This window comes from Neofelis nebulosa, chromosome 14 (assembly GCF_028018385.1).
Source record: "Neofelis nebulosa isolate mNeoNeb1 chromosome 14, mNeoNeb1.pri, whole genome shotgun sequence".
Classification (NCBI taxonomy): Eukaryota; Metazoa; Chordata; class Mammalia; order Carnivora; family Felidae; genus Neofelis; species Neofelis nebulosa.
Genome location: NC_080795.1, coordinates 13,273,598 through 14,427,030, shown reverse-complemented (window position 1 = coordinate 14,427,030; position 1,153,433 = coordinate 13,273,598). Strand labels below are relative to the sequence as shown.

At 39.2% G+C, this 1,153,433-nt stretch overlaps 5 protein-coding genes, 6 long non-coding RNA genes and 2 pseudogenes across 25 annotated transcripts; 6 read left to right on the top strand and 7 right to left on the bottom strand.

The window, feature by feature from the left end:
• Positions 1–89,999: 89,999 nt before the first annotated feature.
• Positions 90,000–123,397, bottom strand: LOC131494951 (uncharacterized). Of its 2 annotated transcripts, none has more exons than XR_009253673.1 (6): positions 123,115–123,397; positions 120,265–120,451; positions 116,438–116,769; positions 109,146–109,321; positions 108,358–108,485; positions 90,000–90,126 (listed from the first exon to the last, which is right to left on the bottom strand). It is a non-coding gene; the product is annotated as an uncharacterized LOC131494951 (long non-coding RNA). The 2 variants fall into 2 exon arrangements; XR_009253674.1 differs by lacking the exon at positions 90,000–90,126 and adding an exon at positions 106,002–106,256.
• A 50,658-nt stretch (positions 123,398–174,055) lies between these two features.
• LOC131495181 (U4 spliceosomal RNA) lies at positions 174,056–174,132 on the bottom strand (annotated as a pseudogene).
• Positions 174,133–324,724: 150,592 nt separating this feature from the next.
• YTHDF3 (YTH N6-methyladenosine RNA binding protein F3) lies at positions 324,725–361,696 on the bottom strand. Of its 6 annotated transcripts, XM_058699682.1 has the most exons (7): positions 361,363–361,696; positions 360,855–360,879; positions 357,382–357,527; positions 354,991–355,076; positions 344,073–345,671; positions 337,149–337,214; positions 324,725–324,855 (listed from the first exon to the last, which is right to left on the bottom strand). In XM_058699682.1, exons 3-6 carry the CDS (start codon positions 357,437–357,439, stop codon positions 337,161–337,163), a joined length of 1,797 nt encoding a protein of 598 aa, XP_058555665.1. In that variant the 5' UTR covers positions 357,440–357,527; positions 360,855–360,879; positions 361,363–361,696; the 3' UTR covers positions 324,725–324,855; positions 337,149–337,160. The 6 variants fall into 6 exon arrangements, with proteins under 6 accessions (XP_058555665.1, XP_058555668.1, XP_058555667.1 ...); XM_058699685.1 differs by lacking the exon at positions 337,149–337,214; XM_058699684.1 differs by lacking the exon at positions 357,382–357,527.
• A 108-nt stretch (positions 361,697–361,804) lies between these two features.
• On the top strand, positions 361,805–421,750 carry TTPA (alpha tocopherol transfer protein). 6 transcript variants are annotated; one of them, XM_058699693.1, is made up of 6 exons: positions 402,680–402,794; positions 404,299–404,517; positions 410,031–410,184; positions 415,390–415,583; positions 417,100–417,210; positions 419,583–421,750. In XM_058699693.1, the coding sequence occupies exons 2-6, from the start codon at positions 404,467–404,469 to the stop codon at positions 419,754–419,756; spliced, it is 684 nt and encodes a 227-aa protein (XP_058555676.1). In that variant the 5' UTR covers positions 402,680–402,794; positions 404,299–404,466; the 3' UTR covers positions 419,757–421,750. The 6 variants fall into 6 exon arrangements, with proteins under 6 accessions (XP_058555671.1, XP_058555677.1, XP_058555672.1 ...); XM_058699692.1 differs by lacking the exon at positions 402,680–402,794 and adding an exon at positions 403,986–404,141; XM_058699688.1 differs by lacking the exons at positions 402,680–402,794; positions 404,299–404,517 and adding an exon at positions 361,805–362,167.
• LOC131494948 (uncharacterized) lies at positions 371,517–397,292 on the bottom strand. The gene is made up of 4 exons (XR_009253670.1): positions 397,211–397,292; positions 377,536–377,629; positions 373,216–373,403; positions 371,517–371,671 (listed from the first exon to the last, which is right to left on the bottom strand). It is a non-coding gene; the product is annotated as an uncharacterized LOC131494948 (long non-coding RNA).
• Positions 417,935–430,412, bottom strand: LOC131494949 (uncharacterized). The gene is made up of 2 exons (XR_009253671.1): positions 421,842–430,412; positions 417,935–419,235 (listed from the first exon to the last, which is right to left on the bottom strand). It is a non-coding gene; the product is annotated as an uncharacterized LOC131494949 (long non-coding RNA).
• Positions 430,413–437,976: 7,564 nt separating this feature from the next.
• GGH (gamma-glutamyl hydrolase) lies at positions 437,977–457,631 on the top strand. 2 transcript variants are annotated; one of them, XM_058699680.1, is made up of 10 exons: positions 438,042–438,179; positions 440,386–440,496; positions 441,367–441,478; positions 445,393–445,443; positions 446,723–446,807; positions 449,725–449,863; positions 452,406–452,512; positions 452,594–452,684; positions 454,914–455,051; positions 457,244–457,631. In XM_058699680.1, the coding sequence occupies exons 3-10, from the start codon at positions 441,375–441,377 to the stop codon at positions 457,366–457,368; spliced, it is 840 nt and encodes a 279-aa protein (XP_058555663.1). In that variant the 5' UTR covers positions 438,042–438,179; positions 440,386–440,496; positions 441,367–441,374; the 3' UTR covers positions 457,369–457,631. The 2 variants fall into 2 exon arrangements, with proteins under 2 accessions (XP_058555662.1, XP_058555663.1); XM_058699679.1 differs by lacking the exon at positions 440,386–440,496 and having other exon boundaries at positions 437,977–438,179.
• Positions 457,632–457,688: 57 nt separating this feature from the next.
• Positions 457,689–458,762, top strand: LOC131494945 (uncharacterized). The gene is made up of 2 exons (XR_009253669.1): positions 457,689–457,975; positions 458,084–458,762. It is a non-coding gene; the product is annotated as an uncharacterized LOC131494945 (long non-coding RNA).
• A 5,614-nt stretch (positions 458,763–464,376) lies between these two features.
• LOC131494940 (uncharacterized) lies at positions 464,377–477,122 on the top strand. Of its 3 annotated transcripts, XR_009253665.1 has the most exons (6): positions 464,380–464,759; positions 466,403–466,843; positions 467,382–467,446; positions 473,252–473,746; positions 476,103–476,275; positions 476,800–477,122. It is a non-coding gene; the product is annotated as an uncharacterized LOC131494940 (long non-coding RNA). The 3 variants fall into 3 exon arrangements; XR_009253666.1 differs by lacking the exons at positions 476,103–476,275; positions 476,800–477,122 and having other exon boundaries at positions 464,377–464,587; positions 464,689–464,759; positions 473,252–473,475; XR_009253667.1 differs by lacking the exons at positions 476,103–476,275; positions 476,800–477,122 and having other exon boundaries at positions 464,386–464,759; positions 466,403–466,500; positions 466,704–466,843; positions 473,252–473,475.
• Positions 477,123–493,588: 16,466 nt separating this feature from the next.
• On the bottom strand, positions 493,589–1,106,811 carry NKAIN3 (sodium/potassium transporting ATPase interacting 3). Its single transcript, XM_058698945.1, has 11 exons — positions 1,106,773–1,106,811; positions 1,105,050–1,105,114; positions 1,103,707–1,104,970; positions 784,737–784,874; positions 774,476–774,556; positions 717,802–717,888; positions 642,495–642,692; positions 532,253–532,313; positions 505,927–505,996; positions 501,003–501,164; positions 493,589–497,141 (listed from the first exon to the last, which is right to left on the bottom strand). The coding sequence occupies exons 1-10, from the start codon at positions 1,106,809–1,106,811 to the stop codon at positions 501,029–501,031; spliced, it is 2,139 nt and encodes a 712-aa protein (XP_058554928.1). The 3' UTR covers positions 493,589–497,141; positions 501,003–501,028.
• Positions 890,654–908,631, top strand: LOC131495036 (charged multivesicular body protein 4b-like; annotated as a pseudogene).
• On the top strand, positions 1,038,620–1,041,376 carry LOC131494943 (uncharacterized). The gene is made up of 3 exons (XR_009253668.1): positions 1,038,620–1,038,746; positions 1,039,073–1,039,123; positions 1,040,717–1,041,376. It is a non-coding gene; the product is annotated as an uncharacterized LOC131494943 (long non-coding RNA).
• LOC131495035 (large ribosomal subunit protein P1-like) lies at positions 1,064,053–1,065,618 on the bottom strand (the record flags this gene model as incomplete). The annotated part of the gene is made up of 1 exon (XM_058699801.1): positions 1,064,053–1,065,618. A coding segment is annotated over one exon (354 nt), but the record flags the coding sequence as incomplete, so codon positions are not given.
• Positions 1,106,812–1,153,433: the final 46,622 nt, after the last annotated feature.

Below are 1,153,433 nucleotides of genomic sequence, written 5' to 3'. Positions count from 1 at the left end.
GAGACATTATTATTATTTTGCTAATTAGTCAAAAAAATCATTGGCTTTCCCGTGGCTTCTTCCTGCTGAGCAATCATTTGATCTTGCTTATGTTGACAAACACACACGTCACCAATCCTGCCTCATTTATCCTTTGACAGGGACAGCGTTTGCTTCTTCGTTTGTAAAGAAAGTAAAACTAAGTGTAAGCAAACAGGCAACAGGACGCAGGCGACAACTCAAACTCATTTTCTTGCTAATAAACAAACAAACAAATAAATAAATAAAACAGTGCCATGCCTTGTTTTCTAACAAACTGGCTTTTCTGTGCTCTGGCAAGTGCCGACAAGGATTTTATATCCCCTAAGAATAAACCAAATCCAGAAGTGGGGAAAGTCGGTATACTTAATATTGAGAGAGGAAGCAACTCATAACCTAGCAAAAGACCAAAAACCTTATTAAATAGTCAAAGATGTGGAATGTTCTCTTTTTTTATTTGAATTAATAATAATGAACATATGTTTGGCTAGAAAAAGATAAGAAGGACTTTCTTGCCTCTATTTGGTTAAAATATAAGAAAAATGTTACATTCTGTGTAAGACAGACTTTCAAATTCAGTGTGACGATCATTTGAAATTCCAATCAGGCTGCTTAGATTTTGTTGCTAAAAAAAAAAAAAAAAAAAAAAAAAAGGCAGTATCTAAAATAAAGTATCTAATAACTACTTGGGGAAAAATATATTTGCTTCTAAAGAAGAATACATCAGATAGAGTTAAGCAAAATTTCGTGGTTTGGGCGGCCCTGGCCAGTTAATGGGATCAAATGCTTGGTTGACTGATTGATTATTTATGCAGAAATCATCATTATGATAAGAAAAAAGAAGTCGACTCAAAGGTTCCAAGTAAGAGGGCATCTGTGTGTGGCTAAGGGGGGAGGTCAAGGCAAGAGTGGGGAGCGGGGGGAGTGTGTACATTCTGGTTAGAATAAACTGGGGCGATGAGCTGAGTTTTTAGAGTGAAGAGCCAGAATGGGAACCGCGTTTTCCCAGGTCCTCAGTTCTATGTTGTCTGTAATTTCAGGTGGATTAAAAATTACTTTAAAATGAAGTAGCATTGCCATCCCACCCAGATACTGGGACCTGGCTTTAGGCAGACCCAAACATTCTGAAAAATGCCAGTTCATGCTTCAGCATGAACACTGAAAAAAAAATCCCAGATAAAAGATTAAGTAGCGGCTGAGATATGAGAAACACAAGTCAGGGAAAATTCCCTCTGTGTCTTTACGTCTGTTTTTAAATTAGATGTTCAGTGATATGGATGCAATAAATCCTGTGAAGTCTCTGGTATTTTTTATTGGCCATTAAAACCCCACTTACGCCTTTTAATTTTTCCTAAATTTTACTCATGATTTTCATGTGTGAATGCGATTTGCACTAGGGAAACAGTACCAAATTGGGCTTCAAAACACCTTTCCTCTTACTCAAAATTAATATCTTACACCTTACTGTATGTGTTCGTTAAATAAGAAGTATTCATAATTCTATAGCTTGACCTCTTTTTTGACTAGCATCCCAACATGTATTAGATTTTTTATCTGATAAGAAAAACATTATAAAAGATAAAAATAGTAATAGCTCACAGATCAATGGTTTGGTAACTTTCAAGAGATTAAATATGCTGCTCCCTTTTTATATAAGAATTGTAAAAGGTGAGACCATATTCTAATACGATGTTAACATCTATGGAAGTAAGGTGGTCTGGATGTCATGTTTTAAGTCAGAGAACAATTATTAGCTAAAAAGGGGGGAAAAGAGTTAAATTATGGTACAGTATGAACTTTATTTAAAGCTTTTCTAAGCCATTTTAATAAACAAAAGCAAATTTACCATAATGTAAAAGATTAAACAAAAACAAAAACAAAAATCTTCCTTTTGTTCACACAATTATATCTCCAGAATATACTAAATATAAGTTGCTTAGGTGCCATTTAAGTGCTGTCTCAAATGCTTTCAATTGTTAAATAATGGAAGTTAGCTTCCTACACAGTTTGGGTTTGTATTTCTTTCCACCCAAATATTTTGCAAGAAAGACAAAGTACCAGGGCCCTTCTCTCCCTGACTCTGTAGGACACTTTTTTTTTTACCCATGCTTTTAGAGGTAAAATTAACTCCTCAAAAATAAAATGCTGTCTTCAGAATGTTTGACAACTTTACAAAAAGAAAAATCAGTATTTTATTCATTATTTGTAAATAAAATATTATAATAAAACGCTTGTCCTCATTTTAAATGGATGCACTATATTAACAAACAGAATATTCAAGGCTTAACTCAAATGATTAAAAACTGTAGCTGTCTCATTAATATAGGATTTTAAGGTAATGGCACACGGCTCATTGGTTCTTTGTGTGAATAATGTGATCAAATGAAGGGGGGAGGGGAGGAGGGCTAAAAGACTATGGAATCATAAGAGCTTATTTCCATTGCCCATGAGGAAAATATATAGAATAGTAACCCAACCCCCATTCCCACCTCCCCGAAAACGACTTTGAAATGTCAAAATACACCTTTTTGGGCTAGTGTTTGTCAGCACAGATGGCTAAAATATACCTGGAGGAAAGAAAACAATGTGCTTATTAATATGGATCGTTAACAACTGGCCATCTAAATTTCTCTTCCGCTTGAAATTACAAAGGTTATATTTTGATTTTGATTGTAACTCTTGTATGAGTCTCCAGGTATGATGAGACAGGGCACACACACACACACACACACACACACACACACACCCCTGACCTACTACCTTTAGTCTGCTATTATCAACATATCACACAGGTACCCATTTGAACGGCATCTTTGTTCCTGACCCATGAAATTATTTCACAAACTATAGTGAGTCCCATAACAATCATTATTTTATTGGAAAATAATCTACTTTCCGGATCCAAAAGTAAAATCACAGGGAAAAATGAATATTCCAAGCAAGAACCAAAAGTGATTTTAAAATTCTAACTCCTTACTCAAATGATATTTTTCTCAAGTTTTTAGACCGTTTCTTATCTCTCTCAAGAGCGCTGAAAATCTACACACGTTCAATAAAGCCTTTAAACCATGTTACATGTTACATAAACACTGGATCTACTATGTGAAAAAAATAGAAATATCACAGCACATTCATTTATAGCAATAATTTCATGCTCTGTCAGCATGTCATCTATTATCAAAATTGGGGATAAATACCCAGATTAACTTGTTCAACAATAGTACCACTGCTTTACGGTACAAGGCTTTTCTTTTCTTGTTTGTATTCGGAACCCTATAAAATAGAGAAAAAATGAACAAAAGAAACACACATGATATGTATACACAGTGGGCAACCTATGTATTTGAAGAGACAGAGTTTATCACATAAAGGTTACCAGTGTTTTCCTAGAAAAACAGACTCGAAGAAAACCCAAATCAATTTTCAGTGGACAATGGAACAATTAAAAGGAGTCATTTCTGAACACTTCTCTCGCATGGCAGCTTAGGATGTATTTTTAGGGTTAAGTGGGCAGCAGTGGAACCTCCTATAATCTCTGCATTCTGGAAGGCGGTTTGCTCCAAGGCCTCCATTGGCTCTTCCCTGCGCTTGGTCTCCGCCACTGCTTTGCCCTGCCTCCCTGTGTCCAACGTCAAAATCACACACAGACAGTGGGAAGAAAGCCCTCTGCTTCGGCAGTCAATTGTGAGTGACGGCAACGCACCAGCACGATGGCGAAAGTGCCCGAGCCACAGTGCTGCCTCCAATCACTGGCAATTCTCAGAGGCTCCCTGAATTCCTCCCTCAGTCCCAGACCCTGGGAGGGAGCTACAGTGGGAAACAGGCATTCTCGGGAAACCATTTCATCTTGAGATTTCTATACCATGCATTTTTTTGCCTTTTTTTTTTTCTTGAGGATTAGAAAAATACCACTTCACATCTATTCCCAGTGAATGCCACAAATCTGTTCTCAGACGAACAAATATCCTTTTCAAGAGAGGATGCTAAAAATCCCAAAGCTGACAGCTAATATTTTTGTTCCATTTTAATTAAATGCCTAAAACCCTAAAGGCATCCACAGCATTCATTCTAAGAGTTATTTATCTAGATAAACTGTGTATTAGTGTAGGTGAGAGAGATTATCATTTTATCACGTTTTATAAATTACATGTGGCTACATGCCTGCACATCACAGTCTCTGCTTCCAGTGGAAACCGTATTTCTTAAAAACCCAAAATCAACACTTATTTTTTAAAGGACAGTTTTCAGAAATATGCATCGTCACATTTTCTTTACAATGTAGGTCATGTACATAGTTCTGCTGTGTGGATGTGTGGCTGGATAATTGTGCTATATCCAACCCACCTAAACAGTCTTACAGTAGCAAAAAGATGGACTTATGCTTAAGGTTCTTGATAAGGAACGCAGTGTATTTTCACAGCCTACACACATTCCTCAAGGCAGAGCCTGCTGTGGCCTCCTCTGCAAGCGATGCAGCAGGTGTTTGCATATCTGCATACGATGCTGCAGTGTGGCGAAGTGCCTGAATCGTTTCCAGAACGAGGGCGCCTCCACGATTGGTCCAATTGATCACTGCAGTCACTTGATATTACATAAAAGGTTGGTGTTGAAGCATATGGATTGGATAATAATCAGAGTTGTTCTGACATGGTCTATTTAATAATTCAAAAAGGAAAATTTGAAAATGATTCTGCACAAAGCTGCAGCGCCCGGTTGACACTTTATTTATATCAAATGCTCTTTGTGTAGTTTGTGAGCTGTGCAGATTGCCTGTTCGATGCAGTTCTTTTTCTAAGGCATCAATATTCCGAATCACCATCAGCAAACAATCACGCACATCACCTGTCACGCGGAAGGGTTGAAATGTTCAGTTTCTCTATACACTGAGGTAGCAGAAACCAACCCGTAGAAAAATTATCATTTATGGATGTACCCAGAATGCCACATAAGACAGGGTTAAAGGCTCAGTGAACTTGATTAGATAACCCAGAAAGAAAATACTTATTGGTAACATTGACAAGTGGTCAGAGTCTTTCTACAGAAAATATTCTTTATATTGATTCACTTGAGATATACTTGGGGAAATGCAGCTGGATTAGCGATGCTAACCTCCTCTCAGGTGAGCATGGAGTGGAGCTGTTTCCACAGCACGGAAAGAAGGAGCCAGATGTTCATGGTTCCATAGGCTAAGCCCAAACCCTGGAAAAGGCTCTGAGCACAATGGGGGATAGGCAGGCAGATCTTTACGCTCCTGAGGAGTGACTCCCCCGACAATCTCCTAAGAACCCCGTTGGCCAGTGCCCTTGGTGATCACCCTTTCGGCCCCCATGGCACATCTACCCTCTCACCATCTGTGGACCTCATCTCCCACACCCGTGACATGGAAACAGCACTACAGTGTATCACGGGCTTTCTTTCTGACTACTACTTTCTTTCTACTACTACAAAGAGATGCCTCAGACGGTCCTGTGGAATTTTTTAAAATCTGCTTTGTAAATACTAAGTGGTAACAGTTTAAGTTATCGAGAGCAAAGCAAATCATTACTGACATTCAGGAAATATAGCCCTGTCTTACATTATACTTATATTTTTAGTCTCAAAAACTAATCACAGCACATAACTCCTTAATATACATGCAAGTTCATGACACATAACAGCCACCACGGAAAAGGTTTCGACACCATACCCAAGTACAGATCACATGTTGTGATGATCGCATGCTATTTTAAATGTTAGGCTTGCCTCCTAATGTTTTTTTCTCATTAAAAAAATTATCTAAAAGATTTTAATCTTGAAGAAAAGCTTCAGTCTTTAGTATGTCTTCTAATCTTTTGTATTTCATCCTAGTAAGAATCAATGCATGAACTGCTGACATATATCCAGCCCCAGAACGAACTAATTTAAATAGCCATGACCCATACTTCTTAGCAGCAAATCAAAATGCACTCATCAGACACCGGTTGTCAAAGGCAATGTTTTTTGATGTACCAAATAATTTTAAGAACATTTTCTCTTTTCTGTAAATGAATCTAAGAAAGACAGATGACAATCAACATGCAAGAGACTTCTAAGCTGAACAAAAAAGCAAATTAACTGATATAAAAAGGCAGGCGACACCTAGGTGGCTCAGTCAGTGAAGCTTCTGGCTTTGACTCAGGTCACGATCTCATGGTTCATGAGTTCAACCCCCACGTAGGGCTCTGTGCTGACAGTTTACAGCCTGGAGCCTGCTTCAGATTCTGTGTCTCCCTCTCTCTCTGCCCCTCCCCCACTCACACTCTGTCTCTCTCTATCAAAAATAAATAAACATTAAAAAATTTAAAAAAAAAAGAAAAAGGCAGTAAACTATGGTCATGCACAACTCCAAAAGATCCACCTTTCTTGGCCTAAATGTCCTTGATTTCAGTCCCCAAACTACTTATAACCATTGTTCTCTGCTACTGTTAATATTTAAGATGAGATAAGAAGAGGTAGGTTGTGATTTAACATTTCCCAAAGTTATCGTCACTGGAAATAATGAATAAATATATCTGTAGCTTCAAATCATCTTCCAGGGAGAGGAGGTGAAATATGTTCTCTTTAATAAAAACACCCACTTTTTCGTGCAAGTATTTCCTACCATGATGAGGCGGTTACATTACGCTCACATGCCAAGTTGCACTCATGGACTTTGATTTTCTGAAAAACACTCTGGGTGAATTTAATGAACAAGAACGTTTAGGGACACATGGCATTAAGATAAATTAAGAAGGTCTGGGGCCTGAAATCATAGGTTCAGCCTTTGATTTCTGATCAAAACTTTTAACTCCTGCAAAAGGGAATGTGGAAACTTGAACATTAATTCCTGCAAGTGGCAACGTGGAGGTTCACAGATGAGGAAAAGACTAGAGCATCCATATGCAGGTGACCCTTGTCCCTGGATCCAAGTCCAGGCATCTAGATGCTAACCAAAGGTGCTGACAACAATCTTTCTTGGTCTACTCCCTGGTCACTGATACCACCTCTAATCTGGTCTTTTCTTCTCCCATATAAATAAATCAAAGAGGCAAAACAAAAACAAAAAAACAAAAAACCTACATTAGTTTATTTCATATTTGCAATCTAATTTCATCCTGAAAAGTATTTTATAAGCATCATTAATCCCATTTTATTGATGATGAACCTGAAGCGTAGAAAGTTTAAATAACTTACCTGGGGTCAGACCCCCGATAAAGTAATGAAGCTGTGGATTTTTTTTTTAATTTTTTAAAGTTTATTTATTTTTGACAGAGACAGAGTGCGAGCATGAGCTGGGGAGGGGCAGAGAGAGAGGGAGACACAGAATCCGAAGCAGGCTCCAGGCTCCGAGCTGTCAGCACAGAGCCGGATGCGGGCTGAACTCATGAACTGTGAGATCATGACCCGGGCCGAAATCGGACGCTTAACCGACTGAGCCACCCAGGCGCCCCTGAAGCTGTGTTTTTAACTTTGAACTTAGAATCCAAGTTCAGTGACTTGTCCCCTAACTAACCTACAAATTATCAGTGATAACAAATGAGCAACGCATGTGTCATAAACTTGGCTAATCAGCATCATCTACTTACATAAAGAGTAGTCCACTCGATTATCTGTTATCTAATAATTGATTTAAATAATGATTAATAAGTACAATCACGTTGTTGATTGTGATTCATAGAACTGAGCCCCTGTCATAAAATATTAATCACAGAAATATGACGGAAGAGACAGAGGATTAGTCAAAGGCTTTCTAAACCACCCTCCCCCAAGACAAAAGTCAACAACATGATTATTTAATGACACCATAGTATTTCTCTGTAGGAGCTTATCTCCGGGGTAGGCTATTGTCACTTTTCCCATAATGCTGGTGCTATTTTTAGCCTGGCTTCTAAAGGTGGAAATTTAGAGATCCCCTGCCAATAAAGAGCCATCCCATCACTTGCTGCTTCTGGGCCGATGAGAAGCATATGGGACAGGCCATCTGAAACCCTTTTCGATCGTCTAGCAGCCACAAGTACAGTCTCTAGTAGTAAATCACAATGTATTCTATATGTATATATATATTTGAATATTCTATTGAATATATATATATATACAGTCTCTAGTAGTAAATATATATATATATATATATATATATATATATATATACAGTCTCTAATAGTAAATCACAATGTATTCTATATATATATATATATATATATATATATATTCCTGGAAATTCAAATAAATGTGTTGTCTTTTTACAAATTAAATTGAATACTTTTATATTTATTGGTATTAACAAAAATTTAAAGAAAAAGCACTGGTGAATGCTTTTACAACTGCAAATACTGTATTGAAGAGTTAATGGAAAGAGCAGAGAGTTTATAGGGAGAAGACGTGGATTCAAGTCCCACCTTTGCCACCTGTTAGCCCTTAGTAAGTCATTGTCTGAATGCCCGTGGTCCCATTCTTACTTCTTCACAGGATTGCTTTACAGGTTTATCAAAATAATTCGCATTAAAGCACAGTATAAACTATGAATTTACTATACAATCTAAATTATTATCAATATTTCCTAATTTAATGTTTCCATAAACTCAGATACTTTTGCAATTATTTTCTCACAGAGAGATCCCACTCTTCTTACAAAATGAAGTTGAGTGTCCTCAAGATCTGAAAAAATCAAGAGGTCTTGTCTTCCCTCTCTTCTCCAATCTAACCTAAAACCCCATTGTGCTCTGTCATAGTCCCTATAATTTATCTTTACAACACTTATTGAAGACTCTTTAAAAAAAAAAAGAAAGAAAGAAAAAAAGAAAACTATAAACTGTTGGCCTGCGCCTCCAAGTTCCTAGCATGTAGGAATGCAGAACACTCCCATACGTTTGGCTAATCTTAGAACTTAATAAGCCATAGCTTTTCTGTCCCCCTGTGCCACCTTGATTTAACCTCTCACGGAGGTGGGCACCTCTGAAGGCTCTCAGGGCACCTCATAGCTTTCTTTCTCTTTTTTAGTTCTACCTCCACGAAGTGTCTTCTCCGTCCCCCTATATAGCGTAACTGGTCAGTCCTTCCCGTAGTATCCAGTGAATGGTTCCACCCATTCCTAGCGTCTTCAGGATCTTTACTCCTCTACGGCCAGTTCTTTTCAGTATTTTTCCAAATAATTAGATTCCATTCATAGGGTAATTTCTAATGTCAGCTATTAACCATAAAGTTTTCCCTTCTTTTTATAGTCACACTATTTGTATCATTTGTTGACTGTTTCTCCATTTGAACTATCAGCTCCATGAGGCACCATATCTATTTTTCTCATCACTGAATCTCTAGCACCGAGCTCTAAGTGTTCAGTGAGTATTTGTTGATCAAAATTAATAAATAAGAGTAAATAAGAACCAAAAGGGAGATAGGAAAGCAGAATACAATGCAAGTAATTATAGATTTACATCAATTTCTGCTGAAGTTTTCTTTAGGTGTCTATGGTTCAGAAGGAGTAGTTTTCTCTCCATTTTCCACCCTATTTGAAGGAAGAGGATGGAGAGGAAGAGAGACAGGAGGGGAAAGGAGTGGAGGAAAAACAAAATAATATAATAATCAATATTTAAATTACATCGGGAAAAAAAAGAAAAAGAAATGGTGTTGGATTTTTTAGTGAAATATCTACTATTTTCCTCAGAAAATTATTAAATGGCATTTCTATGTCATATATTTAGGTAGATAGTCAATGAATAGGCTTCTTTAAGGGTATATGTGAGTAAGAAAACACCGAAAAAAAAAAACTAAAATAGTTTTTTTTTAAATGCTAGCATTTCCGAAAATATATTCAGGTTTATCATTTTGTGTCGGACTTTAACAAATCGGAATGTTATTTATTGGTCTGAATGTGAAAATCAGTAAAATCCCTTTTGATTCCTGTTACGACTTAAAGGGTTTCCCAATTTCCGGATGGGATTCAATGAAAATCTGGAGTGGGTGATGTAGGCCTTTTTTCAATGTATGATTAAAAAAAAAAAAAAAAAAAAAAAAACACCTACCAAAGGGCACAATAGACTTTAATATTATGGGGAAACACATCTGCCATTTGGGCTACTTGCGTTCTGATGAAATGGTTTGGGGTCAGCGCACAGTTGCAGCTGCTAAATGCAAATCGCCGCGTGATCCCAGCACATGAAATTACATCAGCTCTTTTGATGAGAGGACAGAATCAATACACAGGTCAAAAGTGCACAATTGGGAGGAGAGCCGCAATCAGGCGCAGGGATTCCCCAAGATTACAATTCCCCTGACGAGACGGCGCAGTGGCCAGACCGTTCATAATATAGGGGGCTACCTACGGACCACGCAAAGGACTCGCTCGTGAGGGTTTATCTCTACCCACACTCATCTCCGCACCGACTTGATTGGATTAGGTTGCAAAGTTTGCCAACAAAATGCTGACATGTAAGACCAAACTTTCAGAAAATCGATACCAAATAATTGCCCAGGCCATGCTGGAAGGTAAACTTACCCTGCACATTATGTACCTTCAGTTCTAGAGTGTGGTAAGCCACGGAGCCGAGAGAGCTAAGCCGTTCTTATTGTGCATAATATACCTTTATACATCAGCAGGCAGCTCAAATCATTTCCTTCCCCGCTGCTCAATACCTAGTGATTCCATCTCTTCTATATTCATTTTTTGTACCAGACTGATGCCCTTAAATGCTATGCTGCTGTCAGTTCTTGGATAACCCTTCCCTGGCAGCCAAAGGGAATGCTTAGGAATGAATCTCTTGTCCCCACAGTAAATGTCTTCCAGCAGTGGAATAGTTTGATAAGTTTAAGAAAGAGACCAGAGTATCAACCATAGTGCATTTTCCGTAAATTCTGTCCTACAGAATACACTTCGCAACTTTTTTTTTTTTATTCCGAATGGATACGGGATGAGGTGAAACAGATGTGGAAGACCCTTTGTTACTGCACTGTCTCCGTAAAATGATTCTGTATCAAATAATATTAAAAGATATCAAACCGATTATAAAGAAGAACATATATATTTGTTTATACTTCAGTGGCCAGAGCCGCCCTGTTACATAAATTAGAATAAGAACCATACAATCCCTCTCATTCTAAACTGAATTTTCTTTTCCCCCCAATAAAAAGGAAAAAAAAAAGATTTATCTTTTGGGTCATAGCTATGAGTATTCCATATTATTGGTTCCAAAATGTGATTTCAAGCTCAGACAACAAAGCAATGACCTGGGAAAAAGCCGCTCAGTTGCCAAATGTATGAACTGGTAATTCCTACTCCATACACTGTCTTTTTTATTATTGTGTTAAGAAAAATAGATAGCTGAAAATATTTCAATAAAAATAACAGACATGCCTATTCAAGACTCCTCGGATGCTAAATTCCTGCCAACCTTGTTCATCTCAAAGATATCATATTGCCATTTATAGAAAAATCTACCACATAATATAATTTGGGGATGCAGGCATAGAACAGGAAGAAAAGCCTGGAATAAAAAGAAACTATGTCAAGGTATTTTAGCATGAAATTGGCTTGAACAGGAGGGGGGAAAAAAAAGAGGAGGGAGTTTATAATAACTGACGCTGGAATGCCTAGTCACCTCCTTAGAAATATATTAATTTTACATGATTGTTCCTTTGCACTTTGTGACAGAAAGAAAGACCCTGTTAACATTAGTCCAGCTTCATCTCTAATCACATTAATTCAGTAACATGTTATAATTGGAAGATGAAAGACTGGTGCTTTATTTACATAAATATAAACGATAAATGAGCAATTTCTGAATGGAAGCAAATCGATACACACCGCACTGTCATGTTGACCTCACTAGCACTGAGGTCAATACATGTGTGAATCCTCAGAATAATATCCCATCAAAACCAGAGGCAAATCTCCAGGTCTCCGGGGATGTTTCCATCACTCCTTTATCCTCCAGTCTGAGGCTAGCTGATGAATATGTGACAGTGTTAGACAGATAGAATGCAATATTTGGAGTGGAGAAAAAGACCAGCTTTGGTGCTCCACTGGCTGATATCTTACATATATTGTTGGCTGCAGCCGGTAAGGGTTAGTTAGCGTGCTCTTCCTCACCAAATGAGTGAACCACAGATGGGAGCTCTCACACTGGCGTTTCAGCTGAGCATCCTGACTTGAAGACCAACAATGCAGTTTATTAACAACTAGAAACCTGGCACAAAGATGCCATATCTACAGCAGCTCACCAGAATTTACTGTTTTGCCACCACATTGCGCCGGGATACTGCAAACCTGTGCAGAATATACGTTTCTTGCCCTTATTAACCAGTCGCAACACAATCGATTGGCTTAACACTATCTACAACTCTTTAAGAAATTGGACCAGCCTAAGGTTATAAGGGGGGGGGGGGAGGGGGGCACGGAATCACAACAATTCTAGCAGCTTATTGGAAAGAAAGGCAAGATTTTTCTTATATAGCTAAATCAAAATTACTCTTGTATAGCAACTCATAAATTGTTACTGAAACTATACTATCGACAATATCCAAATATCAGAATAAAATAAAATCAACAAATACTTATTGGATATCTATAAATTCCAACTATTCATTAGAACAGCATTTCAGGATCATTTACTCTTTGAAGGCAATTTATCATCTGATGGCAGATTAACAAAATGAGAAACTGAGAAGGATAAAAAGATTCATGAGAACCCCTCCCCCCCCACACACACCAAATGATAATACATAAGAAAAAACTGGCTATTTTATCCCTGACAAAACTTGAAGTTTACTTTTGTAAGCTAAACATTTATCCAAGTAAGGGGAAAAAAATAGTCTCTATTTCTGACTACAGGGAGCCTAAGGATTAAAGGTTAATTTTTTTTAAATGGGATGTTCAAGAACAAATGTTTTAGATGAAAATAAAAATTTTAATAAATATTTTTGAAAATGTTGGATATTTAAAATATTAAGGAATTATTGTTAATTTTAGGTGCAATAATGGAATTATGGTTGTTTCAATGATTTTTTTAGAGTACCCATTAAAACTATAGAAAAGCATAATGTCTGGAATTTGCTTTAAAATAATCCAAACAGAGAGAGAAATGAGGGGTTCTGTCTATGAAACAAGATTAACCATGAGTTGATAAATGTTAAGGGTGGTTGATGGACCCACGGAAGATATTTATTATATCTTCTCTCTTCTTTGAATATGTCTGAAATTTTGCTTAGTATTATTGTGCATGTATAAATTTATTTACACACACGTTTTAAATATGGATAAATTATGAATGCGTATGTATGTGTATACATTTATAAATTTGTAGGTATGTATATACAGTGTATGCATATATAAAAAATTATATTCAGATAATACACATTCATCTTAGTAAGATCTTGAAGCAAGTTTATCTCCACCTAACACTGAATACTGGTTCTCCCAGCTTTTTTGTGGTGAAAGTCTTAATGTCTGTCATTCTTGCCGAATGTTCATGAGTAATTCTTCTATATTCCCTATAGGTCAGGCCTTCTGCTCACTTTTGAGGATTGAATGATGACTGACAAGTTTTCTGCTTTCATGGAGCTTACACTCTAGAGAAGGAGTCAGACCTTTATCAAGCACACACATGAACAAGCAAAAGATCTAAAGGTTGTGATCAGTGTTCTGAGGGGGAATAAATAGAAATGAGATAGGGAGACACTGGGGAAAGATACTCGGAGGGTGGTCAGAGAGTTTCTCTTCGTGATTGTGACATTGAAGCCAAGTCTTGAAAGATGAGAACAGGTCAACCATGGTGATGTTGGAAAACATTCAAGGCAGAGGGATTAGCTTAAGCAATGATCCTAAAATGGGAATAAGCAGGATATGTTTAAAGAATCAGTTTGATTGGAACATAGGACTGACAACACCTGGTCTTCATGTGGGGCATGAAGGAAATGTAGGCTCTGTATTTATTTCATATGTATATCTTTATATGATTCATACATAACACAAAATGTACATCTAATACAAAAATGCATATCTTTTCCATCTTAAATACAGTATATATATATATATATAATTTTAAATGTAAAACAGATTTTTATTATTACAAAGGTAATACAATTTCACTGAGAAAAAAATAGAAAATAAGCAAAAAAGAAGAAAAGTAAAATAAAAGACCTATAATTTCCACATCCAGAGTAATAGCCATTAGTACTATTTCATCTTTCAATATTTTCCTACCATATTTTTGGACAAAATAATGCAAAAAAATAATATGGATACAAATTTTAATCTGATTTATTTCACTTAACAATATAGTGTGAATAGTTTTCCATCTCAAACTGCTCATTACACTTGCATTGCATGGATGATTTGTTTAACCCAGTCTCCAACATTTGGCATGTAGATTTTTTTTTCACTATTATCAGTAACACTGAGATGAACACTCACAGAAAACTCTGTGTAAATCTTTAATGATTTCCTTGCAGTGCAATTCTAAAAGTGGAATGGCCTGGGCAAAAATCATGCACACTGTCCAAGACAAAATGCTTACTTTTTGCTGGAAGAAATATGCATCAAAAGAAAGGTAATTGTTTTCACCTTTCTCCAAACTCATTCCTGTTCCATTCCAGTTCTAGATTTTCAAACTTCTACTGTCTGTTGGCTTAAATCTTCACGTGGAAATGATTCCTGCAGGATGGCATATAGGTACAAACTCATATAGACAGACCTTGATATTTCTTTGAATAAGATGCATTAAATCCATCCTTCACACAAAGAGACACAGTGGGGTGGTGGTGGGTGTTTGTCTTCTTCTCTTTTACTTAGATTTTCCTTATTCTTATACTTCTCTATTCAGGGGAATTTGTCAATGTCCCAGTTAAAAAATGGTGCTCAGAAATGAACATGACTTTATTTCCCATGACCTGAATATTGTATTTCGATTAATGCTGCCTACAATTGGAGTCCGTGTCTTCATTCTGCCCTCAAAAAATGAAAAATGATTTTTTTAACTGGTTGGTCTTCAGTTTTCTCCCAACAATTTCATCTTCTTAAGATTCCTACCTCTGGGTATACAGTACACATACCCTTAGCTTACTGTCTTGGAACTATTTTAAGACATTCTGGAACTCTTTCTACTGTTGATCTTTTGTTCTTGTCTGCCTTTTCTTTTTTATTTTTCTTTGTTTCTTTTCCTTTTCTGAAGTTATTGTCTTGTTTTACTTGTGTTAGAATGAGGGCCGTGCTCTTCTGGAAAGGCGGCATAGATATGAAATTGGGCAGGAGGAGAATGAGCCATCCATTCCCAAGTTTTGTTTGGGACTCTTCTCTAGGACTTGCCCAGAGAAATTTGACCTTGTTCGCCATGGGTGAGGTAGCCCTAGAATCCACTTAAAAGTAAGGTACACGAGGTTTGAACAAAGTTTGGCAACGGATAGCTCAGTCTCCCTGCTCAATTATACCGCCCATGCCTCTCCAGAAAGTGTGGCTCTGAATAAATCTATTCAACACAAGTAAACCAAGAGAGTAGCAGCAGCAGAAAAGGAAAAAAAAGCAAAGAAAGAGAAAAAAAGGAGAGAGGAAAGAAGGATTAACTGTAGGAATAATTCCAAAATGTTTCCAAATAGTTAAAATGGTGGTACTTTGGACTTTTAAAACAAAATGTAGCATTTTGTTAGGATCAAATTATCCTAATGTTTGTCATTTGAAACAAAGTTAATTGAACTCCTCAGGCATGGATGAAGGATTTAATTATGTATTTACAAGTTCCCACTCTCACCAGGCTGAGTTCCTCAAGTCAGGGACTGTATTTTATTGATTCTTCTTTCCCCAACACTCTGGAAAGTGCCTGGCACAAAGGGTTTACTAGAAATATTTGTTCAATGGGTGACTAATAAATAATTGGTTGAGTACATCTTGTGGCACAAATCTTTTGTAGTATTTATAGGGCATAAAGATTGATTTTCAAATTTGTGATTTCAGATTAAATTAATATATGTAAAAATGATCCAACTCCATCCACTTCTGTCACAGTGAGTACATGACTCATTGACATAGAGACACCCCCCCACACACAAATACCTTTATTTCAAACAGTTTAAATGCACAAAGCTATGCTTGCTTTTTTTGTGACTCTCTAAAATTCTCTATAAAATTATTAACCATTGTTATACAAAATTAACATTTTCACGATTGCTGCCTTATTATTTCAACAATTTACTTTGAAATCCGGAAACATTTCTTCAGTATCTTTTGCTATAAACCATTCGACCTATTAAGCATGAAATACTTATGATTTCTTGTTTTCAAACTGAAGTGCTTTCTTTTTGAGGTTAGATAAAAGCATCCGCTATTGTTTTTTTCCTCAATACTTTAGGTCATATTCAAAATGAAAAGGAAACCAATCCAGTTTGCTTTTGCAATTATCTTCGTACACTTTTAAGGACATTCTAATACTTCCATTGTTCTCTTTGGTAAAATGTTCCATTTTGCTCGTGGGGATGTCCTTGCACTTTGGAAAAGTTGTGGTTTGGTAGGTATTTCTGCCCACTCTTTGATTTTTCTCTCATATGAAGAAACTTAGTCTCTTATAAATTTACAGCACACTAATAATCCCTCCACACTCTATCCTTTTCAGTTCGTGAGGAGCTCTCGCCAAGCAAATCTGCCTGGAATGTGAGATTGCCTTCTAGGAGAAATCTTTGTTCTCAACCCAGATCTGTTTCCCAACTGTGAAAGCTTACCTTGGTTTGCCCTTCTAAAATCAGTGCATTTCTCCAAGCTCACACTCTTCTATTTTGTGTTAGTTATAAAATCATATCATTTTTAATTTACACTTTCAAATTTCACAGCCCAAAGATGAAGGGGACCAGGGCATATGGTATCACTCTTTGTAGTTGCAGGTATTGTGATTGTTTGCTAATGCTGTTTCTTATTGTATTAATTTATCAACTGTGCTCATAAATATGGCTAAAATTTGAAGTATGGCCTTCTCTCTCTTTCCCATGGTTAGCACGAGACGATAGGCTTACAGTTCAGTTACATCACTCTCATCAGGAATGTCCCCAATTCTAAGTGCTGCTGTCTGATCTTAGTGTCCGTCTCACCGTGACGGTTTCTTTGACTCTGAAAGCAAATATTGGTCACTGATTCCTTGTGCTACTCGGGTGTACATCTGTCAGTTTGGCCATTTTTATATCCCTGCTTCTTTCTTATGATGACTGCATCCCGGATGAGCACCCTCTTCCCTCTGCTTCCAGTCTATGTGCTTCTTCTGAACCCATCACATTCCTTTGGTAGTTTGGGACCCAGGGCCCGGTCACCGGTGTATGCTACCCCCATAGCCTCAGAGATTGTTTCAGAAAGGGGCACGAGATCTAAACCAGGCCAGTGTGAATTATTTCAGGAAATTTTATTAGGGCTGGCGGGAAAGATGTGCATTTTCCAATGGGATTGCTAAATTGAGAATAATACCCTGGGGCTGCCAGGAACTATGTTATGAAGAGTACCAGCTGGATAAAGAAGCCAAGGCAAACTGAGACCAGGAGACACAGAGAGAAATACACAGACAGTGAGTGAGCCAGAAAGAGACAGAGACCAGAAGCTGACTTGTTCAGCAGCCCTGGTACTGTCACACTGACCTACTTTCATTGTTAATGTTATTTGTTTCCAGTCCACATTACACACTGCACCTTGAGCTCCTCACGAGTATCACTGATGTTAATCAGGGCTTTGAATTTGGTTTTCCTTTCACACCCTCCTTTACTAGGGTTTTTTTTTTATATGAATCACAAAACCCACACACAAAACGAGTTGACTCCTGTATCAGTTCACACAAAGTTGGCATGATGGTTAATTTTCTAAATGTCAATTTGACTGGATTATGGGGTGCTCAGACTTTTGGCTAAACATTATTTCTCAATGTTATCTGTGAGGATGCTTCTGGATGAAATTAACATTTGAATCAGTGGACTCAGTGAAGGAGGTTTCCCTTCCTAGTGTGGATGGGCATCATCCAATCCGTTGAGGTCTTGAATGGAACAACAAGGTAGAAGAAAGAATTCATCCCTTCCTGCCTGACTGCTTTAGTTGGGACGCCAATCTTCTCCTGCCCTTAACACTCTTAGTTCCCAGGCCTTGGGACTCAGTTTGAGTTACGTCACAGGTTTTCTTGGGTCTCCAGCTTACAGATGGCAGATCATGAGACTTCACAGACTCCATAATGATGTGAGCCAATTCCTTATAATAAATCTCTTCCTGTATATATATCCTGTTGGTTCTGTTTCTCTGGAGAACCCTGACTAATACAGGTTTTATATAACTAACATCATTCTAGATGCAGAGGAATAAAATTAATTCATTACGTACAATGAATGCCTGAGGGCATTCAGGCTTAATTACCTCACAGACCCTTCTCCCTTGAAAAGGTCTTAATTTTTTGCTATGGTTTCTAATGACATCTATGTTTTCATGCATAAAAAAAAAAAAAGTTCATTTTTCCCTACATTACCCAGATCTTGTTTCTATACTGCAGCCCTTGTAAACATATCCAATTGACTCTCAGCCCGTGTATGTGCAATGTTAAGTCATCATACTTTTCCCCAGAAGGGCTCTCTTTCCTGGATTTTCTCTTCAGTCAATGTCATCAAAATGGGCAGTGATTCTAGACTGCTTCTTCATCCCACAAACCGGAACAACACTGATTCCTATAGATTCTACAAATGTTCTTTTGTTTGGTTTTGTTTTGTTTCACAGAGACAGAACGCGTCCACGTGAGTGCAAGCATGAGTGGGGGAGGGGCAGAGGGTCCGGGGAGAGAGAATCTCAAGCAGGCTCCATATTCCGTTCGGCCTGGAGCCTGAATCAAAAGTCGACCACTTAACTGACTGAGCCACTCAAGCGCCCTTCTCCAAATGTTTTTTAAATCTGTCCTCCCAATTCAATCTCTATTGCCATTGTCTAAACTGAGCTCATTATTTCATAGCCGGATTATTTCAAAAACCTCCTAAAGTTTTTTCCTTGCTTCCAGACTTTGTTTCTTTAAGACCATACTTCATAGTCCAGTAAGATCATCTTTCTAAAATACTATTTTTAGCATGTGTTTCTTGTCTCCCCCTACTCTGTCAGAGCCAGAGTTAGGATTCAAGCCAGGTTTGCCTCTTCCAAAGCTTATCTTCCTTTATCTGCCATACTACACTTCCTGAGTTAATTAGCACAAGAGTTTCTTTGTTTGTGGTTTTAGCTGTGGAGCCCTTGGTTTAAAACAAAATCACATGAAAATCAAAACCGGAAAGCACAAATTAGAGTTATTCTGATTCTAGCGGGGGAGAAAATACTTAGGACTCATGCCTGTCAGTCTCTTCATGACATCCTCACATTGCCAGAATGTTTTTTGCAAATCACTGACCCATTTTATAGATGAGCAAACCAAGTTCTGTCAAGCTTCAACGTCCTGCCCTGTCACCATCTCTCCCACCTGTGATTCAGCTCTCTTCCCACTCCATCAGTCTGCCTCCGTGAAAGATAAACTATCATATAAACTATGAATTTGAAGAATTCATATCATATGTTCATAAGCAAGGGAAACTAGTTTCTTGCTTTTTTTTTTTTATTGACACTGCCGAAAACCCTTTAGGAAAGCACATCATTCTTTGGTGAACCCAAATAGTCATCCTTTTGATTCATCCGTTTTGGAAGTTTGGTTGGCACTTATCAAATCTTCCCATGTCGTAGATTTCATTATCACTTGATCTACCTAGAGCGTGCTGCTATATTACACCCCTCTGTGACAGCCTGCTTATTTGTGATGAGCTTATTTAGCCTCTATATTATTTCTTATGGATAAGTATCTCTGAAAAAGAAGAATTTGTTGCTGGCCTTTACCTCTAAATCTCCTTTGAATAACTGTGATTTTTTTGTTGTTGAGGTATAATAAACATATAACATTATACTGGTTTCAGACGTACAACATAATGATATGATATTTGTGTACATTACAAATAAGTCTGTAATTGTGATTTTTTTATAGCTTTCCAGACCTTTAAGTAAACTCAACTAATTCTGCCTAACAGGTTGTATTCCATTGCATGAGTCTTTAAGACCAAACGTCTGAATCAAATATAGTTGCTTATAAGACTTGAAGTGGATTATGTTTGTGTACAGAGATAGATATATTTCCCACCTTATTCCCTCTGCTCCCCAAATCATTTTATATGTAGAGATATTCTATGTTTAAAATGATCCCTGTGCAGTAAAGATATGGCGCAGAAATGTCATACAGTCGTGGTTTGTATGGAGGACTGAGGAATGGATAACAAGATGCCAGGAACATGGGACCTAGAAGCAGAACAAGGAGATGGGAACAATAGGCCAGGAAGCTTAGGAACAGACTTCCTGGGAGGCATGGAAGGTGTCCAGGAACCTTCTATCCTTGGGGAGAAAGCAAATGAGGAAGATTACAGAGTATGGGGCCAGATTATGCCAAAGATATGAGAGAAGAACCTTGGCAATGAGGAAGTGATTAAGAACTGTCTATGGCATGCAGTATTCCGTGGGTCACCTGCAAAGGTTTTGCATGCTACGAATGGACAAGGATTTGTATCCTCATCTTCCTTATCCCTCCAAGTCCATTCCGCTGAAGCTGTGGGCTGGGTCAGATAGGACCATTCCCTAAGACCCGGCTATGACCACAGCCTTGACATTCTTAGATGAAAGGCTTACATTTCTAGATGTGACTTTAGGGCAGCTTTTTGTTAAAATGATATTACATTCCAATAGTGGGTTCTAGAGAAATTTTGAAAAGTTCTTTTTCTGACAAAAAAAAAAAACAATTTGGCAAATATTTTTCTGTTCCCATCAATAAACTATGATATATGACAGTATTATTTTTTCTTCTAAAATCATCAATCATGAACAATATCCATCTTCTTTTTACACTATGAAGTAGAAGACAATTATAACACGTTTTCTTCCATTACCAATATTAGCCATAATACTCCTGAAGTTCAGCACATAGGAAGTGCTGAGATAAACAATTCAAACACTTTTTTTTGGTTCTGTGCCTTCGGCATCAGTAACTACCCAGCCACAATCCCTGAGAAATAGCCTGTCATCACACCTATTCTAAACCTGCCGGGGGGTGGGCAAGGGATTGATACAGGATAGGGATTCATGCCTTGATAATATGCTGTCCCATTTTTCCTGTACAAAACTCTCATGCCCAGAATTAAACTAAACACCCTTTGAAGGAAAGACAAGTCTTCACAGTGTTTGCACAGCACAAGAAAAAAATACATACTTTTCATATCAAGATTTAAACTAATTCTCCTTTTTTTAAGACCTACCAAAATCAAATGAAAGAGAAACCCAAGCTATAATTTAATCTAAGAGGAAGTATTCAACTTTTTTAAGCCAACAAAAAGAGCATTTCAGAAAGAGGCTTGTTACTAATTATATTTTGCTGACATATGCCAATTATATTCAGCAATATTGTTCTCCCAGCCTGTTGGGTCACGTAACAGCCTGAGAGAACAATGATGCTGAATTAACAATTGCAGTGAAAGCTTTCAAGAATCTCTTACTCAATTAGATGCTGACAAATTTACCTGTAAGTCATAAAAATTTTATGAAATTTAAATAGTTTCATAAAGTGCATGTACTTCACATAGTTAACACAATAGCTCTGAGATATGGAGTCCATTTTTATATATTTATAATGCTCCTTTCTTACATTTAAGTGACTTAGTAATTATATATTTTTTAGCCATTTTATCACATAATGAAGTTGTTTCTGTAAGTCATTTGAAACTAATATAGAAAATGGAATTCAATGATTCAATGGCCTTCCAGTGACGTCCAGTTGTTTTATGATTACAAACAAATCATTTAACTTTAGAGGTCCAGTGCTGTTAGATGCTGAAGCAAAGATTAACCACAAATACCAGGATTAAGCCAAAAGAAAGATGTTTTTAAACATTCACAACTTACAGAAATATTAATAATCTTATTGAGATACCGTATGTATTATAGTCTCATTAGGAATACAGTTTGCTTAAATGTATGACAGAACTGCTTTCTGTTAAACTATTGTTTCAGAAGAATATGAGGGGCGCCTGGGTGGCTCAGTCTGTTAAGCTTCTGACACCGGCTCAGGTCATGATCTTGCAGTTCGTGGGTTCCAGCCCCGTGTCAGGCTCTGTGCTGACAACTCGGAACCTGGAGCCTGCTTCCGATTCTGTGTCTCCCTCTCTCTGCCCCTCCCCCACTTGCATTCTTTCTCTCTCAAAAAATAAATAAACATTAAAAAAATATATTTTAAAGAAAAATAGGAGAATGTTGCCATAGCCATTGTACAGACAGAAAAGTAGAGGCACAGAACTAGGTTTGCATGATGGAAGTATAACACAGCAAATCTCACACAGGACTAAAATGGGCTCCAAGAGTTTCTTTGGACTCTATATTGATTTTCCCCTCCCCCCACTTCAGTGAGGAGTTCTAAGATTATTCAAACTTTGAGAACACATAGTGACAGAAAATCTTAAAGAAGATAGAGATTTTATTACATATGTCTTATTCTTTGATTGAATTATCTAAATATATATACATATATACTTACATATATATTAATGTGTATATATATATATATATATATATATATATATACACATACATATACACACACACACACACACACACACACATATATAAATGACAAACTCCTTGAGAACAAATATTGTATTTAGCTTCCTTAAGTTACGGACAGCAAAAATGTGTCATGTCTAATTGAAACAAGCTTTACTAATTCCATGTGAAAATGTTGATGGCAAACTTAAAGATACTCAGGCTGTCTTTACGTAAGATGAAAACTATGTTGAGTAAGACAGATTCTGACCTTCCTTAAAATTTCTCTTAATTACTTTTCTTTTAATGTTATCAAAATTAGCTATATTTCAAATAATTTTCACATAGTATAAGATATTATGTTTCCAACAAGAATTATTAGAATAATGTTATCTATAAAGTCTTCCAAATAGCATGGGACTCCTTTCTAAAGCACTCTTGGGCTGTACCAGGAGGGACTGAATAATTTAACAGGAAGTTTGGGTAAATCCAAAATAGTGATATCGTTTCCCTTTAAACCAACCATATCTATATATCCCCCAGTCTTATAAGCCCTTGTAAGTTTTCCTTGATCCTTTCAATTTTGAAATGTGTGTGTGTGTGTGTGTGTGTGTGTGTGTCAAGAGCAACAGATTTTTTTTTTCTGACCATTTCTCAAAACACAGATTCTAGCTACTGGTTCAGAAGTCAATTAGAACATGTATGTGGGTTGTGAGTATCCTACGCTTAGTCTCATTTACATGATCTCTTTGCACTCCGGTAGGTGGGAATGGCTTATGGAGCCTTTACTTGATTTTGCATATTGACCTTGACCACTGAGGTTTTCACAAAATGCTTCTTGCTTGTGTAAGGCAGCCATTGTTCCAACAGTTCTTCCTTTCAGCTTGAGAAGGCTTCAGGTCATGAGATATGGCCCCTTCTTTGACCCAGTATCTTTGTTTGGCTTTTTCTCTTGAAATGATCTTGTGCTGACTTCCATATCTGCACTATCATTCATTCTTTCTTGCTTTTTCTTCTCTCATTCCCTCCCTCTTCCCCTTACTTGCACATACACACGCATGCATACGCACACAGAGGAAAATCTATATGTGTCAGACATTCAGCAAGGGAAAGACAAAGGCACTGAGTTAATTACCCATCATTTACTGCTGCTGAGAAGAACAGATGGCAGCAGACGATATGTAAATGGCAAGGGGCAGTGAATTATTCGATTTTTTTAGATTAATCGTCGATGACAAAGGAAGTGATTACAGGCTGTGACATTTATACAAATGTATAAAGTACATCACACTAAAAAATAGAGCTTAATATTATTATGAGGATGTCAGGCATATGAACACTATTGTCACAATACAAAGCAACAAATTTTACAATAACCCAAGAATATGTTCCCCCTTTACCTTAAAACTTTAGGGAGTCCTAGACTCTGAAAAAAAAAGGGAATTCAGGTCTGAGTATTATGAAATATTCACCCCAAACCTAACCAAATTAAATAAGCACAAAATATAAGGAATGCATTACACGGTAGAATAATATTTATTGGAACATGAAACAAAACCGTATTGTTTGCTCACAACAGATCTGGTGCCATATCAGTGAGTAGACTGTAAAACAGAAAAGGTGCTAATAAAATACAAGCTAGAAATAGAAATTAAAATTAAAGGTGATGCTTGGCTGAGAGGCCCATTTATGTGGTGTGGAAGAAGAACAAATTAAAAGGAAAAAGAAAAAAATGGATTGTGTTCTTATTACATCAAAATACTATCCTATCAGACACACACACAGAGAAAATCTCCCAATAATTTTCAAGGTCAAAATGAAGAAATTTCTGGCCAACCTTCTCTTCTAAGTAATATATACATATGTATAAACATGAACCCAAGAGCACAGACACACACACGCGCACACACACACACACACACACACACACACACTACTGCCTCCTTGCAAGAAGGAAGCATAGTAGCCTGTACTTTGTTGTTTCAATAATTAACCCATACACAAACAAATAAGATGCCTTTTTCTCTTCAGATCAGAGAAACTTCCCCATCATCAAAATATTTCAATCACCCCGTTATTAAATCTATGTGGTGCTAATAGTATTGAAACGAGAGGAAGCCATCGAGCCACACATTTGTTCCCTGAAAGCATACCAGTCACTGTGGTTCTGAGGCTGCCCCTTTGGATGAGAGCTTAGCTCCAAATCTCTACATAGAGAAAGGGGGAGAGTTTAGGGCACATTTATTTATACTCTTCAGAAATACTTTCGAAACCTGCAAGGCAAAACATCACCAAAATTACTGCTGAGTACTTCACCATTATGCATTCTTTGTTGACAATAGGGCCACTGGTGCCTGTGTGTCTGTGTGTGTCTGTATGTGTGTGTGTGTGTGTGTGTGTGTGTGTGTGTGTGTGAGAGAGAGAGAGAGAGAGAATCATCCGCGTATGATGGGGTGGGAGCCGGGTTGGGGGAGGGGCATTATTAGTCAGCAGCAGCAGCACGAGATAGACCATTTAAGTCTGCCAATCCATTCTGAATGAACGTGGGTTCAGGAATAAAGTGCAGGCAGAACCAATCTGCCCTGAAGAAAAGAAAAGCATAAAATATTGCACAAAGAAAGGAGAATTTCCAGGGTGACTTTAATAGCAACCCAAACTGGCAGGTGCATGAAGCAAACTATTAGCTGTGGATTCAGGTTTTAGAAAAATATTATTGTTTTTCGTTATTTTTTTTCATTTAGTCATACAAAACAATACTCACAGATGTAAATAATGCTGATTTATGCCTTGCTGTAAACACGCTGGGGTACACTACTTTACTACTCCCTTTTTAAATGTTACCTATATATACATGTTACTGACATTATATAAAACACGCTTAAATATAAGTGATTGCTATCTTTAGTTGAACTTGAGCCTAAAATGTAGCCATATTATCCTTACTCAGCATTTCAGGTTTTTCAATATGATCATCTTTTAAATAAAAACATTGAAATATTAGTAAAGGCTAGCCACCACCTAGACCCCATGAGTAAATATCTGGACCCCATGGCAAAAAAGGACAATTATTTTACCAAATACTTGTAGGTGTGCTCCATAATCACCTTGTCCTCTACACTTTCAAGGCACAGTGTCTGTGACGTTAAGTTCATTCGTAACATGGAAAAATAAGCCAAAGCAAATAATTCTCTTTATATGGGAAGAGGGAAATATTCCAAAAGAATCTATATGTAAGAAAGAATTCTGGAAATACATGTAAAATCTTACAATATTAAAATAGCAGCCCTATGAAGCCAAAGATGTTTGCTACTACTGAATCTTTATGAGAAAATCTATTGAAAGTCATCATTCCCGCTGTCGATAGTCTCATTTTAAACAAAACAAAGCAAAAATTAGAAAACATATTTATCCACCGTGAAAACTATTGTCAAAAATAATCTTTATTGTTTAAAAATATATCCAAAATAACAATAAGTAGTTTGGTTCGAATCTTCTTTGGATTTTATTAGAAGTCTCTTTCCCCAATTCATAGGGGGAAAAAAGACAAATGGAAATATAATTGCTAATCAAACTCTTCTATATGAACAGTTAGCTTGCAGTTGTATTTCCTCTGTTTTAGCAAATTGTTTTGTAAATTAAAAAACATTGAAAATGCTTTTATAGAAAATCAAACCAAATTTTATTTGCTTGCTAACAAACTATAGTAAGGGCATATGTTATGAATGTGCTATTCAAAATAAACAAGGACTTCTTTAATAATATTATCAGATCAAAGTATCATTCATAGCAAAATCTTACCAGGTCAAAGCCGTTAGAGTGAAAAGAACTATACTCCTTTTGAAGAAGTATAGATTATAAATACAGAATGTATTAATCGAATATCACATAAGAACTTACGTAGAAAATAAATTCATTGTACATAGTTTATATACTAATGGTTTACTCAAAATATTAAATTATAATCTGCATGTGTATTCAATTTCTAGAAGGAAACATTTTGGTGGTGAACATAGACATTTATTAAAATGCTCGTATTTCTAAATGACATTTAGAGATATTTTAAAACAGTAATTTGGGAATTTGCGGTAAATATATTTTAGGAAATGTATCTCAACTTCAAAATTATTTATTTAAATTGAATATTAGTTTGCCATCAAAGCATCTTTACATCAAATGAAATAAGCATTTTCAACGAGACATAATAAGAGGAGTTAAAATGTCTAAAAGCTGTCTGCTCATAGAATATAATGAGCCTATGCATTTCAAAGAACACCGAAGGCGATCAGACAAAATGAAATATTCCCTAAAATCAAAAGACAAAGATCTATAGTCCAAACGTAACTTGTTTTAGTTTATTCTTTGCTTTGCTTTAAGGCATATATTGTAAGCTTCTCCGATCTGAAAATAGAACAGAAAGCTAGGCCTAACGTGAAGAAGTGAACTGCATGGGATGCGTAAGTAAAGAAATGTATTTCATGAGAGCTTATTTTTATGCCTTTGTACTTTACCTTTCTAAACAGTATCACTTGTTTTTGTAAAACATTTTAGTAACATTTTGCATTTCGCGTGCACACAAACACATATTTTGTGTATTAAATATTTACAATGCATTTTACGTACATAATACATCTCCTTACGCCAACACTAAATTATTTGACAACAGCAAATATAAAATGTCTCCAAAGAGAGAATGAATGCAGTAGCCCTTTTTTTCTTTTAACTGAATGAGGTAATATTAATAGTATTTCAAAGCACGGAAAATCTCTAATTTGCCTACTTGCTTATTTAGAGATGGTAAAATGTATTTTGCCTTTTGAAAAGAACATCAATTCAAAGAATTATGAAATTCTGTCTTGTAAGAGTAGACCTTACATTTAATCTTTGGATGATTCTTCCAGTTCAACTCAACTGACTCCATTTTTATCAGTTCTATTTTTAAGGATAATACAGAATTTACTATAGCAACCTAAACCCAAGTAGTTTTCCCACTTTCTTTCTTGATCTAAATCAAACCCATAGAGCCCTCTATTGGAGGGATTTCAGATTGCATTGTGTTGCCTTTATTTGGAGCACAGGAAATGTATGGAATGTTCACCTTTTTTATTTTATGCTAACAATTTTTTTTTTCAGAAGGCATAGGACAGTAGGTTACATGTGACCTCCCAACACAACAAAAAAAAATTTTTGTGCCAAGATAATAAAATATAAGCACATGATACCTTTGTTCCAGAAACTCCAATCTGTGTTGCATTAGTTCGGGGAATGATGTTCAACTAGCAGATTCTACGGCACTACAGTCATCAGTCAGTAAAACACTTGGATGCTGTTTTCACAAAAGGGAATGAATACAGGCATCCTCGGATTTAGCCTGTAGGAATGGCCGAGACACAAAAGATACACTCAGTTGACGAGTAATCATTTAAATGGGTTCTAGGAGCTTTTAAAGTATTTAAATATTTATACATTCATTTGCAACAACAACAGTTTCCTATATTTAAAAAAGACGTAATGCAAAGAGAAGATTCCTGAACTTTTAAGGATTATTTTTTTAAATATATGAGGCTTCTCGTTGAGCCCATTTTTAATGACCAAATCCAGGAGGAAGGGTGTCTGCATACCAGGCTGCCACCTTTCCTGGACATCCCTGGGCTCCTGCATGTGGCAAACATCCCTCTGGGCCTCCCGTAGGGCTCTTCCGCTCATCCACATTGCTGTTTGGCTTCAACGGTGGCAGTTTCCCACTCCCCTCCACGCTTAGGGCTGCTACCCTGAGCGGCACCCTCGTCTTCTCAGAGAACTACCCTCGCCGATGCAACACAGCGCTGCTCCCTCTAACAGGAGCGTGACACATTCAACTTCATCTTTTGTAAAACTCCGTGGTGCTCCACATGCTAATGGAATGACTTTCACGGATAATGTGGCCGACTTCTTGGCTGGGTCAAGAAGCATCTTAGTTGGCATCGAGTAACTAATATTTTAATGCATTGTCTTCATGAAATTTCCCTCTCAGTGCATGTGGCAGGCTGCCAGAGTTGGAAAACCCTAAAAGGTTACCCAACAATTTGTAGAATTCTCAATCATATGAAAATGCACAGTTTGGTCCTATTTTTGCCAAAGTTTTAGTGGTCATCCATCTTAAAAATTTTTTTAAAAGTATGTGCACATCAGCTTGTCTACTCCCAAGGACCCTCAGCTTCTGTGATTTAGGCAAAAATAAGTCAAACTACTTATCATCTCAAAAAAAGGCTCTTTGCTAGCCCCAGGCAAAGGGCACGAGGTCTATTTTTTGAAAGACTCAATTATCCCAAATTATTTAAGAAGATATCAGAAAGTAGGCTTTAGAAACCTTCTCCACATGAAAGGAAATGCTGATCTTCTTACCCCTAAGCCAAACTGAAGCTTTTCTCTAATACTTATCCGAGCATACCTAGTCTCCAATAAAACTACTTGAAAGTTTATATAATACATATCTGTTTATATAATACACATATGCATATTTTGAGGGAATGAAAGAAGAAACGTAAGCCCGGGGAACAAAAAGCCTAGGTAGGCATGAAATAAGTAACTTCCCCTAGGTCAAAACTTGGGAAGAATTTGGGAATGAGCTCATAAAAATCAAGACCACTGCTCTGCTTTATCCTTCTTGCTTTGGCTTTCATGGGAATCCGCATGGAGTAACTCTTGTGCGCATTCGCTACAGTCATTTGTGTACATTATCTCATTCCATAAAGGGAAGGAGAATAAGAGGATTCAACATTGACAAACACAGGTAAGGTCAATCCAAGGTGTTTGAGACAATTAAATTGGGGTCATGAAGGACAAAAGAGTTGAACAGCATTTCAAAAATAATTCCAAGACCGTAGAATTAGAAACGGGCTTTGGAGAGAAGGCCAGTTTTCCTAAACTTGAATTCGTTTGCATGACTCTCAAGAATTTTCTTTAGTAACTGCAAGATAAGGATTCCAGCTATGCGGAGAATGGTACTCACAATTCTAACCAAATGAAGGAGCAAAATCTTCAACCAAAATAAAACTCGAAGGATTATTTTATACCCATCAAATGGTTCTGGCCACTTGGTCTCAAATTCCTGAACTGCAAGCACAGCCACTAGGAAAGGTATCTTTCCCTGGTGAGCAGGTTCACCCCTGCTGTCTCACAGGTGGTGACAGGAGTGTGTCCGTGGCCAGTATTCAGCACAGACAAGCCACTGCCGTAATTAGACCTGCCTCAGCATCTTCACACACTTGGCTATCACTGTGATCTACAGCTCATATTCTGAGCTGGTGGATCTAGATTAATCCTGTAGAGTGAGTCTCCACATGTTCTGCATGCATTTTTTTTTTTTTTCACTGATTAGGTTTCCTTGGTTGACTTTTAGCCTAAGAATCAAGTCGAGATGCATTTCTGTCATTTGCATCTTTGCACCTGACTGTGCTCATTTCAAGAATCAACACTGCCTTTGGAAGATAAAGTAAGTAGTTGAAGAATAATGTCTCTTTTGGGACACACATTAAAATGTGTACATGTGAGAAAGCATCACATGCTAAAAAAACAATTTGCTTAATACCACCTCAAACTTTTGTTACTGAGGAGCGAAGACTGCTTATCAATGACTAAAATGAGAATCACCAGGCCTTCTAAAAAAAGTGATCGCCAGGCATATGTGCCTAGTGTCTTTCTTAAAATGTTTTGAGAATAAAATCTCAACTGACCATAGTATCGGAGTATCTGATATTAATATCTACCTGTCTTTGCACCCGGTGACAAAGGTGAGCACTTGGATTGTCTCTATTATTAATAGGATTCTGCAAATATGTATTTTAACTTCTTATTTAATTAATGGAGAAAGATTTTCTTACACATATTTTCAGGATCTTCTAAAATCAATTTCAGGATTGGAAGAATTACCTGGGCCTCTTCTCTTTCAGTGAAAATATTTAGTAAAATAACTCGAGCATATAATCAAACCATCGACAAGATATATAATACTCTGAGTTTCAATAGGCTGAATTTCAGCAAATTAGATCAAGTTTTATAAAATTGATAAAATTAGATAAAAAGCAAAAAATCCATTTTGAAAATTTTCTTAAAATAATAACCTAGAAATGCCTTCATCTAAGGAAAAAAAACACTCTGAAGATTTGTTTTTTATTCGACTGATGAGTAAAAAGGCATTCAATATGGAAGCCCAAGTTTACATGGCAATCAGATAAATCTCTAAAAATGAATAAAAATTAGGTCCTAGTGTTTTCTAAATTTGTCTATACAAATATCTAAGGAGAGCATTACAATTTAAATTTCTCCCCTGTCTTTGTGGACTCTAAATCAAAACAAAGCCGTAGTTGTTCCAAGAAACATGCTCATCACTAGCAGTCACTAACAGAAGTCTAGAAAAAGCTGGGGATGATCTTCCTCCACTGATGATATATGAGGGGTTCCTGATGCCAGCTCTCTATGGGTTGTATTAATAGTCCTCGGAGCCTGGATTGATGTTAATTAGAAATATCTTCATGTTAAGCACTAAACTTTCATCCAGCAGCCTCACATTCCATAATTTTCTAAATTTCAGAAAAAAGCAAATACATCTTTGGCCATTAAGCTATTAGGAGAATTATGTCTATGTATATGACAGCAAGGTTTTTAAAGTGGGGAAGAATACACCAGGGCCCATCTTTCTGCCTGTAAGCTCTCTCTCTCTCTCTCTCTCTCTCTCTTTCTCATCAAGCCATTCTGGCATTTTATCAAGTATGTGTCCGTTAAAATGCTTTATTTATCCGTTCACTCCTCTCTTTACAACCTTCGGTTGATGTGAAGTCAAGGGCAGAATCCTTGGCTCAGTGTTTAACATCAGGTTGCCAGATCAAATGTGGGATGCCTAGATAAATATGCATTTCAGATAAAAAACAAACATTTTTCATAAGTGTGCAGTATTCGGGAAATAAGTAAAATTATTTGTGGTTTATCTGAAATTCACATTCAACTGGGCATCCTAAATTTGTATTTTCTCAGTCTGGCGCAGACCCCGATTCCAACACTTTTTGTCAGCTAATTTTCCCACCACTGCAGAACTAACTCCAGCTAAACTGGGAACTCTATGTTCCCGCACACACCTGCGCTTCCCCAACTCCACATATTTGCTCAGTGTTGCTTCTGCCCATCATGCCCTCCTCCAATCGATTAAAACTCTACTCATCTTGAAGACCTAGTTCAAACTGCATCATTTCCATAAACTCTTACCTGATTGTTCCAGAGTGAATTCTTACGGTACGTGGTCTTTCGTACTAATTTGCCAGTTGTCTCTGCCTTACAGTTTATCTCTCATAGGTACATTTCAAACTTCATCTAAACCCTGGATCAGGTCTTAACTTTTCTCACACTGGGGCTCACGCCCTCAAATAGTTGATAAACCCCATTAGCAGCGTTGTTGTTTATCTTGTACATTTGCATACTGACCCCAGAACGTTACCTTGAGCAGAGTGTACTCTCAGGAAGGGAAGCAGAGGTGAATACGGGTGCTAGGAGGGGTTTGCTAGGGACTAGAAGCTGTACGTGTTACTGGCATCATCCTTACAACAGATTAGCATCATCTTCTCTTTGAAGAAACCAAGGCTCTCAGAAGGGTTAAGCATGTTGCGCAAGGTCATGTAACCGAGGCAGAATCTGAACCCAGGTCTGACTCCTGAGTCAACGCCACGCCATTGCTTCCATTAATGCTGTTGTCATTTGCTGCTGCTGCTACAGCTGCCACGACTAAGTTTTCAGTGCTGGATTGGAAGGCTCAGGAAATGAAAAATCTAGGCAGGGAAGCTGAGGTCAAGTAGGCAACTAAGGAACTTTGTAGGAAGCACAGATTGCAGCTGGGGCGGACGCCGCCATCCTGGGAAAAGCAAGAACAGCTGGGGCAGCAGAAGAGAAAAACCCACTGCATGGGGTGAAGAAAATTAAGTGGAACAGAAGCAGAGCTGACTCCACATTTCCTGGTAACTGAATGTTTGCAAGCAAACAGCGGTACAGAGCCAGCCCAGGAAGAGAGGCTAGTCCCCGGCTCTCCCCGTCGGCTCAAGCACTTTGGGTCTTGCCTCACAGCATGGTTGGTTGAAGAAAAGGAGGAAAGAAGGGAAGCAGCAGGCAAAAGCCCGAAGTTGAATTCCCAACAGAAAGTAAGCATTTATGTGCAGCAATTGCCTGTAGGTCAGTAGATTCTTAAAAAGCATGAAAGCTCCCTAAAGGTCAGTGAACATTTTTAAAAATTTCAGTGCACATTTGTGCACCATTGCATGCTTTGCTATTTTTCAGCTCCAAGCTCAGCAAGGGAGAAATGTGGTGATTCTAGGGTCTGGGAGCTTCACCCTGCCCTGTGGAAAATACCATCTACTAGATATACCATCACCCTTATCTAGGAAGGCTTATCTAGTGATAAATTTCATTTATGCCTCCCTGCTGTTCAGAGGCCTCTGCAGTCAGCATGAGTGAGATAAGAATGGAGGGACTGGATTTTTTCCCTCTTGCTTTTGTGGGCTTCTGACATGGAGACCTATCATTTTAACATATTTTGTGTAGTTAAATGTGAATCATTTGGAAGAACATTCCAGAGAACATTCACCTGCCCACTTAATAGCCTCAGTAGCTAAGACTAAAAGCAAACTGTGGTTGTCAGGATAAGCAATGATTCCCCCACAATGCCAAAGACATTATTATAAACTCAAGATCAATAGACATTACAAAGCAGTGTTGCTTTTATTTTCAGCTTTAACCTTTGAGAAAATCAAGGCTTCAGAATATCGAATCAGATCATCACATCAGTGATTGCAGACACAGATACAATTAGGGCACACTATTAGGGTGCAGCCAAACAATTATAAATCTTCTTTGTGAGGTGCCTTAGTTTCCTATCCTGTGTGGATATCCACACAAATAAAGCATCTCATTGTACAGAGCTTATTTTTCTTAACATATATCAAAGTGTATTTCCATTTTACATATGGAAAAAATAAACTCAGATTGTTTATAAACCCTAGATGTTGATTAACCTATCAGGATCCAGCCAAGATGAGTGGCCAAAACCGAATTAAATGCATGAGGTAAAATTCATGTCAAATGACGTAAAATCTGTGAAATCTTATCCAGCATCCAGACGAATAACCTTCTCTACTGACAAAATCTTGGTGAGCTAGAGACCCCTGTTCAGCCATAATGCTGCAACATCCCTACAGAGGACAACTGGATTTCCGAAGCACCTATGATCTGGAGTACTTTTCTTCTAAGGCTGTGTTTCTGCCCCCTTGTCACTATTTGTGAGGCCCTAAAGGTTCAGACTCAGGGGATGGACACAGGATGTTCTGGAAGTAAAACAGACTAAATAGCAGTGTTGGAGGCTGAGCTCCCCCATTAAATCTCCAGCTTGTTATCTGTTTTAGAAGCAAGACAAATCCTTCAGACACTTCAAGGGCATACAGGTGTACTGAAATATGAAATCTTGCTAATAAATGACAGCAACCAGCCAAGCACACCGGCTGGCCAGCAGCCACTGGAAGTGAAATGATTCTCTTTGACCTAAACTGTGACTCAGGTGCTTTCTTCTTTTCTTGTCTTCTCTCTCTGTCTCTCTTTGTCTCTCCCCCACCCACCATCTTTCTCTTTCTGTCTCCTCCCTTCTTCCCTCTTCACTGCTAGAACATGTGGACGCACACACACACAAACACACACACACACACACACACCTACACACCTACACACACACACTCGAGTGTATGCACCACCGAGATCAGGTCTATGATAGCATCCAAGATCCAGAGAAATTCATTTTTTTGCCTCTTCTAAGTCAAGGTATGCCCATGGATTGGAAATATCGTAAAATATATGTCTCCAGAACTAGGGGGCAAGAAGGCCTAGAGAAGCCCATACTTACTTAATATGCTATCTTCATACACGTGAAGAGGGTAAAAGTAGGGCCTTTAAGTACAGATGAAAGCAGCAGCGTTGTTCATCCTAAAGAAGACCAGGCTGGGGCGCCTGGATGGCGCCGTCGGTTGAGCGTCCGACTTCAGCCAGGTCACGATCTCACGGTCCGTGAGTTTGAGCCCCGCGTCAGGCTCTGGGCTGATGGCTCAGAGCCTGGAGCCTGTTTCCGATTCTGTGTCTCCCTCTCTCTCTGCCCCTCCCCCGTTCATGCTCTGTCTCTCTCTGTCCCAAAAATAAAAAAAATAAAAAAAACAAAAAAACGTTGAAGACCAGGCTAAGAGGTGATCTGATTACCAGTCTCAAGTACACAAAGGGCATTCTTATGAAAGTGACGGTGATTGATTGCTCTCCATATTGACAGAGGACCCGACAGGACGAAATGGGCTTAAAGAAAGGGTCCAGTTAAACGTAAAGAAAAATATGTTCAACTTCAGGTTGATCAAGCACAGAAATGGCTGTCAGGGAGTGTAGGAAGTTTGTTCCAGAGCACCTCAGAAGAAAATAAGCCATTATCTTTCTGGTGTCTAAAAATACGCATGCCTAGAAGAACCTACCCAGTAAGCACCGATTACTAATTCTATGTGAATGGTTAGGAAATGAGAATGGGAAGCAGAAAAGAAATGCTATTGGGGAATTACATCGGGAGGCCTGCAGTATGTAGCATCTATTTGGTACTCCTTTCACGACACCAAAACCAATCTTGTGAGTGAGCTCCATGTTGCCACTTGCCTGCCCCATCCATTTCTTGAAGTCTATCCATCACTTGGCCACTGGAACACCATTATCTTAGCCCTCCTGCTTACTGGTTCCTCCTTTTCACCCCAACCTCTGAGACGGATATACTCAGACTCAATCCTTGGACTGCTTCTCCTCTCTGGCTGTACTCACCCATGGCTGCTCTCATCCAGCTCTGTGTCTTTAAATACCACTGAGGTTTTTGAAGACTCCCAAGTTTAAGTTTCCAACTGGACTTCTCCTGAACTCTAAACTCAAGTAATCCCACTGCATACCCTAACCCTATCTCCCCCCTTGGATCTCTAATAGAAACAGATCTAATAAAACCAAGCTCCCAATTTCCCTCCTTGTCACTGAATTGAACCTTCCACCTCTTTGCCATCTCTTTAATGGCAACTCCATTCTCCCAGTTGCTCAGGCCCAGGGTCGTGGAATCTTTCTAAATGTCCTCTCTCTTCTCCACCCACAGCCAACCCCTAGCAAATTCTACCAGTAATATTCTCAAAATACATGCATGTCTAACCCTTTCGACTGCTACCACACTGCTTCCAGCCACCATCATCTCTTCTCTCAATTATTGCAACATTTTCGCAATTCACCTCTCTCCTTCTGCCTCTCTGCTTACCGCCCTGTGCAGCACAGGTGATCCTTTAAAACTTTGTTAGTTCATGCGACTCTTCTGGTCAAATTTTTTATCGGCTTCCAATTCATTCAGATGAAAGCCAAAGCCATAGGTAAGATTGGGCCTCTCTGACCTCATCCCCTATCTTCACATTGACTCATTTCTAGACTTGCCAGCCTCCTTACTGGTCCTCCATCATGCCAAGCATGCTTTTACCTCAGAGTCTTTGCCTCTGCCTGGAAATTTCTTTTCTTAGATATATGCAAGCTGGACTTTTCCCTTTGCATCCCTGCTAAAAGGACAACGTAATAGTGACTGACCATGACTAACCATGATAAAATTGTTACCCCCTAGACCTGTGCCAGCGTTTCCTCTCCTCCTTGCTCTGCTTAGTTACTTATTCTATCTGGAATGACCATATAATTTACCATCCAAAGAGACATTTATGCAGCTGAAAGGAGGTACCATTTCAATTTTTCACATTGAAGTATAATTGACAGATAACATTATATTAGTTTGGGGCATATGACATGACTTGGTATGTGTATATACTGCAAAATGCTTACCGCAATAAGCCTTACAAAACGTGTCTTTCGTATGGTAAGAACTGTCAAGATCTACCCTCTCAGCAACTTTCAAATATGCAATACAGCATGATTAACCATAGTCACCATGCTGTACATAACATCCACATGGCTTATTTATTGTATAAATGGAAGTTTGAACCTCTTGATCACTTTCACCCATTTTACACATTATGCCTACCTCCCTTCCCTCCGGCAACCACAAGTCTGTATCCTCTGCGTCTATGAGTTTTATTTGGCTTGAAAGGAGGCACCATTAATGTCCAAGACAGGCAATACACAAACCAGAGTTTTCCAGGCAAACCAGGATATATAGTCAATAGGACCCACCCACAGAGTATTTGTTCATTCACCTGTTTGTTGTTTGACCCTCTCCCCTGGAACATAACCTCCAAGAAGCCAGAAACTTTTTGTTCATGATGATATCCAAAGTAGGTGCTGAATAATTTATCGATTGAATAGATGGCTGCGTGAATAAATATCTCCTGTGCTGAAGTGAACCTATTGAAACCCATAGCTATACCAACCACAAAACTCTTAGCTGACATTTTGCCTGCTAAGTATGTGCCAGCCACCGTGATGACTACTGTCCATTGCCTTCTTACTGACAGCTGACAGCCATTCTCTAGGGCCCACGTCACAGACCGAAGGACGACACTCAGAGACAATAAGGGTCTGCCCCTGTTCACACAGCTAGGAAGTGCAGTGTGCCCTTTACACTCAAGTCTCTCCTTCTCTAAAATGACCTGTTGTCGGGTCTCTCTGCCTATAATCTGTCTCCAATCCATTGTATCCTCTGTCCTCAGCCGTGTCTTCCTAACACACACACCCCTGCTTCGGCTTCCATGCCTTTCCGTTGCATCTCAAATGAAGCCCAACCTCCTCCACCTGTCACTCAAAGGCCCCTGAGGTAGAGTGAGCCCCACCTGCCTGCTACTCCCATCACCCTCCCCCCAGTCTCCTCCCACCCTGCCTGAGAACCTCCAAGTCTCCACAGCAGAGGCAGCTCTTGTCTTTCTCACTGTTCCTTGGACAGGACAGGGTTTTCAGCCTTGTTCTCATGCTGAAGCTCCTCCCCATCTTTCCTGTATCTGTCAAAGTCTGACCCCGTTCCATCCTATTTGTCCTCTAGTATTTCTCAAATCCTCCTAGTGAATGTCAAGTTCTCTCTTTCCCGAATCTGAGAATGCTTAGTTTAACTCACTCGCTGTTTATTCCAATAGGCTTTATTGAAGCTATTTATATGTGGTTATTAGAGATTCACGGAGACAGGAGCCGTGCCTAATTCCTCATTGTACCGAGCAGGGCCTAGCAGCGTGCTTGGAGCACAGGAGAAGCTAAAATGGTATTGATGTTGCTGGATGTGCTGCACGTGGATTGTTTAAGAAGCAGTTGGGGATGCAGAGGGGAAACTCGAGATAGAAATTGCAAAACATTCACATGCAAGTGAAACACACATGTGTAAGTGAAAATGAAAATTTTAAGAAAACGAGTGACGAATGAGAAGCCTAAAGAAACGCCACATTTAAGGTAGAAGAAGAAGCTTCATTTTTAAGAGCGATTTGCCATTCATAGTCTTCTATAATATGTAAGTATATACAATATTACAGAGAATTGAATGAATAAACTGCATCATGATAGAAATCTCCTCCCTTTTCCTGGCATACCTGGGACTGATATCTTGGTCATGATCGTGTGGTCTCCCTGTGGAGTTAGATTTAGAGCAGCCCCCATGCGGCATCAGAATGCATATGTAAAAAATATGTATGTTATTATAGGTAGCTCTACACCAGTGACTTTAGGGGGGAAACTACATACTTGCTTGCATGAGATCATTCTTTTAAGCTACCGTTCAAATTTGCTTGATCCACAGACCTATTTTGGAGGAGAGGAAAAAGACTGGGTCTAAAACAAATTAAAAATAAAAAGTTAAATAAATCTGAAATGCAGTCCCACACCAAATAAATTGATTTCTTTGGTGGATCAGCATTCGTCAACACAACATGCAACATTATATACAGGCTTGGGATAAGTCATAAAAATCTTGCAAGTGAATACATCTTATCTGCCACTCATTTGCAAATCCAACACAAGAATAATTTTCAGACTTCTGCCAACAGACCACGCAAATCCCCATTACGCCAGGACACTAAGGCAACATTTCCGAGGATGATAAACCACTTTTAGCCTGACTTGAGCCAATACCTAAGCTATAAATTACTTCACAGGCAATTATATCACTGACTTCGTCTGTCCTCCTGCGAGGTTACTGTGAAAGTATTGTCCCACTGATCAAGCGAAGGTTTAGAGTGAGAAATGCGTGTGTTAGACCAGGTTGCTGAAAGGTACGTTCAGGTGCGAGCGGCCCTCTCGCCATTATCATCACAAGCCCAGCCGGTGCTTTCCTGGTGTCTCTATGAAGGCCCCATGGCCTGCCTTTTGTTCTAGGCGTGCTTTCATTAGGGAGCGTATGGCAGCATTTCCCAGATGCGTTACCTGGACAAAGGGCATTCATTCCACCGCTGCCCAGGCATTAAAGATAAAGGACCCAAATTACAGTCAGAGCTGTGTTCATGGATAAACGAGGCCAGGAGAAGATGATTTTACTGTGCTTCTTGGGTAATCCTACCATTAATTCCTGAGATGCTCGTATAGAAGTTTTAGCCAAGAGAGAAACAGATCGTTGGGTTTCTATGCCTTGGGAGACAATGAGAGCCCCGTGAACGTTCTGCCTCCTTCTGTATATAGGAGAGCCCTTTAAAATGCTAATTTCCCAAGTGCAGCAGTGATGCTATTTAGAAATGTATCTATAGGGTGGATGTTATGAGGTAAGATGATCTACACGTTTCCACCCCGGAACATTCACTATAGTCCCTCCTCCACAGCCTTGAGAGTAAGAGAGGTAAATTAATAACAAAAGCCAGCCTGCAGCGAAAGCTTCCTACGGTCTATGCACTGTTTGCAACACTTTGTATTTATGAACACACTGAGCTCAAATTCAGCTATTATCTTCCCATTTTACAGAAGATGAAACTGAGATACATCACAACTATGTAAATGACGCAGGATTACTTAATGAATGGGAGCATTGAGATTTAAAAAGCAGATAGCCGACTCTAGAACCTACCTTCTTAGCAATTATACTCTGAAGATACTATGTATCCCTACTTAATAAAGCTTCTGTTAAAACCTAGTATGTGGGGGCACCTGGGTGGCTCAGTCAGTTAAGTGACCAGCTTTGGCTCAGGTCATGATCTCATGGTTCACGGGTTGGAGCCAGCATCGGGCTGTCTGCTGTTAGTGCAGAGCCCGCTTCGGATCTTCTGTCTCCTTCTCTCTCTGTCCCTCCCCCATTCGCTCGCTCTCTCTGTCTCTCTCTCTCTCTCTCTCAAAAATAAATAAAGATTTAAACAAATAGTCTGTTCATCTATAATAATAATAGCTATTGTTCCTTCCTTTAATCAACCATTTTAACCCTTCTCCTTCCGAATAGGTCATTTAAACTCTCACCTGGATTTGTAGTGAGGCAGCCTGATGTTTTGAAAACCTATTTGACTTTTGAAAAAGGTGAAAGGACACAAAATTTGTCAGCAGTTTTCCAGATTATCGGACAATGGGTGGAAGAGGAGAACAAACAGATGCTAATCTTTATTGAGTGACTCTACAAATAAGATATTTGGTTTCCTCAGGCTGCCATGACAATGTATCACAGGCTGAGAAACGCGTTGTCTCAGAGTTCTGGAGGCTAGGAGTCTGAAATCAAGGAGTTGGCAGATATGATTCCTTCTAAGGGCTGAAACAATAGGATCCGTTCCCGGCCTCTCTCCTTGGCTTGGAGACGGCCCTCCGTCCCTGTGTGTCTTTACATCATCTTCTTTTTCTGTGTGTCTTCATATCCACATTTCCCCTTTTTATGAGGACACCAGTCATCCAGGGTTAGGGTCCACCCCCACGAACTCAATTTAACCGGATTACTGCCATAAAGCCACTCTCTTCAAATGAGGTCACGTTCTGTAATTCTGGAGGTTAGATTTCGATGTATCAGTTTGAAGTGACACAATTCAGCCCATAACGAAGTCTACGGAGCAGTAGAGGTAAAGCGGGGATTCTAATTCAGATTTGTCTGATGCCAGGAGATATTCTGTTCATCATCACACGACTTTGCATCCACAGATCCATAAAGTAACTTTCAACACTAATTTCTGGGGCCCTCAGCCATTCACATGAGGCTCTAAACTGGTGAAAGTGTCCAAAATATTTTCTTTCTGGAACTAGACGTCCATCTTTAATTTCCGTCTCCGCAGCATCCCTTTTCTCCCGCTGGAAATAGCACCTCGGTACCTTCCATCACGGAGCTGACCTTCTTCCATCACGTGTCCTGGTTGGGCTGAAAATCTCCTCACCTTCTCCCACCCCCAGACACAGGGTGGACTCATAAACTGTCAACAAGCCCCTCTTCCCCTGGGGTCTGAGGTTTGGAAAGATCCGATTCCTAGATGCCCCAGTGTTCATATCCCCCTCCCCCAAAGGGAAGGCTGAAATTTGACACTATGAGCTTTGGACACAAAAGCCAAGTAAAGAGACTGGGAGGTGAAAGGGCAGAACAGACCGACTTAGACAGACAGGCTGAGGGCAGAAGCTCCTTCAGGCTCTGGTTTTCTTTACGCTGAGACTAGATCCACCCCAGCCTGTACATGGATAGGTTACATGAGTCAATTAATGATCCTTTTTTTTTATTCTCAAGATAGGTTGAAGAATATTTCATTCACTTGCCACCAATAGTGGTTGGAAGTGAATAAGTCCTGAGTCTCATTCTTAAATACGCAATTGCAGCACAAAATTTGTAATGTATGAGGTCCCATGATTTGAAGAAACATTTTAGAAGTAGAATTCATACGGTCCTATTTCAGACACCAGTTTAAGTGTTTGGAAAGGCCATAACTTCTATGTTTTTCACTTGTACCACAATCATTTTGACTTATAATTTCACACAGTAACCCCCAGAGCAAACCATCAAGATGGTTAATTCATTTTAAGATGAAAAAGTGAAAATGAATAAAAGTAAATATGTGGTCTACTTATCAAACTGCTGTTACTAATGGATACGTTTTTCATCTCATCACTATAAATCATCTTTGAGACCAGAGATTGGAACTATTCTATAGAACATTTTAAATTAAACTATGTTGCATTCTCTGGAATAAAAAAAATTTCAGAACACGTTGCCAAATACAATAAAACAACCGCTCATTACATAAACATCTTTATTACCTAGTCATATTTTTCTACATTAACCTTGAGCTTATTTGCCAGACTCAGGCTTTAAAAATTAGTTGTATAATCTGCATCTTAGCAGGCAAAATCAACAATGTTTTCTAGAGGAATATCATCTTCCTTGGTAATGAAAAGAAAATCAATGGCTACACACACCATCTTTAAAAAAAATCGAAAAGACTTCAGGTGAGAAATTTTATGTCTTCAATACAAGAGCACTTCAAATTATATAAAGTGTAATGTATCTTCTTCCAGGTGTTTTCCTCCTGACAATGTCATATAAAGAAAAAGCTAACAAATAATACGTGCCTAGTATGCGCAAAATGTTGTACAAATATTTCACCTACTTTGAGGCAGCATATATTCTAAAAGATGAGAGAAGAACAAGACATATAGGACAAGGATCATTTTGACTTGATTTTTTATATTCCTAGAACTGTGTATACTATAGGTGTTCAATAAATATTCATCCAGTGGCTACATTCACATAATTGATCACCCGTAATAGAAACATAGTTTAAAGTGTTATAGAATAAAAAACTCCTATACACATTGGCGAAGATACAGATATAGACATGGTCAAAAGTTGTAGACACAGGCAGGGATATTGACATCCATAGACATACGTAGATGCAGAAATTGGCATTACACAGACATAGATACGGACACATTTATAGATATGTAGTTACAGACATAGGTACAGACATGGAGATAGGGACATAAAAATATAATGTACTAGGTATTTCCAGTTTTCTGCCCAGAGTAGACACCTGTTATTTTTGTCTCTCCAGCCTTCCCTTCCTCACACTGGAAATAGCACTTCTCCATTGGAGAACTGACCCTCCCTCACTATGTGTTCTGGTTGGCTGCAAATCTCAGCACTTCCTCCCACACCCCAAAGCAGCACGGACTCATAAACTCTCTCCGGCACCTCTTTCCCTTGGGTGTCCAAGTTGTAAAGATGTGATCCCAAATTTCCCAAAGTTAATATCCACCCACCCCCCCCAAGAGAAGTCTAAAGGCTGAGAATTTGAGCACAACCCACAAAAGCCATATGGAGAGACTGAGAGATGGACAAACAGGCAGACTGAAAGACAGAAATACTTGAGTATTTCTTAAATGTGACTTGAGTTCCATGGCATTCGTTTGTTACACCTCCCACATTGTGGCAAAAGATAGGAAAGGCAAGGGAGAGGTGATGTTTGCAACTGCCAAAAAGGAACCCGCGTCTTATATGAGAGGAAAGACGTTTTCCCCAAAATTTGGATTCAAGAGTCTGCTATGAAGCACGAAGGGTGTTAAATGCTGAAGAGGGAGACCATGGAATTTTTTTTTACCGAGAAGTCTTTAACTAAAAACACACTTTCTTTTGTCTAGATGATTTACATCTCAGTTTTCTCATGATTTATCATTCTCAATTAGACTTTAGAGAAAATAAGGAGCAAGACGTGAAAACAGAACTGAAAACTGTAGTAATGGGATGTTTAGGCTAGATACAGAGATGCCATCCACAATTTTGCCTTTCGTGTGCTTCCAACTGGGGTTCCATATCCACACCCCATCCCTCATGAGTGCTGTTTTCTCCTACCAGACATTCAGATACATGTACAACTAATTTTAAAACAGGGTAAATGACCATGTGGATATCCACCTAGTAAAACACAGGAAGCAGAACTTCTTTTTTTAAACAATCTTTAGCATCTGACGTTGGCTAGATCTAAATAAAGAATGAGAAAAGAACCTACATGATTCACACAAGTTCTCTGGATTAACCCAAGTATTCAAGTAATTCAGAAGAGATCTACCATCTGGGGGAGAAAAAAATAACCCAGATGCTCTCTGAGCCTCTGCAAATAGCACACTCTTATGGAGGCTGTGAGCCTTCATTTTAAGATTTAAGGGGAATTCAATAATGATGCTTGTGTCCGTGCCTTTTCTACCAAATAGTGCAACATTAAAAAAAAAATGTTTTCCAGAATTAAATTAATTTGCATAAACTCATTCTCACCCCACTGACTCTCCAACACTAAGTAACTTGACCAAGAGGACGATCAGAACACAATTCAATATTGCCAATAATGGCTGTGGTTTGCTATAGCCTTAAAGAGTTGGACACACTAAGGAAAACCAGAGATATACATCTTCAAAATGTTTAATTATGAGGTACAATTACCATATTTATATAATGATTAGCATTTTTTTAAATGTCTTTGGATGCTCCATGGTTTGGAAAGGAGGCCATTTTACTAAGTCCCTCTACAGCTATGTCTATTGATTTATTCCCAATACTCCAAAGAAGAGATCTTTGACCTGATAAAGGTGACTGCCAGGGACAACCACTCCTTAAACTCCCAACTCTCCTTTCCAACCACAACACAAAAATTACCAGAAAGTGTAGATTTACTTTGAGGGAGGCATCAAAAGTATCGTCATGTGTAAAATACTCATTTTTTACCGGAAAGCAATAACACTATTTTCACATGATAAATTGCATTATCAAAAATGGAGACATTCTCTTGGGGCGCCTGAGTGGCGCAGTCGGTTAAGCGTCCGACTTCAGCCAGGTCACGATCTCGCGGTCCGTGAGTTCGAGCCCCGCGTCAGGCTCTGGGCTGATGGCTCGGAGCCTGGAGCCTGTTTCCGATTCTGTGTCTCCCTCTCTCTCTGCCCCTCCCCCGTTCATGCTCTGTCTCTTTCTGTCCCAAAAATAAATAAAAAACGTTGGAAAAAAAAAATGGAGACATTCTCTGTAACCAAGAATATTATTTAGGCTAGAACTTTAAGGAGCTTATTTGTATATGAAAAACACACTCACACAAATTCAAGAGAGAGTATTTTGTTACCCTTTCACTTTTTAATGCCACCATATATTTTATAGTCTGATATGACACACACTATGACAATCCCACTAATATTTGAGATATAATTTTGCTTATTTATCTCACTCTGTTCCTTAAGACAAAAAAACTATGGCGTTTGTTGGGATGAGCACTGGGTGTTGTGTGTAAACGATGAATCCTGGGAATCTCCTCCCAAAGCCAAGAGCACACTGTATACACTGTATGTTAGCTAACTTGACAATAAATTATATTTTAAGAAAGATAAAAATGTATGAAAAGATAAAACAAAATGAAATCGCTGTTGGATTTAAAGAGGTAGTACAAAATATTCCCATCAAAGAGAGAAGCGAAGTCCCTTAAGAAATTGTCAAAAAACTGCTCCGCCATGCTAGTAAGCATCCTTTCAAAACAATTTTTAAATCCTCGTCTGAAAGTCTAGCCATCAGAATCATCTTCAAGTCTTCACTGAATTTTAATAATATGCTGAAGCATTTAAGAACATTTGCATGTTCTCAGGTAATTATTAGGATTGGAGGGAAGGCTTATTTTTGCTTTGGGGTCAAATGGAGACCTATTTAAGTTCAAAATATGAATATCCCATGCTGAGGGCTAGAAATACGGAGGAACTTCTCCCTCGAAACACCCTCACTGTCCCTGCCAAAGGTGCCATGTTGGAAATGGTGGCTCACTCAGGCTGCCAGTATATCGTGTGCCCTGGGAGAGCTACTGGCAACACTGGAATGACTTCTGAAATGACACACGGGATCCGCAGACCTCACACAGGTCCCAGGGGACAGGTCCCAGCCGCCCATGAATCCACATCCGAAACTTCCACATGGACAAGCCGTTTCACGACCCAGCTCTGAACAACTCTGAACTGTGAGAGTCTCCTTAAATCCAGTCTCACTCTCTGTATAGTTTAAGATGAGGTCTAACCAATGACCGAAGATATAGCATGTGGGGCTTACACAAGGCAAAAGCGTATTACTAGCTGAGGCAAACAAAGTCCAGTGAGGAGTAGGTAGTTCAAGGCTGGTAGGCGGATTCTCCTTCTATCTTATTATAGCTCTGCTATTTATCTTCAGCACATGACTTCACCTTGTTGTATGAAAGGGCTATTCAATATCCACTCCGCTTTCTACATTCTAACCTGGAAGAAGCAAGAAAGTATACAGAAAAAAAAAAGGTTTGACCCTTACTGACAAGATACTTTATGGAAGTCGTATGTGACACTCTGCTTACATCTTATGGGCCAACGGAGTCATTTGGCCACACCTGTCAAGTACTCTTAATAAGTGTAGTCCTTGTGGAAGGTAGCCAACAAAAACTCAGGGGATCCTATGGCTAAACAGAAAGCAAAGAAGCAATATGGAGGAATGATTAGCAGTCCACATCTCCTTCTTCTAAAACCCTTTAGAATGAAAAAGAAATTAAAGGTATTATAAAGCCAAAGCCAATTTAGAAAATGTAAGGGTGGAGAAAGATCCTGAGTATAGCCATTTCAAGTTTCACATTTGGACAACACACTACACTGTAAAATTATTTTTGACTAAACAAAGAAAACTATAAAATTCTATTATAGCTGAAACTTTAAAGAAATAAGAAATTCTTTTTGTAAAATGAACTCTACTGAGACTACGTGAATAGGATAGATTCCTAAAAACTACACAGCTAGAAAATTATAAATTACATACCATTAGAAACAACCACAAGCACAACTCATTCTATAACTGAGAACAAGAAATTTCTACAGACTCTTTACTGAATTATTGCTTAATGTTGGAAATTGCAGTTCTGTGAAAATAAGTGCATTTGAATTTTATCTGTTTGGAGATCAACTTAAGATCTGAAGTATACAACAGCATTGTACTTAAACAGGGACCGAAAACTGTAATTTTTCCAGTCTTACAAGTTCGGCTTTCATTAAAAAAAAGAAAAGAAAAGAAAAGAAAAGACTCTTCAGAAATGAATCACTTGAGCAGAAATCTCTAAGCCCTGTGATGCAGTGAAATGGAACACAATGTTGATGGTATCAAGAAAATTAATCTTGTCAATCCAGGTACATTCTCAAATCCAGAGTTTAAAAGCCAAAAATCAAAGACACATAAACCAAAGCAAATAAATACTAAGATACTAGTATGGCTGAAATTTTAATACCATCTAAAGTTAGGGTCATTCAACATAAAACATCTACTAAGTAGTCCCCAATGTGATGTACCTCTGGTAGATATTCCATTGAAACATGGCCTTTCCCAGTCTCCCTTCTACACCCCCAGTCCTCAATCCGACAAACAAACGCTCTTAGAAATATGAACAAAAGAGCTCATGAAGGGAGTTAATCTGGAAGTTTTGATCAAGAAGAGAAAATGTTTGTGTGCATGTATGTGATCACTTTTATTTATTTTTTTTTAATTTTTTTTTAACATTTATTTATTTTTGAGACAGAGAGAGACAGAGCATGAACGGGGGAGGGGCAGAGAGAGAGGGAGACACAGAATCTGAAACAGGCTCCAGGCTCTGAGCTGTCAGCCCAGAGCCCGACGCGGGGCTCGAACTCACGGACCGTGAGATCATGACCTGAGCCGAAGTCAGACGCTCAACTGACTGAGCCACCCAGGCGCCCCTGTGATCACTTTTAATTTTTATACTGTCCTTTTTCTACAAAGGAAAAAGCGAAATCCATGGCAGCATCAGAAATACCCAACCTCAAAACCAGATCCAGGTCAGAGCAGATCAAGGTCCTGCAAAGAAAAACAAACAAACAAACAAACAAACAAACAAAAACAAAAAAAGAGCTAACAGGCAAGAATCAGAAACCACAGTAACCACTCTACGAGCCCTCCTAAATGAAAGAAGAAAATGTGTAGGGATTCTGCTGTTGATGACAGTCCTTCAGCTCGAGGATAACTGTGTTGAGGAGACTTTAATAACCGGCTGTCTAGCTAAGGCAATGCATTTTGTTTCCGCATCCCTATTCATCAATGAACACGTCTGGGTGACTGCTGCTGACGTTGATTCACTCACTCATTTCTTCTTCCAACAAATATCTACAATTTGAACATTTACAATTCAAGTCCCCAGAGAAACAATATGAATGAAACACACCATCCTCGCCTCCATGGAAATCACAGCGTGTGTGTGTGTGTGTGTGTGTGTGTGTGTACCACAGAATCTTAGGAAACTGACGTAAGTACTACAAATACCACATAAGGGGACAACGTGGAAACTCTGTAGCCCTGCCAAGGAGCTTCTACTCCAGCCTTGGGGGAGGTATTGGGGGGAGGGCTGGGGGATACGACAGACTTTGCAAAGCAAGTGACATCTAAGCTGAGATCAGAAAGGTGAATAGGAATAGCTAAAGAAAAGAAAAGTGCTTCAGTCTGAGTACAGGGGAGGGGTTTGAAATAAAGTTACGTTCCGATGTTCCAGCTGGCCACTAGGATTACTTTCCTCCGCTACTGGCAATTGAACACTGGAGGCATTATTTGCATTCATTCGACAGATATTTTCCCAGACCCTTATTTGTACCGGGCACCAATCTGGGCAGCAGAGGTGCAGAGAAGGGAGAGGAGGGGATGAGATCCAAGAGGTGGTGGATTCTGTCTCTACAACGTTTTTGTTGATTTTGAAAGTCTTAAATTAAAAACATTAAACATTTATTTAAGGATGAAAGCATTCCATTACTATTCATTAGAGTCACTGCCTCATATTGGCACCACATTCCCCAAGAGGCAGTCAACTATAGTGGTTATGAATATGGACCTGGGAGCCAGATTGCCTCAGTTTAAATCTTCACTCTGCCATTTGTCAGTTATGTGAGCAAGACCGGGATAATTAACCTCTCCGGAATTCAGTTTCCCCATCTGTAAAATGAGGGTAATAATAATCGTTCCTACCTCGTGCCGTGGTTTGAGGATTAAATGAGTTAATACATGTAAAGCACTTAGAACAGTGTCTGTTCCGTTGTAAGCAGTCAGTAAGGGTTGCATATTATTATAGAAAAAAATCCCAGTATAATCATCCTGGAGTTCAATTCACTCTATGTTACTCTGAATAAATAGCATTCTGTCAGTCTTGGTGCTTTTATATAACCTTAGACAAGTCACTTAAACATCATTAGCCTGAGTTTCCTCCTCTGCAAAGTGGGGGCAATAATACCAGCCTCACGAGATTGTCTTGAGGGTTAAATGAAACAGCAGATTGAAGGGCTTGCAGGCTGCAAATTGCTATGCAATTGTTGCTTGTTGTTATTATCTTGCTCTTTTTAACCCTCGTCCCCAAATTGGTAAGTGCTTCTCTCCTTAGGAGGAAGACAAAAATGAACACACGCGCATGACTTTGACATAATGCTTCCTGCTCTCCAGATAGTATAGAGTGGATAAAAACGAATGCCTCCGGATTGAGACTGGAAACTAACTTGACATCAATTTGTAAATTCAAAAGCTGATACAACGTCAGTGATGAAGGACACCTGAAGCAATACCTCTTGCTTTCTGCTTTGGGTAAATACTGCCTTCTGTCTTATATGAATTGACTTCTGTCTTGTTCTCTCTTCAAGCAGCATTTGGAAAACTGAGAAGTCAATGTCCAGGCAGCCCCTCACCTCGGGGCTTCATGTGAGTCCCGGCTTATTCCCTCTCTGAGCGCCTTCTGTATACCCGTGTCTTACAAGGCAGCTGCCCCTGCTTTCCCTTTGACAACCCAATCCAGAGAGCAACGCTTGGAGGAGAGGAGAGGGTTGGCCTGGCAGCCCAGGAATTGACTTGGGTTCACTTCACTGCCCCACATATTTGTTGAACGCCGACTACGTGACTGCCGACGCATTAGCCTCTATGGAGTTTGAGAAAATAAAGGTGATGCAACTCTAAGCCCCAGGGGACTCTCGGGTTCTAGTGGGAAAGATGGACAAAAACGCAAATCACACAAGTCAGAGTGTGGAACAGAAGCTAAAAATAAAAGTATAAGTGAAGAAGCACAGAGGCTCAGAGATAGTCATAATTTCATCTGACTGGATGGGGGAAGAGAGGGCATTGAGACTTGTATCCGGCTCCCCGGAAGAGACGACACCTCAGCAGGGACTTGAAGAATGAGCAGGTTTCTCAGGTGGGGAAGGAGATACGTCAGGGACCGTGCCAGGCTGAGAAGCAAGGTAAGTACGGACACAGAGACACAGAAGTGCAGCTTGTGTCCCTGAAACAAGGGAGCAGGAAAAAGGGCCTCGGACACAGGATCCGTGGAGGGTGCAAGAAGGAAGAAGCAAGGGCAGGTGAGGGTATGATAGGGCCAAACAGAGAGGGCCACGAGCAGAAAGAGGTCCACTGTTTTCTGGGCGAATTCGGGGGCACTGCGGTGACTCACACACACACATACACACAGGTCTGCATTTTAAAAGCTAGGTCCCTCTACTATGGACAAGAAGCACCAGGGATCCCTTCCCTTCTGGAGAAGAGTCACCAACAGTTAACAGAATATGGTCAGCTTACAGGCCATCTGTCACCTGAGGGCAGGGTGCGCCCAAACACGGGCTGCAGCCTTGGGAGCCGGACAAACACAACATCATCCTGTTCGCTCACAAGGGACAGTGCCACGTCCTAGAAACGACTGGCATACAGACACCTGATCATTTCATTAAAACCCTAATGTTGCTTGATTCCTCTGGTATATATGCATATGCATGTATATTCACATTCATATTTACAAGGAGGTCTGTGGTTGCGTGAGCGTATTTTATTCCTCTCATTTCAGATGAACTATTTGTATAAAATGGAAACAATTAATTTCAAATGCCTCAGTCCCCAAGGAGGAAGGCCAGCTTCTTCCAATCAGCCCCGAGGGAGTAGCTGGCTCCCCTATTGCATTTTATAGTTTATATTGTGCTTTCCCTGCCTGTTCCCACCCCGTAAGAAGTTCTAGAATTTGCCTGTGATTTCCTGCCATCTATTCCCCAGGATTCCTTCCCAGAGGAACACACAGAGAGTGAGGCAAGATGCGAGGCAAGAAACAGATTGCTGAACTGGCTCATTCCACAGCTGTCCTATTTTTTTAAAGTAGTTTAGACGAGGGAAAAGGAAGGCAGTTACAAACTAAACCACCACAGCTTTTTATAATCCTCTGTCACACGCTCTTCAAAAGCAGGCGAAAATTAAGGTCCCCGTGATTTCAGTGGAGCCCGAGTTAGACAGGCAGATGTTGCATGATCAATGTGTTTTGAGGATTCTGCTTTGAATTTCGAGCCCCAGAATGAGGGCTGCCTCTCCCAATAATCGATGTTGTTTTCAAGTTTATCTTACTCATTTTTGAAAGTTGGAGAGGAGAAATTGCTTTAATGCCTGTTTTACAGACCAGAAAATTGTGGTCCTGGAAGACAGAGCCAGTCAGTAGAAGAACGGGGACAATTGGTGGTCCTTACACCTTTCTTATTCTAAGAAACTGGCGTAGATCCAGGGAAGCGAAGACATCGGCCTGGTCACAATCCGCTACAAGATCAATAAATATCTGCTGAGCAGCTACTATTAGGAATTCAGGAAGGCACAAACCAGTATTTGCAGAAGCCACGGCATTTCACAAACTTTTATTTTAGATTAGGAAACAATACATAAATTTATGAAAACTTAAATGCTAAACAACGTGCAACCCCAAAATACCGGTAGGGCCTTCTTTCGCGTTTTTCTGATCACTCGCATGCAATACTTTGGAAGTCTCCACAGTGGTCCCTCTGCATCAGTATGCCTCCGATGCGTAATGCCTCCACACTGATGCAGAGGGGTGATCCCATAAAACAAATCGGGCCGTGCTATTTTCATGCTTTAAAATACCTGCCCTTCCCCTACTTCCTAAAGTATGGAGGCCAGACCGCTAGGCTTTGTAATAGAGTTCTTCACTCTGATTTCATTTTACATCCATAACCTCATTTCTGCATCCGTTTCCCACTGCCACCATAACAAATTAGCATACGCGGTGACGTAAACCAACCCAAACTCCTGACGTCAGCATTCTTTCTGGAGGGCAGAAGTCCACAATAGGTCTCCCTGGGATAAAACCCAGGTGTCAGCAGGGCTGCATTCGTTTCTGGAGGCTCTAGGGGAGAATCTATCTTCTTGACTTTTCCAGCTTCTAGAAGCTGCCTGCATTCCTTAGCTCACGGCCCCCTTCCATCGTCAAAGCAAGAGACAACGGCCGAGGCTGTCTCAGATCACATGACTCTGACACTGACACTGCCGCCTCCTTCTACCACAGTCAGAGACCTTTGAGATTACATTAGATTCACCCAGAAGGTCCAGGATGATCTCTGCCTCTCAGCTGACTAGCGACCTTAATTCTCAATTCTGCAACCTGGATTCTTCCCGACATAAACTGACATATCCATCCAAATGTTCCAGAGAGTAGAATGTAGACCTTTTTGGGGAGGAGGGGGGATCATTCGGCCTACCAAAACCATTCACCCTTTGCCCTAGTGCCCACACATTTGTACCACAGCGAAGAGACATCTCTGCTGACACACTAGGTTCTTCACAGCTGGTATTCAGGGATGTTGGCTCTTCTGAGATACCATTTCCTTCTTCCTCAGAGCTCCCCTAAACAACCTCGAAGTTCCCTGCAACTGATAATTCCACGATGAAAACTTCCCCCAATTGTATCCGGCAAGCCCGCTTTGAACAGTAGCCCATTCTAACCATCTCTCATTCAGTCACCACCTATTTCTCACATTTCTGCCACGAGGCGATAAATCTATTTTATGTTGAATAGACAGTGATGAACACAACGGACTGGATTTCTCTTTTCATGGAGGCCGGCGGAAGACACAAAAATTAAGCGAAGAATCACATGTGTAAATGTAGCTTATAGGCTGCGACCACACTCCAAGGAACAAGACAGGAGAGCACGCTATAAGAGAAGCCAAGAGGGACACGGTCTGGAATGGAGGCTTCAGGGGACACCCTCTGTGAAAGTGGCATCTGGCCTGATCCCGAAGGGAGGCTGGGTGAGCCAGATGAAGCAGGGGGAAAAGGGGATGTGATCAGGGAGATACCAGCCGCAGTGGACCTGGCCAGAGACAGGCTGAGAAGTGAGAAACAGGTAGACACGTTCACCGGAGCCAGACCACATTGAAGCGTTTGTGCTTCGTTCCAGTGCAACGGGACATCGTTTGGTGGTTTCAGTAGGGACGAATGGGATCCATTTTGTATTTTTTTAAAACTCACTGTGAGTGCTGTACAAACAGTGAATTGGAGGGGTCCAGATGGGAAGCGGGAATCCTGGGCAAGAAATATTCAGGGGAAGGAGCTGGAAACAGGATTGGAGGGAGAGGAGGAGGGAGAAGTGGCCTCTTAGGGCAAGCTTACTAGACTAACATAGATTTCTGGGCCACGCTAAGTACTCATTTGAAATGGTATTGATGCATTTGAAGGAAAACCTGTGTTCCCAGTTTATAATTTTCACCAGTGACAATCAACTGCTCAGATGTAGCCATGGGGGAGACAGATGGTTGGATTTATCCCGGTTTGGGATTTTGCCAAGAAATATTGTGGATGGAAAATATGGTGGATGAAAACAGGGGCAAGGCAGTTGAGGGCTTTTGCAAGGAAGTGATTACAATGATTTGCCACTGAGTCCTCTCTGGATAAGAATGCAAGTGGAGCTGGGAGAGAATGAGAGGAAAATAGATGGCAGATATGCATGGAATGATGCTACCAGGATAGACTTCAACAAGCAAATTAGGAGGAGGTTGATGGGGGGAGATGGGCCATTTTGTTTTGTGATTTTAAATGTAGTGTGATTCCTGATATGGCAACATCCAGAATGTGACTATGGGAGAGGCTGGCTGACATGGAAAGCACGAAAGAGTTGCAAAAGATAAGTGATGAAGGAATGGAGAGGTCACGTCTGTGGCTCACCGTGTGATCCAGAACTTGTGACAAACAAGGAGCTGGTTACCAGGAGATTATTGGCAAGCTGCACAATGAGGAGAGACAGGTGGTTTTGCCAGATGGTAGAAGGTTCAGAGGAGTAGGCTGGAGTTGGATTTTTTTATAAGGTGGAGCATAAATCATAACCAGAATTGGCAATGGGGACTGAGAAGGACACGGATCCAAACCTCAGCAGTAAGTTATCGTGATTTGAGAAAATAAGCAATGAACACTTGCTAAGAAAACAATGTCTTTATGGAGCAGCTGGGTGTCAAAGAAGGATTCAGGGAGTGGAGGCAGCTTTTGGAGAAGAGTTTGGGAATATAGGGAGGGTGCTGAGTGTAGACAAGAACTCCCAAGGGCACGTGGTAAGATTTGGGGATAAAGGCAGAGAGGAAGAAGACTGGGGAAGTCAGAGAAGACAGAGAAGAGAAGACTGGGGTAGACAGAGAATACCCTTGAATGTCAAGGTTTATCTGTTTATACTACGTCCTTTCCCACAAGACAGTGACTATCTGTAGACCAAGGATCTTGTCTTATTTCTTTCTATGTTTAGAACAATACTTGCAATGTTGGGTGCTCAGCGAATGTTAGTTGAGAGAGTAAGGAACGATTACTAAATAACAGTTACAGAGTATACCTTCAGGGTTATTCAGGGGACATCACACTATAGCTCAGAGAAGCTAAAGAGGTCATACACCTGTACTGCATGATTTTTTTAATGTGTTTTGTTTTGTTTTTTTGAGAGAGAGCAAGACAGAGTGTGAGCAGGGGAAGGGCGGGGAGAGAGGGGGAGACACAGAATCTGAAGCTGGCTCCAGATTCTGGGCTATCAGCACAGGGCCCGATACGGGGCTCAAACCCACAAATCACGAGATCATCACTGGAGCCGAAGTCGGATGCCCAACGTAGTGAGCTACCCAGGCGCCCCCACGTACTGCATGATTTTAAGTAAGGATGCAACTAACTAAAATATTATGAGAAAAACTTTTGAGGGAGGAAGAAGTATCTAGAATCAAAGAGAACAGAAGTATTGTCTGGTCATCTAGATCAAATTTCAGAAGCAAAGTTATTCCACAGTTATGCTCAACTTTCCACATATTTGATGAGAAGGGGGGAAAAAAAGACACTCAGCAAATGCCAGATCTAAAATCAAGAGAAATCGTATCTTCCTCTGAAAAGACAGAGTTGGAAAGACCTGGGGATTTATTTCCTTTTCCATCCTGGAAAGGCTGGGTGCAATTCCCTCTGGTTTATGTCAGCATCGTTTCTCAGATCATCGGAAGGCTTATGTGGAGGTGGGTGTTCTGAACCCCCAATGGACTATAATGTGGCCAGTGCCTCCCTGTGCCAGGCTATAGGTTTCTCTGCCCCGTAAGACCTAACACAACATATTGCTGACGACGCTTGCTTCACAATGACTCGGTGGCCTCAGGGATGGATCATGCAAAAGACGAAAAAGAAAATGTCACTTGTTGGTTAGTACCAGGAATATAGGTGCCAACTGATAATTTGACAAAGGGATAAATGTCGTGGAGATTGCAAAAGGGACTGGCATCAACACCACAACCTCCAGCCATACATCCTGGTGCCCACAGACCCGTGCGGAGCGTTGAAGGCAAAAGGTACTGCCTCTGCCCCCAAGGAAGAGAGCAAATGATGACAACAAGCTCTTACCTAGTAGAGTGAAGGGAGTGGGCTATCTGCTAGAGTGTAAAACAAGACAAAATCCAGAATCAAAAGACCTGGGTGCTGGTCTTGCTACCATACAAGCTCTTTGAACTTGGTCTGACCAGTGTGGACTTGAAAATGAAGTCGTTGCATGGAATGATTTCTAAGTTATATTATGGCTCTAAAATTCTGTTATTTTGAATATATATTAAGAGAAATTCTTTCCTTATCAGGAATATTTGGAGAAGTGGGGGTTATATCAAAGCCGTGCAGAGATCTTCAACTCATAATTTCCAAGAATAGGAACCGATTAGAAAGAGCACGAGAGAATTTCATGTGGGAGAGAAGGCATGAGTAGACTTGAGGCAAAAAAAAAAAAAAAAATCATGTATAGAAAAAAGTAGAAAGATCTGTGTCTGAAGAGGTATATGTGGCCTCCAAAATTATGGGGACAGAGTAGTAACAGAAAAAGAGAGACTTACCTAGAAATTATTAATTCCACTGATGTCATTTAAACTTTAAGTTGATTTTTCAAGCAATTGGGAGCCACTGGTCATTTCAGCAAAAGGAAGTGACTTTGTGTAAAAAAAAAAAAAAAACACAACACATGGGGTGCCTGGGTGGCTCAGTTGGTTAATCGTCCGACTTTGGCTCATGTCGTGATCTCACGGTTTGTGAGTTCGAGCCCCGCGTCAGGCTCTGTGCTGACAGCTCGGAGCCTGGAACCTACTTCGGCTTCTGTGTCTCGCTCTCTCTCTCTGCCCCTCCCCAACTTGTGCTCTGTCTCTCTAAGTCTCTCAAAAGATAAATAAATGAAAAAAAAATTAAAAAAAAAAAACACTGAGGATGAGAAATGTGAGAAATGTGAGCCCATTGGACAAGCCCTGCAGCTGGTCAGAGGATCCTTCTCGTGTCTTTCCTGCAGCCAGACCACCTTGCTGGACGAGTAAGCAGAGGAAGGAGCAGTGACTTTGCACAAGGTCACAGGCTCGATTCCTAGTTTCCTGCCACCTGGACTGTAGCTCTTTTCCAGTAAACCCTGCCCCCTGCCACTTTCCTCACTGAGCCTTTTTCCCCCTTTGTTTCCATGTCTCCGAGAATAGAATGTGTCTAAATTTCATGGGTGCTGCATCCTAAGTGATCCAAATAAAGGGTTTGAAAACGGGTGCATATCACAGCTGAAAAGTGTTGTGTGTCACCAGAAATAATGAAGGAGAGAGGCAAGAAAGGTCCTATCTTCCCCCTTTCTCCCCGGAGCCTAACAGAAAACTAGCAGGGATTTGGGGGAGGAGGGAGGGTGAAGTCTGCAGTCGTCTTGCTGTGCTCAATTAGCATTCTAGCCACACACTGTCCCATCAGGGGAAAATGCTTCCCGCACACACACGTGTTCAGGATATCAGTGTGATGGATCTGAGCGAGGGCCCCTCCAAACACAGTGACCATCTGCTAGGCAAAACATAGGGGTCTGACAAGCAGAAGCCATTCAGACCCGTTGTTGGGCCACATTATTACATATTTGACAAGGGTAATGAGGGGCTGTCATTAACCTTACATGACAGTTGCTACAATGACACGCTAAAGCAAGGACAAAGAGCCGAACTCAGTAAAAAGGCACCTACTTCTCATTTAACCCCGGAATTATGTGACGCCATTATTCCTGACGGAGGCTGGCAGGCCTGGGGTTAATTTCCATTTCTGTGTCTGCTTGTTCTCTTTTTAAAATGTACCCCTCGTATGGCTAAGGCAACTGTTGGGAAGGCACTGCATTATTTATCACAACACACTGAGTTAGATGCAAGAACAGAAAGGGTCTCATGGAGAAATGAACAAACAGATTTCATGAACCCTGGCAATGGCCTGAAATCAGCCTTCGGAACTCTGGGATATTTAAGGTAACTCCTACCAATGTATGATATTTCTTGGAATTTTTGGCTGGACATTGATCAGACTTCAAGGAAAAATATTGTTTGGGAATATGAATACATCATTACTATACCTTTTTTAGGCCATGGACAAACCTAGGGGGTGGGGCCAAGTTAAGGTAATAATTTTGACAGGTAACCACTTCACGTGGGGATCTAATTTCATAGAACTTCTTGTTGGAAATATTCCAAGGAGCAGCCCATGCGTTTGTCTCATTTTCCAGAAGAAGCAACCAAAATCATGAGAGGCTGAGGTACTTCCATTCGCCATCAAAGCCTGGAGCTAAAGAGATAACCACACGGTCCCCTGGTGCTCTCCTGCTTTCCAAAGCCACCCCTTTCCCAGCTGCTTCTTTGAGTATTCAGTTTTTATTATTTCTTTTAAAGTTTTTATTTATTTGTCTGTTTGTTTATTTATTTGGTGGGGAGGTAAAGAGAGAAAGAGAGAGAGAGAGAGAGAGAGAGAGAGAGAGAATCCCAAGCAGGCTCCGCACTGTCAGTGCAGAGCCCAATGCAGGGCTTGAACTCATGAACCGTGAGATCATGACCTGAGCCAAAGTCAGACCCTAAACCAACTGAGCCACCCAGGCTCCCCCCAGCTTTTATTATTAAAAGAAAAATTGATTTTTCTCATTCAATTGTTACTCTGGTACTTCTTTGAAAGCATGTGTGTGTAAGCGCAAATTTGCAGTTTCATAATTTTGAAGCTGGTTCTGCATAATTTGGCCACCCAAAATGTTTCTCCTCGGTGCATCCTGTCTGCATGACATCACAGAGCCGCTACAGTGATAACAGCCAATAGGATGCTTTAAGTTAAGGAATTCAAGATGGCCCAAGCCAGGAAGAAGAAAACCTTTACAGGGCACCTGAGTGGCTCAGTCAGTTAAGTGTCCGACTTCAGTTCAGGTCATGATGTCACAGTTTGAGTGTTCAAGCCTGGCGTTGGGCTCTATGCTGACAGCTCAGAGCCTGGAGCCTGCTTCGGATTCTGTGTCTCCCTCTCTTTCTGCCCCTCCCCCACTTGTTCTCTCTCTCTCTCTCTCTCTCTCTCTCTCTCTCTCAAAAATAAATAAATATTAAAAAAAGAAGAAGAACACTTTTAGTAGAAAATACAAAGATCTAGTTTGGGTAAAAGGTCTTCTAAACCACATCTATTTGGACTTAGGCACCACCTGCCTGAATGATACCAACCTGTAACAGTCTCTGAGTCTGTGACTATCAGGAGAGTCCAAATATTTAATTATTTTGGTCTAAATTTCAATCTCTCCCTTCTGTCACATGTGCAAAGTAGAAAGATTGATGATCTAATTTACATGCAAGGTACCTGACTTTTATCTGGCTCAAACCTGAGGCAATGCAATCATGTGGGCCTATGGCTGTGACCAAGGGGCCTATGGCTGTGACCAAGGCCTCTGTCACTAAATCACATATGAGATACCAGGAAAGTGTTGAATTTCTCTTGGCCTAATTTCCTCAGCTGTGGCGTGAAAGCATTATATCTGATACTGTCAAAGGTCCCTAGTTCTATTTAGACCAAAAAGTTCCAAGTTCACAGCAAAACAAAGGTTTTTGTTAGTTTTCTGGAGAGTACCATCAACTCCTTCTGCATATAATGAACTCAACACATGAATGAGTTTAGGTGATTTGTGGTCTAGGAACAAAAGATATTGGAAAGAATAAAAGACACCAAGCACCCCTGAGATTCATGGGCACCCGACATAAGAGCATAAAATCTCCCGAAAATTCATCAACAGGGCAAGTTAGTCAAAGGCACGGGCAATGGGAGTGGATGGCTGTAGAAGTGTCACATCCTGGCTGAGATAGGACTGGAGTGGGAGTAAAATGAAGAAATTGATGAGGTGCTAATAAAAAGGATATTCCTACATGGAGCCATCTCACAGTCCTCTATCTGCCACATAGGACTCAATAAATGAGTAGTGAATGTATGAAAATTTTAGTATAAAAAATACAAGACCATATCAAACACAGCTTTTCTATTTTTGATACCAGAGAATCATCTCTTCCTTAAAACCTACCATTTAAAGTAGGAAGCTGTTTGGGGCGCCTGGGTGGCTCAGTCAGTTAAGCGTCCAACTTCGGCTCAGGTCATGATCTTGCGGTTCGTGAGTTCAAGCCCCGCGTCGGGCTCTGTGCTGACAGCTCAGAGCCTGGAGCCTGTTTCAGATTCTGTGTCTCCCTCTCTCTCTCTGACCCTCCCCCGTTCATGTTCTGTCTCTCTCTGTCTCAAAAATAAATAAACGTTAAAAAAAAATTTAATAAATAAATAAAGTAGGAAGCTGTTTGAAAAAAGATGCAAGAGGAAGGAAGAATCCTGAATGAACCAATCTTTACATCAAGAAAATAAAGTATTTTGATTTGACTTGAAAAGTCTGACGCCATGTTAATATCTTCTGAAGGTAGGTTGGTGGTAGTGTCTTGGTAAGAACTTTGGTTCCGGTAATTAATACGGTTACTGACTTATCATAATACCTATATGTGGAATCCTGACATAAAACTGCAATTTAAAAATCAAAAGGAAATCATCTCAAAACACTGTGAATTTAAAATCAGAACACTTCTGACGTGTACTAGTTATAGTAAAAAAAAATGTTAATTTTTACTACAAAGGACACTTGTTTCTACTCTTGATTGTAATTTCCAATAGTCAAAAGAGAAAAGTGCCCCTTAAGAATGGACAGAGAGAAAATCTCATATAGGAAACCAAAGCAGCTAAGCCTAACTTAATTCTTTATACAAGTGTTTAAGTGTCCGCAAGTTAATGTTTTCCTGAACTTAATGCCAATTTAAAAGTATTACCTGACAGCCCATAAAACAGAGTAAAAACAGTTTTCCAGGTAACAGATTTATAAAGAAAAATTACAATGCCTTAGGACAACATTATAAGGAAGTTTAGCTGGCACACTTAAATATGTCTACATATGTACCAAACAATCAGACTCACATATTCCAATTATATGTCTACTACCTATGGTATAGAAACAATTCATACATCAAAGATCTTTTCACTGTACTTCATATATTAAATGGGACAAATGTTATTCTCATACTTCAATAGTGTCACATAAAAACAAATTCAGAATTAGGGATGGGGAGGGTGTGGGGAACTATTGCAACAGAAAGAGCATTCCTACCTCAGGATCTGTAAGTTTCTCAAAGCTAAAGCAAAAAGGGTTTTTCTTATTATAAAAGGAAAAATGAACAAGGCTAGAAAGACTTGGATGCAGGGAAGGTGGCATGATTGGAGAGCTGAGCAGGAAACATCTTTGTGGTCAGTCAATTTTGGGCAAGGGTCATGAAATGCTCCCCATTTCCAATGCTTGTTTAAATTCAAGGGTGAGTCGAGGTCAGGGACCTGTGGAGAAGGGAGAAGCCTGGCTAAAGTTTTGTCAAGTCAAGTTAGCAGGTATTTTGTCCAGACTGATGAGTGGGGACGAACACTTAGCTGATATATTATGGGTCAAAGAATGGAAATTTGGAAGATCCATGTCTGACCTCGTCATTGGTGAACACGGGTGTCATCCCTTAGCTTACCTAAGTCGTATGGGGAGGGAGGGGGGTTCTTTGAAATAGCCCAGGAACACAAAAAGATTTTTTTGTTAATTTTTCATTATGGTAAAATGCACATAACATAAAACTTACCATCTTAACCAATTTTCAGTGTACAGGTCAGTAGTGTTAAGTATATTCACATTGTCGTACAACCAATCTCCAGAACATTTTCACCCGGCGAGATTAAAGCTTTACACCCATTAAACAACAATTTCCATTACCCTATTTCCCCAAGCCCCTGGCAGCCATCATTCTGCATTCTATGTCTAGGAATTTGATTACTCTGGGTACTTTAATAAGTGGAATCATGTAGTATTTGTCTTTGTAACTGGCTTATTTCACTCAGCATAATATCCTCAAGGTTTAGTCATATTGTAGCCTGTGCCAGAAATTCCTTACTACGTAAGGTCAAATAATATTCCATTGCATGTATATACCTCTTTGTTTATGCATTCATCCATCAACGGACTCTTGGGTTGCATAATACTGCTATGAACCTGAGTCTGCAAATATCTCTTTGAGACCCTGCCTTCAGTTCCTTTGGCTAGATACCCAGAAGTGAAATTCCTGGATCATATGGTAATTCTATTTTTAATGTTTTGAGGAACTGCCATGTGTTTTCCACAACAGTTGCACCATTTTACATTCCTACCAACAGTGTGCACAAGGGTTCTGTCAAAGAAAACCAGAGCCCGATAGTGGTTAAAGTGGTAAAAACAAGTTTTACTTGGGAACTATTACAGTAGGGAAAAGAGACCTCGAAGGGAGGTTCTGACTAAATGGACTTGGCAAGATTCTTGCGAAAATCAGGACTGGTGAGCAGATGTCACCTGAATCATCAGGGATGAGAAACTCGATCAGATACTGAGGGTGATCAGATATCAAGGACGGGGAGTTCTAGCTAAGCTGATCGAAAAGGATTCTTGCTAAAACCGGGCAATGCAAAGACAAACTCAGAAGCTCAAAGGCCTGGGCTTAGTTGAGGATTCGGAAGAGTCTGACCAAAGCTTAGTCAAGGAAAGAGTCCCTATCAGTCCCAATTTCTCCGTATCTTCACTGGCACTTATTATGTTCTGGTTTTCAATAGCAGCCATCCTGATGGTTGTGAGGTGGTATCTCACTGTGGTTTGGATTTCCATTCTGCTAATGTTGAATGATGTTGAGCACATTTCCATGTGCTTGTTGGTCATTTATATATGTTCTTTGGAGAAATATCTACTCCAGTCCTTAGCCCATTCCTGAATTCGGTTGTATTTTTGTTGTTCATAAATTGTAGTTCTTTACATATTGTAGATATTGACCCCATATCAGATATATGATTTGCAAGCAATTTCTCCCCATTCCATAGGCTTCCTTTGCAATATGTGGATTGTATCTTTTGATACATGAAGTTTTTTTGATAGTCCAATGTATCTACTTTTACTTTCATTGCCTGTGCTTTTGGTGTCGTAAGGGATATGGGGATTTCTTAACTATCACTGCTTTCCAGGAGCAAGGGAGGAGGTAAAGTTCAGCATTATCAAAAATAATGCTCAATTTTAACTGCTATTATTTACCATGAAAAAAGATGTAGCAGAGAATCTGCAATCCCTTACTATAAACTTACTGTTCAAAGAGCAGGGTTACACGGTCCACTGCAGTCCAACATGAAGCATCCGGGAAATCAAGAAAGTAGGTTCCACTTATATCCAGCTCAAGCACCTGATGCAAACCAAGCAGAGGACAGAATCCATGGGTCTTCTTCCTGCTGCTCCTCCTGACAGGAAGTAGCCTTTCTTTCTCGACTCTGTGCTGTCCACAGGTCAACTTTAGCTTATCCTTCTTCTCAGTAAACCTCTCTTCTCCAGGGACCCTTTGTCGTGCCTTTCTCCCCCACCTCCCGCCCTGAGAACCCACCTCTTTTATCCTCTCTTTCCCAGGTTTTTAGTCATTCTGCTGCACAAGCCCTTGTCCTGTCCACACCCATAGGACTCTAGTATGACTTCTACCCTTTCAGCAAAGTTCAGGGAACAACGAAGAAAAGCCCATCTAACCCATGGTCCTGGGGTCAAGGAAGACAATCGGACTTTTAGACTCTATAGATTGACTCCCTCTGCCTCCACTTTCTATTACCAGCTAAAAGTCTCTTTCTTTTCCTGTTTGGCTTTCTTTACAGGAAGCCTCCGTTTATTATTCCAATTCTGTGTTCAACCCTAGGATAAAGAATGCTATGCCTAGGAGTAAGATGAGAATAGGAGAGTGAGAGAGCCAGAAAGAAAACACTAGCAACCACTCTCCCATAAATCCACTGAAGAGAAAGAAAACTTGGTCAAGGACCACGCAAGAGGTCAGGAGAGAGACAAGATCAAGGCAGGAAGCCAGGAGGTCACAAAAATTGGAGAGCAAAAGAAGGCGGATGATGTGGGACAGTGTCCTATGGGCAGGAGAAAAATGAGTAAACCAAAGAACAGCTTCCCAAATCTCTACCAGTTGATGACTGAAGGAAAGACCCAGAGAACCTCAGGGAGGTATACAGCTCATAAAATCAACTCCAGACTTCTATCATCAAGCAGATGCTCAAATCCTTTCCCTTTTTGTTTTTCCACAATATCTTCCAAAATACTTAATTTTTCATCTAGAAAATTGAGTAAAACAAAAATATGACTGTATAAAAGGTTAAGAAGTACTAAAGATTCTATAAAAAGTAAATCAGTTTTCCATCTCCAACCCAATTTCTCTTTCTATAGAATCTATCACTAGTAATAGATCCTTGTGCATCCTTTCAGAAAAATCTGAATGCACATACCAGTATTTATAGAAAGGATATAACTGATATATTACCTCACATCCTATTTTGCTCATTCGGTAATACTTCTTGGAGAATTTTTCTTCATCACCATATTTAAATCTACACCATTCTTCTAATTCTCCATATTCCATTGCATTTGTCATACTTAACTAGTAGCCTATTGATCAACCATTACATTGTACCCACTCTTTCATTACTACAAAACTACAGCCACTTACACATAGATTCCTAGGAACACATGAACATATGCCCATAAAATAAAGTCTTAGAAATGGGATTTTCTTGTCAAAAAGAGATACATTCTAAAATTTGCATAGTACCAAATCGCCTGCAAAAAATCTTATAGCAGTTTGCAATTCCACTAAAACTGTGTGAGAGTTTTAGTCTACCCAGTGCAGCACCAACAAGTTTGATCTTTGCATGAGAAAGCAAAAATGCTTTGCACAAAAAGCATCTCCTAGATTTATGTTATTATGAGTGAGGTATTTTCTGCCCATTTTAAAATTAAGTCTTGTATTATTTGTATGATTGATTTGCAGGAATTATTTATTATATATTAAGAAAGTTAAGCTTAAGAATCTTATATCACGGGGCACCTGGGTGGCTTAGTCCCTTAAGCAACTGTCTCTTGATTTGGGTTCAGGTCATGACCTCACAGTTTGTGAGATTGAGCCCCATGGCAGGCTCTGCCCTGACTCCTTCTGCCCCTCCCCAGCTCACGCTGTCTCTCTCTCTAAAAATAAATAAAACATTTTCTTAATTTAAAAAAAAAAAGAATCTTATATCACATGTATTACAAATATATTTTCTACTCTTTGTTTGCAGTATTTGTTCAATAAATTTGTTTTTAATTTTATGTAATTTTTATTTTATTTGTTAAACTAATAGAGAAAGTTTTCAGGGGCACCTGGGTGGCTCAGTTGGTTAAGTGTCTGACTCTTGCTTTTGGCTCAGGTGGTGATCTCACAGGTTGTGAGACCCAGCCTGGGGTCGGGCTCTGTGCTGACAGCCTGGAGCTTGCTTGGGATTCTCACTCATTCTCTCTCTCTCTCTCTCTCTCCCCCCCCCCCCCGCTCTGTTTTCACCCCTCTCTCTCTCTTTCAAAATAAATAAGTAAACTTAAAAAATAAAGAGAAACGTTTCCATTCCATCAATATAAAAACATTTCTCCATTTTCTTCTAGCATCTTTACAGAATTGCCTTAGGGGGTGCAGAGGGGAAAAAAGGTTTAATTTTAACATCTGTATGGTTGACAAATCCAGAACTCACTTTAAGAATAAGAATGGGGGCGCCTGGGTGGCTCAGTCGGTTGGGCGGCCGACTTCAGCTCAGGTCACGATCTCGCGTCCGTGAGTTCGAGCCCCGCGTCGGGCTCTGGGCTGATGGCTCAGAGCCTGGAGCCTGCTTCCGATTCTGTGTCTCCCTCTCTCTCTGCCCCTCCCTCGTTCATGCTCTGTCTCTCTCTGTCTCAAAAATAAATAAACGTTAAAAAAAATTAAAAAAAAAAAAAAGAATAAGAATGAAGTAAACTTCCAGATTTTTTTTCCTCTCAGTGGCAACTAATCGAAATTTCAGTTGGTTCAGACGAAATTACCTCGTCTATTTTTACCTATTCTGGACTTCAGGACTGTTCTGCACACCAGTACAAAAAATATCATAATAATACATTCTTGTGTTTAGCAGATTTTGTGCAGCCCCACAAATTTTGATTTTCCATTTTGAAATCCTATATGTTTATTTTGTTTCTTTAATGGAACTTAGAAATAGCATTACTAGCTCTGAAAAGAATCTGAAATTAATAAGTTTTATTAATGTGATTCTACTAAATTTATAAATTCATTTCAGGAAAATTTGCATCTCTATAATACTGCATCTTCTTATTCAAGAAACCGTTACAGCCTTTTGTTTATTCAAGTTCTCACTTGTATGCCTAAATAGAGTTTTTTAAAAAATTATGTAGGTCTTGCATATTTCTTATTAGGCTTTGCGCACGTTATTATAAGTGCAATGTTTTCTTTACATTATCTCACTTGGTGGCGTGGTTCTGGAAAGCTGTTGGGTTTTATGTTAAAGAGGTAACTGGTTACATTAGCAATTTCCCTCCTTTTTTCTAACTGAATTTTAGATGATTAACCCAGGCTGTCCAGAAATACAGTTACTCGTCTCCATTTACAATTTCTATGCCTCTGGTTCTTTCACTTCAAACTGTGTTGGTTGGTACTTCATGAAAATTTTTAAATAAAAGCAGTAATCATGGGCATGGACCTATTGCGTCCCTGGATTCTATTTGCTAATATGTTATATTAGACTTTTATATCAATATTTATAAGCGAGATTTGTATCTTTTCCTTTACTTCTCTATTTCTGCCAGAATTGTTGCCTAAACAGATCACTTTCTTTACGCTCTCTTTGTAAACAGTCTCATATTTTAACATAATTAACCCATTGATTCTTTCCTTTTGAGGTTAGTACTATTTATGTCTGCTTCTGAAATATATCTTTGTCCCCAAAACAGAGTCTCCAACATTTTTTCCTAAAAGTTTTAGTTTCGCCTTTCAGATTACATTTTTACTCTACAAGTTCTTTTCTTTCCACATGGATTACTGACCATCTCACGCCCTTTATTAAACGGTCTATCTTTTCTTTATTTATGTTTTTGTCACATGTCCAAGATGCATGTAGATACCTATCTAGCTCCTCCAGTACATTGTTGAATAGAATCAGTGACAGTGGGTGTCTTTGCCTCGTTCCTGATCTTAAAGGGAATGCTTTTAGTATCATACCATCAAAAATTATGTCTGCCAACAGAATTTTTAAAAACAGAAGATTTGAGGGGTGCCGGGGTGGCTCAGTGGGTTAGGCATCTGACTTTGGCTCAGGTGATGATTGCGAGGTCCGTGAGTTCGAGCCCCACATCGGACTCTGTGCTGACAACTTAGAGCCTTAGAACTCAGATTCTGTGTCTCTCTCTCTCTCTCTGCCCCTCCCCCCACTCTCTCTCTCTCTCTCTCTCTTTCTCTCTCTCTCTCAAAAGTAAATAAACATTAAAAAAAAGATTTGAATAAATATTTCACCAAAGATACATGAATGACAAATAATCACATAAAAAGATTATCAACATCACAAGTCATCAAAGAAATACAAATCAATACAAAATACGACATCTCTGTATATCCACTAGAATGGCAAATATCTGTCATTCAAATCTGTTACATGATTATATGGAATACTTAGCTTCTGTTATTATTTGTATTATATTTGGACTTATTCTGAAGACAAGAGGGATCCAGTAGAGGTGTTGGCTGAGATGCAACATGACTGTAATTGGTTTTTTTAAAAGATACCCCTGACGGCAATGTGAAGGTTTCTGAAATGAGTTCACCTTAGGGCTACAGAGGATCCAGAGAAGGGAGCTATGAGAAACAGGGCAAAGAAGAGAAAGAAAAACTTGAACCTTGGCATTAAGAAGTAGGGGAACAGATTAAAAAGTCATTACTTAGAGGGGCACCTGGGTGGCTCAGTTGGTTAAGCATCTGACTCAGCTCAGGTCATGATCTCAAGTTTGTGAGTTCCAGCCCCGCATCAGGCTCTGCACTGATGGTGTGGAGCCTGCTTGGGATTCTCTCTCTCTCCCTCTCTCTGCCCCTCCCCCACTTGCCCTCTCTTTCCCAAAACAAATGAATAAGCTTTAAAACCAAACAAAATTTTAAAAAGTCATTATTTAGAGAAAAATTAATAGCACCTGTTATATAATTAGATGTAGGGCATCAGTATTCCAGAATCAACCCATTGGTAGCTTTGTCCTAAAGTATCAGATATTGAAATATATGTTTCAAAATGGCAAAATTGTATAAATCACGTAATTCCCATACTAGGAAAAATATTAATGAGGTTTAGCTCCAATCGGTTTGGAAAATCCTTAAAAGATAATCTTGAAGTTTCCTTGTTTTGTTTTGTTTTATCAAGTGTTCAGATAAACATAATTAAATTTATCAACATTTTTTTTTCCATTTATAGTATGTACCACACGTGGTTTGGACACACCACACTTACAATCAAAATTGACATGTTGGCTCGGAATAAAATACATGAAGAAAAAGAAATTACAAGAAGCAATTTTTCAGTTCAAACAGATATGTCAGCTGTGTGCAGATACCCTAAAAATGGAATAGAAATTTCATACATTTTGAGCAGGAGGACTGGGTTTGTTTAATGTGTTTAGCATATCTTGGCAAGTTGAAAAAATATATATAAAACGTCTCTCCTTAAATTTAGTCTAAAAGACTAAGCATGTGTTTTCATGAGTCGCAGGGAATCATTTTTTCTTTATCTTGGTCTTCATCTCTGGTTCAAAATGTTTGTTTCTGCTGTTGAGGATGATCTTCTAAACTGAAACAAATCTTCCCAAATGATTGGTTTTTGCTTTTTCTTAATGTCTTCTTTGGTTCTGCATAGGCAAATATCACAGTGAGGAAAAAATTTAGGGCTAATAGAACTTAGTACATCTTATAAATGTTTACTTGTACAGCCCAACTTGAAATACTTTTGCCCTGATTTATACTCAAAGGGAAAAGCATATTGAATTACAACCAGGATTGCTTACAAACGAAACTGTATATTGGATAAGTTTGCTTAAATGGCGGCTGTCCCAATGCCATTACATAGAGATCGTTGGCAAATTTATCCGTTTGTGTTTTTATTACTAGATAGCACCTACGTCCTTTGGACCCCTGTGCTTCTTCCACCAGAATTAAGTACGAATCATCGAACTACACAACATCTTAGGTCAGCTTCTGGAAAACAGACAGCCTTCCATCTTCCTGGAGAAGGTCAAACTGAGAACCAAATTCCCATAAAAATAATTTCTAGTTGGGGACGTTTCCACCAGGACCCAAAGTCAGCTACGGCAGGGAGTGGTGCATCTCACACAAATACTTTCGCCTCTCCCACTGACTCGCTTCTTACCATCTAACCCATATTTAACGCTGAGGTCAGAGTTGTCACGTTCTCATACTTCCTGTTTTGCAGTTACTGGCTTTCCCAGTGAAAGTTTAAAACTACACCAGCTCAAAGTGGTAGTACCTAATTTGGAGGGAAAAGGAGATTTCTGTCTCTAAAGAAAATAGGCCTAGAAGGTTAAAAGCTGAATTTACAACACCAAGACCTGAATTTCAGCTGATTTTGAACTTGGGTCTGATAGTTATCTTTCCCCCGAGTTGAAGTTTTCTTTTTTTTTTTAAGTTTATTTATTTATTTTAAGAGAGAAACAGAGAGAGCATGCAAAGCAGGGGCAGAGAGAGAAGGCAAGAGAGAATTCCAAGCACTGTCAGCACAGAGCCCAATGTGGGGCTTGAACTCACAAACCCTGAGATCATGACCTGAGCCAAAACCAAGAGTCGACGCTTAACCAACTGAGCCACCAGGCACCCCTGAAGTTTCCTTTTTAAATGAGAATTATATTATCCTCTTCCCTCATACAGAGGATTTTTGTGAACAATAAATTAAAAATTGTGAAAGCCTTTTAGAAATTGTGAAGCATTTATAAAGTCAAGAAATGGTATCAGGAGCACTTCTCCAAAAGCAATGGTGCCTCTTGCCCTTCCAGTCTTCAGATGTGCGACTAGACTGGCTATCAGCATTTGATTCAAATGGATCTCATCACCTTAGAAGGAGAGCCATCAACGGTGGTTCAATCTTACTTCCTGAGGGCTTTCTGTTTTCCAATTTCATCCCATAAAATCATGTGACCGAATAGATAATTTCACAAATAACGTCTATACATGTACTGTACATGTACTTCTTTAAACATGGGTTAAATTCACACACACACAACTCCAGATGATCCTATTCGGATGAGAAACGTCATTGTCAAGCAAATCCAGTCTAGATCATTTCCATGGCGTGTTCCAAAGGCTCTTTATGTGCATGCCTGTGCCATATGTTCTCAGAAACTGATGCTGTTCACTGACTCTAGTTGAACGTTAATTCCTTCTGCAGAACTTTCAGGTATAAAATTACGTTGCCCTATTTGTACCATCTGAAATAGAACCCACACCAGGGGAATGACATTCTCCATCCAAGGGTTGGGAGATCCAAAGAAAGCACTGTCCAGGTATTGATTTTATTTTCTAAGGAATTAACTTTGTCCATTTGAAAATTGCCATTATATGAATGCTTGCTTTGGAATTTGGCCAGGATAACGGTTTTCACAATTCATCATCCTGTTCTTATGAAATCTGACACCTACTTTGTTAATGAATGAAATAGGTCAAAACCTGAGCATTAGCTCAAATCCAAATGCCAGAACTTCCAGTAACTCAGCATATTCTATACACTATTACTCAGGATTGTGCCTCTAGAATTCTCACCATGAGGACATGAGAATATCTATCAAATCAGCACATGCCACTTTAACTGTAGTAATTTGAGAAAGTAAAATGTCCAGGGATCACAGTCCCATGCTAAACCAGCAAAACCTATGAAGAGTGTAGTATCGAGGTGCTCAGGAAATCAAGGTGGATTAATTGCTTGAAGATTTGAGTCCTAGTCTTAGTTATATGACTGACTTACTTTGTGACGTTTGAAAACCCACTGAAACTTCACTTTCCAGATTTGTAAACTGGAGGACACATCGTCCAACTGCTCCACAGAATGAGGAATGTATCTGAAAGCCCTTTGTAAGCGGTAAAGCCCTATCTATCCACAATGCCAGTCTTATTATAAACGGAAGTTCATGGTAAGAGGTACTTTTTGCCGGCTGCCATCTATTTGCGATTGTTACCATGCTGTGGCTTTTTAAAAAGAACATTAGGAAGGGTTTTGTGTCTGCAAATTGCTAGTTGTGATGATTTATCCACATCCTCATTCTTCGCACTCTGCATGAACATGGCTCCTTGTTTCTTCACATGCTTTGCAAGACAGACTTTCGGCTCTAAATGTGAAACAGAGTATAGGCTCGGGAGGTTGAACACTACCCTGACTAGCTTCTGCTGCTGTAGCAATATTCGTGTTAGGTTTATCAAACACCTGAATGCATATGCTCTACACTACAAGTTCACTGTAGTGTCTTTTGTTCACTGTTGTGTCTCCAGCATCTAGAACACTGTCTGGCAGAGTGGAGGCAATAAAACTTTCCCAAATCAATTAATTAATATTTCTCGAACCGGTACCGTTGATACATCCACCTTCCAAGCCAAACATTTTTTGCGAGCACCGTTATACAACACAGTAACAATCACAAACAGGTGCCAGCAGGCACAAAACACCTCTTACCTGGTCTTCCATTAACAAAAAAACCGCCGTTGTGGATAGATAGGGCGTCGCTATTTGCGAAGGGCTTTCAGATACCTTCCTCATTCTATGCAGCAGTCGGAAGATGTCACCTCCATCTTATACGTCTGGAAACTGAGGTTTTGACGGGTTTTCAAAGGTCATATAGTAAGTAATTTGTATAACCAGGATTTCTCAAGGGTGTTGAATGTGTAACATCTCATCTCAAGCCTGCTGAAGTTCAGGGTCTCCAAAGGAAGAGCACTGATCGCCAATTTGTTGGATAAATGTTACGTATACTTGTACGTTTTTATATCATCATATGCATTTTATGTATAGTTATATCATCATTTGGTACTTAGAGGTACTTGGAAATAAAAGCATTTCTATTAGCCGAAACGTTCATGGCATAGAATATCACAGCATCCAGAAGGTCTTTCTAACAATGATTAAACAGCAAAACCTGTTAATTTCAAGCTTTATCGAGATAATCCTGGTTTGAATTTTAGTTTATTTTCTCTCTTTTCATCTCTTTAAGGAAATTATGCTGTAAATATAATGAGATCTTTTGTGTTTCAAAATCTTACAGTTCCTAAAGACTGTCATCTTTTGCTTTTTATTGTGCAGCAGAATGAATATAAATTTGGGTTGATTTTGTTTCAATCCCATAATGTACACTACACTTGCTTTTGAGAATAAACCCCCTTTGCTTGTTTTATGCTTTTTTGATCTTGTTTTAATACTAAAACTGTAGGTACAGATAAAAAGAAAAACAAACAACGAAAACCTTTCCTCATTACAGAGACTTCACTGAAATGATTTTAAGTACACGTTTTACGCATTGCATTTTTTACAGCCCCATAACAATTTTTGTTTTCTCTGCACTCCATCTCCTCACATTACAAACTATACAGAAAAGAGGTAAACCTCAAATCTCCCATCCCTGTGTCACCACCGAACTGTTTAGAAGCTTCCGGACTCTCTCATACCAAATTAGTATGACTGTAGCGTATTCTCTGCCCTAGAACAATCACGACTCTTTATGAACATTCAAAAAAGACAATATGGTTTAGCAACAGAGTAAATATTTGGAATCTTTAGCTGAGGTGTTGCTGCATTTGAAGTAAAGGAAAGCCGCGTATGCCACCCCAGAATATGCCGCTTTGGCATGTTGGTTATTTTGAATTAAAGTAACAAGAATACTCTGACTCTCCTTTGTCCCCCCTCCCCAAGAGCAGGAACTACATCCCTCACATGAGGGTACCTTTCCGCACCAGAGAGGTGGAAGGCATCCTTGTCACCAGAGCTGGGAATTTAAGGCTCTAGAGGGTTTATGCTGACACTGTGGAGTCTCTAATGAGTGTGAAGGAGCAGGAAAGATGGGCCATGTTTGCAAACCATGGGCCATGAGGACTTACACCATCTCCAGTGACAGAGGAACCTGGCTTGTATCTGAGACCATCCCGCCGTGCCTAGTGCCGGTGCCTGGCTACACGGTGACAAGATAATTGCGCATAAAAAGAACCCGGAGCACTTGCTCAGAGCTGAGTCATCGCAATCTAAATGCACAGAACTACTTTATGTCGCTTATAGTATTGGATTTTTAACAAAATAAAGCTGAGATTACCCAGCTGGGATGTGGGGACTGTCTTCCACCTGCCCTGCCTTCCTGGGACACATGGGGAATTTCATTTGCTGGGGGAAAGAGGAATGGCTCTGCCCTGGGTTCCCAGCTGGGCTGCGACTCTAGGACTCCTCAATCTTCCTGAACCCTCTTCCAAATAAAACGTGTCATTTTGGAATTGTTTTCATGGCCTTGTGACAAACAGTGAGTTGCCCACGTCAACTGTATTTCTTCCCATCCACCTTCTATCTAAGCAAAATTAACAGCTATCCCCTTTTCCCTTTTCTAACAGTTTGGTTAACGCTTAACAACCCAGATTATTAATTGGTTTGTGAGTCTTTTGCTCCCTGATAAAATGTGAGTACCTCCAGACCAGGAGCTGTGTGTCTTCATCTCTTATCCCCAGAGAACAGCACCTGCCCCGTGCACAATAGGTTATTAAATGTAACTAGTGTGTGGAACACATATTGGAAGTTGGGGGTGGGGATGGGAGATGAGAGGTCGACCTGCACTGGGAACCTGGTCATGTGGGACCCTACAGGCTGTGCTCAGTAAGGCACTTGTGGACTCAAGGAAAATGATCTCAACTGTTCTTCACATACAACATCTTGTTTAATGTTTTGGTGACACTTTAAGGAGGGTATCGTCATTATCCCTTTGTTATCAATGAAGAAGCTGAGCTTCATCAAAAGTGTCTTGTCTAGGGGCGCCTGGGTGGCTCAGTCAGTTGAGCGTCCGGCTTCGGCTCAGGTCATGATCTCATGGTTTGTGAGTTCAAGCCCCGCATCGGGCTCTGGGCTGACAGCTCGGAGCCTGGAGCCTGCTTCAGATTCTGTATCTCCCTCTCTCTGCCCCTCCCCCACTCACACTCTGTCTCTCTCTCCCTCTCAAAAAATAAATAAACATAAAAAAATTTTTTTAAATAAATAAATAAAAAGTAAATTACCTTGTCCAAGTTTTCTCATTAAGTAAGTAGCTAGTCAGAACTAGAATGCAGTTCTTTGAGACACCAAGTCCATGCCCTTAACTATTACTGTAGACTTCCACTCCAAAACTTTTAATTCATGTCAAGGTGATGGCAAGCAGGTGAGTTAACTATCCTCACATGTCAGCACGGACATCATTTCCGATCCCACCAAGAACGAGAATTAAGGTCTTCAGTTATAAATCAGTAAGTCTTAGTTGTGCACTTGTTTCCAATTGGATTCTGAAAGCAAGATCGTTAGACAGACTCTAAATGCCTCTTTGTACAAATGGGTCCCAGGGAAGCAGAGGAAGCTCGATTTGTTCCTGCCTCCTTGTACATTTCCCACTGAAAAAGGTATCTCTGACAGAGCCCGTGGGTTGCATTCTGTGTCTATGAGGGGCCATAGCATCTTGCCTGATAGGAACAAAGATATAAAAGCAAAGCTTCCAAAGCCGTTCCCCTTATCCACCTTCTAAAGAAGATCCTGTTCGTGCTGCTATGCTGATAAGTGTAATAGGTTAGAAGAAGGGGGGGGGGGAGAAGAAATTTGATTCACTAAAACAGAAAGGGCCTGATGTAGAAGGAGAGGAAAGCAGAAGGAGGGGAGGTGTAGGAAATGACCAAGAGCTTTGAGGGAGATATGAAGAAGAGACATTTGGGGAGAACAATTAACACAGTGAGCAAGTTTTCAGCAGTAGAGACATGTAAAGAGAATATTGAAAAATCTTTCATATTGTGTTGAGAAGTATAATTTACCTCATAGACCCTCAAGGACAAATTTACCACGTTCTTCCATATCGTGAGGGTGGAATCTGTGCCCTTTGTATGTGTCTGCACAGCGATATGGGACTTCAGACAGATGCAAGAATCCACGGTCTCCCTGGACTTCACTTATATCTGACAGGATCTTTGAAATCTCTGTTTTACATTTAAGGAAGCAAGTATGGGTAGGTGAAAAAAAACCAATCCAAGTCATGTGTATGGTCTGTTGTATTAGTAATATGTGAATGTATGCATAAACAGCCTTCTTTCAAAAGGGAAGTAAGGAAATTCACAGAATGATGTAGAAGTCACAATATAAAAGATAAGTCCATTTCCATTTCCTCATGGTGGGTTAAGTATACTCCACAATCCCTCCCTCCCAGACAAATCCCTCAAAGTAGTAGAAGAAATTTTAAAACAAAAGTGAACTATGTACACCAAAACTTAAATATATATTTATTTATATATCTAAATAATTTGCAAATTAAATATATGTGTTTGAAACAAGAAGAGGAGCTCATACTGAGTAAGAAATTGAGAGGAATTTTGAAACACAGGAAGAAATAAAACTGCAAAAAAACACGGCCATATAGGAAAGCTGTCATCCAGGATATGCCACCAAACAAAACAAAACAAAACAAAACAAAACAAAACAAAATCTACTTCAAAGAGACAGAGGCAACCCTAAGAGTATTCTGCACTTGGGGAGAGGTCAAAATTCAGAGCAGGAAGGGTACCAGACCGAGGATTTGTTGGATTGCTCTAGAGAAAACAGTCATGTGAGTCAACTTCAGGACGCATATCACAACAAGAATGGCTGTCTCCAAGAAGAAACTGTGAGTGCTGTAGCTCGTGTTCAAGAGTCAGGGCAAAGTTTGGGTGGCATGGCCACATAAGAAATGGAAACATGTGACCAGATCATCATAAGCCTGGAGGCACAACCAGTGCCTTTCTCCAGGTCCTGGGAAGAGTACAAGAGATCCAGCCCATCTTTCAAGCTGGCTGTACAACAAAGCCAGTAGGTAGCCCGTAGGAATGCCAAACACGATATGGTACCTAACAAGGGTGGTAGCAGCATGAGAGACGAAAAGAAGTAAGTAAGGAAATAGGTAAGAGCAGATTAGAAAAGCAGACAGTAGATAAAGTCAGAAGAAAGGGTAACATAAAAAGAAGGATATTCGATCTTCTGCATCTGCTAGACGTGCCTCGTGAATGTAGCCTTGCAACAACCAGTACAAAATGTACTATTTTTCTAAGGTTATCGTAACAAAGTACCACAGATTGGGTGGCTTAAATAACTAACATGTATTTTCTCATTACTTTGGTGGCTAGAAGTCTCATTCAAGGTATCGACAGGATTAGTTTCTTCTGGGGCCTCTTTTTTCGGCTTATAAATGGCTGCCTTCTCTCTCTGTCTTCACATGGTATTCCCTCTGTGCTTTTCGATGTCCTAATTTCCTCTTCTTATAAGGACACTAGTCACAACGGATTAAGGCCCATGCTAATTATCTCATTTTAACCTAATAATCTCTTTAAAGACCCTATCTCCAAATACAGTCACATCCTGAGGTACTGGGAGTTAAGACTTCAACATATGAATCATGGTGGGAGAAAGACACAGCTGAGCCCATAACACAAAGACAGAAGTATGATTGATTATACGGTTCTCTATGTCCACACGACAGAAATGAATCAGATGCTCAGGAAAAACAAGCTTATTGCTGCTACCAATGACTGAAAAAGAATACTTCATTCAGATTCTCAAAAAGAGGTTACTGAGTACCAAAGTGAGAAAATTCTTTAACAATATTCTTACAGTAAATACAGTGCATTTCCTAACACCGTTTCTTGTAACATTCTTCAATGTAGGTCAATGGCATAATGCTAAAATGCAGTTTATAAACGTATATCTACAGGCACGCAAATTCCCATGATGCTTTGGCTTAACCCCAGAAGAGATTTTAGAGTATCTAACAGAATGAATAAATGGCTGTCTTTATGCAAAGCCTCCATCAATGTTTTTTCTCATCCAACCTTTCAGAAGTCTTGAGAGAAAGGAGTTTTAAAGTTTTGCTTCCAAAAAAGAACCTGTGGTCTATGTTGCCATTTCAGTGTAGACCCAAATTCAGCCAGGTCATCAGAACTGCAGTGACTCATCCTTCTGAGAAGACAGTTTTGCTTAGTGGCTCTCATCTGCTATTTACTAGAACTGTCACATGAAGCAGATCTCTTCACTGACCCATCCGGTTGTTCCTAGGCTATAAGATGGAGACAACAGCACATGAAGGTACGTAAACCACTTAGAACAGTTTCTGCCTCATAGTAGCACTCTATTAAGTTTTCCTCATTAAGAAAGCTAAAGATCTTTCAACAATAGCAGCTACAAAAAAAAAAAAAAAAAAAAAAAAAAACAGGCTTGTTACAACTGCTGTGCCTTTGTATATATAATCAATGCCAAAGCAAAGATTAGAGCTCCACTCTCCCGACCATATTGTACTGCAGTGGTTCTCAAAGGGGAGGATTGTTAGTAGAGTCACATGGGAGGCTTGTTAAACTCACATTGTAGGGTCCCTCCTCCCTGGGGTTCCTGAGACAGTAGGCGTGGGATGGGACTCAAGACTGTGTATTTTTAAAAGTGCACACACTCCACTGGGGTCATGGCTCCAAATCCAGCTCCACTCCACAGTTGGTGGACCCTGTGAGAGTTATACCGCTTCTCTCAGCCTTGTTTACTTGTCTGTAAGATAGAGATAAAGACAGTCCGTACCTAACAGCGTGCCTGGGAGGGTTACAGAGCCCCGAACCCAGCGTGGCCACTTCTAGATCATTTCAGACAGCTCCAGTGCACCAAGATGCTGACCTCAGTGTCTGTGTGTAACAGAATATTTTTAATAGGATGTTCTTTCTCTCTCAGTTTTGATTTGAGCCTAGTAAACTGAGCACAGAGTGACAAATGCCAAGTACCATCCCTCCCCCACCCCGACCCATTTGCAAAAGGGGATCCTGGATTAACTACACATAACTTGTAAAGATGACCAAGCAATTCTTCTAGGGTGACTCTGCACATCAACCCTCTTAAGGGTGTTAATAGCCTTGAGTTGAAAGATCAAGAATCCGATTTCTGAGGATGCCACAAAGCAATCTAGGTGAGAAGGTAGGCATACACATACTGCTCCCATTTAAGTATTCACCAAGATGAGAGAATGTCAACTCCAGATCACGGCAGTACAAGTCAAGGAAGAACTTTGGGGGCCCCATCTCCACCATCTCCAACCCCAGAGGAACCAGAGTCAGTCCCAAGAGGGGCTCGTCACCATGGAGAGAGGAGTGCCAGACAAAGAAATTGGGAAGACCCGCCCAACCCACTCTTCCTCACTGCAGCTTCTCAAACTGGAGGGGGAAACGGCTTTAACCTCCAGTCAAATTGAGTTGTCATGATTACAATAGGCTAGATAAGTTTGCTACTAAAATAAGACTTCTCTTATAATGAGAAGTGCCAGAGGACTTGCTATTGTTTTAAAGAATCCAGAAAAACTAATGGATCTTCACTGAATTTCATCCAGGGGCAGGAAAGGCACAATCGATTGGGCAATGGGAATGAAAAACAAGCCGCTTTAAAGTCGCACCCTTAAAGTTTTGGTCTTTTAATATACCACGTACATGCACACACCTATGCATCCCAGGTCACCAAAGCATATTTCTTAGTTCTGAGATTTTGCTTCCTCTCAACACATACCAGATGAGGGACTGTGTTAATTTAATGCCGCTTTCAGAGAAAAGAGACACGATCATTTAGAGCAGCTCTCAGAAGCCCAAATATAGCGCCTTTAAAAATATATATTCTTCAGTGGCTATTTGAAATATTATGCAGACATAAGGAAATAAGCAAAATATGTTCTGTTTATAGTCAATAAATATAAAAAGACCCTCTTTTTTTTTTTTTTTGAAGCTCTAAGAAACTTAGCATAGTCCAGATCAGTCAACTACTGTTTTCAAGAAAATGCTTTGCTGCTATTGGCTTGTTGCCCAGCCCAAATCATTACTTGTTTCTATTCGCAATCCTGGAAGATGCACATCTGCCAGAAAACATCTGAACTTTTCAATATACAGAGCAAGATTTATATCCTCCTTATGATTTACAATCACTTTTCCTGCCCATGTGTGACATAGTGTAGGTAGTATCCTGAAGGATTAAGCTATGAGAAGCTAGGATTTAGGCAGTGAAGATCTTCTTGGGAACTGATTGCTACCGCATTATTTCCTGCTTAAGAACATTCTGAACTGCATTTTTTTTCATCTGTTTCTCAGAAAATTTTCATTAGAAACCAAATGCTATTTGTCATGTTTAACAAAAAGCACCCATTGTAGCGCTAATTCACCTCCAAACTAAGACACGTTTGTACGAAACATAGCATATGTTTGTCTAATTTCATAATTAAAATAACTGCTTTTCCAATGAGAAGTAGTCCATTTGGACTTCCAAAAACAGTCCAATTAAATTTTAAAAAACAAAACAAAACAAAACGGTTATTCCTAAACTCAATGCGTGATTTTGGCAGATTTAACAAACTACATGCGATAAACCTACTTTATCACGTTGTGGAGCCTACCCCGACTCTACATCGGGAGTTATCTGGTCATGAAAAAAATTCAAGGCATTTCTGCTGCCTCAAAACAAGTAAACACTATTTGTTGAAAGGCTCTATCCCTCCTCATCCTTTCTCTTTAACTTGGGCCTAATACGACGCTCTTCTCCTACCTTACTGAAGCTCAATAAATATGACAGCCTCTTCCTTGACAAACAGCTAGAATAGGGGTTATAGGGTAGAGATAAAAGTAGTAGAATTGAAACTAGAATTCCAGTCACTGGTAATGAATTTCGACTGTAGAAATTCACTCCCACAATTATTGAATAGCATAAAAAGACACATAAATATTCCATAACTCTATGTAAAAGTGATTGTAAAATTGCATGAAAAGGTGATACGGTATGTCAAGCCAGGTTCTAATCCTGACCCGACTATCAACCACTTGTAATACCTCGGGTAGATTGCTTATCTCTGCTGAGCTTTAGAGTTAATAATAATAGCTTACCCACCGAGCAAAACTGTTGAGAGAATCCAGCCAGTTGGGAAAGTGTGGGATGATTTAAAAACACAGCAAAATCTTCCCTTGGAAACTGTCAGATTTGGTTGAGTTCAAAACCAGGCTGTGACACTTCCAGCTCAGCTCAAGATCCTGGGCAAGTCTTTTGACTTCCCTGTATTTTTTACCTCCTCATCTGAAAAATGGGGCTCGTAGTAATTTAAAGTTCAGAGGGCTCTCAAAGTGGTTAAATGTCCCAATACATATGAAGGATATAATACATAATAGGTGCTCAATAAATAGCCGTTGAATTTATTACTCTTCTATGTGAAAAGGTTTGGGAAATATGAAGGGATTTTATATGCAAGTCATTAATACCATGTCATATATTCATGTAATTAGACAAAGGACATCACTCAGGGTAGCTGTACTCTACATCTGCTTCTACTTTTCTCTTTTCCCATAAACTCTTTTTAGAAGGTCTATTTCTTACATCTTATCAAAATCCGTGATTCCACTCAGCATTGACCACTAAAACAATAATGTCTGCCTCTTAGCTTAACACCTCCTCTTGCAAATAAAGATAACTATTAATTTAATAGAGTGGGTCATTATAAGCAAACATTTCCTTTCTCTTAGCTGCTTTCCTCATACATTTCCAATTCAGGGAAACCTCACTGTCAAGCCACGCTGTTGCTCATACTGAACTTTGTCTACATCTATAGTGTGGCTAACACGGTTTCACGATCATAACACTTAGTTTAAAAATGAATCCCACAGACTTCTAACCTCCAAACCATCCTAAGTAAGAGGATGAATGATAATAATTCCCCAAAACATGCAAGAATGATATGCTGCAAATGATGTTTAGTGGGGACTGGAAAACACAACTCAAGCCAATGCCCTTCTCTGTACTGCCTGTTACAGTACAGACCATTTGCAGGTTTCCCTGTGCCAGTAAAACGTTGGAAGGAGGCAGCTTTTGTAATAGGATCATTGGCTAAAATGAAATGAGTCAATCTGATCAATAGAAATTGCACATGCAGCAGAGAGCTCTTAATGGATCTTAATCTCCATTAGGCTGAGTCGGAGGAAGTTGCCGGGGAAGCTGCATCACATTTCAGCCATTGATAGTAGCATCGTGGTCCGTGAGCAGCTTTCAGGGAATGGGAGCATTCATCCTGGGGTGCCCTGGGACAACCATCAATGGGATGGTAAACTCTTGCATCATCGGTGTCCAGGAAATGCTCTGGGGGATACTCTGGAGAATAGTCTCCAAGGCTTATGAAAATTTTAGCAGGAATTCATGGTGGGTCAACCAGAAGAACATTAGCACATGAAGCTTTTCTGTCATGTGTAATTAAATGTGGTTTAGAATCCCTTAGACATGATTTATAAAACCAAAAGGAGCCGTTCCAAGTTTGTTACCAGAAGCCCATAAAGTCTGTGCTGTGGGGAGAACAACAGAGATCAAGTTTTCCAGAAGTAGGCATACTTTGCACATGACATAGAGATTTAAAAAACAACAACAACAACAACAAAAAAACACATAATGTTTGGATGCCCAGAATGTGAAACTAACTGCCTCTCAATTTAATATATAATAGGGAAAGCTCCATGTGGAAATTTGAAAGAAAAGGAAAATTGCACACAATTTAGAAGACTACCCATTGTACATGCACTTGGAAATTACAGCACAATATCTCCTAATTAATGCTGATTGAGTACTTTGATTTCAAAAATTGAAAAGCATAATACATGGACACTGCATTACACATTCACACATTCTCCTCACAAAGTCCTTGATGTCAGAGACCAAAATAGAAAAGCCAGTGGCAGATTACTTCATTGCTTTTTTTTCTTACTCTAAGTAAAACTTGATGATTATAAATTCAAAAAGTCCAGCATTAATAAAAATGAAACTACTTTGTGCTATGGCACAAATAATTTATCCCAAATGTTCGGGCTACTTAATTGGAAAAGTGAGGGTTGTTTTCTATACCGTATCAATAATTTCAAATGTAGATGCCTTCTTCCTCTGTGATTCTATGACACGTCACTATTTATTCTATTATTACAACATTCATCATTGTAGACCACGTTCATTTTCATGTCTGATTCTCACCTTGATTGTGCCTGGATGAATGGTGAATTCCTTGAAAATCAGAATGCATCTTTTTATCATGTTATGTTCTCTGCCTAAAACAATGCTAATATAAAATGAACAGACAGTACATTTTTATTGAATAAATGTAAAAACAGCAATATATTGTATATGCCCTAATCTTTCTGTGAAGCATTTAGAAAATGCTACCTACTAATGGTCTGAGAGACCTTCGGAAATGGGTCAAAAGATCATCTTGACAAATAGGAAAAAAGGCCAGATTTGTATATGTATCTGGACACTTTCACAATAGAGAATAGAATGACATCTATGAACTCTTCACGTATGCTACTTATCGTCTTCAGTTATGAATTTTAAAAACTGTGTCACAAAGTTTTAATGTCTTGGATTTTTCCATCAGTAAGTATTCTGAGAATTATTTAAAAAAAAAAAAAAAAAAACAACCAAGTAGCCAGTATGTTTTATTCTCTTTATGACTGAAGACAGACAGGAAATAAAGTGCATTATGTAAATCAATTATTGATGTCAGAAAGATGATCTAATAATTTACATTTTTAGTTATCTTACCATTATTATCTATTAATTGCTTCTACTCACGGCACTTTTGAAACAGACGGTCTTATATGAAGTGCCTAGCACATACAGTAGGGACTCAAATATATATTGTTGAAATAATAATGAGTGAATTTCATTCCAAGAAAAAATGGAAAGAAGGGTCCAACTTCCTTATGGTACCATACCATAGTCTCTGGTTACCAACACTTGAGACAACTTTTCTTTCGGTTTGAAAAATATCACTCGAACCGGACCACCTTGGACTATCAGAATGCCTTTACCTGCCTCCAGCAACTTGCAAACATGTTTAATCATCTGGGAGTTGAAGGCACATAGAGAGAATATGCTTTTGATAATGAAATTATTGATGGCATAATACATTTCTAATAATTTTCATTTTAAATTATCTTATTATTTATTACAAAAATATGAAGGCTGAGTCAAGTGAGAATTTTCCAACTCTTTAATTAATCTACTCTACTTGATTTGATGGTACTTAACTCATCCTGTCTTTGGGGAGAAATTTCTTCTCTCTATATAATCTTGATCATAGATAGGCTTAAATCAGCTTTATTATACCATTACTTGGAAAGTGGGAAAAGAGAATTTGCCAGTGTATGTCTTGGCTTCATAAATATTGATTGTCTAAAACCTAACCAATGTAGATTTTATTTGGTATAGCCAAAAGATACTTTAACCAATAAATTCTTTCAGTTAAAAAAAAAATTGCATCCTGGAGTGCAATAATTACAATAGACCCCAGTGGGAGGTTTTGGGCTCAGCTGTAAGGAGCAATTAAGTGCAGGTTCTGAGACATTGCGTGACTTTTGTGAAAAGAGCGTGGAAATGCCTGTCTCTGTCGATGACGGGGCAAGTCACTTCACTCAGCCAACATGGTCTCTCAGTTTCGTAGGTTCCAGGAACTGGCCCAGCTGGGAGGCTGGAACTCCATCTACTCTAAAATATCTGATCAATCACTCACTATTAGAAAAGATGACCCCAGGAGAAGGTCTCTTATCAAGGAATCTCTTAAGAATTTATCTCAAGTAAACCCAATTTTTTAAAATTATGTACCCTAATTAGCTCTGTGGGCACAATCCCCTTAGGAAAAGTATGAAATCGAGTTTGCCTTGTCTCCCAAAAGAAAAATGCTTTATCTGTTCCAAACAATAGGCTTATTGGGCTACCAGACACTCTTTTCAAATAACATGACAGATTAATTCTAAACAAACTTTAGGACCACATTTTTGTCTCCAAACGGAACGACTTTATGAGGAATAAGAGAATGTTAGCCATAATTTTCTTACTGTGATCAATTTTATAGAGTGTTTTATCTCCATGAAATATCAGATCAAAGCAATTTAAGACCATTTATGAAATTCACCAATCTATGACTACAGCAATATTATCTAGTGGTTATGAGCAGAGATTCGGAAGTCAGACTGCCCTGGTTTGAATCCAGGATTCTTCAGTTACCAACTGTGTTAATATCTCCGTTCTTCAGTTTCCCACCTGTAAAATGAGGATAACAGTAAATTATCCTAATAATTTATATTAGGATATTTATATATTTATATTATATATATTTATATTATAATATATATTACATACAATATATAACATATTATATATTATAATTATATATATTATATATATATTATATTATATATAATATAATACACATATAATAGGATATGTAATAGGATATATAATATATATAAATTTATATATATAAATAAAATATATATTATATAATATATTTATATTATAACATATTATATATTATATATCCTATAATATTAGGATATTATATATCCTATAATATTAGGATATTATACTTATCCTAATATTAATTATTATATATTGTGAACAATAATACTAATGGGTACCAAATCTAGGGTAGTCATGATATTAGACTCTATTATAATCTTGATCTTAAAGTGAAAGTCAGAATAAACAAAAATATTTTTACAATACATGTAAATGTCAATGTACATGATGTTAACCATGGTTATGTCCTAATTCCCTCCTTGTCTTATTGATTTACACCAAACACCTTGCTATAGCTGACAGATAACACCCAATATATGGCCACACACACAGGAGACTGTACTTCTTTTTAAAAAATTCTGGTGGTATGTTTTAATTATCATACAAAATCAATTCACTTCCTAGCTACTTTCAGGAAATGCACCTCACTATCAAGCATCAAGCATAAAAGCAAACTCACTGAATTGAAAGGCATTTCCCAACATTAATTACATTTCAATTAACTGCACCAATTTTAAGTAACTCCACACAATGCATCAATTCTTTCAACTATAAGGAAACGTCTTTTACAATTAATTTCATTCTGTCTAGTTCATCAAGACGTAGTTCCTTCTCAGACAAGATGGTCTGTTGGTAACAAATGCCTTTAAAATCGTTTCATGCTAAAATGAGTTCCTTCATGCTATATGGTGCAGAACTCTAGGATCTCTGCCAAGTGGTGGTGCAAGAGCTTGAGAAGATTTAAAGCTCTTCTTTGACCAAACCACTATCTTTACTGCATGTGGCCCTGGAGTCCCTGCCCGTATTCAGGTGGGTAGGCCTTCTGCCTCGGAGAAAATAAGAATTGGGTTTTTAACCAAATGAGAATATCTACTTGGCTGCCTACACATTTAGTACATAAAATATATGGCCCTGGGTTAACCACAGAACCACAGAACACCTGCTCTACATTTAAAGAAACAGATCATGATCTAACTATAAGTTAGATGGCTTACTCAAGACGTCTGGTATTAAAGAGAATGTTTAAATGGGCATGCCAGTTCTCCACACGACATTCCCTAAAGTCTATCCCTATATTAATACTGATTATTTTTTTAAAAAATTACTCAGCCCTTCATGATGAATTCAGTATTCTGCGAAGTTACAATTTTATGTTACCACTTAAGCTTTTACAGGTCAAAACAAGAAGCATTCTTTTGAAAAGCGTTTGTGGCTTTTGCAAAATCGTGACTGAAAAAAGTTTTCTGCATGTTATCACAGTGCTTCAGAAAAGTACAACATAACAAACTGTCCCTTTGATTTAGCTCAGGAAAGTGTTGCTTTCTACCCATCAAGGTATATATTTTCTTTAATCAGACAACAGAGTTATGTGCCTCAAGTGTTTCTCTGTGTTCCCTAACTGTTAGGAAACAAAGACATGATTCATGGAAAGTGCCACTGCTGGCCACAGTAAGCACTCCGTTACAGCTAACACTTATTATTAGCTGTTATTAATAATTACAATATTGTTTTAAGTGTCAAGTGACATCTCTCTGATCTGTTGCTTTAGATGGTGTCTTTTAATTTTATTCTTAATGGTCCTGTTTTGTATTAGTTATTTGTATAAGCCACCTTAAAATAGAAAAAGTATAAGTTCAAATTAAAGGTTTTTAAACACGTAGGACTTCAACACAGTATGTGTGTTTCCAATAATGGCAGAGGGGTTATTTTAAACTAACAAATTAGGGCTGACAAAAGAAGTATAAATAAGACTGTGATCAAGAAGTATGCTAATTTTCCTACCACCATGAGAATATTTTCCCAAATTCAGCATGTAACTATAATTTTTGATTTATGGTCAGGCATGGTAAAGCCTCAATAGGTCAAATTAATTTGGGAGTTGTGGAGAAAAGCTAATGCAATGAAAATGAAAGAAGAGTTTAAACCATAAAATACATAAATAATGTAGTTGTTTTATTTCAAGAAACATGAGAGCGGCAGCGACCTGGGCGTAAGCAAGGGGTGATGGCCAGCTGAACCAAGGTCGCGGCAGTGGGAGGAAGGAGAGTGCAGAGGAGAGTTCCGGTGAACGGGGCAGGCTGCACAGGGTACAGGAGGCTGAGCGTCCTCGCTTGGAACTCCAGGAGACTGCAGGAAGGTATGCATGAGCACAGGCTGCTTGCAACAGAGATGGAGGTCTTTCCAGATTTCTAGGCTGGGCAGCCCCTATCCTAGCTGCAGTACAACCTTTTAAAGACATTCCACGAACTCTTTCTTATTTTGCTTCCATTCCAGACACTGCAAACAGTCTTGAAATCATGGGCTGTCGAAGCAGGAAGGAACCCCGTGGACCATACAGCCAGAGCTTTCGTTTTGTTGCTGAAGAAACTGCCATTCAGAAAGGTTATTCGAGGCCACACAGCTGGTCAGTTCAATAGCCCAATCTTCATATCAGGGTTTCTGATTCTCAGTTCAACACTCTACGCTCTGCTGTCCTCCTGTGATAGGATGATATTTGTCTGGGATTATTGTAGTTTTAAAATGTAAAATCTCATATCCTACGAAAAAACCCCTCAGCCTCAAGCAAAACAAGAGAGTCAGTCACCCTAATGGAGATATGAGTTATTATTCATATTTCCCTAATCTTCGAGAATAGTTTTCATGGTTCATCTTGGCAAAAATTCATCATCCAAGAGCTTGGGCGAAACAACTCCAGAATAAAGGGTAGCCTTGACATTGAGGAGTGGTGTCTTTATGTCAACATAGTGTAAAGGAAGAGTAAGAACCCCTTCATTTTCCAACCCACTTGTGATAGCAATTCCACCATCAGTTCCAAGTCATGCTATCAAGACCTCATCTCCATCCCTTTGCCCAATCATATTAAGGGTAGCAGATCACTGGTAAAATTTGCAGAGGGTCTCCTTTTCCCAACACCAATTAAAATCTAAAAAATATTCCAAAAGGTCGGCGAGGAGTGGGATTTGAAACCTGCCAGTTTCGCTCCCCACCATTAATTACTCCAGGAAAACATGGATTGACTTAAAGGGCATCAAGCAAATAGACATACAGACTTTAGAGAAATTAAGCTATCTGCTTCCCTCCAAAATCACCAGAAGCAAAAAGCAAGCCGTCTTGAACATTCCACGTGGAGCAAAATGGAAAGCCTACTGCAAGGTCATTTGGGGTTTTCGTTGGGGAGGAAAGACAGGCAGGGGCGCCTGGGTGGCTCAGTCTGTTGAGCATCTGACTTCGGCTCAGGTCACGATCTCGCAACTCATGAGTTCGAGCCCCGCGTCGGGCTCTGTGCTGACAGCTCGGAGCCTGGAGCCTGCTTCGGATTCTGTGTCTCCCTCTCTCTCTGCCCCTAACCCACTCGCATTCTGTCTCTGTCTCTCTCAAAAGTAAATAAACATTAAAAAAAAAAAAAAAGAAAAGAAAAGACACAGGCAACATCTAGAAGTCCTGTGTAACCCAGCAACAAGATGCCTTCAAACAAAAGACTGTGATTTCCATCCCAAAGGTCTTTCCGGCCAGTCACCTTTGATTTGACCCTGTCCTTCCTCATGAGTCATGCTGGCGGGCACTGTCCCCAGGCAGCCCAGCCTCCTCTTCCTCAAAGTCACTGCATCCATCAGAGATTCAGTCCTGGCAGCCACATCCCAGGACAACTCCAAGGATCTGAACATCCACCTCCAACCTTCATGTGGAAGGTATCGGGGATTTTAATTTCCGATTAAGCTGCCCTGACTTTATGAAAAAGAAAGGCCTAGTGCGAAGCTAGACAGTAAGAGAAATAGCATGTTGTCCTTGCCCCTGGATTCACACTCTAATAGGAAAACCTTCTTTCTCTGGGGAGATGGATAGGTTGTTTTTCCTTTGCCCCTTCATCCCCTTTGATTTCATTTCAAAGGAGCTTGTGAAATAAAAGGATGTCTTTTGAATCAATTCCATTCACACTGAAGAAACCACAATATCTTACTTTTCACTTCATTAAAAAAAAACACTCTTTTACTTAGCCTCCATGAAGCTACAGGGTATGGAATCAAGCCTTTTATATGAAAGTTGCTTTTCTTAGAAAAGTTTGTAGTTGCTGGCCATGTGTCAGTAAAGGTGCAGCCCATGCCATGTAGATGCCTTTAAATTTCCTTTTCTGAAAGTCAGTGGGAGCCTGCAAAACACCAAAGGTGTGGATGATCGTGGCTCAAGGTAACATAAATTATAGCTAATGCACTTTCTGTGGATTGGAAAGATGAAATTATAATTTCAGTTGGAAGCAGCCTCCGGCTCCATACCCCCAGATCATAGTAAATCTCCCATTTGAACACTCGCACCTCTGAGGCTTCTAGATTGAATCAGAGCCCCAGAGGCCGCCTGCCTTCCCCTGCTTTTGCAGACTGACTTTTCCACTGAACACGTACTGTGATACGCCAACATATCCTCACCCCTATTGATTTAGTTTTGTGTAGTTGTTCTGTTTTTGTTTCATTCTGTCTTGTTTTAGGAAGTCTCTCCGGAAAGCATGCTTGACTTTAAATTTGAATTTGAGCCTCAGCATACCACTAATTGCCTGGAACTTCAACAATCTCCTGAGCCTTTCTGCATGTTGGTCTCCTATCTAGAAAATAACAACAATGACACAATTATACAGGTTTCTGGAAGAATTACCACAGCACGGGTGAAAGAGACTACACACAGTAGGTGCTCAGATATTTATGCAATGCTGCAAAGCAACTATCACCTGGATAGCACACAAGACTGACCTCAAATAGGTCGCAGTCTCATGATAACTACCATCTATCAAGCACCTATTATGTGCCATGTGACGCGCTGGGTATTTTCATAGGCACTGTCTTAATTCTCACAGCAACATTATGAGGTAAATATTCTGTAGATGAGAAAACGAAGCTTGGAAAAGCTAAATAAATTTCCTAAAGTCACAAGATTAATACATGGCAATGCTGAGACTAGGATACAGGCCTGTCTGTCTTCATACAGCCCTCCAGTGCAAGCTGAGAAAGCATTAAACACATGCGCGCGCGCACACGCACACACACGCAGAGCTGATCATATTCCAGAATATTCCCCACTCTTGTCCAGGACTCGGAGGGTTAAAAAGAAGATGACAAAATAGCATAAACAGCTGGTTCCAAGGTGCTGGTTGCTCTTCTGTGATACCGTTTTGTTTGTGCTTCTGCAGCTGTACCAGAAAGTTTTTGTTCTCTGAAGAAAATACTGAACTGAAAAGATAATTGGAATTCAAGACACACATGTTTTCTACCAGCAAATAAGAAGAAAGCACAACAGGATTCTTGAAGAAGGCTGATTTTTTTGTGTTTTGCAATTCTGCATTTTCAAAAATGACATCTGTTTTGTGAGTGACTAAAAACTCTGGAGGAAGAATTTGTAAAAGGAAATAAAATTGTGTTTCTGAGCATTTTCCTCCTTACTGCCTTCAAATGATGTTTAGTTGGCCCATTTTCCCCAAAACATTGTCAAGGCAGAAGTTTTCTATTTCCTGCTCACATTTCTGACAGGTTTGAAATGATGTTCCAGTGGCAAATGTTTTAAAAGTTTCTTTTAGCACTTTTCCTCCATGTATCAAATCATTCTTTCTTTTGAGCACTCCAAAAAAAAAAAAAAACTGTGCCTTCTAGGAGCATAAATGAATATAATGCATCACATTTATATCATGCATTTCTAGAAGGAACTCAAAAGTATTTTACTGTCTTCACTTCTCCAGGCTGTTTATTTTTTGCTGGTGCATCAACAAATACAAAAGTTTAAGGGAGCCATTTCTTATTCATTCCCATCTCTTTGATTTATCACTTCCTGTTCCATAAATTTCCAGTCTCTACTTCACACAAATAAAAAGATGCCGTAACTCATGTAGTTTGTCAGCCAAATCCCAGTTTTAGAGAAGAATGAATATTATCCAAGGTCATCTGAAGAGGTCCCCACTGTAAAAGGTGCGGTGTCAGGTGAACCCCTATTCTCCCAAAGCTGCGGGTGGCCACTCCGCAAGAATCACCTTCCTCTTCCAAAAACATATGAGAGCTTCCAAGCTGTAACTGCCAGAATCAGCACCCTTCAAGGTGGGCGGGAACTTCTAGACTGCAGGTACAAGTCTTTCTCCCTCTGCTCTGCCCAAAATGTATGGAGCCATACATCACAGAGAAATGAAATATAAATGAATCTTTGGGAACTCTCATGAGGCAGAAATCTCCCAAGTTGTCCTGACGATTTAGCTCACATTTATCTAGCCCCATAATTCACAAACCATAAACGCTGTTTGTACAATGCTTCTTTCTCAAAGCTCATATATGTCATGTTTGTGTGTGATATCTTAGTTATGCACACTTCAACTTCCTCTGAATTTTATGCATTGGCTAGCCAAGCACACCCGCCTCAGTGTTTGTTTCCGACACAATCCGTCGGGCCCCTCGTTATGTGTTGACTTCATGTTTCTTCTTCAGAAGTCCTAAAGCAGAAAGTCCCAGACTTCTTCACATATAGGGTGGCTCTATCTCCAAGCCTGGAGAGACCAAAGCTACAGTGAGCCTACCAAGGAAAAAATCATATACCTCATTCTTGGTGTCAACGGTTTCATCAGCCAAGGCCACACAGAATGCTACTCACAGACAGAGAAATCTAGATACAAATAATAAAAGTAGCATATTGGTCAGGAAACTGAGGTGGAACAAGAGTCTACCATGCCTGATAGTTTGTGATTGGGACCTAGGGTAGGCATCATTCTCTCTCCCTTTGAATAGTTTCTGGTGTCACCAGTGAGACCCTTCACATTGTAAGATAGACTCCACCAGCTCCCCATCCTGAAGACGTGCTTCCTCACAGAGTTGTTCTTCTGGAGAAACTCCTGGGATTGGAAGCCCTGGTTCAACCCAAAAGACAGTCCCCATGTGTCCAGTGTAGGGAAAATGGTAGGTACCAGATTCATTTTTAAATCATGATGAAGCACGGGAAAAGTTAAAATGGGCAGAGTGGTCTTACTCATCGTGCACACATGTCACATCATACATAGCTTCCTTCTTTAGACAAGATGCTCTCAGACCATTTAGACAAACTCATGAATTTGAATATTTTCGTTTGTTTTTTGTAGTTCCCACTGCTTACACCCTATTTTTTCCATTTTGTATGACAAAATTATTTTCTTAGATGTTGCCAAGGATCTCATTTATTTTCCTCCAAAAATTATCTATGTATTCTTCCATACTTATAGAAAGCCACTCTTTTCAATTCACTCATCTTTTTTTTTTTTTGTTCACCCTCCATTCTTACTGTGAACTTGGCCTCTTCCATAAACATACCTACTTAAACATTGACTGTGAATGGTATAGTCTCTCCTCACCTTTCTAAACTGTATTGGACCCTCAAGGTCTATTTCAAATCCCAAATTTTTCACCTAGGTGTCTAAGATACTAACCAGTGTTGATCTCGTCACATAGGAACTGTCCATAGCATCACAGCATGAACCACAACACATGAGTTTGTGTTATATTGCCCCATTGCCCAACTAGAAACCTATGACCTCCTAATAGTAAGCACAGACTTAGGCACAAAACAAGCATGCAATAAACACTTAAACTGAACACAAGTGGCCATAGAAAAATTAGAAATGTGGACACACTCAAGAAATTTTCATTTATTCTTATATATATCCAAAAATATTTATGAAGTCCTTAAACTCCTGTGGTAGGCAGCAAGAAAACAAACACACATAGGTCATAATCACTGTTCTCTAAAGATCTAGTGGGAAGAATACAAATGTGAACAAAGAATGCATTAATGTTCCGCCACATTCTGTGTAGAAATGATTAAAGGGAACAGTAGAAGCACAGTGGAGAGAGTGATCAGTTCCAACCTGACTTGGAATTGAAGCGATGATTTAGCTGGATTTTGAAAAAATGACTAAGATGGAGAAGGAGAAAGGGAAAATGTTCTGGATAAAGGGAGAAGTTTGAACAAAGTCAGGATATAATATTAACAATTGGGGCACCTGGGTGGCTCAGTTAGTTGAGCATCCAACTTTTGATTTCAGCCTAGGTCATGATCCCAGGGTCGTAGGATCGAACCCAACGTCAGGCTCCACACTAAGCACGGAGCCTATTTAGGATTCTCTCTCTTTCTTTCTCTTCCCCTCTGTCCCACTCAAGTTTTCTCTCTCCCTCTAAAAAACTTTTTAAAAATATTAACAATCTACAAGGATGTTAATTCAGTAAGTATGATATAGGGTCTGGCAATTACCTTCTTAAACAAGCATCCCCTGGGGAATTCTGATACAGGCAGACCCAGAACCATACATGGACCCAGAGGAACATCAGTCCACATTCTACTTCGTGAAAAAGTTGCTCAGAAACATTTGATAGTGGGTAAATGTCTTCTGTGCCTCATTTGGTGAGAGAGAAGATCCACTCTGGTGTGGACAGGTCTCGCCTCTACATCCCTGCTTGAGTGAACCGTCCAAGATATGAATCTGGATATTACCTCTAGTTTATAATCCTCGGTGACATCCGCTGACCAAAGACTGCCCAAGGCTTTAGTAGAGCATCCCTGGCCTCACATGAATTGGCCCTTTCCCTGGCCTCGCCTCTAGTCTCACTGCTCAAACTCTACCTTATGATTATATCAAATGTCATGCCTTGTGCTGCTGTTTATCATTGTTATGAAGTCATTAAAATTTAAAACACATATAAAGGGCTTTCTGTGGAGAATATCCAATTAAATAAGATTATTGTCCTTATACAAGTATAGGATCAATTTAAGTGTTAAAAATTAAATACCAGAGCACTTTCCTTTTGTCTACGGACTGTTAAACTGTCTCATAAATGCAGTGAAACCAAAGGACTTCAAAATTCTGAGAGAAGGTTAAAAGGTATCCCAAGAAATAAGAACACAGTCGCCAAAAGTATTCTAATCCCCCATCCTAACAAATGTATGTACACACACACACACACATATATGCGTGCACACATACACACACACACAGATGTCTCATACCACTGGAGGGCATCCTGGAATCTGTACATCACCAAAATATTCAGTGATAAAGACATTTTCTTCCTGGCACATTAGAGAGAGAAACTGAGACCAGACAGCTAGTAAGATAAGACACACTCTCCCTTCAGGAGCACATGCTGCTTTGGCAAACACAAATATCACTCACTCACACACACATGTACTCAAGCCTGCGCATAATTCTCTTGACAACTCCAACTTATAACATTAGCATATGAATGCCGAGGCTTACAGTGATATTCGCCCACCAAATGGAATTTATAATATAAATGCAGTAAAAAGTATCTGAAAGATTACTCTTCCGTCTGAATTGAGTCTGTCAGAGCTTGTATGTAAAATATATGTAATATCTGTATAGAACCCAGTGTAAATATATTCTTCCCGCATGCTCCCACAGAGAAAAGCTGAGATGGTTAGGACAATACTAAATTCATACCTCCTTCCCAAATAATGCATAAAATAAATGGCTCCAATTCCCCAGCTTTATGCATGTGTGTCTCCCCATTTCCGATATTTCACATGTATTAGGCCAAATGTGAGTTTTTTCAAAGTCGCTCTGTCTTCATTTTATTTTTGTGAGAGGTCCTTTTCCCAGCTGCCAAGAATTATTCACAACTCCAGGAGGAAGAGTCTACAATTGTATCCATAATCTACTCAAACAAGAGCCAGAAATTATTAGTATACGTGACACGTCTTTCCCAGTGGATTATAAGTTCCTCAAAGGGAATGACACTGACGTGTTTATTTTTAAAGTCATGTCATCTTTTAAGTCCTGTGCCTGAAAAAGCAACAATTTATTATTTCCTGTGATTCTGCATGCTGGCGGGTGGTTCCTGTCGGCCTCTACCTGGACTCACTCAAGCAGTCCCATTCATCTAGAACGGCTGGGGGGGCCGGCAGTATCTGGCTTCACTCACAGGTCTGGCAGGAAGTGCCACGGGTCAGCTGGGTTTCCTTTGTCCTCTTCCTCATGACCCTTTGTCCTCTGGTTGGCTAGACTTGCTCCCTTACACTGTGCCTCCGAGCAACACCGCAAGGCCCCTGACAGCCTCCTGCAGCAGTCACACACCGTCACTTCCACCAAGCTCTAATGGCCAAAGCAAGTCAGGAGGTAGCCCGGGTACATGGAGGCGGGTGGGGAATAGATACCACCTTGTGGTAGGCGGACTGGCACAGTCACCTGGCAAGGGGGAAGGCCCCCAGACATAAGGGAAGCTTTGGAGCCATCCTTGCAAACAATTTACCACACCAACAGAAACCTGAGACCCACACGGTCGTCAGAGATTTTTTTGTTTAGCTATGCGTTCATTCATCCATCTACCAAATATCAAGAGCCTACAATGTAGCGAGCCCTTGATTTGGTTCTGGAAATAGAGGTGGCAACAAGGAGGAACCAGTTCCTGCTCTTGTGGAATGTATGAAGAGAAAATGAAGGAGCAAGAGAAAGAAAAGTGATAGGCAGCTGTGGGGGGATGGGGGTGGTGGTGGAGGGAGGTCCTTGCAGAGATATGGCTGCAAATTCTCGGCTCCCTTCAGAGTTAAAGGTTTTTAAATTTTAAACTGCCTGAATACCTTACTGGAAGTGGGAGACTCAAGCCAGGATACTCTCAAGGGACTCAAGTCACAGTTGCACTCCAAGGGGGTTAGGAGTGGAACAGCAAATTTCTATTGAAGTCAGAAAAGTTTGCAGATGCTGGAGGGACCGGCTCAGTTTTCTGTGTGAAAGACTCCAAGACCACTGATCAGTTAAGGTCTGGTAGAAAACAGAAAGCAAACTCAGAGGGAATTTGGGAAGAATTAATGAAGAGACCACATATAGTCATGGGGCAAATTTAAAAGAAACTACAGGAGATACTTAGATACCCAAGGACACACAATGGGAGGAAGATTTTAGCTAGCCCTGAAGCAACAGAAAGAGGAAATGTTTCCTTTTGGTGAGGTTTTTTTTTTAATTTGGACAAATGTATTTGAATTGAGCACTTCAAGATAACAGCAAAATCTTGAGAAATTCCACACCTCAACTACCAGATTCTTTTTATTTGTATCTCTTAGGAGATTTAATTTTTATTTCTTCCACATTATACTTATACGTACACATTTGTTTCTCCCAGTACACAGTGAGCATCCTGAAATCCAAATGCATTTTTAAAAAATTAGTCTCTGAATCTTCACAAAGTTTAGCTCACTAGGTACTAATATTAAATATACATTTGGTTAGAAAATGGTTGACTTTATCCTCACTCTTTCACTAAAAGGGAAAAAAATTACCTTTAGGATACCTGGAGTCTCAGTCGGTTGACCGTCCGACTCAATTTCAGCTCAGGTCATGATCCCAGGGTCATGGGATCGAGCCTGAAGTTAGGCTCCACACTAAGCATGGAGCCTGTTTAGGATTCTCTCTTTCTCTCTCTCTCTCTCTTTCTCTGCTCCTCTCCCCTGTTCATGTTCTCACTCTCCCTCTAAAAAATTTTTTTAATATTAACAATCTACAAGGATGTTAATTCAGTAAGTATGATATAGGGTCTGGCAATTACCTTCTTAAACAAGCATCCCCTGGGTAATTCTGATGCAGGCGGACCCAGAACCATACATGGACCCAGAGGAACATCAGTCCACATCTACTTCGTGAAAAAGTTGCTCAGAAACATTTGATAGTGGGTAAACGTCTTCTGTGCCTCATTTGGTGAGAGAGAAGATCCACTCTGGTGTGGACAGGTCTCGCCTCTACATCCCTGCTTGAGTGAACCGTCCAAGATATGAATCTGGATATTACCTCTAGTTTATAATCCTCGGTGACATCCGCTGACCAAAGACTGCCCAAGGCTTTAGTAGAGCATCCCTGGCCTCACATGAATTGGCCCTTTCCCTGGCCTCGCCTCTAGTCTCACTGCTCAAACTCTACCTTATGATTATATCAAATGTCATGCCTTGTGCTGCTGTTTATCATTGTTATGAAGTCATTAAAATTTAAAACACATATAAAGGGCTTTCTGTGGAGAATATCCAATTAAATAAGATTATTGTCCTTATACAAGTATAGGATCAATTTAAGTGTTAAGAATGAAATACCAGAGCGCTTTCCTTCTGTCTACGGAACGTTAAATTGTCCCATAAATGCAGTGAAACCAAACGAGTCATGAACTCCTGGTTGTGGAATCGAGCCCTGTGACAGGCTCCATGTTGGGCATACAGCCCGCTTAATACTCTCTCTCCCTCTCCCCCTCCCCAACTTGTGCTCACTTTCTCTCTCTCTCTCTCTTAAAAGAAAAAAGAACTTTTGAAGAAATGCTTTTAACAAAAACCAGATGAGAGCTAGAGGCATGGAAGGGAGCACTCTCAGCAAGACGTACAGCCGTGGAAGAAGCCTCTGCCAGAAGAGCAATTCCAAGACACAGAAGTAGCAGGGTAACCCAACCTTTTCTCTCTTCCTGCCCTTTTCTCTCCTGCCCTCCCCTCATTGGTCAGATCCAACCAGAAATCAGAGGGCATGGAATCCTCCACGCCAGTACACCCACTAAATCATGGGTCAACCATGATACCACTACACAAAACAGAGTACTGAAAGGAGCTGGAACTTGAGAGTTACGGAAGTGACAAATTTACTATTGAAGTCTTGAGCTTAAGACGCCTGCAGCCCATCTGATCATGGACCTCCTGTAGGTATGAACCTGGAATTCAGGGGCCACAATGTAGCTACAGATCAGGATTTGAAAATAATCAGCTTAAAATGGTTGCTACAGCCATATGAATGTAACATGGTCCAGACCAAGTATGTAGAGAGACAAAAGAACAAAGTCAAAATTCCAGTTCTGGCATAGTACGGACATATAAATGGAGCGAGGACGGCAATAGACAAAGACAATGAGATAAGTTAGAAGAGAACATGAGAGAAATGAAATCTGGAAATTCAAAGGAAAAAAGTGTTTCAAGAAGTTAATCACCAATGTTGAATGTGATAGTTTAACCAGAAAAGAAATGACTGAATTTGGTAATTAAAAGGTCATTGCTGATCTGCATACATACAAAATGATGTCCTCCAAAAGGCTCCTGCAGCTGGTATTATTTGACTAAATAAAGTTTAGATTTGTGTTCATTATATCCGTAGATGACTCCTTATTGAATACGATTAGTAATAATTTAAACAATAGCTCACAAGAGCCAAACTAAGCATAGAGCCTATTTGGCTCGCTCTCTCTCTCTCTCTCTCTCTCTCTCTCTCTCCCTCTCTCTCCCTTTGCCCCTCTCCCCTGTTCATGCCAGTTTAAGGGGTGCCTGGGTGGCTCAGTTGGTTAAGCATCCAACTCTTGGTTTCAGTTAAGGTCTTGATCTCACAGTTTGTGAGTTTGAACCCCACATCAGACTCCATGCTGTCAGCACGGAACCTGCTTGGGATTTTCTCTCTCTCTGCTCCTCCCCTGCTTCCTCTCTCTCTCTCTCTTTCTCAAAATAAATAAATAAACTTTTTAAAATGGCCAGCTTAAAAATACATGCATACATACATACATACATACATACAAGACAGGTGCAAGGCATATACCTAGGTACCAAACATAAATATGTATCTATGGGAAATAAATAAACATAAGCAAGGAAGAAAACTATTTAAATAATATATAATTTTATATCAATAAGACTGTTATTATCATAGCTATTGCTATTATGTTCTATACTATTCAAAATGATTTACTAAGATACCAACATATGACCCCTAAAATAATAATTCTTTTTATTGTATTTTGATCAATTCATGGTCCACATAAGGGAAAATAACATGGTTTAGCATAGGTGAACTGCTATAATTGTCTATGCAGATTACTGCATCATGTAGAACACATAGGACACTTTAGATAGTTCCCTCGCTCCTGCTGTATATAATCTTCTTATTTCAAAATTTCCAAAAATTTCTCATTTAATTCTCTGCCCTCTTTGAATTTCTCTCAAAATAACTTACTCTTCACAAACCTTGAGAGCCCTGGACTTTTTTCCGTACATTTTAAAGACTAGGATGGAAAGGATAAAGGACATGGAGGAATGGGAAAGAGAGGATGCCACATAAATGGAATAGAGGCGTCAGATGGAGCCCCTTGCCTCTTGGAGAGGGAGGCTTACTTGGCCTGAACCCCAGCTTACTCCTCAGCTACCAGAAGTCTGATGATTACCCCGTAATTCCCGCCCATCTCCAGGGATCCTACCAGCATCATCCCCATCAGTTTGAAAAGAATTCGTTCAAGCTGCATTTGGTTGTGGGGATGGGCCACGTCACAACCTCCTGCCATCCTCTCCCTACATGCCCTTGCTTCCTACCTTCTCGCGCAGAAGCGTTTGCTGTACCCCAGCCCTGGCCCTCTATGTTCTTCCAGACAGAGTAGCTTTCCCTTTCTTCTGAAATCTTAACACGAAAGGAGGGGCGGAGCTCAACTTCTATCAAACTCGCTTAGCCAGACTCATGGAGGCTCTTAGCAGAACCCAGGCCTAACACTAACATGACCAACTATCTCTCAGAAGCAGAGAAGGTAGAGATAACATCTCCATCACATATAGCTTTTCAACATTACAGTACACCACAGTTGTGTGGTTATACAGCTCGCTCCAGATCAAATTCTGTCCCCTAAAATAGAATGTAGTCTTGGAGAGAAAGTCTAGCAAAGAGAGAGTTGGTCTTTGTAAAAAGCTTGAGACGTATTCTCCACAAGCATCTTATGTAAACATTCCAGTGCAATTTCTACAAGAAAGTATACCTAAGCTACCAGAAAAGGTTGGAAATCCAGGAAGGGAAATTAAAAAGCCATGTGCTTCTTAAATTTACTTCCTGAACCCTCAAATATGTTAATGAGGCAAAAAGTGAAAACAGGCAGGTCAGGTTCCCCCTTCTTCTACTGAAATGTTATCACAATTTAGCATAAGAGAAAGGGGGCATGCCTGTGATATGCTAATGACTTCCAACTGGGAAACGTGTGAGTTTCTAGACTTTGGGAAAAACTCATTAAGCCTTTAGCCTAAGAAAGAAGTTCATTTTGGTCTTTCCTAAAAACTAGATCCTTCCTTATCCTTGCCCATGTCCTGTTCTTATATGCTCCAGGAATTCTCCCTGCAATTTGTTATTTTTTCCTGTAAACCAAGCTTTGTTTTGCTTCCCTGCTGGGCTTTTTTTTTTATTTTGTTTTTGTCTTTTGAAAAAGAGAGAATTGGCCTCTATAGTCACCTTGAATCCCTTATACTCTAGCACTCCTCTTTTAGGATTGGGGAGAACTACGATATAAGATATGATTTTGTAAAAGCTTCTATAAGGGGAGAGATTGCCACTTCAGCCACATTTTTTAGCATCTTATTGATGAGGGAGCTTAGGGCAAGCTGAGGGAAAATACAGGCTAACAGCTCCACCGTCCACCCCCAGGTGAAATATGTGTGATATCCCTTGGATACTCCTGGCTACCCAGGAGCAAAGGAAAGGGGTTTAAGTACTTGCCATGGTAATGTGGGAAACTAAGGCAAATGAAAAATTAAGTTGCCTTACTGCCTATAACCGATAGACAAGTCCTTGAAACTGGCAGAGCGACCTCGCTCTAGAAGCTCAGCTGCCTCAATGATGACCCTTTGCTAGGGGCAAAAGTGAATCTTAGCTTAACATTATCCCAACCTCAAGGATCCTGAAGTCTACTTCCTTTATCTTAGCTCTCGCAAGATATATATTGGCAATCATACTCCAAGCATATGGCCCTCCGATATACATCTGTAGGGTCTCACGACTGAGGTTTTATGAAACGGCAATAAGTGGCATTTCCCTAGCAACAGCTAGCCCCTCAAGGTCCTGGAAACCTTGTTTCCAAAATATCTTAGAGACCTACTCTAGCCCTAACCCCCTCCCTACCTGAGGGTATACGATGAGTTACCCGCCAAGACCCCAGTGCAGCTCTTCCTGCTCATGGGTCCTGTCCCTGTGTTTTAATAAAATCACCTTTTGGGGCGCCTGGGTGGCTCAGTTGGTGAAGCATCCAACTTCGGCTCAGATCATGATCTCACGTTTTGTGAGTTTGGGTCCGGCATCAGGCTCTGTGCTGACAGCTCTGAGCCTGGATCCTGCTTCAGATTCTGTGTCTCCCTCTCTCTCTGCCCCTCCCCAATTCACTCTCTGTCTCTCTCTCTCTCTTAAAAATAAATAAATGTTTTAAAAAAATTTTTTTTAATAAAAAAAATAAAATCACCTTTTGCACCAAAGACGTCTTCAAGAATTCTTTCTTGGCCATCAGCTCCGGCCCCCACAAACCCCCCATCACCCCAAAACTTCATCACTATGATGATGGGAAAGAGTGAAAACCTAACAGCTAATGAGTATCTATTTGCCCAAAGGCCTACACTGTTTTTTGAAGCCCTAATCTCTTAGCTTTCTGGAAATAAATGTTCTTTCTTGTAATCTGTCATTGTGTTTTTAATTGGATCCTTTTCTTCTCCCCAAACATTTGTGTTCCTAAGATTGCAGACATGGACAAGTGGGCTTCTCACTCTATGCTCTATTCCCCTATAATTTTATCTAAAAGTGTGTGTGTGTGTGTGTGTGTGTGTGTGTGTGTGTGTGTTAAAGTCTAAAGCTGTGGGGAAGTGAAGGGCTTGAGAAATAAGTTTAGGAAGTATCAATTTAAAGAATTGAAATGACATAAAGTATGTTTCTTCTAACAAAAAAATAATTATATTAGAAATCGGTAGTAAAATATAATTTAAAAGTCCTCAAAATTTTGAAAAAATTAAAACAAGTCAAAGAAAAAATAGACAAATTCCTTGAAAATACAACCTATTAAGATTATCAGCAAAAAGGGGATGGGGGAAATCTGAAGAGTACTGTTCTTATTTTAAAAATCAAATCTGTAATTTCAAACTTTGTACAAAAGAAAAATTTCAAGCCTAGATGGATTAATTGGTACATTCTTCAACATTAAGGTAAAAAAACACCAATCATACACTGATCCAGAAAATAAAAAATGAGGAAACAGCACTATCTGCTTATTTTATAAGGCCAGCATTAAATTTAATACCATGATCTTGATCTTCCAAAGACATTTTGAAATAGGAATACCACAGACCAATCTCTCTTCTGAACACAAGTATAAAACTCATTTATATTAGCAAATAAACCAAAGTTATATATATATATATATATATATATATATATATATAAAAAGACAATATATCATGGCAAAATGGTGTTTATACCAAGAATGCAAGGTTATTTTAACACCATAAAATTAATCAATCAGTAAAAATGACCATCTCAACAGACTAAAGAAGAAAAATTGCTTTAAAAATATGCATTAAAATATTTGGCAAAATTAAATTTCTCAATAATTGTATTAAATTTAAAAATTGAACTGAGGGGGCGCCTGGGTGGCTCAGTCGGTTAAGCGTCCGACTTCAGCTCAGGTCACGATCTCGCGGTCTGTGAGTTCGAGCCCCGCGTCGGGCTCTGGGCTGATGGCACAGAGCCTGGAGCCTGCTTCCAGTTCTGTGTCTCCCTCTCTCTCTGCCCCTCCCCCGTTCATGCTCTGTCTCTCTCTGTCTCAAAAATAAATAAAACGTTAAAAAAAAAAAAAATTTAAAAATAAATAAATAAATAAAATAAATAAAAATTGAACTGAAGTAAATCAAAAGAAGCCTCAGAAGCTAGTGATCATGTAATAACATGGAATATACATTTCCAAAAAATTAAAAATCATAATAATGATGAAATGTTGAAAACATTTCCATGCAATCAAGAATGAGACAATGCTGGGGCACCTAGGTGGCTCAGTCGGTTAAGTGTCTGACTTGATTTCGGCTCAGATCATGATGTCACCATCATGAGACTGAGCACTGCATTGGGCTCTGCATGGGCATGGAAACTGCTTAAGATTCTCTCTCTCTCTCTCTCTCTCTCTCTCTCTCTCAAAAAATGAAATGAAGAATGAGACAATGACACTTTCTATTACTTCATTTCAATCATTTGCTGGAAGAATTATCTAATGCAATATGACAAAAAATACATATACAAATAATTATTTTAAAAGGAATAATAAAACATTAGTTGCTTAAAGACAAGTTATTATATATGTGGAATATCCAAAAGAATATGCAGATAAACTATAAGAATTAATAAGTGAATTTAACAAGGTCACTGGATGAAAGTTTGTTTTGGATAAACAGAACATAACTGTATTTCTAAAATTAATAATAGGAAATGAAATGTTAAAAGTGATGTCACTAACAGAAGCACCAAAACCATCAAATACCTAGCAATAATTTTGTTAAAATATGTGTAAAACGTCCTCCCAGGAAACTATAAACTTTACTGTGATAAATTTAAAAAGACCTACTTAATGGCAGAACATATATAGATTAAAAGGTTCACTTTGGTAGAATTATTAGTTTCCTCAAACTGATCCACAGATATCATGCATTCTGTCAAAAGCCAAAAAACAAAAAAAAATCCTTTGTGTGAAAATTGACAAACTGTACGTCTACACAATTCAAAACAGCTAACAATAGCAAAAATAATCTTGAATAAGAACAAAGTTGGAGGGCTTACTATATATGAAGACTCATTATAAAGCTACAGTAACTGATGGAACTAGAGTGTATTATGCTCAGTCAGTCAGAGAAAGATGAATATCACATGATTTCACTCAGATGTGGAAATTAAGGAACAAAACAGATGAACAGAGGAGAAGGGAAGCAAAAATAAGATAAAAACAGAGAGGGAGGCAAACCATAAGAGACTCTTAAAAATACAGAGAACAAACTGAGGGTTACCAGAGGGATGTCGGGTGGGGAGAGGGAAAAATGGGTGAAGGGCATTAAGGAGGGCACTTGTTAGGATGAGCACTGGGTGTTGTAAGTGATGGATCACTAAATTCTACTGCTGAAATCATTATTACACTGTATGTTAACTAACTTGAATTTAAATTTTAAAAAATAATAGATAACTATAAATCAAACTACAGTATGTAAAATATTATAGACCAACAGAAAAAAATATAAAATGTAAAATTACATCCACATATATATAGTCACTTGATTTATAATAAGGCCAATAAGTTTAAATCACTATAAAAGGATTAAGGGGTGCCTAGGTGGCTCACTCTTTTCAACACCCAACTCTTGATTTCTGCTCAGGTCATGATCTCATGGTTCATGAGATCCAGCCTCCCTCTCTCTCAGTCCCTGCCCTGCTCATACACCCTCACACTCTCTCTAAATAAGTAAATAAATAAACTTTTTTTAATATTAAAAAAAAATTTTTTTAAGGATTAAAATCGTACAAAATATGTCTCTGACCACAATGGAATGAAATTAAATTTGGAAAATTCACAAATATATCAAAACTAAACAGTACACTCTTTAAATAATCAATGGATCAAAGAAGAAATCACCAGGAAAACTAGAATATACTTGCAGGTGAATGAAAACAATAAAACAACCCGCCAAAACTTATGGGATGTGGGTGAAGTAGTGGTTAAAGGAAAATTTATAGCTGTGATTGCTTACATTTTTTTAAAAATATTATCTCAGGGCATCTGGGTGGCTCAGTCAGTTAAGCATCTGACTTCAGTTCAGACCATGATCTCATGGGTTCGAGCTCCGCCCCGTGAGTCCCTCTGTCCCTCCCCAACTTGTGTTCTCTCTCTCTCTCTCTCTCTCTCTCTCTGTCAAAAATAAATAAATAAAACATTTTTAAAAATAAAAAAAATATTATCTCAAATCAATAACCTAAGTTTCATCTAGAGAAACTAGAAAAGGAAGTGCAAATTAAACTAAAATCAAGCAAAACAAAGAATAAAGAAATAAATAATAATAATAAATATTACGAAAATAATAAATAATATGAAATATAATAATAATATATAACATAACAAATAATATGAAAACAACTGAGATAATTAGGAAAACCAAAAGTTGATTTTTTTAAGTTTATGTATGTATGTATGTATGCATTTATTTACAGCCAGAGAGGGACAGAGACAGAAGGAGACAGAATCGCAAGCAGGCTTTACTCCATCAGCACAGAGCCCAATGCAGGGCTCAAACCCAGGATCAGTGAGATCATAACCTGAGCCACCAACAAGAGTCAGACGCTTAACTGACTGAGCCACCCAGGCGCCCCCAAAAGTCAATGCGTTAAAATGATCAACAAAATTGACAAAACATTAAATCTGTTGATCAAGAGAAAAATAGAAGATAAAAATAATTAAATCAGGAGTGAAAGAGGGGACATTACTACCAATCACAGAAATAAAAAGGACTATAAGGGACTATTATAAACAATTGCATGCCAACACATTAGATAATCTAGATGCAATGTAAATAACCTTAGAAAAATGCAAACTTCTGAAAGTGAAAACAGGATAGAAAATCTGCAGAGACCTATAACAAGTAAAGACATTAAATCAGTAATGAAAAAAAACATCCACAAAGAAAAGCCCACAGCAATAAGTCTTTGCCGGTGGATTCTACCAAACACACACACACACACACACACACACACACACACACACACTAATACCATTCTTTAACAAATCTAAAATATAGAAAATGAACGAATAATTCTTAACTCATCTTGTGAGGCCAGTATGCCCTTGACACTCAAATCAAAGACATCATAGGAAAAGAGAACTACAGAACATCTTTTATGAATATAAATATAAAAATCCTCTACAGAATCAAAATCCAGCAACCCATAAATAGGATTAGACACCATGACTAAGTGGGATTTATCCCAGGAATGCAAAGTTGGTTGAACATATGAAAATCAAGCAATGTATTACACTATATTAATAGAATAACAGACTAAAATGATGGATCATCTCAGCAGACACATGAATATGCATATATATATATATATATATATATATATATATATACACACATATATATAACCTAAGGAATCTATAGGAAAAAAACAGCAGAAGTAATAAATGAGTTCAGCAAGGTTTCATGATACAAGATCAAGATACAAAAAATCTATTATATTTCTATACATTGGCACTGAATCATTAAAATTATATTTAAGAAAACAATTTCATTTATAATTACATTGAAAATATACTTAGGAACAAATTTAACAAAAGAAGCCCATGGTTTATACAATGAAAACCACAAAACACTGTTGAAAGAAATGGTTATTTTGAGGAAGATAATGAGTGATAGAGTGCACTAGGGCAGCTTCTGGGCTGCTTGTAAATTTTTATACCTTATTAGCAAAGGTTGTTACACCAGAGTATTTAATTTGTAAAATTTCATTGAACTGTACACTTAACATCTGAGTTCTTTATTATATGTATGTTATATTCAATTTTATAGGATGCCAAAAATAATCAAATCATATCATACTTTGTTTCTACTCTCATTATTAAACATAATGTACTTAAAACGGGAAAGACAGAAAACTACATTGTAATGAAGATATTGAATTTCAGAAAGAGAACCAATAAAGAGTATCCAACAATGGAAAATGAGTTCGAGTCACTGGATCTAAGTGAAATACGTCTTAGAGTAATAAAGGATCCTTTTAACACAATCCCTAAGAGAATGACAGTGATTATAAAGAACTTATAGAAGACCTCAATAAGAGAGATATTCTTGTTTTCGAAAGGAAAAAAGGTAGATTCCAGGAATAATTCATTTAGAAAGGTGATATTGATTTCTATCAAAAATCAGTAACATTTTGGTCTCTAATACCATTCTGTACCACACGGAAACAGTTCTTTTCAGGGCAATGGTGGACCCAGACTGTGGCATGGAGGGAACAAAATGAACGCTGGATATCCTATTATTCCCCCAAGTGAGTAAATGTTAAAACAACTAGCAGCAACAACAAATAAGCATGCATTTGTCACAAGGGTATGAAGGAGCTCCCACTGGCCAAATCAGGAATAAATTTAAATATCAAAATAATTAAGGATGGTAAATAATTATAGATATTGCAAAAATAGGAATTCATCATATTATTGATAATTAATAAATAAATAAATAGGAAGAGAAAGCTCTCACTTTTGGTATGCAGTATAATTTCAAGAGCAACCAGGAAATATGGTGGGAAAGGCAGAGTTAGAAAAGGACCATTTAGCGCCACTGGCACACAGGTTCTTTTAGGCAAGAATTATCTACAGATGCTAAATACAGGGAAAATTTGTGATGAGGACCACAGTATTTGCATAACTTTAGAGTAACTCCTAATAGATTTCTAGTAGTTGCAAGAGAAGAAATAATAACTATTCAGTAACAAAATGGATAACACTTTCACCCAGTAATCAAAATTAATATGCCAATGTGGGGCAGATAGACATAATCTTCCTCTAGAAATGATGCATTCAGAAGGCTAAAACCTCTCTTCTGGTCCAGCCTGGAATGTATAACCTGATTTTAACCATGAGAAAACCTCAGTCACTCCCAAAACAAGGAAAGTTGTATTTTAAAAAAGGAATAAATGTGGTGCCTTGGTGGCTCAGTCGGTTAAGCGTCTGACTTTGGCTCAAATTGTGATCTCATGGTTTGTGAGTTTGAGCCCTGCATAGGGCTCTGTGCTGACAGCTTGGATCTTGGAGCCTGCTTCAATCCTGTGTCTCCCTCCCTGCTTATGCTCTGTCTCTGTCTCTGTCTCTCTCTCTGTCTCAAAAATAAACATTAAAAAAAATTTTTAAGGAAAAAATACTTAATTCTTCAAAAATGCCACTGTCATAAAAAAAATAAATAAAACCAATGGGAAAATTTTCAGATTAAAGTAAATTAAGGAAATATAACAACTAAATGTAATACCTGATCCTAGACTAGATTCTTTAATGACAGGGAAAAAAATCATTAAAGGGCATCACTGAGACTCTTAACAAAATTGGACTATAGACAGTAGTTTAGATAAACTAATGATGATATTGTTAATTTTATTAAAGTTGATAACAGCATCAGAGAGAAAGGGAGACTGATGATAAATGATAAAGCAAATGAAAGCAAATGAGGTAAAACAATAAAATAGGTAAATCTGACTAAAGAGTATATTGACATTCTATGTACTATTTCTATTGTTATAACTTTTCCATGGGCTTCAAATTATTTCCAAATAAAGGATGTTGAAAATTAAAAATCAAAACAAAATCTATAATAGTTGTAGGGGAAACTAACATTAATCAAGGGTCTTCACATTCCAAAAATTCTTTAAATATCTATCCACACAACAACATCACCCAAATGACTTAACAAACTTAGATTCTCCTTGGCTCTTTTTCTCAAAATTTTATTTACCGTCTTGGTTAACTAAGTTCTCGATTTAACAGTGATCAAAGTTCTTTGTCTAAAAAATGTATAGGATACAGGTATGCAAACACACACACACACACACACACACACACACACACGATGGTTTGCATATATAGAAAATCTATCTAGGTTTACTCAAGTAATACATTGTTAAAAATAAAAAAATTATAAAAATTTTTTTGCATGGCAGAAAACTGGAAGGGATATATAATATAATAAATAAAAGACATTCACAAGTGTTCCAATATTCTGTAATGCTCAAACAAAAGGCTTTAACATGAAATTTAACATTTATAAATATAAAATTCAATATTTTTATTGAAGAACCCAATTACATGTTTAAGATTGGGGAAATAAGCTTGAAATTAGACCCCACTGAAAACAAAGAAACCTTACTTGACTACAAGCATACTAGGTGCTAACGGTCATTAAGCAAATAAAACCCATATCTGCCATAAAATAAATGATATAACCTTCCATAGCACCTATAAAGTATTGCAGTAAGATCTAGAAAAGTAAGTATTTTCACTGTTACATGCCAGTTGTCGATTTCTGGGAGCCACATTTCAAGAAAGGCAATGCCAAACTCTGGAGTGTCCACGGGATAAGACGTGGCTACAAAACTTTTTTTTAATTTTATAAACACCAGTATCTACCCTGTGGCCAACACTTTTCTAGGAATATTCAAGTGAACCCATAGTTTCTGCCTTCAAAGAACATCGCGAACAATTATCTGGCATATTCCTCAAGCATACTGCTCTCCTCAGGGCTCTGCCCACTCAAACTCCACTAGCTGACTCAATGCCTCTCTGGGCTCTGCTCTTACCCATTCTAGTGTAGACAGAACTCAATGCATCCAGAAGGCAATCAAGTTGGCCCACGTGGTGCTGCTGCTGGAACTCTTTGCTCTTCTGTTAAGAATTAGGGTCCTTCCAGGTACAGTGACTAAGGCCCTAGGATTACTGCCTGTTATGCAATTTCTCCAAGGCCGATGTTTGGCCTTGCATACTTTTGTCTTTTAGGAGATAGATTCTTGCCTCTAAATTTGAATTCTTCTACTGGAGCCTTCGTGAATGGTGTTAAGAATTGCCTTGATAATGACCATCTGCTTGGCTTGCTGCTAACGATCAGCTGAAGAGATTCAGTGTCCCTGCGTTTCACCTACGCCTTGGGGTACCTTCTAGACCTCTTAGATACCAGCAGCCTCTAGATCATCTCCTACCTGAAACTATGCCCCTGGGCATGTCCCTGGAAACCGAATGTGGTACATCCGCTCCAGGTCCCCATGCCCTCCATGCCCACATTTTCTGCTTAAGACTCGCATTTCTCTGACAATCAAGATAGGCAATAAAACAAATAATGCAGAACACTCAGAAAGAAAGAAAAAGAGGCATATTTTAGTAATGATTTTAAGGTGTTAAAACAAATCACGGTACAATTCTAAAGGAGCTCTTACCTGATTAGGGATTCAGGAAATAATTTATAAAGGAAGTGACATTTGATCTTGGTTTTGAATGATGAATAATTTTTATTAACAGGATTGCTGAGAGCAAGGGTGGATCCAGATTTTGTGGGGCCTGAGACCTGTAAAAATGACAGAAGGAGGGACTCTTATAGAATGCAAAGTGACAACACAAAATTAACTATTCACCATTCATTAAATAATAATGATTATTCATTAAGCAATCATTTAACGAGAATGAAAAAAGAAATCTTACTGAACTTTAAAGAACTGGTAAGTACCGAAAACATCACAACAACCAGAAAAATAACATATATTTCTATTAACTTACTACCTGACATTTTTTGGCTACATACCCTTTAAATCACTTATTTATATGACACTAATTTTGCAATATTTTCTACAGAGAATCGAAAGATATTTCCATCTTTTATTGATTTGGTTGACCAAAATTTGTTTTTCATTACTTGGAGTATACAAGGGTTCCTTTGATTTCATAACTCATTACACTTAATGTCACATAAATTTTTAGTAGTATTGTCAAATTTGGGGAAATATCTGCCAAGTTGTTTTCTTATAAAAGACCTACTTACTATAGTATCGTTACAAGTTTGCATCCTAAAAGCACAAGAAGTCTCATAAATTCTATTTTGTGTAAGTCCATCAAAAAAGAAAAATATAGATATATATTGTAATAATTTTATATACTGTATTACCACGTATATATCTGCCAAGAGAAAGCTTTGTTTTAACTGTGTCAGTAAGGATAACATTGTTCTTACCATATTTGTACATTTACTACAATTGTACACAGATGATTAAAGGAACTTCTCACAGGGGCAACTGGGTGACTCGGTCAGTTAAGCATCCAACTCTTGATTTCAGCTCGGGTCACGATCACACGATTCATGGAATCAAGCTCCGCATTGGGCTTGTGTGGTTAAGGCCCTCCCAGCGCCTAGAAGGGGACCAAGCGAGAGAAGGCCTTGAAGCTAAAGCTTCATTACCTTGCAGTAAAAACAATGGCTTCAAAGCATTTTCAGGCAGAAGAAACTGACAATTTCACCCCGAGCCCTTTAACTGAGTCTACGATCCCATCCAGTAAAGTGTCAGTTTTGTCAGATATCCTGTTTCACTTAATAGAGGCATAAATTCAGAATAAGGAAGGCAGACACTCCCGTCATCCTCATAAGACCGGTTTTGAGAATCAAACTTTATGAGGCCATTTGTCAAAACTAGAGGAAGTCTAGGGGACCGTGATCGAGAAAGTCAGAAGACTCAAGAGAAGAATAGTTATTAGAACTTGAGTATTTAGAATGTCAAAGAGATGACTTAGGAAGGAAATAAGACTTTTTGCACAATGTGGGAGGGATTGTCCTATGGATGAGGAATTCAACTTGCCCTACATTCTTTGGGGCAGAAGAAAGACTAGGAGTGGCTTGAAAATTTAGCACAAAAAAATATAGACCATTAATAGTGTTTATGTTGATTACATGTTGAAATGATAATATTTTGGATAAGTTGAGGTTACATAACATCGATTAATTTCACATTTTTTTTACTGCTTTGATTTGGCCACTAGAAATTTTTAAAGTATATATGCAGCTTGCATTTGTGGCTTGCAAGATATTACAGGTGGTTGGCACCGGTCTAAGGTTTCAGCCCACTGAGATACTACCTAAGCACTCAAAGCTATTGCAGTTGTACCAAGAGCTGAGGCATCCAAACCATTGTATATTTAGGTAGCTTTTATTTGAAATCCTTCTTTTTAAAATTTAATCCATTTACTTGTTTTATTGGTGTCACTTGGCTTTTTTTTTTCTATTGAGGTATAACTGACATACCACATTACATTGTTTTCAGGTACAACATAATGATTTATGTATATTGTTGAAATGATCACCCCAGTAAGTCTAGTTGACATCCATCACTACACATAGTTATAGAATTTTTTCCTATGATGAGAACTTCTAAGATTTACTCCCTTAGCAACTTTCAGATATGCAATACAGTGTTATTAACTATAGTTGCCATGCTGTACATTATATGCCAATAATTTATATTATAACAGCAAGTTTGTACATTTTGACTGGCTTCACCAATTTTGTCCATGCCCCATCCTCTGCCTCGGGCAACCACCAATCTGTTCTTTGTATCTATGAGCTTATTTTTGTCATTTTGTTTTAGATTCTACATATAAATGTGATGATAATTGTCTTTCTCTCTCTTTCTCTTTCTGTCTCTCTTTCTCTCTCTGACTTATTTCACTTAGCATAGTGTCTTCCAGTTCCATCCATGTTGTTGCAAATACCACGATTTCCTTATTTTTCGTGGCCAAATAATATTCCATTGTGTATATATGCCACATTTTCTTTATCCATTCATCCACTGACAGATAATTAGGTTTTCTATACCTTGATTCTTGTAAATAATGCTGCAATGAACATGAAGATGAGTATGTATTTTCAAGTTATGGCTTTGTTTTCTTTGAATATCCAGACAGAATTGCTAGATCATGTGGTAGTTCTATTTTTAATTTTTTAAGGAGCCTCCATACTGTTTTCCACAATGGCTACACCAATTTACACTCTCACTAATAATGCACGAGCGTTCTCTTTTCTCCACATCTGTGCCAACACTTATTATTTCTTATCATTTTTATAATAGTCAACTAACAGGCGTGAAGATTTATCTTACTAGGTTTTGATTTGCATTTCCCTTATGATCAGTGATGCTGAGCATCTTTTCATATTCCTTTTGACTATCTGTATAGTTGTTTTGTTTTGTTTTAGAAAAATGTCCGTTCAGATCCTCTGGCATTTTTTTGGTTAGAATTTTTTTTTTGCTATTAAGTTTCATGAGTTCTTTATGTATATTGGATATTAACCCTTTATCAGATACATGGTTTGCAAATATTTTCTTTTAGTCAGTAGTTTGCCTTTTCATTTTGTTGATGGTTTCCTAAAAACTGAAGTTGTGTAGAAGCTTTTTAGTTTCACTTGTTTATTATTGCTTTTACTGTCTTCACTTTTGTTATCAACTCCAAAAAATCATCCCCAAGGCCTATGTCAATGAGCTTACTGCCTATGTTTTCTTCTAGGAGTTTTATGTTTTCAGATACTACTTCAAGTCTTTAATCCATTTTGAGGTAATTTTGGTGTGCAGTGTAAGATACTGGTCTACTTTTATTCTTTTGTGGGTGGCTGTCCAGCTGCTCCAACATCATTTATTAAACAGATTGTCTCTTCCACTTTGTAGATTCTTGCCTCTTTTGTCATAAACCAACCAACCGCATATGCATGGTTTTATTTCTTGACTCTGTTCTATTCCATTGATCCATGTGTCTGTTTTTATGTTAAAACCATATTGTTTTTTTATTACCATAGCTTTCTGACATAATTTGAAATCAGGGAGCATGATACCTCAAGCTTTGTTCTTCTTCCTCAAGATTGCCTTGGCTATTCAAGGTCTTTTATGGTCCCATACAAATTTTAAGATTGTTTCTTCAATTTCTGTGAAAGATGCCATTGGAATTTTGGTAGGGTTTGCACTGAACCTCTAGATTGCTTTGGGAAATATGGACATTTTAAAAATATGAATTCTTCCAATCCATGAGCATGGACTATCTTTTCATTTATTCATGTCTTCAATTTCTTTCATCAATGTCTTATAGTTTACCCAGTACAGGTCTTTCACTTCCTTGGTTAAATTTTTTCCTCGGCATTTTATTATTTTCAAAGCAATTGTAAATGGGATTTATTTTCCTAATTTCTCTTTCTGATAGTCTACTGTTAGTGTATAGAAACACAACCAATTTCTGTATATTGGTTTTGTATCCTGCAACTTTACTGAATTCGTTTATTAGTTCTAAGAGTTTTTTGGAGTCTTCAGAGTTTTCAATATATACTATCATGTCATCTGCAAATAGTGACAATTTTACTTCTTTCTTTTCACTTAGATACCTTTTATTTTTTCTTCTTGCCTATTTGTTCTGGCTTGGATTTCCAGTACTATTTTGAATATGAGTGGTAAAAGTGGGCATCCATGTCTTAGAGGCATTGATCTCAGCTTTCCATCATTGAGTATGTTAGCTCTGGACTTGTCATTTCTGGCCTCCATTTTGTTGCAGCATATTCCCTCTATACCCACTTTGCTGAGATTTTTTTATCATAAGTAAATGTTGAATTTTGTCACATGCTTTTTCTGCATCCATTGAGATGATCATATGATAATTATTCTTCATTTTGTTAATGTAATGTATCACACTGATTTTCAGATGTTGAATCACCTTTGCATCCCTGGAATAAATTTCATTTGATCTTGGTGTATGATCTTTTGAATGTATTGTTGAATTTGGCTTGCTACTATTTTCTTGAGGGTTTTTGCATCTATGTTCATCAGAGATATTGGCCTGTAAATTTCTTTTCTTGTGGTATCCTTGTAGAATATCCTTTCCTTGTGGTATCCTTGTGGTAATTCTGGTTTCATAAAATGACTTTCAAAATGTTCCCATCTCTCTATTTTTTGAAAGTGTTTGAGGATTGGTATTAATTCTTTGAATGTTTAGTAGAATTCACTAGTAAAGCTGACTAGCCCTGGACTTCTGTTTGTAGGGAGTGTTTTAATTACTGATTCAGTCTCCTTACTTATAACCAGTCTGTGCAGATTTTCTATTTCTTCATGATTCAGTCTTGGAAGGTTGTATGTTTCTCGGAATTCAACTGTTTCTTCTAGGTTGTCCAAGTTGTTGGTGTGTAATTATTCTAGTAGTCTCTTACGATCCTTTGTATTTCTGTGCTATCAATTGCAGTGTCTCCTCTTTCATTTCTGATTTTACTTATTTGAGTTTTCTCTCTTTTTTTCTTGATGAGTCTAGTTAAAGGTTTATCCATTTTGTTTATCTTTTCAGAGAACCAGATCTCGGTTTTGTTGACCTTTTTTATTGTCTTTTTAGTCTCTATTTTATTTACTTCTGCTAAATCTTTGCTATTTCCTTCCTTCTGTCCTTCTGTTAACTTTAAGTTTTGTTGTTGTTGTTGTTGTTTTGTTTTTTATCTTGACGTATAAAGTTAGGTCATTTGAAATTTTTCTTGTTTCTCACCATGAACTTCCCTTAGAGAACTGCTTTTTCTGTAACCCATAAATTTTGGTATGTTACATTTCCATTTTGTCTCAAGGTATTTTTGTTTTCACTTTTAATTTCTTCACTGACCAGTTGGTTTTTCAGTAGCATGTTATTCAGTCTCTACGTATTTGTGAATTTTCCAGTTTTCTTTCTGCAATTGATTTCGAGTTTCATACCACTGTGGTGTGAAAAGACGCTTGGTGTAATTTCAGTTATCTTAAATTTCTTAAGAGTTGTTCTGTGGCCTAATTTATATTCTACCCTGGAGAATGTGCCATGTACACTTGAGAAGAATGTGTATTCTGTTGTGTTGGGATGGAATGTTCTGTATATATCTATTAAGATAGTGTCTGCTCTCTGGGGTCTCAGGAGTTTACAGTCAGCCCTTAGATGTGTGTTTAATTGGAAGCCTGCCCCTCAGGCTGCAGCTATGATAATAAGCTAATAGGCTTTTTTCCAGAAAGATTGAGCTCCTGCGTCTATTGTCTCTTGCTCCCAGGCAGGGGCAAGCCAGGGAGGAAGAGCTTGCTGCTTAAGAACTATTTTTCCATTGGTTACAGCCTTGAGGGACCTATGAGCATAAGTCTATCTGGCCACCAGAGGCAGGTGATACAGAGATGTCCCCTAACAGCAGCCCCCAAAAGCAGGGTACCAGAGAAAAGCATAAGCTCCTCTCTATAAGATACTGCTGGACTGGACCGAGGCAGAGAAGAGTGCAAAGATGGCATTATCAGCTCCCACTTCCAGAGAGCCTCTGCATAGTCCCTAACAACTGTCTGTCCAGTTGTTACAGTCCCATGGGACCCAGGAACACAAACCCTCTTGGCCTCCAGAGCCAGGGGATCAAGGGGCATTCCTTAGGTGGCAGCTTCAAAAACTGTATCACCAGACATACAAACTGGGGTCCCAAATGTGGGTAAAGGATTCCCTTCAAGAGATAATGGCATCCAGGAGCACTGAGAGGGACAGAACATGAAGATGTCACCCACTCCATGGAGTGAAGCAGAGGGTGAGTGGAAAGATGGCGCACGTGCACGCGCACGCACACACACACACACACACACACGGAACAAAAAGAAAAGAAACAAAGAAAACAGGGAGAAAAGTAAGAAAAGGCAAAAAGGGAAATAAAAGAAAAACAAAGAAGATGGTGCCTACCAGGGTTAGCAAGGCAGGGGAGAGCAGGAAGAAGGCGCCCACCAGGCTCCCTTCAGGAAGAGTATCCCCACCCCTCAGACCAATGCTTTAAAATTAGGAAATGAGTATCTTTCCCATAAAGTCTGGGCACTTTTCAAAGGGCTGCTTCTGTGCTGGGCCCTGGGGCAGGCGAGTCAGCACATAGGCCCTTTAAGAAACATTCCTCATTTCGCCACAGCCCTGTGGGTCTCTTGTGTATGAGCCCTGTTGGTCTTAAAACTTGGCCTTTTCTTAAATAAGGCAAATGAGCTCCTATAGTGTTCAAAGAATAGTCCAATCAAGATATTTCACTGTCCCTTTACTCAATAGGAATTGTTGGGTCATAGCAGTAGGTCTGACATTGGCAGGTTTATACAGTAATTTTTTTTTTCTTATCAGCTACTTAATGAAATGGATTTGTATCATAGCATCTTTTAAATGTTAATACTCTTACAGCTGTCTTCAAAGACCTATTTTGAACTAAATATGTTATCAATCAAAATACTCATTAAAATTCGATGCAAGCTTATGTGGAGAGAGAGATTAAATCATTGAGGCATCTGGGCCTCTTATTCCACTAATGTGACCTCATTATACCATAATTTGTTATTACAGAAATTTAATATTCTGATGCCATAGAATTACTAAGGGCCTTCCCGTTTCCCTGGTTTTCATCTACCCTAATCGCAAACTTTTTGATCATTTACTGGTTGGGTTCTTAGATATTTCCAAGATTTGTATTTCTGGCAGACCACACGGTGTAACGTGAGAAAGCAATACTCTCTGACACTGGAGATGTATGATGGCACCAATCCCTGAGGGAACTTGGAGACTGTGTTCTCTGATGAGATGAGGAAATATTTTGAATATTTTGTTTCCCGTTAGCCACCATTAATACAGGTAGATCCCGACTCTGACACCTTCACACGCTATAGCTTATCACTGAATGACATCCCACTCCCATAGATGAGCGATGGACTCAGAAGCACAGGGGGTACTTCTTAGAGCATTAAGCGGTTTCTCTATCCACCACGGAGTCCTGACGACCAAAGAAGGGGATGTGCAGAGCTCTAGTAAGTGCCTCACCAAAGTAAGTACCAAGCAAATTCTCTCCCAACCCACCACTTTAATCTAACCATTCAACCGAACATGTCACTTGGCTTTCTCCTGCCATTTAAGTAGAACCCAAGAAAAGCCAGAGAAGAGATAGAATGTTCAGAGTGTCAGGAATCAAGGACATAGCGTTTAAAAATTTAGTTCATTTTTTCATACAGAGACAATTATGAAAATATCTTAATTTAGAGGCAAACTCAGAATACATTCTGAAAGAGTCATCTCTAACTCATACACCTGTATCCAACACTGCTCTTAATGATAACAAAATGGTCATTCTTCCCAGCTGTGATGTTTTTTCTCCCTATTAACCTATTTCTTCAACAAAAAAAAGCCAACCTTTGTGGGCCTAGTTGACGTTGGTGGGGATAAACTTTGACCAGATCCCAGAACCCAGAGATGCAGAATTAGTACCACTCAGTTCCTAGTGATAGCAAAGAAAAAACCTGTACGGAAGACGAGTTGCCCATCAGATCAACAGCCTCCTAGCCTCAAGTTATTATAACACTTATCTCTTTTGATAGACGTGAGCTATCAGGAACTAGGTATTTTCATTATATACGTCCCCAAGTACATCTGCTGTCTCTCCTACTATTATCCTCCCCTTGCACCCTATGGCAGCGACACTGGCTTCCTTTTCCTGCTTCCACAGTCACTTACCATCGTAGGGCCTTTGCACTTTCTGCTTTCAGATGCTATAATGCTCTTCCCCCAGATCCCACATGGCTCACTTCCTCTCATTCTTCAAGGCTTTGCTCAACGATCACCTTTGCAACGTGGCTTTTCTCATGACCGAATTGCAAACGGAAACCCCTTCTCTGCCCAGCACCCCCATCTACCTCTTTGCTTGATCTTCCTGGATGGTGTCTATCACCATCTGCCACACTCCATACTTCACACACCCCTCCTTTGCTGTCAGTCTCCCTAGCTCAAGTGTGAGGTCCCCAAGGTGAGGACTTAGGGCGGCTTCCTCGTTGCCACATCTCAAGTACCTATAAGAGTGTTTGGAACAAATGATAATGAGTGAGTAAATGAAGAAAGAATATAGTAATGGATTCTTGTCATTTTGTTGGAGTGCTTCGAATAGAGTCAGTCACACAAAGAACATTATTTTAAAACCCGTGCAGTGCATCATTTTGGTGACGTGCTTTATATGTACATGTCTATTTGTAAATATGAATACACTGCAGCCTAAATTGTTGGGGTTGTTGCTGTGCACGTTCTTCAGTCACTAAAAAAACAAATGGCTGTGAATTCACATAACCTTCAGCTCAACTCCGAGTCACAGATGACAGACTACGTTCCCATTGTTTTATGTGAAATAATGAAAGAGAAATATGTAGGAGAAAAAAGCCACTTTGGAGTGAAAAGAAATGCCTGAGTTGGCTCGGCCCGACCAGCAGGAGCCCAGGAAAACAGAAACGTTAGATTGCTGAGTGATGGGCAGATTCAAGTGCTTCCCAAGCAACAAACCTTCAGTTTGGGAGATGCTACAACCAACAGAGCAGGGAAATTGGCGTCAACACCACGTAAAGAATATTAAATCCCTTAAAGCAAAGGCATGACATTTCTTCTCCACACCCTCTGATTTGTCCTCTATTATCATTTGAGAGTAAGCCTTAGTGCCAAATGAAAAAGAAAAGTAGACAATTCTTTGCAGATGACTTCAACAACCTGATAAGTATTCATTTCAGCTTAAAGCATGCTTGTAAATATCATTTCAAATAAAGCACTGACTTGATTTTTAATCAATGAAAACTGACATTTGTTGAAAAGCCTTTCTGAATAATTACCTTGCATTCTTATTACTAAAGCGGATTTAACGGAAAATCAAAACAAACGGTATTAATTACATCGTATCCTCATTATATATTAATAGGTTCAGAAACCAAACATTGAGTGTCTCATAGAGCTGGGTGTAATATTTATATGAAGCTTTATGATGGAAGCCAGCTTAATTCTAATACATCCATTTTAGTGCTCTGACCTTCTGTTCTCTGGACACATGATTTTGGTCTCCGCTAGGAGTACACATATCTGGAATCCATGGTTTGGGCTCATGTCTGAGAACCCAGAATGTCCTAGGACATTGACTTTCTCATGCCAAGGGACATGAGTTGTCTGACTGATCAGACATCGTCTACTTTTCACTCAGAGTTGTTACTGAAGTACTTCTCTGGGTGATGCGTTTAGAACATCAAAGGAAGGGATCTCACTGTGTGACTGTGCCCTGAGATCTGCTATCATCTGCGTGTCCAGCAAGCAACTGGCCAGGTGCAAAAGCATGGAAGTGGGAAGAGCATTACAGGAGAAGGGTTTTTCTTAGATCTTCATCCCCTGGACTGGCCCCTGGACCATCAGGTCTTTTACACTCATGTTCAGCCCTAGCTCCGGCTCCTTAGTTGTAATTAGAACCCAGCAGGTGGGTTCCTAGCTGTGGAAACCTTTTAAGTTGTACAACGCTTCTAAGCATCAGGTTTCTCATTTGTAAATTAGAAATAAAGGGGCGCCTGGGTGGCTCAGTCGGTTGAGCGTCCGACTTCGGCTCAGGTCATGATCTCGCGGTCTGTGAGTTCGAGCCCCACATCGGGCTCTGTGCTGGCAGCTCAGAGCCTGGAGCCTGCTTTCGATTCTGTGTCTCCCTCTCTCTCTGCCCCTCCCCTGCTCATGCTCTGTCTCTCTCTCTGTCAAAAATAAATAAACATTAAAAAAAAAAAAAAAGAAATAAAGGGGCACCTGGGTGGCTCAGTCGGTTAAGTGGCCGACTTCGGCTCAGGTCATGATCTCGCGGTCAGTGAGTTCAAGCCCCGCGTCGGGTTCTGTGCTGACAGTTCAGAGCCTGGAGCCTGTTTCAGATTCTGTGTCTCCCTCTCTCTGACCCTGCCCCGTTCATACTCTGTCTCTCTCTGTCTCAAAAATAAATAAACGTTAAAAAAAATTTTTCTAAAAAGAAATAAAGATAATATTTGGTTGATGCAAAGATTAAATGAAACAGTTGTTATGAAGATTAAATGAATAATCTTTCTAAAATGCTAAGCACAATTTCCAATGTGTACTAGACTCTCAATAAATGTTAGTTATTAAAATCATTATCAAAGGCCTCTTTCCGTCCTGACATTCTGTGACTATTCAAGTGCAATATGGAAGCCCCACTGTGAATATATAATCGGACTTCTTACTTCTTTAACCTTTTACTATGGCACATGTCTTTCAAACCCCTGAGCTTGGTACAAAACACCAGCATAAGCAGAATGGACAAACACAGAGAATTGATTAAACTTTGAACATAGAAGGCCTCCCTACTGGAATAGAGACCACACACAAAGCAGTGAAATTTCACCAAAGTAAGGAGCGTCCAGACAATACCATCATCCTTGGAGATGACATTTGCAAAACTAGAATCATTCATTCAGCATATATTGAATGTGCCAGGAGAGTTTTAGGTACCGGAGACCCAGCAGTGAACAAAAAGACAAGTGCATCTTGGGAAGCATATGTTGTTGTTGGGAGATAAACATGATTGGACTAGAAGGGAATGGGAGGTGACACAGTGTCCTCCATCTTTCGTACGGGCTCCTGAGAGCCTTCCCTGAGAGCCGTCTCCACCACTCCTCTGGGTGTCTTAGTCAGCATGGGACTGTCATGGATTTTCCTTCCTCATCTAAATCCCCCACTGCCACCTCCTCTCCAATCCCACTGACACTTCCCTCTGCCAGGTTTTTCTTTTCTCTTGCTTTGGTTACAATTTGATTCCATAAATTCAAAAAGCTAGATGAATGGAGGGATGGGTGAAATTAAAAAGCTCCAAATCAAAGTTCTAAAATTAAAACGACAATGACAGAGATGAAGGATGTAAGTGATGGGATTAACGCAGATTTGAAAACACAGGGAAAAACACCAGTGAATTTGAAGACATGGCAATAGAAACGACTCGAAGTGAAACAAAGAGAAAAAATACTGACAAAAACATGAACAGAGCACCAGTGAGCTGTGGAATACCTTCAAATGGCCTAATATATGTGTAATCGGAGCTTTCAAAGGACAGGAAAGAGAGTAGGTGACAGAAAAAATATCTTTGAAGAGATAATGTTTAACATTGTTCTATACTTGATGAAAATTATACACCCACTTTTGCAAGAAACTGCATGGAACCCAAGCAGAGGAAACAAGAAGAATATTTCATCAAGGCATATCAGTGTCACGTTGCTAATGATAAGGAGACCAAAGCTCCGAGCATTTACCTAGTTTTCTTGGTTATATAACAAGTACGGGGTCCATTCACAGTGAGTGGACTTTATACATATCTTAAAGAAGTCATAGATATGGATTGGTAAGGACTAAATCAGAAGTGAAAGCAAAAAGAAAAATACCACCTAGGCATGAAGGCAGGGATGTTGCCAAAGAACTTTTAAAAAGTATATTAGCACTTCATGCACTAAGCCAAGGTCAACAAGACCATGCCTCTGCAGGCAATGAGCTCTACCGACCACACTGAGTCTGAAGCCGGGACCGAGGGCTACAGTCTACATTCTCATTTCCTTATTCCATTGCCTGTTTCTTCAGTCTGCCTTCTTCCTCTCAGGCCTTCATATTCTGCTTCTTGGGAGTACTGCCCCATTCAGCGTGGATTTTTATGTTTGTTTGTTTATCTGTGTCACTGGGTTTTCTCCTGTTCTAAAAATAAAAAAAAAAAATGCTTGAGAAGTGGGATATGTATCATCTCCAAAGCTTATAAGACCAAGAAGTTTTATCAATTAGCTTTCCTTTTGCTCTTTTTGTGCTTATAAATATACAATTTTTAATGCCTATTTAGTTATTTTGAGAGAGCGTGTGTGCAAGCAGGGAAGGGGCAGAGAGAGAAGGAGAATCCCAAGCAGGCTCTGCGCTGTCAGATATGGGGCTTGAACTCACAAACGGCAAGATCGTGACCTGAACTGAAATCAAGAGTCAGACGCTTCACCGACTGAGTCACCCAGCCACCCCGCTCTTTTTACGCTTATGAAGTAGAAACTCCAGGCACTCCCTCAGCACTTACCACTCAGACACTTGAAAATGCTGATTTTTTTTCATTATTTGTTGGATGAGTAGTCTGATGTATTTTTATTAAAGAGTCTTTTAACTTCCCAGCTTGAGTTTGCCTGTTTTGCGATTTCATATATGTTCCTTCTAGAAGATAATAAATAAAAGGAACTATTGGTAAAAATCTGAAATTAGATTTAGTACTGAGCTGAGCACACTTTTACAAGTCTTCATACACCACTCCACAACTTCCAAATATGATTTTTACTGAAGTTGAAATACCGAAAATATGTTTTAGATCTTATTCGGCTGACAATCACTCTACCCTGTTGTGCACATACACACACACACACACTCAGCTAGGCCTGCTGAAGGGTGTAGAGAGGAATGACATTGGCACTTCCCACAGGAGGGCTGTAACAGGGACAACGAGACAAGATTAAACTAAGCAAAATCCAAGGCAAACAACAAGTGTTTTCATTGTCAATGGCTATCCTGAACAGTTTGTTCAGATACAAAACACACACACACGCCATGCAAGTTCCAAAATCCTGATTTCAAAACGACCCCACATTGGTTGGAGCAGAATGCAGGCCCGGACTCTTGAAATCACATGTCTGTGTCCTCAGACAGCGTTTCTGGAGTTTGAGCCTTACCTAGCCCTGCTGCATATGAACTCTGCGACCATACACCAAAAGCATAGTACACCAAAACACAGACAAAGGACTAAACTTTCATTAGCACTGCATGAAACCTACAAACCTTAGAAATCTGGTATCAGTCAGCAGGCCAAGAAAGATGAACAAACCCCCAGCCAAGAAGTTTCTAATTCTGGAACTACACCTGATTGTAAACAACCCGGGTAATACTTGTGTGTTTCTATCTCTACAATAATTTGAAAGAACGGTCGTCTTTAACAGTATCACAATTCTTGCCTCTATTAATCTCAACCTAATCTGTGGTATCGAGTCAGATACAGCTAGGAAGCCGACCTTGCGGGAGAAGCTAGGACATCTTGCCTTAAAACCCCTTCTTGATTCCCTCACATTCCTGAAAATTGCACAGATCAAATAAATAGCCGTAGTGTGCGCTGAGTATAGACAAAGAGGAAGGTGCCAAGCGGGACTACTAAATTTATTTCACGATCATTCATCCTTTCCGTTTTCCTAGACAGTCCACAGGCAGATCGGTAAGGCAGCAATCAGGACCCGTGGTTAAGATGGCTGAACAATCGGGGTGGCGCGGCTGCCATTCCATTTGTCAGACTGAGCCAGAAAAGGATGGAGCCTGAAGGAGCAGGGCAGAAGAGGGTGCACGAGTTATGCTCTCTGGCCTTGGCAAAGGAGATATATCCAGGGGCAAATGGATGTCTGGGAGCAAACAGAGAGAGAAGCACCCTGAGTCAGAGAAAAAGCCATGAACAATGGGGTGACTAGGAGATGCCTGGGGACATTTATTACTTATTTCCTGAAGTCAGGAGAAAACTAGTCGTAGGAAAATAGCTTCATTTCCGTTCCTGACTTGTTTTATGGGAGATTTCCCTAGAAAGATCTTCCTTCCCTCCGGACGGTTCAGCATACACACACACACCCCCCACCCCCAGGATTTTCTCATTTCTCTCCTGACAGGAGTGTTCCCATCCTAACCCTCCAGCAGTTAAAAGCTCCCTACTCTCCGCTCCAGCATCTAGGTCTGCTCTCTTTCCTTTGTTCCGAATGCTCTGCCAGCAAGAGAAAGGATCCTTTCTAGAAATCGCCGGATGGCACCGGGCTAGAAATGGAGGGAGAGAGAAGTGGGAACAGAGTGCGATAGAAACAGAGACGGGAGACAGAGAGAAGGAGAGGGGGGAAGAAGAACAGCACCGATGCGGGAAGCCCCAGCTTATTGTCGCCCCGTCTTCTCGCCTGCCCTTCCCGGGAGCTGCAGCTCAGGTGACAGCCTGCTGCTGGGGCCGCTGCTACTGCTCTTTCTGCCCTTCAGACTCCCTTCACCATGGTGATACAGTAATGAAGGAGAGCTGCCCTGTCAGACCTCATCAGCAGTCCTGTGAAGGCAGGATGAAATCACTCCTATTGACCCCCTGGCATATTTATAGGCTCTCTCTTTCTGCTGAGGCTGGTGGTTATCACCTTCCCGTCCCGCCGTGTGTTTATTCAGCAGCACGCTAAATCACGCCCGTGTGCAAAGGAAGCATTCATCAGGAACCACAAGCCCCTCTTTCAGGCTGCCAAACCTATCCAATTACTGGAGCTGCAAGGGCCTGCAGAAACCCCTTCGGCCAGGCAAGTTCTCTTGTTTGTACCCTCTAAAAATAATACCTTCTGAGCTCTGCACGCTTCCTCTGTCCAATCTGCACGTTGCCTTTGAACTAGCAGAGCGCTCATTTATCCTTCATTGGCTGCGTCTCCAAGTTCCCCCTTTTCTTCTTAAACAATGAGACAGAGGCGCTGCATCTCTTTCTGGAGAGGTTGGGGAGAGGATGCGGGCATGCCCGCCACTTCTCTCCCGGTCTTGGCTACCTCTTCAGACCTGCAAGTTAAGCAGTCATGTTCTCCTGAAGGGCAGCTAGCACTCTGGTCCCGTGCTGCCCTCTATCTCTCTGTCTCTTGCTAAACAAGTGATTTGCAAGAAACTATTAAAATAACAAGGGAAATTATATCATTTTGGTTTAAAGGCACGAGAACCAGATTTAGACATGCCTTTAAAATGTTCACAGATGAAGATAGCACATTGTTTAAAGTACCCGTCTCTTAATATGTATTAATTTAATTAGAGCTTTGGGTTGTTGTTTTTTTTACCAATACTTTTACATTTTCTATTTCTCTGAACGTACCTTATTTTTCAGATTAGAAAAAGAAGCAAAGATTGATGCTATTAGACCTCATATTTTATTCCGTAGCCCGCAATGTTTTCCGAAGCTAATTACAATGGAACATTTATGACTTAGGACTTTCTAAATTATGGGAGACAGAGTGAAGAAACAGCAGTGAAACCTACCTGAGACTTAGAAAACCTGGATTTCTTGTCCCAGTTTCACTTCTAACTAGAATTGTAACCTTGTAAGTCATTAATCATTCTGGGCTGTAGCTCCCTTATCTACGGTTCTGTCTACAGCTAACATTTCCATACTCCCAAGCATGGCATTGAACAAAGGCAACGAGGCTAAATGACCACTTGATTAATAACCAAGCCATTTGTGAGACCTGGGGCAAAGGTTGATTGCTTCCCTTATCCCCAGAGGCCAACGCATAATAGCTGTTGAGGGTGCGGCAGTAACATGCAAAGCATAATAAGAAAGACGCCCAAGCCAAGCATCAACCTTATAGCGTGTGCTGCTACATACTTACAACTAGCTCTCAGAAAAACAAAAAGCAAAAAACAAACCCCCCATCTGTAGCCCTTGCCAATTTCTGCGGTGTAAGTAACCCGACCACAGTCACTCTCAAGCTCCCAATTTGATTTCACTGATGGAGGAGTCAAGGAGGAATGCTAGAAGCTGGTTCTCCAGAGCCCTCCCAATGGTGTTCCAGCACGGCACAGCTTCTGTGTGCTCAGCCCATCTACCTCCGACTCCCGTGGGTCTCCGGACATCAGCTGGGCTTTCAGAGAACAGTGGGATTCCACTGAGACGCACAAAATAAAGGTGGTAAGATTGTGAAGAAAAGCTTGTCCTGGCTTTGAATACTTCTCAAAAATGTCACAGAGGGGCACCTGGGCAGTTCAGCAGGTTGAGTGTCTGACTTTGGTTCAGGTTAATGATCTCACAGTCCGTGAGTTAGATCCCCTCATCAGGCTCACCGCTGTCAGCTCAGAACCTGCTTCAGATCCTCTGTCTCCCTCTGTCTGCCCCCCTCTGGTCTCTCTCTCTCAAAAGTAAATAAACATTCAAAAATATATCACAGAAGTATCTCTAATGACAGAAAAGGAAAAAGAGGGGAGGAAGGTCTTGTGCTTCTAGTCCTTCTGCTCTACAGTCCAAAGATACTTCAGAAAACATTTCTTTAAAGTTTCCTGTGAGTTTTACATTCTATTTTGGAGTTATCTAGAACTATTTTAATATAATAATCATATGAAATAAGAACATAATATGACAACTTTAAAACTAAAAAAAAAAGATTTTATATAACCCCTATCACACCAAAATGTGCGTCAATAAAAGACTCTAAAATGGAACCACAACTTGAGGGATTTTGAATGGTTTTTTCCATGAAGGAAAGAAGAGAAGGAGAGAAAAGGGGAAGAAAGAGAAAGGAAGGGAGAGAGAGAAAAAAGAAGGGAGAAAGGAGGGGAGGGAGGCGTGCAAAACAAGCTACAGCAAAGCACCATGACATGGAAGAAGAATAGGTTTGAAAAGAGATAACACAGTGGGGACATCCTTCTCATGAATCGGTTCATCACCACTCTCCCCAGCAAGAAGGCTCCACATTCCTGGGCTCTTTAGCTCACTAGAGAAATGAACGCTTTCTTATTTAGATGAATGCCTATTTAGGAAAAACACGTATCAACACAGGAAATGTGATAAAGACCACCCAAATGGGTGTGTTCAACAGGAATAAGTTGAGAGAGACCACCGTGAGAGTGGTAATCAAGGACAGACACACAGAATTATGAGGAGGTAATAGCTTTGGCATTCACATCCTTAGACGGAAAAAGTGAACAGTAATCTAGAAGCTTCACCACCTCAGTGGGAAAGGAAACGTTTTGAAGAATTTGTACTAATGGGTCAAAAAATTCCCAAATTGATACCGGACCATTCAATTTAATCTCATAAATATTCATGGTGCACCTGTGAGCACAAAATCCCAAGTGGAGCAGAAATTGGTGCAGGAAAGGGGGCAGGCATAGGAAGAGTGTTTGAAGATAAATAAAGACGTGATAAGCACCCTAAAGAAGCTAAGAATATAGCAGAGGTTGATGAACTGCTATCTAAAGTATGAGGAAGAATGACAGGTATTATAAGAGAAGTAAAAACACAGTGCCTGAGTAATAACTCCCAGTGGGGAATAAGGAAACGCACCATGACCTGATTCCATGTCTATTCGTAAATTCCTTTTTTTTCCCCCTATAAGTGGTATATTGAGCTTAGGCAGAATTAAGGAAGTCATTTCTATTTCAACTAGATATACCCAGATTTACCACACTTTTCCTTTTCTCAAGTATCATTTAGCCTTGGAAAAGGGCTTTTTGCATATTGCCAGCTAAGACAAAAGAAGGTTGCAAATGGCCTGCCCTTCTAAAGACCTTGCAGACCAATTCTTGGCGATGAGCTCAGGGAACTGTGTGGTCGAAAATTGTTTCGTATACCTCTCAGTGCTGAAGCGAAGGCTTTGCTTTCAGGTTCTAGTCATGAGTGTAGAAATATTTATGAGGGGCGCCTGGATGGCGCAGTCGGTTAAGCGTCCGACTTCAGCCAGGTCACGATCTCGCGGTCCGTGAGTTCGAGCCCCGCGTCAGGCTCTGGGCTGATGGCTCGGAGCCTGGAGCCTGTTTCCGATTCTGTGTCTCCTTCTCTCTCTGCCCCTCCCCCGTTCATGCTCTGTCTCTCTCTGTCCCAAAAATAAATAAAAAACGTTGAAAAAAAATTAAAAAAAAAAAGAAAATAATGATTACTAAAAAAAAAAAAAAAAAAAAAAAGAAATATTTATGAAAGATTTTTTTTTTTATTAAGGGACATAATTCTGAACTGAACTTTAAAAATCTGTTACTGTCCGGGGTCGCCTGGGTGGCTCAGTTGGTTAGGCACCTAGGTCATGATTTCAGCTCAGGTCATGGTCTCACGGTTCGTGAGATGGAGACCCACATCAGGCTCTGCACGGACAGCACGGAGCCTGCTTGGGGTTCTCTCTCTCCCTCTCTTTCTGCCCCTCCCCTGCTCATGTTTCTCTCTCTCTCTCTCTCTCTCTCTCTCTCTCTTTCTCTCTCTCTCTCAAAATAAATAAACTTAAAAAAAATAAAAAATAAAAAAAATAAAAACCTGTTAATGTCGTATTAAAATTGTCTGTCATTTTAAAATTTATTAATGCCATTCCAGGGTTTATTATGCAAGGATAGAGGAGCATATGGAGACTGCTAAAGAGAATACCATCTGGTCCACAAGTTGGTTGACCTGGGCATTTTACACCCATTATATATAACCACCTATGGCACTCAAAACCCAACACCTCATGGAAATCTAATACATCCAAGCCGTCAGATGTGCAGCCAAACATCTAGATATTTTGACATTTCAGATGTGAAAACTGAATTTTAATTTTCTTCACTTACAACATTTTTTGGGAACCGCAGCTAAGGGCCAAATTCCAACCATCCATAGTGGATAAATTAGCAAATTCATGAATTGTGTATCAAAGCATATGTTTGAACCAGCCTTGAAAGGTATAACGAGGAACGTAGGCTCCAGGGCCAGACTTCTTAGATGCAAATTCCAGCTTCCCCCTTCCCAGGCTAGAGAGCCATGGACAGCTTACTAATCTCTGAGCATTCCTACGTGGTGAGGTTGTGATAATTAACAAGTAAACATGTGTAACACACAGAAACCATCCTCCAGCACTGCAGTAAGTGTGAGCTGTTACTATTGCCACATGTCTGTACTCCCCCAGTTGTACATTTCCCTAAACACAGACCCTGCTATAGTTGGGCTATTACCGAAAGATCTGTTTATGTTCCAGGCTTTGAAAAATTCCAGAAAAGAAAGTTCAACCAATATTTTAGAGAATGACATCTGTGAGGACACTGGAACAAGTTTTCCGGGGCTCCTGGGTGGCTCAGTCAGTTAAGCGTCTGACTTTGGCTCAGGTCATGATCTCATGGCCTGTGAGTTCGAGCCCCGCGTCGGGCTCTGTGCTGACAGTTCAGAGCCTGGAGCCTGCTTGAGATTCTGTGTCTCCCTCTCTCTCTGACCCTCCCCCATTCATGCTCTGTCTCTCTCTGTCTCAAAAATAAATAAAACATTAAAAAAAAAAATTAAAAAAAAAAAAGTTTTCCATGCTGACCCTTGGGCCCCACGAAAAGGTGACAGAAGGGGGTCATTGATGAACTTTAGGGAATCAACGACCCCCTCAAAAAATGTTTATGCAAAAATGATTACGTCCCAATGGACCCTTTGGAGAAAACTTCCATGGCTCTCACCAGATTTGAAGAGAGACACAAAAGATGATAAACCCCCTGCATTTGACCCAAAATACCACTGACCTTAGAATTCAAATAGAACCTATTTGGGTATTGTCTAATTTCTCTTCTTTGCTCAGACCTAACCCTTCATCTTTATGTGCTTGCCAACATTTTACATTATGTGGCAATATTGTATTTCTACCACCTGTTTTCTTTAACTTTCAGTTAAAACATAGATATGCAAACTATTATCAAACCCATCGTAAAATTCAGGTTTCTTTTATTTATATTATTTTCAACTTAACAGTTACTTTCGTTTAGAATTCTTATTACTCCCCTTTCTCCATCAAATTTTTTAGAGCAGCATCCTATAAACACATAGAGGGATAGCACGATAAATGGGCTTTAGCATCAAACAGATGCCTGGATTCCAGCTTTCCCGCAAAAGGAAGATAGGAAACCTGCCCTAAAAAATGGCTCTGAGGAACGTTACAGATGACATACATGCAAAGCACATGGCCTACAGACATAGTAGAAATGCAGAGATGGTTTTCTTCCCCTTTCCCCCCTTCTTCTGGCCCTCTATCCCGTGAGAGGAAGTATCACAGCTTTGAAAATGGCATTTACTCCCAGACTTCATCGAAATTAGCATAATCTCCTCTGGTTTTATTCATTATGTTCACAAGCATATTTTCCATGGAAAAAGGAGAACTGGTAAAAATAAATAAAAGGCTTTTAATGTTTAAGTGCAGCAATTTGTTTTATAACCAATTCATGTTAATAAAAAATTTAAAGTGTACATGGTGTAGTAAGTTAGAAATTATTAGTGTAATATTGCTGAAAATGACCACATTCCCAGCCAATTATTTTGTGTGCCCTTGGTGAAAATAAATAAAATAAATTTACACATTTATTTTAAAATGCTTTCTACATAAACCTCATGTCTTTCCCATCGGTGCAATGTTTTTTAGAAATAGACTTTTATTACACAAACATTTTCAAAAATATTTCTAATACTCCAGTGTTGGAAAAGATACATGGAAAAGAAGGTCTGTGACTCAAAGGTTCAGTTGTTCTTTGAAACACAACTCTTGTCTCCCTTGGAACAAACTTTTAAAGTTGCCTCAAAACTCAACTCCAAAAAGAAAAACGAATGGAAGATTTTTTAACAACTAACAGTATTTGCTATAAAAAGACAAAGCATAAAAACCAGGTTCTAATTATCACAACGGCAACAGTTTTGAGTTAGCCAGAAGGTAGAGCTCAGATTTCAGGTTCTTGATTACACAGGTATTAGATTTACTGACCTTAGCAAATAGCTTCCCTGTGTCATTTACATTGAGGGATCAGTAGTAATAGCATTTTATTGCTACCTAAGACAAGACCTGCACATGCATAATTTTCTCATTTCACAATGAATAAGGTTCTGAGTTAAGGCACCTGGGGAGCAAAGGAAAGGATAATAATGGGTCTTCTGGGGATCCTCAAGGGACTAATAACTCCAGGTGGTCTTAGAAATCATGGAGAATATCCCATCAGGAGCTCTTGGGAGGAAGCCAGGGATAGGCAGCTGGTATAGCGTTCAAGTCCCCTTCACAAACAGCTTCACAAAAGTGCCCTGTCACTTCTCAGGGCAGCCCTTCAGGGAGCCATAATAACGTCACATCCTATAGATTATCACCCTACAAGTAGTATCTCAAATGTTCTCACTAAGCGGTATCTCAAAGTCACAGCTACCAGCTAGGAAGAGCCAATGTGAGAGATGACTGATATCAGCAGAGGGCACTGTGGGCCCCTCACCCAGCTCTCCTGGTCCTTCCCTCCCCTTTCCCTGGCCTCCAAGGCGGGCAGGGGGGAAACAAATAACAAAACAAAAACAGCCTTTGACTACTCCTAAAACTTCAGGTGCAGGAGTAATGCCAAGCAGGGGTTCTCCTTCAAACTTCTTTGAGTTCTGGTTCTGTCCCCTAACAATCATATGATCTTTAGTTATTATTCCTTAGGTCTCAGTTTTATCCTCTGTGAAACAGGGAGAAGACCTACTTTCTAAGGTTGTTGACTAAAGGCACTTTAGTGACTAAAGACACTGGGCACTAAAGTGACTGGGCACTTGGTTAACTTTCTCAACCAGCCTACAGGAGTGTGGAGGACACACAGTACTGACTAGGATACTTGAGGGAACAAAACTAGGAAGGCAAGAATTGGGAGTGGCTTAGCTGTGTCAATACAGGAGAGGATTGAGAGACCCCTGCAGCCACAACCCAGTTTGAAGTCAGTCACCCCATGGCTGGAGCACAGTCTAAGGAGCCTGTCAGAGATCTTACCTATGACTTCTCCAGCTCTGTGGCAGCCAGACTAAGGTCTTAGCCCAGACGTTCTACTGCAATCTCAACTCTGTGCTTTTCTGAGTGAATTTGTAATGAGAGACAGATCTGATGACTAGCCATCTTTTAAAATCAAAAAGCACTTCGGCCTCATTAAATGCTTACAATTGTGTGATATAAATGTTTACCCAGCACACAACATTGGATTGATCCTCAGGACAAGCCAATGACCTGCCAGGAATGACTGTTTCTTGGGCCCAAGTACTGTTCACAAGATGTTTTAGAGACTTCCTTATAAATATAAGCTGGAAAACCAAGATAAGCCCTTGTTTATAGCATCCAAAATCTTAGCAAATATTCCAGCCTGTGAGTTATGAATTAGCAAGATTTCATTATTTGTCTGCAAGAAAATGAGAGGCATCAGGTCCTACAGAAAACCTAAACAAGTCCTCAGAACAGTCGCATTAAAAAGCCTGTCAGTATTTTTAGGGCTATATATACAGAAAGGTCAAAGCCTTGAGAAAGCACACCATTTAAAAGAACAAGGCATAGAGAACATCAGCAATTTCTTCTGAAAAGTCTGATATATGTTCTATACTTTGTTCCCCAGTGAAGGAGCAATTTTCTTCATCACATACAGGGGAGAAGTGTTCCACTTGCCCTTCCAGGTAGAGGGGAATAGGTGCTTAGGTACGAGGCTTATCTTCAGCATCCTTCCCCTGTCCCATTTATCACCCTTCTGCCATCTCTTGGAAACCTCTGAGTCTCTAGAGTTACTTTGGTGCCCTATGACCAGATCTTTTTTTTTCTCATGTTCCTCATGCCCACATTTTCTTTTGTCCCATTCTGCTGTTCAACAGGAGCTTATGATACAGAGAAAGAGGAGAAGCCCTGGACCTAAGGTCAGAGGTCCTGAGTTTGGGTGGTTTGACCAAGAATGGGCTGCAAGCATCAGCATTTTTTAATGTTTTACAAGCATGTTGATATGCAGCTAGGGTTGAAAATTAGCTTGATGTTAACTGATAGTGGTAATACTCAGTAGGACTTCTGATAGCAAGCAAATAAATAAACGCCTACTTTCCATAATATAAGTTCATTGTGCTACCCAGTCTAAGGGATAAGTGGCCCAAGGATGACTGTTAGTGCTTCATGGCAGGTCATTGGGAAAGCTCCCTACATGTTGGTGAGTCACGTAAACATTCTCAGATCTGCTATTCCATCTACCCAGCAACAGGTCCCAATTCAGAAAACACCTGTACTGCCTCATGTTGCCAGTTAATGAGGCTAAGGGACAGTAAAAGATAATCCAAATGCCATGGGGTCTATTCATTCAATGTATTCAGAGTTGAACTCAAGTATGATCTCACAGGTCTAGACCTTTTCCAATTTACTAGGAAACAAGAGTCTAGTAAGTTTCTTCCTTCCCTAAAAGTAAAGCACTTTTGTTTTCAAAGAACAAAAATATTACTCAGCTTGTAAAATAATATGCTTGAATGTTTTAGATGAAAAGATAAAACTACTCATATTACCCATAGAAAGCTCAAAGAACCATTTGAGGGGTACCTAGTCAGCAAATAAATTTGCTGGTTTTATATCTTACCAATAGAAACCAATCCAGGCAAATATATTACTAAGCCTCTTCTGGAGAACAGCTGCTTCCTCCAAATAAATGGTAGGCTTCCAGCCAATTATTTGGATCATGTTCCTTAAGAAAAACAAAATTCTCTCACCTTCACCTCCAGACTGAGCCTCCTTGTTATGACTTACAAATATGGCTGCACATCCAAATGGCCTATCCCACCAAAATGTACTAAATAATATTAATAATAAAGCTGAGTGTGGCTTCTGGGAATCTGTATAATTGAAAATTTCTTTTTGTAAGTGTATCATTCAATAAATAGAATTTGGGTAACTGAGAAACTCCGAGGGAAAAAAAGTGAGTTGAGTCCATACCTGACATATTGAAACAGGATGAAGTCAAATGGTCTTCATATAACCACAAATGAACAAGAAATGAACTTTGCGCTAATTCCTCTACCATCTAAGAATTGAAACAGCTGTAACCTATGAAAAGATTGATTCAGCAATGTAAAATATTTTAAACATTGTTATAAAAACTGTTGAGATAGATGATAGATATATAGATAGAGAGAATAAGAAAGTCAAAGGATAACAAACTGACAAACTGAGGGGGAAAGGTTAATTTATACGACACCTAAAAATCTGGTCTCCCAACTGTAAAGTATTCCAACAAATTAATAAGAATATATGTGGGCGCTTGGGTGGGTCAGTCAGTTAAGCACCTGACTTCCGCTCAAGTCTTGCTCTCGGGGTTCGTGAGTTCGGACCCCATGTCCAGAGGGAGCCTGCCTCAGATTCTGTCTCCCTCTCTCTCTGCTCCTCCCCCACTTGCATTCTGTGTATCTTTCTCTCAAAAATAAATAAACATTAAAAAAAATAATACATAGCTTACAAGACAAGACTAGGAAATGGCTCATAAACAAAACATATGAATATTTTTATTTTTCAGAAAAAAAAACCTATAAATTAAAACTACACTGAAATGTCTTTTCACAGTTCAGAATGGAAAAAATCCCAAAGTTTGATAATGCACTCTTATTCAACAAGGTGTGGAGAACCTCCTTGTTTACTCATGGAGAGTGTAAATTACATGTCTGTGGAGGACAAAGTAGCAATGTCATCAAAATTGCAAGCAGTCCTGTCATTTGACCTAACTGCTCTCTTCTTTTTTATAGACACACTCATATGTTCAATTATAGACACACTTTCATGCATATGAAGAGACATATGTTCAATTATTTTGCAACATTGTTTGTTATAGTAAAACACTTAAAAATAACCCAAATGTCTATCAAAAGGGGTCTGTTTTATTAAATTATGGATTATCCACTCATTGGAGTGCTTGGTTGCCATAAAATAAGACCTAGAAGTTTCTTTCAGTACTGACATTTGTAGGTATCTGAGGAAACAAATCAAAGTACAGCACTGTCTGAGCATAATTGTACGATTTGATTTTTTTTTTTTTAAGCAAAGGGTGGGGACCACTGGTTTTTCTAGCTAGCTGATCTCCCAGTCTCATAAGTCACTATAATGCCTGCCAAAAATGTTTATCCAATATTCCCTATCTAAACTGAAACCCCTTGGGGTTCCTGGGTCATTCAGTCGGTTGAGCATCTGACTTTGGCTCAGGTCATGATCTCACAGTTCATGAGTTCGAGCTCCACGTCAGGCTCACTACTGTCATGAAGCCTGCTTTGGGTCCTCTGTCCTCTTCTCTCTCTGTCCCTCCCCCTCTTGTACTCTCTCTCTCTAAAAAATACATAAAACATTCTTAAAATTTTTAAAAAAATAAATCGAAACGCCTCTAATGAAGCCACATGAAAGCACCAACAAACAGAGTGCCTGATTCCAGACAAGACCAGAGTAAGCTTCCATCATTTCTCAGGTTTTCTCTAGATAAAACTGAGTCTCTGCTGATGTTGTCCAAAGAAGTTCTGCATTATTATCATCATCTTCCCCATATTTTAAGTGAAACCGTCTCCTAAAATTGGAAAAGGAGAAAATAGGTGAGCCTGAGAAATGCCCACACATTAGAGACTGATAAAGCAAATCGAGAGACAGGACTCTAGCAAAACAGATTCTAATTGACGAGATTTGGGTTTGGATCTGAAACGTGGCATTTCAAATAAGCTCTCAGCTGATGTTGATGCTCTACCTCATGGATCATATTTTGAGTAAGTGTTGTTATCAACACAAATATACTCTTTAATGTGTCCATTAAGCTCCTTGGTATTTTATTGTGCTATCTTTGGTGAATTAATATATAAACAACTGGAGAAATAAACTTGAGTGTCTGTTTGCCCGGGAACATATTGGGTTTTTTTTTCTTTTAAAACTAATGGATTATAAATTCCAACTATCCAAAACTTTTTATTCCCACAGGTTTTCAGGAATTCATATGTGTACACATGCCTGTGTGAGTATTAGCTTCTATGTGCATAAAATCATTCTGGATGCCTCTGGAAGTGTAAGAATTTTACCACTGAGTAGAATGGGGAGCATAAATAATGTTCATTAGTTCAACAGTTCAATAGCGCTCAGACTTCATTATATTTCCTTTTGTGTCTTTCGAATTTGAATCAGATAAATACATTACTTATTATTAAATAATTTTTTAATTCCCTTCCTAAAACCGGTGACCTCTTGAAGCCGAATGGAAAGAAAGGAGAATTTATGCAGGTCTAAACACACAGAAAGCTTTTCCAGGAAAGACTTGCTGCCGAACTCCCTCGACCAGCTTAGAATAGCTTAAATCTACACACAGAAGCAAATAAATGCACAATGATTGTATCATCAGTGAATGAGAGACTTCCATTCTCCTGATAGCGTTTTAAAAAATATTCATTAAGATTATACATAAACATGATTTTAAAACCACTTCATATAGTAGAGCATGATAAAAAGAAATAGTACCCAATTCACCACCTGTCCACCTAGGAGGGATCCACAGGAAAAACCATTTTTAATAATTTTCCTGTGATTATGTCTATGCTGACAAATAGCATGTTTATACACCTATTTATAAATTCAGGAATTTTATGCATTAACCATACACTCCTTGCCATAATGGATGAAGATTAAGCTCACGGTTCACCCCCAACCTTCTCCTATCATCCACTTAAAATAGTTTTATCACGACTTTTTAGGCTTTTCATAACTGTAAATAATATGTTTTTCATTTATTTCTTATCCTATCAACTGATAGTTATCTCTTGACTTGTCACTCTGTATTATGAGAACATTCTTGTCTTTTCCCTGCATTTTAGTTCTCTCTCCACTTTTGGTCCTCTCAAACAGTCATCTGTTAAGGTGATAATATTTACATTCTATTTTTAATCACAAGTGCATACGTCACATTTTATCCTAAAAGGCTTATCCTGGGGCACCTGGGTGGCTCAGTCGGTTGAGCGTGTCCAATTTGGACTCAGGTCGTGATCTCGCGGTTTGTGAGTTCTAGTCCCGTGCCAGGCTCTGTGCTGACAGCTCACAGCCTGGAGCCTGCTTCGGATTCTGTGTCTCCTGCTCTTTCAGCCCCTCCCCCACCATGTTCTGTCTCTGTCTCTCAAAAATGAAAAAATGTAAAAACAAATAAAAAATTAAAAAAGGCTTATCTTACATGTTGAAAATACAAGGCAATATGTATGTAATTATGACCATAAAACTATTGTTCACTATACCCAAATAGTATAATAGTATAATATGATTCTTTTATTTCTTATATAGCTTTTTACTTTTCCTAGAGGTCCTAATTATCCTTTTATTTTCTTTCCATTATTTAACTTTTTCACAATTTTAAGACTTCGGGATTTTCCCTAATATATTCATTTTTCCTCTCTAATATCAAGCCATATTTCCCCACCGTCTTTTCCTTCTCAGAGCATTCCATTTTTACTGCCATTTGTATGGCAGTCTAGGCTTGCTAACCCAATTATCTTCCTAACTTCCCCTTCTTTGCTGTCCTGGGTTGTATTCCCGCCACTGTAGGGCTCCTTTGACTGGAGGAGAAGCTCTCGGCCAACATATCCCTGCAGCAACCACAATGAGACACTCTTCAGCTCAACAAGGGCATCTTGAGGAAAAGGATTAATAGCAAAAGTCTAAATACCATCCTCCACACTCCTCTTTTGCATGCCTCCAGAGTAGCAATCTGCCTTTTCGAGAAGTTCCCCAAGCTGGTGATTCAAATAAGGCAATTTGGAAGTTGATTTTAATTTAGTTTTTTTAATTCATGCCCATTATGATTCACTCCGTGTCATATTGAAATGTTGCACTTTATTTTTCTTTCAAGAACTATTTGACAGACACCAAATAGAATCTCTTTTTTTTAAGAGCAAAGCATGCTTAATTGTCAAAGGAATTAAAAATATCATCCATGGACCAATGACTAAGATTTTCCTACATTTTACTAAGGTGCTCTGATTCAGTTTCCTTAATAATGACCTATTCTTTTAGAGTCTAATTCTTGTGAGCCTATGAGATAGGGTAGGGAAGGAGGTCTATGATTACTCACAACCTGATTAACGTTTTTCTTGACGAAGTATTGTGTCACGCTTATGTACAGCCCCGATTCTATTTAAATATCTGTGTGACAAATATTCTGCAGAGGAAAAAGAGTGGAACTTGAGTAATGTGACTAATTCAGCAGACATAATTTGTTAATGCCATTCGTGCTGATTCTTAATGGAAAGCGTAAAAGATGGACAGTCTAACATTTCTTATGAAGGTTCAGTTTACATCAAATCCTAACGTTTTACACAGAGGTAAGTATCTTGAAGTCATTTAATGTGCGAATGGCTTCTTTTATTCATTTCCATTTTTAAAATCTGACCTGGGAAGTTTAGTTTGTTCATGGTCCTGTGTTGTACTTTTGGTCAGTGAATATTTAATAAACGTTTAGTATTTAGAGTTCCCTCCTATTTACCTGGCACAGTGCTAGGTTCTTGAGGGAATCAGAATAATTAAAGACCAATATCTCACTCTGAGTATCTGGTACTATAGATAGAGACAGAAGAAATGTAAATATGAAACAAAAAAGTATTCAAAACGGTCAATCAAGAGCTACATTGTGTGGCACAAAGAATTGGGAGGCATTTAAAGACATCCGAAGAAAAGGGAAATGAGAATCGGAGAACCCATGGAAGGTTTAGTGAACAGAGATGGGATTGTATTGTTTACCTGTGGATTATTTTGATGCAAACATTTCAAGCCAATTTGTTGACTGTGCAACAGAAAATTTTCTACTACATCTGGAACATTATTTAACTTCTTGGGTATGTTTTCTTTCTCTCTGTATGATGGGAATAAGATAGAAAGATTAATGCTTGCTTTTGAAAGTTGACTCTGAATGTCAACATGTGTGTGTGTTTGACTTTGAATAGAGCCTCTCTTTTTTTTTTTTTTTAATGATTTTTTTTTATTTTTTTATTTTTTTATTTTTATTATTTATTTTTGGGACAGAGAGAGACAGAGCATGAACGGGGGAGGGGCAGACAGAGAGGGAGACACAGAATCGGAAACAGGCTCCAGGCTCCGAGCCATCAGCCCAGAGCCTGACGCGGGGCTCGAACTCACGGACCGCGAGATCGTGACCTGGCTGAAGTCGGACGCTTAACCGACTGCGCCACCCAGGCGCCCCGAGCCTCTCTTTTTTTTTAATAGAGAGTGCAAGCGAGGGAGAGGGACAGAGAGAGAGAGAGAGAGAGAGAGAGAGAGAGAGAGAATCTCTGCACTGAGCGTGGATCCCGACACGGGGCTCGATCGCACGACCCTCAGATCCTAACCTGAGTTGATATGGAGAGTTGGATGCTTAACTGATGAAGCCATCCAGGTGCCCAGATTAGAAGCTATCTTTCTAACTAAAATTCATGTTGAGTAAAATCATTTATTCTTTGCAAGTAACTTCAACTCAAAGGGCATTATCATTTTAGAAGATGTGTTCATACCATTTTATGACCAACCTTAATGCAGTGGAGAAAACATCACCTCAAGTCAGTCTGGGTAAGTTTATTTTTGAACACAAATCCCATGGCCAAGAATTTATGATAGAAGAATATTTCACTTAAGGAAAGAGATATTTCCTAAAAACCTGGAAAACTGAAAAGTAGAAATATTAATTTAAACCATAAGAAACTGCCAGTTGTATAGGTCAGAATATGGGTAATTTTATATGGTTCACCATAGAGCATGAGACTCTTTTCCATCTGGTTCTTCTGGTAGCCACTACCTATAGACTTGTTCCCCCACACCCAAACTAAACTTATAAAGGAAAGGCTACTTTTCTTTCTAAAATCAAAATATTTAAAGTTAGAGGTAGATAAATCATCTCCAGGACAGTTAAAACAGATAACTGACCTTTCCTTAATTCCATGAAGGTTCTTGGAAGATTCCTTGGTGGATCTCTTACCTCAGCTAAAAATAACTAGCATAACAATATGTGCATTTGGTTTTCAATAAACTGACTTATACTGCTTATTCTAGAACCCTTTTAGACTTTCATATAGGAAATAAGGAAAAGAGGAGAGAAATGCTTATCAGCCTTGACCCAGAGCTCGTAAGACAAAGAGAAACAGTATACTGAGGTCTATTCAAGCTTTGCCCTCTCCACATATCATTGCAACCAAGATGCCAATTAACACTGAACGTGACAGTGGCTTTTGTGACGTGGACAGCTGGCCACTCAAAGATACACAAGGACCACCTGCTCATATAACATAGGCCACCAAACAGGCACAGATGGTGACAACATTTGAATGTTATTACTATAGTGGCTTTCACCTCAGATCTATTTGAACTGGACATTAGGAGGCAGGGCTGTAAAATTCACATTTGATTTGTAGAACAATGTAGTCAAAGAATCATTCCTGGGCTTTGGTGGCTCAGCAAAAGTTCTACATCATGTGGCAACTAGGAGAAATTGGCTTAACCAAGATATACTATACCTGCTGAGATGCCCTTATGGAAAGCTTGGAGAGGAAAGATGTAGAAAAATCAACTACAGGAAAAGACTCAAATGAGGTGATGGAGTTAAGGGCTGGTAAAAAAGTGAAAAATAGTCATCAGAAGAGGAAGTGCCAAAGCAGCAAGAGGAGCCAAGACATGCACATTTTTGGCTACATATCCCAAGCCCTTGAAAATTGCTCCTGGCTCTACAGATACTTAGGGAGAAAAAAATATCTTAAAAACTTTAGACAGGCTTATTGCACACACACACACACACACACACACACACACACACACACACACAATGGTACAAATACAAATTTATCAACAACTGTGCACCAAGAGGTTGAGAGAACATTCCGGAGTTTAAATCACTTCCCCAAGCTGAGAGGAATGTTCTGTTACATTGGCTGATGCCCCAATCATGGCAGAAGAGTTATAAAGTAGCTTAGCTAACAATTCTGAAAACAGTTTCTACTTTGAACAAAGAGCCATCTATGGTTCTATTTCATGGGGAGGAATGGACCTGAGATTACACCTCCAAATCCCTGGTAAAGAAAATACATTGTCTGAGGAACTAGGGATCATATGTAAATTGCCTAGCAAATTACACAAAAATCAAAAGACCACACAGATTTCACTAATGGTATTTATTCTGCATTATAGACTGAGGTAATGTTGACTAATCTGTAAAAAAAAATCCGATTTCCTTTCCCTAACAACTTAGATGAACCTTGTTGAAACAGCAGCCAGATGTCCAATTTGATTTCCTGAATTTCAAAATGCAACCAACTTAGCAGGTGGTCCTAAGTCTCTAAATCAAACTGTTAGGGCTTTGGGGTGGGGGTGGGGAGGGGTCCTAGCTTAGGAAAATGGGATCAGTATGCAAAAGAATCTGAAAAAAAGCTAGAAAAAAAGAAAAAAAAGAGCAAAGAAAAATATTAGTAAAATTTGACAAATGTATTTCTCAGTATTATGTCAAACATGTTTACTGAGCTGCACAATTAATAAAAAATATTCTGTACTAGAGTCCCTAATTATTATTCCACACAGGACAGAACACCTCTTCATTATCCCTTTTTGAATTGATTGTGTACATCAAACAGTCGAGATATAAATAAAATATGCCTGCATGCATAATACCCTCACATTAAAGCTGGAGGCAATTAACCTATGATTTCTCATTAATTAAATTAAAATAACCTTCTAAAAAATGTCTAAAATCAAAACAGATTTCTTTTAGTGTAGATTTTCCTGAAAATGATGCAGAGAGGCTGTTTACTAAATTTACCACACCAATAAAAAAAAAAAAAAAAAAAAGCTATTTCTTTTTTCGTCCCAAACCGGTCTTTGGTTTTTCTCCTGAGGTTCCAATCCCATTTTGCTAAGTCCGATTACAATGTTTTTTGTTTTTGTTTTTCTGTGTCTTTAAAAATATCTGTTTAAATCAAGACTTCTTTTCCATTAAATTGTCCAAGCCCTTTCTCCCTGAGCTGGATCACTATCATATAGTGGAAAGCTGCAAAATATTTGGTGAATTTGCTGAATTTAGACAGTTGAAGCACATAAATAAGATACCACAGGGCATTATCGGCCTGAATACGGGGCTACCCTCAGCATGGATAGAAATTTCTCATTATCTCCTGTTCAGGCTCTTCCTAATTCTTCCTCTCCTTCCCTGACTCCCCATTACACCAAGTTGTTAGTTATTTCAGATTTCCACAGTCTTCCCTCTATAGAGTATTTTCATTCTAAAATAGACATGAAAGTGTACATATCACAAAGGAATATAACCTTAATGATAGACATTTTTGTTTCGTTTTTCTCTAAAGTCCTTTGCAGATCCCCTAAAATCTCACTCTGTTAAGAGAACACATAGTCACAGATTGCCCCCACCTAAAGTCTGCCTTCGTACACAATCAGGTGCGAAAAATTTTCTTAAATATCATGCATTGATTGATTGATCTCTTCTCCAGTGGGAAAATTAGATACGTTCACCCTTTTTTTCATATCCTGGAAATCTGTCTGCAGTGCTTTCACATGGTAAGTCCTCAATAAATGAGGCTGCATTGAATTTAGTGTTAAGTCTGGATTCACCCCTTTCCCCCAAATCCACCACCACAGGCTGTTAAGAGACAGCACTTATCTTCTAGACCCTTGGATGAGAACTTTGGGACATCTTTTGCCACCTTCTCTTAATCCTTCTATTGATTTCCTCATGAGGTGCTATCAATTCTTCCTTCAAAAGATTGGATGACTTTCCTTTTCTTGATCCCGACCACCACGGCCTAATACAGACGCTTAATACATCGCCCGTAAAAACCCAAACTTACCCTAATTCCACTCACTGCCTCTAAATTATCCCTTTACCATGTGCACACCTATACTTGTTAACAACACATCTTCCCTCGGCTTAGTTTTCGCCTTGACCTCCTCACATACCTGTCTCAGCTGCACAGCACACACTGCCCATGGCCTATCCAACAAATTTCATCACCTTTCCATCTCTTTCCTGCTAGTAGAGCCCTGGATTTTGGGGTCTCTTCTGCTCCAGGATTGGTCTATACCAGCCAAAGGTCTAAGGGTGGGCATTCGGCCCTGTTCTGACCAATGAGGTCTAAGAGAAAGTCATGAAAAGGGCAAAGGGATGGCTGTGCAAGGCGGTGGGAGACTTCCATTCCTGAATAAAATGGCAAAACTTCATAAGGACAAAACATTTTACCCCTGTCGCTTTACTGCTCAGTATATTGATACGAGGTTGTGATGCTTAGAGCTATACCAACCGGAGGTAACAGGGGATCAAAAGAAGAGAAAAATGTCAGGTCTTTGATGGTATCACTGAGCTGCTGAACCAACACATTAAGACTTTTTGTTAAAGAATAAGAAATTTAGTATATTTAATTGAATTGAAAAAGATCAAAAGAAATTCTTTTACTTATACCACATGAATCTTCAGACGCACTATGTAAAGCATTGTTCCTCAGTTTGGGAACTCACAGGCTCAGAAGACCATGAACACCCCGAATATCATGTAACTTCATGATAAATTCTTGTAGGAGACTGATAACATATTACACAGGATTTAATGTCAAGGTACACACAATCTCCATCCAACAAAGGCATCTGAGAAATTCACTAAGCACGTATTTAAACAATTGGATCTGTCGTGTGCATTCGGAGAAGTCCCTGAAGAAGAATTTGCCTGACAGGATACAATGGCATTGGAGAAGCTATTATAGTCAATTCTATGAATCAGGTACCCTGATTCCCCAAGGCAATTTTTACAAGAGCAGGTCAATGGCTTATGTTTAAAGCTTTGTTTTAAAATGGAAAGAGGGATTTGAGAAAGGGTTTCCTTTTAGTTACAATGCCTTTTAATACTACATTAAAATAAGATAGGTGCTATTTATACAAAGGTACCTTTTGACAAAAGAGGATTTTATGACAAATAAATCTTAAAATGATATATTAATCCAATTTTTACTGCAGACCATTATAAATAGAATACAGTATACTATGCATAAAGGAATGATAAAGCATAAAAAGATATAAAGTATTAAAGTAATATGGCTGAATTTGACAAATCATATATATGATTTTTAGCCACTTCAGAGGAGTCACCTTGTAAAGCTATGCCCTTATTGTAATAATGCTCAAAATGTACTCTGCATATACGTCCTTGATAATGACAAATCCTTAACCTTTGAAAATAGAATTTGTGCTTTGGAAACAAGACAAAGTCATTAAGTTGAATAAATTAAACTCAACTTGCCAAAAGCCTTGTGCTTCTCAAAGACCAATGGAACTCAAATCTTTCTCATGCCCTGGGTCTGCAAACCAGGATTCGCCAAAGTCACACAAGTGTAGGGATACAGGTTCCCCTCCCATGGCTTTTGCATGTCAAAGGCTTCATTCCTTCAAAATAGCCTCCCAGAGCCCGGGAACCTAATTCCCCCAAAGGCTAAATTGAAGATCATCCCCTACTATGTGATTTAATTCGTTGCCCTAAATCCCCCTCAAATCCATGAGAAGAGCTCTGTCCTCTTCCTCCCTTTGGCTCATCTAATCCTAATTCTATCTAGCAAGCATATCCCGACCGCTCATTACACTTCAGTGCTTTTACCTCAGTCTGTAGGGGTCGTGACTACACCTCACCAGTGTCTTTGAGAACTCAGATCCATTATCCTCATTATACTATATTCACATAGTCTTTTCTTTTGTATACCATCTCACCAAGAGGGTGTTAATTCAAACTCTTTCAGCATCTAGTTTACAGGAACCATGTCAGAAAGTATGCCTTTCTGCCAGTCCTCAAAGTCATTTTACCACCTTAATCTGAAAACTCCATAGCCTTTGGGGCACCTAGGTGGCTCAGCGGGTTGAGCACCTGACTTTGCCTCAGGTCATGATCTCGCAGTTCGTGGATTCAAGCCCCACGTTGGGCTCAGTGCTGACAGCTCAGAGCCTGGAGCCTGCTTCGGATTCTGTGTCTCCCTCTCTCTCTCTGCGCTCTCCCCGGATCGTACTCTATCTCTATCTCTCTCTCAAAAATAGAAAATAAACACAAAAATTTTTGAAATAAAAACCCTCCTAGGGGCGCCTGGGTGGCGCAGTCGGTTAAGCGTCCGACTTCAGCCAGGTCACGATCTCGCGGTCTGTGAGTTCGAGCCCCGCGTCAGGCTCTGGGCTGATGGCTCGGAGCCTGGAGCCTGTTTCCGATTCTGTGTCTCCCTCTCTCTGTGCCCCTCCCCCGTTCATGCTCTGTCTCTCTCTGTCCCAAAAATAAATTTAAAAAAAAAACGTTGAAAAAAAAAAAAGAAAAAAAAAAAAAAAAACCCTCCTAGCTCTCTCTACGAATGACCCTCAGAAACCATACCAAACTTTAATCATACCATTACCAACATACCATCAACTGAAGCTTCTACTGATACTACTTAAGCGTATAAGAGCTTGAAAATAAGGGAATTAGGATTATTCTTTGATACTAAACTGAAAGATAAACATGCCACCTCTCTCTTTTTAAACATGTACTATCTTGAATACACCAGATAAAATTTTTGAGTGAAAGCTGGCACCTTCCCTAAGTTCTCATTACTACTGCTCATTATCCAAATTCTCTATTGAGAATACAATAGATTCAGACTAGCTATGAGACTTCACTGAGTTCTTACCATACAAAACCTAGGAACCGAATAAGTTAGGAGGCAAGGGACATTTATTGGACCAAAATTGTAGAGCAGCATTGGAAAGAACAAAATGGGTCACAGGGCCTGCAAGAGTCGATTAAAATCTGATTTACCATATGAACATATTTTAAGAATCTTAAGATGAGAAGATGCTTGGTCACCTATGAAAGCATAGAATGATATACAGAGCAAACAGCATACACAACAGGAGGGAGGAAGTTTTAGCCAAAGTTTTAAGTACTTCAATTCTATACAAACAGAAATTGTGCTTAAATGGAAAGCACACGTGTCTACATAGAGCACATCCTTCCACGTTTTCAGATTCTAGCCATTCGCTTTCTTTGGGCTGCTTTGCAACTCTTTGTATATTGATAAACATTCCAATTCTGTCTTGTCCAGTAGAGTTTCCATTGATTTCATCGCCCTCCCACTCCTTTCACTCTTCCCCCCACTGTGAGAAACTGTTTTGCCTCCGTTTGCAATTCAATACCTTTATTCCAAATGCATTGGTACCTTCTTACTTTCCTTATAAACCAGTTATAACACTGGCTGGGCTGTTTCATTGTATAAGTACAATAAATTCTTTAATATATATTCATTTGATATGTGTATGACAGAATTTTACCTTTAAAAATTATCTTTATCCCTAGTTAACAAAGGCATCTTACATTTTTAATGTATATTTTTGAGAGAGAGAGAGAGAGAGAGAGAGACAGAACATGAGCAGGGGAGGGACAGAGAGAGGGAGACACAGAATCTGAAGCAGGCTCCAGGCTCTGAGCTGTCAGCACAGAGCCCAACACAGGGCTCGAACTCACGAACCATGAGTTCATGACCTGAGCTGAAGTCAGAGGCTTAACTGACTGAACCACCCAGTCGCCCCTTACATTTATAGATAGATGCAAAACATTAGATATCAATTGACTTTCAGTATTTCCAATTCTAAAGGCCAGTCTGTCTCCCATTATTAAAGGAATATGTCAAGCTATCTTAACCTCATAGAAATGAATACTTATTTTACCTAATTTCTTTTATTATGACTTTATGTTTACCAATTGCCCATTTGATTTTTTTCCAGCTTTGAGATATTGACATATAACATTGTTTAAGGTGTACAACATGTTTATATATTGTGAAATAATTACTAACATCTCCATAGTATTAGCTAACATCTCCATATCTTCCCATAATTTTCATCTATTTATTCCATTCCATTTATAGTAATAATAATATTTAAGGTCAACTTTCTTAGCAACTTCCAAGTATGAAACACAGTTTTATTGACTATAATCACCACGCTGTCTTTTAGGTCCTCAGGACTTATCCATCTTATATCTGGACATACCCTTTAACCAGCATCTCACCATTTCCCCTATTCGTAGCCCCTCAAAGTCCATCCATGTTGTCACAAATGGTAGGATTTCCTTTTTCTAATGGCTGCATAATATTTCATTTTGTATCTATAACACGTCTTCTTTATATAGTTATCTGTTGAAGAACTTAGGTTGTTTCCATATCTTGGCTATTGTGGAAAATGCTGTAACGAACATGAGGGTGCAGTTTCTTTAGGAGATCCTCATTTTCATTTCCTTAAATACCTACACAGAAGTAGGATTGTTGGGTCATATGGTAGCTCTGTTTTTAATTTTTTGAAGAATCTCCATGATGGCTGCACCAGTTTACATTTCCACCAACAGTCCACAAGGGTTTCCTTTCCTCCACATCCTCACCGACACTTGCTATCTCTTGTCTTCTTGATTTTAGCCATTCTAACAAATATGAGGTGATATTTCATTGTGGTTTTCATTTGCATTTCCCTGATGATTACTGATGTCAAGCAACCTTTCACGTACCTGTTGGTGATGTTTATGTCTTCTTTGGGAAAATGTCTATTCAGTTCCTCTACCCATTTTTTTAAATCAGATTGCTTTGTTGTTGTTGTTGTTGTTGTTGACTTGTATGAGTTCTTTATATATTTTGGATATTAATCACTTATTAGTTATGTGATTTGCAAATATTTTCTCCCATCCTGTGGATTGCCCCTTCATTTGTTGACTCTTTCTTTTGCTGTGCAAAAGATGTACTCACACTAATTTAGTTTGATGTAGTCTTACTGATTAATTTTGCTTTTATTGTTTGTGCTTTTGGTGTCATATACAGTAAAGTTGTCATAAAGACCAATAGCAAGAAGCTTTTTCCCTACGTCTCCTAGGAGTTTTATACTTTCAAGTCTTATGATTAAGTCTTTAATCCATTTTGAGTTAATTTTTTTTTGAGTGCTGTGAGTCCAATTTTATTCTTATGTTTATTCAGTTTTCCCAACACCACTTACTGAGGAAACTAGCCATTTCCCCATTGAGCATTCTTGGTTCCTTTCTCAAATATGAATTGACCATATATGTGAAGGATCATTTCTGGGCTCCTGAATCTATTTCATTGGTCTCTGTGTCTATTTTTACAACAGTACTGTACTCTGACTAGTCGAGCTGTTTTGTTTCAGTCTCAGCCTATCCATAGTGATGCTATCAGTTGGGAATGCCTGGTATGTTCTGCTGGGCCTGTACTACTTGTAGAGAAGCCCCACAGATATTTCCTTGACCACAACTAGTGTTGTGGCTGATCCACGCCTACAGTTCTTAACATAATCACAAGATGTACCTCAGCGACAACCAGCAGGGAATTTTAAAAAAACAAGATTTATTTCTCACAAGTCCCGGAGGGTACAGGGCACACTTGGAACCACACAACCAAGTTATGAGGAGAGAGAGACAGATAGACAAAGAGCGATCATAGACCTGGGGTTCTCCTCCTTGGATAAATTTATTTCTGAATATTTTATTGTTTTGGTGCTATTGTAAATGGGAATTATATTCTTTATTTCTTTTTCAGAATTTTCCTTGTTAGTGTATAGAAATGCAACAGATTTTTGTATATTGATTTTGTATCCTCCAACTTTACTGAATTCATTTATTAGTTCTAAGTTTTTTGGTGGAGTCTTTAGGGTTTTCCATATATGACATCATATCATCTGCAAATCATGACAGTTTTACCTCTTCTTTTCCCATTTGGATGCCTTTATTTCTTTTTCCTGCTGAATTGTTCCATCTAAGATTTCCAATACTATGTTGAATAAAAATGGTGAAAGTTGGCATCCTTGTTCCTGATCTTAGAGGAACCTTTTTGCTTCCCACCACTGAGTATGATGTTAGCTGTGGGCTAACGTGTCATATATGGCCTCTATTATGTTGTAGTATGTTCCTTCTACACTCAATTTGTTGAGTGTTTTTTATTGTGAAAGGGCATATTCTGTCAAATGCCTTTTTTTGCATCTATTGAGATGATATGATACATCACATGTATTCATTTGCATAAGTGAAATATCCTTGCATCCTAGGGATGAATCTCACTAGGTTTTGGTGTATGATCCTTATAATATGCTTTAACTTTAGTTTCCTAATATTTTATTGCATCTATATTCATCGTCATATTGCATCTATTTTCTTATAGTGTCCTTATCTGACTTTGGTATCAAAGTAATGCTGGCCTTATAAAATGGGAGTTTGGGAGTTTGGGAGTATTCATTTGGGAGTTTGGGAGTATTCATTCCTCTTCAACTTTTTGAGAGAGTTTGAAAAAATGGGAATTAATTCTTCTTTAAATATTTGATAAAATACACCAGGGAATTCTAATCCTGGGCTTTTCTTTTGGGGAGATTTTTGATTGCCAATTCACTCTCTTTACTCATTATTAGTCTGTTCAAATTTTCTACTTCTTCATGATTCAGTCTTGGTAAGTTGTGTGTTCCTCGAAAAGTATCCATTTCTTCTGTTATACAATTTGTTGGTGTATAATTGTTTATAGTAGTCTCTCAAGATCTTTTGTATTTCTGTGTCATGATTTCTGATTTTATTCGAGTCTCCTCTCTTTTTTTTTCTTAATCTTACTAACGGTTTGTCAATTTTATTTATCATTTAAAAAAATCTCTTAGTTTTATCAATTATTTCTATTGTTTTCCTGGTGTCTATTTCATTTTTTCTGCTATGATCTTTATTTCTATCTGCTAACTTTGAGTTCAATTTGTTCTTCTTTTTCTAATTTCTCAAGGCGTTGCTAGGCTATTTGTCTGAAATCTTTCTTTTTTCTTAATACAGGCATTGATCACTACAAACTTCCCTCTTAAAACTGCTTTTCCACAAAAATGAACTACTGGGACCTCATCAAGATAAAAAGCTTTTGCACTGCAAAGGAAACAATCAACAAAACTAAAAGGCAACTGATGGAATAAAAAAAGATATCCGCAAATGACATATCAGATAAAGGGCTAGTATCCAAAATCTATAAAGAACTCACCAAACTCCACACCGGAAAAACAAATAATCCAATGAAGAAATGGGCAGAAGACATGAATAGACACTTTTCTAAAGAAGACATCCAGATGGCCAACAGACACATGAAAATATGCTCAATGTCACTCCTCATAAGGGAAATACAAATCAAAACCACACTCAGATATCACCTCACGCCAGTCAGAGTGGCCAAAATGAACACATCAGGAGACTATAGATGCTGGAGAGGATGTGGAGAAACGGGAACCCTCTTGCACTGTTGGTGGGAATGCAAACTGGTGCAGCCACTCTGGAAAACAGTATGGAGGTTCCTCAAAAAATTACAAATAGATCTACCCTATGACCCAGCAATAACACTGCTATTTTACCCAAGGGATACAGAAGTGCTGATGCATAGGGGCACTTGTACCCCAATGTTTATAGCAGCACTTTCAACAATAGCCAAATTATGGAAAGAGCCTAAATGTCCATCAACTGATGAATGGATAAAGAAACTGTGGTTTGTATGCACAATGGAATACTACATGACAATGAGAAAGAATGAAATATGGCCTTTTGTAGCAATGTGGATGGAACTGGAGAGTGTTATGCTAAGTGAAATAAGTCATACGGAGAAAGACAGACACCATATGTTTTCACTCTTATGTGGATCCTGAGAAACTTAACAGAGGACCATGAGGGAGGGGAAGGGGGAAAAAAAAGTTACAGAGAGGGAGGGAGCCAAACCATAAGAGACTCTTAAAAACTGAGAACAAACTGAGGGTTGATGGAGGGTGGGAGGGAGGGGAGGGTGGGTGATGGGTGTTGAAGAGGGCACCTGTTGAGATGAGCACTGGGTGTTGTATGGAAATCAATTTGACAATAAATTTCATATTTTAAAAAAAGGAGATGTGGTTTATATATACAATGGAATACTACTTGGCAATGAGAAAGAATGAAATCTGGCCATTTGCAGCAGCGTGGGTGGAACTGGAGGGTATTATGCTAAGTGAAATAAGTCAGGCAGAGAAAGATGATACCATATGTTTTCACACATATGTGGATCCTGAGAAATTTAACAGAAGAGCATGGGGGAGCAGAAGGGGAAAAAAAAAAGCTCCAGAGAGGGAGGGATGCAAACCATAAGAGACTCTTAAATACTGAGAACAAACTGAGGGATATGGGGGGTGGGGGAGAGGGAAAAGTGGGTGATGGGCATTGAGGATGGCACCTGTTGGGATGAGCACTGGGTGTTATATGGAAACCAATTTGGCAAGAAATTATATTTAATATTAAAAAAACTGCTTTTGCAGCATCCCATCGGTTTTGTTATATTTAATTTCCATTTTCATTTGTTTCCAGATTTTTTTTTATTTTTTTTATTTCTTTTTTATCTCATTGCTTGTTCAAAAGTGTGTTGCTTAATTTTTCATATATTTGTCAATTTTTCAACTTTTATCCTGTAATTGATTTCTAGGTTCATACCATTGTGATCAGAAAAAATACTTGGTATTATTTCAATCTTTTCAAATTTGCTATGGCTTGTCTTATGGCCTGACATATGAACTATCTTGGAGAATATTCTGTGTGTGCATGTGAAGAATGTGTATTTACCTGCTTTTAGATGGAAGCTTCACTGTATATACATTTGATAGTTCCATTTGGTCTAAAGTAGGTTCAAGTTCAATGTTTCCTTGTTAGTTTAATGTCTGGATGATCTGTCTATTGTTGGAAGTGGGTTATTAAAGTTTCCTTCTACTATTGTATTGATGTTTATTTCTCTCCCACCTAACCTGTTAGTATTTGCATACTATATTTAAGTGTTCTGATGTTGGCTTCATATATATTTACAACTCTTATATCTTCTTGAAGATTTAACCCTTTTATCATTATATAATGATAAAAAGTCTCTTGTTACCACTTTTAGCTTAAAGTCTATTTTATTTGGTCTAAATACAACTACTCCTATTCTCTTTTTGTTTCCACTTGAATGGAATATCTTCCATTTCTTCACTTTAAGACTGTGTCTGTCCTGAAAGCTAAAACAAGTCTCTTGGAGGTAAATATAGTTGGATCTTTTTTATTCATCTAGCCACACTGTCTTTTGATTGGAGATTTCAATCCATTTACACTTAGAGTAAATATTAATAGGTAAGGACTTACTAATGTCATCCTATTGTTTTCTGGTTGTTTTGTAGGTTCCTTGTTTCTTCATGTCTTGCTGCTTTCCTTTGTGAATTAATGAATTTCCATAGTGGTATGCTTTGATTCCCTACTCTTTGTCTCTTGAGAATCTACTGTAGGTTTTTGCTCTGTGATGACCATAAGGCTTACATAAAACATCTTGGAGATATAGTAGTCTATTTTACACTGATAACAGTTTAACAATGATCCCATACAAAACCTTTGCCCTTCTATCTTTCCCTTTAATTTAATGTTTTGATGTCACTATTTACCTCTTTCTATATTGTGAATTTATTAACAAGTTATTGTAGCTCTAGTTATTTTTAATACTCTCGTCCTTTCATCTTTATACTAAAGTGGTTAACGTTTCGTAGTATTACAGAATCAAAGAATTCTGAATTTGCCTATATACTTACCTTCACCAGTATGTTTCATATGTTCTATGTTTTCTTGTTACTAATTGATATCCTTTCATTTCAGCTTGACTCCCGTCAGCATTTCTTGTAAGTCAGGTTTAATGGTAATAAATTTCTTCAGCTTTTGTTTGCCTGGGAAAGTCTTCATATCTCCTTCATTTCTGAAGAACAACTTTGTTGGGTAAAGTATTCTTGATTGGCAATTATTTTCTTTCAGCACTTTAAATATATTATTCCACATGTCCTGTTCTATAAGATTTCTGTTGAGAAATCCACTGATAGCCGTATGGGGGGTTGCTTATAACATACATGTGTTTTTTGTTTGGGGGGGGGGTTGATTTTGGTTTTGGTTTTGGTTTTCTTGGGGGTTTTTTGTTTTGCTTTTTGCTGCTTTTCAGATTCTCACTGCGTCTTTGATTTTCATCAGTTTTATTATAACGTGCCTTAGAGAGAACCTCTTCAAGTTGATTTTGTTTGATGACTTCTAAGCTTCATTAACTTGGATATCCAAATCACTTCCCAGATTGGAGAATTCTAAGCCATTATTTTTCTTTTCTTTTTCTTTCTTTTTTTTTTTTTTTTTTGTAGCTGGCATATAATATTATATTAATTTCAGGTGTACAACAATTATTTCTTTAAATAAGGTTTCTATCTCCTTGCTCTTTCTCTTCTCCTTCTGGAGCTCTAATTATTCATAAATTGGTCCTTTCAATGGTATCCCATAGGTCACCTGGACTTTCTACACTCTTTTTCATTTTTTCTTTCTTTCTACTCTTCTGACTGATCACAGGGTGGAGAGGAGGTTGAGAGGTGGATGAGGCACACAGGGCACTAGGTGTGCCTATGGGCCAGTTGGGAGGATCTGTAGTGAGGCATTCTCAGTGGCACATGGACAAGTTTTTCTAACGAGAACCGTGATGCAGTTAGGATGTGTGTCCCTTTAGTGTCCTCTGAGCGTTCTATTTGCCACTCCCTTTGCCTCTTGTTGCCTTCTAATCATGTAGCTCATGATCCAACACTCTGGATGGGATGACAGAGAAATGAGCCCCTTTGGCAGGCTCCATACAGCTGGAAAGCTTGGTGCTCACCCACTCTTTCTCTTTCCCATAGGAGATATCATCTGCCTTAGCTGTGTCATCTTGGGGGAGGGATACACAGATAACGTCAAACTGTTCCTCTTACCCACTCCAATGCTTCCGATCTTTTTATTTTTTTCCAGTAGGGTGCTGGAATCTCTCTGGAAACTGGGACTTACACAAAGGTTCTCTCATCTGTGAGTGACTGTCTAAGAGTGTTCTCTAGGGGATCCCAGACCATGGTCGATAGGGGCTAGAGCAGTTTATAGGCCACTGCACATTCCACATCTGGGACTGAAATCTGTTTACCTATTACCCAATACATGACTCATCTTAGATCTCTTAGCATATGGTGCTGCATCCCACAGCTCTCTGAAAGATATTTTTGTCCATAGATAGATCATGAATTTTTATTAAGGGGATGGCGGAGACAAAAAAGTGAGACATTTTAGGTTGCCATGATGCTAAAGTCACTCCTGACCACTAGATTTTTAATTGGCTTTCTGTATTGATCCTCTTTTAGGAAGGGAAGGTACTGACCATGCAAATATAAATGTTTTAGTTCAGTGGCATTATGTATCTTATAACAAATAGCAAATAATTCTTAGGTCAAATCTAAATAGTGAGTACACAAAACAGTTGTGAACAAAAGTGAAATAAAGGCAAGTAGTGTAGTACAAAGGAAAATCAGGGCATAGGCTTCAAAATCAGAACTGAGGTTAAATTCTACCTGTTTCAATTTATAAACTGTGTGACCTTGGGCAGGTCTCTTGATCCCTCAGAGTCCTAGCTTCCTCATCAGCAAATATGGATAGTAACACAGGATTATTGAGAAGGCTAACAATGATATATTTCTAATCTAGCTGTCAGTCAACGTTATGTTTCCTTTTTATGCTTTGACCTCTGGAAACTCAAGTCTCCAAGTTGCTCTGAGTCTCACTGAGGTTGAAATTCCATGGTCATCTCTCCTAAATTCTTGTTTCTACTAAACATTTTATCTCCTTCACATCCTGCCTCCTGTACCATTCGTTGTCTTTTCTCTAACGATGCCACCCCATAAGAAGCACGGCCCCTTTCCTCTGATTTCTCCAGAACACCACACTTCACACAAGGCATTTGTGCCTAGGAGACATTAACAGAATAATAACAGACTTAAAAATAAATATTAAAAATATCGTGAGCTATTTTCTGTTCCCAACCAACTTTTCTATTAAAATTTCTTCCACTTATTCCCAACATTTTCCTCATACCTCCTTCTCTACACACAACCACAAAAGTTACCGCTATATTTCTTTTGAAAATCAGTGTAATTACCTTTTCTTCTCACTCCCAGGGACATTCTTGTTGTGTCCACAGAGGCCAATTCTGAGAAGAATTTGGTGGTCAGCAGTTAAAATAATGTTGTTTTCTCTTAGCTACATTCCTAAAATTCCTGGAAAAGCAGATATTCAATTAGTGGTAGTTATTAGCATTATGTGCATAGATCCCCAAGGAAATGACCTTGAAATACTATTCTCACTTGAATATATAAATTGTTTTACATTTCTTAAAAAGTCAGTCCCCTTACTTTATGGTTGCGCCTTACAAACTACCATTCCTGAGACCATAGAGAACAATTTAATGCTTTTGTTCTTTAGAGTATTGAAAAATAGCTCACTAACATTGCATTTTACTTGTATGCCAACAAATGACACTTTTTTCCATGTTTCGTTTTAAAAATCACTTATTTTCCTGTTAGATATAGTCCACTTTGGATTTCAGAGAATCAGCCCTAGGCACTCTCAACCTATATGCCTCCACTTGAATTGCTGATACTATCCCAATGGCCAGGATATATTATGCGGTCTAGGCCTAGGAAATAGTCCATTTTATTTTGTAGCCACACCACCAAAATCAAGTGAATCAGACCAAATGAAACTTAATCCTAGACGCTTTCAGGAAAGCCATCTGTGACTTATTACCCTAGCTTCAGGAAAAGTTCTTGGCTAACAGTTCCTAGATGTCAGCCTACACTGGAGAACTATCTCAATCAAAAGACACACATGCCTTAGGGCTTCCCAGGGTAGCCAGCATTCGATAACTCATTGATGTTGGTGGTATAAAGACCCAGCCACTTTGCTTCAACTTGGGACAATCCCGAAGATCATCTCAGATCCTCCTTTTTGTTCTTTTTTGGTGATTGGTACCAAGACATAAAACTGAAAGTCATCTTCTAGGTCTTCCTGTCCCTAACTCACAGCATCCAATGAGTGCTTCCCATGCACCAAGCCCTGTACCAGATGTTTTGTTTGTGTTGCCTCCTTTACACCTCACCACTGGCCCCTAAGACAATGACCATTCTTACCTTCACTTTACAAATAAGAAAAATCCAATTTAGAGATAGGAAGTACATTTTCAAGGTCACACAGTGAGTAACTGAAGAAAACACATTGAGATTGACTTCTATCTGCTCTAAGACCCACACCCTGAACCAATTCTTTATATTGATTTTGCATCAGAAAAGCCAATACATTCTTTTTTTTCTTTTATTAACACATTCTTATTTTTAACTTTACAACTTTACCCAGTCACTTTTGGAAAGGAATATTAATTTTGCAGAAGCAATTTTTAAGAAAATGTTTTTGTTTGCCACAGCAACGGGGTTCATTCAAGTTAACTCATGCATAGTTAACATGATACATATGCTAACTAATAATGGAGACAGTGTCTCTTAGAATCTAGAAACAGACATACAGTCAGGCCTCTTGGAAAGACAAAATGGATATTTAGCAACCAAGAAACTCCAAAGCCCAACTTATCTTATTGCTTTTCAGCTAGCGTTTGTTGATGTTCACTACGGCTCTCATCGATTGACATGGCTCAGTTCTTTGTCATTTCTTTTTCTGGGTATATCTTTCCATTTATACTTCTACTACTAACTCTTGTATTCCCTCCCCATATTCCTGAAGGATAAAATTCCTAGGTCAAATTCCTGAAGGATAAAAATCATATTTGAGTAGAGCCTTCGAGCCAGACCTTCTCAAATGCTGTTGGCTGCCTATGATTGTTGCCCTTGGAGAAGTTCCCGCCCAATAAACTGTGACTAAGAATAAGAGGATAAGAAAGATTGGACACTGTAGGTACAGGAAATGGCCACCTATGCCTAGAGACATCCCGAGAAAGATGCGCTCCGTCAGCAGTGGAGAATATAGAAGTTTTCCATTGAAGGAGACTGAGAACAGGCAGGTTTGACCCCCAGCTTTGACCTGCCCAGTATATTGTGGAACACTTAACAGGAATAGAGTGCATATTTTTTTACCACTAGGGTAGGACTTCTCACTCATTAGAATTGATCTAGTTCTTTTTTGTTGCTGCAGTTTCAAAGTGTGATATAGGTCAGGACTTTAAATGTGTTTCTTGTGTGGGCTTATAGAATATGACCACTGAAAGAGACCTGAAAGTCATCTACTCCAGGATTTCTCTCTGTGGGAAATATGACATTATGAAATAACCTGTGTTGTTTGCAAATTGTACTAAATGTGATCAATGTCAGAGGAATAATATGATCAGATCATTGTTTTCGAAAGATATTCTGGACAAGGGACTTAATAAGATATCGAAGGAAAAGGGACTAAAAGAGACAGTTCAGGTGCTTTGCAATAGTTTGGATGAAAGATATTGAGAGTCTTACTAAGAAAGAGGCGATGGGAATGGAAAGAAGCACAATCCACAGGTATTTGTAGGAGGTAAAAATTAAGGTGCTGATGACAATGAGATGATGCAGTGGAATGGAATGAGTGACAGAAGTGTTGGAGGCTATGACATGAAGTGGTCATTTTAGGGACTATGGTGTCTGTAGTTAAGGCAAGAAGTACAGGTGGAACAGAGGATTTTTCTGTAGGGAAAGGATGGCATCTGACACGTGTGATTTTGAACATGTGCATTTGAGTTTTCTTCAAGTGATCCATGTGGAACTTTCCAGAAGGAAGTATAAATCTGGGTTTAGAGCTCAGAATAGAGATTGGAACTGGTCATATACATTTGGCAGCATATGGTCTATTCTAGCCTTTTCACTTTGAATATTACTTCCAATAAAGGAAACATGCCAAGAATAATGTGCTTTTATTTCTTTCTCTGATCTCCCAAATACAGGTTATCTCTTTTTTTAATTCCTTACAATATACCAAATTGCTAAGAATGAAAAAAGTCCCAAAAGATTACCTACTAAATGATTTCATCTTTATCACATTTTTGAAAAAAAAAAAAAAAAAAGAAACGATAAAATTTTAGAGAAGGAGAACAGATAAATTGTTGCCAAGGGCTGGGCAGGGGGTACTGGAGGGCAGGGGGTGTGACTATAAAAAGGCAACATGAGGGAGTTCCATGGTGATGGAACTATTGTGTATCTTGCAATAAAATTATATATAACCAAACACATACACATGTCAGTACACACAAAATTGGAGAAATTAGAAGGGCACCTGGGTGGGTCAGTTGGTTGAGTGTCCCACTCTTGATTTCAGATCAGATCATGATCCCACTGTTCATGGGAATGAGCTCTGTGTATCAGGCTCTGCACTGATGGTGCAACATCTGCTTGGGATTCTCTCCCTCCCTTTCTCTCTGCCCCTCCACCCATCCCCTCAAAATAAGTAAATAAACTTTTTAAAAATGGGAGAAATTAGAATTAAGACTGCTGGATTGACCAATGTCAATATCGTGCTTGTGATATTGTACTACAGTTTTCAAGATGTTACCATTGCAGGAAACTTGATAAAGGGTATATGGGATCTGTGTATCATTTCTTGTCATTGCATGTGAATCTGCAATTATCTCAAAATAAAAAGGTTAATTTTTTTAAGGTTTACTTATTTTTGAGAAAGAGTGGGGGAGGGGTAGAGAGAGAGGGAGACATAGAATCTGAAGCAGGCTCCAGGCTCTGAGCTGTCAGCACAGAGCCCAAATTGGGGCTAAAACTCACAAGCTGTGAGATCATGACCTGAGCTGAAGTTGGACGCTTAACCGACTGAGCCACCCAGGCATCCCTAAAAAGTTAATTTTTTAAAATATTAAGGCAAAATAACTTTAGGGAAAAAAAATTCTTATCTTTCCTCCATTTGCTTCTTTGATTCAAGAAAAGTTTATGTCAAGCTCCTGGAAATAATCAGGTTTAAGGACAAAGGAGTGCCCCCCAAGTCTAAGAATAATTTGACCACATTGAGATAGAGTAGGATGAGGAAATTTGGGGAACAAAGAAAAGAAAAGAAAGCAAAGGAGAAATCAAAAAGTCCTTAGACAGCACCAGACAATTGGGACAGGAATAAGAGATATTTCAACAAAGGTCTTTCTTAGAAGGAAAGATATTGCTTGAGGAACCAAAAGTTAGATGGCAAGTAAACCATGGTCCACAGACTACTTAACCTTCTTTAAGGTGTTCACAACCCATCTGTAGCCTATACTAGCTGTCACAACCACCAGTGGCCTATGAGGGCATCCCTTGGTTTGCAGCCGGCATGTTATTCAGTGAATGTACAATGTAATATTTATCCATAATCGGATTTTTTTTACCTCGCCCAAATTACCTCCCCACAATGTTCCAACATATTGGTAAACCCTAATAAAAGAGGGTGGAACCTTGACGTCTAGTGAATAGTGGTATTCAAAGGACATGTTCTTCCATCTATATTTAGGGAGTAATGTTAAACAGGGCCAACTTGTGACCACCACCTTCCACCCCCAGAAAGACTCAACCCAGTTAGGGTACTCTCTGTCTCTATTGCGTTCATCTGAAGCCTCTGAAAGTCTGGATTTTAGTTTTCTCTTATCCTTTATGTCTTTTATTATGTAAGCCTCCCTTCAACATTATGAATTGCTTATAAAATTGGGGCCGAGCAAAGAGATTATTATGCAGCCACACTAGTCTATTTATATACTGCTACCTTTTATAGTGCGTTAAGACTATATGTATTTTGTCTTCTGAATTTCCATTTTGGGGGACTTCTGCCTATTAAGTCACATTGTTCTTTATAATACCTGCCAATGAACTACACTTTCCTCTGATTTTTTTAAATTTGATTTCCTCAATGCTAATCTATTTGTAATGCTAATTCTAGGAATTATCTTATTTTTTCTTATTATGAAATCTGATATGTCTTCTACTACTTCTGCATCACAGTGAGTTCTTCCGTCCTGTTAAGAATTAGTTCCAAAGTTCTACATGTTACAACTTCCATCTTCTTGGAGAACAAAGTCTCATCAAGGCAATTGAAGAGTTTATCAAAGCCCTGCTTTCAGCAGAATAAGGCTTTCAGCAGATGTCTGGGTAGTTCAAGTTTCTTATCACAACCAGATCATATTCCTGCACCTGCTTTATAATTTGTATGAGGAATGCGTCATTCCCTTCCTCTAACTGCCCAGCCATCCACAGTAGTGATATCACATCTGTTTCCTTCCAGTTTACCGTTAACCAGATGTTCTCAGCTGTGTTCCCAAAATCAGGTTTATTAACTTTCTTCGTAAGAAACTTCTTGAGAGACAATGATATTCTCCAGCCATTTCTATTAGGCATTTCTCTTGTAAATGTTTAATTTCACTTTCATTGCTGCTTATGGTATTGTTGATTCTTATGGGCACATGTGTATCAATTTGTGGTGATGTCTTTAGTTATGTTATTACTCTATGCAATAGTATGTAGCTACTCATAATCATAAGTGCCAATCATGACTTTCTTAGTTACTTTTCTCTCTGACAGCTAACAAATCCTCCCTCTTCTAAGGAGAAAGCTATACCACAACAGTAATTCTTGATCATATCAAAATTTTACAGAGTTATTTGGGGACATTTCTTTTCTTTCCCCTCAATTTTCACTTTTTAGGGGCCTTTTCTAACAGGTTGCTGAGACTTCTGTTTAAATGTGTTCTTTTCAGGCAATTGCTCAATGAGTCAGAATGAATGGAGTTTATAAAATGCTAAGAAAAATCATTCTCATCTAAATCATTGTTCAACTTGTTTGACAGAGAGCATACAAATTTAAATGAGGGAGAAAACAATCAGTTCTCCTCATGGCTCGAAGTAACTATTTCTGAGAGGACAAATTGCATTACACAGATGAAGCAGGAATTTTTAAATAACTTATAAATAAAAAATAGAAAATATATAAATAAAATATAATATAAAAATATAAATAAAGTATACAAATAAATATATAAACAAAAATAAAAGTATATAAATTTATAAAAAATAAGATATATAAATAAAAATATAAATAAAAATATAAATTTTTAAATAAAAAATATTTTCATTGTTTTTAGCTATCCCTCCTTTTTGTCTTACCATTTTGATATATGCTTTATGAGTAACAACATCATTGCACAAGCTCCTCGCAGATGTTAATGATCCAGAATGATGTTTTTATTATAATCTCTTGCCATAACTTCTTCATATCTTTCCCAAAGTTACCTCGAAATGTTCTATCTCAATAATTGCTTATATAACACAAAGTGATTTGTAGAGTCCTACAAATGTTTGGGTTATTTGTATACATGTCTTCAACAATGTTCAAAAGAAAAAGACAAAACAACTTTTCTGTTATACTCCCGATCCCATGACAAGTGTTTCCTTTAATCCTGTGATGTAGCAGTGACAGTGGATGTTTCAAACGGAGAACAATAGTGATATCCAGATAAAGGGGATTGTTCATTTTCAAAGAAGACAATCCCCTTGGTGGTCAATTTCTCCCCCAAAAAAGTCATAGTGACAAGTAGATGACAGGGAAATAATGAGTCCCAGTAATTAGGTGTCTCGTGTAGAACACCTTAGTCATCCAAGTTACCTGACCTCACAGGTGGCCAAAGCACAAACAGAGAGCGAGAGAAAATAGCAAAGTGCAAAGAACAGAAATAATGTAAACACAACTAACTCACAATGAATAAATTCCAGGAAAAGCATCAAAAGCAACAGTGCAGTGAAAGGTAAGAAATGTAACCACAGAAGACAGAAAGGTTGCAAGAGAAGAAAAAGAAAAAGAAATGTAAGAGTACAGGGGCGCCTGGGTGGCGCAGTCGGTTAAGCGTCCGACTTCAGCCAGGTCACGATCTCGCGGTCCGTGAGTTCGAGCCCCGCGTCAGGCTCTGGGCTGATGGCTCGGAGCCTGGAGCCTGTTTCCGATTCTGTGTCTCCCTCTCTCTCTGCCCCTCCCCCGTTCATGTTCTGTCTCTCTCTGTCCCAAAAATAAATAAAAAATGTTGAAAAAAAAAATTTAAATGTAAGAGTACAAAAATATCAAGGAGGGACAACAAACCATAGTAACTTAAAACTGAAAACATAATACTTTTTCAATCTTAATGGTCCCTTAATAGCCCAGGATAGTAAGAAATAGACCAAATCAAGACATGCAGTGCCAGTGAGGGAGAGGCAAATATCCAGTGTTCCAAGCCACAGTGTCCCAAGAGGTATAGTGCACTTTAGCTTGGTTCAGAAGAGCTCCAATGACTCTAGAAATTCATTCTCTGAGGCAACGCCACGCAATAGCAGGTTCCAAGCAGAAGCAACGTCTGGTTGCAAGAATTCAGTTCACTTACTGCATGACCCCAAGTAGCAAGCGAGAGTTGAAGGGACAGGGTGTAATCCTGTCTAAAGAGGGCTACTCAAGAGCTTCCTGTTTTCAAAGCAGGAAAACAGCTTCAAAAGGGAGTATAAGACAGGAGTCAAGGAATGGGCAACTAGATGTCAGCATTAGACAAACACCCAGATAAAGAATACATTCTTAGAGCTCTTCTTCCATGATCACTAGCAACAAGATAATCTGAAAAGTGACTGTTTGCAAACTCTACCTATAGGTGATACAACAGTTGCTTCAGACTTGGTCAGTATAAACTGAGAATGTAAAATGAAAGTGAATGAAAATAAGTTACGATGAATCACCTGAGTCTGAAGATAATTTTAAAAAAGCAGAAAAGGAACAAATTGGGACAAAGAAAAACAGTAAATTAGGACCTAAGACTAAGCCAGTGACCAAATTCTGTAACTAGTGAAGATTTATCATAAGGTTTTTCTTAAATGAGTTTTTTTTTTCTGGTTACTTCAACTCATCATTCATATGATTTAATTAAAAGAAATATGAAAACTGATAAAATTTGTAATAATTACTCATAGGTAATTTATCTATAAACAAGTCACTATCTGTTTAAAGTTCCAGTTAAGAAGGCAACTAAGATATAGTTTATATCAAAAAATGGGTAAGTAAAGTACTTCTGTTTTTAGTAATGGACTGGGTGACATGGACAACTCCTCCCTACAACAAAATACAAAAATCTTCCAAAAGCTAACATAATATTAAGCAGTTATCAGTTGGTGACCCAGAATATTGAGAACAGTAAGGTGAGAAAAGTGCTCAAGGCTCCTTTTGCTAATTAAATCTCTTAGTCAAGAGATTAAAATGAATTTTGGGTGGACTTGCAGGGCTAGAGGGAAAAACCCAAGATTTTACCCTTCCAGGATGGAAAGACTTGGTAAATAATCCCAACCCATTGTGAGCCAAGTCCCTTCAAGACTGTATCCAAATAGTGAATGCTAACCGTATTAAAACCAGCATTGGAAAAGTCTTCAGGAAGTCTTTTTTCATCTGCATATCTCAGGATATTTTATTCCATAAGCTTGGGTTAAAATTATCTTGAAAGGCCATCACACACAGGCACCTGACAAGCAAATAAAATCACCTGTTAACCAAGATAATGTCATCTTAATCCTCAAATTATTTCTACAAGTAATTTTTCAAACACAATGTCCAGCACAAAAAAGCAACTAAACAGACAACATAAATAAAAAGATACAGGACAAACTACAAAATACCAACAGAAACAAAGAGAAAACAAAAAGGCAGAAAAGAAATTGAGATATTGGAAATAACAGGCACATACTATAAAATAAATAGGTTTTCTATTATAAAAAGAAATGTTAGAGACAAGTTTGAAATTTTTGGCAGGAAAAGGGAAACCATAAAAAGTGACAGAATATTTTCATCAAAAGATATATTTAATAGCAGACTAGACATAGTTGAAAAGAGAATTAATGCATTTAAAGATATATCAGGGAAAAAATCTATAATTTAATATCAAAACAACAGGATAAAAACTATAAAAGAGATGGTAAAAGACATTGAATACAGTGAAAGTTGCCTAATAAATGTTTAATTGGAGTCTCCGGTGATTAGTTTTATGTGTCAACCTGTCTAGGCTACCATATCCAGTTATTCAATCAAGCACTAATGTAGGTATTGCCATGAATGTCTTTTGTAAACATGGTAGACCTCTCAATCAGTGGACAGAAGATAAAAAAGAGTATTGTCAATAATGTGGGTGGACATCAACCAATCATTTGAGAGGCCTTAAATCAAAACTAAGCCTTCCCTGAAGAAGAAATTGTCTCAAGACTGCATTATCCATTCTTACCTTAGAGTTGCCAGCCTGCCAGACTGCCCTATGGTCTTCAGACATGACAACTCCCATAACCGCATAAGCCAATTTCTTGAAATAAGTCTTTCCTTCTGTCTGTCTCACTCTCTTTCTCTCTCTCTCTCTCTCTCTCTCTCTCTCTCTGTACACCTACATACATATGTGGATATTTAATTAGCATTAATTTTGACTATGTAAAACAATAATAGTAACACACAATGTTAGTAGAATTTAAAGTATATTTTGAAGGAGAATGAAGTATACAAAAAATATGACAAAGGTCACATACATGATAAATGGAGTGTAAGTGATCTAAGATTCTTGTATTTTCTAGGAGAAGAGTCAGTTTTGACTAACATTGGACTTTGGTAAGTCAATAAGACTTGTAATTTTTAGGAGTAATTACTAAAAGAATAGAAAACAAGTATAGACTTCCAAATTTATAAGGTAAAGGTGAGAAACTGAATTATGTTTTTAAAAATATTCAATTCAAGTGAAAGAAAAAGAATAAAATGAGAGAAGAGGCAGGATAAAAAAAGCTGCATAGGCAGATGGTATTTAAACTCAAATAATTAAGTAAGTGCATTAAATGTAACTGGATTAAAAAGCTTTTATTGAAAGACAACACCTGTTAGTTTAGATTAAGGAAAATATAAAATTACACTTTTTAAAAGAGATATCTAAAGCATAAAGATACAGAAATGCTTAAAGTAAAAGATGTAACAAGAGATACCACGCAAACATGAACCAAAAGAAAGCTTGTGTAGCATGTAAGTACCACACAAAGTAAAACTTAAGGGAAAAGACACTGCTAGAGACAAGGAAGTTTCTTTGTAATGATAAAATGTTCAATTCAGCAGGAAAGTAGAACAATTCTAAATCATACACATCTAACGTAACCCCAAAATAAAACAAAAGGCAGCAGAAATGCAAGTATATTGGTTAATTCACAATCATATTAGTGAATCTTAATATACCTAACTCAGTATTTGAAAGAAGCAGCAGACAAAAATCAGTAAGAATATAGCAAATTTGAAGAACAGATGATCATACCTGAATTAGTGGATACTATAGAACAATCCAAACTCAGTAACTGAAGAATGCACTTCCTTTTAAAAAAATGTATGAAACAGCTTTGGAATATACTCGACCAGAAAGACCATCTCAACAAATTTAAAAGAATCGAAATCTTAAAGTACATTCTCCGAGCACACTGTAATTATGTTAGAAATTAATAAGAGAAAGATACTCCAAAAATCCTTCCATAAGGTTTAATAAAGAAATATACTTTTAATTAATCAATGAGTCAAAGAAGAATTCAAAAGATAATTGGAAAATCTTTGAATTCATGGATAACACAATTAGTCTATATCCAAACTCATGGAACTCAGAAATGACAGGATTCAGAAGGAAAATACATATGCTTAAATGTTTATATTAGAGAAGCCTGAAAATTAATGAGCTAAGGTTTCAGATCCATAGGTAGAAAAAGAAGAGTAAATTAAACCCAAAAAAAAGTAAAAAGAAAGAAATAATGAAGGGAGGACCATAAATGATTGTAACAGAAAGCAAAGCAATAAATGAGAAGGACCAAAAAAAAAGCCCAATTTATAAACACCTTGAGAGCCTGACTGATCATGAGGGAAAAAGGGAAAACACAAAAGATATCAGGGAAGAAGATGATGAAGCTATAGACACTAAAAATGATAATAGGAAAAAAAAAATTACACCAAAAATTTTGAAAATTTAGATGAAATTGACCAATTATCAGAAAAACACAACTTAGAAAGCTGACATAAAAACAAATAGAACTTAAAACATTCCCATAAAGAAAACTTCAAGCCTAGGTGGTTTCACCAGCAAGCTATTCTAAATATTTAGGAAAGAAATAACTCTAATCTTACAAGAAATCTTCTAGAGATCAGAAAGAGAGGATACACTTTTCAAATGACTTTAGGAGGTCAAGATAACCTTGGTCCCAAAACTGGACAAGAAAGAAAAATTGCAGGCCAATCTCGCTTATGAACAGGGATTCAAATATTCTAAATAAAATATTGGCAAATTGAATCCAATCCAGCTGTACATAGAAATAATACAATATGGCCAACTTTGATTTGCCCCAGGAATCCAAAGTTGTTTTAACATTAGAAAATCAATGTAATTCAGTGTATTTACTGAATATTAGGATGATTTGCAGAGAGGCAGAAAAGGTACCTGTTAAAATTCAACATCTTGTCAAGGTAAATATTAGCAAGTGACAAAAAAATCAAGCATTACACGTAATGGTGAAACATTACACATTTTGTTCTGAGATTGGGGAAGGATTCGGATGCTGTTGTCACCTCTATCAGCATTATGCTAGAGATTTTAGCCAGTGCAAGATGGCAAAGACAGAATAAAAGGCAAAAGGATTAGAAAGAAACCAAACTTTCATTATTCACGGATGATGTAAGTGTGTACAGAAAATTCCAAAAGTTTCCACCAATTATTAGGACTCATAAAGATATAGCAAGTTTAACCAATTCAGAATCCATACGCAAAAATCAGCTGTGCTGGCAGTGTTCTATTTCTTTACCTGGGTAGTTGCTACATGTTCATTTACTTTGTAATAATTTGTCAAGCTGCACATTCAAGTTTTGTTCACCTTTTTATTAACCCTTACCCATTACTAGGACCTTAAAGATGTCATACTCTTGCCAATAGGATCTATCCACTTAGTAGAGAGGGAAAATGTATATGACACTTGTACTCTGAAAAGTAGCAGGTACACATACAGGAAAACATTTAAAACCTTCCTTAATGGATACCCTTGATGCTCACAGTTCGGATTAATCCCATTCTTTTTTAATGTTTAAGTTTTCTTTTAAAGCAACAATTTCCTTTATATCAGTTACAATAGACCCTGTAAAAGTATGACAGAAGCTATTTATCCGTCAAAGCATACTACTTTCCCTTAGATATTTTCCCTTAAAATGGACTTTTACTTAACAATTCTATGTACCTAGCTTTTAACCAAAATGATCGGTATATTTTACCTGGCACTTCATGCACTAATCCAGACATTAGCCTTTCCCCAAAGGAAAGGGTCACTCAGAAGGAAAGAACGATTTGATAAACCTATGTAGCTAGTCATTGTCAATAGAACTGAGATGTTCTCTTAAAGACAAAGTATAACAATTTCTTTTCATTCACGGATCAATAGATAAAAATAAGTTGGATATTTATGGCACAAACAAGCACTATGTGATTCACTTATTGCTAGTTGCATTGAACATTGTTAAAATCCATTGGAGGCTCAAAGAGCCATTAGCCGAGGGTGGCAGTCACAGCATTCCCGTCATTGGGCCTAAAAGCAGAACAGAAAAGCAATATCAGACCTCATGTAGGGATACAGTTTAGAACTCTGGCAAAACTCCCATGCTCCTAGGGTACCTGCTTCCTTTTACAAAAACATCATGTGCTTTAAATGCCCGAACCGCTTTTCATCTAAAAAACACTATCCACTACTGCACGGTTATTGTAATAACCTATATTACATGTTCATTAGACATTAAAAATACAAACACTGACATTCTTTGCCTTACCTGTTATGGCACAAGAAAGCATAAACGAGTCTGTCAAGTGACAAAAGGATTTTGTTAAACATCCCCAAACTAATCTGTTATTATTCTGCCTGTCAGGGGAAAAAAAAAAAAAATCAGAAAACACAAATTCATATCATTTTCTATTAACCAACTAAAAATAGAGGATAAAATGTAATTCCACTAGAAAAATGAATAAGTACTGGAAAACCATCACATTCTATAAAGGTCTAGCTTTTGGAAACTGTAACCCTGTCATTAAATTATTTCCCCAAATCCATTCACACAGTCATGTGCTGAGTCTAAGAGGAGGAGGAAAGATCATTTTTTTCCCCAAATTTGGTATCCAGCTTTCTAAAAAAAGACAAAGGCACATTTTATCATCCTGGAAAAAGTGACTTCAGTGAAGCAGATAAAGTGTCTAATAAGGCCTAATTATCTCATGTTGTGATTCTTTTTAAATCACTTTTAACCTCAGGAAGAATTTTAATTATCTTGTATAATAAAGTCTTTCCTTATTTCACCCCCTCTAGGAGAAAAGGCACATTAAACCTTATTTTTGTCAAAAGATAAGAGCAGTATTAAGTTTAAATTGATGTCATTATGAAATATTCGATATCAGGATTACAAATTTCAACTTTAGTAATTATTCGATTGGTCACAAAAAGAGTATCATTTCACCACTAACTCCTAGAAAGAGGCCATCATTGCTCTCAGCATGCATGTGATACACCAGGGACCGCGGGGAGAGAGAAAAATGTATTCTTTCTATTCCAGTAGAGTCTTGTGATTCCAAGGTTAAATTATTGAAGCAGTTTGGGAGGTACTTTTTAATATGATTTTCAAAAAGTTTTCTCCTCATTATCAACTCTTTAATAAACACTTCAAAGTTTCTGTGAGCTTCTCTATTGGGAAAAATATTAATTCATGAGTCTTCTTCCCAAACACACGCTCAGTTCTCTCGTTGGGATTCAAGAACTCAAGAAGGAAATATTATGCAAGTGTCTGCATATGGAAAGACAAAGTTTCCCTTCGTCTTTTTCTATTTCTCCTACAAACGCACTCCCTTCATGCTTGGCACATAACCTCTATCCTGCAAGATGATTCTGGCACGAGGCACAGACTCTCCAACTTGGGGATGGGAGTGGGGGAAGGCACTTCTGAAATAGGATGTTAATCTTTTTCCCCCCTCTTCATTCCAAATCTATTTAAAGTAACAGCAACAGTGTTGACTACATGCTAGGCATTGTGGTAAGCACTTTCCAACACATTTATCTCATTTATCTCCACAACGACTCTATCCCCATTTCCTAATGAAGAAATGTTCCGTGGCTTTGCTGAGGTAATGCAACTAGTAAATGGTGGAATTTGTATGCATATCTGTTCAAATACAGAATCCATCCATTTAACCGCTACACCAGTTGTAACAGAGAGAAGTAGCTGCAATGGGGATATTCATGATGCCCTGGAAAAGCACGGAATTTTTCAGCTACTTACATGTTACCTTTGACCCTTGCCACAGAAATGTCTTTGGGTGAAACTTTAAAGCAGCCCACTCTCGTGTTAACACTCATGCTGGAGATTTAAACAGATGCAGAATTCAATCACATGGTGAAGGAACTCAAGTTCTCTTTGGCTTACTCCGGCAAAAATCCATGTCTTATTCTGGTCAACTCCCACCGGCAGTGGGCAGGGGACGGGCGAGAAGAAGGTCATCTTCACGCATGTAGGGTGCTGCAAATTGTCAGGGGTGCTGACATCCCGCAAAGTCACCTTAGGTGCCAACCTCTAGCCTGGGGCATTGGAAAGAAAGAGTAGACGGTTTTCTGAACCAGGCATTATCCTGTGTCAGGCACTATTCTAAGGATTTTACACATATTAACCCATTTAATAAAACCACTTATGATCAGTCATTTATTATGATTAGGTAAATAATGTTGCTTTAACCTGTGTTATTCAGTTTTGTACTGGGAAGCTTAAACCACTGCCTCCTAATCTTTTTTGAACTACTAATTTGATTAGGAAGCCCATTTTTTTATTTCAGTCAACACAAAGGTAAACTTCAGACAAGTTGACCCAGCTAATCTGTTAAAATACAGACCGCAGGCCCCACTCCCACACTATGATTCAGTAGGTCTGGGGTGGTATCCAAGAATTTTCACTTCACCTAGGTGACACTGAGGCTGTTGGTATAGGTAAACCAAAAGGGCTTAGCTTGCAAAGAGGTGGTAAAACTCCACCTAAAGCATATGGACCCTTGGAATCACTAGGGAGTACAAGACAGTGGCTTAAGAGAATGGGTACAACTTGGATTTTGATTAGAATCATAGAAAACCGTATCCCCGGATATTTATCATAACACGATTTCTGAAAGTCACGTAAGCAGACAAAGCTTCAGCTGAAATTATGTCCTACTGCGTTTGTGCGTCTCCGCGGAGGAAGGAGATGCTGTGTTCTGCTGTGCTCTCTGTGCTTGGCGAGACTTCCCAAAACAAACCCCTCCGAAAAAGAAAACTTTAGAGACTTTACGGCAACCTGGTATTTAGAGCCACCGTGATACAGAGAAATGAGAAGGCATCCCGGAAAAGATCTCACGGGCATCCATCTTTCTGGCCAGGAGTAGGGATGCTGAGATAATCATGAGAGATGGGCTGTCTGAAAACAAGCCCTAAGAAGACACCGCCTAGCCGACCCTTCTAACCCGTGCAGGGTGGATACAAGCAGAATAAGGGCACCATTCCTCAACTCTGGACTGCTTCCAACTTTGTAATTTGAGAAGGAGGTGGAACATGACACTGTGATCGATACCCCATTCCTCTTCCTCCATGGGTAATATTGCTTAGAATCCCTTCAGTGCCAGAGTCAATTTCAAGGGCCTCTACAGAACGTGATTATATCTGGGGCCTTTCGAGTTTCGACTGTGAGATTGCTTTGTAGGACATTTTTCTAAAATAAATTGTTACATGTTTTGGTTTCTGCTTCTGATTCTCACTGCCTTTGCTAGATTGGTTATTTTACAAGTCCTGTTTTAACCACAAATGAGTAACTCAATTCTATCTTCCATGCAGGGAAAGAGATTGTTATTGTTATACTAAAAGCTGATCTTTTCCTATGCTTCTAAGATTATGTTGGATTGGGCAGGGTGATCAATTACTCCCTCCTCTCCATTCCTTTCATCGGAGAAGGACCTAGCACAGACAGAGAGAGCCAGAGTATTGCCAGCAGCCACAGGGCCTTATCACTAAGCTCAAATATGTAACAAGGCTCTTTAAGACAAGGAATTGTTCCCTGAGAGCCTCTCGGAGTGGGTGTCCTTACATCACCAAGCATTTCTATATGAAAAAGGGACAGCAGGGTTCAAGCTGTGAGCTGGCAGCGTGGAAGTGGTCCATGCTAGTAATTCTACCATTATTATTTCATTTACTCATTCAGCAAACGGTTATCAAAGGCCACTGTTTGCATCAATGTATATACCGGTATACCAGCGCAGTGCCGAACTCTGGAAGTACATGAGGGAAAAGGGACACACAGATGGTCCCCTCCTATACTTCCTATTCCGACAGGAAACCAGATGCTAAACAACTACATGCATTATTAACTAATTGTGGTTCTAATAAGGTTTGTGTCTACAGTCTGAAGGGCTGAGCTGATCCTGGGATCAGGAAAAGCTTCTCTAAGGAACTGACATCTACACTAAGTCCTAAAAGAGGAGTGGAGTTCTCTGATAAGAAGGATACAAGCAGGGAACAGACCTTTTTGAGGCCCAAGTGTGGGAACATTTTGGGGTATTTGAGGAATTAGCAGAGGGCTGTGTAAATGGGATAAAGCCAGCAAGACGTCCAACAGGAAATGGGATTCCTGGGAGTTTAGGTAGGGGCAATCATGGGCCCAGCGTTGAATACAATGCCTCTCCAAGCATCAAGGACTTTGTCCGGAAGAATCAAAGTGCTATCCTCTGATCCACTTTTTTAATCCAAAGCATCTAGTGTAGTGCTTGGCAGAAGAAGATGTTCAATGAATGTCAGTCGAATAATGAATAAATTAATCAGAAATGTAAGCATGTGTGTAAAATCTATCTTTCACATATTGGAATCTGTGCTCTGGTCCATTTGCTGCAATATTGCAAAACCATATAAGTGTCTGGGTTTCTTGAAGTTGAAAAGGCAGCCTAAAATAATTATTGAATTCTGAGCCACTATTCTCTCCAGTTAATTCCCAATGTAGCATATGCCCTCTTATCCAGCATTTCAGGTTCTCTGTCCAAATGAAATAAGAATATTTTCAAAAGACATATTGGAGCCTTTATGCCATATCAGGCACCAGAAAATTCTAAAATTTTTATTTCCAAGAGCCAGAAGAATAATAGTAGCAGAAGCAGCTGAAAACAATATGGACGATGCAATGAAAGACCTCCTCCCTACAAAATTTTTCCACTGTTTACTCACATTTTTTTCTTATCTGTCCCCATCTCAGAATGCATTCAGCCAAAGCCTTTAAAATTTAAAAGCAAGATAGACTTTTTAGACAATTGATGTTTACTCATTCACTCTATTCATGCTTTTATTCATCTGTTTATAATTAATCAGCTATTACCATGTTATCAGACACCATGCTAAACACAACAAAAAGTAAAAGTGGATGTAACATTGTTCTTTACAGTCAGCAATGTTAGAAGGAGTCAACAGACAAGTATTGAAGTGTCTCAAATAGAAAATTAGGGCCTGGGGGCAGTGGAGACCCCAAAGAAGGAATAGTCCATTCTATCTGTGGTAAGGTAGAAAGGAAACCTGTTACACGAGAGATCCAGATAGGAAAGTCTCATAGGGGAACTGACATTTTCCTAAGTGTTGAAAATCTTCACCATACAACCAAGGGGCATAGAGGGGTAGGATTCAGGGCAGAAGGAACAACCAGAGAAAACGCATGAGGATATGAAATCGTTTGGAACACTCCAAGGATGCATATAGCTTGGTGCACAAGAGTACAGGGTTTAAGGTAGGAACACCTCCTCCTATCTCATCATGAACATCTTGTATTGGGAAGAGGGAAGCTACTAAAGATTTTTAAGCAGGGGAATGATAAGGCCAAGTATTTTATTTCCAAAAAGCCTCTCTGGGGACAGTGTAAAAAGTGGGTTCAGGGGAAATTAAGACTAAAGAAGACTGTGTAGGCAAGACACATTACAGAGCTAGAACTGACAGAATTAAGATGGCTTCCTGAAAACTTCAGTCTAAAATAAAAGGAGAGTTAATACAACTTTTTTTCTTCTATTAACACACTGGTACCTTTGTATAGAGTTATTCAAGGCTATAGTTGGCCAGACTTAGAGGTCATCCAACCTGGTGCCCTAATTTGCTGAAGAATCTGCTATCCAAGGCAGTAAAGGTCACAGAGCTAAGCAGAGCAGAGCAGGCGTAGCTGGCCTCGGTTTGGGCCAGCTCCCCTGAAGGCTCCTGTCTCTTCATCTCTCCCTACTTTATTAATCAATTAGTGACCAGCAGTCAAATAGTACTACTAGGATTCTATTCTAAGGAACTGTGCAAACCATCATTTCATTTTATGTTTTATACATTCATGTGTTTACATTACTTTGCACATGCTTAAAATTATTTTTAAATTGTTGACAGTGCTCCTTTCTGTGAGACCCAGTGAACAAGGACCATAGAAAAGGCAGTGATCATTAACATTTATAAACTCTCCTTCATACTCTTATTTAGCTTCTTGGGTTGTGGTGATCTAAGGGAGTCTTCTGCTCTACAAAAATTATAGGCCAGTGTTTGAAATCCACTTGCTAGCTGTGTTATCTTTGGTTAGTCACTTGATCTCTCTATGTCTCAATAAAATAGGCATAATAATAGAACCTCTCTGATAGGACTGTAGAAGTCTTAAATGAGTTAATGTACTAAGAGAATGCTTGACATATGGCAAATACGATGTAAGTGTTAGTATGTATCAACATGGACAAACAGGTTCACTAGCCATGAAGTAGTCCAAAATGGGACCCTAAAAAAGACAAGGCCTATCTTTGATTATATTCACCAGAGGTTTATCTCTAGTTGCTTTTAACCTTTCATGAATCTATTAGGATGCTTCATACATCAAGTTAAATTTAGATGAATTGATTCTCCCACTCTCTTTGTTCGTGATTATTTTCTTCTGACTTCCTAACTCTTCAAGTGTTCTCTTTCCTCATTAAAGAAATAGTGTTGCACTATTTTGCCAGAGTCGTACTAAACTTACCTGAAAATGTCACAAGCTCTGCTGAATGTTTGCTAACGATACAATTGAATTTCTTCAAATAATGAGAAATCCATTCTTATGTTTCATGAATCTAGAGCCAAACGCTAACTTTTATTATTCTGATAAGAGATATCCATTTGTTTAACAATTAACAGGTACTGAGGACATAGTATGTGGTGTAGATGCAGCCAGGAATGCAGGGAGACTGCCTCCACTCAAGGGAATCACCGCTTTACAGGGGATTTGTTCATGGCGCTCCTATCCATAGAGTATACCTGCTGGGACCCAGACCCTGCTCTTAAGAATGGTGTAGAGTTCTGAATGGGATCAACATAGCCTCTGCCTTCATGGAGCATCAGGTCTAAAGAGGGATAAGGATAACAAATAGGGAAACAAAAAGGCACATAATTACAAACTGAGGAAAGGCATATGTGGGCAAAGAATAGGTTAAAATTACAACCCCTCTGTTCCTCCAAAGGAGCAGTTCTGTGTAAACAAGGTGAGAAGAGAAAGCCACTATGAAAAAGTAATGACTAGGAGGAGACCAGCCCAGGAGGCTGCTGTAAACGGAACAGAGGAAACGATGGTCAAAGTAGAGGGAACAGTATAAGTGAAGACCCCATGATGGAAACAATTTAACTCTGTTCAAGCCACAGAAGCAGCCCCGTGTGGCTGGAGTGAAGGCAACATGGCACCAGATGAGACTGCAGAGGTACACAGGGTCACAACCTGCAGAACATTGCCAGCCATGGCCAAGAGAGCGCATGTTATTCTTAATGCAGCGCGAAGTCATTAAAAGGTTTTAAGAAGCGATGTGCAATTTACATGTGTTAAGGTTCCACTGGAGGCTGTTTTAGGAATGGAGGGTTGAACAGCAGCACAGATGGAGCCAGGGTGTGCACTGAGATCATCAGGCAACCCATCCCACTGCCCATGCCACAGAGCTAATACGAGGAAGGTAGAACGCAGTTGAAAAGAAGTGGAGGAATTCTGCTTCATTTGCAAATAGAATGTGTGATCTCACTGATGAATTAGAACTGCAGGATGAGGAATGGGGGAGAATCAAGGCTGATGGCCATGTCTGTGGCTCAGGCATATAGGTGGACAGGAATGAGAAAGATTGAGAAGGAACTGGTTTCGTGAGAAAAAAAAAAACTGTCCATTTTTTTTTTAATTTGGCCTTGCACAGGGAGACTCTTTTGTAAATAATTACCTTGTAGTAGTTAGGTCCTAATAGAGTTTCATATGAATAATCCAGAATTCTGCTTTATGTTCTCTGACTCACACCAAATTAAATGTAAGGGAGGATTGCTATCATCCCTGGATCACTTGCTTCTCTGGATAGTGGGCATCCCTTACAAAATGTGTCTGGCAAAGTAACCCTAAGAGTTGATAGTATCCCAAAGAAGTTCCATCTCCCCTCCTACCAGCCTGAACTTTGCTTGGTATTAGGGTGAGGTGCCTAATAATGCCATCAGATCTTTAACCAACCTGACATTAGAGCATGAAATGAAATGAATCTTAGAACACCACGTGACACTGAAATTTGGGTGTGTCTTCAGAGGTACGTGGCCACCCCAAACGATTAGCCTGACTAAGGATAAGTGAAATGAGGAATCTGGAAGCAGGGTCAGGGCCCCCAAAACGATTAGCCTTACTCAATCACGCCACACAAATTCCCTTTACCAATCACTGGGTCAGGGATGGTCATGTGATCCTGCCCTAGTCAATTCCAGTGAAAGAAAAACTGAGGGCTTTTGGGAAAGTGCTTCTTGGTCCTAAGAAGGAGGCACAAGGAGAGACAGCCCTTTCTTGGTCCCCTGGACACTGCCATATCGGGAGCTGCTGCAGGCATCTTGCTCACAACCTAAGAATGTTTTCAATTAGCAATAATCGCGTCTCGGATAAACCTCATTGGCTACGATACTGCCACTGCGCAAAGCTTCACAATCTAGAATGAAGCCAACACAGGTGAAGGCAGATCCAGTAGAAAGCACACAAGGTAAGCAGGAGCCCCTCATCCTTCCCTGGATCCTGTGCTAGTCCTCAGCTTCCTGTTACATGGAACAAGGAAGTTCCTCATTGTTAAGCCAGTTGGAGAAGGGCTTTCTCTTGCTGATGCTAAATCTGTCTTTACTAATATATATGTCCCATGACTTGGGGAAATGATCAAATCATTGTACACTCAAGTCCATGAAAAAATAAAACTTCTTGTGGGTTCCACTGTGTTTTTTAATGCTGAATATACCTATTTTTTGAGAAACATGTATATTCTCTCAAGAGTTTATAAATCAAGGTGACTAAGTTTAATGAGAGAAGGAAGCCATCAAAGAATTAAAATACCTTTCAATAATGTTTTCTATGGAATTATAGATTCACTTTCAAAATAGAAATAAGTGATGAAAGAAATTCACAAAATGTAAAAAAAAATGAAAATATGAAAGTAAGAACATATTGAAGACCATATTTTAGCAAATAACCCCTGAAAAACAAAAAATAAAATAAAATAAGAGACGAAAATAAAGGAGGTTTTTTTTTTCTCTCTCCCTCTCTCTCTCTCTCTCCTGTCCCAATTTATTAGCTACCAAGTCAGATGAAAAGTAGAAATGGTACTATTGAAGTTAAGAGGGGAAAATTATTTGGAGGACACCTCTGATGTTGTAAACAGCAGGGAATTGTCTGAGCATCAAAAATGTCTTTGGATGGCAGGTTATAAAGGGAAAGAACTTACTGGCCTGTGTGGTCCCCAAATCCTGTAAGAGGTAAGTCACTAGAGCATGGAGAGATTAGTATGGATCACAAGATAAACAGAGCATATAAAAAACTGTATTTTGTGTGCAGCTGAGCACTGAGGGCCCTGAGGATATAAAGATCTAGACCAGAAACATCAATGCCCTCAATGGGAGAAGGCTGCCCTACCTCCTTCCATGGTGCCATGTCATAATACGGGCCTGGCCTCATTCCTTACCGGCTACCTCCCTGGGAGGAAATTTCAGTTTGTACTGTGTAAGTCTGTGCATTTTACATTTTGGCCACTATAGAACTAGTCTGTTTTCCTGATTATTTTCGAAAATGTCACCTTAGGTATAAAGATTATAGTGGTTAGAATATTTTTGAAATATTTAACCTTTCAAAAACATAAAGTCTCAAACTTATCTTCTAGAAAGTGAATGAAACGGGCTCCTATTTTTTTTCTCTTTAGTTGAAAAAAATTTCAATTCATTCCCCTATTTCATACTATTTGAGGTAACTACAGTTTATTCTTTACAAGTTTCCCACTAAGCTTAGTCAAATGCACCCACAGAAGTGCTCAGGTGCGCAGAAATATACATGAAAGATGTGACTTATTGTAAGCAAAAATAGGAAAAGAACAGATTCACCTAGCAAATAAATTGAGCGGTGTCTAATCATTTCATAAAGTTAGCCATTATGGGAGCTCCTCAAATACTGAGTTTTTCTGATGCATTTTTATAAAATTATTAATTCATAAACATTGATTTACATAACATGGCACTGCATCCACTTCACAGCACCAAGCGTTTTATGATGTGGAATATACAATGAAGCCTCAATTACCTATGTAACTGATCGTCCTTTTTTAAAAATAGTTGAACAAGTTTGATTCCCCCCCACCCCCGCCAAGAGGTGAAAAAGTAACTGTGAATATGGCCAAATAACCTAGACTTTGAGAAATGATCTGATATCAGACTATCTTGATTTTTTTTTCCTTTGGAGTCATAACAAAACCACAGCCTGTTTCCTCCTGGAAAAAGTGATGACAATCAATATGCCAAGTGGTTGTTCCCAGAGTGGAAATGAGATGAAACTTGGCTGGGCGCGTCTCTTCTCTCTGGAAAGATAGTTTGTTTCCTTTGATGGGCACCACCTGCCCTAACTTCCATTGGCGGGGGGGGGGGGGGGGGGGGGGGGGGGGGGGGAGTTGGAGCGGGGAGGGGAGTTTCTACTGTTTTCCAGAGTTAGAGATGGCACTGTCAGCAGTGCAGAGAAATGGGCACCAATGGGGAGGCCATCACCGGATGGCGGTTATCAGGTCCTGGAGTTTGCACAGGAGCAGGGCAAGAGCAAGGGCACTGACCCTTTGGACCTAAGATGGGAAGTGTCCCCTCCCAGCGGGCCAGCGGGACATCTGATACCACCACAGGAAAGCCAGCTGTGCCCAACAGAACACAGACCACCTGGGTCCTCTGCAGCAGAGGGTGTTGCAGCAGGATGTGAAGGCCAGAGCAGAAGCAGGTGCAGATTCATCAGGGAACTCGTGAAGACACCTGCGAGGACTTCCGTAAGGACACCTGTGTGGCCTCCCCTGAGAGGAAACCATAGAAATACTGGGAAACACTCTGAAGGAGACCTATTTATATGAAGGGGGTTACTGGGAGATCCTACGGCAATTACATGGATTTGGGGCCTTTTCACTCAACTGTTCTCCTTTTCCGAAATATTCTTCAAGATAGACACATCTCAACCCATCTCAACGGCTTTGGGTCTCTGTTTAAATATCACCTTATCAAGAAGTATTTCCCTGACCACACAGTACCCATCCTGTGCCATTACTTTAATTTTTCCAGTGCACCCTTACAATCTGACATATCAAACATATATATATTGATTGATTGACTGTTTCAGCTGAAAGCTCTGCAGGGCAGAAATTTGTGTTTATTTTGTCCACTCTTTTATTCTCAGAGCTTAGAGTAGTTCCAGGCACAGAATAGGCACTCAGTTATTATTTGTTAAATAAGCAAACAAATCCACTCCACACCGTGGTGTAATAGTCTCTCGGTTCTTTGTCTCAGTCTAGCTACTCCAATAGTCACATCTGGAACCTTGTCATCACCCATAATCCACTGTCCCGCTCTCACATCTCTCTCCTCTATTGGCTTATTCAACATTTTCCACCACACACATTCTTCAAACTCAGTAAGGCTCTTTTACTTTCTTCAAACCACCAACTCTATCTTTCAAACCCAGCTCTTCGCTTCTGTCAGCTCAGCTTCCATAGAAGATTGGTCAATAACATTTCTTGCTGTTCTATATTTCGGTTGTCCTGTCCTGCTGGGCCCCATCCCAGGGTGGCCCAGCTCTCCACTTCTCTGCGCAGCTGAGCATTGCTGAAGAGAGCCACACAACCGAGCCAATTAGCTAATGTGATTAAATTCCATCGCCAACTTCACATGGGTCCTCGAACCCCCCATTTTATTCCTCTACCTTCACCATATTATATCTCCTCCTAGTGTGCAGAGACAATAGAGGCCAGCATATGGGAAACTCATCATCTTTCCAATAGCAAACACACAGGCCTGCCCTCACCTCATACAACTATCATTCTCACTTACTTTCTGAGGAACTTACACTATCGACTATCCTTTGTATATTCATCTGCTTTCCATGATCTTATATGAGCTTTCTAAAGCCACCATAACAAAGTCCTACCGACTGGTGACTTCAACGACTGAAACTTGTTGTCTCACAGTCTGGAGGCTAGAAGTCTGAGGTCAAGGTGTCAGCAGGGTTGGTTCCTTCTTAGGACTGTAGATTATGTTCCATGTCTCTCTCCTAGCTTCTGGTGGTTTGCTGGCAATCTCTGGCACTCCTTGGCATGTTGAGGCATCACCCCAATTTCTGTCTTCATCTTCATATGGCATTCTCCTATGTGTGTCTCTGTATCCAAAATTTCCACTTTTAACAAGGACACCGGTCATATCAGATTAGGACCCACCCTCCTCCAGTATGACCTCAGCTTAACTAATTACATTTGCAATGAAGCTATTTCCAAATAAGGTCACATTCTGAGATACTGGGGGTTATAAATTAAATATATGAAATGTCCGGGGGCCAATTCAACCCATAACACATTTGCATCCTGCCCACTGGCTTTCAAATATGCTTAAATTTCTCCTCTTAAAAAAAATTCAACACAGCTTATATTTCATTCTATATTCTGCCCCCATATCTGTTCTTGTCTTAACAGTCACTTTAAAAAAAAAAAATGTTTTCTTTAACTGATGTCTCTATTTCTCTATTTCCCATTCTACCCTTGATCCACTCCAAAACCCTCCAACAGCTCCCACAAAGGTCAGTAACGGCCTCCTGTAGGTACCACAGTGGTTATTTCAGTCGTCAGCTTATTTGGCCCCCCAGAAGCATTTGTCAACACCAAACATGCCTGCCTTCTTGAAATATTCTCCTCCAATGGAAACTTAGCACTACCATTGTTTTGTTTTGTTTTGTTTTGTTTTGTCTTTGTACTCACTTTTCCATTTGCTTTGCAGACTAATCATCTTCTATGCAGCCTCCAAGCAAGCCTGTAATCCTTGATCACGAATCCTCTTTATTTCGCACTCTACCCTTTTCCTAGGTGATTCCATACATACTCCTGGCTTCAATTACCTCCCAGACTCAGTGTGAATTCCACTGTCCACTTGCTTCTCCCTGAATGCCCTAAACTTTTGTCAACTTCACATTGCTGAACCTGAACACAAAATCCTCACTCCCATCACCACCATTAACGGAAGTCTTTCTCTTGTGTTCACTATGGCAATGACTCAAAGCATCACACAGACTTGACTAAAGAACCGTATACCAAAGCTGTGATTTCTTCCTTTAACTTCATGGTGTCCTCCAATTATATCAGGTTTAAAACACTTAAGCATCTAAGATTTTGATTTTTCAAAATGAAACATTTTACATGCAAAAGTTCATTAATTCACATAACAATTCTATGACGTAGTTTCATCTATTCACATTTTGTAGATGAGGAAACTGGGCTTGAGGAAGTTAATAATTCCTTCAAGATCACCTAGATTGCAAATGAGGAAGCCTTGTGTTGACCTAAGTCTGGCCTGAGAATCTGAACCCTTAGCCACAATAGTAAACTATGGTCACAGTCATAGTATACATTGAAGTCATCAGGAGAAAGCAGAAAGCCACATTTAACCCTGGTTTTGAGGAATTAGAGAAAATATGGATAAAGAGAAAAGTAAGAGTATCACACTGTTTAAGCAGAATGAAGATTAAAGTGACCTTGACATATGAGAGGAACAGCAGAATCCATTCCATGGACCAGAGTCCCTATTGAGGGCTATTCTATAAAGGTAAAAGTATAAATGAGCGTCATAAAATGGAATTTCTTGAATACCAGGCTGAGAAGTTAAAACCTGAACCTCTAAGCAATAGGAAAGCAAGAGCAAAAGCGATTTTGAAAAGCATGGGATAATACCCTCTGTTTTTCTTTCTGCTGTCCTTTCTGACAGCACCCAAGTCTCTCATAGCCACTTTGGGTAGAGAGGGACAGTGAGGACACAAACTCCTCCTTTCTGAGTTGTAACTGATAACTCAGACCGGCACAGTCATGTGATTCCAACAAAAAAAAACATGCATCGAATGTGGTTAGGCTTTCAAGACTATATACTTGATAGGAATATACAAATTATTTAGAAAACGTACTTTCCTTGACCCTGTTAACTCCTCTTTTGTATAGTAATTCATCTTTTTCTCCATCAAAGATCTATGCCAGAAATCTATCTAAAGAATGGAAGATAGGATGGGCACCGTTTTTCTGGGACATGGTAATGCATTTCTCATGATGACTACTGACACTCAGCTTCCAAAATGCCTTGTTCTTGCAGCAAAGTTGATGTATCAGGAGATGAACTTGTCGACCCACCAGAAGACTGAGATCATTTATAGATTGGTATACCTAAATTGGACCAGGGAATTTGTTAGGGACTGGAAATAGAAGGAACAAAATGGTTCCTATCATCATAGAGCTTACACTCTTTGGGGGAAGACAATCACTAATATAAACACAAACCTACCCACTGATATTGATGAAGACTCATATTACATAATTCACTTCAATGTGACAGATTAAAAAAAAATTTTTTTAATATTTTAAAGCTTATTTATTTTGAGAGGGAGAGTGAGAGAGTGGTGGAGGGAGTGAGAGAATCCCAAGCAGTCTCTGCACTGGCAGCACAGAGCCTGACACGGAACTCAAACTCACAAACCACGAGATCATGACCTGAGCCAAAATCAAGTCGTATGCTTAACCGACAGAGCCACCCAGGTGCCCCTGTTTTGTGTTTTGTATGCCATAGTCCCTGATATGCAATCTTGGAATTCCTGTAGTATGTGATCCATTTACATAAGCCTCAAGCAAGTTATTTAATTTCACTAAGGTTCAGTTTTCTCATATGTAAAATGGGACCAATAATAACAATTGGGGAGTTGCATGAGGATAAGTGAGATAATTTACGTAAAAATGCTTACCAGGGTACCTAATATAGACTAAATATTGGATTATGTTAGCATTGTTACTCTCAGAGCAGTGCTTCTTAGGAGTCTGCACCTTTCATTCTACAGGATACAGAATCCGATCAGTCATATAGTTCTTAACTGCCACATCAACAATGTTTTATGCTACCAATAAATGTTGACTAAAAATCTCTTATAGGTAAACCATTATGTAACATTTTGGAGGTAGGGAAAAAAGGTGGTAGCTTATTATCTAGTAAAGGAAGCAGATATGGATGTAGATGGATAGAGACACAAATGTATATACCATGTGGGAGCTGGAGATGGAAAAAGCCAGACTGGAGACGATTCAAATTGGAACACTGGAGTGATCAACACTACATATCAACAGTAGCAAGTCTTGCCTGGATCTGGAGGCGAGACAGAAGCCCAGATGGAGGCAAAAGAAAAGAGTGATCAAAGGGAAACATTTCAATTTCACCCCAGTCCCCTGGTGGGGAGAGCGGGCTTGATCAATGTCGGGGGTTGGGGGGGGGGGGCGGGGAGGAGGGCATACATTTCAGGGAATGTTTCTATTAGAAGCACTGTGACCATGATCATTCTAAGTGCCTGATACCAGCATCCATACAGGATGCAGGTAAGAGATAAAAAACAGTCCTAGTCTCAAGTGGTTAAGATTTCTTTACATCTCAGAGTTGCTGCTTTAAAAGTTTGCAGCCTGGAAACTTATGTCCATGCAAAAACACACACTTGAATGTTTATAACAGCTTTATATGCAGTTGCCCAAACCTGGAAGCAGCCAAGATGTCCTTCGAGAGACAACTACCAATAGATGAAGATGAATATCAAGGTGAGTGGATGAAGACACTTAGATGCCTATAACTAAGAGGAAGAAGAATATTTTTAAATGTGTATTTATTTTTGGGAAAGAGAGAGAGTGCGAGCAGGGGAGGGGCAGAGAGAGAGAGGGAGACACAGAATCCGAAGCAGGCTCCAGGCTCCGAGCTGTCAGCACAGAGCCTGATGCGGGGCTCGAACTCACGAATGGTGAGATCGTGACCCAAACCTAAGTGGGACACTCAGTCGACTGGGCCACCCAGATGCCTCTGGAAGATGCCAGAGTCTGAGAAGGCTACATCCTGTATGACTGCAAGAAGATGACATTCTAGGAAGGGCAAAACTATGAAGACAATAAAAAGTGGTTGCCAGGGGTTTGATGGAAGGCAGAGATGGACAGATTGGAGCTTACACAATTTTTAAGGAGGTGAAACTATTCTGGATGTTATTGTAATGAGGTATACTTGCCTTTACATATTTGTTGTACATCAAAGAACTTATAATGCCAGCGGTGGACCTTGACGTCCACTGTGGACTTTGGATGATAATGATGTGTCTGTGCTGGTTCATGGATTGTAACAAACGGTAACCCTGGTGAAGGATGTTGACCGTGGGGAGACAGTGCTTGTTTGGAGGAAGGGGCATATGGGTGCATATCAGCTTTGCTGTGAAACCAAAACTCAAGAAAATAGTCTCTTGATTTTAAAAAATCCCGGTGGATGGACACTGTGTAGATAGGTGACAGGTATGGGAGGGAGGCTTATCTTTCCTTGCTCATCCTTTTCAGCCTTTCAAATTTTGCATCATGACAATGTATTACATGTTCAGTGAGCAATTTCTTTCAATAACGAGGTAAAAATAAATATCCACACCAATGATATTTATTTGAAGTTCACAAGAAACTGCACGGTACTTACTCATATATCATATATGGACATATGTGGAAAACATGGTTGGGGATCCGGAGGCAGCTTTGAATCACTACACCCATAGTGAACAGTGTGTTCCATAGGGAACAGATACAGGCACATGAAGTACTTTGCCCTAAATCACACAGCAGTGTTCCAGGAACACTTTTATCTGACCAGGAAGATGCTTCCTCTTTCTCTTCCTGCTGTTTCGCTGCTTCTTCATATTGCAAGGCACAAAAAATGGCCATTCCACTGGAAGTTCTAATTTATCACAAAGGCAATCGAGTTAGCGCAGCAGATCATTCAAAATTGATAAACCTGAAACCAGTCATATGCTTTGGATACCTTTCCCACTTAGAAATTCTAATTGACCTTCATACCTGACCTCTGGCCTCCGCATTCTGGCTAAGCCATGTCATTCAGCCAGGTGAGAGGTTTAAAGTTAACATCACTGGCGTGCCTGGGTGGCTCAGTCAGTTGCCCGTCCGACTTCGGCTCAGGTCATGATCTTGCGGTCTGTGAATTCGAGCCCCGTGTCTGGCTCTGTGCTGACAGCTCGGAGCCTGGAGCCTGCTTCTGATTCTGTGTCTCCCTCTCTCTCTGCCCCTCCCCTGCTCATGCTCTGTCTCTGTCTCAAAAATAAATAAAACGTTTAAAAAAATTTTTTTAAGTTAACGTCATAAATCTTCTGGTCTCCCAATAACACAGCCAGGGGGCACACTCCCAGGACCTGGGGGGCTTCTTAGTTCAGCTCTCCATATAAGGAAATGGATACTAAAAGCAAAGATGAGGGTTGATGACATGACCGATTTTCACTGAGGATAACGTGTGAGTCATCCTTCTAAGCACTGATCAGATATTAACTCAACCCATACAGCCACCCGGTCAAGTGGGCACAGCTATTGTTCCCACTTCATAGATGAGAAAATGAATGTATTCAGAGGGTGGGCAACTGGTTGAGGTGACTCAGACATGGAGTCAATCTATAAACTCTGGTAAACCGTGTCTACTCAGTACCGTACTTTCCCCATGTGTTAGGATCTGACAGTAGAGACCGGCCACAGCTATCGGCGGGACTGTGGGATTTGTTCCAGGTCAGAGGTCTGAGGTACTCTGGGTAAGAGGGGAAGCAACCTGAATCGACCCTTCATTCTTTGCAGAAGAGTAGACTTCCAGGACCTGGAGTCTGCAGGGAGGTCAGCGTGGGGAATAGTTTCAGGACCTTAGTAACCAGGCTGGGAATCTCAGGCACTAACCCCACCCATTTACTGGGACTAGTGTGCTGCAGATGCCCAGACCCAAGCTCAGGAATAATCGAGACATCTTCGGAATCTGAGAAGACACCCCAAAGCAGCGATTTGCAGGGTGTGGTCTCCAGCCAGCATCAGCATCACCAGAGAATTTGTTAGAAATGCAAATTCTCTGGCCCCATCTAGGATGACTTAAGTCAGAAAGAATCTCATAGTGGGGCCCCAAAGTCTGTGTTTGAACAAATATTCTGGGTGATTATGATGTATGCCAAAGTTTGGGAACCTCTACCCTACGGGACCCCCATATCCGATGCCTGCCTTTTCTCCCCAGAGCACCTTATCTGACAGCTATTTTCTGGGTATCCCTGGAAGCAACGAGAGCTCTCCTAACTCTGTGGGACACTCACCTGGGACAGTAACACAGAAACCGAGTGGGCTGGGTGGGGGCGAGTCCCGGGATTCTGACTTCCCATTCTTTTTTCTTACTATTTTAAAGAAGAGAGAATGATGATTTCTCTTCTTCTGAAAATGCCAAAGGCAAACGAAATCCTCAAGTTGGGTTGGTTTTGGTTTGTTTGTTTTGACAGAAATGAATCACTGTAGGAAAATCTTTCAAGCTTGGAGTGATTTATACTACCCAAACCCTAAGTCATCCCAGTGGCCTTGGCCATTTCTGCCATGTGGAAAGTTCCAACTAAATCAAATGGAGTACAATGCCTGCGGGAGCGATTTTGCTGATCCCCTTCCAGATTGTTTGGAAACCCAGGACTGAATATCTCACACCGCCATCAGAATCCTCCCTTTCTCCCCCTTCTGTGTAGACAGCATGTTAAAAAGATGAGTAAGTGACTGTTCTAAGGATATGTTCCACCTGCTCGGAATACGGGAAACTACAGACGCTGGGGCTGCCTAATCAAGGAAATGGCTTCTGCAATCTCAGTTCCAGAGGATTGTGTTCTTCACACGCCCTCTTGTGGCTACTCTGAGATAATGCAATCCCGTAAGGTCTTGGACTGCTCCTGCACTAAAGACACACTTAGAGACAGAAATCTAGGAATTCAGGATTTGGGAAGCTTGTCTTACCCTAAATTATGCTTGTTTGGGGCTTTGCGGAAATCTATGGAGCTAGTCTTCCTGAAAGGATTGTGATACTATGTCCCAAACTAAAGCCGTTTTGCAGAGAATAGCTAACGAATACTAGCTCTTCTATTTAAAGAGTTTATAACAGTTAAGGAAGGAGGCTGCAAGTACAGAGAGGATAACTGTGCAGCTTGTCGCTGTGTTTACATGGGCAAAGCCAAGTACAAGAGAGAGTTTCTATCCTTTGCAGGATTATTCACCAGTTAAGCCAAAAACAAACTATAAAAGAAATAGGTATGTATGTAGGTACATGGGTATTGACACACAGAGGTAGTGTGCGTCCTGCACAAGCCCCAGAACAAATTCCTTCCTCCAGTTGGTAGGCTTCTGAAGTCCAGCATCCTCCACATGGCTCTGCTGCCTTGAGCAGGGAGGAGGTGATAGCTTTCTTCAACTCCCCCGGGGAAATAGGGCACTGCAGTTCCCTTAGCCCTCCTTCGCCTGAAAAACATCTTTCTGCCCCATTAACCTCTGAGAATGTAAAGCCTTTCCTGCATATAGGTTTAGCAGTACTATATTCCTGCTGTTCCCCTTCTAGATTTAAGAAAGAAAAATCTGCTAAAGGTTATAAGCTCCCAATAGAAAAACAAGATCTAACGCACTCTGCGATGTCTAGCTAATCACCTCCACAAATAGATATTAATGAAAGTTTGATCATGGGGAGATTACATTAATTATTCAGTTTTTCTAATTGTCTAGAAATAAAAATGGGTTTTCAGAAGCTAGACAAAAATTTCCAGAACAGAGAAACATAGGGGTGAGTGAGAGGATCAGGAAGCACATAGGATTTAAGACAGGGCTTCACGACCTTGGTTATTGACTCCTGGTGGCGGGGGAGGGGCATCCAGCGCACTGTGGAATGCACAACAGCATTCCTGGAGTTTATCCACTAGATGCCAGTAGCACATCCCCCAATTTATGACAACAAAAAAGTGTCCCCAGGCATTGCCGAATGTCCTCCGATGGCAAAACCACCCCCACTTGAGAACCATTGGCTTATGAAGATGAAGTTCATACGAAATTGTTAAATATCGCAATGGGTGATCAAAGATGAGACAGAATATGTCCGACTGTAGGGCGCTGTGGGGTAGAGCCTCACATAGAGGCCAATAGAGACAATGTTTGGAGTTAGTAAGACCAAGTCTCAGATCAAATGATGTGAATTTAGGCCTCTTTTCTCCCCCTAAGCCTCAGTTTTTACATATGTAAAATTAACGACAATATTCATATAATGACAGTAATAATAATAAAAAAGATTGTTGAGAGGTTAAATGAAATAAAGTATATAAAGGCTCTCATATATTGTCTAGTATCTAACAATGTCAGCAGATAGTGTTCTTTCCTCATCTCCAGAAGTTTCTAGAAATAAAAGATAGCTTTTGGAGCAGTAGTTTAAAAGAGTCCTGGGAGACTGGTCTGGGTGGGGTGGAAAGAGCCCTATAGTTGGGATTCTCTGTGAATAATGTCACCCTGGCTTCCTTCTGAAGAATTATTCCTGCAACGGAGGCTATGCCAGTTCAGAACAAAGTGCAGTGAGATGTGTTAGCTCTCTAGATAAATAATCACTCTAGGGCAGCAAAGCACATAAAATCATTCCAGAAACAGAAATATTTATAGTCCTTAAATGTCCACTCTGGTCTCTATTTTTCAATCAGCAAAGTGCAAAATCACCCTTTTAACATGCGGAGGAAAATCCTTACACGTTTGTATCCAGGGAACATTCTTGGAAAATTGAAGCAGAAGGAATGTTTGCAATGTTATTTGTGTCTGATATGCACCCCTTCTTGAAATAATGAAAGCAGTGTTTCCAGATGAGTCCTCTAATGTTTCATGGAAACCTTAAGCGACTCAATGAAAGTATCTTCATTGCCCTTCTTGTTCCCTACAGCTTTAATTACATCATTTGCTTTTATCCTGTAGAAATTGCCTAAAAATAAAAAAGATGTTCAAAATGATTTAAAATTCCCACACATTAACAATCGTGGGATCAGTAGCTTATTCATGAACTTCATCCCATTGAAGATTACTTCTCCTTTTTCCAGAATCCCTGTACACGAATCTGTACACATTTTTTACTTTCTCCTTTCTCTCTGACATTCAGGACTCCTCACTGGAAAACTGGGAGAGGATTAAAATTCTCCATATTTTAAATTTTGCCCACACCATTACCACTGTCACAAATTGTTCCAGGTTGAACTATATGAAAATAACAATATTGACTTTTTTACCTACAGAAATGGTGAGTTCTTACCGGTTTAAATTAGACCTCTGTCCCTATTTCTCTCTCTTAAAATTCAGCTCATCCTATGTCATTTTCCTTCTGGAATTTTCCACAATTACCCCAGCCCTGAAATGCTCTCCCCTGTCTCAAGATACATGCTCTGCAGTGCCTAGTACTCTTGTTGTGCACTCGTTACATCACTTTGGGAGGCGTTTCCTTACGAGAGAGCATAAATCACAGAAATGAGCCGGGAGCTCTGCGTCTGAAGCCTCTAAGTGCCGGCTGGGTGACCTTGGGTAAGTTACATAGCCTCCCTAAGTCTCAATTTCCAGACTTATAAAAGAGTTAAGTATTCACAAAATGGATTCAATACTTTACATAACGTCTATTAGGTAAGTGCTCTGTAAATGGTCCTTTACAAAAATGATTGGGAATTGTTATCCATGAAGTCCTGTAGCAAGGCCTTATTTACTGCAGCCTCCCCATAGCTCCTAGCATACCATGGGTATTCAAGAAATAACAATAACAACAGCAATATGATAACTTAATTTTATCAGGCACTCACTCCACGTGGTACCAAGCTTAGTATTTTCCTTGCATTATCTCATGTAATCCTCACCCCAGTCCTGTGAGGGAGATACTTGCTGTTACCACCCTTTTGGAGAAGAGGAATTTGAGGCAAAGAGAGGTCAAATAAACGGAACATGGCCACACACGTGGAGGAGCCAGAGCTGGAACCAAGGTCATCTGGTGTCAGAGTCCATAATCTGCTTGAACCTTCCCATTGATGCCTGAGATGTATTGGAAAGGCCTTAAAGGCCTCTTTTCTACTTTGAAGAGTCCAGGACTCAAATATAATATTCTTTCATCACTGAATGATATTTGCATTCATTTAACTAATCGATTGTCTCATTTTTTCCTTTGTCCCATTAACTGTTTGGTATTTCACGTGGGTTACAAGTAGCTATAGATTTTGCCAACATAGCTGGGCAGTTCTAAATCATGGTTAACATTAAGAGTTTAGCTCATTTCTACCATTGACCTTCTGGGTGTGGTGTACGGTGTGAGGCATGGGACAAATGTATATAAGGACCCTACAGCCCTCAGCTAAAAGTATTCATAGTTGGTCGTGTTAAAAGACTAAACTTGGCATCTTTAAAGGTGGCACCACTGAAAAACATAACTGAACTTTAAGAATCATTTCAGGGGCGCTTGGGTGGCTCAGTCGGTTAAGCATCCGACTTCGGCTCAGGTCATGATCTCGCGGTCCGTGAGTTCGAGCCCCGCGTCGGGCTCTGTGCTGACCGCTCAGAGCGTGGAGCCTGTTTCAGATTCTGTGTCTCCCTCTCTCTCTGCCCCTCCCCCGTTCATGCTCTGTGTCCCTCTGTCTCAAAAATAAATAAACATAAAAAAAAAGAATAATTTCAAACAATATCACAGAAATAGCCCTGTGTGCCCGGCCAGCACTTGGTGAAATACTGGGAGGCCTAAACAAGAATACAGCGTGACCCCTGACTGCAAGGAACTTACCACGCTCTGAAGATACTCATTCTCGTATGCAATCAGATGATAACGCAAATCAACACATTCATTCCATCAACAAATACGGATTAAGCACCAAATGTCTGCCAAACCTGTGCTCGTTGCCGGGAAAATGATAAACAGGTTGGGCCCGGCCCTGTCCCCATGAACCATACTATCTGGGAGAATACGTGACCGAATTGGTGAGAAAGGTAAAAAAAACAATATCAGAGTTTAGAGAGCTCATTGAGGACCAGCATGATTGGAAAAGTCTTCTACAATGAGAGCAAGATTTGCGTTTGGTCCTCAACCAAGTTTGGTAAAATGCCACTTGGTGACTTAATTCCCATACACAGCAACCAATAACAAATGCACAGCACAGTATCATCAATTTCACATTGCGGGTAGAAGACATCCGATGAAAATTCTTACGCTTCCAAAATCTGCATCCCTCCCTGTTCACATCAAACCTAATGGCATTTGAAGCTTTGTATTCTTATTTCATTTACTGACGGAACTAAGGCAAAAATAACCTCAAATTTGAAAACGTTCCCTGCAAAGATTCTGATAAAATTATGTTAAAAAGCCAAAGTCCTGCACTATGGTCAAAATTGAGGTGTTTTCCTTTCAGTTCAAAACCTCAATTTTCAGACCTTAATATCTTAGGCTTTTCAATCCCAAGAAGTTGGTTACAGAGAGTAGTTACGGTGAAGAAGGAGACCACTGATAGCATGCTCCGGCAGTGCAACCCCTGCCTTTCGTCTTTAAAATGGTTAAGTAAGCAATCCAAGGAAAAAGAGGTTGGGGGTTAAAATGCCGACTCAATCGAGAGGAAAGACCCGGGCAGGTCAAACTGTATTTTTTTTTTTTCCCATTTCCTTTAATACTAGCCGATAGTGTGAGTAAGAAGCCAAGCTATTTCCTTCCCCATATTATGGCTTAGAGGAGTTTTCTCCAGTGTAATTCACATGGTATCAGGGATTATCTTTTTATCTGCAAACTAAACAAGATGAAATTATGTCAGCACAAGTCTCGGCAGACAAGATATGTCAAAAAGATAAATTACGTAATTTATATTTGCATGCCTTTGCATTTCTAATTATATTTGCATTTTAAGTATTGAATTCATTTTTAATTGCAGGGCTAAAATGATATGATATAATTAGGCATGGACGGACATGGGACAGTTTCAGACCCTTTTCTTTGTCACAACCACAATCAAAGGCTTTTTTCCTTCCCATGATACCCCCAGAAACGCCAAAGAGCAGTATGATAAAACTAAGGGCTAACTGATTATTAACATGGTGCTTCCTACTATTGTCCAAATTATTCTTTCCCTGCCATATTAACAGAATGTACACTTCTGCCCTTGTGATGACTCCTGGCAGGAGGTAGAATGCGTCTCTGCCCTAGCAGTAGACCTGTGTACGTCAGTGGGTGAGCAAGTTTTCAGTATGCCATCACAGCCTCTGTGCCCTTGCCCTCTGCCACAAGAACACCGTGTCCCAGACAGGGGCTGCTCCTTCAGCCCGGATCCAGGAATGAGGAGACACTGGGAGTGGAATTACAGATGGCCTACAACGCTGAGCAGAACGGCAGCCAGCTCTCAGCCTTTATGTAATGAGGGAGAGATGAACGCTTATTTTGGAGGCCACTAAGAGTCTGAAATCATTACACAGAAAACCTGACGGGTACAATAAGCAGCGGTTATTATTCTATCATACTGTCATAGTATTTGTATACAGCAAAAGAAACAGTGAGCAAAATGAGAATGCAGCTTGCAAACAGAAGGCAGTGGAAATGTACAAAATGCAACCTATGGAGAAAATGTTTGCAAACCATCTATCTGTTCAGGGGTTAATATCCAAAATATATAAGGAACTCGTACAATTCAATAGCAACACAAACAAACAATCCACTTACAAAATGGGCAGAGGGCTTCAATAGACCTTTTTTAAAAAGAAGACAGCCAAATGGTACATGAAAAGATTCTCGACATCACTAATCATCAGGGAAATGCACATCAAAACCACAATGAGCTATCACCTCACACTTGTTAAAGTGGCTGTCATCAGGAAGACAAAAGATAACAAGTGTTGGTGAGGATGTGGAGAAAAGGGAACCCCTGTGCATTGTTGGCGGGAACGTAAATTGATGCAGCCACTGTGGAAAATAGTATGGAGGTTTCTCAAAAAAACACAAATAGAACAACTGTATGATCCCGCAATCCTATCTCTGGGTATCTCTCCAAAGAAAACCAAAGCAGGATATCGAAGAGATATCTGCACCCCTATGTTCATTGCAGCATTATAGCCAAGACATGGAAACAACCTAAGTGTCCATTACCGGATGAATGAATAAAGGACATGTGTTATATATAGAGAGAGAGATACACACAATATTATTCAGCCATCAAGAAGGAAATTCCAGGGGCACCTGGGTGGCTCAGTCGGTTAAGCATCTGACTTCAGCTCAGGTCATGATCTCACAGTTTGTGAGTTCGAGCCCCGTGTCGGGCTCTGTGCTGACAGCTCAGAGCCTGGAGCCTGCCTTGGATTCTGTGTCTCCCTCTCTCTCTGCCCCTTCCCTGCTCATGCTCTGTCTCTCTTTCTCTCTCTCTCAAAAATAAATGTTTTTAAAAAATTAAAAAGAAATTCTAAATAGCATACATTTCACATATACTGCCTAATTGTTAGGACAGACTGCATTTTAAAATCTTAAGCTCCTTTCCTCTAGTTTCAATTGACTTTATTTTGCCCCATGGTAGTGTTCTCTCCTATCAACCATCCCCTTCATGAGGCCGTTTTTATTCCTGCCTCTCTCCATATGGGTGCTCTCAGCTCTTCTCAGGCAGTTCCTTCCCCTCTATGATGTCTATTTCAAGACTCCTGAGAGATTGACAACTTCTAGAAATACCACTCACCCATCTGCTTTCCTTCCCGTCTTTCATAGTGGGAACTAAATTTTGCAGTCTTGAACACAGCTTCCAAAAGCCTGCATGACTATGACAAACCTGACATGCTGACCACTGACTGACTCTCGTCTAAGTTATACACACTTGCCAATTTCGGGAAAAGTGCTGAAGTTGCTATGCGTGTGTGTATTTGTGTGTCTGTGCTTACACCGAAATGTTAGCCACACTTCTCTCTGGACGCTGAGATATGAGTAATCGTGTCTCCCTCCTTCCCCGCTTCCTCTCCCTCTTTTACGAATTCCAACCTCACCTCTCGTTTCAATTTTACCGACACACTTCGAATGATGCTTTCATCTTCTCTGGTGGGAGGGGTTCATTCTTTATTACTATCCCAAGTTCTAGGAAACCCATCAGAGTCAACACGTGAAAGTTTTTTATTTTCATTTTTATTTTTCTTTTTTTCCCAGCTTTACTGAGGCAAACTTGACAAATAAAACTATATACGTTTAAGATACACAACATGATGTTTTGATATGTGTGAACCTTGTGAAGTGATTGCCACAATCAAGCTACTTAACACATCCATCACCTCACATAGTTATGTCTTGTGGTGTAAGTGGTGAGAACACTTAAGATCAACTCTCTTAAACAATTTCAAGTATATAATACAATATTATTAACAACAGTCACCATGCTGCACTTTAAATCTCTAGAACTTATTCATCCCACATCACTGATCTGTTGTGCCCGTTGATCAATATCTCCTCATTGACCCCTCTCCTTAGCCCCCGGTAACCACCATTCTACTCTTTCTTTATAGGAGTTAAAAATTTTGATTTTCGATCCAACCTGTAAGTAAGATCATCAAATATTTGTCTTTCTGTGTCTGGCTTATTTCACTTAGTACAACGTTCTTCAGGTTCATCCATGCTGTCACAAATGGCAATATTTCCTTTTTTTATAAGGTTGAATCATATTGCATTGTTTGTGTGCGTGTATATATGTGTGTGTATATGTGTGTATATGTGTGTGTGCGTATATGTGTGTGTGTGTGTGTGTGTATACACACACACACACACACACACACACACACATATATATATATATATACACACACATATTTCATTCATTCATCAACAAACACTTAGGTTGTTCCCATATCTTGGCTATCGTAAATAGTCCTGCAATGAACAGGGCTGGGGGCCGGGGTGGGGGGTGGGGGCGGGGCAGATATCTCTTTGAGACAGTGATTTCATTTCCTTTGGATTTATATCCAGAAATAGGATAGCTGTATTGTATGGCAGTTCATTTGTAATATTTGAGGAATTTGCATGCTGTTTTCCATAATCGATATACCAAATTTATATTCCCTCTAACAGGGTGCAAGTGTTCTCTGTCTCTGTAACCTCACAAACATTCGTTATCCATTGTTTTTTTTATATGCATTTTAACAGATGTGATATCTTATGGTGGTTTTGATTTGCATTTCCTTGATTAGTGATACTGAGCACTTTTTCATATTGGCCATTTGTATAACGTCTTTTGAGAAATGTCTACTCAGGTTTAGTCCATTTTAAAATCAGGTTATTTGTCTTCTGTTATTGAGTTATAGGATCTCCTTATATATTTTGGATATTATCTCCTTATCAGATGGATGGTTTGCAAATATCTCTCCCATTTTGTAAACCGCCTTTTCAGTTGTTGATTTTTCCTTTGCTGTGCAGAAGCTTTCAGTATGATGCAATCCTACTTCGTTTTGCCTTTCTTGCCTGTGCTTTTGGTGCCTTTTCCAAATTCTTGGTACCCAGAACAATGTCGAGAAGATTTTACCCTATGTTTTCTTCTAGTAGGTTCACAGTATCAGCTCTTACATTTAAGTCTCTAATCCATTTTGAGTTGATTTTTGCATATGGTGCATGTAAGATAAGGATCCAATTTCATGCTGTTGCAAGTGATATCAAGATTTCTGAACACCATTGATTGAAAAGACTCTCCTTTCCTCATTGTGTGTTCTCGGCACACAATCCGTTGAAGATCAGTTGACCAGATATTTATTTCTGGGCTGTGGACTAGAGAGCTCAGAAACACCAGAAAGTTTGACCTAGCAGCTCTGATACTCTCTTTGGCCTTCCATGTCATTGTGATACCGTGTTTACCATGGGGTTAAAAATCCCAAAGTTTTAATCTTGTGTTTGTCTTTCTGGAGACCAGCCCCCATCTAGGAGCCCACTCAGAGTCACTTCACTGGAACAAAGGAAGCTCCTAGTGCTCTTCTCACTTGACAATTTACAAGGATTTTAGGAGCTTTTGGCAGAGACATATACATTTATACATCTATACATCTATATCTCCCTCACACAACTTAAGCTTCTTCTGTATGAATTTCTGCATTCGTACCTAGACCAGCCCTCCATTAAGTGAATATAGTGTTGGAGACTATAATACATGTGTATCTCCAAACATAAAAAACAGTTATAAAAATATATGAACAACTGATGTCATTAAACCTTTCAGATGATGAGATGGGTGTGATAACTGGCATCCCGCTAAAAGGGATGCGTGAAAGTTCGTCAGTTTACTCCTTGTGGTCATTCATTCGATATATTTGTTGAACACCTAACCACATGCGAGGTAGGTTATGAAACTGTTTTGTTTTGCTTTCTTTCCTTTTAGGTATAAGCAATCTCTTTTATTCACTTTTAGTCTTTCTCCTACATACTTATTTTTTTAACATTATTGAGGTTTAACTGACATACAAAAATTGGAGATATTTAAAGTTTTCCTTGTAATATTAAAAAAAAATTTTTTTAAAGGGTGCCTGGGTGGCTCAGTCAGTTAAGCGTCCGACTTCGGCCCAGGTCGTGATCTCACGGTTTGTGGGTTCGAGCCCCGTGTCGGGCTCTGTGCTGATAGCCCAGTGCCTGGAGCCTGCTTAGGATTCTGAGTCTCCCTCTCTCTCTCCCCCTCCCCCACTCACACTCTGTCTCTCTCTCTCAAAAATAAACATTAAAAAACTAAGAAGGACAATACAAGAGGTGAATATAGCAATAAAAAAGTGAAGCATTATGACCATTTTCAGAATGGAAACAGAAAACACTTCTCATCTCTCTTATTTATAAGAAACTCATGTTTTCACAAACTTTACAATTCTTGTGGAGAGAGTTTGGTTTACTGATTGGTTTGTACTTTAAAATAGTACCTGAAATGCTTTTTTTTTTTTTACTGCATTGAACCTATTTTTCATACTAAAGAAAAAGTAGCTGTCTTTTTAAGCTTGATTTAATCAATCTTAAATCATAAAACGTCAAACAATTGGCTGATTTTCCTATAATTTTTCCACATTTATGGTCTCCCAAAATTATTTGAACATGTAATACGATAGTTAAGATAACAGGTTATGGAATCAGAGCAACTCTATTAAATCCCGGTCCTGCCAATTAATATAAACAATTAAATCATGCTTCTTGTGCCTCGGGTGTTTTTTAACCTACTATATTGATATAGAATAGTACATATTCCATAAAATTGTCAAGAGGATTAAGTGAGATATTATCTGTGAAATGCTTAGAATAAAGCCTAATTCAATAAGCTAAAGATTCTTGAATTTTGTGGAAATGTCTATTGGGTAAAAATTAATGTATTTCAACTACTGGCAGAGTGTTTAAACACAGCATTGGACACACAATAAATTCTGTTGATGGAAGGATAAGCAAACACCTGCATTGTTAAAGAAATGAAATGTTACATAGTGGTGTTCTTTTCCTACTTCCCCAGGCAAGGTTAGAGCTCCCTCCCCAGGATTCCCTCGGCATTACAAACATGCTTTATAGAACTTTTGATCATGGAGTCCTCTGGGGCAAGGACTGTCTTGTTTAGCTCTATAACCTCAGAGCCTGGCGCAGTACTCTTTGAGATTTAATAGCCTCTCAATAAATGTTCTTTGACTGACTGAATTTCAATGACTTAAACAAAGGTTAAGACACACTTGTAAGAACATTTGTGAGAGCAATCCCCTGGCCAAACTTTGACTCTTTCTGAGAGGAAGAGGGATGGCTCTGAGGAATGCTACAATGGGAATATTTAAAATAAGGAAGGTTCATGAGCTCTGGCCTCAGTTATTTACTCAAGAGTCATTTAATAAGTACCTATTGTGTGAAGGCATTGTACAAAATACAAAAATAAAATAACATTTCCCTGTCCTAAGAGAGCTTATTTTTGATTGGAGAGAATAACATTTTTACTTAATCACTAAAAGTAGCATATGAAAAATTCTGTATAAGGAAAGGATGGATTTCCAACTAGCATAATAAGATTGTACATCTGAAGAAAAGAGATATGTAGGCTGGTTGTTGAAGGTAGGTAAGCACTCATTGATGGAGGTAGAAGGATAAGAACGAAGATGGAAAAATAGCATGGCAGAAGAAGCAGCAAGGGGGGAAACTGCAGATAGATAAGAATGTAAGATGTGTTTAGAAAAGTTCTAGCTTCTCAACTCTACTTGTAATGTTTGTAGAATGAATGAGGGAATAAAGCCAAGTTCAATGTATATTGTTGAGGAAATTGAATGCCAGACTGGACCATGTCCAATGATTTAAGAAGATACATGTGGTGTAGTGTGTAATGGGTTGGAAGGTAGGAAGAAATCTAATGAAAGCTCAGGTTGAGATAATTAGTGCCAGACCAAGGAACTGAGAGGAAGAAAGAGAGATGAAAATCATCTGTGAGGTCAAATTGCTAAAGCTTGGCAATTGACTGAATATGAGAAATCAGTGGAGAGGAGACAAAGATGACTTTTCATCATTAGGCAGTCAACCTTTGGCCAGAAGATGAAGTATTCCTTCCCTGTGACTCACACATTACCAGAAGCTTTTGATTTCCTGGAATTCTTGATGAGATTTCTAAGTCTCTCAAGAATAAGTTTTTAAACCACAGTTTTTACCATTTTGTTCATGTCATAGTATCTCTATGATAGCTTTTGAAGCAGAGACTTCCTTTTCCAACTCCTGATGTGAAATGGACCCAGTGTGACCACTTGTAACTAATTAGTCTGCAAGTCAATTACCTCAGGACAATCTGTTGCCAATCGTTGTGTCCTATATGGCAATGAATGAATGGTTGGATGAGTGGTTTTCTGATAAGTAAGAAAACTTCTGGATATATTCATATTAATAAAAAGGCAAGATATGCCACCTCATCCTGTCAATTGCGGGTTTTCCAATGCTCAATCCATGTACATACCTCTTACTGTAGCTTCTGGGAGTAGATTCTGACATATAGCCACTGAGAGGTTACTTAGCTAATTCATACAGCCTAAAGCCATGTCTCTGGGTTAGACTTCTCTCCTTAGCTATTCTCTTCAAGATCCAAATATTTAAAGGGGCGCCTGGGTGACTTAGTTAAACGTCTGACACTTAATTTGGGCTCAGGTCACGATCTCATGGTTTGTGAGATCAAGCCCCACGTCAGGGTCCTCGCTGGTGGCACAGACTTCTCTCTCTCTGCCACAGATTTTCTCTCTCTGCCCCTCCCCAGCTCATGCACACACACTCTCTCTGTCTTCCCTGTGACTCACACATTACCAGAAACTTTTGATTTCCTGGAATTCTTGATGAGATTTTGCTCTCAAAAGAAATAAACATTAAAAAAAGATCCAAATATTTTAAAATCTCCACCTAGATGTCCCACAGCCATCTCAAATTCAGCATGTCCAAAAGATAGTTGATTACCCTTTACCCCAACATACTTATTTTCTCCTTTAGCACTTAAGACTCAGGGCCATGCTTCAGCTCTCCTCCTCTCCTTTTCTACATTCAGTCCATCAGGAAGCCAAAAAGTCTACACCTGGACCCTCCTCTTTAGTCCTATCTTACTGTCTTTGTTCCTCAATGCTTACCTAGGACTTCTGCAGTAGCAGAAGAGAACAAGTCTCTTGCCCTCCAATCCACTTCCTTGAATCCACCCATTATATTGCAACCAGAGTTATTTCTCTAAAATGGACATTGGAAAGCATAAGACTTTGCTTGAAACTTGTCAATGGCTTCTCATTCCCAAACAAAAAAGTAAAGTCCAAACTTTTAAATCTTGTCTTCTTTGCAACACTTACTACAGCATTGTCACTGGCAGCTCCTTTATCTGAATCCTCTAACATGTTAAAAGCTTCTAAATGTTTGTGGGATGAAAAAATGAAACAGTACTTTGTACAGTTTTATGATATTATTTAATTCTGTCAAGAACCCTGTCAGGTAAATTGTTCTTCCTATTCCATGGAGGAAAAAAGTAAGACTCACAGAGGTTATTTACCCTGTGGAGGTAACAGACATAATTGACAGAGACTGGCTTGAAAAGCAAGTCTGTCCAACCCCAAAACACTACAGCTCACCATGTCTCCATTTTGCCCTTTATTTGTATTTGTTGTCTTTTGATTTTCGTAGCTGCCCAAAGTAAACCTAAAATACACCTTTCATTACCATTTGTATGAGTGCATATATACGTGTATCATTCGATTATGAACTCCTGATATTCAAGAGCCATTTTCACTTCCACATTCCCAGGACCTAGAATTGTACCTCTTAAATATGCCTTTAGTTGGTTCTTAATGACTGATTTATTAAATTTAATTAAATAATGCAATGGTGAAGATGATTTTGTTATTTTAGGAAATAATAAAACTTAAACCAATTATAAAACATAAAGTAATTTTAAAGTACCATGTAAGTACCATTATAGATGAGATAAACAGTATACAAAGACAAAATATTTCCTGTATGCATTTACTATTTGTAGCTCATGAATTTTAACTACTAAAGGAGACAATACGTCTCTAAAAGCCTGGTATAAGTAATAGGCCAATGTTCTCAGGGCAAAATTTTCCAGTTATATTATTAATAGGATTTCACTTTGCTTTGGATTCAGATCGTCCTTGGCCAATGTCATTACTCAGTCTTTCATTCTGAATTCACTATACAGAAAAACTTCTTTGGGGTCTCAACTGCTACCAATAATGGAAACTTCCAGGTCAGGTTAAGTAGTAAATTCTAAGGGAATATATCTCTTAGGAGGCCTCCAACTTCTGATGAGGTGACTTTACTTCTATACTGATCAAATATATCTGTTATAATGAGTTCTAGCAGCCATATTTTCGTGATAAAATTTTTAAGAGTAAAGAAAACCAGATGAAGAAGGTATCTTCATGGAAACCGAGTTTTATGAGAAAAGATTGGAGAAATTAGAGGCATACAGTCTGGCGATAAGAATTAGGAGAAATATTTGCAAATATGTGGTGTTCGTAGAATGCACAGAATTACCTACCCCATGTTCTTTTTCTAGAAATGGACCCTATTCTTCTCCTTTTTTCTACAAGGTTGCAGCAGGAGAGGCCATGTTCCTATGTGACACAACCCTCAAAACACAGTGGATTTGTCCAGGGGTGGAACTTGATCCAACAGAGCAATTACTGTCCTCTCCAGGAATTGTGGGAGAGAGAGAGCAAGGACAAGAGGGGCACAGGTTAAGGCATAGATGAGAGCATGGAAAGAATCTTGATGTTTTTGAGTCTCTGATTCCAGATCATTTTTGAAGCCTAGTGCATTTATGCATTTCTGTTCTTAGTTCCCATAGGTAAACTCTGCATCCTACTTACATTCCCTTTTCTGCTTAAGGGTTTTGGTTATCCACAAATAAAAAGTCCACGTTAATACAGTTGTGACATGGAAAAGAAATGAGATTCTTCCTGTTTCCATATGGAGGTAAAACAAGGATCAATGTGTTGATGTCATGAAAAGGCAGATATCAGTGAAAATACATGGAAGAACTTTATAATAGAGGAATCCGTAAGTGTATTGCTGAATAAACTTTCTGTCCCTGGAAGCATTAAAGAAGAGACTGGACCTTGATCTGATGCAGATGTAGTAGAGATTTCTGATTCTCAGGAAATTGGATGAAATAACCTGGTAAGCTCTTCCCAACTGTGGTATTCCATGAGGTCTTCTGGGAATAAGTCATCAGTCATCTTCAGGTCCCCTGACACCCACCTCAAATATGTAACTATGTTCTATCATCTGCTACTATCCCAATGTCCCTGCCCCCATCTCCAGTGGTGGAGCTCTACTCTGTCACCTTTCTAAAAGTTTAGTGCTCGGTGGAATGGAATGTAGCAATAACAAATGTTAAGGTGGTTATGGGATCTATACAGGAATTGCTAACATGGTACCGGGAGACTAGAATTACAGAGGATGGTGCAGGAGTTGGCCAAGAACGGGGACGGTACGTGAATGAAAAGGATGGAGGGAGCACAAACTGGAGGTAGCTGCAAAGAGCTGCCGGCTCCATGACAGTATACCGAATATTCCAGCATCTAGGCAGTGTCTGGCTCATAATAGAAGCTCAGTCAAGTCACTGAGCAAATGGATGGATGGATGGATGGATGGATGGATGGATGGATGAGTGAATGAAAGATAAAGCAGCCAAGAAATTTAGGCAAGAAAATATGAAAGGAACCTGAGTATAGACATTAGAGTTAACTTATAAAGCCCAGCATAATCAGTTGACAAACCGCCTCTCTAAAGCTGAATTGTGTGCATTGGGTCTAACCTGCAACTTCACCCAGGTTTCAGAAGTAATTGCCAAGTCTGACCCACTAGCATAGAGCTCTTACTGGCTTTCCAGATTCGAGAGGTATAAACCAGAATATTCTCATCAAAGCCACATCACAGATTCTTCACCATCACAGCTCAGACTCACTCCCTCAAAGCATCAGATTCAAGCTAACGACTGTTACTTTTCTGTCCTTCAATCTAAAGCAAATTTAATGGGGGGAGTGATCTCTGAACAAAACAAGAGGTGTGAAAACAATTCTGATGGTTGGAAACAAATTAAGGTGCTTAAAATGCCCATGAAAGTCAGTGAAGAGCTTGAGTCACGCTGGCAACAATATAGAAATCGGGCACTTTGGGATCTGAAAACTCTTGAGTTACATAAGTGACCTGAGAGCACTGGGAAGTGCAGCCTCCAAGTGCCTCGTTCAAATCCCTAACTGGAGCGCAGGTGCTCTGAAGATTAGAGGAGAACAGGCTGCTTCTTCCCCAACACCCCTTTCACCCTTCACATGATTCACATTGAATCCTTTCTCTCTTTCTACTTTCAAACCTTGGTCTTTCACCTGTTCCATGTCCTGCCTGGAAGAGTAGGCTCTGTGAATTCCATTTTAACAACGTGCATCAAGCACTGAAGGCCAAGGAAAATAGGGAGGAATAATTCCTTCCACCGTGGACAGCAGCATGCTAAGCCTAGGGGCCAAGCCTTCCATGTGCTAATTATGCTTCCTACTTATGTCTTCCTTAATTTTTTCCTGATAGTCCATTCATGGGATTTTTAGATATTATGCCAAATCTTCGGCTATTCAGGAAAACTATTAGCTCCAGCGTTGTGAAAGGGGTTGGGGGGGAAGGGCTTTATTTTGTTTTGCTAGATCCAGTTTCCAAGAGGAGTTATATTCAAAAGTCATAAAAAAGGGAGCCTACATCTTCCACTTTTGCTCTTGGTGCCAGTAAAATATTAACTCACACACTCCTTTAGAGCATTAGCTGCATGACAACTGTTTGTACCACCAACATGAACCAGTTTGACCCACTGGAGGACTAATTTCTTTTTAAAACTCTTAATGTAGCTACGTGAGTGTCTCCGTCTTAGTCCTAGATTAGTTCCGATTCTGGGTATTTCCAGCTGATGCTACGTCATTTTTCTCCCATCCACTTTACCATGTGGTAATTTATTTAATGCCTAACTAATTTTGTGTCAAAATTAAAGTGAGAACTTTTCCACATACGGATCTTCAGATTATTACCACATGCTCCAACAGGTAGGTGAGATTCTGTGTCATAAGGTGAAACCCACTAAGACTGAGTTACTAATACAGTAACTCAAAACTCTCAATGGCTTCACAAAGTCAAATTCATTTCTGACTCCAGTCCAACTGATGACAGAGGTAGAGAGGAAGGGTGCTCGTCTCCACATAGTCATCCAGGGACTCAGGCTCCTTCCTACTTCTTGCCCCACCACCCTCCGATGCCTTGAGGTCTCCTGCTGTGTCTTTCAGTCCACCTGATGGAAAGAGAGAGAGAACACGGGGCTTGCACATGAGGCTTCTGTGGGACAGAAATGGAAGCAGTGTCCTCTTGCCCACCCGCCATTTCCTACTGCCCAATGAATGGACTCAGCTAATGTAATGAAGGCTGGGACATGTAGTAGCTGTGTGCCCAGGAGGAAAGGAAAACGGAATCGGAAAAAAGCAGTCAGTCTTTGGCATGTCTAGTCACCAAAGAGTAATGATAACCCGATTATTATTCAATATGTATTGATCCCATACCCTGTACCAGTCACTGTACCGAGTACTTTAAATTCATTACTCCATTAATCCTCTCAAAATACCTGAGAACTAAGCTTCATTATTATTACTATCTTATAAGTGAAGATTCTGGGGCTTAAGAGTCAAGTAATTGAACCAAAGTCGCACCATTAGCCAAGATGGGATTGGAGCCCAGACAGTGTTTCCGGAGTGATGTTCTACATCCAGAGTCAAGACAGCCAGTTGTCCAGCCACCTGCGCTCCAGCCCTCCTCTACAGAGTTCCACATTTCTGTCCCATGACTACAGAGTCAGTCACTTCCTGGGCCACCTCTTTCCATCTGTTCTTGCTCTTACTGACCAATTTAGCTGAACTGACCAGACCTTGTTTCACACCAAATGACAATAACAGGTTTTTAGTATAAACAGCCCCTCACTAAATGTGCTCAGAAGCTCGGTTGGTCCTGCTTTGCTTCATGGAACAGGTATGATAGATGATAGATAGATAGATAGATAGCCTATGATTTAAATTGAAGAAAAAAGTGGTTTCGGGGCAATTAGGAAAACATAGGCATCATCTTCCATGGATGCTTCCATTTTCCTACCTCCTGGACCCCTCCTGCAAGGAATCCATATATCCTCTGCACATCTGGCTGCCAGAGATCAAAGTCCTCTCTATTTTCTATATTCTTTCTCTCTCCTTCTCTTCCCTCTTTCCACCTCCCAACACACACACACACACACACACACACACACACACACACCAAATACCACAAACCAAAACAAATAAACATTCCATCTGGGGCAGAAGAGAATGTCTACGGTACTTTTTTCATCCTCCAAATTGCCAAGGCCCAAACCACATACAGGTGGACTACATAGGAGCAAACATGAAAAGTAATAGAAAAGGTGATAGAATGATATTAATTCTAACTGCTACGACCTGCGTCCTCTGGAATGGCTCTTAAAATATTGCAAATAGTGTGGAACCAAGGCTGAACAACCGAAATTAGAGAGAAAAGAGAAAAAGCGGTTGCAGCTTTTGAACTAATTCCCAAGCTTCCATCCTCCTCCAAATAAAGACAGTGGAGCCTGAGGCCATGCGATTTCAAACCAGTTAAGTGAGCCTGGGGCGTCCTCCCAGGAGCACTGAAATTCACGGCAGGCTCAAGAGAGATCTTTAATGAATTCAGTTTTTGGACTCAAATGCAAAAGGTGAACTCACATAGGCTTCTCTAAACCTTAAGCTGTTAAACAGGCAAGAACAAAAGCTCACCCAAAGCCTCTTTCAAACTGCTGTCAGCTGCAAAACATTTTTTTTTTTTCCCAGACAAACCTGCTTTTGGAGTAATAGCCCAGGCTTCTCTGTTTAAACTCAAGACATGATTTTTAGAAGCTGCATGTTGTTGTGAAAAAACACTAGTCTCATACGGTAGGTTTTTTGTGCGTGATTCTCTTTATACCATTAAAGGGAAAATGCACAGCGTTGCTAAAGCAGAATTTTGGATGGATGAAACTATCATAACTGATTTAAGTAGACAACACTCTAATAAGGCATTAGATAACACTATTCACTGAACGGAGGGGAATGAGAAAGCAAACCTTTGGCAGACTAGTTCTTTAGTAAAGATACACACCCTGTGTGTCTAACTTACTGGAAAAACTGAAGGACCTTTTTTTTTTTTTTTTTTTTTTCATAAAGACAGTCAAAATGTAAAATAAGCCACCTCCAACGGGCGTCTGCTGTGCCTGTAAGGGTGCCGGCAGTGGCTGGTTGGGCTCTGCCCTCCCCAAGGCAAAGCCAGCTCGTCCTAAGACCGCCTGGGGACGGGAGGCGCAGTGGTTAAGGACTCTGGTGGGAAGCCACAGATCTCAGCCCTGCCACTCACTTGCCGAGTGACCTGTGGCGCGTCACTTTACCTCGAAGTCCCCATCTGCCAAATGGGGATAATAATAGTACCTAAATCACAAGTCAGGTTTTGCAAAAGAAATGTTTGTATGCCTTGTGTGTACTCCACTTCTTAGCGAATGGAATTTAGCAGCAAAACCTTAAAGACAAACGTCACGAGAGAGCACGGGCCAGGCTAGAACGCAGTTGCTCTATTGGAGCCAGCCTGGGGTACTGGGGAGCAGGGACTTCCAGACACACATGAGAACTGCAATTTGGTAAGGATTACGATGTGACTGCTGCCGTTGATGATTTTGGATCTTGTTTATATGCATTTCCAATATCTGGAATATGGTGGAAATCATCATTCAATGCATGAATGTGTGCATGCATGAACACCATTATCTTATGAAGGTTCCACTAAATTTTGCTCAGCTTGCAATCAGCCTTTCTCTGACCAGTCTGCTGATGGCCAAGACTCAGAGCGGCCATCTGCTGTAGTTATGCAGGGTCTATGGGAATGGCCAAAGTATATCTGGCATCTTGGACCTCTTCCATAAGTTCTCCAGAATACCAAAGTGCTTGACTATTTGAAGAAAATGTATTGTCTGCCAAACCCTCAGTAATTTTTTAAAAAGAATAAATGAAAATAACAAACCTGATTTAATTAGTACCTGTGTATCTAACCTTCTCTTCCCCACCCGCCCCCCTCCTTTGCCCCTGAGCTAGCTGAGGACACTTTTCTCATTATATTCTGGAGCTAAGGGATCTGCTGAGTTGAGCTGAAAACAGGCTGCCTTTGCCGTGGCCCCTCCTCCGCCAGCTACAGGCCAACAGAGATTCTCTGCAAAAAGAGGAGAGCTGCAATGCAGTATTTTCCTCTGGAACTTTGAAGCCGTATTAAAGATTTCAGACATACAATGAAAGCATATTTGTTTTCAGTGTTCAGATGCAATTTAAATGGTAGCTGTTGAAGGAGGCAGATGAATTATTGCCAGCTCAGCAGCACTTTTTTGAGCCGGCCGATCATAATGGTGTTTTGCTGAACTAAATTATTTTAGGTCCCCTTGAAAATTATGTAGCTCTTCCCAGAAAGAGTCTGCTGTTAATAACTGTAACCCTTTAGCACCACTGCAGGGACGAAAGCAAGAAAAGAGAGCTGTCCACTAAAAACAGCCAGCACTGAACCTTCCAGAGCCAGAGAAAGAAAACTGATAAAGGACCAGCAGGGAACTCATAGCAAAACAATGGGAAATTGCAAGCTACCTCTCCCTTCTAAAGGTCATTTTCCTTACTCCTACTGATGCTAATCATAGGGATTCAGATTTCTTACTGGAGACTTGTATTTTTCTGTGCAACATTACTCCTGGGTCCTATCTCGCTTCTGCACATTGTGTAGTCCAGGGAATACGTCCCCGTCTCACACTTCAGCACATTCTTCTTCCTCTTTCTTGCCTGTGCTCTCAGAGGCTGGGCACTCAATTCTCTGGTCTCAATATTACGAAAATCTGTCAACACCAACTAATAGAATACACTCCAGGCCCAATTCCAAAGCCCAATTTAATCTTAGCAATCAGAAGAGAGTTCTGGCTGGAGAGAAGTCTTGTGAGATCAGAGCTGAATGTCCTGGGTGGAGCATGAGAGTCCAGGAGAAGGAAAAGACAGTAGTCTTTACCTACTCTTTCATTTAGGAGGTTCTTATGGTCTGCTACGGGAAATGGAGTTCGGTTTTGCACTTAGGAAGGTTGATATTCAGAACCACTGCAAGATTCCATTAACCCACCTAGCCCACAATGAGATAAAGAACCAGCAATAAGAACCTGGCTTTATAAATATGGAAATGAAACACTAACAGGTTAATAAACATGGCCCAATTACTGAGAACAAACTGAGGGTTGATAGGGGGTGGGAGGGAAGGGAGGGTGGGTGATGGGTATTGAGGAGGGCACCTTTTGGGATGAGCACTGGGTGTTGTATGGAAACAAATTTGACAATAAATTTCATATATTGAAAAAAAAAAGAAACATGGCCCAATTAATACAAGAAACACCACTGCATGAATGTGTGCGTGCACGTGTGTGTGTGTGTGTGTGTGTGTGTGTGTGTGAAAGAGAAAGAGAGAAAGGGAGAGAGAGAGAGATGTTTAGATTTAGATCTCCTGTTCTGTTATTTTTCCTTTTATCCTAGATGATTTCTTTTCTCTTTCCTTCTTTTATTGCCCTTTTCTGTGAACATGTATTTTTGTGTATTTCACAAATTTACATACACACATAAAAACTTTGATAAGACCTTTGACTCTTACCAGCATCTGCCCATTTCCAGAAATTCATACAATCTTACCAGAGAGTGAAAATGAGTTAAAACGTCTTCCAGAGATAGCCTTTGTTTTCTTCCTTGCCGGCTAACTTTGTTTCCCCTCTCCTGTCATCTCATAACTGGTAAAACCCCAGGATGGCTCATCATCAAATCAGTAAGCCCAGGCTATGAAATTGCCACTTGGTTAGCTAACATTATCCTACACTCAGGGGTGAAAATGTTGAATCTTTAATTAACCTGCGCCTTTTCTGCAAAGCAACTAGACTCTTTCATTCGTGAATGTTAGATTCTAGCCCCTCTTCCCATAACTAATAGCTAAAGAGAGGATTTTCACAAAAGCAAAGAGCTTCCTAACTAAGCCCTCTGCTCTCTTTTAGTGAAATTGCTTCTGCTGTGGAATACTTTGCACGTCCTTCCCCTTCACCATACCTGACTTAATTCATTGGCGCCCTGCGAGAGCAGCCATGTAAGGGTATGAGACAGAGGGAATAGAGCCCTTCACCCAGCGCACCCCTGAAACGCAGTGAGGGCTCGAACTAACTAACTAGCCTGTAATAACATTGGCAAGTTTATAGGGTTCTTTTATGACCAAGGTAATGACACTCTGAAATGGTCACCTTGACTTCTCCCCTGTCCCTCAATTCTTTAAACCTGTTATTATGAGGCAAAAGACATGATAGGTCTTATTCTGAGAGGCACATAAATCATTGGTAGAGAGATCATAACGGAGTTCCGACTAAAGCAACACCGAGGCAGCACTGGCTGTCCACACAGAGGGGTGGCAGAGCCCCGGGGGGGATCGTGAAGACACGTCTTCTCCCCTGGCCACATGGATGGCGGGACCTGCGCCCTCTGTTCTGCCATGCGTTAGGCTTCCCTCGTCTGGTGACGCCCCCTCATCCATTGCCGCGGCGAGGCTCTGACACTGCCATGCAGCACGTACTCCTAGTCGCACATAATAATTACTCAACGAGGCCAGATTTCTGGCTCCACCAAGTTCCCCTTCAAACACCATTTTTGCCTGCCTCACAAGGAATACGAACTGCACCAGGGACCTATTCGGATTTCCCACCCGAATCGGGATTTAAACTTCCTATCCTGTTGTGTGTCAGCAGCACTTTCACCGTTCAGGGTTGTCCTCGGGCATTGTGGAGCAGCTTCAGTGCTGTGACTGCCTGGCTGCGGAGCACTTAAGCTCCAATGGGTCCGTCTCTCCCCACACCCTTCCAGCCCTTTCGGCCACAGAGAAGAGGGCAGGACCAGTGCACATCAAGATGAGCTGAGTCTCCAAAGATGAAAGGGATGGGAAATCACGGCCTTCCTTGCCCACCTGAATATCTTGAATGAGAGAAAAGAATAAAGTTGAGAAGTCAAGTGCAAGCGTTCACACTTTCCCCCTCCTGAGATGGAACCCCAAAAGGAGACATAATAGAAGCATCCAGATGGTTAGAGAAAGCCACTGAACATGAAGCAGGATGATAGTACACCGACCTGGACAGCTGTGTGTTGTGGGGAGTGGAGCCCAGGAGACTGTGCAGCCACACTTAGCCTAAAGCAGAAGCGACGTCACAGCACAGAGGCAGGAGAGTTCCATGAGCTGTGGGCAGCGCTCTTGCCTCCTCACGGCCTGTCCAGTTCATGCAAGAGCCCAGAAGCCTCCATTGGTCTCCGCCGAGGGCGGGTACTGCAGAGTTACTGCAACTGCTGGGGAAACAGCAGAAGACGGAGAACAAGATGAAACGGCTTCATTATGTGGTGCTTTGAAGACCAGTAAAAAGAATCAGGATCACAGTCCCTAGCGGTGAGTGCCAGCCAGAGAGAAGGTTTGGCGGTCGGCAAGGTTCCTTAGGAAAACGAAAGGATCTGGCCGCCTCACCTCCCCCCACTGCTGCAAGATCACAAACCCAGAGGCCACCTTGGCAAGGCACAAGGGGAGCAGGCAAAATATGGAAATTTATCATCTACTCAAAGTGTGAGTCATCCAGGATAGACCACTTAAACCAAAGAGACAGGGTTACCCTTAATCAAAAAGCTTAACTTCACTATGTAGAGAGATTCATGTATCTCTAGGGAAGGGTAGGGATTGGGAAGCTAAACTGTGAATACATTTATCCGATTATTTTAATAAACAAGCAGAACCTAAACCCAGGAATCCTATTATCGTGTGTAAGAAAATCTTGCTCCCGAGTATAAGGAGGCACATAACAAAAATACTCATAGGAGAATTATTTGTTATTGAAAACAAAAACAAAACCTGAGAATGACCCAAATATCTTTCAAGAGAAGAATAGATAAATAAATTGGGATAAAATCACACAATGAGATACCATGAAAGAAAGTTATGTGTATCAATATGGATGAATATTAGGTCACAAACATAATATCAAGCAAGTAATGAATGCTGCAAAAGGATACATATACATAATACATCATTTATATAAAGGTTAAAAACATGCAAATTTATTGGTTTAACATAATAACAATTGCAAACATTTCATGGCACCAGGTACCGTTCTAAGATTTTACACATACTAAATGAGTTACTCTTACCCCCATTGACAGATAGGAAAACTAAGGTGTATATATAAAGAAGTTAAATAACTTTTACACTGCTTAGCTAGTAAACGGGGGCCCCAGGATTGAAATCTAGGTAGTTTGATTCCAGAGTGTATGCTGTTAACCACTATGCTTGACTGCCTCTCATGTTCTATAAATATGAAGTAAAAATATAAAGAAATGCATGGAATAATAAAGCCAAAATTCAGAATAAGTGTTAACCTGTGAAAACAGAGAGATCAGTGCAGTGGGGCTGAGTACATAAGCCAGAAAAAAGGGAAGTTTGAATTTCTTAGGTTTGGTGACATTTATGATGTAATCATTTATACCTGTATTTTAATAGATCTGGAACACTTTGCTGTAAATTGTTAGCTAGCTGTATTTTCTTTGAATACCTAGGTATAATGTGAGTTAACCTGACATGCTATTATACTGATATAAATTGCAGACCCTGGGTGGTAATGATGTTTCAACATAGTTCATCAGTTATAACAAATGTACCATTCTGGTGGGGATGTTGATAATGGAGGAGGCCATACATGTGTGAAGCGGGGCACATAAGGGAAATCTCTACCTTCCACTCAATTCTTCTATAAACCTAAAAATGATCTGAAAAGTTCAGTCTATTGTTAAAAATGCTATGACATATAGCAACATCATCTGGGATACTATTGGCTTATGAACTGGGGTGCAAATCAGGTTACAGTGTTGGCAGCTGTTGAGCATCAGTTATGATGAGCCTAGACAACTATGAGAATGATACTCAGGGATTTAAATTAAACTGTCCTTAGTCACCTTCAATGACTGTACAGAGGAGAGGACAGAATCAGAAGGCAGTCGTGAGTGACCTCATCAACACTCTCTGGAGGCCTGGAAGCTAGGGGACGGACACTGGGGGACCAGCACAGAAAGGGTGGCCTGGAAGACAGTCAGACTTGGGAAGCAGGTGAGAGGATGGGCACTATATTATCCAGGGGCTAAACAAGCTTCCTGACCTTTTGTGGATAAGGAAAAGGAAAATCAGTGATTTTCCAGCCTTGAAAACCCTGCCAGGAATTTTTCCATCCCAATTTATAGATGAATCTCAATCCTGCCCCAGCCTTCACTTTGCTTCAGGAAGATTTTTTTTTAATGTTCTAAGAAATTATAGTAGTTATCCCTCCCATGGCAAAGTATTTCCACTAAGGTATGTGTTACCTCCCAGACTGCTCCCTCACCTACGGAAAGAAGCCAAAGTTTTATTTACTTCAAGAGTTGAGCCATGTTTGCCTAGAAGCTGAAGAATATAAACAAATGCATTTGGAAGGAAAAAAAGATGAAAGAAAGAAGCATATCATTGTATTGGCATTATAAATTTTTTGATGTTACATTTTATACTTTACAGTAACTGGTTTGGGGGTCCCATCCAAGCACATACAACTTTTTTTTTTCTCTTGCCCATCTTGGGCATAACTCCCAGTTTCTGCCTCCTCTGGATCCACAGATACCTAGGATAGCTAAGGTTCCCATTCTGTCGCATATATCTGGATTTGCTGTGCTCAAAATTGCCTTCTTTGGAGCAGAAACAGGAAAGGAACACGAAAGAAAGAGAATACAGGAAAGTCCCTATTGCAGAATAGTAACATCAATGAAAGAGGCTAGGTAGATTACATCTTCCCCTACTGGGCGCTGACAAGAAAACCAGGGCTTTGTGTTTTGTAAGTGTGCTTTTACATTTCCCAGATAATTAAGAACTGTTCTCAAAACTAATTTCATAACAGTATTGAACAAGACTTTTTTATTAAATTTTTAATTTTAATCCGAGTGTTGTTAACATGCAGTGTTATATTAGTTTCAGGTGTTCACTAGTGATTCAACACTTCCGTACGTCGCCCGGTGTTCATCATGACAAGGGTGCGCCTTAATCCCCATCCCCTATTTTTCCATTCCCCCACCCACCTCCCCTCTCGTCACCTTCAGTCTGTTCTCTGTAAAGAATCTGTTGCTTGGTTTGTCTCTCTTTTTTTTTCCTTTGCTCCTTTGTTTTGTTTCTGAAATTCCACATATGAGTGAAATCATGTGGCATTTGTCTTTCTCCAACTGACTTGAATGAGATTCTTTAAGATGAGAAGTGTAGAAATGAAGGAAATAAAAAATCTGAACTCAGAAATAGCTGAATCCCCAAAGAGTGGAGGACAAGGTCTCCCAAGAAGGACTCTACCTTGTGTACACAGCTCTTCTGGGCCTTATAATAACTAAGGAGGGTCATTGTGTGTGTGCCTAAAAAGCCTGTGCGATAAGTTTGGGAGACTTGGCAAAGATCTTCATGATTCAGCAAAAAGGAAGTGGACGCACAAGCTTTCAGACGATGACAGGCAGATTTTGTCAGAGACAAAGGTAAGTAGCAGTAAGGAAAATTAGAACTGAAACTAGGCTTCTTCCCAATTGTTCCAGACCTCTGGTTCTTAATCAAGGGTGGTTAGCCCTCAGTGGGATATTTGTCAATGCCTAGAGGGATTTCAGATGTCCCAGTTGAAGCAGGGAGTGGAGGGTTGGGGAACAGTTTCACTTTTCTCAGACAAGCACCCAGATCTGGCACCTGGGGGGGTGGAGGTTGAGGATGCTGTTAAACACCATACCGTGCACAGGACAGTCCCTCCCAACAAAGAAGTATCTGCTCCAAAATGTCAATAGTGTCAGGATGGAGAAACTGCGCTCTAGACTAAGCACATTCTGTGGTTCCTATATCATCCTGAAGGAATAGGAAAAAGAGGGCCCCAAATGACCAAGATTGAACTTCATGACAACTCTGATGAATAAACATCAAGCCAAATTTGCGCTTTTTTTAAATAAAGGTGAGACATATTTGAAGCAAAAGTATTATATTGTGTAATGGGAATGTTTCTCCAGATTGCCAAGAATCTTTCTAAGCATAATTTTCCCCAACATGTATTATAACTTCTACAGCTGCAGCAAAATGATTTTGAGAAAATGATCATGGTTACTATGCAGCTTGGGAGAATACTCTGAACTGGCTACTGAATGGAGACACTGGACCCCGTCTGTATCCAGCCCCTTGGGAGTGTTCCTTGGTAAGCCAACAACTTGCAGACACCATGACCAGGCAGCAAGGATAGAAGTCTCTAGAAAAGTGAAAAAGATTTTTGCTTTGCCCAGGTATTGCAGGGGTGTATTTCAGACATCAACCAATTCTAAAGAAGCAGAAGTATTCTTTCTTGTTCTGCTGTAAAAAAGATGAACATGTCTTGGCAGACATGTCATGGTACCTAAAGGGATCCTACACCAAATTCCAATGCAGGGAGGCTTCCCCCACATACCACCGAGCAATTTTTCAGGACACCAAGTTGGTGTCCTACAATTCAATTCAATTCCGACACTATCTGCCCAGAGATAGCATCAGATTCCATAGATAGAGGGTTCAGTCCCATAAGACCACCCTGCACTTCAGATACCAATCACAAGCCCAGATCACTACTAATGCTTCCAATGATGAGATTCCAGTGACTCCCTCCAAGTCAGGATGCCAGTTGCCAAGTCCAAGTTGTAACTTCTACTTCTAACTGACGGGCTACCAACTTGAGGTTCCCATGAACCCCTCCTTGGGTTTGACTAATTTGCTAAAGTGGCTCACAGAACTCAGGAAACCTGTTTACTCACTAAATCACCGGTTTATTATAAAAGGATATAATTCAGGAACGGCCAGATGGAAGAGATGCATAGAGCAACGCATGGGAAAGGGCGCAGATTCCCACACCCTCTCTGAGAATGCTGTTCTCGCCAAATCTCCGTGTGTTCACCAAACCTTGTCCTTTTGGGATTTTATGGTGGCTTCATCACGTAAGCATGATTGATTAAATCATTGGATATGGGTGACCGAACTCAACATCTAGCCCTTCTCCCCTCCATAGATTTGGTGGGGATGAGACCGAATTTCAAACCTTCTAATCACGTGGTTGGCTTTCCCAGCAACCAACCACCATCCTTAGGTGCAATCCAAAAGTTACCTCATTAGCAGAGCAAAAGACACCTTTCTGTTTTTATCACTTAGGAAAATTCCGAGGATTTTAGGAACCCTGGGCCAGAAATGAAAATAATGACCAAATAATATTTCTTATAAGTCCCAATATCATAGTATCCATGAAAACAATCTACCAGAAGTAATGTGAAATCTAAAACACAGTTTGGGGGTCTTGAAAAGAGAAGAAGGCTCTGGAGAAGTGGCTCTCCTGATTCAACAAGAAAAGGTCTCCTAACACCCATCTCCATTGCTACCGTAGATAGCTATGACTCCTGAGTGGAGAGAAAGGAAAAAATGTCTAACTGCCCATTTGCTAATGGACAGCAGATCAAGGTAGAATTGGCCATGGTCATAAGAGCCATTGTTTCACCACAACAATCCACCGCAGATAGCCAGGAAGACATCACAGCGGAACTCTCAAACTGAGCTGAGATTCAGTGTGGGAATCTCAGGCTAAGGAGAGGAATATCATTCTGAGGATTGAAAATATTACCGTTAAATGGGACCTGAGCCAAATTTTATTTGAAAACAAAAAGTGAATAAATTGATCTGGCTTTTTCCATGCCTTAAATTCCATGGAGCAAATTTATTTTACACATATGAAAATACAGACATACAAAACATGCAAAATGCATAGAGAAAACAACATAACACAAATGTCTGATCAGGAGGAATAAAGGACTGCTCAGGTATGAAGAATAAAATAAATATTTAATGGAATTAAAGACTATCTGATTTTAAAAGACGACCCTTTCGTTTCTGTGTGATTTAATTTTTTCACTTCCCTTTGGGAGAAATAATTGTTTCTATGAAAAGAAGCATTATGAGAAAAGTTTACATTTCTATGGTGCTCTTACACAGAAAGCATTACATAAAAAATTTCCTTTCACATAAGTTCTCTGAAATGCCTACAACACCATTTCTCCAGGAAACTTTCTGGACAGAGAAAGTATACTGTAATTTAAACACCAAATAATGTCTGCTGAAAGACCCCTCCACTTCTTACCATTTATTTTATCTCAATGATTTAAACTCTAAATTATTTGGGACCATTAGTCAAGCTTTAATTCCTCCTCTCTAGTCTAACATGTCAAGTACCTGACATAAAAAGGAACAAGAGCTCAGGTAGGAAATAGGAAAAGTGTATCTAATTATTAAAGGTAATGATATAATAATTTTTTAAAAAAGGATGCAAGTTAATTGATTCGTACATTTTATTCTCTACTCAGATTTTAGTTCATCTTTATTCTTTTATGTTTTTATAACTATAGATTGTGAATTAATCTATTTAAATGGGATAGTATTTCACAGAAAACGGACATCCTCATGAATCCCAGAACTCCTTACCAAGATGAAAGACCATGTTAATAAAACAGTATTAAATTACTCTGCAATAGTAATTGATCTGCTTCCTTCCACCATAGTGAATGGTAATAAAGGAAGATTTCCCCATACAAATGCCCACTGCCATTTCAAAAAATGAGACCGTTGGCTTGATTTAAAATTTGGCTGCAGGGTCTACCAGTTCTAATTAACATGACTAAATCTTGATTTAGAAAAGAAAGAGAAAGAGGTTAAAAAAATACAGCATGTCCTAATCAAGTAAGAAGATAATTCAAAGGTCTTTATTTTGCCCATGGAAATGACTGCCAGTTGAGATATATAAAAGAAAATTTAATCAACTTGATATAATCTAATACATAGGAACTGACTTGAGCTGCGTAATATAAAAATGTAGCTTTCTGTAATTCAGGAATTCAACACAAAATGAATACTAGGTCAACAGAATCCATATTAGTAATCCCATTCCTAAATAGATAGTTTTAATTGTCTCTAATTCAGGAGCTATTTACAGTAGTCAAATAAACAAATAAATGGTAAATTACCAGCATGACAATGACTACTTTTTTAGAAGACAGACACTTATAAAGTGTAGCCACAGAGGAGATAGGCCAAGGAGAAAGTCGAGGATACTTGACAGTATATAGACATACACCTTAGATGTATTTAAAAATAAATTTAGCAAAGTATGTGCCATGCCTGTCCACTCAACATTACAAAACATTGCTGAAGAGATTAAGAAAGCCCTAAGTAAATGCAAAGAAAGACCTGTTGGTGAATAACCGTTTTCAATATTATTACTATCTCAAGTCTATCCAAATTGATCAACACAATACCAGTCAAAATACCAGCAGATTTTTTTTTTGTAGAAGTTGAGCAGCCAATTCTAAAAACTTATATGGAAATGCAAAGGATCAAGAGTTGCCAAGTGATACTGCTTGTTTGTTTGTTTTTGTTTTATTTTGTTTTAAGAGTAGCCAAATGATTTTGAAGAGGAAGAACAACAGCGAGGGCTTACACGTTATTTCAAGATTTGTTATAAAATTACAATAATCACAATTGTAGTACTGGAATAATGGCCACTCATAAAAATCAATGAAACACAATAGAGAGTCCATAATAGTCCCATGTACAGGTAGTGAATTGATTTTAACAAAGACACCAAAATAACTGTTTAGATCAATGTTTTTTTAACAAACAGTGCTAGAACAATTTGATAATCATATGCAAATTTTTTAAAACTCTTGGATCTTCATCTAATATCATATATATAACTTAATGTGAAATGGAAAATGAAAGGAGAAAAATCTTTCTGATCTTGTCGCCAAAATTTCTTTATTATCAGAAAGCATCCACTATAAAAACAAATTAATAATTTGGAATTCATCATAACTAAAAACTTCTGCTCTTCAAAATTCACAGTTAAGAATATGAAAACATGGGCCACAGATTGGGAGAAAATATTTCCAAATTCATATCTTATAAAGGACTTATCTCTGGAATTATATAAAGAACCCTTAAAACTCAATAGTAAGAGGTCAGACAACTCAATTTTTTTAATGAGCAAAAATTTAAACAAATACTTTACAAACGATAGTATACAAATGACAATAAGCAGGTAAAAAGATGTTAATTATAATTAGTCATCAAACCACAAATTAGGATACCACTAACACACTCTCCAGAATATCTAAAATTTAAAAGATTGATATAATCAAGGACTGGTGAGGATGTGGAACAACTGAAACTCTCATTTGGGGCTGGTGGGAATGCAAAATGGTATACAATTTTCAATAAACTTAAATGCACACTTACCATTTATCCCAAGATCTCACTTATAAGTAGTTAGCCTGGAGAAATGGGGGGAAAATTGTCCACACAAAAATAAGTACCCGAAAGTTCATAATAGCTTTATGCAGAATAGCTAAAAACCTGGAAATGACCAAAATGTCCCTCAGCTACAAAATGGAAAACTGTAGTATATCATACAATGGAACAGTAATCAAGAATAAAAAGTGGGGCACCCGGGTGGCTCAGTCGGTTAAGCGTCCGACTTCGGCTCAGGTCATGATCTCATGGTTCATGAGTTTGAGTCCCGCATCGGGCTCTGTGCTGACAGCTTGGAGCCTGGAGCCTGCTTCAGATTCTGCGTCTCCCTCTCTCTCTGCCCCGACCCCACTCCCGCTCTCTCTCTCAAAAATAAATAAACGTTAAAAAAATTTTTAAAAAGAAGAAAAAGTAAAAGAGTACTGATATGTTCAACAACGTGGATGACTCTTGAAAGCATTATGCTAAGTGAAAGAAGCCAAACACAAAATAATACCTCGCTTGTGATTCTATTTATATGAAATTCATATAAATTCCATTTAAATGAAAACAGAAAGAAAAAACTCAGTGGTTACCTGGGCTTTGGTAGAGGAAAGGAACTGACCACAAATAGCCATAAATAAATTTTAGGGTGATGGAATGTTCTATATCCTGATTCTGGTGGTTGCCACATGACTGTATACCTTTGTCAAATCTCATAAAATTATTTACCTAAACAATGAAGAATTTTATTGTATGTAAATTACACCTTAATGGGGAAAAAAATTAAAAACATAGGAGTAATAAAGCTGTATAAATCTAAAACATGGAATAAATAGGGGTGCCTGGGTGGCTCTGTTGGGTAAGCAGCCAACCCTTGATTTCAGCTCAGATCATGATCTCACAGTTGTGAAACTGAACCCCACATTGGGCTCCTCACTGGGCATGGAGGCTGCTTAAGATTGTCTCTCCCTCTCTCTCTGTGCTCCTCCCCCGCTCACACTCCCTCTCAAAATGAATAAACTTTAAAAAATAAAATAAAAATAAAACCAAAGTCTCGGGAACAAAGAGAAAGCCAGGTAGTAAGACCAGTGGTGCTATTTAACAAAGTGAATCATTTCTTACTGGTTTCGACTCCTTTATTCTTTTTCTCTCTCTCTTTGTTTTGCAAGTGCAAAATTTGCTAAGTTGGTTTTTTGTTTTTTTTTTGGTATCGTATTTGGTTTTAGTGGGTTTCTTTTTAGCATGACTAGTCACAGATTTTCTTTTTTTAATTTCCTTTTTATTTGATCTGTTGGTCATCCCATTTTTAGAAAATGAAGAGGTAAAAAGAACATGTTTGACTTCTCTCACTCTCTAAAACAGTTCTAAGAAACCAGGAAAAGCAGAGAAAATACTCAGACTGACATCTAGCAATTATTAGGAGCCTTTGTTTGAAAAGAAAAAATATTCTCCAAAACTCTATGATATATTAAAACTCATTAAAATTAGTGAGAATGCTTTTATTTTTACCTGTGAGAATCTTTTTTTATTTTTTAATGCATGGTTTAGATAGAAAAATTTGTAGTCTTGCAAGTGTTCTGTAAGTGTTAAGAAGTCTGGAGGGACCATATGAGAGACAGTGAAAATGTGTAGAGCTGTGTTAAAAAATAAAATAAAATTGCTAAGAGTATGATGGGTAGAAGAAAAAAAGATATCACAGTTTTTCTGCTTCTGCCTTTCCATCACAGTATTTCACTAATGTTCTCAAGTGAAACACTCTTCTGAAAGTTTAAACAAGATCAATATTTTCCTTCATGTCAAATACATAAAAACATATTTTCAAAGGCAGAATTTTTTAGTTCTCTATTTGTCATAGTGGGAATGATCAATACTTGATGTTGGAGGAAAAATCATTTACTCATGTCCATGTTTTCAAGTAAACAACTTTCCTTTATGATAAAAAGGAAGCTGTATTTAATATATAAAAATTATCATTCTCTTTTGTCCTCGTCCCCTAATGTAATTAATAAAAAGAAGGAGGGAAAATTCCTCCAACTTATTAACTATGGACGGAGTTAACTATTGCACTTTCAAAGGAAGAGAAAAAATAGGCGTGTTGGGTGGCTCAGTTGGTTGAGTGTCTGACTCTTGATTTCAGCCTAGGTCATGGCCTCATGGTCGTGGGATCAAGCCCAGCATTGGGCTCTATACTGGGTGTGAAGCCTGATTGAGATTCTCTCTCCCTCTTCCTCTTCCTCTTTTTCTCCCTCTGTCTCAAAAAAATAAAATTTAAAAATATTTTAAAAAGAAGAAAAATAAGTAAATGCTATTAACTGAGAAGCCAGGAGGACTAAGAGTAGCTAAAACCATAAGCCTCCCGTCTTGTCTGTGAATTTCCCTTCAATGTCATTGGATTCTGTTAGCAAATGATTTTACTATGGTGTCTCAAACACAGTGGAAGCACTCTCGAATTCTCTTTAGAAGTCCTTCACTTGTACCCTTGAGACTGTCGATATCTAACAAGCTAGAAATTCAAGGGCCAATCAAATAACTTTTTCCTTTGACAATAACCAACCACTGTTATCTTTACCTACCTCCTTTTACCAAACACTGTATCCCCAAAAGAGATATGGAAGTTCCAACATCAGAGGTTTCATCTTTGTGTCCATGTGCTGTCTTTTGATTAGAGAAATGTTTACCACATGCTAGTACTCCCCAGGGAATTATGGAAAAATCACATGCAAGATACAAATTTTAAGTGTGTGCTATCTACATATAACTTACAGGAGAACAAGATCTCTTACAAGGTGAGACAGTTCTACCTCACACCATGAGAGAAAAAATAATTCAATATTTAGTAAGAACACTGCGAAGATGACATTGGGCTAGGTACTGTGTAACTGACAGAAATGGATAAGACATGATTTCTACCCTTTACAAAAGTACTATTTTGTTAAAGAGAAAAATCTACAGACATAAATCTTCAGGCAACAGTGTAAGAGGAGCCATGGGGCAAGTCTATGACTAGATGCCAAAAGGATAGTATGGATAAAGTGCAGTGCTCCCTTGAAGGCAGTGGTCACTGCAATCTGTGGAAAATTCTGTGGAGTATTAAGCATAACTCATCACTGATTGAAAGTCTATGTTTTTCGAGTAGTTTATCATACTGGGAAGGACACAGAATTCAAATTAGTCCCGCCTTGGTGTGAAATCAGGCTTTTCCATCTGGAATCTCAGCATCAGTAAAGTGAGAATAATAATACTTTTTCATTCATTTGTTGAGGAAATTTATCAAATAGAATACTCCTAGGACTCAAAGGTCATCTTCCAGGGGCCAGGCCAATAACCATTTATGAAGCCCTTGGGAATGTACAAGGTTTAAACGACTCAGGACTGCTGAGTTAACCCTTTCTTGTATGGCTGAATAACGGCCCCAAAATATACTCATGTCCCAGTCCCTGGAATCTGTGGATGTTGTATGACAAAAGGCACTTTGCAGATATGATTAAGTTATCTTGAGATGGAGAGAATATCCTTGAATATCTGAGTGGGTCTTAAATGTAACCATGAGGGTCCTTATAAGATGGAAGCAGGGGCATATTTAACTACAGTGAGACAGAAGAAAATATGAAGGCTAAAGCAAGATGCTAAGGGGCTGGCTTCGGAGTTAGAGGAAAGGGCCACAAGACAGATAATGCAAAGAAATCAAGGAGCAAAGCAAGGAAAAGCAGTCTCTCCTAGAGCCTAGAGAGGGAGCATAGCTCAGCCAACACCTTGGTTTCAGTCCAATGAAACTGATTTCAAACTTCTGAGCTCCAGAATTGTAAGCCACCAAGTTTGTGGCACTTTGTTACAGCAGCCGTGAGAAACTGATACGCTTGGGGATAAAACTTTGTAATGAGATCACTTTGGCATTTTAATTACTAAATCTTCTTGGAAGTCATTTTTTTTATTTCATTCAGCTCTAAAAGAGAGAAATATTATAGCAAGATGTCAGTATATACATGAACATGCATGCACACATTTAAAATGCAAATGATCACAAGTACAAAACATTTCAAGAATTTGAAAGCCTTAAGAAATAGCAGGCAAGCTACCCCAAACCAGATGGCTAACTAATAGATTCAGCAGTTGTCCTATAAGGATATTAAATTCAAATATCAAAAGCTGTAATATCCTGAGTACTGTGACTTGAATATAAAAAATAATTGCTAACACGGGAAAAAAAAAAACTGGCATCACATGAAGGGTAAGATAATCAAATGACATTGGAAATATCAGTGAACTTTACTGTGTTCCTGGTCTGAATTTCTATAGTCTATAATAAACCTTAAATCTACTCAAAAATCTTGCTTCCTGTTTTTAAAGATGATAATATGAATATGATCACATTCTGGCATAGGTGATGTCCCCAGCTTCAATTAACATACATGTTTACTCCTCTGTGAATACAGATGACGTACTTTCCAGTTCTGATTCACATACACACATTTTAACCATTCGATCAGTGTTTTTCCTCTAAGTACACTGGTAAGTCTTTAGAGTCTTTTTCTCACTAATCAGATTTACCTATATATAATCATATTAATTTTTACGATTCATTAATTTCTATTTTAGTCCTGGGCTAAGCCAGTGGAACAGCCAAATAACCAGAATGATTTTCCTGAGCTCTATTTTTGTAGTAAAGATAAAGTTGTCAAATAATAATTTTTAATTAAATTAAAATAATAATTTTTAAGATTTAGGAGGGATGTCTATCCAATCTCTCCCATTTTGAGTCATTATGGCACTCATACTCTATAAATTGATTTTCATAATATACTATGCACATTGCACAATTAGGGACTTCTGAATCATCAAATACTAAGAATGTGTCGAATAACTCCAAAATCTATCGTATTGTATCAAATTGTTTGAAAATTGCCATGCCTCATGTGGACTATATATCGACCATGAATAAAGCAGAAGGTTCATTTTTCCAGAACAGTCCAGTTTGTGGCCATTTAGAGTAGTCATTCACTAAATATTAGTTATATTTGCATGCTAATATACTTCAGTGACATACACTCTGTCAGGAAGTTTACAACTATTTGTCAGAGTAGATTTGAGTCTTCATTACCCCCACTTCACTGAAACTTTATATAATAAATTAGCAAACAAAGGCAACAAGAGATTAGGCAGCTTGGCCCATTCTTCCAGCATGTTATCAGCAGGGTTTATACGTGATTACAAACTTTAATAGAAATACTTACACGTATTCCCAGTTTATCATGAATTACTTGAGAACATACTTCCCACTGAATACTCTTAAGATACATAGTATTTGGGCTTTCTTTTTCCCTAAATAAAAGATTGCGAAATTTTTAATAATCTGGGCAAATTCATATTTGTAAAAGTCACGCATCAACTACCACAAAAGATACATGAATCTAAATTAAATTGAAGTGTTAATATTTGATCCAGTTGACTGGAGACCAAAGAAGATATCCAATCGAAGTAATTTAGTTTCTGTAAAAGTTTTTCTCAATGAATTACCAAAGCTGTTAGCCAAAATATCAGACTTCCTCGATCATCTGAGTCATTGTAGCCTTGGGGGACCTGGCCAGAATTCGTGGCAACCTGCAACGCTTTCCATGCTGATGACTGGCTCTGGGTATCGAGGGAAATTTCAAGGGTATCTCAGAGCTCAGCTGGCAGCTCTAACTCAGACACATAGAGCCATTTGGACTGTCATTTCCATGGAAACCACCAGTAATATAACGTAGTAAAACAAGAACCAGTTATAAAGCTTCTCAGCTAAATGCGCTGCAAGTTCAATCTTGGATGGTCAAAATAAGGGTCGTAGGGCTACTTAAAAACCCATCACCAATATAGTGGCCAAGGTGTAGGTAAAGATTTTATAAAATTCAGTTAGTGTGAATTTTATAAAATTCAGCCTCCCTTGCCCTACTGAGGAATGGCTGCCTATGTGTTTGTTACTATCCATCCCAAAGCAAGGGATTTACAACAGCTAAACAAGTAATGGCTGTAGCTTTCTGTGTGACCGTATTTTGCCTTTGCATGCTAGGTTATTTCAAGGAAACCAAGCAATAGTACAAATCCTTACTGCAGTTGTGAGTGCTATTGTTTGCAAAGTTATTTGACATTAAAAAAATAACTTTCCATTTACATTAATATTTCTCACTTGAAGTCAACAAACAGAGTTCCCAGTTTGTCACAACGAAGTGTTTAAGTCAATTTTTAGTCCCTAGGTATATTTGATCAGAGGCAAAGTGGAGCAGGAAAATTCACACCTAATTCACAGTCACTTGAGGTGACTGCTTTATTCTAAAAGTATTTACTGAGCATCTACTGTGTGCCATGCACTTTGCTGAGTGCAAAGGATATAGCGGGAGGGAGGGAGACAGGTATCATCCATATATTCAGCGAGGTTCCAGCTAGTGGTATTCCATATTTTGAGTGACCCAAACCTGCTGATTACTGAACAAAAATTCAAGGAAGTAACCATGTAGATGGAAAAACCTGTCTCTGCTAGCTGGGGCTGAAACTTATCCAAGGTACTTATCCTACCAGTTAGCCCATAAACCATGTATTACTTAGGGTAAATAATGCTAGCTGTTATAATAAATAAATAACCCCTGAAATCTCAGTTCCTGGTTTACTCACAGCGGGAGGGGTGAGGGTGCTCTGTTTCATAATGTTCCTTGGGATCTAGGCTACTTCCATCTTGTGGCTCCACACTCCTCTCTACTCTTGGAGCCACCCAGGAGCCCCTCCCCTATTTCAAATCAGAAGACACAAAAGGAAAAATCTTGACTAGCGCGAGATCAGTTTGCTAACCAAGAACAAACTTGTAAGTGAATTTCAGGTTTCCAAATTCATAGTCTAGACATGTACTGTGCATGTAGCACTATGTTAAATATTGCGGGAATAAAAACCAAAGTCCTAATACTTCCCTTCAATAAGCTTTTACTTATTCTTAAGAAACAAACTATATGCACAAAAGAAAAACATAGATGTAATTATTATTTAGGGCAATAAGTATGCAATTGCACATAATGTGATGCTAGGGTCAGAACCCACACTCCAGGAAAATTTGTAGGCAAGAAAGAATTGAACAAAGTGTACCACCTCAGACGAATTGCACTGAATTTTAGCTTGAAAACTGTAAGATAGGGGCGCCTGGTGGCTCAGTCGGTTGGGCATCCAACTTCCGCTCAGGTCATGATCTCGCAGTTCGTGGGTGAGGCTCTTGTCGGGCTCTGTGCTGACGGCTCGGAGCCTGGAGCCTGTTTTGGATTCTGTGTCTCCCTCTCTCTCTGTCCCTCCCCCACTCACGCTCTGTCTCTGTCTCAAGAATAAATAAACATTTAAAAAAAAGAAAAAAAAAACATTAAAACATTAAATAAAAGACAAAAAAACAAAAAAAAAGAAAGAAAGAAAACTGTAAGATGTTGATGACTAGACAAAGGAGGAGGAGGGCGCCTGGGTGGCTCTGTCGGTTGAGCGTCTGACCTCAGCTCAGGTCATGATCTCACGTTTGTGAGTTCGGGCCCTGCATCGTGCTCTGTGCTGACAGCTGTAGCCTGCTTCGGATTCTGTGTCTCCCTCTATCTCTGCCCCTCCCCCACTCATGCTCTGCTTCTGTCTCAAAAATAAATAAACATTAAAAAAATTAAAAAGGGAAAGAGAGGAGGGTTTTTAGAGATGACATTCGAGGTGAAAAGCATGAGCAAAATTCTGTTCTGAATAGAGCAAGGAGACAGGTGTGACTGAGATGGAGATCTGGTATCATCCAGGATGATTCTGAAACCATCCCCAGACAACTACAGTGGGGACCTGACACGGACACAGCATGCTTGTCCAAGTTCTTAAAGAATATTGTTCTGGTGACAATGCGTAGAGCAGAAGGTGCAGTGGGTGACAGCAGCAAACTCAATGGACCTTTACAGAAACCAAGGAACAGGACAGTGAGAGACTGGACTGGACTAGCGTTGCAGAAACCTTATGAAGTGTGTAGAAAACATGCCTTGACCACAGAATCTCGCGTTTATGGAACAACATATGAAAAAGACTTTAAGGGGTGCCTGCGTGGCTCAGTTGGTTAAGCGTCCAATTTCGGCTCAGGTCACGATCTCACGGTTTGTGAGTTTGAGCCCCGCGTGGGGCTTTGTGCTAACCACTCAGAGCCTGGAGCCTGCTTTGGATTCTGTGTCTCCCTCTCTCTCTGCCCCTCCCCTGTTCATGTGCACTCGCTCTCTCTCTCTCTCTCTCTCTCTCTCTCTCTTTCAAAAATAAATAAACATGTACAAAAAACAAAAAAAGATTTCATGATGTTACAGAAAAGAATTCCCAAACCAGTAACTTAGGCTGACATCCCCTCTAGGGTGGCCCACTTCTAACAAATCCGTGCATCCATGGGTATTTACATTGTTGTTGTGAGGAGAAATTATATAGCCACCTAAATAAGACCCTGTGCTCTCTCTCCCCTCAAAACAATATTTTTTTTTTTTCTGGCAAAAAGAGTAAGTAAAGCTACGGCCTACTAAGAAATGCAAGATTGTGCACGTTTATCTCTTATAGGCAGGCAGTGATGTTTGGTATATTCTAAGGATGTATCTTCTCAAAAGTAGCAGATGTCCTTAGTTGACAGTAGAAATGTAAACAGAAACTTAAAGAATTGTCTCCTCGTTTGGCCTATTTATTTATTTATATACTGCCTTTGCCAAAAAAATAAATTAGACAGGCTTACAGAGATAAAATAAAACAAGATAAAATAACATAAAAATGGGTGATAGAATCAGGGCAATGGAATAATAAAAGTAGAAAAATATGACAGAACCATGAGTAGTGTTGGGACATTAAAAAAAGATTAAAAATTGCGATAAAACTCTATCCACTGGCCGGAAGTGAACACGAAATATGGTTCTGAACTTTTGCCCAAAGCAGAAATACTTATGTGACAAAGTGTTCATAAAACAAAGCATTTATTCAGAAGGGGAAAGTCATTCCTAGGTCTGAGACCCCCAAAAGTTTCCCTTGAAGACTCTCAAAAAAGAGGTAACCATGACTAGCCTTTTATATTGGTCAGAATTCTCTCCACTGCAAATGATAGAAAGCCCAACTCTGACTGAAGCAGGAGAAAGGATTTACTGACTAGTACAACTACAAATCCAAGGGGTTAATGAGGCATTTCCAGATTCAGGTACTCAAATAAGGTTGTGAAGAGTCTTCCTATATGTCAGTCCCACCAACAGTGCACAAGGATTCCTTCCCTTTTCTCTGCATCCATGCCAGCATTTGTTACCTCTTCCTTTTTTTTTTTTTTTTAACGTGTATTTATTTATTTTTGAGAGAGGGGGAGGGGGGGTAAGGGCAGAGAGAGAATCCCAAACAGCCTTCACATTCACAACGTGGGGCTTGAACTCACAAACGATAAGATCATAATATGAGGAGAAATCAAGAGTCAGACACTTAACTGACTGAGCCACCCAGGCATCCCTATTTCTTCTCTTCTTGGTGATGGCCATTCTCCCAGGTGTGAGGTGATATCTCTTTGTGGTTTTAATTTGTATTTCTCTAATGACTAGTGATGTTTAGCCTCTCCTCATATATCAGTTGGCCTTTCATATATTTTCTTTGGAGAAATATCTATTCAGGTCCTTTGCCCACTTTTTAATTGGTTAATTTGGGATTTTTTTGTTATTGAGTTGTATGAGTTCTTTATATATCTTGGTTATTAATCCCTTATCAGATATATGGTTTGCAAATATTTTTTCCTATTCCATAGATTGTCTTTTTACTTTATTCTTTTGCCATGCAGAAGCTTTTTGGTTTGGTGTAGTCCCACTTGCTTACTTTTTATTCTGTTGCTTGTTCTTGAAGTGTCCAAAAGTATTCAAAGTATCATTACCAAAACCCATGTCAAGGCTTTTCATTCCTATATTTTTTTTCTAGGATTTTCATGATTTCCATTTTGAGTTCATTTTTGTAGGTAGAATAAGATATGGATCTAGTTTCATTCTTTTACATGTGAAATCCAAGTATCTAAGCACCATTTATTGAAAAGACTATATTTTCTTCATTTAGTATTTGTGACTCCCTTGTCAAATAATAGGTGACCATACATACTTCAATTTATTTCTGGACTCCCAATTCTGTTCCACTGGTCTATTTGTCTGTTTTTATGTCAGTGCCATACTGTTTTGATGACTATAACTTTCTTTGGCTAGTCTAAGGTTTTTCATTTGTGTGTCTCTTTAAAGAACCAACTCTTGGTTTAATTTATCTTGTCTATTGTTTCTCCTTTCTCTATTTCATTTATTTCTGCCCTAATCTTTACTATTTTCTTTTCTTTCTTCTGCTAATTTTGGGCTCATATTGTTCTTCTTCTAGTTCCTTATTGAATAGAGTTACGTAGTTTCTTTAGAGATCTTTCTTGCTTCTTAATACAGGTGTTTATTGCTATGAACTTCCCTCCCTCTTAGCACTGTTTTTGTTGCACCCCATAAGTTCTGATATTTGTGTTTCTATTTCTGTTACTCTCAACAAACTCTGTTTTTGTTTTAATTCTCCTTTGATCGACTGCTTGTTCATGGGAGTGTTTAATTGCCACATGTTTGTAAATTTTCTAGTTTCCCTCTTGTTATTGATTTTTAGTTTCATGTCCTTGTGCTCAGAAAAGATACTTGGTATGATTTCAATCTCCTTGAATTTGTTAGACTTGTTTCATAGTCTAACATATGGTCTATCCTAGAAAATATTCCATATGCACTTGAGAAGAATATGTATTCTGCTATTGTTGGATAGAATATTCTATATATGTCTGTTAGGTCCATTTGGTCTGCAGTGTTGTTCAGATCTGCTGTTTCCTTATTAATTCTCTGTTTGGATTATCTATCCATAGTTGGGAGGGGTTATTAAGGTCCCCAGCTGTTACTGTATTAGTGTTTATTTCTCCTTTTAGCTCTGTTTGTTTTTGCTTTATATATTTAGTTGCTTCAATGTTGGGTGCATGAATATTTACAATTGTTATATCTTCTTACTGTAGTGACCTGTTTATCATTATGTAATAACTTCTTTCATCTCTTTTTTACCATTTTTAGTTTAATGTCTATTTTGTCTGATGTAGATATCGCTACCCCTGCTTTTTGTTTTGGTTATCATTTGTTTTACATGTCTTTTTTTTTTATCCCTTCCCTCGTAGACTATGTGTGTCTGTAAAGCTAAAGTGAGTATCTTGTGGGCAGCATATCATTGGATCTTGTGATTTTTTTAATCTATTCAGCCATTCTTTGTCTTTTAAATAGAGAATTTAATCCATTTACATTTAAAGTAATTATTAATAGGTAAGGACTTACTATTGCCATTTTTAATTGCTTTCTTGTTTTGTAGATCTGTTGTTCTTTGTTTCTTATCCTGTTGCCTCTTTTGTGTTTTGATATCTTTTGGTATCAGTATGCTTTGACTTCTTTAACATGTCCTTTTGTGTAATTACTACAGTATTTTCCCTTGTATTAACCATGAGCCTGATATAAAATATCTTAAACTTATAATACCCTATTTAAACTGACAACTTAGCTTCAACAGAATTTATAAAGTTTACAATTTTACTTCTCCTCCCCCTCAGATTTTAGGTTATTGCTGAGACAGTTTATATGTTTTTATATTGTGAACCTAATGACAGTGGGACAACTGGGAAAAAAGCAGGCTCTGGCTTCATGGAGATTATAATCTAACATTTATTAAATCTAGGTCGTAAGGGAGTGTGAAGATATATTTTAATGGGAAGATTATCTTAAAGCCTATTAGAACACAGGAAGAGGGAGACAGATAAATGTGAATTAGGGAGAGTAGAAGTCTTCCAGGGATAACCTGAGATAAATCTTAATCCCCATATTGAAACCCAGGAGCTTTCCAACTCAGGAAAATTGACTGGGGCAGAGCTTCAGAACAACACCCTCACAGCATTACATCCGTCTACTGCTTGGCATCTTTACTTTCTATTCCCACAACCCTCACAAACAATAACGGTCAATCAACTAAAATGAGGCTCTCCAGGAAGAGCTGAAGAAGAATCTCCAATGGTGATATTGCTGAATCTTCTAGAGTTGAGCATGGTTTTGTTCAGCTCTTTAAAAAAGTAAAAGAAAAGCCTTAAGCATTGTGTTACCATCCTCTTAATTTACACTCTTATCCTCTGTATCATCTGTGACCCACAGCATCACACTTCAAATCTTGTCAGTGCCTTGAAGCCAGACATGGACCAACAATTCTCCTATGACTCATACCGCAGGGAAAAACACCTGGCACAACCCCTCAAGGCAGGCTATGTATGGTGAAATCTTAAACAGAGACCAGATGGTTTTTGAACACTGACTCAGCCCCCTCCACAGCTCCAAGATGCCAGCAGTAGACAGCATTCTCCAATGGATACTGAGTATCTCGAGATGTGAACTCCACCTCTATCAGACGACCCACCATTCTCTCTCCTATCTAAAGTCTTCTCCAGCCTTTTCCATTTTTCCATCCAGGGAAATCTTTCAGGTCCCAGAGGCTGAAAGCTTCACTTTTACTCATCATGCTTGCCCAGATGTATTCAGTTTCAGCCAGGGTAGAAATCATCTGTAATTGTGAACTGTATATATAATAACCTTCATAGCCACATCTGACTACTGAGCACTTGAAATGTGCAAATGAAAAACAGGCTTTTTCATTTAATTTAATTTTAATTAACTTAAATTTAAACAGTACATGGCCATGGGCTAGGTAGGGGCTACCATATTGGACAGGACAAGTCTAGCTCTGGCCGCTCGGAAACTAAGACCTGATTTCTTTCTATTTTTCCTTCTGACTTTTTCCAATTTCCCTTTGAAATAGTCTGCTGAATAATTGAAGAAGTGGGGACATTAAGTAATATTTCAAAAATATAAGTTTATCACATTTATCCCTTCGTACCCCAACAAATGGAAGTTACTCTAATCCAGCGCACAGGTACCATGTGCCCTTGAGTGTCTAAAGTTGACTTGATAAGCCTCAGTCTCTGTATTGGCCTCTCACAAGTGTCACTTCCCAGTTCTTGCAAGAGGGTCTCTCATAATAGAGATGAAGGACTTATCAGAGTCAAAGAAGGCAGAGAGAAGTTAACATCATATCCCTGACTGCACCCCTCTTTTCCTATGTGTGTGCAAGGAAGTGTTTGAACCCCATATGATTTGGTGGGGTCTCAGTGGACTAGTCTCACTATGATTGCCTGAGCTCTTGAATGGCTTGGCAGTTGATGGTTGTGTGCCCTCAAAAGTGATGCTGAAGGAACAGTGAAGACTAGAGTCTGACCTTGAAGAGGTCCATATGGCAAGAACAAAAGATGACTCAGCAGTGACCTTCATGAACCACCCGCCAGGACCAGGTAGTTTAACAGATGCCTCAGTGGATACAAATGTGGACAGATGACGGCTGAGGACCAGATGTCTCTCCTCCTTCAAGTTCCTTGGCATCACTTAACTTTCCAAGAAATATGATGGAACCAGAGAGAAAAGGGGAAGCTTAAATAGGCAGAAACTAGGTTTTAACAAACTCCAAAAGATTAGCACAAAACATTAAAATTTAGTTTTAGTTATAGGAAAATGAGTTTATACTTATTCCTCACCTAAGTTTGTAAACTATTATTTTATGATAGTGATGATACGATTATTGTGATATACAAATGTGTGTATATATACTTTTGGGGGAATATATTATACACATACACATACATATACATATACATATACATATACATAATATATTCCCCCAAAAGTACCCAGTGACAATGGACTAAAAAAAATATGGTATTTAGAATAAAGTAATTTACTGCCATAATATCCTGGGCCATTTTTAAGATTTGTCCTGTCAAATATCTTATAAAGCCACGGTAGTAAAGAGTTTGGTGTGAGTGTCACTAAAAACAGGCAAACAAAATAGAACAGAAGGCACAGAAGTAAACTGAAGAACATAAGCTAAAAGCTAAATATCGTTTAGTCGCTTAACATGTGCCAGGCACTGTGCTGTGTGGATCATCATTATTCAGTTTATCACTTAATCCCTGCAACATGATAATTGGTGGAAGAGGATGATTTCTCGAGAAACTAATGGGTGTCTTGCTACTTGTTTTCTCTACTTGCTTTAGACTCTTTGGAACAAATTCAAAAGAATGTTTTCCCTTTTCTCCACCAGGAGAATTAGCAGGACCTGTATTGCTAAATTCTAGCCAGAAGTTATAAACCAGTGACCCACGGGGCAAATCTGGCTTTCAAATGTAAAACCCATTTTGTGCTCTTTAAAAATAAAAGTTAGGGGCGCCTGGGTGGCTCAGTCAGTTAAGCATCCGACTTCGGCTCAGGGCATGATCTCACGTTTGTGAGTTCAAGTCCCACATCAGGCTCTGAGCCTGGAGTCTGCTTCGGATTCTGTGTCTCTCTCTCTCTCTCTCTCTCTCTCTGCCCCTCCCCCCCTCAAAAACAAATTAAAAAAAATTTTTTTTAAAGAAACAATAAAAAATAAGAGTTAGTTGCCAATATTTTAAAATAGGGATCTCTCACATTTAAAAAAATCCGACTTTTCGGCTTCTCTTGGGCAAAAGTGGGCATTTTTGTCCAAACAAGATTAACAACACATCTGTAGCAACTGCCCCTTTAGGCTGAGTGTGCTTTCCAGGCCACTCCCTGTCTTGGTCCACCTCTATGTTACCACCTAACTGGGCCCTGAGGTCGTTTTAATTTGTGGTTTCTTTTTTTATTAACACTTGCAATTAACAATTTTTTATTAACAATTGCAACTCGGGGCTCGAACTCATGAACCCTGAGATCACGACCTGAGTTGAAATCAAGAGTCTGGTGCTTAACTGAGCCACCCAGGTGCCCCTAATTTGTACTTTCTGATCTCCTTACCTACCAGCTTTTGTGGTTTAGGCTTTAAAGGGAATCAACAAGGAGCTCCTCGGATGGGGAGGGTATGGAAACATGGAAGCGTGGGAACCCACCCTGGCAATCGTTAGATGTAGAACACTGGAGAATGGGAGATAACAGCTTCCACGGGGCTACGAGATCCAGACAGCTCTGGGGGAGCTTATCGAAATGCCCAAACCTCCTTAGGGGATCAGGGAGAATAAGCCTCAGGGCCAGCGCGCTTGGGTGGCTCAGTTGGTTAAGCGTCCAACTCCAGATTTCGGATCTGGTCAGGATCTCAAGGTTGTGAGATGGAGCCCTCTGTGGAGCCCTCTGTGGAGCCCCCAGCTGGGCGTGGAGCCTGCACAGAAGCCTCAGGGCCTTACCAGCCTAGACAAAGTCTCAGGGTGGTGTCATCCCCAGGAGCTCCTTGCTGCTAAAGGAATCAGACTGGCCTGAGCAAACAGGAAGACAAGCTCTTACGATCCATATGAAGACATAGCAAATAGTCACTACCCGAGAGCAGCAGCAGCATTGACTCTGAGGGAAAATGGCACATTCTTCTCCAAAGGACTCCTTTACAAAGCATGTGTGAACAGCTAGCACTTGTTTACCTTCCCATGAGCTGGAAAGTGCCCACAAAGAGCAACTGATACTGAAATTCCCACTACCCTGAGTGAGTAGAGCCGGTGTGGTGGGTGGGGTAGGGCAGAAGTTGATATTTTCAAGGAGCTTCCTTGGAGGTTGTGTAAGACAGACTGGTTTGGGATCGATCGCCTGGACTAGCTGTTTACTCACTAAAGTCCCCAACAGCTCAAACATCCCATGAGCCAGAGTTCTTTTGCATAAAAAGCTGTCCATAGATAGAAGCTTGTTGCCAGGGTAAAGGTCCAAAGTGGGAATTTGCCAATATATTAGTGCCATCATCAAAAATTAAACCTTTAATTCACAAAATAGTATATACCTGATAAGCAGTGGCCTTAGATGTAGGGGGAATTGGCCATTTTGGCCACCCAGCTTGTGTTTCTCCATCCTGGTGGCTTACTTTTTAGGGCTTCATCTTCCCTCCAAAAGGCTGTAGCCTCGGAACACAGACTAAACTGCTACAGTGAGAATTTGTTTAAATGAGATAGAAGTTTGTTTCTACTTTATATCACTTTGGTTACATCTTATACAACAGAAGTTATACAACATAGAAGTTACTTCTTGCATAACATCTATAACATATAAGTTATTTCTCACTTACACATTCAAAATGGTGGCCCAGGCCTGAGTGGCAGTTCAATAGTGACGAGCACACAGGCTCTTTCCAGTTTTGTTTTGTTTGTTTTTTCTTTGCTATCCCTAGGGTACGGCCTCTGTCCACAGGCGATCTGCTTCGGGTTCATTCATGTGGTCGTTAGAAAGCCTCAGTCCCTCCTCCCGTTGGGGTTCTCCACACAACTGTTCACAACATGGCAGCTGATTTGCCCCCTGTGAGAGATCTAAAAGGGAGCCAGAGAAAGCACCCAAGATGGAAATCACAAGCTTTTACAACCTAATCACAGAAGTGGCATCCTGTTATGTCTGCCATATCCTATTTGTTAGAAGTGAGTCACTAAATGTAGCCTGCACTTCAGAGAAGCTGACACAAGGCACGAACACCAGCGGGCAGAGATCACTGGGGCCGTGTTAGAGTCTGTCCGCCGCCCTATGACCGTCATTCCCCACCTACAAACGAGCCACTGTCAGAAAAGGACAAGGAGTAAAGCTCACCTAAAAGTATGATTTTCCCTTGTTGTTGTTGGTTTTTTTTTTTTTTCACGAAATTCCCTAAAAATATTTAAGTGACTATTTTGCTTTCAAAATATCAGGCAGCAATTGTCAGGCAGAACCCACCACTGTCAATTTTTTTCTTCTTTTTTTTTTTTTTTTTTTTTTTACTGTACTGTAATTTACATTGCCCTGCTGCAACCGCTATTTTACAGGACAGTCCCAAGGATATTTTAAACGATGATAAAAAAAGATAGTTGTATCAATTTTTTGAATTGTATTAGTATTGTTATTAACAATAATAACAACCCGATGAGCAAAAAGAGGCAATGTGTCCTTTTCCCCCACTTATCTTCTTTTACTACTCTATTACGATTTCCTTAGCTGCCATTGTAGCTTTCAAAAAGCTAGTTCAATTACTGAAGTACTACCCGTTAAATTAGAAATGATGGGTTTGCCAAAGAAATCAGCTATTATTTCGAAATAAAAAGCATAGGCAGAGATGCTGCTAACCCTCCATGAATTTTCAGAAGCCTCAAACCTTTTCAAAGCCACTGTGAACAACAGAACAAAGTTGGTGCTTTTGAAATCGAACAAATTGTCAAAGGCACGAAAGTGACAACAGCTGTAAATAGCTAGGTTTTCTCAATTATCTAATAAAAGAGCTCCTGTGCAAACAAAGCAATGTTTAAGCATCTATATGCCAATTGTTCAAGTGTTACAGTTCCTGTTACTTTCTATAGCTTTCACCTGAACAAGAAAGACGAAGTCCCCTGCCTAACGAGATCTGTACACTCTCCCTGAAAGTCTACCCCTTGGGGTGGCCAAGAGGTCACGCAGGGTCAGTAAAAATTTTTTTAATTTTATTTTAATATGTAAAAGGAAAGGAAGGGGGACATATATTGGCAAGATGCCCAGATTCCTTTTACCAAACACATTATCTCATTTAATCCAAGTTTAAATGTCACTTTCTCAAAGAAAACTCCTCTGATCACCCTCTCTGAAGGATCTCCAGAGCCCCTTCCCCATTGTTCTCTGTCACAGACTCTATTCATTTCCTTCATAGCACTTAGGTGAATTTTAATTACGAATCTCTTTGTTTCTTTGGATGTGGACTTCACCAAATTGCAAGCTCCGTACTGATGGAATCTCCACTCACACCGTGAGGCATGCGGCATAGGAGCTAAGCACCAGCTCCTGGACCCAGGTAGCTTGGCTTCCATCCTAGATATGTTGGTCGCCCACTGTGTGACCCGGGCACGTTTCTAAACCTCTCTGGGCCTTACTCTTGCCATCAGTAAGATGGGGATACGAGTAGAACCCTCCACCTTTTGCTGTGAGGATCAAGCGAGCTAATGTACATGAGCACTTTGAAGCCTGCACGCAAACAGCAAAAACTGTTTAAATATTAGTCCTCAACGAACGCCCAGCTTGGGGTTCAATAAATTCAGGCTTAAGGGATAAATTCAACTCTCACAATAGTTCTGCGTAGTTTCTAAGCCTACAGATGAGTAGAGTAGCTCAAACCTCAGAAGCCAGCCTCGATCACACACTAGTAGGTGGTCCCGGGACGTGTCTGTGTAACTCCAGGCAATCTGGATTTCCCAGCCCAAATTGTCTAGTTTTGTGCTCCTCTTCATGTGTGCTTTCTTTTCATTGTTCCCAGCTTTTAGGGAAGATTTCCAGCCTTAGAGTAACTGTATTGTGGGGTGGTAAAGGAAAACTCACTTACTGATGCTTGAGCCTTAGTGAAAACCAAGAGAGTGGCACCCCCTGCTGGAGGCCTGCAATGGGCTTCCAAGGTGAGGGTTCCTGGAGGCAAAAGTTGGGGTGACAGAATCCAGGCACTTTTCCTCAGTTTGAAGATCTGCCTTCATGGCCAGTTTGGAGGAAGGGGCCATTGATTAAGGACGCAGCAGTTTCATTTCAATATTTTTGCCAGTTTTCACAAGTGCTGGTAGGCACTAAATATCCTCATTTTACAGAAGAGGTATTGTGGAGAGGTTGAGTAGCTGCCCCCTTTCCCCACCCCACCCCCATCACAAATGTGGAGCAGGACTGTGAAACAAACTGATGGCCCATTTGATTCCAGGTTATTTACTATCTCTGAGTTTAGCTACCTAATCTGGAAAAGAGAAGCAATAATAACTACCTCATTTGTTGTTGTGGAATTTAAGGTCTGTACATGGGAAGTGCCTAGCACATGACCGTAACGTGCCAATGGGGGGGTAGTGTTAGCATCTCATCAGTGTATGCACTGATTCTTAAAGGTAAGGTGAGTTGCCCAGATCGACAAGAAAAAGGCAAGCAAGGGGTCATTTTTACAGAAGATATGGCCTGTGATGGCACGGAACAGGAGGCTTGTTTGAGTAACACGGCTGAAAGAGAGGAGGTAGCAAAGGCTGGAATTACCCTGAAAAAAATATTTTTTTAAGTGGAAGAGACATAGGCAGATTTACATTTAAAAATATTATCCTGGAGCATTGAGTTCCAAGGGTTGCCTGAGAGGAGATGATTACAAAGGCGAGGGACAATGCATGTGCATGGTAAACACCTGAATTGTAGCTGGGCTTACAAATCGAGAGAAGGGACACAATATAAAATTGGGGGGAGCGGACTTGATAGGGTTTGACTGTGCTTTGAGGGAGATTAAAAGGAGAGAAGGCTAGGGTCCTGTCTGGCTAGCATGGATGACCAAGCAGATGGACCAGCCGTTAACAGAGATACGATAGAAGGAGAACCGGGTTTCCGAGGTGAGCAGAAAAGGAAGAATTTTATCAAGGAATGCAAAGCCCATCGAGGGAAGACTTAGCCAGCTAAATACTATAGGACAACACTCCAAAACTTGGACCAACATACTTGTTCTTGCATTCGTACCAAAATAACCTGACTCTGTGCTTTTCCAGAGCAAGACTACTGTACCCTGGTCCCTGGGCACAGTGCCTGGCCCCCAGTATCCCATATGGGTGCTACGTTCTCAAATAGGTGCTGTTTCTTCATTTGAGCACCAGACGAGCAAGGTGGCTTGTGTTTAGGGACATGATGTGAGAACAGTGTGTATGTTTTAACACTAGAATCAAATTCAGCGTCGAGAAGTACTCATAGCATGAGAGATACCAGGACACGAGGTGCGAGCTCACTCCCACTCAGGGCGTACCCACGTTGAGCCAAAAGCAGGCAGAATGTGCAGTCCATTCAGGTTGATATTTTTCTCCTCTATTTCTCCCTTTTTTAATTTGCTGGGTGAATACAGTCGGATTCACATAAGTTAAACATATGATGTGAGTCCTCGATAGAGGTCCAATTGGTCTTTAATGGGCAAACTAAGCTTCAACTGCTTTCCCAAATTTGCCCCAATTGGAAGGTAATGCTGTGTGTAAACTGAGAAAATGGAGCCCTACATGCCAACGGGCTTCAGAGTTCCTTGTTTGCCTGCTCCTTGCAGGAATTTTGAGAGTGCAGTATCCTAACCATTACACCACCAGGGAGACTTCCTTGACAAATTTTGAAAAGCTACATGCTCCCTTGCTTATTTTTTTAAATATTTTTAATGTCTATTTATCTTTGAGAGAGACAGAGCATGAGTCAGGGAGGGGCAGAGACAGAGAGGAAGACACAGAATCCAAAACAGGCTCCAGGCTCTGAGCTGTCAGCACAGAGCCCAACGTGAGGCTCGAACTCAGGAACGGTGAGATCATGACCTGAGCCAAAGTCAGACACTCAACCGACTGAGCCACCCAGGTGCCCAGACTCTTGCTTATTTTTAAGTTATTATTAAAAATTTTTCATCATCATTTAAATAGTGCAAAATATTATTTCCAGCATAGTGTAAATAATGATTATTTTAAATAAAGCTATAGGATCATTTTTTTTAATATATCCAATGGAACTATATGATTTTGATACTCATCCACTTCTAAAATATACATGAGAAAGCTTGTCTTTAACAGTGAAAATTTTCTATTGTTTTTTCCTTATATGCTTATTTCCATTCCACAGCCTTGATGGAATTTTATCCTAACGTAATATATTTTACCCTTAATGATATTTTTATTCTTCTATCATAAGAATAGTGAAAGAAGTATGTCAACTGAAATTAAACTTAATTATTTTCTGTGACTATATAGTTCTAAGTGTTAAAGATATTTTTCTTTCAGAATAAAACCAAATATTATGATCATAATTAATCAAAACATAAAATGCATTGAATATGTCAATTGAAATATTATTAAGCACAACAAGTTTCTGTCCATTTCCCGTTGCCACCATAACAACTTACTACAACTTTACCAGCTTGAAACAACACGTTAGCTACCTCACTGCTCTGTGGGTCAAAACCGGGTATTGTGTGGCTCCGTTGGTCCCACTGCTCAAAATCTCACAGGGTAGAAATTAAGGAATCAGCAAGGCTGCATTCGCTTCTGGAAGCTCTCGGGGAGAATCCATTTCCAGGCTCATTCAGAGTGTTGGCAGAATTCAGGTCTATCCAGCTGTAGAGTTGAGGTCTTGCGTCCTTTCTGGCTGTCAGCTAAAAACCACCCCTAGCTTCTAGCGGCTTCTCTCTGGTCCTGGCAGGTAGCTACCTGTCTCAGAAATAGCAACTGTGTAATACATCCTTCTCTCTCCCTACATCTCTTCTGCTTCCTCCTCTGCCACATCTCTGAGTCTACCTTCCTCTTCTGCTTTTAAGGGTTCATGTGATTATATTGGGTCCACCGGCTAATCCAGGAGAATCTTTTTTACTTTAAGGTCTATGATTAGTAAATTTAATTCCTCAAAGTCCCTTCAGAGAGTACCTAGGTTAGTGCCTGATTAACTAACCAGGGGTCAGGAATCTTAGGGGCTCATTTTAAGAATACCGTCTACCACGGTCACTTCTCGTTAGCCCAACATCTAGCCGGATGCATGCGGCTGTTGTACTTTGTCAATTAGCCCATGTGTTTGTGGATCAATATCACTCGCCAGTAGGATGAGATACATTTGACAAAAATTATATTTCTATTTTTCATTTTCAAATATGCAAGTGCTAAGCAACTTTGTCCATATGAATAAGTAAGTGGAAATGGAAGGAATTTTGTCATAGCAATGTAACTGAATTCTTTAAACTCCTAAGTTATTCTCCAAAAATATCATGAAGTGACATATCATTTGAAGTCCTTTTTTTTTTAATGATCCATCAACCAAAAAGCCACTGAGGCTCTCCTTCAATTCTGTGGGAAACAGAGAATTGAAAACCATCTGTCTTGCAGTAGGACTCTTTCCTCAATCATCCTTATTCTCAATTTCTGGGACTTACACCAAAAAGTATTTACAAGACTTACTGAATGACTTGGCCAGGCCTATTACTCTTTCATGTATAAATATAATGGAAATGACTTTTGGCACAAATAATTTTGGGGAGAAAGAAGTGTTTTATTCCCCAGCTGTGTCTTACTATGTAAACAATATTTTTAAATGTAAGCACCCAAGTTCCAGAGATTGGAATGGTCTCTCCAAATAACCAAAAATCTACCTAGACGTAGCAAAGAGCAAAGCTTCTTTTATTACACAATAAATCCCAAGAAAAGATTCAGAAGTGGTTTAATCATAAAAAAAATATAAGTTAACCTACCATAAGAAGTGTTTTTTTTCTCAGATCAGCAACTATACCAATGATAAACAGACGTTTTCAACACACCTCAAAACTAAACAAAAAGAATATCTAGTCAAACGAGCTGACAAGTTATTTCAAAAGCAATGTAAGCCTAATAGAGAATAACTGGCTAAACAGAGACAGACTGTTAGGAATTAGATGGGGTCTGTGTGATATAACCCAGCCTTCTCATTGCATCCTGAGAGGTCACACAGCTAGAACCAAAGCCAGGATTCTTCCCTTAGCTTACTTGTCACTGTCTCAAAAATATCCCTGTACCAGCTATCAATGTATTACCTGCCTTATTTGCAAAATCACCCTGCATTGCCTGCTTAGCAAAAATTGATACAGAGCCTTTAAGTAGTTTTTCTCTGCCAAGTGGCATGTAGGCTTTGCCAGTAGATGGCACTGGGGGCAATTACAGGAAGAAGGGGTTTTCTTTCCCAGTTTAGATGTGCTTTCTCAGAAGGCTCCTAAATCCCGGGCGACTTCTCCCACACCCAAGTCCTGTGGTGCCTGCAGCATCTTCAGAGAAAACTCATACAGAACTCACAGCTTTTCCTGTGGCTGGCTCCTGAGTACCCAGCAGCGAGCAGCTCCCCTTGGCCCTCTTTCTGCAGAAGGTTCTGTAGCCAAGTGCCTACAATCACATACTTCTCTATCGAAAAGTTTCCCTGGTATCATAGAGAATAGATTTCTAGCAAGATCCAGAGGGTGTGTTTCCAGCAACTTCTACTAGAGGAACACCAACAGTGAGTTTTCTGCCAATCACCGAACCACAGCCACGCTTTCTCCAGTAAGGACTAAATATCTACCTGGGGGTCAGGGAGAAGGCTCTTCCCTGGGCACCCAACCTCAGCCCTAGGAGTCGTGGCTGCTCCTTACACCTGCCATTTCTGTATTCTTTGAAGTTCTCTTTACTTCTTATTAGCCAGTCCTTTGTAACTCCAATTCCCTGTTATAATTAACATCTATGATTAATTCTTTACACTTATCCAGTTCAAATTCCTATGTGGTTTCCCTCTCCTGATTGGACCCTGATATAACCCTAAGATCAGACAACTTCAGAAGAACTTCCCTCCACTCAGCTAAGATAGGTATGTCTCTTTAAGATTCACAGAGAGGAAAGTTTTTAAAATATGTTACACTTTTCTCTTTTCAACAGATCGCATTGTCTGAGACAAATTAATATTATTTTTAGCAAATTCCCTTATTATACAGGATGAATAATCCCAATCCATTTAACCTTTCCTCACAAGCTCTCATTCAATTCATTCAGCACTTTTCATTGGTCTTTTGGGATCTTCTAGACGTGAAGAGGGATTCTGTAATCTCAGACAGACTTCCAGACATGCTGCTGTGCACTTCTGTTATAATAGTTACATGTTCACAAATTATAAAAAGTGAGAAACATGCTGATGCAAAGGCAAAATTATTTTAACGAGTAGAAAATGCACTCTTTCCTTTCATCTTTCTTTATTAAAAATGGAAGTGTGGAAAGCAGAGGAGAAAAGACTACAAAATGTTGAGCAACGTAATCAGAACTAGAAAAGAAGCTGGTAACACTTCGGTAATAAAATGACAACGTGTAAGTGAAAATAAGGGACCTATTGAGCTTTTCCATCTAAATTCAGATTTTTAAAAAAGACTTCTTGCTGCCCTTGGAATTATCTGAAACCTTAAAATATAGAACCCATCCTTTCAATTAATCCTGCTTTTGCTATTGTCTTCTGAAACAAGCCCAGAGATTTTTCCAGTACTTCAAGGTCATATTCTATGGCCAGCGCAATAGAATTCTGCAGCCAGTATAAGTCGATTCGGCAGCTGTAATAACGGCAAGCCATCTACAGCTCTACAGTTAGTGTGCGAATGAGAGAAAGCAAAGGTCTAGCATTAGATGAAAGATCTTAAGTTCTGTACTTGATGAGATCTGATTCGTTCATTCCTTCATCAAATAGTTATTGAGTGTCTGGGGGTACAGACAAGAGCTTGAATACTAAGACTGGACTCCTCCTTATTCCTTCGGTCTACGAACTCCCTTTTGGATTCACTTGCCTCCCTGAAAGCCAAGACCAGCCAGTCATTTACTTCCTCAGGTCCCACTTTCAGGCTACTAAGCACTGTGACTGTCTCAATGTTTTGGGTGGCCCTCCCGCCCAAACCCATTGCTATGCCAGCAGTTCACAGAGAATGACCCCGTACAGTTCTGTGGAAACTTGAAGCCATACGGTATTCAGCTCTTCAGTTTCCTTTCTTTTCTCGTCAGCGTTTATTCTGACTTGTTCCCCTAATTCTCTGAACTTGATCCTTCAGATCTAATCAATGACACCTACAAGAGAATGTTGCTAACATCTTTTAAGTCAATGCTGTGCATCCATCTCTAAGCTTTCCCCCTGCCGCAAGCCCTCATCAGCTCTCATTGGAACCAAGGCAACATTATGGATTGGTATCAGCTTGCGTTGATCAGTGTTCTTCGTTCCAAGTTACAGAATCTCCATTGACTGAGCAGCTCACAGAATCTCCAGAAGGGCCAGAGATCCAGACTGAGCTGTGCACCCAGGATCAACACCCAACATACACCAGGGCTGTTCTAGTAAAAGCACCAGTGCCACCACCTGGCACCTGGCAGGATTGAGGCCGAGAGCCAGGGACTCCACGATCGCTACTTCCAAAGAGCCAGCTATGTCTGTTTCCTTACCTGTCACAAGACTGGTTTCCCTACACTTAGCCAGCAACTCAGTATTGCTCAGATCCAAATTCGAGTGTCTCGCAGTCACCTCTGAATAGTGGAACCAAGTTCACATGGCTGTACTGTAGCTTCAGGAGAGCCTAGGAAGGTGGAGTAGAGTTGAAATTTTGAAAGGTAAAGTGTACAATGTGGGAAATTGCCAAAACTTAAGAGAGAATTCAAACATTGGGGCTGCCACAGAAGCAAAGGACCACCAAATACTACTTTGCAATCCATATTTTAATACGAACTATAATTACTTTATTCCTTTTTTAAAAAATAACCTCATGTTTCCCTATCACCTAAAGATTAAGTATAAGCTGAAAATACAGCATATAAACCCCTTGTATGCCTTCATCTTCCTCCCCTCTATTCATCCTGCTATTACTTCTATTTCTAGAAAACTAAAGCTCTGAAGCCTTTTTCTGAAAAACACATGACACTTGTGTGCCTGACTTTCTGCCCTTCTGTGTGCTTTTCCCTCTTGTCTGGGGTGTCCTTCCCTTTTCTGCCTTCGGATCCCTGCTCAGAGCCCATATTACATGCCAATCCATGGGCTACGCACTAGAAAAATAAAAACCATGAAGGGAACTCCCATCTCAAGGGATTTAGCATGTGTTGCAGATTAAATGTTTGTGTCTCCCTCAAAATTCAAATGTTAAACCCTGATCCCCAACGTGATGGTATTTGGAGGCAGGGCCTCTCAGTTGTGATTAGGTCATGCATGTAGAGCCCTCGTGAATGGGGTTAGTGCCCTTATAAAAGAGTCTCCAGAGAGCTCCCTTGCCTCCTTTGCCATGTGAGGGCACAGGGAGAAGATGGTCATCTGTGAACCAGGAAATTATTCCTTCATCAACACCAAATCAGCAGGTGCCTTGATACTGAACTGCTAGCCTCCAGAGCCACGAGAAATAAATTTCTGTTGTTTACAAGCCACCCATCCATGGTACTTTTGTTGGAGGAGCTTGAATAGACTAAGACACATGGTGAGAGAGATATGTAAACAAATAGGATGAAAACACAGAGCAATACTGCTGGATGTTCTGGTAGTTTTCTGCCAAGAGAAGTATGTTGCCCCAGAGGATCTGGTTAATCACTTCAATTTGGGTGGTCAGGATAAAGCTTGTCAGGAAAGGCGTGGCAAAACAACATTTTCAAATATTAATATGTGGGGATGTTTTGCACCCTAATATTTCCCTTGCACCCTTTTCCCGTCCAAGAAATACCTCATAATCGTTATGGCTCTGTTATTCAAAAGCCTAAGCTTCAAGGACTGAGGTCACAAACCTGCGATCCACGGGGTGTATAACGCCTACAAACATAATTTGTTTGGTTCCAACAATATTTTTATAAATTTAAAATTGGTTGCCAACATAAACAAACTTGGCAATTTTACATAAGGCTTTAAATTTCCAGTTTCCGGTCACCTGGGTGGTTCAGTTGGTTAAGCAGCCAAGTCTCAGTTTCAGCTCAGGTCACGATCTCACGGTTTGTGGATCAGGTCCTTTATAGGGAAGTACAGAGCCTGCTTGGAATTCTCTCTCTCCCTCTCTCTCTGCCCCTCCCCCACTCACGTGCTCGAGTTCTCTCAGAAGAAACATTTCAAAAAATAATTGGAGAGGCTGCCCAGAGCCTGATCGTGGAGGATACGCTACACAATGGAGTTTATCCTGCAGGCAAGGAAAATAATTGAACAGAACTCTACATGTTGAGCAAGCTGGCGTAGATGGAGAAGAAATAATAAGTTCAATTTTAGACATGCTGACTTTGAGATATCTCCGGAACATCCAAGTGGTAATGTAGACAAAATAATCTGGGACTTGGGAGAGGAATCTGGGTTATCAATACATACGTGAGCATCATCGACCTATGAATGGTCATCAAAGCCATAGGGGTGTATGGAATCATCTAAGGAACATGTCAAGTGGCAGAAAGTGGGAGCGCACCTCGAGGAAAACCTACACTTATGTGATAGCCAGAGAAAGAGGACCCTGTAAAAGAGATTAAAAAGAAACTTCTACAGAAGAAGGAGGAATTATGAGAAGGCATCATCATGGAAAACAAGGGACAAGAGGTTTTCAGAAAGTGACCAAAAATCACAAGTACAGAAGAAAGATCAAATAAGAGGAAAATTCACGTGTACGTGTGTATATTGGGTTTGGCGACATGAATGCAGGCATTTTCACGACAAGGTCAATTTCAGTGGAGAGTAGGCTAGACAGCATATTGTGAGCCGGGGAGGAGGTGGGAAGTGAGGAGGCGGATGCTGTGTGTGCAGATAATACCAAGGAAATTTAGCTATGGAGGGAGGAAGGAAACGGGGCTATAGCTGGGAAGAACTTGGGGGTCAAAAAGTGGGATTTTTAAGATGGGCAGAACTAAGTCTGCTGAAAGGAGTCAGGGAGAGAAAAGTTTGGAAATGAAAAAGAAGACTTCTTTCTTTGATTTCATCAAATAAACCTTTCTATAACACTTATTATGTGCCACCCTTCCTGTAATCACTTTACCAATATTACCTTATTTAGCCCTCATAACAACAAAGTGCAATAAGTACTATTATTATCCCAATTTCCAGTTGGGTAAACCGAGGCACAGGAAGGTAAGAGGTTGGTCCAAGATCATACAAGTACTAAGTGTCAATGCTGGGATCTAGTGCCAGGCGATGTCTCCAGAGCTCATGCCCTCCCACTGTTCCACGCCATTTCTTGAGAGAGACGGGAATAATCAGGCTCTCTTCTGGGGAGGCAGGTAGGGGTGCAGGTGAGGGATAAGCATTTAAGAAGAAGCACCCTTGTCCCGTGTAACAAGAGGTAAAGAAGGGGTGGGAAAAACACAGGTTATGATCATGAAATTTTCATCTAATGACTTCTATTCCTTTTTCTTTAAAGTAGAAGATAATGCTGTTTACCGAGAGGAAAGTGGAGGCAGGAGCCTATACCTTTGGGAAGAGTAGAAAGTGGTTAGCCGTTGTGAACAAAAGGGAGACAGCTGGCTGGAGCAACAGATAGGGTTGGCTGGCTGTGTTGAAAAAGCAGCTGGGTTGATAACCATGAATATATATGGTGGTTGCAATCAAAGTGAGCTACATTGTCTGCAGAGCCAAGAGCAAAATGAAAGCGAGAGGCCCTTTGTTCAAAAAGCTTAGAAAACAACAACTGAAGATACTAAAGACAACTTATTTCCTTTCTTCCACAGTCTGTCTCCCTCTTGGCCAGTCGTGGTGTTTTTATTTATTACTGGGCAAGGGATACTCTTCCGTGGAAGAGTACAGAATCCCTTGGGGCCCAGGCACCCCATCCCATGACTTGAGGCACGTGCGTCTGTGACCCACCGACGACCTCTCACCAGCCTCCAGACCAACACCCCTTCCCACAGGCCCATCCTGACCTATTGCAGACTGATGACCTCCAAGAGGTTCAGCCTCCACTCAGAATGTTCCTGGTACCTGGATGGAGGCTCACACCCACCCAATCACTTGCCAAATATGTTGTGGCGCTGCTAGCCTAGGGCAAGGACAGCCATGACATGGCCACACAGGACACAGCCAAGACGAAACATTTACCAAACCTCTGGGGACAGAGGACTGGCGTGGAGGCCAGGCAGGACCGGGGACACCTGAGGTGGGGAGTGTGCAGCCCCGAGTCCCCCCAGGAGGCAGGAAGGCTGAGAAGGCAACACACCTAAACCCAGGTTCCGAATCCCTGACACAACAAGGTGCAGAAGGGTGGATTTAGCATGTTTCTATTATTTTCTTTCTTCAGATGGATAATGGGGGTGGAGGGAGAGGGGACATATATGCTTGCCAACACACAGAATATTTCTGGAAGAATGAGATCTTCCTAATATAGCTGCCTCTGGTGTGTGGGACTAGGAGACCAGAGATATAGAATGAGAGGAAAAATTAGTTGTTATTTATCCCCCCCCCGTATTGTTAAAATCTCTTTAATTAAAAAATAGAGGGGCACCTGGGTGGCCCAGTCGGTTAAGCATCTGACTTGATTACCACTCAGATGATGATTTCACAGTTTGTGAGATCGAGCCCTGCATGAGACTCTGAGCTGACAGGGAGGAGCCTGCTTGGGGTTCTCTCTCTCCTCTCTCTCTGGCCCACCCCCTCTCGTGCATGTACACGCACACATGCACTCTCTCTTCCTCTCTCTCAAAATAAATAAATGAACATTCTTAAAATACAAATCTATCAATAAATATAAAACTAGTGGGGCACCTGGGTGGCTCAGTCAGTTGAGCGTTGGACTCTTGATCGAGGATCAGGCCCCACTGAGTGTGGAGCCTGCTTGGGATTTTCTCTCTCTCTCTCTCTCTCTCTCTCTCTCTCTCTCTCTCTCTCCCCCCTCCCCCTCTCCTCTGTTTGCACTCTCTCTCTAAAATAAATTTTTTTAATTAAAAATATAAAACTAGCCCCTGAAAAAGGAAAAAGCGTGAGTGAAGGGGAGGTGAGAAAATAAAGTCAACAACTCTCCGTGGATTTGCTCTGATGGGAAGAGGGTGCTTATGGGAAGCACCTCAGAGCAGAGCATGACAGAGACTCCATCAGGACGGATGCCCACATTTCTAACCAACAATGAAGGGCTACGCTGCGACGGAGGCTAAACAGCTAGATGAAGGTGAGTTGGAATGGCAGGGCAATATATGGGAATCACCAAGGGGGATGGGGTGGCATCAGGAGTACAGTGAATAATTTAGTCCTGAAAAAAAGACCTAAGTCTGCTGAAACTGGAGGAAGAGACATGCACACAAATGTAGGTTGATGTGGGAGAAATCAACGCCTAATTGCATCATGTGTTCTGTGAGTGCGGTGACAGGGGCATCTTCTGAGAGATGAGTGGGAGGGAGAGAGTTGCCTATGTACAGACATTTAGAAAAGATTTGAGGGGCGCCTGGGTGGCTCAGGCAGCTGAACAGCCGATTCTTGATTTCAGCTCAGGTCATGATCTCACAATCCGTAAGTTCGAGCCCCGCCTCAGGCTCTGTGCTCACATGAGCTCCGTGCTCCGTGCTCAGTGTGGAGCTCACTATGGATCCTCTGTCTCCCTCTCTCTGCCCCTCTGCTCTCATGCACTCTTTCTCTCTCTCTCTGTCTCTCTCTCTGAAAAATAAATAAACGTTTAAAAAAAAGGAGATTTGAAAGAAACACATCGAATAGCTAACACAGGTGGACTTGAAGGGTATTTTAATTGCTGCTTTGTACTACATTTTCTAAGTTCTCTAAGAAATCTATTCTTTACGTTTTTAAATAGTATTACCCTGACGGCAGGTAAAGACCTGTAGCAGACATGTGAAAGTGATGACACGGGTCTCACTCAGACCCTCATTTCACATCCAACTTGCCAACTCATCCTAGAACACGGGGCTGGTCCTGGAAGCCAGAGGGCCGGTGAGGACACATGTATGGTCTTCACCCTGCTCCAGAGCCTACTTCTGCTCCAGGCTACCTCTGGATTCTGGGCAGAGGATCTTCAGAAGAAAACCCACAAACCCACTGGAAGTATTTGGTTGGTTGGGGCCTCACCCCAGTCTGAACAATGCCTCTGGCTACATATCAAAGCAGCCTTTCAGGAGAAGGGCTGTTGGCTTCTGTGCTCAGACCAAAAACTTGTGCTGCCTCCAGGGATATGCAGACCCCTGACCCTAGACTCCTTCCTCCAGGCTGGCCTTCTCAGAAGAAATCCTAGGCTCCAAAAACAAATTACTGAAAATTTAACAACCGATTTTTCAATAATAACATACACATAGACAAGCCCAAGCCCAGACACGACGTAGTTTCCTGAGCCACTTGAAAAAGTGGAGATTATTAAAGTAGAGAAAAGGTGGAAAATAAGCCTATAAATTCTCTTCTGGAAACTCAGATGGTAGCTAATCTGATTTTGCTAATCTGTCTCAAGTATCTACTTGCAAAGTTACTTTCCTCCTCAACAGTGATCACTTCAAATTCACTCTACTGTATTTTTACCATAACATCACCTTTTATTCTCAGACAGTTTTGATAAACCTTAATCCATGATTAGTTTCAACAGTGAAGAAAACCCCTTTAATGAGGCAACCTTCTGGAACATTCCCAAAAGCGATTGCAGTTTACAATATACTAATAATAAAGGAGTCGTTGTTGAAGAGGAAATTTCTGATCTAAAATTCTTGGAGATTCTGTCCAATTTTCAGATCTCTTAGAAACGTTAGAAAAGAATTGAAAAGTGAAAGATTTCTCCAGGGTCATGTCATCTCATGCTTTCTTTGTGGAGTCTTAAAACAGTTATGGAAAAATTTGGATTGTAGTGTTTCTCTTTGAAATTGGCAGTGAAAAATTAGTAGTTATGCAATTTAAACAAAAAATAGCTTTAAAACTTATAGGCCCTTCCGAAGCTGATTGAATTTGAAGAAAAATGTGTATCTTTTTATTACCTCTGAACTCCACGAAACTGAACCGAGTGAATGCCTATATTGAACCAAGAATAGCAGTCTATTTAAACTATATGAAATAGTGCTGATTTTCATGGCTCTTAACTAAAAATTCATTTCCCTCACTCTTAAGCCTAAATCACATTCAATTCTATTACTCTCTGGGATGAATGTGACTTGAAGACTTTCATAATCTAACTTTTACCGATGACCTATACGCTCTAAAAAGCTGAGCTGCCTTTTCCCCAAGAGAAATGGCAGTGGGGTTAATCCAGCTTATTTGAACAAGGTTGCCAGCTCCCAACCCCCATCCAAGTTGGCTTAATACAAACCACTGGTATAAGTGTTATTCTTAGAATCTTTGAACTGGGTGAGTCTTTAGAGATCCATCTAGTACAATGTTCAATGTTCATCTGCTTCCTGAATTTCGCGCACTTGAAAATGAATAGTTCTTTTTCCAAATGTACCACAGGGACAAAAAATAACCTCAGAGAACCAGAAGTATGTGATTGGATGTGTATGAATAGCAAGTATTTTCTGTATCTAGCATGTAGATGGAAAGAAACCACGTGGGTTTTTTTTTTTTTTGGTCCAATTGTAAAGGGCATGTTCACAGTCGATTATTGAATTTTAAATACCACATTGTGACCCAAGTCAAATAAATCAGTGTTTCTTACAGAAGTACTGTTTGCCCCCAAATGTATCAAGTAGTACCCTATAGTCCATATAGTCCAACATAAGAAATACACAAATTGATGAGACTTCACTCTGATATTTCTCCCAAAAAGTAATTCAAAAAAAAAAAAAAAAAAAAAAACAATATCTTCTGGACCTGGAGAAAAAAAAAAAAAGAATATCACTCTCCTTTCTTAGAGGAAAAATGATGGATTTCAAATAATGTTTGTGTTATAGTAATTTTTCCCTTTTTAATCTTTTAAATGACAAATATTAGAGGAGCTCTAAATGCTCAAGAGAGAATCTCAAGAGATCATATTCCAAAATCATTAACAGTTTGGACACAGTTGGTCACCCTCTTCCCTAAAACCATGTCTTCACTTGCCCTCCGGACGCTACTTGTCCCTGCTCCCCGGGGTGGGCCCATCACACAGATTTGTACTAATCCTTCTTCATCTTCTCAGCTTCTTAACACTGAAGTTCCTCGGGACTCTCCTGCGCTGATTCTCATCTCTGTTTGTGCCCCCAATGATCCCATTCAAGCGCATGGCTTTGAACGACATCTATTCACCGGGGACTCCACATTCATATCTGTAACCCTGGACTCTGACTCACGAATCTAACTTCCAACTTGATATTTCCATTTGAATATCTGATAGACATCTCAAATTTGACATACACAGAACTGACCTCAAAACCTTCTCTTCTGGAGTCATCCTCCACCTCTATTATTGGCAATTCCATTCTTCCAGATAAAAGAAAAGACCTTCGGATTGACTCCAACTCCTCTCTTTTTCTAATACTCCACATCCATTCTGTCTGCAAATTCTGTTCTCCTTCTCAATAAACACAGAATTCAACCATGCTTCACCACATCCATCGCTCCCATCCTGATCCAAGCTACCAAGCCTTCTGCCCGGACTATTGCAGTATCTTCCAAACTAGTCTCTCTGCCCCTACCTATTTTCAACACTGCAAGCCAAATGCTCCTTTTAATCTTATCTAGTCCTGCTAATCTGTGTCTTGGGTATCGAGCTGTAAATTTCCTATCCTACTCCAAGACTGAATACTGCAAACTTAAGTCAGATCATTAAGCCAGTGACTTCTCAGCTCACTCAGACTAAGCCATACCTTACAATGGTCCATAAGACCTCACATGATCTGCCTGTACGTGTGTGTGCACACATGCCCATACAAATCCACACACACTCACACACTCATACACACACCCCATTACTTCTCTGATCTTATCTCCTACTGCTCTCCTTCTTTCTTATACCACTCTTATCTCTACTGGCCGCTTGACTGAGTCTCAAACATTCAAGCTTGCTCCTCTTACATGAGTCTTTTCACTAACTGTTCCTTCTGCTCTTTCCCCAAATTGACAAGATGCACTCCCTCACTTCCTCTGCTCAAAATATGCTTTCTTTTTTTTTCTTCTCATCACTTATCAGTTTGAAATATATTTTGTAAGTTGCATAGTCAGTTTGTTTATGTTCCTTCTTACCCACTAGAACACAAGCCCCACCAGGACAGGGATTACCTGCTTTGCTTGCTAGTATATCTGTAGTTCCAAAGACAGTACTTGGAAGTGCTCAGTAAATGATTGTTGAGTGAATTCAAACATGTGCTTTAAGCAGCTGACAAGATATTACACAACTTTTCCTGCAGTTTTGTTTTCTTAAAAGAAGATACTTTTAAGTTAAAATCCTTGATTTTTGTCATTTACATATATTCTAAAGACTCTCCTTTCAGCTGCACACTAAAGAAAAAGATAAATAAAGACAAAGACTAGAGTTATAAAGGGTGAATACATTTTTAACTTGTTTTGATTAAATTTTATATGTCTATAGAGGTCACTGAATTGATTCTTTACTGACCTTGGACAGAATTTCACATATCAGTTACAAGTGTTTTCCAGCTTTAAAAAGTTTATTTCCCACTGCACAAAAAGATGCGGAGATATAGAGTCACTTGCTCTAAAACTATAATTTCATAAGACACCGTCATAAAGATTGATACAGTTAACATGGATTTCATTTACTTACAAATTTTGCTCCAGAAATCTGTCTGCCAATCAATCCAATGGAATTATTGTCATTTTATTGAATGTGTATTGAATATTTGATCGTCAAAGCTCACAAATTATGCTGTGCTATTATCTAAACATCAGTTATAAAATATTTGCTTATTACATTTACCGCCTGGTGTAATGGAACCAAGAGCAACAGATTTTACTCACATACACACTTGCACGTATACACAGGCATAAACACAAATAGATTAAGAAATTTTGCCACAAAAGGAAAACCTTTAACTGTATTTTTGAAGAGAGTGAAGACCAGAAAATAATTTACCCATTCAAATTCAGAAAGGTCATTAGAAGTAGCATGAGACCTCTGTTTGACTTTCAGTCTACTGTTCAATCCATGACTAGAAAAAGCATTGTTCTTTTAGAAAAATGACTAATGTCAGTTATGCCAAAGAGAACACAACCCTGCTGATTGTTTGCCATCTACCCATAGCTCACAAACACAGTGGACATAAGTTTGTAAAACAATAAAAAATCCAGGTGGCTTCAGTCAGGAGAGAATTTTTAGAGAACTCAAAAGTGGGAATCCCAAGGAGTTGATATTTTCTTCAGGGTTGAAGAGAATTTTTCAGGTAGTGTTCAATCTAGAAGTTGGTCTCCTGTATACCTGGAAAAAAAGAAGAAATTTACATAGCCTAGACTTCTCCAGCACAAGACAGAGAGAGTAATGATTCTCAGAAAAACAGGCATCATTGAGAAAGAACACTGAAGGAAAGCAAATCTTATTTCCTGTATCATAGATGAGCTAACCCCAAAAATCTGGTAGCCAAGTCAACTCACAGGAATCAAGGATCTTACCCAGTGTCAAGCTTTACTGATAATTTCACGAACACAATAGCCACAGGCATAGCAAGGTGAGTTCTGATATTCCAAGTACACTCTCTAGTTGTACCCTCTGGGTACATGCAATGAGCGTACTGTCCAAGTAAAGTATTGTTTTCCTTCCTGGCAGAGAGCATTCCAGGTTATATCTCTGAATAATATTCAAAAAGTCAGATCTGCGACATTTTCTAAGAAGGCACGCCCCATAAACCTATAGATTCTATGTTTGTTTGCCATAAGCATTCTAAATCAGAGACATCTTGCTAAAATATTCCATGGATAAGGACTCCTCTCCTATAAAACACCATTAATTAGATTAGTGCTTAGTATTCTTATCGGGGGTATTATATCCCCCATCACGCATCTTCTCTCTTTCTTGGGTTTTGACAAAGTCTCTCCTTGACTGATTCTAGTCAGCTCTTCTGAGCTCTTTTTACAACCAGGTCTTGATTTTTGGACGTCTGTATTTGTCTCTGAATTGTCCAGTTTTAGCGAGAATCCTGCTAAGTCAGTTTAACCAGAAACATACCCTGCCCTTTCCATCATCCATGTGTGATTACTCTGACTGGCTTTCAGCAAGAATCCTGTGAGGTCAGTTTAAGAAGAATCTCTCCTTACTCCTGATGTTTCCTCTTAACAATTTTCTATCCACTGAACTTGGCTATAAATTTTCTATCCTCCTTGGCTATAAATTCCTGCATTTCCTTGTATTTAGAGTTGAGCCTGATCTCTCTCCTCCTCTGCAAACCCGCACGGTAGGAGTCCCCACAAAGTCATCCTTACTGTCTTTAACAACTATCATGAATGATTTTTTTTCTTTAATAGCACACACCTTCATCTCCCCATAAAGGGAGAGAACTAGATTATAGGCCACCTTCTCTCCCCCATGCTGATGGGTGCAGTAGCAGATTAGAAATAGCAGTGACTATTACTATGGAAATACAGTTAATAATCACCCTGTACTTAGAGTTTTCACCTTAAACAAACCTAGACAAAGTGTCTGGCAATTCTTTGCAATTAGTACAAAAGTTTTGCTATAAGGGAGGAACTTTCCAGAGCCAATTACTGCAACTTTGAAATACCATCACAGATCAGTAAACAACCTCCCAAAAGACAACCAAACACATGGTTTTTATAGGACCAACACAGAACTGATGCCCTTAGCCTATCCACTATATACTATTTGTAACTTGTTGTTTACAAAACTATGCTTAAATATTTATTAAATTGTATCTATTAGGTGGGTTCTATTTTTCTCAAGAAGTCTTCTCGTCGTTGTTAATATGGTTCAAATGTAATGACTCCCTTCTGGAATTGTTAAACTGAATGAGATGGTTCACCAAAACATTTGCAACATCGAGATTATGATACCCAAAGTTGGTTTTAAAAATTATGCTGTGCTACCGCTGGAGTGCAGTGCACATTATATGCTCTCATTATTTTTTATAAAGTTCTCCCAGGTACCATAAGGAGCAAATTAAACACATAAGGACTTTGCCCTCCAGGAAATTGCAGTTTAAAAGGGTCAACAAATTGAAAAATCAGCAGAATGACTCTTCCTCCTCTGACCCTGTTGAACCGACAGATGTCATTAAAGCGAATGATCACACTACAGAAGGACATGCCATCCATGAATGATGGGCACCTAAATCCTGGCTCTGCCATCAACTATCTGTTGGACCCCAGCACAACACTTCCGTCTCCCGGATCTCAGTTTTATCATCCATGAAACAAATGAAGTTTGGGTTAGAAGATGCAGAGGCTTCTTCAAAGTCTAAATTCATGGAGGAAATACGTACAATAAGTAGATGAAGAGAATTAGCACTCACGAAATTGGTGCTGTGGAACGCGTTATTCAGTCCCAAGAACTGACCGCAGCACAATGTACATTTCATTTGGAAAATACACGTGAAACGCTGCATGCAGAAATGATCCAAAGTGTGTTGGTCCTCATGCTTCTGTAAAAACAGTATGATTGTGGCCCATATTTTGGTCCCCAGTTGAATTCCGTGAGTACTGGCCTTAGCTTTGTACTCAAAAGTGTATTTAGGTAAAATGTCCTAAGAAGCTTTATGCCTTTAGTTAAGTCACACACAAAAATGTCCTATTTGTGGGAAAAGGAAATGTCATTTCAAACTTTTTGTTTAAACATGCTTATTTATTTATTTTTTTTCACATTTATTTATTTTTGAGAGACAGAGCGCGAGTGGGAGAGAAACAGATAAAGAGGGAGACACAGAACCTGAAGCAGGCTGCAGACTCCGAACTGTCAGCACAGAGCCCGACGCTGGGCTCGAACTCATGAACCATGAGATCACGACCTGAGCTGAAGTCTGACACTTAACCGACAGAGCCGCTCAGGCGTCCCCATCATTTGAAACTCTTAAAGGGGAAATTCAAAGAGCTCAGAGAATACATGCACATTTTCTGGTCAAAGTGCTCCCATAACTAAACTATTTCTGTGAACATCTGAAGGTTCACCGTCAGTGTAGCCCCCGTGGTATAACAGATGACCAGAAGACCAGGGATCTAGGCACAGGAGCCTCCTTCCCAGCCCTGACCAGAGTGAAAGAGGGTACTATGATAAGTGAATAAGCTGGCAGAGAAAGATAAAGGCCCTGTGGTCTCACTTAAGTGTGCAATCTAAAGAAGTCAAACTCCTAGAACCAGAGAGTAGAATGGTGGTTACCAGCGGCCAGGAAATGGGGAGAGAAAGAGATGTTCATCAAAGAATACAAACTTTCAGTTACGAGATGACTAAGTTCTGGAGAGTGCATGTACAGCATGGCAACCGTGGCTAATAATACTGAGTTTTATACTTGAAATTTGCTGAGAGTAGATCTTGACCATTCTCCCTCCACACCCTGAAGAAAAAAAAAAGATAACTGTGAGGTGATGTGTGTGTTAACTAACCCGATGGTGGTAACCATTCCACAATGTACATGTACATCAAACCAGCATCTTACACACCTTAAAAATATACGATCTTTGTCAGTTCTACTCCATAAAGCTAGGAAGGAAAAAGAAATGATTCCTAAGGAGCTTAGATGCTAAACCTTGAAACTGGCAAAGCCCAAGCTGACTGCACAAGTTATGTAATTTTTTTTTTGAGTCTTCCATAACTCTAAAAATAAAGAGGAGGGGGGCGGGGAATCCAGTTTGAGTCTTTTTTTTAAACACCTCATAATGGCAGAAACATTTGAATTTCTTAACTGGTGCACAAGAGAAAAGCAGAAATGAGATGGGTAGAGATTTAAATTCAATTCTTTTCTTCTATTGTGTGAGACAACAGCATCAACAACTGGCAATTGAGAGAAGAGATACATCATTATACTTATTTATAGCATTAACTACTTTACATTCAGCCACACAAGTGAAACTGTAAAAAAAAATTATAAAGGGGGTATGTGGTTCTTTCATTAGCTTGTCTGTAATTCTGGATTGGTCCATAAATTAATGTGTATAAGAGAACGGAAAAAAAAAAAAGAATTCAAAGCTCTGCCATTGTAATTACAGCTCTTTAAATATCAAAAGGCACAAAGAAAGATTCCTTTTGAAAAGCCTACCGACTCTCTTGGCAAGACACTATTAATTACTTGCATAAATCTGCAGTTTGTACACCCAGAGCTATGGGTGACATTATTACATTATCCAAGCTTTTAACAGTCCCCATTGGTCTCAGCGTGTTTCTGTAAATTCTTGTTTACCAACCGATCCCTCTGTAAACTTCAGACTCCTGCTCAGAGGGAATGAGCAGAGCTCTGGGACAACAGGTAGCTCGGAGTCCCCCATCACTGTCTATAACTCACACAATTCAATTAGAGAAACCGTACCATGTGAATTATTAAATTAGGCTGGAGATTGCCATGAGCAGTAATAATATCGCAATCTTATTTAAAAACAAGACATTTAGCTTCCATAAACAAACCGCTTATAAACAAACCACACGGGCAAATGGAAAATACAAAGTGGGCCTGGGATCTAAATTAATAGTTAAAGCCCTAGAGAAAGGACATCTAGAGAAGCAGTTATATCTTGGAAAATATTTGCCTCCAAATTTCCAGCTTTTATATATAAACTTAATCAACATTTCTCTTTTGAGCATCTATTGCACAGGAAGTTTAACAGAATTAAAATCTGGCCCATGGCTCTATATTTTTGCAATAAATACAGACTCTAGGGAACATCTTCCAAACGGCTTTGGGAGAGAGAGGGGGAGTGTGTTACTTGATAAAATGAAAACCTAAATTCAAAGCGGCAAATGTGTCCCCTGCTGTGCCCAAGTGCCAATTCTCAGCTTTAACCTTGCATAAGAACCTCTCACAAATTTTTTTTTAAAAAGGAAAATGGTTTTATGACCAAGCTGAATTGGTCCACATCATCTATTTGGGGAGAGAGAAGCAGGAAAAGCAGACACCATGTCAAAAATCTAAACTGCTTAAAGAACTTCATACTAAGGAGAAAGTAGTCGGTGTTCTTCCTCAAGGTCTAGTCAAGGCAAAGCCAAAGAGGCAGGAGATTGGTCTTACCTCAGGTCAGACCCTTGTAATGACTGAGTATCAAAGATGCAAGGATTGAACTTAGAGGTGACCCCAGTCTCGCAGCCATTAAATCTAACGTGACACCACTTAATATTACATGTCGTTGCGTTCCTCCTAATTACCAACAAGCCGATTAATTATAAGACTTGGCCAACAGCCAATTCTATTGATATGAAATTTGATCATGTAACAGAAGAGCTCCTTTACATTTTTTGCAATCCCTTATGCTTCTAATCTCATGGATGAGCACAGGAATATTTTGTAGTTTGGAGGTATGGCAAAAGTCAAGAGTACAAGTACGTGTGTCAGTAGATCAATTCATGTGAGTAGACTGACCCAATAATGGACACTATAAAGTAAAAATGAGTGTCATTCTAGGCAAATGTCTAAACATTTGTTAAGAACTTGCTTGGAGTATCCCAATGTGTCCCAGATAACAGCGGCAAAACTTGCAGTGTTTTGTAGATACTCTGTTATACTCTTCTTACTTTACAGACAAGGAAACAGAGAGAGAAGGTATGTGATTGTTTTCAAATTTTCACAAATCATCAGTGATAGAGCTAGGATCAAACTCGAATCTATCTCTTGCACTAGGATTCTTTTGCTATTATGCTAAAAGTAGAAAGTATGAATTGGTAATATTTATTTTCCTTAAATCCAGCAACTGTTTTTTGCTGTGGTAGCCATGATCTAGCTAAATAAATATAAAGGGGCGCCTGGGTGGCGCAGTCGGTTAAGCGTCCGACTTCAGCCAGGTCACGATCTCGCGGTCCGTGAGTTCGAGCCCCGCGTCAGGCTCTGGGCCGATGGCTCGGAGCCTGGAGCCTGTTTACGATTCTGTGTCTCCCTCTCTCTCTGCCCCTCCCCCGTTCATGCTCTGTCTCTCTCTGTCCCAAAAATAAATAAAAAACGTTGAAAAAAGATTTAAAAAAATAAATAAATAAATAAATAAAATAAATAAATAAATAAATAAATATAAAAAGAAAAGAAGAAATAAAAAACCAAACATAAGAACAAATATTATCAGGGAGTTGTTTTAAAGAATACTTGTCTTGGGGGGCCTGGGTGGCTCAGTCAGTTAAGCATCAGACTTTGGCTCAGGTCATGATCTCGCAGTTCGTGAGTTCGAACCCTGCATCAGGCTCCCTGCTGATAGCTCGGTGCCTAGAACCTGTTTCAGATTCTGTGTCTCCCTCTCTCCCTCTCTCTCTGCCCCTCCCCCACTCGTGCTCGCTCTCTATCTCTAAAATAAACATAAAAAAATAAAAATAAAAAACAGGAAGAGAAAGAAAGAAAGGGATAAAAAAAGAGAAAGAAAAAGAAAAAAAAGAAAAAGAAAAAAGAGAGACTTGCAGACTTGTCTGGAAGGATGAGTCACAAATGGGATCATGTCACTTTCTCACTTAAAGCATTTCAATGACTTCCTTTCACTGATCTTCTGCTGAGATTCAGACTTCACTATGGTCTTGAAGGATCTGGCCCATACTCTCTCTCCAACCTTCTCACATGCCCTTCTCCTCCTCAACCACTGCAGTTCCAGGTCATCAGACTCCCTTCTGTTGGTAGCGGTCTATTATCATCTTCCTCCCTAGATCACAAGCCTCATGCCTGTGCTTCTCGTTCGTTCATCGTTTTATTTGTGGTGGCCAGCGCAGAGCCTAGCAAACAGTTGATATTTAATAAACATACATTGAACGAATGAATGACATTACACATGTAAGAACACTTGGAAATTTTCCAGGATGTAAAGCACTATTACAATGTTAGGTAGTTTTTTTATTTAATTTTTAATGCATTTGAAAACTGATTCTTACAATTCCCCAAGGACAGATTTTTGGCCTATAACTGCACACATTGTATTGTACAATGACATCTGGATGAGCCAGGTTAATTAAATCATATATCACCCAACTCCTTGTACTAACCAACCTGATCTTACCTCCACCTCTTATTAAAAAAAAAGAGGGCTCTTTCGTGTTCAGTAAACAAAAAGAAAAAGGTGTGGCCATTCACTTCCTCTGTTCTCCCATTCTTGGTTGCAGGGTAGAATACTCTCCGGTCACACATGGTCATCCTCCAGGGACAGATGTGTGTGATGGCAGTTATGGGACTATTGGTCCCTCTCTGACCATAACTTGGATTATTGAGCTGAATTTCTGTCAAGGATCCTCTCCAAGAAACATGGAAGTGGCCTCAGGACATTATCCAAATAGAAAGCCTGGGCCAAACAAGTCCTCCATCTTGACGGAGCCTCAGTCTTTGTACAGAAGCCCCCCTTGCTCCCCACCTTCAGAGCAGCAGAGGCCCCCCTTTAGATCATCTCCCCAGAGCCCAGGAGCTGGGCTTATCTCTCTTACGTATGTGTGTTTATGAGAGTATGGTACGTAGGCAAAAGGCCAACTACTTTTTCTTGCTGGAGATGCCATATGAATTAAAACAGTTTGACAATCATGTCATGCTGCCTAGTATAACATTATTTCTGGTTCTTTCTTTCTTTTTTCCAAAAGAAAATACAATCAGTATCTTAAACTAAGCATTTCATTTCTTCAGGTCCTAAGGGTGGATATATATATACATATGTATGTATGTATCAATAGATATAGATACAGATACGGAGATAGATATAAATATAGGTACAGATATGCACAGCATAATCCCTCTATGTAGGTAGATATGTAGATAGATGATTATATTATGTGTTGTATATTATATATATCAGATATTATATATATCAGATAACATACATATACATCAGATAAAGTCTCTATATTCTGTTTGGGGGAGATAGGCAATAAAGAAGTAAATAAGTATATATCAAAAAGTGTTAAGTGCTAAAGAGAACAGAAAAGCAAAAAGCAGGACAGGAGTGTGGCACCTGGGTAGCTCAGTCAGATGAGCATCCAACTCTTGATTTTGGCTGAGGTCATGATCCCAGTGTTGTGGGATCAAGCCCCATGTCAGGCTTCATGCTCAGCATGGAGGCTGCTTGGGACTCTCTCTCTCTTCCTCTGTCCTTCTCCCCCACTCTCTCTCTCTCTCTCTCTCTCTCTCTCTCTCTCAAGTAAATAAATAAATAAATAGCAAGAAAACAGGATAGGAGAAAGGAGATGACGGGCTGAGGTAAAGAAGAGCCAGAGTACATGGGGCAGTCATTAGGGAAGGCCGGTACTATGGGGTAATATTGAGTAAAGAAAGACTCTATGGGAACCAATCTAGGCAAATATCTGTGGAAATGACAATACACGTATAGGGAACAAAAACTGTCACTTTACTTAGATGGGGAGCATGCTTATTAACTGTATTTCTTGCTTTCTGTATTCTTGATGCTCCAGCATACATGGCCTGGCTGATCCTGGAGACACCGACCCTCCCAGGATTGGCTAATTCCTAGAGCTAGCACGCAACTCGTCTCACAATTCATCCCGGGAGCACATCTAGCTCACATGCAGATGAACCAGTCCAAATTCCATACTCCCAGCCACCTTCTTTCTTGGGATTTTATACTCAGGGCCAATTTCCCCTTTATTAATTACCCCAGGAGCAGGTATCAGACAACTAGAGAGAGCTACTATACTCCAGATACACTGAAATTTTTCAAACTAGTTAATCTTAAACCTATTTAATCTGTCTCGTCTTGCCTTTTCCTGCAAAAGCCACAGTGAAGGCGTTTGCCCATGCTTTCCCCTCAATTCCTTCTGCCTCCTAGCTGGCCCTGGTGCTTCCTTGTGTGGTTCCACATGGCATGCCAAACTTTCTGCTTCTAGAGAACTGTGAATTAAAACTTCTTCCTCCATGACTGCCATTTCTGTGTGTGCATGTCTTACTATACCTGATTAAAACATATCCAGGGTACACTTTAAAACAAATGCCTAGTGAGTTCAAGGGGCAGTAAGAAGGCCAGTGTGGCTGGAGCCAGGTGGTGGGGGCATGGGGGTGGTGCAAGGAGATGAGGAGGGGAAGATAAGATGAGAGAGGAAAACAAAGGGCCACCTTCTGTTAAGCCTTAGGGACAATAACAAGAATGTTAGCTCTTCTGCTGACTGAAATAAAGAACCACTGAGAGATTCGGAACAAAATGACATGATTGGACTGACTCATATTTCAACGGGACCGTTCATAACAGACTGAAGGGTAGCAATGGCAGAAGCAGGGAGATAGACTGGGGATTTATTACAACAATCTAGGGAAGAGATGTTGGTGGCCTGGACCAGGATGGTAGTAGGAGACACAGCAAAAAGTGGTTGCCTTCTGGACCTAAGTTTTTAAAGGTAGAATCAGTAGGATTTGCTGATGGTTTGATGTGGGGTATGAGAGAGAGAGAAAGAAGCCATAGATTACTGTAAAGTTTTTTGACATGTAAAACTATAAAAGTGTAGTTACCATTTACTGAGATGGCAAAAACTGCAAAAGGAGCATATTTGGGGTGGAAGAGTGGACTGCAAATCAGGAATTCAGTTTTGGACATGTTAGATTTGAGGTGGCTATTACATATCATTAATTTTGTGATTAACTACAGTAAGTTATCTTCCATGTTGGAGAGGTTCATGTGGCAGTAACTGTGCGTGACCCCCTGCCAACAGCCAGCTAAGAACTGAGGTCTTGATCACACGGTCCGAAGGAACTGAAACCTGCCAATGGCTACGTGACCTTGGATACCCATCCTTCCCCAGTCAAGCCTTCAGATGAGACCCTAATGTCTACTGACATCTTTATTGCGGCCTTGTGAGAAATCCTAAATTAGAAGACCCAGCCATGCTGTGCCCAGATTACTGACCCACAGAAACTATCAGATAATAAATGTGTATTGTTTTAGGCTGCTAATTTGGGGGGGCAATTTGTTATGCAGCAGCTGATAGCTAATACAAGATTATTAGAATGAATGTAGATAGAAGAGAGAACTAGGGATGGCCCTGGGCACACCACTGTTTAGAAGTCAGCAAGATGAGGAGGAAAATGCAAGGAGACTGAGTCGTCTAGGAAGGGGAACAAGGAGACTGTATGACAAAGGATTCAACAAGGAAGAGGAAATTATAACTGCTCAAGGGCTATTGGTAAGTCAAATAAGATGAGGTCTGAGAATTTGTCATTGGAAATAGCAATGTTGAGATTATTAACACAGTAACACTATGTAAACAGTAGGGCAAAAAAAAATGTAAACCTTAACTTCTTGAATTAAGATAGTCAAAATTTCATAAATGAGGTTTCCTTGAAGCAAGATATAACTATTTGCATTTCCTGCTTGCCAGAGTTGATCATAATATTTTAACACTGGAAAAGAATTCAGGGATTTTCAACTTCAAATGTCTCCATTATAGATGAACACAATGAACCAACTCAAGGTCACAGAGTTGGCTAGTAGAGGACTCAGGAATCAAAATGAGACTAAAGATGTCATGCTCTTTCCACTGTGATGCACGACTTCTTTGATTTCCTACTTCAAGGTGGTGATTAAAAATCCTAAGTGCTATATAGCATTATTAAGCACTAACCACTCTTACCTGAAGTCTAATTCATTTGTGCTTTCTCATATTTAAGAATTTGTAAAAGTTTTTTTTAAGTTTATTTATTTATTTTGAGAGAGAGAAAATAACTAAGAGCAGGGGAGGGGCATAGAGAGAGAGAGAGAGAAAGAGAGAGGGAGAGAATCCTGAGCAGGCTCCACACTGTCAGTGCAGAGCCTGTTGTAGGGCTCAATCCCACAAACCACAAGAACATGACCTGAGCCAGAATCAAGAGTCAGAGGCTTAACCGACTGAGTCACCCAGGTGCCCTGTAACAGTTTTATTAAGAAAAAGTCTGTGAGACATTTTTAAAAAATATTTGATTGACTTATAGTTGATATACAATATGATATTAGTTTCAGGTGTACATGGGATATTTTCTAAACCATTGAGAGAATCAACATGTAAAACATACAAAAATATTGATATGGAAGGTCCCAGAATTTAACTTAAAAGTTCAATAAAGCCGGTAAGATGATTTCAATGAAAACAAGTGCTAATTACCACTGGAAGTTATATGTAAGTGATAAATCACTAAATTCTACTCCTGAAACCATTATTACACTATATGTTAACTAACTTGGATTTAAATAAAAATTTTTTAAAAAGTAACCAAAAGGGGCGCCTGGGTGGCTCAGTCGGTTAAGCGTCCGACTTCGGCTCAGGTCATGATCTCACGGTTTGTGGGTTCGAGCCCCGCGTCGGGCTCTGTGCTGACAGCTCAGAGCCTGGAGCCTGTTTCGGATTCTGTGTCTCCTTCTCTCTGTGACCCTCCCCCATTCATACTCTGTCTCTCTCTGTCTCAAAAATAAATAAACGTTAAAAAAAAAAAAATTTTTTTTAAAAAATAAAATAAAATAAAAAAAAATAAAAAAAATAAATAAAAAAAATAAATAAAAAGTAACCAAAAAAATGTTTTCCTTTCACTAAAAAAGTGCTGATGACTGCACCATTTAAAAGAACACTCTACAAAGGTAGTCTTTATACACAAAACAACTTACCTCACAACATTTTTCAGAAATAGTTAATTATCTTGCTTACGTAATCATTACTGTTGCTTTCATTTGCTAAAATGTAGGTTCCATGAGAGTGGGGATTATAGGTCTTGCTCACCTCTCTATCTCAGTGCATAGTCCCCCGAAACTAGCAGAAAGCAAAATATACTCATAGGATGAATGAATCTTTGCACTGGGCCTTGAACAACCTAAGTGGATGCATGTAAGGCAGAGGAAAATGCACAGACACAGGCTGGGAAGCATAAGAGTCCCTGACATTTTTGAAGGTGGTGAGGGGCCCGAACCCCTGGACAGAGGTGATTTAGAGAGAGCGGAGGAAACACACCCGGTGGGGTGGAGAGAAGCAGGTGCACGTGGTCCTTGAACGGCAGGTGAAGAGTTCTGGCCTCCAGTCTAAGTGCTCAGGGAGCCACTGGAGATTGATGAAACGGAGTAAGGCATGGATTTTAGAAAGGACTTGTTTTGAAAAGGAGACAAAATGTGGAGAATGAGACAGGAAGCAGGAAAATGTGTTAGAATGCTTTGAATTGATTTTTTAAAAATATGTCTGTCATTCATGCATTTGAGCTATGGCAATGATCAAGGTATTTACTCCCAAGGAAATGACGGTCCAATGGGAGGCAGACGTGTAAACAGGCTGCCGCAGGACAGCGAAATAAATGCAATAAATGGAGAAGACCTGGAATGTGGTGCGTGCAAATAAAAGGGGTTCTGGGCTCAGTTCTAGTTGCAAGCAACAACTTCCCTAAGACGTGGCAGAGATAAGAAAGCAGCCGCAGTGCCCGTGGTGGTCCAGGAAGAGGGAAGAGCACGGTACCGGAACGACAGGGCCGCTGTCCCAGAGGGGAGAAAGGATGTGCAGTGGGAACAGAATGCCAGAAGGCTCTGAGGGCCATTCACACTACAGCACCACAGGGGGCAGCTGGCTGGCTCAGTCCGTGGAGCGTGCGACTCTTAATCTCAGGGTCGTGAGTTCGAGCCCCACATTGGGTGTAGCGATTACTTAAATAAGTAAGTAAATCTTTTTTAAAAACCGGCAGCATCCTAGATTCTGTATGAGCACAGGTGGGAGGGCATAGAATATTTCCAGAACCCCGTAACTTCCTGGCAGGCACTTTCCCACTCTATATTGCATCCCACCCCACCCCCTCGCACCCGTCCCCAAAAGTAACTATTATTCTACTTGTCATCACCATGGATTCATTTTGCCTATTTTTAAATTTCATATAAGCGAAACCATACACTAGGATCTTTATTTTTGTCTGGGTGGTTGTTACACAGGTCAGCGTATACATAAAGTCACGTTTATGTTTAATATTCGTGTGCCATGCTATATGCACATTCTACCTCAATTTTTAAAGCGGGGGGGGGGGTGGAGAAAAATACCAAGTGACACTCTTGGGCTGTGTTTCTCAAGATTTCCACCAGACACTGCTTTCGCCGGATGTTAACGGAGGTTACATTTAAAAAGGGGCTCCTTGGGGCGCCTGGGTGGCGCAGTCGGTTAAGCGTCCGACTTCAGCCAGGTCACGATCTCGCGGTCCGTGAGTTCGAGCCCCGCGTCAGGCTCTGGGCTGACGGCTCGGAGCCTGGAGCCTGTTTCCGATTCTGTGTCTCCTTCTCTCGCTGCCCCTCCCCCGTTCATGCTCTGTCTCTCTCTGTCCCAAAAAAAAAAAAAAAAAATGTTAAAAAAATGTTAAAAAGGGGCTCCTTGTTCAAATAAGCTTGGAAACTTCTGGGCGAAACTGAGTTAAAGCTGATATGCAAGTCTTCTCAGAGTTCGTACTACATTAGTAAGTACTGTGAATCTTCAAAGGGATGAAAAGGATCCAGAAATTCTCACCTACTCTTGTAGAGCATCTCTCAGGACTCAGATACTTAGAACTCACTTTGGAAAAGTTCTCTAATCGGTACACTGTGAGAAATGGATCGTGTGAAACTGAAACTGGTCTGGGAGGGAAATAACTGTCTAGGGCACTGCCTGTGAGGTGCCAGTGGGTGAATCCATCAGACACCCAGAGTCCAGGAGGCAGCTGAAATGCAGGAATGGCATTCAGAGAGAGCCAGCAGGAGTGGGGATGTGTTTTGAACTCTGACCTATGGTTTATGTTTGAAAATCCGTGGGTAAACCTGGATTACATCCTCTGGAAGAGATGTCAGGTGAGATACTCCCAGGACCAGGTGGATAACTGAGCAGACGGAAAGGGACCAGCAAAGTAACAAATAAAGAGGAGTTATGAAATAATAGGGCTTCAGTCTGCATAAAGTTGAAGCCGAATGATGCTCTTTCTCCAGGCAACAATACATATTCCATGCCTGCAAGCTCATTTCTCTCCCATCTTAAGCCTTGTGTTCGAAGTTCATCCCAACAGCCAGAACTCAGAGCTCCTTAAATGTCTTTAGAGTTCCTATCACAGGGGTCAGATTTTATAAGATTCTTAACCTACTAAGAAGAGAAGGTTAGTGTCCACAATACAGCATGTACTTTCTTGGGGTGTTATTGAAAAAACACATGGTTCTTGAATAAAAACACTTCCGGCGGTCTAAAAATTGGTTCAGGGGCGCCTGGGTGGCGCAGTCAGTTAAGCGTCCGACTTCAGCCAGGTCACGATCTCGCGGTCTGTGAGTTCGAGCCCCGCGTCAGGCTCTGGGCTGATGGCTCGGAGCCTGGAGCCCGTTTCCGATTCTGTGTCTCCCTCTCTCTCTGCCCCTCCCCCGTTCATGCTATGTCTCTCTCTGTCCCAAAAATAAATTAAAAAAAAAAAAAAAAACGTTGAAAAAAAATATATATATAAAAATTGGTTCAATTAAGGAAGGAGGGACGGTGTGAGTGTGATTTATTTATATTTTGTTCTCAAAAAAGACAAAGAAATTTCATTTGGATTAAATATTTTAGGGGCGCCTGGGTGGCTCAGTCGGTTGAGCGTCCGACTTCGGCTCAGGTCACGATCTCGCGGTCCTTGAGTTCCAGCCCCGCGTCAGGCTCTGTGCTGACCGCTCAGAGCCTGGAGCCTGTTTCAGATTCTGTGTCTCCCTCTCTCTCTGACCCTCCCCCGTTCATGCTCTGTCTCTCTCTGTCTCAAAAATAAATAAAGGTTAAAAAAATTTTTTAAAAATATTTTATATGCCTCATCTACCTAATTAACTAGTTATATACGTTGCTCTCATTATTAGCAGATATATCAAGATTTGCACATAAAACACAGCAATGATGGATTTAGACATGAAGTTAAAAGTTAAGCAAAAGGAAAAAAGAAAACTAGTCAGGAAGAGACAGCAGTGAGGTGAAAAAACTTCGCTAATATTTTATGAAAATTTTAGAAAAACAAGGTTTTGTAATACCAAAGAGACAACCAATAAAGATCTTGTTTCTTCCATCTGACTAATCTGGGAGCTGCAGAAAATGTCGTTCATTTTAACCATCTTGAAAAAAAAAAATGATCTTATAATATTGCCATCTGTTGGCATATGACAGATACAGCATTCCAACGATGCAGATAATGAAGCAAAAATACAGAAAATTAAAGGGACAGATGTGAAAAACTCACACACTCATTTGGCTTACCATTTCACATCTGTTCTCTCAGACCTTCCCAGGAACACAAATCTAACTCCTAGATTCAGTATCTTGAAATGTAATGCTATACAACAGCAATATGCCAATTACTGACTGAAGATCAATTCATTCCAACACATGATGTGTTTTCTCATCAATATTGGGAGTCTTCTACCCAAAACTCAGTCGCTGCTCTCGAGGGAGAATCCAGGTAAGTACACATAGGTGTATATTATACTAAATCTATTTATCTATGCTTTTAACAATTTGCTTCACTGGCATCCATATGCTCTCCATACCATTTCTAAGATTATTCATTTTCTTGGTTGGCGGATAGATGAAAAATAATAATATTAAACAATTCCTGCACAATGGTGTATAAGTATGTGCCTTTAAACATTGAATCTCCTTCATATACTTTTAAAACTTTGAACCATTTATTGCCTAGTCAAAAAACTTAGTTAAAAATGTAATGAAATAAATATATAATTGTTTTTACAACACTCGCCACACATTTGCTGGAGCAAACACTTTCTTTGCACCTTCACCGTTGGGACAATGTTGCGAGAAAACACGTTCCCCAGTACGGAGCCCACAAGCCACTGGGAGTAGTCCTCATTTGTATTCTTCTCCCTTACCCCAGCCTTTTTGAGATATAACTGACATATAGCATTGTGTAAATTTAAGGCTAAAGGGTGCAACATGAGGATTTCGTTTATGTGTATACTATGAGATGATTACCACAATCAGATTAATTAATACATCTATCACGTCACAGTTGCCATTTTTTGTGTGTGGTGAGGACACTTAAGACTTTATTAGCAACTTTATACGATAGGGTTTTGCTAACTACAGTCACAATGGTGTACATTATATCCTCAGAACTTATGTACCTCATTAACTGGAGTTTTGTTCCCTCTGACCAGCATCCCCCATCTCCCTCTCTCCACAGCCCCTGACAACCTCCATTCTACTGTTTCTGTAAGTTCGTTAGTCTGTTGTTGTTGCATTTTTGATTCCACTTATAAGTGAGATCACACAGTATTTGTCCTTCTCTCTCTCTCTCTCTCTCTGTCTGACTTATTTTATTTCCTTATCATAGTGCCCTCAAGATCCATTCATGTTGCTGCAAATGGCAGGATTTCCTTCTTTTTTTTAATATACCACATTTTCTTTATCCGTTCCCATATCAGCTGACACTGAGGTTGTTTCCGTACCTTGGCTGTTGTGAATAATGTTGCAATGAACATGGGGGTGCAAATACCGCTTCCAGATAATGTTTCCATTTCCTTAGGATATATTCCCGGAAGTGGGATTGCTGGAACATACAGTAGCTCTATTTTTAATTTTTCGAGGATCCTCCATACTGTTCATGGAAGCTGAATCAGTTTACATTCCCAACAGCGCGCAAAGACTCCCTTTCCTCCACATCCTTGCTTAGCTGTATTCTTGATAGTACGAGGATTCCTGGCAAAATATTTCAATGTTGTACCTCCATTAAATTAAGAGTTTTTCAAAAGGTAATAAAAGAATATTTTGAATCATATGAATAACAAACTTATAACCTAACAGGGCCAAGAAACACCGTTTTTCTTTTAAAAAGTTGTCTATTACTAAAATTTGAACACATTGGTAATGTGCCTATCTTGGCATGTTTTTATGAATGTCGGCACCAAGTTGCTCCACATCAAAGGCTAATGCAAAATCAACAGAAGCGAACTTAATATGGAAATCCTGCTTTTCAGCCAAATGAAGACCAAAGACATCAAAAGCTAGAAGACAAAAGGCTTTCTGGCAGTTCATCTGGAGAAACTGGCAGCATTGAACTATCGCAGGACAGGCTGTAGAAGAGTTACACTGATTTCAAAAGCTCTCACACCTTTTGTAATCAGCCCATATTCACTCTAGAAAGAGCAAAGCAACAATGTTATATATTATCAAACATATACCTACTTTTAAGCTTATGGAAATTGAGTAACACTCAATAAAAATAATTTACATCTGCAATAGGGATCCAAGAATCCCCTCTCCCCACCTCTGACCGTGAAAGGGGTTAGACAGTCCCTAAACTTGAGGAAAGCTTGTGTCAACGTCATGGCCACAACTTTGGGACAGTCTGGGTTCCCCTGGGCTCTGGCCCTTATAACTGCTGTAAAGTGAATTACTCAACCCCTCTAAACCTGTCTTTCCACTTGTGACATGAAAATAACAAGGGTCATAGTTCGCCGGGAGATTGGCATGCTAGTGCATTTGTGTATGTCAGCTGGGTTTATAACAGACCAGCGCAGAGCTATCCCAGAGCAAGATCTCAGTATGTGTTAGCTGGTTTTTATTATTATTGATTCCTCCCAATAAAGCTGCAAGGCAGAGTTATTGAGCCCATTTTACAGGTGATGAAACTGAGACTCAGAGATTTCTAGTAACTATGACACAACAAAGAGCTGAGAAAGCTGGCAATGCAAGGCGGGGTCTGGTAGGTTCTGAAGTGTGGAATCTTTGCACTATCCCAGACTGCTCCTCAGGAAATGACCCAAGAATTCTCATTCTCGGGATTCTCATTCTCGGGAGCTGTAGCCATTGGCCAGCCCCCCCCCCCCCCCCCCCCCGCTAGACTCCTCTTTCCTTACTGGAAAGTGGGCCGGCACTTCCGACTGCAGTGTTCAAAGGTTACCGGGACAAGCAAAGTACCAGTAATAATCTAGGCAAGTGTGGCCTCCCTCCATGAGGCAGAACCTGTCGTTTTAATGAGATCAAAGTTCTTCTGCTTCCTTGGGCTACAGGAAGCCATGAGCAGCAAACTGTCAACATCTTATCTCGCCTTCCATCTGTTGGCCTGTGGAGATAAGCAGGCATGAACCTTCACTATGTTTCCTTCTTCCAGCCAGAAAATTTCCCTAAGTATCTGTAACAATTAGAGCATTTGTTATTTCCAGGGCCAGAGTAAAAATAAACAGTTGTGGGCTGTCTTTGTTTCTGGAAAGACCTCTTCTCTACCTTGATGTGCCCTCAAAACTCAACTGGGGAAGCTAATGGATGGAAGGATTGGATGTATAATGAATGTGGTGGCTCACGTTTCAGATGTTACTCTGTCTTTTCTACACAACAGGGAAATAAAATTCTCTAGACTATCAAATGTGACAAGTCTGCAGTAACAGTCAATCCTTTTTATTTCTTGTCATTAAATGTGCTCTGCATCAGTATAATATGTAATAATTGTCCATGAAATGGATGCCTTCAGACCAACTTACTTTCAGTGAAGGGGAAATAATAGAGATCTGCAATGTGGGGTTATTAGTGGGGACGATGAGGAGGAGGAGGAGGGGGAAGAGGCAGTATTTTCGAAATGTCTTTTTTTGAAAAACTAAAGATAGGCTATAAAAAAGGCCTGACCATAATCACTGAGCAAGGACTCTGCAGTCATTTTTTTTTTTATATAAACTCTTGGGGTGCCTGGGTGGCTCAGTTGGTTAAGCATCTGACTCTTGATTTCAGTTCAGGTTGTGATCTAAGATTCTAAGATCTAAGATTCTAAGGAGTCACCTAAGTGGACTACTGATTTACAAATATCATGTTGCAAGTAAGAATAGAATAGAATAGAATAGAATAGAATAGAAAGAAGGTGAAAATGAAGATCTGTTGCAGTTAGGAGACAAACATAAAAATCTATGTGGAAAACAAAAGTGGTCTGAATTAAAGCCCTTGGCACACTGGTTCATAGGAGATGGTCGATAAACGGTTATATATCACAGTAATGCAATGGTCAGAAAGAAAGGATTGAGATGCATTGAAGATGATCACATACATACCACCTCTTGACTGTCAGCGATCAGAGATGAGAAAACAGGATGTCATCGAGGATGACATGGGTTTTCCGACTTGGGCGGCTACGTGCACAGCTGTAGTCACTACGTCGGGGACATGGGGAAAGGAACTGGCTAAAGGGTCACAGAAGACGTCGAATTATTGGGGGGGGGCAGTTTCTGTTTAAGGTGGGCAGCGACCATTTCTCAGTTGATTTTCCCTGTTCCCTCTTTCCGTTTTCTTTTTCATGCAACATTTTAACCATTTAAAACTGTCCGAGACAATGGCTTTCAGTATATTTACAATGTTGTGCCACCATCGCCGCTTTCTAATTCCAGATCGTTTTCATTATCCCAAAAAGAAACCCCGTATCCATCCAGCAGGCGCTCCCCATTCTCCCTTCCCCTCAGCCCCTGACAGCACTGATCCGCTTTCTGAGTCTGTGGATTTTGCCTGTTCTGGATATTTCATATACATGAAATCACATCCAATATGTGACCTTCCGTGTCTGGCTTACATAAATGTTCCTGGCAGCATTGCTTATAATAGCCAAAAAGGGGAAACGACCCAAAGGCCCCCCATCTAATAAATGACCAAACAATGTGTGGGCTATCCATACCACGGAGTAGTGTTCAGCTATGAAAAGTAATGAAATAACTTGTGCATGCTCCAACTTGGATGAAACTGGAAAACATTACACTAAGTGGAAGAAGCCAGGCACAAAAAACATGTATGGTTCTATTTATGTGAAATCTCCAAACAGACAGATCTGTAGAGACAGAAAGCAGATGTGCGGTTGCCAGAGCCGGGTTGAGGGTGGGAAGTGACTGCTTAATGGGTAAAGAGTTTCTGCTTGGGGCGCTGAGAAAGTTTTAGAACTTTATAGTGGTAGCACAATATTGTGAACGTACTTACTGCCACTGAATTGTACCCTTTGAAATGGCAAATTTATCTTATATGTATTTTACCGCAACTTTTTTCAAAAAAGGAAGAGAAGGGAGTGAAATACTGATAGATTGTCTCCCCTCTTTGAAGTGCAATATTCCCACCTTTGAAGGGAGTAGGGGCCCTCTTAGGTTCAGACAGGCTCTGGAGTCCAATTGCCTGGATTTGAATCCTTGCGTCTTCCCCTAGTTAATGTGTGACTCTGCACAATTACTTCACATTTCTAACTCAGTCTTCATCTATAAAGTGGAGATAAAAATAGCACCTGTATAAGGAGCTATTGCAAGGATTATGGGAAATAATACATGCAAAACGTTGAGCACAGTGCCTACACCATAAAATGTATTCAATAGTGTTATCCTAAAAAGAATAATAATAATTATTATTATCGTTATTATTAGGCCACAGTGATCAAGATTTAGGTTGGGCTTGTGTGGGCCAGCAGGGTCCTTCCCAGGTATTTCTGAAATGGAGCTGAAGAAAAGCACGCTTCCCCTCTCCTGATCTGATGCTCTGAGATAGGAGCCTATCTGTTGAAAGGTCAGGAAATACGAGGTAGAACAACCAAGAGAAGCCAGGACAAGTGACTGTGATTGGGGTAAGAGTCCCTGATTCCAGGTGCCCAGGACTTGATCACATGATCTAATAGATTTCTCATTTTTGCCTAAGCAAGTTCAAGTGCTGTTTCTGTTCAATATGAATTTGCAACCAAAAAGTGCTAAGCAGTGTAGCTGTTGACTAATGGGCCCAGAAGGGCATAGAAGTGGGGATATTCACAGGCAACTGGATGGATACAAGGTTCAAAACTTAAATATTGGTTAGAAATACGGGTTTAGAAAAGTCGTCAGCCTATAAAAAGTAACTAAATCCATGAGCATAAATAAGATCGTCTGGAGAGAGAAGATACAGAGAAAAGATAAGATGTCATAAAACTGAATTTCAGGGGTCAGAACTATTTCATGGACAGAGAAAGATGAGCTAGAAAGGAAATGAGGAAGTGAAGCAGAAAGGAGAAAAACCAAGACAGTATCAGATCACAGAAGTCAAAGGAATTAAATACTTTTAAAGGAACTGGTCAGTGGCTAAATACTGAAGAGAAATCAAGTAAGAATAAGACTGACATGATCTCACGGTTTGTGAGATAGTGAGATCGAGCCCTGCGTGGGGCTCTGCACTGACAGTGTGGAGCCCGCTTGGGATCCTCTCACTATGTCCCTCTCCTGCTCCCACATGTGTGTGCGCACACATGTGCTCTCTCTCTCTCTCTCTCTCAAAATAAATAAATCAACATTAAACAATAACAATACTGAAACGTGTCCCTTGGATTTGGCAAACTAAGACTCCCACTCCCTTGAATAGAAGCACTTTCAGAGACATACAATCAATGTTCACCCCATCAAAGGTGAAAAAGACAGATGGAGAAGACACCGAAAAGGATGGTAAAAATCAGCATGGTTTTAGAGTTATTATTCTGATTCTAACATAGTTCTGCAACTTTGGGCAAGTTGTTTAACGATACTGGACCTCAGTCTTTTTATCTATACACACACAAAAGACGGTCTCTAATGACAAGCCACAGGCATATCACACCTCCTGTGGAGGTCCTGATAGTATTAAAATGGACTGATGGATGGTAAACCCACCCAAGAACCTCTCAAGAGTTCTTCTGAGATTTCCTAAAATCCTTTTTGCTTAAGTCCAACTGTGCTTCCTTATGGAAAAACAAAAACAAAAACAAAACTAGTGACAAAGACTTTGGGATCTGGGGTCAATTCTGGGAACTTAAGCGATCCTAATTGCCCTAAAGCCCTTGAAAGGAAGGAGGGGTAGATTCCTGCTATAGTGGGTGCTGCGGGGTGTGCTGGCCAGACGCCCTCTTCAGGACTGAAATACTTCCCTGCCATTGCTGAGAGCTTGGGTGGCAACTAGCACTCAGCTCCGTCACAACCCCCCAAATTGCCCTTAGTCAAAGAGAACCCTGCGTCACACCCTCCCTCAGCAGTCTGCTCGCAATGACTGACCGGTGGTTATAAAGGCCAAAGAGCCATCCCTGTGCCGACCCCCAGTAACGGGAGCCGGGGCTGGGACCGCACCATACTTCATGCCCCGTGGTCAGGCCTGCTGCCCTCACTCCGCCACAGAGGTTGATCCTGAGCGTTCTCCCCAGGACACTTGTACCCCAAATCTCTACCCAGAGCCTATTTTGGAGAAAACCTCAACTAAGTGACCAAATATTTGAATAGTTTACAGCAGATGAGAAGGAAGTGTAGGCTGACAAGCATTAGGAGTGAGTTAGCTTCTACTCTGTCCCCCAGTATCTAGGAACACCAAGAAGAACCTCCAAGTGGCATTTTGCAAGTGCACCCTGGACCACCCTCTGGAGACTTAAAACCTCAAAAACCAGCAGCCCTTTGTAGAACCGAAGACAAAATTTGTGTGGAGGAAGGTGGTCAAAGGTACAAAGTTGCAGTTATAATGAAGTAAATAAAGCCTAGGAATGCAATGTACACCATGATGACTATAAGTTAACAACACTTATTACATTGGAAAGTTGCTAAAGGAGTAAATCTTTTTTTTTTTTTTTAATGTTTACTTATTTTGAGAGAGAGTGAACAGGGGAGGGGCAGAGAGAGAAAGAGAGGGAGAGAGAGAATCCCAAGCAGGCTCCACACTGTCAGTATAGAGCTCAATGCAGGGCTTGATCTCATGGTGGAGTGAGATCATGACCTGAGCCGAAATCAAGAATAGGAGGTTTAACCGACTGAACCACTCAGGTGCCCCTAAAAGAGTAAACGTTCTCATCACAAGAAACAAAATTGTAACTATACATGGTGATGGAAGTTAAGTAGGCTTATTGTGGTGATCATTTCATAATACATACATATATCATTATGTTGTATATCTGAAGCTAATATAATGCCTTATGTCAATTACATCTCAAAAAAAAAAATCTGAAAAATCTGAAAAGTGAAGCAGAGCCTGTCCCCATCTGGACCTAGGTGGGGCCACAAATCTGTAGACTCAAGAGTGGCACTGATGGCAACAATAGAGTCACTTAAGAGCCACCAAGAACAAGAGAGCCACCCAAGAGTCTGCCTGGGAAAGTAAGGAGAGCAGGTGAGGGCTGGGGCTTGAGGGGAGGGGCTGACATCTGTGTCCCCTATGGTAACCAGGCTACCAGGCAGGTTTCCTGCACACTGGTGCCCAGATCCATCCATGGCAAAGGAGAAGAGCCCCAATATACAGCAATAATTTACTTCAGATGAAAGTGAATTGCACAAAGCGAGGAAACTTGCTTCTACTCAAAGATTCTTTAAAAATAATGAGCTCATTATTCTAATCAGTTGAAAAATAACTTACTTTTTTAATTTCAGTTTCTGGGGGAAAAAGTACAAAACTTTGGAAGGTCCTCTTTCCCCTTCCTTTATCCTTCTACCCCACAGCCTTTTTTTTTAAGTAGGGTTCACTCCCAGTGTGTAGCCCAATGCAAGGCTTGAACTCATGACCCTAAGATCAAGACCTGAAGCTGAGGTCAAGAGTAGGCTTCTCAACCCATCAAGCCATCCAGGTGCCCCTGCCTCATGGCCTCTTAAACTCAACCCACTTCCTGATCTCTCCTCTTCCTTCACCCTGTCGACTTTCTTCTTGCCAGTGGCCCATTAACCTTTCCAATATACCTCCCCACACCCTCACGAGCTCCTCTGGCCTGTGGGTGTATATTTGTGTTTTGGGGGAGAGACGCTTTGCCAGTCTCCCCCAACGCAGGGGACACAAGGTCGCCTTTACTACCTATGACACAGGGTCCTTCAGAGAACCATGACGGTACTTTACTTCCATTCCTGTCATACTATTACTTTTACAGACTGTCCTTTATTTCAAAATCACATTCTCCCTACTTTTGGGGTATTAAAATATCATCCTTTGTGAAACAATGGTGACAGTCGATGGTGGATTTTTTTAAAAACATACTTGGCTAAATAAAATGTTTGCGACCTTATTTCAGTCCTCAAAATTTTTCTTTTAAGTTTTTCAAATCCACTAATCCAAAGTCTCAGCAACATTATAATAAGACAATATGCACGCCTGAATCTAATTTTATATATCAGTTATGCTTCAATAAAAACATTTTTTTAAATATGCAGAGGTGCCCACGTGGCTCAGTTGGTTGAGCGTCCAACTCGATTTCGGCTCAAATCATGATCTCACAGTTTGGTTGGTGCTTTGCAGCCCCACATCAGTTCCACGTTGACAGCAGGGAGCCTGCTTGGGATTCTCTCTCTTTCCTTCTCTCTCTGCCCCTCCCGCATACTCTCTCTCTCTCTCTCTCTCTCTCTCCCCCTCTGTCTCTCTGTCTCTCTCTCTTTCTCTCAAAACAAAGAAATAAACTTTAAAAAGAAAACAATATGCAGAGAAAACACAACACAGGAAGGAGGCATTGGGACCATCAGTCTGCAAAAGGTTGATTGCTATCAGTCTTGGAAGAATTTGAGGAGAGACTTAAAAGAACAGAAAGGAGGAAAGGGGTTCAGAAACATCCCAGGCAATACCCGAGGGCTCTTTGCATACATTTGCATACATGATCTTAAGTAGGTGTTATCACCTTGATGTTACTGGTGGTGAAACAGGTTCAGAGAGCCTAAGGAAGTTGCCCAAAACAACTCAGCCAGGACGTGGCCTAACTGTAAGTGGTGTGGGGACCCCACAACAGTGGGAACAAGAAAGATGTCCTGATTAGCAACAGGGTTTTAGAGAAGGAGAACTGATGATTGTCCCAGGACACAGCATATAGGAGCCCCAAACAGAGAGTGAAGGGAAAGTCTGCCCTATCTATCCTCTAAGGACAAACAGGGACCTTTTCTGAGATCGAAAGCAGTTGAAGAGCCTTAGATATGGAGCCAAGCAAATAAAGAATTATTACCCTTAACTCACTAAATCACCGACCACTGCACATCTACACATCCATACAGAGGGTGGCATGGAATTTTAATTTCCTGTCCACCGAGTGCTTCTGCTGTGTTTCAACCTCAGAACTTTGCCTCAAGTTACCGATAGCGTTTTCTTTCTTTCTTTCTTTTTAACTGAGCTAACTCCACCACTGCATCCTGACAGTATAATTAACATTAGCCTGGGGAGAGGAATTGTTCTGCATTAAAAACTAAGTATTGCAGACAGATAGTTTTAGATCTTCTTACATGGCTGAGAAAGAATCAGCACACCGAGCGAGAAGTCAAGAGAAGTCAAAGAACAAAGGAAAAAGAACGCTAATGAATTCTCAGATGTGTTGGAAACCTGTTAAGTCCTGGGTTTGACACTAGATGTGGAGTTAAGTGATTTTTAATTTTTTTTAATTGTAACTTTAAATTGAATATAATCCAAGAATGCTGTCTGTCATTTTACAAAACCTCACTAATGGTTACACTTGAGGGACATGTTAACTCCTACCAAAAGGATTCCCTCAGGAATCAGTCTTCTAAGAGTTTGGGACGAACGTGATCTTCCGTGAAATTATGCACCTATTTTCCCACATGTTCTTCAAACTGAGCTGTTTGTTTGTCAGGAGGGTCATACTGCAAGGTCATGGCTTTTTGAAAACAGAAAGGAAGTTTATTAGCCCAACACCCTTGTTTAAAAGGCAAGGAAATAGGCATGTGGCAACTCTAGGGTGAAACACTGGCCTATGGATCTTGGTTTAGGACCCATTCTGGCTCCTCACTGGACAGCTTTGTGATTCAAGAGCCCCCTTGAGACAGTGATCTCAATCCATCATCTTGTAGGCTGTCCTGTCAGGTTTAGTAATAATAAAATGCTGTCCTTCATAAATCAGCAACTTCTTAATTGAATGCAACGGCATTTTCCCCAAATAATCATCTAGGAGAGTAAGAAAGAGTTGGGAAAGTATTCCCTGAACTAATATTGTGACATCATTCTGAATTTATATGTAAATCAGCCTACCGGCTATTAATCACAAAATGAGATCGAATATAGGAAAATGCTTGGTCCATTATTCAGAACTCCTCTAATGTGATCTATTGTTATCACCATTATCATCACTACGTGTACTATTGCCGTATTTGAGTTTGAGGTTGAAATATATAACAAAATAAACGCTAATTCAGACTAACTGAGAGAGAACAGTCTAAATCATACACTGTTATTAAAATGTAGCGTTACTACAGTGAAGTCCATAGTCTCCCTTAAAGCTACTGCTAACACAATGCAACCAAATAACAGCCTTTGTCTGTTCTACTTCAAGATAAAAAAATCTGTAGCTGACACTACACATTTACATTCTGTAATTAATGCACTAGATTCCTTAGAAAAGAATTTATCCTGTTAATTATTGTAAACATATCTATATATTAAAACCTCATTAATCCAGGCTTCCAATAATTCAGAGTTTAAGCTCATTTTCCTTGTGCCAAAATGAAATATACATTTCTTCCCAGATAATGTAAAGGTATATTTCAGTAAGGTACAAGCTGAATTAATAAAATTTAAGTATATAATCTCTGGAAAGATTCTAGGTGAAAGGCTTTCAAAATCCTCCATTGCTGCCATCTGGTGGCCAAACGTGGTTCTCTACTATAATTTTAAAATGCAATCTATATAGACATAAAACAATTTGAACTCTACCAGTATGTGTATTTTGCTGCAAATTTAAATGTATTGCCATAAAGTAAGTGCACATAGAGAATTTATAAATGCACATTCATAATATTAACATGCCTAAAGAAATTCTTCACTTGAACATGTTCTATAATGATTTATTAATTACTGTATAGAGCAAGGTCCCTGCTTGTGAATACAACCCCAAAACAATAAGGAATAGTCTTTGCTAAAGCTACTTCATGCTGTTTTCTTAGCATACTTAGAGTTTAACAATCCGTGGGCTTTTCAGTTCTATTGCCATCGATGCAGGCCACACAAGATACTACTCCTTATTAGTGAAGTGAATTTTGGTAAATAACCCAACTGCTCTATATGCTCTATACCTTATTGCCTTATCTGAAAAATGGGGATAATTATACTTACCTCTCAGACTTGTCGTGAGGATTGACTGTGGATGTATGTAAAGTGTCTGACACATAGTAAGCATATGTTTAATGGTAGAAATTACTATCGTTTCTGTCCTAAATAGCAACATATAATAGACTCAAGGAGAATGTACAGTTCTTGTTTGGAATGTAAGCCTGAATTTTCAGTCCGCTTTTACCAAAAGTGCAAATCAATCGCTCACTTTCTATCCTTCCCGCGGAAACATTTAGGAAGAGTTTCTTTGCAACTCCTCCTTATACTATGAGTTTTGCCTCTTGAAAGGCAAAATATTTTTTGGTATTTTCAAAATAGCCAAGAACATAAGGAATTCACACTAAAACATGGGGAAAATGAAAAACGTCCACTGAATTAACCTACACCTTGAAACAACTTCCTTTAAGAGCAAAGTTCTCAGCCCAAGAATATTCCTCCCAGTGACTGAGTTAAGAGGGAAATTCTGATCCTGATCACTCTCCATATGTCTCGGCATTCCAAAACAGAAGGGGGTATCATCTGGACAGCCAGTTGCCCCCCCCGCCTCCGACTATGCCCTAAAAGAGGTAATTTGCTACCCGTGTGTTAACACTGACTCACCAAGAGTTGTTTCATACACTCTGGTTTTTCCAAGGATTTGACTCAGATGTTTAGCCTTAAGTGCTTATGTCTGTATTAGTATGTTTTGTGGCGGAAAACCAGTATGAGAGGTTTTATCTTATTGATGTGGCATGCTCCAGTGACTACATAACCCCACTCAGAACAGCCTGACCAGACTTAACTCTCCCAACTGCAAGCCAGTAACATTCATTAAGTGTCAGATATGTGCTTGCATGGATCACTGTACTAGGTGATGAAGATTAGTCAAAAATGGATAAATAGGGGCACCTGAGTGGCCCAGTGGGTTGAGCGTCCAGCTCTTGACTTTGGCTCAGGTCATGATCTCTCAGTTTGTGACCTCGAGCCCTGAACTGGGCTTTGCACTGACAGCACAGAGCCCCCTGGAGATTCTCTCTCTCTGCCCCTCCCCTGCTTGCATTCTCTCTCACTCTCAAAACTAAATAATTTTTTTAAACTTTTTAAAAAATGGATAAGACAGTATCCCTATTTTCAAGAAACATAATGTCTAGTTAGGAGATATCAACGGTAACAAGAAAAATACTACACAATTGAATTAATATAATGCAGAGAGAATACATGGTTCTTTGCAACATGAAGAAGGTAGAAATCAGGGCACACTGCCATGATTCTAATCTTTCAGTGCCTCTCACAGTAAGCATGATTACCATGCACTCAGTACACTTCTCTCTTCCACATAGCTCATCATTAGTCTACCTTGCCCCCCGCCAAAAAAAAAAAAAAAAAAAAAAAAACCAAACCTTAATAGCTAAATTACTTATAGAATCTTTTATTGCTCACCAATTACCATGTACAGAGAGCCTCTGAAACAGTCCAGTGTAATGTTCTTGTTCTAGGAGCATATAAACAGAAATTGGTTTATAAATTTCAGTTAATACGCTAGAAAACAAACTGGAGAGGGATTAATGTACAATTCAAGTTTGTCATAATCAACCCCTAGATGCAAGAGTCTAGACAGGCAATAATAAAGATTAACAATCTTATCAGCATTATGAGGCAGCAAATTATTGGAAAAGATATCTTTGATTTATTATAGTCATCAAAGGAATTATTCCAGAGCTATAGAAATGATGTGAGTCAAATTCCAGAAGAGACAGAGTCAATTGTTAATCACTAAAGTGACTTGTATGTGGGTATCTCAAAAAGTATTTGAAAACACAACAAAGAAATTAATTCTGTCTATCTCAGAAAGGAGGATATGTAGCCAAGTTATCAGTGCACATTTGTAAGAGCCTGAATGACATCAGACCACATCATGTCTTTTGACATAACTCAACTAGTGACGATAATCTATTTACAACTTAACAAAGCACTCAACACTGTTTTGTGATGAAAATCCATGGAAAGTCTGTAGATATGTGGATAAAGAAGCTGAAGGTGACATAGTAACTAATTAATTGGTTTTTAGAAAGGCTTGTTAAAGTACCGTTGCCTATTACCTCTTCTCTTAAGTTCCAAATGACAACACAGATTTTTGATGCATTCCATCTTCATAAATTAAAAGATCTGTCTCAGAGCACATAAATGCTGAAAGCATGGGAGGCAGAAAAGAACGGATGTAGGGAAATAGATTTGGGGGCTGAGAGATTGTGGAAACCTCTGATTGAGAAGAAGAAATCACTATCTTGGTTGACTGTCACTTTGCCACGCCCTGCAAGACACCACGAAGTCATGTAAATGCGTGAAGTTTGTTCCTTCCAACTACCATGCCGCTCACTCTCAGTGGTGAGGACCGTATTTTCCCCTTTTGTCACTGTAAGCGTGAGAATGTAAATTCCATTAGGGGAGAGATTTTGCATGTTTTGTCAAGTGCTATATCCCTAGTGCTGAAAGAGCGCTCAATAAATAGTTGTTGAATAAATGGTAAGTATGATCAATATGGCCACTGAAATAATCCATCTGCTGAGTACAAGGTAAATACTCTGAAATCAATCGCTTCTCTCTGCAGTAGTCATATCACTTACAAATGCAAATGGAAAAATATTCCTTTCACAGAAGTGACAAAAACTGTAAAACAGCCATAATACAAGCACAGCACATATATGAAGAACACTGCAAACATTACTGAAAGACAAAACACAAAAGAGTAACAAATGCAAAAATGCACCCTCTTTGGATGAGAAGACAATAAAAAATGTCAATTCTCCCAGAAAGAATAATGTAAATCAATGTAATTCTGATTAACATTCCAAAAGAATCTTTTATTTCAGTAAGATTATCTTTAATTTTATGTGGAAGGATAAATATCCAGAATAGCCAAGAAAAATATTTAAAATCTAATGACAATGAAAGATATACTATAAACCCAATAGAATAAAAATCAGTATGGTATTGACATGAAAATAGATTAAAAAGAATAAATCAATGAAATAAAATGGATAACTCAGAAATAGATCCTAATGTATATGTGGTAAAGGGTACATTAAATTCATGAGTAATGAATTGACTATTTTCAAATGCATAATGGTATAGCCAGTGCTCCATAATGTGAAAATAAAGTTAGGTGGGCCTCTATTTATACTATACACAAAACAAACTCCAGGCGTAGACGAAGTTAACTGGATAAATAAGTAAAATAAAATAAAATAAATTAAAATGTTAGAAGAAAATGTAAGAGATTGCATATATAATCTAGATGTAGAAGAAATTTATTAACCAAGTGAGAAAATCCAAAATCTGAAAGAAGGAAATAAAGAACAAGGAAGGAAGGAAGGAAGGGAAGAAAGAAGGAAGGGAGGAAGGAAGAAGGGTAAGGGAGGGAGGGGGAAAGGGAGAGGCAGGCAAGCCAACTTCAAAAGAGCAGGAGAATAATAGGAATAATATAATGCATAATATAATGCCATTTTTAAAAACAACTGGAAAACTGCCTTCTGTTTGTATGCTTTTGCATATATGACTGTGTCTATCTATATATATATAGTTTGCTTATAACTATAGAGCATGAAGTAAAACACATCTGTAAGGGGTGAGTTCTTCTTGATTTGAAGAGGAGGAAAGGGGAGGGGAAAGAGGCAAAGAAGAGAAAAAAAATTATAGCCCTAAAAAATTATTCTTCGCTTAAGCATTTGTATATGCATGCATACATATAAAGAAAAAACTTTAATTTAGAAACTTAAAGAGGGAGAAAGGAAAGGAGGAAGACAGAAGAATGGAGGGATAGAGGAGGAAAGAGGAAGAGGGAAAGGCAGAAATAGAAGAAATTCGCATTAGCAATCATGAATCAGTTACATCACATCAACTACCAACTTTATTTGCTAGTGACCTTGACAGTTTTCAACGTTATCAGATTTTTAACTTCAATCCAAAATGTGAGAGTATTTCTAGTGTTTGTAATTTTTCTTTTCTTTTTCCTACCTTTTCCACGTCTTCCCCTTTTAAAAACAGGAACAACCTACTGCCAATATCGAATGTCATCTACTACATGGCTCAGAAATTTTACCTTGCTGTGTGCAAACCTTTTAAGCTGATGTGTCCTACAGGCTGATTCTCTAAGCATTTTGTAGCATCTATGAAGTCTCAGATAATCTGTTGGTGGGAGGCTTCTCCTAAAAGCAAAACTGTCCAATTCTAAGAAAAGCTTGCTTTTGCAAAACAAGAGCTTCCATAGAGACTACATTTTCAACACAGAAGAAACAATTTCTAAAACACCTTAATAAATCTCAGTAATTGTTAGAATACCATGAAGTCAAGCAGAAAACAAAGAAGGATATCAATTTCTCAAAAGATCAAGGTCAATAGAATTGGTTTCAGCAACCATTCAGTAATTTATAATGAGATCAAACTTGTCACCAAATATCTTGGGAAAGTAATTACAACAGACATACTTTGAGGCTATGGGTTAGCATAAGGTGTCACCAAGGAATTAAGAATGATGACGATATTATAGGTTTAGAGAACAATGGATGGGGAATACAAATGCCAGGGAAAGAGGTTTTAATACAGACATCGAATCTGCAGAGTAAAATTAATATAAAACTTGAATTGAGGTTAGTATCATTCAAATAATCTATATCCATTAAAATGTTATAGTCAACCCTCATCTAGTCATTCATTCAACCAGCCTCCCTCATCTTTTCCCCGCTTTTAGCAAGGATAGAGGACTGACCCTGAAATGCCTCAATTAATAATAATCCTAGATCTTTTTTGTTGAACCCTATTCTGTAAGAAGCACCCTTCCCATCATATCTCATTTAAGCATAATTGCAATTTTATGAAATAGGTATTTATTTGACCACTTCAGACGAGAAGACAGAGGCTTGGAGAGGTACAATGAATATGACCAAGGTCAAGGAGCTAGTAAGTGTCAGAGCAGGGATCCACAGCCACGGCTAACTTCACAGCCTGAGCTTTTTCTGCTCCACTGCCACGGGTCTCTGTTTAAGTCCATCCTGTCCTGGAGACAGCCCAACACGGAGAACTCACCATATCCACAGCCATCTAGCTTGGAGTCACTGATAGTATTACAGGCATACCTCCTTTTATTGCGCATTGCAGATATTCCGTGTTTGAAAACTCGAAAGTTTGTGACAACCCTGCGTCGAGCAAATCTATTGGCACCATTTTTTTCAACAGTATTTGTTCCCTTCAGGTTTCTATGTCACATTCTGGTAAGTCTAGCAGCATTCCAAACTTTTCTATTATTACGACATTTCTTATGGTGATGTGTGATCAGCGATTATGACCCACTGAAAGATCAGAAGATGGTTAGTATCTTCTAGCTATAAAATAATTTTTAATTCAGGTACGTACATTATTTTTTTAGAAATAATGCTATTGCACATGTGATAGACTACAGGGTTGTGTAAATATAACTTTTATATGCATGAGGAAACCAAACAAAATGTATTTGACTTGTTTCATTGCGATATTCACTTTATTGTGATGGTCTGGAACCAAGCACGCAATACCGTCACGGTGTGCCTATATTCATACTGGGCCATAGTTGTTGTTAACTCAACATCAGAAGACACAGCTGCCCATCCCGTCAGCTCCTCTCTCTAGACACTCATCTAGTGGGAGGACACGCATGCCATCTGCCCCAATCAGTGCACACCCCACCCCCACCCAGCCACCATCAATATCCCAGACTACCGGGACTCATAAGCAAGTGACTTCAGGAAATCAGTCATGACCCAAACCTTATCTTCTTCGTTGGAAGCATACACATCTTCTCCTCCTAAGCTCAGAAAACCTCATGGGAAAAAGAATATTAAAGGCCAATGGGTGATTGAAATACGGCTTCAGAATCATCCCTGAGAACATTGTGGGTTAAAGCACTCCCAGACTATGTGAGCTACGGGTCTCTAGACCGGCACTTTAACTTTACAGCTGAGGAAACTGGCCCCAAAGAGGTGACACGGGGTCCTTCCTGATGCAGCCCTTGCCTATCCCTTTCAACCTCATTTCATGCCCTTCTGCCACCACCCATGTTCCCCAGTATAACACACAACTCAGCACAGGGCAGCTAGGTGCAATGGACAAGTTGCTTAACGTGGCTGTATCTCTGTTTCTTCACTTTCAAAATAGGGACAGTTCAACTTTCAGTTTTTCAACATATTTTTTATTGAGATTCAACCATACTGAGAACTTTCTTGCCAAATTCATAGGGTTTATATGATGGTTAATTCATTAGAATTGATTAATGAGGTTTAAACTCTACATAAAATTCTTAGCCTCGTGAGTGTTAACTAGTAAATTCTCTATAAATTTATTAACTGTTGATAGTTTTACTATTTCCTTATCTCACCTCTGCACCTTGGTACACACTGCCCCATCTGCTTCCCCAGCTTATTCAACTGTCGAGATTCAAGATATCATCTCTCTGTAAAGCCTCCCCACCTTTTTTGTAGGAACAGACACTGGCTTCTTTCTCCTCTAGGCTTTCTTTGTACATATAATAATTGTAGAGGGACACCTGGATGGCTCAGACAGTCAAGTGTCTGACTCATGATTTCGGCTCAGATCATGATCTCATGGTTCATGAGTTCAAGCCCTGCGTCAGACTCTGCACTACACTATCTATCTTTCCCCTTTCCTTCTGGGCCCTGAGTTCCTTGAAGGCGAATAGGGACGGTGTCTTAGTCACAGTGTAAGTTCCTATGGTTAGTGCAACAGCAAAGACAAAACGGATTCTCCAGACATGAGTGCTGAAGAAGAGGATGGCCTGCCTGAATTTTATAGTCAACTAGCCATAGGACCATAGATCTCAGGTCCCCTGATTTTCTGCCTTTGGCGCTTTTCTCTCTCTCATGCTGCTTCTCTGAATCACTGGGAGGAGGGTCACAATGTGCTGTCGAGACGCTACAGAACAGGGGCACCTGGGTGTTTCAGCTGGTCGAGCATCCTCCTCCGGTTCATGTCATGGTCTCACAGTTCTTGAGTTCAAGCCCCACATCGGGCTTGCTGCTGTCAGTCTGTTAGTGCAGAGCCTGCTTTGGATCCTCAGTCCTCCTCTCTCTGCTCCTTCCCAACCTATGCTCTTCCAAAAATAAATATTTTTTTTAAAAGATGTTACAGTGGGGCGCCTGGGTGGCGCAGTCGGTTAAGCGTCCGACTTCAGCCAGGTCACGATCTCGCGGTCCGTGAGTTCGAGCCCCGCGTCAGGCTCTGGGCTGATGGCCAGAGACAGAGAGAGACAAAGCATGAACAGGGGAGGGTCAGGGAGAGGGAGACACAGAATCTGAAACAGGCTCCAGGCTCCCAGCTGTCAGCACAGAGCCTGACGTGGGGCTCGAACTCACGGACCGTGAGATCATGACCTGAGCCGAAGTCGGCTGCTTAACCGCCTGAGCCACCCAGGCGCCCCGAAAAAGTCTTTGTTTAAAAAATGTATATTCATTTATTTTGAGACAGAACTTGCGTGCACAGGGTGGGGAGGGGCACAGAGAGAGAATCCCAGGCAGGCTCCGGGCTATCAGCACAGAGCCCAAAGTGGAGCTCGATATCATGAACTGTGAGATGATCTGAGCCCAAATCAAGAGTTGGACACTTAACCGACTCAGCCACCTAGCCACCCCCGAGAAACAGACTCTTAACTATAGAGAACAAACTGATGGTTACCAGAGGGGAGGTAGGTGGGGCAGTGAGTGAAATAGGGGATGGAGATTAAAGAGTACACTTCTCATGATGAAAGAGAAAATAATAATCATAGTAACAAAGAGAAACAGAAAGAAAAAGAAAATGCCGTCACAGTGTTATGGGAAAGCCTCCTTGAAGAGGTGGGATTTAAGAAGAACAAGCAGTAGATAGCTGGGCTGGGGGCAACTATGTAGTGGTAACCCAGTGTTGACGTTCATTCAGGAAGAGGGCATGGCCTATGCAGGACCAGAGCAGGATGAGTGTTTTGTATCTGGAACATACACAGCCATAGGACATGACACAAAATGAAAGCCAGAGTGGTTGGCTGGGGCCATGTCAAATAGAGTCTTACAGGCCACATCAAAGATTTTTATTTTATCTTAAGAACAGTGTGAACCCCTAAGAAAAATAGGGTTTTTTTTTAAAAAAGGGTAATGATATAATCAGGTTGAAAAAATTATCATGGCTGCTGTATAGAGCAGGAAAAGTATGTTAAAGTATTATAGTAGCCTATGAGATGATGGTAACATGGATTTGGGTGGTCTCAGTAGAGGGGCAGAACTATGGGTGGTTTGAGACACAATTTTCCACTTCTTTTATGTCATGGCACACATAAATGGTTTTTTAAAATATCATGCCAGGGTAAATAGGCAAGGATGACCCAGGGGCTGAGGGGAATTCACGTCTTGGCATAGGTGTAAGCCATTTGCAACAGCCTGCTAGAGAGACTCTGACTTGAGAGATGGGTATTTGGGGAAAGGAAGAGGGTGAAGTCAAGGATGAATGCCAAGTTTTTGGTTTAAGCAGCTGGCTTTTGATGGAAGTGTTCCTGAGATTTGGACAGAGAGGAGAGGAGAAAGATCATGGGTTCAGTTGTGTGTATGCCGAGTTTGGGTTTTCCATACGGATTCAAATGGATATTGAGTAGACAGATACGTTTGGACCTAAAAGGAGAGGAAAGTTTAAGCCTATGGATGCATTAGTCAAGTAGAGAGATGGCATAGGAGCAAGGCATATGGAATTTCCACATTTGAAAGTCAACTAGAGGAGAATGAAGTAGCAAAGGAGATTGAGAAGTAGAAAGTTCAGAAAGGTAGAAGAAATACGAGATGAAGAATCAGAAAAAGTCAAGCAGGGAAAGAGAATGTTTTAGGAGGAAGAATTCCTTTGAGAGGGCAAGTTAGACGAGGACTGAAAATACTCCATTGGATTCAGCAACATGGAAGTCATTGGCGTCACATTAGAGTGACTGCCCTGTGCAGAAGCTACATCACAGCCTACGTACAGGGGGTAAGGAGTGAGTGGGCCATCACAAAATGAAAGCAGTGAAATCATAGCTCTGTTGAGAATTTCATCTATGATGGGAAGGAGAAAGAGCAGGGGCTCACTCTGGGCTTGAGGGAATAATTAGTAAAGGCAGAAAGGCTGACAGTACCGGAGAGTGAAAGGATAAGGAGGGTGAGGTAGCTGAGGAATTGGGAGGAAAACAATGGATGCTGGTGAATGTAGGTTTGTGATGGGTGGCAGTGCAGTCCAGACGGTTTCCTGCTGATGCTTCTGTCTTCTGTGCTATAAGAGGCTATGGCGTTTTCCGAGTATGAGAAAATAGGATTCTTGAGGGGCAGAGATGTTTGAAATAGTCCTTCTGGAGAACAGGAAAGGGAGTGTTCCAGAGATGTGTGCGGGATTGACAGGCAGCCCTGAGAGCCCGTTGGGATTCGTTCCACTGTGTCCTGTGCGTGATTTCTTTTGGTGTCCCTTGCTGCCCTTAACAGTCGTGGATAAGGGTGAGTGATTGTGTTCATCCAGGGAGACCGTTATGGCGGATTGATGCAACGAATGGATTGAGGAGCAAAAGCTTTAGTGAGTCAGGGAGTGATTAACTGATGAACTGTGGACTCTCAACATGGAAAGATGTGAAGGCAGCAGGCGAGGAGGAGTTCAGAAGAAAGTAGAAGCGGGGCGCCTGGGTGGCGCAGTCGGTTAAGCGTCCGACTTCAGCCAGGTCACGATCTCGCGGTCCGTGAGTTCGAGCCCCGCGTCAGGCTCTGGGCTGACGGCTCGGAGCCTGGAGCCTGTTTCCGATTCTGTGTCTCCCTCTCTCTCTGCCCCTCCCCCATTCATGCTTTGTCTCTCTCTCTGTCTCAAAAATAAATAAATAAATTAAAAAAAAAAAAAAAAAGATGTTACAGGGCAGTGCTTCTTAAGTGGACTAGGTCAGTCTGGGTCCAGTCAGGAGAAAAAAATCTACACAGCAATTTAAACAGGGAAAGATTAATAGAAAGAAATACCACACTGTGGCTTGAAGGTTACTTTAATATGTAAAAAGGTCTATATGGTACCGTGGAGCCAAGGGAAAGCACTCAAGGAAAGACAAACATAAGAGGCAGTCCCTTTTCCATGGCTGGAGTTCAGATCTCAGTGGGAAAGGCATAGCTGCAACCCACTAGATGGCAGAGAAGTTTATTGGTCCCCAGTCATAGGGAAGGCAAAAAGCAACCCTCTGTATGCAGGCAAACTATGGCACATGGGCAGGTACACATGTGCAGAGGATGTGGGGGCACAGGTATAGGCAAGGAGTCTGGGGAACCCAACGTCTGCACTGGGAGAGCTATAGCAGAAAACCTGAGCCAAGCAGAGAGGATTGGGGTGCCAGGGTGGACAGAGACCTAACGGGTACAATGTCTGTGATCATCAGTCCACACCCGGGCTGCAAGATCACCAAAGGACCCTGCGCTCTGGACTCATGGCTGGGGCAGAGCACCACTGAGGTCCTCACGCCCACACAAATGATAGACATTGCAGCCACAGAACCAACACAAAAAGCCTTTCCTCCCACCGCATCCTTCCAGGTGCCCTCTATGAGAAAGCTTAATATCATGCTCGCGGTCAAGAAAAAAATGTTTACAGTTAGCCTGTCCATTATTGCATAGTAGGTATTGAAAGATGAATTTGGAACTGGCAGGCAATAAATAGATAACTGGCACAAAGCCCAAGTGGAAATTTCAGGGTGCAAAACTATTTATGCTAATTCTGTTCAGGTCCGTGACACTGCCAGTCAAAAGTGAACAGCGGGGTTGATCTGAATAATAATGAGACAACACAGGTAAAGATGTAGCACAAAATATGCTTTCAATTAATATTTTTCCCCAGTCCCCTTAACATTGTTATAAAAGTTTGCTATATTAGTTATCTTTTGCTATGTGTCAAATTAATGCCAAAACTTAGCAGCTTAAAACAATGTGTACCTATTTTCTCATAGTTTCTGTGCATCAGGAATCCAGGCTCAGTCTTACTAGGAACTCTGTGTCAGAGTCTCTCACAAGATTTCAATCAGGGTGTCGTCTAAGGCTTTAGTCTCATCTGAAGGCTTACCTGGGGAAGGGTTTGCTTCCAAGTTCACTGAGATGGTTATTGGCAAGACTCAGTTCATCGAGAACTATTGGACTGAGGGTCTCAACTCCACAGTGGTGATTAGCTTGAGTCTGCTCAGGTCCTTCCCACATGGGGCTTTCCAGCTGATTTCATCAGAGCGAGCACAAGAGAGGAGCCAAAGGGAGTGCAAACAAGACAGAAGCTAGTCTTTTATAACCTGATTTGGAAGTGCATTACTAACCCTTGCCATATTCTACTTACTGTAAGTCCAGCTCATACCAAAGAGGAAGATTGCCCACAAGGACAGGTATGCCAGGATGTGGGGTCATTGCAAACCCTGTCAGAAGTTACCTGCCACATTGCCTTTGCTTTTCATTTCTCACTATTTTCCTTTAAGAATATAACATTAATCCATAAATTGAATCCATAAAATCTATTAGAAACATTGCATATTAGAAACCTAAATATCTTGGAGCACCTGGCTGGCTCAGTCAGTGTAGCATGCAACTCTTCATCTCAGCATTGTGAGTTCGAGCCCCATGTTCAGAATAGAAACTACTTAAAAATAAAATATTTTTAAAAAGAGAAATCTAAATAGCTAATTCTGGTTAGATAATATATTTAAGAGAGCTTTGATCATGCAGGAAGCAAACATAAAACCAATTGTCACAAAAAATGCTTTATGATCGATCCATTGGCTGTCAATCACATAGCTTCCTCGAGTTAGACTAGTGCAACCATTTGAAACAAATTATGAAATGTTTCAAGAGTAAATCTAATCCCTAAATTAATGATATAGATATCCCAGTCATGCATACTCAAAAATTCTCTCAAAAGTTTCATTGGCCATTTTGCATTTACAGCTACCCAAAATAACCAACTACAAAGCATTATTATCATCTTGAAAAACATTCATTAAGGATACAATTATGCTCACCACTGTGTATATACACAGTAAGGGTCTTACATTCTAGTATTTACATTCTAAAAGATTTAACCCTGATGTGACTAAATACAGATATGGCAGCAGTAACAGAATCTTATATTACACTTTCTTATCTACTCACAACATCCTTCCAGGAACAATAGGTATTCAGAAAGTGATATATTAAAAAAAAAATTGAAACTCATCTCATATTTGTGAAATGCCTATTACATTCCAGAAACTACAGTAAGCACCGGGAATACAGTGATGAATAAGGCAAAAAAAAAAAAAAAATCCTGCCCTGATAGGGCTTACTCTGTAGTGGGAGAACTAGACAATAAACACATAAGCAAATAAATAATATAAGTATACATGTGGTAAGTGCTGGAAAGGAAATCAACACAATTATGTAAGAACTGAGAATTTAGCTTATATCAGGTGATTAAAGAAGGCCTTTTTGAGCAGGGGATATTTGACCTGAGAGCTGAAGAATGGGAATGAATTTGACTTCCAAAGAGCTAAAGAAAGTATTCCAGGCAGAAGGAAGGGTAAGTACAAGGACCCTGTGTGGAAAAGGGTTTGCGTGACTAAGAAACAGAAAAAGAGACCCTGTGCCTGGTGCATGATGGTGGAGGAGAGTGAATATAAGATAAGCTCCTTGAGGGCAAGGGCCCCATCCTGCAGGACCATGTATATAGGCAGGGAAGGGACTTTAGATTTAAGTATAGAAATGATGTAAACTGATTTACTTTATTTTTTTAGTATTTATTTATTTATTTATTTTAAGATAGAGCAAGGAAGGGACAGAGAGAAAAGGAGACAGAATCCCAAGCACACTGTCAGCGCAGAGCCCTATGTGGGCTTGAACTCACAAACCTATGGGATCACAACCTGAGCCTAAATCAAAACCTGGATGCTTAACCAACTGAGCCACCCAGGCACCCCTGATTTATATATTATTTAACCCCCCTAGTTCCCATGTGTCAAATGGGTTTGAGCTGGCAGGACCCATACTGAAGCTGTCACAGGTGGACAGATGTCAATGTTAGTGGCTCAGACAAAACTTGTGGCAGTGGAATTGGAGAGTGCGTGTTTTCAAAAATATGTTTGAGGGTTCAATGAGAATGGTGAAAAAAAAAAAAAATAAGGACCCAGGGCTGGTCCCTAGACTTGGAGGTTGAGCATTTACTGAGACCGAGCAGAGCAGGGCTCTGGGCAGAGCAGGATGGGGATGGGGGCGGGTATGGCTTGCAAGGCTGGAGAGCTCCACTGAAAACATGTTCAATTTGAGATGCCTATTACTCATCCAAGTGGAGGTGTTAGCAGTGACATTTTCAAGGGTATAGCTCAAGAGACCAAACTAGGCTGGAAATATCAATTCTAATGTAATCAGCAAATAGGTGGTATTTCCAACCTTGAGAGCAAATGAGATACCTGGAGACAGACTGTAGATGGAGAAGAAAAGAGTGGCCAGGAGCAAGCCCTGGGGTACTGAGTCATTTAGAGACTAGGTAGTGGAAGATGAGAAGGAAGAGGGATCAACAAAGGAAATTAAGCAGGAGGAAAACCAGGAGTGCAGTGTCAGGGAAGCCAGGAGAGGAGAGCATTTTAAGGAATAGGTAATGGAATCAAATGCAACTGACCTACACCCTGAGACCTGCCCTTCATATTCAGCAGGATGGATGTTGTCGAGGACCTTGGCCCAGGAAGTTTTAGTCGAGTGGTTAGAGACGGAAGTAAGATCAGAGTAGATTAAAGAGTAAATGAAGACTAAGAAAGTGGACACAACTGGTCTGAGAAGTATTGGAAGTAAAGGGAGTCTTAAATTGGTGGCATTGCCTTTAATGTCTTTGAATAACTCAGAGCATCCGAGAGAGCTTTTGCAAGTACTAAATGGAGACTATATTAGTCAGGGTCCTCCAGAAATACAGAACCAATAGTGTATAGAGATGTGCAGAACAACATACATTATGAGGGACTGGCCAAACAATTTCAGAAGCTAAGTCCCAAGACGTGCTGCGCTGTCTGCAACCTGGAGGCCCAGCAGAGTGGGTGGTGGGGTCCCAGTCCAAATCCGAAAGCTTGAGAACCAGCGGGGCCCAGGGTGTAAGTCCCAGCCTGAGTCTGAAAACCTGAGACCCAGGAGCACCGAGGTCTGAGGGCAGGATAAGATGGATGTCCCAACTCGGAGAAAGCACATTCACCCTTATTTTGCCTTTCTTGTTCTACTCAGGCCCTCAGCAGATGAAGGATGCCCACTCACCACGGTGAGGATCATCTTCTTTTACTCAGTCCATGGATTCGAAACACCCACGCAGATGCACCCATACGTCATGGTGCATCAGCTCTCCAGGCATCCCTCAGTCTGGTCGGCACATAAGATTAACCATCACGGATGCTAAGTGAAATAAGCCATACAGAGAAAGACAGATACCATATGGTTTCACTCTCATGTGGATCCTGAGAAACGTAACAGAAACCCATGGGGGAGGGGAAGGGAAAAAAAAAAAAAAAAAAAGAGGTTAGAGTGGGAGAGAGCCAAAGCATAAGAGACTGTTAAAAACTGAGAACAAACTGAGGGTTGATGGGGGGTGGGAGGGAGGGCAGGGTGGGTGATGGGTATTGAGGAGGGCACCTTTTGGGATGAGCACTGGGTGTTGTATGGAAACCAATTTGACAGTAAATTTCATATATTAAAAAAAAAAAAAAAAAAAAAAAAAAGAAGCTCCAGCAGAAAGGAAACACACCTTTCAGTGACAGCAATAATCAGTCCAGGTTTGGGGTCATTCTGTCCATGGTAGTGCTGCCCTTTTTTCATCAGGCAACTTTATAGTTTAAAATGGGGAAGTTGCAAAACTTATTTGGTCCTCAAAATTCTAACTAAATGAAACTGTTTAATTTTGTAATTATTTACTATTATTTACTAAGAATAACATTCCTATTATATTATGGTATTATTATGCTGTATTCCTATATTCAGCGCAAAGTCCATAATTGCATTTTCAGATTAAATAATCACTATTCTATCAAAAAAAAAAAAAAAAAAAAAAAAAAGATTAACCATCACGGAGACCAACAAATATTTGTGAATAACAATATTTATTTGTTCAAGGTACATTTATTAAGCACTTCATTATGTGCAAATCACTGGTGATTTGGAAGTAAGAAGCTGAACAAATGTAGTTTCTGCCATCTAACCATTACCAGCCTCTTTAGATAGGTAGGACCAGCACTTTCCAGCACAATATGACATGCTGGCCCAGAAGTGGTTACGTGAACCCAAAGAACAGCAGGTCTGCCTGGGGAAGTAAGGGAGATGTCGTTACTAAAGTGAGACTAACAGTGAACAATTACAGAGCACTTACTACAGGCCAGGCCCTCCTCAAACACACTGCAGGTATTGACTCATTTATTTCCGGCAACTGTGTGAAGTAGGCACTCCCATTTTACAGATGATGAAACTGAGGCTCATAGGTTTAAGTTCACTTCCCAAGGTCACGTGCCCCGTAGACGGTGAAGCCAGGATTCAAAGCCGGACAGTCCCACCTCAGACTGTATTTTAACCATTACACCTGTGGTTCTCAAAGTGTGGTCCCCAGACCAGCAGCATCAGCAGCATCTGAGAATGTGTTACAAATGCAAATTTTTTAGGTTCCACCCTATACCTTTTGAATCAGAAATTGTGGGAAAGATCCCCACTTTATTTGTTTTAACAAACCCTACAGGTGATTCTAAGGCACACTAAAGCTTGAGAACCACTGCACTGTATTACATTTCCTAAAGAAAAGATAAACAAGTTGGCGGATAGACAAAAAGTGGTTAAGTTTTCAGGGGGAGGGAGCGGCGGGTGAGAAGACAGAACAGAAGAACCTTACATGTGGTGGACCAGCAGGTAGTTCCATGAACTGAACACGCTCTTGCTTCCCTTCACATCTTCTGAGCGAACCTCTTACTCCAGCCACTGCTAAAACATCCAGTTCAGTGCAGATTTTACTCTTCATGGCATGGGTCTAATTTATTAGTGTCCTTTTTCCCATGCCTCCCACTTCCTGCATTGGGGTTTCTCTGACACCTAGTTGTGGGACATCCATGGGAACCATCTCAACACACACATAAGCTTGTCTGGACATGTGGGGGTGTGGGACCACGTTTTGCAGTAAAGGAGGATGGAAGTAGATGAATAAATGTTCCCTCTCTCATTCTCTAGGCAAATAAGGTTCCTCCAAAAGTCCTGGGAGGATCGGGCACCATTTGCTCACAGTGGGAGTCAAATCAATAGAAGACCCCTACATTAGTTTTCTTTCTGATCCATTCCCCAGCCCCTCACTCCTACCCTCTGGGAACATGTTCCCAAATAAGGTGCTGGCATATAAGCCTTTGTCAGCTAGATAAACGAGGAAGGTGAGGACAGGTTCAGAGAACAGGATGTGAGAAAGACCAGCGTATCTTCATGAGTTGAAACAAGTCTAGCATGGGCACAACATAAAGCACAAAGGAAAGAGTGGGTAGAATTGACCCTGGAGAGGGATCTGAGATCTCCTATGGCCTTGTGTACCACGTAAGAAGTTTGTGTTTAACCTCAGAGGGGAGGAAGCCATTGAGGGTTTGAAACAGAGAATGGCATGATCTCATTTGCATGTTTAAAAGCAGACTCTGGCTGCATAGATTAGAGGTGACCAAGGATGGAGACAAGGGCACCAGGCAGTGGGCAGGAGAGATATTGCTGATCTGGATGAAGGCACTGACCATTGAAATGGAGAGAAGTGGACAGAACCTGGAGGTATTTACAACACAAACAGGAACTGGTGATTGATTAGATATTGGGACTGAAGGAAAAGGAGTGTTCAAGAATGAGCCCAGATTTCAGAGTTGACACCTGCCAAGGTGGTGGTGAGATGGGGGAGGGAGAGGAGGGTGTAGAGAAAAATAGCAAATTCAGCTTTAGACGTGATGAGTTGAGGAACCCACGTGACATTCTAGCTTGGTGTCCAAAAGGTAATGGGATACGTAGATTTGGACTTCGTGAGTAAGGTCAGGGCTGGATGCAGATTTGGGGATCTCCCGTGTATGTAGTTGCTTGAAATCATGAGAGAAAGTAAGATTGCCTAGCAAGAGAAGTTACAGTGAGAATAAAGAATAATCCCAAACACAACCCCCAAAGGAAACCACCATTTAAGGGATGTATAGGAAAGAGGGAGGCAACAAAGGAGCTTGGGAAAATGCCACCAGAGAGAAAAGGATTAACATCAGTAGAGTTTAGTGCTATATCCTAAGCCAGGGAAAAGGACATTCCTGCCAGAGAATGGAGTCAACACTATCAGCCGCTGCTGGGACTTCAGGTAAGATAAAGAAGTGAAGGGGCGCCTGGGTGGCGCAGTCGGTTAAGCGTCCGACTTCAGCCAGGTCACGATCTCGCGGTCCGTGAGTTCGAGCCCCGCGTCAGGCTCTGGGCTGATGGCTCGGCTTGGAGCCTGGAGCCTGTTTCTGATTCTGTGTCTCCCTCTCTCTCTGCCCCTCCCCCATTCATGCTCTGTCTCTCTCTGTCCCAAAAATAAATAAAAAACGTTGAAAAAAAAAATTAAAAAAAAAAAGAAGTGAAAACACTGGATTTAGTAACCCAATGATGGTGACTGGCGACATCATTGAAAGCCCTTCAGTTGGCTGGCATGGGGAAGCCACACTGCAGGAAGTTGAGTGATGAGTAGGAACTGAGTTCTCTGACAAAGTCTGGCTGTGATAGAGGAGAAAAACAAGGAGGTAGTAGAGAAGAAGACAGTAAGGAGAAGTGGCTGATACCTATGGTGGGGAAGACGTGAAAACTTCAAAGTGCTACTAGAAAGAGCCAAAGGAGTGGGGGGGGGGGCGGCGCCTGGGTGGCTCAGTTGGTTAAGCGTCCAACTTCAGCTCAGGTCACAATCTCACGGTTCATGAGTTCGAGCCCCGCATCGGGCTCTGTGCTGACAGCGCAGAGCCTGGAGCCTGCTTCAGGTTCTGTGTCTCCCTCTCTCTCTGCTCCTCCCCTGCTTGCGCTCTGTCTCTGTCTCTCAAAAATAAATATTAAATACGTACATACATGCATACATACATGAATACCTAAATAAATAAAAAAGAAAGAGCCAAAGGGAGGGACAGTCGAGACAAGAGAGAGGTAATAACAGAACAGATGGCCTGAGTTGGCAGGAGGACAGGGGCTCCCGTGCCTACATGCTGGGATCAGCTTTGGTAGGGGAGGTTCTCACTGCACCGCACAGAAGGAAAGGAGGAAAGAATGGGTAAAGATGTAGTACACAGTGGGGATGCTGCTGGGAATGTGAAGGGGGCCCTGGGATCTTCAAGCTCTGTGTGAAACAGAGGCGAAAATTCTCTGCTGCTGGGGAGGGAGGTGGGGGACAAGTCGCCCAAGAACGCGAATCAAGAGGTGGAAATTAGGGCTTGCGGGGACCGGGGTGATGTGAGAAGGAATCGGAGTAGGATGAATCACTGGAGCATGCAGGTGTCGATAGGATTTTCCACTTTAGTAAAATACTTCTCTTATACCCGTGACACGAATGGTGGGAACTTCATGAGAACCCATAAGATCTGTGTGTCTTTTCCCCAAGTCACAAGAGCAAGGGACTGCTAGTGCCTGCCCCATGTCTGCCCGTAGCGAATCATTTCCCTTGGTTCCCAACTGAGGAAACAGTGGAGCCGCGTCCAAGTTCCTGCCCTGCCATGTATGTTGCGCTTTTTTCACAAAGTGCTTTCCTATCCACGGTAGTGCCCTGGCTCCCATAGCCAAGCCTCTTCACGACAGGCTGGGGTCCCGGGGCCTGAGCCCACCCCTAGACCTCACTCCACACTTCCAGAATGAGCCGGTGCCTGACGCTTCCCCAGCGCGTTCATGGGAGGGGTGGCTATTCGTGCGGAGACGGTCGTGGACAGTTTGTTTTACAAGCTGAGAGGTCCCCCTACACACAGAAAAGCCGCGTGGCTGCCGGATAGGGCTGGGGTGCAGGGCGAGCCACAGGGGCATTCTGAGCTGTGTCAGCCCTCCATCCCACCATGTTCTGATAAGAAACTCTGAGAAGTCTAAGAATTCTAAGTCAGGCTTGATTTTCTAGATCATTATGAATGTATGTTTATCATGGCGGGAAGATAAAAGTGTTTTCTCTTTTTTTTAAATTGTTTTAAGTTTACTTAAAACAATTGTTTTGAGACAGAGTCCCAAGCTGGCTCTGAACCACCAGTGTAGAGCTGGTGGTTCTGAGTCAGATTCTTAACCTACTGAGCCACATGGGCACTCCAAAAGTGTTTTCCCTTGACTTAACTTTTAAATATTTAGGCAAATGTCATGTAAGTCGCTATTTGTTCTCTTGCCTCGAGCCGCACAAAGATTGGGTGAACCCCATATCGGGTGAACCGCACAACGACTGGGTGAACCTCCCTGTCCATCCCAGCGGGGTTGACTTGGGTTCTCCTAACTCCCTTAGCGCATTGACATTGCTACTGCTGTGGCGGCAACCTGAAGAATCCAAGTTCTTCTAGTCTCACCAGATCCGGAAAATCCCCTCTAAGAAGGTGGCTTCTCTCTTTGTGAACTGGACTCCGTGGAAAGTTGTCTCACCACCTTTGGTGCCTGGCACAGTGATTGGGCTTCAGTTTGAGGACTAGAGTTGTTTCCCAACTATCACTTAAATGAGGTCTGGAAAGTCTAATTCTTTCTCTCCTCTGGAGGGAGGAGGGTGTCTTTGGATTCCAGCAAGTTAAGGTAGCTCTTCCCCCCTCCCCTCCTGCAACATCACCTTCCATTTCTCCTTCCACAGCTGAGCCTGGCCTCCATCTGAGGATTCACTCCCAAATAGAGAAGCAAATTCAGTCCTGTTCTCATTGCCATTCTTAGTCTCATTTCCTCTACCTCCCTCTCTCCCTCCCTCTCCCAGGGTCTCCCTCTCCCATTTTCTCTCTCTCTCTCTCTCTCTCTCTCTCTGACTTGTACAACTCATGAGTACCAGTCTCCCATTTGCCTTACTCCCCATCTCTTCCTCCTTCCTACTTCCCCTCATTGATTTTCCAATCCAGCTGTGACAACTGATTTGCCTGATAAGGATTTTGACCACAGGTGACCTACCACACCATTTTTGTCATATATCCTTAAACTTCTCTACTTGCAACTTTGTAAACCAGCTTAAACTCACTTAGTACCGACTTAGAAAATTGGAAACAGTGTCTTTAGGGTCATTTGTTTAGAAGATTACACACAGCCATATGAACTACTCGGTGCCTTCAATTCAATTTACTTATCATTGCACCCAAACTGTTCCTCTTGGTGCCAACTTTGATCTTAAATGGTTTTTCCATTTGAAATAAATTCAACTTGCTTTTCAGAGTTGGGGGCATGAAGTAGATCACCAAAATAAGTATGTAACATTTCGCAACTGCAAAAAGATGTACCAGTGTAAGATAGCAGATCATTTCAATTCAGAGACTGAGGAAAAGTGTCACATGGGAAAATCAGTTTTTCACTATGTCTCCTTCGAGAAACTTGCTAACAACATCTCTAATGAGAGTAATCACAAATGTTTCTTTATGCTTCTTTGAGAAATCACTCCTAAACTCCCTAGCCGGGGCGGGGGGGGGGGGGGGGGAACTGCTTCAAAAGCTAATTTGATATCCAAGCGATCCTAATTTAGGCTTTTCCTTCAAATATGGGAACTTAAGCGTACTCCAGTAACATGTATTAGTGTCACATTTTCTGTCCTTCAGTTTTAGTTACATTTAAGCAAAAGTAAACATTCATTTCTTTCCCAGCTGCTGTAATATGATAAAGAAATTTTTTGGACTTAGGGTAATATTAAAACTTATTGAGGTTGACAATTTCTGTTTCGGTCATGTCATCTTCCATTAACATAGGTCTCGGCTTCATTGTCAAAATCCAAGACTGCTAAAGAAATTTGACTGTCCTAAAATTACATTATATGATATGTATATGTATGTATGTGTGTGTATGTGTGTGTGTGTGTATACCCATATATATATGTATATGAGAAAGGTGATCACATACTGTTAAATTACAAGTCGCTGATACCCAAATATATAATTTAAACTCTCCTCTCTACATAATATTCCATAGTTAGCAGAGATGCAGAATACCAAAGAGAATCATGTCATTGGAAAGGGTGGGATTTATTTGTGTGTTGTGAACAAAGATTTATGTGAAAGTGATTTATCTGCCAAGCACATAATGGACAACTTATGAGAGAAATGTGCCCTTTTGCATTTATGAATTGTGGAAGAAACCCCAGGGACCTGCCAAGCCTCAACTTAATAGCTTGACCCTATGGGATTTCACCTGCCTGATTTCAAAACGAAGATGCTCCCATTGTCTCTTCTTCCCTTTCACTTTTTTATGCTTCTAGATAATGAGAATCTCTTATTACTTTTCTTTTGTGTTCCCATTATACAAATTGAAAACACTTATTTCATTGTACGATCTTATTTTTTTTTTGGCACTTCTATCTTCTGTCAGCAGTCTAAAATGGTAAAAATGTTTTCACATAATGAAGAACAATGGGAATTACATTTTTTTCAGTTTTATTGATACATAATTGACATATAATATTGTATTTGTTTAAGGCGTGTAACATAATGACTTGATATATGTATATATTATGATACAATTACCACAATAAGTCGCGTTAACATCCATCACTTAACAGTTATGCATTTTTTTTCTGATGAGACTTCTTAATACCTACCTTTTAGAAGGTAATACCTACCTTTTAGAAACGTTTAAATATACCAAACTGTTAACTGCAGTCATCGTGCTATACATTACATCCCCAGAACTTATATGTCTTATAACTGGAAGCTTGTACTTTTGGGTCACCTTCATCCATTTCCTCTAACTCCTACCCCCTGCCTCTAGCAACCACTAGCCTATTCTCTGTTTCTGTGAGTTTGGTTTTTTTAGACTCTACGCATAGACTCCACATCATACAGCACTTGTCTTTCTCTATACGACTTATTACACTTAGCATAACACCTTCAAGGTCCATCCATGTTGTCACAAATGGCAGGATTTCCTTTTTTATGGCCGAACAATATTCCAGTGTGTGTGTGTGTGTGTGTGTGTGTGTGTGTGTGTAAAGATCTTCTTTATTCGTCCATCAGTGAACACTTAGGTTGTGTCCGTGGCTTGGCTGTTGTAAATAATGCTGTCATGAACATGGAGGTGCAGATATCTCTTCAAGATAGTGATTTCTTTTTCTTCAGACACATGCCCAGAATGGAACTGCTGGATCATATGGTACTTCTATTTTTATTTTTTGAGGAACCTCCATGCTTTTTTTCATAGTAGCTGCACCAGTTTACATTCCCACCAACAGTACACAGGGGTTCCCTTTCTTCCCATTCTCACTGACACTTGTTACAGTTGTGCCTGATGACAGCCATTCTAAGAGGTATGAGGTGATATCTCTTTTTTTGATGTTCATTTCCCTGGTGATTACTGACGTCAAGCAACTTTTCATTTCCTGTTAGTAATTTGTATGTCTTCTTTGGAAAAATGTCTCATCAGTTCCTCTACCCATATTCAATAACAATGGGAATCCTTCAGCACTGCTCATGGGAGTATAAATTATTAAAACAACCTCCAAAATAATTGACAAAATCTAGTGAAGCTGAAAAGATTCACACATTAAAACCAAGTAATTCCATTACTACAGATGTGCCCTAGAGAAAACTCTTGTGTATTTATATGGAGACATGCATAAGAATTTTCAAAGCAATCTTATCTCTAATAGAAAAATAATATAAAGAATGCAAATATTCAGAAGATAATGGATTAATTGCTATGTATTCATATATTGGGATATTACACAAAAGTAGAAATCAGTGAATTAGAGCTACATGTATCAACATGGATGAATCTCACAAATATAATTTTGAACCAAACAGGGGCACCTGGGTTGCTTAATCGGTTAAGCATCTGACTGTTGGTTTCCACTCGGGTCATGATTTCACAGTTTTGTGAGTTCGAGCCCCATGTCAAGCTTTGTGTTGCCAGTGCAGTGCTTGGGATTCTCTCTCTCTCTCTGTCTCTGTTTCTCTCTCTCTCTCTCTGCCTCTCCCTGTGTATGCTGTCTCTGTCTCTCTCAAAATAAAGAAACATTAAAAATTTTTTTAAAGTGTCCTAATATGTCAGTTTGTTTTAGTTTGTGTTTTCATATAACTATGGTCATTTCCTCATATATCAGTGAGTTATTATCCGTTTATTTGAATGTATTTTGATTGTCTTCCCCTTTATTATTTTTTATGATTTTTTTAAATGTTTATTTATTTTTGAGACAGAGTGTGAGCAGGGGAGGGGCAGAGACAGAGGGAGACACAGAATCAGAAGTAGGCTCCAGGCAGGCTCTGAACCGTCAGCACAGAACCCAACATGGGGCTGGAACTCATGGACCGTGAGATCATGACCTGAGCCGAAGTCAGATGCTTAACCGACTGAGCCACTCAGGTGCCCCGTCTCAATATTTCTCAAAACAGTCAATAAGGATTCATTATATATTTGTCGAATTAATAAGTAAATAAATAAATGAGCAATCAAACATGAATTCCCACTCAAGAAACTCAATAGCAGAGAAAAGCCACAGCCATCATAATCCACCTAACCTTTCATTCATAAATAGAAACAACCGAGGATCACTAGATATTTGGAAAACACGTTTCATACAAGTACTGGGTGACAAAATCTACCAAAATGTAGAACCTGAATGTGAAAGTTTGATAAAGAAACAAACACTAAAGACATGGCCTATTGCAGAAAGTTTGAATCGTATATAATAACAGAGAATATGTAAAATGAGGGTGGGAGATAATCAAACAAATACAAAGAGAAAATATTGCAATAATGAAGAAAATCTCGAAGATTTTAATCAATGGATAAATACGGTATAAGCTTCTATTATCAATAAGAAAACTGTAGCCATCGGTGGGGGGTGGGATGGGAAAAAAGGTGGTAAATAGGTGTACAAGAGTATTATAGCACCAAGTCTAAAATTGTTCATGATTTTAAACCGATTTCCATGGAGGAAAGTTGGGACAGAATATACGTGTTACAAACCTTGACTATATGAAAAACATGGCACCCCTGAAGCTGGGAGGTTGAAGAAAAAAAGGGACAGTTCTCACGTTAGGGACCTGTAGACATGCCGACTTCCTCACTTCAAACAGTGGGACTCAAGAGGACCTGCCTAAAGATGGTATCTCAACTATTCATTAAATGTGCAAAGGTAATCAATGAGCATTAAAATTAATATGAAAAAAAATCATAAAAAAATGGAGTTATAAAGGACAATCTGAGTTAATTCCTCATTTTTCAGGGTGGGAAGAACATGAGTACTGTATAAATTAATAAATCAGCGTATAGAGATGAAAAGTAGGGTTAGAGAGGTAAGCATTGGAAAAGCTAAAACAACAATAATTTAAAAAAATAAATTCAGGGAGTAGAACTGGAGACACAGAATGTAAGAAATTTTTACTTGCCCTTGATAACCTTTTGAATATCTTGAGGTAATTTTTTCCATATGTTGGAATTACTTGTATAATAAAAATGGAAAAAATGACCAAAACATAAAAATAAAAAATACATGATCACTGTAAACCTTTTGAAAAATATATATAAAGTTGTTTTAAGTCATGTTTATTGTGGTATAATTTATATAAAATAAAACTCACCTTTTTCTATCAAATTTGATGAATTTGACAAATACATAGTCATGCAGCTACCAGCACAATTAAGATATAGAATATTTTGATCATATCCAGGAGTGGACCCGTCCCCAGTCCCAGGCCCAGCTCTAGGAATCAGTCATCTTATTTCTGTCCCTAAAGTTTTGCCTTTCAGAATTCATATGAAATGAAATCTTCAGTATGCAGCCTTTTGGTATTTGGTGTTTTCCATTTAGCATAATCCTTTTGAGATTTATCCATGATATCGCATATATCATGAATTGTTCTTTTTGTTGCTGAATATCTCATTACTTAGATACGTAACAATTTATTTATCTATTCTAGGTGATGGGCAGGTGGGTTGATTTTTGTCAATTATTAATAAATACTTGGATATGGGTTTTTTGTTGGATATATGTTTTCATTTCTCTTGGGGGGATATATATATATGAGATTGCAGAGACATATGCTAAATTTGTGATTAACTTTATAAAAACTGTCAAATTGTTTTCTAAACTTATTTTACCATTTTGCATCCCTCCACAATAATGTATGAGAGTTCCAGTTGTTTCACATCCTCGTCAGCACTTAGTATTGTCAATCTTTTTAAATTCAGTCATGCTAATAACTTTAGAGAAGTATCTTATGATTTTAACTTTTCATTTCCCATGATGAATGATATTAAGTGTCTTTTCATGTGCTCATTTGGTAGCCCTTCTTTGGTACAGTGTCTATTCAAATATTTAGCCCATTTTTCAATTAAGTTGTCTCCATATCATTGAGCTTGAAGAGTTTTTGTACATGCTGGAGACAAGCTCTTTTTGGACTTCTGTGTGTTGCAATTATTTTTATCCAGTATTTTGCAAACACTTGGATTATCTTTTAATTTTATTAACAGTACCTTTTAAAGAGCAGAAGCGTTTAACTTTAATGCAATTTATTGATCTTTTTATTTTACACCTTGCACTTTTTGTGCCCTAAGAAATCTCTCCCTATTCAAGCAAAAATCAAGACATTTTCTTCTATGTTTTCTTCTAGAAATATTGTCTTTTAAGTTTTATTCTTAAGTTTATGCCCATTTTGAATTAATTTTTATATATGATAGAAGGAAGGAGTCAAGCACTTTTTAATGTTGATTTCCAACTATTCCAGCACCATTTATTAAAAACCAAAGAACAACTATCCTTCATCACTGAAATATTTTGTCCCTTTTGTCAAAAATCAATTGAACATGTATGTGAGGATCTATTTCTAGACCCTCTATTCTGTTCTTTTGATATACAAGTCTAGCCCTTACTCTATCACACTGCCTTGATTGCTGGAATTTTGTATAAGTTTGTAGTGTGAGACCTCCCACTATGTTTTTTTTTTTCAAAATTGTTTTTATTCTAAATCCTCTGTGGGTGTATTTAAATTTTAGAATACCTTGTTAGTTTCCACATAAAATATCCTCCTGGGATTTTGATCAGGATTGCATTGAGTCTATAGATGAGTTTGGGAAAAATTATCAAAAATACGGAGTCTTTCTCTCTATGATTCTGATGTGTCTCTCCATTTATTTAGATTTTCTTTCATTTCTCTCAGGAAAGTTCTATAACTTTCAACATGTAAATCTTTCACATATTTTATTGATAGTTTTTTCCTTAAGCATTTTGTGATTTTTGGATGCTACTACTAGAATATAAAAATACAATTGATTTTTTATGTTGAAATTTTGTCTTGAAAATTTATTTTTTGGTTTTTTTAATGTTTATGTGGCAGAAAGAGAGAGAGGAGAGGATACCAAGCAGTCTCTGTGCTGTCAGCACAGAGCCCAATGCAGGACTCAATCCATGAACCATGAGATCATGACCTGAGCCAAAATCCAGAATTGGACACTTAACAGACTGAGCCACCCACACACCCTTATCCTATAAACTTGTTAATACATGTACTAGTTCTGGTATTTTTTATAGTCCTTTAGAATTTTCTACATAGATATTCATCTGCAAATAAATAGAATTTTACGTTCTTGTTTTCAGTTGAGAAGATGTCTATGCCTTGTTTTTTATTAATTGCACTGGTGAAGAACTCAAGTACAATACTGAAAACAAGTGATGAGAGCAGATAGCCTCACCTTGCTCCCAATTTTAGTGGCAAAGCTTTTAGTCTTCCACGATTATGTGGAAGTTGACGAAGTTCTTAGTTTGATAAGAATTTTTATTAACCAGTGGGTGTTAGATTTTGTCCAGTGTTTTTTATGTATGTTTTGAGAATATTATGATTTTCCTCTATATGGCAATTTATATTACTTGATTCATGAATGTTATCAAATCTTACATTTCTTAGATAAACTTCATTAGTTCACAACCTATAATATTTATTTATTTATTTATTTATTTATTTATTTATGATGGACTCATAAATAAGTTGGGAAATCTTTCCTCTTCCTCAATTTGCTGAAAAGAACTTGAGTAAGACTGATGTGTGTGGGGGGGGGGGGGGAGGGTGTTTTACTGTAAATTTTTACAGAATTAACCAGTGAAATCATAAGGCCTAGTTTCTCTGTGTATGAATGCTTTAAATTATGAATCCAATTTATTTTATAAATATAGGTCCCTTTATACTTTCTATTTCTTATTAATTCATTTTTCAGTCTTTTAAATAATCTATCCATTCTATCCTAGTTGTCAAATTGATAAGCATAAAGATGTTAATAATATTTCTTTCTTACCTATTGAATATCTATAAGATCTGTAGTGATACTTCCTATTTCATTCTGTTTTTGGTTATTTGGGCATTGTCTCTTTATTTCTTGATTAGTCTAGCTAGAGGTTTATTAACTTTATTTATTTTTCAAATAACCCGTTCTTGGCTTCTTTGATTTTCTCAACTGTTGTTTTCTATTCATTAATTTTTACTCTTTCTATTTTACATTTAATTTTGTTTCTTTTTCTAGTCTCTTAAGGTGGAAGTTTGTATAATTGACTCTACAGCTATCTTCTTTCTTTAATATAAACAATTAAAACTATAAATTTTCATCTAAAGCTCTCTTCCAGCTGCATTCCATAAATTCTAATATATTTTGTTTTTTATAGTGTCACTTCAACATGCCCCTTAGCTTTTTTTTTTTTTTTTTAATTTTATTTTAGCGTTTATTTATTATTGAGAGACAGAGAGAGAGAGCATGAGCATGGGAGGGAGAGACAGAGAGAGGAGGAGACACAGAATCCGAAGCAGGCTCCAGGCTCTGAGCTGTCAGCACAGAGCCTGACGTGGGGCTTGAACCCACAAACCGCGAGATCATGACTTGGGCCGAAGTTGGACACTCAACTGACTGAGCCACCCAGGAGCCCCCCCACCTTAGTTTTCTTTTTGATGTCACCTTTGACCCATGGGCCATTAGAAGAGTAATATTTACTTTCTAAATACTTGCAGATTTTTCCATATGTTTTTTTGTATATGATTTCAATCCCTTCAATTTTATTGAGATATTTTTATGGGCCAGTATGTGATCTATCTTGGTGAATGTTCCATGTATAATTGAAAAAAAAAATGTGTATTATAGTGTTATTGGGTGTAGGGTTTTCTAAATATCAATTGGTCAAGTTTGTTGATAGCATTGTTCGAGTCTTTATATTCTTACTGGGTTTTTTTTTATCCCCTTGTTCTCTCCTTTACTGAAAGAAGAATATTGACACTCCAACAATAATTATGGATTTGTCCATTTGTTTGTTGTTTTTTTTTTTTTAGTTCTGTCAGTTATTGTTTTGTGTACTTTTAGGTCTCCTTCATGAACCAATATTATTTAAAAACGTCTCTCAGGGGCGCCTGGGTGGCGCAGTCGGTTAAGCATCCGACTTCAGCCAGGTCACGATCTCGCGTTCCGTGAGTTCGAGCCCCGCGTCAGGCTCTGGGCTGATGGCTCGGAGCCTGGAGCCTGTTTCTGATTCTGTGTCTCCCTCTCTCTCTGCCCCTCCCCCATTCATGCTCTGTCTCTCTCTGTCCCAAAAATAAATAAAAAACGTTGAAAAAAATTTAAAAAAATAAATAAATAAATAAATAAAAATAAATAAAAACGTCTCTCAGATGCCTGGGTGGCTCAGTCCACTAAGCAGTTAAGCATCCCACTTCGGCCCAGGTCATGACCTCATGATCCGTGAGTTCTAACCTTGCGAGCCCTTTGTCAGGCTGTCTGCTGTCAGCACGGAGCCCGCTTCGGATCCTCTGTCCCCCTCTCTATCTGCCCCTCCTCCAGGCTCTGTCTCTCTCTCAAAAATGAATAAACATTTTTAATTTTTTTTAAAAGTCTCTCTTTATCTCTGGTATTATTCCTTTCCTAAGCTTACTTTGTCTGAATTTAATACAGTCACTCCAGCTTTCTTACAATCAGCTTTTTCATGCTATATTTTTCCATATTTTTGTCTTGACCTCTGTCTTTACATATAGTGTTAACTAGCCCTAGAATAAAGATTAATGTTGACCTGCCCTAATAAAACTTATTAACAAGCCTCCAAAAATTGAGCTAACCCCTAAGTCACATATCCAACCTGTTAAAACCAAATTCAAGTATTTTTTTAAAGAAGACAACAAAATCCAGGAACTCAACCACTGAAGGTTACAATGACAATCGAAACAATTCCAGATAGGCCAAGTAGCAGGAAAATGTTACCTATAACCAGAATATAGATCAGTCAATAAGAACAGTTCCCCCAAATGGCAGTGATAATGAAATTAGCATAGAAGGACATATTCAGGTACTGATACTGACCGCCTAGACTATACAGGCCTAATCAACCACATCATTTCATTGAGTCTTATCTCAGTATGGATTATTCCCAAGAATGTTCATATGAGATATATAAATGTCCTATCTGACTTCAGCAATGGCTTTCCAGAGCCTATAGCCTCACAGAGATGTGTCTTTAATATACTTAGTCAGTCACCACTCAGGTGCCCAACCAGATAGTTATGTTGCTAGTCATGGCTCAAGAGTCAGTAAAAATAAAACATAACTGGCCCTTAGGAGTTTTGTCTACAACAACAGAAGGTTCTTTCAATTTAGGCCATTGTGCTGACCTGACCTTATCATAGTCAGTCTTCCAAAATTCTCTTTGGTCTAGCCAGCTGCTGCCATCCAGTAGACACCATTAGCTTTACATTTGGCTCAGCTCTCAGAAAACCAGCTGCTCTTTGTCGGAGGTTCTAATCAGCACTGTTGTTAGCAGTTTATTTATTATTGAGAGACAGAGAGAGAGAGCATGAGCATGGGAGGGAGAGACAGAGAGAGGAGGAGACACAGAATCCGAAGCAGGCTCCAGGCTCTGAGCTGTCAGCACAGAGCCTGACGTGGGGCTTGAACCCATGTTCAAGCTTGGATGTCCTTGTACCTCTGGTTCAAGGACATCCTGGGGCTCATGGGTCCCAAGAGTAGGGTGGCTGGAATAGCCTGCTGCACTGCCTCTATCTTTGCTTGCTGTTCAGATCCCCAGCTAAATGTAGCATATTTTCATGTTGTCTTATGTATTGGGCTCAACAAAATGTCTAAATGAGGCAGTATTGCCCCCAACTCGCATAATCAAAGAAGTAATTGGGCTCCCATTCTGGTACTGGAGGGCAGGAGGTAGATAACTTTTTTCTTTACTGTCTCAGGAGTCACACTTTGAGCCTCATGACACATTGTTCCCCAGAATTGGACTGTTTCCTATATTTTATCAGAATTAACAAGCCACATCTGTGCTCTCATGTAAGTTAGTACGTGCTCTTCAGTCACTGCTGCCTGTCTTTTGTGGGGCCTATGGTGCACACACTCCAAGATGGAACTAAATTCAGCCAACAATGACGTGAACTCAGAAGCACATGCTTTCTCAGTAGACTCTCTCAAGGAGAGCCTAGTCTTGGCCAACACCTTGATTGCAGCCTTGTGACAGATCCTGAGGCAGAGGTCTAGTTAAGCCATGCCAGATTATTGAATCAAAGAAACTAAATACGAAATTTCTGTTATTTTAAACTACTAATGTGTAGAAATTTGTTAGCCAGAAATGAGTAACTAATACAGGGCTTGTCTGCAGGGCCTCATCAACACAGTGAAACTAAGCACTTTGAATGGAGAGAGATTTACTTCATGTCTCAGCCTACCCGTTGGTGGCAAATGACATGAGAATTCACATACTCTTATTGCAGTACCATAAATGTGTATTGAGATCCCAGACAAGTAAAGGCAACTGATCTTGATCTCCTTATGCAAAAAGACTTTGAAAAGGCATTAGCAATGCTCAAGGTGCCACTGTTTTGTTTTGTTTTGTTTTGTTTTGTTTTGTTTTGTTTTTACCATATCTGGAACAGCAAGGGCTATAATAATCAAATCCAGTGGCAATAATCCACCATAAGTATCCAGCTTCCACTGGCCTCGTCAATGACCACAATGAACTGCTGTAAAGAATTGCATCCTCAGTACCCCTGCTGCCTTTAAGCCCTTAATCATGGCTTTAAAATTCTTTACTTCTATATTATAATTCTATATTGTTTGCTGTATAACATGGATGGAACTAGAAGCCAGTCAGTGCCTTCTCCCCGCTACCGCTTCCCACTATCATCTAGGGACAAGCAACTCTTCTCAATTGGGAAAACCCTTTTGCAATTTATAAGCATTTACAGTACAAGCATGTAAAACATCAGTGCAAACTATGCATTCAGCAATGAGAGCAACAACAGTAGTGCTTAACAGTGATTTCAACAGCCCAATCCAGATGATTACAGTTACTTCTCTTCCACATTTCACTCCTTCAAATCTGGCCAATTGAATATGTAGCTCTCACTGCTCAAAAGAACCTGATAAGAGGTCAGCTACCACCTTGGCATAACTGGGCCAGGGCCAAAAAGTGCAAAAGTGCAGCCCATCAACCCCATCTTCACATACTTGACAAATAGAGGTCAGATTCAGGTGTGGTTTTATGAGCAAGTGAACATGTACATGGAGGGCTATATCATTGGTTTCGATGAGTACATAAGCCTTGTATTAGATGATGCAGAAGAGATTCATTCTAAAACAAAGTCAAGAAAACAACTAGATTGGATCATGCTGAAAGGAATTAATATTACCCTGCTCCAAATTGTCTCCAGTGGGAAATGATCGATGAAGTGAGAAGTTTTTGAGAAGGCCTTGTAGTTTGGTTTTTTTTAGATGTCCTTTGTTAAGAGCATAGTTCTAAAATATTTCTTCATATTGTTTTGATTACATTTAGTTATTACTAGATGACAATAAACGCTGTGGGAAGGTTTACCCCCATTTAGGGAAGTGTCGCTTACACTGCCTTTTGTTGGTTAAGCCATCCCAGGGCCAACAACATCCTAAGGGAAGATAAACTCTACATCCTAATCAGGGGCATGACAAAGGAACTGAGGCCATTTTTTAATGACTTTCATGACTTTTTTAGGCTTGTTGGAGATGTACTTTAAGAGGTATTTCCTCCCAGATATATATATATAACTTGGTATGCTGACTTGTTGGTCAAGGTTCTGGCTGTGGGGATCTGGGAGAATCATCTGACCTCTTTGCTCAGCTAGAGGTCTCTTTGCTCAGTTTGCTAGAACAGTGCATTCCATTAAGAACAGATTTTGCTACAGTTATATTATATGGACACATTTTCACTGACTCATTTCCTGGGATAACAATCTTAGCTATCAAGAAGAATAGACCTTTAATTTGTTCTTGGCGGTGGTGGGAGGTTTGAAACACAGATTAAAAACAGAAAATAAAACAACACAATTCTCTTGCTGATAAAAAAACAAAGTGTCAAAAGAAACAGAAAACTAAAACTAAGAACACTTTCAGCTTGTTGTTGGAAGGAGACAGGCAGCACTGAATTTTTACTGGATCTATTTCTGACATGTATTTCGCTCACCTGGATGTATCACTTTATCACATCAATGCAACACCAACTTCCAGAAGCATCTTCTAAACAAGTGAACTCTGCCAGTAGGGTTTCTATCTTTACGGAACAATTAGGTTGATCAGTGGTTCTTGCCATATCTAAATGCTTCTCAAGAAGCAGAAGAAAATGTTTGATTGTACCTCATTAAACAAATGACATAAAATTAGATGCTCGGGAATATTATCAGATTTGGGCAGAGATCATGGATTAATTTATTCATTCAAAATTTTCTGCTGACAAGACTCTACTAAGGGACAAATACTTCTTACGATTTTGAAATACAACATAATAAAAAGCAGTAGAGGAGAAGTGTCTTTTAAAAAGGGGGAGCTGGAGGGCACCTGGGTGGCTCAGTCGCTTAAGCATTTGACTTCGGCTCAGGTCATGATCTCGCGGTTTGCGGGTTTGAGCCCTGCATCGGGTTCTGTGCTGACAGCTCAGAACCTGGAGCCTGCTTCAGATCCGTGTCTCCTCTCTCTCTCTGCCCCTCCCCCACTCAAAAATAAATAAACATTAAAAAAATCTTTTTAAAGGGGAGTGGTAACAGGGGGTGACACTGTTAAAATTACAAGACCACCCACTATCTCTGATGCAGGCTGGTGATGCCCTCAGGAGCAGCACCAACTTGACAGTTCTGTGCTCCATGCTGGTCCGATAAAACTCACACTGTCAGTAATATAGAAACTACCTATGCAGTTGGTTTGAAAATGCCGAATTGTGAATTTCCTATAACTGTGCTTGTCTTCATATGGTGTCACCACTAGATTCACCTTTTAGGGGAGTCATTAGTGGACCATTGGAAATATATCAGCCTTTAATATTAAGCCCCAATCAAGATTGTTCATCCATATTGCTAGCTGAGACATAGTACAGGTGTAATTTGATATGGAAGTCTAGAGAATGATGTCATGCCACACAAGAAAATCCCGGTGTAGAAGGCATCACTGCATTTATTCAACAAAGTGTCAAGACTACCATAATAGAGAAAACAATCTCCATCCTCAAAAAAATATGTCACCTCTTGTCGAGCACCTGTATCTACCTGTCATCATGCTGAGCCTTTGCCTAAGTTCACTCTGCCCTGCAACAATCTTGCAATAATGGCATCAATATTCCCACACTATTGGTGGAGAAAGTCAAGCTAAAGGAGGTTAAATATTTTGTCCAATATCACGTCATTTTGCCCCAGGTATGCCTGACATCAAAGCCTCTACTGGTTCTATTGCATGAAATAGTCTCAAGTAGAGAAGAGGACCACTAGTCAGTGGTCACAAAGGAAAACCATCTAAGTCAGACCAAAGAGTCATGAAAGGTTTCAGGGAAGCCCTAATGCTGGGATTCAATCTTAGAAGATCATAGATTTAGTCATTTAAATTTAAATTAGTTTGGGGCACCCGGTTGGGCATCCAACTCTTGATTTTGGCTCAGGTCATGATCCCAGGGCCATGGGATCGAGCCCCAAGTCGGGCTCCGTGCTGAGTGTGGAACCTGCTTGAGATTCTCTCTCTTGCCTTCTGCCCCTCTCCCCAACTGCACGCTCTGTCTCTATAGAAAAAAATTCTTTAATTTAAATTAGTTTGCTCATTGTAAGTATAAACTCTCGGTAGATAGTTCAAACAAAGAAAGCTAGAAGCAAAGAGCCAGATCTTTCCTCTTTCCTCCCTCATACCCAGCAAGTCTAGCACCATAGTTAAGAATTAGCCATTGTTATGAATGTTATGAAACAATGAAGACTATGACCTTGGAGTGGGAGGGGCCTCCGAGGCTGAGGGTCCAGTTAGGAGGCCCAGCGAAAGTAGGCAGCACAGGAAAGACAAAAGGATCAAGAGCAGACAGACGTAGGGCACCTGGGTGGCTCAGTCAGTTAAGTGTCTGACTTTGGCTCACATCACGATCTCATGGTTCACGTCATGCTCTCGTGGTTCGTGAGTTTGAGCCCCACAGCAGGCTCATGCTGTCAGCCCAGAACCTGCTTTGGATCTTCTGTCCCCCTCTCTCTTGGCCCCTCCCCTGCTGCTGCTCTCTCTCTCTCAAAAAGTAAATAAAAAAAAATAAAAAAATAAAAAAAAAGGAGAAGTAGATCACAAACATGGATGTGACCTAAAGAAGAGGGTGGAGAAAGCCTGAAACAAACTTTCTGCACCTCTGTCCCCTAACCACCATCCACCACATACTACACACATACACATGCACGCACACACACACACACACACACACCCCAGCTCTACTATAACCGACCTCCATTCTAATGAATGCTGTGAATCTTAACCCTTCCACATCTCAGGTGTCACCACATACAATCGAAGCAGGTCAGAGCACTGGGGATTATACAAGCAATCCTGGGAAGATTTTTAAAACAACAGAAATCCCAGGAAGCCAGACAAACACAGTCCGGGACAATGGCCTGTGGAGCAGCTGACCCTGATGACCTAGATTTACACTAAGGCAGCAGACTCACTGCTAAATACCACTGTAAAGTCATCATTATTTTTCTTATACCAACTACCTTTATAGGAGTCCTGGGGATGGTGAGTTCATTGAAAAGGGGGCAGACAGAAAAAGAGCTTCATATTTTGCAACCCCCCAAACTGCATATACATCCTCCAATATGATAAAGGTTTTCCTGCATAGTGATATTGAGATGAGAAAGACTAAGTCAAAATATTAAAGAAAAACAAACAAAAAAATTCCACCAGGGCAATAGAAAATGTAATCGAACCTCAATAGCTCCCTCTGCTGTCATTTTGGGTTAATTCCTAAAATATTTTTGCTTAATCTTTAATTTTGTAATTATTCTATTTGGAACCACATTAAGCTGGGGGGCATAAAAGCCAGTTGACAAAATCCTTACCACTTTACCTTCAATTGAAAGCATCCCTTCTGGGTCATGAATAATGACCATTTTATGATCAAACCTTTCCTTCGTGGTAGAAGTGTTAGTGTCATTTAAAGAAGTGACTACATTTCTGAAGTGAAAGGTGATATATGTGCTTCAATAACAAGGAAACACGAATCTCTAAAAGTAAGACTAATTTTTAAAAATAAAAATTTTTAAAGTTTCACTGGTGTCGGCAATTTTGGGTCACGTGGAAGCTGAAAAGATGGCTTTGAAGACGATTTACAGTTGGACGCAAAGAAGAAACACTGGCCAAATTTTAGGCAAAGTTCTTCCACATGGGGATAGCCAGGACGGCTGGAGAGAGAGGAGGGAATGAGGAGGAAAAGCTGTCACATTGAGGGCTTCAAGAGGCCACACAGTGTGCATTTCATTCTCTAACAAATCTGGGTGAGGATATTTCTCATGTTACAAGGAAGACAACAGACAGGTGCATTTAGTTGTTTGGTCCGTCAACAACCAAGTGAAAGGTTGGGGCCCAGATTTAGAAGTGTTTGAAGTGGAAACTAGGAATTCTGGGCTTGAAGTCCTGGTTCTCTCACTCACTGGGATCTTAGAAAAGTCAGAGCCTCCCAGCCTGTTCCTTTATCTATGAACGGTGATGGAATCATCTCCCAGGTCCCCCTCCAGCAGTCAAAATGATCTCCAAGTAAGTCACACTCGATCTCCAGTGCATTATTTGACCCAGAGAAAAATCTGATTTAATGAGAATTGAAAGCAATTCTAGGAAAAAGCAAGGAAGGAAAGAAGGGAGGGAGGCAGACTTCAAAGGAGCATAAAGAGAATACTAACGTAAGTCAGGGAGTGGCACCTGGGTGGCTCAGTTGGTTAAGCAACTGACTCTTGGTTTTGGCTCAGGTCCTGATCTCATGGTTCGTGAGTTCAAGCCCCGAGTTGGGATCTGTGCTGACAGCATGGGGCCTGCTTGGGATTCTCTCTCTCTCTCTCTCTCTCTCTCTCTCAAAATAAATAAATAAACTTAAAAAAAAATAAAGGTAAATGAGGATGTTATGAGGCAGTCAACTTGCTCCTTGATAAGGAAAATTATGTCACGTGGCTTCTTTTCAAGCAATAATCAGCAGCACCAACTTTTTCCTACTCTGTGCCTCACGTGTTCACAGGCTGACTTCTGGTTCCCAAGCAATGAAGACCGCCATTGCAGCATTGATGGCAATGGTTGCATTCATCACAATGTAAGAACCAGCTTGGAAGAGTCAATGACTCATTCAACCAGCAGCTATTGAGCACTTTACATGGCAGGCAGTGTGTAGGGCAGGAAGGAAGACAAAGTCCCGTAACTTCGTGAATGGCACACTTTACAGAACAAAGACCATACACAAGTAATTTTAGATAAGTTTCTTGAAGAACACAGAAGGCAAGAGAGCAAAGTGACAAGAGTAACGACTTCAGATATGGCGATCAGGGACATACTTTCTGAAAGTGATTTTAGCAGAGAAGCAAGCAAATATCCAACACAGGTGGAGGACAGAAAAACTCGAAGGTAGGAATGAATCTTAAGTTTTATGGGAGGACAAGAAAGCCAGTGTGGCTGGAGCAGAGTGACAAGGCAGAAAGAAGGTGGGGACCCCAGCGAGAACTCAGGCGGGTTAACAACGGGAATGAAAATACAACTGAGGAAAGCGGAGAAGAGGAATCACTGATTACTTGGCAATTTCTCCTACTCTGGTTACCACGAGCTGTGCCTGGAGCGTATTAAGTACAATTCATGGCACTGAACAAAGAGCAGAAGAAAAAGGCAGTGAGAGGATGCTGACTGGATGGGGGGGGAGCGGGTGCTAGGGCAGGGAAGGAAGGAAGACCAAGCATAAAGACAAGCATTTCCTTTCAGATACAAGTATCCTCATAAAAACTCCTTACAGATACATAGCAAAACTAATTTTGTGGCACAAATCAAAACTAATTTTTAGTGTTAAACCATTCGTGTTCTTACTGTTATAGGCAAGGAAGTTATTGGATAAGGTGAGGAAAAAGGAAGTTAAGGAGAAAAGTTCAATGATGACGAAAAGCTATGAATCAATACATCCCTTGTGATGAATATGTTGAGATGTGTACTTGACTTTATGTTCATAGATCAAGAAGGAAAAAGACTGGTGAACGTCTGTAAGAAGGTAAGGGGGTCTGGGAGTGTGATGCTGGGAAGTTGCCAAGATACAACTCCTTGAGAAGTGATTTGTCGGGCCTTGTTAAGGACACCTGTTCACACAGAGGAATATGAACACCCCAGACCATCAGCAAAGTGTGTTCCAGTAGAGCAGTTCCCCAAAGGAGTCATCAATGCCAAATGTATATTCATAATCATACTAAGACTTTTCCTCCTTCGTTCTTTCGTAACAGCACAGTCCAGTTTTCCAGAGGATTACGTAGTGATACTGCAAAGATTGAACACAAAAAAGATGAAAACCCAGATGCTCTTAGATGAAACAGTAAGTTGCTTTAAAATGTTTAACTTCCAGTATGGTAAATATAGATAGAACCCACATGAACAAAAGCTCTTTGGGTTCCTCAATAATTTGTGTGTAATGGGGTACTGAGACTACTGAGTACCGCTGCCCAACCTTTAATAAACTTGGTATTATTATTATAAATTATGAAGATTGTGTATTACAGATAGGACACTTACTGGTGATAGTTGTATTATTGATATATCAGGAGTGTCCATTATAAGTACTGGGAAGTATAGTCAGGTATCAAAACCATTCAAAAACCCACTCTAAGGGAGTAAATAGTCTGTATATCTATAGTGGGCCTGTGGAGTATTCCTGAATGGTGTAAAAGAAAAAAAAATCTACAATAACGAAACAACTGAGGTTTTCCTTGAAAATAGTGTAAGTTGGGGCACCTGGGTGGCTCAGGTCCTGATCTCTTGTCAGTTCAAGCCCCACATCGGGCTCTCTGCTGTCATGTGGAACCTGCTTTGGTGTGTGCTCTCTCTCTCAAAAATAAACATAAAAAAATGGCAATTTCTGCTAAGAAAGAAAGAAAGAAAGAAAGAAAGAAAGAAAGAAAGAAAGAAAGAAAGAAAGAAAGAAAGAAAGAAAGAAAGAAAGAAAAGGGAAAAAGAGAAAAAGAAAAGAAAAGAAAAGAAAAAAGAAAAGAAAATAGAGTAAGTTCATTGTGAATGGAATTCACTGTGAATGGAATAGGGTTTCCTCACCAAGCTATAAACATCAACTAAAAAAGGAGAAGCTAGGTACCTATATGTGAACAAAACTTAGTATTAATGTGTCTTTTTAAAATTTGAACCTTCGTGAGAAAGCTGTTCAAAGGGTCTTCTGGAAAATCTTTTTAATATCCAGTTGAAGGGGTGCCTGGATGGTTCAGTTAAGTGGCTGACTTCAGCTCAGGTCATGATCTCGCAGTTTCATGGGTTCGAGCCCTGCCTCAGGCTCTGTGCTGACAGCTCAGAGACTGGAGCCTGCTTCCGATTCTGTCTCCCTCTCTCTCTCTGCCCCTCCCCCGGTTGAGCTCTGCCTCTCTTTCAAAAAATAAACTAAAAAAAAAATTTAAATCCACTTGAAAATAAATACAGATGCAAATGAGTTTATTTCTACTATATATGTGCTATTGGAAATCATTCCGTTGGTTTTTCATTTGTTTTTAATGTGTTTCAAATATTGCCTGGAAAGCAGTAAAAGATAAACAAAAACAAAATGAAAAAACAAGCGTTATCTGGAAAGCCTAGGTTACATAATTCCAAAATAACTATTTAATGGCTGACTTCCTCTTCCTTAGGCATTTTTGGTTTTGGCCTTATTAAAAGAGAGAAATGGGGGGAAAACCATCCATTTATACAAGCTCTTAGAAATTAAACATGTGCCTTTCCAAAGGAGAAAAGATTTCCTCAAGGCAACTCCCAAGACTCGACACGGTTTCAGTGGCTGTAATTGTAGACACCAGTCATTGTTACTGGGTATATTTCTTCTCTCCCACATTTCATACGGGAAACATTCCTTACAGCTTACATATTTGGAACACATACGTAAGTGCTAGCACATTATATTTTCTAAGTGGTATGAATACTTCTTTATTACATTTATTTGCAAAGATATCATAACAGCTTATCATTACACATGTACACATGCAACCACAAGCAGAAAATGGTTAACCTGTTTAATGTAGAGGGAAACAAGTTTTGGGACTTAAAAAAGAGTAATTTAGGTTATAATCTTAAAAACGAAGTGTTAAATAATGGAATGGATTCATAAGAAGTGATACAAACTTCAAACATTTTAATTTAAAACAGACGTATACTTTAATTCACAGATTATTTTATATACGTCCAAGACTTTCTGATTCAAGCTCCCTGATGTGTTTCTTCTATGAACCATGCCTTTACCTCTAACGCATCGCCTAAGATTTCCCACTGGAGTGAGAACTGAAAATCCACTTGCAAACTTCCACATTTTTGACCTTCCTGACAAGTTTTTACAGTTTTCTGATCTATACCTAATTAGACAACGGCACCTCCATCAGGTATTTCCAAACTGTCAATTTAGTTTTCATAGAAACAACTCTTTCAGTCACATGCTGTTTTTTTTTTTTAATCAGTTTACATATTTAAATTGCATAATAAAAGAAACAGGTACAACTGGAACAGGGATGCGAGTATTATGGGTGGTCCAAGCACTGGGTGCCTTACAGAAGAATGCAAAAGTCAGTTTGTACAGCAAGCCCAAGCAGAAAGAATAAGCTTCGTATATTAGTTGGAGATAACAGTCTTACTATTAGCATGCAACAATATTGAGTTTTATTTGTAACCTTTTTACCTCAAGACATAATCTTTCTTAAAGAGTTAAAACTGCCATCTTATTTCATGGATGTCAAAATACCTCTTACTTCCAAACTGCACCATACCGTTGATGAAACACGGAAGTAACGCATCCACATTGGTGTTCACGATCTGACCTGTTCATGCATAATGAACAGCTTCATGAATAATGAAGCTACTACTTACTAATGATAAAGGCAATTTGTACCTTGGCCCCCACAAAATGGAGGCTGCCCCCAGTGGCCAGGCTGTCTCAAAACTAAACCTACATCAGCCTGCACTTAACCTTAAACAACCTGCAAGGAAACCTAACACACACCAATCACAAGCCTCCAAGTCACCTTCTTAGCTAGCTCACCTTACCCGAGAAAACAGGAGCTGCTAACCAGTCATGACCCGTTTCTGCGTTGCCTGTTCTAGCACTCTATAAAAACTGGCACTTGCACAAAATCCTTCAAGAGTAGAGAGTGGAGTGGAGACCCCTCGGGAGGCACTGTACTCACAATCCACGGATTATGTTCCCTTCAAGAAAGGACATCAAACTCACTGCTAAATTTAGTAGCGTGGCGCTTGATACTAATATACTTAAATGGTATCAATATCAAGGACCATTTGTAACAAAGCAAAAAATTTCTTCTTAGGATATAATTTTCATCTTTGGCTTCATTTTTCTTCTATTGTTTATAGCTGTTCTCATGCTATTGTTCTCATATTTGCTTTCCTTTTGGCCTCATCTGCCTTTGGCTCTGCCCACGGCTGAGCACTAGCCAGATAAACTAACTCTATGTTGTTACATCTTACTTATTTAGAAAAAGCGTAACTGACAAGTCACTGAAAACTGGAAACCAAGAGTTGACTTAAGGAGTATAAATGATAATTTAAGCTTTTATTCAGGAAGTGACTGCTCTCAGGATCTCAATGATAGAACAGTATGAATTGAAAACTAATCAGCTTTCTACCACCTTTAAGCTGCTTGTAAGTAGTGAAGATTACCCCTGAGAAATCTTCAATGACAATCAGTAAATTCTAAATTCTCCCCAACAAATAAAAGAGCATAGAACTGGTAACATTTGAAGCCTCGCCACAGGCCCAGGGATTGTGCTAAACATTTTTTGAATGTTACTTCATTTAATCCTCCTGAAATAGGATCTATATTTTCTTTATTTTTAATTTTTTAATTGATGAGGAAAATCTAGGCTTGGATCTAATTTAGTGGACCCAGGATTCAAGGACAGGTCTGTAGGTCTCCAAAGTCCATGCTCTTCGCCAGAATATGATGCAGCAGCCTCAGAAGTATCTCAAGGGCACCTGGGTGGCTCAGTTGGTTAAGCAACCGACTTTGGCTCAAGTCATGATCTCACAGTTCATGGGTTTGAGTCCCATGCTGGGTTCTGTGCTGACAGCTCAGAGCCTGGCACCTGCTTCGGACTCTGTGTCTCCCTCTTTCTCTGCTCCTCCCCCGCTTGTGCTCTTTCCCAGAAATAAATAAACGTTTTCTTAAAAAAAAACAACAAAGTATCTCAAAAGAATTCCATCAAAAAACAGATGCCAAGCTATTTAAATCACCCTTCCTTTTTAAAGGAAAGAACCACTGTAACCGTAACCGTTTAGCTCCCAACTCAGGGCTTTCAGCCCAGCCAAATCTGAATGACCATCCATTCTTACTGAATGGATGAATGACCATCCATTCTATACATGTAAGACCAAGATATCTTGCCATCATCTAAATCTCCTTTATTAATACATCTTCAATCCCCTTGTTAAAAATCATCTTACATACACATTTAGAACTTAGAGCAGGTAGGAGTCTCCATTAGATTCCTCCATTATGCAACTGTTCTGTTGAAAAAGGCGGAAGGGGAAAGTGGGAAAAAAGAGTTCTAAAAAGATACAAGCAAAAAAGAAAACGTATTGACACAGCCTGCTGGGATGAGGCTAAACAGTAATAAACACATTCTCATGTTTCTCTCCAAAAATACATGGAGAAGAGGGAGCACAACTACCCACTCAAAGGTGGACTGTGATTCTTTCCAAGGAGTACAGAAAGGAGGAAAAAGAGTGCCTTTGCAATGGATAAACCCAACACTACCTTGGCCAGGTGACCAAGGTCAACATCAACAAGCCTATGTTGGGGCTATGCCTCTTTGATATGTGATGGAAAGGGCAATTTCCCTATGGGGTTTTCCTCCCCAAAACCCATAACCTCGACCTAATCCTAAGATCACAAAATAAATTCCAGAGGGGCACTCTACAAAATCTGACCTGTACTCAATAGTGTCAAGATCATCAAAAACAAGTCTGAGAAACTACCACAGCCAAGAAGAAGCTAAGCAGACATAGCAACTAAAAGTAACGCGCTATCCTTGATGGCATCCTGGACTAAACAATGGACATTTGATAAAACTTTAAAAATTTGAAAAAATGTATGATGATAATGTATCAATGCTGGTCTATGAATTGTAACAAATGTACCACACTAACGTAAGATGTTAATAGGGAAAGCTGGCTGCAGGGTGTATGGGAACTCTACTTTCTTCCCAATTTTTCTGTAAAACTACTTTAAAAATATAAAGCATATTTTTATTTAAAAAACACCCATAAGGATAATATACAATGACAGGATAATGAAGAGGAAAAAAAAAAAAAGACTTGGATTTCTTTGGAACACATAGTCTCTTGTCTCTTTTTATCAATACTATGGGAAAGATGAGGATTTTGTACCAAAGAACTTCAAAAATCATTGAAGGAAAGTAGTAGTCATACACACAATGTATAAAATCTAATTGAGGCGTTCATTATTTATATTCTGTAAATAAAATTATTTTTTTTTTAATTATATTGGTTTCCAAACTTAGTTTCTAAAGACCAAACATTCACCATTGCTAGAATAGGTCATAGTCTACAAAGCTATTTGCATCATAAATCACAAAACTTCAGAACTGCCAAGAACCTTAGACGTATTCTATACCAATCTCCTGGTAAGTGCACTAAAAGAAGGAAATGATTCGCTCAGGGTCAATCTACCAGTTAGAAATAACTTGAGGTCTGGTCTTTCTTTCAACTTCCAATTCTAAGACATTCCCTTATAGGATTAATTCCATTCTGATTACAGAGGTGTCAGATATATCCAATGTTTTAAAATGACACTCAACTATCTACATCCCTACGTGTGTTCTATGTAAGGGGGTGGGGAGGAGTATTTGGATAGGCAAGTGGGGTGGCAGGAAGGGACGGGGAACTCATCAGTGTTATGAACTCCACACGTACATCTTCCTTGCATATTGTTTTACAAAAATAGTTTATATTTAGTCCCAAACGGTAACTCAAATTATAGAGTAGACAGATTCTGAACTTAGTGCAGTATACATAAACTGTATTTAAACTGCCACTACCACACGTAGGTGATATTAGTTCTACTTCTCACTACTGCACCAAGAGGAATGAGAAAAGAATACACCTCAAGACTATGCTATCACCAAGTACTGTAATTAGAAAGCTAGTGACTTTGAGTTGGCCAGTTAACTTCTGACTGCAAGAATATTTTGGTTCCAGGGTGCCTGGGTGGCTCAGCTGGGTAAGAGTCTGAGTCTTGGTTTCTGCTCAGGTCATGACCTCACAGTTTGTGAGTGCAAGCCCCACATCGGGATTTGCGCTGACAGTGTGGAGCCTGCTTGGCATTCTCCCGCTCTCCCTCTCGCTCTACCCTTCACTGCTCACGCTCTCTGTCTCAAAATAAATAAACTTAAAAAAAAACCAAACAGGATATTTTAGTTTCTAAACTAGACTTACAAAATCTAGTATCACTAAGCAAGATAAAGCCAGGCTGGTAAGAATTAGGGTCCCAACAACAAACGAGTAGCCTCGAATAGAAATATGCTGATGAAATGCCAACGCTCCCTTTAGGAAATGACTGGTAAAAAGGAGGTTCCAAATGATGCCACAGTGCGGGACACCTGGGGATTCCGTAAAATTGTGCCCTCTTCACAGGCCAACAGTGCATCTGGAAAGTTTTAACAGCACAAAACTAAACTCTTTGGTTTCCCCCATCAGGACAAGTACCTTAGATAAAGAGCCCGGCCAATAATCAATGCACCATCCACATTCATCACAGATCGTATCTACACAAGCTCTATCCATCCCCAAGGATAACACGCAGACTGTTAGAAAAGCATTCCTTGGAAGCAAGGATGGGGGATTAGGGTTATTAGACAGCTGGTACCACTACTTACTCCCATTACCTGAAAACAAGTAGGCCTCTTTCTCTTTTGCTCTAAGTTTAGTACTAAGAGCATGTAATTCAATAAGCTCACTGGAGCAGATCAAGATTAGGATAAACTGTTACCCTCTCTCTAATTCCCCCACTTAATTTAAATGGCCAACTAAAACGAGTGATACAATCTATTTGTACTCGAGAGACGTGTCAATCAGGAAACCCACAATAGGACGGACAAAAATGTTGTTTTCTGGCAAGCAATATATATTTTTGAAGATAAAATGGAAAAAACACAGATATGAGTGAACAATTTTTATTGAAACCCTCAAAGATTAAAGAGGACCAAATGGTGAGTTTGGGTACCATAACAGAAAATCTCACCTAACTGTACCATCATTCACAGGAATGAACAAACCCAAACACGACAAAATTCAAATTCTCATGTAATTGCTACAAGTGAATGTAAATGAACTAATCATTTTATCATAACCTTTCTTTAATCATACGAAAAAGAAGGGAATTTACATGGCATAACAAAAGATATGCAAAACTTAATGAAAACACAATTCTCTTAATTTCTCAAACTTATTTTTATAGGATGCAGAATGCACTTGAAATGATTAAATGACTTAAGCTGATTCTTTTTTATTGCAAACTGTTTTAACATCAGCTTAACCCCCATGCATGGTATTCAAAAAGAACACAGCTTTTGAATTAGAAAGATCACTCGAGTTAAAATGAGGAATTAAGTATTGAAATTAGGAAAAGGCTGGGGTTTCTTCTGAAAGGAATCTTCAAGTACCAATATGTATAGAGAAAGAATACTAATTTTGGTTACATTTTCCCCCTTACTGTTAAATATACAAACTATAATACCTTTCAAAATAAAATACCCACGTAAGATAACTTTAATAAGAAACATTCAAACCAGATTTTGGAAAAATCGGAAGCAAGAAACTGACTGGGCCAATAATGTCTTAATTTGTGATTATTCAAACATTTGATGATGTGTCTCCTGCTGCAGAGCCCAGGTTCTCTCCCTTTTGGTCCCTACAGTTAAGAAATAGTTAGTTGTGCTATTGAGACAATCTGTGATCATGTCGTTCAGAGAAAAACCTTTTTGCCATACACTGACAGACCAAGGAGGAAGAGAAGGTAGGTGCTCTGAAGAAAACAATTACCAATTTTGAAAAGACAAAAGTGTTGTTGTTGTTGTTGTTGTTGTCGTCGTTTTTCCAAAGGAATGCTGCACCCATTTCACTTCGTATTAGAAATCCAGGTTAAAGGCACTGGGATGTACTCCTCACCTTGAATAGACTCCTCGATTACATGTGACAGCTGCGTCTGCTACTGCAATCAGCCTGCTCGCTGAGTGAGTGACACTTCTTACATAGAAACCTAATGTAAATTAAACAAGTTTGAATCCACTTATAATGTAACTAGTTTTATAAAAATATTCAGAGTTGCTAATAAAGCACCAAGAAAAAGAGAACCTCAGAGAGAGGACTCAGACCCTTTCTACAAGGTCACCCCTTTACAGTTTTGTCTAATAGGACCTCCAGAGTGACAACAGTCAGCTTTGACACGTCCTATCTATATAATCTTAGGGATACAGAACATTGCTGTGGTGACTATACCCAAATGCCAATTTTCAGTATAAATAGTTAAGAGACGTGTTACGAGATTTCATGGCTTACTCTTAAAAAGGTGAAATAGGTGCAATTTTCCTTTAAGAAAGTCTTTTATTCTGTAACATACCACTAATATTTTGATGTTCCCTTCAGTAAACACTGATATAACTACACTGGGACTACGAAAGAACTGTGAAGTAGCTACGATTATCTACAAATACTGTATTTTTTTCACTTGAATACAGTATTTGTACCTTTAAGAAAACATTGTACAAAAAAATTATATAAATGAAAGCCTCAAAGAAATATCTGTCACTAGATTTTTGAACTGAAGTGACCAAAGACCACTGTAAATGAACACATTTCTAAACATGATGTAAACATAAATGGAGTAATGCAAAACATCAAGGTATTCAAATCTACTATATTGCTATTTTCACCCTTAATGTATCTTTCTACATAGTCTCCTCCTTTTGGAACAGTAATATAAGGGGCAGTACATTATCTTCATAACCTTATGCCATCAAATCAGTTAAGACAGATGCTTGACGCGTTTAGTTATACAAAATCAATTTGTTTCAAGTTACAAAATTAATGTTGATATGTAATTAATGAAAAAAATAAGATGTTAAAAAGATAACTATAAGAATACCCAGATATATGCTGTATTCCCATTTATATAGATCTGATCAATAAAACATCAACACATTCACTTAGATACTGATTTAATCCATGGATCAAGGCCATATTTTCAAAGTATTTTAAGGATGCCAGGACACTGCAAAAGCTGGAGAAAAGAGTTGAGGAACAGTATATGCTTGCTAAACAAGAACTATTGTTTATTTAGCTAGTGAATACCTAGAATAATAAATTTTTACTTCATGATCGCAATCAGGCTCGCAAACACCCAGAAATAGGAATTAAGGGTTTTAAATGTAGTTATAAAGGTCATAAAAAGTCTGATTAGACTGAGGTACATTTACTCAAAATTTTGAGATTCATTAAGTGGTAGCAAACAAAATAATTCCTCAGACAAATGCACATTTTTCAGTATACATATTATTGGGGGAAGGAGGGGAGAAGAATGTGCATTAACTGGTGAAGTCCACCAAGCTGCATATCAATATTCTGTTACACCAAACGGTTTGAAGACAAGGGAAATGTTCTAATATAATTTCAGATTATGATTCATTTGGCTAAAATAGAGCTTAAGGTTGCTTTGCCATATTAAAAGTTTACTACAATAATTTTTCACATAAACATTTAGACTTGAACTCCAGGACTAAATATGGCATGATTATTTTGCTTTTAATCTGTCAAATAGCTAAAAATTGACAATTTAAAAACTACAACAAAGAAAAAGTTGAAGCATCATCGGACCACTTCTAATGGTTAACTGTTAGTATTTAACAAATTCAAAGAGTTAATGAATCCTTGCATTCATTCAGTCTTCTGTGCCTTAGCTAGGATGCATAATTACAAAAGACAGCAGATACTGGTAAAAGCTTCAGGACAGAAAGTGCTTGACGAAGTTACAGTTCTCAAGTGTGTTTGGTGAGAGTGTAAGGGCAGATGCGCTGATGAAAACCATTACAAGAAGAGTCAATTCTGTGTTAGAGTTCAAAGATGTCACCTTAAGCAGAAACAAAGCTTTAATAACGTCTTCTTTGACTTATTAGGCATTTCCAGAGTCTACATCATTAGTGTTGTAATTCTAACAGGACATCTTCATACGGTTATTGTTTGTTTCTATTTCTCTCCTGAAAGAAAAGCACAGAGAATTTTAATAAAATACTACCATTATTTAAAGACTGAAATTATTTGTACTATAATAAAAAGTTATGCAAATACTAATTTGAGTAATTAAAAAAGATTTACTAGCTATGCATACTATTGAGGGAGGATTACCACAAAACATTTTAAAACAAAGAACTTCAAACAAAAGACCCATATCAAGACAGCAGGACCTTCTCCACGCCCTATTTTCCCGTGAGATTTTAAGGTGAGAATATGAACATCTTTCTAGCCTTTTCATTGAGTTTTTAATGGTGAGGTATTAAGGCCTAAAAGGCCTCTGTGGCAATTTGAACTATTGGCTAGGTAGGGTTATGAGGAAAAGAGATGCATTAAAATGCACTAAAATTGGATTAAATTAAGAATTTAGTGTTAATTAAAAAATACCTTGATTCACAAACTTCCTCTATTATCATATTCTCATATTCATCATATTGTACTTTTTCATATCAAGAAATCTTTTTTTTTTTTTTTTTAACGTTTATTTATTTTTGAGACACAGAAAGACAGAGCATGAACGGGGGAGGGTCAGAGAGAGGGAGGGAGACACAGAACCTGAAGCAGGCTCCAGGCTCGGAGCTGTCAGCACAGAACCTGACACGGGGCTCGAACTCATGGACTGTGAGATCACGACCTAAGCCGAAGTCAGATGCTTAACCGACTGAGTCACCCAGGCGCCCCTAGAAATCTTAATATTTATTAATCATCATTATTAATTCCGTTAAGAAGTTGGAAATCCCTTGAACCAAAGTTAAACTGCGTTATATTTTCATTTTGTTTACTATCCCAATATATATCTGCGGTACTTCTGTCTGTGAAATAAAGAATGACTGGCATTGTGCATGCCTGTTAAATGTACGCATCATGTAGTTTGCACCACCTTGTAACTCAGTTCTCAAATTTTAGCATTAGAATAATCTGTAAAACTTCTGGAAACAGACTACTGGGCCCCTAGTGTGTGAAGCTGAACCTACGAGTTTGTAGTTCTAACAGGTTCACAGGTGATCCAGACACTGCTGGTCCAGAGAACACACTTTGAAAAAGACCTGTGTTTAAACACATTATAAAACTTTTTTGTTTTCACTACTCCCATTTTATTTTCCATGAGTAATACATGCTCTATAATAAATATGAATATTCTTGGCAAATGGTCAATTAGTTTCCAATCCTGTGACACCATCAGAAAACTGTATTTTAAATTCCAAAGAGAACTCTGTAAGTTATCTGTTACTAAATTCCTTTCTTTTTGACTTTAATATATTTCTAGAACTTAAATAACAGTATTTCATACAGAAAGCTAATAAAATAAATGCCCTCCTGTATGGTAACTACAAATAAAATCATTTCATACACACATTTCCACTGGGATATTCTAAAAGTAAATAAAACTTGGGGTGCCTGGGTGGCTCAGTCAGTTAAGCGTCCAACTTTGGCTCAGGTCATGATCTCACGAGTCATGGGTTCGAGCTCTGCTCAGGCTCTGTGCTGACAGCTCAGAGCTTGCAAACTGCCTCTCTCTCTGCCCCTCCCCTGCTCTTACTCTGTTTCTGTCTCTCAAAAATAATAAAAATGTTAAAAATAAATAAAGTAATTAAATAAAACAAAACGAAAGCACAGAGCTAGCTAAATCTAACAATATGAAGAAAAAAAAAGGGACAAAAAAGAGAATATGGTACCAGGAAGTGTCGTCTGATTGTATACAATCCCTAAAGCTTTTTAAAAAACATCCTAATTGGGGCGCCTGGGTGGCTCAGTCGGTTAAGTGTCCAACTTCGGCTCAGGTCATGATCTCACAGTTCCTGAGTTCGAGCCCCACACTGGGCTCTGTGCTGACAGCTCAGAGCCTGGAGCCTGCTTCGGATTCTGTGTCTCCCTTTCTCTCTGCCCCTCACCTGCTTGCTCGCTTGCTTTTTCTCTCTCTCTCTCAAAAATAAATAAAACATTAAAAAAATAAAATAAATAAAAAACAGCCTAATCATAAAGTTCAGTTCTAAACTAAAGAAAACAAATAGATTTGTGTGAAAAATTTTGAAGCCTGCTTTAATTAGCCAGATATAAAAACTACAGAAATTTATCAACTCCATGAAGAACCTTCAAACTACAGAAAAAAAAAAAGTCACTATTTAAGGATAAGTTAGACAAAGGGAAATTTAATTCAAGGGAGATGATCAGCTATAGCAATAAGGATCGTGTGTTATTTAAAATAGAAGTCAGAGATACTATTTCAGTTTCAACTGTAATCAACTATGCACTTTAGCTGAATCAAATTTAAAATATACAAATTACATACGTATTACAAGATAGCTATGTATGTAATGCGTAACTTCTAACTCAGTGGCCAGGAAAAGAGGAAAAAAAAAAACCAAAAACACATACATCAATACAACAGGACAGAAGGGTTGAGGGCAGAGCCTGAATGAACTAGATTTAATTAGAAAGTACAAACTAAGACAGCAGAAATATACATTTATAATCAAGCATCAAAAACTCTGTTCTTCAATGAAAATATTAATAACAGTTCAGATTTTTCAAAAATCCAGTTATATATGATTTACAAGAAAACAACCTAAAACATAAGGTCACAAAGTTAAAAGTAATGGAAAGACATATGACAACACAAACCAAATAAAGACTGATACAACTATATTAGTACCAGACAAAACTCATTTGAAGGCAAAAACCACTGTTGGGAGACAAAACGGTCACTCGATACTAAATAACAGATATTTTTAAAATAAGCTGCAATAACATTAAACTAAAAAAACAACTTTACATATATTAAAAGTTGTCAGAATTATAAAGAAAATTTGACAGGTTTGTCATTATAGCAAGAGAATTCAACACATTTCTCTAAGTAACTGGTAAAGCACATATATTAGTAAAAATACAGAGTGAATATACATGCTACAGAAAACCAAACCAATTATAGGGTACACAAAGAACAACCACAGAAGGGGACTACATGCTAGACCAGAAAGCAAATCTCAATAAATACCATGGTCTATGTCATGCACCTTCACATTTTCTGACATCAGTTTTAGGAGCAAAACAGATTAACAAAAAACCTTAACCACATCTGGAAATTCTAAAACCACTTCTAAAAAATCTCCAAAAAAAATCATGGTGGAAATTCAAAAATTTTTACATGAGTACAATAATGAAAATGCTTAGTCTAAGTCCCAACAAACACTTAGAAATTTACACATGTAGAACTTTAAAAAAAAGAGAAAGTCTGAAAAGTAATGAGCTCATCATCCAACTCAATCTGTTAGGAAATGAGTAATAAGCCCCCAAAAGTAGAAGGAATAAAATAGGATAGCAGCAGAAAATAATGAAACAGAAAACAAGAATAAAGAGAACCAGAGAATAAAAATTGGGTGTTTGGAGGGGGAAATCTATTAGTGTTTGGGAGAAAAAAAAACTACCAAGAGAAAAAATCTCTGGAAAGACTGATTTAAAAAGAAGATACATTAATAGCAAATGACTGATACAACTAAAAAATAAAAATATCATTAATGCCAATATGAAAAAAAGGCTTAAGACAAAACAACCTCCTAAAAGTACAATTTATGTACATACAATTTACCAAACTAAACTCAAGAATAAGTAGAAAACCTGAAGAGACTTGTAATAAAGGACTTTAATCAACAATAAAAAACCCACCCCCAAAAAACCCCACCAGTCTCACATGTTAAGTGTGTGTGTGTAATTACACCCCAACATGGGGCTTGAACTCACAACCCCAAGATCAAGAGCCACATGCTCTTCTGACTGAGCCAGTCAGGTGCCTCCAAGCTCACATAGTTTTAGATGTGCATTTCATTAACTGTCCCAGAACTGATAACTCTAAACTTACACCAACTATTCCAGAGACTAGAAAAAGGGGGAATATTTCCTGACATATTTTGAGGTTAGCAATACTTTGATACTAACAGTATCAGGAGAAGCATGAAAAAACTGTCTCCCGAGGATCTCCTAAGGGCTGTTTTGCTGGTAATAGACTGTAGGGGAGCAAAGGTGAGAACAGGAAAGCCAGAAAGGCTAGCACAGTAATAATCCAGTACGATAATAGCTCTTAGGCAGGGCTGGAAGATGCAGAGCTAGTGAAGAGCTTGGATTCCAGATACATTTTGAAAGCAGAGCCGACAAGTTACTTACTGATAGACTGATTAGACGTGAAGTGAGAAAGAGAAGTTTCACAAATGAGTCCAGCATTGTTGGCCTCAACAACTGGAAGGGCAGTGGTGCCCTATACAGAGATAGAGAAGGTTTGGGGCAGGCAAACAGCGTTATACTAAATTTAAGATGCTTATTAGACAACTGTGAGAAGATGTCAAACAGGCAACTGGATACATGAGTTTGGAGATAAGAGGAAAGGTCCAGGGTGGGTATACAAATTTGGAAGTCCTTAGCATGGAAAAAATTCCACCAACAAAACTCAGGTCTTCCTGAATATGGTCAACACCACCTCGGCTTTAAGACAACAAAACAAAACAACCACATTTACATTAACAAGATCTAGAACTGCACCTGACACACTGTTAATATTAAACAAATACTTGAATATAATGAGATATCTATGGGCATGCTATCAGCCATAGACCACTAGAAAAATGAGGCTAAGTGATGCCGAGCTATCAGTGATAGCTGGATAGAGGGAGAAAGGAAACCCAAATCATTCAAAGGAAGCCATGGTCCAGTACACCTACAGGACTATGTCTTTAGTGATAGTTCAGAAGAAGGCACTTAAACATATACACTCTTTAGGACACAATCCCAAAGTGACTCACAGAATTTTTATTTTTAATGATTGACAATTCAAAAAATAAGTTGTAGAGGAACGGCTTCTCCTCTCCTTTTCCATTAACAGAGCTAGGCCTCAAACAGGCAGATTCAGAGATTAGAGGGCTTTTGAGTCTGGTATAGGGCTTCTTCCCCACCTTGAAGTGAGTAGACACTGGAGACCAACATACGATCCTAAGGTCAAGATCCACAAGTTGGCATGTGGAGATGAGCTCCAGGAAGAAGTTTACTTGCCAACCCATGTCTTTTTGTTAAACCATGAGTTTCACAGATGAGCTAAGACTTCTCTACCTAGGAAACAGCTTGAAAACAAAATTTTCTTCAGTTTTCTGAGAGAGGCCAACAGCTTGCCTTTATACCTTAGAGATAAATGATTTACTTCCTTTTAATCACTGGTAGGTTTATCACTATAAGCAATATTTCAGTAACCAGACCTGAGGTTAAAAAAGCCACAAGGGAAAAAGTAAATGTGTATCTAAGACACCACACCATCCAAAAAGTAAATGCGAAAAAGCACTAGGAACACAAGTAGAGTAACACAGAACTGCAAAAGCAACCAGTGAATACCTGGAAGGAAAAAAAAAGAAAAAGCAGGCAGGCACTTGAGACCCAAATGCAAAAAGACAAACACCTTTGTTTACGTTAAAAATCTAATTTTCAAACTGAATATTTCAGTAGATGAATTAAAGAGGAAAATGGTCACAGCCTCATTTAGAAAGTAGAGTATTAAGTCCAAGAAATATCTCAAATTACAAATCAGAAAAAAAGAGCTGGAAATCACAAAGAAAAAAAAAATTAGAGAACTGTAGGGATCTAAGACAAAAGGAATATTCTAGAAGTAAAAAAAAGAACAAACACAAGAGCTGAATAAATAAAAAATTTCACGAATTCTTTAATACTCTTTCCTGCATGAGGTGGAGCTTGCTTTTCCTTCTTTAAAGTGTGGACTGCAAATGTCCATCAACTGATGAACAGATAAAGATGTCTCTCTCTCACACACACACACACACACACACACACACACACACAATGGGATATTAGTCATCAAAAAATAAAATTTTTGTACATTTTGTACATGTACATTCTACATGGAGCTAGAATGTATTATGGTAAGCAAAATAAGTCAAAGAAAGACAAAGATATGATTTCACTCTTATGTGGAATTTAAAAAATAAAACCGATGAACATATGGGAAGGAGGGGGAAAAGAGAAGAGCAGTAAACAAACAAGAGACTCTTAACTATAAAGAACAACTAAGGGTTGATGAAGGTAGGTAGGTGGGAGATGGCTAGATGGACGATGGGCATTAAGGAGGGCACCTGTGATGAGCACTGTGTGTTGTATATAAGTGAGGAATCACTTTAATTCTACTCCTGAAACCAATACTGCACTGTATGTTAACTAAAATTTAAATTAAAAAAATAAAGTGTGGGGCTAGACATACTGACTTGCTTCTAAGAACACCGTATGCAAAAGGAGAAAAGGGACATTTACATTAGAGAAACCTAGCAGATACAACCTTAACCAAGCAATCAAAATTAATATCACAGTAAGTTACATACGATCAGATGAGAAGGACGTATCACTTACGTAGTACTCTTCCCATAAACTCAGTCTAATCATGGCAAAGCATTAGGCAAACCAACATTGAAAGACACCTTATAAAACACCTGACCAGTAATGTCTTCAAAAGTGTTAAAGCCATGAAAGACACAGAAACTGTCATAGCTTAGAGAAGATTAAGGAGACATAAAAACTGAATACAAAACTGGTTTTCCAGATCTTGAACAGAAAAACTGGGAAAAGTGGGGAAATCTGGAAAAACATGTTTGGATAAACATACTATGATTACGTAACATGTCAATATTAGGAGAAACTACATACAGAGAAACATCCTGTATTATCTCTGTAACATTTCTGTAAATCTAAAAATTACTTCCAAATAAATGTTTAAAAAATCAGAGTGAGAAGTTAGAAAAACACAACTCCCAAATACATTAAGTATCATATTGGTGCAGTAATATGAAATACATAGATATTCCACAGAGTATTGTTGATTTTAATGGTTGCCCAGCTTCTCTTTTTATTGTTTACGAGAGGGTTAAATTCTGCCCCAAAGTTAAAACCAGTGAATTATCAGACTTAAATAAAAAAGAGGGACACGTTCCAAAAAAAGACAAGATTTTAGATGTACAATGACTGTAGTTAAAATATGTAATAGATTCAATTCTTCAGAAGGAAAATTAATTATTTACCAGAGTTAGAATCTACTCAGACTGGTTTACACAACTGAAAAATTTCACACTAGAGAGTAGAACAAGGGCAATAACAGATGGATAAAAGCCCCAGCTGTTCAAAAGCCTGTACATTTGTCCAGATCCATAAAAGTATTTTAATACTGAGATAAGCTTCTGACCTGCACTGTCCCAAAAACATGATCGATCATTTTGCAGTAAGAAAGCAAAACACAAAAAATGTAAAGGAAATAGATCAATTCTGTACTGTAAAATAAAATCAAAATTAAAAAAAAATCATCAAGGGAAAAGAGAATGATTATGCTTTGGAGGCTCTGTTCTACAAAGCCAAATCTTCGATTTTTTTTAATGTTTCCATGTACGTGAGACTTAACATTCTTGATCCCCTGCATGACCACACTATAATAAAAAACTGCTTTAAGAGATTCCAGTGCCCAAGTTTGTATTTATAAATTAAAGAAATATTTCAGGTTTGAAAAAAAAGAACAGATGCAGTCTAATAATTTATAATCAATTTATCCGTACCAACCAAAGATCAAGTAATCTCAAAGTGTACTATAAAATGAAAGAGTTAGGAGTAAGTTCAAATAGTGAAAAGTGGTGGACAACAGTCATAGCATACGTTAGTTTAGGTCCAAATGAGAGTAAGAATATGATTCTAAGAAGCCTTAGAACTAACTCATGTGTTTGAACTGTGATTTAGTTTCAGCAAAATAACATCACTCACTACACTAACTTTTTTGTTTATGTGTAGTCTTATTTTGGTTTTAGAGTTTTCACTTAATTTCACATTTAAGCCACACTACATTAAAATTAAAATCACACACAAAAAAGAAGCATAAGAAAAAATAAAATGGTCTCTATTTACAGACACTGTGACTGTCAGCCAGAAAATCCTCAGGATGTTCTATTAGAACTCCTAGAACTAATAGATGAATTTACAAAGGTCAGAAGATACAAAATATTTCTATAAACCGGCAACAAACAACTGAAAAGTAAAACTGAAATTACCAATTACATTAAAAAAATACCAAAATTAAATTAAATACACACACACACACACACACACACACACACATAAAATAAATTCTTCAAGAGACATGTAGGTCCTCAATACTAAAAAATATAAAACTGAAGAGAAATTAATTATGTTTGTCCAAGCAGATTAAATTCCATAAAGAAAGGGCTATTTATCTTTAGTGGCTTACTAGTAACCCTTGGTATATATCTGCTGGAATGAGTAAGGGATCCCAGTTAAGAAAAAACCATACAGGAACTAAATATATGGTGATATAGGTTGACCAGAATACAAGATGTAGATGTGTGCTAGTAGATTCCTCACACAAAATGGCTGATCTGGGGACCCAGGAACAGAAGGTCTTAAAGCCAAATAAAAGGAATCCACACACAATTCTATTTTGGAATCAGAGTTTGGTCTGTTTACAATAAAATGAAAAAAATAAAATTAGTACATTCCAGACTTTTAATTCAAAAGTGGAATTGTTAACTAGTAGCTTTCTGTTACCTTAGTTATTTTATTATATATCCTATTATCTTTCCTCCATTCCCTTTTGTTATTTCAAATGCAAAACAGAACACATCAGTATTGAATATGTAATGCCTAAGAGTTGAAATGCCTTTCTATAAGTTCAAAGTTTTCTGTCAAGAGGTAGTGAAGTGAGTTTCACTCAGAAATTAGAGTGCAATATAGCAAGTCAATTTCTAAATTAAGAAATTGCACATACAATTTTTAAAATAAATCATTAAGTAAACTGGAAAGATAATTCAACAATTTAAGTTACTTCCTGAAACTTAAACAAGATAATTTGTATCACCTAAACACATATGTTCATGAAGTAATAATGTATTTGCTGCTGAAGAAAAGTAAGTGAAATACCCATCAAATTTAATGATGACTGTTCATACTGTAATAGGTATGAAAGAAGTATCTCCCAAAGATCTAGCATGAACCCGGTGAACTATAGATAGTTCATTTACTAAACTTCTAAAATTCTTAACCAGCACCGGAACAAAATACAGCCACTATTAACTCTCCTATGGCGCAAGAACCTTAATCTGAGAAAAAAATAAAAACAAATCAGTACCCTAAAATGTTAATCAGAGCACGTCGTTTCCCCAACTCTGGCTTACAAAGACTATTTACCAAGTGCAAAACACAGTATTACTACACTTAAAACTGTATCATCTTGACTATACAAAAATACCACTCAATGTTTTATCAGAGAATTACTTAAATACGTAATATAAAAAGTTTATAGTATTGGGGTGACTGGCTGGCTCTGTCAGTAGACACATGAATCTTAATCTCAGGGTCGTGAATTCAAGCCCCACGTTGGGCATGGAGCCTAATTAAAAATTAAAAAAAAAAGCGTATGGTATCCACTGTGACACATCTTGTGCCAAAAACTATTTTCCAAAGAAATATTATTCTTCAAATTTTATAGTAAAGATGAAAGCAAAAGCAAAATTTTGTTTCTGCTAATCATAATCAACTCACTCAGTATAAAAGAAGTCCATCCATAAAAAAGTTTACCGAAAGGTAGATGAGAACAGACTTCGACTAATTCTTGATCTTAAAGAACTATAATTTGATTAATGGGAAAGCATTAAACTAAATGTTCTACTTGAGAAAAAGATGTATAGAACTGTCAGAGAAATGTTCACTGTTGTCACAGGTAGTGTTACTGTTGAAGTGAGTTCTTATATATTAACAAAAAATGTGGTTACTTTGAGACAGACTATCATCTCATCTCAGAATCAAAAGTATTCCCATTATGAAAAATATTATTGGAGGTACTAAAATTTGCTCTTTCAAAATAACTAACAATATACAATGGTATACATGAGCAAAATGCATAGAAGATTCTAGAAATTAAAACAACTTAATAGGGATTTTATTATCATTATGTCTTGCTTGTTTTGGCATAAACTGCAGGTCTTCATCTGTTTCTGAGAGAACAGGTAAATAAATGCCTTATTTAGGAAGTCACCTCAAAGTTACAGGCAATTGAAAACTCTAATTTCTACAGGGAAATAAAACTAAAAATTTCACTTGGGATTAGGTTTCCTGATAAGGATTTATAATCAAAGAATATCTAGTAGGATCTAAATGACTCACATTCAAGTACAGCAGAAGTAATATTTCAATAAAAAGATTATCTAAATAGTCAAAAGTAGATTCTACTGCTGTGCAGATTACTCATATTTATCTGTACAAATATACTCAGAACACTATTAGTTCTTTGTTTTCTTTCTCTTATTTTGCAATTAAACTAGCTTTATCATTAGAAGTAATATATACAAATAGCAAGTTCAAGTAAAAAGTAAGCTCCTGTACCCACCTCTAGCCCCTTCTAAGTTCCTCCTAATGGGTCGCCACTATAACTTTAAGTAGCATACTAACACATAAATTTCTTGTTCTTTCAATACGAACACTATCAATTCCCATTGTATATGACAGGTAATGTATTACAGTGGACGTGTTATATTCTCCTTCTCTTCCCCCCGCCTTACACTAGAAGCCACACTATTTTTAGTTTTAGTGATTGTCTTTATGACTTTAAATAATATGCTTGAGGCACAATTGCTTGATATATCATCTTTAAACAATCATCTGTTACCTTCAGATGAGAAAAACAGTGCATTTATTTACCCTTCCTCAATTCTTTCTCTCCTTCTATTCCATCTCATAACATTTTGTTCTAACTATAATTAAATTGTCCATTTCTACAAATGGGAAAAACAATCAGCAGCATTTATTATGCAACTTGAATAACTGAGTACAGAGTTCCTAAATAAAAAAGTACAGCAATTTAAACCAATAAATAAAAATTCAATGACATTCAAACTTTCCCAAAGGAAAGAGATTCTTCAAAGCATTTACTCCTTCAACAAATATTTAATCAGCTACTATGTGCCAGTCATTAGGTGCTAGGGATTCAGCAGAGAACAAAAGCAAGCCCTGCTCTCACAGAACTTATGTTCTGTGAACATGATTACTTAGAAACTTTTTATTTTCTTTTAGTTAGAATTTTATTTTCTTTTTAGCTTCCTTCACTTCTCCAAGGTCAGTGGTTCCCCACTGAGGGCTCATTTCATCTGTCAGGCTTTAAAGACCACAGTGGAGATGCTTATAGTCCTGAGATACACTACATACAATGAAGACCTGTCTGATACATAGAGTCTGCCCCTGCTGAGAGATACTTGTTCTAGTATAACCAGTTACCAGGTATTATCTTTCTTGAATACCTTTTTCATTCTGCTAAAAAACCTCTTCAGGTTACCTTCTCATGAAGGATATGCGGCTACTCTTGTACACCTGAAATCTTCTTTAGTTTGTGTTTCCCCTTCACTGATATAATGGGACACTGACCTTAAGAATATAATTCCATATACCCCATTCCCCTCCACTCTAAGAGTTTCCATAGGAGTATCCAGAGTTGTAGATGGAAAAATTCTGATAGTCTGATTCTCCTTCCCTTGTAGAAGGCAATTTGTCTTTTGCTCAGGAAGTTCAAGATTTTCTCTTTATCCTATCTTTAATTCTTTTCAATTGGAAATAATGCTGCTAGTCACTCAGCTTGAGCCCATTCCCACTGAAAACATACAACCTTTGGCTCTGGGCATTTTTCTCTAACCATTCTTCCCTTTGATGGTTTTTTTCCTATACTCTTTCAACACTCCTTTAGAAAGACAGTGGGCGTCCCCTCTTTCCATCACTTGTTTTTACCTTTTGTATTTTTCATCTCTGTTACTCCACATATGGAAATTTCTTTGATTTGAAACTCCAGATTAACTAGCTCTAAAACACGAGCATTTATTTTACTACCTGCTTGCTTGCTGTATTGTTTTTATTTTGACATTCGTATTTCTCATTTCCAAAAACATTTTCTGGCTTTCTTTTCTTTTTACATACGAATCCTAAGAACAAAATAAATTTTGTTTTATATTTTAAATTATCTTCTGTTCCTGAATCCTTTTAGTGAGTTTGCCTTGGTTGTTCTGCCATTAAGCTTGACTTTAATAAAATATTTTGGTATCAAAAGTATGTGTTAAAATATTAAGAATGAAGAACGAGGCAAATACTATGATAATTAGCACGGATTTCTCTTCCAGTTTTAAGTTTCAGCAATATCCCTTAGTTTAAAAGAGACAGCATGACTTTCTAAGTATTATACAACCTGACAGGATGTCTAGCAGGCTCCTCCACTGAGTGCTTTGCTGGCAAGACAACCTGGGGAATTCCTCTGTTGTCAAAATAACCACAAACAAACAAACAAACAAACAAAAGTCAATTAAAGACCCAGTGATGAGAAGATGGACTTAGCTTCTTAAAATCCTTCTTTTATCATAAGTAGGCCTAAGAACTTAAATAAAAACATGAACACTAGAAAGAGAAATGAAAGTTACAGTAACCACAGACCCAAATGTAAAATTTAAAACTAGTAACTCCCTGAAAAAGTGTAAGAAAAAATCTCCCCAAACCAGGGAAAGGCAAAGATTTGAGGTCAGATTAGTATAAGCTTTCTAAAACTGTTCTTACTATTTAAAATTATTTTGGCTAATTCTATTTTGGCTATTTTAGCTTCTCTACCAGATCTTATACTAGAAAAAAGAAAAAAAATGGCAAAAAGGACACTGAGAATCAACTTATAATAGTATTGTGGTTATATACCCTTATCCTTAGGAAATAGACACTATACTTTTTGGGGGGTAAAGAGCCATGATATAGGGAACTTACTCTCAAATTGATGAAAAAAGCAAACAGGGAAGAACACTAATAGGTGAATCTGGATAAAAGGCATGTGTGTGTTTCACATATTATTCTTATTCTTCCAAATAAATTAAAAATTATGTCCAAATAAAAAGAAGGAAAAAGATTCACACATACAGCTGCATGTAGCTATAGTTCAATCAATTCTACTCTATCATTATGGCACCAGTATATTTTGGTTATTTTCCTGATGATAAACATTTAGGTTGTTCCCAGTCTTTTTACTATTATCTACATTCTTGTGTGTCTTCTGATGTATTTAGGAAGTTTCTCTTAGCTATGTATGTGTGTGTGCGTGCGTGTGTGTACACAAAGAACTGAATTATAAAATATATGAAATTTTGTTCAGCTTTACAAAAAAATGCAAAATTACTTCCCCACATGGCTGTTATCAATTTAATGGTCCTATCTCCAGCTATAGAAGAGCTTTTGTTGATCTACAGTCTAATACCTGATACTATCAAATTTCTCAATTTCATCAAATAAATGGATATAAAAAATTTTTTCATTATACTCCTGATTTGTATTTCCCTAATAAGACTGAGTATCTTTTCATATACTTTTTAGCCATATTTGTTTCAATCTATCTTTTGCCCATTTTTCAACTGGGTTCATCTTTTTTCTTAAACTGATTCACAGGAGTTCTTTCTACATTCTTGATACTAACTAATCTTTGGTCATTTATGTCCAAATTCCTCCTAGGGCCTTACATGTCTTTCTACCCTCCTTAAAGCATCTTTTGATGAACAGATTTTTTTTTTTTTTTTTTTTTTTTTTTTAAGTAGACTCCATGCTCAACATGACGCTTGAACTCACAACCCTGAGATCAAGAGTTGCATTCTCTGACTGGTGAGCCCCTTGATGAACAGATTTTAAACTGGTCAAATTTCATCAATCTTTTCTTTTATAATTAGTGCTATTCTGGGTCTTAAGAAACCCTACTTTACCCAAAGACTGAAGAATTTGCATCTGGGAAAATGTGACCTCCACATATCAGAAGCTTTGAAGAATTTCAGCAAAACACAAGACAGATGGGGTCATGTTAAAAGAGAACACTAAACAATGACTTGCAAATCCTTTTCTTTAACAAAGAAAATGGCCATAACAAGTAAAAAAAAAAAAAAATTCTAGCAAAACACCACTAATTTGTCCTTTTTGATGGAGCCAAGGAGGACCTACAACAGAGGGGGAACACATCCTTTATCACTGGGTTGCCAAGCGTATTTAAAAGCAGTTATGCTGGAAAGCTAAAGTGTAAGCACAACATTATCTAAGAGAAAATCTACAAATGAAAATTTACACATTCCTGCTGGACAAGGGATAACAGCACCAGGAAGAAAACTGGGCAAGGACACGTGATACCCCAAATGCAAAACAGTCAATAAACAGAGAAAACAGTTTCCCCGACATGGCTGTTTCAAACTCAAAGAAAAGTTAAATTTCACCCACTAGCATATTCATTGTACTGGCTCTCCCTTCTCACTCTTCACAGGCTGATGAATCATTTGACTGGTAAAGTTAACAATCAACAGGATTCTCCTGTCTCCACATTTGCAGCAGGAAGAGAATGTGAAACTAACACTAAACATTAAAAGGAAGAAAGGAAAAAAAACAACAATAACCCTGTTTTGGAGCAAATACCTGACCTGGATGATCCTCTTCCAGGTTCAATGATGACAGAAAAAGGTCAAAATGAGTCTTAAAATATCCTTTCACAAAAAAGGATACTAATAAAACTACAATGAATCAAACTAAAAAGCTTCTGCACAGCAAAGGAAATCATCAACAAACTAAAAGGTAGCTTACTGAATGGGAAAAGAGATTTACAAATGACAGTTCCAATTAGGAGTTAAGGACATGAATGAACATTTTTCCAAAGACATGGCCAACAGACAAGAAAACATGCTCAATATCACTAATCAGTAGGGAAATGTAAATCAAAACCACAATGAAATCGCACCTGACACCTGTCAGAATGGCTAGCATCAAAACAAGAAATAACAAGTACTGGCGGGCGTTTAGAGAAAAGGGAAACATTGTGCAGCGTTTGGGCAAATGGGAATTGGTGTAGCCACTGTGGAAAACAGTATGGAGGTGCCTCAAAAAATTAAAAATAGAAACACCACACAATCCAGTAATCCCACTTCTGGGTATTTAACCAAAGAAAACAAAACCACTAATTTAAAAATATATATAACACCCCTAGGTTTATTGCTGCAATATTTATAATAGCAAAATATGCAAGCAATGCCAAGTGTCTATCAATGGATGAATGGATGAAGAAAGATGTGGTGTATATACATACACACACAATGGGACTTTACTTAGCCATTAAAAAAAAATGAAATCTTGCCACATGTGGTAACATGGATGAACCTAGAAGGTATTATGTTAAGTGAAATAAGTCAGACAGAGAAAGACAAATACCATATGATTTCACTTATATGTGTAATCTAAAAATCAACAAAGTTGGGAGGGTGGGGAGGGGTATAAGAGGTGAAGAGGATTAAGAGGTACAAAATTCCAGTTATAAGTACAAAAGCACAGAACAAGGTATAGTGAATATGGTAATAACTCTGTATGCTGACAGTAACTATACTTACAGTGGTGAGCATTTTGTAATGTATGTAAATGTTGAATCACTAAGTTGTACACCTGAAAATAACACTGTATGTCAACTATACTTCAATTTAAAAAGAACTATACTGAGTCCAAATCACGGTTGCCAAAAGTTAGATATGGGGGAAGAATGTTAATATGAAGGGATAGTACAAGATAGCTTTCCCAGGATGATGATATTATTCTGTATCCTGATCATGGTGATAGTTATACAAATCTATAATAAGTGTGTTAAAATTCATGGAACTGTACTTCCTCAAAAAAGTGAATTATACTATGTAATTTTTTTAAAACTTTTATCTTTTTTTAAAATATTTATTTTGACAGAGAGCACCAGCAAGGGACAGGAGAGAGAGAGAGAGAGAGGGAGACAGAATCTCAAGCAGGCTCCGTGCTATCAGCACAGAACCTGACACAGGACTTGAACTCATGAACACCGAGATCATGACCTGAAAAGAAATCAAGAGTCAGATGCTTAACCGACTGAGCCACTCAACTACCCCTAAAAAACTTTTTTAAAAAGGATATATACACAAAGTTATGGGACCTTTATTTACATTCTCCAAAAACTAGAAACAACTCAGAAGTGCTTTAAAGGATGAACAGATAAAAACACTATGGTGAATCCACACAGTGGAATGGTACTTAGTAATTAAAAGGAACAAAGAATTGATATATAAAACACTGATACACTGCAAAGATATCATGCTAAGTGAAAGAAATCTTAAAAGATTACACACTATGTAATTTCGTTTACATGACATTATGAAAAATGCCTTATAGAGACAGAGAATGGATTGATCAAAGGGGGAGGGAAGCACTTGACTACAAGTCAGCAAAAGGGAATTTACAAATTCACAATTTTACTGTAGGTAAATTTTAAAAAACTAAACAAGTTGAAAAGTATATGGAAGGGGCACCTAGGTAGCTCAGTCTGTTAAGTGTCCAACTCTTGGTTTCAGCTCAGGTCAAGATCTCACAGTTCATGGGACAGTGTGAAGCCTGCTTGGGATTCTCTCTTTCCCTCTCTCTGCCCCTCCCCCACTCACTCTCTCAAAATAAATAAACTGAAAAAAAAATTATCAAATATGTCACATAAGGTTGAACAACAAAAAAAAGATTCAAAATAAACATGTCAAAGATGGATTATATACCATCAAAAGACTGGCAGTAAACTCTGAAACAATTTAAATGTAAAATTTTTAAGTTTAAAAATTAAGTTTAAATCACTGTGGTATATATGTGATTATAAAAACAATATGTAACTGTCATAAATAATTCCTGAGACAATTATATTAAAAAAAATAATAAACTAGGACTAAATTTGCAGACCGGGTAGGTAAGAAATGTGGAAGACATACAAGGGTGACCACCCCTTAGTGGTGGGAGAGAAAAAAAAATTGGTAAATATTTCCTTGCCATGCATCTTTTTTCCCCTGAGCAATCTCATGCCACTTTCGTGGAATCAACTGTTTAAGAAAAGAAAGCTCCCAAATGTGTGACTCTCACATCTAACTGCTTAATCACAGATTTCACAGTCCATATTTCTCAAAAACACCTTAAAATCAGCACCTCCTCGAAAAGAAACCTGCATCCTACTTTTCATACCCCAAATCAGTTCTACTGATCCACTATTGGTCATGGCAGTTACAGTATGACCATTTACTCACCTGCTGAGCTCAAAAGTTCAGAAGCTACTTTTGATCCTCCTTTTTCACTCTTCTCCCACATTTAACCGGAATCACTAGCACCAGAATCACCTAAGGTATCTATTAAAAATGTACACCAGCAGGTCCTTTATGAAATACAGTTGTCCCTTGGACAACATGGGTTTAAACTGTGTGCACTGGCATATATGTAGATTTTTCTGTTAAATACAGTACTGTAAATGTACTTTATCTTCCTGATGATTTTAATACCATGTTTTCTCTCACTTACTCGACTGTAAGACTACAGTATATAATTCATGTAAGATACAAAATGTGTGTTAATCGACTGTTTATGTTATCAGCAAGGTGGCTTCCTGTAAACAGCAGGCTATCAGTGGTTAAGTTTTGGGTGAGTCAAAAGTTACACACAAATTTCCAACTATGGAAATTGGGGGGTGGGGGGGGCACCCCTGACCTGCACATTTGTTCAAGGGCCATCCATAGATCAGATTTTCCTACAGCGGAAGAACCGCTGCATTCCAAGAAGCATCCCAATAATTTAAGCAGCTTAAGGTTTGCAAACTACTGTTCTAGAATTATTATTTCAATATTATTCACCAGTGAGGAACGTTCGCTCAAATAGTTCCCTTGTCTGCAAAGATTAAGAAGCCACAGATATTTAAGTTCACACATAGAAACAAATTACTGACATTTTCTACGTAAGAGCTTTCCATAGTAACCAACATAATTTATTAGAAGAGCTTCTAACTTGGGGGACCTGGGTGGCTCAGTCAGTTGAGCATCCAACTCTTGACTTCAGCCCAGGTCATGATCCCAGGGTTGTGAGATTGAGCCCTGCATCGGGCTCCATGCTAAGTGTGGAGCCTGCTTAAGACTCTTTCAACCTTGGCCCCTCTCCCCTGCTTGCATGCTCTTCCCGTATCTCTTTCTCTACCAGTCAATATTTTAAAAAAGCTTCTAGTAACTTTACCCTTGCGGCATTTGAAAAGAAATTTGAATGTACTGTCTATGGAAAAATCTGCTAGTTGTCTACTATATCCATTCTCTCTTTTCCTCCTAAAAATAGGACCCCAATTTTCTTCTGCGGTTTGGAACAGAAAACATTCCCCAGCTGTCTTGCCTTTGTGCCCCGTGACCAAATTCTGGCCTACATGACGCAAGCAAAAAGAGTGCATAACTTCAGGAAAGTCTCACGAGTTTCAGAGAGGGTCAATAACAGAATAAGAAATCAAATTCTTCAATCAAAATCTCAAAAGTCCATGCATTCCCAACTCTAAACTGCCTTCCTAAAGTCAGATCCTTCCTATACTTTATACAAGTGCTTAATTTAAATGTACAAATTATGAAAATGTTTCAGGAAGGGAGTGCCTGGGTAGCTCAGTTGGTTAAGGGTCTGACACTTGATTTTGGCTCAGATCATTAACGGATCATGGTTAGTGAATCTCAGCCCCCTTACCGGGCTCTGCACCACCAGTGTGTGGAGCCTGCTTGAGATTCTTTCTCTCCCTCTCTCTCTGTCCCCATCCCCTGCTTGCTCACAAGCTCTCTCTCAAATATTTTAAAAAATGGTTCAGGAAGGAGTTTCGGGGAAAAAAAATCTGTTTTCTCACAAATACAAAATAAATTATATTCAAACATTTATTTAAAAGCTGTTTCAAAATCCTAAGCACGTTTTTGCATAAAACTAATGTTTAAAATTAGTGATTAGAGTCCCTCACCAGTTCCTAAATTTGCTTAGTTATAAATGCAGAACTTACTAGGCTTTGATGAATACAACTCAATGACCTTTATCCCCTGAATATAAAGAACAGGCAAATTCAGAGTAAGGATGACACTTAGGAAGGAAAGAGAAAAGGATTTAATGTGCCTCTGAGGCCCTCAAGGGAGTTTGCAGAGTTCTGTTTCTTAAGCTAAGTGGTTGGTTTCCTTCAGAATAAAGTTCCTAAACTCAAAATGTAATATTAAAAGGCATTAAAGAACACCCATCCATATGTACCCCCCCAAGAAAAAGACCCTACATACAAAAATCACTGTACTCTTACCCTACGCATGGCTTCCTCCTCTTCTTGACGCTTTTCATAATGTGCAAAGTCATCAAAGATTGAGGTGGTATGCTTGAAAGTAGCAATTATTTTAAGCACTTGCTTAGCTTTTTCTAGGGGTACCTCTTGAGTGTCCCTTGAATTGGTAACTGGTTTGTTGTCATTATTTTCTAAGCGAATATGCCGTAACTGGTTATTGGGAACATCTTTGACAAAGATCCATTTAACTTCAAATTTGCCCTTCCACTTATCCTGAGACCAGACACCAGCATATGCATTATAGTCCACAACAGACTTCATTTCAGCCACTCCACAAAAATGTCCACTGCCATTCACACTGAAGAGTAAATAGAGTGGGCCTTTCCCATTCAGGGAACGGTAAGCTGCATCCAAACGCTTATTACCATGCTCAGTACTACACCAGATAGAGTACTTAATGGATCGGTGTATGTCATCCTCAGAATAGCTTTTAATTATAAACACACGTCCATTCTTCAGGTTCCAGTCAAAGTCTTTGGGATTATAATTGTTTATGGCCTTTAGCTTTTCCAGCACTGGATGCACTTCTACACTAGAAGGTGAAGCACTGACAGGAACAACACCTAAACCAAAGTTTTCACCGCCCACTCCATTGTTCTGGTTGAATCCAGCTCCCCTATTCCGAGGAGCTACCCAGCGATTCTGCAGCTGTTGCTGTTGGGGCTGCACTTGGTGAGGCTGGGCCTGTGGCTGAGGTCCTTGTTGCTGCTGTGGTTGTGGTGGCTGAGGCTGCTGTTGAGGCAGTTGGCTTTGCACCAATGTTGGTGGTTGAATTAATGGCTGAGGCTGCTGGATTATAGTTTGAGGAGGCAGAACTGGTTGGGTTGGTGGAGCCTTTACCACTGACCCCTTTTCATCCCAAGTTCCAATATTCATGTTGTGTTTTATAGGAGGTGGTGGCACAGCAGAACCCCCAATTCCCACATTGCCCTTGGGTTTAAGTTTCGGTTGAGGTTTGGCAGGCTTTCTGGCAATGGCAGCCCATGAGGTCGGTTTAGGCGCTGCACTGCTAACTGGGGGCACGCTATTGGTTGCAATGCTAGTCATACCACTGCTGCTCAAGGCTGTACCTACAGTTTTTGTCACTGCGGCTGTCAGGTCACCACCAATTTTCAGTCCAGTCATGCCTTGCTCAATACTGCTAATGCCAGGCACCTTACTCAAAGTATCATTGCCAAATCCAGCCTGTCCATCCGTAATAGCTCTCCCAAGAGAACTAGGTGGATAGCCATAACTGCTACTATAAGCAGAACTTTGTGTTGATTGTCCCTGAGATCCACTTGTCCCCCATGTAGAGAAATCAGCATTACCAGGAAAAAAGTTAAATCCATGTTGACCAAGAAATGGAGGGGTATTTCCTAATGCCCCAGGTTGACTAAACACACCATCTGGTATATAATGATGTTCTCCATTACTCATTTGTCCATAGGTTGTCAGATACGGCATAGGTTGGTCTCCAGCCGTGGACCATGCTGCTTCCCCAAGAGAATATGGAAATCCAATGGATGGAGCATAGTAACTAGGCATGTATGGATCTGACATTGGTGGATAGCTGTTACTCTGGAAAACAAAAGATCATAATCAGGAGCGAAGTATCCTCTTAAGACCAGGGGGGAAAAAAGGACTCTCAAAGATTAAAAACAAATAGTTTTAAATAAATGAAAACCAAATGCACTTCTTCCAGATAAAATGAAAATTTCAAACCCAATTTTATCAAAACAAAAATGGGCTGGTATTTTTATTTTAAAATATTCGTTATAAAATTGCAGGGTTTGGGGGAGGGGAGCGAGGAGGTGGGTAGGAAGAGGATTATTTCTAAGAGTCAGATCCTCTGGCACAATTTAAAAATATCATTTCTACAAAAATCTGATTTATAAACTCTGCAGACACAAATTGATCATTTACAGCCAACTTTATTTTAAACAGTTAATGTATCCAAAAACTTACATGCAAAGATCAAACAAATCTGGAATCTATGCCAAATAATAGAGGAATTTTAGAATACCTATCTATATGATGGAATCCAATTTAGCAGTTACATTCTGTACTTTCACTAAGAAACAATAAAAGAAGGGTGGCCTGGGTGGCTCAGTTAAGTGTCCAACTTTGGCCGAGGTCATGATCTCAAGGTTCATGAGTTTGAGCCCTATGTTGGGCTCAGTGCTGACAGCCTGGAGCCTGCTTCTGATTCTGTGTCTCCTTCTCTGTGCTCCTTCCTCGCTGATGCTCACTCTCTCTCTCTCTCTCTCTCTCTCTCTCTCTCTCTCAAAAATAAACATTAAAAATTAAAAAAAAAAAAAAAAGAAATGCTCACACTATGAGAAGAAAAAAATGACAAGATTATACCTATGGCATGATCCAAATTTGCTTCTTTTTGTTTTGTCTTGCTCATTTTGAAAAAAAATCAAAACAAAATCCTTACTGTGGTTTCTAAATGGTGGGATAATAGGTGCCGCTTTTTAGACTCTAATTTCTGAATTTTACCCAATAAACTATCACCTTCCTAATCAGAATTTTAATTTAGAAATAGTGAGTTCCTGCAATTTTTTCCAGAATTACTGCAATTAAATCAATGTTTACTTGTGAATAGTAACTAATGATTCATTTAATGATTTGCCATAAAAGAAAACACCAAATTCTATTTAAAGAAAAAAACCTCAAACTTGTTACTAGCCAATGTAAAAAACAAACATTTTAAGGATTTATTTTAAAATTGGTTTAAGCCAAAAACATGTCTGATAATAGATTTTCACCCTTTGGTTTAGGTATGATTTTTTAAAGCATTGAACAGACCTCTGAATGTATAGAATTAAGCAAAATGCAAGAATTAAGCTAATACCTAATCAGGACAACTAGAAGTCACCATGCGAGGTTGAATACCATTCTGAAGGCTGACTGTTCACTTAATTTACATAGGCATTCTTATTCAAAGTTCCTAGAGCAAAGTATTTAGCCTTTTTTGTTGTTGTTACTTTCTTCCACTCAAGAAAGTATTTCCACCACTTCTCTACCACTTAAGAAAGTGTATCAATATAAACGTGTGACAGTAACATCATAGATACTACCTGGTATTCACATGACATTCTTTTAAGGGCCTATCACTGGCAATTGACATATTTTATTATTATGAAGTTACTTGTGACACACTTCGCAACTGTCAAAATTGTCCTCTGTGAGAAACTTAATATTTTGTCTTCTGCAATGATTCCAATAAAACTGATATAAAAATAAGAGAGGGGTGCCTGGGTGGCTCAGTTGGTTAACCTTCTGACTCTGGATTTCTGCTCAGGTCATGGTCTCACAGTTCATGAGTTTGAGTCCCGCATTGGCCCCTGCAGAGCCTGCTTGGGATATTCTCTCTCTCTGTGCCCTTACCCTGCTCATTCTCTCTCTCAAAACAAACATTAAAAAAAAGTAACTTAAGACAAATAAAAGTTGCATTGAAATTACTAATTATGACACAGATTTATGGAGTATTTCCAGCAATGCTTGGTCTTAAAGACAAAAAAACAATTCTGTCACTTAGTACGACTTAAAGAAAAAACAATGACTCTTAAAACATACTTGATATAAGTATATTTTAACTACATTCAGAACGGGAAATAAATGGGCTACTGTTGACTAATTTAGTTGAGTATATTCTTCAACTGTATTAGCTAATTATTACCTATATAATGCTCAGAATATTAGTATGAAGGAAATGAAGAACATCTTTGAAACCACAACGGTACTGGCATCGTCATACAGACCAACACTGGAAATACTGACTGCTATATTTAATACTAGAGAAATTTTCAGGAAAGCTCAAAATCACCAACAATGGTTTGCAAAGAAAAACTTCTTGAAAAAATTAGTAATGATTATTAAACTTACTAGCCATGAAGATCACACACACTCACGTGTGTATAATCTGATCACTAAATTATTTATTAAAAATAAAAGCACTCATAGGGCTTCACACTGACAAGGACGTCCCCGTGACATAAAACTCCAAAAAGCTTAATAAAAATGAACAGGTCAGCCAATATAACATGCATAATAGATTAAAATATTTTTTAAGTTATCTTTTTTCAGCTTAAAGTTACTAAAACTATCCTTTTATTTATTAGTTTATTATTTACTTCACCCAAGCACTTATTGAATGCCTGCTTCTGAAAAACACAGATACATTCATTCTAAAAGAAAACCTACAGTTAAAAAGACATAAAATACAGGGGAGTGAAAAAATTCCATATTAGGGAAGAATACTAGAGTGTGCTGAATAGGGAGGTAATCAGTTTCAAAGTCTTAATTTAGAATGTTGGCATTAAATGTGGACTCAGTAAGTCCTTACCTATTGTGGGAGTGGAAAATCAGACCAGATAGAAAGTTTTTAAAGTTGAACTCTTCATAATCAAATTTTTGCAAAATGACACCTCTAACTTATGTTGAATATTATTTCACCATCACAGATAAGAAATTTCACACAGTTACATACCAAGTTCCTAACTTATCTGTAACCATAATAATCCAGAGGTTAGCAAACTAAAGGCCAAAGGGTAAATAGGCTGCTAGCTTAGGGGTTTTTTCAGAGTGCAGACCATAGAGTGGATCTGATCCCTGGGCTATAGTTTGTCCACCCTGTTTTAACTGATGGTCTCATCTGTACTCATTCCTAAAAAACCAGCCAATTTTCTTTGGAGACTGGGGAAACAAATTTTGCCAACTCTGTTACCTGTGGGGCTGGAACAGGCCCAAACACTTTTGGGTGTGGGGGCTTTTATTAGAGATCTTTTCCATTGTTTTTTTAATCGTAATTTTTACTACTTCACCTCTCAATTACAGACTTTGTAAAAACGGCAAGTTTAAATTACTTTAAAATGCGTTCGGTTAGTCATGAGGGCTACCAAACAGACAGCTCTGGCTAATAAGCAGGCACACTGCTGTCCCCGATCTGATTATAGAGCTGTCCAGTGTTATTTCCACCACCTACACTTCATCAGTATAGTGGGTAACTGGCCTGCTTTCTGCAGTTTATCAAACAACACTAACCATTTATTTTTCCAATTCTTTCAGCAGTTTTAGCCCCATGAAAGTATTTAATCAGATTCTAAAGGCAAGGCTTCATTTTGGGGCTATAGAGGGGCCCCAAACTATAGAGGGGCACCTGGGTGGCTCCGTCGGTTAAGCATCCGACTTCGACTCAGGCCACGATCTCACAATTTGTGGGTTTGAGCCTCACACATCGGGCTCCATGCTGACAGCTCAGAGTCTGGATCCTGCTTCGGATTCTGCATCTCCCTCTTTCTCTGCCCCTCCCCTGCTCACACTCTGTCTCTCTCAAAAATAAACATTAAAATTAAAAAGAAAAAGAAAAAGAAAAAGAAAAACTATAGGAAACTTTCAGAGTTTAAAAGATATGGTCAACACATTTTGAATTAGTAGAGCTTCAATAGTAATATTAAAAAAGATGTTCTGCTAAATTTAAGATAAATTTTTAATTGCTAGCTAAGTGGAATATCAATTAGAGGAATGTACCTTGGTAGTGAAGAGGAACAAAAGTTCCACTTACTGATGATGGAAAAAAACAACTCAAAACTTACTTTCACCTTTTACTTCAAACCTGGTTATAATGAGACATAATCAACTGAACAGTTTATGTTCAAATAATCACTTGAATAGTTTATTCATTATTTGTAAATTGGTCAGTTATAGTGAAATTTTACTATATTCTTTGATAAAGATATGCAATCTTTAAACCAAATGATGTTGAAATGTTTGATGTTTCCCTCACTATCAAAAAACTATTTGGAAGGGGAAAAATAACAATAGGTAAATACAGGTGATGGCACAATCATTGGATATAACGAAAGATACTTATAAGAAGAGATCCACAGACCCTTTACCCAGAGCATAAACTTAGAAACACAATCTGGGGAGGCCATTTAACCTAAGGTTGAAGTGAAGTCATGAGGTATCTGAACTCGAATCACAAACCAGGTACTCATGGGCTATGTGAAAGTAGCCAAGTTACTTAAACTCTGAATTTTTTTCTCATCTACTAAAAGGAAATAAAGATACAGTGTCTAAAACACATTAAGTATTCAATCAACGACAGTTACATTTGTGACTACAACTTACCCCTTTAAAATGTAAATTAATCACCAAATACATGATATAATTTCAGACCTAGTCCATATCTTAAGAGTATAAACTGCTGTTGGGATGTAATAGCTAAGGACACAGACTCAATTCTTTAATCTTTTACTTTCTGTGTCAGTGATCTCTCAGATCATATTTCTCTAACCCTGACTCTTTGGTGGTGAAATGGGAGTAACACCTGCTGGTCTTATCAATTGTAAAGATTTTTAAAATCTACTCTGTTAACTACAAAGAGCTATATGGATATAAAGTATGGGAGCTTAAGCCTTTTACCTTTAGTTTTGTGGTTGTTTTTTTTTTTTTTTTTTAATTTGGAAACTAAAGTACAGAAAAGATGAAAAGATCTTCCTTAAAATTTTTAAATCATTTCTAATTATTATTCCTTAGCCTTATGAAATAGATCAATTGTTCTTCTAGTATCTCTAAGAAAATCTGAACAAGAGGTTCAAGATCACTGCTCTGACTTGAGCCATTTTAATACAACTCAATTATAACCAGTCTTTCACTTATAGCAACCTAAGATCCATTTTAACTTTCCTTCCAAGAAAGAAGACTATAAATGTCTCATAAGTTCAATTAAAATGGAAAAGGCACAATTCACCAATAAAAGTACTTCTGTAAGGAGAAAAACAAAAACTTTTCCATTAAGAACCTGAGGTACTTCAAACTCCAGAAATCACTTCTGAATTAAAAAGTTAAGTGAAGGGGCACCTGGGTGGCTCGGTTGGTTAAGCGTCTGACTCCTGATTTTGGCTCAGGTCATGACCTCGAGGGTCATGTCTAGTATACTTTTAATGCTTATGTGTATTTTCTCCTAATACTTTAAAAAATATTATTGTGCTTTTCAAAAAGTATACTCTACACACATCTAATCATAAGGATGTCACAAAAAATGTTTTATACATGGTACCCAGTTAACCTAAATATTTCATCAACTGTAATTCTTTGTTCCTTAATTCTAGCAGATAACCCAATCCGTTCATTCAATACTTAATGCCTACTATGTGCTAGATACAATGCCAGTCATTGGAGACACAAACATGAACATGGTCTCTGACCTGGACCACTTCCCAGGTACACTACAACTTGACAGGTACTATAATGGAAGTACAACCAAAGCAAAACTTTCTGGGAGAATGAGAAAAGAATCATGAAGGGATAGACATGAGTCTGTGTATGTCTGTGTATAAATCATATACACAAATACAAAACAGATCACAAAGGAAGATATTCAGAAAATACTTTTTCAGAAAATAATGAGTCCTATTTCCCCAAGCATATTAGATGGAGAAAGTTGACCAAAGATGAGGGAAATGGAGCAATTTTAAGGCCATTCATATAATAAACGTATCCACTGTTGTGAAGCTGTGGTTACTCTTTAACATGACAGTGCCACAATCAGACTCGGACTTTAAGAGGACTGCTGAGTGGCAATATAGAATTATTAGTTAGAAAATCATTCCAACAGGCAGAGATAATGCAAACTTTAAGGGCAGTTTTCAGAATAACAAAATTCAAAATATTTTTTACTTTCTTACTCTCCGTGCCACTTCTCTGATAAACATGCTTAGGAATTTATTTCCCCATATATACAAGCAGACAAGCTCAAACTTCATTTTTCCAACTTATTCTTCAAATTTGTATGCATAAATTCCATGGCATCTGTAACAGTACCAGTTAAACCTGAATTTTCCAATCAACTTAATCATCAGAGTATTCTGAGGAACTTTAGAAGACTAATTTTAAGACCTGAAGGACGAACATTTACTTTCTAAATTACTATAAAAATTATCCCTTAAGAAACTGAGCACTAGAAAACAGAATACTCTACCACAGAAGGCCAACAACCTGTGTTAAAGTATCCCTAGGTTTGATACGAATTAGATCTAAGTATACAAAAACAATTTAAATCATTAGCCAAAAACATTAACCACTTTTCCAGATAAAAGATTCATTTTTGTTATTTATAATACTAAAGCCAGATGAAGGCATTTAATTTTAAAGATATATTACACATCTAACTGCAAAAATTTTTAATTAAACAATTACTCAGCTAGATCAGTGCAAGGAAATATAAATGCTTGCATAACTGTAATCTGTGAATAATTACTTGAGATAGTTCACCAACAATTCTAGTTTTCACAAACCTGCTTCAAAAGGTCCATTTTAAAAAATTTTCTTTTACCTAGGTGTTATTATGAGTAACTTGAATTCTTGTACTCCTAAGATTAAATTGTGAAACTCCTAAGATTTCAGGTAATTTTCAATTTTTATCTCCAATAAACCCAGTTTTCAACATTCCAGTGTTAGTACTCTTTAAAAGGTAAATGTGTGCCCTGATTACAGATAATTATTTTTAGTATTACAGAAACATAATTGCTAAAACCTGTTCACTAGTACTGACTAGGAGAGGGAGGATAATACACCCTTACTGGCATCAAATTTTAAAACTTCTCTTTAAACAGCATATGAGGGGCGCCTGGGTGGCTCAGTCGGTTAAGCGGCCAACTTCAGCTCAGGTCATGATCTCACAGCCCATGAGTTCGAGCCCCGCGTCGGGCTCTGTGCTGACAGCTCAGAGCCTGGAGCCTGTTTCAGATTCTGTGTCTCCCTCTCTCTCACCCTCCCCCGTTCATGCTCTGTCTCTCTCTGTCTCAAAAATAAATAAATGTTAAAAAAAAAAAATTTATAAAAAAAATAAACAGCATATGAATATACATTCAAATTATAATAACAATTTAATATAAAACCTAAAACCTTCTATTTAAACACCACAAAACAAACCTTTGTAGGTATTTTTATCCCAACATAAGGAAACTTTTATGAGACAAACTTAAAATTGGGTTCACTACATAAATACCTTTAATTCTTAAAAAAAATAATGGTTTTCTGAAACTTTGAAAGTTTTTTTTTACAAGTCCAATTTTATGCAGAATTCCAATATATAAAACAGACAAAAGAAGGAAGGGCACAGCTCTGGTTGCTGCATGGGTGGGATCACGGGTGCCCTTCCCTGGTTTTCCCTAGGCAGACCTGAAGCACCTCTGTGGAATGCCAAAAAAACCAATCCTCTAAGCCCCTGTGACAAATAAATTATACAAGATCTGTTACTAGGTAAAACAAGAGGATTCTTACTGGTTGTAATTTTCAAACATTTAACTTCCATTAAAACTCCTTGAAAACAGAGGCTGAACAAGTCAGTCAGAGGATCTTCATAACTGCATCCTTGCTTTAGAAAATCATTTTATTATAGTCGAGGATGAAATCAAGTAGCAAAAAAAATTCAAATATTTAAAATTTAAAACAATATCAAAAATTTATCTGATCACGAAGACCTTTTTGAGAAAATATCTACTATACCTCATAGTATCAGAATTTCTCAAAATAAGTTGGCAAACTCAAAAAAAGTTGGAAACACTGCCCTAAGAGATGTTAACCGAGATTACTGTATGGGCCCAAATATAATAGAATATCGTATATATTTCTTTTAAACCTTGCACTACAATTCAAAACAAAGATCTTCTTCTATTTTCCGGTGATAGCATTCTTTGACAACCTTCAGGTGGAAAGTAAATATCTGTTATTGAGATCAGAAAGTTAGATTATTTAAGTATGGAATGAATTTTTTCATTCTTTTATGAGCAGCCAAACTTTCATAGATTTTATCACCCATTTTTATTTTCTCATTTATTTACTTCTTCCCAACATAAGCTAGGAATGTAGATCAACAGATATGAGGGGGTGGTTAACAAGAAATGACCAAGAGGTAGATCAGATTGAACATAACCATGGCGCTCCACAGTCCTGAAAATAATCCTACATACCACAAATTGGGAACTACTTCTTTTCAAATTTTCCCTACAACTGTAAAGGTCTGCAATAATATTTGGTTCCTTATTCTTTTACAATGTAAACAAAATCTAGAGGTTAAGATTTCAAGGTACATTTTTCATCTACTGTTTTTTAAGCAAAACAACAAAAGCAGTCTTCATTCCAGAATATTCTCTCCCAAGACACTAGTTAACAATGAAAGTTTCTTTTTTAAATTTGTTGCTAGTGAGGACATATTTTTATTAATAAACAAATGGATGCAGATACGGTATATAGAGACCAAAGAATACTCTTGTTTTTCAATGCTGAAATCTAAATTACACCTGTTTACAAATTCACAGGATTATCTGTGAAAAATCCAAACATAAAAGAACCTCAAGAGTCACCAGTTATTTGATTTTATGAAATTCTCCAAGCCTATAACATAGAAGGCGAGTATGTTTATAAAGTCTTCTATTCCCTACGTTACCTAGTTGTATTAAAACTTTAATTACCAACAAAACTCAAATTGGAAAAGAAAACACTATATTAACCAAAAATTTCAGGCATAAACTAGTCCTTTCCCACAAATGTGTAGCTAATTAAATCTTGCAATTTGCTTTGGCTATAAAGACATGGCAGCGACATTAGAAGGTTAAATTCTCTCAACGTTCAAAAAAAATCTAACCACACCGCATACAAATAATGTCCATCTTCAAATCTTTGTATTTCGCACTCTAGTTTCAGCCAGGTAGAATTTCTAAAGAATTCTCCTGTACCACAAAGCTGCAACTGCTATTCACTATTATGCAGGCACACTAGATTAATACATGTTATGGTTAGCCTCATTCAATTAAGACATCTATTTGAAAAATCAATTAATACTAATGTAAGTTTAATTTCCTAAATATGGGACTGTCAGACTTACCTGATTTGTCTGGCTACTTAAGTATGGCTCAAAATCATCATCATTTACAGCATCTTTTTGATGAATCGAACCGTTTTGTACTGAAACTAAAAAATATGTTTATATTAGATGTGTGGTAATTACCTTTATGAAACTGACAGAATAACCTAAAATATTCAGTATTTTTCAACCAACTCAGAAAGTTATCCTGAGTTGTTCTCTTCATTAAAAAATCCTCTTAGAAATTTAACTTGATTTAGATACAAATATTTATGTGTCACCAAAAACTTACAAAGCTTGTATATACCCAAGATTACATAAACTATATACACCTCCCATTACCAAAAACATAATGTAAACACCCCAATATCAACATGGTAGTAAGCAATTAAATTGTTGGAAGGGTTCCCTAATACTATATTTGAATCTAAAATAACTTCAAATAGTGTTGTAGATCATAGAATCCTGAATGTTCTCTACCTTTGTTAGATCTTTATATTAGTCCAATAAAGGCAAATAAAGAACAAAATTAACTTTCTTTGTAACTAAAGTCAGAGTAAATGTCTTAAAGAAAGTGGCTAAAGTTCACTGAAGCAGTTATCACAATGAATAAATTATAAAAAATCTAAAGAAAAGGGGTCTTAATTCTAAACCAAAATATTATAAAGACTTTCACTTGGAAGCACAAATAAAGTTAAGACACTAAAGAGAACCATGGTTGTTCTTCCAACACATAAGAAAACCAGAGAATAGTTTATAATGCCTTATTTGTTCAGAGATCATTTCCAAAAATGCTCTATAAAACTGTCATTCTGACTGCTGTCTCAGAGGGCTTTTGAACACAGACTAGAAGAAGGTTCTGGGTTCCAATCCCAATTCTAACACTGAGAAGCTGAGTGATATCTAGTTAGTGACTCAGCCTCTCTAACTCTATCTCTCTATACAAAGAGGTTATTATTAGTACCTACCTCATTGATCTGAGGATTCAATGACAGTATTCAATAATCTTGGATATTACTTGACATAAAATATTACAAGATCCAAATAAGACTAAAAATTCTTTAGGACCACATAAACAGAAGTTTTACAAGGCTAAAACTTGATATAATGACACTGTCTAAATATACTATTCTACTTCTGAAACACATGCGAGATGAAAAAAGCTGAAAGTTTCTAACGGATGTTGACTAATCCCTCAGAAACAACAACAAAAAAAACCCTGCAGTATGTGAAAATTGACTGCTTAAAAATACAGTGTCACAAAGTATTATAAATTAAAGCTGGGGGTATGGATTTAAGTTGTGTGTTTCTCTATAGCATCATTACATTTTGATTTACCCTAATTTTTCCAAAGAGTTTAGATAACCAAAAATGTAGTATTATAAGCTGACAGTGGCACGGGAGCAAAGATAGGTGAAATACCTTAGTTCTTTGCCACCCACTGAGTAGGGATGATCACTCAAAGAAATGATACTACTCTGTGAAGCCTTCAAAGTAGACCTCCTATGATGCTACATTGCCCTCAAATATCAAAAGAGCAACATGAAGGTCACCTTGATCCTGGCTCCACCGGGGTGGTTTAACTGTATTTGGTAAGGATTGCATTAGAGCCAAGGTTGAACTAAATATGCTCCCTAGAATTTAAACAGGTTAACAGCCACTAAAACCAAAAATAAAGAGGTGGTACCTTAGGTTATTTCTGCTGGGCTAATCATTTCAGCCCACAAGATTCTAACATACCTGTTCTCCTTTACCACCCCTTCATCGAAGGGGTCTGTCTAGTCTCTCTTGAAAAAAAATCTTCACTACACTATTGGACTATTACACTAGTACGTACTATTATCTGACACAGCTACCCATTTCAAAATTACAACTATTTCTTATATTCATTAGATTCTCAGAAATTTAGCCCATACTGCTCATATAGTAAACAAAAAAAAAAAGTACCCCCTTAAAATCCATCTAAATGTATATTACAGTGCTATTCTTACTCATTTCCTCTGTTCTATTCTTTCTCTTCTAATTCTAAGATGCTGAGACTAAGAACAAAATATTCTCATGTACTAAGTAAATATACAGTCTGTGCGTAAGTGATGCATGAATATGTCTAAAAAGTCCTAAAAGATTATTCAAGGGGTACGTCAATCTAAGGAAAAAAATATTTAATCAAAAGTACTGCACAAATACTGACAAGCGATTTGCATTAAATTAGAATCTGAATAGGCTAGCCCTTGAGTTTCAAAACCATACCTTTCCTTAAGAAATTCAGCTGTCTTAAAGACTGTAGTTTTTGAACATTACTTAATGACAAACTAATGTCTTGGAACCTGAAAGCCATTAAATAGTAAAGAAATCCAAGCCAGTTCCATAGTCTGTACAAGTTCTTCAGGGAAAAAAGAACAGATGACTTACATGATTCTTCGCCTGTTTCCTCTGCTCTATGAAGCAGAGTCAAATCAAGATAGAACATGGGCCTTAGGAGCCAGGTGATTCTTTGCTCTGGTCCTGACTACATCAAGTTAGGAAAGTCAACAGATCTGTGCATCATGTTTTCCCACCTACAAAAACAGCGACAATACCATATACCCTCTATCTCCTTACAGGAATGTTTTGAGGGTTAATAATAAAATGAAGCCTAAAATGACAATAAAGTGCTTAGCAATCATTTCCAGAGGGAGTGTAGGGAGAGGACACAAAAGAATACTGCATTTTCTACTACTTTTCTGAAACACTAAATAACAGCCAAATTCAACCTAATTCTTTTAACCTGCAGTTGTACCAAGCAATTCTGTCCCTCTGTTGGAAAGGGATGGGGGAGAGAGGAGGGCAAAGATAAACTCCTTTCCATGTACTGGTCTATTTTTACACTTAAGGCACAGGAGAAAGTTGGTAGCAAGACTACTAGGAGTATGGGATCTGACACTTTTATCTGTGGTGCCTGCGGGAAAAGGAGAGGTTCCCTTGTATCCTAGCAAGCAAAACTTCTACTTATTAATAAATAACAGTGATATAATATCAATTTTAAATTACAGACCGATATAAGTAAATAAATAAATAAAGGACCAATAGTTAACTAGCCTTAAATTTCTACAAAGCTTCAGTACTACCCTAGCCACGTATAATAAAAGAGTTCTAATATTTAATATAAAGAAAATCTATTAACTAAAAAGAACTCAAACTTCCAAAAAAAAGTACACCTAGAATTACAACGTATACTATGAAAGCATTTTTGCCTTACAAAGAGATTGATACAGAATTCCTTTCACATTTTAGCTGTTAGTGCATATCCTTAAGGATATGCAGGGAAAAAAGCCTTAGAAAATCAAAAACACTAAAGACAGGTGTTAGGCTAACACTGTCAAATGAAGATAATTCAGAAAAGAAATACAGCATCTCTGAAATTATATTAAGTCAACCGAAGAGGATTCTGCTTTCAGAACTCTGACAACTCCTCAGCAACATATATTTTTTCTGTTTGAGAAGTTCTGAATTCAAGTTTAGTACTCATATTCTTAAACCACTCAGGCTGTAGTTCAAGAAAAATAACTTTGCTTTCTGCTTCACAAAAGTAAACAGAATAACTGTAAAACACTTTTACTAGCTTGAAAACCAAGTCAGCTAAGGCACAGGAGTTTTTCTCAAACACACACATAGCTACTTGTATCAGTTCACTGGAGTGCTGCCTTCGCCTTGTAATTCTCCCTGCAGGGGCATAAAAATACAAGTAATGTATATGTGTATTTGTGCACTTGCGGCATGTACCATTTTAAAGCATCTTAAATGATTACCAATACTTTTAGGCCAGTAGAGTTTTTCCCTCCTGCCATGTCTTAGAAAAAGTCTCCCTGCACCTTAAAAATAGATGAGGTGAGGCAGGTGAAAAGAAATCCAGCAAATAAAATGGCCACCAGAGCAGTGGACTCCCGTCCGTAATTGTCATTCCTCATAACATACAATAGGATTTACAGCTAGAATTACCACTTTCATTTTATAGATAGAAGGGGAAATTCTGACCAAAAGGTGCAATGTGTTCAAGCTCACTTGGCAAGTCAGTAGCCACAGGAAGTATTAGAACACAGGTCTCCTAGTGATCCCAGTCCATTGTTCTATCCATGGATAAAACTATGAACGGGACAATAAGGGTGAAAAAAAGAAAATTTCTTAGAATAAAGAGCTATCCAAATAAATACTTTTGTGTGTCTAAATACATCTAAAAGAGGTTACACGGATGGATCAAAAAAATTTTAATAACCAAAAAATATTTATAGTCAATATGCAATAGTGTCACAGGTAATTTACAACTATAACATCAAAGATACCACCTAAGTGAAATGACTATATCACAGATTAGTTCAGTAATGGCTTACAATGCTGTAGATGCTTTATGTTGTTTTGTTAAACAAGTATGTACTTCATTGAACTTGCATACTTACCTTAGAGCAGGTAACACAAAACACTTAGCATTTCAAATAGCCTTGCAAAGTGCCACCTCCCCACAGATCTAGGATAAAATAATTTATGCTAGGCAATAATGACCACAGATTTCATATATCTCCAAGTCTATATACTTCCTCATGAGCAGACTAGCAAAAAAAAAAAAAATTAATGGATCATTCTTTTCAAATTTACAAATGAGTATTTTAAAACATTTAAAATAAACAATATCGAATTGAAGTTTATGCTTACAACAGAAAATAATTCTAAAATTAAAATTTTACCTCTAAAAATTAAAAACTGAAATTTCTAAATACGTACATACTCCCCCAAAATACATCCTTAATCACAAGAAATTCATGGTAAATTCATGGTATCTGATACAGTGCCATTCATCTGGTATGTACAAATTCTCAAATAAAATGCACTACAACTCAAAGAAAATTAACTGAGCTGAGTACCCAAAACCTATTCTTTTCGAATTTGCAAAGGCAAATAAAAACGCTAAGAGTATAAAGAACACCAATAAAGACTGTGAACTTGTATCTCAAAAGCTACTGTACATCTTATTTTTTAGGTAATACCATACTACTGAAATAAAAAACAGGAAACATAATTCTATTTAGTCTGATATCAGGCCCTATTACAAAATGTTATAAATATGTAATTCACTGTAATGTTAATTGGCACTGTCCCAAGAAAGCAGTTATTGTTCTATACTTACTAATGTCACATGGTTAATGTCATAATGTTTCAGTCAGTTGACTGTATTTTCCATATTAAGAGGCACAAAATACACTTATTTTTTTTAATGCTTTACTTTCAATAGTACTTTTTTTTTTTTCAAAGACTAAATCATATCACCGTAGCAGAAACCTCACAAACTATTTCCTTCTCAGTCCTTTCTAAAATACCAGCTTGAGTCACACCTTGCCACCAGGACTGCGCCTGTTCAGTTTTGATCTCTCTGGTGTTACTGCCTCATTGCAACTGACTTCAGTAGAACCAGTGATTAACAGTACAATTTTCACTAATGTGACATGGAATACAACTTGAGTTGCATTCTCCAGTGTAACCTAGCAATGTCGAACAACATGTCCACTTATCTGCACACATTTGTAGAAATTTTTGTGGCAGAAGTTACATAATACAGATAAATTGCAAAATTAAAGACATGTCACCACATTCCTAGTCCCTCCTTAACTGAGATATGACTAAGAAAACGGTTTCTCCTGCCACTCTGGTTTCTATGCAAGTGGCTTCAAAGCAAGGGAACCACAGAAGTTTGGGACAGCATTTCGCTGCTTTAGCCATGATTAATATTTCTCTAAACCTACATTTCAAAACACACAAACCAACCAACCCCCAAAATGGTGCAAAAAGGCCCTCTCAAAGTTTAGAAGTCACATCGAACCAACATTAAGAAATAAGAGAAAAATATTCAAACTCACCTTTATTTCCTTGCCCTTTAGGTCTCTGCGCAGCAAGACGGGAGGTGTGATAATGAGAAGAAAAAAGAGAGAGAAAGTGTGTTAATCAAAGACATTATCAAAGACAAGTTATTTTCAACAATCCGCGTAGGAGGAAAACCCACCACATCCTCCATAGCCTCCAATTTCCCAACCACCCCCAGTCTTTAAACCTCCCACCCGCCACTCAAAACCCGTCTCCCAGACCTCGCCTGGTCTCAGCCCCACGCCGGCCGCCCTCAGATGTGCCCTAAGGCCCCCTAGGAGCGGTCCTTCCCCCACCCACCGCGGCCCCGCGGCCTCCCGCCTCGGCCGCAGGCTCGGGGGCAGGGCGCACGCCCCGGCCCGGGCGGCAAGACCGCAGCAACTTGAGCCCAGAGCACCGTTATGGGGCCGGCAGCGGCGGCGACGGGGAGGAGCCCGAGCCCCACGCGAGGGTGGAGCTCCGGGGCTCGGGCCTTCGCCGAGCCTGAGGCCTCTGCTCCCTCACCTGATCCACGCTAGTGGCTGACATTCTTCACCGCAACCCGAGAGCTGCTGCTGCCGCCGCCGCCGCCGCCGCCGCCGCCGCCTGGGCCTCTCCCCGTGCACTCACAGCAGTTGGCTGCCGCCCTCGGCCGAGTGACTGATCCAGCCGCCGCCGCTGCCGCCGCTCGCCGAGAAGCCAGAAAGACGGCCTCGCGCTCGGGGGTCCGTGGAGGGGGCCCTTCTGCTCGGCGTGCAGGCTGCTCTTCCCCCTCTCGCTCTCCGCTCCTCGGGTCCACAATGGCGGACAGACTCCCTAGTCTCACTTCCGCTCCGAGCCTCCCTGACCTTCCGCTCTCCACTCTGACGTCCCTGCTCACCTCGCTCTTCCTCCCCCACCCACCCGCCCGCTACCGACCTTGGCTCCGCCTGCGCGTCGCCACGTCACCGGAGACGGGGACCGAGGGTCGGCCCCTGGACGCATGCGCCGGGGAGGCAGTGCGCCTGTGCGGCCGCGAGCGCCACCTTCCAGGGTCGCTTCTGCGGCTTCTTTTGGTCGGGCTCGCATGCTGCGGGGCGCGCGGCGGGCGGCTGTAGCGGGAAGCCGGCCGGAATGGGATGCCAGCGCACTCTGGGCAGGAAGTGCGGCTGCCAGGGATTGCGGAGCCGGGCCGGAGGCGCAGGGCCGGCGGCGCCCTCCTTATGACGGAGAGGACGTTGGTGGGTTGCAGCGTCGCAGCCACCGCCGCACCGCCCCGGGTGCGCGAGCAGCGGTGGCAGGGCCTCCGCCAGAGCCTCCTGAGGCCATCCACGGCCACGTGGGCGGCTGGGTGAGTCAACCACCCTCGGGACAGAGTTGCTGGGCCTTCCGCAAGACTTCGCACGTGCAGCGAAAGTGGCCAGGTCAGAGCTCTGGGCACTAACACTTAAAAGCAAATAGGAGGTGCGCCGGCAAGGGTTGGTTCTCACCAAAACCCAGGCACATGCTCAGAATAACTCACAATGCTTCCCTAACCTCTGGAGTCAAATTTACCACCCAATTCCTACACTTGTGTTCCCCTCCCCTAATGTTAAGTTGATTTTGTCGAAGAAGTTACCTCGGCAAAGGTACGCATAGTTATGCGAAGCTTTTCAGTCGAAAAGTTAATTTCAAAAGAAACTGGTAAAGTGACTCTTTTGCAAATTGGCAAAACGAAAGTAGCCGATTTGCAAGATTTTGAAACTTATGTTGAAATAATGTCTTTGCAATAAAGACAAAGATTTCTTGCCTAACAGATATAATGCGGACTCTAAAGAAAGAAATAATTTAGATTAGTAAATTCTTTATTTAAACGCCGTCAAATAAGTGATAATTGAGAAAGTATGAAATTGTTGAATGATAGGATTCAATTTGTGTTTCACACTACAACGTATTTTAGAAGCACTGAGAAACAGAACTGGAACTTATCTTGAGAGTCTACTGCTTCTTGTAAATCACCAAGAGGCATTTTTCATATCAGGTCAGCTTCCCATGCTCTCTTATTTTGCCACAGGTCCCAGGGACTCGGGTGGAATTTCAGCTCAGGTTGATCACTCTTGCCACTTCCCAAGACTTCTCCCACCCTTCCAATTACTCTTCTCAATCTGCGGTGTACCCATTCTTCATTCCCATACAGAACTTTATGGCGTGCAAGAGTTTGCTGCTACATGCTATGAGGGGGGAAAGAATATACAAGAGGAAGCTTGTGAAATCTTACAGGCCTTGTCCTTAATTATCTTTGTTGAAAACAATGGCTTTGGAATCCAACCCACTGGAGTTTGAATTCTCACTGGGCTAGAATTAGTTGCACAACCTTGGGAAAGTTACTGAAACTTTCTAAGACTTAGTTTCCTAATGAATAAAGTAAGGTCAGATATGTACAATTCCTGGCAAAGAGTGAGCTTCCAACAAGCATGGCCAGTTTCAGATTCCTTTGCTAAACAATTACCAGAATGGTGGGAATAGCTTACGTTCACTGAGTGAATGTTCATTATATGTCAGGCACTGTAATTATTTAAATTACAGTTCTGTTGCAAAAACTAGCACACAGTAGGTTAAGAAACAGAATAACACAGCTAGTCACTGGGAGCCAGGATTTAAACACAGGCAGTCTGGCTCCAGAGCTTGTGCTCTAGCCACCATAAAATACTGCCTAATGACATGATGTTGCATGAGCTTTCTGTTCTCTTTCTGCTCTTCAACAGTCTCCTTCCTTGCTTATTGTGCTTCCTAGCACTGAGGTCTGAACTTGCAGAATGGAGTGGTAACTACCATGAAATATAAGCCCATTTAATTTAGTATTAAATATTATTGTTTGAAGTACTTCAAGGGACTACCTTAAATCATCTCTTCCAGAAGTATGCAGATGAAATTTTCAAAAATTTTTGGAAAATGCTGCTCTAGAGTTTAGATTCTAGACAAAATTTGACTTTTCTACAGGGCTACCAGTATATATCAGGCCCTTGGTAAACAAAACACTATTCAAAGCTTGGAAAGGAGTGGGTAGGTTAGGGTTCAGCCCCCATTTACCTGTCGGCCATCCCGGTGCCTTATCCAGTAGACTTCTACTTCTCTATAACTCTAAGCGATGGCCCTGCATTTCTGCATGACTTTTTCTATCAGTTCAAATTAGGTTCAGCTGCAGGTGACATCAAGTCCAAAATAATAAGAACTTAAGCTAGAGGTCTGTTTTTCTCATATATATATATATATATATATACACATATATATATATATATATACATACATATACACACACACACACATGCATATGTATGTGTGTAAATATATGTATATATATGTATGTGTGTATATATACATATGTGTGTGTGTGTGTATACATATAAATCTGGACATTGTCAGTCCAGGGCTTGGGCTGTTGTCACAGTGTTAAGTATCCAGACTCCTAGCCTGTTGGTCCACCGTCCTCACAATAACACTGTGATCCAAGATGGCTGCTCAACTTCCAGGCATCATATATTCCTACCAACAGAAAGCAAGGTGAAGAAAAGCATGTCTCTCCTTCATGGACATTTTGAGAAATTGCATTTCCTACTTCTGTCTACCTCCTACTATCTAGAACAGTCTTATGAAAACACCTAGTTGAAGGAAACTTGGAAAACATTCTGGGTAGCCATGTGTCAGAGAGTTTACTACCAAGGAAGAAGGGCATGGTAGGTCATGGGAGATAACTAGTTAATACCAAACTGTGTGCATAATTACCCAGATTGACTTCCTTACCTTGTACTAGAGTGTTGATTTGAGGGTTACAAATAAATTTTAACTGAGTAGGCATTTGCAAGTACAGAAACACAAGAATAATAAGAATCAATTGTATTTAAAGTGACAAGTATAGGGGTGCCTGAGTGGCTCAGTCGGTTAAGCATCCACCTCTTTATTTCAGCTCAGGTCATGATCTCACAGTTAGGAGATTGAACCCTGTGTCGGGCTCTGCACTGACAGCACGGAGCTTGTTTGGGATTCTCTCTCTCTCTCTCTCTCTTTCAAAATAAATAAACTATATATATATATATATATATATATATATATATATATATATATAAATATATAAACAAATAAATAAACTTATAAACAAATAAACAAATAAACATATATATATATAAACAAATAAAGTGACAAGTATAGTGATTGACACAGTGTAAATAATAATTAAGAGTTCCTTTCCCTTGCAGGTACATACTATGATACTGACTTGTTAAAATTTTATATGAGTACTGTGGTTCTCTAAGTTAAATATATTAAAAAGCAATGTGCAGATTAAATATGTCATACGTAGTTGATTAAAAGTCTTGGTTGAATCATAGAATGTCAGATACAACTTTCTAGCCTATGAGAGAATCAGATTTAGCTTAAATGTTTTAAAATTAGAACATTTTTCCAAAACACAAACAATCCAATTAAAAGATAGCCAGAGGACCAAAATAGACATTTTTCCAAAGGAGATAAAGACATGTCCAACAGACGCATGAAAAGATGCTCGACGTCACTCATCAGGGAAATGCAAATCAAAACCACAATGAGATATCACCTTATACCTGTCAGAAGGGCTAAAATTGAAAAAAGGAGAAATAACTGTTGACAAGGTGTGGAGAAAAAGGAACCCTCATACACTGTTGGTGAGAATATAAATTGGGGTAGCCACTGTGGAAAACAGTATGGAAGTTGCTCAAAAATTTAAAAATAGAACTACCATATGATCCACTACTGGGTTTTTACCCAAAGAAAATGAAGACACTAATTCAAAAAGACATACACACCCCTGTATTTATTTTAACATTATTTAAAATAGCCAAGATATAGAACTAACCTAAGTGTCCATCAATAGATAAATGCATAAAGAAGATGTGATACATACACACAAAAATACATGGGAATATTATGCAATTATTAAAAAGGCTAGATCAGGCCATTTGCAACAACATGGATGGATCTAGAGGGTATAACGCTAAGTGAAATAAGTCAGACTGAGAAACACAAATACGTGATTTCACTCATGTGGGATCTGAAAAAAAAAATGAATAAATGAAAAGAATCAGATCTATAAATACAGAGAACAAACTGGTGGTTGCCAGAGGGGAAGAGGGTAGAAGATGGGCAAAATGGGTGAAGGGGAGTGGTAGATACAGGCTTCCAGTTATGGAATGAACAAGTCAAAGGAATAAAAGGCACAGCATAAGGAACATAGTCAATGATATTGTAGTAGCATAGTGTGATGATAGATGGTAGTTATGCTTGTAGGGATAGTAAGATGTATAAACTTGTTAAATCACTGTGTTGTATACCTGAAACTAATGTAACATTGCACATTAATTATACTTAAATTAAAAATTTAAAAAAATAAAACTACAGCACTTTTGTCAATACTAAATCCACCATAAGCTCAAAGACTGACTACGTGTTATTAAAAGGGATTTGTACTTCCCGGAATTTCACATAGATATCAAATAAAAGATTTTAAAAGGAAAAAGATTCATTTTTAATGTGAAAATGTTGAAGAATTCCAGTTTTGCTTATAAGTGTTTTTTTAATTGGAAACTTCAAATGGAAAATTTTCATATTTCTGGTAAATCTAACAATTAAATTAGATTTGGATTGAAAAGAGTATAAAAGGACAATACTTGTAAATGTCATTCAAAAGTCAGAGTGGTACAGTCAAACTTCTGACTTCGACGCAGGTCATGATCTCATCATCCATGAGTTCGAGCCCACAGCTCTGTGCTAACAGCTCAGAGCCTGGAGCCTGATTTGGATTCTGTGTCTCCCTCTCTCTCTGCCCCTCCCCCACTCACTCTGTCTCTCTGTCTCTCAAAAATGAATAAAAAAAAATTTTTTTAATCAGAAATGTAACTGGGTTTTTAAAACAATGAATATGTTAATTAAATCTTGTTTAATAATATTGAGTGTATAAATCTCCTGAAACTGACCAAAGACCTCTTCTTTATAAAAATAATACTGTTTCTTATTGACAAATACTGAATGCTTTCTATGATTGTAGCACATTGTGAGGCATTTTGGGGGAAATGCGAAAAAGACATGAATCTTATACTCAAGAGAACTTGTCTAGTTACAAAGATAAAATATGCCACAATAATACTTAGTTCAATAGTGATTTACAGTTTGTGATTTACATTCCTTTTTTCTTCTTTTTTTTTTTTTGGAGAGAGAACATGCACATGCGCAAGCAGGGGGAAGGGGTAGAGAGACAGAGAAAATCTCAAGCAGGCTCCACATTCAGCAGGGAGCCCGACCCACAGCTTGATCCCATGACCCTGGGATCATGACCTGATCTGAAGCCAACAGTCGGATGCTCATTCAACTGAGCCACCCAGGCACCCCTGTAATTTACATTCATATGTGGGGCATAACCTCAGTCCTCTGAGGTAGGATAGGTAGTATATAATTCATTTGCAAAAGAAGAAATTTAGACTTAAGTCGTAATAGTAAGTGATAAAATGATTCAGCTGGAATTAGAACATAGTTTTTCAGATGGTTACGCCAGTTTTCTGAACAAGTTTAAGGCGATTTTTTGGAAAGGCCTCTGCTTTTTCCAAAATAATAAAATTCACGAGCTGAGTGCCATTGGAGTATTATGAGAGCAGCAGATGTTAGGAAGTGAGCTTTGAGTGGGTAGCATTTACATGGACAGTGAAGAGGAAAAATGTAGATGGTGGGAGCATGGAAGCAATAACTCATCACTGGTATAATGGAGAGGTGGAGAACAAGAACCCTGGAATTTGCTGACTTATAGAGAAGTACTGATTCTCTCCAACTGACCTTAATAGGACTCTTGCTCCTTCATCTACCCCACCCCCAATACTGCAATGGGACTAGACAAGAGAGTTCTCTCCCAGGCCAATGAGATGAGTTACCACTGATTTCAGCCCAGCAGGTTGCATGTGGAAATAAAGTAGCTGCCCCCCCCTCCCCAACTCCAAACCAAAGCGCTCACCTCTCCCTTATGGGTATGGCTGCTCACTGCTCTCAGGCTGCATTTGTGACAGTTTTAGAGAAGAAAAGGATCGGGTTCCTCAGGTATAAGATAGAGTAGGCTCAGTAGGCTACTCAGTAGGTTAAGTGGCTCAGTAGGTTAAGCGTCCAACTCTTGATTTAGACTCAGGTCATGATCTCACAGTTCGTGAGATCGAGCCCCGAGTTGGCCTCTGTGCTGACAGCATGGAGCCTGCTTGGGATTTTCTCCCTCCCTCTACCTCTCTCTCTGCCCTCCCCCACTTGTACCCTCTCTCTCTCAAAATAAACTTAAAAAAAAAAAAAAAAGATACAGAGGGGCCGGTGCCGTGACTACATCTATTTCTGCCACTACAATAGTGACATGGGTAACTGGCAATGGTCCACACACGTAAATACAGAATTACAGACTGTTGATAGCTGAAGGAGGGATGTTTTTTGAACTCATCAACACCAGTGGAACTAACGGATTCGAGGGTCACAGTCCCGTTCTTTTGTATGAAAGTGCTCAATTTTGTGACCCTCGTTCTTCCAGGCAGGGGCAACTTATAGATTCATGTTTTTATTTCCAAAAGGCTTCTCCGCCTAGTTGTCCTGTCTGGGTTCCTTCAGGGTGCTATAACAAAGTACCACAGCCTGAGTAGTTTATAAGGCACAGAAATTTATTCCTCACAGTTCCAGAGTCTGGGAAGTCAAGATCCAGCCTTCAGTATGGACATGTTCTAGTGAGGGCCTTCTTTCTGGTACATAGCTGGCACGTTGCTGTGCCCTCACTAGCAGAAGGGGTAAGAGATTTTGGGGGGGCGGGAGGGAGTATCTTTTACAACAACACTAATCTCTTTCATGAGACCTCTGCCCTCATGACTTAATTTCCTCCCAAAGGCCTCACACTTCCTAACACCATCACATTAGGCGTTAGGATTTCGGCAGATGAGTTTGTGGGGGATGTAAACATTCAGACCGTAGCATGCCCTTCTTCACCTGTTAACATTTTTCCATTCTTCAAGATCCAACTGTGAGTTTTCCTATAAGGCCTTTGATGTTATCAGTCAAAATTAATTGCCCCCTCCTCCAAAACCCCAGAGTACCTTGTAAACAACCAACTATCATATCAGTCTGACTCATAACTACGATTAATTGAGTGCCTATTACATGGCTAATGTGTACCAGGTCATTTACATACGTTATGTAATTTAGCCTCACTGTGGTATATCTCCATTTTATACTTGAGACAACTGGCATTTGAAAATACTCTGCTTCTGATTCTGTGTCTCCCTCTCTCTCTGCCCCTTCCCCGTTCATGCTCTGTCTCTCTCTGTCTCAAAAATAAATAAATGTTAAAAAAAAATTAAAAAAAAGAAAATATTAAGTAATCTGCTTAAAGTCATTTGGGTAGTCATATGTTGGTTTGTAATGTGCCAGTAAAACACGTTGGTTTGTAACAGTGTAACAAGAACTCCCATGACGAGGTCTTTGAAATGGAGAGTGTCTAGGAAGGCTTCACAAGGTCAAGGAGGCTGTACGGAAGTGGTTAAGAGGGCAGACTCTGGAGTAGGACCTCTGAGTGTGTATCCTGACTTCAGCATTCACTGTAGCCTTGGGCTAATTTCCCTCCATCTCTGCTTAGGTATTGCCTGTGCCTCTTAGGGTTCTTGAAATGATTAAATGAGAGATAATTATGTGCAGTGTTTGGCACTGTCCTGCGAACACAGTAAACACCCAGTAAACATTAGCAATTATCATTATCACCATCTTCTTTATCATCCTCCTCATCATTAAATGTTAAATGTACCAAGCAAGATGTGTGATAAGAGCTCCAGAATTTTACTAACAAAATCTGGGTTCATATCCCAGGAATGTGTCTTCAGAAGGCATGTCTTCAACAGGTGTCTAACACTGTCAATTCCAATTTCTTAATTTCCAAAATGGAGAAAAACATATTAGGGTTGTTTTGAGCATTAAGTGAGAAATCATGTTCAAAAATACTTGGTGAAACTGTTAAGCGTTTTTGCAACAATAGTATTTATTATGAACTGATCTGTAAATATTTTGAGCACTTTATACACTGCTTGCACCACTTAAGTTTTAAAAATTACTAAATCCAAAAGTGTATGGCTAATGATGAAAAGTTGGAGATCTTCACTAATACCTGTTTGTCTTCTCACATAAAGCGATGTTAGTGAGCAGGTGTTAATTCGCTTGTATATGAAATGGTGACCATCTTGCTTAAACTGTGACAATTCAGTTTTGTTTTTGTTTTTGTTTTTAAGTAAGCATACCATAGGGCTTGAACTCACAATCCTAAGATCAAGAGTCATACAGTCTACTGACTGAACCAGCCAGGCACCCCTGTGACAATTCATTCCTAAAGTACTTAGAACATACTTATTATGGATTGAATTGTGTTCCCCAGAAGGATACACTGAAGTCTTAATCCCCAGCACCTCAGAATGTGACCTTATTTGGAAATAGGACCCTTACAGGTGTGATTAGTTAAGACAGGGTAGGACTAAGGTGGGCCTTTAATCCAATATGATTGGTATCCTTATGAGAGAAACAGAAATACAGACATAGAGGGACGAATGAACGCAATGTGATGACAGAGGCAGAGATTGAAGTGTTACAGCTACAAGCCAGGGAACACTGCCAGAAAAACACCAGAAGCTAGGAAGAGGCAAAGTGATTCCTTCTTACAGGTTTCAGAGGGACCATGGCCCTGCTGACACTTTGTTTTTGACTTCTAGCCTCTGGAACGGTCAGATAATAAATTTCTCATTTTTTAAGTCACCCAGATTGTGGTACCTGGTTACAGTGGCCCTACGAAACCAGTACAATACTTTATGAATCCCTTTTAAGAGTGTCAGATGAATTTAATTTTTAAAAAATCAGACTTATTTTGGGGAACTAAAAAAATTCATAAAAAACTGAAATATAATAAAATACCGTCTTGGACCAGTGGTCTACATGAATCCAGAATTCTATGACAGGCAATGAAAAAGAAAGCGAACACATGGATTTTTCAGTCATATATATTTGGCTTCAAATTCTTGCCAAGCCACTGAATAGCTGTGTGAATTTAAGTTATTTAACACTTGCTCAATTTCCTCATTTTAAAAATGGGATCATCGTGCCTATGTCACAGGGTTGCCTATGATACAGTGTCGTTGAGAAGCATTTGTCCAGCATCTGGAATGAGCAGGCAGTTAGCCAGTGTTCTCTCTGAGAAGATGCCAGGGGATTTTCTATACAGCACCATGGTGATTGCACTTTAACTCATTCTCAGATTAAGAAATGCAAGTAATCCTGGGGCGCCTGGGTGGCTAAATTGGTTGAGGGTCTGCCTTTGGCTCAGGTTATGATCCCATGGCTCATGAGTTCAATCCCAAGGTCGGCTCTCTGCTGTCCGCGAGGAGCCTGTTTCAGATCCTCTGTCCCCCTTTCTCTCTGCTCCTCCCCCACCCCCCTCTCTCAAAAATAAATAAAGGGGCGTCTGGGTGGCTCAGTCAGTTAAGTGTCCGACTTTGGCTCAGGTCATGATCTCATGGTTCATGGGTTTGAGCTCCAAGTAATCCTAACCTTCCCATTAGTAACCCACTAGAAATATTTCATTCAGGAATCAAGATTTTCCTTATGAGTATGAAGCAGAATACTAATCTTGTGATACTTACCAGTATTCATGCAGACCCTCTCTCTTTCCTTAACATTTTCTCCTGTCTTCTTGGTCTTTTCTAAGCAGCAGCTAGGCTCCTTTATTTGTACTCAGGAAAGGAATGTGGCTGCAAGGGAGTTGGGGGTATTCTCTTCTGGCTTTTGAGTTTTAAAAGCAGGCCTAGAGATAAAAAGAAGATACTGATGAATAGACAAAGAGTGGGGAGATTGCATCAGTAAGAACACAGCTTCCTCTCTCTCTTCCACAGTCTGTACCCTGGCAAGCAAGAATCCAGAGGCTTGAAAGGAATTTCAAGAGATGAGGCGTGTTGCTGGAGTCCAAGAGAAAAGTGCTGTCCCTGCCGAGTGACAGGTGTAGCTCCATGCCCCTGGGCTTACCTCTGGGGCGGGCTCTGTGCCCTCTGCAGTCCCGAGGAAGCAGAATGAGTCCCACAGGCCCAAGGATGGAGACAGGTAGAGGAGAAAAACCCTGCTCAAAAGAGGCACAATATAGGAAAGGGAAGTCTCCGGAGAAACCCTCTTGGACTAATTCAACGTGGCCAGATGGGTATTGATGTCTTAAGTGACTGAGGGGACAGATGACACTAAGGACAGATGAGCTCTCGTCTCAGTATCTTGGCTTTATGCAAATAGTAGAGAAAAAGAGGGAAAGATACTGAATAGACCAAGACAAAATTTTTGCCAGCCTGGTAAAATGATGCCTTGAACTGGAAATCCAGTTGAATTGTAAAAATTGTTATGTCTCTCGCACTTACGAGTTTGTCAATGAAGATTCTGGCCTAATGGACCTGATTTATAGAGCTGGCCTATACAGCTCAATTTTATTCAATTAATGTTTATTGACTGCCAATGGAGCCAGGCAGTGTTCGTGCCCATGGGATGTCTATGGCTCAGTACAAGGTAGGTACAAAAAAAAATTGCAGGTCAAATAAACATTACCAAAATGGAGGTAAGTACGCAGGATCAGAGACTGAAAGTATTTAAGCCATATGTTGGTACAGTAAACGTCTCCTTGGGGAAATTATGTTTAAACTGGAACATGAAATACAAGAAGGAATACACTCAAGGCAAGATGAAATCGAGAGAAAAGCGGTAGAGGGAAAGCAGAGGGAAGAGCTGTTTCAGGATTGAAAGTGAAATCCAGTACAGCCAGTGAATAGTGGGCATACGAAAGAGTAGCCTTGGACTTGAAGTTTTGTTTTTATTGCATTATTTCTTTGTGAGGTAAGTTGACTGGAAAATAAGGTAAGGTCGCACACTTAGGTCTAAAACGAGGGAAAGTCTAGCCACTATTTAAACTAGCATTCTGTCACAATGTGCCAACTGAGTTTGTGATGACTGATAGCTTTAGAGTAAAAATGTTTCATTCCTACACCTTGTGCCTATTTCTAGACATTATCTGTAGCTTTATATTATGTCTAGATGGGAGTTCTCTGAAGGTTTTAGAGACTATGCTTTTGTAATTATGTCACTATCTTTCACAACATTCTATGGTGTTTACAAGTATAAATGAATTCAGAACTTTAAACCACTTCCATTGGAATTCATTACATTTCAAATGTTTTTTTTAACTTTTTTTTTTTTTTTTTTTTTTTGAGAGAATGGGAGAGAGAGGGCACAAGTGAGCAAGGGGCAGAGAGAGGGAGAGAGAGAAATAATCCCACAAGGGGCAGGGAGAGAGAAAGAAGCAGGGCTCGTGCTCACCCGAAGCGGGGCTCAAGTTCACCTGAAGCAAACTCAAGCTCACCCAATGTGGGGCTCAAACTCACAGTCAGAAGCTTAACCGACAGAGCCACCCAGGCGCCCCTCAAATGTTTCTTTTGATCAGAATATAGTAAGTTGTGTATACTTCTGGGTCGGCAGTCACCATCAGCACATTTATTGTGTCATATCTGTATGGGTTAGAAATTTCGAGCTTAAAATGCATTCTTGCATTAAGCTAATATTATAAACAGTGACTTACACCAGGATATGCATCCTGTAATAATGGCGAATTACATTTTTCTGCATGGGACTTCTGATTTGGCTCACCTGTTATCGTTTCACACAGCATCCATCCTCTTTCTGTTTCTGTTACTTCTATTCATTTCCCCTCCGCACTGCACAAAGTGTCAGTTTACCAAGCCCCGTCTGAATCTCACCAGTCCCACCAAACCCCCTTCCTAGTTTAGGCTGTCACCATTTCTCACATTGACTAATGCCTCTGAACTGCCTGCATGCTTTCTCCCACCAACCGTCCTTCACCCTCCTGCCAAAGTTTCAGATCTTGTTGCCATCCCTCTCCCCTTCAAACCCTTCGTGGTTTCCCCTTACCTAGAGCAGTTGTCTCGAAGCTTCACTGACCCCAGAAAAACAGTTTTGAGCATTCATCCCCAATACAGTCAAATTCATTCATTCATTCATTGTAAGCTCTACACCCAACCTGGTGCTTGAACTCATGACCCTGAGACGAAGAGTCCCATGCTCTACTGACGAGCTAGCCAGGTGCCCCCCAGCCAAATGTATTGTTTAATAATTTGTATATTTGTGTCACTGTACTAATAATAGGTGTCACATAAATTACCTTTTAAGAAGAATTTTTGAAGATAGAAACTAAACTACATACAAATAAAAACGGTAACTTCTTCCACACTGTAGTGTACTATATTGAACATGACTCATTTTGTATACGTCTATCTTATGTTCTTCCCTTTAACTCCTACCAACTCACACACACATGCTCTCCTACCTGCTGGCCTCAATATACCACGTAGAATTCTTTCAACGTGCTACATGCACTCCTGACTCTGTATCTTTGCACAGATTATTGCTTCCGCCGGGAAATCCCTGTGTGCTCCCTTTTTCCCTAGCCTTTTCTTTGAGGAACTCCTACTCATCCTTCAGGGGCTCGTTTACATTACTGTCTTCCAGGATACCTTCCTTGATCCTATTAGGTGAGGTCAGACACTTTGCTCTGTCTTCTCTAGCACCTGGGCATCCCTTGTATTGCCCATGTCCCTGACTGGCTCTTTAAGCTCCTTGAGGATAAGGACCAGGGATTCCATCTGGATGTCAACTTCGCCTAGCATATTGCTCATATTTGTGGAAAGCAAGCTGGTCAAAAAGGTGGTCTTGTAACATTTTCTGCATCTTTAAGAATTGTTACCTATTTTGCCTTTTCTTTTAGCTCCAGGAGAAGGATTGTACTTTTAAAAAATGTGTATTTAATTATTAGAGAAAGAGAGGACATGCTCACGTGTGTCTGTGCGTGTGAGAGAGGGAGAGGGGCAGAGAGAGATGGAGAGAGAGAATCCCAAGCAGGCTTGGTGCTGTCTGCATGGAGCCTGACGTGGGAACTGAACTGTGAGATCCTGACCTAAGCCAAAACCAAGAGTTGGATGCCTAATGGACGGAGCCACCCGGGTGCCCTGGATTGTTTTGTTTTGTTTTTTTAATTTGTTTTTAATGTTTATTCACTTTTTTTGAAAGACAGAGACAGAGCATGAGTGAGGGAGGGCGGGAGGGCGAAGGGACACAGAATCCGAAGCAGGTTCCAGACTCTGAGCTGTCAGCACAGAGCCCGACGCGGGGCTCGGACCCTCGAACCCTGAGATCATGACCTGAGCCAAAGTCGGACACTCAACCGACTGAGCCACCCAGGCGCCTCCGGATTGTTCTTTTTTATACTAATTTATTTTCATCTAATTGTAACTGCTCTGCACTATTCATCACTTCAAAAATTTGATATCCAATAATTGGTAAACTGCAGAAAGGTATGCATGATATTAGATTACAGAAAAATAACACTTATGTTTTATATAGAAGAATCTTGGAGAATATAATCTCAGGTATTTATAAACATTTTATTTCGAAAATAGGCTTGTATTATTAAAACACTTCCTGCTCATTACAGACAAATCAGAAACCACAAATAAAATAAATTAAAATAAAAGAGAAGTCAAATTTCATCATCCTAGAAACAACTGCCTTGTGCGAGAGAAGGGGAGGAGAGGAGAAATGTATAGGAACTGATTAGTGACTGACTAGGAAAAGGGTAGTCTTGACAAGATTTTGGGAGGGGGACATAAAAGGTCAAACTAGGAGGGATATTTAAGCCATATGCTGGTACATATAAGGTAAAACTAGGAGGGATAGTTTGAAATAAATGAAGAGTTTTTTTTGGAGTAGCTAAACCAATATTCTCCTATCTCAGATCAAAGCACAATTCATCCCTTCGGTTTGCTAGTTCCCAGGATCCCTGGGTGGCTCAGGTGGTTAAGCATCTGACTCCTGATTTCGGCTCAGGTCATGATCTCATAGTCATGAGATGGAGCTCCACATCAGGCTCTATGCTGAGCTTGGAGCCTGCTTGGGATTCTCTCCCCGCCGCCCCCCGCCCTTCCCCACTTGCGTGCACTCTCCTCCCTCTCAAAATAAATAGATAATAAACATTAAAAAAAATATTTAATTTACCCCAAATCTCAATAAATGAAGGATGCATTCCCAAGCCTTTATTTCCAGTGCCATTTTCTTCTGATACTCTATTGCAGCCCCGTTATGCTCCTCAGGCTCCCCCCACGTTTGTCCCTAACATCCTCTTGACTTTACATCTATGCACAAGTTATTTATTATCATGAACGCCACCAATCGTGGTCTGACGAAATATGCTCCCCTTTCAAAGCTCATCCAGAATGTTTTCTTCTTCGTGGAGTCTTCACAACCAACCCCTATCACCCTCCTACGAGGAATCTCTTCTCCTTGACCCTCCACAGCACTGTGTATTTTGTTAATGGCCTCTACGTTCTGGTAGTGTGGAAAGGCAGGGCAGTGAATTTGCAAGATGTGCCACACTTCGTAAACTTAAGAGCACCGTGCAAATCTATGATGTTACTATTGTTTCATCCTCAGAGCCAGTTTATGTAAGCGCCTTTAGGGCAGAGACTCTATCTTATGCAACTTTTCGTCCCCGCTTCCTAGCATGACGCCTAGCACATAGTTATTTAATTAATACTTGTTCAGTAACACATAACAATTCTTTTCTGCCTTTCCCTAGTACTCATTCTTCAGGAGTGGCCTTGGGTCATAAGGAAATGCTTCTTGTCTTTATGAACCCATTATCCACAACTTTTACAAAAGATTCTGTGCTGATCATGAGCGCTAAGAAATGCACCTTCCCCACTGGGTTTGTGTGCAGGTGCAAGTGTATAAAGTTGTTTATTTCCAGGCATAACACTTTTGATGAGAAGATAATGATGAATTTTCCTGGGCCCTTTCGGTTTAAACCAGCGTACAGATTTGTGTTGGCATGGGTGAGGGATCCCGACGTAAGGCCTTCTGTAAGGCCTTCTGTAAGGCCCTCAGAATACAGGCAGAGCTGGCCAAACTAGAGAGAGGTAGCAGACACTGGTTCTGGGGGCAGCGCCTTCCCGATACCTGCACTTGCTTTGCTGTATCTGCTACATGTTCCCTTATACCTCAGATCGTGTTTCTTAGCGCCATCAGAAGGATTTTCCCGGCCTCTAGTTGTCACAGAAGGCAGGGAGTTTCTTCCATGCTGGCATTTCAGATTATCTTGTCCCTTAAGACCTTTAAGGACAGGTGGAGTCCCGCATAAAATGAAAATGCTTGGATCTCTCAGTCTACCAGCTATTTCTAGACCATATTGGACTACCAAACAACACAGATTTTTAAAAAAACATTTTTTTAAGTTTATTTATTTATTTTGAGAGACAGAGAGTACAAGTAGGGTAGTGGCAGAGAAGGGGGGGAGAGAGAATTCCAAGCAGGCTCCACACAATCAGTGCAGAGCTGGAAGCAGGATTCAAACTCACGAACTGTGAGATCATGACCTGAGCCGAGATCAAGAGTCGGTCGCTTAAACGACTGAACCACCCAGGCGCCCCATAAGTTTTTATTTTTAAAATGTGAGTTCTCAGGGAGGAGAGTTTGAGATAAATCATCACTAGATACAGAATTACACTGTTAGATTTATTCATCAGAAAATTTCCTTCATAGATGTGCATTCATTCATGCATATGTACTTACAGAAACGTGTTTGCTTCTGCAGAGACCATTCCTTTAGATCAGCACACATTTACCGTAGTCTTATTTTGTGCCAGACTCCCTTCCCTCTCAGCTCCTGAGGATAAAGAGTTGAATGAATCGAAGCCCTTGTCCTATAGAACTTAGATACACCTTGTAATATGCTCAGGAGCTCACAGTGATTTGGAAAAATAATTGCAATTCACCATGAAATGTAAGATTATAGCTGCAAAGTACGACAGCAGCTCAGAGGAAAGCAACATCATCTTAGTCTAAGAGAACCAAGGAAAGCTTCACAAAGATGGTGAGAATTTTGAAGGGTAGTCAGGGGGTCAACAGGCAAATGCTGGAGGTGAGGGCGTTCTAGGATCGGGAAACAGTCTATATAATTGCACGGGGGTTTAAAGTTGCATGGCAAGTTTGAGGTGCTACTGTAAGTAATGTCTGAGTGCCTCAGGGGGTGTGCAAGATGAACAACTGGAATACCAGGTAATACATTAGAATTTCTGCAAAGAGAAATAGAAATTAAATGTAATTAATTAATATATTAGTAATATATTAGAATATATTAATAATATACTAGTAATACATTAGAATCTCTGCGAAGAGAAATAGAAATTAAATCTCTATTGAGATGCCATTTCTCTGTCAGATTAGCAAAAATCCAAAACTTATACACACCCTTGATGAGGTTGTGTGGAAACAGGTGCACTTGGCACTGCGGGTGGGGGTGTAAATTAGTACAGCTGCTAATTAATTACAAAATTACAAACACACATAGCTTTTGACCCAGTAATCCTCCTGGTAATTTTATGATAATATTTTACATATTATGTATCTATATCTAAATAAACACATAACACACACACTCGCAAAATGGCGTGTAGAGTATAGGTGTATCCTTGTTGCATCGTTTGTGATACTTTTTTATTTATTTTTTTTAATTTTTTTTTAACGTTTATTTATTTTTGAGACAGAGACAGAGCATGAACAGGGGAGGAGCAGAGAGAGAGGGAGACACAGAATCTGAAACAGGCTCCAGGCTCTGAGCTGTCAGCCCAGAGCCCGACGCGGGGCTCGAACTCACGGACCGTGAGATCATGACCTGAGCCAAAGTCGGACGCTTAACCGACCGAGCCACTCAGGCGCTCCCGTTGGTAATACTTTTGTGATTCATCCATGTTATTCCACATACTGACTTCATTCCTTGCTGAGTTACATTTCATTATATACATATGTTTATCCATTTACCAATTAATGAGCATGCACCTTATCCCAAATCTTGGCTATTACAAATAGACCTTTGCCCACTGAAGGTTCCGGTGTTTTCATTCCTCTTGAACAAATGTGTAGGGGTGGAACTGCTGGGTTGAATAGTAATGTATGTTTAAGTTTATAAGAAACCCCTGAACTGTACTTCTAAAATAGCAGTATCATTTTGCATCCCCACCAGCAATTTATGAGAGTTCCACTTGCTCTATATCACCATTTGTTATTGTCATCCCACGTGGGCCCACTTAGACATTCTAGTAGCTGTGAAGAACTATCTCATTGTGGTTTAATTTGCTTTTCCTTAGCGACAAATGGTGTTGAATATATTTTTGTGTGCTTATTTGCCACCCACATTTCTTCCTGCGTGATGTGTCCAAATCTCTTGCCTCTTTATTGGATTGTTTGTCTCCTTATTGGGTTCCGGGTGTTCTCTATATATTTAGGATGCAAGTCTTTTATCAGACATGTATTTTGGAAGCGTTTTCTCCCAGTCTGTGACTTTTCTTTTCCTATTCATAGTAGTACCTCTCAGAGACCACAAGTTTTTACTTAAGTCTAATTTATTAATTTTGTTTTTTAGGGTTCATGCTTATTGTTTCCTAAGAAATCTTTATCCAAAGCAAGGTCATAAAGATATTCTTCTATGCTTTCTTCTAGAAGTTTTATAGTTTTAGCTCTAATATTTAGGTCTATCATCCTTTTGGAGTCAAATATGTGTACATTGTGTGTATATATTAATCTTCAATAAAAATTAAACAACAAAAAAAGTTCCGGCTATGCCGTCCTTTATTTTGATGAGACTTTTAGTATTACTCCACCTAGTGGTTACTTAAAAACTCACACCTTTAATCTGTTCGTATAATGACGTTTTAAATATAAATACAGTTTTTTGTTTTTGTTTTTTCAAAATAAGTGTTTTGAAAACATATTTTTGGAAATAATCATTTAATTTTATTTTGAAATAGATATAAATAGAAGCGCCTGGGTGGCTCAGTCGGTTGAGCATCTGATTCTTGGTTTCAGCTCAGATCACGATCCCAGGGTTGTGGGATCAAGCCCCACATCCGGCTCTGCACTGAGCACGGAGCCTACATAGGATTCTTTTTCTCTTCCTCCGCCCCTGTCCCCTGCTTGTGCGTTCTCTCTCTATGAAAATAAAAAAATAAAAGTAAAGTAAATAGATATAAATATGTCACCTGTAAAAAGTCTCTTATCTCTACACACTTGGAAAACTTGGGAACAGATTTTTCTAAGTTATTTTAACTACTTCCGCTTTAAAATGAGGCATGCCCACGGGATTCATGCACTTTTTTTTTTTTTTTAATTTGAAAGTACAGCATTTTCCACTTACTTGTCGAGAACAGTGAATTGATATTAGGGAAGGTGAATTTTTACTAATGATTTTTCAATAAAAACTTCTGAGTAGGTGGATCAAATTGAAAAATGAATATTGAATCTACATATCTTTGTGACCTACTGTTTTTTAAATAACCAAGTGTCAAAATAAGCTTATTCTCAACTTTTGGGTTGCTATATCAAACTGATAATCCAAGATTTTAATTTTTTTTAACATGTATTTATTTTTGAGAGACAGGGAGAGACAGAGCACAGACAGGGGAGGGGCAGAGACAGAGAGAGACAGAATCTGAAGCAGGCTCCAGGCTCTGAGCTGTCAGCACAGAGCCCGAGGTGGGGCTCAAACTCACGTACCGTGAGATCATGACCTGAGCCGAAGTTGGACGCTTAACTGACTGAGTCACCCAGGCGCCCGGATAATCCAAAAATTTAAAAGTTGATTGTGCATATTCATTTGGCACTCACCAAAAACATAATTCATAGTAAGAGCCTTGGTGGCTCAGTTGGTCAAGCGTTTGACTTCAGCTCAGGTCATGATCTCATAGTTGATGGGGTCAAGCCCCATGTCGGGCTCTGTGCTGATGACAGCTCAGAGCCTGGAGCCTGCTTCAGATTCTGTGTCTCCCTCTCTCTCTGCCCCTCTCCCACTCATGCTCTGTTTCTCTCTGCCTCCCAAAAATAAATAAAAAACATTAAATTTTAAAAACTTAATAAAAAATAGTAAGAGCAAAAAGGATTTTCGTACCATTAATAAAATAAAATAGGGGCGCCTGGGTGGCTCAGCCAGTTAAGTGCCTGACTTTGGCTCAGGTCATGATCTCATGGTTTGTGAGTTCCAGCCTGCATGGGGCTCTGTGCTGACAGCTCGGAGCCTGGAGCCTGCTTCAGATTCTTGCCTCCCTCTCTCTCTGTTCCTCCCCTGCTCGCACTTTCTCTCTCTCTCTCAAAGATACATAAAGATTAAAAAAATTAAAAATAAAATAAAATGTTTTTAAAGTATTTACTTCCTATTTATGCTACACTATAAAATGCTCATCTGTATTTCATAATATATATAACTTATAACTATATAAATATATAATAATTAGATGTACCTTTGAACAAATTATTCAATCTCTCGAGGTTCCTATATTCTTACCTATAAAATAAGTGGCTTTGATTACATAATCTGTTCAACTTGCTTTAAAATTCTTTGATTTTGCAATTCTATGCCTGGAGATCCTCTTCTTAGCCTGTATGTCTGCATTTTTTTAAATGATACCATCATCAGCCTTCTTTCACGTGCTTAAAAACATGTCAGACCTACATTTTTTTTTTTTTTTTTTTGGGAATTCTGGCAGCTCCTTTCCCCCTGCCTGAGGTCAATCCCAAAGTTATGCAAGTATCCTTTGAGATTTAAAAACAACTGTTTTTCACTGGAGAATAATGGAGGCAGGGGAGATCATTTCTATTGCATCAGAATGAAGCATGAGAGAGGGATTTACTGAAGGTGGTGTAAAACAAAAATAAAAACAGATGTGGGGAGTGACAGAAGAATTTATTTTGAGCAAAGAAATGATAGATCTGGTGATAGGTTGCAGATACGAGGGATTTTACAGAGAGAAGAGTTAAAGATAATTTAGAAGATTCTAGCCTTGGAGATTTGAAGAGAGGTAATATTATGGACAGGTTTATGAACATATTAAAATGATGCCCATTTGTGAAAGGAGAATGTTGAGCTCCATTGCAAAAGTTAAATTTGAGGTAATTTCGGCACATCCAGTTTTCTCTACTTCTTTATTAGAAAACAAATCAGATTAAGGAAAAAAATGGGTTAATATCCGTAATGGATAAAGATCATCTACAAATCAATGGGCAAAAAAATACATTTCCAAAAGAAAAATGGGCAAAGACAATTCCCAGGAATTCATCAAAGAAGACACTCAAATGACTCAATCTTACAGTTTAAGAAATGTGAAATTAAAATAATAATAGCCTGTAATATAGATGATCAGGATAGGCTTTTGCCATAATTATATTGCTTCTTTGGAGAAACAGTTCTTTTCTCTCATAGAATTGGACACGAAAATGCTTAGAATATATTTGGAAGCTATGACTTATGTGCCCTGGCTTATGGGAACCTGAGAGGGAGAGAGAGACAGGGAGCCTGGCTGGGGCACAGCAGGTTGATGTGACATAACAGGTGGTCCAGTAATGTAGCTGAGAAGGGCTGACAATTGGAGGAATTAATGATGACCACATCAAGTGAAAAAGATAATCGTTGGCAAATTGAAATGATATGTCTCACTTCCTAAGATGGAGAAAAAGGGATGGACGTACATCCCCTTAAACCAGCTAACCAGGGATTCATTAATGTAGTAAATCCCAACGCAGCCAGAGGAGCTGACAAAGCACCAGGGAAATACTGAAAAGCACCAAAGGTGCAGAACCCCACGTTGTTTCAGCACAGAGCATACAGTTTGTCATGTACACTCCAATCTAAGATACGGAATTTTGTTTGAAAATCCAGAGGCTGCTGTAGGGATTCGGAAGAGAATGAAGTTAGAGAAAAAACATCAGGGGTGCCTGGGTGGCTCAGTCGGTTAAGCGTCTGACTCTTGATTCCGGCTCAGGTCATGATCTCACGGGTTCGTTCAGTTCTAGCCCCGCATCGGTCTCTACGCTGACAGTGCAGGGCCTGCTTGGGATTCTCCCTCTCTCTGTCTCTGTCTCTCTCTCTCTTTCTCTCAAAAATAAATAAATAGGGGCGCCTGGGTGGCTCAGTCGGTTAAGCGGCCGACTTCAGCTCAGATCATGATCTCGCAGTCCGGTGAGTTCGAGCCCCACATCAGACTCTGTGCTGGCAGCTCAGAGCCTGGAGCCTGCTTCGGATTCTGTGTCTCCCTCTCTCTCTGCTCCTTCCCCACTCGCGCTCTCTCTCTGTCTCTCAAAAATGAATAAACGTTAAAAAAAAAAAAAACCATCAAAAATAAATAAATAAACATTGGGGAAAAAAAGAAAAAAAAGTCAGGAAAACCAGCAGAATTTCTCCAACTCCATCTGATATCTATAGAAAAATTAAGGGACAAAACAATGATGAAGAAATTTCACTTTACCAGCTTCACGACTTTTGGCGGTGTATTTTATGACGTTTTAGTCTTCCCAACAGTAGTACAGTTAATTTCCTAGCCTCCTTCTGTGTGCACTGTACTGACGATTACTTATATGTCTTTAGTGACTACCTGCTATTCTAACTGAGTCCTTGAAGTGCCTGTTCATTTCACAGAGGCTGAAATTCCCGAAGCCCCATTACCATGCTGTGTTGAGTGGAATCTCAGAGCCGGAAGTTCTCTCGCATATATGCTTTGGGAAGACATTTTTTTAAGTTCTAAGGGGACGCTGACCTTGGCCTCCGGTGTGCTTCCTTGGATCGTCTATCTCCTTGGAGAGATAGTGGACTTCATTCAGAAGCAATTGTTTGCTAGGCTTCTCAGTGTTCACAGAGAACGGCAGTTTTCTGAATTGTCTGATAACACATTTGAGTCTCTATTTAAACGGCAGCATAGGAAGTCTGTCGTTCAGGTAATGGTCAAGCATGAAACATGAACTCAAAGGTTGCTGCAATGTTATGGAGGCCTTAGCTGAAAGAAGTAACTTTCGGGGAAGACTGACCAGAAAATTTATCTGCTGTGGTGGTGTCCTGCCCAGATCCCCCCTTCCCTGTAGAACCGAGGCACCCATTTCCTCAACCACCCCCCACTCTTGGCTGCTGATGGCTCACAGACCTCCTGCAGGAACTGCGCTCAGAAGAAGTTGTTTTGCCCAAGGTTACCCCACCTCCCCAGCAACGGCCTGCAGTTCCTGGTTGGGGTGGGGGCCACAGATCTCTTTCCTTCATCTCCGAAGGGTGATCCAGCTGTGAAGCTCAAGCTGGCTCTGGGATTGACTGAGGCTTCTCTCTCCAGCAGCTGAATCATGGCTCAACTCCTGCCAGCTTTGCTTCCCTGGACCCCTAGGGGTGCTGTTTCTGAGAGCAATCCCTAACACCTCCAGAAAGCAGATTGTCACAGCACGTGCTCCTTCCAGAGAGCCCAAACTAAGATATACTCCAAATATTCTTTCAGATATTGTCGACTCAATCCCTGGGTCTAGTTAGACCATGAGAGAGGTGGCTTTCTTGGTAACTTAATATTGGCCACCCTAGAATTACTTAGTTCAATTTGCTTTGAGGGGTCTTACACCTGCCTTTGTGGACTAAGGCTGTAAAGATCAGCCCCGCGAGACATGTCATTATTTCTACTCTAAGGTTCTTGTTACTTCTGCAGTTTCATTTTTAGGGAGTTTATCCTAAGGAAGTAATCTGATTTGCAGGCAAAGATGCATAAAGATAATGATTAGAACAGTTTATAGCAAGGGATTAGTGGAAAGTATATATTCACCATATATATAATAGTTAAAATTGAAAAACACATAACAATATGAACAGTTTAACCTCATTTTTCAAATGTCCTACATATGTTCATAGATGAAGACACCTGAAATTTGACATGACAAGTCAGGACATTAGATACAGATACAGCAATTACCTACATAGAGGTGAAAGTCAACACGACATCGTTCTTACAGTTCCATAAAATTATATATATTTGACACATTTTTGTTTAATTTTGGACAGAGGCTAATAAAATGTATATAAAAGGTAAACACTTTATTGAGTTGACATAATACAATTTAATTTTTAAACAAATTCTACTAATTTGTAAAAATTCTACTAATGTATAATAAAGGAGTTTTAACGGTTGTGATAGGTCAATTCTAATACCCATAAAATGTATTTCCATCATTACTAAATGATTTTCGTATCTATTTAAGTCAACAAACACAGATATGGTTATTATTTATTGATAATCTCTCTCTGTACTAGTTATTTTATTTGCACTATTCATATCAGCACTATAGAAGTCAACTTTATTCCCATTTATTTTATTGAGAAGAAACTGACCTTCACCTTCAATAAATTTTACTACTTAGCTGAGGTTGAGTAACTAGTTCATGGAAATTTGGTCAGACTCAAACTGGAGGTAGTCTTTTTCAGTTTTTTTGCTCTTGCTAATTAGCCAAAACATATGTTCAATTTATATATATTTTTAGTGGATTCATCCATGAAACATTATTATAGATAAAAATTTAATAGCTTAATGTAGCCAAAGAAATGCTAAATGAAAACAGTACTATGACATACACTCCATTTTAAAATATAAATGTATAGGGGCACCCAGGTGGCTCAGTCCGTTAAGCGTCCGACTTCGGCTCAGGTCATGATCTCGCAGTTTGTGAGTTTGAGCACTGCGTCAGGCTCTGTGCCGACAGCTCAGAGCCTGGAGCCTGCTTCAGATTCCGTGTCTCCCTTTCTGCCTCTCTCCCACTTGCACTCTCTGTCTCTTTCTCTCTCAAAAATAAATAAACATTAAAAAAATATATAAATAACACTAAATAAATAGTAAATATTAAATATAAATAAGTATTAAAATAAATTAAAATTTTATTCTTAAATAAAATTAAATATAAATATTGAATATAAATAAACATTAAAAATAAAATATACATGTATAGACATGGACATAGAAAAATGTTTGAACTGATATCCATTCTTGAATGGTGGAATTATGAATGACTTATTCTAGTGTACTCATTCTTATTTTGTAAAGTACATAAAATGAGTATTTCTCAATTTGTAACTAGAAAAAAATGGGATTTTTTGTACAAATATAAGGTTCCTTATTTTTCAATAGAGCATATCAATCTCTTAATTGCTTTAGGAACTGCATTTTATATTGAGCTTACTTTTAAAGGAACCCTTATTCACTTTACATTTTATTTTGCCCATCCAAGGCGTATAGAAAAACCAATTGATTCCTTCTAAAGTTCCACTAGGTGGTGCTATGGTGGAATGAATTGCTTTTTTTTTTTTTTTTTTTTTTTTTTTTTTTTTAAATCTGCTCGGTTCTCAAACTTTTGATTCTGTTTTGCAGTTCAAGGTATTATTCTTCCCCCCCTCCCCCCATCAATCTCTTCACCTATTACATATAATAAAAAATTTATTGATTTATGCTAAGTGATAATATAAACGATGGTCTCTTACAAACATTAAAGAGATGTACATCCAACTCTGATAACTGTGAGTTCCTTAGAAATAACTGGAGGTATCTGGACTATATTTTGTGAAGCATAATTTACAATATAGTGCTTTAAGAAATTTGGATCAGTTGGGGCGCCTGGGTGGCCAGATGATTAAGCATCTGACTTTGGCTCAGGTCATGATCTCACAGCTTGTGAGTTCGAGCCCAGCATCGGGCTCTGTGCTGACAGCTCAGAGCCTGGAGCCTGCTTCGGATTCTGTCTCCCTCTCTCTCTGTCCCTTTCCCGCTCATGCTCTGTCTCCCTCTCTTTCAAAAATAAATAAACATTAAAAAAAATTAAAAAACAGAAATTTGGATCAGTAATTTTCCAATTACCAACAGTTCTCAACTTTCAGATTTTCAGCTATAAGAATCCAAAATTATGACACATTGATGATTACATGCATGTGATTATGTATGACATTTAGAGTAGTCTGTGCCAAAAGCCTAATTTTTCTGGCCCAGATGCTCATTGTCAATGAGGCTCAGGAAATTTCCCTCTTCGCTGTGCATGTGCCCTGCAGTGATCTCTCCAGCTCATGGCCTCAGACACCACAGAATTATGCTAATAGATGCTCCTCAGCTCTGTTCCTAGTAATGCTATCAATAATACAAGTGAACTTTAATGCCGTTAGTTGTAATACTGTGCCATTAGACAGATTTGGCAACTAAAATGTATGTCAGATTTTATCACTTGTGCATAAATTTATGTAGTGTGTATAAAAGGCTGATGCAGTGGTAGGCAGGATAATGACTTCCAGCCATCCACATCCTAATCCCTGGAAACCATGAATCTTATACGACAAAAGGGACTTTGCAGATGTGATTAGATGAACGGTCTTGAGATGGGCAGACTATTCTGGATTATCAGGGTGGGCTTGATTTAATTACCACAGTCTTTGTGGGAGGGACACGGGAGGAGTCAAGGTCAGAGAAGGCCATGTGATGATGGAAGCAGAGATTGAAGTGATGTGCTTTGAAGATAAAGGAAGGGGCCGTAGCCAAAGAACACAGGCTAGAAGCTAAAAAACACCAGGGACTAAAGGCTCTTTTAAGAGCCTCCAGAATAAAGCAGCTTTGCAAACACCGCCACTCTAGCCTAGTAAAACTGATTTTGGACTTCTGGCCTCAGAATAGTACAAGAATAAATCTGTGTTGTTTTAAGTTAGTGGCAGCCGGTCACAGTGGCAGTAGGAGACTGATACTGCTTAAGCTACCAACCCTATTAATATAGCATTGCTGCATCAGTATCCTAACCTGCCTATTTGGCACAGTTATTAATTAGTCCAATTTTTCTGGAAGATGGGGTAGCAACATGTATCAAGATATTTTAAAATGTTCATATCCTTTGACCCGGTAATGCTAGGTGGCTAAAGAAATAGCTATAAATACATAGAAAGACCTAGGTGCAAGGATGGGCAGGCATTACAAGGACATAATAAAGATTAGAGGAGATATTAATGAAATAGAAAAATAAAAGAGCAAACAAACAAATACCCCACTTTCAAAAATGAACAGAAGACTGTGGCAAAAGATCAACAAGAAAATGAAGACTTGAAGATATTATAGATCAACTAGACCAAATAAATATCTATAAAATAATCCATCCAACAACAAGAAGACACATGTGGTCTTTCTCAAGACCACATGGAAGATTCTCCTATATAAATCATATGTTAGTTGACAAAAAAGAAGATTAATCAGTAATATCACTATTATCAATGTATCAATAAATTAAGATTGAAATCAAACAAAGATCTTCTCTGACCACAATGGAAGTAGAAATCACTAACAGAAGGAAAACCAGAAAATGCACAAATCTATAGAAATTAAATCACACGATCCTAAATAACCAGTGTGTCAAAGAAAAGCATCATAAAGGGAACTAGAAAACACTTTGAAATGAATGAAAAGTAAAACACAACATATCAAAATTCATGGAATGCACTGAAAGCAGTGCTCAGAGGGAAATACATAGCTGTAAATGCTTACATTAAAAAAAGATCTCAAGTGAGTAACCTAACTTTCCACCATAAGGAACTGCAGTTCTAAAACAAAAAAGCAGCAAACTAAACTCAAAGGTGGCAGAGGGAAAAACATTATTAAGATCAGAATGAAGATAAACAAAATAGAAAATAGAAAAACCATAGAGAGAATCAATGAAACTGAAAGTTGGTTTTTTGGGGCCGCCTGACTGGCTTAGTCTGAAGAGCATGTGACTATTGATATCAGGGTTGTGAGTTCGAGCTCCACGTTGGGTGTAGAGATTACGAAAAGAAATAAATAAACTTAAAAAAAAGAAAACGGTTCCTTGAAAAGATCAACAAAATCGACGAAAGTTTAGCTAGATTAAGAAAAAAAAGAGAGAAGTCTCACATTACTAAAAGCAGGAATGAAAGAGGAAATGTCACTACAGACATTACAGAAATAAAAAGGATTGTAAGTGAATCCTGAGAACAAATGTATGCTAACAAATTAGATAGCCTAGATGAAGTTGACATGGGAAAGACACAAACTCTCAAAACTGAAGCAAAAAGAAATAGAAAATATGAATAGACCTACAGCAAATAAAAAGACTGAATTGGTAATCAAAAAAATAGTTCACAGGGACGCCTGGCTGGCTCTGTCAGTAGAGTGTGTGACTCTTGATCTCGGGGTCGTCAGTTCGAGCCCCACGTTGGGCTCAACATGATGACTCAAAACAAAGATTTTTTTAAACATCTCACAAAGCAAAGCTCAATCCCATCCAAAAGCAATAGAACACACGTTCTTCTCAAGTGTACATGGGACGTTCTCCAGGGTAAATTGTATGTTAGGTCACAAAACAAGTCTTCATATATTTAAGAAGATTGAAATCATGTCAAAAATGTTTTCTGGCCACAGTGGTATGAAACGAAATCGATTACAAGAAAATTCACAAATATGTGGAAATTAAACAACATGTTACTGAACAACAGTGGGTCAAAGAAGAAATCAAAAGAGAAATCAAAAAATACCTTGAGACAAATGAAAAGGGAAATACAATATACCAAAACTAACAGGATTCAGCAAAAGCAGTTCTAAGAGAGAAGTTCATAGCAATAAACACCTGCCTCAAGAAACAAACAAACAAAAAAATCTCAAATAAACCACCTAACTTTACACCTCAAGGAACTAGAAAAGAGGAAAAAAACTAAGCCCAAAGTTAGCAGCATTTTTCTTTTTTCTTTTCTTTCTTGTTTTAGATTCCACAGATCGGTGATACCATGCAGAATATGTCTTTATCTGTGAATTATCTTGCTTAGCATAATGACCATCCATATTGTCCCCACGGGCAGGATTTCCTTGTCATTTATGGTTGAATCATCTCCCATTGTATATATATACATTTTTTAGCAATACAAACTTAAGCAAACCCTATTTGGAGGTACTATCTGAACTTGGTGAATTTGCATAACTGAGCTCCAGAAGGAACTCAAAGGGCAAGGCTAGGTAAACACATGCCCGAGTTGGTCTTTGGATATTTACAACACTAGGGAGTGTACCAAAGGCCACCACTGAATAAACAGACTGCAGATGCTGATTGCCTCATTCCTTCCAAAATCTTTACATATCCATGTTTATTCTTATTTCTCAAATAGGACAATTTACATATATGATTTTCATACAACAGAAAAATTACATATTAACATTTACCTATGAAACAAGACAAACTGGCACTGTTCATATTCTTAATCTGATGTTAGATAATAACTACAGTGCAGGAAATGTCTTCCCTCATATGCAGGTGCTTTTCTCAATCGTCACTCCACTGCTGTCATCCTGTTTGTTGGGGATAGGAGATCTCTTAGGTTAGGAGTTCTTCTTAGTGTTGATTATACAGACCGTGGGCTATATAGATGTAGCTACTTACGTTAATTTTCCTTTCCACCATACAGAAGCATTTCCATGCGAAGATTTTAAAGTTTTCTTTCTCTTTTCTTTTTTTTATTTTTTTATTTTTCGAGAGAAAGAGAGACAGAGTATGAGCAGGGGAGGGGCAGAGAGAGAGAGAGAGAGAGAGAGAGAGAGAGACAGACTCTGAAGCAGGCTTCTCACTGCCAGCACAGAACCCACCTCAAGGCTCGAACTCACCAAATGTGAGATCATGACCTAAGCCTAAGTCGGATGCTTAACTGACTGAGCCACCCAGGTGCCCCGAGTTTTACATTTTCTAATGGATATAATGTTAGCCATATAAATGCTCTCATTTAAGGTATTATGGGAGAGAGCAAAATTTAGGTTGATAGAATCAGAATGTTTTAGAGCTTTAAAGTTTATACCTCAGAAAGTATCTAGTCCGGTTCTTTTCTTTTTCTAGAAAAGGAAGAGAGATTGAATGAGTCTCTGTCACGTAAGTTTTGAAATAAGCTGTTTTGGGTTAGCCAGTCTAAAATAAAGTTTCACATGATCTCACACAGTGCCTGGCACACGGGCATCACTTTACAAGCATTTGTAAAAGAAATTGCTGCTGCTGGAAGATGTCAGAATGATTTCTCTCGAAATTGACTACCAATCTCTACGAGACATAATATATGAAGTGCTTGGAATGATTCCCGGCACATAGTTAGCAGGTATGTGTGTAATAGAAAATCCCATTCCGCAGTTCAACATTCAACGAGTACTGAACTATGCGGCGGTCATCTGTCCTGGATGTCAAGGGCGCTGAATGGAGGCAAACAGGATTCCTCAAGGGGACAACTGGCGGACGTTAGAATCTCCGTGCAGTCTCCCTTTTACAATGAATGTTATTTATCATAATTATAATTTGCACCCGAAAATGGCGACTTTACTAAGAAAGGGCCGTGTGGGTTAGGGTTATGAGCCAGCATTCTTAAGAGATTTCGTGGTTCCTTCCATACGTTGTGGTTTGCAAGTATTAACGTACGGGTCTTTTTGATGAAATGAGGTTTAAGGTAACTTCAACAGCCCAAAAGCTCCGATTACGTATCTAAAGCCTTAAGGAACAGGTCTGTGTGCCTAAATAAGTGGCATTCAGGTCACCAGATACTATGTTAACAGATGTGGACATAGGCTATTGTTATAATCCCTTCCTTAACTGACTGTATTTTAACAGGACAGAATTAAAACTACCCACTGAGGATGTACATTCCTGCATTTAGGCTAAGTGGAACTTAGAAAAGCTACATTTTAGGGTTTTTAAAGGTGACGTTTTTGAGCATTTCCCTTTTGAATTATTCAGATAGCTCCAAGATATCTCCTTGATCAGCATGGTAGCTCATCTAGATGGAGGGCCTATATCATGCCACTTTTAGAGTTATTAAATCTGTAGGCGTAGGTCTGAAGGTAATCGATTACCTTCAGTCAGTGATTCTCAAACTTGCCTTATCCTAAGGATCCCCTGGGTGTCTATTACAAATGCAGATTTCTAGGCGTCTTCTCTGGAGATTCTGATTAATAGGTCTGGATGGGGCTGGAAATCTCTGTCTCTAACAAAATCCCAGGTAAATTGTTCCAATGTCTGTTCCAGCTTGGGAAGTAGAATCTTCCTTACCATTTGCTAAACAAAAAGGCTGTTATACTAAAACTCCTATAGAGAACTTCTTCTGTAGCTACTACCCCCAACCACTAATATCTTAAAAGATTTAACTGGTTCGGACCATCAGGACTTGATGCTGTACCTGTCACATAAAAGATTGTAACAGGGATAGATACTGGTAAGTAGGAGTTAGAGTCCTAATTTAACTCAAGACTAATAAGTGAACAGAATCAAAGTACAGGTAAAGCTGATATATTATTTTATCAAAGCTAAGATGTCATTGATTATAAATGGCACCATTATCATTGAGGAAGAAAAATATTATGATACAATGCTTTCTTATCATCCAAATACTTTATTTTATATTTATAGAAAGAGCTTTTCAAACTTAGGTATTTTTATCCTATACAACTCAATAACTCTTATTAATACATAAGAAGGGAAATACTATATTTCACTAGTCTAAAACACATTTTTAAAAAATGTTTAATTTGAGAGAAAGAGAGAGAGAGAGAGAGAGTGTGTGTGTGTGTGTGTGTGTGTGTGCACCTGTGAGTGGGAGGAGATTCAGAGAGAGAGAGAGGGAGAGAGAGAATCCTAAGCAGGCTCCAAGCTGTTAGCGCAGAACCCATCATGGGGCTCGGTAACATATACTGTGAGAGTATGACCTGAGCCGAAATCAAGAGTCAGATGCTTAACCAACTGAGCCACCCAGGCACCCCTAAAACACATTTTTTCCCACATTTTTATATTGCTAAAACCAGGAGGTATATTATAATCCATGATGCTATAGCAATGCATCATAAGTTAATGCATCTTTACTTCTATTATATATATATGTAATATATAACATATATAATATTGTATTATAATGTATAGCACCTTAGATTCACTGAAAGAGGGTATTAGCATTATATTGTGGTTAGTGCACTCCTAAACTTCTTCCCGTCCAGGGACTACCTCTTTTGTATCACTTTTTAATTCAGACTCATCCATGTGCACAGTTTGCCACTCAACTATTATTCCCCGTGGCGTCAAAATGCAGCATTTGTTAGAAGAATCCATGGAAGAACGAACTCCTTTGGTTCTGGATTCTAAGCCAGGTTTACAATGAAATACAGCTGCTTTATTTTGACATTGGGGATGTTGAGACCCCCAAAGTCTCTGGCCCATGACCTTTTGGTCTGTACTCCCAATCTTTTGGTTGATGGGGGATAAAAGATTACACCAATTTTTTTTTTCTTTTTACAATTTTTTTTTTAAAAGTCGGCCCAACATGGGGCTTGATCTCACAATCCTGAGTTCAAGAGTCTCATGCTCCACCAACTGTGACAGTTGGGCACCCCAAGATATCAGCAACTGCAGCCTCTGTGGAAAACAGTGTGTCAGTTTCTAAAAAGGTTAAACAGAGAACTACCGGATGACTCAAAGGCCACATCTCGCTGTATATCCAGAGGACTCAAACAGCTACTTCTACACCAGTGCTCGTAGCAACAATAGTCAAAAAAAAAAATAGGAGCAACGCAAGTGCCCGTGGACAGAAGAATGGATAAAGAAAATGTGGTATATACAAACAATGGAATATCATTCAACCATTAAAAGTAAAGCCATTTTTATATGTGCTACAACATGAATGGATCTAGAAAACATTATGTTTTCTACTTATATGAAGGTACTTGTATGAGGTACTAGAACAGGCAGGTTGATAGACACAGAAAGTAGAATAGAGATTGCTAGGGGCTGGAGAGAGGGAAGTTATGGGTTAATGGCTACAGAGTTTTGGTTGAGGATAATGAAGAAAGATTTAGGTCTAGATAGTGGTGAAAACCTTGAGAATGTATTTAATGCCACTTTATCGCACACTCACCAAATGATTAAATCAGCAAATATTTCCTCATGATACGCTTTACCACCAAAAAAGTTCACGGCACTCTTTTTGTTCTGGATTTTCTTCCATGTCACTCACACGCCTTCTGCCAGTCTGGCCCTTTAGGGTGTGCAGCAACATCTCTTATGCCACAACCGTGGTCGGACGGAGAGCGGCTGTCTCAAGCCACTTACATATATCCCAATTTCAGAGATGTAAAATGCAGGAAAGTGTGTGTCTCAGCAATGAAACGAGGTTTCAGGGATTTGGGATAGAGTTGGGGTTCACTGTTTAAGGTCAGAAAGGAAAGAATAGATTCTGAACAACTCATGTCATCCTGAGATCATTCACTGGGGACACGGATGGTGAAGGAGCAGACTCAAAATTAACTGATTTAGATTAGTAGTCAGCTAAGTCAGAGTTACGAAACAAGGAATGGGCGTAAGCGTTTTGGTATATTAGGGTCAGGGTTAGGGTTAGCAAAATATATATTATGAATCTATATGACCATAAACAGATCTTGAACACACAGAGCATACTTATCTTAGCCTAAATTTTTACTCACTTACCCTATACTTTCACGTGTATTATCTCATTCGAGTTGAGTCCAGAAATATTGTCATGTGGTAAAAATGATCCCCACTGAGTGAGGAGGAAAGCTAAGTCTTTACTACTCAGGTATTTCCTGAGTAGCACAGATCTGGTGAGAAACAGAATCTCATTCCAACTCTTAATGTACCTCCAATGCCCAGGGCTTTTCAGCCACAGAAAATACTGCATCATCTGTTACCACTGAATGTAAGGATGTTTGCGTGATTTAGTTCTCTGAGTCCAAATGAGTGAAAGATATGTACTTGAGTAAGGAGAGGTATTCTAGGATTCATTCTCGGCTGTTGTATGTTCAATTTAATTAGAGTCAATTACCATGTCCCCCTGAGAGCGGCCTACATTATCACAATGTTCCTAATATGCCGGTGGCTCAGGTAGGCAGATATGTAATGTCAGGACCTGGCTTTAGTCATCCTGCTCAGCATGTAAGAGCCGAGTGGCATTAGGCTGCATTGCAATCACCTCTTGAGATCCAAGTTTCTCCTTTCTAAATAGGGATAATATTACCCCACACTGAAGCTCTGTTACGAAATTAGAGATAATGTATGTAAAATACCTAGCACAGCATCTGGAAAAAATGGTAGGTATTAGTAATCTGAATATTTACTCAATGGTTTTATTTTTAGGCGTAATGATACTACATTGACCCAATCGGTCATTTCTGTATTAAAATCATTCGCTTTCCACAATTTAAATTCTTATGAAAAATGATTGCATGTTTGATGCAACATAGCATGGTGGTTAAATCTTAATTATAATTAAGCAATCTGAACTGGACTAATACCAGCTGTGTGGTGTTGGGTAAGTTACTTAATGTCTCTGTTCCTCAGTTTCCTCCAAAATAGCTTGGGAGTAAAAGAATCTACCATGCAGGATTGTGATGAAAATTAAGTGACTTAACATGGTTTTTTAAATTTTTATTCCAGTATAATTAACATACAGTGTTATATTAGTTTCAGGTGTTTAATACAGTCATTCAACAATTCTATACATTACTCAGTGTTCATCATGATAAGTGTACTCTTTACTCCCCATCACCTTTTCACCCACTCCCCCACTCATCTCATCTCTGGTGATCATCGGTTTGTTCTCTGTAGTTAAGAGTCTGATTCTTGGTTTGTCTCTCTTTTTTTCCTTTGCTCATTTGTTTTGTTTCTTAAATTCTACATATGAGTGAGAGCATATGGTATTTGTCTTTCTCTGACTGATTTATTTTGCCTAGCATTATACTCTCTAGTTCCACCCATGTCATTGCAAATGGCAAGGTTTCATTTTTTTTAATGGCTGCATAATATTGCAGTGTGTGTAGACCACATTTTCTTTGTCCATTCATCTATCAATGGACACTTGGGATACTTCTGTAAGTTGGCTATTGTCAATAATGCTGCAATAAACATAGGAGTGCATGTATCCCTTTGAATTAGTGTTTTTACATTTTTGCGGTAAATACCCAGTAGTGTCATTACTATACTGTAGGGTAGTTCTATGTTTTTAATGTTTATTTATTTATTTTGAGAGAGAACAAGTGGGCACAAGTCGGGGAGGGGCAGAAAGAGAGAGAGGGAAAGAGAGAATCCTAAGCTGGGCTCTATCTCATGACCGTGAGATCATGACCTGAGCTGAAATCAAGAGTCAAACGCTTAACTGACTGAGCCACCCAGGCATCCCAGGGTGGTTCTATTTTTAACTTTTGGAAGAACCTCCATACGGTTTTCCACAATGCCTCCACCAGTTTGCATTCCTACTAACAGTGCATGTGAGTTCCTTTCTCTCCACACCCTTGCCAACACTTGCTGTTTCTTGAGTTTTTGATTTTAGCCTTTGTGACAGGTGTGAGGTGATATCTTATTGTAGTTTGGATTTGCATTTTCCTGATGAAGAGTGATGTTGAGCATCTTCTCATGTGTCTGCTGGCCATCTGTGTGTCTTCTCTGGAGAAATGGCTGTTCACGTCTTCTGCCCACTTTTTAATTGGGTTATTTTTATTTGGGGTGTTGAGTTGTATCAGTTCCTTATATATTTTGGATACTAACTCTTCATCAGATAATGTCATTTGCAGATACCTTCTCGCATTCAGTAGGTGGCCTCTTAGTTTTGTTGATTGTTTCCTTCACTGTGCAGAAGTTTTTTTATTTTGATGTAGTCCCAATAGTTTAATTTTGCTTTTATTTCCCTCGCCTCAGAAGACATATCTAGAAAAATGTGGCTACAGCTGATAGAGAGATTACTGCCTGGGCTCTCTTCTAGGATTTTTACGGTTCAGGTCTCACATTTAGGACTTTAATCCATTTTGAGTTTATTTTTGTGTGTGGTGTAAGAAAGTGGTCCAGTTTCCTTCTTCTGCATGTAGCTGTCTAGTTTTCCCAATACCATTTGTTGAATAGACTATCTTTTTCCCATTGCGTACTCTTCCCTAAATGAGTTAACATTTGTAAAGAACTTAGAATACTACCCGACACATAGTAGGAGTATATACATCTGTTTAAATAAACAAACTTTTATATAGGCTTTTACACACGTCATTTTCAAATAAATGCCAGCAGTAAGCGAGATAATATTCCTAACAAGGGGAACGATTTTTACTCTACTAATCCACATGATTCTTGATGCACAACTAAAGAATGGCATGCATCGTTCAAAAATGAAGAAATAAGTACCTAGTTTACATATCTAAACAAGTGCCTGGTTCACGGATGTGAGGATCTTTGAGGAGAAGCTGGGTCCTATGAGACCAGTTCCTGTGCTCCAACAGGTGTATACCATGACCCTTCCCCCAAGTCATGCCCAGAGGTACCTGCAGCCATTTCTCAGAGCAAGAGAACAAGGATAAAGAGAAAGACCTAGTGCATGGGAGGGTTACCAGACATTACGAAGGTAATCCCCAGGGCTCCAACATACCACCGTGGTCTCCAGGCAGAACGGGGCTTGTGGAGGTCAGGTGATAGATGAAGTCTTCACCTGAGTTTATTTTACAATGGACCTGATGAGATAGGAGATTGATCCTATGGTCATTTCCTCACTTTGCAGAATATATAATACAATTAAACATATTTAGTATCTGGCAGAATCCCCATATTGTTTACGACTCACGGAGTAAGTGCTATCATAGAAAAAGCAGACAGAGGCCCTTGAAACTGACCACCTGCTCCCCGCCCCCTCCCATTCTTCCAGTATCCCCCAAGAGAGTAAACCAAAAGCAGTACCACATTTCTAGGTAACTGCCGAGGTTGGGGCTATTTAACTTACTCCTTTAGTTAGCAAAAGCCAAATGAGTTTTAAGGGATGACTGTGGATTATTGCAAAAGTAATCAGGTGGTGATAAAAATTATTGCTAAGGTTCTAGATGAGGGAGTTTAACCGGAACAAATAAACATTGTGCTACTGACATTGAAAACAGGCTCTCCAATTTTTATCGGTGAAGATAATCAGACCCGAGTTTGCCTTTACACAGCAAGGGATTGTGATCTTACTTCACTGTTGTGTAAACTCTCCTGCTTTTTTTGTATAATGTAGTCCAGAGACCTTAATCATCTTAATGTGCCCCACTGGTTGGGCAGACAGGGCTCTGACCAGAAACAGATGGTATACTCAAATTCGACAATTTAGGAAAGTTTCATAAAGGGACTATTTACAATAGTGAGGGCATGGGCAACACAAAGTCACCACCACCCTTAGATTTTCTACTGGGTTGAATGATGTCTGCCCAAAATTCATTCCCTTCCCAGAACCTCAGAATGTGACCTAAGTTGGAAATAGGTTCTTTGTAGATGTAATCAAGTCAACATGAGGTCGTACTTGATTAGGGTAGAATCTAACCGAATAAGACTGGTGTCCTTATAAGAAGAAAATGTAGCCATGCAAACACAGGTCAGGGAGATGGCCATGCAGCTATGGAGGTAGAGACCAGAGTGACGTAGCTACAAACCCAGGGGTGCCAAGCACTACCACAAGGACCTGAAGTTAGAAAGAGGCGCAGAACAGATTCTCCCTCACAGTCTCCAAAAAAGCAAGCAATCCTGCCCACACTTTGACTTGGCACTTCTACCTCCAGTATCGTGAGAATAATTTTATTTTTTTTAACATTTCATTTATTTTTGAGAGACAGAGAGAGACGGAACATGAGTGGGGAAGGGACAGAGAGCGAGAGGGAGTCACAGAATCCGAAGCAGGCTCCAGGCTCTGAGCTGTCAGCACAGACTCTGATGTGGGGCTCGAACCCATGAACTGTGAGATGTCGGCCAAAGTAGGACACTTAGCTGACTGAGCCACCCAGATGCCCTGAGAAGAAATTTTTATTATTTCATCTTTCTTACAGCACTTGGTTACAGCAGCCCTACCAGACTAATATAGACCTGAGCGGACGAGGGGTGGGTAGTTATGGAAACTCAGAGAAAGTAGCTGTAGCTGTAAGAAAGGGCTGCCTAAAAGGCATGGTGGGCTTTGATAAAGGGATACAGTCGATATGGGGCAACCCCATGGGGAGGGAGCTGGGGGAATAAGATCCTGACCTCAAACTCTTCCCCGTTGCCTCCGCCAGCTAAGCAGAACTGGGAGCCAGAGGGCAAGGAGCACCCTGGGGAAATCAATCAGTCAGCCTCATGGCACACAAATGGGAGAGGAGAATGGAGGCTGTACATCGGAGGTGAAAATGGAAAATACTCAGCACTGGATATTAGATGACACTGTGGAACTGTTGCTAATTTTTTTTTTTTTTTTGGTGTGAAAATGGTATTTAGTAATATAAAAAAAGAAAAATGCACATTATTTACCAATAAAATATGATAGGTAAGGATCCTTTACAATATTTCGGCTTTTTAAAAAAGTGGGGGAGGCAGACAAAACAAGATTGGCAAAACAGCACTGATTGTTGAGGCAATGTACTACTATTGTCTTGACATGTGTTCGAAAGTTTCCATGGTAAATACTACACTGAAAAGTTTTAAGTGAGGTTTCCTAAGTGATGTAGGATAAACTCTGTGCTTCGGTAGAAACCTAGGCTCTGTATAGACTCTAAATGACACCCTCTGGATTATCGGATTCTGATTTCATCTACACTGTCTCACAACTTTATAAATTGCAGGTAACTGATAGCAATGGCACTTAACTCTTATCTCAGAAAATGTGAATTCTGTCCTCTCTGGTAGAGTTTCACTTGGCCTCCCTCGTCACTGTGGAAGAAGTTAGTCTTGCCTCTATATGCATATTCTTCTTTCATTTCATATAAAATATGCTGTTTTGAAATCTCCTTTGAACCTGTTATAACATCTTCCCGGTTCTCTACGTGCAAGTTAAAACAGAAGTTTTAACACATGTTCACTTTTATGTCTGCTGGAGTAATGATTGTACCTCTTTTTGAAAGTTATCTCTTAGCAGTTATAGATAGTATTTACGTCTTTTTTGTGAAGCTGAAAGTCAAATAAATGAATGCATATACTTATGAACGATTATGTGTTAATGAATAATTAATTGCTAAATAATTTCAGAGTAAATAGTAAGCTACTTGTACAAATAGTAACTAACTTTTCCTCTATTTGTTCCTCATACCATTAGTTCCAAAAACCCCTTTGGAATCTTTGTACCAGAGAACTAGATGGATTTTCAGTAAACATGACAGCTCACTGAAGTGAAATATGCACATAGCAAATTCGAAAACGCTTCAAAACAAACATTGAGTAACATCTGAAAATCTGTGTTAAGAATTCTAAAGTTTTTACATAGATACAAGATACATTGTTGAAAGACACAAGCATGGTCTGCGTTATTATTTTTTTTAATGTTTATTTATTTTTGAGTGAGAGAGAGACAGAGAGAGAGAGCAAGGGAGGAGCAGAGAGAGAGGGAGACACAGGATCCGAAGCAGGCTCCAGACTCTGAGCTGTCAGCACAGAGCCCAACGTGGGGCTGGAACCCATGAACCTCGAGATCATGACCTGAGCCAAAGTCAGACGCTTAACAGACTGAGCCACCCTGGCGCCCCACGTGGTCTGCATTATTTAACAAGTAATCAAGTTTTAGGGTAGGAGTCTCGCCTTATATGTGTACACCTCTTCTCCAATTTCTTTTCTTTCTCTTTCCGTTGACATTGCAGTCTTTTCTTTAATGGAACTGCAGACACCGGAATTTCTTCATGCTTTGTTACCGGTATCCACTGCTACCACTGCCATTTCTCCTGGTCATCTGGGCTCCGTGTTGGTTCCGTTTTCGCCAAGTTTAATGGCAACCAATCCATTGGTCAGTATTCTTTTGCATTTCTCTTATAAGAGTCTCACAGATCCAGAAATAACAGGACATCAAACCCATACATGGCATACTTCCAAAAAAGAATACCACAGCTGTGTCCATGAGCTCTCACTGAAGTTTCTGCCCACTTTCAAAAAAGCAGATGCTAATTTCTAAGAACAAGTAGAAGAATGTGTTGAAAAATTTTTGAAAAGGAAAACATGCTGTACATACACTCTTAATTCACTTTTAAACACATTAAACTATTAGAGAAATCTGGCTTCCCCTGTATTTCTTTTATTGCGACCCAATACCTTCTTCCCGACCGCCCTCTGTCTCCTTTACCTGGCAAACTGCCAATGCACCACTAAAGCCAAGCAAACGTCCCCCTTGTAGTGTACCCAGATCTCCGAGAAGAGACCAGTAGCCTTGCTCTGTGTGTTCACGGCACATTCCCAGTACTTCTTTCATATCAGTTTCACACTGAATTGTAAAACCTTGAGACCAATAGCTTTCCATCTCACTCCCAAGTAAAAATCAAAGCTTGGAATCTCTGTCTGTCATTTACATTGTTTTTTCATTGGATTCTGATGATTTACTGTACTGGCTTCCCAGCTCCATCAGACTGGAAGTCACAGCCCGTAGCCCTGCAATCCCAGATATCCCTGGGCCAGCTTCCTCACCTCTTCCAGGGGTTCATCCGAGCATCACAACAGGTGCTATCACCCTTCATTGCTTTGTTTCCCCATAGCACGGATCCCCATCTCTCATACCACAATGTCATTTATTTGTCTTGTTTATTGCCTGTCCCCATCCACAAGAATGAAAAGTCCCGGAAGACAAGGGTTTCTGTCTGTTTCACTCACAGGTGTATACTCTGCACTTTGAACAAAGTCTGGAAACGCCAGCAACTCAGTAACTATTCTTGTAATGAATGAAATGGCAGGGCCTCTCACCACTGTCTCTTAAGACAAAGATTTAGCTTTGTGTGTTTGTACAATTCTAGCATCTACCTGGCACATGGCGTGGATTCAGTAAGAATTAGTCTCATGGATTTCCCTGCGGGAGGCAGGTCAATTCTAGGACAGCTGCCGCGGGTAGACATCAAGAAAACGCCAATGTGACGACCTTTCTGGTTCCCACATCGACTCCCTGATTCATCTTCATTGCCTGGGCTCACTTGGATGAGGTCATACACCTTTGGCCAGGCCACTGAAAGACTAGACACGGTGGGGCACGGGAAGGGAAGAAGTGCACGGTGTTTAAGACTTTTTTCTCTTTTTTTTGGCAGTTGCTAGTCATCCGTGTTTATCACTAACAGGATGAAGTATCAAGAACGGAGAAGACTGCCTGGATTTGGAGGAAGTGGCCAAGTAGGGAGTCTGTTAAGGTGGCATTATGGAGTGTTTTTTGGAAACCACTGTGGCAATAAAACGTTTTTGAGACGGGAAGTCTGCTTGGAGCTTTAATGCGCGTAAGGAGGGGCGCTCAGTAGTACTTAGGCCGCAGTGCCATCAAATGGCTGTCCTTCCAGCTCCAAGATGAGAAAGTGATTATGAGAGAAAGAGCAAAGGGAGGGAGAGAGAAAGAGAGGTGGGAAGGAAGCAAAGGCAAGGAGAGAAGGAGGGAGGAAGGCAGGAAAAGAGGAAAGGGAGGCAGGGAGGGAGGGAGAAAAAGACGGAAAAGTTTCCTCTAGTAGGTAGATAGTTTTTTGTTTTTGTTTTTGTTTTTGTTTTTTTGGAAAAACATCCAAACTCATGGCAATCAGCGTAGGCGAGCAAACTTTCTGACATCCTCCCTTTGGCGGTGGACACCACGCCTTCCCTCACTGGAGAAAGAACGGCTCGGGTTTCCAGAAGGAGCAGCACCGTGGGGGACACCACGCGGCTCCGGGAGCTGGCGCACACCCTCGCGGCCGCGCGAGGCCGTTCGCGGCCCCGCGGGGCGGGCGGGTGGGTGTGCGCGGCCCGCCGCCACCGGGGGAGGGGCCGGAGGGTGGCGCGGCGCCCGTGCTTTTCCCGGCCACCCGACCCCGGGCGGCCGAAACGGCGGGGCGGGCATGGCAGAGACGCGGCCGGGGCCGGAGCGGGGGCTGCAGCTCAGCGCGCTGCCGGACCAGTCCCCGCTGTTGCAACCCGCCCTGGCCGAGCTGCGGCGCCAGGCCCGGGCGGCCGGCGCTCCGCCGACGCCGCTGCCCCTCACCGATTCCTTCCTGCTGCGGTTCCTGCGCGCCCGGGACTTCGACCTCGACCTGGCCTGGCGGGTAAGCGTGCCTCCCGGCTGCGTTCCCCTCCGCGGGCAGGGCTGGGGGCCCGCCGCGGCTCGGCCCAGACCCCCGCGAAAGCTCGAGTCGCCTGCAGAACCGTGGCGGGAAGGCGCCCCTGACGCGCACCGGGCGGCGGGCGCGGTGGCTGCAGGTGCTCTGAGAAATCCCGCGCGGGTCCTGCCAGTTTCTCAGGGTCTTGGAAACGGAAAACCTAGAAAAAGCTGGAGCGCTCCGGGGTGATGGCCCGTTTGACCTCCAACCACTGGAGCTCTGCTCTGCATGAGTCTCCCGAACCCATGAAGTTCGGGGCGAATGCCTTTCCTCTCTCTGGCGCGAAGCCGGTGATAGAAACCAAAGTAACAGCTGAGAAGGAGGAAGCCTGGATTTATCACATCTTAGCAGATCACTGCACGTGTGGCCGGGAGTATGGAGTTGCCAGTAAAACTGAAGGTCTGAGGCCAAATTCTAGCGAAAGAGTGCCATTCCTGATAATACTTTGTCAGGACGGTAAAGCAGTCCGGTGTATTTTGAGTGGAAAGGTATGGGACGAGCTGGCTCTTCTGTGTTTCCAGGTTTGCTACAGATGGTTGAGAGAAGGGGTGGTGCGAAGACAGGAATCGAAAAGAGAGATGTAACCTTGAGTTCTGTCACTTTGGGCTCAGCATCCTTTTCTGTTAAACAATGGTGAGAAAGCCTAGCCCACTGACTGATTTCGAGAATTGAACGTTAGCCAATCTGGCACAGAGCCTGACCTAAGAGTAAGCACCCAGCAATTGAACCTGATCTCGCCCTTTTGCCAACTGGCTTGCTCAATGTCGTGTTGCGAGGTGGGCCGCAGGGGACGTAGTATAGTACAGAATCGTAAACATGTCTCAGTATGAGTTTTTTGTTCTTGTTGTTAACTAATTTTTAACCGAAAAAGTAAAGAGCATGGGGGATTTAAAAAATCCGTAAGTAGGGGCGCCTGGGTGGCGCAGTCCGTTAAGCGTCCGACTTCAGCCAGGTCACGATCTCGCGGTCCGTGAGTTCGAGCCCCGCGTCAGGCTCTGGGCTGCCGGCTCGGAGCCTGGAGCCTGTTTCTGATTCTGTGTCTCCCTCTCTCTCTCTCTGCCCCTCCCCCGTTCATGCTCTGTCTCTCTCTGTCCCAAAAATAAATAAAAAACGTTGAAAAAAAAATTTAAAAATCCGTAAGTAGCAAGGAGTGCAAAGTAAGTTTCTAAAAGTAACTTTCTAAAGGAAAAAACTTCCCCACCCAAAACCTTCATTTCGTTGGTTGGTTACCCAGAAGCAGTTATTGTTAACATGTTTCTCTTTCTGGGTATAGTCTGAGCTCAGGCGGCATAGGTATGTGTTTTACGTTTGGTCTTTATTTTATTTTATTTGTTTACATAATTTCTCATAGAGATCAGCCTATTTCAGCATGTGTGCATACATTGTATTCTTTTGGGGAGCTGTGTGCAATCCCATTGTATGAATTAATTATATTAACATTTATTAACAGTCCCCTGTTACTGGACATAGGAGTTGTCATCAGCCAGCAGCAATGCCATCATGCATGCTCTTCATTCCTTCAACGATTATTTTTTGAACTGCAATTAGCCTGGCAGTGTACAAAATGCAGTAAATAAGAGAAACGGGGTTTCTTCCATCACCAAGTGGATTTTGTAGTATGTCTTTATACATTTGTCTTTGTGCAAAAACAGGAATATATCCTTATAAGGTAAGTTCAGCCCATACAGTTGCTGAAGAGGTGCATTTTCAATGTTGATGAATGCAACAACTGTCCTTCAAAGTGTTTGCACTAACTTTATGACTTTTATGCTACAGAATGGTGACTTTTTCTTCCTATTATCACCCACCCTGTACTATCAAACATTATGATCTGTGTCAACCTGCTTGGTGAAAAATTGGTTCTCATTGTAATATGCATTTTTAAAGTTATAAGTGAGGTTAATCATGTTTCGTATACTTAAAATTTTTAAGTTATTTTCCAGTTAACTGCCTGTTTTTACCATTTGTTAATTCTCTTCCATTTTGTTCACATAAAATATACATATAATTTTTTACTCATAAAATATCTTTATGTTTAAAGAAAATAAGCCTTTCTCCTAGTTTGTTGTCTTTTGACATAGCTTGTACTATTTTTTTTTTCTCGGCAGAGTTTAAACATTTCTATGTAATCAAATATATCAGTTAGATTGTTCTTTGATTGCTTCTGGGTCTTATAAGCTCTTCTCCTCTCCAAAATTTTCTATAGTAATTTATGACTTCTCTTTTTAATGTTGGAGTTGCTAATCTACTGAGATTTATTTTGATGTTAGGAATGAAATAAGAACCTGACTTTAATTTTGTTTTGTCAGATGTCTCCCCAGGTATTCCAACATCATGAGCAATAAACTAAATTCAGCAACTACTAAATACAAACACAACCTTAGGTCCTATGAAGAGTACAGTTCAAATGAGGCATTAAACATATAAATGTGTAGAGGTAACTAATAATAAAAAAGTGAATGATTTACCGATTTCATTTTAGCTGCTGTTTAAAAGTAATGTCTAGGGGCGCCTGGGTGGCTCAGTCCGTTAAGCGTCTGACTTTGGCTCAGGTCATGATCTCACAGTTTGTGAGTTTGAGCCTCGCGTCGGGCTGTGTGCTGACAGCTCAGAGCCTGGAGCCTGCTTTGTATTCTGTGTCTCCCTCTCTCTCTGCCCCTCCCCCGCTCACGCTCAGTCTCTGTCTCTCAAAAAACGAATAAACCTTAAAAAATAATAAATAAATAAAAGTAATGTCTAAACAAAAGAAGAAATAAAATTTACCCCCAGCCTCTGCTATATATATTATTTCCTGTATTCTTTATTTTCCTGAATTGTTTTCATTGCACCATATCCTTGAGGAATTGGCCAGCAAGACTGTCTAAATCCATTGGACAGGGATCAAGTGTCTGTGAACGTTTTGCCTCACTTTTCTGCCAACTGGAAAGGAAAGGGAAAGGCTTAGAGTGTGAAACTATTTTTTTTTTCATTTTCCACCATAAAAGCAGCTAATTCAACTCAAAGTCCCTTATTTATAATATAAAAACCCCAAAGTTTTAGCATATGAAGAAAGCTTGATAAGGCCCTCAGTTACATTGAAACTTCTCATTAGGGGCGCCTGGGTGGCTCAGTCGGTTGAGCGCTGACTTCGGCTCAGGTCACGATCTTGCGGTCCGTGAGTTCGAGCCCCGCATCGGGCCCCTGTGCTGACAGCTCAGAGCCCAGAGCCTGTTTCAATTCTGTGTCTCCCTCTCTCTGACCCTCCCCATTCATGCTCTGTCTCTCTCTGTCTCAAAAATAAATAAACGTTAAAAAAAAAAAAAAGAAACTTCTCATTATTCTAGTTTTTATGTTTCAAGTTATAATGAATTAATGAGGTTTTTATGATTCTAATAGCTTATGGAGTACCAGGTATTTTGGTAAATAGTGTTTGTGCGGATTATGTCATTATTCACTTATTTTGGAAGAAACTGAGATGCAGAGAGTAACTAGTCCGAAGTCATTTATTAAGTGGTAGAGCAGGGATCTGAACTTGGCTTGATGTTTGCAGAGCCTATGCTCTCAAGCACACTACACTTGACCCTTCTGTTTAAAACAATGAACTTAAAACAGCCAACTGTTAACCTTTGCCTGTCCCACATATTCTTGTGAATTCCTGTCTTTTACAAGTGACTAGTTCAGTTCCTTATATTTTTGCTCCGTGTGGCAAGTTTTTTTTATCTTTTAAATATTTTTATGGTTTTCCCAAAGTCTTTGCAGCTTTCAAAATCCATTGACTCTCCCTGCTAATTTCCCTTTCAATGTAGCTTCTTTTGTAAATGTAGCTTCTTTGGTGTTTTCTTCTCCAAAAAATTGGGTAACAGTAGTTACCTCTCAGGATGGTTGTGAGAAGGAATTGAAATGATGCCATTGAACCCTATAAAAGCTGCACAAACATAGTCCTTATTTTGTTTGAAAGTACGTGAAAAATGTAAGAAGAAACATACTCGATTACAACGCATAGTTAAAATAAACCATAGCTTTTATTTATTTAATTATTCCTAATTGTGGTACAAAAGAGTTGCCTTCCAATAATGAATATCGACCTGCTTCCAGTTTTCTGTTGTTGTGGACTTTTGATGATTTGTTTGAGAATTGCTCAGTAGCAGTTTACGTCATTTATATAACTTATTTATATGTCAGCCGGGGTTTTGAATTGATTTATCAATGGAAAAGTAATCATCAAAGATCCGAGTTTAGATATTAAAATTTGCAAAAGCTAAATGTCCAAGCATAAGAGTGATTTGCACATCTTTACAAAAGCCAGTTTCTCAGGTTTGTGAATTCAGCTGGCTTACCCATGCATTCATTTATTCTTTCATTCAACACATGTACCTAACTCCCTGGTGCCCACCACTCTGCAGAGATCAATCAGCCGAAGACCCTGCCTCCATTACCTAACAGATCCCTTTTAATGAGCCTACAACTTCTATGGCTCCATGGTAAATTCAGATCATTCTTTTTATATAGGTGCTGATATGCTGTGTCTAGCGTTTTCCTTGAATCAGTATTAAAAGGACTATTTGTATATCTGAGGGACCATCGAAGTAATGAGCATTGCAACATGCTTTTAACTTTTGTTCTGATGCCCTCTCAGACAGGAGGAGGAAGAGAAACTCATAGAGTAGAATGAATATATCAGAATCTACAATGTACCTTTTGTTCTTTCTGCTTTTGGTAGTTGCTATTTAGGTCACCAATTATTTCGTTGTTGGCAGATTTATGGACTTTTTTCGTTCTTACCTCTCAGTTTCATTTAACTTGTAGCAACTCTCTTTTTTTAAAACAATTCGGAAAAGTTTATCAAATGAAGAAATGAGAGGGAGAAAAACAGAAATAGAGAAAGTTGGAAAGACGATATCCGTGCGAGAGAGAAAGGAGAGAGGGGCAGCTAGCACACATAACTTCTCCCTCCCTTCTGTGCATCACGGTGTAGGTGTCGCTTCTCCTGTATACAGTCCAACAAGCTTTTCTCGTTCTTCAGCCTTTTCCAGTCACTTACATTGCCCAAGGGTTGGAATTCCCCCTTCTGCTTGGTTTTTGTATTTGTATTTGTAGTTTCTCATCCAGAGCATAACGACTTTGTGATCACACCTGTCATGTTTATTCCAATGACAATGGGATCCGTCCCTTCCTTTCATCTGAACCTCAGTTCCCCATTGCTAGCAGACCTCTTCAAACTCAAAACAAACATGCTGGCATTTTACAAAAATTGAGGACACGGAAAATCGTGAAGAGGAAAATTTTAAAACCACAAATTTTACATGCATAATTTGATTTTAGGATTCTCCACAAGACACTGGCAATATCTGTTTTACTTGTCAATGCAGAGTAACCATTACTGATGGTTCTTTTAAAACAGGATTCCTTCACACTTTGCCACGACGGGCCATCCAGGCATACTGTTCCACCCTGAACGCAAATCTCAATTAAAACGTTGATTTGGGGGGCACCTGGGCAGCTCAGTCCATTAAAGATCCGACTTTGGCTCAGGTCGTAATCTCACGGCTCGGCTTGTGAGTTTGAGCCCTGCGTCTGACTCTGCTGACAGCTCAGAGCCTGGAGCCTGTTTTGGATTCTGGGTCTCCCTCTCTGTCTGCCCCTTCCCTGCTCGTGCTGTGTCTCTCTCTCAAAAATAAATAAACATTAAAAAAATTTTAAACATTGATTTCTGTTGTTTTTCTATTAGTAGAAAGAATAGTAGTGGTATAGAGATGTTCCTTTGTATCTTTGATTTAGCCCTTGTTTTTGAAGGAAAAGAAAGTGAAACCAAAAAATCCTAGTTACCTTTAATATAAACCTGCACTAAGATACTTGGATGAGCAATATAAATCCAAATAACTCCCAATTATCACAACAGCAGTGGTAACTACCACTCATTATGCCCGTGCATGATTTAACCCTACCGGGCAGATATAGACAAAACAAGACTCAAAGGAGTTAAATATTTACCCAAGATCACACAGATAACGAATGGTAGAGTTAAGATTTTTCTGAAGCAGCAGCCTGGGAATTTAACTTTTCACTACAAAACATGGCTTGTATGATGCAGCAGTTACTGACAGGTCAGCTCCAGGGAATGCAAGCATTTTACTCTGTTCGTTGTTGTAACTCAAGCCCCTACACAGTGTGTGGAACATTGTAGATGCTCCCAAAATATTTGTGGAGCAAATTTGTTTGGTTTCTCTTCTTCCTTGTTTCAGAAAGGACTAAACGTGGATGTTTCAGTTATCTATCGCTGAGTAACAAATCACCCCCAAATTTAGTGGCTCAAACCACAACTATTTATTTGTCTGTGATTCTCTAATTTGGCAGGGCTGCGTGGGGCTCATCTCCGCTCCACATTGCATCAGATGGGAACTTGGCTGAGATCAGACTGAGAATGGCTCTGGTTGTCCAGTGTCTCTCTCCACCTAGACTTACCATTTGGCAATCTTAGTCTTTTTTTTTTTTTTTAATTTTTAATGTTTATTTATTTTTGAGAGGGACAGAGACAGAGTATGAGCATGGGAGGGGCAGAGAGAGAGGGAGACATAGAATCCGAAGCAGGCTCCAGGCTCTGAGCCATCAGCACAAAGGCCAACTCAGGGCTCAAACTCATTAGCCAAGCCGTGAGATTGTGACCTGAGCTGAAGTCAGATCTTTAATGGACTGAGCCACCCAGGCTCCCCTTAGTAATCTTATTCTTATGTGATATCTTGATCCCAAAAAGCAAACACAGAAAGTCCCAGACTTCCTAAACTAGCACAGTGTCACTTCTGCCAAAGCAAGATGTAAGACCAGCCCAGATTCAGGGAGGAGGAGGAGGAGGAATCAAATGGATCCCACCTTTGATGGGACGAATGGCGCCTGTGTACCAGGAGGCGGGGGGGGGGGGGGGGGGGGGGGGGGGGGGGGGGGTTATTGCAGCTGTTTTTGGAGACTACCGGGCATAGGAGACAAATGAAAATTACTCAACTTTGAATTTGTGGTGAAGTCTTATCACCTGAGATCCTTGATGAAGAGAACTTTAATTTTTACAGCTAAAAAAAAAAAAATATGCCAGATTACAATCCTGACATAATGGATGGAAGGGGCCACACATAATGCCAAGGCTTTGCTACCATTTTTACGAAGTGCTTACCAGGTATGTTATCTGTAGACAATTTTTATTTTATTTTTCAGTTACTGAAAAACTATTATAAGTGGAGGGCAGAATGTCCAGAAATAAGTGCCGATCTACGCCCTAGAAGTATCCTTGGCCTTCTGAAGGCTGGTTACCTTGGAGTTCTGAGAGCCAGAGATCCCACTGGCAGCAAAGTTCTTATTTACAGAATCGGTAAGTCACACGTAGTACTTTTTTTCTTTTTCTTTTTTTTTTCTTGACTGCCCTATTGAAAGCTTTAATGAGTCCATATTTAAGAATTCAGCTTTTTAGGTTTTCACTTAGGTTTAATTAAGATTTTAATGTCGCTCAAATATAATAAAACTGGCAATTGTTAGAAAATTAAAAACCCATGAAAATCTTACTTCCATTCTTCCACACAGTCAACTGTATAAAATACGAGAGAAAGAAAACAGAGTAGAGAAATAAGGAAAAAAGGTGAAAACATCAGGGTAAAGGCTTTAAAAAGTACTCAGTAGGAAATCCAAATAAGAATTCTGAACTGTAATAATGCCACATGAGAGCATGGATTTTGTCTGTTCAGTGTGTCCCAAACACTGAAACCAGGGCCTAATACTTAAATACTTCTGGAGTGAGTGAATGGCTAGTGGGTTAACCCCCAGGGCTGAGGAGGCAGGGGCCCACTCTCTGGGATGAGAAAGGAGCATTCCCCGGTAGTCGGAAGACAGTGTCTTCCACATGGCCCTCTTGTCACATCTTCCCCCTTTTCACATCAGGCCTTCCTGGTATTTTCTGTAGGTTGGTGACTGCCCCTTCCTTTGACCTTTGTGTGGCTAAAAACGGTGCGTAACAGAGGACTCACATGGCCCCCGGCATCCTCCCTTGGCCCAGTGGGAAGGACAAAGATAACGAATATTTCATGAGGAGGATCTCATTAATTATAATCTTACAAAAACTTTTGCATCTGAAAATATTCTAGGGAACTTTAAAATATCTACAGATTTGCTTTTTCTGCCTGATTATAGGTAACTCAACTGTTACCTGTAACTCAACTGTTTATGATCTTGCAAGAAGACACTGCATTCAATTCTTTAGGGTATCAGAAGATGGGGTAGAAGGATTCCGGTTTTCGCTCCAGCTTACGTATTGAGTACACCTGGGTCAATCGTGAAGCTGTTGTCTATAAGGCAGACATCACAATGTCTGTCCTGTCTTCTTGTTGCCCCGCCAGTGTTCTAGGAAGATGAAGGAAGTTCCCCAAGTTATTTAGGGGTAGCGTTGCCAGAGTTAAGATAGTATCCTTGTTTTGTATAGCAAGTAAACATACATTTTATGAAAATATGGTGTGTCCAGTTCGCATTTGAATTTCAGATAAACACAACAAATAAGTTTTTAGTATGCATGGGGCACACTTACGTTAAAAATTACATCCTGATCATCTGAATTCCAGTTTTAACAGGGAGTCTTATAATTTATCTGCAATGCTAGTTGGAGGTCCCAGGAATATAAAACTGAAACCTGCAGGGGATTCTTTCTGCAAGTGTCCTGACTGTACTGCCTGGCTGGAGTTTGTTTTTTGGTTTTTGGTTTTTGTATTTTTTTTGTTTTTTGGGTTTGTTCATAAAGTACCTGGGGGCAAGTTAAGAAGTACAAATGACACCTTGAAAGTAAAAAGCAAATGTACTACTTTGATCATAAGTACCTTAACACTGGGGGCACCCGGCTGGCTCAGTCAGTGGAGCCAGTGACTCTTGGTCTCGGGGTTGTAAGTTTGAGCCCCACACTGGGTGCAGAGATTACTTAAAAATAAAATCTTTAGGGGCGCCTGGGTGGCTCAGTCAGTTGAGTCCTGATTTTGCACTGACGGCTTAGAACCTGCTTGAGATTCTTTCTCTCCCTCTCTCTCTCTCTCTGCCCCTCCCCTGCTCAAACACACACACCCTCTCTTTCTCTTGCTCTCAAAATGAATAAACTTAAAAAAAATTAAAAATAAAGCCTTTATAAATACATACATACATATATACCTTAACAGTGAATCAATAGTCTTCTATTGCTTAGGGAGGTTTCTTGTAGTACATTAATAGTTAAGTATACTGTTTAACTAAAAGAGATTTTAAAGTCAAGAAAACATGTAGGTCAGTGATGGTCAGGGAAGCAAGGCATGTAGCAAATTTCCTGTGTGTTGTGTAGAATAAGACGTTATTCTAGGGTGAAAAGGAGAATCAGGAGAGGTTTAGGAGTAAAATGAAAGGACAGAATAAAGATTTATGAATTTCCTCAACTTAACTGAATTAATGGGAGGAACTAAAGGAAATCTGCGGTAGAGGGTTTGGGACATTAGCATCACCCCCTTTGCCTAGGTATCATGTCTGCAGTAAACGCAGTGACAAAATGTACAGAGCATTTTCACCATCCTGTCAGGGCAATACAAGGTGAAACTCAGTTTTTGCCATTATTAACCCACAAGCCAGAGCATATCATCTTATGCTTTTGGGACCCACTACTATACCGCAGCAGCAAAAATACAATTAGCAGTGACCATTAACTTTGACTGTGGTGTAGTTCTTAGGAATACAAGTTCTATAGCACATTGACCAGGTTGGAACTCCAGCTCTGCTACTTTCTAGCTACATGGGAAGTCGTACCTGTAATCCCATTTTCTCATCTGTCAAACGGGCATAGTAAAAACCCATCTCACAGGGTTGCTGTGAGGGTTAAATCTCATAATATATACGAAATATAATTAGCACGTTACCTGACATATAAGAAGCACTCGATAAATGTTAGATAGAGGCTGAAAAAGGAATTAGAAATCTAAGGCATGTTTTTCTTTTGCCTCAAAGAAGCTTCGAGCCTAGACCAGTGCTATCCAGTGGAATTTTCTATAATGATGAAATTGTTCTGCAATAGCCACTAGCCACATGTGACTATTGAGCACTTGAATGTGGCTTTTGCAACTAAGAAACTGAGTTTTTAATTTTACCCAATTGTAATTAATTTAGGGTTAAATAGCCACACATGGCTAATGGCTACCATATTGGACAGCACAGGTCTAGACAACTATGTTGGTGAGCTCAGAAATTTAGGTCAGCTACTATTTTCTTAACTGCAGACTTTCAATCATTCTGCTCCTGGTTTTCACCATGGTAGCTTTCTGCCAATGTCTGAAGTAGTATATTATATTTGAGCTGGGTTATCCATGAATTGATTATTCAAATTCTTACCAGGCAGCTGAGGCTCTAAAAAGGCAAGGGGCAATCCTATTGTGCCTACCTGGGAATACTTCTGATGGTCTCTTCTCCATATATCTTTGAATTTTTCTTTGCTAGTAGACATTCCCCATCAGTATTTAAATCTGTTAAGGGTCAGCCATCCAAAAGACCCTTTAAATTCTGAAATTCCTTAGGGTATTGGCTTCAACCTCGTGTTCTGATGCTACTTTCTGCATAGACCTAAGACAATCCCTATTGTGTTGTCTCACCCCCATATCTCCTGTCCCCAGGGACCCATACAACCAGCTCCTTGTTCCATCTGTATGCAATTAGATGTCTCTCAGTCACCATTTTTACATGTCCAAAAGTACATATGATCTTTTCCTCCCCAAACATTTCTCTTCCACTGTTTTCTATCTCAGTAAATGGTACCACCATTCTACCCAGCTGTCCAAGCCAGAAACTGGTGCTTTGAAACTTTGCCATTACTTACTCATGAATCTTCCCCCCCTCTTTTTAATTTGTTTTGTTAGACACTCCATGGAACCTTCAATATGAAGACTTGCATCTTTTTCAGCGTTGGAACATTTTTCTCTACTGTTACTCCCCTTTCCTCTATTCCGCATTCGCTGCATTATTACCTTCCAGAACTCTAATTAGTTGGATGTTGAAACTTATGCTAGCTGCCTGTTGCCAGCTGCATGAATCTTTTGATACATACATATCAATTCTTGGCTCTTTTCAGAGAATTCCTCAGCTTGGTATTCCAAACCATTATCCACTCGTTGGCTTTGTCTTTTCTGCCATTTGTCCCTTCAGCTGAGATTTGCTTGAATTGCCATCTTTTTATTTCCAAGATCTCAGCTGATTCTTTCAGATAATATTCTGTCCTGGGGCGCCTGGGTGGCCCAATCGGTTAAGCATCTGACTCTTGGTGTTGGCTCAGGTCACAACCTCACGGTTTCTGGGTTTGAGCCACACATCTGGCTCTGCACTGACAGTGCAGAGCCTGCTTGGGATTCTCTCTCTCTCCTTCTCTCTCTGCATCTTCCTTGCTTGTGCTCTCTCTCTCTCTCTCAAAATAAATAAATAAACTTAAGTAACAACATGTTCTTATAATAGCCTGCATTATTCTTTTTTTCCCCTCACAAACTACTTTGCTTCTTTTTAATGTCTCTTGCTTTATTAACTGTTTTCTTGCGTTTTAGTGCCTTTATCTATTGAGTGTAACTTCCTTCTTCCTTGAATGTGTATATATATATATTTTTTTTAACATTTATTTATTTTTGAGACAGAGAGAGACAGAGCCTGAACGGGGGAGGGTCAGAGAGAGGGAGACACAGAATCTGAAACAGGCTCCAGGCTCTGAGCTGTCAGCACAGAGCCCGACGTGGGGCTCGAACCCATGGACCGTGAGATCATGACCTGAGCCGAAGTTAGCCGCTTAACTGACTGAGCCACCCAGGCGCCCCAATTTTTAAAAATTCTTATAATACTGAATGACTGCGTGTCTTCTTTTAAGATCACCTGTTTCCCTGTCTGTTACTGTCATTTCTCCTTGCCCTGGCCTGCCCAGGGATGGTAGGGGAGGGGAGAAGACTAGAATGTCAGTTAGCCTTCTAGTTGTTTCCCCTGGGTGTGGGCAGCTACTGGAGTGCTTCCCTGTCTCTTTTCCAAAGCCCACACTTACTGTTCTGGCCTGTTCAGACATGACGGCTATGTGCTGTTGCTACTGAGGAGTGTCTGAGACATCAGCCTGCCAATCTGCTGTTCACACATTTCCCTTAGCAACCTCTTTGGTTACTACAGGGCCCTAGTTACTCCTTATAAGGCTTTATCACCCTAAAGCTTTTCTCATTTCCAATACCTCTGAGCTTGGAGCATACCTGGGGGCATTCTCATCTTCAGCCACAGCCGTCTCCTGCATGTGGTGGGCGTAGTTTCATCTGGCAGTCAAATCTAGCCTGCATGCATTCTCTTTTCCCCCATGCTTTTAAAATCTGTTCTTTGCTAGGGATCTGAGGGTGGAGGGAGAAGCAGGAACATGTTTTTAGATCTATTTGATCTATTATTCAATCCATGATCATTGTACATGTTTTTATTTCTACTGATCTTTTAAGTCTTGAAATAATTGGTTTCCCTTTGTAAATCTTCCTGAGTTTTTACACTATGCTGAGATATACTATTTAAAAATTTTCTTTTTTAGCACAATGGGACCCAAAAGTTTTCACAGCTTATGATGTTTTCCGTGTAAGTCTAATCACATCCGAGCTTATTGTAGAGGAGGTAGAAACCCAACGGAATGGTATCAAAGCTGTCTTTGATCTAGAAGGCTGGCAGTTTTCTCACGCTTTTCAAATTACCCCATCGGTAGCCAAGAAGATTGCTGCTGTTCTTACAGTAAGTGTATATTTTAACTCTTTGGGATAAATTTGTAAGGGATGGTGCATTTATCAGAAAATTAAATAAAAATTTTTAAATGATACACATAATTCAATGACGCTAAGAGGAAGGAAAGCGTGATTAATTCATGAAACAAAGAACGTTGCAAGAAACCAAAAATACGTTCAAAATTAGTAACCACAGAATTTATACATTTAAACAACAATGTGGTAATTTTCTCTTTTTGTTATTAAATTTTTCTTCCTAAATTAAAAGATTGACTCAAAACAATATTTATAGCAATGGTACAATGGGATGTAACATTCTTGGAAGGTATAAATTGATGCAGTTCTTTCAGAAATTAAAAGATTTTTAAGATGGCCATCATCTAATACTACTTACGGGGACCTAGCCAAGGAATAATCTTAAATACGGTAAAGACTTTGTATATACTATGTGCCAGGTACTTTGTTAAGTGTCTCAAGTGCATTACCATTTAATGGCCAAATGAGCCTATGGCTATTATTTTCCCATTTTGCAGATTAATTAACTGTATCGGAGAGGTCACAATGCCCAAGCACACACATTTTGTCAGTAGAGAAGCAAGAATTCCAGGTCAGGTCATCTGAATGTAAGAGTTGTGCTTATTGCCTTATGTAAATGAAGACAGTTGCTTTGGCATCAATTTTTATAGATGAAAATTAGAAACAGCTTATTAGTGCAGTAACAGGAAAATGGTTACTTAAATTATGGTACATCCATTTAATAGATTATTGCAATGATATTAAAACTCATGATGTGTAAAAAAAAAATCGTATTGTGCCAATAAAACAAAACAGGGTGCAAATTATTTAGAGACCATATTGGCAATTATGTTTAAAATAAAATTATTCACAGGAAGAATCTGGAAGGAAAAGCTCCAAATTGATAACACATCTCTAAAAGCTATGCATAGGAAAAAAAATTTTTTTTATGACAGAAACTTGGGGAGACAAATCAGTACATTAACAACACATTTTGGGTAGGAAAACTATTGATGAAGTGTTTTTTATTTATCCTTAACTTTCCAAATAAACCTATGTTACTTTGATGTGAAAGACTTAACCTGGGTTAAAGGTTTAAAAGTGTGTGTTTATCCTTTCAACTTCTATGAAGTTTTAATTATTTTCTCAAAATAAAAATTAGGAGAAGATGGTTAACTATAAATATCCAAATGACTGATTGGTTCCTTGAAAGAACATGTATACATGATTAGGGAAGATATTTTCTGTGTCTTACTTACAAAAGATGTAGATGGGTCTTAACATACTTTGTCTAAGCTGTAAGGTGCAATCTTTTTTAGAGATTTTCCTTACTCTAGCGACTGTGAACTGGAAAGGAGGCTATTGTATTGACACAATACATAATTCTGAAAATAAAATCCCACTTTAGGTCCTGCATGCACTAGGTATAGCAAGTGTTCAAAGAATGGACTGCTCGATAGGAATATATGTTAATTTACGCTTTGTTATTAACATTTTTTTATTTTCAAAAGGATTCCTTTCCATTAAAAGTTCGTGGTATCCATTTGATAAATGAGCCAATAATTTTTCATGCTGTCTTTTCCATGATTAAACCATTCCTGACTGAAAAAATTAAGGAACGGGTGAGTAAAAAACATATTCAAGTCACTATTCTTCTGTAGCAGACATTCCAATCCTTTTTTTGTTTAAGGATTGCATTATTATCTCCCCTCCCCTCCTCACAATTAACCCAGTGTTGTAAGTATTTGTCTAACAAACCAACTGCTTTTATAAATTAAAATTCCTTTTTAATTTTGAAAAACCAAGTTAGTGAGATTGGAGAAATTGGGCCTCTCGTTCATTGCCAGTGGCAGTGCAAAACGGCATATTCCCTCCAGAGGGCAGTGTGGTCATAGTTACCAAAATCACAGTCCTTGCACTTCTGGGATTTTATCCCACAGATATACCAACACATTAACAAAATTACATGTACGAGAGGATTCACTGCAACAAAAGATTGGAAACCACCAAATGTTCATCATCGGGGAACTGGTTATATAAACAGACACATCAACTCAATAGAATATGATATAATTTGCAGGATGTATTGTAAAGTGAAATAAGCAAACAAAGGATAGCTTTTATAGTATGCTACCTTCTGTATAAAAAGGGGAGAAATCAGAATCTCTGGTTACAGCTGCATTAAAAGGATATACAAGAAAGCAACCTAAATTGTTACCTAAATGGTAGCAGAGGCGGATGAGGTGTGAGTAGGGACCAGGGCATCTCACTGTGTATCTTTGATCTTGTTTTGATTTCTAGCCATATGAATGTGTTATCTGTGCAAATAAAAAATAAATGTATTTAAATTAGACATGCATGACTGAAAATCACAGTACCCAAGGTATGTGACTTAATGTCATGTTAGTTAAAGCAAAACGATTTGATTGTTCTTGTTTTTGTCTTCTTTTTTGACCTATCCTGTGGAGGCTTATCTGAGGTGACTATCTAATGTCTTTTAGGAGTTTTTCAAGTATCAAAAATAAAATCTGAGTTCCCAAGAATGGCAACCACTCTTCTACATTAATCTGTAAAGGATAATTTGTAGAGGTTATTCAGTAGGAATTTCTATCTGTCTTCAAGAAGAACCACACCTATGAAGATGGCCACTTTTCATTCTAGTATTTTTAGAAAAGTCAGTTTTGGGGTGTTGATTATTGTCTCTCTTCAGCGTAGCTTCATAATGGCTGACCGCCTTCTGTTTAACTCTAAAATGTCTAAAAATAAGTATTTCTATTTTGGGGTATATTCTGGACAAATAAAAGCAAAAATAACAATACACTCAACCTAACAAATAGGAGAATATGAGCAAAAAAGAAAGAAAAATAAAAAATTGAGAAGGAGGTGAAGCATTTCGGTGAAAGTTAATTGACATGAAATGGACTTGCCACAATTAGAGAAGTGGGGACCCAGTCCAGCCCTTCTCCTCCCATTCAACCTTTTGCCAATACCCTATGAATGTTCTTATTTGGCCCTTCCGGAGGAGATAGGAGATTTTCTTTTCAATGAGCTGATGATATTTTAAACATTTCAGAAGAAGCCAAGAATTGGGGCTCTGAGGTTCCTGAGGAACTTGTTTTATTCTTCTAATGCACAGATGAACATTTTACCCTAGCAGATGGAAAAAGGGTACTTATTTGTTTCTAGCAACATGTGCTAAAGGTTCTAAGTCTTTATTTTAACTTCATGGCATTATATGATCAATTTTTATAGTTTAAAGTATTTGAAAATTTAAGGTTCTCCACCATAATTGTCTCTTAATTCTTTAATAGCCAATTTAATAGCCATTAATTGTACCACATAAATTACTCCCCACATACAGAGCTGTGTGTGCAGATATATGCTTTTATTTCATATGAACCAATACCAAGTAGCACATTTTTTTATCATCTATAGAAGAGTCTCAAGATGTTAGATGTTTTGAATCACATGTACATTAGGGAACAGAATGTATAAAATAATTTTATTTAGAGTTTAGAAAAATCTATTTTTTAAAGTTTATTTACTCAAGGGGTGGGGGGATGGAGGGGCAAAGAGAGAGGAAGAGAGAGAATCCCCGGCAGGCTCTCTGTTGACAGCATGGATTTCACGAATGGTGAGATCATGACCTGGGCCGAAATCAAAAGTCACATGCTTAACCGACTGAGCCACCCAGGTGCCCCTAAAAATCTATTTTTGAAAGAGGATAGAAGATCTTTTTATAAATGTTACATAGTTATCAGAATACAAACATGTATAAAAAACAGTAAGATGATTAGACTCATAAGCAACACAATACAAACTTAAGTAAAATTCTTACATAAGAAGAGAAATAAAGGGCATAGTGTCTATTCATGCTCTCCTATCTTGAAAGTCATTAGAGTGCCTTATTTTATGGTATTGATTTTACATTAGAAATGCATCTAGTAAACTGAGAGGCTGGGGCATATCTTCTCAAACATTTTGGCTATTTCAGATTCATATGCATGGGAACAATTACAAACAAAGCTTACTTCAGCATTTCCCAGACATTCTTCCTCTGGAATACGGTGGTACAGAATTCTCCATGGAGGACATTTGTCAGGAGTGGACAAATTTTATAATGAAGTCTGAAAATTATCTCAGCAGCATTTCACAGATCAATCAATGAGAAGAAGTTATTTAATGTGAATATTAAATATACATGAGTGAGATTCTACCTGGTTACATGAATGAAAGAAAAATAATCTTTTTAAACTAGTTAATGCTTGTCTGATTGATCTTCTAAAATGTAAAACTCTTCTGACATGAGCAACATGGGGATTTGGAAAACTGCTTTTTCAATGCATTTTATCTTTCAGGTAGTTAAATGTTAGTACTTCTTGAAAGCATAGAAGAGATTCCTGGTTTTTGTACTTGAAGTTATCTCTTAAAGTAGCTATTCATGTTCACCTTTGTATATTTCTGAAAAGTTTCCTTTTAACCAAGTTATTTGACTACATTGGTTTAGGAATAAGTGTACTACAAATAGTCCATGAAAAAGAAGTATTAGTACAAATCATCTGATGATAAAAATCTATCAACATCCATCATGGGTGGGTGTCAGATTAGATTATAATTCAGATTAAAATCTGAATACAGTTTTACAGAGTTATTTCTATGGGCCAGCAAGACAGTTTATCTCAGGGAGGTTCTATTTCAGCATAATTTGCACAATAGAAAATTTTGATCGAAGAGTCTCGCTACCATAAACTATTGTATGTAGCATCTAGAGGTCTCTGAAATTACTCATGTTGACAAAATTGATAATCAAAAATAATTTAGGAAATATTTTAGGTATAGCTGATGGCTTCTTAATACTATTTCTGCATTTTCAAACAAATCAAGAACGTAATTTTGACTTCTGTTTTTAGTTATCTTATCAAGACTACACAGAGACTTAGAAATGGAATAATACTTAGTAGTCATACATGGACTCTTTTTAATTGAACAATAACACAACTACACAAAGGAAAGGAAATGTTTACATTTTAAAAATCACTGTCAGTTACACCTGGAACTTTTCAGATTATGTATGAAATAATTTAACTTTTAATATATATCAGAATATTCTAGACAAATTCTATAATTCATATTTACTTTAAAAAATCGGTAGTTAAAATGTGCTGTTTATATTATAGCTTATGTCATAGAATATTTCATTTATTAAGAAAGATACAATGTCAATATAGCTTTCAATTTATGACACAGTGTTTCATAATTTTTAAATTTTGTTTTAAGTTTGAAAAGAAAAAAACACAGTGCAAATTTGTTACACATTTGTTCAACTTTAATCATGCAATAGTATCTTTGTGAAAGGATATATGAAGGGTATTTTTCTTTATAAGAAAATTATTCTAATCAGGTGAGCTGATAATTTTAATTCTCTGTACATATGTCTATGAAAAAATTGAGAGCAACTGTGAATGTTCATTAGAACACAAATTTTGATTTAGCATTGGGAAGCTAACTTTACATTATAATTTTTATTAAAAAATTAGATTGTGCCTGTTTTCTAAAAAAAAATCATAAAGACTTCCTTACAAAATTATATAGTTCACAAAATTGTATGATTAAAAATAACAGCAGAATAAAATCATTGAAAAACAATGAACAATAACAACGACAAAAAGCTCTGGTTTACCCAACTTTTATTTTTCTATAAAGGAGGTTTATATCCGAGTTCCACTTCATTTACATTTGGATACTTAAAACACTTACTCATGACTCTGTGAAGGAATGATTACTTTAGCACGTGAATAAAGGATAGTATTTAAAAATGTTTAAATGTGATTCACTGGTGATGTTATTAACAGTAAACAGAATTAAAATATGTCAGTAGAAGTGCATTTCATGATGGTACGGTGACATATTTTTTTAAATGCAGCAATTCACTGAAGAACATGAAAAGAACAAGGCGAAATGAGCAGGCAATTTTATAAGGTGGCAGGATAAATAACTATCAAATTGTCTATATTACTAAGTTACTGTATATTACTTTACTGTAATTGCACCAGCAGTGCCTTTTACAAGGTTAACTCTAACATGTGCTCATTATGTTACTGAGCTGCACAATAATCTGTGTTAATATTGTTCAAAAATAATAAAGATCTTTTACATAAGCTATCGCTGTTTCTTTCTCATTTTTAAATATAAATATTAGGCATTCATTTTCAAAAATTACTTTTCCTTACAGGTAAGCTTAGGAAAAACTTACCAAATCTGGTTGTCCAGTACCCAAAGGCTAGTTTTCCTTTGTAAGTTTTCATTGCAGGCTGGTTTTCCAGGCTGCTTAGCTCAGCATCATCTTTCTCTAATGCCTTTGGCTGTGCTTAAAGGGACCGCAAGCCAATTTCATGAAACTAAGCCATGCAGACTTAAAGACGTTAAAACTTCTAAGTGAAAAAAGAGTGTGCTACTTAATCAGATAATTTAATTTTGAAACCGAAGCTGCTGTTAGCCTGGATCATGACTTTATTTGTCAAACTATGTATTTTTCTCACGGAAAGAACACTGAAGTCATAGAGCACATATTCTCTTTGCCACTCACCTGAATGAAGCCTAGAGCTCACGGAACAGGTCAAACATACAAACCAGCCCAAAACTCAGCACACTAGTAGCACGATGTTGTCTGAAACCCTCCTTACTGGCCTTACACGTTTGTTGAATTTTGCCACTCTCAGAGGCTGTGGAGGAAGTAGGAGTTACAAAGGAAGAACTAGAAATGATGGTAATAAAATTAGGATTGGCAGCCGTACGTCTCCACTGACTTTCTGGTTAGCAAGCACACACCATCCTCCTCCTGCCCCCACACCTACTATTCACTTGACCACTCCCGTCTCTATCCGAGTTGACCACATTCATCCATTAACTATCTACTTCTGGTAACACTGTACACGGACTTAGTATTATAGTGAACAGAAAACTTAACTAGATGCTACCTAGAAGAGAGAAAATATATCTCCAAAGCAGGTGAACTGCAGAATAGTGTAAGCGTTATTAGAAGGGTTCCAAGAGAATGCTTTGGCAGCAAGGATCATTTCTACGTGGGGTAACTGAGGATGTGTTCTTAGATGAGGTACAATTTGGAGCTTTAAGAATTGACTGCCCTAGAGAACAATGAAAACTGAAGACAGGAAAGATATTCCAAGAAAAGAAATAGCATGAGCAAAGACTTAGAGATGACAAAGAATAGGCCATGTCTGAGAAACAGTAAATAGTCCTGTTTTGGAGGGAGGGGATGGGAACAGGACAGTGAGCCTGTCTGGGCTGACGGCTCAGAGCCTGGAGCCTGCTTCCGATTCTGTCTCCGTGTTCCTCCCCCGTTTGTGCTCTGTTTCTCTCTCTCTCTCAAAAATAAATAAACATTTAAAAAATTATATAAAAAATGAAAGATGCACGTGACACAAAATATGGGAGGCCTTGAACACCCACTGAAAGGCACTCAAATGTATGGATTACTTACTTTGTGCCAGACAAAACATTAGATTCAATTCAATCTTTGCTGGAAAAAAAAAAAAAATAGGCCCATTTTTACAGAAGAGAACTGAACTCTAAAAGTGTCTGTCCCTGGCTCAGGATCACAGAGCTAGTAAATGCCAGCATCAGACCGAACTTGGCTGGCCTTGCTGTAAAGTCCACACCCTCCACGACATCACCATGCTCCTCACAGACCCAGTTCCACAGGTCACCAGACTCTACCAATCCTCCTTGGAAATGTCTGGCCCTGACCCACTTCTAAGGTTAATCACCTCTCATCAGACCGACTGTAATAGCCCACATTTGACTACCAGTTTCTCATTATTCCTGACCTGACGTTCCCCGTCCGCTGTTGCCAGAGTTACGTTCTGCAAGATTTTATTACCTGAACTTTGAGACAGCAGCGCTGGGTGTATGGGAAACTGCTAATTGGCACCCGAGGCCTCTTACAACCAGTCCCAACCTGTTCTTCCATTCTTGCTCTGAACCCCGCCTATACTGTAGGCTCGAATCCTTTTCACCACTTTGAAACTCTCACCCTCTCCACACAGGACATCTCAGTATCAATAGCAAGGGAGGTGGGGAGGGAGGGAGGGAGGTAAAATGTGCGTGTTCTGTACTTTGAACCTTCACTCTTGCTGTTTCCTCTGCTCCGTGCTCTTTCCCACTTTCTCTGTGTGCTCAATCTGCAAGGTCCTGCTCACCTGTCATATCTGTGAAACCTCTCACCCTCTCGAGAATTCTTTGTTCCTGCTTGTGGATCCTCTGCGTGGATGTCTAAAACAATCCTTATGACCCTGAATTTATAGCTACCTGCCTGTCTCCCTGCTCGACAGTGCTCTTAAATGCAGTCTTCTTCTTCTTTTTTTTTAAGAATTTTTTTTTAATGTTTTATTCATTTTTGAGACAGAGAGAGACAGAGCATGAGCAGGGGAGGGGCAGAGAGAGAGGGAGACACAGAATCAGAAGCAAGCTCCAGGCTCTGAGCTGTCAGCATAGAGCCTGACGCGGGGCTCGAACTCACAAACCGTGAGATCATGACCTGAGCCGAAGTCGGACGCTTAACCGAGTCACCCAGGCAGGTGCCCCTAAATGCAGTCTTCTTTACCTTTGTCTAATAGTATCTAAGCAGCATCTAGCAGACGGTCAATACTCACAGGATGCAGACCTTACCGAGGGATATTTCTCGGTGCAAGGCTGGGCGACAGCCCTCAGGGGAACAATCACAGGTGGATGAAGGTCTGCCTTGTGCTATATGGGATACTGTTTACTGGGAAGCTGGGCTGTCCATAGGAGCCTCCTTACAGATTTTCAGACTTGACCTCCTCTCTCTACTTTTTATCTCTCTCTCATCCTAAATGTTAGCTGTGTTACAATAAGGTCCTACCCTGTTGACCTTTATTTCTGCCTCAAACTTCAATTCGTTTCTATGTTTTAAGTATCTTAAGTGATTGGCTTTACTTTTTTAGCTGATTTTAAACTTCACTCCCTTTACTTCTACACCCACAGACATACAAACTACAGCTGGCCCCAGTGCAGTTGTTCCAGAGACTCATTAACCGCGTTGAATAAATAGGTTCCACCCCTGTGGCAGTTTGGCTGTCATCAGGAGCTCCCTCTCCAGTCCAACAGAGCTGTTGTGGCAGGTCACCCACAGTGGAGCTTTGCTGTGCACCACGCCCCTCTTCTCAGAACACCCTGCACTTGGGGTGAGGTGAAGGTCTGGGATGGGGAATGGTCAGGCACAGCCCCACACTCTACTCCGTCTTCCTTCCCTGCTGCTCAGTCTCATCCATCCATGACTCAGGCGAACCTCTTTTGAGGAGGTTCAGTCCCTCCTCTGAGGGCGTCCGAGCCTCATTACCTTCTCTGCTTAATGATGGTTGTCAATGCCCAATATTTACTCCAAGCTCTTGCCCACAAGGGACATAACATCTCTAAACATAAAACAATGAGTGGCTCTCAAGTACTAGCACATGATATCCTCCCTGAAGTAAAGGCTTTATTCCTAAAAAAAATTAACACCGTTATCAGTTTCCCTCTCCGCAAGACCAAAAGACAACTCTGAGGGTTTCTAAGAATAGTTAGCTGTCACCAGAACTGACTCCCTAACTTTTCTGCCGTAGCCTCTTCCTTATACATCATGACTAAAGAGATGTCTCTGACCCCCTTAACTGGGTTCCATGTCTGCATCTCAAAACCTCAAATCCTCTCCATGCTCTTCGCTCACTCTTGGAGTCCCCAGTTACTCATACCTCTTCCCTTTTGTATACATGAAAGGGGTAGATACACTTTAGGGGTCCTAAGCCAAAACACACTATCCTCCTCAAAACCACAACTGCTCCAAAATTACAAACAATACAACCTTGGGTTCACATTTCACAACTAAAAAAAAAAAAAAAAAAAAAAAAAGCTGTACTTCAAACAGAAATCCACCTTAACAGGAAACCTTGAAATGAAGGTGTTTTGAGAGGCCCCAGAAGCAGATGATGATGTAGGTGGCAGAATATGCCACTTTCGCACAAGGATTATTTGGACCTGAAGGCAAGTGAGAAGCAGATAGAAGAAAAGCTCCCTACCTTTCCCCTCTTTACCTAAAAGCAGGACATAAATTTGTAGTAAGGACAAAAGTTAATCATTGGAGACAACTAGAGACTCTTATCAGTCCCAAGGAATCTACATAATACATTTTATTAGCTCATATCTTCCACCAATTCTCCATCTATTTCATTTGCCTTCCCACAATTTTCCACCCCTAGAAACTTGAAGTCCTTTTGCTTTGCCTTGTCACTTCTCCAAAAAATTATTGTTCCTTTGCTAAGATGCTATAAAGCCCAAGTTCTAAACAATGCTTTGAGTTACTCTTCACTGAGTTTTGTCCCACACGATGTACACTCCATAAGTTGTTTTTCTCTTGTAAATCTATCTTTTGTCAGTCTAATTTTATAAGGCCCCAGTCAGGGAACTAGCAGAAGAGAAGGAAAAAAAAGAAATTTTCCTTCCTTATAATGACATGAAGTAGACTGCTTTCTCAAGAACAATTATATTACACCATAAAGTGGTCAGCTTCCAACCAACATGCAAGAACATCATCTACAGGTGTTATATTCAATCCTCTCCGTATTTCCCCTTTGTATCCTTTCTTTTATCCTCCTCCTATTTTTCTGTTACTCATTACTATCAAAACTTCCTTGAACCATGTCTTTTTCTTTTTTGGCTGTCCTACTATTCCTTCTTCCCTATTCCTTATTTAACTTACATTCAGGATCCCCAAAACCTGGGGATGGCTTTTGCTAAACTGATTACTCAACTTTAACATCTTTCTTAAATTTTTTGCCTTTGTTCACCCTTTCCTTCATTTTTCCTTAAATTCTTCTTCCCACCCTAAAACCACCATCAACAGCTTAGCTGTTGTCCCCACACAATGTGAGGACATTCTTCCCATGTTTTATATTAGTTAAACAAATAACCAAATCCAATCTGGACTACTTTTAGAAAACTCATATTTATTTCTCTGACAACTTCACAGACAAGAATTTTCTAGGTTCCAGTTTCTGTCTACACAGTTGACCTTTGAACAACATGGGCCCACTTATATGCAGATTTTTTTACAGTACAGAGCTATAAATGTATTTTCTGTACCTTGCAATTTTCTTTTTTTAAGTATTTGTTTTGAGAGAGAGACATTGCATGCATGAGCAGGGGAGGGGCAGAGAGAGGGGAGAGAGAGAAAATCCCAAGCAGGCTCCACTGTGTCAGCACAAATCCTGACATGTGGCTTGTTCTATGAACGGTGAGATCATGACCTGAGCCAAAATCAAGAATCAGACGCTTAACCCACAGAGCCACCCTGGTGCTCCTCTACCTTACAATTTTCTTAACAACATTTCCTTTTCTCTAGCTTACTTTATTATAAATACGCTGTCTATAATACATATAACACACAAAATAAGTATTAATCAATTGTTTATGTTATTGGTAAGACTTCTGGTCAACAGTAGGCTATTAGTAACTAAGTTTTTGGGAGGGTCAAATTACATGTGGATTGTCAACTGTGCAGGGGGTTGGCACCCCATTCTCCTGTGTTGTTCAAGAGTCAATTGTACATCTTTTACTCTGCCAACTCTAATGACAGTACTTGTAACTATTCATCATTTCCCAAAGAAAATGCAACCTAAAATCAAACAACTCCACCATGGGTGCTGCCATGGTGGGGGTGGGGGTGGGGCAAAAAAGTTTTACATATGGAAAAGTCCCAGTCGGGATATGATATTCTCCTTAAAGCTATACCTTTTTCTCAGTTTCTATATGGTAGAAAGGATGACATTATGGAAAAAAAAAAAAAATTGCCCCATTTTCCTTGGTTATTCCAAAAGACACCTTATTTCATTTATGGAAGTAGACCCTAGCATACTGGACAGGCTCATAACCTAGCCAGTCTTGTCAGTCCTTATCGTATATGTAGTCTAACCGCTTTCTTAAAGTATTTAAATTCCTCTTTGTCCTCTTCAATGACTATCATTGATCTTAACAGTCTATCAGTAACTGTGTTTCCTGAAAATGTGAAGGCTGACATCAAAATGTTAATATAGTCTTCCTTTCTCTGTTGGACCTGATGACACCCTTGCAAGGGAAGCTGAGAGCTTGGTAGGAGATCTCAAGGACTTGGCTCTTGCATCTGACCACATTTGAGCCACGTTTTTGCCTAGAGCATCTCCACTATGGGCTACTCAAGAAGGGAGTCAAAACTCTCACATCTTCCATGTCCGACTACAGGAGATAGCCATCGCTACAAATAATGTGATAAAGAACATTGAACTTCTTGCCCAAGAATTTCAAAAGACTCAAAACACAGTGCTCCACAACTGAGTGGCTCTTGGTCTGATCTTCGCATCCATAGGCGAGACATGTGCTGTTTGAAAGTGACTACCGCATATGTGTTCCCCCAAATTTCTCTGACTTCTACATCATAAATATAGTTCAAGTTGCTAATGAAGAAATGCACCCCATTGCCACTGCAGTGCTGACCCCATTGTCAACGGACTCTACCACACTAATATTCTGGAATCCACTAGACTGATCTCAAGTCTTGGTTTTATTCCTTCATATAATTTCTAATAATATTCTTTCTGCTTATTCCTGTATGTATCCCCTGATTAAATACTTGTCTCTAGAACCCTTCTCAGTTCTAGACCACTGTCAGAGCACAACGGATGGTTCAGCGCTTTCTCCAAGAACAGCGCCAACAAGAAATGCTGACTTTGTTGACTATTTCAATGAACTTTCACCAAAATTCCACACCAATTACTCTAATCCTTAATATTGTTTTCAGACAGTCTATGTTTGACAAAGCCAACAAACACAGACCTTTCTCTTTTGCCCAAACCTGCTGACAAGGCCAGACACAGACCCTTCAGTTTCCCATCTTTTGTCTCATTATTGATTAGCTAAGATTAGAACTCTTTGCCTCCTTGAAACTTACTAACTATAGAGAAAAACATTTCCTATTCAGGTATCTTGAGACTTCTGCTTGCAAATCAACCCCTACTGTAAATCTCCAAAATGCCACATGTTCACCCCTTCCCATGAAAGTCTAAGGCAAAACCAATATTGAGACACTCTGATATTCAGATCTGGTATTGTTTAAATTATAATAGAATAAAATAAACCTCAGGGTGCTTGCATGGCTCAGTCTGATGAGCATCTGACTCTTAATTTCAGCTGAGGTCATGATCCCAGGGTCATGGGATCAAGCCCTGTCTCAGGCTCTGTGCTGAGCATGGAGTCTGCTTGGGATTCTCTCTGTCTCTGTCTCTGTCTCTCTCTCGTGCCCTCTCTTAAAAAAATAAATAAAAATAAACCATCATGCTTGTCCAGTTTTTGTCTTCGATAGAAGCCACCCAAATATTCTCTGCTGTGTAGAATCATAAGAGGATTTCTGGGGAAGGTTATGAGAAACCACTTTTACTTCAGCTTTACTCAGCCCTTTGCTACATGAATGCTTTATGTAGATACAGACATGTAACTGGGCTTCCTTCAGCTGACTTTGCCCTCAACCAGTTGCTGTGTGAGATAAATTTCCCATCAGGCACAGACACACAATACGGACAATAAAACATTAGTGAATAATGTAGACTTCTAATAAAGCTTCCACCTAGAAATGCAAAAAGGCAAAATTGCAGCTCACCCAGCAAAACCACAACGTACCTTAGAACAACGGTCTTTCACTTTTGTTTGTTGTCCTCTCCCTTCCCTCTCCTCTCTTCCCTTCCCGTCTACTCATCTCCCTTCCCTTACTGTCTTTCCCTCTCTTCCCTCATTATGTCTCATTTCAGGGCTCCTTTGGGGTTTCTCTAAATCCATAATCACCCTTCTCCCTTGGCAAAACCAAAGATCTCTTCCAGAATCCACCTTCCCTATAAAGTATGGAAATAGGGTGGGATTCCTATAAAGTATGGAAATAGTGATAGGTGACAAGTCTTTAACTTATTTTTGAAGTTTTAATTCTAGTCTTATATTTTTTCTTAATAAAGATTTTAAGTATTCTCTACACCCAATGTGGGGCTTGAACTCACAACCCTAAGATCAAGAGTCACATGCTCCACTGATTGAGACAACCAGGGGCCCCTAGTCTTATGCTTTTTAAAAAAATTAGGGGTGGGGGGGTATCTCATTTTAAACCTTTTTTAAAATTCTGTATTGAACTTTACATGTTTAGCAAAGGAAACAATTGGCAAAACTAAAAGGCAACTGATGGAATGAGAGAAGATATTCACAAATGACAGATAAGATAAAGGATTAGTAACCAAAATCTATAAAGAACTTATCAAACTCAACACCCAAAAAAAACAAATAATCCAGTGAAGAAATGGACAAAAGACATGGATAGACACTTCTCCAAAGAAGACATCCAGGTGGTTAACAGACACATGAAGAAAATGCTCAACATCACTCATCACCAGAGAAATCAAAACCACAATGAAATACTACCTCACACCTGTCAGAATGGCTAAAATTAACAACTCAGGGCAACAACAGATGTTGGTAAAGATGTGGAGAAAGAGAAACCCTTTTGCACTGCTGGTGGGAATACAAACTGGTGCAGCCACTCTGGAGAAGAGTATGGAGATTTTTCAAAAAATTAGAAATAGAACTGCCCTGCGACTCAGCAATTGCACTATTAGGTGTTCATCCAAAGGATACGGGAGTGCTGATTCAAAGGGGCACGTGCACCGCAATTTTTATAGTAGCACTACTGATAATAGCCAAGTATGGAAAGAGCCCAAATGTCCATTGACTGATGAGTGGATAAAGAAGATGTGGTATAAAAAAAAAAAAAAAAAAAAAAAAAAAATGTGGTATATATATATATATATATATATATATATATATACACACACACACACACACACACACACACATATATATATACACACACACACACACACATATATATATATACACACACACACACACACACACACACACACACACCATGGAATATTATTCAGTGATCAAAAAGAATGAAATCTTGCCATTTGCAACAACATTAATGGAACCAGAGTGTGCTATGCTAAGTGAAATAAATTAGAGAAAGATAAATATCATACGATTTCACTCACAGGTGGAATTAAGATACAAAACAGATGAACATAAGAGAAGGGAAACAAAATAATATAAAAACAGAAAGGGACACAAACCATAAGTGACTCTTAAACTAGAACAAACTGAGGGTTGCTGGTAGGGTGTTGGGTGGGGGCGGTGGGCTAAATGGGCGAGGGGCATTAAGGAGGACACTTGTTGGGATGAGCACTGGGTGTTATATGTCAGTGATGAATCACTAAATTCTATTCCTGAAATCATTATTACACTATATGTTAACTAACTTGGATTTAAATTTAAATAAATAAATAAATTAATTAATTAATTAATTTAATTAAATTTTAAAAACTGGGAGGTTAGCTCATTTTAAACCTTTTTTTTTTAATTTTGCGTGAAACATTATATGTTTCCAAATTACAATTCAGTTTTCCCTTTTTCAACCACTCTTAAACCTTTTGTTCCCATTGGGTTCTGGGCAAGCTAGATGATGTCATGAGTGAAGAACTTGCAAAGAAATGCCTCTTCTTTAATTTAGCGAAGAAATACTTGGTTTCAAACATTCCAGTGCACATTAATAGGAAGAGACAGAGACTCTGTAGCCCAATTCCGGCCACTCTACTGCTGTCATATTCCTAAGCTCTAGGATGGTTTATATCTCCTCAGTAGGGTCATGACAGAAAGCTCAAGGTTTGCTCCTATCAGCTTCCCTTTAACCATAAACCAAGAACAAGCTAGAACTGGGTTTAGCTAAAGAAGGCTACAGTTGTTCCTCTGGTTGGTGGTTCTAAGTCTTCGGGTCCTGTTTTTAGTAAGTAGAGCCCTACCTGGGAAGAGCCCTTTCTTTTGTGATTAATAAGCCATTGCCAGCCCCCAGAGATAGAGGTCCTGTTTTACTGAACTTACTGGTTTCACCAAAATTAAATAGATGCCGAAGGAGTGACTTGATTCAACTTCTGGATGTATGTCCCACTGATAATACTGCTAGCTCTATTCAGTTATCCCCTCCTCCACTTTCTCCTCCTCTTCCTCTAGTGGCCTGTTGATTTCTTTAGTGGGGCTTCACTAAGTGGATTGCTCTCCCCTTTGAAGAGATGAGCCATCTGAGATCTCAAACACTCTTTTAGACCAAAGAGGGAGAACAGTAAAGTTGTAATGAGACTGCTTTTTGCCACTTCCCAGTCCTACCCAAGGACTAGTGCTGGAGTATCCCTTTCTATACCACCACTACTATCCTGGAGGTCAAGGTGGATGAAACAGAGCAGAGAAGGGAAGTAAATGGTAAAACAGGGTAGTTCAGAAGAGGCTTGACAAATTCTAAGGTGCAGCAAGATACCCTTCTGCTGCTAGATAAGCCATGAGTGATCTGCAGGCATTTGATGATTGGAGACCTAGATGTCATAGCATTTAGATGAGCAGCACCCAGGACTCTCTGCTTTGGTGACAGTCAGTGGTACTTCTAACAAGTGGCCCACAAGCACATAGAGTCAAATATTTACACTTAAATAAAGAGTGTAAAATTGGCCAGTGGCGAGAACCTGCCCTGACCCTGAAGTAAAAACTGGCGTGAGAAATTCAGACATGCATTATTTTTGGTAAATAATTGATGTAAAATTAGAATGGAATATCCATACCTAATACATCTATATTTAGAAGGGAACAAAACGGTTGTCCTTTTGAAAGTGGGGAAAAAATGTATTATAGGCCCAGTTAGATGTGATATTATTATAAATATTTAAGAAAAACAAGTTATTAATGATAAATTTAATCATTTCAAGTGGTCCTCAAACAGATCTGAGGGAAAAGGTCATTTTGGGAGATTTTACTTATCACATCTAAATACCAATACAGTGGGAAGGACGAAGTATCAGTTTTGTTTATGTTTTGTTTTTGTGTTAGCTCTGGTGGTCTTTGTTTTATTCTCTGACATTCCAGTGGTGAGTTTTGTTTTGCTGTCTTCCTGATTTTGAAGAAAAATTCAATGTGTGCCCCCTTTTGATTTTTGCTTTGCATTATACTGCACTAAACTTACTGAGGATTTTGTTTAGCTATTTTTGTTAGGTAACTTACAGTGCTTACAGTCTTAGAAACACTCATACTAGTAAAACGGGATCCTCTGATGATGTAATGTCTTCTAGTTAAAAGTGTTATACAAAATGAGGAGACATTATTCTTTAGGCAAAATAGAATTCAAAATTCTTTTTTATAGATTCCAATTCTCTGTTGAAAACTTCTCATCCATTTTGCCCATATTTTTCTCTACTTCATTTAAAACTAACCATATTTTGTTTAAAGTATGTTTAAAGCCTTGTGTTCTAATTGCAGTATCAGGATCATCTATGGGTTCTTGATTTTACTTTTCTTTTTAGATTACTATTATTTATTTCTGCTTCTTCATGTTTTTAGAAATATTTTATTATATGCTAGACACTGTAGAGTCTCCAGATAGTATCTTCCACTAGCAAAGATTCTTCTTTTATCAGATAGAGTGACAACCCAATCAGGTCTTATGCTGGGTTGCAGATTTAGTAAGATTCAGTCCATCTCTGGTTCATTCCCATTCTTTAAAATTGGTCTTCTTCAACTTTCGATTGGTGTCTTGCATATTTTTTCTCAGACTTTGAAGTTCAGCCTTTGGCAGATTTTAAACTTGGTTCCCATCTTTTGCTAATTAAAAATCTGGCAAATGCCTAGAAGCAGAGATTTATTGTGTGTTTGCTGAAGGCTTCTTCACTCTTTGTTTCCCAAACTCTGCAAGATAAAGGGATGTTTCACTCTGCCTTTCCTACTCAGCAAGGTACCAGTTTCTGGTACCATCTCAGAACTCAGCACATGTCCCATGGGAAAAATCTAACCATGTATAGTTTCCAATTTTTTTTTCCCCCATCCTATATAACTACAGAAAGCTCCACTGATTTCTCTCTTCCAGCTAGGATCTATCTGCCTTATATCTATGTATGTAGGTATAGTTATTTATCTTACATCATGCCCTTTATTCCTCTTGTCTTAACGTTTTATATCTGGGTAGTTTTAAATGACACCCTTGACTCCCACCTATTACCTATCCACAATGATTTCATTTTAGTTTTTCCCTTCTCTCTCCCTTTTCCTCTCATTTTTTAACTTATGTTCTATTGGGCAGAATATATGTTTATATTCTATTCTTTGAGTCATGTCCCTACCCTTATTTTAGTATTAGTACTACAATTAAGTATATTAAATGCTCACCATCAGTTATTCTGATGTATTTCCCAAGTCATCTTTTGTTTAGATGAAATTCATCTTCTAGATGGTTTTCCAGGAAGGGTGTAGAACAGTTAAAATATGCATTTCTATAACCCTCTGACTTGAAGTACAGCTCAGCTGCATACAGAAATCTAAGAATTTATTTGGATTTTTCTTAAAATGATGCTCCATTATTGCCTTGATTTTTATGTTGCTCTTGAAAAGTGTGAGGTCATACTAATATTCTTACCTGCATAAGTAAACTGATTATTTTGCCTGGCAACTTTCCTTCCTTCTTTTTACTTAATGTCCAATAGTTTTACTAGGATAAGTCTCAGAGTTGTTCATTCCAGGTCAATTTTCACCATTTTTCTCTAACTTACAGAAAGTCTCTTGGATTATAATGATAAATATTGCTTTTAATCGATTGCTTTGTCTTCTTCCTGGACTCCAATAATACATAATTTGAATCTTCTTTGCCTGTCTTCCATTTTAAGCACTTTTTCTCAGACCCATTTCACTTTTGCCTTTGGTTGTTTCTTCCCTTTCTTCACTGCTTATTAAAATTTCACTTGAATCTTTTCTGCCTTAGACAGACAATGGTAATTCATTCTTCACTCGTGAGACGGTTTTGTCTTTACCTTCAACTTTTTCCTGATCACCTTCTGTGCATTTTTGTGACACTTCTTCCTGTTTTTGTTCATTTCTGTTCTTAGGTCATGAACTAGATTTGATATATATACATATAAACACATAGCTAATGCTTGTCTGAGAATATTTAACTATAGTTTGGAGCTTGGTCTTACAGTTTTGTTTTGTCTGTTTTGAGGAGTAATTTTCGTTAGGTGAAATGTTACAATTTACCTTTTCTGTTTTTGTCTCAGAGTAGTTTTATACTGTGTTGGTCTGATTTTTTTTTTTTTTTAAATAAGTCTTTTGTGGACAACTTCCTAGTTGAAAAGTATTTTATTGAGTCAGTGTAGTGAAGTGCAATTCCTTTAACACATGATGTTTTTAGTGGTGACAGGTTTATGGATGTAGAGGAGAGGTGGGGTGGTTGGCATGACTTATTTCTCTTTCGTTTCTGTAGAATCCTTAATTTCCCCCCTTCTTCTTTCTTTCTTTTCATTTCCATGTCTTTAAGGGACCCAACCCCCATGTCAATGTAGCTGATTCTTCCTTAGAAGTAATGATAACATGAGGGCGTTGGATGGCTCAGTCCAACTCTTGATTTTGGCTCAGGTTATGATCTTGGGGTCATGAAACTGGGCCCTGCGTCCAGCTCCATGCTGAGCATGGAGCCTGCCTGAGATTCTCTCTCCCTCTACCGCTCTTGCTCCCTCTCTCAAAACAAACAAACAAACAAACAAACAAACAAACAAACAAAAAAACAAAAGAGAGAAGTAATACTTACCTGAAGCTGCCACCTCTGGTCTCACTCATTTTCAAGCTCCTATTTGACAGCTAAAGCTATGACTTACCAAGACCCAGGCTGTGGTTAGTATGTTGGCACTTAATGTTTGACATTTTCTTCTGGGGTTTGATTTTGGGGGGAGGGGCAGAGAAAGAGGGAGAGACAGAGAATCTCAAGCAGGCTTTGTGCTGTCAGCACGGAGCCCAGTGAGGGGTTTGATCCCATGAACTGAACCATGAGATCATGACCTGATCCGAGATGAAGGGTCAGAAGCTTAACTGACAGAGCTGCCCAGGTGCCTCTCATTCTTTGAAGCCCTGCCTCTCCCACTCTCAGCAACCAGAGGTCTTGCAGCAGTGGAGGAAGATTTTAAAATCTGGTACAAATCAACTTTCTGAAAATTTGATGTTTGTGGTATCCTTTGTCTTCTAATATTGGTAAAGGCATGGATCACATGTAATTATATTTGCACTGCTTGTACATATGTGTTTTTGAAAATGTATGGAGATTCTGGTTTAGGTGGTTGACATTATCCTCTAAGCCCAAGCATAATTTATGTGTTATCTCTTATTAATAGAGATTTATCTCTGTTCATAAGCAGCCAAGCAGCTCCAATTCATTGATTTTCATTCTTCCTAATAGTCTATTACTTTTTCAATTTACTATCCATTCTTTTCTAGGTCATTTACATTGGCATTCAGTATTTCAATATTACCAAAAAAAAAAAAAAATGCTGCAAAGAACATATTTGTATCTATGTTTTTGTTCACACATGCAAGGAATTTTCTAGGGTGTATACCTCTTTGAAAAGTGCTGGTTTACAGAATATATGCCACTTTACCTTTACCAGATATTGCCTAACTGCTCTCAATAATGGTTGTAATAATACAAGTCTAATAGGAGTGTTAAAGAATTCTCATTTTCTACATGCTTTAATTATTATTTCAAAGTTTACATTCTTGCCAATCTGATGGATGTGACATATTATCTTAATTTTTATTTTCCCAATGACTACTGAGGGTTTGGTTTATCTTTTCATAGTCTTTCCCTAATTTTCTTTTGGGCTGCTGTCCTTACTGATTTTAGTTCTTTGTATATTCTAGAAACAAACTTTTAAAATTCTATATTTTATAAATATATTTTCCAAGTTTGTGCCTTATCTTTAACTTTCTTAAAGTCACATAAAAGTTTCAAAATTATAGCACTGTCAAATCTATTATTTTGCTCCATTAACATTTGCCATCAAAGTCATGAACATATGCTCCTATGTTTTCTTATCGAAGTATATTTTGCTTTTCACATTCACATTCTTATCTATATGGAGTTTATTTTTTGTGTATCATGCCAGGTAATAATTTTTCCTCTGCGGATGGTTACCTCTCCGACACCTCAAATTCATATTCACCAAGGCTCCTCCTCTGTTCAAAAATTATGCTCAAAACTAGCTGAGCACTTAAGGCCTTTCATAGTGTCTTTAACCACATCCTTTGGGTTTATCTCTTCACCACACCCTTCTACAGGAGCACTATTTTCTTGTCGAACCAGATAATTTATTGCATTCACTCTTCTTGAAACACGCCAAAACTATATTCTTGCTCTCTCCACAAGTTGTGTTCTGGTCCTGTCTTTTCTCCTTAAGAAACTGCAAACTTCCTGTAAAAAAGTCATTGTCCAATTCACCTTTGCATCCTCAACGTTCAGTACTGATTGCGTAGACTTTCAACACTCAAGAATTTTATTCTGAATTTAATTTGGCCCTTGGAGTTGGGCACTTGCACCCAGTACAAACCATATCTTCGTATGTGGGTGTTCGTACAAAAAGCAAAAGGTTTCTGTCTCTTACCTAGTTTCCCACCCTAGTTGATTCTAAATCTCTTCTGAAATTTTAAACAGACACAAAATACTTTTAATGCCCAGGAGCCAAAGTGATCATTTCTGGCCCTGTGCGTAGGGCCCGCAAGTCTGTGGCTGACGCTAACAGTGAAGGGGACGTGCCCCTTTGCAGGGGATGCCAGGGGGTGGCCCCTCCTTGACCCACTTCGGAGCTGAGGCCACGCGCCTGGGAACGTGTTCACATCCATCGTCCTTCCCTCTTCCCTTTGTTTCCTTGGGCTGCCTGGACCCTGAAAACACACAGCAGGATGTGGAAATTACCTCTGAAGTCACAGTCTATCCTTCCACGGAACGCTGGAGTGCCCAACCCAGCTGCCAGCATTCCTAAAGTCAACGTCTGGCCTTTCAGGCGGCAGCGATGGTTGGCGCAAAGTTCTCAGACGAATTCTCAACCTCTCGCCGGGCCCGCTTCCTGCTTGGTTACAAGACTCGGTCTGGCGGAGACTCGCAGGTTCCCCTTCGAGAGCCTGGGCTCCCTTACCCGGGACTGAAGGTCACATCCATAGAACAGTCGAAAGGAGGATTCTGTCCACCCCGGTCCCGCAGAGCAGCTTCCGGTGTCTCCGCACCGGCCGCGGGGTCGCAGGCGGCGGAGCGAGGGCCGAGCAATGGGACGCGTGCGGCGACTGCGCCCCTGAACCTTCCGCGCAGGCCCCGCGGCCGCCGCGCGCGCCGGAACTGCATTTCCCACAGGCCTCCGCGGCGGAGCCCCGCCCCAGCCCGCCGCCCCCGCGCGGTCCGGGGACCGCCCACCCCGCCGCCGCTGTCGCCGCGGCTGCAGCCTCTGGTGTCCTGCCAGCTGTGCTTTTGAAAGGCGGCGGGAGGCGGCGGGCGCGATGGCGAGCCTGGAGCGCCTGCTGTGCGTGCTGAGCCTGCTCCTGTGCTGGGCGGCCAGCCCCGGGCTGTGCGCTCCTCGAGCCTCCACCTCCGAGAAGCCCATCATCGGTAAGAAGGCTGGGCGGGAGCCGCGGGCTGGGGCCGGGTGTCCGTCCTTGGCACTTCCCGCCGCTGGGCTCCAGCTGCTGCGTCCCGGTTTGGAAATACCCGAGTCCAGGGTTACGTTGGGTGCCTTCATTTGTAGCACGAGTAAGAGCCGAGCCAAGACGCCGTTTGGATCGTGCCGAAATATTGCTGCTGCCTGCTGATTCAAACTCGTATGGCTCTTGAAGTTGGAGGGGAGGAGGGTGCGCTGGGAAGAATCCTGCGGATTGCTTTCTTTTTGGTACATAGCTAGGAATTTCTACTAACTCAACAAACTGTATATGCGTTATGTTTATTACAGCTTCACGGAGCGAGGGCGTTGTTTCAAGGTACAATGCATTACACATACAAAAATCGAATTGACCAGATAATCAAGAAATTATGGTATAGTTTGGATTTTTGTCATTCTTCAGCACCGGAGGGGAGCAGTGGCTAGTAGAACCCTAATGTCAGTTCTACTCTGTGTGAAAGTGAAGCTTCTAATTTTTCATTTTCAACTAATTTATGTTTTAAGAAGAGTAAGATCAGTTTGCCTTGCCCAAACAGACATTCAAGGCAGGGAAGGAGAAAGCTATCCAGGAAACATCAATCAGCCTAGAATTAAAATTTACCAAAAGCAATTTGTGTCAGACAATTAAGATTGACTTTATTTTCGAGGTAGTATTATGCCATTCAAACTCTTTTATCTTCCGGAAAGAGGAACAGCATATTCTGTTACTAAAGAGAAAGTAAATGAGTATTTTTTCATATATATTAGTAGTGCTCAAATTTTGATGTTTTTATTTTTTTTTTAATGTTTTTATTTATTTTCGAGACAGAGAGAGACAGAGCATGAGCAGGGGAGGGGCAGAGAGAGAGGGAGACACAGAATCAGAAAAGCAGGTTCCAGGCTCTGAGCTGTCAGCACAGAGCCGGACGCGGGGCTTGAACTCACAAACCGCTGAGATCATGAGCTGAGCCGAAGTCAGTCGCTTAACTGACTGAGCCAACCAGGAGCCCCTCAAATGGGTTTCATATCAATATTTAGAACTTGGAATGCCTTATTTCATAAATGGGGTGGTTTCATAAAATGGTGGTTAGAGTCTCCACCAGACATGTTTTGCTGTATACTGGATGCCAGTAGCTTTCTGGGGCTGAGGTTTCAGTGAGAATTAACTCAAAATAAAATTCTATGTAGTGTGTTGAGAATTGTGAGTACACAGAGGAGGCAAAAAGGAAAAAGAGGGGGACTCTTTTCCCTCTCCTAGAAACAGTGGTAATTCAGGGTTAAATATAGAAAAAAGGGAGAGTCTGCTTTTGGTCACATGAATTAAGACAAAATAACTGAGCACCTACTGTGTGCAAGACATTGAATGCGGAAGTGCAAAGGATTCAAAGACGAGGAAATCACAAACGTTGTGAGATGGTCTTAAAGTATGGGTGGAATTTGGGGGGACTTACATGTTGAGGGACTTACGTACGACCTGAGCTTCCCCCCATAGATGGGAAAAGTGAATATGTGGGTAAAGGGGCAGGGCAGGGGAGAAGACGGTGGAACTTACCTGTTCTAATATACTTTTCCCCTTCTTGGTACTTATGTTCACCTGTCCCAGACCCTTTTTTATGGCACCTCACCTTGCCTGCCTTGTACCATTCTATTCTCCCATTTCCGATGACACCCCCGAATTCTTTCCCTACCACAGTTCATTTTTCTCAGTGGAAATAATCCTGCCTGTCCACAACAAGGAAGATAGTCCTAGTGAACACATTCTGGTATTGGGCACATGTCCACTGAGTGCCTGACAACTTTTTGCAAGAAGCTGGGAATACAGAAGTGATTGATACAGGGAGCCCTTCCAGTCAGGTGGCCCACAGAGACTGTGAAGGTATTCCAGGTGGTGAAGCAGCGAGTGATACTGTGTTCTCCAAACAGACATGTTTTGCTGTATACTGGATGCCAGTAGCTTTCTGGGGCTGAGGTTTCAGTGATAAGAGGCAGCCTGGGTGGGAGGTGGGGCGGAACACACAGGGTCTTACAGAGTTTACGAAAGTTTAGGGACCCAGTGGCTTAAACAAGGAGAAACTTAAACAGGGCTCTAATCATATGGACTCCTTGCGATGTGATAGGCGCCCACTGGACTCAGGGCCTTTGCACATGCTATTCCCACACCCTGGATCCTTTTTCTTCCAGATATTTGCCTATGGTTTTCTCCCTCATCTCTCTGAAGCCGCGGCTCAAATGTCATGTTCTGCCTTCTCAGAAAGGGAGGATCCTCAGGGAGGATTTACCTGGCCATCATATGTAAGAGACCGGCTAGATGGGACCTCTGGATAGATGGGACCAACTCCTCCCCCTCTCCAACACACACCTTCTTACTCTGCTCTACTTTTTCTCCTTAGCATTTACCACCAGCCATCAGACTTTATATTATAACCTTTTATCTTGTTAGTTATTTGTCCTCTCTTCTCTCCCTCCCGCACACTAGGATTAAAGTCCACAAGGGAGGGATTTGTGTTTTGTTCATTCATGTGTCCCCAGCACCTAGTTCAGTGCCTGGTAAATATTATGATCCAGTAACGTACTGAATGAAGAAATGGATGACTGAATGGTGATACGATCAGATCTCTTTCCACGTGGAGAATAGGTTGGAGTTGTTGCGGGTTGTTTAAGAAGGGATACAGACAGGCTTTTTAAGAAGGTATTATAATCAGCCAAGATGTTGGTTGCTTAGATTACCATAGTGTTGCTGATTCTGGAGCTATGTGGAAAGAAGGTATATTTCCACTGCTTTATTGTCAAGGAAACAGTGTGTCTTTGAGTGTGTATGGGAGGGGAGAGGCCTCCTTTTAGATTTAAGGATGTGAGATTGATTCTGGGTTGTGTGAAGGAGGCTGGTGCTATTGTAAACCTGCTTTGGGGCTCATTTGGTCTCCCTAACTGAGGTGAGAAAGAGGCTGCTACTTGAAACTCCTCCTCTTGCTCTTTTCTCAAAGTTTATGGATGCACTTATAGAGGAAGCTTGGTGTTTCATTCTGGTAATTAAACAAGTAAGGTAGTGGTATCTTTACTCTGATGTGCTTCCGTTTCTGAGTAAGGAAAAGAGGAAATTGCTTGAAACTAAAACTGTTTTCTCCCCCACCCTTTCTTTCTCTCTTTCTTTTTGTAATTTAGGAGTATTAATGCAAACGTGCAGTAAGGAAATGAAAAGCCTGGGGAAATACTACATTGCTGCATCCTATGTAAAATATCTGGAGTCTGCAGGTGCAAGAGTAGTACCGATAAGGTATGATCCAATAGTTTTACACCATACAAGGAAAAAACTCCTGCTTTATTGCGAATTATCGTCTATCTCGAAAATTCATGTTTCCTTTGCTATGATTGCATCATTTAAACGTGGCAACGTTGCACCTGATTTTTGCCACAAATCTAATGCTCAGGGTCTCTCATTAAATTGTTTAAAGTGTGAATAAAGCTGTATTTGCCAAGCTATTAGAAGTCTGTCCTGTGCATTCGGTAAAGAACAAAATGACAGTTTCCTATACTCCGGAAAAGGTGGTATTTGGAAAGTAATGGAGTAAAAGGATCTAAAACTTAACCAGCTTTATTCCATCATATTAGGATGCGGGAACACTTGGGGAATAAAAGAGGTTTTTAGAAGATGACTTTTAAAATACCTTCACACTCTGTTTTAATGTTTGTGAATGACTAATACAGCATAAATTACAATATGAATTACAATTATTCAGTATAAATTACAATTATTACAGTTTTAAAGGAGCTACATTACTTTTGGTGATATAATGGCCTAGTAAGACTAAAATGACTTATGTCATATTTTGATTTGGAAAGAACTGAATTTTTTAACAAAACCTTACAAGTATCTATAATATTTTTTCACTCCAAATTAGTGTATTTTACAATCTTCTGGCACTCTTACCTATCCATCATAAGCGACTTCACACATAAAACACAGCTGTTTGCTTTGGGAAACCTGTTTTTGTCATTAATTTTACGTTAAAAAGTTGTAACAAAGAAAGCTACTCTTCAAATAAAACACTAATAATGAAAATGCAAGCATTACAGCTGAGAGAGTTGTACCACAACATGGCTTTATGTTTAGCTTCATGAGGGTCATCTTCTTGCTTAACCTTTTACGTTTAAGTGCCTCTACCCCTTTCACTTTGGCACTTGTCTTTCAGTTTTTAGTAGCAGATCTAATTTTTTCAAGTGAGATCTTATTTGGAACCTAGATAATACCAGAGTTTACATTTTTTTTTTTTTTTAACGTTTACTCATTTTTTTGAGAGACAGAAAGCGAGCAAGCAGGGGGCAGGGTGTGGCAGAGAGAGAGAGGGAGACACAGAATCCGAAGCAGGCTCCAGGCTCTGAGCTGGCGGCACAGAGCCCGATGCGGGGCTCGAACTCACAAACTGCGAGATCGTGACCTGAGATGAAGTCGGCTGCTTAACTGACTGAGCCACCCAGGCGCCCCAACACCAGAGTTTTAGAGCCGAGGAGGCTTTAGAGAGTCTTCAGAACAGAGTTTCAATGTTTTCATCACCGAAGCTTTCTCTGCAAGTGGTTTTTTAGGACATTAGTGCTGATCACCTGGATGGGAGGTAGGAGAGACACGAGGCAGGTAGACGACTTCAGAGACCGTTGAGGTAGGCTATGTGTGAAGTGATGCAGGCTTGGCTTAGAGCAGTGCTTGCTGTAGGACTGATGGGTAAACGTTCTCTAAAAATATCAACAAGATTTGATGACTAATAGAATGAAAGGGCACAGGGAGGAATAGTCAAGAATGACCAGTTTTGAAACGGGGCAAGTTTTGAAACTTGGGGAAGTTTTGAAACTGAGGAAGTTTTGAAACCTGATGACTGGGAACAGAATACTGGCATTTATGACGGAGTCACTAAAAGTGTGACTGTCAGCACATAGGTTAATTTCCAGATTGGGTTCCCAAAGTTCATTTTAAGGTGTATCACTCGCAATTAGAATCATAGAGTCCTACAAAAGCAATGTGATTCATGGCAGCTAAATTTCCAGAGTGACCTACAGAGGATTGCCTAATGTAGAATGGGACTGAAGTGGTCACACTGATAAGGTTGAGTTTATTTCCGCATTTGGGATGCTGGGGGTCAACTTCCGTGGCTTAGAAGGGATAAGGAGGAGGATGGAAGACCCAAGGAAAATTCCGGAATAGGTAAAGGGGTTTGTCTTTGTCCTTCTGCCTTCTCAGGTGCCTGGTGCCCTGAGGTTATGCTAAATCCCCACTGGTGGAACCCAAGATCAGCGTCCTCCTGAAGGGTAGCATTGACCCCTTTTGATTTAAAATTTTGTTTTGTTCACACAGCGTTTTATAACATTTTTAAACATTTACAAGTCAGAAGCCTTCATGAAAGTCTGAATTTCTGGCCTTCTTCTCCCCCCCCCGCCAAGATAATGATATGGAGCTGACTTCAAATAAAACAACATTGGCAACAAGGCCTGTCATTCCTCTTTGTGCCACTGAAACTGTGTCATCCACCATCATTATCAGGCTTAAGCCGTTTTCTTTTAGTTAACGAGAGAGCAAACTAGTTCATATCCTATTGAGAAGGTCTTTCGTTTCTAGAAAGTATCACAACATGCAAGCAACATCTATATTCAGAGAATATGACCTGGCCTGTTTTTGCTGTCTGGTCTCTGAGGCACTTGAGTTCATGACACTTCTTCCCCTCCTTCCCCCAACAATTAAGCCCCTTAAAAGTGATTACCTGGGTCCAAAAATTCAGTCATGCACAATATGGGAGCCATTTATTTAGAATTAATGAAATGACTGAAACCAGCATGCATGGCTAGTTGGTAGAAGTCCCTGGAATGTAGCTGAGTGATCTAAATCCATTCCTGTGAGGATTGTCTGTCCTGGTTTAAACATCCATGGGGAAGATTCTGGGTCCTGACTGTTCAGTTCCCTTGTCACTGGCACAGTCTGGGGAGATTGGACTGGCAGGGTGCTGGGAATGTGGACTCACGTTTCATCTCCCTGCTGCTTCCCAAGTCAGGGCCACTTGCCCATGTATCCTTCATCTAAGATAATGGTAGGCACCATTAATATCACCCACTGCTTTGTAGCTCTCTGCTGGGAGGAGGATTATTATGAACTTCTAAAGAGACCCGGACTGGCAAGGCTCATTTGGACTTTGAGGAAAACCCAGCACAACAAAGCACAGCCAAGTTCCGGGCATCATAAGTGTGTTTAATAATGGGAGAGGTGTTCTAACTGTTCCTTAAACTTTCCCTGGGGCAGAAATGGACTGTGGTTGACATTTGATCAGAAACCCACTTTTGTGGCTGATTGAGAGGGCGTTATGTCTTGTTATTCTCTTATAGAACCAGAAGACTGCTTAACGTAGGAAAGCTGTTGCAGGAATTTCGTAATCATGATGCTCTCTTCTCTTGTTCTTGCATTTTGTGAACTTTTGGAAGAGCAAAACCCATTTTACTATGACCTAACTAAATTTTCACAGATTAATCCCATCACTTTTCTCTGGAGAAGGGGGTAAAATCGTCAATAACGTGGTGATGTTAGGAGCCCTTACATGAGGTCTGATGAAGGGAGCTTCAGAATAATTACCTGGGCAAATTGCACCGGTCTACAGTGGTGTACATGTAGTCTGTCCCTAGATCGGAACTCTTCTGACTTTTGAAAACACAGTGGTCTCCAGATCTTTGCAGTTAGTGGTGGGGGTGGGATGAAGAAGTGACTTGGCATTTACATGTGTTGTTTTTTATCTGCCCAAACTGCCTGTAGTTAAGGTAGGCATATTCATAAATCTTTTTATTTAGTCTTTATATAAAACTACTGAGTATCCTTACGTGTTGTTGATAGTTTCCAGCTAACAGAGAAATTACTGGTGCCCAAATCTCATGGTCTTTAAAGTTTTACATATTAACACACACTTCACAATATTAACTTATATTGAGACCACATGAAAACACATTCACTTGTTTGATTAGCAACACAGGATATACTTACAGTATATGATTTTCATGTATTTTGAAAAAATATCTCTAGGAAGGGAGAGAGATATTGCCTAGCATTTAAGAATTATGTTTCTTTCTTTTTTTTTTTAATTAATGTGGGGACTTTATTTTCAGTCTTTTTTCTTTAAGTTTTGGAAATGGATGTTTTATAATTGTTTTTGTTGTTTTCAGACCTGATCTTACCAAAGAAGAGTATGAAAGGCTTTTCCGGTCTATTAATGGGTAAGTTGAAGCATTGATTTGATATAGGGAACGAGGTGGAGGTCATCTACTTTTGCAAAAATACATAAAAAGATACATGTTTCAATGTAACTATCTTGTAGTCGTGTAATGGTAGTTTTCTGAATTCCGTTTTAGGAATCGTTTTGTTGAGAGTTGAAAAAGTACTGCAGACCGGAAGTGGCCTAAGAAATAAATGCTACCTAGTAGATACATTTAGGTCTTTTTTTTTTTTTTTTTTTTCCTTAAGTGTCACATAATCTTTGTTCCTTTAATGCTTGTCTTTAATGTATTGAAGCCACTTTGAATGGCATGGCATACTGCCTGGTCAGGGGATTTAGAAGTTCTAAGTCTGGGGATTGGAATTGGTGATCTTTCAGAAGGTAGTTCGAGGGGCTCCTGAATGGCTCAGTTGTTTGAGTGTCCAACTTCAGCTCGGGACATGATCTCACAGTTCATGAGTTCGAGCTCTGCCTCGGGCTCTGTGCTGAGGCATGGAGTCTGCTTGGAATTTTCTCTCTCCCTTTCTCTCTGCCCCTCCTCTGCCTGCTCACTCTCTCTCTCTCCCTCTCAAAATAAATAAACTTAAAAAAATGAAAAAAAAATTAAATTCTCATGGATATTTGCTTCTAGCCCATGTATATTTTTATGACCAGTTTGTTTTTTAGGATTAAAAGTAATTCTCTATGAACCAAAACCAATTCACGATTATGGGCCTGCATTTGATTTTGCCATCACTCATCCCCTGAATTTAAACCTAGCTGTGCCTGGAATTTTATCTCGACTTGATTTCTAGTTTTATGTACTCTCCTCCCCTCCCCGCCTATTTATCCTTAATTTGTCTATACTCTAGCTCAAAAATAAACTTGTTTATTGAAGAAATTGCAGGAATATGCACAAAAGTATTAACTACGGCAGTTTGTGAATGTGTGGGAGTGTAAATATTTTATCTTTTTGCTGTAGTTTCTTTCATTAATGATACTGTTACTTATGTGGTGAGGCAAAATTTATTTAAATTTTTCTTTAATGTTTATTTTTGAGAGAGAGAGACAGACAGAGAGACAGAGAGAGTGCGAGCGGGGGAGGGGCAGAGAAAGAGAGAGACACAGAATCCGGAACCCGACAAGGGGCCTGAACCAGGAGATCATGACCTGAGCCCAAGTTGGACGCTTAACCGACTGAACCACCCAGGTGCCCTAAGGCAAAATTTGTTTTAAAGTAAAAAGAGTTTATTTTCAGTGGGGCGTGAGGTTGAAATGCACCCACTTTTATGTCGTTTCAGGATCCTTTTCCCTGGAGGAAGCGCGAATCTCAAGAAGTCAGGTTACGCCCTCGCAGCCAAAAAATTTTACAACTTGGCCATACAGGTAGATATTGTTCATCGTTTATTATACCAGATGGGTTTTTGTAATTTTCCGTGGGGATAATGCTTTTTTAAGCGTGTGGTGGTACTTCCTTCACGATTTCCCTGGCTCATCCCGCTTTACCTTTGGAGCTGCCAGCTCCAAAGTTCGTGGCAGCTGTCACCTGTTTTCTGTGTTCTTCATTTAGTTCTGGCTGGCCCAGGGAACCAGAGTCTCGCAGACCGGCCCTCTATGTCGGTGCTCATTAATATGATCCAGGTCCTTATGTGGGCTTAGTAAGCTGTTTTGTGTCTTATGAACCAGGCATTGTTCGTATGTTACTAATTGTCATCTCCTCTTGAAAGCTCCTCTCCGTCCTATTTGACCTTGAACGGTTACCTTAGACTCCACAGTGTCACCAGGCACCAAAGCCTCTTGATTCCTTTCTGATGTCTCACATTGAGCCCACCTCTGCACCATACTTCAGATCTTTACTGTTTCTCTCCTGAACTATAATCTTGCTGGCCCTGGTATCTCCCCCGGCCCTTAAACATTTCCCTAAAAGAAATGCCTTTAGCATCCAAGATACTTGCTTAAAGACTTTTAATGGTTAGGCTAGGTAATCTGTAGCCTATCATAGTCTTTGGGTCAAGACATATAGTGTGTCCACAGCCCCACTTTTCCAGCTTTTCCTTATGCACATAATTGAAGCCAGGTTGGTATTCCTAGTATATGTTCTGTGTCCTCCTACTTAAAAAAAATTTTTTTTTAATGTTTTATTCATTTTTAAGAGAGAGAGATGCAGAGAGGGGGACAGAGATTCTAAGCAGGCTCCATGCTGACAGCAGAGAGCCCAATGTGGGGCTCGAACTCAGGAACCTTGAGATCATGACCTGAGCTGAAGTCAGAAACTTAACTGACTGAGCCACCCAGGCGCCCCTGTGTCCTCTTACTTTTAAATTGGTTTAGTCTGTTTCTTTCCATTCTATCCCCAGTGCACAGTTTGGCTGTGTTTCCAGACTAAGGTGCTACTCCCCTTCTGTAGAAGTTGCTTTGCCAACTCCAATTGGAATGGTGTCCCACTCCCTCTTAACTTTAGAGTGTTTTGTTGTAGAATAGTTCAAACATTTACTTAGCTCCAACTCTGCAATATGACAGGATCTGTGACCTTCAGGAGCTTATATTTCAGAAGACAGACTATGTTGAGGTTAGCTACTTATGCCTCTTCAGATTTCACAGTTCTAGCACCTTTTGAGGTGTTCCTCATTTCATATCCCATGCCACCATGTACTTAGTACATGCTCAGTGGATATTTTTTTAAAAAGTGAACAAAGTGGACATTTTGTAATGTGAGTGATTTAAAATGCATTTGGGAAATACATGTGGACATTATAAAGTAGTCATTTTTCCTTTTGCATACGGGACTCACGTAACTAGCTTGTTCAATTAAAAAAAAAAAGGAAACACATAATCCATAAGATCCAAAAGTCTACTTTTTTTGTAAAGTTTGCTTTTATTTATTTTGCGAGAAAGATAGAGAGCAAGCAGGGGAGGGGCAGAGATGGAGACAGAATCCCAAGCAGGCTTTGCACTGTCAGTGCAGAGCCTGATGTGCAGTTTTGAACTCACGAACCATGAGATCATGACCTAAGCCAAAATCAAGAGTCAGGTGCTTAACTGACTGAGCCACCCACGTGCCCCCTGAAAGTCTACTTTTTAAAATGTAATTAGCTACCTGAAGATTTCAAAGCAAAGGAAAATAGCTCAGCCACCTTGAACTGATTTAGCTACAGCTCCTGGGATCCACAAAGCCCTCCCTGAAGAAGCCTTGAGAAGCGAAGTCTGTTAGATCTGTTCACTGCTACTCTGTGTCCTTTGCTCTGCTAGGCTTTGTGGAGGATCCACAAAAAATAAAAGATGTGGTCCCAGCAAGCAAGGACTTAAAACATTTAGCCGAGAAATTAATTTGGTACTTATGGACACAGAACAGTTAAGCCCTCTTGTGTGTTTACTATAGATGCAGTATGACCTTTCAACTTGATGTATGCAACTCTAGCTTCTAAAAATAAAATTTGCCAGACCTGCATATAAAGTGTTAGAAATCCTACCTTGGGATGGAAAGTATAGGAATTAATGTAAATCTGTATTTTTCTTAGCGAGGAACAGGAAAAAAAAAAAAAGGGAAACCTTAACAATTTCCTCACTTAAAATGAGTGACTGTTAGGTTATATTTTACAATGTATGCAGGAAAATCACTGCTTTTAGAAAAGTTGCAAAACGCATGTTGGTAATATCAGTACATATGGGTTTAATCATTCCTCAGCCAAAAAAATGGAGTTGCTGGAAAACTTTCTCCCCATCCGTGCTACTTGTTGTGACTCCTTTTGAAGAAGCTCGATACATTTGTACTTCTTTAGTTGGCAACTTTCACTTTATGCAAATTTCTTTCACTTTTGCTTGGCCTTATTCTTACTGACCATTCATTCCTTCCCTTCCAGATCATAGCTTTCCCCTGATTTAAATCTGATTTAAATCATGCCGCTATTACTATAAATGCTTAGAATGGAGGAGGGACTTCAGAGTGTGTTCCAACCAGACAATCATCCAAAGCAACAAGATTTGTAGAAGATGTATAAATGGGCGTTTATCTAGCATTACCTTTGGTGGTCGCAGTCTCTGATTGTTACTTGTGTTGGTTAGTAGCCGCCTGGCAGATGTCAGTCTTTTTCCCAGCGCAGGTGAGGTTAGATAGTTTGACTCAACCTGAATTATTATATAGGAGCTTGGTCTGAGGAAAGATGAAGTGCTAGCCTACTTATGGATCCTGGAAAGTTCTTTAGAAACCCACACATGACGTGCCTGTCTCATCATGACAAACCAAATGTATAATTTTTGTTTCGAAAAGTTGAATAAGCTTAGTTTTCTCTTCCACTCTGCAAAGAGTTTCGATGATGGAGACTATTTTCCTGTGTGGGGCACATGCCTTGGATTTGAAGAGCTTTCGTATCTGATTAGTGGGGAGTGCTTATTAACGCTCACGAAAACGGAAGGAGTTACGATGCCGCTCAACTTCACCAAAGGTGAGTACTGTCTTTTCCAGCCTTTAAAAGATATTACCTGGGCAGGATTCGTAAGTAGCACATCTCCACGTCGGAAATGCTCATAATGCTTACTGATTCTTACATGATTTACACCAGCTGACAATGTGGATGATCGCTTTTGTACTGAGCTGTGAAGATGGCTGGAGGAGCCCTCATTGCCTGTAGTGCTCCTGGGACCGTGTGTGATTAAGACCTCTGAGGTCGGGCCTGGGTTTGAGTCCTACTTTGTCGCGTTTGCCTTGAGGCATGGCTTAGCCTCTCTCGGCTTTCATTTCCTGATTTTAAGGGTTTTCCTCTTATGGTCGTTTGTGAGGACTGAACAAGACGCTGCTTTCCAGGTACTGTGTGAAAGGCTTTCAATACAAGTCTCGTAAATGTTAGCTCTAACTATTATAGTACAGCACTGTTCCCTTGGCTGTGTGCTCTGTTTGTTTTTTTTTTTTTTTTTTTTTTTTTTTTTTTTTTTTTTTTTACATTTTTTATTTATTTTTGGGACAGAGAGAGACAGAGCATGAACGGGGGAGGGGCAGAGAGAGAGAGAGACACAGAATCGGAAACAGGCTCCAGGCTCCGAGCCATCAGCCCAGAGCCTGACGCGGGGCTCGAACTCACGGACCGCGAGATCGTGACCTGGCTGAAGTCGGACGCTTAACCGACTGCGCCACCCAGGCGCCCCCTGTGTGCTCTGTTTGAATCCCAGCTGTGGTGTACTTTCGATTCTGGTACTGACCACCCGGAGTTAGCTCAGCCTCCAGTTAAAGGTTATCTCCCCAGCTAGACTGCCCTTATTTCAAGACACACCAGCCATAAGTCACATCCGCAAGGCCACCCACACTACTCACCAACTGGCCACAATTTTGAGGATTCCCATGACCCTTCCTGAGGTTCAGTAATTCACAAGAATGACTCTCAGAACTCAGGAAGGTGCTGTGTCTGTGCTAACTTTTATTATAAAGGATACACACAAGGTGACATCTGGGGAGGGAGTGCAGAACCTCTGTGTCCTCTCCCTGTTGAGTCACATCACCCTCCTGGCATGTCAGGAATTTTTTCCTGGGGTTTCATTGTGAAGGCAAGATTGATTAAATCGTGGGCTGTGTGACTGTACTCAATCTCCAGTCTCCCTTCCGTCCCTGGAAGTCAGGCTGGTTCAAAGTCCTAACTTACTCTAGTCATGTGGTTGACCTTTCTGATGACCAGCCTCCTCTTGAAGCTGCCTAGGGCCCCACCAGGAGTCACCTCATTAGCATTACGGAGACTCTCCTATTTCTCAGGAAATTCTGAGAGTTTTAGAAGCTGTCAGGAACTCAGGGCACAGAACCAGGCAAATTCTTTGTCATACCACTCTGTGTAACTACGTAATGATTCTTGTAGGTTATCTGATCTCTGGAGCCTCAGAGTTGAGTGCCGTCCGCTATCTTGTTCTCATAAGGATTTTGGATGGAAAGCAGTAGTTTTATACATAGAACCCATCGAATATTCTATATTTTTCAAAGTTCTTTCTCACATTATCTCACCTAGTCATCGTAAGAGCTCTGTGGGAAGCACATGTATTAGGTCAATCTATTTTGGATGTGTTTGGTGAGAACCCAGTTTATAAAAAAAATGAAGAGTGCCTTACCTGAGTGCATTTTTATTATCTGAGGTGCAGGGATTCTCATGGAAGCCATTAGCATGGTGAGTGAGAGGCTTCATTTAGGGAGAGCTGGCGTCAGGGCCTTGCATATCATCAGAACTTTTTTATCCTTTTGCTGGTGTTTGAGTTTATGCATCAGACTCCAGAGCCTGGTGTGAGGTAAACTGCTCTTTTCTGATCTCTTTACCGAGTAGAGATTTCTTGGCCTGGTCAATGTTCTTTTCTACATTGTTGGTGTTCTTTTTTTTTTTTTTTTTTTATTTTGAGAGAGAGAGAGCAAATGGTGGAGAGGCAGAGAGAGAGAGAGAGAGAGAGAGAGAGAGTGTCCCAAGCAGGCTCTGCACTATCAGCGTGGAGCCTGATGTGGGACTCGAACCCATGAACCTCGAGATCATGACCTGAGCTGAAATCAAGAGTCAGATGCTTAACCGACTAAGCCACCCAGGCACCCCTACATTGTTGGTATTTTTAAACCTTTTAAAGTCCAGATACCTTTAAAAATATGTTGAAAGTTCTGGATCATTTCCTGAGAAAACAAAAATATGTTCATGTGGTAAACTGTACCTGATTTCAAGATAACTCAAGTTAAAATTCTCTGCTTACTCTATGGCCAGCCTGATAATGATAATATTGGAAGGATTTTAGTTATTCATGTTACAATTCTGTAAGAAAAATACTTGATTATAGAACATACTTGAATTTGTGTGTTAAACTCATTTTGTGCTTGTCCAGAAAACATATGTGGAAATGATGTGTTTTGCTTATCAACTAGGCATCTTGATTATGTCTTAATAATGGCCTCTTTTTGGCTGTTAGATCAGTGACTTTGGTGGATTTTATTTTGCCTGTGTTTAAATCATTTCTCTTGTGCTTAAATTATTTCAGGTGCATTCCAGAGCAGAATGTTCCAGAATTTTCCTGCTGACTTGTTGATGTCATTATCACTGGAACCTCTAACTGCAAATTTCCACAAGTGGAGCCTCTCCATGACGGTATCACATTAATTAACAATGAAATTAATGCATTTAGATTAACTACAGAAGTAATTATTTTGTTTTATTTTTATACTCTAGAATTTTACGATGAATGAAAAGTTAAAGAAGTTTTTCAATGTGTTAACTACAAATACAGATGGCGAGACTGAGTTTATTTCAACCATGGAAGGTATATATCATGGCACATACAAACCTTATGTTTCTATATATTAATTTTCATTTTATGGTTCTTTTATGAATTATAAAATCATGTTACTTTGGGGTGTGAAGATAGAAGCTAGGGCATTTTTGGAAACCGACTTTTTCCAAATGAGTTGTGATTTACCTGGGTCCTCTTCAAGAATGGGGTCAGGGAAATGGAAAATAAAGAGTAAGGGGAGGGTAGCTAAAGATAGAAATGGAGAAAATGACTTCTGTTTTTAGCAGTGGTATAGATTAAGCACCATGATAGATTCTCCCGCAGACAACAACAAAAAATATGATTCACATTCAGAAAAACATCTTCCTAAACACAAGTATACCCCACTATCCCAAAGTAGAACCTTCCTATGAAACTCTTAAACCAAAATGGCACAAAGCAAAGAGTATCCCCCCACATTCCAAAAGTTCGCATTAAAGCCACCTTGGTTTTATGAGGGACTTGCATTAGAACCTATTTCCGCTAAGTGAAAGAAATCCGAAGAGGGCTTTTACTTTCATGAAGAAACGCCATTGCTGTACTAACGTAAGTCTCTCATAACCGTGAAGTGGCACACGTGGACTTCTGGCAAGTGGGGGATACCAGTATATTTATGAAGTGACCGTAGGGATACTCACACCGAAACCCCTGGGAGTTAAATGGAGTACTTTCTTGTTTTCATGGTTAATTTATGTATCTTTGAAGGGGTTGGGGGATCAGGTCAGAGAGAGAGAGGGAGACAGAGAATCCCAAGCAGGATCTGTGCTGTCAATGCAGGGCTTGAACCTATGAACCATGAATGACCTGAGCCAAAATCAAGAGCTGGAGGCTTAACCAACTGAGCCACCCAGGTGTCTTGGAATACTTTTTTTTTTTTTTTTTAATTTTTTACATTTATTTTTGAGAGAGCACAAGTGGGGGAGGGGGGGTGGCGTGCAGAGAGAGAAGGAGACAGAATCCAAAGCAGGCTCCAGGCTCTGAGCTGTCAACACAGAACCTGGCACGGGGCTCGAACCCATGAACTGTGAGATCATGACCTGAGCCGAAGTCGGATGCTTAACCAACTGAGCCACCTAAGCACCCCTAGAGGAAACTGCATTTATTCCAGACTTGAAGGGATTTCCATATGATGAGACTTTAAGGAAAACGAGCAGTCAAAGCCAAAAAATCACTAATGTGCAAGCAAGGACATGTATGACAACTTACAGAAATAGTAGACAGTCTTTGAGTCAGTGAGGCTGTGCCACATGAGAGGCCAGGGTCCTGGAGTGGAATGAACTGAAATAAAGTGGATATAGTTCTTATTATTCAAAGATTGGTCTTTTTGCTGGCTTGCTCTTGGGGGAGGTCAGAGGTCCAAGGGTTTACAAACAGTATCTGGGAAATTGTGGGGAAGGTTGGTCAGCCTAGTCTGAAGTCTGAACCTGTTACCTTCTCCTTAACACTGTTTTCTTCCTCTGTTTTTTTGCTTTAATGATAGCATTGGCATTTCCCAAACCATCCCAGGTTAGAAACTCGGATGTTGTCCTTGACTTCCTGCCCTCATTCTCCACATCTAAAAAATGTGTGCAACATTCTGTTCCCCAAATGCCTCTTGAAAACATTACCTCCCCTGCATCCAGCTTAGCCCTGGCCGACTTCTGTGTTAACCATGTTCTACCTAGACTCCTCGGTAACCTCCTAACTGTCCACAAAGTCACTTTCCAGGTGGCCTCTGATGACCCCTCTGAAACACCAATTATGAAGTTAGGAACCTTTCCACAGAGACATAGTTTAGGCTGAGACAAACTGGCTTATGTAAAAGGACACCAAAAATGCACAGCATGGTTCATTCTCATATGATTACGTTATGGGAGGAAATGAAAACACAGCATGAGGTAGGGGGAAAACAGACCCATTGTGGAAGAAACTTGTGTCACTAATCACGCGCGGGCACCTGTTTAACTGGGTTATACTCAGAGGCTCAACTATTTCACCCTTCTCTGATTACCTAGCAAATCATGCTACAAATTGTAAAAAGGTTGAAAAACCAGGGAAATGTACTGTGAATGTTCACATTCTGAGCTGAAATTCTTTTGTCTCTGAGAGAATGAGCGCAATTTTACCCTGACACTGTGAATTATAAAATAATGTTTTACCTAGGGTGTAAAACATAACTGAATTGTAAGTAACATCTTAGAGCATTCTCACCTCACTTACTTGTTTGTGTTCTTCATGCAGGGTACAGGTACCCAGTATACGGTGTCCAGTGGCATCCGGAGAAAGCACCTTACGAGTGGGGGAAGTTAGAAGGTATTTCTCATGCTCCAAATGCTGTGATGGCGGCGTTTTATTTAGCAGAGTTCTTTGTTGCTGAAGGTAATATGCGGGTATATAACTTTATTAGTCTACTGTAGCTTTGGAGGAAACTGCCCTCATCTGAACTTCCTATACTCTCTTGGCTCTGTAGATGTTCCATAGGTTGAACTTTAAAAAAGATTAAATCATAGGAAAGCCCTGAAATTGAGATATTAGACATTCAAATAAAATCAACTGAGTTATTTCAGTTAATTATACAATCTAAAGCGCACTTAACTTTTTTTTTTAATGTTTACTTTATTTTTCTTGGGTGGGGGGGAGGTGCAGCGAGAGAGGGAGACAGGATCCGAAGCGGGCTCTGCACTGAGAGTGGAGAGCCCGATGTGGTTCTCAAACTTACAAACCGCAAGATTATGACCTCAGCTGAAGTCAGATGCTTAAGCGACTGAGCCACTCAGGCGCCCCAAAAATGTGCTGAATTCTTGAGCAACAGCATGAAGATTGTTGAGTTCTTTGTTTTTCTTTCTTTCTTGAAGATTTTTTAAAAAAATGTTTTCCCTGTGAGTCGTCATTGTGGGAATAATGCTTTAATTTTAACATTCTCTGAGAATTAGATGTCATTTTTCTAAGAAAATTACATAAATTGAGTATATACTCATCAGTCTGTGATTTTAAGGCTGCCTGTCTGCAGGCATTGGCACATTGGAGAAAGTTCATGGGCTTTTTCATGATGAAAACACAGAGGCATTTTCATGCTGTTATATTTATGGGTAAAACTGAGAATTTGGCGGTAGATGCTTAGGTTCCAGTTGAGTGACACAGCTATGGGACAGAGCTACAAACACAACTTGCAAGGGACACGGCATACTCTGGCGAGGCGTGAACTCCAGCCCATTGTGTTTGCACCCTGTCTCCAAGCTGCCCTATGTTTTTATCAGCCCTCCTGGCCACACTCATGAGTAAAGTACTTACCTCCTCAGTTCTCTCTGGTTTAAAATTATGTTCAGTTGAATGGGTAGTTTCATGACAAAAACTCCGAATTAAAAAAAAAAAAAAAATTATCTCCTGTGCAGTGCTAATCCCAAGTAACATTTTCCTGTTGCATATTCAGAGAAAATGAGAACGGCGTAGGCGGTTTGTTGCAGCATTATCACGTGGCAAAGCTGTTTATTTTATCTTCATTTCCCAATATCCTTCTTTCTAAAAATGCCACAAAGCCTATATTTATTTTCACTTTAGGAGAAAGTCTGAGCCTTCACTGCTTCACATTCAGACTTCAGCTCACTTTTCTCTTTTTTTTTTATTTAAAAAATTTTTTTTAACGTTTATTCATTTCTTTGAGTGGGGGAGGAGCAGAGAGAGAGGAAGACACAGAATCCAAAGCAGGCTTCAGGCTCTGAGCTGTCAGCACAGAGCCCAACGCAGGGCTCGAACCCACGAACCAGGAGATCATGACCTGAGCCAAAGTCGGAAGCTTGACCGGCTGAGCCACCCAGGCGCCCCCAGACTTCAGCTACCTTCTTGTGTTTTTTTTTTTTTTCAATTAAAAAATTTTTTTTTTAAGTTTATTTATTTTGAGAGAGAGAGCGAGCCAGGGAGGAGCAGAGAGAGAGGGAGAGAGAGAATCCCAAGCAGGCTCCATGCCTTCTGTGCAGAATCCAATGTGGGGCTCAAACTCACAAACCATGAGATCATGGCCTGAGCTGAAACCAAGAGTCCAATGCTTAACTGACTGAGCCACCCAGGCGCCCCAAACTTCAGCCAACTTCTGTGTTCCTCCTTGTTATCCCCGTTTCTGCCTTGCCTCTCACTTCTCCGTGTGCCTCAGTTTTGCCAACATCTCCATTCTCTTCGCTCTTGAAGCATCTCAAGAAGATAGACCATGAAAACATCACAGTATACAATTCTGTGTGGTTACTAGACTAGGCTTCTTGCGTGCTAGGACCTTGCCCTGTTTATATTTCCGTCCCCAGGCCCTACAGCAAGTCTTGCACACAGTAGGCCCTTTGTAAGTGTTTGAGTCAGTGGGAGAGTGAGCCCCACACTGGATCTGGTGCGGGGCAAATACAGATGCTCTTTTTCGGTAGGTAATGAATCAATGCTGCATTATGTAGGGGAGTTCTTGTAAGATATTTCTCCTTTTTTGGTAGTATTTTCCTGCTTAATAATGCTGATTATAGGAAGCCATGTTATAAAGTAGCCTTTTGAAGATTATTTATACTTTTTAAAAATGAACACTCTTTTTCTTGCAGCTCGGAAAAACAGTCATCATTTTGAATCTGACGTGGAAGAGAATAAAGCACTGATTTATCAGTTCCGTCCAGTTTATACTGGAAATATTTCCTCATCATTTCAGCAAAGTTATATATTTGATTGAAAGCCTGCCATGTGTTAACACAGGAATTTGGGATAATTCCACTATTAAACTGTTGTAATAACTTGCTACTCATGGCAATAATGGAAAGCCACAGAGATTCCTTTTCTGTAATGTTCCTGGTTCTGATTCTTCATTTAGTGTGTTTGAATATTTATATCACATTTGAAAATTAATCAGTGAGACAGATTAAAAAATCACAGTGTATTCCATGGAAAAGATTTTATGTGAAACTTAAAACAAAATAAATGTATTGAAAATCCAAATATTTTATTTTTTTCCTGTTGATTATAGAAATAAGTACCTCTTCCCACCCCCCTCACCCCCCCCCCCCCAAACCATCCACCCCATCCTTGCTGAAGACCCTTCTTAAATCTTAGCTCTCGTTCACTGGGAGTCATTGTTTGAGTTTTGGGAGTATTAGTGTGTGAGAGAGTGTGTATGTGAGAGGGTGTGGTGTGAGTGTGTGTGTATACATACATTTTGTCTTCTGCCTTTTCAGCTCCACAGTTACACTGCACACCTCCTGAAAGTTGAGCCTGTGTCTTGAACTTTTTCTCTCTCACAACGTCTAACACAGTACGCCATGAGTAAATACTTGTGACTATTGGTGAGTAAACTTTGTTTCCATGGAAAATAATTTGAAAGCTGCCCAACATTTTTTGGGGGTACATTTTAATCTATTTCTCAATCTGTGCTTCCCTCTTCCATCCCTCAGTCCTGTACACCCTCGCCAACTCTGAAATTTCGGAATTCCTAGAGGACAACAAAAATAGAAGACAGGACATTCTGAACTGTTTTTGACAGACCGCGTCTATGCCTCTGTTCTCCTTAGTCCTTCAGAGCTGCTGCTGGAGTAGAAACATGGGAAACAGAGTGATTGGGCAAGGTGATGTAGGAGCTTATGAATGACTTTAGGTTCAGAAAGATAAGGACAGTAATCTGAAGATACCGAGGTAAACCGTAAGCTTTGAGCAATACATCCAAACAGAATATAGGGGTTGAAAGGGAATAACACATTTAGTCAGCTCACAGGATTTTAGGAGAAGTGTGGCAGATTTAGTTTCTATCCGTGAGCAAAAAGATTCTGGTAAGTCTTGTCAAATGTGCCATTTCTCGCTAATTCCATGTCTCTCACTACTAGAAAAAGGTGGCGACTGTTATCCTGCCAGGGTTCTTTCCAGCCCATTTGTATTGAGATAGAAATCTCCTTGTCTCTGAAGTTCCCTAATCACGCTAAATCCTGACCGTGTCATTCCTCACGCTGTATCATCCCCCCTTCCGCTGTGAATGCTACTAATTGCTCCCAAAGGTTCTCACTGTGCTTCATTGGTGATGAGCACACGTATAAGAAAATGTAAACCATTATTGTACTTAAATTCAGTTTTCTATTTTTCCATGTTTTTTATTATTATTATTATTTTTTTTTTATGCTAGACTCACTGTATTCCAAGAATGGGATCACTTTCAGAGTTGACAATATCCCTGCCTTTCACATACTACTGCCTGCCAGAGGCTTGGCAGGAGGCCCAAGGGCAAGTGAGAAGAGCGGTCCCATCCAGGCAAGGAACGTCTGCTTCTTGTCTAGCTTGACGTAAGACTGACCCAGGGCAGCCTGACATTGCTACATCAGTGGAGGCAAGACAGGACGGATTAGAAATGCCTGTTGATGTTAGGAAAGCCCTAGGGGGAGATAGATAGCTGCCCCAGAGGGCTGCCTGACCCATCATGTGGAGCTCCTGGGAAGAGTGGACTGACCATCTTGGGTTCCAGTGGCCGGAGACATGGAGGCTAAGAGATGGGTGCTGCCACCCAATGCCTTTGCATTCTGTAAACTAGAGGTGACACTGTAGTTGGAAGACGGATGTGTAAGGGCCAATATACAGGCCCAAACAAGTGGCTCAAGCCCAAGGATCAGTAGATCTCCGATAACCACACACCTGAACTTGTCCTGTGCCCATTATGAGAGTCACTTAAAATCAACATGTCAACACCATTCTGGCCATCAAATCTCGTGCAATCCTGTGAAAGGAATATTGTGCTTGCCAGGCGGCCCTCCTGGAACTGAAGTCTGGCCACAGGACCTGGACAATTGCATAGGAATGAATCTGAAAGCTGCTCAGGGCACCTCGTTGCCTTGAATGAGTGGGGTTTCGCTCATTTCCTGAAGGGAGAACTGGGAGTACAGGCCCAGGCGGGTCTGGCTGGGCTCAAAGTGCCCTAATCGTGTAGCTCTGCTATGGCTGGCTTGTCACCACTGTGGGGGCACTTAGGAAATGTTGAGGTAGTACTTCCGGTGACCCAGACCCACACAGGACCAGGTCCAGGTGAGGGGTACCTAGCCCAGATAGCACTTCACCCTGACCAGTTCCAGGCACTAGAAAGGGGCCTGGACAACTTTGAGGAGGGCCTTTGCCTGGGCCCAAAGGTGATGCTGCCTGGCTCAGTAGTGGCTCAGTGATAACAGCTTAAAGAAGTAAACACTTAAGAAGCGTTAGCAGGTCAGCGGGCCACACTGAGTGTCAAAACTTCTCTGTTGGGGGAAAGAAACAGGCTGAAAGACCAAGTGTGAGTGGGGGAACATGCGGGTTAGAAGAAAAAGGAAGAAAGAACAAAAGGAGGAAGGATCGGGTAAGTGTGGCTTGCTTTCTATGTGTAAGAGACCGCTAAAGTGGATCCTTCTCCAGCCTACAACCGTCAGCATCTAAGGGCTTTGGGGGAACAACTGACAGGTCATTACCTCCAGCATTTCCCAACCTCTCACCTACGTGAAACACCCCAGATGAAATGGGAATGTTGGACTCAAAAGAACAGGCCAACACTCATTTCCATTCAGCCAGATGTCTTTGAGTGCCCACAAGTTTATGTGACACGTGGCCTGACACGAGATGTTTTATGAAGGCACGTTGGCTGTTGGCTGTCTCCATTTCCACACCGCAGGGTACGAAAATCCTCAATACCCTGTCAGGCTGAGTTTCTGTGGTTAGGACAGTCCTGTGGCTTCTAAAAGCACAGTGATATGGGGCACCTGGGTGGCTCAGTCGGTTAAGCATCTGACTTCAGCTCAGGTCGTGATCTTGCGGTCCGTGAGTTCAAGCCCCACGTCGGGCTCTGTGCTGACCACTCAGAGCCTGGAGCCTGTTTCAGATTCTGTGTCTCCCTCTCTCTCTGCCCCTCCCCTGTTCATGCTGTCTCTCCCTGTCTCAAAAATAAATAAACGTTAAAAAAAAAATTAAAAAAAACAAACACAGTGATAGCTCACAGTGAAGCGTTCAAGCCCAGCACCCGGCATGTGACAGGCCCGCGGTAAGGGCCGCCTCTCTCATTCCCCCTGTGTCCTCTTCAGTAAGAGAACAGCCCACGCACGTGCTGGGTCTTTCTGTCCTGTCAGACTAGCAAGAAAATGCAGCACTTTTCTCTTATGGGAAGAGCTAAGAGTCTTTTGCCTCTTAGAAATAAACAGAAGCTTTGTGGGGCGCCTGTGGCTCAGTCGGTTAAGCAGCTGACTCTTGAATTCGGCTCAGGTCATGATCTCACGGTCCTTAAGTTCAAGACCTGTGTCAGGCTCTGTGCTGACAGCACATAGTCTGCTTGAGATTCTCTCTCCCCCTTTTTCTCTTCCCCTTCCCTGCTCACGTTTTCTATCTCTGTCTCTCTCAAAAATAAATACATAAACATAAAAAAAAAACAAACAGAAGCTGTGTTACTATTTATTTTGAGGTTTACTCCACTTAACAAATTTCTTTCTAAAATGAATAAAGAGGGAGCACTTGGGTGGCTCAGCTGGTTAAGCATCTGGCTCTTGATTTCAGTTCAGGTCATGATCTCATGGTTCATGAGTTCGAGCCCCGCATCGAGCTCTGTGCTGACAGTGCAGAGCCTGCTTGGGATTCTCACTCTCCCTCTCAGCCCCACCCCTGCTCACTTGCTCTCTCTCTCTCTCACAAAATAAATAAACTTGAAAAAATAAAATGAATAAAGTTTTTATTCTATGTAACATTTTTCTTCCAACAGCAGTTTAAAATGAACTGAGGTATTTTGCAGTAATGAGTCAGAAACACTAGATGTCAGAAGAGAACCAGCTAACCTAAGGTTTAACCAACTGTGTTTACATCCAGCCATTTAGAGTAGTAGATTTTAGGAGGCTACCGGAAACCTAAAGAACATTTAATAACACAGTTACTGTATTTGTTTAAATACTAATGGTTTATTGAATCAATATGTTGCGCACTTGAAACTAATATATGAAACAAATATATTGTATGTCAATTATATCTCATTAAAAAAAACCCTAATGGCTGTGTAAACATAGATTTATACCTAATACTAGATATTTCCTACTCTGACCTAAGAGAATGCCCTGAAAGACCTGGTAAAAAGAAGGGAAACAAACAATTTTAAGTATCTATTAAGGGTCAGAAAGTCTCATGTACATAAATTTGTGGTCTATATACAAAATTTCCAATCCCCATTCCTCTTCTACCTAACTGAGCAACTTTTAGGCTAGTGGGGTTTTTCTCTGGATGGGTAAAGAACCAGAGCTTCATATAATGAAAGATGCTTCTGGGGACACCTGCGGGGAAGACACAATATCAATTAAGAAGTATTCTTTGAACATCTACTGTAAGCAATGTACATGCAAGAGAAGCACTTTAAACAAACACTGACATTGGATTTTTTCCCCTATAAAGTGTCTCAACCAAATGTACTCTAAATCGTGTCATTATTTCCCTTTTGGACTTAAGGAAAAGTTCCTAATCACTAGTTTTTCTGTTGAAGCTGTTCCTTTTTGCATAAATATAGCATGTTTCTAGGCTTCTAATTCTCTAACACTTATTATAATTTCTCATAAACCTAATTTAGAGTCATTCTGTTTCATCATATAGATTGTCTTTAGAAACTTACAATACCACTTTAACATCTTTTGCATCCAAGTTAATTCATCCTGGTAATTTTTCGGGGAGAAGCTCAAAAGTTTGAGAGAATCAGAGATTCTCAGAACGGGAGAGTAGATAATCATGGTGGGCAATGGGTAGACTCCATATTTCCGTTAACGAAACCCAACCGATATTTATTTTAGGTCAGCCACATTATCCCTGGACCACACTGAACTGTTGGCAAATTAAAAATCATAATTTCTGGGGAGACTGGGTGACTCAGTTGGTTAAGTGGCAGACTCTTGATTTCAGCTCAGGTCACAGTCTCATGGTTCATGAGATCAAGCCCTGCATCGGGCTCTGCACTGACAGGCCTGCTTGGGATTATCTCTTTCCCTCTCTCTCTGCCCTCTTATGGTCATGCACTCCCTCCCTCTCTCTCTCTCTCTGTCTCTCTCTCTCTCTCTGTCTCTCAAGTAAACATGAAAAAATATTTTTAAAAAGTAAAAATCAAAATTTCTTCTTCTCTGGCTTATATGTCACATCTTCCATCCAGTTTCCTAGCTGGATGAGAGTGGAAAGTCTACTGGTAGTCAGAGACCAGGGGTCTGGTCCCATCTCTTGTCATTCATGTAATCTTGGGCAAATCATATACTCTCTTAGTCATGAAAATTTCTACCCATACTCTGAGCACTTCATATCCCATGTAATTGTCTTTCAAGATTTTAAACCCATAGTGAATACCTTCTTTTTTCTTTTATATTCTTTGATAGTTAAAAAAATATATTTCATCCACTTTTTATAAAGTTAAATAAGAAAATAAAACTTTTCAATTTGTGCAATTAGAATAGTAACTTTACTTTGCCAATAGTTAACACTGTCCTTTCTCTTTAAATTGTATCAAATAACTTGAAGTGAAGATGAGCATTTACATTTTTTTCTTCTCTAGTCAGAAGGATCTAAGTGAGTTGGTTCCTCTTTACTAGTCTTGATCCTGAGACAAAGGAGCTAGTAAATAATATAGGCAAATCTTTTGGTGAAATTAACAATAATGATTGGCTCCATTGTTGAGGGGACAAGACACATAAAACAAAGTTTGAACTAAGAATAGAGTTTAGGGGCGCCTGGGTGGCTCAGTCGGTTAAGCGGCCGAATTCGGCTCAGGTCATGATCTCACGGTCCGTGAGTTCGAGCCCCACATCGGGCTCTGTGCTGACCTTTCAGAGCCTGGAGCCTTCTTCAGATTCTGTGTCTCCCTCTCTCTCTGACCCTCCCCCGTTCATGCTCTGTCTCTCTCTGTCTCAAAAATAAATAAAACATTAAAAAAATTAAAAAAAAAGAACAGAGTTTAGAACAACAATAATAATGTAACCATGATAAGAGAAAAAAATTGAATTAAAAATTCTGTTACTTCCCCTTAGTGCCTTGTCATGTATTTGCAGATATAATTTGTGTCCTGGATTTAGTTAACAGGATCAAAAACATGTTTCTGTGTTGCTACGTATGTGGCCATCCTAGCTGGCTGGGTCCTTGTCCTTTGGGAGGACTGGATGGCCCAGCCAGGACCTAGCCTCTGTGGCGAGGATCGGCCAGTGCGGGAGGTGGGTCGAGGGTTCAGACAGGGCAGGAATCCGATTTAATGTGGTCCAAAGTGGGGGCAGCGAGGTGGATGCAGCCCAAGTATACAGGGGGAATCAGAGAGTGCAAGAGCAAAGAGGACAAGGACAAGAGTGATGGAGTCACTGGAACATGGAACCTGGAGTCAGGGACCGAAGTGAAGAGTGCCTGTGCTGTGAACAGGCCGCTACAGCCAGGAGAGTCCCGGAGAAGGGTCCCAGCTCCGGGGGGGATTGTCCTTTACAACGTTCTGGTTGGGGCATGCCTTGTCTCCAAGACACGATGTCAAGACTTATTTTACGGGCTGTGAGGTATCCCATTGGTAAAAGCTGGCAGTGTTTGCCTACGTGGGGCATGCAGGATGGGGACTTTAAAGCCAGCACAGGCTGATACTTTAACCACTTTTTCCCCCGTTGCCCAGGTTGCAGGCTGCCCTACAGGCCTCCTGTGTAAGAATTCCTCTGGGTCGTCAGCCACCCTGCCCTTTATACTTCATCTCTCCCCCAAAGAGGGTTTGATATTCAGGGTGTTTTCCTCTCCTTGCCCAGTCCCCTGGTGTGTGTGAGTCGTAGGCGTGGTCTGCCTGGCTTTGTGATTCACTGAGTGATGTATAAGCTCAGGCTCCCGCCCAAGCGTTGGCCTGTGTGTGTGTCTACTGCGGGTGATCATTGAACTCGAGCAGAATGTGCCCATGCGCGGTGAAGACTGCCCTGCCCGGTACCCACCGGGTATGTTAAATTCAGGGGGAAGTGGCCTCATTTTGATCTTGTGTATAGGCTGTGATGTCCAATGGACTTAAAATAGCAATACAGTGATGCCTGTCTTTTAGTCCTTCCCTATGTGTCTAGAGAGGGAAGGTTGATGGACTAGGCTTCCTCCGAGTCCCTCGTACCTGTAACGGTGAGTCAAAGATCCTTGCTTCCCTTTTCAATGGGCCAGCACTCATAATCATTCTCAGGATGGGGTGCACTGCAGTGGCCTGATGATGCAGTGGCTTCCTAGGGCTGGACACCACTGCTGCCACATCTGTGGTCGCCATCAGGCTCACCCAGTTCTCTGGTGCAGGAAAGGGGTGCAGGTCTGGGTGGAACTCACCACCTGCAGGTGGAGGGAGTGCTAACCTCATGGGCGCCAGGCAGTATTTCCGTTAGCTTTTGCTGTATAATGACTGCCCCCCTCCCCACTTCAGTCACTTAAAATAACCATTTTAGGTAGCTTCTAATTCCACGTGCGGCTGGCAGTCCTGGGGTCTGTGCAGGGAGTGGATTAATACCCCTGTACTCTGCCCAAGATACAGATCCTCCCAGAGCAAGCCCATGAGGCACCGGATGCATTGGGAGGGGATCAATTCAACTCTGCATTTGTGAGTTTGTCTATGTCCAAGTGTGGGGCCACTTAGACACTGTGGCCTTTTCAAAACATTGAGATACAGCTATTAAAATCTGTTAGCCTCAAGACTGACGGTCTATCCATCAGCCACTGTTTTAAAATGTAGAGTTTATTTTAAAACGAAAAATTTTTTTAAGTTTATTTGTTTTTGAGAGAGAGACAGAGCGTGAGCAGGGGAGGGGCAGAGAGAGAGGGAGACACAGAATCAAAAGCAGGCTCCAGGCTCTGAGCTGTCAGCACAGAGCCCAACGCAGTACTCGAGCTCACAAACCGTGAGATCACAACCCGAGCCGAAGTCGGACGCTTAACTGACTGAGCCACCCAGGCGCCCCTAGAATTTATTTTTTATTCAGGGTCGGTGAGGTCGGCAGATCAGAAGACAATTGCCATTGAAAAGATAGTTTCTTACTTGTAGTTTCTAAGAGGAAGGGGGATGTCATGCCATGCAGGGCCACCCAGGGAAGCACCGGTATTGGTCACAGGCAGAGAGAGTAAGGGAACTGTGGGCAAGTGGCTTTATCGCATCTTTTGTTGGTAGGAGTGTGCAAGGCAGGGTAAGAAGGCTAAGCAGGTTTAGCACTGGGCTAGTTCACACAATTTCAGCAGGCTCAGTGGGTAGGGGCTACCTCTGTTGTGTAATGGCTGGCCCTGGGGTGATTAGGATGGGGGATATTGTCCCAAAGAGTAAGGCACTACTAAAGCATGTGGGTGGTGAGTAGGGGCTATTGCCTCTAGGAATTAGCTAGTGCTGACAGGGGCGGTCTTTCCCCGGTCAGGAAAGCCCAAATGTCAAGCATCAATTTAGAAGCTAGAAAATGTGGTTATTATACCACCTGTGCCTTCTGTGCCTAGGCCAGGTGACCGTGTGGCTCATCCATCTCTGAATGCCCCTAGGAAGTCCTTACTTAGATTTGCCTTCCTACTTCCCTTCGCTTATGGTTCTGAGACTCAGATGGCATCTTGGCAAAAATCGTAGACGTTATACTCTGGAGCGCACGATCCCCCAATCCCTGTCCCTTTGATGATCAGCGAAAGCTGAAGCATCCATGGACCACAAGTCTCCCGACATCCCATCTCAGCCCTCAGTTCGTGCTTGGATTTTGGAGCCACTGTTTGAGAGTCAGATCTGTCTGTTTACTACTCCTTGTTCATAGAACCAAGGCCCAACAGAGTTTATCAGATTGGGACCAATGGCAATCTGCATTCGATCAGGTTGCTGTATGACTGGCTTGTTGGCCGCCATCACTGCAAGGTAAAAGTGAAAGGGCATGCCTCTTTCGCAAGGACTCTGCTTTTTGTGCTGACAATCTCCTCACTTCCTCTGATGAAATAGAAACTCTGGCTGCTGGTTAGTGCCCGAGGCAGCCAAGCAACGGTCACCGAAAGGCACCCCCCGCCCCCGACACATCAGGGAATGGACATTAGCCTTACTTTTTAAATCCACATCTTCCCAAGGTCCAGTGGCATCCAACACACAGTGTTACCAGGGTGAAGCAACACCTCTCCCTGGCTACTGGGATGGCTTCTGGAAGTCCATCAGCCTGGTCTGAGCTCCCGGTCTACTCTCAAGCCTTTCTCTTAGCGGCTTCCAGAAGGTGAGGGTGTGCCAAGACTGTCTGTGTACCAAAGGGGAGGCCTGTAGTTCCCAAGTAGATGCAGGCTGTTTCGTAACAGACGCTCAGACAGCAGCTGGGAATGTATGTAGTTAAGTCCTTCCCAGGGAGGAACTGGGAGGTGGGCATTTTCCCTTGCTTCCTCTGTGTTAAGCCCAAGCGTAGAGTCATGGGACATGCTCCTACGCCTGTTGAAAAACCGCTTCTTTGTTTGGCTAATAGCCCTTTGGGACTAGTGAATGCAAGCCCTGTTGGTTAGGAGAAGTAGGCGATTTAGGGGCCCATCCCTCAGCTGATGGCTGTAAATGTTGAGGCACTAGCTGTGTGGACCAACTCCTTCCTGAGAGATAACTGGCACTTTGGTTTCACTGCTGGAGTGAACCAGAGGGGAGGTGGGGGATGTGCCCACCGGCCGCTTCGGGGTCTGGGACGGATCCGCGTTCGGCACGTAGATGGGTGCTAACTGGAGGCAGGGTCCTCAAGCAGCAGCTTGTAAAGTGTGCAGTCAAATTCCTTCCAGGGAGAGGTTGGACGGTTTGCATGTCCTCATGCCCCCTCCACACCGAGCCCTGTGGATCAGCTGAGGTGAGTGCACGTCTGACTAGTAACTGCTTCTGTTTGCTGTCATCTTGCAGGACTGTGAGTGCAAACCCCACTGGTTTTCAGAGCTAGGCGATCTGGGGGCCCATCCCTGGGAGCCGGCCCTAGGAGCTGGGGCACTGGATGTGCTGTCTAAACCTCTGGGTCCTCGGGGAGAGGCTGGGAGAGGCGTTTTTCCCTCCCAGCACCATCATCGTGTGCCAGCGGTAGGGTTTATGGCAGGAGCGCGTCTCAGCCTTTCCTACTCACTTTGTTTGTTTATATATTTTTAATGTTTATTTACGTATGTATTTTGAGCAAGAAAGAGTGTGAGCGGGGGAGGGGCAGAGAGAGAGGGAGAGAGAGAGAATCCAAGGAGGCTCCACGCTGTCAGTGCAGAGACGGACACAGAACTCAAACTCATGAGCCGTGAGATCATGATCTGAGCCGAAATCAAGAGTCCAGTGCTCAGCTGACTGAGCCATCCAGGCGCCCCTCCTGGTCACTTTGATGTGGGTACTTTCGCAGTGTCCTGATGTATAGGAGCCACTCTGCTGGTCTCTGGATTTCTCTGAGGGAACTGTTCTACGTGGAGTTGTTATTCGGTGTCTTCATGGGAGAAGGGAAATTCAGGAGACTCTTATGGTCCAGACCTAGATAGTTTTCTTTAAATGTTTGTTAACCTTTTTCTTTAAGTCTAGAAATCCCACACATGGTCTTTCTAGCATCATTATCAAATAATCATCTCTTTCTCCTTGTTTACAATACTGTCTATAAAATATACTACATTTTGTAAACACCGTGATCCGTTTTGTACTATTTTGTTTCCTTAATTTCTACTTATTCCTATACCAGTACCATTAGTTTAATTATAAGGTCTTTGTAATATATTTCAGTGTAAGGCCAATTCTCTCTTACTGGCCTTCTTATAAGGAATTTGTTTTGATTTAATTTTTCCCCAAGTTTTTTACTTAAATTCCAGATAGTTTAACATACAGTATAATATTGGTTTCAGGTGTACATGGTATCTTTTCCTATTTATATGTTAAGATTAATTAGATTATTTTGTTGAGTCCTCAGAACTCCCACACCCCAACATGGGTTTTATAGAGAACACAATAAGCCTACAAATTAATTTGAGAACAGCTGGCATCTTTATGTTTAGCTTTTTCCATACAGCAGCATACAATATATCTTTAAAAAAAATTTTTTTTTAACATTTATTCATTTTTGAGAGTGAGAGACAGAGCATGAGCGGGGGAGGGGTAGAGAGAGAGGGAGACACAGAATCCGAAGCAGGCTCCGGGCTCTGAGCTGTCAGCACAGAGCCCGATACGGGGCTCGAACTCACGGACCGTGAGATCATGACGCAGTCAAGTCGGACGCCCAAACGACTGAGCCACCCAGGCGCCCCTAATGTATCTTTTATATCTCTGAATTCAGTTAGGTAGTTTCATATACATTTCTCATTAGGATTTTTCTTAGTTATTTGTTGTCTATTACTACTTTTCAATGGAATTTATTAGTTTACCTTCTTTTTTTTTTAAAATTTTTTTTTTTTCAACGTTTTTTATTTATTTTTGGGACAGAGAGAGACAGAGCATGAATGGGGGAGGGGCAGAGAGAGAGGGAGACACAGAATCGGAAACAGGCTCCAGGCTCCGAGCCATCAGCCCAGAGCCCGACGCGGGGCTCGAACTCACGGACCGCGAGATCGTGACCTGGCTGAAGTCGGACGCTTAACCGACTGCGCCACCCAGGCGCCCCTATTAGTTTACCTTCTTAAATGGAAAGTTTTAAGCATGCATCCCTTGAACTGATCAGAAGAGGATGTCTTTTAAATTTTTTAACAGGTTTTTTTTTTTTTTATCAGGGGTGTGTTGGGGAATTGGAGTACAGACATTCCACTGGTTTTTGTGTGTGAGTTTTGTACCCGTTCTTATTAATTCTGACAACTCTTTAACTGATTCCCAGGGGCTTATCATATTTATTTGTTATATATAATATGTTTATACATAAATATATGTAATTGTATTTTATACATAATGTAATGTAATAAATACAGTAGGATTATTAATTCACATTTTCCTTTTGTACATATATATACACTTGCCATATCCTATGTAATGATTCTTTCCCAGAAACAAAGAATTGAGTGTACATGTTAAATTAAGGAGGGCTGAATCATTTAGATTTTGAAAAGTTGCAATTAAAATAGCTTGGGTAAGGTTTACAGACTTCTACTTTACATGAATAAAAGCATTCTGAAAAGTGGCAGAGTAACCACAGTAGATAATTTTCTGGAAGGCATTCTCCCAAACCAGCGATTGACAGGTGGAATCAGATGTGTGTGGATTGTTGCTGGTCTGGTACTACAATTAAGCTCTTACCTTTTCTTTGCTCTCAAACAGAAAGTTCTGACAAAGGATGTGGTGGCTTCAGGGCCTCTTGGAAACCACACAAGTGGTGCCCTTGCGTTGAATTCTATGTTAAGAAAGGACCGTTGCTGTACTAATGAACCTTGTTGAGATACTACTAGTTCAGTTCCCGTTACTTCCAATTGGGGCCTCCAGAATTCTCTGAACCCTGCCAGGTCTCTGGCTGGGGCCATGTTAATGTTTCCACTCCAGAGCTTGGCTGCCAATTTTGATTTTTTTTCCTGGGTAGGATTTCCTGAATCGTTATGACATAAAAAGTCATTTGCTTTGCCTTTCATAGTAGAAGCTTTCTTTTTTTAAAAAAAAAATATTTTGAAGTAATTTCAGTCTTCCAGGAAAATTGCAATTATATACAAAGAATTTCCATATATCCTTCACCGAGATTACCCAACCGTTGACGTTTTACACATTCGCATCATCATTCTCTTTCTCTGCTCTGCATGAGTGTATGTGCATGTATGTACGTGTGCACACACATTCTTTTTTAGAACCACATGAGACTAAATTTGCAGATGTGCCGTCTTTTACCCTTAAATTCTTCAATATATATTCCCTAATAACAAGGACATTCTCTTACATAATACTGTATAATTATCAACATCAACACAACTGATGAAAATGTTGCCAATTGTCTTGTTATTGTTGTCTATAGCAAATAAAGAAATGTGGGGGTGGGGTGGGGAGGGGGGGCGATCCAGAATCCAACCCAAAATCACACCGGGTATTTATGTCTTCTTAGTGTCCTTGAATCTATTCCTCGGTCTTTGTCTTTCATGACCTTGAATTTGTGAAGACTGTAGGCGAGTTATTTTGTGGACGCTTTCTCCTAATCCTAAATCTTCAACTCATTCCGAAGGTATGACCTTTAACTTGCAATTGAACTCCTGTTATCTTAATTTTCGTATCCAACCTGAAAACACTCACCTGCTATCTGTGCTTGAAGAGCTCAGAGGTACAAGGGCAAAAACGTGGGGAGGGGATTGACATTTGCCGAGCACCTGCATAGTCCCCGTACCGGACAGTTGATAAACATCCGTTTCATGAGCACATCCTGTAGCATAAATTATGATTATTGCTATTATGCACATTGTGCAAATGAGGAAGCAGATGCTCAGAGATTGTAACCTGCCCAAAGCCACGCAATTGGACCTAGGACGGTTTAGAGCCCAACTCCTCGATTTCGCCACACACTCTCTGTAAGGGCACTTGATCTACCTTGACCCTTAGCCACACTGGGTTCTATATAGACCTTGACTTCTGCAGGGTTTCTGGCCTTTGGTGGAGGTTATTAATTTACTGCCTTTTTCCTGCACTGAAATGTGAGCCAGCTCCTGAGGAGGAGAGACCAGAGTTATTGACTTTGTCGTCCTTTGCCTGACTCAAAGCCTGGACTGTAAACGGTTCTTGAATGAAGACATTGGAGCATGTGAAGTCTAAGAGGAATAAGAAACACGTCTTGTGGGCTCAACTTAAGTTTTCCATATTCAGGGATGTGACCAGTGCCTGAGCCCTGGAGCTAGACTGTCCCTCTTTCTTTAGGGAAACACTGGCTTTGCTTGGAAGACATGCTCTTCTGATTCCCTTCTGACCTCATTAGCAACTGCTTCTTCATCTGAGTGGATTTATCCTCACCTCTCTGACTCTTACGCATTGGATTGCCCCGAGTCCAGTCCTCAGATTTCTTCTCTCCTCTCTCTGCGTTGACCTACTTTCTATTCTCTCATCTCATGGCTCCAAACAGAGCATGGCTACTTTAAAATTCATATCCTGGCCTGGATCTTTCCTGAACTCCAGGCTCCCGTCTGCCTGCTTATTTTACTTGGATGCCTTATAAGCGTCCTAAACTTAACACGTAGAACTGAAATCCTGGTTTCCCTTCCACCTCAGTAAACGGAAACTCCATCCTTCGTGTTGCTCAGACTCAACACTGTAGATTCATCCTTGATTTTCTTTTTCTCTTGTATCCCACACACAGCACAGCAGAAAATTCTATCATATTTCAGGGGCTGGGATCATGATACCAGGTTCATTTTTTAAACACCTTTCTCCCTGAAAATCAAATAGACAGCTAGGACTGAATTGTGGCCACTCAAAATTCATCTGTCGAACCCCTCACCCTCCAATGTAGTGGCATTTGGAAAGGAAGCTTTGGGAAATAATCAGATTTAGATGAGGTCATGAGAGTAGGGCCTTCATGATGGAATTGATACCTTTATAGAAGAGATATCAGAGGGGCACCTGGGTGGTTCAGTCGATTGAGCTTCCGACCTCAGCTCAGGCCATGATCTCTCAGTCCATGAGTTCGAGCCCCGCATCGGGCTCTGTGCTGACAGCTCGGAGCCTGGAGCTGCTTTCAGATTCTGTGTCTCCCTCTCTCTGACCCTCCCCGACTCATGCTCCGTCTCTCTCTCTCTCTCTGTTAAAAATAAATAAACATTAATTTTTTTTTAAAAAAGAAGAGATATCAGAGAGCTTGCTCTCTTTCTCTCTGCCCTGCAAGCACACAGCAAGAAGCAGTGTCTGCAAGCCAGGAAGAGAGCTCTCACCAGAATCTAAGCATCCTGACACCCTGATCTCAGATTCTGGACTCCAACGCTGTGAGAAAATAGATTTCTGTTCTGCTGTTTAAACAACCCAGTCTATGGTATTTTGTTATGGCAGATCAAGGTGACTAATCATAGATCAATCAGCATAGTGAATGGAAAAATTACCCATGGAAACCACTTTTGAGAAAACTAGAGGATGGAAAATCCCCACAAATCTCCCCTCAGAGGACAGACACATTCAAATAAAATTTAGACACATTCAGACATATTTCGAATTCAGACCTATTGTCTAAACCCCTACCAGCAATAGACGGTTGTAGAGCAGGAGTGGTGGAAAATGAGAATTGAGATCCTCAGAAATGTCTAGCGAATAATCTCTTCTGTAAATTCACAGCATGACACAGAAGGAAAATAACCAGAAATAGAAAATGCATTGAGCAGAATAGGAATCCGGGGCAAGGAATAAAGAAAGTGTGGGGAGGGGAGGGCAGCTCAGGGGAGGTGGATTCCAGAAGGCGCTGTCAACGCGGAGTGCGAACCAGGGCTGGAGGCAGAAAACCTTCCTGAACCAGTCCCCCATCCTTTTAATCTAAAAAATTCCATCACTGTTTTTGGACAAACTGGGTCACCTGTCCCACAGACTGCCCCCTTTCTGATTTTGTCTTTTCGCCACCTACATTTCCTGCAAACTAGACATTAGCTCTGAACACTTGATTGGAGGAAAATTCAGTTTTTTGACAGAAATTCTATATTTTAATACTTGATGATTACTGGGTCCTGCATCACTCCAGGAAGGACTTAATGTCTGGTTTTCCCCCTTTGCACAGTGGAAGGTTGGTCCACCGGTGACGACTTGATCCTTCGGCCGTGAAGACGTCTACCAACTGACTAACTCATCTGACTGGTGACCGTGAAGTCCAGCCACCTGTTGCCAACACTGCCATGGTCATGACCACCCCCATCTCTCACCTGGAGTGTTGTAACAGACTCCTCACCTGTGACCTGCTTCTTGCTCCCCAGTGGCCTCTTGCCCGTGAAGGAGATGGAGCGATTTGTTTTTTTTTTTTTTAAATGTTTATTTAGTTTTGAGAGAGAGAAAGCGTGAGCAGGGAGGGGCAGAGAGAGGGGGGGACGGATGATCCAAAGCAGGTTCTGTGCTGGTAGCAGAAAGCCCGATGCGGGAATTGAACTCACGAACCATGATGATCTTGACCAGATCTTAAACGATGCAGCCACGCGGGAGTGATTCTTTAGAAACCCGGGTCCCCTTCTATTATTACTCTCTGCTCAGGACTCTCCAGCTTCTTCCTAACTCACTCAGAGTAAGAGCCAATCTTCTGCACTGGCGTCCTGGGTCTCAGGGATCTGGCCCCCACCATTTCCACGGGCCCTGCCCTTCCTCACTCCCTGCCTCCTCCCTGTGTCTCGCATCCACGATGTGCGCGTCCCTGGCCGGCCTTTGCACTTACGGCTGCCTTGTCTGAAATACTCTCCCCCACCCCGGAGAGCTGCCGGCTCCTACCCTTCCTTCTCCCGAATCTTTCCTTAAATGTTCCCCTCCTCAGTGAGGCCTTCCCTGATCGCTCTCCATAAAATTATAACTCTTGCCTTGGTGCCGCCTCTACCTTTTCCCTGCTTTGTCTCCACAGCACATAAAACTCTCCGATGGGATTTCATTTGCCTGCTCATGTATGTATTCTCTGCCTCCTCACTTAATCTGCCTGCAGGTGGGGACTGAACTTGGTCCCACGCCGCTGCCTCGGTGTGGTTGGCACCGCTTAAATAACTGATGAAGGGCTGTGCACTCAGGCCTCAGACACCCCTGGCTGAGCCGAACCTGAGTGTACAGCCGAGGAATACTGTACCTGAAGGGTGAATTATAGTATTTTTTTAAATTTCACTTATTTATTTTGAGAGAGGGAGAGACAGAGTGTGAGCGGGGGAGGGAGAGAGAGAGGGAGCGAAAGAATCCCAAGCAGGCTCCGCCTTGTCAGGGTGGCCAGTGCGGGGCTTGAACCCACGAACCGTGAGATCATGGCCTGAGCCAAAATCAAGAGTCAGTGGCCTAACACCTGAGCCACGCAGGGGCCCCACCAGTATTTTTATTTTACAGTATCTTTAATGCAAATTTTGCCTATACTTAACTTTTGCTTTCTGCATTCACTTTACAACTTAATCCCCTGAGTAGGAATTTTTTTTTTTATTAAAAAAAATATTTTTTTCTACTGTTCATTTATTCTCGAGGGAGCGACAGAGTGTGAGGGGGGTGGGGCGGACAGAGAGACGAGGAGACACAGAATCCAAAGCAGGTTCCAGGTTCTGTCAGTACAGAGCTCATCGTGCGGCTCGAACTCACGAGCGGTGAAATCATGACCTGAGCTGAAGTCGGATGCCCAGCTGACTGAGCCACCCAGGCACCCCCGCCCCTCCCCACCCAGTGGGATTTGACTCCACTATAGAAGGTGGTGTCCATGTGGCCTCTTTCATAAAACAAAAACCCAGCAGCCCGAAGGTCTTTAAAGCCACTGACCACAATGAGCAAGCTCATTGTGCTCGTGTCACTGGCTTCAGGCATCAAATATACCAAAAAGATGTGCCAATTTTAAGAATTCAATCCCCCAAATGTGAAGTTTTCTTGCTTCCAAGTCAAAAATACTCGTCAGCACGGTGCCACTCACAGGCAAAAACCTGTAAATCTGACTCTAAAAAGCACTGCAAAGTAATACAGGTCTTTAGCTGAAGCTTTCCTCTTCCTTTCTCATGGGGCTGTGGAGGAGGGGGCAATTGCCTTGTCACAAGTTCACCAAGATTTCCTACCACACTCGCGACATCGCCCATTCTGAAAGGAAGGAGTCACCTACCTACCTTCTTGCCTTTCGGCTTCTCCAGGCTCTTCTCCCTCCTCTCTGCCTTGTCCCCAGGCTCCTTTCTTCAACGTGTCCCATGACATTTCTAAGGTAGATGAGTAGCTTTCCTTGTTTGGTTTTGGTTTTGGTTTTGGTTTAGGTTTTTCCCAGCAAGGACCGCCTTCCCCAGCCAGCACCCTTGTACAAATGCGTGTCTTCCCCACCCCCCGCCCCTGCCTCCCCTGCCCAGGTGTGGGCTGAGCAGCCTCGTCCGTTCTGGCATTGTCTGCGCCCCTCTGTGGGCTCCCTCTCCTGTGCTATCTTGGCTTCTCAGTTGGGTCTCATCCCCTGACTCCCGTCCCGCAGCCTGCACCGCTTGAGTGATCTCTCGAAGAGTGTAGAGGACAGACATCCGAAACACCTACTTCTCACGATTAAGCATAAACAGGACACGCCTTTGCCAAGCCCACCTAATTGTGGCTTGTTTGTTTAATATCAAAATGCTCTCAGATCTACATAAGCCACTTGCTTTTTCCTCCAGATCCGCTGAGCCCTGATGCATGAAGCATCGGTAATGCTGTTTCTCTTTACGTCATTAAGGATGGGGATGTGCTAATGTCCATATCAGTTGGAAAGCTTGAATCATTTTTCAAACTTTCCCATCAGGCCGTTTTCTGTATTATTATTCTGGATTAATCTACTTTCGGTAGAGTTTTACGGTATCATTAAAGTATTTAGATCCCAAATGATAGATTTAATGGCCTTTGTTATCACCCCAATGATGTAGGCCTAATTTTATGGTTCACCTGTTTTTGCTGTTTACTTTCTTGAGCTGCAGCCAAGCTGAAGAAACTGTGTGAAAACAGAGTCTGATTGCCCATGAAAGACAATGCCACCTTATTTTGTAAAAAGAAAACCTGGATTCTCCTAAGTCGGCCCCTGAAAGGGACTCTGCCCGTGGGGATGGTGGAAACGTAAACCCCGCAGCCCCTCATCTTCTCCCAGGTGATGCCTCAGTCACACTGGCTCCAAGGACATGCTCTAGGTCAGGTGAGGAGCCGTAACCCTTGTCTCCACAGATTGTGGCACTGTGGACGTGAGATCGAAACCTTTTGTTTATTTACTTTCAACTTGAATTTTCCTGAACATGTGATAAAAGGAAAGTCTAAAACATCTAAAAAGTGTACTCAGCCCCCCAGCCCTCGTTCCCTGAGATAACTAGGGTAACCGACTCATTTTTTAACTTCTAACATTAAAACAAATTTTTTACGTTTCAATGTAAGAGAGTGCAAGTGGGGGAGGGGCAGAGAGAGGGGAACAGAGGGTCTGAAGCGGGCTCTGTGCTGACAGCCGTGAGTTCCATGTGGGGTTCGAACTCACAAACCAAGAGGTCATGACCCGAGCCGCAGTCAGATGCTCAACCGACTGAGCCACCCAGCTGCCCCGGGGTAACTGATTTCTTTATAACCGTTCAGAGGCATTCTACACTTAGACAAATACTGATATGATTCTCCGTTTCCCCTTTTCAGACGTGGTGCCACACTGCACATACTGGCACAAGTGACCCTCTCCTTTGCTCCGTCTCGGAAAGTCTCCAGTGCGGAAGTCCCCGTTCTTTTCTCTTGGCTCCACGATGACCTGTTGTATGGCTGTCCCATAATGTATTTAGCCTCTCTCCTGCCGATAGGCATTTGGGTCATTTCTTATCTTTTTTTTTCACTCCCAAAGTGCTTCAGTGAAAAACAATGAATAACTTCCTTTGCACATATGTGAAGTATGTAGGACAACTTTCTAGAAACTGCTGGGTCAAAGAATAGGTGCACCTCGAGCGTAAATACATATTGTCAAATTTGCATTAATAGTATTGCAATTTATACCCCTGCACCCCCCACCCCACACATACACACAAGTAGTGTATGCACTTAATCAGAGTTTACAAGAGGCCTAGGTTTAATGTAAGGAAATAAACCTGGTGGCCTGAAGCGGGATAATATCGTTTATGAGACATGGCTTACCGGTCTTTAGTTTGTGATCCAGTAGAGGAATGCTTTGCTTCCTAGCTCTCAACTCGCTTGCACAGAGCAGGAACTCTCGGGGAGGGGGGTAGTTGTTTTCTGCCCCCCGCCCCCACCTGCCTCACATCCTCCCACTTCTCTGAGCCAGAAGGGAACACAGATGCCTTAGGTATTGCAACTGAGGGAATAGGACACATAGTCTTTTTCCGATTTCTACTGAGCAAGGTCACCAAACAGATGTGACTGCCAGCTGACCCATGAGCCGGTCCCAGGCACTTGGAGGCTCCTCACCCTGTTCCCTGACCTTGGAATGTGGGTTCCACTTGTCTTTCCCATTCCCACAGGCTGCTCCGTCCAAGGAGATGGCCTTGAGATGGTGATGTGGTTTTGAAAACACTTTCATGGGACACGTGACTGAGTCCAGTTAGAGTCTCTTTACAAACTTAGATTTGGCAGGCAGGTGCAAGGATCTGTTCGTGCTGGTGCCTCAGATAAGCCTTGTATAGAAGTTCCCCTCACTTGTTAAAACTGCTACCTACTGACCTCGAGTGGCCTATCACCTCTTCAGACTCTCCTTCCCTCTGTGATGGGCACTGGCTTCAAATTTCATCTGGGAAGCTCCTGAAAAGTTGCAAACAAGCAATGTCCATCCTTCCAATACCAACATCTGCCTCAACTAGAACTAAGCCAGAGACTGAACACGAGGAGAGAGCAGGTAGCAGAAAGATTGAGGAGACCAAGGGGTCAAGGAAGGTAGAAAAGGGAGAAGGGATAAGGGAGAGAGATTTCTCTGCTGGCAGGAGAGGGAGGCTCTATGGTGCCCCTAGAGAATGTTACGGGCGGCATCATTTTCTCTCCTTGTCGACTACATGGTTTTTGTAGGATGTGTGAAAAGAGTCACATCAGGACAGTCAATATTATTCTGTGGGAGCTTAAAGTTCGAGGACAATTTCTTTTGCTCTCAATCTTCTAATTTTCCTAAATATTGCTAAAATTCTGATACAAGTTCCCATTGCAAAGAAAAAAATACTAAACCAAACTATTTGTAATAAAAGATGGTTGTGGCAGAGTTTGCTATATGTTCACCATGGTCTCTTCTTTTTTCTTTCTGGGCCAGAGTCAGATTCTATTTTTCTGCTTTCCTTATGACTTGGTGGGGTCCTGTGACTATATTCTGGCCCAAGGAATGTGGGCAGAAGTGACGTGCACCATTTCCAGGCCTGGCCCCTCATACCCTTCTCCTCTCCCCCTGTGAAATCACGTCTACTCTCTTTTCTTCTCCTTTGTGTACAGCTAGAAACAAAAGACGTCAAGGCCTTACGCCACTTCTGGCTTCAGTAAAGCCAGAACACGGGAGGAGCTTGGAGCTCTGAGTTCTGCTTGACGAGAGCAAGTAGGAGAACCTAAGTTTTATGCCCCCATTAAGTAGATGTTAGTCCTCTCCTCGGATTGGTCTCTGCTGGCAGGTTGCTGTTGCACCCAGGTACTTGAAGGTACTCATATGCGTCTGAGCGAGGAGGCATATGGGAGCAGGGGTAAAATTGCACTTCATTACATAGCTTTCCCCTATTTCATTTCATTTTATTTTATTTTAATTATTTTTTTAATGTTTATTTTTGAGAGACAGAGACAGAGACAGAGCACAAGCAGGGGAGGGACAGAGAGGGAGGGAGACACAGAATTCGAAGCAAGCTCCAGGCTCTGAGCTGTCAGCACAGAACCTGATGTGGAGCTTGAACCCACAAACTGTGTGATCCTGACCTGAAGTCGGACACTTAACCGACTGAGCCACTCAGGCGCCCCTAACTTTCCCCAATTTTAAATAAAAATCTCGGGGTACCTGGGTGCTCAGTCAGTTAAGCATCCAACTTGTGGTTTGTGTCTTCGAGCCCTGCACCAGGGTCTGTGCTGACAGCATGGAGCCTGCTTGGGATTCTCTCTCTCTCTTGTTCTGTCCCTTTCCCACTCATGTTCTCTCTTTCTCTCTCTCTCTCAAAATAAATAAATGAATATTTTAAAAAATAAGTAAGAATCTTGCCCTTAATTAGCGGAGGAGGTCAGATAATTCTTTGTGAAACCTCTTGAAATAAAAATAAAACAAAATCGAAATTTACTCTGCATACTAGAATATACTTCTGGGTGTGTTAAACTCTATGCCCGTTGGCCTCCACCCCTTAGACCCCAGGGAGTAGAGCTGAAGCGATCCCTGGCTATAGGAAAAATTTGTTGGCCTGTAGCATGGACAGGGGAAGAAGAGACAAGGGAGGGTGGCAAGGGGCAGAACGCATGAGGGAAGACTGGCATTTGTAGGGGACTTACTCATATATCAGGGCCTGTGTTATCTGTGTTGAATGTATTTTCTCACTTAACCAGATGGGACAGGTGTCAGCCTCCTGTTATAGATAAGGAAGCGCAGACTCTGAGAAACGTCACTGACTCAATGATATGGAATCAATGAGTGATGTAAGTGTAGGCTAAAAGAACATGGTTGTATCAGAATGCAGAAGTATCAGAAATGCAGAAAGATTAGAGGTGGGAGGAAGGAAAGTCAGAGAAGGAAAGAGAGAGGACGGGACAGAGTACCTCCTCCCCAGTGACTCACCCAGTTTCCTCTGAAGGTGTTTGCTCTGTAACAAAGCCTGCAAGTCACGGAAATTGCTTCAGTCATTTTTATTCTCCAGGACACTTTGTCCCTTAAGGAGTCTGTTCAGTCAAAGAGCTCTCAAAAGACTGCATAAACTGAAGATACCCAGTGCCTTTTATGTCTCGTCACCAAACTGACAAAGACAGAATCAGGCACCATTAGTTCTGATGTTTCCGTCCACACAGGTCTTCATTAGAGCCCTTAAACATAACCATTTAAGAAGGCATCAGCTTTTGGGGAAAATACTTTTTGAAAGCTAACTTAATGAAGTCATTTCTACATAATCTGGAAGCAGAAATGTCTTTTATGATTGAATTTTTATTTTCAACATATTGACTAATGTCGGGATTATTATGTATCACAGTGAGCTGAACAAGCACATACTTTGCTCTGAGTTGGCATAGGTGTAGTCTCAAAAGATTAAAATGGCAAAGACAGGGAGGGGTGAAATTAAATTAAGTTTCTGCTTAAGTAAGAGGAATGGTACAGTATCCCTGTTCTTTGCCAACAATTTTAGCTTCCAAAGATGTATGCTGTTCCTAGTATTTGCTGGTATTTGTTCCCCAAAGAGATGCCATTGGAGATGATTTGATTTACCCATGGTCAATCAGGGCCTAGGGCCCTCTAGTGGTTTCCTGTTGAATAGAATCTCAACTTTGATAGACTCACAAGGCTCTGAATCTGGCTACTAACTTCTTACCTCCCAGTTTCCAACCTTGTCTCATACCTCCCTTCCACACTCATTGTACTCCAACCATGGAGATTCCTTAACTGTGTCCACCTCTTTCCCGTCTCATGATCTTTGCACTCGCACTGAAATCAGAGATGGTGCCTGGTCACTCTGTCAAAGGTAGTGCCTCGTTCCACATCTATTTACTTTCCATCACATCATTCTGTTTATGTTTGCATGGCACCGAAGCACAATCTGGATTTACTTATCTTTATTTTTTTTGAATTTATTTGTTCACTGGTTTGCTGCAAGTCCATATGTCCTGCGATTATTGGATTTGCCTTTGCTCACCAAGACGTGAGCACCATGGGAGCTGCTAGAAAACATGTTCCTGAGAATGTTCTTCAACCTTTAGGACATTTTATAACTGCAAACGACTAACGGTTAGCATTTCTTTACCTTCCCTGGTACAAAGTGTAACTTACCAGGCAAAACGCTGGTCATTGTTAGTTTAAGTCTCGTATAATTGAAGAAAAATTCTGACTGGGTCTCCAAACTATAACCTTTCAAGACACAGAGGATCAAAATGGAGGGGAATGCCTCCTTTTGAATGGAGGAAATATATCTGTTTAACTCAAGGTGAGCTGCTGGCCAGCACAGTGCCTGGCACATTATAGACATTTAATAACTTCTTGTTGAAACACTGAATAGATAAAGCTGCATTTATTAAAATCATCTAAGATCATTTTTCTTGGCGAACTTGGAGGATCTTAGAGGATGAGAGAAGAGCCAGAACACTGAAAATGGGCAATCATTGTGAGAATTTGCAAAAAGTGGAAGAAGGTAGATTTCAAAAATCGTAAGTGATGAATTTAGTGGAAATCCCAAATAAGACATGACTCGTAACAGCTAACAAAAACTGACTGTGGTCTTGAAGAACTCATTCGCAAAGAACACCTCAGGTTAGACATACTATTTCTTTTTCATAGAATTAATATATTAGACTACAATAGAGACATTAAGAAAATGATGACTCTGGAGTTCAGAATGGTTCTCTACCTAACATAGTGCCTCATCCCAGGCCCTAAGGAGGCACTTGAAGCCTGACTGATGAGAATAATGTGATAATTTGGCGATAATCACTTTCTAACTTGTCTTATTCAACAATTTATAGTCTCCAAATAAAAAGATGTTTGAATATATGTAGGTCACATGAATCTGAGAATAACCAACAGTTTGGTTAAGAAAATCAGAATTCAGGGGCACCTCGGTAGCTCAGTCGGCTAAGCATCTGACTTCAGCTCAGGTCATGATCTCATCTGTGGGTTCAAACCCTGTGTTGGGCTCTGTGCAGACAGCTCAGAGCCTAGAGACTCCTTCGGATTCTGTATCTCCCTCTCTCTCTGCCCTTTACCGCTTGCACTCTCTCTCTCTCTCTCTCGAAAATAAATAAACATTAAAAAAAAAGAAAATCAGAATTCGAAATGATATCATTATATTGAAATGATTGGCTGAATCTACCAAAATTAAGTTTAGAAGAAGTCACTGTAAGTACCTAAAATTGAGCTTAATAAACCCATTTGCACAGATGCTGGGTGAGGAGTTTTTACTTAACAGTACAAGCATAGTGGGGAAACCCCAACCTTATGGCTCTAGTGATGGAAGAATGAATGGAAATGAACAGGGTAATATGACTGCCAGAAAAGCTAGTGTGATTAATATTTATAGAGCACTTAGAAAACTCACAATGTAGTAGGTGTAGTTAGGGTTCAACATGTAATTATGGATCAAAGTTCTTAGAGTATAGAGAGACCAATGCTGCTTGATGGATTCAGAATCATCTACCTACCAAGGGTTCCATAATTATATATTGACTGGGTTTTTATTTATTTATTTTATTATTATTATTTTTTTAATGTATGTTTATTTTTGAGAGACAGAGAGAGACAGAGTGTGAGTGGGGGAGGGGCAGAGAGAGAAAGACACAGAATCTGAAGAGGCTCCAGGCTCTGAGCTGTCAGCACAGAGCCCAATTTGGGGCTCGAACTCACAAGCCGTGAGATCATGACCTGAGCCAAAGTCGGACGCCTAACCGACTGAGCCACCCAGGCGCCCCTTGATTGAGTTTTTAATGGGCTAACATTTGACTTAGGTCTTGAAGATTGAGTAAAATATATTTAGAATTCAAGACAATATCTTGAGTATCTTCTACATGCAGAAAAGGGCTCCCAAGTAATAAAAGCATGAAAAAGCAGGAGGAATGTTTAAACAAAAGCATAAAAGAGATGTACAGGGTGTGAAAAAGAGTAGTAAAAAGGTGAGGCTGAAAATATAGATTGGTCAGATAATGAAAGATCTTATAAACCAAACTAAGGATTTTGGACCTGACTCTTTATCTTATTTCAAGATAAAAAAAAAAAATGTTTACTCATTTTTTGAGAGAGAGTGTGAGCAGGGGAGGGGCAGAGATAGAGGGGGACAGGGGATCCAAAGCAGGCTCTGCACTAACAGCAGAGAGCCTCATGTGGGACTTGAACTGACGAGCTGCGAGATCACGACCTGTCAAAGTCAGACACTCAACTGACTGAGCCACCCAGATGCCCATATCCTATGTTTTTTTAGCAGGGTGATAAAACAAAGCTCAGAGTTGTCATTTTAGAAATCTATTGAAAGCAGAGTTTTTAGGAAAAGGTGGAGAGTCTAAACTCCATTAGGAACCTATTTAATTAAGAAATGATGAGGGCCAGGACTAAGGCAGTGGTAGTGGGATTGGAGAGGAGGGGCTAAGAGATGATATCTAGGTTATTTTGACAGAGGTAAAAAATAAAGGAAAAATAGAATTTGATGTACACTTAGAGTAGGGAAAGAATATGATTATGTTAGTCTGTTTATATTCTCAGCAATGATTAGATTATGGAATCTATTAGGAATATCTAATATAATTTCTATTTGCCCCACTAGGTATAGGAATTCAAATGCCCACTTGAAGGAAAAGGCAATAAGATTAGATATTAACATTTTTCTTTATTTTGCTTGCAAGTACATGGGAGACTGTATTTTAATCTTTTTGACAAATTTATAATTTTCTATGTTGTTGTGCTTGCATCACTAAGGGTAAAATCTGGACCGTACCATTGAAACCAGCATCCCCCGCCCCCCCCATCACCTTTTTAATAAACTCTGTTTTAGAATTCCAAAAAAATGTTTTTAATTGCAAAGTAGAGTTTCCATGGATCCCACCATCCCTCGCCCTCTGTTTTCTGGAAATGAGCCCACTGTGAGGTGCTGGCCACTCGGTTCAAGTCAAAATCTTTCACTCATCTTGGAGAAGCCTCATCTGGGGACGGAGCTCCAGTGAACACGTGTTAGGCCAGATGTCAAGTATTCTGTTAACTAACAGAAATAACAGTATCGTCTTAATCTCTGCAGAGATTACTCTGATGTTAAGGAGATTTTGCTCCCTGGCTGGGGTGCGGTGGAGGGTATTTTTGGCAACCTGACCCAGAAGCAGCGCCGAAATCAACAGCGGGCAGGTCTGCCTGGAAGTGAGGAGATGGAAGGCAGGAGATTAAGACAAGAGGGGTGCACAGAGGCTGTCCTGTGAGGGTGAAGGACTCAAGTCTCACGGGTGTCCGAGATGCACTTTTAAGCTTTTCTTTTCTGGGATAACCCTTTTATTTATCATCAAACCTTAGTAAAATGTATTAGTTGCAAAAGTTTGTCTCAGCTTTCCTCGGGAAATAAAAAGCCCAAGTGCCTGATTTGGGAAGATGGCGGCCAGGAGTGAGCTGCAGGGACAAGAGGCAGTTATGAGAAAGTTTGAGTCATTGGCAGAGAAACCCAGAGTCTGCAGTGAGCCTACACTGGCAACACCTCGGTGGGTTTGCAGAGCATTTGAACCCTCACAGGAATGCTCAGAGATTCCTGGGGTAGGGACTGGGTTTCTTGTGGTCACACAGCCTGTGACTTCACTTTCCCTTGAAATCTGAAGAATGAAGGGACATTCATGATGCGTACCTTTTCCAATTTTACTATAATAAATACTGTAATGGAGAAGAAGTTATTAAAAACAGTAGTCATGGGGTGCCTGGGTGGCTCAGTCGGTTGAGCGTCCGACTTCGTCTTAGGTCGTGATCTCATGGTTTGTGGGTTCAAGCCCTGCTTCGGGCTCTGTGCTGACAGCTCAGAGCCCGGAGCCTGCTTTGGATTCTCTGTCTCCTCTCTCTGCCCCTCCCCGGCTTGTGCTCTGTCTCTCTCTGTCTTTCAAAAATAAATAAATGCAAAAAAAAAAAATAAATAAAAAAAAAACCAGTAGTCATCTTTTACTTCAATGTACATTTTTATTCATACTTGAAAAGAATAGTCTATTTTACTGCTAACTTATTGTAAATGTACCCAGAATCAAAGCGTCTATAGAGACATAAAAAATGTATGTAGTTTCTATTAAATAACACTTTCTGGTCACTTTAGAATATGAGTATAATATACAGGTATTGTATGCACAAAAATGTAAAAAGGAATTGTGAAAACAAGTCTTGTTACCGGTTTATATAAGAAAAAAGACATTCATTTTTCACAGGCTACCAGCATCTTCTAAGGTGGTGCCTAACAGGATTCGACTTTTTCAATTAATTCACCTGGTAGCTCAAAAATCTGTAGAAAAGAAGTTAATATACAGTGAAGTCACTACACAGTGTTAGGGGGCAGTAGAAATTCCTATCAGTACAAAATATCGTTCAAGAGTTTTACATGAACTTGCAGTGTCGAGATTGAGACACATCTAGGTTGGCAAGCGATTTAAGAATTGCTCAAGACTGAAACTTTCTTTTTAAATGACTTCTGCTGGTAAAAATGTTAAAAGTTAAAAATAGGTAGAAATAGGAGGTGCAATATCCTTGTTTTCCTGTTTTCTTAACCAGCAGATCTTCGCCTTGGAAATAAAAAGGAAATGCTTTTTAGGTACTTCCAATATTTTCCACGAGATGGCAGTGTTGCCATTACAAATGTGAGAGCAAACTTTCTTACCAGGGGTCACAGCAACAAAGAAAGTCATTCTCCCCAATTAAATACTGCTATCCCGCCCTCAATAATAATAGCAGTAGCAGTTGTTGCAGGAAAATAATAACATCCAGTTTGTTAGAAACAATATTAAAGAATTACGTGTTGCGTAGTCTCCCGTATTATGCCATGGTGGCCTGGGGACTGTGTTTAGCATTGCTTTTGCTCTTTTTCGGTGAGTTCCCGTACCTGTCTGCTCTGGTTTTTATGACCCATCCAGCAAGGCCCTAGGGCAGCACTCTCAGATCACCACAGATAGGACAAGCAGACGTCTGTTGATATCACTTTAGCAAGCAGTGGCCGTGATTGCTTCTGACTGTTAGAAGCTGTAGACTGGCTACGTTTAATGCAAATTCAGAGGTCCTCCAGATTTGCATTGGTTTGTTTGCAATGAGTGACTGCATTCTGGCGTTTGTTATTCAGCAGTACTGGCTCATTTTGTCAATACTCGGCAATACTGGGCTCATTTTGTCAATGCGCTTTTTCATAAAGTCAAACAAAAAAATGTGGCATGTACTTTGTCTGCCCAAATGAATGGGCTGTCTATGGCCTAGTGACTTCAAGATCATGGAGTGCACAGGTGTCGTTTCCAGAACTGAACCCAAGGAAGGCAATTTACAGACCACCTGAAAGCTACTCGGACTGTTTTTGTAAACTCCTCAAGGCAAAGATGTGTATTTGATTTGTTTTGGTCACTCCCCAGCTTTTCGCACCAAGTAGATGCTCCCTAAATGTTTGTTGAATCACAGGGAAGGGGGCAGAGGGTTGTGCATGGGCTCTCCTCTCTCTTGAGATTGCTGGGACTCTCGATTCAGAAGAAGGAAAGTCCCAGCATCTCCCATTAGGGCCCGGCTGTGCAGAGCGCTGGCAGACATTAACGTAGGTTAATACTCCTCTTGACAACTGGATTATAAGCTCCTTGCAGGAAAACTCTGTTACAATTTTGCTGAATATAGCTAGTGCCTGCGTACCTCACACATAGAAGGCATACATCAGGGGTGATTTGAAAGAAAGAAGAACAGTTCTAGGTTGCCATCCGAGATGGCATACTAGTGGGTACTGGTGCATGGTGTGGAGGTCATCTGATCCTGTCTCGGCTATGCAGCTGGTGTAGCAAATGCTACTATGGCCCCCACCTTCAGAGAAACTTTGAGACCGATAGTATCTTCCGGGTACGGTCGGTTTTACACCCCAAAGAGCAAATCAGAATCATCCATGAGTGAAGAAGAAACGATACATCCCAGTTTGATACGAGCTGCCACTATCAACAGAGAAGAGATTTCCTATTATGGAGTACTGAATAGGCACCAGGAAGGAGGTTTTGGTGAATGTGGGCAGGAGAACTACTTCCCATGGGGAAAGTGTGCCCATTCATGCTGTCTTCAAAGGCTTCTTTTCTCTGCAAAATAGCCTAGGACTTTGAGATCTCTGCAAATGAAAAAAATCAAGGCATTCTACCAGAAGAGATAATTTGGCGAGTGGAAGGCAGAAGAAAATTTATCAAAGGGGAAAATTCCAGAGAACGAATACCAAGGCCCACACTCCTGAAAATGTATTCATTTTTTCCAGAGATGTCTTCTCACCAGGGTATGGCTTCCACTCAGGACATTCAGGGAATGTCTTTGGTGTGAGAGACACTTTAACCTTTTAAATGCCTAAGCATCCACTTGGATACTCCGAGTAACCAGTTGGAGTGTGAGTTTTCCACGGTGAAATTTACATACCTATTTTTCAGAAAAGACTGCATTGACCATAAGGCCAACATAAAACGTGCAGGTTATGAAGGGCACAGCAATGCCACATTTAAAGGGTTTCCATTCAAATAATAGATATTGAAGATCCATATGATTATCTGAGAAATTTTCCAGATGACAGTAAAATGTCTTACATAAATAAAAATGAATAATATAACTTTAGGACGGATGAAAGGTAAGTACCTTGAGTAAGGGGTTCCCATTCCTAATTCCCAATAAATATTTTTATTGATAATCTGGACTCATTGTATGAATAAAATGCCGTTCCCTGAAACAGTGCAATGTTGCCCACAGACTCTGCGAAGTGTATTCATTCTCACCTAAGATGTCCCCAGACATCTGTGCTATAGATTTTTGTATTAGTGTTCTGTCTCTGTCCCTTTAGAGAATGTTACATTACTATCAGTATTTCTGCTTATTTTATACATAGCTCTCTTTCTAATTTTCTGCTTGTGATCTGCCATGTGATTGAAAACTAGGCCAGGAAGGTAATTAGAATTGCGTATAAGTTAAGAGTAATTAGGATTTAAATAAAGGGTTGAAGAGGTTTTCTATGGAAAAAAACTTTTTTTTTCCAAGTTTCAGAGTGTGGATTTCATGAAATTTCCTGGGATAGTCAGAGACTTTGCCATTTGTCTCTTGGTTCTCTGTTCTGCTGTGGATAGACGAGGTTGCCAGGTAGCTGAGCTCTAGTCACATAAAGACAGTCTCAGAAAAAAATTGAAAGGTAAGAACAAGTGAGAAGACAGGTTTTTTTTTTTCTGTCTTTTTAGCTACAATGGCAGAAATTCCTTAGTGTTTTCAGATCGGAAGGTCTCAGTGGGAGTTCTCACCTGTACATTTCTGCCACAGGATAAGAAATAAATTTGTTATTCTGAGGCAGGCATTTTGCTTTAGGAACTGAATCAGAAATTAATACTTTTCACTTTGGATTCTCTCCCTAAGGACTTAAAAGTATTTTGAAGTGTTAGCACCCAAATTCCCTTTGAGTCAGACAGGATGAAATTGATATACCTATGTCTTTAAAAGAAAATGAGACATAGTCTTACTACAGTTACCACTGATGCTAATAATACTCTGTGCTGCTAACATCTATACGTGACATCTTAGATTTGCAGGGAAACTTCAGTGAAAACTCTCCATTTTTTTAAGAGGTAGCAATTATCATGCGGCCCCATATTTAAAGCTATGGAAATGGGAAGCTCAGGCAAAATAAAATTAGGGAGGGTTGATGGCCGTGGGCCCTGAAACAAATGAGGAAAGAATAAAACAGGATCTGGAGTTGGCCTTCCGACCCTCCCCTCAAACTTACTTCTTGACAGAGATTAATGGGACCCATGTGACTCAAGCTCAGAGACTTTAGAGCAAAGCTTTGCAGGCCTCAGAGCACAAAAAAACTTCACAAAAGGCCAAGCAATTTAGATTTCTGAGTGAACTTTAGATATTTGAGTTCCATAATCAATAGGCTTCCTCTGTGATCTTAAAAAAAAACACCAAAGATCGATCAATTGATTTTTTAAAAAATCCACCACACTAAACAAGTGGTTTAAAAACAATAAATAGAATGGAATTAATGCCCTTTGCTTGGCTTATAAAAACAAGGTATGCCACATGAATTGTCCCAAATTTCATTCTCTAAAGTTATTGAACTTGGTGCTCTGTACATTATATTTTGCCTAAAAATCTCTTGCACAGGAAACTCTTTTTCTTATTTAGAATGATGGCAAAAGTGAAAAGCCATAGAAGAACCTAAATACTTGAATAAGTGGGTTAAATGTGACAGGTTATGACAATAAAAACCCTAGAGAGTGCAAAGAGAAGGTTGCACAGCGCAAGGTAAGTTCTGATGAAGTGATGGGAAAGCTGATTAACATTCACACTTGCAATGCTCTCTTTGTATTGTCATTATCTGAATGCGACAGGAATAATCACAATGATTAGGTTTTTTGGTTTCACAGGACATAGGCGATCCAAGTAAACTATTTTGTACAACCGCATTCAATGACCGATATTTTAGGTTTCAGATAGATTTAAGAAGCTAGAAGGGGAAGAGAACAATTCCCTTTTATTTATTTATTTTTTTAAATTTTTTTTTTCAACGTTTTTTATTTATTTTTGGGACAGAGAGAGACAGAGCATGAACGGGGGAGGGGCAGAGAGAGAGGGAGACACAGAATCGTAAACAGGCTCCAGGCTCCGAGCCATCAGCCCAGAGCCTGACGCGGGGCTCGAACTCACGGACCGCGAGATCGTGACCTGGCTGAAGTCGGACGCTTAACCGACTGCGCCACCCAGGCGCCCCAACAATTCCCTTTTAAAAAAGAGGCTTACAAGAAGTGAAACTATGTGAGGCAGTTAAAAAGCAACTTCATGCAATTATTTGCAAAATTGCTTCCTCATGAACTAAAGTCTTTAAAAGACACTGACATCCAGTAGTTCTGCTGGTTGACAAAGAATCATGAGAAGGTTTGATAAGGTCAGAGGGAATCATGTTTAAGTCATAATAAGTAAAGAAAGAAGAAGGCGGGCAGGACTGAGCTGTTATGTCTTCGGGGAAGCAATGAGCAGGGACCTGAGCCCTGGGATTTCTTGTTTGTCCTGAGAAGACAAAATGGCAGGCTGAAAGCCCATTGGAAGGGGACTTTCTGATGCTCAGATCCAAGCACAGGGAAGGGGGAGGGGGAGGAGCCAACAGTAGGCGTCTTTCTCAGCTGTCCTGAGCCTTGAAGATGAGGTGAAAAACCATCAGACTGCAATCAACAGCCAAAGCCTAGTTAGGACTTGTGACAGCTGGTGACTGGCCACCAATGATAGAGGAAAGATGGTAGGCTTAGAGCTTGTATAACAGACCCAATAGGACATGGGAGAAGCCACTGCAGCTACCAGCCTGTCTCCTCATCTGTAAACTGAACAAAAAAATCACTGAGGTGCTTTCAGTTCTACAACTTGATCCTGCACAAGACATCTTGCTTCTTGCTCTAGGCATCTTATTTTTTTTTCAACGTCTACCTCTTAAAATAATCTTCTGCTCTTTGTTAAGGGACATGGGTCATATGGCACATTTTAGCAACGCGATTGTTTAGAAAAGGTAGACTTGAGTGTTGAAGTTTGTGGGTAGAAGTGTGTCTACGACATGAATAAGTCAACCAATCTTATCTCCATCATTAGTGACAGCCACCATATTTGCAGGCACTGAGTATTAGGAGGATATAACCAACTCTTTTCAGGGATTGCAATCGCTTCATAGGACATTGGTGAGTAAGTATATTTGTAAGATTTTCCTGCTTCTGTTTTCTTTGTCTCTGTCTCTCTCCCACCCCTAACCCCAGCCTGGGAAGGATGTATGATAAAATGTAATGACAATATTTTGGTGACTTCCTTCAGTTGTATTTTTTTCTTAGAGAAACAGACTATGAAGGAGTTTAAAACACTCATTCCACTCTGGCCAATACGTTTTTGATAAACAGATGAAGGGAAACACAGGCCAAGCTTCTACTGAGAGAAAACAACAAAAAAGGAAGGATTGTTTGCTTTTCACTATATATCCCGCCCTGCCTTCTTAAGCATCAATGTCCATACATATTTGTCAAATTGAAAAAAAAAGAAAATAAAGACACTACTAATCAATTCAGAAGAAAAGATGCTGCTAAAATAAAATAGTTGAAGATTTACGACCATAGAAGAAAAGATTTATTTTCACAGCACAATGGTGAGGACCAAGCAAAACATTAGATTGGCTCCTAAGTGTTAAATTCAGTTTCCAGAAAAGGAAAGCTAAAATATACCCTGCAGAATTATGGAAAACTTAGAAGGATCTTGAGTCCTAGATTTATTTTTTTCTTTCTAGAAAGAAAGGCAGAAAGATGAGGTAGAAATTCTCATTTCACAGAGCTAGTGATTAATTTCTCACAGTATTCAAGAATGTATGCATTTTTTCAAGTATCTATTATAATTAAAGTAAATGAAAACGTTATTCCAAAAAGTTATGAGAACTAGTTTGAACTGTGTGGCAGACTGCTAAGCATTCTTCAGTACACATTTCCTTTTCTCAATAAGAAAGAAGCCCCTATTTTTTAGGTGGGCACAAGGCTATGAAGAATAAAGATAACGATTCCCAACTCTTCCTTGCAGTTAAATTTGGTAAAAATTTTCCTTGAAGCTAAAATTAGTCAAGACTTGACTGATAGGATGTAAGCAGAAGTCGTATGTGCAACTTCTGAGACAGGTCCTTAAATGAAAGAAGCACCATTCTCTGTTTCTTTTTCCTCAGTTTTGGTTGGAATAAAAAAGCAATGGCTGGACCTTTCACAGCCATCTTGAGTCATGTTATGCCTTGAGAATGGCAGGACACATAATGAAGTAGTGAGAATGAACCTAGGTCCTTGTCTCCAGGGAATCCGAGTCCAGCTCTTTGCTGATGATTTCCAGAGTTTTGAAATATAAAGAGGTATAGAGCTCTATCCTGTTTAAGCCATTGTCTTTTTCTTTCTTCTTTCTTTCTTCTTTCTTTCTTTCTTTCTTTCTTTCTTTCTTTCTTTCTTTCCTTCTTCTTTCTATCTTTCTTTCTTTCTGTCACTTGTAGGTAAACCTAATCCTAACTAATACAGACTGACAAAGTTGTCTGCCAAAGCTAGTTCTATGAGAATAACTAGATAGATCATTGGTTTCTTCAAAGTGTTTTATAAACAAAACAAAACCTAACTGGAGAGGAAAGAAAAAGCATTCCCTAAATGGAAAAGGTTCACTGTTTTTAGTCACTCAAAGAAACAAGTACAACAACTTTGAGTGAAAGACTGACCTGTCCGAACCCAAATTAAGTAGACTTTCAATTTTAGATCTTCCTTCTTCCCTTTCTATGTCCCTTTCTTTCTCTTCCCCTTTCCTCCATCCCTTTTCTCTTTCCTGCCTTATTTCTTTTCCTTCTTTTTTCTTAATTTAGCTCTCAAGTTTAAACCAGAGCATATTTTGGATTCTTTGGGTATCTTATATATTTTTTTAAGGTGTAGCATTTTAACATGATTCTTGCCTTTTATATGCTTTCAAGTCCAAGGAAGATGATTCATTTTTCATCTGACCCTAAATTTTTCTAGAAATATTGATTCTTAAGAAAGCTTATCCACCTTCTAGAAATGGCTTTTCTCCTCTTAGCTCTCAATAAAGATATTAAGCTTAAGATTCTTTAGGATGATAAGAGGGATGCTACCCACAAATTTTGAAATTTTTGAGAATTTTGTTTTCTGGAAAAATTTTTATTAATAGATATATTGTTCTAATACTTAAAATATACCTGCTCCCCTTCTTCATTGCACACTATGCAGTTATATGAGCAGTGATTTCTTTAGACATAACATCCTTAGGTGGTGGGTCCATTTATCATGAATATTTGAACAGGGTTCATGGACACTTTCACAAACCTATTCAGCAAAGGTTGCAGATGGCTCTTAAATGGGAAAGAAACAAGAAAAATGGACGTTCAAGGTTTCTAAGTTTAAAAAGATCAATTATTTGTATTTTTTCCTACTTAATTCAGTTATCCCCTGAAAGGAGATACTACCTTGAGCTAAAATGTCAAGTTAGAACATTTGAATTCCAATCAACTATAAAAGTTACATACTAAAGTAACTCAGAAATGATAAGCCAGAATATTCACTCCATAGTGAATCCACATTTTGGGAGGGTATACATTTTTACATCAGGTCTGAAATGAAGATCTGTTTATTTTTGGCAAGATTCCCTTCTAATTTGCAAAGATTGAAAAGAGCAATTTTGGTTTTTATTTGCTTCTCATTTTAGCAGAGTCAAGATGGTTTTCCTCAGCTTGGCAACACACATTGGAGCTGGTTCCACTAAACACAAAATCATCTCAATCATGAGCGTCCCATTCATTGAGACAAATGGCAGCCTGGCTATATTTTGTTAGATCCAGCCTCCTGAAGCTGGCTACCTTCGTTATTTAGGTCTATGGGAAATAGCAGGGCTTATTTTTCTGAAGGGAAAAAAAAAGAAAGAAGTCAATGTTTTGGTAGGGCAAGATGTCAAGTTATCTATCTTCAAACAAGTCAAAAGCCTCTCAGTTTTTGAGTGGTACGAACCTGTTTTTGTTTCAGGGACACATACCCTCATGTTATATGGCAGGTGAAAGTCTTAATGTTTATTTATTTTTGAGAAAAAGAGAGAGAGAGAGAGAGAGAGAGACAAAATTCGAGCAGGGGAGGGGCAGGAGAGAGAGAGAGAGAGGGGGACACAGAATCCAAAGCAGGCTCCCGGCTCCAAGCTGTCAGCACAAAGCCCGATGCAGGGCTCGAACTCATGAACTGTGAGATAATGACCTGAGCCAAAGTCAGACACTTAACTGACAGAGCTGCCCAGGTGCCCCAGGCAGGTGAAAGTCTTAAGGTACCTGGGCATGTATTAGCTTAGAGCTTTTCCTAAGAAATGTTTGAGGTTTCCTTGATGGTAGACCATTCCACACCCCAAGATGTAGCCTGTCTCCTGGCAATGCTCCAACAGCCCATCAACCGGGCTGCATATAGCCCAGTTGAGCAGGGGAGCCGTAGCTCCCTGCTCAGCTTTTGCAGTCATAAGCTATGACTGGAAGCTGAAGTTAATATAAGGTAAACTGCAAACTATCCCAGCTGTCTGTGGCTCCACACATTGCTAGCAGAAGATACTTCAGAAAGGATAAGTCATCCACACAGGATAGAAGACACAGCCTGGGGCAGTGCTCACCAAGATTTTACAGGACACAATACCAAGGTGTACATTGTATCCCCTTGTACATTCCAGTCAGCACTAGGGGCTAACGGGCAGTGGATGTCCCATCTTCACTTTTCCCAGGACCACTTCTGAGGAGGGCACTTGAACCTGGAGCTGCACCATCGTTCAGGATGCTGGGGTTCTGGCAGATGAGGGCAGGCTTGGACACACATTCATTTTCTCTCACTCTGACCAGGCACCCGCTGCACATGGAGAAGCCAAGCTTTGGCAAGACTGTAGACATCATGAACATGTGTGGGGCTTTCAAGCCCCACTACATAATGCACAGTGCTGGATGGCTTCCCCCAAACAGGAGGCAAAACCTGCAAGGACCCGACGCGCTCACTCCTCAGAAGCAGCGGCGGTGACATCGCTGTGTGGAAAGACCCGGATCAAGGGTGACTGTTGAGGGTCACCGCAAAGCTCAGCACTTCTTTTCATCCCTTTGTCACGGGAAGCAGAATCTCTAAGTAGTAGCCAGGACAGGAGAAGTAGGGAGAAGAAAAGTGAGAAGGAGAGGAGATCGATCTAACTTGTCTCTGATGAGAGGTCAAGTCTCCGGAACTTTAGAATTATCATTATGGATTGCTGGGATACCATATTAAGTAGTTGCCTATATTGGAAATCCATAGAAAAAATCACTAATGTAAGGATTTCTTCCTCAAATCAGTTAGACAAGACCTAGGACTCTCCCGTGCATCTTACCAGTACGTACACATTTACATGAAGATAAAACACAACAAAAGTTAGTATGGTGCCGTTTTGTGAAATGTTAACTATGTTTTGTTTGTGCATGTGTGAGAGGCTAAGGCAATGACTGTTTAAAATACTCACATATTAATTTTATTCTTCTGTCTTACTTTCTACATTTTTGATATTTTATTAGCTTTACCCATAGTAATAATATGTATTAGTCTTGAAATACAAAAGTTATTTTTTTAATTAGGAAATGCAACTTTCAGTCTTCACTATTTCTAATTGCTTTAACATGGCAATTTTTTCCAGCTACTTTTTAGAAAACTTAGAAGAGTTTGATGTTTTCATGGGCTTTTCACAGCACTTGGCTGTATGGCGAGAGCTCCAGACAGGGTCCCACTTGTCCTGACACTACAATCGTAACTGCCTTTTTCAGTTGTGGAGCACTTCACAGGGTCCAGGATACTTTTTATATGTCATCTGATTCTCACCTCTTCATTGGGAGGTAGGGATTATAGTTCTACCTCCCAGATGAGGAAAGTTCCAGGGCAAAGGTGTCCAACACTATCCAAGGCCACAGTGCTGGGTCCAAACCCTACCATTTGCCCTCCAAAGTTCCCACCCCCTCCCATGACTCTTGCCCTTCTGTGTACATGCAGGACTCAGGACAAGGCCACCAAATCCCCTATGCTTCGGATCCCTGAACTGTGAAGTGGCAGTTTGGATTTGACCATCTCCTAGGTCCCTGTGAGCTCCTCGTCATTTTGCATTCAGGTTTATTTAGCAGAATGAAAAATGATGGGATTAAATGTGTGTCACCTGACTGACGGAGCACAATCCAAAGGCTAGTGACTAAAATGGGCTTCTGGAATGCCCACAGTGGTTGGCATGAGATGGGAGCAACCAGGGCACTTTGTTGTATTAGTTCTGATTCTTAACAGAGTCTCATAAAAATATATGGACTCCAAACAAACAAACAAACAAACAAACAAAAAAAAAACAAGAAAAAAGGAACCTCTATACCCACATAAAAATTTGCATACGATTTTAAATAGTTTATAGACTGACTTGTTAGAGATGTATGGGCCAAGTTAACAACTTCCGGATTAAATAGTACACATGCACACAATTTTGTGGCCTATAGGGGGCCTCACCTTGGTTGCTATCCAAAGTGAGCAAAACTTATTTTGGTATGGGAAATAGTCATTGAAAGATATGAAAGGAAAAAGCCATGATGTGTTTTCAAAACAGTCCTTCTTTCCCTGGAAAATGATGTTTCCCATATTATTTTCTTGGTTATTGGGATAGGGTAAGAAAAAGAAAAATTGATGTAGAGCAAATATAAATATGTTTTTTAGGAGCATTTATAGAGAATTCCATACCATTTTAATGCTCCTTTTGAATATCTTAAGAGCAATATTCCTGATTGCAGATTTATGGTTGTGATTTCTGTTCCACAACTCCACAAGCTGTATGTTTAGGTCTGACACCAATGTCAGAACCGGGATAAAGAGTAGAAAATATGAACATCAGAGATACCCATATAACCTCCAAAGGGGAAAGGTATTCTACTAATCATACTCTTCTATACTCCCCATGATCTGTTCTTCTCAGAATACAGGAAGAACAAGATAATATGCATGAATCTGAGAATTTAGATTGATGTAATGGTGTTCTGCATTTTGGAAAGTTGAGAACAAAGGAGGACCTCATGTTTTGTCCTATGGTATTGAAAAAATGACCCACGGTCAGTCTGAAGGCCGGATCCACTGTTTGCACCCATTTATCAGCTGTCACAGCATCTAACTTCATATTGAGTAGCCCCCGGTAATGTCTGTTAATGCAAACTCCATCAGGCATAGGATAACTCAGGTCATCAGCAACACCGACTTAACACCTCAATACAAAAACCAGTATTTCTCTTAGAATTGACTGTAGAAGGTTTTCACCAAGTGTTTTTGTTTTGCATGCCTCACAGTAAATATTGTTAAAAAATGAAAGACCAATTTTTAAAATAATTTACAAGTATTCATATAAGAAGAAAATGACTTAAAAAAATACCCACCCAGTCACCTACAACTCATCTAGTGAACAATGCTAATAATACATAGGCTGTGACCCAAGAACTCCGGGATTCGTGGGGAAGTAGGGAGGCGTGGTCCATCCTCTGGGAGGAAGTGAGACGTGCCAATGCAGAGAGGTGCTCTCAGTGGTGCTTTTCTTCCTAACTCAAGTTCAGCAGCCGTGTTTCAGAGACAGTGTCATTACTTATTTCGACCTAAAACAGAAAATATGAATTGCTTTAAAGAACTTGACAATTGAAAACTGAATTTCCTTTCTATTCATCCAGGCTTTTCAAAACGCAAAACAGATTCTGGGCGTGCCTCATGCGGTCCATGTATATGACTGTCGCAATAAGAAAACCAAAAACCCATGGGCTTCCTGCTCTTCAGGTCGGGGTGTGCAATCAGGTATAAAAATCAGAATATAGGACTGCTTTCCTGGGAGAGAAGTGCCAACCCATAGCAACTGAAGAATGATGTAAAGGTATGGCCTTCGGTTGTCTTGGGGTAAAGATGACAGGGTAATATTATGTCTCCAAACTGCTAGAAACGTCCCTAGCCTAATCTTCCTACAGTGTTCTGTTGGTTGACTGCTCAAGGATCACCCTCATCTGGCTTTCATACCACTGATCTATGTCCTTACATACATCCCATCCTGTGATGATTAATTTTATGTGTCAGCTTGGGTGGGCCAAGGTAGCCAGATATTTGGTGTGGCTGTGAAGGTATGTTTTAGATGAGATTTACATTTACATCAATAAACTTTAAGTAAAGCAGATTACCCTCCATATTGTGGATGAGTCTTATTCAGTCCCTTAAAGGCCTTAAGAACAAAGACATTCTGCCTCTCCACTGCCTTTGGACTCAAGACTGCAACATCAACCCTTCCCTGGGTCTCCAGTCTGCAAGCTTTCCTTACGCTTGTTGGACTTGCCTGGCTCCATAATCACACGAGCCAATTAAGATCTCTCTCTCTCTCTCTGTCTCCATACACACACACACACACACACACACACACACACACACACCCTATTGGTCCTCTTCCTTGGAATCTCTAGTCACTCTTGCTACCGATTCTAAGTCTATATTAGACGGTCAGCCTTTGGAAGGTGGCGGTTCTGCCTATGCCTATTCCCAGAATATCAACCACATGCACTGTCTGCCACATAGTTGGCACTTCATAGTGCCAACTTCATTCATAGGGCACTTCATTCATATTTGTTGAATATTTTTGCTCTCACTGTTTCTCTCATGGAGAAAGTCTTAGCTGATCCAAATCCTATTCATCTTTAGGGTTCAGCTGACATTTCTTCTCCTCTGTGAAGACTTCTACTTCTGCTTCAGCCATACTGCTTTCTCACCCTGCTGACAGCAACTCTTACATTATCTGCTGTACCCCATGTGGAGCAAATGGCATTCAACTACACAATTAATTCGGCTCTGATTGTTTCACTCAGGTATGTAAGTTTCTTCCCCCCCAACTAAATTATAAGCATCCTGCCAGTAGAAGCTGTGACTTTCTCTACGGCTCAGAATAGACTTTTTTGGTCATAATTTTAAATAACTGGAAAAAAGCTCCAACTTTCCAGCTTTGCTTTTTGGTAGTAACTCTTCTCCAGGGAAGTCCTGTTCCCTCTCACACATCGCAAGAGTTGGAGTCCTTTACTTATCTCCTCGCCTTCCTTTCACATTTTCTCTGCCTATTTCTCTACGTTCCAAAAACTATATAGCCCACATATCTACCCCTTTCACCCCATGGTGATTTAATAAGGATTGGAGCTGAAAGATAAAGGGATAAGATTATGATAGTGGAATTTTTATCATCTTATACTGTATCTTAGTTGGGAAGGGGTTTCAAGGTCCTGAAGTTTATTCATCCATCCAGTAGGCAAATTTCTTCTAGAATGAGGATAAGGCAATAGGGGAAGGAATTTTTGTTTGTTGGGGGTAGTACTGATGGGAGTTTGGGGGGGAACTTCTGGGTATACCCATCACATTTATCTTTAGTGGTGAGACCGATCTAATTCTGTTATTCTTGAATTTTCTACACTTTTGGTCCAAGATCAAGCTTGACCTTGTGGCAAGATACTTCATACGTGGTGCTACGTCTTCTGATTGTGTCATATCTGGAGACACATAATGTCGAGTTGTCACTCTTTTAATGATGCCATGATTGATCAATGAGTTTGAGTAGAACAGTTTGAGTTTTGGGAACCTTAAGATCATATCTTTATTTTTTTCTTCAGATGTTAGTAGTTATCTGAGGGTACCTCCCTTCCAGGCAGAATGAAATCAAGTAGCAAGGTAGTGATGTTATTTTAAAGTGTGTCTTCTGAGAGGCCTGTCATTGTATCTTTTTCTATTGGTTTTCTGTCTCTCTGTATCACTTCTGGGATGTGTGTGTGTGTGGGTGTGTGTGTGTGTGATATGCCTGTGCTCTCATCTGTGTATTCTACTTTCTTTCCTGTGTCTTGTTTCTTTCCAGAACTTGTCATTACATGGGATTGTAAGTGTTTCTTGATATGAATATAAAGGAAAACAAAGTATGTTTTTAACATGAAATTTGGTGTATGTTCATTGCATTGCATTTAATTTTAATTTTTTTAATGTTTATTTGCTTTTGAAGGAGAGAGAGACAGAGCATGAGCAGGGGAGGGGCAGAGAGAGACAGGGAAGTACAGAATCTGAAGCAGGCTCCAGGCTCTAAGCTGTCAGCACAGAGCCCAACACGGGGCTTGAAGTCACAAACTGTGAGATCATGACCTGAGGCAAAGTCAGACGCTTATCCGACTGAGTCACCCAGGCACACCACGTTGCATTTAATTTTAGTATCAGAGGATATTTTCTTTTGGAAACAGGCAAAATGAAGTTATTTTTACTTATGTTGATGAATTTGGGGGTGTGCTCCATGTCTCCACGGGTAAATCTATTTCCTTGCTGTTAATATCCATGGCAAGTACTGAGAAGATTCTTGAGAGTTCTGGCAAAGACAGGAATTGACAGTTTCCCTGGAGGGTACCGTTCCGATGTGAGTTTTTTCATTTTGGAAAAGCCTTCGTGTGCTTCACAAGGCAGTGGAGAACCAGGTTCCACAAGGTTCTGGGGGCAGTGAGTGAGGTCACAGGTCAAATGAGAAGGTCTTGGCGATCCCTGTGAGACACAGGGGAGATGGCTGACCATCGGTCACGGTCATGGCAGACCGTCTTTTGCGTTGCCTGGCTGCACTGTTGGTGGCATCGTTCCTTCCTAGCCAGTCGGTGCATGAACCGACTAGCATAGTGATGAGTCTGAACCCTAGAAGCACAGCCATTTTACTGCTCCATGGTCAAGTGGCTACACATTAGGGTGTGTTCTTACATCGCCCCTAAAATGAAATAGTCGTTTCCTATGATGGATCAAAAAGTTATTAATGCGAGTGACAAAGGAAAGGCGCCCCAAGGAGAGAAAAAGCAGCAAGCCCCTAAACACTGCTCCTTGGTGCTAAGTGACGCAGGCATGTGGGGAAGCCCGGCTCTCCTCTCGGACAACTAAGAAGGCGCTGAGTGCCTGACATTTGTTGTGCTCTATGCTCTTGACCCTGCCCTGGAGAGTTGACACCCGCATAAGTGCCCACCACTTCCAGGGACTGAGGGAAGCCCTCAGGCACCAGGACTTCACATTCAGTCATGGGAAAAGCGAGCAGCCCCCAGTCTGAGCAGATTCCAGACATCTGGTTCTGCATGCCACAGGGGACAGCCGGCATAGAGAGAGAAATATGGACATGTGAGGGCCAGTCAAGGACAAAGGAAAATGAGATAAAGACAGAGAGTTACCATTTTATTAGTCTTTAGGTACTTGGCCAAGAAATAGAGGCGTGATGGAGTAAATGCAGGTTGTAGACTCTGGGTTCCTCCAGCTTCAGTTTACTAATACATCGCTGGTGGCTACTGGTTTTTAAACCAAGGTTTGAAAGCAAATCATTCTTACCTCTGCCTGCCACACACACACACACACACACACACACACACGTGTCTTGTCTTCTTAGATGGTTCTTAATCTAGGGGTTGCAAATGCAGAATGGTCTGGCTCCAACTTACCGGGATGCTGATAGAAGCAGCTCTTCTTAGGGAAGAGCAGTGGAGGGCCACCCCCATCTGTCCGGCAGCCGGTCATCAGAGGTCGTTTTCCTCTGGGCCTGGGCCATTAGAGGCAGAGACCAGGCAGTGAAGGTACAGGTGGGCGCTGACCGCAGAGCCCGCCTGAAATGGGAATTAGCTCGTCTGTCTTCTCATACTGAGTTGCAACAGTCGACACTCGATCAGCAGTGGCCACGTAGCATGTGACATTTTTTGTGAAGAAAAATTAGCCTCCAGCCAAGGCAATCAGGCAAGTCAAGATACCAGAGAAAAGTCAAGTTCTCATTTGGAAACCTTAGGGAAAGACTGGCTGAACGCGGGGGAAGAAGCTTTTTCATCAAGTCTTTCTTAATGGCAGTCTCGGGGCATCTTCCTCATGGGAATTCTAACGTCATCAGATCTCTATCTCTGTTGTGGAACTCAGTTCTGAAATTCCACTGCTGTCTTTGTTTGACAAACTGCCTTGGTCTAATTATTTCTATCTGAAGAATTACTGCTACATAGAACTTAATTTTCCCACTACCCAGTCGCTAACCATTTTGATTTCAACACACTTTAATTTAGTTGCTCACTAGGATGTTCCCTGAAATTCCATATCTCTTTCATAGCTGCATGGGTTTTTGCCAAGCGATTTTTCTTCCTGAGAGGTAAATCTGCTTTTATTAGCCCTCTCCCCTTGGCGTTAACTGCAGCCCCGACGTAAGCCGCTCTGTAGGTGTCCCCTTCAAAGCCACCACTGACCACATGGCTCTCTGCTCCAATGACAAGAGCTTTTTTCTCCTTGTTAAAGGTGGTGGCAGTGATGGAGGAGGTCCTGGCAGAGACCTAGGCTGTACTTAGGTTGAGAGCTATAGCTCCCTCACTGATGGCTGTGGCAAGATCACGGACCCCGACACAGGCTACCCCTGACCTGTCACATATTCCCAAGGCAGATCCAGACAACAACCACTGAAAGCATCTCTATAGCTTTCAAATTTTTAAATATTTGATTTTTTTGTGGTATTTCACTGGCACAAGGTTGGCAGACCCTGTCCTGCTCCCTGGCGGGGACAGGGGGAAGGGGGGAATATGCCAGGGAGCTCCTACTTATTCTACACATCTTGCCAGACTAGAGGCAAGATCAATAGGGTCTTCCCCACTGATTCGTCAAGCTCCTTCCCTTGGCTGTGGTTTCACTGGATAGTAGGAACAGACAGTGAGAATTTCATTCATCTATATAGCTTTTAAAAAAAAAATTCCAGTATAATGAACATACAGTGTTATATTAGCTTCTGGTACACAATGTGGTGATTCAACAATTCCATACATTTCTCAGTGCTCATCATAAGTGTGCTCTTTTTCCCCTTCACCTATGTCACCCATCCGTCCACCAACCTCCCCTCTGGTAGCCATCAGTTTGTTCTCTGTATTTGAGCAGGGTTTTTTTTTTTTTTGTCTTTTTTTCTTTGTTCATTTGTTTCTTAAATTACACATATGAGTGACATCATATGGTATTTGTCTTTCTTTGTCTGACTTATTTCACTTAGCATTATACCCTCTAGGTCCATCCACGTTGTTGCAAATGGCAGGATCTCATTCTTTTTTTATGGCTGGCATCTCTGTAGCTTTAGGTGTAAGGAGTGATACTGTTTAGATGGCGGAGCAGTGGCTGTGGAGGATCTGGGGGCATCCTCACCAGGAGTTATCAAGATTCCTGCTCTACTTAAACATCTGCTTCCTCATAGGCTTGCTCAGTTTAGGTGACAACTATGGCAAACAGAAGATTGGGCAGTCTTGAATTTCAACTTCATCCGCTGTAGAATGGCCAAGCAAATTAGCCTCCATACACGGAACAGTCATTCTCTTCTTCTGCTTTTGGTTAACTCCTCATTTTCTCTCCTAAGTCAGCTCGGGTATTATCTCTTGGTTGATCTCCCTGCAAGTGAGAAGTAAGCATTCTTGCTTCTGCAAAAAAATTAATTTGGGGACACTGTTTTGCATCTCCTTATTTCTATGTAGGTCTCCTCTCCTAGATCATTGGCTGCCGGAGGTCAATGCTCAAGTGTTGCTAGTCTTTCCATTTCTGGTGTCTACCACAGGGACTGTGGACACATATTATAAGTAAGTAAATAGTTGTAAATAAAACTAATTTACTTAATCAGGCCTTCTTGATAGCTTAGTATCATTCTTTTGAAAGGAGACAAAGCACGGAAGACTGACTCCATATGTAAAATAACTTCCCCTATCACATTATCCCCAACACACACATTCACACACAATTTGACTGTGGGCACAGGAAAGGTACATTTTATGATGATGCGCAACGACACAATCAAACACGAGAATGAAGGCTTCCTGTACAAACAGACAGTGTTACCTGTGAATGGGCTGTCTGCTTGTAACTACCCTTCTAGAGTTGAAAGCCACCCTTCTACATCCCTCTACCTGTGAATATGCTCAGGAATCTCCTGATTCCCTTAATGAAGTCCCTTAATGAAGTGGCTTCCTCATAACACCTGGCTTAGTACTCCATGGAGACTAAAGAGCCTTAACAAAAGTTAAAAACCAGCATTCTCTCCCCTCTCTGACAACTTATACAGAAGACTGGCTTTTTCTCCAACCTGTTGCTGGGTGGTGATATGGCATCACCGAGCCGGCCACAACAAAGTCCAACATAATGGCCTTGTTAAAAGAAATCAAGCAAGCGGACTAATGCTAACTGGATAAACTGCAATATTTACATACAGTGGGGAGCACACATACTGACCTCTTAAATTGTTCATGCACAGTGATTTTAATTCAGGTGTAGTTTGATCTTTCAGATTCTTGCTCCCTTCATGGTTGCAAGGCTTTCCATATTCATCTAACAGTAATATGCATAATCTGTCAAAGCAGAAACTTGTTCTATTGCTTTCTGTAGCCTGTAGTTTATGCTACATTCAGCTAAAAAGGTGTGAGAGTTCATCAGTGAACAGGGTAGTTGAGAAAACCCTTTGAGGAGGCAGCAGAGTTGATCAAAGCTTTTCAGGTCATCTCACAGGTACATTTTATGTGTTCTTGATTCACAGAAACGGGAGACACTTCAGGGAGCATAGACGGCAGTCACTTGCCTTTGGGCCAGGCCAGAGAACACTGTGAAGTACACGGATGCACATGCCATTCAAGAAGGGAGATTCCATTACCAACATCAATCAATCGTAATTGTAATAACCTTCCTTAATAGAAAGATCTTTCTTACATCTGACCAACATTTTTCATAGTGCAATTTCTCTGCTGAGTTATTTTTTTCATAGTGGAGATGAAATAAATCATTCATCACCTTCTTTATTACATATCAAATGTATATTACACTCTCCTAGCCCCTGCTAGGCATTGTTTCCATTCTCCTCTCACTTCCAATGCAGTGATCATCTCCATTATTGTCACAATCCCTGCCAAGTTCCCCAGATCTACAAATATCAACTTTTGGAGCACATCATTTACCAGCGTTCGGTAGCATGAGTAATGTGGTGACTGCTTCGTCCCAGAGTGTTATATAGGGTGAATGATTTTCCAAATTGGATTTGCTTTAAGAAACCAACATTTATTTAAACATCCATCATGTGACAAGCACAGTGCTGATTTGTGTGGCTTGTGAGCTATGTTTCCTTTAGATCATTCTGCCAGAATAAAATTAATTCAACCTGGAGAGGTGGAGGGGCCGGTGCAGGCTTTGCAGGGCTGGGGGCGGGGAATTGCAGATATGAAACCACTGTGGCAAAGCAGAGGACGGCGTTCATGTGTGTTTCTTATCATGTCTTTGGCTTTGGTCTCCAGTGGCTGTTGTACATAATTTCCTTTATCACCGTGGAACTGAAGAACATTGGGCTGAAAGAATAGGTCATCTGACCAAGTCCACAATATCAGGCATGGTGATTGCTTATCATTCAGAAATGATCCCAGCTCCACCCCTTACTACTAGTGGGATTTGGGGGAATTTGTCTAACCTCTGTGTACCTCTGCTTCCCTTTTTATGAAGTGGGACTACTCATGAGTACCTTACAGTATTTCCATGAGGATAAAGTGAGACAATGCCAAGTGCTTGGTACATGATAGCTATTATTTTATACAGCTGTCTACTTGCTACTTAGAGTTTTCTAGGAACGGAGTCACTGTATCTATTTTCTTGCTTTCCAGGATTTTATCAGTCAGGTGACCGTGATACCTTCCTTATACTCAACTGAAACCTGTCCCGTTTAGGGTGCTTTTTGTTGTAGTTGTTGACTTCCTTCCGTGTCCTTTAGGGATAGTTAGTCAAATATTTGAGTACTAGGCACAATCATAGGTAAGTTTACATATACTATACATACCTTACCCCATTTTGAGTACTAGCCACATTTGAGTACTAGGCACACTTAAGTACTAGGTACAAGCTATACATATACTATACCTACCTTATCCCATTGAATCCATCTTCCCTCCTCTGCCTCTGAAACCATATCACAGGTGGGAGAACCAAGTCTCAGAGGTGTCAAGGAAGGCCCCTGACAGCACACACACAGAGCCTGGATTCTAATTCAATCTTTCTCCCCTTTTCTCTGTTATGTGGCCCCCAAATACGTATCTAGTTTCTCTTCTGTAGACTACATTATCCTTTTTATTTCCAATTTAGCTATCAACCCTCTGATAAGAAAACCTGAATAAAAATCCCATTTTGGAAACATAAACCACGTTACCTATTTCAAATTCTTTTTGGGATGAATAACAACAATGATGATGTTGGGTTACGTGTAAAAGGTGTGTTTTAAATATGAGTGGAAAATTAAACCAATGATTAGTAGTAGCAGGTCCAAATTATTTCAGATTTGGTTAGTTTTGACCAAGTTAGAACAATTAATATTTTCCATCTCATCACACCTTTACTTACAGGTTAACAGGCTTTAACTCAACATGATCCTGGTAGTAGGAGCGTGCATCAAGTCCACCTATGAAATCAACTGCAAATACAACACAGCCCGATGTGAATAAATGTGTAAATGAAAACACACAGAACACTAGGTGTTTAAAGTAGAACACATAAAAATAATATTAACAAAAAAAATCTGTCTACCACAAATGGAAAAATATGTGTTCAATATAAAAGACTGCTAAAAACAAGATCAATGGTCAAAAAATAGGGAAATTTTAAGAAACACATAAAGAGCTTGGGATCTTAAGGACTGGAAAATCAAAGTTGTTATTGACTTTCGTGAAAAATGAAGTAACATTAAATAACATTAGATTTTAAATAATGTGTTTGTCCTTAGGCATACGGATATGCCCTTTCCCCCTATATATCAAAAGATATACATCTCGTCTTGTTGCCAGAATCCAATTTTTTTCTTAAGAATATTTATCGCATCATTAGAAAGACCTTTGAGAAGTTGCATAATCTATGCCCATGCCTTTTGTCCTCAAGCCATCTTTGACAAATGGACATCTGCTTTTTGCAAAGGTTTCATCTCTTCTGTGGTAGCATGGTGCTTGTCTCACCGTCTGTATAGAATCACTGTTCTTGGTGACATTCATTCTAATTTCTGTTTTGATGACAGTTTCCGTCTTTCTTTTCTAATCCTAATGTCCATGCCTAATCTTCTTCTCCCCCCTTTTTTGGTAGTCTATTAAAAATTTTAATTACTTTACCTCCAGCTTTGGTTATATTATGGCACTATCACATTAACAGGTACACAGTCATATAGGAACTCTGAACTCTTGGCAAGTGTGTGTGTGTGTGTGTGTGTGTGTGTGTGTGTAGGTACACAGTATGAAAATATTATATCATACCTTCAGCTCAAGACAGACATTTCAGTAACCTGTGATTTCAAGATGGATGACCTAGCTTAGAAGTTCTAGTGAAGCCTTGACCTACTCTAGCTGTAGCCTCTCTTGTCAATTTCTGACTTGCTGTATCCTTTTTCCCCCCATTGAAGAAGCTGAGGTAAGGCTGGGTCAATCAAAGCTTCACCAGATTACTGTGTAGACATGAACTTTGGGGTCCTGTGGGGGTACACAACAACCAGGTGGCAAGGGCCATTGTAATTACCATTACTCCAAGATAATCCCCACAGAGACTAGAGGAGCCTGAGGCCCATCCTTTTCCTACCAGGTCATATAAGTTGCCTGGACACCATGTTAGGGAGAGAAACAGTGAAGGAGGAGTCCGTCTGAGACACTGGAAAGATTTTCCCAGAAAGTGTAGGCAGTGACTAGGGACCATTTAAATGGTCAGATTGGACTACGTTTTTATCAGGTTAGATATTTAATCAAACATCCACTCCCTCATCTTGCTGACCAATGGGTGGGAAGTTAGAAGGAAAATCACCCTGATTAAAAGTTGAATGAAGATATGATTTATAAGGCACTTTTCAAATTTAAAGAGGGTGTTAAAAATAAAATTACAAATATATACATTTGTGAATAAAAGGATTCAATTGAAAAATTACATACAAAATAAACTTTTTTTTATAAAAATAAAGAGCATATATCTGTATACTTTAAAGCAAAATAAAAAGAAAACTTTTTTATATTGATCATTTGAACATTAAAATGTAATATTCACAGAATCATTATTTTTGGTATAAATTCAGGAACTGCTGTGAATCTGCTCCTTAGCCATCTCTGTCTCTAATAGACCAGATCACCAGAATATACATATAATATATATTTTTTCAATCTGGTTTTATTATTTTCATAAATTTATATACAGTCTTATTCAGATTTTTTTTTATTGTTAGTAAAGTTGAAATTGTTGATACCTTAATCGATTCTGTAAATCATAGTATTTTTAACTACGGAAATAGTCTCCATAGAAGGTGCCAATAATCTCCAAGCAAGTTTGCCAAAGAGTGGATATGTGTAATGTTATTTACAGTACTTTCCCGGGTACTGTTATTTTACCTCCATTTAGTGTATCTTTGCCAAACATCTTATAAGACAATAAAATACAAATTGTATCTATTTATGATTTTTTAAAATCACATATAAATGCTGCACAATTTTTAGGCCCTCTCACAAATCAGCTTCTTTTCATTCTGGTGCAGAATATAAATTTCCTCAATTAAAAATAGGAGCTCTGTCAAAAGAGTCTTTTCTCAAGTCTAGATATTTCAAGAGGAAATTCTAAAATTGAAAAATTAAATCTTGCATAACATTTGAGCTCTCATTATTTAATTTGCCCAGTTCTCTTCCTTTCGTGAGCATAAATTTCAATGTTCTCCTTTTTATAAGCGCTCAATTACTGCCATTTACTAAAAGCTTCAAAGGATGACTTTTGTGGTGCTTCATTTGTTGAATGATTCAATTTAAAATTTCCGACTGATCTTGAATGAAGTGCAACTAAAATGTAGAAGACCCATTTATAAAAATGCTCACAACTAATATAGGAAAATTAGATTGATTTACAAAATACTTCTTTAAAGGATGAAATGTTCCTAACTCTGAAGGATAAAGAGAAGCAAAGGCAGAAAATGTATTCTGTCATTCTGAAGGTTTTTTTGTTTGTCTTCAACATCAGCCTCATTAACAAAATGTTTTCAGGTAAATGCAAATCAAAATCACAAGGAGATACTATGTTATACCCACAAAGATGGCTAGAATAAAAACATCAGATAATAACAAATGTTGGTGATGGTGTAGAGAAATCAGAACCCTCATACACCGCCGGTCAGAATGTAAAATGGTGCTGTCACTTTGCAAAACAGTCAGTTCCTAAAATGTTTAAGCCGAGTTACCATATGACCCAGTAACTCTACTCCTAGGTACATACCCAAGAGAAATGAAAATATATGTCCACACAAAAGTGTGTACACAAATATTTATAACAGCATGATTCAAAATATCCAAATGGTGAAAAAATATTCTAGCTTATGTACCCTAAGGTGTGTATGTATACAAATATAATATATATCTTATATATTCTACGTACATCTCTGTATACATAGAAAATTTGAAAACTAGAGTTTCTCTTTTCATTGGTATATCACTGTAGTGTCATTGGGAGGCAATTACAAATTACCTGTGAGCCTGAATTCCAAATACGTTTCTGCTTCACACATTTCTTAATTTAATATGAATACTACGCTTTAAAAAACCCACAATATTGTGCTCCACCATTTGTATGATTATCACAAAACGAATAATTTTATCCTTAATATTTATTTAACTGAATTACCGTACCATTGAAAGCAACAGCCTACATGTTAGCTTGGACAGAATGAATATTTAAAAACCTTACTTCAATTCTATGTGAAAGGGCGGGCCTACGCCGGCCGACTCCATCTTGTTCTGTGTCCTTCACCTTGACCACACCTCCTCCCCTTGAGTAACCCCCCCCTCACCTGCCTAACAGGACTTGGACCCTTCCCCAGGACCCTTCCCCAGCCAATTGGCTGAGGCCATAGCCATTACCTCACCAACTGCCCCTAGGCCCCAATAAAACCTTTGTCCTTTTGAAACTTGCTCTCTCGCCCTGGTATCTCACCTCTGCGTCGGTGCAGGTAAGGGATTGAGCTCGAGCTAGCTCGAATAAAGGCTGTTTGCTTTTGCATCGGACTCGGCTCCCTAGTGGTCTTTGGGGATCACGAATTCTGGGCATAACACTACGAATTGGATTAAAAAAAATAAAACGCTATTCGAAAGCAAATTAATTGTTTTTCTGCTGACAGCATCTGAGGAACTGATAACATGTTGGCATTTTGGCTCCTTGGGAATTGTTTCTTCCACTGCTGGAGACAGCCCATCACCTCAACTTCTGGGTGCCCCGTGCCGACCCTCTGTAGCAGCTATGGGCTGGTGTACTGAGCTGCTGGCAGCCTCCAGTCCTTGCTCACCTCCACCGGCACTGAAAGGAATTAGCCGTATCTGCTACTCCTGCCCAAGCACCTATCTTTTTAATCATTGATGGATCTGCACGCTGTCCTTGGAAGAAAGGTCCTAGTTACACGGAATCTGTAAAGATTTGGGGAGAAGACGGGGGCCGTGGTGGTGGTGGTTTTCTTACACACTTAACCATATATGAAAAGAATTCGACTCATTGCCCTTGTGTCTCACACATCTCGAGGATTCTTTTTTTTTTTTTTAATTTTTTTTTTTAACATTTTATTTATTTTTGAGACAGGGAGAGACAGAGCATGAACAGGGGAGGGTCAGAGAGAGGGAGACTCAGAATCCGAAACAGGCTCCAGGCTCTGAGCTGTCAGCACAGAGCCCGACGCGGGGCCCGAACTCACGGACCGCGAGATCATGACCTGAGCCGAAGTCGGCCGCTTAACCGACTGAGCAGCCCAGGCGCCCCCATCTTGAGGATTCTTAATGGCAGACGCTTGAGGTGCTATCAGTTCACCCATCCCAGATTATCCTAATACAGTTGCTAATGACAATATTTCACTTGAAAAGCAAAAAAATCTAGGACAAAGCCTAAGCCAGATAGGATGCCAGGACAACCTATGTAAACAGGGGCTGTTTCAACCAGATCAGGACACATGGTCATCCCAGTGGACCCTTTCTCTGCATATCAGAATTCTAGTGTGAGGTAAAATTTTCAAATCTCTAAACTTAAATATTACATATTGGTAAAATTCAAATTATCAAGCTTCTGAACGAGACAAGAGTACAAGAAAATGTAAGGAACAATCACTGAAAAGTAGGTATGTAAGAAATTAAAACCATCAAGAATCCTTTATGGATAAAATGCAGCAATATGGGTTTTGGGCAACAGAAGCCTACAAGTCCATGAGATGATGATGTTCCTATATAAAAAATTAGTTTTTGATGGATATACCAACACTTGCCATCGGCCAGAGTGGGAAGATAGTTCAAGTGAAGGAGTAAATTGGAGCGTAAATTGAAGGTGAGTTTATAGATTCTTTTTTTTTTTTTAATTTTTCATGCTTATTTATTTTGAGGGGGGGCGGTGCAGAGAGAGGAAGACACAGAATCCCAACCAGGCTCCAGGCTCTGAGAGGTCAGCACAGAGCCTGATGCCGGGCTCGAAATCACGGATCTTGAGATCACAACCTGAGCCAAAGTCGGATGCTTAACCAACTGAGCCACTCAAGTGCCCCAAGTTTATAGATTCTTTAAGCTTATTTTTTTCCCCTAATGATGTCAAATGCTTTTTAAAAATGAAGAAAATTTTTTTAAAAGATAAGCTAACTAAAGACAAAAACAATTCAGTAGGAAAGACCTTGGGCTTTTAAGTTCTCAGTAAGGGAGTCATATTATGTGATTAATAAAGTAAAGCAACTATGTATTTTAAAATTCACTCTAAGGAGAGAGATGTGAGAAGATGCTTAATGAAGGAATTTCTCCAGGAGAAATAAGATGAATTTCAACAAAACATGAAAAGGAACAAAAAAGGCATTGATAGACTTTCAGAGGTACGAAGAAAAGAGGATTTGAAAGGAAGCATCCATGAAATCTGGAGTTATTCCAGTGAGAACACCACTTGGGGGTCTTTGGCAGAAGAGTGGCCAGGGAAGAGTTGGGAGAGACAGAAGGAAGCATGGGGAGACAAGGGGTGGGTGTTGGGGGAACCGCTTGCTGGGTGACCTCAAGGACAATGAAGTTGAATTCTCTATACTCTGTATAATTAAAGTCTTGAAGTGTAGAACAAAAAATCAGCACAATTAAGAGTTGGCAGCAGCTGTCCAGAAAAGTCAGCTATGCAGAGCGCTGCTTCCTTCACCTGTTCTGGGAAACCGAAGTGTTACTATAAAAGGTCCCACAGGGAGAGCCTGCAGCCAGAAAACCCCATTGTTTGCAGCCCTTTGAAATGTATTTCTTGTGCTAACTTCCATCAGCACAGCCAAGTAACTTCTTGGAAGAAATTGTTACTTGTAACCGAATATCTTTGCGGTTACTTTAGCCATGCCACATCCCTGATGAGGATTCTCCCCGACCTGAAGGAATTACAAAGTTACTGTAGATTTCAAGCAACATCTTACTGTACGACTAGAGTTGCTTTCCACTTGGAACAGGTACACAACCAAATGCAAGTTTTCTATTTGACTATAGGAAAATTTTTGTCATAAATGAAGGTTCCAATAGGTAACTCAGCGCTCCTGACTCGGACATTGCAAACCTGATTAAGTTGATACACCTGAAGCAGCACATTTGTATAAATATACACCTCAGGCAACGCCATTTCCAGCAAGAGCTCAGGCTATCATTTAATGTCCCAGGTGTAACTATACGCACCAAGTGGGGCGCCTGGGTGGCTCAGTCGGTTAAGCGTCTGACTTCGGCTCAGGTCATGATCCCACCGTTGGTGGGTTCGAGTCCCGCGTCGGGCTCTGTGCTGACAGCTCAGAGCCTGGAGCCTGCTTTGCGTTCTGTGTCTCTCTCTCTGTCCCTCCTCCACTCAAGCTCTCTGTCACTCTCTCAAAAGAAATAAGTAAACATGGAAAAAATTTAACTATATTCCTCAAGTAATTACTAGAATGTAGGTGTTTTGTTTCTGATCCAGCTAAGCAGCATGCTGCCTTGTCACTGACTCGAGAAACACTGAGCTCCTGCCACAATGCCCTTAGCTCAGAGAAATGAAAAGACTCTGGAAGATGAGGACCAATTAACACACATTTATTCTGAACTTGCTTCCCGGTCTATCACCGTTCCTTCTACTCAGGTATTGGACTGTTCTTTTTATTATTATTATTATTATTATTTAACGTTTATTCCTTTTTGAGAGACAGACACAGAGCACTAGCGGGGGAGGGGCACAGAGCTGTCAGCACAGAGCCGGGAGCGGGGCTTGAAATCACCAACCAGGAGAGCATGGCCTGAGTTGAAGTGGGAGGCTAAACCCACCGAGCCCTAGAGTCAGTCCGTAGACTGTTCTAATAAGCATTAATTTTACAAGTACGATTTTACAAGTCGTAAGGGAGCATTTAAGGCCTTAAAAAATACAAATATCTGGGGCTCTTGAATTGTGGTTTACTTGTTCTGCGATATGAATTCATGAGAGAAAAGCCAGGGTAGAGGCTTGACACCAACTGAGTTCACACAGATAAGATTTTGCGGCACCCCACGGCTAACGAGGGCTTTTAGGAAAGACCAGTTGTTTCGGAGGTAGCTGGCAACGAAACTCTGGGCTCCTAGGGCGTGAGCTGCTTTGAAGCATCGCTCATCCGCCGTCTCCTGTCTGAAGACCCCGAGCTTGCAGAGGGCACGTTGCGCTGTGCAGAATCTCAGGCCGCGGCCGGCCTGCTCACGGCACACCGAGGGGCTGCGGGGGTGCCTCGATGGGTGCGCTGTTGATGCCGAGAGGGTGGCTGGGGCTGTGCTGCTCCCTGCCCCAACCAGCTTTATGCACCTTAAGAGCCCTTCGAACAGACCGATGGCACCCAAATGCAAGCTTGGTAGGTATTCATTGTTGTTCTCTTCAGGGTGTAGGAAGTTCAGAATTTCTTGAAACCTTTCAGAAAGCACACTTAACTCAAAAAGGGAAGCATGCGGGATCCCTGAGATGCTCAAGCATAAGTCGGCCCCTGGTGGGAAGGCAGTGTTAGAGGTGGTGCTGTCCAGATTAGAGCTTTTCACCATTTTTCCCTCTTCCTGTCTGGAAATAGCCATGTAGAATAATAGACTCTTCTCGCCTGTCTTGTCCCCCCCTGTGTCTCAGGTACGGCACGGAGAACTGATAGAGCTCATTTGTCACTGCTGGCAACTTGGTCGGGAAAACACTGGGAGCGGTCAGGGGGAGATGCTGGAGGGTCTGGAAGCATCCCCAAGTATGTCCAGGACTTCCAGCCTCCTTGTCCTAGGGAGGGGGAGGGGAAGCAATAAGAGACCAGTAGACTTCAGCATGCCTTGGGGCAGATGTAGGGACTCTGCAAACGCTCTGTAGTTTCCGGTGGTCATTCCAAGAGCCTTAGTTCCAAAATGTGTGTGTCCTGAGAAAGTACCTGCGGTCATTCTGGTTTTCTTGGTTCCCTCACCCTCCTCCATAATTGTCTTCTTTCCACTTTGCAACGAAAGGTATTTATTTCAGCCATCGGGAATCTTATCTTGGTGCACTATCCTGGAGGGTATCATACTCTAGGTCACTAAACAAAATGACAATTATAATTTCACATGATGATGGAGTAATAGCTACTAAAGGCAATGGCTCTAATTTTTTGCTTTCAAACAATCTTGTAATAAATTTTAGTACTTTAACAATAATTTTCGGTACTAGATCACTGGGTACTTTTTAACATATATCTCAGGCACTTTACCTATAATTTCACTCTTCTCCACCTTCTTTCTTCCCTGCTTTATTTTCTCTGTTGTGCTTATCACTGTTTACCATGCTGTATTATATGTTTCAATTAAAAAAATCTTGGGGCGCCTGGGTGGCGCAGTCGGTTAAGCGTCCGACTTCAGCCAGGTCACGATCTCGCGGTCCGTGAGTTCGAGCCCCGCGTCAGGCTCTGGGCCGATGGCTCGGAGCCTGGAGCCTGTTTCCGATTCTGTGTCTCCCTCTCTCTCTGCCCCTCCCCCGTTCATGCTCTGTCTCTCTCTGTCCCAAAAATAAATTAAAAAAAAAAAAATCTTATTTGTTGTCTGACTCCCTCACTACAATTTAAACTTTATGGGATAAGAATTTTTGTCTGATCTTGTCTGATTTTGTTCACTGCTATATCCTCAGTTCCTAAAACAGTGCCTGGTAAAAGGTATGCCTTCAAAAATATTTGGGGAAGAAAGGAATCAAAAGAATTGAGAGACACTGCTGTAATTAAATTCCTTCCATTCTCATATTTTTTTTCCTGTAAACAAGGTTTCCATAATTGCAACACTAGCATCAAATATTGAAAGTACCTGAGGTAGCCTATCTCATCCTAGCAGTAACTAATACTCATCCATGAATACACGAACTAGTTGAAAAAAAACCCAAAACACACTCCATTCGTTTCATTAAGAGGTACTCTTCCATTAAATGTTTCATTTTATGTTTAAGTTTTTCTTTGGATAGGGTTATAGTTGCAATTATTGGCTATCAACATTACTGAGCAAATGTAAACATATTGTACATATTGATGAATATATCGATGAATACATTTATGTTTGCTCAGTCATGTTGGTGGCCAATAACTGTAAGCAAAACCTCATCCAAAGACAAACTTTGACACTTAAAATCTGGTCACAGGAAAAAATTAAATTTTTATTTATGGGACTAAATCTAAACCAATCTGTAAGTCCTTTACACTGAGCACAACAAAACATATTGAAAGAAATTAAAGGTGTCTTAAACAAATGGAAGAATAGAAAACATTCATGGATTGTAAAACTCAATGCTAGAAAGATATTATTTGATCTGTGGATCAATTAATCTGTGGATTCAAAGCAAACTCAATAAAACTTTCAGCAGTTTAATGAAGATGCTGACTCTAAAATGTATATGAAAAGGCAAAGACTCAAGATGAGTTAAGACAATCTTAAAGAAGGACAAACCATCAAATGGCCTAATTTTGGGGTTAAGATTGATAACTGGACTATACAAATTGCGAACTTTTATTCCTAAAAAGATAACATCCATTGAAAATAAAATTTCCAGGTATAGATAAGTTTTCATTGTAGAGATATATGATAGAATAAGAAAAAAAAATTAAGAATAAACATATTACATTAAGACAGAATTCTATGGGTCAAGTGGAATGGAGGTACAAGTTCCAAAAGAAACTGGCACAACTTAAAATTCCAACTGTTAATTATTTAGGTACTTTTTAAATGGATGATTATGGCATTAAATTGCTATGCCATTTAGATTCCATGGGATACATTCAAAAGAGTAATGCCTCAGTTTTTTTACGGTCATGATTTGTAACACGTCAATTTTTCTAAGTTGGAATTTCACGTCTCCTCTCTCCATGGTTCTGAGTGAGGCTTGGCTACAAGAGACTTTTGTGTGGAAGATATGGCAGACATAAGGGAAGCAGAAGTTACTGTGCTCAGGAAGTTGATCTAGAGTCCCAGGCTCCCCTGTGGCGGACAGCCAAGAGCGAGATCTGGTTGGCACAGTGGGATCAGCGAACAGTTCAGTGGATGCCCAGCCCTGCCCCTCACATCTGGCAGCACCACATCAACCTTGACCTCAGAATCCATGCTGGGAGGACAGCCCTCCCTGACCTCCTGTCTGATGTGCCAGAGAAATCACTGAAATGGCTGAGTTTTCTTGGACGTGCCTACCTTGAGGAAGAAACGCTAAGTCTGGTTTGGTGATAATAAAGAAAGTCACATTTTTGTCACGTCATTTTGGGGGTGAGGTAGAGAAGAAGTTTGTTTTCATAATTTTGTAGTATTTGAATTGGATCTTGAAATTCTGTTATTTTAATGATAAATTTTGCATATTGAGTGTCCTGTGCTAAATAAAAGCAGACAATTGATTTGGAGCAAGATCATTGGGTGTGTTACATTATATATGACTCCCTGTATCCACTTAAATTTTAATAGGTTAGCCCATTATTTTTCTCCACGGTGTGCAAGTAATTTATATTCTCACTCAATATTTAAATATGAATGTTCTGGTTTTAATCTAGTGAGTGAGCAATGTCTCTTTCTTTACCAAATTATGAAGAATTTAGTTGTTATCCTTGTTGGAAAGAAAAGCACAATTGCATGTTGGAAAGCACATGGACTTTGGCACTCGAAATATCTAGGTCAAACCTAAGTTCTGCTTCTTACAGATTAGTAGTGAGTTGAGGAAATTCTCAGGGCATCTAGAAAACAATGACCACCTCAGTGTGGTTGCCCGAGATGAGCTAATGGCCTTGGAGGGCTGGCACGCGGAAATCATGCAGCAAACGGTAGGTTGCTATGGATATTATTTGCATATTTATCTTGTTCTCATGATACATTCCCATCAACTATTGATTTCTGAAATTCCAGAAGCTTTGTGTAACTTAAGATAACAATGATTTGTGAGAATTCCTACATTCTCTTTCCCCTATTCTCCATAAGAATGTCTGTCCTTGAGGAACTTGCATTGGATTTTGAGTTTAGTTTGATTTTCTCATATTTAGAAAGAGTAGTTACTTTGGAGGAGGGAAAATTGGTTGGTCTGCCACACTTTGAAGCCTGAGATTCCACCTTTTATGAGCATTTTTTAAATTATTCTGGAAAAGTTAAGCTTCCTCACATAAAGACGTGGCGCAAGAAAGAAAATAACGCTCAGCGGAAGTAGAATTTGTGGAGTTAACTGCCACGGGAGAGTAGCTCTCCCTCTCTGCAGCGCTGGTGATAAGTCGTCCAGGAGTGTAGATCCAGTGCACAGGACCCACCCAGTACACACGTGACAACCTCCATCACCATTTGTTTGGCTTTTGACTGGCATTGCTTTTATTCTCTCCTCCTTTTTCCCCCACAGTAGCCCAAACCTTGGGGGGAGAGCTCTCTTTTTTTCTTGGCATTTCAAATCACTCCATAGGATTCTTTGTCAATATATCTACAAAATGCAAAACGCACAAAGTGACTTGTTCCTAACGTTTTCGGCATTATTCCTTTAGATGCTTATTCTAGTCGTTCTGCAAGGATCCCAAGGACCGTCTTTAGCATTTTGTCTTTGAATCTTCCACGGGGGAACTTGGTTGCAGTGTCCCTACAGGGTGTTTTGATAGTAATCAACTACGACTGCAGCTTCTCTCCTCGCTCTGAGTTGCAAGAGTTGTATCACCTTTGTAAAGATGCCCGTAACGTACCTGCTTCCACTATCCTACCCCCTCAACACACACACACCACACACACACACACACACACACACACTTTTTATAGTTTGTTTTTCTCATATTTTGAAAGAAAGTACATAATTTTTTCCCCCTTTCTTACTTTAGGCTTCATGTTTAATAGCACATTTTCTATTCTTTTTAAAGTTACTCAGCTCTTTCAAATTCAAAGCCACACAGGTTGCGCTCTGTTTTGCCATCACAGGTTACTGTTACCCCTTCGGTTAATCTTCATCAGTAGCTCAGTAATTGGACGGAACGGCTGCTCACTGTTTTCAACCACAGTCTGGCTCTACTGAAGGCCCTTTCAATTTTTGTGGTTTTTCAAATACTGTCTGTTCAGAATCACTGGTGGCTGATGGCCTCTATGTCACTATACTGCTGGGCTCGTTCAGAGGAACCTTTTACTCTAGGGAAAACAAGATAAAAAAGAATCCTGAAAACACCATCCTTTTTATTTTTCTTTGGCTGCCTTTCCAGCTTCTGTTGTTTTCCTGGGTCCAGATCTCTAGAATCAGATGTTCCCATAATCAGTGCTGACAGTTGCTTCCCACTTGAAAATTTTCTAGGAGTAGGTAATATTTAATGGAATAATGAATTTCTAAAATCTCTTTGGGGCCAATAAAGCAGAATGGAATGGCCGAGAGGAAAACTAATGCTCAAAAATGTAAGGACTAAAAACAGTTCTAAGAATTTGTCTAAACAGTTATAACTTTTTCCCAGGTAATTAATCTTTTCCTTAGTTATCCAGTTTTTCCCCCAGTCTGTATTTGTCATTCTCATCTAAATCTAGCTAATCAAGGGGTGCCTGGGCGGCTCAGTTGGTTAAACATCCGACTTTGGCCCAGGTCATGATCTCAGGGTTCATGAGTTCAAGCCCTGCATCAGGCTCTGTGCTGACAGCTCAGAGCCTGGAGCCTACTTCAGATTCTGTGTCTCCCTCTCTCTCTGCCCCTCCCCCACTCATGCTCTGTCTCTCAAAAATAAATAAACGTCAAAAAAAAAAAAAGAATGTAGCCAATCAAGTCACAAATACCTGTTCACTTTAATGTCTGTCTAGAATTCTTTTTTATTGTCTGTGTCTACAATTTTGGGCATTTCTCCTTGAATAGTATTATTTTTTTTAATGGCTTCTATTATTACTTCTGGTTCTCCTTGTCCTAGGAGTCTCTATCCAAAAAAATGCCATTTCTTCTGAGATCTCTTTTATAAATCCTTTTCTCTTTCTTTGAATTACTGTTCAAAGAAAATTGAATCTGATCATATTCTTCCCAAGATTAAATCCATTTATTGACCCGCATCATCCAGCAGAAAATCCCAACTTGTGTGACCTGAGTAGGTACAGATGTGACAAGATATCAATTCCCTCATTTCCTGGTGCGTGTGTGTGTGTGTGTGTGCACACGCACAGCTTGGAGTAGGTAGCCTTCTGGGCCAGTCATTTCTTGCTGGGAGAAAAGTAATTTATTTGCCACAGAGTGCCTTATAAATGTTAGTTTTCCTTATGAGTGCCAAAATACATAACACAAAATACAAAATACAAAATAAGACAGAATCCAGGGTCCCTCAAAGCCAACCCCACCATTCACTTGGTGAACTGAACACACCCAATCACTTATCACTTCTGGGGTAATTCAGTCTTTTCCCAGGCCTTCTTGAATATTCCATGGTTGTCCCAAGCTTTTTTGACATATATTTCCCAGTATTTAAAATGCATTTTCTTTGTGCCCTTCCTGGTGATGTAATACTCTTCGTATAAGACCATGTTCCCATGCTCTGAGCCATGCTTGGTGCCCTGAGACACAATTAGCCTCTGCTTGTTTTTTTCTGTGTATGTGATTCACTTTATACAGATCGTTATCTGCACTTGACTCTTCTGTAATTATTTACATGTCTGGCTCACTTATTGGAATATAAAACCTCTCAGGAAAGAAACCAAGTCTTATTTATCTATGTATCCTTGTGGCTTAACACAGAAGTCTTTCAATAACTGTTTCTTGAATGAATCAATCAATAAAAAATTAGCTATTTAACTTTATTTAAGCTTTAAAATTAAATGATAATATGCTGAGTCTGTACTATAAATACTTTTGGATCTTGACAGGTCAGTGACCTTGGAACAAGAAGAGATATAAGAGAATTGCAGAATCCAATAAAAATATTTAAATGTCTACAAGGATTGGCAACCTACCGAGAATATAAAATGAACATGGAATTCTATCATGTTATATGGTTGGAAGAAGTACATGGAATGTCAGTACATGGAGAAGTACATGGAGCGTCTCTTGAGTCCTATGGAAAGACATTAAAATGTTTAAAGAATTTGTGAGTATAAAACCAATCAGAAAGAGACTCTTAATTAGGAGTAAAGTCTTCTGTCTACTGAAATCTAATGTCATGAGTCCTAGTGTTGTGGGCTGCTAAGCTAATCACATTTAAAGGGTATGGGATAAGACCTCCTCTTGTTCTACCAACATTAAAAAAAAGCCCAATATATCCATTAGTGGAATTTAGGTCCTGCTTGGCAGCTGACAGTCTCTCAGCATGTAGCAAATTCAAATTGTTTGAGATACTCATTCATTGGAGAAATGCATTTCCAATACTAGGAACTGACTACAGAGAGAGGAAAAGAAGCCAACTTCAAGGTTTTAAAACCCTTTTATGAAGTATAGATTAGGATATTGTAATCATTGGGATAGTCGGTGTTTATTTGGTATGTAAAATCTTTGGTTCTTAACATAATCAGACAGATCATGTTAGGTCTGGCAGATTCCCCCTGTAAAACAAATTCAAGTTTTGAATTGGCTAATTAATTTTACACTTGTGATTTTAGGTTGAAAGACATGGGAAAACTTTATTAAATTTGTGTAATATATGTTTTTTAATATGAAATTTATTGTTAAATTGGTTTCCATACAAAACCCAGTGCTCATCCCAACAGGTGCTCTCCTCAAAGCCCATCACCCACTTTCCCCTCCTCGCCGTCTCCCACCAACCCTCAGTTTATTCTTAGTATTTAAGAGTCTCTTATGGTTTGCCTCCTTGGCCCTCTCTGTAACTCCCCCCCTGGTTTTCTGTTGAGTTTCTCAGGATCCACATATGACTGAAAACATATGGTATCTGTCTTTCTCTGCCTGACTTATTTCACTTAGCATAACACTCTCCAGTTCCATCCACGTTGCTACAAAAATTTGTGTAATATTGAAGAAAATTTGAGATTCAATATATGCATAAGCTTATTTTATTAGATTTGCTGGAATTTTTTAAAAACTAGTGAGTGTTTTGTTTATCAGGATGAATATTTGAAGGACTTCCAAAGAATGATAATTACAAAAAAGAATGATAATTACAATGGATTCATGAATGCAGGTTTAATATGTAAAGGGCTTTAGTTCAAATTGTATATGGAACAAATCATTTAAAGGAATTTAGACTACTAAATATAAGTAGATCAAGTAGTAATTGAAGTCCAATGGAATATTATTTAGCCTTACACAAAAATGAAATTCTGATACATGTTACGGTAAGGATAGACCTTGAAAACGTGGTAAATGAAATAAGTCAGACACAAAAGAACAAATACTGTAAGATTCTATGTATATGAGGTACCTAGACTAGGTAAATACAAAGAGACAGAAAGTAAATAGGTAAATAAATAGAGCCAGAAGAGAGGTTATCAGAGGCTGGGGGGAAAGGGAGATGAAGAGTTATTATTTATGGGGACACAGCTCCTCTTGATACAATGAAAAAGTTCTGGAAATCGATATTGGTGATGGTTATATAACATTGTGAATGTATTTGATGCCACTTAATTGTACACTTAAAGATGTTCAAATGGTTCATTTTATATTATGTATTTTACCACTATAAAAATAAAAATAATTTCCCCAAAAGGCATTATTAAAATTCAGTAGGTTTATAAATAGTGAAAGTTCTATGTAGCCTTTAGAACTTAAGAAAACCCAGGTTTTAAAAACGTTGCCACTCTAATAAATAGCACAGTGATTTTAAACCCCGAATCGATATAAATAGAATTTGCTGAAAATCTTCCCTCATGGACAGCAGGAAATGTACAGTGACAAAATACTAAGGAAACTTTGGCTTTCACCTGTTTTCTTGCATCTTTGTTGTGTCAAAAAGAAAACAGTCAGTATGACAACTTTGTTTTCCTTAAATAATGAAAAAAAACCCACCCAGATTTAACTTACTTTTCCAAATAAACATGTAGGTGAATAAACAGAAAATGAGGCAAATATAGAATAAAAGAAAAGAAAACAAAATTTAAGTCCAAGCTGTGTGTTATTTTTGCTCCCAACATGTAAAAAAAAAAAAAAAAAAAAGGTATGGTTTTCATCATTTCCACATAGCCTTCCCTCTCGATGCAGGGTTTAAAACTAAGTCCCTGATACGATCTGCCTTTTAATTCACTAGTCTTTTGACAGCAGGCCAGGGAAGTCCTGATTGCCTTTTGACCTTCCAGAGCATCCAATATGAAGCTAGGCCTGAAGTCAAGGCCTTTGTTTCGGTCAGAGGCCTCTTCTAGGAAGTGACTCCCTATGCATTTGTTACTCCACCTGCCAGGAATGTTCTTCTCCTGGCCACTCACCTCACAGGTTCCTTCTTATCCATATCCTTTATCTTATCCTTCTCCTTCAGTGCTATCTCCTCCAGGAGACCTTCCCAGGCACATAGGAGCCACCGGCACTTTGTAGAATACACAAATTGTTCTACACCCGTTTGGTGGCAGAATTCCTGCCTGTTTCTACTTCAGGGTCTCCACCTCTGGGAACCCTTTCCTGATCATACCCTCTTGGGTGCTTCTCAGTGCCTCATGCCTCAAAGGCACTTATCACCCTGTCCTCAATCTGCTTGGTCAACTCTCCTCCAAGCAATGACTTGGTGACCCAGGTGCCTTCAACACTGTAACGGCACCATTTTAAACATGTGGCTTCCAAAGCTTCTGTGCTTCTCTGTAGCTAATAGGTAGAAAGGGGAAGAACATGGAGAACCACATGAAGAAGATGTTTAGGGGCCAGGCCTAGAAGTGGGCATACCTCTTCTGTTCACCTTCCATGATCTAGAATTCAATTTCATGGGACATCTAACTGCAGGAAGGCTGGGAAATGCAGTCCAGCTCTGTTTCAGGAGAAAAACCAACAAATGGGTTTAGTGAGCAGCTGGCCAGTTTCTCACACAAGCTTGTATCTAGCTATGACAAAACTTGTGAAGGTGCTATTCAATGAGTAAGGGTTGGGAAATGTTACAAGCTTTGCAGTTGATGGAACTATATATGTGGCCAAGAAAGCTGTTCTCTGGATACACCATTAACTCTAATCTAGACTTTGTGTTCTTGCAATCAAAGAGAGAGAGCAAACACAAGAGCAAATGAGACAGAGGACAGAGAGAAAGAGTGAGAGAGAGAGAGAGAGAGAGAGAGAGAGAGAGAGATCCTGTTTCCTTCTATGAGAACAAGTGTGGAAAAAGTTAAAAGGCTGGTTAGGTATAATTTAGAATTAATTTCCTTTGCACCTCATACAACTCAGGAGGAGAAACAAATTCTTTTAACTTCTTCCCTACTTTATTTTCATGCTGGCATCCAAGTTATATGAATATTCCCAAATACCTCACTTAGATTCCAGTTCCAAATGTTGCTCCCAGAAGGAACAGTAAATTACTTTTTCCTTAGTCAATAAAGTACGTAGTAAAAGCACATGAAGATGAGTGTTCCTTATATACCTTTTATTGTTGGTTACTTGTATGACACTTCTTTAAAGGAATTATAAAATCAGATTTCCATTAAATATTTGGTCCATGAATATAGCTCTTGAGAATATCACGTGCCCTTTTGTTATCTAAAAGGGATAAACATCTGTTTTATTGTTTGGTCTTACTTTAAAATGCTTCTGTTTTATTGTCCGATCTTACTTAAAATGCTTCAGTGTTAACAGTGGGCTATTTACTAAGGATGGCAAGTTAACATTTTAAGGATTTAATGAGAAGTCATTACTCCAAAACTAGCCAGGGTAAGTACTAACTCAAAATTTGTTACCTGTATCTGTGTTGGCAGTGTGCTTAATTTGCGTAACGATATTCAAAATAATTTTTAATTGGTAAAGTAAGTGCTGTTCAAAGGATGGGATTGCCTGGCAAAACTCAAGAGACAGGAAAGCTAGAAGAGAAAATTTTCACGGAGGGAGCAGTCAACAGTGACCAAAGCCATTAATTATAATGAAGCGTGATGAGATCTAAGTGAATTTGACAATTAAGAGGTCATTGCTGGCCTCTGAGTGAGCGTTTTCAGTAATAATGGAGGACAGAAGACCTGACAGCAGCAGTCTGACGGTGAATAGCAGGTGAGAGAGTGAACACTGTAAGTCTGGACTACTTTTTAGAAAAGTCTGAACATGGAGGGAAGAAGCATGAGAGATGGGAAAGCTAGCTGTATATACCGGGTGGGGGGTCAGGGTAATTTCTGTTTTGTTTTTTATTTTAATTATGTGACTTTATTCATAAGCTGAGGAACAAGGTCCAGTGGGAGGAAGAAACTGGACAGAGAGAAGGGAAGAAAAGAGTTAGATGGGGGTGGAAAGGGAGGGTGAGAAAGAGAGAGAGAAAAAATAATTAGTGAGGCAAGGTGCCTGAATACGTGGGAGGGAACGAAGCTCTCTTTTTCTGTTGGGAAGAAGATAATCCTGGGGGAATGTAGACAGTCCGGATGGGAGAGAGACTCCAGGAACTTGTAGGGACCCCTGCCTACTGGCTTTCATTTTCTTTGTAACAGAGTCTTAGTGCCAAGGGTGTGGGGCAGAGGAGTGCAAGGTGCTGGGAATTACATCTCTCTGGGCTTCATTTCCTCATCCCTAGAATGATGGTAGGGAGCTCTAAGACTTCAGTTTTAAGGGAACTGGAGAAGGTGCTGACTCGGGACGAGTGACAGGCCTGCTCACAGGCGTCGACATTGTGAAGTCGCACGAGGGCCGGTGGATGGGGGCGCATTCTTCTCTGTAACGTCACGGCAGTTTAGGAACAGGTGTAGAGAGAGGAGGGATCAATGTACTCTCACTGAAAGGCATTGGGGCATGGATACTGAATTTAGAATTAGAATGGAGACACAGGGGGCCCTCTGGGTGGCTCAGTCCGTTAAGCATCTGACTTGGGCTCAGGTCATGATCTCTCGGTCAGAGATTGAGCCCTGCGTCTGGCCCTGTGCTGAGCATGGAGCTTGCTTGGAATTCTTTTCTCTCTCCCTCTGTCCCTGTCCCACCAGCACGTGCTGTCTCTCTCTCTCCCTCTCTCAAAATAAATAAGAATTTAAAAATAAAATAAAATGGAGACACCGGAAGCCCTGTCAGAACGCTGTCAGTTGTTCTTCCCCCTGGGCCCCTAATCTTTCCCACTAATAATCCAGAATAAAACCATCGCACAGGATCCACGTAGAATCCTTACGGCCCATTTTTTTCTCACTGGGACTTCAGGGTTCCATGAGGGTGTGGATTTTTTTTTTTTAAATTTCTTACTCTGCTCCCTCATAATCACATCTGGTTCCCAAATCCCTAATCTTCCATTCTGTACCATCTGGATGGCAGATCCTGCATTCTTCCTTCTCAACTTAAGGGCATGCCACGCACAGGAGGCTGCTGGGCAACAGCGAGAACCTGAAGGCTCCGACCTGTCTGAAACAGGCATGTAGGGAGATGTGATTGTGCCTTCCCGAGCGAGACAGGCATTTGTGCAGCGGGCTTGCTTTCAGGGGTGAGGCTGATGCTTCACACTCCATCGACTATTAATCTGAGGCAGAGAGATCAGGATGTTTTGAACAGCTGCCGAAACTTTCCATTTGTAAATGAATGTAAAAAATGGGATGCACCTGATTGCACCTTGAGACAACCCCAGAGCCAGGGACATCTTCCATAGAGCTGTCGTGTCAGACCTCAGAGTGCCTTTGGGATCCCCTAAGAGATGATTTGAGCTGTTGATGTGAACAGAGCTAGATGTTGGCAGGGTTAGGACTGCCTTCATTTAATTTCTAACATCCAGTTTCAAGTGGAAACATGGGACATTAAAACCCCCTCTGGGGCAGTAGGTGTTCTTTGCTTGCCGCTGTCAACTTTCTGACAAGTAGCCAATGAAAATTTTCAGGGAATATAAGTGCGTGAGCCATTTATACCTTATTGTGAATTAATTAAATTTTATTTATTGTGCAGGGAATGGAATATTTAAATTCTCATAAGGTGTGAGGAAAGATATATGAAAGATAATGTAAAGACATGGGGGTGTGTACAACAAATATACGTTTGACAAACATACGCCGGTTTCCTGTGGTGTTCCAGATACCGAACCAGGTGTTGGGATCCTAGGGTAAGTAAGCCATGATCCCCATCTACAAGTGGGGAATGCAGCTAAGTAAAAAATAAGTTGAACGCAGATTCAGAGATGTGCTTAGGGTCCGCTGAGGCATGGGAAAGAAGGTGTCCTTGGGAAGAATGTTAAAAAAGCATGTGAGGGCTGTTAGTTACTTGAAGGGAGGTGACAATGTCTCATTTGATGACTGACTGCATGTGGAAGGTGAGGAAAGAGTGAAGGAGTATGCCCAAATTTCTAGCTTGTGTGAAGAGTGGTCATTCATACCACTCTGGAGTTAGAGAATAGAGAAGGAAACCCTTTCTCCCCCATCTCTGCCAATGGAAATCCCAACCATCCTCTGAGACCACTTGTTCATACAGTTATTCATTCAACACTCCCTTATTATCTGTTGTTTTAGAGTGTCCTTTGTGCCAGGAAATGGGCTGCCTCCTGGGGATATCATGACTGAAAAATTCCAGTTATGTTAAATGCTTCCACAGGAGAATTCTTCTGTCCAGTGCAAGCACCTAACAGTGTACCACAGGTGCCCTCATCTAGCCTGGAGAGAGTGAGAAGGAAATGGGCAAATTTGGGAAGAATAGGTAAGCTGAGATTTGCAGGATTTGTGTAGGTTAGTATGTCAGCAAAGGGAAGAGGCCTCCCTGAAAGAATCTGGTGGATTTAGGAAAATAGATGTGGCTAGAGATGAGGAGACTAGAAAATAATGGCTGTGGCTAGTCCCAGTTAGGCTGAATTACAAAAGTCCTGGTCGAGTGAAATAGGCAACAGTCTAGGTTCTACTTCATGATGAGTTTAGTACTGACTTGGGAGCTGGTTCTAGTAAAAAGGTTTCTTTATCTTGCCCCTGTGGAGAGTCTCTACTTGATTCACTGGTTTGGGTATTTGGGTGTTTATGATATTCTTCTTGAGAGATACTGTGTTTTTTTCTGACTTTATTGAGGTATAGTTGACTAATAAAATTGTGATATATTTAAATCTTCAACATGGTGACTTGATACATGTATACATTGTGAAAGGATTCTCACCACGGAGTCATTACAGAGAGAGACAGTCTTCATAACCTACCCAAGGACTGGAATTCTGTCTCTGAACCACAGCATTGTAGCTAGGATCTCATTCCATGCCACTTGCCCTTCCCACGTGTATTGCTGGCTGAGGTCACCACCCTGCTGGGCCCAACTTTTTGATAGTGAGTCTGTTCCCTGGGCCAGACTTTGTAGTTGAATTCACTCTGTGGGTCCATCTCTACCTTCCAAGTCCCTGTTCCCCCCGTGATATCTTGTCCAGGAATTGACGAACCCAAGCTCTTACACTGATGTGATATAATGGAGGTTTAATCCACCTCCTTGGATCTTGACCTTCAAAAGTACTAAAAATCCATCCAATTTTGTTAAAGGGATACAGGACCATCATTTGCCAAACATAAATATTTGTAAATGCATCAGGCATTCTAAATGTAAGGCAGTATCATTTTATCAAATTTGAGAATCTTGGGTTTTGAAATCCATCTTAAAAAATGAGTTGCTTGGCCAAGAGAATTTACCAATATAAATTCGGCTATTTTTTCATTATCGGATGCTATGTGCAAAGCATTTGCTAGGCTCTAGGATTAAATCAAAGAATAAAATAAAAATCCTGACCTCATAGATCGTCTATTCTAGTACGAAGATTAGCCAGTTATTTTGTAGCTATTTAACAAAGTCTTCTCATCAAATTAGGGGAATTACTTCAGACTCAAAATCTAAACTTGTGGTGAGGTTAGTTAGATACAACTCACCCGATAGTTACCAAAAGAAATGTATCCTCTCTGAGCACCAGTAGATTCTTGATGGCTTATTGGACAAACGCTCTGACTCCTTTGAAATGCTGGTCATGACTACAGGATCATTCCTGAGTCTCTCTCTTGGACTCACCAAATTCTCCTGCCCCTCCACCTCAAATGTGTATATATTGCAAGGCTCACAAGACAATGGTCAGTTTTCTATTCTGAGGATCCTCCCGGCCTCTGCTGCTTTCTCTTCTTCCCGGTGGGTGCCTGAACTTTGGGTCACTCTCCTTCTCTAAGGCTTCTGCAAACATTACAAAGCCATGAAGGGACACTGAGAGATTAACATTCAAACTATTCAACTGCCCTCCCATTAGCTTCTTCAGTAAATTCTTAGGGGAAGAAAGGGGTTGTGAAAATAAAGGAAACCTCATTTAAAACGGAGCTGGGAAGCCCTGAAGGGGGAGCTCTCATGCACATACCAGGCTGTCTAACCAGCAGGAAGAAGGAAGATAAGAATTATCTTGATAGGGAGGACATTTTCACATAGGAATTTCATCTTCCACTTTTAAGAAAAAGAAGGAAGATCCTCCCTGCCCCAGCAACAACTCACTAACCACCACTCATAGCCAATGAGAAATGCTCTTTCTTTGTTCTTTTCTGATGAACGCTTGTTTAAAACAATCCTCCCTAATTTCCTCCTATAACCTAATAACGGCCGGCTTTCCCTTTGTCTCTTTGGACTTGTCTGTGGTTCCCCATAGTTTGCTTGTCCCAAATTGCAATTCTTCTGCTATTACCAAAGAAACTAATTTTGCTGATAATTGACTATTTTGAAGGTAGACAGGGTTATTTATTTCCAATTCACATCATTGCTATGCTAATATCACTATCCTCTGAAAAGGAATTTATGGGCAGACAGGCAAATATATGAACACTAGCCTGTAGGAAGCCGCAAGGACAGTAGAGATATAGAATGTGTTCCAAGAGTCATGTTTCCTTCCAATGAACAGTTCCCCAAAAGTATACTCTCAAGGGTCAAATGGTAGTATAAAGAGTTATTTTGAGCTTTTCAGTGTAAATTATTGAACCTGCATCTGGGGGGATTCATTTCCTTTTCAAAAACTAACCCTTAGGGTTTTCAATATACTTTTCTCCCACTATTCAACTATACAACCCAGACTGGCCTTTGTGAGACCAAACAGACGTCCCAGTTGCAATTTGAAACCTAATATCAGAAGCAGTCATGCTAGCAACAGATCCTCTGAAGAAGTCTGGTAATATTTATACAAGTTAATACTATTTTTCAGCATCTTTTGCCTCGCCTCCACACTTTCCCAAATTAGAAACATTCTTTTTCACAAGTGTGACAAGATAGTAACAAGCCTACAAGTTCATTTTCAGCAGTAGATGATTCACAAACAAGATGTCGACAGGTTTTTATGATTACAGATTCCAAATATCCTGGTCTCACAAAAGTGTTCATGGAGATTGATAGATATTACAAAAAAGAAATAAAAATGAGACGAGAGATATAAATGGGCTTTTTCATTGGAATGAATGATGGGAAGTTCTGACCCCATCAAGCAACATTCTTCCTTTTTCAAGCTTTTTATTTCATTGTCTTTGACCTGCAATCAGGGTCCTTATAGGAGATATAGTTAGCAGAAGAGGCCGAGAGGTAACCAAGAAGATGGGTGGCTGGAAATAAATGTTTCCGCAAGCATTTATTACCCTTCAGAAATGTCCATCAGCTGAAATGTTAGTCCCATAGAACCACTTAGGCAGTGCAGGGGAGAGAAGTGGGTAGCTGTTATTAATTTTTAAGGCTGGCTGACAGCTTTCAGTCCAAGAACAAAGATTAACTTTGCATTCTGAATAATGCAGAAATTTTCATTAGTTAGAATAGGAATTGAAATGATAAATGATACATTGTCTGCCAAAATACTGTGACATTACATTATATATTTGCAGTCACCTTTCAGAATAAGCTTTCCAGAAGTATACTTAGACAGATTGGAAAGCTACCAATATTGGTTTTTTTTCACTGTATGTTTAGATTTTGGAAAAACAAATCAAAAGACACATCTTTTTGACTGTGGGTTGGTAATGTCATATCCAAAGGGCAGTTCATTACTGCACCTAAAAGCTAAGTGTTGGCACAAATTGTGCTAGTCTATGAGATCATTGCGATTGGTTTCCAGACATTTCTTTTTGTTCACATCTGCCTTGAAGACTCCGGGACAATTTAATTACAACTGCACTTTTGATTTCTACTTCTTTCAATAAAAAATGCAAAATTACACTCACTTGAGAACTATCAGCCTAAAAGTTTTGTGATTGCTTTTCCCTGTCATCTTTCTTCCAGCAGATCATCATGTCAAGTCAGTTTAGGGCATATTTATTTTGTGTTGAGCACCCAAGACTTTTTCTGGCTCTAAATTTTGTTTGAATTGATGGTAACACTATATACTAGATACAACTACTATATCCAGATGTCTCTCGATAACTTAATGTATGGCCCTCCTAATAAACACTAGAATTAAACCATTAATAGAATAGGCTTGTAGCAGCTGCTCGAATGCCAGTTTGATGGGCATTAAAATAGCTGAATCAGAGATTTCTATAGAGAAACTTACGCTAATGAAAGACACCAAAGTCAATGGAACTACAATATCTGCCAGTAGCAATACAGTCCATTATTACTCTAAAAGAGGCTGATAGAAGGTCAAAATCGTTTACCCAATTTAGATGAGCCTTTTCTTTTGCATGTCATTTTGTATTTCCAAGTTTTGCTTAAAATCACACGCCTCAAGGAAAAGTCCTTTATGTACTTATTCTAATAGATAAAAGACTATTGATTAATCCACCTTTTCTCACACAATAAGGTAGACTGGAACATTAGCATCATTCGAGGGCCTCCAAACAGCTCAGCAAGGAGGACAAGAAACAGGGGCTTTTGATATCTACTTAAACATACTTTATAAAGGATTCGGCTGCGATTTATCGGCCAGTGTATCATTTTTTGAAGTTTTTTTTTGAAGTATTTATTCTAATAATTTCCTTGAGGTCTCAACTGCCGTTAAAACTGTTCATGCCGGGCCAGTTGTTTTTGGAGGTGAAGCCTGTCTCTTGGAGGTGAAGCTGTGAGTTGGAGGCATGCTGCCGATTTTCTGTGCATTAACTTTGTCAGACTGTGGAGCTACCAATGGGACTCCTGAAAATACACTTTCTGAAGGTAACCTCATAGTGGGAAGTGTTGTCATTACAACGGCACTTTTGAAATGTCAGAAACTTTCTGGTTTATCTCTTGTTTAGAAAAAAATCTCTAAGCCAGCATAAAAGATATGATGCAGTATGTTCACACATTTTCACTACCTGAGAGTTTAATCTCAGGGTCTAATATTTTTTTCCAGTTGGGTAAATAAATCCTCATTGTCAACTGGATTCCAGTTCGTATACTGCAACCGCATCTATTTGGTGGGAAGCATTCATCAGACCACTTCGGAGTTGTGTTCTAAGAAAGAAGTTATCACGGTGAGCTGGACACTTATCCTCATTTTTTTAAAGGGTCAAGTTTATAACCCAGGGAGTTTAACTATGATGATATAACTGAATCATTGAGATGGGTGGGTGTGATTTGGTTATCTAATAATGATTTATTTTAAAGAATGAACTAAAATTTTCTTTAGTGTTGCATGAGATCATAACAGTTCTGCCAAGAATTGCCTTACATTAGCAGGCACTCAATAAAGGCCAGTGTTGGCATATGTGGCTAAATCTTCGCCTACATAACTTCAGGTCATATATGTCTTTTACTTTTTTGGTGGTACTCTGCTGAAACATGACTCCTTAGCATTTTAGCATCCCGTTAGTTATTTTTCAGCATTTCTTCTTTAAATTTGGGGTGTTTTTTTCACATCTCACCTTGAAGGTTGTCATTTTTAGTTTTTGTGGAGCACTTTATAAAATTTGTGTTCACATACTTCTTGCTGGAATGTACTGTTTTCATGTTATTGGTATTAGTCAGATTTCAAAATTCTGCAGCTAGCATACTTACAATTGACAATGGATAAAACGATCCCTGGCTTTCTATTCAACATTATCTTTAAATCTCTGAAGAAAACTTGCTAAGACATGATCCGACAGCCATCTGTAGGCTTACAGCCTCTGGGCATCCTCATACACAGCTTGCTTTGAGGGTTTCAATACCTATGCCACCTTATTTGCGTGCAGTTCAGTTTGCAAACACTTGATTATAATTTTACCATTCTGCATTCGGTCACTTTAAATTCCAAATACAAAAGCTTTCATAGCCCTGTAATGATTTGCTTGGGAAGCTATATCTCATCCAAAGTAAACCCAAAGGTAGCTATCATAGTACTTACAGGTGTCCTCTTCTTCCATGAAAATACTGATCACATAACAGGCATACACAAAACCAACCAACTGCAAAAGAGAAGAAAAAGAAAAACCTTTAAGAATCTATGCTAAATGTCCAGAATTGAAGAGCCTATATAATCCAATAAATAAAGAATGCATAGTAAGAATGTCAATGAGTCTGTAATAGGAAGAACTCTTGATTTTAAATAATAGCTGTGGTTTAATTTTTTAAATGTTTATTCATTTTTGAACTAGGGAGAGACAGAATCTGAAGCAGGCTCCAGGCTCCAAGCTGTCAGCACAGAGCCCGACACAGGGCTCGAACCCATGAACTGCGAGATCATGACCTGAGCTGAAGTCAGATGCTTAACTGACTGAGCCACCCAGGCACCCCAATAGCTGTGATTTTTAAAGAGTTTTGCCATTTCTAATCAGTTGCAATGGCTTTTTAAAACAGAACACAAAAATGGGACAATGTTTTTAGACATTTCACTTGGATTTTGATTTGGGATTTATAGTCCTTATATTTTAAAGTCACCACAGATTATTCAGAACATATAGTTTTAAATTTGACTACTTAAAGGGCAATTTGTAGCAATACTCATTATTACTACAACTATTTTAATATTTAATGCCATAAAAGGAATCAAAATATGCTAATTGTAAATTAAATACCAATCATCTACTTAGTTGTTTGAAATGCTCTGAGAATATAATTCTATTTAAATACTAAATTGTTTTGTTAATTATATCATCAGAAAATGCATTAACTTTTAGTTCATTAATCATATAATGACACCAAAGAGATAGTTTACACTTGGATACTAGTGGTTAAATAAATTCAGGTGCTAGAGCACAGGCTTTCTAGTTTTTCATATTGTTATCTGTACTTACTATACTGAGAAGGCAATTTTTATTTTATGGAGCCAGAGACACCGCAATTCCTGAAGGGCAAAATTGTCAATGCAGCTAGTCTAGTCTAAAATTACTCTAAGTACTTTGCTGAAAAATAGATACCTCAATAGTGGTTATATAGTCTGCCTTCTTACTTTTCTCTCTGTTGTTGAAGTCTGTCCTCTCCTCCCTTTATAAAATAACATTTGGAAAGGAAACTTCTCTGATAGTCCCAGTATCAAAGGCTGAAATTCCCAATGCAGAGAACAATCCATCTGGTGTTTGTGACTACCCTGTAGATTAGGAACCTGAACTAGGAATTCACCTTCAGACTTGGCAGGATCAGGTTTTAGCTTTTCCTCACTTGCTGAGATGGATTTCCTCTCACTCTTTCAGGAAAATGCAGAGGAAGCGGTGAGGTCAGAAGGCTCGAAACACAGAGGTTCGAACCAAGGGAGAGATGACCAAACAGCATCTGTTGCCGCTTGATGGTTCTTTCATCAACAAGACTATTGGAACGTTGCTTCTCCAGTTTGCTCATCACCTCATAGAAATTGTGGTTGAGTTTGCTCATCTCCCTGTGGAAGACACGCCTCAACTTGGAAATGTTTTGGAAGATGGTCATTTAACAGCCAGTAAGACTATTGTGGAGAATAGGCAACTCCTTTAGTAATTCTTGGTTCAGATCTTTAGACACAATCTGGCCTTTGATGAACTCTTCCTCAGCCTTGGCCACACTAACCTCATCTGTCTTTTCTGTATTCTGCATGCCTCCAAGTGGCGCTGGGCACTGTCACAGTCCCTGAGTTTCCAACCCACTTGGCGATTCTTTCCTTCATCTCACTGAACTGGGCTCCATAGTATTCCATAGTCCTCAAAGTCTGTTCAGCTCTTTTCTCTTCATAGTCTTACCTATGAAGGAGATCACCACTTCCTACAATGGTCATTGGTTTCTCATGATTATCCCAGTCACTGTTGTAGACCTCCTGTAGGGTTTCTGACACTCCCTTTGAGTTTTCACACATCACCTTGACTGCACTAAAGGTATTCTTTAGGTCCTTTTATAGCTTGAGGCCATCTGCTAGATTTCTAGTTTATTATAAAAGGATTTAACTCTGGGATAGCCAGGTGGAAGAGATGCATGGGGCAAGGTAGGGGGTAAAGTGTAGAGCTTCCCTGTTCCTCAAGTGCACCACTCTCCCCAAATCCCCAAGTGTTCACCAACCTGGAAGGTCCCATAGATGTTCTTTTATTAAGACAAAAGAGAGCAAGCTCATCTGAATAATTTTTTTCCAGAAATACTTTTTTTACAGAAGTTTTATTAGCTTATATTTATTCCCTGTAGTTTTAGGGCTATGGATTATGCTAAAAATATTGGGTTAGCTATGTTTTCTGAAAAGATTCATTGTCTGTGTACTGAAGAAAACTGGCCAGTATGTTTATTTCTTTTCCAAATGAGTCTTTTGACTGATGGAAAGTAAGATCAGGGTCTTAATTCTAGTTACAGCTCACTATCTTTCCTCATTCAGTGAAGTTTTTGTTACTGATGAAATGGGAGAACACCCAGTTTAAAAAAAAAAAGATAAATGTATAGCAACAGAAAATTTGTCAAATTCAATTCTTCACTAATGGGCCTTAAAAATATCTTGATAGATGACAAGAAAGGAATTTGGGCTAGGTAACTGAAATATACAGTACGATTAGCTGGAAACAGTAAGATAAAGACGTGCCATACTAGAATATTAGCTCATTCTCCAGGCCCTCAAGCAGAAATTGCCAGCCTTAATCTCAATATTACAACAGATGAATTAATTAGCATATATCCTTTTACTTTTGCTTTATTGATGGGCACACTAATAAAATATTTATTCCAAAAATTACTTTTGCTATCGTGATTAACCAAACTGCTGCTTAATTAATAATATTATTCTCATGAGAACCTGTCTAGACATCATGTTAATCACCAATTTGTTGATGGCTGAGTGTTGTGTAGTTCTTGGTTTCCCAGAATACGATTTGAAATAGTCCCTGTGGCTTTCTGCTTATCTCCAAGAAATAGAATAACATGCATTCTTGCCAACAGCAAAGATACACAAAGTAAATAACACCAGGATTGTCCCGATTGTCTGCTTTTAATAAAGTTTTGAAGGACTCAGTCATTTTAAAGACACTTTCTTCTTTTCCATTAAGTTATCCATCTCCAAAGTTATAACATTTAAATGATTTTCTCCAATGTATTGTAAATTCTGACTGCATAAAGTCCATTTTTTTGGTATAGTGCATAAATGCAAATGGCGGAAGACTAGATTCCGACACCACTTCTTGTATAAGGGATTGATTAGTTTTTGCAAGTAGGATTTGTATATGCAATTGATTTCTTTTGCCCTGCAGGCCTTGTATAAGGATTGGCAGGATTAGATTTCACATATGTAGAAACTAGGATGACAGCCACTGGCTGTGAGTCCTGCTAGTTGTGAATCTTAGGATAAATCAAAGAAATGAGGCATTTCTAAAAGCATGAGTGTCTTAAGGGATCACTTTTAGGTGCAACAAATGGATGAGAAAAGCTCATCTAAGAAACTCAGAAGAATTTGTACAGGTCCTGCCTTACTTAGGGTGAAAGAATCAGTGGGGTTTGAAGGAAGCCAAAAGGATCCTTAAACAAAAAGAATTCCCCAACGACTTTCCTAGATATCCCAGCATTTACACTAACATTTAAGCATTAATGTTTAAGAGATTCCTTAAGGAATGACAGAAGTGTCTCTATTTAGCACTAGGCTCTAAAATGTTTTTCGTTGGTTGATTTTTTCCCTCAAATCCAAAATGACTCTATAAAGGTCTTGGCCAAAGCTACCTGCAGGAAGCAGGCAGAGGCTGACACACTTCCCTCTGTGTAGAGCTTTATCCTTATGAAAGTCATTAAACTGAACATTTTCAAGTTCTATGTGTAATTTGAAACCTTCTATAATTTAATTTTTTATTTGGGTTAAGATGTTAAGTTACATATAAAAGAAAGCATAGATACCTAATGTCAAGAACTGCAGGGTTTGGGATTTTACTCTATAAGCTAACGAGTTAGCCTGTTACTGTTTCATGGATGCTGGGTTAGAGATAAAGGACTTCATTACTCATAGCTCAGCAGCCAGCGTGAGCTTCATATCTCTGCCACATTCTCCTTGGGCCATGATGGACTCCTGCACACACAGTGGGTTGTGTTACAGGAGAGGAATATTGAGCTACTTTTACAGCAGTGGGAAGCAAGCCTACTCTTTGTTGGGGTGTGATGGGGGAGAAGTTACCTCATTCCTTAAGGTTGCTTGCTGAAAACACAATCCTGAGAAGTTGCTCAGGGAAAGACTGATTATAAATTTGGAGGTTATCGGTATATCTATAGACGGTATTTGAAGCTACATGGGGGTGCCTGGTTGGCTCAGTCGGTTAATCCTCCGACTTTTGTTCAGGTCATGATCTCACGGTTCGTAGGTTCAAGTCCCGTGTCAGGCTCTGTGCTGACTGCTCAGAGGCTGCAGCCTACTTTGGATTCTGTGTCTTCCTCTCTCTCTGCCCCACCCTCCTCCCCCTGTCCCTCTCACACTCTGTCTCTCTCTGTCTCTCAAAAACAAATAAAGAAATTAAAGCTATATGATTGGATCAGAATGCTAAGGAAATGAGTGAAGTTAGAGAAGGGAGTCAAAGGATGAAGTTCTGGAACATTATGACATTTAGGGTTTTGAGAGAAGTCAAGAAACCAGGAAGAGACTGAAAAGGCCTGACTAGAGAGGTACAGCGATATAAGAAAGCAAGGGCAATCAACTGTGTCAAAGGTCTCTGGCAGGTCAAGGACAATGAGTACTGAGCCTTGACGACTGGGCTGGGCAGTGTAGAGCACATGGGTGACCTTGATGGAGTTGTTCTGGTAGAGGATGGGGGCAAAAATGTGACCAGAATGGGTTCAAGAGAAAATAAGATGTCAACTATTCTTTCAAGGAGTTTTGGAAAAGGAGAGTAGAGACAGGAACAAGATCTGGACAGAGATGTGATGTTAATGAGGTTTTTGTTTGGTTTTGTTTTAGTTTCTTTTTTAAAGGTGGAAATTAATACAGCATATTTGGATACAATGGGCTTTTCCTTAAACCATGATTCACAATTTGGGGAAATAAAGAACAAAGATTATTTGCCTGGCCAAGCACACATCACTTTTATCTGCTTCCAAGCCCTCTATAATCCTACCTCAACTTGGCTTTCAAGCCTTCTCCCCTACTCTTCTCTGCCACGAACTGTGCTCCAACTCCCTGAGCACACCCCATTCTTCACTGGCCCGTGACCCCCTAACCTGTTCTCACATCTCTGCTTGCACAGACCCTCTCATCCTTTAAGCCCTGTTGTAAATGTCACTTTCTTTGATCCCCCCAGTGGATACACCTCTAGTCTGAACTGTTTCAGGACTTTGTTCTTAGATCTCTAATGGCAGTTCCCAGTATTGCTTTGTGTTAAAGCTTTGTGTTCATTTGTTATCTTCCCAGTGGGTCCTTGAAGGCAGGACCCGTCTGAGACAGCTGCTGCAAAGTCCACGTCCTCAGAGTCCTGCCCTGGTTCCTTTAGGGAGAAGATCTACTCCTTCCACTACATAGGCACAGCCCCGTGTTCTTTGATTCAGGCATATTTATCTATCTATTTACATGTCTGTCTCCACTGCCAGGCTCTCACAAGGTGAGAACTTTTTCTCAATTTCACTTTGCGTTCCTGAAACTTAGCATTTCTCCTGGTACAAAGAAGGTACTTACTAAATGTTTTTAAGCAAGTGAATGATGAGAAGCACTGTATTTCAAAGCCAAGTGTGGGAGGGAAATGAGTATGGCTGGAACAAAGTAGGTGAATTTTAGAATTCCAGCACATTAGCAACCCTGAAATTCCCACATGGGTCACCCTGTCACTCAGTCAAAGTAAAAGCCAACTCTGCTTGTGTGCATCAGCATCTGTTGTCTTGACTTGATAAGTCCCATAGACTTTTCTGTTTTGCTGTGATAACGTCTATGTCACACAATAGACACGAGAACAAGATTATACCATCTTAGACAGACGGATGGAAGCTACACATTTAGAAAGAAAAAGGAGATTAGGCTATTTTCACTTATGAATTAACTATTGGTTGCGTTTACATGAAACCAAACAGTTAAAGTATATCGAAAGTAGCTAATGTATTCCTGAATGCACGTTGCTTCCTTCACTGGGAAGAGGAGAAATAAATATGAAGGAGTAAGAATTTCTCAGCCATTTGACTGAAGAGACATAGTGGTTTTCATGAAGCATAGCAATGCTCCAATTCTCACAGCAAGCGGGAATTCAGTATGTCCCGGTGTCATGTCAGAGTGATAAACAACACAATGTCCAGACACACAGCTTATGGTGGGTTATTAATTTGAGAATCTTCTGACTCTCTCCTAGGAGTGATATTGAACTTTGTACCATGGTTCACCCTCAATTTTGGACTGGACAGTAGGTGTATCCTTCCTTTCTAGGGAGTGATCAAAAAACCTTGAGATTGAAGAACAGGCAGCTGGGGGACAGTCTCATCTCACAGTGCTGTGTGGACACATTTCTTTCTCTATGACTCCCAGGAGGGTATTTTTGTGCAACTATCACCCACGTCCATCTGTTTTCTCTTGCGTGCCCAATAGAACAGAAGTCTAAGATCTTAGGGTCCTCAGGGGAAGAAGTTGTAGGAGGAACCGGCTTTTTATTTATATGGACCACTCTGGGAAGGGTGTGAATCCTAGTGAGTCCTAACCTATTTGTTTTTAATCAAACTGCTCATACTTTTCCTTCAGGAATCCAGAATTAGAGTTATGTCTGTTTATGGAAGTGTTCTATGCCAAGAGAAGCCTGAAATTATTTGAAGACATTTGGTTCAATCTCCTAAGAGTCCCACTGGCATGCTGGGCTCCAAATGAATCAATGAATATGGAAATAAGTTGTTTTCTCCACGATGACCATAAAAATGCACAACGGCAACAGCATCGCATTTATTCGGGCTTTGGGGATTTATTGCCCTTACGTGTATGGGAAGCACTTGCGTAGACAGTCAAAATGGAAAACTAATGGATTGCTGGCTTCTACCAAGGAAGATAAGCCTTTTAATGACATGCTTTTGTGATGCAGACACTCTGCACAAGCCAGCTCAGCAATATCGTAGAGGACACAAATGTTACTCTCATTTGCAAAGAGCACTGTTGTCAGATAGTGCATTTCTGGTGGCAAGTTGTTGGGGAATAAGAGCATTCTTTAAACAAACAAACAAAAACAAACAAACAAACAAATGTACCTATTCAGATAGGTCATTTCATCTAGGACTTTTCTAAGTGTCCAGTTCAGTAATTCTTCAATGGTATCATGTGAATAGTTGGGTAGGGTTACAGTATCTGAGTGTTACGAGGTAATTTGAAGAAAACTTTCCATTAAGGAAAATTTCATGTAGTTTTACCTGTTTCACAATCCTAAATGTAAACTAAAGCAGAATTTTTAAACATGTAAGATTAACAGGAATGTAGTTTGGTGATAAAGAGTTGTTTTTGTGATAGTGTCGGAATGTGATGGATGAGGTCTCGGGTGAGCATACGTGTCTTCCTTGCTATGTGGACTTATAAGTAAGCCAGGGTTCATGGAGCTCTGCCTTCTTGCACTTGTCCTTTTAAATGGAATCAGGGTCAGGAAACTGTAGTAAAAGCTGGTCTTGGGCAGGAGCCCTCCTCTCCACCTATGTCCACTCAGATGGCCTCAGACTTCTTGTATGACGTTCTATACCCTGTTCCCATCTTGAGCTGCTGACTTCAGCCTCTGGCAACTCAAACCTCTTGTTCTCATGACTCATTCAGAATCTTCTGTCTGGCTTGCTAGAACACAGTCTTTTTGAGCCCCTTTCATGTTGGGTTACCCTCAGTGTCTCGGGAGAGACATCTCTACAAATGCACCCTCAGATCCAGCTTGCCACTGGACCACATAACCCAACAGCGGGATGTTTATCTTCAAATAGACATGTGTTGAGAATTGAGACCCCTAGAGCACCCAGTGGAAGGCGGTGGGTGGCCGAGCAGCTGTGCTCTGAGCCCTCTGCTTAGCCAGGCACTGCCCTATAGGCATACTGGTCCATATGTCTATCCACTGTTCATCTGCTTCTCACTGAGGGGCTGGCTCAGCCACCAATGAAGCTATTTACCAATGGCAAAGTCTGGAGCCCTGTCTTTTATGGACACAGCTCCAGCCAGTAGCAGGTATGTAACCTCAAGAGACTGCTTAGCCCACTGTTGCCAATGGAGTTGTGTGTGGGTATACACAGTTTGTAGATCTCAGGACAGGCATTTTTCTGCTCATATGTGACTGTGAAATTTGAGGAGAGAAATTTTGCAATATGGAAACCTGCTTCTCTGTAATGAGGTAAGGTTTTCACAGGCTTCTTATTTTGTTTGAGGGACTTAGCTGACAACCCCACCTAGTGAAATGTGAAAGATCCACTTGGCTGAATTAGCAGATGGAGGCAATTCCACCTCCTTGAACAGGAGTCAGAAGGAGACTGATGATGCTGTGGCCTAGATCTGAGACGGCCCCAGGAAATTCTGTGTGAGAAACTGGCCACAGTACCGAGGCATACCAGCTTTTGTAACTAATGGGCATTTGTGTAAGCCAGATGCATAGCCTAGGACCTGTCCATACTTCATCAGTGCTGCAGCAGCTCAATGACCCTCCACTCAGGGTCAAAGGTGGGGTCCATGGTCAAAGGTCAAAGGTCCATGTCATGGACCCTTGATCTCCGCTGATTGTCCCTGTTAAATGAATGCTGAGTACTGTCACTTTGTCCGTGTGGTGTTCCTGCACCCTCTTTGGTTCTGAGCCTCCGTATTTCTTCTCTCCTGACTGCTGGAACAACTTCACCTTGGTCCTGGGGCCAATGATGTTACTTCCAGCAAGGGTTCAAGGGGTTTCATTTAACGCTGGGGAATAAATGAGGTTACTCTTGCTAGTAGTCTTGTTCTGATATATCCAGGTCTTAGGATGGATTTTAGCCTTGTTCCTGAGAGCCAATGCTGACCTTACAGTGGATGGTTATGGTGTCAAGAGTTCAGCTTCTGGTTGGAGAGATCTCAGTTCAAGTTTTGGCTTTGCCACTACTACCTGAGTGACCTTGGGCACGGTATAATGATCATATTACTTAATTGATTATTGTGAGGATTACTAAGATAGTGGATATCCACTGCTTAGTACAGGGCTTAGCTCGACCCCATTCTGGGCATGATATGTTCATTAATTCATCAAGTCCTTACATCTCTAGGAGTTAAGTGCTTTACTAACTCCATTCTGTAAATGAGAAAATCGAGGCATAAAAATTAATGAACTTGTTCCCAACTCACTTAGGTAGGAAGTGACACTCTGGCTGTTTAGTCCATGATGTTAACTCCTCTCCTTATTGCTGCTGTATATGTGGTTCTTCTACAGCTCAAAGCCGCATGTACTTAGCCAAATAGTTACAAACTCTTTTATAGCATTATTCCCAAGAAGGCAGTATTACTTTTCATAGTAGCCCTTACATAGAATTAAGTGCTATCCACCTATCTACTTAACACATTATTCACCACACACTATGTACTTTTAAAATGATGGTTTCAACCTTTAAAAGCATTTTTAAAAGCATAAGAAGTCAAAAATTTGAGTCAAGAGTATTAAGTAGTTCCAGGATCCTTGTGTCTAATAATCTGGAGTTTTTAGACTTCTCCTTTGTTTTGTTAGGTACTTTCCAATCCACCGGCCAAAACCATTATTGTTGCTTATAACATGTTGAAATCAATAGAAAGGAGGAGTTTTTCACTAATGATGTCCATTTTCTTACTTCCTAAACTAAGAGTTCCTTTTTTAATATCTTTGGAATGATGCCAGAATTATATGGTCGTGATATTTTCTTTCAAATATGAGTGCCTGTATGGGTCCAGGAAAATTCATTATTATTGTGTTTTAGTTGATTACTAAACGCTTTGTTGAAATACATGTGCATCATGCATTTGAATCCAAGCACAGCCTAGAAATCATGACCAAAAAGGAAGCAAGGTTAATTCACTCTGACTTATTCTTAGAAAGTCTATGTTGACCTCCAAGGGTTCTCTCATCTTTTATTATTTACAGTCATTCTGTAATGTTTTTAATAATTTATTCCATTTTGAGGTGGTGCAGGAATGGTGTTAATTTTTCTGCTCTATAATTTGTGGCATTCATATTTTGGAAAAATGGGACAGTTGCCTGGGTCAAAGAAGAAAATCATAACCACCATGGTAAAATCTTGGTTCCCTACAATTGATGAAAACCAGTTGTGTGATTTCTGGAAGACAGAGATAGTTCTGGGTTATAGAATCCACACCTAAGGTGTTACAACCTAAATACTTCAAATGGAGCCATGAACTACCAGGGCAGGTCAGTGAGAACTGGTTGTAGGTTCTCACAGGAGCAGCTGCATTTCCATAGTGCCAGAGTCTGATCCCAGCAAGCTTCATTGTTCCAACTTGGTCCTTTCAAGGTACACATCTTAGGGGTAATTGCCAACCTCCACTGAAGTGAAGAATGTTCACACCTAACCAAATTCCAGAAAGGGGCTGACTCCAGAAAAAATTTGCAGGTTGGAATATTACTCAGAAAAGTTATTTGGGCTGGATAAAGAGGGTCAGACTGAAAGAAAGGAGTTTAAAAACTTTTGTGTGTGTATGTCGGGGGAGAGGGTGGAGGGCCTGGGTGGCTCAGTTGGTTAATTGTCTGACTCTTGACTTCGACCCAGGCCATGATCTCATGGTTTGTGAGACCAAGCCTTGCATTGGGCTCTGTGCTGACAGTCCGGAGTCTTCTTGAGATTCTGTCTCCCTCTCTCCCTGTCCCTCCCCCCCTTGCTTTCTATCTCTCTTTCAAAATAAATAAAAATAAACTTTAAAAACCATTTTTCCCAACTAATTTTTTTGATTTAAAATTATTTACTTCAGAAGCCAGTGAAATTTCTAGATGCCTTAAAGATCTAATTTACACTTTAATTAAAAAATCTCTGTGGATCTACGATAGTCACTAAAATCCTACATAAAAAATAAGTTATACTATTTATGTAGTTGTGAGTGAAATTAGTTGGCACTTCTGCGTCTATTTCAGGTGTTTAAGGGTGACAATAGTTGACAACATGCCTGAGTACTGATTTCCTGTTTTAGTTCTGCTTTATCAGTTATCAGACTGCAACTGTTCTGCTGTATGGACAACCTAAGAGGAAGACATTAGGGTTGGTTCAGTGGTAATTAGAACTGGGTCTCCCTAAAAGGTAGAAACTGTGTGGGAAGATGCTCTGGTGCCATGTAAACTCAGTGGGAGAGAATGGTGTTCAATGAGCTTTAAAAATATGGCATCTTAAAATGGCATTTAAGGTCCCCCAAGGCTATTTCCTTCAGAATCATTACAAAAAGTATATGTTCCCTACCAAGTTTGATAGTTTTCTACTTTTCTACATGGTGGGAGGTGACCTGAGAGAATGATCTCAATCATTATTGAGATTCTAGGAAATATCTGGATGGACATATATTATACTCCTATTTTTACGGTAAAAATCTGATACTTCAAGACAGATTATATCTCCTTACATATCATGACATAGTTTACATCCCGTGAGAAGAAGAGACTTATGGAACCATTTGTAGCTACATTTTGAGTATTTACTGGGGGCTAGGACTTGGTGCTAAGTTCTTGGTAATTTAATTTTCACACCATATTTGTGAGATGAATATTATTATCCCTCTTTTGTGAATGAGGAACCCAAGGATCCAAATAACTTCTTTCAGGTTTAATAGCTAGTTATTAGTAGAATCAGGAATCAACCATAAATCTTTAGTCCACAAACACCTACACTTTTGACACAGTTTAAACTGGGCAAGATCCACCCTTACTGGGCAAGATCTGGGAAGATGAGGAAGCAGTTTGTATCAGAGGTTCCCCACTGACTGAGGCAAGTCACTTCATATTGCCCTCCTTACAGCCCTAGGCCCCCCTCCTTCTTGTTCGTTGACAGACTGCACTAGGCCCCAGCTCAGTATCACTTTTGTTTCTCATTTCTTGCCCCTGCTTTTGGGTCACAAAGCAAAGCGTTCAAAATATAATGCTCAGGTCCCACCAATAAACTACACTTCTTCAGCCTCAACTCGGACTTTCATCTCCATTCTGAAGTTTACCATTGGCCTCAGTCTTAGCTTCAGCTTCATTTACTTGGCAACTTCTGTCTTCATCTCTAGCTCATGATCTTCAGGGATTGTTCTAGATAGCATAAAATCCTGACAGCCACTAGACTCTTTTAAACCTGTCTTGGCGAATAGGTTTCTCCTTTCATTCATGGTTTCCTATCTCTTCAGAAGAAGAGTGTACATTAGTAGGTTGTTCCATAAGCTTTTCCTACCATAAAACTCTTTGATTCTATGAGTGTTCCACATGTAACTCAAACATTCCTGAATCTTGCCATTACTTTGTTGAGTGTAAGACTATTAAAGTAGACAAATTAATCTATCCACAGACACAACTTATTGTATTTCCATTCTACATGTTTCCATCATACCTTCTTGATGTGTGTGAGGATAAGAAATCTTTCCTCTTTAAGCCAAGACAACCCCCCTCACTAATGTTTGTTTCTTCTTATCTTGATTTTCAAAGATCTTTCTTCTGCTCTTTTGAATTTGTCTGCAATATCTTCTTTTCACAGGCTCTTTTCCTTGTGCCTTCAGAAATGTTTAGTTCTCCCTTATCTTACAAAAATGTCACTTGATTCTGTTATGTCTTTACAGCTTCTTCCTTTTACCCACAAATTTCTGAAATGAATGTTTTTATCAGCTGCCTCCTTTCCTTTGCTTTTCATTCCTTCCTTAATTCACTGCGGTTTGGCTTCTGGCCCTGTTTTTCTGCTGAGATTGCTCCTTTAAAGGTTAACAGCGTACATTTTGTCAAATCTAATGGCCTTTTTATCTATCCAAATTCAAATAGTATTGGTACTACACTCCTACTTGACTGTGAGTGTTCGGTTCTGCCAGGCTTCCACATCTCCTTCCCTGATGGGGCCACTTACTCTACTGCTGTATTTCAGCCTGGCCACAGCATCTACAAGCAATTCTTGCTGTGGCAATAGTGGACCAAAAGACTCTAGGTCAATGGCGGGACTCAGCAACAAGTCACTTTTTGACATTAGCAGCATGTTCCTTGTTGACATCTCCTTGGGTAAAAGAGAACAAGCAGGGACAATCCGGGCGTGGCACAAACTTAGGGTGAGAAAAATCTGCTTGGGATCTGGGGAGGAAGGACTGCTTCCAAAACAAAGTTCAGGAGAGTACCAAAGTCATCTCTGACCCTGACTATCGTCACTAGCCAAGGTTGTCCTGACCCAAGAAAGCAAAGAAGGCCAGGATCCAGGCTTTGGGGTGATGATACCATTTCAGAGCTCTTGGCTTGAAGGATTAAAATGCAGTGAGGCTCACTGAAGAAGAGTTAAGGAAACTGGAAGCAAGAACAGCTCCATGAGAAAAGGGGATCTAGAAACTAGGGAGAAAAGTAGATGGAGTTGAAAGCCACCTTCCTTCCAGTTTAGGAGAGAAGGAGTCGGGATTGGAGGAAGGAACCAGAACTGGGGACTGATGGCACAATTAGGAACAGACCACTAAGTGTACAGCTGACCCTCTCACTGGCCCTCATTTAAACAGGGTGCTTACAGACATCCATCTTAGGACAAGGAATTGCTTCCAGCCCCTAACTGCTAGTTGGGAGAGGGCTCCTAATATACTACTAGTCACTAAAGTGGGACTTTAGCAGGGTTGAAAGTACACACTGCTTCTCAAACTCAAATGCACATATGTATTTCTGGGATGTTGTTGAACTGTAAATTCTGAATCTAGTAGATTTAAGGTGGAGCCTCAGATTCTGCATTTCCAGCAAGTTCCAGGGATACTACTGTTGCTGGTTTGCAGACTGCTCTTTGAACAGCAAAGAGTGAAGGAAGCAACCGTAGTTATGAGCAGCTGGGGTCGTGCAGAACCTGTCTTTCAGAGGAATCAGCTCCATGTCCTTTGGTCCTACTAAAATCTAATAAACATAGTGGATAAAATCAAAAGTAATGTGGGTATTTATAATATTCCACCATTTGTTTAAAAAACGGGGAGGAGAATACATATGCCTATGGCTTATATGTTGTAGTAGATTACTAGTTGCCTTTTCCCTGTCTATTCTTCCTTTATTCTTTACCAACAGAACCCCAATGTTTGGGAGTGGCAAAGTGCCCAGCTTAAAATCTATCCCCTCAGACAGGGCTAGTCAATTAGATAGTGTGAGACTTTTAAATTTCTTGAAAAGAAGTTGGCTGCTGGGAGGCCAACTCTTTTGTTTTTTTGTTTTTTGCTTTTTTGTTCTTCCTTCTTGGCTGGAATATTGATGTGATAGATTTCACTCTAGCCACCATATTGTGATCATGAAGTGCTTTTCAGGATGAAAATTGGGTCCCAAGAATAATGAGGAAGGCAGATAAACATCCTGAGTCTCTGATGATAGTGGAACCACCATCACAGGCCTGCTGTTGCCTACGTCCAGATTCCTCTTGGATGAGAGAAAAATAATAATCTAAATAATCTAAAAAATCTAATCGTTATTTGGGCTTTCTTTTATATGTAGCTAAATTCAATTACTAAATGGTACTATATGCACATAGTATTTCTCAGAAGGTCATCTGAGAACTGACATTAGCTGTCGCCTCCTGGGAGGGGAACTGATAATCCCCTGGGTGAGAGGCTGGGGAGGGGGACAGAATCTCAATTTTATGGAGTCCCCTTCTGTCCTTTTTGGAGTTTTCATCCCAACAGTACAGCCATAACAAACATTCACAAATAAAAGCACACAAACAATAAATAACAACAACAAAACACAAACCAAAAAGCACACAAGTGAAACATGAGCAAAATGAGAACCTGAGTTCTCGTGAATGCTCAAGAAAAACATATTTTGAATTTTCAATGCCTGTTTTCACATCCTTTGACTGAAATTTTCTTTTCATTAAAGATGAAAGTGGACCCAGCTGCATTATATGAATTTAATCAGATATTGGTACACGAATGGAAATTACCATGCAGAATTGATATTCAACCGAACTCCGGTTTTCTGTTTTGCTTTCTGCAGAATTTTACATCGGGATCACTATACAAATAGTTAAAGTGACAGCATTTCTGCCGCTGAATTAGATCTCTGAGATTTTTAATTCATATTTAGGACCAATAACAAGTAAATCAATGGCCAAGGAAGAAATGTGTTTTGGAAGTTTGTGTCTTTGTTATATGTCTTCATATAACTTAGTTAATCTATTTAATGAGGTGTTGGATTTTCATTGGCAGTGTCATTTTATGGCAAATATCACAGGAGACTCAAATCTTGATGTATGATTAGAATGCATTTAACCAAGATCATTCAAGAAGCTTCTGCTCAAACAACTCCATTTGCTTTTCAAGACTTTGTTTTACTATAAAGTCAACCTTCTTTCTCCCTTAGCTAGGAAAAATTTTTCTTTTCACCCAAACATTCCAAACTTTCTCATCATTCCTACCCTTGGACCATGGATCTCTCCAGTGTCTGGGTGCCCCCCTTCCTTTTTGCCTTTCCTGGTAGCATATATCTTTGTGTGTACACACGCGTGCATACACACACATTCAGGGAGCAATTCAGACCATGCCACTAAACCTCACAGGTGTCTCCAATCCACACCGAATCACTGGAGTAAACATCACAGACTGTTGTCTTTTGTCTACACCCAGCTCACAGATACGCTCCAATTGGTTCATATATCCTTTCCATAAAATGTTAAGATGGCGGCCCAAAATAAAACATGATTTTGGAAGTTCACATTGGAAGATATCACAAAAGTTTTTAAATATCTGGTTTCCCTTAAAAAGCTGGAGGAGACTGGATATGAAGTCCTGCATATCAATAGTTAGCTCAGGCTGGCTGGCTTAGTGGAACAGTGTGTGACTCTCCACCTTGGGGTCTTGGATTCAAGTCCCACATTGGGTATAGAGATTACCTAAACAAATAAAACCTCAAAAAAAAAATATAAGCTCAAACTGAAGAGCTGCTGCTCATTAACACAGAGAAGTCTCATGTTTTCTGGAGTCCTCACATCCTATTGCCTGGCCTGTCTGCTATTTGAGTCTTTTCTCTTATTGTATGGTCACAGGAGATATTTAATGTGGGGCACTAGAAGCATGAGTGGAGAAGTGAGGTGAAGAAGTTGACCTGAGCACATGATTCTATGCAAATATTTGTCTGGAGAAAGAGTCCATTGCCCCAAGCATGTTTAGAACTAGGAACTGCTCCTACACAGAGCCCTGCACTGATTGTCTACAGTTGCGTGAAATGATCACACAGTTTATTTTCCTCTTATTAAGCCAACTATTTAACTCATGTACTCTTGTAAGATGGAATGGAGGCTACTAAGTATTAGGGTTCCCCTCACCTTTATTCTGTAGGTCAGGAAACTGACTCACACCGTGAGTTATCACTGCCTGACAACTCATAACCATTTCTTTACTATTTTATGCCTGTAGGTCTGACCTTTCTAAATTAATGACAGACTCCTGGAGGAAGGAGTATCATCTTGTTTACTTCCAGAAGTAAATAGAAGACTATGTAAATATATTTATTAATAGATATGAATGAACAAATAAGGAAACATTTTACCAAATTAACCCACTGCAGTTTTGACACAAGAGCACCTTTTCTTCTTAATCTTTATATTTGAGATTTTCTTTTCTTTACATTTTGTTTCACTTGAATTAGAGTGGAAAACCTGGATTTGTTTATTTACTTTCTGTGGCAGTATATTTGAATCTATATTTTCAAGTATATGATTTGAGCATTTCACTAGGGGGCTAATAACCACAGCCTGGAAAGTGTAAAGATAAATCTTATTCACACTTCATTAGATCAGGAAACATTTTCTCACATCAGTTAATATGCTGATAGTTTTTAAAACGTCTGCCTTCTTCCCCCACGGTGCTAATGTGAAGTGAAGTCAATCTAAGACTAGTATGCAAGCAGATTTAGAAGGATTTTGTGGATGTCATATGAAATGTTAGCCTTTCCACGTTAGCATGTATGATGAAAGGATATGTCATATAGGCAATGTCCTCCTTACTCTGACTAGGAAGTCATGTTATTTTGAGTACCATGCTGTGTCCTTTCCTTTGTTTTTGTTTTGTTTTTAAGTTCTGAAACGTTTTACCTGACATGACACCTAGAGATGCCTCTGCTCAGAAAAGTAATTAAACAATTGTGCAACGAAGAACTATTAAAATACATTTAATCCCTGCTAAAAAGAACAAAAGCAACACATGGAATCCATTGTAACCTCTACCACACACATATTCCTCAGTCCTACTCTTGTTATTTTTGCTTTTACTAGCAGTTTTAATCCTGTGAATAGAAGGAATTTAAACCTTATCCCACTTACAAAAGGATTGTCAAATAATTTGCAGCAGGGGTTTCCGTGACATCCATTCTTTGCTCATTTCATCCAACTAATAATGTTTATTGTGTGAAGGTGGAAGGGGGAATGGAGAGAGAAGGAAGAGGAAGAAGAAGGGGGGGGGGCAGGGAGGAGAAGTGGGATGCAGAGAAAGGGAAGGAGAGAGGGAGGAAGTCAAGGTCTTCCTTCTTACAAAGAGAGCTTATCTACATTTTAGAAATAGTGAAGTCTCCAGGTAAATCCCTAAATAAGGAGAGGATTTTGCCTCTGGTCAAAAGGCTACATAGGAATGGTATTTCAATAGTTAACAGCCAAGTGAACCGGGCTCTGCTTGCCTCCCACCTCCACCCTGTTCTCTGGCCTCCAGAGGGGTCCTGCGTCGCCCCTGTTCTTCCACATTGGTCCCTTGCTGATATTCTCAGCTGCCTCAGTGACACCAACGAGGAGAAGGACACCCATCTTGCAGTCTTCAAAGGACAAAATGTTAAAGGGATAAAGTCATCTAAGAATCGTATAGGGATACGGGTTGTGAAATGGCACATTAACCAGTGGGTGGAGAAGGGCTCTCTCTAGGGATGAGAGGGGGCATGAGTGGCAGACGTCGCACCCAAAGCAGGCGGTGCCCCGTTTGCCCTCTGGGCGGGCAGGCCAGGCCTGCGGGGAGGGGCCCTGAAATCCCCTCTCATTTGTTGCTGGGAGGCCGCAGGCGCGTGTGCAAGTTCGCACACGCTGACGGCACTGACACCCAACGGGTGCACCTGTTAGAGTAGGAGAGGAAAACTCAGCTGACGGGTTTGGAACGCTGATTCTTCAGGTTTGAATACACGCTATACACTTGGTTGCTTCTTCCACACGACTGCATAAAGGACACCGGGGAAATTAAACACTTTAATTGTGGGCAGACAAATCACCTTCCCATAAATCAGAAAACAGCTCGTGGAACATAAATCAGTTAAAAGGAAAAACGGGGTTGCACAGCAAGTTTTTACCTGCATTGTGTATGTAGGAGGTGGGCTTGAACGAGGACATTACCTATATGGCATATCCTTTCATCACTGTTCAAATGATCTAACGAAAGGAGAATTAGAAACAAAGACAGACCTTCTGCGCTCATTTGCCGAAGATCTGTTTGGTGGTCAGAATACTTATTTCCTATCAGAGCACGAAAATGTTTCAATAATCCCCTTTGAAGGGAGGTGTTTTTAAAAGTTTAGTAAGTGTTGGTCTGCTATCGTTTCAAGGAGCCTATTAAAACAATGCTGCTTCAGATCAACTGACTCAAGAAGTGTACTGTGGATTCCAACAGCCAGAACTGTCAGCCGAACTAAAGACCTATTCAACTGAAGAGCACGTTTAAAATAAATTACGCTTACAGCCACTGCAACACTCCACACTTTAATGGGGAAGGTTTGATTAATTTGCTAGAGTGGTTCACAGAACTCAGAGAAACATTTTACGTACCAGATACATGGCGTATTATAAAACGTGTAACTCAGGAACAGCCAGATGGAAGAGATAACACGGGCCAGGTTCGTGGGGAAGAGCTGCGGGGCTTCTGTGCCCTCATGAGTGAGCCCCTCTCCCCAGATCTCCACATGTGCAAAAACCTGGAAGTTTTGTGAACTTTATCCTTTTGGGGTTTCTTGGAGGCTCTATTAAGCAGGTGTATTAGACTAAATCATTGATTATTGGCATTGATTCAATTTCCAGCCCCTCTGCCCACCTCAGAGGCCAGCGAGATGGGACTGAAATTTCCCACTCTCCCATCACGTGCTTGGTTCTGCTGTCAACCAGCCCCTACCATTAGTGTGGTCCAAAAGTCACCTTATTAATACAGCGAAAGACATGTTTATTTCCCTTCTTGCCTAGGAAATTCCAAGCGTTTTTAGGAGCTCTGTGCCAGAAACAGGATAAAGACCAAATACACTTAATATATTTTTCTTATTGTAAGTCAATATCACAGTCTCTAAATGACATAGTATCGTCCTTATTTTTCTCACTTTCAAGAACCAGAACAAATTCCCCTTCTCCTTGGGTATTTTTTAATCATTAAAAAAGATAGTTACACAGAGAACAAATTGGTGGCTGCCAGAGGGGAGGTGGATGGGAAGACAGGCAAAATAGATAAGGGGATTAAGAGGTACCGACTTCCAGTTATAAAATAAATAAGTCATGGAGCTGAAAAGTACAGCGTAAGGAATATAGTCAATAATACTGTAATAATCTTGTATGGTGACATGGTGACTATACTTATTGTGGTGAGCACTGAGTAATGTATAGAATTGTTGAATCAATATGCTGTACATCTGAAACTGACATCACATTATATGTCAATTATAGTTTAATAAAAAAGATACTTATAGGGGTGCCTGGGTGGCTCAGTCGGTTAAGCATCCGACTACGGCTCAGGTCATGATCTCACAGTTTGTGGGTTTGAGCCCCACGTCGGGCTCTGTGCTGACAGCTCGGAGCCTGGAACCTGCTTTGGATTCTGTGTCTCCTTCTCTCTCTTCCCCTCCCCCGCTCACACTCTGTCTCTGTCTCTGTCTCTCTCTCTCTCAAAAATAAATAAACGTAAAAAATTAAAAAAAAAGATATTTATATACAAGTATGTATCAGAACTCAATAGTGGTTAGATTTTATCAGTAGGAAATGGTAGAGACACAGGATTTACAATTTGACGTCTAGTTGTCACTAGTTGTTATTGGTGGCATTTTGAGGGACCTTTTATGGTATTCAACAGAATTTAAAATTTTTATCATGCCGTCACTTTATCCTACTTTTCTTTGTAACTCTTGGCCTAGTCCATTGCTGGCACGCAGCATTTGTCTAATAAACTCATGCTAAAATATTAAATACACTTTTTGGAACCTCTTGGATAAGTGCAACAAAGGTAAAAAGGGCTCATTCAAAACTTGTTGTTGGGGAAAGAATAGACAAATATATCAGTGGAGCAGAATAGAGGACCCAGAAATAGACCCACATAAACATGGTTAACTGACTTAAGGGAATACAGTGGAACAAAGATAATGTTTCCACAAATGGTGCTGGAACAGCTGGACAACCGTGTGCAAAAACACTGGAAAACCCTTCACAAAAATGAACTCAAAATAGGTCATAGACCTAAGTGTCAAACATAAAGCTTTAAAATTCCCAGAAGATAACATAGGGGAAAATCTAGGTGACTTTAGATATGGTGATGTCTTTTTAGATACAATACCAAAGGCACAGTCCATTAGAGAAATAATTGATAAGATGGACATCATTAAAATTTAAAACTTCTGCTCCTGCAAAAAGCACCGTAAAGAGAATGAGTAAACAAGTCACTGAATTGTAAAGAAAATATTTCTTCAGATTTCTACAGACTTATAGAGAAACTATTTGCAAAAGTCCGATAAAGGACTGTTATCCTAAGTACACGCACATGCATGCACGCACACACACACACACACAACTCTTCAATTTAAAATTTTAGCAATATGAAAATGAACAACTGGGTTGAGAATGGGCCCAAGACTTGAAGAGACATCTCACAAGAGAAGATAATACGGTTTGCAAATAAGCACGTGCGAAGATGGTCCACAGCGTATGTCATTCGGGAAGTTCAGGTCAAAGTGACAATGAGATACCACCACCCACCTAGAACGGCCAGAATCCAGAACACTGACAATGCCAAGTGCTGGCGAGGGTGTAGAGCAACAGGAACTCTCATTCAGGGATGGGGAGAATGCAAAATGAAACACCTTGGATGTGTGGCAAGTATAAAAAACTAAATATACCCTCACTATTTGATTTGGCAGTCACACTCACTGGTATTTACTCAAAGGACTTGAAAACATATATCCACAGAAAAAACCTGAACATGGATGTTTATAGCAGCTTTCTCAATAATTGCCAACACTTGGGTGTAACCAAGATGTCCTTTGGTAGGTGAAGGGATAAATAAACTATGGTCCATCCAGACAACGGAATACCATTATGTGCTAAAAAGAAATGAGTTGTAACAGCCACAAAAAGATATGAAGGAATCTTAAATGCATATTATCGAGGGAAAGAAACCAACATGAAAGGCTATCTACCATACAATTTCAACAGTATGACATTCTGGAAAATGCAAAACATTTTGAAACGTAAAAGGATCAGTAGTAGGGGGGGTGCCTGGATGGCTCAGTCGGTTAAGTGTCCGACTTCAACTCAGGTCATTATCTCACACTTCTTCATGAGTTCGAGCCCCGCATCAGGCTCTGTGCTGACAGCTCAGAGCCTGGAGCCTGCTTCAGATTCTGTGTTTCCCTCTCTCTCTGCCCTTCCCCCCTCATGCTCTGCCTCTCTCTCAATAAATAAACATTAAAAAATTTTTTTAAAAAAGGATCAGTAGTTGCTGGGGATTGGTGGGGAAGAAAGGATGAATGGATAGAATACAGAGGGTTTTTAGGGCAGTGAAACTATTCTGCATGATACTATAATGATGGATACGTGTCACTATACATTCGTTAAAATTCACAGAATGTACAACACCAAGAGTGAACTTTAACGTATGCTATGAACTTTGTATGATCATGATGTGTCAGTGTAGGCTCACTGATACAAATGTAACACTTTGATGTGACTTTTCTTTTTTTAATTAATAAGCTAATTTTTAGAGCATTTTTAGGTACACAAGAAAGTTCTCATATGTTGCCAATGTGGGATTTTGGTAGTCAGGGAGGCTCTGCATATGAGGGTCAGGGAGTATACGGAAACATCTGTACCTTCCATTTAATTTTGCTGTGAACCTAAAAATGCGCTAAAAAAATAAAGGTTATTAAAAAAACACTCATAGAAAAAGAGATCCGATTTGTGGTTACCAGAGGCAAGTCGGGGGGGGGGGCGGTGGGGAGCGGGAATATTGGAGGAAGGTGGTCAAAAGGTACAAACTTTCAGTTAAAAGATAAGTAAGTACTGGGGATGTAATGTACAGCGGGGTGACTAGAGTTAACACTGCTATATAATATGACAGTTGTTAAGAAAGTTGATCCTAAAAGTTCTCATCACAAAGAAAGAAACAATTTTTGGGGGATTTATATGAGATGATGGATGTTAACTCTTATTCATTGCGGCAACCATTTTGCAATGTATACATAAATCGAGTTATTATGCCATACACGTTAAAGCTATACAGTGCTGTGCATCAATTACAACTCAATAAAATGGAAAGAAAAAAATTGACCTTTAAAAAAGGTCAATATGATACATAAATTAAACATACAGATGAAACCAAATACAGCAATGATTTTTGATGTGAAGCTTCTACTGACTTTGAAATTAACAGTCTAGCCCCAGCAAAGCGTACCCTTAGCCATGCTCAGGCCTTCTTTCCAGTATTCAGTAGCTTTGGGGCTCTGTCAGATGACAGCTAGGAATAGGAGTCTCCAATATGAAGGCCCTATGGGGAGAATCCCTACATGAGCTACCTCCTGTTTTGTTTTCATCATAAAACGGAGGAAACTGGGGAACGAGGTGTGTGTGTGCATAAAACCATAAACATATCTTTAAAAAGTCCTGATTTGGAGGAAAATATATCAACGTATTTAAATCTCAGTGTGCTTACCAAATGATTCTCCTCATCTTCAGCCGTGTTCCTTTACCTCCTCTCATCCCAAACTCTTAGAAAATAACTAGTCCCTTCACTCCACGCTAAATTTTGGCCTCAGAACTGGCAGAAGGATGGGATGCTGGATTTTCAATGAATACTCTTTTGGTTGTGGAGTTGACTGTGAGGCTTTTGGGAAATGATCCCCATCTACCGATGTCTCAGACAGTCTGGTTGGGGGCACTGGAAGATCTCAAGGAACCATGTGAATTCAGTTCCTTTGTTTCACTGAGAGGGGATTAGCAGGACGATAAGATGTCCAGACCACTTGGAGTCCTGACCCAGCTTTGGCACTTATTAGACACTCTGGCAAGTGTCTCCCTCTCTCTGTATTTGGATCCTCCTCTACAAAATGAGAGTAATATCTAGCCCACAAACGGAATTTCTATTTGAATTAAATGAATTTTCCTTAGCAAAATGTTCAGTTAGCATCTGGCACAGGGGAAGCATCGCATCTGTGTGCTAAGGTGGAGACTGAGGGTCCGGGCCTGCGAGAAGTCTCCAGAGTTGAAGGGGCTTTTGTGACTTCTATTTTCAGATGAGATTACAGTTCTCTGGGGGATGGATTTGCGCTGAAACCAAAGTGCACTCCTACAAAAGGCCGCGGACCTCTCTAGGGAACGGTTCTCTCTCTTAGGTGGGACCATGGCCTACAGAGGCAGAGTGGGGCTGTTCACAGGGGCCTGCCAAGCACTGAACTCCGTCATCTGGGTCCTCTGTAGACCGCTCCTTGCGTTGAGAGCCGCTGTCCAAGGACAACAACCACGGCGGAGGTGAAGCTCTCTTACACACAAGTGTGAACTGAAGAGCGGCTAACTTGCCGTGCTCCAGTCTTAGTGCATCTGCCAGCGGCTCCCGGCAGGACTCCTGTGTCAGAGCAGCAAAGTTACACATGGAGGTTTTGCTGTTTCTTCGAGGATATAGTAACTGATAATAAAAGGATTATCTGATTAGTCAAGGAGTTATCTCTGTTGGAATTTTGTAGGATGAATTCTTTCGCAGAAGCATTACAGAATGGTTTTACAAAGCAACATATTCTTCTCTTCAAAGATCTAATCTGTTATTGCCTTACTAAAAAGTTCTCCCGACATTCTAAAACATGGGAATAATCAGAAAAAAACAAAACAAAACAAACCAGGCAGGCTGATATAGAGCAAATTATTGCACATATCTGATCCTTGGCTAAAATGCAAAGCGTTCTATTAGGTTTCTTTGTGTCTCTCTGTATGTCGATGCCGTCATTTAACAGAAAAAAAGCAGCTTTCTTCAAATTATTGAGAAAATGAAGGGTATTGTGAATATAAAAGTATTAGATTTTGGTGGGACTAAATAACTTAACATTTTAATATTAGAAATTTTAATTAGACAGTGAGGATTCTGGTTCCAGGTCCAAATCCTACATGTGCTACTTCAGGTCTGACCACAGGCAATTGCCAAATCCGTACTTGGCAGGTCTCAGGGGAAAGTTGCCCCCCCCCCCCCCCCACTTGACTGTGCACATAGCCAGTGCATGCCTGTCTCTGATGGGAGTTGCAGTCAAGGACTCAGGCTCAAGATCACACGCATGCACCGCACCCCCCCCCCCCCCCGCGCCCCTCACACACACACACTCGGGCCATGGTCTCTTGCATATCGTCACTCCTCCCTTAGGTGCCCTCTCCTTTGGAGTCCTTATTACTGGTCAGCTGCCAGCAGGGACCTTTCTCGGCTGCTTCTTCGGAGACCATGCTATGGGAGAGTAGGAGCTTGAAGACATTTTTCTGTCCTGTGATTCAATATTCAGTACTTTTTACTCCTACTCCCTCCCGCTTCCTCCCCTTGGCCCCCAGGTCTATAACAATGGCAGGAGTCTTTAATTTGGGGTTCCCTTGGCAGTGGGATGATACCTCCTACCCCATCTATATCAAATACAACTGACCTTCATACTGGTCCAATTCCATGGGGAAAAATGGGACACTGGGGGAACTGGTACCGTCTTTATGACCTCTTGTCTAGTCTATCACGATAAGTGAATGAAATCTTGACTGTTACTTTCTAACTGACCACTTAACTGGGTCTCGGCTTAGCTCAGCTCAGCTCTCTTGACTGGGAGCTCATGGCCTCCTGGTATTCACTCCTTCCCCTCTGAGAAATACACCTTCTGTCCACAATGCCATTTGTCAGGGATATCCCTTTCTTACTCATTCAAAAAAGCAAGTGCACACAATGGGACCATGGTGTCCCAACACAGTGGTCAGATCTGCACCTTAATGCTCAGGCAGGAAGGGGACTTGAACGTGAGTGTCACCGTGGACATCCCTGTGTTTGCATTTGCGTCCGTGCTGCTGTAAGGAGACCCATGTGTCATGCACGAACCTCCTGTACTGTGGACGTCACCAGGGTCTCCCTGCCTCTCACAGGTGGAGGATGTCCAGCTCCAAACTGATGACCTAAGCTCTCCTGTGACCTCAGCAAATGCCTTTCTCTCCATCTCATCGCTGGAGTTCTCTGTTACGTGTTTGCAGGCACAGATTTTGGTCTCCTTCAAGCTTCTAAGTGGATTCTATTTCTATTTTTCTGAAGTTGGATATTATTGAATTCCCTTCTATGTTAATTTGCCTCCTGGATAAAGCACAGCTTAGGTACTGTAGATGAGGTAGAGATCCTTGATTCCTTATAATTTTCCACCAGAAAGCTGATGAAAATGGTAATTTTACTGAGGACCCATCTTGTACCTTCCACCATGTCCAGCTGCTCCCAGGCCCCACCCCCTTCAAAACACCCTGCCCCTGTCCTTCCCAGGGTTTGGCCTTGGAGGGACAGTCCAGGCCCTGCCTCCAGCTGCTGATTCAGAACAGCAGCTGCCCCAGACCCGGCCTTTCCTTTCAGGTGAAGTCTGGGGAATACTATCTTCTTCGTCTCATTGTGCTCATTTGTTGAGCTCTATCTGGCCACTGCTTCAAAGAAAAAAAAAAAAAAGGAAATATTAAGCAATTAAGCCATTAAGCCATTAAGGTAAAGGAAGTCTTCTGTTGCCCTTAACATCTAGAATCATGCCAAAGCAGAGCTACACCAGAAAAAAATCCCTCTGAGGAGATATGTCAAAAACAAAAGCCAGTCTTTGATTCCAGTTTTCTCCATATGAATTTTGTTGTGCTAAAGAAGACAGACTGAAAAATAAACCTCTCCGCACAACCACTTTTCTAAAGCTAACAGGTAATAGTAGATGGCTTCATTTGGTGATTTCCATTCTTCCGAATCTCAAATGAATGTCTGTTCCTTTTAAAAATCCTATTTAAATTCTGCATCATTTTTTTACCTCATTATCTTAAAATAAGTTTCTATTCTTCCTTTTATCCCTTCTAAACTTGATGAATTCTGCTTGATTTCAGTCTCCTAGACATATTCTACTTAGTGTATTCCTCAGGTTACATATCATCCATCTTTCTTCTAAAGTAATTTGCCCACTGGAAATACACCACCAATACGCAGCCATGTTCTTTCCTTTTCTTAAAAAATATTTTTAAGAAATGTTCAAAAAAATCTCCTCTTGAGAACAGACGTCTCGTTTCCACAACATTCTCAGCCAAGGCCACTGCAGAGGACACGCAGACCGCTTCCCAGGCCTATCACTTCCACGACCGGGTTTATATTTCTTATTTCTTATTTCTCTTGTCCTCTGTCCTCATCAAGAGAGCGTGGGGTCAAAAAGTTGCAGAGGCAAGAAGAAAAGATCGAATCTTTTAGACCTTTTTCCTTTGGCTTCCATCTTTTTGCTGTTCTCGCCCACCTGCACTGTGAGCCACGGTGGGAGCAGTGTGAGTACTGACTCAGGGGATGTCTTCGTCCAGCGGCAGCTCCAGCCCTTGACGTCTACTGACAGGTTATGGAAATGCTACACATGAAGCCATCGTGAGGCAGGGCCCCTGATGACAGCCCTCCTATGCAACACTCACTCAAGTACTTAGAAGCTGAGCCTGTTGGGGTTTATAAATGTTGGATGCATGCAGTTTTCCCTTTCTAAGTTATTCGGAATAGAGGGTTGAGTCAGTGGTGTTCAGATGTAAATCTTCACATAAATGATAACACTGCTATTATCACAAAAGGGTCCCAAAGCTCAGGGAGGATGCAGGGTACTGGAGGGATCAAAGTCCCAGCACCATGGTATCATCAGTACATTATTTTCTGTCTGAAACCCACCCGGGTCTGGGGTTAATCCAAGCAAAATTTCTCTTTTGTCTAAAACATCTTGCTGCCTCAGGTGTAAATTGTTTCTGCCTGAATTATTGAGATAAATGTCTCTTTGGTCCATTTCCCTCTGCTAGTATAGTCCTAGCTTGTAATGGAAGCAAGTGCCAGGTCATGAGGAGAAAAAATGAAATGAACCAAGAATGAATGAAAAGGAAAGATGAAAAGAAAAAAATAAATACTCTAACACTGGTGTGATTAAATGACTTGTGCTTTCATTAAAGTTCTTATGCTGCACCGTTGAGGCTTATTTAAAACTGTTGTAAAGCTCAAGTATTTGTAATTTGGCTTTTTATTCTAGGGAGAGCATCTGTTTCCTTTTCTACCAGCCACACTTCCCTACTTTTCCCTTTAAAGATGTTTTTCAAACTCCATTCAGCCTGGTCTCTTAATGCATTCTAGTCAGAGCCAGTAGATTCTTTTCAGAATGAAAGGAGAATAGTGTACAAGGTTTCCTGCCAGTTTGATGATTCAGTTGCTGATTTGCTGATACGTCTTAGAGCCATTTCCTACTTACACAGCTGGATATGCTACCTTTCTCTGTGCATGTGTTAGTGAATGCATGTACATTTTTTCGGTGTAAATATACCCGTATATATACGACCAGGTGATCTATTCCATTCTGGGAAATGGCTCACAGAAGAGCTTTTTATTCTATGTTGTTAGACTGCTAGTGAGGGATAGTCATCAAAAGTAGGAAATGTGTCACTTTAAATATCTAAATTAAGCAACAGGTTATTGGATTTGTCATCATGAACTAATTTTTCTTACTGCGAGGCAGAGTACTTTAGTATGAAATTTGTTGTAGCAACTCACGACTCCTGGTCTGTGACGGCTTCCTTGCTAAGCTGACTGTGTGGTCGCAGGTTACCCAGAAGTGAGTGGCCAGGGATGTGGGGTCTATATTAGCCGAGACTGCAGGTTCCTGTTGGAGCAGGGCTTTGAGCTAGGACAGACACCAGTGAGTCAGTACTCCCTCTCTCCTAGCTCCTACTTTCTTGCCTGACCTTCTGGTGTGTCTCATTTCGGTTTAGGACTTGGTGTGGTTATCAGTAAATCATGATTACGATGACTACCAGGGATTGATCATATGCTTTGTTCAGGGCACTATATCGAGGTCTGTATACATGAGCTCACTCAATTCTGAAACTAATCTTATGAAGACACTACTTCCAGAGTCATTTTGTAAATAAGAAAATGAACCGTGAGGAGACTGGTTAAATTGCCTGATGTGACATGGCGTAGAAGTGGCATCTCGGAATTTGAACTCAGTCATATGAATGACTAAAAACCATGGTTTAATAACTATTAGACTATTCTGCTTCCTTTCCGAATTAAAAAAAAAAAGCCTTGTAATTACTCTTTCTTTGCTTTACACCTTCTTTAATTGCAGACATGTGTGAGAGGAAGGACTGAAGTGTCTAGATTCTCCAGTGTCTTTACACACATACACACAGACACACACGTACACAGGCAGATACTTGCATGCACACATGTGGATACACGTAGGTACGTGTGCATACACAAAACACACGCACACACATATACACATACGTATGCACCCACATAGACATGTAAACCTAGGACTTACCACAACTGCATTGTAGGGTGAAAAAGTAAACCACTTTTAAGCTCTTGTTTGAAAAGAATAACTCCTGCTGCTGCTCTTCCTGATCTGAGACCCTCAAGCTTCACTTGCGTTATCCAACTTCCCTGTGAAATATTCTCATTGTTACTGCTTGTGTCTTTTTCCTTTCCATTTCCTTAAGTCGTTGACTTGTATCCTATGTCTCCTGAAAGCTCTATATCACTCAATATTATATTTTCCAATTCCAAAATGATTTTCAGTGACCTTTAAAAACTGTTGAGTGTATTTTATGTAGAACTAAGAATTTTTCATAATTTTTGGTACGTTTCTGCAGAAAGGAAGGGTAACTCAGATATTATAATAAACGTTAAGTATTTCCTTTCTTGTTTTCTCTGAAAGTGTCTTAAATTATTTTTCAATTGCACCCTGTATTACAGGTTTTAAATATTTGATCATTTTTTCAGTAAGTCAGCTTTCTTTAATCTCTTTAATTTCCAGTTTAAAAACATTTTGATTTTTATGTCTTGACTACAAAGAACTGTGATTTCCAGGACACCTGGGTGGCTTAGTCAGTTAAGTGTCTGACTCTTGGTTTCAGCTCAGGTCATAATTTCACAGTTCGGTTTGTGGGTTCAAGCCCTCTGTTGGGCTCCACCTGACAGAACGGAACATGCTTGGGATTCTCTCTTTCCTTCTCTTTCTCTGCCCTTCCCCTGCTCACATGTGCGCTCTCTCTTTCAAAATAAAGAAATAAACTTAAAAAAAAAAAAAAGAATTGTGATTTCCTATGTGACTTTGTTATGCTCTCATTCATTGATTCCATAACATATATAAATATATATTAAACATACATATATACATATATGATTTATTCATTGATTCCATAACATATCCATAATATATTAAATATACATACATGTATATACATGTATATATATATTATGGAATCAATGAAAATATATTAAATATACATACATGTATATACCTATATATATATATTATGGAATCATTGAATGAGAGCATAACAAAGTATATATATATGTATGTGTATATGTGTATATATACATATATACGAATTATTTACCATCTTCTTTTTATTTTTTTATTTTTGAATGTTTATTCATTTATTTTGAGAAAGAAAGAGAGTGCAAACAGAGGGAGGGGCACAGAGAGAGCAGAGTGAGAATCCCACACAGGCTCCAAGCTGTCAGTGCAGAGCCCGACTTGGGGCTTGACCTTGTGAACTGTGAGATCATGACCTGAGCCAAAATCCAGAGTCTGAGGCTTCACCACCTGAGCCTCCTAGGTGCCCCATCTTCTTTTTAGAGCTGAACTGCTTCACATTCTGCTACTTTAATGAAGTTTTTTCTTCCCTTTGACTCTGTTTTACATGACGCATTGGATTTGTCATAGACACGGGAAGCCACATCATTTTTCTTAATTGCCTTAAAATACAGAGGGGCAGCTGTCTAGTTTTATTAATATTGTTTTTATAATTGGATTCCTGATAGTAAATCCACTTTTTGGCTATCAGCATCAATAACCAAACTGAACTGCGGATCAAACAGATTGTAGGAAATACAACGTGGTAAATGCAGAAATTTAGGGAAGACAGGCACCACAACTTTCCAATGCGAGGAGACAACTGGAGCCCTAAGTGCATCATGTGGGCATCAAGAGAGCTCATTTGTTTCACATGTGACACCAGAGGATAAATGAAGGAAGCTTCCATGTCAGCGCCTTCGTTTCACATTGAGATGAATCTACCTTGTTAATTCTTTCATTCCTTTAAAGTTCTCTTAGAGTATGAAGAATAAGGCTGCTGCTTCAAACCTGTCCATGGCTTAATCCTAAAATTATTCACAACATCAAACATTGATTAAATAACAAACTGCTGATCAAAACACAAATAGAGTTTATCGGTAACAAACACGTTAATATCCTAGTATAATCACAAGTTTCAAAATAGTATTAAAGTTATACTATTTGCAAAGAATGAAGGTGGTGTTTCTTTTGTAAGGCGGTCCCTAAATTGACTCCCTTAAATAATACGATGAGTTCTCAAAATATTTTGAAAATGATGCAAACTGGAAACATGTATGAGGTTGTTCTCATGCTGGTGTAACGGACACCCATGAAACCCTTGTGGGGTCATCACCCAGGAATATGTCCCTGTCTGCGATCCTACTGTTGCCTCATCTGGGCAGATGCAGTTTGAGACAGAGTTAGAAGGGCAAGGGATTTGTGGTCATACGGAGGCGAGGGGAACTGCAATCCCAGCAGATTAATTGTGAAAATGGAGCTCTGACAGTCAACAGGAAATAGTGGGGAGTGGGGGGCGGGGTGCACATCATGGTTCCTGGCAACGCAAGGGGGCAAGGAACCATCTACACTCTCGGGGGTCAGGGCAGAGTACAAAGGTCCAGCAAATGCTGGTCCAGGGAAATGGGGGGATCAAGACGCACGAGGGCTGAAGCCCAAGTTAAACACCCCGGATAGCAATGAGGGAGGGAGAGAGAAGTTCAGAACAAGATCTGAAGCAAGTTTCTTCTCTTTGGAGGTGGCCCAAAGATTGACCCACCCAAACCTGCCCTAGCACCTGTCAAAGCTGCTGTAGCTCCCCAATATCAGGGATATGCTCTCATCCACTCCCAAGACTTCTGCATGGCCAGGTTGTCTGAGAAAATTTCACCTCCCACAGTGGGGTGGGGTGTCACGCTGGATAGCATAACAATCTCTGCTGTTCCTCAGGGATCCCAAATAACCTGCTTTCTCTGTGTTGTTTATGTGGATTAAAATACTGGGTGGGAAGCTCTGTATGCAATTTGGTGCCATACAAGAAGAAATGGGAAAACCGAGACGAATCATGTTGTTACCTGGGAGCCGAATTTTGTATTCTTGGGACAATTTTTAGAACACCATTTACCCACCAAAAGTTTGGTGAAGTTGGCTTCCTACCAGCTTTGTAAGCTAGGTAGTCCAATGTGGGCATGCAATGGACAGCTGAATCTGGTTTCTTATCTCAAGGACTGTCCTGGGGTTACTGTTAGTCGGATTGCCTCATCCAGACATGTTTGCTCCCTTGCCTTAGAATGGCCTCACGACAAAGGGCAGTTGGTGCTGAAAAGCAGTGAAGATAATATTGGTGACTTATATGTCAAGGGATATTCTGGGGCAGAAGATGTGTGCGTGTGAAGAAGCTGGCCTGACTTTCTCTGATGGACGGTAAAAATTGAAGGCGGTGGCCCGAAGTATAGTCCGTTCTGCTACCTATAATGCTTGCTTTGAAAATATGGATGTGTCCCAACGTGATTGATGTATTAGGGAAAATTTTGAATATTATGCAGATTTTTCTTTTGTGTGATTTTGTCCATGAGCAATAACAGGTGAGTGCAGAAAACTGCACTCAGTGGAACTGAGTTGTGCAGGAATACACAAAACGTAAACACGAGCACACCTCAGAATCTACCAGCTACCTCGGTTTCTCACATGTGTTATAAGCCAGGCTCATCCTCTTGTAGAGTTATAATTTTCCACCAAATTTCAGACAAGTTTTCTTCTACCTCTTCATAAGAACTCAGAAGCTGCATCCCTTCTGTCCTCTACCCCAGCAAGTAAAGTGCACATTCTTTTCAAAGTAAAATATCATACTTACCATAGGATTTATGTATTTCCTAACCATTTGATATGTGCAAAACTTTGCTACCACTCTTAATAGCTTCCTGTTGTTTATGTCACTGATAAAGTTTTGAATTGTTCCCTGACCCCATTTGCCTTGTGCTTTCTACTGCAGCTATTGTAGATTTTTAAGGGACACATATGTCCATGTAGGGCAGAACTGATGGGACATTTGGTTTGTTCACTATTATGATTGAGATGGATTACGAAGGTTTGGAAAAGATATTTGTGATTGCGTCCTGGGATTCTGGTAGAAGATTCCTCCCAGGCCATCATTCTTCTTGATGGTATAAATATAGATTTCTCAGTCACCACAGAAATGAGGATATGTTCCCAGCGCTATCACAAAGAACTTGCTAGAAACCAATGTGCCTGAAGAGCAATACAGATACAGGATGGAGGTGATGGAGGGTGATGGTTTGAGGTGTGAGGCCCCCATTGATAATGAATGTTTTTCTGGGGTTAGCAGGTGCTCCTATCTGCTTTTTGCTGCTCCAAGGTGAACAAGAGCCCTGGCCAGGGCCACAAGATGGACAAAATCCGCATGTATGCAGGCAATTGGATAGCTGGGGGCCTTTGGAATAAAATGCAGAGGGGTTTAGAATTGGCTCTCTGGCTCTGTGCTTTGGGGAGGTATTGAGTCTGGCAGCGAGAGGAAAGAAAAGGGCCAGTAAATAAATCTGTCCTTGGCTGACTTGTGCATGTCATTGAGTTCTGCTGGTTTGTGCTAATGGCTAATGGGAGGTTTGGCTCCCAGAAGAAAGTGCCACCAGCATTTTGTGAATTGATAGTGAGGGTCTGATGGAAAATAGCTCGTTCTCCAAAGTGATGCAGGGAGACTCCGCAGAAATGATATTCACACAGAGATAGTTCCATTACAATCTTCCCTATGGGCTTCATAGTCTTGCCATGCTCCCTCCCAGGAGTTACCCTCTACGGCAAAAACAAGTCACAGGTCTGAGTTGTTTAAGAGTCACTTAACATTAAGTTGGTATATACAAAACTTAATTCTTTTATTATTTATCTTTTTTTTTTCTGCTTTACTGAGATACAATCAACATATAATATTATGGAAGTTTAAGGTGTACAGTGTGATGACTGCAAAGCTTAAGTCTTGCTAGACCTCTGACAGCTACTGAAATATCTGATTGTTGCATGCCAGTATTTGGAGCAGTGATTTCCAAAGTGTGTTTTGTGCAGATCAGGGTGTTTTGGAGGCATGTCAAGAGAGAAGAGGGAGGAATGCCAGGGAGAGGAAGGTGTTGTGCATAAAGGCCCCCATCCTCCCCCCCAGCCCTTCAAGGTAAACAGATTCACCTTTATGTTTTGTAATTGAGATTTGTTACTGGTTGAATCGCGTCTCTCCCCCCACCCACCAAAAAAAAGAGATGTGACAGTCCTAACCCTTAGTGCCTGTAAATGGGACCTTATTTGGAAATACAGTCTTTGCAGATGATTAAAGTGAATCCTTGGAATGATCCCTAATGCAATATGACTGGTGCTTTTATAAAAAGGGGAAATTTGGATGCAGAGACAGATGCATACAGGGAGGATGCTATCTGAAGATAGCAGGTAGAGATAGAAGGTAGAGATGGGGACCTCTATGAGCCAAGGTATGCCAAAGAGAGTCAGCTAACACCAGAAGTCAGAAGAGACGCATATAACACATTTTCCCTCACAGCCCTCAGAAGGAAACAACCCTGGCAATATCTTGATTTTGAACTTGTAGCCTCCAGGACCATGAGACAACACATTTTGGTTGTGTAAGACACCCAGCTTATGGTACTTTGTTACAGCAGCCCTAGGAAACTACAACAGGATTCTTGGTGAAATTTCATTTGGAAAAAGAAAAGCAGAGAGTTCTCAGGTCAAACTTATTTGAAAATTATTGAGTTAGACACTTAGTTAGACCCTTGGCAATGGGCCAAGAGGAGAACTGTGGGCACTTCCAACACAGAATTGCACCATCAAAGGACATGAGACCTCTGAGTGCCAAGATTCTACCAAAGCAAAGTCAAATGCGTACTTCCTCACATGTGTACCTAACTGGCATCCATGGTAACTTGTATAGTTTGTAAGAGTTGTGAGAAGGAAAATAAAAATGTTTACCCAGCAATCAGATTATGCAATAGTGTGATGTAATCATGGTCAGAAGAGGCTGGATGGCCTTAATGTATATTCACAATGGTCAAACCAAGTTCAAAATAGGGTCTTTTGTCTTTTTTTTTCATGACTATGACTAACTAGTTACGTGTTCTCGGGAATCCCTGTTTGGAATAAACTGTGGTTCACCTGTGCAAATACAGCCAGCCAGGAGTCTATAGGAAGGTGTTGATTTTGGATTATGATTTTATTTAACAGCTGGTACTCATTGCACAGATGTGCATCCTTGCCTCTCTTCTCAACAAGGAGGAGAGGCAGTTGATGGGCAGATGAGGCCCTACTGTAGATTTCTTTCATGGAATTCTCCATAGGATGCCATCTTTGACTGATCATGAATACATACACCTGGCAGAAGATCCCTAGCTCAGGCAGAGGGGGAGAAGGCCGGCGGGGCTTTGGCTTAAAAAGTCTGAATACATTTCAGAGTTGGAGGATTTCTGTGTTAGGAGCGGTGCATGTTTTGTGTTATTTTGTACTCCTGTATGTGTGCTTGCTACTGGAAGTGATAGTGAAAGCACCAGAAGCTAGACTTGGTTTTCAATGGTTTCAAGTGATCCTGCACAAGCCTCTGCATCCCTGGAATTATGAGGTTGCAAGAAACCAGGTAGTGTCCAGGAGTGAGTATCTTTGGTGACATTCAAAATTATGAGCGGGCCCAGAACCCCTTGTGGCACTGACCGGAGACTGGGATTGTCTTTGGATGTTGGGTTTGTGTGTTGTGACACAGCCCAAGGAATTTCTCAATGATTACAATGATTACATGCTCCATGCGTGTGAATATGGACATCAGTTGAGTAATCGTTTATATCCATACTGAACTAAAGCAGCACTTTGAGGATCCCCGGGGATTGAGGTTTAAAACTCTGTCATGTGTGCCCCAACAACCCTCTCCAGTACCCATGGCAGACATCATCACGGGCCAGGGCACATGTTTATGCTGAGCCCAGACGAGGTCTTGGAATTCTTCTACATGCAGCTGTCTAGGCATTTGCTAACAATAGATGGGCCGCCACGCAAGATGAAACCTATTGGTCTTGCCTATATTAGGCCTTGAGAAGGCATCTGGCATAATGACTACTGCCTGCCCTAAAATGAAGCCAGACTGTTGGCCCAGTTCTGGGAAAGCTCCAACGTCACCATGCAGGAAAAATCAGCTGGGTGAAAGTACCTAGATTCATGCCTTGAGCGTATGGATTGAGGGCTGTCTACCTGTTGGCCGTGAGCCATATGCAAGAACACAAGTCATCTTGGACAGCCCACTCCTCTTAGTCGCCACCTGCAACTCAAAGTCCAGTATTTGGCTTCAGACCACTCCGCATCAGACAGAGAGATTCATCCGACAGTACTGAGATGTGTACGAGCAGACCCTCGACCTCAATTCTACAGGCAAGGAAATGTAGGCAAGCACGAGTGACTGTTCCCAGGGCTTGCTCAAACATCCGTAGGGTCTGACTAGGAACTTAGTAGGAAGAAGGAGGAGTGAACCCACCACAGTGAATTAGGGACTCCCTCTTATAGATCTCTTAGCCTTGTGGGGCTGGGCCGTGTTCTCACCAGGGCTGTAGGCCAAGTTGTTGATCACCTGTGAGCATAAATTACCTGCAATGTTAAAGTAGAAACAAGGGAAGAAAGGCAAACTGGCACCTTGCAGATACGATTTTATTAATCTCCCCACCGGCCTGGGAGGTAGGTAATTTTATTTCATTTCACAGATAAGGGAAGTGAAGCTGAGGGGGCCATGTACCCTCCTGAGGTGACAAACAGGAAGCAGCAGAAGTGAGACCACGTTTAGGTCTGACCAGAGCTCCCCTTCACTCCTTGTGGCACCCGCTTCTGCCACATCTCTGGCCTATGCCAGGAAAGAAGCCATGTCTTTCATATCGCATTATTTTACTTCTTGAAAAATTGAAAAAGCTTATTATGGTTTCAGGTCCCTACTCCACAGCCAGCATTTAAACACTGATTGATGACCCACTATGGTCCACCTATCCAAACTCATGGGTTGCTGTTTGTAATACTCCTGACATTTCTGAGGTCATCTCTCTTTCTCCCCTCAACGTACAGACAAGTCCGATTCTGCGATTCGAAATGAAAAAGCAAAATGGCAACAAATGTCAAGTGTAACAGTGATTCTTTCAGACGAAGCACCAAGAGAGCAAAGCTATTAAAAATTTCATCCTCTTTGCCCTTCCATTTACTGGGCTGCATCCTCTATGCTACTACAGTTACTACCACTGGAAGTAATATCGAGCACCACCAATTGGGACATAGCACTGTTTCTGCAAATGTGAATCTATGTGGAGCAAGACCCACAAATAGCTTATGTAGTATTGGCAATTGGTAGGAAAGATCTAGTAAGTCCTGCATTATTACTTACAAAGAAAGGGGGCGAAATGGGAAAAAAAGAGCTCATTATCTTTAAAGGAATTTAAATTTACATGTATACTTACTTGATTTCGGTTAAACATAAACAGACTCTTCTCGTTAAGTATTATTTTACTTAAGGGGAAGGTAGAGAAAAAGTTAACTGAAGTAAGAAAGTCTTGCTATTAAAAAGGAACTAAACTTCCTTTTAACTTGGAAAAAAGACAGCATGAAAATTGTACTTTCTTATGTAAATTTCACATATCATTGGCATCATCATTTTGTAAACGATGCATCCTGAAACCTCATTAAATCATGTTGATTAATGATTTAATTTATGCTACAAAACATAGCATAAGACTGATACTCTTAAAAATTTTGACTCAAATCAAATTTTGACTCAAAAATATGTAACTCAAATCAACTCTTCATTTTTAAAAGTGGAAAAGCTGAACCACTTGTCACATTTCTTATGCTTTGGATAAATCTTACCCTGGTTGTCTGGTCATTGATTTCTAAGGAAATTCATTTGTCAAAGCTCTTTTAGTTCATGTCTCCCCGTTATACATTCATCATTTACTGCGCTGAAAGCTCACAGGCTTTCTCTCCTGGCCCTTTACGCATTGCTTTAGAGTTTTTGATCTTTCTACTTCTTTGATAGCTGTATGATCATGTATGGATTTTTAAAAACTCAAATACTAAGCGAGATTTTTCTGTCTTCTGGGTTACAATCAGGTCTTGGAAATCCGGCATCCTGAATTCGCTCTGTATCTTCTAAGTGGATTGGAAACCCTAGTTGTGTGTTGATAAGAATACTATTTTAATCAAACAAAGTAACAGAGTACAGAAAACAGGGTGAATATTATAGTTAGAAAATTACATCAAATATGGTAGCATTTTGGGGTGCGTAGTGAACAAAACCTGTCTTTTCCCTGGGTGACTCTTTTTTTTTGTCTTTTTGTTTTAAACATGCTGTTCGATCTTTGCTTAAATAATACCCGTTTCCTTTTCCTCCCAGACCTGTCTGCTAGACTACTGTGCCTGATTAGCACATATGTCTGTAGCCTATTATGTGAGTTTAAAACTTTCTTTTCCCTGATTTTATCTCATGTCTTCTGGGGTAACTGTGATAAGCAAAGGTAATAAATACAAATGTTACATCAGTTACTTAGAAAGTGTTCAATCCTGACCCGATGCTCTTTCATCATTCACTCTGTCCCTGTCCAGTACTTCTCCTGCACAGGGCTCAGACTCAGGCCCCGGGGAATGTTGAGTGCAGTCAGTCCTGAATCTCTTTTGTGGAACATCTTCTCTGGGGAAGGTGTGCTGGGTGCTGGGAGAGGGGGAATTGATACAGAGCAAAAAGTCAGCTCGGTTAGGTATAGGATTGTTTTTATCACCGAAGCCTAAGCTCTAAGCAGATCTGTATTATGAGGAAGATTTATAAAATATGTAACCAGGGTGGTAAAGACAGAATTGAAAATATGGAGTCACTAAAGGCATCCCGAACATTGGACATCTGCCTTTATACTAACTAAAATAAATAAATAAATAAATAAATAAATAAATAAATAAATAACAACAACAAAACAAACCAAAACCCAAACTAAAACCTAGCACATGACAAAATACTCCTTTTTCAATTTCTAATTGTATCCAAATATGTTCTAGGTCTCTGGGTAGCTATTCCTTATTGATTTATGATTGTGTACAATTTACTTGGTGGGTAAAGCAGGCATCATTTCATCTAAATTTCCTTTCAGATGGTGAACATGAAGGGTAAGTGGCACTGGAAGGCATAGAGCACCATAGGAGTGGTGTGGATAGTGTTTTCTTGCTGGGTAATGATAGAATTCATGGACTTTTGGGGCCACTGTGATTCCTCAGTTGCCCAAGCCTATTACTTCTGCCCCCTGACAGCCAGGCAGTGATCGATATCTACGAGAATGCCAAATGAGGATAGTCACCAACAAGAAACATGCTCCTTTTACCAGTAACCCTTGGCCATTTTTGTCTTTTGCCTCAATCTTCCTTTCCCCTGGACTTTAAGAAGATCACATTCAATTCTAATGCCTCAGCTTTTAGTACTGATAAGAGTGATACAGAACAAGAAAACAAAGTGTTCCCATTGAGGCCTGGCTATGAACACCTGATAACACTGAAGTCGGAGGGAAATGGAATAGGATTGAGCAAGGACAATGAAGAGAGGATCTTTTTTATGAAACAAAAATATTCCTTACCCTATTCTTGGATTAAAAATAAACATTTTCCAGGGCACCTGGGTGGCTCGGTCAGTTAAGCGTCCAACTTCAGCTCAGGTCATGATCTCACGGTTTGTGTTCGAGGCCCACGTCAGGCTCTGTGCTGACAGCTCAGAGCCTGGAGCCTGCTTTGGATTTTGTCTCCCTCTCTCTCTGCCCCTCCCCCACTCGCACTCTGTCTCTCTCACTCTCTCTGAAAAATAAATAAACATTAAAAATTTTTTTTTAAAAAAATAAACATTTTCCTTTAGGCTGATACCATGTTTTGTTGTAAGTGCTAACCTAAAGCTTAAATAAGTCTCCCAAAGGTGAGCAGTCAATCTGAAGGTTTCTGAAAGGAATCTGGAATCCCTACTATCCCCAGAAGTAAATCATCGTTGGACATGAGAACAGACAGTTTCTACAGAGTTATTTTATTCTGTGGATGCATTCCCTTTCTATTTAGGTTTACAGTCGATAACCCTGGAGAGCTCTCCCATATGACTTCTATAAATAATGAAATCTTTTCTTTTAAAAGCTCAAGGCAGAGATGCAAATAAGTTGAGCCGCAAAAAAAATCTTTCAGGTCCAAAATGCCCTGTCATATCAGCCAAGCCAAGGATATGTGTGTTTAGGGCACTTATGATCATATTTCAGATCGTGCCCTGGCAGTTACTGTTACCACACTATGAGTTGGGCATACAAATAGCTTTTTGTTGTGAAGTTGCAACGTGCCTCAAATTGTTTCTTAGAGGTTTTAGGACTTTTACCATAAAGTTTTGGACTCCTGACGACTAATGAGATCGTGCGGGAGCTTTCTCACTTCTCGAGTGGTGTTCTGTTGGTGTGGACAGGAGAGGTCATGAATTCATGTAAACAGCTGCAGAGGAGAGGCAGGAGGCCACGGGCTGAGCGCCCCTCTTACAGGGAAGCTCCTTCAGAAGGAGACACAGGTCAGAAACAAGTCCTGAAAAAACACCATATTTGTTTCCTACTGCTGCCGTAGAAAATTATCAGGAAGGTAGGCACTTAAAGCAACCAAAATTGATTATCTTACACTTCTGGAAGTCAAAATCCCTGTGTTCCTTTGTGGGGGCTCTACAGGAGAATCCCTCTCCTTGCCTTTTCCAGCTTCTAGATGGAGCCTCTGTTCCTTGCCTCAGGCTGCCCCTTCCATCTTCAAGGCCAGTAAGGCAGGTTGAATTCTCATGTCTCCTGTCGCCAATTTACTTTTCTGCTCCCCTCTTCCATTTTTAAATGCCTTCGTGATTGCATTGGGCTCATTTGCAGAATCTAGGACAATTTCCTTACTCATCTCAAGGTTCTTAATCTTATTCACATCTGCGAAGTCCCTTATGGCATACAAGGTAACATTTTAACAGGTTCTGTGGATCAAGGCATACATATCTCGGGGGGGGGGGGGGGCGGGTCATAGGCTCCCTACCACGAATGCCTGGTTGTAGTAGATGTGTGAACTCTCTAGTTGCCCCTTCAGTGTGAAAGTTGCCGGGGGAAATGTGAGACAGTAACACAAGAAAGCATATGCACAGCAGTCCCCGAGGTGCTAAATTGATGAGATGCTATTTATACCTGTTCAGGTGATTGCTTTCACTAAGTCATATATTCACTAGTTGTATTTTTTCTTTTATGTGGGTTGAGTTACCAACTTTTTAACATAGAAACTGGGGACTGAAAAGGTATCTGCTATTATATTAAAATGGTTGCAGAAATCACCCCAGTAGTATTTGCCTTGCTTAGAATTTTAAAATTTATTTGTGGAACTTCTTTCGTCCTGGAAGGTCAATCAGCATCGGGACAGCAAAACTATCATCAATCTGACTCTCCTAGGCAATCTGGCTCCCTCGAGGTCTCCTCATAGAAATGTTTTTTAACACCAAAAAAATGTAGAAAGTAGGGTAAAGGACAGGAGCCAGAAGAAAGAAAGTCTTACTCTCCCTTTCACTATGTTTTCTGACCGTTCAGATTTAAATAAAGCATATCTGAGAGAAAAGGTACAAAACATATTTTGCAATGAAAAATTAATTTGTTAGAAATTTCGCCTGGTAGATATGTCTATGGTGGAACTGAACAGATTATGTTAAGCAACGGTATATGCATTATAAACTCTAAGTATGTAACCAGGCCACTAAATAAGTCAACATCCCTTTGAGATCTTTCTTTTCTGTGTGAAATTAGCAATTGAAGGATAATGTGGGTGAGGAAGATGTATGCCAGAAACTCCCCCCCACCCCCCACCAAGGGGTTAACAGTAAGATTTGCCTTATATTTACAAAAGCCATTCATTCATTCAAAAATACTTATTGAATGCCTACTAAAAGCAATGCTATGGAGGGAGGGATGTATGTGGATGTAAACATATGAGAATAAAATCCAGCCCTATTTTCCATGTAGTTTATAACCTAAAGAGAAAATGCCGCAACTTGTGTGTGATTCCTGGGTGCAGTGAAGACATTTTATAAATGTCTTTGATTTTCTACAATTTGAAACCCACTTCTGATTTCATTTATCTGACCAAGTCATCCCAAAGAACTCTCTTAAAAAGATTCATTTCCTTTTATTATAATTCTAAAGGCCTAAAACATTACCACTTCAGATCTGAGTATCTTTTGTTTTTTTCAAGTGACTTTTCAAAAATGTTTATTTATTTATTTTGAGAGTGGTGGGGAGGGGCAGAGAGAGAGGAGAGAGAGAATATCCCCCAAAGGCTCCACACTGTCAGTGCAGAGCCACACGATGTGGGGCTCTGTCTTACAAACCGTGAGATCATGACCTGAGCTGAAATCAAGAGTCAGACACTTAACCGACTGAGCCACCCAGGCGCCCCTGCAAGAGACTTTTTAAGAAACTCAAATCCATGCGATAGAGCCACAGGATCCTATATATCGCTCTGTGGTGGTGTCGAAGTCTATTTTGCTAAAATAGGCAAAGAACCCTAAAATGTTCAAATAGGGTAGTCTGTCAGGCTGAGCATATTTTAGGTTGGTTTAAAAGAAAGAAAGTTGAGAGTCTGCAAAACTAACAGAAATAAAGTTAATGATAGACAAATAATTGTTGTTATTAAGCCTTTGGAAGAAGGAAACATGTAGAGACAAAAACAGTATGACACATAGACTGCTTCTCTGTGGTATTTCTGCTTCAGAAACAGGGAGACCGGAGCAGCTATGTTTTAGAAGGGGGGTGGGGGGCGCCTGGGTGGCGCAGTCGGTTAAGCGTCCGACTTCAGCCAGGTCACGATCTCGCGGTCTGTGAGTTCGAGCCCCGCGTCAGGCTCTGGGCTGATGGCTCGGAGCCTGGAGCCTGTTTCCGATTCTGTGTCTCCCTCTCTCTCTGCCCCTCCCCCGTTCATGCTCTGTCTCTCTCTGTCCCAAAAATAAATAAAAAACGTTGAAAAAAAAAATTAAAAAAAAAAAAAAAAAAAAGAAGGGGGGTGGGATTATGTCAGAGAGATCTATACTTTGTGGTGCTCAGGTGTGGAGCCAAATCCCTACAACCCTGTACTAACGAGCGAGGAGAACCCCCTGATACACACTAAAATGTCTCCCTTAGTTACCCAAAGCTGAGAATGTTAATAAAAAGCCACTCATTTCCTTCCCATTAGAAGAGCCCGAGTTATCCCGGCGACCCCAGGGATACAAATATCACTGTCTGGTTCAAGCTGCAAGGATTTCAACACATATTTATAATTCACTGAAATGACTAGAAATTAGTGTTTCAAATGCGAGGGAGTTTATTTCTTTGGATATAATCACTGATTACTTTGTGTCAATTAAAATAAATACGTGATGGTTTTTCTAGCTCTTACACCTAGTAATTGTATCCTATAAATGAAGAATCTTCCATATGTATAATCAGTAGCTCCTCCAACAATCAAATCCCACTCTGCTAGTTCTAAAGAATGGATTGTCTCTGTTTAAAACTTGTGGAGACCATTCTTGAGAGAGAACAACATTTACATATCTAAGACAACGGCAATGATGCAATAATTTGAATTCCCCTAGCTATGTGATTTTACCTGTTTGCAGCTTCCATTTCTTGTTAAGTTTCCTCCAGATCCACAGATCTCTTTCCCAATGTCCCTGTTGTCTCTGCTGGTGTTTCGAGAAGCACTGTGAACAATGCCTTCCCCACACATTTTCATACCATCACACGCTTCTAAATCCTAGGATTTAACTGCTTCTTCCATCTACGTTCTATATTCCTATCAAGTTTTCGAGAGTCAAGAGGGTTTATCCTTAACTTTTATCGCCCTCATTAGCTCTTAGATGTACTCTGCACATTGTAGACATTTAGTAAACACTTACAGACTACACATACAAGGAAAATTTAAAGATTAAGTTTAAAGATTCCCTTTGGAGGGGACATATTGGATCATGTTCAAGGTAAATTGCTTTGGTAATTTCAAATTGTTTTTGGCACAGGAGACAAAGTAAATTAGTTCAGTGTCTTTTGTTTCTCATTACCCCCAAAGCATGTTGAATTTGGAAAAATAATGTCAATATTATTTGATAGTACATCACATTTTGTAAAATATAGCTACTCTGAGAGTTATCTTAAATCAGTAGGCAGATGGAAAACACAAAGTTCTGAGCTACAGACTTCAAACAGAAATGCTATTCTCTGGTTGCCAAAAATGCCACTATGTTTGAGTACTATAACACAATGCCATACACATCATCATCATATTCAGAATAAAAAAAATTTCCCCTGAACAATGCAAAATCACTTCAAGATAACTCTAAAATCCTACTGATTTAGATTTTCAGACATGGGGAGGGGATTTGTTCAATTGCCTGATACTGATTGTGGGAGTCTTCCCTCTGTATCTCTATTATTAAATACACACACCGTTCAGTTCTGCAGTCATGATCGTTATTAAATCATTATCCCCAATTTAAAAATATCATGAAGTGGGGCGCCTGGCTGGCGCAGTCGGTTAAGCGTCCGACTTCAGCCAGGTCACGATCTCGCGGTCCGTGAGTTCGAGCCCCGCGTCAGGCTCTGGGCTGATGGCTCGGAGCCTGGAGCCTGTTTCCGGTTCTGTGTCTCCCTCTCTCTCTGCCCCTCCCCCGTTCATGCTCTGTCTCTCTCTGTCCCCCAAAAAAAAAAAAAAAAAAAAAAAATATCATGAAGTAACGTTTTAACTTGAAATGGAGATGGTGTTACCTTCCCTACTTCATGAAGATACACAGAATCAGTCAACTTCACACGTCTTAAGTAAATTGCAAGTTTGTGAGGACAAAAAGAAGATAGCATTCATTAAAAATAAATGCCAGTTCATTATACACAATGTCATTTGCAAGGTCCTAACACTGGGGAAGCTGGCTACTCCTTGCTAATGTTTTTTTAGAAAACAAATAGTGGAGCCTTCAAGGAATGTCAAACAGAGGCAAGACTGTGAGTCTAGTCTTTTCTGTGAGTGAATTTAGCAGAAATTGCATTTACTCCCTTTAGTGATAAATGTTCCTATCGCACTTCAACTTTCCAGGCGAGTTTGTTTTTTGTTTATTAAAGGTTTAGGTTTAGGTTTCACTCTCCGCTGAACTCTTCAAACAGATATTTGTGTCTTTAGCTCCCTGAATTGACTAAATGCTGCTTAAGTTCCCCGGCTGGCCCCTGAGTCCTGTTTCTTACTTATGTCTCACTGCTTCATGCCAGAGTCTTCTCCCCATGGACCTTATAACAAAGACGTGGAAGCCATCGGAGCCAAAGCATGTGAGGTAGACCCAGAGAAAGACCTCTGTCCAAGCTCCCTCGGTGACTTGAATCTGCACGTTTCTCACCCCGCGAACCATGCTGGTGACTTTGTTTCTTTTCTGATCTCATTGCAGTCAGAAAATTCCTTGCAATTCCGGGTAATTGGAGAGAGCAGCTGTTGCTTTGGCTTCTGGTTTTACCAAAGGGGAATCTTTTCATTTTTTAAGGTATTCTTTTCCTAGTTACATTAAGAAATAATTAACACATATCACTATATAAGTTTAAGGCAGACAGCACGCTGGCTTGATTTACATATATTGTGTAATGCTTACCATAATATGTTTAGTTGACAACCATCATCTTATAGAGATACAATAAGAAGGAAAGAAAACAATGTTCTCCTTGTGATAACTCTTAGGATTTCCTCTCTCAACAACTTTGGTGTATATCGTCCAGCAGCATTAGCTATAGTCCTCATGTTGTACATTACATCCCTAGTGCTTATTTATCTTATCACTGGAAGTTTACACCATTTGACTACTTTCCTCCAATTCCTCCTCCCACACCCCCATCTAAAAGGGAATCTTGAAGATAGTCGGAGAAAGCCAGACTTTCATACAATTCAACGTCCTAAAACTTGTGGATACAGATTAGATTATATTTAATAAATTTGCTGCCTTTTCTTACAATTTACCATTATAGGGCATTATGTATTATATTAGAAATCTAAAACAAAAAGGTATTTCATATTAAAAATTTATTCCAGATATGGGGATTGAGTGGGAATTTTATACCTTATTTTCTAGCACAATGTTTTTAGTAATGCAACTACTTTTATAATTATATGTATGGCTATTTTTATGGTTGTATGAAGCTATGAAAGTGAGCCTACCTTCAAAAATTCAGGAAAAAAATGGTAACAGAGACTGTAAGTAGTAAAGGAATTAATTTAACTTCAGAAGGATTTAAGGCAAATTACATTAATCAAGGCCTTGTTATGCGCAGGGATCTATATGTAGTATGTTCACATTTATTATTTGATTATTTAATCCCTTAGTTAATGCTATTTACTGTTTACATCAACCCTTGAGTTTAATATTAAAACTCAGACTTAATTCTAGTACATTCACTTCACTTTCTCAAATACAGAGGGAATATTTTTGGATTTGATTATTTCTTAGAGGGAGAAATCAGTAATAATTAAATATAAATCTTAGACACTACTTGATAAGTAATCACCAGAAGGCCATCCAAAGGACATTTGAATATGTTGTGTTAGATGACTTATAGCCATGGCAAAACAGAAACAAAAACCAGCAGCAAGAAAAATATTGGTTTGTTAAGGTATATCTAGAAATCTTCCATGTTCTGTTGTGAATCTTAGATCTTTTCCATTTCTGTCTTTTGGAGCCTACTTTGAGCACCTTGAAGTTTCAATGTATGTCTATGATAGAATCTTAGCTTCTCTTTTTATAGCCTTTGTTTTTAGTGATTGTAACATGATGATAATTTCTTCAATTTACTCATTTTCCACTTCATTTCAAAGTCAACTTGCAAGAGATATGGTAACTAAAAAAAAAATCTCTCTCTTTTATTTTGTCATGGAAGGCAGGAAGAGATCTCAAGGAGTCTACTTTAGGCACAAATAGTTTTAATGAACAAAAAAATTAGTAGCTAAAAAATTAGGAGGTTATAGTTTCTTAAATGGTTTTTCTGTTAAATATATATATGAAAGCACTATTTTAAGATATAGAAGTAAAGAGCAAAAAAAAATTAGCTTTGTTACCTTGCCTCCATATTAAGTCATTCTTATTTAATTTGTCAAAATCATAAAAATCACAGGGCTTACACGCCCTGTTAATATAATGTGGCTAGTCAATAAATGTCAGTGTTTCTACCCATTCTTTGTAATACACCGGCTCTTACTATCTCATGTTTTTATATTCATGGAGAATCTGTGCTCTGATGAGCTCTATTTTGTCTTGTAGAACAAGCTTACTTCAAGGACCTCTCTACCTGGTTTTCTTGTAGCAAGTTTCTTTTCTTCATTGAATGTATCTTTTCTGGTAGTGACACATGACATCACCTCTCTGGTCCAACTATTTTCAGTTCATCTTTTAAGAGTGTCTGAAATGCTAGGGGTCAAACATTAGGGTGCACAAGAATCACATGGGCAGCTTGTTAAAAATGTGGGTTTTTGAATCCCTACTTCAAGAAATTCTTAGTCAATAGGTTTGGTGAGAAATGGAGGTGGGTGCTTTTTTCACAGAACTTCAGACAATTTTGATGCAGGTTGTTGAGGCTGACATGCTAATACTCGGCAAGAAGGCAAAAACTCATGACTCTGAGGACTACTTTTTCTGAAGAAATCCTTCAGTTATCTATTACTATATAACAGACCACCCAACACTTAGTAGCTCAAAACAACCATAGTAATTAATTTTGCTCGTGAATTTGCAAGTTGGGCAGGAATTGGTGGTAATGCCTTAATCTGTCCACATGATGTCAGCTGAGGTGGTTTGCTTGGAGCTGGATATCTATTTCCAACATGGCTCATTCATATGGTTGGCATGCTTTGGTGGCTGTTGGCTGGGAGGTCAGCCAAAAGGATGTTAGTTAAGAGTTTTGGTTTCTTTCTACACGGGATTGTCCATGGAACTGCTTGGGCTTCCTCACAGCATGGTGACTGAGTTCTAAGAGTGAGTATTTCAAGAGGAAGTGTGTAGGAACTTCTGATCTCTTCAGGCCTGGCTCCAGAAACTGACACAGAATCATTTCCCCTGTATTCCATTTGTCAAAGCAATGAGAGAACTCTCTCAGATTCAAGGAGAAGGGACATAGACCCCACCCCTCAGTGAGATAAGTGTCAAAGAATTGTTGACTATTTTTAATCTGTCATGGTAACTTGATAATTACAGACCATGATCACTAAAAGGGAATTTAGAGGCAATTTATTCTACTGGCTTCCAAGTTAAAGATGGATGATGAGGCATTGGAGTACAAAGATAAAATATTAGAACTTTATTATATTTTTCTCATTACTTATTTTGGTATTTACCATACAATAAAATGGACTCTTTTGCTTTTGGTGTATAGTTTTATGAATTTTAATACCTGTATTGTTTTGTATAGCCATCACTGTAACCAGGATATAGAGCAGTTTTATCACCTCAAAAAACTGTCTTATGCTATCCCTTTAAAATCACACATTTACCCTGCCTATAGCTGCTGGCAAACAGTAATTGATTTTCCATGAAAACAGTTTTGTCCCTCCAAGAATGTCAAATAAATGAAATAATAGAGTACGTTACCTTTTGAGACGGGCTTCTCACAGTGTTTTTGAGATTCATTTATGTTGTTGCATTTATCAATACTTCCTTCTTTTTTTATTACTGAGTAGCATTGCATTGTATGAATATAGAGGTTGGCTTATCTATTCACTAGTCAACGGACATTTGGATTGGTTCCAGCTTTCAGCTCTCATAAATAAAGCTGCTATGAGCATTCGTGAATGAAACTTCATTAGGTTTTAACTCATACTTCAAAAATATATACTTGCAAAGTGTGTTTTAAAATGTCAATAATACAATGATACAGTAATGCATGTTTATAATTTACATATAAGTTGTGTATGAGTTCTCCTGAATTCAGTGGTAAGGGTATGTGATAAGTAAGTTTGGAAATTGTGGCTAGTGATTGAAGTTGCGTGATGAGTACATGGGCTTATTATACTGTACCTTCTACTTTTATTTGTTTCAAAATTTGCATAATATAACTTTTCAAAAGATTTATAGACCTTTATCTGGCCCATTCCACTAACATGATGGGTTTAGAGCTGAGACTTGAGGGTGTTACTGGACATAGGTGCAAATGGCAGAGACACCAGCTCTTCTGCTTCTTCCCGATGTGTCATGAAGCTGATTCAGGTGAAATGACAAATTACATAAAGATCTGAAGTTAACTGTACATATTCTCACATTCTAGCATTTGGTAACCACATACTTAGAAAAATTGGTGGACACTTAAAACAATCACATCATGGGAACAAATCAAGGCCAGAAACGCTGTTCTTGTTTGATCTTTGTTCTGTTTTGCCCCCCGCACACCAGATGCATGTGCTGCAGAGAAAACGAATTACTAGGCTTGTGAGAACTGAAAGTCCTCACTCTCTATACCTGGTGTGTAAAGAGATCTTATTTCTTCCTGGCCATTTATTACTAATGTTAGCACCCAAGAGAAAAACAATGCATAAAAACTTTAACATGGTTACAATTCTGCAACAGTGATGCAAAGAAATTTAATTTGTAAAAAAACCAGCATATGCCAATCTGCTACCTCTTAATTGTCATTGACCCCTTGGTTTGGGCTGAGAAATTTTTTTATTTACTATTACTGTTATGTATTTATCTATTATTTTCCTCTCTAAAAAGAAAATTAAGGTTCCCAAACTGCCTTAGCTCAGCTAAAACCTGCCAGATGATAGAGCTCTTTTCCATCCCACACTCTTAGACTTTGATGGTCCATCAGAGATAAAGAGGAAAGACTGACATCATGGACATAAAGTTGTATTCAAACCAGCCATGGAACCCAAATTTGCAAGTGACTACAGTTCATTACAATTCAGCAGGTCTCAGCTATTTACATCTTCACTTCCTCTGTTTTCCCAGCTACAGAATAAGGAGAGCATTGCATTTCCAATAAATAATGTATAGTTAATTAGCATTTCCAAAAGCATAGTGCCCTTCACGTACAATTGTCTTCCCTCTACCAAAACAGCAGGTACTAATGAGATCAGGTTTTTGTCTTGGAGCAAGGAGTTCCTGTTATTTGGCAATTAGACAGTGCTTAAGGAATGCAACTCAATTTCTCTTGGTTCATCCATTTAAAATCAACCTTGTTACAATGATAGAATTCTCCTAGATGGGAAATATTATTTAACAAAGTTAGAGAAAAAGGATGCTTGCTGTAAGGAAATGTTAATGTGTACCACCTCAGAGAACTTAATAATTCTGAATTAGAGAGGTTATTCAAGATGATGGCATAGGAAGATCCTGAATTCACTTCCTCCCACAACACAAAAACCTACAGCTACATAATTCCTTTTTCCAAAGACCTGAAAAACTGCTGAGCAGCTCCCCCACAATAAATAAGAAAAGAGCCACACCAAGGGCAGAAGAGACAGAGACGGGGTAGTGCCACACCTTACACCCCCAGTGCAGTGACATACAATTGGGAAGAATCTCACAAATCCGGACTTTCTCCCTGAGAAGTGACCGCCTTGTGCCCTACATCAGGCACTTCAACCCTTGAGAACTGAATCAGAGAGAGGAGCTCCCCAAATGCCTGGCTTTGAAAACCAGTGGGACTTAGGTCAAGGAGAACCGTGGGGCTATAGGGAATGGAAATTCCGTTCTTAAGGTGCTTGTAGGCAGACTCACTTGCGTGGGCCCCAGCATTAAAGCAGCAATTTGAAAAGTGCCCAGACCATGCATGAAGACTCATTTGCTAATCTTAAAGCATCTGCAAGAGGGCAGAAGCCAATTAGGACTCTCTTCGGGGACACTTGTGGGTGTCGTTTTTGCATTTTCTCTCTAACCTATGAGTACTGGTGTGTGTACCCCTCACGCCTAATGCAGGCCCCCAGTTCCACCAGAGCCAAGCAGCTCAACACCTTATCCCTGCAGCCCTGCCAGAGCTGGCAGGCACATGCACTTCACACAGGAGGTGCCCCTTGACTGCTGGCTCTGGTGGCCTGGAAGGATTGCATTCTCAGGGAATGTAGGCCAGGGGATGCCATCTTTGCACTCTTTCTCTGGTTTCACTAAAGCTCCCTAGTATTTCCCGAAAAGGACCTAATACACTCATTTTGAGCTCTGAGTTTTCCAACTATCACCCAACAGACAACACAGGATTGCCTTGTCAGGCACCCTGACAAAGGTGTCAGGCACCTTCTCAGGACTATATATATTTGCACACATTAAAAGCTGCTGCCTGAGAGGTTAGCTTCCAACGAGACTAAAACTGGGGGCAAGTCCTTTCCTCTAGAGCACTCATGGGACTCGGCACTCCTTCAACAATGAGGACCTATCAAGAATAAATTTTTAAAAATTTATAAACCTCTGTGATTACAGAGGTTTTGGAAAAAGTGATAAGCTAGGGCAGGATCAAGGATAAGGTTTAACTGCTACAAGAAGCCTCTCCTTCAAGACCGAGAGAGATAGCTGTTTCACCTAATACATGGAAACAAACACAGAGAGTCAAGCAAAATGAGGAAAAAAAAGGAATATGTTGCAGATGAAAGACAAAATACCAGAACAAAAAACACTTTAATGAAATGGAGATAAGTAATTTACCTGATTACTTATCAGTTCAAAGTCATGAAGATACTCACCAAACTTGGGATAAGGGTGTATGCACACAGTGAGAACTTTGACAAAGAGACAGAAAACATAAGAAAGCACCAAACAGAAGGCACAAGGCTGAAGGATTCAATAAGTAAACTGTAAAATACACTAAAGGGATTCAACAGCAGACTAGATGAAGCATTAGAAAGAATACACAGTCTAGAAGACAGGGCAGTGGGACTTACCCAAATATGGTGGCCAAAAGAAAAAGGAATTCTAAAAAGTGAATATAGCTTACAGGACCTATAGAAGAATACCAAGTGGAATGATATTGCATTATAGGGTTGCCAGAAGAAGGAGAGGAAGAAAGGGGCAGAAAGATTATTTGAAGAAATAATGACTAAAAACTCTCTTAACCTAAAGAAGAAAAAGATATTCAGATCCAGGAAGCCCAGAAAATTCCAAAAAAGATGAACTTAAAGAGACCCACAATGATCACATCATAATTAAAATGTCCAGAGTTAAAGATAAAGAGAGAATCTTAAAAGCAGCAGGAGAAAACAACTTGTTACATACAAAAGAGCACCCATAATAGTATCAGCAGGTTTGTCAGCAGATACTTTGCAATCCAGAAAGGAGTGGCATGATATTTTCAAAGTGCTGAAGGCAAAAAAACTTCCAACCAAGAATACTCTACCCATCAAGACTATCTTTCAGAATTGAAAGAGAGATAAAGAGCTTCCTAGACAAACATTAGCTAAAGGAGGTCGTCACCATTAAACCGGATCTGCAAGAAATGTTAAAGGAACTTCTTAAAGCAAAAAAGAAAGGACACCAATTAGTAAGAAGAAAACGTGTGAGTAAAAATCTCACTAGCAAATATAGTAAAGTAAATATAGTATCTCACTAGTAATTACTAGTATCTTACTAATTAGTAAGTAATTAGTATCTTACTAATCTCACTAGTAAATATAGTAAAGTTAGTGGCTTAACCACAGATAATACAAAGGTTAAAAGGCAAAAGTAGTAAATATAGCTATAGCTACAATAATGAGTTAAGGGATACATAAAAAAGATGTAAAATATGGCATCAAAAACATAAAATTGTGGAGGGGTAGTAAAAAATGTATAGTATTAGAATACATTCCAACTAACTTGCTATCAGCTTAAAATAGACTGTTGTGTATATGTATGCCACATGGTAGCCATAAAGCACAATCCTATAGTAGATACACAAAAGATTATGAGAAAAGAATTGAAGCATGTTTTAGAAAGTCATCAAATCACAAAGAGAGCAAGAAAAGAAGAAAGAAACAGAGAGCAACAACAAAGCAGCTAGATTTTAAAGAATTAACAAAATGACAATAAGGACAACCTACCAATAATTATTTTCAATTTAAATGAGCTAAATTCTCCAATCAAAATAGAGTGACTGATTGGATTAAAAAACCCAAACCCTTCTATAGGCTGCCTATAAGAGACTCACTTCAAGTGTAAAGACACAGAGACTGAAAGTGAAAGAATGGAAAAAATAAGTTTCATGAAAATGGAAACTAAAATAAAGCCGGGGTAGCAATACTTGTATCAGACAAAATAGACTTTAAAACAAAGAACACAATAAAAGACAAAGAGGGGCATTACTTAACCATAAAGGGATCAATTCAGCAGAAGATACAATATTTGTAAATATTTATGCACCCAACATAGAAGAACCTAAATACATAAAGCAAGTATTAACAGATATAAAGGGAGACATTGACAGAATACAATAATAGTAGGGGACATTAATACTCCACTTACCTCAATGGATAGATGAACAATAGAAAATACTATGGAAATATTGGCTTTAAAAAACACATTAGACCAGATGGCAATTATATATATATATATACATATGTATATGTATGTATATGTATATATATATATATATGTGTGTGTGTGTGTGTGTGTGTGTGTATAATATTCCATCCAAAAGCAAGAGGATATATATTCTTTTCAAGTGCACACAGAGCATTCTCCAGGATAGATCATATGTTAGGCCACAAAACAAGTCTCCATAAACTTAAGAAGAATAAAATCATATCAAGCATCTCTTGTGACCACAATGCTATGAAACTAGAAATCAATTGCAAGAAGAAAATTGGGAGGGGTGTCTGGGAGCCTCAGTCCCTTAGGCATCTGACTTTGGCTCAGGTCATGATCTCATGGTTAGTGTGTTTGAGCCCCGCATCAGTCTCTGTGCTGACAGCTGAAAGCCTGGAGCCTGCTTCAGATTCTGTGTCTCCCTCTCTTTCTGTCTCTCTCTCTCTCTCTCAAAAATAAATAAACATTAAAAAAAAGGAAAATTGGGAAATTCACATGTATTTGGAGATTAATCAACATCATACTGAAAAAACAATGGGTCAACAAAGAAATTAAAGAAGAAAGAAAAAGAATATCTTGAGCGAAATGAAAATGGAAATATAACACACCAAAATGTATGGGGTGCAGCAAAAGCAGTTCAAGGAGGGAAGTTTATAGTGTTATACGCCTACCTCAAGAAACAAAAAAATATCTCAAGTAAACAATCTAACCTATCCTTAAGTAATTAGAAAAAGAAAAAGAAATGAAGCCCAAAGTTCGTAGGAGGAAGGAAATAATAAAGATCGGAGCAGAAACAAATGAAAAAGAGACAAAAAAGACAATAGAAAATATCAATAAAACTGAGAGCTGGTTTTTTGAAAAGATAAACAAAATTGACGAGCCTTTAGCTAGACTTGCTAAGAAGAAAAACGAGAGGACTCAAATCAATAAAATCAGAAATGAAAGAGAAGTTACAATTGATACTGAAGAAACACAAAAGATCATAAAAGACCACTATGACCATTATATGCCACCAAATTTGACAACCTAGAAAAAAATGGATAAATTTCTAGAAACATACAATCTTCCAAGATGGAATCATAAAGAAATATAAAATTTAAAAAGCCAATTGCTAGTAAGGGGATTGAATGAGTCATCAAAAAACTCTCAACAAACAAGATGCCTCACTGGAGAATTCTACCAAACATTCAAAGAAGGTTAATATCTATCCTTTTTTTTTTTTTTAACATTTATTCATTTTTGAGACAGAGAGAGACAGAGCATTTTCAGACAGAGAGAGACAGGGGAGGGGCAGAGAGAGAGGGAGACACAGATTCCGAAGCAGGCTCCAGGCTCCGAGCCATCAGCCCAGAGCCTGACGCGGGGCTCGAACTCACGGACTGCGAGATCGTGACCTGAGCTGAAGTCGGACGCTCAACCGACTGAGCCACCCAGGCGCCCCAATATCTATCCTTTTTAAGATCTTCCAAAAATTTGAGAAAGCAAAACTCCCAAACTCATTTTATGAGGCCAGCATTATCCTGATACCAACCCAGACAAGGACACCACACGAACACACACACACACACACACACACACACACACACACACACTACAGGCCAACATTTCTGATGAACATAGATCCAAAAACCCTCAGCAAATTTTAGCAAACCAAATTCAACTACATTAAAAGGATCATACAACATGATTGAGATTTATTTATTCCAGGGATGTAAGGATGTTTCAACATCTGCAAATCAATCAAACTAACCACATTAACAAAATGAAGAACAAAAGTTCATATGACCATCTCAATAAATGCACAAAACCATTTGACAAAATTCAACACACATTGATAAAAACTCTTGGGGGGTGGGAAAGAGGGAAAAGTGGGTGATGGGCATTGAGGAGGGCACCTGTTGGGATGAACACTGGGTGTTGTATGGAAACCAATTTGACAATAAATTTCATATAAAAAAACCTCTCAACAAAGTGGGTATAGACAGAATGCACTGGAATACAATAAAAACCATATATCACAAGCCACATGAACATCATACTCAACATTGAAAAGCTGGAAGCTTTTCCACCAAGATCAGGAACAAGACAAGGATGCTTACTCTCACACTGTTTTTTGACAGAGTATTGGAAATCCTAGCTAGAGCAATTGGGCAGGAAAGAGAAATAAAAGTCATCTAAATTGAAAAGGAAAAAGTAACATTGTCACTATTTGAGGAGAACATGATTTTATATACAAAAAGTCCTAAAGACATCATCAAAAAACTGTTAGAACCAATAAACAAATTGATTAAAGTTGCAGTGTACAAAATCAATATATAAAAATCTGTTGCATTTTTAGAAACTAACAATGAACTATCAGAAAGAGAAATTAATTGGGGCACGGTTAAGTGTCTGACTTCAGCTCAGGTCATGATCTCACAGTTTGTGAGTCTGAGCCCCACTTGGCATCCTCTGTCCTCCTCTCTCTCTGCCCCTCCCAAGCTTGTGCTTTCTCTCTCTGTCTCAAAAATAAACATTAAAAAAAAGAAAAATAAATTAAGAAAACAGTCCCATTTACAATTGCATTAAAAAGAATAAAATACCTAGGAGCAAATTTAACCAAGGAAGTCAAGCTACATTGAACACTATAACACACTGATAAAAGAAACTGAGGAAGACACAAATAAATGGGAAGAAACCTCATGCTCATGGATTGGAAGAGTTAATATTGTTAAAATGTCTACAGTTTCTAAAGCAATCTACAGATTGAATGCAACCTCTATCAAAATTCTAGTAACAATTTTCACAGAAATAGAACAAACAGTCTTAAAACTTGTGTGTAGCCACAAAAGATCCCAGATAGCTAGAGCTATTTTGAGAATAAAGCAAGAGGCATCATGCTCTCTGATTTCAAATTAGATTAGAAAGCTATAATAATCAAAACAGTATGGCATTGGCATAAAAACATATACATGAAGCATTGGAACAGAATAGGGAGTCCAGAAATAAAATAACACACATATGGTACATTAATTTACAACAAAAGATCTAAGATTATACACAGGGGAAAGGATGGTTTCTTCAATAAATGGTGTTGGGAAAACTGGATAATTACATGCAAAAGAATAAAAATGGGCCACTATCTTATACTATACACAAAAATTAACTCAAAATGGATTAAAGACTTGAATGTAAGTACAAAAACCATAAGCCTTCTAGAAGAAAACATAGGCTTTTTAACATTGGTCTTGGTGGTATTTTTTGGATCTGACTCCAAAGGTAATGCCAACAAAAGCAAAAATAAACAGACAGGACTAAGTCAAATTAGAAAGCTTCTGCATAGTGAAGGGAACCATCATAAAATAAAAAGGCAATTTACCAAATGGGAGAAGTTATTTGCAAATCATATATCTGCTAAGTGGTTAATATCCAAAATATATAAAGAACTCATACAACTCAACAACAACAACAACAACAACAACAACAACAACAACAAACTCCAAACCAAGGAATAAGATTTAACGAATGGGCAAGGGATCTAAGTACACATTCTTCCAGAGAAGACATACAAATGGCTAATAGACACAGGAAAAGATGCTCAACATCACTAATCACGAGGGAAATGCAAATCAAAACCACAATGTGATATCGTCTCACACCTGTCAGAATGGTTATTATCAAAAGGATAGAAATAATAAGCATTGGTAAGGATGTGGAGAAAAGGAAACCCTTGTACACTGTTGGTGGAAATGTGAACTGGTATAGGCACTGTGGAAAACATTACAGAGAGTGCTCAAAAAATGAAAAATACAAGTACCATATGATTTGGCAATTCCAATATCTAGCAGGTATTTATCTGAAGAAAATGAAAACACTAATTCAAAAAGATATATGAACTCTTATGTTCATTGTAGCATTATTTACGATTGCCAAGATATGGAAACAACCATCAATGGATAAATGGATAAAGAAGTTTTGGAAAATATATAAACAATGGAATATTACCCATAAAGAGAATGAAATCTTGCCATTTGTGACAACATGGATGGGCCTTGAGGGAAAGTGAAATAAGTCAGACAGAGAAAGACAAAAACTGTATGATTTCACTTATATGTGAAGTCCCAAACCAAAGCAAACAAACAAAACAAAGCAAAATGAAACTCATAGATACAGAGAAGAGACTGGTGGTTGCTAGAAAGGAGGGGGGGTTGGGAGGTAGGCAAAATGGGTGAGGAGGGGTCAAGAGGTACAGTCTTTGAGTTATAAAATAAGTCAAGGGGATATAATGTATAGCCTGGTGACTATTGTCAATAATATTCTACTACAAATATGAAAGATGCTGAAAGTATATCTTAAAAGTTCCCATCACAAGAAAGGTTTTTGTAACTCTGTATGTAATGGATCATATCTAGACTTATGGCAGTGCTCATTTTGCAGTGTATACAAATGTTAAATCATGTTGTACACCTGAGACTATTATAATGGTGTATATCAGTTATAATTAAAAAAAAAAGAATTCAGTCAAATGAGTGGACTAATGGCCTACAAAACTTAAAAACAATGCTTCCTAATTAAAAAGAATAGAGAAGTCAGTAGAGCAAGCTGATCATATTTTTGAGTGTAGTTTTTTCTGCTATTGTAATGAATATTTAGTGTTACTAAGCAAGTTTAAATGAATAAAAGTTTCTTCCCTTTATTTTTTGGACTACATTTTTAAGTTTACACACATAATATATATACACCCACTTGCTAGAGATAAATAAACTCTCATTGTAAATATGCCCTTAAGGCCTCAAATAGCTCTCAAGTTCTTTTCAATGATCTATTGTTCTCTAAGTTAGGAAATGAGACTCAGGTTAAACAGAGCCTTGAAGTGCAGAATCTATTTAGGCAATTCCAGCATGAGGATTAGAGATGAACACATGGAGGGGTTAGAATTGATGGCACAGGGATAATTGGGGAGGGAGAGGCCTGAACTAGGAGCATGCATTTTGACATAGAGTGTAACATTTGTTATAAATCACCCTCAAGGATGTCATTGATGTGGCATGTAAGGTAAGTATCTTTCATTGTTTTTCAAGGTATGGCTGTAGGTGTCCCTATCTCTTCCTCTAGACCTCTTTGTGACTGATGGGACTGCCTGAAACTGACCAGCAGTCAGAGGCCCTAAACTGGTAGTATGGCCATTTCACCCTCTGTGGTAGTACCAAGAAGTGGCCAACCTCTGTCACCTCACACTTTATCGCAATATAATTTTCAAATCTGGCTACACAGGAGGATTATCTGGGGAGCTCTTCATATGTAGCTTTTTGGACCTCATTTTATACCCAGTAAATGAAGATCTCCAGAGACTGGGACTCAGGAATATTTTTAAAACACCCCTAGGTAAATTTGATTGTTAGTCTTTGGAGGGACCATGTTTCACTCAGTTTGCTTAACTGTTTCAAATGGAGGAAGGGAGGTATGGAAGTATGTACCAAGCTAACACATGCATGCATGGGTGCACACACACACGTTGTCACAAATAATTACACTACCGGTTCATTTAATCTAGTGGATTTTATCTCATAATAGTACCCTGGGCACTTTTGGAGGCAGACTGTAGATATCATATTCCCAGTTTCTCCATCATAGCTCAATTAGATACACACATTGTATTATGGATTTTCTCCAACCTTCTTGTGAGTCTATAATAAGAGACACCTAGGATCTTTACTTAAACATATATCTAGTAACCCTGAACAACGTATGGGAATTATAAGTCTCTGACTTGATAAAGTTTACTTATTATGTTGGAGAAAATTCTACCTCCTAATGTGTACTTCAATGTTTCCTTAAATTTGCTAACACTGAGAGTCATGAATTGTTCCATTCATTGGATGAGACAGTGTAAGGCAGGGGATGGTCGTCTATGGACTTGGTTCTAAGCTTAACTCTTGGCTTTGCCAGCTGGCAGACCTTTGAAAGTCCTGATCTTCTTTCTTGCTTTTTCCCTCCATTTGGGATCATCTCGAAAGTCTCTTTGAGCTCTATATTCTGTGGTAATAATCATTTATTAAGTCATTGCTAGTGTTGTTTTGACCGCTGTCCTGCTGGTGTTTGCCGTCTAGGCAGAGTGACATGACACTTCCATGAAATGATAGGTGATGTGCAGCATAAGAAGTATCTGGGATTGTGCAGAGCAGCCTTCTTCAAGACCATAGGGTGGGTTGATGAGGGAAGGCTTGTGATAGGTAGCTAGAATTGGGTCAGAGTCATAAAGAAGAGGATTTAAATAGGCAAAAAAGAGTGGAGAGGGCATTCCAGGTCAAATGGGAAGTCTGGAAGTTGGAATATACATGCACTGAGCTCAAGCTTTCCATCCCCCATGAAAGACAGACCGAATCTCTCTATGAAGTAAAACTCCCTCTTCTGCATTCCCAAAGCTCATTGCAATGACCTTTATTAAAGTGTTTATAACTATTTTTCCTGTGTTTTTTTCCCCTTAGACTGCAAGATCATTTTCCACTCACCTTTGTATTGCCAAGACCCAGCCAATAGACCAAGTACTTAATATATATTTGTTACATTAATGGATAGGGGAAGCAATAAGAATACTGGGAGGCAGGATTGGTGTAATGAATGTTGTGGTACATCACTCAGGACCCCATGGGGACCAAGTATTCATCCTCCAGCTGTTGGGAGTGTTGATGGTTGATGGTTGTCTACCCAATCACTTTTGGGAATGGCTCTCAGGTGAAGGTCAGGTCCTAGATCTGTCTCACCCTAGGTCAGGTCCCCTCCCCACAAAGGGTCCACATCCAATGGCTGGTTAATGCAGGACCGTAAAACCTAAGTCACTTTCCCTCAAAGCAAACAATTTTGAAGGGCTGTCGCAGCACAGGAGCTCCCTGTGGGATTGCTTGATGTCTTTGTTGAGTCTGCACTGCAGCTCAACTCTCCCATCTGTTCAGCCCTGCTTCCTTCACCTCCTCCTGGTGTTCATCCTAAGGGCACACAGCATTGAATTTCTGGTATGCAAATTTCTACCTCAGAGTCTGTTTCTCACAGAATTCAATCTGAGACAGCTGGGTGGGAGTCCAATTTTGGATACTATAGAGGACAAGGTTGGAACAACCCTGCTTGAGCCCAAATGACACCTTTATGAGAATCAAAAGGGGTTTCCCTTGTTCATCTGTCAGAAAATTGTTGACCTAAATATACAAACCCACAGTGATTATGAAGGTGGAAGGCACTCCCATAATTAATCAGTGCTTTATAATTAAGCTACATAATGGAAATTGGCAGTCTTGTAATGGAAAGATAGATTTATGCCAGATTATGAAGGGCTTTACTAATCAATCTGTGGATTTTATCTTCTCAATACTATCCTTATTTTTGCTGACATTCCAGGGCCTTAGTAGTTTTTTTTTTTAATTTTTTAACATTTTAATTTATTTTTGAGAGATAGAGACACAGTGCGAGTGGGGTTGGGGCAGAGAGAGAGGGAGACACAGAATCCAGCCTTTAGGCTCTAAGCTGTCCACAAAGTACCCGATGCGAGGCTCGGACCCACCATCCATGAGATCATGACCTGAACCGAAGTCAGATACTTAACTGACTGAGTCACCTAGGGGCCCCTGGCCTCACTAGCTTTTAAACTAAATTTAAGTAATGATTCTTTTCATAGATGCTATATGTAAATTTGCTATCAGTCCATAAGATGCTTGAAGTATATCCTTAGGAGTTTCTCAGTGTTATGTGCAATTTACCTGTATTTAGCATTATAGTATCAAGGGGGAAACAACCTAAGGTTTCTTGTGTATCTGTATATTTGCTCACTGGGAAACATCTTCAACGTAAGGGAAAGTCTCCTAAATATGGTCCCTGAGACTTCTCAGGCTAAATATTACACAGTAAGTTGAATACTTGGCCCAAGGATGGCAAGTATAATATAACACCAGCACCCTCACATGTCTGTGCAGTAAATGAAAGCTGAGAACTTTTCCCCAAATTTGGTTCCAATGTAAGTCTTCCTTAAATTCCCCTAGATTAATTAATTTAGGCATACGGGTATTCTACAACACTTTCCTTATAATACTAAATCACACAAAACTAGCATGTATGTTATGGATAAGTCAGATTATTAAGGTCAGATGCTTTAAAGATTGATTAGCATAGAATCGACCTCATATTAATGCTTTCATTGAAACATTCTTGTCATACTAAAAAATCTTTCAACTGCTTTCTGGTTTTTTTAATCTGTTTTTATCAATAGACTTTTCCTTTTGATGCTTTTACTCAGAATCCTTCAAATATTCTGCCCCATTCCAATGAGAGGAAATAAATTATTCCTTACCATCAAGAAGATAAAATCAGTAATAGAACAACCACTATAGATCAGCTGGTACCTTTTTCTCTTGACAATATGCTTCATTTTGATAACAGAAGGATTTGGCCACCTTGCTCAACCCAATTTAAACTTCACACAGGATCATAACCTAGTAACGAGAAACTGGATGTTTGCAGTTGCATTCTGCAGGGAATTTTTTTCCAGCCCTAATCTGCAGCTTTGGTCATCAGCCTCTGTATACTGGCTTTTTGACAGCCAGGCTATACATGCATTGCATCAAAAGGTATAGCTTTGGTGGGTTTCCTTTTCTAATGTGCAGTAAATAGGAAATTTATGATTGTCCTAAGATTCCCTTTTGAATGACATGAACTCAAAGACCTGGAATAGTGGATTACTTAGGAATCTCCCACCCAAGTGTCCCCCAAAATAGATGAATATGGAACCTCGAGAAGTATATTTTTAGTAGGTTTATATATTACTTATAATCTCAACTAATTTTTAAGTTTATGTGCTGAAGATGTGAATTAGAACATGTAGGTATATGTCCTTCACTTTAATATATGATTTAGAAATTCATGACCACTTCAAAAATAATGACACGTTTCAAAATGTGATAGGAAGCAGTATTATCTCCTCCAATTCTGTTTCTTGCTCAAAATGGATGATTTTTATCATCCTCCTTATTTTTACATTGATGGAAAACACCAGCCAGTAATCAAATGCTCTTTCTCCTGCTAAGATTATAGTCTCTCTGCACAGAAACTTTACTAAAGCTAAACTTGGGTATGGGACAGGACTTCAGTCTAGTGAAAGAGGAAATTAAAAAAAAAAAAAACAGAAGAGAAAATGAAAGCCATTACTGCCCTGTCTCTATCATGTGAAGTGTAAAACTCTGCTGCAGATTATCACCTTTTGGCAGTTACATATTTGAGAGCTGACTTTGGAAATAAAAAATAAAAGGAAACATTTACTATCAATAAAGAGGAGAAAGGCATTCTATTAGGCAATAATTGGTATAATTCTTAGCTCAACTGTCACTTTATGGAAACCAAAAGCTCAAAATCTGTAGCTCATTATTACAAAAGATAATTTAGGCTTTGAATTTTGCAGGTGTCTCAGGGTAAAATGCAATCAGCATTAATTAAAATACTCCTGCTTATAATTATGCCTATGATGGGTTCAGAAGAACAAAAAACTACCATAAAACAAATGCTGCAAAAATAATTAAACAAAAATAAAGGCTCTGTAGAGTCAGATTGCTTCAAATCATTTACCTAAATATGCACATTCATGTTTATGTTTGTTTACTCAGCGTTTTTTCTTCATGGATTGTTACAGCTCCCTAATATGGTATTCTTCTACAATCAAGCTTTTCCTCAAATCTCACTGATCCCATGAAGCTTTTCTGAAATTAATAACATTTTCCTACTGTTCTCCTCTTCACTCTGCGCATTGCTTTTTACTTATTTTTTATTTTTTTAAATTTTATTTTAGAGAGAGAGAGTGTGTGTGAGCAGGGGAAAGGTGCAGAGGAAAAGAGAGTATTAAGTAGGTTCCACACTCAGTGTGGAGCCTGACGCAGGGCTAAATCCCATGACCCTGGGATCATGACATGAGCCAAAATCAACAGTCGGACACTCAACTGACTAAGCCACCCAGGTGTCCCTGCTTATTGCTTTTTAACCTGCAGCTCCCTCACTCACACATTTTTCTTGTGGGTTCACCATAGTTCTGCCTTTGATCTTGTCTTCTTGTTCTATGTGTTTTTCCTGGGCATACCTTTTATTGGAACAAAGGAGAACTAACCTCTAGTCTAAATTGTCACCCTCATCTCTGCCTGGATGTCCTATAGATCTTCATGTCTAATACCGTTCTCATGTCTTCCCTCCCCAAATCTGCTCTAAGTTCTATATTCCAACTTTGGCTAGTGATATCATTACTGAGTCATTCTTCTTCCTGTCTCCTCTTCCACTGAACTTCCAAAACTTAATTAAATCTGTCTCAGACAAAGCTTTTCTTCCATTCCTAATGCCATGGTATAGTTCAAGCTTGCATCATCTTTTGTCTGGACCATTTCAGAAGCTTCCTCTTTTTGATGTTCCTATTGCCAGATCATTCCCCCATTATTGCACATTCCACATTAATATCTGAGATACCCGCAAAACAAATACAACTTTGTTATTCCCCTATTTCCAACCTGCATTAGTTCTCTTTAGCTTATAGGATTAAATACAAGTTTGTAAGTTAGGAAAATTTTGGTAGTTAGCAAATGCCCTTAGCCACCATGGTTACCATCTTTCAGCTTCATACTCCCACCCACCTACGTTGCTTTCCAGCCTACCCTTGGCTCCAGTCCAGCCGATATTTCCCTAACATAAGCTTTTTACATTTTTCTCCTCAATACTGCTTTTTTTTTTTTTTTTTTTTGCCTGGAATAACTTTCCTTTTCTTCTTTCTCCTACAGGTTTTAAAAATAAAATTTGTTTACTGAGACTATTTGAAGTTTACTTTTAAAATTACTTTTCATTTTGTGCAAACCTTTGAGTAGAAAGTTTTAAAACCCTATCAGCTTATTCTCAGAGTCAAAAGTATGACAATTTCAGGGCTGATAAAAAAAATCATTCATAAGTCCAATAACAATGAAGACAAAGAGATTTTCCCCTAGCATTTTTCTCAGAAAAAAAAAGTCATCTTCTTCCAATCCATAGAGGAAACACAAATGGCTACAATAAATTCTTATTCTCCCTGATGCCATGGCTGATACCTATTTGGAATACAGAAGTCTATGACCCAGAAAAAAATGTTACTACAGTGACTGAAAAATTAATCAATGTTGTCTATGATTCAGAATAAATTAGAATGAAGATTAGGTGTTAAATGTTCTGAAGCTGTCATGTAAAATGTTGATGATTAAGGAATATATTTTACTTTTTATTATGGAAATTCCCAAACAGAACTAGCATAAGGAGAACAATATAAATGAATTTCCATTCACCAATCAACCAACTTCAACAGTTGGTAACTTTGTCAATCTTGTGTCATCTATCACCCACAATTTTATTTTCTGGAGTATTTTAAGGTAAATTGCAGTCATTAAAACATTTTATTTGTGAATGCTTCAGTTTGTAACTCTGACATAAAGGATTATTATAAACTTAATAACAAATCATTATATTACCTAACAAAATTATCAATAATTCCTTAACTACCATTATTAACACATTACATTTTTATCCATATCAATTTATTATTAAATCATTATTAACAACAAGTCCTTACTAACCCATTGAATCTGTTTTCATATTATTGTCTCACAAATGGCTTTTGACAGCTGTTCAAATGAGGTCTATATATTATATTTGGTTAATATGTTTCTTAAGCATCTTTTAATCTATAGCAATTCACCCAATTCCCTTTCTGTTTATATCATCTATTTGTTGAATTGTTAGGCCATTTAACCCAGAGAATTTGTCATATTCTGAAAAATCTCTTCTTATTCTTTAAGACTGAACTCATATGTTCTCTCTTTGATGCGGTCACTGACTCCCAAAGACAGATTTTCCAACCTCTGAGTTCCTCCAGCACTAAGTGTGCGCAATCATCAGGTTGTTGTACAGGTGTTTACATGTCTTTCTTTTCCAATAGATTAGAAGGCCCTTGAACACAGGGACACTATTTTATTCATCTATGTGTTCCCAGGGCTTAAGGTCAAACATGACACATAAATACTGCTTCATAGCTTTTTGCTACGTGAATGAGGAAATGAACAAGTAAGATAAAAGACAGATCATACCTGAAGAAAGGAGTTAGCATAGAAATATCATTAGAAAAGGAGATAAGGTGAAATTTCGTTAATACTTTACACACTTTATAAGGTATATCAATTGTTTCTACCCCAAACTAATTCTTGCATGAAAAATGATTTTTAAAAAATCTACCATTTGTATGACTTTATAATCTTAGGGTTTTTTTTTTTTTACTTTTTATTTTGAAATAATTATAGTCATATAGGAAAATGCAAAAATAGTACACTGAATCCTGGGAACTCTACATCTGGTTTCCACCCACTGTAACATCATATGCAACATCATATGCAACATCATATGTAAAACAGGAAATGCTGTTATTTATTATAGATTTTTTTCAGTTTTCTCCAGTTTTTACATGAACTTGTCATGTTTTTATATTTGTGTGTATGTGTATGTGTGTAAAATCTATGTGATCTGCTAGAACTCTAGTTTTGACGAAAGATTAACTTCCAAGTTTAAAATTATTTGAATCATAAAGTCACACACAAAAACAGTATCAGTTCTAGTTCAGATTTTGGTGCATTTGCTGCAGTTCAAATTCTGGTATACCTTCTTTGTTTCAAATATACAATAAAATATAAGAAAGAATTAAAAAAAAGATATTTATGGGTTCCAAAGATGAGTTAAGTATACACAAACATAGCAATAGGAAAGAAACAACAATGGCAAAAGAAGATGAAATCTCAGGTAGTCTCTGGTGTGGGAGCTGGCAGTGGCTGTGAGGATTTTACTCTCTGGAGATAAATGTGGATGAAGACTTTCCACAAACTGCCAAGGACAAGCTCACTGAAGTTTCTCCCTTTTCCATGTGAAACTGGGGTTATGGATAAAGACTAGCTGTCTGAAGGTGTAGCTTCACAGGAAGCTCCCAGAGGCTCTGGGGTGGTGAGAGAACAAACACTCATCTGCAAAATAAGAACCAGCCAAGCTGCTTGTTGCTCTGTGTCTGGATCTGTGATATCCTCAGCATTAGAGAGGGAGAGTGCTGAAGTGCACTCTAAGATCTTGTCTTCAACTTAAAGCCTAGGGTCAGTGATGGGGTAGGGGCAGGAGCAGCTGACCAAAGGCTGGATCTGGAGAGGGTGAATTTAGAAGAAAGAGAGAAAAATAAAAACTTCTCACTCAAAATGAGTTCACCAATGAAAATTCTAGGATATATGGATATCTTCATCTAAGAAAGATGGACAGCAAAACAGCAATTGGAATGTGAATTTATTTTAGATTCTTACAAAAACAATGAGCCTAACAAAATCTTTAAATCATGAATGTTTAAGATACTCAAAAAGGAAATTTTTAAAAATCCACTGAAAAAGAAGAAAAATTCATAAAAAATAATCTTGCAGAGATAAAGGAAGAATAGTTAGGTTAAGGAAAAAACTACTATAGATTTAAAAAAAAAATCCCAGCCATTGACATAACTATCAATAAGTGAGATTGTTTCTACATTGCAAGAAGGGAAAATAGGGAAGGAGGGAAAGAGGGAGAAAGAGAGAGAGAAAGAGTGTTAAGACATATATAAGAAAGAATAAAAGCTCCAAAACACATCTGGCCGTGGTTCTAGATAAAAAGATTAGAGTGAATAAGAAATAAATAATATTTGAAGAGATAATGGGAATATTTTCAAAACTGAAGGAAAATGAATTGTCACATCAAAATTCTACTCTAAGTATTGATCAAAGTAAATAAAAATAAATCCAGGGGCACCTGGGTGGCTCAGTCGGTTAAGTGGCCGACTTCGGCTCAGGTCACGATCTCGCGGTCCGTGAGTTCGAGCCCCGCGTCGGGCTCTGTGCTGACGGTCAGAGCCTGGAGCCTGTTTCAGATTCTGTGTCTCCCTCTCTCTGACCCTCCCCCGTTCATGCTCTGTCTCTCTCTGTCTCAAAAATAAATAAACGTTAAAAAAAAATTAAAAAAAATAAATAAATAAAAATAAATCCAGACCTAGATACACTGAAGGTAAAGAATCTTAAAAGCTATCAGAGGAAAAATGAAAAATTCCTACAAAGTAATTAGATTTATAGTAGATTTCTTATTACCAAATATTGATGTAAGTTTTAAGGAAAGGTGACGAACACAAAAACTGATATGTCAATAATTTTAATCAACTATGTAAAAAAAGACCAAATAAAACCTGTATGTATATTTGAAACAGTTAAAACTAAAACTCTAGGGAAAAATAAAAAGATGGAGGATGTTCAATGCATGGTTAAAGTGTGACACAGTCTTATTATTCAAGGAGGAGAATGGATATATTGATTAAACATAGACTGTGAAAAATACATATTTGATATACCTGTTACACATAAAGGGCAATAAAACGCATATGGATTGGAAAGGAAAAAATAAAATGTTACATAATTGTATACACTCAGAATGAACATGTGGAAAGCAAAATTTGAAAAATAATGCATTTATTCCAAAGAAAATTAAATACTTAGGTATAAACCTAACAAAACATGCACAGGGATCCGTGTGCTGCAAATTACAAAATGCTGAAGAAAGAAATCAAAGCAGCTCTAAATAAGGGAAGAGACAAACTATGTTCATACAGATAAGCCACTGGAAGTCTCAACAAGAATGACATAATTTCTCCCCAAACTGATCTATAGATTTAATGCTGTTCCTACCAGGATCCTACCAGTGATTCTGCAAACATAGACAAACTTATTCTAAAAATATATAGAAATGCACAGGCCCCAGAACAGGTAACATAATCCTGAAAAAGAATAAGGTGGGAAGAATCACTCTACCCTATATTAACTTCTCCTATATAGATATAATAATCAGTATGGTACGGATGGAGAGATTGATACATAGGTTAGTGGAACAGGATAGAGAATCCAGAAAAAAGACTCACACAAATATGTCCCACTGTTTTTTCACCAAGGTGCTAAAGCAGTTCAATAGAGGGAGATAGGCTTTTTACTCATGGTGCTATACAGCTGCTGGACACAGGCAAAAAATGAATCTTGACCTAAATCTCATACCTTATGAAAAAGTTAACTCACCATGAATTATGGGCTCTAACATAAAATGTACAACTGTGAAACATTTAGAAAAAAGCACAGGAAAAAGTCTTTGGAGTGTATGGCTAGGCAAAAACTTCTTAGACTTGATACCAAGGTATGATCCATAAAAGGAAAGATTGATACATTGGATCTCATGAACATTAAAAGCTCTGCTCTGTGAAAGACACTGTTAAGAGGATAAGACCATGTTTTGGATGGGGAGAAAATATTTGCAAGCCAGGTATTCAACAAAGAAGCAGTACCTAGAATATATAAGGAACTGTCAAAATTCAAGAGTAAAAAAGCAAACACCCAGTTAAAAAATGGCCAAAAGACATGAACAGACATTGCATTGAAGAAAATACATAGATGGCAAATATGCACTTGCAAAATTATCCAGCATCGTTAATTATTATAAAAGACACGCAAAATAAAATCACAGTGAGATCTCATCACATAGTCACAAAAATCGCTAAAATTAAAATAGTGACAAGTGTAAATGCTGGTGAGGATACAGAAAAACTAGATCATATATACATTGGTGGGAGTGTACAACTACGGTTTGGTAGTCTCATTTAAAACTACATACGCTGGGGTGCCTGGGTGGCGCAGTCGGTTAAGCGTCCGACTTCAGCCAGGTCACGATCTCGCGGTCTGTGAGTTTGAGCCCCGCGTCAGGCTCTGGGCTGATGGCTCGGAGCCTGGAGCCTGTTTCCAATTCTGTGTGTCTCCCTCTCTCTCTGCCCCTTCCCCGTTCATGCTCTGTCTCTCTCTGTCCCAAAAATAAATAAAAAAAAACGTTGAAAAAAAAATTAAAAAAAAAAAATAAAACTACATACGCAAAAGAGGTTAGAGAGGGAGGGAGCCAAAACATAAGAGACTCTTAAAAACTGAGAACAAACTGAGGGTTGATGGGGGGTGGGAGGGAGGGGAGGGTGGGTGATGGGTATTGAGGAGGGCACCTGTTGGGATGAGCACTGGGTGTTGTATGGAACCCAATTTGACAAAAAATTTCATATTAAAAAAATAAAAAAAATAAAACTACATATGCAACTACTATACAACCTAGCATTTATACTCTTGAGCATTTATCCCAGAGAAATGAAAACTTTTGTTTATAACAAAAACCTATACACGTATGTTTGTAACAGCCTCATTTATAATAGCCAGGAACTGCAAACAACTCGAATGTCTTTCCACAGGCAAGTGGTTCAGCAAACTGTGGTACACCCGTATCAAAGAATACTACCGGTAGAGCAAGAAAGAAGAGTAGCTGTTATATGCAATCACTTGGATGAATCTACAGGGAATGACGCCCCGTGAAAGAGCCAATCCCAAACCTCTACATACTGTATGCGTCCATTTACATAATGCTTTTGGAATAACAATATAGAAATGGAGAATAGATTAGTGATTTCCAGAGATCAGGGATGACATGGAGGAGATAGGTAGGAGCAGAGGAAAAGGGTGTGGGTTATAATAGAAAGAATCCCTGTGATGAAATTGTTCTGTATCTTGACTGTGACAACGTCAGTACATCAGTATGCTGGTTTCGATATAGTGTGCTATAGTTTTGCAAGATACAACTGCCATTGGGGAAAACCAGGTAAAGGTATGACAGGCTCTCTTTTATGATTTCTTACAACTGTGTGTAAACCTATATTCAAAATAAAACATTTAGGGGTGCCTGGGTGGCTCAATCAGTTAAGCCTCTGACTCTTGATTTCAGCTCAGGTCATGATTGTGAGATTGAGCCCCATGTGTTGCCTCCACTGGGCATGGAGCCTGCTTAAGATTCTTTCTCCCTCTCCCTCTCCCCTTTCTCCATGGGCATGCATGCACACGCACATGGTCTCTGTCTCAAAAAATAAAATAGATACAATACAATACAATACAATACAATACAATACAATACAATACAATAAAACATTTAATTTAAAAAAGTAAGAAAAATAACTAAGGGTAATCTTTAATGGAAGAAAATATTTGTACAGTTTCCAAGTGAGCAGTAAATACATACACTCATACATACATTAATATGTGCAAGATACATAAGACCAGGAATATTTAAGATTATGGATTTAACAGAAGTCAGGAAAGGAGAAAAAAGAAAGCAAAAATAAATATCTACCTACCTTCATACATACATGTATACCATATGCATACACATATACTATGGTGAATAAAAACATAAAACGAAAAGGTTGAAGTTTGTCTAATAAATAAGAATGTATTGAGTTCACATATTAAATGGCAGATTTTTTACATTTTATAAATGAAAAAACTGAAGCCCATGGAGCCTAAATGACTTGTGGTGTTCTCAAAGAAAACTGGACACAGAGGCTGGAGTGAAACACAGTCCCCCTAATCCCCATGCTCACATGCGATAAATAAAAAAAAAAATTTACCCCAGAAATGACCTACTCCACCAAATATATCCCATTAGACTTGCTGGCATGCCTTGCGATATCCTCAAATCATAAAAGAAGTGGAATGTGCCTGAAAACTGAATTACATTTTTCTCCAGAGTGAAGACTCTTCTGTATTTCAAAGATCATTTATTTTTCAATTTTGCCATTTTTCAATTTCTCAACATGTGGCTCAGGGAACCTACCCTGCATCTAAAACTCATGAGCATGATTACTCAAGCAGCTGAGTTCTACCTTTTAGCTCTCAAAGACAGAGTTGCTTCCCCCGCCCTTAGGGCCAGGTTGGGGGTTTTTGATCCTTGAACTTAGGGGGCTGATCTCTACCTTGGGCCCCATGAGGAAGACAAAATCATAAATTATGTTATCATTAAATGAGAGTGACCAAGGGCTCTGTATCTTAATTCATAGTATTCTATTTTCTTTCATTGTCATCACAATTAATGAAGGGATACAAAGTAATATTATTAATTCTAGAGGCAACTATATTTGGAATTAGAAGACGTACGTTTGCATTCATTAACGCCATTTCTTAGCTGTGTGATCAAGAATAAATTATTTGGCCAAGCAGGCCTTGGTTTCTTCATCTATAAAATGTACAGCTATTAAAATTTCCTGATTATGAGCCTCAGTGAAATGGGAAAGCCTCTGGCCTTCAACAAGCATTTAAATTCGAATTAAAAAGAATGTGAATTATTTTGAAAAGACTTAAATGTAGCAGGAGTGGAACTATTTAATTACTCTAAAATTGTTTTCCCATGAAAATTTCAAGCCAAATATTTTCTTCGCACACATATTTCTGGGAATGCTTACTCAGCTAGTGTGATTAATAGCACCACACAGTTCCAGTGGAGGCCAGAAGATGAAGTGTTTGAGGATAACAGCTGTCGATGTGGAGTAAGTGTCCAGCCAAACCACTCAACAGAATGAAGCTCAGATCAAGACATTCAGACCAACAGAGCCAGAGTTTACTACTCATGACAACCCCAGAACAGAGTGGTTGACACCATCAAAGGGAGTGGTAAGTGAGAGGCAACAGTGACCAAAGAAATGGACAAGCATGTGAAAACACCAAAATATAAGATAATAAGTTGTGGTCATTATAAATAAGATGGACCTAAAATACCAGACCAAATGAGAGAGGGATGATTGGAACTAAAATGTAAAGGATCTCATGTCCTTAGTGTGCTCAAAAAGGAAGAAGAATATATAAGTTGTTTAGACTTTTAAATCAAGTAGGTGTATGATAAAACTTTAAGGGTAACCATGGAAAGACCAGAAATACATATTAACTAGCAGGTGAGAAATGAAGAGAATAAAAGAAACTGATGAATCTCACTGAAAGCAGGAAAGGAGAAGATAAGAAGCAAGGTAAAATCGTGGTAAACAGAAGACACAAAACAAGACATTTAAAAAATCTCTAATCTATGTATTAAGTAATTTCATACCCATTGGTTAGATAAGAACATGAGGGGTAGGATAACTCATCAACTTTAGGGTAGTGGCTACCTCTGAGGAAGGATGGGGAAAGCCGACACAAAGGTGCTATGGTGATATTAGGAAAGTGCTATCTAGATTACTGTGGCGACTGCTTCAAAATGTGTACAAATACTTAATCACCACGCTGTGCACCTGATACCAATATAATATTGTATGTCAGTTATTCTCCAATTAAAAATTGTGTGAAACAAAAATGGCAAAATGTTGATATCTGTTCAATTTGGGTATAAGAGTACCTGTTATCTTACTGTCTATTGATATGAAATAGAGGGCAATAAAAAATCCATAAATCATATATGTCCACGAGGGCATGCGTATACAGGTTAAACAAAAGAAACTCTACCCTTCGTTGTAAAAAAGTTTAAAAAACAAAATACTTATTTATAAAATAGTGAAAGCATAATATGTGATTTGGGGAAAGTTCTAGTGATGGTTTTGGATAAGGTAATCAGTGTGCCATCTGCCTGTCACCTATCCTCCATTCTGCATCATTCCCTGCATCCTTCAGAGGCTGGGTATTAACTCCACAGTGCAACTTCTGCTTGGTCTAATGTAGGTAACTGGAAATAAGCAAAATATTGGTCTGGTGATTCTTGCAAGTTAGGACAGCTTTCCTGAAATTCTTCATAGTGAATTGATGGTGGAGAAAATCCCTTCAAGGCCTACCATGTCTTCTGACCTATGCCATGACTTTCAGGCCAGTGTACTGGGTATTCTTTTAGAAACAGACCTGAGATTTTACAATAAAATTGGATACCAAATAGTTAAGTGGTGGAGTTTGGTCTTTGCTGAGCGAAATTTGGTCTTATTCCATAGTCCTAGAGATTTCAACCATAAACAAAGCTTAGCGGAGGGCCCCACACAAACTCCATCACATACGCAAATGTGTAATTGTCAAAACCAGTTACTGGCAAATAATAATCTAGTTACGTGTACAGAAAAGTCAACTTAACATTAAATGGGAAGTACGCCCCAGACTGACATTCTTTTGGGTCCACTGTTTCCCAGTTTTTGCAAGGGAAAACAAAAGTTTCCCTTGCAAAACTTTTGCAAGGGAAAAGTTTTCCCTTGCAAAAACTTACAAGGGAAGTAACTTGTAACTTACCACATCCTCTCCCCTAGATGCCCACATGCAGTTCTGCTCCATTCCCAGTCCACACTCAATTGAAACTTGAGGAAAGGAACACTTAACCAGCCCTAATTCCAACCATGAAGCAATTCTGCTAACCAAGTGTTTCTGTGCTACTGGTTCTCCAGCCTCCTGTGGCAGCTACCTTGGTCTTCTTCCTCAGACCCCATCTGGTCACTGGCCTCATACGCTAGGTCAGGGGTCCTGTCATCTCTTCCAATGCATTAGAATTCAGTTCTTGCATCCCAGAGTGGTTGGGCCACTCCCTCCAATAGATACATTTTCTTAATGTCTCCTTTCAACAATTTTGGGACTCTTCCTACTTCTAAATTCCCAATTTCCAAGTGCATTAGCTTTCTAGGGATATTAAAACAGAAGACCATACAGAACAGCTTCAACAGCAGAAATTTACTGTCTCATAGTTCCCACAGAGGGTATGAGTTTGGGATCAAGGCACCTGCAGGGTCATACTTCCTCTGGTGCCACTAAGGAAGGTTCTGTTCCAGGCCTTTCTCCTACCTTCCTGTGGTTCCTTGGCTTGAGGCAATTTAACTCTCGTTTTCACATGATATTCTTCCTGTGTACAGCTCTATTATAAAAAGCTACCCCTTTTTACAATAGCATTAGTGACATAAGATTAGGGGCCCACACCATTCCAGTTTGATCTTATTTCAACTAATTATATCTGCACAACCTTATTTCCAAATAAGGTCATATTCCTAGGTACTGTTGGTTAAGACTTCGATGCATGAAGTTTTGGAGGACACAAGTCAACCCATGACACTATGGTTTCTATAACGTATTGAGACACTGTTACTCACTTTTTAATTTTTTCACTCATTCCTTTGTTCACTTATTCAAACTAATATTTGTTGAAAGCTCACCATATGTCAGACAGACATTCTGCCAGACATTAGAAGAAACAAGAAATGAGAGCAAAGGAGCTTGCTGTCTGTCAGGAGACACAGGTGTGCGATGGAAAACGATCCTTCATTACAAGTTTAAAAACAATGACCCATTTTTCCCAAGACTGGTCTTTTTTTTTTAAACTGGTCATGATCTGCCAGATTTTGATAGGAACAATTGGTCTAATTAACATGTCTACAAATTCCTTAAAAGTGCCTGTTACTAAATTTATCTATGACCAAGATGTCTATTATACTGATTTTCACCATTCGTTATTTGTAAAATGTATGTTCCTGAACTTTGGGTAGATAAGAGGGCTCATGTATTTAAGTTTCAGGGTCTGGAAAATCCAGTTACTATGCTATTACTTAGCTCTGAAAATGATTCCTAATAAAGAAAAAAAGCTGATAAAAAGAGCATTAAACCTTCTCAAGAGGGATCCTTCTTTGAAACAAAAGGTTCTGCCTTTTCCAGAGAATAGATTAAAAACCGAGTCAAATGAAAATATGGAAGAAAAGGGGCGCCTGAGTGGCTCAGTCGGTTGAGCATCCGACTTCGGCTCAGGTCATGATCTCATGGTTCGTGAGTTCAAGCCCCACATTGGGCTCTGTGCTGACAACTCAGAGCCTGGATCCTGCTTCAGATTCTGTGTCTCCCTGTCTTTCTGCCCCTCCCCTGTTCGCGTTCTGTCTCTTTCTCTCTCAAAAATAAATAAACATTTAAAAAATTTAAAAATTATAGAAGAAACAACAGGCAGAAAATATTTTCATCCAACTCCTGCTACATCACAGTGGCATTTTCAGTCTCTAAACAATTGCACTGGAGAGCACTCAATGCTCTCCATAAACAACCCCAAGTGACCTTATAAACTCTCCCTTTGCTGGGAGGACCAACATATGGGTGGAGGGGGGGTGGTTACACTGAAGTGCTAATGGACTGCTTTTAGAATGAGAGCCTCTCCAGCACAATGCCTTTCAATTCTTGTTAGGTTCAGTGTGTGTGTGTGTGTGTGTGTGTGTGTGTGTGTGTGTACATGCACGAAATAAAAACCAGTTTTCTCTTGTCATAAAAAATTATGTTTCCTTTCTATTAAATTCAGTTGCACAGTGCTCAGTAACCTGTATATACTTGTTCCTCTGTACAGTACAAGATCAGCTGGGACTGGGGTCCCTGGCTCAACTGATCCTTTGAGATTTAAGAAGTAAGAGAAAATTCTCTGCAAGTCCACATCTCTGGAAATATGTAGGCATCATTGTCCTACGTGTGTGGAATTCAGGCTGGCTGTCTGCACTTAGGTAAGTGCTGAGAGCATCCTATGTGTGTTTGCACAGAGTAATCAGCTAGTCAAACTGAGCAGCTCTGTCCACTTTGCGGAGGCTAAGGGCATTCTCTGCGTCCAACATGAACTTTAAAGTCACCAGTCACATCTAACTTGCTGAGCCGCAAACTAAAGGTGAAGAATTAAAGACAGTCATATTATTGCCCAAACCAATACACTTTGTGAAATGGTCTTTGAAAAAGTCAGAGGCTTAGTTGTGATCTGGGCATTTGGTGGATTTATAAGGAATCACAAGTTTCAGGGTGAGGGTCATTTATACACTGAACATACTTTTTTTTGGAACATTCACAATGTTCCAAGCTACTATCTACATTATCTAATTAAATTTTTGAAAATGAAGCATTAGTGAGTTATTAATTTCCTTTCATTGCATTTTAGGATTGAAAGAGGCTAAGAGAAGTTAAAGAATTTTTAGCTGAAGGTTCTCTAGCTAGGAAATTCTGCCACAGAGATCCACCTAATTCTAAAAGGTTAGGTACATTTTCCACTACATAACACTGCTTTAAAATCTTTGCTTATAGGACTTTTCAACTCGAGGTCCACAGATGCCCAAGAGGTTTGTAGATGGAGTTCAGGGGCCCATGACCCGGATGGGAAAACATTACATCTTCCTTTTCACTAAACTCGAACTGAATTTTAGCATTTGTTTCAATTATAAATGGCGGCAACACACTTTAGAAGTCTCATTTTTGTTTGGTTGTATTCTTATGAGGTAGATAAAGAATAAGAATAAGAACTGAATATTGGACAGGAAACAGCAAGAGGGGCCCTCCTTCGTGACAGGAATCTAGGTATACATATTTGTAGACTTTAAATAAGTGGGGCTCATCCAGGTCTGAGAGTCAGAATTACCTTTAGAGTTTGTTAAATATACAAATTCCTGGGCCTTGCTCTCTAGAAATGTTGAGATAGCTGGTCTTGAGGTATGTTCTGGTCATCTGCACCGTGATATATTTACACAGAAGGTACACATTTAGTGCCCTGAAGGGGGTGGATGGATGCATAATTAAATAATGAACAAGAAGGAAAAACAGCGAAAGAAGCAGCAGGACCAAAAGACAGTGAGACTACTGGCCCCAGCTAATTGTCTACGAGGTCACACTGGCTTTCTCCATCTCTCCCCATGCAGTTCCTATGTTGGGGACCTGCTTTTAATGCTGGGAGACAAATTATAGACAGTGTCTTAGAGATGTAGGCAACTATTAGGAAGTCTCCCTATAAAAACATGTAGGACAAGAATAGGAAAGAAACTGAAGCTAACATTCAAAAGACCTCCAGTTCCCTGCTTACCACCTTTCAATTTCCCTTTCCAACTCCTTACTTCAACACACACCTTAACAGATGTAAGGACAGTATTTTTAGGTAGATTTGGCAGGGGCGGGGGCCTATGGATTTTCCTAAGAGTAGCTTCAGGGTTGAGGACTGTTTTTTAAGTACTGTTACTGAGTTCCATTTTTGCCTGATGGCATTTTATTTGTTAAGAGCATTTATTAGTGACAGGTGAATGGATTTCTCTTGTACTTATATACCACATAGGAAGTGAAAAAGGAATTTTCTACGACATTTGTCTCATGCTCTATTTGATATTTATTGGAGCCAGAGTAGAATCTACACATGTTAAAAATAATCACCTCATTAGGAGGCCATTTATTGCTAGTCAAGCCACCTTACTTCCTGTAGAGAAGTAACAGGCCACGTGTGTGAAGGCTACTAATGGTGGCCAAAAAAAAAAAAATGAGATGATGAGAAGGGAGCAAAGTGGTTGCCAGCACTGCAGCCCATTTGTTTTCCTAGTAGCTACTGGTGTTTTCAGAAAGGCTTTTTTATTCTGATAACCAGAAAGCAGATATTTAACTATGTTTAATGTAGGGAGGTATAAAAGTAATGGCTGTCAATGATCGTTTATACACTCAAAAGGATTTACTTAATAAAACCGGACATCATGCTGTTGCTTCTTAACTAGTGATTTCTCCCCCTCCCTTGGGCCCAAACTCTAACAGTGTCAAGAATGATGAGGATTATGGATATTCTGGGCAATCACATTAAGGATGCATTCTTATATATTCTTGAAACTGAAAGCTAAATATTAGGGAGTAGATCCTCTCAGACCTCAGGAACTGAGTCAGAGGGTCTCACCTTAACCTCAAGGGGGGACGCGACCAGTACTGCTCAGGCTCCTTAGGCCAGCCTGCCACATCCTCCTCTGGGGAAGTGTCCCCACCCACATCTCCTTCCACTAAGCAGTCATGTACTTCCTGTGGTCACAGATAATTGACTGGAGTGGGTAGTGGACTCTAAAAGAGACATCTGGCTTATAAACAGGCCCAACAGCAAAAGATGAGCTAGGCCAATGAGATTCATCCTCTCAGAATTTCCAAACATGGGCTCATCATCAGGAAACAGCAGAGGCCAAAGGGTTATGATTTGGAGGAGGGCTAGGGTGCCCTGTCTGTAGTAAGTTAAAGTCATGAAGGAGCAGAGACTGAGTATACCAAGGCAACCAATTGATAGAGAAGGAAAAGAGGAATTGATCAACAAAAAGAGCAGCAATGCCATGGTGGAGGCTAAGTGGGAATTATTTCTGTCTATTTTCCATGATGCTCAGCTGAGTCTAGTTCTTGTTCTTGGACTCCTGGGAGAGCTCTTGTTTCCCCTCGGTAAACCATCCTTTACCTGAGAAACATCCAGTGGGACTCCTTTGCTCACAAGCAAATGTGTTAGGTTAGACAAACTGACTTCAAAATGCCGAGCTCAAGGCTTCACAGATGCATTTGAGAAGTCTGAATCTCCAAATCCCAGTATTTGACATTGTTGATCTATAAAATGTCAATTTCATTTGGTTCAACCTGACATGGTGTCTTATGCAGACTACCGTTGGCCTGCATAGAGAAGGGGGCTCAGCTTTTTAGTTTTCTCACCTTCCACTCATTTTCCTATTGAATTTTAGGCTTAGCTAAGTCCTTACACTTTTCTGAGCCATGCTTTTTATGTCTCCATAAACTCATTTATGCTATTCCCTCTGACTGGAATGCTATTCCCTAGCTTTTCTACCTGTAAATTCTTTTCATCTCTTTTTCTTTTAAATTCAAGCACAATTAACATACAATGCTGTTTAAGTTTCAGGTGTACAATATAGTGATCCAACAAGTCCGTACATCACTCAGTGCTCATCATAAAGTGTACTTTTTTTTAAAAAACATTTTTTAAAATTCTTATTTATTTTTGAGAAAGGGAGAGAGCTGGGGAGGGGCAGAGAGAGAGGGAGAGAGAGAATCCCAAGCAGGCTCTGCATTGTCAGCACAGCTCAATGCGGGCCTTGATCTCGCAAATTGTGAGATCATGACCTGAGTTGAAATCAAGAGTCGGACATTTAACTGACGGAGCCACTAGGTGCCTCCATAAGTGTACTCTCAATCCCTTTCACATATTTTGTCATACCCCCACCCGCCTCCCTCCTGGTGGCAACCACCCACTCTCTATACTTAAGAGTCTCTTGTTTTGTCTGTCTCTGTTTTTCTTTGTTTTTGTTCCTTAGATTCTAGATATGAATGAAATCATATGACATTTGTCTTTCTTTAACTTATTTCACTCAGCATTATAGCCTCTAGCTCCACCCATGTTGTTGCAAATGGTAAGATTCCATTCTTTTGATGGCTTAGTAATATTCCCTTGTACATACACATCATATCTTCTTTATTCATCTATTGATAGACACTTGGGCTGCTTCCATATCTTAGGTATTGTAAATAATGCTGCAATAAGCATAGGAGTGTATACATATATTCATCTTTTAAGACACTTCAAATGCTAGCTCATCTTTGAAAATTTCCTGATTTCACCAGATTCAGTGGATCCCTTCCTTGTCCCATTCTTCCTTGATGCCTAGTGCTTTAACTTTACATTAGCAAGTTCCACGCTACATTACTCTTACCTGTTGAAAGTCTGTCTAGAAGGCTACCTCAAAGGCCAGGAGGTCCTTTAGAGCAAGGACCACCTTTTCTTCTTTCCGTCTCTGATACAATCCAATATTAAGTAAATGTGTGAGTTCACTTAACCTAGGATACCTGGAATTTTGGAAGATGATTGCAAACAACTCAAAAATTCAAAAATCAAAAGGCACTCATCATTGGGTAACGTTGCATATATCAAACCTTACATGTAGAATGAAATAACCTTGGAAAAAGAACTATATTCCAATATTTTAAAATTTTAGGCACTAGATACACTTGCATCCAATATTTCCACTCAAATAATTGTTGAATATACTACTCGAATTATAAGCAAGAAAATAAATAGTGTGGCTTTTGGAATTAACAGCTCAATTTCCTTGTATGTGTATTCTTCCACTAGGAATTTGAAAATAATTTAAATTAATCTGCTAATTTATTCTGAAATCCATTGGAAATACTTGTTTGGAGTGAACTCTGTGGGTAAAGTAGAGACATGAACCTTTTCAAGTAAAGAAATTAATAGTCAGGCTTGCATTTTAGAAACATGTGGAGAATAGCCCTAAAAGGAAGAAACTATATGTAGGAAGACCTGTTAAGGAATCATTCAGAGTCAAAGTTAAGACAGTGGCTGTGGAGATGGAGAAGGAAAAAGAGGGAGAAATATTTAAGAGTATTCACAGTAAAGCCACCAAATTTTCATATACACAGGTCGATGTATACTTAATGATATTTACTTTCAAAGCCTTTTAGTAAGATAATGCTGTCAAGTTTTCTGGAATCTGCTTTATGAATACACACAATGGTTTTTCAAGACTATCATTGTGTGAGTTAAAGGTAAAACACCTACACAGAATGAACTAATTCTCACAAAAGAGGAATGGCCATTTACACTGTGGGAAGTACCCCATTAAGGGAAGATGTCACAATTTCTACCGCAATTGCTAGTGAACTGGGGATATATGGAGAGTAGCAAGAATTATTTCTTTGGATATAGCCTTGTTTATCCATTTCCTAGAAAGTCGTTCATTCATGTTTTTCTCATAAACAACAACAGTAACAAATTCGCTGGAATAAATCAGGATACATGTGGAGTTCATCCTCATGGACCTAGTCCATGTAATATGTCAGCCCACACACTGAAGAATTTTTTTTCTAGCCCTTGAAGTACAGAGTCAAAGGGAATTCAACAATATTTTAAGTAACATGGAGGATTATGATTCTCAAAACAACCTGAGTTGTTGGTTAGTATGTTTGACAACCCTCCATAATAACACGATTTTAAAGTTTAGTTTAAATTGTGCATTGGTTCTCAATTCAGTACCAAGAGATTTGCAAAATTATCCACCTCGTTGCTCAGGTCAGAAGATTTGCTGTCATGATCAATTCCCTTCTTTTCTTTTCCTTCCCCACATCCACAAACAGTAAGATTGATTCATGCTATACTCGAAGTGGTCTTTTCATCCCCACTGCCATGTGGAAGAGTGTAAAAACAGCCACCGTACTTTGCTAGCACCTCTCATCAAGAGGTGGAATTTATTTCTCCATCCTTTGGGTCTACGTGGGTTTGGTGACTCACTTTGACCAGTAGAATGCTACCCAGGTGAGGTTTGAGGCATTCTAAAGCTGGGGCTCAAGAGACTTTATAGCTTTCACTAGCATGGTCTTGGAACCATGTGACTGCAGGAAAAGATGGCCCATTTAATCCTCACAATCACATAATTATGTAATTGTAATTAAATCATAGTATAGGGGTGCCTGGGTGGCTCAGTCGATTAAGTGTCCAACTCTGGCTTGGGTCATGATCTCACTGTTTGTGGGTTCAAGCCCCGTGTCGGGCTCTGTGCTGACAGCTCAGATCCTGGAGCCTGCTTCACATCTGAGTCTCCCTGTCTCTCTTCTCTCCCCCACTCATGCTCTGTCTCTCTTTCAAAAACAAATAAACATTAAAAAATTTACAAATAGTAGATACTATTATTATCCCCACTGTAAAGATGAGGAACCAGGAGCATACAGAGGCTGAGTAGTTTGGCTGAGATTGTAGGGCTAATCATTGGCAATAAAGCAAATCGTTGTCTAGGTTTTAAATCAAGGCACTCTGACTCTAGAACCTGCACTCTTAACCACCACACACGTAGGCAGAGATAACTGTTCTGATTAAGCAGGGACAGGTAGAATCTCCTTGCTTCTGGGAAAGAGGAGTATGCCCCCATCATTTTTGTAACATTTATCAGACTTGCAATTACTTGTTCCAAAGTATGTCTTTTTTAATAGCTTGTAAGCATAATGAGAATAGGACCATGTCTGTCTTGCTTTCTGCGTATCCCCCAGTGCTTGGAAAGACATCAGACATATAGCAGATGTCTAAGAGGGAAAAATATTATCTTCCTTTTAGAATTCCTGCATTCAAAATTTGAATGTTCAGGTGCCTGGGTGGCTCAGTTGGTTAGTGTCTGACTTTGGCTCAGGTCATGATCTCACGGCTCGTGAGTTCGAGTCCCACGTCGGGCTCTGTTCTGACAGTTCAGAGCCTGGAGCCTGCTTCGGATTTTGTGTCTCCTTTTCTCTCTGCTCCTCCCCCACTTGCACTGTCTCTCTCTCTCTCTCAAAAATAAACACTAAAAAATATTTTTAAAAATTGAATCTTCAAATTCATAAGTAGCTTCTGAGCTTGCACTTCAACTGTCAATAGAAACACACACACACACACACACACACACACACACACACACATACACACACATCGTACCTAGAAACAATGAACTCACTGCTCAATGCCTACTGGTACTCATTATCATACCAACACAGTAAGAGAAACAAAGGGTGTATTGCTGTGCAGTTTTGAGAAGGTATCGTAACTTTTTCAAATAGGAGGATGGTAGTATTTATTCATTGTTTTCGTTTCCTTTTTGTTCTAGTTACAAAGAAAGTTCACAATTAAACATTACATTTAGTTATTGCAGATTTTCTCTGCCAGCAGATTTTGATCTCTTTCTCTACTATCCTCTCTCATTTTTGCTTATTTTCTTTGTTATATCAATAGCTGTTTTGGTCTTTTTATTTTGGAGTTTTTATTATTTGCCTCCTAAATCTTTTGGGGAGTAAACAGGATATGAAAAGATCTGCAAAACGATAAGTGATATACTTTTAGTTTTGCTTATTTGACGCATGCAGCATACAGAGCTGGAAATGGAATAGGTTTATCACTTAAGTAATGCCATACCTTTTGAAGAAAGAATCAGCTTCTTTCTTCCAAGCCACAGTAGAAGAACAACATTATGTAACATAAACAGATACAGAATCATCTCAAGGAAAACATGTTTTGTCCCCCTTGTTCTTTCTCCTTTTGTTCTTGCATTTAGTCTACTCACAAAGAATTGATCCCTATTCCCAACCATTCAGGGTTAAATCTGCTAATCCGGGAGTTCCATATTGTCCTGCTTCAGGTCAGGCTAGAGAGCAGCTGTGGGTTTGATAGCTCACCCACTGAAGCATATGCTCACAATTGCCCCCCCAGGAGCTTGCCTCCAACAACTACATTCACAGTGTTCAAATGTGCCAAGCTCCGTCCAGCCTCTAACATGTTAAGAAGTAACCAAATCATCAGAGTTTCATACTTCACTGGCACTGTGCAGGTTATAGACCTTTTTCAAAGGGTAAAAGCTTATGCTGCTTTCTTTAGTTCAGCAATAAATATTTATAGGATTACCAGCCCATTGTAAATGGGATAACCAAATGCATTCTAATGCAAAACTGCTGGCTGCTTATCTAGCTGTTAGACAGAATGCAATTACACAACCAATTCTCTTTTTTGTGCCCTTCTGTTACTGCTCCTGGGTCACCAAGGATAGAGCCACTGTAGGTGTTTTTTGCAACTTTTCCAAGCATTCTCTGTTAACAAGGTTAGATACGTCAGCTATCCCAGTAAGTACTGGGATAAACATTATTCTGCTAATGTTCTGATATAAAAATTATTTTTTTACTACAACAGAAAATCTCACTTAAAATCATCTACAGCTAATTAATTTGTCTTTGTTTCCAGTATGAGGCAGCGCCTTCAAAGATCTACGTATGATAATATTATGTGCAATGTCTGCCACTTATGTGACACTTTTCTCATAGGAGTTCCATACGTCTTGTCAATCTTGAGCTAATTTATTATTAATAGGCATGCTGGTGCTTGTGACATCATTATCAGCTAAAATTTATTGAATGCATATTCTGTGCCAATCACTAGGCTTAGCTCCTTGCATCTATAATCTCCAAGCCTTGCGATAACCCAGTAAAAAAGACACCACTACTATCTTCATAGATGAAGGAATAGAACTTCTATGCTTACACAGGATATGGTAGAGCGAGAATCTCAACCCAACTAGGTGTCTCTACCACTGATGAAAAACTGATGTGATGAAGATTGAATTCATTCTCATAGGATGCGGATGCCAAGATTATGTATCTTTATTTTTTTCCAAAAGTCAACTGTAATTTATTTATTTATTTATTTATTCGTTCATTCATTCATCCATTCATTTATATCCAAGTTAGTTACCATATAGTGCTATGATGATTTCAGGAGTAGATCCCAGTGATTCATCCCCTATGTATAACACCCAGTGCTCATCCCAACAAGTGTCCTCCCTAATGTCCCTTACCCATTTAGCCCATTCCCCCACTCACAATCCCTCCAGCAACCCTCAGTTTGTTAGCTGTGTTTAAGAGTCTCTTATGTTTTGTCCCCCTCCTTGTTTTTATCTTATTTTTGCTTCCCTTCCCTTATGCTCATCTGTTTTGTATCTTAAATTCCTCAAATGAATGAAAACATATGATATTTGTCTTTCTCTGACTGGCTAATTTCGCTTAGCATAACACCTTCTAGTTCCATCCACGCAGTTGCAAATGGCAAGATTTCATTCTTTTTGATTACTAATACTCCATTTGTACATATATACCACATCTTCTTTATCCATTCATCTGTTGATGGACATTTGGGCTCTTTCCATACTTTGGCTATTGTCAATAGTGCTACTATAAACATTGGGGTGCATGTGCCCCCTTTGAAACAGCACACCTGTGTCCCTTGGATAAATACCTAAGAGTGCAATTGCTGGGTCTATTTTTAATTTTTTGAGGAACCTCCATACTGTTTTCCAGAGTGGCTGCACCCGTTTACATTCCCACCAGCAGTGCAAAAGAGATCCTCTTTCTATGCATCCTCGCCAACATCTGCTGTTGCCTGAGTTGTTCATTTTAGCCACTTTGGTGTGAGATGGTATCTTGCTGTAGTTTTAATCTGTATTTTCCTGATGATGAGCAATGTTGAGCATTTTTCATGTGTCTGTTATCCATCTGGATGTCTTCTTTGGAAAAGTGTCTATTCATGTCTTTTGCCCATTTCTTCACTGGATTATTTGTTTTTTGGGTGTTGAGTTTGACAAGTTCTTTATAGATTTTGAATACTAACCCTTTATCTGACATGTCATTTGCAAATAGATTATGTATCTTTAAATAAGTAACTCAACATACATTCTTCTATACAACTATGTGAGTAGTAAAGCAGGACTCAGCCACTCTCTGTGATTGTATTTGACACCACCCACCTTGGGAAGCAGGTAGCAATCTCCCAAGAGTATAGGAATGAGCCAGAGTTTTACTGTAAAATTCTAATCCCATCTCAGCTGCCACTCCCTAATATACAAAAATGGAGGGCATTTAAAAAAAAGTAGTCTGAATGGGATAAAAACAATTCAGTGCTATGTTGTTAAATGAGATTGTTCTTAATCATTTATTGATTCCAAAGACATTTATTTATAACAGGATGTTTTAATTATGATTTTCATGTACAGTGTAAGCAGTTCTGCGAAACAACTTGAATTTTTGGCATCTACATCTATTCCCTATGTTTGCATTTGGAAGGACTAAAGTTTCTCTAGTGATTCAGCCGTTTTCTCTTTACTGGGAGCTATTGAGTTAGGAATGAGAGAGACAGCCTGCCTGCAGGAAGAATACATTGTCTACTCTGCCACTTATTTCAGCACTGGCCACTGGTTGTCTAGCTGTGAGGGTGCCTAACTTGGGTAGCAGGCATTAGAAAGCCCATTGGATTGCTAACCTAAACAAGCCATGCTCTTCAATTGGATATATGAGGAATAAAACTCATACTCCGATTTCCATGTCTGTTTCTGAATCCTTTTTCCTGCTTTATTTTGCCTTTTTTTGTTGTTTTTGTTTTTTTTTTTTTTTTTTGGTTTGTTTTATTTTTTCCTGCTTGATTTCAAATTCAAAAAGAAAGAGTGATATATTGTCTCATAAAAGTTCTCTAAAAGATGATAATATCTCTATTCACTGCACTATTAATTTTAGCAGAAAAAAAACAAGACTGGATTTTTGGATGTTAACTAACCTTGCATTTCTGGGATAAATCCCCTTTGGTCATAGCGTATAATACTCTTGTAAAAAGTATTTTGTAAAAAAAAAAAATGCCTTTATTGAGGTAGAATTCACATAGCATACAACTCATCCATTTATAAAGTGTATAATTCAGTGAATTTTAGTATATTCCCATTGCTGTGCAACTATCACCATGATCTAAATTTAGAACATTCACATCATTTCAAAAAGAAACTCATACCCATGAATCCATTAATAATCACTTCCCAGTCCTCCTCTGCTTTGTGTCCCTTCCCCATCCACAGCCTCAGGTGGCCACTAATCTACTTTATGTCTCTATAAATTTGCCTACTATGGACATTTCTTGTAAATGGAATCATATAAGGGTGTGGTCTTTTGTGACGGGCTTCTTTAACTTAGCATAATGTTTTTGAGTTTCATCTATGTTGCAGCATGTATCAATACTTCGTTCCTTTACATAAGTATGGAAGCCATCCCTTGATGAGTATTATGATTGCTTCTATTTTTTTATTATAAATAAAACTGCTGTGAACATTTGTGTACCAGTTTTTATGTGAATATTTCCATTTTCTTTGGATAGGTATATACCCAAGGAAGGAGACTGTTGGTTTATATGGAAACTCTATATTTAATCTTATGAGGGACTATTAGACTATTTTCCAAAGCAGCTGCACATTTTGCATCTCTATCAGCAGCGTACGAGGGTTCCAATTTCTCTCATCTTCACCGCTATTTGATATTGCCTATCTTTTTTATTATAACCATATTAGTGGTTGCAAAGGGAATATCTTGTGGTTTTCACTTAAAAATAATACATTTTCTATTTTACTGGATTCAGCATCCCAATCTCTGATGAAGGATTTATGTGTCTACATTCACAAGAGATACTGGTCTGTAATTTTCTTTGATTTTTTTGTGTGGTTTTGGTGTCTTGACAGTAGACTAATAGTTGAGAACAATTCCTTCCTGTTCTATTTTCTGCAAAAGTTTGTGAAGGATTGCTATTATATATTTTTAAGATATTTGATAGAGTTTATCAGTGAAGCTATCTGGGTTTAGACCTTTCTTTTTGGGCAATTTAAAAAAAATTTTTTTAACGTTTATTCATTTTTTGATAGAGAAAGACAGAGCGTGAGTGGGGGAGGGGCAGAAAGAGAGGGAGACACAGATCTGAAGCAGGCTCCAGGCTCTGAACTGACAGCACAGAGCCCGACGCGGGGCTTGAACTTATGGACCATGAGATCATGACCTGAGCCGAAGTCAGACGCCCAACAGACTGAGCCACCCAGGTGCCCCTGGGCAATTTTTAATTACTAAATCATTTTCTTTATTTCCTCATGGTTGGCCTATATAAATCGTATAAGCTCTTCTTGAGTTAGTTTTGGTAATTTGTCCATTTTATGTAAGTTATCTAAATTGTTTCCATGAGTTGTTCATAGTATTCTCTTATAATCCTTTTAATTTCTGTAAGGTCAATAGGGATGCCCCTTCTTTCATTTCTGATTTTGGTCATTGATACTTTCTTTCATTTTTTTTCCTGATTAATCTAGTCAGAAGTTTATCAGTTTTGTAGATCTTTTGAAAGTGCCAAACTTTGATTATTTTGATTTGCTCATTATTTTTCTATTTTTATTTTATTATTTATGCTTGACCTTTGTTATTGCCTTATTTTTGTTTGCTTGAGGTAGTTTGCTCTTTGTTTTCTCACCTAAGTTGATCACTAAGATTTTTATTTGAAAATGTTCATCATCTGATGTATTCACTTATAGGTATAATTTTTCCCTCTAATAACTATTGGTTGTGGTCCATAAATTTTATTATGATGCTTTTGTTTCCATTCAGTTCAATTTTCTTATGGTCAGAGAACATACTTTGAATAAATTCAATTCCTTTAAATTTATTGAGACTTGTCTTATGGCCTAGCATATGGTCTATCTTGAAGAATGTTCCATGTGCTCTTGAAAAGAATGTGTAGTCTGAGGTGACTGGGTGGCTGAGTCGGTTAAACATCCAACTCTGGCCCTGGTCATGATCTCATGGTTTTTGGAGTTTGAGCCCCGCGTTCGAGCCCCTGATTTGGATTCAATGTCTCCCTCTCTCTCTGTTTCTCCCCTGCTCGCACTCTCTCTGTCTTTCTCTCAAATATAAATAAAGAATAAAAAAGAAAAATCAAAAAAGAAAAGAATGTGTAGTCTGCTGTTAAGCAGTGTTCTATAAATATCAGGTCAATTTGGTTGCTAGTGTTGTACGGGTCTTCCAGATCCTTATTTTTGAGTAGGGTATTGTAATATCCAAGTATAATTTAAAAGTTTCTGGGGTGCCTGGGTGGCTCAGTCGGTAAGCGTCCGACTTCAGCTCAGGTCATGATCTCACCGTTCCTGAGTTTGAGCCCTGCATCGGGCTCTGTGCTGACAGCTCAGAGCCTGGATCCTGCTTCAGATTCTGTGTCTCCCTCTCTCTCTGCTCCTCCCCCACTCACACTCTCTCTCTCCAAAATAAATAAACATTAAAAAAATTAAAAACAAGTTTCTATTTATCCTTTACATACGTCTTTTGGGTTCTGTTGTTAGGTGTGTATATATTGTCCTGGTGTATGATCTTTTTTATCCTTATAAATCCCCTCATCTGTAATTATATCTCTTTTCTTAAAGTCTATTTTTTCTTATATTAATTTCAGCTCTATTATTATTACTATTTGGATAGAATATCTTTTTCTACCTTATTACTTTCAAATAATTTGTGTCTTTTAATCTAAAGTGTGTCTTTTGTACACAGTATACAGTTGGATCTTGCTCTTTAAAAAAATTTATTCTGACAACCTCTGCCTTTTCATTAGAGTGTTTGTACATCTACATTTATTGTAATTTTTTGTATGCTTAGATTTACATCTGTAATTTTTCCATTTCCTTTCCATATGTTTCATGTCTTTTTTGCTTCTTTTTTCCTTCTTAGGACCTTCTTTAGTATTACATATTTTATTTGTTGATTTTTCTTATTGTATCATCTAAACTTCTTTATTGGCTTTATGTTATATTTTAAAAGTAATTTTCTTTGTTATTAAAAAGGACTATAATATGCATCTTTATTTGCCATAGTCTAATTAATCTTCAGGTGAATATTGGCTTAATTCTGGTAAACTATAGAAACTTTGCTTCAATATTGTTCTATTTCCTTTTCCTGTTTTCTGCTATTGTTATATCTCACATGTATATATATTAGAAATAAAAAATACAGTGTGAATATTGTTTTGTAGAATCTTGTATCTTTTATTTTTATCATTTATTAAAAAAATTTTTTTAAGGTTTATTTATTTTTGAGAGAGAGAGACAGAGTGTGAGGGGGAGGGGCACAGAGAGAGGGAGACACAGAATCTGAAGCAGGCTCCAGGCTCTGAGCCCTCAGCACTGAGCCTGGTGCAGGGCTCAAATTCACACAAACCATGAGATCATGACCTGAACTGAAACTAAGAGCTGGATGCTTAACTGGCTGAGCCACCCAGGTGCTCCCATTCTGGCTGTTTGTTTTTTTTAATGTTTCTTTATTTTTAAGAGAGAGAGAGAGAGAGAGAGAGAGAGAGTGTGAATGGGGGAGGGGCAGTGAGAGAGGGAGACAGAATTTGAAGCAGGTTCAAGGCCCTGAATTGTCATCACAGAGCCCGATTCAGTGCTCAAACTCACAGTGAGATCAGGACCTGAGCCAAAGTCTGACACCTAACCGACTGAGCCACCCAGGCGCCCCCATTCTGGCTGTTTTTATACTTATCCACATATTTACCATTTCTGGTACTTGTCATTCCTTCCTTTTAATTCAGTTTACTCTAGGGTTTTTTAGTTTCAGCCTGAAAAATTTTCTTTAGTGTTTCATGTAAAAAGCAAGTCTATTAGCACCAAATTTTGCCAGTCTTTGTCTAGGAATGTCTTTAGTTTATGTTCACTTTTCACCCTCATTTTGTTGGAAACAGAATTTCTGGTTGACCTTTTTTTACTTTTAGCACTTTTAAATGCATCATTTCATTGTCTTCTAGCCTCCATCGTTTCTGATGAGAAGTCAGCTGTTGATTTTTTATTGTGATTTCTTTGTATGTGATGAGTTGCTTTTCTTTTACTGCTTTCCAGACTTTCATTTTCAACAGTTTGGCTATGATGCATCTAGGTGTGGATCTCCTCATGTTTATTTTTTCTACTTTGGGATTCATTCAGCTTCTTGGATCTGTAGATTTATTTTTTCATTAAAATTGAAAAGTTGTGGGTTATTATTTCTTCAAAAAAATTTTTTTGCCACTATCTCATCTATCCTTTTAGGATTCCAATTACATTTATGTTGTTATGTTGTCTCAAGATCTGAGGTATGCCCATTCTTTTCTTCAATTTTTCTCCCTCTGTTCATCAGATTGGATAATTTCTATTTCTTTTTCTTCAAGTTTAATGATTCTTTCTTCTACCATTGCAAATTTGTGATTGAACCCACTTAATGAAATTTTCATTTAAGCTATTGTAACTTTCGTTTATTGAATATCCATTTGTTTCTTTTCATAATTTCTATTTCCTTATGAAGACTTCCTATTGTTGATTCATTGTCATATTTTCCTTTAATAATCTAAACACGATTTCCTTTAATTTTGAACATTTTTATAATTAGTGTTTTGAAATATCTATCTGCTAAATATAATGTCTGAGGCCACTCACAATTTCTATTGACTCCTCTCCGCCCCGCCCCCCCGCCCCCAAACCTTGCAGTATGAGTCACACTTTCCTGTTTCTTCGCATGTCTTATTTTTTTGTTGTTGTTGAAAACTGGACATTTTTTTTTTTTTTTTTTCAACATTTTTAATTTATTTTTGGGACAGAGAGAGACAGAGCATGAACGGGGGAGGGGCAGAGAGAGAGGGAGACACAGAATCAGAAACAGGCTCCAGGCTCCGAGCCATCAGCCCAGAGCCTGACGCGGGGCTCGAACTCACAGACCGCGAGATCGTGACCTGGCTGAAGTCGGACGCTTAACCGACTGCGCCACCCAGGCGCCCCGAAAACTGGACATTTTAGATAACATGCCATAGCAACTCCAGATTCTGCTTTTTATTCCTGATAGGTTGTTAGTTTATTTTGTTTTATTTTAAAATAACTTGTCTGGGTTTAATCCTGTTGGTATGTAGTTTGGTATGTAACTGCTAAGGCTTTCTCTGCTTAGTTTAAAAAAAAGTCCTATTACATTTTCTTTTATCCTGGGATCCTAAAAGTCGCCATTACGTCTGCTTAGCCTAGTAGCTGATTGAAGATTCGTGAGAGGTTTGCTTAAACATCTAATGCTAGTAAATCTACTCTCTGCTGATGCATCTATGTGTGGGTTACAGAGTTTCACTCAAAATTTAGTTAATTTTCAAATAATCCCTGGCTTTTCCTTATTTCCATGCCCTTCAGGTCTTTCTTTCATATGTGTGCAATCACCCAGGCAGCCAGGGATGTTTGGAGAGTTTTGTGCCTGCTTGATTCTATCCTGCACATGTGGAGCCTCCCAGTTTTATATACAATAAAACAATCAAAGGGGTGATATCTCATCACTTTTGCCATATAATGTAATGTATCATGGGATGGACATCTCATCATCTCATCATATTCTTTCTGTTGGTTAGAAACAAGTCCCAGGTGCTATACACGCTCCAGGAGAGGCAATTATATAAGAGCATAAATACTAAAAAGGGAAAGTTATTGAGGGTCACCTTAGGATCCATCTATCATATAAAGAAAAATCATTCGGAACCTCAGAGATTACCTATTCTGTGGTGAAAGGCCGGAAAGGTACAAATTAGTTGGATTTTCAGACGATGACTGAAATCTCTAAACTGTTTAAAAGAATCACCTTAAATTTTTCAATACACTAAGCTATTGACAATGACATTTTAGAAATGTTGGATTTGATGGCATAGAGAAGGCTCACTGCACTGGGGGAAAGAGAAACTATAGAATGTTAAGATTGTTTTGTAAGTGGGAGGAAGCAATGCAATGATTTATTGAAGGAAAAATGAGACAAGATGAGAGCTGTGGCTTTTAGATTATCTCTCTATTTCTTAGGTGGAGACTGTTTTGATCAACTCTTTTAGAAAAATTAGCTCGTCAGTTTGTTGGTGAATATGGTTTTTTTCATATTTAATTAACTGGATTGAGTGAATTGAATTAACTGAATGTTTTAGAAATCATGTAGACAGAATTTTAATCTGGATGTTGATATGAACTGAAATAGGACAAATATGGATGTTGAAAGGGCACTGAAATGCTTTAGCACCAAGTGGTATTTTGAATTAGGTTCATTACCACACAATTTATTACTTCTTAAGTTACTTATCTTGATAATCAGGGCATATTATTGTGTCTACAAAACCTGGATGCTTTAATTAGTGCCTGGCATGAACTTGTCTTATTTCAATTCTCCTTTAGGAAATTTATTTGCAATAAAAAGCTTTCCCTAGACAAGAAAAAATTCCATCTGATCACTAGATTAAAATGTGGGTTTTGGGGGTTAGTGATGAAACCTATGCTGAAATAAGATGAAATGAAAAAAGAGTCAGTTTTGGGCAGACAAATGTGTTTTTGTTTTCAAGAGTATCAATATCCTGAAATATAAGGAGTTCCAGCTAAAAAGTCTTAGTATTTCATGGATGTCCAAAACTTAGCAATGAGTATGTTAAAGTCACAGACAATCATAGTGGTTTAAACCATGACTCTGTCTTGAAAGATGTAAATTCTATCTGATCATCAAAACAAGCATCAAGAACTTGAAACTTGACATCTTCATGACATACTTAAGTAGCAATCTGCAGCATTCTATTTATTTTATTTTTAAATTTAAAAGAGGCACTAAATTTCTCGGTACTTCATTAAGGATACTAATGACAAAGAAGCTATCTGATCTACTGTTATGACTAGTCTGCCTTCACAAAGCCTCAGTTGGAGCAGGTTATATTGGAACAGACTCTGTTGTTTGCTGAAAATTGACTCAGAATTGCCATTCTCTTTTGACAGCTGTCCTCTTCTCAGCCTGAAGTCTATGTCCATTTCTCAAGATTGAGCCCAGGGCAGAAGCAAACATCCCTGCTGGATGAGCTTAACTTCTCTCCAGGTCATACCTCATGGGGTGTAGAGAGCTTCCTAGGTCCCAAATAGAGGTCTGTATCTTGCCTCTGGCTTCACAAGAAGAACATGGAGCCAGGTTGTGCATTAGCTATAAAGAGATCATCGCTAATACGTCTGCAACAGTTCGTAATGCAAATAAAGAATCCCGTCTGTGATGTACTATGAGAGAAGATACATTGGATGGTAATCTTCCAGTAACAAACAGAAGATCTGGGTGTGAATGAAAGGTAGATTCTCTGTGATTCTCAGGAGGCAGAACTAGTGCCAATAGATGGAAATTTCAAGGTGATGGATTTTGGATCTGCAGACAATCATTTTTAACACTTAGAACAGTCCAATAATGGATGTGGCAGCCTAGGGGGGTAATGAGTTGCACGTTCCTGAAGAGGCTGCATCACCATTTGTCAGGAAAGCCACAGACCAGCACTGTCCAATGCAAATATAATGTGAGCTGCATATGTGACTTTAAATTGTCTAGTGGCCACATAAAAAAATAAATAAATAAATAAGAAGCAGGTTAAATTAATTTTAATAATATATTCCATTTAACCCAAAAATGCAAAGTATTTTTATTTCAACATATAATCAATATAGAAAAATTATCAATGGGATACTTTACATTTTTTATGCACCAAGTCTTCAAAATCCAGGGTATATATTATACTTACAGCACATCTCCGTTTTGACCTGACACATTGCATAGCACGGCTATAGGTCTTGAGGAAGACTGGCCTAGATTGCTACAAGGATCCCTTTCAATGAAAAATTCTGAGGATGCCTGGGTGATTCAGTCAGTTGAGGGTCCAACTCTTGATTTTGGCTCGGGTCATGATCCCGGGGTCGTAGGATCGGGCCCCATGTGAGGCTCTGCACTGAGCATGGAGCTTGCTGGGGATTCTCTCGTTCTCCCTCTGCCCCTCTCCCCTGCTTGCATGCCCTCTCTCTCTCTAAAATAAAAAAAATAAAAATAAAAAAGTAAAAATTCTGAGGTTTTAAGTCAGTAAACACTCAGAAGTTAAGATACTGTTCAGGCACTAAAAAACACTATGAAAAAGTGTTAAAGGTAGGAGAAACTCTTCTGAAAATTACTTAAGCAAAAAAGAGAATGTATTGACTCATGTATCAAAAAGTCCATGAGCAGGGCTGGTTTGGGCATGACTCAATCGAAAACTACTACATCTGTCTGTGTTCCTCGGTGTCTGTATATCTTTCTTTTTTTTACAGCTCTGTTTTTCTCTCACATAGGCCCTATCCACCCAATGGCTGCCTGCTTCTGCAAACCTAAGCTCTCCTAATTCAGCAGGCTTGGAAGGAAAAATTTATAAAAGTTGAGAATTGTACAGCTAAGTCTTAGGAATAAGCTTACAGAACTATCTGTGAACCAATCACCGGGTCCGGAAGAAGGAATATGCTGTTTGAAAATTTGGGGGACTCATGTTTTTACTCTGGAGCTGGAAGGTAGTGGAGTCAGTCCTGCCCTACCCACCTTCATCATGCAGAGGGAAAGAGTGGATGTGCGGCTATTTAACTACAAGGCAACTGAAGTGCCGTTATCAAAAGTTATGGATATGGAACCTGGCAGAAAAAGACAATAGATGTCTGCTCTTCTCACTGTAGTGTGTGTTGTTATCCTCTGCTCCCTACTCCCTGACTACCTGTGAGTTACCCTGAAACCTCAATGGGCCGTTCTTCTGCACACTGACTTCTGTGATTCTTGGCTTGAGAGATTTCTCTGGCCCCAAGCCTGCTCAGACTCTGGGCAGGGCATCCTGGAATGCCAGGGATTTAATATTCCTAGGGAAGCATTCAACTTGAGAGGATGGGGACACACACACACACACACACACACACACACACAACTGAGGAGGGGGATCCCCAGGACCTTAAGCCCTGAGCTTATAGTAATAACTTGTTCAACAACCCACTCTTTTCTCATTCTTTTCTCACTGTGTTTTCTTGGGATCACTTCCTAAATCAACTATCTGCACTTAAGTCCTTGTTTCAGCATCTGGTTCAAGGAAACTAGAATGCCACTCACCTATGAATTTCAAAGAGGAATTGAAATGTCTGTTATATTTAAATGGAAGCCAACTCTAAAGTCAATCTCTATTAGAAGATCAAACTACAGAGCCTTTTAACCATGGATCTCATGGAGCCAGAGTACCTGGTTTCAAATCTCAGTTTTTTTTTTTCTTTAATGTTTATTTATTTTGAGAGAGAGAGAGACAGACAGACAGTGAGCAGGGAAGGGGCAGAGAGAGAAGGAGACACAGAATCTGAAGCGGGGCTCCAGGTTTCAAGCTGTCAGCACAGAGCCCAATGTGGGGCTCCAACTCACAAACCATGAGATCGTGACCTGAGCCAAAGTCGCATGCTTAACCGACGGAGCCAACCAGGTGGCCCTCAAATCTCAGTTCTACCATATGTTAAAACTGAGTGACCTTGCACAGTGTTAGCATTTTCTTCCTTAATTTTTTCCTTATTTGAAATTTTTCCTTATTTGAAAATATTTATATATTTTATATATATATTATGAAAATTATATATATAATATATATTATATATATGAAAAATATATTATATATATTTATATATTATATAAATTTATATATTTTTCCTTATTTAAAAAAATGGAGATAATAATGGAATGCTAAGATTAAATGACTTAATATTTATAAAATATGTAAAACACAGCCTGCACATAATAGTTATTAGATAATTATTCTTTTCTATTTTCCTCTATATTATTCTAATCACTAACAATCATCAGCGTAAGCCTGTGTCAACATGTCTTGTACCTGTTATAGTGAGATAGAGAATCTATCTAGTGTAGTGCTAGGCCAAAGGTAAATCATCAATTAATATTTGTTGTTGATAATTACTCTGGCAATAAGACAAACCATGAAGATACAAGTCAATTGCAAAATAGTACCGAATAGTTTAGTTTAGAAATAAATATTTTGGTCTGACTTGGTCATCTTAGTCCATTCAGGTTGCTATGATAAAATACCACAGATGGGATAGCTAATAAACAACAAAAATTTGATTTCTTATAGTTCTGGGGGTTGGAAAGTCCAAGATCAAGGTACCAACATGGCTGGGTGAGGGCCCTCTTCCTGGTTTATTGTGAACACCTATGTCCTCACATGGTGGATGGGGCTAAGACTCTTTCTGAAACCTCTTTTATAACATACTAATCCCATTTATGAGGGCTCCACTCACATGGCTTAAGCACCTCCCAAAGACCCCACCTCCTAATACCATCATCTTTGGGGGTTAGAATTTCAACATAAAAATTTGGGGAGACACAAACATTCAGACCATAGCATTAGTGAAATTTTAATTGTATTTCCAAGTGTCTTCTAAAAAATGGTAAGACATATTATTAGTTGAATGTAAGCCTTAATCTTGTAGAAATAAATTCTGTGCTGAAATGAAATATAAAATACTGACTTTAATATGAGAGATCAAAATATTTCACTTAATGGCAATTAAATATATATAGTTATACACTGACAATTTAATTGACTTTTTGTCATAGGAAAGTTGTCGAATTTTTTTTTATTAACTCCTTTCTTACAGTGTATCTCCTATATAAACATAAACTCCGACTCAATGGTCAGGAAAGAAAATTGAAACTGAATATAACACATCTACTCCAGGCAAGAAAGAGTCAAATGAGAATACACTTTTGGAGTAGATGAGGTGAATTTTGCTTAAGCAGGGTCTCACCATCAGTCTAAAGGTTATAGAAGTCAAAGGAAGTATTGAGAGGTTGAGGAGGGGTTCTAGGTTAAGAGACTGAACTCTTTTTATAAATTGAATCTTCACTGACCTTCCTCTTTGTTTTTCATGCATTCCCAGAATGCAGCACAGTTTCAATGTTCACATGTAGGCATAAGAGGTCTTCAAAGCCCCACCTTGAAAGAATTACCTAGTAGTTTAAGTTTTGTTCTGATGATTTACTCCATTAACAAGCATAATTGGATAATAATAATGGTTGGAATAGGATGTGTTTCTGCTGTCCAGTACATGAACACAAAAATCTCACAATTTGAACGTTTGGATGGACTTACACAAAATTGTGAAATAATGAACAAAATTTTCAAGTTGATACTTTAAAACTCTAATATCTTTCCAAAGAATACACTAAAAGATACATTTAGGTCTATATTACCTTTGGTTTTATGTATTAATGAAGTATCTTCAATAAGCACAGCAGTTTTGGGATACATAAGAACCAAATTTGGTGCCTCCTCCCCAATCACTGACCACAGGATCTTGGACAAGATATCAATTTTATGTCACGGTTTCTTCATATATAATTAGAAATAATAAAGCCTACCTTTCATTATTTTTGAGAATATTACACAAGATAACACTTCAAAGGAAGATGCCAGGCACGTAATATAGACCTAGTAATGATACCTGTGATTCTGTTTCTTATTAACAGTGACTTTAAAATCCTTTATACCCAAGCACTGTAGCACAGTTTTCTATTTGTTTGGATTAGTTTAGCTTATTAATTAAAAGCTGTTATGTATCCTAAAGATTTTAATTGTTCGTGTTTCATTGTCCATAGGACTTCCTGATTATCTTTGCCACTAAGTAATAATTATGCACTGCAAATATTTGCTCGAATTTTGTATGAGTCACTTTTAAATGAAAGAGCTATTTACATTGATCCATTTAAATACAGAGCACTATTTCCCCATAGCTTTTTTTGCTATCAATTTTACTTTTAGTAAAGTGTGAATGGCTGAAACTGCACTAATTGCTTCAAACCATTATGAAATCACAATTTTGAACCATTAGCATGGCAGGATTTTTCAATCTGAGAAGGTGTACCTGCTACTTCTAGATGATGCTTCTTTTAGGCTGTGTTTGTTTCATGATATATCTGGAAATATTCCTCTAATTATTAAAAAAATTTTTTTAATGTTTATTTTTTTTTGAGAGAAGGAGAAAAGAAAACTGAGTGAGGAGGGACAGAGAGAGAAGGAGACACAGAATCCCAGGCAGGATCCAGGCTCTGAGCTGTCAGCACAGAGCCTGATGCAGGGCTTGAACTCACAGGCTGTGAGATCATGACCTGAGTTGAAGCTGGTCGCTTAACCAACTCAGCCACCCAGGTGCCCCTATTCTTCTAATTATTAAAACTATTTTAAACAATAATCTGTGTTTGATTGCTATTGTTTTACATGTTGAGAAAAGATAAAAGCTACCATTGGAACAAGACTCCCAGACTCATCTCAGTAACTAGCAACATTATCTACATATTATTCAAATCTAAACCCTAAGCTCCATCCTTATTTCTTCCTTTTCTTCACAGGCCACTTGCTCTTGTCCTGTAAGAGCTCCTGCATAGGCATTTCTACTTCCATGGACACTATTCAGGTCCAAGTCACCATCTTCTCTCAGGTGGTCTATTGGAATAGCCAACAAATTGGTTTATTTTCTTCCATTTTTATTCTCCAATCCATTCTCCAAACAGCTCTGGAGTTGCTTTCTTAAATGTAGATCCTATCACTCTCCTGGTTGAAACACAGTAGTATCTTCCCAGTGTCTTATCATCCAACTAGAATCCTGTACCATGCCTTCTCCAACCCCTGCCTACTTCTCTCATTTCATTTTTCACCACTCGCTCCCTTGCTCTCTAGACTCCGGCCATGTGCATCTTTCTGTTTCTTGTGGAATATTTCTAGCCCTACTCTAATTGAGTTCATTTGTAACTCAGCTCAAATGCCGTTTCCTAAGAGACATCTTCTCTGGCTACTCTGTTAAATATTGACTAAACCAATTTGATCATTTATAATCATTAAGTCCTTTTTGGGTAGATACTCAGAGGAAGTCAAAGCCCAAAGTTTTTCCCTCCTACAACCTTGCTACCAGAAAGCAAGCAAGTTTCAGTATAAACTCTTACACACACACACATACACACACACACACACACACGGGCGCGCCACAATATTTATTAGCAAATAACACAAAATCAGTCACAAAACCTGTCCTGCAAGTTCATTGAAGTCCCAGCTGGCTATCCCTTAGGGCATCTGAAAAGTGGACACTTTGCTTGCCTGCCCAATCTTCCCTGGTAGACTGAATATTACCACAGAGAGGACCATGTCAAATTCCACTTTGGTTTATTTCCAGCCTCTCATCAGCAAAGTTCCTAGCACAGTGCTTTGTATCGAAGCAGGGTTTATTGAGTATGTTTTTCTGAATGAATCATATACTGCTTGTTTTCTTTTAGAAAGAATACAAAAAATGACAAATGATGTTCTTTATGGAACTTGTACAAACTTTGGTCTTCTAAAAGTAGGGTGTGAATGTTTTTGAATTCATTCTTATTATTATGTAAGCTACTTTTTCTTTTACATAATAATTAATCCTACCTGGGGCTAAAGATGAAATGTCTGCCAACATCTGAATGACATTAAATTACCCTAAGTAAAGCATCAATAAAATTAGCTTTCTTGCTTTTAATATCGCCATAAGCCCAAGTCACAATGTTTGTTTCCATTAATTATTAAACATATCTCAGATTTTGTATGTAATGGTTTTGGTGCGAGATATGATTTCGAATTAAGCTTTCCATTTCTCTGATGAAATTGTATTTAATATACCAAATGTCATAACTCACTTTTGCATTTAATAATCAATGTTTAACAGATTATTTGAAACCAGCAGGGCAGTAATAATTTATGAAAACGTGCAGACATGTCTGAGATAATCATGAGTATCTGGGCCTTGTGAGACTTGATTCTGTTGTTTGGAAATGGTATGGAATTTGTGGTTTGAGACATAAATGTCTGTGATAACTGGTTAACATACAAAATAAAATCCAGTCATACACATACTATTAAGGAGAATGCTATGGTATAAGAATATGAACTTTAAATGCTTACATATTTTAAGGTGTTAAAACCCACAGATGCTATGTACAAGTGACAGATAATAGTATTACATTTATGTAAGACCAAATATCTATACAAACTGAGAACTGCTATCTCTAATCTGGATGTTTCCAAAACATGGATATATATAGAGAGACAAAATATATGGTAGATTGCCTAAATTCCACTTAGAGTTCATCAGTGAGCAGGTGAGGGCTTTATACATTTAAACTGTATTTCTGAAATTTTTGCTAAATGCCATACATGTGTTATAACAGATAAAAGTAAATATGTGATAGAACATTATTTAACCGTAAAAAGGAATACAGTTCTGCTACATGCTACATGCTACATGAGCGAATCTTGAAAACATGCTAAGTGAAAGAAGCCAGACACACAAAGAAACACATATATGATTTCATTTATATGGAATGACCATAACAGGCAAATCTATAAAGACAGAACGTAGATTAGCTATTGCTTAGGTTTGGGGAGAAGGAAAGGATAGGTGGTGGTAGCTAAAGAATCAAGGTTTCTTTCCAAGGTGATGAATATGTTCTGAAATTGACTTTGGTGATGATGGTTGCCATATCTGTGACTATATTGAAAACCACTGAACTGTGGACTCCAAATGGATGGATTGTATGAGATGTGAATTATATTTCAGTAAAGCCTTTAAAAAATGTACGCACATTTCAAAGACAGAGAGTACACTGTGAAGACATGAATACCAAGAAAGACATTACTTAAAATTATAGTTCACCAGACAAGCACTTTCATACCCAAGCAATTTTACTGACCAGGTATACTCTGGTTCCCGCACACAAACGTCTCCGCCAAAAGCTTTTTAGTATTGTTGACATGGCGATTCTTCCCCCACAACCACAAACCCTTCTCAATACTTTGATGGTACAATAAAGGATTCCTTTATGGAACTTTGGATGAACTGTTGACTCAGCTTTTTGAGGATGGAATTAAATACAGAGACCAAAGGTGGTGTATAGGGAAATACTAATACTTCTAGATAGCACTTAGAGATTGCTCAAATTTTGGCACAGACAGAAACCATCTAATTCATATAAAAATGGATTCCTGGGAAAGAATGATTCTGGGAAGAATTTAGGGCAGGAGAGATTGACTATGATTCCTTTCCTCTTGCTACTATCTAGAAAGCCCCAGCAAGCAAGCAACCAAAAAAGGAGTCGGATATACTTAGCACTTTTAACTGTTGAAATCTTCCATTTTTTTAAACAACAAAAAGATGGTTAAGAGATGTTTTCAAGGGTGAAAGAAACATCTTGAACTATTCATCCTATAATCTTTTAACTATTGAATGATTATTAATTGGTCTCTTTTACTTTCAAATACTGGAACTGTCAGTAAACACCATCAACACAGAAGGAGATTCACAGGCTTAGAGATCTGAGAGTTTACCACTGACCTTCACCCAAAAAAGGGCTGTAAGGAATCAGAGGTGTTCTTTCCAATGTCATAGGAAGTACAGCAAAGTAGTTAAGACCATGAACTCTGGATTCCATCTGCCTGGGTTTTAGGTCAGCTTTGCTCATTTTAAGCCGTGTGACCTTGAGAAAACGACTTAATTTCTCTGTATGTCTCAGTTTTCACCTTTGTAAAATTAATAAAATAATACCTTCTTCTTGGGTCGTTTTAAAGATTAAGTGAGCTCCTATTTGCAAAGCTCTCAGAGGAGCTTGTTAACTAAATGTTAACTAAATGTGCAAATGTTAACACAGGAATAAAACAACAACAAAAAAATCCTCTTTTAACTATATTTACATTTTTGGAAGAATATCATTGATAGCAATTGGAACTTATTTCAAGGTTTACCTTTTGACTTGCATTCTTACACTGTGTGAGCATATGTTACTGAATTAGCAATAGTATTATCTGTTCTTGTCACTGGGCCATTTATTTTAAGTAGATGAAGCAGATAATCTATACAGTCTTTCGAGGATAAAGATTCTACAGGATACCTTGTGGTCTAATGTTACTTTTCACCCTACTGAGTTTTAATTTATCTTTAGGCGGAATGTGTCTGATATGAAGGGCATGGAGCAGTGATGAATGCTGATGTGACTAGATGGATGCAATGAGAACACCATGGGAATGAAGGAAAAGCCATTCTCAGAGTGCTCTGGTCTCCAGCTCCCCCCATGGTGACAGCCTCCAAAGACGTTAAAGAATGAGACTCATCACCTATCAGATATGAAAGAGAATATCTTGACAGCAAGGATTCAAAACAATATGTATGTAAAATTACCATCGAAGAGAGATAGATAAGGCAAATTTTAAAGATGTCTTCCAGGTTTAGAGATTTAGAATTTGTCTATTAGTTATAAAAATAAGCTCCTTAAAAAAAGTGTGTGTGTGTGTGTGTGTGTGTATGTATGTTAAGAGTTAACATGAGTATATGGATCTGTTTACCAGCAAATAACTAATGCTTAAAATTGAAAACGAGCCTTAAATTGCATATTCATGATTATTGACCTCAGAACTGACCAATCTGCTAAAATGGAATAACATGTAATAACTCTAGATTTAAGAGTGCCTCCAGGTGCACCTGGGTGGCTCAGTCAGTTAAGCATCTTGATTTCAGTTCAGGTCATGATCAGGTTCGTGAGTTCAAGCCCCACATCAGTCTCTGTGCTGACAGCTGGAGCCTGCTTGGGATTCTCTCTCCTCCTCTCTCTGCCCCTCTCCTGTTCTCACTTGCTCTCCTATGTTGTCTCTCTAAATAAACATTTTTAAAAAAGAGTGCCTCCAAATGATCAAGTAAATCTTGTGGGATTTAGGAATATGTAATCATCTAAGAAAACAACCATAACATCTCTTCCAGTGTTCTATACAAATCATGTGATGATTAAACACTATTTTAAAAATGCTTACAGTATTTAAAAACATTTTAGGAGAGAACACACATAATTCCACATTTGTTTTTTGCATCTTACTTCTTTTCCTTGACTGCTTATTTAAATCATAAATTCCTTTCCATGTTTTATATACAAAAGTTTATACAGAATTATCACAGTTATTGCTATCTAAAAATCATGCCGATATACTGTAAATTGTTATACTGTCTTCAACAAGGTTGTTTAGACATACTCAGGTTTGCTATTATAAATAACAGTGAAAAGAACATCATGCAGGTAGTTGTTTGTCGCTGTTCAATTATCTTAGGAGAAACTCCACCGAGTTGGCTTACTGGGCCAAAAAGTACAGACATTTTAATGAGCATTGCAGGAAAGAATGCCTTTACCAACAAGTAAGTAACACTTTACTCTGATGCTATGTGTTCCCGTTTTTAAAAGTTGTTAAATTAGCGCAAATTCAATTTGCACAGATCAAGTTACTACTGAAACAATCCTATTTTACACCTTTGTTTACAATTATGTGATTACATTTGTTTATATTCTTCATTGATTTAATGATTAAATTTCGTTGTTTTTATTATTCATTTAAATGACTTCATCATGTGTTGTTGATAATGACCCTTTGCCTATCATACAAATGAATTTTAATTACTTGTTTCATTTAGTTTTGTAAGATTTCATGTTCAGAGTTTGGTAATTAAATGAGTAAAACATAACACTGTAGAATGAGATTAAATGGTTATAGAGATTCTTTCAACCAGAAATATTTTATCCACATTCTCTAGTGGAAAAAGAAAATGCTGTATTTGGGATTGTAGTATTTAATTTGATATATATGTTTCTTCTTTAAATCTGTGGTGTTAAATTTCCAGAATGGAAGTCTGTTCTGAAAATACATATAGTACCTAGAATTCAACTGGACATAATTTTACATTTTTGCCAGAAACTATTTTGATGTTCTCTTCAATGGGAGCAAAGCAACTAAACCCGGCTGGACTAGTGAAGTCCCTCTCAAAATAAAGAACACGTGGATGTGGAAGAACAAATTCAAAAGGAGAGTTATGGTCTCGGAGGGGAATGACTTTCCTTTTCCCGGCATCTGGGTACACTCACAAATCCAAACAAATAGCATCCGAATCGGAAAGAATTTGGAAGTGTGTTCTTCAGACATGTTTTCTTTAGCAAGTGGTATGAAACAAAATCAAGGCATAGCGTCATTAAATCACTTCCAGTGTTTAAAAATTATGCACTGGGGCGCCTGGGTGGCGCAGTCGGTTAAGCGTCGGACTTCAGCCAGGTCACGATCTCGCGGTCCGTGAGTTCGAGCCCCGCGTCAGGCTCTGGGCTGACGGCTCGGAGCCTGGAGCCTGTTTCCGATTCTGTGTCTCCCTCTCTCTCTGCCCCTCCCCCGTTCATGCTCTGTCTCTCTCTGTCCCAAAAATAAATAAAAAATGTTAAAAAAAAATTTAAAATAAAAAATAAAAATTATGCACTTTGTGTTTTGTAAAACTAAAATCCAGAAAATTTATACAATTTACTCAACAGCTCTGAATGAGTGGCTGTTCTGAGTCAGGCACAGTCCTAGGCATTAGAGATGTGGGGGTAGATACAAAGTTACAGTAATATATAACTACAGTAATATATAACTATAGCAATTGTAAAATCTTTCATGAAAATATGAAATTTGTTCAGTCATCCAAATGCTCTTGGGAGGCATAGGTAGGAAAGAACTTGAGTAAGCCAGAATGAGGAAAATAAACACATATTAAACATTCAGTCCTCTGTGTAAAAATTTATGATTCAGTGTCCTATGAAGATCACAGAAATGACATTTTTCCTGCAGGGAATGGATGTCAGGTGTGGGATTAAAGAACTGAGAGTTCAACAGTTATAGCACACCAGGGTGGAGCCCATGGTCTTTGAAGAAGGACTGGCCCAGATAGGAGAGGGACAGGCTGAAACAATTACAGTAAAAACATCAGTAACAGCAATACAAAGCTAACATTTACTGGGTGCTTCCGTGTCATGCACTGTGCATAACATTTTGTGGACAACCCCTCACTTTGCAAATGAAGCTCACTCTGGCTCCTGCATTTTGTTAGTGCATTCATTCATTCCTGCACTTTTTGGTCAGTGGATTCTTCCATTTGTGTTTACTCACTTCAGGCTTTGGAATCTCCTGTTTGTTGGTCATTTATTCATTCACCAAATATTTATGTGCTATCACTCAGCTATCACTGTGCAGAAATGAACAAGTGAAAAAAGGGCACAACTCCAGCCTTTACGGGGCTTTCCATAGATAGACCAGAGACTCAATGATTATAAAACTGTGCTGGCATAGCAAGCCACCTAGTACAGCCCAGGGAGGGTGAGTGAGCAGGGCAGGTCTAGGAAATGTTCTCAGTGACACATGTACACAGTTATATAGTATAACACTGTGCATAACAGTTATATAATATGTAATCATGATACAAAATTGCTATACTATGGATTATATATTATGTTAGCTGCATTAGCTCTATATTCTATACATCCAACATCATTATATTGGATGAGGTAAATAGTTCAAATGTCCATTAATAGGGAAGCATTAAATAAACAATGAACCACTGATGTGCTGATATGGAAATAGTTCCAAAATATATAAGTTGAAAAAAGGAAGACCTCAGAGGAGTGGATGTCATATGCTGTCTTTTGGCGGGGGGGGCAAATAAAAATAAAAAGTCATAGTTTCTTGAATTTCATATAGACACTTTGGCATAGCACTAAAAATTAAAACAAAACTGGCTGCCTATTGGGGAGCAGCAGAGATGGGGAAACCAGGCAGAGGGCGCACAAGGGTGGGAGGGCATATTGTCACTGTACACATTTTTATGAGTTTGGACTAAGTGAATGTATTATCTATTTAAAAAATTAACATATCCTGAACCTTTGGTGGGGGAAGGTATCTACTAGTGGACTGTGGACAGGTGGCTGGAGAGCTGAGAACGGGGTAAGAAGGAGCAGGGTGGGGTGGAGGGCCATTCCAAGCACAGTATTGCACATGGGAGGCATGCTGTGCTTCCGAACCTGTTATGTTTTGTGAAGATGACAGGTGGGCTCCTCAAGGGGAGTGTTGGGAGATGGGGGTCTTGGGAATCAGACAGAGCACAGGTCATGAGGTCCTCATGTGACAGGATATGAATTCAGATTTCATCTCGGAGGTGGGAATCTTTGGCTGGTGATCAGAAGGGAAATGAGTGACCAGAACAGCACTTTGTAATCATCTTCCTGGGAGCAAGTACACGTGTGATGGTGGGTGAGGCACAACCGGGGCCGGGAAGACTCTCTGGGAGGCTATTGGCCATCCTTCTGGTAGAAATGATGAGCATATGGACCAAGGACGTGGGCAGTGGTCACAGACAAGGGGGACTAACATCACCCACACCTTGCTCCTGGCTACAGCCCTTGACTTTTCATCTCCTCCATGGATTAGACTTTGCTCCTCTCCTCATACTATTCACAGTCGTTCTTTAGATTCCACCCTGAAGTATAACTTGGTGTTGCTGGCCATTTGCAGGACCCCTGCTAAATAAGCTTCAGTGAGATTAGGGTGGCAGGCATCTCTCTCTGCCTTCCATTCTCCCTGTCCCCCTCAACCTGGGTGCCAGTGAGGGACCCCAAGACACGTTGCTGCTATGCAGACACAGTGGCACTGGCAAGGCCAGGGACCAGAGCTCCCGTGCTGGGGCCCGTGGAGCTAGACACGTCGTCCCAGAGGGGATAGCAGGCCACTGCCTTCTTTCTGAATCCTGCTATTTTTTGTGTTTCTGTCAAGCTTGTACATAGCTCCTGCAGATATTTGACTGGCATTTCATTTTTTCCAGTTCCAAGCTCTACTCTTATGTGGGACAACAGTACAGGCAGTATTCATGAGCAGAGCAGAGCTGTATCCATGGGTAAACCGTTCAAATATTTCCCTCTCACTTGCCGGAGAGCTGCTGCTTTCAAACCCCAACACACCCCTTCCATTATTCTGCCCACCTCTGTTGGCCTCTCCCTGCATCCTTCTAGATCCTTCTGTGCCTCTAGCAATTACAGGGGTACCCTCTGGCACAGCAGGGCCTCCAGGACATTGTCCCATCTCAAAGCCCTTTGTCTAATTTGCCAAGTTGTCACCCATGCAGCACAGGATGTTAAATATTGTGGCCATCATCCCCTTTTTTTTCAGGAATAAGGTTGACATCTCAGCACATGCTAGGCGACTACTACAGAAAGTATTCCTATATCATCACATTAAAAAATTGTAATTCTAATAGTTATAAACATATTTATATGAAATACGTGGAAAGTATAAAAAACCCATATAACCACACAATAATACATAATTTGACAGTTGGGAAACAATTTCAGGGTGTATTCCATTTTTATATAAAAAGATACAATACTGGAACTCTTGTCTCATGGGTGTATTACACAAGAAAAGTCAGAGATCAGCAACTAATCCTTTTATTGCTGGAATGATGAATAGAAGAGTCAGGACTATACTTGCGGGTGGACGGCTTTGAATGTTCACTCGACAAATATGTCAAAGAATTAGTTTATAGCTGACAAGTCCTTTTAGGTGGCAACATACATTTTGTTGAGTATTTCTCCTTAGTGTATGTTTTTATGTGTCAGTTCAGCCCCTTACCAAATAAATACTTTCACCTTGCTATTCATTTGAATTGGAGTAACCATGGAGAAATGACTTTTTGATTCCACAGTATTATGCTGTATTATAAAAATGTGAACATCATGCTATCATTCCACAAAATGGTTTAGCAATTTACTCTGAATAATTTTTTAAAAATTTTTTTTTAATGTTTTTTATTTATTTTTGGGACAGAGAGAGACAGAGCATGAACGGGGGAGGGGCAGAGAGAGAGGGAGACACAGAATCGGAAACAGGCTCCAGGCTCCGAGCCATCAGCCCAGAGCCTGACGCGGGGCTCGAACTCACAGACCGCGAGATCGTGACCTGGCTGAAGTCGGACGCTTAACCGACTGCGCCACCCAGGCGCCCCTGGATAATTTTTTAAAAGGAAGGAGATCTGTCCAGAGATGAAAGATTCTAGAAAAATGTTTCAAAATTAAAAAAAAAAAAGAATAAGAACCTTTAGAATCTAGCATATAATAATGGAGTACTCTTTTACCTTAACATACACTGAAAAATTTTAAGAGAAAATGTGCCTCTCTATTTTTCTTAAAAAAAACAACAACAAAGATTTAAACATATATTTTGGCACAGTTTCATATGTAACTGCTAGGAGAGTAAAGAAAGATCAGAAAATAGGAAACAACTGATAAACATCTATTGACAAATGGTAATATCTAGAAACCAAGAATAATCAGAATCTCTGGTACATCTCTGAGAGAAAATTCCTTAGTGTTGAGGCATAACCTCTTTCTTCTTTTTTTAAATTCAGTGCAGAATTTGCTTTCGTTGGACTAGAACACTAAACAATCTGATTTTTTATTCTAACCTTTAGTCTTTCTAGAAAATTATATTTCAAGTGTGCTCCAAAACACTATTTTAAAACTTGACATATGTGGGTTAAAGAACAACAATTCATAGATTATACAAGTGAGGTAAGACCACTATGTTGGTGGTCCCAAATCAGCCATGGCTCCTGGTATGCTCACTTTTTTATAGCTGCCCTCCTACATTTGGCTTGGGCTTGGTCATATGACTTGCTGTAATCAATGGAATAATAGTACAAGTTATTCAGGTAGAGGCTGGAAAAATGATTACATGCTGGGCTTCCCCTGGAACCTAGCTACCTTGCTATAGGAAAACCTGTTAAGTTTCTGCAAGAAGACAAGCCATATGGAGGAGAATGTGGTCCAACAGCAGCACCAGACATGTGAATGAGGTCCTCTTGGGTATTCTAGCCCCAGCAGAAGCCCTTGTTGAACGGTGCATATGAGTGATCCTGGCCAATACCATGCAGAGCAGAAGAACTACACAGCTGAACCCTGCCCAAATTTCTGACCCACAAAACTCTAAGCAATAAATTTATATTACTCTAAGTAATTCCATGTTGGAGTGGTTTGTTACATGGCAGTAGATAACAGATATACTAAATGATAACAAGGATTTCTCAACCTGTTTCTAGAAATAATTCCAAGGTACATTCTTCACCGACATACATCTCTTATACTTCTGTTGTCTATTCATTTACTGTTGAGCCTGTATCTTTTGTTCCTATTCTAACTCAACCAGTTGGATAGAAGGATCGAGTTGGATAGTTGGCTTATATGAAAAGTGTGACTTAAACTGACTTTATTGTATGCTGACTCAAACAACATGCCATGTCCTTGTTGGATCTCAGAGGAACAGCATTGTTGATAATACCTTAAGTTACTTCCCCTCTACACTGTAATCAAATTGTGTGTGGGACAATCTGATAGAAAAAAATTAACTTTAAGAGATTCCCAGGACATAAACTTCCTGTGGTCCAATCAAGCCATTTCTTCTCTCTGCTCCTCTATATGGAATTACATCTTGACACCACACTTTAAGCACTAAAATGTGGAAGACTCTTTGGAGGGATTTGTTTTCTTAAGGAATAATAATAATTATTATTATTTTTAACGTTTATTTTTGAGACACAGCATGAGCAGGCGGGGGATGGGGGGTGACAGGGAGTGGTAGAGAGAGAGAGAAAGGGAGCAACAGAATCCAAAGCAGTCTCCAGGCTCTGAGCTGTCAGCACAGAGCCCAATGCAGGACTTGAACCCACGGACCACGAGATCATGACCTGAGCCGAAGTCAGAAGCCCAGCCGACTGAGCCACCCAGGCGCCCCCAGGAATAATTATTTGAAATATGAAGCTTACTAGATTGATCAAGCCATTGGGTGTGTTTGTATCCTCCTTTCTCTGGAACTGATGCACATTAGTTAAAGAATGCTTTAGAAGTAGAAGCAGTCAGTAGCAGACGCGTAAGCAGAAGAACCCAAAGTAGAGAATGGGAAAGGCACTGCTTCTGGGGGGCGGTGATGCTATTTTGCTGAATGGTGTATACTGTATCTCAAGTTAGAAACTATAGCGAAAACTATTTCTAAAACAAAGTGTCCGGATACCAAGAGGGAAGATGTAGCCTCATTAAGTACAGCTACTGTTAGCATAATTGCTGCTATTTCCATTATTTAAAGGATGTTCTCCATGTGCTTATTTAAGGCATTATCTACCACATGGGTGTGGACAGCAGGTTTAGATACAAAAATGCCAATAAAGGAGAGTCTTGATCAGACAGTGATTCAATGGTGCTACTTACAGAGAGTAGTATCTGGACAGCGCTGTGGATGACCTCTAGGTACTGGAAGTCCACAATGCAGCCTGTGACAGAGACGTACGTGTAATCATCCATCATGCCGTGGGCGGACGGAGGCAGCACTCTTCGGACACAGCCAGGCCCGTGTTCCCGCCACCATGACCGGTGCACAGAAATGTTGAATGTCATCAGATCTGTATCCTAGGTGGGCAGGAGACGAGAGCAAAAGGAGACAGTCCTATCATATCACGTCTCTGATTTGCACTTTAGGAAGAATTCAGGATGGAGAAAATTGTTGAGAGGACTTACATTTCAAGTGCAAAATAACACAAGACAGAACCACAAATGGCTATATATACTATATGCCTAAACGACTGGATTATAATCATTTAACATAGATACAACCTTTGGAAAATAACATTGTAAGGTTAGCACGCCTCAAAAATTGAGAGGCAAGGTCCTCTACATTTGTTCAAAACAAATTATTTTATTCATTTTGAGACTTTTTGTCTGCATTTTCTTGTTCATCATCATCGACATCACCTTTATGGGCTAACATATGAGTGCTTTTTAGCATTCTAGCCATTGTTCTAAGCACTTTTCATATGCTATATCCTTAAGGTTCATATAGATACTAGTAGTAACCCAATTTATAGTAAGCTGAATAGTAGTCCCCTCAAAAGACCTTCATGTGCCTCTCTCTGGTACCTGTGAATTTTACCTTCTTTGGATTATCTGAGTGGGCCCTAAATGCAATCTCATGTATTCTCATGAGGGGGAGGCAGAGGGAGATCAGACACAAGGCAGAAGAGGAGAAGGCAATGTGACCATGGAAAATTGGAGATGGGAGTGATGTGGCCACAAGCCCAGGAATGCTGGTAGCCACTAGAAGCTGGAAGAGACAAGGGACTATTCTCTTCAAGAGGTCCAGAGGGAGCATGGCCCCGTCAACACCTTGATTTCAGCCCAAGGAAATTGATTGCAGACTTGTAGCCTCCAGAATTGTGAGATTAAGTTTCTGTTGTTTAAGACATCAGGTTTGTAGTAACTTGTTACATAGCAGCCGTAAGAAACTAACACACGTAAGGAAAGGAAATCACAGAGAGGTAAAATACATTGCCCAATTTAATGAACAAATTAAATAAATTGCCTATTTAATGACAGACCCACAACTTGATCCTCTGCAGTCTGTACTTTCAGCTCTGAGGTGGTACTACCCCGTTGCCTGTGGTGTTCTCCCTCCCAAACCTTTACAATTCCTCATACCCTAAATTCCTCCTCAATTCCAGAAAACACCACTGAGAGCCAGAGCAAAAGAACCAAGAAGGCAATCCTTGGCATTTACATATCAAAATAAGCTTTCAGAGCTCTTTAGCAGAGACAACAGCCCGGGGGGTTTAGCCTCAAAAGATGCCCATTAGTATTTTGGTGGAATGTGAGCCTCGAACAACTGAGATCAGACTGTTTTTGCTGTAACAATGGATTGAAAAGAATAGGTAAGGAGCCAGCATCTTGATTCCCAAAAAACTGACCTCAAGTCCTGGCCTCTCCCGTTCTGCCCACTGAATCCTATCTTTCCCCATCATACTGTCTTCCTTTTGCTGGAGTGCAATCCCCAATAAAAGCCTTGCCCAGAAGTCCTGCTTGGCCTCTAGTTAATTCCTATCGCTTGGTGAGCCTAAGGGCTGTGGTTGCTAACAAAACTACTATTATAGGTATGCCTCAGATTATATCACTATTAAAACATTTTATATCTCTTTTTTTCTTTTTTGGGTTGTTGGTTTGTTACACATATCATTCAGTTACCTTCACAGTTACAGCACTTTATTGATAATAAAACATTTTACATCTTTTTTTTTTTTTGGTTCTTGGTTTGCTACCTGTATCATTTGCAGTGCCCTCTGAAGGGAGAATATTATAGAAAAATAATTGCTTTAGCTAGTGAATTCAGTTTAACGCAAGGCAATTTACCTGCAGGCAAACAGCACACTGACTGCTCCCTTTCCTGACCATCAGATTTAATCTCTTACAGTTAGTCATGATCACAACCAAAAAACTATTATTTCCCGTTTTAATAGAATTCATTAGGTTCAGGATGAACTGGAGTGATCTCAAAAGTCATAGCAATTTCTGCTCTTTAAGTATTCTTCCCCAGTGGCCTTTTCTATTGCTGGACTCTAAATTCCTTCCGATATGATTTTGACTGAAATTTATATTACACAAATAAAACAAAAGTGAATTTATGAACTCATGGTATGTATTTGCTACACTCATAAAATCCCTCTGTGTAGTTCTCACTTAATTTGCTGGTACTATAAATATTTAAAAACTGCTGTTTTTTGCCATGACTACATTAAAATGTGAATGAGAACATCAATAGCATCAAATTATACTTAAAGCTTAAACTTCTAACTTAAATTTGGTATAAAATTTTATTGCAAGTGTGTGTCTGATTTGAATCCCCTTCAGTAGCTAGATTTCAAACATTGCAAAAACCCTTAACACATAATAACTCAATTTTGTATATGAAGCACATCAGAGGAAATGCAGAACAAAAAACTATAACAAAGTTTTTTATGAAAAAAAATACAGAAGGTCATTTACTTTGTTTAAGCTGTTCATTACCACATCAAAGCCTATAGATTTGAAATACATGGGTTAAGGCTAAACCCGGATCAACAAAGCGATCCTTACAAATAATTTCAAGGAGCTCAAACGTCGTTTCTCTTTCACTTCTTGGAGTTAGAATAATATAGTGATGATTTAAGCACAACATGCTTAAGAAAACTGGTGACTGACATCCTTGTCATTTTCTTTAGAATTTAAAAGATTTCAACAATGATATTTACATTTATGCAAGCGTGTGTGATTACCAAGGGACAGTTTGGATGACAAAGAAAGCAAGGAAGGAGAAGAAATGCATGAAACCCAAGCAGAGGGGCTTGAGATGCAAAGGGCAGCCTGGAGAGAGAGAAAACACATCAAGGCTAACAGAAGAGAGAATTTCAGGGAAGATGGTAATGCCATAGACTCAAAGCCTGGTTAAAAAGAACCACTGAATTTGATGACTGGTTTGGCAGGAGGCGGGGGGGGGGGGGGGGTGGGGGGGGGGGTGGGGGGTGGGGGGGTGGGGGGGGGAATGCCTTATGAAATGCAATGCCAGGAGAGTATTGAGAGTGAAAAACTGGATTACCAGGAATAGAGGGGACTGAAAGGAGAGAATTTGGTGTATTTTTTCATGAAGTTTGGGAGTCAACGTAGTGAGAACACAGGATGGTGGCCTCAAGGGTGGGCAAGGAAAGCAAGAGTCCCTCCAAGGAAACACGAGGAGAACCGCATGCCCGCTGCATCTGCTCACACGCACAAAGTTATGACTTAGAAGAAAATTATTCCAGAATACCTGTCTCCCCCTAATATCTATTTAAGCAAATATTAAATGTTTCAAAGTACTTTCATCTCTCTAGTGTGAATTCCAAACTTGTTCCCATTTCCTTCAAATACTTGAATTAAACAAAAAAGGAATTTCCAGAATTCTTTGAAGTGTTGTTCATCAACCGTGTAGGTGATGAACTCCATTCCCTAATGTGTAGGTGAACCTGCCTGCCCACATTCCTTTCACAATAAGTGTAGCCGCAGCACTGGAATCAGCTCATGTCCTAAAAAAGCTCAATATTCACTCTTTTATAGTATATCACTATATTATCTCTTATTAATCAAGGAGATAGTCTCTGTCTTTTTCTTATTCTATCTGCTTTTTTTTGGGCATGTGTCTAATTCAACTAACCCTCTCTACTTCTAGAAATGGATGCTCAACTGCTAATGACATTCTTTTTTTTTTTTTCTGTTTCCTTAATTGTGACTCAAAGAATCATTGAATCCACTGTTACATAGTTATCTCCTTTCTTTGTCTTTTTACTCAGTCTTATCATAAGCCAGGACATTTGGAGACAAACGTGTATTTAACAAAATAGATTTTACTCAGTTTTAAAGAGTTGGCATTGGGTTTATATTTAGATAATAGAATTCGTGTTAGTTGAAACTTCTTTTGAGATACTCGTTCATCTCAGAATATGAATTAGACAAGTAAAAACAATTTGCTTACATTTCTAATTACTTTTTTTTTCACCAAAGCACTAAATATTTTAGAGGGTACTATGGATCCATAGAGTAAAGGGCAAACACAGTGCTTGGTAGTGAGGTGTAAGTGTTTAGAGCATGTAATACAAAGACTAGGTACCAGTTCAAATATATTAACAATTATATGTTGTTTTCCTTAAAGATAGGTTTAAAAGATATTCAAGTTTCCATTGGGAAGAAAGAGTCTGTCATTTGCTAAGTCATAATCACTTAGTCTGTGCCATTGGTTCTGAATACAAAGAGCAGTTTGCACCTATAAATACAGAGAACAAAGTGATGGTTACGGTGGGGGGCGGGTGGGGGTTGGGCAAATGGGTAAAGGGGAGTGGTAGGTACCGGCTCCCAGTTTTGAAATGAACAAGTCACAGGAATAAAGGACACAGCATAAGGAATATAGTTGATGATATTGTGGGCACCTTGGTGGCTCAGATGATTAAGCGTCCAACTCTTGATTTTGGCTCAGGTCACGATCTCATGAGCTCCATGTTGGGGTCGGCACTGACAGTACAGAGCCTGCTTGGGATTCTCTCTCCCTGTCTCTCTGCTCCTCCCCAATTGGCACACACATGCTGTCTCTCCCTATCTCCCTCAAAATAATGTTTTAAATAAACATCTAAAAAACCACATTGTAATAGTATTGTATGGTGAGAAGTCGTGGCTACACGTTTGAGCACAGCATAATGTATAAACTTGCTGAATCACTATGTTGTACAACTGAAACTAATGTAACATTGTGTGTCAACTATACTCAAATTAAAAAACTAAGAGAAAAAAAGCAGTGTGCAGAGTAAGTGGCCACTGGTTACTCTGACTTCCTGTTTCCCATCTCTACAACTAGGTATTGCTGGGATTTTTCATTTCTGTACCATTGGTCATAAACCAGAGGCAGAGCTAAAAGTAATGAAGCCTTTTGTCTTCATCCTGGGGCTTAATTCCCTGAATTGAACCACAACAGGAAGGAATGAAGTCTCATCTATCCATCCAATGATATTTATGGAGTTTCTAATGTGAGCTATGTGTTGGGATGTAAGACTGAACATAAGAGATCTTATCCCTGTCCTCATGGAACATATACTCTAGCAGAGAAGATAGGTAATAAAGGAAACAACTAAGTAGGCAGAATAAGTACCCATTGCGAAAACTAATATAAAGGAAATAACGTGCTGGAGAGTGGCTGGGATGTGAAATGGAGTTCCTCCCTAATAGGTCGCCAGAGAAGGCTTCTCCAATAGCGGATATTTGGGCTAAGACCTGTTAGATGAGAAGGAACTAGATGTGTGAAGATCTGGGGAACGCGTGTTGCACACTGACGGAACTCCAAGTGCAAAGATCACGTGAGGGCAAAGAGGTGTCAGTATTCCTGGTACCGACTGAAGACCGGTATAGCTGGAGGGAAGCCGAGGTAAGGATAAAAGTGGTGTATGATGAGGCTGAAGACAGGCAATGAGCCACGGCAGAGTCCAGTTGAGAAGTCAGATACCAGCATCATCTCCTGTGCATTCTTAAAAAGATAATTGTAAGAAACGTAAAGAGGATGGGTTTGATTGGGCAAAACTCGGAGCCAGGTAGGTGGTTATGATAGCGGGTGAGTGTCTTGGAGAAAGGTGGTAGCAGTTGAGAGAGGCAGAACAGAGAAGTGAGACCTATTCTGGAGGCAGAATAGCATGTGGGGCTGAGAGGAAGAGATAAATGGAGGACAACTGTCTCTCATCGGGTGGCAGCCGCCTGTCAGCTGACGGCAATGCCCTGAGGAAGGCCGCTCCAGCCGCAGCATCATTGCGGGGCTGGAATCGGGCACATCGGCCCCGTAAAGGGGAAGGGACGGGCCCGAAACAGTATGTCCCAGTGCATCTTTGTCAGCGTGGCATTGTGAAACCATTTTCCTTATATGTAGGCTAAAAGAAAGGAGTCGTCATGTTAAATGGTGTTGGAAATACAAATTTTCGGTGTAAGAGAGTCACTTATCTCGATGAGCACTGAGTAATGTATCGAATTGTTGAATCACTATGTTGTACACCTGAAACGAATATAACACTGTATGTTAACCATACTGGAATTAAAATGAAAAACAAAAGAGAAAACAGTTATAAGATCAAAGAAATTAAGTGAAATAGTGTGATTTGGAAAACAAAGAGTTGACTGCTCTTCCAGAAATTTCTTCCAGAAATTTAAGTAATATATTTTACTATCCACATGCTTTTACTTTCGAAATAAGAACTAAAATATTGCCCACGATCAATTAATCTCAATAATGAGGAAACCAGGGGTGCCTGGGTGGCTCAGTTGGTTAAGCTTCTGACTCTTGATTTCAGCTCAGGTCATGATCTCACGGCTTTATGGGTTCAAGCCCTGCGTCAGGCTCTGCGCTGACAGTGTGGAACCTGCTTGGGATTCTCTCTCTCTCTCTGCCCCTCCCCCACTTGCACTGTGTCACCAAAACAACTTTCACTATCATGCTCTGAGCTTTGGTTCTAGTCTGTTCAGTCATACAGTTCATTGTATAATTTTCATGGAAATGGCTAATATTTGTGTTCCTTTCTTTTGTACTCATTTTTTAACTTATTCAATTGAAAACCTTAGTCCCATAATAAGTAGCACTTTAAAAAATAATTCTATTGCTGATTCTTTTATTTATATTCATATCTGGATTAGCTGACTTTTAGAATTAGTACAGTTTTAGTCTGTAAGTATATATAAATTCGTGTTTTGTCTAAATGATTAATATAAGCTCAATCCCCTCAGTCTTTGTGGGTTTGGTGCTATGTGCACAGCACCTTATACATGGCAATAAAATTGTATCGCTGCAAAAAACCACTATGATGTTAAGACTGAACTGAAAATTTCAAATTGTGCTCATGATTCGAAATGATTATATAGAATGTGTGTGTGTGTGTGTGTGTGTGTGTGTGTGTTGTGTGTGTGTGTGTGTGTGTGTGTGTGTGTGATCTCTGTTCATCGAAATGGCCTAGAAGCAACGTCACTCCGGTAGCAGCAAACATCTCTGGTTCACACTCCCCAGTATAAGAACCAAGGTTTTTCCCTGGAGAAATGCTAAATTCAGTGTGGTACAAGGAAGGAACAAAGACAGTGTGAAATATATTTTGTTCTAGAAAGCAAGACAGTTTAAAAAAATTGAGGAGTCCTGTTGAAAACATGTGGGAACCAATATGTAGGGTCTGTTATTGGCTGAAGTTATAATAATTGGAACATCAGAGAGAATAATGTTTAAGGCTGACAAAATGCATTGAATCAATGAAAATCTGTGACTCCATAATGATCAAAAAAGAAAGGTAAAAAAACTCATTGTTGATATTTAAAGCAGCTACTTAAATAAGACTTCTGTGCCTTCTGCTCAATTTTGCTATGACTGCTCTCTCTAAAAAGTATTTCTTAATTATAAAAAATAACTGCACTTGAAAAAAATGAGTAAAGAGAAAGAAGAAAGCATTTATTTTGTCTTTTTCCAGTAGAAATTCTAAATCAAGTTAACCAAGCTGGTGAAATAAAATTCTACATTACTGATGAGTGTCAGGCAATAAAGGCAGAAGGAATAAAAGAACTTAAAAAACCACGTTTGCCAATTTTAACAAAATTTGATTCTTGTAAGGATTAGCAATTGGTTATTTAAAAAATTAAGTAAATAATTAATCCACACAGTGCCAAAGTACATAACACAGATTTATTTTTAGTGTCAAACAATACGTCTAGAATAATAGTAACAATAAATATATCATATTGAGGGTAAATGTATAACATTAAATGTTTTAGTAGGAAAGAAGAAAGGCTAAAAATTAGTGAGCTAAGCATCTAGTTTAAAAGTTTTAAAAGACTAACAAGTTAAAACTAAAGATGTTAGATATAGATTTCATTAACAAATATTTGCTATGTGCCTATATTATTCGGGGATCTAGATGAATCCATGAACAAAACAGACTAAAATCCCTGTTCCATTGGAGCTAACATTCTCATATGGGAAGACAGACTATAAACATAACAAAAAAGCACATTTCATGATCGAAGATGAGTGCTATTTAAAAAGAGTACGGACATCAGAAATATATAATAGCAGAAATTACTTAAAAAATCAAAGATCCAATAGATAGCAAAACAAAGACCAAATTTGTATCTTTAAAAATCTACAATAAAATTAACTACATCCTAGTAAGAATGATCAAGCTCAATATGACTTGTCATTGTTCAGTGTGGTACGGGGGCCAGTCACATGCAGGATAATCACTAGTCTACCAGAGAATAGTGTGGCAACATTGAAAAGTTAAAAATGGGAATGCCTCTTGATTCTGCAATTTTATCCCTCTGCCTTTATCCTAGCTCACATATCCACCTGTATACATATATGAGTCTACTTAGCAATGGTGTTTGCAACAGCAAAAAGTTGAGAACAAGCTAAATGTCTATCAGGCATTAATAAATTGGTATTCGTGCAATTGAATGCTATGGGAAGTAGAAATGAATTAAATAAGCTTATGCATATTCAAAAGGATGGATCTCTTAAGCATGATGTTGACAAAAAGAATCCAGTTGTGGACAAAATATTGTATGACTTCAGTTATATAAAGTTTTTAAAGTTGCACAATACTATGCATTTTTTTAGGAATGCATATATATATATATATATATACGTATATACGTATATATATATACGTATATATATATACGTATATATATATATGGTAAAACTTTAAATAAATATAAAAACATAACAAATAAATGCAGAATACAGAGTGAAAAAAGGGATCATGGAACAGTAAACAAGAAGGGTTTAATTGTGAGGGAAAAGTTTTATCTTTATTTCATTGGTGATAAAATGAGTATTTGTCGACTACTTCATTATTCTTTATTAAGTATTACATACTGCTTGAAGGTAAAAATTTTTTTAAAAATATCCCTCTATTTCTCTCCATTCCAGTTGCCACTATCCTAGACTGGCCACCATGGTTTCTCTCTGGGACAATTGCAGTGACCCCTAAATGTAACTCTTGGCATCTCCTGTCTTCAAATTTATTTTCTTTATTACAGCCAGAATAATATTTTCTAAACCCGAATGTGTTGACATTGCTAGTTGCTTAAAAACACTTCAACGGTTTACCACTGCCCAAAGATAAAAGGTTATCCTTGGGAAAGCCTGAAGGATCTTTAGTCACTTTTGCAGACTCCTTATTGTCCTTCTCTTCACAATCTGTGCTCTAGCCATACTGATCCCTTTCCCCAAATGAACTGTTCTGTCTAACTTGTTGGTCTTCACACACCCTGTTCCCTTTTTATAGAATATTGTCTTTCACTCTTACCTTCCATCCGCTTTCCTGCCCCTACAAACAACCCTTCCCCATCCTGGTTACCTGGCCAACTGCAATTTCTTTTTAGGGTTCAGCAGAGATATCACTTTCTTTGGAAAGTCATCCCTGGCCCCTGGAAAGTCTGGGCAATATAACTCTTCTGTGTGCTTCCCAAGTGCCCAATTCTTCCACCTAATTTTATAGCTTTATCTGGGTAGAGATGACACATTCTTTTTTATAATCAGTTTTCTGACTAACCTACAAGATTATAAACCAACTATAATCAGCACTGTTTTCCCATGCCAAGCTCACAAAAATAGCTCAATATATTTTTTTAATCAAAAGAATGAACAAACCTAACTGCTAGTTTTTTGAGGCATGATTTCAGTTGAGAATTGAGAAAAACTTATAAAACAAGAAATCAACTGCACATCTCTCAAAGTGCCTCTTTATGTTGCTAGTGGGAGTGTGAATTTGTGCAGCCACTTTGGAAAGAGTTTTGTATTCCCACTGAAGCTAGATAAGTATATGTCTTAGGACCTAGTGTACCTACTCCTGAGTACGTAGCCAGGAGAAATGAATGCATACATCCACCAAAGACCTGAACAAGAATGTTCTTAGCATCTATTTGTAGCCAATGCCTGAAATGTATACCAACAGTAGAATAGATTGAAAACATGTGGTATGTTAAAAATGGAAGCCACACAACAACAAAAGAGAATGAACTGTTGATACCACAAGGACATGGTTGACTCTTATGGACATGATGTTGAGTGAAGGAGGTCAGACTCAATAGAGATATACCATATGATTCCATTTCTATGTCCTAAGAAAGGCAGGACTGGGCTGTGGTGATGAAGGTGGAAAGAGTGAGCACGGGTATCACTGCAGGGATGGAGGTTGTCTCTAAAGCTGGAGATCACATGGTGCTGGTAAACCACATGACTTCTAAAGCTTCACAAACTTTTTTTTACATATGAAAAAAGTTGGAGTTGCAAGGTTTTTCTTTCCTTTTTTAATTTTTTTAATGTTTTTATTTATTTTGAGAGAGAGAAAGAGAATGAGTGGGGGAGGAACAGAGAGAGAGGAAGACACAGAATCCGAAGCAGACTCCAGGCTCTGAGCTGTCAGCACAGAGCCTGATGTGGGGCTCGAATCCACCAACTGTAAGATCATGACCTGAGCAGAAGTGGGATGCTTCACTGACTGAGCCATGCAGGCGCCCCATAGGGTTTTTCAAATTTATACTTCCCTGTTGCATTCATCTTGGAATTGACATGAGTCTTATCAAATGCATTTCTTAAGAAAGGTAAGTATGCAAAGGATCAGCATCTTTCTCATATGTAATGAAAACAATTGAGGCACTGTGCGTACATAGGTAGGAGGAAAAGAACCATGGCCAAAGACCTAATTTCCTTCCTTAAATCAGTTTGTTTGTGTCATTTGATACAATTGGAAGCAATCATACAAAAACTTGCAGTTTCCTAATAATGACTGAAGAAATCATTAGTTCCTTTGGAAGAAATGTACTACTCATGTAGTAAAAATGAAGCCACTTTTACTACAGGGCCATTTGGCCCTGTAGTAAATTTTTACTGTAGTAAATTTCTACTACAGTGAGAAATTAACAAAAATCTGCGATTTGCAAAAGAACTTATATTTTTCTTTTAAATGTCAAGCTCCCGGTCTCTTATTTGTGTTTAATTTTTAGTTGTCCCTTTATTAGCCGTATCTTCCTGTACACTGGTTTGTCTACTTTTGATGTGCATCAGGTCCATTGGGCAGAACCAGAGATGTCCTTGTGAAAACAGCCCTCCAAAGACTTCAAAGGACTTAAGCACTGAAAACATTTCACACATTAATTATTTGTGAAGGGATAACGTACATTCACAGATATCGACATTTCTGGTATGTAATTGCTGCACCTGATTACATTAAGATTTGCCTACAGATGATTTTTAGAAAATAAGTACACCTATCATTGTAATCTATGAATTTTAAACACCTGTAGTTTACTTACTTAATTACCGAGCTCACTCAACACATCTGGCTTCTCTGTCTTTGTGTTAATCAATAATTATTTGATTACAATGTTATGCCTTTTATGCTAATCAGGATTTTGAGACCATAAAATTGTGCTACCTTTGGTATGCATGCTGGCGCTAATGTGTGGTATTTATAGTGTGGTGTATTCATAATTCATACATGCATATGCACGTATGCACACATTTTACTTAATTTGCACAACAGAAAATTTTTTTAATCTTTTTTTTTCTTGCTAAGTTTACCACCTGAAAAGAACACCTTTACTTATTTTTCAATTTTGGTAGGAAAAATTCCTCATTTGAGAAAAAAAAATAGATATTTGTTTTGATGTGATAGAATTCCTTTTAAAAAATAAAAAGAATAGTCATGTAGTCCTTTTAGTTGTTCCCTTTTTGAAAAGTGTCTGGATAAAAAGAACAATATTGGTGTTTCTGACCTATGAATGTGGCTGCTGGTGTGGTTGAAAACCCTCTACAAAAGAAGACTATTTTGTTAATTGCTTCCTTTGCTGAAATAATTGTGAAGGCTGGAAAGAGGTCTGATTAATTGCAAACTTGGATGTGGTAAAAACCTCTCTGGCAGGTTCTTATCTATCACCATCAATCTCAAGTTGCACAGCAACCTTCTTAGATGGCTTGTAAGAGGCAGCCTCTTGGGATATGGAAGTCAGAGACAGTGACTTAAATACGACTCTGGGTGGATATTCACTGTAGCAGAGGGATGTGTGTTAACCCATTCTTATTGCTTGACTCCTCATTAGGGTCTTGAAGGTTCCATACAAATCTTGGTGTGTATATGTGATTGGGGGAGTTATTCACTGTGCTGTGGGGAGGAGCTGAACTGGGAATAAAAGCCCAACTCTGCCCATTTGTAGCTATTTTTTCATTTTGAAATATTGTTTCCCTGCATGTCTCCCTATGAAAGGGCGGGCCAACACCAGCCGACTCCATCTTGTTCTGTGTCCTTCACCTTGACCACACCTCCTCCCCTTGAGTAATCCCCCCCCCCCCCACCTGCCTAACAGGACTCGGACCCTTCCCCAGCCAATGGGCTGAGGCCACAGCCATTACCTCACCAACTGCCCCTAGGCCCCAATAAAACCTTTGTCCTTTTGAAACTCGCTCTCTCTCCCTGGTATCTCACCTATGCGTCAGTGCAGGTAGGGGATTGAGCTCGAGCTAGCTCGAATAAAGGCTCTTTTGCTTTTACATCGGACTCGGCTCCCTGGCGGTATTTGGGGATCACAAATTCTGGGCATAAGACCTAGATCCTTTGATATAAATAGGTGTCATCATACCAAGTTTGGAGACACCTCATGGCAACAACACCTATGCACTTCATCCAAATAGGATTAAGTTATCACCAGCCAGATATTCCACAAGTGTATAAAGTGCAGTGGCCACAAAGGAGTCACCTAAATAATGGACTTTGTTTTGTTTTTGGGGCGCCTGGCCTGGGTGGCTCAGTCGGTTAAGCGGCCGACTTTGACTCAGGTCATGATCTCGCGGTCTGTGAGTTCAAGCCCCACAACGGGCTCTGTGGTGACCGCTCAGAGCCTGGACCCTGTTTCAGATTCTGTGTCTCCCTCTCTCTGACCCTCCCCCGTTCATGCTCTGTCTCTCTCTGTCTCAAAAATAAATAAACGTTAAAAAAATTGTTTTGTTTTACTACTGTTTGATTCTTTTGGGAATAATGCTATTTAAGGTCATTTCCTTTTTTTTTTTTTTTTTTTTTTAAATACCAGGGTGGAATCATGGCCGTAGCTGTCTTAGGGTTCTAAGGAGCTCAGGGTGCTTCTCAAACATGAATTAGTTCATATTAGAAAGTGAATTCTTATTAGCAGTGATTAATCTCAATAATTTTAATTTCCCCAAATGAAGTAAAGATCACTTTTAGCTCTCTTTAGTTAGAGTTCAATTGGAAGTTTTCCAAAGAATATTTATTTATTTATTTACTTATTTATTTACATTTTTTAACATTTATTCATTTTTGAGAGACAGAGAGACAGAGCGTGGGTGGGGGAGGGGCAGAGAGAGAGGGAGACACGGAATCTGAAGAAGGCTCCAGGCTCTGAGCTCTCAGCACAGAGCCGCATGCAAGGTTCAAACTCATGGACTGCGAGATCATGACCTGAGCTGAAGTCAGAGGCTTAACCGACTGAGCCCTCCAGGCGCCCCACTGAAGAATATTTAAATCCTTTTCAATTTGCTGATCATAAGGAGAAATATAAATTTCTGTTTTTCTTTATAGATAGCAGCTACTCTTAAACCAAAGCATCCAACTTGTCCAAAAGCATACTTAGCTACATTTTTTGTAAGTACCTAAATGAATATACATACTATTATCCAACCTCTTCCCCTTCACAGTTCCACCTGCACCCAACAATCCTCCTCCCATGAGCTGGGATTATTTCTAGGGATTCTGGGTAGTTACTGTGGCTACATCTTTTGCAATGACTGAAACAGCAACAGTATGAGGCCATAAGTGTCTGTCTATGCTTGTCCTACTTCCCTTCTGTCTAAACACAAAGAGCTGTCAAATAGTGTAGGTTTCCTCCTACGAATACAGTAATTCCACTATACATATGGATCATTATAAATTTAAAAATCTTATTAGGTCACAAGATTTTCCCCAAGAACGAATGCATACATTTTTCCTTGCTCAGCTCTGTAACAGAAAGACTGTTTATGATCATCGTTCTCCATCCATTATACAGCCAAAAATATCATATTTTCTTAATTAGCACTTTATAATCTAAAAATATCTATTCTATATTAATTATATTATCTTGCACACCAAAGTTATTTAGAACTATTTCAATTCAGAGCCATTTACGCAGCCATTATGTGACTCACACAGCCTGATGCATTTTCCCTATAAGAACGATGCTTTGAGTATCTTGTCAACCAATCGTAAGTCCTGATGGCATCTTATTTGTTATTGGAGGATAAGTATTGTGCATCAGGAGCTCTGTGCACACTGAAAGGCCAAGGTTTGGAGAATTGGAGGCTGGTTCAATCAGCAATCAGAATATGCCCACACCATCCCTGAGGTGGGAAAAAAAAATCATCCACTAAGGGTCCAACTCTTTTTCTCAAAGTCTGGGAATGAGATATATGGTTTTTGAGGAAGTCTAGCACTTTAAAAGTTAGTTTTTGGAGACTTTCCAGAAACAGATCAAACAGGAGAAGATTCTTTTTTACTGTCACAGCTGTCATTCTTTTAAAAGTCTGTTTCCTTAGTGAAGGGCACTGTTTCTAAGAGGCACGTTTGGTGGGGGAAGGAGAGCCCGTAGCATTCAAAGGCAGCAGTTGCACCAAGGACCAAGTAAGTGAGGCTGAAAAGGCACAGTTCGCCTGGCATTCTAATCATAGTCTCGCCAGTAAGAAAAAGGAAAAGAAAAATCTCAATATGGGCAACAAGCTATTGACTGACTTTAGTTTTAAACTTTTAACCAGAGGAGAACTGAAATAGAAAGGGCACTTGCATTCCCCCTATATTCTTAACAGGTTTCATTCTCATTTATATGTTTAACACTCTCTAATTTCAGGCCATGTGCCGAGTAGCCTGTAATACTTTAGGCAAGTTACATAAAATTTCGATTTCAACTTAAAAGTCCAAGTAGTTCCCTTATACTTTCTTTCTTTTTTTTTAAGTTTACTTATTTATTTTGAGAGAGAGACAGAAAGAGAGAGAGAGAGACAGAGAGAAAGAGAGAGAGAGATAGAGACAGAGAGAGACAGAGAGCATGCATAAGAGGGAGAAGGGCAGAGAGAAGGAGAAACAGAATCCCAAGCAGGCTCTGCACCATCACTGTCAGTGCAGAGCCTAATGTGGGGCTCGAACCCATGAACTATGGGATCATGACCTGAACCAAAATCAAGAATAGATGCTTAATCAATTGAGCCACCCAGGTGCCCTCCCTTATATTTTAAAATTGAGGCAATCTTCAGTAGAGAATTATGCTATATGGTACATCAGCCTCTATTTGGGGAATGTTACACATTTACATTTCCAGCTTCTAGATGTGACTCTGATCAAGTATATATTACCCCAGAGCCAACCTGCCCATGAAGAAAGTTCTGAGAGGGCAGGAATCTTCCCAAGTATCTATTCTCCACGATCTCACATTATATGAGAGACCAGTAAGTGCTACTATCTGGTCCTCAGGAAAGATCCACGAAGAAGGGAAGGCCAGATGCATAATACATACCAGATGCATTGTAGGGAAGGATGGACCAATATCACATAACTCAGAGGAAGTGAAGTTAAATAAAAGGTTGCTGGAAAGATAGCAGCCGTGCTGGGCATGGTAACATGGGGAACACCCACTTCCCTCCTCTTCTCCACTTTGTCCAGAATTTAAATAGCAGCTTCTCTTTGAATCATTCGACAGATGGGGCTGATTTGCAGTAGGAAGCCCGGTAACTTGATGGCTTGGATCATTTTGCCTTTGGGGAGGAGCTAAAAAGAAGGGCTAGAATGAAAAGGGGAGAGGAAAGAAATGCTGCCATTGTCAGAAAAAGATCAACTTAGGAGAAAAAGGGAATTTTATGGGGACCTTCAGTAGACCGGGAATCAACAGGTCAGAGCCATGTGTTACATAAAATGAACAAAAGACAGAATTTGAATTACAAGATAATAAATAATTCCATCGAGAATTTTTGTAGCTATTTGATGATTCATAGTATTCTTTGATTATTTATTTTACTCATGACCATTAATACTACTCTCAAATTCAGGTAGCTTATATTAGAATCCACTACACAATGCACATTTATTTATGAACATTTAGAAATAAACATGTTCCTATGACTTGATGTGAATGTATAAATGTGTTAGGCCATCAGATCATCATTGTTATGAAAACATTCTGGACCATTTATATAAAGATTCTCAGTATTGAATAAAGAAGGTTCTACTTTGGGGATATATAAATTTCAGCTTCTTAGTTTGATAAATACTTAATTTGGTCATAACTACACATAACACGAGGCTTCGGTTTAGTGTTCATGTGTGAATTGTAATAAGTTTTTGCTAGGTCAATTCTTGCATCCCATAAACACATATGCAAGGGATTAAAGAGACTGTCAACAACCACAGCATCAGTGCTGGTGATGGTCAAAATTTACTTGTCAGGCAAAGCATAAGACAAATGGATTATTTGTGAACATTTTGCTAAGATTGAGAACAAAGCCAGATGCCCAGAGTAAATAAACAAACAGACAGGCAAACAAGATCTCAGCTGACTGTAGGACAATGATTCATAACACTAGGTCATCCCAGAACTCTTCAAAGCTTCTTGCTGTGGACTAGTCTCAAAGGCTCATTCCCAAGAAAATTTAACCAGGCTCCTAATCAACACAGAGTTGCTTGTGAACAGAATTAGAATACTTTCTTTTAGATTAGTTGCTTCTAATAGTTCCTAGCTTTTTAATGGAGTGATGGCATGATGGCAGATTTCCCTGCCTTTCTTTCTCACCCATACCCCCAGCTCTACATCCTACCACGCACACCTCTTATCTCACAAGTACGAAAGACAGGGAGGAGACTCCAGGGAGCTCAAGTTAGATGGGAAAGAAGAAAGAAAAAGATATTCCAAACAAGCCTCTGTAATCTAAGTTTCCATATCACACACAGGTTAACCATAGCATTGCATCCTATGCCTAACATTTACCTGAAAAGCAATCATAATGTTGTGGTCTTTCTGGACTTCTGAGATGGGAATGGCAGCAACAGTGCCTACCCAATGACATTTGTCTATTGTTTTCGTCCAGCCTTGGACATAGCCAGTCCACAGCCAACAGTACACTTACTCTTTTCTGCTAATGTAAGTCTGGCTCTGTAATGATGGTACCCCATGAACTCAGCATTCTAACTATACCAAGAAGCAGAACCCTGGTCAATGGAAAAACTACCACCATTGTCGCCATCTGCTCTTTGGCCCTTTTCACACTGGAGTATAATTTATCTTTTTAGGATTGTCCTGCCCATTGACTTTATGTTTCTCAAGAGCGAGCATGGATTCATTTTTATATACACAGTATCTAAAACAGAGCTAAACATGTAGTAGATATGTAATAAATATTCATTGATGAATTATTGGTTCTTAAATAAGATCAATAACATGCATCCTTTAGAATCAAAGGGTCAATTTCTTACCTACTAAAGAGTTAACATAAAATATAAACGATAAAAGCCTTAGAGAAAACAAACAGAAATATTTATCTTAGGGTGAGGAAGGACAAACAAAACCAGCAAGAAAGAAAATGACGAAGAATAGATATGAAAAATTTGCTTTCGAGGATAGCTAATGAGAAGAATTGACACTGGAATTGAGAGTTGGTGTCTTCCCCCTGTGTTATACTATGCCACTTTGAAAAGTGTTTTTTGCCACAATTGAGTCTTTTCAACCACATGCTAAAAGGAACTATATTCCTGTAAACAACACTATGTTTACACAGATAAATTGGTTTAATGCATTAAGGAAAATGCTACATGAATTAAACAAGATGCATTAAAATGTCTTCCAAAAACTTACCGACAAATAATTGGTTTGACTGTATTTTTCAGAGTTTAGTCATTAACCTGGTGTCCCTTAGGTGTGATCCTAGGATTAGAGTACCAGGGAATTACTAGTTGTAAAATATGTACAGCTTTACAGCTCCACAAGGATGTAACAAGAAATGATCCTTCTTTTTTTTTTTTTTTTAAATATAATTTACTGTTAAGTTAGCTAACATACAGTGTATATAGTGTACTCTTGGCTTTCGTAGTAGATTCCCGTCATTCATCACTTACATACAACACTCAGTGCTCATCTCAACACGTGCCCTCCTTAATGCCCATCATCCATTTTCCTTGCCCTCCCCCCCCAACTCCCTACCCCGTCAACCCTCAGTTTGTTCTCTGTATTTAAGAGTCTCTTATGGGGGCGCCTGGGTGGCTCAGTTGGTTAAGCGTCCGACTTCGACTCAGGTCATCTCATGGTTTATGGGTTTGTGAGTTCGAGCCCCATGTTGGGCTCTGTGCTGACAGCTCAGAGCCTGGAGCCTGCTTTGTATTCTGTGTCTCCTCCTCTCTCTGCTCCTCCCATGCTCATGCTCTGTCTCTTTCTGTCTCTCAATAATAAATAAATGTTAAAAATTTTTTTAAATAAAATAAAAAAAGAGTCTCTTATGGTTTGCCTCCCTCTCTGCTTGTAACTATTTTTTTTCCTTCCTTTTATTTACCACAGCCTTTTTGGCTGAGATTCTTTTACAAGTTGTATGCCATAGTAACCAAGAAAATTCACAATTACATGTTTAAGGATCCTAAGTGATAATTGAGAAAAAGTCATGTTCTGGAAAAGTTACAAACTTCAGTGTTATACCTTTAATTTTTGCCAACAGATTCACCATCACAAAGATTTCGGAGGGTAAATTATTGTTTGTCTAGTAAAATTAAAAGGTTTGAAATTCTACCTAAAAAGCCTATTTTCTGTATTCATATAGAAACATATATTTATAAGTAACAAAATTATATGCTTAATAAGAATCTTAATCATGTATATAGATACTGGACACTTTAAAAATTAACTTGAATTAACTAAATTAATTAATTTAGAATTCCAAATTAGCACTTGATGGAAATAGCGAGATGATTATCATTATTTGGTATCATAAAGATACAACTTTAATTGTAATAAAGCATATACAGTAAAACACAAAGCTTTGGTTTTTTTTTTTAAATCTTATTAGACAATCTTACTAGGCAAATATCACTAATTGAGGAAGCAAAGAGTAAATATAGGCATGTAAAAAAAATCACTTTTCAAATTTGAGAGGTTAATGTGTTATATTGGGAAATTCTTTTTTTAAATGTTTATTTATTTATTTTGAGAGAGAGAGAGATAGCATGCAAGCAGGAGTGGGGCCAAGAGAGAGGAAGAGAGAATCCCAAGCAGGTTCCACACTGTCAGTGCAGAGTCTGACATGGGGTTTCAACTCATGACTGTGAGATCATCACCTGGACTGAAATCAGGAGTCGGACACTTAAAAGACTGAGTTACCCAGGCCCCCCTATATAGGGAACATTCTTTTTTTTTTCAGTTGGTTGTCTGCTTTTTATTCTGTTTACGTTGTTATGGCATGATGGCATCATAAAATCTTTATGTAGTCAATTCTATTAATTATTTATAATTATATATATATATATATATATATATATATATATAGCTAATTTATATATAAGGTAGAAACTATAAAAGCAATTTCATGTAACAATAAGTACTCAAGAAAAGATGTATCAGTAGGGCAACTGCTATATGAACTTCAAACACTTTGGGTCCTGGGTCTCTTCTTAATTAATATAGTGCAACAATTCTGCAAAAACATAGGCAGGCATATATTACAAAACCACAAATAATAAACATGGGTCCAGGAGAAAGGAATGCACACTTCCCATTGAAAGATTTGAAAAACATGCTTTTTAAATGCTCTAAAGTTTCTTCAGAGAAGCTCATAGAATTATATTAACTTACTCATGGTTTTCTTTAAAACAATATTCTAATTCTCATACAATTTTCAGAACATTTGGCCAATATACAGATCAGATAACCAGCTGTGAAAGAGAGAGAGCGAGAGAGAACTGAAAAGATGCTGAGTCCCTGTGCCCATCCCCTCCACCCTACTCAGAGTCAATCAAGCCACACTGCCTTCCTGGAGCCTGTCCCAATCCCAGTACTCTACACAGTTACTTGTTTGTTTCTTTTTTTTCTTTTCATATGAAATTTATTGTCAAGTTGGTTTCCATACAACACCCAGTGCTCATCCCAACAGGTGCCCTCCTCAATACCCATCACCCACCCGCCCCTCCCTCCCACCAATATTCTAATGCTTCTGGGAAAATTAGTCAGTAGAGCATGTTAAAAATGTAATAAAATACAGTACCTAGAAAATGAACATTCTTTCTATAGGTAAGTGTGAGTATTCGGCAATGGTCACAGGATGACTGATTTGTGGTCTCTTCACATTTCATATTCTGGGTGTGGAGCTATTTTTAGCTGATGTCAAACCTCCATTTGTAGTAAACTTCAGTGCTACCTCCTGATCAAATGTTCCTTTGCTGCAGCAATCATTAAGGTAGAATTGAAGCTACGATAATTTAAATGTGGATATAGCCTCCTGACTAATTTTGGGTATCAGATACAGTTTCAGCAGCAGGTTAATTTCTACGTAAGGTTTGGTCTGACTTCTTAAAAGATGATTACTAATAGCTACTATTCTCTAAGTTTTTTTTTTTTTCCTCAGACAACTCCAGTTTTCAGGCCAAAGACAAGCAGCTCCCTGTGTGTCCGTTAGTGTTCTGATGCCAGCTCTTTAGAACGATATTAATCTCTATGTCACAGACTCATGTATTTTTTAATCTGCTTCAAGAACAAAAAGGATATAATGGCCCATTAGGAAACATTAAATCCTGATCATTTTGTTAATGTTCTAGCTAATATGTGTTCTATAAAGTTGCTCACTTTTACAACTAAGATTCTAGTGTCATGGGTTAATGAGCCACATAGCTTCTACTGTTGTACATCAGCCATTAATCCATTATCAGAAAAGGACTAAGCTATCACCCTAGCAGATGGATCGGAAGTCCTGGAGGGGTAAATTAACCCTCATCCTTTACTGCTGGGTCTTACAACTTTACAGAGCATTTTCACATCCCATCACATTTGGTTCTTAAAACCATTCTCTGAAGTCAGGAGGGTAGTGTGTTATTATTCTCATTCGTTTGAAGGGCCTGCCAGGGAAGCACAGCCTCTTGTGCATCTCCGACCAAAAAAGGACTGTGGGAAAGGTCTTTCACTGGGAAGGTCATTGGCTGACTACAGCTTCCGGAGGATCGTGGTGAGGGAGGAAGAGGACGTACAAAGTCAGTCAAAACAACCCTCTGTGACTCAGTCTTTGGATTAGGAGTTTGTGCTCCAACCAACCGGCAGCTGCATGACAGAGGAGGGAGGCACGCTTGGGTGACGACGTGGTGCACACCTCTTCCATTGTGCCTTATGTCAAGTTGTCCGGTGGGCCAACACTAACACTCCATCTCATATTCATAGGAGATGAGGAAGGTTGCTGAGGTCTGTTCCTTCGTGCCCGCCCTTCCTGGCCCTGTGCCTCAGGGGAGGGCACTCGACCCTCTGCTCTGGGGTGCCCTGGCCGTTGGGCTAAGGGTGAACCTGTTTCCTATCTGGTGACTCTTTCAGGAAAAGCCTTGAAACCCAGCTCCCACTGGCAGAGGCGGGAGGAAATCAGTTACAAGGACTAAAAATTTTCTTCATATCTAAGAGAGTACCATTGTTTTTTTGTTTGTTTGTTTTGTTTTTCTGGACACCGTCCTAGCAGCATAACAAGAAAACAGCAACACATAACAAGAAAATAGCTGACACATATGGAGCACTTATAATGAACCAGCCACAGGTCTTTGCACTTTGTGTATTTTAACTACATTAATCGTTGCAACAGCCTCTGGAGTAGTTGATATCATGCCTCTGCCCTTGCAGACGAGGAAATGGGTGCTGGATTGTGAGGTCTGCCTGGACTGCTTCCAATCCTCAATCAACGTGGCAACGTTGTCATTTGGTTACATTTGAATATACTTGGGTTTATTTTCAGATCATTTATAGAACTTGTTTTAATTGATAGCCTTTAAGGAGCGGACCTGATTTTGGAAGGTGGACTGACGTGGCAAAACAGAGACACGGTAATAACCTGAGTCCTCGACATGACTGAGTCAACTAACCTTACAACCTGCTCTACTTCTGGGCTTTGGCATGCAAGATGCTAAATGCCCTGCACATCTATAGCCCTTGAGTTAGAGTCTGTGTTACTTCCAGCCTAAACTTTCCTGAGGGATCCAAGAGTCATATTGAGCACCAATTATGGATGTGGCTACTTGTGTTTGAGTTTGGGCCTCGTGATTTTGGGTGGGTTTTTTTTTTGTTTTCCTCTGAGGGAAAGCATCCTTTCCCTTTTTCATTTGTAAAAAGGGAATGAGAGTGGCACCTACTTCATACGCGTGATGAGGATCAGATGGTTTCATATACATATAGCACTTAAAACAGTGCCCCAAATGGAGTCTATATTCACTAATATTTAGCGATTTTATTTTTTTTATTTTTATTTTTTTAATATTTATTTATTTTTGAGAGACAGAGTGAGACAAAGTGAGACTGGGGGAGGGGCAGAGAGAGAGAGGGAGACACAGGATTGGAAACAGGCTCCAGGCTCTGAGCTGTCAGCACAGAGCCTGACGCGGGGCTCGAACCCACAGACTGTGAGATTGTGACCTGAGCCGAAGTCGGACGCTCAACCGACTGAGCCACCCAGGCGCCCCATGATTTTAAATATTATTTTATTATTATTACTTTTTTTTCTTATTTTAGAGAAAGAGAGCATGGGCTGGGGACAGGGCAGAAGGAGAGGGGGAGAAAGAGAATCTTAAACAGCCTCCATGCTTAGCATGAAGCCTGACTCAGCACTCGATCCCATGACCCTGGGATCATGACCAGAGCTGAAATCAAGAGTGGGTCACTCAACCAACTAACCAGGGCGCTCAAGCAGGCGACCTACTCTATTACATTTTATTATTAACCTTTGACGTTTTTCTAATGTATAAAATGTGAATCACAATAAAGTTATAGGGTTGTTATGAGATACAATGAAGCAACCCACATAAAGTGTTTAGCAGAATATCTGACATATAGAAAATGTTCAACAGATTTTCAGTCTTTTTCTTTCCAATTAATTTTTTATTTTAACCAAAATAGTGTACATGTGATGTAAAAGATAAAACAAATGTTATAAAGTCTTATAATTAAAAAAGTAGTCCTTTCTATTTTATGAGTCAAAGCTATCATAACATTATTTTTCTTAAAAAATTATATACATTAAAAAATAACACTGTCACAGTTTGTGTAAAGATTTACTCCTTCAATAAAACAGTCTGAATATACATACTTCATACTTTTTATTTTATAAATGAAAACCAATTACAGTCTGTGCAAGCTGTTACATAAGAAATGCCATGCTATTGTATAAGCAATTGGTCTCTTTCTAAAATGAAAAATGGAGACATGTCTGGAAAATTATATTGCTTGCTGATCCATAGACTCATATAGATCAAACATCCAAGTACAAAAATTAAATATCTAATACTATACCCCTAAGGAAATATTATACTATCTGGATGAACTGAAACCCTGATCTATCAAAATCTAGTGGTTTAGGTATAATTCTGGCTTCAAGACATATTAGTAATAGCTTCTTGATTCTAAAAAGATTCCAAATACATTACAATTAGCTTTCTAGCCCTCTCAGAAACTGATGAAGCTTTATACAAAGGCAATAAACTAAAACTCCATTTGCATTATTAAATTTAGTAACAGAATGAGGGATTCTATATATCAAAGTCATATTTAGTGACACATATAAATCATAGAACTGTTCACTTCAATCTGTTCTTGATTTGGGAGCTAACAAATCTTAACCTATAAAATTCATTTGGGGGACATTCCTAGTAATTGAGTGATGCCCAATTTATAATAGACGTTCTGTGTAACAAAATGCAAACATTAATCTCCGTGATTATTAGTGACACTGTGCTTTCTCATAAATATTTGTTGAATAGGTAAGAACACAAGAGCAGATAAAGTGCCCATTCAAAATGTTGTTAACTTTTTCCAATACAGAATTTTTAAAAAAACTTACGAGCTATCTATATGTTACATCATTGTAGGAGAAAAGTGACATTTAGTTTTATTAATTTGTCAAATACATCAATCTGTAGTAAGTGGAAGTGCTGTAGTACTACGTTTTGAATATGTTCCAAGTATCCATTTATCCAAATTTACAAATACCAGTTTAGTGCCTACTATGTGCAAGACATTGGCATATGCTATGAGAGAGTCAAAAATAAAAATGATATTATTTTGGTCTCTCTTTAAGATAGGGTACTGAGGGGCACCTGGGTGGCTCTGTTGGTTGAGCATTTGACTTCAGCTCAGGTCATGATCTGGGGGTTTGTGAGTTCGAGCCTCACAACAGGCTCACTGCTGTCAGTGCAGTCTGCTTTGGATCTTCTGTCGCCCTCTCTCTCTCTGCCCCTCTCCCGCTCTGCCCCTCTCCCGCTCATGCCCTCTCTCTCAAAAATATTTATTTGTTTATTTATTTATTAAAAAGAAGATAGGGCACTGAAAACACCCAAAAAACAATAGTAAAGACATATATTTTAAAAACATAATCCACAAGGATGGAGAAAAAGAGGAGGCAAGGGCACACAATTCTAAAAGGTGGAAGCTAATGGATGAGCCGGAACTGATGGCAGTAAGGAAAGACAGGGACAGACTCAGGTTACACTTGCAGAACCATAAAACACATCAGTTACTTCAGGAAAGGAGGGGAAGAGAGTGTTTCTGAAATCAGGCAGCCTAGGTACAATCTGTTTGAGAACTAGTTAGACCTCTGATGTCTTCTGCTCCTTACTGCTATGTGTCCCTCCTTCCCCCCAAGTCTGGAGATGTACTCATTAGAGACAGAACACAGAACATCGTGAGCAGGCAAATGCCACACACAGTTGAGGGCGTATGTGCTGATGATGACATGGAAATTAAGGATCAGAGGCATACCAAAGGAATGCAAAGACCCCTGGCCTCCTCCCCTAATTTATTCTCAAGATGCTGGCTCCCAAATCCTTCCCCTCTAGGTACAAATTGTAAGATTCTTCCCTGAAGAGTTTATCTATTCCAAAGCAGAGAAGACAAAGACACCGACACCTGTAATTCCCCAACAAATGGTCCACACAGATCAGTTTGCAGTGTGGCTCAGAGTTGAGGAGTCCCACAGCGTGCTCAGCCTGGCCAGTTAGGTTTTAAAGCCCTCGTTCAATCATGCACAGAAAGCCAAGGATGAGAAAAATCTGAGGAAAGGCTTTCAAAGGTAAAGACTCAAACTAACAAATGGGGGCGGGAGGGGGGGAGAAAACTAAAACCCCCAAAATAAAAGCAACTTTGAAGAAATAGATTATGTGGGGAGAAAAAAAATACTTAAAAAAAAACTATTAGAAACATGAACAAACCCAAAACAGGATGCTGTTAATGAAGAACATTCAAATTTAAAAGGAGCATTGGATATCAGAAACATAACAGCACTCAGGAAGATTCAGTGGAAGGACTGGAAGATACAATTTTAAGAACTCTCCCTGGAAAGCAGAGTGATAGGACAAAAGGATGGAAAATAGAGAAAATCAAGAAACTTGGCAAGCTAGTGCAAAATACCCAATGTCTGAGGCTTCCAAACTCCCATGAGAAATTCAGGACACAGACGTGGAGGGGAGAAACGTATCAACAAATGATTTGAGAATATTTCCGTAAAATATAGGTCATACGTTTTCCAGAAAGAGAGTCTGCTAAATGTTCAGCATGAGATGCCTTGTTTGTGAAGAGCTTCCTGTTTCCCAGAACTCAACCATTACTAGGTCTGGTGATGCCCTAAAGGGCTTTCACAGTCCCTCAAGCCAGACTATGATTTAACTCTCTCCGTGCCTTGAAATATGAAAGACTAAATTCTGGAACTCTGGGTGATAATGTAATTAAATAATAATAAAGCACTGGAAGAAAATTCCTGGACAGTATTATATGTTTCATAAGCATGTTAACAATAAATGGTGGGAGGGATTTCCCCATCATGTCACATTTACGCAACTGTTTAGAACATTCATTACCCACGCAAAACTGTGAGGTACCTTCTGGGCTATTAACTTCTATAAAAAAGGTATTTCATGGCTCTGAATTGTGCCAGTTGTTGTCAGTGAAAAATGGATGATTCTTAAAGTCATCTCATTTGACCAAATCATTGCTCTCAGCAGCAAATGAGCCGTACGATGTTATTTAGAACTTTCAGACCCTTTAACTTTGAATTCAAAATAAAACTTTTCCTAACTGAAGCATTAAAACAAGAGTAGCAAGGATACTCACTGTGTAACTTCTTAGAATTCTTCCATTCAACATCTATTCATTCAACTACTTAATTCATCCCTACTTGTGCAAGTTATGCTCTAGCTGTTAAAACTATACAGAAATAAATGAGAATTCTTGGTCAAGGTGGTAATTTGAATGAATATATATATATTTTCCTCTTCAAACCTCATTAAAATATCAGTAAGAGTTTTAAGAAAAGTATATATGTGTACAATGATGAAGCCAGGCTCTAGAAGGTAGGCTACAAGAGTCTCCTCGGGACCAGCTGGAGAGCCAAACTAAATCTATTACCTTAATATGAAATCTATTACTTAATATGAAGGAGGCAGCCAAGAAGACTCACGACGTGTGGTGAGAGTTTTTGAGCAATCCTCCCCCCAGCTTTTATTTTATTTTATTTTATTCTGTAAATTTTATTTATTAATTTTTTTTCGAGAGAGATAGAGAACACAAGCAGGGGAGGGGCAGAGAGAGAGAGGGACACAGAGGATCCAAAGCAGGCTTCACACTGAAAGTAGAGAGCCCGATGTGGGAGCTGAAACTCACGAACCCAACCTTGAGCCCCAAATCAGATGCTTAGCTGACTCAGCCACTCAGGCGCCCTTCCCCCTACTTTAAAAAATGAGCCTACAATTAAGGATTATTAGACAATTGAATAAAGACCCTAAGATGGGGGACAGAGACTACGGCAAATAGGGCGAAACAAATGAAGTCACTGGAGGAAAGAAACACCCTAAAGGCAAAGGTGGCTCTCTTTCATATCCACAGAAAGGAGAAAGGAAATACTGAAAATACAAAGTAAAATGAAGGTTTTGTAGAAAAGGAAAAATTTATGGGTGAAATATTTTTTTGGGGGGGTATGTAAAATACGATGCTGGAAACAGAAATGTTACAAAATAAAATCAAAGACCTCCTCCAGAAATTCCAAAGTTTACAAAGTTCAGGAAATACACAGTATCCGTACTTTCCCACATGTCTCATCTCTGAATATCGTTTTTATAGTCATAATAAAATAAATACTGAATAATAAAAGTAATAAAATAAAACAAAATGTAACAAAATTCGCTTGGTTCATTTATAAGAGTAGATGGAAAAGCCTGTATTGAGCGATTATCTTGCTGAAACAGTCTGTTGATCTTAAAAGTCCAAATGAGAGAATGACATTGTTAAAAGGAAAGTGAGAATTTGCTTCAGAGCACATCCTGTGAACAAGATGACCAAAATGGTGGATATTAGGAGATTAAGCAACTGTATGACTTAGTTACTGTGGTTTTCAGTCATATATTTTTAATAAATTAAAGTAATGAATGTATGTACTGCTTGCAAGGTAGAAGCAATTAAATTTAGTAGCTCTGTCATGGAACAATACCCCTGTCCCCCAAGCTCCTAAAATAATGAGCTCCTTTGGAATATATTATCCTAATGGTGCTCATTCTCACGATGGTACAGAATGAAAGGATGAGATTTTGGTGCAAGTGGAGGCAATCAATGCTGATGATTTGATTCAGTGTAGCATAATTCCCTGTGGTTTTATTCTTAATTCTTCTGTTATTATGTGGCTTCACTGAAGTTTACATTGATATGTTGTGGTGTCTTAACAGTTGTTAAATTTGAGTCAGAAATAAAAAGTGAAGCAACCAGCCAAAATTTATCAGAATAAAATTCTGGACACGAAACTTTAAATATTGTTAAGTGGGTTCTACCACAACATAACAATTTGCAAGACAAATAGAAAATCGAACCATCTAGAATTTTCAAAGGAGATCTGTGGATAACGATAGAACATGGATGACAACTTACAGGAGTCATTAAAATGAAGTGCTGTTCCCAGACCTCTAAACTGCAAAATGTAAGCCATCCAGAAAACTCCAAAAACCATATGTGGTTCAGTCATCAGTGTTCAACCTTGGTATTAGAAATAAAGTAATTATTGGGGCACCTGGGTGGTTTAGTCAGTTAAGTGTCCAACTTCAGCTCAGGTCATGATCTCATGGTTCGTGAGTTCAAACCCCACATCGGGCTCTGTGTTGTCAGCATGGAACCTGCTTTGGATCCTCTGTCTCTTTTTCTCTGTGCCCCTATCTCTCTCTCTTTCTTTCTCTCTCAAAAATAAACAAACATTTTTTTTAAAAAAGAAATAAAATAATTATTAGTTTGATCAGGAAATGAATTTTCCACAGGGGTCTTGTCTTCCTATACATACTATCTATATACAAATCTAACTTTCAAGGTCATAATAACTAGACATTTGCTTCAAAAATGTCCACAATTTCCAATTTAAAATATTTTCCAAATGTATTTGACACCCACCCTTTTTTAACACTGCAATTGTATGCTCTCCTGTCTTAAACTTATTTCTGAGGAGAATGACGCCAATAATATTGGTTTAGAAATTGCCTTTTTATGTCAAATATAACACATAGCTGATACACTCAAATTCTAAAATGAGCACACACAACCATGGCAGAACTGAAAACTGCATAGTTTTATCTGATATTCTATACTCACCCAACTTCTAACATTCTTTGGTTACAGGCCTTCGAGTGCAAAGACTTGTGTGGATTATCCAGGGGAGCGAGGTATGGCCCCTGACCTAAAGAAGTTTATAATCTAGACATGGAGACAAGCATGTCAAGAAGTAGATCATCTTGGTGTGCCTGGGTGGCTCAGTGGGTTAAGCGTCTGACTTCGGCTCAGGTCATGATCTCACAGTCCGTGGGCTTGAGCCCCACGTCGGGCTCTGTGCCGACACCTCAGGGCCTGGAGCCTGTTTCAGACTTTGTGTTTCCCCCCCTCTCTCTGCTCCTCCTCCACTCACGCTGTCTCTCTCTGTCTCTCAAAACTAAACAAATGTTAAAAAAAATTTTTTTAAAAAGAACTAGATCATCAAACAAAGAACAGAGAAAGTGCTGTAAGTCACACAAGCATGCATAGCTGCTGTTAGCCCACTGGGAGCACTAGTGGGATTTAAAGAAAAAGATTCACCCGTGGATGGATGCAGCTCTGTGCATCCTGTGCACATGGGGGCAAGGGGAGAGCACGGCATTCAGTTCTGCAAGCTAGTACTTTGGAACCGCAATGGAAACATCAATTCCAAACATGCATCGATGGGCTTCCAGGAAGAGGCAGCACTTCGATTTGGAAAGATGTGCAGCATCTCAGTTAGCAGCAGAGAAACTGAGGAAGGACAGTCTGTTTCTCATTCTGGCCCATCTCCAAATGATGGAAACAGGGTACCAGAGACTCATTTTGAAGAAAGCTAATTTGAATAGCTGAGATGATTATACCCGTCATGTGAGTTTGCCACATAGGCCCCTGCTGCAAAACGCCTCTGCAAGTCTAGCATCACTCATTTATTCAATGCTGAAATTAGGATTTGACTTTTATTTCAACATAGACTTGAATGGCATAGGCTTGATGGCAAATCATCCATCTGATCTGGGGGGTGGGGAGGGGAGTCTCACTCATTCCCATTTAACTGGCCGCCAAATCTTTCAGCTGTCCGTCCATCCGAGGGACCCCCTGTGCTTCCACAACCCATAAAACATGTAATGACTAAATCTGAGATTTTTCTAATTGAGAGTTAGAAAGCATGACTGAAGGATATGTGGCCACAGTAAACTGTTGGATACAGGCTGTGCATTTTTGGCAAAAGGTTAGTTATGTGTAGTAAAGAGGGGAACATCAGACACTGCACCAAACTGAGACGCCATTGGTTTGATGCCATGTTTTGAAATGCCCAGATGGCCAAATCCTAACATCTATTGCATTAGAGCAGGATTATGAATCAAAATGAGAGAAAAAGATTGTGAGGCCAAAAAGTGGTTATAGTACAGTGATAAAAAGCTTACAACCTAAGCAACACACAGGGATTAATAAAAGGTAAATCTGGCTGAATTTAATGCTGACCTTCAACAAAATAATTTACTCTTTAGCAACCACAGATGGGTTTGTAGGAGAAAAGACTAGCTATGTATAATTTTACAGCTAAGATAAAGGATCAAAATGCAAACATAATATCTAGAAATAATTTGTTTCTGGCCAGGAGCACCATGGAGCAGTTAGGGTCCATGAAATAAACAGATGGAAGACAAGTGTATAAAATATAATATTTTTCAGTTTGGAAAATTTGGTCTGATGAGGATTTGTTTGATTTTGCCTGTAACAGAGAAAGTCTAGCATCTTCAAACTATGTCTGTTGAAGATTAATCAACACCACAGAAAACAACAAAACAGTTAATTGATTATTGCTTTAAAATGTGCTAAGATAAATTTCTTTAAAAAAAAAACTGGGCAAACACATCATGAACTTCAGATCATGTTTTGGAGTTTTTTTAATACAGACCCTGTTATTTTGCGTCTCCATTTTCTTTGCCAAAGGTGATGATTAATAGTGATTCAAGGTTTAAATAATACTTCAAAGTTTAAATAATACATGTCTACCAAATTGACCATTCTGACTGAATTAGGAGATGAATGGGAAAAGAGTTTTTATTTCTGGGAGTCTGCACAGTATTTTATAGTTCATAAAACACTTCCACATTTGAGTGAAATTATCCTGAGGCAATTCTGGAAAATACTGTTCCTCCATATTTTAGCTAAGGAAACTGCAGAGTCTTAACAACCTAGCCCAAAGAACCTGCATTTAAGCTGCAGACCTGGGAGGTCTCCGGGATCCTTGTCTATGCTCTTTCTTTTACTCTGTTGCATTATCTCAATTATCTTCTCTGAATTTTCAAGCAAACTCAAACCGAAAAAACCTGCTCCCGAGATTTCGTCTCGGCTTTCCCCATACAGGCACTTCCTCCAGTTGACTGTTTCAGCGTAGCAGAGAAGCTGTCGAACCCACTTAGCATTCTGAGTTTCAAAGTCACCACCAAGCAATTAAATGACTGAGTTAGAAAATATATCGCTCTCCAAGTATCAAGATTCTAAGTCATAATTCATAGTCTCCCTGTTTTCCCACTCTGCATAGTGGATAGCTTCGAGTAGCATAAAATACTGTGAATTTACCTTTTCGTGGTATTCTACCACAAAGACCACAGATCCTGACTAAGTAAATCATAATTTCAGGATTGTTAAGAACAGCCAAACCAATGTAAAAATCTTCTCTTATCACCAAATGACGGGACAGGATGAATAAACCATGGAAGAAGGAGGTCACGCTTTTGAAGATCTTAAGTTCAGCTGAAGAGACCCCTCTTTCTCTCCCCCACCCAACAAAGGTAGGAAAGTAGCTGGAAGAGAAGCCAATATTTACAAGCATTTGATATGCAGGGTTTCCCAATTAGTTACAGCAGCAATCATTTAATCAGAGGTTCTATGCTAGCAAAAACAGTTTATTTCATTAGCATTAATTCCATTTTGAAGGGCACTGCCAATTAAAGATGTTTTTAATTGATCATCATTCATGGTTTAATATAGATTCTTAATATAATTGATTTGGGATGAAAAGTATAATTATAGAGAAATCTAGAAATGTGCTTTATAATAATGCAGCGAATCATACTAATTTTCTTGAACCTGTTTGACCTTTTTTGAACAGCTTTTGTGGGGCTATATCAAATTAATGTTCTAATTTTCAAGAAGGAGGAAGCAAAATTATGCAAATTATTGATGTACATCTTGAAAAAGATTTTAGGATAAATTATTAAGAAATGATGTGTATGGGGTGCCTGGGTGGCTCAGTCAGATAAGCATCCGACTTCAGCTCAGGTCATGATCTCACGGTCCATGAGTTTGAGCCCCGCGTTGGGCTCTGTGCTGTCAGTTCGGAGCCTGGAGTTTGCTTCAGATTCTGCGTCTCCCTCTCTCTCTGCCCCTCCCCCACTCACGCTCTGTCTCTATCAAAAAATGAATAAACGTTAAAAAAATTTAAAAAAAAGAAAAGAAAAGAAATGATGTGTAAATATCCCAAGGAAGACCACAAGGAATCTAGCATGTGTCTAATGACAATAACATATCAGGATTTATTTCTATGATAGGGATAGTAGGTGCAAATGCAAAGAAGCAGTTGTTTAGGACTTGTTCTTAAGCTGGCAAAATCTTAGGCAATATGCTTACTCTTAAGGGAGAGACAAATTGGAACAACAGATAAGTGGCTTAGAAACTACTTACATCAGAGTACCATAATGATGCTTATTAATACATTGATGTCAATCACAAAGCAGGTTTCCAGGGGAATGTTGCAGGTTCCACCTCTTCCTCTGTTCTCTTCAGTATTTTTCCAATTAGTGATATTTATTACATAAAAAAATAGAGGGCATACGACCCCCAAGTTGGAGTTGAAGTTAACTTTATGGTCAGTAAATATACTGAGTCAAAAGTGTCTTGACATGATATAGCCATAAGCTGAAATCTATCAAATTTCTATTTAATTGGAAAAATATAAGGTTTCACACTTGGCTGTACACAGTGGGAAATATGCAGCCTAAGAGTCTTAGGGATTAAATTTAATAGGAACTCTGCAGGAGTCATGAACATACCTCCCAAAAAGCAAACATGATCTGAGGCTGAATTAATAACAGCAAAACATCTAAGACAGAGAGGATGGCTGTGCTCTCCCTGTGTGTGAGGAGCACCTAATTCTGGGTGTTGCTCTTCAAGGGGAGATGGGAGAAGGGACTCAGATGATGGACAAACTTGAATTTAAGTCAGTTGTGAAACAGTTCAACAATTACCCTGCTTCAGAATAGACTAAGTACTTGAGAGGAGCATGAAAACTCTCCAAATATTTGAAGATCTGTTATTTAGGAGAAAAGTTTAAGAAAAGTACTTAAACTTCTTTCCTTTAATGGATGTAATCACACTAAAACAATACCTATTCTGTTGACTCCCTCTGAAAAACCTCGGTTTTAATTCGTCCTTTCTATTTTCTTTCCATTTCCCAGTTTATACTGATTTAATGTTCCATATTAGAGCTAACTGATGATTATTTTATTATATTACTTTGGGTGTTTGAGATAAATCAGTGAACAACACAGACAAAGATCCCTGTTCTTAAAAACCATGTATTCCAGCATGGGGGAGGTACTAGAGATTGGGACAAATAACAAAAAATAAAATATGTATGCAAATTACTAAGTATATCGGAAAGCGACAAAAAGACAAAACATGGAATTCACTGGGAGTGGAGAGTGTTTGTAATTTTAAATAAGGAGTGATGAGGGTAGTCTCATTGAAAAAGTGACGCCTGAGAAAGAATTCAAGAAGGGGAGGCAGAGAGTCATGAGAACAGTCATGAAAGAGAACACCAGGCAGAGGAAACCAGCATAGACAAAGTCCCCGAGGCAGGCATCTTTCCAGCAGGACCACAAGGAGGTGAGTGTGGCTGGAGAGGAGTGGGCAAGAAGTAGGACAGAGGATAGGACAGAGAGCCAATGGGGGGATGTTACTATAGATCATGCAGGACCTTGTAGGCTTCTGTAAGGACTTTCCCTCTTGCTCCATGTGGAATAAGAAGCCATGCGGAGTATTGAGCAATGGGCTACCATGGTCTGACCTATGTTCTAAAAGGATCATTCTGGCTACAGTGTTGAAAATAGACTGTAGAGGGGCCAGCATTTAGAGATTCAGGGCAAGTCTCTTCCATTTATTCCCTAGTAGAGTAAAAAAGGAAGCAATTTAGAAATGTCATTTTGCATTTATTATATACTTTTTTTTTAGTTTTACTAGGAAAAAATGTAATAGAGCATATCACAGAAAAATCATTGAATTATATGACTGGAAGAAACCTTGAGAAATAATCTATTCCACCTTGCCTCAGCCAGATGCCATTCTTATAAATGATTTCAGACATATATGAATCTGTTTTATGTTAAAACACTTGTAGTAAAAGAAATTTCACAGCTCCTTGTAATCCACACTCCAAAGCTTCAGAGACATCTCTTTCAAAAATTTCTTCCTTATGTCAAATTAGAATTCTTCATTCTGTAAATCATAATTTCCCTCCATTCCCACCTGCCTTCCTTCCTTCCTTCCTTCCTTCCTTCCTTCCTTCCTTCCTTCCTTCCTCCTTCCTTCATAAATGGAATTTAAAACAAAGAGTACTAAATGTGAAATCAAAAATCCATATTTCTAGGGCTGCATGGATGGAAGTCAGTTAAACGTCAGGCTCTTTAGTTCGGCTCAGGTAATGATCTCACAGTTCATGAGATCAAGCCTAAGACTCATGAGATTGAGCCCTTAGCCTTGAGTTGGGCTCCATGGTGATAGCACCGTGCTGATAGCTTGGAATTCTCTCTCTCTCTCTCTCTCTCTCTCTCTCCCTCTCTCTCTGCCTCTCCCCTGCTGTGCATGTGCTCTCTCTCAAAATAAATAACCCCCTCCCCAAATCCAGATTTCTAATCATATAGGGTTCTAATCACACTGGCATACAGTATAAACTTTGTCAGATCACTTTGTTTCTATGTATAAATTAACAGATGTACACCTTCCTTTAGCTCCTAGGAAGAAATGAGCTCTATAAATCCAAGATATAATTAGAATTATTGTTGGTATTATTCTCTTCTCATCAGAAATGGAGAATTTATCCAATCCCTTACTAGGATTTTAACCCAGCAAGATGGTGTATGTTGCCTGTAGATAGGAAATCTTCAGGGAGCATTAAGTCATTAATTCTGAGTTGGGGGAAAAAAAAACCACACTGAATTCACCAAAAGCTTTTAATCCAGCTTTAGATCCATTCTTACTCTATTACAATGAGTGACCTTTAAGGAAAAAATTCTGATGGTAATTTAAAAGAAGTTTAACAGAGCAGTTCAAAATAGCTAACATAGATTCCCTTGAAAAATATACTTTAGGTGTTAAATCACAGGATGAAATATTTGGCTGAGTGAAAATTCACTAGAAAACTATTAAAAATTAAAAATCATGTATACTGACATGAATGTAACATTGCATATTGACTATACTCAAATAAAAAAAATAAAAACAACAGCGACAAAACAAAAAATGAAATAAAAGTTATAAATCAATAAGTTTTCAATTGAAACCCTTTATTGTGTTTGTGTTTGTGTATATTTGTACACACACACACACACATATACACAAACATATACACCAAAATTTTATATATAAAATATATACACCAAAATTTATATATAAAATATTTACTATTCCCTTCATTTGGAACCATTCTCCTAAGATGCCAGGAAACAAAACACTTGATTTTTAAAAATTCAAGTATCATGTTATCTCCAATGTCAGACACTGCAGCATGAACCATGACTGTGTTCTTAGTCATGCAGTCAGCAATTCCTGAGTCCCCATGGTCTCCTGGGATCTACTTTCAAATCTAAGGAGAGAACAAAGAAGCCACATACCAGCAATAGGCAACACTGTGCACAGCACAGAGTCCATGCTGACCATATTCGACGTAGAGTTCTTCAGCTTCCCTCCTGTTTTCCCAAGGGTTGTTATTAAAACCATCCATTCTCAGCTCCAGGCTCCATTTTGGATTTATTGTCAATTATTCTTTCTGCCCTTTCAAGCCTCACTGAGTACTGTGGATTTTCAGCAATGCCCAATATTCTTCATTGCTCTATGCCCATTGACAATTTCCTGTTGCACCTCATTATTGTTAGCATCAGCCTGGATTATCTCAATACCCTCCTAGCTGGTCCCTTCCATATGGCTTCCTCTCTAATTCCTTCTCCACGTTATTCCCGCACTTATGTTCCTAAAGCGTTGCTCTTATTATTTGTTCACGTATCACTGAACCATTGCCAGGTGCCATTTACTGTATTACATGCTGGTGATGTAAAGGTAAATAAGACTTGGTCCTTTCACTTGTAGGAAACTGCAATTAAGTCTGGCAGAGAGACAGGTAATTAAATAATTTTAATACAGTACAATTAATGAAACATCATGAGCATATACAAAGTGCTATGGAAATAAGAGGAAGAGATCAAGTCTGCCTAAGGGGGTAGGGTTTAGGAAAGTCTTCAGATAGGAGAAGGTGGTATGAAACCTATGTATTGAGGGATAGGTGGCCTTTCACCAGGCAGACACTAGGGAAAAGCTAATGAGGGGTGGAGAGAACAATATTTGCAGGGATAGGATGGTAAGAAATATAGCAAGTTTGAAAATCTCTAAGTGTTCTGGTCTTGAGAGAACATAGTATATGTGTGTTAAGAAAGGCAGGATAATTGGCAACAGAGTTTGGACAGAAACTTCTCTGGGGCAGGTTTTATGTAGTAGGTGTGCAATTTAGACTTTCTTTTGTATTTTATAGATAATGGAGGTGAGGAGGTGATATTTGGTTTTAGGCTCTGGAAAGTGTTCTACTCCTTTACCAGAGAGATCAGGAACTGGAAGCAAGGAGACCAGTTAGTTTCTTGCAGGAGTCCAGGGAAAATCATATTAGGGCAGTTCAGGTCAAGGAAGCTATGGCAGGGGGTTGGAAAGAAAAGGCTCCATTCCAAAGTCAGTTATAGGTAGGGTTTTTACTGGACCCATCTGTCTCTTAGTTTGTCTGGTCAAGATTCTGAATCCAACCTCTTCCAGTTAATGCACCGTTCTTTTTGTTTTCTAGAGTTGGTCAGATACAGCCCAGGTCACTGTGTTTTTCTATATAAATGACATTTGCTCTCTTCCTAGAGTGTATTGGTTTCCTGTTTCCCCTAGGCCCGTGGTTTTTAAATTGGGCTCTTTGGGGCTTTAGGATGACTTAGACTTGCTCCAGGGGCCTGGCAGGAGGTGCTACGAAGGGACGGGTGGGAGCCTGGGGGCCACAGTGCTCGAGCCTCTACTCCTCACTCCAACAAAGCAAGCTCTGCTTTTATTTTACGTGAGTTCCCCCAGAAGATTTTGTTTGAAGAAAGCTATTTAAACATGTTTAGCTCAAAGTAGTGGGGGGAGCTTAAGTAATCTTAGGATTCACTTAGTATTGACATTAGACTTGGAGGAATAACCCAATCCATTTTGTGCCAAGATATAGAGAAAGGCTGGCCTGAGCTTTTGCTGAAACTATGGAGAAATGCTATCCACAATATGTCTGTAAGTCACATGAAGATTACGTTTCTGAAGCCAACTGTATATGAAGGTCAAAAGTCACATTGGAAAGCTTGCTCTTTCCAATATATCCAGATAACACACTTGCCTCTTGTAATGGGGTGCAAATTCTTAACTATAGGGGGATGATTATGGAATGCTTCAGGGAGATAAGATGTTCAACTTAAATATCAGTTGGTCAAGACACATTACGACATCAATGAAATCATATTCCAAGTAAAATGAGGTGAGCTGAATTATCTATGTCCTTCCTGTATAACTCGGCAAACCCAAGGAATGTTAACTGCCAGGACCTAAGACTAAATATGAGAGGGGAGATGGGGCACCTGGGTGACTCAGTCGGTTAAGCAACTGACTTTGGCTCAGGTCATGATCTCGGTTTGGGATTTCGAGCCCGGCATCAGGCTCCATGTTGACAGGTCAGAGCCTGGAGCCTGCTTCGGATTCTCTGTCTCCCCCTCTCTCTGACCCTCCCATGCTCAGGCTCTGTTTCTCTCTGTCTCTCAATAATAAATGAATGTTAAAAAAAATTACAGCAAATAAATATGAGAGGGGAGAGAGATAGAGAGGGAGAGAGGGAGCATGTTCAGGTCTTTCCCAAGCTGCTGGCTCATGCATTCGAATTGATAACAGTGGTCCTTAAAATAATACACAAGAGAATGAGAAGCATAAAGGGGAAGACAGTAAGATTCACTTTGAAACAAGTTGAGCTCGAAATGCATGAGGAGTATCCAGGATGCAGTTAGATAAATGAGTCGAGAGCTGGGGAGGGAGCTTGAGAGGAGTATAGATCTGTGAATCAGCAATATGGCATTAGTGAAAAACAACAAAGGGATGAATTTGCTGAGGGGCAATTTTTTTAAGTTTATCATTTATTTTTTTTTAATTTTTTAACGTTTATTTATTTTTGAGACAGAGAGAGAAAAGAGCATGAATGGGGGAGGGTCAGAGACACAGAATCTGAAACAGTCTCCAGGCTCTGAGCTGTCAGCACAGAGCCTTACGCAGGGCTCCAACTCACAGACCGCGAGATCATGACCTGAGCCGAAGTTGGCCACTTAACTGACTGAGCACCCAGGCGCCCCTATTTTTTATTTATTTTTAGAGAGAGAGAGCGCATGGGAGAGGAGCAGAGAAAGAGGAAGACAGAATCCCAAGCAGGCTCCTCTCTGCCAGCACAGAGCCCAATGCAGGGCTGGAATTCACAAACCATGAGATTGTGACCTGAAACAAAATCACGAGCTAGACACTTAACCAACTGAGCCACCCAGGTGCCCCACTGAGGGGCAAGTTTTGAATGAGAAGAAAAGGCTGGGGATGGAATGTTAGGTGGCCCCAAATTAGGGGATAATGGGGAAAGAGCACTAATAAATAAAATGGAGTCATAAACATTAGATGAATATTAAGAAAACCAGGAAAGAGTAGCTCTCATTAAACTCACAGGAGGAGAGAGTTTTAAGAATAAGGCAATGACAATCACTGTTAAGCTGCAGACAAGTAATCTTCTACTGTAATTAATTCTTTGTGCCTGCAACTGCTCATAGAACACAGTTTCCTAGTGTGGAATGGAAATCCCTCCCAAACCTCATTTCTAGTCTTCTTTCCCCCAAAACCCCAGGGCTCTTCTATGCTTGCAAACACAGAATCTTTGTTCTATTAACAATTCTTTTTGCCCTTTATGAAATTGCTTTGTGCATTTTTCCTATTGTTCCTTACTTGGGAGCATTCTTACATGTTACCAGTGCCACTTGGGCTCCTACTTATCCTTAAAGCTTGTGGTGGCTTGATTGAAAAAAAATGGCCGATGTCCCTATACCCCTTGTAATATGGTGTATGACTTTGCAGGCCCTGCCATCAAGAGGTGGAGTTGATTTCTCCAGCTCTTGAATCTGGACTGGCTTCTAGACTTGCTCTGGCCAATAGAATGAGCAATGTAGCTTGCCAGGTCTGAACTTAGGTTTCAAGTGGCCTTGAGAGCTTTCATTCTCTCTCTTGGAGCCCTGTTATGACTTGGGAAGAAGCCCAGGACGGTCTTTAGGACAATGTCAGATCATGTGGACAATAGTCAAGTCCATTACAGGCCTGCCTCCTGCAGTGCAGTCCTGGAACATGTAAGGGCACTCAGCTAGGCTGAGTGGAGCTGCCTGCCTGACTCAGAGCTGAACACAGATGCCTGTGTATTTCTAACTATGCCAGAAGACCTACTAAGCGACCTTAGACTCATGAGCAATAACAAATTTTTGTTCCTTGGGGCCACTGTGTTTTAATATGGCTTGTTATGCAGCAATAGCTAACTGATAAAGTAGTCTAGCTCATATCTCATCAATTCCATGAGCCCAGCCTCGATGAATTTTGCTAGTAAAACAACATAAAAAACAAAAGCAGAGCAGTCTCTTTCCATTCATAGAGGCAAGTGGTCTGAGATGAGGCAACAGAGGAAGATAGAACCCAGAAAAGACAGGGCCAGATGGACTCTATTAAGAATTTTAGAATTGAGCACTTTCAAATACACAACATGTTTTTTTTTCTTTCTCCCTTTGATTAGAAACAAACAAAAAAAAATTCACCACCAAAAACAGAATCTTAAAAATTACATTTAAAGTTAAAAATTTGGGGGGTGCCTGGGTGGTTCAGTGGGTTAAGCATCCGGCTCTTGATTTCTGCTCAGGTTATGACCTCACGATTTGAAAGATCAAGACCCGCATCAGGCTCTGCTCCTACAGCACGGAGCCTGACTGGGATTCTCTCTCTCCCACTCTCTCTGTCCCTCCCTTACTCATGCTCATATTCTCTCTCTCTCTTTTTTTCTCTCAAAATAAATAAATAAACACTAAAAAAATTTTGAAATCTTGAGACAATTGGAAATCTATGTGAAAACCTGCAAGAACCCTCTGTTTTCTTTAACTTAGGCCAGCTTGATGTGAGAGCACCCACCCTTGTGCTGTGCCTCAACTGCCCCCACTCTGCCCGCTAAGTCATACATTTGCAACAGTGCTTAGAGCCAGAGACAATGGAATGAGCACACCTCATTCTCTTTCTCAGGTTATATTCCAGATCGGAGGCACTTAAGATCCTCCAAGGTTCATTTGAGTCAGCCTCTCTACAATAACACCTGCTTCAGTGCTGAAAGCTCTTTCACAGAGGAGGAGATAATGGGTAATGCATGACAAAGGAGCACGGGTTGCTACTTAGCTTCAAGCACTTATAAAAACATTGAACTGCACACTTGAAACTGTGGATCTCTAAGATATGTGAATGTTTTTAAAGGCCTCGGAAAGTTGGACAACTTGATCCTATGTTACAGATGACAAGGATTGTGAGTCTGATACCCTCTTGCATTATAGCACGAGGAACAAATTGTTGTCTTCGTAATTCAGTCCATGGCTTCCAGTTATGGTCCCAAATATCAGGGAACACAATGGAGACTGTGGAAGTGGTTAACAGTGTGACCCTCCACCTGTGCTGAAGCAGTAACAACGGCTGTCGTTCTTACGTCTTCCTTCGCAGACCCTGTACAGTGAAGCTCGTGACTTTGCACTTGCCTGGAGTGTGGTTTATCCAGACAAACTCAAGCTTCGTCAGTGGAACGTTCTGCTTGTGTGAAATGTGTGCAGCTGTCAGGGAAAACCTTATAGGCTTCTCAGTTTGCAACTGGGAAACTGGCTGGGAGTACCTCTGTCACAATGCTTGGGTTCCTACCTAGCCAGCTTCTGGACAACTGTCTACTTGTTAGTGCTGCCAGCCAGGCGGACTGAGACAGAGACAGAAACTTCCACGGAGGCGCTGAAGCTGAATACCTTGTGCTGTTCAGTGACAAATTTGGAAAACTTCCCAGATTGTACATCTGCCTTGGCATAATATCTTGTAATGCAGAGAATGAGGCTTTCAAGGGAGACAGTGAGAACAGCCATATCTGTTCACAGGGGGAGGATGACATTTCTTCCTTCTTTCAGGGACAAGTGCCTGCCTTGTTATGCTCTGCCCCCATTGTCATAGCTGCTGGTGAATGTGTGTAATCAGGAAGTGCCCACTTGGCACACAAGCCTCACTGGGGTAAGCCCTGTGATTGGTGCACAGCCCGGCCAGCTTAACCAGAGGAAGCTACTTAGGATGGGCGAGGTGGGCCAAGAGGGAGACCAAAGTATGCGTGCAGCAAGGCCAAAGATCCTTTGGCATTCTTCTCCTTCTCATCAACTTACACTATCTGTTTTTTCTTTTTTGTTTTTCTTTATGTGTTTGTTGTTCACTGTGCTAGCCAGGTAGCCAGATGCCAATGAGCCTCTTTTGCTAACACCTGAGGAAGCTGAGATTCAGTGTTTCATAGTCTTCCTTAGAGAGTGTACAGGCCCAAACTGGCACTTCATAAGTCTCTTTATGGGGATAGTTAACTAAATCTCATATTTATGTTCAAATTTATATAATTTCCAGGTCAGAGAAACAAAGATATAGCAGAGGAAATTCTGATAGGGCCATAGGAATTCTGGGTACCTGGGTGGGATTAGTAAGAATATATGAACATTATTTAAAATGTGTCCTAATGGGATGCCTGGGTTGGTTGGTTGAGCATCTGACTTCCACTCAGGTCATGATCTCATGGTTCATGGGTTCAAGCCCCACATCAGGCTCTGTGCTGACTGGGTGGAGCCTGCTTTGGATTCTTTCTCTCCCTCTCTCTCTGCCCCTCCCCTGCTTGCTCTTTCCATCTCTCTTTCTCTCTCAAAAATAAACTTTTTAAAAAACCTAAAAAAAGTAAAATGTGTTCCAATGTAGGGATGCCTGGGAGGCTCAGGTGTGTAACTCTTGATTTTGGCGCAGGTCATGATCCCTGGCTCATTGCAATGGAATAATTGCTTACTTACGTGCGTTCTTGAAACATGGATTGATTTTTATAATAAGACTCCACGGAGCCTGGAGAAGAACCGAACACGGAGACTGGGAAACTGGTCCGTGCTGAGCATGGAGCCTGTTTAAGATTCTCTTTCTCTCCTTCTGCCCCTCTCCTCCACTCAAGCTCTCTCTCTCTCAAATAAATAAATAAATAAATAAATAAATAAATAAATAAATAAAAATAAATGTGTTCTAACATAAAAGTGTAGTCAGTTCCAATGATGTCCATTTTATAAAGAAAGAGAAAAAATTTTTTTAACAATAAGCACATTATCTGTTGAGGTTTGAAAACCAGGCTTATCAGGAGGACATTGTGGAATGTACATTAATGGGATAAATAGTCTAAATTAAATGTTTGGGGACTTCTGATGGGATCAAATCCATGCCTGCCTGAAAGGCAAAATGTACAGGCAATGCCCAGTATAAATTCTTAAAACCGGAAGGAAATGAAGTATGTGAGAAATCAAACTGATGACTTAAATACTAGAATGTGCAGGAGAATGGAGGGAAGGGACTTGGTCTATGGGTGCCGTGTAATATAAAAGCACATATCCAAGTAGACGGAAGATGCACGAGACTAGATGCATTTGGTTCAGGCGTCTACTTAGAAGGGATAATATGCAACCACTTTTAGTCACTTCACAACAGCAGTGGGTCTAGTGATAAGGAGAAATTTAGAAACTCTGTCTAGATATCTTATAACTTTAAAATAAGTTCCCCAGAGGAAATAGTTCATAGTTGCTGTTAAGACTTATTTTCCCTCCCAACATTATAGAAACAAATATGACAGCAAATGAAAGTTGGTATATAGAATATGCAAACTATAAAAGGAATGCAAATGTCCGCCATTGCTATTTTACATGTCGAAGGAGACTTAAAAATTTATTAGCCTCAAGGTTAATTTAAGAAAGGACCTTTCAGTGTTCTGTATTTTAATAGAAAATTTTAGCCATCCCATAACCATTCTATCTGAAGAATGGATGAAAACATTGAAATGTTTATTCTTGAGATAAAGACTTTGTAGAGGGAGACAATACACTATGCTTGTGTGTGTGTGTGTGTGTGTGTGTGCGCGTGCACACGTGCATGAGCACATAGGTGTTTAACAGAAGGTGAAGTTGTTCTTTATGCTTCTTTTGTATGAGCTCTCTTAGTACCCTGGTGTTTTCTTTCATAGCACTTCTAACATTTGCAATTCAGTGTTTACTTTGGATACACTATATCTCCTTTAGACAAAATATAAGTTTGTTTTATTCTCTGATATGTTATCAGGGTCTATTCCAGGGTTTGCAACAAGAAAATGTTAAACCGATATTTTATGAGTGATTGAATGAATGATTCTGGACCATTATTACACAGAAGTAATATTAAGCAAGCATCTACCATGACAAAACAAACACTATAACAGGAAATATATGTTTATATAATTTAACCTTCCCTAGGATTCTGAATGATAGATATTATCACCTCTATTCTGTAGATGAAGAAACCAAAGCTTACAGAGACTATTTGAACCATCTCTGTCTGTTTAGGTCCAAGACCAATGTTTCTTGGACCATGATGGACATCCTCTGCAGCCCCTGATGGAAACAGATGCCAATCCAATATAAGGACGGACTTGCTAAGAAGTCTAACAATTCTGGAATGCACTCTCTTATGAGGAACTGAATTATCTATCTGTGGAATTATGGAGTCTGTTTGACCATCTGTCAGGAACATATAATAGAGAAGATGCAAAAGGAGACAGCATTAGAAAACCCGTAGTGTTCTTCTCAATGCTAAAACTTTAATTTACTGTGCAGCCATATGCTGAAGTGGCAGAATAATATGGTTCTTCCCCTCTCTTGGTATTTCCCCCTTTTTCTTTCCCTTTCAAAGCAGATGGTTGCTATTGTGCCTGTTGCCCCAGGAGAAGCATATACAGAACAACAGTCAGAAGGTCTGCTATCTTTTGGCTTTTCTGTTACTGAAGCCTATGCCTTCAGGGGAAGCTGGAGGGTCAGGGGCACAGACAAAATTTTTAAGAGGAATCAGGGCTTCTTCACCAGTTCAAAAAAGCTAATCTGGCTGGTGAATGAGAACTGGATGAATAAAGCATAGAGGAGTTAATGGTAAGCAAGGGCAAGGTCCTTGATGCTTCATAGAGAGAGATGCCCTTTAGCATCCTTCTTGAGTAGAGCCACATGGTTGTAGAACTACCCCAGAAAGGGTTTGAGGGGCCTGAGAACACAAGTAGCCATGCTTGTTTTCAGGTGAAGCTCTGTGGACCCAGCAAAATGTTGTCTGGAAGGAGGATCTGGGCAAACAGAGCCAGAGGGAGTACCAGGTGACCCCAGGATTAAAGGGACTTGTCCTGACCCAGAGCTTGGCCCTCAGGAGCCTCCCCAAGCTCAGACACAAATCCAGGGAAGGGAGGGAGCAAGGGCAGTGGAACACGGGCTTTGAAGATTTGTTCTGAAGACTAATCAAACTACAGATGGAAGATTTTTTTTTTAATCCTTTACTTGTCACTCCTTTGTTTTTTTGCTTCTTTTATAAGGTTGAAATGACAACACACATACTCCTCCAATGAGAATAGTTTGATGTGTGTATTCTGAAGAATCCAAATGTGATCTGGTGATGAAATTCACATTTTAATGGGTTTGACTTGTTTATTTTGAGAGATTGTCTTTATCCATCTTACATTAATTCTCGTCCTAAAAAAGAAAGATAGAAAGAAAAAAAAAAACTTCCTTAAGCTGGAAGCCTTATATAACATTACACCCTCTGTTTCCCCAAAGGAAATGGTTTGGTGAAGTGGGAGAAGTGGTGGATATCATCTTTCTATTCCTTTCCCTAATAACATGATTTTCCGTACACTGTGCAGAGTTTGTCGCACATCAGCATCCTTTGTGCAACAGACACCGAAAGTTTTAAGAGATTTAATGAGGGGAAATGCCATGAACGATAAGGTGCAGAGAGAGCAGACATCAGCAGGAGAACTTTCAGTCCACTGTGCCAGGCTCACACCTTGGAAGGGAGACAGGAAAGGAAGGTTGGATGGGAAGGTCTTTGAATTGCAGTGCAGCTCTGACAGAGGCTGGCAGGGAGCACCCCGGTGGAGTGAACTATTGACAAAGAGCAGTTCTATGTTTATACCCCAACATATCATTTCTCAATAATTCACTTAGTTGCAGTTGTTATCTACCTTTTATCTGGTTCATAATACTTATTCTCCTGCTGCATGAGAATTTGACCTTCAGCAAGTCTCTAGCTCTGTTCTACAGATAACTTGCTAAAGATGATATGTGCCAACTACATTATGGAGCCATATTTAATATGGTAAAAACTGACCCATGATTGACAAATTACATCTGGACTGGGATTATCTATTATAGATGCTGGTGAAAAGCCATAATTTTTGGCTTCCTTGAGTAAGTGCCATATGGCACTTATGTGGCTTATGTGGATTCCTAATCTTCATTTGATTTTTTCCCTCTCCATGTTAACTGCCATTTTTAATAAAAAATTGCTAATGTTTTTTGAGAGCTGACTAGATTCCAGATACTTTTAATAAACACTTTATCAATATCATTTCATTTCATTTAATCCTTACAACAAACTGTGAGGTGGTTTGATAATCCCAATATAAAGACTAAGATATGTTAAAATAACTTCCCAAGATCATGCAATTATTAAACCATATAGCTTAATTTATAATTCAAACATGCCATCTGGGAGGTGACTTAAAGTTGTATTCCAATGATGAGAATTTTTTAACTTGCCCTTCAGTAGCTTATATGAGTAAACTTATTTATAGAACAAATATGTAAAGATACATGTTCTAATATTATTTTTTTGAAAGTCTATCTTCCCCAACTTCAACTCCCCTTATCACTTCTGGTGGAAAAGGAAAAAAAATGTCCATATGATGTATTCTTCTACTGTATTCCAACATAGTTTTAATGATAAGCTAGTATTGAAAAGATAGGAGAAATAAAAATTGAAAGTCCATGCTTGTTACAATGAAAGATAAATTAATTGAGTATCAACCCTATGCCTAGAATACTCTAGAGGAGACTACAGACATTGAAGGAAGATCAGCTACATGACATTGAAACCTTTTCCTTAGGAGGGGAAGGTGAATGTGGAAGTTTTATGTTTCTAGAGTCTCTCATTCAAACAATCTCAGAGTTCTTCTTAAAACAAAGCTGATCCATCTGAGGCATCATTTAGTAATCCTACAATTACATGTGCAATTTTGAAACTAGAGCATTTTATCACTTTTAAAGTGGGCATTCAGAGCAAGCCCGGCTCATCGGGAAAGGGTCTGCATGGAGCATTGTAAATGGTTGTTCTTGCCAAGTACGATGATTCAGGTATGGGATGCCATGTGTCAAGATCAAGGGGCTAAATAGTCACCAAAAAAGCTTTTCTCCTTTGCCGAAATCATTCTAACTTCATATTTGATAAATTTGTATTCAGTTGCTACTGTTTCAAAAAAGTTTCAGAGATCTCTACAATATATATGATGTTATTCAACTCATTAAAAATATTTACTCGTGTTTCTAATTTTCCTTTAATGCCCTAATTACTATAATCTGAAACAAGATTGGTTATAGTTGAATCAAATGTAGCAAGGGAAATTTATACAGTTAAATGGATAATTATTTACCTGAGATAATTTAATATAAATATGCAGTGAGGCATGTTTATAGAGACTAAGACATATAAAAAACTAAAACTCAAAAGTTTTAGTTCAAATCACACATTATGTGTTACTTTACTGAATTTCAAGTTTCAAAAAAAAAAGGGGGCAATAGCCAAAATCCTTTCTGAGCCATTCATGCCTCTTGACAATTATAGGGTGTCTTTTGATACCTGAATCAGTTTCCTATCCCTGCCATAACAAATGAGCACAATTTGAGTGCCTTAAAACAACACCAATTTATCATCCTACAGTTCTGTAGTCCAGAAGACCAGAGGGCTGGGCTGGGAACTGCTGAGAGACTCACAAGGCTGACATCAAGCTATCAGCAGTGTTGTGCTCCTTACCAGAGGCTCTGAAAAAAAATTCACTTCCAAACTCATTCATGTCAGTGGCAGAATTCAGTTCCATGCAGTTGTAGGACTGAGGTCTAGTTTCCTGTGTTGGATGCTGGGTGGGAGTGGTTCTCAGCTTCTATAAGCTACCACATTTTCCTGGCTTGTGATCTCCTTCGTCTTCAAAGTTAGCAACAGTAGGGCAAGTCCCTCTCATGCTGTGAAGTTCTCTGACCTCTCCTTCTGCATCATCTCACTGATCTCTCCTCCCAGCTGAAGACAGTTCCCTGCTTCTAAGGGCTCATGTAATTACCTGGAGCCCAACTAGATAATCGGCCCATTTTAAGGTCCCTAACCTTCATTACAACTGTAAGTCCTTTTGCCATGTCAGGTAGCATATTCACACAGGCTCCCGGGATTAGGCCATGTCCACCTTTGGGACTATTCTGCTTCCGATGCTTTGAGAGTTGGTCATATCTCTGTCCTATTAGGTCTCACCCCTACCAGATGCACCCTCTAAACTCCACCTGCAGATCTGGATGTGTCTTCTAGCCCTTGCTCACTTCCATATGGGAAGCATACAATGACTTCCCAGAAATGGCCTGTTTCCAAGATCCCCATTCTTAGCAAATTCTCAAATCTACTTTTCTGTCAGCTTTATGTTGCCCCTTCAATTTTGACAGAGGATCATTTCCCAACCACTTGCCTGGATATTCGAATATTGGACTTTCTCTGTCCTTTGCCCTATCCTGGTTGGTCAGCATGGTTTCTAAACTTGTCAGTCCCAACCAGGGATCTCCATATGTGTTTTTGGAGGGTCTCAAGTCTTTCCATAGTTTCTCTGGTTCTGGCTTGAATTACTCATCCTTCAGGACCACGAGGCATTGTTGTTCTCATTTTTTTGTATTTATTAAAAGCTATCACTAGATCTGCAATGTTACTAAAATGTCCTTTCTGTGTTCTAGCATTTATTCACTAGAAATATGAAAAATTTATTAGCTATGACTCAAGCCAGCATACATGTGTTATGTGATAAATCACAACACAAACTCAAAGTTATTTTTCAACAACCTATATGACTAGGTTAATAGGAAAAAAAAAGTTTATACAGCCTGGATCAACTATTCATTAGACATTTTTGATAAATTATTGAATTATGATATAATTACACTATTATTGTTAATATGCCTGAAATGAGTGACCTGTGAAATATTCACCTTGGTAATTTGAGTCATTTTAATAAATGGACTGTATTAATATTGTAGTAAACTAATCAGCTACTTGGTAATTGGTTATTAGGCAACCAGAAGCTAACTGTGGGTATTGAATGGAATTGAGTAGTTACTATCAAAACTCTTACTGGGCTATCTCAAACGTTATGTGACTTCATAAGCTCAAATTACAAATATTTATTTCATGTCTATTGAGTGCACCACACTGAAATACAAACGAGACAGATATGGATTCTTCCCCCAAGACACTCACAGCCTATTAGAGGAGGTAGGAGGTACCTCAATATCTGGAATTCAAGGTAAAAAGTATTGAATGTCCTGCCAAAGGTACAGATGAGGCCTTACAGAAACTATGAAGAGAGGAAAAAATGACTCTGCTATCAAGAAACATATCTGGTACCTAGTCTAGGATAGACATTTAATAAATAGTGAGTGTATTGAGCCTCTCATTTGACTTGAATCTTGACATATTTAGACTCAGAAAGAGTATGAAACCAGCAGCCTACCAAATGAAGAAATGGAAACCAAAGCACAGAGAGAGTGGAAGTTCTCATGCCTTTGTCGTTTAGATCTCAGTCAATTAGGTTATTCTCATCCGCATTTTTCTCATCCTGGTTTCTATTAATGCAGCTTCGTCTGCTTTCTCCTCACTCTCCCTGACCGGCACACATAGACACACAAAATCTTATCTATTCCACAGCAGAAAACAAATTGTTGGCCACTGTCTTCTCTTCATTCCCATTATCACCATCTCAGATAAGCGCCCATCCCTTACACTTGGTCTCTTGTAGTAATGTGCCAAGTGGTGTCCTTGTTTTTAGTGTTTTGTCGCTCCAAAACCCTCACCGTTATTTAAACTCCTCATGGTATAACTCTGAACGTGTCATTCGCTGCATCAAAACTAGTATTTCCTAAATACAGTCTGGCTGTCAAAGGCTCTGTGATCTGATTAAATCCATGGTCCTCTTGTATTTCACCCTGGCTGTCTACACAATCCCTCTCCTCCAGCCTAGCTAGACTGCTTGCTATTCATTGCTTTCCTGTTCTGCTCACATGCCTCCCTATTTTGAGGATGCCTTTTCTCATTGACGTTCCCCATCACTTCCTATATGTTAAACCTCACACACCCTTAAAAATTCACCTTTTCAGCTACTATGAAGTTCCTTACCTTGGTCTCTTATCTGGAAGTGAATTTTGTCCACTTGTTTGAACCCATCCTAACTTCTCACATTTCACACTGTCTCACAGTAGAATTAAAACTGGCTTCAAGCTCCTTTGGGGAAGAATATGTAATTTTTTTTTTTTCATTTTATATCCTCACAATGGTTACTTAACAAACGATCAGTAATGGTTTAATGAATGGATTGCTGTCACTTAGTCCCTTATTTACTATTGGATATTTTCTACTAGGATGGCTGATTAATTTCCAAACATCAGAGAGTAGGCTTTATTTGAGAGACTTTAAATCTTTTTCATCAGTGAAACCTCTTTGCCTAGGATAATGCCCAGCATGTCTTAGGCACTCACCCAGTAAGTGTTGAATAAATAAATGAATAAATAAAATTAAAAATTTAAGAAATAATACTGCTGTCTTCATATACAAAACAGCTTTATTTAGTGACTCATAGTCACTTTTATTCCCAGAAAGACATTTTCAAAGTATTGGTGGGCTTAGTATTCTTATATTTCCAGGAATCTTGTCGTACTTATCATTGACATGTAGGTAAGTACAGAATTTTTTACAATTATTATGGAACACAGCCATTTTAAAGGTTTCTTAGTGATGCTGATGTTTGGGAGATAGGAGAACTTGGTAATTATCTGCTAATGTTTCCTAGTGCCCAAAAACTTCTAACAGGTTAATTGGTCACAAGCTCCTTTATTCTCAACAATAAGACATTCCTCTATGGTAGAGAGATTACTTAGAGACCTCCTACATGCTAGAAAGCATACTTAGAATACTTACTGAAATGATAAGGTCTAAATGGTAAAAGTTACTTTCCATTGGTAGCTGTAAGTGACGGAGTTCTTAGGTTGTCATCTGACAGACTCGGGCGTGAATGTTGGCTTAGAAGATATTAGTAGTGTGTACTCGAACAATTTATTCTAACTCTTGTCTATACAATGAGGTAACAATGGTACCAGTTTTAGAGGCCTGTGGTGGGGATTAAGTGAGATGTGGCGTAAAGGTACTAATGAAAATGTGTGTTTCTTATGTGCCCTGCAGTGTGCTTAGTGTTCAATGTGAATTGCCCCCACTTAATCCTCACATCAGCCCTTTAAAGCCACTATTACTATTATCCTTATTTTTCAGATTGAAAAACTAAGGCACAAAGAGTTGCCTGACATAGTAAATCCTTAATGAATACGTAGCTAACATGTTTATTTGCATTGATTGATATATACTAGCAGCATAACTTTAATCAAACTATGTTAATTAAGTGGTATCATTTTGGTATCTGTAATTTGATTACAATATATGTGACTCATAGTAACTAATGCTTAATGAGCATTACATTGTACCTGATGCTCTGTTAATACTTCATGTGGCCATCTAATATAATCCTCACAGTATGGCTATGTGATGCAATATTCCTCCCCATTTTGCAGGTAAAGAAACTAAGGTTTAAAAAGGTTAAGCCATGTGTCTGGGGTCACAAAGCTAGAAATTGGTTCAGTCAATATACAAACCCAGGCTGTCTGATTCCAGAGCTGGTGTGAGAACCCTGCCATTACTACATAGCCTCCAGCCTAGCTCCTCGTGTCTCTAGAAGTTGCATATAAACATACAAAAGGAACGGAGTCAACGGAGAGCAGGGTCTTGGGAGTAGTACAATGGGCACATTAATTTCCTATGGCTGGTGTAGCAAATCACCACGGATTAGGTGGCTTGAAACAATTGGAATTTATTCTTTCACAGTTCCAGAAGCCAGATGTCCAAAATCAAGCTGTTGGCAAGATTGCGTTCACTCCCGAGGCCTGGATGATGATCCCATTCCTTGCCGATGGTAGTTTCTGGTGGCTGCTGACATTCCATGACTGGAAGCTGCTTCATTCTAGTCTTTAGGAACAGTATCTTCACATTTCTTTCTGCTCTGCCATCACATGGCCTTCTCTTCTGTATGCATCTAATCTCCCTCTGCCTGTCTCTTTTACGGACACGTGTGAGGGCATTTAGGGCTGGAAAATCCAGGATAATGTCCCATCTCCGGACTTTTAACTTAATCACATTGGCAAAGACTTTACCATATAAAGTAACATTCAAAACTTCTAGGGATTAGGACCTGGCAACTATGGGGACACCCACTAGCATGGGGAATATTTACCGAATCCAGGAATCCATTGGTTGTGATGTACTATTACTCTATGTACCGGTAATGGGAACAATACCCAACATGGGCAGTCTACTAGGAGATACTCTAACACAAAATGCAGGCAAGGACTATATGCTTGGTGTAGATATCATCCAGAAAAAAAGTCCACCACACAGAAAGAAAGGAGCATCTTGTCTGCCACAAGCGTGGCCACATCTGGGCACTCTAATGGGTAAGCCCTGGAGGAGAAGTGTGAGTAATTTTGAATGAAGAGTAGTTAGTATCTCTTGTGGCCTCAAGACCAGCACAGCCATGCGGGCTGACGTTTACATGACTAACCGTTCTTTTATAAATGATCTCAGGAAATGAGACTATCCAGAATTCAGGAGGAGTTGGCCTCATATCAGGCAAGCTTATAAGAATCAATGGGCCCCAAAGACACAGGAGGGGGCTGTAGTGCATGTGGCAGTGTGACTCTGAGTCCCCCCTCCCCCCCCCCTTGCTTTCCCAGGAATCACTTCGTGTCCAGGTCTTTCCCAGGAATCACCTTCTCAGGAAGGAAGCAGCATAGGCCAGGGTTGTGCCCCCTCCTCATACCCAATGCTACCTGTGAGGGTAACAGGGCCAAGTCTTCTTGCCTGCATGGACTACTGGGAGGCTTGATTCCAGCTTCAGAGTTCACTCTGGAATGGCACGAGGCCTCTACTGGAAGTATATCCCTTCTCAGAGTCCCTCTGCTAATCCTGCTTCCCTCCCTCGGTTACAGGTCTCAAGAGCAGATAATGTCCATCTCAGGGTCCATTTCCTGTAGAATTATACTTACTGAGCATTTGAAAAATACAAAAATAAGCCAACCACAAAGCAAAAATACAAAAGTCCCGGGATTTGTCTGGGTGGGCGCCTATTTAAGGGTTTTTTTTTTTTTTTTTTTTTTACTGTGAACTACTCCAAAATTGGGTTACAGATATATAAACTATGTACAACTCAGCAGTAAAGAGATATTTCTAGTTTTGAAAAATTTTTGGTAATTTACCTGGATCCACAAGAGTGTGTTCTTTTCAGTACCTGTTCTTTTCTAATCTAACAAATTCTTTGGACATATGGGTCTAAATTCCCATCCTTCCATTTATTAACTCTACATCCTTGCACAAATGACTTAGTCTCTCTGAGCTTCTGTAAAGTGGGGATCAATGCTACCTGGCTACTTCAAAAGACTGTTGTGAACATTAAGTTAAATGTTGTCCCTGCACAACCCTAGCACTCTGCCTGGCATGGAAGGGGCAATTTATGAATGTTAGTTCCTCTTCCAGTTCCGATGAGGGTATCTGAAAACCTCTTCTGCTTATAGTCTTCTTGAGAGAATAAATGTGATAGAATATCAGGAAATGTATCCTTTGTGGTGGATACTTTAAATAAATGATGTTAATATACAGAGTGCTAGGAAAAACAATGTCAAATAAATCCTCTCTTTCCTAATTTAAAAACAAAGTCAAAATCACAGAGTCCATACGTTATTACTAGAAGGCATGGTTGGGCTGACTGTGGTCTCTATATGATGCCAGGGGGATCTGATGAGCCCGAGATGACATGCCTTTCTGCTTCCGTAGAAACTTCTTACCTTCCTTCCTGTCTAACATGCCTTTGCCTGGTGGTCCTCAGTTACACTTTGCAGCTTTTGATGAGCGAGTCAGGAGACAACAGTTGATGGTCGAAGTTGACTTCCTTTCTAGGTAGGCCATGTTGGAATTTTAGAATCCTTGACCCTCAAAGTCCTCAGAGAACTTCCAGGGGTAACTGGCACACCACTGGTGACGGCGATTTAAACCTGGCTATTCTTCCAGAAAGGAAAGTCTACCCACTCTTGATCTTTCCTATTGGTTGCATAAACCAGGCCATGATGAATTTTGGATGGATTTCTCGGGGCTTAGAAGAGAAATGAATATATTCTGAATAGAAAGACTGTAGAAAAATAATAAATTTGATTTGTAAAAACTAATTAAATTATTTTTGTAAATGTCTGTCAGTGTGATTTGGAAAAATGGGTATATTGATCATGAAAAAGAGAGCAGGGGCATCTGGGTGGCTCAGTCCGTTGAGCGTCTGATCAGGCCTTCGGCTCAGGTCATGATCTCGCAGTTTGTGAGTTCGAGCCCCATGTCGGTCTCTCTGCTGTCAGCTCAGAGCCTGGAACCTGCTTCGGATTCTGTGTCTCCCTCTCTGCCCCTCCCCTGCTCATGCTCTGTCTCTTTCTGTCTCAAAAATAAATAAAACACATTAAAAAATTTTTTTAAGAAAAAGAGAGCAAAATTTAGTAATATTTGGCAGTATACAGGGCATCTGAAAAAATTTAATAGAATTGACACAAGAAAAAGATCTTGGTATCAGTAGAAAAAGAATCTCTTCTCACTTTTTACAGTGCCACACAGGTTACAGAGGTTTTTTGCATATATTAATGTTCATGATAATTCCTTAAAATAGGTAGGCTACATATTCTTTTAATTTTTTTAATGTTTATTTATTTTTGAGAGAGACAGAGACAGAGAACCAGCAGGGAAGGGCAGAGAGAGAGGGAGACGCAGAATCTGAAGCAGGCTCCAGGCTCTGAGCTGTCAGCGCATGAACTCGGAACTGTGAGGTCATGACCTGAGCCAAAGTCGGAAGCCCAACCAACTGAGACACCCAGGTATCCCAAGGCTATGTATTTTTCACCTCATTGGGCACATGAACAAATTGAAACTCAGAAACATTAACGTGAAAAAAAAAATTAACTTCCTCACTCCCAGGCAGAAGCTGGGCAAAGACCACACGTCTCCTTCCAGGAGCCTAAATAGAAGCTGTGTGTGGAAGCCTGCATGTTCCATAGTAGGATTTGGGGAGAAGAGTACAGAGCATAGAACTGGATGCCAGATCCCTTTCCCCCACACCTCCATTTTAATTGTCCTTATCTGGAGATTTATAATTGGCCACACTCTCATAAAAGGCACAGCAAGAACCTTTGTTTTACTCTCTGAAGTAACCACGTTAAAGGGTGCTAACCATCCCAGTGTCTCTTCCCTTCACATATTCTCTCATTGGGATATCTTTCATGACTGAACTCATTTCCTGTTTACAGCTGCCTGCTGGGCACCTCTACCCGGATATCTGGCTGGTGCTTAAAACTGACCGTGAACGAATGGAATCACCCCCATCAAAATCTACCCTTCTTCATGTTAAGCAAATTAATAGCAAGGTATCAGACTAATGCAATTACAATGGTTAACTCTTTGCTTTTTTTTGTCATCTATTACCTTTAGTGTTTCTGGTGGCAGTGAAATCATTGTGTTTCCCCCCAACAAAAGCACAATACTTGTAAACATTCATATAATGAATATAAATTGGGGCAGTGCTAGGCACAAGGAGTTTCATTAATAGAGGGAGATTGACACATGGACAGAATTAAGAACAAGGTAGATGTCTACAAAAAAATAAAAAATAAAAAGCAGTGAAACTATAAAGGAGGTAGCAGCTGGGGAGCCTGAGTGGCTCAGTTGGTTAAGCGTCCGACTTCTGTTCAGGTCACGATCTCATGGCTTGTGAGTTCGAGCCCCGTGTTGGGCTCTGTGCTGACAGCTCAGAGCCTGGAGCCTGCTTTGGATTCTGTGTCTCCCTCTCTCTCTGCCCCTCCCTCACTTGCACTCTGTCTCTCTCTATCAAAGACAAATAAACATTAAACCTTTTTACAAAAGGTAAAGGAGGTAGCAGTTATGTCTGCTTCTGATGAAATAAGCAATGGCTTCTCAAAGGAGGGACAAGTCAGCTGGCTCTTGACCGGCAGACAGGCAGGGAGGGGATTCCAGGTGAAGAGACAGCATGAGCCACGGCACAGGCCTGAGCGAGCCTTGCACGTTTAGGGAGTTTGGAGTTCTTCCACAAGCCTGAATGAGGCCAGAGAGACAGGTCAGGGTGTGCGTAGGCTTGCTAAGTAGGATGGATGTGATCCTGTAGACCAGCGATCAGCCCTAGGGCACAACCACACAACAGAATCACATGGAAGCCCTTTCATAAAAAAGCGGCCCCTGCCCGAACCCCTTAATAATCCCCAAGAAAGAGACTGATTTAATCCCACCATGGAAGGCTTGGAATTAATTATTTCTTATAGTGCCAGAGGTGACTCACAGGTGATTTCTAGGTTTCAAGCAAGAGGATATGACACACTCAGATAACAGGCTCCCTTGTTGCTATGGAGGTTATTTGAGGAGGGCAAGGCCTTAGGTAAACATTCGGAGTAGATTTACTTTGGCTCTTCCAATTTCAAGGTGCCTCCTTTTTTATACACGGCAAGTCATTAAGATTGGGCCTCTAGGTTTCTTGAACGAATTCTCTATTTATTTTCTGTTTTCATTATTGTGCCCTAGATCGGCACTTCATTATTTTTTACTTGATATATTTCAGTATACTTAGCAGGTGAGTCCCCATACTTTCTCTTTACCCAAGTTGCATCCATTCTAGACATCCTCATTAATCTTCTCAAACTTGTAAATTTGAACATATCATTTCTCTGCTCAGAAACCTTCAATGGATCCCTATTGCTTATTGACTTTTGTAAACTTCTCAGTGTGACAGTGGAAATCTTCACCTTGGTTCAACGGTACTGTTTTGTATTCCTTAAATACACTCTTTACTCTTTTGCTTTGTTCATATTGGTTTTTTTTCCTGTAGTAGAAGATACTTCCTTAATCTCTGTTTACAAAATTTCTCCCATTTTTCTTGGCTCATAGGATACCTCTTCGTTGAAGCCTCCCTTGATTGCCTAACCTCCTTGTAGATTTCATAGTATCCTTTCAACAAACATATATAACTTTCTATTTTTTAGAACATATATAACTTTCTAACATCTTCTCTATAACTATCATCTAACATCTAACATGCTCTCAGATCAAACAGCTATTAATGCTGGTGCATAATTTGCTTCATTACAAATAAAGATGGGTCCTCATCATCATTATATACCACTACATATTCTTCTCTATAGGGATTTGCCCATGTCAGGCATAGAATAAATAAAATAAATTAATAACTTATAAATAATTTATAAATTAATAATTTATAATAGAATTTGAAATAATAAGTTAAGAATTTTCATTGTTTCTAGGTATGAAGAATTTTGCTTTTTTAACAGTTCTAATAATAAAGTTAAAAATGAACGGGGGAAGGGTGCCTGGGTGGCTCAGTTGGTTAGGTGACCGGCTTCAGCTCAGGTCATGATCTCACGGTCTGAGTTTGAACCTCCCATCAGGCTCTGGGTTGACAGTTCAGAGCCTGGAGCCTGTTTCAGATTCTCTCCCCCTCTCTCTCTCCCTTCTCTCTCTCTCTCTCTCTCTCTCTCTCTCTCTCTCTGTCTCTCTCTCTCTCTCTCACATATAAATAAACATTAAAAAAATGAACTGGGGAAAATACAAGACCCATCTTAATATTCTCCCAGAGCAGTTATATGTGGAAAGTTATATATCTCAGACATTGGAATCAGGTAAATAATGGAGTTGAATTCACTTTATTATTTACTAGCTGTTTGACCTCAGGAATGTTGCTAGACCTCTTTGAAATTTAGTGTCTTTTTCTGTAAAATTAGATTTGTGGCACCTGGATCACATGGGTGTACAATATATAAATAATATAACATGGGCATGTGCGATAGCCAATGTGTAATAGATAGCCAAGCATTCCCTGCATCTATGTCTATTAAATTAATAAATTCTATAAAACACTAGTAAAGAGGCATTTACTTGGTATATAGGAACAAAAATCATATTTTTACCAATAAGATTGGCCTTATACAATTAAACTTTAAAACTGACACATAATTATCCAAGACACATAAATATATTTTAAAGAAACAGAGTGGTTCCTGGATTGAAAAGAGTTAATTGAAGGTACATGTTTATCTGAAGAAATAATAAGTCATTCAGAAAAGGTACTGGTAGCCATTTTGGCATGGGGAAAGGGAAGAGCATGAGGCAAATGTGGTTAGTGTCTGTCTAAGCCCTAGTGCATGGTCAAGGATGCACCTACTCCTACCTGGTCCAGGAGATGTGGGCATCCCAACAGGAGGTGCAGGCATGGCTAGATGCCACTAAATACCTGAATTACAAAACTAACCAGGCCTTTTCTTGTTCGATTTATACTAGACATCCTCCTGATAATAATTTAGATTTTCCTGTGGTTTGCTTTAGACAAGTATCTGGTCATTTTGAAAAACTGTTTTGTTTTGTTTTGTTTTGTTTTCATCTTTTTGGATAAACTGGTTCTTTGAGTTTGGAGTATTATGAATTCTATCACTGTGGATCACTGTTTCTTGGTCCAATATTTCTGAGACACTCACAAAGTCAACATCCTATGCCACTTTGAGGAGTCCACCCCATTATGAAGCTCCTTTGTATTGTTTCACACCTCAGAGCCTTGGGACACAGTGATAAATGGTGTGGATGAGCCTTGTACCACACGTACATGTAGTTCTGGTTTCTAATTTACGTTGGCCATCTAAGGGAGGAGGACTGGACACTTGTGGATTCCCTCTACCGTGTCTTTTTCCTCCCTTTCCCCCTTTCCAATAGCTTATTCATGTGGTTTTGGAGAAGCTGAGCCCACCATTGCTCTTGGATGGAATGCATGAACAAACAGGGAAATCAGAACATTTCATGACTCTAGCTATACTGATTGGTTTGTGGTGGGCATGTGACATAATCTGGTTCAGACTGAATCTCAGGTCTTCTTGGAATTCTGAGACAAAAGTATGTGACCTTCCTGTCATCTAGAGGGTATGTGGGATATAGCTGTTAGGCCGGGGACTGCAACTGTCATTCTTTTTCTATAAGGATGGAAGCTGTCCTGATGAAAACACCATAGGAGGAGGGAAAAACTAAGAAAAATTTAAAGAAGCAGAGTCAGAACTTCAGCAATATCACAATCCCAAGAATCAAACTGTGCCTAAAGCCTGACCCATGTGTGATATCTCAGTTACATAAGCCAATGAATTCTTTCTTCTTATTTAGGTCAGCTGAGTTGAGTTTTATGTTACTTGCAAAACAAAGGGCCCTAACCTAGAAAAGTACACTAGTGTATCATTATAAATAATTTTTATTTTCTCAATTTTTAAATTAATAACCCTGAAAATAATACCTAAAACTACAAAACAAATAGCTTTTTGGTATTGATATTTTACAGAACAATTCATACTTTCATTCCTTCAAAATGATTTTACCACACTTAACCAACTTTCTGATGTCACTAAGAAAAGATGTTTATGGTGCTTACTCATGTCTATTCTCAAGTCAATAAAATCTTGGCACTAAACTTTCAGTTTTAAGCAACTAAATCTTAAACTGTTGTCAAGAGCACCCGAAGGATACAACGGAGTGTTCTTGGGCATGAATAGATTTTTTTAAAGTATTTTTTTGTCAGGCAGACTCTCAAAAAGCTCAGCTCATCAAGAGATGTAGGATGTGTTCACATCTGTTCTCATCCTGGGTGACCCTTCTCCCACATAAACTTACAAGTTTCAAGCGTATGAGAATGGAGGCAGCATACTAAAACATTCTAAAAGAGATGAGGATATAGAAGAAAACAACAGGAATTTATCGAAAGTCACTAGATTTGGCTCCCATTTCATATGGCAACACCTATCACCCCACTCTTTCTTCACACAAGTAATTGTAAATGCTCAGCGTTTGAGGACTGGGACAAATACATACCCCACTAGGGCTTTGCTTATCTCCTTTTAAAAAATGTAATATTCAGAATCATGGCATCAGTGTAATTAAGATTCTTGGTTATAAGCAAGAGAAAGCAATTCTAGCTTCTTGAGTAAAATAGATTTATTTGGAAGAATATTAGTATGCGTGCATGAGCAGATGTGGGGCTTCACAGAAATGATGGGAGAATAGCGACTAGTCTAGAAACAGGTAGATTTCAGGGCACCTCAGTGGCTCAGTCAGTTAAGCATCCGACTTCGGCTCAGGTCATAATCTTGTAGTTGGCGGGTTCAAGCCCTGAGTCAGGCTCTGTGCTGACAGTGCAGGGCCTGGAGCCTGCTTCAGAATCTGTGTCTCCCCTTCTCTCTGCCCTTCCCCCATTCTTTCTCTCTCCCTCTCTCCGAAAAATAAATAAGCATTAGAAAAAGAAAAAAAGAAACAGGTGGAAATCAAGGAAGCTACAGAGGGACAAAACCCAGGGAACAAGAATCATAGTTCCTCTATTTTAATCTGTCCAAGCCCCCACCACTGGGATTAAAAAATCTGTAATCATTCCCTCTGTCAAGGTTTCACCTGTTTGTTTTAAAGTTTCAGAAGAGAATTCCTTTGGTCACATGCTTGCCCAGGAAAGGGAGCATCTAGTCTCTAGTTTGTCTAGTGGGTAGTTAATTGCCTTCCCAACAGGACCATATATAATGGCAGAAGGTCCATTCCCCAAAAAAACAAAAACAAAAAATTGAGGACTAACTTACGGCCAACCAAAGCAGCACACATCCTCATTACAGTATCCACAGATCCAGGGATCCTGAGGCAAATTCCTGCCTCCTCAAGTAGACATAGAATGCCAAAGGAGTTAACAGCATGGTAACTGTTTTGTGCTTTGTGTCAGAAGTCTAAAGCATTAGGTCTAGTAATATATATCTTGAGGATAAAATGCCAACACTCTTTAAGACACAAAAATTGAATAGAAGCAATTCCTTAGAGGAAATGTCTATTGGTTAGATGTTCTTTCTATTGCAGATAGAGGAAAATGCCTGTTGTCCTGCCATTTGAAGAGACTGAGCCCTTAAAATCACCTACACAAAACACAAAATGGCTCCCCTAAAAGGAAAGGGCTGACTTCTTTAATCCTTGAGCAAGAAATGGGGTAGAGTCTTTTGCAAGTCTTCACTCTCTACGTCTCTCCTCAACAAAGTTGGTTTATTTTTTTAGTTTACAGTGCAGAACTGATCTTAATTGTGTTACTTTTCCTGGTTTGAATTATTTAAGGCTAGTTGAAAAAAGAGATTTCATTCATAGACTAACTTTTGTGGACCAAAAGCATTGGGAGTTTTCTTCCATTATAGTTGAATAGCACAAAGCCAGTGGTAAGAAGAGGAGAGGAAAATATGTCATTGTTTTTTATCAAGTGACTCTCCAGTAGCTGATTTCCTTAACACGCAGGAGAACATAACAGAAGGAGAGGCAATCACACTTTCCTTGACTGCAGCTATTTGTAAATGTAATGCACTAATGCAATATCTAAATACTCAAGTGAGTTTCTGACAGTCCTATCCATCACAATACAACTCTCACCATGTCACCTAAGTGCAGCCATTCTAATGAGCCAGAGGGAAGGAAAGGTGAATAGATTGTTAAGCCACTTATGTCGCTGGTCTATAACTTTGCAATGTATGCCTTTTGCTCTCCTTTTTCTTTTGTTGTATAGTCATGATTGTACACGCCAGCATGATTATACACTATGTGCAACCTCATCTGATGAAAATAGAGGAAAAAAGGAATTTAGAAAATGTATCATTTTGGTCCTCTTGGAGGCAGATTCTGAGATGTAGCTAAGAGTGGAAGAGGTTTGTTAAACGTTGATGTCTGAATATGAAAGAGGGAGGAGGAAGCAGAACTGAGCAAGGAAAGCCTAAGCCTTCAGACTGAAATGCAGATCTCAAAAAATTTGAGCCAATTGAACAAGGGAAATCTAAAGCAAGAATCGCCCACTGGAGTTCTGCATTGGGCAGAAATGAACAAAGCTAGTATCCCAATCATGCTCAGTCATTACAGGGGGCTGTCTGGGTGAATGAGACCTTCACTCTCCAGATGAAGCAAACCTTGCAGAATACTGTGAACTCATAGTACTCATTGCAGAGAAAGAGCAAGTGTTTTCTTGAAGGGAATTTGGAATGGTAGGCTTTCGTGATTGTCACAGAACAGGAAATAGTTTGTCTAGAATGAGATATTGGTTTAGTCCCAGAGTAAGTGTCATGTACTGACTTTGTCATCATTTTTTTTAAAATGTTTATTCATTTTTGCGAGGGAGGGAGGGAGGGAGGGAGGGAGAGAGAGAGAGAGAGAGAGAGGCTGAATGTGAGCAGGGGAGGGGCAGAAAGAGAGGGAGACACAGAATTTGAAGCAGGGTCCAGGCCCTGCTCTGTCAGCACAGAGTCTGACGTGGGGCTTGAACTCATGAACTGTGAGATCATGACCTGAGGCAAAGTCAGACTCCTCACTGACGGAGCCACCCAGGAGCCCCTTGACTTTGTCATTTTTATGACTGCTACCAAGGAGCACAATTCTACATTTGTAGGCAGAGAGAGTGAAAATGTAACAGTTAATTATAACAACTGCTCTATTAAAGGGAAGCATTTATGATGATTTATTGTAAACCAACTAAAAATTACAAAAACATAGCCTTAGTTTGGGCGGCGATAATAGAATAGTATAGACTGGGGGCCTCAAACAACAAACATTCATTTCTCAGGATTCTAGAGGCTGGGGAAATACAAGATCAAGATGCCAGGAGGTCCTGTGTCTGGTGGGGATACTCTTCCTGGTTTGTAGTTGGCCGTTTTCTTGTTATTTCATCCCATGGGCAAGGGCAGATGGAGATCATGTGTCTCCAGTCTCTTCTTATAAGGGTACTACTCCCATCACAAAGGCTCTACTCATCACAACCTACTCATCTTCCAAATTCCCATCTTAAAATACCATCATCCTGGGGATTTAGGCTTCAACATATGAATTGTGGGGACAACACATTAAGCCCACAGCAAAAATATTTTGAAAATAAAGAAATTATTGGGGCGCCTGGGTGGCGCAGTCGGTTAAGCGTCTGACTTCAGCCAGGTCACGATCTCGCGGTCCGTGAGTTCGAGCCCCGCGTCAGGCTCTGGGCTGATGGCTCGGAGCCTGGAGCCTGTTTCCGATTCTGTGTCTCCCTCTCTCTCTGCCCCTCCCCCGTTCATGCTCTGTCTCTCTCTGTCCCAAAAATAAATAAAAAACGTTGAAAAAAAATTAAAAAAAAAAAGAAATTATGGATAAATAAAAAGTTTAAATATTTAAATTGGCGATCTCCCTTTCCTTACCCTTCCTTTTACTGGTCTACTTTCTTCTATTTATTTATTTTTTTTAAGCAGGCTTCACATCCGGCACATAGCCCAACATGGGGTTTGAACTTACAACCCTGAGATCAAGACCTGGACTGAAATCAAGAGTTGGATACTCACCCAAATGAGCCACCCACGCACCCCTCACTGGTCAAATTTCAAGTAAACTGTTTACGTATATCAATAGCACTGTCTAGTATGGACTTAGTAGTTCCAGGTATGTTATTAAAAGTTATTAGACTAATGTGTGAAATCTTGGATAAACATATTGTTACCTAACACATCATCTAGAAAGACAGTATGGATAGTGCAATGGAAATAGCACTGGCAGGAAGTGAGAAGACTTGGTCTTGAATTCTCCTTTGACAGTAAATATCCATGTTCTAAGTTTCAAAAAATAATTTACTTCCTATTGATAATTGCATTGTGGATTTTATCTTGTCTGTATTATAGTAGACAATACCAAAAGTCTCAAACGTCTTTAGAGATATCCTTCCATTCATTCAAAAAAGTATTTACTGAGTGCAGAACCCAGACTAGGCATGGTCCCAGGCATTTGAGATACAAAGCAAAGCCCATATTCTCTTGGAGTTTGTGCTCTAGTGGGAGCAACAAACACTGAGAAAATACAAGTACAATTTGTGATAGATGTAAGTGCTGTGAAGAAAGACGAAGCACACTAATAGAAAGAAAATACCTGTATGATTGTGTATGAGGGTGGAGGCTTGGATTTTAGGTAGGGTGGTCCAGCTTATCTCTAACAGAGAAGATACTAGGAGCAAATCTAGTACATGCAATGGAAAGCCAGAAGGAACAGCAAGGGCAAAATTCCAGGGCAGGAACAAGCTGAGCTTCTGGGAGGAATACCGTAAACGTAAGTGTGGATGGATTATTGTGAAAGAGGCTGGTTGCAGAAGTGAGGTGAGTAAGGAAGGGCAGATCTTGCCGGAAATAAAATTCACGCAAAGAGTTTGAGTTTCTTCTAAGCCTGAAGGAAAGTTCCGGATGTTTTTAGGCAGGATGACCTGATAAATGAGGTATCTTTTAGAAAGATGACTCTGGCTGCTGTGGGAGAAAACACCTGTAGGATGGCAAGAAAGGAAGCCAAAAGCTAAGGCACTAATTAGCCTGGGTGAAACATGAAGGTAATTTAGACAGTCAAGGTGGTAACTGGACTGCTTCACAATACATTTTGAAGGTAGAATTGTCTGGAATTGCTGATAGATTGGATGCAGGGTGTGAGGGTAAGAGAGGGATCAAGAATGACTTCTAATCTGAGCTACAGCCTAAATGTGGAGCTCAAATTTGTTAGCAGGTATTTGGCAGAAATTGGGGGTGATTGCCATCTGTGAGCTAATCCTAATTTTCTTTTCCATTAATATAAGCAGTGAGTGGGAGTTTCAGGTCATATAAAAGGGCATGCAGCTCTCTATTTTTCACTTGCTACCTTATTCTCTACTCACTATCAACATAGCAATTGACTCATATAAATAGAATTTTGTATACATCTTGACTGGTCCTTTTTGGGGGAGGTGGAAGGGGGGAATTCAGACCATAATTGGGCATCTGTATCAGAGTCCCCACTTAAGATAGAAATGGTTGGTCGTGATGATGCCAATCAAATTCAATACCCCACTGTGTGGGTTTAATGAGTAAGTCCACTTATGCTTTTTGGTATAATAAGAAAGCAAAAGCTGGCACAATTTTTAGAGAAAGGTTTTCTCGTAGGAATTTGACAGCATTATAAACTCTGTTTGACATAAGGTAAAGGCAGACAGAAGTAGTAGGAAGACATCCTTTAGAACCACAACCTAGACAGGGAGACAATCAGTTTTTTTGTGGCCTGAAGCTTAAAGAACTTAGAAGATCTTCAAGGTAAGAAACAAATAATTACAGATATGAAAATCAGAATGAGAAATTATTCATATGAGGAAAAAATGCAAAAGATAACTACTTAAGGCTGATAAAATCACAGAAATCACAGAATACACACAAATAATATAATATTTTTATAAATTATTATCTGATACCACTCTGTAATAATTTTCCCTACTTTTGGCTGCATATACTTCTATCACATTAACACAAAACAAAAATTACATTATTTTTTAAAAAAGAGTAAAGATAATTCTGTTTCACTCTAGCATGGTTGATGAAACTTTAAAAACATTTTATAGTTGGGATGCCATAAAAATATGTCTTCTCACATGGATGTATTCACTAATTGGCTAATTATGCCCTATAAACACGTAATTCTGATTAATCCTGTTTTGTATCATTTTTATTAAAAAAATATACGTTTTAATGATTGAAATGATTTTTGAAAGACCAGCTTTGGACTCTGTATACTTCAAACATTATTCTTCCTCTTCTATGCATGGAAATTTGGTGTTAGGCACAGACACCTTTGCATCGTGACCAAGCCCTGGTCTTGGCCCTGCCCCTTTGTGTTAGGGAGAAGGTACAGTAGGCCATCTGAGTATATTCTTGGAAGTCATTCCCACACTGGGAAGTCTACACTGAGAATCATCTATGAAACTCATAAATATACTCCATTAAGCTACTTTCTCTTTAGCCAAATGACTAAAATGCCCGTGCCCACTGCAATGCCATCCTGTCACCAGGAATGTGACAAAATTGGAAAAAAGACAATTGTCTCAAACAGTGTTAATAAATTACTTTGGCAGATGTTGCTAAAACATTGCGTGAATGCAATGCCAGGACCCCTTTCAGCACCTTGGAAAGGGCTCTGCCATGAGGGGCCCTGGAACTTGAGCTTCATTTTGTCTGTGGCAAATCCTCTTTTCCTCAAGAGTCACAATTTGGGGTGCACTTTGTTGTAATTTGATGAGAGAGAAAATAATAACTACATAAGTGGTAACCTCAAAAGGAGTTTCAATTCCACAGAAGGGAAATTTGTTCAAGACTCTCTTGAGCACACTGAAGAGGAGAAAGGGGAAAATAAATTATCTGGTTTTCTGGCATGTTTGGCTTGAATGTTTTACTCCAGTGCCTCTCAAACTTACATGTGCATGTGAATCTTGAGGATCTTGTTAGAATGCAGACTTTGACCGCACAGTTCTGGGTCAGCAGACTCTGAGATTCTGCATCTCTAACAAGTTCCTTGGTTTCCTAGTGCCAGTCTTAGGATCACATTTGAGTCACAAGATGTTAGCAATAGTTCAAATGGTGATTCCAAGTCTGCAAAATTAAAAAAAAAAAGAGTTGGGGTTTAGAAGGAGATTAGCATGAAATCAACTAAGTAAGAAAGGTAGTCAATGACAAGAAAAAAGCCTGGCACTGAACTTTAGGGCACAGTGACATTTAGGGCAGCCTTTCTGAACTGGTGTTCCTCTTCCCTTCAACCACAGAACACAGAAAATGATTTCAGTGGCTGTTTTCTCCATCGGAGGATGGCACCTAAGGAACCCATTCTAGATGTACAAGGGAGAGGTAAGTTCAGTGGATGCCTTTGGCCATCAGGGCTTTATCTCCGGGAACTCTGGCTGAGAAAGGCTGAATTAAAGGAAAAGAAGAAATGGTTCATCACAGTGGACTGAGATTGAAGTTTGAGTAATATCAGGAGCTTAGGGCTTCATCAAATTCAGTAAGATGAGGGAGTGATTAAATATATGAAGAGTTATTAAGAGGTCAAATAAAATGAGGATTATTGATTATTATCTTCTCCTTCCATGAGACAGGTTGTGTTGACTTTGGCAAGAACAGTTTCAAAGAGAGAGAGTTTGATCTGAGTGGGTTCAGGAGAGAACAGAAGGGAAGGAAGGTTGAATGGTGAATATAAGCATTGTTTAGAGAGTGCAGAAATTGGCTGTAGCTGGACTTCAAACAGGAAGGGATTGGGAAGACTTTTTTTTTTTTTATTAAGGGATGGGAGCTATGCTAATCAAAATCTTCTAGTAGAGAGGAAAATATGAGGATTCTGAAGTGAGAAGTGACAATCTTAAGAGCTTTTACTAGGATAAAGGTGATAGGATCTACTAGGAGGAGGAGGAGGAATTGACCTCACAGAAGAGCCTGGAACATGTCACAGGAGGGGAGGCAGACTATATGGGCTCAAGGTTAGCGCCCCGATATCTGAAGAGAAATAGTGAAAAGGTCAGAAGAGGACAGATATCTTCACCAAGACCTGAATTTTCCACTCTTAAATACTCTTTAGGGCCATATATGCAGCTCCATACAAAGATTGTATTGTTTCAATTCATTCATTCAGCAAATACTCACGGAGGACTGACTATCCAGGTGTCAAATACTGTTGTCTCCTGTGGTTGGCTGGAGTTTTCTGCAGAGCTCTTTTTCCTTTTTTTCTCCTCTCCTCTATTAATATCTCACCACACTCACTGAGTCTATTTTGTGAGCTAATCAGAAGAGAGTAGGGGGCACCTGAGTGGCTCAGTTGGTTGGGTGTCTGGCTTTGGCTTGGGTCATTATTTCACAGTTCGTGAGTTCGAGCCTCGGGTTGGGCTCTGTGCTGAGAGCTCAGAGCCTGGAGCCTACTTCAGATACTGTGTCTCCCTCTCTCTCTGCCCCTCACCCACTTGGGCTCTGTCTCTCTCTCTCCCCAAAATAAATAAACATGAAAAAAATTTAGAGAAAACAATGTTTTAAAAAAGAGTCGGTAGATAATATTATGTGGAAAGCTTAAGATACTTAAGATTAAGATGCAGGAACCCAAGTTCTGGTATCATTGTAGTAAAAGCTTTACCCTGTGTGGGTGTATAACCCTAGAATGGTCAGGAGCATATGACACAATAGAAGCGGGATATTTGGAGGTAGTTGTATATGTCATAATCTCCTCTTGTCCCAGCATCTTCTAACTCCCAGACTCTCTGGTTAGGAAAATGTTGGACACCCTTGACTCCTTCAGCTGCTTACTAAATTATCCTCATCCCATCCCATACTGTCAACTGAAGTTTACTAATGTCTCTTGTACCTGACCCTTTGTTTTCATTTCTACACTGACCTCTGCATCCAACCCCCACAGAATTTACTGCCCAATCTCTGCTGCTTCAAACAACTTCTTACTCTGTCTCCTAAATTCCAGGCCAGACCCACCATTCCCCTTCTCAGAAACTCCCATTTGAAGAAAGCCTGAATAGGGGTGCCTGGGTGGCTCAGTTGTTGGTTGATTAAGCATCCAACTTTGGCACAGGTCATGATCTTGCAGTCTGTGGGTTCAAGACTCGTAGGGCTCTGTGCTGACAGCTCAGAGCCTGGAGCCTGCTTCAGATCCTGTGTCTCCCTCTCTCTCTCTGCTCCTCCCCTGCTCATGCTCTGTTTCTGTCTCTCTCCAAAATAAATAAACATTAACAATTTTTTTTTAAAAAAGAAAGAAAACCTGAATTGAATGGGACATTTGGAGCCTCTGAATCTGACATTTTCAACCTCATTCCTTCTTCCATCCATCAAATCACCCTCTGCTTGAACCACACGAGGCTACTTGTCCTTAATGCCTTTCCTTATCCCTTTTTCACATCTTCTATTCTGGTTTTTTGATTCTGAAATTTAACACTTACCTTGGCCTTCAAATTATTACAAGGAATTATCAAAACTTCCACATTCTTGGCAAAGCCTTCTTGAATATGTCGAGTCACAATGCATTGCTCTTTGTTCTACATCTCCATGGAAGCTGACTTGTACAGCCACTGCAATACTTACTTATATCTTGTGTGGTAGAAACATATGCTTTTTTATGTTTATTCCCCATACCTGATGATCAATTCCTTGCAGAGAGGGGCAGTATTACTCATCACTGACCTCTCTACCAAACACATTTACACATTTCTCAAAGTGCTATGTACACAGTAGGTGTTCAAAGAATTGTGCGTGAATGTATCAACCCACTCTTAAGTATTTCATAAGAAGTGAACTAAAAAACTTTGGGCCATTCACCAGATTGTAAGTGCTACAAGGGCAGAACATTTTATTAACTTTTTATTGCCAGCAAAAAGAACAAAGCTTAGCTCAATGAAAATTTGTTGTATGAATAATTCAAAAGATTCTAAGGATCAGTGTATATAGCAGGCCCATCTGATGGTTAAGGGTAAAGTATGACCCCAGTGAGAAAAGTAATAAAACAATAATAATTTCCAAACAAAATGGGAGAAAAAATAGAACTGTGGAGTCAGTCACAGATGGATTAACAATGATTGGGATGTTCAAGAGAAATACACTTTCAAAAACAAAAAGCTGAGAAAGATGTTATGGACACCATTCCTGGCCAGGAGGGGCTTACAGGCATGATGAGAATGTTGATAGCAAGTCTGAGTTGAGATGCTTTTGTTCATAGTTTTGGACTGTCTGGAGACACTGAGGGCAAGGCTACGATTTCGAGTAACCACAAGAAGCAAATATGGTAGCTCAGGGCACCTGGGCAGGAAGGGGGCCGGGTCAGTGCCCCTCAGCCAGCCTGGGCTCTTGTGTAGAACAGAACAGACCAGAGATTACTGTTTCCTATGGAGTAAGGAATGGCCATGAGAGCTGGCCATCCTCAGAGGGGTTCATTTTGGCATGGGCTAAGTGATGCTGAATGCCAAGTACTGATGGATGGGCCTCTCAGGATGTACAAATGACCTGGCTCGAGATAGGCTCGTTCAGCCGCGGGGTGCTGGGCTCCCCAGGAGCATGGCCTGACTGAGCGAACACACTGGGAGAGACACCAGCCAAGGCCCGAGCAGAAACACAGGCCGACTCTACAGTTAAGAATGCATCCGCCTCATCTCAGCAGAGATCAGCCAGAGGATAGCCAGGACCAGCCGCTGCAGGGGGACCAGGCCTCTCTGGTGAGGCCTCCCGTGAGGCCAAGATCCCTTCCCCCATCCTGACAACAGGGGGATGGGAAGCTCCCACTCCTGGGAAGCCAGCCACCATGTGGGGGAGGTGCGGGGGAGAGTGGGGAGGAGCAGGTCTGTTAGGAGCGAATCACTTTGATGGATTGTTTACCCAACAGACATGATCTAGACTAAAACTAACTGGGGACTGCTATGTAGACATCTCCCCCACCTTCCTGGCCCAGCCCCGGAAAGTAGAGGCTGGTAAGCAGGAGTAGGTCAGCCAGAAAAAAGGTTCTATTTTATTGGTTTTTATGAATCCAGTGTGTTAAATTGTGACCTGTCAACTTGGAAGTCCAGGGGCTGTGAAAAGAGCAGCTTCAGCCAGAAACCAAGTGGTGGCCTGATGCTCAAACAGAAAAGGGCATCACGGTCCCCAGCATTCGTGATGGCCCAAGGACAGTCACGCCTGACTGGGAAGGGGTGGAGAGACAGAAAACAGCCAAAGGTCCAGACGGCAGCATGAGCTTACTGACCCTGGGACTACAGCTAATGGGCCTGAAACAGGGTATCTGTGCTCTGAATGTGCTTTCAACTAACTGAATAATGTAAGTGTGTTTGTGTCAGGATCCTGAATTTTGGAGTGCCAGCTTTCTTAAATTGCCTGTGCCTGTGTATCTGGAGATGCACTCGGAGGGTGCTGGAAATACTTCATGCCCATCAACCCATGCTATTCTGAAGTGTTGAGTGAGGATGTTCCCTTGGTAGAAGGGGGTGGGGAGAGGTTGCATAACCAGGGAGAGGATAGTGTCCTGATGCCCAGAGGGTCCAGTGGACAGCACCCCACCCAGGTTGACTGGCCAGGCATGTCTCTCACTCTGTACGTCATCCTTCTTCATCCTTTGGCTGAGTGGCATGGACATGGAGGATGTGGAGGAGAACTTCAAGAGATGTTCTGCACAGCTGTGTTTAAATGATTCTTGACTACTGTCCATTGCATGCCCATATCCAAAATGGGCTCAAGACCCTGAACCTTCAATCTCTAAGTATCTGTGATAGATTTCTTTTCTTCGTAAATCAACAACAACTGATCACATCTTGCCTTTTCTCCTGGGCTGTATGATCTACCATTAATCATTTCACTAGCAGCTTTGGTATTATATCTGCCTGATGCATTGAAACCTCCATAATATCATTCAGTGGGGTCTTCCAGGCCATCATCTGTACTAATGTCAGATCAAGCATATAGGGTCTTCAGTTTTCTTAGAAAGGAATAAACAAAAAAGCAAGGTCTACTTTTAAATGTATAATTCACATGTGGCTATTTCCTTACTCTCCGTATACTTAATTATAGATTATAAAACTAATTGTGTGTTCTGTGGTGTTTCCTTCCTAATCTGATCCCAATATCCTACATTAGTCTTCACTATATCTCTGTGAGGTATGGCCATAAGATCAATTATCTTCCTTTAATAGAAAGAAGAGAAGGAAAGTGGTTTGCCCAACATCAGTTGCCAAATTAGTGCTGGGACCTGGCAGAAAGCCCAGGTCCCATGAATCCTGCTCCTGTGCCCCATCCAGGAAACCATGTTGCGCCTAAACCATGACACCACGTCAGGACTGGCTCCAGTTCAGCTAAGCAGGCAGACGTCCCCCGAGGCGTCTGGCCAGCCAGAGAGGGTACAGCCCACCGGGTGGCCAAATCTATTCTGACCTTTACATCAGAAATCAGCACGGACTCAATAGATTACAGAATGACAATGAAGCAGTCTGCTGTCTCCATCCAGCATAACAGACCATGTTGAAGCACCTTAGTCTCATAATTCTTTGTCGTCACAGTGCCAGCAAAAGCAGAGGTGCAATGTACCTGACAGTCACATTTATTTATTAAAAACTTGAGAGTCTAATACATGCAGGGCCCTAAGGTATTTCTCATGTCTCATCTATTTAATCCTTCCAAAGCATCACAAGTTACCTATAATTATCCTGATGCACGGCTGGTAAGTGCTGGAGCCAGGATCTGAAGTCTCACGGTGGCCTCTACTGTTACAGAAAATGCAGCATGAAGATGGGTCCTTATGGAGCTGGTCAGTGCTGCTCATGAGGATGGGAGAGACAAACCCAAGTAAGTCTCTCAGAAGCTGGCTCAGTAGATACCAGGGGATGGAGTGGAATGTGTATCCCTTGTGTTACCTCTTGGCTGTGGTACCAGTTTAACTTTGTGACCTTGGGATAGTCAAGCCCAGTGTCAAAGGGATTCCATGGAGATATGAATGATTTCTAATTGGATGGCCACTTGGAGGGTCGAAAATGAAGAATTCCATGTTGAGGAGGGGCTACAAGGATATGCCTTCCAAGTGGGTTGAGCCCCTCACTTTTTAGTCACTTTTTTCTTCTCATCACTGCTCCATTTCAAGAGCCTTGAATAACCCCTGCATCCCAGATATACACTCCAGTGTAAATATGCAGACCATTCTGACACTTAAAAATATATCCATAGCAAAGTAGGACAGGTTAGAATTACAGTGTAGCTTGTAGGCATAAGGGAGAGAAATGAGTAGGTAATACTTCACTTCCTGAAGTTGCAAGGAATAGTTTACCAGCCAATTGCTGCAGAGGGAGGATAAAATTACTATCCAGATCAACAAATGCATAGACTAGAAAACAAATAAATTATTTCAACACTATTTCAGAAACTCATGTTTTATCGATGATAAATCACTGAGTGGAAGGGAAGTTATGAATACAGTACTTATTTTAAAGACTCAGTATCTTCATGGTGTGATATATTCATTTATTCAAGAGTGTACCATCAAATTATCTGAATGGGTAAGGTTCATTTACATATAATATGCCAAGCGGTGATAAATTAGAACTTTGAACATCCATTGCCTCAGTTCCTCAATGATAAACCCAACTAATTTCTTCCCACGTAAAGCAAACAAATACACAAAATGACTGTTTCCAAAGTTTACTCAAGAAGCTTGTACGACATTCTCACCACCAAATTCAATTTTCCCCACAGGACAATACGTTATGTTTATGACATTCACCTCACAACTGTTACTGGGGATCTGATAAGCATCTGTTAATGCACAGGAGATAGACTGTCACAAGTTGACCCCCAAGCCAATGCCACGGAACAGGATCTTCACAGCGTGATTTCATGATTTTGTCAGAAGACACTTTCGAAATGTACACAGAACACATTCAAATTTAATTCCAAAGGCAAACAGAAGTGCTAGGGATTATTCATGCCTTGGCTGCCCTTCATTAATGCAAATAATTAAAAGAGGACTGTAAACAAAGAGGCACATGGACTGCTAAGATAAAGCAAGAGATCTGCTTTGGCTTCTGTCCTCCTGATTTCTTTTGTTCTTTTGGTTATTTGGATGTTTACAGAGTTTTCTCCATTTGTTCCACTGAATGCTGAAGGACAGGGTAAGATTGCTTTATCCCCATTTCTCAAAGGAGGAACCCCAAACTCTGAGATACAGACTTGGCCGAGGTCACCCCAGAAGGGGCAGGATACGGAACCGATTTCAGTGCTCCTGTTTCCACATGCAGGACTCTTCCCTCTGTACCGTAGCCACTGAATATTGTATAGAATGCACACACAGTTGGCACCATTCATTCAGTCAGCAAGTACATACTGAGAGCTCATTGTGTGGGGGGACTATTTTAGGCACTGCAGATAGAATGATGAGCCACATAAAGCTCCTGCAACATGGAAACTAAGACGGTGTACTCTTTTTCTTGTTTCAGCTTTCTAAAAGGAGAAATGAACAATGAGGGGATAGACTTTCAACACAAAAGATGAGAGAGGATTACTTGCTTATGTGTGGGAGTCCTGGTTTCCTGTTCTGACAATTGGCCATGGGCACAGAGCGGGCATGCTTTTCTTCTTATATAATGCATATGTAAAATGCACCCAAATGAATATAATTAAATGCAGATATTGACCAACTAGTCTGTTAAAGTGAATATAATTCAATACACATAATACTATATTATTTCAGTTTCTAAAATGGATTCTGACATCTTAAAAGGTTTCATTATATACCTATGAAATATTTACACAACTCTTCTGATCGGCTGATATATACTAGCAACTTCAGACATGCTTAGATAGCTATTTCAAAAGACAGCCTTCCATATGTAAGCAGCCCTTTAAAACAGTATGAAAGTTGAAATGTTTTAGATACTGTTTCTAGCCAGAACAAAATAGCCAAAAACAAGGAAAGCAAGAACTTGATCTACTGCATATTGACTTTCCTAACGCTTGAGATTAGAAAACACAAAGAATACCCTTGTATTAAAAAAATTCACTTATACAAATGGATTTTTAACAAAATCTTCAGTTATTTTGGTAACATGTTAATTTACTAGTGACTTCCCTGATCTTTCTTTACTTATAGGTTTCTTTATCTGCCCTGAAGAGTCTTAGCTGGAGGCAACCTCAGAAATACAGAACACTGTTAAGGCTTCACTTTAAAATAAGAGAAAAATTGGTAGGGGCCGTGGTTACAAAAGAGCTGATAGGAATAATGAATGAGAACTATATTTAGTTTGGGGATTAGGGAGGTGGTTAGAATTAGACATTTTAGAGTAACCATGAAAAATCAAAAACAGTTATTCCAATTCGGAAATTCAAAGCCTAAAATAACTTATGCTTTGGGGAAGTACAATTTTTAAACACAAATGCAAATTACAAAGTGTTTTGTAATCTAATTTATGAGGCTCATTGCCCTAAGCCACAAATAACCCCCAACATAGGATCCTATAATTTTATCCACCTCCCTTTTTTTGTTTCTTTAGTTTGCTAAATGTTTCCTGATGTATAAAATAATAGCTGCTGAAAATCTGTAAGCCACAAAAATATTCTCATGCTTAAAAATCTATGCCAATTTTCAAGGCTGAGATCTAAACAAGTTCCTGAATCAGATTTTCCAAATTGAAAAATAGGGGGTGTAATGGGGAATCAATGGTAGATGTGGTTCAGAATGGTAGCAAAATCAGCCCCAGACAGGTTTTTCCTGACAGCAAGCCTACTGCTCAGGGAACGCAGTTTCGGTCACCTCTTCTCTCAGCTGCCTTGTCCTCTCTGAGGTCCATCTCCTTGGAGCTGTCCCTCTGGTCTCTCTGGTAGATAGGGCCCATGAGAGTTGGCCAGAGCAGATGAGTTCTGTTTAATTTTATTTGCAGATTCAAAGTAAGTGGGGCTTGCTTTATTTCCAACACAATTTTTCCAACTTGGCAATTATTTCAGTGTTCCTGACTTCCCATGAGCCATATCTGCTCATGATCCACCACAAGTTTACGTCTCTCCGTTCTCACTTTATACATTCTTCACGGGGCTGGGGTGATCTCTTTCATACCCATGTTTACAAACCCCTATTGTTCAGGATGCCAAAATATGCACCTATTTCCATCCTAAACCCATACATATATCCTGCTACCTACTAGACATCTCTGTTCAGATGCTTCACATCCAAATTGGACATCTTCATCTTTCTCTCTGAGCTCTTTCTCCTGTATTTTCTTTGTATTCTGGAAGACAGATCACCATCGACACAATAGTCTAAGCTAGAAATCTGAGTGCCATTGTCATTCTCTCACACCCAGTCTCACCAAGTTCTATCTTGATTCTGCCTACTTTTTAAAAATAAAGATACATTCTGTCATTTCTTCCTTGTCTATCCTTATTGTAACTCTTTAACCACTTTGCTTGTTCCACTGCAACCTCTAAATGGTCTCTTTTGTGTTTCTTCCCTCTCATCTATTCTGTACCCTGAAGCCAAAGCTGTATTTCTAAAATTCAAATCTGATTATATCACCCACCCGCCTAAAATACTTCAAGGACCACCTATGATTTAGAGTAGTGATTGTCAAATTTTTTTTTGCCAGAAAATGTTCCTTCATCTATATTTAAATATGTCCAAGAGATGGAAGTGGACTTGTTCTGGCTGAAGCAGAGGAGGCAAATCCCTGGATCCTTTATGGCTCAGACTCACCCCATCCCCTCCCTGACCGATGCTGACTTGTCATCATAGCCTTACGTCCATCTGTTTACCTCCTCATACTGATTCTTACCACCCCTCCCTACCGCCAGCACCTGCCTCTCCAAGTTTATTTATGCCATAGCTGGACCTTGCAGAAAAGAGTGACTGTAGACATAGTATAGAATTTTAGCTGCCGGTGGCTGTGTGCTTCCATCCCTGCGTCCACCTGCACTAAGCCCGAGAGCACTAATCACCCTGGGATCTTTCTTCATAACTCAGGGAGTTCTCATTACTGCTCTTCAGTTTGAAAGATCCTATTTCTGATTTCTTATGAGTTCCTCCTTTTCATTTTCGTTTTTGTTTGTTGTCTTGTTGGGTGGAACAAATCATCTGGTATTTTACGAGGAAAAGTGAGTGTGTGCATGTGGTGTGTGTGTGTGTGTGTGTGTGTGTGTGTGTGTGTGTGATTAATGTTTGCAGATACTGCTTGTCCAAAAATGTCTTTATTATATACTCTTGCTTGATTGGTAGTGTGGCTTGGTCTATATTTTTTAGATCATTTTTAAAAGTTTTTACTTATTTTGAGAGAGAGAGAACAAACATGAACTGGGGAGGGGCAGAGAGAGAGAGAGAAGAAGAGAGAGAATCCCAAGAAGGCACCGTGCTGTCAGCACAGAGCTTGACGTGGGGCTCAAACTCACAAACTGTGAGCTCAGGACCCAAGCCAAAATCGAGAGTCAGATGCTTAACCAAACTGAGCTGCACAGGTGCCCCTGGCTTGGTCTATATTTTAAGTAGGAAAGAATTTTCCCTCTAATTTTCCATTTCAGAGCTTTTTTCTCCATTGTCCTCCAGCCTTCACTGAGCCTGCAAAAATATAAAGCCATCCTAATTTTTGATGTTTTGTATTTGGCACATGCTTTTTTTTTCTGTAGAAGCTTATGGCATCTTCTCATTGTACCCAACTGCTCTGAAATTTCAGGAATGGGCCTTATTGTGGATACATCTTAGGCACTGCTGATGTTCAGGCTGACTCAGGTGCTACTGCCCTAGGATTTATTCTTGAATTGTTTCATTGATTTCTCCCTCCTCTCTTCTCAAACCCCTATTATTTTGATGTTGGGAGTGGATTTAAACTATTCTTCTAACTGTATCTTTTCTTTCCCTTCTGTTCTTCTTTACAGAGAAGAAATTTATACATTGTTATTGGCTTCTTTATTTATGCTATAAAGATTTTAATTTCCAAGAATGTAGTTTTGTTTTCTGCAATATTTTAAGCATTCTGGTCCCATTTTGGTGTGGCAAAATCTTTTTTTTTATTTCTCTTAGAATATTAATAATAGGGTTTTTCTCCCTTTTGTTTACTTTTTTTTTTTTTTTTTTGGTGGGAGGCACAGTCTATGTTCTTCTAAGTTTATTTTTGTTTTGTTTTGGTCACTCTCCTTCATTTTAAAGACTTTCTGGAGTGCCTGGGTGGCTCATTTGGTTATGCGTCTGACTTCCGCTCAGGTCATAATCTTGTGGTCCGTGAGTTTGAGCCCTGCACTGGACTCTGTGCTGACAGCTCAGAGCCTGGAACCTGTTCGGATTCTGTGTCTCCCTCTCTGTTCCTCCCCCACTCGTGTTCTGTCTCTCTGTCTCTCAAAAAGTAAATAAACATTTAAAAAAATTAAGTATATGATATCCCTTTAAGTATATGATATCCCTTTGATGTTTGATCATGATTAGAGGGAGAGATCAGAACAATGATATGAACACTGAGGCCATAGTGAGGGCTTGTCAATTTGGAACTTGTAGGAAGAGTGATTGATTTGGTTTGTATGTGTTCTCAACCTGGGACATAATAATTCTCATAAAGGAACACTGAACTGTATACCTTGATCATAGAGGTAACAGATCAAACTCCAGCCTACTTGAGTGGAATAGTAGGGCTGATGGACCCCTCTGTAACATTAGCCAACCACACACACTTCCAGATTCAGTTCGATCTCTTCTTTTGTAAAAGTTGCTTTGAAGCCATCCTTCCCCTGAGTCCCAGACAAAATTAATTGCATCTTCCTTGGTGTTTTCAGGATACCTTGCATATTTCTTTATTTTACAATCTATAAGGTTGTCATAACTTGCTTATGTATCCCCTTACATTTTTATTTCCTTGAAGTAAATATCTAGGTTTTTTCCCATTTTTAACCCCCAAACCTGGATTAGTGATAGTATTTTGAGGTGGGGCCTTTGGGGGACTATTATATTTAGATGAGGTCATGAGATGGAGGTCTTATGATGAGATTAGTATTCATATAAGAATAGACACCACAGAGCTTGCTGTCTATCTGTCATGTGAGGACACAGCATGAAAGCTCTCATCAGAACCCAACAATGCTGACACCTTGACCTTAGACTTCCAGCCTCCAGAACTGGGAGAAAATAAATTTCTGTTGTTTACTATACCTAGTATATGGTATTTTGTTATGGCAGCCTGAGCTAACTAATACAGACCCTAACACATAAAATAATCCCATAACAACCCCCAAATGGGACTATTACCCTAGATACAAATTCATAATGGCAAGAGGGAACGTGGTTTAATGTGATAAAAAGAATACCACATTCCGGTCTTCCTGGGCTCTGTTTCTTTGCATCTCTTTATAAATGAACATACTTTGAGTATCAGAGCCAAGGTTTGACCTGACTCTGACACTTCCTAGTGGAGGACCACAAGCAACTTCTTTAAGTTATCTATAGTTGTTTCCTTCTTGGTAAAAGGGAACAAAAATAAGTTTGTTTACCTAAAAGAGTTGTTTAGGTAATTAAACGTATAGTGCTTAGAAGAGCTCTGGCAGAAATTACTTTAAAAAATGGTAGTTGTAATACTCAACCACCCACACCATTATGCTACAGGGATTCTAACCAACATTAAGTGGATTGGCATATCTCAGATTTACTCCAATGAATCTGCATCTTTAAAACCTCCTCAGAAACAGTTTTTGCTGAGTGTCTCAGTGAAGAGGAGAGTAGATATTTTTCATGCTTTGTCTTTGTTCTAATGTTTTGAGAATAAGAGGCTTTTCTTCTTCTTCTAAAAAATGGTAGGTTTCTTCTGCAAACAAATGATTGGTCCCACCTGTCTGGCAGTGCTTTGGCTAAGCTGCAGTATGGCTAGTTAATATGAGGAGATCCTTTGTGTACTAAATTGACTGGTCTAAATTCTAACTTCTCTTAAAAGATAGTTGGGATGATTTCTTAAATATTGAAGGCCAAAAGTTCTAGATGGAAATAATTCTACATAAAGTATTGAATGACATTATTGAGCTTCCATAAAAATTTCCAAGTAAGATTTCTCCCACACCTTCCACAAGGGAGAAGTCATTTGCTAATGAGACTTAATGAGGTGAATATTAGAGAGTTATGCAAATCATTCCAATATGAGACTTGAAAATTGTTATTCTTCTTTGATTCCTTGCGTGTCTCTCTTTAGCAATTCAACCATAAAGAGGCACTTTAAAAAAAGATGTGATACCTTTTTTATCATGCAAATACGAATACAAAATGTGCAAAAATTAAATTATAGGTTGAATACAAAAAGATGTATCAGTGTTATTCTTAAAAAAAAAATCCACTTTTCCCAGTAGGGAATAATCTTGCAACGCATTCTCTTTCCCTTTCAAAACAGATGTTTTGGTTTTTGCAGGTACTGTGAGAACCCAGGATTATATTCAAAAGAAGGTTTATTTAAAAATACACAGCTTTTAGGTATTCTTTGAATCTTTAAGACAGTTTGAAAGGTTTAATTAAGAGCCTGTGAAAGATTAAAACAAAGCATTCCTGTTAGGACCAGATGGCTTCCCTAGTAAATTCTAAAATCATTAAAAAAAGAATTAATACCAATCCTTTGGAAACTCCTCCAAAAATTGAAGAGAGGAAATGCTTCCAAACTTATTTTACAAGGCCAGCATTACCCTGGTACCAAAACCAGACAAAGACACCACAAGAAAAGAAAATTACTGGCCAATATCCCTGACGAACATGGATGCAAAAATCGTTTAACAAATCTTAGTAAACCAAACTCAACAACACATTAAAAGGATCATACACTTTGATCAAGTGGGATTTAGTCCAGGGATGCAAGGATGGTTCAACATCTGCAAGTCAATCAATGTGATACATCACATTAGCAAAATGAAGGGTCAAAATCATACGGCCATTTCAATAGAGGCAGAAAGCATTTGATAAAATTTAGCATCCATTTATAATAAAAGCTCTTAATAAAGTAAGCATAGAGGGAATGTAACTCAAAATAATAAAGGTCATATATGACAAGCTCACAGCTAACATCATACTCAACAGTGAAAAGCTGGAAGCTTTTCCTTAAAAGTTAAGAACAAGACAAGGGCGTCTACTGTCACCACTTTTATTCAACATAGTATTGGGAGGCCTAACCACAGTATTAAGGCAAGAAAAAGAAATCAAAGTCATCTAAACTGAAAAGGAATAAATGAAACTGTCACTATTTTGCAGGCAACATGATATGTAGAAAACCCTAATGACTTCACAAAAAACTGTTAGAAATAATAACTGAATTCAGTAAAAACTACAGGATACAAAATCAACACAAAAACCTATTCTACACCCAACAAGCTGTCAGAAAAAGAAATGAAGAAAAAACCTCATTTACAATTGCATCAAAAATTATAAAATACTAGGAATAAATTTAACCAAGGAGGTGAAAGACCTATAAAACTATCAGACATTGATAATAGAAAATTCAAGATGACAGAAGTAAATGAAGATAGCTCATGAATTGAAATAATTAATATTGTTTAAATGTGTATACCACTCAAAGTAACCTACAGATTCAATGCAATCTCTATCAAAATTCCAATGGCATTTGGGGTGCCTGGGTGTTCCAGCCGGTTAAGCGTTCAACTCTGAATTTCAGATCAGGTCATCTCACTGTTTGTGAGTTCGAGTCCTGCGCTGGGCTTTGTGCTGACAGTACAAAGACTGTTTGGAATTCTCTCGCTGCATCCCCCTCCAGAATAAATAAACAAACTTAAAAAAAAAATCCAAGTGGCATTTTTCATAAAAATAGAATAAATAATCCCAGAACTTGTGTGGAATCACAAAAGACCCCAAATAGCCAAAGCAATCTTGGAAAGAAGAACAAAGTTGGAAGCATCATGCTCCCTGATTTCAAATTATGACAGAAAGCTATAGTAATCAAAGCAATATGGCATTGGCATAAAAACAGACCGACAGATCAATGGAACAGAACAGAGTGCCCATAAATAAATCCATGCACATATGGGCAATTCATCTATGACAAAAGAGGAAAGCACATAATACAAAGGGGAAAAAACTCTCTTTAATAAATGGTGTTGGTAAACCTAGACAGCCATATGCAAAAGAATGAATCTAGATTACTATTTTATACCATACACAAAAATTAACTCAAAATGGACTAAAGCTTTCAATATAAGATGTGAAACCATAAAATTCCTAGAAACAAACATAGGTTGTCAGCTCCTTGACATCATCAACCATTTTTTTTGGATCTGACTCCAAAGCAAAGGCAAGAAAAGCAAAAATAAACAAGTGGAATTACATCAAACACATAGCAAAAGAAATCATCAATAAAAATAAAAAGGCAACCTACTCAATAGGAGAAAATATTTGTAAGTCATATATCCAATAAGGGTTTAATATCCAAAATATATAAAGAACTCATACAACTCAACAGCGAAACAAAAACAAACAAAAACAAAACAAAGCAAACACACAATAAACATTCTAATTAAAGAATGAGCACAGGATCTGAATAGACATTTTTCCAAAAGAGTCATAGAAATGGCCAACAGACACATGACAAAATGCTCACCATCCCTAATGGTTATCAAGAAAATGCAAATCAAAACCCTAGTGAGATAGCACCTCACACCTGTTAGAATGGGTATCATCAAAATGACAAGAAATGACAAGTGTTGGTGAAAATGTGGGGAAAAAAAGGAACTTTTGTGTACTGTTGGTGGGAACATGAATTGGTGCAGTCACCATGGGAAGAGTGTGGAGGTCCTCAAAAAATTAAAAACAGAACAACAATATATGATCCAGCAATTCCACTTTGGGGTATTTATCTGAAAAAATTGAAAACACTAATTCAAATGGATATATGAACCCCCATGTTCACTGCAGCATTATTTACAATAGTCAAGATATGGAAACAACTGAAATGTCCATAGATGTATGAATGGATAAAGCAGATGTCAAATGGAATAATTACCCAGCCATTAAAAAAGATTGGCATCTTGCCATTTGTGGCAACATGGATGGATCTTGAGAGCATTATGTGAGGTGAAATAATTTTGAGAGAGAAAGATAAATACTGTATGATTTCACTTGTATGGGGAATCTAAAAACAAAAACAAAAACAAAAACCCACATACAAAACTGAAATCAAATAAAAACAAAACAAACCAAAAAATGCTAAGCTCATAGATATAGATAGACAATAGATAAGTGGTTGCCAGAGGAAGGGGGTAATGAGGTGGGTGAAATGGATGAAGGGGAACAAAAGGTACAAACTTTCAGTTATAAAATAAGTAAGTCACAGGGATGTAATGTACAGCATGGTGACCAGTTATATGTCTGTAGTTATATATTGTATACAGTTATATACTGTATTGCATATTTGAAAATTGCTAAGAGTAAATCTTAAAGGTTCTTATAACAAAAATTATAGAATACCTGAAATTAATAGAAAGTTATATGCCAATTAAACCCCAACTAAAATAAAGAGAACCTATATTAAAGATATTAAAAGGAAATAAAAGCATTTTTGTTAGAAAATCTTGTTGCAATTGAAAGACAATGACGATTTTTCATATAGAGAAAATACTGCTTCAGCCAGTATAAAATCACAAAGTATCATTTTTCCATAACATCCTCAGTGTGCTTATACCAACCTTATATTTTCTATATGTCTAGAAATATGTTAAAAACACATTGCATCGGAACTGACACTGAATTCCATGAAATAATGAGAAGAATAAGTACAGGGATGGCAGACATTTGAACATAGCTTGTGGTCAATGCCCACACACCGTACTTTGGTCCTTAATTTGTGATAACTGGAAGCCCAGAACTCAATACCAACATGCTGTACGTTGGTGTGAAATCAGTCATGGAAAATATCCCTTCCTTTAATTCATCTCACCCATGAAGTGAGACCGACTGAAACACATGCTAACCTCAAAGAATTCATAATCAAGTCATGAAGAATAAGAGATAAAAAGACAGAAACACATTCAATGAATAGTAATAAAGGCAGACTATGTGCTCTGAAAAAATAAATAAATAAAAAAGCAAACAAATACATAGGTGAAATTCCCTGATAGATATTTTGGAATGTGGTCTTTCACTGCATGATTTAACTGGTGTCGGGATATTCAATTAACTTTGGGATTATTCACCTGGTAGTAGAATATATGGTGGCAGATGGAGCAAACCATGGCTAGAGGCCCAAAGATCAATTTGGGGGGGGGGGTGTTATTCTATTCTAAGCCAGAGGTAGTACACATCTAAATTTTGTAATATATTTTGAATGGGAAAAAAAGAGTGGATGTGAGAAACTCTGTGAAGGAAAATTGAGGCTGTGGTGACAGATTGCTATGAGTCCATGGAAATACGCGAGCGGTGGTGAAGTGAAGAACTACACAGAACTGGTGTAAATATTTCTACTTCCATAGTCACTAGGATGACCAGAGGTCAGAATCAAATGGTAATTTTCCTGGGCCTTCAGAAGGACAAAAGGACACTGTTTGTTTGCTTGTTTATTTATTTAGAGACTGCAAGCAAGGGAAGGGCAAAGGGAGAGGGAGGGAGAGAGAGAGAGAAGGAGGGAGAGAGAGAGAGAGAGAGAGAGAGAGAGAGAGAGAGAGAGAGAGAGAGAGAGAATCCCAAGCAGGCTCCATGCTCAGCACAGAGCCTGACACAGGGCTCAATCCCACGACCCTGGGATCATAACCTGAACTGAAATCAAGAGTCAGACGTTCAAGCAACTGAGCCACCAGGCACCCCAGGACACTGTTTTCTGTCAAACCGCAGATCGAGTGACTCCTGTGAACTTCCCCTTGTTCTGGTATATTGAGTATCTTTAATGGACCTATATTTAATAAAAACCCACTACGTACCTGGAACAGTGTTAAGTACTTGAGGAAAAGAGAAAATTAAGATCAAATCTATGTGTTGTCATGCTGACTTTACAATTGTTTAAAATGAATGGGGCTCTGGGCTCTGGCAACACTGAAAAGCCCCCACCCCTACCCTGGGTGATGTAGCATACCTCTTTCTTAGATGGAGTCCAGAACAACATGCTGCCAAGATGCCAAGATTGCTTGCAGATGCCCCTTCTGCTTTCTGACATGGGTTCTCTAAACGTTTAGTTTGACTTCCTCCATCCTTTCACAAGTAGGTGAAACTGTGTTTTAAGCATAAAGAAGGTGACTTCTTCACCTGGAGTAAGAATGTCCCTGAATTCTACCAGGGCTGCCATACTGAAACCATACTCTCTGAAGTTATCAATAACTTTTTTCATTACAGCAACGTGCACAAGATGAAACTAGACCACTTTCTTACAGCATACACAAAAGTAAACTCAAAATGGATTGAAGACCTAAATGTGAGACAGGAAGCCATCAAAACCCTAGAGGCGAAAACAGGCAACAACTTCTTTGACCTCAGCCACAGCAATTTCTTGCTCAACACGTCTCTGAAGGCAAGGGAAATCAAACTGACCTACTGGGACCTCATCAAGATAAAAAGCTTCTGCACTGCAAAGGAAACAATCACCAAAACTAAAAGGCAACCGACGGAATGGGAAAAGATATTTGCAAATGACATATCGGATAAAGGGTTAGTATCCAAAATCTATAAAGAACTTACCAAACTCAACACCTGAAAAACAAATAATCCAGTGAGGAAATGAATAGACATGAAGAAGACATGAATAGACACTTTTCCAAAGAAGACATCCAGATGACCAACAGACACATGAAAAGATGCTCAACATCACTCATCATCAGGGAAATACAAATCAAAATCACACTGAGACACCACCTCACACCGGTCAGAGTGGCTACAGTTAACAACTCAGGAAACAGCAGATGCTAGGGAGGATGTGGGCAAATGAGAACTCTCTTGCACTGTTGGTGGGAATGCAAACTGGTGCAGCTGCTCTGGAAAACAGTGTGGAGGTTCCTCACGAATTAAAAATAGAACTACCCTACAGCCCAGTAATAGCACTAGTTATTTATCCAAAGGATCCAGGAGGGCTGATTCATAGGGGCACATGTACCCCAATGTTTATAGCAACACTTTCAACAATAGCCAAAGTATGGAATGAGCCTAAATGTCTGTCAACTGCTGAATGGATAAAGAAGATGCGGTTTATATATACAAGGGAATACTACTTGGCAATGAGAAAGAATGAGATTATGCCATTTGCAGCAACATGGATGGAACTGGAAGGTATTATGCTGAGTGAAATAAGTCGGTCAGAGAAAGACAGATACCATATGTTTTCACTCATTTGTGGAACGTGAGAAACTTAACAGAAGACCATGGGGGAAGGGAAGGGGAAAAATAGTTTCAGACAGAGTGAGAGGCAAACAATAAAAGACTCTTAAATACAGAGAACAAACTGAGGGCTGATGGGGGAGGGGTGGGGAGAGGCACTTGTTGGGATGAGCACTGGGTATTGGATGTTAAGTGATGAATCACAGGAATCTACCCTCAAAACCAAGCACTGTATACACTGTATGTCAGTCAACTTGACAATAAATTAGATTAAAAAATAACTTTTGTCATTAAACCTAATGGTTATTTTTCTGTTTAAAAATTAAAATAAGTAATCTGGTGTCTTTTGTTTACAAATGACAGAAAAGCAACTCCAATGGACTTAAGAAAAAAAAAGAGGCTTTTATTCTCATAGCATTTAAAAGTCCAGGCTTCCAGCTCTTTACCAGGAATTCCAGTGAAATTCCTGACATGGACTCTCATTGTCCTGTTTTCCTCACAGGCCATCCCTGGGCTCAGGGAGGTCACACACTCACTGTTTAAACTGGGAACAGTTGAGTGAGGTTCACTCAACCCACACCAAGTAAATCAGGAGTTGAGAAGGCATGGTTCCTACGGGAACACTGAAGTATCAGAAGCACAGGGGATCCATCCATTTACGCTTCAGCATTTATTTTATTTGACTTGACAGAAACTTTTGACACCGATGACTCATTCTTGAAATACGGCATTTTCTTGCTATTTTTGGCATTATTTGTTTTCTCTCACTTCTCCTGTTACTCCTTCTCAGGTTTCTCCACGGCATATACCTGACCCAGTTTGGGTACTACCCCAAATTGTTTCAGGCCATTGGTCGCTTGCTCTGATTCGTAGCTGAAGAAAATCCATTGAGGCTCACATCATTCTATCATTTAAAACATTCCAGCTACTAATGACATTGTTTCATCTCTTAGCAGGACTTCCTGTCTCAGGGTTTCCCAAAGGTACTGATGGATTCAGCTGTGACCAAACCCACATCACATCCATTACTAAGGGCACTACAAGCTCTAGCACTGAGGCTTGACCGGACTGAACCCATGGAGACTCTAATTTCCCCAGGTGCTGCCTGGAAGGGCTGAGGGAGTTAACACCCTAAAAGGCACATTTTGATCAGTGAGAAGCAAGAACTGGAAGGACCCGGAAGGTAAATTGCATATTCTTTCCCAGCCTTACAGACTTGTAGTTCCACAGGGTCTCTCTGGGGATGTCCCCCAAGACTACACATTAGGCTGTTCCATGTGGGTAACGTACCACCAGGGGTTTGCTTTCCTGACATTTCTTCCTCACTACTATTTTTCTTTTATTCTTACTGCCCTGCTATCACACCCTCTCCCCCAATAAAGGGTAGCATGTAGCTTTACTTTCAGCTTTGCTTCTTAGGAAATAAAACCTGGGCTGAGACACTGATCTTCTCTGATCAATGCACATTTATGGTTCCTGAGGTTCCTTCCTACATCATTTCTTTTCTCATAGCACACATTTTTCTGGGGAGACATCACCCACTCCTATGATTTCAGTCGCCAACTACAATCTGATAACTCTCAGACCTCTATCCTGGCTCCTCTTCTGAGCTCCAGTTCCAAAGACACAGCTCTTTCTGGATATCTCTCCTTGGGAGGCTCACAGGAATCTCCGTCTCAACATGCCCAAAACTCATCTGTGTGCCAAACTCAAATTGCTCTTCCCTTGACATTTCCTCTCTTGGATGAATGGTACCACCTCTCTTGGGTGAATGGTACCACCATGCACCCAGTTGTCTAAATCAGACACCTAGCAGCCTTGATCCCTCACTCTCCTTTATGCCTCACTGTTCACACCCAGTCGCTCACCAGGCTTTGGCAATTCTATTTTTTAAATACCCTTAGCAACATCTACCTTTTTCCATCTTCCCTCCATGACCTCTCCAAGTCATTTTCCTACTTGGCTGCATTCCTCCAGTCCACTCTCTATAAAGAAGTCCCTTTATTTGTTTTTATTTTTTCCAGCTTTATTGAGATATAATTGGCATGTAACGCTGTGTGAGTTTAATGTGTATGATGTGTTGATTTGATATACTTACATATTGCAAAGTAGTTACTATGGGCTGGGGGGTGGAGAGGGAGAAGTGGGGAGATGTTGTCAGAGAGCAGAAACTTCCATTTTATAAGATGAGTAGGATCAGTCTTCGAGATCCTTTCAAACACTGACCTCAAAAAAGGCTTTCTGTTATCTCAGGTAAAACTTCCTTAATGAGGCTTACTCTGACTTTTATGCCCTATGCCCTACCTTTTTCTCCCGGTTCATTTCTTCCCTCTCAGCAATCTAGGAGACTTAGGCTTTAGCTCTATTGGGTTTTTGTTTTCTCGCAGCTCTATGTTCTATCTCACCTCGGCGTCTTCACTTAAAGACTGGTTAAAACTGTTGCCCCTCTCGTCCTCATCTAGCTAACCTCTACCCATCCTTCGGATCTCAGCCTAGATAGCGGTTCTTCTAGGAAGCCCTTCTGTATCTTCACCCTCTTCCCCAGTCCAGGTCAGAGCCTGCTGCCAAAGCTCTCATTGCACCTGCTTGTTTGTTCTCCCAGCACTATCAGTGCTGAATCAGACATACCATTTAATTCTGCTTTCCATATACGGTCAGGTCCCCTGTCTAGTTTGCTCATAATTGCTTTCCTTAGAACCTGGCACAGTGACTGGTTTAAACATACTCCTAATGTATAAACACACTGACAAGTAGTTTTGCCATGTAGCTTTTTGTTTCGTGTCAAGTCCCAGAACATCCAGAGTTTTCTCCCCAGAGTTTTCAACCACTGTTGTGTTCAGTCTTGCCTTTGCAGGCCCTTTGAACAGCTTTCCTTGTAGAATCACAAATGATAGTATTAGAATGACTTTTAACACATACACTCCAAGGTAGAATTTATCACTGACTAGTTCTAAGAAATAACACCACGTTGATGTGAATGCAATTGTTAATTATGTATTTCAAAGTTTGTCTTCTTTCTAGCTTATAGTGTTAAAAAACCCAGTCTTTAAGAACTGATTTCATGGCAAGTGAGTAAATTAAGCACTCATTGGCATTGCTTTCCAGGGACCATGTGCAGGGAGCTGGGGCTACAATAAAAAGTCACCTTTTTATTCATTTATGCCTCTTTGAGTTGAGCCACTTTTGTATTCATTTATGCCTCTTCTTTGCCATTTTTCCCCAATGGCTCTCTACCTGAGAATTTTTCTTTTGTGATTGGCCTAACACATTGCATCCTTAAAGTATTTCATGATTATCATAATTTTTGCTTGTGTGTATTTTTATTTTATTCTCTGCAACTTTAGGTGATCATGTGTGCTATTTCCATTATATATATACATTTTTGCTCTGTTTACAGTTTATTATCTGTTGAATAGAAGTTGCTGATGGCAATTTTTAGGGTTATAAAATGTAATATTGGCTCATCGCATAAATGGGACTTTTAAAATGGAATAATTTCCAAAGAAATCAACTTTATGGAAAAGCTAAGCTTGTTCAAAATGGATAAATACAATATCTTATTATAAACATTAGGAACATATAAATTAATACCCACATTTGAGCTTTATGCTCAGAACAAGCTATTATGGGCTCAATAAGGACATTTTATATCTAAGCATACTATCTTTTGCACTAGGTTTTTTTGTTTTTGTTTTTGTTTTTTTTTAGTATCTTAAATGTCTTGTTTTGAGTTGGGTGAGTGAATGACAAGGCTCCACAAACACAGATTCAAAAGCTAACCCTGAGCACTCTTTTGCAGTATTGTATGTAAAAGTGTATGGAATAATGTACTTCGTACATTACACTAGGAGTGTATTAGTTCTCTAAAAGATCACCTTCTAAGCCTCATTTCATTTAAACCATGAATTAAGTTCAGTATAGGAGTTGTAAGGATAAAGCCGTCTAGTAGACTTGTGGTTAATAAGGTGTAGTCAGTCAACATATCTGCATTCCCTTTTTTAACAGGATGAGAAAAATACCCTTCGATTTTTAGGCTATTGCAAGTGATGTATCTATCTCATCTCAGAGGCTTCATCCCAGATAGATTTTGGTATGCATTTCAAAGTAATAAGTTTCAAGATTTAATTGTGAGACAGAAAACAGCTATTAAGAACACTACTATTTTTGGAAAGTAGAGTATTAATTTCATGTAAATCGTTCCTCAGATTAACTAGGAAATAGTTCTGAAAATTGTGTTGGGGGTTAAACAATTGAGAACCTGAGCCTCAGGTGATTTGCATCACAAAACTTCACTAATGACCACAGCAGTTCTTGAGAATGGAAACCCCGGAATATCATTAATTGTCTAAAGCAAAGCTAGTGCTCAGCAGTAATGATGCCCTTTGCATATAATATCCCAGGAAAATTCTACTTTGGAAATGCCAGCCAGTGAGCTGTCAGAAACCTTTCATATAAATTTGGTTAATTCTTTTATCTTCGATCCAGTGTAATCTTTCATTTAAAAGGGGGGATGGATTTTGGGGTGCCTGGGTAGCTCGGTCAGTTAAGCATCCAACGTGTGGTTTTCGGGGGTTGGAGCCCAGCATCGGGCTCCGTGCTGAGAGTGCGGAGCCTGCTTGGGATTCTTTCTCTCTTCCTCTCTCGCACTGTCCCTGTCTGTCTCAAAATAAATTAAACTTTTAAAAACAAAGTGGGGGTGGATTTTAAAAGTTACCCGTGTCTGTGGCTGTGCAGACAATCCCTTTACTTTTTGATTATTTGAAGGATATTTATCCTTATTCACATTTAAATTAAATCTCAGAAAAACCAAGTATCTCCCTACTGTTACCCCTTTTCCCAGAGAGGCATGGCTTCATTACATTTATCACAAGAGGATGAATAAACGCTGTCATTCATATATTGGCTGGTAGGACTTTCCTTAAAAATTAAAAAAGATATAGAGCAAAAATTTGAGGTAAGTAGAAAGTTATGGGTTAAATTTGTCAAAAGTAAGAACATGCAATATCTTCAAAAAAATCACAGATTCAGCTTCACCCCAGAATTGTCCCTATTTTTGTGCTCTGAACAAACTCTGTGACCTGAAACCATGAGGAGTGGCTCACTGTTAAATAGTCACCCAGTCTCTATTCTATACCCCTTGGCTTCTCCTGCCCACTACTCCTAATTAGTATTAAAATTAGCCATCAAGTGACTGCTCTAATTTGGCTTAAAGGGACAATAACCTAATCAACCATAGTTAAGGACCTTTCCTACAAGTTATATTTGTTATAATTCCCTTCTGAGTGTTCCTTTAACCTACCTAAGGAGAAAATGCGACAAAATTCTCATTTTTAAATAAATACTATAGCCATGATGGTCTGCCTACATACGTAACTATTGGGCTGAATGTAGATAACTGCATGGACAATTAGTTATGCAAACACATTAATCAGCAATCAGTTATTACTCGTCTGTTTTGTGCTTGGTGCTGTGGACAATAAAACATGAACACCTTCCAGATGCATATTAATTGATGAGGGAGCATTAGGCAAGCTGACAGGCCACAACCTCCCTCCCCCCACCCTGAGGTGGGATATGTGTGATGTTCCTCCAGCACTCTTGGCTGCCCAAGAACAAAGAAAAGGGGACAAGCAAATGGTTAACTGATAGAGATCCTAGTCCTGCAGGACCTAAGTCTCCATCACCCCTCCATAGTGATGTGGGAAACAAAGGCAGAAAGAAATGACAGAACTAAATTTCCTTATACCCTGCAGCCCATTGACAAATGCTTGAGGCTGGCAGGGTAAAATGTTTCTCCAGGAACTCCCTCCTGTCTTAATGCTAATGCTTTGCTAGAGCGGAAAAACCACCTTAGCTTGACAATAGCTAGGCCTCCACTATCCTGGGAGTCTTCTTCAGCATATGAAAGTCTTACTGGAAACTTCCCCTGGACTTTACCTCCCCTAACCCCATAGTATTTAACCCGTCTCTCCACAAGGTCCGGGGCAGCTCTTCCTGCCCACAGGCCCCGTCCCCCGTGCTTTAATAAAACCACCTTTTGGCACCAAAGATGTCTTCAAGAATTCTTTTTTGGTCATCAGCTCCGGACCCCATGAACCCCACTAACACCCTCAAGAAAACCCTCATCATTAATTGCTGAACAACCATTTAAAAAGCCAAAAATATTCAGAAAAAAAGCCAAAATCAATACTTATAATCGATATACAGCCATTACTTAGCTTTCAATCATAACCCAAAATAACTGATGTATAGTTGTCCTTTCTACAGACTTCATTATATGAACATCTGATTCACTTAATTTTAACAAGTTACTTAAAAGTCATAATTCTGAATTTCTAGGAAATTTGGGATAGGTATATAAAGATATAAGAATAAACAGACATATTAAGTAGGAATTTATTCTTCTGGTCTAAAAATGTCATTTTGAAGGATTTTTCTGTCTCCTAGTAAAGGAAAAAATGTAATGTAGCTATACTTACAAAATGTAGCTATACTCCTGAAGAAGAATATTGTGCCTAATGTGCATTAAAATCCCTTATCAGAGTTAAGGATATAAAAGTTTGACATTTGTATCATTGTGGGTCCCAAAAGGAAAAAGGTTGCACGCTTACATCAGGATATTTCGAGGTCTCTGTATGCAAAGGGAATAATTGCGAAGACAGTGACAAGGTCTAGGAGAACTACGAAAAGCAGTCAGGGACCTGGAACCAGCAGGGCCCCTGGAGGTGTTGCCCCTGAGCCCAGGAGAGACTCGGGGAGTGAGAAGCCAGGCAGAAGGAAAGAGCCATGTGGAGTACCTGCGTGAAGGAAGGGACAGCCCTAGCCTGAGATGGCCTCACAGGGAGGAGCCCAGGAGATGAAAACCCCTGACGTCACTCTCCTCCTTTCCATTGCCCGAAGGACCTCTGCATCTGACAAAACCAGTTGGAACCCAGACAGAGTCCATACAAATGGAGTCTCAGCATTTACAAGAAGGAGGAGAGTAAAAGGTGGAACCGGAGGGGCACCTGAGCGGCTCAGTTGGTTAAGATCCAGACTCTTGGTTTCGGCTCAGGTCATGATCTCATAGTTCATGAGACAGAGCCCCATGTCGGGCTCTGTGCTGACAGTGCAGAGCCTGTTTGGGATTCTCTGTCTCCCTCTCTCTCTGCCCCTCCCCTTATGGTGCACACTCTCCCTCTCAAAATAAATAAAAAAAAAAAAAGAAAAGAAAAAGTGGAACTGGAAAGTCAAATGGAAAATATGTGGCATTACATTGGAAGAGAATTTGCATCTATATATGACTCATCCATTAAAGCAATAAGAGATCTAACAATCTATGTATAAAGACGGGAACAGTTCTTTCCCAACAGGCTGATGGGTATGCTTAGCAATATTTGGAAAGCTGACGAAAAAATCCCAGAGGTGGATATTGAGCAACAAAGGCAAATACCCAATAGCACACACAATGAATGGGCTTTATGTGTGAAGCGGGTTTATTTGTGGAGCAGTTGGGCAGATCCTCCCTTTTGTCCACCGCATACAGAGATGCACAGTGCCATCAGATTTGGGGAGGAGACCCTAGCCTTGGGTTTGGGGGTGGTTATTAAGAGGCGCGATTGGGAACTATCTTGTGCTGATCTCAGCCTATCCTTCCCAATGTTGTTAGCTAGAAATGCCTGGGGGCACTCACCTGTGCCCCATGACCTTCCCACAAACCTCTCCCCTTTCCAAACCAGGGTTATGAGTGGGCAGACCCTGTGGTTCTCATTGTGATTGCAAGACGTCCTTCAGCAGCAACCATCGGGACACTTCAAAACAATAAAGGTTTATTACTTACAAGACCTGGAAACTACACAGCATGTCTGCCTGGGGTCTCTGGTTAGAGAACAAGCACGGGTGCCTGGGCTGGGGCGTTCTGCTTTTATTGGGGCCAAGGGTGGGGACCTAGGGTTTCACAGGCCACTCTTTATTTGTGAATTTAAAACACAGGAGCAAGAATTTTAAGTGCAGGTGGAGAAAAGACACATTTCCCAAAAGATCTGGAAATCACTGAGATTTCTAAAACAAAGGAACCTCAGTGAGGGAGGTGACCTGGCTCTTTATCTAGTTTGTGGCCGACTTTGAAGCAGGTGTCTCTTTGAAATGGATGCCTCAGCAATCAAAGTTTAAGTCAGGCATTTGCATTCAAAAATAAAAAGAAAACACAGCTCTAGGGGCTTTACACTAAAGAAGCCAATGTTGCTTTCCTAGCACGGCCAGGCTGGACTTGTGCAGCTCATGTGATATGGGGGTCCTTTGCCCAAATCCCCACGCCACCATCCCACCAGGAATGACTGCCTTGGATATTCTAGCCAGTCTTCTCAGCGCCTTGCAGGATACAACTCCTCTGGGAGTCCAGCCTGCGGGAACCAGTCTTGGACAAGTTAACACTTAACCTCTGTAGGTAATGTTTTTGTGTGTTAACTTCCTAGCTGACCATATGTTATTTCTATTCCTACCACATCAGAGTTTTAAAGTAGTATTTTAGCTTTGTAGACTCTTATTGGATACATTAGGATTTTAAAATCTTAATGTGCGTTTAAATAACAGTATTGACTTCAATTGAATGATGTTATTTCATTTTCCTGGTGTTTTTACCTTAAACAAAGATGAGGGGCTGAATAAGAAGATCTCAAAGAATTCTTTTAGCACTAACATTCTTTGGTCATTTCCATTTATTTCTGGAACACAGAAGAATACTCTTAAAACTTCTGAAAGCGAGGGGCACCTGGGTGGTTCAGTAGGTTAAGCGTTAGACTCTTGACTTCGGCTCAGGTTATGTTCTCCTGATTCGTGAGTTAGAGCCTGGCATCGGACTCGGCACTGACAGTGTGGAGCCTGCTTGGGATTCTCTCTCTCCCTCTTTCTCTGCCCTTCCCCCACCCTTCTCTCTCTCTCCCTCTCTCTCTCTCTCTCTCAAAATAAATACATAAATAAACTTAAAACACACACACACAAAACTTCTGAAGGTGACCATTTGCTTACTAATGTATACATTTCAGATACTCTCAGTAAATTTTTTATTTTATTCTATCTTGTTATTATAGACCATCAGCCTCTTTTTGTATTCACCAGCATATCTTTGTGTTTACCGTATGTTAGCCTATGAATTAACTGAAGAAAAGGGGTGATGGACAGCTTCTAAGTCAGCTTCACATAGAGATAGCATAAAAAAGGCGGGAGGGATGTGCTTACAGGAAGCTCATCACCATTTGATTTATGTTAACATGACTTTTGATAAAGTAAACTGCCTACTTTCTCTGCAGGAATAAGGACTAAGGGGAAAGCCACTAAAGAAAAGAGATCAACAAATTCTTCAGATAATTTTTAGGTGTGAATTTAGCAGGATATATTTGCTTCACCAGAAGAAAAAGCAAAGGGGTGTAAATTCACTATTTACTTTCCTTACATGGTATATGACGTTGTTTAGCATTGTAACAACAGACCAAGAAAGAGGAAATCAAATCATGAAGATGAGACTCTCCTTTGAGAACTTGGAAGTCTGAATTCAGCACCAACATTTATCCAACTTGAAATAAAATTGGAAGGCTTTCGAATAACACTAACGCGGTTTTCTTGAAAGCCAGTGGTTCTCTACACCACTTTTCAAAAACCTACAAAGAGCAAATGTGCTACAAAACATTAATGCATTACTGAGAGCATCTGTATTATTGTGAGTATGGATTTTGTGTCTAATTTCTTAAATGCAATTTACATGGAAGAGTCAGCCTGTAATAAGCAGAGTTCAGCTTTGCTGACAGTGATCACAAAACCTTTCCGTTCCCTAGGTCTGTATTTACCCACCCGAAATACTGTAGTGAAGCGTGCTTTTATTTATGGGCAAAACTCAAAGCAGTTATTCAAGTTTTTATTTTTTGCAAAGATTTTCATCAGCACAACTACATAACCTCATTTGGGAGTGTCTCATATCATGGAGAAGAGTGCGTGGCAAACCTTGGTGGCTTAGGAATCACCTGAGCCCTTTGTTAAAGTGCATTCTGTTTCAGTGGGTCTTCAGTAGGTGGGCCCAAGATCTACATTTCTAATAGACTCTCCAGTAATGCTGACTCTGCTAGCACCAGGACCACACGTTGAAAAGCAAAGATCTTTAAAAAAAAATAAATGAGGTATTTCTTTTTTATTTCTAGGGCACAGTCTGTGACTTGTGCTACCATAATGCTGAGCATCAGAAATTACTGAGATTAAAGAATTTGAGCACCAAAATGTGATTGAAAGGAACTGGCCCTGGTTTCCAGCTGCAAAGAAAGAAACGGTAAACACATCTCACACTGGTGCTTACTCTGGCTCCAGACCAGACTGTGAAGGGTTGCCTGGGTGGCTCAGTCCTTTAAGCCTCAGACTCTTGATTTCAGCTCAGGTCACGATCTCAGCTCAGGTCATGATTTCATGGTTTGTGGGACTGAGCCTGGCCTCTGGCTCTGCGTTATCAGCTTGGGATCTCTCTCTCCCTCTCCCTCTCCTCCCCTACTGGTACACTTTCCTGCTCTCTCGCTCTTTCTCTGTCTCAAAAATAAATAAATAAACATTAAAAAAATTGCTGTGAAACTTGGACTCACTCTGGGGTGTGCACAGGAGTGCCCTTGGATCCATTTAGTGATAGGTGGGCTAAGCCAGACACTGTGTTTGCCAGGATGAGTGTATGCAATGATTTACCTAAACATCTACGTTAATTAGGTACAGAGCAAAGGAAAAATGTACTAGAAATATTAACTGAAGTGTTTCATTCAAGATTATTCAATCTTAAATTCCACAAATGTTTATGAGGTACTTACTTGCTAGGACTCTAAAGTGTACCCTGGAGAAGATATCAGGTAATACAACTTTGGGATTCTACTTCTGAAAAACTGGCAAACGAATTGGGAAAATATGATATTCACATACAAAATGGCTTCTTGGTTACTAATAACATGATTTTGTAAACCCTAAATGCCAAATTAGAGATAAGGACTAATGTTATAACTGCAAATTTCAAATGAATACTAGGTAAAGCCTAGCAATCCTACCATACTTCTCTAGTGTATTTGTGTTCCCATTTTCCAAGATGATTATTGACTTAGTTTTCTCTCCATGTCCAAAGCCCCTTTTCTCATTCTCATTTATGACCTCCCTCATTCTTTACTGACAAAAAAAAAAAAAAAAAAAAAAAAAGAAAGTACCAGAAAGAAACCAATTTACTTTCCCATCACCTGATCAGATAAAACTTACACTCTCTGTACCCATATTCTCCTTTCCTCCTCTTTTTGTATGTTCCTGCTTCTGTGTATGCCCAGCCTCTTTGTTTTTATCACCTTCTAGTCCACTCAAGGATCTTGCTTTTGCAATTTCCCTACTCTTTCTTTTGCAAGGTCAATTTCTTCCTCTCAGAACTGTTACTATTGACTTGCAAATATGCCTTAATATTCCTAGACTTAAGGAAAAAAAAGGTCCATTAATACTATATCTTCTTCCAGTCACTGCCTTATTTTTCAGCTCACTTTCAGTAAAAATTTTCAAAGAGAGTCATTCCTTTTTCACTTCCTCCTCATGTATACCATGTGAGTGAGATTCTTTCTTTCAAACCCTGTGAATGAGCTTTGTTTCTTCTCTGCTCAACAACATGGGTTTTATTTTGCTAAATCTGGTAGCCTGTTTTCTGTTTTTATGTCATTGGAACTCCTGGTGGCCTCTGGCATGGCCGATCACCTCTCTTCTTCCAGAAGCACCTTCTTGTCTTGGCCTCCATATCAACATTCTCTTGATTTCCTTTGTCTCACTGGAAGTGTCTTCCTGAGGCAACCACCAGATTTTGGAGTTCTCAGGGTTCAAACGTTGGTCCTTTTCTCCTTATCTGCACTCAGTCTACAAGGATCTCACTCAGTTCTGTGCCAACAGATTGATTTAAAGGGCATGGTGTCAGGATTTGAGATGTTTTCTGTAATACTGAGATTGAGGAGAGAGCTGAAATAGTACAGCGTAGAGAACAAAGTTCTATACTTCTCCAGGGCCATCTCCCGGGGAAGCCTAGGGCAAGGCAATCTCAGCTGGTTTAGTAGGCTTTAGCACTAAAAGCTAACTGGTAAGAGCAAAGGATGAGGCAGAAGGACCCAAAGTTTGTGGAACACCCAATCTCTTTCATGCACTTTTTGAACTACATGAACTATCCATCCCTGCACTTACAGAATGCTGGTAGTTGTAGAGGGAAGCTGTATCAAGGTTCAGGGAAGGAAAATATGGTATATGGTTGTGAGATCAGGGTTGAATCAGTAACATTAGGCATGGATGGGCTTTTGGTCTGAGCACCGAATTAGGGCAAGATTATCAAATTAAGTCTTGAGAAAAAGAAACATGATCAGCAATATTAATAAGTTGTTGCCATTTTTAGCATTTGGGTGTATTTGGGTGGGGAAAACCCAACCATTCTGCTCATTAAAACTACTTCAACGGCGCATAGACTTTCAGATGATAAGGCCATCTTGGCAACTTAGAGGATGGGAACTATGGCCACAGAAGATTTTGAAAAGTGCGTAGAAGTTGACGACATATATCCTATTTTATCTTTAGCTTTGTTTAACTCTCTGTGTCTTTCTTTTCCCATCACTGCTTCCTACCACCAAACCCTGATTTGGATTTAACCTTCATATTTGGAAAATCTGGTCTGTGGCCAAGAATTCGTAGGAAGAATGGAGAAAAGTAGGTTTTGTTTTATTTTATTATTTTTTTAAATGATAATGGTGAGAAAAATCCTGGAGATGGGTTTTTATTCAAAATCAATCTTCCTTCAACCATCACAATTCTATAAAAATTTTATTAGGAGATTGCAGACCTCATTAGGATGGGTCAATCATTCATGCTTTTGTTTGTTTTTCGGTAAGGTCTTTGACTAGCAATCAAACACTCTAGGAAACACTCATAGTTTGAGAAAGTCCCATTTCCAACATCTTAACGTATTTCCATAAAGTAGAACATGTTATTAGCATATTGTGAGCTGTCTGAGCTTGAGGATACTAATTCAAGTCCCCCAAATTAGTGAATCTACTTGCTATTCCTTTTGGACTGAATAAAGAACTACCATCATTATATTTCTATGCCTTTCCAGGATGGTGTTTATAACGTGCCACAGACAGAGGGAATCAACATACAATGGATGGTATATTTCATGGAAACCTGACCTTTGTATTTTCCTGTGCGTTCTCGATCTTCATTTTCCCTGTTGGCCTTCACTCTCTTATGCAACACAGAGGGACACTGCTCCCAGATCGCTGACACTGCAGGTGTCCAGCAAAGAGCTGGGAGGCCTCTTTCTGTGGTACTATTTGCACCATGATCATGCATCTTGATTCTCTCGAGCAAATTAACGATAAATGCTCAGAATTACCGTACTCCCCCCTTACAGGACAAAGCTGGCTTAGAAGTCTATTTAGGGCCTTCTAAGATTGGCTCCAAAAGACTGAGAATTCCTTGTGATGAAACACTAAATGCAGATAAGAACATTCCCCGAAGAAGCCCGCTAATTGCTCGGTTTCATTATTTTGTGTCTGCACAGGAAACTCCAGGCTGAGAGAGCTTCTCATTTCTCAGCAGTAATGTGATTAGTGTCTTCCTCCTGAAGTTTTCCTGTGGGGCAGGAAAAGAGCAGAAATCACCTGGTCCAGCAGGATTTGCCAAGATGGGAAGCGCATTTGCATGCACACAGGTGTTATGTTTCTTCCACAGATTGTTTGGTCCATATAACAAAGGAATATTGCTGTGAATTCTGAGCAGCCTCAGGGGTGCTCTTCTAAGACTCCAGGCAATGAAAAGGAAGAAAAGGTCTTTTGGTTAAATACTGAACTTCATTAATTAGAGGAAAACATTTGTTTCATGCCTGGTTATGTCTGGTATTAACTTGTGTCATTTAAAACAATTTTTTATACTGCAATCATAGACTTGAAATCATACTTTCCCCAAACATACCAAATTCACATTTTGTAGAGAAAACTGATAGCTGTTGATATGCGTACAGAATTTAAAAATCTATATTTTTATGTAAGGTGAGGAACTTTAAAAAGCAAAAATTCAATTTTTAAACAATTGTAAGTAGGGGAGCATAGAGTTCATCATGATGAAATGAGAATTGCTAACTATTGTGTATTTTCAACTATCAATTTATCATCACTAATTACTATCATTACAGAGTATGAACATAAGATTAATGGGGATTTCTGAGTTCTCTAATGAGGTCCTTGTAGCAAAATTTATACCAGTGACATGATTTTCTTTTGTTTAGGATATGAGTATAATTAATTCAGGTCTCTAATTATGAGGAAAGTCCTAAATAGAGATAAAAGTTTCATGAATGAAAGCATGCCCACTGCATTTCACAAACTAATGATTAGTCTCAAAGTAGAGAACTTCAAGAGCAGATTGAGACTTTGTTATTATTGTTGGGACTGCCATGGACATGCATTTTCAAGTTCAACATTATTTGGAGATGGGTGTTTTATTTTTATTTTTTAAACATTTATTTATTTTTGAGAGAGAGAGCACACACGCGAGCAAGCAGGGGAGGGGCAGAGAGAGGGAGATGGAGACCTGAAGTGGGCTCTGTGCTGACAGCAGAGAGTTCAACGTGGGGCTCGAACTTAAGAACCACGAGATCATGACCTGAGCTGAAGTTGGATGCTTAACCGACTGAGCCACCCAGGTGCCCCCAAGGAGATGTGTCTCTTAAAATGTGCTATTTACTATGGTAAATTTCACTTTTTTAGGGTACAAAGAGAGATTTGGTTTAGTGTCCATGGCAAATAATTGCAAATATAGTGTCCTAGGAAAATTCTTACAGGAGCTATTGCTATATATGACATGCAGGTGCGTGGGCATGTGTGTGCATGTGTATGTGTGTCTGTGTGTGTTTTCAAAGGCTAAGCCATCTCTACAATTTTTGGAAGCTCTTTCTTTAAAGGCACTTGTACAGACTTTTTACAAGTCTATGCTGACACATCCTTGCTCCCTCACAGCTCTGCCCCTTCCCTCCCAACTGTCACTGCTGTATTCTCAGCAGGGACCACTCCTTCCCATCTCTCCATCACTGAGAGGTACAACCACTACTTTCTTTGGATGTTATTTGTAGAGAAGAGGAGTACTTCTCTATGTAGTTACACTTCTAATTCTTTGATTTCAGTTAGGTTGAGCACAGATTTGTAAATCCACCCTCCTCTTCATTTTAAAAAATGTTTCTTTGTAGAGAGGAGGGAGAGTCCCATCTCTATGAGTAAATACTCAGTACTCTTGACCCTTACTGCCTGCATTAGTTGCACTCTTGAAGAAGTGGAAGGAGAAAAGTGGAAGGGTAACCATGAACGACAGGTGCCCTCTGTAAGGAGACTCACACCCTCTCTGTTTCCTCTCACATTCTGCCTAGCTAAGCACAGGCCTATTTCAGTTTCTACCAGGTGGGGTTCCTGCCAGCGTCTCTGGTTCCTGCCATTCTGGGTCAGACACATCTGACTTCAGTTATGTGGTGGAAATTGGAGGGTCATGTGGCAAGGAGCCTGGCTGCTGTACTCGAAGACAAGCTGTGCTTTGGGCATTTGTGCTTATAAGGGGCTGTGGCCTGATCACATCAGGTATTTTCTAGACTTTCCTCCAGCACATATCCCTCTTTGTTATCAGCAGCACCTCTCTCTACTGTGGGCCATTGATACCTTTCCTTGTGGCTATTGTACAGATTAGAAAAAAAAAATACATGCAAAGACTTGACATTCAGTTAGTGACCACTGTTATTCTTGTCTTATTGCCCAGTGGGTCTTTCCCATTGCAAGAAACATGGGATGTCAGACACAAGTCAGACTGCAGATGTACACATGAAACCCTCACCCACGATCACAGGACTACGGAGACAGAGTCTGGGAAGTTTGGGCCCCCGCCGTGGTGGGAGACGGGGTGATGAATAGGGAAACAGATGAAACAGTCATGTGGAAAAATCAGGAGAAGAGAAATACTTTAATTTTCACACTTTCAAAATATTCTGAAATTATAATGCCCTTAAGAGCCTGTGAGGTTTGAAGTACGTGTTTCCATTTTATGAAGGCAGAAACTGGGGCTCAGTGAGGTTAGGGAACTCACTCAGCCATGCAGCTATCAGAAGGCTGGGTGCTGATTTGGAGTTGGAAGTGTCAGCCTTGCAGGTCCCCTTGCTCTTACCCTACCTTCTGAAGCTTCCACGCATCCCAAACAGGGACACACACAGCCACCCTGCTCTGCTCCCGTGGCCAAGGACCACTCTGTCTCCATTCTTAGGCCACACACTGCAGAAGAAGGTGTGATGGAGCATTGCCCCATGGTAGAAAACATCTGTTAAAGGCATATTTTTGATTCATTTTCCTTGAAATCAGGGTGTGAATATATTCTCTCATTCTGTGACATGCACGAGCCTTAGGGCCATTAAAATTTAACTCCTAATTAAACATATTTACAAATCAACTGTCTTAAAGGCTTACTCATTTTCTACTTGAACCCCACAAAAAATTTCAGTCCCCTGCCCAGAATTGAGAGGAGAAAACGATTGAAAAGTTTATGTTAACATTTGTAAAAGTGTCCTTGGTATTTGCCTTTTATACCCTGGCCCAGCATTTCTCAGTTATTCCCGGAAGGGTAAATAGTTGCCTCAAATTAAAAAAAAATAATGTTTAGCAGAGTATATAAAAAATGTAGAAATGTTTTATCCAAAAATATAGAGACATGTACAAAAGTACTAAGCTAGTATAAATGGTTGCTCTTGCTGAAGCGATAATGTACGTTGAGAAAAGAATATCATAGCTGAGAAAAGAAGGCAGCAACCGAGAGACCACCCCACGAAGACAAGCACGAGGGTCCCCCTGGGTGTGACGCATTAGCAACATTTCAGCATTTACAAGTGCCGCCGAGCTGGTCTTTTCAGTGTTCATCCAGCCATTGGCACTACGTCATAATTTCAACATCTGATACTATCTGATGTCTAATCTGTGCCAGACATGGAGACAGACCCCTGGTTAAGATGTGAACAAGACATTGTACCCATCTTTATGTGGCTTAAAGTCTAGGCAGAGAGACTCTCAAACCAACTATGTTCGCACGCCTAATGCAGAGAGGTTGAGATAGCAGAAGGGAGAAGGGCCCTGCGAGTTCAAAGGAGATAAATCTTCAGCAGAAAGGATTGTGGGGGAGTGGGTGCTGGACCCAAATCATGAGGAGAAGGGGTTAGCTAGGCATCAGAGGGAGTAGGAGTGTTCCAGATACAGGAGCGTATAGAGAAGTCTCTGCAAACTAAAATTAGCGGGGGAAGAGACGGAGTGAAAAATACCTGTGAGGAAAGGTCAAGAGAAGAAAATGGAAAATATAGGCACGATCAGTTCATGAGGGATTTGGAGTATCTTGTTTAATGTTTTGGCTTTCTTCTAAAAGCTGTGAGAAACCCCTGAAAGGCTACAAATACAGGAGTGACATAACTGAATTTTTATTTTTGGAAAATTATTCTGGCATTAGGATGTTCTAGTCATGGGAGACAGAAGAGGGTATCAAACAATTTTCCCTATTTCTGGATTAAGCTTTGGGTGAAGGGTGGCATCCCGCTAAGGCACAGAATATCAGAGAAGGGGCAGGATGCAGGGAGGGGGATGCAAGGTCAGTCTCTGACGTGTAAGCCATCACGGAACAGCCATCAAGGACGAAATGCTCAGGCACAGTCAGAGAGGTGCAGAGGTCAGGGAAGATGGCCGGGGTTCTAAAGAAACTTGAAAAGAGTGTGGTCAAAAGTTTCCAACACTACAGAAAATTCTAGTCGAGAGGGACTGATAGGTGCCCACTTGAATTGGCAGAGAAAGGTCATTCATGACTCCTGAGAGAGTAGCTCCCCTGGAATGATAGGGCCCCTCCTTCTGGGAGAGTGAAGGGGAGTTTGGAAATGGAGATTAGATCCGCAGATTTGTCCTTCTAGAAATTGGGCTGTCAAAAGAGAGATACAGAGTGGGATCTAGAGGCAAGCTGCCTTTCTCTTAACATTGGGGAGGTGGTTTGAAGCTTGTTATATGCTAAAAAGAAACACCCAGCAGTGTGTGAGTGGGGAGGTAATCTCTAGAAACAGAAGGTGTTAGGGAGCAGTGCCTCTCTTTCTCCGAATTAGAGAGAAGGCAAGATGAGTCACAATGACTTGCTCCTATTTCCACTCTCAAGTAACAAGCGGTGTCACGTGTAGAGGAGGGACAAGGAGGGTCAGGTCAGGCACTGGGACCGAATAAGGGAGGTGGAGCACTGGCTGGGAGCACACGCAGTGCTCTGGATACACCTCGTCATGGTTTTGGTGACTTGCTAAATATACTTGGAAAATCTAGAAATCTTTCTGTTTTTATTCTGCTTCATTTTTTTCAGGGTCAACACTTCCATCAGGCCTTAAGAACCAAAGCTTTGTTATTACATGATTATGAAGTGCTACTTTTAATGAAGAGTTTCAGCTCTCCCACACTAATTAGGGTAAATCCCATTATAACTGTCTGCTGTATGGTTTACAACTCATTTCACTGCAGAACATCATTTATATGCAATTGGAAGAAAGGCTCCATCCTATAGTATGTTTTTATAGTCAGACGCTACCTCTTGCTTAAACAATTATCTAATGTAATTACATTAGAATTATTAGAATGTACCTTTTAAAAGCTCCAAAATGAATCAAACCCTTGGATACAGATCCATACATAAATTTCATAAACTCAAACTCATATGTCTAATGAACAGGAGTGAATTTGAAATACTTTGATTCGATTTTTCCAGTCCAAAGGAGCATATGTTGTTCCCAAATTTCTGGATCCATCACAGTCCAACGCTTAGAATTTTTTTTGCTGAGTGATGATGAATTTATATTGAACTATTTGTTCTCCTTCAATTCCCTCTTAATCGATGGGAAACATCTATTAATCTACTAAGTCTAAGTATGTTGTTGCATAATAATAATGTCTAACATTTATTGAGTACTGACTATATGCCCAGCATTGTTTTAGGTGACTTTGCTAGTATTATCTCATTTAATACTCCTGGCAATGTTATGAAGTAGGTGTTATTATCGATGTAAGATCATGAGGACAAGGGTATTTTACCATTGTGTTTGCCGCCTGCAACAGCATCTGGTAAAGAGCAGGCGTGTAAAACATATTTCTCAATAGGTAAAACTCCATTTGGCAAATGAGGAAACTGAGCGACAGAGATACTAAATAATTGGCCTTACTCCCTAAGGTTTCGTAGTGTAAATTAAATGAGCCACCATAAGAAAGGTACTTAAAATAGGGTAGTGGTGAGGATGAAACACATTCATATTTGTGAGTTGATAGAATAGGGCCTGGGGAGCCTGGGTGGCTCAGTCGGTTAAGCGTTCGACTTTGGCTCAGGTCATGATCTCGCAGTCCTTGAGTTCGAGCCCCGCTTTGGGCTCTGTGATGACAGCTCAGAGCCTGGAGCTGCTTCGGATTCTGGGTCTCCTTCTCTCTCTGCCCCTCCCCTGCTCACACTCTGTCTCTCTCTCTCTCTCTCTCTCTCTTTCTCTCTCTCTCTCTCAAAAATAAATAAACATTAAAAAAAGAAGAATAGGGCCTGGAACATAGTAAACACTGCCTGCAGATTTTGTCAGCACTACTAGAATTATCTATATACTTTTGTGTCTTTCTCCCCTGATCAGGCAAGGCCTTATTTATTTCTCTACCCCTGGGCCAGTGTGTTACATACGTTAGGTAGTCCGCAGATAGGTTTGAGGGAGAAGATGTTTTTCAAGCAGATATTTCTGAGAGCTTAATGAATTATTTGTCTTAATAAAATTAGAATGGATTTAGGTCATTTATTCAATATTCTTTCAGCAATATGAATCAGGGGCTACCATATCCCACGTGCTCTGCTGGAATAAAATGAATAAAATGAAATGGAATAAAATTTTGGAATAAAATGTTGAGGAAAAACAGAAGAGACAGTCCCTGCCCTCATGGAATTTGCAATCTGGGGTGGGGGGTGGGGAGAGAGAGGAACGCCAACATGTTTTCTTTTTTTTTAATAATCTTGACTAAGAAGTTATCCAAACCATGACTTACGCATATGAAATCTATAAAATCTTCTTGATAAACTGGACCACAAACTAAGCTGGTCACAGTGATCCAAAGCGTGTCCCATGCAAAAACATTAAGAACATAGCATATGTATAGACCGGAGATAAATAATACTAAGAGGAAAGGGTAACTCATTAGAAATATTTGGAATAGGATAACAGAACTAGCTAGAAGAATTACTTACAGTGATTGAGCGTTGCATAATAAGAAGCAACATTATACAATCTAAAAAGGAAACATTTAGATTGGAAACGATAATGGGATAATTTGTCAAGAAACATCCCATTTTCAAATACAGGTGATGACAAAATGTAAAATTTGCTATGCAAACCAAGTATAAACCCAGCGGGGAAAACATTAGCACATCAATAATGTATTTTGTTGTGCAGCAACATATACAAGCACTTAATTCTGTATTGAGATAATGACACTTTAGCATCCCACTGACAAAAGCTTGGATAGAGGCCCAGTCTTCTCTTCAGGCTCCATGACTTGTGAGATGTTTCCCAAAGCTGATGTGCAAGATAGCTTTATAGTCTTGATCATGCCCTTTGACCTTTATGGGTTTCAGCATCCCCATCTGTGAAGCAGGGTAATGATTTAACTCACAATGAACAAAACTGTAACTAGCATTTATAGAGACCCCACAACGGTTCCAAGTGCAAAGTGCTTTTACAGATGCGTGCGCCATGACGATAATGGACCCCACCTTCGTGGGATTCAGAAGCTCGTCTCTGTGTGCATCATAAGTGAGGGGCAGAGCCAGGAATGACCTTTCTGACTCCGGCAACCACTTTCTGTCCTGTGGGCCCTGTTAGTGCCTACAAGATGGGTCTTTCCTTCAAATCTCCATGAAACCAGCAACCTAAAGACAACAAAAGACGCACCCTTTCCAGGGTTCTCTTTTACCTCAGAGCTGTGCCTTTTTCAGGGGATAAGGGTTTTTTTTTAAACTTGAAGAGTGTTGTGTAAAGGCAAGTTTCTGGAATTACCGCAATCACCACCATGTCACCCTCTTGACGAACAGTCACATCAAGCCTGGCATCAGAGCATAGGACATGAGCGGATCCTACCATCGTTCTCTCTGGATCCCTTCCCACCTTAGCCCCTGAGTACTCTGTTCCAAAAAATACTTCTTTCCCATCACCCTTTCCACAGCACAGGGCCCACTGCCACCACCCAGTCTCCCCGGTCCCAGCCCTTTCTGAGAGGAAAGCAGCCTCATTGCCTCTTTTTTTTTTTTTTTTTTTTTTAAATTTTTTCTTTTTCAACGTTTTTTATTTTATTTTTGGGACAGAGAGAGACAGAGCATGAACGGGGGAGGGGCAGAGAGAGAGGGAGACACAGAATCGGAAACAGGCTCCAGGCTCCGAGCCATCAGCCCAGAGCCTGACGCGGGGCTCGAACTCACGGACCGCGAGATCGTGACCTGGCTGAAGTCGGACGCTTAACCGACTGCGCCACCCAGGCGCCCCGCCTCATTGCCTCTTGACGCAATTCACAATAGCCGACAAGTGACGGCTAGACCCACCCGGCCCTCCCAGGACCTACACGGTGCACTAGCATTGCGTAGAGCGCTATGGCTTACAAAGATTTGCAAAGCATATTCAATTCTCTGAGGTGCTCTTAGCCGAAGTCTTCAAATAGGGAAACTAAGCTGGAGAGAGAGTAATTAGCACAGACTCATTCTGCTACTAAGTGGCAGAGCCGGGGTTTACACGCAGAATTTCTCGCTCATGGTTGCATATTCCGTCCGTTATGTCTCCCAGCTGTTCAGGAAGCCAACCTTCTTCCTTGCCTCCTTCCTAGTTCTGGCCACTAGCACATCCTTCCTTTGAGCCGCGGCACGTAAAACTCATGCAGTTAGTGATTTGGCAAACTCATTCAAAAACTTGCTCAGTGTTCTCTTGTATTTCACTGACCTGTTGAACAGAGTTAACTGTTCAATTTGGCGGTACAGAGGCAAGAGTGGATGAGTCACTGTTTGACACGAGTATGTAAGCCCGATAGAAAGAGGCGTTCAACAAAAGTGCGTTACTTTTTCGTTGTTTCAGTTAATGTCTGGTGGGGACTGCTTTTGGCATTCTGCATACATTGTCTCATTGAATATGCAGGCCACACTAAGACGGACAGTTCTACCACTAGACAGATGGGAAGACTGAGGCACACACACCCAGGTAACCGGCCCGAGAGCTAGCAGATGGAGCTGGGATGCAAACTCGAAGAGTGTTGTCCCCAGAGCCCCTGCCTTTAGACCCAAGGCCCCACTGCCTCCCATGGATCTACCTCCCTCACCCTGCAGAATGCCACAGAGGTTGGGGATGAATGAGAATACTGGCAGCTACGTCCAGAGAGCCCGAAGACAGCCGTGACCTCGTGTTTCTGACAATCCGCCAGCATCGGCGCCCTCCAGGCCACTGATGTGTTTGCTCAGGAAGAACAATCTCTGGAATCTCCATTGATCTGAATTCAACCTCCTTACTCTTGGGAATTATTGAACCCAGCGTGAAACACAAGTCTATGTCAGGAACAAATAAATCCATCTCTAGGTCCCTATCCGAATGGGGCTTTTCTCCATGGAAATCAATGGAAGTTGAGTGGCTCTGAGGAGCCTGCCTGAGATGTGCTAATAGCAGAACACTGTGTGCCCCTCCTACTTACTGTGGAAGGGAAGAGGCTTCGGGTGGTGCCTACATTCCAGCAGCGGGCGGGGGGGTGGGCTTGGGAGCTAATAAGCACAGAAATAGCATAAGGGTTTAGTGAGCTGGAAAGAGCCTTTTCAAAAATCAAGCGGCACACAAGGGCTCATGGGCTGTGGTCCTTCTGTAAATTTTTTACTTTCCCAGTTCCTCTGTTTCCTTACAGGGGGTTGCTGTTTGGGTCTTGTGTTTTAACTCATGCGAAATGTTTGTAATGGTGGTGGACAGTTGTGTGTGAGCGTTCAGTAACCGTAACTGATTTCTCTTTGCTGCTGACTCCCCTGATTGGATAATAGGAAACGTGAGAAAACAGTGATTACGGCTCAAAAGAGAATGAGGGAGGATACGGCAACTTCCAGTTCCTTGTCACTCTTCAGCTCCTTTGTCCCATGCTACCTCTCCTTCAGAGCCCTTCTCAATCCCTCAGAAAAGCTGCTCTTCCTCCTGTAGGTAACATGTTTTATTTATTTCTCGGTCAGAGTAATCTCACATTTATCATAATCTGATGAGGCGCGAACCACTATTGTCCCATTTTCACATGAGGAAACTGAGGTTCGAGGTTAAGCAATCTGCTTCTGTCACACAGATGCTAAGCAGTGGAGATGAGACTCAAGTGGAGCCAGAATGTAATCATTGGGTTTACATAACTCAGGGTGGCACAGTGCTTGCTTGGGTGGGAGCCCAGGTTTCAGCATGTATTAGCTGTACGACTTTGGGCAGACTCTAGTTTCTTGACCTGTTAAATGCAAATAATGTGTTTACCTCTTGGAACAAGTGGGGATTAAGTGAGATGGTGCTTATGGAGAACCAGAAGGGACTTAATTAGCTGAAGCTTTTACTAGAATTATCTACCCCTACCAGACCTTGATCCCAGCTTTATATCCCCAGCACAGTGTCCAGCAGGTGATAGGTAAGGATGGATGGATGGATGGATGGATGGGACATGAACAATTAAGTTGGACTGAGAAAATTATGCTGTGAAATGTCACATCAAAGCAATGTTATATATCAGTTATTTTAATACAAATGATGTTATTTTAACGCAAATATATTCCTTACTGGACATTTTGTGCATCAAGTAATGAAGGTAGGAGAAATCTACAAATATCAAAGTTAGACATAGTCATAATCTTTATAAATGGCTATATTGATTAATATTTCTAGATACTTAGGGGCGCCTGGGTGGCTCAGTCAGTTAAGCGTCTGACTTCAGCTCAGGTCATGACCTCACACTCTGTGAATTCGAGCCCCGCGTCGGGCTCTGTGCTGACAGCTCAGAGCCTGGAGCCTGTTTCAGATTCTGTGTCTCCCCCTCTCTCTGCTCCTCCCCTGCTCATGCTCTGTCTCCCTCTGTCTCAAAAATAAATAAAAACATTAAAAAAAAAGATTATTTCTAGATACTTAAACAATGTACATACAAATGCATGAATTTTTTTCTAATCATAACATCCCATTTGCACTCATATTACATTGCCTAGAAACCTATTCATTATATTACTGAAAAATCTCACCATCAACCATTCCTACTCCATTACATTTTTATTGTGACTATTGTTCCTCAAATAAGTACCCTGTCACTTGGCATTTGCTGATCATTCATATAAATTTAAAGTGGCAAGAAATTTTTTTCTGGCCTCACTGATCTCATAGGAGAACAAGAACATCTGAAATCACCTGCCAGGCCTATGACAAAAGGGGCACTTTATGGCCTGGCTTCTGTCCAGAAGTTTCCCTCATTGCTGATAGTTTTGAGAAATATTCCATTGCTATTACCCAAACAGAAATATGGGGATTTTCTTTTCCCTAAAGCTAACGGCCTTGGGTAACAGACTTTCTCCATTTTCTATCTCTGTGTCTCCAAAGAGATATATTTTTTTTTGTTTCCCCCCCCCCCCTCCCCTCTCCTCTGGAGCCTTTAGGCTCCTTGAAGAGATTGTAGCCAATGACATGTTTCCTCCAGTTCATCATTCTGTTGTAATATGTTCATTTAAGAAGAGAAATAGTGACTCTGAGACATTTCCATTGGCCCCAAAATGATCATTACAATTATGAGGTCAATAAGGGGAGACAGGGAAAAAAAGTGTTTTCATAAATTCCATGAACCCAGATCCTTGATTTTTCCCCATTTCTCTTCTCCAGGATATTCTCTGTCTGACATCTTTCTGCCCTCTCTTGAGCCTTTTGATTCTGTCTCAAAACTTGCTCATCTAAATGGCATTTTTAGAGATTATTATCTGCCTTCTAATCTAGACGTCTACATTAGCTCTACATGGATTATAAATGAATACATGCATAGTGTTTTATTCAAGGCTATTATATATTTAATTAAGAAGGAAAATGCCATAGTGGTTATATACACAACTTTCATTTCTAGGGAAGAGTTTACTGATTTTAGGTTGTTTGATAACAGTTGAATGCGCTTGCTGGTATTAGACTAGGTTGATACTCTATAACCAGAAAGAGAATAACAAGTGTAAATGAAAAAGAGGATGAGGGTTTAGTGGATCAAAGACTTCAAAGCAGTAGAAATGAGGGGTGAGGAGTGAAGGGATGAATGTTATTCTGGATAAGACCTTTGGAGAATTGGAAAAAGCAGACTGTCAGGAGGGGAAGTCAGTTTGAGATCCCTCATCTCAGGCTGGTTCCAATGGACTACAGTTTATCCTCGGTTAATATCTAATTATGTCTCTTTTCTCCTAGCCTCACTTCACCCACGAATTTCTTGGTTTAACAATTAAACAAACAAAAAAGTTCTCCCACTGTGAACATATTAATTCAATCCTTTTATAAGGAATAAAATTACAGCTAAATAATCAACTCAAAATGGACTGCAGACTTAAATATAGAACTTAAAACTGATTAAAAAAATAAGAAAAATTTCAGGATCTAGGGGTAGGCAGAGTTCTTAGACTTGACACCAAAAATATTATTTATAAAAAGAAAAGTTGATAAATTGACTCTCATCAAAATTAAAAATGTTTGCTCTGCTACAGAGTCTGCTAATGGGAAGGGAAGACAAGCTACAGACAGGGAGAAAATGTCTGCAAACCACACATCTGACAAAGGACTCATATCTAGAATACATAAAGCAGTATTAAACAGTAAAAAAAACAAACCATAAATCCAATTAGAAGATGGGCAAAAGTCACGAAGAGATATTTCAGCAATGGCAAATACTCACATGAAAAGATATCCAGCATCATTAGCCGTTAAAGAAATACAAATTAAAACCACAATGAGATATCACTATGCATCTATCAGAATGCTTAAAATAAGTAACAGTGACACCAAATGCTGGCGAGGATGCAGAGAAACTAGAGTGTTCGCACATCGGGAGCGCTGTAGTCTCTTCTCGGTTTGACAGTTTTCCATGAAACTGAGCGCGCAGGGACCAATGACCCAGCAATTACATACTTGGGCATTTACCTCAGAGAAATGAAAACTTGTATTCACACGCAATCTGTATACAAACGTTCATTCATAATGGCCAAGAGTTGGAAAACACCCCAGGTGTTCTTCAATGGGTGGCTGCTTAAAGAAACTCTGGTATATCCATATCATGGAATAAATACTCAGCAATGAAAAAGAACGAACTATTGACACATGTAATAACTCTGATGAATATCTAGAGAACCAGGGATTCCTAAAGGGTGCATACCATATTTGTATAACATTCTTGAAATGACAAAACTAGAGAAATAGAAAACAGATTAGTGGTTTCCAGAGGTTAAGGACTGGACGCAAGTACCTGTTTATAGAAAGGTAACACAAGGGATCCTGTGGGGATGGAAATATTTTATATCTTGAGTATATCAGTGTGAATATTCTGGTTGTGATATAGTTGTGTGTGAGGCTCCACTGTGGCAATTGGGCAAAGGGTATACTGACTCTCTTGGCATTATCTCTTACAACCACATGTGAATCTACAATCATCTCAAAATAAAAAGTTTAATTAAAACATGGTTTTCAAAGGACATTTATTACCCAGGGAAATGGCTCTTATAGCAGGTGAAAAAGCAAAATATGAAACAATATAATTAAGTAATGACAAATTTAGGGAGTGTATGTATCTACCTACATGCTGAGCCACATATATACTATATATATGCATATATATATATATGCATGCATATACATGCACTATATTTATATATACATACATACATATGTGTGTGTGTGTGTGTGTGTGTGTGTATGTGCGTGTTGAGCTCAACAAATGAGAACACTAAAATACTACGAATGATGGGGAAAGAACAGAAGATAGTTTTTTTGTTTTTCTTCAACATATTTTTCAGATTTTAAAAAATGTTTATATATTATGTTTATAATTGGCAACAAGAAAACAAACCAGCTTAGACCATGACCACCCAGCCAACTCCTACTTCAACACTTCAGACCTTTTCTAATAGGGTGTCAGAAGAAATGGTACATTATTAAAAACCTGGATCTGATATTAAATAAATTATCCTTTCCTACTCTCCAAACTGATGACTTTTATAATTAATGGGCTAATTTAACTGCAAATCTTCAAGTCAGTAATATTAATTAAAAAGAAGACATGTAAATGACCTTCTGAAAAGGACTTATCTCTTAATTTGCCCACAAACGAGCACTTGCCATTACTTCTTAATCAATACCAGGAAGCTGGCTGGAATTAATGCGTGGCTTCTTAGTTTCAGCCACTTTTAAGAGCACTCAGGATCACCACATACAGACTGTTCAAGGCCAACCCTATATTTCCCTTTAATTTACCTGACCTTTCAGGCAGTGAGTGAATTTAAGGCCTTTATAGGCTTGGCCTGAATAACTGGCAACTTTCATTACTTTAATCATTGACCAACAGCTTTGGGAAATGTCAGCCTTTCCTATGCCATTGTTTAATATGTTAATAAGATCATTAACATCTTCTTTTGCTGAGAAATGGACCTGATACATAAAGAAAATGGTAGAAGGTTGGAGGGAGAGGGAGAGGAATAAAACTTTATCTTTATTTCTAGGAGAAAATTGGTGTTCTTTCCTCGCTATCTTTTTTTCTCGCATTAGATGTAGCAAAAATGGTGGCTAGCGGGTTCTAAAACTGATACTTATAACCAAATGCATTGCCTTTTTTGGGGAGATCTGGGTCTCTAGTCAGCACATAAGGTGAGAATCAAGTATCATGTATTGCAAATCATTCCTGGCATCTCTTAAATTGTCCAGAAAAGACCTTGCTAATACACATTTGTGTGTGTAACACATCCCTGGAACTCTTCTTTTTAAGACCTAACCTTCAATTAATTCACTTTCTTTTTTCCTCAAGAATGTTGTTGATTATATTCTTTTGTACATCTTAATAAGCATTTTACTAGCTTGCCAATAGTAAGGAAGACCCTTAAAACCACTGCCATGTTCTTTCAGTAGGTCTTTCTGACAGTCATCGGCTGTTTCAGGCTTGAATGCTTCCATTCCCTTGATAATGTAAGTGACCCAGTATGGGAATTGCCAAGTTGAATTCAGCCAAGGTAAGTAAATACTTGCATCAAAGGACTGCACTGTAACGAAGAGGTAAGAGTGAGATAACTCTCCACCACAGCATCATCTTCACATGAAATCACTGGTTGTGTACATTATTTTTTAGACATTTATTTATTTTTGAGAGAGAGTGAGAGTGAGGGAGGGGCAGAGATGGAAGGAGGACCCAAAGCGGGCTCTGTACTAATAGCAACGAGCCTGAGCCCGATGTGCCCGATGCGGGGCTGCAACTCTGGAGCCATGAGATCGTGACCAGAGCTGACGTCAGACGTTCAACTGACTGATCCACTCAAATGTCCCAGAAATCACTGGTTACATTTTACTGCTTACATTAGTAGAGGGTTTCTCCAAGTTGAAACTAATGGTCTAATGAACAACATTAGCACCATATCAGGATTTTTTTTAAATATTTACTTATTTTGAAAGAAAGAGAGAGAGCGCGAGAGACCAGGGAAGGGGCAGAGAGTGAGGGAGGGAGAGAGAGAGAGAGAGAGAGGCAGAGAGAGAGAGAGAGAGGCAGAGAGAGAGAGAGAGAGAGACAGTAGAGAGAGAGAGAGAGAGAGACAGCAGAGGGAGAGAGAGAGAGAGAGAGAGAGAGAGAGAGAGAGAGACCAGGCAAGGGGAAGAGAGAGAGGGAGAGAGGGAGACTCCCAAGCAGGTTCTGTGCTACCAGCCAGAACCCAACATGGGGCTCCATCCCATGAACCATGAGATCATGACCTGAGCCAAAATCAAGAATGGGATACTTAACCAACTGCACCCAGATGCACCCATATCAGAATGCTTATTAACTCAAAAGAAACACGGTAGAAAAAGGTGTAAGGATATCTATTTTATTTCTTAGCCATTTTTTAGGAAGGGAAAAACAATGCAAATTAAGTAAATAAGTGGAAGAAAAAAAAAGAAAAGCTACCACAATAAAATTGTCCTTTGCAAGGGAGGTAATAAGAAGATTACACCTGCTTTCAGACACACCTAGCTGGATGGGACAGTAGTTTTGAACTGGCCCAGCATTATATACCCCTCCTTTCCTTGCTTTTGGCTGGGCTGGCTGCCAAGGCAGCTCCTGGATCCTGATAAGTCAATTAGATGGCTCCAACCCCAAACCTGAATCACATCCCTGAAAACATCCATGAACTGGTGTCAGATATTCTAAGTTGGACTCTCCCTCTAGCCCTCATTTTGTGTGTGTTCACTAGAGGTTTTAACTTCTCAGAGATAGGATTTCCTCACCTGCCTGGTGGGACAGGGGTCACAGCACAGGACAGGTGCCACATGGGTTGAGATGCTGTAAATCGCCAAGTTCTGTGTAGATATTACAAGGAGGATAACCAATGAAGACAGCAAGAGGGGCAGCTGATGTTTCAGATCCTAATTACAGGACTCTGAAAATATAATTTCTCAGATAATTTAGAGCCAAAGCCTTTCTGAAATCTGAAAACACAAATGTTGACTTACAGTCTTTGATGACTGAATTCACAAGATTACTAAGCTAAGTCTTATCATTTTATGTTAGGTGGCCCCGGTATCAGCTATTGGAGCAGCATTTTGTTTATTCATATATCTCCCTGGTCTCTGGCTTTCAGGGTGCTGAGAGAAGATAAAACACTCTTTAGTGGTGGAGGAGGAAAAGAACGTATGAATCCAGCAATATCTTTGCTCTTTTTTTTTCCTTCCATGGCATGTTTCTCTTACATAATGGTGGCAACTGTCAATAATGGATATGATCTTGGTCCCAGAGACAGCAGCCCAGGATTAAAAAGTACATTTCCAGCTATCAGTTGTCTGACCAGGAGTAAATTATTTACCGCCTACAATCCTTCCATTTTCTTATCTATGTCAGGGAAGAGGCCACTTTCTTTGAGAGACGGATGTCAGGGTGAAAAGAGCCACCTCTATGAACTTGCTTGGTATGCAGTGGACATCTAACCCTGGCCTTTGTTTCTTCTTGCTTCAAGCCCTTTGCACTCAAAGACGGTGTCTTCCTCACTCTAGTTGAACCTCAGCACCTAGACTAAGTCTCCTTCCAAAAATTCTTTTCTCAATGGGATAGTAATGAAAAACACCATGATTAGTGTGGTCTAAAAAAAGTATATACTTGATGTTTGTCCCTTCCTCACACAGAGCTTCTAAAACCCCTGGGATTTCCTGAGTGATAGGAGTGTCTTTTTTAGGAGACTTTTTTGACCCCATCTGAGTTTATGTTACTGAGGTGCTTGTTAGAGGGTGGGGGCTCTAGACGGCTTTAGGACGGGAGCTGATCATCAGAGGAACCAACCATATGGTTAGAGGTTTGGAACTCTCAGCCCCACTCCCTCTGAAAATTGAGTTCAATCACCACTGGCCAATGATTTAATCAATCGCAGCTACATAATGAAGCTTCCTTAAAAGCTCTTGAACAATCTGGCTCAGAGAGCTTCTGGGTTAGTGAGCACCTCCACACATCTAGGTCAGTAGTGTGGCACACCTGGAGCGGGTATGGAAGCCCCCCAGCCCCCTCCTCACTCCTATACCTTACCCTATTCCTCTCTCCCATGTGGCTGTTCCTGACCTCTATCCCTTACAATGAACCAAAAATTGTAAGTAAAGTGCTTTTCTGAATTCTAGGAGGGACTATGGGAACCTGTAAGTTTGTTGCTGTGTCTGGGGAAGGGTGAATAGCCTGGGGATCCCATTTGCAGCAGGCCTGTGAAGTGAGACAATCTTGGGGCTGAGTCCCAAACTGTGGAGTCTGTGCTAACTATGGGTAGTGCTACAACTGAACTGAATGGTTGAACATCCCGTTGGTGTTCGAGAATGAGAGATATGACTGGTGTCAGGAAAAAAAAATCATACAATTAGAAGTTACTGAAGGACCAAAATATAAATGTGGATTTAAGTATAACTGATTCTCACTGAAAGTAGAATTTCATGGTAAGCATATACAACTTGGTAGAAAAAAATATTTTCTAATTGATTCTCAACTTCAAAAGTCTTTCCTTTTTTTTGTTCTTAATGCTAGAGCCTGTCTTTGACAGAGAAAGCAAATACTCCACATCTTGTTGCTTTCGCTAAAGCTTCAGACATGTGCATTAGAAGAATATTTACTATTAAGCCAAAGATTTTGATTAGAGTCTAAAAACATAGAGAGCTCGGTTGAAGACTCCTCATTTGAATGTTCAAAGATAGACCAGGTGGCAAAATATTAGCATCATTAAATGACACATTTGGGGGGCAAGCACAATGCAACAAAGAAGGAGCAGGAAACAAAAGGAGAAGAAAAATAAGGAGTGTGAAGTTGAAGAGAAAGGAAAGTAAGAAAGAAAAGGGCTAGCTGAGCATGGGGAGGGAGCAGACATTTTTAAGGCATGGAAAGTGAGCTCTGTATTATAGGAGTCCCCAGCTACATTCTGATTTACTCACTGTTGCTATCTTACCGGTGAGAAAACTATGGCTTCCAGACATCACATGTAGCAGAGGCAGAATTTAAAGGTCTCTCATACACCATCTCTGATCCATTAGCAAATTCTGTGAGTTGTGCTTTACAGATGCTTTTCAAACCTGATTAGTCTCCCCTTGACCACTGTTATCACCCTAGCCCAACCCACCTTTATTTCTGACCTGGACCACCACAATCATCTCTCTGTTGGTCTTGCTTCCACTCTTGTGTCCTGCACAGCAGTTGCACTGATTTGTGACTCCACGGTTCTACTATGCTCATCCTTCGGTTCCCGTTACATTTAGACCAATTCCAAATCCTTATCATGGCGGACGAGATTCCCACAGGATCTTGCCACTGCCCAGCTCTCCAGACACATGGCTTGACCTCCTCACCATGCTCCTGGCATGCTGGTGACACAACACAGCATCCTGCTATTTCTTGTGCATGCTGAGCACACTTCATCTTAGGGACCTGGCATTCCCCTATATGTTTATATGGCTTCTCCCACCACTTGGATCTTTGAACACCATCCATTCCCACTAAGTACTCTCTATCCTCTTATCCTACCCCTGCTTTTTTTCCTTGATAGCACTTAGTACAACATGATATTATATCATGTATTTGTTTGCTTATATATTACAAATAAACCATGTGAGAGCAAGTTCCTTTCATCTTCCAGATATGTTCTCAGCAACTACAATAATATCTGGCACAGAGCACATGTTCAATGAATTTGTTGAACAAAAGCGTCAGATTCCAAAGCCGAGAAAAGAAAATGTTTAAGACAGTTGGACTTTTATTTTAAAGGAAATCTCTGAAAGATTATCTCTAAAAAATATGTAGGAAATGAAAAGTTTCCAGTGAGCACTATGCCTTTGGCACATTTATACCAGCATTATTTCTTGCCTTACATACCTGACAAAGTGTTTTGATGACTGTTGTCATGTTTTGTAAAGCCCCTAGAGCTACTTGAAGGAAAATACAATATAAATGCAAACTAATACTAAACCACCTCTCTGGTACTCATAATAAAGTACATGAGGCTTTCGTTGATTTAGTGAAAAATAAAGTGGAGAGTTTCTAAAGGTAAAGAAATAGGTCAAGTCAAGATCATTATAGTCTGATCCAAGCAGCAAGGGGTCTTGGCATGTAAACTTACCACAATTTAGACCTCAGAAATTCACTTCTTGATGGTTTGAACAAAGGTGAAAGCCTTCTGCCTTCATGGCATTCTGTTAGGCTACCACCATTATTATACTCTAACCTCATCTTTTAGTCAAACAGATAAAATTCTGATTTTGTTGTCTACAATACAGCTACCTCTAAATAAGCCAACATTTCCCCCTTTCTGGAGCATATCTTTTTTACTCCATTGAAAACACTACAGACAAAGAACGGACAATAAAACTATACGATTTAATTGGTTGGACCAATCCAAAGCTAAGATTAAAAGTCACTGAAAACTTTCTGTAATATTTATGAATACATTTTTTACTTTTATGATAAGTTTAAGGAGATTAGATTCCAAGTTTACATGACTTAATTATAGATGCTCGTATTACATAAAGAATATTTTGGAAAAGTTTAATGTGACTGTCTATTATTGTTCTAAATCTATGCTTCAAAACTATCAGGAAAAGGAACACCCACCTGCCTAAAGTGCTTTTCTATTGCCTTAGATAGCAAAACAATAAATTTGCTGAGCCACTTTAGAGCTGTCAGTCTTCAATGTAATGTTTTTTTATTTTATTTTATTTATTTTTATTTTTTTTTCAACGTTTTTTATTTATTTTTGGGACAGAGAGAGACAGAGCATGAACGGGGGAGGGGCAGAGAGAGGGAGACACAGAATCGGAAACAGGATCCAGGCTCCGAGCCATCAGCCCAGAGCCTGACGCGGGCCTCGAACTCACGGACCGCGAGATCGTGACCTGGCTGAAGTCGGACGCTTAACCGACTGCGCCACCCAGGCGCCCCTTCAATGTAATGTTTTAAATGTAATCCACTCATATGGACTTTCATTTTATTGATTTTTTAATATTAAAAACAAAACCTCTGGGTAAAGCCAGAGTTGTAGTCTAATATGAATCTCTGCCAATTAAACAGTTCAATTTTTTGGCTTTTATGGTAACTTTCTGGTATTTTGCCTTTACTACGTGACAAAGAAAAGAAAAATTAGTTTATCACAAGGTCATCTTTTTTACTCTTTTTAGGAAAAAGATAATGTGGGAAAAAATTTATTAAGGCAAAACACAAGAGCTGTCATCAGTTTGTAAAGGAGCCAGATGGGCAGACAGAGAAAGTAGAAAGAAGAAAAAAGGTATTTGTCTTAGTTTTCAGATTGACTTTATTGCTAACAACGACACCCATAGGAAGTTTTGACTTGTCTCTCATATGGGAAGCTAAACTGTTAAAAAAAAAAAAAGTTACTATTAACATATGTGATTCCAGATTAGGAATTCCAATTACAACTCTGACTTGTAGGGTTTGAGCTTGCTAGGAAACCTGGGTGAATTTGATAAGTTAACGTAAACACTGAGAATAAATTTCAAAATATATCAGAAGTCCATTTTTTGGTTTAGCTCCAAAAATGACCAATCATAGGTTATACTTTCTCATGCTTAAACTATGAGACACTATTTCATGAATATTCTTCCTACAGAAGTCATCCTTCAGAATGCTTTAGTTTCAAATTCCTCCAGAAGCTAAGCCTACCTTCATTCCACTTTTTTATACATTCAAATATGAAGAAATTATTGTTACTGACTTAATCCTCAAAAGAAAAAGAGGGGGAAAGAAATTACACTAATAAAAAGGAGATTTTTCTTCAATCAGCTTCTTATGAAGAACTGTAAGGCAGACTCCTGGTACAGTATGAAAGTGATTATACCTCCCAGATGGCACAAGACTAAGGAAATATATGGACAATGATTTCTTCTCCAAGAAATAAAAGCCCATCACCATGCTTTGTCCTGGAATAGTTAGTGCATTAGAGCACTGAGTCATGCAAAGGTGCTTAATGGTTCCCAGAGAAGGTGCATCACCCTCTCTGACAACGCTCATTTGCATACACCTGGTTAATCCCGGCAGGAGGTGTGCATTCAGAGGTCTCCCAGAGCAGAAATGTAGAGATTCTTGGATAAAGGCAGTTCTTTACTAAACTTTATAACCTCATTCCAAACTCCAGTTGTCAGTTAACAGCTTTCAGGATGACATCTTAAATCAAGAAAATGTCACACGTGTACAGTAACTGGCCTAATCTTTTCTGTAAATTGCTGCCTGTGGTTTTCAAAAACATAGTAAATTGCTGGCAATTGACAATGTGTCTCTCTGCATGGCTAACTTCACTTCTGCACGGTTAACAAATCAGTCTTAAATTATTCATCAGATCACCCAATGTCTAGGCTCTTCTGTCATTGATTAGGGACCAGTAGCCTGCCTGCTTGCCTTTCATACAGAAGAGAAATTCCTACTCCTGGCACATAAGATTAATTTCAAAGAGGAAATAATAATACTTTGTCTCAGCATCTCAGTTAATGGTGAGCACAACTCACTACACACAATCAGCATTTCTGCTTCCTATGCCGTCCTGAGGCAGGACAGAGAATTTTCTCAAACTAACACTTAAAATAGCTTCAATGCCCCCCTTATACTTCCAATATACTGAGGAAGTGTTTTCTCTATTAATTCTATTACAAGGAAGGAATAAAATGATGAGATATATGTACAACCTAAAACATCAAATAGACCATGTAGAAATGATGCCATTGTTTATTGCTCTGCAAACGGTGAAATCAACTCTCGAGACAGCTTAACTGAATTGAGTTTTTGTTGCTAAAGTAACAGTAGGGATAGAGTGCTTGTTTGGAAAGGACATCTTAACACCATGTTTTCTTTCAGTAGCATACATGGGATATTTATCGTTCCTTGAAATACTTTTTGAATCGGTACTGGCTCTAAGCTAAATAGTGCAGTTGTGCTGTGCAACAGTCTTATATTAGAGGACCACGTTTGTCTATTTATGCTCAGGGAAATTAACTCCAGATCATCTCAAAAGGATCCCCAACATGCTGGCTTTTTCTCCTAGCTGTGTCTGCCTGGACAGATATTTCCAGGACACTGGTAGTCATGGTCTGTAACTTGATAGCTCACTTGTTTAGAGCATGTCCCTATAAGATCACTTCCCAAAGGTAGTGACCTTGGCTCTGATACATGTAAATCCATGGAGTTGTCTCGCCAATGTCTGCTGGCCAGAAGAGAGGCTGGGAAAAGAGTGTGGGCTGGAGGTGGGCAGGTCGACGCAAATTCATTTTAGGAGATTTTTTAAAAGGTGGCAACTCAAAGCATGTTTCTCACTTATGGTAGGTCAATAACAGCATCTGTGTTTGTGAAGGTCAGCGAGGTACTTGTAATGCTGTCCTTCACTAAATGTGTACAATCTTCATCCCACCTTCCTTAGGAAACCTCCCCTGATCGCGGTGAAGGCTATGTTCCCTGCTCTATGTTTCCTTGTTTTTTTTTCCTTCGTTAACATAAAACTGATTACATTTTCTTATTATTACTCATTTAATGTCTGTCTTACCTCTGATACAGAACATTTCATGAGGGCAAGAACTGAAAATAGCCCTAGTGTCTGGCACAGTACTTTGACCTAAGTGAATCCTAAGTAAAATTGGCTATAGAATTCTATGTGATTAGTTAGACATTATTTTCAGCTGTATATATCAAGCCCTAAAACACATTTTCTAATATAAAAGAATTCTGGTCATAGGCATCTCAGGGCTAGTATGAAAACTCCACAGAGTTATTAGGTTCCCAAGGCTCCTTTTTTTCTTTTTATTCTATTTTTCTCCTTCTTGGTTAACATCCGCAGGGTGACCTCATGCTCCAAGATGGCTACCATCACTGTAGTAGCAGAATAATGGCCCTCAAAGATGGCCATGTCCTTATGCTCAGAACCTATGAATATGGTACTTTTCCATGGCCAAAAGGCTTTGCAGATGTGATTGATGTGAAGGACCCTGATATGCTGAGATTAGCCTGTATGATTCAGGTGGGCCCCATCGAATCAAATGAGTCCTTAAAAGAGGGGAGTTGTTTCTGGCAGCCGAAAATCAGAGAGATGCCAGAGTAAGGATTTGGGCTGTCATTGCTGGCTTTGAATATGCAAGATGGGATGTGGGTAGCCTCTAGATGCGGGAAAAGAGATGGAAAAGATTCTCCCTTAGATCTTCTAGAAAGGAACACAGCCCTGCTGACGTCTTGACTGTATTTTATTTTTTCCTAATTTTAGTGGGATATAATTGACATATAACACTATATACATTTAAAGTGTACAACATGATGATTTGATAGGTGTATACATTGCAAAATGATTGCAATGATAAATTTAGTTACCATCCATCACCTCACATAACTATAAAATCTTTTTGAGGTGAGAATGTTTAAGATCTATTCTCTCAGCAACTTCAACTGTGCAATACACTACTGTCCATCATATTGTATATAACATACCAAGAACCTATTTATTTTATAACTGGAAGTTTGTAACTGTGGACCACCTTCACCCATCCCCCCCACACACACACACCTACCCCGGACCTCTGGCAACCACCAATCTGATCTCTGTATCTATGAGTTTGGTCTTCTTAGACCCCACATGTAAGTGAGATCATATAGTATTTGCCTTTCTTTGTCTGACCTATTTCACTTAGCACCATGCCCTCAAGGTCCATCCATGTTGTCACAAATGGCAAGACTTCCTTCTTTTTTTTTTCATGGATGAATAATATTCCAGTGTGTGTATATGTGTGTGTACACACATCAAATACATACATACGTATATCACATTCTCTTTAGCCATTCATCTGTTAGTGGACACATAGGCTGTTTTCATGTCTTGACATGAGATATAATATTTGTACTACTTATTTATATACTGCAATGAACATGGGGATGCAGATATGTCTGACACAGTGATTTCATTTCATTCAGATATATTCCAAAATGTGGAATTGCTGGACCACATAGTTCTATTTTTAGTTTTTTGAGGAACCTCATGTTGTTTTGTACAGTAGCCATCTGACATCTTGATTTTAGCCCAGTGGGACTCATGTAGGATTTCTGACCTACAGAGGAAGCGTAAGATTTGTATTAAGTGTAAGATTTGTATTCTTTCAAAAAAAAATTTTTTTTAATGTTTTTATTTATTTTTGAGAGAGAGAGAGAGCATGAGCAGGGGAGGGGCAGAGAGAGAGGGAGACACAGAATCTGAAGCAGGCTCCAGGCTCTGAGCTGTCAGCACAGATCCCCACACGAGGCTGGAACTCACAGACCACGAGATCATGACCTGAGCCGAAGTCGGATGCCCAACCAACTGAGCCACACAGGCGCCCCAGGATTTGTATTCTTTAAATCACTAAGTTTGGGTCGGCTTCTAAACTGAATTAGTTTCTTAGCAGCTTTCCCAGAAGTCCTGATAATTCTTCCGCTTACATCTCAGTGGCCAGAACTGTAGGACCACACCTACTCGTACAGACACAAAGAAATGCACTTCTGTCTCAAAGGAAAGCAAGGTTTTCCCTGGCTCTTCATCAGAAGAGGAGAGAACAGATAATGGAAGGTAACCAGAAACTTTAGCCACCATTTGTTTAACAAGAGCATAATTAGATGAACACAGTTGAACAACTAGAAAATTAGGAAAATGATATGATTTTCATAAAAGTTGATTTCCCATTTGTCAATTAATTTAACAAATGGATATCCTCCCTTTATCTTTTCAGTTATCTACATTTCCTTCAATTTTTGTCCATCTAATTTTTATCTTAGAAATGGATGCTTTTAAAGTTTCTATACTTTGAGGAAATTAAGAGCTACTGATATTCAGATTCCATAAATAAGAAAGCTTGAGTCAAACCAGCTTCTACAAGAATAAAGTAGAATTACTTCTTTAATGTCTTTTCTTCAGCTTTATTATTTATTTGAATATGAAATATTCTCTCTGGTTCTTGTAGTAAACTGAAAGTCCCCCAAAGAGCCAACCTTTCAGGTTGTCCAGAGTGCTAGATGCTTCCACGTGCCTATTTTAGCACACAAGAGCACTAAGGATTCCTATCAACACAACTGGATATTGTATTTCACTGTACTTGTTCTTCTTTCTTTTTTAAAAAATTTTAAAAAGTTTTTATCTATTCACTTTGAGAGAGAGAGAGAGAGAGAGAAAGGGCAAGCTGGGGAGGGGCAGAAAGAGAGGGATAAAAAGAGAATCCCAAGCAGGCTCCACACTGTCAGCACAGAGCCTGATGTGGGGGGTGAACTCATGAACCATGAGATCATGAACTGAGCCGAAATCCAGAGTCGGACGCTTAACTGACTGAGCCACCCAGGCACCCCACTTCTGTTATTTTTAAGTCAGGAAACAGGCAAAGGGTGATTAATGCTGAGAACTTCCAAAGGGTGTAAGAGATACAGCCTTATCCTTGATTACCAGACACTCGGATGCTTGTTTCTCATGCCCTTGTCATTCTGTCTTCCTGTGCCTCTGTTCTGCAATCTGTGCAGACAGCCAGTTCTGCCTCATCTTCTGGGCAGTCTTTGCTCCGGGCACTTTTTCTCTGCTCTCCTCTCTGTCAGTCCCCAGAGAGGACAAGGAGGGCTGAAATCGCTCATGCCTCCTGACTCTTTTCCCTGGGCAGGTGCATGCTGCAGCTAACATCCCAGTCAGCCCTGCTGGTGGGCAGACATGACTTTCACACCAAAGGGCATGTCATTACAAGGATTTCTGAATTGTCATTCTGTTAGCACAACCTGGGTCAAGAGAAAGCAAAACATACCTCCCTTCCTACTTCTCATCTTTGACACTAATCTCTTGGCCAATCATTTTTCACATCTTCTTCTATATATCTGGCTTGATTCCCTTATCATTCTGTTCATCTTGCATTCTCAAGCTTATCCTTTCTGAGCCAGGGATCCAGAACTCTTGTGCTATGGCAGCTGGTGGGACAACATTGGGCTTCCAGTGGCTGCCATGACAAATCAATGAACAGATACTTTTAGGGCCATCTGTGTTCAAGACCCGATCAGTCTGAGGCTGCATACTCATAATTCCTCATACCATCAAAGCACAAGAGAAACTTTCTCTGTGCAAAGAGAACTTTTTAGATATTATCACTGTTATCTGTGATTCCCTCCTCTCACCCCCACAGGCTACATAGGAAACCTTGATACAAAGCATGTAAATGACTTGTCATTGCCTTCATCTGAGAGTGGTGTTGAGCAATTGTTATCGTAGGCTCTTCTGTGTGTATGGGGCCCTTCAGCTTAATGTTCATTGGTTATAATTGGGCTGTGTGGTGCTATTTTATTTTATAAAACTACACCATGGTAATGCTGCTATTCTGGTTTTAAATAGTAAACAAATGCAACTAATCAGGCTCTCTTTTTAATCTTGTGAATACTGCAAATGTCACCTGAAATTCTTCATCACCAAGATTGTATTCTTAATTGACATTTCCTAACAAAGAGATCGTGTCTTCAAAACAAACTAATTAACATCACAGCAAGAAAATCCAAAATCTTAATGGCATTTACTCATGTTCTATTCATTCTATACGTTGTTCTAAAATGGTCTTATGTTCAACTGACTGCATCAAAAATTCTGCAGCAGCTACTTTAAACAGTTGTTAAAAACCTGGCAAAGCATTTGAATATAAGCTGTAAAAGTGTGGTTTCTTTGCAGCACCAAAATTTTCTTGAAAATAATGGCTACGTGGAAATTCAGCAGGCATGGTCAACTCAGAATGGCTTAACTTATGTAAGCATTTGCTTAACAAATTACATCTATTGGAATAATTATAGATTTACTAAAAATAAATATCATTTAATCGAATTTAAGAAGAATTAGGCATATTTGAAGATTGTCACATCAGCAGAGGCCACTAGTGAAATCTGGACACATGAAGGTCGGCATGAGGTCAGCAATCTTTGCAACCTCCACCATCAGCTATAGGTTGGCTATACAAGAAGTTGACTACTTCCTGTCTCCTCTCCCAGAGGGGCAGAGTCACAAGAAAGGAGGGGTGGGGGAGGAGGGGCGCGGTGTGTGAAGGCCTTAAGCATGGCCAGTTCTGGTGAGGGGAGAACAGATTTGAATCAGACATGAGACTAATTTTTAACAACCGAATCTGCTACAGAATCTGTACAGAATATAATAAGGAATGGAAATAGGGTTTGAGACAAAATAGTTGAGAGGGCACTTATTCTAAAGAAATACAACTATTTCCTAATAAAAATCCAATGAGTTGAGACAATAAACTAGATCTACAGGTACCATATTTACCCTTCTTCAAAAATCGATCTCAGGCATATTTCTCTATAAGAAGAATAAATTATAAAACATAAACAACAGAGATTACAAATTTCTGTGTAGTTTTTCGGTTATATTTGCATGGGCCTTGTTCCACACAGCTACTCTAATCATACTGCAATAAACGGAGCTACTGTTGATATAATGATATATTCATCTCCTTTTTAGGAAAAAAAACCTATTTGAACCCTTACGGAAGGGCATAGGATTATCTCATAAATTTCTGATTACAAACTCCTAACACCACCCACCCTGCAACATTTATTTAGTAGTTTGTTATGGTTTGTATGTGTCATTGGACTCTAACAGAGTGGCAAATTATAAATTTAGAGCAACTGTTTCCAAAATATTCGCATTTGATACAATTTGTGAAAAACGGAATACTAAGTTTAAACGTGGTTATCGTTCTCTTTATGTGGAAATGGAGCCAGAGGGGAAAACAATGATCCTCCCATACAAGGAAGGACACTGAAGATGCTGTTTTCAGAAGTTGTGTTCGCTTAGATCAACGTCAAAGGAAAAAGTGTAGTTTAAGTCTTTTGGAATAAGAAATGCATACCTATACTTATGCTGCTTTGCTATTCTTTTTAAAGGACAGAATTGTATTATTTTGGAAAAAAAGAGTTTAGACATAAAAGATGAACCAGAAATAAGGAACCGACCGTGAAAATAAACATCTGCAAGTCTTTGAGTCTTTTATCAATTTAATGCCTGGAAGTAGACTGTGATGATTCTTCCTTTATTAATCCTTAATAACAGGACAGATATCCCCCATCGCCTCCATATCCCCCTGGCCGATATTAAAGACAAAAACATTCTTTCCGGATAGCAGGGTAAGTATGTAACAATATATTAATTCAGATCCTGAAATATTTTGTTATTCTAGTGAGCTGAGAGAGTTTATGCATTTTCCCAAAGTGTTTCATTGGTATACATATGACATCTACTTCCTGATATACCAAACAGGATATACCATTCTGGCAGTTCCAAATGTAGACATAATTTTGCTGGGTTTCTAGGATTCTATTGTATCATTTGCTGCCACATTATTCTCAAATAAAGATATTTCGTGCCCTAGCTTCACCCCTCTGTAAACATCATATTTTAAGATTCGTTTTGCAAAATGTCCAGGTAGGAAGAGATCATGAAAAGGAAAAGATAAATGTAAGTTTAATATTCATTGCTAGATTCAGTATGTTGTATTTGCTTAAGTACAAAAGAAATATACTGTACATCACTGATTTAGTTTGAAACTGTCATCAGTTAGTTTGAAACTGCCAGAAGAAAAAGAATTCTTTGAGACAACAATATTTTGGCTGTTTATAAAAAATAATGGATAGATTGTAAGCAGGCACAGGAAAGTGAAGTTCTGTTTCCTAAGCAATTGCTCCTGTACATAACTCTGAATTGACTCTAAAAGTTTTCTACTTGAAAGTGCCTGTCCAAAGCCAAAGTTAGTGGAAGAATTCAACCTTGAAGGAAAATGAATCTTGGGCAAGAAAGAGAATTTTTCCAGTAAGCACAGAAGAACAATTCAGGCTAGGTAATAAGAGTGAGCCTTGAAAAGAAGAATTATCTCATTGATCTTGCCTGGCTGCTCAGGTGAAATATTCAGTGGGAGAATCTCACAAAAGAAGAGGACCCTTATGAGCGAATGGTGACAATTTAAGTAAAAAAAAAAAAAAGAATAGAAAGTGTGCTATTACTGCCATTTGGGGAAATGTTTTAAATTTCCTTAAGAATCAAAACACCTATACATCAGGTCATGATGGAAAAAGCGCAGTCATTAGAACACGATATAGGGAAACAAATGAAGGTAGGTTTTCCTTCTATGTGAAGGCAATATAAAGCATCTACACGGAGTAAAAATCAGTAAAGTTTAGGCTCTCTCTCTCTTCCATGCCCTGTTTATAAGTTTTTGAAAGGCCCTTGATCAAAGCACATGATTAATAAGATAAATCTTCATATAATTTGTTTATATTCAAGTCTAAATTATGCCAATTATACACATTCTGAATTTTATGAGAAGGACCCACTCAAAATTCGCTAGGATCACTTACACATTTGAGAAGACTTGAATAAAAGAAATATTAGCTGAAAGTTTGTACAATTTAGAGTAATCCAAAATCTGGCATAAGACATTAGCGTAAAATCCTTTGGAATTACAAAGAAAGTACAACCTGAGTTCTCAACATAACTTATTTTTTAGTCTCTTTAAATGTAGCAAATGAGTTGAGTTTTCATATTTATATTCTGAATGTATTCCTAGGGTGGAAAAAATGATTTCAAGTCTTGCAACTTCCAAAGAAGCAGCAATAACTTATTAATTGTGCCCTGGGTGATCTTAAAGTATGGCAGAAAAACAGCCATGGAGACTTCCAAAGATGCATAAAGTTCTCCTAGGGGGAACAGTAGGGACACAGGGAGAATCTAGCTGCAGAAGTATTTCAAAAAAGCCATTTACGTGTTGAAGGAAAGGATTTAATCAATAGTGTTACAGCTGTGAAGCTAATATGCAGGTCAGAGGTCCCACCACAAGGGACTGGTACATATTTTGTAAACAAGTCATTCAGTCCTACATTTTCTCCCCTTCACAGCTCCTCACATAGTAATAATATGTCCCTAAGGTTTCAGGATGAGAATCATGATGTCTGCTAATTTCTTCAATAATAATAAAGATGATGTTGATGGCAATTATGAGAACGACTATTTACTGAAACCTCATTCTATGCCAAGATCCTAAATCCTTTATATGTATTATCTTATTTAAAGTAAAAACAGTGTTGTGGTTTTCCTCAAAAGGAAACCGAAGCTCCAGGAGATTATGTAAACGCAGACCCACAATCATCCCTGACCTCACCATACATGTATGCATTCCCTGTAAACAATACATCCATTTCCTTCAAGTTCTGGAAGATCTGAGGAGAATCAGGACCCTCAAGACCAGTGACAAACACATGATCCAGAGCTGGTTGGCAGATGGAGTGAAAAGGAAAGGAATGTCTGGATGCTGGAATCAAGAATCATAACAGGCCAGATGGATGACGGTTCATGCCCACAATAACGTGCACTAGTAGTTAATGAGAATGGCTAGGTGGTTCCTGTCACTGGAATAACACCGGGTAGAGATATTGTGGAAATTCATCTGAATCTAGTTTTGGGGAAAAGATTCCTTATTTTAGAGTGGATATTTTTGGGGAAAAATCAAGGTGAAAGAAGATCTCTATTTAATCTATCCCAGTGAGGAATGCCATGAAACGCCTTCATGAACTAGCAAGAAATGGAGAGCTCTAGAGAGTATATACCAGCACACAGGGACAAGAAATTTCTTATAAAAACTGGAGTCCAATCTGGAAGGGTAGCAGTGGTGCTCGCGTTTCTTAAGGGTCCTTAATATTTTTCAGGATAGATGTCCTACAGATTGCAACGGAGGCTAAACTGTGGCTAACTAGGGAAATGTTACCAGCCTTTGAGGCAGTTAATAGAAAGAGAACAGAAATCTTTAGGATGTTCATTTTGGAGTCATCTATCCTTGTAACGACCTAGGATACTTGGTTGACTGCCTAACGCCATTTGAATGGGTAATAAAATGAGTGACCGGGACTAGTACATACATCGCTTTTAACCTTGCACCCGAAGAAATGAGAAAGAAAAAAACCCTGACAGGCATACTGATATTAGAAACGCAGTCACAAAAAGCAGTTCACAAAAGTAACCTTGAACAGAGGAGCGAAAACACACTTGTATGGAAACAACAGGTGCTAATATTATTATCTTTTTATCAATTCATAGCGTTGTTTTGAAGCTTACCTGGGTTACCATAAATGATGAGCTCAAAACAATGCTCAATTGGCAGAGCTGGTCCTATTTTTATGTGTGACAGAGACTTAGCATGGTTAAATGAGTTGCCGAAGGGCCCATAGTTAATAATTGTTAAAGACAAGAGTTGAATGAAAGACTTAGGATTTTAAATTCAGGTTTCTTTTAGCACATCATGATGCCAATTCCATAAGACACATTTCTGGTCTATTTTTTCCCCTCAAAAATCAGTTTATATGGAAGCAAATAGAAGAGAATTACTACCCGCTAATGATTTAAATAGACCAAATTATAAGATACAAAATGCCATGGTTGGAAAAATGCTATGCTTACCTTATTATTCACAATTATTATATTCATAAAATTTGCATTTTAAAATTATAATCTGCATGCTATAGAAGATAACTGGGCACTGATTTAAATACTTTTTTCTGTCTTAAAAATTAGAGGTAAAATGTGATTAATGGCACAAATATTAAAGGTAGATGCTTGTGCATTTGTATAAAAGTCAGTATTAGAAATGTCACTTCTGGCTCCCGAATACATTTGCCAATGTGAGAAAATGATGACAAGTTCTAATTATAAGGTTATCACAGTGTATGCAGAATAAAGACTAACCACTTCTGGAGGTTCCAGGGGGAAAACCCTTCAGGGTAACAAAATTCTTTGTTACCATATGGATCTTCAGTGGAGCCTGACAACTTTAAGAGTCTGCTGGTCAGTGCAAATTTTCTAAGATCTAAAACCACAAATGTTAGTAGAAGACCATTATGTTATTCATAAGATTTCAAACTATGATATAATAGAACAAGTTAATAGAGTTGATAATGAGAAATTGAAAAAAAATACAGCTTTCTCATTCTTTTTGTAATTATACGGTTACATTTCCTCTCTATGATTTCTACAAGTAAAAATTGTTCTGGTTTATGAAACACATGTTTGAGAAACACAGCTAGAAGCTTCACCCAAGATGCTCTTCCATTTGGATGGCAATCAAAAGATGTTTCTGTAGGAGTCATAGTGAAAAATGTGTGCTCGATTGACACTAGTTGTATACAGAAAAAACATTGGTATCATGTTGCATCGAGACAGCTCTCTTCTACTTAACCAGAATTTCAAGATGTGTTTACTGGTTAGGAAATGTATCCTCCACTTGACATGTAAGGATTTTAGCCTTTGTCAAACTTTTTTTCCCCCACAATCAATATTCAAGCAAAGATAGCAGCTTGCTATTCATATCTGTTACGTCAACATTTTCATCAATCCCCCTTTCCACTTTAAATGCAAGAATGTTCAAAAACATTGTTCAATTAACATTTGGGGCTTTTGTCACCATGACACTAGGCCTTTTTCAACAGGACATGAGGATACACTAGAAGCTGGGTTCTACCACAGCTTAACAGACCAAACCAGAAAGCTACAGTTGTGGAGTTTCATTAAATTAACGCGCTTCTAAGATCACTCTTTCCTGATCAGTATCCAAACTGATTTTTGATTAGTATTCCATTTGTAATGTTACTTAGATTTCTCTCTCTCTCTTGATATATAGATATACATATACATATATATGGTCATAATAATTATTTATTAGTGTTCTCTTTTTAAAGTGTACTTTAAAAGCACAATAAACTTACCTTAGAGAGCCCACCTACTTCCAAATAAAAGCAGATAATGAACACATTCCAGGTGACCCAGAGGGCAGTCCATACTGTGTACTAGAGAGAAGGGGGGCAGGGGGAGAAAGAGAAAAAAATATAGAGATGAAAGGCATGTATACTAGATAAATCAATAATAAAAATGTCAATAAGTCTAAGTCTTCTGGGAAGAAGCAGGGCGTGCTCAGAAAAGACTACTCCTTATGAGGTCCCCTAAGATCTGGAAATTAAAAATCCAATAGTTTCTATGGCTTTCAGTAGATGCCAATAAGGCTAGATTTATTTTTAAAGTGCTCTGCTGGCCTGCAGATAAAGTTAAATCCAAGAGCTGACTTGATTTCTGTTTTCTGAGTATTAGCTTTTCCAGGGAATACAATTATGCAAATTTTCTGTGGGTTATCTATCTATCTTTTAGTTATAATATTAACCTGTCAAATTTTTAGGAATGTTAGTCAAAACTCATCACTTACATACCCCTGAATGAAGAGCATGTTTGAAAATGGATGTAGGGAGTAAAATGAACACACTTTCCTGTTGAACTATTTTAGTATGAGTAGCGCGTCTGTGCCTCCAACACAATTATGTTAAATACGACCGTTAAAATATTTTTTTTAAAACCCCAAATTAATAAATATGGTTAAGAATGAGCAAATAAACAACAGATTTCCATAATAGGAAAATACCTTCCAATAACATCCAACAAACTCTAAACATTCTTGCCTTACTGACTAATTGGTTTTATTAATGTATTATGTATTAAGAAATGCCTTCCCTGAGAGTACTGGTGAGTCTGAATTAAGGTAGCCTTAGATCAAGACTCATCAGTGCAGAGGGTCTTAGGGTACAAACCACCGGGTTACTGATGAAGAAACTGAACTCTAGAATTGACATAGAATTAGCTTGGATGACTGAGGATGGAATTTACCGTGGGAACACAACACAATGCTTTTCTCATTCATTTTACTTTACCACAAAAGCCTATACATTGTTAATTCCTTCAGTCGACATACTGATTAAATTATTGCTTTCTACAGTGATTTTAATCATCCCATGCTATTGTCAAATGAAAATAAATATTGAAATCACCTAAGTAACTTATTCTATGCTGTGTCAAGTAACAAAATTATGAAGATTAAACACTGTGTAAAATAGCCACGCTCCTATTAGAAACCTTATCAGAAGCCTGTCACTACTTGCAAAATTTAATTTATATTTTGTGTCTGTCATTTATGATTTTTAAAAGGCTTTCTAAATAATCTCACGTAGTTGTGTAGCTTTCTAATTGGATACATTTGATGTCACATCGCATACATCTTTTTTTCTTTCTGGAGAGGAGGTTTTTTTGTTTGTTTGTTTGTTTTAAGAATAATACAATTATAATTATGAGTTAAGGGGTCCAAAATCACTGAAAATTTAGAGAAGGTGGCAAGTATGTTCAAATATTAACACAAATTAAAATATATAGTGGGGCTTTTAGCATTTGTAGATATTGTTGATGCTGACAATATCTTCTGTTAATAAAGTCTTCCAGTATGAATGACTTTAGACAGTTTTAACAATGTTCCAAGTACATTGAAATACACTTTTAAAAATCACAAAAATAGTTCCATGACTATTGAAAATAGCCAAACTTCATCCTCAATGTATATTTTTTGCAAACTGATCAAGTCACAATAACCATAACAAATTTCAAAGCTGTTGCTAATTTAAGATGGTGACTGGTATCTACATTTTTCATTCTAAATTAATCTAATTATGAGTCAATTAGAATGAGAGAGCAGTGCAAACCACTAAGTCATGAGAAAAAAGCCAATGATACGAAGGTTAAGGAAAGGGCATAAAAGAAAGTAAGGCTAACATAAGGAAATAAACAAAATTAACTGCAAAACCATACGATTCTTAATTATTAGGAAGGCAAACTTAAGCCCATAAGTATTCTTTTAGAAAAGACAATTCACCCATAGTTATAACGAATGCATAATAAAACCAATCTACTTTAACATCACGGCACAAACTCAGTGACAGAAGTGTATTCAGGACCTCTCACAAGTTGTACCACTGATGTCATTTGTGAACTCTCAAAGATAAAATTACCAGGCTGAGTAGGCTCCAAGTGTCTGCTGCTAAATTCCCTAAACAATAACATGAGTTATTATTCTGCTGCTTTCTATGTTCCTGGTACTGTGTTAAGCACTTTCTATGTTCCTGGTACTACGCTAAGCTCTTGATACAGGTCACGTTATTCAGTCATCACACTAAACCGAGGAAGAGAGTAATCTTTTGATCACCTACTTAGTGTCATAATTGGGAGAGGAACTCTCACAGTCTGACTCCAGAGCTGAGATGCTTAAGTATTACATGATAGGCTTCATTTCAAAAGGGTTTTAGGAAAAGGACTACGGAATAATTTGCAAGTTAACACTTCACCAAATTTTGCAACTTATAAAATGACCAGTTCACCAAATTATCGGTTTTCTAAAAATGTATTTCATTTATATAATGAGGCCACTGGCAATATTTTTGAATAACAATTTCTTTTGTATTTTGCAACTGATGTGTTACATGTGATACGAAGTTCATGGTTTTTGAAAACAATATTGTAAGCGTCTTTCTTCTAATATATTGGTTTGTTGACAACAAAGATTGTATGACTGAACGTTGGACTCTTATGAGATGAAAACTACATATCTCAACGTGCACTGGAGATGCAAGTCCGTACATGGAGATAAAGAGAAAGAAGTTTCTAGCAATACAAACGTATCCATAGGCATTTACCTAGGCAGGAAGTATTAGGACAACATATGTATTCTTTTTGACATGGGTTATTTTATTTACAATCAATGCAAACAGGAATAAAAAAAAGATAAGACTCCATTTTCAAGAAATACCTTTTGGTTATCAGGAAGTATGCCCATATTCTCATATCCAGACACATATACTTGCAGTATAGAAAACCACTTCCCAATATATAAAAAACTACTCTGTATAATTATCTATCTACCTATTTATTTGTTGTACTTTGCTTATGTTCACTGCATATATTAAAAAAATTTTTTTAACGTTTGGTTTATTTTTGAGAGAGACAGAGTACAAGTAGGGATGGGCAGAGAGAGAGGGAGACACAGAATCTGAAGCAGGATCCAGGCTCTGAGCTGTTAAAACAGAGCCCGATGTGAGGCTTGAACTCGTGAACCGCGAGATCACGACCTGAGTCGAAGTCAGATGTTTAACCCACTGAGCCACCCAGGCGCCCCAGAGTACATATATTTTAAATCCTAATTTACATATTCAAAGACTGTAAGATGAAAAAAATGTCCATCTATTCTAAGTAGTAGCCTGGATATTTCAAGGTTTTACAAAGATATTTCAGTGTTTTTTGCTTGAGATGAATTTGGAAGTCTTGCAGCCTATTTCTTCCTCATTGAGCAATTAGTTTATGACATAAGTTATTTTTACTTCCTGAGCATGTTTTCCAATTGACAGAAAGGTCATTTATTCATTCATTCACATGTGTATCTATCAGATACAGTATTATGTACAATATGTTAGACTAATAATTTTTTAAAAAAGGTTTCTTGTGAACTCATTGCTCTAACACTTTCTAGAGTTTAGTATTCATCTCCAGAAGAACTTTAAGAGAGTTATGTGCTATCCCTTCATTTTAATGGCTAAAAAAGCAGAGTGAAAGCCAAAAAAGAAAAAAAAAGAAAGAAAAAAAAGATATATTAACAGCTTAATCATTTACTAAGCACTTACTCTGTGTTAGGTTATGTTAAGCAAGTCGCATACATTACATAATGTAATTCTTAAAGACAACCTGAGTCAGACTTTTACATATGAAGTTAACTGTGGTACAAATAATGGAAATAAATGTCCCAAGGCTTCATAGTGGAGGAGATTGGTGGAGGAGATTTAATATAGGACCAACTAAAAGGAAAATTGACACTCTTTTTTTTAATGTTTATTTATTTATTTACTTTGAGAGACAGAGAGAGAGAGCATGCACAGGGGAAGTGTAGAGAGAGAGGAGAGAGAATACCAAGCAGGCTCCGCACTGGGAGCGCAGAGCCCGACACAGGGCTTGAACCCTCATGAACCCTTGAGGTCATGACCTGAGCTGAAATCAAGAGTCAGATGCTTAAGTGACTGAGTCACCCAGGCGCCCCAGAAAATTAACACTCTCAGCTGATTCCAGAACAATATGCTTTCTGCTTCATTGTCTAGGGTCAAAGAAACACAAAAGGTACATTCAAACCCTACAACTGACCTTGGTATCCACTAATTATATATAGATACATAGATACAGATATAGATACAGATATAGATATATAGAGATAGATGATAGATAGATAGATAGATAGATAGATACCACACCTTGCTTTGGAGCTTCCTCAAATACAGTGGCAGGAGTCCATAACATATTTCTTAGAGAAAAAATAAGATGAGGAGTAAGTCAGCTAATGGTAGGTGCAGGCAGAGCAGCATATATCATTTTATCATGTAAATCCTCAGCTAAGCTCAGATTGAGATCAACAAGGCAGGAAAGGACAGTTTCTCTTATTGAACTATTTGTTGGTGTGTTCTGAGATAAGAAATCAACATCAAGTCCATCCTATGACATAATTTCATGTAATAACTTTTGATTCATTTATCAATTGTTCATTACAGTATTAAACATATTTTAAAAATATTTAGAAAGAGAGAGAGTGAGAGCAGGGAAGGGCAGAGGGAGAAAGAAAGAGAACTTCTGTTTTTGATGTTTATTTTTGAGAGAGAGCATGAGCCCTGGAGGGGCAGACAGAGAGAGACACACAGAATCCGAAGCAGGCTCCAGGCTCCATGCTGTCAGCACAGAGCCCGATGTGGGGCTTGAACTCACGAGCTGTGAGATCATGATCTGAGCTGATATCAAATTCTCAATCGACTGACCCACCCAGGTACCCCATAGAGAGAGAGGAGCCTGACACAGGGCTCAATCCCAGGCCATGGCATCGTGACCAGAGCAGAAATCGAGAGTTGGATGCTTAACCAACTGAGCTACCCAGGTGCCCCAACTATTAAGCATCTTTAAAGCCTCATGTATACCAGGATAGACCTAGAGCACAGCAATGGATAGGATCAATGGGCATACCAGGAGAACACTGTTGAATGGAATAAGATGGGCTTGGAAGCAAGGGTTGTAGCTGTGCAGTGTACAAGGGTGGAAAGTGTCACCAGGATCCATGAGAGCACAGGAGGGGGCATTTATCACAGAGTTGGATGCTCAGGCAAGGCTCCTAAGAGGTGACCATTCGGTGGAAGCACTATTTAGAGCTTTCCAAGAGGGTAAGGGGACTAGGGCATTCCAGGTAGAAAGTACAGAATGTGTAAACAGAGGAGGCAAGAAACAGCATGTGGTCTTTGGAAAACACAATCATTAAGCATGGCTGGCGCAAGGTGGGGGAGTGGGGCATAAGCAAAGGAGCAGTTTTTATGAGTTTTGAGTTCCATTTGTGGAAGTTAAAAGTTTGCCTATAGACATTGGAGAGTTTGTTTTGCATGGTCCTTGACCATAACCATTTTCATAAGCATGATTAATTCTTTCAATTCTTTAAATTCTTTGATTCTTTGATGTCAGAAATGGTAGTAACTTACCATCTGTGTTTCAGCGTTCCAAAAATTTTAGTTTGAAATGGATTAAACTTAGTTGGCATTACTGGTGTTTGTTTTGGCCAATAAAGGGAGCTAATACTAAGAATACTGCAGGTGAGTTTGAGAGAAAATCTCCCACAATCAAAAACTCTTTCCCTGCTGAGTGAAAATTTCTGATCCAGGATTCCTCTCACTGCCGCTGAAAAGTTGGGGCCTCTCGAGACACACCTGTGTACCTCTGTGACATATGCCAGATTTATTTTCTGGCTTTTTCAGACTAGAATTAATCCCGGACCACCGGTAGTAGATTCGAATCAAAGCATTCATGGGAACAAATCGGGGACGAATCGCCTGTGGCATAATGAAGATAACATGGTGTAGCCACCCTCCCAGTAACAATATGATCTTCCCATTGAAGGCACTTTTTTTTTAACAGAGTTTCTATGTTTGTGGATTAATGATTCCTTTTTAAAAATTGTTTATATATTTATTTTGAGAGACAGAGAGAGAGCACAAGCAAGGGAGGGGCAGAGGGAGAGAGAGAATCACAAGCGGGCTCCACACTGCCCGTGCAGAGCCCAATGTGGGACCTGACTCACACACTGTGAGATCGTGACCAGAGCCACAACCAAGAGTCAGAACCACCCAGTCACCCTGGATTGACGATTCTTCAGGCACTTCTTCCAAATGGACGATTTATACCCATGTTAGAACAAGAGGTAATCTGGAATCCCACACAGGTAACAATATTCTGCGATCAGCTGAGGTGGTAGGGCAGGATCAGTTTCAATGTCAAAATTTATACTGACAATGGCACCATATCATCTGGAATATGGTGGTGAAGCAAAGCAAAGCATCATGATGATCATGATAAAGCAACTTCACAAACCTAACTATAACAGAAGTGAGGCAGATACACATTCACTTCTGCCACTTACTATGTGGGTTCCTGGGGTAGGTCACTTAACCTTCCTTAACTCTTTTCTTGTCTGTAAAATTAGGGATGCTAATAGATGCCCATAGGATATGTGTGAAAATTAAATCCAATGATATCTTTGGCACAGAAGGCTTTCCCACCAATTCATTACTTTCTTTCTCTCCTAAGACGACGACAACAACAACAACAACAACATCAGCAACAACAAAAATCATAGAAATTTGATTGGCATATGCATTAAAAGAGAAAATCAACACAAGCAAAAACATGGATTGTTTTTCTTGGAAGATTCTTTTTAAATTTTTTTTATATTTTAATTTAATTTTTTATTTTTTTAATTTACATCCAAATTAGTTAGCATATAGTGCAACAATGATTTCAGGAGTAGATTCCTTAGTGCCCCTTACCTATTTAGCCCATCCCCCCTCCCTCAACCCCTCCAGCAACCCTCAGTTTGTTCTCCATATTTATGAGTCTCTTCTGTTTTGTCCTCCTCCCTGTTTTTATATTATTTTTGTTTCCCTTCCCTTATGTTCATCGGTTTTGTCTCTTAAAGTCCTCATATGAGTGAAGTCATATTATATTTGTCTTTCTTTGACTAATTTCACTTAGCATAATACCCTCCAGTTCCATCCACGTAGTTGCAAATGGCAGCATTTCATATGACTGCCAAGTAATACTCCATTGTATATATATACCACATCTTCTTTATCCATTCATCCACTGATGGACATTTGGGCTCTTTCCATACTTTGGCTATCGTTGATAGTGCTGCTATAAACATTGGGGTGCACGTGTCCCTTCGAAACAGCACACCTGTATCCCATGGATAAATGCCTAGTAGTGCAATTGCTGGGTCGTAGGGTAGTTCCATTTTTAGTTTTTTGAGGAACCTCCATACTGTTTTACAGAGTGGCTGCACCAGCTTGCATTCCCATCTTGAAGATTCTTAAAGATCTAAATCTGTCTCTTTCTATGCACAAGAGGGAGTTGGGAGAGAGGGAAGCAAAGAAAAGATACCAGAGAAAGAAGTGATGCCAGTTCTAACATGAATGGACTCTGAATGAGTAAGGAACTACATGGGAAAAACAATCAATGAGTATTTATTGAGCATCTATTACATTCCATATTCTCAAAGAACGCTGCCTATTAGGAAGACATAAATGTGAACGAATTGTAAACCATGTTCAAGACACACAACAGTAGTGATTAACTATTAAAGTGCCTGGAAGGAGGGAAGTGTGCTCCAGAGACAGAAAATGTTGCTGTAGCTGGAGCTCAAACACAAGCAGGGCTACCTGGGTGAGAGGCTGGAGAAGCAGGTAGGAGCAGGGTGCATGGTGCTGAAATGCACAAACTCTCTGCTCTTTCACCTGTGATGGGGCTAGTGCTCAGCCCCATCATCCTTCTCATGACTCATTCAAGGACCTTTCATCACCTCCAGAGACCCCTGGACCCGGTGCCTCCCCATTCTTTGCATAACGAGTTCCTGGAGAGCAGGGATGCTGTAGTTTACTTTCTTCTCTATGTATCCAGCCCTAGCAAAGTCTAGTAGGGCCGCAATTAATGTTTAATGAGTGAATGGGAACTACTGCTATTGACATCCTTCTACATGCCCTGCAGTGCCTTCTGCCCACAACACTTCGGTCTTCCTCTTCCCTGGTGAATTCACACATTGCAGATCTCAGCTCCCCAGTGACTTCTGCAGAGCCCATTTCCCCATTATACATCTCATGGCACAGTGTGCTCCTTTGTAACACTGGTCACAGTTGCAATTTATCATTTACCTGGATGACTATTTGATAATATGTAAGGTAAGTCCCCAAGATGGCAGAGAATACATGTGTCCGTATTTGATCACCAACGTAGCCCATACTTAATACAATGCCAAACGCATGGCAGAGACCCAATAAATAGAGTTTGAATAAATAAGTTAACTAAATAAAGGGGAAAGGAAGTTAAGAAAGAAGGGAAGTGGGGTACCTCGCTGGCTCAATCAGAAGAGCAAGTGACTCTTGATCTTGGGGTTGTGAGTTTGAGCCCTCCTGTGGGGTGTGGAGATGACTTAAATAAATAAAACTTAAAAGAAAAAAAAAGAAGGTAGGGAAGAAGGGAGCAGGAAAGGAGAGGAGAGAGGACACATTGGTTGTGGGATCAGTGCTTGGTCATGTGGTCAGCCAAGGATATTCTTAGATTTTATCCTGCTAAGAGTTATCAAAGAGTTTTTAAGCCAGTGATTTAGGAAAAGTGCAAAGGACACACTGGAAGGTAGGAAGGCTGAAAGCAAGCAGGAAGTCCCTATTCCGGAAAGAGAAAGCAGAGGCCTCATCCAAGGCAGTAGCTGTGTGACGAATGTGTAGAGCTAGTATTTAGAGGGTACAATCAATAGGACTAGATAATGCCATTAATGTGTACCAACAGCTTCATTCCAGAGAGGACACTGGTGTCACAGCCATCGAGGATTGTGGGCTTCACTATTATCATAAATAAAATATCATAAAATAAAAAGTGTGTATTGAGTACAAGTGCTGTGTTTGTGGCAACAAACTGGAAGATAGAATCCAATATAATAGTTTGATATTATGCACACTGAAGTGTTTTATACTACAAGTCCAGCTTCATGAGATACCCTTCTAGCAGATTATACAGAAAGAAAAGTAAAGCAGACATTGTTTGGTCCCTGCAGCTGGTTTAGTGATATCAAATGCTCCTAATGTCCCCGGGGCAGCCATGTTGAGTGCAGAGTGTCGGCTGTGGGCCAGCTACATTCACCTTGATATGGTGAAAGGTGCAAAAAAGCTAATTTTGAGATTAAAAATAGAGAATTAATGCACTCACAGAAAAATGTGTAGCTTTATTTTTTCCATAGATTAAATAAAAATTGAAAGATGGCATATGTTTAAGTCTATGGTCTTTCTTCTAGTAAGGCAATGTCACTGCATTGCAAGAAAATACTCACTAGTCCTACTGAACACTGTGTTATTTATTCAGGTTCAACGAGCATTTTAGATATGTTATTCCTAGTTACAATCACTTATATATGCTTATTATTGCTCACAAACTTATATATGTAGCCTAAAATACTGCCTTCTTTTCATACAAAACTAATTACTGTGAATAATTTCCATTCCACTGTGGTACAAAGCATACACTTCCTTAAACTGTCCTACAAAGGAGGGTGTGCTGACCGTATTTGGTATAGCAGGGAGTATGGAATTAACATTTCAAATTTATCATAACAAAATGGAGAAGTGTTCAGTGACATAAAGTATTAAATACATCAGGGATGAGTATTGAATACTGAATAACATTTACAATGTCCTAGATCCTAAATCGACTAAAATTAAATGATATTATTGTTATCAGATGGTAAACAGTTATGGCTAGGTAAGTCTGCTTTTTCGGGTTAGTGACATATGTCCCAGGAATGACAGTTAATGCACATTTATATCTCATCATGCCATCCGGATCACAGACAGACCTCCTACTCTATCCAAACCCTGTTTTAAAATATCTTTTTATTTTTAATGTTTATTCATTTTTGATGAATCTAATCTAATCTAATCTAATGTAATATAATCTTCTGTTAGTAATTTTGTAGCATTTATTACAAGCATTTATAAATTTGTAGCATTTACTACAAGCATTTATTATGATAAAAAGACGACTTACCACCACGATATATCGAGGTCTGTACTGAATGGTTCCAAACAAACCCAATATGACGACTATTATATGTAGAAAATTTCCAAGAATTGGTGCCCACTGGAAGCCAAGGAAGTCAAAGATTTGCCTCTCTAACGCTGAGAGCTAAAATAAAGCAAAGAGAATCCATTAGCTTCTAACCCAAGCAGAATCACACCATTTTAATATGTATCACACAGCTAGAAAAGTCTGCATATTTGGTTTCAATCACACATACGGACGTCATCATCACTACCGTTGTGACACCCATTTCATGTCCTATTTTATGCAACTTCTCTCAGAAAATGTACTAAGATAACTAAGAGGATTATGACTTCAAGTAAAAATAAAGTTTAAACCTATCTGGAGAGCTCAACATATATTCCTTACATCATTTTCTGTAGTAGAAGATCCAGGCAGATATTTTAGAATATCATATTCTATGATATCAGTTCTTGATTTTTTTAAGTAAAATGATTGGCTTAGTATAACACACTTGGAAAAATAGCTACAAGCTTGAATGCTAGAACTGGTATGATTTGGGGGAAAAATACAAAACCCAAAGTCTCCTACTCACCCCTGGCTTCCTTTAAGAAACATAAATTACCAAATCTGTTTGGTTTCTTTGCTTTCATTAGTCTGTCATTCATGATAATGACTAACCACTTTTTCAAAATGAAGCTTTCTCATTTATTTAGCTCTGGGCTCAAGGCTTCCATGTAAAACTAAGTTAAATCGTTCCTTTGAATCATATTTATTACCATCATATACCTACATGGAAATTCATCTTAGATTAGGTAAAACCCTTTTTGAATATGGAAATAAAAATTACAGGACCATTACAATCATAGACATGCTACGGTTTATTAACGTCTGCATTATACACAATTACATTTTAAACAATTACACAATATAATAAAATATACACTTAAATAATTTGTGTATGATTTATGAAACAGATGAATTTCATATAGTCTAGTGAATGCCAAAAATGTCATTATCATATAAAAATGATATTTATTGTATTTTATATCTAAAACTTTTATAGTTTCACCTGCTGTGTTTGGGCACTAATTTTATACATTTCAGACATTTTTCTAGATTTACTTTGATAAAGTAGTAATTTTAATAAAATGATCCAACAATTGGTTATGTTGATGGCCCTAGAAACCGCAGATTTGAAATCAAAATGGTACCCTAGGTATTTTTCTAGTTATGTGGCAGGTGTATGCCTGAATAGCTTTAATTTCCTTGGACATAAAGAAATGTCCTCCATCCAGTAAGCTGAATTTACCTTGGTTAAAATTCACCTTCAGCAAGCTGTGGAGGAGAAGAGAAATGAGCAAATGCCTAAAGACAACCACACCAGAACCACATTCATTTCATGGGTATTTCCTGATCGTCAAGTGATCTGTCACTATCCCCTGCTCTCATGAATGGGAAGATGCACAGAAATGGCTAAAACACAAAATAATCACAGCAAGGTAAGAAGTAGAACCGTGTTTTTAATACCCTGTTTGTCTGCTTGTGACTCTAATTAGTTCCCTGGAACCTTCCCCTAAAAACGCAGCATTTTATTTATTGGCCCATCAGTGATGTAAATATGCAGTTTTTTTTATGTCCAAACGGGATGGATGTGCTCAGATAAAAAAGAAACCCTGAAGAGCAGCTGCAGGCAATTTATTCTGAAAAGCAACCCTATTTTAAAGCTGTCGCGCATCACAAAAACCTTTAAAGTGAACTTTTCAAACAGAGAAAAATCCATTTTCTTTTCTGTCAGAAGCTGCATGGATAGCATTCTCTTTTATGATATTAAAGAAAACACATATAATGAAGGAGAAGCCGCATTAACACCACTTATTAGGAAATCTGCGCTTAAATATTAGAAAATCTGCATTCTTCAGTGGAGACACTATATCTATTAATATTTATTTTCGGATAACTTACTTAGAAATGGATTCACGGTGGCTTGAAATAGGAACACAAAAGTTCAGCAAAAAAAAAAAAAAAGAAAAGAAAAGAAAAGAAAGGAAAGGAAAAGAAAAGAAAAGAAAAACTAAACAAGGAGGGGATCACACCAAGGATTAAAAGAGACGCAGCTATAACAGCTATACAAACCATGAAACCTAGGTTTCAGTAACTGACTGTTAATGAGCAGGGTTTGAAATGCACAGGTTCTTACGTGAGGATTCTTTTTGATAAGTACAGTATGGTACTGTAAATGCATTTTCTCTTATGATTTTCTTAAAAACATTTTCTTTCTCTAGAGTGCATAAAACATACCAGATACGTGCTGATTGATAGTTTATGTTATTGTAAGGCTTTCAGTCAACAGTAGGCTATTGGTAGTTAAATTCAGGTGAGTCGAAAGTTGTATTTGGATTTTTTCAACTGTGTAGGGGGTTGGAGTTCCTGACCCCTGTGTTGTTCAAGGGCCAACTGTGTTGTATTTTAAAAAGTCAACCAACAGGGCGCCTGGGTGATGCAGTCAGTTAAGTGTCTGACGTCAGCTCAGGTCATGATCTCATGATTCATGGGTTCAAGCCCCGTGTCGGGCTCTGTGCTGACAGCTCAGAGCCAGGAGCCTGCTTCAGATTCTGTGTCTCCCTCTCTCTCTGCCCCTCCCCTGCTTGTGCTCTGTCTCTCACAAATAAACATTAAAAAAATAATAATAAAAAAATTAAAAAGTCAACTAACAACAAAAAGCCCTTCAAAAATAAACAAAACACCACTGCATTTTTTCCTTAATTATTTTATCTAATTTCCATGTTAAGCCATTTTGTCATTTAGTTTATAGGCAACTATCTTCTCTCTAAATGTCATAATCTCTAGAGACACCTCTTGCTGCCTTAGAGCTTGACATTAGTAATAATGACCCAGGGCCACTAAGTGAAATTAAATGAGATCCAGGTTGCTTTGTTAGCTCAGAGAGAATGAGTTTATTTTAGAAATATCTCTGTCAAAATAGTTCCCATCAATGGAGCAGGCCTGGGAGTGCAGATCGGGTGAATCTCTTCCCAAATGCATGGTCAGTGACCTCAAGCTGGGAACCCGACATCAACCATTATGGCAATATATACAACATGGACATTGGGAGATGCTAAAAATCAAGAGTTTTGTTAGTTAGGAGAATCTACTATTAAATATTACTTGCACACCACTGCATATGACACCTAGAAAACAGTGGTTCTGATTCAGAAAGACACTGAAAGGAAGTGATCAAATGTTTCAGTGAGCAGGAAAGGAAAGTGCCCAGCCCTGATGAGCGCTGAAGAATGGAAGGCTCAAAGAGGGTATCTGCAGAGACGCCATAGCAAAGAAGAGAATGACTGAGACATCTGAAGAATTTGAGGTTTAAATACATGTATAGAATTCAAGAAGATATAAGAGCAATAAGACACTCCAGAGAAAGCAAAAACCAACCAGTCATCAGTTTAAAACAACTGTGGGGGGGCACCTGGGTGGCTCAGTTGGTTAAGCACCCAACTTCAGCACAGGTCATGATTTCATGGTTCGTGAGTTTGATCCCTGCGTCAGATTCCGTGTTGACAGCTCAGAGCCTGGAGCCTGCTTCAGATTCTGTCTCTCTCTCTCTCTCTCTGCCCCTCCCCTGCTCAAACTCTGTCTGTCTGTCTCTCAAAAATAAATATATGTTAAAAAAATTTAAAACAACTGGAAGCAGGAGGAGGGGTCAAGTGGTAAAATGGAATGGAAGTTTTTTTGTGTGTCTTGCATCCATGAAATACAGCCAGATCAACATTAACCATCCTGCACACCTAGAAAACTGATCTGAGGATGAACACAACAATCTGCACAACCTGAACTATAGGACTCGGCAGGTACATGGTGCAGAGAAGTGAACTGGGGGAGAGAGAAGCCACAGAGGGCAGGAAGCTGTTTCTGCTTGTGGAGAGAGGATGGAGAAGGAATTGGATGTGGGGGAGAGTACAGGAAAGCATCCCCCCACTGCCTGAAAACAGCTGGAGAGAAAAGAAAGTGTATGCAAGGGACTGAACAAAAAAAGGGAAAAAGGAGAAAGGAGAGGGTTTAAATTCCATCAAGACTCTATAAGCAGGGTGTTTTCAGAGTCTGAAACTCTGCAGCTCGATACCTGGCAGTGCTCTGATTGGAAGGGCAAATCTCCAGGAGCAGAAAGCAAGGTCTGAGGGATCCAAGGGCCACAGGGGGAGAGGCAGTTCCCCTGCTGGGAGAACATTTGGTAGGGGTTGTGCAGCCACCCCACAGGCAAAGCTCCCAGCGGACCCTGAAGAACAACCACATTCACTGGTGCTGGAATAAGGATGTTAAGTGGGAAGCCTGGTGCCAGATGTGTGTTGTGATTTCTCATAATCCCTGAAACGCTGCTGCTACACAATTGCATGAACTTTTTCTGGGGTGGGCTGATACCCAGCCACAGTCTCTTGGCATCAGCAGCAGCATAGTCCTGTGAACATTCCTGGGGGTTGGGAGCAGCACCTGGCCATTGCTCGATGAGATCCTCCCCCAGAAGTTCTGAATGTGTCAAAGCTGCAGTCCCTCAGAAGTGAGGGATGGGAAGCACAGCCCCATTTGAGATAAAACTCAGAAAGGAGGTGCCGCTTGGCAGCCTGATGGCTTGGTTGCGGACAATGTAAAAGTGGGGAGTGGATGGAAGCCAGAGACAAAGGAGGGGTGCACGACTGCTGGTAGGGGAGAGCACAGAATTCTGATACTAGAGACTGGGTAGCTGGGTGATGCCATTTTGACCTCTCCCACACATAAACATACACATCTACATGTGCCACAACAATACACCTCTGTAAGCTAAGCAGTGCCATCTAGTGGAGAATGGAGCTGCTACACTAAGCCCCACCCAACTGGGCCAAACTCACTCTTCAGGAACACCACAAGTCTCTCTACCTGCTTAGTTTACAGATGACAAAGTGCTTCATAGTTTGACTTCTAGGGAAACTGATGGAATTTCGATCATAGTTCAGTCTGTTCACTGGGCCATCTATTCAACTTTTTTTCTTTTCCCTTTCTTTTCTTATTCTTGAATACCTAAAGAGATAAAATTTATTTTTATTTTCCATTTTTACTAAAAGTATTTTTCTTTATTTTTTTCTACCATATTTTATACTTTTGTGTAAATTTTTTCAAATTCTATTTTACTTCCATCATTTCATTGTATTCTATTTCATTGTATTCATATTTTCCTTTTTTTTCCTTTTTTTATCTTTCCCTTTTTTCTCTAATCTATCAAGCTTCTTTCAACAACTGGACCAAACACACCTAGGATCTAGCATCTTTATTTGATTTTGTGTGTGTTGTTTTTAATTTTTTAATTTCAATTTTTCTACCTTAATAATTCCTTTTCTTCCTTCAAAATGATGAAATGAAGGAATTCACCCCAAAAGAAAGAACAGGAAGAAATGACAGCCAGGGACTTAATCAACACACACACAAGCAAGATGTTTGAACCAGAATTTAGAATCACAATAACAAGAATACTAGCTGGGGTTGAAAATAGATTAGAATCCCTTTCTGCAGAGATAAAGAAGGTAAAAGCTAGTCAGGATGAAATAAAAAATGCTATAACTGAGTTGCAATCTCAAATGGCTGCCATGGCGGGAAGAATGGATGAAACAAAGCAGCAAATCAGCGATATGGAGGACAAACTTATGGAGAACAATGAAGCAGAAAAAAAGAGGGAGACTAAGGCAAAATAGAATGATTTAAGAATTAGAGAAATCAGTGACTCATTAAAAAGGAACAATATCAGAATCATAGGGGTCCCAGAAGATGAAGAGAGAAAAAAAGGGGTAGAATGGTTACATGAGCAAATTATAGTGGAAAACTCTCCTAACCTGGGGAAAGACACAGACATCAATATCCAGGAATCACAGAGGACTCGTAGTAGATTCAATAAAACTGACCATCAACAAGGCATATCATAGTCAAATTCACAAAACACTCAGGCAAGGAAAGAATCATGAAAGCAGCAAGGGAAAAAAAGTCCTTAACCTACAAGTGAAGACAGATCAGGTTTGCAACAGACTTATCCACAGAAACTTGGCAGGCCAGAAAGGAGTGGCAGGACATATTCAATGTGCTGAATTGGAAAAATATGCAGCCAAGAATTCTTTATCCAGCAAGTTTGTCATTCAAAATAGAAGGAGAGATAAAAAGTTTTCCAAACAAAAATAAAAGAAGTTTGTGGCCAGCCCTGCAAGAAATTTTAAGGGGGACTCTCTGAGGGGAGAAAAGACAAGGGAAAAAAAAAAAGACCAAAAGCAACAAAGACTAGAAAGGACCAGAGAATACCACCAAAAACTCCAACTCTACAGGCAACTTAATGACAATAAATTCATATCTTTCAGTACTCACTCTAAACGTCAGTGGACTTAAGGCTCCAAACAAAAGATTGGATAAGAAAACAAAATCCATCTATATTCTGTTTCCAAGAGACCCACTTTATACCTAAAGACACCTTCAGATTGAAAGTAAGGACATGGAGAACCATCTATCATGTTAATGGTCACCAAAAGAAAGCTAGAGTAGCCATTCTTATATCAGACAATCTAAACTTTCAAATAAAGACTGTAACAAGACATGAAGAAGGGCATTATATCATAATTAAGGGGTCTATCCCTTAATCTAACAATTGTAAACATTTATGCTCCAAATGTGAAGTACTGAAATATATAAATCAATTAGTCACAAACACAAACTCATTGATAATAATACCATAATAGTAGGGGGCTTCAACACCCTACTTATAGCAATGGACAGATCATATAAACAGAAAATCAACAAGGAAACAATGGCTTTGAATGACACACTGGACCAGATGGACTTAACAGATATATTCAGATCATTTCATCCTAAAGCAGCAGAATACACATTCTTCTCCAGTGCACATGGAACGTTCCCCAGAATAGATTACATACTGGGACACAAATCAGCCCTCAGCAGGTACAAAAAGATCATACAGTGCATATTTTCAGATCACAATGGTATGAAACTTGAAATCAACTACAAGAAAAAATGTGAAAAGATAACAAATACTTGGAGACTAAAGAGCATCCGACTAAAGAATGAATGGGCTAACCAAGAAGTTAAAGAGGAAATTAAAAAGTACATGGAAGCCAAAGAAAATGAAAACACGACAGCCCCAAACCTCTGAGATGCAGCAGTTGGTCATAAGAGGGAAGTTATATAGCAATCCAGGACTTCCTAAGAAGGGAGAAAGTTCTCAGGTACACAACCTAACCTTATACCTTAAAGAGCTATAAAAGGAATAGCAAATAAAACCCAAAACCAGCAGAAGACAGGAAATAATAAAGATTAGAACAGAAATCAATGCTATCAAAACCAAAAAAACAGTAGAACAGATCAATGAAACCAGAAGCTGGTTCTTTGAAAGAATTAACACAATTGATAAACCCCTAGCCAGTTTGATCAAAAAGAAAAAGAAAAGGACCCAAATAAATAAAATCAAGAATGAAAGAGGAGAGATCACAACCAACACAGCAGAAATACAAACAATAATAAGAGAATATTATGAGCAATTATACGCCAATAAAATGGGCATATGGAAGAAATGGACAAATTCTTAGGAACATATAAACTACCAAACCGAAACAGGAAGAAATAGAAAATTTGAACAGGCCAGTAAAGAACTCGAATTAGTAATCAAAAATCTCCCCAAAACAAGAATCCAGGACCAGATGGCTTTCCAGGGGAATTCTACCAAACATTTAAAGAAGAGTTAACATATACTGTCTTGAAGCTGTTCCAAAAAATAGAAATGGAAGGAAAACTTCCAAACTCCTTTATGAAGTCAGCTTTATCTTGCTTCCAATACCAGACAAAGACCACACTAAAAAGGAGAACTATAGACCAATTTTCCTGATGAACATGGATGCAAAAATCCTCAACAAGATATTAGCCAACCGGATCCAACAATACATTAAAAAAATTATTCACCACAACCAAGTGGGATTTATACCTGGGATGCAGGCCTGGGTCAATATCTGCAAAACAATTAACGTGATTCATCACATCAATAAAAGAAAGTACAAGAACCACACGACCCTCTAAAAAGATGCAGAGAAAGCATTTGACAAAACACAGCATCCTTTCTTGATAAAAACCCTCAAGAAAGTAGGGATAGAAGGATCATACCTTCAGATCACAAAAGCCATATGTGAAACACCCAATGGTAATTTCATCCTCAATGGGGAAAAACTGAGAGTTTTCCCCGAAGGTCAGGAACAAGACAGGGATGTCCATTCTTGCCACTGTTACTCAACATAGTATTGGAAGTGTTAGCCTCAGCAATCAGACAACACAAAGAAATAAAAGGCTCCAAATCAGCCAGGAGGAGATCAAACTTTCACTCTTCGCAGTTGACCTGATACACTATAAAAAGATTCCACCAAAAAACTGCTAGAACTGATCCATGAATTCAGCAAAGTTGCAGGATATAAAATCAATGCACAGAAATTGGTTGCATTCCTATACACCAATGATGAAGCAACAGAAAGAGAAATCAAGGAATCGATCCCATTTACAATTGCACCAAAAACCATAAAATAAAATATATAGGGATAATTCTAACCAAAGAGGTGAAAAATCTACACAGTGAAAACTATAGAAAGCTTATGAAAGAAATTGAAGAAGACACAAAACAATAGAAAAATATTCCATGCTCCTGGATAAAAAGAACAAATATTGTTAAAATGTCAATACTACCCAAAGCAATTTACATGTTCAATGCAATACCTACCAAAATAACACCAGCATTCTTCACAGAGCTAGAACAATCCTAAAATTTGTACGGAACCAGAAAAGACCCTGGATAGCCAAAGCAATCTTGAAAAAGAAAACCAAAGCTGGAGGCATCACAATCACGGACTTCAAGCTGTATTACAAAGCTGTAATCAGCAAGACAGTATGGTACTGGCACAAGAACAGACACTCAGATCAACGTAACAGAATAGAAAGCCCAGAAATGGACCCACAAACGTATGGCCAACTAATCTTTGACAAAGCAGGAAAGAATATCCAATGGAATAAAGACGGTCTCTTCAGCAAATGGTATTGGGAAAACTGGACAGCGACATGGAGAAGAATGAATCTGGACTAGTTTCTTACACCATACACAAAAATAAATTCAAAATGGATGAAAGCCTAAAGGAAGCTATCAAAATCCTAGAGGAGAAAGCAGGCAAAAACCTCTTTGACCTCAGCCACAGCAACTTCATATTCCACACGTCTCAGGAGGCAAGGGAAACAAAAGCAAAGTGAACTATTGGGACCTCATCAAAATAAAAGGCTTCTGCACAGCAAAGGAAACAATCAGGAAAACTAAAAGGCAACCGACAGAATGGGAGAAGATATTTACAAACGACATATCAGATAAAGGGTTAGTATATAAGTATACAGTATATAGTATCAGTCTATAAAGAACTTATCAAACTCAACACCCAGAAAACCAAATAATCCAGTGAAGAAATCAGCAAAAGACATGAAGAGATACTTCTCCAAAGAAGACATCCAAATGGCCAACTGACACATGAAAAAATGTTCAACATCACTTATCATCCGGGAAATACAAATCAAAACCACAATGAGATACCACCTTGCACCTGTTAGAATGGCTAACATTAACAACTCAGGCAACAACAGATGTTGGTGAGGATGAGGAGAAAGAGGATCTCTTTTGCATTGTTGGTGGGAAGGCAAACTGGTGTAGCCACTCTGGAAAACAGTATGGAGATTCCTCGAAAAAATTAAAAATAGAACTACCCTACGACCCAGCAACTGCACTACTAGGCATTTATCCATCGGATACAGGTGTGCTGTTTCGAAGGGGCACATGCACTCCAATGTTTATAGCAGTACTATCAACAATAGCCAACGTATTGGAGGATAGAAGACCAAATCAGCGATGCAAAGAACCAATGAAATTAGAATGGGGAGTTATTTTGAATGTAAATATGAAGAAGCCATTGAAACATTCTCCTTGAGTGGCAGAAGGATGGGAACATTGGAACTATAGGAAAGAAATGTAACCCTAGATCGTACCTGGGCCTGCATGAAAAATATTCCATACTCACTATAATGTAAATGTTGCTTACTGGATTGTAACTTTCAGAATCAAATTGTAGAAAGTCTGAAAGTCTTTTTTATGGTTATGGAACAAAACGTAAGTGGGATTCGACCATATAAACCATATTTCTGTGTGTATGGCAAAGGGAATAGAGTGTGCTTTAAAATTCTTTATGCAGGGTCAGGCATTTCCCTTTACCAGGCTCCAAGGTGGGAATATTCCCTATAAATCTATGAATCATTAACTGCAACCCACATTAACCACACACACCAACAGCTCAAGAAGTATTTCTACTCCCTTACTTTATGTCCACACAATGAAGACAGAGACAAATAGGAGCACTTTTAAAATACAGTAACTTTCTTATTGATCCATATATTATGTTTAATGATACACATGGTATTTGGCTTAACTGTTCATAATTATTACTAATTATAAAAATTAATTTATACTTAATTAAAAAGCTGTAAAAACGCCAGGTGACCAAACATTTCCCTGGGCATTTCCCTAGTCTGGGTCTACACAATAAGCCTCTGCCCAAACAAAAGCTGGGTAAGAATGTTCATTCTTGGGGTGCCTGCATGGCTCAGTTGGTTAAGCATCTGTCTTCACCTCAGGTCATGATCTCACAGTTCATGAGTTCGAGCCCTGCATCAGGCTCTGTGCTGACAGCTCAGAGCCTGGAGCCTGCTTCAGATTCTGTGTCTCTTTCTCTCTCTCTGCCCTTCCCCTGTTTGTTCTCTGTCTCTCTCTCAAAAATAAATAAACATTAAAAAATTTTTAAAAAGAATGTTCAGGGGCGCCTGGGTGGCTCAATCGGTTAAGCGTCCAACTTCGGCTCAGGTCACGATCTCGCAGTCCGTGAGTTCAAGCCCCGCGTCGGGCTCTGGGCTGATGGCTCAGAGCCTGGAGCCTGCTTCCGATTCTGTGTCTCCCTCTCTCTCTGCCCCTCCCCCGTTCATGCTCTGTCTCTCTCTCTGTCTCAAAAATAAATAAAAAACATTAAAAAAAATTTAAAAAGAATGTTCATTCCTAAGGAGTGAATACCCTTGGAGATTCAATTCCCAGTAAGAAAAGTGAGCTGGCTTTTCACTCATTCCCCCTTGGACTTTTCCCCTGCTCACTGGAGTCAGACACGATAAAAAAAGATCAAAACAGGGTTTTTCATGTTGGCAGAATCATAAGAAAGCATTTGATCAAATCATAGTTTCACAAAAGACTGTGAAATTAAAGCATATTGTACGACTGATATTCTCTTCTGTATAACTTCTAGCTTAGAGATTCATGCAGTCAGTATTTTATAACCATGAAGGATCAAATATTTCCTTAAAGTGGGAATTTAAAAGCTCCAATTAGCATTCCCATTAGCTAAATTGATATATCTCAGGCCATTTCAAGTAAGTCTTGAGCTATTAGAGTTTTTCTTTCTGTCTGGAGAGTCCAGGTAGCTCTCCATGTTACCACCATCATCCTTGGTTCCTTTGCTCTGAAATCTCACAGTTACTCAAGTCCCAGAGGACTTTTCATGCTTGGAGGTGATAAAGTCCAAGTTGTATGCCCACAGACCTGGCCTAGGCCAACTTATGACCTTTCAAGCTATATATTTCAAGCTATAATTTGTGAATGTTCTTTCATGGCTCTAAAAAGTGATCAGTAGCATTTATATCATGATTCTATTTCATAGAGTCAGGTCACAGAGTTCTTGGAGATTTACCACTATGCTAAAGCAGGTGCTATTCCAGAGAAGTTTCCACGTGTCTGTAGACAGGTAACTAAGCCTTAGGATGTACGCAAACTTCAGTGGAGTCAAGAATTCTAGAAATGGCCTGCTTATGATTTGGTTCATCCAATAAAGACAGTAATAATGTTAAGGGCTTCATAATTTCTGCATAGTTTTGTATTATCTTTGGTAGGGGTAGATGGCAAGGTTATTCCAGTGAATGCAGAAACCAATCATTTAGTGAAATGAATAACGTCAAATCAAGTTTAATATATCACATCCTTTTTGTTACTTGACTTTTAGTATCTTCTCCAGTGGCTCATTGACCATTAGTATTTATGTAGCTAGATGTGGTGGAACTGTGGATGCTAGCAGGAGGAAGAGTATTTTCCTTAATGCCAAGTGTGATTATTTAAGTTGTTCCTTGAACTAGCTTTATTGGGACTTCTCACAAACCTTCTTGCACAAACCTTTCCAGAAAAACTCTTTGAAATAGTATTAAAAATTAAAATTTGTGGGGCGCCTGGGTGGCGCAGTCGGTTAAGCGTCCGACTTCAGCCAGGTCACGATCTCGCGGTCCGTGAGTTCGAGCCCCGCGTCAGGCTCTGGGCTGATGGCTCAGAGCCTGGATCCTGTTTCCGATTCTGTGTCTCCCTCTCTCTCTGCCCCTCCCCCGTTCATGCTCTGTCTCTCTCTGTCCCAAAAATAAATTAAAAACGTTGAAAAAAAAATTTAAAAAAAAATTAAAATTTGTGATGTAGGTCTTAGGATTCTGATGTAAACAGAGTTTTAAAATTACAGAAGTATCTATCAACAAGGCATAATGGAAAAGAAAGGATAAATATATCCAGTATATATACTAGGATATATATCATATATCCCAGTAATACCCTATTTGAAATGAAAATAGGAATAGGTCTTTATTTTTTGTCTAGATAAAATCACTTTCATGTCAATAATGAGGAAAATTACTTGGGCTGTGTGATATTTAATGATCAATAGCAATACTGAGCACTTATGTAGCTGTTTTTATTTTCAAGTCACCCCTGTAACCGAATTCAAAATACTCTGACTTTTTCAAGAAGAATTAATTGAAAAATAATTTGTAGTAGTTGGTCTTTCTAGAGTGCAGAGATGCTTCGAATGGCAGGCATTTCAGAAGTCATATGATACCAGATGATATATGAAATGATTAATGAATGCAATGTGGAAAGACTGGAGAGGAAAGCATAAAATAGTTTCAAAAATACAGTTAATCCAATAATTAGAATGTCATCAGTGATTTCTTTTAGATTCATGTTTTTGAACCGAAAACCAATTATTTTTTCTTTTGTGTTAATTCACTCATTTGTTCAATATGTACCACTTAACAAGTGCGACGAGGTAGGTTCTGAGGGTACAAAGATGAATGGCAGAATTCTTAGACTAGAGAAACTAGTGCATAGTCTAGTGGGGAAGAAAGACATAGATCAAAAAATTATGATGAAATAAATACACTACGGTATAGCACTGTTCAAACAGCTATAGGAACACAGAGAAAAATGTTTTCACCTCTGCCTGGCATGACCAGCATGTTTCAGATATCTTTACAAAAGAGGTGGCTATTGAACATGGTTCCCAAAGAATGGTCCAATTTTTTTCATTCAAAGAAGAGCGCAATTAAATTAACAATGAAATTACAATGAAATACAATGAAAGCATAATTAAAGAGCAATTAATTAAATAATTAATTTGTTACATTAATTAAAGAACAATTAAAGCAAAAGGCATGGCATAACACTTCAAAGTGCCATAAAATGTCAATTTTAGTTCCACTAAATTTAAGTTCACTTTCAGAAATGTATCTTAATTGGATAAGTTGAGGCACCATTGCATAGTGTTAGGTATACAGATTCTTGAAACAGACTGGCTGGTTTCAAATCCTGGCTCTGTCACTTATTAACATGGGATCTTGGGCAATATCCTTAAATTCTCTGTGTCATGACTCCTCATCTGTAAAATGATAGAATCTATTTCACCATGTCGTTTTGTAGACTAAATGAGTTAATTATATAAGACACTTAAATCTGTGCCTGGTGTGAGTGCACACACACACACACACACATATACACACACTTCACATATGTGCATACATGTTTGCTCATATAAAGATGTTCGTGAAAATGGAGCTCATAATGAAGGGGGATAGAAAACTAAGTGTCTAATATTATGAGATATTAAAAGTATATGTTGATATATTTATAAAATGAAACACTACATATCCATATAAAATAATGTAGATCAATAGGTACTGATAAAGAAACTGATCATAATATGTTGGACAAAATCACGTGTACATATAATAAGCTTCTACTTGATAACAAGAAGCTAATTTCTAATCATTCAATCAACATGTATTTTGAGACCCTACTAAATGTATGAAATGCTTCTGTGGCTATGCATGTAAATGTGTGTGTAGAAACATACAACATTAAACCCATCTGTCTAAATTATGACTGAATAGTAGAATTTTTGTTGTTTAAACACTATTGCTATTCTAGTTTTTCTAAAAATTTTACTCAACAAACATGGATTATTTAAGAAAAAGATTTGTGCTTTCTCCCTCTGTCTCTCTCTCTCCCTCTCATTGCCTGTGTGTGTGTGCGTGTGTGTGTGTGTGTGTGTGTGTGTATGCCTTTTACTTTAATCCATGCAATGAAATACACATCACATCCTCTACAGCATACATACTGAAACAAAAGATCAAGAAGCAATGTTTAATCTTATGTGTGCCATCGTCTGGTCTATTCTATTGCATTTCATTAGCAGTGCTAGTCTAGACCAACTAAATTGATTTCCAACCTACCATTTGGTCAAGAATTGTATGCTAATCTCTGGTATTCCACACATGCTGTGGAAGGGGCTTCATCAGGAGAAGTTGAAGAGCAAAAAGTGCCTGGCTAAAGAGTTTGTGACTTACCCTGTAAGTGTTAGGAAGCCATTAAGGGTTTTATCTCATGTGTAAGTTTCATAAACAGTATTATGCTTTAGAAAACCCCTCTGTCAGAGGTTTGGAAGTGTTTTTATCTTGTTTTGCAATGGGACTAGGGAGGTAATGGGGGTAAGGATAAGACTTGGACTGAAGGTGGGGCACATGGTGGAATGCAATTTTCACATGAGAGAGGATGGAAACCTGAACTAAGAAGTAAGACAAGGGAAGTCAGAACAGAGACAGTGTGGAAATATTCAAGAACTAGAATCTAATGGCCACTTCTATCTGAAAGGTGAAGGATAACCCAGGTCAGTTTGGCTTACATCTTTGCTCTGACCAAAGAAAACTTACTCAGTGTATGCTGTTACAATCATTGAAAGCGAGGAGGAAAATTACAATTTTGAAGCTAATGTATTTGATTTCCTTACAGATCTTACACAGCATGAGATTACATATTCCAATGTAGGCGTTCCCTATCCTTTTTATCATTTTTTAAAGACTAATTACAACCTACTGTGGATGGTCCACCTGTAGACTGTGCACCTTGATAATGCCTCAAATCAAGGAACTGTGAACTTTGCCACTGAACTCAATGTAAGTATGGAGACACCTTCTTCTCTGTCTGTCAAGACGTGCGTAAAAAGTTAAGTTAGGTTAAGCCAAATATCATTTGAATAATTGAAATAATAGTAAGAACTGGATAAAAAACATCCTGTAAGGAAACTTAAGCCTACTAAAAATAACTTCTGGGTTACTTACTGTTTGAGATTATCTTAATCACCACTCTTCTTATATCAACCCAGTTAGTTTAACTAAATATATGAAATTTCAAGCTCTGGGGTTTAATTATAAGAAATGAGTTTCTTACAATTAAGTAAACTTATAAAATCCTTTGGCAGCAAACATTTTTCAGAAGATTCTTACATTTACCAATAGGTTCTTATCCAGAGAGGGGTTTTCTTACTTGTTTTCTAGGGCTGCAGACACTGATACTGATGTAAGACAAACTCATGCCATAAAGAATCTAGGGGGAGGATACTCTCATTCTTTCTTTCACACTAAGCCAGTAACACTCTGGGTAAGAATTCCACAAAGATTAGGCAGAAGGGAATAATCTTTTAGTGTTTGGTCCAGGATGTCCCTTGATCTGTAAATAGTGTGATCTCATCATTTGATTCAGGTTGTTAGTATCCTTTTCCTGCCAGAAATTATCCCAAAGCCCAACTTGCCCAACTTTGCTAAGCAGAAGCTGACCTTAAAATGCAGTTCCAGTCCATGAATAGCTCAAGCCAGGAGTAAGGCAACTATTTTATCAAAAGCCCAAAGTGCCAATTTGTTACAGAACAGTGATTGAAGATTGAATTTCAATCCTCCAGTGGAGCCATAATGGATCCAAGAACACTAAAGTTGAACCCCTAGGCTGGGTGACCTATACAATCCCACAAACAGCTGGCGGGAACATGCCTGCCGTGGCATTTAAGACTCCCATGGAGGTTTCACTTAAATGGCAACCCAGCATGAGAAGACGGAAGAGAGGGTTATGGGCCAAAAGTTTCTTTAAGGGCCTTTTCACATTTTTATTTGTAGTAGAGACCACCTGCAAGAATGCCTTCTCTAAAGAATTCCTTTAAAGCATACATTTGTTTCAGCAAGAAGTACATTTTTCATTTGGGAATGAAATGTTTATTGTACACTCTAATTTTCAAATGAGAACAGCTTCTCTACAGCATAAACGCTTTGACATGTTCAGGGTTTTTTTTCTCTACTATTTTCTAAACTTGAACATGTCAAAGTGTTTATGCTGTAGAGAAGCTGTTCTCATTTGAAAATTAGAGTGTACGATAAACATTTAAGTAATAAACAGTTGATGGTGTTAACCTACTTTAATGCCATCAACTGTTTATTTTTCCTTTTGTGGTTATCTTTGCCTACCTCTTGCTCTCCTAAATGCACTGTGTAGTAGCTGCTTGAGTATCTTGCTGCTGTCGATATTCTGGGAAGGGTGTGGGTAACACTGACAATGGAGCGTATCCTTGATTGTAGAACGAGTGAAAACCTCAGACAATGTTTGAGGTGTTTCTGGTGTGGCTTGCATTTTACTTTCTTCTTCGCAGTTATCACTGACCAATAACTATGACCCAATTTGGTGAAATGGTCTTCATTAACTTGATTACTGGTGTCTTACATCTTCAGAATTTCATGGACAAACTGATTTAACCAGTTTTGAATCATCCTCAGACTTTTTGGACAAATGTTTCTCAAAGGACCAGAGAAGCTTGATAAGCCTCTTAGCTTCCAGTGTTTTAAATCGTAAGTGTACAAACAGACTCAAGAAAACAGAGTCTATCCTATGATCTGTCTTCTGGGCCTTCTGTTAGTGACCAGGGTTGAGTAAGTGTTCATGTTCTGCGCTCCGATGCAGCTATGCGGATCATATGGAGATACACTTTCAACGTCTTGAGTTTTTACCTCAGCCACACTCATTCCCTTGCTTCTACTGAGGATCTGTATTTATAAAGTTCTTTGTAGGGATCATGCTTTACTGCCCAATTTTATGTACAATTAATATAATTACTGTTCTATACTGTGGCTTAACATGATATTAGTATTACAGAACGTATTTGTGATGCTTTGACCTATGTTTCAAAGAGCTTTATATTTTAAAGGAAAAGAAGGACTGTTGTTTTACAAATCTATTTCCATTTCTGATAAAGTTAGGGGAAGTGAGCGAGCTAATATTTGCCTATCGCCTACTGTGTGGTAGGTATTACATATACTATCTCATTATAACCTAATAAAAAACCCTATGAAGAGGGTATTCTCGCTTCCATTTTGCATAGATTTAAAGGGTACCTAACACACTCAAGAAATACGGCTAGCGGTATGAGAATCAGCATGAGAACCTGGCTCAGTCAGGCTGCAGAGTCTGGACTTTTTATAGTACATATATATACTGGACTATATAGTATATATATATATATAGTATAGTATACATATATAGTATGGCCTTGTGCTAAACGGTTACATTAATCCCTACGTGGCTTGAATATTTTACTAAAAATATATATGTACAGTTTATAAAGTTTACAGACATCTCATTTGTGCCTCCTTCATGAATTTACTTTCTGATCTGTGGTAGCACAGTTAAAAGAAAAAATTCGATAATTTATAGAAAGAAATTCAAAAAGGCAGATAAGATTTTCTCCTGCAGGAAGATGAAACAGGCGTACTTTTCTGTATTATTTCTGCTAAGTACATCTACACATCTCAGACATCACATTTTAAACAAGCATAAGCCTCCGAAAGGTGGAGAGAAGAAGGTAGAGCAGTTAGCAACCTCAGGAATGATGAGACAGATGGTGATTTCTATCCCCTGCGTTTTCCTTTTGCTGCCTGTACTCCCAGACTTGGAACTATAAGGCTGGTAACTCAGAAATGCCAGTGGGTGCAGACAAGAAAGTTCCTCAAAACTTGTTTTCTCTACCCCAACTACCAGGAAGAGGGCAATGGTAGCTTAGTAAGTTAGAAAACTTTTAGGCGATAACTGCTACTCCGGTCAAACACCACAAAACAGAACAGAACAGAACAAAACAAAACAAAACAAAACAGAAAACAAAACAGCAGCTATTCATTGAGTGATGCCAAGTAGGCTGAGTGAGGAGCCTAGAATTCTGCCCTGGTGAAAATGTAACAAGGCAAGGGTGGTGTCAGGGAAGTTCAAATAGTGAGCTGAGACTTTCATCCTTCCAGCCGATTGTGAGTCCCTTCCACCTTGGGGTGACAGTGGAGACCACTTGGGGAACTGGAACCTCCACTCTGACCTGACAGTCATGAGGCATCTCTCCTTTTCACCCTTGGGGAAGTGTAAGATGAAAGCTAGTGGAGATTAGGGCTTTCACCAATGCCCAGAGGTAATGAAGCTATTCCCACCACAGTGCCAGTGGAGATAAAACTCCCACTGACACCCAGCAGTAAAGAGTTATCAGTGCAATTTGAAAGGGAAGCATGCGTTTCCACCTGTCTTGCTGGAGAAGTGTCACCAAAAAGACAGTTAAAACAGAAGGTTTAAATAAGACACAGAGTCTCATAACATAATACAAAGTTGTCCAGGTTTTAAAGACGCTTGTCATACCAAAACCCAGGAAGATCTCAACCTGGATGAAAAAAGATAAGCAATAGATGGTAAAACCAAGAACAGAAATATGTTAAAATTATCTGACAAAGATTTTAAACCAGTCATGATAAAAATGATTCAACAAACAATTATAACCATACTTGAAACAAATGAAAAATAAGAAAGCCTTAGCAAAAAACAGAAATTCTCAGCAAAGAAATAGGAGATATAAAGAACCAAATGGAAATTTTAGGACTCAAAATACACTAACTACAACAAAAACCTCCGTGTATGGGCTCAACAACAGAAAGGAGGGGAGAGAGGAAAGACTCAATGGAGTGGAAGCTAGAACAATAAAAATTATGCAATTTGAAAAACATAGAGAAAATAGATTTAAAAAAATGAACAGAGACTCAAGGGCCTGTGAAACTATAACAAAATATTTAACTTTTCTGTCATTGGACTACCAGATGGAGAGGAGACAGAGGGTGAAACTGAAAAAAAAAAAAAAAACACTTGATGAAGTAATGGCTGAAAACTTCCCAAATCTGGCAACAGAAATAAATCTAGAGATTAAACAGGTTGAGTGAGCCTCAACCAGAATAAATACAAAGAAATACAAAGAAATCCATTATGCATCATAATTAAATTTCTGAAAACTAAAGACAAGTAAATTATCCTGAAAGCAGCCAGAGAAAAACAACACTTTAATTATAGGGGAAGGGGCCCTGGGTGGCTCAGTCAGTTAGGCATCTGACTTCAGTTCAGGTCATGATCTCACAGTTTGTGAGTTTGAGCCCCACGTTGGGCCCGGTGCTGACAGCTCAGAGCCTGGATCCTGCTTCAGATTCTGTGTCTCCCTCTCTCTCTGCCCTTCCCCACTCACACTCTGTCTCTCTCTCTCTCTCTTTCAAAAATAAACATAAACATTTTTTTAATTATAGGGGAAAATAATTTTAACAACTTATTTATCACCAGAAACTATGGGAACCTGAACAACTTAGCACAATACTTTTCAAATACTGAAAGAAAAAGAACTGTCGATGGAGAAACTCATACCCAGGAATAATATCCTTCAGGAATTTGTGGAAATCAAGACATCCTCAGATAAGGAATAATTGAGAAAATTTGTCATCAGCAGACAAAAATTCATCCCCTCAAAACATGGCTAAAAAAAGTTCTCTAAACAGAATGGAAATAATCAAAGAAGGAATGTTGAAACACCAGGGAAGAAGAGCACAATAAGAAAAAATACCGGTAAATACATAGACTTTCCTTCTCCTCTTGAACTTTCTAACGTATATTTGATGATTGAATCAAAATTTGTAACACTGTTGCGGTTCCAAATGTATGTGGAAGAAATATTTAAGATAATTATATTATTAAAGGGGTAGAGTAAAGGAAAAAATGAGGTCAGGTTTCTGTACTTCACCTGAACTGGTAAAATGATGACACCAATAGCCTGTGGTAAATTATGTCACCACAAGAGAATCCACTAAAAAAGCTCTACATAGAGATATACTAAATGACACTATAGATAAATCAAAATTGAATTCTTAAAAATTGTCCAAGTAACCCACAGAAAGGCAGCAAAAGAAAAAAGAAAAATGAAAAAAGTGAGAACAAACAAAATTAAAAAAGAGTTGGAATTTCAATCCTTAGTATATCAAGAATCACATTAAATGTTAAATGGTCTAAATATATCAATTAAAAGATAGAAATTGGCAAAGTGGATTAAAAAATCACGACCCATCTGTTTGTTTTCTATTAAAAAAAACCTCAAATTAATGACATAAACATATTACTGGACTTATTTTTTCAATTCAACCTGGGAATCTTTGTCCATAAATCAAGCATCTTGTCCAATTATATTTTTTGTGATTAATGATATGTTGTTGTTGTTGTTGTTTTTACTATTCTAGTTTTCAATTTATTTTTCTTGCCATTTCCAGGCTTCATCTTTCTACTTTATTTTCTTCTTTTGAAATGATCATTTTTTCCATTTTCTATTTTCTTCCCTTTTTAGTTTCAAGTGCATGGACTTTACTTCTTTCTTTTATGTTTACGTATGTATTTTGAGAGACAGTGCAAGCAGGGGAGGGGAAGAGAGAGACAATCCCAAGAGAATCTGTGCTGACCGTGCAGAGCCCATCCTGGGACTCAGTCTCATGAGATGTGAGGTCATGACCTGAGCCAAAATCAAGAGCCAGCTGCTTAGCCAACTGAGCCATGCAGGCACCGCCCCCCACCCCCGCAACACTTTTTTAAATGTATAGTTTTCTACTTTGACATTATTATTGTTTGTTTTATTCAGTCAATGTATATGATTTTCCCACTTATATTCCACCACCTGCATATCACTTATTTTTGTCTCTAAGACCTTCTCTCGGGCAAAACTTCTTTTTTTCCTGAAAAATACATTTTCAAATTTGTTAAATGAGGGCATCTTGGGGGCAAACTCTTTCCATTCTTCTTCACTTGAAAGTATCTTTATTTCATTCATATACTTCAAAACATTTCCAATTAAGTATATTTCTCTCTCTGCACATTAAAGAATGTGATGGATTACAGTGGTGCTAGTAAGAAGGGAGCTATTGTTTAATTATTTTTTCTCTGAACACAATGTCTCCTTCCTGCCCCACCAATAGATATCAAAATCTATGTTCTTGAAATTTGGAGATTGATTATAATGTATCTTCATTTGGATGTCTTTCAATTTATCTTTCTTGGTAATTCTTGGTGTTCCAGCATCTGACGAGTGGTGTCCTTCATCAGTTCCAAAAACTTCTCAGCTAAAATTCTCTTCAAACACTTACAGCTGTCCTATTCTGTTTCTCTTTTTTTCCTACCAGAAATCTATATAGGCACATAGAACTCCTCATTATATCTTCCTCTCTCTTCATCTTCTACATTTCCTAACTCTTGTTTTTCTCTCCTGCATTCTGTATAATATCCTCAAAAATACTTTCCCATTCATCATTTTCCTCCATTCTTTAGAATTTTCTGAACTCGTCCATTGGGTTTTTAAAAATTAATATTATGTATTTTCTGTTAATTATATATGGTTCTTTTCTCAAGTATGCTCAGTCCTTTTGCTCTTTCCGTATCTCAAACCTCTTTTACTTCTTTGAGTATACTAATTTCTATTTACCTCATATTCTATCTCTGATATCTTTGTGGATTTAATTCAGCTGTTTAATTCACTTTGTTTTTTTCTATGGCTTTACAGGTATGGTATCTTGGTTCTCTGTATATTCTGAATTGTTGATTTTTGTCTTGTTCCTTGGAACATTACCTTTGGGAAATTTTGTGATTTGTTTTGAAGGTAGATAACCTCCAAAAGGATTTTTATTTGCTTTCAGATTTTCGTTTGTATTTCCTAGGTTCTTTGAGACACACATAGCCTACTACCACTTACAATTCAATTCTCTGCTTATAGATTTTTTGGATCACCCAAGAGGTGTGAACTTAGTTTATAAATATAATTTTATGAACATTCAGAAGAAATTCCATCTAGTTACCGGGGTCGGAGGCAGACAACTTTACTCGTCTTTGGTTGTAGGAAGATCTAGTTCTCACCTTGACTTTCCAGCTATAGCCCTTTTTGGGTTCCAGCTCTAGGAAAACATTCTTCTATGAAGAAGACTCATGGAAGTCTTGGGCACCGAAGCTCAGGTTTAGAAAAACTTAGTTTCTTGTTAGCCCATTGATGCAATTAAAACATTTTTAAATCTGACATTGGCAGTTGTTTTTAACAGCAGTGATGTTCTGGAGAACTTCTGTACTGTACTGCCAGAAATATGTCTTCCAAAGATGTTTCTGATCTCAAGTATTATATTGACTCATTACATCTTCCTCTTATAGAATTACAAAGAAAAATGTCTTATTTCAAGGAAACAAAATTCCACTGATATGCTCTATTAGGACATTACTGACATAGGTCATCTTTATGCTTTGAGACAAAGTGGAAAACTGCACTCATCTCCAGCAAGTGGTGTTATTTTTTAATACCAAACATTGGAACAAATAAAAGAAGAACTCTTCTTTTATAATAGTGACTAAAATCTGGGGCGCCTGGGTGGCTCAGTCGGTTGAGCGTCCCACTTCGGCTCAGGTCATGGTCTTGCAGTTCGTGAGTTTGAGACCTGCATCCAGCTCAGAGCCTGGAGCCTGCTTCAGATTCTCTGTGTGTGTGTGTGTCTCTCTCCCCCTCCCCTGCTTATGCTCTGCCTCTCTCTGTCTCTCAAAAATAAAAATAAATGTTAAAAAAAATAGTGACTAAAATCTGATTTTTCATTATAAAGCTATGGGTTTTTAGAAACTCATGGATGAGATTGCGTTAAGTAGAAAAAATACTGCAAGTTCATTCTCATTACATAAACATCAGAGGGCAAAACTGTAGCATCAGATATAAGGTTTTAGTAATCCATGGACTGGATCGGCTTATGTTTTTAACAGGTAGCAAACACATGGAATATAACAGGGTTTTGCATGTAGTGGTTGTATGATAAATATTTGTCTTATTTGACAAATGTTATTTTATTATTTTATTTATTAATATTTATAAATATTATTTTCTTCTTTTTAGAGAAAGAGAGGGTAGGTTTTTTTTTTCTTTGAGAGAATTTGCAGTGAAAATATTTGGTGGTAGGCAACCTTGCTTTAAATCATGATAGATTTAGTAAATAAAATGGGTATTTAAATAAGTTGAATGAAATAAGGGGAATGGTTTGACAGGTGAAGGAAAGGAGTTTGTTTTCTGACCTGGGACATAAGGGAAATGAAAAGACAAATAATGCAATGATTTTAGTGGTATATTTTTGTATTAATATGATACAAACGGTAATGTAAATCTTCTAAATATACACATGACACTCTTCCCTGAATTGTCAAATTCTACATAACTTTTACATGGAAGGGGATTTGGGGCTCATATTTCTTTGTCTCCACCACAACTGCCACCATCTGCTTTTCCTCTTATAGTCATCTCTCCATGGCAACACATATTGATTTACCAGCATGATTGCAATTGTATGGCCAACTTTATGTAACCCTGTACTGGCAACCATGAATCCTGCAATTTTCTCTTTCTACCTTTGCATTCCAAGTCACCTTCCAGTGGCTGTGTTGCTGCATTTTAGGGCACACATCGAGGGGAGACGTGGTGTTTTTTAGTGAAAGGTGCCTTTTATCCCAGCAGCTGTCTCTGGGCCAGAACTTCTCCAGAAGTTCTTTTGTAGAAGTTAAGACCTGACTGGCAACTGCAAGTTTACATACTTTCAACAGCATTAACTGAGATTTTAACATATCAAACCAGACAAAAGAGAAAAGCAGCCTGGCTGGCATCAGGTTCAGAAATAGCACTTTTCTTTTTCTTTTGTTCCACCTAGTGCCAGTCAGGATACAGTTTAACGAAAACTGGATGCTTCTTTAGTCACTAAATATTGACATCTGTAATAGCATAAAATGTGAATGAACTGCTTATCAAAACTGGACTCACTCATCTTTATGGTTCAACTAAGAAGAGCATGCAGAGGCGCCTGGGTGGCTCAGTCAGTTGAGCATCCAACTTTGACTCGGGTCATGATCTCCAGGGTCCTGAGTTCGAGACCCGCACGGGCTCGCTGCTGTCATGGCCAAAGCTGTCAGCACTGAAGCTGCCAACGCAGAACATGCTTCAGATCTCTATCCCCCACTCTCTCTCTGCCCCTCCCCTACCCGCGCTCTCTCAAAAATGAATAAACATTTAAAAAAAAAAGAAGAAGAGTATGCAGGCGTTGCATTACAACAGATTGCCGCGCAAAGAAATCATTAAACTCTCTGGATCCAGCATACTATATTTATTCTAATAGCTACTAAAGTAGTCAAAATAAATCTTTAAATAAATGAGAAAAGAAAGCTATACTTAGAAAGCAAAACAGGACATAGAGCTGATTATGATATGTGAATGTAGCTCAAACAATGACAAGGTCCTTGCTCTATATTTCCTCAATGATTGTGCATCTGTTGCACTTCAATATTTAGAACAGGTCAAATTCAATAGTTGCATGTTGAGCCAATGAATTATGTCCTGGCTCAAGGCATACGAAACTCAATGGACAGACCCACATCCTCAACCACTTTGGTATTTTGCATGTGGTAAGACTTGATTAAAAACGTGCAAAGAATTGTGATCAAAAGTTAATTCTTCCATCCAAATAAAGTAGAGGTACATTGAATATTTCCAAGTGAGAGGGTACTTCAGCCAACGATGCAAGATCAAATAAAATGTACATGGCCAGCACTATCTCTGATATAAGGCTTATCTACTATTATTTCAAGAGTAAGCATGTTTTACACATTTCCCATCTGACCTCTGCATACAAAAGTCTTCTTCCTGAAACTACTGGCAGCGTGACTGGTTGGTTTTTACAGTGATATACCCCTGTTGTCTCTGAATGCAACTCAAATTACAAATTCATTTCCAAAGGTCTCAAAACACCTGTTCACACACAATAGCTTTTTGTCCTCGCTGACCTTTGCAGGCTGAGTTAAAAGTCTGTAAGTCAGGAGAAAGCCCTATTCCAGCACCATACACTCAAACAACACGATACTAATTTCTCTTTGTTTTAAAGCATCTTCCTTATTTTTCTCCTTTATAACAATTGCTAAGGCACAAATAAGCATTATTCCCATCGCTCTTTTGTTTTCCCTCTTCATCATGATTCAATTGCACTGATATTTCAAACTAAGTTGGTTTGTGGTTAAGCAATAACAACAAATACCCAAAAAAACCCCACAAAAACAAAAACTATGATCATAAAACTTTCTGTTCAAATTACAGAAGTCCTAACAAAAAAAGATACTGAACTAAAGTGAAGTTGAGGAGCCTAGAGACTCAACTTTTGCTCTTTCCTTCAATCAATCCATTCTATTACCCTCTATCCACTAGGGAGGAACATCATTTGAAAAATACTAAAGTAGATGATGAAATTTTATTCACACATTACAGAGTAGCCACTGATGAAAGTTTTCTTCAAACCATTATTCACCATGGAACTGTGCATAAACAATTCAATATAAAAATGTTTTGCTCTCTAAGCATGGGGCCATAGTCCATCCAAAGCTCACAGTTAAGTTGAGGAAATGGGCAAATAAGTCAGCCATACAAATACTGTGGAACAGTGGAGGGGAGCAGCAAGATGACATCAGGACTCCAGCAGATAATCAGTAACTCCAAAGTCTGGGACTCCAAGGTCAGGACTTAGAAACAAAATAAGGAATTTACCTTGTTCACCAGGCAAAGGCATATTTGATCTGTTCTTGTATATTTTCTCCCCTTCCCACTTCCTATACTGAGGCAATCCCGATCTAAAAATCTGTAAAATCCTTTAGAATGTATAGCACATCTAATTTTCTAGGAACGCATTAAACGCACCAAAATCTTTTTCTTTGTGTAAAATGCAATGCTCATCTTGCCTCAGGGAAGTTGAATAAATATGACTTTTCTTTGAGCACCTTACTCTTTTAAAATCATTTCCACTGTCCATCTCTGGATAAACATTGTTTGAGCATTTTTAACTGTGTCTCATTGCAGAGAGCGTTTCAAAGTCTAACTCCAATTCAGCCACTGCCAATGATGTTCTAGGGACCGATCTAGGCAATACCAGAGATTTAAAACAAATAGAGAAATCATCATTTTCCTAAGAAGGGTTTAAAACCTAGTAGGGATGAAAAGTCAAAGTTCCCAAATGACAAAGCAGGATGAGATAAATGAGGTGTAAACCAAATGCTGTCCTAGTTCAAAGGAGAAGATGGAATTATAGATTCTTGAGCGTTGTCCATATTTTTCAAAAGGAAAAGGGGAGATGGTGTGAAAATAAAAAGGTGGACAAGATTTAAAAAATTTTTTTACTTATTTATTTTGAGAGAGAGAGCAAGTGAGCAGGGGAGAGGCAGAGAGAGAGAGGGAGAGAGAGAGAAAGAGAGAGAGAGAGAGAGAGAATTCCAGGCAGGCTCCTCACTGAGAGCACAGAGCCCGACACGGGACTCAAACTCATGGCATCATGATCTGAGCCAAACTCAAGAGTCAGATGCTTAACCAACTGAGCCACCCAGGCACCCCAAAAGGTGAACAAGTTTTAAGGGCCATGGTTTGGCAGCAAATAGTGAAGCAAAGGAGAAAGAGAAAGATTTACCAACAAAAGTGTCATGATTGAAGATTCTAGCGAAAGGGCAGTCAACATTGACATGCAAACTATAATTATAAGAGTTTCTAATAATTTGTTGGTCTTCAACACTATTTCTTATCTCACCAGTAATAGCATTTGTTCACTCTTTAATTCACATATTCATTCTTCAGTAAACATATATGGAGGTATCTGCTAGGCTCTAGAGGTACAAAAGTGAGCAAAAGGAGAGTTGTCATATTTTTTTCTTATGAATTTTGCACCTCTAGAAACAAGAGGATACCATAATATATGTGTACAGGCATGAGCGCACATATGCATTTGTATGTGTAAACATAAACTCAAATAACTGAATAAAAGGTAATTTGAATACAACTTATCTAGAAGTGCAGATCATTTAAGGGAGGAAAAAGAGGGACAAAGAAAGAGACAGAAACGGGTAGGGGGAGAAGATTTGGGAGAGAGACAAGGAATGTGTCCATCTGCAGAAGAGAAAGGAATCCATAAGTTAGTCTAAGAAAAAGAATTTGTCTTCTGCTTAACCGAACTATTTCACTAAGGGCTGATGTTGTCAATTTCTAAGCAGAATTTTTACTTCTCAGTGAAAATGCAAAAAGTTAACATGACCTTATCAGCTGCTAGTTGGTTTTACCTGATAACATCACTTTCAAATTTAACAGTTGCAGGCAGAAAGATGACGAACATACCTGTTACTGAGGCTAGATTTTACACAAGATGAAAACAAAGACAGGAATTTAAATTAGAAAAAAAGTAACTTATGTAGTACAGAGGGTAAAGGAAGTGAAATGGGGAAAATGCTATCCAATCGATTTAAGCATGTGAAAGTGTGGCTACACTCCACTTGATAAGGTGAATTCCTAACAGCCTTTCATTCATTTTGCTGGGTGTCTTGATGAGGGAAGAATAAAATGAATATGACAAGAGCTCCTCCTTAAAGGCCATGTGAGTTTCATCAAATTTTAGGGACTACTCAGAGTTTACAAGTACAATGAAAGCATTAACATAATCTATAAAAATTTATTCACTCTTACAGTTAAATGTTTTCAAAATCTGTCTCTAATTCTTCTAAAGGGAGTCTTAGGTAGAGTGGGATTTTACAATTAAGTACATGGAGGGAAGCAAGAATGATATCTAATGGTAGTAAAATATAACTCAATGTGGTTTCTTATTATATGTAATTTTTGAAAACTGTAATATAAAAAAAGGAATACTTTTAAGAGGAAATTACCTCATTCGTAATTAGCCTGCTTCCATTTTCCCATGTTCTTTTTTGTTCATTATTTATATGGAATAAAAAATGGAAACACAAAAAAATGCATGGTTGCATCCAGTTTTTTTTTTCACTTAACATAATGTTATAAAAATTTCATGTCGTTAGAGTTGCTGCAATAATTAATTCGTGAGTTACGTTTTATTCCACTGAATTGATACACCATAATTTACTTCTTATTCCAAGAAGGATTTTTTTCACTAGCTTTCACTGAACACTTGCAGGTGCCGGGTCCTGCGTGTGGCGGGTGGACACAGGAATGGATGGGTGGAGAGCTGGTCCTTGGAACGACGTGACAACCCCACACAGAGTGGGAGCCCTAGTGCTATGAGGGCAGTAACCCCAGGCCTCCCTGAGTCCGGACAGGGAAGTAAAACGGCTTTGAAGCTGTAAAACGCTATTTCTTCAACATTGCCATTCTTACCAAACATTCCCAACTGCTATCAGCAAATTGTGAAACATGTTTCAAGGAGTAAAATACTGAATATATTCAGTTCATTTAGTAAATCTCAGTGCTAATTCTAGCTAGTTTACTTTGTGACATCATAAGGAATGAAGGGATTATCAGAAAAAAATACATTAATCACCTTTTCGTCATTGTGTTCACTTATGTCCAGGTGAGGGCATGGAAGTGGATGTTCCCTCAAGATAAACAACCCAAGGAATCACAAACTGATAGAGGTTGTGTTTGTATCTTTAGTTACAGTTAAAAGATTTAGAACATAAGACTTCACATACTCAAAGTATAGGCTGGACTATACTATAGCCGTGGACCAGCAGCTGTGATTACTGCAGACTCCTGGGTCTCATCAAGCTCGGCACAATCTGAACCCTGAACCTCCATTTTTATATGATCCCCAGGGAACTTGCGTGCACATTCAAATTTGAGAAGCAGTGCCTTAGAGGACAACTTTATCTCAATTGTATGCCATGGTTTTGCCAATCCATGTGACAATGGAAAGAGTCCAACCAGGATTCTCCTCGAAGCCTGAAGCTCTGTAATATCTATTTTTCACACTGTATTCGCTTGCTTATCATTGGAGGAACAATTTTATCATATGTGGACCATAACTGAGCTGGTGGCCAGGGGCTATTTTAAGTAACGGCCCTGAGATTCTACCAGCATTTTAAAGCAGACAAGCAATGGAAATGTAATCACTAACGTCACGGAATATAGATTTCTACTGCTCCTCACCATCAGCCTACTGGCCTCTGAGTTTTCCCTTTTGATCGGAAATGAACAAGTAGGGGAAAGTCCCTGACAGTCAACTGAAGCTGCCATTAGCCAGGACCTTAGCCACTAATTATTAGTGATATTCCTCCTCCTTACCCGATAATTTGTTTGTCTCTTTTCGACAAACCTGTATAGGCAAAAACTGAATCTGGCAGGTAGGGGAGAAAGAGATATGGTACTGTGGTAACCAGTCAGGAGCTGCAAGAGGGAGATGCTCCAATGGAGATCTCTCTCTAGGGACAGGGATGAAATCACCATGTTTCTAATGTAAGGAAATCTAGGCAGCTGGGATCAAGCACAGATCACTAGGGACACTATCAAGTCATTCAAAATTTATGTGGTCGTAGCAGTTGCTGGTGTCTTTTTTGGGGCACAGTTGTAACTCATTAAAGGACTCATCCCCGTCTGATTTCTTCAAGTGAGTTCTTCAATCCATCTTTTAGACCTTAGTCATGAAAAGGGTTGTCTCTGATATAGGCTCAGCTGCACCAGACCTTCAAAAACCCACTTCTTCCCTGGCATCACACATCATATAATAGAATATTCATTGTTCACACAAAACCATATGCCACATTGTCACAAATCCTATCGTTCAATATTTAAAGCTGCAGTGGGTCCCCTGACACCCTCTCTCAGAATCCTGGGGATGGCATGCTAAGCGTAATGGCAAGACTTAAACATCTACTACTTCATTTTCTTTTACTGCTCTTTGTGATATTTTTAAAGCTTATGTTTAAGCAGAGGTGAAATTATAGGAAATATTTCACCCAGAGCCAATCCGGAGACTTCTGGTGTAAAACAGTGTCTGGTTCATCCTTATGACATGACCTTTCCAAATTCACACGATGATAAGGATGAAGACACTAAAACAGTGAAAATTCAGAGAAGCGCAACACAAGCCAAGGGCTAATTGCAGGATCTGGAAGACATGATCACTGATACAACAAAAGGTACACTAAGTACCCACTTGTGCTTTGCCATTTGGAAACCAAGCAAAGCTGCAATTATCTATATAGGTACCTAGATGCCACCTCTCCCCATCATTTCAGTATCTCATTATGTGCTGCTGAGACCAGGAATGCAAGATTTATAGCAATTCTGAAACTAGCTGCTGCTCTTGTAGGCAGCCAAGGTACCACATCAGCTTTGCTCCCAAAAGTACATTTTCCTACATCCATTCCAATTGTAATGCCCAGAAATTGACCGGAACTGTAGTATGAGTGGTCTGATGCAGGTCTCTTGAATCTTTTCCTCAGGTTCAGAGATGGATATGGGCACATAAGGAATGTATTAAACTGCTATAGATAGATGGACACTGTAGACAGAACGACAAGCCCTGGAAGCAGTGCATGCTGGAGAATGCAGCTTTTATACATTGCCAGAGAACCAACAGCAAACAGCCTGTCTGCATGCAAAAAATCCAGTCTGCATGAGTACCTAAATTCTAAGAAATAGGGATTCAAATAAAAATTAGTGTTTTTTACTGCTCAAATTATCAAAACATTTAAAGATTGACAATTTTCAGTATTGGTGATGGTGTGAATAACTAGGCATACTTATATATTTTTGGAGTAACTTGTATTGCCTTTTTGGAAAGCAATTGGACCTTACATTATCACTAAATATTTATATGCCCTTTGATAGAATAATTCTACTTTTAGGACTCTATCGGACTAAAAAGATTATTTTGTACACACTTGAAAAGTGGTTTGTGTGCAAAGGTACATACAACAGTGTTGTATATAATAGTAAGAAACTATGAACAACTTTAAGTATTTTTCAACGGGGGAAATTTTACATAAATTATTGTGTATCAAGCCCATGAGGTCATTAAAAAGAATGAGATAAATTTATATTCACTGAGATAGAGATGTGCTTGTTGTAAATGACCAATTTAAAAAGTAAGTAAGTTGTGGAACAGTATGTGTTCTATAATTTTAAGTAAGAAATATTAAAGGTTGGTATATATACTTATCTATGTTAGTTACTTTGGATTTTAGGAAATGTGCTTTTTATCAATGTTGTAAATAGTGTAATGCAGGGGTGCGTAGGTGGCTCAGTTGGTTAAGCGTGTGACTCTTGATTTCGGCTAAGGTTATGATCTCATGGTCATGAGATCGAGTCCTATGTTGGGCTTCATGCTGGGTGTGAAGCCTGCTGAAGATTCTCCCCAACTCATGCTATCTCTCTCTCTCTCAAAAAATGGTATAATGCATAGAAAGATCTAGGAAAATATATGGCAAACTTTAAAGAAGCTAAATCTTGAAGCATTTTAGGAGAAAATAGTACTCAAAAGGGAATTTTATTTGTTTCATAATTCTGTGTTATCTATATTTTTAAATAAGCATTTATTACTTTTGTGATTACATTTATTTTTAAATGAGGTCTTGAAGAAATATGTAAGTATAAAGTTTTAATGTGGTTTATCTGAATAGTCATATACTGGATTTAAATTTCTTATGCATTTCTGTACTTTCCAAATATTTTGTAGTGAACACAAACTATTGCTCTAATCACAAAAATTATTATCTTTTAAATGTAGTATGTCAATGTTGTTTCTAACATCATAGTAAGGAAGAAAAATGACTTGAAAAGAACAAACAGATATTAACAGTAATTTCCTTTGGTTAATGACACTTCAGATAATTTTTAAAATTTCACTGCACCTTAAAAACTGTCTATATGTAGGGGCACCTGGGTGGCTCAGTCAGTTAAATGTCTGACTCTTGATCTCAGCTCGGGTCTTGATCCCAGGGTCATGATTTCAAGCCCCATGCTGGATTCTGTGCTGGGTGTGAAACCTACTTAAAACAAAAATGTCCATATATAATACTTCTGTGCTGATAAAACAAAAACAAAAACAAAAACAAAAAAAAAAACAAAGCAAAATAAATGAGAACCTTCCAAATCTTGGGAAATGCAGGCCAAAACAGTTACATATTGCCAAACACCTTAAATACAAGGTATGTTAAAACAGGAAAGGAATTAAATTCAGGAAACCAATTTGAGGTTTCCAGTTTCCTATATACCAAAGATGTTACAGTTTACCCAAACTATCCAATTTGATTTTGTCAAAGTATCCAATTAATAAGCTTAAATAAAGCAGATAAAGATTAGCATCTTCTCTGGGTGCTAAAAGTATGATGTCCGGGAACGATCACATTCTAGATCAATGCAATAGACAATTTGGGGCATTTGTGGCCATCCATGCTCAAATCCCTTCTCAAATCCACTAATTCCAATGGGATTCTATAATGTGATTGACAGTGTCTCCTATGGGGTCCTCTCAGGGGTTACTTCGAAGCTACTGAGTCAGTGCCATCACTGAACCACTATTTATATAGAAACTGAAGGCGTGATCCAGTAGAGTGAAGTTTTTATGAAGGTGTTTACATGTGCCTTCTGGACTGGGCATAGAAGGAAAATGAATGATCTCTAAATTCTTTACAGACAGAGCTGGATGGCCCAAAGGAAGGCTAATAGCCTGGAGTGCTAGGAAAAACCACCAGGTGACAAACTGGTCCAGAAAAACGAGATGTGTGGAGCTGGCAGGGTCACCAGCAGTCTCAATCAACAGGGCAGTTTGCCTACAGAAGGAAGGAGGTCGACAGCCACACATAAAAAGCTTATTCTCTAATGTGTGTCTTTGTTGAAAAGATCACCCCTTCAAGTATGAGTCAACGATTATAAAAAAACCCAAAACTTGCATGTTTAACAATATGCAAAATATAAAATGCTTAGGTGTATACCTGTAGTGAAAGTAAACAAAAAAGCCGAAGAGAGATAGAGAAAAAGTGATCATGGTAAGACACATAAGGAACATTTAACTGTGCATTGAAGGTTTTTTCTAAAGTTTGGTAGTGGGTGTATGGGTATACACAACATAACATATAATACACAACATAACACATCTTTAACACAAAAGACATGAAAAATTTTCTTTTTTAAAGAATTTTTTTTAATGTTTATTTATTTTTGAGAAAGAGAGAGAGAGAGAGAGAGAGAGAGAGAGAGAGAGCAAGCCAGGGAGGGGCAGAGAGAGAGGGAGACACAGAATCAGAAGTAGGTTCCAGGCTCTAAGCTGTTAGCACAGAGCCTGACTCAGGGCTCGAACTCATGAACCGTGAGATCATGACCTGAGCCAAAGTCGGATGCTTAACTGACTGAGCGACCCGCGCACCCCAGATACCAAAAAATTTTAAAAAGCAACCGAGAAGAGACTATGCAGAGAGAAGAAATTTCCACCACAATATGAAATAACCCCAAACCTATCATTTACATTCTTAGAGATATAGACCATCATATATATAAAGCAAGAATAAGATGTTATAAGAAATAAACACTGTTAACACAAAAAAGAACTTTTGGAAATTTAAAAATATAGTACTAATAAAAAAATATATAGTACTAATAGAAAACTCCTTAAGGAAGACAAATTTGAAAACTACCTGAGAAAATAGAATTCAACACAGGAAAATAGAAGAAAAAGAATGAGAGATACAATATCTAAATAATAAGAGTTCCCAAAGAAACAACAGAGAAAACAGAGTAATTTAATAAAATTTCTTAGAGCACAAAAACAACAATTTCCAGATAAAAGATCCTCTTCCTCAACCAAGCACCCAGCAGAATAGATGGAAATTACCCTAACAAACTACATCATCATGGTATTTCAGAACCTTGGCTACAAAAAAAAAATATGTTTTACTCTTCATTTTCTTTTCTTTTACTTCTTTTTTTTTTGAGGGGAGGGCAGATTATAAGCACGTACAAAGATTTAGAATCACAGTGGTGTTGGACTCTAGCTTCATTCGTGTTGTTGCAGATGACAAGAATTTCTTCTTGTTAAAGGCTGGATAGTACTACATTATACATATATCACCTTATCTTTACCCGTTCATCCACTGACAGACATTTAAGCAGTTTCCATTACCTTGGATATTGTGAACGATGCTGTTATGTACATGGGTGTGTGGTACTGCCTTCAGATCCTGATTTTCAGTTTCTTTGGATATTTACACAGAAGTGGGATTGCTGGATTGTAAGGCAGTTCCGTATTTATTTTTATTTTTTTGAAGAAACTCTATACTGTTTTCCTTAATGTACTGTGCACTTGAAATTTGCTAAGAGGGCAGATCTTGAGTGTTCTCACCACACACACACACACACACACACACACACACACGCAAGGTAACTATGTGAGGTGATGGATGTGTTAATTAACTTAATTGTTATTATTTCACAATATATACATATATCAAAACATCAAGTTGCATGCCTTAAATATATACAATTTTATGTCAATTATACTTTAGCAAAGATAAAGAAACAAAAGAACAGCATTGGACTTCTTGATTCAACACAAGAAGCTAGAGAACAATGGACTAATGCCTTCATAATTTTGAGGAAAAACAATTTGAACCCAGAATTCTACACCTGTTCTTCCTCAGGCAGGACTTTTTTGGCTTTTTTTTTTAAGTAGGCTCCAAGCCCAACATGGGGCTTGAACTTATGACCCAGAGATCGAGTCGCATGCTCTATTGACTGAGCTAGCCAGGGGCCCCCTATTCAAACTCTTAATTGAATGTTAGCATGGAATAAAGTATCTTTATAAAATTTTTAAAAAATTACTTCTTTTACTCTGTTTCTCAGGAACATACTTGAAAGTACTCTCCCTTAATAAAAAGTAAACAAAAAATAAAACACGCATTTAGATGAGAGGAGAGTCTACACAGAAGACAAAACAATCCCAAACACCCAAAATGATGGTTGAGGGGGCTCTTCAGATGACGGCTGAAGAGAAGGCCCAGAGAATACTCAAGCTGGAAAGTTGTGAGGGAGATACCTCCCAGAAGGTACAGTTGATAGAATAACCGATGTGTTTGAACATACTGACAGATTTACACTATGGATGAGAGCTGGGGAGTTAATCAGAGACAAACACACAGAAAATCAGTAACCAAAAAGATAAGATTATGAGAATGGAAACCTAACTGTAGTATACTACATGGCTCAGTTATGAATGGTGCTTCTATTAATCATATTAACACTGAATATGGATCTATCTGAAAATTATGATTTATTAATACTGGCTAAGTGATGGGAGGTAATTATGGGGCTGGGAAGGGGTTGAGAGTGGTGGGGAATAATGAAAAATACTAAATCCCCTTCTTTCAACACAGACATCTAGTCACTAACTGCATAAAACTAAAAAGTCAGGAAGAGCAGCTTAAGCATGTTGCTGAGAGATTTGGGGGTAAATACCAAAGAAATAGCTAGAAGGGTTTCAAACTGTTTTTCCTTTTGAGAGCAGGAATTGGGAAGGGGTGCAGGTAAGAGACAGATACTTTTCATTATTGTTGAAGTAGTTGATTGTTAAATTATAGAAATATAAATTTGAAACAAATTTAAAATAATAAAATACCATAATATTCATCAAGGATGTTATTGTTCTTTTTTAATATGTTTTCATTTATTTTTGAGAGAGAAAGAGAGGCAGAGCAAGAGCAGGAGAGGGACAGAGAGAGAAGGAGAACAGAATCTGAAGCAGGCTCTAGGCTCTGAGCTGTCAGCACAGAGCCCGACACAGGGCTGGCACCTACAAACCCGGAGATCATGACCTGAGCTGAAGTCGGACGCTTAACCAACTGAGCCACCCAGGCACCCTAAGAATGTTATTGTTCTTCTTGACTGAAAGCTGACACATTTACCAACACAAAATGAAGCAATGCATAGACCATTTGTTGTGTTTTGTGAATATGACTGGCTGAAATTCGTAACATATATTAGAATGTTTGAATGTTTACTTTAGAAAGAAGGGGAAAAAATGCATCCCAGTTGTTTGATATCTTTGTGCAATTGATCAAAAGAAACTGTTTGAATCTTTTTAAGATCTACACACAGTACACTTTCAATTTTGATTTGTGGGAAGAGTCTATGGCAATTGAACAATTTCATATTGCAGTAAAGCTGAAATTAAGTTCCTACGTTTCTGCCAGTTTTATAACTGATTTTTCAGATGTTCCAGGCAAAGCCTTTCACTTCCCTTCATTGTTTTGGAACTCTATTATTCTATTGAGTTATCATTTCAGAAATTAATTCTTCATGGTGTCACATTTGTAGAGTGATATTGCTTGTTTTGTGCTCAAGTTCAAAAGGAATTGATGATTGATTCGAATAGTTCCAGGGGCAATGTAAAAATGACACACACACATTTCAGGGCATAGACACAGGAATCATGGGTAGAGAGGGTCAAGCTTGAAACTAGGAGAAGTCGGGGCCCTACTAATCTCATTTATTCATTTGCCAAACATTCACGGAAAGCCTCTCATGAGCCCTGCACTGTCCTAGGTGCTTAGAGGATAGAGAAGAGTGGGAGTAGGTAAACAAACAAACAAAAAAACCAAACATTTAGTATGTACAACAGTGTAAAAGAAAATCAAAGAGGGTAAGGGGATGAAGAGCTAAGGGAGAGAGTAGCATACATTTCATCACCTGTTTACATGAACTTGCATCCATTTAATTTCCCAAAATTAGTATAAATAGAGAGATCCACTAGGATTCAAGGCAATAGGAAAAACTAGAAAAAGTATTATGTAATGTAGAGGAACATATTGATGGCATGAGAATACAACAATCAACAGTAAATGCAACTTAGACAAACCACTAAGACTGAAATGAGATTTAGTGCTAGAGGATATCTGAAATATGTCACTAGTGGAAAAATCCTCTTTATAATTCCAACAACAATTAGTCTTGTGGCTGAAATGAACTATTATGAATTTTATTATGGTAGACACTATGGAACCATTTTCTTTTGGAACTGTGTTTAAGATGTATTTTGTGATGGAATAAACACCCCAGAAAAACAGGACAACTGTAAGGCTACTTCATAATAAGAACTATGTTTCCAAATGACATGTTTAGAGAATAAGCCAGACTGAAGATTTTCCACAGCTCCTCAAGGCCCTGTTTTCTTTCCCTTTCTCCCTGTGCTCGGACTGCTTTCTGTCAGGGGAAGCGGCTTCTGGCAGTGACACAGGACTTGGGGAGACTAGGCTGTAATCACAGTAGCCATCACGGTGAGGAACAGCACAAAGATGACACACCTCTGTCCCTGAACTTGGCTTGTCTGAGGCTGTGTCAAAAAGTGAAAATTATCCTGCATAAGTTTCTGTGAATGCAGTATTGAGCAGGAGTACCTTTCAAAAGTGACCTGATCAAAGTGGCCCAGAAAACAGAAATCAACTTTTAAAGTCACCAGCTCTACTTTAGACGTGTATGTTTTCAAACAAGGTGTGTTTTCTGAGATTCCTAAGAAAGTCACAAGTCTCTATAAGACTACATGCTAATGGTGAACGGAATTACTGATCGAGAGCTGATGGATGAAAACCAGGAGGACATAAGAGGGAAATCAATGAGGACATTGCTAGATATAACAAGATGCATGCAGGGCAAGTGGCCAGGAGTAGTGAAGTCAAACGAAGAAAAGGAGAACCTTCCTGGGAAGTGAGACTAGAGAATTCATTTCTAGTTGAAGCCATTTTATCACTTGCGGCACCTAAAATGATGCTGAGTAACTTATAACAGTGGCAGACCAAGGCTGATATGGTTTAGAATCCCCAGAAACGACTGGATTCCTCTTCCAGCCACCATAAACAGAGAACTACTAAAGTAGAAGAATATATATATATATATATATATATATATATATATATATATATAATACAATTAAAGGCACCTTCTTAAAAACTTCCCAGTAAACCCTGGGTAAAATTGGTGTATTTACTTGACAGACACAGTTTCCAACAAATTCCTTATCTCTTCCTTCCAACTCGCTCATTACCCCAGGACTCCATCTATGAAGAGCTTCTGGAGAAGACCCTGCTTGGTGAAATGACAAATTACATAATGAGTTCTTTCCAAGTCTGATTGCCAGGACATGTTGACACCCTGTCCTCATTTGGGATGCGCTCTGACCAGAATTTATTCCAAAGGAAAGGCACGAAGTGACTATTCCTCTTTTCCTTCTCTTTCCTGAAATGCGGCAGTGCTGATTGCAGAAAGCAACATTTGACTGTGTGTTGCCATGTGTGCACGTCTCTGCTCCCTAACGAGATGGGCCTCAGTTCTGATGATCGCTGCTGTCTTCAGACTCTTCCCTCTCTTGACAGCAGGCAGGCAGAGCTCAGCAATACTGAGCTGAGTCAACAAATCACAATTCTCCTTCCCTGGGTGTCAGGAATATTGTTGGAATGCAGGCTGAGCATGGTGTGTGCTGTATATAAAACGTATTGAAATTGGGGGAACATGAACTGGGGAAAATGCTGGTGTTCCAATTTAATTGAAGAGAATCTAAGCAAGCAACCTCTCTAAATGCGGTTTCATTTGTTGCGAGAATCTAATTCAGGAGACTAGAAGGAAATCGCAACTGTTTTGAGAGGGTTCTGCGGGTTCTTCCAGAGACAGTTTTATGGCCACAGAAACTGTTCCTGTCATGTATCTTCAGGCCTTCTTAAATGTGTCCATGGATCCACCACTTGGAACACCCAGGAAGGATTCACTGCTGTGTTATGGGTCCCCTCATCTAATTTCTACAGAGAATATACTCAAAGCAAATGCAATTCAGAAAATCCAATCGATTAAGTTCTATCTCCCGTGGAGAGAAAGGACATATATAAATATTATTGTTAAATTAATACCTGACATGTACATAATAGGTGTTTAATAACTGTTCTATATGCTCATGCCTTAAAAATACTGTTTTTCAGATCTAACAGAGAAAGCAACTGGGTCATGCCACCCTTCTCTTGTTTAGGTAGAGGTCTGGCATCATGGGAGTTTGCAGCCTTGCTTTCTGAAGGCATTAGAATGATAAATTTATTTTTAAATGAATTGTACTCTTAAAAATGGTATAAGCATTCTTTACCCCTGTCCCAAATGGCTCCACTTATAATAATGTTCAAATGTTCAAAAAATACTTAGGGTCATTTCCTTGAAATTAAAAAAAAAAATAACGCATATCCCAAGGGAACTCAAAGATTTTATATATATGTTACATATATATGTGTGTCTATTTATATATGTATGCACATATTATATGACATAGATCAGATGACATGTATATGTATACGAGTCTGAGACAGGACATGTGCTGTGGCATATGCTGCTAGTAAGATGAACAGTATACGATGAGCAATATATGACTTTGACTCAGTGCTCATCTGTTAGCTCTATCAATTTTGGATGCAAAAAGGAATCACTTAGTGTTGAACCGAATGGTGGTAATGACTCCGCAAAGACAGTCCTATTCCAAGTTTTATAAATAATGCTACTCATAAACAAAGCATGCACACAAATCAGTTTGAATTCCACTATGCATCTGCAGTGGATAGAGTGCTATTTATCTAGCTCTGTTTCACAAGAAGCTGCTTATAAACATTTCCTTTGGGACCATTCTGTGGTGCTTTCAGAAAATCAGAAAACACACCAAGAAAAAAAGAATAAATGGAATGTTATCACATTTTTGCCCTGAAGAAAGGGGCTCTTTTTCTGACAGGAAGTGGCAGCCAGGTGGAAAGGAAGAGGCATCTGTTAGACTGGTGGTTCTCAAAGTGTAGTTCAGAAGTGGCTGCATCAACAAAGAGAGAATCTTCTCAATTGTTAGAAATAGAAATGTCTGGGCCCAGCCCCAGATTTACAGAAGAGAATCCTGGGGTGTGGCCCAGCACTCTGTTTTTGCAGGCCCTCCGGGTAATTCTGACACCTGCTACAGTATGAAAACCACTGAGTTCAGTTATCAACGATAAGAAACAGCCAATGATATTTAAAGTTCACAGATGAGACCTAACCTATGTTGTTTTTTGGGAGTGAAAGCTACATATAATTATGACCAACGTTACATAATTTTCAACTACTATGAAGTGCGTGTGGGTGTGATTTCATAATTCTGCCATGTCCTCACTGCAAAAAGAGACATTACACTACAGAGTCAGCCCAGAGTGGGAGCTGTTCTATTTATTAGCATCCCTGTTGGCTAGTATGTGTTTCCTTCAGACAGGTCTAGATGTTCTATGCCACCTCACCTGGTTCTCATGAACCTTCAAAGGAAGCAACTCAACTCTTCTCACATGTGGCTGCCGTCTAGCTCGGAGCCAGCCTTCCGGTGCACTGATTGGGACACATGTATTGGAACCAGTTTACTCAGGGGAAGAGCTTCATTTCATGACCACAGTGCTTAATAAAGAATGGCAGACCTAAGGCAAGAAAATCATCAGGGAGTACGCAGAGCCTCAGAAAACTCAGTAGCTGGGCAAAGCTCAGCTCACCCTTCCCATTTTCATGTAGTTGCCGCGGTGATGATGATGCCCCAGAAGGGCAATCACTACCTGGGACCCCCAGGGCCCTCTGTGGAACCCACATCCTCCAGTGTGCTCCAGTTCTCAGTATCAGTCTGTTGCCTTTCTTTCGTGTGTGACAGTTTCCAAGTTTGGATGATACTGCAGAATAACGATTATCACAATTTCATTTTCCATAAATCCGTGCTGGAGGACTTCTATTTACTCAGAGTCTGGAGAGAAAAGGTTTTTAAGAATCCAGGCATAATTATCACTCCTGTGCATATAATATAAACTACCAATTTATACATATTGACTTTTCCTCTCTATATAACTAATGATCGAGCTCTCAAAAATCAAGAGATTTTTGCTTAGCCAACTGTGTATCCACAGTTCCTAGAGAAGTGAGTGACACAGGTAGACACTGAAAGAGCTATTGAATGAATGAATACATGAATGTTCTAGGAGATAATATCTTCTAGATCCAAAATGTTGATTCACCAGTGCTAGAATGTAAAGCATCAAACCCAACAATAATATAGGATGGGAGTAGAATTTTTCACGTATACCCTTGAATCTCACTACCTCAGTCAATTTGTAAACTCTACATAGAATGAAAAGGAGCCTCCAGAAGGTTCTGAGAAGAGCTATCACTAATGTAGTCTTACACCACATTAATAAACTTTCTCACTGAGTGGAATTGAAAGGCAGAGACAAATCACAAAGTGACTGAAATCATACTGACTTCTAATCAGACTTACCTACAAAAATATTTCTAATATGATGTTCTTCCAGATATTGTTGAAATGCTGACACAGACAAACATAGTACAAAGCCATGTATCATCACAAAACAAATGCAAAATGCTGAACCTGTCTTCCAGGGACACTAATTCTTAAAGAGATTAGCTTCCCAGCTCTATGAATACGTGGATAATTATAGCATCATGTTTATTATGCTGTTGCTAGCAATGCACACATTCATTATAATGCAGTTTTCCTCTCCCTGTTGGGGCTGCAGAGCAAATATAGATGTTACATTTTGGACTGGATCATGAAGGCACGAAGCCTCAGAATGGGGGATTGAGTAGGGTATACTTGGTGGAATCAGACCACAGTCTTGGCATGAGTAAGTCTTTGTCTCTCTGCCAGGCCTTGATGGCGTCTCCTGGTACCATGAGGCTGCCTTTACCTTCAGTTAACAGCCACAATTGATATGATGACATGGCACATGTTAGATAATCATCTTATTTCTCATGGATGTCACTGACAAACAGTATTTTAATAGAGCCCCCAGCCAAACTGAGCTGTGTTCAAGGAAGAAAGCATCAGACTGGGAGCTTTAACCCAAGAACAGATGCCAAAGTTAGTCAAAAGAACGTATCCATTGGGGCTCACAAGGAGATTCTAAATACCAACATGTTTTTCCAGACACACTGAGGTGAGGTGGATTGAGACCCTACTTCATTACTGTCATCAGAGGGATCTGGGCATTCATAATAACACTTGGCAAAGCAGTTGGACACATGGGGATGATTCAGACTTCCTCCTCCCCAGGAGGGAGCGTGCTTTTGTACAGCTGAGAGCTACATTCACACCAGGAAGGCAGGCAGTAGTGCTGCTGCTCTGTGGTACAGAGTCTGGTTATTTCCCTTCAATCTGTCTGCTCATCTCTAATCAAAACAGACACCATCTAAACAAGGGGTTGGGAGAAAAAACCCACCAGCTGGTTTTTTACTTCAGATCATCTCTATGTCAGTGTATCTTAAACTATTTTGTGGGTTGACTTTATTCCTTCATTTGTTTACTCAGAAAAAAAAATGTATAAGCCACCTACTCTGCACCAGAAAGTGGGCTGGGGATACAAAAGAAAAGAGATCATGATCCCTGCTCTTCCCAGTCTTTGGAAAACGTATACAGTGAGCATAGTGCCATTGTGATTAAAAAAAAAAAAAAAAAAAAAAAAAGCAACTAAGTCAACTAAGTGTAGAAAGAGATAACTTAGGAAACAAAGGCAGAATTCTTATGATGCTTTAAAGATATCAGTACATTAGCACCAACCCCCAAGACACGTTAGGTATAGAAAGGTGGAGCTCCTGGGTCTTTACCTCTTGATGTGCCCGGCTGTGTTTGCTGAACACAATAGAAGGAAACAGAAAAGAGGCACCCAATATTCATGATCATTTTATCTTTATGGCATACTAAAAAGATGTAAGGTACCCTCTCAGGACTCTGGTCAGCTGCAGATGTGGCCAGGGATTTTGCTGCTGTGACCCAGAGACAGACACACATAGATAGGCTCTAAAATTTTGGTTTCTGACCCCCTGACTCTGACCTCACAACTACATCATCAGTGAAGAAGGCTGATGTGGCAGAGAGACAGAACTTAGGAACAGGACGCAAACCAGGATTGCCAAAGTGCAGCATCTAATTTAACACGTACATCTGGGAGCCTGCTAGAACATTCTCCAGGGACGAAAAGTGGTGGGTGTCATCTTTGTGCTCTCCCTTTGTTACAGACCACAGCACCAGTATCTTCCAGAAGGAAGCTTTTACACATCTGGTGCCCTGATTTGGGGTCTGTCCCCCAGGGGATGCCTCTTGACTGCCTGACTCTGGAGGCCAGGGAAGCTTGCATGCAGCAGGTTTGCACTCAGGTAAAGACCCAGGAGTTCCATCTTCCCATGAAGGAAGTTTCTTAGGTAAGTATCATGGCTGCAGCCTGAGGCACAGGCCTCTAATTAAATACATATCCAGGAGCTGGGTGTAGTCCTTTCTAGAGAGATTGGAGGGTAAGCATTGCCTTCACACTCTTTCTCTGCCACACTCCAGAGCACCAGTGTCTCATGGAGTAGAGTTTTATACACATGGCTGGTGCCTTGGGTTTTATGCCTGACACCCTGGTTTTTGCAGCTCCACCAAGGGGACACCCCTTGATCACCTAGCTCTGGTGGCAGGGAAGCTTACATTCCCGGGTCCCACAGGACTGTGGCAATTGGGGAGAAGGCCCTTGGAGGACTGCCACCAGCAGGGCACTATGCAGACAGCAGACTGAGGCACACCCCTCAATCTTTCTGTGAAGGAGGCCTCTCTGCCTATCCAGGAGCTTCAGGTTTGGGTACGAATGTCGTAAACTATGAAAGGGCTCTCAAGGAATGCAGACCATGAACACCAACTTGGTGCTCTTCTTCTACCTGCTCTAGCTCACCAGAAAAGAGCTTATACACCGTCTGGAGACCCAGTGTTTTGTGACTGTTACCCAGAGAACACCATCAGACGACCTGGCCAGCAGGACTTATACTTGTGATAAGAAGTATAAGAACTATATACACTGGTACACATTTAAAATCTGTTGCCTGAGGGTCTGGCTGCCAAAGAGCCTGAATCTAGGTGCTGACTGAGATCCTTCCTTTAGGGACTTTGCCAGGTCTTGGCACATTCTCAACTACTGGAAGCTATTACAATACAACAGACTGTGTGGGTAAGCATAAAAGTTTGAGACACAAGAGAGGGTTGGGGCAGGGTTGAATGACAAGGTTCATCGCCTATGCAAGGTCACTCCTACAAGACTGGGAGAGTTGGCTGTTTCATCTACTGTACAGAACCAGCACAGAGGAAACAGGAGTATGAGCACAATTAGGAAATGGATGAGTATGTTCAAATGAAAGAACAAGATAAAACCTCAGAAGAAAAACTTAATGTAATGGAGATAAGTATTTTACCTGATAAGGATTCAAAGAAATGGTTAAAAGGATGCTTATCAAACTCGAGAAAAGAATGGGTGAACACAGTGAAAACTCCAATAAAGTGATGGAAAACTACAAGGAAGTACCAAACAGAAGTCACGGAGCTGAGGCCTACAATAACTAAACTACAAAATTCATGAGTAGAATTCAACAGCAGACTGGATGAAACAGAAGAAAGGATCAAAGACAAAGCAGTGGGACTGATGCAATCAGAGCAGCAAATACAAAAAAACAGAAGGAAAAAAAAAAGAACAAAAAAGAATGAAAAAAACGTGAAGATAACTTAAGGGATTTATTGCACAACACCAAGCAGACTAACGTTCACGTTGTAGGAGTCCCAAAAAAGATAAGAAAAAAAGGGTAAAGATCTTGTTTGAGAAATAATGAATGAAAACTTCCCTAACCTGGGGAAAGAAACAAGACATACAGATCCAGGAAGCTCAGAGAATTCCAAAGAAGATGAATCCAAAGAAACCCACAGCAAGACATACTGTAATGAAAATGTTAAAAATTAAAGGCAGGAGAATATTAAAAGCAGCAAGAGAAAAAAAAAAAACAACTTGTTACATACAAGGGAACCCATTATCATCATCAGCGGATTTTTCAGCAAAACTTTTGCCAAAAGTGCATATCATGACATATTCAAAGTGCTTAAAGACAAAACTTCCAACCCCAAATACTCTACTCAGCAAAGTTATCATTCGGAATTAAAGGAGAGATAAAGAATATTCTGAACACGTAAAAGCAAAAGGAGTTCATCACCACTAAATTGACAATACAAGAAATGTTACAGGGACTTTTCTAAGCTGAAAAAAAAGGTGATTGGTAATAAGAAAATCTCACTGGGAAGGTAAATATATAATAAAGACAGTATATTAGTCACTTATAAAGCTAGTTTGAAAATTAAAAAAAACAAATGTAGTGAATATAAATATGGTTATAATAATTAAAAGATACAGAAGTAAAATGAGATTCAAAAAATTTTGACAAAATTCAACATCCATTTATGATAAAAACCCTCCACAAGGTGAGCCTAGAAGGAATGTACCTCAACATAAAAAAAGCCACATAAGACAAGCCCAGAGCTAACATTTCACCCAATGTGAAAAGCTGAAAGGCTTTCCTCTCAGATCAGGAACAAGACAAGGATGATTCTCTTGCCACTTCTATTCAACATAGTTTTGGAAGTCTTGGCCAGAGTAATTAGGCGAGAGAAAGAAGTAAAAGGCATGCAAACTGGGAAAGAAAAATAAAGCTGTCACTATCAATATTTGCAGATGACATGACATTATAAACAGAAAACTCTGAAGACTCCATCAAAAAACTGTTAGAGCTAATAAATTCAGTATAGTTGCAGGGTACATATCAATACACAAAAATCTGCTGTATTTCTATACACAAATAACAAGCTATCAGAAAAAGGGGAAACAATAACATTTATAATTATATCAAAAATAAAATACCTAGGGGCACCTGGGTGGCTCAGTCAGTTAAGCGTCGAACTTTGGCTCAGGTCATGATCTCACCAGTCATGGTGAGATCTCACTGGTCTCACAGGTCATGAACTCAGTCAGTTTGTGAGTTCAAGTCCTACATCAGGCTCTGTGCTGGCAGCATTGCTTCAGATTCTGTGTCTCCTTCTGTCTCTGCCTCTCCCCCACTCACACTCTGCCTCTTTCTCTCAAAAACAAATAAAAAAACATAAATAAATAAATAAATAAATAAATAAATAAATAAATAAATAACCTAGAAATAAATTGAATCAAGGAGATGAAAGAACTCTATACTGAAAACTACAATTAATGAAAGAAATTGAAGAAGACACAAATAAATGGGAAGACACTCCTTGTTCATGGGTTGGAAGAATTAATAGCTAAAATGTCCATACTTCCCAAAGTAATCTACAGATTCAAGCAGTTCCTATCAAAATTCCAAAGGCTTATTTTTCAAAGAAATAGAACAAATAATTCTAAAATTTGTATGGAATGGCAACAAAACACAACAAAATAAAACAATCCTAAATAGCCAAGCAACCTTGAGAAAAAAAGAAAAAAAGCTTAGTGTGTTGAAATCACTCTCCCTAACTTCAAACTATATTACAAAGCTATAGTATCAAAACAGTATGGTCGTGGCATAAAAACAGACACATGGATCGGTGGAATGGAATAGAGAGCCTAAAAATCAATCCATACATATTTTATCAATTAATTACAACACAGGAGCCAAGAATATACACTGGGTAAAGGACAATCTCTTCAATAAATGGTGTTGGGAAAACTGGAAAGCTACATGAAAAAGGATGAAACTTGACCACTATCTTACATCATACACAAAAATAAACTCAAAATGGATTAAAAATTTGAAGTGACAGCTGAAACCCTAAAACTCCTAGAAGAAAATCATAAGCAGTAGCTCCTTGAAAATGGGTATTGGTGATGAAGTTTTAAACAGCTGACACTAAAAGCAAAAGGAATAAAAGGAAAAATAAATAAATGGGACTACATCATACTAAAAAGCTCTATACTGGGGGGGTGAGTGGGAGGAAGGGGAAAGTGGGTGATGGGCATTCAGGAGGGCACCTGTTGGGATGAGCACTGGGTGTTGTATGGAAACCAATTTGACAATAAATTTCATATTAAAAAAAAAGCTCTACACAGTGAAGAAAATCATCCAAAAAATGAAAAGACAAGCTAATAAATAGGAGAAAATATTTACAAATCATATGCCTGATAAAGGCTATATAAAGAACTCAAACAACTTAATAGCAAAAAAAATCTAATTAAAAAATGGGCAGAATCTCTGAATAGACATTTTTCCAAAGAAAGCATACACATGGCAAACAATTCATGGAAAGATGTTCGACGTCATTAATCATCAGAAAAGTACAAATCAAAATCACAATCAGATATCATCTCACACTTGTTAGAGTAGCTATTATCAAAAAGATTAAAAATAACAAATGTTGCCAAGGATGTTGAGAAAAGAGGACGCTTATGCACTGTTGGTGGGAATGTAAATTGGTGCAGCCACTATGGAAAACAGTATGGAGTTTTCTCAAAAAATTATAAATAGAACTACCATATGATCCAACAATTCCACTTTTGGGTATTTATCCAAATCACTGTCCCAAAGAGATAGCTGTACCCCCATGTTCATTGTGACACTATTTGCAAAAGCCAAGATATTGGAAACAACTTAAGTGTCTATCAATGGGGGAATGGATAAATAAATCACTCATATGATGGAATAATATTCAGCCATAGAAAAATAATGAGATCTTGCTATTTGCAATAACATGGATAGATCTCAAGGGCATTTTGCTAAGTGAAATAAGTCAGAAAAAGAAAGACATATGCCATATCATCTCTCTTATTATGTGGAAACCCTCCCCCTAAAATCTCCTAAATAAGATCAGATTGCTGGTTTTCAAAAGTGGGGAGTGGGGGAATGGGAGAAATGGGTGAGAAGAGTACAAATTTCTTTAAAAATTAAAAAAAGAAGAATAAAATACAGACTACTTCAATTCTGTTGAGAATTCAAATAGCAGTGTAAATATACTATTTACAGTCATCCAGTACATTTTTAAAAATTAGCTAAAAATGTTGGAAGTGGCTGCTTTGTAGAGCAGAGAGGGGTTATATTATTTACTAATGATTTTAGGTTATGTCTTTTTCATATCCTAGGCCTTGTGGAAGATATTACACAGCCAGTTCCTATCTTCAAGGTGACTAGATTTTATGAGTGCTTCACTGTGATCGAAAAATAAAAATTCAGGGGCGCCTGGGTGGCTCAGTCGGTTAAGCAACCGACTTCGGCTCAGGTCATGATCTCGCAGTCCGTGAGTTTGAGCCCCGCGCCGGGCTCTGTGCTGACAGCTGGGAGCCTGGAGCCTGTTTCAGATTCTGTGTCTCCCTCTCTCTCTGCCCTTCCCCTGCTCATGCTCTGTCTCTCTCTCTCTCAAAAATAAACATTAAAAAAGTAAATAACTAAATAAACAAACATTAAAAACAACAACATAAAACTGGGTTCATCTAGAAAGGTTCACTGAGGTGGGAGATATACCAAACAAAATAAAATAAGATAACTTTCCTTTACCCTTTGTTTTCATTCTTCTTTGGAGTATGTTGTGTCTGATTTTGCAAGGCATTTGAAATTCTAACAATACAAAAGAAGCAGCATCTCTGGGGTCTAGCATTCTGAAGAATATGCTTATCAAGATGTGGCAGATATATTTCCCAAATTAAGAAAAAAGTTATCCAATTATAAAATGACTTAAATTGAATAGAAAATCCTCAATATTTAAGGGACGCGAATATACGGGTCTAATCTCTCAATACGTATTTTCTGTTTATATGACATAAGACTTATTCATTTAAAAAATTTTTTTTAATGTTTACTTATTTTTGAGAGAGAGACAGAGAGAGAGAGAGACAGAGCATGAGCAGGGGAGGGGCAGAGAGAGAGGGAAACACAGAATCTGAAACAGGCTCCAGGCTCTGAGCTGTCAGCATACAGCCCGACTATGGGCTCGAACCCATGAACTGTGAGATCACGACCTGAGCCGAAGTCGGATGGTTGACCGACTGAGCCATCCAGGGGCCCCAAGACTTATTCATTTTTATTTCTGTGCATCTTGACTTTTTTCAATTTTATTTTTAAAGGTTTTAAGTTCCAATCTTCAGGGATGGAAGATAGACTTGAAATATGAGTGAGGTATAACCTATCTGTAGAAACAGGATATGTGATATGGAGATTTTCTCTTTTTATATCATTCTCAATAGCAGTTATCACCCTAACAAAATGTGCTAACTAAAGTTGTAAAAGTTACTTTTTTTTAAATTCTCCAATTGCTATGTAAATATGTTCAAGTTTTATGTTAATCAAGAATGTCTACCATTGTTTCTTACTTTTAAAAATATTAAAAGCTGCTGTGTGTTGATCTCAACTCCAACATCTTATGAAAAACCTCAAGGATCTGAATGCAAGAGCAGAAATATCAACGTTAGAACATAAGATTACTTGCTATGTTTGATAAACTTTCAAAATACATCCTACTCTATTCCTACTGTGTAGGTTTTCCATTTGACAAAGTGCAATATTCAAAGCAGAGCACTTTAAATACTTGAAGCATTTTTCTATTTGATACTCTAATAAGCTTTTTCCTGCCCCAGTTTCCTTGGTATCGGTGGCGGCAAAGGAGTTGAAAAGATGAATGCATTTCTTCTGATGATTCAACACATGAGGCCTTGCAGACCAAGACGCACTACATTTTACATGAAATTTTGTGTTTGCCCTCACAATAATTGAAATGGAAGTGCTATAGATTTATGCAAATAGGCAAACGTCGTATGTTGAAGAGATCGTAAGGAGAGAGAAAGACGCAGTCACATGTATTACCATGCTGTGTTGTATTTTGTTTTTTCAAGTAAGATAAGACAAAAATGCAAAAACAGAAAACAAATGAGACAGAACAAAAACACCAATAAACCAAAACTCAAAAACAAAAAAATGAAGAAAGAGGAAACCTCATGGTGATGCTCAGTGGAGTGGATCTCACTGCTCCATTTGCTTAGCTTTAACCAAAGGTCCAGTGCTTTGATTGCTGGGTCATTTGGCTGAAACTGAGATGGGAGACTCTGGTGTTTACACAGGAGAGTGGGGGCGGGGGTGGGGGGAGGCTTGTCGGATGGGATTGTCATGTATCCAGTCACGGGCCCTGCTATCTCTGGTTTGGGGATTCCAGTCTGGGGACCAGAAAGACTGAAGCTTACCTCTTAGAGACACTGGTGGGAGCATACGTGAAAATGCCAGAAGCTGCAGTGTGGGTGGAGGAATAAGATTAAGAATTGATGCAGAGGCGAGATCCCCAACATTGGTTCATCTGGGGGAGTACATGTCAAGGAGCAGGTGGTGGCGTGGATGTAGGAAGGTGGCTCCAAGGACTTTAATTGCTATTTTTGTTGAACCACAGATTACAATGGGCCAAGCCTTGACCAAGTGGGTAGAAAGAACTGAGGAGCTGTTACCAAGGGACCGTGCTCTGCCCATTACTAATCATAAAGCCTTGGAAAGGGCTGAAGACTCTGGGCTTTTGCTTCTCACTTCTAACATGAAGTCCATTTTAGATGTGCTGTTCCAAGGTTTTATATTCACACAGGATCATGGCTTTTTGTTTTCCTCATCAAGCAAAGTTTGGAGATTATCATGCTAAATAACGCTAAATACTCCTTTGTGAATATCTTAGAAACTTATCTGGTTTCTGGGAAGCTTGTGTCAAGTATAACAAAGAAATCAAATAATCCATTACTTATATTGTTGCCCTGTATGTAAATAGATAGATGACAATCAAATAATCTATGCCAAGACAGAATTCTACTCTAACATGCTCCTGATTAAGGAATAGCCAGCTTTTTGTTATAATGGAAAATTTGCGGTAGGGGCCCATTTCTCTTCTGGAGCACTCTAAGTTAGAAGGTACTTATGTATTTGAGCCGAACTCTGGTTCTCTGTAGATTTTTTCCCCTCATTCTGTCCTCTGTAGTAATCCTTCTTACATTTGTATTTGTATTCCACATCGGATTGTGCTGTTATTGTTGTTTATGCCCCTCCTCACCCTTCCTGTGCTCATTCACTCAAATTTTCATTCTTTCAGCCCTTCTCTCATTCTATAGGGTCCCAGGGCTTTCTTCCTACAGGTTGCTCCCTCTGATTCACTCTGAAGGATCAATGCCTCTCATAAAATGTAGCAGACACATTCTTCAGATAGAGTATGGCCCCATAAACGTGGATATGACCTACGAACTAAGCACGGAAGTGGGGTATGTTTTAAAACCCACATTATAACTTGTGCCTGTTAAAATTGTCAGTTATTTAATGTGAATTCCTGTTTACTTCCCAATCAGAAGTTTAATATGAGACACATACGTATCACTAATTACATATGACTGTCATGCTTTCTGCTTGTCTCAGAGCAGTTACATTCCTTGCATATCTCCAAATTCATAGATATGAAAATATAATTGTGGTTCTATCAATAATTAACTCAGATTTTTGAAATTTAGATAAGAAGACCAATAGCAACAATCTTATAAACATCTAAAAAAGCTTTAACATAGAATTTAATTGCTTTAGAAGCTGTATATAGTTGATTTGACCTTCATGAGAGCATCTGATAAAATTTAAATATGAATATTTGGAGACAGTTACTAAAAACGACATGATCTCATCTCATTCCCTCTATTTTTATTTTCACTATGAATTATTTCAATTATATACAATGTACTCATCATTATATTTGTACCAGAATTCCTTTTTTTTTTTTGAGGTATATAGCTTTGCAGCTAATGTCCCATTCACAACCCTTTCTCTGTCCTTTCTAGAAGTAAACACCACATGAAGTTGGTGTCCATCATTCCTATGCATATTTTTATATTTCTACTATATATTCACATATATATGTAAACCACATATAAAGTGTTTTGTTTTAAACACTTATGAATGGTATGATACTTTATGCACCTTTTTGCAATTTTCCTTTTTTCAGTATTATGTTTCCAGTTTTAGTCATGTTGATATATGTATATCATAGTAAATATATGACATATGACATATATATGACATATCTATAGTAAATCTCTAAATAATTAGCCACTTTAATTAGCAAACCTCTTACAGAAAGGTCAGTTGATTGCATAAAATTTCTCTCTATTACAGCCAATATACTCATTGGTATATGTTTGAGAATTTTCATAGGGTCTATCCTTCTAAGTGGAATTGTGAAGTCAGACCATATTCAACTCTCTACGTATTTCCAAATTGCTCTTCAAATGGTTATATTCATGTACAGAAAGACAATGTATTATTCTATATGAATATAAGACAAAAATTTATTTTTGTTGGACAAAAAGTAAAATGTCTGTGAAGGGGTTCAGGACAAGTCTCCTGGAAATACGCTACTTTGGCATAAGGATTGTTTTGAGTTAAAAGCAATCAACACCCACCAGATTCAGGACAAGTTCTATACCTCTCCCCTCAATTGCCTAAACCTACATTGGAAAGGGGGTCTTGTACCTGGAAGGGAGCTATTAACAAAGATTCCTTCTTATCATCTAAGAAACTTACCTATGTAATAGTGCAGCCTTTGTTTTCCAAACATTTCCTCTCACCTTCCAGCTAAAGGCCTTCTTCCCATTTGTGTCCCCAGACTCTTACCCCTCCCCTTAGCTCAGGATGTCATTAAGCCTCATTTTGCCTGACTGTATTTGGAATCTCTCATGTTTATGTGAATTAACTTTGACTTTCTTCTGTTAATTTGTCTCATGTCAAATTAATTCTTTTTAAATTTTTTTATGTTTATTTTTGACAGAGAGAGACAGAACATTAGCGGGGGGAGGGGCAGAGAGAGAGGGAGACATAGAATCCGAAACAGGCTCCAGGCTCTGAGCTGTCAGCACAGAGCCCAACGCAGGGCTCGAACTCACCGACCGCGACATCATGACTTGAGCTGAAGTCGGACGCTCAACCGACTGAGCCACCCAGGTGCCCCTCATGTCAAATTAATTCTTAAACAGTCAGAAGAATCTTGAAGAGTAAGAGTAAAATTTTTCCTCCTCAACTTCTGGCATGTCCAATAAACAAACTATGGGCTAGTTTAAGGAGACAACAATAAAAAATCATTTTAAAAGTTAAGTTCAAGCCTATGGCATTATTTGGTCAAATGTATGCACTGAGGAACATTATAAGAAAAGGTTTTTATGAAATTCTCCACTATAGTTAGTACAGGTGGAAATGCTCTTCTAACCACTGTCCATTGTATTATATAATGGCTCCTTTGTAGATGCAATGGGAAAGATGCTTTTGTGGGAATCGTAGGAAAGCTGTACTTCTTGAAATCTGGTTTTATTTTATCCTCCATACCCTGTAAATTTTATAAGTGTTGATATGATACTTTTCTTTTTGCTTTGACCAGTGAAAGCTTTGCACAACCAAGTTGTGACTGCAGTCAGCAAGAGTGCAAAACAGAGAAACAATAAACTTGTGTTTGGCACAGTTTTCTTTTTCTCCTCATACCCACACACCAACCAAATTTTCCAATGAATTTATTTCATGTAGGAATAATATTAGTGTTTTTATAAGCTTTCAAAATGAATCCCTTTCAAAATGAAGTGAGGCATATAAGAATAAATGAGTAAACAAAACAATGAAAGAGTGAGTGAGAAAAATAAATCTCTATCATCAGTTTTGACTACAACCTCAATCTGAAGCTCCGGTCTTGCTTTTTTAAACTACCTTCTGGACACTTCCAGTTAAATGACTTACAACTGACTTGAATTCTATAATAAATCCCATCAACTTCCTCACAAATAGCCTCCTCTTTCTGATATCCCATCAAAAATGTTTCATTGATTTTTTTGCATGGCAAAAGTAATTATGCATATTATTATTAATGGTAGAATAGTGGAAAAGGGAGATTCCACCTCCATAATTTGTTAGTTCCTCCACAATCTCACCTATAAAATATTATTACTAAAAGAGAAATTTGGAGTTTTCTTGGTCTCATTTCAAATCTGAATAACAGATTGTTTATCATGCATTCTAAGTGTTAGGTGTCGTGTGTACCCTATGCTCCATGCCAGGAAAGAAAGTGAGGTGGACACTGTCCCTGGCCTCTCAGAAGACAATCTCAGCATCATCTCTGACTCTTCTGCCTCTTCACCTGGCATAGTTAGTCACCAAATGTGACTGATTCTTTTTCATATTCTTTTGCGGGATCCCTCTTCTGTTCTTGCACAACCCCTATCACTTACAGTTCTTACATCTCATTCTTAGACCACTGTGACCTCTTCCTCATTAGTTTCTCCGATCCTAGGCCGACAATCCTGCCATCGTTCTTGCTGCCCACTGCTATCAGATTAGTATGTTCCACAATCTTTCCTGCTTCAGACAGCTCTACTTCCCCATCTTATCCTTAGGCATGTCCAGCAGCCTTCCACAAGCACCAGTTCAGCATCTACCTCTCCTGCTCCCACAGTAGCTCTCCCCTGCCCCATTGCTCCCATTGCAAGGCAGGACCACCTCTCCTGTTCCAGAGAGAATGGAAAAGTCATGGGTTCCTGTTATCTGTCCACACACTCCACCACGTGCAACATGCCCACTTCTTTCATTTCCCCTTCATGCCTTCCTCTCCACTCAGGAAATTGTGAATTGTGCTCATTTTTGTTGATATAGATCAGTATAGATAATATGTGCTTTGGCACAGAAGTCTTATGTTTGTAGTCCCGATGAGTAGAAGAAACGATAGTGCTAGATTCCTATTTGAGGAAGAAATAGAGAAGACTGGTAATCACGGTGTGATTACACCCGTAGCAGGAGCATGTTTGCCAAGGAAAACCGTCTTCCATGTGTCATTTATGGAGAAAACATTAAGAACTGACCTAACTTAAATAGAGGGATTTGCTTAATAAGTCTTAAGACCATTCGCTTGGGTCACGTTTAATGGTAAAATAATGTAATTAAATTTTTAATGGAGAAAAAATATGGGCTGGAAAAATAAGTAAAATATAATGTTCAATTACTTATATGGTGAAAGGCAGGAGGAACTTTTCCAATGAAAGTTTTGATAGAAACCTCTCTAGTCAGCATCTAATCCCATTCCATTCCTAAGAAGAACAAGAAGCCGGTACCAAAAAAAAAAGAAAAACAGATCAGTTACTCCATGGAATGCTCTGGCAAGTTTACTAGGAACAAGGGGTCCTTCTGCTGTGATCCTTTCCTCTACTAATGCAATTGCTTCCTCTTCCTCCCACTGCTCAGTCTGTGGTTGTTTCTTTTGAAATGCTAATTTGTAAAGGTTACAATTGACTCTTAAGTATGCATCTCTTAGCATTTGAAAAAAATGTAATCAGCTCTCCTTAGGGGGTTCTGTGGCAGAATTCTTGGTACATAGCTCCCCATTAAAGTTAATCTGTGTGTAGTTGATGACTCACAACAGGAATTATAAAGCTGTTGGTAAATGAAGAAATTTATATGGAATCATTTACCCTTAGAGGATCTCTCCACACCTCTCCCCGCCACAGTAGCCTCTGTAAAGGATGAGGTGACAGAGCAATAGATCGTTCTATGTGGGCTCCTTCCTATGGACTCTTCAGTAAAATCAATCCTTAAGTGCAATTAATACATATTTAATATACCCATATACATCACCACACTAATGCAGCTATTAAACCAGAGTATCTCAAGAATTCTTTGAGGGCCTGCACTCATTTCATAAAATCTCAAGATATGCTCAGTAGTGACAGCAAACAAGTCACCAACATGGGATGGACAGATTGGTCTTAAGAATAAAGAATGAAAATAGTACAACCGTTCAGTTTAAAACCTTTGGAAAGAAAGCACAACAAATTTGAAAATTCTGGATAGCTACCTTACAAGGATGGGATGTGCCTGGAGATTTCAAATAATTGAAGAATGCCATGAGGGTTAATTGATGTCAGTAGTGCAAGGCTGAAGAAACCACTCACTGTGGATTGAAGGTGAATAATTTGTTCCATCCAGGGCTATTTTCTGAATGACCTATGCTGATTCCCATCAGCAGACAGAATTAGTTATCACTGCCAATGTGTCCCTTCAGGGCCCTGCTCATTTTTCAATTCACCGCCATTTGGTTGAGTTATTCCCTAGATGAATCAATCACTAATTCATAATTAGATCTAATGACAGCATAAATCTCTGTAGTGGAAAACTTTGGAGATGACAACATGAATCTTTAGAGAAATCAGAGATACAACGTGTTTGTTATTCTTAAAACCGATTAAGTCTTAGCCTAAAATCTTAGTCAAGGTATATTAGCTAACTTTTTGTTGTTGTTGGGTGTAGTGTGATGAACTTAATACTTCTTTTGTTCATCTTGCGTTGTTTTATATATATATATATATATATTATGTATATATATATGCATATACATATATATATAATATATATATATATATTATATATATATGCATATATAGCCACTATTGGAGAGTATCAGATTTATCAATGTCACTGACATAAAAGGTCTTGTTGTCAGCTCAGTGTTATAGGGAACATTATATAAAAGCAACTATTGCTAATTTAAGGCCAGATCATCATCCCTGAGGACCAAAAAAGCCCCACAGGAGAAATCCCTTGTGGCTACGCTACACCTAAATAAAACAGTGGATAAGCCAGATGGATTTCTAACTCATCCTTCTCTCTGTGAGGCTTGGGCAAGTTCTGGCTCCGGTGTAGAGCTGTTGGTATCACAGCCAGAACTCATCTTTTTTCATATCCTTGCTCTAGAGCATCCTCCTAAGTACAGCTGGATGTACATTTAAGTGTGAAACATACTTGCTATTGATGTATTATATCCTTACCTTCTTCCAATATTCAGAGCCCTGGTATCCTTGTGGTCATGATAAAACCCATGGGAATGCTGTGTATGCCCACAGTGTGCCCCATTCACTTTTCCTTTCCCTCCACGAGGGAAATATTTCCTAGTCCTAAACATTTTCATTTCCGGTATGCAGCAGTGAATGCGAGTGGGCTATTTAATTACTCCCTCTCACAAGTTTGCTTAGCTGGTCTCTTCTCCCTAAATTGCCTCAGCATTTTACATCTGCTTAGGTAAGTCAACTATTGAGGAACGTGATCAATACTGGACAACTTGGCCCCTGTGTTGTGGTCCAAGGGCCAGCATTCCCCGGCCCTCTGTCACCAAATGGAGTACTTAAATGAGTACATGTTTCATGTATGAATGTGATGAGATCTAACCGCATAGCAAACCCTAGACTGCTGCCTGTTTAGGCTGTTTGCTTTTTATTTACTCTCACCTCCAGTAGAGGACTAGAGTTGCCATGCAACTTGAATGTCATTGCCACTATTGCTATTTTAATAACTGTCTCATCCAGAGAACCCATGTTTAATCTCAGCCAAAACATTGAGAACTTTCAGTCTCATATTACAAATGTTTTAAAAGCAATCATAACATTTAGGAATTCAGACGTCCCTGGACCAAGAGGTAAAACAATTTAGGGAAAACCTTAAGTAAATTTTATCTTGGAATAAGGATTCTGATGACATCAGCCAGAGAAGTTTTCTAGTTTCTAGAATCATTCTTTTGTGAACCGTCAAGCTTTGAGTACTCTGGATTAATGAATCTTCTGAAATAAACTAGAACTTACGTTGTGGAGAAATGGATGCCTCAATGTAGGTCCAGATCCAAGACGCTCTTTTTTTGTCCATGATTCAGCTACACTGCTGACAATTAAAGCAACCCACGATCATTTCCAAGTGGGGTCAATGGGCTGACTCTGCATTTGATTCAACATGGATGTGTCCTCGGCCTCAGCAGTCTTCTGCAGACCATTTAAATGGGATGTGTGTGCTTGCCCCTCAGAGACGCACATGAGATTTACTGCCATTTGACCATGACCAGAATTTTGGCCACGGCAAGAACTCCTGCACCACTTCAGAACTTTCCTGCTTTCATAGCTAAGCACTTGCTCAATCATTAACATATTCCCAGGCAAGAAAAAAAAGTTAGAAAACTCTATTGAGCCAGTCACACAATCACACAGATTAATTGTTCTTCCAATAGCAACATTTAAAAACAGCTGGCATGTGGCCTCTCTATCCACGGGTTATCCCAGAATCAGAGAATCAGAGCAGGAAGAGACCTTGAGAGAACATTGATGCAATCCCTTGGTCCTTCTAGAAGCCTGCAACTAAATCATCCCAGACAGAGGTACATTTGCCCGAATTTTAATGAGCTCTGGGACAGTGCTCTCATGACTTCCTTTTCAGAGTAGAATAAAACCTTTTCTCACAGCTCAACAATCTCTCCCTTTAGAGCTGAAGTCTATTCATTATGTCTGGCTGTTGTCTGAGATGGAGAAGGGCCTCTCTAACAATCCCTATATCACACGCTCTCTACGGGAAAGGCAGCTGGTTCCCACCTTGTGGAACATATTCTCACGAAACTTTTAAAATATTAATTTTTGTGACATTCACTTGTTTCTTGAAGTTATCTCTAGTTCTCCTTAGCTCTTAACCCTAGACTTAAATGTTATTTTTCAGTAAAGTCTAATTAGAGATCAATAATCTGAGTAAAATAAAAAGTCTCTATGCTGTCTACTATGGTAGCCACCAGTCATTATGTCTGCTTTGAAATATGGCTAGTGTGATTGAGATACTGAATTTAAATTTTTTTAATGTTTTACTTATTTTTGAGAGACAGAGACAGAGCGTGAGTAAGGGAGGGGCAGAGAAAGAGGGAGACACAGAATCCAAAGCAGGCTCCAGGCTCTGAGCTGCCAGCACAAAGCCTGACATGGGGCTCGAACTCATGAACTTTGAGATCATGACCTGAGCCAAAGTCAGATGCTTAACTGCCTAAGCCACCCAGGCACCCCTAAATTGTATTTAGTTGTACTAAATTCAGTTTAGATCTAAATACTGGTATTTGCTACAGTGTTTAGAGAATTTTAAGTATGTTTGGAACATCTTGGGTTTGTGCATCTCCTTTTTCAAATGTAAATTTCAAATGTAAACATAAATAATGTTCAAATATTGATGATGAAAATTTAGCACCCACTTTGAGATTCCCTTTAGTGCATAATACACAGAGGGTTTTGAAGACTTAATAGGAAAAGAAAAATTTAAGTATCCCATTAATAATTTCACATTGATTACCTGTTAAAACTATAATATTTTGGATATACTGGATGTTATAGACTGAGTGTTTCTGTTGCTTCCCCAGAAAAATTCATATGTTGAAACTGTAATCCCCAATGTGATGGTATTTGGAGATAGGGCTGGAACCCTCACCAGCACCCAAGGATGGCGGCGCCCTGACCTCAGACTTCTCAGCCTCTAGAAATGTGAGAAATAAACGCCCATTGTTTAAGCCACCCAGTCTATGGTATTTTGTCATGGCAGCATGAGCTAAGACACGGGGTGAGATAACATACAACATCAAAATTAATTTTACCTTTTTTAAACAAATCATAAGCTTGAAAAGAATCATTTAATGGGAATTCTATCCCTTATTATATCTCTCCTCATAAGCATCATAAATCTGACACAGGGCTAAAAGGTAAGGAAGTAAGTTGGAACAGCAGGATTTTAAATGTTGTACCACAAGGTCATGATTAGAAGTAGCCCAGGGAAAAGGATTTAACATCTTCTACATGGTCTTTGCACTCCAACTAAATGGCTAATGGATACAAGCATGCCTACTTTAAGGATTTTGTTTTGTCTTGTTTTGTTTTGTTTTTTTGTTTATTTTTTTGTTTCAGACTTTGCAAGTGATTATGTGATAGATGTTAAATGGGAGGCTGCTAAAAAGGGGAAAATGCTGCAGAAGGAATTTTACACATCCTCAGTATATCTGGCTGGTGTGGGAAGGCCTCGGGCCCATCTGTTATGGGTTATGCTGGGCTGCATATGATGTGATGTGTGTGCGCAAGTTTGTGGCTTGAGACTTGTATTCCAAGGCCACATTCAAAGAGATAAGAGGTCTTGGCAATTTGAAAATTTAGGAAGCTGTTTTGAATGCAACTGGGTATGGAAATATTAGCATTATAACTTGGAAATGATTTTTTTAAATGCTATCTCATAGATTAGAGCTGGCCCATTGCCAGACCCAACTCTGTCCAGGAGGAGAGATGATCATGCAGAAATGCTCACAGAAAGTTGATTTTAGGGGGTTGGTGTTCACTTCTATCACCCTAAGTTAGAAGCTGGTTTTTATTTCCCCTGGAACCCCCTTCAGGTGTCTTTTAATCATACTAAAAGAATACTCTATATGTGTGTACCCCCTGCGATTATAAGCATTAATATTTTATACATTCTCATGGATTCTGATTTTCTAAGAAAGTAACATGTAATAAATGACCAGCAGATTTTTTTTGATGTAAGGTATATTCAGGACAGCACCGTTTTAAGGGTCAAGAAAGTGAATCTGGTCTGTTCTGACAGAGGAACACCGAGGAGGATGAACACAGAAGACATGAGATGCCTGCTTCCAGATCTTTTAATGAATCACCACGAGAATTTTAGCAAGTTAACTTTCCCTTCCAACTTTTCCTCGACATTTTGAAATACTAACCTCTTGTTATTTCATTGCTTTATTTTATTTTATTTTATTTTATTTTATTTTATTTTATTTCTGTAGACTCCATTCCCAGAACAGAGCCCAATATGGGGCTTAAACTCACAATCCTGAGATCAAGACCTGAGCTAAGACAGAGTTGGAACCTCACTGAGCCACCCAGGTGCCCCTTTCATTTCTTTTTGATATGCAAACACTGACAGGCATGTAACCACACTGATATCATAAGCTCCCTGAGTGCATGAACTGTGTCTCCAACTTCTATTGGGTGTCCTAAGTCCTGCTGTGTATATGGCCTGGTGCAAAAGTCTATTGAAATATTGTGCAATGTTTTTTTAACCCTTATGAAAAGTAAGTCCACCTCACACATTGTTAAAGCTATTAAATATTAGAATTTCAATGCTAAAATGACTGAGAGATTGCCTAGTAAATCCTTTCATGGTAGACTCACAAAGCTGGGGCCCAGGTATTAATGTCACTTCTAAATCCTGTAGCTAGTTGGAGGAAAACTGCAGCTAGAATCCAGGTCATGGAAAGATTTGCTTCTTTATGCTGTCTTAGCAATAGCTGAGATTATTCAGGTGGACTTTTATGAGCAACTCAAATTCACAGACAAAATATTTCAGAGTCCCCTTTCTGGTCTCTCCTTCTAACTTTAAAGAGTCATGGCATAAAAAAGTAATTTTACTGTGTTTTTAGAAAAAAAAATTTAATCTTTTGATGCCTAATGTTCTTGATGTCAAAAATTAAAGCCAAATTGTTTATAACATGATGAAATCATACATCCTTAATACCCAGCATCACTTGGAGAGCATCTACTTTATGCCAGGAACTGTGCCATACTCCTCACTGCATTATCTCATTTAATCTTCCAACATCCCAAGGAGGTAGGCACTAGTACTATTAATAATTTCCAGTGAGGGAACTGATACAAAGAGTAGGTACTTAAGAGCAAACTCAAACATTAATCTATTTCAATGATGGAATCATTTGGGCATCTGTAGGTGCTGAATTACACTTGACCTTTCAGTATCTGCTCTCACAATTAATTCATTTGGCTGAAAAGGACCCCAGTCAGGTGAGCTCATGCTACAATTCCCATGCCATGTGAGTGGGAGATATAGACATAGATGGATATGAATATAGATATTTTTTTTTCAACGTTTTTTATTTATTTTTGGGACAGAGAGAGACAGAGCATGAACGGGGGAGGGGCAGAGAGAGAGGGAGACACAGAATCGGAAACAGGCTCCAGGCTCCGAGCCATCAGCCCAGAGCCTGACGCGGGGCTCGAACTCACGGACCGCGAGATCGTGACCTGGCTGAAGTCGGACGCTTAACCGACTGCGCCACCCAGGCGCCCCTGAATATAGATATTGATATAGGTGATATAGACATACACATATAGATACAGATACAGATATAGACACATAGATATAGCTATATTCTCTTGGGTAGTATTCCTTTCTAATGAAATTTTGAAAAACAAACATTAAAAATAGACCCACTATTTTAATGTATTGTTGGATTTGGTTTGCTAATATTTTATGAAGGTTTTTGCATATATATTTATCAGAGATATTAGTCTGGAGTTTTTTTGTAGTGTCTTTGTCGAGTTTTGTTTTCAGGGTAATTCTGGCCTTGTAGAATGAATTTGGGAGCTTTCCTTCATCTTCATTCACCATGATCAAGTGGGATTTATACCAGGGATGCAAGGGTGGTTCAATATTCACAAATCAATCAACATGAGACATCACATTAGTAAGAGAAAGGATAAAAACCATGTGATAATCTCAATAGATGCAGGGAAAACATCTGACAAAGTACAACACCAGTTCATGATAAAAACCCTCAACAAAGTGGGCTTAAAGGGGGCATACCACAACATAATAGGACCCATATATGAAAAGCTCACAACCAACATCATACTTAAGGTGAAAAACTGAGAGCTATTTCTCAAAGATCAGGAACAAGAGAAGGATGTCTACTCTGACCAATTTAATTCAATATAGTACCAGAAGTCCTAGCCATAGCAGACAAGAAAAATAAATAAAAGACATCCAAATTGTTAAGGAAAAAGTAAAACTTTTACTACTTGCTGATGACTACTTGCTAAAGACTCTACCAAAAACCTACTAGAAATTCAGTAAAGTCACAGGATACAAAATTAATATACAGAAATATTTCTGTACACAAATAATGAAGTAGCATAAAGAGAAATTGAGAAAACAATCCCACTTCCAATTGTATCAAAAAGAATAAAATACTGAGGAACAAACTTAACCAAAAAGGTGAAAGACCTATACTCTGAAAACTATAAAACATTGATGAAAGAAATTGAAAACACAAACAAATGGAAAGATATTTCATGTTCATGGATTGGAAGAACCAATGTTGTTAAAAGGTTCATACTAACCAAAGCAATCTACAGATTTAATTCAATCCTTATCAAAATACCAGTAGCATTTTTTTACAGAACTAGAGCAAGTAATTCTAAAACTTGTATATAACCACAAAAGATTCCAAATAGCCAAAGAAATCTTGAAAAAGAAGAAAAAAGCTGGATGTATCACAATTCCAGATTTTAAGAGATATTACAAAGCTATAGTTATCAAAACAGTATAATACTGGCACAAAAATAGACATATAGATCAATGGAACAGAACAGGGAGCCCAGAAATAAACCCACATCTGTATGATCAACTAATCTATGACAAAGGAGGCAAGACTATACAATGGAGAAAAGATACTCTCTTCAACAAATGGTGCTGGGAAAACTGGACAGCTACATGCAAAAGAATGAAACTGGACTACTTTCTTATACCATGCACAAAAATAAACTCAGAATGGATTAAAAACTTAAATTTGAGACCTGAAACCATAAAACTCCTAGAAGAAAACATAAGCAGCAATTTGTCTGGCATGACCTATAGAAACATTTTTCTAGATCTGTCTCCTCAGACAAGGAAAACAAAAGCAAAATTAATTATTGCAACTACACCAAAATAAACAGCCTTGCATAGAAAAGGAAACCATCAACAAAATGGCAAGCAAGCTACTGAGAGAAGATATTTGCCAATGATTTATCTGATGAGAGGTTAATATCTAAAATATATAAAGAACTTCGACAGCTCACATCAAAACAAACAAACAAACAAACAAACAATCTGATCAAAAATGGGCAGAGAACCTGAATAGATGTTTTTCCAAAGAAGACATACAAATGACCAAAGCATTTGGCCATACAAAAAAAAAAAAACAGTTGCTCAATGCTGCTCATCATCAGGGAAATGCAAATCAAAACAAAAATGAGATATCCCCTTGCAGGTGTCAGAATGGCTAGAAAAAAAAAAAAAAGGATAAGAAATAACAAGTGTAAGGAGGTGGAGAAAAAGGAACCCTCATGGACCATTTATGGGAATGTAAACTGGTGCTGCCATTGTGGGAAACAGTACAGAGGTGTCTCAAAAAAGATTAAAAATAGAATTACCATATGATTCAACAATTCTACTGCTGGGTATCTACCCAAAGAAAATGAAAACACTAATTTGAAAAGATATATGCACCCCTATGTTTACTGCAGCATTGTTTACAATAGCCAAGGTATGGAAGCAACCAAAGTGTCCGCCAATAGATGAATGGATAAAGAAGATGTCATATGGATATACAGTGGAATATTACTCAGCCATAAAAAGAACGAAAGCTTGCCATTTGCAATAACATGAGTATGTCTACAGAGTATAATGCTAAATGAAATTAGACACAGAAAGACACATACCATACGATTTTACTCATATGCTGAAGTTAAGAAGCAAAAACAAATACACAGAGAAAAAGATGAAAAGAAAAACAAATTTTTAAATACAAAGAACAAGCTGGTGGTTGCCAGAGAAGTAGGTGGGGGGGATGGGTGAAACAGATAAAGGGATTAAGATCACTTAATTGTGTTGAGCACTGAGAAATGTGTAGACTTGTTGAATCTTTGTGTTGTATACCTGAAAGTAATATAGCATTGTACTGTAATTATACTTCAAAAAACAACAGGCCCATTGTAAACAAACTATTGACCACAGTATCTAAGGAGAACTTAAGATTAAGGAGAACTTAAAGTCCCAAGATAACAAAGTATATGCATCACAAGATGCTAGTGCTGGAAGGAAACATGAAGGACATCTGGTTATGTAAGAAATGCTGTGAGTTCCAGATTATATGGCTACAGGATGGTAAAGACTCCATTTGCCTGTATCACTATAAAACTGCATGGAGGGCAAGTGTCTTGGAAAACTGCCTAAACTTGTAGCAGACTTCACTTAATAAGAAATCAGTCTTCAGAATTTAGGGATATTTATTACGAATTTATTACAAGTTATAAATTACCAATTTATTATAAATTACAAATTTAGACTATTTTTAGTTAATGCCTACTACACTTTTGAGGGTAAGCTTAGTAAGGAAAAACACTGTCCTTGTGATAAAGCATCACTTTATTTTATGCTTAAGCAAGAAAAGTATTACTACCACAATCTAAAAGTCATAACCAACCTGTGTAATCACAGGAAAGAAATGACTACAGCAAATCACTCATCTGTTCAATCAATATTTATGCACCAGTTTTGTTTAAAAAACACTCCTATACAAGTAATTTTGGCATTAAAATAGTACTTAATGATAGATTAACTGGGATGGTAAAAAAGAGGATAGAGCAGGTTGAAAGTTGGTACAGGATTTATGGCTAGAGGTCTAGAAGGAGCTGCAAGTGATACCAGCTACTAAAATGTAGAAGACCAAAGGGGGAGGCATTTTGAGTGTGAGGTGAAGATTAAATTCTCCATTGGGTACACAAGAAGTTTAAAAAGAAGTTTCCAAAATGGAACTGTCAAAGTGGTGGTTGGGTACATATACAGTGTTGATTCTCAAAAGAAAGATTTGGACTACCGATTCAGATTTATAATAAGAATAAAATTACTAAGTATCTAGGAATGAACTGAATCAAGAACTCATAAGATTTGTATAGAGTATATTTTTAAAACTCTGTTAGAGGATGTCAACCATATATAAATCACAGGAGAAATATACTTTGTTAATGGATGGATGGTTTTACATTTTAAAGATCTTTATTTTTTTCAAGTTTATCTGTAAATTTGAGCATTGCTAAATTAACTGTACAAAGAAGGCTTTTTGAAGTTACTTGGAAAATTAGCTTCAAAGTAATGTGAATCCTAGGCTACTTTGCCAAAGAAGAGCAAAAACTAGGATCTTCCTTTATCATATATCAAGACACATTTCAAAGTCCTAGTAATACACAGAAGGGGCTGGTAGAAGATAACTCTACCTGCATATATGCAAAAATATTGCATAACTGTGTTAACGTGATATACAGTCATGCTGGCACCATTAATCAGTGAGGAAATGGTAGACTGTTTAGTACAAGGTATTGGGAGATAACTTGCTTACCAAATAAAGAAAAAACCCTCTGAATCCTAATGTTATACCACACGGGTATAGTGGGGGACAGGTCAAGATGGATAAGAAAGTTAATTATGATTAGCAATGGATTGGGAGAGGTGGGACTATAAGGTTAATACAAGAATAAATAAAACATTTTGAGACTCCCAAATATACAAACTATATAGCCCAGAAAATTTGAAGGACCCAAGTACATCTAAATTTTGACTTTTTGTTCAGTAGAAGTTCCCTTAGGCAAAGTTGACAGATCATAGACTGAGAAAAAATTACAATGTCTAAAATAAACAAGGGGCGACATTTTCAAAATGTAAGAAAACCCCTACAAATCAAGAAAATAGGAAGGCCAACAGAAAAGTGAGGAAAGAATACAAATGGACAATTCATAGTGAAATCCAAAATAGCTAACACATGTATAAAGAACTGTTCAGGGGTACTTGGGTGGTTCAGTTGGTTAAGCCTTTAGGTCTTGACTTCAGCTCAGGTTATGATCTTGTGGTTTGTGGGCTTGAGCCCCGCCCTGGGCTCTGCACTGACGGTGAGAAGCCTGCCTGGGATTCTCTTTCTCTCTCTCTCTCTGCCCCTCCCCTGCTTGGGCTCTCTCTCTCTTTCTTGCCCTCTCTCTCTCTCTCTCTCTCTCTCTCTGTCTCTCACAAAACAAGTAATAAGCACATAAACTTTAAAAAAAGTTAATATATATATATATATATATATATATATATATATATATATATATATCTGTTCAGCCTCACTAGCATTTAATAAATACAAATATTAAATTAAAAATTAAAAAAGTAAAGACATGTCTTTACTTGCATCAGACTGACAAAAATTAGAAAACCCCAAGTAATATCAAGTGTTGGTGAAGATGTGTGGAAACAAAAACCCATGCAGAGTTACAGTGAAACTATAAATTATTTAAAACCTTTCTGGAAAACAATCTGGCAGGACTTGGTGAAATTGATTTTTGCATAACCTATAACAGAACCACCCCAGATGGATATGAACACACACACACACACCCCTCATGATAAAGGAGAATATGCATAGAAATACTAAAGTGTTGTTTATGACATGGAAGAGATAATAGAGGCAGTTTAAGAGGGGGGAAGTAAAATGTGGAAGGTTCATGCCATGGAACTTAGAAATATATTAGAGGTATATATAACAACATAAATAGATTTTTAAAATAGTGACTGATATAAAACAGATGTTAAAATCAGAATGACTCTTTGGCACAATTTTGTTTTCTTTAAATTTAGCATAATTTTGTTTTATTAAAAGTAGGCACAACAAAAACAATACTGCAATGATATATCCCTATTTGAGGATACTACTCAAGGATATAGTCTATAAAAAGAAACTGAGGTGTTATTAGTAAATCTATAAACTGGCATATAATTTAAGTTGCATTTAATCTAACGGAGAAGATCTGGCTTTATATTAATTATCTTCACTGCACAAATAAGATTTCTGATGAAATGTAGAGGAACGTATGGGTAGTGTTGACTATATTCCAATAGGGAAGCTTGGTTTAGAAAAGGAATAAATACTTAAAAGTTTAGAATACAGAAATGTGAATAGATACGTACTGTTGTATCTTGGCCAGGACTATTCTCATGCCTTACCTCTAGAAAATCTGAGTAGAGTCTGTGGCTAAGTTGAAGTGACAGAATCTGAGGAAAGAGTCTGTGGCTAAGTTGAAGTGACAGAATGCAGTTTTGGAGATGTATTGCCTGAATCCTGCACTACAGGATTTCATGGCAGTAATGGCCTTAGTATATTTTTTTCCTAGCAAGGTATGAGACATCTGTTTATTATAATGCATTACCACTATTTACATACATGAGGCTAAACAGGACTTCTGTCTTCTAGGAATGCAAATGCTTTCACAAGAGATTTATTTTTCCCCAATAATTGTGTTACAAAGGAAACGTACATGATGCTAACTAAGCTGTCCAATTCAGTTTCTTTTGAATATATATATATATATATATATATATATATATATATATATATATAATTGTTTTCCCAGAAATGGATCTTATGATGCCAGTAGGAAAGCAAACAGTGGGATAAACTCATTTACTTACTGAATTTCCCATACACCCCGCTGCCATATTTTTTGTGATTACTTTTATTTGCTTCTAAAGACTTCTTAGGAAGACAGCCATTTGTCACTTGCTGGTAATGCACTATTTGTTCAGGGGATGTGAAAACATGATACATAAAAGTTTTCCTGATCAGAAAGGAAAGACAAGATCAGGCTGAAATTTGAGGATTTACCTGAGCTTACGCATGTGGTTACATACAGAGACTCTCCATGTGACAGGCATGGTTTTATTCGTAGCAGCACTTCATATGCAAACAGTCCAACATGAAAGGGTGAGCAAGTATAAAAGTAGAATTTGAGATCAAGGGAAGTGGTTCAGAGGACAAAAAAACAAAATAAGTATCAACATCAAATGGTACTGACTATGAAGCTGAATAAGAAGTCAGAGGGACCTAAAACACCAAATCCTTTAAAACCAGGGAAATCGTGGTACGTATTGAAGGAGACCTATTTCTTTGGCCTCATCACAGGAGGCAGGAATGAGAATATGTTTCCAGGCCTTCAATAAGTATTGAAAAGAGAAGATTGGGGTAAAAGAAATGGGTTAGGAGGATGAAAGAAGTGGTTATGTGGTTGAGAGTACCAGGGATTAGCTGTCTACGGCAGTAAACTCCTTATAAATCCACAGTCTCCACTGATAGCCATAAATTCATTAGCTTGATATTTATAATCACTCATTTATTAAATCAATCATGCATTGATAATTTTAGGAACGTTCATGGAAAATAACTCTCCATGGTCCTGGGAATGTCATGTTAAATAAGGATTATCTCAGTTCTCTAGAATTTCATAGTATAAAATAGAAAGTCAATTCACTTTTCATTTTTTCTAAGTAAAACTATATTTATTAAGGACCTACCACATGCCAGGTACCAGGCAAGACAGTGGGACATGAGTAAAATAGACCCAACTGATACTTTCACAGAGATAAGTATTTAGAGCAAGAAAGAGATATTATTTAAATATCATAAAACGATTCCATGGTCATGAATAAAGATAAACATAGTGAATGTGTGAGACACGGCTCACTGACGACATGGACCAGGATGCTAAGAAAGGTTTCCTGAGGGAAGTAGCTCTTGAGCTGCAATCAGACAGAAGAGTAGAAGTTAGTTCGGTCAAAGTGGAGAAGATGACATTCCAAGCTAAGGAAAGAAAATTTGTAAAGATTCTTGAAAGAAGGAGATGCCATGACATTTTTGAGTAAATGACAGAAGGCCAGTAAGACTTTGGTAGAGAGAGCGAGAGGGAGACAAATTTATTTACTTGTTTGTTTATTTATTTATTTATTTATTTATTTATTTATTTATTTATTAACGTTTATTTATTTTTGAGAGATCCAGAGACAGAGTGTGAGCAGGAGAAGGGCAGAAAGAGAGGGAGACACAGAATCCGAAGCAGGCTCCAGGCTCCGAACTGTCAGCACAGAGCCTGACGCGGGGCTCGAACTCACGGACTGCGAGATCATGACCTGAGCCAAGTCGGATGCTCAACAGACTGAGACACCCAGGCGCCCCCTGGGAGACAAATGTATTTAAAGTAGAAGAGAGAGAACCCTTGTAAGATTTTGTGTGAGGTGTAAGGACCTTTGTCTCCTGAAAATAACAAGAAATTTTTGAAAGGTTTTAAGCAGAGAACAGTCATCATGCTATTTTTGTTTGGAAAAGATCTTTTGCTGCAGCTTAAAGCACAGTTTGGAGAACAGCCAGAGGGATGCAATGAGATTAGTAAGATCTCTCCAGTGATGTGGATGGGAGTTGATAGTGGCTTGGAGAGGGCAGGTTACAACGGCCTTGGAGAGACTCAGAGTGTCATTGGTCACTGAGTTGATGACTCAATATAGTGAAATAAACACCTCAAAAAGTGGGTTGAAGGAACAGGGACCCTGAGGGGTATCATAGAAATCAAACTGCGGGAAAGCATTTGCAAATAAGTGCCTCTTAAATGAAGTCTTGAATAAGGAATTATTTGTTGAATGAAACCAAGGAGAGGATGTGGTATTCTACCACCTGTGGAAAGCGAGTGAGGAGATAGAGCCAGACCAGAGCAGAAAGCACAGTCAAGAGTTTGTGCTGGAGGCTTACAGGTGTAAGTATAGACCTGGTGAGTGGATGTGGGTTCCTTTAGGAGGGGTGAGACAAGGATAGACACTGGCCAGAAACCTTGAGAAACTGCAGTTTATGGGGGAAACAGAGAGTGGGAACCAGGAAACTGCACTGAGAAGGAGCAGCCTATTTCGTAGAACACAAAAGAAAGGCTGAAACAGACAAGGGAGGTGCATCAAGAGTCAAAAGCCAAGAAGAAGTCAAGTAAGAAGACAAAAAATGGATTTTTAGCAACATGGGGTTCATCCATAATATGGCCCCTAAATATACCCAAACCAATTACTTACTATGCTGCTAAAACTCAACTTTTAAGTCATTTTCTTCTTTCCTCCTCTTGCTCGTTCATCTTTCACTTTTTCTTCTTATTCTCCTCCATGTCTTCCTCCCCCTCTCTTCATCTTCTTCCTCCTTCTTGCTATCCTTGTTTTTTTGTAAGGGACTCCAACACAGTTGGTCTAAGATAATCATAGCGAATTCATGGCCTTCTCTGTGATTAGGCTGGAGATGGACTTGAGACTCAGTTCTGACATGAGTTGCCAGGGCCAACTGGCAAAAAGCCAACATGCTCAGGATGATGGGGTGGGGGGTCCCTGATGACACAGGATTCCTCATGACACAGCAGATCCTAGGACTGACTACCTGCAGGCTTCTTGTAGAATGAGCCCTGAATGTCTTTTCAGTTAAAGCTAGTTTAGCCCTGTTTGTTGCTGTTCCATCTGAAAACACTTCTAACAGATATCATACTTAACCGTTCACTCTCCCCTATACAGACTCTCTTGTGTGTTCACTTTTCCCTTTATTTATTCTGATTCCTCTGCCAGGAGTATCTTCACCAAATCTTTGTATATCCCAAATCAATTTTGGTATTTCAACTGATACTGAATTTTCAGTATCGATTTCAGGTATCAATTTCATTATGTGCTTTTCTCTCTTCTTCCCAGTCCTAGAGAATTATTCCCACTTCTCACCCCTAACCATCTATTTCCGTTACTCTAAATCTCTTTGACTATTTAAAGTATAGGTATTTATGCACATGTCCTATATTCCTTGCTGGATCTTAATTTGCTCAAGGACAAGACCCATGTCCAAACTATTTTAGTTTCCCAGTGTTTAACACAATGTTTTGTCCATAGCAGGCCCTTAATAAATTGAGCTACTTAATAAAATGTCTAAAAATGTTGATATACATGAAGCTAGTAATCAAGATCTATGGAAAATGTGATATTTAAGAGAGTTATGATAAGAAAAAAAGCTCCTAGTAGAATAATCAAAGTCAAAGGAAAGAATTAATAGCAATTTCAGACACAGTTTCATGGCAAATGGCATATTACTGGAATTGTGGCCCCGTATTTCAGGGCAATTTAGTGATCATAGTATACTTCTGGCACTTGGAAGCTTATGGTGCTTAGAGATAAGAATGCAGCTACTGCTGCATTTCATTAATAGCCCATAGATCAGGTATCCCAAACCCAAGGCTGTTTTTGTTAAGCCAGGGCCATGCAATGTTGGCAATAAAGGACGGGAGCCCGGGGAGCACAGACATAAGTAAGAGTGACAGATAAAGGATGTGAAGAACAAGAGCCACAAATCTCACTGGGTGGGACCCTTCACCTGGACAGATGGCACAGTGTGTGGTCAACATGATTCTGAGACAATAAAGCAGGGTCTGAAGCACAAAGATGAAGTAAGGTGGGGGATACAAAGAAACCTGTCTATAAATGCCGCTCTCAGCCCTTGACAAAGCTTTCCTTCACAAAAACCCACTGCACTCCCTTCTTCTGCTTCCTTTGATCAGTTTCTTAGCATCACAGATACAGTTCATGCCAATCTTGCCCACGTTTCCTCTTAGTCCTTTTGTTGTCCTTCCCTCGTTCTAGGGGTTTTGCTCTCTTAACAAGGCTACACCTCCATAGAGAAAGTCACCTCCTCACTAAAGATAGTACCTAACTGTGCATCCAGGAGTGTGCAGAGAAAAAGTTAATGAATTCCAAAAAGATCCTTCCTTAAAAGCCTATTGAGTTGTGAAGGGGCAAGAGGGGGCATTAGGGTACTGATAAATGGCAATCTTTTCTTTCTTTTTCTAGGTGTTTTTTATATCAGTGTGTTACTTTGCGGAAATTCTATTCTACACTTACAATTGGTGTATATTTCTGTATGCATGTTATACTTCAACAAAATTTCAACTTAAAAAAAAAACCTCATTCGAAAAGCCATGCTGAGAAGTCTCTATTCAGAAAGAAAACCCATACGAAAACCAACAAGATCACAAGGGTCTGGCTGAGAGGTGAGGACAGTGAGGGACTGAGTCAAAACCATTGTAGAATACTACCTATGTCATCTTGGAAGAGTGCTTTGGAGATGGCCGACAACTTAGAATCATATTATTTTGGGGGGTCCTCCCAACAAACCCATGAAATAGGCACATCTAACTGGTCCCCACTACACGAGGGGCTTGGCATGGCTCCAAATGTGGTGGTAAGAATCATAGGCTAAAGTGACAGAGGACAGGACATTTGTGAAGTGCAGCAAAGGGAAATTGGTGGCTGTGACTTCAATTGAGTGAGCTAGAAAGTAAAAGAGGATCCACAAAGTACTGCCTAAAGTGGAGGAAGGAGGGGCAAAAATGGCCTCAAGCAAAGTGTTGGAAATAAGGAATGCCCTTAAGCAAAACCCCGTCTTCAGTTGTGAAGGCTTGATCCAGAACAATTCAGGTTTACTGAAGGACTGAAAGGACTGCCTTCCTCTTCCTTGTGCTTCCTCTGCATTTGTGGGGAGATCTCACTGCCCTCTCCAAAATCTCCAGATTTTCACAGACCTGCTGCCTTCCCAGCCCAGCACACAGCTTTCAATGACCATCTAGGGGAAGAGGCATAAAAGGAATTATTTCCCAGAAATAATAATGTATCACCTTCCCTATGGAAGCACAGTCACTAAGTTATGACAGATGTCTGTTATAGCTGAGCCTGAGAAACAGCACACCAAGATGTTGTTCATCACTTTTTATGCTGTGGAACTACAACACAGCACCATCAGGCACCAATGCATGAGCTCACAGAATCCAAAGGTCACCTGATGCCACCTCAGCCCCACCTCTTTATATGTCCTTTCTGCAAGCCTTTATCCTATCATTGACCCTTGCAGTGGGCAGCGTGTTACAGGCTTGGTAAAGGTTCCACAGATCTCACATGGAACAGCTTTTAATCTGCTGAATAATTTGTTCCAACTGTGGGATATATAGAAGCAGTTTTATAACAGAAAGGAAGAGAGGGTCATATTAATGATGTCTCCTTTATCCATCCTGGGACACTACTTTAAAAAAAAGAGACAGATGATAGTTTTGTGGCCTCAACTGGTGGTGTATAATTTTAAAATGTGAAGGAAGGTGATACTTTCAGTAGAAAGCTTTGTAAGGTACTGGGAGTGGGCATCAACCTGAGATATGGCGTGGACAACTGTAGTATGAGACACTAATCTGACAGGTAGGTCAATCATTTCTACCTATTTCAAGTTAGGTTGACTGGGAAGAATACCATCAGATAAGCTTTGACTCGAGAGAAAAACTGAAGCATTATTCTCTTATTCAAATAATAAGTATGTATTGAATCTTTACTGTGTGCAGAAATATATGGTTGCTGAGGTACTGATTATACTGGTTTTAGATAAACCCCAGTGAGTAACTCATAATGCACAAGGAGTGTTTTACACTTTGTTCACATTCCAGACTCAAATCAGAAATCTTCATCCATCTGGTTGTATCTACAATATGCAAGCTGGTTTCAATTTTGTAAAGTGAAACTGACAAACACATAATAGAAATATGTTTTTCTAACCACTCATACACTTTGGAAAACAATGGGAAATTATTCACACAGTGCAAAATTATCTTTATTCAGAAGATCACATAAGCATCATGTTCACAATCAAAAACATTTTACATTAGCAATAAACACCAGTCATTTATGCAAGAGCTTCCCAGCGTTGGTAGATATTTTTATTGCTTCATTTTACTTCTATCAAAGAAATGGAGTAGATGCTTTTAACCCATTATCCATTCTACATCAGGTGTAGAGTAGGGAAGTGCAAAGCTTTAGAAGGAGATTGGGGAGGAGGGGAAGGATCTCCAATCTTCCCTGTAAGGAAGCCAACTCAGACATGGTCACCCCAGACATTCTCTTCTGATTTCTAACCTTGCAAAGCAGAAGAAAATGTATATGACCTCATCACACATGCACACATATCCCTACATAACTAGTGATGGATTCTAAGGAAATATAACTTTCAATGTTGTTTTAGGGAAAGGGTCCAGAATTACAACATGCAGTTTGTTCCCTTGAACAAGTAGTTGGGAGGCCACAATCTCCACTGTAAATGAGAACATGCCAGCAAAATGGTATGGCCCCAAGAATAATGGTTTCCAAAATGTCCTCACACGAATCCTCAAATTATTGGCTACATTATCTTGCATGAGAGAAGAGACTTTGCAGATGTGATTGAATTAATGATGTCACCATGAGAAGATTATCCTGGATTACTTAGGTGTACCCAATCTAGTCACATGGGTCCTTAAAAGCAGAGGAACTTTTCTGGCCCAGTCACAGGGGATGTGACTTTGCAGTAATGACCAGAGAGCTACAATGTCACTGACTTGAAAGATGGGAAGCACAAGCCAAGGAACATGGATGGCCTCTTAAGTTGGAAAGGGCAATGGAACAGATTCTGCTCAAGAGTTTCCATAAAGGAACCCAGTCTTGCCAGCAGCTTGATTGTTAGCCCAGTGAGAACTCTATGGGACTTCTAACCTATAGAACTATAAGAAAATCAATGTGATTGTTTTAAGCCACTATTTTGTGCTAATTTGTTATAGTAACAATAGGAAACTGTACTATGGACTGGCAGATACAGGTTTCTTAGTGCCAATATCTCAAACAAATGCACAAAACAACTGTGACTGTGATGTCAGTGATACTATTGGATATGGGTCTGGCTATATTTGGTAAAAGGACTGACAAAATCGGACAACAGTGTTTGATTTCAACAACCATTTATAACAGGTCCCTATGATACAGTAGGGGATATTAACTGCTTTTCAATAGTTTGCCTTCATTAACAGTCATATAAAGCAATGCTCCTATTTTTGTGATGAAAGCATTGCTGAGGCCCTTATCCTTTATCTCAACCAATAAGCCCTATGTAATGTCCCAAGTGGGAAATTTCCCTCAAAGTTTAGAACCAGGAGAAATTTTGCTCTTCACGATGAACTGTTGTTTATACTCCTCTAAGATGATTCCTCTAAGATGACTTATTCCTATAAATTCTTTGTGAGTAGGAGCCAGATCTGTCTTGCTCTTCATTGCCCTCCAATACCTACACACAAGTGATTTGTGCTATGCAAAGTAATTCACCCAAAATTATTTGTGAAGTGAATCTTGGCTGATAAGTGGACCAGAGGTAGGGTTTGTGCATTGCCATAGTGATTGCCTTTTTTTTTCTGTATTGACTTTATTATTGGCAGAATTGCTTTCCTTGGTTCTTCTTTTTACCATTTTTATTTCTTTACTTCTGGCTTTATTACATTTGTCTCGTTTGCTCTAAAAGGACTTAGCTTGTGGAGAAAAGAACACTTGCATACTAATTATCATAGAATGAAAAAGCACTAAATAGATATTCAAGTATTACAGGAACCTAAAGGAAGAAGTGGCTAAAAGTAACAGGCATTTTGTTTGAGGAAGAAGGGCATTCCAAAGTGAAGGAATGACATTAGTCTAGATAACTGTTTGGGGAATACTGAATAATCTACTATTACTAGAGCATAAACTAGTGGGAGAAGAATCTGGAAAAGACAATAGGAATAACACTGTAAAGGACAATGGCAGCTAAGCTAAGGAATGATGGCATATACTATAGGCAACAGGGGCTACTGAAGCATTTTGAGAGGACTAACCTGTTTAATTCTGCGCCTCATGAAAACAGAGCAAAACAAAACTCTGATGGCAATATGACGGATGGTTTGGAGAAATGAGAAAGCCAAAGCAGAGAAATCAACTTGAATGCTATTGTAATAATCCAGGTAACAAATAATAAGGACCAAGACAGGTTGCTAAGGATAGATTCAAGGGAATCTAAAGAAGTGGAAACAACATGACATAAGCAGTGATTGAATGTGAGCATTGGGATAGAGGGGAGAAGAAAATGGCCATGAGCTTAGCATAAAGGTCATGTTCTCTATGCTGTTCTGCACAGACCAATTTCGTAATCTGGATATGTTGAATTTGGAAAGCCAGAAGAACATCCATGCCCAGCAAGCTGATGCAAATGTGCACGTCGTGGCTCGGAGAATGACTGAGGTCCACAGATTTCAAATCGTCTAAGGGTAGATGATGGCTAGGAAGTTTCTGAGGTAATTTGGGGAGGGTAAGGGGTACAAAGAAGACCAAGAATTTTACACTTAAAGGTAGGTAGAGAAAGAGAAGTTAGAAGGAGAAACTGACAAGAAGTAGAATGAAAAGGGAGAAATGAGAGAGAAGAGTATAGTGTTCTGTTAGTTAAGAGGGGCCGTGTCAGCTGGAATAAACTACAGAAATTACAGGAGGGTGAGAAATGGGAAGCGGCCACTGAATTTTGCAAAAGGAAATTCATTGGAGACTCTGAAAGGGCAGCATGATGTTAATCATTAGGTATTGATAGAGTCCAGAAGGAAGACTGCATGTAGGGCTGGGTGGAAAGGAGTAGTGAAGAAATGGAGCCTGTTCTTTATGACACTTGGCAATGACAGGAAGACTAGATATGGGACAGAGACTGGAGGGACAAGAAGAAAAAAAGATAAGGTATTTTCTTTACACAGATTTAAGTGTCTATAGGAAGGCTTATTGGGTAGAACGATGCAGTGGACAGGGAAGAATATAAATATGCGAGCAAGCGGGATTCTCCTCACTGTCTTGGTAGCTCATCTGGAGGCAGCACGAGTGGTGCATTAGTGCTGGGCCACATCCTTTTGATGGCCATCTGCTGTGACCACGTGGGCTGCTACAGGATGGACTGCCGACAGAGCTCTGGGCAGCCCCGGGGCACATCTAGAAAACTGGGACCACTTTAAACCCTCTTTATCTTGAACATAATATCCAACTAGTTTATACTCGTATTTAAAACTCATCCACTGACGAAGAATGCTGTATTCCAGACATGACTCATCACTTAGCATAGTTACATTGTTAGTAAATACCAAGTAGTCACTTAAGTCTAGGATTTTTTTTTTTTGCATACATACAGTAGCAGTGATTTGAATACTTACACACGGTAAATGTAAGTCCAGTGCCTTATGTTTGCTACAGAAATCGAGTTCAGCTTTTAAGTGGGAGCCCACAAAACAAGTATTCAAAACATCTGTGAAGGTCTAGGCCCACGCTGTGCAGAGTATACAAGAGCAGTAATGCACATTTTGCATAATGGCTAGACATAAAGAGTGGAGGAAGCAGAATGGAGCTCGACTCCAGACGGGTAGCTGCAAGAACAAAAGCTTTGGAACCAACAACAAACGTGAGAAATGAAGAGACCCGAAAGGACATGAGCAAATAGAAAGCTTTGTACCTCAGAGGGAATTGAGAAAGCACATGAAAGATAGCAAAAGATGTGAGTCAGCCCTGAGGAGAAAGCCCAAAAGGAACAGAATCGATGTGGCATCCTAGGTTACTCTGGCCCTAGAAGAGCGGTTTTAAAAAGAGAAAGAAGAGGCAGATTTAAGAGGATTTGGTAGGTCTATGGGTGCAGGACGCCCAAAGCCACTGAGGGGGTCAGGGTATGATTTCTTCCTCCACACCCTCCTCTTTCATATAGCCAATATGTTTTCATACTGTATTCATAAAACTACAGCAGGGGATTTACAGATAATGCAGTTGTTATAAATGATCTTTGCCTTCCCCAAATTCTCAGCTCAACCTCATTGGAAAAAAGTAAAGAAATAACATAAATTGAATAACTAGAAAAAATGGAATGTGTAACAATACGTGCATGTGCCTATATTAGCACAACAAAAGAATAATCAATATTTTCTGAATCAATCAAATTTTCTGAAACACTGAAATGTTTTGCTTTTCTGTAGCAATCGTGTTTGGCATAGGAACCCCCAGTTCCTCCCTCATGACAGCCTGTGAGCCATTCCTCACAGCTCCCAGGATGAACACTGATCTGACCACATCCCCTTCCTGGTGATTTCCAGTCTCTAGTTCTCTCTGATGACCTCCATCTCCCTCCCAGGATTATCCTACTCCCTCCCTGTCAAAACCCATCTCTTTCCACACGGACATTAAATGCAGCCTATTCTTCAGGGTCCAACTACTGTGTCATTTCCTTGATCAAATCCTCCTCAATTCCTGCTCCCCTCTGTTGAGACCTTTCTGCTGGCATGTGATGTCACAGAGGGAACATCCAACTGCTTTCTGATCGTTTCTTATTTTTTAGAATAAAATCTGACATTTTTCTCCTGGGATTTAAACCCTTGTAGCATCTGTCCCTGGTTAAGAAAGACAGGATAAATGTCATTATCCACAGCTTTCAACTCCTGACATAAATCTCTAAGAGAGCTGACAAGATTCAAAGAGCAGAGGATCAGAGATAGAATTTTTGGGTTCAAATCCAGATTCTGACACCAACTCAATGTATCCTCTAAAACAGGGCATTAATTTCACTGGGCCTCAGATTGCTCATATGCAAAATACCAGGGTTGAGGATTATAGAGTTCTCTGTCACTGTGCAATCCCCAGGCCCTGCGACCTTGCTCAGCGACAGGCAGTCCACACACTCAGACCTATCCAAACACACTTACATCAAGTGTTCACTGAAGTTGGTGTCAACTCGGAAATGTTAGGTCTGATCTACCTCTTGAAATAAATCATCAATTCTCCCCTCCTGTTATCATTCTTAGAAGATGCTTCAACCATGACAAGACATAATAAAAGGGAAGATTAATTGGTGAACTGAAAAATCCTTGCAGTGACAAGGACACAAAAAGAAAAAAAGAGAGGAAAAAAAAACTAGCTGCGGCATTTTTTTTTGCAATCTTTGTTTATTTTAGGTTTCAAGGTTTTATTTGTAGGATGACCAGCTTATATTCTAAAAGTATATTGCCTAAATTATTACTAAAGGGAAATTATCCTAATCTTGTTATTAACTAATCTTGATTAAAGTACCTATTTATAGTGACCTTAAACCCCTTGGGAGATATGATGCTGTGTCCTTTGCTGCTTTCCCCTCCACAGTGGTACACGAAACATCTTTTTTTTTTTTGTTTTCTAAATTACCATAAACAAAATATATTTTTTTCTGGACACTTTAATTTAATGAAACCTCTCTTGAATAAATGGTATTGCAAGGTTGGATTTTGGAATCATTCGCTGGCATTCTGTCTTAGACTAGCAGCAAAGAGATCAGAAAATAGTTTCTATCTTCAAAAGGGCAATAGTTGATATCCTTTACCGAGGTCTTGCCAGGGGACACAGAAGATCTTTCATACTTACAGTAGTCCTCCGGGCAGGTGCCGTTGTTACCTGCACCACAGGTACATTTAGGACAATCACATATACAATCTGACAACTACTACAGAACTATGTATCAAAAAAAGAATCCCTTTGTGGCTCTAGAGAATCTGAATTGATAAAAGTAGGAGAACAGAGAATAAAAAGGATTATTACAGTTGGAAATCAACTTCCTCCAGAAGGTGACATTTGAGTCAGTCTTGAAACTGTTATTAGACCTAAATAAATGGTATTAAGGGGGAAGAAAACTGCAGAAATAAATAGTGCATGGCAAGGGAAGTCTTATCATAATAATTACCACACCTGTCCTTTGTTCCATGTCAGTCATCGCCACTGCATTGTAAGATCCACCAACCCTGAGACTGCCTTATTTATAGCAATAATCCCAAGTCCTAGCATATAGCAATAGGAGTTGAATGAAGGAAAACACATGTAGCACTCAGTAGATTTAATTATTGGTCCAATTCTTTGTTCATCATGTATCTAGGTGTGTGTGTGTGTGTGTGTGTGTGTGTGTAACTTTACAGTTCCTCCCTAAAATGGTACAGTGAACTTCACCACTCTCTTATGGACTGAATGTTTGTGCCCCACCCCAAACTCATATATTAACATCCTAACCCCCAATGTGATGATATATGAAGGTGGGATACTTGGGAGATAATTTGATTTAGATTAGGTAACGAGGGTGGGAACCTCATGAGTGAGATTAGTAATCTTAGAAGAAGTGAGGTATCTCCCTCTCTCCAGGCACAGGCATAGAGGAAAGGCCATGTGAGCACACAGTAAGAAGAAGGTAGCTACCTAGAAGTCAGAGAGAGGGCTCCGACCAGGAGCTGAATCTGCTTATGCCTTGATCTCGTACTTCCCAGCCTCCAGACCTAAGAAGTAAATATCTATTGTTGAAGCCACCCAGTCTTTGGTATTTTGTTATGGCAGCTCGAGCTGACTATGACATACTCATTGACTTTGGACTTGGCCACGTGATTTGCTTTGGCCAACAAGATTATATGCTGTGCTCCAAGCAGAGACTTGAAAAGCACTTGTCTTGTCCCTTGTGTTTGTGCCAAAACCACAAGGAACATGCAGCAGAGAGTATGAGCGTGAATGTAGACTGTGAGTGCTGAGGAGGCGGTTGGACTGACTAATATAACAAAGTTCAAGCAGTATGACACTCCATGTGTTAGAGTGGAGTTGTAGGTAGGAATAAGGTGAGGGAAAAGCAGTTGAGGGATAGTCTTCCTAATAAAATTTAAAAATTTACATTTCAAGAGGGAATCTGAAGAGAAAAGCAATCCCATTATAGAGTCTTTACAATGGAGTTGGGTAAAATAAAGCAGACACCAGAGACTACAAAATAGAGCATTCTTTAGAGGAATTCTGCCCTGCTCAATGACAGGGGTTCCAATCTCTTATCTTTATGTCACCTTTTCTGACAAAGCAACCATAGATCTTATTTTACAATGTGTTATGTAACAACTCTGGCTAAATATTATCCTCAATCCAACCCAAAGGCTTGATGATTACCAACAGTCCTTACTTGTGACTACACTCATAATCCATGTACACATGTTAAACACACACAGATACTGGCAATGTTCTAAAAGCCCAATAATAATAATAATAATAAACAAGCAATAAAAGAGGATTTGAATTCATGAATGCCAAGTCAAGTAACGTAGTCACTTTCTCCTTAAGCACTCAGCCACTTCAATGGTAGGTGCCAACAGGTTTACTGATGTTAATCCTAAGATTTTTGTATTTTGTAGCTAATATCCCCAAGCTGACAATGCCAGAAACTCAGCCTGCAGAAATTAATAAACTAAATTCCCGAAGACTGGGAACCCACCAAGTCATAAATGTCCAAGGGCATTGGAATCAAAGCCTTAATGGCACTGCACAGGACTCCTGGATTTCAAGATCAAGTTCAAATTTGACTGTCAGTGTATGTTATGAGGATGTTTTTGGCCTCTACTAGATACTTTGAATTGGCCTCATGATATTCCTAATTGGAACTGGCATTTTTAAAACAGAATGAAAGCCTTTGGTATGTCTCCATGGAAAAATAAGTCTGGATCCAAGCAGAGACTTGTAGGTAGGAAATGAATTGTAGGATTAGTGGATGATTTTCTAGTCCTGTAGCAAGAGTTTATCCTAAATTAAACTGCCTGCAAGGCAGCAGACACCTTTACAACTACAGCCAGGAGCTTGATAAGAAAATTCAGAGCGTATCTAGAAGTCACTGCCCACATAATCTTGCATTCCAGAGAACATTGCTGCAATTATCGTCATTTGTTTTTATTGCTGAAGCAGAATATATATCCTATCTTCCACTATTAGTTACTTTTTAAGTCAACAACGGAGACAGATATTCTGTTTAGTAGTTCATTTTTTTCCTATAATTTGTCATTCTCTTTCCCTCAAATTCTATGTTTTTATGACTAAAAACTACTGAATTATGTATTTTGGTAGTTTTATTCTTTTTGAAATAGCAGCCAGAAAGCATTTCAAACACTTTGAATTTTGTCAAGGTAAGAAAGAAAGAATTTATTTTAGCCTTAAAGCAGAAGAAACAACTTCTTTTCCAGATTATCAACTCTTTAGTTGGCAGCTGTATCATTAGGGAAATGTCTTTTTTTTTAAGACCTTGAACTCCAATGCCTTCTTAATTGTGAAACTCATTAAATGTTCAGAAACAGCATTATTCTCTAAAGCTCATACCCATTAAGCACAGCACACCCATTGTAGTTATTAAGATACTAGGGAACCACACCGCATTGATGAGGAGGTAGGAAACTAGGAGGCCACAGACCATAATTAAAACATTCCCACTAAGAAAATAATTGCATAGGCAATACAGAGCAAATGAAACTTCTGCTCCCAAAAAGAGGAGCTAAAGTCAGTCCAATCTACTCTGATCACATTACACAACCCATTTTAGCTCTGCTTCATTGAAAGAGGGTCTCTAATAGTCTTTCGGAACTCTTCCCATAGTCCCCAATAACCACTGAAACCTCCCTTCATAGTACCTCTATAGTGAGGTCTGTTGAATAAATACAAATGTGAATAAATGAATGGATGAGTATAAACCTTGAATAAGCAATACTAGTGTGACTTCCTACTGAACTTATTTCAGCACTTTTATGAGTCAAGCAGCATCAGTGGGCAAGATGGTGGTATGTGGAATTCTGTTCTCTATAGTGCTGCTCCTTTTACAAGAGTTCTGTTCATCCCTGATGGCCTAGCAAGGACCCCCTGCACAAGTCTTGATACCCAGTGTTTTCAACATCATTCAGATAGGACTGAGGTAAAGAGCAGAAACCCATTCGAGTTAGTGAAACATGTGACTCTTCCTCGTAAGGTAAAGCTCTGGTGAGCATACTGAGTCTATCAGCTGTTTATGCCTAGTGGAAGGCAATATAAGGAGACATCATTAGTGGTCTAGTTTAAAATAGCTTATTTCTTTTTGTGAGTATTTATAGTTTTTTGGCCTTTCCTTTAGTGTTCACACATTATAAGCAGTAAGCACATCATTAAAAGCTATTAAATTAATAAGGCATGGTGGTTTTAATAACAGCATATAGCCACAGATAATACTCATATACAAAAGGTATCCACAAACTCAGTGTCCAGTTACTACACTCAAAACTCCTTGCTTAGACCAATTTAATGGAACAAACTTTGACTCCATTGTGCTGTGGAGTGAACCCTGGGCTGGCGTCAGCATAGCTGGGGCTCCTTGCCAAAGAGCTTTCTAGTGGGAAGCAGCAGACTTGGAAGTCAGCCCTTGGATTAAGTTATTAGCTGTGTGACCTTGGGCAAGTTACCTAGCCCTTATGAAAGTTACATAAGCTACAATTCTTAGCTCATTGAACTATTGAGATATTAAATTACGTAATGTGGATAAATGGCTTAGCACTGTTTTAGTCAATAAAGATATCTATATCTTGGGTGCTTCAGTTAACTCTCTGTAGTCAGTTTTCTTTCTGTTTTTTTTTCACTTATTAAAAAATATATAAGATCCTCTTTGTCCCATAAAATATACTTTAATCTATTTTTACATATTCTTTGCTTAATCATTCCCCAAGAACAGTTCTTTTGCACCACTGATCAAAAGAATATATTCACATTTATTTATTTATAGTTCTCAGCTACATTTTGCTTTCCTTTGGCTGGGATTGTGATTTTTTTTTTGACTATATAATCATGCTCTTATTCCATTCACTTGAATTTCTCATTTAAATCTAGTCTTACTTTTTGATTCAAAAATATTTCATGAGAATTTACATAACCTAATGTAATTGGGCATGAAACAGTTACAGCAAAACTGCAGTGCAGCAAGCAAACAGTTTTAACTACAGCTGCTGTAGCAAATATGATAATGGATATTGAGAGATAAGAGGTAACCATAAAATAAAGTTTCTGATAATGGAGGGACAGATTTCCAAGGAGCCCTTAGACCAGACATTGCTGTTGCCCTCCATAATTGCCAATAATTAAATTACAGATAGCATTTTCTGTTATTCACATGCAGTCGCAAAAAGCATAATTGCAAAATTGGTAGAAATTTGTACTTCAAACATTTTCACAAACTTGTGAGGTAACAAGTCAGAACACTTGACCTAGCTACTACATACAATAGAACAATAGCTAGAAGGTATGTACTCAGACTAAAATTTGAGTAATTGCAAACAGAGTAGGGTAACATCTTGATATTAGTATGTTAGCACAGATACAAAGAAGAAAACAATCCAATATGGTAGGTCGGTCATCGGTCATTGGGAATATATGATAAGAAAAACAGGATGAAAGACGATTCTCTCCATTCCTGAGATACTGGTTCCTAGATTTGAGATGGGGCTTAGGCATCTATATTCACAAAGTTTCACAAGTAATCCAGATATAACATTAAGACCAAATGGTATCAAATCCCATCATTTTTAGAAAAAAATTTTTTAATGTTTACTTATTTTTGAGAGAGAGAGAGAGAGAGAGAGAGAGAGAGAGAGAGAGAGCGTGCGCGCGCATGAGTTGGGGAGGGGCAGAGAGAAAGGAAGACATGGAATCTGAAGCAAGATCCAGGCTCTAAGCTGTTAGCACAGAGTCCAGCGCGGGGCTCGAACCCACGAGCTGTGTGAGATCATGACCTGAGCCGAAGTCAGACGCTTAACCAACTGAGCCACCCAGGCACCCCTCAAATCCCATCATCATACTCAATAGACAAATACTACACTCTTCACTTCTGGAGAGAAGCAATTGCATCACATCTTTTGCTGAACATCATCATGGACCCCTAAGATCTACTAAATACTTGGCATGACCCTCTCTCATTCTTTCCTTCTTAGCTGAACTTCTTGGGAAAGCTTTCTACAATTTTCTACATCTCTCTTCATTTACCCTTCTTGATTCAAATTAATGCAACCCATTGTCTATATTCACAGCTCCAATTAAACTGTTCTTATTAGGGTCATTTGTGACTTCCTTAATGAAAAAATCTAATAAGAGTGCTTTTAGTCCCAATTTTCTTGACTTCTCCCCTCAGAAGTAACTGACATTACTGACTACACCTTTTTTTTTTTACTTTTTAAAAAACTTTATTTATTGAGAGAGAGAGAGAATGAGCTGGGGAGGGGCAGAGAGAGAAGGAGACAGAGGATCTGAAGTGGGCTCTGTGCTGACAGCAGAGAGCCTAATGCAGGGCTAGACTCACAAACCATGAGAGGAGATCATGACCTGAGCCAAAGTCAGATGCTTCGCCCACTGAGACACCCAGGTGCTCCCAAAACTTGACTACACCTTTTTTTATGAATTGCATTCTTTTATCTCTTCTTCTGGCCTCCTTTATGGGCTTCTCTTTCTCTTCCTGCTGCTTAACATTTGGTATTCTCCAGGGTTCTAATCTCATTCCCTCTCTCTTCCCACTATAGATGCTTTTCCTAACTAATCAAGAATAAGGTAATAATGCTCAGATAATTCTCATTAACCTAATTACTTCCTACAGTCACTCAAATAGGACTAAATGTCCAAGATGGAATTATCTCCACTATCTTTGGCCTCCCATGCATGACATCTGCTCTTTCTCCTCTGCATAATTTTCAATGTTTTTAAAATTTTATAGAGATTGCAGTAAACTGCTAGTATCTGTCTATGTCATTAAATCCCTAGAGGCCATAATTTCATTTGCCTCTATCAAGAAAAAAAAGGAGAAAAGTCTAGAGTTAGTCTTTCAGAAGATAATTCAGATGTAATAGTTTGAGAGAGCAAAGGAAGCACCTGTACTCAGTTACTTCTAAAATATTTAATGTATTAATATAATACGTAGGATACAAAAGTGATCTAGGTATAATTACAAAGGAGACCATACAGACAAAGCCTAGGACAACAGGTGACCATTGGCCTGTTGGATCTATCCGTGGTGTGCCTGCAATTTCAATAGTTAGGTATGATGCAGAGCAAATGATACATTGTCAATGGACATGGTAAGGAGTCCATCTCTTAGGAAAAAGTATGGTGAGATTACTAATAAATCTTTGTACACAATTTGAGAATGATGATCTGAAGACTTTTCCTTGGACACTTATTATTTCTTCTTCCTTGCGGCACAACACGTAGGGGATATGTAAGTGCTCCTAAATGGTAAACAATTACCCACTAAAGATGCTTGTTGGTTTACAGTAAGAAGTTCAGAGAGTGAAAAAGAGTATAGTATGTTGAGAGTCCACAGTTTCAAGGGAATACTATTAGCTACTATTTATTGTTTATTTTATGCTGGCCCTACACATGTATTATGTCTTGATTCTTATACCTTGAGAGAAAGGTATTAATATTATTCTATATTTACACTAGAAAATAATATAAGGGACTTTCAGAGAGGTTAAATAACTTGTCTGGGGTCAGGCAAATAGATATGATTCACCAAGACATGACTTTAATGCAGGTCTGTTTGACTCCAAAGCCCCTGTTCTTTCCACTATGACTTGATAAGCTGCCTCTCTCATGATAGCAGTGTTATAATTTGATTGATAGGCTGGATCTTCCTTTTGCACCCAGGGATCAACTTTACACTTTACAAAGCACATGTAAACATTCATGGATTTCTTTTTTGTTTTTTTTTTTTAAATTTTTTTTAACGTTTATTTATTTTTGAGACAGACAGAGACAGAGCATGAACGGGGGAGGGGCAGAGAGAGAGGGAGACACAGAATCGGAAGCAGGCTCCAGGCTCTGAGCCATCAGCCCAGAGCCCCACGCAGGGCTCGAACTCACGGACTGCGAGATTGTGACCTGAGCCGAAGTCGGACGCTTAACCGACTGAGCCACCCAGGCACCCCTGGATTTCTGTTTTTAAGTGAATTAATACATTGCCACATTCCTACACTTGGCTTATAAAATCGTGAGGCCCAGATAAACAAATCTGAAATCCATAACAGGCCATCATGGAGGGCAGGTTAGAACCCACAGGCAAAGACACAACTGGAATTTCTTCTCTCTGGGAAGCCTCGTTCTGCTTTTAAGGCCTTTCAACTGATTGCGTCAGGTCACCCAGATTATCTAGAACCATCTCTCTTACTTAAAGTCAACTGATTATGGACTTTAAACACATCTATAAAACACCATTCATACTAACACCAAGATTAGCATTTGAGTAACTAGGGACTGTACTTAGCCAAACTGACACATCACAAGAACTACCACAGCTATGGTCACTACTCTTATCACACTAATTCACATGTTTCCAAATTATTTAATGTCTGATTCTCAAAACAACTCTGAGAAAATGGATTAGGGCTTATGGTGCCCAATTTACAAAACAGAAAACTGAGACTCAGATAACAAATTTATCTAGGATCACACATCAGAAAACAACGGGGTTGGACCTGAAGCCAGACCATTGGTGCCATGGGCCACTCTTAACAGCACACCCTGATGTACATCATGCTCTAACCATTCATGTAAGACACCAGGCACTATTAAGGAAGACACGATGAATTTCATTTTGCAAGGCAGGAAAGAAATTCTGTCTCAGATAACACTTAGAAGTTATTTTAAATTAGTGTATCTAGTAGTTGGTTTATTGAATATCATTGATATTTGTTATGAGCAAAGAACATAATTAAAATAAAATGCAAACTCACAGCTCTTCTGAATATGCTAAATGTTTTGTCTTCATTTTTCAAACTTGTTCTTTCTTAGAACAAGTAGAGTTTAGTTTGTAAAAATTCTCCATTATTCAGATATTAAAAGCAAGGTATGGGGGAGTCTAAAAGCCCTTCAGAAACCTTCAAGTTTCTGAACAACCTAATCTCAGACACATTCTTATAAAACCTGTTACAGATAATTGATGAGGTTAATATGTTTCTATAATTTAAAGGTTTACATAATTTCAAATATCTAGCATACAGTTTTTAATTTAATGCTATGAATGCATAATTCAATTTAAGATCTAGACAAATGTACATTTAACTTTTAAAATTTCAAATAAATAAATTGGTGATTAAATCATATATTTAATAATAACAATAAAAACTAGCATTTATTGAACTTTTAGTATGTATGCCATTTTGCTAGAATAGTTCAGTATGAAACATCATTTAATCTACCCAGCAAACTGAGGTGGCAGATTCAGTTATGGGGGATGTTAAGGATACACAGCTGCTAAGTGGCTCAGCCACAGTTCGAATCAAGGTGTAACTAACTCTGGGCCCTCCATTCTTAGCCCCACCAGCTAACTACCTCTCAGATTAGTGCAGCCCTATACACAGATACTCCTTTAAAATCTCCAGTTTTACAAAGATTTTATATTGCTCATAGTAGTTGATTATTCTTTTCCTTCTATGAGCAGCAGCCCCTTCAGGTATTCTTAGCTCTACTGATCCCATTATTCCAGGATACTGATCCCATCTACCTCTACTGATCCCACTATTCCAGGATAACAGGAAGCCTACATCCTCCTCTTTACCACAAACCTTTCAAGAAATAAAAGGAGAACAGGATTCCCAGTAAATAACATATTAGTCACTATCTCACTTATTCATTCATGCACAGTAAGTATTTACTGAGATGACGTGCTACCCATTCAGTAGGCAATAGTACAGATGAAAAAGAGAGGATTTCTGCTCTCAAAGAACTTGTGGTCTATTGGGGTGGGGCAATGGGACAATTACATAAAATGATAAGGGTTATGATAAAGAGGCATATGGGAGCTATGGAATCACAGGGAAGTTGACACGTACCTCCTCCATGAAGGATAGGTCAGAATTAGGAAGAGGAAAGAAGGAAAGCCTTTAAAGCACATAGAACCGTATGCATAGAGGCAGCACCAAGATAAGGTAGAGCCCGAAACAATTCCAGAACACTGAGATGTTCTCTGTGGATGAACAAGTGAAAGCAGGTAAGGAGGTAGTGTCTTTGGGATATGAGGAGGTCGGGCTGAAACTTGGTTGGGTTATTGCTAAATTTATTGCAGCACCAGATTCCATTCAGCCAAAGTGATCTAACTTTATAAATTTCAGTTTAAAGATGCAAAGCTTAGGCCTATAAAAATAAAAATTAGATTTTAAAATAAAACACTGCCAACAATGAAATGGGCCAATAAATCTCCCCAGTGGTCCAGTTGCCTTCTTAGAATTCTAATAAGTTACAAAAGCAAAGTTCTCACATTTGTTGATCAAGACACCTTGAAGATGGACAGATATTTGTCATTTTACTGGTATGTTCCCCCAAACTCGATACTCACATGTAATTTGTAGCAGGCAATGGAACTGGCCTAAATACAGCTATTATAAACAATGACAATAAGCACATTTCAGAAGAATGTGATAGCTTTACAGGATAGGTGGTCATAATGGAACTGAATGACACTACTATTAATAGCTTAAGAATAATCCCCTTCTACTGAGTCATTATTTGTTGAATTGTCACATGTATTTTGTGATCATATATGACAATGCGGGTATTTAAAACTCTTGACAAAAACAATTTCAAATGAGAGTATCACTGAAACATTAAGATGGTAAAGTCACCATTGAGCCAACATGAATATCTAATTGTGCCTCCCCTGGATAACATCATGATATGTGTCTTCACCTCTAAAATTATACCATCTCCTTGAGATTCCTATTTGAAAAAAAGAGGAGCGAATTTTCATTTTAGAAAGCAGGCCCCTCAACTTGTCCCTGTCCAAATCCCTTGATCTCTTTGCCCCTCTGGGTGTAGTATTTCCTCAAGGCTTTTCCAAACTCTGTCATCCATGAGCAATGCATTGCTGTCCTTTTCCCACTGAGCAAACCCTATATAATTCTGAGCTTTTAATGATTAGAAAGGAGGCAAAGATTCTTGCAGTCCCTTAGTACTACCTGTGTCATTTTGGAAGCCAAACCAGAATACCTGCTCTGCCTTCACAAGCTCACCAATGCACCGTGGCCAATGACTACCTGAGCTGTGTGGCAAGTGTAGGGAGGGCTAATTAATATCTTTTATGATCTTTTCAATGTTTAGGCCTTCATTTTGAATATGTGAACTCTCTGATCTGGCATGGTCTGGGACTTGGGAGTTCTGGTTAACGGTCTAATCGAAAGAAAGAGATGGTAAGAGTGCGAAGGGCGTTAGTGCTTGTGGATTCAGGCTGGGTCTGTGTGAGATGCCTGATTTCATTAGCCTGCTCGCCTCTATTCCGTAGCACCATCAGAGATCCAAATAGTAGCAAAGGAATGCCCCAAACTGTCACCTCCTCCCCATTCCTTTCATTTTTCTCCTATGCAGCCTTTCCTCAGAAAAAGGATGTGGAATGAAGCTGTTGCCAGTCACCATTTACGGAGCCTTAAGAAAATCACAAGCAGTAATATAAGTAACAGGAGAACTGCCCTGGGAAGATTGATAATGTCTTTCTCACTTTTCCACCTCATGGTGTGTGTCAGAACTTTTCTCTATGTGTGTTTGTGAAACTGTAATAAAGGATATTACTTTTTCACGTTGCTTTGGGTCAAAGATAGCATGTCAAAAATCAAATGCAAGTGAGCAAGGCATCCTACTCAGCTTGTGGTTAGCTTACCAGAGATGAAATTTGCTTTCAAGCTTAATTTCAGCAATATTTTAAATTACCATGAGGAGATGTTCCAAATACCTAATAAGTTAGCTACTGCAGCACTAAATATTCAGATGAAAGAATTTACACAAAGAAAAACTGAAGAGAAGAATAAGGACGAGAAAGAGGAAGAGGAGGAGGAGGAGGAGAAGAAGAAAAAGAAAAAAACCTTATGACCCTGAGTGAAGCATGCAGTGAACTCTTTATATGACTTTCCATCTTTGAGATAAATGAATACCAACTTATTGAGACCCCTCTTTCTCTTGACTTCAATGTCTACCTCTCCCTCTTTAAACTCCCTTATCTCACATCATCATTCCATCGATTTCATCCGATTCTCCACTTATCTGACTTTCTCAGTCTCCTTCCTGGCTCATTCAATTTGCCCCTTAACTGTTAGAGCCCCCACCTCCCCACCCCCAGACTCTGTACTCAGGAGTTTCTCTTCCTACTTTGCTTGTCTTATGTGATTTCATCCTCTCTCATCACTTTATTTCCCAATTTTTTTTTCATCTCCAGGCCTGATCTTACTCCTAAGTTGACACTCTCATTTACAACTACTTCCTAATTAACATCATTGTCATCACTCACCCCTGCCCCGTACCCATAGTTCATAAATCAGTTAATGCATTATCAATTGCCTGCTCACTCAGGCTAAAGCACTTCCCTCAGGCTTCCTATCTGATCTGTCATTAAATCTCACAAGTCAACCTGCAGAATCATTCTCAAACCCACTTTCTCTTCTCTTCTACCAAGGTCATTGCCCTATGTAGATTTTCTTCTCTTCTCCCTGAATGAGTGCTACTCCCTCTTAACATATCTCCTCAGCTCCCCATTCTCATCACTTCACCCTATTCTCAATACTACCACTCTGCAAGACACAGGCCACTGTCCTCTTGGCTCTATCCACTTATAGAATAAAGCCCAGACTTCTTAGGCATAGAATAAAAATATCCTCAAAAACCTGACCCAATACATATACCTTAACATCTCTATTAAACCTTCTAGTTTAGCAGACAATGAACACAGCACACAACGGACATCTACTGAATGAATGAATGAATGAATGAATGATTTTTTAAACAGGATTTAGCATATTTGTGCTTTAAAAATGTTATTTTCCTCTCAATGTAGTGGAAACAAATAAAATTCATCTAACACATCTGACTTGAAATCATACATACAGGCTCCAGGTAGCTTTCCAAAGCTTAGGAATGGATTTTAAGAAAATACGCCTGAGTTGACTCATGGATTCTCACTTCCACCATTACCAATGCTCTCTCTAGGATTTTTGTCCCCAGTCTTATGTGTCAGGACAGCACAAACAAGTATGAGTTGTCCCAGCTGTGCATGGGAAACGGACACAGCTATGAAAAAGGACACGGCCCTGGGACAATTGTGGTCATATCTCCTTCTGGCTCAGAGGCTCTGCCTGGCCAGGGCTATTCAGTTCCTGTTGGGTCAACAAAAATACGTAGATAGTTAATATACAATATTGTAAGTTCAACGATAGTGTTATGCACAGGATTTGTTTGTCCTGGCTGGATGGGGGGGCTGCTGTCACTACGTCCACAGCCCAGTGACTACTCTACACCTGAATGGAGTCCCTGCCAGCATCATTGCTGATGCTGCCCAAACAAAAGCTGTGCCTGGCTGGCTATGACTATGTGTCACAGTGTGGGCCCTTCGGCACTGTAGCATGAGTAAGTGAGGGCTGGACATCAAGGTTTCCCCACTCTAGATCTCTTGTCTATATCTGACAGAAGAGAAAATACCTTACAAAGTGAGAAGGAAGGAAATGTGTACACACACACACACACACACACATACTTATATAAACACACTTAGGATATCTATCTATCTATCTATCTACACACACACACACACACACACACACACACATTTAGGAAATATATATATTTAAAAAAAGCACTTAGCTTTCATTAAGCAAATCATCCTGCATTGCAAAGCCTATGAGTAGAAACTTGAGATTTGAAATCAGATCCAGCTCAGAGTTAATGCTATGCTGCCTCTCCTTTAAAAATCATAACGAAGAGATGATAGAAATGTGCAGAGGGCAAAGACCCCACACAGCAGAACACAAGAACAGTTCAACTAGTGGGGAATGATGAAAGGATCTGGACATCTTTCGTGAAGAAGACCTTCAAGCTGAATGATCATGAAAAATGAGCAGACGTCCTCTAAGCGAACAAGTGGGGGTGGAGCTATAGCAGGAAGAAGGCTGGGTGCGAGGTATCCGGGGAACAGAGAGACTCATGGAGACATGGAAAGCCGCAAGCCTGACAAAAGCATGTTGTAGGAGATGAGGTGTGACAAGAGATCCATCCAGGGAGGAAGACAGGAGTCCATCAGAGAGTGCCAGGAAGAAAGTGAGACTTTACCCCAAGTGCATGGGAAGACAGCAAAGGACCTTACATAAGAGGGCAGGACTCACAGATCTGCTGGAGACATGTCAATATGTTTCTGCATCATCCTTTCACTTCATGTATCAACAGATTTGCTAGTAACTGTGTCTGCAAAGTGAAGGATAGATTTGGTGGGGATTTCGTGGGGGGGGGGGGTTGAATTGAAACAGAGACCAATTAGTACAATACCACACGAATGCATGCTCCTGATTCAGGTAGGAGGTATAGGGATGGAGAAGAGGGGACAACTGTAAGTGTTGGGAAGTCAGAAGCTGGGTGCTATGGACTGAATTTTTGTGTCCCCTAAAATTCATATGTTGAAGCCCTAAATCCCCAGTGTGATGGTGCGTGCAGGTGGGGCCTTTGGAAGGTAAGGTTAGATTCGATCATGAGAATAGTGTCCTCATGATGGTACCAATACCTTAGAAAATTGATCTCTCTCTCTCTCTCTCTCTCTCTCTTCTCTCTCTCTCTCTCCAACTCTCCACATTCACATTCCAAGGAAAAACCATAATGAGAAGAAAGCAGTCTTCAAATCAGGAAGAGGGCCCTCATCAGACACAGAACTTGCCAGCACCCTGATCTTGGACTTCCCAGCCTCTAGAACTGTGAGAAATAAATGCCTGTTGTTTAAGCCACTTGGTCTATGATATTTTTTATAGCAGTCTGGGCTGTTTAAGACACTAAGAAATGTGTGAGAGGGAGTACAAGAGAAAAGGATAGAAAACTATAAGGGAGGAAGAAGAGTTTTGCGTAGGAATGGAGACTATCATTCTGAAAGTGACAATGGAGCGATAGGAGAATCTTGAACGCCTCCAGGGTCCATAACACCTTTGAGTGAAGAGAAACAACACAAGAATTCTCAGCTACACTGTAGGTAACCTAGGATTTAATGGGCTAGTGGGCTGGTGTGGGCACCTGACCACCATTCACAGCACGGATCCATTCAGTAATAATTCTGAGGTTGGAATAAATGAGATGTCCAACTGAGTGGAATATAACCTATCCTCAAGTGAGGAATTCTCTGCTTAATATAGGATTTTGTCACATTCAATATTTAATTGCATCTCAAAGCACAGGGTGATTTCTTTGGTTAGAAGATCTATTGTCTTGTATTCTGACAAATCATAAGGAAATAATACAGTAGGTTTTCAGTTTTGGTTACTTCTGTAGATTTCTAGATGACCTTTACTAAAGCTATCCTATAAATTTTCATTTGTTTTTCTTCCATCAGTTATTAAATCAACTGACATTTACCAAATGCTACCAAGGAACTGCTGTGGGCTAGTTGATGGGGGATTTAAAGATGAACAGGACCTCGTCATGGCTTTCAAGCAGCTCACAATTCTGGTTGAGGTGAAAGAAATAAATAGATAGTTAACATATAATGGATTAAGTCCAATAACAGAGTCATGCACAGGAATTTTTATGTCTGTATGGGTTGGATACATCACCCAACCTAGAGCCTTCTTACAGAAAGTGTCACCTGAGAGGTGTCTTAATGGATGAGTAAGAGTTGGCTAGACAGCAGGAGGGAAAAAAGGGGGAGGGCATGAATGTCAGAAGTAGTGTGGTATATGCAAGGGATTACAGGCAATTAAGTGCTGCTGGAGCATCAAGTATGGGAGGAAGAATGGCAGTAAAGGATAATTTGAGCAATTATTAATATCATTGTGAATATCTAAATCAAGGGAGAATTTAGCATTACCTGTCAGAAAATCAATCCAAAATATGAAATGACAATGATATCATGATTATAAATATGAAGACATGAGAGATACTGGGTTTTTAAATGTCTCCACCCAGCCATTCAGATTTTACAGTCACTGTCAGTCCAGAAAGGTGGGCTGTTCAAGTTCTCTTGAGATTAGTGACTTCTCTGTCAGTGTCCTTTCTCCTGCCTCTTTTGAGGATCCCTGGGGAATGATTCTATTCTGATCACTTATCAATTTTGTCTCCATACTTTCTGCAGTTTATAAACACTGAGGAAAAAAAAAACAACAACTCTGCTCTGATTTCTACCTCCCACCTCCTCAGAGCCTACTGCTCACTACTCTTCAGTGGTCTCCATATGTTCATGACTTTGGGGTCTAGCTTCGAACAAAGTTTCTTGAACAGTTATTCAAGAATTTTTTTTTTCCCCTACGTAAAGTTCAGAGCTGTCCTTTAAATAGAAACCCAGGGCTTTTCTCAACAAGTCCTGAGGCATTCCTCCTCTAGAAACATTTTGAAAGCATCTTGAGCTAACTTTTTCTCTCTTTGGGGACTTTGGGAAATCCCAACTCTCTGTCCTCTATTGTTTATGTCTAAACAGGAATGATAAACTTAATTATTTCTTCCTTAAATTTATCCTCAAGACACTATAACATGGCAAACTATGAATGATTTTATTCCCATTTAAGTTCCTGTGAAGAGAGATGTTATTTAAAAACCAAATGTTGCCTTAAAAACAAAATATTTGATTCAAAATAAAATAAAATAAAATTCTAAAATATTCTGGGAAGCGGCCAGGATCATTCTCATTGTCCTTCTTCATTCCCACTCCTTTACCTTGCTCCCTTGTTTCCTTTTTATTTAGAAATCCACTGTGGGTAAGGGAGACAAAAATATGCTGACCAAACTTGCACAGAATGAAGTTTGTTAAGCAACATTTCTAAGGTTGATTTATTTCTGGAAGTTAATTCTAGGCCATTGAGATTATCTCTTATTTTATCTCTTCTAAGAGCAATAACCATCAGGATCGGAGAGACAATACACATATCCTGTCTCTTTCCTCACCTTTGAATAAGATTCTTGTTGAGTGTATCCGCGTTTCCAGAACCATCTTAGTCCCTATGGGCACATCCTTCCACTCAAGAATCAATCTCGATTTATTTTTTTCAAGATTAAGGACAATTTGGAGTGAGTCCAGACCTGACCGGATGCTGCTGGCAGTTCTAATGGTGAATCAGGCAGTCTTAGCCAAGATAATACGAACATTGTGGAGATAGTGGGGGCGTTGGAGCTAGGATGTGAGTTCAAATTCAACCTCACTACTTAGAAGCTATATGAGTTTGGGCAACTTGATTTCTGTCTGCATCCACTTTCTTCAGCTAACAATGGCACCTATATCACAAGTTTGTTCTGAAGATTATGTAAGACAATATATGTAAAACCTGGGATGGAATGGATGCTTAATAAATTATAGTTCTAATAATAGTGATAATCAATGACAGAACTAATCCATAATGATTTAACTCACTTCCAAGGATTATTAGACTCCTCATATTCAGTGAACGATCAGCTTAAGTAACACACCAAGTCCAATGCTACAACTTATGGTCTTGTGTGACCCCAAAGGCTAGCCCCTGCTGAATGCCCTGGAGGCACAGTAAGGAAACAGACCCAGCAAATTAGAAGCTGAACTGGGGGAGGCCCTGTCTGAGGCCAGATTTGCCTAATCCCAGAGTCTGTGTAGCAAATCTCCACACTGTGTGCTCTACATGGCAGGGTGGCAGGGTGCTCAGTTCTGTGAGAACCTCCTCAGTGCCTAGCATGGTGCCCAGAATGCGGCTACATCCAACATGCTGCCTTGCAGGCCATATGAATATTAGCGGACCAATGTTATTCTTAATCCTGGCTACACTTTAGATGGGGAGCTTTACAAAAATACTAATCAGCAGGCCCCATCCTCATTCCTCCACCCCTAACATTGTGGCTTATTTGGTATGGGATGTGGCTCAGGAAATAAGTATTTTTTAAAAACCTTTCCAGTTGATTTTAAAGAACTACCAGGTTGAAAAGCACTGTGGAAAAGTGTTACTTCTTATATTCATAAGAAAGATGATGATGATAACACTAACACTGATATGGATTCAATGTTTACTTCGTGACACTTACTATGCTAATACATGATTATACAACATGGTGGTAGATTTACAATAGGAAGCTGGTCTAAACGACTTCAATACTTGTATTTTTAACTGGGACCATACATGAGATTTGTATTAATCTTATATTTTGTAGACCATCTATATAGCATGGCTGAATATTAGTATACAGCATGGCTTCACTTTCTTCTAAGGCAATGTACAGCCTGTATTAGCAGTGGCCACTGGAGCCTGTGACCTTGGCTTTATATAAAGGCATCCGAAGATGGTAATTAAAAATATGCATAGACTCTGGACCTGGATAGCCTTGGTTCAACTACTGGACCTATCACTAGTCAGCTGAATACCAAGCTCTACTAGTTACCATTGACTTAACCTGTTTCTAAGTTATCTCATCAGTAAAATGGGAATAATAATAACGACAATAATGATAATGATGATGATGATGATGATGATGATAATGGGACCTTACAGAGTTCATTGTAGAGGATTAAATTATTATACATGTATACTGCATAGAATACTGGCATACAGTAAAAGCTATATAAGGTTTTGTTTTTGTTTTTATCATTATATACCTAACTGAGGCAATGACCAATGGTGAGAATTTCAGGAATTTCAGAAAGCCTGTCAGAGGAGACACTTTGGAATGTTTAATTCTTTGCCATATTACTAGGATCATGCTACATTTGTGGCAATACAGTTCTGAATCTTCTGCACGCACAGTGAATTACAGGTGTCAGTGATTCTCAGTGGGGTGGTACTATCTTCTAAAGAGGATTTTGGAATATGTGGGAGCATTTTTATTTGTCACAAGGAAAGGTGAAGCCCTATTCATATGTGGTGGGTGAAAACCAAGGTTGTTTCATGTTCCCCTCAAGGGAGAACTTCTCCACCCCAAATGGCAGTAAATCCCTTTGATGAAATTTAGGAGGTAGTATGTAGTCCAGAATGATGTCCATATGAAAGATTTTAATCATAAAGTCAGACAAGGACAATTGTAAGATTCCTTGAACTGTGAAAAGGAAATGAGACTAGAATATTTGGAGAATGAAAGTGGCAGCCAATGGAAATCCAGTTTTGCTAGGCAAGAAAGGGGTGCTTTAGGGCACGAGTATAAAGACCACAACTCAACAACAGTTAGACTGGAAATTCAGGACCCCAGGCCATAGGTATGACACATTCTTTAAAAACCTATGTCATAACTATTTTGTCAGAATATGTAAGCTTATGAACAAAGAACAGACAGGAAAAAAGTAAAAACACACACAGACACACACACACACACACACACACACACACACACACACACACACAATTGTTAGAGTAATAGGACTATGTATGATTTTTCTTTCTTTTAAGAGTAAAGACATCATGAAAAATCCATAAAATGAAAAAGTGTGACAAGCATATAATGAACCTTCTAATACTGCTGTTGAGGAAAAAGCTAGTGTTAAATATAGACACTCTTAGGCGAGTAACTCAAGAATAAAGATAATGGCATCCTCCTTTTTTCAAAAAAAAATTGTTTTTTGAAGTTTCAGTACAAATTTTACATTTTTTACTTGTCCTTTTAATTAACCAAACGCACTTTTCCTTTATCTTTGCATATATGGGAACATTTAGAGATTGTGATTCTCTGGAAATTAGGTGATCCCTCTTGATTTCATAGTTTTCATAGTATTGACAGTTAATTTAGGATCAGTGGATACATCTGTGAGTACTTTACTTTTCAATTTTGAATTCAACTTTTCTTTAGTGAAGACATTATTCAGTTAAGGGAAGGTCTATCCTGAGAATCCTGTGCAATTTAAACATTTTTCAGGTTATATCCTGCTTTCATTTCTAAATTATTACTTATAGGCTATTAGCTGGCTGTTTATCATGAGAAAACAACACTCTCACTCAAGGCCAATATAAAACACTGAGTAGATTTTCTCCTACTCAATTTGGAGTTATACAGTGCTAAAGAAAATACAAAAGTTGGGGTGCCTGGGTGGCTCAGTTGGTTAAGTGTCTGACTTTGGCTCAGGTCATGATCTTACAGTTTGTGAGTTCAAGCCCCATATCAGGCTCTGTGCTGACAGCTCAGAGCCTGGAGCCTGCTTTGGATTCTGTGTCTCCCTGTCTCTCTGCCCCTCCCCTGCTCATGCTCTGTCTCTCAAAAATAAATAAATGTTAAAAAAAAGTTTAAGAAAATACAAAAGTACACATAAAACCCCCACATTTCTATAATCTTGATGCCTTTGATTTGCATTGTTTTTCTTTAGTGGTTATATTTCTAGTGTGTGATACTCTATAAATGTTATTAGGTTTTGACACGTTTGTACCTTTAATTGAATTACTTTTGGAATGAAACTTAGAACTCTCTCTTTATCTATTTTTGAGAGAGAGACAGTGTGTGAGCAGGGAAGGAGCGGAGAGAGGGAGAGAGAGACAGAAGGCGAAGCAGGCTCCAGGCTCTGGGCTGTCAGCACAGAGCCTGACACGGAGCTCAAACTCACGAACTGTGAGATCATGACCTGAGCCCAAGTCCGACACTCAATCAACTGAGCTACCCAGGCGCCCCTGGATTGTTCTTTTATTTGAAGTGGCATTCTCTTCCTCTGGAAGTAACTTATTATTTTAATGTTTATTTTCACCCTGTCCTTCTTGTGCTTGACTTTAAAAAAAATTTTTTTAATTGTTTGTTTTTGAGAGAGAGAAAGAGAGAGAGAGAGAGAGAGAGAGAGAGAGAGAGAGAGAATGCATGAGGGGCAGAGAGAGAGGGAGACACAGAATCCGAAGCAGGCTCAGGGCTCCGAGCTATCAGCACAGAGTCTGATGCAGGGCTTGAACCCACAAACTGTGAGATCATGACCTGAGCTAAAGTAGGACACTTAACTTGCTGAGTCACCCAGGCGCCCCTTTTGTGCTTGACTTTATGTAAGCATTTTTTTTTTTTTTGCTTTCCCCAAAGCACACAGTATATGGATTCATTCTATAAGTGGGGGTTTTTTTTTTTTCATTTTTTTGGCCAATCTTTTTCCTATGGAGCAATTTTTGTTTCAGGTCTCAGAAACAAAACATGTTTTGTACTACATAGAATGATCACAAAAACCTGGTTATTTCCCATCCTTGTCCTTATTTTATTACCCACAAAGTACACTAAAACATAAAACATTCCTCCATTTACGTCTTCTGCTTATCAATTTTCAGGTTTTGTCAGTCCAATAAAAAGTATGATGTTGAGGAGTTTCTTAGAGCTTTCCATTTTAGATGCCTTTATTATAAAAATAATCTTATTTATGTATTTTCATTTGAGCTTATAGAAGTTAGTTTGTTTCCTAGGTACAAAGCACATTCTGAAAACTAACTATTGTTTCTAATCTTTCCTTAATCTCCTGTATTTTATAAGTGGACCTGTTTCTCTGCTCAGAATGTCATTCTGATGTTTTTCTACACTTCTGGCCTGAACCCACATGAGTTCTTGCCTTATTGGTTATATTTCAGTGGGAGTCACACTATTGTTTTTGTTTCACTGCTGAATCCCTCTTTTCCATTTTCTTTCTCTGTGGGACTTTCTAGGTCTCAGGACATGTATCTCCTTAGAAGCCCCCTTCACACAATAAAGCAAGCACCCTTGTCTCCTAGGACTATTTCTTTCATGCAAGGAAGCTCGATGTATGCAAGTATAAAAGAGAAAGCTGTAAGGAACCATCCTGTTGGGGGAATTATTTCCTGGGCTCCGTGGACAGGATGAGAGAGCAGCGGTCCCCTTTGAGAGCCATGAAATCAATGAAAATCACAGCCTGTGCAGCTCTTTTCCCCAGGAGACTTTGCAGTGGCCGGCACAGAGATAGTCCATGGCTCTCCATTCGTCCCAGCACCAGAGAAACATTTCTCATTGCCCCTGGAAAAAAGAATGCTCTGTTGTCGCTGTCCTTGGCAAAGGACTCCAAAAGATGCCTCCTTGTGTGTGTGTGTGTGTGTGTGTGTGTGTGTGTGTGTGTGAGTGACTATGTAAATCTAAGCCCATCCTCGTTCTCATTCCAGTCCTGGCGAGGAGCCTGTACCCTCACGCTGCTCAGCTCCATGTATATTTCGTCACATGATTGATACTCTGAGCAGTTGTAACCAGCTGTTTGCTCCCCACACGAACATTTCCTGCGCTGACTTTTCCCTCTGCCTGGGAGATCTTGAGTTTCCTCTCATTGCTCTCGTACCTTTCCTGTGTTTACCCCAATCAAAGCTGCCTCTAGTTTTGCAGTCAAACCACAGTTCTTTCCATCCTAAAGTCACAGCCTACTCCTTCTCCTCCTGCTTTGTCTTGTCTTGATGTAGTAATTCATTTTAAAAATTCCTGTGACCACTTTAGAGTGTCAGAGAAAAGCAGGATATTACTTACGAAACAAGACAAACAGGGACAAACAGATAGAAGTAAATAAATAAATAAATAAATAAATAAATAACCCCCAAAAGGTGTATGAGGAGGAGAGTGCAAAGGCTTTTTGAATTACTATTGAAACAAACAGATACTAACCGTACAACATGCACAGGCTTCTAACAGTGCTTCAACAGCAAACAAAACATGGTTGTATGCTATGCTTCCAAATAATAGTGTCAAAAATGTGTACATCCCACTTTTCTAAATTCCATCTGAATAAGACGAACAAATTACTACCCTGCCACTTGGCTCTCTGTTTCATATATTTATTTCTCAGTGACAACAATCCTATCAAATAAGTGCCACGGTTATAAAATTCTAGGCCTCTTACTTGATCAAAGAATAGGGAAGTGAGATGCTTCAAATTGGTCCTAGTATAATTCTAAGGCGAATTGTCAGCTATAAACTGTAATGATGATCATAACTAACATCTAGTGACTATCTATCATGTGCCAGGTACTTTTCCGAATAATCAATTTCTTTTGTTTCATTTCATTTTCATCACAACCTCATGAAGAATGTGCTGTTTTGGAGAGGGGACTTGAGGCTCATAACTTTGAGAAACTAGCTCGAGTTCCCAAAGATAGTAAGCCATGTTTGACCTTGTCGCACTTTGCTACTCTTGTTGTTAACCACAACTCCCTACTACGCTTTATGTTAATTAGAGAAGGGGCACCTGCATGGCTCGGTCGGTTAAGCATCCGACTTTGGCTCAGGTCATTATCTCACAATTCGTGGGTTCAAGCCCCACGCCGGGCTCACTGCTGTCAGAGCAGAGCCTTCTTTAGATCCTCTGTCCCCCTCTCTCTCCACCCCTCCCATGCTCTCTCTCTCTCTCACAATATAAACATCTTTTAAGCACTATTTAGGGGCACTTGGGTGTCTCAGTCGGTTAAGCCTCTGACTTGGGCTCAGGTCTTCATCTCGCAGTTCGTGGGTTTGAGCCCCATGTCGGGCTTTGTGCTGACAGCTCAGAGCCTGGAGCAGACTTAGGATTCTGTGTCTCCCTGTCTCTCTGCCCATCCCCAACCCATGCGTGTGCACCGTGCGTGCTCTCTCTCAAAGATAAACATTAAAAGAAAAATTTAAAACACTATATTAGTTACAATGTTTGCTCATATCCTTTAGCGAAAATTTAAAAATTTAAATCAATGTGTGTTTTCATGGGTCTTTAGACTGCACCACCCCATGGAGCTCCTCACTAACAATGCAACGTGAGGTGTGCCTCTGGAACTGGTCCACGCCAGAACCCTGGAGGTACCATTTACTTCAATGAGACTATTCTCACTTTGAAGAACCAGATCTTTGTGGGCTTCCAACATTTTGCAAAGAGGCAAAATGAAATGGATTTGGTGAGAAAAGAGCAGCATTACTGTGGTGGTTGTCAAAAATCACCTGTGGGAGTTATGACACACATAGACATTCAAGGTTTACCAGCAGGCATTTGGTTTCAGTGAACTCAGAGTGGATCCCAGGATTCCTAATTTAACAAACGGACCAGATAGAAGAAAAGGGCTGATGGGGACAAGGTTTCTCTGGGCATGATGAAATATTTTAAAGTTAGGTTATGGTAATGGTTGCAAAGCTGTAAATATTCTAAAAAATGTTGAATTGTATTCTTTAAATGGGTGAACTAAAGAGCATGTAATTGGATCTCAATAAAGCAGTTAAAAAAAAGTCACGAGCAAAAATGATCACAGGGCTCACAAAGAACAGAGTTGGAATAGATCCTTTCTCTGAGCTGGACGTGTCATGTTTTTTTCACTTACTTTGAATAATTAAAGTACTTTATGACAAAGAGATTTCCAGAGGGACACATGGTCTCTGTTCTCTTTTTGGTCCTTTCTATCCTTTGTTCCTTCTTTCCATTTTGTATCTTTTTTTCCTGGAGAGGAGTGATATAGATGAGTATGTTTTACTATCTTCTCTAATGGCTTTTTACCTATGCCTTTTTTAAAAATTATTTTTATAATTGTTGCCCTAGGAATTTTAATATGCATTCTTAATTTAGCATGATCAACCGTGAATTAATATTATATGCTTTCACATATAATGTAAGACATTTTAATTGACTTTTAAAAAACGTAAGAGAGAAAATAATCTTTTATATGTATCCCTTTAAAACAATCCTTATGAAGGTTCTTTACTCCTTACTGTAGATCTGAATTTCCATCTGGCACCGTCTCCCTTCAGACTGAAAAACTCTCTTTAGCATTTTTGATAGTGTGAATCTGTCAGCAGCCATTTCTCTCACCTTTTGTTTATCTGACAATATTTTTTAGCCATAATTTTTCAAATATATTTTTACTGTATGCAGAATTCGAGGTTGACAGTATTTAGTTTTGCATTTGAGCACATCAAAGGTTTGGTTCTATTTTCTTTTTGTCTTGCTTTTTTTATATATTGTCATATTTACTATTATTCCTCTGTAGGTATTGGTCTTTTTTCTGGCTGTAAGATCATGAGGTCTTTTTCCATTTTCCATCCCAGCTCCCAGCTTCTGCTTACTTAGTAAAATTCTCAAAGAGGGAATTACTAGACAAAGAGGATTACTTTTGTGTTTGGGGTGGCAGGAGATTCAAACACAGATTTGCCCAGCATGTGCTGGTTTGCACGAGTCAGAGCAAAGACTGTCCTTCTCTAGCTGGTGATCTCCTCCAACCTCTAGGAACACAGCCTAGAATCTGGCCTCACCTCCAACTGCTTGTCCCTCGAGGGTTTTCTTTAAAATGCATTTGTACCCACAATTCTTCAAGATATTTAAGAAAAACTATGGTTGCTTTTGTTTGTATGTTGCCTGGTCATTTCTGATTTTTATCACATGAATGGACATCTTGCACATCCTTCTTCCAGTTTGGATACTGGAACTCCTTTCTGTTTCTAAGGGGCTTAAGACCTGACTGAAGATATACAACAGAACTAGGCTGGAGATGTCAGTGATAAGTGAATGATTAAGACAATTAATTTCCTAAGAGTTCAGAGTAGGAACTAGGGTTGCCAGATATAATACAGGACATCCAGTTAGACTTGAATTTCAGATATGCAAGGAATAAATTTTTAGTAAAAGTATACTCCAAATATTGCATAGGATACAGTTGTTTTGGAAAATATTCCTTGTTTACCTGAAATTCAAATTTAACTGGACACCCTATATTTTTCCAAAATTTGTCCCTAGGAGGCAAGGGGCCATTAGTAGGGAAAGAAGACTCTAGAAGCAAGTAAAAATTAAGTCAGGCTCTTAAGGCAGGACTGAGAGGTTCAAAAATTACCACAGAATGTGTATGCAGATAAGTCGTGGGAGAAATGATCAGAGAAATCTGTCAAGTTCAAAACCCTGGAGGATTCTGAATGCCAATCAGAAAAGAAGAATGGACTCTATTTTGCTGCCAAAGATGAATAAGAAAGACTCTCAGTAAGTCTCTCATTTTTGACCTCTTTAAAGGTAACGGTGGCAATAAGAATCAATTTTACGGTATAGGTCTTCCATAGCAAAGCCCTTTTCAGATTTTATAGGGCTTTTTGCTTCAATAAGATCCCATTTTCCTTTTTATGTTTTTCCTTAGGTTTTACAGTCTTCCTTTGTTCAGGTATAAGAAATGATGATGGCTCTACCTTCAGGAATGTGAAACAAATAAGACTTTCTATTTCTGCCAAATAAATGAAAATCCAGATCGTGCAGAAATTGACAAATGCCAAACAATAGACTTTTAGCTATGTTTACTTGAAGCAACTTGCTGTACTTCAGTGCACAATTACAAATCATCTTTTGAGCTCTTCAGAATCTCAGACCCGCCAAGAGCTAATTAACTGCTCTGACAGTGGGAAGATGTGGCAACATAAGGAACAGTTTCTGAATGACTGTAAGGTATTTAATTTGAATAAAAGAAGAATTAAAAAGCAGCAGTGAGCAGGAGTGGTAGCAGACAGAGAATGCTTGTGTTAAAGATTCTTATTTGATTTCAAAATCATCCACTGGAAATGTATACTGGGATGCATGTTTTAGAGTGTCAGACTGCCTTACAGAGCAGAGAGAAGTGACAGAAGCAGTGATTGGGAGTCTGTGTTGGTGCCACTCTCCCAGCAGAGACGGGCATGCCCTCCTGCACCCCTGACCAGCAGTGGTCAGAAAATGAAGGAGGGTGCGGGGCACCTGGGTGGCTCAGGTCACTGAGTGTCCGACTTCAGCTCAGGTCATGATCTTGTGGTTTGTGAGTTCGAGCCCCACATCAGGCTCGCTGCTGTCAGCCTGTGAGCACAGAGCCCGCTTCAGATCCTCTGTCCCCCTCTGTCTGCCAATCCCTCACCTGCCCTCTCCCCAAAATAAATAAGTATTAAAAAAAAGAAGAAGAAGAAGACCATGAATGAGGTTGCTCAGTGCTTAGCATCATGGTCAGACCAGCCAAGCTCCCTCTAACATTTAACTGAATCAAGGGACTGCTGTGTCCTGATTTGAGGAATACACACACAATCTAATTAATACCCTCATCGCTAATTTGCAGCTATTTTCAGTTCACTGTAACAATCTAACACTTCACCCCAACCCTACTCCCTGGTCTGAGAAAGGGGCAGCAAAGATGGGATTTTTTTTCTTCGATCCCTCTGCAAGGGGCCTTCAGACAGGGCCAGCCTATTGGAAGTCTTCTGGCCGCTTCTCTTTGTCTCCTCCCTATTTACCTCCAGTTAACACTCACCTTATTGGTGGAGAGAAAAATAGCTTTTTAGGAGGTGCCAAGGACTTTCCTGCATTACTTCATTTCAACTCTGATAAGAATATCATCCTGGGTAGGGTTAACTCCTATTGTTGAGATAAAGAAACTGGGTCTTGGAAAGCTTTCATATCTTGCCCATCATTCAAATTGAGGTGGGCTGACCCAACTGCATTGCTTCCCACCTTATCACACAGTCTCACCATATAGACTTGCCTGCCAGATACATTCTTCAGCTCCAGTTTTCTTCGTAACCAATGCCTGACCCGGTTCTGATTTCATGTGGAATTAAAGACCCCTGTAATTCCCTTCCCACTCAGAGGTTGTAACTGAGTCCACTGAGTCATTCCAGGAAGGAGGCTGAATCCTCCTTATCAGGTCACATGTGAGTTAGCTCCCTGGACATCCAAGATTCTAGGTGCTTCCCCTGATTCCAGCCCTCATCCTGAGTAAGTGAACGTAGAAAGTGCTATTTAAGTCCACAGCCATGTGAATCCTTCCGCTTTGCGGGGATCTGATCATCTTTCACAGCTAGTTCCCCAACTCATATGTGCCTCCTCTCAGAGGAGGTAGATGAGCGTATGCATAAAAGATTTTTTGCCAATAACTCTAATGGTTTTGTGGTACGCACACAATTTTCCCCTTCTAAATAATAGCCTGCAATGTTTCAAAGAACTTAATTTTAACAGAACTCGTGAAACATGGCAAGCATATTTAAAAGTATAAGAAAAATACAATATCTGCATAATTATCACCAAGATTGAACAGATGTTAACATACTGCAATTTGTTCCAGATCATTTTTTAAAGAAATATGATGTTATAGATATTGCTAACATGTTATTTCTATCCCTATCCCTTCCCCCCAGAAGCTTCCTCTCCTGAAGTCGGTGTGGGTCATTTCCATGCAGGTTTTTGAACTTCTATAATATGAATAAATTCACCCGTAAGCAATACGCTTGTGAGTTTTAAAGATTTATATAATTGGAATCCAGCTGCACATATCTTTTTACAACTTGTTTTTCTCCTCCTTTTTATGGGTGTCTACCCTAGAGAAGCTAGATGAGCTGGTTCAAGGAGCTAACTCTAAGAATTTTCACTGAATCATTGTATGCTAGTAAAACAAAAAATGAAGACAACCTAATTGTTCCTCTCTTGTGCCATGTGTACATAAATGTGATTTATGTAATGGAACGTTGAAAATGCTATCCAGCAGTTAAAATGGATCAACAAGATCTACACATATTTACAGACCTTAAGTTCCCTTTTTAAAAAATGCAGTTAGCTAAGGAAAGCAATGAATATCAAGTGAGTTCTTACAATAGTAGGTTTCTGTTTGCTTCTTTTTAAGATGGATCCCTTGATAATATAAAACATTGAATGACTGAGTACATAAAGGTTCTTAGTGTTATCACTGGTGCGAAAAAACAACAAGTGTTTCAGTATTTTCTTCATCTAAATCTCTGGCCTGTCTTCGGCTCGTGTGCTGAATCCTGCAAGGCAGGTAGCAGAAAGATGCAGAATTTTGACACTAAATTAAGTCATCATGTTTGCAGACTCTCATTTGGTCCCTGCCATTGACTCTACCGGAAGCTCAGGATAAAGGAAGATATGTCTATCTTTCATTCTTAAAAAATTATTCCCATCTGCTATACTTGTGTGTGGCAATCAGATCAGTGATGCTTTTCAGAGACTTGGTCTTTCTTGTTTCTGATTTTATCACATTAGTTCTTGAAGAGATTTTGGATACCACATTTGTATGCAGGCCAGAATCTCCAAATCGGCAGCTCTAACTACCACGGCGTTCGAACCGCCATATATAGATGGCAGTAAATTACTTTCGGTATTACCTCCAGCCTATTAAAGCTACAGTGGTATGAGAATAATGCATGTGTGCATATTGCTACCGTCAGTAGGTACCCAATCAATAAGACAATATTGCTCAGTATTTCAGCAGAGCAGAGGTCTGATAAGGTAATGGTAGCTTGGAATATGATAATACATTTAGTAAAACCTCTATTAGTGGAGAAGAGGCTGCTGTGAACGGGGAGAGCTGCAAAGCATGCTGGGGCAGGCACAGCCCAGAACTGGAATTCTGCTAGAGAAACTTTGTCATGGTTGAACCTGGAAGGGAAGTGATGTGTGGGCCAGACAGTAAGTACTGAGCCAACCAGCTGAGTTGGTGAGGCCAAGCAGCAATTCTCTGACCTGCCGGAACAGGTCAGGTAATCCCGTGGTAGGCTTTTATTGTGTACTGCCAGCTTCTTTCATGAGTTTACCACAACACTAAAGTATGCAATTCTTTGTAAAATTATGTGATTAAGGGTTCTTTCCTCTGCCAGATGCTTAGCTGAATGCAAGGGACTGTGCCTGATGTGTCTGCTACATATCTACAATACCAAGCACAACTCCATGAACACACTTATTTAGTAAGAGAGTCCTAAAAATAGTTAAAGGGATACAAGGGGAAGCGTCTCAATGTAGAGGTCCTATTGGGCACCAGTCCTGCCTGATAAGGTGGGTCTTCTCTGTGTCCCCACCCTACCCGTGACCAACCCTGCAGGAGCCATACGTCAGTAATTCCAGAGCACAAAACAGGCGCTCAGAGCACAGGTCTGGATTCAGGTCATTTGGTTCATATTCAACTCTATTATTCACCTGCCATGTGATTTTAGGCAAGTTACTTAACTTCCCTAAGCCTCCGCTTTCCCATTTGTAAAATGAATAATGGATTCATGCATTGTTTTCAAGGATGACATAATTCAGGCATGGCTTAGCATACAGTACTTGCTCAAAACGTGATTTCTGTTATGACCATTATTAGTCAAGATTAGAATCCACTAAGCAGACCTCAGGACTTTTAAGGACATAAGAAAAGGAGAGTAGTAGCCATATATTTACTATAAATTTATTGAGACTGAATCACAACAAAAGAGAAATCAGTGTGGGTAAATAGTGGATTTAGCTTATTTTTCACTTTTAGCAAACGGTTTTCACCCCATTGAGAGAAACTGTGCAAGCCCAGTGACCTTAAAAAGAATCACTGAAAACTGGATCCTGTCCTGGAATTGCCAATATATGGCACAGGTGTATCATTTCTGAACCTTGTCCCTGGCCAACCTCAAGGAGTAATCTGTGTTCTTCCCAGGGAGCCCATATATGGCCTCAAGACATGTCTTAATTTAGTGCAGCAGCCTTTTCTAACCAATTTCTTTCGGCACAAAGAGAGGACCAATTTGCCCTCCAGATCTAGATTAATCCCTTAGTATTTAAATGAGAAAACTGAGGCCTAATGAGGCCAAACCACCTTCCTCTTAAAATCTCAGAGCCAGCTCTCATACCTCTCCTGGTGCATTATTCCCCTACTCAGGGCATGATCCTCATTTCTATTCGGTTAACATTGCTACACAAAATACATTTAGATAAAATATCCAATACTAAATAAATTTTTCAAATGATCTTTCTTGAAGTCACGCTACTAGCTGTCCATAGACGTAAGACTCTGGGCAAATAATAAGTACTTGTGGCAAACCCACTGGGCATGGCAACAAAGAAAAAAATGGGGAAAATGTAGAGTAAGCTCAAAAATAAAAACTTTTTCAATGGAGGAGACCTAATATTTGAACATCACAGTGACTCTCCTTGATGTAAAGAAAGTCACAGAGAGGTAAGACATAAACACAACCTACTTTAGCAGCTTTTAAGAGAGATCTGGACCGTAAAAATCATCTTCCCTCAGCCTTGTAAATTCTCAAAAGTAAAAATAATAGTTAATGAAACGGCTAATGCTTTATTGCTTTACATGCTCCCATATTGATGGCATTTGACTTTTGTGTCAAATACAAGTGTACTTACATACACTGATCAAAAAGAAGCACTAATTGGGGCGCTTGGGTGGCTCAGTCAATTGAGCATCTGACTTTGGCTCAGGTCATGATCTCTCAGTTTGTGAGTTCGAGCCCCTTGTCAGGTTCTATGCTAATAGCTCAGAGCCTGGAAACTGCTTCAGATTCTGTGTCTCCCATTCTCTCTCTGCCCCTCCCCACCCCACCCCCCAAAATAAATAAACATTAAAAAAATTAAAAAATAGAAGCACTGTTTTTCAAGGTGTTTCAAGATTATTAAACTAGTTACAGGGTTTAGTATGTGTGTATCTTTGTTCTCATAAGGTTGCTGATCATGGCTGTTATTTCTTTGCTACAAAATCATTGTTAGGAATCCTCCAATGTTTTCTTTTCTAGGGACATACATGATCTATTAGTTTGGTACCCTTTTTAAGAAATACATGAAAGTAATATGACTAAAGCTTTGACTAAACTTCTGTCTTATGGGGGCTAGGAGGTGAGGGAGCAAGAACCAGCTTTCCAGACAGAAGCAACAAGAACAAGTGCCAAGGCCCTGGGGCAGGAATGTGTTAGGCACCTTTTAGGAATGAAAATGCATCTCCTGTAACTGCTGCACAGTTGAGCTGGAGAGCAAGGAAATAACAGAAGGTAGAGGTCAGAGCTAGGTCAAATAGGGTTTTAAAGGCTTTGGAATCACTGACGGAGCAAAGCAGACAAATACATACTTCCGTTAACCTTTTTAAATGATGATATCATTTTACTTTGAGTTAGTGTTACTTAAGCAAGTAACTTAAATAGATTCAGGACGGGGACTGTTTCTGTTTCTCTGACACCTCCACACTGTCCAGTTCGTAACAAGCTGAGAATAAACGTTTACTAAATAAATAAGATCAAATGGCTTATTGTATGAAGACATGAATAGAGCAAAAACTGTCAATGTGGAGAGAATTCAAAACACATACTGAAACAATTCTGGCCACATCTAAGTCTGAGTGAACAGGAAAAAGACTTTAAAATACTATGCGTTGATGATTTATTTTTGTAGATACAATTAGTTCCTGGATTTTTTTTTCCTTCTTCAAAAGTTTGTTTATTCTGTAGTTGTTGTGTTAATATTCTTGTTTTATTTAAGTATTTTCTTTATAATTAGCATGCATTTATGTAGCCAGGATAATTAGGTTGAATTACATCAATTTGGAGAGGTTAAATTTTAGCAATTATACATTTGCAATTTACAATTAGAGTATAAATCTGATGATAGTATACTACTTTCAATGTGTATGATAATGGCAATTTAAGAAAGACGTTGTAAGCTTAGAATTCTGGATACCACTCACATAAGCAATCCATTTAGTCTATAAAAATGTTTGAGTTGAATATTCTAAAAAAGGAAAGCTGTGACTTGATACTTTCCCGTTTTATAGTTGAAAACACTATATTGTATCAGTCTTCAAAATGTTTTCCAAATAGGCAGAAAGCCATTTCGGAAACTGCATTAGAAAACAGAAATTCCTTCTACACACTAAAGCCAGGATGTTGAAATATCCATTCCGTCTTCACATATGAATTACCATGCCAGGTGTTCTCGCAAACAAATTGTACTCTGCACTATTAAATAGCTTTGTGATAGATAATTCACAGGTATATTTCTGTTTCAGGGTGTAAATAACTAAATGATATACTTGGTCATGTGAAATATCACTGATGCCAAGATTCTACTCTGACACTTTTCAGAGTCAGCAATACATAACTGGAAAGTTTCATTGGTAATAAACAACAAGTTTGCTTTCCAAAAATAGTTATACCTGAAGATTCTCCTGACTCATCGGGGGGGGGGGGGCTTTATCATATTAGAAGATTTAGCATATCATTAGGACATATCTGTGAACATCTTCAAACAGAATATTCTTTTGTTCTGTTAGCACACAGCCCGAAGTGGGCTCGAACCCATGAACCGTAAAATCGTGACGTGAGCTGAAGTTGGACCCTCAACCAAATGAGCCACCCAGGTGCCCCTTCAAACAGAATATTCTAACGAGCATTTAAGATATGATATACTCTTGGGGCGCCTGGGTGGCTCAGTCAGTTAATTGTCTGACTGCAGCTCAGGTCACGATCTCATGGTTCGTGAGTTTGAGCCCCGTGATGGGCTCTGTGCTGACAGTTCAGAGCCTGGAGCCTGCTTCACATTCTGTGTCTCCCTCTCTCTCTGCCCCTCCCCTGCTCAAGCTCTGTCTCTCTCTCTCTCAAAAATGAATAAACATCAAAAAAAAAAAGATATACTCTTTAGCATTACACTTCTAACAAGCATTAAAATGGTGCTGGACCAAAAAAAAAAAAAAAAAAAAAAGAAAAAAGAAAAAAAAATATGAAGGCCCACATATTGATTCATTTTTTTAAAAAGGTTATTTTATGAATCACATAATAACTACTCTCTTTTTGACTTGCTTCTGTGTGAATCCAAATACATACCTACGTTTATATTTATGCCTAGAGAGATTATAAATCAATAATTATTCAGTAAAATATGCTATTATCAAGAGTAATCTACTGACTCCATGACCTAAGAGAAATTGAGGGATACACCAGCTTTCTGAGTTTTAATATGAGAAAACTTTCTAAACTCTTTACCTTTAATTTACTTATTTTTGAATAAACTTAATTTTGGAATAACTGAAGATTTACAGGAAGGTTGCAAAGATACTATAGAGAGTGCCCATATATCCCTCACTCAGTTTTCCCCATTGCTAACATCTTACTTGTCCTGGAATCTGGAGATGTATATCTACAAATACACACATGGCTCAGGAAAGAGTGTATATAAAATTAAGCACTCAGGGACAAAGATTCAGTTTTAAGGGTAAGGAAAATGAGCAAATTTCCAAGTGTTAATATAGGTTTCCATTTAGATATCACAAAATTCAATCTAAGGGCTCAAGTTTCAATAACAAATATGCATTCAACAGACCCTTGGTGCATTCTAGGCTATCTCTACTAACTTCTATAACAGAACTTACAAAGCACTGAGTTACAACATTATCACATAGAACATAACAGGGCTTTTGTAGCTATGTGTTGCAAGATGAATTACTTTGATTTACAACATTTTCCAAGGGAGCATCAACACTAATTGCTAATAAGCCTTATGCTGCGCCTAAAATAGATTCAAAATTTGCTGGATTCTATTAAACTAAGTTTTAATGGACCAAACTTACTTTCACCGCACATTTTGTTTTTCCTACCTATACAGGAACATTTATTACCTTTGAGTAGAATCACAAAAATGAATAGAAATGTCAGTCCTCCCTTTAAGGAGCTCAAAATGTAAAAGACACAGAAAGGAAGAGCAAACAAAATTTCCTAAAAGACCAAATATGAGCAATGCTGTACGAGTTGAGCCTACAGAATGCAGTGGGAACTTCGAGAACACATGTGGCTTGAGGAAGCAGCCTTTAGACTATAGGGATGACTAGAATGTTTTGAGCACTCAGTAATTTGAGAAAAGTTCATCCTATGAAAAAGAAAATGTTATGAACCAAGGTTTGCAAAGCTGACATATGGAGTACATATGCTCTGGGAAGAAGCTAGTTGTCAAATGGATGGACAATGTTTTAGAAGTATCAGAAAGACCTTCCATCTGACAACTGCATACTGTTCTACAAAGGCAAAGACTTGGAAAACCGTCTGTCTCAGCTGCTTTTTCAAATCAAGATGACCAGTAGGACATGCTTTCTGCCTGTCCTTCATAGTGACAGCTGATTCAGGATCTGGAGCTAAATTGTCAACAGCCATTATTCACATCATCAAAGGGTTGGGTCAATAACCTGCAAATCCAACCAACCACATGTCATTCTCCAGTCTCCTTTCCACGGGCAGATATGTTTTGACATGTTTGTATTTTTTAAATGCCTCATTTCTTTTTTATAAACATTACTCCATTTAATGTGTTCATCTACACACCCACCTTTCTCTATAATTTTTCATAGTCTTTAGGTTTGGCAGGTAAGTTTTTGTAGAGATAGCATAGGAATAAACAATCCAGCCAAATGGCTGAATTTGAGACACTGGCTCTCTCAGAGGCAGCAGCCTCAACTAAGCAGCTGAATAACATGGAGAGATTAATCTTGACAGAGTCAGACTTGCAGATACTCAGACGGGAAGATGATGATACGCTTTGAGTTGTCTGTTGGAGTGCTGTTATTTTTGTGTCATGTAAAACTAGAGTGTTTGAAGACCAGATAAAACTAGACTAATACACTAACCATTCCCCTCTGGGACCTACCTGTAGACACAATCCAAACAAAAGAGACAGAAAATCTGTAGGTGATCAATAGTGAGTCTATTACAGTGTAGTGGCTTAGGTAATTTGGCTACACGCCTGTTTTAGCCACTTGAAGGGGACTTGAATAAATCCTCCCTGAAAAAAAAATTAATTGAGTGCAAGCAAGTGCTAATGGCCATGGTAAGAAAAAATAATTTATGATATATGACAGACTCATTGTTTCTGATTATATCTACACATGGCTAATTTAATACAGTAAGAGCTATTGGTGTAAATTTGAGTCAATGGTAAACTTTGCTTAAATCATGACTTCCTCAATATTGTTTATCAATCATTATCGACTTAGACAAAAGAACTCACGGGTGGAAAAATGGGAAAATAGATTTCCAAATGAAATTAGGAAGTGTGTTGAAAAGAAGAAAAAGAAGAGTTACAAATCACAAGCGGAAATCATGGTGTTCTCAGTCACAACAATGTCACAATCATATGTCTCAATAAAGCTGAAATTAAACAAAAAAAGAATCACATAAACCACCCCACCCCTGAAAGTCCGCATAATCATTGTTGGAAAGCCAGAAAGTCCGCATAATCATTGTTGGAAAGCATTTAAAAGTCAGCATGCCCACCCCCCAAAAGATTGATAAAGCTCTATCACCCATCACTGCAAGTGGATTATCTCATCTCTGAACAATACTAGTGGCAGAACTTGATACTTTGCAAGGTAGCTCTCTCTGCTCATGTGTGAACATTCTACTTTAAGTCCTCCCGAAGCAAAACATTTATCAGTTGCTTGAACTTTGCACCAGACCTCCATGTTGTTCCCTGAGTAACAGAAAATTAAAAAATATGTTATGTTTAAGGACCTTCCAACTATTTGAAGATGACTTTTTCATCTCTCTCTAATGTAGCCCAGTCTCCATAAGCAGTCCCAATTCAAACATTCCCATGTGCGTGGTTTCCGTTGTCAACTTTCATGATTTTAGTTGCCATCTTTATTCATTTAACGTGTATTAACCAAACACCCACAAAACAGGTATTGAGGACATGTGATGGATAGAATAACATAGTACTTGCACTCATGGAGCTTAAAGTCTACTAAGAAAGGCAAATGCTTCAAGCCAGATTATTAAAACTGTGATGTATGCTACAAAGCAGAAGATCATGGATACTATTCAATTCTTCAAAAGGAGTGCCTTGATCTGTATGTAAAACCCCAAGAATTATTTAATGAAGGCAAGGTGCATTAGGATGATTTATTACCTTGATACAATTTATGATTCTTTGAATTTGACCAAGATTGAAATAACTCAGAAACCACTTGGCAGAGTGTAAAGGAGTCATACTAAGGCTGAGGTAAATCAAAATTCTGGTAAATAGTTCACAGCAACTGATAATTATACCATTATCCCGTAATTATACCATGCTCCTCCAAGAGAAAGTATAAACTACCCTGAGGAAAATTTACAAAGGAAGCCTCCTGGTTCAGTTAGTTAGTGCCCTTACAGATGACCAATGTGCGTATCAGGAACAGGGTCTTCACATAGGTAGAAAGGGGTTTGATCCACTTCTGTTTCCCAAGATTCTCTGTATGTTAAAAACAATGAAAAACAGCAAGAAGGAAATCCCCCAATTAAACTATTTCTGCTAACAAGCTAGCAATTTTAAATCAATATAAAGATTATTGAATGTGTAATTATATTCCCGATGGACACCCCCCAGCATTTCCTCCAACTTCATCCTGCCCAGACAGAGATCTCCTTTGTTGTGTGTTTTTGCTGTATTTTCCCGAGTATGGTGAATGAATTGCATTATCATAATGAGTGGATCATACTGTGGTCTTCAGATGTTGTTAATTGCTAATCAAGTATCCTAGAAAATAAATAAGTAAGCAAAAAGTAGTTGACTTGACAGGTAGTGTTCCACTAAGCAACTATGTACTCTTCATACCTTTTTAGCTTTTCTGATCTCGGACATTTTGCCTAGCAAATGAGATGTCAATTCTGAAGCTTTGTAGGTGGCTTCTAGCTTTAATGTCCTACGAATCTGAATGCTGTTTAGTTAAGCCTAGGTTAATTTCCTATCACCATCTCTATGATGTATGGAAAAGAAACACTTTGGTAATGAGGACACTAACCAAAATATAAAAAATAACAAATTTTTAAAAGTCTCAAGAATACTTGACTATAAATGAAAATAACCTATATCCACTACCTGAAACATTTAGTTCTTACTATTCCATAAAATGTTTTTGTGGAAGATTTTAACACAGATCTTCCAGTCAACCATCTACCAAATAGCATGAGTCTATAAACAGATCACCCCTATGATGCTTATTACCACTTTACATGTTCTGTATGAGTTGTCCAGCTAGCTAAGTTAACTGTGGCTTGGAGTGTTCTGAGATTAATAATCAATGCAGAAAAATGGCAGATGACATGGATGTTGGGATTGAACCCAGTTTTTGTTTTGCAAACTCAGTAACTTCTACCTAACTTCTTGCCTATCCTTATGTGTTTTTATCTTTTTTTTTTTTTTTTTTTGGTAAATTATCAAATATAAGTAGTGATGCAGCTAGCCAAAGGTCAGCTGAAATATCTAATATCTACCATTTTGGAGAAAAAGGGAATTACTAAAGTTATTCTGGGTCTTGAAATGTATCTGAGAGTATGAGTGTGTTGTATGTGTGTGTGCATGTGTGTATATGTGTATGTATAAATAACATGCTCAGGATGAGATTGGTGAGGAAAATGCACAGAACTCAAGGTGTTTTTCAAATGCTGTTTAGAAATATTTACTTCCCTCAGATAGTCACAATGTACATGTTATATAAAAAATGTATTGCAAATTTTGGGTTGCTTGTCTTCTAAAAAATTTCATAAGAAAACATGTACTTCTGAGAATTGCAGACTAATTTCGACATGAATTGTCTATGTAAACTATAAGTCTATAATCATATATTATGCATGATTTGGATAACCATCTAAATAGTTACAGATTGATTTGAGAAATCCTCTGAGGCTCATCACATTGCTCTCTTTGGTATCCATGTTGAAATGGCCATTGGATTTTTTAAGCCAAACACACTTTTCAGCAGCAGGGACTGTTTTCAAGAGAAAAGTGAGGGTGAACATATCCAACGGTGAGCTCTTGATTTTCAGCTAATTGTATTTTATGATAGGAATATGTTGCTTTAAAATGACCATCACCAGAGTCATGGATGACAGCTTCCTCTTCTCCAAAACAAGTTAATTTAAATAAACTTATTAATTAAAGTAATTATTTAAATTAATAAAAATTAATAAAACTAATTAAATTAATAAACTAATTTAAATAAATTAAATTAATATATTAATTAATTATCTCTGCCTTACTCTTTTTTAAAAAAATAATTTATTGTCAAACTGGTTTCCATACAATACCCAGTGCTCATCCCAACAGGTGCCGTCCTCACCTGTTGAAAGTGCTGCTATAAACATTGGGGTACAAGTGCCCCTATGCATCAGCACTCCTGGATCCCTTGGGTACATTCCTAGCAGTGCTATTGCTGGATCATAGGGTAGATCTATTTTTAATTTTTTGAGGAACCTCCACACCGTTTTCCAGAGCGGCTGCACCAGTTTGCATTCCCACCAACAGTGCAAGAGGGTTCCCGTTTCTCCACATCCTCGCCAGCATCTACAGTCTCCTGATTTGTTCATTTTAGCCATTCCGACTGGCGTGAGGTGGTATCCCAGTGTGGTTTTGATTTGTATTTCCCTGATGAGGAGTGACCTTATACAAGGTTGTTAGTGACATGTTTTCAAAGCATATCACACCAGAACAATGTGACGTTCATTCTTCCAAATAGCTTTAAATTATTTAAGAATTGGATCAAAATTCCTTCTGCAGGGATTCTAGATCCTAGTTTCTGTTCTTGACCTATGTTGTAGATAAGTGAGAAGAGAACATGGCAGTGGTTAGTAGCCAAGACTCTGGAGCCGCACTGCCTAGGTTCCATCTCCTGGCTCTGCAGTTAACTTGCTATGTGACGTAGACAGGCTAACTCAACTTTTCTGAGTTGAGTGGATAATAACAGCATCCCCTTGTTGGGTTGTTTTAAAAGTGAAATGAGTCATTATTTAAAATGCCTAATGCAATTATATATATATATATATATATATATATATATATATATATACATACACACACACATATAATATATATGTATATAGTATATATACAAAAATATATACTATATACAATAATACATATATTTGTAAAATATATACAAATAATACAATAATAATATACATGCAATATATAACATATATATTGTATTGATTAAGAAGCATTTGCTTTGAGGAGGCAGACCTAAGGCAACTATCGGTTCTGTTGCAGAATATTTAAAATGTTTGAGATGTCACTGGGGAAGGCTCCCAGCACTTGTGACTGTAATTCCTCTGGGTCTTGAAAAGCCATACTTTTTGTCCTTCTCCTGCTTTCCTACTTTACTTGTGCTCTGACACCATGTATCATCCTTGATTCACATTAATGAGCATTTCTAAAACAATGTCGATGTTCAGACCATATTAAAAATAAGTAGTCATTTATTTGCTTTGAATGTTGGAAATTAGGATTCAGGTTAATTCAAACATCATTCCCTTCAAACACCATTCATACGATTTTAACATATCTAGATGATTTTCTTTTTTCTTGTGTTCTTACCAGTCCTTTAATAAGGTTCTAGCAAATAGGGAAGCAAGCTAGAACTTTCCTTAGCTCACTCAACCATGACAGCAGCAATAAGATATTTGTTCAAACTAAAGATTGCAATGTTATCAATAATAACAATATAACTTAGTTCTCCGATTTATGAAGATGGTGACTTTGCAGATTTAGTGGAGTTTTTAAAGTACAAATTGATGCATTAGAGTAAGCTTTTAGCCTCAGTTTTTTATTTGTAAGGTCACAACATTCTGCATGAAGTAACAACGGATGGCAAGGTGGAGAGCAAGAAATGACTAAAAAAAAAAGACTGAGAACAGCAAATCAGTCACCAAAAACACTATATAATTACCACCTCCCTCCAAGGTATAGGGAACAATAAATAGGCATTAAAACTCACTAGTAATGTCAATGTAAAGAATATTGAAATTAAAAATACATTATTTTGCTTTTCCCTGGGGTCCTGGTTTGTGATGATCTTGTCACTAATACTCACTTCAGTCAAAGCCATTTATGTCCACTACTGACAGATCACAAACCCAGTAAGGAAGGACCACATGTGGTGGCTTTCCTCGTGGTCTATGTCATGTAATGTTTTAATATGGTTTATTAAATTTCAATAGAGACAAGTTTTGCTGACAATTCAATAAGGCATAAACTCACCAAGAAGTAAAGGGAGCAGGTGGGGGACGCTTGGGGATTGTTCTCTTTCTAAACTATAAACATACCTCTCAGTATTTAAAAAAAAATTTTTAACGTTTTATTTATTTTTGAGACAGAGAGAGACAGAGCATGAACGGGGGAGGGGCAGAGAGAGAGGGAGACACAGAATTGGAAGCAGGCATCCAGGCTCTGAGCCATCAGCGTAGAGCCTGACGCGGGGCTCGAACTCATGGACCGCAGATCGTGACCTGAGCTGAAGTCAGATGCTTAACTGACTGAGCCACCCAGGCGCCCCCCTCTCAGTATTTTAATACTTAAAACTCCCTCACTCTGAGGACATAATTCTACCTCTCTCAATCACGTACGCATGACCCAAAGGCGAGAAAAGAAAGAAATAAAAAAAAAAAAAAGAACTTAAGTGCATTTCAAAGTTTATTATTGTTAGCTTTATGATAGAACTCAATGAAATCGAAGAAAATAGGAACTGTAGCTATATCTTACATAAATGGACAAATCTTACCTAAAAGCCCCAGCATACGGCCATGTATGTGAAATAGATCATTTTGACAGTCCTGAGTGCTTCATGGGCTCTAAATATTTTATGCCTTTCCCATTTGTTAATGCTTCCAGTCAAATACAGATATGAAGCGAAATATAGCAGGTTGACATTCTGGAAGTCAGACGCAGACGCATTTAATAGACTATAGATAGAGTAAGCCTGGCTTCTAAACTTAGGTTTGTTTCATTCACTTAGAATCGCAAAAAGTACTTGTAAACACAGCACTGTGCAATCCTGGAAAAGCATGCAGAATAGTGGATCCTGTAATTTTTGAAGCATACCTTCTAAAGGGCAGTTGTTTTTCACTTAAATGAAGCTGTCTAACCCCAGATAAGAAAAGCATTCGAGATTTCTAGTGTGCTTTAAATATTCAGAGTTCCAAAGATCACAGTATAGACATTTTCTCATACCAAACATTAAAATTAGCAAATATAAATTCTACAAAAGAAAAAAGACTACATTGTTTGAAAATCCTAAGATAACATTTGCTTTTTCAACAGGCATTGATAAGACAATGTATGCTCAAATGAGGAACTGGGTTCTCCTTGGCAAGAGAACCAAAGACAGCAAGCAGACAGGAAAGATGCATTAAATGGAGCTTGAGGATTTTCTATGCATTTTAAAAATCCATATCGTATCGTATCCTTTATAACATTAAAAATTGATCTAGACTCTAGTTCAGGAGCGCTTCTTTACAAAAACTCTGAGATTCTTTTAACAACAGCCTTCTACATCTTCTGTCATTGATTTGCAGAGTTCCCTCTTCTAGCTCTGCTGTCCTTTCCCTTTGTTTTCTTCTGTCTGTTTTAAGAAGACCCTTAAGAATATCCATGCTATTAAAAGAATTGAGTGAACTATAAGATGATATGTATTGTACAGTCTAAGTTGTATAAAAAGGATAGACACTGGCAGCTAGAAGACATTCTCTCAATTGTGAGTGGCTTTTTCTTTTCTTTATTTTTTCTGCATTTTCCTTTTCTTAAAATTTTTAAATTTATTTTTTATGTAATCTGTACACCCAGGGTGGGGCTTGAACTCACAATTCTGAGATCAAGAGCTTCATGCTCTACCGAGCTCCTCTGCCATTTTCTAAAACTTCTAAAATGTGTCGGCATTGTTTTTATAATTCTAAAAGTAAACATCATTATAATCTTTTCACCCATTATCCACATATCTGAAATCTAAAGATGAAATTTTTTGTAATTTAAGCACTCCTTCCTTTGGCAACATAACCCAACTTAACCTGGCAAGAAACTATATAGCTTTCACCCATCTTTTGAGAATTCTGATCTATTACTCTGCACAAATACTTATGTGTTGGATTATAGACTTCTGTCTCAGACTCCACTGGGTTTTTATGAAATTTATAGTTGACGTATCATATTGCATTTCTAAAACCTGAAGAGTTCTGAAAGACATCCCACCCTGAGCATTTTAGATGAAGAATTGTGGACCTTTAATAAAGTAGAAAAAAAATTTAACAAGATCTTTCATGAAGCCTAAATACTATATATGAGATGATCATGACCCAATGCCATTAAAAGCTCAGATATGGCCTACTAGATATTTTTGTTCCATGATCAAACGGGTCATACCAAAGGAGATACCAACAACTACTCATTTTTAGTGTGTTGCAGTAAGTTTTATTTGCAATACGAACTCCTAGCTCCTTACCTTTGAAAGTCCTCAAGATTTTGAAAATGCTACAACTGGACATTATCTTGTCTGACTATTACATACATGAGAATAACTTAGGAAGGCCGGACAAGCACTACTAGATCCTAAGTGCTAACGTTCAGAGAGGTAAATCATCTATCCTGCTCATAATCAGCAAAACTCAAACTGGCCAAGCTCTTCTGATTCCGTGATAATGTGTTTTGTTTTTTTCTAGTCTACCATTCTGCCTCAAAACTTTGGACAAAGAAGTTTTTTTTTTAAGTTTCAGTTTTAAAAAAGAAATTTTCCTCTCCTTTTAAGTAGATAATATGAGGTAGAGCAAACACTGAGTTCTAAGGTCAAACCAACAACAATGGAGTTCTGCCTCCCCCACTTAGGAGATCCTGACCTTGAATAAGTTACTGAACCTCTCGTCTCCAAAATGGAAATTATTATAGGAAACTTCACAAAATTTTAGTACATAGGCCGTTGGTGAATATATGGTTCACATTAGCTTTGATTTTCCAAAATAATAACTCAGACAAAGCAAGTCTAATGAAATTTTATTTTAGATGACAATTTGGTTTTGTTTGTTTGTTTGTTTTTAGGCATCAAGTTTTTAGGGCTGGTTAGTCTTTGATAATTTTATATTTATTAAATTGAACTTCAAAGAATATCAGCACTTTTGAGAAAAATAATCTTATTTTAAATACATGCCTGCATGGCTGGATCACTACACAACTCAGTCATTTAGTTACTAGTTGAGTTTTAAAAACTGCTTATTTTCTTCAACTGTCTTTCTCAGTAGACAAATTGTCATCCTCTCTGTGTTACACAAAATTTTTTGAGCATTAAGTATGATTTAAAAGTTGAGAAACTTTTATATATGTACATATTCCATTATATAAACATATCCTATATATGAGACAAAGAGACAGAGGATGAGAGACAGAGAGACACAGACTGAGTCACTGCATAATTTCCTAAAATGCTTTGGGTGTATTAACAAGTGAGGAAAGCATGTTACATATGCATTTTTTCCTTTATCAAATAAAGCCACATGAATACATTGGACAACTTATTTAAAAGGGATAATTTGGGCTAAGTAAGAAGCAGTAATTCCTGGAGACAAAGATTGAGCAGGAGCTGACTGCCACCAAGAAGCATGGCACCAAAACAAGCATGTGGCCCGTTGGGTGCTGAAGCACAAGAAGAGGCATGACCAAGAGCACATCATCAACCACTGAGTTTCAGCGAGAGGCCCTAGAGAATGCCAATACCAATATCGAAGTGCTCAAGAACATGGGCTATGTCACCAAGGTCATGAGGTCTGCCCATGACAACACGGACATTGATAAAATTGAAGAGTTAACGCAGGACATCTGTGACTAGCAAGAACTTGCAAATACAGCTCTTTAAAAACCTGTAGGGTTTGGAGAAGAATTTGGTAAGGATGAGCTCATGGTGGAATTAGAAAAACTAGAACAGGAGGAACTAGACAAGAATTTGCTGGACATCGGTGAACCTTAAACGGTCCCTCTGCCAAATGTTCGCTCTATAACCTTACCATCAAAACCCACCAGAATAAAGGAAGAGGAAGAGGATGACACGAAGGAATTAAAGAACTGGGGTGGATCCGTTGCACTGCTCCACTGAGGGCTGGGCCCAGCCAGACTCTGGTGGCCTGTGCAGCGGGCGGGCATGTGCATGTGCAGGGCAGGCAGGACATGGTGCAGACAGGTTCCATCACTTTTCAGTCTCCCTGCAAAGCAGTAGGGCTGCATTGCTGTTCGCTCTCTGCATAGTGTGGTCTGCACCCGGCTGGACTGGATGGGGAGTGAGGAGGAGGGAGGGAGGGGACAGGGTGGGTGGGAGGTGTCTGCTGTTTATAATGTTGAATTTCTGTGAAGTAAATTGTATTTGCAAATCCAACATGGAGCTTCTGGCTATGCCAACTTCGCTGCTGAACCTCAATGGAAAAGGTCAACTGTTTGCAGTTGAAATGATCTGAAATGTAGCCTCCATCCTTTTAAGTCAGTCGATTTGTCACACATCTCTCTGTGAGACTTGCATGGTGCTGGCAGAAAAGTCATTTTTTAAAATCCGTAGGTTTTGGGGCGCCTGGGTGCTCAGTCGGTAAAGCGTCCGACTCGGTTTCAGTTCAGGTCATGATCTCTCAGTTTCATGGGTTTGAGCCCCACATTGAGCTCTGCACTGCCAGTGTGGAGCTAGGTTGGGATTCTCTCTCTCTCTCTGCCCCTCCACAACTCGTGCTGTCACTGTCTCTCTCAAAATAAATAAATAAACTTTAAAAAAATATTCTAAAATCCACAAGCTTTTCCTTGTCCTTATCTGTAATAATGCATCTGATTTGAGTTTCCTTGAAAGCTGAATTTCTGTCCATCACCTGTGTTTACCACTCTGCCCACCCCTCACTCCCACTCTCCCAGTCTCTTGGAGTTTGTGACATAGATTTGAAATGGATGGTGTTCTCTTGAGAGCAAGTGAGACTGCAGAGTTAAATTCCAGGTATACGTTTTTCTAATATAGCTCTAAGGTCTTCATTGCTATTTGTGATAACTGATAGATAACTCATTGGAAACATATACATACGTTTATATTCAGATTAAATTATGGTTTGCACTGTATATATATCTCAATTAATTTTCATAAAAAGGGATAATTTGGAGATTAGGTCAAACAATAACTTAAAATACTGATAAGATAAAAATTTCTAAGAAACTTAATAATACTGTGTATACCCCAATATAAAATGGCCATGATACACAATATTTACTTGACTAATACTTGGAAAGTTGCTTAAACTAGTTTTTTAAAAATAATGTTATTTAGAGATCATCTTGTAATATGAGAGACTTAGCACTACTTAATTATAGGGTGCCCCTTGTCTTTGTGAAAAAGTTTTATTAAAAAAACTCACCTTAGATGTGGCATATCACAGAACAAAGATAGCTATACGATCTTATATATAATAATTATTATATACAATAAACAATTTATTGATTATAAATTTATTCACTTATTAATAGATTCAAAATGACAATTCACAATTTTCTCTTGTCTTAATCCAATAGTGGTTCCTATATGAAGTAAAATTTATAAAACTTCATATCTTAATTAGATTCTGAAATTCAGAATCTTTAGAAATCTGGGTTGGTTCTTCCACTTACGTTAACTTATCAAGATTATTTCCTTTCATTAGGAATAATAACACTTAATACTTTCCATTTCCCCCAACAAACAGTCTTAACCTTAACTTTATTCAGATAAAGACGTTATACTTTAAACAATAGTCCACCTATGTTAAAAAAAAAAGTTTTGCATTTATTTACATCATTTATCAAAAAATGTAATTAAAGATGGCTGGATTTGATTATCCTATTTCCACTTGACTTGGAAGACTCATCATACAGATATCATCAGGACACCCTCCCTATACTTTCAACATTTAAAGGGGTGGGAGTGGGGGAGCCAAAATGGCTACCAGGATCAATGGATCACACAATGTCTGAATTTCTGCTTCTTATAAATGTTGGAAGAATTACGAGAGCCTGACGGTATTCATTACTTCTAGAAACAATTATTAGACCATTACTATGTGCATTGGTTAGCTGTACTCATGTGAGAGAATGAGAATAACCTAAAGCACAAATTATTTTTTATTGTGTTCAGTTATTTTTTTTCCCCATGGAGTATTTGGGTTGACTGTTGACAAAAGTGCTAGCAATGGAAAACAAGAGACACCTGAACATATCTGCTTGATGTCAACTCTGTTAACACTCACCACTTCCTCAAATAACAAACATTTATAAGTGGTTAAATCAAAGAAAATACATGAATTTGACTATATTTCACTAAACAGAATCCTAATGTTTTTTTTTAATTTTTTTTAATGTTTATTTACTTTTGAGACAGAGAGAGACAGAGCATGAATGGGGGAGGGGCAGAGAGAGAGGGAGACACAGAATCGGAAGCAGGCTCCAGGCTCTGAGCCATCAGCCCAGAGCCTGACGCGGGGCTCGAACTCAGGAACCGTGAGATCGTGACCTGAGCTGAAGTCGGACGCTCAACCGACTGAGCCACCCAGGCGCCCCTAATGTTTTAAGATTACCAACATACTTCCTAATAGACTTCACTTTCTAATGAGATTAAGTTAAATAATTCCATTTCACATTTACCAATCACTATAAACTAAAAATTCTATTTATTCAACTACCTTTCAAAAGATGAGAGGACCATATGGCCTGGTTTGCTTGAGACACTTCTGATTTATGCCTATTTTCTCTGGGTAAATATTAATCAGACTATTTTCTATTGCCATCCTGGTTTGAATGGTAAATCATATAGTCTTCTTAAGTATAATTGATACTCAAAAAATACTTTAAAAATGTCACCAGGAGTAGCACCATAGTAACATGAAGCATTAGATTTCTCCTGTCTTGTTAATCTGCATAAATGCCAAAAGATATATATGTTTTAGATACCCAAATCACATGCGTAAAAGGGGAACCTTTCACACTAATGTTTATGGTAGCATTATTAACAATAGCTAAAAGAGGGAAACAACCCAAATGCTTATCAACAAGTGAATGATACGCAAAATGCAGTATAAACATACAGTAGAGTATTATTCAGCCTTAAAAAGGAAGAAAATTCTGTAGACATATGCTACAAACGTGGATGGACCTTAAAGACTTTAGGCTAAGCAAATAGAATACACCAGACACAAAAGGAAGCATCATGTGATTCTACTTATATGAGGTACCTAGAGTAGTCAAATTCATAAATAAACAAAGTAGGGTAGAGGTTACCAGGGGCTGGAGAGAGAGGGGAAATTGGAAGTTAAAGGGCACAGAGTTTCAATTTGGGATGATAAAAAATTCCAGATTTTGATAGTGGTTGAACAATAATGGGAATGAATTCAATGCCACTGAAGTATACATTTAAAAATGCTTAAAAATGGTAAATTTTATGTTAGGTATGTTTTACCACAATGAAAAAGAAGCATTATTAAAAGTAGATGAAGAGGATTAAAATGTACAGACTTTCAGTTATAAAATAAATAAGTCATGGGGACCTAATATACAGCATGGGGAATACAGTCAGTAGTATTGTAATAACCTTGTATGGTGACCAGATGGTAACTAAATCTACCATAGGGATCATTCTGTAATGTATAAAAATATTGAATCACTATGATATACATCTGAAACCAAAAGAGTATTGTGTGTCAATTATACTCCATTGAAGAAAATGAAAAAAAACACAAAAGCCTTATTACTTAATTTTGTCATATGTTTTAATTAATGTATTATAGCTGTTTGTATTGAAAACCAGTAAAAGCCAACCAGGTGTAAAGATCTTGATGCCACATAAGGGATTCTGACAATACTAGCTCTGTCTCTGGTGAGATAACCATATGCCTAAGGTCTCTTCTTTATGCTATTATTAAGAATCTACAACCAGTTGACATAAACTTTTGTCAGCTGACTCAGCAACTATCAGAAACATTTTGTTAGTTTCACTTCAACTTCTTTGACCTAACGTTGAATCTTCAAACGAACCATCATAACGAATACACACGAACATTCTAACTTGTTTGTAATCTATGGTTTTTTAGTTTCTTGCCTATCAAGCACAACTATCTACATGCCTAAAATATTCTGGAATCTATAATTTTCTTCTTCTGTAGTCTCTTACCATTAGACTCAGAACTAACTAACTCACCAGATCCCATACTTCAATATGAATGGTTGTTTCAGCTCTCATTTTGAGGGGAGATTTTGAGTGGGATAAGGAGAAACCATGTGGAAAATCAGAAAAAGTATTGCAGACGCCAAAGATTGGGAGTGCCTGTGTAAAATGGGACTACCACTATCCCTACCCTCTGTTCCTATCCTGTCTCCTCTGTTTCATTCTTTAATTTCATTTCATGCATACCTCCCCAACTTGTATTTCATTTTCTCAGCTCTGTATAACTGTATAGTACAAGAGGTAAAGCAAAAACAGGATAACGCACTCAGGAACCAGACTCTCCAGATTCAGATCTCAGCCCTAGCACTTACTATGTAGCTTTGGACAACTTCCTTAACCTCTCTGGGGCTCATTTTTTTTAATATAAAAAAGATGAATATAATAACAGCATCTACTTCCAAGAGTATATGTAAAGTGCTTAAAGTAATGCTTGGCATATTGCTAGAAATCAAATATTATTAACTACATAGAGGAAGCTGATTCCTGTATCATTTGGTAATCCAATACCCAGTCTTCATGAAAAATAACAACTCAGGCTCCCAATATTCCACAAAACTCAACCATTTGGTATAAGCCTTGATTAACCACTCTTTCTTATTCCCTTTATTATATTTATATGGTCATTGAGAGGAATACATCTATTTTATTCTTCTAAATATATTACCGTGGTTGTACTATTGTACAGTATAAAGGTGTTAGTAGAGTCAGAATGCTTACTTCCTTACAATTTTTTTTGATGTTTATTTATTTTTGAGAAATTGTGAACGAGAAAAGAGCAGAGAGAGAGGGAGACACAGAATCGGAAGCAGGCTCTAGGCTCTGAGCTGTCAGCATAGAGCCCTATGCAGGGCTCGAGCTCATTAGCCATGAGATCACGACCTGAAGTCGGATGCTTAACCTAACTGACTGAGCCACCCAGGTGCCCCAAGATGCTTGGTTCTAATCCTAGTTCGATTACTCATTTAGTTGCAGGAACCTGAACAAACTACTTAATCTTTTGATGCAGAATTTCCTACTGGGTAGAATAGGAATATTTTTAATATTTATCTTGGAGGCTAATTGTGTGTATTAAAGCAATTATCCCAATGCCTATTAAATACTGCCTGATCAAAAAAAATCTGAATAAGAAAGAAAACTTTCATAGGAGTAAGCAGAAATAATAAAGGAGAGACAAAATAATTTTTAATAAGCCTAAGAAATATCTTCAAAGATATAAGGGAGGGTAATGAAAACATGAGGTAAGAATGAACAACTTAAAGGAAGAACTAAATGGAGATACCAAGTGTAAAAATGTAACAGTCAAAATAAAAGACCTATTTGATAAGATGGATGGCAAAACACAGGTGAAAATGGTTGGGTGATGGAATTACGAAGAAAGCATCAGGAGGTTAAAGAGATGGAAAGAAAAGAAGGACTTTGGAGGAGGAAATACATATGTCTACGCTATAAAAAATAGTCTGAAAATAAGAAAAAATTAATGGAGTGAAGACAATATATTTAAAAATATATTACTCAATAATCAGCAATTATCCAGAATTAAAGAAAGATATAAAACATTCTTAAAATGGCTCATAGAATGACAGATTATATGAGAAAATAATCCAAACAAGTCATATTATAATAAATTTAGATAATACTACGGACAAAATTCTAAAAGTTTCCAGGAAGAACATTATCTATAAAAGAAAAAAAAATAATTCAAATTGATATTGTACTACAAAATAGCAATAAGAGATGTTAGAAAAATACAAATTATATTCCAAGGCATTGAAGTAAAAAAAAAGTTTAAGCCTAAAATTTAAGTGTTAACATTAGTCATTCTCAAGTATACCATATTTGAGAATTTCTTCCACAGCAAAATACTCTTTAAAGCATTCTTGAAGAAGGTAAACCAACAAGAAGAAAAATAAATTCAAAAACGTACTAAAAAATGTGGAAATAAGGATGAATGTGTAAAGTTTATTGTTGTGGTCTAAATAAAAATTTGCTCCATTTACCAAGGAAGAGAATCATATCCATAAATACCCAAAAATAACTTATTTTATTTATATTATCCAATATGGTAGCCACTGGCCACATTTGGATATTTAAATTTAAAAATTAAATTAAATTAAATTAATTAAATTAAGTTAAAAATTCAGTTCCTCATTCAGTCATAGTAGCCATATTTTGAGTGCTCAATAGGTATGTGGCTAGTGGCTCCTGTATCAGGTAGCACAGTTAAAAATGTTCCCACCATCACAGAAAGTTCTGTTCTACAGTGCTATTGTAGATGATATGTAACTTACTGACAAAAGGTGACAGCTGGGAAAAGCATGAATAGAGGAAAGAGAGTGTCTCAGGGTATATATCTTATCCAAGGAGAAGATGCATATATTGATATATGCAAGATACTGATATGGTAAAAGAACTATAAATACATTATATTAGGGCTAATTAATAGAAAGGTAAAAACCAAATATATAATTTCTACTATTACAAAATTCTATTTCAAAGTTAAGAAAGAAAAATAATTTTGTATGTAACAGTAAGATAATATAAATAAAATATAATGTAACTAAAAATTACAATAAATATAAATGGATAAAACTTTTTAATAGTCAGTGACTCTGATAAGATTCTTAAAAAAATGATTTTATAATATTATATTACCTATCTGAGACATCAGTGACAAAAGGACACAGAAATAATTAAAAATAAAGTGAGGAGAGAAGAAAATAATATGAGCTAATTGTCAATAGCGGTAATAAAAGTAACTGACAAAGTGGAATTTAACACAAAAAGCAAATCAAAAGCAACAATGAAGGACAGTACATACTGCCAGAAAAAAGCACAGGTGAAAAAGTCCTATTGTCTATATTGACATTAAAACTGCGTCAATGATCACATCACAGGCATAACAGATTAATGAACAACTGTGATTGAAATTTTAAGACAACTCTTTCAGAAACTCATAGCTAAAGATATAAATGTTTAAGTATACATGGAACACAGACAAAAGTCCATGGTGAAATAACTCTCAAAGGAAACCTCAGTAAACTTCAACAAACTGATATCATAAATATTATATTCACTGATCATATGAATTAGAAATGAATGAAAATAACTAAATATTATGTATCAGTAAACTAAAAGACTTATGACTAAATAAACGAGCTAAAATGGTAACAGTATGAGTAAATAGAAACAGTTTAAAGCTAAATGACAAAAAAATTATGCACTGACAAACGTGGGACACAGCTTAAAAAGAGACACAGCAAAATTGCAGCTTTAAATGGATTTATCAGAAAACAAAAGGAAAACATATTTGATAAGAAACAAGCAGAGGAAAAGACAATAAAGCCAAATAAATAAGAAATAAAATAAAAATAAAAGCACTAGTCACTGACATAAACAAGAAACACTAACAATTCAAAGAAATAAACAAACCAAAACTATTTGAAAATACTAAAGGTTAGACAAACTTCTGTTAATATTTCTTTTTAAATGTAGATATGACATGATGGGGTGCCTGGGTGGTCCAGTTGGTTAAGTATCTGACACTTAATTTCAGCTGAGGTCATTATCTCATGGTTCCTGAGATTGAGCCCAGCATCAGGCTCTGCGCTGACAGCGTGGAGCTTGGGATTCTCTCTCTCCCTCTCTCTCTGCCCCTTCCCTGCTCATGCATAGTTTTTCTCTCTCTCTCAAAATAAACACTAAAAAAAAAAAAAAAGAAAGAAAAAAATAAATACACATAGGAGGTGAAAAGATCTAAGTAAACAAATTGAGAAAAGAAATACCTCCAGATATTAGTTTAAAATATTATCTTCATCCAAATATCAATAAATATAGGAATATTTTTTAAAAGATACATTTCTAGGAAAATACAAAATGCCAAAACTGGTAACATTGGTCTAATGAATATGACAATGACTACTAAAAAATTAAAATATGAATTACTCATTTTCCTTTCCAACAAAAAAGATCCAAGGCTCAGAGAGTTTTACAAAGAATTCTACCAAACTTTTAAGGGACAAATAATACAAACTGGATAATGGAAACAAAAAGAAATTTGTATGGACACTTCTCAAGTGTGAAAGAAAATCCAAATTAAGTAAATTAGTTCCTCTAAATCAACTAATTAACAAAAATAATACATTATGTTCAAGTAGGATTTAATTTAGATAGAAGTATGTTATCAGAACATTTCACTGTTCTGATAATGATAATTATCACTGTTCACTGATAATTAGTTCATCAAATTAATTAATTAATTAATGGAGAAAAATATAGGATTTTCTCAGACAGAAAAAAAGGTGTTTGATAAAATTCAATACCAAAATAAAAATTCTGAGAAGTGTAAAATTAAAGTGAAATTCCTTAATTTGATAAAGGCAGTGTACCCCCAATACAAACATAATGGAATAACTTTGGTACATGTTTATTTCAGGTTTATTGACATACAATTAATACACAAAACTACATAACTTTAGGGGGTACAGCATAATGACTTAACTTACATATATTTTGAAATGATTACCACAAGTTAGTTAACATCCATCATCTCATATAGATACAAGAAAAGAAAACAGAGAAAGAAAAAAACTGTTTTCTTATGATGGAAATTCTTAAGATTTACTCTCCTAACACTTTTCATAAATATACAGTAGTGATGCATATTTTTTAAAAGAGAAAATGAGACAATGATGTTCCCTATCAATTTTATTTATTTTATTTTATTTTTTCTATATAGTATTGAAGGTCCTCAAAAATGAAATAAGATAAAATAAAAAGAGGTATAAGGATTAGAAAAGAAAGAGATAAAATAGTCATTATTAACCAATATATATATTTATCTACAAGGAAAATCCAAAAGAATGAACAGATAAATTCTTAAAAATAATAAGACAGTTCTGGAAAGTTGTCACATGTGAGATCAGCTTAAAAATTCTTCTACAGGAGGAATAACCGAAGAAAAAATAAGATAGAAAGATATTATTCAAACTAGCAAAAAGGCAAAATATCTAGGAATTGCTGCAACTGTAGTATAATGAATGCTTAAGACCTTACAGAGAAAATGTTTTTGTTTAAAGCTTATTTATTAACTCTACTAACAAATATAAAAGAACTAAATAAATGGCGATGTATACTCTGTTCACTGATGGACAAACCTGTAAATACATTAACTCTATTCTTAAACACATTTATAACGAGGATTTGGGGGAAGTGACTCAGATTAGAATCAGATAGGAAAACATACTAAGAAGAAGAAAAATAAACACAAAAGAAAATATCACATCTATAGTAAGTAAAAACAGTAGGGAACTTAATTCTTTCTTATTAGGTTAGATTGTGTGCTACTTAAAAAAAAAAATCAAAAGGCATATCCCCCTTGCTTGAACCAATGAGACCTTAAACGATAGATTATCTATATTTAAAGTTGTAGATGTAATGACAAAAGGTGAAAACAAAGTAGAAACAGAACAGAAAACAAATAAACCAATAAACCAAGTGTGTTGACTCTCACCAAGTGAAGCCTTCAAAATGGAGGAGGATGTATGGCAGTTTAAGAGGACATATATCAGCATTGAGGGTGATTTTGGGAGCGAAATCTGCAAAAGCCATGGAGGTTCTGAAATAAGTCAGGACTTTGCAACAGAAGTTTTGTGAAAACATTTATTGCCTCACAGTTAAACTCTTGCAATAGCCACAAAACTGATCTGCCTGCCTGTGGCACCCCACGTCCAGATTAAAATTTCTGGAACACTGCATGTCACAGAGTAAAAAAATGTCTGAGGGTGAAGATACCTCATTGCCATCTTTACTGCACAGTCCTTAGCTGTCTCTTGATGAAAAACAGAAGGAGAGACCACGTAGCTGTGAGAAAGGTACTGCCCCAGGGTGCAAGCATGACCGGGTGTGCAGGCGGAGGGAAACCCAGCCAGTAGAAGATGTAACTAGCCAGAATAAAGATGAAGGAGACAAAGGGCAACGAGAGGAGATGGAAAAGGACTGCGTGAAAAGCAGAGTTAGACTATAGCTTAGGACAAGAGGAGGAACCTTGTGTTCTAAGACTGAGCAAAAGTAGCATACTTGTCAATATATTGGCTATGCTGATTCCTACCACACCCACTGGAAAATGCTGCCTTGCCGGCTGCAAATTTTCTCTGTATCTTCACCACCTTTTCATCCCCAGTGAAGGTTGAACAAGGATCCTTTGAAGGACATTAATTTCTGAACAAGACCAAAGAAGTCATAAAATTCGCACACAAAGGGCACCTTTAGTTTGGGTTGGATTCCGTTCTGGTATTTATTTTCTGGGTCCTTTCAGTGTTCAGTATGGAAGGTAACTCAGAAGACTGACAAATCAATATTTGAGATAATGATGTTTTCCTAATTCAAGAACTGCCCTGACCTTGGAATTGCATAATGGAGTAAATAAAATGCAGGTTTTTAGGAAAGGCAGAGCATCCAATCCTGGTTACAAAGAGGAAGACGGAATTCAGTGAAAAAGTGGGTCCTGAATGTCTTTCCATTAAAATCAGCATCCAAATGTAAGCAAAAAAGGCTTCCGTGCCCCACCCCCATATTAATACTTGCTTCAGAGTAAGCAAAACAACAAACACAACAATAAACTAGTATCGGAACAATAGTTAATTCAAAGCAGTAAAGTAAAACGCTTCCCCAATACAAGCACATGCTCATAGTTTAGCAGCAAACAAAAATGCTTCTCTCTTGACTGCACCTCATGTCTGGTGGCAATGCTTGCTCTGTGCAAATGAACAGAGGAAACTGTGAAAGGAGAACATCTTTGATAACATCTGCCTGCAAATGTTCAGAAACACTCAGCATTTGAATCCATGTGGCTAAGTACAAATGTTAATGAGTCTATTAGATTGGATGGAGTATGAAGACTGCCAAGTCTGACACCCAGAGTAACTCGAGGGGGGACAATCTGTGTGCTGGATACATTTTTTTCTAACTTAGGATGAACGCTGAAGTGCAGAGACACATGAAGGAAATCTATTCCATTCGGTAGCCAAAATGATGCTGGTATTTTTAATTTGCTTTCTTGCTTCCAGGCTCAAATGCCGGCTAAGTTTGTTTTTTGTTTTTTCTGTGGGTTTTTTTTTTTTTTTTTGGATATTTATTCACCTTTGAGAGACAGAGAGAGACAGAACACAAGTCGGGGAGGGGCAGAGAGAGAAGGAGACACAGAATCTGAAGCAGGCTCCAGGCTCTGAGCTATTAGCGCAGAGCTCCATGCGGGGCTCAAACCCACGGACAGCAAGATCATGACCTGAGCTGAAGTCAGAAGCTTAACTGACTGAGCCACCCAGGTGCCCCAAGTTTGATGTTTTTAAGAAGTGAAAGCATGGACTAGCTGGGATCCAAATGATACGAACAGAGAAGCTGAACCTGCATGGTAATTGTCCTAACAGTTTCCTAAAATGTGACACTTCCTTTTCAATTTGTGAACTGCAAGCTGTACTTAACAGATCCTTCTTTCCAGTTGTGGGGAGGGTCTACATTTCATAACCCAGAGCCATCTGGGCACTCTGGTGTATCACCCCCCAGCTACGCAAATGTGGACCATAGCCAGAATCATCATTTACGTTTCACATCAGACACATGCTTAAAATCTTTAAGAGCTACCTAGTGACCCTTGCATAAAGCCTAACATCCTTAATCAACTTGGCCTGGAAAGTCCTGCATGACTGGCCTACCTACCTCTTCACCCTAAACTTGTGCAACACCTCTGATTGCTATCCATGCTTCAGCCCACACTGGCCTTTTTCACTCCCCAACACCAGCTCTGCTCTGACACCCAAGGATCAGCAACTTTGGGGATATCAGCTCTGCTAAGCACAGATACTGGCATTTTCATCCAGGCTGCTCCTGACACTGGCCTCAAGGGCATTGTTGAGAAGTGGGAGTTGAGGACAGAGATAATATGGTAGGGTGACCCAAGGTGATTCTGGGTGACAGACTGATCTGTGAGCTAAGAGACCCACTGGTGCACCCAGAAGCTACAGAAATGGAAATATGGGGGGGGGGGGGGGGGAGGCTCACAGCAATTGTAATACGGTGTAAATGTACTGTCACTCCACAGCTGGCATATGATTTTAGCACACCGATTCCCCACACAAAGTACAGTACAACTAAAGCAGGAAAGAATTTCTTTCCCTCGGATGAGGATGGGACCATGACCTGTGGAAAGGCATACAAGAAAAATGTGAAACTTGCGAAAGGAAGCACAGAAAAGGGGGCTGGAAGGAAGGGTGGGGGACAGCAAGCAGTGATGCCTGTATTCTCTCTATCACGCCCCTGCTCATGGGATCTGCAGGATATCTTCAAATAGTGCCCCCTTAGATATTAAAGACCTTTCCAGTTTTGCACATTTATAAATATTCACTGTGGCAATTACTTTTGCCATCATAGGTTTCTAAGGTCACAGTTTCTAAGAATTAACTGAGGACTTCCAGGATATTGTCTTCACACGCTCAGTGGCCTCCATAACTGAAGTTTTACAGATTCTTCCTTGCACAGGAAGACAGGATGACTTACCTTGCAGCATCTATAAGTCATTTTAAGTCATTGCTAGAAGTGACAGAAAAGCACTGCCCAGTCATCAATCAACACTTCAGGATGCCTACGTTCACCGGTAAATGGAGACGGGGTATAAATAAAACATCTCAATATTCTGCTGTCTGTGTGTATCTTTCCACAGGGAGAGTTTATTTTGCAAAAGCGCATTTATTTTGCAAAGCGCATTTAATTTTTTCTTTCTTTAACTAAGAGTGTTAAAGCTTCGTTTCTACTCTGGAGAAATTTTTTGATGATTCTTTACAGAAAATTCAGATTAATGAGTCATACTTATTTGGTTTCGGTGGTTATTCTGTGTGACATTATAGGTCATTAATGGTCTCACGGTTTTTCATATGCTTTTAGCCCCTCTTTGCCAAAAGAAAGCTATTCTACTTCTGACCATACTGATAGTCTTACAAATTTTACACCCCATAATAGCAATTTGTAATCATACATCTCTCCTTTGTAACTCATTTACCTCTACTTTAACCTCATAAAATGAAAATTAAAATGACTAGGAGAATAATATATTGAAGAATCTAAAATAATCTTTCATTTACTTTGGCACATTTTATTTAGATTAAAATCTAATTATGAATTCTTTTTAATATGCAGCCCCCTTCTATTTCACACATCAAAATTACTTTTTTTTCTCACTTTGGATCATAATCCCTTAATTCTATTTGTGCAAAGTCTGTTACATTTGAGAAACACGAAAAATTCGAACTGCCAGGTCAAATGGTATCTGTTCCATAGCCTCTGCCATCACCATTCACCCTACAACAAGGTAGATTTCTGATTCTATACTATTTGTATGAAAAGCTATTTGACATTTATATCATGGTTATTTTAGGAAACTGATCAACGTGTGATAACTTCTAATTAAGTGAACAAAATTAAGATATCTGAGACAGGAAAGTGCTTCCAATTTCTATATGTTAATATAATTACTTAATGGTGTATTTAACAACTGATAACAAAAAAGACGAGGGCTGGAATCTATCAATAGTTAAGTAGAATTTCTACACTCATTAAGCTGGTGTTCACAGCTGTTTTATAACCACTTAATCTGACAAGAAAGAATGTGATGGCTTTATTCTGCCGCGTTCAAAATATCCATATTAAATACTATTTAGATAAATAAAACATGTCTGCCCAGGGTAGACCCTTCTCAGAAAATACCTTTATGTACAATTCTTAGCTCTGTACTCAACTCCACTCAGGAGCAAGAAAAACTTCACCGGTTTGACTTAATTAGAATACACTTAGTAATATTTGGGGTAAAAGATGAGTGAAAGGAGACTTTAAAAGAACTCTTTTTGACACTTTATAGTCTTCATTTATTAGTGAAGACGGAGGTGGGGGGGGGAATACTGACTGTTCCACATACCCTCTAGTGGACTGTGAAATACATAATATCTGAAGGGCAATTTGACAATCTGTTACATTATAGTTTTTAAATGTTCATATACACTGACCCAACAATTTGTTTTTGGCAATTTATCTTGAAGGAAAAAAAAATCAAAGGCAAGTGAAGAGATTTACATCTAAGAATATTTATTTCAGCATATCTTTATGAGATTAAAATATTGGGAATAAAATAGAAGATTATTATATATTGTAAAAAATTACCGTGCTCATATAAAGGCACACTGTGTAGAATACTTAATGACTAGGGAAAGGACTGTCAGTACAATTTTAATGAAAAAAAGACTACAAAACAGTTTTTGTAGTATGATATGAAGTTATGAAAACTTACACTTGCTTAGATGTATATCTTAGGGAAAATTCCTAGAAAGTTGTATATAAAAAATCATAATTTATCACCACAGAGGGGGTTTTTATATTTGAAATATTTTAAAAATATTTTCTACATTTCTAATGAAGATATATTATTTTGTAGTCTTTGATAACAATCCATATTAATGTCTAATCAGTTTAAGGGGTGAAAAGAGGTGAACTTTATCTTTGGGCCACTTATATATAAACTTATATATGTGGACACAACTAATTAAAAATTAGCATAGTTATTGGTAGCAACAACTCCTTTTCAATGGAGTTTGTAAGAAATTAAAATTATTCTTTTTTGCTTTACACACCTACTTAAGTTGGCTATATTTATTTTATATACGATCCACTTGCCCAGCAATCCAATCCCCATGCCCCTCACATTGTAACTCTGTCAGCATGTGGATTTGGTAAGTAAGGGTACACATAAAAGGAGCTGTGTCGGGAGAGATTTTATGGTGTCTACAACCTTTAGTTGTCAGAATCTGCTGTTGCTGTGAATCACCAACTGGTTATTAGGCCCCCAGGAGGAATTGCCTTTAACCATCAAAAAAGCCTAGCCGCAAGATCCAATAAAGTCTTCACATTTCCAGTAAGCAAAGGCAGGACACAAAAAAAACCCCAGCAAACCCTAGGGTAGAACTTCAGAGCCTGACTTGTCTTACCTCAGCAGTTAGAGGTATTAGCGATGCCTGGAAATCCATCAGTTTATCAGAAATCCCCACTTTGTTTTCATCCTCTCTTCCTCTCCTCCCCTCTTTCCTCCCTGTCCTCATCCTCCATCCTTCCATCCATTGTTCAGGGTTCAGTGTCTTCAAGCCCTCTCCTGGCTAACGTCCGCTATTGGGAAGGGGAGCGTATCTTGATGTGAAAGAATGATTGATGTATCACAAAGCTCCGTCAGTGTTAACAGACGTTCCATGAAAAATTGGGGAAGAGAGAGGTGTTCAGGTCAGCTGGCTTATTTTTTAACCACAGAATTTCTAGGCTCCTTAATGCACATGGGTATAGTTGATTTTCAAGAGAGGCCTACAGATTGAATGCTTTCCAAGTTTAATCATCATGAAACCCTTTTAATCACAAAACGTCCAGGACTCATGCTTTTCAAAAGACCTTTTTTAAAAATCTTTGCCTAAATCCAGTGGTATTTCCCTTTAGGTAGAGCTTTGAAGCCTTTGTAGAAAAAAATGACTTGATTATGATGTAATTTTTTTTATTACCTAGATCAGGTGTAGGAACAGAGAGCTGGGGAAAAGAAGTGGCCCTTCCTTAAAATTATACATCACTGGGTCTTTCCAACCTGAGTTAATGAACTGAATATTTAGAAGAAATGGATGCTTTCGCTCAGAGATGGCGCACAATCTTGTGATTTGAAATTTAGCAGGAAATGCCCTTTTATTTTTAGTGTATCATTAAATATTATTTGAATAAAGAAATGCCTCGGGGCGCCTGGGTGGCGCAGTCGGTTAAGCGTCCGACTTCAGCCAGGTCACGATCTCGCGGTCCGTGAGTTCCAGCCCCGCGTCAGGCTCTGGGCCGATGGCTCAGAGCCTGGAGACTGCTTCCGATTCTGTGTCTCCCTCTCTCTCTGCCCCTCCCCCGTTCATGCTCTGTCTCTCTCTGTCCCAAAAATAAATAAAAAACGTTGAAAGAAATGCCAGAGGCGTCTGGCTGGGTCAGTTGGTTGAGCATGAAACTCTTGATCTCATGGTTGTGAGTTCAAGCCTCATATTGGGTCTACAACTTATTTAAAAAGGAAGGAAGGAAGGAAGGAAGGAAGGAAGGAAGGAAGGAAGGAAGGAAGGAAGGAAGGAAGGAAGGAAAGGTGGGAGGGAGGGAAGGAAGAAGGAAGGAAGGGAGGAAAAATAAAAGACGTGTTGAAAATAAAAAAAAAAAGTTAAATTACTTTGAAAGGGCCACAACATGTATTAAACATTCACAAATGTAAAATGCTTTGTCAAAGTAATTAACTAAGGACGATTCCATTTGGGACTGAGAGGACAAAAAACTACTCTGCATGGTTAGTAGGCTATCACATGCTCCGAATAAGACAGATTCATTTCCCTGGTCCAGAATGGACCAAGTTGCTGGACGAGACACCAGACCTCAGATGTAATGGACAGTTCTGAGGGCTGATCAGATATTAAGAACTGCTTTGGAATCAATAGGACTGAGGTAGTGCAAAATTCATGGCCATCTTCTAAACGACAAGTCAGATTCCAAGGGACAAAACAACCTCTAGTTCTTAGACTCATTACTGCATGCTCAGGTTGAGAGATAAGCACATGTTTGGAGCAAATATTAAATCTATATTCAAAATTCAATTCACATGGTACAGGCTAATGGGTTTAAACCGGGATGCGTTCTCCGTTAGATAATGAATTATACTTCAGATAGGCTCTTTCCCCTGACAGGGCCCTCAAGAAAAATCAGAGACAGCACGGAAGAAGATAATGTGCAATATTATGACAGACATCAAATATCATGTTAATTCTGTCACAGATTAATTTGATGCATAAGTGCTTAGGTCACATCAATATCATAGAAGGTTTTTCTGGGTCACAAATCTAGACCATTCTACAGTCCTCTCTTCTAACGTAGAAGTAATTCATTAAAATGATTGTCTATGTGTATGGAAATAATTTCCTTATCTCTGAAGTTTCTCCAAGTGATAAAAGAGCTCTTAGGCTAAGTTTTCCTTGACTAGAAAGGCAGTACTCAGCTGGGAAATTAAATAAAACCACTTTTGCAAAGATTTCTCATCTCTGGTGATTTCAGATTTGTGAAGAAATATCATAACCATCCCATTTTCGCTTAGTATTTCTACAACACCAGAAACCTTCTTTGTGCATTTCTATGGGTTATTTTGAGTGTTTTGGTTATCTTTTAGGGACAAGCAAATTGAGAAGACTATAAAAGTGAAATGATCAAATTAGAAGCTTTTGGAGGTTAAACCCATGTGGCCAACTGTTTGGTTCTCAATTCCTATTACTTATTTTATTTCTCTTGCTAAAAATGATTTTCTTCATATACTTAAATATCAAAAAGGTTATGGCATGGGATAACTGTATGCCAGTTACAGTTTAATTGGGTGGATATAGTTCTTAGAGCAAGTTAATTAACTTTTTATATGCCTTTCTTTTGGTTGTTCTTAGAGCATCTCAAGCAGATAATTAAGCATTCTCTAAGGCACTTTTATAGTCCTTGTTACCATCGATTGCTAACAAGACTTAGCAGAAAATAAATCACCTTTTTTAAGGTTACCTGAAAACATTAAAAAAATCCTTTGTTATTTTGGAATACAAGAAAATCAATTACTGCAGCAATAACGCTTTTCAGATACAAGCCTTGGGTAAGAACGAACACAAAGATGTTATTTGTTTCATTTTGTCATAGTTTAATTTAGTTGTTAAAAGATTCCTGAAATTATTATTGTTTCCCACCATTCACCTCTTTGAATGCACAATTACAAATACAATATTGGTTTATTGTGAGTCATCTATCTTAGTCAATTTAACATAAATCAGCTCAGCCAGAGCTCTGGGCAAACGAAAGAACAAGGTTGACAAATAAACTGCTATTAATATGTGTACTTTGAATATGAACTATAGTTCACTTAAAAAGTGGACATGCAAGTGAAAAACCCATCAGGTGCATCTTAGTTCTTTATGTTCTTCATTAAACACATTTAGAGAATGAGTTTTCACATTTTCAGAACACCCACTTTCAAAGAACATGGCCTGATTAATGGTTAGAATTAAGTAACCCAACCAGGAATCACTCTTTGATTCAGACTCTCTTTGGATGTGACACAAGAAAACTCACCTAGTGAAAGGAAGTATGGTTTCCAAGTAACATTAATAGAAAATACAAGGTCATAAACATATTTGTAAAATGTTAAGATTGCATTATCTCCCCATCTTTCTGATACAAATGTTATCCTAAATCCTATTTCTATGCCATTTCTCAGGAAGCCAGATTCATCCCACCGGTACTTGCTTTGTGTCCTATGCTTGTGGTGCTTGCCTACTTCTTCAGGGTCTAAAACCCTATCAATTACGCAGGAGCCACACGGACTTCCATCCCTCCTGCGACTCTTTCCTGGCTGCCCCATTCCAAATAGAAGCCCCCACCTCCCACCCCACTATTCAGAAGCCTCCATCAACTCATAACTCTATTGTATGTGCTTTCACTATTAGGGGTTGTTTTCATAATAATTCATTTATAGCCCTAGTATCTCACTTCTAACATTTTTTAGCAGGGAGGGGCGAAGGGAGAGGGAGAGAGAGCATCACAAGGAGGTTCCATGCGCAGCACAGAGCATGTCATGGGTCTCGACCTCACGACTGTGAGATCATGACCTGAGTCAAAATCAGTAGTCTGATGTTCCACTGACTGAGCCACCCAGGTACCCCACTAGTATCATATTTCTAATTTAAGACAATTTCTTTAATCTACCCTCTTACTTCAGAAAAATACCTACTCTTGAATGCAAAGTTTCTATTTTGGCTTCTTTTAAGGACATGTTAAGACAGATGTAGTTACCAGTGCAGCTGTAGCATACAGACTAGAGAGTACTGGATGTGACGGCCATGCTCATATGGAACGTCAATGTCTTCAGTTCCACAGTGTATTAGTAGACAAAGATGACAGAAGGTACATTTTCAATGTACCTATGAATGGGTCCAATGTTAGCAATAAATGGGTTCTTCTGAGAAGACACGGAAAATATGACTTTAGGAGTCAGAACCAAAGGCAGCAAGCTCTACATACCGAGACATTCTCTGTGCGTAGAAAAAAAATATTGATAAGTCATCTCTGTTACTAATGACATTATTAGCTAATTTTGTACCTGGTAATTACCAGTTTCATGATACACATTACCTCAACTGTTCTTCAAAAAATTCTTGAAAGTATTATTATCTATACCTCAGATGAGGAAAGCGAAGCTGACAGGTGACAAAGGACTTGTCCAGCCAGCAAGAACTGAAGCAAGGATCTGAGACCTCACTATCCCTCAGAGGCTTTTTCCCATTAGCTGTGGTGTCTTTCAGCTACTCTTCTTCTTGATGAGAGCAGAAACTTGTAGAAATCTGGAGAGACCTAGGATATTTCCAGTTTTGTGAGAATCTTGGAATATATTGCTTCAGTGCCCAAACCCCACAAACCCCAGTAGACTTCCAAAAATTGTAATATATTTGAACTTGTATTATGTTAATAATTTTGACATAAAATAACCTCATTTGCAGGTAGTATCAAAAGCCTATATTTACAACCTCCCTGGATTAATAAATAACGGCACTAAATGGCCACATTGACCTCCCTTTGTTGATTGATGGCAACACTTATCACCTCTACACATATGACTTTATACAAAGGTCTCAAGCTCAGGAGCATCTTTATCATCTCCATGTGCTTTTTGAGGTCCCTGTATGATTTTTATTACCCATGCTTCCACCTTACCTATGTGGTGGTCAAGCGAACTGACATGAACATAATATAATTTTTTCATACCAAGGTCACCAGCTTCTGAAATGGCATCTTCACATGGACACATTCAATAAAGAAAAGAGAAAAACAACAAAAACAAACTGGAGAGCAAACCATGGAAAACTAAAGTCAGAAACTTCTTCACATTTCTTCTACGGAATGTCTCCATGATATATCCACTTGAGGCTGTTTTACTAAAGCTCTTAATTAACCAACCATAAACAAAGAATGAAGGAAAAGATAGAGCAAGTTTGGGAAGGTACTACAGTACCCAAACTCTCTTAAGAGCAAACAGCCAATCAGAAGTGCGCAAGTATTGCAAAGGAAATGTGGTTTTTAATGTTTTTATTTTGAGAGAGAGAAAGAGTGAGTGCGTGAGCAGGGGAGGGGCAAGGAGGCGGCGGGGGGAGGGGGGAGAGAGAGAATCCCAAGCAAGCTCCCTGCTGTCACTGCAGAGCCCAATATGGAGCCCAACCCACGAACCATGAGATCATGACCTGAGCCAAAATCAAGACCTGGGTGTTTAACCAACTGAGCCACCCAAGCGTCCCAGGAAATATGCTTTTAAAAGGTAATATTTCCATATGCAAAAGGCCACCTTATAGTTAAAGGTGTCTGTTACCATGGCAATGGCAACTAGCTGCTACTGATTTTCCATGCAAACCCCTTCAGTTTAAGATTACATTGTCTGATCATCAAAGAAGTGAATTCTCACTCTAAATTCATATTCTGAAATAATAAGCTTTTAAAAAAATTACACCTCAGGGGTGCCTGGGTGGCTTAATCGGTTGAGCCTTGGATTCTTGATTTTGGCTCAGGTCATGATCTTGTGGTTTGTGAGATCGAGTCCCCATGGCGGGCTCTGCACTGATGGTGTGAAACCTACTTGGGATTCTCTCTCTCTCTCTCTCTCTCTCTCTCTCTCTCTCTCTCTCTCTCTCTGATCCTATTCAGCTCATGTGCCCTCTCTCTCAAAATAAATAAAAGTTAAAAAAATAAATAAAAAAAATTTAAACATTGCACTTCAGCTCCCTGATTAGTAGAGTTCTTCTTTAGGAAGTTTCACTTCAAGGAGTTAACAAGGACTTCTTGACAAATATACATGATCAAATTTTCCATAAATACCTTTTATTGTCATGAAATTAGAAACTGGAGTTATTAAGTCACTGTGTGTCACCGATGATGGATTCATTGTTCTCATCATTATTCTTTCAAAACGGACAAGACTTTCGTTTTAGACCTCAAAGACTTGAACAGATTTTGATCTGACATTCCCAACCTGATTAAATGGTCTTGATGATTTCTCATAAAAATGTAAGTAAATTTGAAGAGAATGTGAAAGACTTTTGATGGTTAAAATCAATCAATTAATCAATTAAAGCAGATGAGATGTTAAATGCTATTTTCTATTCCTAACTTTTCATCAAATTAAGACATCTGAATACCTAAAGTCTATATAACTGAACAGTATAACAGCAGATTTTCAAATAATATTGTGTAGGTAAAACAGACATGTATTGTTGAGGCTGTGGATACCAGAGCAAATGAGCTACTCAAGGAAGCATGTATTTGACACTAAAGGTCACACTGAATGCCTAGACTTGTAGTTTGAAGAAAGCCAGCATACTTTCCAAGACAATGAGTGCATTAATTCATCATTCTTTCTCAAATGACTTTCCAAGCCAAATTACACTCTCAGAATATTTAAAGTTTTGTTGTCATTATTAAGCGTATCAGGAAAAATGGTAAGAAAATAGAAAAAAAATAGAATGTATCTTATCCATTGACTCCAAGCTAAATCAACAGCAGATGTATAGCATAAGTCTTTTCAAACTGCATGTAGCACGACCATTATTTAACCACAAAGTCCATATAATCAAATTCATTCACTTATATTTTCAAAAGAGCCTGTCTAGAGCAGTGTTGTCCAACAGGCATATTGTGTGAGATACATGTGAAATTAAAAGTTTTCTATTAGACACACTAAAAACTAAAAAAAAAATAGATGAAATTAATTTAACCATGTATTTTATTTACTCCAATATATGCAAAATTTTATTTCAACACTAAAAATAAGCAAAAATTTTAAAGGAGATATTTTATATTATTTTTGCGCTAAGTCTTTGAAATATCATCTGGATTTGATACTTAGAGCTCCTCTTAATTGAGACCAGCACATTTAAAGTGTTCAATAGCCACATGCGACTCATACTTATCATATGAAACAGGACAGTCTACAGTAATTCTTCCCTTCGTGGGAGAACAAGTTAAAGAATATGTAGGAAACCTTCTGTCCTAACCCTCAAAATTCACATGGAGGGAGCAGAGGGTGTGGTTTCTATTCAAAAGAAGAGAAGACAAGAAACAACAGCTAGAGAACCCCCACAAAGCCAGTTTTCACGCAGACACAATGATATGGAATGCATCGCGCCATTGCGTGTCCTGACAAGATGAGAAGGTGTCAGTATTTACTGAAAAAGGAAATTTTAGTATAAAAATGGAAATTTCAGTATAAAAATCATATGTTAGAAAAAGTCATGGGGAGCTAAATTTGCCAGCTGTGGTAAGTACGTGATTTGGATGAAAATCGGAATACCTCTTGAGAAAGGCAATGCTAATTTCAAGTTGATAGAGAACTAGGGGAATCAAGAGAAAGTATGAAAAAAATCACTGCCAAAAAATAATCTCAACATTATTTCCAAATTGGATAGGCCTGGTTAAATAAGGGAGAGTATAAAGTGCTGAAGACAGCTCTGTGATGGTAAAGCTATGAAGAATAAGAATAGCAGTAGTAGAGAGGCATACAAGTTCATGTTAATTTGAGAAAGATGGATAGCTTTAAATTTAGACACTATTATAGAAAAGTGCATGTATGTGAATGTGCATCAACATACACATACACGCACTGTACCTACATATATATAATATGAATATTATGGTATATAAATATATAAATGATCTCAGGTTTTTAAAAGGACAGCTCCCCAAGGAGCCACCCAATCAGTAATACCTGCGACGGGGCTTTGCACAAGTGACAAATTTTTGTTTGATGAAGTCATTGAGATTTAGTGATTGTTTCTTATGACAAGTTTGCCTACTCTGAATAAGAAATGATCTTAATTTTTTTTAACTGTTCTATTTCCATTGTCCAGCACAATATATAAAACACACAGCAAGTAAGAAATCAATATTTCCTTTTTAGCTTTATACATAGCTGTGGTAGACATGTTATTGTCTATGTCAGAGATGGAAAATAAATTTGACACCTGTACTGACTCCAGTCAGCTGTTAAGAGCTGCCTCAAGCCCTGTGTTGAAAAATGACTGAGATAACATTCAGTTTCAATGAGGAGTATGTGATTGATTAGTTAGGTCTTACTTACATGATCGCAGGATGGGAGTGAGGAGGCATGGGCCACATGGTTGTCATTTGTGATGTTCTCAAAACCAAGTTAAAAGGTAAGCCCTCACCAAAGTGTCAAGCAAACCTGATTAGCTGAAATTTTGTTCTTAAATTCTTGCAGTTACTAGGGACCTCATGTGCTTGACCTTGAGTTCTGAATACTTTTCACATTCCAATTTGGCAACAGTAATCTTAAGGGAATGACTCATAATCTTAAAAATCAATATATTGCCTACTAAAACCACTTCACTTTGCTAGGAATGTCAGCACAAACTTGAGAAAGAATTCTTATCATAGCAGATCATTCAAAAAAAATCTTGTTTCTTTAGATATTTAATGATATATTTCAGTCAATGATCAAAGCAAACAAAATAGGTGACTTTACCGTGTGACATTTAACCCCAGAGTAACTCAATATATCTTAGTTTTCTTTAGTTCTTTGTTATCTTTGTTATCTGAGTGTTATCTGTAAGACTGGGATAAAGAACTCCTCATACTTGTGGACTAGCCAAATGGCAATACAGTAAAACCTTGGTTTGCGAGCATAATTAGTTCTGGAAACACACTTGTAATCCAAAGCACTTGTATATCAAAACCATTTCCTGATAAAAAAAAATAATGGAAACACAGATGGTTCATCCCAAAACCCAAAAAATATTCATGAGAAAATGATTACAATACTGAAATATAATACAAAATAATAAGGAAAACACAAAATATAAAGAAAAATAAACAAATCAACCTGCACTTACCTTTGAAAACCTTCGTGGCTGGTGTGAGGGACACAAGAGAGAGGAGGGTTATTGTGTGGGACAACGTGCACTATCACTAACCGAATCACTGCTATCTATTGCCCCAATGGAATCTTTTTCCTTTCATACAGTATTAATAAGGAAGCTACCCAGTGAAACTTGCTTTTGCCTCCTTTTGAGGATTTTGTGGAAATGTGACATTGCATTGTAATTAAACAGATTCATTGCTCGCACTGCTTCAGCCTTATTTGGGTGGTGTTTTTCTACAAAATTTGGACTGTTCCCCACATTTTACACATCTCCCTAATGTCATCTGAAGTGAGACATTCCTCCACCATTTCCTTCTCCTCCTCTGCAGACAAGATGCAGACGTAGACTTCTTATAAAATCTTGCAATTTCAACCACTTGCATACCTAGTTCTTACTTCCCCCATGATTTCCTTCTTAACCCAGCGTAATCATCTCCTTCTTCTTACCGCCTTTCTTTTCAACCTTTTTCTGCATGGGGCCATTGTATGCTCGCATGGATGTTGACTACAGTACAGCATTAATAAACTCTTGTCATCTGTGTTTAATGTAACTGGCAATAAGACAGCAGAGGAAAGAATCTAAATCTGCAGGCAGCCTGACGTAGAATGAAGCATAGCATTCTTAAGCTTGCTCTTATATGGAAAAGCAAAGGACTGTCCGTAGGTGCTATGAAGTGACAAAAATACACTAGTGCCAGTTATAGGCACCCTCCAATGTTCTGAAAAATTATTGATTTCTGCCAAACACTGCAGCCTGAGACCAAGCATCCAAGCATGGGAGATGATCACCCACAATCCCTCAGCAAGAAAGAGAAGGAGAGAGAGAGAGAACCATTGGCTCAGTTGTGATCATGTGATGTTCGGTGTCACTTACTATGTGTATTGCAAGACATCGCTCACTTGTCAACTTAAAATGTATTAGAAATGTTTGCTCATCTTGCAGAACACTCGCAGAACAAGTTACTTGCAATCCAAGGTCTTACTGTACCTCTAAATCCTTGGCTATAACAACAGACCCAACTGCTGGCCCTCTTCAGCACCACTCTGCGTAGTAGTGAAGAGTTAAGAATTCTATAGGTTTCAGTTGGTCTCCCAGCTTCCCCACATCCTAACTGTAAGACTTCATAGATACACTTTATCTATCTATAAATAGATACACTAATCTATTTGATTAATCTGTATCTCAGTTTTCCCCACATATAAAAATGGGACACTAGTATCTATGTCCTGGGGTTTTTATAAGGATTACATTATATAAATATAAGGCATACTATAAGCAGTCGACATGTTTGCTCCTAAATCATGAGGAACTACAGCCTGATTTGCTGTGGAGAGCAGATTCACATTCCCAGGCAGGTGCAGAGAGAGAGAGAGAGAGAGGGAAAGAGAGAGAGACTCCCACTGAGAGCCAAATTCTCCTGCTGCCTTTTCAGCTGGTATAGAAAAATAAACTCCACCCCAAGCAGATGATGTGTTGTGCTCTCCAAATAGGCTACTTTCCCAAAGAGCAAACCTAGGGGCATTAGAGCCTCCCCCAGCACAACGCAGGACATGGACAGCTAGACTTAAATTAAGGAATGCTATCATCGCTGAGGTGATGGGGAAACAGGTGCTCCTGGGAACTGTCAAGTGGAGTAAAACTTGGTACAAACTCTCTAAAAGACATTTTGCTCACTAACTACCCCACTGAAGTGGAGATAAGGATCCTGGAGGAGTCGATCTCACAGCCATGCTGCAACACCTGCCTGGTTGGGAAGCCAGAGTTTAGTACCAAAGGGCACAAGAAAATTGACATTTCCTGCTTAGGACCAGGTGGCTGAGGACTGGAGCTGAGGACAGAAGAAAAATCCATCTCCTGGTAGGGACTGTCCCTCTGGGCACCTGGCTGCTCTGGTTTACAATCCCCAACCTTGTGTGGTGTTGCCTGGATGTGTTAAAAGTATCCTTGGCCACATTTAAGACCCGCCATAGTCATTTGAGGAAGTGACAGAGTCTGCCTGTGAATGTTTATGTTATTTCTAAGTAGCATAGCAATTAAATCTCTGAACTCGGTTAAACAAAAAGTGGACATTGCACAAAATCATACCTTAGAAAATTTTCAAGGATCGCATGTAATAAAATCCACTGAAATATTTTTAAAAACAAATTTATGGTTATATATGTAAAGAGATCTCAAAGATGACTTAATTCCCATTTTCGCCTATTTTTATAAAGTGTACAGATAATATTTTTCTTCTTAATATTTGGTTTATTGTTAATGTAAACATCAGGGTAATCTTCATTAATGTAAATCTTCAAACTTACTAATCCAAAAGATCCAACTGAATGGTGATTTGGGTAGTTTCTGACAATTTTATGAAGCCTAAACTTGTAAAACTCTACACACTTATTTTTAAAGACTAAATAAACTCCACAGTTTATACCACTTCAGTCTCCGCTTTATTATTGATATGCTTATGGCCAATAGCTTTAAAAGGAAATAAGAAATTGTCACAAATAATTATTTTACAAAGCTAGACTTTGTTACCCTAACACTTAAACATTAAAATCTATACGATGGAAACCCCAAGTACATTTTTTTTTAAGTTTAATTTATTTTGAGAGAGACAGAGTAAGAGGGGGAGGGGCAGAGAAAGAGGGGGAGAGAGAGAATCACAAGCAGGCTCTGCACTGTCAGCGCAGAGCCCTATGTGGGGCTCGAACTCACAAAACTGAGATCATGACTTGAGTAGAAATCAAGTTGGATGCTTAACTGATTGAGCCACCCAGGCGCCCCACCAGTTACATTTTTTTAAATGAATGTCTGGCTTTGGAATAGAAATCACTTATGCAATTGGAACTACCCTGTTAAGTTGGGTATCATCACATCTGCTGAGGCATGAGTTTAGGTGGGCATAGCCCATCACTTGATGGAAGGCATATATCTGGGACTGGGCCTCAACAGGTCCAAAAACCATGAGTAAACACAAATAAGGTAACCTAAACATCATGTTTCCTATTTGACCTACCAAGATCTCTCCCTTTACTCACACTTCTGGCCTCATGTGAGATTCTCTACCACCAAATGATGGAGGAGGAAAGAACTTATATTTGATATGCTGATGTTAGCTAAAAGCTGACTGTTGATACATTATAGCTCCACTCAAGTTTTGCCCTAAAAATGTAGTAAGGAAGGAAAATGCTTTCAGATGACATGTTTGTGGGTTACAGAACTAGCCACCTACTTTATATGTAAGTAGAAGTGTCTTTAATTATAGATATTATTGTACTCCTTGTAAGGTAGCAAATGTCCTAGCTAGTTGGTCATGAGATTCAAAGGAGCAAGACTAGAAAACAAGGGATGGACATCTGAGAAGGTACTCTGTAGTTGGATCCATGGGAATGGTACAACTCACTTCCAACTTTGCATCACATATTAATGCCCTTTGGAAAGTGTCTACCAATGTGGAAGCTCTAAACAACCAGGACAATTCATCCTATAAATGCCAGCCAGAAATTCTTCTTGCTTGTCTCAGGGTTATACCAGGTATAATGGTACCATGAGCAGAATGGCACTAAAGACAGAGATAAAGGGCATGAATAAACGTAATAGCACAGACTCCTACAAGACTGATCTAGACTACCACTGCTGAATGCCCAACCCTAGTATCGGCAAAGACTTACACTGAGCCCTCTCTATGACACCATTACTTGGGAATACCATCTGGACAGTTGATAGCTGTCCAGGACAGTTCAGCAGGACAGTTCCATTGGACCTCTTCCACCCTGGAGGAACACTCTTCCCAAAAATAACAACTCTTCCATATTTCTTCCCTGGCTGTAAAGCCTTTGAAAGAATGACTTTCCAAAGACATACCTGAACTGTCAATGTGGTATTGCACATAGGATTGCCTCACTTAATGGAACCTATTGTCAGAAAACAGTAGTGTACCGATCATGACACATACATTGGATTCATGTACACAGTCGCCCAGAAGCAGTTAGCTTAAGACACTGGAGACATGGGCTGATAAAGTCTCAATTAAGGTAAAAACTTAAAACCAATACCTTGTGGGGTTGAAGTGCGGACCTCTAGGACACAGGACATTCACTAAATCAAATGTCAATATATGCTCCTGTGTCTCCATGAGCTAGACTACTTGAGTCCTGGAGCCCTTGAATAGAGTAGTATTGCCCCCCCCTTTTTTTTTTAATTTTTTAACATTTATTTATTTTTGAAAGAGAGAGAGAGGGAGAGGGAGAAAGAGTGTGAGCAGGGTAGGGACAGAAAGAGGGAGACAGAGGATCCAAAGCAGGCTCCACGCTCCGAGCACAAAGCCTGATGCGGGGCTTGAACTCATGACCCATGACCTGAGCCAAAATCAAGAGTTGGCCACTTAACCAATGGAGCCACCTAGGTGCCCCTAGTATTGGCCCTTTATTACTATCACTCCCAGTGACCCATGTGTAGAGTACAGGCTTCTCATTCCTGCAGCAGTGGGCTATGCAGGGTTAGACATCCTAAATCCCAGTTGGGAAATGCTTCTGCTAAGGAACATATTAAGGTACCACTGAACTTGGAGCTGCAACCTCCCTGATTCACACTGTGCTTCTCACGTTAGTGGGTCCACAAACAAATGAAGGAGTTGCTATACGGGTGGAAGTAGAGACACATGATTACATGAAGAGTCAGGGTTTTGGCTACACGTGGGGCCAGGGAGGAGTAAGTCTCATGCGCAAGCAATTCCATAGGATGTCTCTTGGTACTTCCACGACTAGTTTTGAGAGTAAATTAGAAAACGTGGTGACCATGACCCCCAAATACCAAAGGAAAAGCAGCAGCAAAACAAAGAAGGGCGATTTAGATATATCTGAAATGAAGAGTTAGGTCACCCCTCCGGGCAAGTCACCTTGCCAGCCTCCAGAGTGAGGGAAGTCTAGAATGGATGGTGGAAGAAAGGAGACGATAAATACCAATTATGGCTTCGAGACCAGCTACAGAAATAGAGACTCTAGTTGATCTCACTAGCCTACTTGCATTTAGCTTTTCAAAGAGTGCAGCTGGAAATCCTCTGACCTGACCGAACTTACTCTTTTCTCTGGGAAGAAGTGAGGGCCATTTACTTTTTCTCATTTTATTATGGGAGCCACATGTAATGGAGGGCACTGAAGTAGCTATATAGTGTGAGGGGAGATTAGATGGACCACTCTTAGTCCCCTTCTCACATCTTCTCTACCTCATCTGCCTCTTGTTTCAACTTGTGTGACCTTTGACCATCTTCATGCAGACACAGCCAGATAGTGTCTATCTTCTGCCCACATCTGCACCTCTCAACTCCTATGCTCACACAAGCATACCCTTGAAGTACAGAGGAGATAATAACCCATGGAACAAACTCTAAGCCAACAGAAATGGAAGATGATTCATACATTCTTCCCACTTACTCCCCACTGCGGGATGGTCCCCAAATTCCATCAGTACATCTTGAGAAACAAAGTTCCTGAATCGGTCAGTTTCACTTGCTGGCAGCTAGGCTGATAACACGTCTCATAAACAGCACTGAATGGGTCAAGGCGGGTGAGGCACTTGCTTTGGATGAAAAATTTAAGAGGACATCAAAATCTCAGTACCGAACATAGAGAATATTTTAAAGTATTAAAAAAAACCCTCAAAATTAATTTAAAAAATCAATAATGAACAAAATATAAGAATTTTCAATAAAGATAGGATCAGACCGCCTCCTACTCTCCCTCTCCCTCCTTCCCTCTCCCTCTTCTTCACTCATTCTTTCTGGATCCCTAACAAAATACCAGCCATCAGCCCTCTTTGTCAAGCATTGCTTTCTGGAAAGAAAAGGCTGACAATTCTTATAAAAGGAATACGTCCAAAGGGAGGGCGTTCTGGAGGACCATGTGGGGAAAAATGAGAAAAAAAAATACCCTTTGAGGAGAAAAGAACGGGAAAGACAAGGCAATGGAAGTAGATGGTGATACATGAGAAAACACTGAAGGACCCCTCACACTCATAAAACTCAAGAGGAGATCCTGTTTTTGGAGAAGAAAGAACACAATAAGCTCAATATTACTGGTGCATCTTTGGTGGGCATGAACTGCAGTTTTCTGAAGTGTGAGGAGCAAGCAGGAGGCCAATGGGTCCCAGAACACTCCTAGAAAAGCTAACACCCCATCCCAAGGTCAAGGCCTGAGATGTGGCGGCAATGGGATGGAGGAGAGGAATCTCGCCTCCTCTTGGCTATGAATTCTTAATGACATTATTGTACTGAGCCATTTGTAACAGCAAAAGCAAGAAGGGAGTTTCCATCATTTATAGACCTTAATCAAAATGTCCTTGAGGAATATACATAAACACCAACAAATGCCTCACTGCAAAACTGAGGCTTGAAGTCACATGTGATACAGCCTACAATAAAAATTTAAAGGGTTTGGAAGAGTAGACTCTAGATATAGTTAATATTAGAATATTGTATTAGCTTTTTATGTATCATTAATCACTACTTTATGAAATAAGAGCATGTCTGACCAAGGTGTTCAGCAACTTTTTGACTCTGTATAAAGTTGATCATGACAATGTTGATGATAATGATGAAGAAACATCACTTCTTTAGTTATTATGATCCAGACTTTAGATAGCTCGCTCTCTCTCTGTCTCTCTCTCACACACACATGCGCGCACACACGCGCGCACACACACACACACACACACACACACACACACACACACACCATCATCCCAAGATTCACAAGGCTAAGAGGCAGAAATAGATAATATTTTGAAATAATTCACATAGGAGTAAACTGGGACTTAAAAAGGTTAGATATTTGCCTAAGATTCAAACCCAAATCTATGAGATCCCACACACTTGACCCTAACTACACTACATATAATACTACACACCACATCATTCTGGGTAAACACCCTTCTCAGTTCAAGTTCCCACTCTGACAGTGTTTACAAGTTACCAGTGCTAAAATACTACCTGTATATAAATTGTTTCCTAATGTTCGCTGATATTTCATGTTATCTTTCACGGAAAGCAGGTAACCTTTCATACGGCATAACTAAATATTGACTGCTGGCTAAGGTCCTCAGCCAAAGGGAACAGTCAGCGATTTCATGAAATACAGTTCTTTTTAGGCATGGTCACATCCTCGGAAGGCTCTGTAAGACCAGTTGAAGAAGCATTTATCGTGCTTAATTGAATCCAGTTTGCTGAAAATAACTAGAAGAGTCGAACCATTGTTCACGTTTCCTTGACCGCTCTTATCAAATCGCCAGAGTTCCTGCCTTGAGCAGTGGAACGGGTGCTAACAGCCATACCACACATTTTGTGAAGAAGTGATTCTACCCTGCAATAACGCGCCGTAAGAACAGTATCACTGAATAATTTTTCTCCCCATTTCCTCCCACCCCTCCCCATTCCTCAGTTTAAATGGCAAATGATGGCAATATTTTGGAGCTCATTTAACTCTCAGTATAACCAGGAAAGATGTCATAGGCATTTTAATTTTTTTAAATATGAAATCTTTGGATAGTTTTTAAAAGTAATAATAAAATGATCATTCAAATCAACTTAATAATAACTTAAATTAATTTAAACACAAAAAACCTTTTTCCATGCCATTTTTCCTAGTTTTAAAGGATGGGTATATATATATGTATTTATATATATATACACATCTATACGTGTACATGCTTATATATATGTATATATATAAAAGTAAAACTATATATACACACACACACACACACACAAATAAAAGTTCTTTTTTTAACAGTAACAAAGGCACCTAGTAAACTCTAATCCCAAATGTTTAACACATCATTAACCTATAATGCAGCTTATCAAAACTTCTCATGTTTCTTGCCTTTGTATTGTCAAAATGCAATTCTCTTGAACACTTTCAAGGTGTATTAATTTTGTTTGTGATCAATCCAATGCATTCTTTTCATGGCAACATAACCTAGTTCCTTTTCACTACCTTTGTATATATACCAGATGTATCGAATCAGAGCTTTGAGGATATAGTCCCCTGCATACCCAGAAATCTGTGAAATATTAGAGAGATTCCCATTAAATTAGGAACAAGATTTGGAAGATAGATATTCCCATAATTATTCATCACTTTTTTGGAAGTTCTGCCCAATATTCGAAGGCATGTAACAGAAATAACAGATCAAGTTTCTTTAAAGGAAATGATAGAATGTGTAATCGAGACAATTGATGAATAAAGTATTTCAATTAATATGATGATTCAGTAAAGTGTCATGTAAAAGATGGATGCATAATAGCCACTAGAGTTTCCTGCTAGAGGTATATCAGAAAAATACTTGATTCCCTATAGTAATAAAAATACAACATATTAAAAATTACTGTAAAAGAAATCTGCTTGATTTACATTTAAAAAACTATGACTTAACAAGACACTAAAGAATATTTGAAAAGAATATAGACCCATGCTTGTAAATAAGAAACGTGGAATATTGCAAATTCAAACAATTTTAATTTAATTCCAACCAAAAGTAATTTAGCTGTTTAAAAAATTGACCAAACAAATCTAAGAGAACAAATAAGAAAACCCAAGAAAATGTCAATTACCAAATAAATATTTACTATTCCATTAAGGTAGAAAAACTAGAGCCTGAGACTCAACCAAAAACTAAAGAACTGACCTAAGAGTGATAGGCAAAATATTTGACAGTGGTCTGTCAAACATTCTAAATGGATATGGCTATAACACTCCATACTCATTTAAACTGGCTGAACATCAGTCTGGGAGAAGGCAACAAAATAGAATTGATAATCCTTAAAGAGATGCTAGACTGCATAAGAACATAACACAACATTTTATAACATTTTCATTATAATGTCAGATAAATTATTTTTTAAATTAGTAAAGAAAAACAACTAATTATTCATAAAAAAGTAAGCCTTAAGTTGGATATTTCTCTTCTTAGCGTTTTCAAAAAAACAAAACCAAAGACAACCAAAAACTTCAGCAGATAAAAATAGATTTACAAGGGAAAGTTATTTTTTTTAATTCTAGAATAAAATATTGATGAATATAACCCATCCTGGGGAATGGGAAAACTTCCTAAGTATCAGAGCAATAAAAATGGCATTGTGGGTTTTGACCACACAACCTGTAAGCCTCCAATAAATCAAAACATTATAAAAAATACTTAAAATGAATGTGATAATAATAAATTCACAAAAATCTTACAAAAAAACTAATCCAATGGAAAAATTAGCAGAGGACACTAATGTGTAATTCACAGAAGAAACTATATAAATGTATGAAAAAATGTTAACCTCCAGAGTAACCAAACACATTGTAACTTTAAGATTCTTTGTTGGCACAATAAGACATCTTTCAGAACTGTTCTCTTTTCCCTCAATTAACCCTTATTTCTAGCTGGTTCTAGAACAGGCCAAAATAAACACTATATTTTCCAATTTCTCAAACAGTTAGATTTGGCGAGGTGACTTAGTTCTGATTAATGGGATCCACATTCAGAAGTTTTATAAGGAAACTGCATTGTATCCTTGAAGGGAAGGAAAGTTTTGGCTCCCCCTTCTTGTCACTTTCCTCCATGGTGCCTTTGGAACATGGTGGTAGTGGTGACGTACTATCTTAGACCAAGTGGATGGGAGCAGAATGCATGGAGAAACAATTACAACAGCAAGAGTCTTTGGAAAACACTGTGTTGAAGAACACAACCAGCAGATATGAACCTCTTCTGCTTACCCCTAGAACTCTGAGTAAGAGTAAAAACCAACTTCTATCTTCCTTACACCACAATTTTTTTTTGAAGTCTCTGCTAAATGCAATTGAATTCTAACCAATGCTCAATGAAAAACATGTGTTTTTTTCATTTTTTGTAGTGTCGTGATTCTAAAAGTGATTATATTTAATATTAGTGACAGTGAGATGTGTATACTCCAACTTTGCAGGTAGGAGTAGTCAAAGTTTAATTGTGTGAGTTGTGCACTGAACAACTTCAGAAGTTGCTATTAACATGTGTGCACAAATATACTTATTGGCCCCAGACAAATGTATACACTTACTTGTACAGTCTTTAAAAATATTTTTCAAAAGTGTTTATCAAGAGTCTTAAGAGACTACGGGGTGCCTGGGTGGCTCAGTCGGTTAAGCGTCCGACTTCAACTCAGGTCATGATCTCATACTTCTTTGTGGGTTCAAGACCCACGTCGGGCTCTGTGCTGATAGCTCTGAGCCTGGAGCCTGCTTTGGATTCTGTGTCTCCTTCTCTCTCTGCCCCTCCCCTGCTTACACTGTCTCTGTCTCTCTCTCAAAAATAAATAAACATTTAAAAAAATTTTTAAAAAAAGAGTCTTAAGAGACCATGATACCACTGGGGTATCTATTGTGATGAATAATGTAATGTATATCTAGAGCTATGTTCAAAGTTTCATTATATTAAAAAAATGGGAGACAATCAAGATATCTAAAAAAGATGATAAACTATGACACATATGATACATACAGGCATCATAAACAGTATGATAAATATGGTATGTACATTATGTATCATAAAACATGGTACATAAAATATGATCCATAAAAATTTATGGTACATAAAATTTTTTTTTTCAACATTTTTTATTTTTTATTTTTGGGACAGAGAGAGACAGAGCATGAACGGGGGAGGGGCAGAGAGAGAGGGAGACACAGAATCGGAAACAGGCTCCAGGCTCCGAGCCATCAGCCCAGAGCCTGACGCGGGGCTCGAACTCACGGACCGCGAGATCGTGACCTGGCTGAAGTCGGACGCTTAACCGACTGCGCCACCCAGGCGCCCCAATGGTACATAAATATATGATAGACTATACTATAGCTACTATACATTATATTTTTAAAAAATATCTGTTGTCAGATAACAAATTCTGTTAAGTTTAAAGAAACTATCTCTTTGATCCCATGTTTTTTGAAAGTAAGAAAAAGGCACATATATACATATACATATATATATATATATATATATATATATATATATATATATACACACACAAAGAAAAAGGGAATATATAAAAATATCAATTATCTCTAAGTGTTGATATTATCTGTGCTTTTTATTTCTTCTCTATCAATACCTCCTCTCATTTCCTTTTTTCCATAATAACCAGGTACTGTTTTGAAAATCAGTAAAAAGAAATATTTAAAAATCTTCTTTCCAACTGAATCCGATATAGAAAACCTATTATAAATTTGTCATCTGCCTGCATCCTGTTTATTACAAACATTCTAACTTAGCCAATGGTATGGTCTAAATATTTATGTCTCCCCAAATTCGTGTTGAAATCCCAACCTCCAAAGTGATAGTGTTCGGAGGTGGGGCCTATGGGAGGTGCTTACATATTGAGGGTGGAGTCCTCCTGAGTGGGATTAGTGCTCTTATAAAAGAAACCCCACAGAGCTCCCTAACCCTCTCCAGCATCTGAATACACAGAGAAAAGGTGCAGTCTATGAAACAGGAAATGGGCTTTCACCAGACACCAAATCTACCAGCACCTCGAACTTGGACTTCCAGTCTCCAGAACTGTGAGGAATACATTTGTTTTTTTCATAAGCTACCTAGTTTGTGATATTTTTCCTATCACAGCCTGAATGTAATAAGACAGTGATTACAGCCTCAGCAATGTGGTTAACTAAATTACAGTGAAGAAAACTGTATCTTATTCACAGCTAAAAATAATTGGCACACCACTTAAAATTTATTCTAATGAATATTTTTCATTGATGTTTTCCCAGAAAAATACACAAGGAATAATAAAGTGGTCTATTTTATTTGCATGATCACATACAAATGTAGGAAAAATACAGTTTCCCTTTTCAGATGTAGAGTTAGAGACAAGGATACATAGTAGGAAGAAGAAAAGTCTTAAATACTTACTGTGCCTAGATACCTTTGTCTAAATCAGTGGGAGTTCATAAAAAATGTTCTCAAATCTAAATAAAATTGTATAAGTGATATCTTACTGTGTACAAAGATGATATTTTTAAATATAATACTGTAACATTATGTTTACAAGTTCTATCACAGGGCCAGTGTTTGAACAAAGTTTAGAGCCCAGAAACTAGGGAAAAACAGCCTCAGGATACAAATTATTTTAAAGTGAGAGTGACTAAAGCATCCTACTTTTCCTTTTGTTGCAAAGGAATCTTAACGTTATACCTTATATCATGAGCAACTTACAATTTTATTTTCCGGTGTTTGGAAAACAAATCTTAAGCATCATCTAAATTTTATGTATTTCTTAAATTTATGCAGGGTCCCTCTTAAGGGTTCACACACGTGGTTTATACATTACAGCAGACACTAATTCTAGTAAGTACAGCCTTCTACATTTTAAGATGTTGAAATATATTCAATAAAATAATTTACATGCTTTAAATATTTAATGGTTGCACATATTAGGTGAATAAGCTTTTACTGAGTAACCTGTATGTATTCAGCCAACTGTTAGGCATCGAGGATAGAGACTGAGTATATGGCAGGACTTCCCTTAGAAAGACTTTGGAACAATATTTCATTAAACATTTGTGGTGACTAATATAAATCATCCTTGGTTATACTGCAGTGAGCAATATTGATCAAAGAGCTTATTAGAGAAAGGAGACTCATAAATTTCAAACAATTGGATACTGGGTCAAAATAATTTACAGCCAAGTGATAACTTGATATGGTATAAATTATGAATACTTTGTTAGTTAAGAGAAGGGAGAAATTAGCAAGCTTATAAAGAGAGAAAGACTCATCTAGAACATGTGAACTTAGACTTGCAACATGAGCAAGGTTAAGATAGGGAGAAAAGGGAGGAGGTTATAGCTGGGAAAAACACAAGAGAAATGGCATAGAGACAGGTGGCCAGGATACATGGAAGGTAAAGTTGGGTGCTTGATAATTTATTTTTTTTTATTTTATTTATTTTTTAATTTTTTTTTTAACGTTTATTTATTTTTGAGACAGAGACAGAGCATGAATGGGGGAGGGTCACAGAGAGAAGGAGACACAGAATCCGAAACAGGCTCCAGGCTCTGAGCTGTCAGCACAGAGCCCGACGCGGGGCTCGAACCCACGGACCGTGAGATCGTGACCTGAGCCGAAGTCGGACGCTTAACCGACTGAGCCACCCAGGCGCCCCGGGTGCTTCATAATTTAGAAGAAGAGATGAAAGAGTTGTAATAAGAGTGGAATATACTATTTTGTTGGCATGTCATATATATATATATATATATATATATATATATATATATATATATATATATGGTGTGTGTATAAATATCTGATCATATAGCTTCTGTCTTCCCAAAGGCATATAGGTGGAGTTACTCTGAAGCGCTTTTTCAACCCACTCCATTCAAGGGCTGTCTCCATGTTGAAGGGGGAAGGGAATGAAGGGAATGAAGCTATGCAGGGAAGTCCCCAGTGAAGCAGAAGACAGGACCTGATGTAAAAGAGTGGTAATGCAACCGGCTCCTACAGTACCAATATTTTATAAGAAGTACAGATACTAACCTTTAGGTGTAAAAAAAATCCTATTTTTATCACTACAGGCCACCAGAGTTCTGCCCACGGTAGATACTAATAAAATAACACACACTTTTGAGTATTAATTATATGCCAGGTTTCTAAGTGATTTACATATATGATTACATGTGATTCCCAAATTAATGTATGAAAAAAGTTTCTACTATCATCTCCGTTTTATAGATCAGAAAAGAGGCAAAGAGATGCTATATAATTAGCCTAAGCTTACAAAACTACTAACAGGCAGGTTAAAGGGCAGTTTAATTTCAGAGCCTTTGTCCTTAAACACTTAACTAAATACTGATTGACCAATGCTAATTCTGGAGAGATTCCCACAGGCAGAGCCTTACGTTGATAAGTTTTAGGAGAAACATACTGTGCATTTGGAATTTTTAGATATTAACATTTCCCTTATAATATTTCCCTTATAATTCCCTTATAATAACTAACTTGTAATTAATTATTACAAGTGAAACGTCTTTGAAGCCTTCTAAAAACCAAAGCTTTCCTTTTAGCACGATTCTTCAAATTAAACAAAATTCCATCAGTGTGTCTGTAAAGTCCCCTCTTCTATCACCTTTCGTCTTCAATCTGTTAGACAGTCTTACCGACTCTAACTCCCCAGAGTTCCTGAATGCAGTTGTTTCTCATTGCTAATCCTGGTCAAAGCCCCACCGTCTCTTGCCCGGACTGCTGTAACAGCCTCCTTCCCCACTTCTCTGCTTCCACTTCCACTTCCATCTCCCTATTTTTCATTCTCTAAGTAATAACAAAAGTGATTTTATTAAAGCATAAATCAGATCATGCTCAAAATTCTCCAAGCGTTTCCGAAAGCAATTCACAGGAAATCAAAACACTGTACCATGATCTACAACATTCCACTTGCACTATCTCCTGCCCACTCTCTGCCCTCATGACCTATCATTCCACACATTTGTCACTATGCTCCAGGGACACTGGCTTGCTTTTGTCCTTTGATTATCCTTAGGTCATCTATCTCAGGGCCTTTGCACATGCTATTACCACTTACTACAATGCTCTATCTTCAGAGCATTTCATGGCTATCTCCTCACATTATTTAAGTATCGGTTCAAATGAAAGCTGGTGAACATCCGACCCTCATTTCGATTTATTTCTTGACAGCATTTACCACTCCCTTCCTTTTCTGGACTATTCCTTACTACCTCCATGAGGAAGAGACATTAATTTACTATTGTACTTCCCATGCCCGCAACAACGAGTAGCTGTTAGGAGACAATATATAATTGTTGAATGGGTAAGCAAATGAATGAATAACTAATGAATAAATGAATGACTAATACAGTCCACTAATAGTATTAGCAGTTGGGGATTCGGAAGTAAATAAAAAGACCCAATATCTGGCCTCGAATCTCAGGATCTACTTATTTTCTAAGAAAGTACAGTGTAAACTAAAACGTGAGGAACAGGGAGGAGTCAGCCAGGTGGAGAGTGTGGGAACAAGTTTTCCAGGAACATGGACTATGAAACACCAAGGCCCAGAGTTTAGAGGGAGCTGAGCCTGTTGGAGCACTGTAAGAAGAGCAGCAACATGGCCGTTTTGGGGACAGAGAATCCAGATTTGAGGCTAAAGGGTAGGTCAGCCAGGGCTGCATAAGTCGTGCTAAGAGTGTGGCCTTTATCATGAGGAAATGTAGAGCTCTAGACAGGTTTTAAATCGGGAACTGATATCATATTAGGGACAAAAGCTTGGAGCCCGAATTCAGCCAGTTGCACCTAAACTACATTTTAATAAAACTAAAACATGTAAACTCACAGAATGATGCTATGGGTTCAGGGTAGGGAGGCGTAGTGCTGCATGGGAGTTCCTAGGAATGTGCAGAATTGTATGGTCAAGCTCACAGTAAGTCTCTCCTATGAATGGGTGATATAATGACTCAGCGCTAGTCAGAGAGGTAAGTACAGTCAAATATAAATCTTTCTTGGCATATTTCTTTTCTTTAACTTCTTTTCACAAAGCTCAGAAACACTGTCTTTTTTTTTTTTTTTTTTTTTTTTTGCTGGTAGGACAATTTCAGTTACAAATTAGTCCCAATTTTCATATTTTGCTTCTATAGAATGAGTTCAATATTATTTTTCCTCTTGTGTTAGGAGGCAAGGTAATTTAGACATGCTAAGCTATATTTCAGAAAAGAACATTGGCATGATTCTATCCAACCATTCACTCCATCAGTTTTCAGGAGTTACATTTTATTCTTGGGTATTTTTACTTTTAGGCATGTTTTTACTTTGTCTTCTCATGGCATAAAACACGTATTTCTCTGAGATGAATATTTTTAGGATATAAATATATAATGTTTGCCCATTTTTCATGTTTTTCCTGATTCTCCTAAAAATGACAGGCACCTGGAAGGCTCAGTCAGTTGGGCGTCCAACTCTTGATTTTGGCTCAGGTCATGATCTCCTGGTTCGTGGGGTCGAGCTCCATGTCGGGTTCTGAGCTGACAGCATGGAGCCTGCTTGGGACCTTTCTCTCCCTCTCTCTTTGCCCCTTCCCTGCTCAATCTCTCTCTCTCAAAATAATTATATAAATAAACTTAAAATAAAAAAAAATACTAATGGAACTCCTACTATGTACAAGGTGCTGTGGGCATAGGCATATCAAGTATACAGATCATGACTATTTCAAAATAAAATCAAAACTAAGATTTGAGAATATGTAAAATTGATCCAGATAACTACCATGTTTTGGGAAGTGCTCATAACTATTTTCCCCATTGTTACAAGTATACAAATTAAATAATTTGCTTCTTTTTTTCACATTCAGTTTTGTAAGCCCAATTTACTGAACTATAATATGAACACATGTTAGGGAGTAGAAGCCACCTGTAAGCTCTGCCGTTTGTAGCTTGCAGCTGGGGTTGGCACTTGTTTGTGCCATCAGCACTTTGCACGGTGCCTGGCACATAGCCGTGCTGAATAGTTACTGAATAGAATAGAGCGGGATAAAATTGATAGTCGGCCATTAGACTTTACTATTTATAATTGATTTATTTAAATGCCTGTGAGATTTACCATTGAAACTGATTCCATGTTAATGATGCCCACATACAAGTTAGCAAGGTACAATACTTGCAGAATGAACCTGTGTGCCCTTTTCGTTTGGCAGCTGCATTGTACTCAGTTTGTTTTCGTTTCACCTATACCGTGATTCACCAATGACCAGCTTTTGAGAAACAAGAATGTTCTTGTTTGTATGTGAATAATTTATTCACATTTTGTTCCACCCACCAATTTTTACTGACATTGAAATGTGGCATAATCTCAGGCATATTGTTATTAATATTAAAGCCATGTAAAACTAGGGCAGAAGTCTGTTTTGCATTAATAAAAGTCCTTATCAATGCAAAATATTTTCACATTATCCAAATTAGCAATGCAAAAACGCAAATGTGTTTCTCCAAGGATTTGAGAACTTGAGTTCACTTGGAATGCAGGTATTTCTAGTATTTGTTGAATATACTAATGTGGCAAATTTGTAAACTTTGAAGTGATCATTCTATTTCTGGTTTAGCAACTGTGAAAATTAATTAAATCATACTTGAAAATATAGAAAACATCTACATTTTTTTCTTCATTTACCTCCCTAAATAATTGAAAAATAGAATGTCAACTTAAAGGTATATTTATAAAGATAATATCATAGGGTTATTAAAGAGACAGAAACCAAAATAACCTTTACTATTAATATTTGCAATTGCATTTCACAAAAGGCTTTAGATAAATAATGAAATGTGGATTCTGGTACAGCATTCAGATTCAGAGTGCATGTGTAAAATAATTTATTTTACTATTAATGGCACATAAACGGGAATGCAGTTGGTGCTTACATTAATCAATCTACAATTCTGAAAATCTTTACTTCAGATTTGTGCAAAAACCTACAGCTTAGATTCCTTTTCTAATCTAAGAGTGAACTACTGCACAATTAGAAATATTCCTATGGCAATTTTTTCTCACACACTTGCCCCTATACAAAGAGAAATTGGCTAAAAGGATATTTATTTATTTATTTACTTATTTACTTACTTAGAGTGCTGAAGGGGAAAGAGAGAAGGAAGCAGAGAGGATCCCAAGCAGGCTCCGCACCATCAGGATGGAGCCCAATGTGGGGCTCCAACTTACAAACTCTGAGATTATGACCTGGGCCGAAATCAAGACCCAGATGCTTTAACCCATTGAGCCAGAATCATCGAGCTACCCAGACACCCCAAAAGATAAGTATTTACAATCAAGAAAATATAAAGCCAGGTTTATCACAGTTGTTAACGTTTTTGTCGGCTCATGATCTGATCTTGTCTGAATGTTTAACTTGTCTGAGTCTGCATTCAGTTTAGGCCACATGGCTATGCCGCTCTCCTTGTGTTGGTTGTGTGCTTCTCTGTCACTTCCCTCATTTCCTGAAGACTCTACTACTGGGCCTTAAACTTTGTCTCCACCCATGTCCAGCCACCATCTAGGTGATTTCAGGGACTGTGGAACCACTTGACAAGGTGGTTCCATGAGCCACGATTTCCTTTTCCTCAATCTCCTTTTCCACCCCTGGGCCCTCCTGCTGCAATGGCCGCCAAAGCACCCACAGCTTGGTGTCTGTGCCACCAGGAGTGCATGTTCTTCTCACCCAGTCTTCTCTACTTCTCTACAGTTAACACTCCCAGCCATTCTCCATAGAAGAGCTAATTTGTGGAAAAGATAGCATCTACCATAGAGGAACTCTCTCAGCTGCCCGGCCTTAATTATGAGCTCCCTTTCCCCCTCACTTCCGGATGAACAGAAGGAATCTCACTCCTGTCATCTGAGACGAACATGCTACTTCTGCTTGGGGTCCCATCCTTTCCTGTGTTCAGGAATCATCTCCAATGTGTTATCCGTCTCTCTCCTGTGTGACCATCCTTTCCTGTGTTCAGGAATCATCTCCAATGTGTTATCCGTCTCTCTCCTGTGTGACCATCCTTTCCTGTGTTCAGGAATCATATCCAATGTGTTATCCGTCTCTCTCCTGTGTGACCATCCTTTCCTGTGTTCAGGAATCATCTCCAATGTGTTATCCGTCTCTCTCCTGTGTGACCATCCTTTCCTGTGTTCAGGAATCATCTCCAATGTGTTATCCGTCTCTCTCCTGTGTGACCATCCTTTCCTGTGTTCAGGAATCATATCCAATGTGTTATCCGTCTCTCTCCTGTGTGACCATCCTTTCCTGTGTTCAGGAATCATATCCAATGTGTTATCCGTCTCTCTCCTGTGTGACCATCCTTTCCTGTGTTCAGGAATCATCTCCAATGTGTTATCCGTCTCTCTCCTGTGTGACCATCCTTTCCTGTGTTCAGGAATCATATCCAATGTGTTATCCGTCTCTCTCCTGTGTGACCATCCTTTCCTGTGTTCAGGAATCATCTCCAATGTGTTATCCGTCTCTCTCCTGTGTGACCATCCTTTCCTGTGTTCAGGAATCATCTCCAATGTGTTATCCGTCTCTCTCCTGTGTGACCATCCTTTCCTGTGTTCAGGAATCATCTCCAATGTGTTATCCGTCTCTCTCCTGTGTGACCATCCTTTCCTGTGTTCAGGAATCATATCCAATGTGTTATCCGTCTCTCTCCTGTGTGACCATCCTTTCCTGTGTTCAGGAATCATATCCAATGTGTTATCCGTCTCTCTCCTGTGTGACCATCCTTTCCTGTGTTCAGGAATCATATCCAATGTGTTATCCGTCTCTCTCCTGTGTGACCATCCTTTCCTGTGTTCAGGAATCATATCCAATGTGTTATCCGTCTCTCTCCTGTGTGACCATCCTTTCCTGTGTTCAGGAATCATATCCAATGTGTTATCCGTCTCTCTCCTGTGTGACCATCCTTTCCTGTGTTCAGGAATCATATCCAATGTGTTATCCGTCTCTCTCCTGTGTGACCATCCTTTCCTGTGTTCAGGAATCATATCCAATGTGTTATCCGTCTCTCTCCTGTGTGACCATCCTTTCCTGTGTTCAGGAATCATATCCAATGTGTTATCCGTCTCTCTCCTGTGTGACCAGCCACTGGATCTGCTATATTAGAACCTTTGGGTCACCTTCCGACACTGCTAAAAAAAGCCCTTCTATCTATGAGACAGCTCTTATTTCCTCTGTACTTGAAGCACCGTAAATGAAGCACTCACATCTTGCGAGTCACTGAAAGCTGGATTTCCTGTCATTCATTCACACCATGAATAGATACTGACTGACAGCTGTCTATGGACAAAGCACTGTTCTAGGTGCTGGAATACAGCAGTTCATGAGACGCACACCCTCCCAAACAGAATTTTATAAGAAGCTCCTTTCAGAGATCGAATATGTCATTACTTTTTTCTTACTATACTTTCCATTCTCCCTTTTAATACAATTATCACTTGTCTAAATACATTTCAAAAATGAATATATATTTTATAAGTTCATCTTCTGAAAAGAATAATTTAACTATCTCCAGGCAGTAGGAACAAAAAAATAAAGTTGAGTAGCTTTATCCCATATAAACTATGGCTATAATTTCTAATATTAAACTGCACAACCAACTCTGATCTTCAAGAAGATACATTGGAAATCACTGGGGAATCAAAATAAACATAATAGTAAATAGAAACAACGTGGTACTAGTTCATTCTGCTGATTGTGACCATGCTTCAGTTTATTTCTCAAGCTTCCATGACCAAATTACTACTTCTGTGAAATTTGAGAATTTGAAATACTCTCCCTTTTGAATTTTGTAACATCTTTGTTTTTTTTTTTTAATTTTTAACGTTTTATTTATTTTTGAGACAGAGAGAGACAGAGCATGAACAGGGGAGGGGCAGAGAGAGAGGGAGACACAGAATCGGAAGCAGGCTCCAGGCTCTGAGCCATCAGCCCAGAGCCCGACGCGGGGCTTGAACTCATGGACCGTGAGATCGTGACCTGAGCTGAAGTCGGACACTCAACCGACTGAGCCACCCAGGTGCCCCCGTAACATCCTCGTTTTAATGGTCACCATTACTGTCTGGAAATCTTTATATTATTATCATATACCTACAAGTCTGTCATCCCCTTGATATCACAGATTCAACAGCTCACATGAAATCTGCTTGTGCATTGGAAGGGCAGTAACCTTGAGGATCCCTGAAAGTTCTAGCCTCAAATGCTCCTTGCTTACTGTGGTTTAGATTTGCCCTTATGTTTACTTAATTTCGACGGATATGCGGGAAATGATATATAAGGATGGAATGTCATTTCAATTTGCATCCATCTGCACAGATGGAGGTCGGTTTAATCCTCCCCATCCAACTCTGCAACATTATCCTGTTTCCCCAAATTTTTAGGTTATGCGTTTCCCTTTTGCTTCCATCACTGTCTCCCTATTTTACCTTTCTTCCTGCCTCTGCACTGCAGCAACAAGACAGCAGACCTGAAGGATGCGGGCAGACACCCCATAACCAGCTAGAGATCAATGATACGACTGTAAACCAGGATCTGTAGATAACTGTAGGTAACTGAGAGTGAGCTTTATATAAAATTTATCATCTATTTGCCAAGGACCGAGGGGGCAGGTAGTGTGATCTAGTGTATAGAGAACTAATTGGGAGTCAAGAGACCCCGAGTCCATTCTGAGCTCCATTATAGCTGTGCTTGGTGACTCAGAGCAATTTTCCACATCGCTCTATTTCAATTGTCCTCCCTGTAAATTGGATATACTACTTATCACCTACAACCCTCCACAGACTTTGAAGATCTAAATGAGTTATTGCCCGTAGAGTAGTTTGTGCTCCCCAGAAAAAAGGACTACATACTTCATGATAGAAATGCTTTAATTTACACAAAATAACTCTGATACTATCATATCCTCACTCTGCAAAACAACAAAATGTGAATTTTAGAAGCTTTGTTTTTTTTAAGGCAATAGGTAACTATAGGCACAGATGGGATGATAAAATTTATTCTCTATTCTAATTACATGTCAAGATGGTAGTAGGGATCAGTATCTTCAGAACAACAAGGCCAACGGCATCCCTGTGAATTTCTAAAATCTTGAAGATGGTAAAGGATGCCACTCATAGTAGAAATGTCATTCATGAGCTGGGGTTTTAAGATGATTCCTCTAGAACGCTTCAAGAATATCTCAAATAGCTTCAAACAAGAAACAATCCAAATGTCCATCAAGTGGTGAGCAGAGAAACAAAATTGTATATCACACAGAGGAATAACACTCATCAATAAAAGGTATTAATTCTTTTATTGACTGAGTAAATGAAAGAATTCACTGGGTGAACTGGTAATGTTACACTGGCCCAGAATCATTTTCATTGTTCGCAGCAAGCAGAGGACTAAGTGAAGAACTCTTAAACTAGGGGCGCCTGGGTGGCCCAGTCAGTTAAGTGTCCGACTCTTGATTTTGGCTCAGGTCATGATCTCATGGTTGTGAGGTTGAGCCCCGAGTTGGGCTCTGCGTTGGGTGTGGAGCCTGCTTAAGATTATCTGTCTCTGGGATGCCTGGGTGGCTCAATTGATTAAGCTTCCGACTCTTGATTTCAGCTCAGGTCATGTGCTCATGGTTCGTGAGACCCAGCCCTGCATCGGGCTCTGCGCTGACAGCGTGGAGCCGGCTTGGGATTTTCATTCTCTCTCTCTCTCTCTCTCTCTCTCTCTCGCTCTCTCTCTGCCCCTCCCCTGATTGCTCTCTCTGTTTCTCAAAATAAATAAACTTAAAAAAAATTTTTTTGAAAATATTCTCTCCCTCTCTCTCTGTCCCTCCCCTGCTCATGTGCTAGTGTTCATGTGCACGCACACTCTCTCTTGAACCAGAAAAGAATACTGGCCTGCATTATGACACTAGATGATTCGTACATACCACCACCCACTGCCTCATCTCAACAAGTAGATAAGAAAATACAAAATCCAAAGAGTCTCATCACAGCCTTATGTGCACCAGATACAGAATTCACTAAAGTAAGTCCAAAATGCATACACATGTGCCACAAGAGTAAGGAACTCTCTCCATTTTCTTATTCACTGCATTTCTACTCTTAGCACAGTGCTAAACAACAACAACAAAAACAACAACAATAGGTGAATAACTGATGGTACATCTTTGGACTCCATGTCTTTAACCCAGATCCAGCCCAGATTCCCATTAGTTTTTTCATTTTGTTGAGACTTCTTGCCATAGCACCTGACACATTCCTGTATTTCTTGTGTGACCTTAATTCTATGTATATATACCATTTAGCCTTTAAAAATACATGTTCAAATGCTCAATCCATAAATCCAGGAGGTAAATTTTTAGAAAGATACCTAGGAAAAAAACAACATAAATTTGTTTATTAATGCTCATTAGCAGATTCTATTCATTTTACTTCCAGAACATATTCCTGAACTGTTCTGTAGTAGTCCTGCAGTCTTCATTTCACTCATGACAATGGCAAAAACACCTCTGAAGTGGCCTGATTCCCCAAAGATCCTTTCCATGGATTCTTCATAAACAAGCCAGAGAAGCCATTTAATGTAAGTATCATATTATGTCACTCATCTTGTCTATGACTCTCAAGGATTTGTGTCATTTAGAACTGAACACAACCTTGACCTTATGTAATGGAGTCCCCACCAACCTCATTTCTCTTTGCTCAAAACTCTTCAGCTACTGACATCCTTTCTCTTCCAACTCAATACACTCATCATAGCCTTAGCCCCTTTGCATGACCTGTTGACTCTGAAGTATCTAATGAATACTACATTAAAAGCATAAACTATGGGTTAACAGAAGAACTTTAACCAAGTAGAGAAAATCTGGCAAATTCTGGAGCCAGACAGACCTGAGTTTGAATCTATAGTCTACCTCTGATTGCAATAAAATCTTTCTTGGTATCTATGACCTTCAGTTTCCTCACATGCAAAATTGGAATCAAAATCTACCTTACAGGAACAGCACATTCCAGACACTTCATGAAGGATTTAATATAAAGTAGGTTCTCAATAAATTGTTGTTAATGCCATAAATCAAAATATAATTTATATCCTTAAGAGAATTAAGCAGGTGCACCTGGGTGGCTCAGTCTGTTAAGCGTCAAGCCTGCCTGGGATTCTGTGTCTTCTTCTCTCTCTTGCCCCTCCCTCACTCACGCTTTGTCTCTCTCTGTCTCTCAAAAATAAATAAACGTAAAAAAAAAAATTAAAGGGGCACCTGGGTGACTCAGTTGGTTAAGTGGCCGACTTCAGCTCAGGTCATGATCTCATGGTTTGTGGGTTCAAGCCCCGCGTTGGGCTCTGTGCTGACAGCTCAGAGCCTGGAGCCTGCTTCGGATTCTGTGTCTCCCTCTCTCTCTGTTCCTCCCCCACTCATGCTCTGTCTCTCTCTGTCTCTCAAAAATAAAATAAAACACTAAAAATTTTTTTTAATTTTAAAAAAAGAATAAAGCAAAAAGTGAAATTTCTAAATTTTTTAAATAATTTATTATTTTTTATTAATTTTAAGTAATAGTTTTTACATAATAGCTTATATCCAGGACACGTAAATGATATAGAAGTTCTAACTTTAAAAGTCTGCTCCAATGCAATTTAACAGACATATAATATGAGTCACATATGTAATTTTAAATATCCTTGCAGGACATTAAAAAAAGTAAAAAGAAATAGGTAAAATTATTTAGTAATATATTTTATTTAACTCAGTATATTATCATGTCAACACATAATCGATATAAAAATTGTTGAGATCGTTTCCATTCTTTTTTTATACTAAGTCTTTGAAATCTGATATGTGTTTTATTTCAATTTAGTTACTAAATTTTCACTGAGAGTGAAATACAGCCTTATCAAACCCCTACCAAAAGTAACATTGTGGTTAATGGAAAAATATCTTCTGTGATTGTTTTTAAATTGAAATTTAAGATAATTAATGTCAAGTAAAATTAAAAATTCAGTCCCTCAGTCTCACTAGTCAAATTTCAAGTATTCAATAGCCACATGAGGCTAGTGGCTATTTTGGGCAGTATCGACTCACTCCATAGTCTTACCTTTTTATTTATTTTTTTAATGTTTATTTGAGAGAGAGAGAGAGAGAGAGAGAGAGAGCACAAGCAGGAGAGGGGCAGAGAGAGAGGGAGACACAGAATCCGAAGCAGGCTCCAGGCTCTGAGCTGTCAGCACAGAGCCTGATGCAGGGCTCAAACTCACGAACCAGGAGATCATGACCTGAGCCAAAGTTGGACACTTAACCAAATGAGCCACCCAGGCACCCCAATAATACATCTTTTTAAAAAGTAAGCATTTTACTAAGAACAGAAGGATGAAAGACGTGCCACATCATAAAGAAATTAACCAAAGACATGTATACGGAGGAGTATGTAAAATATCAAGTGATCATTTATTTAAATTTGTTTATAAAAATTGCATCAAACAGACTTTCCTTTCCGAGAAGATGTGTCTGATTGGTTTCTGTTTGCTTTCTCGGTGAAGACTAAAACAGTAAGCATCCTAGGAAAGACTCCAGAAACAGAGTAGTGAAGCATCTATTCTAATAGAAACGATGTGAGCTGTCTCCAGCAGTGGATGCAATAAAGATAGGGTAGGTTGGCAAAGATTTGCAGCTCCAAGATACCGTTCTGAATGTCAAAAGAGGACAGTGGATGAACACAGACCAGATGTCTTTCTCTCCAAAGGCCATGAGCCACAGTTCCCAAGCCTCCTGACTCCACACTGGAATTTAGATGCCATCAGAGGGAGGAGTTGGGGTGGCCTGAGAACTCAGAATTGGTGGAGTTTAAACTTTGAATTAATCAAGGATCTTTTCATCCGTAGTAAACAAGGAATAAACTTTGGCAACTTTAGTAGAATATTACCAATATAATTTCTTGGTAATTTTCCAGTCCTCTAGAGTAATATTCCTTAAACTCTTTATACTTTAATGGTCTTACATTATATTATAAAAATATAAGAAATTAAAGATTATTGTGGTCCATTCTGTTGTTACGATGTGTGAGTGTGTGTGTGTGTGTGTGTGTGTGTGTGTGTGTGTGTTTGCATGTTTGTGCTTTCTTGGTTCAGTGTTGCCTGTCTAGTTGTGACTGTGGCATATATGCATAATTTAGATAAGTGTTAATGTTTTTATGATCTTCTGTAATTAGTAAGTTTTATAACATCTTGTTTTCTAAGCCTCTATGATACTAGTAAAGTTTGAATCTGTGAATTCCTTACCATTATTAAAAAAAATGGAAAGACAATTACCAAAGTCGTAACATCTAACTTACAAAGATGATTTTCTTATCCAAAAACTATTTATAAGACCAAATGATGCCACAGAGAAAGAATTTCCAACAAAGCAAAGAGTTTCTTCAAATACCAATGATACCAAGTGATATTACAAATAAAAACACTTTGGTTCCTTCAAGAAAATAGTGAGTATGTATTACCCTGGTGTCACTTCCCAGCTATTAATGCTTAATTTACATTTTCTGTGAACTATGAGCACAGATTCTCCCGAAACAGAGTATAGGTCCTGCACTGTAATTACCTTTCTTAACCTTTTACTTAACCTTTTATGCCAATAAACCAACACTTCCGCACGTTGTCAACATGAAGAATTGTGCTGCTGTTTAGTTCAGGAGACGGACTGACAGTACAGAATATTAAATCAAGTTTTCTTATCTTCAAGTCATACACTTTATTTCTAGTACTTTTGAAGAGACTAGTTAGAATATTTTTATTTAAATCTAATCTGTAGCTGTTAAAGATGAAAACACATACAAAATATGATGGCAAAAATGGAAAGACAATTACCAAAAAATAGTCGCTTCTCTGTTCATCATACCAAATAGATGTAATACTTTGACAGCTAATCAACATGTTTTTTTTTCCTGGCTGCTATATCTGTCCTGTTCCTCGATGACCTATTAATTTTAATGGCTTGCTGGACCCCCATTTAATGGTTCAATGAATATAATACATCTGTGCTTTTCTTTGCATAATAAAGTGGCCAAGAAAGCAAGATAACTTTTGAAGTTTATGTAGCTAGGGGTTCCCAAAACAATTCAAATGTTTCAACTTCCATTTTAATTAGTAATAAAACTTACCTAAATTCTATTGTTAAACTTGCAAACCAGCCCTAAAAGTGAGGTGCACTCCACTACAAAAATGCCCGTTAAACCACACACATTTTTAAAAAATTATACTTAGCAAAATGCTCTTTAAATTTGCAATAAACTTCTTTCTCTGCATTACTTGTTTATTTAGTTTTGGATCGCTCTGGAGTCATGTTATTGCCAATAAATTTATCTACCGTGTATAGTGAAAATATTCAGTAATAACAATCTTCAAAAGTATGGACCTGTCCTACACATTTTCTCACAGACTTATTTTATTAGAATATTGAAATATTTGGCAGCTCTGATATTTTATAAATCTTAATTTTTTTCTACTAAATACACTTGTAGGGCTTTAAGTAGAACTTTATTAAGTTGCCTAGTGGAGTTTTTGTTGTGGTTGTTGTTACTGAGAAAGGGTCTGAGACTAACGAAAAAGAAATAATCTCAATTGGGCAGAAAGAGCATTATAACAATTTCACTCTATAAAACACGAGGACACATTTGTGACGTTTTTGATTCTATATATTTTCCCCAAATGAATCTAATATTTTTCACACACACATACACAAATTCAAGTTCACCTTACGTCAAACAATGTGAAGTTTTAAAAACCCAACCTAGTATTTCATTTTTCCACTTGTAATCTGCAAAGTGTATCTCAAATATTGGCACTCGTTCTAATTTTTACTGTTGCTTTATTTTCACAAAAATCTATTTTGAGGGGCGCCTGGGTGGTGCAGTCGGTTAAACGTCCGACTTCAGCCAGGTCACGATCTCGCGGTCCGTGAGTTCGAGCCCCGCGTCGGGCTCTGGGCTGATGGCTCGGAGCCTGGATCCTGTTTCCGATTCTGTGTCTCCCTCTCTCTCTGCCCCTCCCCCGTTCATGCTCTGTCTCTCTCTGTCCCAAAAATAAAAAAAAAAAAATTAAAAAAAAATCTATTTTGAAGTCCTATTTATATGCATTTCACTTTCTGTCCATAGGATTCCCCTAACTTTCTTGTTTTATTCCATTTCAAGGTATCTTGTCTCTTCTTCCTTCATTGTGTCCAAATTACTTTTCTGCATATTAAAGTTTGCTTGCCTTTTTCTTCATTCTCCCATGTTTTATTTAGCACCAGGTACAATCTTAACACCTACTCTTTTTATTTAATGTTATCCCATGGCTTTGGCCATTTTTTTGCACCCTGAATTCGATCTTTATTTCCATCAACCAAATTAGTGCCATTTTATCTAAGACCTTCTAAAAGGCTGGGTTGTTTGTTTGTTTTTAAAATGTATTTATTTATTTTGAGAGAGACAGAGAGAGCACGAGCAGGGGAGGGGCAAAGAGAGAGGAGAGCACATTCCAAGGAGGTTCCTCAGGGTCAGAGCAGAGCCCTAAGCAGGGCTCACACTGACAAAACTGTGAGATCACGACCTGAGCCGAAACCAAGAATTGGACACTTAACCAACTGAGCCCCCCTAGCACCTCTAAAAGACTGTTTGAAATAAAGTCAACCTTTTGACCAGTAAGGCTGTGACCAAGACGTGGACTCCCCAGACAAGCCCAGGAAAGCTCTCAAGGTGCCAGGAGAAGAAGGTACAGGCATCTGCACAGGAGACTGTGGCTTCCAGCCCTGACTATCCTCGCAGGGGCAATCAAGGCAATTCAGGCTCTCTTTAGACTGAATTGAATTCCATAATTCTCAAGCAAACAAACAACAAGAACAACAACAGAAAACTAGTCAAAACAACATTATCTAAGATAAATTATTACTATTACTGCACAATAAACAATACTAAAATGGCCCAGAAGCTTAACTGCATTACCCTCAACTCCTAAACTATATCAGGGGAAGCTACATAATAAAAAGTTACTCTGCTTTGTATCAGCTCTCCTTGCTACCCACCTGTACCTATTTCTACATCCAGATATGCTACACACTGTTTCCCTTTCTGCAAATGTTTAATATAACATATTGGGAAGAGGAATGAGATCATTATTCAGTGACATCAAACCTCTTCTGTAGCCTAGAAAGAGGGCAGCCCAGAGAATCCCCAACCACGGCATGCCTGAGGTTGACCTGGAGTGCCTGGGGAGGGACACAGTTGCCAGGCCTTCTCTTTTCCACCTTGCCCTCAGTATAGAAGGGGAGGCCATTTCCACTCCCTGTTTCTCTTCTCCACAGGAAAAGGAATCAGTGTGGGTTGAGAGCCTGGATTCCTTGGGCCATGTTTCTCTCTCAGGTGGAATTAAGGTGTCAGAGTGAAGGATATTTTGGATCTCATGCTTCTGTGGATGAAACTGTGTTCCGGTGGGGGGAGGAGGGTGTTTCCAGTCTCCATGTGGCAATGTTCCCTGTCACCTGCCATCCCACTTTCAGGCAAGGTGTCTTCTGTCCTTCTCAGTTCCTCTACCTGTGGCTAAGCAGGTGAGGCCAATATGAGCTGGTACCTGGAGGCCCAGCTCTATTTTCTGTCCAGTTTCACCAGAGAAGTCTGTATTTGAGGGGTATGAGTCTGGCCCACTAAGAAAGCTGATGACCCTGTTTCTTGCTTGGTCACAGTTTTTGGTCACCTAGAGATTTTTTATACAACTGGAAGAACTGCCGTCTGGAAAGGGACGGCATACCTTATGCCCAACAGCACGAAGCAGCTGCCTCTGACAGCCCAGAGACCTAACAGCAGTCAGATCTGGCTTAAATCCCAATAGGGAGACAAGGTAATTGGGAAAGTTGTACAATGTCACTAAGCTCTGATCGCTTTATTTTAAAATTAAGACAATGCGACCTTGATGGTTGTTTTAAAAATCAATTTAGGTAATGATTGTAAAACGCCTTAAGTAGTACTTGGTGTGCAATCTAGTGGCCAAGCTTTGATAAAAGTGACTAATTAGGTGTGAACTGCATTCAGTCCACTTACACATGAAGATTTTCCCCAACTATTTGAGTGAGTTTGTAACCACATATTACTTTTGGGGGGCCTGAATAAGCAATGACCAATTATTACAAACACAGTTTTTCTTAGATCTTTTCCCAAAGTTATGAAATAAATTCATGCTCCACATATAATGTTCAACTGCTAAAGTGAAAGTGACTATATTTATAAATGAACAAAGACAAGGCAATCTAACAGGCTTTGTATGTTAGGGATAATCAATATAAATTATTAATCTAAAAAAGAAAACACTTTTTGGGTCCTAGAATACATTTATAAAAACCAAGGCGTTTCATTTAGCGTATAATATCTTCACAATAATGTTTTTAATATGAATGTTGACTCACTTATCATATCATCATCTCGTATCATAATATCATATATTGTTATAATGACAAATTAGTAAATTAAAGTCTATTAACTAGTGACAAACATTTGGAGAAAGTAGTAAATATTTTTTATTTTTTTGAATATTTATTTATTTTGAGAGAGAGAGAGCATGTGTGAGCAGGAGCGGGGGGAGGGGCACAGAGAGAAGGAGAGAGAGAATCCCAAGCAAGCTCCATGCTGAGCCCCAATGTGGGGCTCGACTTCATGACCGTGGGATCAGGACCTAAGATGAAATCAAGAGACGACACTTGACTGACTGAGCCACTCAGGCGACTAAGAAAGTATGCATTCTGTGATAATACGTAATAATTTACTCTGATATCCTATAATACCATTGAGTTGCGAGGCATATGAGTTAAATTTACCTAAGCTAAAAACACTGTGGCCTAAGGGAGGACTTTTGAAAAATTGTTTTATTCATGTAAAAAAGAAATCTTTTTGTAGGCAATAAGATGTCATTAGCAGATTACTGGTTCTCCCTTCTCAAGATAAGATAGAAAAGCACATTGAACAGTATGCCTAAAATTATAATCACTACCAATTTCACTATGGACAGAATACTAGAGGTGAGAATTACTGAAGATTTAATCTAGTTCAATAACTTCATTATACAAATAAAGATGGTGATTAAATGACTTTCCTAAAGTGCCATAGCAGCACCAATGCATGTGCCAAACTGGGAGAGTATTATCACAGCAGACAGGTTTTTGTATTTTTCTCCTCCTAACTGGAGTAACATCATCCTTAAGAGGAACAAAGGTGATGATGAGCAAATGTGATCGACTTACTCATATGTGTCCTCTATAAAATAAAGAATCTTTTCTGAACTGTTTAACATGGTAGGTTTAATAAAGACTACAGAACATGGGGTGCCTGGGTGGTTCAGTCGGATGAGAGTCCGACTTTGGTTCAGGCCATGATCTCATGTTTGGTGAGTTTGAGTCCCACATCGGGCTCATTGCTGTCAGTGCAGAACCCACTTTGGATCCTCTGCCCACCCCACCCCCGCTCTCTGCCTTCCCACCATTCATCCCCCCTCCCTCTCAAAAATAAATAGAACATTAAAAAAAGAAGACCACAGAACTAAACTGATAGTGACTACTCAATCAGAGGTCAAAAATGGCAGCCTGCATGGTGAGTCCACCAAAAGCATATTTTTATTTGATCAGTTCCATGTTTGGGACATAAACCTCAGCAAAAAACTAAATAATTCTAGTATAGCAGCTTTATTGAAAAAGCACATGGACCCTTATCCCATGTGGCCCAGGGTCTCATGTGGCAATATTCATCTAGCAATAAACAGTGGTTGGCGACTGCCTGTTTGATGGGACAAGAACTCCTCCATTTATTATAGAAGCTACCATGTCTGTTGTTTCACATTCAGTTCAATTATACTATCCGCTTGGCCTGGCTTGGGTGGGTACTTGTGACCACCTGTAAAGATGGTCATATCAACTAGTAGAATACTTTACTATAACCAGTATGACCTTTCAGGTACATTCCAAATCTTAAGAAGTACGATCTGTTATCATGCACATGGGATGCATGGTTAATTGCTTCTGTTCCTGTCTCTCATGTGTTGATTTGGAGTTTCCAAGTGCACTATTTCACCTGACCCCCACAATAACATGTAAGGTAAATGACCTGAGTTTTAAAAGTCATATATTACAGATGAAAGAACTGAGACTCAGCAAGTTTCAGACACTTGCTTGAGACAACTCAGTAAATGGCAGACTGCTGTTCAAACTGGTCTTCTAAGACCAACAGGCTTTCAACTATATCATGTTGCCTTACCATATCAGTCACTGGGATTATATTGTATATCTTAATGTACAAAATAAGCTTCATTTTTAACTTGCTCCCCAATAACCACATTAAGTCAGAAAGCAAGTTATCACATTGTAAATTCATTCATTTACTATTTTTATTATTCATATTTACCATTTATTTTAAAAATTAGACCTAACTCGGGGCACCTGGGTGGCTCAGTTGGTTAAGCGTCCGACTTCGGCTCAGGTCATGATCTCACAGTCCAGGAGTTCAAGCCCTGTGTCGGGCTCTGTGCTGACAGCTCAGAGCCTGGAGCCTGTTTCTGATTCTGTGTCTCCCTTTCTCTCTGCCCCTCCCCTGTTCATGCTCTCTCTCTGTCTCAAAAATAAATAAATGTTAAAATTAAAAAAAAAAATTAGATCTAACTCAAATAACTACCATAGAATAACACACTGAGGTGGAGGAACCATCGGAAACTAGCATTCCTTGTTCGGAGAGATCATGTCCTTTATATCCTCATGTTTTTTGCCTAACAATAACTTTGCCAGATAACCCAGGGATAATCACACCTACTGTTTATCAGTGATGGGGCTTTATTAGGAACTTTCCATTAAAAAAACTAATTTTGGAATAATCCCATGAGGTGGGTGTTATAATGATAACTACTTTAAAGATGAATAAACCGAAATTTAAAGTGAGTAATAAGCAAGTTACCTGATTTTATGCAACTTGAAATGTGACATATCCTTTCACAAAGTGGAGTCTTTTTCTCCACAACATAACCCTAGGGCTTGGCTAAGAGACTTTGTTTGGTCCACAGAATAGTAGCAAATTAGATGTCAGCACAGGATACAAAAGGACGGGCCAGTGCACAGGGCACTATTCTATCCACTTCATTTGCAACGTGGAGGCCTCTATGTGAATGAACCCAAGCTAAGATAGGAGAGATCATGTTGATGAGAATCCAGGTTCATTGGCCAATGGCCTGGTGACCACTAGTCTTAGGATGAGGCCATCCTTAACTGTCGAATGGATAAATAAACTATGGTAGATGTACAAATCCATGTTGATACACAGCAAACTGTATGATCGCAAATGGATTATACTAAGTAAAAGAAGCCAGACCAAAAAAGGCTGCATATTGGAGATTCCATTTATGCTATTCTGGAAAAGACAAAGGTATACAGCAAGGTAGTTCCCAGAGGTTAGGGTTAGGAGAGGGACTGACTACAAAGGAATGCCACAGGGTACCTTCAGGGATAATGGAACTATTCTGTATGTTGATTGTGGTTGTAGCTTTATGAAGCTATGCATTTGTCAAAATTCATAAAACTATAACAAAAACAAGTGAGTTTGAGGCATGAAAAGTAAAACAAAAATTTAAAAATTCTCTTTCTCCATGTTAACTTTGAAGCCATGCAGAATTAATGGTGTTGAATTTACGAAGGACCTGGGGTATCTCGATTCTGGATCTGTTCTTTACCAACTGGGTGATTTAAGTAAATGCCATAATGTCTCTCAGCCTCAGTTTAGAAAATGAAAAGTGGAAATGATAATATCCACTTTACACTTCCATGTCTTCATCTGTGAAATGAGGCAAGTAATACTCTCCAGAGTTATGGTTGAGATTTAAATGAAATAATGTCTGTAGAAGGCTTGGTACAAACTGCTCAATAAAAAGAAACGATGGTGGTGTAGATGCACATCGTGATGAAGAGGAAGAAGGAGAAGACAAAAAAAGAAGAAGGAGTAGAAGCAGAAAAGAATGATAATCTACATTGGGCAGCACTATATAGGGAGAATTTATGCCTCTAGGAAACAGATAACATTCTCAGAGTTCTGATTTTAAGTTTATGTTGTGTCGTATGTACCTCCTAAAAGACCCTTGCATCGCATAGGTAATGAGACTTTGAACAAATGGAGGCTTTCAAGATGAACAAATTCAGCAGATATATATTAGGTACCTCTTACACACAAAATACCATCAAACAAGTGTTCTATGTAGTAATTGCATTTATAATATCTAAAAGATGTCTTACAAGAAACTACAATGATATGTTATAGATCTTCGACTTAATCCTCGATTGAGGAGGCTCCACTGTAACCTGACTTGTTACCTCTAATGCAAGTTATCCTTTGGAATCTCCAGGCTCTGTGTCCCGAAGCCTTGTGGCATTCTGGAAACTCTGCATGTATGATTATGACTTTTCAGTGAAAGCTATTTATATTATTTTGGTGTCCTTGTCTCTATCAAACCCTTAGAGTCAAGAAAATCATCTAAAGCCACTGAATCTTTGGATGATTAATGCTCAAAATATTAAACAAGGTGCTAGTGCACATCGGAGTGCAGTGAAGTCCTAAGAGATAGATGGCGACCCATCACTGGTGAGGGTAAGGAGGGATCTCAGGCTCCCTTGTCCTAAGAAACAACTCAGGTTAGGATTGCTGGAGTTTAACTATAAAGGAGAAGAGCAAAAGGTCAACCTGTGCATGCAGATGGATAAAAATTTTATGTTCATGTCTAAGAGGGTACTCATGAATATGTATATATTGATATTAATATTAAGCCAGCTGTCATATACTGGAAAGAGCACCAAGCTAGGAGTCAGAAGAACTGGGCTCTAGTTCTGGCTGCAGACCAAAGTCTCCCCATCCCATCTGTCAGAGTCCTGGACTCGAGTAAAATCACTTAATCCAACTATTTATATAACTGGCCATTTTACCTACTTTGGGGCCAGCATGGGGAAATGATTTACCTTTGTATGGCTAAACAAAACCTCATTTCCTTGTTTTATTTAATTTATAAAGTTTTCCCTTAATTTACAGAAAGCACCAACCTAATGAAATAGCACTTTTCAGCCTAAAGGATTAGATATTTCACCCCCAGGGGTAGTGAAGAAGACGATAAAAGGGCATCCTTGTACAAAGTGGTTGCATGCATGCTAGATGCTTTAGGCAAAGAGTGAAATTTTAGCTTGAGTTTGATTGGCAACGTAGAAATGTCTTGGTGATAGGCAAGAAAGCTGATTCTCAGTCTTCATATGAAGAAAGAAGTAGGTAAAAATTTTGACTACGGGAAAAATTATCAATGCCAAGGGGAAGAAAAGCAAACTAATTAAAGTTCCAAACATTCAGAAGTAATAAAGGGTCTTGGACAAGTATGGAAATAGTACTTTGTTCACCTTTATGATTCTAGAAAATATAATATGGAATAAAGCACAGTTAATTTATGTTTTTAATTGCAAAACCAAGCAATTGATATTTTTAAAAATAGGGAGACTTGAAAGTGGATCACAACGGGATGTTTTCAATAGGCCCCATAAGAAGTAAATTATAAAGTCCCCATCTGTGCCTCACAGGAAAAAAAAATCCATTACCATTCGCTCTTTATTGGCATTATAGTTCTTCAAAATGGCTTACAACCGAGCTTATATTTCACACATGAACGTTTGATTGAGCTCACCTATTGGGATCTGCTCTAAGTGCCCACATTTTTAGTAGCAGCTGTAGATTGCAAAAACCTCAGCTTTTATAATGTTTTACAATAATTGAGGGAGTTTTCCCTTTGTTTTGCTCTCACTTTATCTCACTTGAATGTTAAACAGAAATTACTCAAGTTTGGAAACTTAAGGGTTGAAAATGGAAGCTTGTTTATCTCACAGATTTTAGACTGCCTTTCTTCACTGTTTCTTGTGACAAGGCTTTCCCGAGACCAGCACAGAGGTCACTCAGCCCTGCGCACTGTCCCCTCTGTCGAAATCCTAACAGAGGCACATATTCAGCAATGGGGGTATTAGGGCCTTGGGTACTGATGACCAGTGCCAGCAACTGGGGCATCCACCCGCGAGATTGTCTGGTAAGCCAGAAGATGTAGATATCCCTGGAATGTTCTAGCCCATACTGCCATTACCATCTCATAGGAGAAAAAGATGGAAAGCTCATTATATGAAAGTGGTAACCAGGAGGAATAGAAACAACTAGACTTATGGCAAAAGAGAATGTCTAGAGGCAGGTGGCATTCTTGATGATCCTACTGAGGCTTAAGAGTGAGTGCATTTACCTTTTGAAAGTGCAAAGTATGTATTAATTTAAAAACCTTCTCATGACATCCTGGCTCATATTAAAGGCTGTGTTGTCTATTTCTCATTCTTCAGGCAGAAGCCTCCCTAAGCCTTTTCAAACAAAAACATTTTATCACGTTTTTAAATCATGTTAACATACTAGTTTCCAGACTCCTTTACCAATCCATTTTATTACTTAACAGCCTTAGCTGCCAAGAAAATCTTTCCTAAATAGAGTTAACTGCCTCAGACAGTGAAACAGGATGGCAGGGAGATCTATGCAGATTCAAGTCCCAGCTCTACACTGATGAGCCCTGCCTGACTCTCATTACCCTCGTCTATAAAATGAAAACATCAGCTTGAGCAGATAACCAATGGAAAGCTTCCTAGTAGACAATCTGTCCAAAGGAAAGACAGGTCATATCTACCCATGTTACAGAGTAACTTTATATTTTCTAGTCTATAAAGGCAGTAATACAGAAGAGCACACGGACACCCTTCATGGACTTCAAAATAAGTACCATTGTCAACCTTCTCTTTTGCGATCCCTTAAATTGCATATGTGCGTCCAGAGGCCATTAAGAATTAAAACTACAGGGGTGTCTGGGTGGCTCAGAAGGTTAAGTATCTGACTCTTGATTTCCACTCAGGTCAAGATCTCACAGTTTTGTGGGTTCAAGCCCCAAGTCAGGCTCTGTGCTGGCAGTGCAGAGCCTACTTGGGATACTCTCTCCCTCTCTGTCTCTGCCACTCCCCCACTCACACTGTCTCTGTCTCTCTCAAAAGAAATAAATAAACCTTAAAAAATTAAAACTACAACGTGCTTAATAATCAAAAAATTTAAAAGAAATTGTTGAAAATGGTTGAGAAATGAAGCATTTAAAGGAAAAATAAGTCTACAAATAATTTTTAAATGCCTAAATAAGGGAATCTGAGAGTTTTACTTTGAAGGAAGAATAAAGAGAAAAAGTTGTGTTTATATGTATGAAATTATGCATTTGTATCTGCGGGGGGCGGGGGTATGAGAGACCAAGAGACAGAAGGGTTTTTTAAAAGGAAGAGTGTACGTGTTCTCAGCAATCAACATCTTTTTAATAGTAGAAATGAAAATTCAGTCCTAATTAAATGCTAATTGGGTAGTAAAATGCGTTTTTATTCTATTGTTAATTTTCCATTACATTAACCTCCTCATCAAAACTTATGCTTATATACTAAAGTTTTCTAATGATAGAACTTCATGAAAAAAGTTTAGAATGCTTTATCTGCAGAAAACGTAGGTCTTTCTACTGGGTCACTTCATGCTCTATAGAGAAAAAATATATATACATATAAGCAATTAAGCATAAAAGTAGCTATTGTGACTTAAGTGAGTATCTTCCATAGATACCATTCTAGATAAGAGACTAAGATTAGATATAAATTCACCAACATCTAGAGGAAAAATGTTTTATATGTTTTATTTAAATTATCCCAGAACCGCATCAAACATGTGCTTTTTACAGAAAGAATGAAGTCTGAACAGATGGGCATTTGAAAGGCCCATAATATGATTCCCCTTCTCCTTTCAGATACAACTCCCGACTTCCCTGTCAGCTTCTGAAGGACAGAGAATCTTGGTCACCTTCCATTCCCAACATTTTGCGAGAGCTTAGCTTGTGTCTGGCACTCAGGAAGTATGTCGAAAACCAAACAGGTCACACAACTTTATTCACTATTTTCCAGTACAATTTGTGCATTTTCCCCTTGACATTTATGCTCCCAAGATTTTTTCAAACAGAAAAGGCCTTTATTCTTTTTCCTTTTTCTCTGCCTATTTCAATTCAATCTGTTTTTTTTTTTTTTCAACATTTTTTATTTATTTTTGGGACAGAGAGAGACAGAGCATGAACGGGGGAGGGGCAGAGAGAGAGGGAGACACAGAATCGGAAACAGGCTCCAGGCTCCGAGCCGTCAGCCCAGAGCCTGACGCGGGGCTGGAACTCACGGACCGCGAGATCGTGACCTGGCTGAAGTCGGACGCTTAACCGACTGCGCCACCCAGGCGCCCCAATTCAATCTGTTTTTAAGGATGAACTCAAGTATCACCTCCCTCATAAAGGTAAACCTCCGAACCTCTTCTGACTATCCACTGGTTGCACTCATTCTTCATTCAGGAAGCAACTGTCACAACCGGCTCTGGATTCATAGCACCACATGACAGTACAGGGATCAGGAGCCTTCTAGTGAGTCCGCAGGTTGGACACTGGAGTATAGGAGCAAGACGCGGAGGCAGTTACCACAGCTTTACACATGAAAACACGAGTCTGCATCGAGATCCATCCACAGGGAAAATGTCATGGGAGCATAACAGACGGGCCGAGATGCAGGATGTCTCAGACAACGGCAGGCCCCTGCAGAGAGGAAGGTATCACGTGGGAGTCTCTGTTGAGAAAAACTGGTGTTCAAGGGAAGGAATTGCAGTACTCGGGGACACTAGTGGACTGGAGATGGCATCAAGCTGTGACAAGCCAGGAAGAGAACAGAGATGCAACTTGGGCCTGGACCCTTTGGGACTCACCAAGTAGAGGATACGTTAAGGCAAAAGTAAGAAAAGAGGCTAGAGAGTCTAGAACAGCAGGGAAGGCCTTCCTGCAGAGATGAACATTTTCTAAATTTCCTGTTAGAGGTTCGTTGTTAAAATCCCATTGCGTAGTATGTAACGTCTTGCATGTCCATGAACATAGAACACTTAGATCCCAGAGTAAAGTCAGATAGGTTTGGGGCTCCTGGGATGCCTTTCTCTTTCCTGTAGAGAAGTCCTTATGGCCCGGCACGGTGTTCTTCACAGCTTTTAACAGTGTCACTTCTACATTTTGCATTTTATCTGAGTGGTGTTCATTAGTGGGTGAATCTAAGCACCTTCAGGGCAGGGATCACCTCGGCTCTCTCCTTTGCTGCGTCCACAGCTTCTAACACAGTGCCCAACACCAAGTAAGAACTTTGGGCATGGACTTACAAACACCATGGCAGGAAAACAATCGGTCAAAGCTGCTACAAGACAAAAATGACACACAACTGCAGCAACCAGATAAGGGGACTGAAGTTTTGTCAAAAACAAATCCTGAGAAATTGTTGTTGTTAAATATCATTTGTTTTTCCAATTAGAGTTTTTTTTTTTTAATTTTTTTTAACGTTTATTTATTTTTGAGACAGAGAGAGACAGAGCATGAGCAGGGGAGGGTCAGAGAGAGATGGAGACACAGAATGGCTCCAGGCTCTGAGCTGTCAGCACAGAGCCCGACGCGGGGCTCGAACTCATGGACTGTGAGATCATGACCTGAGCCGAAGTCGGCCGCTTAACCGACTGAGCCACCCAGGCGCCCCCCAATTAGAGTTTTAAAAGGGCCCATGAGTTATGCATTTTAACATGGTCAAAGACTCTTTCTGGAGCTGGTTGGCCTTTATCCCGAATAGTCTCTCCAGGTAGTAGGATATGTTCTGAATATACTTTGCTTATGAAATTCCAGTCTCTGCAGTCGCTAAATTAGGTAGGTAGGATTGACACTTGACAGTCCTAAATATGGCACGATTGTCTAGTCTTATGACTCAAAAACCAACTGAAGCTGGATGCCTGAATAAAAGACTCGTGGGTTCATGGCTACTAAGCAGCCTGGACAACATCTGCGTCAGTTCTGACTCCCCGGTCTGAGCTCTCTCCATGGCATGCCACTGGGGATCACATTGTTACGGCATGTGGTTCACATTTGCTCATTTCCAGGGCCTGCCAGCTATGGGTTTCAAATGTGTTTTCAAAGGAAAAACCTGCAGTGCTTATCGATGTTGACCCACAGCCTTTGTGCTGGACGTCACAGTGTTCACAGACCTGACTTAACTGATCTATGGAAGTTACTATGGAAGGAACTATGGAAGGAACAAAGGCCTGATCGCATTGCTCCCATTTTACAGGTGACAGAATCAAATCTGTGAGCTGAAATGACTGGCTTATGATCAAGCAGCTGGCGGGTGAAAAAGCCTGTCTGGTTAATTCAAAATGTACCAGACTGACCTTGATTTCAATACTGAGAATTTGTTTCAAATTTGTTTCAAATAATGCATCTCGATGAAAAGAGCATGGCTGATTTAATTTGGGGCGGAGGGGACAGAGCATCTACATATAAGAAATAGTGAAAATAGAATACTCAAAGGATTGACAAACCCACAAATAAAGGAAGCAAACACTGTGTAAACGCTGTGGCAAGATTAGACAGCTCTCTTTCTGTGCACCCAGGTTTTAGTTGTAATTACTTTTCCTGAAGTTTAATGTTTAAATGGTCCGCTTTATCCAAACAAATGGAATAGGCACACGCTGTGGCATTGCTGTACATGTTGTTACACATTGTCTATCACATGGAATGTGCTTCTCATTTTAACACACATTTGCTCGAGGTTCGACTGACTGGGGCTTGGCCAGATGCTCCAATCTGCTCCCCACTCCCGCCTCTAGGATTGCTTTGTTTGCTAGGACTTCCTTTGCTAGCGGAACCTGTGAAGCTATAAAGTAAAACCATTGCATCGATGTGCAATTTGCCACTAAGAATCCCGCATTTCATGGTTCAAACTCATAGTTGAAAACTAGCAGCAACCTGCCTGGGGGAAAACACTCATTTTGCTAAAGCCGCGAAACGATCCTTCTTGGCTTGGAGTCCTGAATTCTCAGGCATCCGAGAGATTGCATCACTCCTGGGGAAACCAAGGCATAATTTTAACTTCAAGTGCCAATTTAGGTTTAACGGAGTTAGACTGCAATTGTCGATACTAATGAATTAGACTCAGATTCTGCAGACGGTCTGTGGTCTAGTAATGAGTATTTTCTTTGGGATTTTTTGTGAATAGCACTAGCCAAAAGTGATCTTATTCGAAAGATGGCCACTGATACCATTCTCATTTTGAGGACTGTATTGTAAGCAGGGTGGCTTTCTGAGGTCAAGAAGTATAATTGCTACAGAGGGCACTGGGAGGCAAGTCTACAACTTACTGTAGTGACAATGAACGCCTTTGTGATAAGGAAGTGCCTTTGTCGACCGACTGCTGCAACTGATGACAACTCCTTTCCTTGGTGCAATAAAAGGTAACTTAAATCTTCATTTAAGTAAGTTTTTGATTTGATTTGCTTGCCTTGCAACTTTACACCGAATGATCCATTATTTCCACCATAAAGGTTCTTTGCAGGAACTAAACTGTGTGTCTGAAATAACTTATCCAAAGCCTTGGTTTAGAAGTGTTCTAAATTTCCAAACTGGCAGAATGCAGTAAGACATGGGAGCAAAATAGATTAGTATCATCTCCCCTCTCCTAATGAGAATAAAGGGTCCAAAAAATATTGGTAAGTAGGTGAGATTTCTGAGTTATTCTAACAAGTCTAGTAACTCTTATGAAATCATGTTCATTTTAAAAATAAAGACAGGAGAATTTCAATATAAAAATCTTAAAAGTAAATCTAGCCAGAAAAAATTTCCAATCCATTTTTATCGACTTAATGATAGAACATTCAACATAAAACACTTTAATTTTTCAGAATTCATCTAAAATTTGACAGCCTTTTAGAATAACCTCAATCTGGACTTAAAAAGGATAATACCTGACATGAAACACAGCACCTCACAGGATCCTGGCATTTAATTATCATAAATAGCTCCATACCGACTTTCTTTCTAGTGATATTTTAGAAAACCCAATGTTATTTTCTTAAGCTAATTTTCCAGAAGCAGAATTTTTGAGTCAAAGGAAAGGTATGAAATCTACAATTTTTATTTTTTATTTAAAAAGTAATTAATGTTTATTATTTTTGAGAGAGAGAGAGAGAGAGAGAGAGAGAGAGAGAGAGAGAGACAGAGCACAAGTGGGAAGGGCCAGAGAGAGAGGGAGACACAGAATCTGAAGCAGGTTCCAGGCTCTGAGCTGTCAGCACAGAGCCTGACTCGGGGCTCGAACTCATGAGCCGTGAGATCATGACCTGAGCAAGAGTTGGACACTTTACTGATTGAGCCACCCAGGAGCCCCGAAAATCTACAGTTTTTAAAGAAATGTTTTGCTAAATTGTTCTCCAGAATTTGCTTGTCCTAAAAGCAGGTATAAGAGTGTTTATTTTCCAGGGCATTTGGTTGTCTCAGTTGGTTGAGTCTCCAACTTTTGATTTTGGCTCAGGTCATGATCTCAGATCCAGCTCCGTGTCAGCTCTGTCCTCAGTGTGGAGTCTGCTTAAGATTCTCTCTCTCCCTTCCTCTGTCCCTCTCCCCAACTCACATGTGCGCGCGCTCTCTCTCTCTCTCTCTCTCTCTCTGTCTCAAAAAAAAAAAAAAGAATGTTTATTTTTCTAAATAAAATCAATAATAGACTATAATTTTTAAAAATCCCTTCAAAAAGTGGGAAGGGGAATTGCTTAAAGGTGCACTTTAGGATCAAAAGGTGAAGGACAATAAAAGGCAGAGAAAAAACACGGTCATAGTTCTCATTTTATCCTTCTGCATCAAAATTTTTGCTATTTTGACTTCCTTTTAATTGTGAAGAAAGTGGAGGGAAGTCATCTAAGTAAAGAGAAAATGCAATGAAATGCTCTACACCATTTTAGCTACTCTTCAGAATTACTCAATGGTCTCCTAGCCAAAAGGACTTTCAGGTCACTAACACAAATATTTAAATACCGACTCAGAAACACAAGTCTGTTGAAATTTACATGAAAGACTTTTTGAGCAATAGATGAATTATGCCTGCTTACTGAAAAATTTGTGAGAAAAAAATATTATAGGCACAAATATGGAGGGGAAGGAGAGAATATAACACATATTGCTAGATTCTCCCTTTCCTTATTTGTAGCATGTTTAGAAGTAGCACTTTCAGTGCTTAGGATTCTAGCAGTTATTTCTTAGGTTGAATACATACCAACAGTCTAGTAGGAGTAAATAAACAGTAACATCATAAGTATAGGACCATGAGTTTTCTATATTTTAACCACATTAGTAAAAATTGATTTGATCATCCAAAAAGCCTTATTTGTACTCAAATCAAACTACAACCAAACCACCATGGAAAGAAAGGCAAGAGGCTTTGGAGACATGTATCATGGGCAACAAAGCACAGCTGGGAATGCAGCATTAACACTTTCTGAGATTTAGAGCCTTTATGTGCATTTATTCCAACTCCCACCAGAATTTCCCAACTGGGTCATGTCAAAACTAAGTCTTTTCAATGTCCAGTCAATTGTCCTTCTCAGAAGCCTCATGCCAGTAAAATCTACTTTAGTTTCTAATACTAGGTCATCTCTTTCTTAAAATCACCGATTAGATTCTGTAGGTCTGTCCTTCCAGGGTTTAGATAGGCTAAACGTAAAAGGAAATTTAAGTCTTAGAATATACTCAATGATGGGGCACCTGGGTGGTTCAGTTGGTTAAGCATCTGACTCTTGGTTTTGGCTCAGGTCGTGATCTCACTGTTTCCGAGATTGGCCCCTACACTGGGCTCTGTGTGGACAGTGCGGAACCTGCTTGGGATTGTCTCTCTCTTTCTGCCCCTCCCTTGCTTGCACATGCTTTCTCTCTCTCTCAAATAAATAAATAAATAAACTAAAGGAAAAAAAGAACATACTCAATGTTATTAGGAATAACTTTTGAAATGATTACGTATACATGCAAACATATGTTCTTATTTCAATAATTATTTTTATACCCAGACTACAAATACAAATTGATAAACTGTTTCTTATTGGCCTTTTTGTTAATTTGAATATTCTTTGAAGCCACATATTTTCCACTTTTACATTTAAGGCATAATTACCATAATAGTAAAAATCAACCATTTTAGTGGACAGTTCTACAAATACTGTTAAATGCCTAGAATGAAATCACTTCTGCTACCATCCAGATATAGAACATTTCCATTACCCCACAAAATTCCCTTTGGCTTCTTCGTAATAAAATGTCCCTGGCCCCTGGCAATCACTTCTCCTATTGCTTTGCTTTTTCCAGAATATTTTATAAATAGAATGATATAGTATGTAGCCTTTTGAGTTCAGTTTCTTTTACTTAGCATAATGTATTTGAGATTGACCTCTTTGGTGCTTATCAGTAGTTCATTTCTTTATACTGCTGAACAGTATTTCATTTTGTGGACAGACCACCATTTCTTTACCCATTCCAAAATTGAAGGGTAATTTTTAATTTTACAGATCTCATTTTCTTTTCATTAAGAAAAATAAAGTTACATGGTCCAGTCCTCCATTTTTAGATCTTGGAGTCCCTCTTAAATTACATTCCCTTTTAGAACCTCTGGCCTTGAGATTACACTATCTCTGAATTTTTTTAATCGCCTGATATAGCTCAGATTTCATTCTCTTACTATGAACCTCACTTCCACATTGAAGGTCTATTTTTCTTCAAAATAAACTCACACTCCTAACACACTGTGTTTGAATTCCCAATAAGAGCCTTTTGAACCTATTACTAAATCCTTACAAAATCAGGCATTGTTATATGGAAAGATGTTTTGATGTTACCTTTACACGGTAGGCAAACACCTGCGAGTTATTTCTTGCAGAGAGGAGATGGCACGAGAATTCCTTTCAGTCTTCCCTTTCTTTCTATTGAGAATTTTGTCATTGTACCATAATGAAAGTAATGCTAGCTATTGTTTTAAAAATAAATGTCTCCAAACAAATTGGGCTTAATAAAATACTAACTATAGCTCCTACTTGACAGAGTGTTAACCCAAAGTGATCTAGCTCTGTCTTTATGTGTGTTCTGCTCTTTTGTAAATACTTCATACAGTTGTGACTTTATTAGATTGTAATTGGTTGCCATCTTTGTAAAACAACCTGGAAACATTAAAAAAAAAAAAAAGAAGTGAAAATAATACTGTTTCAGGATGAAGCCAGCCATATAAACAAGCACATACAACTCAAATTATATCTATCAAAACTATAAGAAAGTATACCCCTAGTTAAAGAACATTTTTTGCTCCAGCTACTTAATTTTCACACAAAACATGTGATGTGAATATCCACAACCATGAAAAAATGGCTAAAGCTACTCATTCAGCTGATGGCTTTCTTCTTCTAGCAGAAAATCATGTATTTGTTAGAAACATACATGGGAAATATATCAGTACAAAGTTCAGAGAAAATCATGAACCAATCCTCTTCAAAAAGAAAAAAAAAACACATCACTAAGAGAATCAAGATGCATCTATTTACGGCATTTTGTGTCTTTTTAGAGAACAGATAGTAAAAATTAATGTCTTCTGTATATGTAAATACTGTTTAAAGTATATACCTGTGTGTAACCTAAAATACACGTTTTTTTTCCTTTTTTTAAACCAACATTCATACACATGCAGGCAAAAGACTCACATGTATATCTACAGTATTCACAAATTCCTTGTTGTAATCTCCAGCTAATCAACATTGCTTTTTTCAATCCCAGAAAATCCAATCAGTGAAAGATATTTTATGTTGACTGATTAAACCAGGACTAAGTTATATTCTGACACGTTTCTAACATCAAATATTAGAAAATAGGAAAAAAAAACAGAAAAGCAATGACATTTTGGTAAGCCTGTGTCAAAGAAGGGAAGGCTAGCCGAGTCTAGAAGAAAAGAAAGTGAGGTAAATCACTGATAACAATTTACCATAATTATCAGGAGTAAATGTTAGAAATGTTTTACATTCTCATAGTGCACAGAAAGCAGAATAGGCTGAAATTAAAAACAATAGCACACAATAAAATATAGGTGAAATAAGGAAAGAATTCAAGTGCATTAAAATTACCACAAAATGCAAAACCAGAATTAAAATCCACATTGGAGAGCAGAAATTTACATCTCTGAAAATACAATAAAAAACTGGAGCATCTGGAAAGTTCTTCCAGAATTCAGAAGAAACGCTAAAGGTGTTAAAACAAGAAAACCATGGTAAGTATGGAGAGCAGAAAATAGTTCCCTAACCCATGGACTGGAGTGGTCCCTGAGGAAGAAGCCATAAAAAAAAAAAATGGAACTGAGTTTTTGATTTAAGAAATTTCTTTAAAGTTCCTACTATGCATATAATCATAAATCTCATTCCAGCCAAAAAACCAGAAAGTGATATATACTAGTGACATATATGTGTTTTAAAAGGATAAAGGAATAAGAATAAGAATAAGAATAAGAATAAGAATAAGAATAAGAATAAGAAAGACAAACGGAAGTGGAGGCATGGGAGAGAGGGAGAGAGGCAGACAAAGAAAGAGAGATAATTAAGAAAACAGGCCACTCTTAAAATAACAACAACAACAAACTATGTTGCCTGGATTTGGCTTTCCTGGGGCATTAAATTCAAAAGGACAGAAGCATAATGTTGACAGAACATTGTGAATAAGACGGATTGGTGAGATGTCAACCTCATTGTTATTGGTGTATTAAGGCAGCTAAGGCTCAGGACATGTCACATTTATGTACTCATGTTTATAAATGTTCCTTGAGATTTACTACAGTCAGTCTTCAACAGAAACACAGTATAAGTCAGAGCTCAGATAAGACTAGATTGGGGAATCTACCTTTCCCAAGTAGAAATCTCAAAGGAAAAAATTCCACGGTGTTTTGTTCAGGGGGACTTCACAAAATTCTTGCAGCTTTTCTTCTGGATCTGCTCCACTCCCAGTCACAGGAAATGAGTTTCTTAAACTGCGTTCATGTCCACGGTTCAAACAGAATCTTTTGCAATTCTATTTATTATTTCATATAATAGATTATGTTTGTTATTCCATTCTTGGTAGTATGTCTTAACTAACAATTCTTAATATGGTGCTGAATTACTAATCAAAACGTTCATTTTTCCTTTCATAAAAACCAAGTTGTTACAGTAATCAACACTGTCACAGTACTTAAGGAACATTTTTTTTGTACACCTGAAGCCTATTGAATGGCATATGTCATTTTTTTCTTTTAAAATACTTTTTTTAAATATAATTCTTTCTCTTTTTTAGGGGCTCCTGGGTGGCACAGTTGGTTAAGCATCTGACTCTTGATATCAGCTCAGGTCCTGATCTTTCAGTAGTGAGATCAAGCCCCATGTAGGGCTCTGCGCTGACAGCATGGAGTCGGCTTGGGATTTTCTCTCTCTGTCTCCCTCTCTCTGTCTCTGTCTCTGTCTCTCTCAAAACTAAATAAATAAACATTAAAAGAATCTTTCTCTTTTTTAAAGTTTATTTCATTTTGAGAGAGTGTGCATATGCAGGGGAGGGGCAGAGAGAGAGACAGAGAGAGAGAGAGAGAGACAGAGAGAGAGAGAATCACAAGTAGGCTCCATGCTGTCAGTATAGAGCCCAGTGCAGGGCTGTATCTCATGAATCCATGAGATCATGACCTGAGCCAAAACCAAGAGTTGGACACTTAACTGACTAAGCCTCTCAAGCACCAATTTTTTTCTTTAACAGTGCCCTAATAATTCATCCAGAAACAAATATTTTCTATCTTCCATCTAGAATGTGGATTAATTCAAAATCAATATATGATGTTTCTTCCCTCTTAGGAAGGCTTGGATTACTATATAGTTCCCTCTTATGCAGCTTTTGCTGTATTCCAAAAGTTTTGGATGGTTTCATTTTTATTTTCATTCACTTCCAGGTACTTTTTAATTTCCTCATTAATTTCTTGGTTAACCCATTCATTCTTTAGTAGGATGTTTTTCAACCTCCAACTATTTGTGGCCTTTACAAATCTTTTATTGTGGTTAATTTGGAGTTTCATAGCATTGTGGTCTGAAAATATGCACGGTATGATCTTGATCTTTTTGTACTTGGAGAAAGAGGACAGTTTCACACTGTTGGGGGGCGGAAATCAAACCGGTGCAGCCACTCTTGAAAATAGTATGGAGGTTCCTCAAAAAATTAAAAATAGAATTACCCTACAACCCAGCAATTGCACTACTAGGTATTTATCCAAAGGATGCAAAAATGTTGATTCGAAGGAGCACAGGTACCACAATGTTTATAGCTGTGCTATCAATAATAGCCATATTTGGAAAGAGCCCAAAGGTCCACTGAAGGATGAATGGACAAAGAAGATGTGGTACACACACACACACACACACACACACACACACACACAATTGAATATTACTTGGCAATAAAAAAAGAATGAAATCTTGCCATTTGCAACAATGTGCATGGAACTAGAGTGTATTATGCTAAGCAAAATAAGTCAGTCAGAGCAAGACAAATATCATATGATTTCACTCATACATGGAATTTAAGAAACAAAGCAGATAAATATAAAGGAAGGGAAGGGAAAATAAAATAAGGTAAAAACAGAGAAGGAGGCAAACCAAAAGAGATGGTTAAATGCAGAGAACAAACTGAAGGTCACTGGAGGGGAGGTGGGCAGGGAGATGGGTTAAATGGGTGATGGGCATTAATGAGGGCACTTGTTGGGATGAGCACTGGGGGTTATATGTAAGTAATGAATCACTACATTCTACTCCTGAAACCAATACTACACTAAATGTCAACTAATTTGAATTTAAATTTTAAAGAAGTAAAATAAAATAAAATACATATCTGATGTATGGTCATAACCATGAATAACAGTATTCAAAAAGAAATGAGATAGTGAGGAAACGTATTAAAATAGAAAATGCTAATAGTAGTTATCCATAAATAATGAAGCTATAGGCAATCTTTTTCTTCCTGAATTTTCTTTTTCCAATTTTTAAAATGAGTACACTTTCACTGAATATTTTTGAAGAACACATAAAGCAAATTTGCAGATGCTTGAGCTCACACTGCTGAGATAAATGCAAATCAAATCAACAAGATAGCACTTCCTACTCAAAAGATAAGCAAAAACGTATGGTCAGAAATCACTAAGAGATAGTGGGGCAACATGCTCTCTGGTATCCTGCAGGGAGGAATGCAAATTGCAACGTTAGGTCTTGGTAAAGTTGAAGATTTGTGCTTAGGCTGTGCTTTATCCATTTCACTCCTATAAGCTTTGAGAAACTATACAGGATGTACACACACACACACACACACACACACACACACACACTCACTGTGTTTGAGTTTGTAAGAATAAAAATTGGAAACAACATAAATGCCCATTCTTTATAAAACATACTGTATAGAAATTAAAATAAGTGAACTAGAGTTGCATGTGTCAATAAGGATAAATCTCAAAAACGTTACATTCAGCAGAAAAAGCAATAAGAGTGTGATACGGCACATATTTAAATTTTATGTACTAATATTTAAATAAAGCTTAAATATGCAAAACAATACCATATTGTTTATGGGTCCATAAATATATAGCATAAAAAGATTATTGGGAAAAATAAACACCAAATGCTGCAATGTGGAGGATGGGAGAGAATGGGACTGGAAGAGATACTTAGGTTGTTTGGGGTTTTTTTCCTCTATATTTTTCTGCATGCTTGAAATATATCAAAATAATAATAATGCACAGAAAAAGATCAAATACGTTTAATTTAAACAACCCTTTCAGTTATAAAAAGCAGCAAAGTGGTTTGAAAAACAAGGTATCTAGATTTTGATTTTTAGACTCCGTCACTTTTGATTCCTAATCCTATGATATCTTTAGAGAGTTACAAATCAGTCCTTGTTGGAGCTGATCTTTTAACAAATCACCTTTAAGCTCTACTGATTCATCCTGAAGGGCAGCTTGGACAATATCTCTGCAAATAACCATGTTCAACACCTGTATATTTTAATTGATTGAAGCAGAAAAGCTTAAGTGATCTATGGAATTGAAATATCCCATAGGTGATAAAATCGATTAGAATGGGAAGAATAAAAGAACCAAATTACCTGTAATGATTTTGAAATTCCATGGAGGAGAGAAACCACTGTGTGAAAATGTTGAGGTCTATCATGTAAGCTGCTACCCTTAAAGATAAATAAAATGTAAACTCTGGATTCCATTCAATGTCTACAATTACAAGAGGCTATACGTAAGCCAACAATTTTAGTAAAAAAGAGCACTAGCTTTGCTAAATTCTTTGTGATCATATTCCATAATTTTATGAACTTTCCAAGTTAGAGAAGTTGAATGATTTGAGGGGGGGGACTTTTACAGAAGTTTCACAATTACCTTTAAGGCATTGCTGCAAGTCTCAATTTGCTAATTGACTTTTTGTATGCTAATAGTCTTGAATCTATTAATATACACGTTAAGTAATGTCCTAATTGGTTTTAGTGCTTTCATTTAATGGAACTACAACAGCGCACGTATAGAAAACTATTCATTCACTCATTAACATGCCTAATAAACATTCACTTTTCCTTATACTCCAATGGGTTTTAAAGAAAGGGATACGTGAAAAATTTTAAACTCACATAAACCTCTAGACAGAGGAGGAAAATCAAATGAGAAATAACCTCTAGGTAACCATTTCCCATTATTATGTTACACTGCATCATTCTACATAGGTTTTTTTTCACTATTTCCAATCTGTATTGAAAAATAGGAAGACATTAAGAACTGATTAAACACCTTTCTCATTTCACTCTAAAAATTCATTTCTTCTGCTGGAAAAAGAAACTATCACTTTCAAATAGAACTAGTTATTGAGATAGTCGATTCACCAATAGAATTTATGATAAATGTTGGCTTGCTCAGGGGTTAGCTTGTGGGACAGACACAAAACTATTTTTCTCTAATCCCTGGCATTTATGTTTGATCCTTCCAGGTAGAAATGATACCTCCTTCCTCAGACAATTTAAGATACTTGAAACATACAATTTTGTACTGTGATTTTTTCAATAATTTATTTTATCTAGCCCAATGATAATCATTACAATTTAAGTAGAATTTTAGAATATACAGTCACGTGGCTGATGACACGTTCATTGAATAGGGGCAGTACTGCGGCTTGCCCCAACTATTCAAGGAGAACAGCTACATGGCCAACATCAAGGTCTAGCACATTAAGGAGAAAGACTGAGTGTGCACAGCTCCAGATGGTTAGGTAGCCACCCACTGTTCCCGGTATCAGGCAAGATGAAATCTGAACTGTGGATGACAAGGCTAGAAGACATTCCAGAAAAGGATCTCCAGTGATAAGAGCCCAGCCATCTTCATACTGGCTCATTGCCAAGAGAATCAAAAGTCCTGGAAGACGCCCTAAACGTGCACAGAGGGAGGCACAAGAGGAGAATGGGAACAGTATCACTAAGCATGAGGTACAGGGCACTGCTGTCTGCAGAACAGGGCTCCGTTCTTACTGTTTCTTTCAGAAATTGACTGCCCTCTCTACATATATTTACTCCTACTCTTACTTTCCTGTCCTTCTACACTATTCCTTTATCTCACTCTACTTATGACATCCTCCACATTTTGTTTTGTACTGTACAAGTTCTGTTCTGCAGTTTCTCCCGAGCACTATCCATGCAGTTTCCAATGTCTCATGAGTTGCTGTACCCAACTGGGAAACTGTCCCTGCATGTGACACAGAGGGACAGCAGTTGCTCTTTCCTCACCAAGTGTTGCCTGTGTTCATTTTTCCTGGTGCTATGTTCCATTCTCCTTGCTTCTGGAATTGACATAGAAGACGGGGGAATACCTGGCATGAGGTGACAGATACATCCCTGGCTCGTTAAAAGCCAGAAACCATTGCGATCATTTGAGTTATGTGGAACAGTCTGAGTCTATCCCTCTGATTCCTGCCTCCTGCATCTATACGGTTTTCCAAATTCATGTCCTATTACTTGCAAGTAATTCTTACAACATGTCTACTTGCTTAGATGTTGGTGCCATTCACTCATTCACTCATTCAATGTTTCTTGAAATTCTTTGCTGTATCACATGCTGCCCTAGGTGCTACAGAGACTCTCAGCCATCAAGAACTATAGTTGACCCTTAAACAACACAGGTTTGAGCCACATGGGCCTACTTATATGTGGGTTCTTTACAGTACAATACTGTAAATGTATTTCTCTTCCTTATGATTTTCTTAATAACATTTTCTTTTCGCTAGCTTACTTTATTGTAAGAATACAGTGTATAATACATATAACACAAACTATGTGTTAATTGACTGTTTGTTATCGGTAAAACTTCTGGTAAACAGTAGTCTATTAGTAGTTAAGTTTTGGAGGAGTCAAAAGTTATATGAGGATTTTAGACTGTGCAGGGGGTCAGTGCCCCTAACCCTTGTGCTGTTCAAGGGTCAACTGTATACAGTCTAGTTGGCAGAAACACACCAAAAGAATAAGTTACAGTACAAGGCGGCGAGAGCAGATAGTACAGAATGTGTATTCAGCCCATCTTGGAGGCCTAGGGATGCCTCCTAGAGGAAGAGACTTGGAAGCTAAGACCTAAAGAAAGAATGGGAGTTAACAAGGTGAAAGGTGTACCCAACTGGGAAACTGTCTGAAACTGGTGAAAGGAGTGAGCCCTATGGGAAGAGGAAATGTCATGTACAAATTCAAGAGGCAGAAACATGCTAAAGATCGTTCATTACTGCGGCTTCTGTGAATGGCAGAGGAAATTTTATTTTTAAACACTTAACTTCACTGTTCACTTTACATCAATTAAAAATAAGTAAGTACATACTTATGTTAAGACTATGAATCATTAAGCACATACTTGTATTAAGCATATGAGTCATTAAGTACAGCATTTAACAAAATCATGGACCTGCAAGGATTTAATAATTCATTTGTCTCAGCTCCCTAAATATTTTGAGTTATTAACAAAGTTATTCTCTGTTTAAAGCTAGAGTGAGACAGACAATGGGCCACTGTAGGCTACATAAATAACTTTTTAACTTTATTCATTCATTTAATCGTTACACAAATATTTAAGGAATTCCTACTATTGCCAAGCACTTTTCACGATGCTTACGATGCTAGCGGAGGGAAGGAAAGAGCAATACTGAAAAAGTAAACAACCAAATCAATCATGCAATACTTCAAATATAAACAGTGAAGGTAAAAAAAAAAGCAAATGATCCACAAACTTAGGTTCAAGTCACATAAACAAGTTCATTTATTGAAAATCCCACTGAAATCAAACACACCAAAAACCCTTTCTAATAAATTCTATTAGTTATATTTCCTTTACAACTTACTAAATAACTACAGTCACAGATTTCACTTTCTAGAACAGCATTCAGTGTATTAGGGATCACAATTACATTAAACTGCTGAGAAGTGACTTCTTGTGTAAGGGTTACGTGCTCTGGCTGCAAAGACCAGCTCTAGTCTTTGTTCTGCAGCTTTCTAACGGGATGAATTTCAGCAGGTTACCCAACCTTATAAGAACCTTATTCTTCTTTGTGATATGAAAACATAAACTATGCTAAAGTTAGTACAAACTTGTTAGGTTGTTGTAAGGCCTAATCTGAGTTCATTCACATTAAATGTGTTCATTAATGTTAAGCTCTTAGATCAGTGCCTGCCTCATTCCAAACGTGTTGGCTAACCACTGTGAGGTTTATGGACTATGTATTTCTGCCTTCCTAGGCCCCCAATAGCTATCATGAAAGAAGCATTCATTGTTCCAAACGATAAAAAGCTGGTTTTCTTTCAGGCAACCCCACCTGATCATATCCTGATCGAAATGTTCTTTGATACTAAGTAATTGGGTGGTTTAAGCACAAGCTGCTGGCGAACCTCCATCAGTAAGCGGTCCATCCACGTGGCGGTCCCACAAGCAGACACACAGATGCTCCCACAGTGAACCGCAGCTACTCAGTGTGACAGTTACGTATGGCTCCTTTGCCATTTATGTTGCGATAGCTCTGGACGCGAGCTCTGTCCTCTGAAGCAGGAATGTTATCAACAAGCTCCATTTACCTTTTACACAGGGAGACAGAACAAAGGCATACTTGGGTTTCCCATTTCTTCCCTTAAGACGATAGGACAGCGGCATCTTTAGAGAAAAGAGTGAAGGGTGGGTGCTCCCACCATAAATCACATGTGTCGCCCACACCAGGAGTGTTAGTGAGAGTTCATCTGTGGGAGACATGCTGCCTGCCACCCTTCTGGTTTTGGAGAGAAGCCTTGCTCTGGCTCTTGCCTCATCTTCATTACTCCGCTCAGGGGTGGAGTCGTGGGACTGCTATTTGGTGGCCGATGGCCAACGGTCCCCTCGGCTGGGTGGACCGTGCTGGGGTCTCTGTCCTCCTCCCTCGGACCGAAGAGAGGCAGCAATCCTGGGTAACTGTCTCTGCTCTGCAGACTCAAATCTGCCCTCTGATGCAGTGGCCCACGGTCTAGCCTGGACATCAGGAACTGTTAGTATGCCCACTTAGCATGCCAGCAGATGGAAGCTCCAAGCTCCAATAGCTCTTTATCAGTTACAAAGCAAAAAGAAGGGGCGCCTGGGTGGCTCAGTGGGTTAAGCGTCCGACTTCGGCTCAGGTCATGATCTCACGGTTCGTGGGTTTGAGCCCCACGTTGGACTCTGTGCTGACAGCTCGGAGCCTGGAGCCTGCTTCGGATTCTCCCTCTCTCTCTGCCCTTCCCCCACTCACACTCTGTCTCTCTCTCTCAAAAATAAATGAACATTACATTTTTTTAATGTAAGAATATTATCTAAAATACATAGAATTAGTGAAAAGACTTAAAAGCATGGCTAAGGAAGTGGAATCTCTCTTTAGTGTAAGATATATTTGCTATTGTTTTGCTTGTTTTCTTATCTATATAGATCAGGGAAATCTGTGAGTTTCTGATTTAAAGAAATGTAAATAAGACAGGAATATATGTTACTGTGTAATATTTATTCATGATGAGAATATAAATGGAATGAACTATTTACTCAAACAATTGACCTTATAACTTAAAGCATGACTCTTCACCAACACAAAAGCTGAAGACATCTTTTCCTTAATTCTGCGTTAAGGACAATTTATACGTGCGGATCCTGAGGTGCACTTGTGTGCAGACGTGCTGTCTTCAGCAGTGCTCACGTCTCACAAATTACATATTCCACTACCCAGATCTAAGGGAAAATGTTTAATTTTTTGAACTAATGCATAAAAAATGCAAATGTGAGCTCATTTATATCTACACTTAACACAGAATGGAATAAAACTTCTTCTTTTGGCTTACGTAGCATTTTGTACCTTATCAACTACCATTAAAATGCATTAAATGGCTCTAATGATGATGCGCAATTGACCTGCCCAGTACTTCAGCATTCCTAATCATGTCTAATTTCTGTCTGAAAATGAAGAACAGCCTAATTATCAAACTACTAACTTCAGGTCTTTTGAGTATTAAAAAAAAAAGTCAAAGAACATTAATTAGGTTCAACTCTCAATCTTATACACTTATGTACGTCTCGGTGAAACTATCAAGTTACATAATCCCAGGTTCTCCTCCATATGTGTGTGTGAGATATTAACAACACCTAGGCTTGACAAGTTAGACATACTGTATGCTCATTTTCCATCCATCGTTTCCTAGGTGTGAATCAGTAATGTATTCCACTATGTTTACTCTTAAAATATCAGCCAAAACAAGAAACCTAGTGTTCAATTAGTCCTTTGAAATATATGTGCTAGCTACAAAGAACAAATAGTCTGTTTGTCCTAAAGAAAAAGACTAGGTGATATATGACCATCTAAAAACAACTGAAAATATACTGTAGAACTAACAAATAATACAACCTATTTACATTTTAAGAAAATAGACTGTACTTCAATTTCTGAGGAAATCAAACCCCTCTTTTTCTTGTAAATTCTGCTGACAGTGACTAGAGTTTGGATGTCCAGGGAAACAGGACAGGTGAGTTGAGAAGGGAGAATGGAGAGAGCAGGGCAGGCCCTGGATCATGTGTAGGAGTTCAGGCTTTACTTCTAGGCTTGCATTATGCGTGCCTTTTTTAGAGAAATAACAGATGTTTTTGCCAAAGGAAAGAATTTGATTATCAAATAATTTGGGAATATAACATTATTTGGGAAAAGAAAGAAATATCTTTATTCCTGGACTTTGAAGAGCCTTTTTCTAAATTACTTTATTTTTCAATTTAAATCCTAGTTAACATATAGTGTGATAATGATTTCAGGAACAGAATTTAGTCATTTACCACTTACATATAACCACCAGTGCTCATCCCAATAAGTGCTCTCCTTATTGTCCATCACCCATTTAGCCCATGCCCCACTCAACAACCCCACCAGCAACCCTCTGTTTGTCCTCTGTATTTAAGAGTCTCTTAATGGTTTTTCTCCTTCTGTTTTTGTCTTATTTTTGCTTCAAAGAGCCTTTAATAGTAAATGAGCATTTGTCAACAGGTAGTTTTGTATACTCTGCAGAATTTCTAATTCTCTTTTTACTATCAATTTACTTTTTACTATCAATTTTTTAAATTGATAGTAAATTTTTTTTTGAGAGAGAGAGAGCACACATGAGCAGGAGAGGGGTAGAAAGAGAGGGAGACAGAGGATCATAAGCTGGCTCTGCTCTGACAGCAGTGAGCCTGATGTGGGTCTTGAACTCACAAACTTGAGATCATGACCTCAGTGGAAGCTGGACACCCACTGAGCCACCCAGGTGCCCCTTATCAAATGTTTTTTTTTAATGAAAACTTTTCTTTATAGAGCTTGGGATCAAAAAATGCACTTTGGTGTGTTGAGACAAATGAGAGACATTTGGAGATTTTAGTCTTAGGACTGACACAGTCTGATTTGCATTTAAGACAGGTGACTCTGATGTTTGGAAGAAAGAGACTGCAAGGTGATCATGGAGCCTGTCAAGACAAAATGAGCAAGGTGAGAATGAAACCAGTAGTATTTACGAATAGAGAATGATAAAGACTAGCGTATATCCAAGAGAAAAATTTCAGGAGGGGTTGGCAATTAGTTTGATAAGGGAATAGGTCAAAGGTGACTCCTAAATTTGAAGTTGAGTGATTGGGTGATCATGGAGGTCAACAATCAAGACATAGAATAACAGAGAAGTGACATCTTAAGCCAATACACAAATACATGCAAAAAATGGTTTGTAAAGTTCTTTCACACTCATTATTTTATCCAACACTCATAACGATGCTAAGACGTAGCAGTATATATAGTTTTCCTTATTGTAATGATAAGAAAAATAGGATCAGAATTGTAAATTACTCAACTAAGCTAATAAGGTAAGGATTCCCCTTCATCCCTCCAATCAGCTCTTAGTAAATTGGAATTTTTTCAAGTTCTTAGAAAATCTCTCATGGTTCATGGCTCTTCAAAATGAACTGTCTTTCGCAGGAAACTGCATTAGCCTGAAATGTTCTCAGCCAATTCTATTTGAGATATTTCTGGAGCTCAGCTACATGAATTGATAGAAAGGGGGGGCAAGAAATAAAACCTGGATTTAGGATTCATTCTCAAGTTTATGTCCTCATACCTGCCAATGTTGGAAGATACTACCCTCAAAAGTTGTAAAATATTGCTTTGAAAAAACACAGATTGCTTTCTTACATTTTAGAGACCATGACATATCTCCAAAATAGATGGAAACGAACTTACTTAATATATTTATAGCTTAAGATAAATGTCATAGTGACAACATCATAAAAGAAACAAAAAACTGTTGAATTTTAAAGGACTTCTATGAATGCAGAAATGATAGTCCTAAAAAACTATAATAGGTAATCCCAAAGTGGCTCTAAGTGTTGAAGATGCATGCAAAGAATCTGAATGACATTGCTTCAGGAAATGTGAAAAAAGCATTTGACTAATACCCCATATAACTGCATATGTGATTTGAAGTATGTACAAATAATTATAATTTGAATTTAGGAATCATCTATAAGCTGTAGGCTTTCATCTACATCTCTAAGAGTTATACATTTAGACTGGTTGAACATGTTAGTTCTTCTTACTCAGAAAGTGGGAGGATCATCTTCTATGATGAGTTACCTTCTATTCAGGCTTATTTGACATTGGGTGCTGTCCCATTCTTTACTACCACCACTGTTTCCATTGACTCAAGAGACACCTGATCAGATCCTGTCAAAGCTGAAATTGGGAAGCCAATATTGACCTTAGAAGCACAGGAGGCAGTAAAGCATTGTGAAATCGGGAATGACAGATCCAGTACTGACTCTCTAAATCTTGCCATGAAGATTTCAGTTTGCTTCTGAAATTGGGAAGAACAAGGCTTCCAGAAAATGAAAGTTGTATGTCCTAAAAATGCAGTTGTGACTTGGGTATTTATGGGAAAACAGTACGATGGTGTGAAAAGAGCCCTAGGCTTGAAGACAGCTGTACGGTCTTCCATAAGTGACTCATCTCTGTTGGGAGACGGTTCTTCATGGATCTCTCAAATTTGTGTACATCTTGGCAGTGAGATTTTGACTGTCCTTTATTCTGGACTATGTTTTCAAAGATGTTTGGATAGCAAATAGCCTTGCAAGATAAAGACAGTGACTCCTTCCAGAAAAAAGGGCAGGCATATTTACTTCCCTGTGTAATAAAGATAAATCTCCTAGCTTTCTGCCTCCTTGAAGAGATTCAGAGCCCTTAAGATCAGGGCTCTTCTGTAATGCAACCCACACACGTGCATGTGTCAGATGGCCTTCTTTATGTTCGCCACTGGTACTGGGGCTGAGGGATTGGGTGCACAGATAATGACAGATTGCCTACTGTCATTAACTGTCTTTCACCTCTGACCCGGGAGTCTTGGGTCTTCTACCAACATCTATGAATCTGTGACAAGCTAATTTGCTATTTTGCAAGTACTCTGAAATCTTAGATCCTTCAGAGAATTTCATGGAATTCTCTGCTTTTAAAAAACCTCCTTTCCTTGTCTTAAAAAACCCTCAGCCTAAGCTAGACGATTCTTAGTTCTCTTTCCAGCTCAATGAGTACATATAATTTATATTAGGAATATAAATGTCCTTGGCAAAAATGGTTCTTATGTTTTATGTTTTTATTGTTTAATAATTTTTAAAATTGTTTTTCCAAAAGAATTCCATGTATCTAATGCTTTGAGTTATATGTTTCCTCTTTCCTAAATAAATAAATAAATAACCCCAAACAATGACCTGAATGCCTTCCACTTACTTTTCAAAACAAAATCTGCTCTATTCAGTTAAAACCTCAGCTCTTAAACATCTCTGACTGAGCTGTAATCAATCTCCTCTCAAATCCCTCATGCACACTTACTTCCTTAAGAATCCATTCAATAATGTTTTAGTTTTGAAGTTTCTCCCTGAAATGTCTATCAACATCATACCTTTGAAATCTTAAATCAGTTGGTCTATTTTATATCAAAATTTTGTCTTTGTGGCTGTTTCAATTCTAGTGGTATTAGGCATGAGAAATTTTCACTCTCCACATTTGGTAAGAAAAAGTATTCACTCATGTTTGACAGACTTTCTCTATAATAGGAGGAAATTTATTCAGTCATTAAGAGTTATTTATTGAGTTCCTACTATGTGCCAGGAACTATAAAAGATATTATGATATAAAAATTAATAAAACATAATTACTGTCTTCATAAAGCGTCCAATAAAAGAGGAGTCTGTTATCTAGTGATATATCTTATAGGCTTAACTTCCTTAGGAAACAGACAATATACCATTCATACTTTAAAAAATTTTTTTGAGTAATCACTGAATGAATGACTACATGAATATTGAATGAGTAAATACAAGAATGCTAACTGAGGGGAATCAAGACTATGCATCAAATACATATTTTGGCAGCCAGGGGATTTCTGAAACCATTTCAGATCACAGTACTAATGAAAACTCATTTCTCTGCAGAAACTAGAATTTAAATTCTAATTGCATTAAAATCCCTGGGCTAATACTTCTTACTAAGAATGCACAGAGCAACTATTAAACTACACTTAAACTAACCCTGTCTCAGGGTTGACTATTGTTTTTTCCCTTGTGTAAAGCAGACAAAGGTTCATCTAAGGGTCTATACCAAGGCACAACTAACACTTGTCTCAGATCTTCCATACTGATGCCACAGGCCTCCCAGCACTGGGCTACACCAGAGGCTTTTGTAAATTTTGATCTTAAGGTCACAGACTACACTACACTCAAGGATTGGGTTGTTGATCTGATTTAATTGCTGATCAAGTAAGAAGCAAGCAGATGGACTCTTGTTCTTCCCACTGGTAGACTCCTAAGTCATCAGTCTATCTGCCTGGACTGAGAATGGGAAGTCCGGGTCCCTGAAGCTAGAATAATTATGATGCAGTAGGTATCTGTAAGGGGTTAAATCCTTGAAATTCATTCATTCCACAATCATCAATGTGGTGCCTGTATTATGGGAGCCACTGGCTAGAAGGGAAGCAGTGGCAGTGCAGCACACATGATTGATGTCTTGGCAGTCCCGAGAAATCTACAGGGCAGGAGGGAGGATGTGTGCTCACCAGCAACAGGAACGAGATATGCCATGTCCTCGTGGTGGCTGGGAGTTCAGATAATGTTCAGACCACGGGAGATAAAGTTACGTCAAGTGAGAAAAGCAACTGCTTTCTATCTGATTCTTCAAGATCTCGATCAAATGTCAGTTCTCTTTAATGCTGGGAGGGGTAAGGCCATTTAAGAAGATGATGTTCAGCTTAATTCTTTTTCCCTCCAAGAATCCTCCAGAGTGTCTGACTGGCCCATCCATTTTTCAGCCTCCTTGTCTGCACATCTTTGCTACTTAATTCATTTATTCTATAACTTCTGGGGAGGCAGAGAAGACATTGTCTCTCCCTGCAGAGCACTTAAAGTTTAATAAATAGGTTGGAATCAGCATCAGTGAATACAATGACATATGTGTTATGAGTGAAATGTGTGTAGGATGCAGAAGGGAACTGCCATTTCTATCAGGGGGTGTTGGAAAGGCCATAGGTTTGTCATCAGAGCACGGAGAGGAGTGGGTGCTCACTGCATAGGCAAGGAGAAGAGAAACACAGGTCGAAGCTCAGCACCAGGGAGGCTCACAACAGAAGCGTCTCGGCATCCAGCCCCACCCTTCCCGGACTTCTCCAAATATGCCCGCTCTAGTAAGATGTCTGACATTTTCCACTAGTATAATTTTCTCTTCTCATCTGTCCTCTCTCCAATTATTAGCTGACTCTCCGGTTTCAATCCATCTCCCTGGTCTTTGAGCAACCCACCAGCTCCATCCCTATTTTTCATCCGTAACTTTTATTGACCCAGCCTGGGAGGGACATCTCTACCTCCACCTTGGAACATGACTTCGGCACCCTGTTTCTTCCATGGTTGTCCAGGATACCTACATAGTATCTCAAAATAAAAATATCATCACTTTTTGTTAATGCTACTTCCTCTTAGAATCATAAATTCTGAAGAGTTGTAGGGCACTTTTTTCAGTACATTAGTCCAACAGAAATTAACATTTAATGGGCATTTGGTAAACCACAAAAATTGTTCTGGGCAATTTCATATTCGTCACATTACTTGGTTGACCTAACATCTCTTCAATTTAGGAACTATATATTTCATAAATCAGATACCTGAGGAGGGAGAAATTATTACTTGTCTAAAGTCACATAGCTAGCTAATAAGTGACTGAGCCAGGATTGTACCTCCCATCTCTGTAGCTGTAAGACACTACTCCAAACAAAACAAAACAAAACAAAACAAAACAAAAATCTTTATCTCTGTATCTAAATCTGTCTCTGTCTCTATATATCCTACCTCTGCTTGATCATTGTCAGTGATGAAAAGCTCATTTTTCTCTAAGGCAACATATTTTGATATTTTTATGATGATTAAAATACACATGACATATTTCATATTCATTGCTAAAAAGAAGTGGGCTATCAAGCCATGAAAAGACATGAAGGAATCTTAAGTGCATGTTACTAAGTGAAAGAATGCAATCTGAAAAGGCCACATACTGTATGGTTCCAACTATATGACTGTCTGGAAAAGGCAAAAACTGTGGAGACAACAAGAAGATCAATGGCTGCTGTGGTAGAGAGGAAGATATGAATAGGCAGAGCACAGAGATTTTTAGGGTATAAATACTCCGTGTGATATTATAGTAATGGATGTATATCCTTATACATTTGTCCAAACCCACAGAATGTACTACACCAAGAATGAACCCGAAGGTACACTATAGACCTTGGGTGCTTATGAGGCATCAATGTAGATTTATCCTTAGTAAAAAAAAAATGTACCCCTAAAGATAACATGATAATGTGATAATTTTGTTGTAGATCTAAAACTGCTCCAAACACTAAAAAAGTAAATGAAATATTAAAAAAATAAAATACATAAAATTCACTACTTGAACCATTTTTAAGCATACAGATCAATGGCATTCAGTATTTCACATTGCTGTGCAAGTACCATCACCATCCATCTCCAGAACTTCTTCATCTTCCCAAACTGACACTCTGTATCCATTAAATAAAAACTTCACATTCTCTTCTCTCCTCCCAGCCTCTGGTTACCCCCATTCTACTTTTGTCTCTATGAATTTGACCACTGTAGGTACCTCATATAAGTCAAGTCATATGGTATTTATCCTTCTGTGTCTGGCTTATTTCATTCAACATAATGGTTTCAAATTCATCCTTGCGGTAGCATGTGTCAGGACTTCATTTTTGAAAGGAATATTTCACAGTATTCTATTGTACGTGTATGTCACATTTTGTTTATCCATTCATCTGTTGGTGGGCATTTGGGTTGTTCCCACCTTTTAGTCATTGTGAGTAATGTTGCTGTGAACATATGAACCTCAAGATCTCATTTTTGATTCTTGGTATAGTCCCAGAAGTGGAATTGCTATATGGTAATTCTAAGTTTATGTTTTCTTAAGGAATAGTCATATTGTTTTCCAGAGAAGCTGTGCCATTTTGCATCCCCACAAGACTTCTGAACTCCAAAAAGAGTTCCAACATATTTTGGACCACACTAAATTAAATGTATATATTACTTTGTCAAGAAAGGTGGAGCCCTTGTTGGAACATAACTTCAAATCTCAAAGGAGTAAGAAGGTTGAGAGTAAGTATGTGTTCAGGTCCTGGGAGAAAGGGGAGGTACACACGGAACAGGGATTCCCCTGGAGAGGGTCCTGATATATCTAGGCTCACTCTGATACTGGCACAGGTTGAACACTTAGTTATCTTCCGGATGGAAATGGCCTGAGAGACCACATTCTTTTCAGGCTCAAGTGAATTGCAGGGACTTCAACAGCCTGATAACTAAGCCTGACCTGCTTCCTCTTCCAGATAGACCCTAACTAGTTTTCTCGTGTGTTTGATCCTGGTGGGATCCAGGGTTATGCCAATCACATATTTAGCTTCAGCGTTTGTGCAGACATCAAGTTTTAACCTCTGTTTCTCCAGTCACACCTTTCCTGAAGTATTCTCTTCCTCAAATAAATTTTGTGTTTAGAGCCACCTTTATCCACTAGATTTATCCAGATGTTTACAACTAAACAAACTGCAGTCTGTCTTCTCTAACACCCACATGCAGCTCTCTTTTTTTTTTTCAGAGAGAGAGAGAGAGAGAGAGAGAGAGAGAGAGAGAGAGAGAGAGAGAGAATGTGTGCACATGCACACAAGCAGGGAAGGACAGAGAGACAGACAGACAGACAGACAGACAGAGAATCCCAAGCAGGCTCCACACTGACAGCACGGGGCTTAAGCCCACAAACCGTGAGATCATGACCTGAGCTGAAACCCAGAGTCAGATGCTTAACTGAGCCACCCGGGTGCCCCTCCCTTGTACAGCTCTAATCTTTACATGTCTGGTTAGGTTTCTGGCCAAATGTAGGTGTTACCTTTCCCGAAGCCACTCCCTCCTCCAATTTCAGCTTCCTCATCTCCCTGCCTCTCTAAAGCAGAGAAGTTTGCTGCAACACTGCCTACTGAGATAAGGTATTTTTAAAAATCCCCTTGCTGCACTTCATATGAAGACACATGGCCCTCCAGGTATCTGGGGAGACCACCACCTTGTGCACACAGCTTCAGCTGCACAATTAAGTATGACAGAAGAAATGCAATGATGTCTTTTGAGAAGTAAAAACGAGATATACTGAGGAACAGTTTAAGGCTCAGAGAATACTCAGACCCACTCTTTGCCCATATGGAGTTATTTATCAAAGGATGACCTACTAGAATTAGATACTCTAGGTCAGGTGTGTTTGAATAATAACCCATTCAAGTTCAAGGATTATGTAGACAATTAAGTAGAAGAGCACATCATTTCTGCTAAACTAAAACTGCAAATCTGAAAATAGAGGGGACTTATCTGAAACCAGTTATAACAGGGACACTTCTTGTCCCTGTTGAATGGGACATAGGCTTAGGCTCATATGTCTTAGAATGGGTGAGCAATGGATAGATCAAATTATTTTTCTTGTACTGGAATACAGTCATCATGCTTAATCATTTCCAGAAAAATATCCTCCAACTGTTTCAACAGTTTCTCATATGGCATGGCTTTTAGTCTCCTCAGGTGAGGAAATTTGAATTTATTCGGGTCCGTCTTAAAACTTACAGCTAGAAAGCAAGCTGAGTGCTCTAGACAAGGACTGCTTCATGACGAGTTCTTTTAATCTCAGCACTGCCTGCCCATAGAGGAAGCTAAGATTGTGTTGGCTATTTTTTGGGGCCAGAGACACAAGTGGCTCCCACTAAAACTGTGAGCAACCATGAGAAACTGAAGCCACTGGCTATAAGTACATTAATGTCGTTAATATACATATTACGACATTAATGTCATATAAATTGCCCCCTCCTATGCCAGGGCCAGAGAGATAGATAGATGATATAAATCATCTGGTCTGTTTCTTTCTATCATGCAAGCCAACAGAACCATTTTCAGTTTTGGTAATGTCACTAAATTTATCTACAATGCCTAAAAGACTGTTATCTACAAACCTAATAAGTATGCTTTCTGGGACTGGTAACCCTACACTAGAGAGAACATCATTTAAGTTGGATGACATGTTTTTAGTGAAACCATGAGGTGTCCAGTGATTGCTACGTTCTTTTCAATTTATTCTTATGCTCCCTGTTTATTAGCCCTGGCTGGAGATTAATAGTATAATAATCTATAGTTGCTTTAGTTTATCTTCTCCTCAATTTTAGAAGGATCAAGATTTCTTATCTCTGACAGCCTAGTATGTTCATAGACCAAGTGATTTCAGATATACTGACAGTGAATCTAAGATCATATCTTCAAACTCTTTTTTAAGACCTAACAATTCTTCTATTTGACACTTGACTTATTTAAACAACCAAGTACGTTCTCACTGTCTAATCTCCTATGTGAATGATGAAGAGTCTCTTCCTTCTGATTTAAAGTTCATTCTCTTGGGGCGCCTGGGTGGCTGGGTCAGTTAAACATCTGACTCTTGATTTCGGCTCAGATCATCATCTCGTGGTTTGTGAGATCGAGCCCTGTGTCGGGCTTTGCAGTAACAGCTCAGAAGGTGCTTGGGAGTCTCCCTCCCTCTCTCTCTATGCCCCTCCTCGGCTCTCGCCCCCACCCCCCACCTCTCAAAATAAATAAATAAACATTAAAAATTTTTTTAAAATAAAGTTCATTCTCTCACTTAGACAAAATGGAAGCAATGAAGAATAGGTAATCCTTGCTTTCTCATTGTCATTTTGTAATGTATGCTTATCTATTCCAGAAATTAGCCTATCACATTTTATGGAAATGTTAAATTTGTACCATAATGGGAAACATAATCCCATTCTAGGCATTAGATTGTCTGGCATTATTTTTAATGTTTCTTCTCTTTTTCAGAATCATTAGTGATGCAACTTCCTTTGCTCTTTTTATGTGCACCTCCTTTCAAAAGGCTGATTTATTATGTATCTACTTATACTCCCACAGAAATTTTTACCTTTTCACCTGCCTTAGGATCATTTGTGATTTATCGTCTGGATTTGCCTTTTGAAAGTGTCTTATCTATTCTTAGATAATCTCTTTTTTCAGAATCTTTGAACATGGAAATGAACCTTTTTTCTAAACTTTTCTAATATCTTCTTTGGAAAAGGCAGGATTCCTATCTGGAGATGCCCAACATTTCCTTTTCTCTCCACTGTGACTTTTAAGTTAATAGCATCATGGGCTCCTGAGGTTCCCACAGATCTCTAGCACCAATATATTTTCCTCTTTGGATAAAATTAATTCAACAAAAGATCCTATTTTCCTTGACAGAAATGTAATTTTAAGCTATATAGGACATAGACAATCCAAGCACTCTGCTTTTAGTGAACTAAACTTACAGAAGATGTCTTCACATTAAAACCTTCAATTACTACTCTACCCTACAGAACCAACGTGCAGGTTTTAACGGAAAGCATCACTTGTAACTATATCTGTACACAGGGGAGGTTTGCTCTGGCTCTGAGTGACGAGTTCTTTTAATCTCAGCACTGCATGCCCATAGAGGAAGCTAAGATTGTGTTGGCTATTCTTTGGAGCCAGAGACACAAGTGGCTCCCATAAAAACTGTGGGCAACCATGAGAAACTGTGCCATTGTACTTCTCCAAAAGTCCCCAGTGCCCTAATCATTCGTGATTAGAATTTTTAGTCTGATCATAATAAATGAAAGACACACTGGGATCTTTAGGCATTCATTTGCTCCAAGAACAAAGCTGCTGAGCAGGTACCGTGCCCATTTCAAATCATGATTTGAACCATTGTGTGATAGTCATGGAACTATTGTACCCTGTGGTTTCTCTGAATCGTGGAGAGCTCGGGCTAAGTCTTGTGGTCCATAGTGGCCTTGGTGACTCCCGAGTGGATGGCTAATGTAGCAGAACATGACTCAGATCCACCTTTCTGGCTGCATGTGGAGCCCAGCTCCCATGTCATTGAAGTAGAGACCTCTGGCAGATCCAGCAAATAGCCAAGTCTTAGCATTCCTTTACCTTCTAAAGCAAAATTGGAGGACTAATCGTCCCCTTCACACAAGATTCATTCATTTATTCTGTATGTAGATAATTTTAAAGCCTTTGAAATGTACACGTATTTATTTCAAATATCATTTTAATGCAAAAAAATCTCACTAATTTAATAAGGTTCACTAAGTTAAATAAGGTTTAGAAATAGTTGAAATTCCATATTTTATTACCTCATATTGTATACCACACAGCTCCGAATTTCTTAGTTCTAATAGTGGCTTACTGCCTATTTAGCATGCTGGAAAACAGACTTCAGTCACCACACATAGGCAACTGAGTTGCAGGATGAAAAATACAGCAATTAAAAACTATAAAGTACCTATTAGATCATGCAGTTCCCTCCTTCCCACTGCCAACTCATAAAGAAAAGCAAAATATAGAGTAGAGAAAACATAATGCACCCATCTCTACTAAAAGCCTATGTATAAATATTAAATTTCTATCTGAAAAAAAAATCAAAGCAGAGGGCAATCTAATGTTCTCATTTTACAATGACTTTTAATGGTCCTTCCTCCTAGTGTATAGAACTTTGAAATACCACAAACCTGAATACTGTTGTGATGGCAGTAATTCATAATACAGATAATCTAGAAACATAGTGCACACTTACGCATTTATGTATAATACATGTATGTGAACGTAAGTACATAATGTGCTTATGTACAATATATTTGCCATTTACATCAACTCTTCTAAATGGGGGTCACAAAGATTGGAATACTTGATATTTACTGTTCCTACAAACTCACCTTCAAAAAGTGATTTATTTGGTTTTCACAGAAGTTCATCAAGATCCAGCTCAAGGACTATGATGCCCCAGGAGCTATTACAACACTCTCTACCCACCAGCCTGGCTGTCTAATGTATTTCTGAATCTCAATAATCTATCCATATTTTCATGTCAAAATGAAAGGCCTTTTTAAGTTTTTTTTTCTTATTCTTAAATTTGTTGATAGAATTCCCTAATGTTAGTAACATTAACTTCAAAATAATAAGCAACTCTTGGGTACTAATTATACATTGACCATAATGACTCACATTTCATCTATGAAAAATCAACACTGTGGTCTCTATACCACAGCAATTTTGCATTAAGAGAAAGCACACTAAGTATAGATTTTTAAACTTATGCTAAACTGGGGAATGTTCAATTGGACAACAGAATAGTAATAGAAGTTTTGTGAAAAGATTAAAATAAGAGGAACCCACGGGGTGCCTGGGTGGCCCAGTGAGTTAAGCATCGAATTTGAACTCAGGTCATGATCTCACAGTTTGTGGGTTCAAGCCCCACGTTGGGCTCTGTGCTGACAGCTGAGAGCCTGGAGCCTGCTGCAGATTCTGTCTCCCTCTCCCTCAAAATAAATAAACATTAAAAAAAGTTTTTAAAAAGGGAATCCATGGAAAATCATCAATTCACATAGGTATACAGTAAGAGAGGGAAAAAGTAACAATAAAACTATGCAACAACCAGAAAGCAATTAAGACAATGGCATTAGTATGTCCTTACATATCAAGAATTACTCTAAATGTAAATGGAATGAATTAGCCAATCAAAAGTCACAAAGTGGCTGGAAGGATTTAAAAAGAAGCAAACAACAAAAACAAAAACAAGACCCAACTATAAGTTGCCTAAAAGAGACTAACTTCAGCTTTAGGAAACATCTAGGCTCAAAGTGATGGGATGAAAAAAAGATATTCCATGCAACTGGAAACCAAAAGAAAGAAGGGGTAGCTATACCCATATCAGACAAAATAAACTTTAAGCCAAAATTTGTAACACAAAAAAGGTTATTATATAATGATAAAGGAGTCATCAAGAAGATATGTTGATGACAACAGATGAATAAATTAAGAAGACGTCACACACACACACACAACACACACAAGAGTATTATTCAACCATGAGAAAAAAGAAAATACTGTCATTTGCAACAACACGGATGGACTTTGAGGGCATTATGCTAAGTCAGATAAGTCAGACAAAGAAAGAGAAACACTATATGATATCATTTACATGTGGAAGTAAAAAAAAAAACCTGAAATCTCAAAAAAAATCCCCCCTGGTGGCAGGGGAGGGGGGACTGAGGAGAAATTGGTCAAAGGGCACAAACTTGCAGGAAGATAAATAAGTTCTGGGGATCTAATGCACAGCAATATGATCATAGTTAACTAGACTGTATTATAGGCTTGAAAGTTCCTAAGAGACTAGATCTTAAATGTTATCCCCACAAAAAAGAAATGGAAATTATTTGGTCTGATGGATATGTTAGGTAATGCTATATGGTGGTAATGATACTGCAATATATAAGTATCAAATCAACACATTGTATACCTTAAACTTACACAAAGTTATATGTCAATTATATCATAAGAAAGAAAGAAACTAATAACTAAGTAACTAACTAATGGCAGGTAGGAAGCCAAGGGTATAGCCTAGGGTGGATAAATGGGGGTAGGTTACTGCCATGATAAGGCTCAAGGATCCTATGTTGATATAGGTATACAGCAGTTTGGGTCAAGGATACTGACTTAGAATGCTCTGCTTTCCTTCTGTCTCCAAGACCAGAAGGGAATGAGTATTGGTTCAATCTGGGATTAGAACAGGGATCCTTAACTTGGTGTCCACTAAAGCATGTTGGATCAAATTCTGGGAGTCTGTCAACTTAGATGGGAAAATAATATATTTTTATTTTTACTAATATCTAACTGAGACTTATCATTATCTCCAATTACTAAATGTAGGCAACAAACTATAGTAGTATTAACAATACCTGTGACTTTGTTACCAATAAAAATGACAATATTTTAATTTTATTTCACATTGGACTTATTGCAGATATTTCAAACATTGTTCATGCTCCTCACCACTTTGGAATTATGGAAGTTATTAGGCTCTCTGATAAAGCTTGATGTCTAATGTTCAATGTTTAATAAAGAAGCACATATATTCCTGCCACATTTTGAAAACACTTTGATCATTGTATTTCAATATCTTTGATTTCCTTTTTCATCCATTGTGTTTTATTTTATACTTTTAAAAATAGTATTCTGAGAAGCAATTCATTGGCTTCAAAAGATTACCAAAGTAGTCCCTGGACAAATAAGGTAAGAAAATCTGGGTTACGTGGTATGGAAGGGAAAAGAGAGACTCGCCCTCTGAGCCTCGGGGAAGAGGTTTGGGTCAAGGAGAAAAGCGAAAGCTGTTCTTGGAGGTGCTGGGACCCAAGTGTTGGACTTAAGACCACCCATTACTGTTATTGTCTGTTCCTGGGTGGTCCTCAGGCCTGCCTTAGCCGCCAAGGCAGAAAATGGAACTGGAAGGACTTGAGCCCCAGGACAAAAAGTAAAGAGGTCTTATATATATAAGTGAGAGAATCATGTTCTATCAGGAAACTAATTTTTCATCTGAGTAAATCACATAATTTATATGAAAATAATAACTATTCAAATAATGCTGACTTTATGTCAGGCAGTGTTTGAGGCAACTTACAAATATTAGTTCCATTAATCCTGACGACAACCCTATACAGTAGGCACTATTATTATCCCCATTTTGCAAATGAAGAGGGGAGGCAAAGTGAAGTGTTGCCCAGGGAGGTCCAAGTGTTAGGTCACAAAACCAGGATTTGAATGCAATGCATTCAAGGTGGACTACGGACTCTCTACCCTTCTGCAGGCTGCAAAGTGATTTTTCTAAAGGATTAATAATAACAACGAAAGTTATTTGTACAGTGCAATAATGATAATAAAGGCAATATGATATATCCTAGCTAGAAATAGCATCCTATGCTCGTATTTTCCACTCTGAGTTCTTCTTATCAGATGTGCTTCCTATAATAATATTCTCAGTTTCTCCTCCAAACAGCTATTATTGGAATATTGGCGGTTATATTAAAGCATGCCTTGCTCCATTTTTGTAACATATACCATGACTCCCATTGGATTCTAAGAAAGCAAATCTTAACCTCTTAAGGGCCGCTCTTTCTGTGACTGATGGCTTAACCCAACTTCTGACATTATTAATATATTCTTTTCAGAGAACATTACAAAGAGTGCAGGCAGCTGGGCCATACTGGCTGTGGCTGTCGTTGCAGTGATAACCCTTCTTCATTCAGCACACCAGTGAAAGCAGCCTTGTAATTTGGCATCACCAGATGAGAGACATCAAGAGCTCTGAGTGTGCCTTTGTGCAGAAGTCTCAGGCTTCTGCCTGGTGCCCAGCGGTTTGGGGCTGGGTGATATTCAAATGCACTAATGGATTCAGAGAGCAAGAACCCAGACACTTTTGTTACAGAGGAAAAACTTGATTTAAAAGGTTTCTACTGCATTGGTCTTTGTGGATATAGGCTGGATGCAAAAGAAAACGCAAATCTGTCCCAAATTTGATTGCAGATATCTAGGCATTTACATAAAACTCAACAGTCTGAGTGCCGACACAGTACTTCCAAATTTCTAAACAAATAAAATAACACAATTTTTATTTTTGCTTGAGAGTTAAGAGGTGTGATTACTAAGTTTTGAAATTTGGGCCAAAGCTATAGAAGGAGGTAGACAGACATCTCTTTTGCTTCATATTCTCCTTTTACACAAATACTGAAAGTAGCTATTTTTCTCTACTGGGAAAAAATAGAGATATGAATGTTTCCCAATAATGATATAATGGATTAAAATTTGGATTGAGAGTTGTAAGACCTGAATTGTAGTCTTGACTTTGTCCCTAAGCATTTTTATCTGAATAATTTATTGCTCAATAGTTTTCAAAAGGCATTTGTGGAGTGACTTGGAATAAAAACTTGCATACAAAAGAACATAAGAGAGTTGAACAGGAAATCAGAAACAATAGAGTAAAAGGGGAGAAAATTTCCATAACCTGGTTCATCTAACTCTGAGGATCCTGGACACAAAGTGAAAAAGGGAAACATGATGAACTTCAAAAGTCTCACTGTAGACAAAAAAAAAAAAAAAAAAGTAATTTCTGCTTTTTGCTTGGTTTCCTGGTTCTAAATTTTAGAAAGAATTTTTTCTTTTGGATCATTATATAAAAAAGTAACAAGTTAGACTCTTCTTTTGAAAATGTAAAAACTCTGGAGAAAGGTTAAAGGTATTTTATTGAATTATACTTGAGTGAAGGTAATTTCTTCGGAGAGTTAATCCAAGTACTTTAAGTCAATTGCTTTTGAAACTCTACCTTGACTGAAGGAGTTACCAAGTAGCTTTGTGACCTCTCCCCACCTCTTAGTAAAATAGGGATTTTGATTAGATGAACTCTAAGCTTCCTTCTAACATACAAGTTTGGTAATTTCTAGAATTAATTTCACTTAGACTTTCTATTGTTGTTATCATGCCATTCTAGCCCAGATACCTGAAACGTAAGGATTCCCATCCTCTTCTTTTTGTCATAAAAGTAACATTATAAATATATCTGGAACAAAATTATGTGCTTTAAAGTCAAAAACAGGGTATACTATACTGAAAAACGATGCCTGTTGAATTTATAAGTGAATACAAATATTTTGAAGTTCCCATTCTCACTTTTTGTTTACCTTGTCTTTAAAGATCTCAGATTGATTAATGGCTAACAAGTCTGTATGTCCTGTGAATTCTAAAATGAGCAACACAGAAATCTTGCTGTAGACAACAGAAGTTCACAAAGAGTAATCTAATAGCACCAAAGTACGTGTGGCAATTTCTAGATAAATAAAAATGTCACTACTTTAATGGCTAGTGAAGGGGAGCAGAATATGCCACCCCAAAAATATGCCTCTTTGACACATTGATTCTTTTGAGCTGTTTTTTTTTTTTTAAACAGACACTTCAGGAAAAAACACTGAAAATGGAGCTCTTATCCTTTTGCAAGGGACATTTATATTTACAAGGGAAATCTCCATTTGTAATGGTGTCTCCCTTTCTACACAAGGAAGAGAAGAATGATTCTAAATTTCTATACACTTTTATCAATGGAGAAGGCAAGGGCTTAAATATGTATAATAACCTTATCCTTGTTCACAGTGCTTTTTCTGGTAACCTCCCATAACTGACTTCCTACCCTTAATGTCTCGTTTTGTCTTTAGCTGGAGAAGTTATTTAAACTGGTGGTTTGGGCCATTTTGAAGAGTTACTCAGTTTTCATAGGTTCGCCCCCTGTACACAGGCTAGTATACTGGTTTTAAGCTTCTGTTTGCTTTTCTCCTGTTAATCCATCTTTTACTACAGAGATGTTTCAGCCAAGAACCAAGAAGGGTAGAGGAAAAATTATTTCCGCCCCCCTACAGTTCAAGAGGAATAAGGTTAGTGTTCTCACTTCCAATTTTGCTCTTCTCTGGTTTAATCTCCACACAGCTATCAAACTGAGTTTCTTAAAACACAAATTGGAACTTTCCTTGTCCTGCAGAAACTCTCCTGAATAGCTTCCTCTTGGGCTAAAGGAAAAAAAAATATCCATAGTCCTAACTGTGGCCTGTGAGGTCCTGCTTGATGGGTTCCTGGCCACTCGCTTCTCACTCTCATCTCCTCCAACTGCCTAGCCTGACTCACTAGACTTCACTCACTTGGATTTTCAGTTTCCATGCACAGCAACCACATCCTGACCCTGGAACCTCTACCTACTCTCTGGAATGCTCTTTCCAGTGGTCGAATCACAGAGAGCTCCTTCTTATGCTTGGGTCCCTTCTTAATTGTCACCTTCTCAGAGCAGCCCTCCCTGACCACTCTTTATCAAGAGCTGATCCCAACCTTTTCAATTTCTGCTCATGTTTGTTCCTTTCATCTAATTCATCCCAAATCACAATTGTTTTGTCTGTTGACTTGTTTCCTTCTCTCTGTCCTGTAAAATGGAAGTTCCATGATGGCAGAGTGGTGAGGTCCTGTTTACTGTTGCGTTTCAAGCACTAAGTAAACTCTTATTTAGTGCATAACTAAAGAATGGTTACATTGTATAACTGTCATATTAATACTATAATCAAATTCAATTCATCATTTTTTCCTGTTTTCCTATTTCAAATCCTCAGCATGAATATACAGTTTCTACACAAACTACAAAATTCCAAACTTTTCTCATCATAAAATGTGATGACTTCTACAAGGACATAATGCTATTTTCACAAACTGCCAAAGTTAACAAGGTTTTATGGCTGCTTCAAACTAATGTCTTATCAGAGAAGCTCAGAATTAGCAAACACATCACTGGCAGAGAATCAAATAACATATATCAAAACATACTGAGCATATGCTTTGTCAGAGAAGCCACTGGGCAAAGAATTGGTGTGAAAAGTTCTTTAATATTGCCCTATTAAATCAATTCCCAGATCTTCCTGTAAAGAATAAATTTTAACAATAAATTCTTGGGCAACTGTGACCCATCAGACTCTTTGTCCTCTGCCTCTTCTAGACAGTTGTTTTTCAAACTACAGATTATGATATCAGGCTGCAGTTGTGAGATCAATTCAGGGGACAATGTCCAGAATTTCTAAATGTTAAATAATACAACAGAAAAAAAAAAAACAGAAAAGAATGGAAAATATCAAAGTACACTGCATAGAAGTAGTATAACTGTTATTTGAAGAAACTTGTTTTGGGTTTGAGTGTGTGTGTGTGTGTGTGTGTGTGTGTGTGTTATGCAAGTTTTTATTCTAGGTCACAATGTAAATCACAGGTTCTAGTTAAAAACAAGTTGAAAACCACTATACTAGAAAGTAAGAGAGATCAAATAAGGGCTAGTAACTACTTGTAAAACACATGCATATATCCATATTTATTATATTCCTCTAAGGGTACTAATGGGGTTTGGGGCACTCTACCCCAAAATATGGCATCTTAGCATATTAAGCTAAAGGAGTTTTCAAAACCAGTGGAAGCAGAAGCTCATTGTAACCTTCTTCCCTGAATCAGGTCCTAAAACTCTTATATCAGAGGTGTCCTTCTCTATTTCAGAAAAAAATATAAGTCCTTATGCTAACAAAGAAGCCTTGCTGAATTTCCCCCAGTTTACTACACTAACCTCATTTCTACATGACTGTCCACTCTTCATTAAATATAGACTAAAAACACTCAGGTCTGTTTCTTTAGGTCTTCATTCCTTATGAAGGCTCCTGTGTCATGTAAAACTTACATTAAATAAATCTGTATGCATTTCTCTTGTTACCTTCCTTTGGCAGTTTAATTTTCAGACCCAGCCAGGGACTCTGAGAGTCCCAAGGAAAACGTTTTCCTCTTCACAGTATTCACAGACTTTGGTCCGGTCCTTAATACATTTCATTCTCCCTTGTGTTTTGGATAAAGGTTTTCATATCTGTGTCCAACTATAATGTAAACTTTTTGAGGTAAGAAGATGTCACCTATCAGTGAATTGAATTAAGGCCAGTGAATTGAATTATGTTGGATTAAATATGGCCACAAGTTATCTGACACTCTTTCCATTAAGAGTGTCCATTAAGAATCCTGTCTTTTCCTTTTCAATCTAGGAGGGGTAGTCTATGATTGCACTGACCAACACAAATGGCAGAAATGATGATGTGGTACACATTTCTGGGCTTAAACTTTACAAGGCTGGCAGTTTCCTGTCTCTTGGAGTGCTCACTTTTGGAGCCTGAGCTTCCATGAGAGAATTTGGACTGCCATCCTAGAAAAACCATGAGAGAGGTCCTGTGTCTACCTAGAGAGGGAAGGAAGGCCTACTGAGCCCATCCTTCTAGCTGTCTTCATGAAGTAAAAGGTACACGTGTGGAGCCTTCTTGGGTCTTATAAATTAAGCACTGGCAAGCTGTCGCCCAGAGGGAAGCCACTTAAATTTGCAAATAAAACTTTATTAGAACCACAGTCATTGATTTACAGATTGGCTGTAGCTACTTGCACATTACAACCTTAGGGCTGACTAGCTGTCATAGACAGTATGCCCCACAAAGCCTGAACTGTTTACTATCTGGCCCTTCACAAAGAGTTCGATGACCTCAGTTCTAGCCCCCTCCAAATGACTGCAAATGATGCCAGCTAGAGCAGAATAATCTCTTAGCGAAGCTCTGCTCATATTTCTAATCTACAAAAATCATAAAGTCTAATAAAACGGTTATTATCTTAAGCTGCTTGTTTTAAGGGAGATTTTTTATGTAACAGTAGAAAACTGGAACATAATTCGTTACCTGGAAGTGTGGTGTTACATTAACCTTGTGATATGTGTCAATGGCTTTGGAATCAGGCAGTGAACAGAAGTTGAAAGGGCCTTGCAGAGCCTGTTAATGGAAAGAAGAACTTTCAAGAAACTGTTAGTAAAAGCTGCAAGAGCCTTGAAAATTCTATTGTTGAGGCCTTGAGGGATACTGAAAATATGCCGCTGGAAGCAGTAGAATATGGGATACTTTTGCTGTATTGGCCGAAAATTTGGCATGAGTGTTGCATGTGATAATGGAGAAAATGGAAAAGGAACCTAATGAATTTGTGGACTTGGCAGACAAGATTAACAGGCAGAACGGAGGACGTGCCAACTGGCTTCTAACTGCCAAAGGTGAAATACGAGAAGAGAGATGAACTAAAGGAGGGACAATGGAGTTTGTGAGCAGATTTAGAGGAAATATAAAAGAGCCCGGGCAGGCTGGGTGTGCAAAAGGAAACTGTTTCTCATCCCAGTCTACCCCAGCAATAGACTTGCAAAGTCTGAAAGGGCCGCAAGATAAAGGCTAAATCCAGGCTACTACCTAAAAAACTGGCTACAGGGTAAATAATCTCAAGGGCTTCTGAGAATTTTAAGGGTTGTACATCTTAGACCCTCTCTGCCAGAAGAGAGGGCCACTGTGAATCTTAAGATATGCTTGTAATCCCTTTCAACTAGACAAAACAGCTTCTTTGTATAATTTTCCCAGAATACCCCACATTTCAAGGATTACATTAGAAACAGTGCATGTGTAGTTTTTGTTTGGTGAACCGGATTATCTGACAGACAGAAGCTCCATAAATTTTTTATGGAAAAAAGAGCGTTGACTCAAAGACGGAAACAAGAGCCACTGCAATCACTTCTAGGGAACACTAGACCCTAATCAAGGAACCAGTGACCTTGACCTGGTTGGATTTCCAAACTAGTGTAGAACAGTATCTGCTATGTGCCTCCCATTTTCTCCGTTTTGAACAGGAGAATGCAGGGTTATCCTATCCCTACCTGGCCATTATATATTGGAAGGAGGACAGATAAATTCTCCCAATAGTTCACATGTCTTCAGAGGAACCATACTCAAAGAGCTCTGTCCACACATGGCTTTGATTTAATCATCAGCTTTTTAAATTCAAGGCAATGTTGAAATGAGCTGGATTTTTTTTTAATGTGGGAGGCATATAAGTAATCTGTGGCCAGGAGGTAGACAACAGTCCTTCTGTAGAGGGTCATCCCTCTCCCCCTTAAACTTGGGGGTGCTCTGAGATTGTACTGACCAAAAGAATATGGCAGAAGCTTTTCTGACCCAAGTTTTGGACCTGGTCCTTAAAAGACTAAAAGGTTCTAGTTCCTGTCTCTTGGGTTATTTACTCTTGGAGCCTTGAACTGCCATATAAACCTTTTCAGAGAACATATGGAAAGGTCCCGACAGCCTCCTTGCTGCGAATAAAAGCCTTTGACCCTCTGTCAGAGCCACTAGCTGGATATCAATACTGATATCACATGGAGAAGAATTGCCCAGCCAAATCTTGTCCAAGTTTTGACCCACAAAATCATGAGATATAATGAAATGATTGTAGTTTTAAGGCACTACATTTTGGGGTAATTTGTTATACAGCAATAGATAATAAACACACATTTCGTGCTGGTACTAAAAAAAAAACACACACACACACACATTTTCAATATATCTAATCTCCTAAATCATTGAGTTGGGAAAACTATGGTCTCTGTTATGGGCTGAATTAAGTCTCCCAGAATGATATGTAAAAGTCCAAACTCCCAGAACTTGTGAATCTGACCTTATCTGGAAACAAAGTCTTTGCAGATGCAATCCAATTCTGGATAAACCACACTAGATTAGGGTGTGCCTTAATCCAATGATTGTCACCCTTTAAGAAGAAGACAGAAATTGGGAGCCAAAGATATAGGGGAGAAGGCCACATTAAGCTGGCAGCAGAAATTGGAATGATGGATCTGTAAGTCAAGGAGCACTAAGGGGCTGCTGGGAGCCACTGGAAGCAAAGAACGAATCCTCCCCTAGAGCCTTCAGAGTGAGTAAGCCCCGCCCACATCTTGATTTGGGACTTCTAGCTTCCAGAACTATGAGAGAATACATTTCTGTTATTTTAAGACAACTGGTTTGTGATACTTTGCTAGTGCATTGCAGGGTGGCCAACACCAGCTCCTACAGGGGGTGGCACAGAGTAGAACTTATATGTCTATTACAAACACTACACAACACATCTTCTGGAAGATTACCGATACTGGCTAATAATCTTCACAGGGCCCTGCACTTATAAACTCCAAATATTTAGGGTGGTTCTCCATATTGCATGCCAGTGTTCTTTTTTGATGCTGATTCTTGGAGTCACAAGACTGGAGTATTCCAGGTCTCTAGTTCTCCTGGCCCCTGAAATCCACTTAATGGCTTATAGACTTTACCCCTGAAGAAAGGCCAGAGCCATAAAAAAGGATTAAAAAAATCCAATGAGGCAACACCATTACTTGCCAGCAGTTTGGCGATGGATAACCGTAATTATTCTCTAAAATGGGATTTAGAAGTTTTCTATGGCTTTTAGTTACTCTTTCATAATACTTTCAGATAATGATACTTCGGCCCAAAGCCATAGGTAAAGCATTTAATGGTATACATTTGTGTCTCTATCAATATTTCAGAGTACCTATGTGAATAGAGTACCTAACTGATAGAGTACCTATCACTCTAAAAACAGGAGGTAAGTTTTCACTGCTTATTTTTACTGTATGATAACATGTATACATGTTAAGAAAAATGATACACCAAGTTGATGCTCAGTAAATCCTCCTCCAAAGTGGTTGTTTACATCTGACTTCAGGAAAAGACCAGATAAATGTGACTGTCACAAGATTTCAGTAAGGGCATCGCAGTATTTCTTATTTGACATTAAACCTTACTTAAGTAGCTCCTGGTACACCTCTGCAGAATGCAGAATTATTGCCTTTTTATTATTAAAAATGCATGTCATATTTCCAGATTGCATTCATTTGGCCAATGGGACATGCACTATAATAAGCTAGTACCAGATTCACCTGAGCTATAAAAATAAATAATAACTACATGATAATCTTTTGATGTACGGCCAAGAATCATTTAATTTCTGGAGTCATAAAAAGGTGAAATGAACCACAAGTTCAAAAATGCCAATGAGTACTTGAAGGAAATATCCTTTGGAGACAAGTAACTCTAGCTTTTCTATGCAATAAAAAAAAATTATTTCTTACGGGAAAGGTTGATGGTAAAATGATGTATTTCTAGGCCAGTGTAATGGGAAACCTGAAAATATTTTTCAATATTAGTTTAACGTATTTTCAAAAGCCATCTTGTAAACTGTGCAAGGAAAAACTTGTATAAAGATACTAATAAGCAAAACCAAACACAGAACCATGATGCCATCACAAGTACAAGGAATAACAGTGGGCTTAGACATGGCAGTCCATTCATAGGTTAGCAGGATCGCTTGCCAAGTAACCTTCTCAGGCTTCAGGCTCCTTATATGCAGAATGAAATGATATTATTACCTAGATCACTGAATCATTATGATGAAAAATTTTTAAAGGGCATGGAAATTTTCCTTGAAACTTCAAAGCATTATGCAGATGTTCCGTTATTCATTAGTCTAATTGGGAAAGTGACTCCAAATTACATATGTTTATGTACATTCTCTCTAGCTTGAAGCTATAGAATGGAGGTTTCAGTCTGGATTATGCTTAATTCCTTGTGATGCTGAGTTTTTGTTTGTACTCACAATATAAACTCCGAATGCACCAAACCGGTTACTTATTGACAATGGATATTTAGAATAAGAACACTATGCCTTCCTGGAAGTCTAAAGCATAAGCTGTTAAAAAAAAAACATTCTTATTGACCTTTAACAAAGCCTGTTAAGCAGAAACAAGGGGTTAAGAATGTAATGGACCAAAAAACATTTTCTTATTTCTGAAGCATTTATGATTTCACATGTTCCTTTTTCAAAATCTTTTTAACAGCCCTAACAGAAGGCTCCATTGAAGTTTCAGCTAGGATGCAGACAGGTTGAAGGGCATACAAGTAAAAAGGCTTGCTATTAGAACCAGCATGGAAATAACTCCTTAATTGTTCCCTTCAAATGCATATCATGATCAGTCAGAGTCAGGGTCATCCAGCTGGGGAGTTCCCCCTGACTTCAAAGAATGCTCAGGAAAGACAATGGTTAGTCATACCTGAAATAGAGTTACACATGAAAAAAAAAGGATTTTTTATTTTATTTTATTATTTATTATTATTTTTTTTTTTTGGTCATTCTAAAAGTACTTGTATAAAGCACTGCTTACTTGGTCTTTCACAAAGACAAAGATACACAGTAACCTATCAGTGCTGGAACTATAAATTAGTTGTTGAAAGTTGAGTTGGGAGATATTTGTCCCTAAGGTTCATGAATTCACTTTCCAGTTCATTCAGGATAAAAATCAAACTCGTTCCTACAGCTGCCAAGAAAGAATTAGTCAAGCTTTCCCAACTCTTAAAGAAGAACAGAGACTTCAATTTTTTTAACGTTTATTTATTTTTGAGAGACAGAGAGAGACAGAGCATTAGCAGGGGAGAGGCACAGAAAGAGGGAGACACAGAATCTGAAGCAGGCTTCAGGCTCTGAGCTGATAGCACAGAGCCTGATGCGGGGGCCCAAGCCCACGAACTGTGAGATCATGACCGGAGCCGAAGTTGGATGCCCAAACAACTGAGCCACTCAGGCACTCCAAGACTTCATTCACATGCTTAGTACTTTCTTCTTTGGATTGTATCCTTCAGCAAAAGAAAGTGGAATGTTTGAATGTGATGTTCCTTCTAGCCACTCAGCCATTTCATAGACACCTACTGTCTGTTGTATGCCAGATGCTGTGCTGATGGTAGCTGGCACACGAGGGGTGGCTCCTACCTTTAAGGAGTTCCACCAACCAATAGGGGACACTGCCATGTGAACCACAAGTTATTATATAGTGGGATGAGAGCCAGCCTAGATGGGAATCAGAGATGCCAGCTTAGGAATCCAAGAAGAGGTGACACATAAGTTGAGTCTTCATAGACATGTAGGAGTTAGTTGGGGAAGGGAGACAGGGGGATCCAGTTGGAGGTGAGAGCAGGTTGGAAGGGGCATACAGGACCCCAGGATCCCTGTAGTTTACAGGGCTGGGCACAGGGCTTTGGAAGGAGGAGAAAGAGTGGAACAAGAGGAGGCTAGAGGAGTGAACAAGGGGATTTGTGTCCAACCAGAGTCTGGACTGTGACCTCGGTGATATAGGGAACCAGTGAAACACGTCTGAGCAACTAGGAGAGTGCTCACATTGGCAAGTACGCGTGCATGTGTACACACGCATGTGTGTGTGTGTGTGATTGTGCACGCAGGCACGTGTGTGTTTTAACGGTTTTAGCAAGAGCACAGAGAATGAAAGAAGGTATAGCTGGGGGCAGAACTGTTAGGAAGTCATCATAATAACTGAGGTAGGGGTATTAGGGTTTACTTAACACTACTTAGTGGGGAAAGAAGGGAAGGGACAAAGTAAAAAGGAATATTTCAGGCATTAGAAACAAATAAGATCTGGTTGCTAAGTGGATACAGTTGCAAGGAAAAGGAAGCTGTTTCCAGTGACTTCCAGGTTTCATCCTGGGCAACTGGGTGTCTATCACTGACACAGCTGTTCTAGAGAAGGAGCCCGTACAGGTCAGGTTTCCTGGGCTCTCAGTACGGAAAGTGAAAGACAAATATGCCCAGTTGTATATGTTTGTTTCAAATTCTGCCAATTGTAACCTCTTGACATGCCTCGCATCCAACCTTCTTTGTCCCTCTGCACTACCCTCCTTTAAGCTCCCGCCGTGGTTTCCTGTTGCCGTGCCAGTACCTCTGGGCCTCTGGACTTATTCTGCCTAGGACTCTCAGCCGTAGCCAAGTTCCTGCCTAAAAATCTTCAGAGGCTGTTCTAGAACTTTGGGACACAAATCAGACTCCCTCCTGAGGCTTCCACACTCGCCCTCAACAGTTACCTCCTCACCTCTCCATCCTCATTTGTCGTCAGTCCCCATTGCCCAAGCGAACCCTTTCCCGGGAACTACTATACTTGCTTCTCTCTGCTGGCCCTTCCCTCATCCTGTTCCTTCTGTGGGGAACACTGTGCCTCTCCAGGCTTCCGTCTGGCTTCCTCGTCATCGTCATCCTTACAGCCTCAGAGTAGGCATCAGCTCTTCAGCTCCTGGCCTCCGAGACCACAAGGTGCTGCTTCTATGTGCTGTCACTGCACCTACCTTTAATTTGTCAGTAAATCAGCACATCACTAGTTTTGCTGAAGTAGAAGCTTCTTGAAGGCACAGATGGTATCTTGCTCCTCTTTGTGCCTCTGTGTTGCTTTATTTATTGCTGTGTGAAACACTATCCCACATGTATCAAGGTAAAAGAACAAACGTTTATTTCCCTCACAGTTTGTACAAGTCACGCATTCTAGATAGAGCAGCTTTACTACGTGCTTCTGGCACATGGCCCCTCATGAGGCTATGACCCAGGTGTCGGTGGGGACTGCAGTCCTTTGCAACTTGACTGGGCTTGAGGAGCCACTTGGCAGGTCACTCCCAGGACTGTTGGTGGACACTAAGGTCTCTCACCACATGGGCCACTCCACAGAGCTGCGAATGACATGCTTTCCCAGACAGGGCGATCCAAGAGATTATAAAGCCCAAGACAGAAGCTAGAGTTTTTACTATCTAATCTCAGAAGTGACATGCCACGATTTCTGTGGTGTTCTGTTAGTCACACAGGGCAATTCTGGTGCAATGTGGGAAGGGATTACACCAGGGCGTGAGCAGCAGGAGGCAGGCATCACTGGGGAGCTCACAGTCTCCAGTGCACAGCAGTGCAACTAGCCCGAGAAATCCTAATGGATACGTGAGAATTAATTAATAAATCAGTGAATAATAAAAGGTAAACATGTTTATGCAAAGGTTAGGGTTAATTACTCTGGAGAATTTAAAGAAGTAAAAGATGGATTCATTATCTTTTAGATACATTATTTTCTGCTAAAATAAAGTGCACCATAATCTCTGGATGGTTAAGGTCTTCTTTTGCAAAAGATCTCTGGAGCAATGAAGGCTGGTTTAACGGCATATGGAGATTTATTCCCTGAAGGCAGAGCAGACAGGAAAGAAAGCTCTGAGATAATATCTACAACACCTCTTTACATCTTGAAAAGAAAATAATATATACCGCTACCCATAGATCCTCATGCTTTATTTGTATCAAGACTCGTCTCATTATGGGTTTTTTGATACATTTAAACTGATTAAAAAGCAAAGGAAAACAATGTCTGAAATAGCAGGTCCATCAAGCAAGGAAATGAGAACCATAAACAATGTAAAGTTTTTTACTTTTTGTTGGACTTGTGAATTCTGTAGAAGGTAATGCTGAGCTTAGTGAGATGTAATTCAAAAGCTGAATTATTATAAGAATAGGTTTGTCTACTGACACTATTTTCTAGCTATTCTGCATTAAATGACATTTAACTGTTCTAATAAACTTTTGGTCCAGAGGACCAATTGGTGAGCATTTCTCTATCTGCTTATAAATAAAATAAGCTGTACGGATAATAATAGATGGATCAATATACAAAGCCAACAGTGTAATATGATGATAATGCACTAAGAAATGAGTCAATAAGAAAAAAATCATTATTAAGGTCATTGCTTTAAAATAACAAGCATTCAAAAAAGAAAGTTATCCAAGGGAAACCATAAAACATTGCTGAAAGAAATGAGACAAGACATAAATAAATGCAAAGATGTCCCATGTCCATGAACTGGAAGACTTAATGTTATTAAACTGTCAATATTACCCAAGTGACCTACGATTCAATGTAATCTTTATCAAAATCTCAATGACTTTTTTTTTTTGCAGAAATAGAAAAATCCATACCAAAATTCATTTGGAATCTGAAAAGACCTTGAATAACCAAAACAATCTTAAAAAAGAACAAAGTTGGGGCCCCTGGATGGCTCAGCCAGTTGAGTGTTGGATTCTTGATTTCAGCTCAGGTCTTGATCTCCTTTCAAAAATTAAAAAAAAACAAAGTTGAAGTACTCATACTTCCTGATTTCAAACTTACTTCAAACCTACAGTAATCAAAATAGTGTGGTAATAGCATAAAAAGACAGATATATAGACCAACAGAATAAAATAGAGTCCAAAAACAAACCTTCACATATACGGTCAAATAATTTTCAATAAAGGTGCCAAGCCCATATAAAAAGACAGTTTTTTCAACAATGGTGCTGGGTAAACTATATATCCATATACAAAAGAATGAAGTTGAACCCTCACATAACACCATATAAAAAAATTAACTCAAATAGATCAAAGACATGGGTGCCTGGCTGTCTCAGTCAGTACAGCATGAGACTCTTGATCTGGGGGTTATAAGTTTGATCCCCACATCAAATATATAGATTACTTTAAAAAAATAAGATGTTAAAAAAATTGATTGAAGACCTAAATTTAAGAGCCAAAAGTACAAAATCTTAGAAGAAAACATGGGACAAAGGCTTTGTGAATTTGGATTTAGCAATGATTTCTTAGATATAATACAAAAGACACAGGCAACTGAAAAAAAAATTGATAAATTTGGTCTCGTGAAAATTTAAAACTTTTGTGCATCAAAGGACATGATCAACAGAGTGAAAAGGAAACCCAGAGAATGGGAGATAATATTTGCAAACCAAATATCTGATAAGGGGTTGATATCCAGAATATATAGAGAACTCCTAAAGCTCAACAACAAAAAAGCAAACAACCCCATACAAAAATGAGCAAAGAATTTAAATAGACATTTCTCCAAAAGAGGTATACAAAGGCCACTGAGCACATGGAAAGATGCTCCATATTACTCATCATCAAGGAAATGCAAATCAAAACCACAATAAGATATCACTTCACATTTATTAGGATGGCTGCTATAGAAAGGAAGGAAGGAAGGAAGGAAGGAAGGAAGGAAGGAAGGAAGGAAGGGAGGGAGGAAGGGAGGAAGGGAGGACAGAAGGAAAGAAGGGAGGGAGGGAGGGAGGGAAGGAAGGAAGGAAGGAAGGAAGGAAGGAAGGAAGGAAGGAAGGGAGGGAGGGAGGAAGGGAGGAAGGAAGGGGGGGGGGAAGAAAGAAAACAAAACAGAAAACAAGTGTTGGTCAAAATGTGGAGAAACTGGAACACTTGTGGACTGTTGGTAGGAAAGTAAAATGGCGTATCTACTTGAAAAACAAGCTGACAGTTCCTCAAAATATTAAAAATAGATCTACCATATGACCCAGCAATTCCACTTTTAGTTAAATACCCAAAACAACTGAAAACCAGGTCTCAGAGAGTTATTTGTATACCTGTTCATTGCAGCCTTATGCACCATAGTTTAAACATAGACGCAACCCAAGTGTCAAATGACAGATGAATGTTATATAAACAGAACGTCGTATATACATATAATGGAATATCATTCAGCCTTAAAAAGGAAGGAAGTCATAACATATGCTACTACATGGATAAAATTTGAGGACATTATTCTAAATGAAATAAGCCTGTCACAAAAAGACAGATACTGGATTGTTCCACTAAGAGATACCTAGAGTAGTCAAAATCATAGAGACAAAATGGTGGTTGCCAAGGTAATGGGGGGGGGAGGGGTGGATAGAGAATTATTGCTTCAAAGATAAAGTTCTGGAGGTAGACAGTTACACAAAACTATAAATGTACTTAATACCACCCAACTACACATTGAAAAATGATTAAGATAGTAAATTTCATGTTATGTGTATTTGCCACATTTTAAAAAATTGAAAAAAATATCTAGAAAGAATGAAAAAAGGCAACAGGTGGGAATCTGCGTAGTGATGGAAATGTCTGCATCTTGACTTTAATAATGTCAACAACCTGATTGTGATACTGTACTATACTATACTATACTATACTATACTATACTATACTATACTATATAGTTTTGTAGGATGTTACCACTGGAGGAAACTGGGTAAACTCTATGTGTTATTTCTTACAACTGCACATGCATCTACAGTGATCTCAAAATAAAAATTTTAGTTAACACACACAAAAGAATCCTTAAAGTTAGTAGTTGCTATTGGTTGTTAATATACACAAATCTGATCTAGTTTTCACTCATACATTCTACGAGTATTTATTCAGCACCTACAATGTGCTGGTTCTTACGGATCTTACATTATTATCTCAACAAATTATAGTTATCATAAGGTGGAGACTAAAATTCCCACAACTGCCCTACAAGGTAAGGGCACAGATAATACAGTGATGTTATATTTAATAAACTATATTTTGTGTTCAGGAAATAAATTGTGTAATAGAGGATAAATTATTAAGAGGCTACAATATATAGAATGAGTGATGCATCAGCAATCTTTTCCAAGATATTAAAAGTACATACACATTGATGGTTATTTTGAACCAATCCCTTCTGAATTCATTTTCATAGGAAAGCTAAAATACTCATTATATTCTCTATACTTTAATAAACTAGGGGGTTAGGGGAGGGAGAAACAGTGTAAGATGATATTTCTTTTTATATTGTGTCTCTTTTTCTAGACCAGCAAAGGATATAAAGGTCCAAGACACCCAAGCTTGCAGCCAAGAGAGAGAATAACCAATCTGCTACTTTAGACTATCAGCAAAATGGAAAGCTACATTTCATTTTCATGGGTGGGATGCTGTGACTTATCAAACTGTTAATCTTCAGAGATCCCATTCTTTTACTAGGGAGCAATCAAAATGGTTTAAATGTGCCTTGTTGTTCTGTTGACTGGTTGGAAATTTAGTGCTTTCTTTCCGCCTTTCCTGGAATTTTTTTTTTCTTTTTTGGCTTCACATAAGGCCCTTTAAAGGAGACTGGCACTTAAAGTTTTTAGTTCTCTTGTTTAATGAATGTTTCCTGAAAAAAATGCATTATAATGCAACATTGTGTGTCAACTCATATTCAAATTTTTAAAAAATTAATGCATTATGTAACAGGTGATAAAATAGCCCCATCTCCAGTATATACATGTTATTAATTCAACACATTGTTTGTTATCAAATCAATCTCAGTTTTTAATTACTGGTAGAATTTGCAAGAGGAGAGAATGTAATTAGATTTTTAATGTAATTTTCTTATTCACAAGTAATTTTTTAGGTTATAAAAGTTTAGAATCCGAAGGTTTCCATTTAGGGACCCAGCTGAACCTGTTTAATAAAGGTTTATAGCCTTTATTTTTGGAGCAATTTCAGGTTTATAGAAATATGGGCAGAAATTAGAGTTCTCATATATACCTTCACTTCCCCCTACTCAGTTTTCCCTACTACTAAAACCTTTCATTAGTGTGCCATGCTTGTCACAATGGATGAATACATATTGACGCTTTATTGTTAACTAAAGTCTGTGGTTTATATTAGGGATCATCCTGATGTACAATCTATGAGTTTTGACACATGTGTGATGACATTATAATATCACATAGACTATTTTCATTGCCCTAAAAATCCCGTGCTCCAACTATCCTTCCCTTTCTCCCAACCCCCAAACTCTCGCAGCCACTGATGTTTTTTCCCTTGTCCATAGTTCCGCCTTATCCAAAATGTCATATAGTTGGAATCACATAGTTTGTAGCCTTTACAGATTGGCTTCTTTCCCTCAGCAATATGTATTTAAGATTCCTCCATGTAGTTAGTGCTTTAATAGCTCATTTTCTTTATTGCTAAATAATACTCCATTGTACAGATGAGACATGGTTTGTTCACCAGTTTGCCTACAGAAGAATACCTTGGTTACTTCCAAGTTTTGGAAATTAAGAATAAGCATTAAGAATAATGCTATAAGCATTTGTGTGTAGGTTTTGTGTACACGTACGTTTTTAACTCATTTTGCTAAGTACCAAGGACCATAATTGCTGAGTCTTATGATAAGAATATGTTCAGTTTTGTAAGAAACCACCAAACTGTCTTCCAAAGAGACTGTACCATTTTGCATTCCCATGAAAGTTTGTGTTCCACATCCTCCTCAGCATTTCATGTTGTCACTGTTTTAGATTCAGCCATTCTAATAGACATGTAGTGTTCCTTTAGGTTTTTTTAACTGAAGTATAATCGACATACAATGTTTTATTAGTGTGATGCATACACCATATTGATTCGACACCTTTATACATCACTCAATGATCATCATCATACAGTCACCACATGTTACCATACAGTATTAGTGTACTATTGACTATATTCTCTATGCTGTACTTTTTGTCCCCGTGACTTACTCATTTTAAAATTGGAAGTTTGTGGGGCGCCTGCATGGCTCAGTCAGTTAAGCGTCTGACTTCGGCTCAGGTCATGGTCTCAGTTTGTGAGTTCGAGCCCCGTGTCAGACTCTGTGCTGATAGCTTAGAGCCTGGAGCCTGCTTCGAATTCTGTGTCTCCCTCTCTCTCTGCTCCTCCCCCCTCATGCTCTGTCTGTCTCTATCCTTCAAAAATAAATAAAAACATTTAAAAACATTAAGAAAATAAATAAAATTGGAAGTTTGTACCTCTTAATCCCCTTTATCTGTTTTGCCCATCCCTTCATCCTTCTCCTCCTCTCCAACAACCACCAGTTTGTTCTCTGTATTCAGGAGTCTGTTTGTTCATTTTGTTTTTTAGATTCCATATGTAAGTGAAGTCATATGGTATTTACCTTTCTCTGTCTGACTTACTTAACCTGGTAGAAGACCCTCTCAGTCCATATATATTGTCACAAATGGCAAGATCTCATTTGTTTTTATGGCTAATATTCCATTATAGGCATATACAACTTTCCCTCTTTTTTGAGAGAGAAAGAGAGAGACAGTGCAAATATAAGCAGGGGAGGGGCAGAGGGAGAGAGAGCGAGAGAGAGAGCGAGAGAGAGAGAGAGAGAGAGAGAGAGAGCATCCCAAGCAGGCTGCATGCCCAGTGAGGAGCCCAAGGCGGGCTCAATCCCACAACCATGAAATAAGGACCTGAGCCAAAATCAAGAGTCAGACGCTCAACCAAATGAGCCACCCACGCGCTCCTATATATCCAACCTTCCCTTTATCCATGCATCTATTGATGGACATGTGGGTTGCTTCCATATCTTGGCTTTTAAAAATAGTGCTGCAGTAAACATAGGGGTGCATATATCTTTTTGAATTAGTGTTTTCATTTTCTTCCAGTAAGTACCTAGTCGTGGAATTACTGAAACGTAAGGTATTTATTTCTGTTTTTAATTTTTTGAGGAACCTCCATACTGTTTTCCCTCCAGTGGCTGCACCAATTACATTCTCACCAACATGGGCAGGGGTCCCTTTTCTCCACATTCTTGCCAACATTTGGAATTTCTTGTCTTTTTTGTACTAGGTATTCTGCCTGGTGTGAGGTGAGATCTCACTGTGGTTTTGATTTGCATTTCCCTCATGATTAGTGATGTTGAACATCTTTTCATGGGTCTGTTGGCCACTTACATGACTTCTTTGGAAAAATGTCTTCCCAAGTCCTCTCCCCATTTTTCATCAGATTGTTTTTGTTGTTGTTGTTTTTGGTGTTGCGTTGTATAAGTTCTTTATATTTTTTTGGATATTAACCTGTTATCAAATTCATCATTTGCCAATATTTTCTCCCATTCACTGGGTTGCTTTTTTGTTTTGTTGGTGGTTTCCTTTTTGGTGTGAAAGATTTTTATTTTGATATAGTCCCAATAGTTTAACTTTTCTTTTATTTTCCTTGCCTGAGGAGACATATCCATAAATCTGTTGGTAAGAGCAATGCCCAAGAGATTATTCCCTACGTTTTCTTTTGAGTTTTACGGTTTTTACGGTTTCAGGGCTTATATTTAGGTCTTTAATCCATTTTGAGTTTATTTTTGTGTATAGTGTAAGAAAGTGGCCCAGTTTCTTTCTTTTTTTTTTTTTTTTGTAAATGTAGCTGTCCAGTTTTCCCAGCACCATTTATTAAAGAGACTGTCTTTTCTCCATTGTCTATTCTTGCCTCTTTTGTCATAGATCAATTGACCATAGAGTTGTGGGTTTATTTCTGGGCTCTCTATCCTATTCCATTGATTTATGAATTTATTTTGTGTCAGTGTCTTAATGTTTTGATTACTATAGCTTTGTAGTATCTCTTGAATCTGGGATTGTGACATCTCCAGCTTTGCTCTTCTTTCTAAAGATTGCTTTGCCTATTCAGAGTGTTTTGTGGTTGCATACAAATTTTAGGATTATTTATTCAAATTATGTGAAAAATACTATTGGTATTTTGATGTTGCATTAAATATCTGACATTGCATTAAATCTACAGTAGGTATATATGGGTAGTATGTATATTTTAAAAATATTAATTCTTCCAATCCATGAGCATAGAAGATCTTCTCATTTGTTTGTCTCATCTTCAATTTCCTCCATCAATGTCTTGTAGTTTCTAGAGTATAGGTCTTTCACCTCTTTGGCTAAATTTATATAGGCATGTGGTTTTAATGTGAAATTTCTTGATGACTTATGACACTGAGCATCTTTTTATATGCTTATGGCTATCTTTATAACATCTTTGGTGAGGTGTCTATTCAGATTTTTTGCCCTTTCTGAAACTGGATGATTTGCTTTCTTATTGTTGAGTTTTAAGAGTTCTTTATATATTTTAGACAGCAATCTTTTATTATATACGTATTTTGTGAATATTTTCTCCCTATCTGTGACATGATCCATTTTTAAATAGCTTAACTAATTTTGTCATTTACCTTTAGATGGCCTTCAAAACTTGTAATAGGTCCATCATATAGAATTTATTCAGCAAGTATTTGCAGATGCCCATTTAGAGTGCTTTCTCCCTATAATATGGGTTTGCAGAAAAGAAAACTGTTTTGAAATATTTGTATATTCCACAGTAATCACTGAGAATAAACACTAATGTATTTCCATCCACCCTCCAAAAAAATTTGAATTTGCTTGTAACAGAGGGAAGCTTGATGAAAATACATCAATCTGCTTTTAAGACCAGCCACTTATTTCACAGAGTAACTTGCATTTCAGTGAAGCAAACTCATCCTTTTCTAACTGGTTACCACCTGCCAGTGCAAAAAGATTTACACTGTTACATTGCTGTACTAGACCAAGATGGCCACATCTTTGACCTTTGCCCTTCCTCAAGTTAATATGCTTGCTTCTTTCAGATATATTTACATTTTACTTTCAGATACATTTCACATTTTAGACATTGGAAGCAGGGTTACCCTGTCATTATAATTGCCCAAGATAAAAAAAACCTTTAAAAAATAGTTCCCTTGCTAAATCAACCCCAATGAAGTATTAGGGACAATTGGGTGATTTCCACAGTATTGAAGATCATCCATCCTCAGCATTTGCAACAAATCCTAAAGGATCTCTAAGGCTATCCTAGAAATTGAGGTCAAAACATTTAATAGATGGGTCTGGGCTATAAGTGCTCTGAACTTGTATAACAGAAATTTATAAAATAATAATATGTATGACATTATGTTCACATTACAATTTGTATTTGTAGCAGAACTCTGGAAATGGCCTATGCAAGAGCTTTCTATGAATTTCATTTTCAACAATATTTTCCTTCCTAGTTTCTTTTTTAAACAAGTATAATATGCACTTAAGCAGTGGTTGTTACTTGGATAACATGTCCCAAATTAGATTTGCTATCCTTGTCAGAAAAAGGAAATGCGTCCTATATGATGACCGTGTCTTAAAAAATCTATTACGTCTTCTTTTGTGATCTATTTACCCCAAACATCAAGCCATTCTATCCCCAGAAAATCCTCCAAGTTCAGCACAGCTAGTGAAGACAAGCAAGTTGGGGAAATCATCTCACCTGCAAATTTCATGAGTTAGGGCTCTCAAGATTTAATCTCCCGTAACAAAGAATTTTTCTTCACAAGAGAGTTTTGGGGTTCGTGTTCACGATTATAGATCCTTGTCACATAAGCATTCACTAGCATGAAATACAGTGTAAATTTCATGTTAAAAACATCCACTGCAAAGGATGCACTGTTTTGATTATTGCCAAATGTATTACTTGGCAAGACGCTGTCATTATAGGACTACCTCAAATGGACAAGACTCTCTTCAACTAAAGACTGTCTATCAAAGAAAGTTCCAAATTCTAATGTAACACAAATGGGGAGGGGGGGCTAATCAGCAGATTCTATTTCTGCTGAAGAGGAAGAAGTATGTCATACAGGCTAGCCTTTCAATTGAAACTAGATAATGATTACAGAAAGGAGAATCCCTTTCACAAGGAAAGATCGGCTTCCTATCAATAGAGCTAATGCTACCTAACAGTGATCTCAAGTCAAGGGCAGGAGTCTGGTTTCTTCACATATCTTGGAGGCTGTCATTATAGCAAGAACGAGGCCTTTTCACTTACTGTGATGTAAGACCCTACTGAAGGCTTGGATAATGGCACACCCAAGTTATACTGTCCGGCCACTACAGCCAGATTGTGACTCTAGAACATGTCAGCAGAATGACAGTTTAATACAGCAGGAGAATTTTCTGGAGTGCTATTAAATATTGAAAGAGCTAAAATGTGCCTAGTAATTCAGGAAATTTAAATTTTTCATCCAGTTATGCTTTCTACACTTAATTCAATATTATATTAAATGCAGAATAGTTTAAACATTCCCTTAATTTATGAACTTATTCTGAGTGCCTACATAGGAACTTGAGAGAGATAATTTCTCAGATGGATTCACCCACTAAAGGATGCTTATAATCAGTCTAACATAAAGAGACAAGTAACATAAGCAATTCGGATAACAACATGGGCACACATTTTATTGCCGTTCTCTTTAACTTAAAACATTGTTGTGTCCTTCCCCTGTGCCACAGATACGGTTTATCTTACTGACAGCAATATCTCCAGTGCTTTATAAACAGTACCCCCAATAAGTATTTTGTGAATGAATGAATAAATAAATAAATAAATGACAGCACAGAAGTTCAGAACCACAAACAGCTTGATATTTGGTCTGAATGTGGGCTTTGGTGCCCTGTGGACACTTGTGCTAATGTCTATATCCTTTTACAAAAGGTTCTGGAATTCTTTAACAACACAGTATCTGAAAGGACAGACTTTTATGCTTTTCGGAACCTGTGAGTGAAATATATAGAAATTCCCCAAAATAGAAAAACCTTTTTATGCATTCAGCCCTTCGTGTCTATTATTCCCATCAGTAATATCTACTATTTCCCCTTGAGCTCCTTATAATTAATACTAGCTTTTTAAAAACTGCTGACATTTATGCCTTTGAGTGCTTGCTCTTCCAAAGAAATATTCTGACTTACATCACAGGGAAGTTTATATGCTAGTTGTGTATCAATATCTGTACTATCATTTTTCCAGCTTTCAGAATAAAGGGAAGGAAAACTGGAACACTAAATAAAATTCTGCAAAAAAAATTTTTTTTTCAAAGTTAAAACTTTAATTGTGTAACTAACTTACAGCAATGAGTTCACTTCATTCAGTCTGCAGAACTGATTTCCTGAAGGAAAATTCTCAATTATCTATTTACTCAATAATACAGAAGACTTGAGAGAGTTTACATAAGTTAGTGTTTTGCAACAATTTCATGGATTAAAGCCACATATCCACAATTAGCTTGTAATAGATAATGGAGAAAAAGTGTTTTGTATTTCTTTGCTGGAAATAGTTCCTAACAGGATGGGGGGTGTGTGGTAGTAGCTAATTTAAACTTAATAAGTTCCCATGTCAGGGTTGCCTGGGTGACTCAGTTGGTTAACAATCCTACTTCGGCTAAGGTCATGATCTCGTGGTTCATGAGTTTGAGCCCTGCGTCGGGCTCTGTGTTGACAGCTCGGAGCCTGGAGCCTGCTTCAGATTCTGTGTCTCCCTCTCTCTCTGCCCTTCCCCTGCTTGCACTCTGTCTCTGTGTCTCTCAAAAATAAATAAACGTTAAAAAAATTAAAAATAAAAAAAATATGTTCCCATGTCAGCTCATTGCTCACCTGACATTTATTTTCATATGTTCCTCCCTACTCTATCAACTCAATCAATTTTCTCCTGAAAGTTAGAGAAACACATATGACAATTCATTAGGAAGAAGATTTGAATATCCATCTTCAAATCTTCGTATTTCTGCTAGTAGTTTCTTAGGGATCACAGCCTTTGTGGTTTAAATCCAGAACATCACCCACATCCCAGCAGGCCTTTTGAAGTGCTCATGCGAAGCTAATGTTGGGGAAGTGGGTGAGGACAGTGGGGTCCTCATATATTTACCTCCTCTTTCTTTCCCAGAGCTGATCCTATCTAGGTTGGTGAAAAAGAACATTTCAATGGAGAGAGGTCATTCAATCCATGGACACTCAGAATCTGTAGCAATCATCAACATTTTTTTTGTTTATAAAACCCCAGTGTTTTTTCCTCTAAACTCTCACCTATTTCCATGTCTCTGACATCTAAAAAGATTAAGAAATTGCAAAAGATATAATTGTTATTGCACTATAATTAATTACACTTTAAAATAAAACTGCTACATTGCTCTGCTAAATATATTCATTATATTTAAACATTATAATGAGCCCAACATCATCTACTTCAAAAGACATGAATAATCTTAACTTTAAGGATTAGAAATTTTACATGGCTTCTTTCTCTACTTGAACTCATGGTGACACTTCACATACCCCTAAAAGTTTCATTCTCATGTATACTTTTTTAAACAAAAAGGTTTGTTCAATCTATTCCGCTTCTTTGCAAAGATCTATCTATAATTTAAGACTTTCATTTTCTGTCACTACATATCCTCTTTTGTCTCAATACTAACATCACTATTTTGAATGCTCCTTTCTTTGGTCCTCCAGTGGTTTTTAGCCCTTGGAACCACAAATTTCAGTAAAATAAAGTCAAGACTTTATTTTGTAGAATGGGAGAACGAAATTTGAGGATGAGAATGTGGGCAAGGGAACCCATTTCAGTCCTAGGCATGTTTCAGGTAGAACAGCTTTATGGAAGACTGTATGAAAGGTGAGAGTCTGGAAACTGGTCCTCCTAAAAGTCTTCATGCACAGGTACACCTCGAGCAGTCTTCATGTGCCCTGGGTGGCACACACATCCCTACCTGAAAACCACTAGGCTAAATGCTCATTGGCACCCAGGATCTCACATGGACTTGAGCCAGTCTGGAAAAAGCCTTCGATAAAGGGTGACCCAGACAAGTATAACTTCTTAGGCTCAGCTCCCACATTTGTGCCTCCTTGCCCCATCAGCTTGTAAGGCATCAAGATGGCCTCACAGAGTTGTGGGCTCCACTCCTACTTTGTGGTTTCCCACGTGAACGCAGTCTCAGGTACTGGACCATGGATCATGGAGTTGGGAGTCCAACGGACATGAGTTGGAAACATAGATCTGAAACTTATTGTCAGAATGAACTTCAGTCAAACTACTCAGATCTCCGGGCTCCAATTTCCTCACTCCCCAAAAAACCAAAAACAAACAAACAAAAAAAACTAATAATACTGACTTTCCTGAGGATTAAATGAGGTAATACATTTTTGAAGGACCTGGCAGAGAACACACAGCCCATGTGTTCCCCTTTCTACCTTCCTCCATGGATTATCCAGCATCCTTCTCTGCTAACCTTCTCACCAAAACATACAGATTTTAGTCAGTTCTGATGTAAAGTTAAGATATAAAATGGCAGGAAACAACTTAAACGTTGCATTTTCCACATGTTTACATTTTTTGTTTGTTTGTTTTTTTTTGTTGGTTGGTTGGTTGGTTGGTTTGGTGAGGTTTCGAAGATCAGTTATCAAAGCCTGTATCTAAGCAATGATATTTCAGGGGCTGAGGTTTCAGGTATGACTCAGTTGTGAGATGAATTTGAGAGACAAAGGAACATTCCTTTGGCTCGGAATTGTGCTGTTTTCGTTTTTTCGGACTGTGGGTATCAGGTGGGCTTGATTATGACTCTAGATTGGCTGCTGACATCCTCTGGACCTGTGCAGAAACAGCCCCAACTTCAGAGTGATCCTGGAGTCGCCACCATTGCCCCACCCATTCCCAGTATCATGGCGAGCTCTGGAGCAGGGGTCATTCCCTGGTTGATGCCGGGTCTCATGCATACAGCGGAGTTCCATGTCAGACAAGAGCAGACTCTGAATCTGTGTAGATCTGATTACATAACCCGTAAGGATGGACAAAGAGAACAACTTCTTCTGCTTATTCAGTGCTTCAGGTAAAGGCAATACCCATTTTACTTTATTTGACCCTGATAATCTTATAGACTACTCAGATTACAAGTCAATAAATATTTTTTTAATCTTTTTTAAAGGAAGTCCCATGTACTCAAGCACCTACCATAGTGTAATAATATTTATGTAATGGGAATATTTTCTAAATGCTTTCTTTGGTGGGGGGGATCTTTTCGAAATACTTTCTTTGGTTTTTCTAGACATGTTAAACCTCATATAAAATTGTTCTCTTCCACAATTTTGGAATTCATATCTACAATTTGCTTTGTAATGCTATAAACATAGGGGTCTTCCCTGCCCTTTAGCTCTTTTCCTGATCAAATGATTTGGAAAGATCGTGCCAAGTTTCAGTTTGCTTTCATACTTATATGGTAATGAATCCTATCCCATCTACTCTTCTTTAAGCACATTTTTTGTTTGTTTGTTTAACTCTCACTTAAGTTTCCCTTCCCTTTTAGCCTATATTTATCTCTCACACTAAGGATATTTTATAAGACTCGGGATAAGGAAGGCAATCTGGAAAAAAGTATGCCCTGTTTTATTTTATGAACACAACAAACAAGTTATACTACTAGGTCACCAGCCTGACCTTGTACCAATAACAATTTTCTGTTTCATAAAAACTACCTTTAGAATTTTTTCTTCATGCACCAGGGTTTATGAAATTAATTTATAATTGGGGTATACTTCAAGGCATATAGTTCCAAGCAGAATTGTTAGCAACAGGAAAATTTCAGGGATATCCCATTCTGTCTACTTTAAGGTTACATAGCTTAAGCTTTGCTTGGTACTTTTGGAGATCTACTGATATATCAAAAGTTCCATTACAAACAACCAAGGCGGCTTCAAAAAACTAACAGTCCTTCTTGCTTTCCTGCTAAATTATGATACAGAATATATTTCTACTTCCAACAATACAAAAAATCTAAATGATCAATACTTATCTACATTCAACCAAAAATCATACAAATACACAACTAGAAAGGTCTCAAGTCCCATGGTTAGTTCTCTGAAGCTAACAGATTAAACGATGAGGGAGGTTACAGATCCAGGATTTGTATTCATATTGCTAACAAGGCTAGTATTTTTCTTATGAAATATAACTTAGAACCTGTTAACTACCAACTTCATAAAGCATGACCTGTCCAAGGTGAGTGATGGCTTTATCTTCTACCATGGATTTAGTAGATGTGCAGATCATTGCTTTTCAAATCCTCCTAAATGTGACTTGTGTGCACATTTTCAAAATAGGACATACTCAGATAGTGCAGCCCTCTATCACAATAAACATAAGATGCTTCCTACAGGCATATATGATTTAGCGATTTACATCTTCTTGAACCACGATTAAACACATTTGTTTCAATTTGGACATACAACGTATGTGCAAATACTATTTTTTTTAAATTTGAAATACAAAGTAAAATAAGCACCATTTCTATAAAACAAAGCAATTTTTGGTATATAGCTTGAGCACAGCTTTATAATGGATGGATATTTTGAGTTATAAAATTATGCAATTTTTTTCTTTGGATGAAACAGGATGTTTTCTATCCAGTCTGAATCTCACTAATTTTCAAGATATTTCAAGATAACTAGAGGCTAATTACAATGCCCTTTCAAATTTCAATATCTGCTTGCATAGATGCTTCATTTTTCCAAGATTGAGGCAAAAAAACATACACATTTTATTATGACAGTCAACAAAGTACCTCCTCCCATTTGTCAATGGACTACACAGGTAGATTTTCAGCTGTGAAATACAAGATTTCTCAGCAGATCTGAAAGTTCTGTCTCCAAATCTCTCTTGCTTATTCCCCTACTCGTACTAATGGTACCTTCCTTTTTACAAAAGTTGGTTTATCACCCGGACTCAAGTTCTTTGAATTACATGACTCCTGCTTCTCATTTGTTTCCCATAGTCAATTGATTGCCAAGTTCTATTGATTTCATTTCCACCATGTCCCATGAGGATGACCTTTCACATAGAGTATAATTATTCTAGTTGACCATTCCCATACCTCTTCCAAAGATGTGACAATGCATCCATAAATGTCCACCTATATCCAGACTTGCTTTTGGCAGAATAATCTTCCTAAACTACAGCTCTTCATCAACATCTTCCCCTAACAAACCTTCAAACTCTTCACATCACCATACAAATTGACTTTTAATTCCTTACCTTGAATTAAGGCTCTCACGAGTCCCTGACTCAGCTGGTTCAACATTTACACTTGCACTAGCTTGAATGAAGTACATATCTCTCTCCACAAACACCAAGTCCTCAAGTTACCATATCACCCTCAGACATGAAGAATGAGGAAAGCTGGCTGCCTGAGGACTTGGTCAGGTAAACAAGCCTTTGAGGTATAGCTGACTAGACCACTCCAGGCTATACCCAGAAAAAAAAAATTAAAATTAAAAATGTATAATTTTCTTTAAATTATTCTGAGAATAACTGGCTTCTCCCACAGCTATGTGAGGAAACTGTTTTTGGCTCTGGCTTCAAAGTAGCTATCGGGCCAAGCCTGCCCTATCTGTTCATCCTAGACCGCAGCCCCCCTAATTCAGTGCTATGCGCCCATGACCTGCTACATGCCTACCGTCCTATGCCTGAGGGAATGTCATCTCTAACCTTAGCATCTCAGCCAGTTCTCGCCAGCTCTATCTGCCTTACCCTGTCTCGCCCACACCCCTACCTTTACCACAGTCCCCCGACTGAACTCTCCATTCCATTCAAATCCAGTTAATAGAGTCCTGCTACACAACCTAACGCCGCTCGCCTTATCCCAGAACTCCTCAGCTCGAAATGTCGTCTCTTCTCGCCCACAAAACATTCTGTACAATTCACATAAGATTTCTCACATTCTGCCTCGAGTTGTTTTTTTCTTATATTTCCTACATGTTTAATATCACCACAACCTAAAGCCAAGCCTGCTTTTTGCATCTTCCACAAACCCAAAATAGTGCTTGAACACAAGAGAAGCGTAATCCATACTTGTGGAGTTAAATTGAATTTATGCCACAAATGAAAAATACGTTTAACCTCTTATTGTATATCTGATTATGTGTCTCTCTCTTCCTACAAGATTATATGTTTTTTGTATTCCTAGAATGTAAAACTTCGTGTTAGGCACATACTGGTGCTCAAAACATGCACAAGAAAGGAAGTAAAGAAGACAAATAAATAAGAAAGGAAAGAAAAAGAGAGAGAAAGAAAAAAGAAAGAGGAGAGGAAAAACAGGGAGGGAGGAAGAAGAAAGAAAAAAGTGGCAAGAGGAGAGAGAGAACATATTCATACAGAAATGTTTGACTTGTTAGTCTCCACCGATTTCATAACAATAAAGATATTTGTGAAGCATTTTTAATAGAAAAAAGGGAATTAAACAATAAGGAAAAAAGAGCCGCTTGTTTCTTTTGAAACAATTAGGGAAGATAGCATTTAAAATGGAATCACCTGTGGGGTGGTCAGCATGTCACCAAGAGAAGCCAGCTGCTTAGCTACCCCAGGTCTCTGGAGTGGCAGCAACTTGACAAGGACAGGCCCCTCAGCCCCACAGGCTCAGAAATGTGAGCAGGCCACAGCAGTGAATCCTCTCTCAAGAGAGCATTCAAATCACCAAGCTCGCCCAAATCAAAGTGGTAGAATAAGAATGCAACTTGACCCTTCTAACGTTCTGGAGCAGAACTGATGAGGTCACGACCCACATACGTTCTCCCTGCTCCTATTTCTTGGTGAGTACTGGCATCAGAACAGGCGCGTTCTATGATTCGAAAGAGTAAGAACAGCATTAGGGCAAGGGCAGTTCGAGGTGTCTATCTGCCCAGTGGTCGGTCATTCATCTTGAACATGGCGTTCTATTAGCTGGCTCTTTGGCCAAAGCTATCATTTCATTAAACTATCAGTAATTGAACGATCAGTGTCAAAATCTGACACTCTGACTCTTCCTTTTCCATATTCTGTTGTCAATCCGTACCTGCCTCTGCCCCTCCCCCCAGTCCGCACTGCCTTCTGATGATTGACACATCCTTTCTTTAGCTAATGAATATATTCAGTCAGATGTTTGTCTGGCTGGGAAAAACCATCTCATTAAGGTCTTCATAGCTCAGCTCTTACGTCTTGTATTCTGCTTTAACAGTTTAACTTTCCGAGATGTTTTATCATTCTTAATTCTAAGTTCATGGGAGTTACCTAATTAATACCCACCTGCCATGCATGGTAAAAGGCAAACTCTCCTTTCAAGTACTACTCCTCCAAGAATTTTCAAGGTAGTCAAAAAGTATGAACTTTCAGTTATGACATAAATAAGGCTGGGGGATGTAACTTACAGCATGGTGACTATGGCTAATATTACTGTGTTGTATATTTGAAAGTCGCTAAGAGAGTGGATCTTACAAGTTCTCATCACAAGGGAAAAATGTATAACTGTGTGGCAATGGATGGTAACCGGACTTACTGTGGTGATCATTTCATGGTACTGTACTACAAATACCAAATCACTATGTCGGACACCTGAAAATAACGTCGTATGTCACTTATATCTCAATTTTAAAAAATTCTTGGCAAACGATTATAAAATTTACTTCTCTTCCCAAATACTAACATTCAGTATCTTACTAATAGTAAAAAAAAATTATCAAGCACTTAAAATAGTAAGAAATATAACAAATACAAAAAGTACAAGCAGAACAAAATTAAGGGTAGGTATACACTAAATCTTTCAACACTGAAATAGTTCAAAAGTTATAAATGGAAAGGAAGCTTAATCATAATGTTTGACTATAGATCAAAATTCCAAGAGTGATGTGAATAGTTCAAGAAAGCTTAACAGGAGCACCTGGGTGGCTCAGTCGATTAAGCATCCAACTCTTGGTTTCGGCTCGTCACCATCTTACTGATTTGTGAGATAAGGCCCCACGTCAGAGTCTGTGCTGACTGCATGAAGCCTGGTTAGGATTCTCTCTCTCCCCCCCTCCCCTGCTTACACATGTGTGCACATTATCCCTCTTTCTCTGTCTCTGAAAATAAATAAATAAACTAAAAAAAAGCTAAATAGATTGAAGTGCTAGGTTAGGAAGAGTCATTGTCCCCTAGTTCTTATGATATTCTCAGTTGTGTCCACACTGATTCACCAGAACTCAGGGCAATGTCTGGGCCATTAGACAGAAGTACAGAAGCCTCAGAGTTCAGAGGCCAAACTCCCCGTTCGTCAACGTGACACAGGACAATGAATCAAGGTCCTCAAACCTAGTTATATATCCAAGGACCACAAATTCTTAGAATCCAGAAGGAGAAGGCAAGTAGAGATCAACCTTTCATTCTTTTTCATCCATTACTACATGCAAGTGCCCAAGGCCCGAGAAGGAGGGCCTGGCAGCATCATCCTACTCAGACCTTGGGGAAACTTACAGGACACTGGACAGACATCTCAAAGGAACATGCAAAGAAAGAGGAACAGTTTCCATTTTGTCTAGAAAGGAAATTAAAAGTTAGTTGCCTTTTAAAAAGTAGTGGCTTCTAGGAGCGCATTTGTCAACGAGAAACAACAAAGTCAGTGGGCACTTTGTGAACTTCACTGGTACGTGTCTATCCGAATTAATAACCATACTCCCCATCAGGATGAGCTTTTAAGGTTGCTGAAGTTTTTGCAATATCCTCTTGTTAACATTGCGATCTGCATGCATTACGTGATTCCCTGACTCAACTTCTATTTTCTCCTAAAATCCAATTCCCGCTCAATGATCTATACCCATTAAAGCTCTAAAGTCATATTTAATAGAAACATCTGTTCTCAGGGCACCTGAGTTATTTAAGCACCCGACTTTGGCTCCGGTCATGATCTCATGGTTTGTGGGTTCAAGCCCCATGTCAGGCTCTGTGCTGATACCTCCAGAGCCTGGAACCTGCTTCAGATTCTCTGTCTCCCTCTCTCTGCCCCTTCCTACTTGTGCTCTGTCTGTCTGTCTCTTAGAAATGAATAAACAGGGGCGCCTGGGTGGCGCAGTCGGTTAAGCGTCCGACTTCAGCCAGGTCACGATCTCGCGGTCCGTGAGTTCGAGCCCCGCGTCGGGCTCTGGGCTGATGGCTCGGAGCCTGGAGCCTGTTTCCGATTCTGTGTCTCCCTCTCTCTCTGCCCCTCCCCCGTTCATGCTCTGTCTCTGTCTGTCCCAAAAATAAATAAAAAACATTAAAAAAAAAAAAAAAAAAAAAAAAAAAAAGAAATGAATAAACATTAAAAAGTTGTTAAAAACCTCATGCACTGTTAGAGTAAATTAAATGTGTACTTTAAGAAAAGAAATATCTGTTCTCAAAACAGTTATCAACAATTAAAACAACAGTAAAATGAATGTGCAACTCTGGAGGTTGAAATATAAGCAAGTACTTCTTTAAGTTTTGTATAATCAACAGTGAGACATGTTACAGTAAATTTAACACTATGAACAGTCACTGTTCATGGACAAGCTACTCGGTGCCAGGCAATGTGTTATTTCCCTATCTTTTGCACTTTCCAAAGCAAGGTTTGGTCCACCCAAAAATCAATTTTCCCTCGACTTTGGAGTGGCTTCTACTGACCTATGAACTTTATGCCAAGGGCACAATGCAGGAGGATGCTGTCACTCTAGTTAGGTTGAACAGAAGCAGATACTTTTCTGTGACATCCAATGGTGTTTAAACTCCTGATTTGTGAAATAATTAAATCCTAGAATATTAGTCCTTAAGTATTAATCAACCCAGGTCACGGGTTGGCTAGTGACAGAATGAGACTAGTCTTTTATACCTGCTGGCTCTCAATTCTCTGTTCTTTCTTCATTCTATTTGCATCCTTACATTTCATTAAATATGTGTTAAGTGTCTACAGGTGCCAGGTAAATCAGCATTGAACACTCAATTATTGCTCAATAATTATTAATTATTCAATTATTCATCAGAAAGCAGCTTCTTAGGCATGGTATTAGAACAGAGGAACAGGACCTCCATCAACCTATTCTGTTTTCCTCTATCCCCAGATTGGGAATGGCAGGGCACTAATAACTTCTTGCATGGGTTTCCTTCCTGCTGGACAACACCCTTAAGCAGATGGATTTGAACAGATACACATCTCCTCAGTAACGCATTTTCACACCATCTAAACAGTGACTTGCTCAGGCTCCCATGGTTGGTCAGGGATGAGTCTGTTGCATTTTCTACTTCTCTGGGCTCCTGGAAATTTCTTAACAAGATAGCTCTAATCACATTTTAAATGAAATTAGAAACAGAAGGTTATTAAATACTCCTTTGGAAATTAAACCTATGTTATTGTAACAATTTTTGCAATCTACACTGGCTATTTTTATTCTATGCATCTATAATCCTTTAACAATAAAATTAAAACATTAGCTTTTGAGTTTTAGGTGCTGTATTTCTTCTATCAATCACACAATATTTGCAATATGGATTTTGAAAGATTCTGCAATCCTAGCAACTCAGAATTTGAAGCTATCTTATTTTTCACATTGAAATTTTGAAAAATAAGTTGATTCCTACCTAAAATATATTATATCTAATTTGAGAAAAAGCAACAGAGTGCCTGTCAATGCTATTCTTTGGTAAATCAACTATATCTTTCCATAGCTTCCAAATTATGTATGCAAATCCCTTCACCACATTAAGGTACAATTTCCGAAAGGGTCCTCATTTTAAGGCAATCTATTCTGCAAAATTAGCATTATCTGGTCTGGATAAAAGTTCACTTGGGCACCTTGAAGAAGAGTTAGCTGTTAGGAAACACCTTTTTGGGGGAAATTTAATTAAAAAAATGCATAAGGTAGGAAATGAGTGGGTCCTCAGTCATTGGCTGAATTTCAAGAGTCCTGTGATGACTTCAGCGAATTAGAACAAGGAGCTTAGCTCACACACTGGAACACTCCCAGAATTATCAGACTCATCCAGGGATCATTCAACAGTTTGTTTCATACAATTCATTTTCATTGTTATAGAATTAATGACCAAAGAGCACAGCTCTTTCCAAAAGAAACAGTAAATCAAACACTGAAGAACACATTTTCCCAATTGTCCCTTTTCTAGTTGAGTTCTATGCCTTGTTTTTAAAAGTCTCAAGGAGGGGCGCCTGGGTAGCTCAGTCGGTTGAGCGCAGACTTCGGCTCTGGTCATGATCTCTCGGTCTGTGAGTTCGAGCCCTGCATCAGGCTCTGTGCTGACAGCTCAGAGCCTGGAACCTACTTCGGATTCTGTGTTTCCCTCTCTCTCTGCCCCTCCCCCGCTCATGCTCTGTCTCTCTCTCTCTCTGTCAAAAATAAATAAACATTAAAAAATTTTAATAAAAAAAAATAAATAAAAGTCTCAAGGAGCCCAGGGGCACGTGGGTGGCTCAGTTGGTTAAGCATCCAACTCTTGGTTTCAGCTCAGGACATGATCTCATGGTTTTGTGGGTTCTAACCCCACTTCAGGCTCTGTGCTGGCAGCACCAATCCTGCTTAGGATTCTCTGTCTCTCTCTCTCTCTCTCTCTCTCTCTGCCCCTCCCCCACTCATGCTATTTCTGTCTCCCTCATAAATAAATAAACTTAACAAAAAAGGTCTCAAGGAGTCCAGCATCATGACCTGGGAACAAAACTTTTTCATTGTACACTCACTCCACCCGTTAGAGTTCAGGTATGCAGCTCAAGTGATATGCTACCTGAACTTGTCAAGATGTCACAGTGTTCTTAAAAGGTACAAGCGGGAGGAATTAACAGCCCAAACTTTTATATAACATCACCATTGTAAGAGAAACCCCACGGATGATGAGCAACACAAAACACGAATCTTTTGACAAAGATGCCCTAAATGATAATTTATTATTATCAAATTAAACCCTGCCATCATTGTTTTTCCTTTATGCTTTTATTTACTAAGAAGAATATGCTGTTATTCACTCAGAAGGAAATAAACTCTGCAACATGTTCTTTGGTGATCTACTGTTGCGTTTTCTCATCTCGGAAATAATGTAGAGGACAAGAACTACATCATTATGCAGCGAATAGTCAAGGAGTACCTCCTATGTGCCTGGCAAAAACACAGACAAAAGCCAGAAATCACAACCAACCCCCCAAAGGAAATAGTTACATGCCTTATGGTCACTAACCTGGGCTAGTCTATAACTATAACAAAGCATAACGTTAATTAAAATGATATTTTCAAATCAATGTTTACACTTTCCTTGTTATTGATACAACTTCTTAAAAAAAAGCTAAAGAGAAACAGCTTTTGTGTAATACACTTTAATGATTTTTCTGTATAGCACCAAGAAATAATGCCTCCTCTTTGAAATACTGACCTGTAAATTTCCCTTTGATAAAAAGGACTGCAAAAGAAGTTGGGAACCCAGCTGAGGTAAGAAGAAAGGGTGCCTTTTATTCATGTGGTTTAGGGAAGTAGGAGAGTCTAATGAGCAAGAATAGAGAAGTGCTTTCTTCCTAATGAATAGGTAACCCACATGAATGCCCTTGGTTTACCCATTTGGCGAAACCTGAAATAGAAAACACTGCCAAGTCATGCCTCAATGAATAGCTTCGTTTGAGAATTCTGAACATGTCAAGGGGGCAGTGCTAAATGAACATGTTTTTATTCGTCTTGGAAGCCTTGTAGGGTAATTAGGGAAGTGGGGACACTCAGATTGAGTAAGGAGTGGCATTCAGGCTATTTTAGGGACAGCCTGTGGTGGCAGCTGCTGAAAACCAAGAATTTTCCAAAGGCTACAGGGGATAGGATAACACTCAGTAGGGCTTTTGAAGATGAAATCCAGTTTAGGCCCTCCTGACATCCCTGGTTTGATTTCAACTTCGATTATGCATGAGGTAACACTCATATTTATTTCCATTGTTCTTTAATATGCTGTTATCCTTTTAAAAGACTGACCCAAATGGAGGGACTGATTTTGGAGTTTTGCAAATAGCAACCACAATGTGTATATGTGTGTGTGTGTGTGTGTGTGTGTGTGTGTGTGTGTACTGATGAGACAGAGAGAAAGAGGGAGATGGATAGACAGAAAGGCAGAGTCATCTGAAACAGAAAAATTTGACTGTGTTTCCATTTCTCTCCCCAAGTTGAATAGCTTTAGTTCATCTCACGTGTAGCTTGAGTCCAATAAAGTGACTAAATCCTGATTCTGCTCTTTCCTCAGAACTTATTGAGAGATTGTAAGTTGCAAGAAGCCCTTGATCTCCTGGGGAAGGTAATCACACAGCCGTCAGGTGCTGGGGGGTGGGGGGGTGTACTCTTCATGAAGGCAGCATCCATGTCACCCACAGCTTGGCTCTGATGGGTGGGAGGTGCATAAACCAAGGAACAGAACGGTGACGGAGAGGACCTGTGACAACGTGCACCTCACAGCATGCCAGAAGAGTCCTTTTTAGCCAAAGGTTGGCCTCTCTGCTCATCCCACCGGTGTGGGGACCTGGAATTGTAGACCTGTACAGAGAAGCTCTAAGAGTTACAACCCCTGCAGGCCAAGCTATGTCACCTTGGCACTTAAGCCAGTTGTCTTTTTGTATGACAAGTCTAGCTCTATACTTCAGCCTGTTGGGCTATAATTAGAGGTCCCTGGACCAGTGAGAGTAACTATAAGGAACCTACCAAAGTCAACCATCCCAAGAAAAATTTCTGCTCACTGCCTGTGCTATACTCCACACCCTGTATGTTTCCATGGTAGTCTTTATCTTCTTGAATGCAACAGCTTGTTTATTGGCTTTCTTCCTTCCCTATAAGCTGTGAGCTCGTTGAAGACAGGGACTGTGCAATATTCCTCTTCGTATAACCTCAACATATGGCATGACATGTAACACACACAGCCAGGCATGATGCACAAAACATTTTGTGGGATGAATGAATGAATGAAGATTAAATCAGATTTACTTCCTCTTGAACACTTCAGTCTCCAAAGAGCAAATGAAACCTTAGAGAACCAGGTTGAACTCACTGCAGAGAAAAGATCAGTGCAGAGTCTGCAAAGAGATGTGTAGTGATGAGGCTGTGCAAAGACACATCAGCTCAAATTTCCCACCACTACTAGCGATGTGATCTGGTACTATTTACATAACTTCTCTGTGTCTCATTTTACTGATCTATAAAAATACCTGTCTTACAGAATTACTTGAGGTCCTAGATAATATTAACAAACCACCTTGTACGGTATCTGGCACAGAGAAGGCATATAATGTGTAAAGGCTATTATTTACAAGATACTTGAGGACAGCGGAGGAGAAATATATCAGAGGAAACATGTTTTGTGTCTGAGTCTTCATGGTCCAGTGGCATGACGTTATTCCCTTGGGACCATTACTGACCTAGACCAAATGGCCAGGCTCTAGAGCCAAGGGATAGGAACCCACTAAATCACTTTTTTATGGGGAAGATTAAAGCCAAGTGCTGTGTAGAAAAAACAGCAATGGGCCTCACTACAAGAATAGACAAGTGCAGCGTCTATGAATATTTGCAGCCTTCTCAGCCTGTGCTCCTTCAAATGTATTTTGTAAATACTAAGGTCACCCCAAATTTCATATGACTCAGGATTAAAGAGGCAAGAATTATACATATCTGGTATGACTCCAAATCAGCATCACATATGCATTAATTTGGTTACTCATTGAGTCGTTGCCCCTACACTATTGATGAGCCTTAGCATCAGGTATTAGCAATACAAGAAAAAGTAAGCCATACCTGTCTTCAATGAGCCCCCAATACTGGAAAAAACAGATTTACAATTTATAACCCTTCAGTCTTACAAAGTGCTGTGGGTTGATACAGGCCACACTGTTTTTTCCTTCAGGTCTCAGCAGAAACATCACTTCCTCGGGGAAGGCTTACAACCTGCTAAACCAGTCTGGGACCTTCTTATTCCCACAAAGCCTAGATATTTTCTCCTTTGCATCCTGAACCACATTCTTCTTTTCCAGGGTCAGTTTTTGCCACTTGACTGAAGAGTCCATGAGGTTAAGTTCCATGAGCCTGGAACGCAACAGGTGTTCAATCAGTGTTGAATAAGTATGAGATGACAGTCAGGACAGGCGACAGGCGAAGTCAGTGGATGCAGAGGACTGTCAAGCAGGACTGAGACGTCAGCATTGTAAAATGCTCCTGGGAGGTGAAATCAGACCAGCAGGAAAAAGGAAACTAAAATTATCTACGGACTTTGTTGGTAAGGAAGCATTTGTTATGCCCAGCTTTAGAAGAGTAGCAAGTAAAAGAAGACTGCATTCATCTGAGAAACCAGAGTGGAGGAAGTCAAGAAGGCAACTGGACACAGATTTTTAAGAACACACAGATTAACAGCTAGAAAGAATCAGGTGAAGGAGGCAGCAGAAAAAGGAAGAGGTTGAAATATACAAGAGAGAAACCATCAGGAAGTAAAAATGCAAGCCACACATGGGAAAAAAAAAAATATTTGTAGCCTACATAAACACCAATAGGTTTATATCCAGAATCCACAAAAAAAAACCCTAATATCAATTAATTTAAAAAGCAAATTGAAACATTGGTAAAGGACTTGAACAAGCATCATACAAGGAGGAATTCAAATGGCCAACAGGTATGAGAAAGGTGCTTAATCATGCTGACATTAGGGAAAGACTTCAAAACAACAAGGCACCACTGGCATCCTACTGAAAAGGAGGGGAGAAGGACTATGAATGTAGATGTATCTGGAGGTCTGAGAGTGAGCAGTTAAGGTAGCTCAGGCCTGTCTTTTTTTTTCAGCATGAGAGAAGCTGTCAGGGACATACGTACTTAAGGTGATCCATTAAGATTTGGAATAATCATTCTGAGGAATGTGAGTGCATGATCTTTGGAGCAAGAATATAATCCCTGTAAAAGTTTTATGGGTCTAGTTAAATTGTAGACTCTAAATGCGTATCAGCAACAATCAATAACAGTGTTTTTTTTCTGCGGCACCTGGATGGCTCAGTCAGTTAAGCATCTGACTTTTGTTTTCGGCTCAGGTCAAGATCTTGCAGTTCATGGGATCAAGCCCTGCATAGGGCTCCACACTGACAGTGCAGAGCCTGCTTGGGGTCCTTTCTCTCCCTCTCTCTCTGCCCCTGCCCTGCTCAAGCTCACTCGCTCTCTCAAATAAACTTTAAAAAGACAGTGTTATATTCCTCGCATTGTCCAAACCCTGAGTGCACGTGGACAGCTAGACTGATACAGGATTAATAATCGCAGGGTAGCTGTAGCAGACTGATAAAGGGCATTGAAATGGCAGATGAATGAACAGCTGAACTGGGGAATCGCAGTGAAGGCAGAAGGGGAAAACATCCCAAGATGAGTAAGGAAATTGGAAGGGAATAACTGAGAAGGGATTTGACATGGATATCTCAGCGAGGTTGAGAAGCAGGGGTGGTGGGAGTTGGGGCTGAGAGAATAGAGTATAAGACTGTAGAGGCCGGGCAGCTCCCCACAATTGCGAGTGCCAGGATGAACAAAGGGAGCGGGGTTACTCCCTGGAGAACGGTATCTTTGACTTACTTTGTAAAATAAGAACTCGAACCTCCCAGAGATTCCAAGGAGAAGTGTGGCGAGGACTGGGGCAGCCAGCCCTGATGGACCCAACACTTGCTCCCCTGTAGAGATCTCTCAGTGAGTCCTGCTACCACAAGCCTTGACCTCTTCTCCCCTTCATAACTCTGGGCCAAGTGAGGGTGCTTAATTTAATTATATCTTAATTTAAATATATCTTAATTATATGTCAGTTCTGAAATATTAAGACTTTATTAAAGACTCAGTGAGACAAAGTGCAATTGATAGAGTCACATGAAAACCAGATACTCTTTTTTTTAATGTTTATTTATTTTTGAGAGAGAGAGTAAATGGGGAGGGACAGAGAGAAAGGAAGGCAGAGAATCCCAAGCAAGCTCCATGCTGTCAGTGCAGAGCCTGATGTGGGACTCAAACTCCCAAACTGTGAGATCATGTCTTGAATCAAAATCAAGAGTGGGGCGCTTAACCAACTGAGCCACCCAGGCACCAATGTTTTTGTTTTTGTTTTTGTTTTTGTTTTAAAATTTTTTTTAACGTTTATTTATTTTTGAGACAGAGAGAGACAGAGCATGAATGGGGGAGGGTCAGAGAGAGGGAGACACAGAATCTGAAACAGGCTCCGGGCTCTGAGCTGTCAGCACAGGGGCCCGATGCGGGGCTCGAACTCACGGACCGCGAGATCGTGACCTGAGCCGAAGTCGGCGCTCAACCGACTGAGCCACCCAGGCACCCCTGTTTTTGTTTTTAAATACAATTTATGCATGCAGCTTGGGGTCCCCTACATGAAGATCTTCCTGTAGGAAGATCCAAGTAGGTCAGTTAGGCTCCTCCAAGTTAGCTGACCTGCTCCAAGTAGGTCAGTTAAGCTCTCTATACCTTGGTTCCCGCACCTTAAAACATGATGATTGAATTGAGCATTTCATATCTACTTCACAGGACTTGCAAGAATCAACTTCATGAGTTCACAAGCATAGAAGCTTTTATTGATGTATAGGTGCTATGTTACTACTCATTTATATGACATATCATTAAAATATCTCCATAAAGTATAATCTTTACTTGAAATTGGGATCTTGACTTTTACTTCCTGGAAGACATGGTAGGTAAGCTCTAATTTTACCAAACATATATCAAGTGATAAAAACTCATTTTTCCCGCAATTTATACAGTGTGTCCAAACTGCAAGCCTCTGCCCATCCATCCTCCCCAACTCCCGGTGGGGAAGTGACAAGAAGGCTCAAGCTGAAATGCTCCTACTGGAGAAATAAGTCCTCCAGAAATGTGGCAGTAGCTATGGTCACCATCATCATTGTCATCATTGTTAGTCAGAGCCTAGAGTTATAGCTAATGTATTTAAAAGACAAACCATAAATCTTGACCGTAGTCAGATAGAGCAAGTGCTCAGCCTAACTCACTTGGACCCGCAGCGGGACAAGGGTAGCAGGACCACAGTGGACAGCACTTTAAGAAGCTATAATTCTTAATGATTCCCCAGTGCACCAATGAGTATTTTAAATGGCTGAGTTAACAAAAATGAAGAGTAGTAGCCTAATTTCACATTCCTTAGGACTCAAAAGCCTAACTAATATGGAACATCAAAGCTTTTTGATTGACATATTTCATTGCAAAATATGCTAAAGGAGTGTACTTTTGACATACCACTTCGTTGCTAAGAAATGTCTATTAAAAAAGAAGGAAATACAAATTCCTTGAAACTTAGCAATTGAAAAGGTCTATTTGCAGTAAAACACACACACTCACACACACACACACACACACACACACACACACACACACTCCAGTACATTGAACATTATCAGAAAATAATGGTAACTATATCATTAACATATATAGATTCCCAACATGTATCACTTGAAGCATTACAAGATCCAGATAACTATTTATGTAAAGAAAATTCCCCTCATTCCTGAACCCATGATATGTATTTTTAGTGCTGTCTTAACTTTCCTTGGAAGAAAAGGCCAATCACAGCATGTAAGACCATTTCAGGCCGACCCAACACATGTACATGTCATATCTAAAATAAATAATTTCACTATTTGTCCATTCTCTACATAAACCCTTTTCAGGCTCTCACAGTCCATCACTCTACAACATCACAATGTCACAGTCCTGTCCAGGGTGTGCCCAGAGTAGGCAATCAGTAAATACTTGGGGCACGAATAAAAACACGAGGAAAGTTTCTTCATTCTTTATTTTGTTTCTGGAGCCTTCTAGCCCTGTCCTCTTCCCATTTAATTAGAACCTGTGTTTGTATAATCTAATCTCCTGGCTCTCTGCTCTGAATTCAGTCTTCTTCTCTACCTCCCAAACTCCCTCCTGGATTTAGCCTCTTCCTGACTCGCCGCTCTGGAATTCAGACCTAGGCTCCCTTACTTAGTTCCCAGATTAACGTGTATTCCAAAACAGTTCAACCCAAGTCCTTCACCCTGCAGTCACTGCCTAGCACCTACCACCCAGCACCTAGGAGGATCCCATAACATGAAGGAAAGACATGGAGAGGAAAGAGGTACAGCATAGGTGAAGCCAGATTTCATTTCTATAATTTTATTCTGTTCAAATGAACCAAATGATACTGAGGAAAAAAGGACAGTGGATAAGAAAGCAAAAAGCAGGTTGTGGGGTTGGTTCTCACACAGGAGACTAAATGGGTCTACACTGGAAGCTGACTCTGAGACAAGCAAGATGTGTAAAAAAGGACAAATAAGGACACCCAGAGTTACCAGATTTTTCACCAACGGCTCTCTACAAGAAAATCCTAAATAAAATAATCCATTCATATAATACTATAGGATATCCATTGAAATGAAAAACAAAACAATTATTCTCTTAGTGCTAAAAATATATTTAACAACTTATATCATCCACTCCTAAAGATACAGCTTGTGTTTTCTTGTGTAGTAAAAATATCTATTTCAAATTGATATTTAGCATGGTATTCAAATGGGATATATTATATTTATGTGTGCAGTAAAACCTTTGAAAATAAAAATAATTATAAAAAATTTATGGGGTGCCTGGGTGGCTCAGTCAGTTAAGCGTCTGACTCTGGACTTCAGCTTAGGTCATGATTTCACAGTTCATGAGTTTGAGCCCCACATCAGGTTCTGTGCTGACACTCAGGAGCCTGCTTGGGATTCTCTCTCTCTGTGTCTCTGCCCCTCCCCCATCTCAAAATAAATAACAAAAAATTTATGATTTTTTTCTTTGCTTATTACTACTATTCAGGTACATGAACTTGTTCAAATTCCTACTTGTAAACTTTCTAAGTTTTAAAAAGTTATTTCTAAATTAGTCCTAATTTGGAAACTATAAAATGATGACAAAGAAATCTTTTCTAAAAGAATAAAAGCAAAATATCCTACAGTCTTTATGCAACTTTCCTAACGTGTGTATATTCCCTTCTTGTGTTTTTAGACATTATTTTACATCACAGTAATAAGACTGCACCCATTGGTGTTGGTGTTTCCCATTCTCATTTACTGCCGTGCATCAAGCACTTTTCTTTGTGGCTACCTAATTGTTTTTAACCATTATTTAAAAATCCTGCCTATTCTTCTATGAAGAATATATTCCAAAACTTATTTGAGTATCCCCTTTATTGTTGGATAGTTGTCTTATTTTCATTTGTTAAGAAATATCAAAGTGAACTACTTTTGGTATTCATTTAGTGAGTTTTCACAGTTCTCTTTATTTTTTGAACTCATTATAAAAATATCTTCATTATACTGTTGCAAATATTAATCTTCTTGACTTTTTCATTTTCACCGCACAGTTTTTACTCTTCATCTAATCACAGATGCTTTCTTTTATAATTTACCAGTCTTAAAAAAAAAATAGAGGATTGTCTTCCTGCAGAAACTGACAACTTCAGGTAAGGTTTTATGTGCATCGTCCCCAAAATTTCCAATCAGTGCTGCATACCACTTATTAAGTAATCCTCCTTCATTTTCATCTTTTTAATGCTTCTTCCAGCACTTACAAAATTCCAAAATGTGAAGAAATACTGCTAGGAAAACTGTCCTGTTTTAGAGCCCTGTATTTATGCCCAAACCAGAAAAGTCTGTGTTTAAATGAATTTTTTTTAATATGTCTATACTAGCTTAAACAGTGTTTGGTATTTTTTAAATTTTCATTTCAATACTGTTCACTTCAAGTGAACTTACAAATAATTTCTTTGAATTTCTTTGAATTTACAGAATGTCCTCTTTAAGATTGTGATTTAAGTTCATTAAACATATGAATTAGAGTGCAGAGAATTCATATTTTTATATATTTAATATTTGCAAAATAGAGTAATGACAAGCTTCTTTGTGCGTTAAAATCTTTATTCTTTGTAAGGTTTGGTAGGCTTCTGTTTGTAGACAATCACCATTTCTGTGAAGTTTACTATGATTATACACTTTATTTTCTTATGGTACACTCTTTTCCATTATAATTTATATTTCATAATGGCTCCTATATTAAAGGAACTTCAAAATCTGCCTAAGGAGAAAAGAAAGTACACATTTAAGGATCATATAAATGATTCAAAGGACCAAAAGTTCTCAGAGCACTCTCTGACCCCATCGCACTCTCCACCCCACCAGAAATGTTCCTTGCTAGCTGACTGTGACTTCTCTAAGTCTTTTAAGCTACTTATATGAAAAGGTATTTTGCCATTTTCCCCACTGGACATCAAGTACTAAAAGTAGGATAGATTCTAAAAATTATAATAAAGAGACTTATTTTAACTAAATAGGATAACCTTTTAAACTTTTATTTATCCCAACTATAATAGTTTTATTTCATGACTTATTTTTAATTGTAGAAGTATATACTTTGAAGCTTAGAAGGTTCAAATTGACCATGATTTTTATTTTGTGTAATTATAAATTAAACTTTTTGCTGAAGTCTGTCTTTGCTTTTCCATTTGAGTGGATAATCTTATTACAATCCATACCTAACTTTATTTAATTATGTTCCCCAGATAGAGATAAGTGATATGTCAGTAAGATTATAATTTCATTTGTTGCTTCTCCTTTAATTTAATTTTGTTTATACATCTGTTCCAAAAGGGTTCTTCTTGTCTATTTTGAATTAAAATAATATAATTATGTTTCAGGTTATTATAACTGGTTTTTTTTCATTTTTATTGCATAGCCACTTCTTTTTAAAAGTATTTTTTAATGTCTATTTTTGAGAGAGAGAGACAGAGTGTGAGCAGGGGAGGGGCAGAGAGAGAGGGAGACACAGAATCCGAAGCAGGCTCCAGGCTCTGAGCTGTCAGCACAGAGCCCGATAGGGGCTCGAACTCACGAACCGTAATATCATAACCTGAGCTGAAGTCGGACCCTTAACCGACCAAGCCACCCGGGTGCCCCTGCATAGCCACTTCTCAGGAGGGCTTCCCCCGATCCCTGCCAATTCACATACACACGGACAATACAGCCACCACCACCCATACAAACTAGGGTCCAAATGATGATATAAATGTTGCTTCCCGTCAATAGCATCAAGCTGTTACAGCTACGACAGAATGTGAACATCACTTAGCCAATGACATCCTACCAACGAAAGGGAAGTGATTCTTCTTCCGATTACGGTTTTAAACCCAGATAGCACCATCATTCCTCAAAACTCTAATTTACAATTTCCTGATCAACATTCATGTTCAGAGTAGCACATTTTTTAGCTAAAAATATACCCCCAAGTTGATAACAAAGTACAGTGTTTCTTTTTAAATGAAGAGAAATGTGGCAAAAAGAATAAAACAGAGCCTTTCTGTATCCACATATTGTTCTGTTAGTGTCACGTTTTTGAACGTAACTTAAAAAAAACCCTTTTGTGATATGCCATATATGAACATTTTCATAAAAGTCTGTTACATAAAGGATGCAAGAAGACTCAGACTATTTCATAGAACGGAAGTACTACGGGGGAGAAGGAGGTTCTTTCCTCTGCAGGGTGTTCAGCACTAATTTCATAAGCCAAAAGCCAAACCAAAACACTAATGCATAAAGCTGAAAAATGACAGAACCACATACTTTTCACAAACTCAAAACCACTTTATTCACAAGTGAGAAATGACCAAACTGAACAAACGCCTACCTGGCTTTGTTAGCAACTTAATGTTAGTACACAAACACTGATTGCTTCGCTGTAAGAGACAAGCATGGGTTCCTCAAGTCAGAGAAGCAAGCAAGGTCTTAGAAACACGGGGAAAACATTCTCTCTTCATCCCCAAACTTCTCCTCATTCGTTCATTCATCCATTCGACAAGTATGTACTGAACGAGACCTACTCTATCGCAAGGACTCTGTGAGTGGTAGCGATATAGCAGTGAGAAAACAGACGGTCCCCTGAGCACGTGGGTTTCTCGTGGTCTTGGAGATACATGCAACACACTAAATAAATACGTAGCTGAAGTTATGAAAATGCCATGAAGGACAAAAATAAGGGTTGTAACTGTTGGAGGAGATTTAAGTTAGGAAATGAGAGGCTTTGCTAGAAAAAGTGACATGACACCGACCCTAAAAACAAAGAGTAGGGGAACCTACCCAGTTTGCTAGGAGGAGTAGCAGGTGGGAAGGCTCTGGGTAGAAAGAGCATGGAAGTGTCAGGACAGCAAAAAGGCCAGTGTGGCTGCAGCAAAGCAGGCAGAGGGACGTCAGGACAGCAGGGCATCAGGCTAGAGGGGAAGGCAGGGGTCAGACAGTCTCAGCTATAGACTGGGCTTCTCATCTTAATTGGAGTAGGAAGGTGTTGGCAGAATTAATACCAGGGCCTGTCAGAATCCGATCTGAGCCATCCTTTGAAAGAACACCATAGCTGCCAAATGGAGAATAAGAGGCCTTGGAGCAGTCTATTTAGCAGATGACAGCAGTGGCCTAGCAAGGGGTGGTGGCTCATCACAGGCTAGTGGTCATGGCAACAGAGAAAAGCAAATACATTCAAGAACTGTCTGGAAATAGAACCTATAAGATTTGATGATGGAGCAGGTATGAGAGATGAGGGAGAGCGTGAGGTGCTCGGGTTTCTGTCCCAAGCAACTGGATGGGAACAGGTGCCAGAGATGGAAAAATGGCCAAAGACACTGACATGGGAGGCAAGGCGGGGGAGGGAGGGCTCAAGGGCTACACTTCGGAGTTCTTACATTAGGGAGGCCAGTGAGGAAGTGGGCAAGTGGCAGCAAGGATCAAGAGCACTGAAGGAAGACTGGCCCAGGGAAATGAACTTAGGTTGTAGAGGGCATGGTAAGAGAGGGTAGCAGGTGACAAGAGACAGAGTAAGAGAGAAGGCTGCCTCTGGGACTCATCCTTGCCATGTGATAACGCACAGACATTGCATGTAGAGATGGTGTAAGGAGAGAAAATGAAAAAGGGGAGTATGGAAGTTAATAAAATGAGGGGTTCAAGGAAAATGGCTGAGTGCAGCGAATGAAGAATGAAAGGTGAATGTTAGACTTAGCAATAAGAAAGCCATATTCAAGAGCCATTTCAATGGAATTCCAGGTGTGGAAACCATACCATGTGGGTTGAACAGTAAACTGGAAGAAAGTGAAGATAAGTGTCAAAATACATAGAGACAGGTTTTTATAAGAATATCTTAAACATATTCTTATAAGGTAGAACACAGGATATTGTGGTTTTTAAATGGTAGATAAAAACGCATATTTTTCATTAAGAGGAATGATACAATAGAAAGGGAGAGAATTTGAGAGGAACAAAAATCCCATCTAAGAAACCAGAAGCTATGGGATCAAGAGTAGACAAGCTGCCCTTGAAAAGGTGGGCTCGGAGTAGAAAGGGGAAAATACAGTGATAGACGGTGGGGACGTGGGGGATTTGGTGGCTTCTGTTTTCTCACTTGGTAAAAGTATGCAGTGTGTGAGAGTGGAGGGTAGAGTGGAAGGATGAGACAGAAAAGCCTAGAAGGTTTGAAGAAGGTAGACAATGTGTGGAAGTCACTGAAGTTTGGGAATTCACAGAAACATTGAACACTGTGGTGAAGTAGGTGATAGTAAATTTATACAAGCACGGATATATTCAATTTCCTGCAACCCCCTCTCTTCCTCTCTAGGTTAACAGCATTTATACCTACCCTGCCAGTAGGACAGGAATGCTTGGTGTCATCCTGACCCTCCCTTCTGCACATTCTTCCAACTTCTCATCAACCCTACACATTCAAACTCCAAACTTCCCAGTCCCATGGCTGTTGAACTTGCTCACCCCTCACTGTTGCCAGATAGACACAACTGTAGTAACTTTCAGCTTTCTGTCCTCCAGGCTCTCTTCTCTCTTGACACATTTTCCCAACTCCACTACTTTACCTACCGCACTCACTACAACTGGTCACTGCAACACTGGCTTATTTCTATATCCCTTTGGCTCCTTTGATTTCTCCTGGAATTCCCTTTCTCCTTCTGGGCAAAGTTAATTTACTCCCTCATCTCCAGTCCTAGTGCTTCTATGTGTCCAGCTCCTCATTAGACTGTGAGCTCCTCTAAATAAATAAATAAATAAAAATATGAATATAAATAAATAAATAAATAAATAAATAAATAAATAAAAAATAAACTGAATGTTTATTTCTGTGTCACCAATGTCTAGCAGGCAGGACCAGCTACAAAATTTGCCACACCCAGTGCAAAATGAACATGCGGGCCCCTTGTTAAAAGATTATTAAGAGGGGCGCCTGGGTGGCTCAGTTGGTCCAGCTTCTGACTTCAGCTCAGGTCATGATCTTGTGGTTCGTGATTTCCAGCCCCACACTGGGCTCACTGCTGTCAGCCTGTCAGCACTGAGTCTGCCTCAGATCCTCTGTCCCCCTCTCTCTGCCCCTCCCCACCTTGCACTCTTCCCCCTCCCCCCGAAAATTATTAAGAATCTCAAAATGGCAACTGCAGAGCATTAAGTAAGTACAGGGCCCTGGGCAGCCACACAAGTCACACAGCCATGAAGCCAGCCCTGCAAGCAAAGTACCTGAAACGTATCATGTTCAAGGAATCACTGATGCATAAATGCAGAATTTAATGAGAGCTTAATGCATTTAGATATAATCCCTCATCAAGTAAGGTTGTATTAAGATAAATAGAGCCCTAGATTTGATCTGTGATACAAACTGGCTGTCTGATCTTGGATAATTCTTTTGATCTTTACTTTCCTAACCTCTAAAATGAGAAGATTGCATTAGACAGATTCTCACCCATACTTTTAAAATTCTAGAATCCGTAAATGTGCTCAGACCTCAACTCATATGACAGGCTCTCTTCCTAGCAAAGAAAAAGAAGAAAGAGTGGAGGAGGAAGAGGAAGAGGAAGAGAAGACAAGAAGAAGAGGAAGAAGATACTAGCAAATTTCAGAATACACAGATGATCCTCTTTACTTATAAACTCAGTAACTATTAGGAAATTTAAGGGTCCCATTTGAACAACATGAGACTTTTCAATGAATATTATAGAAAATTAGTAAAATTACGAACTAGTAACTAAATAAGAAGGTTCAAAAATTGAAGCTCAACCAGAAGTAAACTCACTCTTATATGGTCAATTAATGTATAACAAGGGAGGCAAGCTTATACGATGGGGAAAAGTCTCCTGGACAGCTACATGTAAAAGAATGAAACTGAGCCACTTTCTTATACCCTACACAAAGTCAAAACAGATTAGACTTACATGAGAGACCTGAAACCATAAAACTCTTATAAGAAAATCTACACAGTAATCTCTTTGACATCAGCCTTTTCCAGATATGTCTCTTCAGGCAGAGGAAACAAAGCAAAAATAAACTATTGGGATTACACCAAAATAAGAAACTTTTGCATAGTGAAAGAAACCATCAAGAAAGCAACAAAGCAACCCTACTCAATGGGAGAAGGTTTTTTTTTAATGTTTTTATTTATTTTTTGAGATAGAGAAAGCAGGAGCTGGGGAGGGGCACAGAGAAAGGGAGACAGGAACCAAAGGGGGTTCTATGCTGACAGCAGAGAGCTCAGTGCAGGGCTCAAATTCAGGACTTGTAAGATCGTGACCTGAGCTGAAGTCAGATGCTCAGCCAACTGAGCCACCTAGGTGTCCCAGGAGAAGATACTTTAAATGATACATCCAATAAGGGGTTAATTCCAAAATACATAAAGAACTTTTACAACTCACTCAACACCAAAAAAACAAATAATCTGATTAAAAAATGGGCAGAGGACCTGAATATATATATATATATATATATATATATATATATATATAAAATTTATTGTCAAATTGGTTTCCATACAACACCCAGTGCTCATCCCAACAGGTGCCCCCTCAATGCCCATCGCCCACTTTCCCCTCTCCCCCCACCTCCATCAACCCTCAGTTTGTTCTCAGTAATTAAGAGTCTCTTATGGTTTGTCTCCTTTCCTCTCTGTAACTTTTTCCCCCCCTTCCCCTCCCCATGGTCTTCTGTTAAGTTTCTCAGGATCCACATATGAGTGAAAACATTTGGTATCTAGAAGACATAGAGATGGCCAACAGACATAAAAAGATGCCCGACACTGATAATCATCAAGGAAATGCAAATCCAAACAGCAAGGACATATCACGTTTCACCTGTCAGAATAGCTAGAATCAGAGACAAGAAATAACAAGGGTTGGTGAGGATGTGGAGTAAAAGGAACCCTCATACACTGTTGGTGGGAATGCAAATCGGTGCAGCCACTGTGGGAAACACTATGAAGGTTTCTCAAATTATTAAAAATAGAAGGATATGATCCAGTAATTCCACGGGATTTATAATACTGAGTGTTTACTCAAAGAAAACAAAAACACTAATTCTTAAAGACATATGCACCCCTTTGCTTACTGCAGCATTATTTATAATAGTCAAGCTACGGAAGCAACCTAAGTATCCACTGACAGGTGAATGGATAAAGAAGATACGCTATATATATATACAAAGGAATATTACCCGCCATAAAAAAGAATGAGGTCTTGCCATTTGCCACAACATGGGTGGACCTAGAGGGTATTATGCTAGGGGGGAAAAGTCAGACAGAGAAAGGCAAATACCATATGATTTCACTTATATGTGTAATATAAAAAATAAAATAAAATAAACAAAAGGCAGAAACAAACCCATAAATACTGACAGTTGCCAGAGGGGAAGGGCGTGAGGGGATGGGCAAAACGCGTGAAGGGGAGACAGGGATACAGGCTTCTGGTTACGGAATGAGTAAGTCGTTAGGATGAAACACACAGCACAGGGAATATAGTCAATGGTATCATAATGGCATTGTATGGTGACAGATTCTGGCCACCCTTGAGGTGAGCACGGCGTAACACATAGAGTTGTCAAATCAGTATGTTACACACCAGAAACAATGTAACGTAATGGGGCAACTATACTTCAGTTAAAAACAAACAAAAAATGAAGCTCAGGTAGACAAAAGAGAAGGTAGAGACATGATTTAATTTGGACAATATTCCAGTTTTCTGAGCGGATGCCTTGCAAACTCAATGACAATTCCATCATGAACTCAAGAACTCTCTAATCTGTATTTCTGCACATCTGAACAGACATGATTTCCCTTCCCAGGCCCTGTATTGGCAGGGGTGAAAATGAGCGTTACGTGTATATCCACAGAACACTAAGAGAAAGGGCAGTGCAAAGCTGGGGTGGAAAGCGTGGGGGGCAGTATAAGCACTTGGGTTAAGGAATGAGACTCTGGAAATCAAATGGCCACTCCTTGTCTTGGACAAGCTGCATATCAACCAGAAGCCTCAGTTGTTGAGGTGGTAAACGTCTGTACCTTCCTCTTAGAACTGGTTCAAAAACTGAGAAAAAAGACTACAAATGTACATTGCACCAAACAAGGGTCAGTTGATGTGTTTCCTGTATCCACTAGGCACAGGTAAATTAATAACCATAGAGAAATTATTTGAAAAATTCACTCAACATACTCCTGAGATCTACTTTGTACATGATGCATGGTCTAGGTTGGCCAGCTAGATTCGCCTGTGCTCAAGAATTAAACCAATTTCTGTCTTCTTGGCCTAAACATACTAGCTCTCTGGGTTAATTTCATAATGTTCTATTCTATTTTACATAGAGCTAGATGTAATTTTTAAAAATTAGGAAAAAAGTTTTCTTGAACTATTCTCAATATATTCTGAGGACAATATGACCCTTAAAAGAATCTTCAATTTTCCTAATAAATCTTTCTCATCAATATCAGTTTATTCTCACATAAAATCAAAAGTAGCCATTCATGAAACTTTGACTAAAGTGGTAATAACAATATAAACAAATCTTAAAAACTTAAAACTACTTCTTATCTTCCAATTTTGGTTTACTCCCACCGCCCTCAGAAAACAAAAACAAAAAACACTTTTATAAGCAAAAAGAAAAAAAACTCACTGGCTCTAATAAAATAATACCCCCTTCCTCCTCAGTATTTGATTCAGGAAAAAATGTATCTGTAATTGTACTGAGGTTGACAGCCAACATTAGACATCTTGTAGCAGAAAGTTCTCTTAGGACATATATGGTTTTAGAAATACTGAAGAAAATCCATAGAGATTAATTTTTCTAAATATTTAGGGAACCAAAAAATGAAAAAAATATCATTAGCCATGTTAATATTCTAAACAGTTTCAAATTGTCAATAAAAGAGGTAAGAAATGAAACATTTTTCACCATCTGTAAGTGACATTCATACTGCTGAAAAATATATTTTTTCCTAACATTCATATTTAAACCTATAATACACTCTGGCTGGGGTTATTCTCATGAAAGCAAGAGATGGACAGGTTGAAAATGTGAGTTGAGGATTATTAGCTTTTTAAATTCAAAAATATCTTTACAAAGCTATTTTAATAAACTCCAACGGATTTAGTAATGATTTTGTTCCACTATTTTACACTGATAAATAGTATTTAATTTTCTTACATCAAATTACAAACAGTAATTTTCTTACCGTTTGAGGTAAGAAACAGATTAGTGGGTGGGGAGATCAACCATTTTATTGTAATGTAACCTGGTGGGGAGAAGTCTTGTGACTGAATGGGAGAAAATCCATTATAGTTACTTGACTTGTCAAAAAGGAATCTCGATGTGATTGAAGTACAAATTCAATTTGTAGCTTTAAAAAGGTAGAAGAAAGGCATTTTATTCTTAAATATATGGTGCTCTTGTGGCAACTTACAAATACTTAGATACATTCTAGTTCCCCTACCTGATGAACATCTGTGGGCAGATGGCCTTTCTATAGCAACTGGACACCAAAGGAAAGTGTTTATTTTCTCTCCTCTGGATGCAGATTTGCAAATTTACAAGTCTAACTTTCTCTAACACTAACTGTGAAAATCCAAGTTTTCAATCACTTGAAAAAATTCTTATCCTTTCTTGATTTTTTGAAGATATTAATTGCAATAATTGTAGAATATCTCTAATTTCTTACTCCAGTAAATGTGCTGCAGCCAACCCTGAATATGAGATAATGAACTCCAAGATTTCTGAATACAGCCACATGGAATTTCCTTTAAATTCTTATCCGGGATAGCACTTTCAAAGTTCCCATCATATTCAATTCCCTTACAAATTAGTGATGGTTCATGATGAAACAGGCTGTAGATAGTTCCCACTGATACATTTAATTTAGTTAAATGCTTTTCCAGCAGTTGTGTTCACACGACTGCCTCTTACAAGTTATTCAGACTCTTCCTATTTCTCCTTTTTTCCACCTTTAATCGTATCCCAGCAGGAAATAACAGCAAGTTTCGCAGCATCCATTTCTTCAATTTCTCCGTTAAGGAGTCCTCCTATATCTTTATATTTTCATAAACAGTGTTCTTTTCTCCACACGTAGAAATATTTTTAACCCAAATGGAACTTAAAAATCACAGCAAACATTAAGACAAGGCAATTTTGGTCTAGTTAAAACTGGGGTGCTTTCTGAAATGATCTGATGTGGTCTCACAGATCAACCAAAAATATGTACTAGTCCCCTAATGTGCAAGTTGGCCTTGGCTAAAGCAGAACATTTGCACTGGGTGTGAAGTTACCAGGAGTATAACTCCATGGGAGCACAGATTTGCCTGTCTTGTTCACTGCTGTAGCCTCAATACACAGAGGTCTGGTGGCCAAAGTATCCAATAAACATTGTTGAATACATAAGTAAATAAATAAAATTAATTGAAAAAAAATCTTAACAAAAAGCATAAAAAAACTGTGAGAAGTTTTACTTTGTGTCTTGTAGACTTGACAACCAAATAGAGTAGCTAGAAAGATAGGATTGTGCTCTGAAAGATATTACACAGAGAATTATGGGAACATGGAAATTAAAGTGCAGCTCCCTTACCCTCTACTCCAATATGGCAGCTTCTCCAGAGCCTATAGTTTCTGGGTCTGTAGGCAGTGAGGAAGGCCTTGGGCTGTTCTAAGGTCTATGGACATGGCTGGTGGTACAGTACCACATCCCCACTCTCAAGCAGAGACCAACAGTAAGAAGCATAAATGTGGCCCACAGAGACCTGTAGAGCCCTAGAGGAAGAGTGAAATCAGCTCCCCACATGAGGGTCACATCACCCTGGCCTTCCTAAAAGTAAGAAGTAGCTGAACCAGTGAGCTGAGTGCCCCCAACCGCTGAAGCAGTGAGATTTCAAGGAGACTGAGGATGTGGGGAACAAGAAAGCTCCTTCTAGGAAGGAGGAATGGCCAACCTGCTTCAACATTTTCCTTTTCTTTATTTATATAAAACCAGTACTTGGGATATCTGGACAATGAGCAGACAAAAAAGAGCACAACCACGCACAGACACACAGACACACACACACAGACACACACACACTCAGACACACATTTAAGGGAGTTCAGTGGCCAAAACACGAATAGATACCCAGTGAAACAGAGTTCCTGGAAAAGGCAGAAAACTTTAATAAAAAAACAAAAAGCACTAAAAGGATTCAACAACACCACAAAGATGTTCTGCAGCTAATAAAGATGATTTTCTAATTAGACATCTAGTACATGAATGTAAGGAGAATATGGTTGTTTGAGACCCAAATTAGGACCCAAAGATCAACTGAAAACAATCACAAAGTTTTAAAAAATTACTAATACACACACACACACACACACACACACACACACACACAAATTTATATACATACACATATATCACACACACATGCACAAAAAGATAAGAGACTTAGAGAACAGATACAGAAGATTTAACATAAAAAAATAAGAGTTCTGGAAGGAGAAAAAGAAACAGTTGTAAGAATCACAGTAATTAAACAAATAATGGAATACAATTTTTTAGTTTAAGTATGAAAAGAAAACAAGAGAAAAGAGATCAGACAAATTCTGGTGAAAATTTCTTAAACTTCAAAAATACGGTATATCTTACAATGTTCCAAGCAGAAAGAATAAACTGTCTACAAAGGAGATAATATAAAAGTGTCATGTGACTATTTTCAACTATAGACCCTAGAAGTCAGTAGAATAGTATTTACTATCTACTAAAAGGAAAGAATGAAATTCAAAATCTTATACCATTTATTTGTCAAAGTAAAAGGAAGACAATTGGAGAACAGCAAAATTCAGGTACTATACCATCTATGTTCTTTACAGGAGAAAAATACTTAAATCAATTTAAGTGAATAACAAATGAAAGAGTACAGAGATATAAAGATGCGGTAACAGAAAGAGGAAAGCAGCCCCTGGTATCTGGTAGCTCAGAGCCACATCTTGGCATTCTCCATTTTTTAAAAATTTTTTTTTAACGTTTATTTATTTTTGAGACAGAGAGAGACAAAGCATGAACGGGGGAGGGTCAGAGAGAGAGGGAGACACAGAATCTGAAACAGGCTCCAGGCTCTGAGCTGTCAGCACAGCTGACACCTCAGCTGACTGAGCCACCCAGGCGCCCCTTGGCATTCTCCATTTGAACATCAACAATCTCACACCACCTGAGCATCAGACAAGGCCCCTCTCCCTGAAGGTCATGTCAAAAACAAGGCCACTCTGTAATCATATACGAACTCAGAACAAAATATGAGCACTGTCCAAACCAGAAATTAGCAGACATATTCCTTTCCTAGCTAATACCAATGATGGGGGCTACTTTACCAATTACAGCTACAGCCTCACTCACATCCACCCTCCTTGAGGATAAGAGTTATTAAGATGCCCAATCATAGAACTATACCTGCTCCTTGCAGTATCCAATCTACTTCCTTAAACCATCCTCCAAATCCCTAAACCTAAATGCAAATTCTGTAGATTCTTTCTAACATCCTCTAAAGCTCCCCATGGTTTCTAACGGTATTAGCTGCCTCATCATCACAAATAAATTCAACTTGCTCAACTACAGGTGTATTCCTTGTGGTCTTGAGCTGAAGGACATTGATATTGAGTATAAAGAGAAGAGGAAACAGTGGTGAGCAATGGACTTTGCCCTTTACAAAAAAAAAGGGTAAAGATAAGCTGACTGAGAATTTGTTTAAAAAAAAAAAGAAAGGAAAGGAGAAAAAAGCTTAATAAAGAACCTTGAAATTGAAAAGATGAAGAGATACACTGCAAGAGAAAGTCTAATATAGGGTCCAATGAAGATTACCAAACTAGCTCAGTAAACCCTAGAACTGTTAAGGGGAGGAACACTGGTGTACCTTGAGATAGAGAAAACTAGAAAAGTAAAAGCAATTCAAGTGATCTCACGAAGAGGGCAGGTAGAGGAAAAGGATAACTTCATAATAAACATATTTTCATTTATTCAACAACTATGCACTGATTGCCTTACTGTATACAAGTTATTTTTCCAAGTACTTCAGATACAACAATAAATCAAGCCATACAGTGTTTGCCTTCATGAAACTTTGATTATATTGGGGAAAGACAGTAAATAAAATACATACATAATGTGTTTTCATATGGAAAAGATTTCTGAAGAAAAATAAAACTGGCTAAGGAACCAGAACATGATGGGAGATGCTCTTGTAAATACTCTGTTGAAGCAACAAGCAAGCAGAGACCTGAATAGAGTCAGGGAGCACCACAAATACCTTGGGCAGCTTAGCAAGGCAGAAGGAAAAGTGAGAGCAAATGTTCTGAGTTGAGACTATTCTTGCTGTGTTTTATAACAGCAAGAAGCCCAGTGAGGCTGGAGCACAGTGTGACAAGGAAAAGCTGTAAGACGAGAGGAAGCCAGGGACCAGGTCATACAGGATTTGGGATTTTGAACAAATAGAGCATTTTCATACAGAACAAGAAGTCACACAATCAGCAGCTACATTGGTTCAGTTGCCCAGAATCTCTGCCAAGCTGTTTTCTAACCTTCTCTTCTGCCATCCTTAGAACACGGACTCTTCATTGTCTTTATTCTCCACTTCCTCACAGTGGTAATAGGGCTGCTGCAGCTCCCAGAATCATCTCTTCACACAACAGGCCAAGCAGGAATGAAGGCAGGAGTATAAAAGCTTTTTCTCCAGAAGACCTGTTTTTCGTTTTTGTTTTTTTTTTTAATCATAAAAGGATTCTTCTTCAGTCTCATTGATTAGACTATGCCATTGGCCTGGATTTAGAGTAAGCTCTGGCAAAATGAAATGGGATGTCAATTATGCCAATTACCTCAGGGGTAACACTAACCATCTCTAGGAATGGGAGAGGCCACCCTTTTCCTCAAGGTATAAGTTAAGGTATAGTTTAGGTTAAGGTAGAAGTCGGAGTTCTATTAACAAGATAAAAAGGGAGAAGGAGGAATGGCTCTTGAGTAAGCAACCAAAAGTCTGCCACCAAAATCCACAATATCTACAAATTCAAGGAAGGAAATTCATGGGTCACATCTTTCAAATGTTAAGGATGCATTTGAAAAAAAAATTAGCATTTAATCCTAATGAAACTACTGTGTAAAATAGGAAGAGAAGAAAATTAGCAAAAACAAGAGAATATATTATCTTCAATTTTAACTCAATATTATCTTTATCTCATTTGAAATCAGAGATCTGAAAGCAATGGCCACTATTCCCTTTTTATTTCACATTGTCTTAGAGGTTCTAGTAGTGAATGTAATAAATCATGAAAATTAAATAATCTATACAAATGTTTAGAAAAAAGAAAATATAAAATTGCTACTTTTTCTGATAGGATCAGAAAATATAAGATATTCCAGTATAAAGTAACTGATAGAATTAATATGAAACATTGGTAAGATACTGGGATACAAGATAAATGTACCAAAATCAATAGCTTTTCTCTATTCAGAATATGCACTTGAAAATATAAATCAGAATATATTTTATTGTCAACTGGAAAAAAATGGAAAAACACAAGAAAATGTTAAGGAACACATTTAGCAAGAAAGGAATTCTATTAAAAAAATGAAAATCTTCTTGATGGGAACCAATGGAAAGATATAATTTTTTTCTTGGATGGACAGATTTAATATCATGTACACACACACACACACACACACACACACACCGAGTTTTCTTATACATAAGTTGAATCCAGTTTTTATTAGAAACCAGCAGGTAGGATGTTTTTACTGGATAAAGTGATTTTAAATTTTCTATGAAAGCATTTAAGAATGTCTTTCTAAAAGCTGTGAAATAGAAGCATATGAATTATCTCCAAAGATATGTGTCAATATTCTTATTTTATAGATCAGAATACTGAAGCTCAGAAGCTGTTACGTTGTTCAAGGTCACATGGCTAGTCAGTGAACCAGGACTCAAACTCAAGTCAGCCTATGTCCAAAACACATATTACTGTCTTGGAGTCAGAGTGAATTTACAGTTATTAGGAAGACTGCCTAACCCACCTATTGGCTTCACTAATGCATTTTTGTTGGGTATTAAACCTTATAAAAATAACAGTCAGTGTTACTTTTTTAATTTACTCATTCAATTTACTAATTATTTACTACCAAATCAATTTTATTATTTGTTATGTAAAATAAATTATAATAAATACAATCATTTAGTTATTAAAATTATTATTAACTGATTATTATTTTAATTATTTAATTTACTTATATGAGCCAAGAATCAACTATACTCCCCATGTCCTAGACAAGAATATACTCCTCTATACACATGTCCTGATTTGGTCTGTAAGGCCTACCAGTGTGATATTGAGTTGAAACATACAAAAAACATATTCAAGGAATGAAATCATTCTATTGAAGCCTTTGCATCCTTTTCCTTCAAACCAACCCCGGTCCTGCTAGACCTCCTAAAGTCTGAGGAGGAAGAGAGGCCACGTGGATTTCCAGGAAAGAAAAGTAATCCAAGGATCCATGGTAAAAGTTCACTCACAACAAGCTGATACAAATATTGGAACATGACCCAAAAGGGAAAAAGGTATGTGTTTGTGTATTTTGGGAAGGGTAAAATCTTCGAGTCCTCTCAAGAATCCTAACTACGCAATTCGTATATTTCTTTGACTCAATTTCTACAGGAAAATTTCAGAATAGAAAGACACATCTGTTAATGAACTCCTGAGCAGGGTGCTTAGTGTTCATAATTTTTCATTATGATATATTTTGTGCAATTCAAAATTAGAAATGCTGAATGAGGAAAGGTAGTTTTTGTCAAAACTCTTCAAATAAACTCACCTCAATAAATATTTTCAGAGAATCTATTATGAGCAAGGAATTGGACTATGTAGAATAAAAGCTGATTAAAATACTGTGTTCTCTGGGAATTTACAATCTTGTGTGTAGAACAGGAATATACACCTCAAGAAATAATGTGGTGGTAGACACTATAGAAGGATAAATCAAATGCAAAGATTTATTCTACTAAGAGGATTCAAGGAGGAACTATATAAATTATGACTGGAAGTCTTTTTTTAAGTATCTTTTTAAAAATTTTATTTTAATTCCAGTATAGTTAACATACAGGGTTGTATTAGTTTCAGGTGCACAGTATATTGATTCAACAATTCCATACATCACCCAGTGCTCATCATGACAAGTGCACTCCTTAATCCCCATCAACTATTTCATCCATCCCCTACCTACCTACCTCCCCTCTGGTAACCATCAGTTTGTTCTCTATAGTTAAGAGCCTGTTTCTGGCTTGTCTCTCTCTCTCTCTCTCTCTCTCTCTCTCTCTCTCTCTCTCTGCCTCTCACTTTCTCTCTCTTTTTTTGCCTTTGTTCACTTGTTTCTTAAATTCCACGTAAGAGAGAAATCATATGGTGTTTTTCTCTAGTTCTCTCCATGTCATTGTAAATGGCAAGACTGCATAATTTTTTATGGCTGAATAACATTCCTATACACACACACACACACACATTTATATATATTATATATATATATATATATATATATTATGTATATATATATATATCACATCACACACACATATTTATATATATTTATTATATATATATATTATATATATATATATAATATATATATATCTCACATCTTCTTTATCCATTCCTCTATCGATGAACACTTGGGCTACTTCTGTAATTTGGTTACTGTAAATAATGCTACTATAAACATAGGGGTGTTGAACTTGAAGTCTTTGGCAGGCCATTGACAGGTGAGAATGGGAAGGAGAGAAAGAAGTCATTAGGTGAGAAAACACTTGGAGACTAGAAAGCACAGGTATGCCAAAGGCTGAACAGGCCACCATGGAGCACAGACTGCTGGGATGAGATGTGTGTGCTTCACAGGGAATGTGAGCAGCTAGATAGAATGGGGAGGATGGGTAAAGGGAGACAGAGACAGCAAGAATAGAATTGGAGTGAAAGGAGCATGCAAAGAATTTGTACTTCCTCTTTACGCTATGGAGATCCACCAACAAAATTTTAGTAGGTCGTGAAGGAATAATCCAGGAATTTTTTTTGTCTCACTTGAAATACAATGAAACTTCCCTTTCATTCTTTCCTATTTGATGTTTTCTGAAAAGAAATCTGTAAGGAATTTAGAAATATTCCATAATAAATTTTCTAAAAAACAAACAGTAGAAAACATATGTCCAAGTATTTACATTCTAATTTATATTCTAAGTGCAGAGAAGGGCCACTGAGTTGTTTTCCATTAGCTTCCCCATGAAAGCTCCCTTGTGTCTCCATCTTTTTTTTTTTTAGAGAGAGAGAGAAAGAGTGTGCATACACAAGCAGACGAGAGGGGCACAGGGAGAGAGAGAGAGAATCTCAAGCATGTTCATGCTCAGCCTGACACAGGGCTTGATCCCACAACGACCCTGGGATCATAACCTGAGTCAAAATCTAGAGTGGCTTCTTCAACAGACTGAGCCACCCAGGCACCCACCTTGGGTCTCAATCTTGTGCTGAAATGAACTGGCTTCTCTCCAAGTAAGGACACAAGTCAGGCTCCTAATCCACCCATCACTGATGGTCAGTGGTGCCTCCTCATGTTGAGATTGTTTCTGTCAATTAGAAACCAAGACTAACTGACCTACAGGTACTTGCTGGAGAATTGTGAACTGACTGGCACTGGGAACTTGCCAGGAATACTAATATTTGAAAGTGATAGTTTAATAGGAAACCATTCATTTAAATTATACAAGTCCTATTATATTAAATTGGAATACAAATAGAGGATTCCTAGACAGCATTATCTCTGGTCTACAGAGAATTCCATCATTGAAATGAGGTGTAGTATTGTGCCTTCTACTATTGAGAGTGTGGAAATAAGAATTATTCACTTTAAAAATATTTCTGCATCTTCTTTTATGTAAGTAGAAAAGAAAAACACAGTCAAAGATACTGGACACTATGTTTTACCACTTCTTTATATTTGGCCTGCTAAGATAAATTTTATATTCTTTTACTTTCAAAGTAAGGTTTATATGCTCTTCTGTCAGAAACTAAATCCAGGACCATTTATTACAAAGGGAATACTGTGCTGAATTTAGGAAGCTCAGAGTCAAATTAATGGCCCAATGATAAGATTCTATTGCATTCAGACATCTGGTATGATCACTTCCTTCCTATAAACCATCTCTGCACTATTTTAAAATTCAATTTGATTTAACAAACATTTACTGAGTATCTACCATATACCAAGCACTAGGCTAGACATTTGGGATGCAGATATAAATATCTTATCTGGCACTTTAAAAAGATATGAAAGCTACCACAAGTCCAGTAAATGGAAGAACGTACATCATAAATAAATATGTCCACATGCATAATACACATTCAATTTTCTAGGAGAAAAGTATCTAATTTGGCCTTTCTTTTTCTTTTTTTCCCCTCAATATACAAGTATAGAAAATTGAGTTGATAAATCATGTAAAGCTCTATATAAAGAAAAACTGTGATTGCTTTCAGCCTTCCTGGTCCAGATATTTCTGCAGGGATGTGTGTTAGCCTGGTCTATTGACTCCAGAGAAGGGACTGGACAGGGATGGAATCTAAAGGTCCTTGGGTGTCAAGGTTCATCCAAAATTCAGGAAATGACATCAAGAATGGGCAGTGGGATTAATAACAGTTGCGCTGGTACTGAGAGCTCTGAGACACCCATCGAGGGCAATTCATCCTAAGGCAGAGCCTAGCCGGGGACAGGAGAGGATAGACTGGAGCACAGGACAGAGCCCAGGACAGGGCTTGGGTAACTTCTGAAGACTGGGCTCCACATAATTAGCTCCAGTCTCGACTGGTTTTAGGTTCAGCCCCTTGAACTGTAATTCTTACTCCAGGAATACTTTAAAAGAAATCAGAGCTCCTAATAATGACATATACAAAAGCCATAATTTCCAAAAAGAAGCTAAGAGTATCTTTATTTATTTGTTTGTTTAGATTTCAGCTTTTCGATGTTTATTTATTTATTTAATTTATTTTTAAGAGTCCAGCTTTTTATTGAACAGGTTACGGAAGAGGTTTAGTCAAAAAGCCCAAAGCCCATGTCATCATCAGACTGCTCAGATTCCTCTTTCTTTGCCTGCACTTTCTTCTCAGCGGGGACAGCAGTGGTGAAGGGGGCAGCACCACTCCCTGGTGCAGCACAGGCTGCCACCCGGGTGGGTCCACGAGCCCCTACATTGCAGGCAAGGCTCCCGATGTGGATGTGGACGTTGGCCAGGGCCTTCGCAAACAAACCCGGCCAGAAAGGTCGAACATTTACACCAGCTGCTTTAATGAAGGCATTGATCTTATCCTCTGGGACCTCAGGGTAGCGCAGGATGAGGGCCAAGTAGATGCAGGCAAGCTCCGAGAGGAGACGGAGGCCATGGTGTGGTCAAGTGCGGAGCTGGCGCTGCAGGGTGCGGGAGCCGTGCTAGTCATCGGATGAAGCGAGGGCCTCACCCCAAGGCAGCCTTAGCTTCCTCGGAAGGACCAGCACCTTAGCGGCAGCTGAGGAAAGCCACGGTGTCTTTTTAGGTGAGCCGAATAGACATTTGTGTATTCTCTTGATTTTTCTCCATTATAAAATATACAACTTAGCAGAAGCAATATTTTGCCAAGATTTTATACCTGGCAACTTCAGATCAATGGCTTAGAAGGCATACATTCTCAATTTTACAGTGCCTTTTTCTTCTCCGGCAATTACCTGTATTTTGGGGACTTTCACATTGGTGAAGCCTGGGACATATCAGGGAAAAGATAAAAGGAGAGGTTTTATGATGAGTATTGAAGGGTCCTAGAAGAGCGCTTTTGTTCTTCCAGAAATAGTCATATACTTGAAATTATAGAGTCATTCTAGTGTATTCGTGGACCGATGCTGTAAAATACTGCTTTGCCAGTTTTCACTACACAGACTCTGGAAACTAAAGGTCAGTTTTCCCCACCAGCTTGCTCACAGATGTATGTCTATACCTCCAAACTGGGATGTCACTGAGGCCATCAATACCCTACCTATCTAGGGATTCTGATTGGCTTACATGTAGGTAACTACATGTGAGATTTTCCAGTTTCAGAGTTTACTTTTGCATCTCATTCATGCCGTGTTTTACCCCTTCTTCCTACTGAAATTCCATCCACTGTGCTTCATTACGACTGGATCATGAACAAGCCATGCTCTCTGAAACTAAGTTCCACAGAGTCTACCATGTCAAGCTGAACAGCAAGGACAGCAGGCACTACAGGAAGCAGAAGAAGAGAAATGGCCACCACCGCCACCACTGTGTTCCCCTAAGTCCTAGTCACAGGGGTTACAATGACCAAAAAATAGCATCCCGGAGTTCCACATTTCTCTGAGCCAGCCAGTACCATTGCCACATGGGCCCACTTGCCCCCAGCAGAGAGACCCCCCCCCCCTTCCCATACCCTTTCAGGGCTGCCTTTCTGATGAGGAGCACATTCAGACGTACATGAGGCAGATGGGGTTCTGGGCTGTGTGGTCTCAAGGTCTGAGAAAGGAGAAGTTGAAGGAGTTCATAGTTCATTGAAGGGCAGGCAGGGAGGCCTTTCACCTTTTAATTTTAACACACCGCTGTCATAATCACTGCCACTAGGGTGCTGCCTATTGTGTGATTTCCCTTTAAATCAATCCATTATGAAAAATACAGAAATGTATCCCTAAAGGAGTCAAAGAGCTTCATGGGGCTGTTACATTTATTTTTAAAGTATGCCAAATACAAAACGTTTAAAATAACGTGTTCGTGCATGGATCACCAAGAATGTAAACTATTATAAGTCATGGCTTCAAATTTTTTTTCTTTTTTTTTTCAATATATGAAATTTATTGTCAAATTGGTTTCCATACAACACCCAGTGCTCATCCCAGAAGGTGCCCTCCTCAATACCCATCACCCACCCTCCCCTCCCTCCCACCCCCCATCAACCCTCAGTTTGTTCTCAGTTTTTAAGAGTCTCTTATGCTTTGGCTCTCTTCCACTCTAACCTCTTTTTTTTTTTTTTTCCTTCCCCTCCCCCATGGGTTTCTGTTACGTTTCTCAGGATCCACATAAGAGTGAAACCATATGGTATCTGTCTTTCTCTGTATGCCTTATTTCACTTAGCATCACACTCTCCAGTTCCATCCACGTTGCTACAAAGGGCCATATTTCGTTCTTTCTCATTGCCATGTATTACTCCATTGTGTATATAAACCACAATTTCTTTATCCATTCATCAGTTGATGGACATTTAGGCTCTTTCCATAATTTGGCTATTGTTGAGAGTGCTGTCATGGCTTGAAATTAAGTACTTTCCAATTTATGACCACACTTGCAAGTTTTAAGCATAAATATTGCCAGTTGATTTGGAAACTCAGTAAAGAAGAGCATTCCAGATGATTGCTTTTAGGAAGGTGTAGAATGGGTGCAGCTTCTGTCTGGTGTAGTTTCCACAGCTCTGCTTTGTCTCCATCATGGGCCCTCCTCCCATTCTTGCAACCTGCAGAGCCACGAAGGCAGCCCAAGCATCTTCCGCTCACAGGTCTGTGCCCCGTGACTATTCTGTCAAATTATCTGCCTGGTAAACAAAGTATTTGAACCTCTAGCAGGGGATTACGTGTGTGTGTGTGTGTGTTCCCCATAGCCAGAAATCCTCAGAACAGGATGCTCAGATCAAAAGATAAGGAAAGCCAGACCTTGAAAGGAAAATAGTCTAATTACCTGTTTTTCAGGAGTCCAGGAGAAATTTATTAACAATCAATTGGCTATTACAGAGAATGGACATAATGGTTAACAAGATGGAAGAAATGGTCTCTGCACTAACACAGCTTTTAATGAAAGGACAAAATGCAGAGCTGACTTAAGACTTCTGACAGTATAATATAATGTTGGTAGCCATCAAAATGCACTAGGAAAGCTAATTAGCAGGTAACTCTGCAACACATAAAAACATTTTTTTCTTAAATGGGAAACACCAGAACCATTCAGACCTTTAGTGTATCGAAAAGGAATCTACAACTGAATACCTAAACATCTTTTTAATTAAAGAAACATTTACACACAGTGAAATGCAAAGATCTTATGTATACAATTCAATGACTTTTAATAAATGTATACACTGCATTAGCCAACAACCCAGGGGAGATCCAGAAACTTCCACCATTCCAGAAAGTTCTCACTTGCCACATTCTACTCAACTTCGTTTCCACCTCCCCCAGCCATAAGGAACTGCCATTTTGATTTCTATCACAATAAAAGTCCTTGAACTTCAAATAAACATATTATAAAAGTAAGAACTTCCATGTTTCCTTCTAGAAGTTTACATCTGGCTTCTTTCCCTCCATATAATATTTCTGAAGTTCACTCACATTATTCAATGTATCCATAGTTTATGCTCTCTCTATTCTTCTCTCCTTCTTCCCTCGAAGGACATTTGGGTTGTGTCCAGTTTGGGAATATTATGAAAAAAGTCACTAGAAAAACTGTGAACAAGTTTTTGTTTGACATATATTTTCATTTTTATTGTGTAAATACCAAGAAGTGGAATTCTGGAGCGGAGTACATATATGTTTACATTTCCTAGAAACTGCCAGTTTTTTCTAAGCGTTTGTACTGTCTTACATTCTGCCAACAGCGTGTGAGTGCACCAGCTGCTCCACATCTCACCACCATTTGAGATGTCTGTCTTCTAGCATTAGCTATTCTGAAGAGCAGAAAATAGGATTTCATTGTGATCTTAGCTTCCGTTTTCCTGATGAACAATAACTGAGAATATTTTTCATATGTTTACTGTTATTTGCATATGTTCTTGTGTATCTCTTCAAGTCCTTTGCCCATTTCATTTTTATCTTTTAGAGAGAAACAAAGCACAGAAGGGGGGGTGAGAGGGGCAGAGAGAGAGAGAGAGAGAATATCTTAAGTAGGCTCCCCACACTCAGTGCAGAGACTGTCATGGGGCTCGATCCCACAATCCTGGGATCATGACCCAATCTGAAATCAAGTCAGACACTCAACCAACTAAGCCAACCAGGTACCACTTTTAAATTGCACTATTTGTCTTTCAATTATCGGCTTATATTAGTCCTTAAAATATTCTAAGTACAAGTCCCTTGTCAGGAAGATATAAGGCAAATAATTTCTGCAGTGTGTGTCTTGCCTTTTCAGTTGCAAAATTTGTCTTTTGATAAACAGAATTTTTTTCATATGATGAACTACCATTTATCATTTTTTTTTCCCTTTCAGGTTAATGCCTCTGTATATTGTCTTTACCTCTTTCAAGGTCACAATGCTATTTTCCCATGTTTTCTTCTAGAAAGTTACAAGTTCAGCTTTTATGTTTATGTCTATGATAAACTTCAAATTAATTTTTGTGAATGGAGTGAAATAGGGGTCAAAAGTCTTATTTTCCCCTATGTCGATCCAGTGTTCCAATACCATCTGTGGAAAAGATTTTCTTTAGTCCCTTGAATTGCCTTCATGCCTTGGTCCAAAATTAATGGACCAGCAACATGTGAATCTATCGTGTACTTTTTATTCCTTTAATCTGTGTGTCTATTTTTATGCCAAGCCACACTGCCCTGATTACTATAGGTTTATAGCAAATTTTAAAGTCAGGTAGGTTGAGTCTTCCAACTTTGTTCTTCTTGACCATCACTGCTTTCTATATATGGGTCCTTTACATTCTATTTACATTTTGGCTTATCAATTTGTTTTAAAAAATTAAGATTTTTTTAACTGAGATTGTTTTGAATCTATTTTTCAGGTTTTTAGTATATTGTTTTATAAGTAACAGTCATGTTGATTTGGCTTAAAGTGTTAACTATTTTACACCCTTACTAATCATCTTTTTGTCTGATTTTCCTACTGATTACGAAGAGTTGTTACAATTGCTGATTGTGGGGCGCCTGGGTGGCTCAGTCGGTTGAGCGGCCAACTTCAGCTCAGGTCATGATCTCACGGTCTGTGAGTTCGAGCCCCGCATTGGGCTCTGTGCTGACAGCTCAGAGCCCGGAGCCCGTTTCAGATTCTGTGTCTCCCTCTCTCTCTGACCCTCCCCTGTTCATGCTCTGTCTCTCTCTGTCTCAAAAATAAATAAAAACGTTAAAAAAAAATTGCTGATTGTGAGTGTGAGGGACACCTGGATGGTTTAGTCGGTTAAGTGTCCGACTTCAGCTCAGGTCACATCAGCTGTGCTGACAGCTTAGAGCCTGGAGCTTGCTTTGGATTCTGTGTCTCCCTCCCTCTCTCCCCACCCCCCACTCATGCTCTGTCTCTTTCTGCCAAAAATAAATAAACATTAAAAAATTTTTTTAATTGCTGATTGTGAATTTACCCATTTTTCCCTCTAGGGCTATTGGTTTGCTTCATATATCTCCAAACTGTTAATAACGGAATGCACATTCAGATTTTTTTGAATGGACTCTTTTATCATTTTAAAAACATTTCCCTTTGTAAATGGCGATACTCTTTCTCTGATTTCTATTTTGTCTAATATTCATAGCATGTTTGATGTTTGTTGTTGGCACAGTACACGTCTCTATCTTTGATATTTTTAAAATTGTTTTCACTGTATTGCAATATAATTGGTATACAGCATTGTATAGGTTTAAGGTGTAAAGCATAATACCTTGACCTGATATATTGTAAAATGATTATCACAATAAGTTTAGTTAACATCCATCATCTCATACAGATGCCCACACATACACGATGTTTCTTTTTCTTATGAGAACTTTTAGGATTTACTCTCTTAGTAGCTTTCAAATACACCACAGAGCAGTATGGTGAATTTATACATACATTTAAATTTTTTTTCTTTGAGTGTGGTTGGCACGCAGCGTTACATCAGTTTCAGGTGTCCAACATAATGATTCAACATCTCTACATGTTATGCTGTTATGCCAGGCTCACCACAAATGTAGCTACCATCTGTCACCGTAGAACACTATTACACTATCACTGACTGTATTCCTTATGCTGTGCTTTTTATTCCTATGAGCTATTCATTCCATAACTGGACACTTGTACCTCTCATTCCCCTTCACCCATTTTGCCCAACCCCCTCCGCCAACCCTCTGGCAACCACCAGTTTGTTCTCTGTATCTACAGCTCTGATTCTGCTTTTTAATTGTTTCTTTATTCATTTGTTTTTTTTTTTTTTTTTTTTTTTTTTTTAAATTTTTTTTTTTTTTAACGTTTATTTTTGAGACAGAGAGAGACAGAGCATGAACGGGGGAGGGGCAGAGAGAGAGGGAGACACAGAACCGGAAGCAGGCTCCAGGCTCTGGGCCATCAGCCCAGAGCCCGACGCGGGGCTCGAACTCACGGACCATGAGATCGTGACCTGAGCTGAAGTCGGACGCTTAACCGACTGAGCCACCCAGGCGCCCCTCATTTGTTTTGTTTTTAAATTCCGTATGAGTGAAATCACACAGCATTTGTCTTGTCTTTCTCGGTCTGACTTATTTCACTTAGCAGAATACTCTCTACGTCCAACCATGTTGTCGCAAAAGGCAAGATCTCATCTTGTTTATGGCTGCATAAATTCCACGTGTGTGTGTATGTGTGTGTGTGTGTGTGTGTGTGTACATCTTCTTTATCGATCCATGTATCTCTCTTTATTTTTTTTTAATTTTTTTTAACGTTTATTTATTTTTGAGACAGAGAGAGACAGAGCATGAGCAGGAGAGGGTCAGAGAGAGAGGGAGACACAGAATCTGAAACAGGCTCCAGGCTCTGAGCTGTCAGCACAGAGCCCGACGCGGGGCTCGAACGCACGGACCGTGAGATCATGCCCTGAGCCGAAGTCATCCGCTTAACCGACTGAGCCACCCAGGCGCCCCTCTCTTTATTTTTTTTAACTAAGCTCTATATCCAAAATATGGGGCTCAAATTCATGACTCCAAGATCAAGAGTCACATGCTCTCTTGACTAAGCCAGCCAGGCCCCTCTCCTTTCTTTGATTTTTAATTGTATATATCAGGATTTTGATTTTTTTTTAATCCAGTCTAACAATATATAGCTTTTGATTCGAATGTTTATAATTATTGGTTTTCTAGGATTTTCTATAGCATCATGATATATCTGCTAATTTGTCAGTTATTATTTTTATACAATTATTTCTTCTCTTTTACTTTCTTTAGAGTCACTTTATTTTCTCTGCTGGTTCAAAGCTACACCTCTTCGAGCTATCTGGCATAGTTTTTGTAGGGATTATAAACACATCCTTTACTTATTGCAGTCTACTTAAAAAATTAATATTGTACTACTTCATGTAAAATATAAGAATCTTATAGCAATATGATTCATCTATTCATACATTTTCTTGTCCATATGTTTTACATCTTATGTGATATAATACACATAATGCAATGCCATAATTTTTATATTTGTTGTCTTTTAAAGAAATAAATTAAAAATATTTATCTAAGTATTTATCATTTCTGATACTATTCTATGCTATTTATGGATCTGATTTTCTCTCTGTTATCATTTCTCTCAAGCTTGACGAGTTTCCTTTAGCATTTCTTGTAGTGCAGTTCTGCTGGCAACAGATGCTTTAGATCTGGTTTATCTGAAAATTGTCTTTATGTCATCATGACTTTTGAAGGACGTTTTTAACTTAGTGCAGCATACTAACTTACCACATGACTTTTTTCTCTTCCAAAAATTTAAAGATGACATCCATTGTCTTTCTGGCCTCCGCTGTTACTGATGAAATATTAGCCATAATTCAAATAGTATACATATATTCCCTATATGTAACGTATCTTTTTGTTTTTTCTGACAACTTTGAAAACTTTATCTAAGGTAATCAATAGTTTAATTATAACATGTGGCTCTCTTTATATTTGTTTTTCTTGGGGTTTACAGATTTCTTGAATCTGTTAAGTTGACTTTTCTTCATGACATTGGGAAATCTTCTATCATTACTTCTTCAAATACTCCTTTTTCCATTCTCTTCTCTTCTATCAATTTTATATTGCTCCACATGTCACAAAGGTTCTGTTCATTTTCTTATAACACTATCCCTTTCCTCAAGGTTTTACAGTTTTTATTGGCTTCTCTTTAAGTTCACTGGTTCTTTTCTATAATGAGCAATCTGCTGGTAAACCCATTACAGGGATTTTTCATTTCCAATATATTACTTTTAAGTTTCAACATTTCTGTTTGGTTCTTCTTTCACTTTCAGTGTCTCTGCTGAGTCCCCCTCTCTATCCAAGCATCATTTATATGGTTTCCTTTAAATTCCTGAACATATTTATAATAGAGTTCTTAAGTCCTTGTCTGTTCATTCCAACACCTTGATCACCCGAAAGTGTGTTTCTGTTGTCTACATTTCCTCTAAACTCTGCATCACTTTTTTACCTATTGCACTGGTTCTTTGAATATCAAATATATTTATTTACTTTTTTATTCTGGGCATCATGGAATCAAGTCATGGGGAATCTGAATTGCACTTTCCTCCTTTAAAGAGCATTGGTATTTGTTACACTAAACGCAGAATCTCTGTCGTGCATGGTTTTCTGCTGTATATAGTAGATCTGCTTTGTTTTATTCTCCAGCTCTAGCACGTGACCCTTAATTTAGAGTGTAATGACTCTTCCTCCGTGGCTTACACCATGGCTTTTGCTGTAGCAACTGCCTGAAGGGTGGTCGGGGAGGCTTCTTTACTCTGTTCCACCGGAAATCCCATGCCTCCCAGGACTGCAGAACTTCAACTCTATGTTCATCTGTTGGTCCTGCAACAGACTTTCTGAGGTGGGCTTCACAGAGCCTCCCTCTGAGCATGCGTGGCCCAGCCCACAGCCAGTGTCTTGAGACATAACCACACCAACTCCTTGGTCTCCCTGTCTCTCCCTCTATTCTACTCCACAAATTTGTCCTGACCCCCATTACCTGCCTCCTCATATCAGCAAGACCACTGCCATCTGGGTAGGCTTCAAACCCTGTTCACCTTCAGAAAGGACTCTACAGTGTCTCTCTTCTCTCGAGGTCACAGTCCTGCACTGAGTGGTGAGACACCATCTGAAAGCATTGCCTCATCTGTTTTGTCCAGAGTTCTAGTTGTTTATGTCAAAAAAGTAATTCAATACCAGTCATTTCATCTGCCAGAAGCAGAAGGCTACAAGTAATTAAAGCAGGATTTTAAAAATAATAAAGTGAACTTTATTCAAGGACATATCCTAAGCCCATGTTAACTTACCTTAATCCTTTCCATAAAACAAACAAACAAAAAAAAGATTTAAATTCCCTTGTTTTGGGTTTCTAAATGGGAAAATAGTTTTATATAAATACATTTCATCTCAACGTTAAAGATGACCATATATTAGATGATTTAAGAAAAGATGATAAATGTTAATACCACACAAGCTATGTCACATAAAGGATATAATGACTCATCTTCCTTTCTAGGGAGAGAGGCCAGTCATCACCCACAAGCCACAGCCCACAGAGGGAGAGCTGGCAACACTCGACTGCCCAGAGGGTCAGCACGGTGAGTGACTGACGTGGTCACCATCAATAATACTCGTCCACTTACACTTCTATGCATCGCCACAAACCTGCCCAGGGCTAAAATTAACTTTGTAGAAAACCAGATGCTCAAAACTACAAACCTCTTTCTGTTCAGTTATAAACTAGTAATTACATATATTCAGAAAATACACTAAAAATATGTCTTCGGTATATAATTTTCTATCCAATACTGTTCTGACAGGTTCACCAGCTGAAATACACTTATTCTTTAATAACAAACTTATATTCAACAGACTTTATCCTTGATTTTCAAAAGTAGTTAGTTTGGGGGTAGTTTCTGAAAAGGGCATCCTATACATCATTATTAAAATTGAAACTCAGTGATCAATAAAATTTAACTACTACTAACAATTAAATTATACACATCAAAAGAAAAAATATACAAGTCAAAGATCAAAGGAATACAATCTTATGTGGTAAAAGGATGGAGTACTAGGAAGAATAAAATTCAGAAAAACAGTGAGAAAATATGCATTTATTTACCACTGAAAATAAAGCATAGAAATATTAGCTGAATTCTAAAAAGAGTGAAAATTGTTTTACTGTGATGTTTGACTTAAATCAAAACTGAAGAAAGCATTGAAAATTGCCATTCTCATTAATTTAAGCATGGCTGCTTAGAATTATAAATTCCTAGCCTTTTAATTTTAACTTTCCTTAGCACTCTGCCTGAAATAGATGAACTAATAAATTGGGAAATATGCCAACCTAATACACATAGCAAAAAAAGCATGATTTTAATAGATAAAACTGAATATGTAGGTATGCAAAATTAATATGAAGCATATGCATACTTCATAGTACATCATCTCTCACTTTTATAAATGGTCATTAGGACAGAGCTTGAGGTCATCAGAAGTACAATTACTGCTTTATTTCCAGTTTTCTCTTGTTAAGTCTAGTGATGTTGCCTAGCAATGTAGAGCTCTGGTACCACTCTAAAATACTTCTCAATTACTAACTTAAAAAATAAAAATCACAACTGACATAATAGACCTATACCAGTAACCTTCCATGCTCTTCAATCTGAATTTTTTCCCTACATTTCCAACCTATCGGGTCCTATTTAAACCCAGGAAAAAGATACCCTGAGTTTCTACACCACTAAGTTATAGCCTTGAAGAGTTGTTTTTTTTTTTTGTTTTTTTTTTTTTTTTTCCAAATGGGATGCAATTTGGTCTCGGAGTAACAGATGAGTGCTCACTGGGTGTACGTGTACAAGTTGTCTCAGGAAAAACAGTTTAGGGCTTCTTAGTTTTGCTTTGTTTTGTTTTGTTTTTCATTCCTCACACAGATAAAGATGTCATGTGACTACCATTCTCCAGCCACCTGTATCACATAAATTCCAGGTTTATTTATAATAGGCAGTCAAGATATACAAAGAATACCCTGTTAAAAAAATTCATAGATATGAACTTCTTAGATAATCTGTTACTAAATCTCCTTGAAATATTTACAGGATGTCTAGTGGAGGTCAGTACTTGGCCCTGCTGTCCTTGAGAAGGGCAGGAGAAAGCTAGGACCACTGTTAATTCCTTCCTTCCCAACTAGGGCACTACTGGACCCATAACTATGGACTCAGGACCACAGTCAGACATTTGTAGTCATGCTACAATGTATGGAAACCCCATTGGGGCAAGTATCTTAAAAGGGGCAGGTGTAGGGGCCAGACTGATAAGATTCACATCTCTTCTTGGCAAATTGCAAGAATATATGAGTAAACAGGATGATTTACTAAAAGTCGGTTTTACATGGCCAATATTAATTTTGTTGGCATTAACAGAGTGGTATGCATGAGCTTGTCCTAGGCATAATATCTTGATTTCAGGGAGAAAATACAGTACAATCCCCTGATGATTCTTATAAAGAAAAGCAGCAAGTGTAGTGCATAATGTAACTTTGGTGCAGTTTCATGAATTAATTGATGGTTAAACCATGGTAATCAAACATATTTGTTACTGAGACCATTCACCATCTTAAACTAAATAATGAGTTATGTGGTACAGAGCCATTTTCAGGCTTTAGTCTGTTTAAGGTGCCTTTGCTTTGGCTTGAAGAATAAATAGCTAAAAGTATAGAAGGATGTATTAGGTGACACAAAGTGAAAAAGAGTTTAATTTTTTAATTGGATAACCAGAACTGGAATAACTAAAATTTAAGAGGTTCTCAGCTGGTTGGAATGAATGGCTGAAACCAATACAATTATATGAAGAGACATAATAAGAAAGTACTACGTTTGGATTTTCATCAAATTATTCTTTAAGTACAGAACAGGGGTTGACAAACTGTGGCCCGTGAGCCAAATCTAACCCCCTCCTGTTTTTGTAAATAAAGTTTAACTGAAACAAAACCACACCTGGTGAGTTACGTATCATCTCTCTGGCTGCTTTCATACTACAATGGCTAGTTGAGTAGTTGCAACAGAGACCGAAAGGCCTGCCCGAACCAAAGTATTTTTTCTGAATGTTGTCTGTCCAACAGGTATCTGGATACTTTATGAGGTGGTGGCTGTCATGTCTCTAACCTTCCTACCCAAGAACGCTGATGGAGACTCCGTGTTCCTCACTGGGATGCTTTTTACTCATTTAGGCAAGAATTCCTCATTGTGCAGGACTCCCTGTCCATTGAAAGGCGTTCACAACTCTGCCCTTTGATAAGCTGTAAGTGCCGGTAGCACCTCACACACGTCACCACCCCCAACACTGTGACAGCCAAAATGTCCTCACACAACTCCAAATGCCCTACGTAAGCGGAACGGGGCCACAGTGCCCTGGGTTAAGAACCAAGCTGAGATGATATGTTGTTGAAATCCCAAAGGAAAATTATTGAGGGGTCTCCTTCCACTCCACAAGACTCTCCATTCGCTGCCCCCTTCATTCATTTGTGCTACAAATATTTACGGAGCCCCTCTTACAGGGAAGACACTGTGATCCCTCTACTTCATCTGAGGCTGGCTGGAGGGCAGACTCTCTCCCATAGCTTAACCAACAGTTCCTGCCTCTACCATTAGTCACATCTTTTTATGAATTGCTCAGCTGAACTATGCAAGCAGAGCAACACTTACACCCAGCAATCCTGCCTCGAACCACAGCGGAGAGGCAAATTGCCTCTGGCTCACCACAGATCCTTGCGGACTTTCACTAAGTGTTGTGGAGAATAAAGTTGAAGAACCACAGGATCTCAGCACCCTAGCAGGCCTGCTGAGGAAACATGACAGCTGAAATCAGTTCTGAATCTCAGAAGAAAGGGATTATGGTAGATGACCTCTAAAGCATAATTAAAGAAACAAAAAGGAAAAAGATTCTAAGTCCTTTCCAGGGCTAGCATACCAAATGGAACCCTTAGTATCTTAGAAGAATTAAAATGTAACTCTAGACACTCTTTACTACATGGAAAATATAGCATTAAGAAAGCATTACGTTAGTGGCTTGAGAAAGTATAATTGAAATTCTTAGCTCACATTACCCTGCAAACCTCCTAATACTACCAGTCCAGACTTGAGGTTAATTTATTATATTTCAGCTCTTAGGCACACCGTGATATCTCATCACAGACATCAGAACCAAGCTATTCTCAATTCTCTCCCTGAGTCAGTCCCATGTAGAGCTTTCTTTCTAAAATTCCCAATTTCGGGGCCTGCCACAAATCTCAGGCATAAAGAAAATAGTAAGAACAGACAAGCCATAGAGTTTATTGCAATAAAAAAAAAAAAATCTCATTCGTGGCCCTATCTTGTTGTCATGAGCTATTCTGTTGAAAGTTCAGGTCACAGTAAATCTTACTGATGCTGCATTCCAATCCAGGTAGAAAGGGATCCACTTTGATTTATAATTTCAATCTTTGACTTTCTATATGGTTTTTAGGTAAAATTAATGCAGCCTCGTAAGTACTTTGAAATTTTTTTTCTAGAGAGAGAATACTCTAAATGTGTTTCATGTGAAACACTCACTAGGAAACTATGAGGAATATATATTTTCTTATGACATCTAAAAATATTATGTTTTTAATACTAATTTTTCATTATTTCACAAGACGCCCTAAATTTCAACATAACCACCCTTCACTATTGCAATTCCAACATTGTAACATGTTTTCAAAGTAAACATTTAATATTTGAGTTATCAAACAATGGAAAAAGCATGTAGACGTCCAGAGCTAAAATAAAATGAATTCATTAATTTTTTTTTCATTATTTGTATTTCAACATAAATTATTAACTTTATTTTACTTAACCTAAACTACATGGAAATTTTTAGAAGATAGATGGACTTATTTTACCCCAAGTGCTGTTTTTATAACTTCCCACGGAATGGTGAATCTGATAAGAATGTTTGATTACGCATTATGTACATGCTGGAGTTTTCCATCCAAAGGCAATATCAACAACATTAATGAGCATCGTCAGATGCCACGCATGTCAAAGTTGTTGGCCTGAAGTAACTTACAATTGAGTGTAATTGACAATATATGGCCGTGATAGGAAGACAGACCTCAAGGTGGACCCGCATGGCTTGATAAATGCTAAAATGTTCACTGATAATAAAATCCACATATTGGAGCAGTACACATGAATGTTCCAAAGCTTATTTTCACAGCCCTATAAACTTTGCTATGCTGCATGTATTAACTAGAACAGAGTATCACCTGAAGAAAGGAACATGGTCGAAGATAATTAGTATTGTATGCCCAGATCAGCAGTAGAATGAAAAAAAAAAAAAAAATGGACTGCTCCAGAGATATATCACCTAACTTACCTCAGAAGCAATTTTCTAGGGAATTGGAATATGAGAAACTATAGGATTGAGAGAAAACTCCACAAACTGAGCAATTTTCAGCTTACCAAAGAGCTCTGTTATAAAGAAATGTTGAAAGTTGGTTGTTTGGCACACTTTAGGGTTCAAAATGGTTTTTGAAAGCCCATGAAAGCCTAGGTAAGCCAGAGTACTGCTGAGATATTAGTAAATACTGACATATTAGTAAAGTTTCAAGCTATTCTCATCCACCATGCACAAGGGTTTTATTGGACAACAGTCTTCTAGATTTCAGAATTACAGAGAATACATCTATCTACAAATTAGGTCCAACCCTGTGACAAGAGAGGGGCACTTTGACACTGGTGGCAGCAAATGACTGTGACAGATGTAGTTATAGGGGATGCTTTTCAGATAGCAGCAGAGCGGGTTCACATTTTAGTGACCAGAGAAGAAAAAATATAGACCCACGTGCCAGAAAGCCAATAATTGTACTTGGAGATGTTAAGATGGTTTACATTACCTATTTAAAAGAGGGCATAGCTCAAGTCAGAGTCTCCTGGGTCAGACCTCCCTAGGTTTCTGATATCATGTACACTGTCTGGTCACCCTACGGCACCAAATACTTAACCAAATATGGCAAAGATACTTTACCTTTCTCTATTTCATTTCCCCCAGTGTAACACTGACTATGTGTAGGGTAGTTGTACAAAATATGAAGAATAACATAAAATAGCTAGCATAATAGGCAGTCAATAAACTTGAGCCATATTATACGTTCCGACTTACTGAAATATTCTCAGTGGCTATGTCAATTTCTGATAATGTTAGATCTTTAGAGAAATATGCAGGACAGCCATTCTCCAGTCCTTCTTGCTGAGAGAACCCTAGCTCCTTCATGCAGCGAGGTGTCCTGCCTAGAGGTTGGGTCATGCTGGACTTGACCTTGAGAGTTCTGCAGGGATTGACTGAAGGAGGGCAAATGACTCAATTCTCATCAAGTAAATATGGGGAGAAATCTGGAAAAGATTCTCTATTTTTTTTTTTTAGTATTTTTTAAGTTTATTTATTTTGAGAGGGAGAGAGAAAGGGAGAATGTGAGCAGGGGAGTGGCAGAAAGGGAGAGAGAATCCCAAGTAGGTTCCATGAACAGCATGGAGCCTGATGCAGGGCTCAATCTCACAATCATGAGATCATGACCTGAGCTGAAATTAAGAGTCAGACACTTAACCGACTGAGCCACCCAGGCACCCAAAGATTCTCTTTCTAAATGCAAAGAAAGCTACAAGAGAGAAAGGCTTTTTTCCATCTACCCCTTTCTCATCTGAGATGAGTATTTTCATGGGAAAACAGAAGACTTGGAACCACTGATGGCATATTGTAACCAGGGTAGAAGAAAGGGAATTTGAGGAACACCAACATAGAGCCCTAACACTACTGAACTGGTAATCCAACCCCAGCAACTATTTCCCTCTTGATTTCTTGTTATGTGAGATTTATTAATATGCACACTCAGGGTCTAAATGTGTGCTTTCTCAAACACTCTGTAATAAAGAAACTTTTTTTTTCAATTTTCAATCAGTTGAAGACAAAAACTGTTGTAAAATAAAATAAAAGTAAGTTCTTAGGATAATAGTCAGACACTTGAATGTCACGAAAAATTCAAATTGCTATAAATGTTTCTAAATGCTTAGTTAAGGGGCGGCTAGGTGGCTCAGTTGGTTAAGCGTCCGACTTCGGCTCAGGTCATGATCTCATGGTTCGTGGGTTCGAGCCCCACATCTGGCTCTGTGCAGACATGCTCGGTGTCTGGAGCCTGCTTCTGATTCTGTGTCTTTCTCTCTCTCTGCCCTCCCCTGCTCACACTCTGTCTCGAAAATAAAATAAAATAAAATAAAATAAAATAAAATAAAATAAAATAAAACATTAAAAAAATATGTTAAAAAAATAAATGCTTAGTTAAGTACTTAGCTCCTTACAGATCAGAAATGAAGTCTCTGTGCTGATACCAGTCTAGGGATCACACTTTGAGGAGCACTAACCAAAGCAACTTTTACCCACGTGTTTTGTTTTATGGAACCAAAAGCATCCTGATGTTATAGGAAAAAATAACTCACTTATTCCGAATTCAACAAGTATCTATTGAGGAGCTCCTATGTGTAAATCAGGGTGCAGGCACTGTGGGGAATATAAAAACAAATAGAACAGGAACCTTCCATCCTTACGACAGGAGAGAAATATATACAAATAATAGAAAATAAAAAAGTGATAATCTGGAACATTGGCACAGAGTCATAATTCAGAGAAGACAACCACTCATGTTAATGTAGCATATTATCTGCCTGTAGAGGTGTGGCAAATAATTAGGGGGAAATACAAAAAACTGCCAATACTTGACCTAAAAACACTGAAATCCCATTGAAATTTCACCAGGGTTCACTGAATTAGTAATCTACTAAAAATTAAACAAATGGGTTCCATGTAAGGAGAAATGCTGTGCAAGAAAATTGAGTCATTTGCTGTATTGCTACGATTTTGAATAATCTACACAAGCCAAAATTTCAATGGTGGAACACAAACAGAGAGTTCTATTTATTATTTGTTCTAACTCAGAAAATAGTGTTATATACTTTTGGAAAAAAACCACAACATAGTAAAAATGTTTGCTGTAAATACAATTATTATACAATGGGCAGTGATGGCTACTTCATCTCTTCAATGGAATATTTATACAATTCTCAAGAGTCCCCTTAGAAAATCACACTATGAGATTAGCTCTTTCATGCAATGTTCCCCTTTGAACATGTCTGAAGTTTTGATAATATGTATTTGAAATAACACATTTTATTTCATATGTGTGTATATTTCTAAATGAATTTGTCATCATTTAGTGTGAAGGCATGCACGTGAAGAGAAAAATCTTAATTTTTTAAATCTGGAAACTTCATAGCAAGAATTTTAATAAGGAACTTTTTAAAATTTTAATAAATAAAAATAAATAATCTACATCTTAATAAATCAACCACTTATACTTTCTAAACTAGTGGCTTTAAGATTCTTTTCAGTGGTAGAACCACTTTCCCAAATAAAGTCTTAGTTAGACTTTAGTGTTTTCTGAAACATAGAGTCTTAACTGCTCTGCTGAAAGTGTTCTTAGCCTTTATGTTCTACAGAAAGAGATCAGGAGTAGAGTCTGGGCCTGTTGACTGGGTTCCCCTTATTCCTCCCCTCTGAGGAGCCAAGAGGCACTTTCTGGGACTCTAGGACTCCTTAAGACATTTTAGCATATGTGTGAAAGAGAACATCGGTGCACTAGCATTTTTTTTAATCTTCACACCTGTTATTCTCTCTATTGGAGAAGGTATGGTAGATTACTTTTGTATCAGAAAACTACATTTCTTATTGACATTTCTCATTCTTTTAGATATTACTCATGTCCCATATGGTTTGACCTCCTGCTTTGTTCACAACAATACTGTGCATAAGTTATTTACTCATGACTGTATCTATCAGTTAATCTTATCCAAATTGGTTGCCACTGAGCCACCGGCCTGCACACTTTGTTCCAGCATAATTTCCTCTTGGAAGCCTCCCTTGAGTGCCGTGTTCTTAGCCTGGGTTAGATGCCTACTCAGAATGCCAAGCTTAGTTCTGTGTCCTAGCACATTACATTGACATTATCTATTTACTTAACTGTCTCCAGTCACAAGACTATAAACTCCTCAGGACAAGGATGATTTTTTTGTAAAGTTTTATTTAGTTAAGTAATCTCTATACCCAACATGGGGCTCGAACTCATGACCCCAAGATCATGGTCTTCCAACTGAACCAGGAGGCACCCCTAATTTTTAAGTCCTCTCATAGACAGTCATGTAGCAGTAGTAATAGTGAAGTAGCAAATAAAAATGATTAAGTAGTAAATAAAAAGTATTTCAAACACTTTGTTAGGTAATGTTAATATTGACCACAATCTTACTACAAACATTAGCCAAAAACACTCAGACATATAGCAATTACTCAAGTTATAATCCTCTGTGCTTCAGACATGTACTGTAACTAAACTCTGTTTATCATTAAACACCACACTCCATGAGGGGAAAGCTATGTGTGCCCTATTCAGCCATTGTCTGGCACTGTGCAGAGCACATGGGTAGCCCTCGGTAATTATACCTGAATAAATTCGTGAATAAATCAATAGATGCTTGGAAGAATGAATGAATGTAATGGCGTCTGAGATTCGGTTCATATCTACCTAATCATATTTGCTGTGGTGATTCCATACATGAGGCTCTAAAAACTCTCAGAAATAATCTTGTTGGTAGAAATGAGTTAATTTTAAGTACCACAAGTATATCGAATGGGAATAATAGTGTTCAAAAGTAAACTGGCACTCAGGAAAAATATGTACCATTATAAAATATATTATCAGCCTTTCAAACTCCTTGTCTTCTACATAAAGTTAACAGAAGGTAGGAAAGAAATACAGGATAGGAAAGGCAGAAGGAAGGCCAAGGAGAAAGAAGAATAGAAGAAGAAAGAAGGAGGAGGGGGGTAAAGAAAGAATAAGCTCCTGTTGGAGTAAAGAACTCAATTTAAATCAGTTTTGTGGGACTGATTTATCCTGAGAAATATGTCCCCAGGGTGCTGTTAATTTTCACCGTGGTCATACATGATAATGCAGGAATTACACTGCGTATTTGAATCCACCGACTTTCAGATACTTAAAATCTCACACCAAACTGATTGGGAAAGAAGTATGCAATATTAAAAGCTTGGAATTGTTTCAAATTCCCTTGTGCCTCCAAATCTGAAACCACCTAATTACAGTTTTGATGCCACATACTGAAAATGTAAACTGAAAAAATGCAACCAAAGAAGTTTCACCAATGTAGAGCTTCTCAGAAACTCTAATTTAGAGTGCAAAATTTAAGCGTTAATGAAAAAAGAGGGGAACTGACTCAATGACATCATTAAGATATAAAACATGCTTTATCTCATATTTAAATGAAGTCACATAATTAAAATTCATAATTTAAAAAATAAAATGTCAAATGTTTGCTTTGCAGGTGGAATGTACCAATTGTATGTCTATAAACATTTACTGAAAACTTCTTATTTTATTTTTCTGCCTCAGTAATGGCTGTATGATGATAATTTTTATGTGTCAACTTGACTGGGCTAAGGGATGCCCAAAGTGTTGATAAAACATGATTTCTACTACAGGCTAATATCCCTGATGACTACAGATGCAAAATACTAGCAAACCAATTCAGCAGCACATTAAAAGGATTATTCACCATGATCAAATAGGATTTATCCCTGAGATGCAAGGATATTTCAAAACATGTAAATTAATCAATATGATAAATCACAGTAATGTAATGAAGGAAAAGAATCCAATGATCATTTCAATAAATGCAGAAAAAGCATTTGACAAAATTCAACATTCATTTATGTTAAAAAACTCTTAACAAATTAGTCAAAGAAGTAATATATCTTAACATAATAAAGCCCATATATGACAAGTCCACTACTAACATACTCAACTATAAAAAACTGAAAGCTTTCCTCTCAAATCAGGAACAAAAAAGGCTGCACATTCTTACCACTCCTATTCAACACAGTACTGGAAGCCCTAGCTAGAGCAATCAGGCAAGAAAAAGAAATGAAAGGTATCAGAATTCAAATGGGAGTAGTAAAATGATCTCTATTTGCAGTTGATATGATGTTATATGTAGAAAATCATAAAGGTTCAACCAAACCTTTTGCAGGATACAAAATTAACATAAAAATCAGTAACATTTTAATATACTAACAATAAATTGTCTGAAAAAGAAAGAAATCAATCCCATTTACAATAGCATCAAAAACAATAAAATAATAAAATACTTAAGAATAAATTCAGTGAATATATATAATATATATCATCACACTTCCTGATTTCATGCTATACTATAAAGCTATAGTCATCAAAATAGTATGGTACTGGCATGAAAGCAATCAGATAAATGGAACAGAATCAAGGGCACAGAAATAAACCCAAGCACATATGGTCAACTAAATTTGACAAGGAAGCCAAGAATAGTCAATGGAGAAAAGAGAGTCTCTTCAATAATTGGATATTCACGTGTAAAATGTGAAACTAGACCCTTATACCACTCACAAAAATTAACTGGAAATAGATTAAAGACCTACATGTAAGACCTGAAGCCATGTAAATCCTAGAAGAAAGCATAGATATAAAGTTCTTTGATAGGAGTCTTGGTAATGATTTTGGGGATATGACACCTAAAGCACAAGCAACAAAAGAAAAACTAAACAAATGGGACTCATCAAACTAAAAAGCTTCTATACGTCAAAAAAAAAAGAAAAAAAAGAAAAAGAAAAATTGTTAGCAAAGTGAAAAGACAACCAATAGAATGTGAAAAAATATATTTGCAAGCCATGTATCTGGTAAGGGATTAATATCCAAAATATATAAAGAACTCAAACAACTCAATAGCAAAAAAAAAAAAAAAAAAACACAAAAAACTAATAATCAAATTAGAAATGGACAAAGGAATTGAATACACATTTCTCCAAAGAAGATATAGGAAAGGCTAACAGTACATGAAAAGATGCTCAACATGACTGGTCATTAGGATAATACAAGTTAAAATTGCAATGAGATATCATCTCATGCCTGTTAGAATAGTTATCATCAAAAATAAAAGAGATAACTGGGGCGCCTGGGTGGCTCAGTCAGTTAAGCAACTCACTTCAGCTCAGGTCATGATCTCACGGTTCATGAGTTCGAGCCCTATGTTGGGCTCTGTGCTGCCAGCTCAGAACCTACAGCCTGCTTTGGATTCTGTGTCTCCTCTCTCTTTGTCCCTCCCCCACTCACACTCTGTGTGTGTGTGTGTGTGTGTGTGTGTGTGTGTGTGTGTGTGTCTCTCTGTGTCAAGAATAAATTAACATTAAAAATTGACAAATAAATAAATAAAGTGATAACAAATGCTGGCATGATGTGGAGAAAAGGGAACCCTTGTGCACTGTTGGAGGATTGTAAATTGGTACAGCCACTATAGAAAACGGTATGGAAGATCCTTAAAAAGTTAATAATAAAACTATCATGTGATCCAGCTATTCCGTTTTGGGGAATATATGCAAAGGAAATGAAAAATAAAAACCCTAAATGGAAAAGATACCTGCACCCCCACGTTCACAGCAGCATGTACACAATAACCAAGACATGGAAACAACCTGAATGTTCATTGATGGATGAATGGATAACGAAGTTGTGAGGTATATATATGCTATAGTATATACTGTATTATAGTATATACAGTATCATATATATAGTATTATATATAATAATATGGAATGTTATTTCATAAAAAATGAGGAAATTCTACCATTTGCAATAATATGGATGGACCTTGAAGGCATTAGGCTAATTAAGAAAAGTCAGACATATAACACTGTATGATCTCACTTACATGTGGAACCCTTGAAAAAGAAATAAGTCACAGAAAAAGAAACCAGACATGTGGTTACTGGAGGTGGGGGGTGGCAGGAGGGGGGATTGGAGGAAGTGGGCCAAAAGGCGCACATTTCCAGTTATAAGTACTAGATATGCAAGTTACAACATGATGGCTTCAGCTTAACCCTGTTATGTGACATAGAAAAAGTTAAGAGAGTAGATCATACATATATATTTTAATTTTCTTTAAATCCAAGTTAATTAACATATAGCATCATAATGCTTTCAGGAGTAGAATTTCGTGGTTCATCACTTATATACAACACCCAGTGCTCATCCCAACAAACGTTCTCCTTAATGCCCCTCACCCATTTAGCCCATCCCCCACACAACACCCAACCAACAACCCTCAGTTGGTTCTCTGTATTTAAGAGTCTCTTCTGGTTTGCCCCCTCTCTGTTTTTATCTTATTTTTCCTCCCCTTCCCCTATGTTCCTCAGTTTTGTTTCTTAAAATCCACATACGAGTGAAATCATATGACATTTGTCTTTCTCCGACTTATTTCACTTAGCATAATACATTCTAGTTCCATCCATGTTGTTGCAAGAGTATATCCTAAGAGTTCTAATCATAAGGAGAATTTTTTTCTTCTTTTTTTTTTCTTTTAATTGTATCTATATGATAATATGGATGTTAGCTGAACCTATAGTGATAATCATTTCATAATACATGTAAATCAAACCATCATGCTGTATACCTTAAATTTATATAATGATGTATATCAATTATTTCTCAACAAAACTGGGGGGAAAACCCACATTATTTCTAAATGTGCCTGTGAGGATAGTCTTTCTGGGAAAAGATTAGCATTTCAATCAGTAATCATTTCAATCAATAAAGTAAATCACCTCCCAAATGCCTGTGGGCATTATCAACTCTATTGAGGGCCAAATAAAACAAATGGGCAGAAGAGAGAATGTGGTCTCTTTGCATTTGATATCCGTCTTCTCCTGCCTTTGGACATAGATGTAGATTGATGATAGATAGATGATAGATAGATAGATAGATAGATAGATAGACAGATAGATATGGAAAAGCAAATGGAGTAGTAGAAAGAAACATGCATCTACTCTCAAAGTCCAGGTTGTAATTTTAAACAATGATTCAAGAAGTAGACAGTTAAGAATTGATTACTTACATACCTAAATTAACATCAAACTCATTTTCTGTAATAGTACCTTTCATGCACCTGTTTTATCCACCATGTGCTGCCATAATGTACGAGTTTCTGATAACACTTTTTCTCTTTTGTCACGGAAGTGGCCATGTTGGAAAATGTCACATGGCTCCTTTCTCAGCCATATGGGTGGAAAAGCCTGATCATAAAACACTGTTCCAGGTGGCCTCTGAGTGTCTCCATAAGAGTGTCACATCTACAAAAATACAACTGAGGAGAGAACTCATGGTGTGACACAAGCAGACGGTGGTCACAGAAGCGGTGGCACAGGCGCGGTTACATTGTAATTTTATCATCACAATGGACAGCTGAACAGATCAAGCTGCAGCTGGGATTTGCAGAGTGAGGGTGGTTTGTAATGACAATTGGTATGTAAACCTCAGAGTCTGCATCTTTCACAGTGGTAAGAGACTGATGCAGGAAGCACAAGAAAAAGATGTAACTAAATATGGTGCTAAGTTAACGGTCGATCGCATCTTATTACATAGACAGGCCCAAGCCAACAATACAGGGTAGAATCGGTTGTCAGACTTAGGAACCACCAAGAAAGCTGAGGAACCAAGTGGGTAAGGAGCAAAGTGGGACACCTTGGGAAAGGTTTGACTGATAAATCATCTTGCTATAGTGTTGTCTTATTCTTTCTGCTTCTAAGAAAAAAAGATGTTCAGGTATATGATTTAAAGTCTTATTGGCCACAAACTGAACAGCTAAAGATGACATCTGTACTATTCTAACGCTGTCAACATTGGCTCAGTAACTAGGATGGGTCAGAATACACACAGTGGGACAATGATTCCAGGGATGAAGAAAACGGGGCACTGGGGGTTCATATTTTCCTTTCAAAGTTCCATGACAGCTCCCTGTTATACTAATAATCCACCGTTAGGCTAAAAAATCTGAATTCCTTCATTTTTCCTTCTGAACTGTTTTCAAATTAGCATTCCCTTTACATTTGACTACACATTTCTCAAAGTACTTCACTATGAGGAACATAAAACTATCACATTATTTTGTTTAAATATATCTGATAAATGCCGACAAGAGTGGATTGCTACATATCATGTTTATATTTGTGCATTCCAACATGCGATGCTCACTCATCTTTTGCCTGTACTTTATTACTGTTAAGATCTTTATCTTCAGAACTTTCTTGCATATTGTTATCATTGCATATAATGGAGTTTATACACCAATATGTTCCTTAATCCCACCAAAAGCACCATTTCCCCTATACATGAACGTAACAGAAGTCTGATGATCAGAAACTCCCAGCAATGTGCAATGATTTTATTCCTTACACTTACATAGATGAAGTTTATAAAATTTGCCATGATTTCCTGCACTATCTTTTTTACTCGCATTTAGTTCAATCTGAACAACCTATTTCTAATGTCATCTGACTCGCTGCTATCTTGGGTTAAGTTATAGCACATTAAATGGTGCTCTTACAGCGCTAATCCTACCACCTAGTTGTGATCCGCCTCCTAGGAGGTCAACCTCCAGTGTCTCAGAGCACCTTGGAGAGAGTCCTGGCTAGAGAGCAGCTCACCATCCATTACGCAATTCTGATGCCTGTGGGATAAGGGTTCTCCACTGCTTTTCCTTTTGCTTTGAGCCATGGAAAGCACATCAGCACTGCAGTTGTTGCTTGACCCAAATCTAAATTCAGATTACCTCTTAATTAAACATAATGCACAATACACATTGACCAAAGAAGCGTATTTCTTTTTATAAAAAGGGCTTTAACTACCATTCTGCTAAGGGCGTTTTAAACCTTTCCTCAAGGAGTAGGATGGCAATTAATCAACCCTTCAAAATCAAATCAGATTTTATAATGAGCAAAATTATAAGACATATAAAGTTCAAATGTCTGAAAATATGTTCACAAATAATTCTCTCTTCGGTTTGGGTATGAAATAATATTATTTCTTCGATATCATAAGACAAAAATATGATCTTGAATTAGACTCCATGCATGTTTTTTCAACTACCGAACAGGTTTGTCATCAATAAGGAAAAATATGTATGAAGAAAATTGGTATCCTGTATTTCGAGTTATCTTAAAAGAAAATCAAGCCACTACTTACATCTTAAATCAGACTCCCCCAAACCTCTGCCCTCTAACAAAAAATATAATCAGTGGTGAAGAAGTTAAAAAGTATGTGTAAAGATACTTCAGGACTAGTCAAACAAACATATTAATAATAGATGACCAATGCTCCTCTGCATGATGTAGTCTGTGAAATGTTACAGAATGTTAAGTCTCCTACTTGTGAAACGCTTCAACAGAACCATGTGTGTGGAGGACAGATCCCTGAGGACGACTCCATCTGTATTACCAACCACAGCTCTCTGTTCAGATGAAAAGGCTGTTAGGGGATCTTTGCAGGCTTCCTAATTGTTCAGTGGCTTCATCTAATGATTCCTCTAATTGGCCCTGCATTTAAGATGCTCAGTCAATGAATGGTGTGGCTGTAACGTTCAGATCTTTGACAGTCATACACTCCAAGGCCAAAAAAAGATTTCCCATCAGAGAAAGAAAAAAAATGCCTTAAAGTCTCATGGAGAGAAAGGATATTTGTGAGTAGATGTCTCGATGGTATTAGTAAGTTACAACTGAACAGTAAAAGCATTTTGGAAGTGGTTTATCTGTTGAAGAAAATAGAGCATGCAAAAATTGCAGACTATCTGGTCTGCAGAACACTTGCATTTTATTCTTTTGTTTTAGGATAAATCGGAGTGTCTCCTGAGGGACTCCAAATATAGGTATCAGTCTTGAGGAAGCCACCTTGTATTAACAGAAGCAGAAGAGAAATAAAAGCTATTTCAAATAGTTACGGTGTCTCTACTTATTACTTAAGTCACCTGGGTAACATTTGAAAAACGACATCGTATGGAAAGAAAATACTTGCTTAAATAAATGCTCTTTCCAACAGGTTTAGCCTGAGCCCAGAGAAACCACTCTTTTAATCCACTCATAAGGTAATACACAAAGTTTTGTTATCCATGTTTCTGCATTTCTCACGGTTTAAGCCATATCGTACCATACTGCTTCATATACTCCTTCATTTCTCCATGTTTCGGTTTTCTCATCTGGAAATGGGAATATATTAACTAGCTGCCTTATGGAGATGTTATAAGAATGAAACAAGGAAACTGAGGCACAAAAGGACTTTGTTCCATATTGTAACAATGATTTCTTTTTAAAAAATAACATTTAGTAAGAAAAATAACAAAAATTTAAAAATACATGTTTTTAGTACGTGCTCAAATAAATCACCTTCCAACAGCCTCCTTCAAGTATGACTACTTAGGATTTCAATGTGCGGAAAACAGAAAACTGAAGCCCATCCCAAGCCTGGAAGAACCTGGTGTGGTTCAAGAAGATATTTTGAACTTTTTGCCATTGATTAGTTGACATCCCTGTGGATAGAGCAAATTAGAACCGATAACATGGCCAGGTGGCCAGGCTGGGGCATTGGAGTGCCATCACTCAGGGGAATCAATTAACGCACATTAGGCAGAAATGACTTTCCCTCATAGTGAAAGATCCTAGAGTACAGTCGGTTACCTGAAATGAAATTTAAGAACCATTACCAATTTTGGATCATTTAGTTACAAATCAGTTATCAACTATAGTGCTTAGGGAGATCTGAAAGCTGTTATATAAAAGGAGTTAATATTATAACTTTTGAAAATAAAAACTCCATCACGTGTAAACAATCTTACAGATGCACTCAAAGCAATAAATAAAACATTTAGGTTAGGAAATATCTTTCTATTCATGCATTAATTAGTTACATCAAGGGCTTATAAATCAGTCCCTCCTTGTACAAGAAAACTGGCTTTCTTCTGAGGAAAGCCCCTACCCAGTAGCATGCTGGTAAATGTTTAATAACTGGCTCTGAGGGGTGGCAGGAGGGCCTGATTTGTGGGTTTTGTGTATCTTCATGATGTAAATACTTCCACCATGATAGATTTTTAGCTACCAGTATGATCTCACTGGATGCAGAGCTTGAAAGAGACGCTCAATAGCATCCTGTTATATGGAATCTCTACCTTACAGTAACAATGGACAGCACAGCTTAACAGTACAATGCAGAACCAGGAAGCGTTGCATTTTTAATTTAATTTAATTTAAAGTTTATGCAATTAATTTTTAATAAAGGCTGGGTTTAACCACCGGCTTGCAGAATTTCTAGAAACATACCAGTGAACTCTCCCCAGCTAGAACAAGCCAGCTCCAGAACGTCACTGCCTGTATCTGCTATTCCTCATCCAGATAAAAGGCAAATGTGTAGAAGAGAAGCTAGAAATTGAAGCAAGAGAAATTCTATCTATTTTTGGGGGTGCGGGGGTGCGCATGTGCACACACGGTGGAGGGGCAGAGGCGGAGAGAGAATCTTCAGCAGCCTCCACATCCAGCCTGGAGCCTGACTTGGGGCTCAATCTCAGGACCACGAGATCATGACAGTCTAGAGGTCACATGACCTGAGCAAAATCAAGAGCCAGACACTTAACCGACTGACCCACCCAGGTGCCCCAAGAAATTCGATTTACACATAAGGACGACTTTGCTAACAGTAAAAGTTTCCATTCTCAGAGATATTTGAGAATCACCAGGACAGTCGTCAGTATTGAAGAGTCATGCATAGTCCTGCCATGGTGCTAAAGACAGTTCTAGATAATTTCTTGAGGACCCCTCAACTCTAAAATAGGTTACCTTTTATAAACTATCATTTGAAAGACCTCCCTCACCAAGAATTTGTATTTGAAATACAAATTGATAAAGAACTGTCATTAACGAGAATTTTAGGTTTCCCATTTTCTTAATTATGATCAGTTACAGCTAGTTATCAGTACAGGAAACATAACCCGCGTATAGAACATTCTTCTTTGTACCAATTTAATTAACCAATTTAACCAATCAACCTCTATCGCCTGGGGCTTGCCACATGCAAGCACTTATTATACTACATATTAATCAATAGCAAAGTACAGCCACGTCTCTAATTACTGGAATAGAGAGAAACCGTCAGAAATATATTTACGACTTATCATCACATCCATTGAGCTCGTATCTCTTACGAGAATCTGATAGCTAAAATCCTATGCAATAGTTCTTGTTAATAAAGGAACTGGGTGTCTGTAGGAAAGCAATCATAATGCAAGTATCCGTGAAGGGAGTGGAGAGAAGAAACTGAAACGTTTAATTCTACTTTATAATTCAGGAGTACAATTAATCAGGAAAACCATTCTAAAGAGCGGCCCTCGATGCAGAAAAGAAAAAAAAAACTGGAAAAAAAGAACAAAATCATTAATACTGCCACGATCTTGCCCTGCTTCCCTTAACAACAGGCCATCTAATTCTGATCCTGAGAACCTCTGTCAGTACCCCCTGCTGCCCACTGGCCTTCCCCCTTATCTCCTGTTCCCAATAGACAAGATGCTCTTCCTCCAAATCAAGGAACTGGGGATTCTCTAACCAGCACGAAACACAACAGCAATGCAGCAGTTCAAAGGCTTCATCTTTCTCACCTTATGGCATCGAGTAAGATGAAATGCTATCACAAGAACTGTCTATGCCCATCTTAAACTATCTGTTCTCCAATTCTCTACCAACACCAGAAGATCAAAAGGTTCTATTAAAGGGATTTAGGGCCTGTGTCCCATTTTATGTTGGTATCTTTGCAAAATGTACCAAATTAAAAATGTAAATTAGTTTGTGCCATGTGGCATTTGCTTGTACTACCATTAACCGGTGTTTTGAATACTAATCATCGATAAAGTGGTATCTTTTAGTCTAACGTTATACTCTGTGGTAAATGCATGAAGATTCACACACATTAATACCAGTTAGTGTTCATGGGGATTAAAAGCATGAATATTTGAGTACCTATGAAAGAAGGTCCACTCACCTTATCAAGTATTTGCCACACAGTTTCCCTAAAATTGACATAGAGAACACCTTCAAAATTAGGTTTGAAAATCTCACCTTATGGTGTCAAAATTACTTTCGAGTGTAACATAAAAAGTATTACAAGAAAATCAAAATAAGCAATTAAAAATAGTCATTTGTGGGGCACCTGGTTGGCTCAGTCGGTTTAGCATCCAACTCTTGGTTTCAGCTCAGGTCATGATCTCATGGTTTGTGAGTCTGAGCCCCACACTGGGCTCTGCGCTGACAGGGCAGAACCTGCTTGGGATTCTCTTTCTGTCCCTCTCTCTCTGCCCCTCCCGTGTGTGCGCTCGGTCTCTCTCTCCCTCTCTCTCTCTCTCAAAATAAACTTTAAAGACATAATCATTTGCGGTTTTCTTTTTAATCTCCTCATTGTTGTCTAAACTACTATAAATCCTAACTTATACATCGGTCAACTTTCCTTTCAAAACAATTAATGTATTTATTCTCCTATTCCATATCTTCTCCACAATGGCATGAGGCAGCTAACCCTGAAGACGCAAACCTCAAAGGTGCCCAATGCTCCAGCCCCACTCCAGGGTGCCCCTTGTGATAAGCAGAATAATGTCACATTTCAGCTCTTACAAGAACACCTCTATGCAGTGCACAAAGCACACGGCCTTAGATTAAGGCTCTATTCTCTCAAATACACTCTGCTTCATATCTTACTGGACTCTGCAATTTTGCTGGTCATCTGTTTGCCCCATCTTTTTCTTCCTAGCACAATTATTGTTTCATTTGAACACTGGGGCCTTGGGAGAAAGGGGAGATACACTCATCTACTGTTTGTCATCTTATTTTAAAAGCCCTCAGATTTTGTGTTTTCTGTTCTGATTTTTGCTTTTATCTTTAATAAGTAATTGCTAGTAAGTACTTGAAATCCTGCTATTTTAAGCAAGATATACCTCCCCCGATTAAAAAAAAAATGCTTTTAAGGAAAACAGTCAAAATACACACATATAGATCTATTGCTTCTTCTGCCCACTCATGCAAACTCTTGCAAGGAAACAATGTAAAGTTTATGTTGATGTGCATTTTTGTCTCTAACACCAAAATCTTAAGCAATATGAAGTCAAAATTTCTTATGAACAAGAGCCAAATTATGGAAAGAGCCCGTATGTCCATCAACTGATAAATGGATAAAGATGTGGTGTGTGTGTGTGTGTGTGTGTGTGTGTGCGCGCGCACATACATATACACAATGGGATATTACTCAGCCATCAAAAAGAGTGAAATCTTGCCATTTGCAACAGCATGGATGCAGCTAGAGTGCATTATGCTAAGTGAAATAAGTCAGAGAAAGACAGATACTGTATGATTTCACTCATGTGGAATTTAACAAACCAAAGAGATGAACATAGGGAAGGGGAAAAAAAGAAGGGAAGCAAACCATAAGAGACTCTTAACTATAGAAAAAAAAAAAACTGAGGGTTGCTAGAGGAGAGGAGAGGTGGGCAGAGAGTGGGCTAAATGGGTGATGGGCATTAAGGAGGGTACTTGTGATGAGCACTGGGTGTTGTATATAAGTGATGAATCACCGGATTCTACTCCTGAAACCAATATTACGCTATACGTTAACTAACTAGAGTTTGAATAAAAACTTGAAAAATATTTCTTATGTTGAAAGTATATGAGGGTGCCTTGGTGGCTCAGTTGGCTCAGCGTCTGACTCTTGATTTCAGCTCAGGTCATGATCTCATGGGTTTGTGAGTTTGAGCCCTGCATCAGGCTCTGTGTTGGCAGCGCAGAGCCTGCCTGGGATTCTCTCTCTGCCTCTCTCTCTCTCTGCTGCTTCCCTACTCGCATTCCCACTCTCTCTCTCTCAAAATAAATAAACTTAAAAAAAAAGAAAGTCTTTGAAATTCTTCCTTATATACACAAATATATGTATATAGATAGATAATTATTCAAATCTTTCCTAGACGCCCAAAATGTACATTGTAAAATTCGTGACAGGATGGTGAAAAATATGAACAAAGAAGTTCATTTTTTTTTAAATAGAAAGCACTAATGAAGTTCTAGGGATAGAAAGCAATTTATTTCTCAAAATATTATGATAAGGACTATTCTCTTAGGGGAAAACAAAACAAAACAAACAAAACAAAATACTAGGCAAAACAAAAATCCACACGAAAGTGACCAGAATTAAAGTGATTTGATCATAACTGGAGAAAATGTCTAAAAAAATCAAGAGCACTTCACATTTTATGAAGAATAAAATAGCAGGTTTATACAAATATTTCCATTTTGGCACACTTGGCTCATTTCCATTTTCTCAGTTTTACAACGTTGAGTCCTGTTTCTGATACTACCCTCATCTATCCTTACACTCTCTCCTCTGGGGTTTTAAATACCAATCTTGCTTACGAGTCTCAAATCTGAGTATTCAGTCTAGTCTTACCGTCTCAGTTCCAGGCTCATAGACCTGACGGTTACTTGGCCTTAGGTATCAGAATCTCAAAGTGTCCAACCCAGAACCCTTATGTCCCCAGACAAACACACCTCCTCCACCTCCATCCCCCACAACACCCAGTTCTCACATTTTTAGTAAAATGTATTCTGTTATATTGTTGCGCAAGATGGGGAGGTAATCCCCACAGTGAGTCCTAGGCTTTCTACCTCCTCCATCGTGTCTCAAGTCCATACTCTCCCCCATCTGTTCTCGTCTGACACGTGTCTGACTTGCATTATCTCTTGCTCAGAATAACAGAAGAGCATCCCGCCTCCCATTTCCTCTCGTTTCCCTCTGATCTGTTCTCCACTCAGCGGTGAGGGTATTTCCAAACATAACCCACATGATAGCCTGGCTCAGTGGATCCACATTGCTCCCTAAAGGAAATCAGGTGTCACGGCATGTGTCCAATGTCATCTCGCTGCATGCACGCTCTCATACCGCACCCTAGCCACACCAGACACCTGTCACAACTGGGGACATACCCTGCTCTTCTCAAACTAGACACTATGCTCATTTGGTTTCCTCCACTGAGAATGGTTCCCTTGTCTTTGCATGACTAACTCCTGGTCATTCTTTCAGACTCCACTTCCAAATTCTGGGAAGTCATCCAGACTACGCCATCTACGAAGGACATTGTTCATCTTAATGACACTTGACAACATTTGTGATTAGATAATCTTTGTTTACATATTTGTTGACAGCCCTTCAGCCCTTTGACATAATTCACACTGGTACACTCAGTGCTTAGGGACTCTGAACATTGGTTGAACTTTGTTGATCATTTCAATTGCAAGAAGCACTAAAGAGAGTGCAGACTCCAAATCTGAACCCTGGCTCCATCATTTACCAGCTCTATGGTTCTGGGCATGTTACTCAAACTCTTTTTGCCTTAATTTCTGAATCTATATGATTTCGTAGACATAGGTAGAGTACCTAGAACAATGTCTGGCACATTAAAAAATTCAATGAAGTTTAGCTATTCATTTAGGCATCATTTTATTCTCCAAATATTTACTGAGTGCTTACCCTTTGTAGGGTATAGTGGAAGATTCTGTGAGTCGATCAGAGTCTTTGCCCTTTGTGGACTTCAAATCCAGTAAAAGAATTAGCACATACACAAAGAGATAAACTCAAAGAAACATGTGATTCGTGTCCTAAGAAAATAAAAAACAAACACCAGTGTTCATTTGTGAGGGCTGTCATGACACAATACCACAGAAATTATACGGTCTCATGGTTCCGGAGGCCAGATGTCTAGAGGTTAGACTAATATCAAGGTTTTGGCAGAGTTCTCTCCTTCTGAGGCCTATAAGAGAGAATCTGTTCCATGCCTCTGTCCTAGCTTCTGGTGGTTCACTGGCAAACTTTGGCTTGTAGAACCATCACCCTGATCTCTACCTTCTTCGTCATATGGCATGCTTCCTGTGTGCATACCTGTGTCCACGTTTCCCCTTTATATAAGGACACCCGTCATATGGATTAGGGGTCCACCCTATACTAATATGGCCTCGCGTAACTAAGTACATCTGCAATGACCCTTTTTCCAAATAAGATCAGATTCTAAATTACCAGAGATGAAGACGTCAACATAAGAATTTGGGGGGTGGGGGGGGGCACAATGCAACCTGTGACAAAACCATAAGAATATAATATTTCCCCAGCAAATTCAATACTCTGAATGTATACTTAAATAACCAGAAAGCTATAAATGGATCTGGATGTGTTTTAAAAAATCACTAATGCAGAATGTTGTAAGGATTTCAACAATCATGTTATAACTAAAGTCTCATTATTAGCCATAATTTTAATTTCCCTAAATTTTCCTAGGTTTCGCAAGATAAACCAGTGCTTGTCAATATAGAAAAAGAATGGAAACTGAATGATTAACAATGATACTTCACAGGAGAAAAGGGCTATTAAAACGAAAAACATGTCAAAGCAAAAGTGTCATTGTATCTACACAGTAAAATAAATGTATCTCTGTATCCACTGCCAAATATGTAGACCAGCTGAGCACTACGGTTCATAAAACTTAGTTTAGAACATGTTACCACAACCACACCATCATCATTCAGACACCTCTCAACACATTTTAGTTCAGCCTTACAGAGTCACCGGTGGTGACAAGATAGTTTGAATGTGGGATGGAGAGAAAGTTAACATGGTTTTTCCTGTGAGAAATTAAAAAAAACAAAAACGAGTTTTCTTTAATTTGAGAGGATGTCCTCTAAAATGAAAACATACAGCCTATCTGTGTGCTGAAAGCTGTGTGGTTTCTATAACTCTTCTAAAGGTTTCTGTTACTACAGATATGTAAAGGGAAAGTTGAATTTTGTTCCACTGATTATTAGGCCTAATAGGCATTATGGCTGTCACCTTTCCATAAACTGATGCAAGTCAATAAATCTCTGGTAAGCCAACAACCAGGGACAGAAATCCTGTTGAATGTGTCTTTGAGTCACCTTTTTGATATATATAAAAAAAAAAAAGTGTAAAGCTCTCTGCCAACCACGAAGTTCAACGCTTCACTGGGGCCACTATAAGAAGATGGCTCTGAAGTGATATGTGGAGCCAATTTTTGGCTTTCAAAAATGCAATTAAGACTTCTTTAAATGTAGTAACTGTAAGTAACTTACTAAAAGCATATAATTGTTTCTTTTTTATTTCTAGATTACACATACGTGATAATAGAGTACACATTATTCTAAGCCAAGCAAAATGAAAAGTATTCTTAACAACAACAACAACAACAACAACAACAACAAAATGAATTTAAATGTTCTTGGGTGACTCGATGAATCTGTTACGCAGTGGTGAATTGCTTTTTCAGAAAAGATTTACTTTGCATAGTTTTCTATGGACATGCATTCATGCTTCTCAATTTCCCTTTAAATTCGTTCAGCAGAATTTAGAACATGAATGTAAAATCTGGGGCATAGTGCACAAATTTGCTTAGGGGTAGAACTATGGAGACAAAGTAATGACGGGAGATGGGCAGAGCAGCAGAATGAAGAAAGCAGAAAGAAGGACTGAGATTTTGCAAACCAAAGCTCACCCAAATACACTAGCCTGTAAGTGAGTTCTCTCCAATTCTTCTTATTCCCAGTCTGATGTTTCACTCTGGAGCTGGGCTTGGAGGAAATGTGAGTGAGATAATAAAAACCTTCCCTTGTTTCTTTAACTTTTAAAAAGAGCTAATGGGCCATCTTTTAATGACCTGCACAGTTACTCCTAGTCATTAGCATGTAGATTCTTTTCAACAAATGTGTTCTCCAAATGCCATTCCCCTCTCAACACCCACTCTTATTTACTGCTTCATAACCTCCAACTTCCAACAGTTGGTGGGAGCAGAAAAAAAAAAAACATGAAAGAGAAAAAATGACAGCTGGTTTCAGTGGAAAGAACACTAGATCTTTTTCCCTGGTTTTTACCGGTTTTACCCGCTGGTATGCTGGACAAGGCTTATAATGGCTCAGAGAGTCAGTTATATTTTTAGGATTTTGTGACCCTGTTGTTAAATGGAGCCATTATTAACAATTAAATAATATAAACTTAATTTTAAATAAATAATATTAAAATAGAGGTAATAAATATTAAAAACACATCCTTTCTTATTTTACTGTATTTTACTTTTACCTGCTTTTGAGGTTATTTGTGCCTATTCTAGCTGTATGCTAACAATACTATGTAATGGTATTTCAAACTGGCCAAGGTGGGAATATTTACACCAAAGAAATTGGCAAATGCTAAACAAATCAGGGTGTAACTCTGTTTTGTTGATTGTCTATGTTTAGGAAAGCCATGGAGAAGGTTTTCTAATAATACATATTAAACCTAAAATGTGCTGTCATTATCCTGTCAATAGCACACAAAAAAACTGAAGTTTCCCAGCATGTGAAAATGATTACCCAATTCAGCAAAGCATCTGCTGGAGGAGGAGGTCACTGAGAGGACATGACTGCCAGCTGCCCCTTACGCTGGGCCAGGGCTATCCAAGGCTCCTTACTTCTCCCATCCTTGGAATATACATCTTGCCCACTGTGGGAGTCACTTCAAGGACACAGTCTTGAGAAAGTAATGTGTTGTTGAGACCTTCGCGATGGTACACATGGATGAACCCAGTTAAGGCCCCATTTAAACTTTTAAGATTCTGGTAGGCAGGGGTGGAGATCTACTCATCTTGTAGCCGCTTCGTACATAAGTCACCTTGCTTAGGAATCTGCCACCTACCAATCCGGAGTGGCCTGCCTCTTTCTTTGGTCTCTCCTTGCCTTCCCTGTATGAGAGCCATTTTGTTTGTTGGTTGGTTGGCTTTTTAATTAATTTTAGTGTTATGTTTGAATTATTTTCTCTATATAGATTGTGTATCTAATCTAGATTTTTGGTTGCCGTTAGGTTCATATATAACAACCTGTATATACAAGTCTATTTTAATTTTTTTTAAATATATGAAATTTATTGTCAAATTGGTTTCCATACAACACCCAGTGCTCATCCCAACAGGTGTCCTCCTCAGTACCCACCCCCCACCCTCCCCTCCCTCCCACCCCCCATCAGCCCTCAGTTTGCTATGAGAGCCATTTCGAATTTCACCCAGGGAGGTTCCCTGAGGCTGTGAACCAACATCAGGTCCCAGAAGGATTAAAATTCCAATACTGGCTTCCTTGTGTTACTTTCCTATTACTCCTCAAAGTAAATAAAAACATTAACCAGCATTCATATCAGATCTATATAACCAAGAGTATACCAAATTCAACAAAAAGATTCTGCCAGAATTAATGGGCTATATAAATTTTACAATAAAGAACACTACATCATCATCATTATTATTTGTCCAGTGAGCACTACACATCCTTTAAATATATACAATGTATTATATACAATATCATGATGTAATAATATATGTAATATAATACATACATGCTTTGTTTTGTCTGAGATCCAATTATTAAAAGTTTACTCTCCCCGTCTCTACCATGTAAAAACTATTGATTTGGAAAAGTTGTTTAACTCTGTGAGTATCACCTTTCTTATCTGCAAACTAGTGAAATGGGTGCCTTTCTCAAAAGATAATTTTAAGAGTCAAACATTCAGCCAATAACCTTTCAGCTCCTGATATGAGCTCTCTTAAGCACTTGCAAGGTTTGAAAAGATGAATAATGTTTCATCTTTATCTTCAGGTAGCTTACAGTCTAGAGATGAGAGATATATGTAAATAAAATAATTTAAGACGATGAAATGTGATCCAACAGAGGAAAAGGCAAAGTGCTACGCAATTCAAACAAAAGAAGTGATTAATTTTACCTGGAGCACCAGGAAAGCCTTCATAGAGAAGACAGAATTTTGAGGTAAGTTTGAAGAGTACGTTGCATTTTGTATCAATTGAGGAGGTATATGTGGAAAGTGGAGGCATTCCAGGCTGATAGATGAAACACCAAACATATTTTCATCACAAATACTATAATATCAACTAAGGAAATCACAATTGTATTGATAAATCCACTGCATCAAAAACTCCTACACGCAATTTCCATGTACAACAGAAAGAATTATGCTATTATACGATCCAGGGTGCCTGACTACAATCTTGCATATTCAAGAGTTGACTAAATATTTATTCGGTTTTTCCTATTTATAAGCCATGTTCATTTCTAATAACCAAACTGTAAATTATCCTACGACCTTTCTTTAGTGAAAGGAAACATTCATGTCCAAATGAATTTTAAAATTATTTTTTCAAGAAACTATGTACTATGTCCTGTCCTACTTAACAGGACAGAAGGGACTATCCCATGGACTTAAAGAAAAGTCGTCACTGACTGCAACTCTATAAATACATAAACTATGCATGTATTATGTAAACAAGGAAGAGCACATCTAGAGGGAGGTTTTAATGGGAGAGTGGAACACTGAGACAAGAGTGAGACCTTTCAATACATTTGCAGGAACAAGGACTATCAAAGAAAGAGCATTATTTCATCTCTCAGTTAATGAATCTTGGAAGGGCTGACATTACTCAGTAAAGTTCACTGGAAGGCTTTTCCCCTTGCTAGGAAAAACATGCTAGTTAATGTACGTAACTTTCAAAAACAAACACTTTGAAGAAGGCTTGGCAGAGCATCTACAGAATTTAAGTGTAAGAGAAGGAGATGTCTATTAACCTCACATACAAAAGTCTGACACAATGGGTCTGTAGTCTTGACCTCAAGTGACTGTGGAAGAGAGACCACAGGGCCGTCTGTGTCCCTAATAGACATATGTTAAGAAAAGCAGCCTCCCAACACACACACACACACACACACACACACACACACACACACACACGCTGAAATGAAAGCCTTTTTCCTCTTCACTCTGGATCTCTCGCCCCGCAGTACATGCACTCCCCTGGCAAGCCACTGTGCCAAAGGAGCCTTTCACTCGTTCTCTCCCTGATGACAACTGTCAGTGTGTCGCTGTCTGAACGTGCAACACTTCAACAAAATCTAAAGGGAAATTGGAAGCGCGGGGACTGGAATACTCTGTTTAAAACCACACAGCCAGAACTCCTTCCTGGAGATCCGAGACTCCTCCACCACCACCTTTCAAACTGCGGAAGGTAAGAATCACCCCAGTCTGAGCCAGGAGTTAAAGCCGTTTCTGTGTCCTCAGAACCTGAGCACTCTTACGCGCCTTCTAATTAAACAATGTGAACAAAAATCATCCCGAGAAGAGCGAGCCCACAAGCCCCGGGGAAACTTCAGCAGGAAAGCAGACTGTGCTAAAGCCAGTGGTCCGACAGAGGGGCGGGGAAATCGCTCACTCTCCAGCGCCTCGGCAGCGGCCCCGGGACCTCGGCGCGACGTCCGCTGGGTGCGCGGTGACCCCGAGAGCTCGGGGCCAAGAGGGAGACCGCGCCCTCCCGCTGAGCGCCCGGGGCCGGAGGGCAGTGCGGGTCGGGGCTGCGGGGAGGCGGGGGCCGGCGGGAGCCCCCGGCTGGCACTCACGCGCCCGGCGGGGAGGTGCAGGTCCGCGGCGGGGGCCGTGGAGGCCAGTCCCAGGGCAGGCGCGGATCCCGGGACTGGGGCGCGCGGGGCACTCACCAGCTGCAGCGCGCAGAGGCAGATGAGCGAGCAGCGCCCGGTGCAGCAGCCCATGGTGCCGGCGGCGTCCGAGCGGCGCGCGCGGGGAGCGATCCGCGTCCTCCGGCGCCGCTGCTCCCCGCTCCGGAGCGGCCCCCGCCCGGCTCTCGCCCGGCCCGGCCCAGGCTCGCCCCGCCGCGCGGCCGCCGCTCGCGGCTCTCGGGGTCCCGGCGAGCGCACCGCCTTTGTTAGTTTCCCGGGCGGGCAGAGGTCAGTCCGGCGCGCTCGACCCGAGCGTCTGGCGGGGTCCCTGCCTCCCACAGTGCAGGTCTGCTTCTTGGGGAGGGGGAGCCGGGCGGGCGGGGCGGGGGGCGGAAGGGAGGCTACAGATGGTGAGTGGGTGGAAGTCTGTTTAGGGGAGGGGAGTGTGGAGGAGGTGGGCGTCTGAAAAGTGGAGTGGGCTGTCTGGGTTGGGGTGTGTGTGTGTGTGTGTGTGTGTGTGTGTGTGTGCGCCTGTGTGTGCGTGTGGTGGGAGGCGATGAATGAAAGGGAGTGCCACCGAGGAGGCCCGGCCTGTCTTGTTAGGAGTCTTTGGAGAGAGAGGCAGAGGAAGACAGAGAATGAGAACGAGGATGAATATGAATGAGCGTGAATTAGGGCGGCTGGTGGTGGTGGAGACCCTCGGCGGCCGGTGTAACGGGGAGACCCGGGCAGCGCTTTCTCTCCGGGGCTCGTGCTAGGGGGTGGGAGGGCGGTCGGAGGCGTGCGCAAAGGAGGGGACTGGGTTTTACTGAGCTGCCCCAGGGGTGGAGAGGGTGGGAGTTGAGAGGGCTCGGTGTCCGGAGACGCGGGTCCCAGAGGCTTGCAGCCAAGGGCGGGCGCGGCGCAGCGCCGGGCGGAGCTTGGAGACCGCGGTGCTGCGAGCTCGGGAGGCCGGGGGTAGCGGGCGCGTCTGCTCGGCCCGAAGCTGGGCGCGCAGCTCTGGGGTCCCGGGGCCAGGGTCGCTCCAGCTCGCCGCAGTCGGTGGCCCAGAGGGCGCCCCTGCTGGAGCCCGGGAGCGGAAAGTTGGAGCGAGTTGGTTTGGTTAGAGGCGAAGCGGCGGCGGAGGGCAGCGCGGGCTCGGAGCGCCGGGGTGAACCCGGACTCCGCGAGGAGACGCGGCGTAGCTTTTCCCACTAAAGGCTCTTTGCAATTGTCGCCAGGGAGGAGAGAGGACCAGGAGAGAAAAGACAATGAGTGGCTTTTTCTAGAAATGGAGACTATTTCCGGGATGAGGAGACGATTTCTTTTCAGAGAAAATTAAATTGTTTGAGAAGGGCTTGGGAAGAAGACCTCGTCCCGGAGAGTTAAAATCCCGGACTAACTCTCCACGAATCCCAAGGAGCACCGCTCGCTCTGGCTCACCTAATAAGACGAGCGCGGAGGAGGTCTGCGGAGGACCAGGTTTCACCGGGGCCCAATGTCAAATTTCATGGGCACATTAGTTGTACCTGGTGTTACTACGCAAATAGCTGGAGCACGCCGGAGAAGCAGACATCAAGCCTCGGGGCCATTTGTCACAGAAGAGGCTTTCTTCAGAACTTGGCACAGAAACCCCGTTTCTAACCTACCGCTGCCCTCCTGGGCCCTCGGTGCTAGGTTAGCAGGAAAGGGAGAGCTCTTTGCATTTTTAAAACATTCCCCCTACACGTGGAAACTGTGCGCAGGTCATTCTTTCAGGCATTAAAGGGAGTTGTGGGGTTTGGTTTGTTTGCTTGTTGGGCGGGGGGGGGGGGGGGGTTGTTTTCTTTTGCAATTAACTGCCTTTTTTCTGAACCGTTCCTCCAGAACCTATGTTTTTAACTGAGTACAGTTACAGCTCCCAGGAAAAATCCTTGCGTGGTAACTTTGAAATTCTAGTAGGGACACGCGAATAACCTCGGGATCTGGGTTAATTAAATGGTCAAAAACATTCATTGTTTAGGTTCCACCTCTGTCCGTTATTTTGGAAAAGGGAAAAATGGGAGTCGGAAGCCTTTGTTGTTGTTGTTGTTGTTGACCCAGTGTTTAAGACATCAAGCGATCCGGGATTATGAGGGCACACTTCTATGCACAATAAACATAACCATCATGATTTATGATGAATGAAAACAATAGGGGGAAAATGGAGCCTGACAAATTAATAATTTAGCATATAGTAGAGGACAATGCAAAAAGTTTCAGGCATCAATGTGTCTGAAATCTGTAGGAAGCAAATGAAGAGGGAGGGGACATGAACAAGTCTACCTACAACTTCCAGAAATAATCATAGCCTCTTCACTACCAGTGACTGTGATGGATGATGATAATAAACATAACGACGCTCCTCCTCTCCACATTACCTGTGTTTGCCCCAATATACATTTTCTCACCATCATTTTTTATTTACTAATTTAGGAAGTAGGAAATTTGCAGCTAACGTGCATTGTGTCCTTGTTAGGCACCAGTCTCAGTGCTTTGTGTATATTCACTTATTTACTCCTCACAATGCCTAAGAGATCAGTGCACCACCTTGAACCTCCCCAGTCAAAAGAGGTGGAGATGGGAACAGGGATCTCATCTCTCAACCGATGAAGAGAAATGCAAAGCCAGGTAATCGGACACAAGATCTCCTTGATTTACACATTCACTGCTGCCTTTGAAACTTAGGACCCAAGTAACACCTGCTCTGGGCCCAACTGCTCTCTGGGAAGTAGGTATAGTAATTTGCATTAACCCTACCTCCATAGTCAGTGCCACCCTTGTGGTGTCATTTCAGGGGACCAGGACAGTCTTCCTGTACCTTTCCCTTTCCCACTGCCCCCTCTACTGATGGACTTAGATTGGAGTTTCTTCCTTGAATCACTTAAGATGTTGAAAATGCATTTGGCTTTCAAAGAGAAAGAGGAAAGAAGCAAAGATAAGACAATGCTAGTAACAAGTCTAGAAATTGTGTGACGCCACCTTTATTTGTCTCTGCAGTCTCTTATTCTCATTGTCTAAACTGAACTGCATCATGAACTAAAAATCTTTCTCCTTACCTTCCTGGGTTTCCTTCTTTCCTCAATCCCACCCTCAAATATGTCTTACTTGCTTCATTTCTACATTGCTTTTTATGCCAGGGGCCATACTGGTTGCCAGGTTTGCAAAGGTAAATGCTATACTCCCTCCCCTTAAGGGCTCGGTAGGGGGAGGGAGAGCAGCTGAGTCAATGAAGTAGCAGCCCACTCTGAGAAAGGTCAGCACTGGGTGCTTGCACTGAGTTTTCTTTCTGCCGGGTGAGGGAGGTTTAAAAGAATTACCTGTCGGGATGCCTGGGTGGCTCAGTCGGCTGAGTGTCCGACTTCCGCTCAGGTCATGATCTCACAGTTCATGGGTTCGAGCCCCACATCAGGCTCTGTGCTGACCTCTTGCTCAGAGCCTGGAGCCTGCTTCAGATTCTGTGTCTCCTTCTCTCTCTGCCCCTCCCCTGCTCACGCTTTGTCTCACTCTGTTTCTCAAAAATAAATAAATGTAAAAAAAAAAAATTTTTTTTAATAAAATAAAGAAAAATTTAAAAGAATTACCTGTCTCCTGGGGGGGAGGGGGGTGGAGAAGAGAGTAGAAAATGACAACAATGGAAACGGTGGGGCTTAGAGAGGATTTTGGATTTTCCCAAAATCAGCTGACGAGGAAATAATCTAATAGAGCAGCGGATGCAACGTGTGGTTGGTTATGCCACTTCCTGGCTGCGGAATCTCAGAGAAGTCACTGTGCTTCCCTCCGTCTAGCTCGCCTATGTAATGTGGGTATGATGGTATGACTTGCCCCACAGGACTAAGCCTTAGGTTGTTCTTTATCTTCTATCCACATGTGTTTTGCACCCTGGCCTCACGCAGGTCTCAGCCTCGTGTCAGGTCCCAGAGAGGCCTCACTGACTACACTGTCTGAAATAACACTCATGTCACTCCTTCACTGTCTTTTCATTCAAAACAGCGACTCGGGGGTGCTGGAGGGGCTCTGTCAGCTGAGCCACCTACTCTTGATTAGGACTCAGGCCCTGAGAACAAGCCCTGTGTTGGTCTCACACTAAGCATGGAGCATGCTCAGGATTTTCTCCCTCTCCCTCTCCCCTTCTCCCACGCACACTAGCTCTTTCTTTCTCTCTCTCTCTAAAACAAAACCAACAAACAAAACCCCAGTGATTGGTTTACTTTATAATTTCCTGTCTCCTCCAGCCAAAAATAATGTTAATTTTTAATAATCACATTTTTAGCATCCTACTTCCCACATAGTGTATACACATATATTTATATCTATATATAAATGTATATAGCAAGTACTAAACATGTGTGTATATACATGCATACAGGACATTCTAGTCTATGTTTTTTTTTCCTTTTTTTATTTCTCAGTTTCTTAGTAAAATTCCTTTTTTTTAAATGTTTTTTTTTATTTACTTAAGTAATCTCTACACCCAATGTGGGGCTCAAACAGATGACCCCCTGATCAAGAGTTGCATGCTCTTCTGACTGAGCCAGCCAAGTGCCCCTAGTAAAATTCCTTTTGAAAGGCTCTAGTCCCATCTCCCTTAAAGTCCAGAGAAAATCAAACGGTCTATACCAAGAGTAAGAGGACTGGGTGGGAGAGAGCACATCTAGAGACCAGACCCAGAAATGCAGATTTGTAGATTTCATAGGACTGTCAAATACAATTGACCCTCAAACAACACGAGGGTTGGGGCCCTGACCCCTCATGCAGTCAAAAATCCAAGTATAACTTTTTTTAAGCTTATTTATTCATTCTTGAGGTAGACAGAGAGAGAGCATGAGTGGGACAGAAGCAGAGAGAGAGGGAAAGAGAGAATCTCAAGCAGGACTCATGTTGTCAGCACAGAGCCCAATGCAGGGCTCAATCTCATGGAACCATGAGATCATGAACTGAGCTGAAATCAAGAGTCAGATGCTTAACCGACTGAGCCACCCAGGTGCCCCCAGTGTAACTTTTGACTCTTAATAGCCCACTGTTCATCAGAAGCCTTAATGATAACAGAAATAGTTGGTAAACACATATTTTGCATGTGTATTTTATAATATATTCTTTAATATAATTATATATTAATTAAATATTAAATTAAATTAATTTAAATTAAATTATTAATTTAAATTAATTTAAATTAAATTAAATATTATATATTAAATATAATATAATTATATTAATTTATAATTGTATTTTATAATATATTCTTATAATAAAGTAATCTAGAGAAAAGAAAATGTCATTAAGGAAATCATAAGGAGGAGAAAATACATTGACAGTACTGTACTATAAAGAATCTACGTACAAGTGGATCTGCACAGTTGAAACCCAGGTTGAGAGTCAACTGTACTAGGAATGGAGACAAGGGCTTGAAGGAATCAAAGTTCCTCCTTAACTACTGCACTTTGTTTTTTGAAGGCTTCTAATTTGGCATTTTTGTTTGAGCGAAATAAAGTACAGTATGTTCAAGCATTTCTCTATATTCACTGAGAAAAGTTCCTAAATGTACCCCTAGATATGTGCTTTTCCTCTAGCACCTGCTTGATGCCGGGCCCCTCCTTTGGCACCTTCTTGGAGCGAGCAAATTACAATCTTCTATACCCCCTCCTACAACTGGCTGACCTTCATGGTTACCTGATAGACACTGTACTAACAGTATGGCTGCTCAGTTAGAGCAAAGATCAGGTTTACACTGGAGCAAAAGTGGGAAACACACATGTGGAGTGTTTCAAGTATGGCTTGGAGCCTTCAGTACACCTGTGTGCTGCCCGATGCCTGTTGCGTTAGAAGTGGTGATTCATGTTGTGCATAGCAATGAATACCCCAGAGTGTTGGGGACAAGGGGAGAGGTGGCAGTCATAATTTCTCTATTCCTTTTCTCCCTAAGGAGACAGATACTCTTGCTATTGTGAGCACTTTACATCATAGCATTTAAAAGTGATCCCCCAAGGGAGGTGAGGTGAGAAAAAAGTGGGAGATGGTTATGTGGTGTGGGAGTTTTAAAGGACACGGGAGAGCCTGGAGGATGCCAGAATTACAAAAGAGAGAGAGTAAGGAAATTCCTTGGTATATTTTGCCTCAAGAAATGTTGGTAATAACTAGTTTTATTGCCAAGTGCCATCTTTTTTATTTCTGTTTGGGTTAAAAATAAGCCTCAATTAATATTTATCTATCGTACTCCTCAGTGTCTAACAACACTGATCCTGTTGTTGCTATTATCATAATTAGTATTGCAGCGATATGCATTTAGAGTTTTTCTAATGTCAAGCACTGAGCAGCCCCGGCTGACACCGACAAGTTCAAGCTTTTTTGACCACTTAATTTACTGCCAAGCGTTGGCAACTATTGTTGATTTCTATGCAACAGACATTACTGCACGCCTATTATGTCAGAGTCCTCATATTGGAGACACAAACACTTTCTTACTACCATTAACATTTGCTCCCCTGCCCTCTGTTTTTCTCAGGATTCCAGAAGATCAGATCAGACTTCTCTGCATAATGGCCTAGCTAGACCCCTAACAATTGGCAGTAACAGAGGAAGAGAAAAGGTAGCATGACTCAAAGTAAAAAGAAAACATTAATCCAAAGTCCTGGTGAATCCCAATGCCGCCAACATATTTTTGTATGGATGGATACAAACATCTATCGATCTACTTATCTGTCTATTGGATTGCATTAAGTGTTCCAAAGTAAAGACTTTCTTTTTTTCTCCATTTTTAAACCAAAGACGTTAACAATAACCACAACACAAACACGTTTTTATCCACTGCAGTACCATATATGGAGAGAATATCTCTGTAAGATAATGAATCCTTACGGTTTCCTCACATGTATCTGTTTTAAGGATCAGTCCTGTATTATTGTATAATGCTTGTGTAAGACGATAACATTAAGGAAAACATCTGAGATCTCTCTGATTTTTTGGCACCTTTTTTGTAAGTCTAAGATTATTTAGTTAAATAGTTAAAAATAAGAAACCATTACATAAAATGTGTTAGACATGTGGAGCAGGCACGTGCAGTGCTGAACAGGTCGTCCGTCAGAAACGTAAATCCTAATATAAAGTACATTAGCTCATGCTAATGTGGAACAAATTCTTTTTTAGTAATGTGTGAGCGATGTATTTTTTATTTGTCCATGGTAATTTAATATGCATATAAAATCCCTCAAAGTTACACCAGTGCACATAAATACACATTTGTATTATTTTAAAAATCAGTGAAACAAACTTACAATTCACACTGAACAAGCTTTTGCTTTTTTTCCAGGCGTTTTTATTTATGAAATCTAGAAAATTTTAAACAATCAATCATTAAAGATAGTACAATCATACAGTTTCCCTTTATATTTTTGAATGGCAAAATAAGAAAATGTATTTGTTAGTGAGTGAAAATGAGTAGTCATTTGTAAGACCACTGTCACATTCTGAAGGAGTCTTGAATAAGGAGTGGCAAAGCCAGTTAGCATAGATTCCCTTTGCATTCACTAGATCCCAAATGTGCCTTCGGGAAGGCCATGGTCTCATCTGAAAGAGATGCAAATCACCACAGGACAGCACATTTTCTTATAGGTTTTACTGTTATTTCTCTTAGGTTTGCCTAGTATGTTCTCCAGTGTGTATATACTGAGCAGTGATAAGGAACCGACAGATTTTGAGTACAATTGTAAATATAGTATAGTTCAGTTTTTAATATAAGTCACATATAAAAATAAATTGATTAAAATAAAAACTAAAGGACACAGGAGTCCAATTTGCGGTTATAAACAATCCTGAGTACCTGCAAACAGGTCCTTTTGGGGTGTAACCATATCACTGGTGCTGGGATAGAGTGGGAAACGCCCCAAAGTAATTTTTCCAAGCAGTACATATACAGTCTAGAAAAAGTTTTGTTAAGATGGCACCCAACCGGGGGCGCCTGGGTGGCACAGTCGGTTAAGCGTCCGACTTCAGCCAGGTCACGATCTCGCGGTCCGTGAGTTCGAGCCCCGCGTCGGGCTCTGGGCTGATGGCTCGGAGCCTGGAGCCTGTTTCTGATTCTGTGTCTCCCTCTCTCTGTGCCCCTCCCCCGTTCATGCTCTGTCTCTCTCTGTCCCAAAAATAAATAAAAAACGTTGAAAAAAAAAATTAAAAAAAAAAAAAAAAAAAAAAAGATGGCACCCAACGGGGTTTGTAATAGATGCATGCTCTGGCTGTCTCACTCACATCCCCTTGCCCTCACCGTTTCAGGGCACAAGGCTCCAACTTCCTCCTGACAGCACCAAGATTTCACATACAAGGTAAGGTGCAATTCTGGAGAGACACCACCTCCCAGGAAGAACTCTGGGACTCCAACTGATAGGAGTTGGTATATAAAAACCTTATTACCTTCCTAGACCATTGGAGAAGAATCAGAGGTGCATATATTCTGTACCATTTCCAGAGTTCCTCAGCTTCAGTGGCCCATGGGAATAATTTGTTTCATAGTCCACCTTTTATTGGCCCTTCCCCTTGGTTTCACTTCCACTTGCTCTACTGTGGTTTCCAGGAATTATCTCCCAAACAACCTGCATGCACTTGCATCTGAATTCTGGTCAAAGGGTCTGCTTCCATAAAAGCCCAAACTAAGACCGTGAACTCTGCTAGTCTTCCATTCTTGGCACCAGCATCTGGAGCAAATAATCAGCAGGATTCAATCTCATTTTTTATACATGAGAACAACTTGAGGGATTCTTCAGATTTGATAAAGATAAAAGATTGGCAGATAATGACTTCATCCACAACATAGGATCAGAGGTGCATATAATTCATGATCATTAAACCAAGCATGACAATAAATTACATATAGAGATTTTACACAGTGGGAGTGCTGTCATGAATTTCTTATTTCTTCCTAAGGATTAGGAACACTCTTAGCAAAAGGTGACTATAAAAATTTCTCTGTTTTCGTTGCATCTGTTTTTCTCTTCCAGCATTGATGGGTCATGCCAAGGCTACTTCTAGATATTCTGTATCATGATGATCTCCAATGAGTAATCTTGCCCTTGTGCCAAACATTCTCAGTCTCTGCTTTATGTGTAGTTCAAATTCCATTTTCAGTACAAAGTTATTACTACTTGTATTCAGAAAAAGTGACTTCTGAGAAGAGTTTTCTCATACTCGCCTCTCATCAGTCCCTTGTATCTCCAGTGAGGGCTTCCTTTCTCTCGTTGGCACAGCTCAGTTGTCTGTCTATGAGTTCTAATTTGGAAGAGGATGGGGAGCCTTTATGTCTCTACTCATTTTGGCAGGAAGGATAACTTCCAGATGGTGTCTTACTTTGAAATGGAAGCAGAAACATACACCTGTGATATGTGTTATCATAACAGCTCAGAAGTTTTACTACTTTACTATTTAATTCCAGTCATGTGATGACATACTGATTAATGAGCTGGGTTTTCTTCCTTAAGTCCCTTGGATAACAGACACTTCCAAGGTTGAAAGATGGAGAGAGGCCCATCTCAGCTGCAGTTAAACTTGAACCTCTGGGGACACACGTCAATGCACGTTAGAAATAAAAAAGCTGCCAGAAGAAGAATGTTGCCATGGTTCTTCTGCCATAAATACATACTATAAATGATTGTGCTTGGCTGACCGTCTCTGCAGTATAAACCGCCCCTTAAACAGGGCAGGATCACATGTTAACATCAATGTTTGGCCCAGATTTATAGTTCTTTTAAATCACGTGGTTCTCAAAATAACCAGAGGTACCTAGACTAAGTGACAAACACAGCTAGCTAGTGGTGGCCACCTCTTTTACTGCCATTGCCTGCCATCAGCAAAGCACACGTAAACTCTACAAGGTAAGGCAAGGCATACTAGCTGCTACAATAAACAAAGCCTAAATCTTAGTAGCTTTACACAATGCAACTGTCTCTCTCCCTCACACAAATGTTCCTCGTTGATGGGGAAGGCTGTCCACGTGTCATCCAGTGACTCAGGTCCTTCCACCTTGGGGCACCACCCCCCTCCCATTCAGCTGACTGAGGGCGAAAAGCTGAGCAGATGGGGATTTGTATGGGGAAAGTTTGTAAGGGCCAGACCTGAAAAGGAATAGGGGGCTCATTGCTGGGCTCATTCTTTGGTTAATACTCAGCCACAGCCAGGTGCAAGGGAGAACTGGAAAGGTAATCTAACTCTGGGACCAAGAGGAAAAGAAGCAGGATTTGGAGAACACATAGTATTCTTTGTGAAATGTAATACGCTGCTTCTAAACTCCCCATTGTGTCCTGTAATCTCCCCTACCTAGAATATTCCCTTCCCTTCTTGCACTCTCCTTCTCTAGACAACATTCACCCATCACGATAGCTGAGCTAAGATGTTGCCTCCTCTGAGAAGACTTCCCTGATGCACTCATTTCCATCCTCAGTGTATAATAAGGTGCCTATTTTTTTGTTCCCTTTCTACTCCTAATTATCCTCTATTATTGACTTATATCAGCTCTATTAACATTTTCTACTTTTGGATAGTGCATGTTAGCGAGGATACATATTTGCGGAGCTACTGAAGAAATGAAGCCCATCATTCCTCTTACTGTGACATACTTTCTGGTGGCATCAAATGGCAATCCTCTTATAGTAGGGCTGACTTCTTGAGAGTCACCTGTAGAGTTGTTACACCAAGTCCCTCAGTCCTAACCCCCACAGGTGATCATTCCTCCTCTCTTTCCCCTTGAGGAGAGTATATTTTCCAACCTCACTGCCTTGGGCTTGGTCACATGGAATGTGGGCAGCAGTGCGGATGGGTTGGTTCATAATTGAGCTTTAAGGACCATCACATGTTTTTATTCACGTTGCTTCTGACTTCTGCCATGAAAACAGCAGCCCCAGATGGCTGCTGTTTCCTTTAGCCTGTGTTCTAGAATGAGAGACATGTGGCGCAGAGCTGAACCGAAGTCCAGCCCAGCCGAGCCACAACTAACTTGCACACTGTAACAAAAGATAACTAATAAAGTCTCCCAACTGAATTCTTTTATAATGAGTCAAGCTGGGGCCTAGAATATGCATTTTTAAAATGCCTCCAAGGTTATTTGGATGCTCAGTCAGCCACATGTGGAAAGTGTTGTACACACTAGTCTCCCACTCAACAGGAGAAAAAAACAATACTTAAACCCATGGGATAGGGCATCCATAAAGACTTCACTGCCAGCCATCTTCCCCATCCCATGCCAGGAAACATAACTTCAGATTGAATCCCAGAAGTTCTCAAGTGGCAGCTGAACATGAACCCTGCTGCAGTGGAGGACTTGGGAGGCAGAAGGATCCAGAGGTGTGTGCAGCTGTACCCTTCCAACCCTGGTGTGGGCAACAGTGCTATATAAGCCTGTATAGGATGTAGGTTAGTGGGGCTTTGCCTTCAACCTGAATTCACTGCTCTATCACAGTATTTAAATGGGCCAGATTACTAAATCTTATACGATCCCTTTATTCTTTGTAGTCGTTGGGTAATATAATTTAAAGGTAAAATAATTATACTCTGCATATAGTCTAGCAATAAGAGATATGGCTTACTGTGACTAACATAATTCCTATTTCATGTCTGCAAGGTTCTTTTTTCCCCATCAGTCTGGCATGTGGGGTGCTATTATTGGCAATTTTTTAAAAGATGTGTAAATGATTTTTTATGCCTCTTTTCTGGCTTATAAGTTCACCATGTTCTATTTATCCAGTTATATGTTCTCTGTCCACGAATTGAGGATTTGCATTAGGCACAAAAGAACCCGATTCCATGATAGCAGTTCTTATGTGCTATGATCTAATAAGCAGTAGGCATTCGACTTCTGCTATTCCTTGGCAGAGTAGGGAAGGTGTAGGGAGAAGAAACACATTGAATTCTGTAAATACTAGGTCTTATTTCCTTTATCATGGTAGAAAAGGAAGAGGATGGCAGTCGTAAGAACACTCAGAAATTTGTCACATCCATGAATCACATTAGGCAGGGAGATTGAAATACTTTTTAAAGATAGTCGACAGTAACTATCATGTCAAATACAGGGCTACAATCCCAAAGGACAGGCCTATTAGGCCAGGACTCCTTTGGAGTGTCACAGGGAGCAATCCTGGCTCATTCTTTGTGTTTCTAATTTCATACATGTTTGCTGAATGAGTGGGTGGGCAAGGGGATGGGAGGTTTCTGCTGAGCAAAAATGGGAATCATTGAGGATGCTAATCCAAAAAGCTACGTGGACGGTTAAACAAACCTTTGCTGCCAGGAACTCTGTGCAAGTGGAAGGTATCGGGCTCACACCCATTGCCTACCTGAACTGCCCAAGCAGGAGAGTCTTCCAGACAGGCCTGTCACTTCCTCAAACAGTGGCTCACCTTGTTCCTGACACAAGTGCTTTAGAATATTTTTGTCTGCTGTTATCTTTTGCATGGGCAGCGCTGAATGTTTTATAGCATCACTGGTGTTTTTAGCAAATCCTATTTTCAATATATCCTCTAAGAGACAGACATAAAGATGATCTAATTTTATTTATTTTATTTATTATTATTATTTTTAAAAATCTATGTATTTTTGAGAGAGAAAGAGAGAAAGAGAGAGAGAGTGCAAGCAGGGGAGGAACACAGAGAGAGGGAGACACAGAATCAGAAGCAGGCTCCAGGCTCTGAGCTGTCAGCACACAGCCCGACGCGGGGCTTGAACTCACAAACCGTGAGATCATGACCTCAGCCGAAGTCGGATGCTTAACCGACTGAGCCACCCAGGCGCCCCTAATTTTAAATTCATGCTTATATCTCATGTTGGGAAATAACATTCTTCAATGAAATTAAAGCAGTTTATATAAAATGATGAAGTTACTAAGCATTTGTAAGCAAACTGAGAGGAAGTGTTATCAAAATGCTGTGCAAAGAGATAGTGGAGAAAAAAAGCACAGTCTTCTTATTATAACCAACGTAGGATCCTGCTATGAGTCTATGTAGATTTAACATATTCTGCACAAGACAGGAGTGAATCCTCTGAACTTAACCTAAAGAAGACAGGCAGGTTTTTTCTCACATTATTACTTGTTCGGGGGCACAGGAATGCAGGCAAAATTTCCTCTCATCACCCCTGAGTCTACGTCATAGGATGAGGGGAAAGGTAAATGCAACAAATATTCTAGAGTGCATCACGATCATTTTAAGCATAGGCATCATTAGACAACCGGGGGAAAAAAAAGGAATGGTAGAGGGTAGATGGCTTAGTCCTCATATTAGAATGCACGTGACAATACTAATTTTGATAGTGAATAAGAAAGGAAAACTCTGGGGACTCCCAGCCAGGTTCTAACTACAAGTTTGGCCTCAATCTCATTCCTTATCTTTTAATGCCTGGAGCAAAAGTCTAGCTAAGGATGCTTAGCAACTCTGCCCACAACACAGTCTATTTCTAAGACATTGGGCTAAAGAGGGTCTGGATTTTTCTCCTTAGTAGAAAGTTGTCACCAAGTTCGCAGCTCAGCAATGCAAGTTTTACCAAGACAGACCATGCTGAATTTTGCTTTCCCAATAGGAAATTAGAAACTACATTGCCTTGGGGCACCTGGGTGGCTCAATCAGTTGAGCTTCCAACTTTGGCTCAGGTCATGATCTCACAGCTCGTGAGTCTGAGCTCCACATCGGCCTCTGTGCTGACAGCTCAGAGCTTGGAGTCCACTTCAGAATCTGTGTCTCCCTCTCTCTCTCCCCCTCCATCGCTCACGATCTGTGTCTCTCTCTCGCCCTCTCTCTCTCAAAAATAAATAAATATTTTTAAAAATAAAAAAAAGAAACCACATTGTCTTTGGGACTTCCTTTTGGATCCAAGGACTTTTATAGGCTGAATCTGGGCCACTTATCCAAACATAACTACCACTCCTTCCTAATATAAGACATCAAAAGCTACTGCAAATTGCAAATCTGGTTTCCTGTCCTTTCAGGCTTCCTCCTGAGATGGAGACAATATAACCTGAGGGAAGGAACATGAGCTTTGCAAACAGACATGTCTGAGTTCACCTCCTTTCTTCTACTGCCTGGCTGTGAGGGGGCCCCTTGAATGATAGCTATGATCGCCACCAAATCCTATTACTTGTCCTTAGTCTGTGTTTCTTCAGAATCTCTCTGTGCCATTGGACACTTCTAACCATGCCCTCCTTCACTGGTTTCTTCCACATGTGAGAGCATTCTTTTCTAGAATGATCCAATGCAGTGTTCCTAAAAATAATGTCATGACAACAGTGTTGGGTCAGATAGTTATTGAGACTGTGCAATGAACCATGCGTGGTAGAAAGTGTTGAGGAATAAAAACTTGCCCCTGCCCTTAAAGAATTTACTGTCTGGAAGGAGAAATCAAATTACAAGGAAATGACTGCAAACCTCATAACTTGTAAGTGGTGGTGGTGGTGGTGGTGGTGGTGGTGGTGGTGGTAAAAGACTAGTAGTAAGAGACAAGTAGTGCCTAGATTATTAAAGTTCTGGAATGCATGAATGAGTAGCTTAAGCTTTATTCTACAGGTCCGTTCTTTTTAAAGTTATTTATCTATTCATTTTGAGAGAGAGAGAGAGAGAATGAGAACGAGCAGGGAACAAACAGGGGGAGTGGAGAGGGGTTACCCAAGCCAGCTCTGCATCATCAGCACGGAGCTTGACACAGGGCTCAAAATCACTAACCCTGAGATCATGACCTGAGCTGAAACCACGAGTCAGATGCTTAACCAACTGAGCCACCCCGGGGGCCCCTACAGGTCAGTTCTTCTTAGACATGCTTTATTATGTACAGTTATCAGTAAAAAGAAACTGAGAATACACTAATACACACACACACACACACACACACACACACACACACCACACACACACTATACAAACTTCATTATTCACACAACTTATATTTGAAAATTCACCTGCTAGCTAAAATTTAATTGTAGCCCCCAAGTCAACACTCAGCACTTGTGTAGTCATTTGTGGACACGGGGAGAGCAGGGGAAAAATCTGAATGCCTGAAAGGCGGGTTTCCAGCTGAAAGCAAGTAACATGATGCTTTGCCTTATTTCATTTCTCCTACTGTAAACAACTGTCCTTTTCATAGTCTGGTTAGTGCCCAAGTTTTTGTTCTTCTGTGCTTCTGCTGGGGTTTTTGCTGTTTTAAATGGCCCCCAAACACAGTGTTGAAGTGCTGTCTCGTATTCCTAAGCACAAGAGGGCTGTGTTGGACCTTATGGAGAAAATACAGGTGCTAGATAAGCTTTGTTCAGGTGGCAGTTACAGCACGGTTGACTTGAATTGAAGCCAAGTTTCAACTGGTTGAATTGAAGGTTAACGATTCAACAATTTATATTATGTCAAGTGTCTTTAAAGAGAAACACACAAAAAAACTTGTTTTATCAGTGAAATTGTTTTCAGCTGGGCACATAAGGACAGATTATAATGACTTGATGTAGATAATTCAAGTATTTTTTTCATGTTCAGTTCACTACTAAGCCAAAATAAACATATCTTTGAATAAAAATTTTTGGTGGAGTCTAACCACAGTGGGAGCCTGGAATTTCACCGGTTGTCACTTTCGAAACACATGCTTTACAAAGTCACCATCTTAAGCCAGTTTCCTATTGGCAATTTTATTAGGTGTTTATCCTCTGTTGTGCAATTTCTATTAGTAATTGCATTGTGAAACCCCACGACTGTCTGCTGGAGCTTATATAGGAAATAAGACTCTACTATCCTCAGCAAATGGAAGTCAGAGAGACCAAGGAGGAGACTTTCAGAACGGAGGGATGTGGTGGCAGCATGAAGTGAAACAGAAAGGCCAATATTTCAGTGTGAAGAAGACTAGATAGAGAGCATCCTTAACAAGATCAATTTTTACTGAGTGCTAGAAACAGAAGGTGGCTTAGGCCATTGCAAAGATGAGGGAATGCTGGCTGATATAAAGGTCCAGATCACAATCATGGGAGAGAGGGAGAAAAACTTTGATTGGAATTGGGAACAGTTAGACATCAAGCGGCCAAAGAATTCTGCCTTCCTGAAAATGACAGGAATTGGGATAAACAAACAAACAAACCAACAAACAAACAAAATAAAACAAATCAATGAACCAAGCACTAAATTTCATCCTTTATGTAAGAGAATAACCCAGAGACTGAAGATCATACAGAAGTGGACAGAAAGGTGGTACGAAAGCCTGGTGCCATGGACTTCAGTATGATTTTTATTTAAGAATGGAACAAAGGTGGGGCACCTGGGTGGCTCAGTAGGTTAAGCATCCAACTTCAGCTCAGGTCATGATCTCATGGCTCGTGGGTACGAGTCCCACCTCGGGCTCTGTGCTGACAGCTCAGAGCCGAGAGCCTGCTTCGGATTCTGTGTCTCCCTCTTTCTCTGTCCCTCTCCTGCTCTTGCTCTGTCTCTCTCTTTCTCAAAAATAAATAAATAAATGGGACACCTGGGTGGCTCAGTCGGTTAAGTGTCTGACTTTGGCTCAGGACATGATCTTGCAGTTCGTGAGTTTGAGCTCTGCTTCGGGCTCTGTGCTGACAGCTCAGAGCCTGGAACCTGCTTTGGATTCTGTGTCTCCTCTCTCTCTGCCCCTCTTGTGCTTGAGGTCTCTCTCTCTCTCAAAAATGAATAAACATTTAAACAAACAAACAAACTTAAAAAAAAAAAAAAAAGAATGGAACAATGGTGCCTGAATGGCTCACTCCGCCAAGGTCCTACTCTTGATTTCAGCTCAGGTCATGATCTTGCAGCCGTGGGATCGAGCCCCCCCCATCAGGCTCTGCACTGAGCATAGAACCTGCTTGGTCTTTCTCCCTCTTTCTCTGTCCCTTCTCCTCTCATACCCTCTCTAAATAAAAATAAATAAACATAATAAACATAATAAACATAATAATAATAATAATAATAATAAAATAGAACAGTAATTGTTTGAAAAAACTGGGTAGATTGCTCTAGGTTGAGAAATTAGCAGTAATACAAGGGGAGGGAGCAGCTCCCACCTTCCAGGAAACCTTTTTTTTCCCCAACCTACTGATTTCTTTCATTAAGTTTTTAATTTGGGGGCGCCTGGGTGGCGCAGTCGGTTAAGCGTCCGACTTCAGCTCAGGTCACGATCTCGCGGTCCGTGAGTTCGAGCCCCGCGTCGGGCTCTGGGCTGATGGCTCGGAGCCTGGAGCCTGCTTCTGATTCTGTGTCTCCCTCTCTCTCTGCCCCTCCCCCGTTCATGCTCTGTCTCTGTCTCAAAAATAAATAAACGTTAAAAAAAATTTTTTAAAAGTTTTTAATTTGAATTTCAGTATAGATAACATACAGTGAGTGTTCTATTAGTTTCAGGTGTACAATATAGTTATTTAACAATTCCATACATCACCCAGTGCTCATCATGACAGGTGCACTCCTTAATCCCCATCCCCCTACCCACCTCCCCTCTGGTAACCAACAGTTTGTTCTCAATAGTTAACAGTCTGTTTCTTGGTTTGTCTCTCTCTTTTCTTTGTCCATTTATTTTTTTTCTTAAATTCCACGTATGAGTGAAACCATATGGTATTTGTCTTTCTCTGACTTATTTCAGTTAGCATTATACTATCTAGATTCACCCATGTTGTTGCAAATAGCAAGATTTAATTCCTTTTTATGGATGAATAATATCCCATTGTATATACATACCACATCTTCTTTATCCATTCATCTTTCAGTGGACACTTGGGCTGCTGTCATAATTCGGTTATTGCAAATAATGCTGCAACAGATATCAAGGTGCATGTATCCATTTGAATTAATGTTTTTGTATTTCTTGGGTAAAATACCCAGTAGCGTGATTCCTGGATCCTAGGGTATTTCTATTCTGAACTTTTTGAGGAAACTCCATACTGTTTTCTACAATGACTGTACTAGTCTGCATTCCCACCAAGAGTGCAAAAAGGTTCCTTTTTCTCCACCTCCTTGCCAACACTTGTTGTTTCTTGTGTTTTTGATTTTAGCCATTCTGATAGGTGTGAAGTAATATCTCATTGTAGTTTTCATTTGTATTTCCCTGATGATGAGTGATGTTGAGCATCTTTTCATGTGTCTATTGGCCATCTGGATGTCTTCTGTAGAAAAATGTCTGTTCATGTCTTCTGCCCATTTTTAACTGGATTATTTGTTTTTGGGGTGTTGAGTTATATCAGTTTTTTTAAATATATTTTGGATACTAACCCTTTATTGGATATGTCATTTCAAAACATTTTCTCCCATTCAGTAGGTTGCCTTTTAAACTAGTTGGTTGTTTTCTTCTCTGTACAAAAGCTTTTTATTTTGATGTAGTCCCAAAGGTTTATTTTTGCTTTTATTCCCTTTGCTGGGAGAGACATATCTAGAAAAGTGTTGCTATGGCCAATGTCAGAGACATTACTCCCTGTGCTCTCTTCTAGGTTTTTTATGGTTTCAGGTCTCACATTTAGGTCTTTAATATTGTGTGTTTATTTTGTATGTATGGTATAAGAAAGTGGTCCAGTTTCATTTTTTTTTTGCACATAGCTGACCAGTTTTCCCAACACCATTTGTTAAAGGGACTGACTTTTTCCCACTGTAAATCCTTTCCTCTTTTGGTGGAAGTCAATTGACCATATAATTGTGGGTTTATTTCTGAGTTTTCTATTCTGTTCCAGGGATGTATGTGTCTATTTTTGTGCCAGGTCCATACTGTTTTAATTATTACAGCTTTGTAATATAACTTGAAGTCTGAATTGTGATACCCCCAGTTTCTTCTTTTTCAAGATTGCTTTGGCTATTTGGGATATTTTGTGGTCCATACAAATTTTAGGATTATGTGTTCTAGTTCTGTGAAAAACGCTGTTGGTATTTTGACGGGGATTGAATTAAATCTATTGATTGCTTTGGGTAATACAGACATTTTAACAATATTTGTTCTTCGAACCCATAAGCATGGATGTCTTTCCATTTCTTTGTGTTGCCTTCAATTTCTTTCATCAACGTTTTATACTTTTCAGAGTACTGGTTTTTCACCTCTTTGGTTATTATTTTTGGTGCAATTGTAAATGGGATTATGCTCTTAATTTCTCTTTGTGCTGTGTCACTATTAATGTATAGCAATGCAACAAATTTCTGTACATTGATTATATGTCCTGCGACTCTCCTACGTGTCCACTGCAGTGCTCTGTGAGGTCTTATCTAACTCCTCTTCACCTCCTCACGGGTCACCAAACCCTCCTCTGGCCTCAAATTTCCCAGAGTACTTCAGGCAACCTGAAGGTAACCTGAGGAGGAGGCCACAGAATTGGACAGAACTAGACAGAATTAATGTGCCCTGAGACTCCTAAAGATGTGTTTAATATCCATATCTAATGGAGAAAGCATTAGCAAAGTCTGTAAATAAACATGTAAACATATACATCTGGCAAATGAAAGCCAGCACTGTGTTGTGGTAAAACCTCCAGACTCTGACTTACTGGGCTAAAATCCTGCTCTACCAGCAACTAACTCCAAGGACTTGAAAAACATAGATTACTCCCATTTCCTTTTCTGTAAAGTGAGAATCCTAATAAAGGTATTTAACACAGAAGTGTTATGAGGATTAAACGAGTAAATTAACATAAAGCCAATAGAACTGCCCATGGTGAATATGCAGTAAAAGGTAGGTATTATTTTGATTAGCACAGTTTTGTGTTTTTTTTAAATTCTCTTGATTTTAAATGAAAATTGATGTTGACTTTAGTTACATACTTGGTTTTCCTTCTTTTGGTGTTCATTGTTTTATACTTATGTTTTTCTTCTTTTGGCAAAATTTAAGCAATGAAAAGTAAATTAAAGAAAATTGTTAGGAAACACTTTAATTATTCCCTAAGTCTAATATAGCTTATGCGTTCATATTTTTACACTTAACGCACAAATACACACATGATAATAACTGAAATATAATTTCAATACGTTATCTAAGGACTTCTCTCATTGAATTCTACCAATAGTCCTTGAAAAAGAGATTCTATAAAGTATTCTTAAATAGGTAAGGGAAAATAGGAAAATGTTTAGACGGTATATTTAAATTAACATGAAACTCTCCTTCTCTCTCTTTCCAGTTCTTGCTCTTACTAATCTGTAAGTTATTTTAGGCAGGGATTCCTTACTTTCCCTTCTTATTACAATCATGTGGGAATGTAAATACTGGTAGCTTTTCAGATGAAACTGCAGAGTGAAATGTACTCTGCACTTTAGTGGGCCTTTACTCCGCTCCTAAAATGAAATAGCAGGTGGAAGATTTTAAGACTTGAGGTCTATTTATTAACAGGCTGCTTAGGATAGCATTTGTACTGTCCTTTCCTGGAAATCTTCCGAACTCAACACTAGCCAATCTATCATAGCTACACAAAGGAGACGATGAAAAACATGCCTGTCTCCTGCACTTAAAACTGAAATTAGCCTGATTGGATTGCACAAAGAGTCCTCTTGCAGCCAACCCTGGTTGACTTCAAAGGATTCATACACATGGAAGAAACAAAACAAAACAAAGCTACAAAGAGTCGAGAATCTGGCACAAATAGTGTCATTTTTTCACTCAAAGCTTAAAACAAAGAGCAAGCAAAACAAAACAAAAAACACCAACAACTACAGCAAAAAAACTGCTCTTACCAAACAATTTTAAAACTATGTTGATGTGATTAGTCTAATTACTTGTCATTTAATAGCTACAGGTGGCTCTAAATGTTACAACTCAAGTTTAAGTCAATTATCTTTATATAACTTATAAAAGACATCTTGCTTTGTAAGTGAAGAAAATAAAGAATATTCCTGAAATTCGGCTATGCTTGGTGACCATTTACAGTGGTGTGGCCAACATAAAGGCGCGCAGGGCCAGTGAGAGGTGTGATAAAGGAAGCAGTCCGCATGGGGAACTCGGTGAAGGGGGAGGGACAGTCTTGTTTAAAGGACAGCCATTCCTCAGCATCATCCCGTTGGTGCTTGGCAGGGAGGTGGATCAGCACTGCCAGCTCTGAAAGACTGTCAAGGGAAGGCTGAAAACTGGAGTTTTGTATGATCTCTCCCAGTTTACCCACAATTGCAATTAATTAAAAATGTAAACACTGTGCAGGCTAACCAAGGAGTCATATTTATCATATTCTGTAGAAAAATCAAGACACAGAGGTGTTTGCAGCAGACGATGAAAAGGTTGGGTTGTTCAAAAATTAGTAACTACACGAAATCTCTTCTTCTTCTAAGTTGGAAGAGTGAAAATGTCATCCAGAGGTTAGTGGCAGGTGCCTCAAGGCTTCAGATGTCCAGGTCCAGCTCCTTAAGCTGAAGCCCAGGAAAGCCGCTCTTCCGGGGCTGGGCCATTACTGCTGTCCTTGAAGCTGCAACCGCGAGGACTCACACATCAGCTGCTACACCTGCAGCTAATACTGTTATTGCTTCCTGAATTATTCCCACTGCTGCCCCCATAGCCTCCTTCATGGAGGATCCCTCAGTGCTGCTGCTGCTGCTGCTGCTGCTGCTGCTGAACGCAATGTTGTTACTGCTTCCAGAATGGTTGCCACTGCAGATTATGCCTGCAGCTACCACTGGAGATGGCTTCAGACACTGGGAACAGAAAGAGAGTCGCTTCTCCCCTCCAGCTGTATGGTGTTCAGTCGGTTCCCCCATAGACAGCTGACATAAAAATGCTATGCCAACTTCCTTAAGAGTACAGATGCCAAATTCTTCTGCAAATGTTAGAAAACTAAGTGGACCAGTGTGTATGCATGTACATATATACATCAGGCATACAGAGTAATGGCACTGGTTTCATCCAGTAATGCAGGAATGCTCTACCAACAGAAATCCTTCCAATGTCATTTACCACATTAACAGACTGAAGAAGGGAAACCATAGGATCATCACAGAAGATGCAAGAAAAAAATATATGACAATCCAGTATCTATGTATATTAAAAGCTTTATAACCAAAGTGGGAATAGAAGACAACTTTTTAAACCTGATATGTTTATCTATAACAAAACCATCAATGCCAACATGTTTAATATTGAAATATAATATTTTCTATAAAAGCGAGGAAAAGGAAAGAGCTGTCTGATGACACTGCCTCTATTTACCACTGTCCTGGAGATCCTGGCCAGTGCAGTAAGACAGAACAAAGAAATGTTATAAAAGTAAAAACAAACAAACAAACAAACAAAAAGACACAAGTTATTATTGTTTGGAAATGTTAAAATTACTCTTAAGAAATCTGAGAACATTTACAGTTAATACTATGCAAATCAATAAAGCTTTTATATATAAAGTCAAAGCAAAAAAAAACACAATAAAATTGTCATAAAACAGTGGGAACCAATTAGAAAAAAAAAACTATTTTAAAAATATAACATTTACAATAGCTTCTGCTATGACTCTGCACTGTGTAACATACTTGAGTCCTGACCCAAACTCACAATGCGGCTCCTTATCACAGGACCTTTTTTTTTTTAAACCAAAGTGGTTAAGTAGATGGTTGGAAAACCACAGTCGTGTGGATTCTGGGAAATGCTGCTGCATCAGTACATAACTACCTGCCATGGATGACCATAGTCCACCACAGAAGACGCTACAAGCTCTGAAGCTGAGTGCTCCCTTCCCTCAAATTGATCACCATAAATGCTTGTTAATTAAGTAAATGAATACTGTTTCAGTTATCAAGTCACATACTTTAAAAGGGGGGAGAGAAGACCATTCTTAAAAACAATCTCAAATTTTCCTCCAGATTCATCTTGCATTTTGTAAGTTCAACCACTGGATAACACCAGCTCATTTTAGTCCCTGCCGGTAACATAACCCATTTAGAAATACTGAATGTCTTTATGAGCACATGAGTAATTAACCAAATAATGGGCAATACATCAGCCAATTATTCCAGAGCATAAGCTGATCCTTGGAAGGAAATCTGATCATTAGAGGGCTTTGGATCACTTCCCCCCTCCCCGCCCCGTTATTTTAGGAGTATCAGACTAATTCCCCAATGAAATCTAATGCACTGAGATAATCTGATTCAATAAAAGGAATAGCACCCCTATGCCATTTCTAATGAAGAAAATTAATTTTCTGGTATACTTGAAATGTCAGAATTCATACCCACAACCTCTATGAACTAAAATAAATCAACTAATAACAAATATTAAGGGAGAAAACTGAAATACTAGTGTTATCAAAGGGGTTATATGATAATGATTTCCATTGAATATATAAAAATTTCTGTATGTTTTCCTAAGAATAAATGTTTTAAGGAAAATAGAATGTATTAACACACGAGAAACACTCAAAGGGAATACATGAATTTCTTTTCCTCTTTTGAATAAATGTCAGCTATTGGCCCATAATACCCCGGGTTAGATACACAGAAAAAAAAGAATGTGATTAAATAGCTTCTCATTTGGGTGCACTGTTTATGTATTCAGTCTTGATGATAATGCACTCAAACACAATCGATCACTGATTTTAATTTCCTTTATTGTGTTACAGACAGATGAAAAGGAAAGAATTAAATGAAGGAGTTGTTTAGCCAGGCTGCGCACCATTTCCCTGTCCAGATGGCACCACACGTCCTGTGTTCTTTGCAGCATGAGTTTGGCAGCAATGCACACCCCACCCCAGTGCATGCGGTTCACACGGTACTTTCCTGGGTGATGCTGTGCGAACGGACTCACTTCCTCACTCTGTGTACGCGAGGGGACCACGAAGCAATGAGCGACACTTTCATGAATCATAAAATAATAATAAAAAAACAGTCTCATATTCTGTATGTGTTACATGTTCTAGAAATTACAAAATCAATAATAGACGCCTTTGACACTACTAGGGATTCCATGATCAAGGCTGTCTTTGCTAATACTTTTCACTATAGTAGGGTTGGAAATTCCTGTTGTTTTCTCCCTCTCTCTAACTATACAAACATTAACCAGAATTTATAATATAAAGTAAAAAAAATATTGTGTTGACATGAGAATAACAATTGTTTCTTTATTGAGTATTTTCTACAGGAGTAAGGTAAAACCTAAAGAAAAGATCTGTAATTAAAAACCTGAAATTTCTTAAGCTTTATGACCAGTGAGAATATAGCATTTTTTAAGCCTTTTATTCAGCACTCAGGTTTACTACCCAGCACCATCCGTTCTGAAACCTGTATCTTGAGAAATCATTTCTTCAAGGAACTTCCTCAAAATGCCTCACTTTTCCTGGAAATTCATACATACAGTCTCTTAACTTGGACATCTGTCAATTCAACTGGTTAAAAAAGTAAAACATATGGTGACTAAAACAAGAGTCTAAACAAGGACCCCCATTCCCAGACAACATTATCTGACGCTCAAAGAGAGCCCTCACTGCCAGGGCCCCCCACGCTCTCTACCTCTAATATCCAAATATCCAAATAATCGTTCCTATGTATCTTTTCCAGCTAATTGTGCCCTCTTTGAGGGACAGAGTCATGCCTTCTCCATCCCTGTATTCCCCAGGGCCAGGGCCAAGGTACTGGGCTCATTTTCTGAGTTCAATAATGCGAAAAGGATAGTTGAGAAATCCTTATATGAAAATAAAAGCTACTTTTGTATTCCTTGTCATAGAATCTATTGTGGACATTTTTCGATAGTTCAGAATACACTTGAAACATTTCATCCTGTGTTCTTTTATGCGCTGGTCAGTCGAGTGTGGCCCAACACAGGAGGCACAGGAGAAATCTGGGAGAACTAAGTATTTTAGACTCACAGGTCTGGGCAAAACATACAGAAGCACATGGGGAAGATTCGGGGTGGTGAGGAGGCAGAAAGCAAGAGCAGGGGAAGCTAGGGTTAGGCCCTTTCTTGGGAGTTCCGGGGGGAAAGGCAAGGCAGAGCAACGGAAACAGTTCAGGACTGACTATCTGAATGGTTTTGGTAGGGTCCTAGCTTTAGGGGTGGTCCCTAATTGCCTAGGGCCTGGCTTTGGTATGCCCAAGACAGAGCCTATTGCCTCCTGGGTACGCTGACCAGGGAGAGGAGGTGGGGCTCTGGACTGGGGAGTCTGCATATTAAAGGCATGCTTTGGCCTGACCCTTTCACTCCCTTTCCCCAGCCAGAAAGGTTTTTAAGATACCAGAACATCAATAATATACAGAGATACAAAGGATATCTATCCAGAAGCACCTAAAAATATGAACAACACACGCATGCTCACGGAAAGGCTCATGCAAGTCTGTAAGCAGGAAAAAGGCGGGGTCCCAGCCACTTAGAGAAGTGGGCAGTACTGCCCACCTCTCCTTTCCTTTCCCAGTACAAGACCTCCTGGTGTCCTCTCACCTATTCTGTCTCCATTTAAGGCGGCGTGTAGATGACTGAGAACAGCGGGGGCACAGTGGCGCACGTCTGTGCAAGTGGAAGAAAGTGATTTATCAGCGGTGCTGAGATTCGGCACCGGTGCATTCCGTGGAGGCACAGGGCACTGGAGGGGGAAGACTCTCTCTTCCTCTTGTTGAATTCAGAGCTCCTCTTTCCCAGGACCAGCGGCAAAAGTGTCAACATATGGAACCCTGTGAACTGGGCTGACGTCATCCCGAAATCCCGGTGGGGTCTCGGGTCCCAGACTGCCGTCAGCAAAGACAATGGAGGTAGTAGACGTGCCTTCTCTATCCTGGCTTCTTTGTAAGCCTCGTCAGTCCAGCCATGATGCTCTGTTCCACCTGCTAGGACTCTCCCCTCTAACACAGGCCACCCTATGCAGGAACCTACTCCTCCACACATCTAACAGCTTTGTCGACTGCCTCCGAAGCAGTCACAGACCTGTGACTGTTCCACGGGCAGGCACTTCCAGCCCACCCCATGCTCGTTTTCTGTGGTGCTGCTGTTATCGGTGTTCTACCTTGCACTCCCTGAAACCCCCGTTCTCAGACCACACGGGCCTCTGGTGCACAGATACTCTCTGTATGTGATGTGTCAGGTAGGAGAAACCAGTCACGCTGATTTTCCTCTTTTGGGATATTGTGGGACATCAGTTATTATTTCTGGATTGTTACAATTCAGTATGTTAGTCTACTGTAAAGGATTACATCACAGAATGATTGTTTCTCCAAAAGTATTACCATCTTTGTTTTGGACCTGAAAAAGTTACTCTATATCAAACTGAAAGGGAGAGTAAAAAATAAGGACCCATAAATAAATGCTGATTATTTCCTCTTTTCTTCTGGAATGTTTGTATAGAAGCCTCCAGCCTGAAAATGCTTTCCCTGGAGCTCTTTGTCTGAGCCGGTACCGATGATGTCGGAATATGGTATATGGCACTCAAGTTTGTTTCCAATTTAAATTCTAGGGCACTGAGAACATAATCTAAAGAAAATTAATCCTAAAAATTATAACTTTTAGGAAGTAAAGCCACCATGAAAAATTAAAATCCACTTCAGTGTTTATAAAAGAGGTAGAACAGACTTCCCACCACTTATACTTCAAGGACAAACGGTAGGGAAACAAACAGCCACATCCAAGGTCACAGGTACCTTCTCCGTCCTCACCATGGACCCTAGATACCAGGTTTAGAATGGGACTGAAACCTATTCAATCAATATTAATAATCATAAAAAGTGTGTCCCTATAACTCCATGGAACTACTTTCCATAAATTTTCACTTAATGGAATTGAACTGCAAGTGGTTCCAAGGCATTCATAGTGTTCTCATTGTCATGTGGGGACACGGCACAAGAAGCCCCCTTAAATATCAGACCTCAAGGTCAAGGAGAAAAGAAACAGTGCCTTTGTGTTTCCTCCCATCCTGAAACAGTGTGCTAAGGGGTCGCATTGATGGAAGGCAAGAAACAAAGATATAAAATGGCAGGCATTGTCCCAGGAAGAACAAGGCAGAACACGCAATGCAACACATATATAACGTGTCCAAAGGAAAAAGACAAAGAAGCTCTTTTCTCTTGCCATAAATAAATAGAATAAACAAGCCAGCAGAAGAAGAGTGGACACACAATGGAAGACAGTCTGTAATGTGTGACTTATTAGCCCTGTATTTTTGCCGATGAGACGCTACTCTGTGATTCCGTATGCCAGACAGTTGGAACATAATTAAAAATAAGGCAGTGTGTAAAAAGAAAGGTGACAACAAACATTAAGTAGGATGATCAAACTACTTTCATGGAAATAGAAGGGCATCAGTGATGGCTTCAAATCACCATCTCAGACCTGATAAAGATTATGCCTTCAAGCTTCCATTTCCTTTTCGACCTCACAAATTGATTTGAAAAATAATGAACTGCTGTTTGTGGAGCACTTATTTCTTAAATAATGATTGTAGTAAGAAGGAAGATGATGGTCAAAGGAGGAAGTATTCTTTTCAGAGCTGAACAGGTTTTAACCAGTGACATCATCTCTGAGACTCCGACTGGCTAGGTCCGGATGATATTCTAGTACCTGGACCTCATCTCTCGGGAAGCAGCAAAGAGTTACCTGCAGCGATTCTCAGACCCTGAGTGCTTGATCCTCACATCAGATCAAACTTGCCGCTCTCAGCTCTATTTCAGGAGATAAAATCAAGAGTGATTTGTGCATCCTCACACCCAAAATGGAAAATTAGTTAACTGTGTCACTCCACCTGGAAGAAGAAAATACATGGCATTCAATTTGCCATGGTACAGAATGTTGAAAAGATAAAACCTGTCTGGGCCAAAAAGAAACAACAACAACAACAACAAAAAAAAAAAAAAAACAGATAAATTGCAACTAATACTGGAGTGTCAGAAGTCTCAAAAGTGCCAGGTTGTTTATATCTTCTGCAATGCTCTTAACACTAAATTAGGAAAGATACTAAATAGCATTGGAACTGACAGACTGTAGAAAGTGATATCAACAAAACTGCTCAGAGATAGAAGGAAGTCTTAGCTTTAGACGTCAAGTCCAAATTGATCTGTAGATAGAGAAAGATTCCCTCCTGGAAAAAAAAAAAAAATTGCAGCCAAATGCTCATCAATAGAGACAAAGATGAGCTCGGCAAACTCATTATAGTGCCAGTGAAGCTGTTTGATAAACCACAGGACAGAGACAAAGCTCTCTGTTAAAGGAGCAGTCTGAGGCTCTCCACTCAACCTGCCAACTGCAGCTAACATGAACATCTCTTAACAAGAAATGTGCAGGGGGTGGAAAAATGAAGGAGCGATTCACTGAATGAGACAGAAAGCTCCAGATCAGTCAAAGGCAGTGCCTGAAATGCCCGGACTTGGTTAGATGCCAAAGCCCAATGATGCAGCGAAAACATCTGCAATCAACTGCTCAGAGGAGATCAACATTCAGCACACCCCAAACTTAGCTAACTATTCATTTACAATTCTACACATCTGGGGCAGGGCAAAACTGAACAACGGGCTGGGCCAAATGTCATCCATGGGAGAAATAATGAGGGCTAAATATCAGAACAGCCATCTCTTCTGCCTGACGCAAAATGTCCTTGCAGATCAAGCTTTGTTCAGATCGTTTGTGACTTTGTATGGGGTCTAGATGTGTAGGCTTACACACTTAGCCCGGAATGAGTCCCGGTCTGCTGGTCTCGACAAATGTTACTCTAAGCTAGTGAGAGAATCTGAGCCAGAAATAATATATGCTCAAAGATTCAAAATGGGATAGTGCTGCTTTGAAAAGAGATAGGGTTGTGACAACCGTGGAGATGCTCAGGCAGTACCTCCCTGGTAGAGAACCTCCCAAGAACCTCCTACGGATGACAGACAGCGTCCAGCTGCCGTACTTCTAAGTGCACGGTACACAAGCTGAGGTCCCGCTTCCCCCTGCTGCTCCCGTCAGTGGCTGAGCAGGGCAGGGCCACTAGAGCAGGCCACCTCTGCCTGATGTGGGAGTCCTCTGACAGGCGGTCTTTGCTTGGGGACCTCCTGTCAGCATGGGGAGAGATCTCAGAACCGCACAGTGGTCTGAGACCTGTCCCACCCAGCCCTTCCATGCTCTTCTCTTTTCACAGGTGCCACCCCTAAAGGCTCTTTTCTCCTGCCCCCCCCCCTTTCTCCTTCCTGCCATCTCCTCAGTAAATCAACTGTGTGTCTAAGCCTGCCTGGGCGACTGCTTTTTTTGAGGACCCGAGCTAGCACAAGTTTGCATCTACAAACTATAGGTGGCCATCAGTCTTTGATTCCACAAGCTACAGATTCTACCTATGGAAGAGTCCAGATTGACCTATCAGAATGTTTGTTTAGAGTTAGACAAGTATGGCATGGGCCTTCTAACTAAGGCATGTAACATGCCTTACAAGATTTAAATGGTTTTCTTTTTACAGTAGGGTTACTAGCATGATACATGGTGGGGGTGGGGGAGCAGAAGACATGTGTATTTCACAAGGCATCTGGCAATGTCCCACGTATGACACCTGGTCTGTGAATGTTGTAAGGGCTGTGGGGTGACTAACCCTGACTAAGCCCATCAAAGGACACTTCGGGGGGAAGGCCGTGAAGGATGCGTGGGAGAGGTGCACGCAGGGAAGATGGAGAAGACTGGGCACAGACCCAGCAGGCAAAAGCTGCCATCCACGGGGATGCTTCCAGGCCATTTACTACACACCAGGCAGTGTGTAAGACACATTGCATACTTTATGTACATAAACACATAAAACCGAAACGAAATCCTTCAGATAAGCCTCTGAAAGAGAGAATTTCCTCTGGGTAGGGCTGAGGAAGCCAAAGCATGGGCAATTTGTTCAACCTGACAAAGAATGTACTGGTGGTTAAGGACCAGGATCTGAAACCAGGTCTGTCAAGCCCTGTGCTAACCACACCCCTCCCCCCCCCCCCCCCCCCCCGCCTCCTGTCTTTGGGGAAGGATTTCAAGTTCAGCGTGGCCAGACTTTGACATGCAGTGTGAGGAGTGGGGGGAGACGAGGGTCTCCTCCGTAGGACGCTTCTTGCACAATTTGAAAGCAGACCTGCAAGCCCTTTTTACAAGCAGCCAGTGTCCTCTGCAGGGCAGCACGTGGGGGTGCGGGAGAGTATGCGGTGAGCCTTGGGCTGCTCTGCAGACACTAACAGCACGGCCACCCCACCGACGGGGTGGCCTCTGGGCCAAACGCCAGCAGGATGAGGTTCCACCTGGGGAGGGTGCGAGCTCGGTCAGGTGACGAGATCGCCCCTCCCCGTAATGCCACAGGTAGCGGATGTGACCCATGCTCCCTTCGCCACAGCTTATTTCAGTTTTAACCGTGGCAGGCGGGTCCCGTCGAGCTCAGCCGGCTTTCGCGCCGCCAGCTCAGCAAAGCGAGAACCTTGAATCTTCTGCACTTGTCTCGTAAGACCTTACACAACTCGGTGGGATCTCGCTTCGTACCAGGCTCATATGCAGCCTAGAAGTACAGAAAGCTTAGCGGCTCCTTCAGGGGAAGGGAGTCATGGGGTCATGCTGGGGGCAGTCTCTGCTTCCTAAAGGTCATGGAAAAAAATTGAGCTACTGTTTTTACAGTCGCATTCTAGATAATGTGCCCTTATATTGGCTTTTCTTTTTTTTTTTTTTTCGTCTCAGTTTCCCTGCTTCCTCATTCCCCTGTGATCACCTCTGAAAAGAAAAAAAAAAAATACACACACACACACACACACACACACACACACACACACACACTTAGAGAGAGAGACAGAGAGAAAGGGGGGGGGCAGCGGGGTGGGCTGTAGTCCTTGTGATAGGCTCTCCTATCCGGGTAACTTAAACTAAGCCAGGTATAGGAAATGATTCTAGAACATACTCAGGATGGGATCTGGCACTAACTCAATCACAGATCATCACCCCATTTGTGATTAGATGGGGGCAGTCAGTAGTCCCTGGAGCGCCTGAATTATAATGACTCAGTCACACGTGAGGTGACTGGGCTGAGGGACAGGGTTGTGCGGTAGCTTTAGCACCTGAGCAGCATGAGGCCACGGTAAATAGGAAGACGATGGCTGGCAAAAGGCTGACTTTTGCTTAACTGCCTTCAAAGGCTTGAACAGAAGAGACAATGTAGGTTCAGGTTAGTCAACTATCAACCCGGGGCATGCCGTGCCGGCCAGGACCTGTGCCAACTAACACTGAAATACCTCCTGCAGCCATAGGACAAAAAGTGCCAAAAACACATCCCAGAATTCATTGCTAAGGCTGAGGGCTCAGTGGAGACTGAACGTCTCAGCTCAAGAGGTAGCCTCTGCTGACGTCAGGGCCCTCAGAGGAACAGAGGCGGCATGCCACAGGAACGTGTTCCTCATTGGAACATGCCAATGGAACCAATGGCACCTTGAAGCCTCGGATGGGGACTCTCAGACGTCTGCATCGAACAAAGGTACAGGCAGAACGGCCCCACTTCCCATAGCGGCCAGCAACACACCTGCGGGACGCGGGCTCTATGAATCTCGGGCCCCACCGGAGCAGAGGTCCAGGGGGAGAAACCAATGGCAAACATTCCACCGAGGGACAGAAAGGGCAGTTTCCCCTGAAACTGGAGCTCCGATTGGTAGTTTTAGACTCCTTAGTTCAGCGTAAAAGAGGAATGGTGTTCTTTTAGTGCCACTGATTCTGGTTACTTTCGGGAGCTAAAGGGGGAGGGGGCATGGCTGCAACTTGGGGATTCCCTGGGGTCCTCTAGTCCTTCCACGCCTGGTGATCACTGAACAGACCACTGTAACAACCATTGCCCACAAAAAGGGCAAAGCAATCAAGAATGCAGATCCCGCTGGGCTGAAGGTCTCTGTCTCTCTACAGGGTGAGCAACGTAGATCTGCAGCAGCGTTGGATGAGGGTGAGGGAGATCGAGAAGGCGTGGCTATGGCTGCAGAGAGAGCTGATAAATGCCCACCGTGGACTTGATGCCAGCTGCAGCAGGGAGTTTGCCCTCCCAAACCTGCCTGCATGAAGCTCTCTGCTAGAAAGTGTAGCCAGTCTCCACCTTGAAAACACAGTGGCAGAGCAGACCCAGTGAGGGACGTGCCCCGCTCTGTACAGCGCCACGGGCCAGAATGTGGCAGATACCCCTGGCGCGTTGCATTCTGAGCCTCACCTGCAGTGACACCCGCATGTGAGCTCAGACGCACCTTGTTGTGCCTCAAAGGAGCATGGCCTGAGTCGATGCTCCAGGGCTTTCTGAGATGCCAATAGAACTCGCTTGCTCTCCTTGTAGGCCCAGCCTGAAGGTAATACCCTTGGGAGTGACCTTCAGCCAATGGGAGATCGGTGTCAGTGAATAACGGCTTCAGTCTCCCGACTTTCATGAGGACGTTTCTGAAAAGTATTCTGTTCATTTCACAGAGACTCTGAGCGGATTGCCCAATTGCCTTTGGCAGTGGAAGCAATAATGCACACTTACATCCTTTTCCTCCTCCTGTGTCTGCCTCCTTCACTTGTGCTTCCTGAGATCATCTCTCAGACAAACTACCTGCCTGAAACCCCTTTTCAAGCTCTACTTTCAGAGGAAAGCAAACCAAAACACACAAAATGTCTTGAAAGTCTTCATATTTTCTACTGATAACAAATGTGCTCACGCCTGCTAGAACGGTAGCTGGATTGAATATTGGATAAGGGGTATTTATTATTTAGAGCCAAGAACAGTATGAGTCTGGGGTACGTGCCAGATTTCAGATTTCTACTGCTCTGCAGAATCTTCACCATAAAACGTGGTGGAGATGCTGAAAACCACAGTCACAGCCAGACGAGTTATTGCAACTGGAATTTTTAAGTCACTCACATAACATATTTTTGGAAAAAGTCTACCCCAGAGCAAAATTGGAAGCACTGGAAGGAAATATACCTTATGGGCCTATAATTTTTTAGCTTTCAGATTCCCTTACATATCCAGTTCAAGCCATCATTAGTATTGCTTTGGGGCACTCCAAGCTGTCCCCAGTGAGCAGTCTGCTACTGGCTCTAACCACTTTCTAAGAAACATGAAGTTCAAGCAGCGTCTAAAAGCTTAGATCAATGAGTCATGAAGAAGCTAAATGAGATGACTAGCCTTCACAGAGCTCCCAGCCCCAAGTGCAACACGGAGGAGTGCTGACTGATGCTCTCTCGGGCACGGCAGTTAAGACAACACTTAGCACTTCGCAGCTTCCAGGCCCAAATTTACTGAAATCCTGTATACTCCATAGCCATGCCTTTGAAACATGTCATATGACTTTCGTTTTTCTAAACAGAGGAGAAGAGATTACAAGTGACTTATTTAATATTAGAGTGGTCAAAACTTTAAAAATTGGAATTTAGTGGGCCCTGAGTTCAGGAACATTCCTCCTGTGGCTGTTTAGAATTTAAATCGGACTGACGTATCATCCCAGAAGTTTTGTTTTGTTTTGTTTTGTTTTGTTTCCTGTACGCTATTTCCGGCAGTGTCCTAGATCCAAGTGCCATCAAGGAGTTCTTTGAAGAGAAGGCACTGGCTTCAAGCTTTTGAGAATGAGGAATGTTTTTGTTGCACTCAACAGGCCACAGAGGTCTTGGAGACTCAAAAATCATTGTTGAAGACAATAAAAGAGTATTTCCTCTTCCTCACTTATTGTGAACACACAAAAGAGGAGGTGCAAACTATAAGGAACGGACTGACAGGTGTAGGGTAGAATGGACGTCTTATTGTGTGACCACAAGTAGTCCAAAATTATGGCACCGTTCCTTTATTATGCTACCTGAGTTGAATAACTTTTCATTTAGAGTGCTTCTTGCAGAAAGTGTGTACACGGACTTCATTTTTTATATTATAAAATTTCCTTTTAAATGTGGCTAAAATGACTCCGTTAATTAAGTGATTTTACATGACCTTTTCACATAGATATAATTCCTGAAGTTCTGGTCATAGTTATACCCCAAAAGCCTAACAATCTTCTCAACATATATAAATCTAATGAAAACTAAAAAGTATAGAAGAGAATTAAACTAATCCAAATTACACCGGTATAAAGTAAATATACAGTAAAAAGCCTGATACCTAAGTGCCATTTTCTTAAAAGCCTCTGGGATGCTTATTCAAAATACAGGTTTCTTGGCCTCACCGAGGACCACTGGATCAGAATGTCCTAGGGTAAATTCCCATTTCTCTTAAGCACACTCCACTCCTACCCCTCCCCCTACCAGCACGGGACTGAACAACTGAATCCTGGGAGGTGTGGACAACCAAAACCCTGAACGTTGTATCCTTACTCCCCATGTGTGGACAGCAAGTTGCATAAGAGTTCTGGTTTATAAAAGCATGTAAGTTGGGATTTATTTTTCTCACACACACTATGTCGGCCTGTGAGTGTCTATTGGCTTTGCTCCAACAGTGCTGTGGTGCCAGGGGCAGTGTCTACAGGTCCCCCGCATCTCGTCCTCAGGACTGTCACCTTCCACTAGGAAACACTACTCAGCTCAAGTTCAAAACACCTGCTGTCACCCTCAGAGGGTGCAGCCTAAGGACATGCACAGTCATCAGGGTATTAGCAGGGTTCTGTTGGCCTCTTTCTGACATCTCTGTTAAGCTGTCCACCTCTGACTGTATCACCCGTAGCTGTTAGGCTACACTAATAGCTGATTAATTGCTCTATTCTTTTCTTTAAATTTTTTTTTAACATTTATTTTTGAGAGAGAGAGAGAGGAAGATAGAGCACAAGCGGGGAAGGAGGAGAGAGAGAGACAGAGAGAGAGAGAGAGAGAGCATCTATTCTTTTCTTTAAATTTTTTTTTAACATTTATTTTTGAGAGAGAGAGAGAGGAAGATAGAGCACAAGCGGGGAAGGAGGAGAGAGAGAGACAGAGAGAGAGAGAGACAGAGAGAGAGAGAGAAGCAGGCTACAGGCTCCAAGCTGTCAGTACAGAACCCAACAAAGGGTTCAAACCCACAACCCGTGAAATCATGACCCGAGCTAAAGTCAGACCCATAATGAACAGAGCCACCCGGGCACCCCAAATTGCTCTATTCTTTTCAATGATGCCGTGGGCATAAATTTCTTTAAGGTCTGTGATCCTCTGTAGGGATATTTTTTGAGGCTAGTATTTGAATTTTTCTTAAGTTTATTTTATTTGGGGGGGGGTGGGTAGAAGAGGAGAGAGAGAGAATCCCAAGCAGGCTCCATGCTCAGCACAGAGCCCAGTGTGGTGCTGGATCCCACGACTGGGAGATGATGACCTGAGCTGCTATCAAGAGGCTGATGCTTAAGCGAATGAGCCACCCAGGCATTCAGAGGCCAATATTTGAATTTTGTTCTTGCTCTGGGAGAACATTCTTTTTCCTCTTCCTTTTTCTTTTGGTTATCTCTGATAAAGTAGACGGCCTTCAATTTAGCTTGTTGTTCTAGTGCAACTACCAGTGTCCTCTTAATAACTTTCCATAAAAATCTCCATTGTTTTAGAAGTGCCCTGGTGGCTCAGTCGGGTAAGTGTCAGACTCTTGGTTTAGGCTCAGGTCATGGTTTGTGAGTTTGAGGTGACTCAGGTCTCATGGTTCATGAATTTGAGCCCTACATCGGGCTCTTAACTGTCAGCACGGAGCCTGCTTAGGATTCTCTCTCTCCCTCTCTCTCTCGGCCCCTCCCCAGCTTGTGCATGCTCTTTACCTCTCTAAAAATAAACTTAAAAAATATATCTCCATTGCTTTTTAAAGCAACTTTAGGTTTGAATACCACTCGCTCAACTCCAAACAACGTCTGTTTCTTCGGGTAAAGCTTCAGAGCTCTGACCTGCCTCTCTCTCTTTGCAAAATCTCTGAGCCACTGCTCTTGAGATGGGACACTCCTGGTTTATGAGCAGGATGCTGGGTGGAGGCAGTAAGCTTAGGTTACCTTAGCTTGCCTCTCTCAGCTTTGAACCTCCCGGTATGAATGATCTAGGGGAAAGGTGATTAGGACCTGCCAGGCCTAGAGCAGAAACTTTGCCCTATAAGTGGGGGACAGGTCAAAGAAAGCCCCAACCTCCTAGGCTTGCTTGGAATTTAGTCTCTGAAACATGCATCTGGGAATACAATATGAAATCCTGGCATCCTGTTCCTCCCAAAAGATGTCATCGCCCTTGACTAGGAACTGTGAGGAGTTGTTAACTACATTCTTAACCACATTCACCTGAGGAGTGGAATGTCCCTCTTGCAGAGCTGGATGAGGAGGAAAGAAGCAGGTCAGGTCAAGTGACACAGACTCTGTTCTAACCAAGATATGGTCGATTTTTTTTTGGAAAAGATGTTTCTTCGTTTTCTATAAAGCCTTAACACAATTTCCAGAGACTGTGTGTGTGTGTGTGTGTGTGTGTGTGTGTGTGTGTGTGTAACTAATATTCATGAGTTATGGTTGTATTGCTGGGGACACATCTGTGGAGCTACTCACACTGCCATTTTGGAAGTCATCTCTTTTCTTGATTCTTTAGACCTGTTAATTTGTTAAATTACAGAATTTGCATCTCCATCTGTGGTTATTAGTTGCCAGTTTTTCTCATTTGTCTTCTTATAACGGTTGCAGTGTATTATTGTGGCATGAAGGTTTAAAATGAAATTGTTCAATTATTTCCTCTTTATTAGATTTTGAATCTTAGTTGGAAAGATAGTCTCCACTCCCATGTTATAAAATAATTCACTCATTTTCCCCTAGTACTTGTATGATTTAATTTGTACATTTAGATTTCCAAACATTTTTAGTTTCTTGAAGTGGGTCGTGTGAGGTATAATTTCTAAATTACCTTGTTCTAAGTGGCCACTTAGGTGTTCCAAACTAATGACTAAAAATTCCATCTTCTTCTCAGTACTTGAGATTGCACATTTTCCACATAGATTTTAGTTGGTTTTAGATTCCATTCTGTTTTCCTGGTGTATCAGTCTATTTATGAGCTATACTCTTTTTCTTTTTCTTGAATATTTGTTTCTGAGAGAGAGAGAGAAAAAAACGTGAGTGGGGGAGGGGCAGAGAGTGGGGGACAGAGCATCTAAAGTGGGCTCTGGGCTGAGAGCAGATGCTGGGCTCGAACTTATATAAACCATAAGATCAGGGCTTGAGCCAAAGTCCAATGCTCAACTGACTGAGCCACCCAGGCACCCCTGTGAGCTATACTCTTAACTCTAAAGGTTTTATGTTTTAAAATGGTTAGCCCTTTCAACTCAATTATTCTAATTTTCCAGGGTTTTCTGGAAGGTTCTTATTTATTTATTTTAAAATTTTATTAATTCTAGAATTAGCTTATATAGCTCCGGGCCAAGAAAATAAAGTTAAACTGTTTGGAATGTGTGACCACATTTACACATTAACTTTAGAACTACATCTTTTGATTGAGTTATTACAGAAACAGCAGCACTAAATATCCAAAAATATTTTAACAATACACATGAAAAGTCTAAATGAGGAAAAATCTAAGATGCCACTGAAAAGCAGGAAAAAATGAGTTCAATCAAATGGGCAGACCTTCTATAATTTTGAATACAGTAAGTGGCGATTTTCTCTTCTAACATACTTTATGCATTGTTGTTTTTGGTCTATAAAAGGGCAATTGACTTTTGTGTTTTAACTTCATAACCTGCTAAATGACTGATTCTTTTGCTGTTTGTATTCATTTTTTCCACTGTCTGTCTTTGGTTTTCAAGGTATACTATTATAAAATCTATAGATGAAAATATTTTTTTTCCTTTCTTGTAACTGTTATGCCTCAAATTATTGATCTTGTCTGAAGGACTGGCTAATTCTTCCAAAATAATAATTAGTAGTAATGGATAGTTCAGTATCTCTTGCCTTGTTCATGATGTTAGTGAGAATGTGAATGATGTTTCCATCTTAATTAAGACGCTGGTGCTGATTTGTCTTCATTTTCCTGGAATAAGTCCCACTTAGCCATGATGCATCTTTTTTATGGTACTGTTGGATTCTATTCACTAATGATTTTTTAGAACCTTCATCAATATCTGTGTGATTAATTGGTGATTTGGTCATGCAACTGTTGTTGCAACCATCGTCAGATTCGGGGACCCCCTTCATAAAATTAATCTGAACGCTCTCCTTATTTCATAAACCCTGGAACAGTGTAAGCAGCAATAGCAATATTTGTTCTTTGAAGGTTTGATAGAAGTCTCTGTGACAGCATGAGTGAGGTCCTTTCTGGGGTATGACACTTGGATATAGTTCTCTACTTCTTCTAAGGACACTGAAATTCAAACTTTCCCTTCTTCCTGGGGTTGGTTTTGGCAATTTTGTTTTCCCAGAAATTCAGCTTTGTTCATCTAAGTTTTCAAACTGATTTACAAAGAATTGTGTAAAGTCTTCTCTTACGAATTTATTATATTTTCCCGGCCATTTTTTATTTTATTATATTTATGTTTCTTTCCTTTCTTGATTGTGTTAGATACTTATTTGTCTTTTAGATTGTCTATTAGTTCAAGACACCAGCTTGTGTACTTACGTATGCTACATTTTTCTTGTTTTCTGATTTGTTAATTTCTGCTTGCATCCTTCTTACTTTATTCTTTCTTTGTATTTATTTTTTTTTCTTCTCTATGAAGTGGATCTCTCCACTTATATTTGTATTAAAAGCCACAAATTTGTCTTTGAACATTGTTTTAATTGATTCTACAGATTCTCTTTTGTATAGTTTTAATAATTTCTAAAAGAAATCCCTTCAATTTTAATTTGTATTTCCCTTTGATTCAAGAGATGTTTATAAGGAAGTTTGAAAATTATGCATCTAGGGGCGCCTGGATGTCTCAGTCTGTTAAACATCTGACTTCGGCTCAGGTCATGATCTGATGGTTGGTGAGTTCCAGCCCTGCATCGGGCTCTCTGCTGTCAGCACAGAGCCTGCTTCAGATCCTCCGTCTCCCCTCTCTCTGCACCTAGCCCACTCTCTTTCTCTCTCAAAAATAAATAAACATTAAAAAAATAATAAAATAAAATTCTGGTTATAAAGACTTTCCACCCTCTTTAAAAATTAATTTCTACTTTCATGTATCATGATCAGTGAATATTGCTTGCATTGTTTTTAATGAAACATATTCAGATTTGGTTTATTATTTTTTTTAAGTTTACTTGTTTTTGAGAGAGAATGTACATGCGTGTGTGTGCAGCAGGGAAGGGGAGAGACAGAGGGAGAGAGACAATCTCAAGCAGTCTCTGCACTGTCAGCACAGAGCATGATGCGGGGCTCAATCCCATGAACTGTGAGACCATGACCTGAGCTGAGGTCAAGAGCCAGACACTCAACCTTCTGAGCCACCCAGGCACCCCTTGCCTATTTTTATATGTTAAAATTTGCATATCCTTCTTTATTAAGTTTTGTTCCAATTACTTACTTGTCTTAGCTTGCCAATATTTTGCTCAAGTCTCTTCTTATTGGTGGGATTCTGATTTTTTGCTATGTCATTTGTTATTAGTATCTATTGCTGTTATTTTTTTATTAACATTCAGAAATGTTTCATATACTCATTGCAAAATTATGAATTTACTAAACACCATAATTCTGCAACATGCCAGACAATTCAAATCTACAGAGAGGAGCACCATTGCCCCTCACATACCCATCACCTAGCTTTAATAGTTCTTCACTCAAGGTAAGTACCGTTCCATTTATACACTTCTACCAGCCCTCCACCTGTTTTCCCTGCATTATTTTGAAGGAAATAATAAAATAAAATTGCCAAATTTTCTTCTTTTTCCATGCTTTCAAACAGGTTAACAACCAAGATTATCTAATATTTAAAAGTTTGTCAGGATTCCCCTCAAAACCATCTGGGTCTAGTGCTTTTTGGTTGTTGTTGTTAGCCATGTCTCCTATTTCTTCTTTGGTAATTGTTCTGAGGTCAAATTTGGTGGGCTGCACTTTTTCTAAAAGACCATGTGTTTCATCTAATTTTTCACACATATACAAACAGTATTATAAAGCATGTTTTTTTGATTTTAAAAAGTCCTCTATTTTATGGTTAATTCCCTTTATATATTTCAATATTATAAACTTTTGTTCTTCTGCTTCTTAAAAGCCACTATTATGAATGAAAAGATAATAAGCTTTAGACCAGGAGAAACATTTGTAAGCAATGTATATGATGCATTCAAATATGCACATAACTATGAAAATAGTAATAAAACAAGCAGTCTAGTAAGAAAAAATGAACAAAAATTTTGGACAGGTCCACAAAAAATATATGTGAATATCAAATAAGCACACTAAAAGAGTCTCCATATCCTTAGTCATCAAGAATCGGAGTGGTGCATGGATGGCTCAGTCATTTGAGTGTCCAACTCTTGATTTTGGCTTAGGTCATGGTGCCATGACCCTTGCACTCATGTCCTTCAGTTGGTGGATGGATTTTTTTTAAATGTAGCAAATATAATGAAATAATATAATGAAATTAATGAAATACTTCTTAGGGATTCAAAACAAACGAACAATTGATACATACCAGAAGGATGAATCTCAGATATGCTTTGATAGGTAAAAGAAGCCAGACTTAAAAAGCTATGTGCTGATAATTCTGTTTGTATGATGAGGATCTGGAATAGATACACTTACAAGGAAGGAGATGAGGTCATTGGTGACCAGGTTAGGGGACTGGGAGAAGAGGTGACTATGTGAGGAGCTCATGGGGGGATGATGGAATGTTCTGTATCCTGACTGTCATAGTACTTGCACAACTCGATGCACTTGTCAAGAGTCATAAAACCATGCATCAGTAAGAGATTATATTCACTGTATGCAAATATAAAAATAAAAATAACGTGGATAGGTATCAGGATGGTATAAAGGTAAAAACAAATTCAAGGAAAACAAAATAAATACGTCAGATATCCCATTTTTTGCTATGAAATTGCTCTTACTCCTTCACACCCCTCTGTGTGCCAGCAGGCTGACCTTTTTAGGCAACATCAACATACTCCCTTTCCAACAGTCTTTTGGTGGGCACAGCCACATGGGACCCCCCATCATGAGATCAGAGGAGTGAGGAAGGCAATGTTAGGGTATTATTTCTCCTGGCTCCTTCCCTGTGGGACTGCTTCAGGCTGGCTGTGATCTTCCACAGATCACAAAAATTCTTCTGGTCATCCTAGCAACATGAATCTCCCCTTTCACTTTCTGGCATTCACTTCTTCCTCTGATCCTTTTTGATCTAGCCAAGGTAACAATTCCCACTGATACTAGCCCTAGGGGATTACCTCACAGAGGTAAGAGGTTTCCTTACCTCTGTCCATACTTCTGTAAACATTCTTCTATTAAAACCTTTCAAATCATCCAATTTAAATTTGCCATCCGTTCCATGCAGAGATCCTAACTAATAATATAGTGAATTAAGACTCACGAGAATAAATGTTCTGGGGACAGCAAGGAGGCCAGCTTCATTGGATTAAGAAGCTAAAATTTGAATAACTGAGAAATAAGGTAAAATGCACAGAGTGAGGCCATAATCAGCAAGGTCACAATATCTAAAACTAGGTTACTCTTAATTATGTGGGGAAAAATGAAACCATTGGAAACTTCTGAACAGCAAATTCATATTATTAAAGTAATACTTAATAAAGATCAGCTGTATGCAAGATGGATTGGAGTGGAAAACATGGAGTTTGGACAAACAATTAAAAGAATGATATATGACACGTAAGGCGAAGGAAGCTACACAATCATTATGCAGTGGAAATGACAAGCATAGAAAATTAGACCTTGGAAAGTAAGTGGATACAGGACAAGAAAGAATAAGAGGAGCCAAAGATGACTTTGCAGTCAAAGTCTGGGTGACTGGAAGAATAATGACGTTATTAAACGGTGACATTTGTTGGGAGTACAGACTGATTTGCAAAGGAAGATGATGCTTTAGAGGTAAGGAACTCACCCCCTCATACCACCATTTCAGGAATTTGCTCTGGGTGGTGGATTTGATTTCAGCTTTGAATTTTTTTTTCTCCCTACATTAAAGGAAAATCTCAAGTTGTTAATCCCCATTGAGAACCAGCAAATGGCTCAATGTGAAGAATTTATGGAGTCTGATTCCACAGACCACTGGGAAGAGAGGCTCCAATCCCAGGAACAAGGTAACATACTAATTTCTGTGACTCAACTCAACAGGTCAGACAGATTGATGGTTGGACTCAGGCAAAAGTTACTTTGCATTGAATTGGGAAAATGGAAAAACTGTCCAAACCGAAGGAAACACTGAGAATGGAGCTTATCTAGGAGAAGCTGTACCACACACAGGGGTAAAGGTGAGGGGAATCATTATGCCAGACAATTTACTTACTTAGCAGTTTACCAGGCTAAGGCTAATCACCGCAGTGAAATTACTTAGCCTGGGAGGGGGTGGTATTTGGATTCGAAGGCCACAGACGTGCATGGTGTCATTCCTGTTCCAGTTCTTGCTCTGGCTGGCAGTGAGCTATGTTTGGTGCAGTGTGGGGGAAGCCAGCCATGCTGATCACACTACTGAATCTGACATCTGAGGAACACAGTTTAATAGTAAGCTTAGGTTCCCTGTGTAGTTACTGATACTCTTGCTGCAGACGTGAAGTCTGGCTTGAGAACTGGGGCCCGGGAGGAGATGCAGACAGAACTCAAGCAAGAGAAAGGAAGCTGCAGACGGAATACACCCCAGACGCAGAGTTGTGCAGACGTCAGCGCTTTTTCTTCCCTTTGGTCTCATATAGAATCTAACGCAATATTGGATTCACAGAAGATGCTCATTAAATAAATGTTGAATAGGAGTGGTACGAACCCAGACTAAAGGCAGTCTTGCTTTTGGCTTGAAAAAAGCCAAAAGCTTGTGAGACCCAACAAAGATATTTAGGTTTTGAACAATCCGATTTGCTTCCAGAATCATGAAGTGGAATTCTCAAATACGTAAGGGTAAATAAATGTCTTCTAGATAAGGGGTAAGAGCTGATATGACAAGACAGTATGTATACAGCTCAACAAAAACTGAAGGAATAAGGAGGGATAGGCAGACTGAAGTTACTACTCTCTATTTTTCAAAGAAATCCCCGTGGGGATGAAGCTTTGAGTTAAGAGGGCATATCAGAGATGTTTCAGCAAATCAGTGGTTTCTCAAATTGAAATTGAAACAAGTATAATGCAGATCTGTTCACACATACCTAACTGATAAATTTCTTTCATCTCAAAAGATTAAGAATAGATATTAAAGAGGCATTTCAATAACTGATTTAAATTCCATCACTTCCAAATGAGTAAGGGCACTGTAACAAAAAGTACATGTAAAGATCATCCTACAAAGTACATTGCAGAATCATCTCCTCCTTGGATACGCTTCTCCAACGGTGTTTGCCAGTGGCCAGAACTTCATGATTCAATGTTGACAGTAAAATCTTGAGTTTACATTTTTATCATTGAATCAGAAGGCTCAGAAGAATCACTAATAGATGCTGTAAAAGAAACCTATCCAAAAACCCTACCTGCATTTCCAGAATCCCTTGGTAGTTTATTAGGAAGCATCCATATCTGTGATGCTGGATTTTTCAACTGTAAAAGAGATCTTTGTCTTTAGTTTTTTTTTCATTGCCTCTGTCTAGGAGGATTGAAGTAATAGTACTTAGTTTACTGGGGCTGAGCCCCAGAAAAATTAATAAAAGAATACTCATTAAAACATATTTATTAATTATCTCTAATATGCCATAAATGGATTTACAAGTATTCCTGACAATAGGTGCTATTCCTGCCATTTCAGTTATGATGGAAAACATTAATGTGCCCAGAATATATACTGCATACCTTAAGGGCAAAATCACTCTCACTCGTTCTTAATTTTACTGATACAAACACTGAGGCCTGGCTGTGAAGTGCTCAAAGTCACAGAACAATACTACTGCAAACAATAAACTCACACAAAACTCAAATGTGCGACCTCATTTTCATGAAATATACATCAAGAAATCATTTTTATTTTCACATCACCAATGATAGCAAACAGTGTAGCTACATTAAGGTATTTATAAGAATCACTATAAAATGCAATGGAGTAAACCCTCCCAATATCAACATGTTTTAGCAGACGGTGAGGGACATTTTAAGTGGATGGGTAGACAGGTATTTATTAAGTTCTTGATATTTTATTAAATTATTAAAATCACAGAAGCTCTAACAAGTGCTTCCCAGCAGAGAAAGAATACATAAAGAAACCTAACTGAAGGGGCATTTCATTTAAAAAACAATATGCATTATCTTATTTAAAAGTTTATTAATTAAAATCTGAATGGGTTCTTTTCTTCAGGCTTAGAGAAGAGTAGAAGTTCCCTTGGGAAATTTTCTCAGCTTTCCTCAAGGCTAAAGAACTTGGTTTTATATAGATTAATAACCTTAGAATTTTATTCTCAAAGAAATGTTTAATAGCCTGATGGATTATGGTATAGTGCAGGTGATTTCTATGAAATGTTATCTTTTACTTGTTTTCAGCACAGCAAAAAGGGACCTCATAAAATCATAGTCTCCCTTCCTCAATGTAGTTTCCATTACTCTCTGAGTTTATCAAGAAGAGTAATGATGCTCTGATTAAAAAAGGAACTCCAGTGCTGCTGGAGTCGGGCCTCACCAAGGGCAGGCCTGCACATCATTCTTTTGCTCATTTTCCCAGCAACTGTGACGGAGAACAATGGTGAAACACCTCAGATTATGACAACTGTGTAAGGGCGGCTGTGTGTCTTCAGTTCCTCAGGAAACATTCACAAAATGTTTCTAAACGCTGCCTTGCATATACTTATCAGTCTTCTGTTTTTCCTCTCTATAAATATGTAGAAATATGCTAAAAGAGGCAAAGTCTATCAGCCTCCAGCCCATCAGCCCAGAGTCACTATCCCATTAGTGTGATTCTAAGATCTAAACAGAAAGGGCAGCACAAGAAATGTGATATATTCTGTATTTCTTCAACTTCCCCATCCTCACTATCACTCCTCTGGTTCAGTTTCTTACCACAGCTAAGCTGCTTTCTTGCAAAGGTCTTCCAGGCGATTTGCTTGCTTCCTAATTCATTCTTCACTTCAGGTCAGCACTCTACTCTCTCACTGCCAGAATTTCTAAACCTTTTAGGTTGTTGACCCTCTCAACCCCATTCCCATACATCCCTCCCAACCGTGGAGAATATCCTCCACCCCCTTTCAAATCTCTTTAGACTTTATTTTCCCTGTCATCCTATTTTTCTGAACTTTCTGTTATTTCCTGTCCAAGTTATGTCAGGTGATTTGATGAGAGTGCTTCATTGATAAAACCTGGTAAGTTTCCAGTGGGTTCAAGATAATTCATCCTGCAGAAATATTCATGTGAATCAGTTTTAAAACACTGGAATTTCTTACCTGTCTCTTTTTAATCTTTAATGATATTTCTTTCACATTATTCCAATGAGACAATTTCTGGTAGTTTTAAAGGCTAACATCTTATATATTTTTAATCACTTTAAGCATATAAAAGGCAATTTGACTATTCACAATGTATTGTCAGAGTATTTTTGGACACTGGAAACATTTCTTGGCAAAGGCAGTGCACTGTTTCCTGAATTGACATTGATCTTCCTTTTAACACACCATGACTAATGTAAAAGTTTGTGAATATTTTCTACATGTTGGTTCTACATATGACCACAAGAAATTATATAAGTGCAGAATTAGTCACATGGTTCTGTTGTTTAGGATCTACATGTGGAAATGGTCCATATGTGAATGATTGGTCCTGAATGATTTATGGAGAATATGAGGTGATATAAATCCTATTGATATTATTGGTTCTGACTTAAGACACATGAGGTGTACAAAACTGAATCCGAGCAGAAACTGGTTTTTCTACTCTCTTTACCATTTTTTTTTTCTCATCAAAGCAAAACTTGGAAAGCCATACATATTCAACACTATACAATTTGGTGTTCAAAGCCACTTTGTCCCAGAGCATGTACTGTGCTAAATGGTATCTGTATATAGTCCTTTATTCAAACTCTTAGGACCAGGTGTGCTTCTGAATGCAGAACTATGCATATTTTAGGAAAGCAAAACAGTGCATGCATCTTCCATTAAAAAAGCCTCCCAGAGGAACCCTGAGCAATATCCTATAATCAAACACATTAGTGTGTCAGCAGTGAAAATCATGACTATTCACTTAGGAATAATGAACTTTATAAATGGCCTCTTCTCAAGATAGACAAGGTTTTGCAGCCAAATGAGTAATAAAGACAATTTTAATTTTTTCAGCTTCTGTGGATTTCAGAATTGTAGATCGAGGCTTTTGGACCTGTGATGTTTAATGAAAAGTAGAACATAGATTCTGCTCTCAAAGAACCCAACAAGTGTTAATATTTAGCTAGTTCACACTGGTAGACCCAATACTGGTGGTAAAATACTAAAATACTTTGTTTCCAGTGATTAAGTGGCCATTGTCCCAAGCCACTCAAGGAGTCTCCCTTCCAACCCATGCATCTCCTGAATGCCTAGTGCTTCTCCTGCACCTACCATGACCCAACTACGGAAAGAATAACTTTGGCTCCATGGCCAACCTCTGTGTGGTTGGTGGGTGTCTGAACCATACCAACTGTTCAAAATTTTGAATATCACTCCTGAAATCACAGGATATTACTGAATTTTGACAGAGCCAGAGAATTCTGACAGAATGAGAAGAGGTTGAGAGAACTAAGGAGTCCTACTTCCTTTTACTTTTAACTTTTATAGATCAGAGGTTTGGGTAACCAAAAAGCCAGTGAAATCATCCGCAATCCTGTTTCTACTGTCCAACAAGGACAGCCAGTCCCCCAAGAGAGCAAGCAGGGAAGGGGTGACCCCAGGAAAAGATTGTCTTCCATGATCTCTCATCAGTGGCTTTCATAATTATATTCATTATATTTACCTCAGACGTAGGAAATTCCATATATGTTCATTGATATTTTTTTTCAACAGATGTGAATTTTCAGCATGGCACCATTGAAAGAGAACACGATTTGATGAAAGACCTATTGTTAAGAACCTCTACTTTACTTTTTAGAAATAATATCCCTGAGCAAATTCCAACCTCGCTGAGTGTTATTTGTATTTTTCATCTATAAAACGAGTATAATAGTTCCTTTCTGATGCCAGGATGTTTGTAAATATTTATGAGATGGTATATATTGCTACACTAATACAAGACATTACCATTTGTTTCTTTATCAGAGTGAAAGTGACTCTTTTAGATTCCTGTTGGTTTTTTTTTCACTGAATTTGATCAGCCCTGATGGTCATGCTTCAAAATGAGATGTATTGATCTGTCCCTACCCTGCCCAATTGGCCAGAGGTCACAGTGTTGAGTGGATACTAATTAAGACTTTCATTAAAAAATGCTGCCACCTCTGATTTAGTGTGACAGGCAGTACAACAGAGTTGCTAAGAGCATGGGGATATGATTGCCTCGGTTTAAATCCCAGCACTGGCACTTACTAGCTTAAGCAAGTTACTTAATCTCTTTGTTCTTCAATTTCCTCATTGCTTAAATGAGGATAATAATTGTTTCCATCTCAGAATCTTGATATAACACTGAAGTGATTTAGTGAATGCAAACCACCTACTACTGTGCCGAGCAGAGAGTAAGCTTTAAGTGCTGACCATGGCTGGAAGGACACCTGCCTCCAGGAGGAGCCCTTGCCACAGTTACTGCAGACTTGTTAACTGCTGGCCAGCCTGTAGAGGCTGCTCTCGACTCAGTTTCTCCGGGGCCATGCAATCAAAGCAGCTCAACTCCTTATCAGACCTTTCTCATGGTCACTGCCATTGCTGCTGCCATCCTTCTCCTTCCTTTTCTCCTCCTCCGCATCATCCTACCCTCCTTCTCCTCCTCTTCCTTTTCCTAAAATTCACCTGTAATGCATATCTCTTAGTACTGTAAGAGCCAAGGGCAGGCAGCCCCACGATGGGCCACTCTGACATGAAGATTATTCTGAGCTGAAGGCAATCGAGACCCTACCTATTCAAGAGAAACTCTTGCCACTCCCTTAACTACACAGAAGGATGCAAATTGAGGACTTTCCCAGAATAATTAGCAGAGAGACATTTTGTCTGAGTGACCTATCTATATGGCAGGGCAAACATCTAATTACCAAACATCTTCTCTTTTTCCTATTGCTCTGTGAAGTACATTCCTTTCCCCTGAAGTCCCTTTTCCTGATTTCAGGATGACGTATAGACCTCATTTTGCCTGTCTTGGCAATTTCCATGTCTGCTTGGATTCCCCATACACACTCTATTAAATTTGATTTCCTCCTGTTAATCTAATGTCAATTTGACTCTTAGTCCAGCTAAAAGGATCGTTAGAGGGGACAGGAAGTCTTCCTCCCTGACAGTACAAAAACATGTTATTAGTTTTTGATCTTCCACCGCTAAACTTCCCATGCCTAAATTATTCTACTGCATCTTGATAATACTGAAATAGTTCATCACACACACACACACACACACACACACACACACACACGGTCTCCATTTTGTTATCATTATGTCACATTGTAGCTTATCCTCATTGGGCATTTCTGTTCTTATTCCTTTACACATCCAACATTCTATTTTTTTTAATTTTTTTAATGTTTATTTTTGAGAGAGAGAGAGAGTGAGAGTGGGGGGGGAGGGTTCAGAGAGAGAAGGAGGCACAGAATCCAAAGCAGGCTCCAGGCTCAGAGCTGTCAGCACAGAGCCCAACATGGGGCTTGAACCCACAAACCGTGAGATCATGACCTGAGCCAAAGTCGGACACTTAACCGATTGAGCTACCCAGGTACCCCTAACACTGTGACCCATTTTAATCCTTATCAGAACTCTGAAGTACACTCCACCAAATCAATGTGTCATCCTTTCCACTGGTTTCTCCACCAGCCAGAAGTTTAGCTATGTTTATTAGCCTGTGTCACAGCTTGCTGACAGTCTTTAATTTTCTATCCTATTTTCTAATGCCTATTCCTAAGTATGCCACTTCAAATAAATGTTGTTCAGGTGACAGTATTTAAATGGCAAGCAAGAATCATCTAAGTTCATGGAGTAAAGATTCTTTATATTAAAAATTATATTTTTATGTTAAAAAAGATTAAGTTTGCAGAACATCCCCTATAGAGGTTTTTCCCATATCTACAATTTAAGCCAAAACCTTAGATAACTAACTGCATTTTAGGATAATATACAAACTCAGTAGCAAAACTTATTACGCTTGCTAACTTGACCTCGTATTAGGAACTTGTTTAACTATCTGAACTTTGAGAAAAGAATAACCGTGAGGCATGCAAGAAAGAGTAATTCAATTCTTGTTTCTTCTTTTTTTTGACTTCTCCAGTGGCATCTTAAGTAACAATGGTTCCTTTTGATCAGGTTCCCTAGCAAAGAGAGATTAAAATAAAAGTATATGTGCTAACATTTGACAGATTTAGCCATCATAAGGCAATGTGATGATGGAAGCAGAAAGTAGAGTAAGTCAGCCGAGAGCCAAGGAATGCCATAGCCTCTAGAAACTGGAAGAAGAAGCCAGGAACTGATTCTCCCCTAAAGCCTCCAGGGGGAACTAGATCTGATGAGTCCTTGCTTTTAGCCCAGTAAACCTAAGGTTATTCCTCTGACCTCCACAAACATAAGAGGATAAATAGGTGTTGTTTTAAACCATTAAGTGTGTAGTAATTCGTTACAGCAGCAATAAGAAACTGGTATATATTTTGGTACCAGAAGTGGGATGCTGCCATAACAAATACCTAAATCATCATAAAACAGAATTTTGGTAGGAATGTGAAAATTAAAGGTGCTGCTGGTGAGAATTCAGAGGACATGAGGAGCATGTTACTGGCAACTGGAGGAAAGGAGATCCTTGTTACATAGCAGCAGGAATCTTAGCTGAATTGTGTCACGTAGTTATGCACAAAACAG

What these genes read in the sequence shown, in the direction of transcription:
- YTHDF3 (XM_058699682.1), bottom strand. Translation starts at nt 357,439, where the DNA reads ATGTTCTATCTTGATTTGACTCTGCTTCATAGAGCAGAGGAAACAGGC. An exon ending in GGAAACAGGCGAAGAATCAT is followed by an intron (nt 355,077 to 357,381) that starts GTAAGTCATCTG and finishes CATATTTTTTAG; the next exon opens with TTTCAGTACAAAACGGTTCG. An exon ending in TAAGTAGCCAGACAAATCAG is followed by an intron (nt 345,672 to 354,990) that starts GTAAGTCTGACA and finishes TTTGTTTTCCAG; the next exon opens with AGTAACAGCTATCCACCAAT.
- NKAIN3 (XM_058698945.1), bottom strand. Translation starts at nt 1,106,811, where the DNA reads ATGGCCCCTGGCATAAAAAGCAATGTAGAAATGAAGCAA. An exon ending in GCCTCTGCGCGCTGCAGCTG is followed by an intron (nt 784,875 to 1,103,706) that starts GTGAGTGCCCCG and finishes GCTTTATTTTAG; the next exon opens with CTCTCAGCGTTAGAGAGGCA. An exon ending in GACCTCGATATATCGTGGTG is followed by an intron (nt 774,557 to 784,736) that starts GTAAGTCGTCTT and finishes CCTTCTCTCTAG; the next exon opens with TACACAGTATGGACTGCCCT.
- TTPA (XM_058699688.1), top strand. Translation starts at nt 361,820, where the DNA reads ATGCGCCGGGGAGGCAGTGCGCCTGTGCGGCCGCGAGCGCCACCTTCC. An exon ending in AGATTGCTGCTGTTCTTACA is followed by an intron (nt 415,584 to 417,099) that starts GTAAGTGTATAT and finishes TATTTTCAAAAG; the next exon opens with GATTCCTTTCCATTAAAAGT. An exon ending in CTGAAAAAATTAAGGAACGG is followed by an intron (nt 417,211 to 419,582) that starts GTGAGTAAAAAA and finishes TGGCTATTTCAG; the next exon opens with ATTCATATGCATGGGAACAA.
- GGH (XM_058699679.1), top strand. Translation starts at nt 438,071, where the DNA reads ATGGCGAGCCTGGAGCGCCTGCTGTGCGTGCTGAGCCTGCTCCTGTGC. An exon ending in CTTTTCCGGTCTATTAATGG is followed by an intron (nt 445,444 to 446,722) that starts GTAAGTTGAAGC and finishes ATGTCGTTTCAG; the next exon opens with GATCCTTTTCCCTGGAGGAA. An exon ending in GCCGCTCAACTTCACCAAAG is followed by an intron (nt 449,864 to 452,405) that starts GTGAGTACTGTC and finishes AAATTATTTCAG; the next exon opens with GTGCATTCCAGAGCAGAATG.